Raw genomic sequence first — 1012928 nt, 5'->3', positions numbered from 1 at the left:
CGTTGGGACTGCTGAGGCATCCAGCCACGTGCACTGAGCCGCTACCGTGGTCCAGGACTCTGGAGCCTACCCACTACTGTTGCTGGACTGCTGTAAGCTAATCCAAGAATTCCCCTCTTCAATACAGTTCTTTCTATCAGTTCTGTTCCTCTAGAGAACACAGACTAATACAGACTTCTAGGCAGCCAGAGTAGTCTGTAGTTACCCACTTGGGGTGGCCAGGTTCTCATGTCTCTGAACAAAGATTTTCATAGAGATGCATGAATAGTAACCAAAGGACAGAGAGTTTATTAAAGGCAATGTGAGATTTTTTTTAATTTAGATAATACTTTATTAGTTTCTGTAATCAAACCCATGTAGATAAGACCTTATCTATTTAATACAGAGTGTTACCCCTGTACAAATGGGAAAAAATTAAGTTTAACATTTCTAGACCAGTGTGGCTGTTAATTTCTATACAATGCCAACTCAACATGGTAAACAGAGAGTTTTTTTTCCAAAGCTGACAGCTCAGCTAACATTTCCAAAAATTCAAAATATATATATATGGACCAATAATAGCAGTATTTATGCATCAATAGCAGTAACAGCTTTTCCAGGTTCTGCAGTTGTCTGAACAAAATTGTAGAGTCATCCAGCATGCTTATTAAAACAAATGTAAAAAACAAAATCCCAAAAAACAGCCAAGTTCTGTTACTGTTAAGTACCTGGCACCAGTTGTTTAGTTTTTTTGTTTGTTTGTTGTTTTATTTTTTTAATTTTTTTTAATTTAATTTTATTTTATTTTTTATCTTTTCACAATTTTTATAAACATTTTCCATGATTATAAAAAATATCCCATGGTAATACCCTCCCCCCACTGCACTTTCCCCTTTGAAATTTTTTAAGCTTCCCAATCATGATCTGGAAAGAAAACCTTCTAGAGTAACATCACTTACACACAAAAATGCAATGTACATTTTGAGAGTGGAAGTACAGAGCTGGAGCTGAAGAGAGGGGCAACACCCCACGGGGAGCTCTACCCAGAGGACTGGCACTTCCCATGCCAGAGCTGCAGGCTTCAGGGTCATCTGCGTAGTAGACACTCTTTCTGTACCTGCCCATTTACTTGATCCCTTATCTTGACCACGCTCAGACTTCTTCAGCAGTCATTTTCAAATTAGTGAGCACTCTAAGCAGAGGAAACATGGCTGATATTGAAGTACTGATGCAGAGTGTGGGCTTTAAATGTAAGTTGTTTTTAAATTTCTTAAGATATTTGTTCAGTTTTATTTTTTAATTTTTTTTTATTTATTTGAGAGAGAGGGAGAGGCAGATAGAGAGAATAGTGTACCAGGGCCTCCCGCCACTGTGATGTGCTTGCCACCTTGTACATCTTGGTCCTGGGGAAATGAACCTGGCTCTTTTGGCTTTTTAGGCAAGCACCTTAACTTCTAAGCTATCTCTCTAGACCTCTTTCTAATATTTACATATTTACATTCATGTGTGTGTGTGCACGTGCATACGCCTGGATTTCTTGCTTCTGCAAATGCCAGACCTTTTGCACCGCTTTTTGCATCAGACTTATATGGGTAGCTTAAGAAACAAACCAGGGTCATCAGACTTTACAAGGAAGCATCTTAAAAGGTTGAGCCATCTTCTTAGCAACCTTAGATATGATTTCTGATGTCAAGCAAAAATATAGAAGTCACTTAAGATAGGTAGCAAAATTCACTTATATGTGGAATCTGAAAATCACTTAATTAGCAGAAAGTGGGACTAGGTGGTAAAATAGGGGTGTATGAAGGAGACTTGATTAAATTATTCATATTGCCAGTTAGACAGTAATAAGATCACAAAATCTATTGTACATGGAAATTGCCAAAGGGTAAAGTTTAAGTATTTTAACCACACAAAATAAGCACACGAAGCAATGGATAAGTTTCATAGCTTGATTAGCCATTTTATATCTACATATATCATAACCTCATGATGCTCTGTATTAATATATAATATTCACATGTCAATTAGGAAAATTTTTAAGTAGATAAATAGATACAGAAGAAGAAACAAGCCAAACAAAATGCAATTTCTGCTTCTATAGTACAAAAAAATGGTTCAAGAGACTAAAAGGTAAACTAACACAAAATTTCCCTAAATGTAGAAATGATAATGTATGAGCCAGGTGTGGTGGCACACGCCTTTAATCCCAGCACTTGGGAGGCAGAGGTAGGAGGATCACTGTGAGTTCAAGGCCACCCTGAGACTACATGGTGAATTCCAGGTCAGCCTGAGCTACAGTGAGACCCTACCTCAAAAAGTAAAAAAAAAGAGAAATGATAATATATGAAGAAGGAAATGAATATCTAAGACAGGAAAAATGTTACAAACTCCTCTACTCTTGGCATATCCGAATTGAGATATTTAAGTCAACAGTAAATATTTCTGTTCAGGTTGGAAATTTAAATTCCTGACAGAGGATGGGAAAATGTCAGACAGGACCCAGACATCTGCAAGCAACACAAACATCCAAAAATAATAGAGCAATATCGACAAAATCTCAAACAAGTTGAAGGCAAGAAGATAATTTAATTAAAGGCGAGGTTGCCAAGCCCAAGACCAGTCACCCCATTGCTCCTGGCAGACAGTCTGAAGGCCGCAGCATCGTTCTCATCTGGGCAGGATGTGAAGTGGGAGGAGGAGCGTTACCATCCACTTTGCGGCAATCACCGCAATACTTAATGTGGTGCTGGTCTTGGGTCTGTGTCTGGCTACATAGACCTTTAAGGAGCTTAGCTGAGCTTCTAAGAGAAAATCCTTCCTATGACCTCTCCTTTAATCCCTGCTTTGGTAGCTACGGTGTGCGCACAGGTGGCTTGGTGCTCTTTGGATGTCAGGGGGGATGACAGAGCAAAAAGACAAAGTTTAATGACAACCCTTAACATTGTGATCAATGCTAGCACATTGTGTCTAGGTTTCTTAGCAAATAGCTTATAAAACTCTATTGGATGTTCATTTACCCACCAGTGAAGTTGTTGTAAGGACCATTCCCATGGGGCTGGGGAGTGGGCTCAGTGGGTAAGAACCCTTGCTGCACGTGCAGGACCTGAGAAAGCCAGAGTTCAACCCCCCAATTCCCACATAAAAAGAGAGCTTAAGCTCTCACCCCAGGTGAAAATGAACACCGGGAAGATCCAGGGAATCTCTACGTGATAGGAAACCAGTCACCTGACAAGCATGTGAGTCACCTGGTCACATCTCGCTGGGACCTGCAGACCTTACAGAGGACTTGAGACATTGGATATGAGTGTTGAGCTCCCTTCACGCGTGAGCTCCACCCTTATGGGGAAGCAGTAGACATTGAGGACTCTTAACTTCTCAAAGGAGAAAATATGAGCAGCTTAAACCCATATGCAAATATCAACATTCTTTTTGCCTTACAAGGTCATGGAAAGTTGTTGAAGACTGGGAAGAAAGAATTAAGAGCCTCAGGGATGGGAAGTGTGCCCTGAGGGATGGGGTCCCCATATGGAGTCTCTTGAGAACCACTGTCCCACAGTGGCTGCAGGTGTGCTGAAGGACCACAAGAAGATGAAGGTATTGGAAAAGCACCAATATGCCATGTGTTTATACAGTAACATTCACAATTACTAATGAAAAAGACAGTAAGGACAGAATACAAGGACCACCATTAACACAGAATTTGTTGTGGTATTATTTTATCCACAAAATAATTAAAAATCCCAATCTGACATTGAAGAAAAAGAGCAAGCATACTTATGTTTTATCCTTATATTGAAGATATCACTTCAGACAGCGATTCCACTTTTTAGAAATATTTTAATAGGTTTTTCATTGGAATTACACCTACTTGCCAAGAAATGATAGCATTAGCATTAGGGAGAAATTTATGTCAAATACATGTACCTTTCTAGGGCATCCTGTTAAATAAATAAAAATAAATAAAACTATTTGTAAACTTTGACCTATTATGCAAACTTTTCATTTTATCTGTGATTTTCAGTCATTAGGATAGATGATTATTATAAGCCCATCGAGCTTGATGTGATGGCATGCACATTTAATCCCAGCACTGACAAGGCAGATGTGGATGGTTAGTTATGCATTCAAAGCCAGCCTGAGATTACATAGTGAGTTCCAGGTCAGCCTGGGCTACAGTGAGACCCTACCTTGAAAAACCAAAAATAAATAAGTGAAAGTATGATCAAAACTGAATGAAGCTTTAACCTTAAATAGCCTAAATGCTATGATTACTTTTAAAAGAACCTATTAAATATCACTTTTGGAAAATATCTATAATGTTCTTCTAAGGAAAGTACTCAATATTCTTTAAAAATTATTGAAAAACCGTATGAGCCCTATCAATAAGACACATGCTGCTATCCAGGACATTTTTTTATCATGATAAGGAAAATTTAGAATTGGTTCCAAAACATTTCCACAAGAGCTTTTAAGAACAAACCTAGAGATACAAAGGAGAAAAGTGGCTGGTTTCATCAACTGAAAAGATGACATCATATTGAAGACTCCCTTCAACTTATATAAAATGATGCTATGTGGTACTTACTATGTTATGACACTAGAAGGGTTTAATTCTGAGACTGATACATCTCAGAAGTTGTTCCCACTTTTCCTTATTAAAAAAAAAATTGTGAATAAGTACATCTGAGAACCAAAGAATGACAACTATGTATGTAGCAACCTTAGCCTGGATTGGGCCTGCTAATTTGAAATTTTTACATAGCAACCCAGTAGTATGCTCCTATATAGGTAGAAAAAGAGGGGCTTACAGGTATAGAAACCACAACAGTGGCTATAAGTGTAAAACCCCCACTGCCTTCTGTGACATACAAACAGATTCTCCAGTGCAGACTGTGTTTGAGGGTCTGTGTTTTTTTTTTTTTTTCACAGAGAGAACGATATCCAAGAACAACCAAAATCAACCAACGATTCTAGAAAAGATACATGAACCCCTATCAAAAGATGAGCCAAGCTGCCCACATTACACAGGACCCAGGAGACAGCCCAGAGCACTTGGTGAGATGAGCAACAGTGCTGCTTGTAAGAGTTTGAAAACCTGCGCTGGTGTGACAGGGAGATAAACAAAATATGCTGATTCAGAGTTCTAGAAGCTGCTAAGAGTTCAATATTAGAATACACTTAAAACACAGCCACCAAGGCTCAGGAAATTGTGTGGAAGGGAAAGCGGAAGAGGCGGAGGGTGTACGGAAATATACAGAAGCATTGACTCCCCCTATGTTGACTGACTGCTACTCCCACAAATCATATTTCATAACAACATGGTGGTGCCCACAATCCCACAAATATGGGCCCTCCTTCAAATGGGGCAAGGAAAAATGGGGCATGATGGTACCAACATATGATGTGTTCTTACAAAGTTTCATCTGAAATAAAACAAATAAAAGAAAATTAAAAATAAATAAGTAAGAAATTGAAAACCCCAATGTGATTGGAGTTCAACCTACAAGTAAGAGTTCTACTAGCCTGTGTCAGCAGGTAGAAATAAAGCATTGCTCTTTGTACGTCGTGGAGTCCTGGCTCTCTTTCAAGAATCCTGCATCAACATCCATGTGCACTTCAGAGAAGTTGAGTCATTCTCATCATCAACTACAATGATAAGAGAGTAGTCCCAGTAATGAACTCAAACTTCCTCTAAGATTTTTAAATCTCTATATTTTTTATATTTGATATAGGCTCTTGCTCTCTACCAGCTGGCTTTGAACTCCTGGTGATCCTCCTCCCTCAGCCATCTACATCTTCTTTTTTTTTAATATTTTTTGTTCATTTTTTATTTAGTTATTTGAGAGCGACAGACATAGAGAGAAAGACAGATAGAGGGAGAGAGAGAGAATGGGTGTGCCAGGGCTTCCAGCCACTGCAAACGAACTCCAGATGCGTGCGCCCCCTTGTGCATCTGGCTAACGTGGGATCTGGGGAACCGAGCCTCGAACCGGGGTCCTTAGGCTTCACAGGCAAGCGCTTAACCGCTAAGCCATCTCTCCAGCCCCATCTACATCTTCTTAGTTGGGGTGTGTTATTCCTAGGGAAACACACCTGTTCCTGTTCACTCGTAGTTCAGACATCCCCGTTATAATAGGCTTGAAACTTCTAAGTGATGGGCTGAAGTCTATTCTCAATTAAAAAAAAAAAAAATGATTCCATGTAGCACATGCCACTGACTCGGCAGTCTGTTTTCAGTCAATCAACCTGACAATTGATCCTGAACAAGGAGATCTATAACAGTGAGGTGAGAGCTTAAGCTATGTGACTGCTCATACCATAACCCAGTCAGTCAAGTGGGAGATGCAGACAGGCTTAGGCTGGTTGGTCTGCCACTCTGACTGAAAATGGTTTGCTGATTCTAGCTCAGGGAAAGAATGAAGGGGTAGCAGAGAATACCCAACATCCTTCCCTGGCCTCTGTGCTCATGGCTACGAGGTGTGTACCTCTGCATACTCACATGCACACACTGTACATACATGCAGCACACGTCACACATCACACACCAACACTTCTCATTAACAAAACCCTTTGCCTTCCAGGTCAAGCTAACCTCCTTAGGGATTAAAACTACTGTCAATCGTGTTTGCTGCTTTCTCCTCCCTGCTTGGAAAAGTTCAGTGCAAAAGAGCTGTAAAATAATTCTCTGTTGTGTGAATGCAGTAAAACAAAGCTGAAAAACACACAAAATAAGCATGTTATGCCTAGGAGTTTAAACACTAGGAAAATCTCAGTGAAATATGTTTAGAATGATACCACTAAAACAAACCAAAGTCGTATTTACCATTTTCAATTCCACTGTCTGCAGTCCGTGACACCTGCCTTAGGAATGAAAATCATGAGTGGCTGTTTAACACTCTCTCATCCACGCAGTGCAGGCTGCGTGGGTCAGACCTCACCGGTCCAGTGCAATAGCACTTGTGCTCTTGAATATTTCACAAATGAAGATGGTTCCAATAATGTCTATGCGTAAGAAACAACCACTCTGAAGCATTAGTTGCATGTGTATATATGTGTGATGTCCCATTTCTTAAGTCCAATAGAGAAAGGAAAACTCAAGGACTATATCTAGATTAAGTTATCTATTTAAATTTTAGCTAACTTCACTTATTCTGAATTTAGTGTAAATTCTAGCAGTATTATTTATCCAGAGTAAAAGAGGGCATAGGAGTTCCAGAAAATTATATTCTTATGATCTTTCTCAGATCTCCCCTGTCTAGAAGAGCATGGCACAAATATGGTGTCAAGCTCAGAGAGATGGGTGATATGTCACAGTAATTTGAGGTTAATAACCATTAAAGAACTAATATACTTTAAATGATGCACTTTATAAATAACAGCATAGAGAAAATTCAAGGTTACCCCTGTGAAAGCTTCTCCCTCACTTTCACTCTAATCTCTCTTCTGGAAGTGTTGTGCTGCATGGCACCCACTTTCTGCACCTCTCTCTGTGTTCCAAAGGCTGGCCTGACTTGAGTGCCTCAAGGAGACCCATTGGGGGTAGGAAGCAGTAGCCACCAATATCTTCTTCCCTGCATTCATCTGCAACATGGCTTGTTGATCTTCCCAGGAGGAAAGGGAGATGGTTCATGTCACCTCTCTCGAGAATCAGGGATGGCTGATGACTTCCTTTGGCCTCTAGGATTACTGTAGCAACAGTAAATTACTAAGTGCTGAGCCTAAACCTGAAGAGGCCTGGAAGTTCCTGCACTCTCTTGGAACCCTGAACCCCACTGGAGGGAGCCTTGAGAATGAGTGCCCAAATGGAGCAAACACCATCTCCCAAACATAGAAAGGAGACTCTCTTAGGTCATCCTGTCCCAGGTAGATTGCCCAATGTGTATGACCACCTGAGCTAACTGTTAGAGGCAAGTAGGACTGCCCAGACAAGCCTACTCCAAATTACTGTCCCACTGAATCTTAACTTCAAAGAAAAGCCTACGATATTCCCAGTGATTCCAGTGGCCTAGAATAGGCAACATGTCCCCTTCACTACGTGGACATCTCTGGACTTCAGAGATAGCATGAATCTCATTTGGTCAAGCTCTTCTACCTTCTCCAGGCTGACATAAAAGATACCATATTCATGGAGAACCAGTAGAATGGCATGGATCAGACCCAAGTTGACAGTGAGGCCATGCTACAACTCAGGCCAAGTAACCCAAAGGTCTGCTGGGTTTTGTAGTGCCTGTGGAAACCCTTGGCAAGCAGCTAGAGAGGACCCTAGCACAGACCTTGAAGCATTTTGAGAGATGTTACACCATCCTCTTTGGATGCTATGGGTTTGAAAGTTTCTAGATTTCTACAAGCCCTAGTAGACATCAAACGCTTGACTATAACTCACCAAGCCACTAGGCCTCCTGAGGTAGCTTGTCACGAAGGAAATGTGGTCCGATTCAAGAGTGGCAGACCTGGTCATGTGGCCACTGCTCCTTCAACCACAAGACACACAAGACTGCTGACAGGACCTGAGGCTCCACAGCTGGTTGCTAGGAAGCTACTTCCCAGGGTTTCCCAAAACAGAGACAGCCTCAACTACAGTCAGGAGCAGACAATAAGGTCAATAGTACCTTGCCTAAAACAGCAAGAAATATATCTTCTGCAAGTTTTTATAAGCAGGCCTGGGCATGGATGTAGCTCAGTTGACAGAGAGCTTGCCTAGCATGTACAAACTCAGGGTTCAGTCTTTAGCACTGCATAAACTAGGTATGGTGGTAAATACCTATGATCCCAGAATGTTGGAGAAAGAGGCCAGAAAATCAGAGATAAGTGGATATGCCTCTCTGAAGGGCATGGCTGGGACAATGTATGCATCACATGATTGTTCCTCAGAAATCTTCATGGAGGAGAATGTTAATATTATGTGGCTAACACTTAACCCTGTCCTCTGTCACCTCTGTCTTTAACCAATGAAGCATGATAGCAGTATGTAAATTGCATGAGAGCTCATATGCATGTTCTTAGAGACCCTAAAAGCATGCTGGCCACAGATGTGGCAAGATGCCCAGCCTGAGACATGTTGTGGCTGTGTAAGTATGGTTGCACAGGCTGGTGGACTGGGGCCTTCTTTCCTGCTCCTCTTAATCCTTCAATAAGTAGACAAGATTTAATTCTACTCCTTGGTCCTCTCTCTCTGCACACACTCTGATAGAGGAATTATTATTTTTTTGTATGTATCCTGATTTCTGGATGGTGTCAGTCAGTAATAAGTAGTTGGGAAATAGAGGAAACCAGGAAGAGAGAGACACAGGTCAGGGAAAGAATTCCTCTCCTCTTTATCCCCCTTCCCTGGGTAGACTGTCCATAATAGGTCAGCCCTGTGTACAGAACTCATTCTCTGTCCAGTTCCTGTCATTGCACTTTTGCCTTGTGTCTCCAAGCCTGTTATGAGCAACAAGTAATCCTACCTATAGCCCCAGGAGACTGCAGCATCGCTTTTGTTTTCCTTTATCAACCCTTTATATATTCACTCAATAAAATCTCTGTAAGTTTAGGTGTGTCTCATAGACCTATAAAACTCACAGAGGGACAGTTTGGAAGACCTTGGGTTAGAAAATGATTCTGTAGATATAATAACAAAAGCACAAGTGATGAGAGAAAAATATATGAGTTGGGTTTTCATACATGTACTTTTATTTTTTTTTTAATTTTTTTTTGTTCATTATTTATTTATTTATTTGAGAGTGACAGACACAGGGAGAAGGACAGATAGAGGGAGAGAGAGAGAATGGGCGCACCAGGGCTTCCAGCCACTGCAAACGAACTCCAGATGCGTGCGCCCCCTTGTGCATCTGGCTAATGTGGGACCTGGGGAACCGAGCCTCGAACCGGGGTCCTTAGGCTTCACAGGCAAGCGCTTAACTGCTAAGCCATCTCTCCAGCCCTCATACATGTACTTTTAAAAGTGGAAGTATGGGCTATGCAGTGGGTTCAGCAGTTAAGGCACTTTCCTGAAGAGTCTAGCAATCTGAATTCAGTTCCTCAGTGCCCGCATAAATCCAGATGCACAAAATGGCAATGCATCTGGAGTTCATTTGTAACAGCTAGAGGCCCTGGAACACCCGTTCATTCTCCCTTTCTCTCTTCCTCTACTTGAAAATGAATAAATAAAATATTTTTTAAAGTGACATACAACTAGCAAGATGGAGAATATATTTCATATTATATATTTGCTGCTATGTATGCTCATACACATATTTTATATTACTCAACAATAATGATGAACATCCCAATTACAAGCAGGCAAAGATTTACATAGCCATTCATCCAAAGAAGATATACAGATGGCTAAACATAAAAATATGTTCAATGCTATTGACTATTGGAGCATGGTAGCATGTGCCTGTAATCCTAAAATTGGAAGGTAGAAACAGAAGGATCAGAAATTCAAGATCATCCTCATGGATTAGTTTCTTTTTTTGTTGGTATGTTCAAATAAATACCCAATAAAAACAAATTGAGGAGGAAGGCTCATTTCAGCTCATAGTTTGAGGAGACACTGGGAAGGCATGGTGGAAAAGCAGGAGGTATCTGGCCACATTGCAGTCAGGAAACAGGAAGTGCTGGTACTGGTGCTCAGCCCACTTTCTTCTTTGTACTCAGTGTGGGATCCCAGCCCTTGGAGCTGTACCACCCAGAGTGGGTCTTCTCACCTTGATTAACCTAGTCTAGATGCTCCCTCATAGACACGCCCCGGGATTCATCTCCTAAGTAATTCTAGATCCAATGAAGTTGACAATATTATTCATCATAGTCAGGTGCATGGTGATTTGGAGACTAGCCTGAGCTTTGTGAGACCTGGTCTCAAAGATTAGAGGAGGAGGAAGAGGAAGAATAATAGGAAGAAAGAAGAATGTTATATCATTTCACATTCACTAGAACAATTAAAAATAAAAACAATAACAATGGCTGATGATTATTTTGAGAAATTAGGGATCTCACCCTATGAATGTAAAGTAGTGAGCTACTGGAATGTTTAAAAAAGAATTGCCATATGACCCAGAAATTCCATACCTAATTACTTATCCATGAGGAGTGAAAACAGACACAGTTCATTAAGAAGTAGCAAATTCAAGCCGGGCATGGTGGCACATACCTTTAATCCCAGCACTAGGGAGGCAGAGGGAGGAGGATCACCATAAGTTCAAGGTAACCCTGAGGCTACATAGTGAATTCCATGTCAGCCTGGGCTAGAGTGAAACCCTACCTCGAAGAAAAAAAAAAAAAAAGTAGCAAATTCATATTGGAATGTCCAAGGCCATGCTATTCATAAACATTAAAATGTGGGAATTGGTTCAGATAACACTGTGAAAAGGGGGTGAAGACCTGAGGCGTTGTTCCCTCCTCCCCACCACATACACAGAACAACTGTTGTATTCATGACCCCACAATGAATACCCCAGTGAGGAGGACTGTCAGAGGAATCAAAGTAGGGAGAGGGCATATAAAACTATAACCTGATAGGAATATAACCAATATGAAGTATGTTCACCCAGTAAGTTCATAATTAATAAAAATGTGAGAGCAAATCTAATGGCCATCACATAGAAATGGATAAGCACAATGCAAGAAGTCCATCCAATGTACTATGGCAATGAACAAGGAAGAATTGTTGCACACTGTGTCAGGTAAGACCCTGAAAGCATTACATTGAATAGAAGACCCCCATCACAGATACTATGCTACCTATGCCTCCGTTTACACAAAACACCCCAGACATCCACACGTAGAAGGCTTGCTAGGGCCTGGAGGGAAAGGAAATGGGAAGTGATTGCTGTGGGATCTGATATTTCTTTAGGGATAATAAAAGGATTCTAAAATCAAATAGCAATGATTGTTGCATAATTTTCTAAAGAGACTACACTTTATAAGGTTGACTTTCATAGACTAAAGTATACCTCAATAAACCTGATATTTAAAAATAAAATCCTAGCACCTACTTCTGGTTTGGACCCTGACCCACAATGCTTGAAACAACAGATGCTGCAGACAAGGCCACTTTAAAATCTGGTTTTATCCACAGGAGTTAGTTTTGAGCCTCATGTTACACACTGTAAATCTCACAGGAAAAAAGGGGCAGCCAAAGTATAGAAAGTAAGTGGCTGTGAAGTGCTCAGCTTGAAATGGGACATTTACATCACCCCCTTCAAGGCTCAGGTCACACTATGAAGAGGGAGTAGGAAGTGTGGAAGAGCCAGAGGGTGGGGAAGATGGCTGTGAAGCACTATTTTTCTTACGTGACCTGTCTGTCATGCTCATGAACTCACAGCAGCTGTGGCTCCATCAATACTCTGTCAAGGGTGGCAGAGGACATCATGAGGCCACACCCCTCCCAGAGAAACTACTGGAAGTTAATGGTTGCTGGGAAAATGGGAGATATTTTTTCAGTGGCATAGCTACTGGGAAGTTTCCCATTCTCTGATACATAATCCCCCACGTAGATTTAATTTAACTTAGTGGGGCTATAGCCACACACACAAAAAGAGCAATATGGTCTTAGCTTTTGCATCAGGTGGGTAATCAAGTGCTTTGATAGGAAGCTGTCTTGATTTGGGGACCTCGTAGGTGTCTCTGATCAACAGCTCAATGTGGGTAGCAACCAATCTCTGGTACTGGGAGTTACAGGCAAGAGACAGAAAAGAAAAATTCTTGTAAGCTTAGGTTTCATCCCACCCTCTCCAGGGCCCTACTTTTCAGGGGTTCCCCCCTTATTACTTTTGAGGGTTGTATCTTTTAGGCTATCTCCAAGGATAAATATTTCTATGGCAACAGCTCATTCTGGATTTAGTTTTGTGGGTTTTTTCTCACCTCTCTTCTTCCCCTCCACCCAGAGTTGTCCATCTCTGTTGACCAGCCCTTGAGTTGCCTATCAGGTATGTTAGCAACTCGAGCAGGTCCAGGTTAGGAACCTCTGCCCCATCTTGATCAGTGAAGAAACCAGAGATCCTGGGTGGGAAGCTACCACCCCAAGGCACACGAACCAGCCGATTCTGTTGACAGAATGCTTTATCATATATTTAGCACAGAGTTAGGAACCAGGAAAAAGAAGTTTGGAATTTTCATTTCTTCTCTCTAAAGGCAAATGGAGCTCCACATGTGTAAGGTGATTCCCAGAGAAGGCCGAAGCCAGAGCCAAGAGCCAAGGAAGGCCGTGATCGTGCGCACCATGGGAGGTAGGCCCCCAACAACAATGGGCTGCTGCCTCACGTCCATCCTTCATAAGCTGTGTGGCGAGGTAGGTCTGAGGCTCTCTCAGGACCTCAGTGTGCTTCTCTGTCAAAGATAGTTGTCCTTATGTCAGTTTCCTGCTCCTACAACAAAAGGCTAAAGATGCATGATAGGCGAGCAGTGGATAGTTATGCAGCTCACAGCTTTGGAAGCTGAAAATCTAGACAGTATTGTATAGGTTCTAGAAAGAATCTTGCATAGCTACACAAATTACCTCAGGACAGATGATATCATAATGGTAATAAGGCACTGTGGTGGGGAGATGACATCACCAGATGGGAAGACAATGCCCACAGGGGAGGGACAGTCCTACAACCTCTCATGAACACCCCTCTCCTCACATACCTTTTACTGTTAAGGGTCCCACCACTTCTTGACATTGCACACTTGGTCAAGCTTCAAACACCTGATGAACCCTTACAGGATGGTTAATCTTATTTGTCAACTTGATGGGCATGATGGAAATAAGTCCCCAGCCATATCTGTGAGGGGGTTTCTAGACCCATGCTAACTGTGCCAGTACTGTGCCAGGCGATGGTCCTGGATTGACTAAAAGAGAGAGAACCAAGTAGCAGCATTAAACTCTCTCTGTTTCCTGACTGCAGATGCCATGTGGCCAGCTGATTCATGCTTCTGCCTCTGCGCGTTCTCTGCCATGATAGACTCTCTCTCCTCAAACTGTGAGCTACAACAAACCCTTTCTCCTTAAGTTGCTTCTGTCAGGCATTTATCTCAGCAATGAGAAAAGAAACGAATACAGTATGGGTGACACATTGAAGCCATGCCCAGGTCCAAACCACAGCAAGCAAGTAAAGTCACTGGCAAAAGGCTAGATTAAGGGAGGTGTGTGTGTGTGTGTGTGTGTGTGTGTGAGTGATTGTCAACTCAACATGCCATGGGCATACCTAGTCTGACACCTCACTTCCAAATCTCTCAAATGTTTATGCTAAAATAGGTCAGCAATTGCTTAGTCAGAAGAACACCAGAACCACCCAGGAACTTGTTTAAAGTAAAGATCCCTGGGGGCTAAAGACAGATCCACTGGCCTAGGACATTCAGGAGCAGAAACAGGAAGCCTGTATTTTCCAAGAAGCATATGAGCAAAGGGGATTCTAAGCCTGAGACAGCTCTGTAGCCAGAGCTTGGAACCTGCTGTAAGATGGCATCCATGATCTTGGAGCCAGCATTTCCCCTGACTCCAGGCTGTGTCCAGTGTGACCCTCTAGAGGTCACCTCTGCAGACAGTCACTTTTCAGATGCAGCTCCCAGGCCTTGGCCGAGCCTGTGCAGAATGCACTGAGTGCTTCCCTTTCTCTCCATCCCTCTGCTTCCTAATCTAATTTTCACAACAACCAGATGTGACAGACTCCCTTTCAAACCCATTTAACTGTCTCCAAAGGCACCTCTCAGTGTTCAGGTCTTCTATAATTTTCCCCTCCTGCTTCTAGCAGGACACCTTGGCTCCTGATGCTTGCCCTGTGCCCATTAACCATGAAACAACCTTGTGCTGAAATAATCCCATTATGGAGCACAGAGTTGCAGCCATCATCTGTCCCGATCAAACCCATGGCCTTGGAGGAAAGATGATCAACCCTCTTAGCACCCAAGGGTCATCCTCCTGGAATGTGATGCCACCTTCCTTCCCAGGCCCTACTTCTGAGCACTTCTGTGAGCCACTGCTTGTCCTTCATGCACTTGGAAATGGAATGGATATAAAGGTATCTGCTGTGGGCTGTTTTCTGAAGCTGAATCAAAATACTGCAGACCAATTTGTGAACAATGAAAGCTTATTTGGATGATGGTTCTTATGAACTAAAGTTCCCGGAAAGGCACTGCATCTGCTGGACCTAATTTCAAGAAGGCTGAGTAGACTGATAGAGCTCCTGTGACCACAGAGAGATGGAATGTTGCAAGATCAGAGCCAAATTACCTTGGGCTGCCTTTGGCCCCTTAATAGTCATTTATCGACCACCTCTGTGTCTGACCTAACATCTTGGTGACTGTCAGTTGATCATGTGTGCCCCTTTTTGAATGTGCTAACAAACTACCAGCTTCTATTAGCCCAAGGGCTAAAGATGTCTTCTGATAGCATTTTGTTATAACCCACTTACGTGATGGAAAGCCAGTGTATTTTAAAATGCCTTGATTTATGACTCTTCTGTTCTGTACCTATAACACCCCCATGAAATTGATATGTTGGAACATGGAGTTGGTATAACTTAAATGTGGGTTCCAGGGCCATGGTCAGTCATATTTGGCTCCAGAATAGACTTTGAGGGGAGAACTGTGTCTTTTATGTTGGCATTATGTTGGCTGCAAAATCTAAGGGAGTGGGGCTGGCACAGGCTGGGAATTGGATTGGGGGGGTGGGGGAGTTGGTCTTCCAGATGCTTTATCCCACAGTAGAAGCAGAAAGGTTAGAAAGAGAACAAGCTCTTGACCATGATCAGTCTTGTAGCCTCACACCCTTTACAAGTGGCATCAATGTGTTAATGGGGCTGGAGCCCCAATGGTTTTCAAACTTCCCATTAGTTTTCACCTCCTGCAGGTAGCATTGGGAATCATTTCTAACATACTTTGTGGGGTTCATACACAAATCATTGCAGTATCTTTTTCAAAATATAAAATGTGCATGCAACGATCTATAAACAATTTCTAGTGTCCATGGCTTCCTGGAGAACATCCCTGGACCACTGGTTCACAATGTATCTTTGGTGGGTGGCATGCACTACATCATTAATGTTATGCATAGTTTCTTGGTTTCCTTCTGGAACTTTCTGTATGCAGGAATTTTGTTTTCTTTCTAGAAGAGTTAACATATTCTTACTAGTACCATCATTTTCCACTATCCTGTTTTTACTTAACAATACCATCTTACCATCTTCCCATGTCTTTAATATCCCTGCCTATTATTATTATTATTTTTTGTGGGGGGGATTTCAAGGTAGGGTCTCACTCTAGGTCAGGCTGACCTGGAATTCACCATGTACTCTCAGGGTGGCCTTGAACTCTCGGCAATCTTCCTACCTCCACCTCCCAAGTGCTGGGGTTAAAGGTGTGCGCCATCACACCCGGTGCTACCTATTATTTTTAATGCTTTACCAAGTGCATGGTGTGGGATTTCCTTTGCCACCAACAGACATTTCAATTACATCCTTCCACCTCATGTTAAAGCATATATCACCAGCAAGCAGAGATCTTAGAAGTCTCAATAAACAATATTGATCAAAAAGCTTCAGGGAAGAACAAATAATATTTTAAATCACCAGTAAGCACAGAATGAATCATGTCATAACAAGGCTTGACGTAGGTCCTCATTGCTTGGCAGAGAGATGAACAATTCTTAGAATGATCTATTAAGGACATTGCCATCTGGCCCTCACTGTCTCCAGCTCCCACACTGGTGTGTCATGCCTACAAAACCTCCCGGGGTTATTTTTTGTTTCCTGAGCCACCATGACTCTTGCTATTTCCTAGCTGGAATGCTCAGCTCTCTTCTCCCTTCGTTCTAGGCCTATTTGCATATTAACATGTCCAGCATGGGAAGGAGCTACTGGAAAGCAAGAAGATTTGACCTCCACTCTCACTTGTTACTTATCCAATCAGCTGCCATTCTTCCACACCTTCCAAGGCCTGGAAACAGAAGAAGAAACCTGCCTCTCTCCCTCTCAGTGGATTGACAAGGTGCAGTTCAAAACATGTGAACCAGAGCAGGGCATGATGGCACATATGTGTAACCCCAGCACTTGGGAGATAGAGATAGGACAGTCAGGAATTTAAGACCATCCTCAGCTACATAGTGAGATCAAGGCCAGCCTGAGCTGCATAAGATATTGTCTCAAAAAAAAAAAAATAAGAAAAATAGTATGTGAGCAAGGAACAGCCTTCTTTCAGCTTCTGGGCTGCCATCCTATGTCTCAGACCGCAGAGTTGCAGTATCTGTAGTGCAGCATGGTTCATTTCTCTTTCTCTACTATCTTGACTTTCCTCCTTTTCTGAGGGCCATGTCTGACCTCTTCCCACCTTCTTCATCAGCCTTGCCTCAGGTAGCTGGTTCCAGGGTTCTTCTGGAAATTGGTATGGCCCAAGAGAGGTGACATGGTCCAAACAGGGCTAATGAGAATTCGTCCCTGGACCTGCTATTTGCATCTCTACCATGGCCCAGGCTGGAACTCTCCTCCAGGGAGGATGGAGTCAATGGAAATACTGTATACAAGTAAGCCAGCCTCAGGACAGGGAGAAAGAGAGAAGGGGTCAGGCAGAGCTGGAGCCATAGACCAACTCCTGAGGCAAAGCTGTTAAGGCTGTGAGGTAATCCAGAGCAATGGGGTAAAACATTATCTTCTTCTTCCTCTATTCCACCTCTTCATCCTCTACCTCCTTCACTTCCTCCTCCTCCACTTGTAGGGATTGGATATTGAGAACAGAGGAACTCTGGATATTAGAGCAGGCATCATGCATAGTGTGCCTGCCCAGAGATAGGACCAGTGGAAAACTTATAACTGAAAATAATTTTAGAGTTACATATTTTTTTATTTCAAGCATATGCAGATATGCAAAGGAAGATAATAAAAGAATGCATGGTCAAGGGTTTCAGAGAAGCAACTAGCTTTGATTAAATTGCCCTGTTAAACATTTGTTAGTGACATCTTCTGGTATGCCTGAGCATTGACTATGAAGCCCATTATAACAGTCTTCTCTCAAAGGAGCAACAAAGGGGATGAAATGCCTTGACAAGCTTAAAACAAATTAGCACAGCTTATGTGAAAACAAACAAAGTAATGAAATCCAAAAATATCACCTCCCCGCAGACTCAGACCTGACAAAAGTCTATTGATGGGTATGAAGCAGATTTGAATACAGCAAGCCCTGCTCCCAGACAGGCACCCACGGGATGGAAGAATTGTCATTCTTTTCAAATTAAGTGATGTTTATACAGCCCCAATCTAAATTGCAATGTGCTGTTATAGAACTTCACAAAGCTTTTCTAAAGTTTATCTGGAAAAAAAAAAAAAAAAGCACAAAAGCAATAGTCATGATGCCTTGAGAAAGATCCCAGGTAAAGTTGTCTTTCCCTACAACAATGGCAACAGACCTAAAATCATTTCAACATGGTTGTACTAGTCTAAAAAGGTTCAAGAACCCCCCAAAAAACAGATAATCCATAAACAGACTCAATTATATAAAATCTCATAATGTTAAATGAAGCATTTAAAATTAGCAAGTTAAAAATTATATTTTAATGGTTCCTCCAAAATTGGTATGCTTTTCAGAAAAGAAACTTAGATTCTCATCTAACAAAACTAATTGCAGAAACATTAAAATACAACATCTACTTTAGTGTAGTCAGAAAAGAGCTAGAATAAAAAAGTCCATTTTTTTAACTTTAGAGAGAGGGGTGGGGGGAGGAGAGAATTGGTGCACCAGGGCCTCAGCCACTGAAATCGAACTCCAGATACTTTTGCCACCTAGTGGGCATGTGTGATCTTACACTTGCCTTGTCTGTGTGTCTGGCTTATGTGGAATTTGGAGAGTCAAACATGGGTCCTTAGGCTTCACAGGCAAGCGCCTTAACTAAGCCATCTCTCCAGCCCAAAACTCCATATTTTAGAGCAGACAACTGAATGGTTACATTTAAAAGGAAAGTATAGGTTTTACTAATTCAAACTTCAGCCATGTATACTTCAGCAACAACAAAGAAATAACAGGTATAGCAAAAGGAGAGAAACATTAAGACACTATGTGTCATCTAAATGTAAATTCTGTAATGAGTAATAATTCCTCACTGAGCTTGTAACATAAGAAAATTCATGAATTGAGGAATTGACCCTCTGATTCATATGGTTTTAACTGCTGTGATTTGACCTTGACAGTAAGTTCTACTAGAGGAGGATTTTCAAAGGTATACTTTGGGAAAACACCTTATAGCGTGGCAATGGATGCATTTTTTTTACAAGGCCCTAGAAGCACAGGAGACAGAAACAGCATTAGGAAAATGGGAACACATGGGGCTGAAAGGCCTCGGTATTGCACAGTAAAGTGGTAACTTACAGGTGGGAGAACATAGGTGTAAAGTACATTCTGGAAAGTATTAGTATTCAGTATATAATGACTCAATAGCCAAAAACACACTCAAATAATCTATGCAGAAACTAGGCAGATGGAAATGTGGTGGTTTGCATCTGAAATGTCCCCATAGCCTCATGTGTGTGACTGAATTGAATACTTGATCCTCAGCTGGTAGAACCTTAGGAGGTGGAGCTTGCTGAGGAAAGGGCGGCCAGTTCCACTGAGTGTTGCTAGTTCATTCTTGCTGCTTCCTTCCAGCTCATGTGACAAGACGTGATGCCTGCCTGTCTGCTCTGCAATACTCTCCCTGCCGTGATGAAGCTTCCACTCAAAACTGTCAGTTGAAATAAATCCTTTTTCTCCAATCAGCTGCTTTTGGTCAGGTGTTTTTACACAGCAATGAGTCAGTAACTGTTACATTAAGGCTTTGTTGCATGACAACTCTTGCTATCATTTTCTGGAATATAACAGATACCTGAGTTGTTTGCTTCACCTAGTTGGGGAATGACACCCAAGGCTGTCCTCAGACCTCCACTTACACAAATACACAGACAAGTACTTGCACACCCCTACTCAGATATGCTCCTGCACACATTCACACACACACACACGCACGCGCACACACATATAGAACTAGACTTATTTTTATATTTTCATTTATTTGTTTGAGAGAGAGAGAGAGCAGAGCGAGCATGGGCACAACAGGGCCTCTTGCTGTTGCAAATAAGCAATAGAAACATGTGTCACTTTGTGCTTTGGGCTCTATGTGGGTACTGGGGAAATCAAACTTGGACCCATAAGCTGTGCTCTCAAGTCCTTTTAGCCACTGAGCCAACACCTGAGCTCAGATTTTCTTTTAGAATGCTTACCACTTAAGTATACATTCACATGGTTACTGAGGAGTGGTGTCACTTTCTGCTAGACACCTGACTGTGTGGCTTTGGCCTTTGGGAGATGATTTTCAAGAGGAATGTGGAAGAATTTGAAACCTTGGCCTAACAGACTCCATGCAGTGCTGTAAGCACAGCTTGATGGACTATTCTGGTCACAGTTGAAAGACCTGAATGCATTAAGAACTATGGACTGTGAGGTTTGGTTTATGAGGGTAAGAAAGAGCTTTGCTTGGAGTGGGCTAGAGGCAGTGTGTGTGAGAGGTTTGCTGTTATGCTCCATATCCTGAGAAGTTGTACAGGGTTGTTTTGTGTAGAAACAGACTTGTGTGTGCAGAGGAATATGGCACAGAAATAAATCTTTAGTCCAGAACTGTTGCCTGATCAGATGAATTGAAAAGATTACAACCTTTGAGATTGGGCCAGCTGACCTGCACTGGGGCAACAGGAAGAATGTAGACTCTTTTGAAGGAGACTGAGTGCACAAGAATTGTCCTGTTCTTCAAAGTCTGCTTTATTCCCCTCAGGATTAACAAATTGGCACCCTACCTGTTATTGTGGAGTATAAGATATGCAAGAAGGACAGGGTCACTGAGTTTGCCATACAGTCTTGTGTTTTGGAAATGGCTATGGGCAATGTGAAGCAGGTTTGCTGGGTGCCTGCATGGAAACACCGTGGAGCCATGAGGATGAACTGTGGATTGCCATGGAGACCCAGTGGAGATGCCAGGACCACAAGATGGTTGCTAAGGAAAGCTACTGCTCTGAGATGACATATTCCAGGACTGTTAGTAGCCTACCTGGAGGGGTGGAATTGGTACTCCAGAGACTTGTTGCTGGTTAGAATTGTTAGACTTGGAGACTTGTTACTGGCTAGAGCTGTTGGACTTGGAGCTAAAGACTTTGATGTTTGCTCTGTTTAAATCGTGTATTGCTTGAGTATTTCTTTGCTATGCCCAATGCCATCATTTGCAGTATGAATGTTTATTCTGTGCAATTATGGGTTTTTTGAGGATTTTTTGGTATTATGGCTCAGTTAAAAGAACTTGGATTATATGGGTATATGAACATCTTGGAATTGATAAAAACTATGGGGACTTTTAAAGTTGGATGAATGCATTGCATTTTACATCATGTATGGTTATCAGTTTATGGGGGCCAGGGGCGGAATGTAGTGGTTTGTTTTAGGTGTCCCCTATAAACTTACATGTTCTGAATGCTAGGTTCAAAGCTGATGGAGATTTGAGAATTAATACTTCCTAGAGGCAGGGTATTGTTGGGGGCAGGCTTATGGTATTATACCCAGTGTACCTTTGCCAGTGTTTGGCATACTCTCCTGTTGCTATTGTCCACCTTTTGTTGGCCAGGGGGTGATGTCCACCCTCTGCTCATGCCATCGTTTATCCCTGACATCATGGAGCTTCCCCTTGAGCCTGTAAGCCAAAATGAACCCTTATTTTCCTCCACAAGCTGCTCTTAGTTGGGTGATTTCTACCATCAATGCGAACCTACTACAACATGTGGGATCTGAGGAAATCGAGCCTAGACCCACAAGCTGTGCTAGCAAGTCCTTTTAGCCACTAATCTATCTCACGAACTCAGATTTTCTTTTAGAATGCTTACCACTTAAGTATATATTCACATGTTTTTACTTGTTTCCCAACATTACTTTTTAAATTACTGGACAGATATAATTTTTATTTTGCTCACAAGAAAACTGAAACTGAGACAGGTTGCTTCCCTAAGGCTTACTGGTAGACTGTGTATTCAGTCCATATATTCAGAAGAAAAGTCACATGGACTTTCAGGTGTAAACTATTGACACAGAAGAACCCCATGGTCACAATGTACTGGGAAAGATAATTCACAAGAACCCCATGGTCACACAATTCACTGGAGAAGACAGTTAACAAGGGCCCCACAGTCACACAGTTCACTGGGGAAGACAGTTCACAAGAACCCCATGGTCACACAGTTCACTGGGGAAAACAGTTCACAAGGGCCCCACAGTCACACAGTTCAGTGGAGAAGACAGTTCACAAGAACCCCACGGACACACTGTTCATTGGGGAAGACATTTCCCAAGAACCCCATGGACACACTGTTCACTGGGGAAGACAGTTCACAACACCCATGGACACAGTATTCACTGGGGAAGACAGTTCACAAGAACCCCACGGTCACACTGTTCACTGAGAAAGACAGTTAAAAAACTCTCTCCCACATATTCTCAATGGGCTGATGAGGAATTTTTATGAGAAACTCATTGAGATGGTGTCAGTTTGAATATAAATGGCCCCATAGCCTGAGATAGTTTTTAAATGTTTATTTTATTTTATTTTTACTTACTTATTGACAGAGAAAGAGAGAGAGAGAGAATAGGCATTCCACAGCCTCCATCCACTAAATGAGCTCTAGATGCATGTGCCACCATCTACCTTAAGTGGGTTCTGGGGAGTTGAACCTGGGTCCTTATGCATCACAGGCAAGTGTCTTAACTGCTAAGTCATCTCTCCAGCCCCGAAGGTATTTTTGATTAAGCTTTCTACTTAGTGTTCAGGAGGTGGAACTCTGCTGGAGGAGGTGTGTTGCTAGGGACAGATGTCGAGTCCAGCCCTACTAGGTATGTTCAGAGCTGGCTTGAGCTCTTGCTATTCCTTCTGCCTCTCCTCTGTGGATGAATAAGCCAGCTTCCCCTGCACTCTGCAAGCCTGAAAACAACACTTTCTTCCCATAAGCTACTACTACTTGTCGGGTGCTTGTCCCAGCAATGAGAAGGTAACCACTACAGAAAGCTGGTACCAAAAAGTGAGGTCATTACTGTAATGACTCTGACATGTGGCTTTTGCACTTTTGGAATTTGTTTGTGGGAGGAATATGGAAGGATTTGGTACTTTGGACTAGAGAAGACTTTCAATGCTATAATCAGAGCTTAATGGGCTAGTCTTGTAAGAGTTTGAAAATGCTAAATGCAGAGAGAATTGTGGACTGCAAAGGCTTGGCTTATGAACTTTCAAAAGCAAAGGAAAGAACTTTGTGAGAACTAAGATACTGGTGAAAAGGCTTATCCATTCTGACCATACCCTGAGAATTTGAGCAAAGTTAAGAAGTAATGGACTGGCTGTGCTTGGTGAACATGTGCACAGAAAAATATAGGAGATGTGGAATTTTCCATAGAAAGAAATGTAAGCAAGCTTAAAGTTACTGGCACCAGGACTGATTTTAAGTTACTGAAGCCACAACTGTTAAGGAGATTATTGCCATTAAAGGTGAGTAAACTGTTTTACATTGGGATGATGGAAGAGATACTATGAGGGCAAAACCCACCCCTAGAAACTCTTTTTACATGGAGGGGGTTTGAAGTAAGAGAAAAAGAGTATCCTTCTCTTCAAGGTCAAGCTTTATTACCCACTGGATTTATATATCTTGCTATACTGCCCACTTAACACTGGTTATGGAAGTATGAAAAATCAGGAAAAGGGACCATGGAATGCACACTGAAATGTGGCAATGTGAAGCAGGGTTGAAATCCTTGTATGAAGACCATGTAAGGCCCATTGTAGGGAGCTTTATAGATGAACCATGGGTTGCAATGGAGACGCCAGAGTTTGGATACCAGGATTGTTGGATGGCTTCCAAGGAGAGCTGAAAGCTTGGGATGTAGTTTTCCCTAGGCTCTGATCAGCCCAGCCAAAGTTCAGAATTGGAAACCTGAGACAGTGTCACTGGTTAACAGCTATTGGACTTGGAACAGCATACTGTTGATTTTTGCCTTCTGGTTATTGATCTTGGCTTGGTCCATGCTCTCCTTGTTATGCTTTCTTTGTGCAATGGGAATGTCTACCCTGTGCCATTATGTGGTGGAAGTATATAAGTTGTGTTTTGATTTTAAGGGCTTGTAGTGAAAAGACTGTCTTGAATTTTAGACTTTCAAACAGTGTGAAAAATGGTAAAGATGATATGGACTTTTGGCATTAGATGAGGGCATTTTTCACTGTGAGGTGATCTGACTCCATGGGGACCAGAGGTAGAATGTGTTCATTTGAATGTAAATGACCCCAGAGCCCCAGGCAGTTTAGATTAAGCTTCCTACTTAATCTTAAGTAAGTGGAGCCCTTCTGGAGGAGGTGTGTGACTAGGAGCAGACACTAAGTGAATAGAGAGCCAGTTTGAGCTCTGGCTGTTTATGCTTAAGTGTGCTGGCTTTTGTCTCTCTATTGTGGATGCTGTAGTGAGCCAGCTTCTTATGCCATGATGACGTTTACCCTAGAATCTATATGCCTGAAATAATTCCCTTCCTCCCATAAGCTGCTTCTGGTCAGTTGTTTGTCCTAGCAACAGAAAGATAACTACAACAGATGATTACCTGAATAGCCAGTAGATGACATGGGTCTCACAGAGACATATCTAGGAGAGTCAAATAATATGGAAGTAGCCAGATTTTCCAAAGCTTTGATCAGCATGGTCTAGTGGATCCACCCAGAAAATGTTGCCCCCTTCACCAGGGTGATGTTTGGCAATGTCTATAGACATCTTTAGTTACCATACTTGGAGAGGTTCATGTTATTAGCTTCTCCCAGGTAAGCTGCTAAACATCAATGTATAGTACAGTGAACCCTTTTTACAGTATATATATGAAACTTCAGAACAATTGTCTGAGGTTGATAAAGAACCTTGTACATCCAGTCATGATAATTTAAGCAAAGTAAGTCATCATGCTATAAAATTGTGCTCTTCCTTTGATGGTTATATGATCTTTATAACTACCCTAGCATCCCTGAGTTTTAATTCATCTGAAATTTAGAATTGTCAAATTGAATATTTCTCTTCGTAATTTTTTTTCATTTACTGACATCTTAAGAAGTAAAAGTAACCAACTCCCCATCACAATAAATAATTTTGTAAAATAATTACTAAATGGTAAAAAGATATATCAAAAGTATGTCTGTGTACCCATAATATTTAGTATCAAAAGTCAAGAATCCTAAAATATATTCATGAAATCAAATAAGATATATAAGCAGAAGAACATAATTAAGCTGAGAAAACAAATATATATGCAAAAGTAAACTTTCTCACTGTTCTTTTTTCCTGAAAAGTAAGTTTATTTCATATGTTCAAAGGTAGAATACTTTTACTCACACAAACCACCTCCAAATTAATTGTTGAACACAGCATCCTTCACAGGCTGGCCTCTGAGCCTGTGGGTTTGCACCTTGCACCAGAGTCAGCTGAGCGAGTCTGTATGCCTTGCCAGGCTGAGTTGATCTTGGCTAGGGGTGAGCTTGGTCTCAACGTCCAGGGTGCTGGACTCCAGCAGAAACTTGTGCACCAGGGTTTTTCTCTGCCTGGACTCCATTACCTATAAAATCAGACCTGTTGCTATGGAAACTGGATACTGAGAGTGAAGTGTCCTTGGAGCCAGGCTTTAAATGACATGACATCATAGGATTCTACTGGTTCTAGAATATTTTTGAAGTTCTAGAAGTGCTAAAGGAATTGTGGCCTCTTGGAGGTTCAATTGTTTGTTTTCTAATCTCCCACAAAGGCCCAAGAATAATGGTCCAAAAGTCAGGAATTTCATGGCAATTGGCATATGTATCTTTTTCATTTCTAGATCCCTGAAAAGCTCAATAGTAAAGGTTAGTAAACCATGGGCCATCGACCAAATCCAACCATATGCCTAGGTTTTGTTCTGTTTTGCCTTTATTTGTTTAGTAAGTAAAGCTTCCTGCTTTCATGCTAAAATAGCAGAGTTTATCTATTTTACAAGTAAGACCCGGTGACTAACAGAGTCTAAACCTATCTAGAAATGTGGCCAGAGCTGTGTTTAAGACTATTATGCAATGTTAACATCTCACATGCATTTTTGTTTATGGGCACTAACTCCTTCTTAAAATGTTGCAAGACACAAAAATGAGAATGCTCCCAACTTATTTCATGAAGCCCATATGATCTGCCATAACAATCAACATCGGAAATCTACAAAGAAGTTTTGTAGACAAACATTCTTTAAGCAGATCCATCCAAAACCCTCAACAAACTAACAAACCAATTTAGCAATGTATAAAAAGAATGGCATAACAAGACCAAGTGTGATTGATCCCAGGAGCACAAGATTGGTTCAGTATATGAAAATTGTCAATGTAATCCACCAGACTGCAAAACACACAACACCATACCATCACATCAATATATGCAGAGAAAACATTTCAAAAATTAGTATTCATGCTTTTAACCCAAACACAAATAAATCCCTCCTCTTGAGTGAAGGACCCATGAGAAAGCAGCAAACAGGGTAACTGATGATAGATGGTGGAAGTCTTCTCTACAATGGTCCTAACCTAAATAAGGCTGCCCATGCTCCTTGCTTCTGCCCAACACTGGTCTGTAGTGTCCAGCTGCAGCAGTCAGGCAAGAACCCATGTCAGTAATGAGAGAGAAAGGTGCCTGTCCTTGCAAATAGCAGCACGTCTAGTGCCGGGAAGAGCATCAGTGAAAGAGCAAGTTTGCACAGTAACAGAAGTCAGGATCAGCATACAACAGCAAGTCCACCTGCCATGATCAATGAAAAGATGACACTGTGGAAACGATCTCACAGCAGCAACAGAGGGATACTGAGAACAAATGTAACAGTGACAGCAAGGTTTGCACACTTAATATATGTATCATATATGCCATTATATAATGATGAATGGGTTGTTGACTGAAGAGATGATGGCTCGGTGGTTAGAAGCACTTGTTTAAAAAGCCTCGATGGCCTGAGTTCAATTCCCCAGTAACCAAGGAAAGCCAGATCCACAAAGTGGCACATGCCTCTGGAATTCATTTGCAATGGCAAGAGGACCTATTGCACCCATAGTTAGTCTGTCTCTCTCTCTTAATTAAATAAAAAAAATTAAAGGAAATATATTGGGAAAATCTTCAGATACTAGGAAAGTAAACTACAGCATTCTAAATTATTATGGTATAGAAGGGGCTGGAGAGATGGCTTAGCCATTAAGGTACTTGACTGCAAAGCCAAAGGACACAGGTTCGATTCCCCAGGACCCACTTAAGCCAGATCCACAAAGTAGAACATGTATCTGGAGTTTGTTTTCAGTAGCTGGAGGTCTTGGCATGCCAATTCTCTCTTTGTCTCTCTCTCTCTCTCTCTCTCTCTCTCTCTCTCTCTCTCTCTCTCTCTCTCCCTTTCTTTCTCTTTTTCAAATAAATAAAATATTTCAAATTATCATGCCTCAAAACAGAAATCACAAGGGAAATCAGAAAGCATTTAATTCTGGATGAAAATGACGACACAAAACATCAGTATCAGAGGATGTTATAAATCCCCAAGTGGAGAGTGCTATGTGCCTGTACTTGAAAAGAATCAGTTTCCTCAGTTTCCACCTCCAGAAAACAGACATGGAAGAGCAAATTAAACCCAAGGAGGCTAACGAGAGAGGTTCAGAACACAGCCCAAATTCAGTGGAATTGAAAAGAGAGAAACATTATAGAGAAAATTGATTAAACTCCAAGTTTAGTCTTTAGAGAAAATCAATAAACTATTAATCCCCTAGACAGTAGACAGTGCCAGCAGAGGCTAGCAGTGGATAGTGTGGCCAACTTTCCCACCCTTACTATTTTCACTTGAGTGTTCTCTTTTTTCTTCATCATTTTCCAGGTTGCCAGTTAGGGAGATTCATCAGTATGAAAAGAAAGGTATTGTGATATGGCAGGCTTTGATAATCCAGTAGTAACTGGGGATGCAAGGTCTCCAGGAAATTTGGCCAGGTATCCCAAAGCAATTCTGTATCCTCAGGGGTGTTGTTATTAAACGGGGGCTGGAGAGATGCTCAGCAGATAAAGCACTTAAATGTGCAAGTGTAAGGACCTGAGTTTGGATCCCCAGAACCTGCAGAAAGGCAGGCACTGTGGTGGGTTTGTGTAATACTGCGGGCAAGAAAGGAGGTAGAGACAGGAGGATGAATTCGCTGAAGGCTTACAGGTCAGCCAAGGCTAGCAAACAGAGCGGTAAGAGGCAGAACTGCCTTAAACTAGGTGGAAGACAAGGGCCACACCTGAAAGTTGTCCCATGATCTCTGTACAGGAACTGTAGCATGTGTGAACCCACACACATATGAATACACACATACCAAAAAAATTCAGCAAATTGTTGACAACTAAGATATGGAAGCAGAATAGTTGTCAATTAGTAGATGAACGAGTAAAGAAATGTATTCTGCCATGAAGAAAGAAGTCATCATTTAACACATGTTTGATGGATCTGGTAGTCATCATGTTGAGTGAAATAAGCTAAGTACAGAAAGAGAAGCATAGTGTGTTTTATGAAAGTTGGTCTAGAATCAGGTATGGTACCACACACCTTTAATCCCAGCACTCAGGAGGCAAAGGTAGGAAGATCACTGTGAGTTCAAAGCCAGCCTGAGATGACATAGCAAATTCCAAGTCATCCTGGTCTAGAGTAAGACCTGACCTCAAAAAAGCAAAAGATAAAATGTAGAGTAGTAGTTATAGAGAAGGCAACAGATGGAGGGTGTATAAGAAAAAGAGATGTGTTGATCAGTGCTCACCAATGTATGCATAGGAAGATCACCCTGAACCATACTTATATGTACAATTAATACATGTAAGTAATAAAAAGATAGCAATATAGCAAATTAGATCCAACCACATTTAAATGCAAAGGGTAGCATGCCTAGTGATGTTTATCCAAGGATACAAGACTAGTTTAACACTCAGACTACACTGTAACTCACTAGATTAACATACTGAAACAGAAAAATCCTCTCAATACACACAGAAAAAGTATTTGGCAAAATCTAGCAAGCAGGTACTTGCTGAGAAGCCTACTGGGACTGGTTCAATTTCCCACTACTTGGGTAGAGCCACATGCACAAATTGGTGCATGCATCTGGAGTTCATTAGCAGAGGCAAGAGGCCCTGCCATGACAATTTTCTCTGTCTCTCTCCCTCTTTCTCTCTCCTTTTGGCAAAAAATTAAATAAATAAAATCTTGAAAATCAAATCTATCAAGCATTAAAAATCTCAGCAACCAAAGAAAGTAGAGGGAGCCTTTGCAACATAATAGAAGCAAGTACAAAAACCAACAGCAAGCAGCCATGAGGCAAAGAGAGACTGAGCATAGCTCCCTGTTACTGGGAGAGAGGCAAAAATGCCTTCTCTCAATACCCATCCAGCCTTTCCTTGTATCCAATGTTAAATATGTATGAGGGCGGGTGGAGAAAGCAACGGAAAGCATCTGGATTGAAAGGAAGGAATATAAACCCCTTATTTGTAGTCAAACTGGTAACTAACTTGGAAAATTCCAATGTATCTACCAAAATGTCCTGAGAACTAATGAGTGGGTTTAGCATGGCTATAGGATACATAATCAATATATAGAAAACTAATTTTGTTACATTTTATCATCAAGAAATAATATAATAGCTTACTTCACAAACCATGATAACCATAGTCGATAACAACATATTGTTTATTACAGAACTGCTGGAAGAGTGGATTTTACACGTTCTCACCACAAAGATGACAAGCAGGTGAAGTGGTGAATACATTAATAGCTTCATTTACACTTCCTATAATGTATACATATGCCAAACATCACATATAGCACATAAATTTATATCATTACTACTTTTAAATTAAAATTTAGAAATATAATTTAAAAACAGTATCGCTGGGTTTGTAGTTCCAGGGAGATGGACACTGATTTTCCCTAAATCCATCCTACTAAGGATAAGGAAAACCCCAGATCTTATAAGTCATCTCTCAGCACCCACTGGGAACTGGGAACTGGTTCCAAGAATCTTGTGTGTACCAACATCTTCTAATGCTGAAGTCCCTTAATACGTGCAATGACATAGTGTTTGCACACCACCTATGCAGCCATCCCATATGTTAAATAATCTTATTTTTATAATCTAGAGTTCTCATGACAGCTAATAAGAGCCAGCTCCACCACTCCTGGAATAACCCCACAGGACTCCAAATCCTACCACAAAGACACTTTGCACATCCATGTTTTTGCTGCTCTATTCACAATAGCAAGAAAATGGAATCAGCCTAGATGCACACTAGCACATAAATGGAAAGGGAGAATGTGGCACATAGACACAATGGAAATGTACTCTATTGTAAAGAAAAATGAAATCGTGACATTGGTAGAAAAATGAATGGAAGTGGGAATTATTATCTTAAGTACAATACTCACAGACGGCTAGATTTTAGTGTGTGTGTGTGTGTGTGTGTGTGTGTGTGTGTGTGTGTGTGTGTGTAGAGGTCATGGAACTAGAAAGGGAGCCACCTTGTTAGTAATAGGAAAACTTTGGAAAAAACCCAAGCACACACCAACAGATGAATAACAAACATTGCACATTCACACAATGAACCGTCATTTAGAATGAAGAGCAATAACTATTGTTGCATGGAACAACACGAGGAGGTCTCAACAATAAGCATACCGAGGGAAAGAAACTGAACCAGGGGCACATACTGCATGGCACTGTTTTAAAAATTCAGTACTTTGAATGACAGAAAGCAGACAAGTGGTTGCCTAGGAACCTATGTGTATGTCGGGGGAGGAGAGGACTCCCGAGGGACACAGGATGCTTTGGGCTGATGGATTTGTTCATTATCTTCACTCCCTTTGTTCATCCGTATGGACTGGAAGAAGAGCGTCTGGAACATTGATAAATTAAGTTGATTGCCTTCATTAGCAAAAACAAAAACCCAGAAGATTAATTTCTCTTCTCTCCGAATTAGAAAAAACAGTAATAAATGGGCACATTTGCAATAAAATAGAAGATGCTATCAGTGTACAAACTTGAAAAACTTTGCACTCTAAAAAGAGCCCCTTTAATAAACATCGTGGTCCTGTCTGTGTGGGTTCTCCAGTGGGAGCCTGACGGTCCACGTGTCAGTTGAAAGATGTGGGCTGAGTGGGCAGTGAGCAGAGTGAAATTCTCTGAGTCCAGGAAAAGCCATTAGCACTTTTGCATGGAGTAAACTGGAATGCATAATGGATTGTGACTTTACATTTATTTTGATAAATGGTCCAATAACTAGGAGTTAAAATAAATAATTCATCCTCTCCTTTCCCTCTGCCCACAGCGTGGGAGATAGATCAGAAGCTGAAATCACAGTGCCATCCTCAGCAGATTCTTCACTGAGCCTCAGTCTTAAAGACACAGTGGGATGTTTCTTAATGAGTAGCAGCCCCTCCCCTCCCCCCCACTTCCATGTTCTGTGAATGCTTGGATTAAAATAGATTTGTGGTACAGCAGTGGCCCAGAGGTGGCAGTGGAAACTCTCCATCCCACTAATTAAGCGCTTCCCTCCACTTCCCTGGGAACTGCTTGGACTACATGTGCTGGAAACCCTGCTCTGATTCCATTCTCTACCTCCCTTTCCTGGAATTCAGTCTAAATACATGGAAAATGGAACAGAAACATCTCAAGTGTGCTCTCCAGTCTCATGAAGCAAGAGCAGAGAGTCTCTCCCGGCTAGCCGCAGGAGCTTTTGCCCTCCCACTAGCCTCCTCCTTGAGCATGAACCCTTGTTTATTAAACCCTTCCTGCATTAAATTGGTGATGCAGATCGTGTGTTAAAAATCCCAAGTATGGAGAAGGGACAATAAAACATATCATTGAAAAAATATTATTTAGCTAATTTACTCATTGTACAAAAATTTATTGCTCACCTGCCGGCTACTTTTCCAGCCTGGTGATACACCAGTAAAGAAAGCAGTCAGGGGCTGGGGAGGCAGCTTACTGGAGGAAGCACTGGCTATATTCTTGTCATCCTGAATTCAGGCCCCGGGGTCCAATGAAGCCACGGACCATAGCACTAGCATCTGTGACCTGGAGGTCCCGGATGAGAAGGGAAGCAGAGACAGGGAACTCTCCAGGAAGCTCATGGACCAGGTAGCTTGCTGGTTACAGCGGTGAGCAAGGTGCCTCAAACAAGGGGGAAGACAGTGACTGAAGCCCAAAGATGTTCTCTCCAGCTGCGGCATGAGTGCTCCCTTAACTTAACTTGCACACACACACACACACCAAAAACAAAAGACAAAAGGAGATAGGATGTGCTCTGCCAGAGGGTGTTTGTTTCAGTTACTTTACTCACTGCTGTGACCAAATACCTGACAAGAAGCAACTTAATAGTCAAAAAGGTTTAGTTCCAGTTATGGTTTCAGGAAACATATTCCATCATAGTGGAAGATTTGGTGGCAGAAGCAGGAGGACGGCTGACTACACTGCATCCAGTCAGGAAGCAAAGAGAGGACAGGAAGTGGGGCTGGGCTATAAAAACCTCAAAGTCCACCCCGAGTGTCCCACTTTCTCCAGCAAGTCTCCACTTCCCACAGGCCCCACAGTCTTCCCAAACAGAGCCTCATCTGCAGACATAGTGTTCAAACACATGTACCTGTGGGAGACATTTCACATTCAAACTATGGCAGGATTCCCAACTGCTATTGCTTGGAAACTTGAAACATGAAAAGAATTGACTTGAGGTCAAAGAACAACTTGGTCATTTCTAAACTCTTAAGTATCTAAAACCCCTGGGTTTTAAAACATAAAAATGTAAATATCACACACATTCCATAAGGACATAGGCCATACAAAAAGTAAGCTCTAAAATATGATACATTGTTTGGGCTAGTTGGAATTTATAATAAAATTGAGTGTTCAGTCACATTTGCCTAATACAGCATTAATGAAATCAAGTTGCAATTCACTGAAGTTACAGGTGCAGAACCCCAACTCTGATTGACACCAAGAGCTGCTGCAACCCAACAGAAAACCTTTCCTTAGCCTCAAAGCAAATTCCATGCAACATTCATGACAGCTCAGCCTCATGCTAAGTGAACCAGAAATATTTTAAATAAGAATAAGCTACTGAACCCCAAGTTTACCTAAATCCCCTAAGGAGGTGATTGTTTTCTGATAAAATACTAATTAAAAAGCAACTTTGGGGGCTGAAGAGATGGCTTGCTTGTAAAACCTGATGGTCCAAGTTTGATTTCCCCAGGACCCATGTAAAGCCAGATGCATAGAGTGGCCCATGCATCTGAAGTTTGTGGTAACAGGAGGTCATTTCACGCTCATACTCATTCTCTGTCTCTGTCTCGCCTCTCAGATATATAAATGAAAATATTTTTTTAAAAAACAACTTTTCTCCTTTGTGCTGGTATCCAGTTCACAGGAAAACATCACCCTTGCTTATTTCACCAGTTGTCCTTAGTTTCAGTTGGGCCCCTTTTGAGGTATGTTGGGGCAGCTCTCTTCTTAGGATCTGCATCTATCTGGAAAAGAGAAGCAGATTCTCCAACGGAGAGTAAGTTAGCACCCGGAAAATTGAGATAACACTTACTTTTTTGATAGACAGTTTGATAGGTGTAGGCCCTCTTATACCCCGTGATTGATGGTAGCTTGATATTGTAGAGTGGGCTTGTGTTAGGGTATGGTTCTGACTTGTTTCCCAGCTCCAGCTAAGGGTCTAGTACCACTGAGTGGATCAGTTAGCCAAATCAAGAGCAATTGATTCCTCACCATGGCTGTGTACCACTATTGCACTTGTGTGGGCATCACATCCGGTTATTTGTTGCTAATTAGGTTAAACAATGTGTTGCTTGGACAGATCTTGGTCATTTCCCCCAGTCGCCTATGTAGCGCCTTCTGGCACTAGACACGCTGACTGTCTGGGGTTTGACTCTCTCCTGGCTTCCAGCCATGTCATTCCATTTTACGCGTCAGCTGTGTATGGAGTCTTCAGCAATAGGGTCTTACCACTGGCCTTTGGTGGGTCATCAAGTACTCTGACAGAAGTCTGTCATTGTTTTGGGAAACCTTGTAGGTTTCTCTGATCAAAAGCTCAACGCAGAGAAAAATCAACTCCTACCAAATCAGAGAGCCAGAGCCTCAGATGCCCCAACACCTCACCACTGAAACAGACCAAAAATGAACCCAACATGGCTCAGGGAAATCTTGCGGAAGAGGGGCGGAAAGAATGTCAGAGTTACATGTTGGGTCATGATTTGCAGAGACATTTATCATACTAATAACTGGGGGCTAACTCCACAATGCACGACCCATTTTCATTAACAAGGAGGGTCTAATGGGAGGGGGTAGATCACAGATGAGCCTAAATAATGGTACCAAACTGCCTGTATTCACTGAAATGAAAACTAATAAATTAAATTTAAAAAACAAAAAAAAACAACTTTTCTCCTGGAAATTTTGTGAAATTTCCAGAATCCATAAAAGATCTAGAGAATAAGACATGAGTCTTTAGAAATTAAATTTTTCGTAGCCATAAGTGTTTTGATCTATTGTTCCAGGAGTCACTTCAGTGACTCATTATATCATACCTTTCACCAGCACCAACAGAAATCAAAACAGAAGAAATGACCTTATTGTCAGTCTTGTTCACTTTGAAATCCTTGTACACCTAGGCCTTAGTACTTTGACAGATAAAAATTCTGCCTTTAACTCCACACTATTCATCCTTCACTTTCTGTTGTTCCTTTTATTGGTCATACAGAATTACCTTCAGAGTTGAATGTATAAAAATGTTTCTGCACATGGACAAATTGTGTTCTATCTTAACAACTCATGTTGAATAAAGGCATACAGTTTTAAAAAATAAAAAAATAAAAATAGAGCTTTTCCTGCCTTAAATCAAGTCTTTCCAGTCCCACTTTGACCAGCGCACACTGGCTCCAAGATGTCCACAAAATCTTCCTGAGACTCCTGTCTTCATGGAGGATGAGGAGCTCACTGAAAGCCTTCAGTCACCAGCTTTTCCAGCATCTGAGGGGATGGAAGCTTTAGTTAAGGGGGCACAGAGATGTTCCAGCATGCAGCAGCCACCACTACTGAGGCTACTGCAAAGGTCTATGCTGCTGGTAACAGTGGCTTGGCCAAGCATATTAGCAATAGAACCATGAGCTACAGTATTGAAATTTTAAGCTATTTTGAAGAAAGAACAAACATCGTTTGGTGAAAAATCAGGTATTTGATATGTGGGGAAAAGAATGAGCTTGAATGCCTGCAAGGTTTTTGGTGTAGCTAATGGAAACACCAAGTCACTATTAATTGAGAGGATGAAAGGAGCAAGTTTGAGTTGATGCTTATATTTATTTCCAGGTATGTTGCATAGTAGGTGCCTGGTCTTATGTGAGAGCAGATGTCAAGCAAGTAGTTAAATATATAAGGAGGATTTAGAGGAGAAGCCCAGCTGCAAGATGTAAATGCAGATGGCTATTAGACGAGAAGGTATAAAAGACTTGCGCCATAAACAAGGGGATGCAGAGAAAGAAGAGATGTTTTCTGACAGTGAGGCCTGCCAGTCTAGCATTAAGGTGGGCAGGGCAGGCAGGAGGGGAGTGTGTTGGGAGAGCAGGACAAAGTATGCTGTCTACTCTGTCAACAACCATCACCCTAAACTCAGTCTTTGTCTTTTTCTACTGTGGCATACCTTGGAAAGTTCTGGATGAAAATTCAGTCCCTAGGATTCCTGCTGGCCCTGCACAATCCTTTTGAACCATAGTTTTGAAGGGAATGGCCTCATTGAGACCAAGTACCCTCTCCTTTAGGTCCAACTCTCTGCAACATTTTTAGCCAATGTCCCCAGGACTCAGGTGTGCCAATACCTTGCTGGTGTTGTTATTCTTGGGATGGAACATCTTGTCACCCTATTACCTTCTCTAAATAGTCTCCTTATTGCCATTTCTCTTTGTAAAATCTGTGCTCAGAATTTTATTTGAAACTGCCAAGACCTTGACTAATGAATGTGTTGTACAGGAAGAAAAGTTTTTTTAATTATTTTTTAAGAAAACAGTTCTAAGGAAAAGAACAAAAATTAACTGTTTCAAGAGCCACTCACAGATTAAGAACTAACCTGAGAAATGACGCAAACTCTCGCAGCATGGAAAAATGGCGAACTTTTTTTTTAAGTTTCTTTTTGTTTATTTTTATTTATTTGAGAGCAACAGACAGAGAGAAATAGGCAGGGAGAAAGACAGAATGAATGTGCCAGGGCTTCCAGCCACTGCAAACAAACTCCAAATGTGTGCGCCCCCTTGTGCATCTGGCTAATGTTGGTCCCAGGGAATGGAGCTTCGAACCAGGGTCATTAAGCTTCACAGGCAAGCGCTTAACCACTAAGCCATCTCTCCAGCCCAATGGCGAACTTTTATCAAGAGCAATTTCCTTAGAAACTGACAGTAAACAGACAGTCAGAATGTGTTTGAAAGAGAAAAGGAAAAAAAGAATTTGAAAAAGCAAGAATGGGTAAGTAAGGAATTTTTCTGTAAACAGGAAGAGCAGAAAACAGAGCAGTTTAGGAAGGAAAATGCAATCAACCCTGGGTTTTAAAGAAGGAAGACATCTTAGCATGTTTCTCTGCCTGTGGGCAAGATCTAGTACAATGGGAAAATAGGGATATGGGAGAGTGGAAAGTTACTGCAGCCATGTCCTTAAGTAGAAGAGAATGGAGGCTTAACTGTATGCAAGAAATGAGGCACTGGATCTAAAATACTGCTTGGATAATTTACCTGTAGTGCTCAAAAGAAGGCAGAGGGGACAGGTGCAGCTGGTGAGAACTGGTAGGCACAGAGGAGAAGCATGAAAATCATTTGTCTTTGCTATATGTACTAGGAAGTGTGTGAGTGTGGCTGAGCAGGCGCATGCCATGATGCATGTCAGGAGGTCAGAGGACAATGTTGGGTGATAGAATAGACCTTACACCCTGTGTCAAAGGGCAACGATGAGCGATGGTGTTCACCTTCCACCCTGTACAGAGAACAACATTGTGTGATGGTGTTCACCTTCCTCTCTGTATCAGAGGACAATGTTGAGTGATGGTGTTCACCTTCCTGACTGTATCAGAGGACAATGTTGAGTGATGGTGATCACCTTCCACCCTGTACCAGAGGACAACAGTGGGTGATGGTGTTCACCTTCCACCCTGTACCAGAGGACAACAGTGGGTGATGGTGTTCACCTTCCACCCTGTACCAGAGGACAACAGTGGGTGATGGTGATCACCTTCCACCCTGTACCAGAGGACAACAGTGGGTGATGGTGTTCATCTTCCACCCTGTACCAGAGGACAACAGTGGGTGATGGTGTTCACCTTCCACCCTGTACCAGAGGACAACAGTGGGTGATGGTGTTCACCTTCCACCCTGTACCAGAGGACAACAGTGGGTGATGGTGTTCACCTTCCACCCTGTAGTACCAGAGGACAACAGTGGGTGATGGTGATCACCTTCCACCCTGTAGTACCAGAGGACAACAGTGGGTGATGGTGTTCACCTTCCACCCTGTACCAGAGGACAACAGTGGGTGATGGTGTTCACCTTCCACCCTGTACCAGAGGACAACAGTGGGTGATGGTGATCACCTTCCACCCTGTACCAGAGGACAACAGTGGGTGATGGTGTTCATCTTCCACCCTGTACCAGAGGACAACAGTGGGTGATGGTGTTCACCTTCCACCCTGTACCAGAGGACAACAGTGGGTGATGGTGTTCACCTTCCACCCTGTACCAGAGGACAACAGTGGGTGATGGTGTTCACCTTCCACCCTGTACCAGAGGACAACAGTGGGTGATGGTGTTCACCTTCCACCTTGTACCAGAGGACAACAGTGAGTGATGGTGTTCACGTTCCTCTCTGTATCAGAGAACAACATTGAGTGATGGAGTTCGCCTTCCTTCCTGTACCAGAGGACAACATTGGGTAATACTCTCCACCTTCCACCCCGTATCAGAGGACAACGTTGAGTGATGGTGTTCACCTTCCACCATGTACCAGAGGACAACGTTGGGTGGTGTTGTTCACCTTCCTCCCTGTATCATAGGATAATGTTGGGTGGTGGTGTTCAACTTCCTCCCTGCATCAGAGGAGAACGTTGAGTGATGGTGTTCACCTTACTCCCTGTATCATAGGATAACATTGGGTGGTGGTGTTCACCTTCCTCCCTGCATCAGAGGAGAACGTTGAGTGATGGTGTTCACTTTCCTCCCTGTATCATAGGATAACATTGGGTGATGGTGTTCACCTTCCATCCTGTATCAGAGGACAATGTTGGATGATAGTGTTCACCTTCCACCCTTTATCAGAGAACAATGTTGAGTGATGTTCTTCACCTTCCACCCTGTTCAACAAAGGTTCTCTCGTTTTTCACTGATGCATTCTCCAGGCTATCTGGCTCATGCCCTTCTGGGGAATTCTCCTGTGTCCATCTCCTTTCTCACCATAGTCATGCTGAGACCACAGACATCTTTACTGCAGCTAACAACAGTCTTTAGTTCAGCTTTATATGGATTCTGAAGAATACAAACCTAGGTACTCATGTTTTCAAGCAACTGCATTTTAACCTGAGCCCTCACCCCCAGCTCTCCTTCTTCTTTTGTGATCATTCTATGTTGGGCATAAAGCAATAGTCTCATCTGAGTCTGAAGACTAGGGGCCACCAAAGGTTGGAGGAGAGTGGGGTTCAATGCATGGAAAGCAATGGGCTCAGGAAAGTGTCATGATGGTGGGATCACACTGAGGGTCATCAGAGCATCCATTACCCCTTCAAAGTAAGGTCAGGCAGTGAACCTGGATACAGATGCAATGTAGGAGAGTTTTGGCTTTTGTCTTTGGGTTAGAAGGTTTGCCAGGAGAGTGAGGAGAACATACAGAGAGACAATATTTGTTATTTCTCTAGAGGCTTGGCTAGTCAAGGAGGAACATGGACAAGGATATTAAGGTACCAGATGGATGACCTCCAATATTGATGGTATATTTAGTACATCAAGCCCCACACAAGGCACAAAAAAGGACACATAGGATTTTGCTATGTACTCCTTGTTCCCAATAGGCTTGAACTATCATGGGTGGAAGTAACTTTCTCAAGGCATTGGTGAAGAGTTCAGTAATTTACTTCACATGCTTCTCAAGTGTAAGGAACTTATCTGCAGACAATTCATGAAACTACAGAGAAGCAATGGGAGGAGTGTGATATCATTGTTTTAATTTTCAGATGGCACACTTCACATTAAGGACTTGCCTCATGGTGTCAGGATAAATACAAGTATCTTAACTCAGAGGCCATAAAAAAAAAAAATCACAAGCTAGGTAGCTTCAATAGTAGAAATTGATTTTCTCTCTGGTTCTGACACTGGGAAGTCCAAAGTCAAGGTTGACTTCTTGGTGAGCGCTCCCTTCCTGGTTTATAGGCAGCCATCTTCTTTCCATTTTACAGCAAAAAATAAAAGTCACTCTCCCTACTTCCAGCAAGTATTTGGTTACATAAAAGAGGCTTCAGATTTTTGAAAAGCCCCACAGGAGGATATGAATGTAGAGATTCCTCTCTTTCTCTTCTTATAAGGTCACCAATATGATGTGATTCTGACACCTACTGTGATAATATCTGGTTGTCAACTTGACTAGATTTAGAATCACCATGGAGAAAAACCTCTGTTAGTATCTGTGACAGATATCCTAGATTAGATTAGCTGAGGTGGGAGGAGTGAGCCTAACTGTGGGTGACACCATACCATGGGCTGAGGTCCTGGATTATATAAAAAAGAGGTAGTTGGCTGAACACCAGTGTCCATCACTCTCTGCTTCCTCACTATTGACTGAATGCGAGCAGCTGCCTCAATCTCCTGCAGCCACGCCTTCCCTGCCATGATGGACTGTGACCTGGAACTGTAACATGAAATAAACTATTTCCATTGCTAAGCTCTTTCTGATTGGGCATTTTGTCCCACCAAGTATAGTCATGTTGAGCGTCAGCTCTTCAACCTATGATTCTTCTGGAAGGTACACAGCTTAGTCCATAGCACCAAGATCTATTTGCTGTAAAATCCCTTACTTTTGCCATGTGGTCTATGTAGACAAACTCAGAGATTATTTCTAGGCGAAAAAACAGTGCATTCTCTGGGCATGCATTTTCATGTTGAACTCAGAGAGCACCCAGTGGTCCTTTTGCACAATGGGGGCTCTTGTACAAAACATTCATGCTTCAGCTTAAAAAGAATGGCATGACAATAGACTTTTATGCTCTACCATCTACCACTGATGTCCTGGTGAAGTAAGTGAACACAAGCTTCAAAGGGTCAGACTCTTAGAAACAGAACATGATATGATGTTTTCCTGGGGCTGAGGGGAGGATGAGGAGCTCTTTGCTGAAAGGGTCTGAAATTATAGTTATGTAAGCTGAGTAAGTTCTAGAGGGCCACTGAGTAACAAAGAGCCTGTGGTCAGCCACACAATGCTATGCACTAAAAATTCATTAAAAGGGTAAGTCACATGTTAAGTATTCTTATTCCAAAGCACAAAAACAATAGCAACTCACAAAGAGGACAAAGGAAACTTTTAGAAGCAATGGAAATACTCATTGCCCAGATCATGCTGATAACACCCTGGTCTCTGCAGATAAGCAAACTCTGTAATTGCATAAAACATCCATAGGATTTATGCATATAAATTATTCCTTAATAAAGAATGCTTTTTAAATTTTTTATTTATTTATTTGAGAGAGAGAGGCAGATAGAGAATGGGTGTGCCAGGAACTTCAGCTGGTAAAAACTCCAGGCGCATGCACCACCTTGTGCATCTACCTTACATGGGTCCTGGGGAATCAAACCTGGGTCCTTTGGCTTTTCAGGCAAGCACCTTAATCACTAAGCTATTTCTCCATCCCTAAAGCATACTTTTAAAAGCATTCTTCAGAACACAATTACTGGGTGACACCATTTATTTTCAGAGGATAATGTAGTGCTTTGATAGGGTCACCAAACAAAGTACCCTAGATTGAGTGGCTGAATCAACACAGATTTCCTTGATCATAGGTCTAGAGGCATCTAGATGGAGATCCAGGTATCAGGGGTTGAGGTCTCTGAAGACCCCTGTCTGTGACTTCAGATGGTCTTATTCTCCTGTGTCTTCACATAGTCTTCCTTCTGTGTTTGTTTCTAGCCAAATTTCCTCTTCTTACTAGTATACCAGATTGAATGAGGGTTCTGTATATTGACCTTTTTAAGTTTAATTACCTCTTTAAAGAGCTATCTGCAAATATAGTCATTTTCAAATGCTGGAAGTATGGACTCAGCATAGAGAACTCAGGGAGTCTCAATTTAGCCCGTAACAAACATCCACACTGTATGTATATGATGTCTGTATGTGAGCACTTCTGTGTCAATGAAGCAAGTATATTTGTGAAAACATGAAGAAATGTTTGGGAAAGTTTGCAGAAATGACAAGCGTTTTTTCTTGAGGAATTAGATTTTGTCATAAATGAGTCTTTGCTTTACACTTTGTATAGGTTTCATTCACTTAACAATTAATTGTTTTTTCAAAAGAATAAATAAGAGGCCGGAGAAATGTCTCAGGGGTAAAGTGCTTGGCATATAAGCATCAGGACTTGAGTTAGAGTTCTCAGCCCACGCAACAGTCGGGCATGGTGCCATGTGCTGATAATCCAAGAACTAGGGAGACGGAGGCAGGAGGGCCCATGGGGCTTACTAGCTAAATAGGCTAGCTGAATGGGTGAGCTCCCGGCTCAGTTAGAGACCTTGTTTCAAAAAAATAAGGTAGGGTCAGGCCGGGCATGGTGGCACACGCCTTTAATCCCAGCACTTGGGAGGCAGAGGTAGGAGGATCACTGTGAGTTAGAGGCCATCAGGAGACTACATAGTTAATTCCAGGCCAGCCTGAGCTAGAGTGAGACCCTACCTCGGAAAACCAAAATAATACTAATGATGATGATGATGTGGGAGCTGCAGAGATGGCTTGCCTGTGAAGCCTAAGGACTCTGGTTCAAGGCTCAATTCTCCAGGACCCATGTTAGCCAGATGCACAAGGGGGCACACACATTTGGAGTTCATTTGCAGTAGATGGAGGCCCTGGTGTGCTCATTCTCCCTCTCTGCCTCTTTTTCTCCCTGTTTCTCTCAAATAAGTAAATTAAAATAAACAAAAAATTAATAAAAATATGGTGGATTGTGATTGAGGACAGCTGATATCCACCTATGGACTCTCCATGCATGCTCACACATAGTCACATGCACACATACATGCACACATGCATGCACATGCAACAAACATAAGGGGGGGAGTGCAAAGCAGGAAACATTCGTCATTGAATTTTGTAAGTAAAGCAATACAGATGCCAAACTTACCCAGTTTAATACCAAGTCCACATGGCTGTGGCTGGCATGACAGCCAAAGTATGTGCACTTGGGACCTTGGTAGGAGTCACTCCTCTTCCCTCTCTGAGCTTTATCTATAGAGTGAAGGGTCTGGCTGAGTGGACATGCGATCCTTCTACACAGCTAACGGCTCACGTTCCATGCTGCTGAGGATGAGAAACCTCACAGGAACGAATGCATAGGACACATTTGTGCATTGCGTTGCGTTGCCATCCTTATGCACTTATCACTTATCACTGTGTAAACTAAACTTGCGTTCCCTCCCTGAGTCTTTGTTTCTCCATTAGTAAAGGACGAGACTTGAACTAAATCAACAGTTCCTAACTTAGCTCTATGGGAAGCTAACCAGGAGTGACTTCACAGGTGATTTAAAGAACAGGTAAGAATCCCCACCCCACCCTCTGCCTCACAGGTAAGGCCATGTCTGGAGGGATAAAGGAAAGAAGGGGACTTTGGGATAGAGGCACTTGGGGTATGGGCGACAGGGAAAGGAAGGTGTCACAGGTGATTCACAGTGTGACTAAGAGGAGACTGTGAAGTACTCCCACTTGCTGTCTGAGCAGCAATCTACAAACCGGCAGACACACACAGGATGAGCCTGGGCATTGTTACAGTCCGGTTCACATTGCTGGTAGAAATCACCCAACCTAGAGCAGCTTCTGGAAAAAAGAGGTTTATTTTGGCTTACAGGCTCGAGGGGAAGCTCCACGATGGCAGGGGGAAACGATGGCATGAGCAGAGGGTGGACATCACCCCCTGGCCAACGTAAGGTGGACCACAGCAACAGGAGGGTGTGCCAAACACTGGAATGGGAAACTGGCTATAAAGCCCATAAGCCCGCCCCCAACAATACACTCCCTCCAGGAGGCATTAATTATCAAATATCCATCAGTTGGGCTAGCATTCACAACACCTAAGTTTATGGGGGACACCTGAATCAAACCACCACAGGCATCTATCTGTTGTTCTCTTCAGGGACATTAACAGAGGCAGGAAGGACCTGAGGACATAGAGGAAAGATGGAAGAGTGCTCCCACTGGGGAGAAGGCTAAAGACCCAACAATAGCTTTGATCACTTTTCAGTAACTTTTAAAAAATATTATTTATTCATTTAAGAGAGAAAGAAAGTGAGAGAGAGAGGCAGGGTTGGGGAAAGAGAGAATGGGTATATCAGGGCCTCTAGCCACTGCAAATGAACTCCAGACACATGCACCACCTCGTGCATCTGGCTCACATGGGTACTGGGGAATCAAACCTGAGTCCTTAGACTTCGCAGGCAAGTGCCTTAACCACAAAGCTATCTCACCAGCTTCTAAGCAGTTTTTAAACCTGAAGTATTTCTCAGATGTTGGTAACAAAAACAAAGCTGAAGCCAGCTTAAAAAGCATGAACGTCAGAGCTATTGCTTGCTTCTTCTCATTTTCCTTTCTTTTCTTTTTCTTTTTGATAGAACTTTTGTAATTAAGCACAAATCTTGAATAATACAAACCTATAATTCAAGCAAATTGACCCCTAATAAGATGGAAACATGCCAGGTTTTAATTTGTGGAACATGTAGGAGATAGTATAATGAGTCGCAGAAGACAGATGCAAAAACTATGTCCTCTTTCATCTACAATGAGTCCAAAGTTTCATTTCTAAGTCTGCTCTCAAAGCTTTTAAAGCCTTCAATATCATTTTAAATTATTTTGCTAAGGATATGATGGCACATCAACTGATTGAATGTTGTATAAATCTTACCACTTCCCCAGGTCTATAGAGTTTTTCCAGACTCTCCAGCGGTCTCATTTGCAAAGACTTTTAGGCTTGCAAGAGGGCTTGATCCATTAATTATATGTAACTACAAATTCTCTCAAGGTAACTTTATCCATTTCCTCAAGAGTTTTGAAAATGGTTGGTAAGAGGGTCTGATTATGGGGAAGAGGGAGAGCCACTTACTCTGCTGGGTGGTGATGCTGGGATGGAAACCAAAAGAGAAAAGCATTCTAAGAAGTAGAGTATGCAAGAAAAACTGTGGAAGTATGAATGTGACCGAGTTGTCATATTGACTCTTCTTCAGGTTCACAGTGGCTCAACACACAGAGCTTCCCAATGGACTCCTTCCATTCAAATCCTCCCAGGGGTTCAAGTGTATCTCCTTAACAGGAAATAACGCTTCATCGCTGAAACAAAATAAAGAAGAAAACAGTGAGATTTATACACATGCTATGCCGGCTTAATGCATAATGCCCAAAATATAATCTCTATCAAAGAAGTATTCAGCTTAACAGAAGTTGTATCTGGAACCCCAAGATGATTCAGCAGGATGAGTCAGGATAGGTACTCAAAGCTAAGTGTGGGGCTGGGGAGATGGCTTGCAGTTAAAAGCACTTGCTGGCAAAGCCTGCTGGCCTGGTGTTCATTTTTCCAGCACAGCCAGAGGCAAAATAAATAAATAAATAAAACTGGCACAAGAATTTGGCATTTATTTGCAGTGGCAAGAGACTCTGGCAAGCCTCCGCCTACCCCAACACACACACACGTAAATAATAAAAGTATGTTTAAAAAAAAAACAGGGCTGGAAAGATGGCTTAGTGGTTAAACACTTGCCTGTGAAGCCTAAGGACCCCGGTTCAAGGCTCGACTCCCCAGGACCCACATTAGCCAGATGCACAAGGGGCACACGTGTCTCAAGTTTGTTTGCAGTGGCTGGAGGCCTTGGCACACCCATTCTCTCTCTCTCTCCCTCTTTCTCTCTCTCTCTCTGTCACTCTCAAATAAATAAATAAAAATAAACAAAAAAATTTTTAAAGGCTATGCTATTATTACAGTGAAGAGACACAAGATAAAAACAGCACTGAGAAAAGGCAATTGACTAGAGTCTTTTCCCAGGAAAGGGATGTAGCTAATTCCCACTGAAACATGTTTTTTGAAACATATACAAAATATCTACTTGAGGATCATATGAGATATTTGGGGTCCAATGTGCTTACTGTGGGGTCTGCTCAGCAAACAGCGAATAGCACCATGTCAGCTTGCCGTCTGAGTCACAGTGTATGCAGCTAACACACCATGGGTTATCTTTTCCACCCTGAAGAGGTAGAAACATGCCTCAGATCCCCAATGCCCACCGTCCCTCCAGGTTGCTTATGTCAAGATGGTAGAACCTGGCTTGCTATGGAGGTATTTTCTTTACAGAGCTTCACAGAAGTACTCAAGGCCTGTATTAGCTAATGAAGAATGCAGGAATTTATACTGGCAAGTACAACTTGGCCGGCCTAGAAATACATTTTTTAAAAAGGAAATATTTCTAGCTTAGGACAATCCAACATGTAGTACAGACTTGCAGCGGGGTGTGGTAAGAAAACACACATCTGGGGACCCAGATGAGAGGAAACACAGCAAACATTAGGAAGCAGGAAAGCCTTCTCTGAGCGAGATGGAGAGGTGGATGGAGAGAATGTAGCATCCCCGTGCAGAAATGCGGCAACCTGATCGACAGCTGCGTGCCTGGGGAGTCAGTAAGTGAGGGGATGGCAGCGGCTTCCTCCTCCCAGTCCAACAAGCTTCTCGGACTGCTGGGAAAAATATCACAAATGGGGTGCCTAAAAACAACATGTTTAACCTCACAGTTCTGGAAGTGAGAAATATGAAATAAGGGCTGGGGAGATGGTTCAGCTTTTAAAACACTTGCTTGCAAAGCCTGCTAGCCCAGGCTTGACTCCCTAGTACTCATGTAAAGTCAGATGCACAATGTGGTGCATGCATCTGGGGTTGGTTTACAGTAGCAAGAGGCCCTGGTATATTCTCTCTCTCTCCCTCTCTCTTTCTTTTGCAATTAAATAAATAAAAATTAAAAATAAATATGAAATGAGTCTTAAGGGTTAAACTTGAAAGGTCAGAAAAACTATTTCCCTCTATAGACTCTTCTGGAGGGCCTATCCCATCGGGAACAGTCCTTATCAGGCCACCACACCATCATCCACCCACTCATTTTGGATATTTACATAATACACTGTATTAAGCAAAGAAATTGTTTTAAGCCATGCCAGTTGATATATATTTATGTGTAAGTTATGAACACTGGGCAAGGCCTTCCCTGGGTTGGTATGATATACAGGTTGTGGTGGTTTGATTCAGGTGCCCCCCATAAACTTAGGTGTTCTGAATGCTAGGTTCCCAATTGATGGAGATTTGGGAAATGACACCTCCTGGAGGTAGTGTATTTTGGGGGGCAAGCTTATGAGTGTTCTAGCCAGTTTTCCCTTGCCAGTGTTAGGCACACTCTCCTGTTGCTATTGTCCACCTGATGTTGGCCAGGGGATGATGTCGACCCTCTGCTCATGCCATCATTTTCCCTTGCCATCATGGAGTTCCCCCTTGAGCCTATAAGCCAAAATAAACCTCTTTTTCCCCACAAGCTGCTCTTAGTTGGGTGATTTCTACCAGCAATGCAAACCTGACTGCAACAATAAAGTGGTACCAAGGAGTGGGGTTGCTGCTAGACACCTGACTGTGTGGCTTTGGCCTTTTGGAGCTGATTTTCAAGAGGAATGTGGAAGGATTTGAAACCTTGGCCTAAGAGATGCCTTGCAGTGCTGTAAGTACAGCTTGATGGTCAGAGTTGAAAGAGCTGGATGCAATAAGAACAATAAGAACTATGGACTGTGAGATTTGGCCTATGAGGGTGAGAAAGAGCTTAGCTTGGACTGGGCAATCTTTTAGCCTAAACTTCTGCCTGTTCACCTGAAAATTGTTTGAGAGATAACAATTATGCATATTGGGCCAGCTGACCTTTACAGGGGCAACAGGAAAAATATAGACTCTTTTGAAGGGGACTGAGTGCTCAAGAAGTTTACTGTTCTTTCAAAGTCTGCTTTACCCCGCCCCCTACCCCCATGGATTAACAAATTGGCACCCTACCTGGTATTGTGGAATATAAGAAATGCAGGAAAGAGAGGGTCATTGAGTTTGCAACATGGTCTTATGTTTTGGAAATGGCCATGGGCAACGTGAAGCAGGTTTGCTGGATGCCTGCATGGAGACCCCATGGGGCCATGAGGATGAAACATGGATTGCAGTGGAGACACAGCAGAGATGCCAGGACCATGAGATGGCTACTAAGGAGAGCTGCCAGCCCCCATGAAGTTTTCTAGGACTGTGAGTAGCCTAGCTGGAGGGGCAGAATTGGAATGCCAGAGACTTGCTACTGGTTAGAATTAGTGGACCTGGAGATTTGTCACTGGCTAGAGTTGTTGGACTTGATGCTACAGAGGTTGCTGTTTGCCCTATTTTTTTTTTTTTAATCTTGTATTGGTTGAATATTTCCTTGCTATGCCCAATGCCATCTTTTGCAGTGTGAAAGTTTCTATTGTGCCATTATGGTATTTTTGTTTTTGTTTTTGTTTTTTGAGGTAGGGTCTCACTCTCACTCTAGCCCAGGCTGACCTGGAATTCACTATGGAGTCTCAGATGGCCTTGAACTCATGGAAAACCTCCTACCTCTGCCTCCCTCCTGAGTGCTGGGATTAAAGGCATGCTCCACCATGCCTGGCTTACCCTTATGAGTTTTTTGAGATTTTTTTTTTTTTTTTTTTTTGGTATTATGGCTCAGTTAAAAGATCTTGGACTATGGGAATGTATGAACATCATTGGAATTGATAAAAAAAAAAAACTATGGGGCTTTTCAAGTTGGATGAATGCATTGCATTGTGCATCATGTATAGTTACCAGTTTATGGGGGCCAGGGGCAGAAGGTAGTGGTTTGATTCAGGTGTCGACCATAAATTTAGGTGTTCTGAATGCTAGGTTCCCAGCTGAAGGAGATTTGGGAATTATCCCCTCCTGGAGGGAATGTACTGTTGAGGGCAAGATTATGGGTATTATAGCCAGTTTCCCCTTGCCATTACTTGGCACATTCTCCTGTTGCTATTGTCCGCCTTATGTGGGCCAGGGAGTGAAGTCCACCCTCTGCTCATGCCATCGTTTTCCCTTGCCATCGTGGAGCTTCCCCATGAGCCTGTAAGCCCAAAATAAACCTCTTTTCCCCACAATCTGCTCTTGGTTAGATGATTTCTACCAGCGACGCGGACCTGGCTGCGACGCAGGTAGACCTAGAGCATTCCTTAGCAGTGAAATAAAGCAAACATCACAATGACGTGAGTTACACAGGATTTTTTGGTTTTCTGACATATTTAAAAGTTATGTTTATACTCTAGTCCAAATGTGTATCCCTGAAACAACTGGCATGCCATAAGTTACGTCACTTTATTGCTTAAAAAAAAAACACCTACTGATCATCTGAATGCTGAAGAAATGATGTCCAGAGGCTTGCTAATCCCATCATAGGTCTATCATAAACCTCCTGTCTCTGAAAAACACAGCAAAGGGAGAAGCAGTAGAATGAGGTATATGGGTGCTGGAATCCCAATTTCAGTTACCCACAGGAAACCTCCTTCTGAAATTATTAAATGAAATATAATAGTGCAAACAACAAATTCATGAATTTTAAATCGTGCACCATCCAGCTCGTATGATAAAAGCTTGACCACCATGTGACTCGTCCCTGTCTATGACTCGTCCCTGTCTGTCTATGTGTCCATGCTGTATACACTATCTGTCTCTCACAGCCCTCTGAGCTGTCAAATCAACTGACACATCCTGACAGTTCCTGTGTTTAAGGAACTATGGTTTTACTTAATCATGGCCCCTAAGAGCAAGAAGTGATAGGCACAGTTCAGATAAGCCCAGGTGAAGCTGTAAAGTGCTTCTTTGGGAGTGAAAGTACAATGAGATGCTTCGAGAGAAACATATTCACAGAACATCCCCATAACTTATTTTACAATATGCTGTTAGAGTTATTCAGCTGTATTTTCATTTATTGGGATTAATCTCTTCTTAACTGTGAATTTATTTGGGAGGAGAGGGAGAGAGGGGAAAGAGAGAGAGACAGAAAGAGAGAAAATGAACATGTGTATGGCAGGGCCACTTGCCCCTGAACATGACTCCAGATGCATATGCCAGTCGTGCTTCTGGCTTTACGTGGGTACTGGAGAACTGATTTGAAAGCAAGTACATTTAACCTCTCCCCTGCCCTTGTAAATTTAAACTTTATCATAAGCATCCATGTATAGGAAAAACAAAGTAAGTATTAGATTTGATGTTGTCTGAGATTTCAGGCACTCTCTGGGGTTCTTGAAATATATCCCTCATAGATAAGAAGGCACTACTGTACATGTGACTCACATAAAACAGCACTGATTAAAAAAAAAAAAAAAAGAACTGCTGCTCATTTGTGGAGAAACCATCAGGGCTTTCTCTCAGAACACTATAGCAAGCATAGCTCAGGAATGGTTCCAAAGCTCAGCACAGGATTCCACTCCTCACAGAAAACCAACCGATGCACCTGTGCCCCACGGCAGCCCAGACACAAAAGACTGGGCAGATTCTGATGTAATTCACATTGTGCATAAAATATTACAGCCCTGGAACTAGAAGGATTCCTCCACTGAGTTTAAGAGCTTAAGGGAAGCAAAGGGGTTATTTTAATCAAGGAAAAATGGCCTGAGATCCTCTGATACAAAATTATAAAATGTATTACTTGTCCAATGTTTAAATCTAGGTTGTTTTTTTTTTTAACATTAACTTGACTAATTTACTAATGCTTAGCAGAACCTCGACTGTTTTAAAATATTGGCTGTATCCACCCCACCCCATCATTGAAAATGTACAGTACTCCAAGTACTGGACATTCAGACTATATCTGTTATGCTTTCAGCTGGGACAAAATACCCTACCAGAAGCAACTTAGGGAAGGGAAGGATTCATGTACCACTTAAGGATTCAAGGGAAGTCTGTCTTAGCAGGAAGCTCGTGTCCCATCACCACGGAGGAGTGGAGAGAGTACAGGAAGCAGGCTGAAGGCCCGGCCCCATGGACTCACTCCGCCAGTAAAGCTGTGCCTCCCAAAATCCCACAGGCTTACCAAAAGGCACTGCCAACTAGGGATTAAATATCCAAGCACATGAGTCTTTGGGGGACATTTTGTATTCAAAGCATCACATACTGTGCAGAAGAGACATGGAGCCTATAGTGCATGAATCTTAAAGGCCAGGCGCTGTGCATACTCTTGAGTCCCCAATGTACTACAGAATTTAAGGGGACCTGTGGGGTATAGTCCAGTGATAGACACTTGCCTAATATGTGTAAGGCTCTGAACTTAATCCCCAGGACACTTTCCCTAATTTACAAGTAAGCATGAGGCCTGAAGATACTCCAAAGTGGCTGGTAAGAAGATAGAAGTAACCAGAAGTCTGTCTCACCTGATATGAAAATGTAACTCCATAGTTCAGTAAACCATACCTTGATAACTCCAACACATGGTTGTCAGTAGTTCTGAAAAATGGTCAAAGTGAAGAAAGAGATATGAAAACTGAACTAATCTGGGCTTTATGAAAGGCTAAACAGATAAGAAGAAAATGTGCTTCCAGGTAGCTGCTGAGAACTCAGAGCTTTGTGATGTTACCACATGTTTTAGACACACATTCTACAGGTATTCCAAAAACAAAAATCTTAAATGTATGTGGAAGGACTTGTCCTTGGCACCACACCACACTCTAGCCTTGAGGATCAAAGATTTTTTCATGGTGTAAGTTACTGCACTGATTCCCAAATTCCCATCTGTGACCAAGTATAGGCCATAAGGAATAAGTTCCTGGTTCATTTTAAATCAATAAACATGAGATTTTTACAAAATTATCCAAAACTCAAGTGTAATAATCAGCAGAGTGTGGAGCATAGGGTTCAAGAAGCCATGGGTTCAAGTCTCAATTCCACCAATTATTAACCACGTAACGTTAGCTAAATTAAATAAATCCTCTTGGCATCAGTTTACTCCTTTGTGAAAAGCAGGTGATGATAATGATTTATCATACTTCAGTTTTAAAGATTATTCTAATAGATAATGGTATATCATCATAGCAATTATCATCTATAATTGATCTTCATCTATAATAAATAATTGATTCATTGAATTCTGAAGCATTTAAACAGTGGCTTCACAGAGTAAATGCTACATTAAATAAATTTTTTTTATAATCATGGAAAATGTTAATAAAAATTTTAAAATTAAAAAAAAAAAGATACCCAGGCTCAAAACAAGACCAGAGCTGGGTGTGGTGGTGCACTCTCTTTAACCCCAGCACTCTGGAAGCAGAGGTAGAAGGATCACTGTGAGTTTGAGGCCAGCCTGAGATTACATAGTCAATTCCAGGTCAGGTCAGCCTGGTCTAGAGTGAGGCCCTACCTCGAAGAGAAAAAAAAATAAAAGACCAGACAGAAGAGCAATGGAGCAGAACAACCAATGTTCAACTCTGGCCACAGTCATGTATATGATGGTCTGCAAGGATACATACAGGTAACATACACCACACACACACACACACACGCACACGCATACACACACACACCACTATACATATATATACAGACAATCAAAAACTTTAGCAAAATAATTAATTGATTGAAAAAAAGAAGTGCTAGGCCCAGAATTAATTAAAGCTGGGCTACTCTTCCTTCTCTGATATAATACATTCATCTGGAAGCATTAAAGTGCTGTGATGGTCTAAACATAAAAAATAAAATAAAATTTAGTCTTATATCATATTCAATTTTCTGGTGTGTTTTTAATCCCTTGTACAATGCTGATTTTTAGAAAATCATTTGGTTGTTACTGGTCTGGTCTTTTGATATTCTTATTGAACAAAATAAAAATTTGGCATCAAATATTATGTCAGGTATGTACCCTCCATCCTCATTGTGAAAGTGTCAGTGAGATCTCCAACGCAAGCAGAGAAACGGGCACCCTTCGAAATGATGGCTTCTTGTATAATGGCAACCCCAGAGGACTGGGCTTCTGCTATCAGAATTCCAGTTTGCCCAGCACTCTTCCCCTCACTCAGAATCCTTCCACTATTCTACCTCGTGCTTCTTCCTCAACCATCCCGAGGTCATTACCAACATGTAACCTACTTGCTTACTTAGAAGGAGAATCAAACAAGATGCACACATCTTCCTAAGTCAGCAATAGTGTTACATGAAGCTTTTCAAAAGAATATCTGTTTCATTTTTTGACACTGTAATAAAAGTTTATTAACATTGGCATTTCACTTTCATACAATTTACATGCCTCAAAATACTCTTTGGAGGGCTGGAGGAAAGGCTTAGCAGTTAAGGAGTTTGCCTACAAAGTTAATGACTGTTTGATTCCCCAGGACCCACGTAAGCCCAATGCACAAGGTGGCAAATGCGTCTGGAGTTTGTTTGCAGTGGCTGGAGGCCCTGGCCTGTCCATTCTCTCTCTCCCTTTCTCTACCTCTTTCTCTCTCTCTCTCTCTCTCTCTCTCTCAAATAAATAAATAAAAATAAGGTTTTTTTTTAAAACTGCTCTTTGGATTTTTTTCAATTAATAAGTGATATAAAACTATTCTCAGCTCATAAGTCACAGAGAAAGGGGCAGGTCTGTATGGAGGCAGAAAAGGGGTTGGTCTGTGTGAGGGGCTCACTGCTATGCTCTCCATCCCCTTCTCCACCCGCTGCGCCTCTCACTTGCTCACTTCCTGGCTGTCCTTTGTGCACCAAGAATATGGGCAGAGTTTGGAGTGGAGAGATGTGCTGGGACACCTGCTATTGTGTTCTTTGAGAACTTTGAACAGTGTTTCCCCCTCCTTGAGTCAGTTGGTTTGACATCTGTGTTATAAAAGAAAAAAAAAATCTCTCTTGCTTTCCCTTTGTTTTGTCTAATAAAGCTATTTTCCTTGGTTATGCGTTTCAACTGATAAAATCATTCTTTTTAAAAAAATTGGCTCTCTAGTGCGTTAGAAACATATTTTTTGGTTTTATTATTATTTTATTAACAGCATGTTTCATATGGGTACATAGTGTTTTGGTACTCTCTTTTCCCCTGTTCCTGCCCCCATTCTGTTGATGACAGTTCATGATGATGCAGGTATTCCCTATGGGGTTGTGGTTGATGCTTTGGGACTGGGGGAAGGGGCAGGGTCTCAGTATGTATCTCAGGCTGGCCTCTAGCTGGTGGTTCTTTTGCCTCAGTACCCTTGATGATGAGATTAACAGGGTGCGCCACCATGCCTGCTGTAAATGATGGTTAGTGCAATGTACATAGGATTACAGCCACAGAAGCTGTCAAGTCACAAGAACTATGCCTTACCCATACATCAGCATGTTACTCCATGAGGTCCCAGCAGCCCATGGAGCTCAGGGTGGTTTCACACGTGGAGAAATTGGTAGAAAGATGATGTTTGGAGCTGGGTGTGGTGGTGCGCTCTTTGAATCCCAGCACTTGCAAAGCAGAGGTAAGAGGAGCGCCATCAGTTCGAAGCCACTCTGAGACTACATAGTGAATTCCAGGTCAGCCTGGGCTAGAGTGAGACCCTACCTAAAAAAAAAAAGATGTTTGGATGGGGCTGTGACTTTTGTACTTTGTAATTTTTTAAAGCTTTTAGGGATAAGTACTATTATGATTACCTATTTCAAGTTAGCCAACACCCTAGTTTCCACTATGAAACGAAGTACTGGGAACCAAAAGAGCAATGGTTTACGGTCTACCATGATGTCCAAAACATGTCTCTTATATGTTTTCCCCTCTAAAAAATGGTGTGACTAAATACACTTTTGATACTGAGAGATACCAGCTGAGAAGCATCCCCAAATATCACAACCCCCTCACGTGTTGGCAGCCCTGTGATTGTGCCCTGTGACACTGGATTTATTCTAGCCAGCCTGAGGTGGAAGCAACAGTCATTAATCTCTCACAGTGAAGCACAAATAGTTTCAAAGATTTCATTAAGTCTTGAAGGCGATACAATCCAAGCCATACACAGAACCCAACATAAGTCTTATATAAGAATTCTAGTGATTTAGCACTCAGGGTATGAAAACTCAAGATTACATTACTTGGTGATGCCTTCTAGAGATATATCTTTATAAAAGACAAAATGTACACTCTGAGATGTCCAAGAATCCCCAAGCAGGCACTGCACACAGTCCTGGTTTTATTCCACATGGTGGAATGGTGCAGATCTGCAACCTTGGGTCTGCTGTCAAAAATGTGGTTTACTTGCAACACAGACAGCTGATCCCATTGTTCTTATGTGTAGGAACATGCCACAGGTTATAGCAATGAAGGGCTCTGCTTCATTTGTCAATGTGAAGAGGGTTTTTAGGGGACAACCGGAGCTCATGTTTCCAAAGAAAAGGTGTCAGGAAGCCACCAGCTGGGAAGCTGGCAAGAATTCCCATGATGCCATCATGGAAGTTGGGGCTGCAGAAACTGTGAAGGTTCGCCAGCAGGACCAACAGCCAGTCTCACATCTCACGTCAGTATACAGAGTCCTGAATCCTGGCATTACAAAAGAAGAGGAGAACAACATTCTGAGGATATTTTTCACTTAAGAACCTGAACTGTTTAGAAAATAAAGAAATTATTTCTTTAGGCAAAACTCCATGAATCCCAGAGAAAATGGGAAAGATAACAAACAGAATGGCCCCAAGCTCCAGGCTTCCTTCCTGTGTCGGCCAGAAGACAGAAGCTCACATCCTATACACATCTTCTCTCTTCTGAGATTCTATGTTGTCACTTCTGACCAACCTTGAAGAAGTGGCTTTGCAATGTAAGCTATTCCATGACTAAGTATAATTTTTATTTATTACAGTTAGGATCTGCCCTCCTTCCACAAATGCATGGCAGTCTGGGGGTCTAGGGAAAATTACCTGTTGCAACTTTTGTAGAACAAAAGTGTCCAAAAGTCGGTTAGTTTATCTTTTTATGGTGAGCCCTCCACACCTTCATCCATACCAATATGTAAACACATACATTGTGACCCTTCTTATATTTCCTGGTTCATCACTTTTACCAGTGACACCCAGAAGTGAAGGCCTGCTGAGCTGCTGGGGTATATACAGAAACCCAAAAAACAACATTAACTAGGATGAAACATTAAGACCCTACATGAGACTATGTGACATAGTTCTGAGCTAATCACAAAGTAGATAGATGCTGTTTATCCCATAACCAATACACAGGTCCAGAAAATTAAGGATGAAAGTAGGTCCTCATGATAATAACACACAATAATTCAATGGTAGAAATTTTTGTTTCCTGTCTGGAAACTTTAGGTGTTGCTGAGTTTGAGGTTTTAGGTATCTGATGAAGAACTCTTCCATTAGGAGACACAAAATTGGTGTAATTAAACCAGAAACTGAAACAACAGTTAGCTATTTCAGGCCCTTCCTGTCATAAAACACTGAGCAGAGATGGACTGTCCATTATGGCTAGGATGACTGATTCAAATTACCACAGGGAAATTGCTGGCTGCTCAGGGCCAGGAAGGGTGAATGATGAGTGGCATCCAGGGGGGTCGTGAGGGCACTTCTTAATGTATCTGTGTTCCATAGTCAGTACCAATGTGGGTAAAAGCAACTGAACAAAAACTAGGGCCACTTGCAGATCCAGAATTTCAGGAATAAAGACACCAGGTTATAAACTAGTATTTATTTTAAAGTTTAGTGTAATTTTTTCTTTTCTTTTTTTTTTTCTTTTTTTTTAAATTTTTTATTTATTTGAGAGCGACAGACACAGAGAGAAAGACAGGTAGAGGGAGAGAGAGAGAATGGGCGCGCCAGGGCTTCCAGCCTCTGCAAACGAACTCCAGACGCGTGCGCCCCCTTGTGCATCTGGCTAACGTGGGACCTGGGGAACCGAGCCTCGAACTGGGGTCCTCAGGCTTCACAGGCAAGCACTTAACGGCTAAGCCATCTCTCCAGCCCAAGTTTAATGTAGTTTTTTCAATCAGTCTACAAAGTAATAAGTTTCCCTATGGGGCTTTGGTTGACCCTCCACCTCCTACTTCCCCTCATCTCCCTTCCCCCTCTTTCCTCAGTGTAACCTTTTATCCCCAGTATTTCCTCTTCCATTTTGTTCCATTGACTCCCCAGTTCAGGCCCTTAAGGCCGATTTTTTTTCCCAGTCACATGGGTCCCGTTCTAATTTCCTGAACTTTCTCCATATTTACTCCTATGTAGATACACATATATAATAGCTGAAGGCTAGGATCCTCATGTGAGAGAATATATGGTATTTAGTATGATTTTATCATAAGATCTGAATAAGGGACTTGTTCAGGAGAAGACAGGCAATGGTGGATAAAAAAGTAATAAATGCCAACGATAGTCTCATCATCCCATACAAAGGAGATTGTGGAGCTGTGCATATTTTATTTAATTTTTGTTTATTTTTATTTATTTATTTGAGAGTGACAGAGAGAGAAAAAGAGAGAGAGAATGGGAGCACAAGGGCCTCCAGCCACTGCAAACGAACTCCAGATGCATGTGCCACCTCGTGCATCTGACTTACATGGGTCTTGGGGAATCAAGCCACAAACCGGGGTCCTTAGGCTTCACAGGCAAGCACGTAACCACTAAGCCACCTCTCAAGCCCATGTGCCTATTTTGATATGAGCACATGACTTCCTGTTTTATTCTGTTCTCCAATATTTTTTTAAAATATATTTTAATTTATTTATTTAAGAGAGAAAGAGAGAGAATGGGCACTCCAGGACCCTCAGCCACTGCAAACTCCAGATGCATGCACCTCTTTGTGCATCTGGCTTACGTGGGTCCTGGAGAGTTGAACCAGGATCCGCTGGCTTTGCCAGCAAATGCCTTCACCACTAAGCCATCTCTCCAGCTGAAGTGCTGTAGCCTGGAATTTGATTCCTGTATCGGTCAAAGGTTCTAAGTGAGGTCCACTTGTCACCTCAGCTCCTTGACCCCAGTGTCATTTGTCTGTGACATTCTGTGTCTGCCTAATAGCCAGAGGCTGGGGCTCCTCACCAGTACTGTACACCCTTACTTTGTGCTAGGCAGATGCATGCATGTCCTGAAGAGTAAGAGGACACCAAAAAGACTCTTGCTGTGCCTTTCCTGGGTCTGTGTTCTCTTCATCTGTTCCATGCTCTCCCCTGCCCAACCTGTATCCAAAGGGCTGACTGCACTAATTTTCACCTCCCTGTACTCAGGCTTCAGGGAGAGGAACGCCTAGGATTTCTCTTCCCTCCAAGTGGCCAGACAGCATTTCCACAGTAACCCCAGGCCTCACATGACTACTCCACCTTTCCGGTGCCTCCCTGGGATCTAGTAGTACCTCTTTGTCACAACGCCTGGTCTTACAGAATCTGGGTTTGTAGGCTCCCTAACCACCTGTGTAACCAGTGCCCTACAGAAATCCCTCCACTTTGAGGAACCCAGAATGCTGTCTGCTATCTTGAGTTTAACCTCACTGGCACACTACCACTTTCTGGGTTGTTATAATATGTCAAAGTTACCATGTAAACAGTGCAATGTTCACTATCAGGTCAATACACAATAAATGGTTGTTGTCATGGATACATTGCTGAGTAGAAAAGACCAGGCCATGTAGGTTTGAAATCTGATTCTGACTAGATATTTGAGTGAGCTATTCAAAAGTTCTTTGCTTTATTTTCAAACCCTACAAAATCAGGTTAACAATAATGCCCATTCAAAGGGGTGTTCCAACCATTAACCAGAGTCACATAAAGCTTATGGATTGGCCCCAGGCCCAAACAGGCCCAATGAGTGTGACAAGCCACACTTATTATAATTACTGTTATTATTATTTCTAAAATTTCATTTGCAAAATTCTGACAGAAAAAGGAATGAAAACCAGCCTTGGAGCATGGGGTTTGTGCTGGCTGGAATCACACCATTCTTTCAAAAAAAAAGGCCCTTGCATCCCAAATGAGCCCCAGAGGTAAGATGAATTTCCCTGGGTAAACAAACAGGCTGTCTAAATAGGACTCCCTTGTCCCTTAATGAAATACAGGGACCAATGGCGAAGATATGTACGGGTGTGTGTGTGTGTGTGTGCATATGCATGTATGTGTGTGTGCATATGCATGTATGTGTGTGTGCATGTGTGTGTGCCTGTGTGTATGTATGTGTGCACAACAAAACCACCTAAACCCCACTGCTGCTCCTACTTCTGGTTACCTCCTCTCAGACACCGGTACCACAGGACAGGTTCATCCACCTCTGTGCCAGGTCTTCCCCTGTCACCTGTGGCATGTGTGCCAGAATACCATGACAAGCCAGCAGACAGAGCCATAGACAACAGATTAGAGACTAATGTTTGCAAGGCATATCTAGCTAAATCTGACACCAATCCAACATTAGTGATTACAGTGGACGCTTACTGGAATTCACAGTGGGACAGGCAGAGAGACACTAGTGATTACAGTGGACGCTTACTGGAATTCACAGTGGGACAGGCAGAGAGACACTAGTGATTACAGTGGACATTTACTGGAATTCACAGTGAGGCAGGCAGAGAGACACTAGTGATTACAGTAGACATTTACTGGAATTCACAGTGAGGCAGGCAGAGAGACACTAGTGATTACAGTGGATGCTTACTGGAATTCATGGTGGGACAGGCAGAGAGTGGCAATCCATCTGACAGAAAAAATAGAGGCAGGTGAGAAACTAGGTCACTTGTTTGGGGCCTCCATCTAGGACTGATAGATCATGTATTCCTAGCCCAGAATGTGAGTTTGCAGGTGTTCTGAGGGCGTACAAGGCACGGACAAGACACCAAGTTTCCTGCTTTAAAAAAAATAGCCAACGTTCAGGGTGCAGATTAAGCAGCGATGGTGAATCATAAGGAGTTCACAGCAAGGGAATCTGTGGATGCAAGTACAGACCACATGGCCAGGGGCGCACATTAGCTGTAAGTGTCCAAGTTCCTACGGCTCCAGCCGTGTGCAGCCCCTCTGGTGTCCACAGGAGGCTGACGTGCTACACAAGTGGCACACTGGAGCCGACTCCCAGCAGGACAGATGTGTCCTCCCCGGCCCTGGCCATGTGGCTCAGGTTCACTGGCTGCCACTGCAAGCAGCATGAGGCTCACTCTCTTCTGGATATTTTATGTTAGCTGATAGTCAGGACTGTGGGATGCCTACTGGTTAATTTATACATGAGTGTTCAGCCTTTCACCTTCTATTATTACTGCCTGCAGGTGGAGCTGGACTTTGAGAAGAGAGCTGGGCTTATGAAGACCTTGGAATCTTGTAATCTTTATTTTACAGCACTGCTTTATTGGTTATTTTTTAAATGTTATGTGTGGGTGTTCCTGGCTGGGGGTGGATGCAGCTATACATTCCAGAGCATGAAAGAACAATCCCAAGACTCGGTCCTTGCCTTCCGCACTGGTTCTGAGTCGGGGCCTCTTTCATTCACCACTGCATTCGCCAGGCTTGCTGGCCCACAGGCTTCAGAGCTCTTTGGACTCCACCTCCTTTCGCAGGATTACAGATTCCTGGGCTCTGCAGCCAGCTCTATGTAGGATCTGGGAAGAACTTGTCATCAGACTTTCAAAGCACATGGCGTTCAGAGGCCACTAGCTTCTGATGCTCTCCCAACCCTAAGCACTTGGAAGCTAACTTGCACCCTTGAGCCAATTAATACATTTTCTCAAGCTCGGCCTATTTGCTTAGTGCCATGTCTTTGTGCCAGGCAACTGGTTAAGAGTCAGGCTTTCAGATGTGGCCCTGGACTGTAACCAAGCCTTTGTTTACAAAAAAGTGCCTGAGTCTCTGTGCTGAGACCACAGTAAGTAAAGCACATGCTGCTTATGATAATTAGACCTGTTTCAATGAGAAGATGCCAATATAGTTGTCAGTAGCCAGTTTGTGTAAGGAAACTAGGTCCTCTATCACCAAAGCTAAAAACAACATAAAAATGAAGTCAAGGGCTGGAGATATGGTTTAGCAGTCAAGGCACTTGTACCCACACAAGCCAGATGCACATAGTGGCACATGCATCTGAAATTCATTTGCAATGGCTAAAGGCTCTGTTGTGCCCATTCTGTCTCTTCTCCTTTCTCTCTCTCAAATAAGAAATAAATAATTTTTTTTTTTTTAAAAAGAGAAGTCAGTAAGGATCTTGTTTCCAAATAGCTTCTGCCTGTGGCCAAGATGCCTTGAACATAAGAAACCATTTTATGACATGGCTAGCTTCTTCCTTGTCTCCTAACAGCCAATGGGGCAGTGAGAACATTTAATTCCCATGAGGATGAGAGTGGAGCCAGTCCTGGTGAATGAAGTCACCTTTGAACCTCAGGAACAGTTTGATGACACTGAGCATCCCTGACCTTGGGAGGTGTGGAAAGTAGGTGGGGAGCTGACCATGGCAATGGGTGTTGGGGCAGAGATGAACCCACTGCAAAGGACTAAGGAAGAGAGAGGGGAGAGAGACTGAAAAGTACATTGTTGAGCCTCTGTGTGCTTAATCCCTGAGGGATCTGCAGAGGAGACATGGTCCAAACAGAACCAGACTCATGGGCAGTGTTGATAACCCAGAGTGTGGCATTAGGGGACCAGGCACATGAGGCAGAAAACAGTGTAGAGGCTGCCACCACCTTCAGACAAGAGGAGCCTGTTGTAGGAGGGACACAGGGAAAGAGGGTCAAGAAAGATCAGATCAACAGAGCTCGCTGTTCACCAGCACGGCTCAGTGAAGCCCTTGTTCTCTGCCTCTTCTGCATCAGAAGCTGACAGAAAAGCATGAATAATGGATGAAAGCCCTGCGCCATCAGTGGAGATGCGGATGAGTCTTCACAGCGAGAGCATAGACCAGCAGGCGGGGCTGGGCACCAGGGAGGCAGCGGCTGGCTCCCATCATGAGCATGAGCGTTGGCAGCAGTGGTGGTGAAAGAGAGGGACATGGGCTCTCCAGAGATGGTGCCACAGACTACCATGCTGCCCAGATACACAATATAGAGAGAAGCAGTTTCTGCCACAACAAGGCAGATCTGAGTATGGAATATGACTCGGCATTTCTCCTCCAGCAGCTGCAAGCAAAATTAATAGTAATTAGTATAGATGGCTCTCTCTGGCACCCCGTAAAAGAGACCCTGTGTGTTTGCATTATCATCCTCATTGCAGTTTCCCAAACACCCCTACTTCAGAAAGGAAGACTTAACATAGCAAAGGCCCCAAGTTGGATTCTGAAGCTTTTCTCCTGGTACTAAGCTGTTCTCTCGACACTCACAACTACCCACATCACAAGCCAGCTGACTCAGACTTAAATGCAGATCTTCTGAGAGAGCTTAGGCTTGGGAGATTTATGCTGTGTACTTGAAGCCAAGCAAAACATCATTGACTGTTATCCTCAGTAACAATGGCGGTTGGTGCTTGGTACTGAGTAGTGCCAGGCTCAGGGCTCAAGGACGGACACATCTTAATTCTAACAGCAACCATCAAGTAGCTGTAGCATCAGCCCTCTCCTATTTTTGTTTTGTTAAATATTTTATCTTATTGTTGAGGCAAGGTCTCGTGTATCCCAGGCTCACACTAGCCAGAGCTGTTGGGCAAGAAAAAAGTCATGGGTAAAAGATGTAAAACTACAATTGTGTGCAGATGGAAATCAAATATAGAAAATATACATAAAATACATACATAAAACACAAGCACAAAATTCCCAAGTGCTATGATGAATACATTGAGTAATTTTGAAGATATAAGACCAATATGCAAGTCAGTTGCATTTGTATACATTTGCATGAACAATCCAAAAATAAAATTAAGAAAAATATTCTAGCTGGGCATGGTGGCTCACACCTTTAATCCTAGCCCTTGAGAAGCAGAGATAGGAGGATCACTGTGAGTTCAAGGCCACCCTGAGACTATATAGTGAATTCCAGGTCTGCCTGGGCTATTTGACCCTACCTCAAAAAGAGAAAATTCTATTCAAAAGAACATCAAGGAGTAAAACAGTGATACATTTAAGAAAAGAAGAGAAAGGCTACAGAAATGACTTAGCGGTTAAGGCGCTTGCCTGTGAAACCTAAGGACTCATGTTCAACTCTCTGGGTCCCACATAAGCCAGACACACAGTGACACAAGAGTGCAAGGTTGAACATGAGCACAAGAGGGCGCATGCATCTGGAATTTGACTGAAGTGGCTAAAGGCCCTGGTGCCAGTTCTCTTTCTCTCACTTTCACACCCTTGTATAGAAAAAGAAAAGAAGAGCTATATTTATACACTGAGAAGGACAAAACAGTATGGACAGAGATGAAGAGCTAAATAAATGTAAAGAAGTCATGTTCATGTGTTCATGGGTCAGCAGACTTAATATGTTCAAATGGCAAGAACCCCCACCTCCATCTACAGAGTCTATGTAATCTCTTTCAAAATCCCACCTGTGTTTTTCATAAGTCGATAGGGTAATTCTAAATTTTATTTGCAAGTGACAACAGATTTTTTTTACAACTTTTATGATGAAAATCTATCGTCAAAAAGTACAAAGAGAACTCGTGAAATAGGAGAAAACATCTGCAAGCCATATAATGAGATAAAGGACTCTTCTGCCAGATACATACTAAACAGCTATCACAATAACAAAAGAAAAACATTGGTAGACAACAGACCTGAATAGACATTTTCCAAAGGCTGTGTTATACACAGTAGCCACATGAAATGATGCTCAAATCCACTGTCATAATAGAAACATGAAGTGAAGCCACAGAAAGGACCTCTTCCCACCCACCAGCACCACGGCAATGAAAAACAGACAATAGCAAGCACAGGAAGGGTGTGGAGCAATTCCCTTATCAGTGGAGGTGTCAAATAGTGCTCATATTTTGGAAAACAGTTTATTATTCCTCAAAAAATAAAAACAGCATTGCTATAAGATTCAGCAGTTCCACACCATGGGGCACGCCCAAGAGAAATGCAAACATGTATCCACATAAAAATTACGTCCATAAATGTTCCTATCAGTGCTCTTCATAATACCCCCAGCATGGATATAAACGAAAGGTCCATTAACTGATGAATGGCTAAGCCATGCGTGGAACAACCGTAACATACTATGAATCCATGCTACAATAGAGATAAGCCTGAAAGACATATTGCTGAGTAAGAAAGTCAGGCACAGAAAGCTGCAGTGTATTAAATGCCCAGAACAGATAAATCTACACAGAAGAGGTAGACTGGTGTGAGCATAAGACTGAGAGTGAGGCAGGAGTGGGAGTGACGAGTGGGTGGGGGAGGGTTGAGAGTGTGGGCCGACTTAGGCTGCGGGGGGAGTGGGAGTGAGTAATGGGAGTTCTTTCATTTCAGGTGATGAAAATGTTCTCAAATTAAATTGTACCTGTAACTTTGAATATAAGTCATAAAATATTGATATGTACATTTTTAACTTTCTAAAAACTGTTTATTGACAACTTCCATCTATATAGTTAATAAACCATGAGCCTCCCCACCACTCCCACTCTCCACCTTCTCTGAATCCCTTCATTCCAACTAGTCTCTCTCCTATTATGATGTCATTTCCCTTCCTATTATGCAGAACTTGTGTATGTAATGTCAGCCATGGTGAGATCAGGAATGCCACAGCCACTTTGTATCTGGAAGGCTGTGTTGCAAAGCACTTCTTCCCTTCCTTTGGCTCTTACCTTCTTTCTACCACCTCTTCAACAGTCCCTGAGCCTTGGAGGGTGTAATAGAGACGTCTCAGTGCTAAACACTCCATTTGACATGTATATTTTACATGTGAACTTCATGGTATGTCACTTTTATGTGATGATTTTTTAAAGTTACATAAGGATAAACTTAAACATTTTTATTTTCAATTAATGCACATTAATAGTCAGAGTCGCCACTATGATAATTGATAATTAATAATCACAGTCACCACTCTTCATCACCAGAACTTATTCTTCCTAAGTGCAACATTGTGCCTGGTGACCAGTTTTCCCAGGATCCTTCTCCCCCTGCCCTTCCCAGCCTCCAAAGACCACTGTTCTACACTCTATGCTACTAGATCAGCTTTTTGAGCTCCTGCATCCGTGTGGGAACACAGGATGCTTGCTCTTCCCTGATCCTGGCTTATTTCACTTCCCACAATGTCCCCGAGATTCACCCATGTTTCAAAAATGGTGGGACTTGATCTTTTCTGGTGGGACAATAATCCATTATGCATATTCATATTTTCTTTATCCAGTCATCATAAATGGTCATCGTTTATGGTTTAAACATGAAATATCCCACATAGGAAGTATATGTTTCAACACATGACCCTCAGCTCTTTTGGGAGGTTGTGTAACCTTTAGGAGATGAAGCCACACTGAGGGTAGGCATTCATAGCCTGGCTACTTGTCTGGTCTCTACTTCCTGCCCCACCCAGATGTGATCAAGAACTCTTATGCTCCTGTCACCACAGCAGAGAGCTGCTCCTGCCCTCCTGATAGACTATGCTCTCAAACTGTGAGCCAAAATAAACCCGCCCTTAAGTTGCTCCTCACCAGGTATTTGAGCTCAGCAATGAAAAAAGGACTGGATGCACACACTTAGGTTGATTCCACATCATGGATTCTGCAAGGACTGCAGCAGTGAACACAGGGATGCAAGTGTCTCCTCAACATTCTTGGCACATACTTGACTCACTCCAGCAGAGGAGATGATGCAATGTGTAGGAAGACAGAACTGATGAAATCACCTAGGATGCAGTACGGGGTGATAACAAAATGAAAAAGAAAATGAAATACCTGGCAATAATCACAAAGGCTACACTGGGAACCACTATCACTTTGTAATATAAGTGGCAGAAGAAGGAAATAAATGGATGTCAACAAAGGAGATAATAACCCTGAATGTTCCAGAATTGAAAAACTTTTAACAAGGCTCTCACATTAGAAGAGGGTGTCCTGAGTTCTAAGCAATAGACATTGGTGTCAAGAAACTTTACAACCTAAAGAGAAATGAGAAAGTCCTAGAAGCCTTCCAGAGAGAATAGATTACCTACGAAGAAATCTGTTTGAGAGCAGATTTTTCACCAGTGAGTAAACATGTGTGGATGGAAATGAAATAATATCTTCCAAGTGCCAGTGGGAAATTACTGTCAACCACAAATTCTAATCATAACTAAGCCACAATTTATGTGCAAAGGAAGGTATTGGCTGAAGGCATAGCTCAGAAGCCAGACTATGAGGACATTCAATCCAGCTCTGTTTCCATTTTTGTGTGCTTGAGGCTTGAAATTCTGACTGGTAACAGATAATTTGCCATGTAAAGGGCTGGGAAAATTGAGAGAACTTGTCTGTGTAATGGTACTCGGTAATGAGAGCATTTAATAGTCAGTTAGTTGTTAATTGAAGGAATATGATGACAATGAACACAGAAAGCAGGTCTATAGTCATGTAACTAATACAGTTGTTTTAGAAATATTTTATATCAAACAAAATAAAAACCTCAAAGGAAAACACATGAAAAGAATAAAGGGATCAGTCCAACAAAAGAAAAAAAAATACACTATTCATCCAAAGTATATCACACATAAGACTTTGCTGACATATGTGTACACACAACCTATAACCACAGATGTCACTAAATTGATAGCAATTGAAGAAACTGTACCATCAACAATTAAAGCAGTATATCTTAATGTCAAGTTTGGAACAGAAGTAATACAACTGAACAAAGAAACATGCACATTCTCCCTCACACAAATCTCATTGAAACACTTCAGTGAATTGACAAGTAGGTCACAATCTTTTGCATAAGGCAATTAATTATAAACCAACATTCGAAAAGTGAAGCAAAACAGAACAAAACATGTGCACGTTAAAGATCACAGAAGCAAAACCAAGAAAAGGTATGTAAATAAATTAACAGTTTAACACCCTGGAAAAAATAGAGTAAATGGGTGGAGCGGATAATAGAAAAGTCTGAAGATTCAGACTGCAGGACCCACTAACATTTTATTCTAATACACCCTTCCTAGTTTCACTCACTTACAAAATAATGCAATATTCATATGCTTCTCCTATATTCAAAACCATACTGCATCCATTAGCATTGTGAACCCCGCCATATAAGCAGTGTGCCTTTGTGTGTGTCTGCAGTGCCTCCTAGAAACTGTACATTCCAGCAGGAGATAGATCATGATTTATTCACCACTGTATTTTCATTCCATGAAATAGTGTCTTGTATCAAGGAGGGTGATAAATATTTATTGAATATTGCAGTTGGATATGAAGCAAGATGAGTCAGAAGATAACCTTCAGGGATATTTTTCAAAGTCAGACAGAACTGGATTTCAGCCCTGAGCCTGGAAGACCTTGGCTAGAATAAGGGAAAACAATGTCTCTCCACCAGAATTTCTTACGGGACAAAATGAAAATGGTAGGAGCTACTTCACAAGGATCCAGTGAAACCTAGAAAGGTGACCATGTGCCAACTATTACCTCACTGGGTCTTGGTTGCCCACCCACACTACTGTGACTCTCTTCCAGTGAAGCTGAGGTTGGAACCACAAACCACTGTTTTGGCTTGGCCAAAAGGAGGCGCTGCAGCAGAGTTGAAAGACCTGAGAAGGAAGAAGGGACTTGCTCCTTCCTGTTCCCTCCCCATGGACTTCCTGTCTATTTCCGGTTCCTATAGGCTTCACGTTGCAGGAGTTCACACAGCTGATTTGTTTCTTCCTCTAAGAGCTGCTGAGTCCCATGTTGTATATCCAACACTCACACTAGCAGCCTTTTCAAGACTCCTCAGACATGTGAGTACCAGCTGGGGTTCCCATCCCCAGAAACTTCCATGCCCCCTCTAATGTCTAGATTTCAATATATATTACTGTAGCCTGTTCCTTTAGGTCCTGGGACCTTGTAAAACCTCACCATGCCCTTTTTACCCTTCCTATCACTTAGTCAACTTTATGCATAGTAAGCAATTCTTTATATTAAATGCTCTCTGTGCAAATTACATGGGACTTTTCCCTTCTGACAGGCCTGAAAAATGATGAAGAACTCAAAGACAGTGTGTCTGTTCCTAAGCTCACTTGCATGCATTACTATATGTGAACTTGAGAAAAATGCCAGGGGGCAAATTCTATAGGCTGCTCCCCTTTTTACAGATATGAAAGCTAAGCTCAATGGAGCGTAAATGTCACCAGGCACCTCTCTGAGTACAGTGGCTGAGCCTGAACTGAATATGAGCCATTTCCAGAATGCTACCTGGTATGCCCTGGTATGGTCCTTACTCTAAAATTAATTGACCATTATTTTGTTTTAAGATAACATTTTAGAGTTGATATTAAAAGATGCTTCAATGATTTATTTCATCAAAATACTGAATTAGATCAAATTCTTCACAATTCTTTTTATATATTGTCCTTAGAGTAAGATCAAAGCCAGGCATTGTGGTCCATCTCTGTGATCTCAGTACTTGAAAGACACAAACAGAAAGACCATCAACTTAGCCTGTGCTACCTAGCAAGTTCAAGGCCAGCTTGAGCTAGATAGGGAGACTCTGTCTCCAAAAAATAAAAATTAAAAAAAAATAAAGTAATACTGAAAACATGATACACTGCAATACACTGTTTAATATGCAAGTAAAGAACACAGGTTTTATTTAGTACATGTTTTTGCATGTGTAGCCTGTGTGTGTGTGTGTGTGTGTGTGCACTCTCAGTTGCACAAAAGCCAGAGGAGAGCATCGGGTGTCCTTCCTATCACTCATCCACATACTTCCTTGAGATGGAGTCTCTTTCTGAGCATGGAGCTGCAGTTTCATGGGCACCAGGGATTCTCCAGTCTCTGGCCTCCATAGGACTGGAGTTAGAGATACAAGTGGCCATGCCCAGCTGCTTATGTGGGTCCTGAGAACTGAACTCAGTTGGTCTCAGGCCCTTCAGGCCCTTATGCTTATGGGAAGCCAAGCCATTTCCCCAACACTACTTCATTCAGTTTTCTTACAGCAAAAGTCTGAGTTTGACTCTGACCCCCACAAGTTGTTAGCCACACGAAACTGTAACTTCTGAATCTAAACCTTCTTGTGTGTATACTGGGTGGTGCTTGGTGGGACTTTTATGAACATTAAATGATGTCTGTATACTTTCTGGTATATAAACCTTCTCAAACGTGTGTATTACAAGGTAAAACAAAGCATATTGTCTTCAAAATTCCATAAATTATATTTGGATAATGTGCACAGTTTTCTGGGTCCAGAGGAGAGGTTTTCTCCCAACCTGTTCTTCCTCAAGAACCGTGCTGTTCTATGGCTTTCATTTCTACTGCAGCTAGTCCTAGTTGTCCTTGAAGTCATTTTAGTGGTTGACCAAAAGGTCAACTGCAGCAGTTGGAGATGAGAGACCCAGGAGGAACAATTTCCATACCTATAAGATTTTGGCTCCTTGTAAAGAAATCAGTCCCTAGTTACAAATGTGTAAAAAATGGGTGGGCTGAAGAGATGGCTTAGCAGTTAAGCACTTGCCTGTGAAGCCTAAGGACCCCAGTTCAAGGCTCAATTCCCCAGGACCCACGTTAGCCAGATGCACAATTGGGCACATGCATCTGGAGTTCGTTTGCAGTGGCTGGAAGCCATGGTGCACTCATTCTCTCCTCCCCCCCCCCCCGCTTTCTCTCTCTGTCCTCTCAAATAAATAAACAAAAGGATTTTAAAGGGCTGGAGAGATAGTTTAGCAGTTAAACGCTTGCCTGTGAAGCCTAAGGACCTGGTTCAAGGCTTAATTTCCCAGGACCCATGTTAGCCAGATGCACAAGGGGGCGCACGCATCTGGAGTTCGTTTGCAGTGGCTGGAAGCCCTGGCATGCCCATTCTCTCTCTCCTCTCTCTCTCTCTCTCTCTCTCCCTCTTTCTCTCTCTGTCTGTTGCTTTCAAAAAAACAAATAAGGGCTGGAGAGATGGCTTAGTGGTTAAGCGCTTGCCTGTGAAGCCTAAGGACCCTGGTTCGAGGCTCGGTTCCCCAGGTCCCACGTTAGCCAGATGCACAAGGGGGCGCACGCGTCTGGAGTTCATTTGCAGAGGCTGGAAGCCCTGGCGCGCCCATTCTCTCTCTCTCCCTCTATCTGTCTTTCTCTCTGTGTCTGTCACTCTCAAATAAATAAATAAAAAAAAATTTTTTTTTAAATAATAAGAATAAACAAAAAAAATTAAAGAAAAATGTGTAAAAGTTAAACTTTATCTACTCACATGATGTTAAGTCTAAAGGTAAAATGGGCTGAGGTTTTGCTTGATGGTTAGATTTGGTTTCATTTTGTCTTTCCATTTTGCCAAACTAGTGTGGGGTTTGCCATCATGCCATGAGGAAGTTTACTTACAGCTTCATTCAGTGACATAGTGTGACATGTCATGGACCCTCTTGACTCCCTGGTAGCTTCAAAGAAGATCATCCAGGAGACTCACTTGATGTCTGAAAACCAGCTGGGGCAGGGCTGTATGTTTCTCCATGAGAAATGAGTGAGCATCCTCAAGCCAGAGTGGGATCAACCACCCTTGAGAATCAGGTTTCCACCAGGAAGCAGAAAGCCAGACTTGAGAAAGAGATTGATGCGAGTGATGTTATGGGTTCCTCACAATTATCCCTTCTTCAAAAGATGCCCCTGGGGGCTGGAGAGATGACTTAGCAGTTGAGGCACATCCCTGCAAAGCCTAAGGACCCCGGTTCCATTCTCCAGGTCCCACATAAGCCAGATGCACATGGTGGCACATGTGTCTGGAGTTCATTTGCAATGGCTGGAGGCCCTGGCACACCCATTCTCTCTCTATCTCTCTCACTTGCTTGCTCACTGGCTTTCTCTGTCTCTAATAAGTAAAATAAAAATTAAAAAATACTTTTTAAAAAGATGCCCATGGGAACTGATACTAGGTCTCATGTAACATGTTATAACATGATGGCAAAAAAGAACAGAAATATGTTTTCTTACAGTTCTGAGGCAGGAGTCAGGAATCAAGTTGTTTGCAGGGCTATGTTTTCTATTAAAGGCTCTCAGGGAGAATCTACTCCTTGATTCTACCAGCTTCTGCAGCTCCAGGTATCCCTAGGCATATTGCTAACTCCCATCTCTACCATACGGGCTACATTGCATGGACTTAACTCTTCTCTGTATGTCCATCTCTCTCTGCCACACTCTTCAGCTTGAGGGCTCAACCATGCAACCCAGGAAGATCTCATCCCAAGAATCTGAACTCAGCTGTATCTGCAAGACCCCTTTTCCAGACATGGGAGCATTCGCAGGTTCTGAGGAATGGACATGGGTGCATCTTTTTTAGAGGCAGGGCATCATTTACTACCTGTACCTCAGGACAGTTGCCAGGTCCTTTGTTTCTTTGCTTGCTTGCTGGCTTTCATATGACAAGAGCTTGCTATGTAGTCTGGCTGACCGATTTTTTAATGTAACCCAGGCTGGTCTCAAACTTGTAGCAATCCTCCCGCCTCCCTACAAGTTCTAGGATTTCATGCATGAGCCACCATGCTTAGGGCAGACAGTGTATTTAAATCTCCAGCAATTGACAGGCAGCCAGTATGTATGTGATAAATATTTGTTGATCTGAATGCATAGATAGATAGATAGATAGATAGATAGATAGATAGATAGATAGATAGATGGATGGATGGATGGATGGATGGATGGATGGATGGATGGATGGATGGATGGATGATAGATGGATGGATGGATGGATGGATGGATGGATAGATAGATAGATAGATAGATAGATAGATAGATAGATAGATAGATATCTCTGCATTGTATTCATTCCTGCTGCCATTATGTCTGGATTTTTGTTTTGTTGGTGTTTTGGAGTGGGACACAGCCCTTCCCTGGCCTGAATAAGAAGAATGTAAGTCAACAGGACATAGGGTCTACCTGAGAGAAGGGAGAGCCAGATGCAAGAGGGAGCAAGGTGACCCAATGGGGAGGTGAAAGGGCAGGGTGAACATCACAGGAAGAGTGGGGAAGGGAAGCACAGTGGCCTGGCAGGATTTCTGGCCTCTCCATCTCTCAGTTTTCCTAGCTTGGTGTGGGTTATAAATAACTTGTCCTCTTGTTCAGCAGCAACCTGAGAATATGTAACTGCTCCCTCTTGAAAAATGCACAATCTCATAAAAAGTACACTTTCCAGAACATAAACCCAAAGCTTGCTTTTCTTCTCAGAAAATGCATCAGTCTTCCCAGACCTTCACTTTTCAAATAATGAGCCAAAACAACTGTCCAATTCTCTTTTTTCTCTTCTTCAAGGAAAGGCAATGTTGGGATTTCATACCCAGAGTCCTCAGAAAGCCCGTCCCTCTGTCTTACCAATGGGAGACGTGCAATTACTTGCCCAAGGTTAAGGTCACAGCCAGTGTTGGAAGGAAACAATACCAGAAGCAGTGGTTAGAGTCAAGTGCTAGTTACTTGGAAAGCCAGTTAGCAGCACTGAGTGTTTGGAATGAACCTTTTGGGGTCACCACCTCTTGTCAAAAATTTCTCCATTTTGCCCTTTAAATTATCCCTAATGCTCTTAATACAATTTCACTTGCCAAGTAAAGTGAGGCCCTTAAACTGCAGAAGGGCCATTACTCATGTTCTGTCACCTCTCAGTGATTGCAGTAAATTCGATGTAAGAAATAGTGAGAGCCATGCCATTGTCATCGGTTGCATTAAATGTGCCATTCATCACCATTCACTGACACATCACCCTCAGACAAGTCCCCATTATATTCCCCTTTTTAAGAATACTTTCCTTTTTTCTTGATTCGACAAAAAAAAAAAAAAAAAAAGTCCAAAGTAACATGATGAATGGAAGAGGTCACTGAACAAAAGAGCAACTTTGAAATAAGCAAGTGAAACTGTAAAATTGCACCTCTGTCTGCATCTCTTTTCATTCCCAGGCCCTGAAAGCTGCCCTGAGCCCAAGAAGACATCGGCCTACAGAGCTCTTCCACAGAACAGTCTATCCAGCATTCTAATTCTGCCTGTGTGGCAAAACACTCCCAGAGAACTCACAGTGCTCCTGCAAGGTCTGTTCAGCTGACACACAGGAACGTGGAGGCGTCACATGGGACAGGATGCATAATCACAGGGTCTGTCCAGGCAAGTTGAAAGTCTGTAAGATAGGCCATGGGTAGAGAGGGTAACCGCAGCATGTTATCCGATGTTGAAGCTTCTCTCTCCAGAACAAGCTAAGCTCTCTTTTAAAGACCTTTCAACTGGTCATCAGGTCCATTGAAGATATTCCTCCACCATCTGCCAGTCAGCTGGCTGTGGACTTGACATTCAGCACATTCTCAATGATTTTCCTGAGTCACTGGTGACTGTTGCTTAGCCTGGCCAAGCTGATACATCAGGAAACACCTGAGAGTTGGGAAGAGGCTGAGTGTGAGAGGACTTGCCTAGTATGTGCAGTGTCCTATCTGCGATCCCCAGTGCTAAAATAATGCCAGAGCCTGGGCTAGAGGAATGGCTTAGCAGTTAAGGTGCTTTCCTACAAAGCTAAAGGACCCAGGTTCAATTTCCCAGGACCCATATAAGCCAGATGCACAAGGTGGCAGTGCATCTATAGTTTGCTTGCAGTGGCTGGAGGCCCTGACATGCCACCCCCCTCCCTCCCTCTCTCTCTCCCTCCCTCCCTTTCTCCCCCCCCTCTCCCTCCCTCCCTTTCTCCCCCCCTCTCTCTCTCCCTCCCTCCCTTTCTCCCCCCCTCTCTCTCCCTCCCTCCCTTTCTCCCCCCCCCTCCCTCCTTCCCTTTCTCCCCCCCCTCCCTCCTTCCCTTTCTCCCCCCCCCCTCGTAAATGAATAAGTTTTTAAAATGTCAGAACCTGGGGAGATAGTGCTATGACTAAGAGCACTTATCTCACAAACATGAGGACCCAAGTTCAATCCCCAGCACCCACATTAAAGAAAAGCTGAGTATGGCCAAATGTAGTCATTACTTTCTTGTTGGTAGGACAAAATACTGAACAGAAGCAGCTCATGGAAGGAAATGGTCTATTTTGGCTTGTGGTCTTGAGGGGAAGCTTCATCCTGGCAGAGGAAGCATGGCACCAGCAAGACAACAGGGAAAGAAGTAGTGCAAGAGAACAAGTCGTCAACACCTAGCGGGCTGGACTAATACGCCTTGAGGTCCACCCCCAACAACACACATCCTCCAGCAAGGCTCCACCTCCCAAATTACTTTGACACCTAGAGAGCTGGACAAATACACCTCGAGGTCCATCCCCAGACACACCTCCTCCAACAAGGCTCCACCTCCCAAATTACCTTAACACCTAGAGAGCTGGACTAATGCACCTCGAGGTCCATCCCCAGACACACCTCCTCCAGCAAGGCTCCACTTCCCAAATTACCCTAACACCTAGAGAGCTGGACTAATGTACCTCGAGGTCCATCCCCAGACACACCTCCTCCAGCAAGGCTCCACCTCCCAAATTACCTTAACACCTAGAGAGCTGGACTAATGTACCTCGAGGTCCATCCCCAGACTCACCTCCTCCAACAAGGCTCCACCTCCCAAATTACCTTAACACCTAGAGAGCTGGACTAATGTACCTCGAGGTCCATCCCCAGACACACCTCCTCCAGCAAGGCTGTACTTCCCAAATTACCCTAACACCTAGAGAGCTGGACTAATATACCTCGGGGCCCACCCCAAATGACATACCTCATCCAGCAAGGCTCCACCTCCAAGATTGCCACCAGCTGGGGATGAAGCGTTCAAAACACATGAGGCTATGGTGAACACTTCACATCCAAACTGCCAGTGTGCATCCCTCCCACCCCAGCATTACACAGCAGAGAAAGGAGGAAACCTGGAGCTCAAAGGCTAATATGTCTACCTGAAAAAAAAAAAAAAAAGAGAGAAAACTGTGCTCAGTGACAGACTCTGTCTGAAGGAAATAAAGCAGAAGAGCAATAGAGGAAAACACCAAACATCCCCCTCTGCCTTCAAATGCATTCACTTCTGTGTGTGTGCATCAGTACACATGTATGCACACACCATACATGGTATACACACCAAACAAAAACAAAATCTAAGAAGGTCTCATGGAAACCAAGGCTAGATACCCATCCAGGAATGGAAACACGTGGTCATTGGTGAGAACACACTCACACACAGTGATGGGGTTTCCACCCTTGGTTTAGTTCAAGCAGGTTGTAAGGGACACACCGAGTTCCCCCACCTCATTATCAGAAACAAGTGGTAGACCCCTGGCTTCAGCCTGCTGAGCTTTGTCAAAAGCTATTGCATCTGTTTACAGGAGGTGTAGTGAGCTCTAATTTTTTTTTTTTTCTTTTTGTAATCATTCTCAGGATGCAGCATCCAGACTGTGCTGTGAAATTAGGATGGGTGATTCCTATTTTACCTTGTGTAAGACAGCAGCAAGGAAATACAAGGACTTTCCTGGCACTGGTGAAGTTTTTCTCTTGATCTGTGAGCTGCTGACATGAGTATACTCGAGATTGTGAAAACTCCTGGGCCTATGTGATACAAAAATATGCACTTTTCCATATATGGATATGACTTTCAAAATCTTTCAGGAAGCAGATACTAAAAGAGATAATGCATGAGAAAGGTTTTCTGGGGAAAATGACTGCCAAGAAGATGGGGATAAGGGTGTGCATAATGTGAGTAACATTCAGGTCTGACACCTTTGAAAGGGAGAGGGAAGGAAGAGAACTTAAGTAGAAAGAGACCTCAGTTTAGCTCTGGGAAAGCCTTATTCAGGCCAGTAAGGTAGCCAGGGCAAAGGCCACCATGAAGAAGAGTGTGGCTTACACGTCCTCTGCATGCTCAGTCACACACCGGAACTGCTGAAGGACATTGGGACGCTGAGGAGAACCAATGGTCACTGTGCAGGCAGAGGAAGAACACTGCACACCAGACAGACCAGACCGGTTCTGCTCTAAATAAGGACCACTACCCATCCTGATGTGTGGAAGGAACTGCTTGAGAGAACAAAAAAAAAACCACAAAAACTCCAGCTTGTGGGCTGGAGAGATGGCTTAGCGGTTAAGTGCTTGCCTGTGAAGCTAAGGACCCCGGTTCGAGGCTCGGTTCCCCAGGTCCCACGTTAGCCAGATGCACAAGGGGGCGCACGCGTCTGGAGTTCGTTTGCAGAGGCTGGAAGCCCTGGCGCGCCCATTCTCTCTCTCTCCCTCTATCTGTCTTTCTCTCTGTGTCTGTCACTCTCAAATAAATAAATAAATAATTAAAAATTTTAAAAAAAAACTCCAGCCTGTGACAGAGCTCCTGTCCCACAACTGTGCTCTTGTTTCCTTTTCTTTCAGATGCCCTGAGTAGCCCTGTAACAAAGGACCCCCAACTTAGTGCTCGAAGGTTTGGGATTTTTTGCTTTAATTTTTTATTGTTCTATTGAAATGTTTTATACATATACATAATGTACTTTGATCATAATCCACTCCTATTATTTCGTTTCATGTGGACTGTGTGGGGAGGGCAGTGTGCTGATATAACATGTGTGAGTATGTGGACTGTGTGGGGAGGGCAGTGTGCTGATATGTGACGTGTGTGAGCGTGTGGACTCTGTGAGGGGAGGTCAGTGTGCTGATATGTGACATGTGTGAGTGTGTGGACTCTGTGAGGGGAGGTCAGTGTGCTGATATGTGACGTGTGTGAGCGTGTGGACTCTGTGAGGGGAGGTCAGTGTGCTGATATGTGACATGTGTGAGTGTGTGGACTCTGTGAGGGGAGGTCAGTGTGCTGATATGTGACGTGTGTGAGCGTGTGGACTGCGTGTGGGGAGACAGTGTGCTGATCTGTGACATGTGTTTGTGTGATGACTGTGTGGGGAGGGCAGTGTGCTAATATAACATGTGTGAGCATGTGGACTGTGTGGGAGAGCACAATGTGCAGATAAGTAACATGTGTGATTGTGTTGACTGATGGGGAGGGCTGTGTGCGGACATGTAAATTGGAATTTATATACTTCAGAGAGTACTATCTTCCTGAAAGAGTTTTCTTTTCCATCATGGGAAAGATGGCTCCCGCAATAACTCCCTATCTGGTTCACCTGTGTTCTCCCACTGACTCCTACTCTGTCTCCCGTATCTCCTCTTGGCCTTGCGTCTTGACAGGGGGAGCCAGGCAGTGAGCAGAACCTGGCCTTCTCTAGCTGCACTTCATTCAGGAGTCTGTCTGTGGGTGGTCTTGAAGCGAGGTGTAGCTCTGATTGCTCTCTGCGTGCTGAATGCCCCCACATTATCTACACCTTGGAGCAATGTACCCACCCAACCCCCCCGACACAGCTGCAACTTCAGGCCAGGCCACATTCTGGATCTTTCCCCAGGGAAACTTCTCTGTACCTTGCCTCATCATCTCAGTGACAAAGCCCCTGAGGTCCTCCTGGACTTCTTCCTCACATCTTATCCAAACTCACCTCGACCAGCAAGGCCAAATGGCAAGCCTTCTAACTTCTGCCACCACCGTCCCCACCACACCACTACGTTTCTACAGTCAGATAGATGCCAATGTGCCTTCTTGTTTCTATGCTTAGCTCAAGGGTCTTTCCTCAAAATATCAAAGAGAAATTCTGCCTTAGGCAGGGCCACCTAGAAGTAGAGTCAGGGAGGGACATGATGAGGCATGTAACTTATTGAGGGGTTTGCTCAAGGATTGAGAAGACTAGAAGAGGAAAGCAGAAAGGTCAGAGCAGAAATGCCTTGACTTCACCCCCTCAGGATGGAAGGCTAGGGTCCCGGAATGTGCCCTTCTACCAGGTTCCTGTGTTCAGCTGATTTAGGGGTACACATATTGATAAACACAGTGTTACCTTCTACAAAAGCCAGTTTGATCCTCTCCAAACCTTCTAGGGCTTTCTAAGTCTTTTGTAGAAAAAGCCAATCTTGACAAGGGCTTGCAAAGGTCTGTTACATGACCTTGGAGTTTCTCACTCTGGAACACACCAAGCACAATCCAACCTAAGAAGTTTGAACAAACCGTCTCCACAATTGGCTAGTATTCTTCTGATCAAAACAATGGGTCCCTGCCTTTCCCTCTCTGAGCCTTTGCTGAAAGCCTGATTGTAACATTTTCAGTTGCGCCCGAAATACATCTCCAGGACCCATCCATCTGCTCTGATTGGTTTATCTCTGCGACTCTCTGTCTCTATCAGACAAGCAAGAAAACACATAATTTGCTCATTACCTACTTCCCCCACTAAAATTAAAGTTCTGTGAAGACAGACATTTGTGTTTATTACACTCTCTGCTGTTTGCAGGAGCCATATCACTATTTCATACACAAGAGGTGCTCAGACGATGTGCAGAACAAAATGCTTCCTGACAAGGCGATGCATTGATGTGAGACTGCCAGCCTGGCGTTCACTCTTTGATCACTGGCAGTAAGCCATTCTGTGTACCAGGCATAAAGAACCAATTTCAGAAAAATCTTCTTTCATCCAAATGAGTAAGCCAAAGTCACCCAAGTACAAGAGGCAAACAAACATTAGGATGTTTTTAAAGTGCTATTTCAAAATCACTTAAGGCCATTTGGCTCATTCAGCAATTGTTGGCTTTTTGTGCTGGTAATGTTTATGTTTTTAAATCAATAGCCCAGCTATAGAGGCAGGTGGAAGATAGGTCAGGTCTCCCTCAACCCCACTAGGAGATGACAAGGACTCAGACATGAGCTGCTGTTTTCCCTCCAGCTGTATTAGAGGGTAGTTGACAAGTGAAAATGGAATATTTTTTCCTAAGTACAATGTGGCATTTGGTATGTGTTCAGAGCTGACATGACCACCAAAAATCATCAGAGACCACCGGGATAAATGTGCAATCATTCACAAGGAACTAAGCCCCAAACAATCCTGTACCTGCTTTCCTAACTGCAGAGGAATGTGAGCAGACCATCAGTGGATATTTGAAAAACGGAGGGAAAGTTTTCCCTGTGTGATGGTGACGATGATGGTGAGGCAGGCAGAACCAGCCAAACCTTGCATCTCATCAGGATATTTGTACCAGTGAAGGTTTGGAGCTGGGAAGGGAGATTCCAGGCCCACAAGTGGCTCTGAACACAGTGTGGCCTCAGGAAGAAACTTGGGTTGATGGACTCTCATTCACCCCAGGGAGTGGCAACTACATGTCTCCAGCCAGCCACCTGGTTCATTGTGTCCCATAGCAATTACTTGTAATCCTCCTTAGAAACAGATGAAAGTACTTACTGGCCTTAGTAGTTAGTTCTCTCAATTTGAGAGTCTCATTAAGTTATCTTGAGTGTTAATGAAAACTACACAAACATGTTACACGAGCCACACAAAAGGTAATGTATCATGTCCTTATGTATGGTACCCTGACATATCTGCCAGCAACAGGGAAATGTCCCAGTGGGACATTGCTGCTTTGACTTAATGTCAATGCTGGCAATCAAAACAAAACTGTTTTAATTCATGGCACTCATTCTATCTCCCAGTCGAAATGAAATAAACCAACCATGCACATTAAACAGTTAATATTACACATTCTTAGAGCACATATACATCGTATTTGTGGATCAACCGTACTTTTGGCCCACAGAATCCCAACATTAAAAACCTGATACTTAATTCCTCCCATAGGGGATAATCAGACTTCTTAAAACATAAACACAGTTGTTGAGTTTATTCATAATGGATGCACAGAGGTATGCATTTAAGAAATCCTATGAAACTGTTAGCCTTAATACAAAAAATTAAAGTGATTTGAATTGAGGGTAATTGGAAAATACTGGGTATCTTTGAATAGATGGGTTGGGATAAGTCTGAGGTCACATTTAATGTGAAGTTTAGAAAAGCTTAATTGTTCCAAGATATCTTTTCAAAAGCTGCATGACCATCCACACTGACTGTGTGAGGCTGGCCACTCCAGACCTTTGTACTGTGGACAATGGAAACTTCTCTATCCTTTGGGGAATTTCTCTGTCCTCTGTTGAGGTAACCAACCTCTATAGTTAACTCCATCTATAAGGACTTTCAGTACTAAAAACAAGAATTTCCAAAATGAGTGGGACCAAGTTGATCCTCCCTCAGAAGAACCCTTCCCATGCAGCTGCCTCTGGTCGCCAGTGGGGACCTCCCGTGAGTAGTTTTCTGCTCTGAAATGTGAACTGAAGTTCCTAGAAAAGAAAGCCATGCCTATGTGAAAGAATCTATGAGACTGTTAACTAATTAGGGCTTCTATGATTAAGGACAGCTGGGTCCACAGGTTTGGGTATTTTAACCCCCATAGTAGCCATTCATTGCCCACCTCTGTGGCCAGCATAATATTCATCCTTGTAACTATTAAGCAATTATTTCTGCAATGTACCAACAGACTCCTAACCCAAAGTCCAAGAATGTCATCAGATAAAATCTGAGACCTAAAGCAGAGGTTTCCTCGCTTGCTATAACCCACCTACCTGCATTTCCAACCATGTATTTAAAAATGCCTTGATTTATGATTTCTTCTGTGACTGTTGTGTTAGAACACGATATTTAGAGTCATCTGAATCTGCATCCCTGGGCCATGGTCACTCAGATCGGGCTCCAGAATAAGCTCTCTATTCCCTTTGAAGTGAGACCTGTGTCTTTGCATCAATAAAGGTCAGCTGCTAACCTGGGAGAAGTTTTCAGGCCTCACCCTTCCCCATTTAGCGCAATGTGGCCAGACCCTGCCTCTCATCTGCCCAGAAAACCCAGCAGGAGGCTCAAGTGTTGGGACAGGGGAGGGGCGAGAGCCCAGGTTGGCGCAGTTCCAGTTAATTGGGAGGGCAGGCCCGGAAGGAGTATAAAGTTGGGAGCTATAACTCTTCTCTCTTGCTTGGCCGTCCTGACTACTGTGATCTGTTTGGGGGATGCTCTACCTGTGGGTTGCTGAGATCCTAAAATGGCTTGGGCTGTGATGTAGATTTGGGCAGTAGGTGTGGCATGGGTTTCCTTTGAAATGCATGAGGTTAGCTCTCTTTCACTGGCTTCTTTCTTGCTGAGCAAGCTTCTGGAGCTCTCTCCATCCTTCTCTCTGGCCTGCCTCTTCAGGCAGTAAGCCCTCCTAGGTGCGTTTCTGCCTGAGGCAGGCTGGCTCTCTCTAGCGCTGCTTGTGGCCTCCTGTTCCCACAAGCGTACTCTTTGCATGAGGCCTTTTCTATCCTTTCCTGAAAGCCTACAAGAACAATGAGTCAATTCAGACAACAAACGTAATACTTAACTGCTTAACTGAAAATGATAGAATAAGGAGCAGGCTGCATGTCAAAGGACCGAGGTTTAATGGGGAAAAGGAATGAGAGTTTAGGATTAGGAAAACTCCTGCTGGGAGAGATAACAGAGGGTTCCCTCAAATCAGAGAAACCCAGGGGAAGAGTATGGAAAGAAGTTGAGGGCCCAGAAAGTTTGTTCAATAACCAGGACAACTGAGCCTCTGTGAAAGAGTCTTCATGTTAATGGGGAGGTGCCCCAAGGCACTAAAACACCCTGAAATCCACTCAGGTCATGAGATAGACAATGTTTACCTTTAGGGTTTTCCACTGAACAGCAAATCCAGCTGCTGGCCAGGACCAGGCACCTTCTAGGCATCTCCTCATGAGGGTTCCTAGGCGGGAGCTCACACACCTAGTTTGGCTCCCACAGCCTGATCTTACCCTGGAGCCAGCCACTTACTCACTAGACCCAAAAGATCTGAGCAAGGCAAGTCCCCAAGAAATGGACAGGCAGGATCTTGCCCTGAGCTGGAGTTTAGGATACTGGCTCCCTCTACAACCAGTGAGTTATGATAATCGGTTCTGGTTCTTAAGCCTTCCTGAGGGATCAAGCCAAATGCCTCTAGAACGAAGAGTCAAGGAGGCAGAGGCCCCTGTGGGCTGTTGGCAGTCAGGAAGCTCTTGCTAACATGACGTCTCTTTATCCATGAAACACAAGGCTTCCTGTTTCTCCTACAAAGTAACAGGTGCCAGGCTGAGCAGACATGAGCTGTGATTCTGAGAACCTGGTTAATGTTCCTGAAGGGCAGTAGCAACATATGGTAGAAAACCAGAACCTCTTGACACAGTAGAGGTCAGAGGGCCTTGCTAGCTGCAAAGCTCTGGTTCTTAGCATCTGTGGCACCAAGGAAGTGTTCCTGAAGCCCCAGTGTCCTGTGAAGACATATTTGCACACTTTCATCTCCTCACTAATGTGCTAAGCTGGCAGAGCACAACCCCTTGTCCAACACTTGACATCACACCTCAGTTTCTCTCCCCTATTCCCCAGCTTTACTACCTGCTCTGAGGTCTCTGCACACTGTGTGAGCCATGTTCGACTGTGGCAAGGTAGCGAGGGCATTCCTGAACCCTTTGTGCTTCTCATTCATGTGAACACTAACCAGTGCCTACACTGCAGATGCCCGATTTATACCATAGGCTACCCCACAAAGGCTGTGAAAATAAACAATGCAGTCTTGACAAAACTCAACTGGTCCGACATGGTTAAAATATCAGTGACTGGCATCTGCCTTCCAGCTTCATCTGAATTCATTTCCATGGGAAGACACCTACCCTCTAATGCTAAGAAATTGTACAGCACTATGTCTATGGAAACCTCTGAAACTAGCTGGCTGTGGCCAGTTAGACAGGGGGAAACCAGCCTCTTGGGATGCTCTGGTGCCCCAGTGTGCTCATGGTGTCAGTTAAGGGTAAAAAGCCTTCTCAAAGAGCCTGACCACCAGGTCTTACATAAGACACTTGAAAATGTGTTAGATCCCCCCTAACTGAGGGCTTCCAATCATCTCGAACGACAAATGAGGGCTTGCAGGCTCTTGGGCCCTTGAAAGATGGTTCAGACTTGATCTCTACTCTCCACCCTATCTACCTTGGAAGAAGTTAACAGTAGCATTCAAGTTATCAATCACACCTGAGTTCAGGTGTCAAGATTAAAAATACCTAACCATTTTCCGTAAGGTTCTGAAGTCTCTCACTGAGGACCCAAACAGAACTAATTAGACTGGACAGCTGCTCTGGAGCAGTTTCTTCACTAGCTGGGCTCTCCATGGCTTTGGTTTTCCTGGAGCTCATTCAGGTCCCTTTTTTTTTTTTTTTAAATTCCCCCTGACCTGTGGCTCAAGTCTGGTCTTGCTGTGTTTAATACCTAGTGGAAGAATCCCCTGGGACACTCCTGGAGCCTTCTGAGCTGTGTCCTCCACGTGGACCCTGGATTTGAGTCAAGACTTAGCAGTTCGTACAGACATATTGTCCGTTTCTGTTGACCATGGATTTGGAAGTAGGATAGATGTGATTTTAAAAACAGTGGGTCTGGGCTGGAGAGATGGCCTAGCGGTTAAGCGCTTGCCTGTGAAGCCTAAGGACCCCGGTTCGAGGCTCGGTTCCCCAGGTCTCACGTTAGTCAGATGCACAAGGGGGCGCACGCGTCTGGAGTTCGTTTGCAGAGGCTGGAAGCCCTGGCGCACCCATTCTCTCTCTCTCCCTCTATCTGTCTTTCTGTGTCTGTCGCTCTCAAATAAATAAATAAATAATTTAAAAAAAAAAAACAAACAGTGGGTCTAAGTCAGGTTGTAAATTGTTATGAATCCCACCTGAATTTAGGTGTTGGGAAGACAAAAGTAACTCCACCATGCTTGTTAGAAGGTTCTAAAGTTGCTCATCTAGAAATCAAACAGTGCCTTTCCTTCCAGAGATACAGATACGGACGGTGCTCTGGAGATCCAGGACTTGAGCTTTAACCTTCTACTCCCCCCAGGAAGCGTGAGTGCTGTAAGAGTTTCCTTCAGAGAGAAGCCTCCAGTAGGGCCTCTGAATAGTAGTATCCTTTCTCTCGTGTAAGCATTGTCGGAGCTCTGCAACCTGAGCTCACGGTGTGCTTTGAATTTGCATCTTTCAACTGTTTCTTGTTTCTGTTCAGATGTGTCCATTTGGGTCATAAATTTGACTGTCAACTCAGCATTGAGATTCTGTTGTCTGCCCTGCTATTAGTGCATGTGGCGTCAATGTGGAAAATAGTCCTTGTGGTGGCCAGAGCTTTGCACAACTGCATGCTGGTATGCAACCCCTGTTAAGGAAATCAGATGCAGGGCAGTGGCGCTTCAGTGCCCAGCAAAAGGAGCAGTAGGTAACTGGTTTCTTCACACCAAGTCCTGGGTATGAAACTAATCTATGTCCCGGGAACTGTTTGTTAGATGTCAAGAAGTTAGGATGGATCTGGGGCCTGCCTTCTACATAGAGCAGAGCCTGATGTCAGGTACATCTGGAAAATCAGACTGTATTTCCGTGGGATGCATCCTTCAGATGTGTGGCATAGGGTAGCATGATCCCTATGGGCACTGAGTCAAACACCAGTGACATAGCACTCAACAAAGCTGCTATGGTAGGATACACACTGCCCTCCTCATGGTGGGATAGGGTGGCTGGCCAATGGCTATAACCCACATGTCCAGAGAAAACACCCCAGGCATCCAAATCTTAGGAACTTGTATCTTTACACATAGTCAAGTGAATATGTGATTAGAGAACAAAGACCCTAGACCACTATCACGTGTGCCCAAAAAGTAAAACTCCCTAGGAAATTGCTGCTACCGTGAGTCTATCTGCTGACCTCGACTACTCATGCAGTAAGATCAAAGGCAAGGGTAGCTGGTGCGTGAAGCCCTGCTTATGGCTCTGGAAACTAGTCTCGGGGCCCGTGGGCTTACCATGAGGCTCTCATGTCTGTTCTACTTTCCATATTTCCCAATCAAGCCTGCACCTCTTGACCTAAGTCGGGAGAGACCCCTCTGACTCTCCTCCCACCTAACATTAACTGTAACTGCCCATGAACTGTGAATCTACTGGAGTAAAATGTTTAAATTTGGGGAACTTTCATGTATTTTAAGTATCAAGAAGGAAAACTTGTAAATACACTAGGACCCACCATTTAAAACAGAGTGGAGAAGATATCACTATTACAAGGGTGTGCATGTTAAATTTTGGCCCCATTTTATCCAGATCCTTCCTGGAAGCCTTTAGTCTCTTGTAACCTGGCCCTATGAACATCTAAGCACACCTTTTGGAGACATGCACTCATCTACCACAACCTCAATCAGATAAGCTCAATAAGAGCAAAGGATGTTTGGCTACTGGGACTCCTTGGTGAAGGATAATGATGTGGCTTTTAGAAGCAAAGCTAACTTCCTACAGTCTGAGGAGAGGTAGGGACTTGGGCATTGTCTACACCTAGGATGTCAGGCTAACACCACAGGCCCTTAAGGACCCAAAGTGGCCCCACCAGCATAACCGGTGGAACTAATGGCAGGAATCCCTGAGCTTCCATGGTATTCATCATGCTGCCGAGAACAAGAGTGGAGCTGGAGGTGTACACACGTCCTTACTAGTGATTCATACTCAAAAAGGACTTGGACTCTACATGAAGACAGGCTGGACTGTGGGTTTGTGAAAGAACACATGCCTGGGCTCTGGGATCCTTAAGAAATAAGGGCTGGAGGGATGGTTTAGTGGTTAAGGTGCTTGCCTTCAAAGCCAAAGGACCCCAGGTTCGATTCCTCAAGACCCATGTTAGCCAGATGCACAAGGGGGTACACATGTCTGGAGTTCATTTGCAGTGGCTGGAGGCCCTGGTGCACCCATTCTCACTCACTCTCCCTCTTCTTTGTCAAAATGAAACAACAAACAGTTGGGAGGCAGAGGTAGGAGGAATTTGAGGCCAGCTGGGGCTAAAGAGTGAGTTGCAGTCAGCCTGGCCTAGAGTGAGATCCTACCTCAGAATAAAATAAGAGGCATCAACAGGAACCACTGTTTCCTGCAGCTTTCCTGGGTGAGGCCTCCTCGGGGCCCTGCCCCCTGGTGTAGACATCTGGTACCAGTTGTAGATTGGGCTTTGATCACTTGGTTTAGCTGAGAAGCATGAGAACTCAGCTTGATTGCTCTGAAGCCGGCAGCAGCTCCAACTTGACGCAATAGGCAGGAATATTCCATTTCCTCCCAGCATATCTTCATGTTCCCTTGCCCTGCAGGAGATTTCTATAGCAGCTTTCCATGTGCCCCACTTCCTGTTTGGCCATTGGGAAACTCCACAGTGGACTAGGGAGCACAGAGGCATCAGAGTGTGCTTCGTCTCCAGCTGACTGTCTTTGTGATGGTTGCCATCAGCCAAGACATTTGATGTCTTCTAGAATGCATCTTCCAGTGCCTTTCATATCCTCCTATACTCCTATCCAAGTAGCAGCTTCTACTCAGTCTCACTAGCTGGGACTGAAACTCTCTATGAATTTACTGAGTTTCTTCAGTGCGTAGTTAGGAAACTGTTTGAGATGGGAATGAACTTCTAGAACAGGAGTCATTTATATCACACCCACCGGAGCTCAGAACATTGCAGAGGAAGTGGCAGATTAAATGAGTGCTGCTCTCGCTGCTAGCCAGAGAACCTTCCCCAAGGAGATGGCGGGAGACACAAAGGAGTCTCAAAACTCATCAAAAGCAGAAATAGGCTGTAGAGAGCTCTGAGACCTATCACACCCTCCAAATCCCAGGGAATGTTGTAATAGCATGTAAGAGCCACAGGGTGGGAAGGAGTACTTTGGGGCACTGTCCTCTCAACATAAACTGAGTGGTACATTCATGACTCCAGAGGGTTTACAAATATCTCCATGAGACCTGCACCGTTCAGAACTTGTCAACATTTTGACATGGAGGATGGGAAGGAATGAAGTATCTAGAAAGAAAGGGGTCCTCAGAGGACTGGGGTTGGGGAGAGGGGACAAAACTGGGATGGAAACATGATCATAGTAGGTTCATATACTAAAGTTCAACTTCAGAAACTTCTCAAGCAGATCTTTCATAGCTGTTGATAGGTGACATGTAAGCATCCCTGATCGAAGCAGATCCCAGAGTTGCATTTCCTGGGTCCTACCTGCTCCCATCACTCAACACAGATCTTGAGCATGGTGTCCCTCCCAAGCCACTGAGCTGGAAGCCACATGCTTCTCCTGTGTGATCCATCTTTTAACAGGAGAGCTAGGGGTCTGGTGTGCTTTCTGCAACCTCAAACCTTGAGTTCACATCTGCAAACTAACCAAAGAATTGGCAATTTCAGATTCAGAAAAATGATTTTTAAAATACCATATCTTACTCAGATCTCGCAAAGGAGTGGGAAAAGAAGAAAACTGGGAGGTAAGGGAAGGTAAATTAAGGAGAACTATACCATATGGAGCCCCAAAGCCCATGAAGGCCACAAGTAGCCCAGGAGCCCAAGATGTTGAGCATGGATCTTGGGGAGGGGGGCATGGACTTTAAAAACATGTGTTTCCAAGAAAGATCAAAAGTGAAGACAGTAATATGAGGGAAAGACCCCTATAATCACTTCTTTTAATGTTCATACCTATATAGTAATGTTACTGTCACTTTTGGTTAGAGAAGCTCTCTTCAGATGGCAGTGACCTTGGGATGACTCAGATGGCACCATGGTACTGAGAAGTGACAAAGGAGTGCTCAGCACTGCAAGCTGTCTCACACTTTCCAAGGCTCAGGGTCCATTGCAGAAGAGGTGGTGGAAAGAATGGAGGAGCTGAAAGAAGGGTGGACTGCTTACAATGCAATCAACCAGACAGAAATTGGCCTCGATATCCATGACTTCGCAATGCCTAGCATCACCTTCACAAGATCCTCATAATAGGAGGAAAAGATGATACCAAAGTAAGAGACTAATGGAGAGAGGAAGGGGATATGGAGTGTAGATTTGTGAAGGAGAGGGAGAGGAAGGAATTATGATTTATTGTCTGTAGGTATGGAAGTTGTCAATAAAAAGGAAAAGGGGAAGTCTCTTACCCATCCAAAGACCCCCCAAAAATGTTGCTGCCAGCTCCAGGGAGAGAGGAAAATGGCCCACTCTCTCCATGGATCCAAGGGGTAGAGGATGTGCACCATCCTACCTGTACATACCTACACCGGGTATCCCAGCTAATGGACCTGGGCTCAGAGGAGAAGTCCACCCACAACTGGGGAGGACGTGCACTTGAGATCTGATTGGATGAGATGGGCAAACAGGGAATCCCAACACTGGCGCAGGTGGGGCAAACTGAGATAGGCATGATGAGGGTGTGAGCTCCTAAGGCTCCTCCCTTTGGGGAGGCCACCCTGGCCATACCTAATTAATCTGCCCGCTCTGGCACCTGCATGGTCTGGTGCATCAGAGATACATGGAGCAGAGATGACTTGGTGGTTAAGCACTTGCCTGTAAAGCCTAAAGGACCCTGGTTCAAGACTCTATTCCCCAGTACCCACGTAAGCCAGATGCACAAGGTGGTGCATGTATCTGGAGTCGTTTGCAGTGGTTGGAGGCCCTGGTGTGCCCATTCTGTCTCTCTGCCTCTTTATCTCTCTGTTGCTTTCAAATAAAAATAAAACAAAAAATAAATTTATTTTAAAAAAATACATGGAGCGGTGATGAAGGTGTGGCTACCGACCACTGGTGCCACAAGGGCAGCACATGAGGAAATACACTTAAATTTTGTAAAGGTCCTGTCTCCTGATGTAGTCCCATATTTACTGGCTGTCCCTAACTCCAGCAGATTAGGCATGCTTGCCCAAGTTCTACTACATGGAAGGAGATGCTGGTATGGTCCTGAAAGTAAGAAGGCTCTGGTTAGAAATTCACTGAAACTTCCTATGCTTGTGGGGCCTGCATGCCTTTGCTATTTTCGAAGAGCCATCCCTCTAACTTTCAGAGACAGAAAAGCTTCCATGTCAGTTGCCAGTGGTGAAATTAATTAACCTCAACATGTGGGATCCCAGTGTGTAAATTCCCAAAGAGTCCCTCTCAGCAGGATTTCCTGTCTCAACCTTATATTTGTTAGGTGACAAAGGGCCTTTGACATGGACTTTTGTCCTCAGAATAGATTGGGGCTACCAATGACCCTGCAGGCATCATACTTGATGGTATAAGCCCACCCACCTGGGCTCAAACCTAGCAGCCCAGAAGGCAGAAGCTCTGAGTGACCTTATCAGAAAGCTGACATTTGATTGTCATCTAACTTCTTGCATGAGTCACTATGTATCTACAAAAAGATAAAGGGGAACTGAGGAAATGTCTGGCACGGCTCTCTTGTCCTCTGGAATCATGGGTAGGAGGAGATGAAGCTTAGCATAAGAAGCAGGTGCCATGACATGGTGGGACCAATATTCAAGTATGACCCATGCCCTCTACCTACGTTGTGGGTTGAGTGCAAGACGAGATGCAGCCCTTAGCCCCCCATAGGATGAGGATATCCTGAGGACGTCCACACCGTTGTACACAGCATGAAGTCTAGGGCACCCTTCAACCAGGGAACTCTCATTGTGTGTACCTAAAGCAGCCTTTCTGTCCCCTTAATGTGGGATGCTTTGTACGTGTAGATCACCCTGGAGGAAGCGTTACAGAGCCACACCATGACGTGAGGCCAGGCAGCACCAAGTGCCTCCAGCCTGTGAGAAGCTGTTAAAGAAAACTCTAAACTCAAGTTTATGACAAATCCCTCCAATTGGTGCCTGGGCTCCAAGAGCCTGTGTAAAGAGGTGGCTGTTTGATGAGCATAGTATATACCTTTTTCCAGACATCAGTAGACGTTATACTCCTAGGGCTCATGACTACCCCTGTTTTCAGTTTTCAGTATCAAGGATGTATTCCCTCCCATGGAGCGGGCCTCCAGTCCAATTAGAGGGCAGTTGGTTTCCACCATGACAGACGCGCCACTATTGCACCTGTTGGCTCATTTGGCCTGGCTGGCCAATTATAAGGCTTGCAGTGTCTATGTTGAGTATCTTCACTGGTGATATCTTTCTGCCATTGAACTGCATGTAGAATGGCTTCTTCCAGCTTTCTGTCAGCTGGTCTACATGGAGGAGGTTATCAGCTCAGTTCCAGCATAAATTCTCACTGGCCTTGCAGCCCAAGAATGTGGAGTCTTCAGCAATAGGACTTTAACTTCTATTCCTGGTGGGAAACCAAGGGCCTTGGCAATGGCCTATAACATTTTGGGGGCATCAGGGACCTCCATGGCCAACAACTCACTGGAAGTATCCCATCCCTAACACTGAAGATTTTCTAACAGTAATCTCTATGGCTCCTGAGTGTTCCATTGTCTGAAACCAGAGGATTCCATATGATTTATTTGCATCCTCTTAGATTTTGATTAGCCCTCCCTCAACCTTCCCTTTACTAAATCTCTTCCCCTGACCTCTTCTCTTAATATTTATACCCTTATATTAATTCTACTCTCACTTTGGGTAGAGAATCTTCTCTTTTCAGATGACAGTGACCTTGGAATGACTCAGAAGGTATCATAGTGCTGGAAAGAAGTGACTGGAAGCCAGGCGTGGTGGTGCACGCCTTTAATCCCAGCACTAGGGAGGCAGAGGTAGGAGGATTGCTGTGAGTTCGAGGCCACCAGTAGACTCCATAGTGAATTCCAGGTCAGCCTGCACTACAGTGAGACCCTATCTTGAAAAAAAAAAAAAAAAGTGACTGGAGTACTGAGTAACATCTCAGCCACACACCTTCCAAGGCTCCGGGTCAAACGCAGAAGAGGTGGAGGAAAGAACGTAAGAGCCAAAAGAAGGGTAGGACTCCTTACAACGTGCTCCTTCCAGACATAAAATGGCCTGGATATCCATGACTTCACTGTGCCTGACACTACCTACACAAGACCATAAGAAGAGGTAAAGACCATGACATCAAAATAAGAGACTGATTGAGATGGGGAGGGGATATGATGGAGAATGGAATTTCAAAGGGGAAAGTGGGGTGGGGGAGGGCATTACCATGGGATATTTTTTATAATCATGGAAAATGTTAATAAAAATTGAGGGGAAAAAAATAAAGAGGTGGCTGTTGTGCCTGACACTGCTCCCAACCCCCGCTGGCCACAGGAGAGATGCTGATGCTGTGCAGAGCGTGTGCTTAGCCTCAGCCCTGTGGCAGAAATTGCTACTCGGTCCCACAGCTTCGCACTGGTGTTCTAACCAGTTCTGCTGTTGTCCCTTAACTGGTATACCCTGGAGGCAGCAGACCCCCAAACTCTTGAGGCAATCTTTCTAGCCTACCCCAAGGGTATTTTAGAGAGAAAGATGCAGGTCAATGGAATTCCTTCCAGCAGCTGGAGTCACGGGAAGGTTGGTCCTGGCTGCACAGCCCACCTTGACCTTCACTGATAAATTGTCCTTGCAGACACTGCCTCACTTATTGATCAACATTAAAATTCACTGGGCTCCTATTTCTAGTCCCATGTTCAATGCATGGCACTTGATGTATCCTTCAGCACTGAAATGTCCGTGTAGCCTCTCCTGGTGCTTCCTGTTTCTATTGGACAATCTGAAATGCTCAAGCTCATTACAACATGACTGTCAGGCTTCTTGTCAGATTTATAGAAATCACAGCTGCTATTAGAATGGAGCTCACCTGACAACTAAACACTCAGTCCACAACCTGTGAAAACTCTGCTCTGAGAATCCTGGTGCTTCAGGTGCTACTCAGGCCTGTTATTGAAATTACCTGTAACTGAGGTGAGCAGCCACACTGCCCAGGGTCTCCTGAGCCCAGGTGTTGTGGTCAGGTTTGCATTGCTGGCAGAAATCGCCCAACCAAGAGTAGCTTGTGGGAAAAGTTCTAGTTTGGCTTACAGACTCAAAGGGAAGCTCAATGATGGCAGGAGAAAATGATGGCATGAGCAGAGGGTGAACATCACCTCCTGACCAATTTCAAGTAGACAATCTCAAAGGGAAAGTGTGCCAAACACTGGCAAGGGGAAAGTGGCTATAACACCCATAAGCCCACTCCCAACAATACACTGCCTCCAGCAGGCATTAATTCCCAACTCTCCGTCAGCTGGGAACCTAGCATTCAGAAGACCTGTGTTGCACCCCCAAAGGTAGATGTTGGAAATGAGAAGTGGACGTACTGCACTCAAATGGCCCTATGTAACTACTACAAGCAGTGTGGCTCTTGTTCAGATCATAGACGGGTTCAGTCAAATGTCCCTTTAGCTGGTGAAGGGGCTTCATATTGACATGAAGTAATGTTAGGCAACATAAACACAAGGAGTGCTTATGGTATTGGAATATTCCCATGGCCATGAGCCGGGAGCAAGGTCTATCAGTCCTCTAATGAGCCTGAAGTTCAAACTTTGCAAATAGCAGTGCCCCCCATTACCCCAATATAGAGACCTGACCCGAGTGCAGAGGTGAAAGTGAAGTCTCTTTGCTGGGGATGCCGCCCCGGGCTGCTCACTGGAGCTCTGCTTTCCGACCTGTCTCAGCTTTGCTTCATGGGCCACAGGATCGTGCTGAGTTTTTATCAAACTGCTTCCAACTTGTAAGCAGGTATCTCTTGCAGCCCAGGACCTGACCATCATCCAGGATTCCGGAGGATGGCATCCTGATACCTACTGCTGCTGCCCAGTGAGCACAACCGGCCCACCCCAGGCACTGTCCAGCCCATTCACTCTGCACTTCCAACTCCTGACGCCTCTGCAACTCTGCATCAGAAGGGAGCCCAGGCCTCTCCCCTCCTGCCAGCCACTCTCAAAGCTCCCCAGTTCTGACCATGGCATAGGAAGTCTTGTAGAATATATGTTGCGATTCTCCTTAAAGTTCTTACCTAAGGACAGTTACAGGGGGGGATTCGACAAAGGGACAAATCACAAGAATTATATGAAACATTAAGAACTAAAACACAGCATGGTACAATCCCACCCTACTGGCACACTTGAACCCAAAGACCCTTAAGGACCCTCCTGACTGAGGCTGACAGATACTTTGGATCAGGCCTCCAGCCTGTCAAGTAACATTCAATATAGCTTCTGCAAAAACAACTGTGGTGGTGTGCTGGACAGTGAGCCTGCTTAGCAAACCCCTGGTGGGTAGCATACCCTTCCTATGGAAGGACTCACCTCCCAAGCATGAAGTTCATGCAACCGTTAAATTTGTTCTGGGGGGCTGGAGAGATGGCTTAGCGGTTAAGTGCTTGCTTGTGAAGCCTAAGGACCCCGGTTCGAGGCTCGGTTCCCCAGGTCCCTCGTTAGCCAGATGCACAAGGGGGCGCACGTGTCTGGAGTTTGTTTGCAGAGGCTGGAAGCCCTGGCGTGCTCATTCTCTCTCTCTCCTTCTATCTGTCTTTCTCTCTGTCTATTGCTCTCAAATAAATAATAAATTAAATTTAAAAAAATTTGTTCTGGGGTGGAAGAGAGATGGCTTAGCAGTTAAGGTGCTTGCCTGAGAAGCCAAAGGACCCAGATTCCATTCTCTAGTACCCACATAAGCCAGATGTACGAGGGGGTGCATGTCTGGAGTTTGGGTGTGCCAGGGCCTCCAGCCACTGCAAACATTCTCCCTCTGTCTCCTTTCTCTCTGCTTTCAAATATTTTTTTTAATTTGTCCTATGACCTTTGTAACTTACCTGATCCATTCTTTTAAAGTGACTCAATTGACTTCTGCATCTCTTGGACAACAGACTCACTTGCACAAAATCTACCTGAGTTAAAGCATACCATATAGATACTGGTGTTCAAATGGTTCCCCATTTGTGAAGCCTGGAGTAACCCCATGGGCTGTCACACTGGTTGGGCTACTTAATGTGTGGGAAGAGGCATGAACGCCTTCTAAGAGAAACATGCATCCCTATAGTGGCTCTACAGGCATCTTCTGTGTGAGTTTCAAGCCAAACAAGAGGTGGGTACCAGAGTGCATCTTCGGTGTGAATTTCAAGCCAAACATAAGAGGTTGGTACCAGAGTGGCTAAAATGGGGTGGTGAGTTTCACCATCAATGCTCAGATTACCTGAATATGGGATAAGTCTGAAGGCATAGTTGCCAAGGATAGTGGACCACAACATACTGATCCTGTATGACAGGCAGCGGCAAGTCCTTCACAGTTGTGCTCCTGAAACGCATCCATGGCTATAAAACCTGACTGGCCAGGGCTATTTGACATTCAGAAGTCTCTAGTCCTAACCAAGCCACGCAGACAGCACAAATGTTAGCCTTCTGTCTACTGAAGGAACCCAGGCTCTGCCTGGCCTCCTCGCGGGCTCCAGCCTCATGTGCCATGCATGAGTAAATACGCCTGCAGTTCGCTGGGGCTTGGCCCTTCGTGTCCTCTGACAAATCCAGAGCAGGTGCGCTTCCTGCACAAGCCCAAGTCTGAGTTCAAGCCTCCAGAGCACTCTGAAGCCACTGGGAATGGCCACGTGTATCTGAAACCCCAATTCTGGAGGGAATGGAAGTAAGAAATGCTGGGGCTTACTCGGGAGACAATAAAACACTTCCTGGTGCAAGGAAAGCAGGATGGTGAGTGAAGGGGCCACCCAGGGGAGCTGCACTGGCGCACACGCGTGCACACAGCACACACAACTATGCCCAGTTTTAAAGCCACAGCAGAGATCTCCAGGACTCATTTTTATCCTCAGACCAGGTCTCTGGGGGCTGGGTGTCAGACGTCCTGGTACTTGGCACAAGCAGACCCTGCCAGCTATCAGCACATACTTGAAGGACAGACGTGTGTAGAACGGGTGACCATCGAGTCACAGGACGTGAGCCATAGCCTCGCAAACGTGAATAAGGACTTTGGCTTTTACTTGGTGTGCAGTGTGGCTGTAGTTGGCTTGGAGCAGACCTGCAGATGGGGAGGAAGCAGTTAGGGGCATTGAGTAAGCGTCAGAGGAAACGCCCACCTGGTCACAGCGGGAAGCCACCCTACGAGAGTTGGGAGACTGGGGAGATGAGCTCACCAGCACCCCAGATGGGTCCTGCAAAGCCCGGCATCCTGAATGCCCAGCCCTGTCACACAGCTGTCACGGCTGTAGAGCATGTGCGGTACCTGGTTCTCATAGGGTCGGGTGCGCTCGGCATGTGCACTGACCGCCCGGGGGTGTGTGATGCGGGGAGAGAGAAACAGACCATGCAGAAAGAGTGGGCAGCAGCAGGGGCCTGCGCAGCTATGGACTGGAGATGGGCTCCAGACCCCACTCGGCCCCTCCAACCAGTGATCCAGAGGAAGGGAATGGCACGCGGAGCTGCTCTAGGCACTCCGGGAGCCGACTAGCCTGTGCACAGCTCAAGCTCGAAAAGACGGTGGCCCTGTTCCAGCCGCTCTGGAGCCTGCCGGTCAACTCACAGCGAAAGATTACAACATTAATAGATCACCTCTGTTTGAGAAATTTTGATGGGCATAGTGGAGCACACCTTGAATCCCAGCACTGAAGAGGAGGAAGAGGTAGGAGGATTGCTAGTTTGAGGCCAGCCTGAGAATAGTGAGTTTCAGGTCAGCCTGGCCTAGAGTGAGACCCTATCTCAATCAAAAAAAAAAAAAAAAAAATTCTTTCACTAACGCATTTCTATCCCTTATGTCAATGGCCATATCCTTGCCTTGGGTTTGATAGAAGTCATCCCAGCTGACTGGGCCTAACTGAAAATTCTGTACTTAGTTCACTTGGGTGGACATCATGAACATCCTCCATTACTATTGCCAGTAGCTTGATCCCGTCATAGTCTTGACACAGAAGGGTAGAGCACAAAACGGTCCTCACGTCAAGGTCCTGCAGGGTGAAGGGCCAGGACCCGAATTCCTTATGTGGAGAATGGCTTTCCACTTTTAAAGAATCTAAAAACTTAATTGACACAGGACTACTCACAGTAGGTACTTCTTATTTCCTTGTTTGACATCTTTTATGTAAGATGTATCACTTCCATACATTCCACGAGAAAACAAAACCCACCAAGATTATGCTATGAGGTCCTAAGTCAAAAGATAAACTAGTCTCAAAAGGGGGAAAATGATAAGACAAAGTAAAAACAATTAAAATTAAGAAAGATTCTTAGAAAGATTTTTAAAGAATTTTTTTCTTCTCGGGCTGGAGAGATGGCTTAGCCGTTAAGCGCTTGCCTGTGAAGCCTAAGGACCCCGGTTCGAGGCTCGGTTCCCCAGGACCCACGTTAGCCAGATGCACAAGGGGGCGCACGCGTCTGGAGTTCGTTTGCAGTGGCTGGAAGCCCTGGCGCGCCCATTCTCTCTCTCTCCCTCTGTCTTTCTCTCTGTCGCTCTCAAATTAAAATTTAAAAAAAAAAAAAGGAATTTTTTCTTCTCTCTGGACTTGTGCTGACAGGCCTGTGGTCAGCTATAGCCACCCATCCTGTGGTTCCTTCCCCTTAACAGGACCTTTCTCTTCTTGTCTGCCTCAGCCATACTTTAATTTTCCTTTTCTAAAAGAAATGCATTTCTTGTAGAACTATCTGGGTTTTGAGCCAACCAACGTGTTTTCTTTTCTTTTTTTTTTTTTTAATTTAATTTATTAGTTTTCTTTTCAGTAAATACAGGCAGTTTGGTACCATTATTTAGGCTCATCTGTGATCTACCCCCTCCCATTAGACCCTCCTTGTTATTGAAAATGGGTCGTGCATTGTGGAGTTAGCCCCCAGTTATTAGTATGATAAATGTCTCTGAAAATCATGACCCAACATGTAACTCTGACATTCTTTCCGCCCCCTCTTCCGCAAGATTTCCCTGAGCCATGTTGGGTTCATTTTTGGTCTGCTTCAGTGCTGAGGTGTTGGGGGCCTCTGAGACTCTGGCTCTCTGATTTGGTAGGAGTTGATTTTTCTCTGCATTGATCTCCTTCCCCTTTGTGCTGGTATCCAGTTCACAGGAAAACATCACCCTTGCATATTTCGCCAGTTGTCCTTAGTTTCAGTTGGGCCCCTTCTGAGGTATGTTGGGGCAGCTCTCTTCTTAGGATCTGCATCTATCTGGAAAAGAGAAGCAGATTCTCCAACGGAGAGTAAGTTAGCACCCAGAAAATTGAGATAACACTTACTTTTTTGATAGACAGTTTGATAGGTGTAGGCCCTCTTATACCCCGTGATTGATGGTAGCTTGTAGAGTATGTATTGTAGAGTGGGCTTGTGTTTGGGTATGGTTCTGACTTGTTTCCCAGCTCCAGCTAAGGGTCTAGTACCACTGAGTGGATCAGTTAGCCAAATCAAGAGCAATTGATTCCTCACCATGGCTGTGTACCACTATTGCACTTGTGTGGGTATCACATCCGGTTAATTGTTGCTACTTAGGTTAAACAATGTGTTGCTTGGACAGATCTTGGTCGTTTCCCCCAGTCGCCTATGTAGCGCCTTCTGGCACTAGACACGCTGACTGTCTGGGGACTGACTCTCTCCTGGCTTCCAGCCATGTCATTCCATTTTGCGTGTGTCAGCTGCGTATGGAGTCTTCAGCAATAGGGTCTTACCACTGGCCTTTGGTGGGTCATCAATTACTCTGACAGAAGTCTGTCATTGTTTTGGGAAACCTTGTAGGTTTCTCTGATCAAAAGCTCATTGTGGATTGTAGGCCCAAGCTGGAAGTGGGGGTTACAGGTCAGTGTCCACTAAGAAATTGAGGAAAAAGATAACTAATATACAAGAGTTAGAGAGGAGAGAGATAGAGGGGAGAGGGGGAGAGGGAGGGAAGGAAGATGTAGGAGATTTAGGTCAGTCTTGATCCTACCCTCTCCAGTGCCAACGTGTTTTCTTTACTAAAAACCTCACAATCCAAAGTGTGAATTCTAAGAGCTTTAATTCAGGATTCAGAATTTGGACTTGTATCCTCTGAATCAGGTTGCAGCCTAAATAAATCCTACTTCCTGAACATTCTTGGTGTCTTGGCCTATCTTTCCTACAACACAGACCAGTTCATTATCTATAATGGTGAAGACAATGGCCTAGAGATCTTGTACCAGCTGAGCTAGCTTCCTGGAGGCACATCTGTTTGGGGCAATGGCTCTGAAGCCAAGTGGGCAAGTTGAACCAGTGGAAGGGCCTTCCCAGACAGGTGCTGACTGCCCTGAGAAACTAATGCCTCCAGGGGCTGCCTCCCATATCCTATGACAAAGGCTTCCACCTCCCCCCCTCCGTGCTTGCCTTCCTCTGGACCTCAGCGTGCCAGGCTGGGCACCTTGGAACAGTTCTTGATGTTACCCACCCAGGCTCTCTGGGATTGGACCTCACTATAATACTTTTTCTTCCTGACTTGTCACTTAAGACCTCTTGAGTCCCCTGGTACCACAAACATATTCAAATTGATATTGGTGGTACATTTGTATAAGCTAAAATCAAAACAAAACCCAGTAAGTCTCATATGGCCTGCAATTGTATTATTTTGAGACCTAGATCTAGATCGGGCTTGTATTTCTTCTTTCTAGTCTATTCAACTTGAAGTTTGAACTGAGCTCTCTGTACCTGTGGAGCACCAACTGATCTTGCCACAGACACCAGGGCTTGGGAAGGCAGACCCTCCTAAGAGGAGAATCTGGGAAGCCATCTGTCAGTTGTTTGGGGGCACACCGTAGTGAGAGGTGAGGGAATGCTGGGACCCGTCTACAAAGCCTAAGTCTTAGAGGAGCCCCGAGTTCCGCCCTCTGTCCCTGGCCCAAGCACCATTCTTGGAAATGACAAGTCTTGATGTGTCTGTGGCTCTGGAGCCCAGGCATCCTTGATCTCTATGTCGGGGTCACCGGCAGCCCTGCTTCTGTAAGGCCCACGGTGTCATTCAAGTGAGAAGCTCTGTGCTCGCCTGTAAGGCCAGGCTGCCCTGCACTGTTGCTCTGAGCTCTGGAGACCAAGCTGGGCTGACATAATTCCAGAAGGGATGGCTTCTGTACTCCCTTGGCTATGCTTTACTTTGACACCAGGTATCTAGCCTCAGTTTACACAAGTTTTACATTTCTGATGTGACCAAATCCTATCATTTCCCACCCAGCCAGAGTCTTGTTTTACTCATACCTGAGTGACAGACCCTCTCCAGGAGAGACGCCTCGAACATACTCCAGCTCAGGGCTGCTCTCAGCTGTGGCGGTTACCGTGCACCATTTGTTCCTGCATACCTGCATACCTGCATCTTTTTCTTTTCAGAAGTGGACATGGTTCTAAAAAATCCATCTCACATCCCAAGCCTCTCATCAAGCCATTACTTCTGAAAGACAGTACAGAGCTAAGAGGCTGTCTGACCTTGCATATGACACCAAAATGGTGCTCAGAGGTATACAGGTGCCATCCATAAGAGGATGCTAGGTTCTGGTAGATACATAGAGCCATCTCAGAGGGCAAAGAAAGGTTAATAGGCCACATTGGCTGGCATCATGGGGTCTGAGGTTGAATCTTATTTTCCCTCTAGACTGAGAATGAAAGATGTCCTATACCCAGTCTCCTGCCCTGAGGTTCAGTTATGTTTGACTGGAACATAAAGCCCTGGTTGACATCTGCATGCATGCAGAGTTTTCTGTTTTCCACTGAAAACTAGTTTTCCCTGAACTGGTTAGGCTCTGGTAAGTTTTTATCCTGGAGTTTGTGAGGATGGAGTTGGCCTTGAAGATCTAAAAATGTTGAACCCTCTGTTGTGGAGCAACTCAGATGGAAAGTTCTAGTGCAATAACAATCTGTCTTTTGTTTTTGTTTTTCTGAGGTAGGGTCTCACTCTAGCTCAGGCTGACCCAGAATTCACCCTGTAGTCTCAGGGTGGTCTCGAACTCAACTCAGAGATCCTCCTACTTCTGCCTCCCAAGTGCTGGGATTAAAGGTGCACGCCACTATGCCTGGCTGATAACAATCTTTTTTTTACATAAATGTCTACTTCAGAATTTCACCCAGCAGGTGTTCTATAGAACTGAACAACCAGTTTTTAGGTGACTGGTCAAGTAGCAGATTTCTCTGAATGGAAATACTCCCTCCTGAAGAGTGGAAAGAGACTCGGGTGACTCAGTTTTCTCATCCTTGATCTCCTGAAACTTAAAAAGGTCACGGGAGTGGTAAACACTGGCAGGGGAACAGGTTTTGACAGTGTCGTGTAGCTATTGAAACATTCTCTCCTGTGGGGGAAGGGAATCTCAGGAGACTAAACAGAGTCTGAGGCAAAGGTTGCAAGACCCTTCCCCAAGGCCCGGTAAGAGGAAGACCACCTGTGACCACACTGACAAGCCGAGCTGCTGCAGGTTGTGCAGCGAGCTCCAAACATGCTACATCCAGGAGCTGTGCCCTATACCCGGGTGAGCTGTGGTGATGCACCTGCCTTTGAGTCACCTGTGTTCCCGTGAGCACCCCCTCACGCTGCTCTGTGAGCACCCCCAGTAAACTCGTTGGTTACCAGGACTTGTTCTGGTGCATTCATACTTGTGATCTGTTTACTACAGTTAGGGTTCAGCTGACAGGCCAATCTCCCCAGGAAGAAATTTCCTGCAACAGTCAACTAGAAAGTTTAGATGAAAACAAAGTAATCATCATAAATCGGTCAAGAATGGATCTAGAACCCCAGGATCTACACCAGCTCTAGGCAAATCAGAGGCAAGATGGTGAATAATTGACATGAGGCAATTTTAAAGTCTTAGAGCGAGAGCGATGATGGGCATACCAGGGCCTCTAGCCACTGCGAACATTCCAGATGCATGCACCACCTTGTGCATCTGGCTTTACATGGGTACTGGTGAATCACACTCAGGTATTTAGGCTTGGCAGGCAAGTGCCTTAACTACTGAACCATCTCTCCAGCCCCGCTTCTAAACTTCCCCAAGGGGTTTCTCCCTCATCTTGGGTTTTTACAAGAAGCTCTCCTTCTTCACAGGGGTAGTTGTGGCACATATGTCATGTCTCACATTGTTTATATTGTCCCAGAAATGCTTGCAAGTTGGGGGACACAGAAGTATTGACTCAATGCAGTTTCAAGTACACTGGAAGAGGGGGCAGAAAGACTGTTAGAGCCACAAGTTGGGCATCATGTCCAGAGGCACTCTCTCCCCAGTAACTGACTGCCACTCCCACAACGCATAACCCACAACCCTCACAGGGATCACCTGCAACCACAATGAGGAGGACTCCCCTTTGGAAAAGGGGCAGGGATAAGGAAAAGGCTGGTACCAACATGTGTTGTTTCTGCACTACATATGTCCATAACTAATAAAAATAAAATAAAAGACAAAACTGACTGAGGTGTCTGGGTTTCCTGATGAAAGTAACACCGAGAACACTGGCTTTTGGCTTCTCCATGTCAGGGTAAACACTGAAATTGTTTACAAGGGATTTGGATCTCTGGTATTTATGGGCTCCTTGGATATGAATCAACTTGAGGATATACAAAAACCTCTGTTCCTGTGTGGAGTGCCCTAAGCATTCTATTTCTTTTGAGTTAGGGTCTTGCCAATAAATAGGCATTCACTGGTCCATGTGTATCCCTTAATGAAACTGCCTGATAAAAGCAGTGTCAAATGTTTCAGGGATGGTTACCTGACCGTCAGAATATTTCCACTATCCATCTGGGAGGTAGTCCCCATGTATTGTCGTCAATCAGTCCTTTCGTGTCGTGACCATTTAGGCTTTCAGTTTGATGGAGGGCTAGGGAACAGGGCTGCCAGGGCACTTGTGGGTTTTCTTGGCTTTGTGTAAGCTGTAAGCTTTGTCTGTTAAGCAATCAGGCCTCCCTTTTGATGCACTTGATAATGTATAACTGTTTTTCCAGTAGCCCATACACTATCTAATACGTCAAGGATCTTTAGGCCATATGGAGGGCCCCACACTGCCAAGGCCAGTGAGGCTGGGCACACCTGGGCCTTGTCCTCAGCCAGCAGCAGCTGAGACCTCTGCATTCCTAGGACAGAGCACTTGGACCACTCAGACTCCCGGCACCCTCTGGGGCCCAGTTCATTACCTCTGGGCATCACTTGTCTAGTGGCTTTTGTTGCCCTTAAGGCTGTCTCTTGTGTCAGTGTCCTGGATACAGGTACTTGAGCCTGGTGCCCTCTTGGTCTAGAATCTTTTCTTAACTGTTTTTACTTTGTCTTTATCAGCTGCTCCTGAGGTGTGCTCACGGTAGAAACAGAGCACATGGGTCTCTGCATCACTTACATGCACTCATCCATGTTCTGCACTTGGTGCTCAGACTTGTCCCTCTCTGTAGACGCCTGTAGATCCATAGCATATGGTCCATGATCATGGCTGTCTCTACTTTGGTGGGCACTGCATTCATACAAGATTTCATATGCAGCCACTTCATAGGTTCTCCCTTCTTTTGGGTGGCATGGTCAGTATGCATCCCTTGACAGCCAAGTCCTAATGAATGAGCCACTAGGACTTCCCAAGGTTTTGGGATCCGTCCTGTAAAGGTTTGAGCTTCAAGGCGGTATTTTCCAATGTAGATTACCGATTGGGAGAAGTTAACATAGTGCCCCTGTTCTGGGGACACTGTAGATATCTAAAAGGACTTCCTGTGGCTCCAGCAGCAACTCTTTCCCCTACACACTTCTAATTATCTATCTGATGCAGCAAAGTCCACATAGCATGGAAGCTTATTTCAAAGTCTAGATGATTAAAAAAAAAAAAAAAAAAACAAAAACTTGTGTCCAGTCCGGCAGTGTGAGCTGAGTGACCTAGCTCATCTGAGTAGGTAGGATCCCCAAAACATGTCTCACACCCTCCACCTTGAGAGGCTCACCCAATTGTCTTTAGCTTGGAGAAGATATTGCTCACTAGCCCTCATTCTAAGGCTATCCTAAAGATGTCCACATCCTTGTGCACAGCAGGGATGCTGTGGCACTGCTTGCCAGTGAATCTTCACCTGTGTGCCTGAAACACAGCCATGTTCTCGTCTTTCTAGTCCCTCCTTGCAGGCTGCTTTGTCTGTGCTCAAGGCCCAGGAGACTAACTGCCCAAAGCAGGCAGCCCTCCGTGAGCATGGCTCCAGATCTGATCAGGCAGGATAAGACCCCAAACTTGATCATCTCATGTGAAACACACTGATCACCTGGATACTACTTTGAGCAATTCTGCCTTTCCCCTTAAGTCGATCAGAATGCCTTAAGGTGGAGCCTTGTCACCTGAAAAGTGTATTCTCAGATTTTTTATCTGCTGCTTTGTGACCCCAAGTCCTGCTTATCAAGCAACTCCAGCTGGGGGGTCTTGATACTGCTTGTAGGATATACCTATGGATGTGACTAGTGTTTCTCAGAGCCTGTAGATACCTTTTGTTCATTTGGACCTGTGACCCTAAGTACACACTAAATGTGGGCTTCCTGGTTCCTAACTCCTACCAGTATGTTACAGATCATTTGTTAGTTCTCGGGCCTTTGAAAGTGACATGGGCCAACACAGCTCAGATGTTCTTCACACTGAGACGTTCTTCCTGAAATGGGATGGAGTTCCTTAGAAAAGGAGCATCTCCTGTTCTTGAAATATTTCTAAGTTCCATGTTTCATGGGTGTTGTGGGGCAACCCATGGTGACATGAGATCAGAAAGAGGCTCTAGGTGTTGCACAGCAGGTCCTGGAAGATAGTTTCCCAAAGGCAGGCACCGACACCCTTAGCCTTCATTAACATATTACCTGTTCAGAATCTATCAATCTATCAAACTTATTGGTCCTTTACGTATACCTTGGTCACCCAAAGAGTTAAACTTTATATCCTTAGTTCTGAAGTGTCCACATGACTCCCCTTCCATTTTTACCATGGAGTAGACCTGGTTATTAACTAAATAGACATTTGACCACAGCTTATAAAATCATATCCCAAGCACACTTGCTCTGTAGATAATACTTTGGACAATCCTTTTCTCTAATGACCAATCTCTACCTAATGTCCCCTCAAGGCTAGAGGTACAATCCCATGACTATGGGAAAGAAGGGTAGTAGGCAAGAGTTCTGTCTGAAGGAGAAGGGAAGATTATTTCTTCAGGATAGTGAATAAAGGCTTTTTCCCATGAGCTTCTGAAGCTGTTCCCAGTAAAGTAGAAACTGTTAAATGATGAGTTGATCCTCTACACTTGAGTTATTCCTCAATGACTGGACATACAACCCATAAGGGCATCATAGGCCACAGTAGGGCAATTTGTTGGGAAGGGGGCATAGACAGGACATTTGTAGTGTTATGAAGTAGTGCTACAACATAAACACACAAACAGTGTTTGTGTCTACCACTTGAGAGTTTACTGTTGCTATGACATGGAATGGGAAGGATATATAACATTCCTCTACCCACCATGTAGTTCAGTGATGGTTGGTCCCCAACACTAATACACACTGTGATAATGTCTTTGCTTAAAGTTGAAGACCAGAAATATGATCTAGGGTGTAAGATTAAGACTAAAACAACTTTTTATGGATGACCTAACTGCAGTGGGTACATAGGTCAATACTTTTTCTACTTGTACCTATTTTCTCCGATCATATATCAATATACTATAATTCTCTCACACTACCTCATTGACTTCTAACCCATCCGTTTGTATAAAGTTCATTGTGATGAGAATCTAGAATGTTCATATCACCAAAAAGATGATTTATCCTGACTTTTAACATCTTCATGACATCGTATACACCACGTATACTACAGTCTGATAAAGCCAATGCCTCCCCAGGCCTTGTACTGGGCAATGACTCCCAGACCAGACTGGTATGAGTCCTGGCTTCAGGTACCTCAGCCCTAGCTCAAATCTGATGGTCCATTGTGGGAAGCACCATGATCCAGACAGGAAGCCAACCCCCTTCTTCCAGACATAGTGGTGTCGGCCCACATGTGTCATAGGTGGCAAGGAGTAGGTATGTTCCCTAGGGAAGGTGCTGACTACAGCCGTCTGTGGACTCTTCAACCCTATGAAGGCCCAACTCACTGTGGGCTTTGTCTCTGTCTAAAGCTGACTCTAGCTTTCTTAAAGGACATGAAGCATCACGTACCTCCAAGTCTACATTCATTGCTGAGAAACATCAGCCAATGTCTCTGTATATAAATTAAGCATATGGCTTACCTGTCAATGTGGTTCCTGGGTGGTTTGAGGTACCTGACCCGTCCTCCTGCCACATCTCAGGATTAGATCCTGTACCAGGATCCACTTACTGAACATCAAAGCTAGTCATCAGCCCTATTGCCCTTATGGAACTGACTACTAAAAATGTTTGCTGAGTAAAAAGCATGCCCTTGAGTGAGAAACCGTCATCTCAAGAATTATGGCTCATCTATTCTCATCCTATACACAGGGAGAACACAGAGGTGCTCAGAACAGACTGACCATGCTAACTAGAAGCAAAGATCTGAGTAGGGACAGAAAACATGTGGACCTGATCTCTGGCCATCAAGTCAAAGACTCAGAGAAGTCAAAGAGAAGGTTGAACTGGGGGATGCTATCAGGGTTCACCTCCCTCCATGGATTCATGGGTAAGAAATGAAGCATGGGGCAAGAAGCAAGCACTGTGATCTTGGAAACTAATGACGTGGGTGCTCCCTGCCAGAGGTGGTTCCCTAGGACTTCCAGTCTAAGCTAGATGAGGACAGAGTATGTCAGTATGTGCTTTGCCTCCAACAGGGGCAAAGCCATGTCAAGCTCCTACACAAGGTAGATGCTGTCAGAAGACAGCCTTGGCGAGAAGAAGCACTGGTATCAGAGACTTCTAGGTTATCATGAGAGCTGGGTATCTTACTAATTCTTGTTACCATTGCAAGATATGAAGTGCAAGTCTAGACAAGAAACCTGCAATTGACTTCCAGTTCTGTTACCTTTGAGGTCACTCAAAACTTAAAAGCTTGGGAGGTCTCAATTTAGAGTCCCCTAAAAATCTAAGTTGTGCTTTTAAGCTCATGCCCCTGGCCAGATATGAAAGGCAGCAAAACTGCTGTGTGCTGATGCTGGGCACAGCCTCTCACAGGAGAATGTTGCAATTGCCAAGGAGGCTTTGCCTGGATTCAAGTCTAAGACAAACTTATTTTGGTGTCTTTGGACTCTATGCAATCTAGAAGTGTGCGGGAGGGAGAATAACCAAGAGGACCCCCATCAGAAGACACAAAGGGGTCAAGCCCCAAAATTGGAATATTGGTCTCCAAGTATAGAGATGTTGATTTAAACTGAGAAAGAAGTAGCTTAAGGGAACACTGCTCAGGTGTCCCATCCCAATTCCTCTGCCCACATGGAATGATGGCTATGAGGCAGAGAAAGTCCAGTTTGAGGAGTAGGTACAGCTGACCTGAACCTGACTGTCCACATTACGTTGACTCTCCACTGTGCAGCACTTTAAAATTCCATTTATCATCCGCCTCATGACAGAGTTCCTCACTGAGAGTTCTTAGGTTTCTGGTGGCCCATCTTCTGGTGCATATAGATACCAGAACAACGTTCCCATGTGAAGCTCTTGCTGGTAGAAGCGGACAGCTGCACTTCTCTGGGGAACTTGTTGTGTGACCGTCCTTCTGGCACTTCCCGGGTGGACCAAGGTAGCAACTGTTTGAGGACTTCCACAACTGTATGTGTGAGACCTAAGAGCTGTGTGGCATCAGTCTCGACACGAGCAAAGTTCCTCTAGCTGTGTGCATCTCAGTAATGTCTGTATGTTTAGTGCCTTTAAGGGGTACTACATGTACATCCTGACATTCCTGAGGGACTGAGTCGGCAACGTCCGTCTGATCACTACGTAGAGCAAATGTAGCCACTTGCTCTTATTCCATGACACTGTCCTGAGGACAGACCATTGCTCACAGGAGCAATACTGAAGCCCCTTTCTCTCTAGGGAACCCTTGTTTTGCATTCTAGGAGCACAGCCAAGTGCTTATCCTTCTTGGAGTCTTGAACAGAATGTGCTGGCTCTTCAGCATGAGTGGGGAGGGCAGCCTGAGTACCCAACTGTGTCCAGACCTGTTCAGTCATCTGAGCTCAGAGCTCTTCCTTCTGCCTAGAGTCACCAGTCTCATGAACAGGAGGCTCTTGGAAAGAGTCCTGCCCTGAGAGGTCAGCAGTTGAGATGCCCTGTGAGCACCTGCTAGAATGTGGCTGCCCTGCCTGACCCACTGCCCCCTCACATAAGCAGTGGTGCGCTAGGAAGACACCACTTGCCTGTCTCAGTGTCTGATAAAGTTGAGCGTGGGCCAGCACGTCTCAAAGCAAATAGTCTTCTCAGTGTGACATCTCCTCCTAAACTGTCTGCTAGACACAGGTAGTCATACAGTACTCTGGGGAAGTGCCACTAGCTGTCCTGCTCCATAAATATTGTGAAGTAACCCATATGCAATGTGAAATGGAGATGAGAAGGCTATGGAAGCTCAATGATGACCCAGAATCCCACCTGCTAAAGGAGGAGCATGTCAGTACCCCAAAGAAGGGTCCTGCCTATGTAGCCCCCTCCCCTTGGTTTTGTTATCCTGTTCTCCTCTGCATATTGTTACATTTTCCTACTTTAGCTCATTGACCCCTTCACTTTCTATTCTCTTGTATCTTTTTTAAAATTTTTTATTACTTGAGAGCAACAGAAACAGATAAAGAGGCAGATAGAGAGAACGGATGTGCCAGGGCCTCCAGCCACTGCAAACGAACTCCAGACGCATACACCCCCTTGTACATCTAGATAACGTGGGTCCTGGGGAATCAAGCCTTGAACCAGGGTCCTCAGGCTTCACAGGCAAGCACTTAACCACTAATCCATCTCTCCAGCCCCTCTTGTATATCTTAAGAGTTCTACAGTTTATTAGAAACTTCAGCTGTAAAACTTCTATTTGGTTCCTTCTAAAATCCCCTATTTCATTGAGATTTCCTGATTTTTGTCCTTCAAGCTTTCTTCAGGCTGGGGAGGTAGTGTGTGCTACAGTATATGTCTAGGATGTACAAGGACGTGACTTCCACTTCCTAAAGTGTTCATGGTTATCTAGAGTATTTTTTAAGTTTTTTGTGATGTTTCTATCTTTTTAATGCTCATTTCCCTTATTTCTTCTTGGCAGCTGAAATGTCTCTGGCTATGATGTAATGAGTAAGCTTGGACTATATTGGTGGGCTTGGGACACGATTGTTAATCTGTTAAACTTGATGAGCAGCACCTGATCCACAGCCTGGGCGAGTGCTGTGAATTCTTAATGTGAGGTCCTAAGAGCCCAGCCAGGCCCCGCCCCACCCACCTGAGTCTCCTCAGCTCCAGCCCGCACAGGATATGGGCTCCCTATTGCTACAGAAGAGAAATGTAGTGGGAGGCCCATGTTCTCTCCATCGGTTACTTATTATCTACTGTTCTTCATGACCACGAAACATTCTTTGGTATCCTGTCATTTTTACTTTCAATATCTCATGGTCCTCTTTAAACACTGGATTTGTTGATCTTACTGCTACTTCAAATTGCACGGCCAAAGCGAGTCAAGGAGGGAAGGGGTTCTCTTGGGTTATGGCTCAAGGAGCTACCATCCACCATGGTAAGGGCAGGAGTTTGACACAGCTGGTTACATGGCATCCACACGTAGGAAGTAAGAGATGAACGCTAGTGCTTCGCTAGTCTTTTAGGTCTTCCTGGGCCCAGCCTGTGGAAAGGTACTACCCAGAGTTAGGACAGGTCTTTCCAGCTCAATTAACCCAATCTAAATCTCTCAGAAATATTCAGTAGTTTGTCTCCTAGGTAACAGTAGATATTGTCAAGTGGATAATTGATATTAACTATCAGAAACAAAAGCAAAGCAATGCAGTATTTTTCCCCCTCACACTCTGTGATGTCAACTATGTCTTAATCACCTCTTATTGACCCATTTCTGAGGGGGAAATTCTGCCCTAGAGAGATGGCATAGGATACATGAGATCAACAGTTCCTGTCACAGATTTATAGCCCAGAGGAAGACACCCTGCCACCCATACAGAACTACACAGGGATTCCATCTGGGACCAGTGAAACCCCATGGGGGCTCGACAGGCAAGCTGTGCAGAAACAAACATGGTGTCTCCGGGTTCCTGTGGGAAGATCACCATTGTCTGGGTAATTCCATGGGTTGGTGAGGAGTCAGACCTCACTACCTGGGGAGAGTAGGAAGAGCCTGGTCCTGACCACAAGGATGGTTTCTTGTCTAGGAGATGTTATCCTCAGGAGTAGACCAGCGAACATGTGGTGAGGCCATGGCATGACCTGAAGGTAGCACTTACTGCTGGGTACTGGCTCTGAGCCTGGTGCCTGATGACCCTGTAGCTCTTTCCCAACACGTCAGAACATAGATCTCCTGCTGCAGAGCCCATCTGGTATTTGAGTTTCTCTCCTGTCATTTATCCCAATCTCCAACATTTTAGTAGTTGAGTCTGAGTCATTTCCACACCATCCATAGAGATCAGCTTGTCAGGCTGCTAACTGGCTGTTTGTTGACATGATCACATTAGCTTTCTTAGAAAACGTTTGCTTTCAAAGCACTTGGGAGGGAGAGGAAGGAGTATCACTGAGTTCGAGGCCAGCATGGGACTACAGAGTGAGTTCCAGGTCAGCCCGGGCTACAGTGACAGCCTACCTTGAAGAAAAAAAAAAAAATTGCTTTGCAAAGGACGTCTAACTGACTCAAATCTATCCACCTAGATAACATACATGTAAATTCTACAGGATGATATTTATGCTTGTGTGAGAATGTCCAACCAAGGAACTATATCTATTCAGAGACAAGGCTTATATTTGTGCTGTCCCATCCCACCCCTAGCAAAATGACATATCCTATTTGTTATATTTGTGAAAACTTAGTTAAAAACTACTTCCCCTCCACCGGACCATTCTTCTTGAGAATACTCCACTTAAAGCCATCTTGAGCTACTCATTTGCATAAAATATAACTCATTTTTCACACTATGGAATCCTTGATTCCCATAGGCATAAAAGAAATGGAAAGGTCAGTAACTTTTATCAGCCTGAAGGCCTCCACTCTTTTGGAGACCAATATTGCAGTTCAAATACATCTGCCATGATTGTAGAATTTATAGTGTTGTTGTTGTTGTTGTTGTTGTTGTTGTTGTTGTTGTTGTTGTTGTTTTTTCAAGGTAGGGTTTCACACTAGTATATGCTGACCTGGAATACTCTGTATTCTCAGGGTGGCCTCGAACTCATGGTGATCCTACCTCTGCCTCCCAGGTGCTGGAGTTAAAGGTGTGCACCACCATGCACAGAAAATTTATAGTATCTTTTTAGAATTGAGCTAGCATAAACATTTGCTGGAATAACATAAATATACTCATTCAAAGACATCAGTCTACAATTCAACTAAAAGTAAGTTATTATCCACAGTAGTTATTCTGACTGGATTTGGATGCATATTTTTAACATGTTTGTGATGGTTAAACTTATGTCAACCATTATGAGGTCATGAATATCAAGGCCACTTTGTGTCTAGATGACAGTATTGTAAGCACTCCTCCCCTTCCTTTGGCTCTTACCATCTTTCTGCAACCTCTTCCACAATGGTCTCTGAGAAAATGTTAGATGTCTCACTTTGTGCTGAACACATCACTGTCACTTCTTGGCACTATAGTGACTTTTGAATCTCCTCAGTGGTCACAACCATCTGAAAACAAGCTTCTCTCAAGCTGGAGAGAGTTCTCAGTGGTTAAGGCACTTGCCTGCAAAGCTTAACCATCCAGATTTGATTCCCTAGTACTCATGTAAAGCCAGATGCACCAAGTGGGACATGCATCTGGAGTTTGTTTGCAGTGGTTAGAGGCCCTGGAGCACCTATTCTTTTATCTCTTTCCTTGCAAACAAAAAAGTATATTTAAAAGCTTCTCCTGTTATGGAGTCCAGTGTCACACAAGTAAAACCATCTACTCACAGAATGTGAGTCAGTTTTATTGGGTGAAAAGAAAAAGCCGGTGCACCAGGTCTGCATCCCAGAGTTCAGGATCTCAGGATGCAGTCTTGAACTATTGGGAGTGCCAGCTTTTATTGGAGAAGACCACAGGATGTTCATTGTTTGGGTTGGGCTTGGGCTTGGGCTTGGTTTTGTTTTGGTGGTAGGGTCTGAGCACACAGGGTAACCTAGAACTCACTCCATTGTCTAGGTTGGCCTCAAACTCATGGCAGTCCTCTTAGCGCTGCCTCTTGCATGCTGGGATTAAGGGCATGGCCATCTGCTGGCCATAGGCTTTTGATTAGATTTTCAGGTATCTGGCAGGAATTCCCTCCCCTGGAGTGGATCTCATGTCCAATCAGAGCAGACAGTTTCCGCCATAACCGACATGTAACGATTGTGCCAGTCGATGCATCTGGCCTTCCTGGCCAGCTGAAAAGCTTTCAGAGTCCGTTGCTAGTTAAGACCATTGACTTTTCTTCCACCAAAAGACTGCATGCTGCATAGCTCTTTCCAGCATTCTGACAGCTAGTCGATAGGGAGAAGGCTTCCAGCTCAGCTTGATTTCTCAGTGACCTGCAGCCCAAGCATGTGGAATCTTCAGCAATAATGTCTTACCATCTAGTTCTGGTGGGCAACAAAATGCCTTGGTAATATCTTGTATGGGGGCCATTAGGGGCCTCCCTGGCCAAAAATTCACTGGAAGGTCTCCCACCACTGGCATTGAAAATGTTTTCTAATAACACTCTATGGCTTCTGGGCACAATATTTTTCACCTTCCCTAACCCTATTTCACCCCAAGTATTCTGCCCTTGTACTTACATATCTACTATACTCTTATCTTGTTTCCTACCCTCTCCCCCTCCCTCATCCTTATTTTCTTCCTGGCATCTACTACTTTCACTCCAACTCTTATACAAATCTAAATTTAAAAAATTAAAGAGATGAGAAGGGTCAACAGTTCAAGACACTTGCTTATAAGCCTACCAAGTAACCTGAGCTCAATCTTCCTCAGTGCCCACATAAAGCCAGACATAAAGTGGCACATACATTTATGCCAGCATGATTATGACAATGAAAAGCAGCCAGGTAGAACCTGTCTCAGGCGAGGAGAAAGGATGCCCTCTGATACACATGCCCATTCCCATACACATCATATACATGCATATACGCATATACACACACAACAGAATTTTCTTTGAAAACAATTGTTAATATTGAATGCTGCTTTATGTAAATGAATAGTATAAAGTAGAAGTATGTTTAGGGAGCAATTCAGAAATTGTAATTTTATAGTCCCATGCCAAAGTTTAATAATTTTTTTAATAAAACGAAAGCCAGCAATTCAAACAGCAACTCCTAAAGTCAAACATTCTAATGCAATCCAAAGATAAACTAATGATATATGCTGAGGAATTATTGAAGGAAAATTAATATTTCTTAAAATTATACCTCGTGTTTCCGTAAGAACAGAAGCAACAGCTTTTGGGTTTTGTTCTTAAAAGCAGGCAGTTCATAATACCCAATAGTCTCGGATCCAAGCTGGAGCGTTTCAGGCAGGATTTCTTAGCATTATGTGATATGACAGCATCACTAAGTGTAGTTCAGAAACCCCCTATGTTTAGTTACGTAACCCGATGCTGGTTCACAGCCTTGTTTAAGAAGCGGACTTAAGCACACTGAAGATGGCATAGCCTACTCAACTAATAGCTGGCAAAGGAAGGTCTTTCCAAATGGTTATGAACACCGAGTTTTACTGGAAGTGATCTATCTCTAATCAATATGAACGCTCCATGTTGTATTTACCTTCATATTGCTAAGACAAAACACCCACACAGAGTCAGCTGATAGGAGAATGGGTTTATTTTGGCTTATGGTTTTGAGAGGAAGCTTCACTGTGCCAGGGAAAAGACAGCAGAGCAGAGGCTGGACATCACTTCTGGTCACAGCAGCTGTAGGAAAGCAGCCAGAATGAGCTGAGCTATAGCCAGGGGCAGCTGGGTAGAACACCCCTAAGCCCACCCCCAGCACCACACCTCCAGCCAGGCTCACCAGCAGCTAAGAACCAGGCATTTAAAACACATGAGGTGCTGGGGGTTGTCTGATTCAAAGCACCACACTCCATTTCTCAAATTTCCTATTTCATATAGTTCTCTGGATCCCAGTGTAGAGAAAACTATACTGTCTTGGGAAGCATACATCAGAACTGATAGAGCTAGATGGTCCCTTTATACACTTATTACCGAGAACTAGGGTGCATAGGAATAATTCTAGGACCCCCAAATCCTGAGTTCATATCTACTTTTAATCAAAGTATTAGATAAAATAAGACAGAAGGGTAACTATTAAATTACCACACACATTTTTATTTTTAAAACACATTTTATTCAGATATCACAAAGATGGGAGGAAGGGAAGGCAAAGTGGGGAGGGGGAGATATGTACGTGGAACCCAAGAGCCCATGGCTGCCAAGGTGGGAGAGGGAGGTCTTCTCAGAGCAAAGACTCAAACGCATTGCTGCCACCGTTCTGAAGAGTGAGTCTCCCTACATCACATTTACTGAGGGAAGGACAGAACCAAAGTGTGGGAAATGAGAGACCACGTGGTGGGCCTCAAAGAAATGTGAGAAGGGAGTTAGGAAAGAAAGAGCAGGGAACTCCTGCCATGTGGAGGCTAGAGGACCCATATGGGAGTCGGGGTCAGGGGCTGGGCCAAGACAAGGGAAAACTCACCAGGACCTGGAGGTTCATGAGTGATCAGGCAGCCAAGAGAGCTCACCCCTCTAAGGGTTTTTACAACCTTACTATATGTAGTGGGTTTCCCCTTCAGGCTCAGGTGAGCCAGAGAGAGCTGAGGGCTCTGAGCTGGGAGGGTCTCTCTCTTAGAAAAAGTCCAGCCATGATGCCAAATCCTGGGGTCTGAGTTTGACCACAGTGCCATGATTAGATTTGAATTCTAGGAACGATCTCTCTCCCAAGAGCAGCTCAGGTTGTTTGTGGAAAACAGATCTAGGGAACTCTTTTAGGCAAGAGATAAGAAGTCAGATCATCCTTTGATCTCTAGCAAAGTGGAAATTACAAGGGCAGACTTAAAGACATTCCTGCCTGTACTTTTGGGGCCCAGACACACTAAACTACCTAACAAAGCTACAACTTCAAAGGAATTTAGTTGATCACAGGATGTTAGGAAGGGATAGAGGGAGATGTTAATTTGGCTATGGACCTGCAACATTCTAATCTCTCTGCATTGAAATCCTAATCAGTCTTGCAGGATAGCCAGTTTCTAGGAAGAGAATGAAGCTAAAAAAACACATCCATGCATAATAGCATGAGACCATTTAAGACCTCTCTCCTAAGTCAAGCTCTACCCTCCCAGCCCAAAGGGTCCTTATTCCCACCTTCCCAAAGTACCTATAAGACTGATGCATAAATTTTAGTTAATATGCCTTAGGGACCCTGCTTGATTAAGCCCAGTCAGCCCTATTGTCCCTCACACAGCTTACCACACTGCCAAAAAGCTCCAAGCTCCAAGCTGCAGTCTTGAATACAGTTCTCTATTCTTTACAACATCAGACAGTGGGTTGTTTGGGGGATTATGCTTCTATTATGGGCAGAGCTATATGGAAGGACTTTAATATGAAATATCAAAAGGAGAAAAATTTCAGAATCCTAGCCTCCTAGATAACAAATCTTAAATCACTTGAGAAATTCAATCAAGACAATACAAGTACAAATACATAGGCTTCCTTTGGGGGCCATAGGATGTTCCTTCTAACCTCATGGCACAGTAGCCCTCTTACATTGCCCTGACTAATATACCATGAGATGACTTTGGGGGCTGGCAAAGTATTTCATGGCATGAAGGAATTAAGATTTAAGTGATGGCAATGTTAGCATCATAATGCACAGCAGTGCTTTTTTAACTGAATCTAGGTTTCTGTAAGAGTAACACTGACATTAACAAAGGAAAACCTTTTCTACGAAGCAAATTTTTGATGTTTAGTCCCTAACTTCTTAACTATAACTCTTTTCTCTATTTTTCCTTGGAATAGGAACATGGATCTATTCAGAAAGCAACCTATTTTTCCCTTCTTCCTATAATGCAAATTTCTTAAGTAGAACTGGGAGAAAAACTTAGAAATGCAATTGCTTCCATTTATAGACTTTTGCAAGAGAAGTTAAGACATGAATTCAGGGAAACTTCATGAGAGGAGGAGTTCACTCTTTCCCAGAGCCTCCAAGTGTTTCTTCTCAGCCATGTCTGAAAACTCCAGGCATCAGCAGCCAGCATTCCACCTGTCACCTATCCAGTGCAAGAACTGACACTATCACTAACCCACACACTTCTGTGTTGTGCCAAGTATGTCTCTTAGATACACAACACTGAGTAATTTCTGGCCATATTGAGTGCTGGCCACTTTCCTCATTAGAAAAATATTTGGGGAGCTGGAGGGATGGCTTAGCAGTTAAGGTGTTTGCCTGCAAAGCCAAAGGACCCAGGTTTAATTTCCCAGGACCCTCATTAGCCAGATGCACAAGGGGGCACATACATCTAGAGTTCGTTTGCAATGGCTGGAGGCCCTGGCATGACCATTCTCTCTAACCCCCCCCCCTGTCAAATAGATAAATAAATAAAATGTTAAAAATTTAAAAGAAAAATATTTTGGAAATGGACACTTGTATTGATCTCAAATACATCATGGTCTGTTTCAGAATAATTTAACCCTCATGAGCTGATACAAGAATTTTAGGATTAAGATCAATAGAACCCTTCTCAGCTCTTGATTGGGCTTTGAATTCAGGAGTTAGTGTCCCAGATACAATCACACAAAACTTCCAGTGAGTCAATGGCCTCCGGTTCTTTTCTAGTTACTCTGTAGTCTCTCATTCTTCAACTTAAGGTTTAAAAAGATTTTATTATAGAGTTTAAGGAGAGAAGGTGGAGTACTTATATAGCAGAAGGACTTCCAAAACTGGGAGACTGTTAAGGACCTTAAAGTCGAAAGCTCCCAACTTGGAAGAGGGGTCCTAAGCTGGTATTTCTGATTGGAGTATTTTACAGGAATGGGAGTATGAAGTGATCATTCCAGTTCTCATGTCAGGTGTCTAGGTACCTTGAATTCTTAGTCACATGTTCCTGTCAAGTTTTTAAGGTAGAGGATTCCTTTAGGGAAGGATAAGGAAAATCTACATCCTTTGCTATGTTTCCAGGTACCTTGTAATCTTACATCTTCCTATCAGCTTTCTAGGGAATGAGGGCTCCTCTAGGGTCAAAAAAAAAATACAAACAATATTTGTCTCTTTCCCCACAGATTCAAAGACACTTCCCACTTTTAGCCAGGAGAGAGAATCTTTCCCTTTGGGGTCCCTGTTAACTCTTGTCAGCATCATTCAAGCTGAGAAGAGGCCAGTTATTTGGAAGGTCAGGGAACCATGGGGTGGTGTTGGTAAAGAATGTGTCTCAATACCCAGGGGTACCTTCAAGGTAAAGACCAAGGTGCTCTTAAAACCAAAGAGGTCATTTCTATACTAGCTTCTAGGTTGGTCTTGTTTATAACTCCCCTAACTACCTTCTGAATGCTTCCTGTACTGCCAACACTCCTTGGGCTCATCCATTAAGGTCATCTTTGGTATAATAGAAGGACTTATTTATCTGCTTTACTTGTTAAGATACCAGAAGGTTAAAATAGCCTGTTGACACATCACTGTCTCCTGGCTCTTCCAAAGTCATAGGCAAGGTCAGCACTGAGCAGCAAATATCTTGAAGAAGCCCTTTGGTATTCCCCCAAAGGGTCTGTCATGGTCTCCTGTCTTCTGAAGGAAGTATCTGAATTTGATATCAAAGAGAAGAGTTAAAGGGGTTCTACCAAATACCTTGGTAGTCAGGAAAGGGATGTCAGTAGTGACTGTGTTATAAGACTGTAGATGACTGGAGTATATCTACCAAAACCCATAAAAATGGAACATTTAAGACCTACCCATCTCATTGTGGCTTTTTCTAACCCCAAAGGTGGGAAAATAAAAGCTTAAACCATGAACTCTAGCATGGTTATTAACAAGTGCTTAGTCTAAAAAGGTAATGCCTATAATAGCTTGAAATGGGACAAACTACTGGAAATATCTGCAAACTAATACTAGAGCACTAGTTACGTTACCTAAAGTGGTACATTTCTACAAACCTGACTTTCCCGTGTGCTTACGCTTGTCAGTGTTAATGGAAAGCGAATAGCAGGTCAGACTAAGAACTTGGGAGTTAAATCTGGTACCTTCTTGCCTTATATTTTAGCATTTACTCAAGAGGAAGCACAAAATCGCAGGGAATAGCATGGTTGTATGGGGCCATAAATCATCACCGTAATGTAGGAAATAAGGAAGTGCAATCTGCACAGAAATAAATTATAATCATCAATCACCACAGGCATTATGAGTAATAGTAAAATGGAAACACAGGCCACTGAATTAGCGAGAGTTTTACGGTGTCTCAGTTCTCAACAGAACTCGGAGCCAGTCACTCAAGCCTCACTTTGTTCATTTAACAACTCAGGCATAAATAACTTAAGACTTAGTTCAAGTCCTGGTTTCTTAATTTACTAAGCATCAGTCTGTAGGATGCATGACTAGTTAAGTTTGGAGAAAAGTAGAATTTTTTCCCCCTTGGTATGAGACATACCTAGTGGTGTTCTTTATCTCTTATTATCTTATACAAATGTGAACAATTCTAAACTGGCCAAACATGAAAATAACGCAGCATGTTCCTGATGCTCAGGACATAGAAAATCCCATAGATCCATCCACTAGATGTAGTGTACCAAGACTTTTGATACAAGTTAGACATGAGCAACACAAATAAGTTCACTTATTTTCACCAGAATTTAAGTGATCACTGAATTAAAGGAAATTCCAAGTTTCCAAGAAGAAAATAACAGGGCAGTGAATTGCTCTAGAGAAGGAATCGGCAGGTAAGCAGGCAAGGTGTGCCTAGGATGTCATCTCAGCAGGTCTGAGGACGCAAGGACTAGGGTAGTGGCTCAGCCGGCCTGGCTGAAATGTCCCTGTTACCACTGCTGCCACCATCACTGATGCTCTTACTCATGTCAGAGACCTCAGGGCTCCTGTGCCTGGTTGCTTCTCTCCATAATTGTCAGAAGGGGGATTTTTGAGGGCAGGTGTCCTTCTTATTGAAACTTGACTTGCTTTATGGCTGGCAGAGACTTCCCTGGGGACATGGTACTAGAGAAAACATGTCAAGACTGTTCATTTGCAAGTTCATGTTCAACCCCAACTAGGTGATCCTTGGGGTTTCTAAAACTCCTGTTGAACACATTCTTTTTTTGGTTTTTCGAGGTAGGGTCTCACTCTAGTCCAGGCTGACCTGGAATTAACTCTATAGTCTCAGGGTGGCCTTGAACTCACGGCGATCCTCCTACCTCTGCCTCTCGAGTGCTGGGATTAAAGACGTGCGCCACCATGCCCAGCTCGAACACATTCTTGATAAGGGTTGGAGTAGGAAGACGTCAGGCGAGAAATTCAGATTCTGTGGAATGTCATGGCTGGGCATTCAGACATTACTGAGAATGGACATGGGCTTCTGAGCTGAGCCAAAATCTCCTGGCATAGGCAGCATTAGACATGAGCTCAGGAAGATGAGGAGAGGCTACAATGGACCTTACCAAGCAGAGGGGAGGAGTGTGAAGGGCCAGTCTGGTGCACAGCTTCTCTATCATTATCCTTTGTAGCAGTCAGCTGAGCCCATTCTATTTATCAGCATAAAGTGTGGAACTTGAGTGGAAAGATGCTTCCCAAGAGGTCTGGGATTATAATGAAACAGGAGTTTGACAACTCATATTTCCCTAGGATACAGGACCCAGCCTTTCTGCTACCAACCACCTGAGATGGTACAAACTCACTAAGTGCTACCTAGAAGACTGAGGCAGCCCAACCTGAGCAAAGTGGATATTTGTAGGTTTCTATAGCCGAGAGACTCACAGGATATGCGGGGAGTACAGGGAGGGGGTGGCTTGTGAGTTCAAAAGATGAACAAAGGGTTGTCTGTACAGAGGACACATACTTGACAGACCATCAGAAATGCTCTGGGGAGGGATCAATGTCACTGAGAAATACAGTGGCTGCTCCTCTGCAGGGCAGGGCTTGATAGCACATGAGGAGCTCACAGAACTAGTTCACCAGTGCCCATAGGGGCATTCCATATCCCCAGGCCACAGCTGAGGTCAGGAGGCGCATAAGCGCTGGGAGTTGGCAAGGACTGTGTAGACAGGTGACTGAGATTTGTGAAAAATAGCAGTATTTAACAGAGCACAGTATATACTAAGCAGTGTACTTGGCTGTGGCTGTAACCTTGATTACTTACCCAATTCCTGGATGCAACAGGGCTTTTGGACACAGAGCCCATTGACTAAAGAGGTGTAAGGTCCACGGTCTTTAACACCAGCATGCATTCTCCTGTCCTGACCAGCTCATTCCCAGGGGGACCTATGCCTGTTTAATGGAGATTATATCCTGAGGAAAGGGGAGGACAACCACTTGAAGGATTTGCTTAAACACGAGGTATGAATTCATATTGATTCCCCCCCCCCATATCTCTTCCCCTCTTGCTTTCTGGCTACATGGAAGCATTTGAGGGCTGGTGTGTAAGTAGGAGCTTGAATGAGGTGAGCTCCCACAGGGTGCACTATAGTTGCTATTTACCAAGACAACAATGCCCCAGTCCCTGCATCTATGACTGGCTATGGCTTCCATGATTGACATACCCCTCACATTGGAATTCTTGGTCTGATACATGAACTGTCTTTGTGGACATGACCAAGTGGAAGCTAATTAAACTCTAGCTTCCCAAAGATAACAAATCAAAACCACATGGCACACTGAGTTGTGGGGGTGCCCCTACCACATCTTCACTCTGCTCCCCTTTCCTCCCTCTTCAGAAACTGGAGATAACCTGAGGATGACTATCTACAGCCCTTTGGGAGCTCAACAAAAGTTGGGATCCCAGCAGACCCTCCTCTGCACCACCACGGGATTCTAGATCCTGATTCAAGGAATGCTGAAAACAAAATCAAAACCAGCATGCAGCATTCAACTCTTATTTCAAGGAAGCTCCATCCATGGTTTTTGGTTGGAATTCTCTACTCATGGGAATTGCTCTAGTCCATGAACTAGGAGACACAGAAGAAGCTGAGTGTGGGAAAAGACTCGGTGGCCCTGGGACTACCTAGGCAGAATCTAGAGTGTTAGAAATGGCAATGGTGGAAAGAGGCTTATGGTAGGGTAAACACCATGGCTTAAAAAGAAAGGCTGGAGAGATGGCTTTGTGGCTAAGGCACTTGCCTGTAAAGTCTAAGGACCCAGGTTCAATTTCTCAGGACCAAGATAAGCCAGATGCACAAAGTGACTCATGCATCTGGAGTTCGTCTGCAATGTCCCTCTTTCTCTCTCTCCCTCCCTCTTTCTTGATCATGGAATTAAATAGAAATGAGAAAACACTGAGACCTCCAAGATCCTAAAACTATGTCATGTATTTTCAGCAGCACAGAGCTGTCCTGGTAATGTGAGGCAGTAGTTGGGCACCAGCTGGGTCCAGGCTCCAGCTTGCAAGATGTTCACTAAGTAGGTCGGAGAGCTCTATCTGGCCTGCTGGAAACCATGGAAGCAGATGCCGTTAGCCTCTCAAGATGTGAGCTCTGCAGAACTCAGGTCCTCATCCCAAGGCTATGGGCAAGTATGCAGGGTCATTCTTGCCAAGGGCCCTGGTAAGGAAATCATTGCACTGTGACTTCAGTCCCAGCACTTCAAACGCCTTGTGTCCAGGAAGCAATGGGCAAGAAGATACCTTTAACCATCCTGGCTGCCATTATACAAAAAAGAAAGATGATTTGGTGCTCACGATGTTCACTTGAGCATCCCTAGGTCTCCCCTATCCCAGTTACAAATGGGCAGGTATAGAAACTCAAGCTGAGAAGGATGTAAGGAGTGGGAACTCAAAAATGGGGGTTTGTTCTACATGTATAGTAAACTTCTCCCATTGAAATATTCTCTAAAGAGAAAAGGAAGACTCAGGAGATGGGAACGGAAAGTCTGGGAGAGCTGATCTTCAGAGGTCACGCAATGGCTCCCAAGGTTATAGAAGCAGTAAACAATTGTTGAGGGGCAGACTTCCCCCAGCGTTGTGTAGAAATTTTTTTCTGAATTGAAACATTGTGGTGGGGCGGGGAAGAGGCTCAGATTCAGCAGGTCAACAAGTTTGGGGAAAAGGTTGGAAGACCCTGCCCTAAGGCTATATAAAGGATGAAACCTGCTGGGGAAAGACTGCCTAGCTCTGCATATTGTGCCAGGTGCAGAAGAGATGGAGTTTTCAAGAACCGTCGGCTATGTCTGGGTGGGCCTTAGCACAAACCCTCAGCCTGCTGTGAGCAGCCATCATAAACTGGTTTTGGTGCTGTCATGTTTTTATCTGTTATGTGTGCCCCATCTGAGATGAGTAGATATGTTCATGGCTCTCCAGGGAAAAGTTTTGTGACACTGCCTATTTTGCAAGTAGAGGAGGGTCGGAATTCCCAAGAAAAATTAGAAGCCCAGGGTGAATACCAAAGTAGCTCTGACACCAGCTGCAGTGACAGGGACTGGAGATGATCTCCCAGCCTCTCTTCCTGGCTTTCTCCTCAGAAAGGAAGGCCCCCGAGAACCTGGAAGAGGCTGATCCCCCATGAATGAAACTGCCAAAGCCCCTCTCTGCCCTCCACCTGATCTGCTTCAGATTGTGGCCAACATGAGTTCCTGGAATGACTTTTGATGGTTCACAAGAGCTCTGGGAGTGATGCTAGCTAGCATTGTTCCCTTGGAAGGATGCTGGTACATTTGTGAGTGGGAAGAAAACCCACATTTAGATTTCTGAAAGTCCCTGGCTCCTCAGCAGAAAGCCATCTACCCTACATATTCTATGGAAAGAGAAACAATCTGCCCCCATAAAGTGGTGTTTGCAGGGATGTGCATTTTCAGTAGACATCAGAAGTAGTGCTCCCAGTGAGTGGCTCTACAAATGTATAAAATTCTGGAGTTAGGATCTTGGAGGAAAAAAACAGAGCACTTTTCTAGGCTGAGCTTTCCTCCCTAGGTATCTTACATCTAGAGAAAAAATGTTATCTTGTGACTTTGGACTCCCCTCAAAATTTTGTCTGATTAGATGTGCAATGTGAGAATCACTAACGAAGAGATAAGAGTTTGTTCTCATGACAACCTGTAAGTGATGGGCTGGGGCTTCTTTCTATATCCTGTGATCTCTGAAAGTAACAGGCCTGCTGCAGAAGGATGCATGTCTCAATACACAGTGCTCACACGAGGAAAGGAACAGTACAATGCTTAGGACTGTGACAGCAGGTCTTAAATAGGCCTCGCTACCTCCTGTGGAGGGAGGTAATTTTCATGTTTGTGTTGGGGATCTCCAGCTCTCAGAACAATCCCGCATGCCATGCTTCCTGGACACAAAGGATAGCCCAGAGGGCACTGCAAATCAAGGAGGATTCTGGATTATAGACTTCCATAAGAAAAGGGGTGGAAGTTGGTACTGAGACATGGGAAATACACAAATGCTAGAAGAAAGTGACCTTCACATGGGCTGACTATTCCCCTCTCAAGTGGGACACTCTACTCATCCATGGCTTGCTATTCTAAATTCCCTCCTGAATGGGCCATCACACTGAAGATTGGTAAAGTTTCTCTGTGGTGCCTTATTTATGAGCTGCCTAGAATCCAATGCCAGGAAGTCTTGACTGCCATGGTAACCTAAGCCTGGAGCAACAAGTATGCTTATGTTAACACGTATTGATGTTATAGCTATGTATGAAATTTCACCCAAAAGGCTTATAGGCTGAATGCCTGATAACCAGTTGTTTGATCCAATCATGATTGGAATCATGTGAAAGCTCTGACTTACTAGTGGATGGATCCATTAATGCCCTTGAAGGATATGTCTTACCCCTGGCTGCTTTATCTCTTTCTACTTCCTGGCCATCATGAGGCAAGATTCAACTCCTGCCATAATGTTTTGCCTCACTTTGGGCCAAAAGCAATGGAACTAGCTGACCAAGGGCAGAAACCACAAGCCCAAATCTTTCCTACTTGAAGTTGTTTCTTTCTAAGTACTAGTCACAGTGTGGAACACTGACCAATGCAAAGTTGTCTTTTGGAAAGAAATCAGGCTGGGCAATTAGATTCCCAGCATTGGGTACATCTCACTGGTGCAACTCTATAGGCTGTTTCAGGATTGCAAAGTATGCTGGTTGCAACCTTATACATGTGTTAGGATGCTCTGACCAGCTTTGCTTCTTGCCATGACAAAATGGTCTTGTACCTGTCACCTGGCTACTTTCAAACCTTATTGAAATGTCTTAACATGGAGAACAAAACTTGAATTCCTGAGATTATACTATAGGTGTTAAAAGTATAGGATGCAACTCTTTGAGTCAATCTTTGGCCTCTGGAGAGAGGGAGAGCAAGCTGAAACATTCTCCCCTACATGGGCTTACTGAATCTTCTGGGCCTAGGGAGCACATGTGATAAGCAACGTCTTTGTTGCTACAGCCCTTGTGACCATGCAGCCAAAAAGAGGTTCATTGTACTGTGTTACTTTACATCTTTCCTTGCATCACTTTTCTCTCTTCTTCATCCTTACATCGTGGGTGGATCCAGAAAGGTTATTAAACCTCCCAAAATTCTATGAGCTGGTTTACCAAGTGTTCAAACACATTAGCTTGTAGGTAACATCTTACATCCAAAGCATAACATGGATCACAGGGAAAAGGCATGTCAGCCAAACTAGTGGGCTGAGGATGCAGAGTGCAAGAAAGCTCACGCGCACCAAGTATGAAAATCCAGAACTTCCAGTTCCCAGGGTGGAGCTCTCTACTCGGGGATGGATCTGCTGAGTTACGAACACTGGCTTTACCTTCCAGTGTGCCTAAACCACAGCCTAGAACTTGACAATAATATTACCACCCAAGTTGAAGGACCCAACAGTTACTGTCTCCAATGGAGGCTGGTCAGCAGATGGGTACAAGGCTCTAGGGAAAGGAAGTCCTTGCTTTGGAATAAAATGAAGTGAACTATGTGGGTCCTCCAAGAGTTGCCGCTCTGAGGCAGGCAAGCATAGGGAAAGGTCTTAGCAACTTGGGACACTACTTGGCTCAGGCAATAAACACACCTTTTTCCCCAAAAAGGTACCTGACAACCTGTTGGCAACCAGGGACTCCAACCTGTATCAAGCTGTGTGCATACCCATTTTAAGCAATAGAATCAATTATTCCCCTTAGCAACACCCCATATCTACTCAAACATGTTCCATGATATATCCAGAATTGGAAGGCAAGGTGCAGATCAGGCCTGGACTGGCTTGGTGTGCATGTGCAGAAGGACAAACTCTATCCTCTCAAAGAACTTCTACTGAGAGGCCCATATTTACCATTGTGTGCCTATGCATGACTACACATACATAAGATTAAAATTGGATGAATCATGGGAGGGCACATATACAGTCAAGTTTATATAACCCAAGCTATGTCCCCTACTAACTAGCTCCATCTTTCCCTAGAATCCCCTCCCCAAATAACATGGTACCCTTGACTGTCTTCTCTCCCACACTCAACACTGACTCTCTTGGCAGTATATCCAAACCATACACTTTTGCTTTTTCTCTTAACAAAACTTCTTGATGCTTCTGTGTCCCAGTTTTTGAACGAGGCACCAAGACCTCTAAACACCCCAAGGACTCGGTCTGACCCAATTCCCAAGGGACCTTCTCCACCACAGCTCCCAGATCATGTCTCTGAAACATCTGCAATCTAACATTACAAACCCAGAGCCAATGAGGACTGGTTGGCCTTTCTGGGTGGAATGTTATTCCTTGGAATTGCGCCTTACAAACTCACAGTGACATAACACTTTCTGCATTTTTGCTCTGTCACTTTTTATCTGCCCTTGTGCACTGCACCTGAGGGAAGGCATCCAGGTGCTGTTGGTCTGTTTGAGGTACATTTTTCTGTATAATTTTGCTTGCCGACTCTACTCACCTGTGATGGAAGATGCAGGAAAAACATGACAGAAAAGAACAGACTTAAAGATGAGCTTATGGTTTTATCTACAGTCTTCTAGAAATAGTAGCCTTCTAGGCCAGATGTGTGGGGCATGCCTTTGATGCCAGCATTTAGAGGCTGAGAGGGGATCACTGAGATTGAGCCAGCCCAGACTACAGAGTGAGATCCAGAGCATCCTGGTCTAGAGTGAGAACCTACCTCAAAAAGAGCTACAACCTAAGTGTTTGCTTATACAGCCTGATGGCCTGGGTTCACCTCGCCAGTTACCCACATAAAGCAAGATACACAAAGTGGCACATGTGTCCAGAATTGGTTTGAAGTGCCAAGAGACCCTGATGTACCCATGCTCACTCTTGTTTTCTTCCTCTCTCTCCCTCCCCATTGCTAAAAATGTAAGAGATTGATGGACTCAGCAGCAAAAGTGACACAGCTTATTTTCAAACCTGCAAGGCCCAGCATGGCCCAGAACCATGTCGGCACACTGCCTGAGCACATCATAGTTAAGACTCTAGACAACGGAAACAAAGTGCTAAAAGCAGCAAGAGAGAGTCAGCTCGTTACACACAAAGGTAAGCCCATCAGAATTTCCTGATTTTCCAATGGAAACTTTATTCCAAGCCCTCTGGCTTTTAGAGTACTCCAAACTCAAGAAGCTATAGCTTCCAGACCCAAAGTACTGTACCCAGCAGAAGTATCCCCATAAATAGGAGAAAGGAAAACTTTCCATGATAATAGCCAGACCTACAAAGAATACTTCAGGGAATTCTCCACACAGAAAAGTCAAACAACCAGCCTTGAGAGCCTGCAAGAGGGAAAAGCAATAACCAACACTAAGACATAATAATGTACAAAGCTCAAGAAAGCACCAAATCCCTCAAAACCTTTAGCATGAGAGGGATTACATTGAACCTCAGTTGTAACTTTATAAACCTCAATGATTCCAACTTCTCAGTCAAAATCCACAAGTTAACTGGATGGATCAGAAAACTGGATTCATCTATCTTCTGTCCAAGAAACAACTCAGCATTGATGATAGATATCTCCTCAGAGTGAAAGAAAAAGTAGATGTGAATATGCTAATATCTGACAAGATAGACTTTAAAAGAAAAGTAGTAAAAAACAAATAAGGCCACTTCTTATTCATCCAGGAAGGAACCCAACAGGAGGATACCACACTCCTAAGTATCTATGCACCAAACACAGGTGTACTATATTTTATAAAGCAAAAGCTACCTGATAACAAATGAGGAATAAATCGTAATGCCACCATAATAGGGGACTTCAATATCCTATTATCACCCATAGATTGTCTAAGCAGAAAATAGGTAAATGAAAAAGCCTAACACCATAGGTCAATTAGCTCTAACAGACATCTATAGAAGACTCTGCCCTAATTCCACAGAATATACATTCTTCTCAGCAGCTCATAGAAATGTCTCTAAAATAAACCATATACTAGGGCATAAAGCAGCATGCCTCCACAAATTCAGGAAAGCTGACATAACTCCCTGCAGTGTATCTTACCACCATGCACTAAAACTAGAAGTATCTCTGTAGTCATCCTGACTAGTTTGCATACGCACTTTAGCCAAAACTGTTTCGTCTTGAGCCTGGTAACTGCTTTGTTACAGATGACAGAGAAAATAGCTTCGATATCCATCACTAGACCAAAAGAATAATTGCCTACTCACTAGCAGATTTTCCACCTCTTCCACATCTGCCAGGACCCAGGAGAACTTGCAGGGGAAGTGGTAACATGAACACTGCCGTTCCTTGCAGCCTGACAACCAGCTCCAGGGGGATGGCGACAGACATGGTGACCAATCAAAACCCATCAATGCAGAAATCCAGAGGCTACCAAAAGAAAAAACCCTCAAAACTAAATCAGAGTGCCAATAGGCCTACCATAGCCCAGGGAACATTATAGAAGTAAGAGCCACAGATGGGGTAGGAATGCCCTGAAGCATGGTACCCCCACTACCCAAGAGACTGACTGAGGCCTTCATGATCCCATAAACCCACCGAGGAGGGCCCCAGGAAATGGGACCAGGGGATAAGAGTATAACATGATACATATATTTTTTAAAAAGCTAGAAATTAACAAGAGATAGAAAACATACTAGCTTATGGAGTCTAAGCTGTTAAACACACTACTAAACAATGAATGGGTCATGGAAGAAATAAAGAAAATTGTAAAATTTCTAGGATCGAATGATAACTAATATACCAGAACTTATGGAGCACAATGAAGACAGTCCTAAGGGCAAAATTTATAGCAATAACAGCCTTCATAACAAAGATAACGACCTCAAATTAATAACCGAACCATCTACCTAAAGGTATGGAAAAAAGAAGAGCAATCATACCCTGAGTTCCAGATGGAAAGAAATAATTAAGATCAGAGCACAAGGCTGGAAGTAGCTGTGCTGCATGCAGCCTCCAGGGAGAGAGAAATTATCAGTGATGTTAAGCAGCAGTGGGCCCAGCAAGTCTTAATATTGACCAGGCAGGCCAACTGGTTGCAATAGTGGCATGTCTGTCTCTGTAGTCCTAGAAAATCCAGAAGCACTCCAGATCTCTCCACTCGGGTATCTATGGGGGTGTAATGAAGGAACTGGCTTCTTGGTTTCAGGCAGAGAAATATATTTCAAACCCAGGTTCTCAAGCTAGGTTGGGGAATGAAGGTGAGGTTTATTATCTTAGTTATTGACCAGGCACTGCAAAGCCCACAGGCGGCCCTTTGACAGGCACTGGAGGTGAGAAGGTGGTGTGGAAGGAGTTCTCAGGGGGGGATGTGGCCTGTTACAGGCTTCCCGAGAGCCACGTTTTATAAGCTGGTGGAACTCAACCGGGTTTGTTAATCCTCAGAAGATGAACTTTGTAGATTTTTTTTTGATAATTCCCACGGGTGGGGAGGACAGGGAGCAGATGTGAACATACATCTACTCAGGGCACTAATGATAGGCCAAAGAAACAATCCTACCCAGACCTGCCTTAACAAACCAGTGAGTTTGTGGGTGAGGGTGACATGCATGACTCAAAGGCAGCTGCTCTGAAAGCTCACCGCAGCATGGGTGGCGATTCATGACAACTGCATCCGTGGGGCTCCCTGTGCAACTTGCAGGAAGCTCCACTAGTTGGAGAGTCTCCACTCCCCAAAGCAATTGCTACTACTTACATGATGCTCCTGGTGGAGGCCCCAGAATCATCTAAGTTTCAGGGGCTTCCTGAGCCTTCTAAGTCCTGCTGACTGTCCTGGCCTTGGCCTTCCCTCCAGGAGGAAGTATCTCAACGTGAGGAAGGATCTGTGGAAGACGACCAAGCTGTTCCCACCTTGCGGGTATCTCTGGGGGCTTCTAGAGTATAGATTGTTTCTGACACTTCACTTTGTCAGCTATAGTGACGAGTCCCAGGCTGGAGCTCCTTTTAATTTTTATTTATTTATTTATTTGAGAGCGACAGACACAGAGTGAAAGACAGATAGAGGAAGAGAGAGAGAATGGGCGCGCCAGGGCTTCCAGCCTCTGCAAACGAACTCCAGACGCGTGCGCCCCCTTGTGCATCTGGCTAACGTGGGACCTGGGGAACCGAGCCTCGAACCGGGGTCCTTAGGCTTCACAGGCAAGCGCTTAACCGCTAAGCCAGCTCTCCAGCCCTGGAGCTCCTTTTAAACAGCACCCACAGCTTACAGGAGAATTGTTGGGGCACACTCCCCAAAGCCTAATGCACACTGTGTCACAAGAAGCCCCCCCCCCTTCACACACACACACTGGATACTGTAGCTTCTGGTGCCATGTGTGTTCCTGGGTTTTGACAGCTTGAATCTGATCCTGGTGTTGGTCCTCCATATTAAGGCTCCACCTGCTCATGAAGAGACGTTGTTGTATGTGACAGGAGCTGCCACCCCTCCTGCTGGCTTCCTCTCTTCTACCTTGCTCTCTGGCAGCTGTGGTACATGTCTTTACGGCTCTTCAGGATGCAGAGGCATAATCAAAAAAGCCACTCCTCTCAGCTCCCTGTGCCAAGCCCGATGTGACCAAGCTTCAAACCCATGTACTGTTTATCTTAATACCTGAGGGATATCCTTTAAACTCGGTTTACCTCATATGCACCTCACGTGCTTTCTCCTGTGCCCATCTCTTCATGGTGCCCAGACATAAACAGCCAAGCCAGAAATACATGTTCGTAATTCCTCATCTCACCACCCACACAAGCCTAACACATGGCCAAGTCTGGATCATTACAATTGGCTCATGAGCTCGTCTACGTTATTTTATCTCTACTGCTAAAAGCCAAGTTCATACACATCTCATCGCTCCTTATTCATGGAAGGGCACCCTAACATAATTCCCACTTCAGAGGCTGATCTCCTTCTAATCTTTGATTCTACCTGTATAATATTGGACCTAGCTATATTCCATTTCACTTCATTGCCTTATACCAACCTGTCAACTAAGATGAGCATTGAGTTTTCTGCAGTTAGATTGCCTAGGCTCAAACTTTAGCTTTGCTTTAATGGATATGTCTTGAATAAGTGGTTCACATTTGTTATCTGAAAATTGATAAGCTTCACAATAACAATACTATGCATTACAATTTACACATATTAAGCCACACAGTATACCGAGGCTAGTGCCTAGAACATATTAAGTACAGAGATGTCAAGTCATCAGGCACTATCTGCTTCAGATGCAATGGTCTTCCTTAACACATTCCCATTAATTTCTTTATTGATGTATGCTGCTTTATAAGTATTAAATATTTTAGATAATGTTTCCAAAAAATTACAAACAGGAAACTCTCTAAGCTGAGCTTCTTAGAAGTTTGCTGGTTTCTAAAGTCATCTGATAGCAAAGAAAGAGGGAAGAACATACATAAAAGGCGGGACATCTAGAAGAAACAGGCAGTCAGGAACAATAGCTTGGCAGGAATCAGGATATGGAGTTAAACAACACAAACAGAAGTTGGTGCTCTATTCCCCTTCTGACACTCTCCTGGGATACATGGCAACAGACTCCTGGCTAAGAACAGGAGAACCAAGCAGGGTTGCAGGCCAATCAAGTTCAGAAAAGGATAAAGGGGAGGAGACAGCCCTGGACCCTCTATAACACTCTAAGTCTGAGCCTGCACTGAGGAACTGTAGGCCTGGGCCCCATCCATTAGGAGCTTTCGCTTAGTTTCGTTTGCTTTATCATTTCTGTCCTCTATCTTTATTGGGGTAGGGGAAAAGGAGCCCTCTGTCTCCCAGCTGCTACATTACTCGTGGCCCAGCACAGGGAAAAACCTCAGACTACTACTGTCCCAGGGTCTGCATATCTGAGCCAGAAACTGCAGAGGAAGCATCAAGTGACAGGGTTGACAGTCCAACACCTGGCAAAGCTTTCCTGAGCAGGGAGTCCCTCCAGCCAAAATCAGCTTGGTTGAACTCCTGGTCACTTTCAAACTTCTTCCCTTCCCAGGGTGCAGAAGTGTAAAGGACCTAGTTTTGAGGAGACAGTGTATTCTGAATTCAAAAGGGCTCAACAGATTTCTCAGGCAGCTCTCAGCTGAGAACCAAAGTGGGGTTACACTGCCTCTTTTAAGCCAAGAAGCTTTGTGTGCCTACCCTGAAACTGATCACCACCCCCACCAGGTGAGGTTGTCTGGCTGTTCTACGGGTTCTCATGGGTCATGGGTGACTTCTTGCCACCACACATGGACCTGATCTTTGCCAGAGATCTGTTTTTTTTTTTGTTCTAATTCTCCCTAATGCTATCCCCCCCCCCCGCCGCACAGAATGCCACTTTTGTGACCCTCATTTTGAATGGTGTCATTTAGAGGGCCCTACTTTTACCTTTCCTTTTAACTGTCATCTAAGGTACTACTCTCACGCTCAGCCCTTTCCTGGCCCTGCTATCCCCGAGAACTCAGAAGGGAAGATATTTATGTTGACAACAGCCCTCTGTCAGAAGTACATCATGCCTGGCAAAGATTGTTGGGTACTGAAAGTCCTGAAGTCAGAGGTTTTTAATCCCTGGAAATTTGGCCGCTTCTTTCCAAGGACAGACATACCCTTTACTGCCAGGAATGGGTGTGAACCTTCTTCACAGAGACCCATTTCTGAGGATTTGTGCTTTTGAATACTCCTTGAGCCCTTCCTACAGAAAACTTGGTGGCAAACTTTCCATTTTGAGGAGCATAAATACCAAAAATATTCAGGATTAAAAAGGGACAATAGGAGACCTGTCTCTTTTGCCCACCTGGAGGTGTATAGGGAGAAAAGTCCCGAGGAAAAGGAAATAGTGACACACAGTCAAGTAAAAAGCGGATAAAGCCAACAAATCAGACCTGAGCCATGGGTGGGTGCAGAAATCCCCTACTCAGGCTGATCCCGTCTCCAGACATCGTAATACGGTCTTTGAAGATTAGAGGCGCTCTCTACTAGGGCAAAGGATGAAAGATGGCGAGAGGGCAGAACACACCCAAGACTCCTCCACGCTAGCCCTTTCATCTTATTGCAGATGGAACAAACCAGTTCCAAGATTTCTTCAAAGTCACCGCTTGGCTGCCTACTCAAAAACTGGACAAAATAGATCCCCAAACCTTTAAACCAAAGAGCCTCATCTTTTCTGTCAAAGCTTGGCCTCAGTACTTCTTGGGAGATGATGAAAAATAACCACTCAAGGAAAGTCTTCCTATACCACCATTCACCAATTTATTTTGCACAAAAAAGGAAAAGGTCAGAAGTATCTTATGTGAAACTTTTTCTATCTCCAATCAACAATAACTTAAGGCTGCATTGACTTGGGCTCCTGCTTTGAGATTACCTACCCAGCCCTGGGTTTCCCTTTGTGGCTGAGAGAAGGGGCATCGCCCTAACCTGGCTGATGGGGACCAATGTCCCAACTGATGGGATATCTCAGCAAAGAAAAATTCTTGATGACCAGGATGCCTATGAGCAATTACAGCTGTGGGACTCTAATCACCAAGGCACATATCCTGTCCTCCTAGCCCCAGTTGGACAAAGGAACTCCTGTCTGAACATTTGAAGGTCAGGATTCTTTAAGTGTTGCTCCTTCAGTTCAGGCCTGGCAGCATGGGTTTCTAATAGTACTTCTCAACATGACTGTTCCAAATCTTCCCTGTCTGGGTGAAAACTAGTGGAGTTGAGGGAAGATTAATCCTTCAGGGTCATCTCATGTCCCTCCATCAGGAGGGCTTGACATTTTATGGCACCTGTGGCTATCCAACAGCTGGATGATTTCAAGAATACCCTTGATGTTGTGATGACTGTATGCAGTAAGTTTGGAATATCCAAGAGCATACAGAGTGACAATGGACCAGCCTTCTAGACCGAAATCACCCAGAGAGTGTCACAGGCTCGGGGATACAACTGAATCTCCAATTTGCCAGGCACCCTCAATCCTTGGCAAAGGTAGAAAAGGTTAATGACCTAGATAAGACACTGGAACAAACTAACACAAGAAGTTCAGAGCTCCTGGGCCAAACTGCTATCCTTGCTTGACTTTAGAATGATTGAGGAGTACTTTGGGACCACTAGGACTAACCCCCTTTGAGGCACTGTATGGTAGACCCTTTATCTCTAGAAACCTGTTACATGACCCTGAGACCACCAAGTTAGTATCCCAGCTGGCTATGTGTCAGCAAATCCTTTCACAGCTAAGTCAGAAAACTGCCGAGATGAGACAAGGCCTTCCTCGTTCTGTTCCAGGAACTTGGTTTTGAAACAAAGACCCCTTCCTTAGATCCCAGCTGCGAGGGCGCTTACCCAGCCATCTCATCAACCCCTGTGGCTGTTAAAATGGCAGACAGAGGCTCTTGTTCCGCCACACTAGGATCAAAAAGTGACATGGCTCTAAAGGGACTCCACAGGAGCCCACTGCTGAGACTGACTCCTCCTGGAAACCCGGAGAAGAACGCAGGCTTTTCTTCAAACACTCATCTCCTGCCTCAAAAGCAATCAACTGCAAATAAATAACGTATAACCTTAATGTCTTCTTACAAGAATCCTGACCTGTGGGTCCTCCTTACAGTGGTACTGGAAGCAGCCTTGTCTGTCTCTGACAGCTGCTGCCTACCACCAGGGTGAACAAGGTGTCCCTTTGTCAAAAGACCCTTGTCCCATCCTGCTGCTCTCTTACCCAACTATTTGGCTCATCATTGCTTCTCTGGGGACAGGATAGCAACTGGCTCCAGAGGGATGGAAGAACTCCGGCCAAAGGATATCCCAACTGTTGGCTGTGCCTTGGGGACCTAACTCAGCCTCTAGCCTCCCTCATGTATAACTAAACTGGGTAAAGTCTTTTTGAATATAAGTCCTCTTAATTAGTCAAAATCACATTTAGATTTGTCTCATGTGCTCACCCCCACTGGGCTCAATGGGGGACCCATACAAGTCTACTGAAGGACAGATAACTGGACCTCCCACTCTCCATGCTAAAGAAGGGCTGCCACCAAGAATCTACTTGGGTCTGAAGACAACAGAATGATTTCTGGCACCTGTCCCACCCTGCTTGTCAGGCACATGTGTGGTCCACTGGGGTGCATCTCCCCACATCATTTTTGTACAGGTTCAGTGTGATAGAAAATAACCTATTATCCAACGAGTGACAATCTGTGTTCTCTCTGCTTCTTATTCTTATCTGTGTGACTTGATCAATCAATGGCTTACAACCAGTCCTCAAAATACTATCTAGAACACCCTCCCTCAAGGGAGAAGGGTTGGAAACACCACCCAGGTAAAAGGATTACTTTTAACTAGGGAGTTTCCTTCACTGTGTCCCCAGGTTGGAGGTGGGGAGGGTACCTCTTCTATGGCTGTAACAGAAAGGATGAGCTTGGGGGATGCAATGCTTGGAACCCGAGCCTGCCAAGGTAGCTGGGGCCTGGTCCAGTTGAGCCCTGAATTAACAGGCATTCAAGATATAACAAGTATTATAAAATGACTAACATACATCACTTTAATTATTTTAGGTATCACTTCTCTAGTGGCAGCTCTGGGAGGACTGACTTATAGGATAATAGCCAACACTGCTCAAATAAACTGTTTCTTACTCCACTGCCCAGCTGGTCCTTGAATTAGGCAGTAACTTCAAAGGGCTTCAGCTTCTCTAAACCCACTGGCTGGTACGGTCCTAGACTACCCTCAGGTCCTGAACTAGTGAAAAAATAATATATATGTGTAATACTCAATGGGACTAGTTCTCTGTATATCAATACATTTTAACTAGAGACTCCGACTCAAGTAATTCTTCAGAAAGCCAAATGGTTGCAAATACCGGTCTGTCATCCCAGGCCTGTCCACCCAAAACTTCGATTAAATCAAGGCAGCATTCTATTCTTGGCTATTTCCTTTACTAGCCCCTGCTAGCCCTGCCTGCAGTCTCTCTCTCCCCCTCTCTCCCCCACCCTCTCTCTCTCCCCCACCCTCTCTCTCTCCCCCACCCTCTCTCTCTCCCCCTCTCCCTCTCTCTCCCCCTCTCCCTCTCTCTCCCCCTTTCCCTCTCTCTCCCCCTCCCTCCCTTCCCAATGGGATGGAAGCAATTACACTTCAGATGGTCCTATATATGGATCCCCCATGAATGGTCCATCTGAGTTTTTCTAGGGTCCTCTTGATTGCTGGCATCTGCAGACAACTACTCCCTCTTCTGAGACACCAGTCCTGGACTACTGTTGGGCCTTAATGGAAACCAAACGCATAATAGGCCATCAAGTTACTATGTGACCTGAGCCGCCCATCATGACCTGCTGCTCTCAAACCTACTGAGTTATAAAGTTGGGTGTGTGTATGGAAGTGCATCAAATGGAAGTGGTACACATATGATTGGGCCCATGCAGTCCTGAAGGCATAAGTAAGTTTCATGAAGTCGCCCAAATGCTAAAGGTACCTGTGTTATATCTCCTTCTGTCCCCAGGCATGCACCTATGGTATCATGGGGTATGCCCTGTGATTGAGAAGACTGGGGCCTGGTTCAAAGACATATCTCCATGCTCAACAGGCATCTCCTAGGAGTGGATGGCCTCAGCACTTCAGTCCCTTTCTGGGATGAAACTGAAGGACTGCGGTAAGGAGAATCTTCACAATGGGTAGAACTCTGAGCACTGGACATGGAGGTACATTTTTTCTTGGAAGGAAAATTGGATGGAAGTACAGTTCTATACTGATTTGTGGACTGGATGGTTGAGGACTTGAAAGGGGCATGAATGGAAAACTAGTGAGAAAGACTGAGGTATGTGGAACTATCTCTCTAAATGGGCTAGGATGTGGATATTCATATCTCATGTAAGCACGCACTGAAAGGTGGCCTCATCAGAGGAAGACTTCAATAATCAAGTACATAGTATCCTATCTGTACATAGCAGCCAACTCCTCTCCCTGGCCATCCCAGTCACTGCCCAATGAACCATGAACATAGGGGCAAGGATGGAAGGTTATGCATGAGCTCAACTTCTGCTCACCAAGGATAACCTGGCTGTGGCTACCAATGAGTGCAAGTCTTCCAGAGATCAACACTGATCCCCTGATGTAGCATCAATCCCTGAGTGATCGACCAGGCATCAACCTGGCGGCAGGTTGACTATACTGGATCATTTCCATCATGGACACGGCAGAACTTTGACCTCCCTGGAAGACACACTTGTTCTGGATGTGGCTTGACCTTTTCTGCACACTGTTCTTTCGCCAAAACTACCATCTGTGGACTTACAGAATGCCTTATCTACCACCGTGGTATTCCACACAACATTGCTTCTGACCAATGAACTCTCTTCACAGCCAAAGAAATATGGCAGTGGGCTCATGATTATGGAAGTCACTGGTCTTGCCATGTTCCCTTCCAATCTGAAACATATGGCTTGAGAAAATGACAAAACTGCCTTTCAAAGAAACCATCATGGTGGCAATAGCCTTGTAGGCTGAGGCAGGGTTTTCCATGAGGCCATATGTCATCTGAGTTACTATCCACTACATGGTACTATTTCTTATATAGCCCGGGAAGTTAAAGGACTCAAGGTCTGTAGGAAAGAAATAGGAAAATGTAGGATATTCAAGATGCCATGTAATGTAGAGAGATTTGATAGCACTAAGCCAACAGGGTCTGTTTTGGCCACCAGCTCAGGTGCATACGCTTGAGGCCACAAGAGGCTTCCTCTATGGTCTCCTTTCCTGGGCATCCTCTGCCCTGTCTCTGTAGCCCCGTCAGGAAGGTACAGGATGGCTTGGGCACTGGATATGGGCAAGCTTTTAGTCAGTCAGAGTTGGAAATTTTCTGCTTGTGTGCTGTAGTCTCATCTGTGGAGTGCACTTACTTAAGGCATTTGGCCTTGTCATTAAAGATCAGGTGGGATTCAATTGTGAAGCTTATGGTGGCAGAAAAAAGCCAAACACCTGAGTACTTAGCAATGGCAGTGATGGAGATGACAAGGTAGACGTGAGCAGTGGAGACAGAGCTCAGGAAATCCATGGGCAATCTGCTTCTCGGTCAATCAATTCAAATACTAATCTCATCCAAAAACACCCTCACAGAAACCCTGCGAAATGCTTGGCCAAATGTGGAGACACCCTATGGTTCACTCATGGTGACACACAAAATTCACCACTCATGCTATCTCTTCTGAAATATTAGTGGTGGGCTCATTTGCCCTTGTTAATGCTGAAGATATAAAATCTGTTGAAAATGGCTGTTTCAGTCAGCATAGCATTGCTGGCAGAAAATACCTAACCAAGAGTAGCTGGTGGGAAGAAATGGTTTTAGTTTACAGACTTGAGGGGAAGCTCCATGATGGCAGGGGAAGATGCTGGCATGAGCAGAGGCTGGACATCACCTCCTGGCCAACATCAGGTAGACAATGGAAGCAGGAGAGTGTGACGAACACTGGTAAGGTGGTGCTGTCTATATTACCAGTAAGCCCTCCTCCAACAATAGATCACCTCCAGGAGTCTCCAATTTCCAAATTGCCACCAGCTGGGGACCTAGCATTCAGAACACATAAGTTTATGGGGGACAACTGGCTCAAACCCCCACAATAGCCAAGTCCATACTATGGGGATGGGCACTGTGGTGTTGCCCTACTCGGCAGACTGCCCATGACGCATTCATGAAGAAATGTCTACACCCTCTCCTGTGGACTAACTACAAGGCCTGCCCAGATCCCATCCTAGAGCAGGTACAGCTTGGCTCCTGTTCAGGCCTCATTGTCTCTACATCTAGTGAATCCATTTAGGGGTATTAGTGACCTGAAAGCAAAAGCAAAAGTAATATCCTTGAGCCTTCCCTTGCAATAAGGAGCTGCCTCCCTGCATCTTTTTGTCCTTGACACAATCTGAGTCCTTCCCTAGAAATAACTGTCCAGAAAAAAACACAAAAGCAATTGTCCCCTCATAAGAATAGTTACACCCTTACACCCTTCCTGGAAGACTAAGATTCCTGACACACCACCCCGAAGCCTATCAGGCTGATCAATTCAGCCCCTTTCAGAACTAGAAAAGGCTCCAATCTGACTGTGTAGGTGGGCTTCCCAAACCTCTTGCCTCCTTAGACAAGAGCTCTGCATTCCTTCCTTCTCTTAAACTCTCGGCTTTTTTCTGGGAACCCTTCTCATGTCTCTTGGGCACAAGCTCTGTCTGCCTTCCTTCTCTTCAGTTCTACCTATAATCTAACAAAACCTATAAACTTTGCCTCTACTCTATGGATGTAAGTTCTTTTGAATTCATAAGAATCTGGAGGCCACTTGACTTAGAAGTTTTTCGTGACTGCTGAGCAGCATGAATTACCATGCAGGAACAGGTTCCCATGACTGTTTTCAGGAAAGAAGGGATAGCTCAAAATCAGAGTTTTTCTCATTAGCTGTGAATAGGTGGGGTAAGCAAATCAGTCAAGTAGATATTTCAACTTCCTGAAGATGGCTAAACAAACATGTTAACTCCCTGTGGGCGAGTGGCTGTCTGGAATAGGTCACTGGAAAATGACAAGCACGTAATTAAAACAACACAGGTGTGAAACTGCAGGCTCCAGTGTTCTTCCTGTCCTGGGTGTCCTGACTGAAGTCCTTAGTGCTAATGCCCCTAATCACCAGGTGAGCCCTATGTCCGTTTCCATAAACCACATTGGTGACATGCTCCCCACTTCCATGACATGAGTTTCTGAAAGTAGAGTACCTCGCACGGGCTGGGTGATATCCCTGGCTCAGATGAGTGACGGGGTCGCAATTTGTGTGCATGTTCTTACCCCCTGAGATTGGTCCCTTCCATTTCGCAGGGCTAATGGAGCTTTCTGCCCCTCTGTCTCCATGGACACGGGATCTAGGATGCCATACACAATTCTGCAAAGACTCATGCTCATAAATGACCTGAAAATACCCTAAACTTTGGTCCTGTGAAAGTAAGAAATGAGGGGCAGGGCAGAGTTGCGAAGGAGAGGCCAGGTATTGATGGTTTACTCAACATGGCAAATCGACTGATCCAGAGATGAAGCTTGCATTTGCTCATTGTTTCTGGCTTTTGTGTATTTCAGCTAGAGACATTTAAAGAAATCTGTCATCAGCTAAAGAGATAGACTGTGGCCCTGTGTGACAGAATGCAGACTCTGGAAAAAACAGTTCATAAAAATCACAACCAGAAGTAACAACAAAACTATGGGAAAGGGGAGTAATCTTACGTTCATATTTACAGTAGGAATTTTTAATGTATATCAACAAACTAATTAGGCACTTAATGAAAAGTGAAACTAAGAACTATATTTAACAGCATTCAAACTTTAGATTTACTAAACAAAGGCTTTAATCCAATGCTGGCTTTTACCAGGAAGACATAAGAAAGTATTCATCACCCCAAATGGAGAATGTACCAGTTAGCCAAAAACAAGTAGTGTCCAAATCAGCTTGGAAACCAAGGGGTTCATTGGAGTTAGCTACAGGATACTTACAGAAAAAACGAGTGACCCCCCAAGCAGCTGCATCAGTGAAAAGTCAAACCCAAGCATGGCCAACTCATAGCCAATTAATTGTACCAGTGAAGAGGTCTACCCCCCAGTTGGCTTACCTTTGGTATAATCTCAGGAAGTGCCTCACATCCCACTTTTTTTCCATGAGAATTTAATAAGTTCAAGATGATAAGGGTATCCTGAGACAGTAACAGCTGCTCTTTTAAAAGGGAGCAATGGTCTTCCTCAACCTAGAGAAAACGTATAGCACCAACTGTACAAAATAAGTTTGGAGCTAAACTGAACAAAGTGTAAATCACTAAAGAGATCTAAGAAAGCAATAGATAATACACATTAATCAATGTTCATAAATCGAATATCAATAGTTTTGAGGGTGTGCATGAGTATTCCAGGGGTTCTTGTGTCAAATGAATGCCTAATACATGTGCCAATTTTTGTACCCAATGTATGTGAATGGCTTTGAACTGAACTTGCAAGCAAGCACCTTTAAGTGCTGAGCCATTTCCCCAGCCCCAATAATAAACATTTTTAAAAGGACAAAGATATAATGGGGGGGGGGGAGTACAAGAACATTCTACTGTTCTATAGACTTGAGCAGGAAGAAAAAGCATCTGGGGATTTTGAATAGATTGAGATCATCAGTCTAAGAAATGGGAAAAAAGGAAGATGGAGTGTTATGGGCACCACTGAGCATGCCAATATATTGGGGGCAGAGGGGAAGAGGCAGAAAGACATTGGTGAAATTAACAGCCACACACTTCCAACTTTCAAAGACATCAGTCTACACAGGCACGAATCTCAATTTAAAGTAGGATAAACTATATCACCTTCTGAGTTGTTTGCCCTCCTCCTTCTAAGCCATCCCTCTACCCAGTGACCTGTCTCATCAGTAGTTGTCAGCACATGTCAAACCCTGCTCACTGCACTGCAGTGAGACTGCCCGATCAGCAGGGCTGGGTGTGCACTGCCATGCATCATGATGGGAAAGCTAAGCACTGCTGGCTTGTTTCCTCTGGTCTGTCCTGGACTCTGGGCCTTTTCGTTATGGCTGATTATAATCTACCATATTCATGTAATCAGCTGTAATTGTGAGCATAGGCACTCGTCTGACTTCCATGAGTCTTCCACATGAATCTATGGACCTGAGGATGGCGGGGGCCCCAGGTTTAAACCAGTTCTGGCTCCTTCTCAAATTAAGAAAACATCAGTCACTGGTTTTTCCCAGGAAACGGGGGATAGACCACCATGTGATAGGTTTGGCAGAAGTCAATCATCTGGAGGCTGAGGCAGCTATAAGCTGTTGGTAGCCAACACTGGATGCCACCAGAAGATGGGTCCATTGGGCCTACAATGGAATCCTATAAGAGAAAAATTAGCGCCCACTACAGGAATAATTTTTCTGACATGACTTCAGTCTCCTTCTTCTAGCTTCCTTCACCCCTAATTGATTTCTCCTGGAAACTTTCATCCATCCTCTTTTCTGCTTCTGGGAAAGTCAACTTAAGGTAACTGCAGCCAGAAGTTGTTCTGAGAAAGAATTCCAGAACACAATCATGTGTGTGATGGGTGTGTGTGTCAACCCAGGGCCTCGTGTGCTAGGCATGCACTCTCCCATGGAGTTACATCCCTGGCAAGAAATGGAATGTTGGAAGGTGGCCTACTTACCAGCCAGATATAGGGACAGGTGGGGTACAGGTCATAATGACGAAATGAGAGCAGTGCTTCTCAAGGTGTGGTCTCCAGTGAGTAGCAGCAACAACTCCTGGGAACCTGCTATAAATGCAAATTTAGGGACCCCATGTCGGGCCTGCTCAAAGTCTGGAACCAGTCCCAGTACTGTGTTCACATGAAACTGTCAGGTGTTGCAGGTGAAGGAAGGGTGAAGGACAAGGACGCCATGGTGAGCTTGGATGGTGGAACAGGTGGCCATGAAGGATATTTCTGGTGTCTCAGTGACAACAGGGAAGACAAGTGAAAAGACCACAAGAGCCAAGTATGGCTGGGTCGGCCACCAAGGTGAAGACTCACTGTGAATGTTGAAAGGGACCAATAGTGATTTTAGGGAAGCCTTGTACCTGTTACGTCCCTCAGTTCCAGGGGGGACCATGGCTCATACGCTGCTGCTCATGTGCAGTTTAGAATCCTGGAACCTTACTCCTGCAGGCTCCTGCATGCCTGCCTCCCAAAAAAACACCTCACAGGACAGGGCCTCATTCCCAGCTTTCTGCATGCTGCCCTGCCACTATAGTTTCCTTACTTTGACTTAAGTATCATGGGAGAATTAAAGATGATATAGACTGGGATTGGTTTCTATTTTGTCTTAAATTAAATAGGTGGTGTTGGTCCCACAATGACTCTCGGCCTGATGATGAAAGAAACAGCAAAGCAGGGATTTTTCACATCAGCAGTCTCAGATGTCTGAATTATTCATAATTGGTCCCCAATTTATGTACCACAATTACTTTCTTGGCAGTATTTCTTTCCAACCTTGCATTACTTCTATTGAACATTAATTAAGTTAGCATGATTTAGTTCAGTCCACGTTAATAGAATCACTGAACTGGTTTGTGTGACTCTACTCGTGTGTATCCAATTTAGTGTAGTCCCTTGAACTCAGCTGCCAAATATTTTGAGATTTTTTTTAAAATCATTTGTTTCTGAAATTTAAATTTAACTGAGCATTCTGATTTTATTTACTAAATCTAAAAAAAACACTTTTAAATACCATGACTATAAAAAGAGGGTTTCTGCAGCCTTCACACAGGAACATCATCTATTTAGTGCCAACAATAAAACCAGATGTCTGCAGCACCATTAAGCAAGGATCTGGGATCAGGCTATCCTCACAGGTATAGTTACGTTACAACTCCATCCCCTCCCCCAAGAACCCCAGACAGGTCTCTCTAGAAACGGCCATCCTATGCTCAATTTCAGTATTTCAGTTGGAGTCGTCAGGAGGATGCCAGGAATGCCCTGAGTTGAAAACCATGCTCCTGGCTTATGGCTTAATGTTAAATTAACTATCAGTAGCAAGAACATAAAGGTTAAGTCCTGGCATCCATCCTAGGTCTAGAAAATTAAATGGTACTTCTTTTTTATTATTAGTTATGTACTCTGTGTGTATATAGTCATGTTGGTACCATTGTTAGCCTCCTCCCTGTTCTCCCCCCCTCCACAGGGGCTTGTTGGGGATTGTGGGTCGTGCATTGTGGGGTTAGCCATCAGTTATGGGTAGGAGGCAAGGTCTCTGTGCATAATGACCCAACGTGTGGCTCTAACATTCTTCCCGCCCCCTCTTCCACAAATTTCCTTGAGCCATGTTGGGTTCATTGAGGTCTGCTTCAGTAATGAGGTCTTGGGAGCCCCTGTATCTATCTCCTTCACCCTTGTGCTGGAATTTCAATTTGGGTATCTTACATTTTCTCTAATCACCACTTCATATTTATTCCATTATACCCCTTTCACTTGTCTCTGGGACAATCAAGCTTATTCCTACTTGGTTGGGCTAGTTTGGGTTGATCTTCTTCAAGGATAGGCCCTAGTGACCTGCTTCCCTTAGATTCCACCTGTGAAAGATTTCACCACCTGCAAATAGCATCATATGCCTGGAGGACAAACCTTCAACACATGGGATGTTAAGAAGCATTCAAAATCCAGACTATAGGAAATAATTTTCTCAGGATTTGACCAGCCAGGTGGATGTGGTAAGGAAGAACAAAGTATAATGGAAACACACTGTGTAAGGCTACATTTATTTAAAGGCTTTGACCAGTAAATTTCAGACATCTGCCATCACAGTATCACACAGACTTTTCACACTAAACTCTCATATTTAACTTATTCAACCCTTCCCTGGGCAGCACAATCTTTTTTGGTGGCCTCCACGGTTACCTGTTCTAAAGAACACTATATTATTGGAACCATACAGCAGTCTTCTAAGATTGTCTCCTTATAAGCATGTATTTAGGTTTATTTCATGTCTGTGACCTGATAGCTCACTTCTCTCACTGCTGAATATTACTGTATTGTATGGGTGTACCACAGTTATTCATTTCACAACTATGGTTGCTTCCAGTTTGAACATAGTTTCTATAAATATTCACATGCTAGCTTTTGTGTGGATAAATTTTCAAAGCAAAATGCTTATGAGGACAATCACAAGTGGTCTTTTATGCATGCCTTTGTAAAACACGGCCAATCTGCCCCGCAAAGTAGCTCTACCTTTGCCATTCCTTACTAAGAGGTCCTTGCCTGCATCTGCAAGTGTTTTAAAATGCTGATCATTCTTTTAAGTATACTTTCATATATATTTCTGTGTGTATATATGTGTATGTGAGAGAGAGAGAGAGAGAGAGAGAGAGAGAGAGAGAGAGATGGGGGGACAACTCTTGGCTCCATCTTCATCTGAGGCAGGGTTTCTTATTCAAAGTGCTGTGTGTGAGCTTCCAGAAGATACTCCTATCTCCACTCCCTTCCTGTTATAGTCACAGTGGAATTGCAGATGCCTGACACAGCTTCCAGCTTTCCCAGGGGGTCTGGGAATCTGAACTCAGAGTTGTATGTATGTATTAATCATATTAATATGTCATTGTTTTAACTTACAACTCCCAAATGATAAATGCCTTGGTCAATATTTCAGATAACATGGAAAATAAGCTTTTTTTTTTTTTTTGGATTTATCAATTCTCTGCAGAAGCATGTGTTCAGGTTTGTCAATGTTTGGATGAGCTACTTGTTTCAAAATTGAATTTTAAGGGTTCCTTATATATGGTGGATATCAGTTCTTTATAGGTTAGGTTGTACCATATTTTTGCCAGATTGTGACTATCTTTTCATCTTTCCACAGAAACATTTAAGAAATGAAAGTTTATTTCAGTTTATGGTTCTAGAATGTGGAGCCTGTCATGGTGGGGAAATCGTGACAAGAACAGGAAACAGGCATCCTGTTGTCACATCAGTGAGGAGGATGATCAGGAAGCTTTCTCCTTTTTAAAGCTTTTAAGACATTTTAATCCATGTATTTTGACCAAAATATCCTTCTTTTTGTTTTTGTTCCCTCTCCCCCATCCCCTTCCTACTAAACCCTTTTTTTTCTAACTAGCCCTATTTTGATGTCATCTCTGCCTTCCTCCATCATGCATGACAGCTTGTCAGTGGGCCCAATATTATGCAGGTCTTGTATAGGTAATGACAACCACTGTGAGGTCACAAAGGCACCAGTCACTTTGTGTCTAGGACACAGTGTTCCACAGCTTCCTCCCCACCCTTTGGCACTTACATTCTTTCCCCCACTTCTTCAGCAATGGTCTTTGAGTCTTGGAGGGTGTGAGAGAAATGTCTTAATTAATGCTGAACACTCTACTATCCCTTCTCAGCAGGTTGAGTTTTGAGTCTCCCAATAGTTACTATCACCTGAAAAGAGAAGCTTTTCTAACCAGAAATAAGAGTAGACCTAATATATAGGCATAAGCATAAATATTTAAAGGGCAACTTGATGGGAATAATATATCCATTTAGCCAATAAACAGCATGCTCCTCTCCACAGAGCTCATGACCTTCCTCACCATAGGCTTTTGACTAGGTTTGCAAAACCAGACATGAATTTCCTCCCTTAGAGTGGCCTTCAAATCCAATCAGGGTGGTTGGTTACCCCTATAACATGCATGCCACTATTGCACTAGTAGACACATCTTGCCTAGCTGGCCAGTTGTGTAGCTTGCAGTTCCACTACTTGTTATTCATAACTTTTCTTCCCCAGCAGGAAGAACCATAGTTTTTAATTTAATAGTGCAAATAGCTTTTTAGTGTTATAGTTAAAACTTCATTGTAGACTCAATATCACCTTGGTTTTTCTCCTATACTAACTTCTGGAGCTTTTTAGTTTGGCACCTGACATTTAGGTCTATTTCACATTTAGGATTTTTGTCTTTATGTAGATGTTCTTTCTTGCTGATTTATGAAAGTTAAATTGTACCTACCCCATTTATTGAAAGATTATCCTTGAATTCTGTGGCTTTGTCAAACATGAGCAACTTGTCTATGGATCTGTTTCTGAATGTTCCATTTTGCCCCGTCCATTGTATGGACTGATCTCTCACAAATAGTGCCCTGTCATGATTTTATGCCAAGTAATTTCACACCAGGTCTTCAAGGTGAGCAATGTTAGAATTCCCCAACACTTGCCTTCAAGGTTTCACTGGCTATGTAACACTATCTTTTAAAATTAGGTTTCCCTTAATATACTTGTTTACTTCTAATTTATGAGCAGAGAGAGATAGAAAGCAAGATAGAAGGAATACATTCCCTTGTGGCAGGAAAATGTATGGTAACAAGTGGGTCCATGGTGACAGGAGTGTTCAAAGCCAGTTTCTCACATCTTATTGGGCCAGGAATGGGAAACTACATAGCATATGGGGCTGAGTTATAGACCTCAAAGCCTAACCCTAGACAACCTTCCTTTAGCAAGGCTCCACATTGAAGAGACTCTACAACTTCCTAAAACAGCATTAACAGCTGGTGACTGAGTGCTCAAATATGACTTGATGGGAGACATTTAACATTCAATGTATAACATCATCCAACAGCACTTAGGTAGTATAGTAATATTGCATTACGTTCAGACATTTCTAATTATAAATGAAGAACTGATGCATGCTTAGGTTTCTCTAGAAAAGAAATTCACAGCAAATGTTCAATCAAAGAAAATTAGCCTTATTGCATATATTCATCTTCATCATGGCTCATAGTAGAAAAATCCCTATAATTCAATGCTTTGGTTTCAGCACCTTTGTAGGTGCTGCTACAGTAAAGTAAGTAATCACCACTAAATCATTGAAGCCCATTAAAACTTTACAAAAAAAATGTTTTCCCTAATGCAATTAGCAACCTCTGACTAGGAAATTATCAAAGTGAAAACTTAAATTTCCCACTTGTATTATATATTTTAATCACCTTCTGATTATTCACATTTGTAGCATTGAATATTTTCACAGTTACATCATTCTAGGACATAAGGTGAACTAAAAGTTGGACCTGGTGGCACAAGCCTGTAATCTCAGTACTTGGGAGGTGGAAGCAGGAAGATCAAGAATATAAGGGTATTCAGCTGCATAAAGTTTGAAGTCAGCCTGGACTACATAAAGTCCTTTCTTAATCCCAACCCCATCAACAGAGAGAGAGAAAGAAAGAGAGAGAGAGAGAGAGAGAGAGAGAGAGAGAGAGAAACACTAGAACAGCCTACTTACTCCTCTGCAAGAGAGGATATAGCCTTAAAAAAAAAAGTCTTGAGACTTACATTTTTACTTTTCCTTATTTATACTTAACCCACAGCTTTTATATAATTATTTTAAGCCCATAGTCATTTCAGACAGATGGCTCTATAAAAAGATTTCTTTTCCTTAATTGGAAATCAGGTAAGGAATAAAGACAATTATAAATTAAATGATGTAACTTACATATAGAATTTCTGCACTATATTTTTCTCTAGAGTACTTACAATTCATATATTTCTTATTTTATAAGTGAATAATTAATCTCATATTATCACACTCACCAAAGCATATTATAAATAGGAGTGTCTAAAACAAACCCCAGCAAGTTGAGCAGCAGAAGCTCCATGTTGCCAATTCAGTTATGACTGATTGAGAAGAAGTCTTCCCAAACACATACTTTCAAAACTTCACAAATGATCAGTGCTAATTTCAACCCAATTATCTTTCTGTATTTCTGAACAAATACAAGTTCAAGATCAGTGCTTTTAGTAAAAATAAAAATAAAAAACATTTCCTACTAAAGTCCCTTAACAAATTTTGGATTTTTTTCCTCACCATTTCCAAACCCCTGCATTTTATATGCAGCAGACTCCAGAAGTGTGTGTGTGTGTGTGTGTGTGTGTGTGTGTGTGGTTTATTTTGGTTTGAGTTTTTGTACTGGCTCATGATTCTCTCCCCTGGCTACATGAACTGTGAGCCTAGTATCTATATCTGCCAGGATGCCTTACCTCTGGTTCAACTTATGCTTTTTGGATGGAAAATACTCATGCAAAGCCTGGATACAGAAAACTAAAACCAAATCTTCATCTCTGGTGGTAAATTGCCAAACGTAAACATGTTCTCCTCATAGTTCTCCTGCTTTCCTGCCTTGGGCCGTGAATGGAGCTCAGAATTGTCAGTGATTTCCTTAAAGGCATCAACTCCAGGTAGCAGCTGCTGTCTGCCTTTGCTCTCGATAGGATGAATCTGAAATTTCGAGTGGATTCTCCTAACATCTGTTCCTCTAGATGCTTGGGTGGGAGCAGAGACCAGGGAATTGCTCAGTCTTGCAAAAATCAGCAAGCTCTGGTATCAGTAAGACACTCTGGCTCAGACAGGAATGGGTAGAAGAGAGCCTGGCAAATGGCTTAGCAGGGAAAGGCACTGCTTGCAGTCTGTTGGCCTGGGTTCTGTTCCTCAGCACCCTGTAAAGCCAGATGCACAAAGTGGCACATCTGGCGTTTGTTTCCAGTGCCATGATGCTCTGATGTGTCTATTCTCATTCTCTCTATAGCTCTTCTTGCAAATAAGAAAAATAAAAATGTTTAAAAGAATGGGAAGACGAGTGACATCTGACATTCTGACCACCAGAGGCAACCCCCATCCCCCCATCCCCTCACACTTGAGTGTGCAGAGTGCTGCAAGAACACATACACACACCACACGCGCCCACGCACCACGTTCCATGCACACACAAGCCAAGCAGAAAAGTTTAAAATCCTCAAGTACAGAGCAAATGGCATCTGGGTCAGCATAAGGCCAACAAGCTAGAGGAGAAACTCTCCTTGGTCATCAGTGATGGAAGCAAGCCAAGGCCATTCTGCTATTTTAAGTACATGAGGATTTAAAACAGAATTCGGGGCTGGAGAGATGGCTCAACAGTTAAGGGCGCTTGCTTGCAAAACCTGACACAGCCTGGGTTCGATTCCCCAGTACCCACATAAAGCCAGATGCACAAAGTGGCACATGCATCTGGAGTTTACTTACAGTGGCAATAGGTCCTGTTGTGCCCATTCTCTCCCTTTCTCCCCCTCCCTCTCCCTCTCTCCTTGCAAATAATAAATATTTTAAAATATACTTAAGCCAGGTATGGTGGCGTATGCCTTTAATCCCAGCATTCAGGAGGCAGAGTTAGGAGGATCTCCATGAGTTCGAGGCCTCCCTAAGGCTACATAGTGAATTCCAGGTCAGCCTGGGCTACAGTGAGACCCTACCTTGAAAAACCTACTTAAAAGAGAACTAGGCATATAGCTAGCATTTGGGAACCTGGAGCAGGTTTAGGGAACTCTCGGACTTCTCCCCCAGAAAACGCTGAAGGCAGCACTGCCACCCCCAGGCCAAGAGTGACAAGAAAGCCTCACGTGCTGTCATTTCTTGCAGCTGGAGGTTGTTAAAAGGTTGACGAATCAAGGTCCTGAAAGACCCGCCCTTGCCACTTACTGCAAGGGGAGAATCATTGGATTCTTGCTTCCAGTGCACTTCTAAATCTTGCTTGAGGCAAAGTAAAAATCAATGCAGTTCTACAAAGGCATTCTGAAAAAAATTCAACTTCTGGGTACCAGTGTCTGTGAAAGTGGGGGTGTGTGTGGGGGGGGACATGGGCAGGAAAGGAAACAGCCGAGTGCATCAGTGATGTCACACCTTAAACAGAAATGGCACATGTGTCACGGCCAGCTTCTAAGGTGCTGACTGCCACCTGATGGCACGGACCGCCTTCAGAAAGCAGGGCAGACTCTCATACCCACCAGCCTGTTCCAAAGGAATAAATGTGGCCACTAAAAGTAGCTACCTCAATGGCCCCATGACCCCAGGTGGGAGTACTGATCTTTAGGTAATAATCACACGAGTTCGCAAAAGAGTATTTATACAGACGCTCTTCACATGATGATAGCAAAGCTATGCACCTTGAATCTAAGATTTCATTTAAGTAGCTGAACATGGTACAAAGCTCATGTGGCCACTAAACATAGCGGGGCGGGCTTCTACTTATTGATGCATGAGATCTCCATGTGTTCCATTTTAAGATACAGTCCCAAAAGTTCTCTGCAGATGTCTGAATGTGATGTCCCCGGCCTGCTTCTCCAATGCTATCTCATGTATCTCTTCCTCAGACCAACACATGTCAGCCACACTGATGTTCCAGTTCCTCTCTCCCTTCCCCAGACCCTTCTTCACAGCCCTCCTCTACTGGAAACACCCTCGATTATTCGTAACCTGGATGAACAGGACACAGCTGAGAACAGGCATAAAGACACTGGGTTTTTTTAAATATTTTTATTTATTTATTTGAATTAGAAGGAGAGAGAGAGAGAGAGAATGGGCATGTCAGGGCCTCCAGCCACTGCAAACGAACTCCAGACATGTGCACCACCTTGTGCATCTGGCTAACGTGGGTCCTGGGGAATCAAACCTGGGTCCTTTGGCCTTGCAAGAAAACACCTTAAATGCTAAGCCATCCCTCCAGCCCAAGACAATGGGTTTTAATAAAGAATATGGGACATGAGCACGGCTGCCTAGTGGGTACGTCCTAACCTGTGTGAAGCCTTGTAGTGTGTCCCTAGTACCACAAAGAGGGAAGGAAGGTATTCTTGTTTGTATACCAGGGTCTGCAGTTCTCCTTGCAATTCTATGGCTCAGTAAATTACTTTGTGACTTTGACAGCTAATTTGAAGGCCTAGAGGAAATCATCCATGTAACTTGGGACAAACTTTAGTGTCTGGTAGAAGCACATGCTTTTCTGGCAAAATATTTTTTAAAAAAATAACTGAGCATGAGGGAGAAGAATCAACCGACTCTCATGAATATTTCTTGAGATAGATTGTTTTAGAAACAAGTTTTAAGATCAAGGGGTGTGTGTGTGTGCGCGCGCACGCACGCGTGCACACATGCACACAATTTTCCATGCCCTATGCACATGCATGCAAAGAGAACTCTTCAAACTGGAAGCCATGCCAGTTTCTGGTCAGACTGTCTAATGAGCGAGCCCCAGTGACCCTCTTGTGCCCACCTCGTCACCTTGGTTCTGGGATTATAGGCATGTGCAGTCATGCCTGGCTTAAATTAAAAAAAAAAAAAAAATGGATCCTGGGGATTGAACTCAGGTCCTTATGCTTGCAAAGTAAGCACTCTTTCCCACTGAATCATCTCTCAGAGAACCCTATTCTTTTTTTAAAAAAAAAATAATAAATTATTTTATCCACAGAACAGTGTTTATAACATACGTGGGCACCTCAGTTTTCTTTGAATACGTGTTTGCATCCAGGTTAAAATATGCAATGTTATCTTTTCTTCCAACACTGAGGAGATTAAGAAAAAAGTTAGTATAGGATTATGATGACTTTCTTAACTTTAGCAATAAATTTTTCTTGATTTTTTTTTTTTAATTGGACTACGGGGAGGCATATATAAATAGGTATGATATAATACTGCAAATTATAATGAAAAGACAAAGCCCCAAGTTTTTAATCAGTTTTATCATTGGACAGGACTTTAGGCCTAGGACACTCACATGTACTTTACTATACCATGAAACCCCGACCAAAGGGTTTTCTTTTATCTCATTGTTGACACAGGGTCACATATATAGGTCAAGCTGGTCTTGAACTCAATATGTGGCCCAGGCTTCTCTCAAATTCACAATCCTCCTGCCTCAGCCTTCAAGTGCTGGGATTCCTTGTGAGAAACACCTTGTCTGGCTAGAGCTTCATCCTGATCACACTGCAATGCAGAATGTAGGCCCCCTTCCCCACTGTGAATCCTTGAACTGGGAGCAGTAGTTTGTTTTTCTCAGACTCATGCTGAGAAATAGCTGCTCCGGGGTCTTCACACAGTGGGTTTTGTATGGGGGGGGGGCTGCTGCAGAAATGCTTTCGAGGTATCCCCACCTTATTTTAGTTTTCCGCACCGTGGCGCATCGCGGGCCCATGGCTTGCATGCTCACGCGCACACCCTCAATCTTGGAGAAAGGGGGTCTGGGCAGGGCATACTTGCTCTCACCAGCTTTGACGCTGGGCAGTCACTTCTGCAGCTCAGGCTTCTCTCAGGATCTTGGGAACGTAGTTCAGACTGTTGACTTCATTTCTGCAAAGTTACTTCAGCGTGGGAAAGTGGGCCAGGTTATTGCTAGCTGACTGCTTCTCCCAGAGGCGCGTTGGGCTAGGGGTGCATGAGGTCCTATGCGCTGGTCGGCGTGAGGATCTATGGAGAGACAAGCCTGTGGTATTGAGCGGCACTGTCAGGTTAGCTGTAAGAGTCTAATCCGTGATGTAGCCCTTGGGCTCAGCAGAGGAACAGGAGGTGTCCCCAGGTGACATGAAGGAGCCCACTTCTTCTACCCACTTGAAGAGCCTCCTAAGGAGCAGCCCCACCCCAGCCCTGCACGGCAGGGAAGGCCCTGTCTTGCCTGTGCAGTTCATGAAGCTCAGTGGTGGGCACAGGAACACGAGCTCTGCAGAGTCCCTGCCCGCACCCATGGTATCCTCCATCAGATGATTTTACATTTGTTTTTGTTTTGTTTTTTGGGGTGGGGGCTCACAGTAGCCCAGGCTAACCTGGAATTTACTATGTAGTCTCAGGGTGGCCTAGCACTCACAGCAATCCTCCTGCCTCTGCCTCCCAAGTGCTGGGATTAAAGGCCTGCACCTCCCTACCCAGATCTCCTCCATCTTTAACTTCTGCACATGTACAACTCTGGATCAAGAACATTACACACGAATTTGAGATCCCATAATTATATGAGGATAATTCTTTAAAAAACCCTCTTTCCCTCCCTCTCTGCCTCTTACCAGTCACGTGTGCTCTGTGCTCAGACAACTCCCAGGATGAAAAAGAGAGCCTAAACTTCTGCCTCGAGCCCCAAACAGTTGTGAGGGGAGGTTTCATAGTGACTGACGTCTGGGTCCCTGAACACATCTGGGTCCCTTCACTCAAAGTCCAAAGCCTCCTCGCAGAGTGTTCTGCTTGCCCCTGCTTTCAGCTCCCGTTCCTCCTGGCAGGTCTGGTGCGGAGCCTGGCACTCTGCGCTCTCGGTTCCCTGCATAGCTCAGCTGCGCGTGAGGGCGTCTGCGCCATGTGTTAAGTCAATGCTCTATTTTGGCCAAGACCTTCAGCGTCTGCATAGGATCTTTGGGCCAGGTGGGTGAGGAGACAGACAAAAGACGAAGACCCTGTCAGCACTGGTCCTGAGACAATTCCTGCTGCAACTTTACAGTTCAAAAGAGAACAGTAGAGTTTTCACTCTGTTAGTAGGTTACCTGTGTTATCCCGGGAAGGGAAAAGTCTCCGATGAGCATAACTTGGCATTTCCAGCACTTGGAATATATTCTTACCTGTGTACATATATATATATGAGCATTTGCCATGCTGCCTCCATTGTGAGCTGGAGGTTTTCAGTGTAAACAGCCCTTTATTCCATTTCGTGCTGGGCTGGAAGTCAATAAATCCATCCAGCATTCTGTTTACATCGTTCTGCAATAAAAACAGAAGATTAAATATAAAAAGCCAAAGGATAAAAGTCGGTGTGCATCTGTGTATGGAAAGAGCCCAAGTGGAAGAACACTGTTAGACAATTCTGAGAGCCCTGCACTGTGTTGGAGGTAGGGAGCCGGGGTTCCGGTTGATCACTGTTTTGGTGTTTGGGATCAGGCCAAACCCACGGCTTTATGCGTGTAGCTGAGCACCCTGCACCTGCGCCTGGCCCCGGTGTTGCTGCGGCTGTCCAGTGAGTGAGTCTGAGTCCTGTTCCCTTTGCCTTCCCTACCACGGAGCTTCTCTCACAGTACTGCGGAGCGCTCTCAGTGCTGGCTGCCTGTGTGTGGCCTTAGAGGTGACTCCTCAGAAAGGAACCTTTGGTATGAAAAATGTATCAGTTACTTTCTTTTTTTTAATTAATTAATTTATTTATTTGAGAGCGACAGAAAGAGGCAGATAGAGAGAGAGAATGGGCGCGCCAGTGCTTCTAGCCACTGCAAAGGAACTCCAGATGTGTGCACCCTTGTGCATCTGGCTAGCTTGGGTCCTGGGGAATCAAGCCTTGAACCAGGGTCCTTTGGCTTCACAGGCAAGCCCTTAACCGCTAAGCCATCTCTCCAGCCCCCAAAATCTATCAGTTACTCTCTTGTTGCTAAGACAAAATACCAGACAAAAGCCAGTTTTGGTAGCGGGCCTTCTAGATCGAGGCAATCATGTCGATGGCCATGGGGGCGGTCTGCCACATCTGTTGCAGGTCCATGCTGGGCTGTTAGAGTGACATGGCTTCTCTGAGGGAAAATGTCAGCTTGCTCTGCATGCTGTCCTGCCTGGCACTGGTGACCTTGGTGGCTGCAGTATACAGGGTAGCCTTAAGATACATGAGGGCAGCGGACCAACTCCTCTGTGTGTCACAGAAGTGATAAAGCTATTGCTAAGTGCTCGACTTCTGGCTAAAACACAAACATCTGAAGTAAAAGGGATACAAACAAAAAAGGAGGAAGGTGATGCATCCTCACTTGCAGATGGCGTGATTCTCTACATAAGAGACTACTCCACCAGAAGACGAGAGCTGATAAGCACGGTACAAAATCGACATATAAATACCAGTAGTTTTCATATACTAATGTCATACCTATGGGGAAAGAAATCAAGCAAACAATCACATTCACAATAGCCTCAAAAAAAAAAAAAAAAAATCTTGGAGTAAACCTAACCAAGGAAGTGAAGACTTCCATAATAAAAACTTGACATCATTGAAGAATTTAAGGATGAGAATAGAGAGTGGAAAAATGGAAAGACCTCCCGTGCTCATGGATGGGAAGAATTAGTGTTGTGAAAACGGCCATCTGAGGTAGTTTGGATAGGTGGCCTCCACTATATTCAGTGTTAATAGTTTGTAGTTTGTATTTGCAGCCCCCTGTCTGGAGGCTGTACCTCTGGGTAGATGTTAGGGTCTGGCCCTAAGGTGGTGGTGGATTTGAAATTCCAGTCTAAAGATATGTAAAGTGCTTAGTCCCGCCTGGAGTTCCTGATGTGTACTGTGTAGTGTGGCTTTGGGTCTTGTGGCTTCTCTCACCGCTTGGACATATAAAAGCAGGGCCAGCTTCTCCTGCCATTATGGAACTGCCCCTGGATCTATAAGGTTCAATAAATCCCTTCCTTCTATTACTGTGCCTGGTTTGGAAGTTCATCTCAGCAAGCCTGAACTGTCTGTTTCACCATCCTACCAAAAGCAATCTACAAATTCAGTGCAGTTGCAATCAAAATCTCAGCACCATTCTCCATAGAAATAGGAAAAACGGCCCTAAAAACCACAAAGAAGCATAAAACACCCAGGTAGCCAAAGCAATCTTGTACCAAAAGGATACTACTATGAAACTCAAAATCCACAGAAAACTCAATATTGAATCAGACTGCCAATAGGCTCAGGGAACGTTGTTGAAGAAGGAAACAGAAAGATTGTAAGAGGGGCTGGGGAGATGGCTTAGTGGTTAAGGTACTTGCCTGTAAGGCCAAAGGATCCAGGTTTGAATCCCCAGCACCCACGTAAAGCCACATGTCTGAGGTGGCGTGTGTGTCTGGAGCTCTTTGCGGTAGCTAGAGGCCCTGGCACGTCCATTATCTCTACCTGCCTCTTTCTCTCAAATAAATAAACAAAAAAATGCTTAAAAAAAAAAAAGAAAGATTGTAAGAGCCACAGAGTGGGTAAGAATATCCTGAGGCACAGTACCCCACATAGGAGACCTTCATGGCCCCACAGTGAATGCCAGCAACCCCATGGAGGAGGACCCTCAGGGACAAGCGGGTGGGGGGTTGCTACTGTTGAGGTATCACCACAGCTGATCTCACAGTACACTGGAGGCTGGAGGCGTCACCACACCCGATCACACATTATACATGATCTCATCATAGAGCATTGCAATAAGACTTTCTGAATAGGATGTCACTCAACTAATAAGGTCAACAACTGACAAGTGGAACCACATGAAATTGAAAGCTTTTGTATTGCACAGGAATTGGACAACCAAGAGAAGAAGCATCCTACAGAATTGGAGAAAAATATTTATATATTCTATGTATTAATCCTGTCATATGTAGAGGCAAAGAACTAAAAAAAAAAAAAATTAGGAAAAATAGCCCAATCAAAAATTGGCTATAGGGCTGGGAAGATGACTGAGTGGTTAAAGTGCTTGCAAAATCTGCTGGCTTTTCTCAGGGACCCACATAAAACCAGCACTGACAAGAGGTCCTGGTATGTTCATACGCTTGCTTGTCTCTTGCTCTCAAAATAAGGAATTTTTAAAAATCAGTTTTAGGGAAGAAGGGTTTATTTCAGCTCACAGTTCCAAGTTCCAAGTTCCAGGTTCCAGGTTCCATCCAGTCCATCATGGATGAGAAGACATGGTGGCCGCAGCATAGGCAGCTGGTCACATTCATCCACAGTGAGGAAGCAGAGTGATGAGTATGGCTATTCAGCCAGCACTCTCCTTTATCTAGTCCAGGAATCCAGCCCATGGGATGATGCCACCCACAGGTAGGGTAGATCTTCCCACTTAATCTAGAAAATCCTCTACAAATGTGACCAGAGATTTGTTTCCATGGTGATTCTAAATCATATCAAGTTGACAACCAGAGATTCACCATCACAGGCAGCATTGAAGGCAGCTAAGTGTGACCATGGTTGGGTGAATTAGAGCATTAATGGCATAGCATTATTGCAAAGAATAGATGATGTGCATATGTGGAGTTATGTGAAATGTACAGTTTTCACATTCAAGTTGCATTTTTCCTATACCCATTGCTAGAGCAGATGTGAGGCAGATTAGACAATGCATGTTCCTCTTGAGAACAATAGCCTGGAATCTGAAAAGTAAGCTAGAGTAGGTCATGCAGGAGTGGGAGAAAGCACAGTGGGGTGTCCCAGGGGTATCTTAGTCCATTAAAAATACTCTCTCCCCCTCAAGCACTCTCTCTCTCTCTCTCTCCCTCCCTCCCCCTCTCTCTCTCCCTCCACCTCTCTCTCCCTCCACCTCTCTCTCCTTCCACCTCTCTCTCCCTCCACCTCTCTCTCCCTCCACCTCTCTCTCCTTCCACCTCCCCCTCTCCCATCCCCCCTCTTTTTCTCTGACAAATAAATAAATGAAATAAAACTTTAAAAAAAGACTGAAAACCAGGCAAGGTGGCACTGTCCTATAATCCCAGCATTCTGAAGAATGAGGCAGGAGAATTGTTGTGAAGTGAGGGCAGCCTGGAATATGTTGTAAGTACCAGATCAACGAGGGATACACAGTAAGACGCTGTCTCAAGAAACCATAAAGCAATTGCATCAATAGCTACCTAACTTAGTATTTCATCCAACTTAGCAATAACTCCTGATAAAAGTATGTGTAATAGTGAATTAATTTTGGATTTAATGAAAATGCCCTTAATATTTTTCCATGCAGTATGTTTACAAATTATAAATTCAACCTACAAAAAAGTCAAGGCAACATCCCGTTATGCTGAATAATACTAACATGCCAATAGCATTAATAGTTACTGTGTAAGACTTCATTATTATACTACATAATGGAAGTTTCTATTGAATATATTCATATGGAAGTATTTACACACAGAGAAACCTCTAAAAAGGAAATTGTACTTGCAACATAAGATTACCCTAGAGAACATACTGCTTAGCGAAGCCAAGTCTTAGAAGAGGAAACATGTCGTACAAGACCTCAGGACTGAGGAGGAATGAGTCTAGAGCTCCTGTGTGTGGAATGACGAGTGTAGCTAAGACACTGGACTGTACATAAGATCTGTCCAGTTTCTCAGAGTTCAAGTGCAAGAGAGGGATCCATGTGACATGATGAATGGCTAGTGAGCTTCTCGTTTTATGTCTGCCAAGCCCACCGCGTGCCTTAGCGTGTGTATGTCAGGTACACAAAACACGCCACGTGCCTTAGCGTGGGTGTGTCAGGTACACAAAACACGCCACGTGCCTTAGCGTGGGTGTGTCAGGTACCAAAACACACCACGTACCTTAGCGTGGGTGTGTCAGGTACACAAAACACGCCGCGTGCCTTGGCGTGGGTGTGTCAGGTACTAAAACACGCTGCGTGCCTTGGCGTGGGTGTGTCAGGTACACAAAACACGCCGCGTGCCTTAGCGTGGGTGTGTCAGGTACCAAAACACGCCACGTACCTTAGCGTGGGTGTGTCAGGTACACAAAACACGCCGCGTGCCTTGGCGTGGGTGTGTCAGGTACTAAAACACGCCGCGTGCCTTGGCGTGGGTGTGTCAGGTACACAAAACACGCCGCGTGCCTTGGCGTGGGTGTGTCAGGTACACAAAACACGCCGCGTGCCTTGGCGTGGGTGTGTCAGGTACCAAAACACGCCGCGTGCCTTGGCGTGGGTGTGTCAGGTACACAAAACACGCCGCGTGCCTTGGCGTGGGTGTGTCAGGTACTAAAACACGCCGCGTGCCTTGGCGTGGGTGTGTCAGGTACACAAAACACGCCGCGTGCCTTGGCGTGGGTGTGTCAGGTACACAAAACACGCCGCGTGCCTTGGCGTGGGTGTGTCAGGTACACAAAACACGCCGCGTGCCTTGGCGTGGGTGTGTCAGGTACACAAAACACGCCGCGTGCCTTGGCGTGGGTGTGTCAGGTACACAAAACACGCCGCGTGCCTTGGCGTGGGTGTGTCAGGTACACAAAACACGCTGCGTGCCTTGGCGTGGGTGTGTCAGGTCTACTTCAGCAGAACTGTGGGAAATTACCATGTGGTCATTTTCATATTCATTTTGAGGTCATGATTTCTTTGGGGGGGTATTTTTTTGGAGGGGTTTGGAGGTTTTTTTTGTTTTAGCTTTGGTTTTTCCATGATAGGGTCTTGCTTTAGCCCACGCTGACCTGAAATTCACTACGTGGTCTCAGGGTGACCACCAACTCATGGCGATCCTCCTACCTCTGCCTATTGAATGCTGGGACTAAAGCTGTGAGCCACCACACCCAGCTTTAACTTCTTTTTAATAATTTTTATTGGGAACTTTAATAAATGAACATACTGTAAATTTGTCATATTCTCATCAGGTTATCCTCTTTTGTCCCACTCTACTAGGACACCTCTTCAGTGGGTTTTTTTAAACTTATAACAAGTTTATCAATGGCTATGTGGGACCTGGGCTACTCCACAGATGTATCAGCAGAAACATCTAAACCCATTGCCACTACCTGTGCCTGTGGCCTCTTAAGAATAGGAGCTGAATGCAAAGCAGCAACTTGTGTGTGTGTGTGTGTGTGTGCACATGTCTGTGTGTATGTATGTGTGTGTGTGTGCACACATGTGTGTAGACACCAGCAGGTGACCTCAGGTATCAACCTTTTCTTGAGACAGGTTTTGTCATTAGACAGAAACTCATCAATCAGTCTATCTGGCTGGCAGTGAACTCTGGGGACCCTTCTGCCTCTGCCTCCCCAACTGTGAGATTGCAAGCACAGGCCCTCATACTGGGCCTTTTAAAAAGTTCTGAAGCTCAAACTCAGGTCTTCATGCTCACGAGTAAGGCCGTCTCCCCAGCCAGACTCTTAATCGTCTTCTCTATTACCCTGGCATTTTGCTTTTGGTTCATGTATGGCCTTTGAGTCACTGCTTGCCAGAGGCAGTGACGCTGGGAACTTCATTTACAACGACAACACTTGCTGATCACAGTGAACTATTGGTGGTCAATGGAGAGCTAATCTTTTGGGTGAGAGATGATATAGATAGGCTTGGTAATCTTTGTCTGCTTAGAAAGCAATTTGGAATGTTGTGTCCACCAGAAAAGAGAGCATCCCTGTGCCGTCTGGACCGGTGAGTTTGTGTTTCTGTGTTTGCCCTTGACATTGTAGAACTGAAATTCACCTTCATGCTCTCTCCACCAACATATAGGTCTGTAATTCAGAAATTCCCTTACCTCTGATTAAGTTGGTAATGTTCTGTGTCTGGATAGGGCTAATAAATTAGATTACACTGCTGCTCAAAGCAGATGAGCGCTTTTCTAATTGGCTTATAGAGATAATGAAGCACTTGTATGAGCAGAATGTCCTCCCAAGTATTCCAGGAAAGGAAAAGATGAAATATAATACTTTAAATGTACCCAGTGAAGAAAAATGTCCTGCAGAGCCAACTCAAACATAGTGCAAAGGCAGCCCACAGCCTGGGGGATGAGCCCTGCAAACAGTATGTCCAGGAAGAGATGTGTACTCCTTACAATTCTGTAATAAAATGTCTATCCCATTACAAATGGAAAAGGACTTAGGCATCTCTCCAAGTTTGAACAAAAGGTGTTCACACTCATGACTCATCCGGGCAGTGTAAACCAGTCATAGTAAGACAGCACTCAATACCCACCAGCTACAGTGGGCATCCAGGTTAGCAAGGAGGGGGACTGGGACTCACAGCATGGTGAGACTGCAAGGGGATATAGCCACGCTGGACGATGGGTTATCACTGTCTCAGTCTTTATCACAGTTACCTATGACTCAGCCATTCTCCTAGGTCTTACCAAAAGAAAACAAGGAGTGTTTCTGCACAACCTCACATGTGTGTTCATAGCAGCCTTGTTCATGATAACCGCAATTGAGAAACAACCTTGACGTTCATCCACTGATGTTAATGTACATGCAATAGAATGCTATTCAGGAAGGAAAAGAAGGAAGTCCTAACACAGGCTACTTCACAGATAAGCCTTAAAAGCAATCCATAGAGGGAGAAAAGAGATGGGAGATTATCCAGGACTGATGAGAGAGCCCACTGGTATGGGTGATAGAAAGGTTCCGCTGTGGTCATTTTTTTTATACCACTCTATGGATATACTGAAAATCTGTTGTGCACTTAAAGTAATGGATCTTATACTGTTATAAGCTATTTCAAAGCTAATTTTAAAATGCAAATTCAGGGGTTGAGAGATGGCTCAGCAATTACAGCACTTGTCCATAAAGCCTAAGGCCCCAGGTTTGGTTCCCCAGTACCCTCATAAATACAGATGCACAAAGAGCTGCATGCATCTGGAGTTTATTTGCAGTGGCTGGAGTCCCTGGGGTCCCCTATTTTTTGTCTGTCTCATCTCTCTCTCTTTCCCTCTCTCTATTTTTCTCTCTCTTTTTCTCTCTCTTTCTCTTTCTTTCTCTATCTTTCGCTCTCAAATAAATTATATTTTTTCAAAAGGTAATATAAAAATATTTTAAACAGGTTTACATTTAGGTAAATATTTCTTGTTGAATCTCTAATTTTAATAAATTATTGCTTTATTGGAAGTTCAGTGTAAGAAACTTGCACATCTTTATTCAACTTGGGTATGTTCTTCTTCAACCAATGCAGGTTAATTGCTCAAAGGAATTAATATTCCTATGTGCTTATGAAAAATCTAAGTCTGTTTGACTGGTTGGTTTTTTGAGACATGGCCTCATGTAGCCCAGACTAACCTTGAGGTCACTTCGCAGCTGGAGTTTGACCTTGAACTCATGATCTTCCTGCCTCTGCCTTCCAAGTGCTGGGATTACAGGGGTACATGTTACCACACACAGCTTAAGTCTGTGTTTAAATCAAACCATCCTGAGGATGGGGTGGCATTTCGACAGAATGCTTTGCAGTTTGTCTTTCATAAAACTTTGGGTATACTAAACAGGGTAAAGTTATGGATGCTCACCCTTAGAATAGCATATCAATTTTCATTCGTCATCTTGGGGGGACATGCATGCTAGCAGGTTTTTTCTAGTTTGAAAACTTCAGGGAAAAACTGTGGTGGCGCATGCCTTTAATCCCAGCACTGAGGAGGCAGAGGTTGGAGGATCACTGTGAGTTTGAGACCACCCTGAGACTCCATAGTGAATTCCAGGTCAGCCTGAGCCAGAGTGAGACCCTACCTTGAAAAAACAAAGCAAAACAAAGCAAAAAAAAAAAAAAAGAGGGTTGGAGAGACAGCTTAGCGGTTAAGGTGCTTTAGCATAACATTAAGCTTGTGTTTTTGCTTCTTGTCGTGAAGAGGGAGTTTTCACGTGTGTGTGCACGTGTGTGTGTGTGTACATGTACATGAGTGCTGATGTGCAGACCCTGTGTTGATGCATGTGAAAGGCAGAGGAGGATGTCAGTTGTATCAGCCTGTTTGCTTGAGACAGCAACTTTCATTTAACCCAGAACTGCTGGGTTTTTTTGCACTGTTTTTCAAGAGATTCTTCAGTGTCTGCCACCAAAGAGCTAGGGCTTCAGACACGGGGTGGCCATGCTCTGCTACTCACGTGGACACTGGGGAAGGGAGCCCAGGCCCGCTCAGGCTCCCATGGTTGCAGAGCAAGCATTCTTAACCAGTGAGCCATCTCAACCCCTGCTTCTTGCTTTTGAGACCCAGGGATAAACTCTAGTGTATGTAAAATCATTTTTGTCACCTGAAGTTACATGAGGATCATATGTGACTGTGTACAGCTCTGTTATGTGCATGAACTAGCTGATATGAGCCAAGGTGCCGGGGTGCGATTCCCAGTGACCCAAAGCACAGAGACACAGCTCCACTTTATATATCCTTAGCCAAATAAATGAAAATTAAAACTACTTTTAGATTCCATCTTACTCCAGTGAGAATAGCTATCATCAAGAAAACAAATTATAGGGGCTGGAGGGATGGCTTTGAGGCATTTGCCAGCCAAAGCCAAAAGGATCCTGGTTCAATTCTCCAGGACCCATGTAAGCCACATGCATAAGGGGGTGCATGCATCTGGAGTTCATTTGCAGTGTCTAGAAGCCCTGATGCACCCATCCTCGCCCTTTCTCTCTCTCTCTCCCTTTTTCTCTCTCTCTCCCTTTTTCTCTCTCCCTCCCTTTCTCTCATTCCCTTTCTCCCTTTTTCTCTCTCTCCCTTTATCTTCCTCCCAAAAGTCGCCATGGTGCTAAGAAGTGACAGCGAAGTGTTCAGCACTGAGACATCTCTACCACACTCTCCAAGGCTCAGGGTCCATTGTGGTGAGGTGGCAGAAAGAATGTAAGGGTCAAAAGAAGGGTAGGACTGCATACAATACAATCTTCTAGACACAAAATGGCCTTGGTATTCATGACCTTGAAGTGCCTGACAACACCTACACAAGACCTTCATAATGGAAAGAAAAGATGATGTTGGGAACAAAAGAGAGACTAATTGGGAGGGGGAGGGGATTCAATGGAGAATGGATTTGAGAGGGAGAGAATGGGATTGAGATAGGAATTATCGTGGCTTATTATCTATACTTACAGAAGCTGTCAGTAAAAAAAAGAAAAAGAAAAAAAAAGAAAAAGAATAAAAACGTGTTTTTTTTAAGATTTATTGCTAGGGAGATGGCTCAGCACTTAAGGTACTTGCCAGCAATACCTAACAACCCAGGTTCAATTGCCAGATGCACAAAGTGGGGCATGCATCTGGGGTCTGTTTGCAGTGGCTAGAGGCCCTGGCACTCCATTCTCTCTCTCCATTCTAAATAAAAATATTTTTTTAAAAATATTTATTGCCTCACACCTTTGATCCCAGCACTTGAGAGACAGAGTGGCCTTGAACTTATGGTGACCCTCCTACCACTAAGACAAATTCCAGGTCAGCCTAGGCTACAATGAGACCCTACCTCAAAAACTAAAAAATAAAGCAATGTGAGAAATATTTTATTGTATTTTGACATTTAAAACTAGCAGAAGAGAGCCGAGTGGTGGTGCACACGCCTTTAATCCCAGCACTAAGGAGGCAGAGGTAGGAGGATCACCGTGACTTCAAGGCCACCCTGAGAACACAGAGTGAATTCCAGGTCAGCCTGGATTAGAGTGAGACCCTACCTCAACCCCCCCACCAAAAAAAAAAAAAAAAACCTAGCATAAGAGCAGAAAGAATTCGGTTAAGGTGTTTGCCTACAAAGCCAAAGGACCCAGGCTCAATTCCCCAGGACCCATGTAAGCCAGATGCACAAGGTGGCACACATGTCTGGAGTTTGTTTGCAGTGGTTAGAGGCCCTGGAGTGCTCATCCTCTCTCTCTTTTCTCTCTCTTTGCTTGCAAATAAACTTTAAAATTTTTTTTAAAAAAGAAAGTATTTCAGTAAACTTGGAGTGGTGAGGCCTTTCTGAGAGGGCAGGAAAGCCTGCCACCTGTGTGGTGACAGAGCTGACTTTTACCTTCATTCATGCTATGTGAGCTTCCTGCCCATGACTTTGGCAGCTGGAGGACATGTCTGTCCTTATACTAATACTTACCATTTAACTGTCAGTGCTTGTTTTTTCTTCATTATTTAAAATGTTTTCATCAAATCTGTCAGTTTCTGTTTGTCTACTGGCTTTAAATAAGGAATTTCCATTCAATGTAGAAAAATGCAAGAGAACTGCAATATTCTAAGAAAGTCTACAACTCTGTACCTCTAGAAGGGCACGTCTGACTGCTTGATGGAGTTAGGTGTGGAGAAAAACATACCCTGACATATGCTTTTGTACCTTTTGGGTTTTGTGCCCTGTGAATGTCTGGTCTGTTTAAAAAGCCAAATTACTAAAATTCAATTCCTCCCATCCCAAGGGGAATTCTGTCTCCCACTCAGTGTAACATGCATCAAGTCTCCTGCTCTCATTCCCTACCACCAGCAGCCCACATTATTCATCTGTCCCATAGCTGTGTAGCCCTGTGTCACAAGTCCTTGCGGCCCTGGTGCCCAGGAAGACAGCCATCTAATGCCTTGAAGTCAGACCAGCCATGAGGTGAACCCATGGCCCAGGCCCTCAGTAACAGAGCCCATCACACCCTGCTGTGGGTCTCTGCTCTGCTTTGCCTTGTCTAAAGTAAAGGTAGCTAGGCCCATCAAACCCTGATTCTGGAGCTGAGACACTACGTCAAACTCATGTATAGTGCTTAGCACGTAACCCAATGCACATAACTAATGGTGAGAGTACAGTATCTTCTTTGATACATAACTCAGCATTACTGACATCTCAGTTGAGACCATTATTCATTGCAAGGGTGGTCCTGTACACTGTAGGATTCTCACTGCCAAGCCTGGCCCCTACTCACTGAATGTCCACAGAACCCTGCCCTCCAAAGCGGTGGCAACCCAGACTGTCTCCGTGCTTGGCCATATATCCCCAGGAGGACGTGATCAAGCCCAGCGAGTAGTGATGTGGAGTTTCAGAGAGTGTAGTGAGGTCCTTGATCCAGCCGGCCAGGTTCAAGCCCTCCTGCCCAGGCCTGGGCATAGCCAGCCCTGGCGGCCCTAAACAGGCCATTCAAGAAAATGGAGACAGGGCTGGAGAGATGGCTTAGCGGTTAAGCGCTTGAAGCCTAAGGACCCCGGTTCGAGGCTCGGTTCCCCAGGTCCTACGTTAGCCAGATGCACAAGGGGGCGCACGCGTCTGGAGTTCGTTTGCAGAGGCCCTGGCGCGCCCATTCTCTCTCTCTCCCTCTATCTGTCTTTCTCTCTGTGCCTGTCGCTGAGAAAGAAAGAGAGAGAAAGAGAGAAAAGAAAGAAAATGGAGACAGCCACGAACATCGACTGTGGGCCCGGAGCTGGGTTCAGCTCTGTACTGCCTCATAGTTTCCTATGACTTGTACTGGGACATGGAGGGAGAATGGATCCAGGTTTGTCACCGATGCCGTGTTCCTGCCATTGCCTGCTCATGCTCACAGCAGCACTGTGTCATCGGCCCCAATTTTCTGGGAAGTTAGGGAGAAAGGTACAAACGACAGGCTTCCGAGTGCACAGAGGTCAAAAGACAGCCTGAGTTTGCACGCTCGCCCCCTAGTGGCCAGGGCAAAGCACAGCCCTTACTCCCTGCAGCGGGAGAAATTCTAGCAAGGAGCTCCTTCCCCCGGACAGAGAAGGTGCTTGTGCTATGGTTTGGTTGTGCGCGCAGGTGGCTTCCCGAGCCGCTGTGACGGTCTACAGTGTCTACACCTGGAACTTCTAGACAACCAAAGGGAAGCTGCGCTGCCTATGGGAGAAGGCAGAGGAGGACTTGCTGGTAGATTTAAGAGGGCTTTTCCCTGCTGGAGCATGTTTTGCTTGGCCTTGAGTCCTAGGAAGTGACCCAGATAACAGGACTTCTTTTAAATGTCCATAAAGAAGGATTTTATAAAGGATGGGGGTGGACACTTCTAGAAGAATCTATGCCAAAACAGAACCACTATGTCTAAGAAAGGCTGAGCCTCCAGGATAGACTGCTAGGCAGACAGCTACAAGCAACACTCCTGGTGAGTGGAAAGGAACCTAGGTTTGGGAGGACTCGGGCCCACCATCCTATTTTCCCTCAAAGTGCCTGACCATCCTGCTTTTGTATACACACACACACCTGCAGAAATTTTGTAGGAGACTGTACTAGTTCTTTTCTTGTGACCAAATACCTGTCCAGAAGCAACCTAAGCAATGAAGGGTTCATTTCAGCTTACAGCTCAAGGTTAAAGTTCATCATGTTGGCAAAGGCATAGTGGCAGAAGCTCAACAACTGGTCACATTCAACCCCCAGGCATGGAGCAGACAAACGGATGCTTGTTCTCAACTCCTCCTTTTTTATCTGGCTCAGGACTCAGCCCATGGAATGTTGCCACCCTACATTAAGGCTGGCTTTCCCACCTCAAGCAGCCTAATCTAAAAACGCCTTCACACATGTGCAGAGGATAAGCTAGTCTACATAATCCCTCACAGGCCTACCCAGAGGCTCGTTTCCTACGTGATTTTAGGTGCAGTCAAGTTCCCAGAATAACCATCACAGAGGTATACTGAGCTGAAAGGTCTAACAGAAAGACCATAGGAGGACAGGATCGTTCCACTTGTGAGTCCAGTTCAGCCACTGTGCTTTAATGCTTTGAGAAAATGAGACTCAAAACCATAGTGCAGCCATTGAGAAAGCCAGTGTGACATGACAGGATGGTCAGCCAGTGGACTCAAGGACCATGACCTCTGCCTAACTGCTCTCCTCCCTGTTAGATGAGGTTGCTCCTCAGAGACAGTGACATGCTGTCCATCAGCTTGTCCCTCCACATGTCTCAACACATCCCTGGTCTCGGAAAAGCTCACCTTAGCAGACCTTGATGCAGCAAGCTTGGAGCTGTCCAGCACCACTGTGCTGAAATCAAATGGCTTGTGGCTTCATGAGTATGTACTGAAGATGTCACCAAGCCCTTACCCACGGCAAGTCACATTCTGGTGGCAAGGCTGTGCTGATTGTCCAGACCCTTCCCCTACCTTCCTCACAAGCAACCGCCACCCTGTACCATGCTGCTCCCTCTACCCTGAGTTTCCCTGCAGAGCCTCCCTCCACTGCCTGTTCTGTAATCAACCTGTGAGTATCAGCTAAGTCATGCCCATCCATCAAACCCTCAACTTTATAATCTGTAAATGGGAAGATATTTTGCTACAAAATTGTAGATATTCAGAGCTTAGAGGTGGCTCAGTACTTAAATGTGCTTTCTATGCAAACATAAGGGCCTGAGATTGCCTGAGTTCAAATGTCCAGATCCCATGTAAAATACCTGGGCTTGGTCATGAGTTCCTGTAACTGAGGTCCCACAGGGAAGCAGAGACATGAGAATTTTCAGAGCCCTGCAAGCTCTGGAATTCATAAAGGGAGACTGTGGCTCAAGAAAAAATGTGGCAGAAGAATGATGGAAAGAACACCCAACAGTCCACTGTGACCTCCACAGGCAAGTGACTCCCACACAGGCAATCAATCATATGACGTGCTTCAAAGACACATGCATTTGCATACACCACATTATACATATACACACACACAAATAAAACTTAAAAAAATTGTAGATGTGCTATACACAATGCATTAATGTATGTAATAAGAGGGGTGAAAATAGTAGCTTGGGCCATGGTATATTAGATGATGAAAATTATTCCAGTGTGAGGCTCTTCTACCCTGGACCCTGCCTCATTTCCCTAGCAGGATTTTGAAGGGAAATATTTTATTGTATACTATACCCACTATCTCTATGAATGCCGTCTTGAATGTGGGCCTTGGTCCGGCAGCAGTGTAGTGTAGGGTCACACATAAGCCAAGCAGGAGAGCCTGTCCTCCCATACGGTAGTAAGAGAACTGCAGGAAGTCCTACTGCTGCTTTCCTACTCTGCACTGAATGCAATAAAGGAAGACCCCATCTTCCCACTTCAAGAACTTGTCATTCAGCCACAAGAGTGTGTGCTCATGGAAAGCCTCTCGCCGTTAGCATGCTCAGCTTCCAGTCTGAGGCTCCACTCTTCCCAAAGGGATGACTCAGCACTGTGGGGATACTGGGCCTCACCCTTTCTGTTCAGTGAGACTCCTGTAGCGAACCATCTTTGCTCAGAGGTTTCTTGTTGGGTTAACCAGACTTGGTCAGCCCTGCTCTTGACCTGAAGGCTTTCTCTGCCAAAACCCACCTCCTCCTGCTCTGTCTTCCCACAGACATTATTCCTCAAGAAATCTCTGTCCTTCCAACTTTGTAGTCAGATTCCTGGAGGTTCCACCCACCAGGGACTTAGAGGGTGCACCGTCCCCACCCTACATGTTGGCCTCGACCTCCCTACCTGGCATGGAAGGGTGCTGTGGCTGGGTTCCAGGACTTGAGCAACTTGTTTATCAGTTAACTTGGCCTTATGAGAAATTACGCCTAGAAAACTTTCCTCATCGCCTATTGACTTCGTACAGGTAGTTTTAGGATCCCTGTAGGACTTCAGCCTCCAGATGTGGACAGTCCCTCATGGTATATCTTTTGGCCTCATTTTTAAAATCCTTGCTTGCCCACCCTCACCACACACATAAGGATTCTTGGTCTTGGCTCATTCATGGGGACCACATCTGTATGAACTGTGAACAAATACCTAACCAGAAGCAACTCAGGGAAGGAAAAGGTTTAATTCAGCTTATAGTTCTGAACACATTGGCAAGGTAAGCAGAGATAACAGGCGGTGGGGTGAGCTATCAAACCTCAAGGCTCATCTCCAGTGACCAAACTTTTTCAGTAAGGCTCTACTGATGCTACCATTTGTTCAGACATATGAGCCTATGGGAGGTATTTTACAACCAACCCACAACATTCACAAGCACAGACTCGTGAGCGAATACTGGATTCTCTGGCATGGATCTGCCCTTCTGGGCATATCGAGTTTGAAATAAGATGCTCTGAAATCTATCAGGAAAGGGACTAGGCCAAGTGGCACAGCTGGTTCTGTGCAGTGACAAGGTGGGGAAGGTGTGCTCAGGGATTTCTTTCCTACCTGAAGTAGTGTTTCTTCCAGTGACAGTAGGTTATAGGAGTACCTGAGTTCCCTCCCTCTGGAATCCCCACCAAGGCTCCTGGAAGGAAATATTCAAGCATTGCCTTCAAATAATAATAGAGAGGCAGTGGACAACAACAGAGTTTAGCAACCAGAAAGTGGGTGGAGAGCTGAACTGTGTCCCTGAGAATACCAAATACCACACAAGAAACAGAAGAAGCCCAAATCCACTGAATGTGTGCTGCAAAACCCTCATGACTCAGCAATGGAAAAATAGAAGTTTGTTCACTGAGAAAAAGAAACAGAATTGGAGTCTGGAAGGTAGTGGAAATTCTGCCTGAAATGAAGGGCTTGTAGAGAGGTTCTGGGCGCTGAGAGGTGCCAGCACCTCTCTCTTCTTAGCAACCAGCCTTGACCCTTCAGACAGGCAGGAATTGAGGAGAGGAAGCTGTGGAGCTCTGCTCAGCGTCAGAGACTCCTCCAGAGAGCCTTGCTCGATTGCACTTTGTGGACATTTACAGTTACAAGCCCTACCCTTGCTCAGAGAACCCATTACATCCCTTGTTCTCTATCCACAAGCAAGCAGACAAGCAAGGATTCCCAGAAATTACAGAAATTGCCAACATAAAGAAAACAGAAACAGGGCTGGAGAGATGGCTTAGCGGTTAAGCACTTGCCTGTGAAGCCTAAGGACCCCGGTTCGAGGCTCGGTTCCCCAGGTCCCACGTTAGCCAGATGCACAAGGGGGCGCACGTGTCTGGAGTTCGTTTGCAGTGGCTGGAAGCCCTGACGCGCCCATTCTCTCTCTCTCCCTCTATCTGTCTTTCTCTCTATGTCTGTTGCTCTCAAATAAATAAATAAATAATGAACAAAAAAATTTAAAAAAAAGAAAACAGAAACAAAGAAAATTGGAAACAACTGAAACAAAGCAGGACAAAATATCAAAATTGACAATATCCTTGGAGATTCTATATTCATGGTTAAAAGATGCTATTTTTAGGGGGAAGTGTCAGAAAGCAAAATATAATATTTGGAACACACAAATATTAAAATCTCAATACATGTAAACTCAATAAAAAATATAAATTTTTGAGAAAACCTCCAGGAAGATAACGAATTAGACATGAGACTATCCAAAGGCCATACCACAAGAAACAACACCTAAATAATACAAGTTCCAGAAATGGAAATTAAAAAGAAATCATAAATTAGGTTTTAAAATGTTTCCCCAGAAATGAGGGACATGAAATTTTAGACTGAAAAGTCCTGCCAAGCTTCCAGCGTACCAATGTATACATCACCATGAAATTATAGAACAATAGAAATGAAGGATTGTATGCTTTCAGAGTAAATGCAAATTTATGGATATGTATGTATGTATACATGTGTATGTATGTGTGTATATATATATGTATATGTATGTATGTATACGTATACATGCATATACATACACACACACATGCACGAGTCAGAATGCCTAGATTTCCCAAGTACAGTGCTAGAATAGAAAGATCTGATCTGGGTGTGATGGCGCACGCCTTTAATCCCAGCACTCAGGAGGCAGAGATAGGAGGATCACCATGAGTTCAAAGCTACCCTGAGACTACATAGTGAATTCCAAATCAGCCTGGGCTAGAGTGAGACCCTACCTTGAAAAAAAAAAAATATGGAGCAATATCTTCAATCATTTGAAGAAAAATTTCCAGTTCAGAATGATGTTCCTTTCCAAGCTTTTAATCAAATATTATGATAAAATAAAGATCTCTGTTTGACTTACAAAGTTTATCTCCACTGCATCCATTTTGCTGAAATCCTAGCAGATATATCCAGCAAAGCAAAGGAGAAACATGGTAGGAGATGAAGTGAACAAAACCAGAGTGATTCGCATCAATTCAAAGCAAGACCCAGTCTAAGCATTATGCAGTAAGCAGTTAGTCTGAACTGCAGAGGAGGGAGTCAGGGACAAATATTTTGAGGGCTTCTCAAATCTCCAAGACACTGACTGACATCATTAAGATCCAGGACTCATGTTGTCTGAAAAGTGCCTTTATTTTCTCCTCACAAGAAGTTGGTAGTTTCACTGGGTATAGAATTCTAAGTTGAAAACATGTTTTTCTTCAGAATGTTAAAAGCTTTCACTTAAATGGGATAGATATTACAATGTAAACATGGGTTGGCAGTATTATCTTTTCTTCCAAACAGAAGTTAATGACTTGCTAACCTCATGATACTCATTCTCAAAGCACAGTATGAAGCTGGGTACGGTGGCACACACCTTTAATCCCAGCACTTGGGAGGGAGAGGTAGGAGGATGACCATGAGTTCAAGGAAACCCTGAGACTACATAGTAAATTCCAGGCCAGCCTGGACTAAAGTGAAATTCTACCTTGAAAAACAAAAACAAACCAAAAAAAAAAGCACATTGTGAATAATTTAGCTATTTTTATTTTTATTTTATTTTTGTTTTTTTTTTTTTGTTTATTTTCATTTATTTATTTGAGAGTGATGGAGAGAGAAAGAGGCAGATAGAGAGGGAGAATGGGTGCACCAGGGCTTCCAGCCACTGAAAATGAATTCCAGAAGCATGCGCCCTCTTGTGCATCTGGCTAACGTGGGTCCTGGGGAACCGAGCCTCAAACCAGTGTCCTTAGGCTTCACAGGCAAGCACTTAACCACTAAGCTTTTGCAGGGCTGGAGAGATGGCTATTTTTAAGACATTCTTATCTATTAGATAAATTTTGTCTTGTTACAATCAAATTTTAATTAAGAAGAATTTTGTCTGTTTTCTATTTTTTTAATCAAATTTCATTTAAGGTTAAACCACAGAAGTTTAGAGACTATGATGATATATTTCTACCTAAAGCAAACATTTGAGATTTCTGGTTCAATAACAAAGAGAGAGAGCACAAGTTGATCAGCGTCCATTCATACATCTGAGTTCCTGAAGAAGTCACTTGTCCAAAGTTCAATGTACCTGCAGCTGCCCCTTGATCTACATTCTTATGCTAGGACAGCCTCCCTTAATCTACATTCTGTGTTCACCAGATTACATACATCAAGAAAACAACCAGTTGCCTTCCCTTATCTGCACTCTCTGCATAGCCTGTTACTTACGGTGACCCTAAACTGCTCCTAAGTCAATCAGGTATAACAACAGTCCCCATCTCAAACACAACTATTAGGTGAGCTGAGGCAAGTAGAGTATTTAGAACACTGGAAAGCTTGTAGTTATGTAAAAATGTTCATTATACAAAAAGTAGATAGGGGCTGGAGAGATGGCTTAGCTGTTAAGTGCTTGCCTGTGAAGCCTAAGGACCCCGGTTTGAGGCTGGATTCCCCAGGACCCACGTTAGCCAGATGCACAAGGTGGCACACACGTCTGGAGTTTGTTTGCAGTGGCTGGAGGCCATGGTGTGCTCATTCTCTCTCTGTCTCTCCCTACTTCTCTCTCTCTGGTTTATTTTTATTTATTTATTTGAGAGTGACAGACAAACAAAAAAAAAGTAGATACAGAGCTGGAGATATGCCTTAGCAGTTAAGGCAGTTGCCTGCAAAGCCAAAGGACCTCAGTTCAATTCCCCAGAACCCACATAAGCCAGATGCACAAGGTAGAGAACCTGGCATGCCCATTCATTACTCCCCTTCCCCACTCCCCACCACCCCCCCGTGGTGGTTTGATTCAGGTGTCCCCCATAAACTTAGGTGTTCTGAAGGTTAGGTTCCCAGCTGATGGATATTTGGGAATTAATGCCTCCTGGAGGAAGTGCATTGGTGGGGGCGGGCGTATGGGCTTTACAGCCAGTTTCCTCGTGCCAGTGTTTGGCACACCCTCCTGTTGCTGTGGTCTACCTTATGTTGGCCAGGGGGTGATGTCCACCCTCTGCTCATGCCATCGTTTTCCCCTGCCATCGTGGAGCTTCCCCTCGAGCCTTTAAGCCAAAATAAATCTCTTTTTCCCAGAAGCTGCTCTTGGTTGGGTGATTTCTACCAGCAATGCGAACCGGACTGTAACACTGCCCCCCTGCTTGCAAATAAATAAATATACTTTTTAAGTAGGTACAGCAAAAGGAGGCATGTTCCATGAAGGATTCTTCAGATGCATATTTTTCAATTCTAAGAGAAAACCACTTTTCTTCATTTATTTAATTAAAAATTTCTTCATGATTACCTGTGAAATAGCAGATTTTCTAGAGCTAACCACTAAAGACAGTGCAATGTCAGTTACATTCTAGATTCTATCAGAGTGGAAAGAATCATAGTTGTCTGGCTAGGTTAATGCCTTTCAAAATTTCCTGAGTAAAGTGAAGAGGAAGTTTAAATCACTGTACAAGGACAGGAGGAAAGATTTAAATTGAAAGGAGTTAAGAGAGGTCTAGGAAGCCCTTCTGAAGTATGAAGGATGTGACTAGGTTGCAGGAGAGGCCATGGCAAGAAGATCGAAGGTCCCTAAGTCAGAGGACATCTGGTTCTCTCAAAACAAGACACCAAGAGAAGATGACTATGGCTGGGCAGGTAACTGGGCTGAGCCCCTGTGGTGATGTGAATCTAAAATGCCCCACATGAACCATGTGTTTGAATAATTTATCCCAGGTTGTGGATACTGTTAGAGAAAGTTGTGAAAACTTTAGTAAGTACAGCCTTGCTGGAGGAAGTGTGTCATTGGGGTGGCCTTGAGGATTACAACCTGGCCCCATTTGGTGTTCTATTTCCTCTCTGCTGTGACTGTGGAATGCCAGCTTTCTGCTCCTGCCATGCCACTCATGCAATGATGGACTCTACCATCTGAAAGTGTAAGTCCAAATAAACCTTCTTTACCTAAGCTGCTACTGATCAAACATTTTATTCCAAAAACAAGGTAACTAATACATCCCCTTGGGGTCTTTGGGTCTAAAGCAACACACAAATAATTGACTTCTTCTGCCCCAAATCCACCCATGGATTCTCACTGACTGAAGAGAACAGCAGCAGTTGTGGCTGGAGTTGCCATGGATCATAAGACGGGACCTAGCATTGCCTTCTCCCAATAAGAGATTGGGTTTGATTAAGAGCAAAGAGTGACTGACAGGTGGATCCTGTGGGAAACAGATTCTTCAAGTTACCAGATTTTGATCTCTTAGACAGGGTATGTGGTAGTTTGAATGTAAATATATTCCCCCGCCTTACATAGACTGAGGTACTGTTGATTAAGCTTGCAATTTGAGTCTGCAAGACCCTGAACAAAAAGAGCAGCCCAGGCTCGGCTCAGATAAGAAACTAGCTGACTAACGTGCTGACCTTTGCTTCTATAATTCATGCTCGCTTGCTCAACAGGACATTCCAGAATACTTAACTGTGGGGAACTCCAGCCTCTTGCCATAGATAGGTTCTGCAAGCAGTCTGCTGACCAGAGATAAGTAACTAGAAATGTTCCCGTGCATGCCTTCTTGGAACAAATAATTTTAAAAGATGTGATGTGATGTAACCCCTTTGCCCCCTTCCCACTCTTTTTCCTTTATAAGCCCCTACTTTTAGAAGGTCGGAGCTCTCTCCCACTCCCACTGTATCAGATAGAGACCCTGCTTAAGCTTGACATTAAAAGAAACCTGTTGCTTTTATATTTGAGTGTCTCAGCTTCTGTGGCAGTCCTCTGGGTGACTCCTGGGTGACTGGAGATCTTGGCTCCTAGTCAGGGGTCTTGGCACAACATCTTGGGGACTCACTCAGGATCCTCAGGGACCCCAATGAACCCAAGACCCCAAAGGTTTCTTCTCCGACCAGTCAGGTGAGTAACTGAGCGCTCCTTTTCCTTTTCTTTTTTCTTTTTACCCTTTTACTTTCAGTTTGCTGGCAATCCGCATTCATGGCATTTGTAATTCTGAACAGGTCTTATGTCCCTGGTGGCCGCACCCATAAGGGCAGACCTGGAGGAGGCTTGAGACGTCTTACCCCCTCATTTGAGTGGGGACCCTGTCCCAGAGGACAGAGCCAACCTACTGGGGAGACCAGCTCCCATTCATGCCGTGTTTGGTATTGTTGAGCTGTCCCTTAAGGACACAGACTCATTTGGCCATCACGGATTTGAATTTAGCTCTGAAGTGCGCATAACTCTCTATTGGGCCCTCTGTGTTTGTGTTGTACTTGTATGTCTGTGTGTTACATTCACCCTGATCCTATGAACGCTTTTCCCTGGACGTTTATAACATGGGACAGACACCTTCTCCCCCTCTAGGACTCTGTCTGGCACACTGGAGGGACGTCAAAAGTGTCGCCCAAGAGAATGGAGCAGCTGTTAAGAAAGGCAAATGGATCACACTCCGTACTTCTGAGTGGCCCACCTTTGATGTAGGATGGCCACCGGAGGGAACTTTTCACCTGAATACCACATTACAAATGAAACAAAAAAAAACTGTTTTCACCTAGGAGTGGACACCCTGATCAAATCCCTTATATTGTGACCTGGAGAAACATGATAGTAGAACCTCTCCCCTAGGTGAAGTCTTTCCTCCCTTCCTCGCCCCCTCCTTTACAGGTGCTGGCAGTTACACCCAAAAGAGACACCAAGACTGCTACTGAAGCCTCAGCCCCAATTCTAGCAGGGGGCACTGATGAGATGGGCAGGGTGAGTGAGTGCTCTCCCAGAGGGACTGGGAGACATCGGCCCATGCTGCCTTTCCTCCATGTCTTTGATGGCTGGCAGGTTTCTCTTTCTCCTCCTTCATTTTCAGTTCACGTCATCACATGGGACCAGACACAACGAACTGGCAACTGATGTCTCTTGGCCGAGGCCACTCTTTGGTGTTGACTGAAGGCCAGCTGGCCTCTGCCTGGACCCCGACAGCCCATTGGGTGTTGGCAAAAACCCTCTATCTATTTCTCTCTGACACAAAACAACCGGTAACACATCGACCTCTTAAAAGCCTGTAGGGCAGGTCACCGGCCTCTTAAACTTGTGGACAGGCTCATGCCTGGAGCTTTGGGGAATCCCCCGGGTGCTAATCAGCCCTCAGGAACGTTGCCCTCTGATCTTGGTGTTTCTACTCTTTCTCTGTCATGGGTAACATTGCCTCCCGCCAAGATAGATAGATAGATAGATAGATAGATAGATAGATAGATAGATAGATAGATAGATAGATAGATAGATTGATTGATTGATTCACAGAATAAGAGCTCTTCTGAAAGTTAAGGGAATTAGCTCTCCCAGAGGGAGGCAGGCTCCTTTTGGGAAGAAGTCGTCCAGGTCATTTCTGGATTTCTGGGCATCCTTGTGGACCCGCATAGCTTATCTGGCTAGGAAATGAAAAGTTCAGGAAGGAAATTTCCCCTCACTCCCTTTAAGCAGCAAAACTAAAAACCAGCTTTGCAAGCGCTCCAAAGCAGCTTGGGTCAGAGTCAGGTGACAGACAGTCAATGGCCCCTCTGCCCATGCAGGTGCCATGTCTCCACTTCCTCTCCCAATGGCCCCCAGCGGGCCCACTCCTTCTTCAGCAGCCTCCCAGTGGGCTGCCTTCTTCGGAGGCCTCCTGGCCATCCTGGAGCCCCCCCCCACCCTCAGGTAGTCAGAATCCTTGGCCTCCCAGCAGTCTTCTTGGCCATTACCTCCACATGTACTAGACCGGACCCCTGGTGAGTGCTGGGAGTAAAGCAAGGCTGATCTAAGGTGATACAGGCCCCACCCAGCCACAACAGCGCACCAAAAAGCAGCAAGAAAGAAAAAAAGAAGGTCACATTTAACTGCAGCCTATAAAGAACCAAAGTTTTACATTAAAAAAAATTGTAATGTACTTAAAAGGAGGAGGAAACTGACCTGACTTCTAGGCCAGCCTGCCTCAAGATAGCAACAATATTTGCCTTAGTTGAATGTCTTATTGGTATTAATGACATAAAATTGTCTTTAGACTGCTCACTTGTTAGTGAGTAATGGGATTAATTAATTTGGTGTCGTTTTTCATAATAGCCTTATAAGAAAGGTGTTTAATAATGAGATAAGATAAATTGATGGAAGGGACTGGGGAGAAATTTTTCAATGCTGGAACATAGAATGCTCGTTAAAAATGCCTTTTGAGTGGTACTTAGATGAGAATGTTAATGTATGTGAATAAAGATGTGCATGTATAGGAAAAAATTTTCAGGCTAAACCTAAATGCCATGCCTAAAGTTAGAGATTTTTCAACTGTTTACAGACTCTTAAGGATACTCTAAAGGTTTTATATAGAGACATAGTCTTAATCTAAATTCATTTTATATTAGACACAGGTGATGCCTATGCTAGGTGGGTCACAAAGTCATAAGTACAGATGTAATTGGAGGTTTAACCAGGTTAAACATAGACAAGAGTCTGTCACCTTGTGTTTTGCAAATGGGTAAATTTGCTATGTTAAAACAACTTCAGAATAGGATAAGAAATGTCAGGATGCTTATCTCTCTGCTCTGTAATTTCATTTTGTTCTTGCTTTCCAACATATGCTTCTTAAATTCATGGAAAGCTGGACTCCGAAGAAAGAAAAAAAAACAGATGGATTCCCCCTTTATCTCAGATCCCATGCAAGTTTAAGCCATGTGCCCCTCAGACTCTGACTAGAGACAAAATGGCCAATTGTCTCTGACAAAGAAAAAGGAGTCTCCTTAGTTCTTCTCTTTTAAACACCTAGAGTCACATCTGTTAGATAAAGTTTCTCACTAGACAAAATGCTAAATAAGTAAACTGAGTCAAGGTATTTGATCAGATTACAAACTCCTTACATAAGACAAGCATCAGGCTTAACTAATGTGTATATCAGGGTAAGAGCCCCTTTGCTGAAACATTTAATTGGGTTAAATCTAATGTTTACCTGATGTCAAGGTTTTAATCAGTAGAGAAACTGAGTCTTATGATAAGGCCTCACTTATTAACAGGTCACTGATGCTAACTTGTTATGATTTAAGGGTTATAAAACTGGCTTTAAGCCTCTCTCAGTAAAGTAAATTAGGCTCCTCTTTTCATCAAGGTTTTAACTATTCTTAAGATAAAGGCTCACACAGAAGTGGTTAATTCCTAAAGGTGAAGTACTCATACCTAAAGACATTGTGACTTTGAAGATAGCTTCTGTCTTATTTATGCTAATTCTATTGAATGGTCATAACTAGGTTTAATCACTTAGGTTTAAGTGATTTAACTTCAATAATGATAATTTTCATCTTCCTGGGATATGTTGGGATAGCTTCTTAAGCTTTATCAAATTTAAGTCATGAGTAAAACATAAAATTGTTTTATGTTAATAAAAATTTCTGTGGTACATAAAATCAATAGCTATCAAGTTTAAGCCAAAATCATGGGTTGTCAAGTAATTTTTTTTTTCTTTCAAAAAGATTTATCAAGGGTTATATTAGAATTTAGATAGCTCTTTTGGTTTAAAAAAAAAGTTCAAGCTCTGTTGTTCTGTTTCCAGTGTTCTCTGGGTGAGTTGTACCCACACAGGTATCTGAACTAATCAAAGATGTTTTCAAACACAGGTGCTAAGACTTTATGCTGCCTTACTTGTCCTTTTCTGACAATTTTAGGTTAAGTGAGTTAGTCTGTAAATCAATTGGTACTTCTTTCAAGACTGGTAGCAGGTTCTGCCTATATTTATAAATATTAGATATTTAAAATATGAGATGTGTCTACTTTCTATATCTCATATATAAGGCTTATGCTGTCATAGTACAACCAAAATTTTAAAGATAGAACAAAATGATTTTAAAAGCCCTTGTGCCATTATTTAAGTCTATTTCAGTAATCAAATGTGCTCTATATGTACATACACCCAGGCTGGTGTAACTTCCTTTCTAAGTGTGTTAATTACCTATGTAGAAGCCAAAAGCCAATTGGAATCATCAGAGCAAAAGGCGCCAATATTTTGGCCTGTGCTCCCAGGTCATGAGGCCACTGGAGATGATGAGACACTTCTACACTGGCCCCCTGGTAAGTCACCTGTCTTCCTGAGCAGGGAAGATATGGAGACCCAAACAAAATTGTTGTACAATGTGAAACAGGAGAGTCACAATTGAGGAGGAATCAGTCCTCCTGACTTCCCAAAGAAGGGAAAACTACTTGACCAGCACGGCCCTGACTCATCCTAACAGACAGAAGACACCAGCAAGCTATGGGGCTACTCCTGGGTCCCTAAAGTCTCCTTGGAGAGCCATTAATGACCTCCAAAATTAATCCTTAATGAAATTTGGCTATCTGCATGGTCTTAAACACTCCAAGAGAAATGTATAACCTAAGATAAAAAGTGCCTTACCTATATAAATGGCCTATTAAGTAACACAAGAGCTTTCCAAGATGGGAAACAAACATTAAGACATCTTTTCCCCATAGTTTTAATTATAGAATAATAATAAAAAACAAATAGAGATATTCAAAGGGTTATTTTCAAATCTAAAATATGTAAATATGTAAAATATATAAATAATCTGGGAGACCGGGTGCCACGAGACGCTGGAACCCCACTGGAAGGGACCCTATGTCTTCATCCTGACCACACCTACCACTGTGAAAATGGACAGAATTGCCTCTTGGATTCATCACACCCACCCACATCCGACCAGCAGATCCACTGGCTGAACCTGAGGTCTATCTGCCACAATGGAAACACAGCACCCCACTCAAGCTTCAACTCCTGATCCTGACTGTGCTCCTAACTGTATGTATTATGGCAGCTACTCCCCACTAAGTTTATAATCTGACCTGGATAATAACCAACACTGCCACAGGGGAAATTGCTTACTCCAAGTCACATCTTGCCCCACAGGGAACCTGGTTCCCTGATTTGATCTTCGACCTCCATCAACTAGTAGGTGACTCATGGGACTCTGTGGCGAATCAGAAAATTTCTTATTTCTATGTATGCCCCGGGCACTCAGGGAAAGCAAGAATCAAAGGAGGCTGTGGGGGACCTAAAGCCTTCTACTGTGCTGGCTGACAATGTGTCTACTGGAAGGGTATATTGAAACCCACCTACTAAGGGGACCTATATGTGGCCTTAGGAAAAAATGTTGCTTTTATATCAACCATTCAGGTATAATTAGAGACTCAATGGTGGAGGTACAAGAAAATTTGGAAAAACGAAAAAAATAGGCTGATAGAGGATGGTTTGAATCATGGCTCAATCGCTCCCCCCTGGTTCACTACCTTGATATCCACCCTCCTAGGACCCCTACTCATCCTACTACTGCTGCTTACTTTAAGCCCCTGTATTTTAAATAAGCTGGTACAGTTTATGAAACAATGATTAGGCACCATCCAATTGATGGTACAAAGAAATCACTCCTACCAACCAGTGACAACCAATATAGATAAGGAAATATTTAAACATTCAAATAGGGACTCTAGATAGGCTCCCCAAGATACATAGAGAGGGGGGAAATGAGAGACCCAAAAGAAATAATGTGTAAATAATTAAACAATGGCACTGCCATTGTAGGACAAATCATTGTGAACAAAAAGAGCAGCCCAGGCTCGGCTCAGATAAGGAACTAGCTGACTAATGCACTGACTTTTGCTCTTGTAACTCATGCTTGTTTTCTCAACAGGACATTCAAGAATACTTAACTGTGGGGGCCTCTGGCCCCTTGCAATAGATAGGTTCTGCAAGCAGTCTGCTGACCAGAGATGAGCAACTAGAAATTTTCCTCTGTGTGCCTTCTTGGAACCAATCATTTTAAAAGATGCGATGTGATGTAACCCCTTCACCCCCTTCCTGCTCTTTTTCCTTTATAAACCCCTACTTTTAGAAGGTCGGGGCTCTCTCCCACTCCTGCTGCGTCAGTCTGTGTGGATTGAGTCCCTGCTTAAGCTTGACATTAAAAGAAACCTGTTGCTTTTACATTCGAGTGTCTCGGCTTCTATGGCGGTCCTCTGGGTGACTCCTGGGTGACTGGGGGTATTGGCTCCTGGTCAGGGATCTTGGCACAACAAAGAATTGTGGACTATGAAGGCTTGACTTATAAACTTTTAAAGGGAGAGAATTTTGTTGGAACTGGGATACTGACATAACGGCTAGCTGCATTCTTCTGTTCAGGGCCAGAGAGTTTGGTCATGGTTGAATTTAAACATAATGGGCTGGTGTACTTGGCAGAAGGTATAGAAAACAAAACTATGAAAAATGTATAGTTTATCACAGGAAAAATTTAAGTAAGTTTGAAATTACTGGCACAGAGACTCGTTTTTAGGTTAATGAAGCTGCAATTGCTAAGCAGGTTACTACACCATCAGGGGTGGGCCAACTTCTTTGCATTGAAACAATGGAAATGATGCCCTGAAGATGAGCCATTGAAAAGGGGTGAGTTGAAGAAAGAATTCTAAAGGAGTATGCCACTCTTCAAAGTCAAGATTTATTCCCTCTTGAATTAACAATAGTGTGATCTACATGGTAGTACTGTGGAGCATAACAAATGCTGGAAAGAGAGGGTCAGTGTTTGTTTTGGAGATGGCCCCTGGGTAAAGTGAAGCAGGGCTGGAATCCCAATGCGGAGGACCACTCAGGTCATTATATGAAGATGAACTGGTTCCAGCTGCATTTGCAGCAATGGTAAACAGGAATAAAATCCCTATGTAGAGACCAAGTAAGGCCATTTCCGGGACCTATGAAGACGAGCTGCGGTTTGCGGGATAAACCTGAAGATGTTCTTGATGTGCCAGGATCGTGACACGGCTTCTGTGGAGAGCCGCTGCCTCGGGCGGAATTTTCCTCAGGCTGCTCAGGCCAGCTGGAGGGACATAACTGGAATACAGAGACTTTCATTGCTAATTATTGATATTGGACTTGAACTACAGGTATTTGATGTTTGTCTGCTGGTTATTGGTTTTGCATTGATCCAGTATCTCCTTGTTATGCCTTTTTGCAATGAGAATGTTTACTCGGTGCCATTATGTGATGGGCATACGTAGCTTGTCTTTGAGTTTTACAAGGCTCATATTACACTTATGACACCATCTTGAATCTCAGTTGAGACTGTGGACTTTTTTTATTAATTAGTTGTGTACTCACTGAATACAGTCAAGTTGGTACCATTGTTGGCCTCCTCCCTGTCCTTCTTGTTGGGATATATGGGCCATGCATTGTGGAGTTAGCCCTCAGTTATGGATAGGAGGAAATGCCTCTACATATCATGACCCAACATGTGCCTGTGATATTCTTTCTGCCCCCTCTTCCACAAAATTTCCCTGAGCCATGTTGAGTTCGTTTTAGGTCTGCTTCAGTGATGAGCTCTTGGGAGCCTCTGTGTCTCTACATATCTGATTTGGTAGGAGTTGATTGTTCTCTGTGTTGACCTCTTTCGCCCTTGTGATGGTACAAGTTTCACCAAAAAAGCACCCTTGCTTGTTTCGCCAATTATTCTCCATTTCAGCCAGGGCCCATTTGAGGTATGATGGGGTGGTTCTCTCCTTAGGATCTGCGTCTATCTGAAAAAGAGAAGCAGATTCTCTAACAGAGAGTAAAGTGAGCACCAGATAAATGGGATAGCCCTTTTTTTTTATAGAAAGAATTTGATAGGTGTAAGCCCTCTTGTAGCCCACCATACTTTTTAACAATGTTAAACTTGGTAAAGACTATGGGGACCTTTGAAGTGGGTCTGAGTGTAATTTGCATGGTGAGATGGTCATGCATCTATAGGAACCAGGGGTGGAATGCGGTGGTTTAAATGTAAATGTTTGTCCCCGATAGCTTGAGGTATTTTTTATTAAGCTTGCAACTTAAGTGTCCAGCAGCCTGCTGGAGGGAGGATGTGTCGCTAGCTGTAGATCTTCAGTCCAGCCTAGTCTCCTGCCACAGTGCTGCCCACCTGAAATAACCAACGCAGAAACTCACTTACAGACATGCTCTAAAATTTGTGTGCAGGGTGATTCTAGATACTGTCAAGTTAGCAGTGGAGATTCACCATCACCACAGCCCTTTGAGCTCCCACTCTGAGCTGCGGCATTACTAGGGTCTGCAGGGCTGCTCCTGGGGGGATCCTTGGCATTCGGAGCGAGAGCACGCAGTGGCTACTGGATGAACCAGTGAGGAGAGGCATGGGCCTTATGGATCAGGAAGTAGTGCATGCACAAGCCAAGGATTGGCATAGGCAAAGGCAGTATACTGCAGCCCCAGTTCCCTGCCTGGCATTGTTAATTAAACCTGAACTTGTGTTCATCCCTCCCAATGAAGCCTTCCAAGGGGAGGTGACCTTTGAGCTGACACTGTCATTATGGCAATTAAAAATGCCTTGGGGGAACACAGAACCTACAGTGAGAGAAGCAGACAAGGAGCTTATCTCACTGTATGTTAACGATTATTAAATATGCTGTAATTGTGTTGTGCCCCAGGGCATCATTTACTCAAGCAGTTACACTCAGCCAAGACTTTGGAGAGAACCTGGTAGGAATTTGTGGACTGCAGCTCCTATAGGTGAAGGTTTTATTTTTCCCTTAAGCCTCCATCTTTGCACGTAAACCCAGCCCACCTCCTCTGAAGCCCTCTCTTATGTTCCCTGGTGATAAATCTGGTCATCTCCCAAAGGAGTTCAAATCCCAAGGCTCAACACAAAGTCTTCCTCTGAACACACAGAGCATCAGAAATCATGGGAAAACCACACACTTTGTTTTGACCCTATATGTAGCATAGCCCGGAAACACAGGCCTGTAAAGACCATGTGCCCTGGTGAGACTAGAAGAAAGCTCCAGTCTGACTCAATGTGGCAATCAGGAGCAGCTTTCTGGTTACTGTCTCTTAATTTTAGTAGGCTTTACTAACTAGAGCTGGGCCATGGGGCTCATAGGAGCCCACACTCAAGCCTGCCACAGTCTTCTAGTGCATGTGCCTTGCTTCATTGGAAGGTAACAAAGAGAACCTCAATCCAGAATCACTCCCAGCAGAAGATAAGCTGACGTTGGGTGTACCAGGAGACCTCTGGGGCCTTGCCCCAGCGACAAGACCATTGCCATTTTTCCTGGGGTGCCATTTTTTCTTTCTTTAAAAACATTTTTATTGATTGATTTGAGAGAGAGGGTATGGGCACACCAGGACATTTTGCTGCAACAAATGAACTCCAGATACATGCACCACTTCATGTGGGTAGTGTGGGATTGAACCTGGGCTGGTAGGCTTTGTAAGCAAGGTCCTTTAACTATGGAGCTATCTACATAGCCCTTGCTCTTTTTTAGTTTTTTTTTTGTTTTAATTTTTTAAACTTTTTATTGACAGTGTCCATAAACAATATACCATGTTCATAAGCCCCTCCCACAGCCCCTCTTTCCCCTCCCAAGTCCCCCCTCCACTGAATCCCTTCTTCTTTCCAACAAGCTCCTCTTCTATTTTGATGTCATCATTTTTTCACTCCTATTATGCAGGTCTTGTACATCATCAAGACACTGTGAGGTCATAAATCTCTAGGTCACATTATGTCTGGAAGACAGTATTATAAGCACATCTTCCCTTTCTTTGGCTCTTTTTCTCTCTTTCTCTGTCACTCTCAAATAAATAAATAAAAATGAACAAAGAAATTTAAAAAAAAAATCAGGAGCATGAGGCAGAGAGAGGAAGAATGGGTGCACCAGGGCTTCCAGCCACTGCAAACGAACTCCAGACGCGTGCACCCCCTTGTGCATCTGGCTAACATGGGACCTGGGGAAACGAGCCTCGAACCGGGGTCCTTAGGCTTCACAGGCAAGCGCTTAACCGCTAAGCCATCTCTCCAGCCCACTCCTGGTTTTTTTAAAAGGTAGGGTCTCACTTTAATGTAGGCTAGCCTAGAATTTTCTATGTAGTCTCAGGCTGGCCTCAAACTCATGGTGATTTTCCTACTTTGACCTACCAAATGCTGAGATTAAAGACATGTACCACACACCTGGTGGCTCTTCCATTCTTTCTACCAATGATTCTGCAGTGGTCCCTGAGCCTTGGAGAGAGTGATAGAGACACATTGTTTTATGGTGAATACTCCACTGTCACTTCTCAGCATGTTGGTGAGTTCTAAGCCACCCCAGTGGTCACTGCCATCTGAAAACATAAGTTTCTCTAGACAAAGGTGAAAACAGCATTAATATAGGGGCTTAAATGTAAATATTTAGAAGGTAGCTTGGTGAACATAGTATATCCATTTAGCCAGACAACAGTAGTAGTTTCCTCCCTAGGGTTTGTGACCTTCTAAGCCATAGGCTTTCTGTTAGATTTTCAGTACCAGACATTAATTCCATACCATGAAGCTGATCTCCATTCCTATCAGAGAGCAGTGGGTTTCCCCCATGACAGACATGCCACTATTGCAACAGCTGGCATATTTGGCCTAACTGGCCAGCCACAAAGCTTGTAGGATCCACTGCTAGATAATACTTTGTGACTTTTCTTCCCTGTTGACTAAGAAGCGTGAACTTTTCCTAGGGAGAGATGAGCAAACATGCATTCATCCCAGATAGTGCACCAAAGGTACAGCCCAGCTTAGTGAACCTACAAGTTCACTCAGCTTATTTAAGGAGCATAGGTAACCCCAAAACAGCTGCATCATAAAGTCCTATCCTGTAGCTGCATAAATGGCATCCTCTCTTCAGTTTACTTTATAGCTCCTATACATTCCAGCATCTCTCAAGACCATGTGCAGCTGGGGCAGAATTACATATGGCCATGGGAGTGTAGGAGAGAGCAGCTGGGTCTCCCCCTCATTCCTCCTGTTGGGGAACATCAATAGGCCAGACTCAATCTCAGGAAGAGGAGTTGACATTGGATAAACTGTGAGAATGGGGTGAGCTCTGGGGCACTGTTCCAACAGCAGAGCCATTGGTGCTTGCCAAAGGTGCCAGTTCTTAGGGGAGTGTGCCTGTAGGAGTCATGACATCAGAGGGGCCACACACAGCGCCTGGCTGCAGAACACTGCAGACTCACGCTACCCAAGGGCTCTGCTTCTCTAGTGACCTTCCCAGCAGACCCAGGAGCGTTCTGTAACAGAATGTTACCAGGCCAGATCTCGTGAGTCTTCTGTGGGTTGTTACAGCTGCCTTATTCCAAGGACCACGTTTATGCACGAGGACTTCCACGCAGGGATGTTTACCTCACACTAGACATGTCTGAGGAGACCGTTAAGGAAAGAAACAATGGCAGAGCAGCGCTGCTTCCCTGGGCCAGGGGAGGAGAACTTGTTCCATTAGGAACTTGTAATCCAGAGTTTATGTGGGCAGGACATCTGCAGGGAGCCTGGAAACTCGCTTCACAAAACTTCCAAACACAGGGAATGAACACTTGCAGCCGCTTTCCTGCAACCTCTTCCTCCAGAGTGCCTGGTTAGCTAAATCTAAGTGGAAGCCACACAGGTTCATGTCCATAAGCACAGCACAGGGTGGTTAAGTGAGGGTGAGACCTGGGGGGAAAAGCAGAAAATTTCCGCCTCAGTGTTTGGTTAAGGCCTGTGTCACAAACCCACACTAGGTTATTACAACTGGCTAGCTCATGTCATCTGGCTGCAGACAGGTAAGGCAAGGGGATCTGGTCTCAAGAGTGACTTGACCCAGAACTTAAACAGTCTTGGACCGTGAAAGGTGTCTCAATGCTGGCTTTATCACCTGCAGCAAGCCTGCACTGAGGCCCCAGGACACAGCTGGGGGCAGGCAGAGAGAACTTTCCTGCCAACCCCTGCTGAGAAAGCAGAGGGAGGGTCCCAGCTGGCCAATCTGTTCCAATGTGTTCCAAGAGGGGTCACTGGCAGCCATGGAGCAAGGCTCAGCAGTCAGCCCAGCCTTGATAGCAGAACCCCTCATCCTGTGTCAGGGGCAAGGTCCAGCAGCAAGAGCCGCACTCTACCCATCATTGACTGTGTCCATCAAGTCACCCATGCCAGAATTGGAGAAGCAACCACAGGATGGTGTTGGAGTCGCACTGGAACCCCTGTGAGATGGGCCCAGATCCCCCAGTAAATGGGCCAATGCTAATAACCTAAGAAAAGCTGACTTCATAGCCCCTTTGCTGAATGCCCAGCCCAGTGATGTCTGGACTTCTGAGGTCAGTTTAGTTTGGAGCCAGGGACTGATAACCCCCAAATGTCTGATCATGTGCCTTTCTCTTGTGCACTTCACCAGGCCATACCTCCATCTGAGAAAGCCTACAAGAAAAACACTATAATCTTTGACAGTGTACCAAGGTCCTTTCTCAAGGGGACCTGGCCTGCCCTTCATTCTAGGACTGTGGGTCTATAAGTGAGCCCAAATCTGGGTTGACTTGGAAGAAGGGAGTGATTCCTGGACAATAACCCCACCAATATTCGCATCCCATCGACTTACACATCTCAGTAACAACCAGGACAGTGGTAGCTCAGAACAGTGCCTGGCACTGTGTAACCATACATGCTCAGTGTTAGCTCTTTAACTTCCTGGACTCATGGTGAGCTGCTAATGAAGCTAATTTCTCAGCAGAGCCTTGTTTTACTCATAAGAAATAGATGCTGAGCCCTTCACAAACTCCAACTTGGCTTTACTAAGAAAAAGAAAAGAAAAGCAAGGTCTGCTTTTTGGTCCACAGCCAGTGTCTTTAGGATCCACTCCCTGCCAAGCTGGTGGGGATCAGTGAAGGAGGTGGCTTCTGTCCTCCCTCGTCTCTAGCAGGGTCAGGATCCCTGACATGGTGCCCAGTCCTGCTGGGAGGATGGCATGCAGGGAATGGGAAGTGAAGGTCACATTTAAAATAGAAACTGCTGTGTATGCAAAAAGCAGTGTTAAAGAAGGCACCCAGAATAGAATAGAACTGGAGTGGGAAGCACTCAGTCCTGACATGTAAGACCTAGGTCTGGGACTTCACAGTGTCTCTGAGCAGACCTGTATTTCATTTGGAGATGTTGTGGGCCATCCATTGATTTAATAGACATCTATTGTAAGACAACCCCAAGCCAGGCATTTGTGTCCCCAGGAACAAATGTGAATCACTCAGTATACACTGGGACCCAAAGACCCTGTTCTCGTTCAGTGTGTCTGTCCTTCAGCATCCAGCTCTGATTTAACATAAGCCATTATGTCAAAGCCTGCCTGTATCTGTGATAAAGGAAAGTTATGCAGGTCTCACAGACAGTTGAATCTGTAGCCCAGACATAACCCAAGTTACTTCACCCAAGTTCCATTGGCCAGAATGAATCCTGTAATTGTCTCCATTCAGAGAACCAGGAAGAACACCCTTCCCCTCCCAAAGGGACTAGAGCCCAGCATGGCCACCGCTTTCATGTGAGGAGATGGAGTGTGGTGATATGAATGAGGGATGGAGAATGATTTGTCAGCTGAATACATACAAACTTTTGGGCTGATGAAACCTACAGGTGTTTTGTTGTTTTGTTTTGTTTTGTTTCAGCATAATGAGCTTTGTGAGAAGTCTTGCAATGTGACAGAAAGGCTGTATGTATCACTGTACCCCATGTTCCCTTCTTGCACACTTAACCTAATACTTGCACATCTTTCATTGAAAAATAGGGAACAGGCTGGAAACATAGCTTAGTGGTAAAGGCATTTGCTTGCAAATCCAAAGGACTCAGGTTCAATTCTCCTATACCTACATATGCCAGATACACATGTTGGCACATGATTCTGGAGTTTGTTTGCAATGTCTACAGGCCATAGTGTGCCCATGTTCATTTTCTCTCTCTCTCTCTCTCTCTCTCTCTCTCTCTCTCTCTCTCTCTCTCTTTCTCTCTCTCCCTCTCTCAAATAAATAAGTAAAAATAAATCTCATATGTGCATCCTAGCTAAAGATGATTGGTCTTCTGTGTGAGAAGGAAAAAACTCAGTAGCAAAGGCCAGTAAGCTAAAAAGGAGATACAAAGGGAAGAGAAAGGAAGGGAGGAAGGTACTTAATAGGTTGGTATTGTATATATGTAAGTAGAAGAATAGATTAATGGGAGTGAAAAGGCCCAAAGTGAGGTCAGGGGAAGAGATTGAGTAAAGGAAAGGTGGAGGGAGGGTGGGCTAATCAAAGTCTAAGAGGATATAAATAAATCATATGGAATCCTCCGGTTATGGACAATGGAACACTCAGGAGCTATAGATCGTTGCTAGAAAATTTTCAGTGCCAGGGATGGGATACCTTCCAGGGAGTTGTTGGCCAGGGAGGTCCCTGATGCCCCCAAAACATTATAGGCCTTTGCCAAGGCCCTTGGTTTCCCATCAGGAATTGATGGTAAGACCCTATTGCTGAAGACTCCACATACTTGGGCTGCAAGGCCACTGAGAAATCCTGCTGGAACTGAGCTGATAACCTCCTCCATGTAGACAAGTTGACAGAAAGCTGGAAGAAGCCATTCTACATGCAGTTCAATGGGAGAAAGAGATACCACCAGTAAAGATACTCAACAGTGAACACTGCAAGCCTTATAATTGGCCAGCCAGGCCAAATGAGCCAACGAGTGTAATAGTGGCATGTCTGTCATGGTGGAAACCAACTGCCCTCCAATTGGACTGGAGGCCCGCTCCATGGGAGTGAATACAGCCCTGGTACTGAAAACTTAAAACAGGGGTAGTCATGAGCCCTAGGGGTGTAGCATCTGCTGATGTCTGGATAAGTATATATACTATGATTATCAAATTGCCCAGTAAACACTTCTCTTAATATTCATACCCTTATATTAATGCTACTCTCACTTTTGGTAGAGAATCTTCTGTTTTCAGATGGCAGTGACCTTGGGACGACTCAGAAGGTATCATGGTGCTGGAAAGAAGTGATTAGAGTACTGAGTAACATCTCGATCACACCTTCCAAGGCTCAGGGTCTAATGCAGAAGAGGTGGCGGAAAGAATGTAAGAGACAAAGGAAGAGTAGGACTCCTTACAACGTGCTCCCTCCAGACATAAAATGGCCTCAATATTCATGACCTCATAGTGCCTGACACTACCTACACAAGACCATCATAAGAGGAGAAAAAGATCATGACATCAAAATAAAAGACTTATTGAGAAGGGGAAAAAAATAATAAATATTTAGGGCAGAGAGATGGCTTAGTAGTTAAGGTTCTTGCCAGCAAAGCCTAAAGACCCAGATTTGATTCCCCCATACCCATGTAAAGCCAGATGCACAAAGTGGTGCATGCATCTGGAGTTTGTTTGTGTGGGCTAGAGGCTCTGCCGTGCCTATTCTCTCCTCTCTCCCTCTCTCCCCTTCCCTCCCTCCCTCCCTCCCTCCAAATAAATAAAATATTAAAAATAAAAATAAATACTTAAAAATAAAATTTCAAAAAAGATAGAGAACACTTCTCAGTGGAGTTTTGTAATTTGTAAGTATTCCATTTAGTAACACTGCACCTCTGATTTTTAGTTATTTTTCCAGTTAGATGCGTTGACCAGAAAGCCTCAGCAATCCTCATGTTTCCATCTCCTGAGCCTTCAGCCCCAGGATTACAGGCATGTGCAGCCTTGCAGAGCTATTTACATGGCTACAGGGCATTGAACTGGGGTCCTCATGCTTGCTAAGCAAGTGCTGTTACCCACTGAGCCATTGCCCCACCTCTTGATTTTCACTTTTATAATTTCACTTTTGTTTGTAGGCTATCAGGCTCTCTGTACTCATGCTTAGGATATTGGAGCCATTTTGAGTCGTTACTACAATACTGTTTCTCTGTGTGCAACATATAATAAATATTCAGAATAAAATATGCCAAATTTATATATATATGTGTGTATGTGTGTGTGTGTGTGTGTGTGTGTGTGTGTGATAGATGTGCAAAAAAAAAAGTCAATTAAAAATCTGGTTTAATAGTAGAATGTTTATTGGTCTCTGGTGCTGGAGGTTGAACCCAGGGCTCTGTATATGCTGGGCATCTGCCATCCTTGGGCAGAATGTTTACCAAAAAGAAATGTCTGAGTTGTAAAATCTAGGAAGTTCATAAAATATATGCAATTTGATCAATTTTGAAAACATTTTCATGTTATAATTACTTTGTGTGTTGTCTTAAATTTGACTCTCGCTAATAGCACATGCATGTGATGGCGCGTACGCTGAAGGGCACCATGCGGGACCACAGCCTTTTAGAAGTGGGGCATAAATGGCACAGAGTTGGGTCTTGGTTCTTAGATGACTGGAAACCTTTGCCTTCTAGTCACAGTGCTGAGACTATTTTTATTTGATGTAATTGCCTTTATGGTTGGATTTAATTGATCATCTTGCAATTGTCCCTCTATGTGATGGTGAAGTTCTCATTTAAATGAAACAATGGCATTTCATGGTCTTTATGAGGAGGCAGAAGTTTCAAAGCCTCCTGGTCACCTTGGTTTCAATCACCTTACAATATGCAACTGCTTTTCCACCCTGAAGGCCCAGGAATGACTGGTGGGAATAACACTGGCTAGGGTGTGCCCTCTAACTTGTGCCAGACATCACAAACACACCCCAAAGCTGGTGAAGGTGTAAGCCTCAGTAACCTTGACCTCAGAAACTCAGAAGGATACTGGCTGCTACACTGAACACAAGGACAGGGCAAGAGTTTCTGTTGCTCCTGTGACCATGGGAGGCTACAAGAGCTTGGTAGGAGATGGGAAGAAATGGAGTGAGATACTGGAATTCTGCAGGATTTCCTGACATAACAGATTTGGAGTGAGAAAGACAAGTCAAGAATCCCAAAAGGTACTTAGTTGCCTTTCACAGCACATGTAACTGTGAAAATTTATTAATTTGTGATCAAGTGTAGCTTGAGGTATCTGGTAGAAGTCAGGTGAAGATGGGGGAAAAGCTGCTGGATGTCCTTGAGCACGTGGGTGGAAGGAAAACAGGATGTGGGTAAGCTGACAGTATCCACAGCCCCTATCCCCTGTCCCCCACCACCAGCAGACCTGCCAGGCCCAAGACCCCCAGGTGCTCAGCTGCCAGGTTGCTGCCACTGGGCAGAGATGACACTGTCATCTCCACAATGTGCAGAGCACATATTTCCAGCTGTTACTCCAGATGTGCTACAAATGAAAGGGGGGATTATGGAGACCCAAATACAGGTTCTGTGGCAAGGTAAAGGGATGTGAGAACATCCCCTGAGCTTGCAGCCCTCACATAGGCAGGAGGCATTCCTAGGATCCCAGGCTGTATCTGTCAGTGGATGGCAGTGCTTTTCCCAGCAGAAAGCAGGTAATGGGGTACAATGTAGAGGGGATAGAGGACACGGCAACCTTGCCCAGGCCAGGGTGGTGGCCCCTATGGCCTCCTCCAAGACATAGCAACCTCAATGAGCAGATGAATCTGAGACTCTGCCCAACTGTAAGTTGCTCTTAGCTCTTGCTTCCTTTGAGAGGCAAAACAATGTGACAGCTGAAAGTATGTGTCAGAGTGTCTGATTGACAGCCTTCAAGTCCTGGCTTGGTCATTCCTATACATAACACTGGGGACTAGCATTAGGGCTGAGGGTTGTCAGGGGTCTGAATGAGAACAGAGATCTGCAAACTAGAGCCTCCAGGCTCAACCTGGACCAGTGTGGTTTTCTACAAGCTACTATCTAAGAATGGCTTTTACACTATTCAGTGGGTGGAGACATGAAAATTCTATAAAACCCAAACTCCAGTTCCCGTAAATGAAGTGATGGTGAGACATGGGCATGCCCCACCTTCACGTGTTGTCTATGGCCTCAATAGGAGTGTTGAGTTACTGTAGTAAAGCTGAAATATGTTCTGTCTGGCCAACCTGGCTTAGAAAGTCCCGCTCCTGAAACAAGGGGTCCTGTTAGGGGACAAACTAAAACGGCTTAGTGTAAATTACCAATAACAGAGTTCTTACAGCGTCAGGCCCCTCTGTTCTTACAAGGAGCCCCAGGGCGAAGGGGGAAGCCAATGAGCTGAACAGGTCACAGGTACTCACAGAATGGTATACACCCTTCCAGATAAGCAGAAGGAAACCTGGCATTGTGTAGCCAGAGTTGGCAAACCTCAGCCCGCTGCCATGACTGCTTCGAGCTAGAATCCCTGAGTTTCTCTAAGAGGTGGGACTGTCTGCAGTTCAAGTCACCCAGAAGTGTGGTCCTAGCACCACCAGAAACAGCACATTTGAGTACTTGTTAGAAACACATGTTCTCAACCCCACCCCAGAGCTTCCCAGAGAGGCCAGAGCCCAGCAGCCTGTCCTTAGAACCCTAAAGGGATTGGACAAAGCCCTGATACCCAGATAGCTCCTGCAACATGAGTTCTCATTTTTCTGAACTAAAATTTCTGATCCAGAAAGGAAAACACCAACCCTAGCAAGGAGAATCACAACTAACTCCTCAGATTTGGTTTCATCCCCAATTTGGAAACATGGTGCATACCTTCCCTCTTGGTCGCTGCCTCCAACTCAGCTGTGCAGAGTTAAGTCTAGAGAGAGTATCTGAGAAGGTATTTTCATGTTTTTAGATAAATTCCTTAGTGTTCTGAGGCTATAAGCCAAACCATGTGATGAGGAAAATGGGAGCAAATGTAATGTGCTATGCAGCGTACCATCTCGCTGGTTGCTCGTGGAAAGAAATCCAGGACTCAGTTGCTAACGTGCCATAGAGACTTTAATGAGAAACAAAGCTAGAAAAATGAGATAATCTTACAACATTACAGCAATGATTCCTCTCCTGTCAAGACATGTAAAGTGTATACAGGCAACTGAATGCATTTGTTACAAAAGAGAGCTCCAAGTCCTTGTATAAGGTACGTATTTTACACGAGCTGGGTGTCTACTAAGACGTGTAAACATTGGTGACACAGGTTTGTTTTCTCACTTTGGGGTTAGCTACATAGTAACACATCTGACATTCGCTGGATGATTGCTGCATTCTGTTGAGTTCCAGAATGGCATCTAAGGCCATGTGTGAAGGCGCGGTCCCCAAGGCGGAGTGGGCAGGAGGACAAATGGGAGCGCCAGGCGTCCTGCAGTCATGCCGGTGTCACTGGTGCTGCCAAGTCTGGTGCGGGCTCCCACCAGGGGTGTCTCCTCTTCACTGGGCCTGTCATTCAAACACACTCATCCAACCGGGGGAGGGAGGCAGGTCCTCACTGGGGCTTTTGGACACAGCATGCTGTCCTGCTAGCATGTGACACTGGTTCCCAGGGCACCCTGACCCTACCACTGTTCTGGTGGAACCACACTGGTCTTCATCACCCTCCCTCGGGAACATTCTAGCAGGCATAGGGCAGCTTCACTGTTAGAACCAAACACCACACCACACAGCACAGAAATACACAGCAAGGCAAATTGAAACACTGAAACCCAGAGACCAAAGATACACAGTGAATACACACACAAACACGCACGAATGCACATGCACACACACACACACACACACACATGCACACACATGAATACATGAGGGCCCACATCCCCATACACCACCCCCAGCATGAACCCCTGTGAGTGCATGCTACTTATTTTGATGAATCTGCACTTTATACTAATTCAAGCTTAATTTCTATGTCCAGGATCACAAATGACAGGAATTTTGGTGGGGTTTTTTGTTTTGTTTTTTTACTTCTTTGCATTTTTTGTTCCTTTTGGATATCATGAGGTACACAGATACACATTTGACCAAAGTTAACACTGTATATGTAAGGGAGACTGTCAGCCATTTCTTGGCCTGTTGGGAATGATCTGAAAATCCCTCCTCGTTTCTCAGTTGAGTGATATCAATGTTGTTCATAATCTTTGAAGTCTTCGGTCCCTTGCTTTCTATCTGTCTTATGCAAACATTTCCATCAACGTTTTAGACAGAACAAACACAGCCTCACGCTTCCCCACCAGAGTTAGCCTGTCTCTTGATGGAAGTCAAGCCCAGTGGTGCTCAGAGCTTCCCTTCAGTACACTGTCTGTTTGGTAATTTTTGATAAGACCAGAGGGTGGGCTGAGGTGACCTCTGACGGGCCTTCCCAACCCAAAACCAGCTGTCAAAATGCTATCTGTGGCCTGAATAAATAAAGATATAATTATCCCCTTTCAGTAGTGTGTTCTTTACTGAGGAGCTATCAAATTATAGAGAAATCTTGTTAATTGTGGGTTCTGCTTCACTGGGTTCACATTTTTCCCCTTTCACTTGATTTTTATTTTTCTACCCAACTTCTGAAGTTTGGGAAAATGAAATAATTACCCAGGCATGTTCTGGTTCCCAGCCTTGCTCCCTGAGGCCTGTTGTAAGGACTCATACATCTTGAAAGCACAGAGTCCACTGGGCTCACAGGATCAGGGGCCAGGGAAGGCCCTAGCCATGTAGAAATGCAGCCAACCACAGCTGATCCACCTGCTCTGGAAGTGACTGAAGGACCAGTGGTTGGACATCATCCACTGTTGCACAAATGGAATTTATGGACTGCCAGAGCTCCCTCCTCTGCCCATCCAGACCTTCTTCTCACAGATGGAACTGAATTATTCTCTCAGGGTAAGGAAAGGTAAGGTCTCTTAAATTCCTTGGGGAAAAAAAGGGCTTTAGCTGACTGGCAAATGCCCCATCCACAGTCACATCCCCGCATAAACATCTATCTTATTGAGAATTGCCTGAAAGGAGAACCCTCTGGATTGCTAAGGAGCTGATTCAGACCTGGTTCTTCAGTGATAGGAAGTGTACAACACAACTTGACCTGGAAAATGGGAAGCCCAAAAGAGAGAGAACTTGGTCCATATTTCAGAATCTAGCCCCATCTTGAAAGAACTGGCTTCAACCCTCCTCTGGCTCCTCCCACCAAAATACCAGTAAAGAGTCAGGGGGAGGGTACATTATTACACTGGTTTCATCCCAACTGCACCAGCCATTGTCTGGAGAGACCTTTTTCTCACCTGAACGTTCCTTTTTTGCTAGAAGAGGACAAGACATGATTTGCCAAGGCCTTGTGACCCCATTATATCCGAGGAAAGAAGAGAAGCCAGGGTTGGCTCTTAGGAAGGTGTTTAGGGTCTCCACTACCCACTGCCCGACAGGCTACACAGACAAACCAACACCTGCTTTCAGAGCCAAGGCTATGGTTTAAATTTAGAGGACTCCCCCACATCCTCCAGGTTAAGCATGCTCTCAAGATGTTGTGGTCTCCCCAGAATTTGACTGGAGTCTACAAGGAGACAAGAATTAGGACCCAAAACTAAATGGGAAGATAGGAATCCAGAAAAGTTCCCAAGTCTCCTTCCCTTTGAGTTCCCTCATATCCTCCCACCAGCCTCTAAGATGCCCCCTCCAACAGAGCCCATCACCATCTTGGCACAGTCTCTATGCCAAGGAAGGTGACAGGAAGACCAATCACACAACCCCCATGCCCTGCCCACCTGTGTTTACCCATATAGTCTCCGACAAAACCAGCCCCATGTTCTGCAAGGTCAGTTACACCAGACACTGCAGGACAGAAGCTTCACCCCCATCCTTCTGAAACCACCCCAATCCCTCCAGACCCTTCCTTCACAGATGGGGAAGCAATTGGCCAGGGGGAAGGTTTGAGTGTTGCTGTCCTCTAAGTCATTCTCAGGTCTACATTCTGAGAAAGGAGACCTGCCACAGTCACACAGTGCTGCTGGGGGCATCCAGCAGAGCCCTTTGTCCTGTGCAGGGTCCACACAGGCTTCCGGGAGGCCTGCTGGGGGCAGCCACATTCTGCCACTGGTACCTGTGTGGGCCCACCAGCTGCCCTTCATGCCAGGAAACTCACTACCGTTGATCCTTGGTGTGCCCTCTGAGGTCCGCTGGTGTGGAGAAGATGCCTGAGGACAAAAGTCTACATGGTCAGTAATAATAAGCACAAGCTTAGAACATGGCTCCTATCTTGGCATTCGTTGGCAATGTTTAACAGAGTGGCCTTCTCAACCAGGACAAGTCCAACCTCTTGGCTGGCCTGGAAGTTTCTCCCTTCCATTATACACCCATCTGAAGCCCCCTCCCCAGAAAGCCCCACAGTGTGATTTCCATAAAAGTGAAACCTCCTCCCTCCTTCTCCTCTTCCTCCTCCTGAGACATGCCTTTTCTGTGGTAGAGGTCCCGCCCCTCCCCCACACTTGAGAACAAGCACCCTGAGATCTGCAGACATCTGGCTTGGAGGTCCAGCTTTGCAACTTTTTTGAACATTTTTTAGCCACTTGCCAAACAGAAGTGCTCTGCGTACCCCCATGTTTCCCCAGCCCCCATCCAGCCAGCAGAGCCAGGGCACAGTGGGACGTGAAGCTTTCATCTGTATTGCACCAGATGCAGGTCTAGGGTTCTGGTCATGGTTCAATCCCCCTTCAGAGCAACAACAAGCTGACATGAGAGGATACCCTGAGCTGGGCCAAGGGGATACATTTTTCCCAGAAGCAAAGAGAATACTTTCCTGGAGCAAAGCAGGTACCCAGCTAGCCTCCACCTCTCATTCTCACAGACACTCTCTGCAGTAGGTGTTGCTCCTCCAACTTAGAAATGGGGACACTGAGGCTTGGAGGGGCAAAACCACCACCCACCTGTGAATGGTAGAGGTTGGTTCCAGGTGTGTTAGATGCCAGGCCTGAGCAGCGTTCACTCCACCATGCTGCTCTAGGGGGCAAGAAGCAGGCGATCTTGCCTCTTCCAGGAACCCGTACTAGTCCCAGAGGCACAGAGTCTTGTGTCATTTTCTGTGTGTGTGTTTCCCAGCTGCTCAACCCCCACCAGAAATACTCCGCACCTCCCCCCAAAAAAAAGTGGCACTGACAACCCAGTTCTCTGGTGACATTCCCATTGCAGGGCCCACCTACTCAGGGAGGAACGTCCCAGCATGTTTCATAGTCTGACGATGTCCCCATCTCCCGTTGTATACTGTCAAGCTGTGGACAGCTCCTGGACCTATTGCTCCTGGCACACCACTCCCCCAGGCACTTGCCTGGTTTACATCACACGGATTTGATTTCCGGAGATTTGCATCGAAGTACCCTGTGTCCACTTCGGCCAGTTAACTCATGTCTGGAGTATGGTGCTGCATGGCTCCTGGAGCGAGATTCCCAAGATCTGTCTTTACCGTGTGGCCACCCTCCCCTCGGTGCATGCTCCCCACCTTCCTTGCTCCTGAGGCTGGACCATGGGGGCAGGGGGTTGTTCCCAGTTTTACATGCATGAGAGAAATAAGTTCTGGGGCAGGAGGACATTGCTGAGTCCACAAGGAGGTAAAAGAAGGACTCTTAAAGGGAGTGCAAGATGCCCCATCTCTGCCTCCACACTGCAGGGCACTCAAGGGGACCTTTCAGGGCATGGGGACAGGTACCATGGCCATAGTAGGCACACTCTGTGGGAGCAGAAGAGAAAGGGCTGGGCTCCATAATTTACCAGGGCAAAGGCCTCACAGACAGGTCATACATGATAGCCCTTGATGACCAGGAGCAGTGTGAGATGATGTCAAATCACACTTCTATGACAGCAAGTGAAGGGAAGGCTGTGGTGGTCATCACCACTCATGGAATTGCCACTAGGGGCCAAGGAAGCCCAAGGGACTTTCAGGGACTCTACCATGAGTATGTCTCTGTGCCTTCTGTCTATTATAGCTGGACCATCCCCACAGGTGTTTAGGGGAAAGTGGGCTGACGCTCGCCCCGCGTGTGGAAGAGGTCCCCGGGAGAGGTCAGAAATCCAAAGCCTGCTTGGGCTTCACAGTGAGACCCAACATCCATGGACGCCTTTCTTGAAGCTGCAGTTAGGTCCCCTAACAGAGGAAAACAATATTTAATATGACTTATTTATTCACACAAAAGCAGTAACCACAGAGGTCCCCAGAGAGACAAACACCAAATGCAGAAATCATAGACAACTACACTGTTTGCTTGCCAGCGGTCCTCACTCTGAGGGGACAAGCAGACAGAAGCAGATCATGGGCATTCACAGACTAAGGGCCTAGAGTTTTCAAAAATATCAACATATCAAGAGAGACAAACACAGTGAGGGAGATGCCCTCAATTGGGGGGAGGGTTTGAACAACAAGACAAGCAGGTGTGGGGTGTGACCTTGAATGGCATCTTAGATTCACAAACAAGCTTGGCAGGACATTTTTGGGACATTTGGGGGATCTTGCATACAGGTTATATTAGATAATATTATATAATACTAAATTTCTTAGGTGTGGTAATGGTACTACCATGTAGGAGAATGCACTTGTTCATGAGAGATATACAATGTTATCTTTGGCTGAACCTCCTAAAAGCTGTAGACATCATGACATCGTATCATCCAGCTACTCTGAGAGTGTTGTTGGGAGGGGACTGAGGTTGGCTGGGGGTCTGGGGAGAGGTATAGGGAGGCTCATGGTGCTGCTCTCTCAACTTCTCTGTCACCCTGGGATGTTCCAAACAAACTTGGCAAAGACAAATGTGACCATAGACTTTCGCTTTTTTCAAGCCTCGATCTACCAAGGTGTGGTCAAGACAGAACCATGTAAAGTAAGTCTGTGCCCAGCACTTTGGGGAACCCATAATGCACCAGGCCTTAGTCCATGTAATGACCATTGCTCTCTGCCATTATCTGCGTCTCTTCATCCCAGCTCCAAATCTCCTGACAAATAAAGTATTGGCTATCTTTTTGGTGGCTCAACCTTCAGGTGTGACCAGAACATCCAAGCCAAAAGTTTTTATGGGTTAAGCTCATCTTGTGCTATTACCACCAACCCCTGCTGTGGCTGGCTCTTTGCAGCAAAAAGAACGCTACAGAGGCTCAAAGAGTGAAGTGACTTCTAAGAGCCCAGCGCAGCAAGAAAAGGAACCGGTCCCTGCCCTGCCACGTTTTCTTCACCCAGGATGCTTCCCAGGTCCAAAAAGCACTCTGGAGAAAACGCATTTTCAAGTGTGACTCCCCAGTCAAACCACTTTCAGAACTAAGCCACGATTCACAGACTCCAGTGAACATTGAGCTGGTTGAATGGACACAGTCCCACACACCTCAGGTTTCTCACTACTGCCCTTAATCGGTATCTTACTTAGGCTCATCGATTTGAAAAGAAAATGCAGAAATAAGGCTGCAAGTCTCCATGATGGAGAACGGCTTTCTCCCTCTTCTCTCTCTCTCTCCCAATGTGCACAAATGGAATTCTCTGAGTCACCCTGATCTTCTCTTCAGCTTCCAGAGGTTGGCCCTGGGAATCTGGACCTCTAAGGCTTTCAGATCTGGACAAAGCAGACAAAAACAGGCTGCCCCTGCTTATCTATGGGTTTCTTAGCACAAAATCAAGCAGGAACACCAGTCTGCGATGGCCGTGCTGGGTGCAGGTGCTCCTCTCAATCAACAGTGCACAACGGGAATGTCCTTCAGAGAGAGCAATTGAATTTGCAATGGGTAGCTTTCTGGGTTTGGAAATTTCTGCCTTATTTCAAGACAGAGTGCTGAAAGCAGAAAGAACGGAGCTGATTCCAGTTCTGGGGCAAGCCAGGAATCTCAAAACACAGACAGAGGTTCACCTCGATGTCAAAAGGTCTAACAGGCTGATAACTGAGACAGCACCTTCCACCAGGGATGGGGACCATTGAGGATCACAACCAGGATATGCCTTCTAGAAATCAGTGAGCCCAGGGCCCTGGGCTACTCAGTACCACTGCCTACTTCCTCCTGTCCTTGATGGAATAAAGATGGAGATCACTTAGTGGAGAAAAGTTCAAGTGAATCAGAGATCTCAAGTATATACAAGGCAGGTTGACTTTCAGGAACTGGATGGCAAGCCAAGCCCCAGCTTCCTGGTAGAACCTAGCTCTGCACGAGCGCCTTCTTGAAGAAGTTCAATCACATATGCAAACAACCCGGCACGAGGTCCTTGCCCTCAGTGCTGAACGGGCACAGTTAACTAGAGAAGGGGTACGACAATTGCCTGGCAGAAATAAATTGCCAAGTACACAAGGGAAAAAGAGGCTGGAGCCACAGACACGATACAATTCCAGCAACAGGGGATCTTTGGAAGGCTATAGAAACAACAACACCACCAGCAGCCAGGACACCAGCAGAAAGAGTCATAAGTGTGAAGACCTATATCTTGGCCACATGTTCTCTGACAGGCATTGCCTCCCCAGAACCTCAGTCTCCTCCTCTGAAAGTCAGGGGGCTCAGTAATACTTCCCCAGCCTGGTGATACTCTACCTCTACTGTGGGCTGTGTGATGGACTCTCCATGGACACGGACTATTCCATCTTGTCCAAAGAAAGCACTCTGGAAACCTTGACTTTCCTCATCATCACCCCCAGAACACAACAATGGCTATGCCCAGAGAACACCTTGGCCAGGCCCCATGCTAGGGGACAGATGGGCCATGGGAGAAGAAGATCTACGCACAGGGAAGCAAGCCAAGATTCCTTCCCTCTCCCTCCCACCTTCCCTCCCTCGGTGCTCTGAGGTTGAATTGAAAGAGACAACTCAGTAGTCTTTCTTCCAAGGCTGACTCGGCAGACAGCAGCACAAGAAACAGGAGGGCTATGGAACCTAGACTAAGTGCAGGTTGCCTCAGATGCTTCAGTTGGTGGCCATCACATGGAGAGGAAAAAGACTTTACCCTACAGCCCTTAATCCTGTCAAAAGGGGAGTCAACTCTGTGAGAATATAGAAAGTGTTGTCTATATTTCTCTGGGAAGAAAGGACCACCCCTATCATTGAAGCCTTCGATCTCAATGGTCACTGCATGACCACTTTGCACAGATACATTAGTGGGAAGCCAGCTCTGAGGGGAGACTGAGCCCAAGTCCCTCTGACTGACTCCTGGGCCTAAACCCTGGCCGGCCCTATGGAGACACGGAGTACGGTCTTTCACTGGAGGTCTGAGCCAGGGCATCTTGGGGGATGGGAGGAGTGTCCTCATTTCAAGCCCTTTTGATTGGGTGAGACTGTGGTCTCAGTTCTGTTGAGGACTGGCTCTGTGACAGCAAGCAGACCCCTGGTCCTCTCAGTGCCTCGGCGCCATGTACAGAGCAGATGTGATCACACATACACCCCCCATTTGAGGGCAAATCTTACAAGGGTTTTCAGGGAGACGCCTACAGATATTCCAGGCAGCCTCCTCCGAGGCATAAAGTGCTCTGCAAATTGGCATCAGGATTGTCAAACCTGTCACCTGTAAGAGCCAATGACCTCTTTGCAGAGTACAAAAACATTCAAGAAGAACAATTGCTTCTATTCTGTGGACAGACTTGAGAGCCCTGTGTAGGGCATTCCATACAACAAAATCTCAAACAAGTGAACTGAGAAAGACCATGAAGGTTGAAAACTGTCAACTTTGGCCAAGAGAGTCTAAGGTTCACAGACTCATTCTGACGGTCCCGTGTCCTAGACGAAGGGGGCATTTCAACACGGGGTGTAGTATTAAAGTGCATGCACAGCCTTTCCAGAGGAGTCCTGGGTGCTCCTGGGTTCAGCCCAATGGCACACATGCTTGGGACTGGTGGCATTTGGATGCTGTGTCCTTTAAGAAATCCTGTAGACCAGGAAGCGCTTCTTGTGCGTAGTGTAGCCAAAGCCCATTTCCATCCAAAAGCCAGGAACTTCCAGTGTACGAGGAAGGAGTGGGAGGATGAGTGAATGGGTGATTTTTAGAGATGGCAGGGATGGTGATGAAAGAAATTAGAGTCCCTCAGTGAATGTGGAAGCCAAACTGTCCTTGACCCTGCCATTGTAAGGGTCTATGATGTGCCTTATTCTCTATCCTAGACTGTCCCCTAAGGGTCAAAAAGTCTTCCCTTTGGGGTCATCCCTTATGAAGAGTGGGAAGGAATTTCTCCACTACCTAGACAAAAGCATCCCCTGAGTTTGACAAGTTCCCAGTAGGCCAAGATACAGCCTCTAAACTCTTCCTGAGACCAACGTGAACTTTCCCCTATTTACATATCAAATGCTACTAGAGACCATATTTCTGGAAATATATGTATATATCTCTCTCTATGTATATATTTTTTAACAAGGAATGCCCTGTCACTTTCTTAGGAAAAGAAATCACATCCACATACTGGTACCCATTCTCATCCAAGCATTCCAAAACTCTGGTTCTTATCCGTGCAAGTAGAAGCTGCCTGCACAAGCATCCTCGTCACGGTCACCATTCATAAGAGGGAAATAATAAAATAGATACTCTGTAATCCCAACAAGTCTCCTGTTCCCCTTGACAATTCCAACTGCACAGGAAAAGTGTTGGAACTGGAGATGATAAAATTAACAGTGTCTTGAATAAATTAATTCTTGTGGCATTTGATAACTCCTTTCTATTTCCTGTTTCCTTGTGTCAGTGATGCCTACCAGTTTCACAAAGTGCATGCTTAATATATCAATATTAATATAGTTTTAAACTGGCAAGCTAACATGATACATGTGGTCTTACCACCTACCCCCAGGAAAGAAGTTCATACAATTTAGAAACTATGGTCAAGATGTATCTGGATAAAATGTGCTTATGGGACATGCTGGATTTGGCAAATGGCAAATCAGAAACCTCACAGGGTGGGGTTTTCTGTTTGGCTTGGAAGCAGCCCAAAGCAGGCTGTTAACTGTGTGAGTGGAAAGGGAAAGGAGTACCTGGAACTTTCCATCTTGTCGTCGGACACATTGCACCCAGAAGCTCTCACATCTGCATCACACACACGCGCACACACAGCCACCCAGTCCTTGGGGAGGAAGAGAGGAGTTAGATCCGAGACATCACTACAGGTGGGCAGTCAGGGGCTCCCAGCTTGGTGAGCAACTTCAGGTTGGACATCCTCTCCGTTGTGTCTCGGTGCTCTTGGTCTCACACCTGTCCTCGGAAAGCCACCCCCAGAGAGGAGGGGCGGGGTGGGGAGAAATGTAAGGCATACTCTGCTGGGGAGGAAGGGAGGGGTCCATGCTTCATGCTCAGGTGTGAGTTTCAGAGAGGACAGGTCTCTATTTCCCTTTGGACTGCTCTACCTGGCTGGAAAGGTGGGAAAGAAATGAAATCAGGAAAGAAGGGAGGAGAGAAAGGGATGGTGATGGCCATAATAACAAAAGAGGATAAGAATAAATAAATAAGGAGGAAAGGACGAGTGGGACCAATGGAACTTACATCCACATGACAAATGACTCGTCGTTCGCCTTCCCTCCCCACACTTAGACGGACTTCCGGCGACGGGTCAGGCCGAGGTTGTCGCTCAAGCCAGGCATGCCAGGAGAGACGGAGCCGAAGGGAGATGGCAGGAGGCTGTTCTTCAGGGTGCTTGGCGAGATCTCCTCAATCTTGAACGAGATGGAGCGCAGGGAAGGCAGGGCCAGCCTGTTGTTGGCGCCGCGAGGAGCCCCGCAGGAGCAGGGGCAGTTGGCCTGGTGCTGACCTCCACGCTTGCATCCGGAGCCGCTGGGCTGAGCATCGTCGGACACCTGGACCACCATGTTGCGGGCGATGCCGGGGATGCCGGGGATGCCGGGGATGCCGGGGAGCGCGTTCCGATCCATTCCATCTCGATGTTCCTCATCGCTGTTCATGGTCAGGAAGCGAAGGACCACGAGGTTCAGGAAGGCGCCGATGACCGTCAGCCCCACCAGGATGTACATGAAGCTGAAGGCCACGTAGAAGGGCTTCCTCTGCAGCGCGCCCTTGGTTTGCAGGGCCACGTAGTCCCCAAAGCCGATGGTGGTCAGCGTGATGAAGCAGTAGTAATAGGCGTGGAAAAAGCTCCACTCCTCGCACTGGGAGAAAGCGGCGGCCCCGATGCACAGCGTGCCCATGCACGAGAAGAAGCCCACGGTGACCATGTTCTCCATGGACACCTCGGTGTTGCGCATGCCACAGCACTTCTTGATGCGCTTCAGCAGGTAGCGCACGAAGGTATTCATGCGCTCGCCCAGGCTCTGGAACATGACCAGCGTCAGAGGGATGCCCAGCACAGCGTAGAACATGCAGAAAGCCTTGCCAGCGTCGGTTCCGGGTGCCGCGTGTCCGTAGCCTGCAGGGGAAGGTGGAGAGAAGAATGGGGATGGCGGTCATGAGAGGGTCCGTGCGGCTTGGGGGTAGAGAGCGAGGGTAGTGTATTCTGATTGTGAAGGGGTTGGGGGCACGCCCACATCCTGAAGGGAGCTTTAGGATAGAGTAGCCATTTCAAAAGCCCCCTTGAGGGCTGGGATGGTAATGACTAGGGGAATTTTACAAAAGGAAAGGGGATTCAGCATAAAGATTAAATGTCTCTGATCAGAAAATCTGAAAGTCAAAGTGCTCCTGAACCCAAAAGTTTTCTTTGGTTTTGTCTTGAGATGGGCATAGTGGAGCCAGCTACCCTGGAATTCCCATTCCTTTTTCCTCCACCTCCTGACTGCTAGAGTAACAGATCTGCCCAAGTCTGTCTGACCACCAGCACGATGCCACTTGTTTCATGCACATGATTACTCATTGTATAAACTTACACTTAGGCTATATGTATGAGGTATAAATGTAGAGTAAATGAATTTCATGATTAGATTTGGGTTGTTTTCTCAAAATATAATATTACATAGGTACAAATAGTCCCAAATATAAAAAGATCCAAAACCCCAAACACTTCTGGTCCCAAATATTTTAGATAAAGAATGCACAGCCCAAATCACCTAAGAAGCAGAAAAGAAATATCCTCTGTGTTTTCATGCTGGAAAGTTTAAAGACATTTCAATGTTCTTAGAGTAACACAGTTTTTAAAAGAAAACAGCCTACTTACTGCTAATAACATTTCAACACTACAAAAACCCAAAGGAGAAAATGATGGATGCCCACAACAGGTCCGAGTGAAGGTAAATATTGAAAGAACAATGGCTGTGCTGCAGACAGAAGGTAGATTCCTTTTATACACAACTCTGTTATCTAACTCTAATGACCCTATAAAGCAGGCATAATGACTCTAACACCACTAACAAGAAAATCAAGTTAGTGGCTGAATAGCAGGCTAACCTGACTTCTTTGACATTGGGATTTGAGCCCAGAGTTTTCAGTTGCCAAGAGTGAGGCTGAGCTAAAGAGCTCTTGGCAACTCTTGGCCGGGGAGGGGATGGCAAAGACATAAATTCCATGGAAGAAGATAGCGCACCTGTTTGGTTTATTGATGGTTCCTCATACATTGGCCATACTCAAAAGTTAAATAGTTTCCCAGCAGTGGAGTGAGTACATGTGCGTCAATGTGCAGATATTGCCTTAGCAGGAAGAACCAGACAACTCTTCCAGACGTCCTGTGAATGAGCTTCTGAACCACTAAGATGACTATGCCAAGAGAAGCCCCCTGTGCTCACAGTGACGTGAGGACAACGGTGCAAGGAAACTGACATGACTTTCCAGGGACATCCATGTGGTCACCACCACTGCCAAGAATGGAATTGGTTGTGCACAATATGATGAAAACTCAGACAGTGGGCTCTCACTCAAGTTCTGGAATGAACGACACCAAGGAACAGAAACGGATCACAGTCCATGATTAGTCTGTGCAAGTGGAGAACAGGCCCGATCTTCAAGTCCTGTCCCATTAAGGAGGGCTACAGTAATGTTTTTCTGAGTAATGTTTTTCTGAGCTATATTCTCATGGCCACTTCACCATCTCTGTCACTCTGTGCATCTCAACTACCTGAGCATCTCTACTACCTGACATGCAGGATGACAATGTGTCCAGGCAGGCTTCTATGCAGATCTTCTGAGAAAAGAGAGCACCCAACCCAGGGCCAAGGACTATCAGAACCAAGTCTCCTACCCACCTGCATCTCTACTCCATCCACACATGTCTGCTGGGTCTTGCTATGTAAGGCTCAGTAATTTCATGTCCCACTAGTAGGTTTCTCTGATCCAGAACTGTACCACACCAGCCAGCATTGAGCTGTGCCACCCAAGGTACTCCCCCACCCCTTACAGATGAAGAAAAACAGCATGACCAAAAACACTGAATCTACACCAGAGAAGACAGGGAGACTGAAAAGCTAAAAGAGACATAAATGTATGTTTCAATGTTTCAATAGAAATCATCCAATGTAAAGATTAAAGAGGAATAAATGAAGATTGAAAAAAATTACATAATGCCTCAGGAACCCGAGGTTTCAAAAGGTATCCCAGAAAAAAAAAGGAGCAACTTAATTTTTAAAAAAAGTAGGAGATGGGCTAGAGAGATGGCTTAGCAGTTAAGACACTCATCTGCAAAGCCAAGGGATGCAGGTTTAATTCCCCAGTACCCACATAAGCCAGATGCACATGGTGGTGCATGCATCTGGAGTTCATTTGCAGTGACTAATGGCTCTGGTGTGCCCATTCCCCTCCCCTCTCCCTGCCTTCCCCTCTCTCAAATAAATAATAAAATATATTTTAAAGTAGGAGAAATAGTGGTTAAATATGGTGAAAGACAAAGTTAGTGATTCAAGAAGCTCAGTGAACTCTGAGCAGAATAAGTGGGGGGGGGGGAATACATGGGTAAAAGTTCAAAAAGCTAAAGAGGGGCCTGCCGAGTAGAATCCAGAGGGGAATGCAGCATCACATATTACAGAGGATGCCTTGGAGACTTCTGACTTCTAATCACAGGTGATGGGAGCCAAGAACTAGCGGAGCCACATCATTGCAGAGCCAGAGGAAAGCCATTCGCCCAGCACTCCATATCCAAGAAAATAACCCTTGAAGGCAACAGGAAGACATCTTGATATTTTGAAAACTGGGAGAACTCATCATCAACATGATTACTGGAGGAAGTCGTTCCGCCTGGGGGAAAGTACCAGATGGAAAACCAGGCCTTTGGGAAAGAATGAAGCACATGATGGTAAACAAGTGGATGAGTATACAACATGCAGATGGAAGTCCCGCTACCTCTCTGCAAGTTCACCTGTGCAGCAGACGCCAGAGCCAGGAAAATGGTGAGGAAAAACAGCGGCCACCTGGAAGTTCTCAGCGTCTCTATTTACTGGAGGAAATCATTACAGCATTTTGTGGATCAAAATATATGCCAGGTATCACCCCCATTTTTATTAGCAAAGAAGATTGGAAGCAGTTGGCTTTGACAGGGACTTGTCTGTGCCCCTGCTCTGGGATCCTGTACAAAGAAGAACTCAGTAACACTGACACCCTTGGCCTTTAATCCCAGCATTCGGGAGGCAGAGGTAGGAGGATGGCCATAGGTTCGAGGCCACCCTGAGACTCCCTAGTGAATTCCAGGTCAACCTGAGCTAGAGTGAAACTCTACTTCAAAAAATGGAAGATTAATAATAATAATAGTGACATCCCATAGGATGCCTCCTTGCCCCATTACACTGATAATGTGCCTTAACAATACAAACACATGAGAGTGACACTTGCTTGTGAATAAGCTTCCTAAATTGCTGACTGAGCATTGCTTCCTTCTTCTTGGCCAGACTATAAGCTCCAAGATGGCAGGGCTAGTTCTCACTTGGCTTTCTAGATTCGTAGCATGGGGCTAGCATGGAGGAGGCCCCAGGAACCTAGAAGTCAGCCTCATGGTGCAAATGATTTCCACCCTCCCGGGCCTGCCTGAAATCCTGAGTGAGGCCATCTCAGGACCAGGGTGACCAGCAGGATCTTCATCTGAGACACTGAGTCAGCAGCCTGCTTGTCACAGCTATCTGAATGGACTTAGAGGATCTCCATTCTGACCTACAAGCAGCCGCGCAGAGAAACAGCATCAGCCCTGGCCCGCCCCACTGTAGTAGCTAACAGAATAAAACAGAAGGAGCAAGCTCCATTCCAACCCCCCAGGGAGAAGCTGAGCAGAGGCGACCATGAAGCTCGTCACTTTGATTGGGTGTGGAGTGCCCCCAAGAGTCAGCTGTGTCTCAGAGGCAGGGCTCCCATGCAAGGTGCCACAGCCCCTAACTCAGATTTTCCCAAAGCATGAGAACCACCAGGGAGACTCCTTTCAGCCTGGCCTACTCTGAATCATATTTCATTAAGGATGCTGTGAGGATTTTCCTACTGTTAAAAAAAAAAAGACCCAACAGAGTGGATTGCAACCAGATTCATTCCTCACACTCTAGGCTCATGAAGTGTCTGTGGCTCCGTCCTGGCCCCCAGTAATCAGTACTTGAGTGTAAGTGACTGTGGTAGTTTGAATGGAATTGTTCCTCCACAGCCTAATGTGTTTATGATTAAGCCTCTTAGTCAATCCTCAGCAGGTAGAGAATGTAGGGACTGGAGCATTGTCCCAGGAGGCATACCACTGGCGTTGGAGCTGAAGGCTTATTAATCCAGCCCACTGGGTGTTCAGTGCTTTCTCACTCTTACTGTTTCCTCTGAGCTAACATGATAAGATGTGATACCCAGCCTTTCCCCTGCTGTGATGGAACTGCCCCTCGAAAATGCAAGCCAGAAAAACAGAAAAAGAAAAAAAAATGCAAGCTGAAATAAATCCTATTTTCTCATCAGATGCTTCTGGTTGAACGGTTTTGCCCCAGCGATGAGAAAATAACAGTGGCCTTGCCAGCCCTTCACAGTTGGCAAATCTGCAAGCATTGAGAGATAGACTTGGGAACCAGGTAGAGAATAGGACCTTCATATTCCTGCCTCCAAAGCTTAGCACCGTCCCCTTCCTTCCATTGACCATTATGCCAGCCACACATGGCCAAATTTCACTCATGTTCAAGTTCAGTTCAAAGAGCACCCCTTTTTTTCTGTTTGTTCTTGGGGGTTTTGTTGGTTGGTTGGCTTTTCGAAACAGAGTCTCATTTTATCTCACTCTGCCCCTGGTCTGGAATTGAATGCCTGGTGCTCCTCCTGCTTCAGTCTCCCAGTCATTGGGATTGCAAGCATCGGACACCATCCTAGCTTCCAGATCCATCTCTGAATGCTTACTGCAATTCAGTAGAGCTGAGTAGACAACATCAGCCTCCATCTCAGGCCAACAGGGTTTGAGCCCAGATTGCAACCTTAGGAGCTGGAACAACTTCCACCACCACCCATCTCCTCCTTCAGTCTACTGTGGTCACCGTGATGGCACCTGGCACTAGGTTATGGGAAGACCTCGTGCTGCCCTGTCCAGCTGTCCAGCATGGTGGCCACACGTGCACTTGGGCTTTGGCATCTGGAAATTTGCTGCTGGGAAGACATGAAATATTTATAAAGGACAGGCAGGGTTTTGTGCTGATATGAATTGAAATGGGCATAAACTCCATTAAAAAATGACTCTGGCTTTGAGAAGGGCCGTGGTGGGGAAGGGAGCTGTCCTTGGTCCTGTGTGTGTCCACTTTCACTCCTGCTGCAGCCTGACACACAGCTAGCCAGCACTCCCCTCAGCCTCCCATGAGCACTGGCCCCACTCAGGCCCCTGAATGAGCTCACCATTGTTATTTTTAAAATTATTTTATTACTTTTTATTTGAGAGCAACAGAGAGAGAGAGAGAGACAGAGAGAGAAAGAGGCAGATAGAGAGAGAGAGGTAGAGGGCCTCAAGCCACTGCAAACAAACTCCAGACATGTGCGCCCCCTTGTGCATCTGGCTAATGTGGGTCTTGAGGAATCAAGCCTCGAACTGGGGTCCTTAAGCTTCACAGGTAAGCGCTTAACCGCTGAGCCATCTCTCCAGCCCTCGCCATGGTTATTAAGACCAGGTGTCTGCATGCAGCAGAAAAGAAAATGATCTGGGTGCCCTGTGTCAGATGAAGGACAGCAGGAAGGCAGGAAGGCCTTTGGGAGGGACTAGGAAGTCCCAAGGTTGTGGCTTGGGCTTGGCTCCATCTCCCATGTATCAGCCATGGCCTTGGGCAAGCTCCCTAGATTCTTTCAGCCTTGACCTTTTCTTCTGTAAAGAGGAGCATGAAATGAAACATTCCCTTCCAGCTACATGCACTTTATAGTTGATAACACTTTCCTGAATTCTGTCTTTCATCTGGAAGGAAGAGCAGTGGCTATGACTGCCCCATGCCAAGCCACCTTCACATAAGGGAACAGAGCCCCATGTTCTACCGCGCGCGCGCGCGCACACACACACACACACACACACACACACACACCGGATTAAAGTTGCAGCCAAGAGGGGAATGGTACTTTCCATGGGCTCTAATTGGGTCACTAGACAAGGCCTCAACCCATGGGTTTTGTTCTTTTCCTCCCACCTTGAGGGGTTTGTGGTCTGGAGCCACCGCAGTCATTTTAGCCTCAAGAGGACCACCCACAATCAGAGGAAGATACCCTTGGCCTCACAGATGGAGAGGCCACCTGGCCCCGCCTGCACGCCTGTTCTAGGTCAGCCCTAGTCAAAGCTGCTCCAGTGCGCCCAAGCGAGGAGTAACAGTGTTTCTGAAAAACTCTGCAGCTTACTCAGCCACCTTAGATCTCTGCAGGGGACATGGGAGGTGACCAGGGTGGTGGCAGATGGTGGCCAGCTAGAGAGTCAGGTTCTCTCAAGGAGCAGCTGTCTCCACAGCCCAGGGGCCAAGGACTGTGAACTGGGGTAACCCAGTTTCCTGAGCTTAAAAGAGAAATGGGCAGTATAGATTTTTAATACGTGGGATCTAATTAATGTTTGATTAATCCTCACACAATGGCATAGGAAAATGGAACAGGACAAAACAGGCCATCATCACTTGTCTAAAATAGAGTTTGCACCCGCCTAGAAATGGAGCAGGGAAAAACAGCCAGGGCTCTGGGCCCACGAACGCTCCTCTCATTCCCCATGGCAATCACTTTCTCCCACTCCTAGGATGTGGCACTTGCCAGTGCGTTCTATTTCACGAGCAAGACAGGAGGTGCCCCCTGGGGAGGATCTCTGGGTGGCACACATGGTTATCCTTTCATGAGACTGTAACCCCACTGCACTTAGGGGAACACCAAGCCTCTGCCAAAATCCCTCTGAGCACACAGGCAGGATCAGGCATTTTCATCCTCCCCGACTACCCAGCATTCTGCTCTGAGTCCCTGGAGCCACCTGGCCACTTGCTTCTTCACACCTTTGGCTCTATGTTCTCCAAAGAACAAGCAGGTAGATTTTGTTTTATTTAAAGAAAAAGCTCCGCTTTACTAATTTTCAAAAGAAACTCTACTTCCCACTTAGTTTCTTTTCATTTGACATTTTAAAGGAGCAAATGAATCCAAAACTACATTTTAAATATATATTTTTCCAGGCATGGTCGTGCATGCCTTTGATCCCAGCTCTTGAGAGGTAGAGTTCAAGGCCAGTCTAAGACTACAGAGTGAATTCCAGGTCAGCTTGGGCTAGAGCCAGAACCTACCTCAAAAAACAAAAACATAATACAACAACAACAAATATTTAACTCGCAAAGTACAAATTTCTCCTGGGGAGAGGGTAGAGCTTGCCTCCATCTGTATGAGGGTCACAACCCTGCCTTGTACTAAGGTGCCACTGAGGCACACGACAGGCTACATCTGTGACTGTGAGCCAGAGTCAGACTGGTGGATAGGGTGGGACATACTGTAACACCCCCCCTTTCCAGCCCCTAAATGTCTTGGGTTTGGATTCCCAGCCTCTAGCTGTGCTTCTTGTAGGGGCCACCCGCCCTCCAGACAAGCGTGCTTTTGCAAGAGGCCCGGGCAACGCAGCTCCAAGATCGCTAGGAAAGGCTGCAATGGTCAAAGTTCTTGTCGGCTTCCCCAACCTGCGACTGAAGGTGCAAGGGCGCCCTCTGCTGGGTGCTCGCTTGGACAGCTGCAGAACAGGGATACAGGCTTAGGGGCCCCACCTTTCCAGGAATCACAGTGGAGTGAGTCTCTTTAAAATCATGCAACACAAGCTCATGACCTTGGGCACAAAGTAGTGTCTTTCTAAGCCCCCAAGTCACACCGACTTGGCCCACATCCTAAGTCCTTGCTCTCAGCTACACCCACAATGGTGCAATGGGTGAGGTATCTATCCAAGCCTAGGCCTCCTCCTACTGCCCTCCCCCCAGCTAGTGCCATTTCCCTTTCATTCTCCCCTAATTTCTCTGTCCTCCAGACCCCCCTCCACACACACACACACATAAAAATGTGGAGAAACAAGCCTAAGGCACATGGGAAAAAAATAGAAAACTTGAAAAGTCTGTGGTGGAATAAGAAAATTTTAAATCACTATGTAGACTCAGGGTGGCCTTGAACTCACAGCGATCCTCCTACCTCTGCCTCCCGAGGGCTGGGACTAAAGGCGTGTGCCAAAATACCCATTCATTTAGTAATAATTGGCATTCAGCAAACACTTAACAAATTGCAGTGCTCACGGGAAGCTTGGAAGATTGCTCTGTGCATGTTATTTCTTCCTCGGGTTCCCGCTGCACACAGGGATAGTGACAGTAAGGACCTCCTGGCACTGTAACCCCAACAACATCACTTATCCAAGGACACACAGTGACCATGGGACTACGACGCTGCCACGCTGTGAAAACACTGCCACATGAATACCCAGCAGGGACACTCGTGGACATACACAAAGTCCAGAGCTCTGCCTCTCCCAGGCCCTCTCTCATGTAACAGCAGCCTGAGATATCCCCACAATTGCAAATTATAGTGGAAAAACCCAGACTGAAGCAAACCACTGGCCTGTGTGTCTTCAAGACCATGGCTGGGGCACCCCATGCATCTGACCAACCATGGCAGGTAGACACAATGCCCTCCTCCAAGGTTTCCCTAAGCCTTAAGACACTGGTGTCTTCATGGTTTGTGTGTAATGTGTAATGATCATTTCAGGTTGTATCAATTAAAAACAAAACTCAAAAGAAAAAAAAAAGTATAGCACATTAGAAACATTTGGATAATTCTGAAATTTTTGTCCATTAGCTGCAAATGTAAAGAATCATACTAATAAGTTTTATGATGTTGGAAAGAGAGAAAAGAAAGTAATAGTCATGAGATAAGGTTGTGAATGAATCTCCTAGCCCCATGGACCTCTGTTTCCCCATCTACCCAAGATACAGGCACCCTGGAACCCATGCCACACCTTGTGAGGGGCTTCATGTGCACCACACACAACACAGTCCTGAGCTCTTGGAATCCCACCTGTAACCACCTTGTCTTCCAAGCCAGCCTCATGCTACCCACATGTCCTTTTATAAAGTTCCAGAGTTCCACCAAGGGGCACTGACCACTCATGCTCTCCCTAGCTGAGTGGTTCTCAAAGTGTGGCACATGCTAGTTATTCACTGGGAATCCCAGGGGGCTGTTTAGAGGCAGTTTATTGTCCCTACTGTACAGTTTGAATGGACACCAAAAGGTTCCCAAAGGCAAACACCTACCAATTTAAGCTCCTTGGCTGAAATCCCACAGGGAGAAAACTGCCTGAACAGTGCATTGCCCTTGATCCCATTCCAGAAAAAGCCAAGGGTGACTGTTGCTGGGGTGGACACTTGTATATCTGTCACTACTGATTCCAATCAACCACAAACATCAGACACCAACAGTGAGGGGGGGGCAGGCTGGCTTCACCAGGGGATGTGTGATGGTCATAATTACTCTGTGATCATGGTTGGAGATGGACAACTCGGTCCTGATGGGCCTCCTCCATGTCTTAGCTGTGTGACCTTGGGCAAGTCACCTAACCTTGCTGGGATTCAGACACAAAGATACAAAACAAAAATTTGGGAGGAGTGGAAATATGATGAACCAATCCTAATTAATTTATGCCCCTAGACTTCCAGCCTCTTCTCTTTATTTTTCTATGTTTTAGACTTTTCCACTTTATAATTTGCTGATTGTAGGAATAACAATTGGTCACTGAAGAGAATTGCAATAGAGAAAGGGAGAGAGGGAGGGAAAGAAAGAGGAATGAAAAGATGTCTCCTCTTCATCCTTAAAGATATGGACATTTCCTTGTTTCCTAAACCCCTTCCTAAATATATATTCTGTAGCTGAAAGTAAAGCACACAGGAGTAACTATAAGAAAATACTGATGCTACTTATTGCCAATTAACATTCTTCATTAAACATTATTTTTATTCTTTATCAATGTCAAGTACAAGATGCTATAAGTTCTTCACCTAAATAGCCTGTTTCTGTTGCTGATGACCATTAGGCTTTTAGTCAAAGGCTTGCTATTTGCAGTCCTTAATACTTGATTCACTTCATATGTGAAAACCAGCCAAGTGCCAATACTTGGGCTGAGTATTGCAAGAGATTAAAACATGAAGGAGACCCTTTAGTGTCCTCTCCTGAGGACCAGATACCCTAGAGATCTGTCCTGCTGTGGTACACCTGATGTGCACAGGTGACCACTCCCACTTCCTTGAGGAAGAAGCGCTTAGGGTGGTCAATGACTTATCCAACTCAAACCAGTTGTAAACAGTGATACTTAGGTGACCACCCTGGGCACTCTAACCCCAAAGTCACAGCTTTTTGCAGCCAGGGAAACACTGACAATAATACAGTTAAGTCCACTGTCTCAATGTCTGGAACCTAATGCTTGCAATAAACCAAGAAGCACTGACATAAATAAAATGGCTGCATTCCAATAAGAAAAGGAAAACTTACCCAGTCTGAGATAATAAAAAAGTGAAAGACTGAAGAAGAAAAACAGATCGTCAGAAACCTTCAATGATTTACTAAAGGATCCCATCCATGTCCATTTCAAAGGGGTTCTTGGAAGAGATGAGCAAAAAGAGCAGAAAGAAAATGTAAGGAAATTATGGCCCCAAACTTCCAAATTTTGATGAAATGTGAATCTTATATTTTTTTAGCAAAGGGCACAAATAATGAATTCTAAGAGATCAACACTTAGGTACATCATAGTTAAAGTACAAAATGTCCAAAAGTTTTCCCCTTGGGAATGCATGCCCAACTGGGAGCTGCAGCATCTACCACTGCCTGGGATCTAGAGAATACATCACATTGCAACAAACATGAGAAATGCAACCAGTGATGGAGAAGGACTCCTCAACAAGACCTGGGATTGACCTCTTATCCAAAACCACCGAGGCCAGAAGACAATGCTGTGACATAGCCAACATGTAGTAATGACCAGGAATTCTGTAACCAGCTAAACTGTCCTTCATGGACAAAAGAGATTAACACACTCTCAGACAATGAGCTCATATGGTTAAAATGTAAAAGAAAAGTGATAGTCAAACAAGAATTTTACACTCAGCTAAACCATCCTAAAAAAAAAGGGGGGGGGAGGCTCTGTGGTTAAGTCGCTTGCCTGTGAAGCCTGATAATGCATGTTCAAATCTCCAGGTTCCACATAGCCAGGAGCAGTGACAGAAGAGTGCAATGCTGCACATGTGCACAAGGGGGCGCATGCGTCTGGAGTTCTTTCACAGCAGTTGAGGGGCCATGGCATGCCTATTCTCTCTTTTCTCTCTCTCTCTCTCTCTCTCTCTCAAAAATAAAATAAAATAGCAAAGCAGAAATTAAGACATTCCCACTTAGAAACTAAAAATATTCATTGCTACCAAGCCTGTCCTATATATAATAAGTATTGAACAGAGTCATTCAGGTTGAAATAAAGGGACTATAATCAGTAAGTCAAACACATACAAAGAATTAAAGTGTGCCAGTAAAAGAGGTGCATGAGTAAATATGGGAATATCAATGCATTTTGTTTTGAATCCTTTTTCTACCTGTCTAAAAGACAACCATTTGATTTATTAGGCAATAATAATAAACCACTGTTGAAGGGCCTATGCACCATAATGATTTAATTCACATAGCAATATCAGAGGAAAAATGGATCAATTCAAACTAGATATTTTAAAAATAAGATGCTCATTATACTCCCTAAATCAATTATAAAGAAAATAACTCAAAAAAAAATTAAGGAAGCCACATAAGAATTGAAGTGATATAGTAGAAAATATCACTTAGCACAGAAGAAACAAGTAATGGAGAAATCAGGGAGCCAAAGCAGATATAATACATATAGAACACAAAGGGTAAATAGCAGATTTAATCCGACATTGAATAAAAATTAACTGCATAGTTCAATCGACAGGCATAAATTGACAGGATGGGCTAAAACAAGACAAAATAAAAAACCTCCATGATCCAAATATGTGCTGCCTATAAAAAAGACACTTCAGATGGGAAGACATAAGAAGTTTTAAATAAAAGGATTGAAAAAAAGGCACACCATGCAAACAGGCCAAAAAGGCAGGAGTGCCTACCCTAGGATCAGCCAACCATGGAAAAGGAAAGGTCAACACAAGACTTGTTCTGAGACCCAGCCATCCCAGTCAAGGGAATACACAAAAATAATGGGAGCAGGAATAGAAGAGCTATATGTTCACTACCACTGTCCTGTGGAAAGATGCGAAATCATAACCTCCTCCGTGCAGGGATCACACCAACATCATGCTGCCCAGCCCTGCAGTGGAATGCCATTCTGAAACAACAGAGAGGAGTGCTGATGTGAACTTCAGCACACGGAGCCTCAAAAATGCTCTGCTAAGTGAAGAAGTCAGGCTCAAATGGCCAATATATAGCAGGATTCCATTTATAAGACGTGTCCTGAATAGCCAAGCCCACAGAGACGGAATGAATCTGTGGTTGTGGGCTGTGCAGGGGGAGGCAACGGGATGATTACTAATAGGAACAGAGCATTATTTTAGAGTTGTGAAATGCCCATAACTAGATAGAGGTGGTGGTTGCTGTGAATATACTAAATTCCCCTGAATTTCACACTTTGAGCTAGTTCATTCTATGCTATGTATATTTTACCTCACTTAAAATAGAAGTCAGGGTCTGAGAAAATAATTCGAGATAGTGTCTACTATAATTCCACCCTGGCACAGACCTCAGCTGGTTCACATCTTCCACAGAACTCTACCAGATCCTAGGAATTTCCCTATCCATACAAGCTTCCACCCCTCTCCCCTTGAAAGTTGTATGTGGGAGCCTGGCATTCTCAATGGCTGATTGAAAGAAAGTGAACCAGCCACATGGCTCTGACCCTGGACAAGGTAGGGGCAGAGTAGAGCTGCCTGGGCCTGCCTCAGTGCCTGTGACTGCTCCCCTTTCCCACCATTCAACCTCCTGCCTGTGCTCCCCACTTCAAGAAGCAGACCCAAAGGAAGAAGACAGACACACAAAATGAGGAGACCACAGTGCCCCACCAGCACAGGGGCCTCAAGCACCTACCAAATAAGCTGGCAGGTCTGCCCTTCATCAGAGAGACACAAGGTCTGCTGCAAGATCAGAGTGGGTGTAAGCAACCTAGAGACCCTGGGAATAAAACCCTCTTCCTGTGATGTCACTGGGGGTCCTGCACCCCAAGTGAAGAAGGCAGTATCACCTGGAGGAAATGCAGCAACACTGTTGTCCTCTGTGAGTTGAACCTGGACATTTCCATCCATGGAATGTAGAGAAGATGCCACCAAGCCCATCCACACCTGTAATATCCTGGATTAGCCCATCACTGATATTGCCTCTAGAGATGTCTATTAAGAGAGGTAAAAATGCTGGGTCTGATATCCAGGATTGAGACCTGCTCATCTACAGGGTCCTCCATGCTAGAGAAAGAAGAGCCCAATTCTCCCTCTAGTTGGCTAGCATGATCATTTGAAGCCCTAGACCTGGATTGTGATATACTTTGAGATTCAGTCTGGGAACTTAAGTTTTCACAAGCCAGGAAATTTCAAATAGCCTCACTCATAATTCTCCTAGGGGCAGGGCTCATGATTTCCAGCTTTCAGATTAAATGAGAAGATGGCATAGGCCTCCATGTTAGAGAAGCCCCTCCATGTGCAAAGCCTGCCAGGCATGGGGATGTCCCCTACAGCTCAAAGTCTGACACAGAGTTGCTTCACTTGATTTCCAAAAAATACCGTTCCAAGCCAACTCATTCCCAGTTCCCCTGACTCCAAGCCCCAAGCTCTCCTCAGTCCCAACACATAATGAGGATGTTGCATCCTGGTTCTCCACTGAACATGCTTCACTTATACTGAAATTGTCTCCCAAATTCACTGGACACCTTAATTCAGCAACACAGAACACCAGTGTCAGTTGTTTCCTTCATAATCACTTGGAGCCTGGGAGCTGCAGCATCTTCCACTGCCCAACATCCTGAAAGTGCACCACACTGCAGAGCCCTAGCCTCAGAGACATCAACCCAGGATCTGCCCTCGTGATCACATGGAGCCTGGGAGCTGCAGCATCTTCCACTGCCCAGCATCCCGAAAGTGCACCACACTGCAGAGCCCTAGCCTGGGAGATCAGAATGTGAAGTTGAAGTACGTTTTCTACCAAACTCATATGGCTCTTGGACCATGACACGTGTGGGAGGAGGAATGTGGTGCTTCTGTGGAGGGGTCCAACCCTGCTGTGTCCCTGGCCTGCTGCTACCTCACACCAGAATGCCCTCCCCAGTGATCCTCCAGCATGGGACTGTCATGTGCTGGAAGGTGATTAAATGGTGACTTGCTGTACCTCACAAATGGGGAGGGGAGATATGGAGCTCAAAGGTTTCCCAGAAGAAAAGGGGCTGACCGACAAATGTTGCTGGCTGCTCCAGTCTACACATGATACGGTCTGAGAACTCCCCGAACCTGGATGCCCAGACCTCAGGGGTCCTCTAGAACCCTTGAATCCTGATGCTTTCAGGTTAGACAGGGCATGTTCTGGGTTCCTATTCTGACCTCATCGTGCAAACAGAGTTTAATATGCTGGAAGCTGGAAATGAAACCATCCACCTGCATGGCTGTGTATGCTGTGGAGGATGGGTGGATAGATGGTTAGATAAATACTTTAAATAGGCAAATAGATGGGTGGGAAAGGATGTGGGATGACAAATGGGTGGATGCTGGTGGGACAAAAAAAATGGCTGTAAATAGGCAGGTGGGTGGATGGACACACGGCCTGATGACAAGGCCAGAATAAGATTTTGATGTGATAGAATCTGAGTTTCCTCCCCTCCTCCACTCTCTCAGATATTGCTTGAGAGCAAGTTGACAGAGAAAAGGTATGGGGTCAGGCTGCAGACCCACATGGCCTCTTGCTGTCAGAGCACATGGTAGTCCATATCCTCATGCTCTGTCTCTGGCTTGAGCTCCCTGGGTGTCCAGGAGAGGAAAGCTCTACCACCTCTGGTAGTCACGAGGAACAAGCCAAACAAAGCACTCCTCCCTGACTCACTCCCAAAATAGCCTCGCACCACCCAGACTGTGGCTGACTGGCTCTCCCCCACTCAAACCTGACTCGGCAGAATGCCTGGGCTCTGAGCTGGGGTTGGGAAATGGGCAGGGCATGAAGGGCCTCTCACCAGGTCTAGGTGAGAGAATACCCAGGGTGTCACTTCCTCAGGTGGAAGGAAGCTGAGGGGTGCTGTCCTTGAGCTGAGGACTTCACGATTATTAATGAATGAGAAATTCACTCTGTGACAAATATACTTGTCTCATGTTGGTAAATTGAGGCCCATAGAGTACCTGATAAAGGCTGCATATATTTGAATGTCAGCAGTTTGACCAAACCCAATAGCTTGTTGTGCACCTGTAGAGCTATCCCACATCCCAGGGATCTGATGGTCATAGTGGGATAGAAAGGAGACACACTGACACCTCAGGGTAGTCATGGAGGGCATCCTGAAGAGAGGAAAGCATTCAGAAGAGGGTTTCTGCTGACTGCAATGAGAGACAAGACAAGGCCATGGGGACTTGGAAAAGTCCCCAAAGCTCTTTGAGCCTCAGTCTCCTCATCTTCAAGATGGGAACGAGGGCCCTGAGAGTGAAGAGGGCCACAAGAAAAACTGGCATCAGACAGAGGCTAGGGGCAAGTAGGGTGGCCTATGCTCCTCCTTCAGCCATAAAGCTGGGGGCATTCAGGCTTCTGGGGCCTCCCTGTGCCACCCTTCGTGTGACCACAGCAAGGGAGCCTAGAATTGTCCCCTACCAGGTGCAGGTGAATGTGCCTTGCCTGGTGCTCTAGAACTGTGTCTAACAGGGAGGACATTAAACCAGAGGTGGGAGAGTCCCGAGCTCGGGTCAGAAGCTGTACCTCCAACACTCACCTCCCAGGAGCTCCTGCACTTTCCCCTGCTCCCAAAGGCTGGCCTCAGCTGTTCTTACTGCTAAAGTCCCATCCTTTCTCTCCTGGAATGTTCACCACTCCCTCTCCGTCTTCAGACAGGAGCATCCAGGAGAAGCAGCTGGGAGTGCTAAATCTTGGCTGAAGGCACCTCCTGCAGGAAGGCATCCACCCCCAGCCCCCACCTAGTAATGGGAACAATTCTGGACTGCCAGCCATTGCAGCTTGAGCAGGCTGGGTACTGTGGCTAGTCACTTATTCTCCAAATCTAAGGGTGGTGGGAGCAAAACCAGTCCAAATTCTCTGGCCAGTCACCTGGGAAATGGTAAAACCATCAGTACCAGACAGCATTTAAAAAAAAAAAAAAATCACACTACAAAACAGTCTCAAAATAGATTCCAATACAATCCCCATGGCAACAACCTGAGCCTGAGGACAGCATCCAAAGAAGGATGGCAGAGGGACATGGGGCAGGGGCAGCTCGGACTCTGTTTGGCACTGTCTGCCATAGGATAGTCCTTCTGTCCACTACGGTATGGAGACGGGTAGGGTCTCCAGTTGAGCATCGCCTCCAGACAAAGGGCAAGAGTGGAGACGGAGCCCAGGAAGTCACTTCTACTGCAAAGAACAAAGACACTGGGGAGGTCTCCAGGCCCTGTGTCACCTTCACGGGCTCCCTACCCTGTCTAGGTCCTCCTCAGTATCAGGACCACGGTACTGTGCATAATCATTCATGGACCCACCCCATGTACTTCTGCCTGAACCCCACTCTGTGAAGACTGGGGTGGAGAAGACAGGGTGTATGATGGGCCAGCAAGTCCTCCTAGGTCCTTGGGTTTGAAAAGCTAATTGTCTGCCAGCATTCACAGGTCAGAACCTTACCTGGCAGAGACAGGTAGCAGTTTTGTTTACAGCTAGCGTGGTGATGAAATGACCTAAACTCCACTTGCTCCTTGTCTCTTCCTTTCTGTTTTGGCCCTCACCAGAAGCCAGGCTGCTACTCTGACCCTAGTCTTCTGGCTCCAGAACTGTGGGAAGCAAACTCCTGTTATTTATCAACCTGTGGGATTGTTACCAGAGCTTGCACTCAAACCTATACCAAGTCCTTCCCTGAGAAAATTGACCCCTGCCTAGAGAAAGTATGTGTCTTTCACTCCATGACAACTCCACTTCCCAGCCATTCTCCACAACTGAGTCAACTTTAGCTTCATGGGAGGGTGGGTGGAAGCCTCCTGTGACAGACCTCCTCCCAGGTGCTGAACTACATTTCCCAGACTCCTTTGCAGTCAGGTAGGATTATGGTACTGGGTGCTGGCCAATAGAATGTGCAATGGTATACTCATCTTCAGGCCTGTCCTATGAAAAACATCCCTCCTGAGACTATGGTTTCTTCATTTTCATTGGCCCCTGAATAACAAGACCAATGTCCTAGATGAGAACAGAGCCACAAGATGGAAGGAGTCTAGGAACAGAATAACAGGTTGAGCAGAGTCTCGACTCTGACTTTTATCAACAATAATAGCAAAATAAGTTTGCCTTGTGTTAAGCCACTAAGAAAGAGGGCATTTTTGTTACAGCAGTTGTCCTGTGCTGACTATTATACACCCTTTACTGTCATAATGTCATAATAACGAGTGTTCATAATGGCTTCCTCCCTGAGCACCCATTCACACTTTCCCTTCTGCTGGGAATAACTCCCCTGCTCTGGTCTCTGAGCTCTCTGAAGATACAGCTACAACCTGGGAGTTGTTTTTATTTCCCCAGCTGTGACTAGTACCATGAGGGCACTTATATTTTGCCTGATGAGCCCTCCAGGATCCTCAGAATAGAGCTACCTGGACAATGAGAAGCTTGTCCTAAGAGAGCTGTCTCAGATCTCCTGGAGGGCAAGTTAATTTCTCATCCATATGCCAATCACTCTCCCCAAGCATGCACTCTCCCTAGCCCAAAGGAAAACACAAAGCAGGTGGGTCACTTGTGGCTGATCGGGTACAAAGGCAGGATAGACATGTGGATGACAAAGGTACAGAGCCATTCCTGTGCCACTGTCTTCTCTGTAGATGAGCAGTCAGGAGTGCTCAGGACAGGGGCACAGGAAGACAGAAGGGCCTGGTGCCTTGCCTATTTCCCAAGGAGTCTGACCACTCCACTCTTGTCCTGGAGACTACAAGAGCCACTGTTTTTACATTCTTCTCACAGGAGATCAACACAACCTTTATCCACACAGGTAGTTATCATTCATCCCAGGGCTTCTAGATGTCTGCTTCCCTACAGTAAGGACCAGCCACAGCCAAAGAGAGCTGAGTATGTGTGGCATTTTCTCACAGTGGGGTCCCTTTGACAGGTGCACAGTCAAGGTGCTCACTGGAGTCCACACAGCCTGTCAGTAAACGGACCTTTTTCAGATGTTCTATTTCCTCCTTCAAAGAGGAACTGAGACAGCAGGAAAGTGTCCTCACTGTGGAGACCAGGGATCTAGGCTAATCCACTCTGCTGCAGAGGAGCATTTGTTCAACCTTCCCCTCCAGCCAGGTACTTAATCCAAAGAGGACCAAGCCCGCCATGCTCACCTCCTGTCTGGACCAGCGTCCCATACTCAGCAGCCAGGGAAACTTCCCCCATTGCACCCTGAGTGATATCACAGCTGTACAGGAGAAGTCCATGTTATCACATGCCAGCACCAGTGGCAACCCCCAGCTCACAGGTCTCTTCCTCTGTGCCACCTGGTCCCACCCCACACCCACAGGGACCCGGGAATTGTGCCCAAGCCTGTGAAGAGCTGGCAGCTTCCCTTCCGCCTGGCAACACCTCCTCATAGACCAGCCAAGGGTGGTTCAGGCTCAGCCTTGGTTGGCAGCAGTATGGGCACAGTGACTGGAAGTAACAGTGCCTGGGTCCAAGGGTATGGAGTGGTAGGTGGCACAGATGTGGGCAGGAGACTCTGCCCAGAGCACAGGGCATATACACTGAACTCTGACTTCACTGCCTATATTTTTGACTCAACAGGTGGCATCTCTTGGGGCCAGTTGGCCCTGAATACCTCAAAGGGACAACAGGGGACAGTACTGGGTCAAAAGAGGTACAGCCAGAAAAAAGAATCCATCCTATGGGGGAGGGGGAAGGATGCTGTTGTGTACTTTGAGCCATTCAGACACTCAAACCCAACTCCCCTGACCACTACAGGAAATCTCATCCACAGGCAGGGAAGGAAAGTGCAGTGCTCCCATCTCCCCAGCCCCCTGGGGGCCCACAGCCCACATGTCACCTGCAACCAGGGACTCTGTGGCACCCTGGCACCACATGCCAGCAGTCAGTTTAACAGGGCTCAGTGTGTGTTCAAGTGTTCCCACTGCTTCCTTGACTTCTCTCTGACCACACCAAGCTGTCAGGTACTCAGCCTCTCAATGCTCCATTTGGAGGTAAGGAAACGTGGACACAGGGAGACCCGAGCTTCACTCAGAGACACCCGCCTCACAAGGCCAGGCATAGATCTAAGTGCAGCTGGCCTCGTTGCTAACATGAGGGTTGAGTCTCCTCCCTCTGACTCTGTTTGTCCCCAGAAACAGAGCCTCAGAAACTGCTGTGGCCAGTCTCCCTGAGGAAGCTTCAGGAAGACCATCTACATAATGGTGAGGCTCTGGGCATCCTGAGTGGCTGTCCCCTCCCTCTGTATTTGTCCTACGTAAGATAAGAGATGTGCACTCATAGACTTGTGCTCTTGAGCCAACTGTAAGCTCTGGTTGCTCAGCTGTGCCCAGAGCTGAGGAAGGGCAGCCCAGGAGAGGAAAAGGACTTATTCTGGAGTCCCACCTTCTGGTAGCTCTAGCAGTACCTTGGGAAGCAAGCCAAGCCCCCAGTATTCTGGGATTTAGAGGGGAAACGTGAAGGTCAGCAAGTCACTGGAGCTGCATGGTGCAGGGAGAGACTGTAGTCCCATGGAAAGCAGACAGCCTCTACCCACTAGCTCTTGAAAACACCTGCTGTTCAAATCCGTGGGCTGCTATTTTTCAAGGATTTGCTTTAACTGAAAGACCCAAAGAATATTCTAGAACAGTTAAATATAGCTCTCGTGAAAGCTGTCCCATTTACATGCCTGTGTTCATTCAACATTCTCCGAGGGCCTGCTTAGTGCCAGACACTGGTGGGTGGATGCCTCAGCTACTCTGAGGTGATGAAGATGGTCCCTGCCTAGAGGTGCTGGGGTCAAGGGACAAGACACAGGAGGAGATGAGCTTGATGCGGGGTGACAGGTGCTCAGCTGGTGGGAGTCCTCAGGCTGCAGGGGTACCCAGGAGAGGCACCTAACGGTCAAGGGAAAGCTTCACAGAGAAAGGGTCTTAGAGGTGGTGGTGCCCACCATCGCTTGGAACTCAGTCTGTATGGGACATGACTGGAGAGAGGACAGGGTCAGGGCCACGTGGCAGCAAGCAGCTGAGCTTCAAAGGTCATGGTGAGCAAGGCTTATGGTTTACAGGGAGCCATGGATGGCTTCTGAGCACGGAAGTGAATTGATTTGCTCTGATAGCAGGTGGCCAGCCTTGAGCCGCCACCAAAATGCACAGAACCGGGAGACAGCCCAGTGGGGAATGCTGTCGTGCAATGTTGCGTAATGCCTAGTGCCTCTCCTCCCGGCAAGCCCTCAAAGCAAATGCTTAGATCATCCCAGAGGAAGCCAAATATCAGATGGGGGCCTTGCATGTGCCCAGAGTAGATCCAGGCTGAGCTGGAGAACAAAACTCAAAGGCAACAATACCCAAGATATTCCCAGTAGCTGGATTTCCAGGGCCTAGTGTATGGCGAGGGAGGGATGGGACTTCAGCATGGAGCAGTAGGGTAAGGAAAGGGGCTTGACAGCTCCCTTCTAATACACAGAGGGCATGATCCCAGGAGATAGCAAACACTATAGGAAGGAAAATCGGTACGGTTGAGCGCCTAGCACCTGCCCTGTGAAGGGAGATTGCTGAGCTCGAGAAAATGCTGAAGAGGACAGGAATGCCCTGTGGAAGACATAGCAGATGTCCAGAAGCCAAGTAGAGGAGAAAACAAGCGGCCAGAGAGAAGAGTCAGTGCCCCTGCCTGCTGACCCCTCTTCTCCTCTGCTGTCATTGCTCCCCTGCTGGGAACCTATTTCTGCTCCATTATCTTTCCTCATATTTTGGGGTCTCTTTGGACACCCTAAGATATCAAAGCTTCAGTTGACGACCCATGGCAGCATGTCTGAGGATTTTCTTCTCCAACCACCAGACTTCACAAGCCAGGCTTTGTCCGTGGACTCTTTCCACACTCTTTCCACAACAGGGGAGGTAGATGTGGCCATGTGACTCACTCCTAACCTATGGGATAGAGGCAGAATTGCTCAGCTGGGCTTCCAGGAAAGTGTGTCAGAAGGACAACGTCAGTGGGCAAACCCTTCTGACCATCCCTCATCCTTCCCACAGCGAACTGGGATGTCACAGAGGCATGAACCAAGGCTGGCACGCTAAAGAAGATGAGGTAGAAAAGTCAAAGGAGCCCAAGTAGCCCTGGTAGTGGACCCTAGAGATTGGCATCACCAGAGCTCACCAGACATTCCACCCAGACATCTCTTGAGAATTTCATAGCCTCAGATTGACCCCTCGTAGCCACACTTTGGCAAGGTCTTCACAAATGTTCTTCACACAAACACAATATCACTCTTTGAACCTACAGTGAAACCACAAGACCACATAATCATGCAATAGTGCAGGACATTTCCAATGCTAGCAGCTCTAGCATTTGTTTGGTTTTTGTTCTTTCTCCAGAGAGCACCAACAAAGTGTGAACCACTATCATAATACCTGTAAAGGTTAGTGTACTTGGAGCCACACAGAACTCAGATTTCTGACTGCTTTTACACCTCTATTTGTACCTTTTGTTACAAGCCAAGTCAAAACCTTCCTAGAAGAAAGAGTGTAAAAATAAGCTGAGACATTAACATTTATATAACAAGTGCTAATAAAAGAAAGCAGAGACAGGAATCATTAAGAAGGGAAAGGGAGCTTCAGATAAAAAGCACCAAGCATAGGCTGGAGAGGTGGCTCAGTGCTTGAAGTGCTTATCTGTGAAGCCTAAGGACTCATGTTCGACTCTCCAGATCCCACATAAGCCAGACGCACAGTGACAGAAGCGCACAAGGGGGTGCATACATCTGGAGTTTGATTGTAGTGGCTGGAGGCTCTGGCATGATATATTTTTCTTAAGGAATACAGATTTAAATACCTGTGGAGGTAGGTGGCTGAAGTAAAGAGTGAGGAGACCTAAAGTAAAGGTTCTGCGGATGGTGGTGGACTGGCCAGGGTGAATCTGACAGTTGTAGCAAACATTCAAACAAATAATAACCCAGCATGTGTCCAGATGGTCTAAGCCAATAATTGCTATTTTCCAATCCTTAAAAACTATAACATATAAAAGTTAAATTTAATAGGTTTCTACAGAACTTTATACACAAAAGAGGTAATGAATGTTCTTTTCAAATAGCTGTGGGACTAAACCAAATGTAATCCTTCAGTTTCAAAGAAAATTTTAAAAAACATATAAAATGTAGAAACTATGAATTTAAAATGTACTGACAGATGGTGATAGTACATGTTAGCTGTTTTAAGTGTTTGGACTGCAGTCACAAACCTAACCTAAAATATCTTGTGAGCTGTTTTGTTATCTTCCCCATCTTATAGATAGCAAAAGCCAAAACATAGAGATGTTGAACCAGGTGTCCAAGGTGACTCAGTGTATGTGCATGACAATCAGCTCCAAACTCATGCTTCTGGTCACTATCCTCACAATAATACATGTGCACATGTATTTGTGTTGTATTGGAATATGTATGTCCAAATTAACTCTTGAATTAAAAGAAACAAATTCAAAAATGTCTACAGATAATTGATAATGAGAAAACTCACTTGGTATTGATCTCATGATCATTGATCATGAGAAAATTTAATTGAAAATGATTTACAAATAGTTCATCATAACGTGCAGCCAAGGGAGCAAACACAGGAAAATTCATAGCCTTCAATATATTGATTTAAGAAGCAAAAAGAAAGAGATGAAGTCTATTGTCTCCTTGCATGTTAATCTAGAAAAAAGTAAACCTTACAGATTATAAAACAAATGCCTATAAGGATTAACAAAACTCAAGACACATAATAAAAATCAACACATATTGGTAGCTAATTCTACATATTTTCAAACAAAGTAAGAGTCAAAATAAGAATCAAATGCATAGGCCAGAGTTTGTGAGCTAAGATAGTTGAACAGACAGATAGGTGGCAAGATTCTGCAGGCACCTGCCCCAGGGTTTCTAATGAGAAAGACAAAACTACTGTGCAGCCAGTCACTTTCTAGGGGTCACTGCTATGGGCATCTGTGCATGATCTCCGAACACTTCAGTCTGCTGACATGAGGAAACAGCAGCATATGTGCGCAATAGCAAGACAGTGCATATGGAGAGAAGATGCGCTTGTATGTCTTGTAAGCATTCTCTGCTATCAGTTACTACTTCTTCCTACCCAGGGAGATATTTGTTGGAAATCAATGAACACTGGCTTCCACTTCTTTGACATTTGAGGTACCCTGGCCTGTATGTTGTCCGTAAGAGACATATGATTAATTTCCCCAATTGTCAGAGTTCCTCAGCTCTCAACTGCTGACAAAGACATCATCCTCTCCTGGACTTCCCAGCAGGAATGCCTGCCTATAACCAGACTCTGGGAGGTATTCTGAGCATCACAGCCTCCTTGGTGTAGGCCCTTTCCTGAGACTCTCAGCCCTGCCCTGCATACACAGTCATCCTATCCCACCTGGAGCCAAACACAGATGAGTGGTCTGTTCACCACAGCAACTGTACAGATGGTCTGCTTGCTCCAAATGCAAAACCCACATATCTGCCACAAAGTTTCCCTCAATACCACACAGGTAATTCCACCCACTAGAGTGGTCACACCATCCACTGAACAACTCATTCTATTCTCACCTCAACAGGTGCGCTGTGATCTCACCTGAGTAGATACACCCAATCACACTGAACACGTGTCATGGCCCCACCTGAGAAGTTCACCTCAGCCCTTATTAAAGACCAACTCCACTTACCTGGTGGATGCCCTGCCCACCTGAAAGGATCTTGACAGAAGTATATCCACTCTCCACACCTGACCACATGGCTGTGGGGATCCTCCAACATTCCATGCACTTCACACATTTACATCCTTGGAACATCTGTTCTTGAGCATCCTTCATAGAGTCAATATACAAATACCATCTAGGTCCCAGTATGTGCCAGCTAATAGGGGCTCAGATAAAACACTCAGCCATAGCCAAGTTATTTCATACAGGCATACATGCCATTATTCATGGTCATCTCCTGATCAGTGTAAGGTACCCAGCATAAGACAAGGACAGCCTTGTTATCTTGTCAACAACACTGCTGCAGGCTGAATGGAGGGCATGGCAGAGCCAGTGCCCAAACTTGGAACTGTTAAACAAGTGATGTCACAGAGTATGACTTAGAAGTGGTGGGGAGGAGAGGGGAAGGAAGGGTGCAAAGAGCCCCCTAAAGACCATGGGCAGGTGGCAGGGGGTCTTCACCACATCATATGCCTGTCAGCCCCAGAAAAAGGTCCCTTCCCTCCAGAATCAATGGCATTTCATATATTTGGAAGGGCAAGGAAAGCCAAAAGGCCATTTCATAGGTCATTTCTTTTGTTCTCTGTGGATTTCCACAGGCCTGACACCCATGATAGCCTTAGGGACCAAAGTCACACATCCATTCCATGGAAGTGAGAAACTCCAAGTGGGGCAAGACTCTGTCATCACACATGAGAAGTGACAGCCCCACATTGAGGAGCTGTGACCTAAGTCTATGCCTGCAAGCAGCTTGGGAGACAACACAAGAGAGGTCCTGAGCTGCACATTCAAAGATGCTTTGTTCTAGAGGCTATGTCATAGTGCATGGGGAATGAATGACAGGTGAATAAAGGAATGAGTGATGTCATAGTGCATGAGGAATAAATGACAGGAGAATAGATGACTGAAGGATGTCATAATGATTGGGAATGAATGACAGATGAATGAAGGAATGAGGGATGTCATAGTGAATAAGGGAATGAATGACAGAACAATAAGGAATGAGGGATGTCATAGTGGATAAGGGAATGAATTACAAGTGTATAAAGGAATGAGTAATGTCAAAGTGCATGGGGAATGAATGACATGTGAATAAAGGACAGAGTGAAGTCATAGAGCATAAGTGAATGAATGACAGGGGAGTAAAGGAATGAATGATGTCATAGAGCATGGGGATTGAATGACATCTGAATAGAGTATAAGACAAGAACAGTATAAAGAAAAGAGTGACGTCCTAGCACATGGGGAATGAATGACAGATGAATAAAGGAATGAGTGATGTCATAGTGCATAGGGAATGGATGACAGGCAAATAAAGGAATGAGTGATGTCATAGAGGATAAGGAATGAATAACAGGTGAATAGAGCTATGAGGGATGTCATAGATCATGGGGAACAAATGACATGTGAATACAACGATGAGTGATGTTATAGTGCATGGGGAATGAATGACAGGTGAATAAACAATAGAGCGATGTCATAATACATGGGTAATGGATGACAGGTGATTAAAAGAAGTGAGTGAAGACATAGTGGATAAGGGAATGAATGAAAGTAAATAAAGGAATGAGAGTTGTCATGCTACATGAGGAATGAATAACAGGTGAATAAAGGAAGGAGTAAAGTAATAGTGGAAAAGGGAATGAATAACAGGGGAATAAGAGAATTAGTGCTATCATAGTGCATTGGGAAATTAAATGCAGGTGAATAAAGAAAAGAGTAATGTCATAGTGCATGGGGAATGAATGACAGGTGGTAAAGGAATAAGTAATGTCATAGTACATGGGAAATGACTGACAGGTGAATAAAGGAATGAGTGATGTCATAGTGCATGGAGAATGAATGACAGGTGAATAAAGGAATGAGTGATGTCATAGTACATGGGGAATGAATAACAGGTGAATAAAGGAATGAGTGATGTCATGGTGCATGGGGAATGAATGACAAGTGGTAAAGGAATGAGTGATGTCATAGTGAATGGGGAATGAATGACAGGTGAAGAAATGATAGAGGGATGTCATAATATGGGTAATGGATGACAGGTGAATAAAGAAATGAATGGTGTTACAGTGCATGAGGAATGAATGACAGGAAAAAAGGAGGGACTGATGTCATAGTGCATGGAGAACCAGTGACAGGGGAATAGATGAATGAGTGACATCATAGTTCATTGGGAATGAATGATAGATGAATAGAGTTATGATGGATGTCATAGTGCATGAGGAATGGATGACAGGTGAATAAAGGAATGAGTGATGTTATACTGCATTCCAGAATGAATGACGGAAGTAGATGAATGAGTGATGTCATAGTGTACAGGGGAATTAATGACAGGTGAATAAATTAATGAGTGATATCATAGCGCATGGGGAATGACTGACAAGTGAATAAAGGAAAGAGTGAAGACATGGTGGATAAAACAATGAATGAAAGGTGAATAAAGGAATGAGTGATGCCATGGTGCATGGGGAATGAATGACAGGTGAACATGTTATGAGTGATGTCATAGTGCATGGGAAATGAATAACAGGTGGTAAAGTAATGAGTGATGTCATGGTGTATGGGGAATGAATAACAGGTGGTAAAGAAATGAGTGATGTAATGGTGTATGGGAAATAAATGACAAGTGAATAAAGGAATGAGTGATGCCATGGTGCATGGGGAATGAATGACAGGTGAACATGTTATGAGTGATGTCATAGTGCATGGGGAATGAATAACAGGTGGTAAAGTAATGAGTGATGTCATGGTGCATGGGGAATGAATGACAGGTTGTAAAGGAATGAGTGATGTCATAGTGCATGGGGAATGAATAACAGGTGAATAAAGGAAGGAGTGATGTCTTAGTTCATGGGGAATGAATGACAGGTGGTAAGGGAATGAGTGATGTGAATTGGAAATGAATGACAGGTGGTAAAGGAATGAGTGATGTCATAGTACATGAAGAATGAATGACAGGTGAATAAAGGAATGAGTGATGCCATGGTGCATGGGGAATGAATGACAAGTTGTAAAGGAATGAGTGATGTCATAGTATATGGAGAATGAATCACAGGTGGTAAAGGAATGAGTGATGTCATAGTGAATGGGGAATGAATGACAGGTGAATAAACAATAGAGGGATGTCATAACATGGGTAATGGATGACAGGTGAATAAAGGAATGAGTGATGTCACGGTGCATGGGGAATGAATGACAGGTGGTAAAGGAATGAATGACATCATAGTGCATGGGGAATGAATGACAGGTGGTAAAGGAATGAGTGATGTCACACTGCATGGGGAATGAATGACAGGTGAATAAAGGAATGAGTGATGTCACACTGCATGGGGAATGAATGACAGGTGAATAAAGGAATGAGTGATGTCATAGTATATGGAGAATGAATCACAGGTGGTAAAGGAATGAGTGATGTCATAGTGAATGGGGAATGAATGACAGGTGAATAAACAATAGAGGGATGTCATAACATGGGTAATGGATGACAGGTGAATAAAGGAATGAGTGATGTCACGGTGCATGGGGAATGAATGACAGGTGGTAAAGGAATGAGTGACATCATAGTGCATGGGGAATGAATGACAGGTGGTAAAGGAATGAGTGATGTCACACTGCATGGGGAATGAATGACAGGTGAATAAAGGAATGAGTGATGTCACACTGCATGGGGAATGAATGACAGGTGAATAAAGGAATGAGTGATGTCATAGTACATAGGAAATGACTGACAGGTAATAAAGGAATGAGTGATGTCATAGTGCATAGGGAATGAATGACAGGTGGTAAAGGAATTAGTGAAGTCTTTGTGCATCGGGAATGAATTACATGTGGGAAAAGAATGAGTGATGTCATAGTACATGGGGATGAATGACAGGTGAATAAAGGAATGAGTGATGTCACAGTGCATGGGGAATGAATGACACGTGAATAAAGGAATGAGTGATGTCATAGTATATGGGGAATGAATTCCAGGTCGTAAAGGAATGAGTGATGTCATAGTGCATGGGGACTGAATCACAGGTGGTAAAGGAATGAGGGATGTCATACTACATGGGTAATGAATGACAAGTGAATAAAAGAATGAGTGATGTCATTGTGCATGGGGAATGAATGACAGGTGAATAAAGGAATGAATGATGTCATGGTGCATCGGGAATAAATGACAGGTGGTAAAGGAATGAGTGATGTCATAGTGCATGGGGAATGAATGACCGGTGCATAAATGATAGAGGGATGTCATAATACATGGGTAATGGATGATAGGTGAATAAAGGAATGAGTGGTGTCATATTGTACATGGGGAATGAATGCCAGGTGAATAAAGGAATGAGTGATGTCATAGTGCATGGGGAACCAGTGACACGGGAATAGGAGAATGAGTGACGTCGTAGTTCATTGGAAATGAATGATAGGTGAATAGAGTTATGAGGGATATCATAGTGCATGAGGAATGAATGACAGGTGAATAAAGGAATGAGTGATGTCATAGTGCATGGGGAATGAATGACACATGAATAAAGGAATGAGTGATGTCATAGTGCATTGGGGAATGAATGATGGGAATGGATGAATGAATGATGTCATAGTGTACAGGGGAATGAATGACAGTTGAATAAAGTAATGAGTGACACCATAGTGCAAGGAGAATAATTGACAAGTTAATAAAGGAATGATTGGTGATGTGGTGGATAAGGGAATGAATGAAAGGTGAATAAAGGAATGAGTGATGTTATAGTGCATTGGGGAATGAATGACAGGTGAATAAAGGAATGAGTGGTGTCATAATGCATGGGGAATGAATGACAGGTGAATAAAGGAATGAGTGATGATATAGTGCATTGGGGAATGAATGACAGGTGAATAAAGGAATGAGTGATGTCACAGTGCATGGGGAATGAATGACAGGTGAATAAAGGAATGAGTGATGATATAGTGCATTGGGGAATGAATGAAAGGTGAATAAAGGAATGAGTGATGTCACAGTGCATGGGGAATGAATGACAGGTGAATAAAGGAATGAGTGATGATATAGTGCATTGGGGAATGAATGAAAGGTGAATAAAGGAATGAGTGATGTCACAGTGCATGGGGAATGAATGACAGGTGAATAAAGGAATGATTGATGTTACAGTGCATTGGGGAATGAATAGCAGGGGAATAGAAGAATGAGTGATGTCATAGTTCACTGGGAAGGAATGACAGGTGAATAAAGAAACGGGTGATTTCATAGTGCATGGGGAATGAATGAAAGTTGAATAAATGAATGAATGATGTAATCATGCATTGGGGATGAAAGATATGTATGCAAAGTAATGAGTGAGGTCATAGCACATAAGGAATATGTGGCAAGAAGATACAGGAATATGTGGTATCATAGAACAGAGGGAATGTATGACAGTAGCATGGTGGATATTTGATGTCATAGTGAATAAAGGAATGAATGACACATGAATAAAGTAAAGAATGTTTTATAGTGCATAAGGGAATGAATTGACAGGTGAATAAGAATGAATGAAGTCATAGTGAATAAGGGAATGAATGAAGACGAATAAAGAAATGAGTACGTCATAGTGCATGGGGAATGAATGACAGGTGCATAAAAGAATGAGTGATGTTGTAGTGTATAGGGAATGAATGACAGGTGTGTAATGGAATAAGTGATGTCATAGGGCACTTGGAATGAATGGTGGTGAATAAAGGAATGAGTAATGTCATAGGGAATGAGTGACAGAGTGATAAAGGAATTAGTGATGTCATAGCTTCTCTGCGTCTGCTTCTCTCCATGTGTGTTTCTGTGTGTGTGTGTGTTTGTGTGTGTGCTGCTCTATGTGTGTGTGCGCTTCTCTGTGTGTGGGTGCTTTCCTCTGTGTGTGTGCTTCTCTGTGTGTGTGTGCTTCTCTGTGTGTATGCTCATCTGTGTGTGTGTGTGCTTCTGTGCGTGTGTGCTTCTCTGTGCGTGTGTGCTTCTCTGTGCGTGTGTGTTTCTCTCTGTGCATGTGTGCTCCTCTGTGCATGTGTTCTCCTCTGTGTGTGTGTGCTCCTCTGTGTGTGTGTGCTTCTCTCTGTGCATGTATGTGCTTCTCTCTGTGCGTGTGTGCTTCTATGTGCATGTGTGATCCTCTGTGTGTGTATGCTTCTCTGTGTGAGTGTGTGCTTCTCTCTGTGTGTGTGCTTCTCTGTGTGTGTGCATGTGTGCTTCTGTGTGTGTGTGCTTCCCTCTGTGTGTGTGCTTCTCTGTGTGTGTGTGTGCTTCTCTGTGTGCGTGTGTGCTTCTCTGTGTGTGTGTGCTTCTCTCTGTGCGTGTGTGCTTGTCTCTGTGCATGTGTGCTTCTCTCTGTGCATGTGTGCTTCTCTCTGTGCATGTGTGTGCTTCTCTCTGTGCATGTGTGCTTCTCTGTGTGTGTGTGCTTCTCTCTGTGCATGTGTGCTTGTCTCTGTGCATGTGTGTGCTTCTCTGTGTGCGTGTGCTTCTCTGTGTGTGTGTGTGTGCTTCCCTCTGTGTGTGTGCTTCTCTGTGTGCGTGCGTGTGTGCTTCTCTGTGCGCATGTGTACTTTTCTCTGTGCGTGTGTGCTTCTCTGTGTATGTGTGCTTCTGTGTATGTGTGCTTCTCTCTCTGCATGTGTATGCTTCTCTCTGTGCGTGTGTGCTTCTCTCTGCATGTGTGCTTGTCTCTGTGCATGTATGTGCTTCTCTCTGTGCATGTGTGCTTATCTCTGTGCATGTATGTGCTTCTCTCTGCATGTGTGCTTGTCTCTGTGCATGTATGTGCTTCTCTCTGCATGTGTGCTTGTCTCTGTGCATGTATGTGCTTCTCTCTGCATGTGTGCTCCTCTGTGTGTGTGTGTGCTCCTCTGTGCGTGTGTGCTTGTCTCTGTGCATGTATGTGCTTCTCTCTGCATGTGTGCTCCTCTGTGTGTGTGTGTGTGTGTGTGTGTGTGCTTCTCTCTGTGCGTGTGTGCTTCTCTCTGTGCGTGTGTGCTTCTCTCTCTGCATGTGTGTGCTTCTCTCTCTGCATGTGTGCTCCTCTGTGTGTGCCTGTGCTCCTCCGTGCGTGTGTGTGCTTCTCTCTGTGCATGTGTGTGCTTCTCTGTGTGCGTGTGTGCTTCTCTGTGTGCATGTGTGCTTCTCTGTGCGTGTGTGCTTCTCTGTGTGTGTGTGCTTCTCTCTGTGCATGTGTGTGCTTCTCTGCGTGTGTGCTTCTCTGTGTGCATGTGTGCTTCTCTCTGTGTGTGTATGCTTCTCTCTGTGCATGTGTGTGCTTCTCTCTGTGCGTGTATGCTTCTCTGTGCGTGTGTTCTTCTCTGTGTGTGTGTGCTTCTCTCTGTGCATGTGTGTGCTTCTCTCTCTGTGTGTGTGCTTCTCTGTGTGTGTGTGCTTCTCTCTGTGCATGTGTGTGCTTCTCTGCGTGTGTGCTTCTCTGTGTGCGTGTGTGCTTCTCTCTGTGTGTGTATGCTTCTCTCTGTGCATGTGTGTGCTTCTCTGTGTGCGTGTGTGCTTCTCTGTGCGTGTGTGCTTCTCTGTGTGTGTGTGCTTGTCTCTGTGCGTTTGTGCTTCTTGGTGTGTGTGTGCTTGTGTCTGTGCATGTGTGCTTCTCTCTGTGCATGTGTGTGCTTCTCTGCGTGTGTGCTTCTCTGTGTGCGTGTGTGCTTCTCTGTATGTGTGTGCTTCTCTCTGTGCATGTGTGTGCTTCTCTGTGTGTGTGTGTGCTTCTCTCTGTGTGTGTGTGCTTCTCTCTGTGCATGTGTGCTTGTCTCTGTGCATGTATGTGCTTCTCTCTGTGCGTGTGTGCTTCTCTCTGTGCATGTGTGTGCTTCTGTGTGTGCATGTGCTTCTCTCTGTGTGCGTGTGCTTCTCTCTGTGCATGTGTGCTTGTCTCTGTGCATGTATGTGCTTCTCTCTGTGCATGTGTGCTTGTCTCTGTGCATGTATGTGCTTCTCTGTGCATGTGTGCTTCTCTGTGCGTGTGTGCTTCTCTGTGTGTGTGTGCTTCTCTCTGTGCATGTATGTGCTTCTTTGTGTGTGTGTGCTTCTCTCTGTGTGCGTGTGCTTCTCTCTGTGCGTGTATGCTTCTCTCTGTGCATGTGTGTGCTTCTCTGTGTGTGTGTGTGCTTCTCTGTGCGTGTGTGCTTCTCTGTGTTTGTGCTTCTCTCTTTGCATGTGTGCTTCTATTTGTGTTTGTGCTTCTCTGTATGTGTGTGTGCATTTCTGTGTGTGTGTGTGTGCTTCTCTGCATGTGTGTGTGTGTGTTTCTGTGTGTGTGTGTGTGTGCTTCTCTACGTGTGTGTGTGTTTCTTTGTGTGTGTGCTTCTCTGTGTGTGTGCCCCTTTATGTGTAAGCTTCTCTCTGTGCTTTTTTGCTCTGGTGGTGTGTGTGTGTATGTGTTCCTTTGTGCTCCTCTGTGTGTGTGTGTGTGTGTGTGTTCTGTACCCAGTGTCATGTACCCAGTTAAAGTCAACACTAGGTTTAATGTGCCTGTTTTTCATGCTGGACTACAACCAAATATTTGGGTTCCCCACCCCTCTCCCCTGTCCCATCAAGGCCAGACCTTATCTGTCATCCAGAAGGTTCCCAGAGCCACAGAAACGGGCAGCAGGCAGAGCATAGGAGCTGCTTGCCTAGAACACGACGCTACCCCAAAGAACATGGGAAAGGGTTGTCAGTTGTGTGACAAGTGGGTTCCCTGGTCTATTTTTGATGAGGAAAGCAGTTGCTCTCTGTGCAGCATCAGGCAGGACCCTCGGGCGTCCTCTCAGTGTGCTCTTCCCCTTGCCTGCAGACTCCAATCTTAAGCCAGTCACCTCAATTCCTGTGGCAGCCCCTCCTGCTTCATAGGGACCCAAAAAGCCTGAGGGAACATAGTGTGCTCTTCTTCCTTCCTGCAAACTCTATTCAGACAGAAAAAACCACAAGCCCACCCCCTTTCCCTGTAGCAAACCAGCCTTTAAATTGTCCCCAGCAGCATGGCAGAGGACATCTGGTGTCTCATTTTTTAATGACTCTGAAGGTGAGCAACCTGGATCACAGATGTGAGGTTGGGGAAAAAAAAAGAGGTTCATGGAGAGTGTGGCTCTGGTGCATTATGGGAAAAGGCTGACTGTGGGATGCAATTTTAAGTTGAAGGTCCCACTGTAGGGAACTGACAGGTTTGTGCCAGGGATATACATTACATCATCCCCAACACCAAACCCTCAAATCAGAACAAATTCTAATACAACTGTACCCCCTTTGCAGACCCTGTGAGCATTGCCAACTTCCTCGGCCTGAATTAACATATCTGGGGAAGAGGGCACTCCCATTGTCTCATTAAACAAGTCTGCAGGTGCAAGTAAGGGTCTCCCATCCAGACGCCAGGGGCTTCTCAAGTTCAGAACCAAACAATAAAACCCCGTTCAGGAAAGCTACAAGTGGCAGCAACAGGAAAGCCACTGGGAGGAACAGACACCAAGACTGCATAAATGATGCAACTGCCTTTGCCCCTTGGAGCTGGCAGGACTGACACGCATTCGTGATTATTAGGCTAGTCACCATGCGCAGAGCTCCCCGGAGAGCTGGGGCGAGAGTCAGTGTAATACTCTCCAAAGCCTCTCAAGAAGGCGCGGCCACAGATTTGAGGCGAAGTGGTAATTATATATGTTTTGGAAATCCATTTCACAGAGTGAGCTAATAACTGCATCTGAGAAGCCGTGTTCATTAGCAGACGCCAGCGCCAGGGGCTCCTGCACAACCGCAGACATTTGGGAGCAAAGTTGACGCACACGCAACAAAATGCTCAAGGTTAGATTTTAAAAAGAAGACGACGAAGGGCCTTGAAGACGAACGTCATTCACTGCTACCACTGCCCGCTAGGAGTAAGTGCCTTGCAGGGCACGGCTTGGTCTGCTTTTTGTTCTAGGCCTAAGAGCACCTTCATTTGCATTTATATTTTTAAAAAATTAAAGGAAGGAACCAAACAAATTAACTTCAAAGGTGCTTCGCTTCTGGTCACACTGCACTTCTAAACAGCTTCTTGGGCCAGAGAGCTCGAAGTCTAACCAGCTCGTGTCAAGAACAAGGATTTGGCTCCTGCTCCCTGAGGGGCTGGGTGGGATCAGTACTGCCCGTAGCAGCCCGCCAGGTGCTTATTGTGTAATGGCCCTTCTACAGGTGGGGAAACTGAGGTCAGGAGTTAGAAAATGATACCCCTATGGTCTTCCAGTATGGCAGGCTCCAGATTCTAAGCCAGGTTCATGGCCTCCAAGTAGAGTATCTTTCCACTAAAACACAGCTAAGTTGCGGGGGGGGGGGTGCATGAGCATGCGTGCGCCCACACATGTGTTTTCCAACCTTTGTTTTCCAAACACTAGTTGAAAACCAAATAAAGGACACAGAAACACAGCATATTGTTCACATGACACCGGTCCTGTATGATGACAGCTAAGACCCACCCTGTGCTAAGACCACAGCCTGCATCTACTTCCAATTCCTCTGACACATTCTCTTTGGAGTTTCAGGTCCCACGTCCAGAACTGGCAGTCAAATCAATAATGGAAGCACACCTCAGTGAGAACGGCATCAGCCTCAGTCATTTATTTTTTTTTAAGGAAGGCTGGAATATGTCTGCATTTGCGTTTGTTCCCCCACCCTCTGTTTAGTGCACTGCCCACCTCTGGGGACCAGCCAAACGTTTTTTGCCCTTATGTGACTTCTGAGGTCCAGCCTGATGAGCAGACTCCCCGCTCTCAGCGCTAGAGCACAAAAGGCACCTTTAGGGGACCATGAGTTAGCTCCTCTCCCTCCTTCCAGGAGGCAGTGTCGCAGGTATATTTCTTGCCCTCCAGCTCTGCAGAAAACAGACCTCCCTCCCCCGAAACGAATGACTCGCCCATCTGCAGACCACCACCATAGTTTAGAGGCAGAAAGGGCAGCAGTGAGCGGCTGGCCCTCTGGGTGGGGGAAACGCAAGGCAAGGAAAGAAGGGTTCTTCCTTGTGCGGGTGCTGCGCCAGGGTCTTGGGGCCAGCAGGGCCAAACTGTAGATGGCAGAAGGATAACTTCCTCCCCCTGAAAGTGAAAACCTGCATGAATGAATTAAACATGCAAACAAGATGACTCTCTTAAAAAGTCTTTTCAAGCAAGAAGGGAAGACAGGCCGTCCGGGGCTGGCATTTCCTGTTGCATATGGCACCCTAAAATCTTGTGTTCTTCCCTCCCCCCCCCCGCCCCACCAACTCCAGCATACAGAGATTTCCAGCAAAAACATCAAAGGAAAATTAGAGGGGGAAGTCCAGGGAAGGAATATAGGAGACAGAAGAGGAGGGTGGACAGGGGCCTCTGCTGGGGCACAGAAGCAAAAGAGACCATCTCTGAGCCAACATGCTAGCCCTCATAGGTCCAAGGACATGGTCCTAGGAGGGGGTGGGGGCAGTGTGCCATGATGGGAGCAGTGGCCCGCTAGACACAACAGTGTGACTCCTGTCAGGCCACCGAACACAGCCTCTGCAATGAAGCACCTGCATAGTTCCTACAGGTTTCTGAGCGGGCCATCTGAGGGGCCTCCCAACCCCCAGTCTCAGTGGGTGTGTGGCCCTCGTGACCCACCAAAGACTCTCCTGTCAAAAGCGACCTACCTATGAGATCTACAGGTGATCCCACCACATGCTAGCTGGACCTTTTCCTAAAGGGGCTAAACTCCAGATTCTAGGTCCATCCAGCCTTCCCTGGCCCACAGTCACAGCCCAGGGGTGGGGTGGGCCGTGCTCCTCTACCCTGCCATCCACCAAGACCCCAAGACACGTGGCCTGCTGCCACTCCCCGTCCAGCCAAAAAGCAAACTCTCCCTAGGGTCTAACACGTCCAAAATTAAGAACTCAAAGAAGTGTTGGGGGGGAGGTTAGATCTTGACTTCTAGAAGGCTGAAAGGACCCCCCCGCCCCAGGCTACCAAGAGCAGTGCCCCCCAAGCCCTAAAAGCAGTCTCCTGCCACCCAAATTGTCCGGGTCCCTCGGGTGGCAGGCCAGCTCTCTCCAGCTCCCCAGGAGGTAGTAAGTGTACAGCTTGGAACCCGCTCAAGGATGCGCAGCCCGCACCAGGGCGGTGGGTGGGTGGGTGTCTGCTAAGGGATTATTCTTAGCGTTCCACTCTTTTCGCAAAAGTGGCGCCTCCGCCCTGCCGGCTCCAGCACGCTGGCTCCTGGCTCGCACGCCTGGCCCAGACACCAGCGCGGTGGAGAGCGCCGGGTGGGGTCCCTGAAGGAAGAGGCTCAGCGGCTCAAGAAAAGAGCGAGATTCCCAGAGAAAAGTGGGCGCTGCTTAAGGGTCCCCGCCGGGGTCTGCCATAAACCAGGGGTTCCCCACCCCCAGCCCTGCGCTGCGCACTCCGCTGACTACGGGAGTCTTCCCGGGTCGTCCCGAGCCGGCCTGCCGACGGCGCGCCCTCCCCTTACCTATGGTGGTGATAACGGTGATCGCGAAGTAGAAGGAGCCGGCGAATTTCCACTGGACACCAGCACGGTGAGGCTCGGACTGCAGGATGACCAGCTCGAGCTGGCGGTAGTCTTCGGTGCTGATGTTGTACTTGCCTCTGATCCGGATCTCCTCGGCTTTGAGTTTCTCCTCCTCGCGCATCTCGTGGTCCGACTCCAGGGCGTCGAACACCGCGGCGCCCACCAGCAGGTAGGTGAAGGTGCAGGCGATGAGGGACAGGGTCCGCACATTCTGCCTCTTCATGGCCGCAAAAAAGGGACCCGCGAAGGGTCCCGCAGCCTGGCCGCCGCCGCCACGCAAGTCCCACGGCAGCATCCCACGGCCTCTGCCGCCTCCTCCAAGTTGTAAGCCCTGGTAACAGCAGCAGCAGCAGCCCGGAGGAGGCGGAGGGTTGGCGGGCTCAGGGGCGTCCCCACTGTCCGGGCGGTCACCGCCGCCGGGCGGCTGGCGGTCCGCGGGTGGCGCGGGGTCGGGGGAGAAGGCGGGCAGGCACAGGAGGCTGCTAGAGCGCCGAGGCCAGGCGTTCTGGAGCCTGGACACCCTGCGCCAGGCCCGGACGAAGCAATTTGCCCCATTGCGTAGATCCGCGCGGGGTTGCCCGGCCTCGTCGGGCGCGGGATCCGCGGTCCCCGGCACCCCGCCCCCCTCTGCCGCCGGCTCGGCTGGAGCAGGAACCGGATCCTCGGGGTCCGGAGATATGACCACCGAGGGAGAACCGGGAAGGGGTTCCGCACTCCTCTGGGGACGGCTCCCCGGGAGCGGGGCCCAGCTAATCGCCTCCAGGTTGGCGGTTGGGGACTTCCTTCTCCTTCTCCCCTTTCTCACCCCCGTAAGTGGAGGGGCAGAAAAGTTTGCTAACTGCCGGCGTCTCTGGAACGCCCCGCAAGCCGGGAGAGAGCCCGGCAGGTGCCACGGGCGAGGCAGCCCGATGCCCTAAGGTCCGAACGCCCTGCGCCCACCTGGGCGCGCGGCGGCACTCGGAGTGCCCGCCGCGCGACGGCCGGTCGGTGAAGTTTGCTCTGCTCAGCCTCCGAAGCACAGGAACCGGGCGCAGCCTCTAGACAGCGGGGTCCGCGACGGAGCTACCTCGGGGGCAGCGAGGGAACTGCGCGGCGGCGGCGGGCGGCCGGCGAGCTCCTCCGGGGGCGGCGGGCGCGGCGGCAGTGGCGGCTGCGGGAGGGGTCCCGCGGGCCGGGAAGAACTGCGAGGCGGGGGCGGGAGCGGGCGAGGGCGCATGAGCCGCCCGGGGATCCGGACCCTCCGGCGTCCAGCCGTCCGCAGAGGCAGCCGCCGCCGCTCTGGTCTGCCAGAGGCTCTGCGAGTGCGCGCCGGAGGGAGCCCGAGTCTATGTGTTGGGGTGTGCGTGTGTGTGTGTGCGTGTGTGTGTGTGTGTGTGTGTGCGCGGGCGCGCGCGCGCGTGTGTGTGTTTGCGCTTGACAGCCCCGCTCCAGCAGGAGAGCCAAGGGGGCGGGGGCCGGCTACTCCGAGGCCGGTCCTCCCTCCCTCCCTCTTCTTCTCCCTCCCTCCCTTCTGCAGCCTCCAGGGCGCGCCACCTCCCGCCTGGTCCCCAGCCAGCTGGCGAGGCGGCGGCAGCAGCTCCTGCAGCAGGGCGCACGCATAGGGAACCCAGGATAGGTGACCCTAGCCGCCAGGGAGAGGGGAGGGCAAGAACTGAGGGCCGCCAGGGTGCTGGGGTTGGGGAGTGGAGCGGCCTAGAGGTACAAGCGGTCTTGGGAAGGGATGGGAAGATAAACAAGGGTGCTTGGATCCTTCTATCTCTGTTCCCCCAAGAGCGCACACAGCCTTGGGGAAAGGAGAGTTTGAGGACCCTGGGCTGGGGTTGAAAAATGGAGAAAAGGTAAATTGGCCCGCTCAAAGGAAAGATCAGGCAGGGAGTCGGGAACACTGTCCTTCCTTAACGCCCAACCCTCTACCCAGCCACCGCATAAGCTTATCATTGGCTGGGGGCGCTGCCTCCTGGAGTCACAGGGTCCGGAGAGCATCCCCAATCCCCTGGAGCGGTGTGGCCTTCGTGACCCAGCACCTGCTGGTGCGAGCTGTTTTCCCCGAGTGCGCTGAAAATAATAAGAGTGGGCACTTTTTGTACGACGCAGTGGAGGACATCGCATCCCCCTACCCAATATCCTCCCCGTTGCTTCTTGGAGAACCCTTTGTTAGTTCCCCATGGAGGGGCGTGGGGTCATCCCCTCGCCCAGTGTTTGAAGACCGTCTTACGGTCAGGCCTGGGAAAAGATCATGACGCTCTGGTCTGGGGTGCAACTATTCTTTGCATACAGGGAAGAGACCTGGATTTCTCTCCAGATCATTTAGGACTTCTGGGCTCCGTGCCCGCCCATCTCCATCCACAGACTTTCCGCCTCCAGGCCCTCCTAGAGAAACCGCGCTTCAGACAAGTAGGAGCGGTCCCTGCAGCCCCTTGGCTCCTCTTCCTTGGCCAAGCGACCCCCTCTGGCCCCAGCCAAGGAAGAGATTCGGACCTGGAGTCTGCTGGCCCCTGGACTGAAAGCCAGGGGTAGAGGTTGGCAAGGAGATTAGAGCAGCCTGTAGAATCAGCCCGGGTTGGTAAGGGGCTAGAGGGCGCAGGAGCTCAGAGATCTCTAGACCGACCGACTCCCGGCGGGCGCCTTCGGGCTGCGCTGTCCTTCTGCAAGGACTGGGGCATCTGGGGCCCCCGCGCCTCACACAGGCTCCCAGCTAAGATCTTTGAGCTTGTGTTGCACCTCAGGGAAGGTACGTCAGCGATATGCGGTACACACAGGCAAGTTGAGTCTTGGCGAGGGTCTATAGGTAACCTCGGGCACCCGGATGAGGAGCCCCACCTGAGCAGGTGATATCCTCCAAATTCATTTTGGAAACCGAGGCCCCACGCTCTTGGCAAGCAAGCCTAGCTGCTGGGTGAGTCACCGCAAGCGACAAGGATTCCCAGCAGCTGGAAATTCATCGTGCCCTGGCTCAGCCCACGACGGAACCCCAGTCAGGCCTCCCGCTGCCCTGGCCACGGTGACACCGAGAGTCTCTGCCCGGCTTGGTGAGGTCCCAGACGCGGACCGGCCGGCCTGCCTGGGAGCCACAAGGGGGCGCTGGACTCCGACCCACAGGCCCGCCCTCTGGGAGCGGGCAGCTTGCCGGCAAGCCGAGTCCAAGCTGTCCCTGGCCAGGGCCGGACACGGGGAGGGCTGGGCAGGGTTGATCCCGAGCTCTGCTGGGAACAACGCTGACTCGGTTTGCGGAGCTCCAGTTTACATAGCGCCCTTCAGGAACACAGGAAGGGACTTGTGTTAAACCACTCGGAACCTCTTGTTTTACAGATGAGAAAATTTCCATCAGGAAAGGATCCCTGCCCAGGACCACATGGGTAACGCCCTTTTGGAATCAGCGCTTGACCGGCCTCCCCCCGGGTGGGGTGCTGCCGCGGGAACCCCAGTTGCTTTCTGATCCGTAGTTCACAGTGCCTTAAAGAGCTACAGACCAGTCCTGACCGAACACCTTCCCGGCTTTGCCTGGGGCAAGCCTCCACGCTGGGACTTGAGTGCCAAGACCAGGTCGCTGGGCCTCGGGGCAAGAATGAGGGGATGGGAGGCCAGAGAGGCCTGATCCGGCTGTCCACACCCCTCACCCCGCTTCTTGCTCTGTGTTTGAGGCAGGCAGATGGGTGTCCTTGCAGGCCTTGCTCTGCCTCTCTCCCCTGCATTGCCAGCATCAGTCCCCAAGGCGGCTGCTCACTCAGCACTGGAGGCTGATGCTACCTGAATTCCCAGAGTGGGACAGGCTGGTGACACTTGCCTCCCTGCCCGTGTGGTTCTGGGGGTGCCCAGCTCCAGCCCTACCTATAATGGGTGTTGAACCGAGCCTATGACCAATTCAAGCCTAGGAATCTTCAGGTTCGCCTGTCTACCTACGGCATCTTGTCCAGACTTAGGTATGTCCCACAGGCTCAGAGAAGAGCTGAGAGACAAGGGAGGGAAGGAGGCTCTGAGAAGTCCAAGGCAGACCCATAACTGAGGGACTCACAGACTCTGTTTGCCCTCCAGGGGTCATTCGTGCCTCCTTGCACCTCAGTTCCTTTAATAAAAACAGATGCATGTTATCAGCTAATAAAGCACATCATGGTTTTATAACTCTGCAGCCTACGTGTTTGCTCTGTTCTTTACACACAGGGAGTGTGTCTGCAGCCCTTCCCCCAGTGCTTTCCCGCAGTGAGACCAGTGGGCCAGGTGATCCTGGTCCCACAATAAGTAAGGAGGGGAAGATGAAACCCTCAAGACAGTCCTGCGCCCACACCACTCTGTGCCTCTGATAAGCGATGCTGCTGCCAGTGGAAGGCAGAGTCACAGTGCCATGGGCCAGGTGCCCCAGGCTGATGCCAGTGCGGGCAGGGGAGGCTCTGCTTGCTGGGAAAAAGGAAGAGCTGTCCAGCACTTTTTTTTTTAAATTTTCTTTATTTATTTGAGAGCGACAGACACAGAGAGAAAGACAGATAGAGGGAGAGAGAGAGAATGGGCGCGCCAGGGCTTCCAGCCTCTGCAAACGAACTACAGACGCGTGCGCCCCCTTGTGCATCTGGCTAACGTGGGACCTGGGGAACCGAGCCTCGAACCGGGGTCCTTAGGCTTCACAGGCAAGCGCTTAACCGCTACGCCATCTCTCCAGCCCCTGTCCAGCACTTTTAGGACATCTTTCCTTTTTACTTTTTATTGATAGCCTCAGTACATGTAGACAACGTGCCATGACCATAATCTCCTTCTCCCACCTTCCCATTCCCCCTTCCATTGAATCCCTTCTTGGCAAATAGTCTCCTATTTTGATGTCATCACTTTTCTCTCTTACCATGCAGGGCTTGTATAGGCAGGTAGGTCAGCCATTGTGAGGTCATGAATATCAAAGCCACTTTGCGTCTGGAAGACAGTCTTGTAAGCAGTACCAACCCTTCCTTTGATTCTTACATGCTTTCTACCACCTCTCTGCAGTGGTCCCTGAGCCCTGGAGAGTGTGATAGAGATGTTTCGCATAGTGCTGAACACTCCACTGTCACTTCTCCTCAACACTATTGGGAGTTTTAAGTCACTCAGTGGTCACCATCATCTGCAAAAGGAAGCTTCACTAATCCAAATGAAAGGATAATTAATATATGGACATAGACATAAGTAATGAGAGGACAGTTTGGTAGGAATAATATACCCATTTAGCAAGAAACAACAGTAGTTTCCCTCCTATAACTAACAACATCCCTAAACATGAGCTTTTGATGAGGTTTTCAGTACCAGGCAGGAATTCAACCAATTCCCTCCTGTGCGGCGGGCCTCCGGCCCAGTCAAAGAGCCGTTGTTTTCACTCCATAACAGGCACCAGTACTGCCTGTTACGTCACCTCGACTTTTCTCCCCAACAAGCTGCATAGGAGGCTTCCAGCTCTCAGTGCTCCTAGGACCTCTTGAATCCTCGCTTGTGCTTAACACTTTGTCACCGTCACACACAGCTACACAGCAGAGGGTGCAGAGCTAGCACCCCCTTCGCAGGTGGGGAAGGCAAGGTGCTAAGGAGCTTCACGGTCCCATCTCACAGGAGGAGCAGTGCGGACTCTCACCTCCATGAGGCCCAAGGACAAGTTTCCCCTCTCATCCTTCACTGAGCCTCCAGGCCATGCTCCTTGCATCGTTGACGGTGTGTCTTCACGCCATCTCCCTGGCGACATCAGAGTCCAGAGAAAAGCACTCTCAAGGATTCTCTTGCAGACTCTTCTCTGAAATGTGTTCTGTGGCTGCACAGACTGGGCAACAGGTTGGCTAAGAGATAAGAGCGTACAACTTCTCAGAGCCTGTAGTCTGCTGACAAGGATCATGACTCCCACACGCAGTGCTGTGAGCATTGTTCCCCAAACTCACTCACCCATGCAACTTGCCACTGGGCACAGTCTGAAGCAACTTGAGGTCATGAGAGCACGTTTTGGGAACCACTGCTCCAGACTAGAGAGCTGGGTAAAGGTAAGCAGTAGACTGGGCTCCTTGTTTGCTTCCAGACACACAAGCCTTCCACCAGTGTAGATCCTTCAGTCCCATTGCTGGTATCCCTTGTGCAGATAAGCTTCTCCTCTCTGGCCCCTGTGAGCGGCTAGAGCACCCCGCCCCTTTCTTGAGTATATGTGTGTGGTCGCATGCCCGTGTGTGTGTGTGTGTGTGTGTGTGTGTGTGTGTAGGCCAGAGGTCAACATTGGTCATCTTCTTGTACTCCTTATTTTTTGAGACAGAGTTTCTCACTGAAACTATAGCTCACTGGTTAGGCTAGACTAGCTGGCCAGTGAGTCCCAGGGATTCTCCTGTCTCTGCCTCCCCAGTGCTGTGACCACGGGTGCACCACACCGTGCCCAGCTTTCATGAGGGTGCTGGGGATCTGAACTCAGGTCCCAGCGATTGTGCAGCAAGTATGTGGCTGACTAAGCCACCCTCCCAGCCCTCCAGAGCTCCATCTGAACAGGCTGCCCTTGCAAGTCCATGTTGAAAGTCCACCAGGAGAGCAGACCCTCTCCTGGTCATTCCCATCCTCCTATCAACCCTCCTACAGCCCCTCTCTCCTGGGCTGCTGCTCCCTACCAAGAATTACCAAAATTTCCAAAAATTGGCTCTTGTGCTATGCTCTCTGGACCACCCCCCACCCCCAACCTGTGCCCCAGGTCGAGATATCAAGCCCGAGTGGGGTCTTCACCCCCATAGTAACTTGAGAGAGCCTCACAAAGACTCCCAAAGACCACCATTCTCATTCCTGGCCAATGAAGAGCAAGGGCTGCTGCGTCTACGGCCACAACAGGGATAGTAGACCGGCTGTGCTCCTCTTGAGTGGGAGCAGGCCACGGGAACCTGAAGGCATGAAGGTAGCATGGAGGTTGAGAAGGAAGAGGGGACCCTCCAGGCCCTGGTATCCAGCAGGTGCCCCAGGTGTTTCATGACTCCTGGGTAAAACCCAAAATATGCTGAGTTGAGTCTTCAGGGCTTGGCGCTGACGAAGTGAGTGCCAGAGGGCGGGAAAGTGGTTCAGCAATTCTGGGGCACAAGAGGCAAGCTGATGATGAAAGAGGGGTGTCAAGGCTTGGCTGGCTGAGGCTTCTGGGAGCATGGTCTCTGAATTACCATGTCCTCTGGCTTCCTGGGATGTATGGATATCATGGGACATAAGTCTAAACAGGCTGCGGTTTCTTTGTTAGATATCAAACCCTGGCACTTGTCACTGAGGATTTCTAAACTTCCAACTTCTCACTGTATGCTGATGTGCCCAGCTATGGCCACATTGCCACAGATGCCAGCATGGTCCATACATCATACATTGGCTGCTGCAAGAATGGCATTCCAAGCATGGCAGAATTGGAGCAAAAGTGGACGTGATCTGACCCTCGGGGTAGAAGACTTTTAAAAGGTGGGAGCTTTGTTCTAATAGATGATAAAGACCCTCTGGAGACAAGGTCGTCTGATGAGAGATGGCAGTAGTTAGAAGCCACGTCAGGCCATACACCTCTTCCCTTCAAGCCTTATGTCCCGAAGCCAGCATGCCCATGCATGCATACCCATGCCCCTGCTTCACTACAGGAAACCAGATTAGTAGAAATCGGGCTTCTTAATGTGGCCTGAACTACTGCCCATCTTTTGCCTAGTCCATAAATAGCTGCATCACATTCCCCACAGAGTCCAGGTTCCTGCCAGGATCAATCAGATGATGGCAGAGGCTCCTGCAGGCTGACAGCTCCTGAGAGGGGCTGCTGCAGCTGGTGAGCCTGTGCCCATCACGAGGGTCTCATTAACAGGCTGGAGAGGCAGGGTCAGAGCCCTGGGAGGCTGCTCAGAACCAGACTGGGGGGACATGGATAGCGTATGTCCCCAGCCATACATTGCCACCACCACCAGGGGCTGTGCCTCCTGAAGAAAATGGGATGTGTGGGTGTCCAGGCCCCACGTCTGAGTGTACCTTCGCACTTGGTATTGAAAAGAGGCTAAAGGGCATGTTCTGGCCATGTTTGTAAAATGGACCTGGGGACAGTTTGGGTGCTGGTAGTCAAGATGAGACATTGATGACCTTTCTCTCCACTATCTCCCCACCACTCAGTCCTGAAGGGGTGCAGACTCAGACTTCTGCCTTCTAAAACTAAAAATCAGGGGCTAGGAGGTGCTCAGTGGTAAAGTGCTTGCTGTACAAGCACGGCGATCTGAGTGTGGCTCCCCAGCCCCCATCCAAGAACTGGGCATGGTGGTGCAGGTCTGTAATCCCAGCACTGGGGAGACAGAAGGAGGGGATCCCCAAGGCTTCCTGGCTACACAGTCTCAGTGAATCAGCTCCAGGTTCAGTTTGAAACACCACCCTGTCTCCAGAACTAAGATGGAAGGTGGTGACTAAGACCGACACCCGAGGTTGTCTTCTGACACCTGCAAGTGTGCACACGCACACGCACCTCCACACACAGGCTCGGGCAAAGAAATAAAATAAAAACTTAAAATTATCAAAAACATCATTTGAAAATAAAAATCTCCTGCTCTTAAAAATGAAAAAGAAACAAAAATAACTGATGAAGTGCCAGGCATGGTGGCCCATGTCTTTAATCCCAGCACTTGGGAGGCAGAGGCAGGAAGATCGTCCTGAGTTCAAGACTACCAAGTGAATTCCAGGTCAGCCTGGGCTAGAGTAAGACCCTACCTCGAAAGAAAAAATTGATGGAGAAGTCACTAGGAGTCACCCTGTGAATACAGCCCAATCAGCCAGTCAGGCTTTCTCATTTGAATTTGGAGATAAGATCCACTCATAGAACCTAAACCACTAGAGAATGCCTCAGGAAGGGAGAAGGTGCGAAGCTAAGATTTGTCCCTTGGCAAGCATACTGTCTTCATGACACTAGCCTGTGGCTAAAGTGCCACCCAAGATGACCAGCTCTCCATAACTAGTCATGTTGTTCCCCAGACTGAGTTCTGAAGTCAACTCCTGCTGTAGGACAAGCATGGCTTCGGTGTTCTGCCTGGCCCCCAGTTCTGTGTATCTTGCCCGCCATGGCAAGAGAGGGGCTCTTTCTGTGCCTCTTTCTGATAGCAAGAATTGGGAAAAGGACTGGCTCATTTCAGAACTGGGAGGGTCCCTTGCCTAGTCAAGGTCAAAGCTCTCTTACATGTGGAGGGCACACTGCCCTCCTCTCTCCACTAACTGTCACAGATGGGGCTGGTGACAAGCAGGACATGCTCACAGTGGAGACCCTACTACACAGCTTGCTTCTGCGGGCAGGGACTAACTTCAGTGCAGTCACATGGAGCATTCTCCATGCCTGGGCACAGTTGACAGGTCCCTGCAGAATGTATTTAGATGTTTTCCATTCCAAAAGCCTGGTTCTCACCTCTCCCATTCTCACCTTGGTGTGGCATAAGGTACTTTTTGCAAAAGCAGCCAAAGAGGCAGCAACACGCACCGTGACGGTGGTGTCCCTGGACTCCCCCTGCTGTTATATCATCCCAGGCATCATCGACTCCTGCAGTAAAGGAAGAGGACCACACATTTCCAGGGACTCCAAAGGCCCCTGTAACTTCTGGTTCCACCAGCACCTCCTCCAGGAGGCCTTCCTGAGACTCCAGGCTGAGTCTGAGTCGTGATCCAAATGTTCTCCACTGTGAATAGACTCTTAGACTCAGCACAGTCGTCACTGTTCCCCTACTTCCCAACCACAAGGCCCATGTATCATCCACCTGTGTCCCCAGTCCCTACACAATGTCCAGCACTGACCAAGGGAAACATTTGCTCACTACATTACAAGTCCATGGTCACCTCTGCCCCCTCTGAGTTCTGTCTCTTCCCAGTGCTATTGCTGGTGACACAACATGGAGGGTGATCATACAGAGTCAGGACTTAGAGGCTTGTAGGATCACAAAGGGGTTGCAAGAACCCAGCCCGGCTTAGACTGGAGTTGTCCCAGAAGGCTCCTCAGCAGAGGAGATTTTGACCTGTAGTCCCCAAGCTATAGGGTCTCACTGAAGTTGTAGGTCCCTCCCATTAACTGGCAGCTTGCCAGTTAAGTCCCTTTCTTGTGACAAATCAGGACACCATGGCCTAGAGAAATCCAGATGTGCCCAAAGGTCATGGAGTTAATCATTGGCATAACAGACACCATATTCTTCCCAGGCCTCGGAGTCAAGGCTCAGGCCACCTTACAGTCCTCCAGAGAGTCTAAGAGATACTGCTATAAGGACTACTGGTGGAACAGTAACCATCATGTTGCTGAGACAAAAGCTTGTGGAAGGAAAGGATTTATTTTTGGCTTACAGTTTCAAGGGGACATTTCATCATGGAGGGGAAAGCATGGTGGGAGAAGACATCCTGGCATCACATCTCCACAGCAGCAAGGAGAAAGGAGAGAGTGTGAGTTTGCCAGCCCCGGCTTGTGGGGCTGGGCTATAAATGTAAAGGCCCACCCCCAGTGACACACCTTGTCCATCATGGCTCCACATCCCAAGAGCTCCACCAGCAGGGGCTCATGAGTCTTGAAACAAAAACACATGAGGCAATGGGGGACAATTCACATTCAAACCACCACCAATGGAAGCCCAGCAGCAAGGAAAGGACATGGTCATGGCAGAGTGGACAATAACTGAGTCTGCCAGCAGGGCAAAGCTAGAGAGGCCTGAGGATAAGAAAAGAGAGGACAGTGAAGCAGAGACCAGCCAGGTATTCAGCACTCTCAAAAGAGCAAGAAGCAGATGGGACCATGATGTGGGCACAAGGGGAAACTGGTGCAAGACAGGATCAAAGGTCGTGATGGGTAAAGAGGTGAGGGAGCAAAGGGAGGAGAAACAGGGCCAAATGACAGGTTCCATTTAGCACAGGGAAAAGCTAGGATTTACCCTGTGCATTCACAGATATCCGCCCGTACCTTACACGCCTCACTGGACAGCCACAGCATGTCAGCAGCACGCCCACAGTTTGCACACAGGGCAGGGGCTGAGAGCTCTCTGATATAGGAATGGGAAAAGGCCCACAACAAGCGGTGTCCAGTTAAAGGAATAATGACCCCAACTCTGAAGACTGTAAATGCACTGTGTCACCAGGCTTCTAGAGGACACAGCCTGGTGTCCCTCAGCATGTTGACCTTCTCCATGGTGCTGGGCACCACTGGGTTGAGGCAGCTACTTCTGATGCTCACCAGCTTCCAGTTGCTGGGGACAGAGCTGGTGAACATGAGTGGTCCTCACAGCACTTGGGAGGTCCTCAGGTCCTTTCTCCTTCTACAAACACTCAGTGCTTGAAATCTCTTTAATGGACCAAGTTGTACCACTGACTCCCCCTTTTTTAAAAAAAACATGTATCCTGTGATAAATTAGAATATTACACAATGCAGAAATACATAACCTATATAGAAAATAGAGGAGATAAATATAGACATAAAAACTTCAGAAAGAAAAGAACTTGATAAATAATTAAGTTAGAGTGAAAGATACATGCAGATCTCTATCATCAATGCACAAAAGTAGCTGAGCCTGGTGGCACACACCTGTCATTCCAGTACTCAAGAGGTAGAGGCAAGAAGATCAGGCGTTCAAAGTCATCCTCACATAGTGAGTTTGTGGCCAGCCTGTGTGACATGAGACCCTATCTCAAATGAATGGATGAATGAATAAATAAATAAAAGCAATTAACAATTATTATTAAAGAATCTTCCAGTATATTTAGTTTAAATAATCAGATTCTTAAAAGTTATTTTAGAGATATGTATAGGGCTTAAATAAGATTTTAGGAGATTACAGGCCATCCATGTAATTTTCTTACATTGGCAGTGCTATCCTGGCAATGTAAGGAAGTAACTTTTTCTATTAAATGGGAGAGTCAAGTTTCTAGGGGTGAAATGTCATGACGGTCACACTTGTGGAAAACCAGTGTGGCAAAATATATGCACTCCTGAATCTTGTTGGTGTGTGTGTGGCACCCATGGCATATGCCTCTGCTTTTTGGTTCATTTGAAATATTTAAAGACAAACAATAAGAAAAAAATCAAACTAATAACATCAGAATGGGAAAATACAAACAACACATGTACTTATGCAATATATAGTGAACACTTATATTTTGAAAGACCACTTATGGAAGCTGCTAAGGAATAGGACATAAGGAAACTGCCTAATTCAAAAACATAAGAAAATATGTTTTTGCTCTGTTTTGTTTTTTCAAGGTAGGGTCTCATGCTAGCCCTAGGCTGACCTGCAATTCACCATGTAATCTCACGCTGGCCTCAAACTCAGAGTGATCCTCGTAGCTCTGCCTCTCAAGTGTTGAGATTAAAGGTGAGTGCCAACACACCCAGCCAGAAAATAGATATTTTTTAAGCCTCCATGTTCTGGTCACATGGCACACACATGATAAATAATAAAAGGAAAAAATTACTTCAAAAATTTCAACATTCCAACCAACATTGGGTCAAAGAAAAATCTTGAAGAAGTTGGATATTATTTGAAAGTAAAGAAAAAAGGGGAATGTTTATATGAAAAGATAAGGAACAGGGGGCTGAGGAGATGGCTCATCAGATAAGAGTACTTGCCCTACAAGCAAAAAGGCCCAAGAGGGTCTGAGTTCACCCCCAGCACCCACATAAACGGCCAGGTGTGGCCATGCACACCTGTGAACCCCAGTTCCGTGAGGCACAGAAACAGTGGGATCCTGGATCTGGCTAGTCAGCCAGTCTGACAAAAGACAGCAGCTCCAGACTCAGCGAGAGATTCCATCTCAAGGAAAAAAGTGCTCACACTGGCATCTGTGGGCACACACATGCAAACACAAAGTTGTTTTTTTTTTTATTACTTAGACACATAGCCTCATTGGCCATCATTGGAAAAGGGAACTAGACCTAACGAGGGGACTAAATGTAACATCTTAATGCTTATTTCAACAAGTTAACAAAAGAAGTGACAAAAGAGATAAGGAGGGAATTAATTCATAAAGATAACTGAAGCTGGTGAGAGAGAAAATTGAAACAATGTGAAGGCAAAATAAATGCAGGCCTGGCTCTTTAATCAAATAGAAAAACTCCTGTGTCCAATTGTAGAAAATGGAGGAAGAGAGAGAGTAAAATTACATGAGACAGACATGCCTGTGTGGCCACAGATGCAGGGGAGACACAGCAATGATGAGAGAATATGACAAGCAAGTCTGTGCAAGCACATCGATTTCCTAGTAAAAGTAAACTACCAAGATATACCCAAGGCAACAATAATAGACTAATTACCTTACAAGGTACTAGAAGATCATGAGAGATCTATTGGTGAAAAGTCACCAAGACAAGAAGGTGTGATAGTTTGAGTGTGAATGTATGTCCCCTACAGCCTTGCGGATTTTTGATAAAGTTAAGCTTTCTACTTCAGTCTCCAGCAGCCAGCTTGGGGAGGTGTCACTGGGGGCTGATCTTGTAGTCCAACCCTACTAGGAGTGGAGAGAAGCAGTTTGAGCTCTGGCTGTTCTCATTTTGTTGGCTATCGGTGTTGTCTCTCTGCTATTAATGTGAAAGGCATGGCAGTGAGCCAGCCTCTTCCACCACAATGCAGCTTCCCCGGATCCTGTAAGCCTCCTTTCCTCCCATAAGCTGCTTCTGGTCAGGTGTTTGTCCCAGCAGCAAAAATAACTGCAACAGAGGGCTCATGGTTCAGACTTCTCTAAGGACCTACTCCACTTCCATGCCTTTTAAACTACTTTAAACTATGGGGGAAAGGGAGAGATGCCCTTCTTCATTCTATGCATCTAAAATAGCATTCATGCAAACAATAGAAACTACAGAACAATGGTGTTCATGAATAAATATTAAAAAAACAACAAAAAATCTCCCAAATGAATGAAAGTATGGTGAAAATCTAATGAGAAGTAGGGTTTTAGTGGGAGGGGAGGGAAAAAGGGGAAGATAATTATGGGGAGAAAGATCAGAATGCCTTGAATACATGGATAAAAGTCAACAAAAAATAAAATTTAAAAATGTTACATGAAGTACCACATAAGGAACCCAGCAGCATATCAAAAGAATGCACTGCTCTGCATGTATTTATCCTGGGAGTCCACTGTCCACTTGAGGTTCTAGGTCCTTGGAACATTTTAGAGGCATTTTATCACCTGTTTTTTCCCCAGTATGTCTTGGGAGACACAAGGACAGTTAGACAATGGTCACCAGTGCATTTTGAGTGTCTAAAAAGAATGGGACTGGATGAAACCAAGACATACTGTGGAGCTAAATATCTGCTAAGAAATGCCAAGGTTTCATATGGAAATTTTACTGGGTTGATTTCCAAAGGCGACTCAAAGGTAATACTGTTTCAACATCTTTTCAACATTTTATAAACCAGTTCCTTTCTGCATTTTAGTCCACCGAGGGTAAGAAAGAGTGAGGGAATTTTCCTGTGTTGAATTTCAGGCATTGTTTCCTGATTCTTTGTTGTGCCTGGTGTCTCTGAATTCTCCCAGCAACAAGGAGGTGACACAATCCATACAGGGGCTTCTGGAAGGTCGATGACGTCCCAGATGCCCAGTCCCATTGTGGGGGACAGAATACATCTGAGCCTGGTGGGGCCAGCTGCAAAGCTCAAATTTTCACGGTGCATGGGGAAGCTTCTCAGGTCCCCTGGTGACCTCCTGGTTCACACAAGAGTTCCAGTCCAGTTATCCAAAGGCGGACACGATGAACTAGGCATCTGATTAGCGATCAGGGGACCTAGCTTCCATTCCGTGTTCTGCCACCTTTGGGAGTCTGGCCAGGGTTTGACTTCTGACCTTCTAGAACGCACTTTAAGATGCTTTCTTTACTCAACGGCTCCCCTGTGCGGGGCCAGGTGCAGATCGCTGTCCGAGGTACTGAAGATGCCCGAAACTTAGGGGGAAGCCTCCACCGTCCCCTGCTGGCTAACGGTCATAGTGCTGGCGAGTGCAGGCTCTTGGGGGAGAAAAGCCACCAACATCCTTATCCTGGGGACTTTACGAGCTACACAACCTGCCAGCCAGGCAAATGTACCTATTGGTGCAATAGTGTCAGGATTCTTATGGGGAAAACCAATTGCTCTCTGGAGGATTTTAGGCCCACTCCACCAGAGGAAATTCATGCCTGGTACTAAAAATCTAGTCAAAAGCCTATGGCTGGGAAGGTCATAGGCCCTAGGAAGGAAGCTGCTACTGTCATTTGGCTAAATGGACACGTTGTACCCATCAAATATTGTCCTTAAAAGATTTATGTTTATGCCCATAGGTTTGTGCTGCTCTCTCTTTGGGTCAGAGAAGAGAAGTTCTTTGTTTGTTTGTTTGCTTGTTTTTGCAGTAGGCAGTGACTTCTGTAGAAATGTAAAATTCATTAAAGTGCTGAGACTAAGTGACTGCTGTATGTTCAGTACTAAATGAGACATCTCTCAGGGAACATTGTAAAAGAAGGATAAAGAATGTAAGAGGCAAAGGAAGGGGAGGAGAGCTTACAATACTGTCTTCCAGACACAAAGTTGTCTTGATATTCATGACCTCACAATGGTTTCTCCTACCCACATGAGACCTGCATAATAGAAGGGGGCAGAAATGATGACATCAAAATATAAGAGAGACCAGTTGGAAAGAAGGGAATTCAGTGGAGGTTGGATTCGAAGGGGGGGACAATGAGGTGGTGGGAGGGGACGATGATCATGATATATTGCCTATAGGTATGCAAGTTATCAATAAAAAGGATTTTTTTAAATTTTTTGAGATAGGGTCTCATTCTAGCCCAGGCTGACCTGGAATTCACTCTGTATTCTCAGGGTGGCCTTGAACTCATGGCAATCCTCCTACATCTGTACCCCAAGTCCTGGGATTAAAGGTGTATGCCACCATGCCAGGCTGAAAAGAATTTTTTAAAAATGCTTTACATGGGGCTGGACAGATGGCTTAGCAAGTAAGGTGTTTGCCTGCAAAGCCAAAGCACCCAGATTCGATTCCCCAGGACCCACGTTAGCCAGATACACAAGGGGCCACACGTGTCTGGAGTTCATTTGCAGTTGAGGTGGCCCTGGCGCACCCATTCTCTCTCTCCCTCTTTCACTACCAAATAAATAAATAAAATATTTTTTAAAAAAATTGCTTTACACAAGAGCTCTTGTGTGCCTGGCCAGCCATAGGCACTGTGCTGTCCGTGGTCCTGACAGTGTTCCTGCTTCTCCCATTTTTGGAGGCGCTGACTTGGGTGACTGCCAGCCGCACACTGTGATTAATCAGCAGGTTTGAAATGGCAAACTAAATTCTAAAGGTGGAAGGAAGGAAGGAAGGAAGCAATTTTATGGTTTTGCTGAGCCAGTGCCAAAGAATCTTTCTTTTCCCCAAAAGCCATGTCTGTGACAATGCTTATCAGTTGAATAGAGCATCTCAATTTTTGGGTAGAGACATAGAATTAAGTTTCCACTGTACAGGTGAAGAAATGGGACATTACCTAATTCCAAATTCACGATTTGCTTCTCACCAGTCCCACTCATTTTGCCCTTGGTATACTAAATTCCATGTTCACGATTGGTCTGTCTTTAGGTTTTGGGGTTTTTTTTTTCCCAACTCACGCATATGCCCCTCATAAAAACATTGATTCTCTTTTGGAGTTCTGTGTGTCAGGAGCCAAACTGCATGTGTCATCGTGTCCCCCACTTCATGCCTTTGGTGTGACAGCTTTGCAGTGGGTGCGTGGAGCTGTGTGGTCACGGTCGGGTAGTGTTCTGCTGTGAGAATACTCTGCAGTGTAGTCACCCATTCCCCGGTCACTGTGGCTTCCGGGCCTTGTCTTCTTATCAGTTGTTAATAATTCTGCTGGAAGCATTCCGGAGCAGGGCAGTTTGAGTCTACTTTGGAAATGTATGCAGTTGTAGGTGAGTGTCCATAATGTATAGCTAGGTCAATTGTATGGGCAGGGGTAGAGACTTTGGCTGGGTTACCCCATTCTTTCCTCCTCTTGGCAGGAGACACGCCCACTTCCCAGGTGGGCACAACGCTAGCTCTGCTCCACAGACCATGTGCATAAGTGGCATGTGTCATTTTCATGGTGCAGAATCTCAGTACAGTGCACTGTCTTGACTATGGTTTGAGAGTGCTCCCCAAAGGGTTATGTGCTGGAGTCTTGGTCCCAGTATGTCAGTGTTGAGAGGAGTTATCCTACTAGAGGTGGGTCAAGTTGCAGGAACACTGTGATCACAAGGAATTAATGATGGTCTTGCCAAGTGGGCTAGAACTCCTGAGAAAAGGCTGTTGTTAAAAGAGCATGCCTGGATCCTCCATGGTTTCTGTCTTCCCATCTTGCTATGCCCTTTCCCTCTCACATGTGCTCCAACCATGGTTCTATCTGCCACTTCATAAGGCTGCCAGAAGGCCTTCATCAGAGCCAACTTACCCAGTGAGCCATCATCCAGCCTCACGTATTTGTGCTAGTTAATCTCTGACTTGGTTAGTAAGTTCTCTTCTTGCCCTAACTAGTGTTCTCATTGGACTTGGGGCATTTTTAGTGATGTTAAGATGTTTACTTTTCCCATATCTGTAACAATGGTCATATGACCTTACGTTGTTAATATGGTAAATTCATTCCTGTGAATCCAACCTGGTATTCTCTGGATAAAGACACATGGTCATGATAGGCTGCCCTTATTCGTCACCTCACTGGGTCTGTTTGCTAATGTTGAAACAAAAAATTGATCCATGACTATCCTGGAATGTCCTTTCCCATGCTTTTCTTACATTTAGATACTAAAGTCCTGCTGGCCTTATAAGAATGTCTGTGTGCATGGCATATAAGCACCTAAAAAATGGTCGACATCCCTAGTCATCAGGGAAATGCAGATTAAAACTACGTTGAGATTGCATCTCTCTCCTGTCAGATTGGCTATCATCATGAAAACAAATGACCATAAATGCTGGTGAGGATGTGGAAAAAGAGGAACCCTTCTACACTGTTGGTGGGAATGCAATCTGGTCCAGCCACTATGGAAATCAGTGTGGATGTTCCTGGGACAGCTAAAAATAGATCTACCATATGACCCAGCACTCCTAGGCATATATCCTAAAGACTCGTCTCACTAACTTAGAGATACTTGACTCGACCATGTTTATTGCTGCTGTGTTCACAATAGCTGGGAAATGGATGTCCCTTAACTGATGAGTGGGTAATGAAGATGTGGCACATTTACACAATGGAGTTCTTCTCAGTGGTTAAAAAAAACGAAGTTACGAAAATTTCAGGAAAATGGATGGATCTGGAAAGTATTATACTTAGTGAGGTAACCCAGACCCAGAAAGCCAAATGTCACATGTTTTCTGTCATATGTGGATCCTATCTACAAATGATTGGACTTCTATGTGAGTAGGAATAAAAAGTAGGAATAAAACTCAGTAGCAGAGGCCAGTAAGCTAGAAAGGAGATATAAAGGGAACAGAAAGGTAGGGAGTATTTAATAGGATGGTATTGTATATATGTAAGTAGAAGAACAGATTAATGGGGGTGAAAAGGCCTAATTGAGGGCAGGGAAAGAGATTGTGTAAAGGAAAGGTAGAGGGAGGGCTAATCAAAATCTAAGAGGATATAAATAAGTCATATGTAAACTTACTTTTTGGACAATGGAACCCTTAGAAGCCATAGATTGTTACTCGAAAATTTTCAGTGCCAGGGATGGGATACTTTCCAGCGAGTTGTTGGCCAGGGAGGTCCCTCATGCCCCCAAAACAATATAAGCCATTGCCAAGGCTCTTGGTTTCCCACCAGGAATAGATGGTAAGACCCTGTTGCTAAAGAATCCACTCCAAATACTGGGGCTGCAATGTCACAGAGAAATCCTGCTGGAGCTGAGCTGATAACCTCCTCCATGTAGACCAGCTGACAGAGCTGGAAAAAGCCATCCCGCATGCAGTTCAATGGGAGAGAGAGAAATCACCAGTGAAGATACTCAATAGTGGACACTGCAAGCCTTACATTTAGCCAGCCAGGCCAAATGAGCCAACCAGTGCAATAGTGGCATGTCTGTTATGGGGGAAACTAACTGCCCTCTAATTTGACTAGAGGCCTGCTCCATGGGAGGGAATACATCCCTGATACTGAAAACGTACAACAGGGCTAGTCATGAGCCCTAGCGATGTAACATCTGCTGCTGTCTGGCTAAATGTATATACTATGCTCACCAAACTGCCCAGTAAGCACTTCTCTTAATGTTCATACCCATATATTAATACTACTCTCACTTTTGGTAAAGAACCTTCTCTTTTCAGATGGCAGTGACTTTGGGATGACTCCGAAGATACCTTGGTGCTGGGAAGAAGTGACAGAGGAGTGCTCAGAAGAGGTGGTGGGAGGAATGTAAAGAGCCAAAGGAAGGGTAGGGCTCCTTACAACAGGCTCCTCCAGACACAAATGGCCTGGATATCTACAACCTCACAGTGCCTGATGATACCTACACAAGACCATCATAATAGGAGGAAAAGATCATGACATCAAAATAAAAGAGACTGATGGAGAGGGGGAGGGGATATGATGGAGAATGGAGTTTCAAAGGGGAAAGTGGGGGGAGAGAGGGAGTTACCATGGGATATTGTTTACAATTATGGAAGTTGTCAATTAAAAAAATGTGTGTATTCATTTCCTCCACTCAGAAATGTGTCACGTAATAATTATAATGACTGATTCCTCCACTGTTTATTAGAACTACTGTGAAAAACCACCAGGGGATAATTTCCTTTCCTTTCTTGTATGTGGTGATGTGTGTGTGTAGTGTAGACACACGCGTGTGAACATGCACCCATGTGTGATCATGCAGAGGCCAGAGGAGAACACTGAATGTCTTCTTCTATCAGTCATCTGCCTGTTTCCTTGAGGTCTGGAGTCTCTCACTGAACCTGGAGCTGATGTATTCAGTCAGGCTGGGTGACTCGTGAGCTCTGGAGACCTCCAGGCTCCACCCCATCCAGGACTAGGGCTGCAGGCACGCATGACCGCGTCCAGCTATCTGTATGGGCATTGGAGCCTGAATTCATGTAAAGTCAGACCCTCATATTTGTGGCAAGTTCTCTCACCAGCTGGACCCCAGCCCTGTGGTTTTGTTTTTGGAAAAAAAGTCACTTGATTTGGTTTCTTTAATATCTTTAAGATTGTTCAGTTTTTCTATTTATTATCATAACTTTTATTATTACATTTTTGACAAAATGAACATTTTCATTATATTTTCAAATTTATTGCTATAAAGTCCTTCATATTTTCCACATAACAACCTCCTGTTATTATCAGATGTCCCCTTCCTTTATAAGGTGTTTGCTTATTTGTGCCTTTTCTTTTTAATTTTATTCATCTAGTCAGATGTCTTTTTATCAGCTTTTCCTGATCAGCTTTTTGTTACCTACCGTGTGTTTCTTCCCTATCTTATTAATTAATTTGTGGTCTTATCTTTATTATATCTTTCTATTTCCTCGCATCTCTTCTGCTTGCATTCTCCTTTTCTGAGGGTGGTGCTCAGATCAGTAACGTTCATCCCTTCCTTGTTTGATTAGAAGCAGTTAAACTTGTAAGTTTTCCTTCTCAAACAGGGCTGGGCAGATGGCTCAGGAGGTAAAGCAGTCGAAGTTGCAGCATGAAGACCCTGAGCTCAGATCCCCAGAGCCCTGTGAATGCTGGGCATGGTGGTATGCACCTGGATTCCAGCACAGAGGATTTGGAGACAGGAAGATCCTCAGTGTAAGCTAGCTACTAGTCTAGCCAAAACAATGAGCTCCAGGTTCAGGGAGAGACCCTGCTCAAAAAGTCAGGTGCAGAGCAACTGAAAAACACACTCAACATGGACCTCTTGCCTCACAGGCACATTCCCATATTGAACCTGCACACACATGCACCGACACACTTGCAAACATGCATGCACCCATGCACACCACACACATATACACAATGCAGAAAAAAGTAAGTCAAATTCATTTATTGAAATTTAAAACATATATATATATATATATTCCTACTTAAGGTAGGCAGGTATTCAAGACAGGGTCTTCCTATGTAGTCTAGTTTGAACTTGAACTCCTGATTATCTCTGTCTGACCTTGAACTCACCATCCTTCTGCCTCCACCTCCTGATTGCTGGGGTGACAGCCATGCATAACCATGTCTGGCCAGATAATTGATAATCTTTAAGATCTGTGTTTTCTTCAACCATTCGATAATGAAGAAGGGGATGTTAAAATAAATACACCATAGGTTAATTCTCCTTGTTCTGGAGGCTTTGCTTCATCTATTGAAGTCGATATTGTTGACTTACATGACTCTGGAGTGACTATTGCTTTATAGCTAGCTTTCACGTCCACTGGCATGATGTTATTGCCCTTATTATTAGGTATAATCTCCTTTTGTCTTGGAATTTCTTTTAATTTCTATATTCTGTGTCCATTGTAAACATCAGAGCCTAGGTCTAATGGGGTTTCCTTAGTCTTTCATCTGGAATATTTATTTTCCTTTCTCTTTTTCATGCATGTGTGAGTATGTGTGAGTGTTTGTGTGTGTGTGCGCGTGCACGCATGCATATTTGTTTGTGCAGGTGCACGTGTGTGCACGTGCGTATAGAGGCCAGAGGTCTATGCTGACTGGCCTGTTCAGTCGCTCTCCCCCTTATTTTTGACACAGGGTTTCTCACTGCACACAGAGCAAACCCTGGGGGCTCTTCTCTCTGCTTCCCGGTGCTGGGGTTACAGGAGTATGCTGCTGCACCCGGCTTGTCACACAGGAGCTGGGGTGCCAGGCTCACATCCTCACGCCTGTGCAGGAAGGACGTCACTCACTGAGCCACTTCCCCAGCCTTGTTTTCTTTCTTGTAAGGACTGCTCTACTTAATTTGTTTCTACAGCTTATTTTATAGTCACTTTCTAGTTATTACTTAGCTGCCTGTGCCTCATGTTTCCTCAGCTGTATCATAGAGATAATGACAACATCTGTAATAAAGACTTGATAAGGTTCTTAGAGCCGAGGGAAAGATCACACCCGTTCTATAAGGAAGGGCTACGATCTTCCTCATAAACATACTTCATACTCATCTAAACATAAGGATGATTGTGTATATTGTATATACTATATTGGTTATATGTGATTTCTATGTATAAGTTTTGAATAATGCCTAACATATAGTGGTATATTAATTACAACTCAGGATTACTAATGTCATTATGGTTTTATACTTTTTTGCCTTTTATTGCCTGTATGTATCTGGTATGGTGGACATATACATAAATGTTCATATGTATATGAGTGCACATATATATATGTGTAGGTATATACATGTGTCTATGTGCATGAATGTGGAAACAGAGGAAACCTCAGGCGTTATCTCAAGAACAGCATCCATCTTTATTTGTGAGAAGGTCTCTCACTGGACTGGAGCTCACCAATTAGACTACACTGGATGGCCAGTGAGCTTCACAGATCTGCCTGCCTCCTTCTCCCCAGATCTGGGATCACAGGCGTGTACTGCAAAGTCTGGAAGTTTTACATGGGTCCTGGGGATTGAGCTCAGGCCTTCATATTTTGCAGTCAAGCAGTTTACTCACTAGCTCTCTCCTCCTTAGCCCTTGTTCTGCCGTTTCTACATCGTACATGCTAGGTAGGTGCTGTAGCACTGGGCCACACTCCCAGCCCTTCTTTCTTTATTTAGTTGTTTTTCCTTTCATGCCTTATTTTGGACTGGTTGATTAGTTTTCCTCATCAAGAGTTTTTGGGATCACTCATTTAGAAATTATGGTATTTTTCATTTTCACATTGTTTCCCCAGAAACTGAAACTTTCATAAGTAAAGCAACATTTCCAAGCCTAAAGCTCATCACTATCTTGGCACTCTTCCTGAACCTCAAGTCAGATCACATTTTTTAGATACACTTTTTAACATTTGTTTTTATTTATTTATTTGTTTGAGACAAAGATAGAGGCAGGTAAGAGAGAATGAATATGGGCACACCAGGGCTTCCAGCCACTGTGAACGAACTCCAGACACATGTGCCACTTTGTGCATCTGGCTTTATGTGGGTACTGGGGAACTGAACCCAGGCCATAAGGCTTCTCAAACAAGCACCCTTAACTGCTGACCCATCTCTCCAGCCCAAGTCAGAGCATTTTAAAACTAACTTCACTGTAGTCATCAGCCTCAATGTACCTTTTTTCTATACTTGTTAATTCCACCAAGTGTTGCTCCCACTATTTCTGTTATTATAATTCAATTATCATTGCTTATACAGTAGATTTTACTTAGATTTCCTCATCTGTTTACTACCTTGCTTATCCTTCTTTCTCTGCATCTCTGACATTCCATCTGGAATCAATGTTTTTATGCCTGCAGTTCATTCTTTTGAAATCCTTCTAATGAAATTTTGATGATTGAAAATAAACCTCAATCTTTGTTTACATTACACTGTCTTCATTTCACCTGCAGAAAATTCTTGTCACTTTATTCTCAGATTCTATTCCACTGTCTTTGGGTGCCCACTGTTGTCAGGGAGAAGTCATCTATTGATGGGTTTGCTACTTATTTCCAGGCTGTTGTCTTACCTTTCCACCCCCTTTCAAGGTCATACCCTTACATCAGGTCTTGTGAAATGATGGTGTGTACATTGTGTCTTTTAAATGCTATTCTGCTTGGGATTTGTTGAGCTTCTGGAATCTGTGGATTTGGGTACTTATTGCTTCTGAGAAGTCCTCAGTCATTATTTCTTGAACCACTTGTCTCCGTTTGCTTGACCCTTTCTTCTGGGAACTCTCAGGACATACACAGAAGAGTTTCCTGTGGTATCCTTCGTGTTTTCTTGGGCCTCTCTCACATTTTCTGGTCTTCCTGGGCTACATTTTCAAAGCTGTCTCGAGTTCCATCTTCCATTCTCTGCTTTGTTCTTGAGCTGTATTATGCTGCTCTTCAGATGGTCGTTAGTAATCTCACTTCAATTCTGTTCCTCGGATATGGCAGGTAGCTATTTTTTTTGGTGTTCTAGCTCTTTACCCACTTTAATTTTCTTTTTTTCATTTCTCAGATCAATCACCAACCACACTCATAGTCCATGTCCTCGATGCCACTATCTGATTTATTTCCAGGCTTATATCCATTGATTTTGTTTTGCCTGCTCTCACAAATAATTGTTTTATAGTAGATTTAATGACTGCTTTTAAAACTGAATTATTCATTTTCCTTGTGGAAATCCTTGTCCTTTTGGGATAACTGTGGAGCCCTTCAGAAAGGATAGTATATGCATGTGACGGGATGCTATTTCAAACCACTCTGAAATTAAATAACTTGAGGTTCAGGAAGACACTTAAGGAAGACTGAATTTCTTGGGTTGAAGGCAGCAGGTAAGGATGGGGTGTCTTTATTTCTACTCCTCGGGTAAATAAGGAGATGATTGTTCTCTGCTTTCCGTTTACTGAAGGCATCACCGTTTGGCTCCCAGTCTAGTGGACACAAGCTTCCTCTTCAGTTCCCCAGAAGGTGAGCTCTATCTTCCTTCCCTCTATTTTGTGGAGTTGTGAAAACTGATGCTTTTACTTTGTCCAAAACCCTCAGAGCAAAAGTGGCCTCAGGACCCAGCAGCACTTTCTGGATTTTGTCCCTACACAGGCCCAATATTCTTACTGCCCTATGAGTTCACAAATGCAAACATGTGTAGTCTCTAGATAGATTTCATCTTTTCCAGTTGAGTTCAGCAGCAAGCATTGTCTGGACCTCTAGGCCACTTGTGTTGGAAATTCTTGTTCTACACTCATAATTTACTCTTTTACATTATTTTGTAGTCCCAAGAGCCACGTGGCCACATGTATCTGATTTTTGTTCCTGCTTACAGGGACCAGGACTGCCTCTTGAGATATGAGAATGGCTGTGGTTTTCTGGCCTGGTAGACTCAACCTCCATATGATGCTTAACTCTTTTTGAAAAACATCACAGATCAGGTCCATTCTACACTTGAATACCAATGGTGACAGAGAGTTTACTTCTTCGCTATCTAGTCCCTTTCCTCTGTGAACTTTTTGTGCCAAAAAGGTCTGCTTTCTGTTGCATGTTAGCTAAGAAATTAGTCCATGTAAAGAAACTAATGGAGCCCAGCAATGCCAGATGTTAAATGTCCCTGGAGGAGGTAGAATTTCAGGCATGGTGGGACATTTAGACATGATTATAAAGAAAAGGGATGAGGTGGGGAGGAGAGAACCAGTATGTACTGGAGCATTGCTAGGGAATCAAAATTAAACCAATAAACTGGTAATGCAAGAGTGCCTATGAGGGCACGAAAGATGGCTTAGTGGTTAAGGCATTTTGCTGCAAAGCCAGAGGGACCCAGGTTCGATTCCCCAGGACCCACATAAGCCAGATACACAAGGTGGTGCATATGTCTGGAGTTCGTTTGCAATGGCTAGAGCCCCTGGTGCATCCATTCATTCTCTCTCTCTCTAATAAATAAGAATTAAAATTATTAAAAAAGTAAAAGTGCCTTGAAATAAACATTTCTAACTTTATTTGGAATGTTAAAATATTAAGGCTCAAAGTTCAGTCATGTGTCTCAGGTCACAGAGTTAACAAGTAGTGAAGGTAGAATCTAGACCCTCAAACAAAATCTACTGGACTCTCACTCTTCCTAGTGAGTTTCAGGCTTCAGAATGCAACAGTTGCTGCTCTGAGGAAACAAGCCTGGGGAAGGCAGTCAGCCCACACAGTCACAGAGAGGAGGGGCCATGGCCAGCATTGTTTTCTCTTCATTGCCATAGGAAAAAAGAGACCCCAGGCCCAGGACGCCTCTACCAGGTCTGCACTGCAATGGGCGGGCCGTGGACTGTGTGGCCCTAGAACCAGAAGGGCTGTGAGCTGACACAAGATCAGGTCTCAGATGCTCGATCTGGGAGGTCACCCCAACAGGAGTTAAACACTGGGAAAAATGTCTAGACACATCTGTGAAGGATTTTCTAGATTTAGTAAGATGGTAAGACCTATTGTAACCATGGGTACACTCCATGGGCTGGGGTCCCAGACTGCAAAAAAGGGGGAAAGTGATCTGAGCATATATCTAGGTCTACTTCCTGGATGTGGAAGCAATGTGACCAGTGGTCTACTTCCTGGATATGGGTACAATGTGACCAGTGGTCTATTTCCTGGATGTGAAAGCAATGTGATCAGTGGTCTACTTCCGGGATATGGGTACAATGTGATCAGTGGTCTACTTCCTGGATGTGGGTACAATGTGACCAGGGGTCTACTTCCTGGATGTGGGAGCAAAGTGACCAGTGGTCTACTTCCTGGATGTGGGTGTAATGTGACCAGGGGTCTACTTCCTGGATGTGGGTGTAATGTGACCAGGGGTCTACTTCCTGGATGCGGGTGCAATGTAACCAGGGGTCTACTTCCTGGATGCGGGTGCAATGTGACCAGGGATCTACTTCCTGGATGCGGGTGCAATGTGACCAGGGATCTACTTCCTGGATATGGGTGCAATGTGCCCAGGGGTCTACTTCCTGGATGCGGGTGCAATGTGACCAGGGGTCTACTTCCTGGATGTGGGTGTAATGTGCCCAGGGGTCTACTTCCTGGATGTGGGTGCAATGTGACCAGGGGTCTACTTCATGGATGTGGGTGTAATGTGACCAGGGGTCTACTTCCTGGATGTGAGCGCAATGTGACCAGGGGTCTACTTCCTGGATGCGGGAGCAATGTGACCAGGGGTCTACTTCCTGGATGTGGGTGCAATGTGACCAGGGGTCTACTTCCTGGATGTGGGTGCAATGTGCCCAGGGGTCTACTTCCTGGATGCGGGAGCGATGTGACCAGGGGTCTACTTCCTGGATGCGGGTGCGATGTGCCCAGGGGTCTACTTCCTGGATGCGGGAGCAATGTGACCAGGGGTCTACTTCCTGGATGTGGGTGCAATGTGACCAGGGGTCTACTTCCTGGATGCGGGTGCAATGTGACCAGGGGTCTACTACCTGGATGTGGGTGCAATGTGCCCAGGGGTCTACTTCCTGGATGTGGGTGTAATGTGCCCAGGGGTCTACTTCCTGGATGTGGGTGCAATGTGACCAGGGGTCTACTTCATGGATGTGGGTGTAATGTGCCCAGGGATCTACTTCCTGGATGCGGGTGCAATGTGCCCAGGGGTCTACTTCCTGGATGCGGGTGCAATGTGACCAGGGGTCTACTTCCTGGATGTGGGAGCAATGTGACCAGGGGTCTACTTCCTGGATGTGGGTGTAATGTGACCAGGGGTCTACTTCATGGATGTGGGTGCAATGTGACCAACTGTTGCTTACTCCTGCAGCATGTCTGCCACACCAGGATGGACTGTATCCCCTCAAACTATGGGCTGAAATAAATCCTCAGTTGCTTTTATCACAGCAGCAAGAAAAGCACACACAATGCCAGGAGAGCAAGACAGGACCTTTATTGAAGAACTGAACAACATGGATACACAGGCCTAGAGCCCAGAGCCCAGCAGGCAGGGAACATCCAGACACCTGTTTGACTTGGTCACCCACACATGCTACCCTTGAGGAAGTCAGTCTCAGGAGACCTAAGAGCTGAAAGGGGACTCATACTGGTTCATCATTTCTTCCTAAGGTCAAAGGGGGGCAGCGGATCAGGGAGGACCTCCATACCTGGGGCCACGGAGCAGACCCAGACCTGCACTGCGTCTGGTGTCAGTTAGCGAAGTGGGCTGGGAACAGAAAAGACAGCAGAGGGAGCAGGGAGGATGGCGGGGCGTGGTACAAGGAGGAGGAGACACAGTGGGGCAGGCATGCGCTCCTTCATAGGCTGTGTCCCCTCTGCTGCGGGACTGAAGACCAGCGGGCTCAGCCCGAGGCCTCCAGGGCACGCACATGTACGCTGGGCAGGCAGAACCAGGACTGCGGCAGTTCCTTCCTCTTGCTGTCTTCGTGGAAGCGGATGTGGAGGAAGAAATCCCCCGTGTAGAGGAAGAGGAGGGCCCCAAGGCAGGCTGACTGACCCGATGGCTGTACCTGGTGGGGGAGAAAGAGACATGAGCCCAACCCCCGAAGCCACTGGGAGATCCAAGCGGGGGGAGGGGGGGTCACACGGTGGCCTGGCTCCTCCATAGCTTCTTTGCTATGTGCCAGGGACACGTCAGCATGCCTCTCTGGCCTGGCTTTCATCTTTGGAATGAACTTTCATTCTTTCTTCCTGCGTGGTTTGGGGGCTTGAGGAGAGAAGAGTGGGAGGGAGCTGGGGTGCAGGTGGGCGGAGCTGAGCGTGCATCCTGCTAGGTGGTTGAACAGTTCCTCTGGGGTTGGGCAGGGAGGAGCTGAGGGTGAAAGTGGGGCAGTGCTCACATGAGCAGCCGGGGGCTGATTTGCACACAGTGAGTTGGGCAGTAGCCCTAACAAGTTCACCAGGCACAATGACCTGAGGTGCACCACCTGGGTAAGGGGAAGAGGACCACAGAGGCCTAGGCCGTGTGGCTGGCACTTAAGAGACTGCTCTGCCCCTGGTACTTACCGCATCCAAATAGAAGGTGCTGGAACCCACGAAGGATATGACATCATGCAGGTTGTAATTGTGCACGCCATTCTGGTGGTCTTGGAAGGGGACCACAGTGAGGGCGAAGGGTCCCACGCTGTGGGGGCTCCGGTTGGTCAGCCGCACCTCCAACCGCACAGGGTCACCAACCTGACAGGCAGCTGCTGCCTCACAGTCACACGGCTGCCCGTCCACCAGTATGTCTGCAAGGGATACCAATGGTTACAAGAGGTCTACCTATTCCTTGCCTTCCCTGTCGGTGGCAGCCAGAATCCTGGGGACACATATTCGATGCGACTGGTCCCTGCTCTTCTGAGGTCCTGCAGAGACCAGTATTGGGGAACAGAGTATAATTTGTCCTCAAAACTCTGATTTAGCCATAACCAACACCAATGGATGTACAGGACCGGCTGGTCTGAGTTTTTAACCTGGCTGAGGTTAGCTGGGGAGTGGGGTCCCTCAGCACTATCTACAGTCCATTTCCGGTGACAGCCGGCACACAGCAGACACAGCAAGGATGAGCTGTTCTATTTACCCGCTGTTGTGCTCTGATGAGCCCGTAGCTGGGACTGGGGGACCTGGCTGTGCCTGCCTCCTTCTGTGCGGCCCGTCACTACCTCTTCTGAACTTCAGTCTCCTCTTCTGATAAATGGAGCTGAGATGTACAGATAACATAACCAACGCATGACACACAGCGTAAGAGTATGGTCTGTGTGAGTTCTAGAAATGCGTCTCTGGAGAGGCTCCGCTGCAGCACGGTCCTGCTCTCACCTTGTCACATGGTGCTTGAGGGATGTGCATCTAGGGAACAGCACAGGTGACAAATATGCCCCCAGACTCAGTTTGACACACGTAGCCCCGTGGAGAAAACACCCAGCAGTCCTTGAGCCCTCTCTCCCCCTCTGCCTCTGCTTTGCACAGGTCTCAGCCATGCTTCCTGGGCAGTGAGCCCGACCAGGTACACTCGGAACCTCTTGGATTAAATGGGAGCAACAGGAAGAGCAGGGGTTGCTGTGGTCCCGGTGGCTGCTTCCATGAACGGAGTGAGACGATGACCTGCAAACCAGTTGCAGGCTGGTTAGCTCCTTATGGCTCGCTCCTGTTCTCTTTGCAAAGGACTGTGTGGGCTGCCAGGGCTGTGGCTCATTTGTCCCTCACCCCCGCCTGCACATTAACTCTCTCCAGCCCTCATTCTGCAAGCCCAAGACAGGTGTTCCTAAGGCCAGCTTCCCCAGGGCAAATAATTCCCAGGGGACCCTTCTCCTCTACAAGCAGCAACCTGGGACCCAAGGTCAAACTAGGGTAGCAGGGGCAGTAGGGAGGGTGGCCACTAGCTGAACAGGAAGCCAGACAGGATCTTAGCCTTGTCTCTACCTTGTCATGCTGGGGACCCTGCTGTGGGCCCACTCCTCAGCCTGTCCATGGAGCCTCCTGCTCTTCTAAGCCAGGGCAGTGGTCTACCCTTTCAGTCCGGGAGTGAGGGGGAGGCTCTCGCCCATCAGTAACCAGCAGCTTTCCTGCCCCTGCCGCTGCCAAGGCAAGGGGTGCTTCAGGCAATCTGGATGCTCTGGCTTGCTTCAGGTAGACAACCACCCCAGTTTACCCAGGGCTGTTCTCCACTAGGAAGCCCTCAGGTACAGGTACACTGGGACTGCTGCTCACCCAGTGTCTATTACCCACAATGCCTGCTATCAAGAGCTACAACAGCGATCTTCACTGCACAGTTGTGGACACAAGAACACCGTGCTTGCTGGGGAGAAAGCAACACTCTCACGCTGGGGGAGGATACAGGTCTGCCTCCTGGGTCCTGCCCCGAGCAGAGTCATGATGCCTGGTGATGGACAAGGCTGTGGGGTGAGAAGATGTTCCAAGAAGACAGGCAGCTAGCGCCATCAGCACTAATGGGCCACAGTGGTGTCCATGCCCTTCTCTGACCGGGGGCAGGGCCTGCAATGCCTCATCTAGCAGAAAAGCAAGGTCCGCCTTGAGACAGCCTCCCACTGAGTCAGGCTTTGAGGTGCCTCAGTGACCCATGCGGGGGTCAAGTATGCTGTATGCTGTCAACACGCTAACCAGCTCCCCAGCCTGCTAAGATGATGCTGGGAGCACAGGATGGACAATGTCACACCAGGTCAGGCAGCTCAGAGGCCATTCTACCCAGGGCTTTCCCAGTGTCACCTCTGTTTATACCCCAAGGAGCGAGCCAGGGGGCAGAGGAGGCATCCCAGAAGGCCGAATGCCCTATACCCCCTCAGCCTGTGACTGCAAAAAAAAAAATAGGCATGCAATGGGCCCAGTGGACACTGTAACAAGACAAGACAGAGCAGGTGGCCCTGTGAGGGAGGGAGGGGATGTCTATGGGAATGCAACAGCCTGGCTAGTTGGTCCCTGGGTCAGGTAAGGACACCTGTGATGTGTCCCTGTACTGTGGTGCAGATCCCTCTCTGGCCAGCCAGTTTGTTCCTGGCCCTGGGCCACGGATCAGCACACTGCCCTTCTGCCTCCTGGACTCCAGGTCTGGCTGGGTGGGGGATGTGCTCCATGTTACCCTCTACTTCCTTGTTCCTGGCCTGAATGAAGCTGCCCTGGTGGAAGAGACCAGCTGTAAAGGGCTTTGGCTCCCCCCAGTACCTCTGGCTGTGGTGGAAGGTGGAGGAGGGGGCTTATGTCAGGAGACAGAGGGAGCAATTGGTGGTTCAGACCCCTACTATCTTCCCATGGGGTCATGATAACTCATGCCTCTCTGGGCCTCACATTCCTCCTCTGTACACAAAGTCAGATCAGAACCACTGTAAGCAGGGTTGTATGAGGATGACAGGAGAGTTTGACTCATCAGTTTGGTCCTTGTGGCCTCCTGGGGCATAGAGCCAGTGTGCTCCATCCCTCACACTGTCTGTGATGTTTCCTCAGCACACCTTCCCTACCCCAGGGCCTGTGCATCTGTAGCTCCTTCCTTATGGTCCTCTACCAAATAGTCAGCAAGAGAACTTGGTGCCCAGTTCAAACCCTGGACCCACTATTCCCATCCATGCCTGACCCCTTTCAAGTTCACACTCCCATGTTCTACCTGCATCATTAAGGAACTGGAGCTTCAACCCTGAAACTCCTTTCAGGTGGTGGACTTGTGCCAGTCCATAGGTCCCTGTTGTGATCTTACCCAGATTATAGATGGTATGTCCTTTCATTGAGGGCAGAATTGATATAGGAAAAGCACGTGTGGTAAGAGCCTGCAGAGAAAGGGCGGCTCTTTTCTGATAGCATTAGATGGGCCCACATTCCTTTTCAGTCCTCACCCCAGTGCTTCTCCCCACATCGAATACCAGCCAGAGTAAGGGTTTCATTCATCAGGCCCAGAAGTGCTTCTGCAGTTGCTGCCATACTTTTTCTTGCAGCATGAGGGGGAAGGATCACAGTCTCTGCAGGAACCCAGACTAGAAATCAAAATAGGAGGACAGACTGGCAGGGTCTACCTCTGGAGGACAGGGGCATGGCATAGTGGGCAGGGAGGCTGGGCTGCCCCAAGGTTCTGCCTGGAGCTCAATGCGTCTTATGTGGTCCCACCTGCCTGACATGGCCACACAGCCCTCATGCCCTCCTAGGACACAGACAGGCACAGCTTGACTGACTAGTGATTTTTCAGGGCTTGGAGGGGCAGCGGGGACGTGAGCTGCAGGATGCACACAGGCCGGAGCCAGGGACTGGACACTGGTGGGCTTGGAAGCAGTCCTAGAAGTGTTCAAGATAATGGGAGTCAAGAGGGACATGGGCGTGGCTATGAGCGTGGCACACTTCTGGTAGCGGTGCCTGACTGGGGCCCTGTGGCCCCATTCTTAGAATCACTCATGAGGGCTAGGTCTCCATTGTGGGGCAGGGCCCTACCTAGGAGCCTCAGGATTCCCCCTCCTTTCATGCAGGAAGGGCTGGAGCAGCCCTGGCATGCAGAGGGCAGGGCTGGGTGAGTGGAGACACAGAGGTCTAGCTGGACAGTCCTGGGCACCTTTGCTCCACTGTGCCAGGATCTCAGGGGTTTCCCCAAGGAGGAGCCCCAGAGTCAGGTAGAGAGCCAGAAGCTCACTGCGCCCTCCCTGGGGCTACTCTGCATGCTGTCCTCCAGCCGGTGAGTGAGGGTGGAAGTTCCAGCCAGTCCTGCGGCTCTGAGGGAACATGTCCTACAGGCCCTGGATGATGCCGTCAGGGCGGGGACCTGCCTGACCCCTTTCTCGGGTGAAGACAATGTGCAGCTAAGTTTGGCGCTGCTCCAGGGTGCTGAATTCTCATGGAAGCCCGGACTCCAGGCCTAAGTTGTATTTCTAGAAGCTAGGCTGAGGTGTTACATGACACACAATTCACCCAGCTACAGTGCACAACTCAGTGGCTCTTAGTGTCCATGGATCTGCACGACCACCATCAGTGTTACGGTATTCTCATCACTTCAGAAAGAAGCCCTAAGCTCTCTGTTTATCATTCCAGACCACCCAGTCCTCTCACGGAAGTGGTGGCCTGTGGCTGGCTCCTCGCATTCGGCACACTGATTCTCCTGCTCATGCTTGTGGCAACCAGTGTCAACATTCAGTCTTCTCAGGACGTGTGATGCCCTGCTGCTGGGCACCAACGGCACCCACTCAGGGAAGCCTGTGACAAGCTTTCATATGGAAAGGTTTGTGCCTCTCCTCTCCGGGGTGTGCTCGACGGGGGACTCTCTGGGCACGAACTGCACTGTGTCCCTGGGTAGCCCTGTGTTGCAGGTACTTTTGTATTGCTGGACAAACACCTGACCAGGAGCAGCTTATGGAGGGATAGGGTTTATTTTAGGATTACAGAATCCAGGAAAGTTCTATCAATGGCAGAAGCTGGCTCACTCCATCATATGTCACAACAGAGAAGGAGGGAGGGAGGGAGAGAGAGAGAGAGAGAGAGAAAGGCCACCACCAGCAAGAACATGAAGCTAGAGCTCCAAACTGCTCTGGACATACCTAGTAGGGCTGGACTAAGGCCCTTCCCCACTGACATGCCTCTTCCCCCAGCAGGGTTCCATCCACTGGAGATTAAGGTTGCAAGCTCAGTCTTAATAAAACTCCTGAGTCTACAGAGCCATGCATTCAAACCACCACACCCTGGCACTGCCTGTCGCCACCACAATGCCCAAGCTCAGCTTCTTTACTTCCTGCCATACTTGCTCTCATCCCTCTGCCCTTCTGATGGCACATCCTAGCACTGAGAGGTGGCACTAGCTTGTGAGTTTCATTTGTATTTCCCATAACACATAAATGGCCTTGCTGCCTGGCACTTGGTCCATGCCAGGCTGAGGTTGGGGATGACTGCTTGCCATCATCTTGGCAAGTTCCTTACAGGGTCCAGGCTGGTATCAGTGCTCTTGGTCTCCATCTTGATCCTGATGGAGTGGGGGTGCACTCTGATGGGAGGCTCTCTCTTTGAGCACACCCAGAGTAAGGCAAAAGCCAAGAGCAAGTCCATGGGGCCAGTAAGACTAGATGCCAAGGTTGCAAGGGCCCACAGTAGGAATCAGGCACAGCAGGTCCACAGCTATCTTTCCTGTTTGCATGAATGTGGGAACTAGGCACCTGAGCCAAGGCAGTCAGAGCCTCATGGCACCCAGAGACCATGTGCCAAATAGCTGAACCAATCCTCGGGACAGGGAGCCCACCACCAGCAGTGGCTCTAAGCCATGCACGAACTTCCAGAAGTTGACTGTTGTGTTCTGGGGAGTGCAGCACCTGTGACTAGGGTGGGTAGTGTTTAGAGTTAGTGTTTCCCACTGGTGTGTGTCCAGGGCCCAAGTGTGCTGGGCAGGGCTGTATGGCTGGATCCCTTAGGGCCTGGGGAAACATCTGAGACATCAGCGGGGTCAGAGCTGCACACAAATCTCCTTTCAGTGGTGGAAGAACAGCCCGTGGTTCCTGCCCAACTGGCCTACTCCTCATCACCTTACTCCTGCTTTAGCACGTGACGCCCATATCTGGCCCCTAGAGGGTTATGTCCCCTCCACAGCCGCAGGCCTTTGTGAGTCTGTCCCCCCTTCCTCGGCCACAGCTCCATTCTCCTGCCTCTGGTGGCCAGAGGAAGGCAGGTGCGAGGTACACACCCGGGGCAAAAGGCCTCTTTGAGATAAGAGGTATGGACTGAAGAGCAAAGCAGAAGACGTGAACATTCCAGAAGCCAGGTGCTCAAGCCCACCAAGTCTGCTAGACCTAAGAACACTGGAATTCCAGAACACACACATTTTTCTAGTCAACATGGATCCTGGGTGATCCTTGCTTTACGTCCGGATTTGATCACGAAGAGGCTTGGCTTTGGAATGGATCAAGAAGCTTCGTCATTCTGTCAATGAGGCAAAAATAGTCCACATGGAAATGGAGACACCCAGCCTGGGATGTGAGTGGGAACTCTGTGGAGAGACCCAGCTGCCGGTCTTCACACTCCGCAGTGACACCCGGCGAGCTGTCCTGTGAGGGAAGCACGTGCACAAGGACCCCAGGCCCCGTAATTCCTAACCTTCTGGTGAGGACTGGCCTAGCCTCTCATGCTAGTTGCTAGGCACTTAGCCAACCAACTGGGCAGGTTTTCAACCAACTCTTCAGCTGCCAGGAAGCTCAGAGTCAGACTTGGACTAAGACAGCACCATATGAGTCCCCAGGAGTTTAGTTCCCACAGCTGTCCCCCTACACACACATATTCCTTGCACTCATATACACAGCGCTTCCCCTGAATGCTCACTCCGCCAAAGCCTGACCAATTGTGCCAGTGTGGTTTCCCTTGGCAAAGGGTGTTTTACATTTTATTTCCTTTCATTTTTAAATATTGTATTTATTTATTTGAGAGAGAGAGAGAAAGGGGGAGAAAGAGGATGGGCATGCCAGGGCCTCTAGCTACTGCAAATGAACTCCAGACACATGTGCCACCTTGTGTATCTGGCTTTATGTGGGTCCTGGGGAATGCAAGTGTCTTAACCGCTGAGCCATCTTGCCAGCTCCATGTTTTACATTTTATGTGGTCACTTTATTGTGTGTTGAGTGAATTTGGAGAAGTGTATGGAAGCATAAGTAGGCATTAGGAGGCAAGGTGAGGATGAGGGTCTGATGGCAGGATGGATGGGTGGTGGAATGGGGGATGCCTGACGGATTGATGAAAGATGAATGGATGCACTGTCTGGGAAGGCAGTGCCAACATATGGCCACTGATACATCCCTCACTCTGTACTACCTCACTGATGGAGCCCAAGACCGATTCAGAGGTGGAAGTGTGGCACAAAAGATGGGTGATTCAGGCACCCCAGCCCCCAGACTCCTACAGAATCGTCTCGCAGCCCAAATGGAGCCAGACGGTGGCTCATTTCTGCTCAGCCCCCACCATGGCCTGCGCTCCAAGGAGCTGGCACCACACACTCCATCCACCAAATGGCATGCGTTTTTAACAGTTATTGAGGCAGCTAATTAGTTCATAAAGCAGGATGCTTCCTCATTCTGCAGGGGCTGCTGGAGACCCACATGTGTAATTACCATGAGGAGCTGCCGCCTCTCCTGGGTAAATAATTTACTTTTACAACTTTTCATTAAAGATTAAAGGGAATTAAATTAAAATTAAGGCAAATAATAGTCAGAGAGGCGGCCTGTGTGAGTACAGCCCTCTCTTGGGAGGCTCTCCAGCCTTGTCCCAGCCCATGGGGCGAGAAGTGTAGAGGTGAGCTCTGGAGGGCCAGAACTGCCCACCCACAGGCTCTGGCCAGCTACATTCTAGTGCCCATGCTGGCTGGCAGCCATGGCCACTGTGGGCCACTACCTCCAATGACGGCAGGGAGTCCCATCGTCAAGACCTCAGGTGAGCCCACAGAACTGGTGTGGTTACAGGCAGGTATTGTCACAGAAGTAGGACGCTCAGGCAGATCCAGGGCCTAGGATACTGCTCTGCCCTTCCAACACCAGAGTTCCACTCCATTCCCTCCTCTGAGAAAGGTAAGGGGTATATGACGAGAGGAAGGAGGGCAGAACTCAGGCCTGGTTGGAGTGATGTTCAAATAACAAAGAGTCCTGAGTCCCAGAGACCCTGGGTGCCTGCCTAGAGGAGCTCTGACTTAATGCAGACCATCCTCAGAGGCCCTTGGTGCATCCCTGCCCTCGGCAACCTCTGGGTGCAGCATTGTGGCCACTGTAGAGCAGTGAGAGTTGAGGTGGTTGGCTGCAGAGGAGGCATGCCCACAGGCCAGGCTGTTGGGGTCAGGGTAGCCTATTCTGGTTGGGCACCGATACCAAGTTGGTTGAGGGATCGGTGATGGGGTGCACAGAAAGCTCTGACATTTGGTGTGTGGACAGAGCTTCTCTCTGGAATCAACAGAGTTGTAGGCAGCTGAGCAAACTTAAGATTCTAGATCCTAGTGGGGTCAGAAGACTAAGCGCGGAGCTTCCTTGTGGCTGGCCGTGTGACATTTGGCCAGAACATTGTCCCTCTCACTTCAACTCTACACCTCAGCAAGCAACTAAGTCACCATTCAACAGCCCTCAGCAAGCAAGAAATTCTCTCCCCATAGTAGTCTTAGCAATGCCCGTGAGGGACCTTTCCCTGCTCCAGTGGCCTGTGATGGATCGGACCACTCGTGTTTAGACACAGAGGCAGGGGATAACCAACACCCAATCCAAATTACCCGGGGCACCAAAATGTATACAAGCCCCTTGGCTTGGGCCCTGTGACTGGGATGCGTCCACTTGGCCTGCGCCGGGCTCCTGCAAACTTTGTCCTAGTTCTGTGATGTTCTCTGGCGACAGTGCTCATTGTAGACCTGGTGCTGCCAAGTCATTTCTCACCTCCCAGCAGACAGACCAAGCCCTGCTTCCCTGGAAGCAAGTACTGAGCATGGTCCCTGGTCTGGAATATAGGGGAGAATAATTCCCTTCCCCAACCTGATCTTGAACACATCCCTTCTACGACCCACCCCTAGGCTCAAAGGACAACTAAAGAGAAAGAGAGAGGCACCCCAACATGGGTGGGACCGTCAGGAAGGCAGAACTTGGGGCCGGCAGGAATTCCAGAAAGGAGCTTCCACTAGAACCCTGTAAGAAACCAGCTGGTAAGGGAGTGCCCCGAGAGCGGGCCTGCTTGTCACAGCACTTAGGTGCCAAAAAGCCCAGTCCTCAGTGTGCAGCCAAGGCCTCCTCCGTCAGCAGAGAACTTGGAGGTCTGGAGGCCCCACGTTGTGGGGTGGGAGCAGTAAGGGCAGGCATAGCCCTGCTCCACAGAGTCAGACATCCTTGTCGCTGAGATACCTGAGCTCTGGAGACATGACTCTGTGAAGTCTCACGTGAAGCTTTGCTTTTGGGACTGGCACCTCAGATCATGGGACAGGAACTAGAAGAGAGACAAGGGAGGAAAAAGGAACCTATGTCTGCTGCATGGTGGCGATAGGCAAAGACACCATTCTGAGAACAGCACTGACAACTTCAACGACTCCTCTCTCCCTCACCAGTGTTTCTGCCCTTTCAATCTCTCCCTTTCACACTTGTCTGAAAAACAGCAGACACCTGCCTCCCAGGCAGCCCTCCACCTGCTCCCGTTAGCGGCTCTGCCCCCGCTCCTTGGTCCTCTCTACAAAGCCTCACTTGGACCTTGGGGTGGCCTCTCTCCTTGGACAGCACCACTGGCATAGGGCTTGGGGCTGTGCTTTTCTTTTCTGGAGACGGTGACCATTGAGGAGGGGCATGCAAAGTCAACTTTAGCACCAGGGCCCACATCCTCTGCCAGGTGGCATAGCTGAGGCCTTCCCAGGGATACAGACAGCCGTAAGTGGGAAGGCAGTGCCTAGTTGGCTGTGGGGTCACCCTAGGGTATAAATGGCCCGAACCTGATTCCAGCTGGTCGATATAATGAGCACAGCCCATTCCAGGAGAAAGGCCATAGTGGATGATATAGGCAGTCTACCTGGCTGCATGTTTAAAACCTCTGGCCCAATTCTGTCAGGCTTTGGACTGGAAATCCCAGCGCACTCTGTCAGGACAAGATCAGTGGCCATCACTGAACAGGAGTCTGGAAGCCAGGGCTGCCTGGGAGCCAAGCATTCAGCACCTGAGATCAGACTCAACCTTGGATCTTAGGCAAACTTGACCCTTCCAGAACCCAGACTGAGCCATGAGCACCCAGGATTATAGCAGGAAAGTGCCATGCTGGCCCTGGCTCATTTCTTGCACACTGCCCACTGGCCTCCACTACTACTTCAGAGTCATAGGGAGCCTGTTTTGTTTGCCAAGGTTACTGGTCTTGGCTTTGTGGTGTTCTTAACTAGGGGGACCCACACAGCTTCTGCCATCTACCTAGATACCTTCATCCCAACATCAGAACAAGGGTCTGGATGTTCTCTTTTCTTCCTTTACAAACTCAACACCAGACCACATATCCTCCATGTATCTGCCACGATTATCCATCTACCCATCCATGTACACACACTTACCGTCCATCCATCCACACACATTGCTTTTTTCTTTTGCCTGAGGCTGTGCCTCACTATATAACCCAGCTAGTCCTGAACCTGAGACTTTCCTATCTCAGCCTCTCAGGTGCTGAGATTGTAAGTATGCGTACCTTCATACCTGGCCACATTCCTTTTTTCTACCAACCACCTGTCCATCACTCATCTGCCCAGTGTCTACCCATCATCTGATTATCATCCATCCATCATCTACTCATCCATCATCTATCTCTCCATCCACTATCTAGCCCCTCATTATCCATCTATCATCTTCCATCTGTCCATCCGCCATTGAAACATTGTGGAGTCTTTATATCTCCTTATTTTTCTAGCTTGTTCTTTTCTTCCCTCAGGATGGGAAGCCTCCAGCATCTGCTGTACTCTGGCCTATCTTTTATCCATCTATTGGAATCCCTAACATGGCCACTGGGAGCTTCCTTACTTCCAGAAATCTCATAATTCCCAAGGGACTCAGTGGTAACTCTACTTAGTCGCCACATTAAGTCTTACATCTGACACTGTTAGCTTAGCTACCTGACCTTTGACAAGTCTTACTTAGGCATACTCACCTGGACTGAGGGTGACCAAGAAAATGAGAGGGCATCGTGTCCCCAGCATGTGGTGTTGGGCAGGATCTCCCCTTCACCCAGTGTGCATCCCTGCTGTGAGGTCACAGCAATGGGATGGCTTGTCCTTTAGCTGAAGCACAGCTCAAGTCTGTCAGCTCCCGCTTCGGGCATAGTATGTTTTAATAGAAACATTCATAGGAATAACTGGGTGTGATCTGAGTGAAATGAGAAGGGCAACCACAGCAATCCAGAGAGTTCTGTGTTCCTCTGGATCAGGGGGAAACCAGGCCTATGTGGATAGTGACCATCAGCCTAGGTCACTAAGGCTACCTGGGCATACTTCTCCTCCATGCTCTGCTCTCAGACTTGAGTGCACGGGGCAGAGGCCTGGCCTTCCTCCACCATGGGTTACTGTTTTTTAAGATAAGGCCATCAAACTAACAACCCCAGAGCTGCTGGACCCTGACTGCTTAAATCACAGCAAACCGTGCTATAAGCCAAGCCACCTATCCGCTGCCTCACCACCAAGCCCCTGCTCAGCCAAAAAATGATGAATTCAGTCTCACTTCTACTCCTCCAGCACATGCTAAGCCAACTCTACATTTCTACTTCCTCATCTGTAAGACAGGAAAGTGCAGAAATCCTCCAATGTCTGCTGGTCTGGGTTAGGATGTTTTGACCTTAAAATGGGGTGGAAGCCCATGGGACCAGGTCCTTGCTGTTTGGGCTTCAGTCTCAGCCTGGTGCTCTCTCGCTGCTCGATGGGGCAGCAGCTGCAGCTCCACCATCACGAGGGGCACACCCACAGACATGAGAGTGCTAAGGAGAAACCAGGATGTATAGCAGGTTGAGTATTCAATCCGTTTTCAGCTTATGACAGCCCAACAGGGCATGGCCCCAGCCCAAGTGGAGGAGTGCTTTGCAAAGAACAAGTAGCTGTGATGAGGAAGTGAGGTGAGCCACAGGCACTGTGTGGCCCACACCTCTGACAAAGGGACAGCTGGGACATTTGTGCTGGCTGTCAGTGGGGCAGAGTGACAAGATGGGCCTCAGCTAGCCTCGTGGGAGTTTGTCAGGACTTGGGATAGTAATGACGGGAAAAGACATGGCGATTGGTTAGCTTGTACCCACCTATGTCTGCCCAGAGAATCACAGTTAAGAGAAGGAATGTCCTGGCTGAAAGGTGAGACCCCCCCCCACACACACACACAGAGAGCTGAAATGCAAGCGATCAGAGAATCTGGGCACCAGGAGTGCTGGGCTCATCCATGTCCCTATTCATTCATTCCTCAATGGACCAGTGAAGCACCTACTGCAGGCCACGCTTCCAGGAGCGGGAAGGGTGGAGGCCTCAGACACATGGTCCTGGGCATGGAAAAGCAGAGGCTGGCCTCACACGTAAGGGAGGGCGGGGGTTGGTAAGGATGAGGCACCCATGCTGTCAGAGTGGCTAGTATGAAGAGGCAGACAGAAATGAGCCCTGTGGGGCTGGAGAGATGGCTTAGCGGTTAAGCGCTTGCCTGTGAAGCCTAGGGACCCTGGTTCGAGGCTCAGTTCCCCAGGTCCCACATTAGCCAGATGCACAAGGGGGTGTACACGTCTGGAGTTCGTTTGCAGAGGCTGGAAGCCCTGGCACGCCCATTCTCTCTCTCCCTCTGTCTTTCTCTCTGTTTCTGTTGCTCTCAAATAAATAAATAAAAAATTAAAAAAAAAAAAAAAGAAATGAGCCCTGCGTACAAGAACTGGATTCGGGGACAAATCAGTCAAGCAGGGGAAGACAAGAGCTCAAAGCCATCACTGACAAGTGAGTCGGGTTTCTGATGCCAATGTGGCTTCAGTCTTTTCTCCCTCCTAAGTCCCTACCCAGACATCTCGGGACTGAGAAGGACAGGGTATAGCTTTGGACTCCTCAAAACTGACCCTAAGCCATTGTATTCATAAGCAAGTCCCCTGGTTCTCTCGCTGTATGAGCTAGAGAGATGGGTGCCAGGCTGTTATCCTGAGCTCGCAATGGCCAGGCACCTTCCTCATCTTCATGGCCAAGGACATTGAGGCTAAGAGAAGTCAGTGACTTGCTTGGGCTACCCGGCAGGCATCTGAGGCAAGACAGGGCACTGCTGCCGCTGACTGGATACCGTGTTCTCGGCACTGCACTGGGCTTGTTATGTCCGATATGTCTGACCATCCTTGTCATGGTCGGTTCTAAACTGGGAATTGTCTTCATAATAAAAGCGGGGATGGGGAGGAGGCACCTAGGACAGGTTGGCTCAGCAGGTGCAGAGTGTGGCCTGTCCTGGATCACACATTGCACAGCCGTGCTGGGACACGAGGAGAAGACGAGGCCGCACCCACGGGAGGGCACAGGTAGCAGCAGTGTGGCGGGCATGGGCCTTTGCTCTGCTCCAGCCTGCAGGGGAAGGAGGCATGAGGGAACCTGAGGACTTTTCAGGCAGGCCTGAGATGGATGTGGCAGAATGTTTTGGGAAGCTAGTCTCCTCTGGGAAGTTCCAGCCTTGAGCAGACACCAGGCTGTGCTCCCTGGGGAAGGACACAAATTCTGGATCCAACTGCCTTTCAAAGGCTTTGAGGAGGGAGCTGCCAGCAGCTCCCAACCTCCCCCATCAGTTCTGTCAGGAGTGGAGCCAAGCACAGCACATCATAGCGACGGCCAACAATGCCAGTCCCCTAGACAAACTCCCAGGGCAGTGTCTGTCCAGACATCTCCACGGGTCTGGGTGGGTTCACATCCTAGCCATGCCAGTCCAGGCACCCAACACTACTGTAGCTCTGATCTTGTGTCTTCAACTAAACACGAAATGTGCGTGTTCATATGGTGTGTTGGGCATCGTGTGGAGTCTATGTATGTACACATGGATGTGTATGGATGGGTCTAGAAGAGTAATCCACGTGTCCTGAGAGGGCCTTGGCTGCAGAGGGGCCTCCTGGCCATTTGGCCTCCATGCCTCACTTCTTTCTTCAGGAAGCTTTTCTGGATTTGCCCAAGCAGAGGCTTGAGGCTCCAAGTTGCCCACAGCTGACTACTGGCTTCCTCGCTGGAGTCTCTTCTGCACTGGTGCAGGCTCCTGCAGGGCCAGGTGGGAATGGACCTGAATGCCAGGCTCAGCCTCCCAGAGTGGGGCAGCTCCCGACACATCCCCGCCCCCCATGCTGGAAGGAGCCAGTGCAATCCGATCTCTTCCAACTTGCAGCCCTTTCCTGCACATGAGGAGGCTTGCCAGCATGCCCTGCACCTAGCAGCCTTCTCGACCCTCCCAGAAAGCCCTAAGAGACAGTCTTGGCACAATCCTGAAACCCAAGCACCACTGAACCAGGTGAACCTCATGCCAACCGTATATAGATCTCACCAGCTGTCTGCCCGCTGGCTTCTTATTAACTGAAAATAAACAATAAAAGACAAAACAGTCCCAGAGGAAGCAGGAAGGGCATGGGGATGAGGAGCTGGGAATGCTCCTGGACCCTCCCTCCTCCCTGATCCCATGGACAGGAGGAACCTAAGAGTGGATGGTGGGCCGGGCTGTGGCAGGGCCAGCCCTGGGAGGCAGACGACATTGTTCAAAGCAGAAAGCCTGGCCCACAGCAGGAGCTTCCGGTGCTGGCTGCTGCGTGGTCCCCTCCCCTCACACCCTCTAGCAGCCGGTGCACACTTGCCTGCCTGAACTGGGCCTCAGGCTGTCATCTGCCTAGGGTCACTTAGTCCTGTCTAATTGGTAGGCACAGCAACAACCTGCTTCAAGGGAGCCAGGGGAGAGGCTCCTGTCCTGACAACCAGGAGACTTAATGAGGCCTCCAAACTCCCGGGAGAAGAGAAAATATGATAAAGATCCAGAGCCTGGCTTCTTCCCACAGACCTGAGAGGTGGCAAGGCAGCCAGGCCTCAGCGACATGCCACTGTGGAGAAGCTGGGGGGCAGGGCCTGGGCAGCCTGCAGGGAGGGCGGTCTTGCTGAAAGGTCACTGCAGCTTGAAGACAGCAGAGAGGCTTGCTGGCCCCTGGGATGGCTCTTAGGGACCCAGAGCTTTATGAGGCAGAGCAAGGGTGGCTCCCTATCAGACTTCCCTAAGCGCTAGACGCTGCTTGTGTGACTGCTCCATGTCACTGGTCCTCACAGCCATGGAGGGAACGTGAGTGTTCCCAGGAGCAGCCCCATGACTGCACCCCAAGCTCTGTAGTCCACTTCTGGCCAGCCTGGCTCCATTTCTCCTCATCATACTCCTCCAGGCTGGTCCCTTGCCAGGCCCTGCATCGAGATACTACTGCCATTGTCACAAGGCTCACTCTTCAGCTCCAGCCTCTGAGGCCTGATGCTGGACCGCCGATTTCTCCCAGGACCTTCATTTTGGACGCAGTTCTCCACAAGAACCCCCGCCAGCCACCTACTTGTCCTCCCTAAGGGGGGGGGGGATGCCGGATTTGGCCTCTATTTCTCTGCTCACCTCTACCAGCCTTACTGCTCTTCAACCTCTAAGAGGGTCTCCTCCATGCCTCCTTCTCTTGGACATCCTCGCCAGTGCGAGGACCTGTTTGCTCTGTCCATCACACAACCCCATCTCTTCTGTCCCTGGTGTTCAGGCATTGCCACGTGGTCACTGCCTCCTGCTGCACAGAGCAGAGGAGTCACCTGGGACTTTCTGTTTAAAAACCTCCTGTAGTTTTCCAGTTCTGGTGGAATAAATCCCACAGAGCTTTGAAGCCTCCATGAGACCCCCTTACCCTGCTCCTCGCTCCTTCTCTCCCCGCCACACACGAGGGCTTCACGTGCTCCTTAATTACAGTGACTTGGCTCCACCCCAGGGCCTTTGCACATGCCATCATTCCATCCACCTGCCTGGAATACTGTCCACAGATTGTCACCCGTCTGCTTCTCTGTCATTGCTCCCAGCTTAGACTCCCCCTGCTAAGCAGTCTGGCAGGGCACCTTGTGATCCCCAGTCATATGACTTCATTTCTTGTAGCCCCAAGTGAGTGGTCTTCTCTGCTCACATGAGACTTTGGGTTTGGCCCATCTCTCCAGATGAAGCTTGGAAGGGGCCTGGACACATGCTTTCTTGAGAATCAACTTGCTGACCTTGACCTGGGGTCTCCTACACACACTTGAGTTAGAAGCCATAGTCCTGATGTTCATTGTCTTGGCAGCTTCAAGACCCTGACACACTAGTCCCTTGCAAACAGTGACATGGACACCCTGCCACCCAGGGAGTGGCTGGCCGGAGGAGGGAAGAGGAGCTACCTCTGGGCTCCAGGACACCTCTGAGAGACATGTCAGGCAGCAGTGGAGCAGTCCTGAAGAGCTCTGCTTTGAAGAACCAAGCATGGCTCAGCATCAGCATGTTAGAACTGGGATGCAAATGAGGTTGTTTGCAGTCTGTTCTTTTCAATAATTCAGTCACCTCCATAGCCATCTTCTGCCCCACAAAGCACAGCTGTTCAGGAAAGGGATGGCCAAGCAGGCAGAGCATCTGGGTTCCCCACTGTAGGACCCTGGGCCTCTCCTGTGCTGGCCCCTGGCCACCGGCTCTCTAGGAGGTAGTAGCCGTCTGGGACTGTGTCTGCAGAGCCCCAATGTGGAGGGAGGTGGTTCTGGGGAGGTGAGGGTCACACCTCCCACCATCCAGACAGTGGGGTAAGGGTCTCCATTATGGGATCTACTACAGCGTACAAGGGGCAGAAATGTTTTGGGTCAGAAAGAGGCTTTACAAGCTCTCTGGTTTCCCTAAGCCAGGACAAGTAACCACTCCAACAAGTTATCAGTGAGTAATTTTCATGACACTTAGCAACATCATCTGGAGCTTTATGAATGTTTTTGGCTGGAGGCAGAGGTAGGAGGATCATTGTGAGTTCAAGGCCACTCTGAGACTCCATAGTGAATTCCAGGTCAGCCTGGCCTAAAGTGAGACTCTACCTCAAAAAAACAAAAAACAGGGCTGGAGAGATGGCTTAGCGGTTAAGCGCTTGCCTGTGAAGCCTAAGGACCCCGGTTCGAGGCTCAGTTCCCCAGGTCCCACCTTAGCCAGATGCACAAGGGGGCGCACGCATCTGGAGTTTGTTTGCAGTGGCTGGAAGCCCTGGCGCGCCCATTCTCTCTCTCCCTCTATCTGTCTTTCTCTCTGTGTCTGTCGCTCTCAAATAAATAAAATAAAAAATGAGCAAAAAAAAATTTAAAAAAAAAAAGATTTTTTCTTTTTACTCACAAGGTCTCAGAGTTCTCCGATCCCCATACGTCAAGCCCCTATAGCACAGGTGGAAGGAAAGATGGAGGAGCACTGTCACGCAGCTCTCGGTCCCATGGGAGGCTAGCCCCTGACTGAGGGAGGGCTCTACAGCTTGGCAAAGCTGACCCAGGTGGAGAACACAGGGACCACACGAGGTGGGGAGAGAAGCACATTCCAGGTTGGGGGGGGGGGTGGGGAGTCATGGTCCAAAGGCAGAAAGGGAGCATGAGGAAAGGTGTGAGGCCTCTCTGGCTGGGTCCAGCTCCTGCATGGGGATGAGGGAAATAAGGAACACAATGGGTGGGTGCTTGCACAAGACACATTTGCACCCCATAAGCTTGGGGCAAAATGCCAAGCCTCACCAGCCATCAGAGAACACAAACTGAATGGCTATGGTGCCATCCTTTGTGACCCAGGAGACTGGCACAGAGTTTTAGGGAAAACAAAAGCAATCGCTGGCAAGAGTCAAAGGAAGCATGCATTTTTCAGACACGGCTGACGAAAGACTACAAGCTGTGGGGCTTATGGAGGTAATCTCATAATAAGTAGACCCTTTGACTTGGCAGTTTTACTTCTAGAATGTCAATAATACAGACTGGCTTTGTTCACAATGCTCAGTGTCTGAAACTACTTGCAGTCCAAAAGCATGGGGCTAAATAAATCACAGGATGTCAGTGTAATGGGGCACTATGCAGCCACTGAAAACCATGGCCTGGACGTGCACTTGACACGCAGGTACAGAGTAACCAACATGGCGTGAAAGTAGGTCACAGACTCCGCCTGCATTTGACAAAGAACAAGCCTAGAGAACAATCTAGGTAGCTATACCCCCAGACCTCAGTAGTCACTGTGTCAGGACAGTGAGGGACTCTGAAAGACTTCATTTTCTCTTTGTGTTCATCTACCATTGTCTTCTCCTACAATAAACATGAATTTACTGTGTCCATGGAGGTGAACTTACTTCAAGTCTTTGGGCTATTTGTATTAAATGCACACTTGTATATGTCCCATCTAGTGTATTAGGTGGGATCATGACCCCCAGATTCATCTGTTGAAGTTCTAACCCCCAGTATTTGAGAAGGAACAGTACTGGAGTTGGACCCTCAAAGAGAATATTTATAGGGCTGTAGGGATGGCATAGTGACTAATGCACTTGCCTGTAAAGCCAAAGGACCCAGGTTTGATTCTCCAGGTCCCATGTAAGCCAGATGCACAAGATGGCGCATGCGTCTGGAGTTTATTTGCAGTGGCTGAAGGCCCTGTCATGCCCATTCTCTCTCAAACAAATAAAGCAGGGCTGGAGGGATGGCTTAGCAGTTAAGGTGTTTGCCTGCAAAGCCAAAGGACTCAGGTTCCATTCCCCAGGACCCATGCAAGCCAGATGCAGAAGTGCGTCTGGAGTTTGTTTACAGTGGCTGGAGGCCCTGGCGTACCCATTCTCTTTCTCTCCCTCTTTCTCTGTCAAATAAATAAATAAATAAAATATTAAAAAAACAAATAAAATTTTAAAAAGTTTTTGAAAGAATATTTGTTGCAGAGTGAGGCTCTAGGCAGCCCCTGATCCTTCATTGCTGTCCTGGGTCAGAAAGAGGCACACAGCAGGGAGGACACGAGGAGGAGGTGGCCATCTAAAGCCCAGGCGAAAGGCTTCAGGAAAGCCAGCCTGGTGACACTGGCATCATGGGTATCTGACCTCTAGCACTGAGAAGAATGCCGGCCCCTGAGCCAAGCAAGCCAGCCAGGCAGCATGTGAGCAAAACTGTGGTGAACACTAGACTTGAACAATGTGAGAACACGCGAAGGCTTAGAGTGCAAAGAGTGTACAAGCCAGAGGATGGGGAGGAGTGCTGTGCAACGCTGTCTTCCGGACATGATGGAGACGTCATAGCAGTCAGGAGCTCACAGTGACTGTCGTTAGTCGTCCAAGGTCTGCACAACGTTAGGAACGTCAACCTTCTATCATGAACAGTGAAGGAGGTATGAGGGCCCCCTCCCTCTCTGAGTTATTAGCAGTTACTGGTGCTGGGGGAGTGCGAGACATTGCCTATGGTGGCGAAGCCACTGGGAGGACCCACATCCTCTGATAGATGATCCCTTACTCATACTCCTGAGACAACCCTAATTAAACTCAGTGCCCCCTTCCCTCTCTCACATACACACGTATAAGCACACATGCGAGCAAGGAAAAACAGACATCATTGTAGAAGAGGGACTGGTTGGGAGGAAGAAGGGGTTCAGTGGAGGATCAATGAGAGGGGATTGGATCAAAATACACTATACAAATACACAAAACCTGCCAGCAAAAAAAGCTGATTACAGTCGGGCATGGTGGCACAAGCCTTTAAAGTTCTAGCACTCAGGAGGCATGGGTAGGAGGGGAGCTGTGAGTTCCAGGTCAGCCTGAGACAGAGTGAGACCTTAGTTCGAAACAACCCCCGCCCCCCACACACACTGGGGCAAACTAATGTTTCAAGTAGAGCATAAAACACTGTTGCATGGACATCTTGTCACTGAAAGTGTGCTTTAAAAAGGAAGAAAACTATAAGACACATCAGTCCAGCAGCTACTGGGAGTGTCTCTGGGGACAGGCAGCGCATGATGGCATGGCACAGGAGCTCAAGGGAGCTGTAGCAGAGAATGTGACAGTCACACTCCACAGCTCTCCTGCTGCGCCTCGGGGGCTCAGGGGGACCATAGAGCCACTGGTGATATGCATGGGCCAGGGCCCACATGCCGGCAACTCCAAGCTGTGCCTGCACCAAGGCTATACACTTTCCTCCAGCCCTACCACCTAAATCATGTATATTCCCCCCCCGGGGCTCGGGACATAGCATCCAGGTGCCCGTCTACTGACCCCTCCCACCCCCGTCCCAGGAGCAGGTAGGGAGAGCCTCCTCCTGGCACAAGTCCGGACAGCCGCCAGGGTTGGTTGAGCAGGAAGATGACTCAGCTTGTGATGACAGCCCTTTAGAGGAAACTTAATTATGTGGCAGCCTGGCTCGGAGGGAGGTAAGGGTGCTGGCTGCCTGCACGTGGCTAATGGCGATCGATTCGTCCTGCCAATCTCCAGGGCTATTTATAGTCCATTATAAAGTCACTTGGAATCAAAAGGGAGAGGAGTCATGTATCAAGCCAAATGGTCCGTGTGTGCATATGCCACATGCATGTGTGCCAGGTAAATGGCACACACAGTGTGAGGCACAGCATGGCACCCCTGTGGCACCGGTGCTGGCTGTCCGCTTCACACACCAGGAAATGGAAGCTCCGAGGCAGTGACCACACAGGTGTCCACCCAGCTGGAGAGCAAGACATGCCACTGACGTGCTTTTCTGGGCCTTAGGGTACAGATCAGTTTTGCCTGATGATGGGGCACTGCTCTAGGGCTCTAGAGCTTAGGGTGATGGTACAGTCCTGGCTCTCAGAAGCTTTCAGGTCTACTCGGTGGGGAGGGTTTGGGCAGGAGGAAAGCCCAGGCTGGTCATGACAGAGTAATCTGACACCCACATCCTGTCATTCTCACCTTCTCTATGGGACCTCCTCAGCCCCTCTCCAACCGATGGGGCCCCATGTCCTGCCACAGGCCCTCAGGTGTCTGTCCACAGGGCTCTTTCATGGCCATCCCTAGCTGGCATCCCTGCCCAACTCTCTGATTCCAGTCCAGGTGACTTTCTCAAGGCAGTCCCATGGATCAGGGGTTAAGGACACTGTCCAAAGCTAGCTCCCCCCAGGGTAACCACTCTTCCAGGTGGTGCATCAGAGACCTGAGTGGTCCAGAGGGGAAACAGGAGATGGTGGGCTGGGTCGTTCCTTGTGGGCAGACCTCAGAGGTCACCAGGACCTTTCTATCCCTGGAATTATGGGGTGCCAGAAGCCCCTTTTCCCTACCACAACCACCCCCCTTCTGAGATGTATTTCCATTATCCTTGATACTTTACTCTCGATAGAATCTAAGGCTCAGGAAGGGAGCAGGCTCCCATGGCCAAGTGCACACAGCACTGGGAGCTGACTTAGCTCTGCTGGCCCGGCCCCAGAGCACACTTTGTGATATCTGGGGATGGCACAGAACTTCCCAAGAGAAGACTAGTGTCTGCAAGCCAAAAGAGAAACAAATGGGTTTCCCTGGTGGGTGGTGCCACCTCACAGCAATGCTTAGTGACAACGCTGATAAAAAGTCACAATTAGGGGACCAGAGGTCCTCCGAGAATGTCCAAGGTCCATGGGGGCCTAGGAGGCACGTGAAAGATCTCTAGAGGGCAGGGCATGTGGAAGTGAGTCTGGGTCAGACTCACAGGAGGTCATGGGTCTACACACACACATAAGAGAGAGAGAGGGATTATGAGGTGGAACACAGAGCCAGCCCATATACGGAAGGATGGGTGGGAGGGCCTCAGGTCTCTGTCTGCGCTCTGGGAGTTCTGAGATGACTCCAGGGAGCTCCTGAGCTCTTCTTGGCTCAGAGCTCTAAGAACAGCAAACAAGATCAGAATTTTGGTCTCTGGGGATGAAGAACTAACAGCAATTATTTATTCGTCTTGAATTGTCCATTCCTGTAAGCATTTCTCCTTTTCATTAGCTGATAAATTTGCTTTTCCCAGAAACTCTTAGAAGAGGGCCTTTGGCCTGAGCTGTATGGGAAGTGTGCTGTGAGGGATAGAAATTAGGAGCCATTCTTCCAGAGCATGGGGAAGTCCAGGGGCCAAGGCCACTTCTTGGAAAAGGAATACAGGCTGGCTGGAGGCATGATGTCAACTCGGGGTCTCCTGAAGGTCTCTGAAGGCCAGCTCCAAGGTGTCTCCATTGTAAGTATGGCCTGGCCTTGCCATGCTATAAGCATGGAAGCTGGGCCTGACTCATGTAGGCTTGAGTCACCCTGACCCTCTTACTACCATTCTCTGCCCACTGCCTTCAGAGGCCTACCTGACCCTAGGCCAGACATCTCTTTTCTATTGCTCTCAGTCACTATAACCCCAGAACTTGGGCTATACTGAGCCCTATTCTCCATTTTCTCCACTGAGAAAATCTGCTCCCAAGCCTTCCCTGCTGGTACCCCCTGAGCTGTTACAGGTTGTGCAGCTGTGTTGCTCCTGAGTAGAAAGCCATGTTAGCTTCAAGCTTGGCACAGAACAGGCCTGCCAGACAAGCAAAGTAGCTATAGATTTTATTGGGGAAACAACTGGAAACAGTTCCACAGAGAAACTATAAGTGGCATGGGAGAGTAAAATCAAACACTCTTTGTGCTCTGGAACTTACAATCAATGGCACCAGACCACAGACTGAGGGTGCTGGCTGCACCTTGAACCTCTCAGCTGCTACAGGCCAGTCCTCGAAGAGTGGGTCCGTGGTGCCTGCCCTCTGCCTGGCCTTGGACCTGGCCCGAAACATTAGGTTCCAGTCATACCGGCCCTCCCACTGACTCCCCACCTGCCTCACCTTCCTCCACCTTCTGCTTTGACCCTCTTTCAAGATACAGTCCAACAGCAACCTTCCACTTCATGGCCAAATTCAATGCTCTCTTCCCTTCTATGGGGTGCCATGTTAGCACTTGACACAAAGTTCTCTGACTGTCATATGTCCACCTCTACTGGGCCACGGGGTCCTTGGGGGTGGATCAGGGCCTGACAGATGTTGGGTGCCTGGTGTATGTGTTGAATGAGTGATAGAGTGTTTTATTTTGCATAAGGTTACCCAAGAGAGAGCTGTTTGGATTTCTTATGTCTGGTTTCAGGTGAGCCCCAGAGGAAAGAGTTTGCTGGCTGGCCCACTGTGTTATCCCACCACCTTGAAGAGATGAGAGAAACATTTCTTGAAAGAGAAAAGGAATGAACGACTTCTTCCTTGATGGAGACTTCTCACATGTCAGTGTGTATGCTGGTGAGACAAAACCACACCAGAGCCTCCAGTGTGCTTCCAGCCACGATGGAGTAACAGGACAAACTTACCCTGACCTGGAACAAACAAAATACAGCTATTGAACAGAAAAATACACAAAACATGGTTTCTGTGACAATGGTCATTAGGCAAGAAAATACAGAGAGACAGGACAATGACTGAGGTAAGCTTCCCCAGCCCACTGCTGTGAGAGCGCTCGGGCCACAGCACAGGGAGCGGCAGGTACTGGACAGAGGGAGAGGATGATGGGAACCACAGACACATGTAGATTTTTCAGCACTACACTGAAAGCATTTAAGACTGGCAAGAAACAGCTAAGAGGCTCCCAAGGAAAAGGGCCCCAGGTTTACACAGAGAGGACTGCGGATTTCTATTCCCCAGTTCCCAAGTAAAGGCAGATGCACAAAGTGGTGAGTGAATCTGGGAAGTCCTCACTCCCATGGGTAAGACAACAGAACAGAACCTATACTCTGAAGGCAGTGGGTAGCACATCCAGAGAGCTCTTGCATCACAGGGGTTGTCCCTGGACTAAACACCACCCTGCTCTTGCCTAAGGAAAAAATATCTAAAACGCAAAACCTGATTGGGTCTAACTATTTCTAAGTGATCTCTGTCTTGGGACCTGAATGGGACTTACATGAATAACCAACAAGGCAAGGTGGATGCGCAGGATCCAGTGGAAGATTAGCAGAAAATGACAGTTACACGGGCAAGGACACAAGGCTTTTGTTTCTTAGTGAAATCATAAAATTAATTTAAAAAAAAGCATGTGGGATTTATGACACATGTATAAAGACAGCATATGATGGCAGATTTATAGCCTGCAGGGAAGGATTAGAGCTATACTGTGGTGATGTATTTGTAGTATACAAGAAACTGTATGATATCCCTTCAAGATAGGCTGTGGTAATCCACAGGGGTACATGCTTATTACCAAAGCATCAAAAAGCGGGGAGGAGGGCTGGGAAGATGGCTTAGCAGTTAAAGGCACTAGATTGCAAAGTCTGGTGTCCCAGGTTCTACTCTCCAGTTCCCATGCAAAGCCAGATGCACAAAGTGGTACATGCATCTGGAGTTCACTTATAGTGGCAAGAGAGCCTGTAGCAACCATTCTAATATTCCGTGTCTCCCCTGTCTCTCTCTCGTTGCTTATAAATAAATAAAAATATTTTGTAAAAAAATCATGAGAATTTTAACCAAAAGCTGACAAAAGATTGTTTGCAGATGGACCTAATTGTCAGCTAATAGAATCGTCTCCCTTCCTGCCCCAAACCTCTGGAACTAATAAGTAGCTGTTAAGAGTCTCCAAGACAAAAGGATGATGAATATACAAAGATCCTACACAGTTCTACGTACTAGCAAGGAGAGGTGAACTCTGGAATTAGAAACACATCCCATTACATCCTCAGAAACAAAACACTAAGGCATCCAGTGAAAATGATATGTACAAGACTGAAAGGAAGAAAACTGTAAAATTTTGATGAAAGAAACCAAGTAAGAACTAGGTAAATGTAGAGGTAGCCCAAGCTCATGGACAGAGAGACAGGATGGTAAATATCCTTCCCAACTTGGTCTGTAGAGTCAGTGTAAGCCCCCTCAAAAACACCCAGCAAGTTATTTTGTAGACATTGGCAAGATGGCTCTCTAGTGTATGGGGAGAGTAGAAGACCTAAAACAGCTAAGCTGGTTTTGAGGAGAACTGACATACCTGAATTTCGCGACTGGCTGTAAAGCCATGGCCACTGAGATAGAGTAATGGTGGTGAAGGAGCCACTCAGACCCACAGGCAGTGTAGAGCACTCAGAAATACGTGGGGTGAATACAGCTGCTGTCCTATGGCAAAGGAGCAAACTAATCAATAAAACATAGACCTGGGGACACACATACATCAAAGTAATTTACATACATACAGATCACACATCCTTCACAAAGATGAGCGCAGACCTACATCTAACATGCAAATTTGAGAACTCTGTAAGACATCACAGGGAAAAATCTAGACAGCAAGGGGTCTATTGTAAATGACACTGAGTGACAATTCAAAAGGTATGATCCAAGTGTGGGCCATGAAAGAAATTGTAAGCTGGACACTGTTCAGAACATAGGAAAATGGAAGAACAGACTGCATGTAAATACTTTCAAAAGCCTGTCTGCTCAAGGAGTATTGCTCAAAATTTGGAAAAGCCTAAAAACTCAATGATAAGAACATGAACAATACACATGGGTCAGAAACCAGAAAAGACACCACCAAAGAAGATCATAGGATACCTCATATAAGAGGAGGAGAAGGCACAGCAGGAGAGGAAAACATGCTAGGTCTGCAAGCGGTGCCCCTGGGGACTTACAGATTGAAACAATGAGCTGCCATCACACATCTGTTTCAAAGACCAGAACCAAAAATACATCACAAGTCTGGTAATAGGAAGTCACCCATCCAGACCACATTCATCACTGGTAGGACTGTGAAATGTTGCAGCCACTTTGGAAGACAGCTGGCTGCCTTTTCGCAAAATGAACATATTCCTATCATAGGGTCTTGCAGGCTCGTGTATTCCCATCACAAGCATAATCCCATCACAAGCATAATCCCTTCACAAGCGTATTCCCATCACAAGCGTAATCCCATCACAAGCGTATTCCCTTTGCAAGTGTATTCCTTTCACAGGATAATCAGGTGTGATGCTTGCTATTGTTCAAGAGCCTTACAAAACTTATATCCAGGCCTGGAGGGATGGCATAGTGATTAAGGCATTTGCCTGCAAAGCTGAAGGACCCAGGTTCAATTCTCCAGGACCCATGTAAGCCAGATGCACAAGGTGGCACATGCATCTGGAGTTCTTTGCAGTGGCTGGTATGCCCATTCTCTCTCTCAAATAAATAAATAAAGTTTAAAACACTTTAAAAATAACTATACCCACACAAAAACCTCCACAGAGATGTTTATAGTAGCTTTTACTGTTTGGATCTGGAATGAACCCCAGGGCTCATATGTGAAGCCTTGCTTCCCAGCAGGTGGTGCTATTGGGAGGTAATGGAAACTCTGGAAGGTGAGGTCAGGTGAGAAAGGTCACTTGGCATATGCCCTGAAAGGCTATTTTGGAACTGGCCCCTTCCCTTTTCTTCCTGCTTCCTGGCTGCTGTTAGGTAAGCAGCTCTCACCCTTCTGCCATGATGTTTTAGCCATGGAGTGAGTCATCAGACCATGGAATGTTACAAGCATAAGCACATATAAGCACAGTTACGCTGTTAAAACACCTGGACACACATAAAGAAAGCAATCTGCAAACAGTCCTTATGTCCTTGACAAAGGTTAGCTCACAATGGATCAATGACATACATATAAAATATAAAACAATAAAATCCCCACAAGATGATGCAAGATAAAAACCTAACAGCACTAGTATGTCCTTCTTCCTTGTATTTTTAGGCATTTATTTGTCATAGTGACAGAAAACTAACTACCACAGTTGCTTAATACACATTTGCTAAAACTCACAAGCATGTCCTTCAGTGGCTGGATGGGGGAACTGGAGTGCATACACAAGGTAGGATATTACTCAGAAGTGAGTTATTAAGCCATGGTGAAAAAAAAAAAACCTGACTATTATTATATGAAGTAACATACTTGGAAAAGGCTATGTATTGATTAATGTAAACTACAGAACATTCTAGAATAGGCAAAACCAAAAAGTTGGGGGAAGAAGGGGTTGGAGGCAGAGAAGAAAGGGGTTATGAGGCAGTGGAATTATTTGATATTATACTCTAATGGTATAATCATGTCACAAAACAGGTGTGCAAATCCAAGGGCAATATATCATGAACAGTGCACACTGTGAGCTGATAGTAAAACCAATGTGCCCATGCAGGTTCAGTGACGACAACTGGCCACTCTGGGATCTGGTGGGATGCTGACAACCACAGAGGCGCTCTCTGCAAGGGCATCCATTGCAGGACCTCTTTACGTGCAATTGTGATATGTACTTTAAAAGTCTATGAGACTGAGTGTGATGGCACACATCTTTAATCCTAGCACTTGGGAGACAGAAGTAGCAAGATTATTGTGAGTTCTAGGCTAGCCTGGAACTACACAGCGAGTTCTAAGACAGTCCAGGCTGGACTGAGACTCTACCTTGAAAAACGAAATAAACAAACTCTATGAAAAATAAATGAATCATCAAAGCACTCAGTGAATTGAATCAAAGGGGCAGGAAGAAAGAAACAGAGAAAAGAGAACAGACAAGGTAACAGAAAGCAAAGAGAAGGTGACAGATGTACTGAGCATTCCAGGATCACATCAAGTGGACTTGACAGATATACCTTAAGCACTGCACAGTCACAGCAAGTGGACTCAAAGCCTGGCATCTCAGGATAAATAAAATAGACATGCTTACACATGCATTCTACATATAAAGACACAAAGAGGCTACGATTCCATGTATAGAAGAAGGAGTGCCACACTACGGTCATGTAAGAAACTACAGTGGCTTTACTAAGATCAGGACAGTGGAAAGTTATGAGTGCCATTCCTTAATAAAAGGAACAATGCATCAAAAAGACAAAAGAACCCTAAACTGTGTGTGCAACCACGGAGCTCCAAAATTCATAAAGCAAAATCTGCCAGAGGTGCATAGGAATGCACAAACCCACAGTGGAGCTTGGATATATCAACAGTCATTCAATGACAAGAAGTAAACAGAAAACCAGCCACAGCACAAAAGACTTGAATAACATATCAAACAAATGACCTAATCAGTGTTTATAGAAGAGTCTACCCAACAGCAGGAGAATATACATTATTTTCAATTACAGATTGAATATTCATCAATAGAGACCATTTCTCACCACAGAAGAATTCAAATCACACGAAGTGTGTCCTCTGACAACAATGCAATTGGATCAGCCGTATCAGGCATCTATGTGGAAATATAACTGAAAGAAAGAAATCTCCAAATACTTACAAATTGAACAAGATATTTCCAAATAACTCCCAGGTCAGAGGAGAAATTAAATTAGAAGTTAGAAATTATTTGGGGATGAAAATAAAAGCACAGCATATCAACTTTGTGAGGCATCACAAAGACAACACCAACAGTGACATTCATAGCACTAAATCTTTATTAGAGAAATGCTTCCCACAGTTATGATTTCTGCTTCTATTTGAAGAAATGGGGATAGGAAAAATGAAATCCAAAGTGAGAGGAAAATGCGGGGAAAGGAAAAAATGAACAGTAAAGTGAAAATCAATTAAATAGAAAACAAAAAATCAGTACTAAAAAATCCATGTAGCCCTAAACCAGCTCTTAGAGAAGCTCAATGGAATTGACAAGCCCAGCTGAGCAGGAGGGCAAAGGAGGCATGGGCCATCAATACAGGGACCATCAATATGAGAACAAAGGCAGAGACGTCACTATGAGGCTCCAATAGCACTGCAAGGGAAAAAGAAGGAATATTACAGAATGCTTTATTCTATGTGATCTGACAACTCCAAATGAATAACTTCCACGAAGGATACATCATCAAAACTCATTGGAGGCCAGGTGTAGTGGCGCACACATTTAATCCCAGCACTAGGGAGGCAGAGGCAGGAGGATCACCATGAGTTCAAGGCCACCCTGAGACTCTACAGTGAATTCCAGGTCAGCCTGAGCTAGAGTGAGACCCTACCTTGAAAAACCAAAACCAAAACAAAACAAAACAAAACAAAAAAACAACTCACTGGAGAAGAAACAGGTAATGGAATAGTTTTTAATTTCTTAAAAAATATTATTCATTGATTTGAGAGAGAGAAATAATGGACACCACACTAGGACCTCTAGCCATTGCAAACAAACTCCAGATGCATGTGGTACCTTGTGCATCTGGCTAATGTGGGTACTAGGGAATTGAACCTGGGTCCTTAGGCTTCACAGGCAAGTACCTTAACCAGTAAGCCACCTCCCCAGTCCTTACACAATATTTAAAAATAAACATATGGGCTGCAGAAATGGCTCAGAGGCTAAAGGTGCTTGCTTGCAAAGCCTGACAACCCATATTCAATTCCTCAGTATCCATGTAAAGACAGATGAACAAAGTGGCACATGAGTCTGGAGAACATCGGTAGTGTCATGGGACCCTGGCATGCCTATACCTCTGTCTCTCCTTCTTTCTCTCAGATAAATGAATTAAAATATTAAGAAAAACAAACATGTATATGACATCTTGATCACAGTCATGCCAAGGCCTTGATTATTCCACTGGAAAATTCTAGTAAGCACTTAATAAAGAAAGAATACAGTTTTCATGCTCTCTTCTAGAGAATAGAGAAAGAGAACCTGCCCTCATTTACTGAGTTTAGTTTATCCTGATACTAAAATTAGACAGAATAAATCTGCAGATGTTTCTTGAAAGTACAGATAAAACATTCTAAATTTTTAAGCATTTGGGTCTTACATATATAGAAGTACACACACACACACACACACACACCCAAGGTGCTGATCTCAGGAATGCAAGGCTGGTTCTACATCTGAAAACCAACAAATATAATTTACCACATTAACAACTAAGAAAAAGAAATCCTGTAATCACCTCAATTCAGGCAGAGCAGGCCTTTGACACAGCTTGATACTCCTAACAAAAATTCAGTGTAGGGATGGAGGGATGGCTTATCAGATAACGCGTTTGCCTGCAAAGCCAAAGGACTCAGATTTGATTCCCCAGGACCCACATAAGCCAGATGTACAAAGAGGTGCATGTGTCTGGAGTTCGTTTGCAGTGGCCAGAAGCCCTGGAGCACCCATTCTCTCCCTCTCTCTCTCCCTCTCCCTCCCTCCCTCTCTCTCTCTCTCTCTCTCTCTCTCTCTCTCTCCCTCCCTCCCTCCCTCTCTCCCTCCCTCCCTCTTTCTCTGTCAGATAAATAAATAAATAAAAATAAAATATTTTAAAAAATTCAGTGTTCCAGGAATGGAAGAGAATGGCTGTGACAAGATAAAGTGAATCTCTGAAAACCTATAAATACCACACTTCATGCAGAAAGATTTTTACACTTCCCCTGAGAGCAGAAGTGAGTAAAATATCTTGCTCTTAGCATTGCTATTCAACTCAGCACTGGGAATGCTAGGTGAGGCTAGGAGAGGAATAAATAAAATCCACTGGATTAGAAGAGATATGAAATTGTCTTTATTGTCAAATGAAATGATCATCAACTTTGTAGAAATTCCAATGCAATCTATGAAAGCAACTACTAGAACTAAGTGGAAAGGTTTAGGATACAATATCAACACAGGAAAGTCAATTATATTTCCATATGTGGCAACAAATATTTGTAAATTAAACTTTAAAATATAAATATCATTTACAGGTACATTCAAAGGTAAATCTGGCAGGCTGTGAAAGGGGCATGTTACATAGAAATACACAAAACACTACTTAGAAAAACTAGACATGATGTTAGCAGAGAGATGTATCTTGACTGTGGTTAGGAAAACTCAATAATAATTACGTCTCTTCAGATTGATCTATATATTCAACATTACTCTTTTCTTTTTTTGGAGGTAGGGTCTCACTCTACCTCAGGCTGACCTTGAATTCACTATGTAGTCTCCAGGTGGCCTCGAACTCACGGTGATCTACCTCCCTCTGCCTCCCGAGTGCTAGGACTAAAGGCGTGCGCCACCACACCCGGCTTTGAACATTATTATTAATAAAATCCTAATGAGCTTTTTGTTTTCAAAGAAAAAAAACAAGGTGACCAGCTGGCTAGGACATTTCTATGGACAGCTAAAAGACCCAGAATAGTCCAGATGCCACCTGACGGAGAGTCACTACACAGTTACAATAATGAAGACCTGGTAAGTTTAACTTCTACACAGACAGGGAAGATCAGAAAAGCAGAACAGTCCAGAACTAGACCCACCCAGGGAGTTCGACTAAGGTACAAAAGCAATTCTGTGAGAACAAAGGGAATCTTCAATAAATGGTGCTATTAACAATTGAATATAGACATGCTAAAATTAACTTCAATCCACTTTATACTACATACAAAAATTCACTCCAGGACTAAGATGGCAGAGTAGTTGCCACATCAAAGAAGGCTGGGGAAAAAAAGGCAAAAGAGCACATAAATACCCTCTTCTGCTGAACAAGTGAAGGTGTTTAGGGAACTATCAACCCTAGAGACCCAGCACTTCTAGAGACCACACAAGCAGGCAGAATCAGCAACAGCAGCACGGAGGCATGGAGGTCTGCTGGGAAGAGCTACTCACCTGGCCCTGTCTGAGCTGGCAAGGGTAAATAAAACAAGAGGAAAGGGATTCTGTGCTTGCAAAATAAAAGTAAAATAAAAATCATTTTTTAAAAGAGAGAAGACAAGTTCCAGGTGAGCAACTCCAGGAGGATTTCAAACACTCACCACAGCCTCCTCTCCCCCAACCAGAAGGTCTTGGGACACCAAGTGACTGGAGTCACTCCTCAACCACACAGCATCCAGCACAGCTGATCTGCGGAGCAGACCTATTGACCTAACCAGCTGAGCCAAGCCCACAGTGCACCAGAGAGGGAACCAGCCTCATGCACAGCATAGGGGAGCCCAGAAACCACTCCAAAAGATCACCTTACATGTCACACTCGGGCAATACCTGCCCCAGGCCAGGCACATAGGTGTGCACTGTAAGCACTAATTCCACCTTCTGTATCAGGGAAGGCTGCTAAATAAGAATTCAAACCCATTCCATTCAGAAAAGACACTGGGCTGCCAGATCGACTGATGTTCTTTATTCCATTCAGACAAAACACTGAGCTGCTACATCGACTAATGTTCTTTTGATCAGCTCTCCATTCTTAAATAGTTGTGTTTTGGGGTGAACTTTTGTACCTTTTGATATTTCTTGACTTATAATGCCTTGTTTTTTGTTTGTTTGTTTTTTTGGTCACTCTTTGGGGCGGGCTCTCACTTGAGCCCAGGCTGACCTGGAACCCATTACAGATCAGTAATCTCAGCCTCCCATTTGACAGGATTAAAGGTGTGAGTCAACACGCACAGCCAGCATAGGACATTTGGCTTTGTCAGTTTACTTAATTGTTTTAATCTGAACTTGTGCATAAATATTCTTGTTTTGGTTATCTTGCCATGTATATTACTGTTGCAGTCAGGTTTGCACTGCTGGTAGAAATCACCCAAAGAAGAGTAGCTTCTGGGAAAAAGAGATTTATGTTGGCTTACAGGCTCAAGGGGAAGCTCCACAATGGCAGGGGAAACGATGGCATGAGCAGAGGGTGGACATCACCCCCTGGCCAACATAAGGTGGACAATAGCAACAGGAAAGTGTGCCAAACACTGGCTATAACACCCATAAGCCCTCCCCAACAATACACTCCCTCTAGGAGGCTTTGGTTTCCAATTGCCATCAGCTGGGGAACACCTAAGTTTATGGGGCACACCTGAATCAAACCACCACAATTACTCAGTTGGATTTTAAGAGTTATTCTGCATTTTTCTCTGCCCAGGCTACTACTGGAATCTTTCTACAACTTTTCTTACCCACAACTTACTTACTTTCCCTCTATTTCCCACCCCTTTCCATACCCTTTCCTCCTTTTCCCTTCAGAATCCTCCATAACTGCAACCTTTCATAGACTCAACAAATTCTAATACCTGTGGACACTCACAGTACCCAATTTCCCTCTCTCAGATACCTAAGCCACCTCCATCTTTCTTTCAAATACCAGCCCTCACACTGATTCACCTTATACTGTTCCCACTTCTAAGAAATCAAAACCATAACATATCCCTACCAGCCTCATTCTTTTACCCACTATCAATTGTTGAAATCAAAAGAAACATTGTGGTCAATTTGATAATAGAATATTTGTATAGCAGGCATACCCAACAGCTTGGTTCATTCCTGCTGTTACTCTTTGAGTAATATAAGAGCCTCTCTGGCACCTTAGCTCATACCCCGAAGATATAATTTCTGATTTACACATTTAAGAATGTAGCAGATAATTAGAAAACCCAAGCATAACTCAAGATGCAAAAATCTCTATATTATAAGAAACACAAAAATCAACATGATATAGTTCCACCACAAAAATATAAATCCAACAGAAATTACTTCTAATGATACTGATTTAGATAAAATATCAGACAAATAATTTTTAAAAAGATTATAAGTATTGTGGTGGTGTGATTCAGGTGCCCCCATAAACTTAGGTGTTCTGAATGCTAGATTCCCAGCTGCCAAGATTTGGGAAGTAACACCTCATGGAGGCAGTGTATTGTTGGGGGTGGGCTTATGGGTATTATAGTCAGTTTCCCTTTGCTAGTGTTTGGCACACTGTCCTGTTGCTATTGTCTACCTGATGTTGGCCAATGGGTGATGTCCACCCTCTGTTCATGCCATTGTTTTCTGCTGCAATCATGGAGCTTCCCTTCAAGCCTGTAAGCCAAAATAAACCTTTTCTCCCACAAGCTGTTCTTGGTTGGGTGATTTCTACCAGCAATGAGAACCTCCTGACTGCAACGATACATTCAAAGAAAAAAAAAAAAAAACACTCGTGAAGGAGAATACAGGAAACAAACTTAACAAAATAGGGAGGCTGATAAGACATTAGTAAGGAAATAGAAGTACTGGAGGATACCAATCAGAAATACTAGAAATGAAAAACACAGTAAGTCAAATAAATTCTGTAGAAAGTCTCAGCAATAGAATGGATCAAGGAGAGGACAGAGTATCTAAGCTAGAAGACAAGGTGGCAGATCTAGAACATTCCAACAAAGAGAAAGACAAACTAAGGTATTAGTGAGAATTTCAAGACATTCAGGACACTATGAAGAGATTAAACATAAGAACTCAAGGTAGAATCAAAGGAGAAGAATTTCAATCTCAAGGTATAATAGGTATTTTCAACAAATCATACAAGGAATTTTCCCCCAAATAGGGAAAGAGATGCCAGTACAGATATAGGAGGTATTTAGAACATCAGACCAGAATTATAATTAAGACCATATTATAATTAAGCTGCTAAAAGCCCCAAAGAAAATATGCTCAAAGCAGTAGGGGAGAAGCATCAAGTCACCTACAAAGGCAAGCCCATCAGAATAACAGCAGATTACTCAACACAAACTTTAAAAGCCAGAAGGGCTTAGAAAGATGTATTCCAAGTTCTAAAAGACAACAACTGTCAACCAAGATTACTATATACAGCAAGCTATAGATCATAACTGAAGGAGAAATGAGGACTTTCCATAACAAAAAGAGGCTAAAGGAATATATAGCCACAAAGCCAGCTCTACAGAAAATACCTGAAGGGATCCTTTAGACTGAACCGAAAGAAAAACACATTTATAAGAAAACAGGGGAAAAAACTAATTTAAAATAATAGTTATTACAAGAAGAGTAAAGAGAAAACATGAAGCACTAGAAAAGCCAGAAGAATGGCAAGAAATACACACCTTTCAATAATAGCTCTTAATATCAATGGTCTCAATGACCCATCCAAAAGATACCGACTTGCAGACTGGACTAAAAGGTAGGATCCTTCTGTCTGTTGCCTCCAAGAAACATAGCTCTTCATAAAAGACAGACACAATCTTATGGTAAAAGGATAGAAAATGATATTTCAAGCAAAGGGGCTAGGAAACAAGCAGGTGTTGCTATCCTAATATCTGACAGGATAGACTTCAAACCAACATTAGTTAGGAAAGATAAATAAGGTCACTTTATATTGATTAAAAGAACAATCCAACAAGAAAACAATTCTAAACATATATGCACCTAACCTGGGTGCTTCCAATTTCATTAAACAAGCACTACTAGACTTAAGGTCACAGATAACATCAAGTACAACTACAGTGGGTGACTTCAATACCCCACTCTCACCAAATGACAGGTCATCCCAGAAAAAAAACAGAGAAACATCTGGATAAAATGACATCATAAACAAGGTGAGGTGATGCACACCTTTAATCCCAGCATTTGGAAGGTAGAGGTTGGAGGACTGCTGTGAGTTCAAGGCCTCTGGAACTATAGAATAAGTCAGCCTGGGATAGAGTGAGACTCTCCCTCACAAAATACATGAATGATATCATAGAACTAATGAACCTAACAGATATCTATAAAACATTTGATCCAAATGCTACAAAATACACATTCTTTTCAGCAGCACATAGAACATTTTCTAAAATAGACTATATATTAGGACTCAAAGAAAATTTTAACAAATACAGAAAAATTGAAATAATTCCTTGTACTCTATCTGATCACAATGAGATAAAACTATAAATTAATAGCAAAAAAAGAACATACACAAACTCATGGAAACTAAACAGTTCACTAACAGATGATGAATGGATCATTGAAAAAAATCAAGGAAATCAAAAATTTCATAGAAACAAATGATAGTGAAAACACAATATACTAAGACCTACCATACAATGAAGGCAGTCCTAAGAGGGAAATTTGTAGCTTTAAGGGCCTATATTAAGAAATTAGAAGGGTGGGCATGGTGGCACATGCCTTTAATCCCAGCACTTGGGAGGCAGAGGTAGGAGGATTGCTGTGAGTTCAAGGCTACCCTATGACTACACAGTGAATTCCAGGTCAGCCTGGGCTACAGTGAGACCCTACCTCAAAGAAAGAAAGAAAAAGAAACTAGAGAGGTCACAAGTAACAGTTGATGCTTCACCTTAAGGCCTTGAAAAATGATGACGACAAACTAAATTTATTAGACAGAAAGAAATAAAAACAAGTTGTCAATAAAAAAAAGAGATTAAAAACCAGGAAATTAGTGAATTAGAAACAGCAACAACAATAAAAAAAAAAATACAGGAGCTAGAGAGATGGATTAGTGGTTAAGGTGCTTCCCTGCAAAGCCAAAGGACCTAAATTTAATTCCCTAGCACCCACATAAGCCAGATGCATAAGGTGGCACATGTGTCTAGAGTTAGTTTTCAGTGGCTGGAGGCCTTGGCATACCCATTCATATTCTCTCTCTCTCTCTCTTAAATAAATAAATAAATAAATAAAATATTTTGGAAAAAGCCAATACAAAGAAACAATGAAACAAAGAGTTGACTCTCTGAAAGGATAAAACAAGTTTGACAAGCCCTTAGGAAAACTGACTAAAAGAAACAGATAAGATGTGCTGGAGAGATTGTTCAGCAGTTAAGGCACTTGCCTGCAAAGCCTAAGGACATGAGTTTGGTTCCCCAGTACCCAAATAAAACCAGATGCACAAAGTGGTACATGCATTTGGAGTCAATTTACAATGGTAGAGAGCCTGGCACACACATTCTCTTTATCTATCTCTCTTCTATACCTTTCTGCTTGCAAATAAATAAATGAAAATCTTTTTTAAAAAGAAAGAGAGAAGAGACACAAATTAATAATAAAATTCGATAGAAAAGAGGCACCATCATAACAGATACCAATAAGATTCAGGAAATCATAAGAACATACCTTAAGAGCATATATTTCACTACATTTAAAAATCGGAAAGAAATGGATGATTTTCTAGATATATATGACCTACCAAAATTAAAACAATATTAAATAAGCTATTAAAGAAAGTCTATAATAAGTATTATTTCTCAAATTTAAAAAGTCCAGGCCCAGATGGATTCACTGGTGAATTCTACGAGACCTTCTTCTCAAACTTCCTTGCTTCTCAAACTTTTCCATAAAATAGAAAAGGAAGGAATCCTATCTAGCTCCTTCTACATAGCCAGCATCATCCTGATACCAAAATCAGACAAATACTGAACAAAACAAATAAAATTACAGACTAAGCTCTCTCATGAACATAGATGCAAAAAAAAAAAAAAATCTCAACAAAATCCCGCCAAATAGAATACAAAAATATATCAAAAAGATCATTCATCCTGACAAGGTAGGTTTTATCCCAAAGATTCAGGGATAGTTCAACATACACAGATCAACAAGTATAATTAGTATAACACACACACACACACACATATATATATATATATATATATATATATATATATATATATATATATATAACATATAAGGACAAAAAAAAATCACATGACCATCTCAATAGATGTAGAAAAGGCATTTGACAAAATGTGTCATCCCTTCATGGTAAAAGTCATAAAGAAACTGGGAATAGAAGGAACACATCTCCACACAATAAAGGCTCTGACAAACATGTAACCAATATGACACTAAATAGGGAAAAACTTAAAATCAGGAAGAAGACAAGATTGTCCACTATCCCCACTTTTATTTACTTTACTGCTGGAAGTCTTAGCTATAGTAATAAGACAAACAAATAAAAGGGATATAATTGGAAAGGAAGAGGTTAAATTAAAATTACTTGCAAATGATATGATTCTATACATAAGAGACCCTAAAAACACTACCAGCAAACTGTTAGAGCTGATAAAATGCTTTTAGTAACATAGCAGGATACAAAGTTAACACAGAGAAATTAGTAACCTTTCTATGTGCCAACAACAAACATGCGGAGGATGAAATCAGGGGAACACTCCTATTCACAGTTGTCTCAGACACTAACTAAATAAGTAATGAAAACTTTAAAACACTCAAGAGAGAAATTGCAGAAGACACTAGGAAATGGAAAGACATCCCATGATCTTATATTAGTAAAATCAATAGTGTGAAAATGTCAATCTGACCAAAAGCAATCTATACATCTAATGCAATCCACATCAAAATTTCAATGGCCTTTTCTTCACCAAAATATTTTTTAAAAAAAATACAGCCACCTGATATTTGATTAAAATGCCAAAAATACTCATTGGAGAAAAGACAGCCTCTTCAGCAAATGGTATTGGGAAAACTGGATATATAGCTGTAGAAGGATGAAAATAGATTCTTCCTCTCTCCATGCACAAGAATTAAGTCCAAATCGGTTAAAGACCTTAACATCAGACCTGAAACTCTGAAACTGCTAGAAGAAAAAGTAGGGGAAACCCTTCAATATATTGGTCTTGGCAAAGACTTTCTGAATACAACCCCAATTGCTCAGGCAATAAAACCACAGATTAATCACTGGGACCTCATGAAATTACAAAGATTTTGCACTGCAAATGACACAGTAAAAAAATCAAAGAGGAACCCTATAGAATGGGAAAAAATCTTCGCCAGCTATATATCGAATAGAGGATTAATATCTAGGATATACAAAAAACTCAAAAAGTTAAATAATAAGGAATCAAATGAGCCAATCAAAAAATGGGCTATGGAGCTAAATAGAGCATTCTCAAAGGAAGAAATATGAATGGCATATAAGCATTTAGATTATTTTTAAATTTTTTAGTTTATTTATTTATTTGAGAGTGACAGACACAGAGAGAAAGACAGATAGAGGGAGAGAGAGAGAGAGGATGGGCGCGCCAGGGCTTCCAGCCTCTGCAAACGAACTCCAGACGCGTGCGCCCCCTTGTGCATCTGGCTAACGTGGGACATGGGGAACCGAGCCTCGATCCAGGGTCCTTAGGCTTCACAGGCAAGCGCTTAACCGCTAAGCCATCTCTCCAGCCCCATATAAGCATTTAAAAAAATGTTCTACATCACTAGTCATCAGGGAAATGCAGATTAAAACTACATTGAGATTCCATCTCACTCCTGTCAGATTGGCTACCATCATGAAAACAAATGATCATAAATGTTGGCAGGGATGTGGAAAAAGAGGAAGCCTTCTACACTGTTGGTGGGAGTGCAATCTGGTCCAGCCATTGTGGAAATCAGTGTGGAGGTTCCTAACACAGCTAAAGATTGATCTACCATATGACCCAGGTATAGCACTCCTAGGCATATATCCTAAGGACTCATCTCATTTCTTTAGAAGTATGTGCTCTACCATGTTTATTGCTGCTCAATTTATAATAGCTGGGAAATGGAACCAGCCTAGATGTCCCTCAACTGATGAGTGGACAGTGAAGATGTAGCACATTTATACAATGGAGTTCTACTCAGCGGTAAAGAAAAATGAAGTTAGGAAATTTGCAGAAAAATGGATGGATCTGGAAAGGATTATACTAAGTGAGGTAACCCAGGCCCAGAAAGCCAAGTGCCACATGTTCTCCCTGATTTGTGGATCCTAGCTACAGATGATTGGGCTTCTGCGTGAGAAAGAAAATAGTTAGTAGCAAAGGCCAGTAAGTTAAAAAGGAGATATAGGGCTGGAGAGATGGCTTAGCGGTTAAGCGCTTGCCTGTGAAGCCTAAGGACCCCGGTTCGAGGCTCGGTTCCCCAGGTCCCACGTTAGCCAGATGCACAAGGGGGGCGCACGCGTCTGGAGTTCGTTTGCAGAGGCTGGAAGCCCTGGCGCGCCCATTCTCCCTCTCCCTCCCTCTATCTGTCTTTCTCTCTGTGTCTGTCACTCTCAAATAAACAAATAAATAAAAATTAAAAAAAAAAGGAGATATAAAGGGAAGAGAAAGGAAGGGAGGAGTGTACTTAATAGGTTGGTATTGTATATATGTAAGTAGAATGATTGAGATGGAGAGGTAATATGATGGATAACGAAATTTCAAAGGGGAAAGTGTGGGGGGAGTGTATTACCATAGGATATTTTTTACAATCATGGAAAATGTTAATAAAAATTGTGAAAAGATAAAAAAATAAAATAAAATAAAGAAAAAAACATCCTAAAATTCATTTGGCAGCAGAGAAAACTTCAAATTGCCAAAGCAATTCTTAGCAATAAAAACAGGGCTAGTGGTAGTATCATCCCTGATTTTAAGATATATTGCAAATTCATAATAATAAAAACAGCATGGTACTGGCACAAAAACAGACATGTAGACCAATGGGAAAGAATATAGGGCCCATATATAAACCCAGGCAGTTATAGCCATCTGATTTTTGACAAAAATATTCACTGGAGTAAAGACAGCTTCTTTAACAAATGGTGCTGTGTGAACTGGATATCTGTGTGTAGAAGGATATAAATAGATCCTTATCTTTCTACATGTACAAGAACCAAATCCAGATGGATTGGAAACCTTAATATCAGACCTAAAACTCTAAAACTGCTACAGGAAAGAGTCAGGGAGGCTCTTCAACATATCAGTAAAGGCAAAGACTTTCTGAATATAACCCCTGTTATTCAGGAAGTAAAACCACTAATCAACCAGTGGGACATCATGAAATTAAGAATCGTTTGTATAGCAAAGGACATTGTAAATACAGCAAAGAGGCAACCTAGAGAATGGGAAAAAAATCTTTGCTAGCTACACCTCTGATAAAGGATTAATATCCAGGATATACAAAGAACTCAAAAAACTAAAAAATAAGATATCAAACAACCCAGTCAAAAAAAAAAGGGGGCTATGGAACTAAATAGAGAGTTCTCAAAAGAAGAAATACAAATGGCCAATAAACACCTAAAATCATGGTCTACATCTTTAGCCATCAGGGAAATGCAAATTAAAACTACTGTGAGATTATATCTCATACCTGTCAGAATGGCTATCATCAAGAAAACAAATGACAATAAATGTTGGTAAGTGGGCTGGAGAAATGGCTTAGTGGTTAAGCGCTTGCCTGTGAAGCCTAAGGACCCTGGTTCAAGACTCAATTACCCAGGACCCACGTTATCCAGATGCAAAAGAGGGTGCATGTACCTGGAGTTTGTTTGCAGTGGCTGGAAGCACTGGCATGCCCATTCTCCCTCTCTCTCTCTCTCTCTCTCTCTCTCTCTCTCTCTCTCTCTCTGCCTCTTTCTCTCTTTGTCACTCTCAAATAAATAAATAAAAATAAACCAAAAAAATTTTAAAATGTTGTTAAGAATGTGGAAAAAGAAGAACCCTTCTATACTGTTGGTGGGAATGTAATCTGGTACAGCCATTATGGAAATCAGTGTGGAGGTTCCTGAGATAGTTAAAGTAGATTCACCACACATCCCAGCTACAGCACTTCTTGGCATATATTCTAAGGACTCTACTTCACTACCTTAGAGACACTGGTTTGTCCATGTTTATTGCTGCTCTATTCACAATAGTTAAAAAAGGGAACCAGCCTAGATGTCCTTCAACTGATGAATGGATGATAAAAATGTAATACAATTTTTTATTTTTTCTCAATTTTTATTAACATTTTCCATGATCGTAAAAAATATCCCATGGTATTACCCTCCCCCCAGCACTTTCCCCTTTGAAATTCCATTCTCCATCATATCCCCTCCCCATCTCAATTATTGTACTTATATATATACAAGACCAACCTATTAAGTACCCTCCTCCCTTCCTTTCTCTTCCCTTTATATTTCCTTTTTTAAAAGAAAAATGTGATACATTTATACAATGGAGTTCTATAACTCAGCAATTCCACTGCTAAGTAGTTTTTCAAATAAATGGAAGCGCATGTCCACCACAGACTTACACAAATAGTCCTAACTCTTTTATTGCGACAGCCCCAAACTGGAAGCCAGCTAGACATCTGACAAGGGAATGGAGAGGAGTATGGTATACACATACTGTGAAATGCTAGCCAGCAATAAAAACAACCTAGTCATATGTGCAAAAATATTAACAAATATAACATTATTAAGCAGCATGAGAGCCAACTACAATAGGTACAAGCATATAGTGCACACAGCCATCTATATACACTCTAGGAAGTACACAGACCTCCCACTGTTCTTTGCTAGAATGACAGGTCATGCCCATCAAGAGGTCCACCCTGTGAGCCATGCTGTTCTCTCTCTAGGTTAGAGAATCTGTTTTTCATAGACAGCAGCTAATACCAGGGAGACCCCAAGACCCATCATCACGACAATCAAAGAAAGCCAACTGCCTAGCATGAGATGAGTCATCGCTGTAGCACCCGCCAGGGCCCAGGAAACATTACGGAGGAAGTGGTGGATCAACTATGAGTGCTGTTCTCACGGCTAGCACAAGAACCTCCTCCAGGGAGGTGGGGGTAGACACCGAGGAGAGTCAAAACTCATCAAAGCAGAAAATCACAGGCTGCTGAGAGCTCACTACTAAAGGAGGCTTACAACAAACCCAAGGTGCAGGGACCACTGTGGAAGAGGGAGTGGAAAGACTGGAAGAGCCACAGGGTGGACGATGTACTCTGAGGCACTGCCCCCTCCACGGAAAGACTGACTGGTGATTCATGACCCCATAGTGAATACCAATAACCCCACTGAGGAGGAACCTCAGGGAATGGGGAGAGGGGGTGAAAGAGTACAACCTGATGATAATATGACTAATATGCAATACAGTCAAGTTCTTAATTAATAAAAATAAAACAACAATTAAAAAAAAAAAAAACCTGCCATGGCACTGGGTTGGTGTTGGCGGCAAAGAGTGAGGGGCCAGAAAAGTTACAAGGATAAAGAGGAAAGCTGAAAAGCCTGAGAGCTCCTTAACCACCTATACAGGGCCAGGGTTTCATTCTCTCTTAGAAATGTTTGCCAAAGCTTACCAAGTTATACACTGTAAATATGTCTAGTCTTCTGTGTGCATCAGCGAGACCCCAGTTTCTCAACCTGAGGGTTAGGACCTTTTATGGGGCTCATGTAAATGAATGTGAGAGTTACAAAAAGTCCAGCAATGGCAAATAATTTCTGAATTTATGGCAGATGAAGATGAAATCAACTGTGAGGTCTCTCTGGCAGCACTCGCCCATGTGCACAGCACAACTTCACCGTAGCCTTGGCTTTGGGATGCACAAAGCACACACCTCAGTGTGTATCAAATTAGTGTCTATTTGGATTGTATTGCGTTAGAATCCTTATTCTAAAAGTTGCTGATGAGTTAAATAAATTTTGGCTTGAGGTTAGGACAGAATTTTCAATAATTTCTAAAATGGCCCTAAACAAGCTACTTGGCACTACTGTTTATGCAGAGAGGCATCCTCAGCATTGACGTATAAAATCACAACATCCATCACCTCTGAAAAATGCTGAAGGAGCTCTCTAGCCTTCAGGATAAAACACATAGCCAAGCTATAATTCTTTATATAAAAATAAATAAATATACCCACCTCATTAGTATATAAAGTTGCTTTCATTTTTAATACATGATAAAATTACATGTGTACCAAAGAACTGTTTTTAAAATAAATGTGTTTATGATTTATAATTGGTAAATGTTTGATGCGTATACCTACTTTATAAACCTATACACCCTGGGATGTGTAAAAAGTTCTCAGGTAAAAATGGGTCATGAGTGGAATGTAAGGCACCTTGAATTTGACCATAGCGAAGTGTTGAAAAGGTCCAGATGCTAAATCCGCACACCATTTCCTTTCGACACCACCAGCAGCTATGGAAGTTGTGGCTTTCCATGGAAAAGCCATGAACTTCCAGGAAGGAGGGAGCATGGCTTAGTCTAGCCAAGGCCTGGGGAGATGGCTGATCACTGTCTATTTGAATTTGAGGAGGAGACCTCTGGTCCAGAGGAGACTGGGCTGCTGTAGGACTCTGGAGCAGCCTGGGCACGGAGAGGCAAGGGAAAGTCCAGCAGGGGTCACAGAGGGAGTGGCAGGGCCACTGCAGCACAGATCTAGGGGACCTGGGACCAGGACTGCCCAGCTCCTCCCTCCTTGGTGCCTGCACCGTGAAGGAGACCATCAAATCTCAGAGTCGAAAGAGCACTGCTCAGGCAGAAATGTGAACAGATCAAGTTAAGAAAACTGATACCCACTGGTATCAGGTTAATTGTGGAGAAACTGTTGACTATTTAGCTTTGACTTTAAATTTTCTTTTCAATTTGACTATGTTCTTGGTCATGCTCACAGTGGGCCAGATGCTACCTGTCAACCTGCAGACAGCCAGTTTCTGCCCAGGGACCAAGAGACACCCCGACCTCAGACTCCCTGGGAAGCCTGCCAGGCAAACGTTGGTCTCTGATTTCCCTGCTGGGCAGCTGCAGGCTGGATCCAGAGATCACAGGGATGAAGACCCTGCTTAGGCCTTTTTCCCAGGACTATTGTCAGGACCACACTGGTTAGGGTGTGTGAGAGAATCTGCCCATGGATACTGACCCTCACATCTCCATGTTGTCCTACGTGCCGCGAGCTGACAGACTGTGGAGGGGACCTCTTGCAGTAGCAGTGAGGTCCTTGCATTCCAACCGAGGCCAAAGCCAGGCAAGCCTCCTCTTCCTCTGAACTTGTATCCTGCTGGTATCCAGATGGCAAGCCCCTCCACCCAAAGGACCGAGGCGCAGAGCAACAACGAGAGTCCTGGTTATCCCACAGCAGCCCTCCAGTTCCCCCGCCCGCTACCCAGCTCTGCCCATCCTGAGGGGCTGCTGTATGTGCCAGTCCATGCTGGAGGAGGGAGGGTGGTGGGTTAATTCTAAAATTTAACTTGCTTTCCTTTTCCCACAGGGAGAAGGAGTGGGAACAGATTTCTAAAAATAGCCTGGCCTGTCAAAACTGTTAACAATCAGGCAGGGCAAAGATGCAGCTCTGGAGGGCGGGAGCAAGGGGGAGGCTTTGGAGGGCCCCATATAGGACCCTCCGTCAGCCACAGCCCTGAGGTGCATGCCCCGGGCATGGCCAGTTAGCAGCCTGCTGTGGGCATGGACACCAGTTGGGTGATGCTGTGAGAATCTGGCAGGGGGATCCCTGAATACCTTCTGACAAACCACTGCCACTGCTTAACTGGCTGGCCATCTTGTGTCACAGGCTGCCTGGGGCCTATGTTTTCTTCTTTCTCCTCCCTACTCAGTCACTCACTCAGGAATGGCGTCACTGTAGTTCCACCTTCAGGGGGCACAGATGGGCTCAGAGGGGGCAGGAATTTCTCAGGGCACTCAGCTGGCACACCAGCAAGTTATTCTGAAAACCTAGCTCTTCTGATGGTGGTGCCAAGGCCGACTGGTGCTGGCAGCGCTTGTGGGCATGCCATGGTCCCTGGTCCTCCCCTGCAGGGTCGACTACCCACTTGTCTTCCCTTAGGCAAAGAAGAGGGTGTGGGGGAGAGGGGAAGAGGCTGGGACATGGGAGGGGTGCAAAGCCACAGAGTTTGTATCCCTTTCCAGACATGACCCACAAGTCACACTGATGGCCCAGGGCTGTCTGCCTTCCTGGGGTGGGGTGCAGGAGGATGAAGCAGGCTCCCAGGGGACCCAGGGACAAGACCAGGTATCAGAGCCAAGCTGTCATACAGGCCACACCAAGCAGGTGCAAAAGGTGAATCCAAAGTGAAGCACCTTGTGCTAAGGGCCCAAACCAATACTCAGTTCTTCCCAGTGTGAGAAACATTCTGTTCGTAGGATGCAAAGCATCCTGGGAGTGACTGCAGTACAGTTGACTTTAGCCCAGGGCTTAATCTGAACATCACAGAAGTGTACAAAACACACCAGGAACAATGGTCCGTAGTTCCCCCACAAACATCGTTGGCCATTCCTTCCTTTCCCACAGGCCACCCTGGCTGAATGGAGGTGGGATCCAGATACTTTTGGCAGCACAGAGCAGGGAGTGGGACCTCAGTTCTCAGGTCCCAGGACCTTCTCTCTGGGACTGGCCTGTGGGCTGTCTTTGTGAGATATCAGATCCAGGGGAATGGCTTGGGATATGCACACCGCCCTGTCTGCATAGCTATCTACCACTTGCTATCATAGTGGTCTCACATGCCCATCTCCATATGCATGGCTGGACCTGGTCTGAGCACACGCAGGGGATACCCTTCCTAAGCCCACTATACAACAGGGATGATGCACCTTTTCAAGGGCCATCATTTAGGTCTGTCCCTTTATCCCTGTCAACTCCAAACACCTACGAGGTCAGATCACAGGCCAGTTTGGGTCAGAGACAGAGGGCCTGTGACAGGGGCAATGTGAGGTCTGAGCCTTCTCCAGCCTGGTTGCCAGTCCTCTTCTTCCAACTATCTGCATGCCCTCAGCCATCAGCTCCTGCACCTCCTAGGCTGAGATAAAGGGCCAGGGTACCCAACACTCAGAAGCATGCTAGGTGCTGGGGGAGGCAGGTAGGTGCAGAGAATGTGTAGGGCTGACAGGACCGAGTGAATCCTGTCACTAAGAGAGAGGAAACAGCAGTGTCTGGAGCCAAGTCTTCCCCTTGCTAACTAGCATATTCACTATATTAAGCAGTCACCATTTGAGATCAGTCAAGAGATTAAGGAGGGCTCACTAGTGGCCTTCTCCAGCCATTCCCAACCTGTGGGCAGGGCATTTAGAGTGGCTTGCCCTCTCAGTAATGGGGTGACCTGGGGCCTGGCCTGGCTGGGGAACATCACAACATGCTGCTGTCCAATGGGTACAGCAGGTGTTTGTCAAGCATCTGTGGAAAATGCTCGAGGCACAATCTCTGCATCAGGACGAACGCGGGCAAGGACACCAGGAAATTGAATCTTATCGCTAATTAATGGCCTTAATGCCTGTGATTAGGCCTCAAAACAGTCTATTTCGGAAAGATAAGTTCAGCTCTGTTTGAACAGGGACTCAAGTGTGCTAACGCCGATGCCTTACAGAATGGCTCTGCTGAGCTGATCGGATCTCAGAGCCTACTAGCCACCTAGATATTCAGAGAACAAAGGCCACAAGTTGCTTTGCTTTAGAGCAAGGTGTGGCAAGGTGGTGGAGAGCAAGCATGTCACCCAATTGTGCCCGGTGCCACCCAGGTTGCCATCATCAGTCACCTGTGGGTGCCACCCTACGCAGAGTGTGCACAGAAGCCTGGACAGAGTCCTGTGTCACCTCAGCTCTTGGCAGCGATGTGGCTTAGGGACATCTGGGGAGCCGGTGAGTGGGAAGGACCACACAAAGAGGCCCTGTCCTTACTCTTGGGGCAGGGGCTGCCTGTGCCTACCACCTCTGTCCTCTCCAAAGCTCCAGGCCTGGCAAGAACTCCAAGGCTCATGTGGCTCTGGACTCAAGGATCTCGTTTGTGGCCCAGGCAATGCCAGGGGCCTAATCAGGAGCTGGTTCAATAACCATCTGTAATGAGCAGCGGTATTCAGGCTGTAAGTCACCTGACACCAGCTGTGCTCCACCCCAAGACATACTGAACCCCCACCTCACCTTGGAGCCTGTCTGGTCCTGCCAGCTCCCTGGGGAGAAAGGACACCATTGTCCAGTAGCAGGCTGGACAATTGACTGCCTAGTGGGACTCCTGCCACCCAAGACTCAGAGAGTTAAGTACCCCCAGGACATTTGTGGAAGGGAGTAGGTGAGGTGTCCTGGTTGACTGCTGATCCTGTCTTTTGAGAGGTCTGCAATTTGCCCAGACACCATGCACCCAGCAATGAGGGCAAGAAGAAGGAAGATGTCATCAGGAAGTCACACTGCGTCTGCGTCAGCCCCATGCTCCTCTTGGAGGCAGACCTCCAAGCACTGCTTGCAAGGTGGACAGTGGGCCCGGTTGATCCTCTCTGCTCCAGTAGCCCAGGCTTTGGTGCTCTAAACACAGCTTTTCCCCGGAGCCACAGCAGGCTTAATTGCTAGGCAATGCAGCTGATAGGATCTGTAATCAAAGCTGCCCAGGGAGGGCTGGTGGGATGGTGGGACAAGCAGAGTCATCAGGAAGTGGGTCACTTTGATTGAGTACTTACACCCATCATCCAGCATTGGGAAGCATCCTTTTCAATTATGTGAAAACTGATCCTCGGAGGCCCGCACCCAAGCACACAGTTGCAGTGGTGGGAGACTGTCAGGGGGCAGTGGGCTCTTCTGCATCTAGGAGATGCCTGGCAGTGGAACCCAGCCGAGCACGAGCCAGTTGGAGATTGATCCTCAGAACAGAGTGGGAGGAAGTGGGATCCCAGCGCTCAGGGTCATTAGTCCACGGTGAAAGTCACTGAGCAAGCAACGTGGAGAGGCAGCCACGCTGAAACTCTCAAGCTGCTTGTCTTTAAGAACCAACACCCTCAGCAAGAGCAGAAAATGGGCGAGGAGGAGGAGGTCACTTTATTCAAGACGCTTTCTGTGTTACTCACAGACCTACTGACAATTCTTGAAAAACGTGAGCAGACCCCTGCCCTGAACGGACTGCGGGGCCCTGGGCGGGTCATTCAGTGGCGCTGAGCTCAAAGTCTAGACTGGCGGAGCAAAGGAGTGGCCTTGCAATCATCTGGTGGGTGACCGGGTCCAGCCTGGTCCCCTGACTCTGGGGGACGTGTTCAGGAGCAGCGGGGTACCGGTCACTTCCCATCAGCAGCACACGCCAGCTAGCAATCTTTCCTGAGCTCTGGGCATTTTATAGAAACACAGTCACACACACATGACTTTCTGTGACTGGCTTCTATTTATCATGCTTTAAGGGCCATCCAGATCACAGCATGGCCAGTGCGCCCTTCCTTTCCACCACTGACAATAGGCCCATCCACCAGCTGACTCCCCTTAGCTACGATGGCTGGCGCTGCTTCGGACGTGGACGAACACTGCTGTTTGTGAGTGTGCTCTGGATGCTCCTCGGCACATCTAGCAGTGGGATGGCTGAGACCTGAAGGTGACTACGCTTAACTCCCTGAGGAGCTGCCCCAGTGTCTCCAAAGCACCCCATCAGTTTTGCATTCCCACTGCAGTGCATATGGGCCTGAGCTTCTCCACGTGGTCATGCCATCGGCACCCGTCGCTTGGATTTAGCCTCCTCAGCTGCTGAGCACTGACACTTCGTTGTGGCTTTATCTGCGTTTCCCGAATGGCTGATGAATCACATTGGTCATTTATATTTTTCTTTGCAGACATGTCTATTCAGGCTTTGCCAGTTTTTAAGTTGGGTCATTTCTCTTTTCTACTGCTGACTTGTAAGAATTCTGTATATATTCTAGATAGCAGATATTTATCAGGTGACTTACAAATATTTTCTTCCACATGACTGGGTTATCTTTTCATTTTCGTGATGGTATTATTAGCCTTGATGAAGTCTATCTAACTTTGCTCTGTGTGTGTGTGTGTGTGTGTGTGTGTGTGTGTGTGCGTGTGTGTGTGTGCATGCAACTTTTGGTGTCTACCTAGGCAACCACTGTCAAGCCCAAGGTTTTGCAGACTTAGTCCATTGTTTTCTTCTAAGAGTTTTACAGTTTCAACTTTTAGATTTAGGTATCTGGACAGCCTAAGTCTTCCCCATATGGAGATCCAGCCCTTCAAGCACTGTTTGTAGAAAATGCTTTACTGTATTAAATTGCCTTGGCACCCTTGTTAAAAATCAATTGACCATAAATACAAGGATTTATTTCTGGACACAGTATTTTATTATGTTGATCTAAATGGTCTTCCTTCTGCCAAGATAACACTTGGTGACTGCAGCTCTGGGCAGCAGTTTCTGAAGTTGGGAAGTGCAAGTTGTCCAACTTTGTTCTTCTTTAAGACTACTTTGGCTATTCAAAGTCTCTAAATTTCCACATGAAAACTAAGGGTCAGCAGCTTGCTTTATGCCACAGAGCCAGCTGGGCTTCTGACAGGACCTAGCTGAGGCTGCAGGTTGATTTGGGAAGGGTCACCATCTCTGATAAAATGAAGTTGTTCAACCCAAGAGCATAAAATGGCTTTGGAGTTAGATTTTTTAAAAATTTAACAACTTTCTTTAAAACTTATTTTTGTAATATTTTATAGTCTTGGTGTATTTATTTCTGTATTTTACTCTTTTGCTATTATATCACTCCCCTTCCTCCCTTTCCATTTTTCCTCCTCCTTCTTCTTTCTCTGTCTCTATCTTTCTCTTTCCTGGGATGTAGAAATATCACATGAGGGCTGGAGAGATGGCTTAGTGGTTACAGCATTTGTCTGCAAAGCTTAAGGACACAGCTTCAATTCCCCAGTACACATGTAAATCAAAATGTACAAAGTGGCACATGCATCTTGAGTCAGTTTACAGTGGCCAGAGGTTCTCTCTCTCCCTCCCTCTCTCACTCTCTCCCTCTCTCTCTCTCTCTCTCTCTCTCTCTCTCTCTCTCTCTCTCTCTCTCCCTCCCTCCCTCCCTCCCTCTCCCTCCCTCCCTTCCTCTCTCTCCCTCCCTCCCTCCCTCTCTCTCTCTCTCTTCTTGCAAATAACTAAATAAAAATATGTGTTACCTTAGTTTCCAAAGAGAAGATTTAGAGTTACCGAAACCAGAGTGGGTGAGTGGGTTCCTGTGCTAACCATGAATAAAACCTGAGACCTGAACAAGAAGAGTGGCTCCTGCTGGTTGGCTTCACTTGATTGATGTATTTATTTTGGCGTTTGCAAAGGTATGGGTGGCGCAGGGGCCCAAGAGCAAGCCAAGGCGTGGCTTTAGGGATCTCGGCTTTGGACAAGGCAGGCCCAGCGGGGGAGATGGAAGCCCTGATGAGGGTGAGGGGCACTCAGTAGTGACCCTGCGAGTCAGCCAGTCAGCATAGGAAGCAGCCTGAGAGGATGGAAGCAGGACTTCCGCTTGGTGCTCCAGGGGCTGCAGCAAGGGACCACAAATTAGATGGCTTGAAGCAATGGGAATTTGGTCTGGCATGAATTCAGAGCAGTTCTGGAGAGCAGGAGTTGGAAATCTGTACCCCTAGGCAGCCGAGAAGGCTGAGGGGTGTTCTTTTCTTTGTCTTCTCCAGCTGTCGGGGTCACTCCACCCCTTATCTGGTAACCACACTGTAGCAGTCTCACTGAGTCTCGCTGAGCTCACCAAGCCTCCTCTTCTCTGCCTCCTTTTCTGAACCAAAAATAAGTCTGTCCTTTGAGACCAATCCCCTAAAGGGTAATGTCCCTACCTCACTTTCCTTAATGTTACCACCTTATTGTGGGTCTCAGGGTATGGTGGTTTGATTCAGGTGCCCCCCATAAACTTAGGTGTTCTAAATGCTAGGTTCCCAGATGATGGAGATTTGGGAATTAACGCCTCCTAGAGGCGGTATATTGTTGGGGGCAGGCTTATGGGTGCCACAGCCAGTGTCCCCTTGCCAGTGTTTGGCACATTCTCCTGTTGCAGTTGTCCACCTTATGCTGGCCAGTGGGTGATGTCCACCCTCTGCTTATGCCGTCGTTTTCCTTGGAGCTTCCCCCTCGGGCCTGCAAGCCAAAATAAACCCTTTTTTTCCCCCACAGGCTGCTCTTAATCAGGTGATTTCTGCCAGCGATGTGGACCTGACCACAGCAGACAAAATTCTCAGCAGAAAATAACGGGCTGCTTCACACCAGGTGTATAGCCTGCGCTGGGAATGCTACTTGCACCTTCTATATCAGGGCAGGAGGCCACGGAAAAGAATCCCAGGGAGGACAAGAATTTAAAAAAGTAACCCACTAAGACAAAAATGCTGGTGTGGTAGACATGGTGGTGCACATCTTTAATCCCAGCACTCAGGAGGCAGAGGCAGGAGGATCTCCATGAGTTCAAGGCCACCCTGAGACTATGTAGTGATTCCAGGATAGCCTGGGCTAGAGCGTGACCTTACCTTGAAAAACCAAAAGAACTCCAAAACCCGAAGAGTACGGAATGTCCCTGTCATTACAACGACAGAGAAAAGGCAGTGAGCACCAGCTGTCACTGCTGTGAGGTGACTGTGCTAACCTGTTCTCTCTCACGGGCACGCCATCTGCATTTAATTCCAACAATGGCAGGAATACCTTCTAGCATTCCACACGGCACATCCTTCTTGAGAAGGAACAATAGAATGGAGTTTGAAAGGGGAAAGTGGGGGAGGGAGGGCATTATCACGGGACATTTTTTATAATCATGGAAGTTGTTAATAAAAAAAAAAATTGAAAGAAAAAAAAAAACAGCCTTTTGCCTCTAAGTATAAGAATTGGCCTCTGATACGGAGACGGAAGCTTTACATTTCGAACACCTCCAGGGTGTGGAGGGGGGTAAACGTACTATGTGAATGTGACCTGCGTGGGGGTGTATGTGTCTGGGGTGTGTGACCATCCTCAGACAGGTGAGCTGCAGGGGAGCCTGGGCACCGAGCTGCTCTTTCTGGGGACACTCTGGCCAGGGGCCTGGTCTCTGCCCTCAGAACAGTCGCCACACGGGGATGTACAGAAGCACACTCAAAGACCGCCATCGAGCTGCATGCCGAGCCCTCAGGCGGGTTGAGCTGGGCACGTGCAGACAGCAGTGTCAACGGCACTTGGCTGCTTGCTGACTCACTGGGGAGCTTCTCAAAGAACTCAACGCCGGCTCCCCAGCGGAGATGGCGCTGCTCTCCCCGGAGCCAGGGGGCAAGCTGTGTCTCGGGACGGCTGTTAAGCCGGCCTCTTCTCTGAAGTGGCCACTTGGCTGGGCTATATGTTTGCACCACTGCTCATCGCAGCACCTTTGACAGCTGTCAGAAGTACGTGATTTCCACATGTGTCACCGGAGCCTTCTGGGGAGCTCACCACCTACAAAGCCAATGTGCTGTGCTGGCCACCACCTTTCTGCGGAAGGCCTTAGGTCTGCAGACGCGCCTGGCATCCCCTTCCAGCCACACAGGCTCGGCTCCTTGGGGCTCTCTCGCCACAGTGCCGCATCCACACCACTGACCCACAGGCCGGAGTGTGACACCCGAGACAACCCTCAGATCTCACAGCCACAGGCAAGGGACGTCTTCCCACTGCCCAGGAGTGCCTGTTCTTGAACAGCCATGTCATGGCACATCTCACCTAAGCATGCACTCAGCCCTTCTTGGGGGAGAGTCCTTGGGGTGTGCCTAGAAGCCCGATGGAGTGTGAATGAGGCATCCCTGCACTGTGCGCCAGGTGGAGTTACTGGCAAGGTTGGACTGAGGCTCCTTCCTGCTTCCTCCCAGCACCAGACCTACACTGAACCCAAGAGATCCCCTGCTTTTGGACTAGGTGCAGATCAGGTGTCCCTCCCCCCCCCATGTGTCAATCCCTGGCTGTCTCAGTGGACAATGGGGGCGGTGGGGAGGATGAGGTGTGCTGGAGCTGCCTCCTCCAGGGTGTCTGGAAGCTCAGGGCTGTGCATGCGTGTGTGCAGGCCTTCTCCCAGGGCAGGACAGGCCCGGCCAGCCGGGATGGTGGTTCTATCGCTCATCTGCTGTGCATGGGGTGAGGGCCACATGCTGAACATGCATCTGTGAGGGGTGAGAGGGGTTCTTTGTTCATTCCCTGCTGAGGGACCACCTCCTTATACCTTTGGTGTCTGCCAGCCCCCGTACCTGGTACTTTTTGCTAGAAGGCAAGGCAAAGTGAGCCTGCCGTACTTCACAGGAGTACTGAGTTAATTACTTCTCAGTGGTACATATTTTGATGGGTAAAACCTTTCAAAATGCTGAATCCATGTGAGGCATGATAGACTAAGGCCTTAGTAGGAGTGAAAAGGCTGCTAACTCCAGACTTGTGTTAAAAAGACCAACCCCAGTCCCAGAGAGGCCAGCCTCCGAAAACCGTAATTAAGCTTGGACTGAACTCTGCAGAGTGGACAGAGTAGCTCGGGATACACTTTAAAGTATCGAAAGGTCCCCTTCAGGTTGGACTGAAAGTCAAGCCTGAAAGTCCCCAACATATAAAAGGCTGATTGAAGTTAACCTACAATCATGTCACATCCATAGAATGACACCTTCAGAAGTAATGTGTGTGCAGTAAATGGCAGAATGAAGTCCTCCCTCCTCAGCATAACAGTCCAGGGCTCTGAGCTACGGGCCCAAGAAAACAGCTGAGGTGAAAGATTTCTGTATAATAGGAATCAAAGCAGGGGCCAAACACCAACACCCAGGACCTGAACCCCCACTGTTGCAGTCAGGATCACACTGCTGGCAAAAATCACCTGACCAGGAGCAGCTTTGGGTGGCGAGGAGGTTTATTTTGGCTTACAGACTGGAGGGGGAGTTCCACAATGGCAGGGAAAATGACAGCATGAGCAGAGGGTGGACATCACCTCTGTGCCAACATCAGGTGGACAACAGCAACAGGAGATTGTGCCAACCACTGGCATGGGGACACTGGCTATAACACCCATAAGCCTGCCCCCAACAATACACTCCCTCGAGGAGACGTTAATTCCCAAATCTCCATCAGCTGGGAACCTAGCATTCAGAACACCTAAGTTTATGGGGGATACTTGAATCAAACCACCATATTCTGCCCCTGGCTCCATAAACTGATAACCATACATGATATGAAGTACAATATATTCAGTCCAGCTTTTAAAGTCCCCACATTTTTTTATTAATTCTAAGGATGTTCAAACATCCCCATAATCCAAGGTCTTTTAATTGAGCCATAATACTAAAAAAAAAAAATCCCCCCAAATCAATAATGGCATACTCCAAAAGATGGCACTGGGCATAGCAAAGGACTATTCAACCAATACAAAATTTAAACAGAAAGCCAGGTGTGGTGGTGCATGCCTTTAATCCCAGCACTTGGGAGGCAGAGGTGGGAGGATTGCGTGACTTCGAGGCCACCCTGAGATTCCATAGTGAATTTCAGGTCAGCCTGGGCTAGAGTAAGACCCTACCTTGAAAAACCAAAAAAAAAAAAAAAAAAAAAAAATTAAACATGGAAAACATAAAACTCTGAAGTTCCAAGTCCAACAACTACAATCAGTGACAAATCTCCAAGTCCAATAATTTTAACCAGCAACAAGTCTCTGGAATTCCTATTCTGCTCCTCCAGCTAAGCTACTCATAGTCCTGGAAAACTTCAACTGGGGCCAGCAGCTTTCCTCAGCAGCCATCTCGTGGTCCCAGCATCTCCACTGGGTCTCCACTGCAAGCCACAGTTCATGCTCACAGCTCCATCAGGTCTCCATGCAGGCATCCAGCAAACCTGCTTCACACTGCCTATGGCCATTTCCAAAACACAAGACCATGCTGCAAATTCAGTGGCCTTCTCTTTCCTGCATTTCTTATACTCCACAATACCAGGTTGGGTGCCAATTTGTTAATCTGTGGTGGTGGTGGGGGGGGGAATAAAGCAGATTTTGAAGAGCAAGACACTCCTTGAGCATTCAGGCCCCTTCAAAAAAACTGCATTCTTTCTATTGTCCCAGTGCAGGTCAGCTGGCCCACTCTCAGTGGCTGTACTCTCTCCTGCAACTGCTGCTAAACAGGCAGCAGTTTTGGCCTAAAGATTTCTTTCTGTGCCATATACCTCTGCTCACACCAATCCATTTCTACACAAAGCAAACTTGCACAAATCCTCAGGACAAAGACATAACAGCAAACCTCTCACACAAACTGCTTCATGCTCAGTCCAGGCAAAGCTCTTTCTTACCCTCATAAGCCAAACCTCACAGTCCTTAGTTCTTACTGCATTCAGGTGTTTCAAGTCTGACCAGAATAGTCCATCAAGCTGTACTTACAGCACTGCAAGGCATCTCTTAGGCCAAAGTTTCAAACCCTCCCACATTCCTCTTGAAAATCAGTTCCAAAGGCCAAAGCCACACAGTCTGGTGTCTAGTAGCAACCCCACTTCCGGTACCACTTTACTGTTGCAGTCAGGTTCACACTGACTGGCAGAAATCGCCCGACCAAGAGGAACTTTTGGGGGAAAAAAGGGTTTATTTTGGCTTACAGACTTGAGGGGAAGCTCCATGGTGGCAGGGAAAACGACAGCATGAGCAGAGGGTGGACATCACACCCTGGCCAACATCAGGTGGACAACAGGAAAAGGAGTGTGTGCCAAACATTAGCAAGTGAACACTGGCTATAATACCCATAATCCTGCCCCCAACAATAGTCTGCCTCTAGAATGCATTAATTCCCAAATCTCCATCAGCTGGGAACCAAGCATTCAGAATACCTAAGTTTATGGGGGACACCTGAATCAAACCACCACACCCACCATCATCTGATTTCATTTCTATGCTATCAAGGAGGGATCCAAGGCTTAGAGACAGATCAATCACATGTAAGAACTCTTACTATTCTCTATGCGGTCAGAGTACCTGCCCACACCTGGACTGGTTCTTTTGACTAGTGTAGTGACTGAGGGCAGTGCCTTCACATGAATTTCCCATTGTTTCAACACAGTGAAAGCATGTGACTGTGGCCATCTAGGGACCTCACTTGGTACTCAAGAACAGGACCCCAAGGACCTGGAAAACTGTCTGCAGTAGGAACAACAGTAGTGGCAGTAGTAGTGATAAAACACAATATTAACAGATGCAGACTAAGGTCAGAGGCCAACCCCGAGGGTGGCATTGAGTCAGGTGGAAGGTTCAGGGGCATGACCTTGCCCAGGGTCTTGGCAGCTGCCCAGCCTCCAGGATCCTTTGGTAGGCCTGGGGACCTTGGGCCCCTCAACATCCTCTGGAAGCATTACTTTCCTCTCTATGTTGGCCCCAGCCAGTCCAGGACCCCTGCTCAGCAGCTGTAAGCCAATGCAGGTCTGTTTCATGAGAACCGCCTGCCCCCCCCACAGGACCCTGCTTCTTGAAGGGGTTGGGAGGGAAACTTGTAGTTCAAGGCACTTGGAGAACTTTCAACTTGGACAACAGGCAAAGTTTTGGTGGGAGTAGGACAGGTAGGCCATATGCTACAATAGCATGACTCACCCAGGACAGGGAAAAAGAGGCAAAAGGGAGAAAAAACAATAGAGATATCTTCCTTTTCTGACATAGCACACCAAGAGCCAGTACGTGTGAATTCCAAAAGAAAAGCTTTGGGACACTTGTTATAAAGTTGTGGGGCATGGGCAAGCGAAGAGGTGACACCAGGGGAAGACAGTAAGTCATTTACAGAGTCAGGAACTGGGGATCTGTATGGCTGGAGACTTCACAGGAAGCTCATTTCTTAAAGCTATCAATTTTGAAAGCAATTAGATTTAATTTTTGGAAGCTGAGAGATATAAGTAACCCCTCCAAAATTCTAAATGAAAAACAATTCTCAATTTTAAACCCAGCCAAATGATCCATTAAGTTTGAGAGAGAATGAGGGTGCATTTGTTTAGATACTCAATATCTCAGAAACATTTTTTTCTGTATCTCCTTTCCTAGGAACATATCAGAGGATATGCTCCAGCAAACTGAAGAAGCAAACCTATGAAAAGAGAAACTGTCAACAGAAGTACAGACTTGCAGAAAGAAAGGGTCAGAGTATGCTAGGACGAGAGGAAGGACATGTGGAACCATATCCTGTGGCAAGCCTAGGGACCAGCAGGCCACCCAGAGTAGACTCTGAGGGCAACAAGTCCTGAGGGGGCTCTAAGAGCAAAACACCCGCAGCTAAGTGCACAGGTATGGTGCTATAGAAAGAGGCTCTATTATGGCTCTTCTGAGAAAAAAAAGATCAGGCAATTACCAGTTCTATAACCGCAAGAGTGCACGCCTATAATCTCAGTGCTTGGGAGGCAGAGGTAAGAGGATCACCATGAGTTTGAGGCCACCCTGAGACTGCATAGTGAATTCCACATCAGCCTGAGCTAGAGAGGCAGCCTACTTGCAAAAAGCAACAACAACAGTTATCAATAATCTCCCAACTAAAAAAAGCCCAGGCCCAGATGGATTCACTGCTGAATTTTACCAAACCTTCAAGGAATAACTAACACCATTGCTTCTTAAGCTTTTCCAGGAAATAGAAGAAGAAGGAATTCTACCAAACTCCTTCTATGAGACCAGCATCACCCTGATACCAAAATCAGGCAAAGATAGAAAAAAAAGAAAATTACAGACCAATCTCCCCCATGAACATAGACGCAAAAATTCTCAACAAAATATTGGCAAACAGAATACAAGAGTATATCAAAAAGATCATTCACCCTGACCAAGTAGGCTTTATCCCAGAGATGCAGGGATGGATGGCTCAATATACACAAATCTATAAATGTAATACATTATATAAATGGGTTGAAGGACAAAAATCACATGATCATCTCATTGGACGCAGAGAAAGCATTTGACAAAATCCAACATCCCTTCATGATAAAAGTCCTACAGAGACTGGGAATAGAAGGAACATATCTCAATATAATAAAGGCTATTTATGAAAAGCCTACAGCCAACATATTACTAAATGGGGAAAAACTAGAAGCTTTTCCACTAAAATCAGGAACAAGACAAGGGTGTCCAATGTCCCCACTTTTATTTAATATAGTTTTGGAAGTCTTAGCCATAGCAATAAGGCAAGAGACACACATAAAAGGGATACAAATTGGAAAGGAAGAGATCAAGTTATCATATTTGCAGATGACATGATTCTATACATAATGGACCCTACAGACTCTACTGGCAAACTGTTAGAGCTGATCAAAACCTACAGCAATGTAGCAGGATACAAAATAAATACACAGAAATCAGTAGCCTTCATATATGCTAACAACAAACACACAGAGGATGAAATCAGAGAATCACTCCCATTCACAATTGCATCAAAAAAATAAATAAATAAAGTACCTTGGAATAAACCTAACCAAGGAAGTAAAGAATCTCTAAAATGAGAACTTTAAAATACTCAAGCAAGAAATTGCAGAAGACACTAGAAAGTGGAGAAACATCCCTTGTTCCTGGATTGGAAGAATCAATATTGTGAAAATGGCAAGCTTACCAAAAGCAATCTACACATTTAATGCAATCCCTATCAAAATTCCAAAAGCATTCTTCATGGAAATAGAAAAAACAATCCAAAAATTCATTTGGAATCATAAAAAACCTCGAATATCTAAAATAATACTGAGCAACAAAAATAAGGCTGGTGGTATCACCATACCTGATTTTAACCTATACTACAGAGCCATAGTAACAAAAACAGCGTGGTACTGGCACAAAAGCAGACATGTAGATCAGTGGAACAGAACAGAGGACCCAGATGTAAGCCCAAGTAGCTATAGCCACCTGATATTCGATAAAAATGCCAAAAATACTCATTGGAGAAAAGACAGCCTCTTCAGCAAATGGTGTTGGGAAAACTGGATATATATTTGCAGAAGGATGAAAATAGATTCTTCTTTCTCGCCATGCACAAGAATTAAGTCCAAATGGATTAAAGACCTTAACATCAGACCTGAAACTCTGAAACTGCTAGAGGAAAAAGTAGGGGCAACCCTTCAACATATTGGTCTTGGCAAAGACTTTCTGAATACAACCCCAATTGCTCAGGCAATAAAACCACAGATTAATCACTGGGACCTAATGAAATTACAAAGATTTTGCACTGCAAAGTGCACAGTGAAAAAAGCAAAGAGGCAACCTACCGAATGGGGAAAAAAATCTTCGCCAGCTATATATCTGATAGAGCATTAATATCTAGGATATACAAAGAACTCAAAAAGTTAAATAATAAGGAATCAAATAAGCCAATCAAAAAATGGGCTATGGAGCTAAATAGAGCATTCTCAAAGGAAGAAATATGAATGGCATATAAACATCTAAAAAAATGTTCTACATCACTAGTCATCAGGGAAATGCAGATTAAAACTACATTGAGATTCCATCTCACTCCTGTCAGATTGGCCACCATCATGAAAACAAATGGTCATAAATGTTGGCAGGGATGTGGAAAAAGAGGAACCCTTCTATACTGCTGGTGGGAATGCAATCTGGTCCAGCCATTGTGGAAATCAGTGTGGAGGTTCCTAAAACAGCTAGATTGATCTACCATATGACCCAGCTATAGCACTCCTAGGCATATATCCTAAGGACTCATCTCATTTCCTTGGAAGTACGTGCTCAACCATGTTTATTGCTGCTCAATTTATAATAGCTGGGAAATGGAACCAGCCTAGATGTCCCTCAACTGATGAGTGGATAATGAAGATGTGGCACATTTATACAATAGAGTTCTACTCAGCGGTAAAGAAAAATGAAGTTACGAAATTTGCAGAAAAATGGATGGACCTGGAAAGGATTATACTAAGTGAGGTAACCCAGGCCCAGAAAGCCAAACGCCACATGTTCTCTCTCATATGTGGATCCTAGCTACAGATGACTGGGCTTCTGCCTGAGAATGAAAATACTTAGTAGCAGAGGCCAGTAAGTTAAAAAGGAGACATAAAGGGAAGAGAAAGGAAGGGAGGAGGCTACTTAATAGGTTGATATTATATATATGTATGCACAATGATTGAGATGGGGAGGTAATATGATGGAGAATGGAATTTCAAAGGGGAAAGCGGGGGGGGGGGGTGAATTACCATGGCATTTTTTTTTATAATCATGGAAAATGCTAATAAAAATTAAAAAAATAAAAACAACAACAACAAAAAGAAATAAGTGTAATCACAGTACATATTGTCTACACTGTGCAAGTCACACTATCATATAAAATAAAATGAGGGATTCTGACCGCTTGCACAAAATAGTGACGGGACTGTGGAAGAAAGACAACACAAGAAAGTCAGCAGATGACCCTCACCACCACACACTTGGTCAGGTCTGAGCACTGAGTACTGGCTCCTCAGAGGCACCTTGTCCATCTGTCTCTGGGTCTCTCCACACAGCCCAACAAGTAGCATCAGAGATCACGTGGGGTTTGGACCCACTCTGATGAGGTTTCCATCTGTCTGACCTTGGCTGTATCATGTATCCTCCTATGTCTTGGCTTTCTCTAAAAGCCTGCCTTTTCTGTAGCTAGGGTGGGCCTGCTGAAAAGATCACGTGAGACATGTGAGTGCCCAGCCCATGCATTTACTTTCCCATTACCCACTTGCTAGTATATTCCTCCATTAAGGCATTGGAGTTGAGATACCTTCTGGAACCTTCTTTCAGAAGGCATGGCAGGAACAGTATGAGACTTGGCCTGGCCTGGAGGTAAAGGGCCTTGTAGAGCATGATACCACTGTCTTTGTGGGGTGTGGACCTGGGTAGAGTGAGGCCAAGGGCCACTCGTCAGTTCTGAAGGTTGCCTCTCAGCCCAGTATGCTTTAACTGGTATGGGGCCTTGATTAGTCCTGCTCAGGTCAGGAATGAGAACATCCTGGGCCTGCTCTGGGTCAGGCCAGGGCTGTGCTGAGCTGGGATATAGCATGAACTGGGCATCACACCTGAGAGAGCCCACAGGGTCTTCGAGAAGGCAAGCATATAGCACACTGGAGAACACAGGGTGGGGTACAGACGAGGCACAGCTCACGGCCAAGGGTAGCCCAGAGGCTCCTGGGCAAGTCCAGCTCAGTGGCCTCTGCAAGCCGGCCTCCTTGACTCAGTCACAAACTGCCCTCCATGAGCTCCCACATCTCAGGGGGAGGCCCAGTAAGCAGAATTACTTTCTTCTGAAGACCTCTGCTCTGCAGCCAGGGATGACTGTGACACTGGACAGGAACGCTGTGGCCACTGGGAGGGGTGGCAGGGACAGAGTCAAAGCCTGCAGCCTTTCTCCTGCCAACAGGCTTCCCAGAAGAAAGAGAGAGGGAAGCCAAACAGAGGTGCCATCCAGCAGCCTGGGAAGACCCACAGTTCTCAGGAAGGGCAGTGTAGCTTAGCTCCCAGGGCCAGAAGAAGAGGCCCATGAGACCAGGTGCCGCAGGAGAAGCTAAGGGGCCACCACTTAGCCTCAGCAGGAGCCGAGCTTTCTTCAGGGCTTAACCCTCATGACCCCTTCCAGAGAATTGTGAAACTGGGCTCAGAGGATGAGCAGCTAATGAGTGGCAGAGCTAGATGTGGAATCCACGTCTGATCTCAGAGCTGTCTCGGCTCTGCTGGCCAGCCAGGAAAAGGAAAAAGACGAGGAGGACAGAGGCTGAGAACTCCAAAGTGTCCACTTCTGGAAAGCACCCCTCATCCCACTGCCAGGAATAGAAAACTGGCATCATGAGGCCCCTCTGCCCATGAGCCACTCAGAGCCAAGCCCACCAGGCCCCTCTGCGCAGATGGTCGCCGTGTGGCCTGCAGGCTGAGCACTGATCTGTCTCCCCTCAGCACTTCTTCTAGCTACTGTGGTCCCAATTTAAATATATGACACTGCTGCTGCTCCCTAATTGTCATGAAGCCCCCAAGTCCCACCTGCAGTAAGGACAGACAGACATAAAAATATGCACACACGAATGCGTGCCAACAGCTGTTTCCTGAGCAGCCAGGGTGCGGACTGGGACAGGTGCTTGTGGACAACAGCTCACCTCTGCACCTAGTCAGCTTGGGCCAGGCCAAAGCTGATCAGACAGGCCAGGTAGTTTGCTTGGGTGGCAAGTTGAAGCTTAGAAATCTCAAACATCAGGCTGGAGAGACGGCATAGCAGTTAAGACATTTGCCTGCAAAGCTAAAGGATTCCGGTTCGACTCTCCAGGACCCTCATAATCCAGATGCACAGGAGGACGCACATGTCTGGAGCTTGTTTGCTGTGGCCAAAAGCCCTGGTGCTCCCATGCTTGTGCTTTCTCACTCGCTCTCTAATAAATAAATAAAAATGTATTTTTAAAAATCTCAAACATCTCCACTAAACCGTGCAGGGCAGGTCTGGACTCTTTTTAACAACAGGATCCGAGAGCATTGCTTTTGGCAGATACACCTCAGAAGTCTCTTTGGAAGTTGTAAAGTGGATGCATTTCTGGGGGAAAGTGGGTAGAGGGGGAGCAGGCCCAGTGCTAGCCTGTGGCTTACTTGCCTCATTCACTCCCACAGAGGGCCCCCTTAGAAGAACACCCGCGCACAGGGCTCCTTGGACCTGTGCCACTGTCTTCTGGCTCCTGTTACCCATCCAGGGACCTGTTACCAATGGCTGATTCTTAGCAGGATACCACACAGTCACTCAAGCAGCCAGCAGAGTGAGGCACAGGCCAGGTTGTTTCTCACAACTCTGCTTTCTCTTTCTTATTTTTATTTTTTAAAGTTGTTTTAAAAAATATATTTGTTTATTTGAGAGAGAGAAGCAGATATAAAGAAAGAGAACGGGCACACCAGGGCCTCCAGCCAAGGCAAATGAACTCCAGACGCATGTGTCCCCTTGTGCATCTGGCTTACATGGGTTCTGGGGAATTGAACTGGAGTCCTTAGGCTCCGCAGGCAAATGCCTTAACCACTAAGCCATTTTCCCAGTCCTCTGCTTTCTCTTTAGAAGGGTTTATGTAGCCAAGTATCTTCGTTTTCTGCACCATTGGAGAAACTTGCTGTGGTCATGGCTCCAGTCTTAAGAACCATCTTGGGCCAGAGACAAGCTTACAGATGTTTCACAAGCCAGTCCAAGACCCTCCAAGACAAACTGGAAAACCAAGCATACCTTGAATTCCTCAATGCATATTTCTGGGTCCACATTCTTACTGTTACATATTTTATATATTTATTGGAGAGACAGAGAGAAAACAGTCAGACAGAAAGGGAGAGAATGGGTACACCAGGGCCTCTAGCCACTGCAAATGAACTTCAGAGGCAAATGTCACCTTGTATATCCTGATGTTACATGGGCATTGGGGAACTCAGGTCATTAGGCTTTATAGGCAAGTGCATTAACTACTAAGCAATCTCTCCAGCCCTGCATTCTTACTTTTAAGCTATGGTTTATATCAGTATATGATAAGCAATTACATAGATTACTTACCTGTGAGAATATGATCTATTACCCACATTTCACGGATAAAGAGAGAGTCAGGGACGGGAGGTCCTGTGCCCTTGTCTCCAAAGCTTTTGCTCTGAAGAGATTCACTCATTCTCTATCTAGGTGTTGGGCCCACAACAGTGGAAAAGCCACTCCTGCCCTGGGGTGGGGTTGGAGGTTTGAAGAGGAACTGAGGATAAGGTAAGCTGAAGGCCAACTATTCAGTGGTATGCTGGGAAGTGTGGTGTTTGGTGTTTCATGTTTGCCTATTTCCATGGTGTAACTAATTCCTTCCAGGCTGAGCTACCAACATGATGGTCACTGTCTCCCAGATTTCCTGGAAATTCCAACAGCCTTCCTCATGCCACTGATCCTAAAAGAACCAGTTCACATATCAGTGCTGGAGAAAGCTCTGCTTGACTCTCAGTGGCAGCTCAACCGTAACAGTTATTCCCCAGCATTTCACTGTTCCTTTGAGAGACCTGAAGACAGACTCACTGTCCAGTGTAGAGGAGTCACCGGAGATGGCGCGGCTTCAGAAACAGCTACAGGGAAATCCCATGCATGAGCACAGAAGCAAAAATTCTAAATAAAGCACTATGATCTCAAACCTAGCAGCATACCAAAAGAACAATTCACCACGAGCACGTTCATCCAAGGATGGATGGCCCATGTCGGCAATCAATCGGCCTAAATGATTAAAGCACTATGTTCTTAAGCTAGAAAGGGGATACAAAGGGAACAGAAAAGAAGGGAGGGGGGACTTAATAGGATGGTATTGTATATATGTAAGTAGAAAAACAGATTAATGGGAGTGAAAAGGCCTAAGTGAAGTCAGGGGAAGAGACTGAGTAAAGGAAAGGTGGAGGAAAGGCTAATAAAAATCTAAGGGGATATAAATAAGTCATATGGAAACCTACTTTTTTGGACAATGGAACATTCAAGAGCCATAGATTGTTACTAGAAAATTTTCAGTGCCAGGGATGGGATACATTCCAGTGAGTTGTTGGACAGGGAGGTCCCTGATGCCCCCAAAACATTATAGGTCGTTGCCAAGGCCCTTGGTTTCCCACCAGGAAGAGATGGTAGGACCCTATTGCTGAAGACTCCACATAATTGGGTTGCAAGGTCACTGAGAAACCCTGCTGGAACTGAGCTGATAACCTCCTCCATGTAGACCAGCTGACAGAGCTGGAAAAAGAAACACTGCATGCAATTCATTGGGAGAGACAGAAATCACCAGTGAAGATACTCAATAGTGGACACTGTAAGCCTTATATTTTGCTAGTCAGGCCAAATGAGCAATGGGTGCTATAGTGGCACATCTGTTATGGGGGAAACCAACTGTTTTCTAATTGGACTGGAGGCCTGCTCCATGGGAGGGAATCCATCCCTGATACTAAAAACCTACAGCAGGGGTAGTCATGAGCTCTAGGGGTGTAACATCAGCTTCTGTCTGGCTGTTTGTACTATGCTCACCAAACTTCCCAGTAAGCACTTCTTTTAATGTTCATACCCATATATTAATGCTACTCTCACTTTTGGTAGAGGACCTTCTCTTTTCAGATGGCAGTGACCTTGGGATGAGATGACTCGGAAGGCATCATGGTGCTGAGAAGTGACAGGAGTGCTCAGCACTTAAATATTTCAATCACACCTTCCATGGCTCAGGGTCCATTGAGGAAGAGGTGGCAGAAAGAATGTAAGAGCCAAAGGAAGGGTAGGACTTCTTACAACGTGCTCCTCCAGGCGCAAATGGCCTGGATATCCATGACCTCATAGTGCCTGACACTACTTCCACAAGACCATCATAATAGGAGGAAAAGATCATGACATCAAAATAAAAGACAGACTTTTATTGAGAGGGGGGAGGGGATATGATGGAATTTCAAAGGGGAAAGAGGGAGGAGGGAGGGAGTTACCATGGGATATTGTTTACAATTATGGAAGTTGTCATAAAATATAAAAATAAAAAAGAACCATTTAATTTAAAAAGCCAGAAGACTTATGGAAAAGCAAACTTCTGAAATGTCAATAGGAGACAACTATTTTGATTATATATTTCTTTTTAATATTATTTTTATATATTTATTTGCAAGCAGAGAGAGAGAAAGAGAGAGAATGGGTGCACCAGGGCATCTAGCCACTGTAAACAAACTCCAGATGTGTGTACCTTGTGCATCTGGCTTTAAGTGGGGACTGGGGAATCAAACCTGGGTTGTTAGCCTTTGCAGGCAAGCACCTTAACCACTGAGCACTCTCTCCAGAGATTTATTTTATTTTTTATATACATACATACATATATATGACATATATGTAACATATATTGTTACTAACTTTTTTAGGTTCATGAAGGTTTTATACTTAGGGGAGAGAAGAAATTCACAGATCAAGGTAATTTTCACATATATTGGTAGAACCATCAATATATAGGTTACAGTAAAGCAGGGGAATGTACAGGTGTACTGGTTGGATTCAGGTGTCCCCCATAAACTTAAGCGTTCTGAATGCTAGGTTCTCAGCTGAAGGGATTGGGGAATTAATGCCTCCTGGAGGCAGGGTATTGTTGGGGGCGGGCTTATGGGTGTTATAACCAGTTTTCCCTTGCCAGTGTTTGGCATACTGTTCTGTTGTCCACCTGACATTGGCCAGGGGGTGATGTCCATCCTCTGCTCATGCCATCATTTTCCCTGCCATCATGGAGCTTCCCCTCGAGCCTGTAAGCCAAATAAACCTCTTTTTCCCAGAAGCTGCTCTTGGTTGGGTGATTTCTACCAGCAATGTGAACCTGACTGCAACAATGGTGTATATCTCAAATGCTACCTGATGACACTTTAACCCTTTCTTCATGTGCTCATTTAGCATGCCCTTACATGGAATGTCTATTTATGGGTTTTTTTTTGCCTAACTTATGATTGAATTACTTATTTTGAGTTATCAGAGTCTTAATATATATGATGAGGTAGGATATTAATATAGAGAAAATTATAATTTTTAAGAAGAATCACACTTAAATTTTTTATTATATTTATTTGAGAGAGAGAGAAAGAGATAGACAGACAGACAGAGTGGGTGTGCCAGGGCCTTCAGCTGCTGCAAATGAGCTCCAGACGCATGCACCATCTTATACATCTGGCTTACATGGGTCCTGGGGAATTGAACTTAGGTCCTTTGGCTTCACAGGAAATGCCTTAAGTGCTAAGCCATCCCTCCAGTCCAAAAATTATAATTTTAACTGTCGAAATGGGTATGTAGGAGGCTGGGGAAATAGCTCAGTTGACAAAGTGCTTGTGTCACAAGCATGAAGATCTGCATGACATCCCTAAAACCCACGTAAAAGGCTGAGTGTGGAGTCACGTGACCATCAACCCTGCGCTTAGAAGGTCGAGGCTGGCGGACTCTTGTGGCTCACAGACAGCCAGCACAGCCTTGGTGAGCTGCAGCTGGAGAGCCTGTTTGAAGTAGGCAGGCAGTATTCCTGTGGCCCACACCTTAGATGGCTCTCCCACCTCTACGCGTGTGCACCCACACACGAACACACGTGCACATATGCATTTTAAAAAGAAACACATAGGAAGGATACAGAGAAGGGAGCTTGCTTTCCCATGTATTGAAACTCACTCCTAAGCCACCAGGATGAGGAGGCATTGACTCCAAGGCAGACAGGTCTCTCAGCACCAGAGAGCAGATCACAGCTGGTCCTCACTCCCACTCACAGGCCACATGATGGCATTCAGCTCATCCATTTTTGCCACTCTGTCTGGACCCCCAAGAGTAATGGAGCTGAAAAGTTTCTGTTGCTAGGGGGTGTCACTGCTATTATAACACATTGGTTATGTGTCTGTGGTGATGCTGGCGAGACAAACCTAAGTACAGCCAGTCATTTCAAACTCCAGCACACACAACTGGACTGTCACTGCTGATGATAAGTGACTGTCATTGACTTATATCTTTAATGTCATCGCCAACTTGGTGGGACTTAGAGTCACCATGGAAATACACCTGGGTGTCAGTGGGGGTGTTTACCAACAAGTTTAACTGAGGAGGGAAGACCACCCTGAGGGTGGGCAGCACCATCCCATAAGCTGGGGTCCCAGACTAAAGGAAAAGGAGAAAACAAGCTGAGTACCAGCAGTCATCACTGCCTGCCTCAGGGTCTTGCTGCCGTACCTTCCAGACATGATGGACTGTATCCTGCAGACTGTGGGCCAGAGTGACTCCTTTCTCCTCAAATTACTTTTCTTGGGGATTCTGCCACAGCAATAAGAAAAGTCCCTGAAACGCTGGACTATGCAGGTTGCTACTGCAGCATTCTTTCCGCTGTACCATAGCTGACTCCCTGGCAGGAGCCACACAGCAGCCAGGGCTTAGGTGAAAACAAAGAGGAGCTGACGAGGGGAGCAAGAGCGCTGCTCCCACGGTGAGCCTGACAACCTGCGCTGGAGTGGTGGACACACACACTGAGGACACTCAAGATGCACCAGAGCAGAAATCCAGAAGCTGCTGAGAGCGCGACACTGAAGCAGACTTAAAGCACGCCCACCACAGCTCAGGGAAGTTTGTGGAAGAGGGGCCAGAAAGAAGGTAAGAGCCACAGGGTGGGAGGGACGATCCAGAGACACAGCACTCCAGCACGATGACAGACTGCTGCTCTCACAACTCATAACCCACCACCCCATGGGGAACACCAGCCACCCCACTAAGGAGGGCCCTCACTGGAATGGGGGCAGGGAGGAGGAAAATGATGGTACCAACACATTATGTGTCCATACAAAGTTTGTACTTGATAATAAAAAAATTTTCACTACAAAGCAGTGTGTTGTGCTACCACAGCTGCATGGCTCCCTACCCCATCACTGTCTCTTGCTCTTTGTTTGGTCTTGTCTCTCCTTCATAACACCCTGTGAGCAATGGGCTCCACATGTGCGTATACCACTCAGCTTAAGGGGGTAGCCTACACCACCTGGGGTTGTGTGAGCATACTCTATGACTGTGTTGGTCACTGTTCTATTGCTGCAACAAGCACCTGAGAGAGACGACTTAAAGAGGGAAGATTGATGCTGGCTCAGTTTCAGTCGCTAGGTGGCCTGTGGTGAGGTGGGGCATCCCGTGGCCCAGGAGGATGCTCTGTCATGGCACCCGGGAAACAGAGACAGGCATGGTAGAAGGGGCCAAGGACAAGCTATGTCCCCAAGGGCATGCCCCCAGTGACCTACTTCCTCCAATGAAGCCCTATCTCCAGAAGTTCCCACCACCTCTGAATAATGCCATCAAGTTATGGCCCCGTCACTGGGCTGTCCTGGATGCAGTCAGAACCCTGTGCTCCAGTCACTTTCCCCAGCCCCATCTGTGAACCACCTGCATTAGAGACCACGCCTTTAAACATGCATCCCTTCCGGGGCACACTTCATACCTAAGCCACAACAGTGGTGCTCACACCATGACGGCATTACCTGGTGCCACACACACACCTGGTGTTAGGAGATGCCCGGCCGTCAGAACTGAATGTACTACCAAGGTGACATGACCATTCCGAGAGGATAAATTGGTCCTGGCGTGACTGATTACACATCTAATAAGGACCCAAACTCCATATGCACAAATAAATTCTGAATACGTTAACATTTTCAGTGGCAAACAAAACAGTAAATGATCCAATTTTACATGACAGAGCCTGAAAACAATGTCAAGAGGAGCTCTAGATGAGGGAGGTGGGCTTGCAGCACCCACAGCAAGGTCGGCTCCCAACACAGAGCACAGGACAAGGGAAACATCTCGATTCAGTGGAAGAGCAGAGACTGTGACCAGAGCACCTGTCGAAAGGAAGCCATGCAGTCAGATGGGAGAGTCTGAGAGCCACCACACACAGCAAGGACAGTGGTCAGATGGGAGCTGCCTAACTCCACGGGGAGTCTGGGAGAGGCCATGCAAGTCATGTTGGTGACTTCACCCATCAGGTGGCAGCTGTGAAGATGGAGAATGACCAGTGTAGAGCAGGGTGCAAGGCACGTGGACAGGTAAGCGGCTGGCATGGAATCCCTGGAAGCAAGCTGTGGAGTCCCCACATGTGAAATGCATGGGTTGATAACATCAGGGCCCTACTTTACAAGCGGGCAATCTCATACACACAGATAAGTGTCTGCATTCATAGAGAAGAGTACAGGCAGAGCTGGAACTGAGTGCTTCCTCTGAACGGGAGCATCTTTTCTATAACTCTGTATCACCCCAGACATTACCGCGAGCAGGGATCTGTCTTATAATTAACAAGTACAGCGAGCGGCTTTTATGAGTCTCCTGACAGCAGCGGCCATGACTGCTGCATGGCATAAGCGTCATCACTGCTTTCGGCCCGCGAGCGTGCTCGGGCTTCCAAGGGGAGGGGAGCAGATCCCAGCACGGGGGCAGCTTGCAAAGTAGGAATCGAAGAGAAGCAGCTGCGTTCTCCCCACAGAGCTCTGTGGAGAGCAAGAATCACAGCGCCGTGCTTGGCTACTGGCTGAGCCCAAATTGCTCCTCGCTCTGAGAATTTGTTAAGTGACTGAGCAATAAAGAAGAGAAATTTGAGAGTTCTTTCTCAGCACAATAGTCTGGCTTCTGTGCTGGCAGTGAGAATGGCTTTATTAGGAGCTGTGCGTGATTATGCAGAGCCCGAGGTTCTGGTCCTCCCTCAGCCGCTCCAGCACCTAACTCATCATCTAATTCAAGTCCAACCCCACTCCCCTGTGCTGAGCCAGATCAACATGAGCATAAGCGGTGGGGGCGGGGGGGGGGGGACATCCTCTGCCTGTCCTTCAGGACCTGGACTGGAGCTGAGCAAATGACTTTAAAGGCAACTTGAACTCTGTTCCAAAGCGGCTTCCATCTGCCAGGTCCAGGACCCACAGGATAGTGCAGCAGCTCTGGGCCACGCCCTCCCATGGTGAAGAGCAAAGAGAAACCCAACAGGTGTGTGGTGTCGTATACACGATAGTGTCATGTACGCAATGGTTACCTCTGACATGTAGCTGGGGTGGGGACAGATCTGCAGCTATGTGTGCACTTTTTGCTCATAAAGAATACTACCCAAGGGCTAGAGAGATGGCTTAGCGGTTAAGTGCTTGCCTGTGAAGCCTAAGGACCCCGGTTCGAGGCTCGGTTCCCCAGGTCCCACGTTAGCCAGATGCACAAAGGGGCGCACGCATCTGGAGTTCGTTTGCAGTGGCTGGAAGCCCTGGTGCGCCCATTCTCTCTCTCTCCCTCTATCTGTCTTTCTCTCTGTGTCTGTCGCTTTCAAGTAAATAAATAAAAAATGAACAAAAAAATTAAAAAAAAAAAGAATACTACCCAAGTATATAGCTAAGGGCACACGCCAGGTGAGTGCTAGACATGGCCTTGCTCCTGGGGGAGAACAGGCTGAGAGCCTCGCCTCAGAAAGGATGGAGTGCGCTGCTTCCTGCCTCGGGAGCAGGTGTCTTTTCATAGCACCACCTCTTCTCTCAGTTCAGCCTTCTTATCCCCAGGGCGGCCGTGCTGCTCGACAGCAAACATTTAGCCCTGTTTCCCATCAAAAGCCTCTGCAGTATAAAGACTGAGATCTGGAGTCTGCTCTTACGCCTTCTGGCAGGCCGTAAGAAGCTAGTGTGTGAAGCTTTTTCCCTAGGGACCTGTGAACCCACATCTCTTCCCCCCACATAGGACACGTCACGATTATAGCAAAACTAGTTGTGGTGAGCCAATGAGCTTAATGGGGTTACTTGCTGTTGCAGTCCGGTTCGCATTGCTGGTAGAAATCACCCAACCAAGAACAGCTTCTGGGAAAAAGAGATTTATTTTGGCTTACAGGCTTGAGGGGAAGCTCCACGATGGCAGGGGAAAACGATGGCATGAGCAGAGGGTGGACATCACCCCCTGGCCAACATAAGGTGGACTACAGCAACAGGAGGGTATGCCAAACACTGGCATGGGGAAACTGGCTATAAAGCCCATAAGCCCGCCCCCAACAATACACTCCCTCCAGGAGGCATTAATTCCCAAATATCCATCAGCTGGGAACCTAGCATTCAGAACACCTAAGTTTATGGGGGACACCTGAATCAAACCACCACACTTGCAGAGTAAGTTGAGGGGTTACTTACAGGAATGTGGAGCCTCCAAAGTGACTGTACCACCAAGGAGTCTCTTCCCATGTGGATGACAGCCTGCCCATGGCCGCTTGGAGCCCCTGGTTTTTGGGATACCCTGTGGATGCTCTTCCCTCAGCCTCAGTATGGGGCCTTAATTATAGAGCGTGAGACACCAGAGCAGCTGTACCACCAAGAAGTCTCACCCTAACATGGATGACGACTTCCCATAGCTGCTAAGGTGGAATTCAATGTCCCTTGTTCGTTCACCCCTATTATATTCTATCCACCCCCCACCCCACTGCCTTCCAGGCCATGGGACTGCATGTGTCATTGCATACTGCTGGTACAGGGGGACACCTGAGAGCCCCAGGTGGCGATCTTCCTTTAATGGGAGAATGTCAATAGGCCCAACCTCAGCCTCAAGAGTTGTCCCTGCTGCTTTTGATAAGGCTGGCAAGAGTTGTTTACTGCTCTCAGTGCCGAGGAATTTGCCATACAAAGGAACCCACGGTCAATGTCATCGTCCTCAAAGACAAGAGCAAACACCCATAGGATGGGGACGTCCATACCCACTGGGGCCACGAGCACTCAGCGCCTAGGCGGAAACCCCACTCTGGTGGCCAGCACTTGATATGTGTGACAAAGCGCATCTTTGTTTGCCCAGCAGAGACGAGAAACTAGCAGGAAGTACGGGCCTTGCTTTGGAGGACCTGCCTAACTGCCCTATAGGTCGGTCGGGCTGCAACTGCATCCTCTCCCCAACATACTCCTACCTAGGGAAGTGGCCAGATCCAGACCCAGGCCCCGGTCAAAGGCCCGGGTGGGAGCTGCAAGGAACCCCTGGGTCAAACCTCACTGGTATGGATTGAAAAGCCCTCCACACTGCTCAGAATTAATAGTGGGGACAGAGGTTTGCAGGATGGGGGAAGAGTTCTTTAGTGGTTTAACCACTGGTGGGCTGCCCATTCTCTAGTAAATAACTTCTCATTTATGATCATGCAAACAACATGCATTTACCTCAATGGGAAAATAACAACAAAAAGCTGTGAAAGAAAATAAGATGAGGAGCTATCCATGAGAAGAAGGGTTTCATCAGGATGGGGAAGAGGGAGGATAAAGTGCCAAGAAAATAAAATTTAAGTTAAAAAGATTTTAAATTAAAAAGAAGTTCAGGCCGATGGAGAATTGTCGTTCCTACAGGTCTTATTAACTGTAGGAACCTGTAAGTTGCACCGTTACTTTATCCCGTTGCTGTCCCCGTGGCCAGGACCCTGGTAAGGCTGGGCCATCAGTGCCATCTTGTTTCAGCGTCTGAGGACACGGGACCAAGGTAGGAGCTGGAGCAGAGCAGGGAGGCAATTTCAGAGGCCCAGTATCTCTGCCTTTGAACCCAGCCTTGCCACATAGGAGAGCCAGTCACTTCCATCTGACTAATAAATAAATGAGGCTCTGGGCAGCCGAGGCTCCAAAAGCAAGCAGAGCAGGAAGAAGCATTCCATTCAGCAGTGCGGCCCAGCTGTGCTCTGTGCTCCTCCCCCACCCGGCTGCCCCGTGACCACATGTTACTCACCTGCTGGGCACTACGCTGTGGCCAGCACATAGAAGCTCAGCTCCTACTGGTTGGGTCTGAATCAGCTTTGGACAGAACATTCTCTATGCTGCAGGCAGCTGTTTGCCCAGAGCACTGCCTTTTGTGATCTCTGGTCCTGTCCAGCTAAGTTAGGAGACCACACCCTACCCATGACCCTGAAATAAGGCACCAATGTGGCCCAGAACCCACTGATGGTTATAAACTGAAGATAATTGTTCATATGTTCTTCCAAGTGGGTGAAAGACTGGATCCACTGAAAAAAGTGATGACTGGACTGGAAATGCTTTTCTGGAGGAAGATCCTGGGGTCTCGTGGCTGGGCACTGATACTATGAGGAATGTTCAGTGACTGACCTTCATTAAGCGAAGGTCCACAGGGTAAACTCGTGTATGGATTTTATTTCCAGTGAGCAACAGGGAGGCAGCCTGACCATGTTGTCTGGCTTCAGGTCACTACCTGTCCTCCTCACCTGAGGACCAGGCCAGTGGCACCTCTGTCACCCAGGAAAACACAAAACACTAGGTCAGTGGTAAGAACACAAATGCGTGTGAACTGGACTTAAGTTGGATTCCATCATGACATATCCACTGAGACTTAAAAATATTTTAGTCAAAATAAATGCACTGAGGAGCTGGAGAGATGGCTTAGCTGTTAAGGTGCTTGCCTACAAAGCCAAAGGACCCAAGTTTGATTCCCCAGGACCCATGTAAGCCAGATGTACAAGGTGGTGCATGCATCTGGAGTTCGTTTGCAGTGCCTGGAGGCCCTAATATACCCATTCTCTATCTTCCCCCTCTCTCTCTCTGCTTGCAAATAAATAAATAAAATTTAAAAGATAATAAGATAAATGCATTGAACACAGCTATCCTAGGAAATGTCACAGCTCAGCCCTTCAGTCCACCACACCTCTTGGGACCACAACTGACCAAGAGCCAGAGGCCACAGAAACTACGAGCCTTGAGACTGCATCACCATCTCACAAACAGCCAAGAAATACCCAGTGTTGGTTTGCCATACAGCCAGGACAAACTATCATAGACTGGGTAACTTTACAGAATGTTATTGTCTGTGGTCATTCTGGAGGCTGAGAGTTTGAGATCAAGGTGCCAGTGGCATGGCTAGCATCTTCTAAGGCCTCTCTCTGTCTTCACAGGGGCCTCTGCATATGGGTCTGTGTCCTAATTTCTTCTCGTAAGGACATCAGCCATTCTGGAGCACAGTGATCCCGTTCTACTGTCATGACCTCTTTAAAGGCCTTATATCCAATATAGCCATGTTCTGAAGCATGCAGGTGAGAACAAATGCAATGTGAGGCATGCATCTTAGCCCCTAACATGCACGCACACATAATACATATGTGCACATACTTAGGAGCTGTGCATCTCAGCCCCTAGCATGCATGTACACATAGCATTATGTGCACATACATATTCAGGATGTTTCCAGGCCCCTGGAAGGCACTGCACCGGGCCAATGCCAGGTGCTGGTCTGGGCCACCACTACCAGAGACCCACAGACTCTGGCTCCCAGGAATACTCTGGAAAGTAAGGTGCTGGCAGCCAGGAAGAGAGAGTCCCACCCATGACACCTGACCCCCTGCCATCTTCTAGGATGTCAGCCTGGAGTCAGGGTAACCAGGCTGGCCCTATGAGACACCAGCAGCATCCAGCTTTCCAACAGAGACACAGCTGCAGGTTGAGGAGCCTGAAATGTCAGGGCTGACTAATGGTGACAAAGTGGACAATCACAATCGTGTCACCAGCAGTGCTGATTGCCCATTTACCCTGCATCAGGTCCGTGCTAAAGGCCTGGTGTGAAGTCAGGGCTGTAGACACTCGAGAGATGGGACCACTTATCCTATTCCAGAAAGAAGCCAGTGGCTGAGAAAGGAAGCAGCTCCCTGCAGACACCCAGCAGGCAAACAGGAGACAGTTCTGGGCACTGAACCCAGTTCATGAGTTCATGAAAACAGAAGATGATTGCTCATGCTGCACTTGCCTTCCATTGTGCTGTGTGTGGCTGACCTTGGATAAGCATTGGAAGACGTGGAGTGGAAGGACGGGGACGCCCAGACATCAATGAGTTCTCTCAATATTTAATCCTAACAGAGGTTGTGGGGAGAGGACCACAACTTACGTGCCAACACATATGCATATGCTCACACATGCTCATACATACACGCACGAATCACCTCAATTTTATCAAGTAATTAATTGCATTTTCCCTCATTGAGGGAATAGTCTTTACACAGGAACCGTAAATTCAGTTTCATTTGCTAAGCAAAGCAAGCTTGCAGCATAGAAAACATTACTTATGTTAACATAAAGAGAAACCAAGGCACAGGCACGTCCAACTGCTGGGCGGAAGCATCTGGGCTAAGGGGGGCAGTGTCTTCGGGTCTACAAGCAGCAATGTGCCCATGACTCAATTACCTCTTTTCGCCTGTGTGAAGTGTCTGTCTACCCGACTCTGCGGGCTCCTGCTGCCCTCCCGCAAGGTGCCTGGTGAGTGCTCATCATTCTGTGCTGTCTCAGGCATTCCCACCAGGAAGCAGCTATGGGGGTGGCAGTCTCACCCTCAGCCTTCTCAGGGCAGGTGTTCTGAGCACTCAGGGACACACGGGTCTCATCAGATTGAGTCTGAAGCAGTGCGATCACGTTTGCACACACCATGCAGCTGCTGGCCAGCACAGGGCTTGCTTTTGATGCCTGGAGTCTGAGAAGGCACACATTGTGTAGAAACAAAACACCTGCACTATTTGGGCAAGAGCATCGTGAATCTCAGCTTTGCCCCTTGAACTCCACGAGCTTGTAGCTGAGCACTGGTGTGATATTCTGGGAAACACAGACAAAAGGATTCAGTGAATTGAGCAGAGGGCTTCCACTGCTGGGCCAGTCCTCCACCTACTTTCAAGATTCTGGTCAGAACAACCCCTTGAGGCAATGTTCTTGCTCCCTGACTGGCTCAGGTGTCCCTTATTGTGGGAGTTATCATTCTAAGATAAGCCCCAGGAGCGCTCACCCTTGGGTTACCATCCTGGGGGTGGGGGATAAGACACCTGTGATGATGATTCATTGGCTGCAGGAAGGTGCTGTGTAGAGCTGACCTCCCAAGACAAGCTCCTTAACAGTAGAGACGTCCCTCCAATGAGCCTCAGGTCAGAGGAAGGTGCCAGAGAGGTGAAGCACAGAAGGTACTTAATGTGCCAAGACACTGTGGAGAGGATTTAAGGAGTGGAGGCACTGGATGGCAGCAGCAAGGGGGCCAGGGCCTCCGTGGTGCAGCTACACGACCTGAATGCTGCCCACAAGAATGGGCCTTCAGATGAGAGAGAAGCCCACGTGTCCTGCGTGTTTAGCCTTTGGATACCCTGAGGTGCATGGGGAACTTTCTGGAAGCTTGAGGCTCTCACATCCTATTTGGCTCTTCCTGGCTTTAAGACAGTGTCCTTAGCGGGGCTTTCTGCCTCAGTTTCTCCTCAGAATGTTTCTGCAACCTGCTTGCTAACTCCCTCCTTCCTAGCACAGGGCCACTCTACCCAGTGCTACTTGCTTCTGTCACTCAGACTTGGAAGAACTGATGGCAAGAGTCTTGGTTGGTGGCACCTAGGTGGCTTCAGAAACAGGTGAGGCATATGGACTTCAAAGATGCATTCTCTTACCCAGAGCCAAGGCCTCATCTGAACACAGCCCTGCCATGGCTGTCTGTGTGCGCCTTTCCCAAGTCTGCCCTCCCACCAGAGCAGCCAGAGAAGCCAGGCTTTGCAGAGGAGGCAGGAGACGGGGGATCAGTGGCAGCCGACGACTGACTTTCTCATTAGGGGAGTGACAGGTGTGCCTAACTTGGATGACTCACTTTCCCTTCTTTCTGCATCACATTCAGGAAAGGGAGAGAATGAACTTGGGCATGGGGGAGGGGAAGGAGGGCCCCACTCGGAGGCGTCATCGGTAGGTGCAGGAAGCAGACAAGGACCGCTTCAGAGGTGTCGTGAGTCGACAGGGAAAGGAAGTGAGTGACGCCCCTCGATGGGGAGAGACCCTCGTTCAGACTGGCCTAAGAGCCCAGCGTTGGCCCAGCCTTCTAGCCAGGTGACTGTGCGCAGGACATGCGGCCCTAAAAGCTTCTGACATAAGGTACAATAGCCACTTCTCACAGTTGTTGGGACTTGATGAGGTGTCCAACAATCCTGATATGAGCAAGCATGAAGTAGCCACAAGTGGCCCTGGAAGTTACTGGTCACCAGTGCTAGGGGTGGTCCTGCCTTCGAGGCTCTGCCGGGCAATGACCTCAGTCAACACAGGTAAGTGTTCCTGCTAGGGAATTCCTTCCTGTATGTTGCTAGCAGCAATGGCAGACAAGACTTTGGCTGTAAGCTGCTCTCTACAGAGATGCAGTGTGGGCACCGCGGGCCTCACTGAGCCTTCAGGGTCCTGTCTCACAGCTGAGGAAGCCGGGGACCCGCACGCTGGACTAGCACACCAAGCTGTCGGCGGAAGCGTCTCACCAGGCTACAAAGTTTTTGGTTTTCCCACTGCTCTGAGGACTGGTCAGCCTCGCATGCTGATGGTTTCTGCTTTGACAGGCACGGCTGGAGCTCTGGGGCAGAAGGACTCATGTCTGAGGGGCACAGGCACTCACGCCATCACCCCCATTTCTGGACACAGAGCCACAGCTCGGGAAGTGCGACCTGCACGCTCTGCTTGAGCTTGAGCCGGCTCTGGCAGCCCCAAATCCAGCTGGCTTCCCGTCAGCCCGCAGCAGACAGGGAGGGGGCCACTTCCTAGAGGTCCCCCCAGCCGCCCCCTCCCCGTTCTCCCTGACTGGAGACTTGTTATAATGAACGTGGCCTTCCTTGAGTCATCTGGTCACCTGACCTCCTTCAGCCTTGCACTAGGGTTTAGGTTTATAAAGAGACATGCCTGAATGGGCAGAAGCCACCCTCGAATTGTCATCCACCGGCCAGTTTCTCTGGTCTCCTTACCCCTCTCGGCTAGCAGTAGAGTTGCTTTTAATTTGTTTATATATCAGTTGTGCAAATATTGTATTTGGCTAATGAATTTCCAAAGCCCTGGAGGTCCTTCCTGGCTGTGGCTTCGGGACTCCTCATTGTCCGGGTCCCTCCTCCCCGGCCTGGGCTGTCACACACAGGCTTACTCCCTCCTCCTCCGGTCTGTCTACACATCTTCTCAGCTATAGACGCACATCTATGTACCTCTCCATCTATGCATCTGAGACTCTATTTTTGTATCCACAAGGCATCCTTGCTGATAGCCCTGGGGACATCAGCGGAGGCAGAAGAAAGGCTGATCCGTGCCGCTGCTGTAAACGGACCAAGTCCCAGATGACGCAGGAAGAGACCCGCTGCCAAGGCTGCTTGCTTTAATTAAGGGGAGATTGATAAGAGCTGTCAGAGCGAAATGAAGAGATGCTAAGCTTCACTGGTTTGCTGAGACACTAGAGGGAAGGCTGAAGATTAAAAAACAGAAAAGTTTCCCTGGAAAGCTCACAGGAGTGGCTGCAAAAAGAATGAAGTAGCGCTGGTGATTCACAGTTGTTGGCAATGGCTCCAGTCACGAGTGGGGTGGCCCTGACCTTGCCAGCTAGTTGGACAAAAACTACGATAGCTATGACCAGACCACCCTGCCATCTAGCTATGTACAGCTGCCTTGGAAAGGAAGGTGCTTAGCTTCCCGTTGGTGAATGTCCTCCTGTTCTGCTCCCACACAGGGTGCTCCGTGTAGCTGCTTTGCCTAACCCTCCCCCAAGCCTCACTCCCCGGAGGCCACACAGGTGTGCACATGGAATCAGAAAGGGAGGTGCTTGCTGAGACCAAGGTCAGGTGGGCTGTGAGCAGACCTAGGCCCAGGCCTGTGCAGTACCCCTCTTCTGCAGTGCATGCAAGTCCAGGATGTAGCCAAGGCAAATAGACAGCCTGCATCTCATTGGATTCCTGAGACTTGAGGAGAAACAGGCATAGCTTCCTGATTGTTTGCAGCATTCAGCCTGATCCCCAAGAACAGAGGCCTGGGCTCCAAAAATCTTAGCTTCCATGTCATTTGAGATGAGAAGAACATGTCCTTCCAAAGAATGCTTCGAGTTGGAGATACTGTATTTTGTAAACAGAAGAACATGATCTTTAAAACACCTTCGCTGTTTGCTGGCGCTGAAGAAAGCCAGTAGCATTTGGCCAGCCCCTCCCCAGGGTGTCAGAAAATCTTGATATGAATAGCTACTTCTTTCTGCACACAGAAGTATACACATGCATGCACACACACACACACACACACACACACACACACACATCTATATGTACACATTATATAGCCAATGTAATATATGTAATTTCTTTTTTGTTGTTTTCCAAGGTAGCGTCTTGCTCTAGCCCAGGCGGACCTGGAATTAGTCTCAGGCTGGCCTCAAACTCACAGCGATCCTACCTCAGCCTCTCAAATGCTGGAATTAAAGGCGTGCACCACTGCACCCAGATATTTATTTCTTAAAACAAAAGCAGAAAGCAGTAAGGACGTGAAGCCTTGGGCAAGGAGCCAGGACTCCAGCAGTTCACACTGAGGGCGGAGTTATCACTACCCATGTTGTGAGTGAAGGGACCAGGGAGTGGGGACAGAAACGATGGCGCCTTCAAGCTCAGGACAGCCCATCTACCAAGCAGAAAGGTTTATGTGAGGCTAGTGGCTAAGTTAGAGACCTTTCTGTCATTATAGCATGTGTGTCAAAATCCTCCTGTGAGCCGCGTCTGCACGGCAAGGCAGGCTGGCAGGGGAAGCACACCGACTGCGCCAGCAGCGTTGGGAGACAGCTGCCTGTAGGGCTTTCGGCTCCGGCTACCACTTTCTTCTTCGAAGGCTTCCTGTCTTCCTACAATGTTTGTCCAAGGTGAAGTTGAGCCCACCAGCTAGACGGGGTCAAAACTCTAATGAGTTCTCTGTCCTGCCATCAAGGCTGCTCCTCCTATGGGCTCTCAGAGCCTGGGGATGCAGGAAGGGGTCTCTTCAGATGCCCCCCACTTTATGCTCCATATGGTTGCTAAGTGGCTATAAGGAGTCTGAGAAGTGGGCCTGCCCCCTGGACGGGCCCTTGTCTCCAGAGCTGCGGTGCACACAGCACCCTTGGCTGTCTCCCACTGACTTCCCACACATGCCTGGCTTCCTGTCCTTCTGGAAGGCTCCTAGACCCCTGTTGCAGTCAGATTCGCATTGCTGGTAGAAATCACCCTACCAAGAGCAGCTTGTGGAAAAAAAAAAAAAAAGTTTATTTTGGTTTACAGGCTCGAGGGGGAAGCTCCATGATGGCAGGGGAAAGTGATGGCATGAGCAGAGGGTACATATCACACCCTGGCCAACATCAGGTAAACAACAGCAACAGGAGGGTGTGCCAAACACTGGCAAGAGGAAACTGGCTATAATAACCCATAAGCCCGCCCCCAACAATACCCTGCCTCCAGGAGGCATTAATTCCTAAATCTCCATCAGCTGGGAACCTGGCATTCAGAACACCTCAGTTTGTGGGGGACACCTGAATCAAACCCCCACAGGCCCTCATTTCTATCCTTATTTCTCACTTGCTGTTGGGACTCTCCTTCAGCTCATGCCATCGGCCCACCTGTCCCTCTGTGCGCTGCCGTGGCGGTGCAGACACAGGAGCTCTTGGCTCACCCCGCTCTAGCCATGCCATGCTCCCCTGAGGGCCACTCAGCACATCCCTTCTAAGCTACACATCTTGACCATGGTACCCCAAAACCTGTGGTGTCCCCTGCTACAAAGATAGTCTAAAGGGCTCCACCTACCACAGGCCTCATCCCCAGGACCCTTCTCCCTGGGACAGGAATCCTCCCATTCCTCAGTCCTCTGCCACCCACTCTTCATTCCCGCCCAGCGTCTCAGCTGAGTACCTCCTCCTCCAGGCAACTTCCTGCCACCAAGCTGGCTACTTGCATCTGTCTGTCTGTCTGCTGTCTTGCTCAGCACTTGGTGTACATCACTGATTTTTTTGCACGTGTACTGGCTTTTCCTATTGGATAGACTAAAAGTGCTAAGGAGAGGCATTGCATCCACCACATTTACTAGAGTCCAAGACCGACTAAGCCAGGGTGTCTGCATGAGCCAAGCTGAATGCAGGGTGGCAGAACCTCTGGAAGCTTCAGCGTGGGAGGAGATCAGGGCAGGTGCTACGGGAGGCACAAGGAAGAGACCTGGCATCTCAGATCTGCAGGGCCTCCCAGGACCTGTGAGACTGCTGGCTGTGATGACAGACATATCAGCGTTACCTAGGAGGTCGGCTTGGCCTCAGGGAGGGAGTGGAGCCGCCTGTGGAAAATTCTGGGCCCCATCAAAGGTATTTGTATGGCTGCTTCTGACAGATGGTTCCTCTAAATGAGGCTTGATGTCCAGGGGTTGCCTAGGAACTTAAACATCAGTTTTCTTTCTCTTATTGCTTCCTTCTCCAGCTCCTGCTTTGGAAGTCAAGGGTTTTTACCCAGCTGGTGGATGGATTACAACAGGATGTCACTTCTACTAACATGAGGTGACAGGGGGAACTGCCACACCTGGGAGAAAAATGGACACAGTGTGGTTTGGGGGCTTTCTCCCTTTTCATAAGCACAGCCCAAGTCAGTAGGAGCATCTACCAGGAACGCCAAGTATCATGACAAGCTGAGTCAGGCCCTGGCCTTGTGTGCAAGGTGGTACCTTGGCCTAACCCGCTCTGCCTGGCTGACCATGCCTGTGATGTCATTTGGACCTAGTTTCAGACGCTCATTACTTTGTGCGTCTGGAAAGCATGGAGCGCCTGCCATGCGCGTGGTGCTGGGCACTCTGTGAGTTACGAGGTTCACTGTCCTGCTGGCATGGAGGCCACCCTCAAATGGGACATCCAGCTGGGCAGTGTGGCCTGGCAAGGGGGCTCCTTGAAGCCAGAGGGGATGATTTCCAACAAGAAAGTGCATGGAGTAGGAGGAGCCAGAAAGGCCACCATGCATCAACCCAGGCTCGGCCAGCAGGATGGGTGATGGCCTGGAATGGTGCCAAAGCAGATTCGGGGAAGGATCAGTGGAGTGAGCAGACCCAGGACAGGCCCGTGTAAAGTGATTCACAGATACCAGCTACCTCCCCCAGGGCCTGCCAATCCTGCTTCCTCTTCCCACTTTGCCCTCCATGCAGGGGCCCGGCTTCAGGACCCAGTAGAGACCTGCTTCCTCCAGGAAGCCTCCAGTTTGACAGCGAACCTCCTCCACTACAGGGAACCAGGACAGAGGCGAGGCTGTTCCAGGGAAGGAGAATGCTCAGGCAGATAGCACAGGGTGGGGCACAGAACCAATGACCTCCCTTTGAAAATGCACACTCTCAGGCAGCTTTAGGTTGTCTCTGTGCGGGGCCTCCTCTTTTTGGCAGGGCTAAACCAGTTGTTGAAAATCCTTTCTGTAGCAGGAGCCACCACGGCTTGTATTGTTCCCACCAAGTGCACAGTGAACGACAGGTTCAGTAGGTTTGGGCAGCTGAGTTTCTGGCCTCAGAAGTGAAGAAAAGGGCTCCCAGTCTCCTATCACACCTAAGAGACTCTCAGGAATGAGCAAACTCAGGCCGGGAACCAGGGGACGATCTGCAGAAATAGGCTGGAGGTTTGCCCAAGGACGACAGCAGGTAAATGTTTGTCGCATAAATAACTGACCTGCTGTTAGTAGTTATCATTCATCAGGTGTGCTAATGCCGTCCAATGTTGTAGTCATGGCAACAGGGCAGCTCTGAATACAGATCCTTTGTCATCGATGTGACACCCAGCTCTGCTCCCCGAGGCGGCCGGGATGTGTCCGGTGTGGCCAGGGTACAGGTTGCTGAAGGGCTCTCACCTGCCTGAGCCTGGGTCAGGAAGTCCTAGCTACTGCTTGTCCCTGCGTGACACAGGCCATGTCGATGTGTCCTGCCGCTGAGGTGCTGAATACGTCCTGCGTCACTTCTTGCTCCTCTAGCAGGGTTTACTTCGACCCTGTTTTTAAAGAGAGGGTACTGGGAAGCTTCTGGAAACCAAATTTGCTGGGAAAGCAGCTGACTGGCAGACATCCTCCAAGCCTGGTTGTGCGGTGCAGCAGGGGCTTCCTGCCCCAACCATGATGCCTCGCTTGGCACCTCAGCAGCCTCCAGACGAAGGAGTGCCACACAGAGCAGCTTCTGGTGATCTACAGGAATGGGCGTGGGAACTTGAGACATTTTGCAGCTGGCCTTGGGTTTGCTGTGGGCACAGGGTGGCCCCAAGTGAGCACGTGACCTCTCCAGGCCTGTGGCAAGGAGGAAATGCTCCTGACCCCTGTCTCACCAGGTTCAGTGGGAGGAGACAGAGCTGAGCTGGGCTTGGACTCTCAGTTCCTCAGTCCATGAAGTCCAAGGGCCTGATGCTGGGTGGAGCCCTTGTTGGTTTGCGCTTTGGATAGCTGAGCTGCGGCGTGGAGCACGCCGCATGGAGTGAGCCACTGCGGCTGCTCTGACCCGGGCTGGGAAGCGGTGGGGGAGCGGTGAGGGGCAGATGAAGATGAGCTCTCTGAGACGTGGGGGACAGCATGAGTTCTCTGAGACATGGGGAAGGGACAGGCAGACACACACACAGAGGGGACTATTGTGTTTGTTTTTGAGACAGGGTCTCCCCATATGGCCCAAACTGACCTCAAAGTCACAATCCTCTGCCTCAGCCTCTGGATGGCTGGGATTACAGGTTCATGCCACCACACCTGGCTTATGGAGGGGAATTTTGGTCACACTAAGGAAGGGGCTAGCATCAGTGCCTTAACACTCTATAGAGTGCAGTTTGGGAACTGGTCTTTGAGGCTGTTTATATGGCTGAAAAGTCCTTGGTTGGGGGATTTAGTCTGAGGCTTAACATACAGATGAGGTATTGCAGAGCGACTGGCTTTTCTGGTGCTTTGCCGTGGCCTCTCGCATGCTATACCCACTCCAGGGGCACCTGCTGGGTGATGCTGCAAACACGCTCTGCTCTCTACTTTCCATTCCTCACAGGAAGTCAAGGGCTAAGGTCTCCAGAGGAGTTCTTAGGAGAACGAATATTCCAGAATAACAAACACTGGGCTTCTTCAAACACACTCTGCCTCCCTCCCTGAAGCCCTTCCCCTGCCTGTCCTCTCACCAGCTCACGCAGGAGTGGCTCAGGGTCAGAACGGGCTTCCGGCTTCCCGAGCTGTCTTCCTGTCACGAGCGTCTGGCAGCCTGTACCCTCATCATGAGCAAAGGCCGGGAGTGGGCTGAAGAGAATGGGAGCTTATTGGAAATAGTATCTTTATGGACATAATTAAAGCTCTCTACATAAAATCATCTTGGATTCAGTACAGGCCCTAATTCTAATGAGCGGTATCCTAATAAGAGGACGAGATGCAGACAGAGGCTGAACAAGGCCGTGACAAGACAGAGGCAAAGTAACAGAACGCAAGCCGACAAGCGCCAAGGACCACTGGGAGCCCGCAGAAGTCCCCCAGGCCCTGTGGAGAGCACACGACCACCGACACCCTGACTGCTCGTGGCTATTCTTTGGAGTGCTGGGAGGTTTCTTCCCTGTTGTTTTAGGCTATGGGTTTCTGCTATTTTGTCATGCTGTCTCTGGGAACTACCTCAGCTTGATCCAAAGCTTCAGGGAAGAGCCTCTTCCTGCATACCTCCCTTGGCTCATGGACCCGACTTCCTGGGCTTCTGGCATTGCACCACTCTGGCCATCCCCTCCTTCCCTTATCTCAGGACCCCTGTGATGTCCCTGGGCCCACTCCAAGAACCCAGGCTCAGTTCTCTATGCTAAGGCCAGCAGACTATTTCAGTCCTTCACCACACAAGGCAGCTCATTCGCGGGCTTGGGGGTGCTGAGGGCAGGGCACTCTAGGGGCATTCTGTCTTGAACATGGGCAAGCTGCTCTGGTGCAGCAGGCTCCCCGCCACGTTTCCCTCGGGAGCCCTGCCTGACAAAACATGGACTCAGCCAGCATGGACACGTGTGGGCTAACAATGTCCAGGATTTGGGCTGGAGAGATGGCTTAGTGGTTAAGCACTTGCCTGTGAAGCCTCAGGACCCCAGTTCAAGGCTCGATTCCCAGGACTCATGTAGGCCAGATGCATAAGGGGGTGCATGTGTCTGGAGTTCATTTGCAGTGGTTGGAAGCCCTGGCGCACCCATTCTCTCTCTCTATCTCCCTCTTTCTCTCTCTGCTCTCAAATAAATAAAAATAAATTTAAAAAAAGATGTCCAGTGCGCCTACTGAACCCAGCCTGAGTCTCTTCCTGCCTCTTGTGTCTTGAGCCCCAGGGCAGAGCAGGGAGGGTGGTCCTGGAGTGTCCTTGCAGACACACGGCTCCTAGGGCATGCAGAGCCCCCAGGACCCACATTTCCCGTGGGGAAGAACAAGATGCACCTTACGTCCATGCGCAGGTGCACTCATAGGGAGCTGGCTGGCCAGCAGGGCATCCAGTTGTCTGAGCCCTCAGATGGAGCCAGGCACAGACTGCGGGATGAGCTCAGGGGAAGGAGCCACCTTTTCCCCCAGGGCAACCAGGGCAGGCCTCAGAGCACAGGGAGTCTCCAAGGGTCAGATCAAGGCTTCCCTGGCCATGGCAGGAAGGGCTCTGAGGAGTTAGGGTACAGAGCTGCATGAGTGCAGACCCTGGACGTATGTATGAGAGCTTGGTCTACTATAGAGTACACAGTGACCTGAGTAGAGCGGGTGTGCTGGGGATCCAAAAGGAACAGGAAAACTCGAGAGGCAGCCAGCCAGTCCTTGATGCTTACACTGGTCGCTGACCAAGGCCACGGGGCCAAGCTGCACTTTGAAGATTGCCTTGGCATCAGCTTGGCCAGTTTGCAGCTCCTTTCATTGTCTATGGGAATACTAATGCTGTGTGGCCTGAGGGCCTATCTCTGCCTTCTTCCTTCTGAAGAATAATAGCCCAGGGGCTAGGGTTTCCTACCCAAACAACCTGGCTTTAGAATTCCCTCTGCTGCCTCCTCTTTGTCCAGAGCAGCAGCCCTCCAGCCAGACTTCCACAGTCCATATTCAAAGTGAGCAGCAAATCTTGGTAAGGGGGCAAACAAGCCCTACTTCTAACTCCTGTCAAAGCAGGTGCGGCCTCGGTCCACACAGACATCCCCCACTGGCACCACCTCCACAGCATGCCGACAAATACACGCCATCAGCAGGCATTCCGGGGCACTTTTGTAGATTGAACCAACATCTCTTAACTTCTTGCCCCAGCTGTGAGCAGTTTCCCCCTGACCTGGGAGGCTGGACTCCCATGGAGGAGGGCCAGGCCAGGCCAGGTGGATCAAGTGCAAGGGCCTGGCTTCCCAGGGGAAGGGGGGCCTGCTGAGCCAGCTCCCTGCCCCACAGGAGGGACTCGCACAGCCAAGCCCAGGGGTGTCCAACCTTCCTGGCTGTGTGGTTTCTATCTATCAACAGTTTTCAGCTAGGCTACACCACTTAGCTTGCACTTTTGTCACAGGGAGTGTCACCCCCATCACAAGTCATGGTTCTATTTATCTTTTTCTTTTTGGTTTTTCAAGGTAGGGTCTCACTCTAGCCCGGCCTGACCTGGAATTAACTATGTAGTCTCAGGGTGGCCTTGAACTCACCTCTGCCTCCCTCCTGAGTGCTGGGATTAAAGGCATGTTCCACCATGCCTGGCTATTTACTTAGTTTTATCAGTTATGGAGGGAGGGCGGGGATGAGGGAAAGGATGGTACCAACATGTATTGTTTATATACTGAGTATGTCCCTGGGCTGCTGTGTGGAGATCCTGTGCTATGGGAGGTGCCTGCTTGGGGCTGTGCTGAGGTTCATGCCTCCACAGCACTGCAGGGCAGAGGAGAGGAGGGTTGTGCAGGGCTCTGGGGGAGCCTGAGGAGGAAGCGCCCTTCTATGATTCCTGTCGCCACCAAGTTTAGAGTGCCCTCCAGGACTCTGGCAGTCAAATGGCCAGGGCAATCGTTGAGGGAAATCCTGGACCCTGAAGTTGGGCAGGTCACATCTACTTTGCTCTGTCATCCCTCAGCGTTTTACATGACTCAGACAAGTGGGCTGCTCCTTCCCCATGGGCTCACGGTCAAGTTGGAGGCCAGAAAGTCACCTCTGGGCGGGGAAACGCCGACAAAGAAGCACTGAGGTTGGGGCATCGGGAAGGCTTGTAGAGAGATGGCACGCGAGGCACCAGAAGGAAGCCTCCAGGGAGTCAAGGGCGAGGCTGAGACACAGACAAGGCAGAAGAGAGAGGCCGCCCAGGAGAAGCTATGCTGGGCCCTAAGCTTCAGGAACAAAGCTTAGGGGTGTGTCAGGAGGGCTGGGGCTTTGGGGCCCTGCTCTGTGGACAGGACGGGAGTTCCGGTTAGTGGGGAGGTAACAAGGCTATAACGGGAGAGCACCGCGGCTGGCCTGGGCTCAGCTTCCCACAGAAGCTGAGATGGACCCGAAACTGAATTGAGTTCTTCGTTGCGCCTCCAACAGCAGCAGCAGCAGCACAGGAGGGAGGTGGCCAGGAAGACGCTCCTGTGGCTCAACTGGCTGCTGTCAGGTGCCAGGCCCTACCAAATCCACACCAGCCTGCGGAACTCTCAAACAGAGCCTGGGGTGATGAGACAGAAGCACCAGAGCCAGCTGGATGTAGCGAGCCTGTTATTTCAGTAATAAACTACATAAAGCAGGTATTTTATTTTAGAAAACTTCACACACACTCGCCCATTTTCATGGTCTGGAAGAAAACACGAGTGCTTCCCTGTACCCTCATCAGTCTCTGCCAGCAAACACTGCTCTTTGCCACACTGGAAGCTGCATGATGCTGAGAAATCAGGCATGTGCAAAGGGCACCATCAGATAGTCTTGGAGGTGAGCAAGCACCAAACTGCACCCCAATATGCGCCTTCCCATCCTCCAACCTGAACCTTTCTGCTGTAGCGCTGCCACTGTGAGCCAAGAAGGACTCCCCGGGTGGGGCTAGGAGTGCTGTCACCAGGGTGGCCTGTCCTTTCAATACCACATAAGAGCGATAGCTCTTTTCACCAGCTCTAGAAGTGATCTGCACTGATCAGCAGGGTCTGCATTCTGTCGTTCAACGATGCTTCTTACAAGATAGCTGTGCACCAGGATCTGGGGGTGCGACCATAAGCTAGGTGAGGACTTCAAATGCCAGGCCCTATGGACTCATGGACAGAATGGGGAGCAAAGTGGGTACAAGGCCCAGAAGAAGCAGGTCAAAGAACAATGAGTAACAAACAAACAAGAAACACAGGCTTGTTTTCCAAAACCAAGGATTGGGACAGGAAAGCTGAAAGCTGGTCTTGTTTTCTAAGGGGAAAATGACATAAAATGCCTGAACAGAGGGCACTGCCCACATCCCTGACACAAAAACCCCTGCACATGTCCACCAGCCCGGAGCACAGGCTGAAATGAATGGGATAATCCCTGTGCTGTCCCTGTTCCTTTAACTCAACCAGAACGAAGTTCACTTTCAAACACATTTGAGCTCCTGAAGCCAGCAGATGAACCTCTCTACCCCAATCACATTACATCTGGAAAACCCAACGTGGAAATGAGAGCTCAGTGGGGAAATGGTGCAGCTGCCTCCCTGAGGGGTAGCTGCAGACAACAGAAGTACCTTGGGCCCCTCCCCAAGGGAAAAGGTGTGTGCCCCATGCCACTGAGCAGGGACTCTGGGCTGGGAGTCCAGAGACCTCCCCCAGGCAGCATGGTGGGATGCCCTTGCTCCTTCCTTTGGACAAGACATCCCGTCTACCTTAGATAACTTGGGTGAGTGAGGAGGCTCTGGGGACCAGGAGAGGGAGACCATGGCAGGCAAGGGCTCAAAGTGGAACTAAAACCAAACATCAGCTAATGGTCCTGCTGCACCACAGGTGACCTCATGCACCCTGCTCACTTCTCTGTGAGCTTCCTAAGAACCTGTAGAGAGAACACTGTTTACTGGCCCCCTCGGTCCTGAAATCCACATTGCTCCATTGATGATTGCAGAAGCTGAGGAAACACATGCATGAGAGTGTGTGTCTGTGCACACACTCTAAAGGGGGGCTTCAGCAAATGACAACTGGCAACAGTAAGATACCCTGCACGGAGGACCTGTCATCCCATGTCTGGAATACACATAAATATGTGGTATATACGTGTGCATGTACACATACATTAAAATCTGTGTGCCTATAGCTCATGTTAGATCCCTTTCTCTCTAGACACATACAGATGTGCAGATACTGCTCTCCATATCAATATGCATGTGTGTATGGCCCTGAAATAGAAACCTATATCCTTAGATGAATTACAGTGCTCAAGAGACATTGGAGAGCCACGTGCTTTGTGCTCTAGGCTAGAAGCAGCATTTCCTCTCTTTTTTCCCTTTTGGCAGCTTCCCTTGGCTGTGTGTTTGCTTCTCTGGTGCCAGGTGATGTCACATCATAAGCCAAAGCCCTGCTGCAGGCTTACTGTCTAGACGGGCTGCGCGTGCAAGCCTAGAGACACCCTTGCTCTGCACAGAGTGTCCCGAACACGTCAGAATTTGAATGGACACCATCCTGCTGGCTTTGGCCAAGTCAAGCCACAATATGCATTGTGGGTGGCTTTGCAGCTCACTAATCCAGAGCCTTTGCTTCAGTCTGGGACTCGCAGTTGGTGTCCCCACCCTGCTCAGCCCGTCACATGATGGTGCTCGGGGACCGCTCAGCCCCCGACCTCCCTCTGCTCCATCTTCAGCCATTCCCCATACAAGGTGGTTCTAGGATCACATTTGGTCCTCAGGCCTTTGTCTTGGACACCTGGAGGAAAGATCTCCTGGTGACCTCCAAACTATGGAGCAGGTGGGATGTGTGTCACTGGAAAACCTTCACCAATGATCAGGTTGTGCTCCCTAGACCAGATGTCATGTAGAAATTTCCAACCCGGCAAAGGAACACAGAATAATAGAATAGTTGTGATTGCTAATGATGGGTGGATTCTATTTAGTGTTGTAGATCATGTAACATCCTGTGCAATAGTCAGTACTTATCATCATGATAATGTCCAGAGTGCAGACACTGGTGGGCAGGTTCCATAGCAGGGGCTAAATTGTGTGCACTATGCCCTCTGCCTGGGACTTCACACCCCTGTGAGGCAGGATCAGTATGCTCTTTTCACAGCAAGGGAGACAGACCCAGGGATGATGTAGCTCCCTCAGCGTCACCCTGCTGACACTCCCATCTCAGACATCTACCAGCCCAGCTCATCTCACTCTGCCTTGGCACCAATTCATGTTGCCTTATCCAGACAAAGGCCTGGATACCTGTGCCTTCCTTGCCCACCAGGACCAAGCTTCCCAAGGGCTGCTTCCTGATAGCCACACTAGGTCCCAGTGATGTCTGAGTCCCCTCTTGTCCTTTCTAGAGGGCGGGAAATGCAAGTTCTACAGTGCCTGTTTTACTATTTGCTACATATCGCAAATATGGTGAAGGACCAACAAGATGGTCAGATGAGTGAAGCCAAGATGAGAATTCCTGAGCGCCTCGAGCATGCCCGTCAGAGTGGGGATTGGTGATGAAGAGGGGGAGGAAGAGGAGGAGCAGGAAGGTGGCGTGCAGGCCTGGGAATTAAACCCAGAGCCTCATACACGCGAGGAAAGTGCTCTACCCCACCATAGCCAGGGTGACTGTTCATACTCATGACTTAGCAAGTGCTCAGTTCTACTAGCCCTGGCTGAGCAGGCAGCTGAGCCAATGGCGGACCCCAGGCTTCTGACTCCAGCACTCTCTCCACTTAGCCTCCAATCCAGTACCCCTCAGGGACTCTCCTGTCACTGAGATTCCAGACTGCCTCTGCCTGGGAGAAACGAGTTACCTGTGACATTTTAATTGTCACCGTTAGAGAAAAGTAAGAATAGCACTGTAACATACGTGTCAAAGTGTCTGAAAAGCTGGGTCATATAGTTTACCACTTTCACACGAGAAATCCCTTTCACTATGTGAATGGATTGGACAGCCAAATCATCCATCCATCCACAAGGGCAAGCTGCTATCTAAGCCTCAACTAGACACATGCATTCAGCGGCCCATTTATCCACCTCCTCAGCTGTGCACTGCTCCATCCAGTGACTTACCCATCAAGTACCTGCCCATCTCTTCAACAACCACTTTTCAAGGTCCTATCATGTGTCATGTGCCAAGAACCATCCCGGATGTGAGAGCACCAAAGATAAAAGAGATGGTCTCCCTCTTGCACAGAACTGAGTGTGAAAGAGAACAAACTGAGAGATGAGTTACAGCTCTCAGCTCGTGTATTTCCCTATGGAACTTTCATGAGACTGAACAAAGGAGAAAGCATCCATCTTCTCAGCCCTCAGCCAGCTGATGGTGATTCGGGTGCATCTCTGATGTGTCTCCGTGGCCTGTCCAAAGGTGGGCAGGGTAGCTTCTGCCCAGCAATGGGGTGCGATTTGAAGAGAGATATGGTCAAAGCCCCGTGGGAGTGGCTGAGGAAATCCTGCATGGTATTTGAACTTGATGTGACTCAAAAACTAAGCAAGCGTGTTTCCACAACTTCCCTGTCCCACATGAACCAGGCTGTTTTCAGCAGGAACCAAGGAGCCCAGGCCCAGGACAACTCAGAAAAACAGAAGCACTGCTCCAAAGGCCCCTGCTGCCTCCTCCCTCTTGGCTCCAGGCACCATGGAAGGGTGACGCATGCAAGGCAGTTAACTTGGGGAAACGCTGCATCCTACGAGGCAGGACTCCGGCCAGTTGCGTACCACTGCGGGTCCTGCAGGGAAAGCCCAGCAAGAGAGATGCTGCAGGCCCAGACGCAGGCAGTGAAGGCTGGAGAGTGCTGAGCAACCATGATGGAATGCTTGTGAGCAACTGAGTCAGGAAGGAAAAGGGCTTCCCGTGGACTTGTTGGTCAATATTTACACTTAAGGCTTTGGGGAGCATATGTGGTGGCTACAGAAAATGACTTAATTGTTAACAGAGCTGGTACCCAAAAGAGTTCAAGAGCCATTGCAAGCAGCAGAGTGGCCTGGAGGAAGCTGGTTAGGCTCTATCCAGGAGGGGTCAACAGAGAAAAGACGCTGCATTGGGTTAGGAGGCGGCCATGCATCTGAGAAATGGACAAGGACAGTGCCTTGCTAGGTAGCCAGGGAAACAGGGGCCATGTCCAAGGAAAGATCCCTGTCTTCCCAGGCCAAGGCACCGGTGCCATTCCTCTCCCACTAGACAGCAGGTTCATCACAGACTGCCTGTCACGCAGTGGGCTCACCACCAGCACGTGCTGTCTTCCTTTGCTCTAGTGCTAAGCTTATGAACTTGCTGGTCGTGGTCAAGTTCTACGTGTGTAAGATGAAGAGCAGAGTCAGCACGATGGCTGTGCAGACACCAATGTTGTCAATGGTAATGACCTCCAATACTGGAGACAGTTGCCTGAAGCCCAGGTGTTTATCCTGCAGCCAGTGGATGAGCCGGAGGCATGGGATCTGCCCTCGGGGCTGGCACAGTCATACTCAACTCCACGAAGTTGTGCCCATTATTTACCTGGGGCCAACCAAAAGCCCTGTAGCCAGGCATGTGAGGTTAAAAAAATCATGACAATGAAAGTTCATCACCCTTCGTGGCCCAGTGCGGCACACTGCTGGGTGCCATGGAGAGGGACAGAGAGCTGAACTTCTCCTGGGTGAACGGAGGAGACTGTTCCCATTTCAAGCCTCTGTGTAAGCTGCTGACCAGGCCACACATGGGTCTCAGCTCTGCAAATGGTTCTGAGTCTGGGCCCCCTGAAGAACCACAAGAATTGCTTCTGAGGTGACACCAAGGCCTGGTGTCTGGCCACTCCCATCTCTGTCCATAAGCAAGTACCACAGTTGATTCTGGAAAGGCCGGGGCCCGTAGTCCAGCCCCATTCCACCTTTTCCGTCCTTGACACCCACTGTACAGTCCTTGTGGGAGGTGTGTGAATATACAGGGTGCCCACCCTCCTAAGGACCTGGACAGCCAGCCGGTCTCCCATGTTCAGTAGGGTCATGAGATAACAAGTGGGGGATCAGTGACAATTTATTGTCACACAGGATCACATTCCAAATCCCTTCTCCCTTTTGAAAAGAGCTAGAAAATGCTGTTCTGTGTCCACAGCACCTGTGGCCCCTCTGTCTCATTCTCCAGAGGAGGGACTTGGGATGGGAGATGGGAAAAGCAGACAGGGCCTGCGCCTCCTGAGTCAGTGGCACAGGGCCCTCAGCAAATGCTTACCAAACAGATGAACAAAAGAATGAATAAACCGAGAGGGAGTGAAGAGACATACCAGGCTGCAAGCCCAGGCCTCCCTCAGAGAATACTGATGTTCTGAACCCCAGAAAAATGCTTTATTCTGCCTAGGTCACATATTTGCAGTTATCACACACACACACACACACACACACTTGTAATTACATGTATGTAAATCATATAATATGTGATGACTAGCTCATCTTGGTTTTAGCTCTCGGGGCAGTGGTCTTGCTACGTGTTGTCAAATAACAGGCTGTCAGGTCAGAAAGCACGTGCTTTGAGTCTGACATGGTGCAGGAGGAATCTCATCATTTCTACAGATTGCCAGGCCCTGAGAGGGTTTTATGAGGTTTCCTAGGCTCAGGAAGCTCTGTGGGTTATGCGCTGACAACACTCCAGAATTCTCTCCACTCCCCACACAAGTGTGGAACGCCAAGAACTGAAACTGTCTCCCAGCCAGAATCTGCAGGGCTGGCTGGGCTCCCAAACCTCAGCTCGCAGAAGCCACCTGAGATGCCGCAGGAGCTATAAGGGAAGGCCTGTAACCCAGGCCTATTTTGCCCTGGCCATCAGTGGCGGCAATGGGCCCCAATACACCCATCAGGGTCCTTATATGTGCCCTGGGGCAAATAAGGGGACACTGTATCACTCGGCACACACTTGGCTGGGTCCAACAGTCTGCAGCAGTGGCAGGGTCTCCGACAATCTCAAAAGAGGGGGTGCCAAGCAAGCCCTCTGGCAAGTGCAGGACTTCCCAAGATTTGCCTGGGAAGCACACTGGCCTGCAGATACCCAGAAAATCACCCTAGCCTGGTTACTCCCTCCCCAGCTTGCAGCACTGATAAGGTGGTCCTTTGTGTGACTGATGGCTCTCCTTGCCAGCTGGCAGCAGCTCCTAAGACAGGCACGCCCTTGATCATTTAACCACTCTTTGCTCATGTCTGGGAGAGGTGGGAGATGGCCCCCTCATGAGATGGCCAGGTCTACCTGGTTACCTTAGCCAAGACCATGCCAGGATCCAAAGACAAACACCTAAGATATGCCCCCAAACTCTCGGGCTGAGAACTTCACCCCAATAGGGATGGACAGCAACGGAGTACTGTCCTCCTCCATATTAGCCCAGCAGCCTGGACTTGGACTTGCAGACATCCTGCTGAGATTCCTCCTGGCTCCCATTCAACCCTGGGGTAGCATGCTGTCACTGGCCCAGCACTGAGGCCCTGTCGGGCAAGGTGACGTCCCAAGCCACTTCCCTCCTCTAAGCCTCGGGCCCCACACCTTGCAGGTGACACAGGCATCATCAGAGTGCCAGATCCAAGTGACACTCCTTTCTGAGCTAAAACAAAGCAGAGATTCCCAACTGGCGTGCCCTAAGGATGGTGCCAGTGATCATGTGCTGGGCAGGGCTTGGGACTCACTCCGCTCCTGATCTTCTAAACAAGAGTCCTTTGGAGGCCAGATCAGGATCCTTGGGTTGATGGGCATCAGTTGGATCTGGGGGGAGGGAGGCGGCAAACTAGCCCATCTCCAACTGTCTGGGGATCACTAACCAAAGCCCTACTGGGAAGGCGTCACTTTGGGCTCAGCAAATGTGACCCCTCCTCTTGGGATGTCCATTATGACCTGGACACATGAGCCCTGGACTCATCTGGAACACAGGTCTATGGAAAGCAGCCAGCTTCAGGTGGGAAAAATGAACTTTAAAAAAAAAAATCACAAGAATTACTGCATTTCTGTAGCTGGCACTGCCCCTGAGTACAGACAGCCTGTTTTCACTGATCCTCCCCCAACCCCATGTCAAAACCACTGTTGCAGTCAGGTTTGCATTGCTGGTAGAGATCACCCAACCGAGAGCAGCTTGTGGGGGAAAAAGAGGTTTATTTGGACTCATAGGCTGGAGGGGGAAGCTCCATGATGGCAGGGAAAACGATGGCATGGGCAGAGGGTGGACATCACCCCATGGCCAACACAAGGTAGACAATAGCAACAGGAGAGTGTGCCAAACACTGACAAAGGGGAAATTGGCTATAACACCCATAAGACCATCCCGAGCAATACACTCCCTCCAGGGGGCGTTAATTCCCAAATCTCCATCAGCTGGGAACCTAGCATTCAGAACACGTAAGTTTATGGGGGACACCTGAATCAAACTGACACAACCACCAACTGCCAGAAAACACTTGCTGGTGGTATGACTCTACTTTGGAAGAGGCACAGAAGTGACTGGACTCTGCACCTCTCCTCTCAAGGACTGAACTACACTGGAGGACAGCTGATCACTTGAAGCCCAGGTTGGAAGCAGGTTCAGACAGGGTTAGCTGTCCTGTGGCTGGGAAGCAGGTGGGTAGCTCTCCAGGCAGAAGGACAGTGTGTGCACATCTGGGGGAGAGAGGTCCTGGGGCTGGCCCACTACTGAGGAGCTATCTGTAACCCACCTGGAAAGGGGGTAATGGTGCCCTGAGCATTCAGTTAATCCTGGTAATTCAAGGGCATATTCTGCAACCCCATCCACCCTCCCAATTAGCCCCCTCTGAGCCTCAGCTCACTCACTACTTCTGTCTCTCTTTCCACAGGTGACATGATCCTCTACCTCCAAACCACCCAGCATTTCTCACATCCGTCAATTTTGCCTCATATTACCACACAGGCCCTGTCCTGAAGACCCACTTGGAGGAGACCTGGACTTGAAACTGAGCTTGCTGCCCAAGGTCGAGTCTACATACCCTTGGTGAACACAGAACCGTAGTATGGATCCTTGGGCACTTCTGCGAGAGCCCTTCTCACTTGTGGAAGCAGTTGTCACCCTGTCCCAGTAACCCCAAGCACAGTGGGTAGACACGGGGCTTCTGCACTGGGTGAAGGGGGCTCTGGGAAGGAATTGCGAAACCTGTGTCCCCATGCAGTCAGCCCTCGGTCACCCGTGTTTTGGATCCCAGCCAAGCTGAGGACCACTCCCATCTGAAGGTAACTTCCACCAGGCTTCCTGGCTGGAGGGATAGCACATGCAGGCTCCCAGCACAGTCATACAAAGTGAGACTGTGTCCAGTTCAGACACAGAAAATGGGGTTCTGCAACATAAAGGTGACGGAGCAAAGATAGAAGAGGAGCTCTGTATTCTTGCTACTCCACCAGACCTGACTGACCCTCCCCCACAGCTACTCCAGGAGGACCTAAGCATTGCTCCTCCCCCAGAGCTACTCCAACAGGACCTAAGCATTGCTCCTCCCCCAGAGCTACTCCAACAGGACCTAAGCATTGCTCCTCCCCCACAGCTACTGAAAGGCCCAAGAATTCAGAAGCCCAGAAATACTATCACGCTCCAAAGGGAGCTTAAGCGGGCCCCTGCATACCTCAAACTCCAGGCTTTACTCTCTGTTGGAAGCAAGTAAAGAATCCCTCTTCTCATTATATCAGAGGCCACTCCTAATATAAAACTAGGTAAAAAGGGCATGAGATAGCCCTCAAGGATGGGAAATGAGTAATGAAGTGAACCACTTATTTGGTTTCTATAAATAGCCTGCACCATAAGCCTTAATAGCCCACACTGTAAGCCTTAGTAGCCCGCACCATAAGCAGTAGCAGCCTGCCTCAGACCACCAAGGTCATAGGAGGCTGATACCACACTCTGCTACCCCCACCCAAGGACCTGGGCAAATGCTGACCTCCAAGGTCATAGGAGACTGATACCACACCCTGCTACTCCCACCCAAGGACCTGCGCAAATGCTGACCACCAAGGTCATAAGAGACTGATTGGTCCACGAGGGGCTTGAACAAATTAAACTAAGTGGCTTAGAAACTATGGAGTGGCACAAACTGACTGGCTCGCACCCCACGGGCTCCTGATATTAAAAAAATGATTGGTCTAATGCACAGGCTTTGTTAGAAACCCTATAAAAACTGTCCCGTTCCTGCATTCGGGGCTCTGAAGTCCTCTACCCCTGTGAGGTGTACGACTGTGGGCCCCAGCGCGCTTGGAATAAAATCCTCTTGCAGTTTGCATCAAGATCGCTTCTCGTGAGTGATTTGGGGTGTCGCCATATCCGGGCAGAGTGTGGGGTCCCCCTACTGGGGTTTCTACACTACTCCAACAGGACCTAAGCATTGCTCCTCCCCCAGAGCTACTCCAACAGGACCTAAGCATTGCTCCTCCCCCAAAGTCACTCCACCAGGGCCTAAGTATTGCATTGCCCCACTCCCATAGCCACACCCCCAGGACCTGTGCCCGGCCCATATCCAAGGCCTGGAACCTCTTTCCAGCTAAGAGGTTTGTCTTCTGACAACCTGGTACTGCGCTGAAGGCTAGGAAGGCTGGTTTTTTCCAGTTGCTGCCCTAGAGCTCTGTCTAACCTTGGGCCTGGGGAGAAGGATGCCGCCAGGAGCTGCCCAGGAAAGGTCAAGGGCTGAGCCTTTGAAGTCCCTCGTCAGACACAAGGTCTGGCTTCAAAGTGGCCCCGGCGCCAGGGCTTCCTCAAGGCCTACCTCTTCTGGGATGGGAAGGGGCTGGTTCCCCAGTCAGCCCCCTGCTGAGCTGCGGTGTCCACTATGTCTCTCCTGCCTCAGGAATAAGCGTCTTAGTCTTAACTTCCACTCCGCCCCGCCCCACGCTTCCCCAGCATGCCGGAACAGATGGAGCACAGGGCACAGCGAGGGCAGGAGCTGACCTGTCTGTTGCCGCCAGCCTACTTGCACATGGCGCGAGTTCAAAAATCCTTCTCTTGGGCTGGAGAGATGGCTTTGCGGTTAAGCGCTTGCCTGTGAAGCCTAAGGACCCTGGTTCGAGGTTTGGTTCCCCAGGTCCCACGTTAGCCAGAAGCACAAGGGGGCGCACGCGTCTGGAGTTCGTTTGCAGAGGCTGGAAGCCCTGGCGCGCTCATTCTCTCTCTCTCCCTCTATCTGTCTTTCTCTCTCTGTGTCTGTTGCTCTCAAATAAATAAATAAATAAATAAATAAAATTTTTTTTTAAAAATTAAAAAAAAATCCTTCTCTTACATCTCTGCCCCAACCTATATGCGAGGCACAAGATGGACCAGTGACATACAGGCTGTCACGAGTCCCTGGACCTGAAGGGTGCTGCCCAGTCAGTGAGTCAGTGCGCACTCGGCACACAGAGACCCCCCTCCAAACTCCATCACTTATCAGGCCTGAAGGAACCTGAAGGGCAGCCCTGCAGTCCCCCTCCTCCCAGAGATGCCCCAGACCCCACTGAAGGACCTTAGAGACCAACGGTCACTCCCTTTCCTCAGTAGAGAGCTCCGAAAGTATAAGGAAAAAAAATGCACTTAGCTCCTTTTGTTCACCAGAAAAGGACTCAATTGCACTTAATGCAAAGTGGCAGACTGACAAAGAGGTTTCATGTGTTCCTTCAGCTCCCGCCGAGTCCAGGGCCTCGATGGAACTTGACCTGCTCCGAGGCATGCAGGGCACCGGGGCCATGCCCAGGACTCCCTTGAGCCCATGGCAGGGGCTTGGGTACAAAAGGCAGCACTCACCCAGCCTTGGGGAGGGGACATCAGCACCTAGCAGGTGGATTTAACAGTCAGCAAGGCCCGCCCTGCCACCCACAAAACTCATGGAGGGCACTGCCCACACACCCTGACAGCAGGCGTGCTCGCAATGGGCCTCGCTTCCTGCCGGAAAAGCCACTGTACTTGGAGGACAGCTGGCACCGTGATGATGGCAAAGTGGGGAGGGTAGAGCTCGCCCTTGACCTGCGATCGGACGCCATTCCCAGCTCTCGCCTTCTATCATCTGTCTGCAGCCGCCTTTGAAGACTCATCCTAGTTCAGTGAAAGGGGCTGACCAAGGCCTTGGGCTGCGAAGGGCCATGACTCTCAAAGAGCTCTTTAAAGCAGAGGAAGGTGCCCAGAGAAGACCTCTGTGGCAGGCGGGTGAGAAAGTAAGACTGTCTCGGGGCTTCGTGAGGGAAGGAGATAAAGGACCGTCATGACCTGACGGCCACTGCCTGTGCTTCAGCTCCCATCCAGATATGACTTATCCTGTCCACGCACAGCTCCGGACACCCACAGCATCCTAGCACGGATGGAGGTGGGGAAGGCGGAGGGTGCCAACTACAAATGAACTACACATGAAGGCTTCCCAACAAGGCTCAAGTTAGTGCCTCCATTGTCCATGTGCCCAGACAACTCCAGCAGCTGGGCAAACTTGGTCGGTGGACAGACACATCTCTCTCCCTGACAAGCTTCCTACCAGGACCTTCAACACACCAGGCTAATGCAAGGAGCCACTTACCCAGCTGGCACGGAGGCTGTGCTCTGTGATGTCCTTGCATGAGGCATCCAAGAAAAACAAGAGATCCCATTCACCGGTACATTAAGTCTCAGCTGACCCGCATCCAGACATCCCATCCAATTACTCTTATCTCTATCAACAGCCTATGTTTTCTCCCCCCAAGTCCTTCACTACAAGGGTTTTGAAAGGTTGCCAAGTCCAGAGAGATAAAATCTGCAAGATGGATGTGCCAGGGGTTAATTTTTTTTTTTATCTTGTAAAGAAATAATGGGAAAACTGGAGAAAGCCTGAAATCTCTATTGCTTATTTTTAACATGCCATGTATCTTGAAACTTGCTTTCTTATTTCAGGGGCAGAATACAACTAAGGCAAAGTGAGATAGGCTCAGCCCTGTGGTTGCCACCAGGCTACTTTTAATGGAAATGATGGCTCTGTGACTTCCTGACTGGAAAGCAGTAGAGTCCCGGTTTCCATCTCTGAATCAAAAATAGCACACCTGCTTCAAGGCAGCAGGGTGCCCAGCAGCCCTGGGCCAGCACAGCTGAGTCCTGCTTCCGCCTGGGGCTCCTTCCCTGGTCTTGGAGCAGGAATCTCAGCCAGTGGGAAGGGCCTTGGACCACAGGGGCAAGTTGTTGACATACACAGGGTCTGCCCCATCAACAGCGCTCACAGGCACTCAGGTGGGTCCCTGGCTGCCTGTGACGCAGCCAGTGGCATGGACGTAGGAGCATCCGAGAATGCAGACAAGAAACACAGCGGGCCTGTGGGGAGAGCACATGGGCTCTGCCTGGTTGCTGATGAGAAACTCTGAAACCAAGAAGCCCACAAAGACCTGGGCTGCATTTCTATCTGCACTAGTTAGCACTAGCGGTGTGAATTCCCTTGATTTCACTGTGACTAGCTGCAGCAGAGACCTGTGAGCATGATGAGGACTCCCCAGGGGGTACGGAGCTCCTGAAGCCTGCTCTGCACCGACAAGACCAGACCAGACCAGACCAGCAGGGTCAGCTGTCCCCCTGGCACGAGGAGCCCAGCCCTGTTTGCTCTGCTCTGTAGGACCACGGGATCTCTAGCAAGAATGAGATGGAGGTTGTTTGGGAGCAGGAAAGGGCTGTTCTGTTGACCTGACTTTCTCTGGCCTTTACCATGAGACTATATGACTTTCAGAGTGACACTGTGGACAGGTCAAGATTCTGGGAGGAGGACGATGGGACCTTGTGAGTCTGAACCTGCTTCCTCCCAGCGGGGTGGGGCCAGGTGACGACAGTGGGGAGAGCTGCATGCACTTCTTCCCGAGAGTGGCGGCACAGGCCTGCCACGCAGCTGCCCCTCACCAAGAACATCAAGTCCTTACTCCTCGTGCAGCGGTAATGGTATGTACTTGAAAAAACAAATTTACTTCAAGACAACCTGCTTCTTCTTAAGTGACCACGCGAGCCCATTCTAAGTCATAGGAGGAATCTGACTGCCCAGGCCAAAGGTGTGGGCACCTGGAAGCTGAAGATGGGTCTGCCAGGCCTGGGAGAGTAACCTATGAAGTGTGCCAGACCCCTCTCTGGCCCTGTGGGCTCATGGAGAATCGTGGCCTTCGTTCATCCTCTCGGGGGACTCTGGAAGACCTGGGGGAGTCCAAGAAGTTGACATGCAGCGACAGAGACCATCTCAGGGACCTGGTTAGAAGTCTGGGGCAGTGGGCCTGAGACATGTACAGGACACAAACCCTGTAGGAAGCTAAGAAACTAAGACAAGGCCCTTGCGAGGCTGGGTGGCAAGCACACAGCACAGGATGGCTGGGAGAAGGGAGATAGCTGGCAAACACTGATAAACACAGCCAACCATTCGCCCAGACCCTCCACAATGCCGTCATAGTGACCACCCACAGTGATTCCCCACACCCTTCCCAGAGTGCCGAGGCCAGGGGGAGCCAGGCTGTTGCTTCCTTTGTGGGTACCAACCGAATGCCTTCTGTGCTGCAGTGTGCCTCTGATGCTGGGCAGGGCCACGCCAGGCTGGGAGTCCCTGGAAGGGCTGAGCCAAGTAGAGACGGAGCAAAGGAACCTAATCAGCGAGTGTCTGCATGAGGCAAGAGCGGGGCGGCGTGTAGCTCCTCCCGATACCCCGCAGCCCAGGGAGCTGGCTGCGCCCCCTCTTGCCTCTTTCTCCACCAGAGCTCAGGACTGAACCAGCCACTCTAGTCCCTCAGCCTGCTCCGCAGAATGTGACGACGGCCAGCTCAGGAGCTGGGCCTGTGGGTCCTCAAAGCCACAGGCATTGGGAGTGGGGGCATCTTGTACAGAGTCACGTGCCTGGCTGCTTGCTCCCATCTCTCTGTGCATACACAGATACATAAACACACCACTACAGAAGGTCACAGAAAGTTCTGCTAAGAACAAAGTGCAGCAGCCGCATGGGGCTGCCTTGGGAGGAAACAATAACTGCTCGAGCCTCGGTGTTGGAAGACAGAGTCCTCCCACGTGCTGAGCACCAGACCGGGCCAAAGTGGTCACCAAACACACACCGTCCGCACATCAGTGCGCATGGCATCAGGGCAAGGAAACCACATCTTCGTGTCCTTCCACTGCCCACCTCCCTCTGAGTGCCACGCACATTTCCAGATCTGACTACCGTTCGGGAAGAGCGTGACTGGAAGTCCCGATGGCCGCCACTGTATTCTGAGGGTGCTAAACCCACCCAGGTACAAGACTGGGTTGGCAACACGCATGTGCCATGTGGGCACTCAGCTCCCACTGAGGAGGTGCCACAGAGAGGATAAGCCCTTTCCTCGCGGTTTCCTGGAGCAGTGCCTCCACGAGCCCACGTCAAAGGGCAGCCGACCCACCCCGAGAGCGCTCGCACTTGGAGAGAGCACGGGACGCTGGAGAACTCACCCCACTGCAGAGGAGCCAGCTGCAGGTGTTCCAGGACGAGCTGGCTCAGGAGCCGCTCCACGCTCGCCTCGCCGCTGCGCTTCAGAGAGGGGTGAGCCGGGGTCAAGGAAAACTCATTTCTTCTGAGCCCCGGAATGAAAGAAGTTCTAGAAGATTCTAGGAAGCTAGACTGCCCGCCCCCATGGCAGGCTCCTAAGAAGATGGCTCTTCCCTGTGCATGTGTTGGTCTAACCCAAACCCAAAGCAACTGACCGAGAAGGTGGGAACCAGGGCGTAGAAATATGACTTCTGCCTCTACCCTCATCCTTAAACCTGTTCAACCAAGTGACGGTTCTAGAAGGAAGTGAGGTGTACGAGGATAATTTTATTGCAACAGTGGCTCTTGCTGGGGGAAATAAGGAAGGTTATTTTTCCTTAATAAAACAACAAACCACAGCTGACTCTAGATGACCCTCAATTTCTCGACACAACTGAGTTCACACTGGCTTTTGTGCTTGTCGTGCTATGTGCCTTGATGTAATTACACTGCTATTGTGGACAGGCTCACTTAAGCACGTTCATAAGCAAGGAAGCCATCAAGTCTCTCAGCACGGCTCAATGGCTGAAGAAATGAAGCCTGGAAATGCAGACACAGGCAAATATCAGGTCTGTCACCGATTAGCCAGTGTGATTCTTAACAAGTCTACAGGCCTAGATGAAAGCCACGGGTAAGATTAAAGCCACTATACCTAACTTGCAATCAAACAGGAAAACTTAGTTCTTGACATTGCCTAGTGACTGAAAAGGGAAGGAAGTCCCACCACCTTCTCCTTCTGCAAGTTCATTCCATTCATGCCCTGGGTGGCTGACGTGAGAGGGAAGCGCTGAGGACCGTCTTCAAGAAGAGCTGCACACTCATGTTCTCGTGACAAACCGGCAACCACATGTGCCAAGCCTGGGGACAGCGGTGTGGGAATGGCACCCTGGGGGCAGAGGTTTAGTGGGGCCGAGGTGAGGAGCAGCACCTCTGAACTTCACACACTTTCGGGTTCCCATGTGCTCTCTACCCCCCTACCCCCCCACACACTCCACTCCTGTCTTCCCTGCTCTTCTCCCCTGTCTCTCCCGCTTGGGCCTCACTTCCTCGAGGAAGTAGTCCCAAGCCATCTCTGTGCAGAAAGCTCTCTGTGTCCCTTGTGACCCATGCTACATGAGGCCTCACACCTCGCTCATGAGCCTCTGGGGCCCAGAAGAGAGCCCTAGCTTCTGCAGCCGCCCCATCAATACTGCCTGGCAGTGAAGGATGGTCAGTGGACTAGCAGCCCGGGGAAGCAGTGTGGGGCCACAGCACGCCCGGTGCAGAGCCCAGAACCTTCCTCTTGCAGCCCAGAGGCCCTGAGACCTGGGAAAACTGGCTGAGGATTTCTGTCAATTCAACAAGGCTCATTCAGCCAGACTTTGTCTTGTTCAATGCTCCAGCCCACTTCCTGTTTCTTTTACACCAACCTGAACATCTGCTCCATACCCCAGCTGAGAGCGTGAGAGCTTCATAGCCGCTTTTGATGCTCTGGGAGTGTTTGGAGGCAGCAGAGCTGCATGAAAACAGTGCCTAACCTCATATGGGTTCCACTCTTTGACCCCAGAGTGTGGCTCATAGCTCGTATGAATTCAATCACTGCCACCCATGAGCTTGTGACATCTGACCAAACACCTTGGCTTTTCTCCATCATCTGCAGCAGGGGTACAAGAGTGGACATATTGATAAATGCCCTGTCAGCGGCGTCCTGTTTCCCTCCTCTCCTGGAAGGAGGAACTTCTGGCCTTGTTTTAGAGAGTGAGGCACCACTTTGCAGTCTCAGCTCCTGCAAGGATCTTTTTCCCAGCACCATCCATCAAAGGTTTCTTCAACAGATAATGCTCTCCTAAGAACCCTCCAAATGCCATCTCCTCTGTCTTGTCACCACCCAAGGCATGTCTGTTGGACTTGTTGTTATTTATGTGCACTCTGCAATGCACTTTTAATTCCTGTTTGGTCCTGTGGTGATCCTTGGGGCTAAGATTCATCCATTAGTTCAACAAGGAGGAGGCAGCACATGTATAGGTCCATGAGATGACTGTTTAAGCCTGGGGAGCTCACAGGTGTGAGAGAGAGAGACAGTCCTCCAAGCAGAAAACACTGTCCTCAGGCAACCCCACTCAGGACCCCTCTCTTGTTGCAGGGAGATAATACTTTTCCTTTACTTCTCAATAATATGTTGCTTATTTGACCTTAAGAAGAAAAGAAAGGAAGAAAGGAAGGGAGGGAGGAGAGGAAGAAGAAAAGCAAAGGTAAGACTGAGTTCCAGCAACCTCAGGACTGGGCACAGGTGTTCCTGAAAGAACTAAAGCAGGTGCAAAGCCTGATAGCCTGGGATCAATTCCCCAGCTTCTATGTAAAGCCATATGCACAAAGTGGTGCATGCATTTGGAGTATTTGCAGCAGTGAGATGCCCTGGCATGCCCATTCTCTCTCCTCCCTCCCTTCCTCTTCCTCTCTCAAATATATGACATAAATAAATAAGAACTAAAACAGAGATAGGAACATTTACACCACATCCACAGCAGCTAAAAGGTAGAAACAACCCCAGTGTCCACTCTCGGATGGAAGAGGCAGGCCATTCATACAGTAGAGTATTACTCAACCTTAAAGGGAGGGAAGTGTGACATATTATGACATTCATGAACCTTGAAGACAACCAGAGAGAAGACACAAAAAGACAAAGGCTGCACTATTCCATTCAAAAAACTACGTAGGGAGTGGAATCCAGACAGAGTCGAAGGCTTGTGCTTCAGCGTGGGGAAGTGAGCAATACTGAAGACACACAGTAGTGAGAGAGTACCCCAAACCATATGCATCATGTAGTTAGGATGGTAAATGTAAACACAACCATGCCGATGGGAGAAGGAACAAGAGCTAGAGGAAACGAGGGAGCTATAGCTAGTGCAGAGATTGGGAACTCACCTAGAGAAAAGGGTGCCTGAGCTGAGTCTCTGGGAGGAACCTAGCATTGGAGAAAGGGAGTGGCCAAGCATAGCAGTGGAGGCAGGAGTCTGTGCAGCCGGAAGCTGGGAGGGCAACGGCAAAGGGGACTTCTCATGCATCTGAGGCTCAGGAACAGGCTGAGCAGCCTTCCAGCCCCCTCCTGGGAAGCAGCCTTCTTTAGCCAAGAGCACAGTTGCCCTCTGTTGCTTCACTGCATCATGCCCGGCTGTTTCGGTCCCCCGGGACCATGTTTCAGCACATGGTCACCCTGCTCAGCGTGTGGATGGAGCACTCAAGCCTCTCCCTTAGGCTTTGAAGATAAGCTACTGGCAGGCTGGATGGGACAGGGACCTTCTAAGCCTGTGTTCTCAATCTTAGCATGGGGAATAGCAATCTTCTGGGGACATCTTTTTTTTTTTTTTTTTTTTTCGAGGCAGGGTCTTGCTCTAGTTCAGGCTGACCTGGAATTCACTATGTAGTCTCAGGGTGGCCTTGAACTCTCAGCAGTCCTCCTACCTCTGCCTCCCAAGTGCTGGGATAAAAGGAGTGTGCCACCATGCCCAGCTTCTTCTGGGGATATCTTCAGGACTTCGGCCCTCTGTGGGATTGTTGGGAATGCTTGTAGGTGTTTGTAATTGGGTAGCTGGCTCAGGTTAAAGTTCCCATTTCACTAAAGGGGAAGTGAATGGATTTCTATTCCCACTTTAACACAGAGACAAGATCACCTGGTGGGCAGAAGGCTCTGAAGGAGCAATGGGCAGGAATACCCAGTCTCCAGGAATCTTGGTTTTTCTCAGAGGAGCTGAGCTGCCTGCTGTTAGGAATTGAGCAGCTGGGATGCTGGGATGTCCCCTCCACAACCCACATCTTTTTTTTTTTTAATTTTTATTTATTTATTTGAGAGCAACAGACACAGAGAGAAAGACAGAGAGAGGGAGAGAGAGAGAATGGGCGCGCCAGGGCTTCCAGCCTCTGCAAACGAACTCCAGATGCGTGCGCCCCCTTGTGCATCTGGCTAACGTGGGACCTGGGGAACCGAGCCTCGAACCGGGGTCCTTAGGCTTCACAGGCAAGCGCTTAACCACTAAGCCATCTCTCCAGCCCAACCCACATCTTTTTAATGGGCTGTCTCTTTCCAATCTGTGGATTTGAAATTTCTACTTTCAATAGTCAATGCACTCTATTAAATTATGTCTCAAGGTGTTCATTTAAAAGTGTTCATCACCCTTAGGTAACAGGGAAATACAAAATAAAACTACTTTGAGATTCCATGTCACCCCAGTCAGAATGGCTGCCATCAAAGAAGCAAATGACAACAAATACTGGTGAAGATATAGGGAAAGGGAAGCTCTTATGCACTGTTGGTAGGAGTGTAAACTGGTGCAGTCACTATGGAAATATAGTATGGAGATTTCTCAAAAGACTAAAAACAGAACTACCATATGAACCAGATCTATCACTTCTGAACATATACCCAAAGACTGTCCTATAGCAGAGATACTTGCTCATCAAGTTTTATTGCTGTTCTACTCACAACAGCAAGGAAATAGAATCTGTCCAACAGATGAATGGATAATGAAATGTAGTATATATACACAATGGATTTTTATTCAGTCATAAAGAAAAAATGAAATTATAAAACCTGTAGGAAAATGGATAGATCTGGAAATTATGAAGTAAGGTAACCGAGAATCCATAAAAGCAAACACCACATGTTCTCTCTCATATGTTGATCTTTGTTTTAAATGTTTACATATGTGTATTGATGTGAGTGTGAGTGTGGGTATATGTCATGAAACTGGCAAGGGGCCATGGGGGGGGGAGAAGAGGTTTCAAGCGGGGTGGGGAAAGTGACAAGGAGAATATGAGTTGCAGGAAGGTACAGGTGGGGAGATCCAGGGAGGTGGGGGAAGACAACTTGTGTTGGAAGATCAACAAAAACACAGCATGTGTGAAAATGCCAAAATAAACCTATTACTTTATGTGCTAATTAAAAATAAAAATTTATGACATGGAGTCATGGCACATGCATTTAATCCTAGCACTTGGGAGGCAGAGGTATGAGGATTGCTGTGAGTTTGAAGCCACCCTGAGACTACATGGTGAGGTCCAGGTCAGCATGGGCTAGAGTGAGACCCTACCTTGAAAAACCAAAAAAAAAAAGAAAGAAAGAAAGAAAGAAAAAGAAATCCAAGATGAAGAGAGATTAGCTCTTAGCTCTTAGCTGTTTGCAGAGCAGACGCCAGCTCCAATCCGGCTCTGCAATGTGTTCCGTGACCTGCCCGTGATCAGTGCACCTATGATCACGGCTGCCACGTGCTGACCCCTCCCCCCATCCTGGTCTCTGTATGCTACACCAGCCCAGCTCTGTTGGCCGTGATGGGAAACAGCAAGGCCTCTCTTGGGTGGAGCCTCTTTAGAGGATCCAACAATAACTTCTCATTTAGGCAAGATTCTAGATGGCCCTTTCATGTTCCCCTTCTGAGTCCTGTCACCAGGAAGACCCTCTCCTGGCCACATAAAGTATGCTTCCTCAGGGATCATTTAGGGAGCAGTGCTGCTGGCTCCCAAGGTCCCTGTGCACACACCTGCAAGGGTCATGGATCTTCCTGAAAGGTTGACCACTGGGAGTCACTCTCTTTGAGCCACCCTCACCAAATGCCTTGGATGAGATTGGCTATGGCAATATCCTATGCACAGACTCTCGCAGCCACCCATGTGGGAACGAGTCCTGAAGAATGTGCCTGAAGACATTCTGTCACAGAGACTTTCTTCTTGAAAATAATAATCAAAAAAGGACATAAAACCTCATCCTCATGTATAGTGGCACACCTGTGATATCTCAGCCTCGGGAGACTGAGGTGGGAAGGTCACAAAACCTCCTACACATTGAAACCCTGTAACAGACAGACAAACACCCTCCCCTTCCTTAGCTCATAACCGGATCTCTGACACACAGGCCATAAGACGTTAAGCAGTGACGTGGTAATGTGTGTGCAGGGCTGGCAGGAAGAGCCCAGTCACAGTTCTTGGTTTGGGCATGCAGCCTCCACAGAACTCACTCTCTGTGCGGGAACCACTGATGGGCATGGGGGGGGCGGGGCACTCCAGAGGTATCTAAGCCTCAGCACAGAGTCTCTGCACAAGTCTCAGTGAGCACGAGCAGGGAGTGACGTGAGTGGTGGGACTGCCTTAAAAGGTGGCAGGAGCTATAGGCAGATGCTACAGAGACAGCATTATGGATCCTACCAACCAGGTGAAAAATACCAGCAATGGTCTCATGCCTGAACCAGAAGCCAGAAAGTGATGGAGGAGTGGCCACCCTGAACTCCCCAACATCCAGGCTCCTTCCACATCATGCCATCTGCAGACAGGGGAATGACTTGTTCAAGGGCACAGGTGGGCAGAATGGCTAAAGCCCAAGATGAAAGGTATATGCATTCCCTACAGGGAACACGGGTGTGGCCACATGTTCCTGCCCTAGTTCTCAGCTAGAAATGGGGGGATAGAATGTTTTCTGTGAAATAGTTTTCCAAGCTATGTAGTAGGTGAAAAAGCAAGATGTAAACCAGCATATATACCTCTTGTGTAAAATGCTAGGGTCAAAAATAAGAATAGGCAGCACCACTCATTTCAGAAAACAATTCTAAACATTTACACAAACTTGGGCTCTGTGGGAGGAAGGAAGGGAACGAGGTAGATGCACACATCTAAACAAGTTGTGAGCCATGTGAACCTACTTCAAACAAGTGAACAGTGCAGTGCCCTCACCAGCATCAGGACAGACTGCCAAGTCAGCTATGGACGCTGCTGTGTGGAGCTCCTAAGGCACCTCACCCCAATCCAAAAGGAGACAACCCGAGGGCACAAATAATCACATATATGGGTCCAAAATGCCTATTTCTGTGCTCACTTCTGATTTCCTTCATACATCTCCCCAAGGTTGTTCTTTTATTCCAGAATGTGGCACATTACTCTCTTATTAAAAACTCACGCCAGGCTCTTGAGGTGCTTGGCGGCAGTGCCTACAGCTTACGGCAGAGCCCCACCTCAACACAATCAGCGGGATAAGGGGCTCAGGGAGGGCAGAAGAGGATCAAGGCAGTGCATGGGAAATTGCAAAGTTTCTCAATGGCTCTGGGATTTAGAAATGACTGCAGTGGTGTACTTCCACATTCACTTGTTTTTGGATGTGAGTCGTAAGGACACAGCTGAGCTTACAAAGCTGCGTTCCTACAGGCACAGCCTCCTCCCTTCCAGTCCTACAGACAGTCTCACACCTAACCTGTGCTCGTGAGTGGCTGAGCTGATCAGCCACTGTCGCAAACCAACCTGAGCAGCGCAGGTGGCAGGAACTATTAATTCTTTTTTTTTTTAATGAAGGTTTTATTATTTTTATTATTTTTATTTTTTTTAATTTTTATTAACATTTTCCATGATTATAAAATATATCCCACGGTAATTCCCTCCCTCCCCACCCCCACACTTCTTAAAACACACACCCTGGCTTCCAGGGCAAGAGGTGAATGAATAATGATGACCATGACAAAATTCCTGTCATTGTTGCTACTGCAGAGAACACATCTAAGGGGACTGTGTCTCCCCCATGTGACACAATTTTAAATGAAGACTTCAGAACATGCTGGGTGTAAGATGGGCACTGTTATTTCCAGCTTATTATGGTATTTTCATATGTGTATATAATATACTTGGATGGTTGACTGTATTTACCCCCTTGGGTCTTTTTTTTAAAAATATGGAATGCTTCACGAATTTGCATGTTATCCTTGCGCGGGGGCCATGCTAGTGTTGTCTGTATAGCTTCAATTTTAATGTATGTGCTGCTGAAGCAAGCACCTCTTGGGTTTTTTTTGTCTTGTCTTCCTATGTTTTATTTAAATAAGGTCTCACTTTGCAGGTTAGTCTCACCCTGTAGCCTAGGCTGGCCTTGAATTCAAGGAAATCCTGCTTCAGTCTTGTGAGTGCTGGGATTATGTACGTGCTTCAGTTCTTTTTTTTTTTTTTTTTTTTTTTGTTTCAAAGACTAAAGCAAACAAAGAAAATACACAAACAATAGCAAGAAAAGAAAAAAAAAAAAAACTTTGGGCCTGTGGAGGAAAAAGGAAGGCTTCAGATCAGATCTGAAAGTATAGTGCCCAGCCCTGAACCCAGGCAGGTGGCCTGGAGCCTGCCCTTCAGATTCCACTTTAGGCACTCGGCACTGCGCAGCTGGGTGGAGTTGGGTCACAGCAGGGCCCGAGCATGCCAGCAGAGGAGGGGCCTGCTCTTGGCCCCGCCTTACAGCCCAGAGCAAGGCCCGCAGAGAGCTCTCCACAGTGCTGAAGGGAATTACTGCTCTCCGTGGTGCTGAAGGGCCGCCATCCTGCCAGACAGGCAAAAGGGCTGTATTTAATTCCAGAAAAGAATTCGCACATGAGAGGGGAAGGTGCAACTTGCATGGGGAGGAGATCCCCGATTTTGTTCAGGGATGAGGCCTGCACAGAACCTGGCAAGAGTCCTCAGGCCTGTGCCCTTCCAAATCTTTAACAAACACAGCCGACTGCAAAGATAATGCAGAAAGTGAATAAAGCGTCTTTCTTCTCTTTCAGTGCTGAGGCACGTGGACCACTACAAGCCCTGGAAACCACTGAGCGGCCTTTCCGATCCTGTCTGTATTTATGTGGCTGAAGTCTTCTATGACCTAGTTTGATATTCTAGAAAGAGATGACTACTCAGTCTACTCTGCCCCTGGGGAAAGGAAGACCAGTGGGGATTTCTGAGGTTGTCTGTGGAACCTGCAGAGGTGAGGTGCGGGAGCCTCATCTCCGTGGGGAAAATAAGCATCACGTGTGGAGCACTTGGGAGTCACCTGTGGTCTGTGGAGCAGGAGCCAGAAATCCAGCATCAGGTGAGCTGATACGGAGCTTTCAAACTGGCTTCAAGGGGAGCACGGAGGAGCGGGGCTGCCCTTCGCCTGCGCTACCCCAGCCGCCACCACCACCGGGAAGACAGGCTGCAATTCATGCTCCAGCTCCGCGGCGAAGAACTACAGGTGCGGGGACGCGGGCCAGCCATACTTGAGCTCGAGTAAATTAGAAAATTGCCACAAACAGAAATTGCACTAATGGGAAGACTGCTTTACATGATCAGCAGCCCCACTCCCACCTCTGATTCTAACCTGCATCACACACTTTCCCAACACCCGTACTGTTGCTCTCATCTCAGAGAGCTCCCAGTACCTCAGCACAGCTCCTCATGCCACAGGCACACTGGGCAGGAGTTGCCCACAGTGGATAAACTGCTCAGGGAGGCTCTGTAGCAAGTCTTGCTTGGCTAGGAACATTCTAGAGCTCCAGTGGAGATAGGGAAAAATGGATGGAGAGGAAGCGTGGGTGTGCCGGTAGTGTGTTCATGAAATGCTACATCTCTGCAGGTTTCCTCTAAGCAGTGGGGCTAATGGGAAGGTCTCAGCAGAGGAAGAAGCCTGGGCACGACTCCAGAGTGGAGCTGAGCACATCAAGTGACATGAGTCCCAGCTGACTGTCGGGTGACCTCAAGCAAGTGAGATAATCCTGCGGGCTCAGTGTTCTCATCTGTGGACCATGGGCGAAAACAACCTCATAGAACTATTGCAAAAATTGAGTGAAGAAATCTACATGTGGCTCAGAGCAGTGCCTAGTGTCTAGTAAGTGCTATACAGGTGGTACATGCTATGTACCTTTTATAAGTTTATGACTGCATTAGAAAAGATATACACAGCAACACCAAGAACACACAGAACGTGTACATACGTGCTCCCCACACAGCCAGTCACATGAACACAATGCATACCAACTTATGCACACACAAACATACAGACTTGAATTCATGCTACATATAAATTGTCCTTTCCTAACTTGTAAGCCAGCTGAACCTGACATCTAGGCTCTTCATGTGTTGACTGAGTCCTTTCAAAGCAATCCGAAGGAGTGCACAATCACAATAGTTGGTCTTAGGCTTTGCAGGACAGTAATCAAATCTGCAAATCTGTTCCCATGTCTCCTCATACCTCTGCCCACCAAAGACCAAAGAGCCAGGACAACTGACTGAATCCCTGGCAAGGCACAGCACTTCTCTCTTCTGTCAATCTTCTGTGCCATGAGAGATGAAAGGCCTCAGAACCAAGTTATTACAAACAGCTCTAAGAGCCAAATTCCCTGAAGGCAGATACAAAATGCAACCCTGCATTCACTTACAATGATCAAGGAATCAGCTGTACTGATGACAGGAGCTGTTTGTATTAAAATTCATTTAGATAAAACTATTTCTCTTTTCATTTAGATAAAACTATTTCTCTAAGCACGACTATTAGAAAAATGCAGTGCACAGAGTCTTAAAAGAGTTTCATAAAGAGATTTAGTTTTTTCTGGAAATGAGAGAAGACAGAGAGCCCCATGAAGGAGCATCTTGGAGAAGACTTGAGATGCCAATTAGGGAGAACAATGGGAAGCCAGAGCTGCCCAGATGACAGCTTCACCCCACCTCAGCATGTGAGTGGGGGGCCCTTCTCTCTGTAGGAAGAAGTGGTTCTAGAAGGCAAGATGCAGCCTTAGTGCAGCTGTGTACAGGTGGGGTCTTCTAGCTATGATAACCAAATCCAAGGTAGTATGCCTAAACTCTTTGGAGCAATGAGAAAGCCCAAGTAAACCCTGATGGGCAGACATGGCTGCTGGTAAGCCTTTTGGCTTTCACAAAGTAGATGGTATCTGGAAGGCTGGCACAGACCCCTCAGCAGGGCCCACTCTGCCTACGAGGTTTTCTCTCACGTGCAAGACCCACACTCAGGAAAGGCCCTCTGCAGGGAGATCTGCAGCAAACCTAAGGTGATAAGGAGAGAGAGGGAGAGCAGATGTGCTCCAGGCTTGAGCCTTACCTGCTTGGGCTCCCGGTGAGCTCCCTGGGCTAGCTCTGGAGTAGGAACTGGGCTCAGCTCAGACAGCCACGCTGCTGCAGACTCCTCCATTCAGCCATCGCTGCTCTGAGCAAAGGGCCACAGAGTGACTGAAACGAAGCCTCACCTCCATGCTGTGCCCATGCCTGTGTGCCAGGATCACAGCTGGGCTTGGGTACACTCTTCTGGGGCAGTGCTTGCATCTGATATCGCTCACTACACTGTCCCCAGTGCTCAGCACCATTTTGGACACATGCTAGGTGTCAAGGTTTGTCTACATTGTCAACTGGACTGGATTTAAAATCACATACCCAGGAGACACACCTCTCGGCACATCTGTGAGGGCATTTACACACAGGTTTATTTAAGGAAAGAAGACCCATGTTGTCATGGATGGTATCCTCACATGGGATGGGATCCTGGACTGAAGAAAACTGAATACAGGGCATAGCAAGCTGAACACCAGTGTTTGCCTCCCTGCTTACTGGCCACATATGTGACCCAAGGAGCTGCCTCACACTTCCACTGTATGCCTTTACTGCCATGATGAACTATGTTCCCTCAAACAGTGAGCCAAAAGAAATCTTCCCTTCCTTACATTGCTCTTGTCAGGTATTTCATCACAACCATGAGAATTCCAACTAACTCACTATGTCTTCAATAAATAGCTTTGAGTAGGTGAGACTTCATCAGACTTCAGGACAGTGGTCTGAGATCAGTCAAAGGAGTTTGTCTTCAGAAAACTTCAATCTCTGTACTTTTCAGAGACTCTGATGAATGAGAGGGTAGCACCTCGGAGCTATGGGAACAGCTAAGGCAAGATGCTGCTGGGACCAATTTTAAGTTCCATTGCCCTTTTGATTGCCAGGTATTTTACCCCTAACCTGCAAAACAAGCACTCACTAACCCTCGTTAAAAGAAGAGGATTTGGTGAAATCAGGAACTATGGAGACTGGGCAAGCAGTAGGATGCCAAAGTTGTGTGGCTCTTGTTGGAGCTTTGGGAAGGTTGTGCCACGGGCAGGGCAGAGTTGCTGGGGCTCACAAGAATCCGTCAGAAGCTGAGGCTCCTCCAGGCTGAACCGTGCCTGTCCCCTTTTCCGGCCTATGTCTAGGCCCTGGTCTTCTTCCATCTTTCCTTAGCTGTTCCTGTGGCTCCCTCTGCCGCAGGTGTTGTCACTGGACACAGGTCCCTTAGGTCCCGTGGCCTCTGCATCATGAAGCAGGGCTGGCTGTATGAGCCCCAGCACTGTAGCATACAGTCCTGCCTCAAAGTGAGATATGGATGAGTGTGGGACCACACCCCACAGCATTCTCTGCCACTAACAGCATATAAGAAAGATAGCTGGATCCCAGCACTCGGGAGGCAGGGGTAGGAGGATTGTTGTGAATTTAAGGCCACTCTGAGACTATACAGTTAATTCCAGATCAGCCTATACCAGAGTAAGAGCCTACTTCAAAAAACCAAACACCAAAAGCCAAAAACTAGAAAAGAAGAAGAAGAAAGACAGTTGGCTCTCACGAGACCAGGGTTTTCCAAAATTAGTGGAAAACAAACAAACAAACAAACCGTGTAGTACTGATGGTAGAGGGCAAAAAGAAAAATAAGTCTTGAGATAGCACCAATTTGTTGAAAGAAAGGCTATGTGTTTACCCAAAAGCATCAGTGTACAGCAGACAAGCCCAGCTCCCTGGACCAGTTGCTGGGTAGAGAAACCCCTAATCCCCCAGGGAAGACATTACAGACAGACCGGTTCTTAGGGAGAAAGAGCGCTGGGTGGAATGTTCCCCATGGAGATCACCAGGCTGAGTGATGGCTGCAAACTAACAGGCTATATAGGAGAAAGAACTTACTAAATGTCTGAGTCCTCTGTGGAAACTCTAACGTGGAACAGAATAAGGATAAACATAGGGAGACAGTCGAGAAAAGATTTCATCAAAGCACAAAGGCACCAGCTACACATCAGCTCTTTCCTGAGGCCCACCCAGCATCACAGGATGCTGACTTTACCCCAGAACTCAGGAACTCCGGGGTTGAACACCCCACCCAGGCCCTGCTACTCAATGCTGCTGAGAAGCAAGCTGCTTTGAGATGCCCTTCCCCATGGAAATCACACCGTCCCCACAGTGAGGGTGTCCTTATGACTTCCCTAGGCGGCCTGAGGAATATAGCTCTGAAGACCACCAGAATCTAGCCCATATGCTTGGAGCACTTGGCCAGCTGCCATAGCTTAATACACAGTTGTTTTTTCCCCTGCCATCTCTGTCCCAGGCTTCTGTGGCAAAGCCCATTGACACTTTCCACTGAGCAGGTGGGAGGAGAGAAGAGGCAGGTTGACGGGGTGGTCAGCACCAGCCAAGAAGCCACAGACTGAGCAGAACGGCTCTCAGGTAGGCACTGTGCAAAAAGTATCTAATCTAGCACGTCTGTGCGGCCTTCGGTGCTGCCCATGGGCAATTTCAGTAACCATGGACAGCTTTCCAAATAGGCTCAAACACTTTAGAGTTTAAATATTTAGAAAATATTATTAAAATGCAAAATGAAATTATTAGCCAACTCAATCTTTGGTCTCTCCATCTGTTTGAATTCAGGGCTGCAATTACAAAGCTGCTACTCATCCTATGGCAGATGCCATCACCAGATGACAGAGAGACAGAGACCACAAGAGCGTGGCCTGGATGCTATTCCCTTCAACCAAGTCTGCCTACAGGGACAACCTCTCATGCACTTCCAATCAGTGTGTTGGTGGGACAGATGTGTGTGGCACATGGCGGGCATTCAATAAATATTTGCTGTGTGAATTACTAATCAAATAAAAACAGGAAAGTCAAACTCTTAAAGGAGTCAGGGCTTGAAGAAGGAAGAAGATGGGGACAGCAGCAGGCCTGGCCTTAATGCCACCACGCATTACTGGTCACCCTGCTCCTTTAGTCCACACCTGACTGTCTTAGGAATCACCACTGCTGCCACAGCCTCCTTATACTTTTCTAGTGAAGAGAAACACCTCCATGGGGCTGCTGTGTTCACAACGGGAGCCACCATAACCTCTATAGACGTTTCTAGCAATTCACAAGGGGCTTATGATGTCAGGACCTCCATGGAGATGATCTATTAGGTCCATGTTCACTTTAGCTTGAACAAGGGAACTTGCTTCAGTTCCTAGAACCTGTGCCAAGTGTAGACAGAAGTTACTTCCAGAACCTAGAGAGGCACTCTGGAATGATCCAGTTCATATATCATAAGGTAGAACCATCCCACATCCACAGGGTCCCTGCACGTGGACAATAACTGAAAGAGGTGCCTATCACAGTAACTCTTCCTGTGAGACTCCCCACTTCCGGCCCTTTGAGAAACCCCTGACCACCACTAAGAGCCTACTCAGATGTCAACTCCTGCAAAGCCTTCCTTGGTTGCTGCCACCCAGTTGCTGCTGCTTCTGAGCCCCCAGCACTTAGCCAGTGCTTGGTGACCACTCTCCTTTGGCATCCTACCAGACAAGATGTCTGCGTGGAGATCAGCTTTGTATCTACCCTATTCGGTGCTTGGCAGGGACTGCTGACCAACCAACAAGTGTGCCACAGTCTCCCAACATATCCACCCACTCAGCTGAGCACTAACCTTGCCCTAGGCAGGGGTCAAAGGCCAGAGTGGGTAAGATACTTTGTAAAACTCTTTGTTGGGGCCAGAGAGATGGCTTGGTGGTTAAGGCACTTGTCTGCAAAGCTTAAGGACCCAGGTTCAATTCCTCAGCACCCACTTTAGCCAACTGCACAAAGTGGCACTTGCATCTGGAGTTTGTTTGCAGTGATGGAGGCCCTGGTGTACACACATTATCCCTCCCTCTCTGTCTTCTCTCTCTCTCTTTCTCTCTTCCGACCTCCCTCTTTTTCTAATAAATAAATAAATAAACTGTTTCCACATTCCTATGTTTTCACACATTCCTTCCACACAGTGTCTACATGCCTTGACAAGCCATCCAATCTGGTTTCAGATCCCATACAACTGCATCCATGCTTCCCCATGCCAATCTGGGACTCTTCCAACCCAAGCCCAGCACTGGTAGGTGACCATTAGGTCATGTCACTAACATGAATATCAAGCCTGGCCAGGAACATGGGATCCAAAGTCAGGAACGCCTGTGCACCAGGAAGACCTTTCCCCACTCAGAACTGGCACTGCAGTAGGTGGGCCCTCTGAAGCATGAAACTCTGAGAAAATGACATCCCTTTGGTTCCCATCTCCTTGCCATGGCATTTTGGAGCTCTCTGTGGCCGAAACAGTACTGAAGCCCTCTTAGTTGCTGTGGGTGCTAAGAGGCAACAGGCAAGGGTGTACCCTGGGGTGGGCTTGAAAAGGATATGATCCCCCAGCAGATGTCCAGTTTGCTGCTGATCTCCAGGCCCCGGGCTTCCTGCCTCTCCTCTTCCAACTGCTTTGGGTTTGCAAACTGCCCCTTCTCTCCAGGGGACTCCAGGACATTTTCAAAGTTGAACTTGTCTACTTGAATAGCCATTCTAAGAGAAGAAAGAAAACAGTGGAAAATTAATCAGTGGGGAAATTTCTTCTGAGAGCTAGGAGAATCAGCACAGGCCAGCATGAGACAGTGCAATGAGTCATTTGTTGGTAATTCATAACAGACCTAGCCCAAGAAAATGACGTAACAGACTCCTGAGGTGGCCCTGACTGCAGAGCTGGTTCAACACACTGCTTGGGACGGGAGCCACGACGCTTGCCCGGGCTTCTGAGTCCTGTGCTTCCCCACACGAAGGTTCATTCTGCAATGGGGTGAGGCAGACAGGACCCAGCGTGCTGCTCACAGAGTTCTCTGGACCTTGGCTTAAGTTCTTTCCTGAATAACCTCAGAGAGTGCTGGCAGTGACTTGACCTTGGGGCACAGAAGCCCATAGGGAACTCCTCTCTACCCCAAGCTTTGCTTACCATCTCCCCACGGTATGCTGCCTCCTCTAGCCAAAAGAATGTTCAGAGCATTTCCTGCTTCACTAAAAAGGCCAGTTGGAGTTCATTGTCTGATAATCCCAAAGGATTGAGCACATTTTCAGCTTGGTTTTCAAGAACCCAAAAGCTCTCTTCCTATTGATCACAGGAGGAGACACACCCTCGCGCACTGAGGCCGCTGGGATAGGCCTGTGCGAATATCTACGGTATCTTTCCAACAGCTCTCTCCACCTCCCACTTCCAGATCCACCTCAAGTCACATTCGGTTCTGAATCCGAGGCTGCTTCTCATAAGCTGCCCCACCACGCCTGCTTCCACCATGGCTCTGCGTTCCTCGTTGATGAACGAGAATGAGTGAAAATCAATACTACTCTTGACTGCCAATTTTCATATTTAATTTTGTGGTCAAAAGTTAATTGTCACGAACTGATGTTACAGAAGGGTGGTAGGATTTGTGACAAGTCTCTGAAGAAGAGAGTTCAGCCATGTCACTGCTTCCTTTTTTCAGCAGCTGACGCCTCACCAGGGAAGTCCTAACGACAGCACTAAAACACAATCACAGAATCCCATTTAGCAGGACCCTGCACATACCACTAAGCTAGGCTTTCCCAGGGAAGCAATGGTGAATTACAGGACTAGTGTTCCAATCTATGCTCACATATGGTGTCCAGTGACTGCAGACTACCAGCCATGCTCTGCTCTACTCTGGGAGGGCCAGAGCAGAGACAAAAATGTGGACACTTTCTTCCGCCAACCATCCTGAAGGAGAGGGGATGCCTCAGAGGAGGAAAGGTGACACAGGATTGTAAGCACCCGGACAGAGAGCATGCCCTGCCCTCCTCTTCAGGCCTTGCAGAACAATTATGGTGAAAGAAAAGCTACTGTTAATTGCAGGCTGTAAGCCAAAGCTCTGGGGACGCAGCGAGACCCTCTTCTGGTCATTGCCAATGGCACAGCGATGGTGCCCCCACCCTGGCCCTGCAGAAGGTCCACACTGAACCCCCCTGGGCAAGCGTCATCACCAGCTCCATCTTCATGGCAACTCTGCAGGAACCATAGCTGCAGACTGCAGAAGGTAAGATGCCCTGCCCAGAGCACAAAGGCAGGGCTGAAGAAGGTGGGTCTGTGGCAAGAGATGACTGGATGGGTCCAAGGCACCATGCCAGGCCCTGAACACAGCACTCATACCTGTGGGACACCTGAACATGAGGGTGGCGCCATGCTCCAGCTGTGGCCCAGCAGCTGCACAGGTCACTCCCTAAATCCTCTCTTCAGTCCAGCTGGGCCCACAGGAGGGCAAGGCCAGGGAAATGGCCACCTGAGAGCGGTGGTGTGCTGTGTTGATGGAGAGCCTGCCAGCCCCAAAGATAAACCCATTGCACAGCAGTGCTGCATGCCAGCACGTGCCAGCATGTGCCAGTCCCAAAGGTAAAACCAAAGAACTGACTGCAGGGCAAAGGACCCCTTGGCTCCCACCATTCTCCCTCCTTGGAAATGAAATGTCCTGGATACGAACGCACCCCTAAGTGGAGTGCAGCCTGTGCGAAGCGCCGTGTTGCATCAGTCCTGTTGGGAAGAGCTCTTCCTGCCCTGGGAAACAAGTTCTTCCCTCCACAGACTCCATCCTGAACAGGGTTACCTGAAAAGGACTGGCAGAGCAGCCACAAGGCACGGGGCAAGCTGAGCATGACCACTGCCATCAAGCCCTAGCTGTGTGGTAGGGTTCCTCGGGGTACCCGCCCCGCCCTGCCCCGCCATTGTACTGATAGCCACGGACAAAGGAAGTAAGTCAGCGCTTCCCCCAGCTGGGTGGGGCCCTGGGAGCAGTGGATGATGAGGTAGCTATCCCCCAGTCTATAACACCCAGGGGTGCCCCGAGAGCACCACGGGACCTAGCAGAGGTCCCGTGATCCCTGTACTGAGTTAACTCTACCATGCTGGCTGGGACCCAGAGAAGGGTCCCGGTTGCCAAAAGCCTCGACTGTTAGGTGATCACACCTGCACTGCGGCAGATGGCGAGGCTCTGTGGACGTGGTATTTCCTCAGGAGCACCTCCTCTGGAGAGCCTCCTTGCTGTTAGCACTTTGGCCTCTGTTCTCACAGGCACGTCAGCCAAGATATTCAAGTGCTCACCCAAGCCTGAAGACCCCCTTCCCCTGTGCATGACCCTGTCCCCACAGCACTCAGGGCCACAGCCCACTTTGACCCGCTCCTTCTCTGCCACCTCCAGACTTGGTCAGGGGCCAGTTGTGTGCCCCTGCCACACCTCACCTGTGTGGGCTTACTCCCCACTCACCTGAGTCCTCTCATCTCCCAACATAGATCTCCAGGCTACTACCCTTTAGGCTCTACGAGGACACTCTTGTGGGATCCCTACATCCCCATGCCAGTTCCCTTCAACAGAGATTGGACCGCATATGATGTGCCTTGCTGCCCTGGGGTCGGTGCCAATGTGAGAGAGACGGATGCAAACTCCAAAGGGGATGGGTGCATGAAGGTGGGGAGAGGGCAAGAAGGCGCCTGTGCAGACACCACACGGAGGGTTGAAGGTGGGGAGAGGGCAAGAAGGCGCCTGGGCAGACACCACATGGGAGGGTTTGCTATGGCACAATTTCAATCAAACAGCCATCAGGCAAAAAAAAAAAAAAAAAAAAAATACCCCAAGCCTTGGAATTCTCAAAGGGATTCACAAATTGGAAACTGGCTAATTAGCATGTGTCTAAGAAACATCCTCATTACCATCAACAAATAGCATAAATACCAAATATATTTATAGGATGCATATATGGAATAAAATGACACAGATTTAGAAAATAAAATTTTGAATACATTTCTAGAAAGTCAAAATCCTTTCTCAGAGCGTGGTGCAAGGGAGGAGATAGACGAGAAGACACACAGACACAACCCTCGAGTTCTTTTTCTGCAGGTGAGGCACGACTTGCCGTGCTGACACCTTCACCACACGCACCAGGGCTCACAGCAGAAGCAGCGGCCCACCGGGCCGAGCACCACGCAGTCCCCGCTCTCATTCGAGCCTCGGAGACCCTACATGGTGGAAGTGCTATTCCCATCTTGCTGTTGAGAAAACTGGGGCTCCTAAGGTGTGCCTTGCTTGTGAGGAACATGGAAGATGGGCAGGGAAAAGCTTCCCAAAGGGGTGGCTGGGCACCAAGATCCCATGAGTGGCAGTTAGGAGAGGAAGAGGGAGGAACTGGAGGAGAGTGGTCCTGGTCCAGATTGGATGAAGACCCTGAGAGGCATACACAGGTATGCAGCAGGGACTTGTGAGGGGTAGGGACATGGGCGCATGCCGAGGCCATGCAGAAGTGTTGGGAAAGCCTCATCACGAATGGAGGCAGGGCCTTGAGAGGCTCTAAATGGCTCTAGATTCTTCACCTGGAGTTTGCAGGAGGCCGCTGGTTTCAGCGCTCATTGACAGTGGTAGCAGGAAAAAGTGAGGTGCTCTAGCCTTCATCCAGTCATCCAGAAAAGCCTATGGAGGCTGAGCTCAGCTAGGTACGCAGAGAAGTGGCATCCATGTACCAAGGCCTTGGCCTTCATCCCAGAGGTACCTTAGTCCTGGTGACAATTAAGATGAGCTGCTCTGGGACAATGGCAGATGCCTACTAGCCCCCTGACACATAAGACTCCAGTGGTCCTTATCTATTCAAGTTCTCCTGTGCACTTTGCAAGTCTCTCTGCACAGCACTGCCCAGATAGAGAGTCTCTGAAGAGTGACATAGAAACATGCATGCAGGCACCTAGCAAGATGCCTCCCATGAAGTAGGGGTCGAGGAAAAGTGCTGGGGCACCTTCTGTCGGGCTGGCCCTGTCCTTCCAGGGCAGTGACCACAGCGCACAGTGGTGGCCAGAGTCCTCCCTGGGGAAGGAAGACCAACAGCAAAGGGAGCAGCTGGGGACGGGTTCTAATTCCCCACAAGGATCTTAGATGGCATCTCAAGAGGGCAGACACAACCCAACAGCACAAAGGCACAGCCAACAGAACTGGGACTTTATCCCCAAACCACACAGACGAGATTCTGATTTTCTTCTGAGATGCACTAGGCAGCCAGCCAGCTAGCCTGGCAGAGATCTGAAGGGTGAGACGGGGACTCACATCAGTATCTCTGTGGAGCCCTGCGCAGGTGGCTTCCATGGCAGAAGGGATGCAGAAGAGGAGGGACGGAGAAAAGGGGCCTCATCAGAACTTCAGCGGGTGCTGAGAGGTCACAGCACCGTGCTGAGTGACGGCAGACAAACGCGAGGGCACGCCATGCGGGGCGCGTGTGGAAGTGCCAGACACATGGACTGAGATAAAGTGATGATCTGAGAACAGACACCGAAGAAGTAAAAAGAGGGCTGGGCTTACTGGTTAAGCACTTGCCTGTGAAGCCTAAGGACCCTGGTTTGAGGTTCGATTCCCCAGGACCCACGTTAGCCAGATGCACAAGGGGACACATGCATCTGGAGTTCATTTGCAGTGGCTGGAGGTCCTGGTGCACCCATTCTCTCTCCCTCTCTCTCCCTCTCTCTCCCCCCCCCCCTCTCTCTCTCTCTCTCTCTCTCTCTGCCTGTTGCTCTCAAATAAATAAAAATAAACAAAAAAAAAAGTAAAAAGAACTGTGGAGTGAAAGAGGCATCTGTTGTTTAGAAACTGCTGGAAAGTTCTGGGGTTGTACCTATATCTAAGCTGATGACGTTGTATATTTTATTTAATTTACCTTTTACTTTGTTTTTGAGTTAGGCTCCCAGACTGGCCTCAAACTTATGATCCTCCTGCCTTAGCCCTCTGAGTGCAGGATAACAGACATGCACCAACAGGTTTACTGTGCCTCAATAACGCCGCCCCAGAGCTGCGCCCAAAGAAACACGGTGTTAATGTTTCACCCCGCTTCTAACCCCTGAGAAGTAGACTTCCAGAATTAGCAAAGCCTGGGTCTGAAACCCAGGTCTGGGAAGAGGCTGGGCTTTCTTGACCCTGGTTTTGATGCATGTAAAATGGAAAGATCCATGGTGTGCCTCCACCTCTGGAGACTGCGTGTGGTCAAGGCCCTGGTGGGACCATACTGTTGTCACCTCGTCTTACACCTACTGTGGTGCCTGCCTTCTCCCAGTGGATAACACCCTAGTTTCAGGTCCTTCCGGAACCCCAAATCCCATGTGGCTTCTGTTTCTATCCCATCTTTTTGTTGGTTAGTGGTATACATCCAGGAATGCAAATATACATGGAGGGGCCTCCTCAGAGAAGCAAAAATTCACTGCGGAATCTACCTCAGGTCCTGACCACCGTCTACCCAGCACTGTGATGAGCCACTGATGCATACAGAGTACAGGAAGGGCACAGGAGAGGCTCCGCAGCCCACACTCCAAGTCTACTCTGTAGGAAATATGTGATGGCAAGAGCCCAGTGAAGCTGAGAATTATTATGTGTTCTATTTACTTAAAATTTTTTAAAAAGGATTCTCTTACAACTGTGTGAATTATTAGCAATCTTCTAAACATAGAGATTCTCTACTTTCTGACTGCTACCCCTGGCAGTCACTTAGTGGGGACCACGACTGTCATATGTCATAAGTTTTCCACAGCACAGCAACAGAGAGGCATAGCACCCAATGGTGGATATACTCAAAGCTTTCTGCCATTGCAATGAAACACCCAATCTGACAAGCTTTATTTAAAAAAAAAAAAAAGAGAGGTCACATGGCTTCAGGATTCAGACACAGCCCAGGCCTCAGGTTTGGAAGTCGGAAAGCCTGGCTCTCCTGGGCTTTAGGGAGCCACTGTCTCTCCTGAGGTGGCCAGCTTCTCCTTCCTCATGCAGGGCTCTAGAGTGACAGTGTTTCTTAGAAGCTTCTGCAATACCCTACAAGTCTGAGGACCACGAGACATGTGCCAATGTGTGGGTGTGCAAAGACGAGACTTTGCAGTCCCCTATGTGGAGAACAGGGCTAAGTGAGGCCGTGCAGGTCACCAGGGTGCTCATGCAGGAGCGTGGCCGAACAGGCGGAGCTGAGCCTGGGCAAGGCAAGTCCTCTAGGGCCTGAACTCATGACCTTCCTGCCTGGCCAGCTCTGCTCATGACCATTCAGTCTCCTTCAGGGTCTAAAACATAGTCTACTCATATGTAAAGAGAGACCCCCCCACAGACAAAGGTTCCTCCAGTCCTGGAAGTAGCAGTTGACATACCCAGAGCCCCCAGATACAGCCTGCCGCTGTGAGCACATCAGCTGCTGCATCACGGATGGCATGTCACAGACGCTGACAGCTCGCGTGTCAGAGCTCTCGTTTCTGGGCCCTCCCAGATACCTTGGGTGGGACAGATGAGAGGACAATACTTATGAAGGGCAGTGGCCCTTGAGCCTTGTACATGCACGTCCATCTCTGACTCCAGAGAAGGGACAGGCCTGTGCAGCAGGGCCAGGGACTGAAGCCCACCTGCAGGTGACATATGCTGTGCAGAGCAGTGAGCAGAGCTAAGTGCATGCGTGACTGCAGAGTGCGGTGTGGGCAGGCTGGCTGGCTCCCGATTACATGGGAAGACGAGGGAGTTAATGATGAGAGCAAAGGCTTGGAAATGAACTTCTGCTTTGTACCCATAGCAGGACACAGGAAGCCGCCCGCAGGATATAGGCTGTGCTGTTTATGCCCACCTTTTATCCAGCCAAGATGGTCAAAGGACAAAAAGGTGCCAGTGAACAGATTAATATGCAAAGACTATCTCGCTCCATCAAAAACAATGCTTCCCCATGTGGCCCTACAAGGGGCAGAGTGACTGGCCTGAAGCTAAACAGCCCGAGGCCTGCCTCGACCACCTCTGGGTGGCAGATGAGCCTTGCCAGGCGGGGCGCATAACAGGAAGGAAGGGTGATTATAGCCACCAAAAGGTGACTGCAGGAATAAAATCGTGACATTGATGTTACTGAGTATCCAGGGTTCCCCAGACACGTGCGTTAGCTCATCTGGTCTTCAGCCAGCCCCTAGCATGCGGTGCTTAGTAGAGCTAGCCCTGGACGTTCTTCTGGGTGCCAAGCAAATTCAAAGCCCTGACCCTTGACCCTATCTTCCAGGCTGTCCGACAGAAATCAGAGGAGCCTCTAGATCATTATAAACCCTCTCCTCAACCCGAAGCTGCGGGGTTGGGAACTCATCCAATGATGAGATATTGGTTTCCACTCTGACAAGTGAGAACTTGTCAGAAGCTGGGCACAGACACCCCCACTTCACAGAGAGGAAAGGAGGACAGTGGCAATGCTCAGTCCAGGTCTGACTGGTGGCTCACATGCGACTTGGGCCCTAGAAAGCACAGACAGCCCTTCCCACAGGGTCCTATAAACATTTGAGACAGCCATCCACTGAGTCCCCCAATCTTAGAGCCAAGAGGGGCCTTCCAGACCACTTAATCCAGCCCCCTCTCTGAACAGGTCAAAACCCAAAGCTTGGACCTGAATCCCAGGTCCTCTGGTGAAGAAACTTGTCTTCTCTCTGTACTGAACAAAGGAGTCAGCCCGAGATGAGCCAGACTACAAAACGGTGTCCCCACAGATCTCAGTGGACTTGAGAAAGGAAGGTGGCTGTCTTGCTTGTCAGCCCACCGTGACAAAGCTGGGCCCTGCCTGCCCTCTTATCACGGCGTCATTAAGGATTACAAGTCCTACACTGCACAGGGAGGGAGGGAGACATGACTGCCACAGTGAAAAATTAAACCCATTTCCCCACAAAAACATGACTCTGATGGATAGCTCTCTGGCAGCTGACAATGACCTGTCAGAAAAACTGTGGTGAAAATACAGAATAAAAATCACCCAGAGTTGTTTCACCAACATCCAAATTAGAAACTGCTACTCTCTGGATGATTTCCATGGTGAGGCTTCTCGACGTTTCTCGTGCGCATAGGACCTGTCACGCTCTACAGCAGTGCCGGAGAGCCGCAATGCAATTCAGACAGAAAGAGCCAGGGGTCGGGAGGCCTGGCGGAGCTAGCTGCGGTCCTGAGTCAGCAGTTCACGCTCCTCAGTGTGGCCCAAGGGAACCACCGCAAAGTCCCTCTCAAACCACCAGACGTCACCCAGCATTGCCACTGTGGGAGGAGGAAGTTACCTGTGGGTATCAGGCCCAGCCAGATGGCTACGGACAAGCAGACTGGCAGATGCCGCACTGGGTCACAGAGTAGGTTGGCCATTTCTCTCTCCTCCACCGTAAGGACAAGGTGAGGCTGGCTGGCCTGACTGCTGAGATGGGGAAGGAGAGAGTCCAGAGCTTTTGTCTACCTCTTGGCATGTGTAATGTGCCATGTTGCTGGTACTTAGGGACAGTCTGTTGCCAGGGCTTATGCTGGTGAAGAAGCGGGAAGCATTTCTTCCTGGGACCCGCCTGTATCTCCTCTCCAGCACATGAGTGCTTTCCCAGTGGGGCCTATAGGCATTCACAAGCACCTCCAATTTCCCAGCCAGCAGCCACCATTCCCTGGTGGAGACTCTGAGCCCTCACCTGTTGCCCCTGCTCTGCATTAGTGCTGGTGCTGTTGGTTTTGGCAGGACAGCTCAAGAGCAAGGTGTTTCCATCCTGTTCCCCTGCAAGCCCTTGAGAACACACCCAGAGAGCCATGCTCTGAGTCTCCCTCAGGCCCAGTGCTTACCTGTTCCATTTGCTATATTTGGTTTTTTTTAATTATTTTTATTTATTTGAGAGTGACAGACAGAGAAAAAGGTAAACAGAGAGAAAATGGGCGTGCCAGGGCCTCCAGCCACTGCAGACAAACTCCAGATGCATGCCCCCCTTTGTGCATCTAGCTTACATGCGTCCTGGGTAATCGAGCCTTGAACTGGGGTCCTTAGGCTTCACAGGCAAGCACTTAACCACTAAGCAATCTCACCAGCCCCATATGCTCTATTTGAAATGAAAAATCTCAAGAACCAAGATTGCTCCCAGTGATTAAGAAATACAGCCTGGATGTCCTTGGCTGGCTGCAGGGGAGGCCGCAGTGGAGAAGATGGCAGACGGGAAGGCGGGAGAGGAGAGCCCCAGAAAGCCGCAGCAAGCCGGCGCCACAGGAGTAATGGAGGGGAAAGCTCCCGTGGCAGCGTTGAGAAGCAGTCAGCTGCAGACGCTGCAGACGTCCCCACAAAGCCCGCAAAGGCCTGCAAGTTTGGATTTGCCATAGGTCGTCAGACGACCAAGAGAGCCTCCACCATCTCTATCAGACTCAGGTCAAGCAAGCCTGAGGAAACTGTTCCATCTCTTGCTCCAAAAAACACTTTCAGTAGCAGCAGCTTTTAATGAAGATGAAGATAGTGAACCAGAGGAAATGACCCCAGAAGCAAAGATGAGGATGAAGAATACTGGAAGGGATACACCAACCTCAGCCGGACCAAACTCCTTCAATAAGGGGATGCATGGGTTTTCTGACAACCAGAAGCTGTGGGAACGAAATATAAAGTCTCATCTTGGAAATGTCCACGACCAAGACAATTAAATGATGCTTTTGAAACTGGGTGTTGGGGTGTAAAGTTAAAAGGAACAGCTTTCTTTCATAAAAGAATAGTATAAGACTTATCTTTGTAGCCACCTTTTTTTCTTTTTCATTTTTTTTAGAAGATTGAGTGATACACTAATAAATGAGAGTTTGAAATTAGAGGTAATTTATGTTTTATATACAGATTTCAAGACATTTGCTAATTTTGTAGTTTCATGTGATTAGTTTCCACAAGTTACAGATAATAAAGAAATCAGAAATGGTACCTTTTTAAGAATTGCATATTTTTTTAGACACAGCTATTAGTACATTAAGAGGGAAGTGAAAAGATATTATCTATTTACAGCTTCAAGCAGTTACTTGCCTCACTTCATTCCCTCATTTCCTAAACTGTCTGGCTCCCAGGAACAGCCTTATAGGGATAAGGAGTATTGTATTGAGAAGAAAATGTTACTGGACTATTGACTGAAAGTAAATTTAGAGAAAATGAGATCTTTTTTTTTTTTCTTATGGGCATTTTGCTTTGTTTCACGTCATCATATACATCATTGCATTGCTATCAGTGGACAAAGATGCTTAGCTTTTTAAAAAAAGAAAAAGCAACTTAAAGCCGGGCGTGGTGGCACACGCCTTTAATCCCAGCACTCAGGAGGCAGAGGTAGGAGGATCGCCATGAGTTCGAGGCCACCCTGAGACTCCATAGTGAATTCCAGGTCAGCCTGGGCTAGAGTGAAACCCTACCTCGAGAAACCAAAAAAAAAAAAAAAAATAAAAATTTAAAAAAGAAGAAGCAATTTAAAAAAGTTTATGTGAAGTATTGAGTATTTGAAATAGCCCACTTCACTCTGATGGATTTTGTCTGCCTTCATTTGTCAGCAAGCATGCCACTGGCTACCAAAGTAACTCAGTATCTGGAATATGCTTCTCTTGGTTTTGTTCCTACTTCTGTGTAAGCATTTCCACTAAAACTTGAGGCAGATCGTAAAGAAGCTGTTTCCTTTAAAATACAAACCACCACCAAAAATGTAAATGTACATACTGCTTTAAGTATTTGGCTGGTTTCCAATTTTTTTGAAGATTTAGATACAAGAAAACAAAAGGTATAACACTGTATGAAGACAGGAAAGTGAGAAGATGTACTTTCTGTGACTGACTTCTAAGTTGTTGAATTGAACTCACTACAAAACTTCCTGTAATTCTAAGTATGTGTGTACTGACCAGTGGCCTCAAAAGCATATTTTATTTACTGAAATAGAAGAAAAGAAAATATATCTTCAAACATATTTTATGGACTCTTTCACCACATATACTCTGCAAGATTTGTGTACTGTAGGATATTTGTTTTGTATTTTTGTATTGTATATGGACTTTTTTTTTTCTGATATGTCGATTAAATGCTTCTTTAAGTGTGTAGTCACAGATGAAATTGTATGATTCCCTTAAGAACTACAAAGCTAGATTTGGAGGAGGTAGCTTCTGAGAGTTTTATTGATGGTGACCATTTCCTCGGCTCTTTTAGGCAACAATACCTGAAAAGCAGCTTGCGGATGTTCTTAACACTCTGTTCACTTAAAGTTAAGTTTAGAATAAGCCCCAAGTGAAACAATGGAAATGTACATAGCACTATCAGTTCTTACATGATTTAATTATATCAAGATAAATAAATTTAACTTTTCTGTAGACAAACTCTTCATTTTGTCCATTTACTATTTGTAACATTTCTCTCCTACATATTCCTTACTTGACCCAAATAAAATGTTAACCTAAGGCCAAGTTAAGGAGAGAGAAATAACTGAAATGAGTGTCTTTACTAAAATACCAATAAATTTTGTCAAAACTCAAAAAAAAAAAAAGAAAGAAACAAAGCCCAACCCAAACACAAAAATGTGTAGAATTGTGAATAACTAAAGTGGGTGGTTAGGTGGTACCCAGAGCCACAGTGAGGAGTGAGAATACATCTCTCCTTCAGGAAATACTTCCAGTTTCCCACGAATCCAAGCAGCACATGGCTTGGACAAAGCAGAGCTACCTGGTGCACACTGTGGGTCGGAGCAGGACACAGCTGGCTAGACCCTCAACTCCGGCAAACAATGCCTCCCCTGTCCACCCCCAGTGGTGCCCATCTCCTTGTGGCCAGTTTCTTGCCCTTTCTCTAAGCTTCTCCATGGCCTGGCTTCTGTTCTTCCTCCTGTAGGTCTTGAGAATAAATTCATACCACTCTGAAATCCAGGTGAAGTTCACAATTGATTTTACACTGGTACCAATTCTAGATTCACCTCACATGGCCCTGTGAGCCCAGATTAAATTATGCAGCCTTCCTGAACCCTAACTTCTCCATCTCTCAACAGTGATGATCACAGACAGCTATAGCGGTGCCTGCGGAAGCAGGAGAAGAGGCGTAAAGAAGGCGCCTGCACTGGCACGTTTATTACTAACAGGTGCCATCATTGTTTTGTAAATACACCTGACTGTAATAGCATCCTGTCCGTATTTCTCTACTTTTAAGTGGATAGTAAATTCTAAACACCTACATGAGAAGTTATGCTTAACAGAATTCACTTTTGATAACACATTCAAGAAAGAAAACAGATTAAGCTGTGTCATCGCCTCCCATGATTCACTCAACAAAATGTTGCATACTGATGGTGTTTTAAATGAATATGGCTGAATCTGTGGCTTCAAGTTCAGCAAAGGGAGAAAGGAAGGAGGGGGGAGGCAGAGAGTGAGAGGGGGAGGAAGGGGGACAGAAGAGAAAAGAGAGAGGAGATGAGGGGAGAGGAAGAGAGGAGGAAGTGACGGTAAGCAGCAGGAGCATGCGCAGAGCAGGCTGCCGCTCGCAGGGGCATCTGCCGTAAGAGCAGGGCTGGTGATTGTGACAACGGGGCTCTGACCACCAATGGCAGTTTTCTTGGACAACAGGAAAGCTGTGTCCTCTGAACTCCACCCTCCAGTCTCTTCTGGACCTTGTGCTGCTGACTGGCATCCCTGTGGCTGAGTGGCACCAGCAGTGTAGAGTCTTTTACTTAACAATCAGCCCCTGTCTGAGTCATCACTTCTAACACGCCAAGCAATGCTCCTTAATTCTGCCACCCACAGGAAAATGCCTTCCATCCTGCTGAGCAAATCCAGGAAGGGACAAATGGCCGGGCCTGGCCTACAGAACATGAAGGACCCTTCTCTGCCGACCTGAGCAGATGCTCTGGACCAGCTCCAGGGCCTTGGGTCAGTATCCACACACACTGGATTGCAGCTCCGGAAGGAAGGTGTACTGATTGAAGAAGGGGGTGCTGTGTCTTGGCATCACCACACATGTCCTGCTAAAGTCCCGGAGGCCTGGGCAGAACAAGGAAGTTCTAGGTTTTCTCTCCTTGCCTAGGGAGTAGGAAGAAGAGCACTAGATTCAACTTGGCTAGAAAGATGAAATGACGGGAGGCAGGTATGTTTATGAAAACTCACCACTTCTCTTCTTGGGATTCTAGCACTTTCTCTATTAGCTCATGTGAACCTTGTGGGGACCAGGCGAGAGAACGAGGAGGGGTAGCACAGTGTGCAGCAGAGAAAGGACAGCTGTTGTCATCACACAGACCTTTGGTCGTGGACCCCTGGGAGGGGATTCTCGGCGGTGGTGGGGGGGGAGGCTGCAGATGTGGCTGGAGAGCGGAAGAGGCACACAGTGTGTGCTGTCTCTACGTGTGGTCCTGCTGGTCCTGCTGATGTCATAGGAATGGGAACAGCTAGCTCCTTACTTCTTGAGCCTACTTTTCCTCATCCTTAAACTCCGCAGCACTCTGCCACAGGTTTATGACAAGAAGTGGACCCTAGGCCTGTCTGGATCCCAGAATGTGCCCGGCATGCATGGTCACAGCACATGAGGAGTCCCTCCGAGCAAACAGAGCAGATAACAGCTTCTCCCAGAGCCTGCTGAGGGGCCCAAATGCAGTGTTATTGTATGAGGTGCCTCTCATTTCTGAGTCCCACACAGCAACATTTTCTCAGAATTTTCAATTCCCCAAACGTGTTCATACCTGCTTCAACTAGTTTTCTCTATGAACTCTGGCAAGCCGCTTGAGCACAACAAAGGCATTATTTTTGCTGCATACCTCTGGGATGGTGGTGCATTATTACACGGCACATCCCTGTTTGGTACACTATTACATAACATGCCTTCAGATGAATCACCTCATTTCTCCAGTACAAGAACCCTTCCTCCTGTGCAGACAGGGAAACTGAGGTACACAGATATCTGGCACACTAGTCATCCAAAGTGAGAGCTGAAAACACAGTGCTAGGACTCGCCTATATTTTTCTGACTCCAGGTCCCGTGGTGGGGAGGCCTGCACCATACAGGGAGAACCATGCCTGCTGGAGGATGGCCCCAGAATGAGCTCTAGACTCTGAACCCCTCACCCCAAGACTTCATGGAATCCTACCCACAGCCCACTGAGAAAGAATGAACCAGAGCACAGTGCAAGAGGACCGCAGGTGACTCCCTGTCCTGCCCACACGGCCTCAGCTCTGAGTCTCTCTGAAGGACAGAGAGATGGGCAAGCCCCGTGCTTTCCAAGTACTGTCTTAGCCAAGGAACACATGATTCGCTCAAAGGCCCAGCCTCGGAGACACCCTCTAAGAGGCGCCAGAGTAGACGTACAAAGCTGTCACAGAAAGGCAGCCCTGCAGTTTGAAACGAACATCTGCACAGCTGGGGCAGACACAAGAATGGAGCTGTGTGAAGACCCAACAGGGTGTTGGTAAAATCATTCAACTAGGTCCTCAGGTGGAGAGGAGCTCCCCTGGCCGACGAGGAAGAACAGGGCTGAGGGAGCCCTTCAGTCAGGGAAGGCAGTGAGTGGAGGTCAGAGGTGAAAAGGTAGTGGAGGTCTGGCCAGGCCTCACCACTTCCAAGGGGCCTGCTTGCCCACCTGTATTCTCTGGATCCTGTAAAGCTACAAAAGCCAGCACCCCTGACAGATGACAAAAGCACTCCTGTTATATTGTGGGGAAAGACAAGCTGCAAAACAGGTGAGCTTAAGCCATTTTACATAAATGAAGTGCTTTAGTTCCAGATATCCATGAGCAGTGGAGAGTGAGGCATTACCTAAGGGTAGCAGGATTAAGCATAATTTAAAAATTGCTTTCCGCATGCTTTTCCTTATCTTGTAAAATGAACATATGTTATTTTTGCAGGGGTGGTTGTTACTGTCCTCAACAAGAAAAGCAGCAGCCTTCTAGGTAGGCTAAATGGGAGTAGCCAGGGCAGCAGGCAGCTCCAGGATGAAAGCCAGTGACCAGGCCTGAACCGTGGAGATGGGCTGGAGCAGGCAGGGCCAGTGCAGCCCAGGCAAACAGGGAGGACGGCTTGAGCAAACAGAACCCAGCACATGGCACACGGGAAGCCGGGAGCGAGCCTGGGGAGGAAGCAGGATTAAAACATGGCCTTCTGGAACAGCTCCCAGCAGACGGGCAGGGCCACAGATGAAAACGCCGGGAAGGCACGGTGTGAAGTGGAAATGTTAACATAAATGTCATGTATTATTACTGCAGCCACTGTGGCTTCTAATCGAGTTAAGCACGGGCGATGAAGCTCTCTCCAACCAGCACTTGACAAGGCCGTGGCCGTGCAGCTGCCACCGCGGCTCCGAAAAGCAGACAAGGTGAAAAACATGTTAGAAAGACACACAGAGAGAAAGGTACACTTTCTGAGCTGTTTTGCATTTTCCAGAATTTGAAAACAGAAAAGTCAACCTTGTGGGAGATGGATTCAGCTGGAAAAGTCCTCCAGGAGTCTGGCTTAATATAAAAAATGCCACAGCTGCTGACATCGGAAAAGGACAGCGTCCTGAGCGACATGAAGTTGATGACGAGGCACAATGAATCATTGTTCTGACTTCACACACACACACACACACACACACACACACAAAATCATGGGGCTGTAGAGATGGCGCAGTGGTTAAGGCGTTTGCCTGCAAAGCCAGAGGATCCTGGTTCAACTCTCTAGGATCCACGTAAGCCAGATGCACAAGGGGCACATGCATCTGGAGTTCATTTGCAGTGGCTGGAGGCCTTGAGGTGCCCATTCTCTCTCTCTCTCAAATAAATAAATAAAATATTTTTAAAAATCAGTAGCTTTCCCATCCCCCACTGACCAGCTAGCCTGAGCTGAGCTGAGCCAAGCTGCATCCCCCAGTCTCCCTGCCAGCCCAGGGCACTTACATGGAAATCAGATGAGAACCAACGAGCAAGGCATCATTTAAAGCTACTGTGCTCCTGGCAGTGTAGGCCCTCTGGGCAGTTATCCCAGGTTACCGTGAAGGCTGAAGAAGACAGCTGAACCAAGTATCCCAGACCCCTCTTGTGCCTTTGCTGCCTCTCAGAAATGACCCCATCCTCAAGGACCTCAAAGAGGGGCTGAGAGGCCAAAGTGAAACACAGTAACCCTCAGCAACTAGGGAGAGAGAGACACCACAGACAAACAGGCATGTGACTTCTCATCATTGGTAAGTGCTATGTCTGGGGGACACATCATGGAGCCTGAAAAGGGACAGAGCCCAGACTGAAGCCAAGGAAAGCACTAGAAGGGTTGTTGGCCCCTTGGCTGTACCCAGAGCCCAGGGAGGTGTGTGAGCCTATAAGCCAGCACCGCTGAGTGCCAGTATGCGGCCAGGAGGGGCCGGAGCAGACACTGGACTTGCAAAGGGGGTGGGACTCAGAAAGTGCAGTGTGGCAGGTTAAATGACGAAAGATAACTGACCAGTTCAGATACTCCTTCTGCCTGCTGCCTTTGGCCTTGTTCCTGGGGTGGGTTATACTCTGTTCCTAGCTCCACCAGGCAATATCTCCTCCAATCTCCAGGTCTGGTCTGGTATCAGGACGGCATAAGCTGCCATCTCAGGAGCTGATGTGACCTTATGGCTCTGCGTCCAGCACTCCCTGTGCAGGTCCTCTGGGCCTCCTACAGACCTGGTAGGCAGGTGCTCACACATTAAAATTGACTAGAACAACCTGATTAGGTCTAATAACTAGTGCTGCCCCAAATGTTTTCAAATCCTAAGTCCTAGAACTGGAAGGTAATAATTCAGTTCAGGGCAGCAGTGAAAATGCTCCCACCTAAGAGGTGGGACCCCTGGTGAGGGGTGAGGACAAGGGTTGCAGCAGTCTTGATTTTTACTGCAGCAGTTAACATAGACTCCGTGGGTGGGTGAGGGTGCTATAGAAAAGGGCGTGGGACCCTTGGCTATTCCAACTCCAGTTCCAGACAGCTGATCTACAGGCCCTGCCTCTTCTGCTCTTTCAAGAGAACTTAGAAACCAGACTGAATCTGAAATGTATATGCCTTTTAAGTTGACAACTCAGTTGGTTTTATATTTTTTACACATGGAGGGCCAAATATATCTATGAGCTGGACTGGGCCTGCTGGCCATCCACTCCAGAGTCTCTGCTGGGACGTCTGGGTGGCACTCGCCCTCCTTAGCCCACCTGGCATCTGTCCTCAGAGGGATGCCTCAGCCCATAGCCCAGGCGCAAGCAGCCCAGGCACAGGCAGGAAGCCCCTCTCCACCAGAGCAGCTCAGTTGTACTGCTCTTAATGCATCTCCTCTGGCATCTCTGTGCACAGTGACACAAACTGTTGGGCAGAGAAACAGGGAGGAAATCAAATGCTAAAGTTTATTTTAATTGCAAAGTTTTTGCTATGTTCTATTCCAACCAATATTATCATCTTCATCATCTTCATTTTAAATTTCATACTGCGAAAGCCTCAGAGTGCCAGATGGAAGGAAATGAAACACCATAATGAGATGGGGGAAAGATTTAAAAATTAAACAGAGAATGAATCAGACACCCAGCCTGGCGTACCTGCTCACCCTGCAGCTGGAGGACCACAGATGCCGTGGAATCACGGCATGAGGCCAAAGCCCAGCCGGGCCAGGAGCAGTCTCAGTGACCCAGACTCTCCTCCCAGAAACCCTGACCAAATCAGCTGGGCGGGGGAGGGGGTCCAGCAAATGTCTTGGCAGGTGCAGCTCTCCGAGCCCAGCCTCATGTCACCACGAGGGTTTGAATAAAGATATAATTTGCAATGGCCTCACAGCATGGGGTGTGGACTCCTGGGCTGTACTAGCTCCCCTCCAGGTTGATAGGGGCTGGATTGGGGTGAAGGGGCCTCAGGGAAGGGGGCAAGGCCTTGTCTATCACCACAAACCCACAAAAGCCAAGTGCAGAAGGACGCCCACTGAAGGCCAGGGAAAGGGTCTGGGAGGTAACCCAGACCTGAAGGCTTTCCTGACAGGGCCACCATGTTGGCATGGTGATGTGGCAGGGAAGAGGACGAGCAGGTACTATCACTGTCCTCAAAGGGTGAGCAGCCTCCTGGGTCCTTGGCCCTTTGAAGGAGGCAGCAGGTATGGAGGGAGATGGAGGGCACACCCACAACAGCCAGGATCTTGGGAGGCCTGGGCAGGTCCAGGCTGTCTACGGAGGATGGGTCACAGAAGAGGGCCTGTATCCAGTGAGTCAGGGAGTGGCACACCAGCACCCAGGAAGGCAGGCTGTGGGTCTCTACTTCAGACTGATAATGGTGCCTAAGGCGGCCAGCCTAGCAGGAGGGTGGTGGTTACTCTCATCCCACCCAGCCTGGACAGAGAAAGGAAGCCACACTTGGTGTAACATCATCATATCTTTTCATGACACATGGCACAACTGTATTCACCCACAGACAGCGTGAATGGTGCTGAGGCAAACCAGGGGTTCTCAGTGTGGTGTTCTTAACAGTCTCAGGATGGTCAAGCAGAAGATGAGTGCAGCTCTGTGACTGGCCACATGTTCTCAGGGCAAGGGCTTCCACACAGCTCTGCACAGCCTTCCAAGATGAATGGAGAATAGAGTGGAGAATATCTGGAGGAAGAGCTGTGAAGGCCAGCCTGCAGGAAGGTCACAGCGGAGGAACAGAGATCGTGGGTCTGGAATCTGGTAGATAAGAGCTTGCATCCACTCCTCTCCAAGTCATTAACTTCTGAAGCCTCAGAGGCTGTGTGCATGCATGCGTGCGTGCATGCGTGCATGCTTGTGTGTGTGTGCTTGTGTGTGTGTGTGTGAAGAACTAGAAAAAATGGCTTTACTGAGTTATAGACCTTGAAGCACGCTACAGAAGGTGACGTGCTGACAGGCTGTGACACGGGATGGTACAAACACATGCAATGTGGAAACCCTCCCGTTCCTAGCAATGGTGATAATAGCTTGGTTTGCCTCTGTGGCACTTTAAATGGATGTCCCTCAATAGATTCAGTTTTATTAAAACTCCTGAGATTTCCAGCTACCTGGGTGGAGGAGGTGTCACTTGGCAGTTCTTAGGGTCCAGCTCTAAGGTGCAACAGTGGATTTGAAATTCTATTCGAAAGACAAAGTGCCTAGTTCTACCTGGAGTTCCCGAAACGTGCTCTGTGGTGCGGCCTCTCTCTCTCTCTCTCTCTTTTTCCCTCTCTCTCCCCCTCCCCCTCCCTCTCCCTCTCTCTCTCTCTTTCTCTCTACCTTTGTCCCTCCCTCCCTTCCCTCTCTTGTCCTGTAAGAACAGGCCAATTTCTTCTGCCATTATGGAACTTCCTCTGGATCTGTAAACTTCTAGGAACTATCTCTTCCTCTATAACTCTGCCTGGCCTGGAGGTTCACCCCAGTGACCTGAAGCTGTCTGCTACAGCCTCAGGATTTCCCTCACTGAAGTCAATTAAGGGACAGACAAATAATAGTTACTTGTTAAATCAGTAGATATTGACCCAAAGGGGACATATGTACATCAGGAATTAGCTTATTTTACTTTAGCAAACAGAATTTCAGGAGCTTCTAAAGGAGGCTGCATGGTATACACAGCATGTCCCCACGTATTTCAAAAGAACAACTGTTCCCAGAGTTTATTGGTATTTAAAAGGCATAACAAAAATGATATAGTCAGGTAAAACTGGAAGAAAAGTTCCAGTGTGTCTGGGTAGGTTCCAGCTGCTGCTGCAAATATGAATTCTGGGAGAATGAGCTGCAGAGTGAAGAGAAACAGGAAGACTGGTGGAGTTTAGTCACTTTGAAAAAACTGAAAACATGGACTTCATTGCTTTTTCTTTAAGAATTTTGGTCTAAGGACAGCCAAGTCAGCACTACACAGCAACTAAGACTCAGGCAGAGAACCTGACATCTTACTGTGCCTAAATTCCAGATGACAGAGTTTGGGTTAGTCACAGCCAAGAAAAACGAGAGGGAAGGGAGGACGGGTGGGCCGAGAAGTGGGCACCCATCTGTGGGCAGACTCTGCCCAAATCTTCACTCTCCTGGTCTGGGTGTGTGTAGAGCACTGGTGAGGTCCAGCTAAGTACAAAAGAAAAACCCAAGATTCAGATGCCCAGGAGGTAGAGTTTTCAATTAGCCCAACAAAGAAAAATATCTGTTAATAGGAGCTTATTAAAACAATGGGGGAAGGGTGCTGGAGAGATGACTTAGTTGAGGCATTTGCAAACAGAAAAGTGACCTATTCTTAAAAGGTGATAAATTAATATTGAGATGATACAAGTGCTTACAATTACTAGGAAGGGTGTTTTTTGTTTTTTGTTTTTTTTGTTGTTGTTGTTGGTTTTTTGAGGTAGGGTCTCATAGCTAGTGCAGGCTGACCTGGAATTCACTCTGTATTCTTAGGGTGGCCTCGAACTCACGGCACTCCTCCTACCTCTGCCTCTCGAGTGCTGGGATTAAGGCATGCGCCACCATACCTGGCAGAAGGGATATTTTTAAGTGTAGAAAAGTGTATTTGTGAACATGAAGGAAATATTCCAGAAAAGAACGAATAGATAGAAAAACCCAGAAATATGATAAAATTACTAAAAAGATTAGATTTAAAACTAAGACATAATGTTTCAATAAAAATGCATGAGATGGGGTAGGGGAGATGGCTTAATGGTTAAGGGCACTACCCGCAAAGCCAATGGACCCAGGTTCGGTTCCCCAGGACCCACATAAGCCAGATGCATAAGGGGATGCATATGTTTGGAGTTCTTTTGCAGTAGCTGGATGCCCTGTGCACCCATTCTCTCTTTCTCACTACCTCTCTGTCTCTTTCACTTTCTCTCTCAAATGGATAATTAAAAAAATGCATGAGATGTACTTAACAAAAGAATGAAAATGACAGGAAAGAGAAGAATGGAAGATGAGTCAAGAGGAGGCAGAAGAGGGAAGAAGGGATAAGAGAGAGGGAGGAGGAAAGTGAGCTGAGCATCAGGGGCCCATGGAACATATGTTCTTACAACTGTCCTGAGTCCCAAAAAGAGAGGAAAGAAAGGAGGCTGAAAATGCATGTATTTAAATAAGCATTGACCAAAATTTTCTCAAATTTGGTAATAGACAGACTCAAAGTTTCCAGCAAAGATCGAGCAGGGTACGTGTGATGGAAACTGCTCTTCCGCACAGGCACCAGGCTTCAGAAGACAAACCAAGATAAAGAAAAAACCTTCAGCATTGGCAGGGAAACAGACAGACCAGTAGATCATCTGCACGCAAAACAAGTCAGATTCAGAAAGCTAAGCAACTCACCCATTCTCTAATATGTGGACTCTATCTAAGCACTGGGGGGGGGGAGCACAGGACAGCATGGACGTAGAAGGGGACCATGAAAGGGGAGACAGGTCTTAAGGGGGAGGTGGGGGAAAGATGGGAAATGGGAGCCACATGACTCTAAAGCAGAAGAAAAAATTATTTGGGACGAGGAAAGAAACCAGCGAGAGGAGAGGAGAGGCGAGAGCTGAAAAACACAACACCATGATACATGGGTACAAAACCCATCGATTTGTATGTTAACTTAAAAAAAAGTAACATGAAAGAAACAGAAGGGAAGGAAGAAGAAGGAAAGGAACAAAGATAGGAAGGAAATTTTGGAGTCAGCCAGAGAAAAACAACATGGGACATACAGAGGAATGCTTAACAGCTACTGATGAATTCTCACTGCAGATTATGAAAGCCTGTGTTAAATACTAACTTTAAAGTGCTTAAAAATAACTGTCAACCATAATTCTATATCCAACAAAAATATCCTTCAGGAATAAGGCAAAATTAGAATATTAGAGAAATAATTGTCACAGAAAAGTCTTCCCACACAGAAAAAAAAAAAAAGACTGAAAGAAATGTCACTATGTGAATGGAGAACACATCAGAAAGTTGGATGCTCAAGAATCTATGAGACCCCCAGAAACAGTAAACACTTGGACGGGAATAAACTCTATTTCCTTAATTTCCTTAAATGCACAGGTCTTCTTAAAACAAAAACTGAAACATGACACACTGTCTTATATGGTTTACAATGTGTGTGTGTGTATATGTATATGTATGTATATATACATACACACACACACACACACACACACACAGCAACTGTAGCTGAAAGGAAGGGTGAAGCACATAAAATTATACAGTTGTAATTTTATGTGAAACTACAGTTTTAACCTTTGAGGAAAGTAACGTTGTATCTTATAATCTATAGGCAACCACTAACAACAAAAAGAGAAGTAAAAAGTGGAAAGGTAAATTCACATACAAATATAAAAGTCGTGGAAGAATACATGCTTACATGTATAACCTTGAGTTACAGTTAGCTACCTCCTCATTTCTGGGGTGAAAAAAGCCCAAAGCAGCTGACGATGAGAGGAGGTTTTTATTTTGCCGTACAATCTTGAGAGGAAGCTGCGTGACGGCAGGGGAACACATGGCACGGCAGAGTTGGACCCCTCTTTTGCCATAGTAGGTGGAAAACGGTAGCAAGAGAGTAAACTGGCTAGCCCTCACAAGCCAGGGGCTATAAGCCTCAAAGTCCACCCCCAGCAACACACCCCCTCCAGCAAGGCTCCACCTTGCAAGCTGACATCAGTAGGGACTAAGCGTTCAATTCACATGAGTTTATGGGGACACCTGATTCAAGCCACAACACATTGTTATATATAACTAAATAATTCATAAGACCACAGGAAAGATAAAATAAAAAGTAAATAGAGACATACATAAAAATAAAAGACTTAAATCAAATATTAATATTTTAAATATTAATGTAACATTTAGGTATTCTGGGAGTTATGGCTCCTGTACGTAATCCTGTAATTCAAGAACTGAGACAGGAGGATGATGAGTTCAAGAGTTCCAAAGCCAGCCAGGGCTACAAAGCAAAAACCTAAAGAAAGACGCAGAGAGGGAGAAAGAGAAAGAGAGATAAAGAAACTATGGGGGTGGGTGATGTCCACCCTCTGCTCATGCCATCGTTTTCCCTGCCATCACAGGTTTTCCCTTGAGTCTATATGCCAAAATAAACCCCTTTTCCCCACAAGCTGCTCTTAGTTGGGTGATTTCTGCCATCAACCTGAACCTGACTGCAACAAGGCTATTCCACACTCTAGCTGGAGATTTCTGGATCTCTCTCTTTCAACAATCAATAGAATAATTAGACAAAAACAAAACCAAGAATCAATCAAGTCAGGAGCTGAACAATACTGCCGACTGCCAAGCTGGCAGGGAGAGGGCTCTGCAGCTCAGAGCCCACCTCTGCGGAGGCCAGCAGGTGGCCCAGCCACGTGCTGGACACACAGCACGTGCTAGACACACAGCACGCGGAGGATGAACGCGGCCACAGGCAGCACACGGAGCACACCCTGAACCCAGCTGGTGACATGCATAGCATGAATTTTAGACAGAAAATGAACTGGTGTTTATAAATTGCTTTCGAATGCATGGATAAAGTTAAATGGGTTTATAGATAGACTAAAAAGATGGACATATAAATAGATACGTCATAAAGCAAAATAGCAATGCTGAGTTTAACTCTGCTGTGTGCATAAATAATTTAATTGAAAATTGAAAAGAAGGGGCTGGAGAGATGGCTTAGTGGTTAAGGCGCTTGCCTGCAAAGCCAAAGGAGCTCTGTTCAATTCCCCATAACCCACGTGAGCCAGATGCACAAGGGGGTGCGTGCATCTGTAGTTTGTTTGCAGGGGCTGGAAGCCCTGGTCTGCTCATTCTCTCTCTCTCTCTCTCTCTCTCTCTCTCTCTCTCTCTCTCTCTCTCATTCTGCCTCTTTTCCTCTCTCAAATAATTATTTTAAAAAATTGAAAAGAGTGTAAGGCGTGGTGGTGCACACCTTCAGTCCCAGCCCTTGGGAGGCAGAGGTGGGAGGGTCGCAGTGAGTTTTAGGCCAACCTAGAACATCAGAGTTCCAGGTCAACCTGGGCTAGAGTGAGACCCTGCCTTGAAAAACACCGAAAAGAAATAATTTCCAGGCTGAGGAGATGGCTCACTTGCGGTATAAGCACGAGGACCTAAGTGTGCTCTCCAGAACCCACACAGAGGCTGGGCGTGGCTGTGCACACCTGCCTGGAACCCCAACACAGGTGGGGCCAAGGCAGGAAGATTTACAGGGATCACTGCTCAGTCAGCCGAGCTGATAAAAGGAGAGTTCTGGGTTCAGTGAGAGACCCTGCCTCAAAGAAATAAGGTGGAAAAGCTACAGGAGGACACGAGATATCCTCCTCTAGCCTCCACGTGTGTGCAAATGGGGCACACTCATCTGCACACACATGTATACACCCACACACAAGTATGAAATCATTTTCTTAAATAGGAGGATTGTGAGAACCCTGCAGACTACAGTGCAGGGGAATCTCAAGGAGGAAAGCAGCTGGGCAGGATCTTCCCAATGGTCCTTCTCAAGAGCCACCATCTCCTCTTTTAAAGACAAGGCACTACCTACACAAGACCAGCATAACAGGAGGAAAAGAGGATGGCATCAAAATAAGAGAGAGGCGGGGAGGGGATAAGATGGAGAGTGGGGTTGTGACGGCGAAAATGAGAGGGAGGGAATTATCACGGTTTATTATCTGTGAAGCCTTAACGTCCTTGTAATCAAAGCTTGGTTCTGGGATGCACCAAGTCAAGCAAACGGGAGCTCGAGTCAAAGCAATGGACTCTTTGAGTTCGGCCCCACAGCAGCTCCATGACCCTGGCAAGTTAGCTGACAGCTCTGCCCTCAGTCTCTCACAGCCAACAGAGGAACGAAAGACTACAGGCTGGAGGAGAAAGTTCACTGACTCATCCACAGCTACAGAGCTGAGCCAGGCACTGTTTCAGATGCTAGGTAGCCGAAGTTTAGACAAAGGCCTCTCCACAGAGAGTCCAGACAGGTGACAATCGCACATGTACCCAGTTGGGCATGTGCACCAACAACCAGGAGGCCAGTATATCTAAGACGGCCAGCAGGGAAAGGCACACCATTCTGAGGTTGCTCCAACATGTTTCTCCCTCTTTCCTCACAGGTCTGTGACCCTTCCTCTAGGAATGACCTCCCACCCCCAGGCCTCCATTTCACGGTCAAAATTCCCTTGAAGGGCTCCAGCTCCTCTTGCCAGGATACGCTGGCCACGGGGTGAGCGAGCAGGCAAGGCCATGCACAAGGCTCGCTGTGTCTGCACCTGCTGCCATGGGAGGAGCTTGTCAAGCCGGCCTGATCACTGTGGTATTGAAGAGCCACCAACAAACTCATTGAAACAGAAAACTGGTGAGAATGATCAAGGAAAGAAAAGGCAGCAGGCACAGATAAGAATATTAAATCTGACTTCCTTTCAGATGCTGAGATAGTAAAATGGGAGGTGAAAATTATGATTCAACTTTTGCCAATAAACTTTAAAACCATAGATAAAGTTGACAAATCCCCAAAGGGGAAAAAGGTAACTCACCAAGGTTGATTTGAGAAACAAATTCAAGTACAACATTACCATATAACCCAATACTTTCATTCCCAGCTCTATCCCTGTGAGAATGAAAACCCACACCAGAATTTGTCAGGACTCCTCAAAGCAGTGTCATTTACAGCAACCAGGGGACCGCACTGTCCACTAGCTGGTAGATAACAAAGACAGGATGGAAATGGAGCCTGGCTTCATAGATACGTTTCCTCTTTAATTTAAATAAGGCTTCAATTTGTCCTTCTCAAATGCAGAATAGAGCTCTGTGAGGCCTTAAAGTTCTTGAAATCAAAGTGTAGCCCATACAGAGAACACGCATGAGCAGTAAGAGGACAGACACGGCAGCACACGCCACCACACTGAGGATCCCAGAACCTGGTGCGCTAAGAGAAAGTGCTACCATGAAGGACCATGCACTGCTTAAGTCCAGTTGTCTCAAACACCGAAACAGGTAAATCTACAGAGACGCAAAGTCAATCGGTGGTTGCCTGGGGTTGGGGGCAGTGGACAGAAGAGAGACTCCTGATAGTTCTGTATGCACTATAGTGATGCATGGGATGACGTGTGGATTATATTCCAGAGCAAGAAGCATGAAAGCCCATGCAGAGAGAGTTGAAGACAAAAAAGAGACAGGAAGGGTATATGGGCAGTTGTCACCATGGATACTATGATGGCCTCCCCACCACCTCCTCCATCCCTTACCAAGTTCATGAACCTCCACTGCCACCTCTCCTTCTGATGCCATTAGACGGACAACCCCAGGGAAAGTGGAGACTAAGTATGTACTGCTTGTTTGGGTCAGAAATGCCTGTTTCTAGGCAGGGCACTGAGGCTGCAGGGTGAACTAGAGGATGTGAGCACAGGCCGTGGCCCCTCCCACTATTCAGATGCAGGCTTTCTCTGCACCAGGGGCCTCAGCAGGACTGAAGAAGGGCTCACAAAGATGACTGAAGGCCGCCACACTAGTACTGAGGAACCACTCCAACTGTAACACAGCCAAAGCCTGAGAATAGCCACCCAACAAAGAACAGATTCATCTCGGACTGTGGTTTCATAGACCCCAGTCCAGGATCAGCTGGCTCTAGCTTGTGGTGAGGCAGGGCATCATGGCTAAAGAAAGTGGCAGAGCCAGGCTGCTCACTTCACGGCGGCTAGGAAGCCGAGAGTGACAGGAGATTTAGGGGGCAAGATCACAGGGCATGCCCACTGTGACCTGCGTCCTCCAGCTGGTCCCCACCCCCGTCACCCCTTCACTGGACTCCTCAGTGTACGAGTCACTGATGGCACGAGCTCCTGCAGATCCACTCACCTCACAAAAGTCCACCAGTGGGTATCAAGCTCTCACTACAAGACAGCTCTTTACTTGCCAATTCAAAACGGACAGCAACCCAAACCCATGAAACCCTGACAGCCCCGAGGCAATTGAGAACATGCTGTCACACAGTCTAACAGGCACAGGCAGGAGGGGGCATTCTGCCACCCAAGCTGATCAGTTACCCATCAGCTCACTGGAGTAAGAATGCTGGTGAAAGTCAAACTTTCTGGTCTAATTCCTCCTTTATCAACAGTGAGAGGAGCCATCTCTCCAGGCTTAAGCTCTGGACCCCTGGCTTTCTCTGGACTCCACACATCTGCTATTACTACATCTAGCCTTGAAATAGTTGTGCCCTCCCTTCTGTTCCTTGTGGCTAAGTCCTTGACCTGTGGGACCATTGGAAGTGGACGGTTGATGGTGAGTACGTGCCAGTGTGTGTCCATTAGAATTGGGTGGTTAAAATTCCTCAAAGCATTAAATAAACCAGACACCCCAGAAAGCAAAGGCTCATCTACATGCCCAGAGCAGATGGGGGGCTACTTAGATTTGGGATGGGGTGGGAGGGACAATGGGGCCCAGGAAACTTTGGGGTATGCTGGATGGATTTGTTCACAAACCTGATTGTGTGATGATTATTAGGTGTGAACAAATACCCAAGCTATTAAAACTGCACTTTTACAATCATGTTTGTTGCCTGTTAATTGTACTTCAATAAGGCTGTTTTATAGGCAAAATGTTTAGTGACCTCTCACAATTCATTTGCTATGGCCACAGCTTCCAGTGTGACAATATTGGAAGATGGGGGGGTCTTTGTGAGGGCCTCCCCCATGGAGTCAGTATCCTGATAAGAGCAGAGCAGAACACTGGCTTCCTCTCTCCAGCATGTACTAAGAACAGGCTATGTGTGGGACGCTGCATGCAAAAGTCAGGCCATCTGTGGCCGGGAAGAGTCCTCAACCAGGACCAAACCTGCAGGCACCTCAGCTCCAGCCTTTAGCCTTCTAGACCCGAGGAACGGACACGCCCACTGCCGAGGCCACGCTGCCTCTGGGACTTTGTAATGGCGGTTGGAGCACACCGAGTCCCTTTTAGAAATCAACGCAGTACCTTCCAGTCATCCGAATGGCCATGCTGTAAGAAGCCATGACACAGCGTTGGGACCCCTGTGTGCTCCCGACAGTGCCACTGCATTCACTGTCACCTGTCAACAGTCAAAGGACAAAGAGGGATGTGCTCCCCTCACTTGACATGGAATGGCATCACGACGTGCCAGGGAAGGTATTGCCCTGGCTCGAGCAGAGACAAATGTGGATATTTATGTGCTTGGTATCCACCAACATGGCAGAATGAAAGGACTCACTGCCATTGTGTCCGCCGGCCCACCAGCAAGCCAGGCCACCAAGAGCTTGTTGGTTTAAGCCGATCATTTCATTTACATACCTCTTACAACCTGGCATGTGCATAATTTAGAAAAGTGGATTCAGAAGTACAATAAGCATGAAGATTCTACACTGAACTCCGTGTTAATGGGTAAGTAAAATTATTTTAGCATCTTATTACTAGACCATGGAAATCAAAAACGCTGGTTCTTGAAAAAGGGGTCCAGCTTCTAAATCTCTGCCATAGGAGGTATGGCCATCATTAACCCACTGTCAACATCCCCACTTCTTATAACCATAAAGGAACTGTGAGGACAAGTGAACCTGGAAAATAAGTCTGCTGGCCTGATGAGGTGGCTGTAGACATCACCGGCTGTACGCTCTTGCTCCTCAGGTGGTTCCTGAGCTTGCCCAAAACAGATCCAGGAGTCAACTTGATTTTGAGTGTCCTTGCATATTTAGCAGATGAAACAAAGAGGAACACTCAATGGCTCCTACACACCAGAGGAAAGGCTCCCAATGAAGCCAGGCTCTGAGGCCGGAGGGAATGACGGTCTGCCATGGAAAAGACGGGAGAGAAAAGCTGAGACGCACCTGGCTGTGAAATCCTAGCAAAGGGGAGGCTATGGGCCAGGAACACTGGAAATGGTCAGCACATAACTATCCACTGGACTCACCTTCATCCAGCACAGCCTGCTCTGAGCTGTAGGCTAACATCCAGTGTCCCCAGATAGGCCAACATCTTTTTGTTTTGTTTTTCGGGGGGAAAAAAGAAAAACCTCAAAAGGTCTCTTGCACCTTCTATGACTACCTGGTGAACATCACAGCCTGATAGTGTCTGGGCAGAATTCCGCAGGATCCTGGAGGCACTGAGCACCAGGAGGGAAAGATGGGCTCCCCTCCATCTTTTTTGCTCCCCTCCCCCACTGACTGGCAGTCAATGGGCATTCAGGGAACAGCTGACCCTTAGGCCAGACACACCTCTCCTGGACATAGCGCACTTTGTCTTTTCATCCGCCTTCCCCTCCACAGACTACTGCTCCCGAGTACGTGTCTCCATCCGCTTCAGGGTCTCCTTGACCAAGGGCCTATGCCAGGCTTCCCTGCAGGCCCTGTGCACAGTGAAGGCTTCACGAGAGCTGTTTGAGATCAGGAAAAGGCCCTGTCTCTAGACAAGGAACAGAGAGCCCATGCGCCTGGGATGGCCTGGTCCCATTCCTGGACTCCAATATTAGGAGGTGAGCAGAGGGAGAGGGGCGGCCTGTTCAAAGGAAGGCAAAGGGCTGGGTTCAGTAGCCAGACAACGACATTGGGCCATGGGGGGTGAGGACAGGCATGGTCGGGGCACTGAGCGTTCTGAGGCAAGACAAGGCCAAAGGTGGGAAAATACCCAGGTCTCTTTCATGAGCTGAGGGTGCAGTACGGGCATTAACCGTGGGCAGCATACACCGCCGTGGGCTCATGCTCTACCAGGCATGTGGGGAGAGGTGCATCCGGCTAGCCGGTGGGACAGCACAGAGGCCCAGGGAGCCTGCAGCATCTGCTGGAGCAAAGCACTTGTGTTGTAGCCTGGTGAGAAATGTCTGGTCTGAACTGGGGATGGGTCTCGAGTACCCAGGAGGGCTTTTTTCTACAGGGTCACCGGATGATCAGTGCAGAGACTCAAAGGACGCTGAAATCAGCAACCATGCACCAGGCCAGAATTCAGGAGCTCACTCAAGGCCTTCTGTGCCCAGATACCATGGGCTATAAGGCACAGGGGCTAGGGCAGTACCCCGAAGCACTACAGTGAGCCTGACAGGTGCAGGAGTGCTCACTCGGGGGCACTGCCCTTCAGTGATCTTGGCATTGGACCAGTCCCTGCCAACAGGCTCTGCTCCACCTTGCTGGGTGATGCACCCTCTGTCTTCTGCTATCCCGGGGAGACCACCTTTCCTGTGGGCCAGATCAGGTGGAATTAAGTGAGGAAGACTCGTCATCTTTCCAATGAGCCAGAGAGACCGAATGGGGCTCTGGGAGCTGAAAGACTGAGGCGAGGCAGGCCAAGGGGCATCGAAGGCCTTGCTGGAGGCACACCACCGAGTCTGAGAGCAGCAACGAAGCAGCTGCCCAGAGACAGCAAGCTGGTACAGCACACCTCTGACCATGAGGCGCAGGACTAGGACGGAACCCTGAGGCACTGTGGTGAGTGACCCCCCCCATCTTTACATGCTGAAGACACAGCTTCGTTGGGATATTCTAAAGGCAGAAGATTTTCCTCACAGCTGCTAAGAATAGTTAATTCTGATTAGTTCCAACAGCAATAACTGCCCGAGTCCACAGAAACTTGGGCCAGCCCAGCCTGAGAGTTGCCATGGAAACAGCAGTGTGGCAGGCGCCATGAACAAAGACACATGGCAGTATCAGCTGCACGGCCTCCTGGGACCGTGTAGTCCAGGAAGTGCTGCGCTCGGAGGGGTAAGGCTGGGCTCCAAGATGCCAAGGTGCTGTCTCCAAAAACTTACCAGTGGGCAGCATGCCACCTTCAATGGCTGGGAGTTAGTCCCTTTTTTCAAGTAAATAAAAACACAGGAGTATGTTTCAGAGAGACAAAGAACTCTGGAGTGAGTCAGAGGTGGGGTCATCAGGGGACCCGCTGCGTAGTGACCGCTGGAACTCAGAATGTCCCTGTGGGTCTTAGCTACCTCAAGGAAAAGAATGAGGTGAGGAACCTGCACTATCGGGGTGCTGTGTGACGTTTCCAGGTGCTGGGGCACTGAAGCCACGAAGAGCGCTGAGTGGGAGCTGCAGACAGAGGTGTGCTTCGGGCTGGCGAGACACTGGGGCAGAGATGTGCAGTGTGCAAGGACAATGAGCAGAGGCATCGCGGGCTGGGGACAGAAGCTCACACGCGGAGCCCAGTACGCACACACACCCGCAGTAGCAGGACCTCTGTGAGCTGCAGGCCAGCCCAGGACACAGAGTGAAACACTGTCTCAGAAAAACTGACTGACTGGGCCATGTAGGGAATGGCAGTGACGATCAAGATGGAATCAGTTAATGGCATCCTTGTGTTTGCTCTGGGTTGACAGGAAGAGCTCAGCAGCTGAGCAAACTCCAGTGAGAGAAAACTTCAAAACTGGTGAGGGAAAGGAAATGAGCTGAGTGGAGATGCAAGATGGCCAACTATGCTAGCTAGGGTTGTTTCAGAACCAGTCTCCCCTCAGGTGAGCTTCTCTACGAAGGTCGGGTTCTACTGGAGGACCCACAGTGAGTGCTTTGCTATCCTCATACATCCCGAGACACCTGGAGCAGAGGTGCGGTACCAGCTGCCCAGTGGGCAGCCTCAGAGCCCAGGGAGCACTGGGAAGTGCTTTGGTTGGCAGTGGGAGTTGAAGTGGAATGACCAAGTATCAAGTTCAAATCTTTCCCAAACAAAGCCAGCAACCCATGGACATTGAACAATGACAGCAGGATGAAGAACCATGGTGCTTTGAAAACCAAGCGCCATATGGTGACACCACACAGCAGAGGGTTGTTCTCTTATAACCTGTACGTACGTCAAGCACCAGTGCTGCCTCGGTAGCATATGCACTGGAAAAGGCTGAACGAAAAACTCACCGGTGATTCTCCCCTATGGCTATGTCTTTGCATGCCCTTCCAGTCACATGCACAGGTGCATACATTATTCATGTCAGCTGATGTTCATGGTCAGGGTATCCCAATTCCCAATGTCATTTTCATTCTGCCTGTACCATGTATTAAGCTGTGAACAGGTATGGTCTAAAGCGAGTCTGAAGCTGGGCCCTGATATAGGGACCACCCTGTGATCCAGATTCCAGGAAATGAGCTGTGTGGTTCCCCCAGCTCTATGGGAACATGTGATGCCCATGGCCGCAGGAGATGAGCAGCAACAGAGCAGAGGGCCTGACATGATGACAAGGAGTCAGGAGGATACACAGCTTCCAAGGAAGGGTCCAGAGAGCTTCTGCTGAAAGAGGACACAATCCCTTCGCACTGACGGTGGCCTGCACAGATCAGGGGTCCTGGGCTTCTTGAGGCCCAGGCTCATGGGTCTCCTGCCCTGGTGTGGTCACCTCTGCCTGTGAGGACATTTCTCTCTGGTCTCTGTCTGTGGCATCACCATTTTCACTGATGACTAAGCCTGGCACTATAAGTTCCATAAAGGCACAATTTCTTGATGGCTGTGTAGCAGTCAATTATACAAATGTACCATAATTTACTAATCATGCACCATTGTTGAGTGTTTTGGTTCTTTCCATTGTTTTCATATTACAAATAAAATAGAATTAAGAATTCTTACATTTAAGACTTGCTCTGGGGTTTCAAATATTTTCATAAGGACTGCTTCCCAGGAGGAAAGCAATCTCCAGCTCCAAGCCTTCAAGGCTCTGTGTCACCAGATGGCCTTGGGGTTGGGCAGGAACGTGTGCTTATCCACAAGCAGGACAGCATTCCATACAGTGCATTTAGAGGGAGAAGGAGAGGGAGAGGGGCTCGTGACCACGGGCCCCGACAAGAATGTGCTGCATCACCTTCCATCAAAAGAGGCACCCATTCTCTAAGTCACTGTCATTGTCATTGCTATCTGTATGCACACTAATTAATGGAAGCCCTAGGAGCCATAAGAGAGACTTTCCTGCTGGTGGTATCCATGGAAATGAAGTCACTCACCACATTAAAATAAAAGTCTGAGATGGGGAATTTCAGATAATCGAATGTAAATCCTTTATCAGATTTTAACTTGTGCAGTACTTGAAGTGAAACACAATGAAAACTTTAACAGAAATTGTCTCTTAATACATTTACAGTCTTGTATTTACAAGCTAAATATATAGGAAATCACAAATAAATCCCTTTTAAGTTTGAAAAAAAAAAAAAGAGGCACCCATACCCTGAGAAGCTCATGAACACATGAGGGCCACAGGAAGACATGTTTACCAATGTCCTCAAAGCCATCTTTGTGACACTGTATACTTAGTTACACAGAGCAGCTGGCATTTTTGAACCTACCAGCCAGTTCTGTAACCACACTGGTCACATAACCATACTTCCTCCTGGTGCTCAGCTGGTGCTAAGTGAGCCTGTGCATTGCTCCCAACGCCAGCCTCCTCCAACCACATCGCATCTCCTGATATGCTGCGGGGAGTAACCCCTGGGGAGAAGAGACCCACTTCTGCTCATGGCTGTGTCCACAGCACTGCAAAGGGTGGCCTCAGTACGTACCACTGAAGGAATGAGTGGATGGCTAAGGGTGACCAGAGGACACAAGCTTCTTACATGTACCTAGGTTTTGGTGAGGAGCAGGCAATAACATCTACATCAACTGAACACCAGTCCTCAAGCGAGCCTTAGACCCTCTGGGGTGCAGACAACATAGCATTATAGCCAATTCCTATCTTACTCCAAAGCACGAGATGCTGAATCCACTCTATATCATTTCATGAGCCTGAGCACAGTGGGTATATACACATACGGTGGCCACAAGGGTGCCAGGTGAGCTGAAAACTCGAGAGAGTTTAATCCTTGGTGCCAGAAGACCCAAGCTAGAGTTGACAGCACCACTCTGATCCTGGGCAAAAGGCTTGAGTTCTGGAAGATTCTGTGTCCCGGTTGGTAAGGTGTAAACATCACCTACCATTGAGGACTACTATGAAGATTCAAAACCAGTTCCAGGAGGAAACTGTTAAGTGTGGTGTGAGGAAGAGCAAGAGAGGGGATGGCACTCTTTGCCACCACACTCCAGGCCAATCTGGGAATAGGTGGTCTGCACACCAGCCAGTGTGCACCCAGTGCTTCTAAGACGAGGCTCTGAGACCAGCGATAGAGGAAGGAACATGTCCGACATCTGAAATCTGAACTCAAAGACTCTGGTGTCAGCAAGTCAAAGTCTGCAGGCTCAGGTGGTGACTCAGGACAGGAGGTGGCATGCTAGCAGGATAACCACTTGTATGTCACAGCCCCACATGACACCAAGTGCTTATACATTCCACCGTCTCTCCTCCAAACCTATCAGTTACTAGGAGGGCAAGGAGCTGTGTCCATGTTTAAAAAAGGAGGATACATAACTGAGAGAGAGAGAGAGAGAGATGGAGGGAGACCAGGATGACGTGCTGACAATGGTGGAGCAGGACAGATGCTCACTGACACGCTGCCTGCATGTACTCTGCCTCTTAGCTACTGCTAAAAAAATAACCACAAGCTTAGTGGCTTAAAACCAAATATATTATTTTATGGTCCTGGAACTCAGAGACAAATGAGCCGACAAGGTGGTGACTGCTCTGCAGGCTCTGAGGCAAGTACTGTTTTCTTGGCTCTGCAGCTTCTAGGAGCCGTCTGCATTCCTGGACTCAGGGACCAGCAACCCTGTCCTCTGCTTCTGTGTGCCTATCTCCACTCATCTCTCCCCACTCTCTTCCCCTTACAAGGACCCCTGTGATCACTGAGTCCTTGACCCACCCTAGGGACACTGGCTTTCACTGGCTCACATCAGAGTCCCTTCTGCCATGGAGGTGGTGTAACCATGGGCTTGGGGACTAGGGGTGCTGACCTGGGAATCTGAAAGCCACGGTGTAAGCCGAGCTCCTCTACTAGGTGACTATGAGGTCATGGAAAGGATTTGGCCTGCCCTAAACTTCCCATGGGTTCCTCATCGGGAAGAGTGGTGAGGGGCTTAGGCAGTGCAGAAAGCCCTATAACTGACTCCCCGGGTGTAGTGGGCTTTAGAGGCAGGCGTGAGAGAACCTGTTATAAGCGTTCAGTAGAGTATTTCAACATGCTGCAAGACTCGTCATTTCAGGAAACACTGAGGAATGAAATAGGCCCCAAACTGCATAACTACCTAACTTAATTTACTCAGCAACTCTGGGAGAAGCAACTTCTGATGGGATCTAGATTCTTAATTTCCCTAAGACACTAAACATTCCTCCCAAGGACTTCTGAGGCCAGTTATTAATGCAATTGAGAAGATCCATCGATGAAGACAGGACAGAAACACGGTCCAAGTATGAGCCAAACAGCAATTCATCTCATCTATGGTAAGTGCTGACGCAGTGTGCGTGGGGTGAGGGAGGCACTGGGCTGTCCCTGGTGCTCTGGCTACAACATTTCTGCCTCTGTCCAAGAGGCTGTAGCCCTCTGCGGCCTGTGCTAGATCCCTAGGCTGGAGGCTTCTGGAAATCACTGCTGAACATGATGCAAAGACAGCTCATCCAGCTCCAGCCCTGAGCCGCTGGCTCAGTGCCTTGCATCTCAGACATTTAGAAATGGCTGTCCCTTGGACACTGTGTACTCTGGAATGTACCCTCAATACCTCAAAATACTGGTCTTATTCTGCTATCAGAGGCACAATTCTCCTCACAGCAGCCCTTGAAAACGTGCCTTTGTCCAGGTAACCCCCTAGGACCACAGCAGCTCCCCTGCTCCCAGCCACCCCTCGAGAGAGACAGCCTGGGTGCCCTTCTCAGGTGGGGTCAGAAAGCATCTTGGTGTGTGGAGCTGTTGAACCACAGCTAACAAGTGGTACTAGGATTCCATGCAGCAGCAAAGGATGCACCCATGAGTTTTTAATACTGAGAAAATTTATCAAGAACAAAGAAAGGTCCCCAAGGAGAAGGAGCTTCACCCCTCATCTCTGGGAGCCCACGGCTGACACAGCTCACTAAGATCTCCCTATCAGGCTGTCCATTAGCATCCATCAGCCATGACCTCAGCTCCCTACTGCAGAGCCCTCCTCAAATGCAGGGAGCAGACACAAGTGACGCAATCACTTCTAAGCATGGAGAGGAGGCTGTGCACCATGCGTGGAGCAGGCTTGCAGAGAATGAGTAACTGTAAATAAGAACTTCCTTCACTCTCATCAGTGGTGAACAGGAGAAGGAAGCAGTACCTCAGAGCCTGTGCGGTACAGATGCTTCTGGGCTGTGGATGGGAAAAGGCCCCAAGGCCTATCGGGTTTGTTAGAACCCACCTTCTACATAGAACATTTCCTCAAAGCCACAAAGAGAACCCTGGCCAAGCCTGCCAGAACAACTCCTCCTAATCACTTCCGAGGTGAGGAGGGAAGGACAGATGGAGAAGGCCCCTGGCTTGACCAGTGCCGCATCAGCAAACAAGTGCCAGCCACCCAGGTTCCTAGGGCAGCATGGGCAAACACAGGGATGCCTCCAAGCCTGCCTGGTCCTCCATCTAACAGGAAGAGGAGTGTACTTCCCAGGCCCCGTCCTCTGCTCCCACGGGACACACTGGTTCCTGGGGCAAGGGGTGTCTGTGCAGGGAGGAGCACGGGCCTGTGCTGGTTCTTAAAGGGCACGGTTCTGTGTGAGAGTGTTCTGTGTTCTTTTTATAACTTTGTGTATAGGTGTGCCCATTCTTGTTGGTGGCAAGGAGCACAGGGTCTTGCACATGCTGGGAGTTAGTAACAGTAGTCCCTTTCTGGCCCCACACCATCTTCTGTTTTTAAATTTTACTTACTTATTTATTTGAGACAGAAAGAGAGAGAGAGAGTCGCAAGAGATTGGGTGCACCAGGGCCTCCAGGCACTGCAAATGAACTCTAGACATATGCTCCACCTTATGCATCTGGATTACATGGGTCTTGGGGAATCAAGCCTGGGTCCTTTGGCTTTGCAAGTAAGTGAGTTAACCACTAAGCCATCTCTCCAGCCCATCACCATCTTCTTGAAAGCAGCAAGAGGGCTGGGTTGCGCTGTCCACAGTTGGGTATATCTACCCCGTGTCCAGTAAACAGCCATTAAAATACCGAGCACCCTGCTCCCCTCCAGGCAGCAATGTGCACAGTCACATGTCAGAGCAGGTCCAACTCCGTGAGACGTCACACTCTACACTCGACATGCTGCCAAGCACACAACAAATGCTCCGTTAATCTTCAAACAGAATATAAGCAGCACAAGGTAACAGACCATGTGAGCGGCCTATGGACACAGGATAAGGTAAAAGCAAGCAGCCTTTGAGGAGGGAAAGAGGATAAAGCATGAAGGTGAGGCTGAAAGAAGACAGTGCTTTCCCCTGCGGTAGAAGGCATGAAGGCCCTGAGCACTTGTTGTCCCTTCCCTTAGGGTCACTGCCTTTGCTCCTGACTTGCTTTGGCCAGCTGACCACTTCTGGCAGTGACATGAGCCACTCTAGGCAGTGTGCTCCGGAGCCCACGTATCCTTCCCCTGTCCTCCTTCCTTTGCCTCCACCCGGCCTCCTGAGCGGGGACATGGTACAGAATGAAAGAAACCTCAGCACGGCTAAAGCCACCGAGACAGACACAGGTGGAGGAAGAAACAGATACTGAAAGTCACTAAGGTGTGTCTGAAACTGAACCACTTAAGTGTGATCAAATTCCATCCACTCCTTTTCCACTGTACTGGCTATGAGGCTAGCATGCCCGGTACAGGGATGAGGAGGAAGAGAGGGTCTCTGCCAAAGGTGGCTTCTGAGGAGAGGCAGATACTTAAATAGATGCCACCACTCCCACGTGTGACGTGTAGGAGGGATGGATAAAGTGGCATAGGTACTGTGGGCGTGGGAAGGGCCTGAAGGACCAGGCGCTGGGAAAGCAGGCCAGTGGGGCCACAGCAACCTAGCGAGGAACACGGGGAGACCTCCAGCCCCACAGCTCCACAAGCTGCGGCGCCGCACGTCTCGCCCTTCTGCTATGGATCAGTAACTGGAAACCATGGAGGGAAAGAGACAAAAATCCATGTGTTGGTTTTGGCCTTTTAAAATACACAAATCTAGATGCTTGTGAGTGCTCTGCTTAAATGTCACACTAACACAGCCGCAGCCTTTAGGCAAAGGCTGCTGTCCATTTCATCATGATGTGTCCCCTGGTCCTTGATAAGCCTTGAAAACTGGCAGGCCCAAGCAGGACACTCAGGCAGAAGGCACACTGCCCTTGGGCTTCCCCAGATCTCAGGGATCTACAAGGTAACCCAGAAATCCCACCAGAAGACAAGGCCAGGGGACACCAGGACTCAGAAGGCCTTGGTTGCATTGGAGAAATGGCATATGCATTTGATCGCCCATGCTTAGGAAAGACTGCCTATTCTCGGCAAAGCTCATCTGAAGGGCCTTCGGTCTCCTCTCCAGGTTGCCGACGCGGAACAACAGTACTCTAGATGCTCCGCACAGGCGACCACTGCTCATGGGTCAGCTAACTGCTCCCTGAGCCTCAGCACGGGTTACCCTTTGCTAGCCAAAAGGGGTGAGTGCTGTCTCGTCCCACTCTACAGATGCCACACACCCACAGAGGTCAGAACCTGCCTAGGTGGCGCAGTGTGTCCACGTAGTGAGGACAGGTTTCTAGCCATCCTCCAGCTTCTTAGGCGGACAGAGGATCAGATCAAGAGCACAGTGTAGGCAGGCTGCACACTTATTCCAGGAGAGGACGTCCAGGCCTACCCCACCACACCTCCTGAGCCTCTGACATAGTTGCTGCCAAACTAGACAGTCACAAAGCCACTTACTTGCCAGCCTTTGCCTGCGCTGTGCCTCAGCACCACGTGCTGTGGCCAGACACAGCCCTCCCAGAAGGCCTTGTGTGCTTCTCCCCTGACATGGGCAGCAGGTCCCAGGCTGCCCGTGATGCAGCCTCTGGCTCCTGGGAGACTAAAAAGCTCACAGCTACAGTCCTTGTAATGTCTGTATGTCCTGTGCCCAGCACAGAGCCTGGCTCCTGCTACCAACCTGATTCACAGTGGGAACGAACAAGGGAATAAGCGTGGTGGAGCCTATTGAAGAAGGCGTCCTGGTAGGCACAGACACAGGTCTGTGGTGCCAACTGTACATGGCACTGGTTCTCATGGAGCCTCAGGCTCCTCAGGCAGCAGCATGGTGATGTGAGAAGGCTCCCAGAGGAGGCGCACATGGACTGAAGACCTCCGCTCCCCCTGGCATGCTATTCGATGTGGACTTGCAGAGTCTGAGAGTGTTAGTAAGTGACTGGTGTGGAAAGCCACAGGCCATGCCGTCCCCAAGGTCACCAGGCAATGCGTCCAACTTTGGAAGCCAAATAAAGCTTCTCTCTGACGGGGCCGGTTGTGCTGTGTCTGTCTTGGGCGGGTTCCAGTGGCTCATAGGTCTTCTGAGTTCACGTAACTTCTTGGAGACTTTCGGAACTAACAAATTAAATGACTCCATTATGTTAGCCCCATTTCACTTTAGTTCTGCTGCCAACGGTTCTAAGAGGCAAGCACTTGCTCTGCAATACCATCTTGTTACCCGAGTTCCTAGCCAGCTTTCAGCAGTGAAGTATTCCTTTTATTATGTGAAAAATGAGGTGTAAGCTACAGTCCAGTGAAACGCAGCAGTTTTTCTGGGTCATAAACAGCTTGCTGACAAACCCCAGCAGGCCTTCCTCCAGAAACTCCTCCAAGGCTGGCCTCTACCCTACAAGCCCGTGCAGGACCTGCCCAGGACCAGCATGTCCAGATCAGACCAGCTCCACATCCTTCCTTCCTCCTCTTCCCTCTCTCCAACCACCTGTGAGATTTGAAGTCTTTTGCTAAGCTAAAAGGCCCGATGCTCAGCTCACTGCTCAGACTCACGTAGCAATGCTTGACAGAGAGCTGGACTGTACCACCGGGAAGACTTTCAGCCAGTATATGATGTGAAATGTCAAGTGTCTAAGTCTCAGAAGCTCAAGGACTCCCATATTTGATCTTAGGGGAGGGGGCAGGAATTCCAAAGGGAGTGTCTCTGTCTCATGACAGTTGCCACTTGATGACAGGAAACTCACACCTGTCCATCTTGGAGCTGCACCATGGGCAGAGTACCCAGCTTGGACGCCATCACTTAAGCCAAGGGGAAGTGACTACGGCATGTCTGTAGTGCGCAAGCTCAAGCTTGCAGGCAGCAGTGAGAGGCTCCTGGACTCAGCTTGATTTGAGCTCAGGGATCCTTCCAGGATGTCCAGCCATTTAGGGTCTAGTGACCCTGAGGCATTGCCACAGAAGAGGGTAGTTCTGTGCTGGCACTGGCCATAGAACTGGCCCTTCCTGGCATGAGTGCCACATGAGGCAGCGCAGGCCCAGGCTGGCTGCAGTACCTTCCCACTATCCAGAAAGCCACTACTTGATGTCCCCACGTTATGCCCCATACCGGGGTGACAGGCAGCTGAGAATACCTCCTGCGGCTGCCCCAGATCTGCCAAGTTCTCCCTCTCCACCAACTGCTGCTCGCTTCCAAGAGCACCTGCAACTCGGTGGCCCTAAGTCTGCAGAACCCAAGCCCAACCTTGTCTCCAGACTGTCCCTTCCCAATCCATGGGGAGAGGGGCTCCCTGCGTAGCCTACCACCAAGCCCCAGCAACACTGTGTGCTGCCCGAGACAAAACTTCTCACCAAGCTAAATAGGAACAAATCTGCCCTGGGTGTGACCTGGGCTGGAGGGGGGACTAGAGATGAGACAGTTGCCTGTGGCTCTGACGGCCTCAGTTCATCCCTTGCATTCCTCTACCGTGCAGAGTATATAACTCCCTCGGACATCAGAAGCACCACAGGGACCACTAACTCGAGATGCCAGGCCTGTGGCCCAGGGTCAGTCTGGGGTGGGTTCACTGCACTTCTAACAAGCTCCCACATGATGGGCTGGTGTGGGTGTGGGGTGTACACCTCATGGACGATGGGTCCAGAAGGAGGACTTGTAGAGTGCAGGGAAGTGGCCGTGCATGTCATAGGAAGTGGGGGAAACCCCAAAAGACAAAGACTAGGGCAAAAGCACCCTCAGCAGAGGCCTCCCAAAGTCCTCGGGAATGGACGACGCGAACAACGTCCCCGCACTCAGGTCATCTCACACCTGATCCCAGGCCCTCCTCGCTCTGTGGCAATTCCACTCATTCATACCAGACACCCTACCCCATCCACCTCCACTCTGCACACAGCCGCAATACAGCCACGCCCTCCCCCTCCTCTCCTAGAAGGCCCACATCAGCAGCCTCTTGTCCAGCAATCTTCTGAAAGAACCCTGGCACTTCTACCGTCATAGGCTCTGATTCCAACAGAAGCCCTGCAGATGCCCAGTGGAGAGGGCCCAGTCCTGTCAACCGTGGGCTGGGTCTTCTGCTTCACACTGCCACAAAAGAACTTCTAGACCCACAGAACTTACAAGCTTATATTGCTAGGGAATGCAGCACAGTGTTGACGGACACGCAGACTGTTTTAAGCCAGTGTGTGCGTGGGTGCGGACATCCCGACCTCACTCAGCTGCCTGCCCTTCACCAGCCTCAGAAGGAGGGGGCCCAGGGCGCTGGCAAGGGCTACCTATACCTCCTTTGGTGGCCCAGCTCTCTGACATCCCTAGAGCCATTATTCCTCAGCAGCAGGCAGGGCTGTGACAGCCACCAGCCTGGCAGGATGCTTCCAAGTCCTTCCAGGCCCTTGAGGACCCTTAGGAGGGATAGTGTCACTCCATTTCCTCCTGGGGCCACCAGGAGCAGTTGTGTGCTCCCTGGTGTCGGAGGAGCACGGTGGCCCGACTATGACCATGAGCAGTCCTCTTCTATGGTTCCAACCAGGTAGCAGAGACTTTTGTATTTCTTTCTGCCTGATGATGTGAAGGTGAGAGAACTTCTAAACGCTAAGCCACCGGGATGACAATTCGTGCTGGTGGCACCGGGGTCTGGTGCTGGGCATCTGGAATACGGGACGAGGTGAGGGAGAGCGCCGGGAAGCCAGTGTCCCCTCTAGCAGTCACAAGCACTTTCGAGAGACGATGGGGGAAATCACTGAATCTGATCAAGCACTGAGATGCTGCTACCACCTTACAGAGAGATAACAGAGAGAGAAGTCAGAGGAACATGCTGAACACCACCTCAGGCCTGTGGTTAGCAAAGCTCCCGGCTGTGGGACTGCTCTCATGGGCTCAGGTAGAATAGAGAGGAAACCACAGATTAAAAATGGATTTGAGGGGCTGGAGGGATGGCTTAATGGTTAAGGAATTTGCCTGCAAAGACAAAGGACCCAGGTTCAACTCCCTAGGACCCACATAAGCCAGATGCATATGGTGGCACATGTGTCTGGAGTTGGTTTGCAGCAGCTGGAGGCCCTGATGTGCCCATTCTGTATCTGCCTCTTTTCTCTTCTTCTTCTTCTCTCTCTATCTCAAATAAATAAATGAAGAAAAAAAAATTTAAATGGATTTGAAACATGTCAATTTCTTAAACTTTGATTCAAACCAACGCCACAAAATATGGCACTCTGAGTACTGGACATTGAAACAAGTGATAAGGTATGTGATGATAATGTGGAAATGGTAATCTTAAATAAAAATGTTCACAGATGAAACAATTTCTTGGTTTGCTTCAAAACAATGCAGGACATGGGGTAGAAAGCAGTCAGAGAAGACAAAGACTGGGCCTGGGTTGAATGCCACCTGTAGAGGCGGTGACAAGTACATGGTGGCAGGCAGGGGATGTCCAGATAAGACTCTGGCATCTTGAATGGATTCCTAAAACCTCCCCGAGGAGCATTTTAAGGAACTGAGTGGATAACAATGGCTCCCACGCCAACACCATGTGTGAATTTGGAGGAAAGATACATGAATCTACGGCAGGTGCACCTCAGTTCTTACTCAATTTTTTCAAATTTGAATCTAGAGCCAGCTAAGAGACAAATCTGTGGGCAAGTCTCCGAGGGAGATTCTAGATCATTTAATTCTAGATCAGGAAGACCCACTCTATCCATGGGCAGCGCTACCTCGTGGGGAGAAAGCTGGCAGAGCACCAGCCTCCACGGCTCTGCTCCTGACTGGATGCTGAGGGACCAGCTGTTCGTGCTCCTGCTGCTAAGGCTTCCCCACCATGATGGATGATGAGCCGGAGGAAACACCCCTATCACATTGCCTGCGGTCAGGTATTTGGTTGTAGCAACAAGAGGAGTAGCTCATACACTCTCCATTCAACACTTCAGGAGCCCAACCCCAGAAAGGAAAAAGGCTAGCCAAGGTCATGACGGAGACACTCCAGAGCTGAGAGTGCTCAGCAGTCATAGTCTAGTTCCTAGGAAGTGAAAGCGCATCCCGACTTCCAGACCCGCTGCAGTGCTGCAGCCCTGGAATGTGGGGCCTGGACGTCCCCGTGGGGAGCACTCAGCAGAATGCAAGCGCTAAGATGGCCCCCAGGCCCACTCGGGCTCTCTTGTCCTTAGTGTCTTGCCAATGGAACCCCTCTGAAGAGCCCTTGCCAAGTCATGCCTAGGTTTAAGCAAGGCAGAGCTGAGTGGAGGCCTGGAGCCGCAGCCACTGCAAAGGGCCGTTGCTCTCCAGCCATACCTGGCCTGATGTACAGGTGGACCCTGGGCAGAGGATGGAGGGTGGGGACGCTCACAGGTGGCTTGGAAGGAAGCCATGAATAACAGCAGGAAGAAGGGGCCTGCCCTCCTCCTGGACTCTCTCGGGCTCCCAGGTGTGTGTGTCTTCGTAAGAATCTCACACGTGCCCACAGTCACGGGGGCCTAAGCTCCCAACAAGGGACCCCCCCCCCCATGGTCCTCAGATGTTCCAGACCCCTGCTTGGATCTCTGCTCCCTGCAGCTGTAGCTATACCTGGACGTCTTGGCATGGCCTGCTGACTCACCCCCGGTTCTAGATATTACATCTCCTTTGGGGAAAACCACTGTGGTTTCTCATTCCCAACATGAGGCGATAACTCTGTTCTTACATTCAGACCATGGAGAAGCCAGGCAGTTGAGGCCCACGTGAAATCTACCACTGTGAGCAGAATTCTGCCCCCAAGGTCTCCACCAAGGGGAACATGCTTCCTCCAGAGGCCATGATGGGCTTGGCCCTCATGCTGCCAGAGAAACGTGCTGAGAGAGGTGGACATGAAGCCCATCCGCTGCCATTCGCTGAGCCCCTGCCATGCAGTGGGCATGTGGCCAAGGGTTAGTTTCACTGTGTAGAACCACCTGTGGGATGTGCAGTGTTGCCCATGTCTTATGAAACTAACTTTAGGGCCTCCACAAGACAGGGTGACTCACTGCCCAGGGTGGTTAAGCCACACATGACAGGACCAAAGGGGAAACACAGGGCGTGCTCCAGGCTTGGGCTGACCAGTCACGGCCGTGAGCAGCCAAGAAGCCCTGAAAACAAGGACAGGCTGGGGACACGCACACATCTCCTTCCACCTCCCACATGTGAAGGGAAGTCTTCAGGCTTGGCCTCACTGCAGAAGACACCCAAAACCACAGAGAAAAAAAACCAAGAGGAAAACCCCAGCCAGGACTTCTAAATACAGACGCAATTACGCCATTTTATTTTCCTCTCCTCATGGAAAGAAAAAAAAAGCCTTCTGTCATGGTGGTCAGCAAACCACTGTGTCGTAAACCCTCCACCTCCCAATCCCATTGCCTAGAGGCCACCACCAACTCCAGGGGCATCTGGGTTTCCATCAGCAAAATGGTCGGATGCCAGTGAGCAGAGAGGCAGTGTGGGGTGGCAGAGGAAGCACTGAGCAGGGGGCCCTGGAGCCCCAGATGGTACCAACCCTCTGAAAAGACTTGCGATAGGAATCTGAGCCGCCCGCTCCACATCAGCTGACGGCGTGAGACAAGAATGGGGCAGAACCTCCTGTTTCTGGATGCTCCATCTTGGGGGAATTTTCACATTGTCCTTTCAGACTGAACAACCACGTATGCAGAAGGACCAAGAAGCCATCGATGACTCAGAAAGACTGCAAAAGGAAATACTAAGGTACTGAGAAATGGTCCAATATTTTAGACAACATTCATGAACACAGCCAGAGACAGCAAGCTAAGATCACCTCAACAATTGATGGGTTCTCAGAAGCATTTCAATGAGCCGAGTGAGAACGGGGAGAGCTGGGGGTTGGAAGGCAGAGTTGGGTTCTAGGTTGTTCTAGGCTGAGGCAGGCAGGAATGAGCAACCTGACAGCAAGACTGTCAGGAGACAGGATAGCGGACAGCTCACAGCCTCAATTCCCACCCAGAGAGGCTTCAGGGTACCCACACTGCAGCCTGCCTGTGGGACTCTGCCTGACTTTCCCACACCAAGCTGTCCTATGGTTCCTGCAAGTCTGCTGGCAAGGTAAGGGACAGGTGGCACCCTCAGGCCCTTGCAGCCACAATCTCTCAGAGACAAGGATGAATGCAAGCTTCACACCAGATCCCCATAACACAGCACGGTGCCTCTGCAGTGAGACTGAGAGGAGCAGACCCCATATCTTGAAGTGTATAATGAGATAACCTATTACCATAAATGATAAAGACGTTTATTCACAAATGAGGGTTATTGTATAATTTAATTTTAATAGTCTGATAATTAAGCAAAAATACATCGTAATTATCATAGCTTAATTTCCTGGCATATTTGCTACTGGCGACCTAGTACTTTAAGAAAGACTATGCTGGGCTGGAGAGGTGGCTTAGCGGTTAAGCGCTTGCCTGTGAAGCCTAAGGACCCCGGTTCGAGGCTCGGTTCCCCAGGTCCCACGTTAGCCAGATGCACAAGGGGGCGCATGCGTCTGGAGTTCGTTTGCAGAGGCTGGAAGCCCTGGCGCGCCTATTCTCTCTCTCTCTCCCTCTTATCTGTCTTTCTCTGTGTCTGTCACTCTCAAATAAATAAATAAAAAAAAAAAAAGAAAGAAAGACTATGCTGGGCTGGAGAGATGGCTTAGTGGTTAAGCATTTGCCTGTGAAGCCTAAGAACCCTGGTTCAAGGCTCGGTTCCCCAGGACCCATGTTAGCCATGCATCTGGAGTTCGTTTGCAGTAGCTAGAGGCCCTGACGTGCCCATTCTCTCCCCCTGCCCTATCTGCCTCTTTCTCTGTCTGTTGCTCTCAAATAAATAAATAAAAATAAACAAAAAAAAATTTAAAAAAAGAAAGACCATGCTAATTCTTCACTGTGGGGAGCCTTCTTCTGGCAGAGGCTGGGTGAGGAGGGGTGCACGTTTGGCTCTGAGACCCAGACTGAGCAACTTTGATCATGACTAGAGGCCGGTGGCTGATGGTCAGCAGCTAAAACCTAGGTCCGGGCAATGGCCTGACCCTGGGTGCCTCTTGACTCCTCCTAACCATGCAAGAATGGGTCCAGAGCCCATCCAAGGAACTGCTGCAAGCCCACGAAGCGAAACAGGGAGACGTGGCGCGTGGGATGACGCCACGCCAGGAGAAGCAGGAAAGCTAACATCACCAGCACAATTGGGGACGGCACTAGGGAGGTCGTGACTGATGGGGTGGACCCAGCAATGCAACCACCGCACACTGAGCAGCACACGTCACGCAGGGCAAAAGTGAAGTTAACCGGGGTCCTTGGCTGAAGGACGGCTACATCAGTCACAGACTAGCAGACGCAGGGATGAGTCACCGAGTTCCAAAGGACCTTCTGAAGAAGAGATCACGAAGGTGGAAAAGTACTTCCCATACCTATCTGCTGATATGCTGTCCTTTAAATTATAAGATTAAGAAGACATACCTAAGAAGCATAGAGAGGAGAGTGGTATTTCAAGTACTCACAGTCTATGAGCAAGCATTTCCTACTTTTCCTTGCACACACACTCACACGTAACACACACACACACACACCTCCCTGAATCCTATCAGCCCTCTAGCTTGGGCTGCCCCCTCCCAACTGACAGGGTGCTGACAGAATTATGCTTGCAACACAATTCTGAAGCAGTCTTTGGCAAAGTCTTCAGGACGCGCCGTGCTCTAGATGCAGAAGTGCCTAGCAGGCATGAAGAGGCCGAGGGCGTGGCCAATTCCTGTTCACATCGGGCTGTAGGCAGAGCTGGACACTAGTGAGGCTGGTTGGTTACTTGGCTAAGGAAAACATCTCTGGTGGTTGGAATGTGAAATGCCCCCCACAGGCTCATGGGTATGAACACTGAACCCCAGTTGTGGTTGCTGTGGATCCTCACTGAAGGAAATAGGTCACACAGGTAGGGCCTTTAGATTTCATAAGCCAGCCTCACTTCCTATCCGTGTTCTGTTTCTTGACAAAAATATGACCAGCCGCCTCACTCTCCCTGCTACCACAATGGGCTCTAGCCTCTCAGACCAAGAATCCACATACATTCTTCCTCCAGTAAGTTCCTTCCTGTCAGGTATTTTGTCACAGCAACAAGAAAAATAATATAACAACTAAGCTAAGGTTTGGCTGGGCTTCTACCAGTGACATGAGAGAAGAATGAATTAAGGATGGAGCCGTGCCCTGGTTGGTTAGACACTCCACTTTTCCCCCTGCGCCAGCCCTCGCCAGCTGCGCGGGCTCTTGATTTATTCCTCCTGCCTCTCCTGTAGCATGACGCAGGCTTGCCATACAGCAACATCTCCGAGGATCAATATTCATTGAATGAATATTTTATGAATGGATGGAAGAACATGTGAGTTTGGAGCACCCGAGAACGAGAAATTAAACAGACAGCTTCATAAAGAAGAAGCCCGAAGCGCAAAAAACCAAATTGCAATTATTTGTGACTCGGGTTGTTAATATCATCCAGCCTGGATTGCCAAAAACAATTGCACTACTCCACAGGACCAGCCCAGCCGTCCGCCGTTTCTTTACCATGTCATGAGAAGAGGGGGTTTCTGTTCTCTGGGATTGTGGGCTACATCAAGTATCATAGACGACAAGACGGGACAGGACAGGTGGCGGGTGGCTAAGGACAGTTCTGGGCAGCATGGGTGCCTCTGAACAGCACCTGGCTCCTCCCTGACAGCTAGAGGGGTGGTTCTCCCGGCCTCAGTGGTCCCGGCATGTGCCCACACTGAAGTGGCCAGTCTGGTCCAGGGATGAGGACAAGGAGACTCCAGGATTGCTATTTGCCCTCTATACTGCGAAGGTCAAAAATGCCCCCAGGCCTTGGGTGTCCAGCTTCTAAGTATCACCCAAATTGCCTTTTGGGGAGCTCCAGGGCCTCGCTGTATACTCACATATGTCATTACCAATCACATTAAATATGAATGTCCTGGAAGCCATTTCACAGTGAGTGCATTAGCATAGAAATGAAGAATGTGGCATATTTACCTAATGAAATATTAATAGCAGTCAAAATGAAGGAATTGGATTTATATTTAGCTCCACAGTATATTACTTATTTTAACTTTCAAAGGACATGCTTGATACAGAAGCACATGTCACTAAAATACTCTCAAAATGACATTTGGGCCAGGTGTGGTGTCACATACCTTTAAATCCCAGCACTCAGGAGGCTGAAGCAAGAAGATCGCTGTGAGTTTGAGGCCCACCTGACACTAGTGAACTCCAGGTTAGCCTGGGCTAGAGCAAGACCCTACCTCAAAAGACAAACACACAGACAAAAATTGGGTTGTGGGTGTGTGCATGTACAGTTACAGCGTGAAGCATGGTGTGAACAGCACCAGGAGGAGAGTTTCCCTGAGGAGGGAGGAAAAGAGAAATCACGCGGCAAGGGGAGAAGAGGGCTGAGCTATTCATTCTTTGCCTTGTTTTTTCCAGCACGCTCTTATGAAAATTTCAGTGCAAAGTTGAAAGAACTGTGAAGTGGACATGTGTGCTCTGGGAAGAGATTCCTGTGAGCACTCTCTGTGCTGCTTTGCCTTCCATCCATTCATCAGCCCCTTTTAGCGTACCCCAGTAACCCCTGTGATTTATAATGCACACAAAGACGGCTGAACAGGCCCCCAGATCCAGATTTGCAAGGTCTTGTTTTGTTTTAATGTACAACTGATGAGTAGGGTAGGGCACAAGTCTCAGGTAAACATGCATTGACTTTTATGGGTATGGGCATGGGAATAACCCAAGCCCCTGTTAAGTCACTACCTTGACCATCATCTAGAATATTCCCTCTTGCCTTTTATGGACCAAGCCCTCACCCAGCCTCTCCAAGTAAAGTGACCTTCTGGCTCTTCCCATTGAAGGCTGTTTTGCTCCCCTGAGAGTTCCATATAGATGGAATCACATGGCATTATGTGTGTACACCCCTTCCAGGTATTTCATCATGCTGGTCGTAGGTATCCCTCCCTGGGTAGGGGAATACCACCAGTTGTTTCTCGTCTTCTGTAAGACACCACAGCTCTCTCTGTTTTGTTTTGCTTCCTTCTTAGGGGGCTGGTGGTGAGGGGTTAGTAACATTCCTGTATGGTTCACTTTGTGACGATGCTACAATTTGTTAAGTAACTGGAGTTGGCATAGCGTGGCAAACAGCGTGTGTTTGGTTTCATAAGGAAGTGCCAGAACAGTTCTCGTGGCTGCATTGTGTGGCGCTCCTGCTGAAGAAGCTGCAGTGGCTTCGCATCCTCGCCAACGATGCAGCGTTGATGTCCTGCTCCAGCATTCTGATGAGCACACAGCACGGTCTAGCTCCTTGCCACTTTGACTTTGCATCCCCTGCTGACTAATGCTGTTCGTGTCAGCTATTTAGAAAGACATAGTACTTCCTTACAACAGGACAGAGAGATACACAGAGAAACAGAGGGATCTGGAGCAAACATAGAAAAAGATGCTTGAACACTGGCACAGGTGTGCCAGCACGTTGTTGCTGGTTTTGTAGTACTAGTGACTGAGCGCAGGGCCACATCCACGCTTGGCAAGAACTCTACTCCCGAGCTATATCCTGAGTCTACAGTCTCTTATTTTTGTATGTTTGATTCACTTTGCTATTAAAAAAAAACAATATTATTCCATCTATAATTCATCTACAGGCAAAGCCTTTTGGGGTGGGGAGAGGTCCCAAGAGGAGGACGGCGGGAACTCAGCCTCTTCCCAGCATTTTCATACCCTCTACCCACCTCAATCACACCCCAGGGCCAGGCCTTGGTCAGCCTTCGCAGGACACTTACCGCTGGCACTCGCCGGCGTGCAGGATGAGCTCGGCGTTGCTCCTCGCACTGACGGTCAGCTCGTGCTCTGTGGAGTTGAAGACGTCTAGGAGCAGGTGGCACTGCCGGGTACTGCATGGAAAGACAGAAGAAGGCTCAGAATCCTCTCACTGCACAGAGGGACTTGGCCCTTTGGGCCTATCCAGGGGCTTCCTACTAGTTGAACGTATGCAGAAGTGGGAGCTCTCACAATGCCAAAAACCTCTGGCCACGGGTTCACAGCTTTGTGGCCCCTGCATGAACCAACGGCCTTGGCAGGCCACCCACATCTCCAAGCTGCAGCAGGTGGTGAAGACAAGAACAGCTCAGCCTGAAGCAAGATTAGCCAAACACTATACACAGCGTCACTTAATAAAAGCTATGTCCAAATGAAGACATTTTTGGTGGCCGGCATAGTGCTAGGGCCCAGGCCACAACTGTGCGCACTCCTCTGCAAACCTTTGCCCGGGGACCCCGCGCCCCTCTTCTTGAGGGCAGCAGGTGACACGTCAGCTCACTGTCACCCTGTTTGCTTCACGCAGACGTGGGAAATGAAGTGGCCCCACATGCTCCTTGCAGAAGGGGTTCTCTGTGGGGAAACCAATGAAGGGCAAGCTCCAAAGACTTTTATCCCAGATAATAGGGTGCCCGAGGGTGCAGCTTCCACCCCTCAGCTTCCCTCATGCCTGTTCTTGTTCCCCAGGAAGGAGCCGGATGCCTTGAAGCTTGGCAACCATTCTGAGACAATGGGAATGAAACTGCGGGTGCTGCTGGAAGAGGCTGGGGGCCTCCTGGAGCAGCTGTGGTTCCCCCACCATCTCCTCCCTCTAGACTTATTAGCTACACAGCTGCAATATGTTTTACTAAAAGCCCACCACACATGCTTCACTTTTGTAGTCACTACCTGTGAGGTCTCTATTACACTTGAGTGCTTGCTAGAACTAACATAGCCTTTCAAATACCAAGGGTCACGGGGAGCACATGGCAAGGAATCGATGTGTGGCAGCTGATCTAAATGGCACAGCAGACCGTGGCAGGCGGGGGAAGGCAAAAGGGCATTGGCGCCGTCTCACAGGAGCAGGGTGACGTGTGCCATGGAGCGAGGCAAAGGTGCACAGGTACATCGATGCACTCTGGGCATCTCCAGCTCCATGTGACATCAAAGCATGGCCTTCCAGAGGGCATGTGACTTCTCCAGTGTGTTGGGGGGGGGGGACAGGGCTGTTGGCTGACCGAAAAACCCAACTGCAGGAAAGGGAAGAGCCTTCCATGCTTGTTTTGTCCTCTGCCTTCACTTCCTGCCCATATTGGGGGGAGGGGGCTGCAGCCACTGCTCTGCCCAGAGGGACAGGGCTCAGGAGAGGACCACTCGGCTAGGGCAGTGGCCAAATTGCTTTGCCTTCACAGCAGGTGGAGACCTGGGCACCATGGCCACACTTGTCTTCAGCTCCTTTGAGACAAGGAAACTGAGGCACATGAGGTTATAGGAACACATTTGGGGCTCACTAGTACTCACACAAAGGCCATGGGACACCTGAAATGACAGCCTTTCTGCATGTGCATGTGTGACCTCTGATGAGAAGGAGGCTGAGGCAACTCATCACCATTTCTGGTACGGATGGTGCCAGTGTCTTCAGATGACAGCTCCCTGTTGGCTCATACTGGGGTTCAGGGATGGAGGTGGGTGCCTCAGAGATCTGGCCCTTGGAAAACACTCATTAGTTCTGACAGTTAAGGGGCCCCTTCTCTAAGCTCCCGGGAAAAGGTGCTTGTATGAATGAGGTCTGTTCACCATCATTACTTCATCATCAGAAACGGGAACTCGTGAAACATTGATCAGAAAGGGGAAACAGAAGCAATATTTTTGTTGTTGTTCTTCATGGTAGGGTTTCACTCTAGCTCAGGCTGACCTGGAATTCACTATGTAGTCTCAGGATGGCCTCGAACTCACAGCAATCCTCCTACCTCTGCCTCCCGAGTGCTGGAATTAAAGGTGTGTGCCACCATGCCCGGCTTGAAGCAATATTTTTAATATTTTATTTTTTATTTATTTGAGAGAGAGAAAGAGGCAGAGAGAGAATGGGTGCACCACGGCTACCTACCAGCCACTGCAAACAAACCCCAGACACATGCCCCACCTTGTGCATCTGGTTTACATGGGTCCTTGGGGAATCGAACCTGGGTCTTTTGGCTTTGCAGGCCAGCTCCATAACCACTAAGCAATCCCTCCAGCCCTGAAGCAAATTTTTAGAGGCTCGCATATATGCTGTTTTCCCTGGCAGAACACAGCGCTTGGGACAAAGTGCGGGGATGCACAGCATTGATGCACAATTGGATTTTGTCCTCATTTTTCTGACTCACTGTGTTTGGGGTTGTCTGGAGCTAGGTATTGCTCCCAATCCTTGACATGATGATGTATTGATGAACCTCTGTTTTCTATCTGTCCCTCACAAATTAATTCCCTTCCCAGACAGCGGCGGCATTTGTGCACACCGTAATATCATTTGCTCTGAGCATCTTTCGACATCACTCTGGATGATTTTCTTTGTGCTTGGCTGGAACACACAGTTTACTTTTAATTCCTGTTTGCTTTTTCTTTGTTTTGTTTTTCTAAACCCATCTATTTGAAGAGTAGGGAAGTCCAAGGAAGCTTCATATTACAATGGAGCCCACAGTAAGTCTTTGAGGGCAGATATACCTGCCTGGCTTGGGAAAGAGAAGAGGCGAAGCCCAGTGTATGGAAGAGCAGTTGTTCTGAGTCTGGGGTTAGGCTGGGCGAGGTGGTCTGGCTGCCTGGCAGCACCCATTGCTACATCCTTGCATCTGTGTGAGAGTGGCCTCTGCGCCCCCACACAATGTTTTCTCTGTGGAGCCGAGAATGCATCGGTTAATTCACCTAACAGACAGGTTAGGTTCTTCCTGTGTGAATGGGCACACACTTGCAGTATGGACTTGTGAAAGGAAGACAAGGTCTTTGCTTCCATGCAAATTACATGGAGGAAGAGAAGGACTAAAAAGTAAAAAATTTAGCAGGGCGTGGTGGCGTGTGCCTTTAATCCTAGCACTTGGGTGGCAGAAGTAGGAGGATCACTGTGAGTTCGAGTCTACCCTGAGACTACACAGTGTATTCCAGGACAGCCTGAGCTAGAGTGAGACCCTACCTTGAAAAACCAAAATAAATAAATTAAAAAACCAAAAAATTTTACTCTTTTATGTAAAATTTAAAATATTGGTTCAAAGGTTGTTGAACAAAGGGGGTAACATAATTGATAACATTCTACATATGAACTAAAAACAATAATGCTAGATACAACAGTGATGCAGCCCAGAGGGCTTATGGGAAAGATACAAAAAGCAAGTATGTAAGACATTGACTTAGAATATTGTGAGGTTTTATGGAATGATCAGGAAGGAGGACAAATACATTCAGAAATGCATTATGTTCAGAGAAGGGAACACAGTATTCTTAAAAAGTCACCATTTTTCTAAAGAGTTTTCCAAATCCAATTCAACTAAAAAAAAAAAAAAAAAAAGTACTAATGGAATGTTAGTTGTGATAAACTCTGACCTGCAGTTCCAGTTCTACAGCAGGGCACCCACATGTGCAAAACAGCGCTGCAGAAGGGGCTCGGCAAGCCTCGGCCCTCTACAATCCCGGGGTTACAAAGCTAAACATGAGGTGGTGGTCTAGAGCAGCGAAGGGGGATTACATGAACGGATGCAGGCACCAGGGACCAAGGAGATGCTCAGTGGACAAAGCGCTTGCCACACACGCCTAAGTACCTGGGTCTGGATCCTCAGGCCCCAAGTGAAGCTCAGAGGCCTTGGAGGGCTTTCATAAGCCCAGCACGCCAATGGCAAGATGGAAGGCGGACATGGGCGAATTTCCCAGAAGCTCATGGATCACCTACCCTGGGGAGTACAGCAGAAAGCATAAACAAGAGTGGGAGACCCTGCCTTAGCAAAGAGTGGAAGGTGAGGCATGGACCCCTGAAAGCGGTCCCCTGGCCTGACAAGGCACCGTGGCTGGCGCGCGCATGTGCGCACACATACATGCAGTTCTGGGACCCAAGCATGCCACGCCAGGAGTCACCAGCCGTGCTGGGCTGGGCTTTCCAGTGACGCAGCCGCAGTTGAGATGCCCACTGTCTGTACGTAGCCCCAGTGAAGTCACCCGTCACCACACTAGACCTGGACGGAGCCACCTCTCTGGTCTGTACCTTGGCTGGGTGAAGACATTCGTTCACATCTCCCCAGGAAAAGTCATACAAAACAACTTAGATGTAAAAAGCCAGTATTTCAATTTAAAATGTGGGTGAACAGCTTGTAGAAACAAAGATTTCTCAAATGAGTGAGTCACAAACGTACAAAGCATCAAAGAAAGACAAGCATGTCAGCTGTGCTCATTAGGAACCTGAGTATAAGTGGAAAACATTAGACCCCAATGCAGAGAAGCTACCTGTGAGAGGTGTTGGCGCTTTACTGCACTGAAGAATCTGAATTCAGATTTTAGAGAACGTTTCTACAGATCACCACAAATTCACTCAGTGGAAAATCAGGCAAAAGTTGGCAATTTAACTAGAAGAAATCCAACAGTGACGAGCAGAGGCTCAGTCCAGCCAGCACCAGCCAGGGGATGAAAATCAAACCCAAGGACACCACTCCCCACTCAACCTAGTGGAAATATTTCACAGTGTGCCAGAGCCCAGTGCTGGCCAAAACATACAATAACAACAAAAAGAAAAAACGAGAGACAGAGAGAGAGAGAGAGAGAATGTGGGAATTCTCATCCAGTGTCTGGAGGGTCAGAAATCAGAGCAACTTTTCTTATGCTACGTGAACATCAGTGGGAGATCAGTTACAAGACAGGTATGCGTACAACACTGGGAAAGCCACTGCTCAAAGTCAGCTTCGTGAACATCAAGATCAGCGGGAGAACAGAGAGCAGACAGCCCTGTGTCTGTGTCCACAACGAAAGGTTAAAGCTGGACAAGCGAGTGTGGTAGACACACTGAGATCCCCGCCACCTTCCAGTGTTTCCAATGACAGGATGATTTTAGAAGAATATTTAGAAGTCACTTAGAATGTCTTGGCCTGGGTCCTCGCAGAAGGCTGAGCGTGAGGAAAGGGCATGCAGGAAGCTGGGCTGGGAGGCAGCGCGCAGCATCGGTTGAGCGAGCTCTTGAGCTGGCCCCAGGGCAGCCGAGGGTCCATCCAGTGAGTCTTCCTGGGGCACTCAAGGGACCTTCCTTGGAACTGAGCACCTTCCTCCCAACAGGGTTAATTCCTACACGACCTCTCACATTCACGAGTAAGCTGTCTCCCTCACACTTCATGAATAAACTGAACAGAGAGGACCCAGAGTCTCCCACTCTTTTTTTTTCTTTTTGAGGCCAGCCCAACAGACTGGCCTTTTCTTTAATGCGAGGGGGGAGGGAGAGAGAGAATTGGCAGACTAGGGTCTCCAGCCACAACAACTGAACTCCAGATGCATGTGCCCCCTTGTGCGTAATGTGCAACATTGCTTGCTTATGTCACCGTGTGTCTGGTTTATGTGGGATCTGGAGAGTCAAACATGGGTTCTTAGGCTTCGCAGCCAAGTGCCTTAACTGCTAAGCCATCTCTCCAGCCCCAGAGTCACCCATTCTTAACAGCCTTGGTAAGCCATTTAGAATATTCCAGAAAGCAAGAGATGCTAAACACTGCTGAGGCAAGGTGCTCTGTGGTTATACCTGCACAAGCTGGTTGCCGTGGCAACAGCTAGTGTGAAAAGTAGGCTCTGAGATGTGGCAGGGCACAAGACTCTTATAATACAAATAGTTTTCAAAAATTAAGTACATCTCCTGGAAACATCAACAGGGATTTAAAAAAAAAAATTGCCTCAGATGTGATGGCAAAGGAGGGTGTCCCCAAAGAAATGATATTTTATTTGAGACTCGAATGACAAGAAAGCAATCCTGTGAAGGTCGTAGAGGAGAGCTTTCTAGAGAGAATGTGCAATTAATGGAAAAATCTTAAGGCACAGTGTGATCGTGGAACAGAACAAGCGGAGAGAGTGGCACAAGATTAATGACAGAGGAAAGGTCATAGGAAAATATTGATTTTATTCTAAGCATGATAGGAAGCTATTTGGAGAGTTTTAAGCAGATGAGTGACATGAATGGGTTTATGAGAGAAAGCAATGAGCTCCAATTCTGGAGAAGACGGAGCAAGCAGTCTGCCTGCTCTCCTGCTGACTGCGATTGCATTCCATCTGCAAATCACAGCTCGGTGGGACGCAGTCAAAGACTCAAAAGTTTTAAACTCAAGAAGGTGAATCAGAATAGCACAGCAGACATCCATGTTCTGAAATGGGAGTGAGGCCCAGCTACCCCCACTGCCCACTGCCTGTGACCTGAACCCAAAGCAACACGAAGCTCAGAGGCCTGCGCCAAGGCTGCAGGTGTGGACTGTGATCTTACAGCATGCACCAGGAACAGCAGGAAGAGACACAGGAGCCTCCTGTCCTGGCCTGGCCAGTGAGGAAGTTTCCATGGAGTGATAGCTGGATTAAAATCATGCTTGCCCATTCATTTTACCCAGCCTCTGGGCAGTGCAGTCTTCCTATCTGTGCCTTGAGTCAACTAGACTCACAGACGACACATGGGGGTGGGCATCAAACGTGGCTTTGTAGCAGGCAGACAGGGAAGAGGATGGGGGAACATTCTCGCTAGAACACAGCACAGGGTGTCAGTTCAGCTAACAAGAGCCGGGGGGTGGGGGAAACCTCAGTTCTGGGGATGTCACACAGCAGGGCGGGGGCAGATATTGGGGTACCACAAATGCTTTGAACCTAGAATAGTGGCATGGCCCATAGGAGGCACCCACAATGCTGAAATCCAAACTCCAAAAGCTACCATGGGGCACCGGCTCAAACAAAAAGATCAGTATTCTCAGGATCAGACAGGACCCCAGGAAAGATGTCTAGAATATCACTGAAAACAACCTGGCACAAGAAAATGTAACTTCCCCCGGGAGAAGGAATCAGCAGAGGGGAGCCTCCGGGCCGCCATCTCACAGAAAGAGACATGAGGGCTGGGAGGTGGCGCGGCAGGGAGCGTGCTTGCCATGAAAGCAGAAGGAACGGAGTTGGGATCTGCAGCACCCACATAAGATGCCAAGCAAGGCAGCATGCCCGAATCCCAGCACTGGAGAGGTGGAGGCAAGAAGATTCGCAGGCTGGCTGATTGACTGCCGTAGTAGACAGCCTCAGGTTCACTGAGATGAACTTCCAGAACAGGCACAGTTATGGAGGAAGTGATATTTATTGAAGCTTACAGATCCAGGGGAAGTTTTATAATGGCAGAAGAAGCTGGCCTGCTTTCACAGGTCCAAGCAGAGAGAGAAAAGCCACAAGCCACAAGCCACACGGTACACTTCAGGAATTCCAGGCAGAACTAGGCACTTGGTATATCTTTATTGTAATCTTAAATCCACCACCACACCTTAGGGCCATTTATTCAAACTACCACATTTCACCCCTGGACCCCAATAGATTCATAACCATCTCATACTGTAAATTGTATTTAGTCTAATTTTAAAGGTCCCCAGAGTTTTTACCAACTTAAGATAGTTCTAAAGTCCCAAAGTATTCTCTGAGACTTAAGATTAATTCTTAGCTGTGAGAGCTGTAAAATCAAACAAGTTATATAGTTTTAACATATAAAGGCACAGAGTAAACATTTTCAACTGGTATAAGGCATAGCAGACAGAGACTAGAAGAACCTAAACTCAACAACCATCAAGCAAACATAAACTTCTGAAGTTCAAGTCTGATATAACCAGTGACTAAGTTTCCAGATTTTCCAGTTCCGCCCCTCCAGCCAGGCTGAGTAGCCAGGGAACCCTTCCATCCTGAGCTGACAGCCTCTATGGCAGCCCTTGCACAGTTCTGGAATATCTAAAACGTTTTTGGGTCTCCTTGCAAACCACGGTCCATCTTTTAAAGGCTCTTTTGTATTTTGTTGATTTGGAGTCTCTCCTTTTTTTGCTTGATCAAATTGGCCAGAGGTTTGTCAATCTTGTTTATTTTTTCATAGAACCAGCTCTTTGTTTTGTCAATTGCCTTAATTGTTTCCTTGGTTTCCAATTCATTAATTTCTGCTCTGATTTTAATTATTTCTTTCCTTCTGGAGCTCTCTGGGTTGGATTTTTCTTGTTTTGCCAATGCCTATGAAGGCATTGAGTGCTATGAATTTTCCCCTGAGGACTGCCTTCATTGTGTCCCATAAATTTTGGTATGATGTGTTCTCATTGTCATTCAATTCCAGGAATTTTGCAATTTCAGTTTTTATTTCATCCACTATTCATTTATTGTTTAAGAGTGTGCTATTCAGTTTCCAGTTGCCGTTGGGGTTCTCGTTGGTTTTGTTGTTGTTGATTTCTAGGAATATAGCATTATGATCTGATATCATGCATGGAATTATGTCGATTTTCCTAAATATGTGGAGGCTATCTTTGTGACCCAGTATATGGTCTATTTTAGAGAATGTTCCATGGGCTGCTGAGAAGAATGTGTAGTCTGTGGATTTGGGATGGAAAGTTCTGTAGATGTCTGTTAGGTCTAAGTGCTCTATGGCTTTGTTGAGCTCTCTTACTTCCCTGTTGAGCTTCTGTTTGGATGATCTGTCTATTACTGATAATGGTGTGTTGAAGTCCCCAGCTATGATGGTGTTGGTGGTTATTTCTGTTTTATTGTCAAGTAGGTTTTGTTTTATGAACTGTGGTGCCCCTGTGTTTGGTGCATACAGATTTATGATTGTAATATCCTCTTGATGGATTGTTCCCTTTATAAGTAGGAAGTAGCCTTCTTTGTCTTTTTTGATTGTTTTTGGTTTGAAGTCAACTTTATCTGATATTAATATAGCTACACCTGCTTGTTTCTTATTCCCATTTGCCTGGAATATTGTTTTCCACCCTTTCACCCTGAGGAGGTTTCTGTCTTTAGTGGTAAGGTGGGTTTCTTGAAGGCAGCAGATTGAGGGGTCTAATTTTTTGATCTACCCTGTTAGCCTGTGTCTCTTGATGGGTGAATTAAGGCCATTAATGTTTAGGGTGATGACTGTGAGATTTGGTTTGATCCCTGTCATGTTGTGGTGGTAGAGGTGTGTTGGCATTTCCATGGAATTTAATTTTTTTTTTTAAGCGATGGTTTCACTCTCTAGCCCAAGGTGACCTATAACTCAATTATCTCCAGTGATGGCTTACAGGCATGCCCACCACGCCACCATGGTTGGATTTCATAGAACTATTTGAAAAGAAAGGGAGCAGTTGAGGTCTCAAGTGCAGAGGAAGGAAGCGTGCCCACATGCTGGAGACAGACAGACACACTCACGCCTGGTCACGCCTCTGCTCCACCTCGCCGCTGAACGGCACTCGCCCCCAGTGGTTTTGATGGGCATGGCACTGGAGCTCTGGCAGACTGCCTGTTCTGTATTTAAAATTGACCACTGGGGGCTGGAGAGATGCCTTAGCTGTTAAGCGCTTGCCTGTGAAGCCTAAGGACCCCGGTTCGAGGCTCGGTTCCCCAGGTCCCACGTTAGCCAGATGCACAAGGGGGCGCACGCGTCTGGAGTTCGTTTGCAGAGGCTGGAAGCCCTGGCGCGCCCATTCTCTCTCTCTCTCCCTCTATCTGTCTTTCTCTCTGTCTCTGTCGCTCTCAAATAAATTAAAAAAAAATTGACCACTGGTTAAAGAGAAGATCCATCGGGAATGCAAACTAATGAGAGGTATAAAAATGGTTCTGCAAATGTGCCTCAGGGCAACTGTCACCAGGTCTGCGAGCTGTGTCCATCTAATCACAATTCACTTGTAGCACATCCTGGTCCTTGCAGTACAGCAAGCAGCATTGAGAAGTAACATGAAAGGATGGCCTTGTCCAATCCAGGCACAGAGACAGCACAGATTCCCAGAGGACTGTCTGGAGGCAAGTGCCTGCCAGCAGCCGCATGAAGCCACATTTCAGGTTTCACTGTCTAGAAGGAAGCCCTGTGTTTTTGAGCTGAACTTGAAAAACACAAGAGTCCCAAATGCAGGCTTCAGAGACACTGACCGATCATCAACACTGGGCAAAACACGTTTCCACGCAAATGCAACCTAATCCAAACGGGACATACAAACACTTAATGTAGCCTCATAAATTGGACTCTCAAATACAATGTTAGTGAGTGCTAAATGGTTAAATAGAAATGACGTTAAATCGGTCCCTAGTAATGTTACTGTTGAGTGTGTGAGCATGGGTAGTGTATGCACACACACAGGGGCACACACCCTGTGTGTGAGCGTGCGCGGCCCAGGGGAGATCAGCTCTCATCTGTTCTATTTCCTTTAGCTGGAATCTCACTGAACCTGGAGCGACCTACCATACTTTGGTCGGACTGGCTGCCTGGCAAGCCCTGGTGATTCTCCTGTCTCCGCCCCTCTCAGCAGTGAGGTGAGAGGCCATCCAAGTGTGGGTCACTTACCAGTGGTGATACCAATAAGAAAATAAAGGCCCATCTCCCAGCAGCTGTTAACCAGCAACAGCTCCTCAGGGAGCAATGGGTGCCCAAGTCCCTCCCTCATCCATGAGCCAATTCAATTGAGTATCCATGCTTCTTCTCATGCCAAGCAACATGCTAGCTGTTGAAACAGCAACAAGTCAGGATACCATATCACTCCTTCATAGGTAACTTGTGACCATGCAGTTGTATGACCCTGCAAGTCCAAAGTGAAAGAAAACTTGTGCTTTTGTTTGTTTCTGAGGCAGGATCTCACTCTATCCCAAGCTGACCTCAGATTCAAACTATGGCCACCCTCCTACATCAGCCTCTCGAGTGTTGAGGAGCCACCATGCCCAGTTTAAAGAAAGGGGACAGCTTTGCTCAGGGCCACACAGCAAATAAGCTACAAGTCCAAAATTTGATGTTGCATGTAGGTAGGTTTGCTTTAAAATCCTATAGTCAGAGTTCCAAAGCCTTATTAAATTTAAAGCCAATCTAAAGTAAACGTAGCAATCTGAGAAAGATCTACTATGATTTTAAAGTCTCCCTTCAATTGACCTTGAGGATGCATCTGTGAACAAGAGATCACTGGGGAGTTGAGTTGCCCCCGCCAAACACACACATGCACACACATTCACATAGGTGCAAGCACGGGGGTGTCGTCCTGTTAGTACCACAAAGCTAGCACACCACATGCCCTCCTCCAAGGAGGAGAAGTGTCTAAGACCAGACCCTTCATTGTAACCAGCCTGAAAGAAATCGCTCCTCAGGAGAAAGAGAAATGCAACATCGAGGGACGACAGGGACAGCGTGGCCTCACCTGTTCCAGTGCAGTCCCCAAGGACATTACCAGGTGGCTCGGTGGCAAACATGAATCTCAGAGGGACTTGAACTTCTAAATAAAAGGTAGCTGACCCTATGGGCACCCTGAGAGAATGGTAAGAAATTACCATGATAATGAATGTTTCGCCTCATACCTATACTGATCTTCAGTGCTAGGAAAGATGGCCTCTACTCTTGGTTAGTTTGACTCTCTTCTCATTCTGATGAGGTAGGTAAAGCAGAGATGACCCCTGGACAAGGAACCAGGCAGCTGATGCTAACATGACAGACTGACTCTCCTGGAGCTACAGCCTCATGGGAAGCCAGAGCATACAGATTCAGAGTCTACCACAGACAAGTGTGGCCCAAAGCCTCAGCCTGGGACCGAAGCCCAGTGTCGACTCATGTCCTGCACCTGCCAACATGCGGCATCCACGGGAAGCCACTGGACACCTCTGAGGGGACACTCACTCCAACGGCCTCTAGCGTGGGAACAGCTGGAACACTGAGACACTCCCTGGAACACAGCCGGCTCTGAATAAAGAGCATCTCACCTTCTCTCCCCTTCTAGAAAACCATCACTTTCCAAGATGGTCAGGAAGAAAAGCCACAGAACTGCCACTGTTAATGAAAGGAGAAGGTCATGCGGGCCAGCCAGCCCACACGCACTGTATCGAGGCTGCACAGCTCCCCGGTGATCCCTCTCGTGGGGGCAGCAGGGCGCTCTTTCCACACATGCTCAACTTCTGTGTGACTAAAGGCGGCCTGACCCCCCCCCCACACACACACAGATTCCAACACACATGTGCTCCCCTAGCTGCTCACACTGCAGTGGCCTTGAAGCCAGGAGAACGAGAAGCCAGCCTGTCCCAGCGAGCTATGTGAGCCTGGGGAACCATCTAGCCTCTCAGGCCACATCGCAATGCAAATGTGTTCAATAAAAAGGGACCACAGTGCAAGCGGGCTGCGCGGAGCTGGACCAGCGCTGCGCCAGCAGAACGCCCTTCACCTGTGAGCGGGGAGGAAGCACTGAGTTCATCGTGCTCCGCGGCCCCCCACTTCAGCGCGCCGCAAACGCTGACTGCACAGAATGCATGTTAATTCTGCTGAGAAAAACAGAACTTCAACCTGGCTCAGGCTGTGCAGCTCCACTCAAGTGAATCAGAAAGGCCTTGCACCGCCCCCCCCTCCCCTGCACTTCCTCCCAGGGGCTGGCCGGATGGTGAATCCTAGCCATTCTTGGAGGATGAATGCATTTCATTCCTGAGGATGTCTTTGCAGACCTCTCTTCAGTTGCCTACGAAGTTTTACATAGAAGCATTAAATGTTTTTAATTGAGGGGCAATTTACATATCGTGAAAGACACAGATGTGAAGTGTAAAGACTCTCGAGCTCTGTCTGATACTTGTCCACACCCTGGAACCCGCGTCCCACCGAGTCACACAATGCTTCATGGAAGTGGAATGACACTGTTCCTCCCAGGTGACTGATCACCTGGTCTGCCTTGGCCTTCCCACAGGAGACCCTGGGCAAGCCGGGGTAGTTGGAGACGCAGCTCTCTTCCCAGCACACCTCAGGCCACAGTGGAGCAAGGGAGCCTTGCTTGGACAGAGTGCACGCCGGCTCCACATCACCGGGCTGCACAAGCTCAGTTTATTTCTGAATGGCCATCCCTGCAGGCTGGCACTGGAAGGGGGTTACACACCTGCCTACTGGTGGGCGTCTGAAGCTGTTTCATGCTGGAGTCCTGAGAATAAGCTGCTGTGGAAATCCTTGCAGGCATCGTTTGGTGGGAAACAAACTTTTGCTTCTCTAGAGGAAATTCCACTGGGGAGGTATGTGTCTGACATCACCAAGAATTACCTGGCCGGCTGAGCAGCAGCTCCATCTTGTGTGCCCACAGCCCCAGATGGGGAGTCCCAGTTCTTTCCAGTCCTCACCAACATTTAGTGTTGTCAGCATTTTTCTCATCTAAATCATCCTGTATGGTATGCATGTAATCTAACTGTGGATTTCATCTGTTTCCCTAATGATGAATGACAGGGAACACTGTTCAGGTGAGCGTGTGTGGTGGTGATTTGACTCAGGTGGGTCCCATAAACGTCAAGTGTTTGGAACGCTAGGTCCCCAGCTGATGGAGATTTGGGGATTAATGCCTCTTAGAGGCAGTGTATTGCTGGAGGCAGGTTTGTGAGTTGTTGCTACTGTCCACCTTACATGGGCCAGGGGGTGATGCCCACCCTCTCTCGTGCCATCGTTCCCCTGCCACTATGGAGCTTCCCCCTTGTGCCTATGTGCCAAAATAAACCTCTTTTTTTCCCCACAAGCTGCTCTTGGTCATGCGATTTCTATCAGCAACGTGAACCAGACTGAAACACTGTGCCATGTGAGAAATGGTCTTATGTGGTATCTCACTGTAGAGCTTGCTTTTTGATGAGCATAAGTTTTCAACTTGGGAGAAATTAATCGACTTTATGTTACAGTTAAGAGTCAGAAAAGAAATCTCTGTTCCAAAGTCAAGAAACTGCTCTTGTGCCTGCTTTTCCCACGTAGTTGGCTGTTGATTTTGCCACAACTGACAGCATGAGACGCATCTACTTCCAGGCTTTGCATAGAGGTCCACCATCTCCCATCCGGCTTCTTGCCGATGCCTCTCTCCTGATTACGATAGCTTTACAGCTAAATTTCACCACCACGTAGCCTGACTCACACTTTGTTCTTGTAGGTCAAGTAATGGGCCTGCTCTAGTTTGTTCTACTTCAAGATAATTTTAAAAATCACTTGCCAGGGCTGGAGAGATGGCTTGGCAGTTTAGGCACTTGCCTGCAAAACCAAAGGATCCCAGTTTGATTCTCCAGGACCCATGTAAGCCAGATGCACAAGGGGATACATGCATCTAGAGTTTGTTTGCAGTGTCTGAAGGCCCTGGTATGCCCAATGTCTCTCTCAAATAAATAAAATATATTTAAAAAAATCACTTACCAATTTCAGTTTTTCAAAAAAGTACTGCCAGCATTTTGATTAGGATTGCACTGAATCTATGGTCAATGTTGAGGAAACGGGTATCTCCAGTTGATAAGCACTGTACCCTTCTCTAATTAATTAAGTCCTGGAAGTCTCTTATAATTCATCACTTTCTCGATGATAGGTTTACAATTTTATTTCTAAGTGTTTTATTTTGATTCTATTACACTATTTTCAAATTTAACATTCATTTTCAAATTTTAGATGCTAGTATACAGAAATACTATTCTTAAATATTGAGTTGTACCTTGCAGTCTTGCTAAATTGTTAGTTCTAAAGATTTCTCTGATATGGCAGATTTTTTGGGAATATTTTTGTACATGACTGTGTGAACCATGCAAAGTCATGCATGTGAAGGACAATCATTTTACTTCTTCATTTCTTTAATTTTTCTCAGCCTGATTGCACTAGGTAGGAAAATAACAAGTGCAAGCTTACAGCAGATACACTTTTCCAGCTCCCCACCTTGGGAAAGCACTCATACCTCTTTGCTGTATGACCATGTGATTCCTGCCACGGTCTTTCTCAGGTAGAGGAGTTCTCAAACCCCACTTTGGAGGTGTCCATCTTAAGGAACCACTGGATTTTGTCCAGTGACATTTTGCACCAGCTGACATGATTTCTGCTTTATTTTGCTGGTGTGGTAAAATTCCAATGGCTGAGTTTTTCAATGGTTAATAAACCTTATATTTCTGTGTTATATCTTAATTGTTAATGCTTTATCATGCCTTTCCTATATGTCAGCAAGTTGAGTCAATAATTACTGTATTTATTTTCATGTCTTCTCTTTGAGTGTTCCTGTGATGGGATGTCTCTGCAGAGGGTAAAAAGTAAGGCAATGATGCTGGGACCTCCTTGCCTCTTGTTTGTAATTTTTTAGTGCACGTCTTTAATCCCAGCATGTGGGAGGCAGAGGTAGGAGAATCACTGTGAATTCAAGGCAGCCTGAAATGTGTGTTCCAGGTTAGCCAGGGCTACAAGTAAGAATTACCTTGAAAAAATAAAAAACAAGCCAGGCATAGTGGCGCACGCCTTTAATCCCAGCACTTGGGAGGCATAGGTAGGAGGATTGCAGAGAGTTTGAAGCACCCTGAGACTACATAGTGAATTCCAGCTCAGCCTGGACTAGAGTGAGACCCTATCTCGAAAAAAAAAAAAAAAAGAAAAGAAAAATAAACAAAACAAAAAAAGTGTTGGACATGGTGGCACAGGTCTTTAATCTCAGCATTTCGGAGATAGAGGTAGGAGGACCATTGTGAGTTCAAGGTCACCCTGAGACTACATCGTGAGTTCCAGGTCTGCCTGGGCTAGAGTGAGACCCTACCTTGCAAAACAAGAAAAAAGCATGGCAAACTTCACAGTGAAATCACCTGGGCCTACAGAATGCTTCGTGGGAGTTCCTAACTGAGGACCTGAATTCTGGAGCTCACATCTAACCACTGTGTCCTCTGTTTCTTCTTGGGTCAGCTTTGTCTCCTTTGCTCCTTCACAGCATGATCTGCTTCATCTGAGCTGTCAAATCAACTGGCAGACGGTTTTCCGGTGTCCTCTTACTATGCTTCCAATGTCTGCGAACCACAGACCTCCTTCTGCCCCTCTGTCAGTGGCGTGTGTTCCTGCATTTGTTTCCTTAACTGCCTGACGGCTGTTATTACTAACCTTTATAAAGAACCTGATGTTGGTGTCACTGACTTCATGGACTCTTTGTTGACTAGTATCTCGCTGATCTGCACTCCTGTCTGTAATTTCTTCTGCTTGTTCGGGCCATTGTTTTTTTTTTTTTTGTTTGTTTTGTTTTGTTTTCTGATTTAAACATTTGCTCTTCTAGAAATAGATAGTAGATGGCACTGGTTAACAAAAATATCTAGGTTTGGAACAGTTTTCCCAGGGGACTGGTTTTGTTTTTGTCTATGTGTTCTATCAAATACCAAAAATACTCAACTACAATGTGCAGTTATCTATTTCTCCCTTTAGAATCTCAGTTCAATGTTCAAGGTCTGTTTTTAAGTGTATTTAAATTTTTTAAACTTTATTTTTATTTATTTATTTGAGAGAGAAAAAGAGAAAGAGGCAGAGAGAAGGAGAGAGAGAATGAGCATGACAGGGCCTCCAGCCACTGCAAACGAACTCTAGATGCATGTGCATCTGGCTTACATGGGTCATGGAGAATCTAACCGGGATCCTTTGGCTTTGCAGGCAAGTGCCTTAACTGCTAAGCCATCTCTCCAGCCCTTACATGTATTTATATTTAGGATATGAAGCACTCTTGATAACTTGATCCTTGATCATGATAAGCTGTCCTCTCTATCTCTTATATTGTGATGAGCTGCCCCCCTCTCTCTTCTATTCTCACAAACTATTGTGACAAGCTGTCCTCTCTCCCTCCCTCTCTCTCTCTCAAAAGTCCATTTGTTTAGCACTCATAGTCACACTAGTTTTCTAAATGTTGGTAGGTCTTTCCTTCCAGCTTCTACACATTACACACATCCTACAGTGATTTGTTGAAAGAAACATAGAGTTAGCATCCTCCTGTTTTCCCAGAGTCTGGCAACCTCCACTGTTCCGTGCCACGTCTAGTCTGTCCACACTCAGAGCAGCTCTGGACACAGCAGGTCTGAGGCTGTTGTTCCTCCTTCACTGCTTGTTTCTTTCCCTTCTCCTTTCTTCATACCACTTGCTCTTTGGATTAAGTATTTTCTTTTATTGAAAAAAAATAATTTATTTACTATTTGAGACAGTGAGAGTGAGGATATGGGCGCACCAGAGCCTCTAGCCATTGCAAATGAACTCCAGATGCATGTGCCACTTTGTGCATCTGGCTTTATGCCGGTACAGGGGAATTGAACCTGGGCCCTTAGGCTTCGCAGGCAAGTGTCTTAACTGTTGAGCCATCTCTCCAGCCCAGATTAAGTATTTTCATATTCTGTTTTATCTCTTTGGTCTATTATTCATGCACTAAAATATATGTCTGCTCTGGGACTGAAGTGTCAAACCTTTTGGCTTCTTTAGGCCACACTGGACAGTGAAGTGTCTTGCGCCAGACTTTAAGTACAGTGTGTGTCCACAAGGGTAAGGGCACACATGCATTTATTTTGCACGGCACTGTGATACAATACAGTTCATGCTAAAGAACTTCACAATCAAGTTGCAAAAACCAAAATCTCACGACACCTGACAGATGTTTATGATCTACCACTGGGCCACACTCCTAGCCACCCTAGGCTGTATGTGGCCTGCAGGCTGTGAGTTGGACACCCTTACTCTAGAATTTACAATGTGCATCTTTAGTTCCCTCATGCTGACGCCATATACTACCATCATGCTTTGCAAACAACATCAATTTCATTTCCCCACCCATTCCTTATGTGACTTTTGTTACATATTGTACTTGCGCATGTACAATACTCTTACAATGTTATTTTATCATTTCTCTTTTAAAGAATCAATAGATTTTTAAAAAAAAAATTTAAGAAACGAGAGGATCAGATCTTTCATGTTATTTCCTTGGGCTCTGGCTCCTTCATGTGGAGTCAGGCTTCCGCATCACGTGAGTCCTGCCCAACGAGCAGCTCTTCTGGGAGAGAAGCAAGGACTTCGGTCCATTTCCTTCCCAGAAAGGCTCAGACAGGGTCTGGAGCTCACAGGGACTCACTTGAAGCACAGTGAGAGCGCTCTTGGAAAAGTCTGGAATGTGCTCTGTTAGAAACATGAGGAAGGCTCATAAAGAAAACACTGGCCTCTCCCTACCCATACGTAGAAAAGCCTGCAGGAACGACAACACAGATCTCAAGGGCAAGCGGACCCGTTCCAAAAGGTGAAATGAAAGAATGGCAAGAGGAAGTACAGTCTGGGGGGAAACATGCGGTAGAAGCCACCTGGAGCACAGTGCCTTGATGCCCCCTCGCACCGCACCATGAGGAGTGGTGTGGTTCCTGCCGGCCACACAAGGGGACTGAGGGAAGAATCGCAAGGTGGCAGGTCCGCCCTGCGCGATGCAGGAGGGCTCTGGTCTGGGTCTCACATGGGGCGAGTCTATGAGGCAGGCAGGACGGAAGGACAGTTTGTTTACAGGATGGGGGAACATAGGGCTGGAGGCAAGGGGGACAACTGAAGGACTCCTTCCACTTGAGCAAGGACATGCAGCAAAGCGCGGGATCATGGGGAGGCATGTCAGAGGTTACAGCCACAGGTTCGGTGGCCAGTTCCATTGAGGGACGATGGAAAAGGAAGATGAAGTCAGTTCTCAAACCCAAGAGCTGGAAACAGGAATACAGCGTGGGGGACTGGGGACAGGGTAGAAGGAAAATTAAAGGATAACATGAGAGAAGTGTGACCAACACACAATTTGTCTATACAGTAAAGTTTATAACCAGTTTAAAAAAAAAAAAACTAAGTAAAAAGAAACACACAGACCAAAAAAAGAATGAAGTACCCAGGCTAAGGCCTTCGGCTGACAGGCAACTCTTCCGTATCTGCTTCTACTTAACATGGCAACGTTTTCCTCACCTTAAATTGCCATTTACAGCCGCAGGGGTCCTGACGTGGGAGCCAGATATCAATAGGGATGGGGAAAAGAATTCAGTAACAACCTGAGCCATTTCCGAGAATTACCCAAACAGGCATTGGCAGCCGGAGACAGAGAACAAGAAAGGCAGACACTGCGGGTTCACACGGAGCAGACCCGCCTACCAGAAAGGCCTGGCACAGTCTGATACTGTCTGGCAGCATCCTGGCCAGACCTGCCCTGGGGCAGGAGCTTTAATGCTTTATCCAAATGCAAAAGCGGGGGAGCTCTGGCAGCGAAGACTGTTGCTCCAAGGACTGGAGAAGTGATGGATGATGAAAGGGCCACATAAGCCATTAGCTTTTGCTCTAGCCTCTCCAGTAGCAGGGAGAAATAGGCTGCATCACTTTAAGTGCTCTTTTATGTCAAAACTACAATGGGGCACAACACACCTCTACTTTATGCTCACGGTAACAGGAAGCCCAGGTGGGGATGCTACCTGTGACGTAGGAGGACACACAGGTCCACATCTGTCCCGACACATCACACAATTAAGCAAGCAATGCTATGCTAGGCCCAGCTTGGTCTGCGTGCAGCTCCCCAGGGACTGCACACACCAGGACACCCTCTGAGAGTCCAGGGTCCCCAGGGAAGTAGCACTGCATCCAGGGATCCGGAACCCTTTCACATCACTTCACCTCCCCACAGGTCCACGTGTGGGGTGAGAAACTGTCACCCTCCTGCCAGAGAGAATAGCACCGTGCCTGGAGGAGTCAGTGGCAGAGAAAGCGGCTGTGCGATAAGAGCTCCCCACCCAGACCGACCTGACCGTGTGCTTGGAAGCGCCTTGCCATGCTGAACAGACGGACCCAGAAGCAGAGCCCTCACCTCCCCAGGCCCAGAGAGTACCAAGGTGAAGCGAGGTCCCTCTGGTGTCCCCAAGATACCAGTAGCTCTCTACAGAGCCCCTGCTAACAGAAGAGGCAAGGCACCTGCACCCAGAGGCCACACACAGGGACCACCAGCACAGCATCCAGCGAGGTGACTCCACAAGAGCACCAGGAGAGGCCGTTCCTGCAGAACACATGCCTTCTTAGCAAGAACCTCAGGCTTTCGGCACCCTGCCCAAAGGTGAGGCTCTGCTGGATGAGGGACCCAAATGACCAGAACCAGGAGACTGGCAGCACCACAGCCCAGTTACCTGGTGGCCGGGAGGGTGCTGACTCGTGTGAAAAACACAGAAGGCTCCACTTCCACGTGTAGACCCAGCGAGAGGTTCCTGTAATATCCTTCCACATGTCCAGGGCCACCAGAATACTTGAAGTTCAGGATAGCCTCCAGAGTCTAAAAGGAAAACAAGTGACAGGTCAGTCCCTAGGTAAGTCAGGGTTCCTTGTGAGGAGACAGCCTACACCTAGGAAAAGTCTCACAACCATCTCTACATGTGACCAGCTCCCATGCTGCCTGAGACCCAGCCCCTGGCACCCTCTTTCTTGTGGTGTCCAGTGTCAACACAATCCCCAGCATGGGCACGCCTGTGGACAAGGCTCTGAAATGCCCCCTGTAGTTCATCAGCACACTTGGCGGACAGAGCTACACCTTAGTGAGCACAGGCGGTGCTGGGGACCAGCAGGCTTCCATGGACAAAGTGGCTGGTGAGCACCACTGTTAAAGCCAGCGTTGCCCCATACTCAGCACCCTGCCTGGGAGAAGAGGTCACCAGGGGTACAACAGAGGCCCTTCCAGGAGGGACAGGTGGAATATCACCTTGCCAAATGCAGGGCTTGGGAGAAAGAACCAGCAATGGCCACCAAAGTGGGCAGCAATGCACCACAGAGTGGACCACTGAGGCAGAGTAGCTGCGCCCTCTCCTCCCACACCCACGCTCTTCTCCAAGGACGCTTGTGAACCTCTAGCCCGGCTCTGTCTGGTTGTACTCAACCCTGCTTTCCTAGGAAGCGAAATCTTTGTGCGCTGGAGGGATGGGCATGGGCAAAGTTGAGCACTCAGGAAAGTGGCACACGGGCAGAGCCCCATGCCCAGGGAAGCTGAACCAAAATGCTGCACCAATACCTGAAAGGCACAGTGCTGCTGGTTCAGGGTAGGACACTGGCATCCTGCAACCACCGCCATGCTGTGGGCCGATGGAAGGCTGTGGCACAAGGGGCAGGAGCCCTGGGAAAGGCTGGGGCCAGACTAGGCTTAGCACATCTACTTGAGACTGAGGGGGACAAGAAGAGGGAAGATGCTGGGGGGACAGATGTGGGCAGACCCACCTGTGTGGCCTGAGCATGGAAAGAGCAGTTCGAAGGAGGAAGGGCACAGAATATGAAAAAAAAAAAAAAAAAAGCGGGCATATTCCCCTCCCTGCCCCTGCACAAGGCAACTCCGGAGTCTGTGGGACAGAGTAACCATGACAGAAAGAAATCCCAGCCTAGCCCAGCCAATTCCTGACTAAAACAATGGAACCTTCCATAGCAGTGTCCTAAAACAGATGTCTGCAACTTTGGCTCCCTAGCTAATACCATCTGATTCTGAACACCTAGGAGCTAAGAACGATTTTCTTTTTATTTAAAAAAAAAAAAGTGGTAAGTCAAGGGCTGGAGAGATGGCTTAACAGTTAAGTGCTTGCCTGTGAAGCCTAATGACCCCAGTTCAAGGCTTGATTCTCCAGGACCCATGTAAGCCATATGCACAAGGTGGTGCATGCATCTGGAGTTTGTTTGCAGTGGCTGGAGGCCCTGGTGCACCCATTCTCTGTGTGTGTGTCGCTCTCAAATAAATAAGTGAAAATAAACAAAAAAAAAAGTAGTAAGTCAAAACAATTTAAAATATGTATGCTGTAGAATCTTTATGTGGCTGCCCACGTCTAAAGCATTTACTATGCAGCCCTTTACATTAAAACAAACCTCTTAGAGGGAAGCAAGGGTAAACTTCCCTGCCCTCGGGTCAGGCAATGGCTTCCCAGCTGTAACACTGGAAGCTTAAGCAGCCGACCAAACCTAAAAGGATGGAGCCATAGAGATGAGCGTCAGGAAACAGGCCAGCAATGAACCCCCTTCCCTGCCCCCCCACCCAGCTACATGTCTCTCTTCAAACCAAAGACCACAGAAGGCTTCTACTGTGTCTGGTAAGGATTACCCTACTAGAAGCTTTTTCCAGAAATAACAGTGATGGTAGAAGTTGAGTATGGTGTGTCAACCCAATGCCCAGTCAGGGCTTCCAAGCTCCCGCTAAGGCACAGGAGTCAGCACTTGTTACCACCTGGCCAGAGTCACACGAAGCCACATTTCCCAGGGAGCAGAAGAGGTGCCCGCCATCTGCCCCAAGCCTGCATGGAATGCTTTTGTGGACCTACTTATCTTGGAGGCAGCAGCCAGAGCTACAAGATTGTTTTAAACTATAGGAAAAATAGCTGGCAAAGTCCAGGCAGGGTGGATGGAGAGCAGTAAGGCCACCACGGAACCCAGTTTGTCATTGTGGACTCGAGGCTCTGGGGCCTGTCTTGTCATGCTTGGCCTCAGCATCTCAATTGAAAAATGGGGACAGTACTTAAAAGAAATCTCAGTAGACTTTCCTGAGCATTCACAGAGAAATTCCTTCTCACCTGAAGCCTTACCCACCTGGTATTCAGAAGCAGCAATGGCTTGGAGTAGGAAGAAATGAGTCCCATTTCTTTTATTTTTTCACATGTTTTGTTGTGGTAAAATGCACCTACCAAAGTACTATTTTAATTCTTTGATGTGCTCAGGTCCATAGCACCAAAGTCCATTCACACAGTCGCCCCACCCATTATCTTCCCAAGTGAGGTTCTGTATCTGCTGCATGCCACCTCTCCCCCAACCCCACCCTGGCAACCTTCCTGCTTTCCATCTTTATGCATCTGATGCCCCTAGGGACCTTGGATAAATAGAGCCACAGAGTATCTGTGCTTCTATGACTGGACTTCACTTTTCACAATATTCTGCCGCAGCCCACGGCAGCGTCTCCTCCCTCTATGCGCCAGGTTTTCACCGTTTCAGGTCACTCTGTGCATCCACTCCTTCAGCTGGTGGACACACGGCTGCTCCCACCCTTTGGCTCTTATGAATGACAGAGCTCTGAGCAGGGTTGTAAGATGTCAAGAATGGCTTTCATTTGTTTGAGGTACCTAGCCAGAGGAAGTTGTGGATCACTGCACTATTCTGCATTTGGTTTTGGGAGGGATCACCATCTCATATCCCATGGCAACCACAGCTGCTGTCATTCCCACCAGCAGGCACAAGGTTTCCATTTTCCTCACCAATACTCTTTTACCACTTTCTAAAAATCATAAAGAAACCATAGTTTATGTTAAAATAATTCTTTGGTGCACATATAATTTTATCATTTATTAGAGACACAAACAAAAGCTGCATACCAATAAAATGGGATGTTTATTTTTACATAGACAATTAAGTCTTGGCTGAATGTTTGATATTGTAGGACACAGATCATCTTCAGTATTTTTCGGAGTAATAGATATTTTGACTTTTTTCACTTTTACTTTCTTTAAAAAGTTTATTTACTGACAGTTTTTATACACAGTCAACCTAATAGAGTTGAGGTGACACCTCACAGTGTCATGGGTTGTGTTTCCATAATGGCGATGATGGCCTCATCTCACGTGCTTTGACCTACTAGACGTGTCCACTAATGACCTTAGTATCATCTTTGAAGACCGGCTCCCTTTCCCCAGCACCGCTCACGCTCTCTATGCCTGTGTGTGTACATGTCCTCCAAACTTGCAGCACCAGAAACACCTTCACTGACCCTCATCCCTCATATAAGACATGACTCCTTCTTGATGGCCCAGACAGCACACACCTCTTCTTTACTTGCAAAGCACTCAAGGAGGCACACCTAGTTTTAATATTCAAAATTAACACTGTGGCCTCATGGAACCTCCAGATTCTTTCTTTACCTACTTCCCTTGGCACAAGGCATGACTGATTGCCACTGGAGAGTTGCTAAGTGCCAACACGTCTGAAAGCCAGAGCCCTTAGCATCATGTCCATGATTAGCAGGAGGTGAGACCTGACATTATACGCCCAGGGTGCCCTGAGTGAACGCTGGGTCCAGCTGACGCTCGAAGATGAGGTCTCATGCATTCATCTTTTGAGAGCATGTTCTGGGCTTTGTACAGGATAAATATGAGAGTGGTTCCTGAAGCCCACAAAAAAAAAAAAAAAAAAAAAAAAAAAAAAAAAGCCCAGATAATTCCAGGTATGTGAGTATGGGAATAAACTGATGTGTGGACACAAAACCAACCCGTCAGTCATTAGGTATAGACCCCTTCTCCCACCTAGCAAGTATTGACCCCTTCCTGCACCATCCAGCAAGTACTAACCCCTTCTTCCTCTACCTAGCAAGTATAGAAGCCTTCCTCCTATACCCAACAAGTATAGACCCCTTCCTCTAGTAGCAGGTCCACTGGCTAAGGAAACCCCTCAAGAAGGCCTTGAAAAGCCAGAGAGACTATGAAATCACAACAACTATCACATTGCTTCTTTTTATAAGGTAAACTGAAAATCTACCTTCAGAGGAAATCACTGGGGGATAAACAGAAAGTATGCAGGGGGAGATAGCTGTCAAATGGGAGTAACAAGGAAAAATAGCCGGTGTTTCTATTTTCTTGGAAATGAATGTTTCTTTACTCTGCAGAGAACCAAAGAAAAGAAGATATAATTATGGGGGAGGGGGATATCTAGGTTATGAAAATCAAGCACAGAAAAGGTTTTATGAAATTGAGTATTACTGCCTCCCCTCTTAACGATTAAAAGAAAAAAAAAGTAGCTGCATGGGACTGGTAAAATTAGAATATTCTAATAAGACCATAAAGTAGCTGACAGCAACAGGCACAGGAAGTTCAAGTCTTTGTTCAGTTGGAGTATCGGGGACAAAGTGCCCTCCCACTGAAGATGCTCCTGTCCCAGAATGCTATCCAGTCCTTACCTTGAGAGAAGACTATTGTTAAAGTAGTAATGAATAGAAGCTGAAAACATATCATCTGTCTTCTAGGCAGACTACAACTGACTTTTTAAGCTAAAACAAGAGGTCTTTGAAACCTATCTTCTGGACACTGCATGTAAAATGCTAACCTGAGTGACCTATGAATGATGTCTTTTATAAGGAGCATGTATTTTGCATAGGAGAGAGACTGTGCAGTCAGGACAGTAGCCTCGACTGGACACCCAGGACCTGAACACAGAGCTACCTTCCTAAACAGCCCATTCTTATGCCAGGCAGGGAAGGTAATTGGAACTCATCCATTTGCACACCCATCATTTACTCACTGACCCTGGATGGGTTTCCATTGTGCAGTTGAGAAGGGGTCACACTACTGCCCCTGAGGCACTGATATCTAGCAAAATAAGCAATCCAGACACGTCTGAGATAAGCTGTTCTGTGTCATAGATAAGTGCTAGGATGCATGAAGGTACCAAAGTGGAGGGAACTGTTTCCTGATGGGTAGAAGTTGGACAGAAAGGAACAAATTAATAATGAGGGTGGGAGCTAACAATCCTTAAATTGAAAGTGAACAAGAGAAAAGCAAACTGAAACCTACTTCTTGAAAATAGCAAATAGTTAATTGTAAAACCATTAACAAAATATTAGTAAATCACATCTGATAGTATATAAAATGGGACACACCCCCTGACCATAGAAGTCTGATCACAGCAATGCAAGGTTGGTTTGACTTTCAGGAACCAATCTGTGAATGCCATTCACTATATTAATAGACTATTAACAGAAAGCCAAGTAACCAACAACTTCAGAAATAGCAGCTGATCTCACTCAAAACCTGTTTATGATTATTAAAGTTCCCAACAACTAGTCATAAAAAAATACACTTTGAGAACTTTAATCAAAGCCACATTTGATGGGAAACAATGTTTCCATCTGAAAATCAGAAATCATACAAAACTTTACTTCAGATTCTAACAAGTTCAGTATGTCTGAAAATCAAAGACATTGTGTGGAAGAGAGTAAGGAATAAAGCTGTCTTGAGACAACATCATCTCTGAAACTGCTGGTAGCGGGTAAAATAGTTAAAATGTGGCTTGGAAAAACAGCTAAGCAATTCATCATAACACAAATCTACAATTACTCTATTGCTTACTACTCAGCAATGTAACTCCTACAAAGAAAAACATCTACCCTCAAAAAGACAGGTATGTCAACATTCATAGACATCTTATTCACAACAATTCCAAACTAGAAAAAAAAACCTTTGGCATAAAATCGGATGGTGGGTGAGCAGATAAACAATCTGTGCACCCACAAAGCAGACTACCATTGGGCAATGAAGTGGGACAGAGGCACACAGCAGGGGAGGGGACATCTGGGGTCACTCTTCTAGCAGGCGCCAGACCTCCATGCACACCAGACACTAGGAAGGTCAATCTTCAGTGGCAGGAAGGGGACCGGGCGCTGCAGAGGACTGACTACACCGAACCAGAGACACTCTGGGGTGGGTTTGATCCGACATCTGAGCCACCCAGGGTGTGCGCTTGCCAGAGTTCATGAGGCTGCAGTTTCTGAGGCTGCATTTGTAAAACACAAGCTGCACTCAGTAAAGATGATTTTGGAATCTGATCCTATTAACAGGCAAATAATCATCTGTAAACAATACAACAAAGACCCTGACTCATAACTTAGCCTTATTGACGTGGGACAAGGACAGAACCTGGAGGAGACATAGTTGGGACCCTGGAGACCTGGGTTCCACAGAAATGAGAGAGGGAGTCTGTGATTGACAGTAATTAAAACTTCACATAACCTTGGAAAAGTCATGTCGCTCCTCTAGTTCAATATTCTCACTGGGAATCTCAGTGTTCTGACAGATATTGCCTGAGATTGTGATCAGCTCTTATCCGAACTGTTATTGTTCATTCTGTATTGCTAATCTAATGTTCCACAGCTTCTAATATAACCACGGCCATCACCAGAGGAAAACAATCACCCTCATATTTATCCTCACCAATTTTAAAGTATAAGTAGGTCTCTAATTTCTGGAGACCCCGATTGAACCTGTCACCGCAGATTTCCTTCTGCGCTTGTTCCGTGACATGACATAAGATCAATAGCTGGGATGCGGTCCACTTAGCAAGCCAGACACTGGGGACCACAGGTCGGGGCTCATCCCCACCAGACCAGCACTGCAGTAGTTTGCTTAAGGTCAGGGAAACATACAGATGAAAGCCATACCGTTACTTTCCAATTAATTAGCACTTTTGGCCAAAGCCTCTTCATCAGTATTAGTTATGCATCACGATAATGCAGAAGCCAGCTAGAGGAGCAGCACCTTGCTCCCCCCACAGGAGGCCCAGTAGGGCTGTGGTGGGTGTCTGGCAAGAGTTAGGCAGGGCAGTGGCCAGTGACTGTCAGCAGGCCAGGCAGACAGCCTAGCGCTGGTACCAGAGGCAGCTGGCTGCAGGTCAGAGGTGGGGAGACAGGGGTGAGCACAAACAGCATGGGTAAGCAAGCAGCCCAATCCTGGCAGACCACAGCAGTGCATGGGGTTGCCTGTCTGCTATGAACCGATTCCCAGCCATGTTCTCTTCTGAGGAACCTGTGCAGGGTCTCCATGGGTCTTCGTGAGGTGACGCACGGGCGTTGGTCTTCATGCTTCCTCAGCCCGCATCATATTAATAGGAAATGTGTTCGCACATCTAGCCATAACGACACGAAATGGCACACACTGGGATGGCTTGCTTCCATTCTGTTCCGGTGTCTGCATGGTTCTCCACACTCCACTCGTGGAAAAATTCCTTTTACTCCTTTGGTGGCTCCCCCTGTCAGGTGTTTATGTATGCAGGTACAAGAACACATAAATACAAGCTTTTCCCCTCCCCACAGGACTCCCCACTTTCTTTGGAGGGGAATGCCGGATGTCCCCTCTATCGCTCTTCCTGCCGTTCTTACCATTCTTACTTGAGCCAGAGACTCTAACGGGCGCTGGGACTTGCAGGGTTATTTCATGTTGCAGTTGTTTTGTTTTCTTTGCAAGCTGCAGTTTGGTGGTATGAGTGTGAGACACTCCCCACATCCTGATGCGCTCGTGTTTAAGCCGGCAGAGCTGTTGGGAAGTGAGCCTTGCTGGCAGGGGTGCGCCTCTGGAGCAGAACTGTGGGCTGTGTAGTCCACTCCCATCTTGCCAGTGCTAGCAAGCTCGATCCTGCCGAGGGAAGTGACAGGGCTCAGGCGTCCCCAGGCGCTTTTGCTTGCCAGGAAGTGTCCTGAACGGGCCAGCCATCGCTCCAGGCCGGTAACTTACTTTCTCAGTATATGGATCATGTAGACAGTGTACTTCCTATATGCACCAACCACATGCACAAGTTACTTTCTACATATGTTGATGTTTCTGAAATATGTGTTTTCTAAAGGGAAACTTGTGGGTCAAACGTTGTAAAGAAAAAAAAAATGAAACAAAATGCAAATGTATTTGTAATTGAACACACTCTCAAAATGGCCTTCCTGTCCTAGAGTACAGATGTTTCATGTGCTAAGACCAGTGTTTTGGAGCACCTCATTTCTCTGAACTTGGAAGCAAGGGCTGGGTGAGTGGTGAGTGGTGGCTTGGTGGGGCAGAGCTTGCCCATCCCCCATGCAACAAAAAGCACGTGAACACCTCTGAAAGTGGATGTGCTGCCCAAGCCTTTGCTTTTTGACAGTGTGGCAAAATTTTAAAAATCCACTCAGAGGGCTGGAGAGATGGCTTAGCGGTTAAGCGCTTGCCTGTGAAGCCTAAGAACCCCGGTTCGAGGCTCGGTTCCCCAGGTCCCACGTTAGTTAGCCAGATGCACAAGGGGGCGCACGCGTCTGGAGTTCGTTTGCAGTGGCTGGAAGCCCTGGCGCGCCCATTCTCTCTCTCTCCCCCTCCATCTGTCTTTCTCTCTCTGTCTGTCGCTCTCAAATAAATAAATAAAAAATGAACAAAAAAAAATTTCAAAAAAAAAAATCCACTCAGAATAGTTTTATTTTGCATTTCTTTTATTATGGTACCTGAACATCTTTTCATAATTTAGGTCATTGTGGTGGTTTGATTCAGGTGTCCCCCATAAACTTAGGTGTTCTGGATGCTTGATTCCCCAGCTGATAGCAATTGGAAATTAAAGCCTCGTGGAGACAGTGTATTGTTGGGGTGGGATTATGGGTGTTATAGCCAGTTTCCCCATGCCAGTGTTTAGCATACTCTCCTCTTCCTGTTGCCCACTTTATATGGGTCAGGCAGTGATGTCCACCCTCGGCTCATGCCATCGTTTTCCCCTGCCATCATGGAGCTTTCCCTCGAGCCTATAAACCAAAATAAACCCCCTTTTTTCCGGAAACTGCTCTTGGTCGGGTGATTTTTACTAGCAATGCGAACCTGACTGCAACAGTCATGATCATGCATTTTGTGAGTTGCATATTCCTACCTTTTCAGCATTTTTTGGTGACTTGCCTACTCTTTCTCAGAGAATGCTAGGAAGCTTTTCTATGAAGAATACCATCTAATAAAATTGTGTCAGCAGCTAGCAACAGTTTCACTACTTCAGATCTGATAGCTATGCTTTTTTAAATGTCTTTTTTTGGGGGTGTCCTTATTGCACTGACTGGTTCAATCAGTCAATGAATGGGAATAACAGTGACAAACATAAGCCCACACTGGCCCAACCACTGGTACTCTCCAAGGGTGGACACAATCAAGTGACCAAATCAGTCCTACCATGATGATGGTGGCACAACTGGACCAACCTGGATGTCCACCACCCACACATGTCACTTTCTATGAGTAGCAGAAACATTAGCAGACAGGACAGCTGGGTCACCTCAGGATAAACAAGGAACTCACAGAAGATGCAAAATATACCACACTGATGGAAAATGTAACTGAATTTCAGAAAGAGGAAAAACACAACCAGGGAAATCTCAAGATGTTCATGCTCCCTCCCCTTCTGTGTCTGGGGGTCCAGAGTGTGCCCATCTCATTCTTGGTGTGGATCTCTCAGTATGTCTGCTGGGGTATAGCAGATAACTTTATTATTGCTTTTGAACCCCTCAAGTCATGCCTTTGTTCGTTTCTTCAAATGTCTGTCTTTAACCAACCCAAGATTTGCCATTGAGCAAGTTATCAATGAATACCTACGACACGGAGCAAGGCTTGTCAATGGCTCACACATTAATTTGTTGAGGCTCGTTACATGGACAGACTGAGACCTTATCAATTCACACATTCTCCCCCTTGTAAGCCTGGCTCTGAAAACTCCCTTCATCATTCACACTCTTATCCCCGTGGCAAGCCCTCCCTGGTCATTGGGTTTCTGCATATGGTTTAGACCTGAGGGGAGCCTCTGGGCCCACCAAGCTCCAGGCTGGCTGCCCTATGTCATGGCATGGTTCATACACTTCCCATGGTGCCTACCACTGATGACACTACACAGCCCAAGACTTAGATCCTCCCACAGAGAGCAAGCTGGGGCTACCACAGCCTCAAAAGACAGAAGCACCATACATATGTGGTTGGTGCAGCCAAATAATGACGACGTCACCAAGAATCTCCAGAAGGAAGGAAGCTTGCGTTACTAGGCTCCTACTTTGCTCCCAACGCTAGGGACAGTGCCACAAGAGGCATTACCTGAACATCACCATCAAAGTGCTTCCCGTGATCCAAGGCTTAGAGACCTGAAGAATCTTGCCAAGTCTAACCGTCTTGCTCTTCCAACAGGACCGTATCCAGGAGAAAGCAAAGACAGCCAGGAAGAACAGGACTATGGACAAGGGCTGGTGTTGCCCCAGAGACCACATCTGGCTTTGTGGTTTGAAGACTCTCAACAAGGTGACTTGGTACTGAATGTATGGCTGTGTCTCTGTGGACCCAGCTGGAGGGTGCACTGGGGAGGGACACCGATCTGTTTGGCAAGACCTAAGCATGATGACATGCGGTTAGGCTGCAGATGGCTAGGAATGGGCAGCGCCGCCCTTCGACTAGGACGCGGTCACAGCCATGGCAGTTAAGATGTGTCTACTAGAGACCACGTAGTTATGAGAAGCATGTTGTACCATTCGACATGACCGCTTCAATACCACTGACCATTCATACTAGACGGATGTGAGCAGTGCAATGCTGTCTTACAGTAAGGAACCCCACACCTTTAGAAGGTGAATGACTGGAACTCACAGTAAAAAGCCAAACGAGGGCTAGAGAGATGGCTTAGCAGTTAAGGCACTTGCCTGCAAAGCCAAAGGACCCAAGTTCAATTCTCTAGGGCCCATCTAAGCCAGAGGCACAAAGTGGCACATGCACCTTGAGTTTGTCTGCAATGGCTAGAAGCCCTGGCATCCTCTCTCTCTCTCTCTCTGATAAATAAATAAATAAATAAATAAATAAATAAATAAATAAATAAATAATTTTTAAGAAGCCAAGCAAATAGCTGTTGGGGCTAGGGCCTGCCAGCAAGATCCCATTCAGCAATGTAGACAGTCGGGGGGGGGGGGCATGGGACAGATGACAGATGCCACGACCCCCTGATGTGCTCTGTCCCCCACCCTAGAAATTCCCCAGTCCTATGAGGAACACATATCAACAGGAACTGATGCTCCCTGGGGCCAGGTGCTTGGCTCAGGTTCCCATAGCAGAAATGGGCAGAGGTAAAAACATGGGTGCCTGAACTCAAACATCACACTAACCAGACTACAAACTGGAAGCTACTGACGATGGAGGGGTCAGCATGCCGTCCCTGGAAGTTAGGAAGAGACTCGTGATGTCGTTGCAAATGCTTCCACGGCCAAGGCGGGTAAGACAGCAGGATGGCCCTGCAGGAGGACCCTGGCGTCTGGTTACACTTGGACACAAGACCTACGTGTGAACAATAGACTTCCCTCTTCTTTTCTTGTTCTAATTTTTTAAATTTATATTTGAGTGAGAAAGAGGCGGGGTGGGGAGAAAGAGGCAGATAGAGAGAATGGGTATGCCAGGGCCTTCAGCCACTGCAAACAAACTGCAGAAGCATGTGCCACATTGAGCATCTGGCTTATGTGGGTCCTGGGGAATTGAATCTGGGTCATTTAGCTTTGCAGACTAGTGCCTTAACTGCTAAGCCATCCCTCCAGCCCCCTTATTTTCTTGATATCAGCTTCACCATCTCTGAAGTATAAATTTGAACCCAGAGCCCAGTGGTCCTTTCTGCATCATGGTGCTGAAAGAACATCACATGTGCTGGGCCAGACAGCGACCACATTAAGCTGGGTCATGTGCTGGGGAACCAGAATAATTACCCCTCCACCCTGTTTTCATGAAACCTAACATTCTACAAAGAAGAGTCAACAATGAGCTAATAACCATGACAGGTGGTGACAAATATGATGAAATGGAAAACAGTTTACAGGGGCCAGAAAATAGTGACTGAGCTCGTCCACCAGGCAAGGTGAACTTTCTGCACAAGCAAATCTGGGGGGACAGGAGAAAAGACCAGGACACCAGCCCCAGCTGGTACCTGGAGAAACATCACAAACACAAGAAATGGCACAGACAGTGTTCCTGAAGGCATGTGGGGGGTGTAGGGGACTCAGCTGAGAGGCAGCAGAACTGGCCGCACAGGCACACAGGACTGCGTTGCTGCTCCCAGGGCGATGGAAAGCCTGTGAGGCATCTGTGAGGGCATGGTCCCTTGCCTTCTTTTTTTTTTTTTTTTTTTAATTTTTTTTGTTCATTTTTTTATTTATTTATTTGAGAGCGACAGACATAGAGAGAAAGACAGATAGAGGGAGAGAGAGAGAATGGGCGCGCCAGGGCCTCCAGCCACTGCAAACGAACTCCAGACGCGTGCGCCCCCTTGTGCATCTGGCTAACGTGGGACCTGGGGAACCGAGCCTCGAACCGGGGTCCTTAGGCTTCACAGGCAAGCGCTTAACCGCTAAGCCATCTCTCCAGCCCTCCCTTGCCTTCTTAAAGAGCACTCTGGCACATAGGGCAGAGGGTATAGGACAGGGCTAGTCAGAGGGTGACAAGCTGGAGCTGAGGAAAAGGTAGTTTTTTTTTATAGGGCTAACAGTGAAATTACCCAACCCAGTTGGCCCCTGTGAACATGTGAACATTAGAGCTATCACAATTGACCAAGAGACTGGGACACTGAGTGAGAAGGATCAGCCAGAGGCACATGTCTTCTAGATTGTTCACTGGAGAAATCAGACATGAAGGTGAAAGGGGTGGGGCAAACTGGACGAGGCATACAGGAAACATCAAACTTGAAACTCAAGGGCATGTGGCAGTGTGACAATGAATCCCAAGGGCAGGAAGAAGTCAGGGTGGGAGAAATGGAGCCTGGGCTGGGATGGCTTCACGGCCACAGGGGGAACACACGTGTGGGAAGATAGCGGGTCCTACACCTGGTTCCTGGGATTCTTAATCCTTTGCCACATTGCAGCATTTCATACTAACAAAATGCATCTCTGACAGTGGAGGGTTAATAGCCTGGGCTCTCCAGCACAGACTACCATGTCTGGCTCAGACAGGCCGGCATTTCTGGCCACGCCTCTGGGCCAGTCATCTGACGGGGCACAGAGCAGCTCAGGATCTGGTTATCAGGAAGGCAAAACCAGCCAGTGTCAGAAAACACCTGGGATGGGGCCGGGCACATGGAGAGTGCTGTAGTGCTACCTCACATTGTGACTAAGTGTGTGACAGTGACTGAAACTAAGAATCATAAGTAAAACTACATCTGTCCCCTACATAAACACCATCACCAGCCCGCTGGCCCAGATACGGTTAGGACTCCAGAACAGCTGTCCTTAAGTCTTCCAGATCAAACACATGCGTGTACCAATCTGTACACACATACACACACACACACACACACACACACACACACACACACACACACGTACCCCTAGGCATGGTATGAAAGTTAGCCTGCTCCACAGCCCTATGCCGGAAGCCAATGTCCACTCACTCAGGGAAGGCTGCTAAGATCTCCCTTCATCCAAACACTGACATGGCCCAACACCTTCTCCACGGCACCCCAAAGAGAAGAGGCATAAAGCAGCCCTGTGGAATGACAAGGCGCCCAGCAGAGTGGGTGCTCACACTGCACACAGCCCTCAGAATATCACTGTGGGGCAAGGCAAAGGGCCTCTCAAGCTTTTCCTCCAGCATCAAAAATTAAATGATTTTAGCCACAGTTAAAAATAAATAGGGCTGTGGAAATAATCAAGTTAGCAACCTTGCCTTTCAACTGGAAAAGCAGAAAAATGGTCGCTCTGGACCCAGGGCCTGGGCTGCCATCCATATCCAGCCTTGTCACATCAGAGCCCCAAGGACGGGCGGGGAAGGGCCCAAGAGCCACTCCAGCTTCCAGTCAGTAGAACACGTGAACATCAAGAGGACAGAATCCACCCTAGACCAAGCAATGCTGTGAGGAGACGCCGTGAGATTTGGGGGCAATTGGGCTAAGTAGATGCAATGGATATTAGATAAATTTATCATACCAGTGTCAAGGTTCGTGGAAATGATCGTGGTAATTTAGGAAAATGTCACTGCTCTCTGGAAGCAAGAGAACACGTAGTTAAGCGGGACGCCCACAGGCTCTGCAACTTACTTCCAAATAGGCCTCCAGGAGAGGTGGGGGGGGGGAGGGAGCAGGCATGGATTTTCATTTCTATTTTCCTTTCAGCTTCATGTTGGGAGGATTTCAAAATGTCACTGGGGAAGTCATTAGTAAACCAACTCTGTCAGGACCTTGACTCTAAAAATAACCATGAGCATGTGAAGCGTGCATGCGAGCTCCCTTGCCGAGCTCGTACACGCGCCAAGGATGGTCTCAAGCGCTTTGTCTACGCATTGCTGCTCTTAACTGGCCCTCACATGCACAAGCCTTTGAAAAGCTTGGGTCGAGTCCAGCCCTCAATCCCTGCTCTTACTTCCAAGCCCCTTGGTGCCACAACCCCATGAGATCAGCAATGCCCGGAGGAGGGCTCCTGGGGTTACAGAGCAGCGGGGGTGGCAAAGCCTTCTGGCCTGTGGGGTTCGCATCCCCCAGCAGCGACCAGTCTTGATTTAGTTTCTTCCTGATCTTTCACTTACTCAATGACTGCTCTACCTGGTAGCCTTAGCTTCTTCCTCACTCAACAAACTCCCTTGTTTGAGCAGAAGACAGAAATGCCGTGTGCTATGCCAGCCAGGGGGCCTGCGCAGGCCTGGGTAAACAGCTGCTCCCCGGATCCTTCACCCGTCACCTAACCACTCTATAGAACTGTTTCCACAGGACAGGGCAGAGCTAGAGCTCGTTCGTGGGCAGCAGTTGTCCCGTGGTGAGCAGAGAGACTGGGTTGAGAAAGCCCTGTGCCCAGCCCTCAAGCTGTAGTCAGAATGGCCGGATTTTAAACTCATGTCTATGAGCTGATTCCCTTCGGGCAAACTTCAGGGACAGCTTCTGTATCCACCAAGGAAAGCAGGAAAGGAAATGAAAGTACCAGGTGACAAACTAAATCCGCACGGTTTTCCCCTGTGATTTGAGACTCAATCCCACAGAAAGGGCTCACGAGCCTCACTGGTGAAGAATGAGTCTTGGTGAACATCACTCTGCTCTGCATTCCTCCCTCTGCCAGTGAAGGATGTTTCCAAAGAAGCCCTCTCAGCTCAGTTTCGCCACACTCGTGTGATGACGCTGGGACCTCAGAGAATCAGCCGCGGGACACTCAGAGCACAGGACCGGTGGAGAAGCTCTGCCCTAGAGTGGAGCTCATCTGAGCACAGCTGTTGCGCATGCTCCCGGGTGGAGCCTGAGAATCTGCATTCCTAAGATCCCAGGGTGCAAAGCTGCTGGTACTAAATGTGGGGACATTTAGGGAACCACTGCCCTGGTCGGAATGAGAACAGCTTCCTGGATTGGTGGGATGGGAGCGTGAGTGGACCGTGCAGCTCCCAGCCCTCCTTCCCTGCTCCAGCAGCCTCGGGGCCTGCACTGTAGTTCCGGGCCCTGTGTGGATACAGTCAGGCCTGCCATGTGGTGAGGGCAGGCCTTCCGCCTGTACCAGGCCAGCCCTCAACGCAGTGCAGCAGAAGCGCACTGGGCACACCCACCTCTCAGTCCTCCTTCACTGACACCACACAAGAGTACCAGGTGACCAGGTACCCATACTGCCCAAACCAATGGCCTGCCAGGGACAGGCTGCCTCCAAATGCCAAGCTCCTTGGAGAATGTCTACCTCTACCTGCACACGCTGGGCCAGATGCACACAAACCACCACAGGGGCACCAGGGCACAGCAGGATAATTTGGCACAAACTCCCAATCCATTGCCCTTGACCAATCAAGAAACTGTGACTTGGAGTCTCACACTGCCCAGCTAACCTAACTGCAACGTGCATATGCCCCACTCCAAGGCTGTGCAAGAGGCAGCCGTGGCACAGTGCCAAAGCCTAAGTGCCAGGCCCTCCCTTGGGAGCTCTGTGGGGCATGATGCTACCCAGTGGAGGAGGCCAGTCAATGCTTTCTGAATAAGTCATGAACCAAGGAAACACCCTTACCACTGGCATTCAGGGCTCCGAGGACTACAGCATCTAGCTTCTGGGGGGAGTCTCCGTTATAAATGGGAACCTTATAGTCCTACAGATGCTGGTTTTTGTTCTTTTTCCTAATGCACAGCTGTGGAGGAGACAATTATCTCTCACGTGCCAAATATGCATTTCTAATTACACTCACCTAAGGCACACTCACTCTAAATACTAAGAGTAGCTGAATAATGTGAGTTACAAAGGCAGCTGAAACACTAAGCTGGAGGTAAGCCAGGATTCGCGGTGTGGCAGTAGTCACCTTAGAATAAGTATTGGAACAAAGTGAGGTACACTGGGGCACAGGATGAAGGACAAGTCACCTCTGGGGCAGCTGACCTCCTGTCTCCTTGGAGTTCCTGCCTGTGGCCACCCTATCCCTCCCACAGCGGGAAAGAAAAAGGAAGAGGAGACAGCACTGTGACGGGACACCTGATGGAAGCGCCCTCAGGGAGGAGGCTGCTTGGGCAGCGGCCTGGGGCTGTAGTCCCTCACAGGAGCACGGGCTGCTTACACAGAGCAGGGCAACAGTGGCGGTTAGCTGGAACTCCCCTGGCTCTTCAATCCAGTCCAGGACCCCAGGCCATGAGATGGCACCCCCACATTCAAGACGGATCTTCCGTCCTCAGTTCTCTCTAGAAACGCTACTACACACATGCTCCACAAACTGTTTTTTTTTTATTTTATGTTTATTTATTTATTTGACAGAGAAAAAGAGGCAGAGAGAGGCAGACAGACAGAGAGAGAGAGAGAGAGAATGGGCATGCCAAGGCCTCCAGCTGCTGCAAATGAACTCCAGATGCATGCACCACCTTGTACATCTGGCTAACGTGGATCCTGGGGAATGGAACCTGGGTCCTTTGGCTTTGCAGACAAACACTTTAACCACTAAGCAATCTCCCCAGCCCTGGTTTGTCAGCTTTTTATTTGTGTACATGTATCTGTGGGTGCATCTTGTGGAGCTTGTGGGTGTACAGACGTGGAGAGGCCAAAAGACAATTTTAGGTATTCCTCAGGACCAGTGTCCACCTTTTTTCTTCTTTTGAGACAGGGACTCTCAGTGGCCTAGAGCTCACCAACTAGGCTAGACTAGCTCGCCAGTGAGCTACAAGGATCCCCATTTCTGGGGCTTCGGGCATGCACCATGAGATCTGTCATTTTCACATGTCTTCTGAGGCTCTAAGGTAGGTCTTCATACTTGCAAGGCAAGCATGTTACTGACTGAACACTCCCCAGCCTCTCACGGTTTTCCTGACTGACTGAATGACCTCCCCAGCTTCTCAGGGTTTTACTTGACACTTCATCCTAAGATGTGACTGTCTGAGCTCAGATCTGAGCTCCCCAAAAGACAAACGTGGGCATATTGTTCTCTTTTCTGGGCCTCCATTTTGCCATCCGTGATATGGGGAAAAGGTTTGTCAGGCGTGCTCTGTGAAAGGGAAGTACATGCAAAGATCTTGGAAGGGTTCCTATGCCTTTCAATGAAAAGGACCAGGGTGCTTCTGTGTTAGCTGTCTGCGTGTCCTGGAGTGAGACCTGGGCCTCCTACAGCAGGCTCCAACCCGTCCTGCATGGAGTTCCACTCGGCTTTCCCTGCTCAGCTTCTCAGACAGACATAACATATTTACCCAGCTAAACAGAGCTCCCCAGGTCCCGGGGCACAAAGACTTGCAGCTCCTGCTGCGCCCCACCTCCAACGTTCACACACGTGAACATATGCTGTGCAGCCTGCAGGTGCCTTTAAAAACATGTGCAAAGGTGCTCCATACATCCACCTCCAGCGTGCTAGGAAGGTCTCACAGCTCAGCGTGCTAACAATAGCCCCAGGCGGAAGAAGAGGGGACATGCGAAGGGCAAGCCAGTCCTCTTCAAAGAGGCCCAACTGGCCATGAGTTGGGCAGGCAGTCTGACGGGGGCAAGGGGAGAGTTGGGGCACAAGGAGTCTAGAGAAGAGGCTGAGAAAGCAAAGAAGAAAACCAGAACTGCCTTTAGAGAGGGGAAGATGAAACCCGCCATGCATGAAAGGCCGAGCACATCTTAACCCTCTGGCTCTCGGCACCCCTGCCTCACTGTAGACAAGCCTGTGGAAGCAAACAGTGGGACTGGAGAGCACTGGTCTCCCAGGGAGCCAGGCATACACGCTTTTGAGCAGACCCAGCGTGAGCAGGGCAGCAGGGCTCCTCCAGAGCCTGGATTGAGACCATACACAGAGCAGGAGCCGATGAGGCATCTTCACAAGAACCCCTGAGAGTAGGGCTTCCTGCAAGCCTTATGGCCATGTAGTCTTCCTATTTGCTATGGTTTGACTCATGTGTCTAAATTCCCATGGTTTAATGTTTGGTCCCCAATTTGGTGCCATTGGGAGATGACAGATACTATAAGAATCAGAGCCTGGTAGGAGATCTTCTGGTCATTGGGGACGTACCCTCAAAAGGGACTTTGGGAGCCATCAGTGCCTCTCCTTTACTTCTCTGAAACAGGAAAAAATCAGTTTCAATCAGACTCCTATCACTGATGCAAAACAACACACCCAACTGATAACGGGCTGAAATTTCCAAAGCTGGAAGTCAAAGTAAACCTTGTCTTCTTCTAAGTTGCTCATATAAGGCATTTTGCTACAGCAACAGAAATCTGACTGGCACGCCATATGAACTCATCCTCGACTGTTCATGTCCCTTAGTAAGCCCACCTCTTGACCTGGCCAACCACCTGAGCCCACAAAGATGCCATGAGAACAGAGCTCATCTCACACAAAGCTCCCAACAGACAGCCTCAGAAAGGAAATGGCAACAGTGACTCGTCTGGTGGTGGTGGTGGTGCCAAAAGCAGTCCTAATGAGCCTCTCAGCAGAGCCCGTCTCAGTGCAGGACCTGGGAGGGCAGCCAGGAGAGGGAGAATTCTACCCTTGAGCCACACACCAGGTAGTATCATGTGGCTCTGTGAGCAGTGGCCAAGAGAACCACTTAGCACACAAGCGAGTCAGGTCGGAAAAGAGTAGCTTCTGCAGCCGGGGCGGAGGCCACAGGTGTGACTCCTAGCCCCCAAGCTTGCTCCTTGCAGTGGAGGAAGCACAGACTGAAGGACTCACCCGAGGTCATCAAGCTGGTGCGAGTCTGGTCCTCCCCTTTGAGCCTCTTATGAGTAGGACGTCAGTAGAAGCCATTGTTTGGGTCCTGAGCATCTGGCTCTCAAAGAAGTGAGTACTTCTCTCACCTGTCTCTAGCTTCAAAACTCAGGTGTGTCTGAACACAAGACAAGGCACTGTCCACTTTGCGCCTTGCAAGGATGGGCCTGCCTAAAGGACACACTCAGGTCACTGCACAGTTAACCCAGGTGGCCAACCACCATTCCTGTGCAGCACCCCATGTAGTTAGCATGCCTTCAGTCACTACATGAACCACGTTACTGTTAACGCCAAGTCTCACAGTCGCTCGCTTCCTCCCAGGGACTAGAAACACACTCCATCTGCTCATGCAATACCACTGGGGGAGGGGGGATAAGATGGAGGGGGAGAATAGAAGTAGTTGGTCATGTGCATGAGGTTTTGCCAGGACCTCACAGAGCACAGATGTCAGTGGCCACATTGCCCTCCTTGCAGAGGAGAAAGGACGGGGGGGGGGGGGGGGTTCCTTTCTCAGCCCAGCATCCACTGCTGTCTTCTAGACATCATCATCCACACTGACGAGAGGCGAGCGGATTACTATTTGGGAACTTCAACTCAGGTTAAATGTAAGCACCCAATGCAGGGTCTCTTTGGTCACTGTGAAAGGCATTAAAGACAAAGATGAAGGGCTGGAGAGATGGCTTAGCGGTTAAGATACTTGTCTGAGAAGCCTAAAGATCCAAGTTCAATTCCCCAGGTCCCACATAAGCCAGATGCACAAGGTGGTGCATGCATCTGGAGTTCATTTGCAGCAGCTAGAGGCCCTGGCGTGCCCATTCTCCCTCCCTCCCTCTCTCTCATAAGTAAATTTAAAAAAGAAAGAAAGAAAAAAAGAAAGCTGAGTGCCCATCAGGGCTCTCTTCATTGGACAAGTCATGGGGGCCATGGCTTGTCATGCTGGCAAGTAATGGGCTTATAACTGTGTGTACACACACACACACACACACACACACAGACACACGACAGACACTGGGAGCTTTTAAAAGCCAGAGCTGCAAAGTCCCATTTCCATGATCACGATGGGAAGTCACTCAGCTTGGAATGGAAGCGCACACCTCCTATGAAGTCCTGGGGCCTTTGCTTGGTTACTTTTCCTGCGGGACAGCCTGAACACCTATCCCTACTGTGGACCTGGAAGTCTCAAAGGCTACAACGGTCTGTCACAGCAGCAGACATCTTAATAGTCCCCTATCTCTTCTCTCTGTCACAGAGCAGGAGGCTCAGGACACTGAACAACACGCCCCCAACTGAGCCCTTCTGCCCAGAGCTAGGGAAGGCAGGCTCCCAGCACTGCACCCAGTCAGGGAAATATGATTAATTTTTCTTGTATTTTGCCTTCAAGAACATAAGACAAATAGAAGAAATAAAGCAAATTCTTGGGAAAGGAGACATTTGGTTCTCCAGAGATTTGTACTTAATGGCCTGTAAGGGACATTTATAATTACTTAAAGATGCTTAATTAGGATGGCTGTTTCCTCACATAAGATAGAGATACTACTTGTAGTGCTGGATACTTCTGGGTAATGCAGTCAATGAGGAACTAATGAGAAGAGCACACAGTTGGGCTCATTATTAGTGATTCTGTTTCTTAATCTCCACATCAGATCAATCCCAATGTGTCTACCTATTTCTTTCCCCCACATCAAAGGCTTATGGAGTCAAGAAAGGAGGAGGAAGAGAGGCGACGAGAGCCATCTCCCACATGGGGCACACTTCCAGGGTCAGTGGTTACAGTGTGAGTGAAGAAGTGACCAGCCAGTGCCAGAAAAATGACCAACAGAAGGAGAGAGGACGGCTGGTGAGATGGAAGAGCCTGGCAAGGAGGTTTCTAATTCTTGCCTCCAATTTCATGGCATACAATGGTAAGTAAAAGAGATACCAAGCTGTCTCATCACACAGTACGCTCTGGAAAACACGTGTGTGCATGTGCACACACACACACACACACACATGTAGCACTCAGCATTGAAAGAAAAGAAAACCCTCTCTGCAAAGTGAGGATGCCATGTCATGTCTACAATAATTCAAGCAACAACGAAAATGGTTCTGACAAACAGAACAAAACAAAGAGCCAAGGTCCTGATACTGTGAGGAGGTGATGTGGGGAGAGAAGACCTCCTTTCCTACGGTTGACAGCGGTGGATGTGGAAGGAGTGACAGCAATGAAAAAGTCACCATTTGGTGATCGCTCCAGGAGTCACAGCCGAGAGGAGGACACATTCCCAGATGCTGACGTTACCAAAGAATTGGAAGATGAGAAGCAGGACAATTACAGAGCCTTAGCTACATTAATCACAAAAGAAACCTGCCAATGTCTTGGTGGACCAGAAAACAGACATGACTTGACCAGGTATGTGATGACAGTGACCATCACTGGGAATGAGACACACCAAGGTAGCTGAGAAAGACACACAACACGCTCACCACTTCCGCCCAAACACAAATGCTCCTTCAAACCAGGAGCAAACTACCAAGAACCTCAGAGGGACATTCTCAGATGCGACTGGCCAGAGCCCTTCAAAAGACTCGACATCATGCAATGAAGGAAGACTACAGATGTCCCAGAACAAAGAGGACAGAAGAGACCTGACCCATAAATGTGCGGTGTCCTCCGCTGTGACCAGTCCTACAGAACACACTTTAATCATAATGCAGTGGCTATATGAGCCACTGACATTTGAAAACGCTAGCAGGTAGGCATGGATTTCTGTAGGTTTGGGGAATTTGAATTTTTTTTTTCAAAATATAAGACTAAAGAAAATTGATAGCAAGCAAGGAACAATGGGAGAACAGCTAACATAACATATCAAGACAGGCTCTCACTGCACCCCTGCACAGATTAGAAAGTGGAAAAGCACACTCAGAGAAACATGGACAAAGACATGTTACATACATGACAATGATAGAGAGCAGGGATGGCTATATTTATATGAGACAAGGAGATGAATAAATCCAAAACGAAGCAAGATTAAGTAGTTCGCTGCAGTGCTGGAAAAGATGGCTTAGCGGTTAAGACGTTTGCCTGCAAAGCCAAAGGACCCAAGTGTGATTCCCCAGGACACACATAAACCAGATGCACAAGGAGACGCATGCATCTGGAGTTTCAAGTGGCTAGAGGCCCTGGTATGCCCATTCTCATTCTCTCTCTCTCTTTCTCCTCTCCCCTCTTTCTCTCTCTCTCGCAAATAAATAAATATATTTTTTTAAAAAAGAAATTCACTGCATAATGATAACAAGGCCAATTACAAAGGAAGACATAAGCATTATAAACATCTATGCACCAAGCATCAGAGCATCTCAAATAATGTGAATAGTGGCAAAGATGAAGGGCTAAACAGCAATTCAGTGACGGTGGAAGACATCAATGTCCTCCTTTCAATAAAACCAATAGGAATGGAGACAGAATATCAATAGGGAATCAGTGCCCAACACCACAGGCCAAGTGGGACTAACAAGCCTGTATATTCCACTGCGCCCCAGAGCAGCAGACTGCTCTTTTCTTCTGTTCACACGCAACATTCCGCAGAAGGGAGCACGGGCAGAGTAAAGACATTGTGGTAAATAAGGAAACTGAAATCATACCAAGCACATTTTCCAACCCAGCAGAATAAAACCAGAAATGTAATATGTGTGTAAAAATTAAGTGACACATTCCTGAATGACCAATGAACCAAAGAAGAAATCAAACAGGGTGTTAGAAAATAGCTTGAGACAAACAACAACAAAGATACAACATACCCAAATGATGGGGTGCAGAGAACACCCTCAACGGGTTAGCAGTTACACCTTGGGGACTCGGAGAACTAATGACAAACTAAAAATGTTAACAGAAGGAAGGAAATAATAAAGGATGGGGCAAAATAAATGAACAGAAAACAACTAATAACTGGATTTTTAGAATGGCAAAATAAAACTGACAAATGTTTAGACAAAATAAAGATGATGGTAACATAGAATCTGAAAGAGGAGGTATTATATAATTAGTAACAGAAATAAAAAGAATTAAGAGTGTCATTCATAATTGTTATCACAGATTAGATAATCTAGAATAGAAAAAGTCCCAAGTAATAGATAAGCTGCCTAGACTCGATTATGAAGACGTGGAAGCTCTGAACACAGCCACCAGCTAGATGAGAAAGCCATGCCACAGCACACTCCTCTTTAGCTTATCAGCCAATGGATAAATCATCTGTGAACATAAAATTTCTGAGCTAAACAATCACAGCGTGTCCAGTGAATTAAGCCAAATAGCTGAAGAATTAATGTCATTAATTCTGAACTTCTTTAGAAAAAAAAAAACTGAAGAAAATGAAATACTTCCTGGCAAATTTTATGAGGTCAGTATTACATCAAAGCCAGACAAACACACTATAGAAAGGAAAATGGCAGGCTAAAGTTTATCTGTGATGAACAGTTTTTTAAATCCTCTATAAAATACTAGGACTCATGAGTACATTCACAGAATTATAAATCTAACCAAGTGAGATTTATCCCTGAAAGGCAAGTATGGCTCAATGTAGGAAATCAATCCATGAGGCATCAATAAAATAAAGAGAAATTACATTATAAAGTTTGGGGTAGTCATCTCAGTTATATGAAAAGCCGTTGGTTTTATCCCCAGTGAGGCAAAACAGTCATAATTATGCTGATTGGTGTAGACAACATGATAAAACTCAGTACCCTTTTATAACAAAAACATAACAAAGCAAGAAAATAAGAAATTGCCTCAACATAATAAATTTCATATGTGCATATCTAACATCATACTCCATGGCAAAAAATATTTTAAAAAAAGACGCCCTGAAGTTTTGCTTCTAAAATTAAGAGCAAGGGAAAGATGTCTACTCTTCCCACTTCTATTCAACATAGCACTGGATAGTCCTAGCCAGAGTAATTAGGCAAGAGAAAGAACCAGCAGGCTTCTATAGGAGAAGTAAAATTATCTCTGTTTGCAAAACATAGTTTAGCTACAGATATACCCAGTAGACTATGATGAGGGTTTACACTGATCATTAACTTGGCAGGACCCAGAATCACACAGGAAATAAGCCTCCAGCATGTCTGTGAGGGAATCTCTTGATTAGGTTAACTGAGGTAGGAAGAAGACCCACCTTAACTGTGGGCTGAGATGCAGGGCTGTCTAAAGGAGAGAGTGGCTGCGCAGCCTTCTTCACTCTCTGCTTCCTCGCTGCACACTGCATGTGACCAGCTGCCTCATGTTCCTGCCACCACACCTTCCCTGCTGTGATGAACTGTATGTAGCCTGGAAAATAAACCCTTCTCTCCATAAGTTGCTCCTGTTCGGGTATTTATCACAGCAAGTAGAAAACAATCAGTATAATTAGTAGTCTTTTGTAAAATGAAAGGAAATCCTGTTGTTCTATTACAACATGGATCATCATGCAGCGCAGTATGCTAAGTGAAATAAGGCGATCACACGGAAGGACAAATACTGCATGGGTCTAGTTATGTGATTGATATCAGACAGAATGTAAAAGGATAGCTTCCAGGAGCTGCAGAAGGAGGAGGAGAAGGAGGGAGTGAGGAGCAGCTGACGACCAGGGGTCTGTTCTAGTTGTGCCTGGGGAGTGTGACCTGGAGATTCCCTGACAGTACTCTGCAGCAGGCATTCTACTGCCAGCATGTGATAACACTGATTACACACTTAAAACCTCATTGAGAGAGTGCCTCTCGGGGCTGGGAGATGTCTCAGTAGTTAAAGCACTTGCTTGTAAAGACTGATGGCCTGGGCTCGATCCCCCAGAACCCACATGAAGCCAGATGCCCAAAGTGGCTCATGTATCTGGAGTCCATTCACAGTGGGAAGAGGCCCTGGCACAGTCATCCTCAGTCTCTGCCTCTGTCTCTCCCTCTTTCTCTGCTCTCAAATAAATAAATAAAAACATATTTTTTTAAAAGAGGGAACTTCTCATGTCAAATATTCTCACTATAATGAAGAAATAAGGTGGCAGCAAACACAGACATGCAGCAATTAAACTGGGGCCTGGAAAGTTAAAGGTGGAACGGACGAGCAAACCACTTCCCCAGGCTCACTTGCTAGGACAGCTGTGTCACACCTTCCAAAGGGGAGGGTGACGTCACCTGGGTGGCTCCCTGAGCATCCTGCAAGCAGGAACTTCCGGCAACAGCGATGGCTCATAGGGACGCCTTCGCCTGATGTCTGGGACACTGTTCCCTTCAAGTTCAGAAGATTCCTGGTCAGCATTTAAATGAGTTCAGACAGAAATCAGTCAGCGACAATGGAAGTTAATTTCCTCTCCTGCAATCACGTCTCAGAATCTTTAATATATCAGGTATTGCTGGGGGAGCAGTGTGGGCATGGTGGTGTCACTGTGACAGTGAGTGCCAAGGACCTTCCCTGTAAATGTCCACGGGCTTGCCATCAACTTACCAGGCTATAGATGAGCCTTTAACCCACTGAAGAGACCCCCTTGAGCACCTCCCCGAGTCTCCTTCTCTGTGTCAGATACAGCCCTGGCACCCCAAGTGCCACGCACAAGTGGGGTACTCCCCAACCATTCACTTTTCCACTGGGCCTCTCCTGTTGGCAGATACCTCGAGCAAGCTTTAAGACACACGGTATGCTCGCACGCTCTCTCTCCCTCTTTCTCAAATAAATAAATACAATATTAAAAAAGGAAAGAAAAATAGGGCTGGAGAGATGGCTTAGTGGTTAAGAGATTTCCTGCGAAGCCTAAGGACCCCGGTTCGATTCTCCAGGACCCCCATAAGCCAGATGCACAAGGCAGTGCAGGCATCTGGAGTTCATTTGCATGGTTGGAGGCCCTAAGATGTCCACATTCTCTCTCTGTCCCTCCCTCTCCCTCTTTTTCTCTCAAATAAATAAATAAATGAATAAATAAAGAAAATATGCCTTTTAAAAAGACACACAGGTGGCCAGGAGAGCAGACCCACAGAGAAAGCTGTGAGGAAGAGGTGGAGAGAGGAAGGAGACTGAAGGCAAGAGAGACACATTAGGGACAGGAAGCAAAACAAGCGCTTTGTTTGGTGGCCACATGCGCCTCCGATGCAGAGGTGGGCGGCGAGGGAGACAAGCAAAGAAAAGGAGCCCCTCGCTACAGATCTGGCCAGGAGTCAGAAGATTTACACGACCGAAAAAATCAAAGCTGTCCACAGATAATTCTTGATTTCCTAAAGACATCACAAACAAGGATGCTACCAATGACAAATGAGGCTTGCTTAGGGCCAGAGTGCTTGTGGAGCTGAGGTTAACCATGTTGGCATTGCTCTCTCATCCATAAATCCAAATGACATGCCTCATAAACAGCCTTACAATTTCATTTGCAAAGGGAAATTCTCTAAGAGAAGCAAACTAGCTCATATATTGTTACTTAATTTTTATACTTTTTTCACAATTTTTATGAACATTTTCCATGATTATAAAAAATATACCATGGTAATACCCTCCCCCCCACTTCCCCTTTGAAATTCCACTCTCCATCATATTACCTCCCCATGTCAATCATTGTACTTACATATATAAAATACCAACCTATTAAGTACCCTCCTCCCTTCCTTTCTCTTCCCTTTATGTCTCCTTTTTAACTTTTTAAAAAATATTTTATTTATTTATTTAATTGAGGAGGGAGAGGCACAGAGAAGGAGAGAATGGGCATGCCAGGGCCTCCAGCCACTGCAAACAAACTCCAGACACATGTACCACCTTGTGCACCTGGCTTATGTGGGTCCTTATGTGGGAATCGAACCTGGGTCCTTAGGCTTCACAGGCAAAGCCATCTCCCTAGCCCCTACTTTGCTTCGTCTTTAGACATTGTTGTAAATTACATCCTTTGAGCAAAGTAACTTCTTCAGAAAACACTGAATGGAGGCTGGGGAGATTGCTCGATGGTTAAATATATTTGCACCCAAAAGCCTGATGCCCTGAGTTCAATTCCAAGCCATACAAGTCTCTGGTGCTTGCCTGCAGGGGCAAGAGGACCTGGCATTTCCCCCAACCCCAAGCCAAACACATATGCAAATCAATAACTTTGAAAAACAACACTGAATCATACATGAAGCCACTGTAGACACTTGAATTCAATTCTCAACACCCAAGCTCTGGTAAGTACAACCGTCCCTCCCCACTCTGCCCCCTCTCTCCCTGCCACTTAAATCTAACACACGGGGCTGGAGAGATGGCTTAGCGGTTAAGCGCTCACCTGTGAAGCCTAAGGACCCCGGTTCGAGGCTCGGTTCCCCAGGTCCCACGTTAGCCAGATGCACAAGGGGGCGCACGCGTCTGGAGTTCGTTTGCAGAGGCTGGAAGCCCTGGCGCGCCCATTCTCTCTCTCTCTCCCTCTATCTAGCTTTCTCTCTGTCTCTGTCGCTCTCAAATAAATAAATAAAATATTTAAAAAAAAAATCTAACACACGTTCGAGCCCCTCATCTCTCCTCAGGAAACTCAATGACTTCCTTCACCTAGTCTCTCCCTGAAAGCCAAGGACTCAGCTGACCTGAATGGAGGTTACTGGGGGTAGGACTGGAAGAAAGGCTGGGAGGGGGGGCTCCTCAGGCAGCTGCTGGCAGGGAAATACAAACTCTCTCCATCACCCCCAAGAGTTCCTTCCAGCCCATTTACCAACAACCCATGACCTGAGGTCACAGCGGCAGCAGAATGCTTTCTGCTATACAGATGATGAGCACTGCCCAGACTCAGGTTCACACGAGGAGTCATGTGGACATGTCCCACCCAGCAGGATCCATGGTCCTAAGTGTCTCCGGGGCTGGCTCCTTGTTGGTGCCGTAGCACTGTGATGCTGCGGGATGCAGGGCTGCCATCCCGCTGAGGCTGCTCTGTGGAACACGAGCGTACAAATCCCGTGCAAGTGTACGTCTGCGTCTCAGTGGAGGAAGGACCTGGCATGGGTTTTCTCCACTGTCCACTGAACTTTTAAAAAATGACAGCTTTCTGAGGTGGCCACAACATTTTAAGCGAGCAGCAACAAGCACATCACTGTCACTGCAGCATGAAAAAGTGCTCAGTCACAGTTTGCCTTGTGTTGCCCTGAGAGCCTGTGGCACTGAGCACGTACCCTTCCCATGCATACTGATCACCTAACTCACCTTTCATCATGAACAGTTTTGTTGATGTTTTCATGCTTTTAATTGGGCCATCTACTTGGCACAGAGTGATAGTATCTCTTTACATAGTCTAGAGACACATGCAGCTGTGTTGTCAACCGTACGTGTTCCATCTCATCCTTGTCCTTCCTTCCTGTCCTGATTAGTGTAGTCACCCTCCCGGTGCCTGGGCAAAGCACCCAACCCAAAGCAGCTGATGCGAGGTTTTACAGCCTCAAGGGAGGTGTCACCATGGCAGGGGAAGCATGGTGTGAGCAGAAGCTCCACATCACCTCTGCCACAGCAGGTGGACAAGAACAGCAACAGAGTTCTGGCAAGGGGAGCTGACTAACACCCCTAAGCCCACCCCCAACAACAGACCTCCTCCAGCAAGGCTCCACCTCCCAAGCTCGGGTGTTGGCAATCAGAACACACGTGTTCTGGGGGACGTCTGATTCAAATCGCCACACTCACTATGTTTACGTTTCCCTTAAGTCCTCTGGGATAATTATAATCACAGTTTGCACACGATGAACCCCATCAACCTCGTCATTTCTGTGTCTGTTTCAAAGGCCCTGATTTTCTCATGTTCGTGTCCCAACACTCGAACACTGTGTGAGCTCCACGTTGTCAATACAAAACACACGGCTCTCACCTCAAAGAGAGGAGGAGGCAGTTTGTCTTGGAGCTAAATATGAGTCCCCATGACCCAGGAAACACAGATTTAGGTTATCCCAAATTCCATGTTCCAACATATTAATAATTTTATGAATAATTTTATGGTTTTACAATTACAGAGCAAAAGTCATAAACCAAGGCACTTTTCAAACACTCTGGTGGAAACACCAGGCAGATGGGTTATACCAAAGCAGGGAAGCTGCTGCTACGGGCTGCAGATGCTACCAATGGCGTTCTTACCTTTGGGTTGGTGGAAGCTGGTGGTCTGTTAGTACATTCTTTTTTTTTTTTTTTTTTGGTTTTTCGAGTTAGGGTCTCACTCTGGCTCAGGCTGACCTGGAATTCACTATGTAGTCTCAGGGTGGCCTCGAACTCTCGGCGATCCTCCTACCTCTGCCTCCCGAGTGCTGGGATTATGTTAGTACATTCTTAAAGGGTTTCACCTGTTCACCTGATAGTCACCAGGATGTTAGATCAGATACAGAGGTGGGCAATAAATGGCTCTTAAGGGGGCTAAAGACAGCCAAAGATAATTTGTCTGTGGACCTACAGCATTCCAATATCTCCCTATTGAAATTCGAATCAGTTGCCTTAGTCTTACAGGGTATTCGAAGCGGGCACGCACGCCCACGCCAGTGTCCTCTGCACAGCAGTGGCCTGACTGAGTCTATAGAACCATACATTCAAACTACCACAGCTACTTACAGAACTTCAGTTAGATTTGCTCTAAATTACAGTTTGTAAGTAGGTCAAGGGAAAGAAAAGTAACTAGTGAGTAATTACATGAAGGATAAAATTGTCCATCCAACTGCCAAAAGTTTACTTCACGCCTACGATGTGCTGGGCCTCTCTAAAATCAACCTGTGAAGAACATTCTCATTCTCTTCCCTCTCTCTCCTTCCTTCCTTCCCTCCCTTCCTTCCTTCCCCCCCCCCCCCCCTTTCTCTCTCTCTCTCTCTCTCTCTCTGTGTATTCTGGAAAAGAAATAGAAATCAAAGCTACATGGCATCAATGAAAGTGAATACAGTCCACCTTTTGTATCCACAGATCCCATCACCTTAGATTCAACCAACCAAGGATCAAAACTATTAGGAAAATAGCTCTACCTTTACCTTATACACAACTTTTCCTTGTCAGTCTTCCCTAAACAATGAGGTATAACGAGTAGTTACCTCACTCACTTTAAATAATCTAGGTGTTCAGGGCATAACACGGCACTCTGTCATGTGAGGTGTTCAGGGCATATGTAACATGGCACTCTGTCATATAGGGGCTAAGACATCTGTGCATTTGGTATGCCAGGCAATGTTGAGACCAATACCCTATGGAAATGAAGGGATGACTACACTGAAGCTAAGGGACAGTGACATGGGGGTGGCTGGTGCCTAGGACTTGGCAGGCTTTCCTGTGGAACATCTGTATAAGCTACCACAGAAAGAAAATCACCACACACACTAAGTAGGCTTTATCACAGAGATACAGGGATGGTTCAACATACACAAATTCATAAATGTAATACATTATATAAGTGGACTGAAGGACAAAAAGTCACATGATCATCTCATTAGATGCAGAAAGAGCATTTGACAAAATCCAACATCCCTTCATGAAACAAGTCCCACAAAAACTGGGAATAGAAGGAATATATCTCTTCATAATAAAGTCTATTTATGACAAATCTACAGCCAACATATTATTAAATGGAGAAAAACTTGAAGCTTTTCCACTAAAATCAGGAATAAGACAAGGGTGTCCACTGTCCCCACTTTTATTTAACATTGTAGTGGAAATCTTTGTCATAGCAATAAGGTAAGACACACACATAAAGGAATACAAATTGGAAAGGAAGAGATCAAGTTATCATTATTTCATATCATATCATAAAGGACCTTAAAGACTCTACCAGCAAATTGTTAGAGCTGACAAACACTTTTAACAATGTAGCAGGATACAAAATAAACACACAGAAGTCAGTAGCCTATATGCAAACAACAAACAGGAGATGAAATCAGAGAATCATTCCCATTCACAACTGCATCAATAAATAAATAAAGTTACCTTGGAATAAACCTAACCAAGGAATTAAAGGATCTCTACAATGGAAATACTCAAGTGAGAAATTACAAAAAACAATAGGAAATGGAAAGACATCCCTTGTTCTTGGATTGGAAGTATCAATATTGTGAAAATTTCAATCTTATCAAAAGCAATATACACATGTAATGTAATCCCATCAAAATTCCAATAGCATTCTTCATGGAAATAGAAAAAAACAGAGCTGAAGAGATGGCTTGGCAGTTAAGCGCTTGCCTGTCAAGCCTAAGGACCTGGGTCCAAGGTTAAATTCCCCAGGACCCACGTTAGCCAGACGCACAAGGGGCACAAGCATCTGGACTTCCTTTGCATTGGCTAGAGCCCCTGGCGTGCCCATACTCTATCTATCTATCTGCCTCTTTCTCTCTCTGTATGTCACTCTCAAATAAATAAATAAATAAAATAGAAAAAAAATCCTAAAATTTATTTGGAAGCACAAAAAACCTTAAATATCTAAAACAATTTTGAGCAACAAAAATTAGGCTGGTGGTATCACCATCCCTGATTTTAACCTATATTACAGAGTCACAGTAACAAAAACAGCATGGTACTGTGACAAGAACAGACATGCAGATCAATGGAATAGAATAGAATACCTAGATGTAAGTCCAGGTAGCTACAGCCACCTGATCTTCAATAGAAATGCTAAAAATCCTCATTGAAGAAAAGACAGCCTCAAAAATTGGATATGTGTCTGTAGAAGGATGAAAATAGACCCTTACCTCTCTCCGTGCACAAGAATTAGGTCCAAATGGATCAAAGACCTTAATATCAAACCCAAAACTCTCAAACTGCTAGAGGAAAAAGTAGGAAACACCTCTCAACATATTGGTCTTGGCAAAGACTTTCTGTATATAACCCCAGATGCTCAGGAAATAAAACCATTGATCAATCACTGGGACCTCATGAAATTACAAAGCTTTTGTACAGCAAAGGACATTGTGAATAGAGAAAACAGGCAACCTACAGAATGGGACAAATCTTTGCCAGCTATACCTTTGACAAAGGATTAATATTCAGGATATACAAAGAACTCAAAAATCTAAATAATATAAAATCAAGCAACCCAACTGAAAAATAGACTATAGAACTAAGTAGAGAATTTTCAAAAGAAGAAATACAGATGGCATATAAACATCTAATAAAATGTTTTATATCCTTAGCCATTAGGAAGTGCAAATTAAAACTACTTTGAGATTCCATCTCACTCCTGTCTAAATGGCTACCATCATGAAAACAAATGATCATAAATGCTGGTGAGGATTCAGAAAAAGAGGAACCCTTCTACACTGTTGGTGAGAATACAATCTGGCATAGCCATTGTAGAAATCAGTGTGGAGGTTCGTGAGACAGCTAAAAGTAGATCTACCATATGACCCAGCTATAGCACTCCTCCTAAGGACTCATCTCATTACCTTAGAGATACTTGCTCAACCATGTTTATTGCTGCTCAATTCACAATAGCTAGGAAATGGAACCCGCCTAGATGTCCCTCAACTAATGAGTGGATAATGAAGATGTGGCACATTTATACAATGGAGTTCTATTCAGAAGTAAGGAAAAATGAAATCATGAAATTTTCAGGAAAATGGATGGATATGGAAAGGATTATACTTAGTGAGGTAACCCAGGACCAGAGAGCCAAATGTCACATGTTCTCTCTCATATGTGGATCCTAGCTACAGATGACTGGACTGACAAACTCAGTTTCAGAGGCCAGTAAACCAGAAAGGGGATATAAAGGTAATAGAAAGGGAGGGTGGGGGAGTTAATAATATGGTATTATATATATTTAAGTAGAAGAACAAATTAATGGGGACGGAAAGGCCTAAGTGAGGTCAGGGGAAGAGACTGAGTAAAGGAAAGGTGGGGGAGGGCTAATCCAAATCTAAGAGGGTATGAATAAGACCTACTTTTTGGGTCAATGGGACACTCAGAAGCCACAGATTGTTACTAAAAAATTTTCAGTGCCAGGGATGGGATACCTTCCAGTGAGTTGTTGGCCAGGGAGGTCCCTGATAGTCCCAAAACATTACAGGCCATTGCTGAGGCTCCTGGTTTCCCACCAGGAGTAGATGGTAAGACTCTATTACTAAAGACTCCATATGCTTGGGCTGAAAGGTCACTGAGAAATCCTGCTGGAGCTGAGCTGAAAACTTCTTCCATGTAGAGCAAGTGACAGAAGGCTGGAAAAAGCCATGCTGCATGCAGATCAATGGGAGAGAGAGAATCTCCAGAGAAGATACTCAACAGTGGACGCTGCAAGCCTAAAATATGGCCAGCCAGGCCAAGTGAGCCAATGATTACAATAATGGCATGTCTGTTATAGGGAAAACCAATCGCCCTGGAGGCCCACTCCCTGGGAGGGAATGCATCCCTGAAACTGAAAACCTAGAATGGTGGTAGTCATGAGCCCTAGAGGTGTAATGTCTGCTCGCGTCTGGCTAAATGTAGACACTATGCTCATCAAACTGCTTAGTAATCACCTCTCTTAATGTTCATACCTATACATTAATGCTATTCTCATTTCTGGTTAGAGAAGCTTCTCTTCAGAAGGTACCATGGTGTTGAGAAGTGATGAAGGAGTACTCAACACTGAAACTTCTCTATTGCACCTTCCGAGGCTCAGGGCCCATTGCGGAAGAGGTGGTGGAAAGAAAGGGTAGGACTCCTTGCAACGTTCTCCTCCAGACACAAAATGGCCTGGATATCCATGACCTCACAGTGCCTGACACTACCTACATAAGACCAGTACAATAGGAGTAAAAGATGATGACATCAAAATAAAAGAGACTGACTGAGAGGGGGGAAATGTATGATGGAGGATGGAGTTGCAAAGGGTAAAGTGGGGGGAGGGAAGGGGTTACCCTGATTTATTGTCTATAATTATGGATGTTGTCAATAAAAAAGAAAAAAATGTATATATACACACACCTCTGTAGATGAAGATTTACACATGCTGGCACATGAAGAGTTCATACACACATGCATGCACATATAACATGTGACGCCTGGTGGCAGGGCCTTTCACTGGCTCCAAGTGCATGTTCGGGGCACATATCTGGGGCAAACCTTGAAGGGACAGAAAGCATACTCTCTCTGTGACCAGGCTGGGCACATGGCCTCCAAGCAGGGAGGAGTCAGTCGAAGAAAGGCCAGCAGCTCCTGTTCCCTCATAATTGGGCCTTCTCTTTGCAAATGGTCAAACTGGGTTCTTGGCAACTGTCTGCTCACCTTGATGTCCTTGGGGCGTAAGAAAAGGTCTTCCTACTTTCAGTGATGCGAGGACAGGAGTTATCTGGAGAAGATCTAAAGGGAAGGGCAGACAGGAACCACAGTGCTGCCTCTTCACTCCCTCTTCATGCGGCACAGCAGCGCAAAGAGGAAGACGCCGGGCCCAGGTCACAGGCAGGTGAGTGGACAGTGCAGCGCACTCGAGGAAGGGTGCACCAGAGGCCAGGGCTCCATTCTCCTTCGAGCACGGGCCCTTCTAACTGAGACTAATCAGAACCCATTCAGAGGGAGAACAAGCTGATGAGCAAAAGCTGATACAAAGCAAGGAAAGAATGACAGAGGCCTGGATGCCAAATGCTCAGAAGGACCGCACAGGAAACCTGTGATGTACATTTAGCTCACAAGAAGAGCTTGGCTGTGCATCTCCAATGTACAAGAAGCCATATTTTAAATATATGTGCGGAAGAGTTTTCTCACTAGGCAAATAAAACAGGTCTACGCACTGTCTAATTGGGCTGCCTTACTGCATCTGAACTCTGCGCTCACTTGTGCGCGCGTGTGCGTGACCTTGGTAGAAATGGTCAGTCCTCTGCATGCCTGAGCTTCTGTCCAACAGGAAAGGAGATGATTTGTTCATCACGTCCCCAGGGTTGCATGTGGTGCTCAGGAACAGAAGACAGCTCCCTGAAGAGGCCCTAAAGGAAGCCTGGGGAAATGCCACTGTTGCCATTTCAGAGGTCAGTGGGGCTCAGCGGGTGCAGACAGGGCAGAAGGGAGTCTGCTTTCTACCACTGTGCTCAGCTTTGAAGTCACCAATGCTATATGACACCCGAAGCAGAGCATCCAAACACCTTCTGGGGCTGCCACCATCACTACATGTGGGCAGAAGACTGGAGCAGGCAGCTCAAGCGAGAGCTTCGCATCTGGAGAACTTCTGCTCCAGGCCCTTGTCCATTGATGAGATAAACAGTCTTCACTTTCAAAGACATTCCCATCACCAAAAAGAACAATTCAAACCCAGCTGCCCTCCTAACGACTTCAGGCCACTGGATGAAGCAAGAATGGGCGATCACCTACATTATCAAATTCTTACATCAGAATAGCTTAATTAGTCCATTTCTATTTTGCAGGCAGTAATCAAAGCCTAATTAGTTTACCACAAACAGCACTACTCCGGACACTGGTTCTGTCTTCATTCATAGCAACGCTTCATTTGCCACAACAATATAGCTTTGCCTAATAAATTAAATCAGTGAGTCTTAACTACCTGAATAATGCATGAACCCTTTGGTGTCAACACAAGTTTGATTATTTAATCTGTGTTAGTATATTAATTCACCCTAGAATTTCCCTTGCATCCACAACACTTTGGGAATAAAGAACATTAGAAGGAAAATGAAATCTTAAAATGAGGCTGAGAAAATTACTTTCTGGACTACATAAGCCAACTGGCTGGCTACAGTCCCTGGCTATGGGCACCTGAGAGGAGAGAAGAACCCTGACATCCTCCTTCCTGAAGCCACGGTGCCCACACAGCCATTGGAGAGTTGAATTGTAGAATCCACTGTCAGCAAGGAAACGATCCTGCCCAGTTCCACCACCTGCTCGACACCAGTCAGGGTGGGAACACTACAGAAGCTGCGTTCCAAGTGAGGGAGGGTGGGCTCCACCCTCAGGGTGGACACGGTGCCCCGACCACGAGCGCTGAGCAACACAAGGCCTCAGTCTAGACCTTTATAAAGCAAGAGGAGTGTGACCTCCCCCACCCCAAATTGTCAGGTCAGTCTTGAGGAATGCAGGCAGGCAAGCAGCAGGAGGGAAGTGCTCCTGGAAGAAGTCCGGGATGCCCTCATCATTGCTTTAGTCCAGGGGGCCCATCACCATCAGTATTAGTGGCAGTGTTACTAGTTATTACTAGTGATGTTATTGTTGTTAGGCAAAGAGAATCCACTTGCATGCTACCTGGAAAAAGGTCAAATCGATGGATTTGGAAAACGTGCACAGCTCTGCTTTCTGCCACAGTTTGGGTGTAGTTTGCTCCCAGATTCCCTTGCTGCAAGTTTGGCGCCCATGAGCGTGGTGAGGCGAGGAAGCCCTTGGGAGAAAACTGGGCACAGAGGCTCGGCGGAATGATGGACTGTCAGTGCTGATCTCACAAAGTGAGTTCATGAAGGAGTGATTTGCATTCTCTCAAGAGCAGCTGTTACCAAGCACAGTCACCTTCTGCATGTGGTCACCTCCTTTTCTGCTCGTCCACTTTGTTGTGTAACAATTGGGGACCCTCGCCAGGATGCCAGTGTACCTTCTAGACACCAAAATCATAAACCAAACAAACTCTTTAAGTGACTCAACCTTGGGTATTTTGCCAAAGCAACAAAAAGACACCAAGATACCTTCTAAGACAATGATATGTTGTCACCTAAATGACCCAGAAGCCACCAAAAATGGTTCCTACTAATTGGCATTTAAGTTGCAGTTGCTCTCATTGTTGCTAATACAATAAGACTTGGAAGAGTGTCTTCATGAATGTTCTTTTCCTGCTGTTTTGAATGGTTTCAAGGTGGAAATCACTGTAGCCCAGACAGTATAAAGCCTTCTCAAGCAACCAGACCAACCTACACGGTCAGTGGAAATCAAGTGCATCAGTCAGTCTCCATGGACTTTTGCCAGCATGAGTTGAATATGGACACACACACGTGTGTGCACATACAATGCACACACATACATGCAACATATACTTGCACACATGATGGTGGCTCAAAGCTCTGTGGATTTTTCTATGAGTAACCAAGATTTAATTAGCAATTGCCATGAGGAAAGAGGCTCAGAGAACCCAAACAACTCTTGCTCCATTGTGAGATGAGACGTTTGCTGGGGTCCAAGTGCCCCTACTGACTGACCCTATGCAGCTCTGCCCTGGGGCTCCCATGGCTACATAGCCCCCAGACTCTCAAGGCACCAGATCTACTCTGTCCTCTAAGCCCCAAAGGGGGCTTTATTTTGGGTCAAGCAGGAGGCAGAAAGGAAGAAGAACTTGCCCTTGAGAATATACACAACCTATAAAATGAACATGACATTTAAGAGTTACCTTAGGTGGGAAGGCACACGGGTGGCCAATGAGCCCACAGAAAGCGGCCCATGTCGTTAGAGTCAGGGAAACACTATCCAGTGCATGGTGAGATGACCAGCAGCGTGAAAGCACACCACGCAGAGATGCGGGGCACCTGCAGCTCCTCCGTGTCATACGCCAGGTGGCATGTAATGTGGCGTGATCACTTGCAAAGGAGCGCTATGATTGTTCTTATCAAGTTTAACACGGACTTGACATATGACACAGCATTTCAGTATTAGATGTGAGTTAGTATTTTCATAGTGATATGCTTCCCAAGAAAATTAAAACCATGTGCCCATAAAATTACATATATAATAATGTTCATAACAGCTTTATTTCATAACCAAAAATTGACAAGAAAACTTAACACCTTGTCAAAGATGAATAGGTCTGGTATGGTATGCCCATACATTGGACTATCAGTTCAGCAGTAGATATAGTTACTGACTCAACACCACTGAGCTTCGTGCACATGCGCTGAGCACAGAGAACTCACGGCATGCCTCCTGGTCCTCAGCACTCTAACGCAGGCACAGGAGAAAACCATGGGAAGGGACAACGTCTGTGGTCTAAGCGCAGTGACTGATGGAGAGGGGTAGGAGAGCCCTCCCCTCCACGAGGGAGAACTGGCCCCACCAAGCAAGGGGTAAGTGTCTCCATAGCCAACATATAGAACTGCGACTTGTATACTTAAATGTGGTTTGCCTTGAAGGCAAGTCACTGAAAATCACTGTTGTCACCATGCACGTCCTGCTGCGGAAAGGCTGGAGTGGGCACAGAAGACAAGACAAGGAGTGGCGAGGGCAGAAGCCGCAGAAGCTGCCTGGTGGGTCTGGGGAGGGTTCGCTACAAGCTTCTGTGCCTTTCTCTATGTTTGAAATTTTCTGGAATAAACCGTTTTCATTTTAATCACCTATTACATCCCAGAGATACACGTTGATAGGTGCTATCTCATTAAATCCTCGTAGCTATCCCATGGGGCAAGTTCCTCAGCCAGCAGGAGAAGGGAAAGAGCTGACACCCGTCACTTTGCACAGGAGTCCTGCTGCCCCTTCTGTCCCTGCTGCTCTGCACAGACACAGGCCTCTGAACGGGGACAGGTAGAAACTTGGGTGACAGAGTTCGCAGGCATCCTAGGACAACAGGGGCAGAGGGGAATAGAGAGCTCAAGCGGGGTCCGAGAGTGGGTGGCAGGCAGTGGACTCCCCAGAAAGATCACCCACCCCTCTCTGTCACACCTGGAGAGTGCACACAGGGCCTGCTCTCAACCTCAGGAGCCAGCACCCTCAAAACCAGCAGCCGGCCTCAGCTGCAGCTGCCTTTTGCATGGAATGTGGGGAACCCTCTCTACAGACAGGTGCCCCTGGAAAGAAGACACCCAGAAAAGCCACTACTATGAATATGAAGCAGGCATCCAGTTTCCTCCACCTCAGCAGCACCTGCTGGCGTAGGGGCTGACACCCCCCAACCCAACCCAACCCAGCGCAGTGGAGGACATCGTTAAATGGAACATAAGTGCTTCCTTCATGACTGACATTCAACAGGCATTTGGGGGCCTCTGCTGTCCCTCGGGCTTTGCGCGGGGTCTTGAGACTTACAGGATAGACACTCCCTTCCCCCAGGACCCTTCCTCAGGACAGGAGGACAAACTTGGGATGTCAAAGTAATCAGTTGGAAGTGTGGGATGGGCTCCCATTTGGTATGGGGTAAGGACCCCGGAGAAGAGAGAGCTGCTCAGGGTCCCCACAGCTTGCAGGCATGCAAGACGGCTTGGGTAGAACAAGGAAGGATTGCAAGGCCCTCACGGGTCATCAGACATTGGCATGGGCTGGATTCCAATAAGGTCCCACCTGAGGTACTTCAAGGAACCAGCCTGCCTAAGTTTGCAATGGCTCCAGTGGAGAAGGGCCTGATGTGGATCACAGTGGAGGATGTATTAACCCTAGTTCTTGGCCACATGTCCACCTAGTTTCCTTCCTGTGATGATGAGAGGCAGGGTGTCAGGGAGACATCCCACTGAAGGGGACTGTTGCTCTAGGAAATGACTTCATCCTTTGGCTTCTAGGTCTGTCATCTGTGGAGTGACATCATGATACCTGTTTCATTGGCCTTGCAGGATAAATGCTATATCACGTATACTAAATTATGCATACAGAAATTATAATTTTGGTGTCATTTTAATAACTGACTGGTGAGGGCCAAGTAAGCCAGCAGCTGCTCTGCTCGGCCACCGTGATGTGAAGACAGAGGTCCATCCTACAGGAAGAAGGCCACATTGAGGGTGACATGCAGGATCTGTCCTTGCAATATGGCTCCTTCCATTTTGCTCCACCTACGGCCTCCAGCAAGCACGCCCTCCTGCCCCTCTGTCAGGAGACGCCAAGATGCTGTGCTCTGCGCACGCCATGTAAGCACCCTGTTAGTGTCCCTCCCGTCCCGCTCAGCTCACCTTCACGAGCTCCACAGGCACGCAAGGCAGGAAGGAATGCATGACCACCCTCGCTGGCCATGCTGCCTCTTCTTGCTTGTTTGTATTTCTCCTACAGAATCTATCTATATAGCCTAGATGGGTCTCAAGGTCATGACCCATGCTCTGTAGAGCTGGGATCGCAGGCATGCGCCACCATACCCAGCTCCTTGTAAATGTTATACCTACTTTCCCCTTGGAGGAAAGAGACTGCCAGGCCTTGGAAGCCTGTCACATCTCAGCCCAGTGTCGTAAGCTTTGTAAGGGTCACGTGGGTAGCCCTGGGGCTGCCCGATGCAGGGCATTCTGAGATACTCATCATAGCCGCCCGCGCAGTTATTGCCTATGAGCAGTAGGCACAGCAATGGCAGCAGCCGCCCTCGATAGAGCCGCTTCTAACAGAGTAGCCCGTGACAGCTGGCAGGAGCGCTGGCTCTCCCTTGAGCTCTGTGCGAGTGACCCTCAGACACCGGGTGCTGAGCTGGCCCAGAAAGGAAGCTGTGCAGGGCAGGGGGCTCTGGACCCCCAGAGCACCAGCCAGGATTGCTATGAGGGTCTACACTGAAAAGCAAGTGGTCTGGCTGGAAGCCTGGGAGGAAGGCAGCCTGCCATGCCTCTTGTTGACATCAGTGCAAGGAGGAAGCTCCCAAGAGGCTGTCCTCAGACCCGGCACCTTCCCCTGCTGCTCTGCTCCCCTCAGGGAGGCCAAGTGACGTAACTTCTCTAGCCATTCCACCACATGGAGCTTAAGTTTACAAAATAGAAATACTCTCATAGTTCTCCCTTATGAAGCCATTATTTATCCAAGACTGAGTATCAAACACAACACCGACAAAGAAAAAGGAGACAGAGGTCTCCAGAGCGAGGCACATCCCTCTCATTCCCGGCTACATGTGGCAGGCCAGGGGACCAACCACTCTGGGCCCCTTGGTACCCAATCTCAGCTCATAGAAAAAAAACACCCAGTTCTTGGAGAGGTCATGAGATATCGTAATATGACCCTGGAGAGCAGATTCAGTGCCCAAGGCCAGACTCAGCACTGTGGTCCAACCGCCTCCATTCTCAATCTCAGCCAATTGGTTAACTAGTTTAGACACACACAGTCAGCCTGTAGTTGTTGTTGCTATGTGTGTACAGCATGTAATTACACACTACAGTTCGAAGCTTACATGTCGCCGTGATTAAAAAGAACCTTGATCCCTAACATGGCACAGCAGTTGGAGGTTTTCGGATTTTCACATCTCTGGAGTGTGCCCTGTTGAGGATTGCAGCAGCGTGGTCTCTTTTAGTGTCTCCTTCCGTTCCTGGCCATGAGATGGTCAGCTCTGCTCCAGCAAGTCCTCTTATGACAACGCAGAGCCTCATTACAGGTCTGAAAGCTGCAGAGGCAAGTCATCAAAGACCGGAACCTCCAGTGCTGCCAGCCAAGGCAAGCCCTCTCCCTGTAAGCCCAGTGCCTTGGGTATTTGTTCTAGTGATACGAAGTTCACATATTTACATACATGCAGATATATAAAATATGTGTACATAGAAAAATTTGGCCACAAAAAGAAATGGTTCAATATGTACTTGTTTGGTTGTATGCTGCACACGTGTGTCACCACTGCCGGAAACAGCATAAGGTCACGAATCTCAGCTCCTCTGAGCCATGCTGGATGCTCAATAATTACTGAATGAATGAAGGAACAACTGAAATATCTGATTTGAAGAAAAATGTAACTCAATGGAAGAGAAGAGAAAACAGATAATTTAGTTGCTCTTTCTTCTCCTAACTCACAGGGGAACATCCCAAAACAGGCATGACAGGACGCCCTGTTTCAAAGGACTAACCCCAGAGTCTTAGATGAAGCCCAGGGACAAGGCTGGCCAGAGAAGGGGCTTCCAGACTTCTCCACACGCATGCCTTGGAAGGGCTCAAGTGCGTGTGACAAGATGCAGACAGGGTAAGGAGGGCTACAAAGCGATGGCGACACTTCCTGAACTAGGGGTGGCCAAGTTGGCCAGCCCTGGTGGGCAGGACAGAGGAGTTGAGGTGAAGGAAGCAGTCCAGGCAGGAGGTGACACCACAGCTGCAGATGCACAAGAGTCAGCCTGAGCGAGGACGGAGAACTGGGGCAGTGGTGGGCAAGCCGCACCTGGGATGATGGGGGGCTTGTACTCACCCTGACTTCCGTAAGCACATGGTACCAGAACAACAGGTACTCCCCCTGCCCTGGGCTATGGTGATTAGATGGGCAGTCTGTAAAAGCCTGGGACACCAGCAGAAACAAAACGGTCCACGTGGGCTGTCTTCAAAGCCCCTAGTATTATCCACTCAACCAAAGACTGCTCTCAAAGGAAGGAGAGCCTCATCCTGCAGTCAGCTCAGAGACCAGAGGACGCGGTCTAAAGGAATTTCCTCATTGCTGTCTTTGCTTGCACATCTCCCTACATTTTCACTTTCCAGAATACAGAGTCGAGTGGGGTTTTAAAACAAAATTTTTTTAAATGAAAATCTATTTTTTGACCAAAAGCAAAATGAAAACTGCAAAAGAGCCACACACTCAGTGACTGGGCTCCTGACCCCTGAGGAGGGGGTGCTGCCTCTGCTGAGGGACATGCCCAGGCTGGGCCTATCCATGGATACAGGGAGTTACACATGGTAGAGGGCATCTGGAAATGGATATGAGGACAGAAATGAGCCAGGAAGTATGCATGGCAGGGCTTTTGCATAAACTGAACTGGAATGAGGGTAGCTTGCACAGACCCCACACTGCCAGGACACAGAGTGGCCTAACACTCACGAAGGGGAAAGCCGGCCATCTTCTTCTGGGTGGGGGAAAGGGATGAAATGTTGACTTGATTGTCCTCCCGGGGCCAACCTGTCCTCCCTCCCCCGAGCCAGAGGAGGAACTTGGAGCCTCAAAGGCATTTCTCTGCTTCCCACCCCCCAGCACAGCTGTGAGCCACCTCTGATTACTTGGGCCCAGCACTCAGCACACAGCATGCCCTCAAACAAGCCTGGGAACTCAATCAAACTGGAGAGTCCTTAAGAAAAAGGTGTTGTGGGTAGGAGTTTGAAAAAAAAAAAAAGGCTTAAGAGCATTCTAGCCGCTTCTGCTCTATCTGAAACATGAGTTCTTATCCGACCCATAAGAAAGCCAGGTTTCTGTTATCAGAGACAACAGCCACCCGAACACCATGTGTTTTGATGGTCTGAGCCCAGCAGCAATTTTTGCTAAGGACTTAAAGGAAGAAAGAATCCAAAGCTTCGCATTAAATAGCAGTGTATCTTCTAAGAAGGAGGAATGCTCTGGAAGCATCATGAATCACAGAGCACCCTCCACGCAGAGGCAGCCTCATCAGTACTTGCCAGGGCCAACAGGCTGAAGGCAGCCCCAGACCCAACACCCTGGCAGAGCAGGCATTCTCATCTCCCAAGCAACAAAGGCAGGTGCAAGAAGGCCATGTCAGCACATCCTGATATCTCCATGCATTTTAACGACCTAATTAACATTAAGGTAGTGACAGGTTCATGAAAGAAAGGGGACTAGGAAGTTGGGGACTATCAAGCACTAAATTTGAATAACCCTGTCCTTGACAAACTGTTATTAATTTTGCATTTTTCAGCCTGATATCTGGATTAATTTTTCCGCTAGGAGGGAATAAAAAAGAAGCGTTTACAAAAGACTATTAGGCATATTCTTTCTTTCCCCTCTTGCTAAACAAAAGAAATCAAAATGTCCCAATTTAGTCAAGACCACAGAGTTTCAGTTAGGTTCACATAGGGTCTGGGGGTTTAAAGAGGGCTTCCTGGAAGGGATGGATGGTAGAAAGAAAAGAAGTGAAGCCATCTAGATGTGCATTCACACTCCAAAGAGAAGAAGGTCTCCAAGAGAAGAAGGTCTCCGTTTCCCAACTCTTACTTCCCCTGCCATAAGCGTAAGGCCATCTGGCAGTCAATTTATCTTCCCAGTAAGAAAATAGAAACCATTACAAACCCATGCTAATCATGGCTGAGCCCGAGTCCCAGAGGCATGTGGACCAGGAGGGAGACAGGTTCCAACCCTGCTCACCTACATAAAGCACAGAGCAGCTCAGAGTGTAAGGATGAACCCAGGAGAGCTGGTGAGGGTTATAAGAATGAAGAAAGCACAGTAGCAGGGAGAAGGAAGGGAGGGAGAGGAGACAGGCAGTCACCAGAGGGACCCATGAGCATGGCCCGCCCTCCAGACCCATGGGATCTTCTCTGTGGAAGCACCAACCTAAAGGATCTGGGGGCCACCTCTCCCTTAGCCCTGCTTCTGTTACCCAGCTCCATGAGGCTCCCTCAGGCTCTCACGCACTCACGCGCGGATCCACCACTGGCCTAGTCCCAGGTCTCTCCTTCCCTTCTCCATGTACCCCCTCCAACAGCTGGCTGCTGCCTGGGTCCTTCCTCAGCCACCCCAGCAGCCCCACCATGCTTCTTTTGCTTCTCAGAAATGCCTCCCCCCAAATCGTACCCCTCTTCTGGACACCCACAGCAACCTCTCTCGCTGCTACTCCTTATTGCTCTTCCACACAGTCTGTCATCCCTGCAGACGCTTCCCAAGAGCAGGGCTCCAACTGCCTCCCTGCAGCCCCCCAACCTGTGCCTCTTTCCCACTCCCCCAACTCACAGCACCACTGCACTGCACAGCATCAAGAGTCCTGGTCCACTGTACCCCGCCCCCCCAACACACACACACAGATGCACCTGAGCTCTGGCTCCCCAGCTCCTCAAAAGCACCAGGCTCCATGCCATGGTTAGGCTCTGCTCCACTGCCATTGTGGCTTGGAAGGTTTCAGTCACTCAGCTTAGGTCAACCAGCCCCAGCCCTTCAGTGCCGCACCCGCTTCTCCTCCTGGAGGCACTGCATTCAGAGAGCAGCGTTTACATCCCTTCGGTACCTCCTACCACTACGTACAAGTCTGTGAAGGCAGGGTTCTGTTTGTCTTGGTCACCATTCTATGCTCAGTGCCCCAAAACCTGTCTGACACATTGTAATTACCCAAGAAGTATTCGGTGGCTGATGGGTCACACAGGAAACGTAGGAACACATCTCTCCAGGGCAGTCACCCTCAGACCTGATAATGAAAGAAGTACTCAGGGCCACTTCTGCTAAAGACCATGGCCTGTTCTGTGCCCGTGGGTGACAAAACGTGATAGCCACCGGGCACCTCTGCCTTCACTTGTGTCTCTCCTTTACCTGGGCTCACCTGCTCACCTCGCACATCTCCATCCAATCTCCCAGAAGTCTGTCGAACCATCTCACCCTGCTTCAAGGGTAAAGGTACAGAGACAAGTCATTATCCTAGACTGCATTAACTTTGGAGGCCAGGGATAGCAAAATCTGGCAGGACACCCCACTCACTGGATGAGGGCGACTGTTCACAAAGGCAAGGCTGCACTCTGGATCAGGAACAACTGTCTTCTGTGTCTCTCTCACACTTGCTCCCTCAAGCAGTAAGGGCTGCTCAGGACCAGCAGGCCCAAGCTGAGACTATTTAACCATACATACCTCTTGTCCTCAGCCTAAAGCTCAAGTAGGCACCCTAAAGATGAGCCTGCAGGGCTGGAAAGGTTGCTTAGTGGTTAAGGCACTTGCCTACAAAGCCAAAGGACCCAGGTTCAATTCCCCAGGACCCACTCAAACCAGATGCACAAGGTGGTGCATGCATCTAGTATTCGTTTGCAGCAGCTTGAGTTGGCATACCCATTTTTTTCTCTCTCTCTCTCCCTCCCCCCTGTCTTTCTGCCTTTCTCTCTCTCTGAAATAAATAAATAAGACAAAAAAAAAAAAAAGATGAACCTGCGCTCACCTTGATCTTGATCTGCCCCTCTTCCCCATGGGGCACATTAAATAAATCTTCCTGCTTTACACCACTGGCCTAGTTCACTGCGGCAACCAGAGCTCTGGCTTTCCCCCTAAAGCCTCCATGGACAATAAGCTCCAACCACAGAGAAAGAGAAGATCAGGCTCGTAAACAGGTAGGTCAGCCAAGGAGAGCAGGAGAGCTCCACTTCCTGACATTGGTCAACTTCTTGTTGCTCAATGAGAACCTGAACAAAGTCAGCGTAAAAGAGGAGGGTGATGTCACCTTGGAGGCTTCAGGGTGTAGTCCGCCACGACAGCAGGAGTTGGTCACATTCAACCCGACAGGGAGGAGGCAGAGCAGAGTAAGAATGCTCATCTAGCTTTCTCCTTTTCATACAGCCCAGGAGATGCTGCTGCCCTCAGGGTGGGCCTCCCACCTCAACTAACCTAACCTAGAGAAGGCCTCACAGACATGACCAGATCTTTGTTTCCATGGCAATTCTAAATCCCGTCGAGTTGACAGCCAGAGAACAGCTGAAGCGCCAGAGGACTGGTGACGTGAACCTAGGACCTGAGAGTCAGTGCCATGAACCACAGCAGGGAAGAAATGGCCAAGATCTGGGAGGAGGAAGGGAAATGCGGAGGGCGTGCGTGTCAATGTCCTTGTTTTCCTAAACAAGATTAATCAGTAATCTGAAAATTAACTGGTAGCTACCATACGCCTTTCCATTTCACCTAAATTAAGCAAACATATCTGTATAATATTTCTCACCTTCAACAACCCTCACAACAAATAATTGCTTCTACTTCAAGTAAACATAGCAGCAGTTCTTCAAGCCCTTAAGTTTCACCGTCATCTCTTTTTCTTCAGTGATATAAAAGTAAAATCGAATTTGGCATGTTTGTTTGGAACAGTGAGTGTGGTATGATGGTATCTGGGAGAATTGATCTGATTCCCAGCCCTTATCTCCCCAGCCCTTTCTTTAACTTTTTGATACACACATACACAGCTATTTTTTTAAAATATATTTTGAGAACAGGGAGTGTACACCAAGGCCTCTTGCCATGGATCTGGCTGTGTGCGCCCTGGGGAATTGAATCTGGGCTATCGGGCTTTGCAAGTAAGGGCCTTTATCCCCTGAGCCATCCCCCAGCCCCAACAGATACACATACAACGATGCACTTATGAGATACGATGTGATGTTTTTGTTTTCTTTTTAATATTTATTATGCATTTGAGATGGGGGGTGGGGGAGAGGGAGAGAGAATAGGTGTTCCAGGTCCTCCTGCCACTCACTGTAAATGAGCTCCAGACACATGCAGCACTTTCTGAGTCTGACTTTCATGTGGGTCCTGGGGAATCAAACCAAGGCCTTTGGGCTTTGAAAGCAACCTCCTTTAACCACCGAGCCACCTCTCTAGCCCCAGTGCAATGTTTTGATGGATGTAAACACCTAGCAGTGATCAAAGTGGGGTTAGCCCCCCCCAGTACCTTGAACTTGGAGCCTTTTGTGTGGTACTTCACACCCTCTCTCCTGGCTACTCTGAGAGACAGTGTGTTATGAATAAGGCTCACACTACTGAACCCTGGCTCTGTCTCTCCTAACTGCAACCCCACAGGTGCTGGCTTCTCCCCTGCCCTGAACCCCACTGTTCTACCCTCCACTCTGAGGTCAATTTCTTCAGTCCACACATCTGAGTGAGATCACGCAGTGTTTGCCCTTCTGTGCCCGGTTTACTTCACTGAACACGACGTGACCCAGGCCTAGCCATGCCGTCACCCGTGCCAGTCACCTGCTCTCCGACGGCTGTGTACTACTCCACTGTGCACATATGCCACGCAAGATTTATCTGTGGGTTCCCAGAGTGACACCATTGCCTTTGCGACCAGGCTGCAGTAAGCCCGAGTGACAGGTGTATCCTCAACTTGCTGGTTTCATTGCCTTTGGGATGTACCCAGTAGTAGGATTTCTGGATCATATGGTGGTTCTGGTTTCAGTTTTTTCTAATAGTGTCACCAACTACCTTCCCACCATGGGGTCGAGACCCCTTTGTTGGCATCCATGGCATCTACCCATCACCCACACTGTCTTGTCTCTAAGTGTCACTGTGACTGGGATGCACTGGCATCTTCCTGTGGTTCCGATTTACCTCTCTGAAGCCTGGTGAGGTCCAACATGTAAAAACAGAGGAACGAAAATGGCAGTCCCTCTTATTACCAGTGAGCAAGGCTTTACCATGCTATGATGGCCCAGCTTCCCCAACCTTCCTCACCCTGCTGATGTCCAGCCAAGCCCACGATTCTTCTTCCTTTCCCATGAACACTCTGACTTACCCTGCAGTCCACCTCAGGCACCACCAGCTCCCCAGTGCCTTTCCTGGCACAGCCCCGGGATTGGTTTTACGTCCTCCTTCCATGCCAACCACCCCCACCCAGGTCAGAAGTCAGTGCTCCTCTGGAGCCCGTGAGAGCCAGTGCTCTTCATAACTGAGACTCTTCAGAGGCCAGAAAGGCCATGAGGCTCCCACGCTATACACCAAGAGCATCCTTTGATCAAACCCATGATGTCTCGGCAGTAGGTGTCCACAGTCCTGCTAAGTGGACTAGAGGCATGCCCTGGCACACCTCCCACAAATCTCACCACCATACCAAGGGGCTTGATACCATCCTCATAGACACAGGGCTTCCCTACAATTACAAAATAACTCTTGCTTTCCTTGTCACATAGAGGACTGGTACCCAAGAGGTGTCCCGTGAGTGACGGACAGGAGGCCAGGACAGCCGTGAGCTCGAGCTTGGAAACCGAAGCAAGCCTGCACACGGTGAGGGTACAGCGGTCCATCCAGACACATGGGTTGTCAGAGTGTGAGGCCCGCCACATGGCTGTGGGGATGCAGGTCCTGCCCCACAGTAAGGAAACACCAGTACATCTGTCAAGGCGCTACCGCCCTCCCCTTGGGCCCTGTTCCCACAGGGTACCTAGCAGGCTGCCTGCTGTGGTGACACCTGCTCAGAGCTAAGGCTGAGGACTCAGCTCAACATGGGGCCCGTGCTGACCAGGAACCTGCTTGCAGGCAAGCTTCATCTTTTCACCTGACATTAAACAGCTGCTGCTGCTTAAAAAACATAGCCTGGTGATCTTATCACCACTGGCTGCGTCACCAGGTGACTCATTTCCAGTTTCCCTGGGAGACCAGGGGATTGGAGCTAATCCAAGTAAGTCCGTGTTTACCACACCCAGACGAGGTGGAGCCTGTGCCAGGCCCTGTGCAGACCTCAGGGCTGACCTGAGAACTGCCACCCCTTCCATTCACCGGTTCCCCTTCAAAGCAAAACACGCCACATCATTCCAGAATACAGAGACAAACAGCAGGGCATCTCGCGGATTGCTGCTCCGATCCCAGGTGAACCTGGTGGCCACTTCATGCCTATAAGAAGGGGGCCAGTCAACAGGTGATGGGACCCACAGGCCCCTGTGCTGAGAGCACTGAGTCTGAGAGCCGGACTCCTGTGATGCTGCTCAAGAGCAGTGAGGGCCTGGCTGCTAAGAGAAGGAAAGGTCAGGGCCAGAAAGTCCAAAGACCAGCCCAGGGGGCTGACAGTGCCGTGGCACAGCAGCGGAAGGGAAAGAACCCTGCCTAAACCTGGGCGAGTCATGAGAAGTTCCAATGCTCCCTTCTCCAGCAAAACCGTGCTGTGCAAGGTGAGGTGGCTTCTCCCGAGCCCCAGGACTAGGCAGTCGGCTTCCTCCAGCCACACCCACCCGCTCTGGCACAGGCTTTCCTTGTCCTGCCCCTCACCCCATGCCTCCCTGGAGTACCTGCCTCCTTGTCTACTTGCTAAGGCCCTGATGACCTCTATGGGTTTTGCTGCCCCAGACCTGACCGGGGTCTGGCATGGATAAACACTGGATGGAGAAATCAGGCAGAAGGATGAGGCAGCTGCCAGGGAGGGGCAGGTGAAGGCTTACAGAGCCTAAGTACTCCCCACATTCCCTGGAGGGCCTGCTTGGAGAAAGACCAGGTAGAGGGTGCTCCTGTGGGGGGCCATGCTGCTGAATCTACCCTTTGGTCCCCAAATCTTGCCAAGAAAAGGTGTTTATTGAAGTACCTGGGAGGCTGTCTTTGTGAAATGAGGGAAAGCCTCATTACTAAATACCAGAGAGAGTTAATATTGGGAGAAATAATTAACTGCATGGTCTAGATAAGAGCAGAGATGAAAGGCAGAGAAAGTGGGTAGGCACAGGGCTTCTGAAGTTGCCTTCAAAGGCTTCCGATGTGCTGGCCTGGCCCCTGGGATCAAGTCACAAAAATAAAGGAGTCTCTGAAGCTAGGACTGGCCCACCTAGCAGTCTCTTCTCAACTGCCAGTGACTCTCACAGCCCTGGAACAGGGGACAACCCCAGCCTGGCTTGAAGGCCTTTCATGACTGACACATCCCACCTCTGCCGACACCCCATAAGCCAGCCCTAGCCCAGGACCCTCTCCAGCATTCCAGACAGCTTCACCACAGCACTCACGCAGGCTGCCACTGACAGAACATGCCCTCTGCCACGGGCAGGACACACATCACCAGGTCTTCAGAATCTGGGGCACTGGGCGTTTTCTTGCTTAGATTCTGCAGAAGAGAAAACTTGGGGGTCAGAGATCTGGTGACCGGCCTAAGAACACGTGGCAATGTCTCCAAAGAAATAAAACCACTGGCCATCTGTCCCTGGAGAAGCCCTTCTCCTGCCTCCTGCCCCTTCTCACCCGTGACCAGATGTTAACACTGCCTGGCCTGACTGAGGAGGGATGGAACTGGGGTGGAGGGGGGAACCTCTCATAGTGTGGTCATCTCTGGGGACCAGCGGGGAGGGATTAGGCTAACTCTGGCCTTGCCATGGCTGCGTACTTGTGAGATGGACGTGCAGCTTCCCATTAAGAGGGTTTGGAGTCATAAGGATCCAGAGTCGTGGATCCACTCTTTAGCTGTTCTGAGAATGTGAGCTCTCTAAGCTTTATCACCCAACTTATCCTGTGGAGACCGCAGTGACTTTGTGCTTAGGACATGTGCACGAAGCACACAGGTGCGCAGCAGCCCTTTGCCTGCGTCGTGAAAGAAGGCTCGCTCCTGCTCCCGCGGGGGGGCTCTGTAGGGACCACACCTTCAGCTCTCCCAAGCCTGGCCTATCCGAGGGCCTCAGGAAACTGCAATGGGGGGGGGGAGGGGAGGCTGGCTTTGTTCTAGTGTCCGGTGTTTCACATATTTGCTGTGGGGTGAGTCCTATGCAGGAAGCACTGCTCAGTCCCCTAGAAGCTGAAAATTCACCCACAATCTTGCTGTGTCTCAGGGAAGGTGAGTGACACCCAGCAAATAGTGGCCTGAGAATCAGCTTTTCCAATCCAACAGCCGGCAACAAGGCCATAGACCGAAATCCTCAGGTGCTCCTGTGCAGCGTTGGAAGTGCAAGAGGGTCGTACTGGAGCCTCTTTTGGCAGGATAGAAGCCAAGTCCCCGAGACAAGGCTCCTGCCTGTGGAGCACCCATGTGTCTAACCTCCCCAGTCTTCAGCCTTGGGGCTCTAGCTTTCCTTCCAGAGCCCCTCAGGATGACACAGTCACACAGACTATGAAGTCTGAGTAAGTCCCTCTGGAGCATCCTGGGTGACTCTGCGCCCAGCCTCTCCGGCCTCTGTACGGCCTCCAATCCTCACAAAGGCTCAGGAGCTCAGACTGTCCACCTCTGGACCAGCTGCCTCCTGAGCACTGGCTCAGTGCTCTACACCTGTACCTCTGAGCTTAGAATGCTGAATTCCTAGGCTGGGACAGACCAGTGCCAGGTGTGGCTCTCTGAGGAGTGACCCTTTCCCTGGAGCATGGGGCAGACACCTTCCACTCTGAAGATGAAGTAAGACACTCTCGGGCTTCCACTATCATTCCAGACAACTGGTACCTATGACATCCCAAGTATGCGCAGACCAGACTGGCTCCAGAGGCCACACATATCACTCCATACACAAACCCAGTATCGCCTACCACTCAGAACACACAGAACCAAAGGGTGGGTTAGAAGGGGAAATGTCTTGCCTGGAATACCGACTAGCCAGGTATTTCTTACAGCCCCCATCTCCACTCAGCATTCCCCGTAGCCAAAATGCCTGGAACCTATCAGTGGTCCAACAGTTGTGTAGAAAAAGGAGTGGAGGAAAGGGGAGCAAAGAGAGGGAAGGCGAATGGAATAGAGGCGAGGAGAAGGGGCGTCCTTAAGAACAAGGGCACAGGCAGTAGGCTTAGATATCTCCCTGGACACAGCCAGTCTCCGAGCCCGCAGCCTGTGGAGGGGCTGGGCAGTACCCTGCATCTCCTGCCTCAGCTTCCGCCTTCACAAAACAGGGTTCTTGAGTCTACCTAACAGATTCCATTGTCAAGATGTATCACAGAAAACATAGACACCTGAACTGAGGCCAGGAGGCTTTCAAAGAGGCATATCTAGAAACCCTTTACCAGAATGGCGCAAGTCTGACTGAAATAGACTGCAGAAGTCCAAACCAGTGGTCATGTCTCAACACAGGTCCTCCTTTGGAAATGCCAAGCCCATGTGTGCCTGTCACACATCAGACTACACAGGCAGTGAGAGTTCTGAGCATGGCTGGCGGGAGCTGAAGCAGATCTTCAGCAGCTATGGCTTCCACCCCGCCAAGCTAACACAGGGATTAACCGGTCCCATGACTGTGACAATCTCAAAATGAGCTCCTGTCAGACACTAGGCTGATGGCGAATTGGACAGAATCCTTGGACTGGGGCAGAGATCAGCCAGTGCTCACACTAAACTGCTCTCCCACAGCTCCATGTGACGCTGGCTGAAACCTGGTGAGGGGCTGGAAGGCTGAAGCGAGTATGTAACTAGGAGCTGCATTTGCTCCAAGCAATGGTTCCTGAACCCCTGAATCGAGTGAGAAGTGAGACAGAGACAGGAAGTAGCAGAAGCCTCAGGCCCCTGGACAAACCCCAGAAGCTGCCCAACCCCAGGCTTCTGTTATGCCAGTGCTGTGCACACTGGGAAGGAACGATGGCGAGCAGGAACGGCCCATTCGTGGGGCATACGCAAGCTTTTATTATTGAACATCCAAGGTACAGGCACTTAAAATATATCAACACACCAAACGACGACAGATCACAACAACTTAGCTCAGAGCAAGGGGGAAAGATGGCTAACAGACAGAATACAATACAAATATACTGTGGAATGATGGAATGAAAAGTGCTCTGACAGAGGAAATGCTAGAGAAAATTGAGGAAGGGGAGCGAGGGGAGAAGTGTGTGTGTGTGTTTGTGTGTATATATGTATGTATTTATGCATGTATATATATATATACATATGCCTTGCTTTCTGACGAGGTTATAGTTCAGCAAATACCTAAAGAAGCAGAGGGTGTGGCCTTGTGTCTGGGGAAGGGGCATTTCAGAAGAGGGAATCACTCGGCACAGACAGGAAGGTGGAAGCATGCCCAAAGAGTTCCTCCAACCTGTCCACCTCAGGCAGCAAGACCGAGAGCCTGAGGGACACAAGCAGCAGTGGTAAGAGCAGGGAGCAGAGCGTAGGGCTGGGGGTAAGCCATGCATGCCTTCTCGGGCCACTGTAAGGACTGTGGGCTTTATTCTGAGTGGCTAGGGCACTGCTGAGAAGTGATAGCGACATGTCTCACTTTGGTTTGAATACGATTGCTCTGCGAGTTTTTAAAAGCAATAAAGGAGAAAAACTGGAAACCAGGGAGGAAATTGTGGTAAGAGTCTAAATAAAAGCTGGTGACCCCATCAAGGAAGTTAATGACCAGAATTAAAGGGAGAGAAAACAATGTACTAGAGGGTTAGGCATGAAGTCTAAAGACAGGAGTGAAGCCTGACTCCAAGGTATCTGGAGTTGCTACCAACAGAGATTTCTGGAAAATACTGTGCAGAGCATGTCTGGAGTGGAACACTGGTCCGGCTTTAAAGGCACTGAGTAAAAGATAGCCGGAAATACAGGAGAGGGACTGCACACAGCAGTGTGCGGTCCCTAGCCCCTGAAGTTCAAGAAATGCAGAAGTCCTCACATCTGACACTTAAACCACGAGGGTGCCAGGAGGCCACTGAGTGAATACCGAGCAGAGGAGCACCAGGCGGGTCCCATGCCCAGAAGCCAAGGAGGAGGCCTGGTGGCTCACTCACACACTCTCACCAACCCCGCCCCGGGGCATAACTGCTGTTGATGGAAGCCTGAACCAACAAGGGCCTCCAGAATTCTCTTAGGAGAGGTGCCTGTGGCGCGCCAGGAGTCACGTGGGAGTCTGAAGAAGGATGCACAGCTGGGTCTCTGGTGCGCACCGAGCGTCAGGGTCCTCAGAGTCAGGGCTGCACCAGCCGCAGTGTGCTGTGCACTGCAACACAGTCTTCAGCCTTGAGTCCGCTTGGGGCTTCAGCAAGCAGCCCCCAAGCCCACAGTGCCCCACTGTAAAGTGTACTCAGCTAGACTTGGAGCCGCAGCATCAACGCTAAGCTCCACAGGGTGAAGAACATTATCTTCTTAGGGCACCACAGGTCCACTGCACCATAGGCTCCTGTGGACATCTGCCCCGGGCACTCAGTGCAATCACACTATCCACAATCGACAAACACCTTGGCGGCACATAGCTCTGTTCTGCCACATCAGGAGGCTGAGAGCATCCACCCATCAGCTAAAGCCATAGATGACATGAAGACACCATCGGAACCATGGATGTGCAGCTCTGCCGTGTCCCCATCCTCTGATAAGGACACTTGCAGACAAGTAGTGCCCTTCACAGCCATCCATGAGGTTAATAGCATCCAACAGAGGCCCCAAGGCTGGGCTGAGCTGCCCCCTCTATGACAGTAAAGATTCCCTTCCATCCAGGTTCTAGTTAGTCCAACAGGGTAAAGACTCTACCAGGGTTCTTGGTGCCCAGCCAAAGCATTGCCACTGCACAAAGAGAACAAAAATCCAACCAGATTCTTGAGCTGAAACATCCCCTCCAGTGTCCTCGGAATGCAGATGCATGCCTGGGTCCTCAGTGAGAAGTAGCAGCCAGGTGGGCACTTAGCTGATCCATTCACACATCCAGTGGAGCACCATCCAGAGGGCAAGGGCATCTACCCAATTCCTCAGTGCATCCGGGCATGCAGCTGCCCATGGGTTAAGGACACCAGGCTGTACCACAGTCCCCAGGGAAGGACGCGTGGCCAGATCCTCAGCGGTTTTAGCCTAAGACCATCCAGCTGGGTTGTCAGTGCATATCTACACTGCAGCCATCTCACCAATAAAGATATCCACCAAGGTTCTCGCTGGGTACATTTCCAGTGGAAGGACACCGGGCCATGTCGAAAGTGTGGGGCTCTGTACCATGAACTACCATTGAAAGTGGAGAGAGATCAGCCGAGACTAAGAAGGCAGCTGTGCTGAGCCTGCAGGGTTGCCGGTCCTGCCGCCCCAATGCAGCTGCCCGCGGGGGTCGTCAGCATGTGGCACGGTCCTCAGGATGAAGCCACCTGCCCTGCTCCCAGCTGTGTGGCAGTCTGCATAGGAAAATGCCTGCCTGCCCACAGCCTCCGTACACATCCAGCAGTTTGCAGGGTTAGAAAGCCCCTCCACGTCCTTAGAGGAAGATATGTAACCACAGGGTACGGACCATCCATTCAGTTACTGGCTAGGGATGCACTGTGCCACAGTGGGCAGGGTAAGGGCACCTGCCCAGCTCCAGCTCCAACCAGATGGCAGTCTGCACGGTAAAAACACCTGCCCGTGAGTGCAGCCTGCAGGGTCAGAAGCCACTCACGTCTTAGTGTGCAGCCTCTGTAGCATTGTAGCTCCCAGCAGGGTGAAGTCACTGCTGTATCGCCATCCCCAGGACAAGGACATCAGCTCTGATCATTAGTACTCATCCACCGCACAGTCTATCCTCATGAATGCAATCCGACCACGCCCAAGATCAAGACAGGATCCAGACCCTTGATGCGCAGCCATGGGCAGGTCCCCACGGCTGGCCCGAGGTAAGGTAGGAACACAATAAAGATGGAGATCCGCCCAGATCTTAGCGTGCAGGTGTGGCCATGCAGCTGCCTGCAGGCTTGGGACACTCCATTCCCAAGTATCAGAAACCCCAAGATAAGATCCGCCTGGGTCCTTAGTGTGCAGCTCCTGCAATGCAGCTGCTCTGCGCAAGGTGGTTCTGCAGCGGCACCACCCCTAGTAGGGCGGGGAGGGGAGACCACGAAATCCTCAGCACACAACCTCTGCAATGCGGTGATTCACAGGGTGAGGACGCTGGGCTACACCATCGATCCCTACGATAAGAATTGCCCAGGTCTTTAGAATGACTATCTGCAAAGCAAGGGCTCTCCACTGTTACTAGTGCAGGATCCGCTGTGCCACCATCTCCAGGATAAGATCTGCCCAAATTCTTAGTGCGCAACAACCGCCACAATATGGCCACCCACTGATAAGATCCGCCCAGGTCCTGGGTCCGCAGCGGCCATGACGCAGCTGCCTCAAGGTAAGGATTCCACTGAGCTATCCGTGCAGGCAGCGCTGGGCCACCATCGCCAGCGTAAAGACGGGAGCCCAATTCCAGAGGGCACAAGCAGCAGTAAGGACACTGTACCAGGACGTCAGTGTGCTGCCACACCCGCATCAGCTAGGTTAGAAAGCCCTCCCAGAACCTTAGTGCCCAGCTCCAGCCATTCAGGTATCCAAAGGGTAAGGACGTGTCGCTGCAATATCCGTGCGCGGCTCCACCCTGACACCATCCCCAGGGTAAGGACATTCCTCTGTTTTCCTCCATTTGTAACCAAACCAACACACAATTTCTCACGATAAGGACAACGACGTGCTCGGTGGTCGTGTCCCCAAGGTAGTAAGGACAGCCACCCAAATCCGCGCTGCAATCCAGGTCCTCGGTGTGCGGGTACTGCGGCGACGCAGTCTGCAGGGCTGGAAAGCCTCCTCGAGCCTAGGCGACCACAATGTGCATATCCGCAGTGTTCCCATGGTTAGGATCTGCTTAGCTCCAGATTGGGACACACTGTGCAAGGTGAAGACGTCCACCCGGGTCCTGACGTATGGATGCAGCAGTGATGCGGTGTGCCAGATAAAGATGCCACGCCATTCCTAGAGCCAGGCTCGGATGCGGGGACGTGCCGCAGACGCTTTCCTCGGGGGGTCCTCCTCTGAGAGAGCTGCACCCGTGAGTCGATCCGGAAGGTAACGATGCCCAGCTATACAACCATCTTGGGGTAAGGTCGTCCGCCCAGCTCGTCCCGCTGAGCAGCAGCCGTGTGATCATCCAAGTCGCTCTTGACGGCTAATAAGCCTAACGTTGCCGTGCCACCATCCGCAGAATAAGGACATCGCCTAAATCATCATCCGTGTGTGGTCGCAGAAGAGCGCAATTCCAGAGTCCTGCGGACCGCAGGGTAAGTCGGTCCGCTCAGCTCCCAGCCGTGCCGCAGTCTGCAGGGTACCACACCCGAGGAGCGCAGAGGCTGCGTGACGCACACTGCGGGGTGACAGAGCCCGCCCACACCCTAGTGCGCAGCCGCGGCAATGCGGCAGACTGCAGGGCCGGGCGCGAGCTGCGGCGCCACCTACTGGGTGAGAATGTCAGCCCAGGACCTCGTTGAGGGAGCACGCTGGGGGACAGTCCACGGCGTACATGATCCGCTGGGCGTCACCCACCGGGCACCATCTGAATGGCAAAGATGTCCAGCGAGGTCACCTTTGCGCGGCCGCACAGGCAGACCACAGCCTAGGGATGCTCAGCTGCGGCTGGGTCCACGGGGGAAAGAAGTCCACGCAGATACTCGGTGCAGGGTCAGCAGGGCGGGGACCCCGGGGTTCTCCAAGGTTGCCACACTCGGTCCCGCCCAAAGCTGTCCATTTTTGGGTGCTGCAAGGCCTGTCCTGGGCCCCAAGTCTGCCGCAGGATCAGGAGTGGCAGGAGTGGCTGCCGCACTGCGGAAGTGGGGGGGCTCAGGAGCTGAGAGCTCTTGGGCAGCAGTGGTGGCAATCGGCTTGAGCTTGGATAGCACCGGGCGCCGGGGAGGGCAGTACCCAAAGAAGCCGCAGGAGGGACCCCGCGCTCGCTCAGACGGTGCAGCACGGTCCAGACCGCCTGTTTTCTGTCCCCGGAGGGGCTGGCAACAGGGTTTCCCAGGGCTCTCTGAAGGGCCGTTTGTGACGCACTAATAATTTCTAACCGAAAGACGAAAATCGAAGGGTGCACCTTTTCAATGTTTCTGCACGGGAAGGGTTTTAAAACCATTTAAATATTCTCTTTCCAAAACTGTTCTGGCAACGGAGCTTTATCTGATGGGCAGCTTTAGCACAAATTTTTTTTTTTTTAATTGACTGCATCGGAGATCGTTTCCAGGACCTTCGGCATGGTAGGCTACCTCCCCTGTCCCAAAGTGATTATATTTGAAGTGCTTCTCATAGACAAATATTTGAAAGTTTTGGATGATAAGAATTGGGGCTGAAGAGATGGCTTAATGGTTAAGGCGCTTGCCTGCAAAGCCTACGGACCAGATGCACATGGTGGCTCATGTGTCTGGAATTCTTTTGCAGTGGCTAGAAGTCCTGCTGTGTCCATTCTTCTCTCTCTAATAAATAAATTAAAATAAACTAAAAAAGAATTGAGGGTGGGTTTTTACTGTTTTGTTTGTTTGCTTTTTGGTAAATTGAACATGAAGACAGACTTGGGAACAACGTTGGTTTTCTGACATTCTGGTTCTTCCATATGCAAACTGTCTGATCCCAGTTGAATCGCAGATTGGTTCCTGCAGAGAATTCCGGTTGGTTTTTTTTTTTTTTTTTTTTTTTTTTTTGTTCCAAGGGGTTTATATGCTAAGTACTATGTTTGCATTGCCCAGTCGACAGACTCCAAATCCCCACAGATTGTATTTTTAACTGGTGATGGGTGTAACTTACACTCCGTTGTGAAAGACATGAATGTGGTGTTGGAGTCCTTTCTGCTGATGACTAATATTATTCAAAGTTATTGTTCTCTCCAAGCTTATAATACTCTTTGTTAACTTTAATTTTTAAAACTCTGCCTAATGTGTTTTCCAGACTACTCATGTGGAAATAAAAGAAAGAGATACAACAGACTCATGTAAATTTAATTGAAAATCCTAGTGTGTGCAACTGAAAAGTTGAAAACCCTACATACATGCTTATTCAGCATCTGCATGGCACACTGCAGTGCTTAACTAATGCTTGTTCAATGAGCAAGATACAAGAATAAATAAACAAACAAACAAATGGGGGGGGCGGGGAAGGGACACACACACATTCTCCTGGTTCAGTCTGGTTCTATCCTGCCTGCTTGATTGCTCCTAGGACTTTCGCTGGGATTGGGGTGGGGGAGGGGAGAGAAGAGACCTTGCAGAACAAAAGCAGAGATGATCCTCTGGGATGGCAGCCTACAAGGCCAGCAGGAATGGGAGACAGGCACAGAGGGCACTTGGAGAGCTATATCTTGCTTCTGATGCTGTCTTGCCGTGTGACTCTGGAAGGTTCTTGGACCCTGCCCACCTCCACAGTGTGATGATGGCCAGCCCATGTCCCTGGGATCCCCAGTTCAATGTAGATGTTACAATGAATGTTTCTTAAGAGGCACGACAGGATGGTCTCTGGCTGAAAAGGAGGACACAGTGCCCAGGGCCAGGATGGAAGCAAAGGGACACTGGTGATCAGAGGCACTGGAGCAGGAACCTGCCCCCACTCCCTCGCTACAGACAGGAGGGCCTGGCCAGGCACTAAGAGCACAGTGTGAGCAGAGCGGTCTCTTTATGCCTGCCTGCCTATGGAGGCCCTCCTCAGTCACGTCCACTCCTTCTAACCACCGAGAAAGGGTCTGGAAGCTTCGCTTTCTTAGCAGTGTTTTGAAGGTAGCATCATTGGGCCAGTTGTCACCTTCTGCCTCATCTGTAAGCCAGGAATAACAACAGGAGCCCCTCGGGGAACCCTGAGGAGGCCCAGGAGTCTCCAGAGTATCAACAGACTTACAGACTGCCAAAATGGCAGGGTAGTACTACTGGTACAGGGTGGGCAGAAGTCATGGAAAGTGGCAAATGTCCGGCCACTGCCAGTCCTTCAAAGGTACAGTCTAAATTTACCCTCTACAAGGAATACCCCTATCCCCTTGGGCTGTACCACAAGGATCCTCAAATATCCTGGGCCTCCAGCTTCCACACAAGGAACACCTCAAATGCCTTGTACTCTACTCCACAAAGAGTACTCCAAATACCCTTGCCCACTAGCTCCCCCAAAAGGAACCTCCAAATAACACCCTGGACCCAAGAGCTCCCCCACAAGGATTTCCCCAAATAACACCCTGGACCCAAGAGCTCCCCCATAAGGAACCCCCCCAAATAACATCCTACAACCAAGAGCACCCTACCACAAAGAGCACCCCAAATAACACCCTGGACCCAAGAGCTCCCACACAAGGAACCCTCCCAAATAACACCCTGGACCGAAGAGCTCCCCACCACAAGGAAATCCTCCCAAATAACACCCTGGACCCAAGAGCTCCCCACCACAACGAACCCCCAAATAACACCCTGGATCCAACAGCTCCCCACAAGGACCCCCCAAATAACACCCTGGACCCAAGAGCTCCCCACCACAAGGAACCCCCCCAAATAACACCCTGGACCAAGAGCTCCCCACCACAAGGAAATCCTCCCAAATAACACCCTGGACCCAAGAGCTCCCCACCACAAGGAACCCCCAAATAACACCCTAGACCCTAAAGCACCCCCATAAGGAACCTCCCAAGTAACACCCTGTACCAAAGAGCTCCCCCACAAGGATTCCCCCAAATAGGACCCTGGACCCAAGAGCTCCCCACCACAAGGATTCCCCCCAAATAACACCCTGGACCCAAGAGCTCCCACAACAAGGAACCCCCCCCAAATAACAGCCTGGAACCAAGAGCCCCTCCACCAAAGAATCCCCCAAATAACAACCTGGACCCAAGAGCTCCCCTACAAGGAACCCCCAAATAACAGCCTGGAACCAAGAGGCCCCCCCCACAAGGAATCCCCGAAATTAACACCCTGGACCCAAGAGCTCCCCACCACAAGGATTCCCCCAAATAACACCCTGGACCCAAGAGCTCCCTACCACAAGGAACCCCTAAAATAACACCCTGGATCCAAGAGCTCCCCCATAAGGAACCCCCCAAATAACACCCTGAACCCAAGAGCTCCCCACCACAAAGAACTTCCCCCAAATAACACCCTGGACCCAAGAGCTTCCCCACAAGGAACCCCCCAAATAATACCCTGGACCCAACAGCTCCCCCATAAGAAATCCCCCCCAAATAACACCCTGGACCCAAGAGCTCCCCACCACAAGGAATCCCCCAAATAATACCCTGGACCCAAGAGCTCCCCACCACAATGAACCCCTAAATAACACCCTGGACCCAAGAGCTCCCCACCACAAGGACCCCCCAAATAACACCCTGGACCCAAGAGCTCCCCACCACAAGGGCCCACCCAAATAACACCCTGGACCCAAGAGCTCCCCACCACAAGGAACCCCCAAATATCACCCTGGACCTAAGAGCTCCCCACCACAAAGAACCCCCCAAATATCACTCTGGACCCAAGAGCTCCCCTCCACAAGGAATGCCCCAAATAACACCCCAAATACCCTGATCTGTATAGCCTCCCCCCAAAGAATTCGCCCAACATTCTGGCCCTATAGCTGCGCACGAGACGCTGTCCAAGACAAACACATGAAAGGTTCCGGCCAACCAAGCCCGACATGAGGGCCAAGCCACTCCCAACATCCAGCACAGCACTGTGACTGCAGAGCTCCTTCCTCTAGGTGCTGCTGCAATCTCAGAGCCTGTGGAAAGGTGACGTGCCATTGTTCTTGTCACAACAGCCTGTGGGGAGACCTGTCACTGTTCTTGTCGTGACAGCTGGGGAGACATCTGTCACTGTTTTTCAGAACAGTTCCAATAGCAAGAGCAAGAGCAGCTAGCTGCCCAGGTCACCCAGGTGCTAAGTGACAGACTCTGGGGTCCTGGCTTATACCTGTGCTCTCCTCGGTTCACCCTTCCAACTTCCTCAGCTACATAAGCGTGGGCCTATGAATATGCAAATGAGCCATCCAAACAAGTACTTTATTCACCGGCAACTCTAAATAAAGGCCCTGGACCTTTCTTTACTTTGGGTGTAGATCCATCCCCTCAGCATTTGCTGAACACTAGCCCGTGTGCTGTGCACTGTACTGCACACCAAGCTGGAGGCGCAGGGTTGGAGGGGGGAGCGCTGTAAATGAAGGTCGCAGGGTAACGTCAGTGCCGCCAGTGTGTGCGGGCTGTGTGTTAACCTCGAGCCCTGAGCCCAAGGCAGACCACCATGTATGCTGCCTGCGTGGACGTAGGAAGGCTTCCCCTCTGGCTGGGTCTTGAAGGGTGACACATTTTCTAGGCAGGTCAAGGAGGGAGGGTGCTGCAGGAAGAGGAGAGGCGTGGAGAAGCACACAGCCCATCGGGAGGAACATAGCTGTCAGACATGAGCCCCTTGTGGACTGCTATAGACACGTGGCTTTGCGAAAATAACATCTAAGTAGTGGGACAGTAGTGTGGGTGACAGAAGAAAAAACCAGCTACGGACCCAATGCGGTGGGACCCAGCCCTTGGGAGGCTAAAGCAGAAGGATTTCAAATTTAAAGCCAGCCTGGACATGACGGCGTCACAAAACAGAGAGGGATGAGGAGACACATGTAGTCCCTAATGTTTTCAGCCACAGCGACAGAAGCACAGCAGCTTTTTGACAAGTGGTCGGCAGCACCGACTTCTGGATGCTGTGTTTTGGTGCTCTGAAGGCCGTATGTGCCCTGGAAGTGTCAACACCATCCCTGAAAAGGAAGAAAATGATGTGGGCTCTTCTTACGTATCCCTGTTGAGATGAGACGACTCCTCAAGGAGCTTGAGAGACCTGAAGCCTCACTCCCTGCTCCATGCGAGGAACAGCAAAATGGCCACTGCGAGCTCCCCAAGCTATCTCTGCCCAGACCTGCCCTGCCAGCGAGCAGGTCTGCACCACACTCAGGCTATGGGCGACAAGCACTGAACTCAGGCCCACACTGTCCCAAAGAGCCCCATTTAGTTGCGACTGTCTTCACAGGAAGAGGCAGTGTAAGCATGGCTGGTGAGAAAGTGGCTTACAAGACAGCCCCCCCCATCCCTCCCCCCTCCAACCAAGACCTCATCGCGTTAGGTCCCCGTTTGTTCACTCTGACTCAGTGGCATCTAGGGATACTTAGTGGCAGCTCCCACGGGCTCATTACCAGATCTCCAGGGAAAGGTGACTGCTCAAACAGTGCCTGACTTGTAATCAACATATGGCAAATTGACAAATAAGCTGGAAATTTATTCTAAGTAGGTATTCTTTGGAGATTTCAACTTCTGCTATGGAATATAGGGACCCCGCGCCCCTGCTATCAATCAGGACACCCACAGCTGATCAGATCACCACTGCTGCATGTGACTTCCATGCCTGGCAGAGAGAACGACAGGTACACACACACACCTGCCGTGCCCAGTCTCCTCGGGCCTCCTTCCCCCAGCTAGCCAAAGGATAAGCTCATCTGTGTTCCTCTTGCCTGCCCAGGAGCCATCTCCTCTCCCCCAGACTTCACTTCCACAGTACTTCGGCTAGACACCTTTTACTGATCCCTCCCCACGCCATCCTGCGCTAGCTCAGGCCCCCAGTCACATGCTGGTGGCACAGCTCACCCAAGTTGACAGTGGCCCCAGGAAGCATTCATTCTGCATGAGATTCGAGTCCAACCTGAGAGTCACTTTTCCATAACAAGCTGGCTCAGAAGCACATGACTGGCTCTTCCACCATGTTAGTCTTTGTGGCAAGAGGGGCTGCTTTGCCCCTGTCCTTGGAACACAAGCACAAAAGAGAGAACCCTATTCAAGAGGAAGATGTTGACTCAAATGCAGATTCCAGGATATGACTGTTTAAAAATCTGGTCCTCAGATCAAAAGGAAGCAGAGAAGACAAAGTACTGGCCAGTGACTCAACTACAGAACAGAGTCAGGGTTTGTGCTCCCTCCTCAGGCCCCAAACAAGGCCACCATGCCATCTTAGCCAAAGCCTGGGTCTCTGGAAATGAAGCAGACATCCAGTTTGGGCTCACACAGTGGCCCATAGAGAAGCTGCTGATACGGAGCTGCCCAGGAAGCTGGTCTCAGGACCAGGTTAGACTTTCTGAGATCTTACGGTCACCCGGACAGTGGACATGTTCCCTGCTGCAGGACTCTTGGAGAACGGACATGTGTACACAGTGGCTGTCTCTGCAGGAAGCAGGTCAGGCTGAGCCTGCCCATGACATGTCGCAGATAAGCTAATGCCAAGTTTCTCAAGGCTGGTGGGTGGGCTTCTCGATGCAGCCTTAGGTGGAAGGGCTAAAAAGAAGGTCCAGGCTTTGAGACTCAGTATCCTCCCACTAACAAAGGGGACAATGCCCACTGCATGACACTGTTGGAAGACTTTGCTCAGAGAGCCAACACAGAGGGCTTAATGGGTCCACATTCCATGCAGATGCTCGAACAACAAATCCATCTTCTTTCCTTCCTGATATCACCTGTACATCGCTGGCAACTTCCAAGTACCTGGCACACGGTAGATTCCTCAGAAGGATTTACTGAAGTTTGAATGTGTTCTGCACACTGCCCCCAACATTTCGGCTGTGAGAAACCCAAACACTGCAAAGTGCTGCAGAGGAAATGGCCTATGGCTTGCATTCCCAGTGATCCGGAGCAGTCCTGTCCTCCCAGGCAAGAGCTCCCCAGCTCCTACTTCCTCAACTCAGCCGCCAAGTCCCGGGGACCTTGAACCCCTTTGCTGAAGTCTTAGATCCTCCTGACACGGCCAATCTCTCCCTTGTCTATAAACCAGGTCTTCAGTTCAGCCTCAGGCAGGCACAGCATTGTGTGCCCGGAGCAGAGCAGCTCACAGAGTAGGGCCAACCTGCCCGCAGCTGATCACAGCGACACCCAGCAAGTTACAGAAGTCAGAATGAGGACCAGGACATGTCGTTATGACACCGCCCAGCGGTTCTGTGGGAACTCCGGAAGGCCCTGAGTTGGCAGCAGTGTCAGGGTAGGAAAGGGACCCAGTTCAGGGACTGCTCTCTAGGGAGGGTGACACCTGGAAACGGGCAGCAGGAGTGCAAAGGAGGAGCCTGGAACAGGTCCCAAGCACTAGCCAAGCATGTGGCAACACTCACAGGTGAGAATAATGAGAGTTGTTTCCTTCTGGCGTGGCCACTGTGGATGAAGAAGAGGGAGGACTGACCAGCCCAGAAGACACAAGCTAGGCTGGGAACACAAGGGCACTCAGTTCTAAGAGTAATCGGGAGGCATGAACTGGCAAGACTGGCAATGCGTAGCTCACTCTGCTGGGTGCTCACAGCCACCAACCCTCTAAATCTGCAGGGAGGAGATGATTAACCTTCACAAGGTCTTCGTCTTGCCTGCAGGCTGGACCAGGAGGGGCAAGAGAGCAGCACTTCGGTGTGCAAAGCATGAGGAGACAGCTGTATGCATACATACATGTGTGCACGTACTTAGGTACACACATGTATCACATGGAAAACTTTCTCTGGGTAAGATCAGAACTAAAAAACACTGATTCATAAATCCATAAAGAAGAGATCAGGAAGGAGAAGGTCAAGGATTTAACTTGCCCCAGTGCTCTATTTCCAAAGCAGGAAACTGAGTTGCAGGGAAGGTAACTAGCTAACGCCACAGTCATCAGTCAGAAGCCCGGCTGCTCACATCCAGCCCGATCCCCAGTGGTTCCTGGGCTGGACCTTTGGTGCTCGTGAGAGGTCTCACAGTGGCTGAGCAGTGCTCACTCCATACACACATCCACACATTTTGCCTTTTCAGTTCTCCCTTTGCTGCCTTACCATCTCAGTGCTCCTATAGTGCTCAGCACAGTGGACATCACAGAGAAGCCACTGAAGAGAACGCATGCTCGGCCTTCCAGCATTTTCTGTGACATCACACTTATACAGCACCCTTTGCTTCAAATCCACATTCCTTGCCTTGCCCTAGTCTCTTGGGTGTGTATCCCTGAAGTTTGAACTGTGCTTGGCACAAAACAAGAATCCAACAGATATGCATCAAGCAGCCTGGCCCATTGTGCTCCAGAGCCTATCACTCATGGTGCGGCTCCACAGGCAGTGGCCTGACCTTTGCCTCCTGCATTAAGGGTTCTGTAATGGCTCACTTGGCAAAAACATCCTATGGCTAAGAAATCTCAAACAGCTATCTGGAGGGTAGCTATGTATTTTAATTTAAGAAGCCTTTTTACTTACTGGTAACATCCCCATCTACATGAAGTTTCAAAAACGCCAACAAGGAGGTGACTTGTCACCATCCTAGTTCTCTGCTTTTCCAATTCCAAAGCAAATGTGATTACTGAAGGCCTCAGGGTATGTGTTCAAATCTTATAAAACTTATATAATGGAGGAGTTGTCGCACAGGGAAAGGGAGGTAAGGTCAGCAGAAGTTTCTCCCCGTGCAGGGGCTCAGCCCAGAGAGACCAGGCTGCACTCCTTCCACTGAAGGAGCTGGGGAGCATCAGGCAGGAGCCAGGTGGGGACAAGCCAGGTGACTCTGGGACATTTATGAGATTGAAGGATGCACAAACAGGGATGGGTACGGTCTGCCTTAGACAAGCTGGTATGTGTGGTCACTTTGGTAATAACCAGAAGATCATTACATGCAAGGCCGCCACTTGCCCAGTCTAGGCCAGAAAGGTGAGCATGAGACCTTCAGTATTGAAAATGTGAGGGGAAAAAGAGACACCTGCAGATACACACACATACATGCATGCACATGTGTTCATATGTATGTGTACACATATGCATCAGATATAAATGATCCTAGAAAAACAGTTGCTACTCTACAGCAGACTTGATAATCTAAAGAGAACTCAGGTCCCACAGGGTTAGAGACTAGGTTAAGGAAAGGCAAATGATATTTAATCTAGACTATGGTCTGTGTGCATAGAAGGTGATGGGTATGGTATGAGCTGAGTGTCCTGGGTTAGCACCCACATAAACTTCTAGAAAAACTGTGGCATGCTGAGCCAGTGGCTAGCCCTGTCAAAACATCAATCTACTCATTTGTCAGCACATAATCTGCCCCACCTGACAGCATAAAAGCCAACAGATGACAGACACGCAGCCACAGCCCCACCTGGCACACCTAGCTTTAGTTAAACATTGGGAGGATCATGAGAAGTCCCAGACACACAGTAGTGCAGCCCTGTAAAAATTAATGACCCCCGGGCAGGGGAGATGGGTCAGTGACAAAGCGCTGGATACGCAAGCAAGGATGCCTGAGTTCAGATCCCCGGGAGCCAGAGGCTACGGTAGGCCTCGTAATCCTAGCACATCTGTGGCAAGAAGCGAGGTGGAGACTCATGTACCAGCTAATCTGGCAAATGGAGCATGAGAACAAGGAGAGATCCTGCCTCAAACGGAATGTCCACGCACATGAACCTTCACGTGGGCACACACACACACACACCATTCAAATCCTTCATGCTTAACGCCACATATGTTCCTGCAAATCCTCCACCCTGCACTGTACTTCGAGGAGAGGGCTCAGGGACAGTGTCCACAGGTTCTCCACCCCGGGCTTCCAGCACCAGTAGAGGACATCACAGTCTAGCCAGAACAGTGGCTCCTGGCCTGGCTGGCTGAACTTCGTCATCTACACAGCAGCCTCTTCCCAGCAGCTCTCTGCCCTTCTTGGTCTGGCGGCTAACAGGCCCCCAGCTGTTGCCAACCCCAGGCAACCACCTCCCCAGCCCGCTGACTGCCTCGGCCACTGCTAGGCCTTTGGAAAGAATCCACTTCTTCAGTTCTCTCACGCCCCTCTGAGGCTGAGGCCTGTGCCTGGTGCAGACCCTGAAGGCTACAGCCAGATGAAAGCCCCTTTGTTTTGAGTTGCACCTAGTTTGGACCCTGGGCCCAGTATGTGAAGTCCTCCCACCTGTGAGCACAGTGAACCTGGCTGCATTTCTCAGGCACCTTTGTGGAGCCACCAGAACTTGAAGCAGGGAAGTCCAGAAGCATAAAATCATGACCCCCCCCCCACACACACAGAGACCCTGGCACACAGCTGGTGTTCAGTACCAATGGACTGATTACTCCAGAAGATAAAGCACAGCAAAGGGACCCACGTGAGAGACTCAGGAGAAAGCCAGGGGTGGTGGCCCAAAGACAGAACCAGTGCCACCCCGTTGTGGCAGGAATGGAACTCACGTCCGATGGACATTTGTCTACAACACCCCTGCTGCCCACAATCGAGCATGATACCTAGATGGGCGGCCTTCATTGCTCAGGTGGGCTGGCCCTGGAGCCTGCCCTTCAAATCTAGAAACCAGTCAGGTCTACCCCATCTATGCCTGACCCTGGTGGAACAATACACTTAAAATCAACTCTAAAGGCCTGCTGTACTGTTTCTAGCCCCTCTGCCTCTCCTGTCTGAAGGATACCTAAGAGTCTGACTGAGCAGGGGGAGAGCACAGGACTGGTTCTTGCCCTGGGTAGTTTTCTGCTTGCCTCTGTTTTATACTTTGGGGTAACTTCTCACTTTAATTATGCATATGATTTTCCTCTGGTTTCTGAGTCTGCCGTGTGTATTTTCCTTACACTCTACATCTACCCTGTGGGTGTTTCCTCTGAACTCTGGACCTGCTACCTGTGTGATTTCTCTCAATGCAGAGCAACCATGGGATGTAGCTCTCTTCACTACTCATTCTTGTCTGAATTCCTTGGTCTCTCAGAGCTTTGATATTTTCTCTCCACTGTCCTTCCTCAAGCCACCATGTGCCCTCTTAATTTTCTTCCACGGGAGAGATTGGGGAGGACGCTGTGTGTGTGCCTCCTGAACCTCCCTACATAAACACCTAGGTTCTATCTCCACGCGCTTGCGGCTCCCCTCCAGTCTTTCCTAACTACCTCAGTTTCTCTGAAATGCACCTCACAGACTATGCCGTGCCTTGCACACGAGCGCTTGTTTCTTCTAAGACTCTCTGCAGAGGTCCCGTCTCCCATATGCTAGGGCCCTGCTCCAGCCTCTTTCCCTAAAAACCTCCATTTCTCTTAAACAAGCATTATGAATTATGTTGTGCTTTCCAGATGACATGCTTAATGACTCTGCTCCAGCCTTCTTCCTAGATCCCAATTTCCCTTAAATAAACCCCACAATTTGTGATTCCTCCCTAAATAAACTCAATAATTCACAAGTCATCCTTCTTGAGTCTGCTTTTATCAAGTCTTTGTTAAAAATAGGACAGGATCCAAAATTGGGGTTCATAAAACTTAGGGCACCCTTCCTGAACCCCCAAATCCTACATCATTGGGATCATCAGCATCCTGGTGTGAGGATGAGGATAACATGGAGCCCTCCTTCAAAATAAGGCAAACAGAAAAGGAAAGAAATGAAACAGGATTTGTGGCTCCCTGGCTAAGAACAAGGCAAGAAACTCTATCCTGAAAAAATGATCAATGTGACAGATTAATAGACAGAAAACAGTGGGCAGATAAAACTCCTTCAAATATTTATGACATTGAAGTGATTGTGAGAAGAAGCAAGTTTTTCCTCACACAACAGCACACTCCATCAAAGGGACACTTTAATAAGGAGACTCCTGCATGAGGCTCAGCACAGGCGTCACAGCAGGACACAACAGTGTGTTTGATAAAATATTCACAGCTCTCTCTAGAAAAGAACATTTTTGGGAAGCGCTGCTCCTTTATCAACCTGGCCATTTTCATAACCAGAGAAATCATAAGAAAGCTGGCCTTCAACTGGAAGCTCTGGCTGGCTTCACCTTCAGGCAGAAGGATGGTAGCAGAGAATTCCAGGCCATAATAGCTACCATATATTAAGCCCTGTGTTATGTCTAGCAATGGGCTAGACACTGTGATGTGGACTGATAATCGTCCCCACAGCTCTCTGAACTCCCAGTGTCTGCAGAAGGAACTGTGGGCTGAGGCTGTTGTGATGCCATCGTCACCCTGGCCTCACAATATCCTGTTAGATGGAACACCCTGCTCCCAGGTAAAGCCAGCCTGCTTGGAGGCCCCATCATTACCAGGTGGCCTTGAACGTCATGAGCTGCAGCTCAAACTCACTGACTGGGAGCTCTCAGTTCTACCAGGGCACACTGTATCCTGGACACTGCCTTATTTCTTAAGTTTTTATTTTCTTGACATGCCAAAAAAAAAAAAAAATTCCAGTTTTCCTTCACTTGTTTCTTACCATTCATTCACTCCCTGTATTCTTGTTAGTCATTCATTCATTCATGAAATATTTGCTGAGCACCAGTGTGTCAGAGTTGATTGGGGTGGGGGGTGGTTTCCTGTGCAGGGTACCGTGTGGCACTGAGGCGAGTAAGGAAAGGAAAGGAGGCATGGCACCGCAAGCAGGCCTCAGGACCTTCACTCCAGGATGGATGAGACGGCCATCCTGGCTGGTGAGCACCGGAGGGTGACAGTGTATCAGAAAAAGGACGAGTCATGGGAGGCACAGAAGGGGGCTTTTGAGAACAAAGAAGGCTGTGGCAGGCACGCTGGGCGTGAACCGGCAGCAAAGACCGTATGAAGCATGGCTGGGGAAGGCAGGGAGCCCAGCCCCGGGGGTGGGGGGGCTGCGTACTTCCACTTGGCAGCACGTAAAATGCACTAGTGCCGACTCACTGCATGGAGTTCGGAATGCCATGCTTGCCACCACTTGCTGCGGCCAGGAGGAACTGCTTGCAAATAAGTTAATTAATACTGGGGGAATATACAGTAGCCCTTTCCTTGGCTCCCCATTCACAAGTGATCTGCAGCAGGTGCCCTGGGGGACACACATGGCCACGAGTTTGATACTGCGGAGTGTGAACAAGTACACTTGACCAGAGTAACGGGTCCAGCCCCCAAGGGCCCGCTCGGCTAGTGACGCAAGTGCTGTGACCACCTTCCCGACTACAGGCCCCCAGGAGGCTTTGAGTCTTTGGGGAACAGTCTCAGGCCCCTCTCCACCCTGTGGGTCTCCTGCGGCCACGCGGCCGCTGACCCTGACATGGGACAGCTCTTCCTGAGTCTCTTCAGAGACAAGCTCTCCCCGTTTGTATGGCCCTCAGCCCCTTAGACACACCCCACCAGGTAAATTCCTTCACACGGACTGGTTATCCTGCCCAAATCCCCCGTGGAGGGCATTCTGCTTTGGAGCAGGACCAGAGGTGCCATTCTTTCTAATCCTATCAGCTGGTCTAGCACTCTAGAGTGGTTTTGATGTACACCTGACAATGTAAAGTAATGGAATGCCACCCCTGGGTCTTGCATCTAGCAAGCCAGATATAACTGAATGTCCCCATGTGGCCAAGAGCAGATAATGCAGATGAGAAAGATTTTTAAAATAGAAACCTCATCCAAAAGATGGTCCTCTGAAAAACAGTGACTGACCTTGCTTGCAAAAGATGCATGGTGTTTCAGGGCCATGGAGCTGGAAGTGGAAATCTGTTATCATAATGTCATTCACTTGTTCTCATCCACAAAAATTTGAGTTAAGCTTGATCAGAAAGATGACGGTTATGTCTCCATCCCCAGCACTTCATGGTGAGATCTTTAATCCCAGCACAAGATGGAACTGTAATGGGACCATCCATCAGCAATGCAATCATTTCATAATTGCTTTTAGGCTTGGGGTCATTACATCCAAGACTTACAGACGGAGGAGGAGGGGAGGTGAAATGTGGTGATCAGAACAGCAAGTATGTGGCTGGGGAGACAGCGAGGGGAGGGTGGGATGACAGCCCGTGCCCACAGAGCCCTGGCAAAACAAGACGACAGGGAAGAGGAAGGAAGCAGAAGACACAAAGGTGAAGGAGGACGCTGCTTCCTTCTGGACTCTGTGCACAATAACAGACTCAAGGAAAGGGGTGTGGTCCTGAGTCTTCTCATCCCTTCAGGTCAAATCACACAAGGATTTCCAACCAGCCAGGTGCCAAGCTGAGCTGTGTGATGGAGGGAAGGGAAGACCAGAGGGAGAGGTTCAGCTGGAAGGAAGCCCTCACACTAGTAGGAAAGACAGACTCCATGCAGTGCACTAACCACAGCGAGAGCAGCAACTGGGGCCTAGAAAAGGGAGTGGCTGGTGAGCGGTCGTGGGGACGGCAGCCTGGAAAGGAGGATGTGCACACTTTCAGCTTGGGGCACACAAGCCATGAGCTCACCACTCACTCTGGGCAGTGGGCCCCCGCTTTCTTCCACAGAGCAGAGGATCACAGGAGACAGTGCTCCCATGCCTCGAAAAGGGCAGGTGTTTCTGCTTGGGAGAAGGACAGACAGCAGTGAAGACAGTGGTGAGAAAGACTCTGAAGGAACGCCCAGGGCATGGAAGGGGGCAGGCTGTTTTATACGAGGTGGAATCCAAAACACAGAGGGGACACAGGGCTTATGGGGCCTTTCACTGTGCAGCGGCCAGGAACAACCTGCGAGGCTTAAAGCACGGGGAGGCTGTAGAAAGAGCGCACTGGAAGCTGTGGGGAAGGCTGATACAACCCGGGTGACACACAGAGGCAGGAAACATGCACCCAGAGGTAAGCTCATCACTCCTCAAGGCGCACTGCTCCACAGATGACACTGTCCCTCCTTGCAGGGATCTCAAAAAGGCCTAGTGAAACAGTCAACTGAGCTCTCTTCTCTGCTGTCTTGAGAGGAGACGAGCATCACACAGCCTGAAGGAGAAGGATGTGAGTCACTTGCTTGGCACTAGTGTTTGAGGACACGGAGGCCAGGCCCTAACAGAGCTCGTAGGAAGATGTACCTCCTAAGCATTAGAACGGCCTCACAATGCCGTGTTTCCTGTGACAACCCACTGTGCTCAGGCTTGGGCCTCGCGTGCACCCTCAGAACCAGCAGAGGGCACAGGCAGGATGGGGGAAAGAGCAGGGATTTCTAGCTAACTTCACGAGGCTCCCTCGGGGTTAGGTTCCAGGTCTGGCTGTCCCCAACCACTAGATGCAGTCAGAGCAAGTGATGGTAGAACGTTCTACAGGACAGCCAAGAGGCAGAGCCACAGGCCTGAGAGCCTCTCGAAGGCACCCCTCATTTGCCTCCCTAGTCCATACTGTTCCAGAAACAATTAAGTTTCCACCCTGAGTTCAGAGGGAACTAATATCCAACCCACGGCAAAGCAATTTTTCTTTAGGGCTGAGCAATTTAAGGAAGAGATGAGAGGGAAGCAAATGAATCTCTGACAAGCTGCAGAACAGAATTTGGTAGTTGCCAAAAGTAAGTTCGAGACTTTTCTCTATGAATGAGTCTTAAAAAGAATTCAAAGTAAGCATCCCATTTGGGTTAAAAGTACAATATCAAATACAAATAGTCTGGGAAGTAAAACAGATTCTTCTTGTGCTGAAGACTTAGAGACTACCAGCACATCTGTATAGCATCCTTGTGACAGAATTATGCTCGCTACTTGCGACCACAGGGAAGCTCAAGTTCTATCTGTATAGTAACGCAACTAGCAGGTGGTAAATCCAGGCCCAGCCAAAACACAGCCCCAGCGCAGGTGAGGCTGAATTTCCACCGGGGTCCTGAAGATCAATTCTAGAAATGTACTTGTTTCCCTCAGAATGCAGCCGGACTGCCACTATAGGTAATAAACATGGCCAGGTGGCTGTATGCCCATCCGTGCATCTCGTATGGCCCACACAGGGATCCAGATGTCCAGGTCAGCTGCCACAGGATCTCTATCCCCTGAGACCTCTTAGCACCTAACAGACTTGCTCAGAAGTCTCTGCCCTGCCACAAGGTCCCTTCTTTGCAAGCTGTCCCTGGTTGCTGAAAAGGCCAGTCACTGATGCACTTAGGTGACAGGAACAGAAGACAACACACACAGAAGTTGGACCAAGAAAGGACCTCCTTGGCAGTCTGGAGTTGGCATTGAGAGGACGGAGGTCTCTTGGTTGGTTCCACCTGCAGTGAGCGGAGCTGTTGGGACCCATGGTTTGAGGAGTCAGAGGACCTAGTGACAAGAAGACAGACGGATGGATGAGCAGCTACAGTGCAGACAGGCACTAAAGGTCTGCAGCCTGCGTCAGGACACTCCTGCTGCCATCCCTCCAGCAGCCTGGCTCTGACTGACTGACAGACAGACAGACACACACATACCACACATACACCCAAGCCAAGCTTTTCCCCAGCTCACTTCTTCCTGTGCCTAAGACAGCTTGCAAGCAATTTTAGTAGCCATAGTCAAGAGTCTTAATGTAGGGAAGCCCCTTCCAAACTCAATTTAATGTCATACCTGACACTCTGGAACTGTAAGATTCTCCAGAAGACTGAAGTGGGAACTATAATGCAGCCAGGTGAGGCAAAGGGCAGGAGGCCAGGGCATACAGTGGGGGACAGGGCAATAAGACTCCCCAAGGATCCAGTGCAGTGTCACCCCACAGGCCCGGGCATACAGTGGAGGATGGAACAAGAAGAAGACTCCCCAAGGATCCAGTGCAGTGTCACCCCGCAGCCAGCAAGCACACGGGTGAGAAGGTTGTCACATGGAATGGATTTAGGAAACGAGATAGTTTTAGCCACCAACCTAGGTCAATGGTGTTCAGAATGACATCCCAATGGACCACAACAAACACAATGCATGACAGCAAGCCAGGAGCCCCCCCAGTGGGGGTCTGACTCCTCTTCCAACCCATGCTGCACGGGAGAACCCCAGCACCCCCAGCCTTGCACCAGCCCTCTGGCTGCCATGCTCTGCCCTCTGGCCTCTCAGGACCCAGAGCCTCCTCCACAGCACGGCTGGGGTGAAGTCGCTCCCTTAGGCTAGCACAGACATTTGATGTCACGAGCGTGGCTCCATGGGAACTGCATGGGTAGAAACCTGAGGTAAGCAAGGGGCAGGCTAGGATTCCAGGGCCTGAGGGACTGAGAAACAAGAAGTGGTTTCTAGGGAGATTTTTGACTTGATCCCTCCACCTCTACACATGGGGGCTTCCAAACTTCACCTTGTCTCTACTAAACCTGAGTTCATGGGTGTCAGAAAGGAAGCACTTCCCACAGGCACCCTCGGAACTGTCTGGCAGCTTCTGTGAGAACTTGCTTCTGCACCCCTCTCCCAGCCCCTCCTTGCCCTCACACCTCACACCCATGAGACTGCACTCCTGGGGCTCAGGTCTTATTCAGAGTTTCACACACCAATGGTCAGCAGGTGTTCAGGAGGCAGGTGGGTCAGTCTGACCCCAAGCAGAGCTTAAGCGTGTCTCCCGGCCAGCCCATAGTGAGTGTGTGGACATTCCCACTGGGCTGGGCTCTGGGACAAGGGCTCAAGAAGGAGGAGCGGGGGTCCCAGCTGGGAGTCAGATCATCCTGAAAGTGCATCCACAAAGTGTCAATTAGGGTGACTCTGGACTTTGAGTGAAGATCCCTGCAATTCTAAGCATGCTGCAATTTCATTCTCCTATTTACCAGAAAAACAAGCACAGCCAGACCCAAGCTGAAATGATGAATAATGTGAGCGCTCTGCCAGTGCCTTTCTTCCGCAGTGGGGAAAAGATCATTAGCTTCTGTGGTTTGCAAGCTTCTGAGGTCACTAATACAATAGCGGGTTTCCTCCACACAGGGGCTACAAGTAGATTTTGCTTTTGAATTTACATTTGCACACAGCTCCACTGCAGTAGTTCCATCTATCTATCCATCCATCCACCCCCACCCATGTATCCATCCATCCACCCACCAATACCCACCCATCCATCCACTCGTCACTCTGCCCACTCATCCATCCACCCATCCAACCGCCTATGCATGTATCTCTCCACTCATCCACTCACCTACTGTCCGTATAGCCATTCTTTCATCCACCCAGCTAACCATCCATCTAGCCAATCAAAATGTATGATGCATATGCTATCAATAAGGACTGTAAAAGAGTATAAGAATACAGAGACAAATAAAGGAACAAAATCAAATTCCTATGCAAGACGTTGAGCTCTGTGACGGGGTCCACACAGCACCACATGCTGGAACACAAGGCAGGCAGACCTTTCCCAAAGTCCTCAGGGAAGCCTTCACTGAGCAGTTGCTTGTGAACCATACACAGAACCACACACAGCAGGACTTTGAGGCAGGACCTGGTGATGGTGCTGGCACTGTTGGACCTTAAAGTGTAACCAGTGGTTCGGGGAGACGGGCAGTGAGGGAAGACAGGAGACACCAACTAGGGGAGCGGTGTGGAGCCTGGATTCTACCCCAGTGTTGCAGGGGGAATATTCAGGTCTTCAGAAGAAGAAAATGAGCAGGAAGACGAGACAGTGTAAGTGTGCGGCGGCCCAGGACAATGGCAATGGCCCAGGACAAGGGCGATGCAGGGCCGAGCCAGGGCAGAAGCTACCACAGCTGCATAGGGCATGGTAGAGCAGTTCCAAGAGACACGAAAGGAGGTTTCTTGCCCAGGTCATGGGCACAGGCATGAGATCATCATCACAGGAAGGACTGTGTGTTCATCCCACTGTGGGTTTAAGTTCCCCAATGGAGAATCTCGGGCTGGAGAGATGGCTTAGAGGTTAAGTACTTGCCCGTGAAGCCTAAGGACCCCAGTTTGAGGCTCGGTTCCCCAGGACCCACGTTAGCCAGATGCACAAGGAGGCACATGTGTCTGGAGTTCATTTGCAGTAGCTGGAGGCTCTGGCGTGCCCATTCTCTCTCTCCCTCCCTCTTTCTTTCTCCTTCTCTCTCTCTCTCTCACTCTCAAATAACTGAATAAAAATTAAAATAGAGAATCTCTGTCCTCTGTGGAGCTCTGTCTCTGCCAAAAGGGGTAGACGTTGGGTCCTTCCAGAAGGTACCTTCCTGTCCATGTGACCGATGGTCCGGTGGCTCCCATGGCTCTGGTCACTCCTCTAACTGTGACTGAGGGGTGATGGATATTAGCATGGCTGTACAAATCCCCACCTGCTAGAGTCTCTTTGCTGTGCTGTGCTAAAGAAGCAGCTGCCCCCTTGGGAGTCCTCTGCATGGCAAGCCCAGCCTCAAGTCAACAGCAGTCTCCAGCCCACAGTGGCTCGAAGTAGAAGCTTTTATTGTTAGGGATACAAGGAACTGCTGACAACCAAAGAGAGCGTGAAGCCAACTGTCCCCAAGTAGGCCTCAGATGAGAGCTCAGCCCAAACCAGCACCTTGACTACAGTCCCGTGAGGGCCCCAACCTCAGGACCCCACTTGGCCCTGGTGGGGCTCTTCCCCATAAAGACTGGGTGACGGCAGGCTGCTGCTCTGAGCACACGGTGTATGCCAAGCTGCTACAAAGCCATGGATGCTTGATGCAGTTAGCAGGGATGAGCAGAAGTCTTAGGTCACAGAGCCTCGAGCCATGCTGAGACCCACTCCTTCTCAGCTCTGTAGCTTGGAAGACACAAGAGCTCTCTGGGCTTTCCCTCTCCTTGTCTAGGAGAAATAATGCCTGTGTCCAGAAGCTTCCATGAAAACTAAATTCTTTATAGTCTGCATGTCTGGATCTAACCCTAATGGAAGCTAAATGCCTCTTCTACTCCTTGGCAGCCTGGTAATGCACAGGGGAGCTAGATGGACCAGAGACCCTGGCTCCCTAGAAAACCAGTGTAACACAGACAACTAGCCCTTACTTCTGCCAAAGGCTAGCAAGCCCCTGTCCAGCACCTGAGCTAGGCTAGGGCAGGGACCGATGCGTGAGGTTGAAGTCAGGGGCACTGAACTCTGCAGCCAAACTGAGCACAGTGCTATTTACAGTGGGCACACGATGGATGTTTGTCGAGTGCAGGCATGGAGATGTTTTCCCGAGCCCTTCAAGTCTTCGCTTTTACATTATGTACTGAGCATGACTCATCCACCCAATTGTCAGTCTGACATCTCCTTGGGGACAGGACCGCACAGCACAGCCTCGGTGGCAATGCCTCCATAGCTGAAAGTCCTATGTGCCCCCTCAAACTGGCCCTTTGCGCAGCCTCGCCCATCTTGATGTACAGGCTGCTGCTGGTCACTGTGCTTGCACCACACCATGTGGGCTACTTGTCCTTTGGAAATGTACCACAAAGCCACACAGCACAGCCCATCACCCACCTCTAGCCTGAGCTCACAGCTGCCCCGGCCAGCCTCCCACGGCCGCGCCTGCCCTCTTCCACTCACTCCTCAAGCTCCAGCCAAAACAGCTATTTTCTTAAGTGAAACTGCAAATTTCAGTCCTGCTTAAAACCTTCCCTGGCATCCACCGCCTCTCCATCAAATGAGGATTCCTGACCCCTGAGAAACCTGAATAAGCTGGTCCTTCACCCCCAGGGTGAGCAGTGCCCAGTTCCCCATTCTCTCCCTGCACACAGCCACAGCCCCTCAGCGCCAGGAATGTCCAGGGTCTTTGATGCACTATCCCACATGCCAGCAAGGATTTGGGGGTAACTGGGTCTCTTGACCTCACTGCCTCAACTTCAGCATCCATCCCTGTAGAGTCCCTCCCCATGTCATCCTGTTCCTCATCATGGACAATGCAGGCATACCACTCAACAAAAAGGTACACCTGCATTTCTGACTGAACTGTGTCTGTCCTTCCAGTGAGATGATAATCTGCCCAAGAAGCAGAGTGGTGGGCATGCGCCTGTGCCAGCTGTGAAGCAGGGTTGGCGTGGAGCTCATGCCACATGTCACATGCCTGGAGCTCCCCCAGGAGTGTGGAGGGGCTCCCTGGGGAAGATGAGGCTGGAGCTTGACAGCAGTCATCCCCAGACCTCACTTCCTCTTGCAGGCAGGCCCTGGAGCACATTCATCTCCACTCAGGTCTGACTAACACAGCTGACGGTGGCCTCAGGTTGGAGGCAACAGAAAGATGGCCATGCCCATGTCGCTTAAGAAACGTCTCAGAATTTCATACTTGTATCATATGAGAGATTGCTATGGCATGTGACCGAGGACCACAGACTACCTAGTTTAAATGTATTACCCACTGTGTTGGAGGTCAAGGTGCTCAGATGGGGGCAGCCACAGGTGTCCCTCCTTCTGAATTTTTCAAGGGAGAATCTGTCCCCTGCCCTCCCCAGCTGCTAGAGGCCTCGGCACTCTGCGGCTGGGCCCCGTTTTGGCATCCATCTCCACCCTCCACCTGGCCTCCACTGCTGTTTCTACTGCCGCCTCTGACCTCCCTCTTATGATAATCCCGGTGATTGTTTTGAACCTGCCTAGATGGTCCAAAAGCAGGAGATAAACTCCTTCACAGGGCCACATCACCCAAGTCCCATTTGTAGGTAGGCCCATATTCAGTATCCAAGTGTATTAAGCACTTCATTGTCTCAAGGAAAAAACAGCTGCCAAAATTCAGTCGTACGGGAGGAAGGGCTTACTTAGCTCACAACTCTGGATCACAGTCCATTACAAAGGGGGAAGGAAAGTGGCAGGAGCTCAAGGCAGCTGGTCATTTCAGCACAGTGAGGAAGCAGGGAGAGATGGATGCTGGTGGTCAGCCAGTCCTCTCCTTTTAGACACTCCGGGACCCCATCTGGGGGAATGGTGGAGCCCCCAGCTAAGATGTCTCTTCCTACATCACTTAGCCTGATCAAGACAACGCTTCACAAGTGTGCCCCAGCAGCTCTCTGAGCTTCATCAACTCGCACAGGTGATTCCAGGTCTTGTCAAGGAGACCGTCAACAGACCATCACATGACAGGCGTTCATCTTTGAGGACGTGTTCTCCCACATGCCATATGCCTCTTTCATGCATGTGGCCAAAGCATATAGTTTTAAGACCAATCTTGAAATCGCAATAGAGAGATTGACAGCTGAGCGTGGTGGCACACGCCTTTCATCCCACACTTGGGAGGAGCAGAGATAGGAGGATCACCATGAGTTCAAGGCCACGCTGAGACTTCGGAGTAAATTCCAGGTCAGCCTGGGCTAGAGTGAGGCCCTACCTCAGGAAAAAAGAAAAGAAAATAAAAAGAACTTTCTAATTTGAATTCCAGCACTATGGAGTTGTCAATGGAAAAGGAACGTCTGTGGGGACAGTGCATTCTCCAGCACATACAGCGCCGAGCGGCCGCTTCCTGGCACCTCGCTGCCCAGACACCAGCGGCAGGGACACAGAAAGGAGGCTGGTCACCCCAGAGTACACCTGCAGGACCCCAACTCACATGTCCCATGACCCTCACTGCGTGACACCAAACAGGTCATCCGTGGCCCTAAGCCTCACACAAGGCCTGCCCAGACTGCACTGGGTATCAATCCAGGCTCATGACAGAGCAGAGCAGAATCAGGTGGTCACCAAGGTCTCTTGTCCCTTCAGCAGACACAGTCATGCCTCCCTGACATATGCACTGGACCTCCCCCGGGGTGATTATCGCTAAAAGGTAAGGGACGGGGGGAGGGGGGGACACATGAGAGAGACTCCTCTCACTGTGCCTGTGCCGAGAACTAACTTACATGCATACGTGGGGGGGGGGGGTACAACAAATGCTGAGTGTGGGACCTGCTCAGAGTGATGCTCGGCAGTTGTTTCCCAAAACAAGCAAGTTGAGAAGAAACAAAGATCAAAAGAGAGCTCTGTTGGGCATGTACCAGGTCTGCTTGCATGACCTATGGGAGGGAGGTGAAGGCCCTAAGGAAACATTTACGGTTGACCAATTCAGTGAACGAACAGATGAACCAAACCATGCAGCTATGTTCTCCCAGTGTGAAGAAAGCCAACAAGTAGAAGCGAGTTTGTCTTCAAGGAGTCAGACGCTGGGAGGGAAGCCTCCTGACAGTCACAGAAGTCCTTCCAGTCAGACTCTCAGGTTCTCCAGGCCAATGGTTACATGTCACTCATGATCCCAGTCCAACGTACAGCTTTCATGTGGCGTGTATATGTGCCCAGTAAATGGTCAGTGAGCAATTTTCTGGCTTCCTCATTTGAATCATTTTAAGAGTGGGGGGGGGGGGTTGAGGAGTTACAAACTTCATTGAAGGAGACATATACGTTCATGCACGCGCATGCACAAACACACAACAGAAGTTATTCAGTTTTTCAACAATCATTCTTGGTCATAAAGGCATTCTCATCACAAGAGATTACCTACCATATTCAAAAAATTGTGTTACCACAAACCAGTAAGGGCCTAAGTCTATAATAATAAACAACACCTAACCTGCTTGTTGCTCTGCCAGTTTCTTGCCAAAAATGAGGCCCTAAGAACCTATGAACTAAGATAATTGTACCTGAAGTCATAAATCCCAAGACCCAAATTCACCTTTATTATTAAAGTGGAAGTAATATAACTTTCACACGGTGAATTATAACCCAACAACTAGAGATAGCATCTACTTGATGCACCAAAGTGATTCACAGAGAAAGGCAAAGTGGGCACTCCAGCCAAGAACAAAGATGGGACAGTCAGTGACATACTCAGAAGTCAGGGCTCACCTGCCATTTAATTTGTTTTTATCAGCACCACAGGCTTGCTTTCCTCCGGCCCTTCATCATTACTTAATTCAGGTCACCATGGTTCCTTTCAATTAAGACTGGGACTGATTCTGAGGCTGCCTAAGCAGGGCTACTTTTACTGTGGAGAAAACACACAAACACACACACACACAGTTTTCATGGAATTAAACTGCATAGCCTGGATTAGCAAGCAAAGGTGGGGATGGGAGGAAACATGGGACTGGCTTGCAGGACACTAAGCTAGGCTGGTTGTATGGGCTAAAGAAAATGACAGTGGGTACAAAGACTACAGTGTTAATTGTTCTGTTTTGTCCTGAAAGTCTGAGTAAGGCAAGTTTGCTTCTCTGAGAGTACGAAGGAAGTAATTTTAATTGAATCCCGACTGTGTTCCTGCCCAGCAGCTCCACACAACAGTCCTGACAGGCAGGGATTAACATTCTACACTTTACACAAGAGAAACTTGGGGCTCAAGAAGCATGAGACTTGCCCAAGGGGTCAGTATGACTTAGTAGGTAAATGGCAGGTGGCCTCTGGAGCCCGGCCTGCGCAGCCAAAGCGTTGTGTCCACCCGCCCGGCCGCCTCCGCTAAGCCCTTCCAACAATGAGTCTGTGAGCGCTGTGTAAAGGTCAACACTCAGGGGTGCAGGGCTGGTCCCCCGGAAGGAAGCAACTTCACACTTCTTTAAACTCCCATTAAGAAGGCTCCTCTTCTGAAGATTTGTGTTGCTCTGCCAAGTAGGTTGATTTTCATGGAGATTTTTAGTCAGTCACGGGCAAAGCCCAGCTCAGCGTTAAGTCACCTCAACAGCAGCACTAACTTCCAGAAATAACCATTTCTTTTAACTATTCCATGTCAGCGTGAGCCATGCAGCCCTAGTTACAGGACATGATGGTAAATTCTGATTATCAACTCTGACTGGATAAAGAAACTCCTAAGCCATCAGCGAGGCACATGTCTGGATCTACATGGATCTTTCCACCAGAGAATTAACTAAGGCTGGGGGGAGACCCACCTTGAATGTTGTTAGCAACATCTCATGTGTGGGGGATGTCCCTGACTGAACAAAAGGGAGAAAAGGAGAGCCAGCTGGGCACAGGTACCCCCTCTCCTGGATTGCTCAGATATAAGCAGCAGCCCATACTCACTGCCACAGAGCTGTTGCTTGCCCCCATCCCTTCCTCACTGCAGAGGACTGTGTCCCCTCAACACATGAGCTGAATAAATCCCTCCCTCCTTCAGTTGCTACTTGTCAGGAATTTGGTCACAGTGATAAGAAAAGAAACTGATACCTATAGTGAGGCTGGGGGTCCATGGAGGGTTCAAGATATCAGAATCCAAGGGAGGAAGAGGAAGGTGCCCAAAGCGGAGGAGGAGGGCCTGAGTGGTGTTTGGGGGCTTGTGTAGATACAAGGCGCTCATGAGAGGGTGGTCTACAGCCCTGAGTGAAGAGAGAAGGATCAGGCAGTCATGGAACATCAGAACCAGGGTGATCAAGGGACACCATCTCTGAGGTGAGCCAGGATGAGGGACGGGGTCTGAGTTATGAATAAGCACCTACGGGAAGCTGGCTCTGCGCATGGAGGCCGAACAGTAACTAAAGACGCGAGACCCATGAGAACAGCCTCCCTGAAGACAGAAAGGTAGATAAAGCCCGGTGCTGGGCCTGAGCAGAAAGGATCCCTGGTCAGTTAAGAAGGCGATGGGCGTAACTGTGAGTGCACACACACTTGCTGGGCTGCAGCCTGGAGCAGGACAAGGACACCACCTGTGTGGGATGCCTTCTGCCAGGACATAAGGGCACACTCAGAACACAGCCCCGTAACAGAAAGAGGTGCCTGCAGCCCCCACTCTCACTGAGACTGAGAAGACCCAGCCATCAAACTACATGACAAGTAACAGTGAGGAGGGGCACCTGCTGGGGAAAATGCAACCATGAGCCCCTAAGTTCATCCTTGAAGGAAAGTCTGATGAGAAACAAAGCTCTCCCATGGCAGGACCTTCCTGTAAAGACTTATGCTCTTGCTGTGTAAGCCTGATTGCTTCTAGCTCGAGATCTTCAAGTTCACCTCCCCAGAACCCATGGAAAAAGCTGGGCATGGTCATGCACATCTAAGTCCGCAGGATAGAAGGGAAAGAGTGGAAAATCCCTGGGCACACTAATGGACAGAAGCTCCTGGCTGAGGGAGAAACCACACTAAGGGAAGAAATGCATGAATAATAGAACAAACACAGGACAATCTCCTCTGGCCTCTGCACACACATGCATAGGGCATACATACATCTGCACATACACATGCATATAACATACATCACATACACACACCACAGACATGCACACACACATACAAAAAACAAAAACAAAAACTGGAGAGCAGCTTGCCAGTAGAAAAGTCTAGCATATGGGCTGGAGGGATGGCTTAGCAGCTAAGATGTTCGCCTGCAAAGCCAACAGACCCGGGGTTCATTCCCCAGAACCCACGTTAGCCACATGCACAAGGGGATGCAGACATCTGGAGTTCGTTTGCAGTGGCTGAAGGCCCTGGCACACCCATTCTCTCTCTTTCTCCCACTTTCTCTTTTTCTGTCAAATAAATAAATAAAATAAAATAGAAAAAAAAAAGTCTAGCATAGCAGGAACCACCTTATTCATGAGGCCATGGTAACATCATCACAATCAGATAGACAGAAGGTATGCCTCATTGGATTATTACAATGAGAACAGCACATACCTGCGATATTCCTGTCCCAAATAAACAGCCTGAATCTGATAATGAGGAAACACTGAGCCCTATTTGGGTAGCACCCTCCAAAGTAACTGAATGACCACCTTTCCTTTGGGTGGGAGGTTTCAAGGGTCTCACTCTGGCCCAGGCTAACCTGGAACTCACTCTGTAGCTCCAGGCTGGCCTCAAGCTCACAGCAATCCTCCTATCTCTGCTTCCTGAGTGCTGGGATTAAAGGCGTGTGTACCACACCCAGCTCCTGAATGGACTCAGTGTGGCTAAAGAGACATGACCAGGAAGAAACGGGATTCCAAGCAGACCTTGTGCCACAGAGGGCACTCTGAGACAGTTGGCTGGTAGCCTGGGCGGAGGACTGGGACACCTTCCTTGTTTGGATGGCTGCACCGGTGGCAGAGGAAACCTGATGTGGAGAGGGTGCTGGGGCGTCAGCCGACTGATGGGACAGGCGAGCATGTCACGTGATGCTGGGATCGTCTCTAAGTGTATGGTTATTTTAAAACTTTTAAAAGTTGGCTAAACATAATAGATAGTCATTGTAAAAAAAAAAATTCAGAAAATAGGGCAGAAAATTAAAATTAGCTAATATTCCATCAGTGTGCTAACTGCCATGAATTCTATGTGCGGCTTTCCAGTCCCTTTTCTATAAATAGATTTTTAATAAGCTAAAATTATACCATAAAAGTATTTTATGGTGCCCCTTTTCAACTTTCTCAACGACTGCATATTAGTCTGCTGTAAATGTGCTCAATAATTCAATTAGGCAATTATTTCACTCTTAGATTGATTCCAATTGTCCTTTGTTACACCCGCCAATGCATTGCCCTCTGCGTGCCACGCTGCTCTGCGCACAGCGCGCTGCTTTCCTGGGGCACGCTGCACTGTGGAATCGAGGGTCGCGGGCGTGGAAAAGGCTCCTGCCACACAGGCCCGCTGCAGCTCCCTGCGGAAGCCTTATGCTAACGGCAGAGCCCACTAGGTCTGCTCAGAACTGCTTAGAACTCAATCACCCCATCTGTCCCTACTCACCAGCTCATGGGGCCACCTGCTGTAGCCACCCCAGAGAGGAAAGTGACCTCTCTGAGACCCTAGCAGCCCTGGAGAAAGCCAGCTTTAAAGGCCAGAGGCTGAACTCACTCGGGAAACCCTTTCTCCAGGACGGACGTTTAGGTCTCCTGAGAATGGGATGTTAACTCCTCTCCTGGAGAGCAAATCCCCAAACCTTTCCTGCCCAGGGAGCCTTCTGGAACCTGACACAGGCACCCCTGTAGTCTCCTCCATCCACAAAGGCCCACCCCTGCCAAACTCAGTGGCGTCTGATGAGGGCTCAGCAGGAAGCCCACTGGGCACTTCATTATCTGCTAAGGCAGCCTCCTCCGGTCCTGCCCCTCGCAGCGCAGCGAACACCTCCCAGCCCTCCTGTCAGGAGCTCACGTTGACCTCACCAGGCCCAACAGTCTGAGTCCTCCCCACCCCTGCCAAGCACGCTGCCACTGTCACCACCCAGTCCATGACAGACAGCCTCTGTGGCCACCTACCTGCCACTACATGGGGCGGAGGTTACACGGGGGAATGGCTATGGGGACTTTCTCGCCTCTGCACTACCCAGGGTCCTACACTGTGCTGTGCCTAGAGCAGCATGCTGTCCCAAAGCACCACACTCACAGGCCAAAGCCCCAGCGCCTCCAAACCGTGTCCTCTTCAGACTCTTGAATTCTCAAAGATTAAAACAGCCACTGAGGACGCTGAGGGTGCCTGCTTTGACTTTAATGCCCAGTACCCACAAAAGTGCCAGGCATGGTGGCACACACCATAACCCGAGCACTGGGGAGACAGAGACAGGAGGACCCCTAAAATTTGCTGGCCAGGTAGCCTGGTAGAATCCGGGAACTCCAGACCAATGAGAGACCCTATCTCAAAAGAGGTGGAGGGTGTTTCTGGGGAACAACACTGAAGGTGTCCACTAGCCTGCACACGCATGTGCACATGTTGCATGCATACCTGCACATATATAAACACACATGTGCATAAACACACTGAACTCATGTAAGGCTACATTCCAATCATGAAACCCAAGGATCTTTTTATTTGCCAGAGATGTTTTTGTTATATTACTTTATTATCAAACTGAAGTCTCAGGAGCTTACATCATCTTCCCTGTCTGTGCTGTGAGTCACTATAAATGAAATTAGGGCCTCACTGTTACACCGCAGCATCACTGCATCATGCTTCTGTGGAGTGACAAGATAGAGCCAGCAGCAGCCTAAGGCCCTGGGGTGCCCTGCTCTCCACCCCAATAGTTATTGCCAAGTGACAGCCAGTGCCTCAGGCTCCAGGTGCCAAGAGGAATGGGGAAGTGGAGACTTGGTCCCAGTACTAGTCTACTGAGCAAGACAGACAGACCACAGGGCAGCCACAGAATACTGATAGCCACGGAAAACAACCACGGAGCCATGGTGGTGCAGACAGGAGGTCAGAATAAACCTGCATGAGCAGGTGGAAGAAACTGGATGGAGAGGACCTGGCAGCATATACAAGGCTTAGAGCAGCAAGGGAGTTCATGAAGAAGACCAGTTATCAAAAACCTGCCAACTTCAGGAAGACAAGAACCAGACAGCCTTACTGGTAAAGTTAACCAACATTTAAAGAATATTTAAGTCTAACCCTTCTCAAACTCTCAAAAAAAGAAAAAGAAAAAGTAAGGTGGGGAGGGGATACTTTCTAAGCCATTCTGTGGGATCTGCATTTCCCTATTATCAAAGCCAGCCAAATGTGCCACAAGGAAAGAAAGCTACATACCAATATTCCAGTGGAATACATTTGTGAAACATCTCCATAAAATAGTAGGAAGTCAAATCAAATAACATAGTAGAAGGATTGGACACCATACAAAGATGGGTCAACATGAAAAAATGTGACTTACCCTATTAATCAAATAAATAGAAAATAGCATTACCATCTTAACTAATGCAGGAAAGAGCACTTGAAAATTCAACAACTTTTCATAATTTAAAAAAATCATCAAAATAGGAAGATAAGAGAATCTCCTTTTTTTCTCTTTTCTTTTTTTATCCTTAACATGCTAAAGGTTATTGTACTCAATAAAGACTAAAACTTTCTCTTGATATCAGGAATACAACAGCATGCCTGCCTTTCTTATTACCATTCAGCATTATACTTGAAGTTCTAGCCAAAGCAATTAGACAAGAAAAAGGAAAACTGTCTAAATTGGAAAGGAAGAGATAAAACGATCTGCATTTGCCAATGCAGATACAAATCATAATATAAAAAATCTGAAATAGTGCCAGGGATGGGATACCTTCTAGTGAGTTGTTGGCCAGGGAGGTCCTGGTTGCCCCAAAATATTACAGGCCATTGCCAAGGTTCTTGGTTGCCCACCAGAACTAGATGGTAAGACCCTATAGCTGAAAACTCCACAGGCTTGGGCTACAGATCACTAAGAAATCAAGCTGGGGCTAAACTGTAAACCTACCTGTTGACCAACTGATAGAAAGCTGAAAAAAGGCTACACTGCATGCAGCCCTATGGGCAGGAGAGGTCATCAATTGTGGTAAACTGCAGTGGACACTACAAGCCTTAAGATTGGCCAGCTAGGCAAAATGTGCCAACTGGTGCAACAGTGGCATGTCTGTTGTGGGAGAAACCAACCATTCTCTACTTGGAATGGAGGCCCACTCCACAGGAAGAAGTACATGCCTAGTACTGAAAACCTAGTCTCAAGCCCATGGTGGGGGAGGTCATGAGTTCTAGAGGAGTAACACCTGCTGTTGTCTGGCTAAATTCATGTATTATGCCCACCAAACTGCCCTATCAGGACTTTTTAAAAAAGATTTATTTTTATTTATTTATTAGAGATAGATGGAGAGAGAGATTGAGAATGGGCATTCCAGGGCCTCTAGCCACTGCAAATGAACTCCAGACACATGTGCCACCATGTGCATCTGGCTTACATGGGACCTGGAAACCTGGGTCCTTTGGCTTCGCAGGCATGTGCCTTAACCGCTAAGCCATCTCTCTCCAGCCCCTGTCAGGACTTTTTAAAATGTTTATGTCGGGCTGGAGAGATGGCTTAGCGGTTAAGCGCTTGCCTGTGAAGCCTAAGGACCCCGGTTCGAGGCTCGGTTCCCCAGGTCCCACGTTAGCCAGATGCACAAGGGGGCGCACACGTCTGGAGTTCGTTTGTAGAGGCTGGAAGCCCTGGCGCGCCCATTCTCTCTCTCTCCCTCTGTCTTTCTCTCTGTGTCTGTCGCTCTCAAATAAATAAATAAATAAATAAATAAATAAATAAATAAATAAATAAAACTTAAAAAAAAATGTTTATGTCCATATATTGATACTCTCCCTTTTGGTTAGAAAAGCTTCTCTTTTCAGATGGTGGTAACCACTGGGATAACTCAAAAGGCACCATAGTGCTGAGAAGAAGTAACAGTGGACTGTTCAGCACTGAGACATCTCTATCTCACCTTCCAAGACTCAGGATCCATTGCAGAAGAGGTGGTAGAAGGAATGTAAGAGCCAAAGGAAGGACAGGACTGCTCACAGGGCAATCCTCCAGACACAAAATGGCCTCAGTCTCCATGACCTCGGTGTGCCTAGTACACCAACACAAGACCTTAATAACAAGAGGAAAATATCATGACATCAAAATAAAAGAAAGACTAATTGAGAGGGGGAGGAGATATGACGAAGGGTGGATTTGAGAGAGCAAAAATGGAGGTGGGAAAGAATCATCATGATTAATTGTCTCTAATTATGGAAGCTGTAATTTTTTTTAATCTGAAAGAAAGCGGGGCATGGTAACACATGCCTTTAATACCAGCATTCAGAAGGCAGAAGTAAGAAAATCACTGTGTATTCAAGGCCACCTAGAGACTGCATAGTAAATTCCAGGTCAACCTGGGCTAGGACAAGACCCTCCCACAAAACAAACAAACAAAAACTATCAAATAATACAGAAGAAAGCTACTAGAGCTTACTAACAAATTCAGCAAGCCCACTGGACACAAAAACAGCCCTTAAAATCAATTGTATTTCTCTGTCAGCAAGAAATTATCTGGAAAGAAAATTAAGAAGGCAATTCCATTTAAAATAGCATATGAAAGATTAAAATACCTGGACTTAGCCAAAGTTAATAAAAAGTCTGCTTAAAATTATTTCTAAAACCATGGTAAAAAAATTAAATATTTACATAAATAAAAAAGATACAAGGCCTGGAGAGTGGTTAAGGAACTTGCCTGCAAAGCCTAAGAACCCATGTTCGACACTCGGGGCATGTAAGCCAGGCGCACAGTGATGCAAACATGCATGATCACCATGCAAAAAAGGGGGTGCACATGTCTGGAGTTTGATTAAAGTGGCTGGGGTCCCTGGTGCTCCAATTCTCTCTTTCTCTCTCTAAAATAAAAATAAAAATAAAAAAAAGCCAGGTATGGTGACACACGTCTTTAATCCCAGCACTTAGGAGGCAGAGGTAGGAGGATTGCCATGAATTCGAGACCACCTTGAGACAACATAGTGAATTCCAGGTCAGCCTAGAACGGAATGGAAAAGAATGGAGGAGAGGGGAGCAGAGGGGAGGGGAAGGGAAGGGTGAGGAGGGGAGGGGCTTAGGGTGACTAAATCCAGAAAGTAAAAAGCAGAAATATCCTTGAGTCTGCCCTTGCATCCTCCACTTTGCTAGAGATCAGAGAAGGATCTCCACTCTCCTTATCTCTTCAGTAGATCTGCTTTTCCACAAACAACCTGAGCCTCCTCCCTGGGAAAGTCCTCTTTTCTAGAATTAAAGTTGTGGTTGGTTGAGCTCAGACCGAAAACTAGGCAAGATGGCTTCTTCCCGAGGCAGCACTGGAGTCCACACCAACCAGCCCTCTCTGAGGCACCTGTGCCCGAGGGTAGGACCCACCATAACAAAATTACAGAGACAGGCCTCTTTGTTGACTTTTCACCTCGAGAACGTACAGGTCCCTGAATAAATAAACTTTCTTGGTCTGGGGGAACTTTTCTGCTTGTCTCTGCCTTCCAGTTTGGGGTCACTTTTCACTTTGATCATGTGCATGATTTTCCTCTGGTTTCTGAATGTATCATGTGTGTATTTTCCATGTACTCCAGATCCACCACATGGGTCCTCTCACCAACTCTAAGCTTGCTACCTGTGTAATTTCTTTCAACTCTGGTAACCATGAGTATAACTCTCTTCATTACTCATTTCTCCCCCAAACCTCTTGGTCTCTGCTTTGATATCTGCCCTCTCACTTTCCCTTGAGCCTCACCCTTTGTCCTCTGAACTTCTTTAAAATCACATGGCAAATGCCATGTCTCCTAAGTCTCCCTACACAAGCTCCTAGATTGGCACTTCCCACATTCCTATGACTGTTCTAGCTAGATCCCAATCTCCCTTAAAAAAGCCCCTCAATCTGTGATTTATCCCTTAAATAAACGCCACAATTTGTGATTTTCCCCTCAATAAGCTTAATAATTCGTAAGTTCTCCTTCTTCAGTCTGTTTTTATTCTTTTTCTGTTATTTTTTTTTTAATTTTTTACTCATTTGAAAGAGGCAGAGAGAGAGAGAATGGGCAGATTACAGCCTCCAGCAACTGCAAATGAACTCCAGACACATGTGCCACCTTGTGCATCTGGAGTACTTGGATCCTGGGGAACTGAACCTGGGACTTTTGGCTTTGTAGGCAAGCGCCTTGACAACTAAGCCAGCTCTCCAACCCTATTGAATTTTTACTAAAGGTAGGACAGAACCCAAAACTTGACATTCATAAATTCTTGGAGACCCTTCCTGAACTCCAAAATCCTGCATCAGTATATCAGCAAGGAACCCTAAAACTCCCAGCACATCTCCAATGTTGGGGTGATAGATATGGCCCCCATGCCCAAATTAAATTTATTATAATTAAAATGGCTACTACCCAAAGCAAGAATAAAATTTAAACTATTTCCTATCAAGGGCTGGAGAGATGGCTTAGAAGTTAAGCCACTTGCCTGTTAAGCCTAAGAACCCAGGTTTGACTCCCCAGAACCCACATAAGCTAGACACACATGTATGCTTCTGTTCATTTGCAGTGGCTAGTGGCCCTGATGCAACCATTCTCTCTCCTCCCCCACCATAAATAAATAAATATTTTTTTAAAAAACCTATCAAAATTTCAACTGAAACCGGGCATGATGGCACACGCCTTTAATCCCAGCACTCAGGAAGCAGAGGTAGGAAAGATTGCCATGAGTTCAAGCCTGCCCTAAGACTACATAGTGAATTCCAGGTCAGCCTGAGCTACCGTGAGACCCTACCTCAAAAAAAAATTTTTTTTCTTTCAACTCTGGGGCTGGAGGGATGGCTTAGTGGTTAAGGCGTTTGCCTGCAGAGCTGAAGGACCCAGGTTGAATTCCCCAGGACCCACGTTAGTCAGATATACAAGGGGCACACATGTCTGGAGTTCGTTTGCAGTGGCTGTAGGCCCTGGCATGCCCATTCTCTCACTCTCTCCCTCTCTTTCTCTGTCAAATAAAGAAATATAAAAAAATTTTAAAGCCTTGAATTTCAATAGTTGATATGTCAGATTTAAAAAAACTTTCAACTGCTTTTTTTTTCAAATATAGAAAAGCAAATGCTCCTGTGGAATTTCACAAATAGCATAAACAATATTGAAAACAAAATAAAGTTAGAAGTCTCACAATTCCTAAACAGATCAGATCTGCTGTAAGAATGCACACACAGGGGACTGGAAAGATGGCTCAGTGGTTAAGAGCATTCCCTGTGGGAGCGTGAGGGTCTGAAAGTCCTGAGAGACACTGAAGCTCCCTTTCCAGCACGCCAGTAAGTAGCTGGTCTCAAATTCCTGTTTAGGTAACCGTTTTAAGAGGAGGAATGGAAATATATCTTAGTGAGATACTTCCAAGGAAACAATGCTGTGTTCTTGAATCTTCTGGAAGGTACAGCAGAGGTCTGTGACCCACAGTGCAGCAGCCACTGGCCTGCTCAGTGACAAGGAAAGGTGTATTAGATGACACTGTCTTTGTGGGCTCCAATGCTGACTTGTTTCTAGGGCATCTAGCTTTTGGTGTGTTCTCAAGAGTGGCTCAAGTCAGTCCCTGGACTTGATATTATCTAAGGTTCTTTTTCTTCATCCGTGGACTGAGAATGGTGTCTACCAGGAGCACAGTGCCAAGAGAACATCACAAGAAAGTGCTCTGTAAACCAGTCTGCACAACAGTAGGTGTCCTCACTTTTTATATCATTCCTGCATGGGCAGCCCCTGCTCACAGGCCCATCACTGCCCTTGCCAAATATCTGCCAAGGTTTCCCTGGAAGCCAGGGTCCTCCTCCTTCCACTCTGATCCACCACTCAAGGTACAGAAAGATGAAGTCTGCAACCACAGACACCACAAGTGAACCGTGTGCAGGTGTGGGAAACATCTGACTGTGGTCCACCCGGAGGTCCTGTGTTGTAGGGTTCAAAGGAACCCACTCTTGGTGGCAAGTGGGGGAGGGTACACAATCCTTCAGCGTATCAGTCCTCTTAATCCACTCTCCAAATTCATCAGTTATCTCTTGGTTTACTTCTATGTGTTCATTCATGGAACCCCATGGTGCCCAGCACCAGCAAAGGCCTATTTGAGAAGATGGCACATGTTACAGTCAGGTTCACATTGCTGGCAGAAATCACCCGACCAAGAGCCGCTTGTGGGGAAAAAAAATGGTTTATTTTGGCTTACAGGCTCAAGGGGAAGCTCCATGATGGCAGGGGGAAACAATGGCATGAACAGAGGGTGGACATCACCCCCTGGGCAACATCACAAGGACAACAGCAACAGGACAGCGTGCCAAACACTGGCACGAGGAAACTGGCTATATCACCCATAAGCCCACCCCCAATAATACACTGCCTCCAGGAGGCGTTAATTCCCAAATCTCCATCAGCTGGGAACCTAGCATTCAGAACACCTAGGTTTATGGGGGGCCCTGAATCAAACCCCCATAGCACATGAATGCCTGAACCCCCTGCCTGCAGGGGACTTACGATGCAATGCAGCAGGGCCAGGAAAACAGGGAAAGGTCAGTGACGAGGGCCACACCCTGTGGAGGTCCTACCATAGCGGCACTATGAAGGGGACAGGGGAATAGAGCTGAGCACACAAGGAAGGAGACCAGAAGAGGCCATCTTGGAGTGGCCCATGCAAAGTAAAATGTGCCTCCTTCCTTGGTCTTTCCCATGTGGGGAAGCTGCATACAGCCACACCTTCCAACTTTTAGAAGTTGTGTTTTACATTTAAATGGTCAGACCATTCATTCCAGAGATGTGTGATTAAATGGGAGAATCTTTTTTCCCAGGGGTGTGAATGTGAAATACAGGCCTGGGCTCACCCTATGTGCCCAGCTCTGCATGGCAGTTAACAAGAGCGTGGAGATGTCTCCTGTCTGTGTCAAGCAGTGAGTGAAACATAATCCAGTTCAAAAGCCCATCATCCTCTACAGCAACTTCGAAAGAAAACCTCTGTGTGTAGACTCCCCAAACACCCCGTGCTCCTCAGTGTTCCTGCCTCCAGCTCCTTCGACCTACCCACAAGGCCATCCGACCAGACGGACGTCACAGCCAGCAGCTCGTCCCAGACCCCTCTGGAGACTTCTCAGCAGATGGCAGCTACTTGATGCTGTGTTGTCAGCCTTCCGCAGACACATCCAGGCTGTTCCTAGCCACGACCATGGTGAGACCCCCCCCCCCCACAAACTGCTCCCAGTAGGCCTGCTGGTCTCTGTGCTTTCCAGCCAGGACGCATCTGTTTTCTCTAACTCCACCAGCCATCCTCAGTCCCGTAGGGTCAGGAGAAGGGCCATTCGTCTACATTGCATTCCTTTTCTTTCTTTCTTTCCTTTTATTTATTTATTTATGTAGATTTTTCAAGGTAGAGTCTCACTGTCTTACTCTAGCTCAGGCTGACCTGGAATTCTGGAATTCACTATGTAGTCTCAGGGTGGCCTTGAACTCACGGCGATTGGAAGCTCTGCTGAGCCCCTTTCCCAATGAAAAGTTGAGTGTGGCAGGGACAAATTGCACTTCTAGCCCTGCAAGAGCCAACTTCTGGGGTTCAGGGAATTCGCAGGGGACAGAGATGTGTACTTACTGGGCCATGCCACTCTTCTCTTTGTTGCGAACACACAGGCCCATGAATCATTCCTGAAAACTCAGGCCAGAGCCTTGCTCGGGGGACGCAGCTCAGAGCCTGTACCGCACAGCAGGCCTCGGTGAAGGACCGAGAGTAGAAGTGGCAGCGGTTTGCACATCACTGCAGGACTGGACCCGAGAACTCCCATGCAGCAGAGCAGCGGCCACGTATCTTAAGAGACTGAGTCTTTCTTGCCCATTGTCCATGTTCAATCCTAAAGGCATTTCTACACGTAGCAGTAGCTACAAAGCCACCTTTGCTGTTACCGTTTTCAGGGAAAAAACTGGGGATGTCTACTAATATTAATTACTACTGCCCATTCATTTATACAGTGCACTCAATTACTTCAGTCGAGTGTACTCATTTTTTATTTCTGTCTCAGAGTACATATATGCCTCCCCATGCTACAGAACACCCCAGGGGAAACAAAACATCCTATGGATAGACGCTTCCAAAGCAAAAGGGTTAATGGTAACCATGGCAACTGCCTCCCAGAATAGCATCCTCTGCAGTAGCATTCATGCTGGGGCCGTCGACAGAATGGTTATAAATATACCTATTAGCAGCCTGAGCTGAATCTTTAAACAGCACTGTGGGGAGGAAAGAGGCCTAAAAATAGCTCCGCACACTTCCATCTGAAGACGTGTCCTCAGGAACAGTGCATCTTGTACACATACTTGCACACGCATGGCAAGATTTTTTAGTTTTCTTTTTTCTTCTAACACCAAGCATTGAACTCCAATACACAACAATGTGGCATTTTATGACTTGCCTGTTGCACTGTAATATTCCAGAAAACAGCCTCCTAATCAGTGCGGACCCATGTAAGGGTCCAGATTTTATAAGTCAACTTACGGCCATAGCAAGCCTGTGGTGGCCCCAGTGATATGCTATAAAGTGGCCTTAGACCACATACCATGCTCCCAGAGAATTCTGTTTCTATAATGGTCCCATGTAGGGCACGCTATGCAGGAGGGAAGAACATCTCTCAGGAAGGAGGTTGACCAGGTCTCATGCTTGCACCATGTTTCTAGATACTTACTTCTTCCCTGCAATTGCCTCTACTGTTCCAGAGGCCTTAACCAAAGTGCCCCTAAGGATGGGTGACAGGGACTAAGACAGGTGAAGGCTTACACTTCACCCTAGCCATGTTCGTCACCTCTTCCACAGCTGACTGCTTCACTGATGAAGGGGGATGGCACAGTGGCCACCTCAGAGTATGACTACAAGAAACACAACAGAGAGAGAAGGTGCCACGAAGAGACAGCTTGTGACATGAGACCTCCCACTCACACAGATCAGAGCTCTGAAGGCAGGGGACCCAAAGCACAGATCCACAAAGCATGGTGTCCAGAACAGGGCAGCACAGCCACAAGCAGAGCCCGTCCACAAGCAGCCTGGGCACATCACAGGGACAGGGCAACCACAAGCAGAGCCCATCCACGAGCGGCCTGGGCACAGCACAGGGACAGGGCAACCATAAGCAGAGCCCGTCCACGAGCAGCCTGGGCACATCACAGGGACAGGGCAACCACAAGCAGAGCCCGTCCACAAGCAGCCTGGGCACATCACAGGGACAGGGCAGCCACAAGCAGAGCCCATCCACGAGCGGCCTGGGCACACCACAGGGACAGGGCAGCCACAAGCAGAGCCCATCCATGAGCAGTCTGGGCACATCACAGGGACAGGGAAGCCACAAGCAGAGCCTGTCCACAGCACAGGGACAGGGCAAGGAGGAAAGGAAGCTGCAGCGCAGGTGACTTCAAACAGCATTCACAGGAGCATCACTGAAAGTACTCAGAGTATCTGGGGGCCAGGCAGTTGGCGAGGCCTGAGTTCAACCCCATCCAGAGCCCATGTAAATGCTGGACATATACACATTTGTAACCCCAGCTCTGAAGCTCACTGGCCAGCTGGTCTAGCTTAACTGTCCAATGATAGGCTGCCTCCAAAAGGAGACCAAAGGTTGTCCTCTGGTCTCTATACAAGTGCACCGCCATGAACACACATATGTCCATGCACACAAAAACAAAAGAATAGACAGTGTTTTTATAAAAAATAAATAATAAATAAATAAAGCATTTCTCATCACCAAGGAGAAAGGACGCAGACATTGGCCAACTCAAGAAAAGCCAGGCAGAAAGAACCGTCATGGCCAACACTAGCAGCCTGCTGGGCTTCCTTTAGAGGGGAGGCCTGCTCAGCCCTATGGTCTCCTTTGCTGATCCCTGTGACAGTGAGAATGCAGAGCCTGGGCCCCAGTCCTTGGCTGAGCAGGAGTGTCAGCTACATAACCTCCCTTCCTGTCAAATGTCTGACTGACTGCATTGTGAATTTATCAATACACTTAAGACACACAGCACACAACGTACACACGTCCAGTGTTCACATCCAGCTCAGTGGCTTTTGGGAAAAGTAGATGGTGCTGAGCTCACTGGTCTCTCTCTTTGGGGCTGCTGTATTTACATAGGCTTTCTCTGCCCCAAGTCTTTAAGGGAGGCTCCCATGCAGTTTTCTAAAACTGCAAGCATGCTACTCTTTTACACTTGTGTGTCTATCCTACCAAATGCTGGCTTTGTGTTTCACACATACCACCAAAGGTCTCAGCACCATTAACAAAAAAGTTTTCTATCTACCTGCCACATGTAGTCCAACATTCTTTTACAAATTATTATCGGAAGGTTTGCATAGAAGCTAGTTCGGTGTGCTATCTGGCAGACACGGTTCTGAGACACTATAGATTGCAAGATGAATATGTACTTTAAAAGTTAAAAAAGGTACACCCCTAAAGTTGATAAAATATGGCATGCCTAATTATCCTAGACCTATATATTTGATGTGGGCCTTTTATTGTTGTCCACTTATCTGTCTCTGTGTATTTTTCAGAATATTTTATGCCGGGCATGGTGCCGCACACCTTTAATCCCAGCACTCGAGAGGCAGAGGTAGGAGGATCGCCATGAGTTCGAGGCCACCCTGAGACTACATAGTGAATTCCAGGTCAGCCGGGGCCAGAGTGAGACCCTACCTCAAAAAAAAAAAAAAAAAAAAGAATATTTCAGCTACTACTGCATGATAAGCCTTAATATCTGAGAGGGAAAAAAAAAAATCACTGAGTCACTCCAACCTTCAGTGTGTCTTGGCTGTTCCTGGCTCTTGTTTCTACATGAATCCTAAAGATAACTTTACAGGTTGGTTTTTAAATTCCTACTGGAATTTTGCCTCCAGGAAGATGTGACTCACAGATTCTCCTGAGGTAGGCTGTCATCTTCACAGTGGCAAGTGTTCTGTTCATGAACATGGGACACTTTTGTCATTCCATCATCAGGCCTATCACGTTCCATGGGCTCATCGTGTTGCTTCTCAGAAGGGTTCTGCATTCAGCTTTAGTTTTCAAGTTACCTCCAGTGACTTGAATGTGAAAGGTCCCCCAGAGGCTCCTATGTTTGAACACACAGTCCCCAGCCAGTGGCACTGTTTCAGAAGGTGGAGCCTTGCGGAACTAAATGGAACACAGAGACAGGCACTGAGATCTTACAGCCCAGTCCCCCACTTCCTATTAGCCCTCTGCTTCCTCTCTGGCAATGTAACAATCTGGCTTCTGGCTGCTACCATCATGCCTTCCCTACTTTGGAACTTCCCTCTGAACCAGTAAGCTGAAAAGAAGCCTTTCCCTTCCTGTAGTTGTTATCTGCTCACAGCAAGGACAGTGGTGCTGCACTCCCCCAGAGTCCTGAAGGCTCAAGGGTAGAAGCAATTGAAATGTGTTTTCTAACTGGTTTGACTGATGTAGAATAATGCAATTGATTTACCTTGAATAAAGAAAATGAATGTTCCCATTCTCACAGTTTGCTCCTAGCTTCTCTTAAATTTTCCATACAGAGAATCCTCTCATCTACAAATAAGGTCAGTTCTGTTTGTTCTATCCTAATGCATATGCATTACATGTCTTTATTTTTTTCTCATTGTATTAGCTGAAACTAGGATAGATTCACATAGACGCTAACATGGTACGTATCCCTGTATTGTACAGGACATAAGAGGTAAGATGTCCTGTTTAGGATTTAGAAGGTATGCAAAGTTTATCATCAAATAGAGCATTTCTTAAGGACTTAAAAAAGAGCTTAATTTATTTGCAGTGAGAAAGAGCCAGAGCCTCTTATCACAGCAAATTAACTCCAGATGCATGCACCACCTTGTGCATCTGGCTTTACATGGATGCTGGGGACTTGAACCTGAGCCAGCAGGCTTTGAAAGCAAGTGACTTTAACTCCTGAGCCATGACCCCAAGCTTTTCCTTATTTTTTGATTATTTTATTTATTTATTTATTAGAGAGAGAGAAAGAGGATAGAGAGAATGGGTGCACCAGGGCTTCCAGCCACTGCAAACGAACACCAGATGCATGTGCCCCTTGTGCATCTGGCTTATGTGGGTCCTGGGGAATCGAACCTGGGTCCTTTGGCTTTGCTGGCAAAACTTAACTACTTAGCCATCTCTGCAGACCCTTTCCTTTTTTTTTTTCTTGTGGTTTTTCAGGGTAGGGTCTCACTCTAGTCTAGGCTGACCTGGAACTCAGTATATAGTCAGGGTGGCCTTGAACTCACAACGATCCACCTACCTCTGCCTCCCTAGCGCTGGGATCAAAGGTGGCACACGCCCGGGCCCCTTTCCTATTTTTAATAGATGGCTTTTTCTAAACTAACAATGTTCCCATGCAGTGTCGTTTTACAAAGAGGTATTGTGTTGTCACGGGAGATGGTGAATCTCACTAGGAAACTCTGCGACTATTCATTCATTACCTTGTTCCATCAGCCTGCAAGAATGAAAAAAGTGGCTGTCTCACTCAGAACCAACCATCTCTGCAGTTCAAGATGAACACCATGACTTTTATGGCATGTAATTCACTTAATTCTCTGCAAATCTTGACTTAATATTTCATTTTTGTGCATGATGGTAAAATCCTAGATAACAAAGAAACTTTTAAGAGACCCGAGAGACTCCATCCCAAAACTCCTGAAGGTGATTAACTCCTATAGCAAAGTAGCAGGATACAAAATCAATGCACAAAAATCGGAAGCATTTCTGTATGCAAATGACAAAGACACAGAAAAAGAAATAAAGGACATAGTCCCATTTTCAATAGCAACAAAAAAAGTAAAATACCTTGGAATAACGTTAACCAAGGAAGTAAAAGATCTATACAACGAAAATATAAAAACTCTCAAAAAAGAAATTGAGGAGGACTTGAAACGATGGAAAGACCTCCCATGCTCCTGGATAGGCAGAATTAACATTGTGAAGATGACAATCCTACCAAAGGCAATATATAGATTTAACGCAATTCCAATTAAAATCCCTACAGTGTTCTTCACAGACATAGAAAAAATGATCTCAAATTTCATATGGAAAGGCAGAAGGTCTCGCATATCCAAACATATCCTCAGCAAAAGAAATACCTCTGGTGGCATCACCATACCCGATATAAAGTTATACCACAAAGCCATAGTAATAAAAACAGCATGGTACTGGCATAAAAACAGGAATATAGACCAATGGAATAGACTTGAGGACCCGGATTTTGGGCCAAGCAACTATAGCTACTTGATATTCGACAAAGGCCCAAACAATATAGACTGGAAAAAAGATAGCATCTTCAACAAATGGTGCTGGACAAACTGGATAACCACATGCAGGAAACTAAAACTTGATCCACACATTTCACCATGCACAACACTCAAATCCAAATGGATCAAAGACCTCAACATAAGACCAGAAACTCGAAAACTACTGGAAGAAAATTTAGGAAGTACCTTCCATGATATAGGAATGGAAAAAGACTTCCTGAATAAAACCCCAGTGGCTCAAGTTCTTAAACAGTCACTGAACCATTGGGATCATATGAAGCTGAAGAGTTTCTTTACAGACAAGCATATAATAAACAAAGCCAATAGAATACCCACAGAATGGGAGAAAATTAATTTGTTTATTTGAGAGAGAGAATGGGAGTGCCAAGACCTCCAGCCACTGCAAATAAACTCCAGATGCATGTGCCCCTTTGTGCATCTGGCTTACGAGGGTCCTGGGGATTCAAACCAAGGTCCTTTGGATTTGCAGGCAAATGCCTTAAACACTAAACCATCTCTCCAGCCCACAAAGAAACTGTTGACTCAGAACCCAGCAACCTTCGTATTTTCCTTTCTTTCTATTTCATGCGATATTTACCTCAGTTTTAAACATGTGAGGCAGTTTTGTATTCGTAAACTCTTATTTTGTGTCTGTGTCTACACCCTTCTGTGGCAAGAATATCCACTTGGGGCCTGCTGGGCCATTTTGGCTAGAATTTCATGCCAACGCCTGTCCCGTAGTTTTGTCCTTACTGTCCCTCATCTCAAGCCTTCACCTCATCTTCATACTTGCCACCTTAATGAAAACGTCTGTTAGATACCTAGTAGAAGATGATTCAATCTAATTAACAAGATGCTGGACGTTTAATACCCTAGTTAATTTTTTTTTTAAAGACAGTCTTTCAGGAATAAAGAGCTTAGAAGTCATATATTAAAAGAGCTGATAAGGCTATATGAGCCCTTCACTGGCCACTCAATCCCCCTTTTTGCTAAGGAGACACATTGCACAGTACTGTGCTCGTGGAAGCAGCCATGTGGCCGTGGAGGTTAGGGCAGTAGCCACAGCAGTCTGTAGTTGGCCACCCTCACCATGGAAGGACCCAAGAAGGGTTTGGCAAAGAACTGATTCCTACAGAGCATGCTCAAGGGATGGGTGTCACTCTGTGAGTGTAGGGGAAGAACAGGGTGGGACATGCACAAGAGTACACACACCATATAAATAAATAAATAAAACATTTCCTTGACAATGAACTCCACTTTCAAGGATAAGCTATAGTGTCCCACAAATAACTTGGCATGGTAGAGTGAATGTAAAATGGCCCCTATGGGCTTATGGGGATGAAAATGCTGTTTGAAAAGGTTATGGGAACCTTTAGGATGCGGGGCCTTACAGGAAGGAGTGGGTCACTGATGTCAGGCCTGATGCTTTATAGCCAGCGTCACTTCCTGTTCATTCTTGGCTTCCTGACTATGCCGACACTGACAAACCAGTGCCCACTCCTGCCACCGTCCCTTCTCTGCTATGAAACTCCCCCTCAAAACTGTGAGCTGAAAGTCAACCCTTTCTTTCCTTAAGTTGCTTCTGGCCAGGTGTTTGTTCACCACGACAAGAAAGCAACTAACACTCCTGGGTTTTAAATTCTCCTTTTAAAGTGTTACTTTCACCCTAGTAACATGGCCCTTGCCCGCCTCTGTCCCGTTGCAAGGTCTCTTGTGCTTGATGAGTGATAACTTATGGCTCTTGTAGCTTCCCCTATGTCAGGCTCTACCACTACTGGCCCTGTCATTTCTAGACTCTAACCTTGGGCAAGGGACCTACTACCCACGAGAACCCATTTCCTTGAGGAGAAAACTAGGGCTAAGAATAACTACTCTGGCCAGGTATGGTGGCACATGCTTTTAAAACCAGCACTCCAGAGGCTGAGGTAGGAAGATCATGTGAGTGTGATGCCAGCCTGAGACTAACTCCAGGTCAGCCTCGGTTAGCGCAAGACCCTACCTTGAAACAACAGCAGCAAAAAACACCTACTCTGAAGTATAATTTGATAACAAAATGTGATCAAGTGTGTGGAAGAAAGAATTACGCAGAAATGTGATTAAGTGGGTGGAAGGACCAATTATACAGACATTCGACCAAGTATGCAGAAGGACGGACTGATTACACAGAGATGTGATCAAGTATGCAGAAGGATGGACTGATTACACAGAGATGTGATCAAGTATGTGGAAGGACGGACTGATTACAAAGGCACTCAGTAAGTTCCCTTCCATTTTGCTCTCAGTTGTCAACTTCTTTCCCTTTTGTGGGGAGGTAATATTTGTTTTGTTTTTGAGGCTGCCCTCAAACTCACGACGTCGCTGAGGTTGGCCTTCAACTCCTGCCTCTACCTAGCCAGCAGGCATGTGCCACCCCCTGGCTCCTGCTGTCTTTTCCACAGCACTGTTTTCCCATCTTCGGTTCGTGGATCGCATGTATGGAACAGCTAAACATCCCCCTTGGGTTTCTGCCTAGTCCCACGCCTCTTGTCATCTGCACCCTCCTGTGGCGCTCTCCTCGGCATGCACTTAGGCAGGAAGCCCAGCCGAGCACGGTGCCTCTGCAGGCCGGAGCAGCTCTGCATGCCCGGATGGCTCTATCGTGTTGATAAGGCCTGCACCTCTGGTTTAATATGGATTCAAATGAGCGACTTTATTCGGTGAGAGTGACACACATGCTCCCCGCGGCTCGTGGGTGTCTAGATGTCTCGGGTGATGCCTCTCCAGACCAGAGACAGCAAGGCATAATCAGGAGACACCGAGTCGCAGTGGCCAACACTGCAGATAAGTCGTCTGTGTCAGATAAGGAGCTCTGTTTCAATTTCTTTGTCATGAAATAGGCATACCATTTATTTATAAATTGATAACTCTGGGGCAAGACGATGAGAAAGCAAAGATTAGATCAGAGCTTACTAACATTGCTAGGATGACTTTTATCTTAACTCTGAGTATCAATCCGACCTAAAGGACTATAATTACGATGACAGACACACAGTTCAATCGCCAGTGTCTCCCGGTTCTCAATGTGCTCTCCTGTGTGATTAGACGTGACTCCCAGCATAAGCCAGAGAGAATTAGCTTCCAGAGGAGGACGCGGAGGCTGGGGCAGCAGGGCATCCCAAAGTGACACAGTGCAATCACACAAGTGTGTGGGGTAGCTCCCAGGTCACAGGGCCAGAGGGCGCACATCCGTGCCAGTCACCATTTGTGCACTGGAGCTGCAGGAGACAACGAATACAAGGCCTCCCGCCCTGCCCTGTGGAGGGTCAGCAGAGAGGGCAGGCAGTTGTCATTCCCTGTTCTAGAAGAGGACTGTGAGCCCACGGGGTGTCCTGGGAACTTAGTAGCGACAAGACAAGACTTCACCCTGATGGTGCACCCTCAGTCATCACAAAAATGGACAATACCCACAGAAGGACTATGTGAGCCCAAGGAGAGGAGGGTGCAGGGAATAGCGGAAAGCCGTAGTGGATTGCTACAAGGAGTCAAGCATAGGTGCCTGAGTCATCCCAACAGCTGTGAGGCCCCCACTGTCAGTGCACATCCAGATTTCCCTCATGCCCGACACCCCCAGATAAACTGCCCTCTACTCCGGGCTCAATTTAAATCATGCTGAACTCTTCTCCTATGTGAAGCTTTCTGTTGCCAAAGATGAGAAAATCCTCAGGGCTGGTCCTTCATGGACTGACCTCCCATCTGAAAACAGGCCTGAGCAGTGCCTAGGTACGCCCTCATTCCTATAGCTTCAATGCACCTGTACCACACAGCGTCCACAGGTCACAGGCTGGTCAGCAGGTAGGATGGCAGAGACCCACTGTCCCAACAAGCTGCATTGAAGGCTCATGCTCCCTCTGCTCAGACACCATAAGGCACCTCCAAAAGGTTTTCCCCTTAGGAGTTGCCTTCCACTTACCTGTTGAAGTTCAGAGAAAACTCTAGGCGACTCATGAGGCATCACATCCAATGATGCAGTATGCACCTTGTGATGGAAGCTATAAAAACATTCTTGGGGCTGGTACACACAGTTTTCAGCACAAGATGAACAAGGTAATGGACAGCCTGGATGAAGTTGTCCTTTTTCTTGCACTTGGTCTTCCTGTTTATTATCTGCAGTCTTCATACTTCACTGGTGTGGTAGTTTGATTCAGGTGTCCCCCATAAACTTAGGTGTTCTGAATGCCACTCTCCCAGCTGATGGAGATTTGGGAATTAACACTTCCTGGAGGCAGTGTATTGTTGGGGATGGGCTTAATGTGTGCTATAGCCAGTGTCCCCTTGCCAGTGTTTGGCACACTCTACTGTTGCTATTGTCCACCGTATGTGGGCCAGGGGGTGATGTCCACCCTCTGCTCATGCCATTGTTTTCCCCTGCCGTTGTGAAGCTTCCTCCAGAGCCTGTAAACCAAAATAAACTTCTTTTTCCCACAAGCTGCTCTTACTTGGGTGATTCCTACCAGCAATGAGAACTTGACTGCGATAACTGGGATTGCAGATTGTTAACATACAGAAACTCCGTGCAGCCGTGTTCCACTGATCACACTCCCTGAACAGCTAACCCATTTGTGGATGGTTTTCCTGGAAAGCACAATACAGCAGAAGAGGGTCAGGGGAGCCTTCAGCCCACGGCACGCCGAGCTAAGGCCCCCCGTCTGGGGAGCTCAGATACCAGTTACGAAAGCGCGCAGCAGGTGGCAGGACAAGGGAGTGTTACGATGCTGCTCCCGGGCGCACCCGCGGGGACCCTCTCTTTGTTTATTGCTCTAGTCTCCCTACAGACAGCAACTGAGGGTGCTACCAGAAGGATTATGTAGCCCTTGATGACAAAGTCAACCCTACACGGACCTGGAAGTTCAAAAGCAACTGCAGGCTCCTTGGGCTATCACGGGGGACAGAGTGACCTGGGATTAGAGGTGGGCTGGGCCACCACACAGTCTGTCACAGGGGACAGACAAGACCCTGAGATTAGAGACGGGGCTACATCCGCCACACAGGGCTATTGCATGGCTTAAAATCTGCAAGTCACCTTCCTGATATCTAGCATGTATTAATTCCCTGACCATTTCTTCCTGGATTTTGCTCAGAGTCTTGATCCAGTTAATGAAGGGCAAACAGCAGCCCTGAGGAACCTGCATAGGAGATGGTTCCATTAGTGCTCTGCATATAGATGACACTCAGACGCATGTGTACATAATTATAGACTTATGCTCTTGTGCATATCTGTAAGTGATACTCGCATGGATGTGTGGATGCATAAATGACACAGGTATAAGGAAGGATAAATTACATTTGCACAGGTATATGTGTCGAACGCTAAAGTCCAGCAAATGCCAGTCTGGATAGGCAGAGACAACAGGAGAGTGACTCAGCTAGAGCTGGACACCTGTCCACCAGGTTTCAGGACACAGCAAGAGAGCTAGCTGGCAGCCCCTCTCTGACATGGCCATGGTGAGAGCAAACAGGCACGGAGGGATGGGCAGGCCCTGGGTCGTCTCCCTCTGCTTATATTACCTCATACAGTCAGTGACCTCGTGCACCTGCAGAGTTACCTACAATACACAGACGAGGAACCAGAAGCACAAGAGGTCACCATGGTGGACAGTAGCTGGATCAAAGAAATTCACCCACAGACAATCAAGAACACCAGGTAGGGATCTGGGGCCACAGAAGAGATGAGACCATGATTCATAAAGGAAGGGTATACGGTCTGGTGGATGCCAGTCAGGCTCTGGACAACACCTACAATCAAGGAGAAGCTGGGAGCGTGGCAGTGGGAGGAGCAGGCCTCCAAAGGATCCAGTGCAAGGGATGGGGGGTGGGTGCTCAGAAAGAACGTGGGGCCCCGGTAGGCTCTGTCTTTTGGGGCTACCTTTAGCAATTTAAGAAAGAACAAAATAATTTTGTTTTGATTCTGCAGACACCGCAAATCTGTGGGGAAATCTGAAATCCAGCAGAGCTGATGCCTGGGGACACAGGGAGACCACACCTGCCAGGTAGGATTCGCCAGGGGCACATCAAGCTCACACACGTGGGCTAAAGAAACAATCACACAAAACAGATGTGGGGATGGTCAGGCTGACAGCAGATGAACAACGCACAGCAAGTGACTCCTGACTCTGCAGAGGCACAGCCGCGGCCACACACAGTAGCCCCCGGCAGAGCTGTGACCTCAGCACTGAGGCCGATTTATTCCCCCTGGGTAGGTCTGGGTCCCATCCCCGCGGAGAGTGACCGCGGATAAGCCCTTCTATCGCACACCCTTCTTTCCGCTCTGCAGTACTTCACTGGGAACGCCACAAAGGATCCCAAACAATGAGTCTACTGCCTCATGGTGCTGCAGGTACAGAGTGAGGTCAAGGTGTGATGGGTGGTCTCTTTCTCCTTATGCCAGGTTCCAGGGCTCTTATTCCAAGCACTGAAGAAAGGGGCTGGAGCAATGGTTCAGCGGCTAAGGCGCTTGCTTGAGAAGCCTAAGGACCCAGCTTTGACTCCCCAGCACCCACATAAAACCTTCAGCACCTATGCAGAAGGTGGCACATGCATCTGGAGTTCATTTACGCTGGCTACAGGCCCTGGTGCACCTCCTCTCTCTCTCTCTGTCTTTCTCTCTCTGCCTCTTTCTCTCTGTCTCAAATAAATAAATAAAATATTTTTTAAAAGAACTGAAGAAAGGCTCAAGTAGTAGTAAAGCAGCAGGAAACTTTTACTAAGATGAGAGCAACAGCGAAGGCTTGAATACACTGCCAAAGGGGCAGTGACCACTGGTGTGGCTAGAACTCAAGGGCCCCAGGAAGTGGTCTGTGGCTCTTCTTTGTTGGACTTTTAGGGGAGAATGGGCCAGTTGCTAGGAGCATTGGTTGAGTGGTCCTCTGGTTTGACTGACAAGTTTGGGTTACACAATATTCTCCCTACTGTGCCTGTTTCTTCCCTGATGCATCTGATTTTAATCATATATACACCCAGCCGTACATAGGCACCAGATGGTAAGTAGGGTTTCTCCCTACGAGAGGACACAATTTGCCTTGCTGCATATGCATCCAAAACGAGCCCAGGCTGGATGGTCCCTGGCTGTTCTGACCCCAGATCTAAGAGCACATCTGAATAGGAACTGATCATGAATTAGGGGAGGAGAGCCCTAGTTCACTGTTAGGAGTGCTGTGTACATGCAGCTCGGTACAGATGGTGGTCCCAAGTTGCCAACAGGTTACTCAAGGACGCTGTAAGGACAGGAGAGTTTGCTGCCAAACGAAGCAGTGCCCGAGCAGCAGCGTTGTTCCCTACGCATGCTGGCCTCAAAGCTATTGCAAGGCTGGCTCTTCAGAGGCCCCTATGCTTAGCTGACAGATGACCACTTCATGGGCAGGTGATGTTCTCCCTGTATGTGTGCTGGCCCCCAAGTCCCCTTTTATGAGGACGCTAGGCATACTGGATTATCTAGGTGCCTAATTTAGAGTGGGTCACCTCAAGAAAAGACTATCTCCAAATAAGACCACACTCAGGGAAACCGGGGGCTAGAAGTTCAACATCTGAGCTTGAGGGGACACAAACCAAAACCCCGTTGGTTCCCACAGCCCAGAGGTACTTGCTGTCAGCCAACCGCTCTTCTCACCCTGCATTCTGTCCGGGGGCGCGATGTTCTGATGAGAGCACGCTCCTGCCCATCAGTGATGCTTGCACCTCTGCCACATGCCCAGTTCTCGCCTCAGGGGACAGGTAGGAAGCCGGATGCTTCCTGCACCTCAAGCTGGGTGTCCAGAGAGCTCCTGCTCTGCAGGGCTGCATGGCTCCCACAGCGTCTGTCTCCCAGGGAGCTGGTGGCATGTTATGGACTAGCTGCAGGTGGAGGCAGGCACAGGCCTATGTAATTGAAGCTCCTCAGGCAGCTGAGGTGAGAAGAATAACATTCGAGGCTTGTGTGGGCTACAGAGCGAGTTCAAGACCAACCTAAGCAACTTAAAGGGAGCTGGGGATGTAGGTCAGTTAATCAACTGCTGGCCAACCACGTTCCACTCCCTCATCATACACGCCAGGTGTGGGAATGCATGTCTGCAATCAAGGCGCTCAGATGGTGGAGGCAGGAGGCTCAGAAACTCAGGGTCATCCTCAGCTATGTAGAAAGTTCAAGTCCAGCCTGGGCTACATGATATATGTTCCCAAAATAATAATGATAATAATAAGATAAAAGGAGGGCTGTAGCTGTAGCTCAGTGGTCAATGGTAAACTGACTGGCTAAGGTGCTTGTCTGTGAAACTGAAGGACCCAGGTTCAATTCTCCAGGACCTATGTAAGCCAGCTGCTTACATGGCACATGTGTCTGGAGTTCGTTTGTACTGGCTAGCAGTCCTGACATGCCCATTTGCTGCTTCTCTCTCTCTCATAAATAAATAAAATTATTTTTTAAAATATCAGGCATCAAAACAATCAGAGCCCTGGTTGCTCTGTATCTAGTGGTGTGGCTGTGGGCCAGCTCGTCCCTATTCCTCACCCAGCAGTGTGACTTTACATCATCAACTTAAGTCAGCTACAGCTGGGTAAATGCATTCCCACAAATGGGTGCTAGAAAACATGAATTTTAGGGTCACCCTATTAATTTGTGCAGAGAAGCCAGCTGGGGTCCTGCTGGAGAAGGCACTGCGTATGCACATGCATGTGTGTGTGCACGTGCACGTGGCTGGCACTGCCATCACAACAGTACAAGACTCCCAGGCCACAGACGTGGCGTGCCTGTCCATCCCCTCCAGTGCACGTCCACTTCTCCCAGTGATGCTGTTAAGTCTTACACCTGTGTGGGTAAGTTTCGTCCAAATCATGGCTTTTGATTATCAGAACAGAAATGTCTCCTGGCTGCTTATTGTCAGTGTACAGAGACTGACTTGGTCTAGGTCTGGCACTGTGCACGCTTACAGAACTTACTGGATCCGTTGTTCTAGTGAACTACTTGAGGTTTTTCACACTCAAGATCATATCATCTGAAAGTTTTTCACACTCAAAATCATATCATCCAAAAGCAGGGATAGTCTTGTTTCTTTCTTTCCAACTTGGTACTGTGTAGTTCACTTCCTCGCCCATTGGCCTTCGCTGGAACTTTCTGTACAACGCTGCACAGAATGGACGTCCTTGCCTTCCCTTCTCCATCAAAAGGGAAGCTCTGTCTTTTTTGCTGGCAGCATGAGGTCAGTGCCCTTTGCCCACTGAGGACGTCCACTGGGATTCCTTGGAGGTGTTAGTTTCTACTCCCTGTGTTTTCAGACAAGGATTCTCACACTTTGCCTGCCAAGTCCACTCTGCCACAGGGAGCCTGCCACCACCTTTTTCTTGGACTTCAGAACTCCTTCCAAGCTCAGGCCCCTCCTCACTTCCCCATTCTCACTTCTCACCAGTTTTGTTTCACTCTTTGCTCTCTGCAAACAAATCAATTTTGAAATTTCCTAAAACTTCCGAGATTTTTCTAAAAATTTCCTAAGATCATTCCTGGCTATTATTCTTCCCTTCTCGACTCTCTTCTGTCCTTCTGCTTGGAATGCAGTTCCCATGACAACTACTTTACACCCCTTTTTTTGGTGTGTGTGGTGCATGATGTATGCACATGTGTGAGGATGCATGAACCTCATCTGCACACATGCAGAGGTCAGAGAAGGATGTGAGTTCCACCTTACATACCAAAGACAGTCCTGCATTGAATCTGGAACTCATTGTCCGTTGCTTTGGGGTTACTACTATTTTGTGTATATGTGAGTATGCATGAGTGTGTGTGCCCACATTCATGTGTGAGTGCAGGCATGCATGTACCATGGCATGTGTGGAGGTCAGAGGACAATTTTCAGGTTGGTCCTCGCCTGTCCACCTCACTTGAGGTGGGGCTTTCACTCTGGAGTCTCTTTTTGCTGTTCTTTGCTGGGCTCACCTTGAGCTTCTGGAAAATTCTCCTGTCTCTCTGCCCATCTCATCATCAACATCAGTGTGCTCATGTGGGATGTGGGGATCAAACTCAGGTACCCCAGCTTGAGAAGTGAGCACTTTATCCATTGACCTAGCCCTTCAGCCCCTGCCCAGCTGTTGTTGAGTGCTGAGGATTAAACCCACACAGTAAACACTCTTACCACTGAGCCATCTCTCCCAGCTCAACCTGCAATTCTCTTAAAACTTTAAATGCAGGATGGAGGGATGGCTAAGTGGTCAAGGCATTTGCCTGCAAAGCCAAAGGACCCAGGTTCGATTCCCCAGGACTCATGCAAACCATATGAAGAAGGGGCACATGCATCTGGAGTTCGTTTGCAGTGGCTGGAGGCTCTGGCGTGCTCATTCTCTCTCTATCTGTCTCTCTCCTTTCTCTCTCTCTCTCTCTCTCACTCTCTCTCTCTGCTTGAAATTAAATAAATAAAACTTTTAAAAACTTAAACGATTTCACCTTGGAAATCCCCCCCTTGTGTGCTACAAACCTCTGGGCATGTGGGCACCATTCCTGTAGCCACACTCCACCCTGCCTTCACTGCTGTAGGTCTGTCCTCATGCCCACCGTGCTGAAGCCACGAGCTAAGGCACTGTCTCTGCTTTACTGACATGAGCTCCTGGCACTGAGCACAGAGCACTCTACCGTGGCAAGGGTGTGTGAATGAATGAATCATCGGGTCCATTCTTCATTGGCAAAGTGATTTTTCTAAAGTGCAAATTTGATTATAATATTCAATTACTAAACGCCCGCGGGAGCAATAGATACCCTTTAGGATGAAGACCAGCTTTCTCAACAAACACTGAAGGCTCTCTACAGCCCGCTCCATCCCCATCCCGACCCACACACTCTACGCCAGCACCATACGTGATCCCAGGACTTAACAAAACGTTCCTCAGCTCCCACAGTGCTCGTGTCACACCCTCTGTCCATCTCTACCGTCTGTCCAGAAGCCACCCGGTGGTCTTCACGGGAGTCTGTTTACATTCCCTTTGACTCGTTACCTGGACGTCTCAGATGCACCCAAATCTCTAAGTCTGCACTCATGACGTCACTACAACACTACTGCTAACAAGACCCCTTCCCCTCCCCACGTGTCCAAGCCCAGTAAGGACACCACGATGTAACCAAACACCACAGCCAGGATCCACCATGTGCCCCCCACTGCTGTCCCAGGCGCCTCTGGAAACCCTCCTAGTTCTCTGGCACCACGCGAGCCCTGTAGGCAGCCCCACTGCTTTTCGCTAGTCTACCACAGCAGCCCCTCCGTGGCCCTCTCCTCCAGAGGCAGCCCACAGTGCAGCTGGTGTTGGAGCCTGCAGCTGGCTCCTTGCCACAAGTCCTGCAGAGCCCCCTCCCCTCCCCACACTGCTCTACCTATAGACCCCTGACCCCGCCCTTTGCTTCCAACTTGGGAGACAACCCTGAAGAAGGGGGATATGGCTTTGAGTGGCTGGAGACTGGCTCCGGGCAAGGGTATCATTCCAGGCTTCCCTGAGGAGGTGACAAGCCAGCTGAGAGCAGGCCGTTTAGCTCACAGGTAGCAAGGCTGGAAGAGAGGCCCCCTCAGAGCAAGGAGGCTGCGGACAGGCAGGGCCGTGGATCAACAAGGAAGCTGCTGGAAGGTGACTAGCAAAGACTAGCAGTCCCATCACTGGACATGACAAGCAAAGGCCACGGCCCTTGCCGGCGCGCTGTGAGGAGAGCCTGTGTGCCCGGTAAAGTTGGAGAAGATCCACCTGCGGCAGACCCCGTGTGCACTGCTTCCAGACCCATGCGTCTAAGAACCACTTTAATAAATTAAAAGGAGAGTCTCATTTGCGCTAATACATAACCCTTTGGCCAAAACAGATAAATTTCTTTGGGTCTATTGACATGTAACGGCCCTGGCTGTCAATCAATGCCCAAGAGAGCAGGAGAGCGAAATCAATTGAGTGTATAATTTGGTCCTTGCATCAGCTGCCGAATTGATCTGGCAATGCCTAATGGGAAAGGGGTTATGTTCTAACAACAAATAAAGGGCCTCTCTGGCTGGAGACAGTTTGGTAGAAAGTGCTTGCCTAGCAAGGGCTCAATACCCTGTACTGCAAAGAAGGTAGGGAGGGGGCAAGGGAGAAGAGGGGATAGGAGGGAAAACACTCTTGTTTTCAGAGACACTCGAGGACCTCTGAAATAGCTCACCTAAGCAGTGCCTTTAAATTGCTGGCATGCCGCCTTTGGACAGCTCCAGGAGCACACAGAGTAAGGCTCTGGGGTCGGGGCGGGGGGAGGGTGACGGTTTGGATCAGGAAGCCTGGCCTCAATTCTGGTTGCGCCAGCTGCGTGGTCCAGGGTGACAGGAAAATTCAAGGCCGACAGGACAAGGAGAGGGTCTGAAATAGAGAAGGCCTGAACACATGCTATGCACACCTGTGTCAACTATTGTCCTCTGACCCCAAGGATATACAGAGACATCAGCAGCACCGCTCGAGAGCAAAGACACCCAGGCACAGGGTGAGCTCTGATGAAAGCCCGGGCCCAGGCTTGGGTGCGGCTGGCTCTCGAGAGGGGCACAAAGAGCTGCCTGAAGCTCTGCTATTATCACTGCAAGCAAAATGTTATCAAACTATTTTTAATTACAGATTTGTTTTCTATCATACCAGTAAAGGACACATGATTCCTGGTGGAAATCTGGCGATAGCCTGCATCTGCATAGGAGCTAGTCCAGCTCTGCAATGAGCGAGGAGAGCTGAAAGACCATCTCCCTCCCTCCCCATCGTGGTGGGGACAGCAGGAAGAAAAGGACAGTGTTTAAGTCAGAACTGCTGTGATGTGGGGACTGTCATGGGATCTCTAGAAGAGAATGACTGAGAAAACATGTGAAAAATAAGGTGTGAAAGCAGAGATAATGACAAAAAAAAATCTACTGTAGGAAGGAAAGAACTTGAGACAGGCAGGTCCACACTAAACAAGCATCAGAGCAAGGTTCTGCAGCAAAGCTTCTTTCCATCTGTGCCTTTCTTCCTTTTCTCTAGGGCCAGGAGGACAGTGAAGAGCACCCCAGAGTAGACGGTGAGGTGAACCACCACCCACCACCGCTTGGGAAGATTGCAGAGCTGCACTGAGGTGGGCTTAGGATTGATACCTTTCAAGTGGAAACCCAGCCTTCCGCCTAGCAACTCTCCAGAGCCAATTCTTTTCCACTAAGAAGAAAGGGGCCCGTTGGTTAAACTTACATCTTCTCACCAAGACCACAACAAGAAGCAGTAAGGGTAAACGGGCGGGCGGGTGGCCTGCCTAGAAACCCACAACACAGAAATGACTCTGGGTATGGCTGGTGAGTGTTTACTAGAATTTTCTTCCCTGTACACTTAAGAAAGGCAGGTTACTCTCAGAACAGGATCGTAATCTTTATTCTGTTTTATGAGTTGCCCTTTGTTTCTTCAGTCAGAGATGTCTTTCCATGTTGATAAATGTCCTTCCAGACCTTTATCATTAATGGCCATGTATCAAGTGGGTCTATCATCATTTGTTTAATTCATTCCCCATTGCAGGACATTTAAGCTGTTTCTAATAATGCTGGCATTATAAATAATGTTATGAGAAGGATCATCATGCACATCTTTGTGTGCTAGCCGATTTTATTTTTGAGGTAAATTAAGCGGCATTTTGGTGTCAAAGCTCCCCCCCCCCACCCAGTGGGTGGAATAATATAAACCAATGTAATGGACAGGATCTAGAATCACCTGTAAGGGGATTTTCTAGATTAGGTTAGCCTCTGGGCATGCCTTTGAGGCATTATCTTGATTGGGTTAATTAAGGTGGGAAGAACCACCTTAACTGTAGGTGTCATCATTCCACATTCTGCAGGCTGGGGTCCTGGACTTTATAAAAAGCAGAGCGCTGGCTGAACACGGCATTCTTCTCTATCTGCTTCCTCCCTACGGAAGTGAAGCTAGGATGCGGGCTCCGGTCTGTCATGCTTTTGTCCCTTACCCTGGTGGACTCTGCCCACTGGAACTGTAAGTGAAATCAACCCTTCCTTCCTTGTGACTGTGAGTGGGTTTTCTGTTCCAGCACCGAGATGTCTGGTTCAGCCAATAATGACTCCAAACGTATGCGCAGCCAGTCCCCAGAAGCTACTAATGTGTGACCTCATGCACATATATGTACGCGCACGCACACACACACACACACACACACACACAATCACACAGCCTTTGGAGGTGGAATCAAGTTCTCGGCTAAGGAGAGGGCAGCTATGGTGTCCAGGGGTGCTTATGAGGGAGAGGGAGGCAAGACAGTCGGGAGTGGAGGGAGCTGTGCTGTGCGGACACAGGTGCTGCAGACACAGGGCCACAAGCCAAGCGCAGGAAGCGCCTGAGGACACTGGAGGGGACAAGGACGGCTCAGCCTGGAAGGCAGGGCCGTGACGCTTCCAGCCCCCAGACTCATATCATAATAAATCTGTGTTGTTTCAGGCTGCTATGATGACAGTATTTGTGACAGCTGCAGTGGAAAGCAGGCACCTTTTCATGAATTTTCATGTTTATCTTTTAAATGCGATGTTACTTGAAAGACAAACTGGACTACGTTGCTGAGTACAAGTCTCCGAGTCCTGGTCCAGCAGCCATCAGTGTTTCCACTCCAGAGCCAAGCCGGTGCTTGGCAGGTGGAACGTGGGACCCCAGGAGGATGGGAATGGGGGTATTTTCTTTTCAATGTGGATGTGGATGTGGGGCGTGTACATGTATGTGTGCTTATATGTCCCTGAGACATGGGCATGAGGTCAGACTGGGAGCTCAAGCCCTACCCACCCACTCTCCCCAGGGTGCCCCTCCTGCCCGACACCCTGCCCTGCTCTGCCTTTTCTTCTTTGTTTCATAATGCCTAAAATATCACCTAGGAAAGCTTAAAACTTAAATGCCTCACTCTACTTATCACTCCTGCTAGAAGGCAGGCTCCAGGAGGCAGGACAATCTGGATCCTCACACGCAGAAGACCCTCAACAGCCCACACCCTCTGTACTTGCAGCTCCCAAACCCTCAGAAACGTGAGTGTTTCCCCTGGAAAACTATGGCTTCCTCACAAATAGGGCATCTTCGGCCAGGAAGAGGACTCAGGTTAAAGCAGCAGTTCATAGCAAACCCTGGGACCTCTTGAGAACCCTCCCCAAGCTACTGCCTGCAGTAAGGAAGGAAGCCAGGGCTCTCAGTCTGCAAATCAAAAGAGAGCCAAGCCAGCATGGAAAGGGAAAGAATAAAGCAAAGCGAGTGATTGATCCTCTTTCTGAACAAGCCTTCTAGAAGGTGCCACAGACCATGATGCGGCAAGACATTCCGTGAGGAAGGGCAGCCCTGTGTGGTGAAACGGATGAACTGCACTGGGTGAAGCCACCTGCCTGCCGCATGGCACTGGCTCCTCCTCTCTGTCTTGAGGCCAGGACGCTGATAACATGGCCCAGGATCCATGTTCCGGAAGTCCCTGTGTGTGTGTAGCAGTTGCAAAGGCAAACAGACACACAGAAAAGAGTACCCTGAGTTCTTGAAACAAAAGCAACGCCCTCTCAAAGTCATCTGAGGCCCCTGGGTGGGTCTCCCTGTGTCCTGTAATATCCAGTGCTCAGCTCTGACCCTCCGGCATGACCAGAGGAGCAAGTCCAGGCTCACAGCAGCCGACGACTTGTCTCCCAGCCAAAGACTAGCCAGCCCTAGAGGGCAGGGAGCCGTGCGCTTCGCCCAAGCACTAGCCCGACCCTCGGTCCTGAGCTCACTGCTCTCGCGCACACTCCCTCCCTCTGCCCACACAGCCCAGAGGTAAGTCCTACCCCAGCCTTGCGGACATGGAGGCTGCAGCTCTGGCTTGTCTCAGGTGATACAGCAGCCAGTGGCCAAGCAGCACAGATATGCGCCCTGCTCCTGCAGCCTGAATGTGACTGCATTCAACTGTATCATGTGGCACAAGGGACCTAGCAACCTAAACTAGGCAGATGGCACCTCACAGGGGCAGGGAGGGGACAGAGAGGCAGGCAGATACAAGCAGTGTTAGAAAGGCCACCAGGATGTTCAGAGCAATCCCAGTGCAGGTGCTGACCCTGAAAGCCTGTCCTGACACACTGTGGCCTCCTGAGGCCACGTCCAGCAGTGAGGAGTCGAAAGGTGAAGGGGCTCTCTGCACCACCCTGCCTCGCCTCAGCTAGACCGAGCCCCCAGCCCCTGCCCTAACCGGACCACCTGGATGACAGCGGCTCTGCAACATGACACCATCCAGCCTGGAGCCTGTGGCCTGTCACTCAGTGCACACACTGCATTGAGCAAACAGAGTGGGTGAAATCTCCAGTTTCCTGTTTGAAGAAAAGCTGAATGAAGGCTGCCAAAACAGCCGCGGCCGCCTCCCACCTGCCTTCTGAGCCCATCCCGCCTGTGTCTGCCTGTATTGGATTGACCCCATGCCCTGGCCACAGTAACTCTGCAGGGTTCCCCCAAAGCCCGCAGCTCTACCTCAGTGCTTTCTGGGTGCTAGAAAGCCTTCCACAAACTCACCCAGCCCGTACTGGATTTCCACCGCTGTGCTGCCTGAGAGGGTCTGCGTTCTTAAAGGCAGTCTCTCTCGTCTGGCTGTACGCCCAGGGCTGAGCCCAGCCCTTAATAGGGTGGGCACTCGGTAAATATTTCCCAAAGAATGGAGAAGATCCAAATGCTATGCGGGAGCCTCCCACCACTGCACAACACATTGGGGTCCTGGGAATGAATGGGGTGACCAGCTTATTAATGGGGAAAGGGATAAGTTTTGTGTACAGTTGACCACAGTATTGAAAGTTTCGTTTCACTTATGGCGTTCCCATGCTCACACATCACTGCAGCACCCTCGCCATGCCACTGCTCTTCCAGCCTCTCTCGACACACTGTGCCCCTCTTTGCCCCAAGCAGTCCCAGTTCAGGCACAATGTTTGAAAAATAGTTTTACAAAACAAGGCTCATCTCCTCCAGCCCTGTAGAGCTGAGCCCTTCCTCTGCCAGGCAGTAGCCATGGGGACATGAGGGGCATGCCAACAGCCTGCCGGTGATGACTGCCTCACCCCAGGCAGACCATGGAGCCTCCGGGCAACACACTGGTGGGGCCGATCTCACAGCGGCTGAGTTCTGGCTTGGTTCCCGAGCTCCTTCAAGAGACGGACTCCCCTCGTCCCATGCCCAGAACCACCCTGGGGACAGGGAGCAGAGGCCGCCAGTCAACAAACAGCTCGTGTGTCGGGTCCTCTGGGTGTTGCTGCCAGTCACCACCAGGCAGACTCAAATCCTCCTCTGGCACCAGCACAGCATTGACCGGAACAACAAATAAGCCACAAAGCGTTGTCACTGTGGGAACAACAGGAGGAAACAGCTAGGTGGCAGGCATCGGACCACAGGGACTGGAAAACAACCTCAGGGGACCCATCCTGAGCCCTGAAACTAGACAGATTTGACTACTCATACAAAACACATGAAGCATTTCCGTTAGTTATTAGGGCTTGTTTCAATAAATCACCTGTCAAAAGGAAATGGGGAGAACACTCAGATTATAATTACCACCTCGGACCTCACGGATGGATCAGATCAATACGAAAGCCTATGACTGGGGCCCAGGAGAGAGTGGCAACAGGGGAACTGACTCAGAAATACAGGAAAGAAAGAATGAAGATTAAGAGCTAACAGAAAGAAATTGTGAGAAACTAAAAATACTTAAGGCAAACAAGAACTGAAAACACAAGAAGGAGTACAACCTCTGTATATTTGTCATCAAAGCCCATGACAGCGAGCCAGACAGTGGCCACCTGGCACAGACATCTACATGTGAAATGTGATGTACACCTGCCACGAGCCAGGGGCAAGGGCTGGGGAGACAGAGGCGCACGTGCCCAAGCCTCATCTCTAACTCACTTCTCCTGAACTTCCGCAGCTGAACCTCATCTGAGTGGCTGTGCTTAGTGCTCATTCATTCACTGTGTCCAGATGACGCCTGCGCTCAGAACTGGCTTCTGTCCACGCGCTCGGTAGAAGTGTCTGCTAACCTCAGAAGGTTGTCAACGTCTCCACTGCCAAACTCAGCTGATGTTCTGCACAACTTTTCCCATCGGATCACTTCTGCCAAGGACACCTCTCAGCCCTCCCTCGGACACAGGGCAGGGCTGCAGCAGTGGCCCTGAGTCGCTGCCTCAGTTCAGGCTGCCTTGTCCGTCACCAGGGCTAGCTGTCCCGTCAGTCTCACACACTCGCTTAGACAACCAGCCACTGCCCTCGGGGACCCACCTGGTTCCCCCACAGCTACAGACTGAGTGTGTGTTAGGAGCCCCAGTCAGTCAACTAGTTAGCATAGATAAAATGAGGCACTCGCCTAGCAAGGATGACATCACCACGGCAACCAGAGGCCATGGCCACAGCCAGCTGTGCACTGATATGCAAATGAGCTATTGCTAAGGTGGGTTATCAGAACTATGGCTAAGGACTGGAACAGAAGAGTATAAAAACCCACAGAAAGCTCAAGAAGCTGTCACTCAGCCCGGAGAGACAGACTCCGCATCACTCTCGGTGTTGACACCCGCCACAGGACCAGAGCAGCCCTTGGGAGCCCAGCTGGAGCTGGCCCACGCCCCACCCTCAAGCCCTGCTGCTACAGGCGAGCTGCCTTGGGACAGGTGAAGAGAGAACTTGACCTAACTTGTGGAGGAGTTAATAAAGTGTGACAAATGAATTCACATATCCGCCTACTTGATTACATGCTCAGGACAGTGTGTCTAAGATAAACTTGGCACACATCTGACACGCCCTCCATCCAGGACGACCAGATGAAACCCAAACCCTGCCACGTTCTCTCTGTCCCTGGGGTATGTCAAATGACACTCTTTGAAGTCTCCTTCTACATCTCCAAACCGCTCCAACATGAGGGTCAAGGTTACATCTTCTCTCAGCTCCATCACCAGCAGCCCGCAGCTGACACCTCCTCTCAAGCCAGCTGGGAACAAGCTACCAGAATGGTGAGGCTTTAGCTCACCCTGTGGCCTGGCCCTGCTGATGGGGACAAGGCCATGCCTCAGGTTTGATGCGCGGGAGCTGTACCAAGAGCTTCAGTGGACAGTGACTCTTTAGGAAATGGGTACTTCCATTACTCTCCTTGGCAGATAAGGAAACTGGAGACCACAAAGCAGAGGGGCTTAACGTGAGATCCGCAATACCTGCTGGAGCCTGTGCTCTGGCCACTCTGCCTACCTCTCCAGCAGCACCACTCACCACTCATGCCCCTGAGGCAGTTTAAGGGTGAAAGGAAGGAATGTCCTTGAGCTAGCTCCCCTTTGCTGGAGGGCAGAGAAGGATCTGGTTTCTCCCAAACTAGTTCCCTAGACCTTTTTTTCCACAAACAACCTGAGACCCTCCCTAGGAAGGAGCCCTCTTTCCTAGAACTAAGTTTCCTGAAGGACTAAACCTGAATTTAGCAGGTCATGGCTAATTAGCACAGCCCCCGTTCAGAACCTAGAAATGACTCCAGTTTGGTGCACTTGAGCCCCCTTCTTTCATTTCATGGCAGGAGCTCTTCATATTCTCCCTTCTTTCCTTCTTTTAAGCTAATAAAGTCTCTCAAAACTTTACCCTTTAGCTTGTAGATTTCAATTCTTTGAATTCCTAAGACAAGAGTCCAGGTGAGAGGCAGCCAGGTAGCTTTGTTAGGTGGTTTAGGGTGACTGGTCTCCAAAAGTAAAAAGCAGAAATGTCCTTATACCTGCCCTTACAACCTCCACTTTACTGGAGGTCAGGGAACAACCTGGCTTCTACTTTTCTCTTGCAGCCTGAACTAGCTCTCTAGATCTGTTTTTTTCTATAAACAACCTGAGTCCCCTCTCAGGGGTGAATGGGCAGCACTGGGGAGAGGCGGCTAGACAGGAAGGCCCACGGGAGATGGACCTTGATTCCTCTCCAGCAAGTGAAGGGAAAACACTGCACTGCTCAACACCACACATTCACCCTGCCGTCCATCTGCAGCAGCTGCCACAGACTTGGAATTACTGTGGGGCGTGGAGTTTGAGCCCGGCCCTGTCCGGACACTGCACCCAGGTGTGCTGACTTCTAGATTCAGCCCTGGGCCCAGAATTAAAGGCCTGACTGTTCAAGATGCTTTGGGGAAGCTCGTTTTTTTTCCCCTGCTCCTGGGCTGCTCATCTCTCAGTACTCGGGGTTTGCGTCGCTGGTAAGGGTCTGTCCTTCCCACCCCGAAAGCTGCCAGCGTGGGAAAGGCTGCGTTGTCACCTTATTTTTAAAAGCCTCTCTTTCGTTTCCAGACTTTTTTTCTAGACCCATGGACGCTTACACGGGTCCTTAGACCACGTGGGATATACCCACACCTCACCCTTTGGTTTCTGGATTTTATGACACAAATAACAATTTTTAAAAAGTGAGTTTTCCTCAGGTCTCACAGGGATGTGAGTGCCATGCTCACTCCTTTAACACTGGTTCACCCACCTGTCTCCCCAGAGGACTGTGCACCCCTTGAAGACAGCTGGTGTCAGAAGTCTGTAGTCACTGATTTAACAAGCATTTACTTTTTATGAGAGAGAGAGAGAGCGCGCGCAAGAAAGAAAGAGAATTGGCATGCCAGGGCACCTAGCCACTGCAGCTGAACTCCAGATGCATGCATCACCTTGTATGTCTGGCTTATGTGGCTTCTGAAGAGTCCCAAACCTGAGTCCTTAGGCTTCAGTCACCTTAACCACTAAGCCATCTCTCCAGCCCATAACAAGCATTTATTAAACACCCACCATGTCTCCAGGCACTGGCCAAGGCTTGGGGAGTATAGCAGCAGGCAGAACCAGTTCCCCACACAGAACGAGCATCCCAGTGAAGGACATGGTCAGCCACTCGAGGCGTGGCAGGTTAAAGGACTGAAGAGACTGTTCCCACCCAGGAGACAGAGGGAGCTAGACAGAGCGGGTGACCGCTGGGCCTTGAGCCTAGTCAAGTGGGCATGTGCCCTGGCAGCCTCCTCTCCTCACCTCCATCTGCTTGTGCTTGTCCCTGCCTGAAAGAGATAGACACACATAAGCAAGTAGTGCCACACACAGAAAAGGACACCAATCCTGGGAACAGCAAGGAGTCACCAAAGAACAGTGTCATCCAGCAGGTCCTTCTTTGTCTTGGAAGGTCTCTGGCCCAAGCTGGCAGGCGCCCACCCCTGCATGCATGTGCGCTCCCGCTGTGCAAGGTCAGGTAAGACCAGCACTCTAAGAGGCTGTCAGCAGAATAGCAAACAACATGAATCTGGAAATGTGCTAAGACAACAGAACAAGGGAAAGGAACAGACCTGAAAACAAAAATGGCTCAATTGTGCATTTTCTGAGCACTTTACCGGAAGTGATACGATCATGTTCTATCACCCACCTTGTACAAGCAGTCATTTCCAATGCCTATTAATGATACACTAGACTAGGCACATCATTTAACCTTTACCCCTCTCTACCACCACGGCACAAGTTCTCAGAAGGAAAGCCACCTTCCAAGGGCTGTAAAGCACATGGTTCTCACTGGGCACTAGGCCCAGGGGTATGTGACAGGGGCAGGAAGAGCCTTTACTTTTTGAGATCTCAAAATGCAATTGGGAAAACAGGCATTAGATGCTGAGGCCCAGCAGAACAAGGTAACATTAAAGGAGCCGGAAGCCCTGGAGAAAAGCAGGAGGACTCAGACAGCCGTGGAGTAGCCTCTCTGAGGTGGTCCCTGAAGGACAGTGTGAAGGACACGGCTGTTCTGGAACCACTGACTCCTCCACCACTTTCCTGGAGGCATCACTGTGCCTCAGCCCCTGTCTCAGGTGCTCAGTGTAGAAGAGGCCACCCCTAGCCTCAGGCACCCCCAGCCGCCCATCACTGCACTCCCTGAACATGTGACTGTGTAACAGAGAGGTAGCCCCAAGCTTCTGTGGTCAAAAGAGAAACATGGGCTATTTACTCATCACCTTACATGTAGCAGAGTCTGGGCCTGGTCTTATCAGCATGCTCTGTTTCTCCATACTGGTGAGATGTGCCAGCAGAAGGCAGGAAAGAACTGGAAATAAATATGCCCTTCTGAGAAGACCTTGAGCAGCTTGGGTTTAGGTCATAAAAATATGACTCAGATGTGAGGGCACCTGCTCTGCCTTCAATACCCCAGATGTAAGGGGCAAGCGCTACCTCCACACCCCAGAAGCATTGGCAAGGATCTGAGGCTAGGTTGGGTGGTAGGATCCAGCAGCACCCCCTTCCTGCTCTGTGTTTCCTGTTGAGTAGGACAGAGTAAAGGACCAGGATCCAGCCGGAGGACCCATCTCTACAGCCGGAGGAGACCTATAAGTATTTTGTATAAGGCAGAATGAGACATAGGACTCTAGCAGAAGCCTGGTGCCAAGGGTATTTTCTCCAAAGCCAAGCCTTCATGCTGCTGCCCAAGATGACCAGCTTGGGCCCCACCTTCCTTCACACACAGCCTCGGGTAGGGGAAACGAGAAATCAATAGGTACCACCTGGCATTTGTGGGTTTCTGGCAAGCAAATAAAATGTCCTCTTCAGTCTTATTATTCTGCACCCAAGCGTAGAGATAAACACAACGTGCCACTAAGTAGGAACAGCACTCGCTTGTGGTCAGCAGCAATGAAGAGAAATGGTCTCAAGGGGATGCAGTCGTGGACACTGCAGTGGTGAGGACCACTCAGCCTCCATCCACCGAGCGCTGAACTTCCACCATCCATATCATGGGAGATCAATTAGGGAATAGCTCGCGATCAATTTCGTAGAAAAGTATGACTTAAGAATGTTACTTATAAGTCTCTGAAGGTCTTTGTGATGGTCTCTGCTTATAGCTGTGTCCTGTTACATGAGAGTTATTAATAGCAAGGAGATAAATGGTGCGCTATAAAAGAAACCGCTGAAGCCAGAAACCACAAAGAAACTCAGTCCTCGGCCTCGAACGGTCGTGTGTGCCGTCCTGACATGGCCTGGCCTCAGCAGAAAAGCTGAGCAGGACAGGGACCCCACGGCAGCCTGGGAGGACCAGAACGGACATTGCTAAGACCCCCTCAGTGCCATGTTCCTGTGTCATGAGTAATCTGAGACTTAAGGTACACTGGAGGTGAGGTTTGGTGAGCAATCTGGCCATGCTGAGCCAGAGCCCTCTGCAGGACTTACTTGAGCTCTGGGAGGGTTCTGTCCCCAGGAATCCCCAGGTAGTGGAAAGGACGCACATGATGATGGCTGTGGTCATACTTGAGAAAGGCTCTGAGGCAGGCATCCAACTGTGGAATCTGGTCTCTGTGATCACTACCACTCAAGCTCGGGTGATGGACACACAACGGGAGATGTGTCCTGCGGTAAAGCAACAGCAGGTCCAGGTCTCGACATGTGCTTTAGGCAGTTGCACTTTGCCAAATGCTCCGCATGGATACAGGAAGTCTCCCTGCGCAGCAAGCTAGCTGTCCCTTTACTGCAAATAATTCTCTTAATAAGCCTATGAGCCAAGCAATATTGTTCTCAGGTTTACAGACAGGAAGACTCAGGTTCAAGAGGATTGACATTAAGACTAGCAAGTAGCTGTGCCCAGTTTTCTGCTGGCCAAAAAAGAAAAAAAAGTATCTCTGTGCTGCTGCTCTCTGTCTGGGGGAAGAAGCAAGGCCGGCAAGCAGCCACAAGTCTGCATAACTGAAGCTAGAAGCCGGCATGGTGGGACACGCCTTTAATCCCATCACTCGGGAGGCAGAGGTAGGAGGATTGCCGTGAGTTCAAGGCCACCCTGAGACTCCATAGTGAATTCCAGGTCAGCCTGGGCTAGAGTGAGACCCTACCTCGAAAAACCAAAAAAAAAAAACTGAAGCTAGAGATGGGGCCTAAGGTGGGGACAGTGGCCATACAGACAGACACAGTGACAGCTGACCTTTGATAAGCAAGGCAACATGAATGGCTGTGACTATATTTCCATTTACTAATGCATAACTGACTTCCTGGCATGAGTTTTAATGTTTTCTTATTCTTACTTTCTTTACTGTAAAGAAAAAAGAGAGAGAATCGGCACACCAGGGCCTCTAGCCACTGCAAATGAACTCCAGACACTGGCACCACCATGTGCATCTGGCTTACATGGGATCTGGGGATTCAAACCTGGGTCCTTAGTATTCACAGACAAGCACCTTAGCCATCTCTCCAGGCCTGGTGTGATTTTTGATGAGTCATTTGTAATTGCAAAAAGAGAAAAAAGAGGGCATGGTGCAGCCGGGAGTCACAGCACAGACCCCTGAACTTAGGAACACCCTCTGCTCAGCCACCCAAAGGCCTCAGGAAAACACTGAGGTGCTGTGTCAGGGCTCACTCTCCTCCCAAAGGGGACGAGCTTGTACCCAGTCTAAGATACGTCTATAGGCACAGACTGATCTTACAGAACATATATGCCCTGAAGATTTCTTTATGAGGTGAGAGAGAGACAGGGAGAGGTCTAATCATGAGACAGCCTGCACTCCAATCCCAGTCATCTGCACAGTGGCTCACAGCAGCTGTCGCGTGGACACACACACCATGGGGACCGCATGTAGCAAGTGCCTGGCCCCACTGACATGTGGTTGGAGCCTGCTATGTGGTCACCTGTTAATATAATTACCACAGACGATGTGAACATTACTTTCCATCATCCTCCACAGAATCCTGTCCCCATTCACAGTCATTCCCAATACCCCTCTTCCTTTCCCTCAAGGCCCTCAAAACCAAAGATTTCACAGAAATCTACTTTCTGTCTTATGGAAATAATAACTATTCTGGAAGCTTCCTATAAATGACACCCCACAACATGTGGCCCTTTGTGCCTGGCTTCACGTGTCTTCAAGGAGCTACTGAATAACACTTGAGTACATGAAAACGCACCCCGCTTCTCCCTCACCAGCTGGGGTGCTGGGGTTGTGTGTGCTGTCACTGTCATAGATGATGGCACAATTTCAACTACCAAACTGTTTCTAATACATCTAGACATTTTCTATAATGTCATGTGAAGTCAAGGACATTGTAAAATGTCCTTAGATTTATTCAAAGAGATACGTAATTGTGGTGTACCCAAGTCCTAAACAGGATCTAAACCAACCCCTCCAAGGAGGAGGAGTTATATGAAAGGGTAATTAGGGACATGGGATACGATCAAAACATATTATATACACATATGAATGTATCAAAAATTAAAAATTTTAAAGCTGATTTACTAGAAAAGAAAAATGTGATGGTAGTTGTTTCTGGAGTTGCCTGGTTTCAATCGTCAAATCTCAAAACCTCTCAATATAATGCATTTTCCACAGACAAGCACTTAACGCATTTCTAAAGGAAACAGCCCATGCAGCTCACAGAACAAGCAGCCAACCAAAAGGTGCCAAAGAAAACTTATCCCCTCGCTCCCAAAATAATTGGTTTTTGAGTTATGAACTTCCATTATGCTGAGAGTCGGTGAGAGATTTATGTTTGCTTTGAGGGAAAGGGAACAAGCAGAAATTGGCATGGGGTGGGCACAGGAGCCTCTCAGCTCCTACTGCATGGGTAATTAGTTTATTATTCAATTAAGCAGCAGCACTGTGGCTGGGCTTAGACACGGGCCAGGTTCTGCAGGTGCTGGTTCCAGAACATTCCTGCTATACATCACTTGTCCAAAGAGAAGCTGATGTTAGAGAGATTAGAAGCCCGAAGGCTCTCATTTCCAAGGCCATTTTACTTGCTGACAAGACCAATTCTAACCCAGAAAAGTAACAGTCTCTAGCCCAGGCAGGCATGGCTGAGGGCCAGCTGAGAAGCAGTCAGTCTCAAACCTCCTGTGAGGCCCACCCTGCACCAGCTCAGGCAAGGGCGTCAGTCATCCAGATGCGAGCTGTGGTGGGCTATGCTTAGTGACAGCATGCCACCAAAGCTCCTGTGAGTTATCTGTGAAACAAGTATTTACGAAGCAAAGGAAACTATAAAGGGAGAGCACCTGGCACTGCCCTTGGCACGTAGAAGGAGATGAATAAAATGAAACTGCTCTACGAAGCACATGCTCATTGAATGTCCGCACAGACATTGCTCCAGGGGTACCCACAGCTGAAGCACCCCTTGCTCTTAGTCTCATGTGGGAGGGCAGGGATGGGAGGAATTAGAAGTCAATGTATGCTAAGCTCTATGACAGAGAAAAACAGGATGACCCTGAATACAGCAGAAAGATGAGGAAACATAGTAGGAGTGTTTTGATCAGTTCCGTTGAGGAATAATTAGCATGAAGTCAAATGCTGCAGTTCTCGGTGTCATATGACAATCGCTAATGATTCAGTTCACGGTGCGACTTCAGACAGAAGACTCACACAGGGGCATCATCGCCCTGGTAAACTGTGTCTGGCTCCTCCTCACCCCCTGTTCAGGCCCGTGTCTGCCCACCTGAAGCCAAAATCAAGGACCCGCTCTGCTCTCGGACAGTAGCTGGATGGCACACATTTCAGAATTCCTCACAAGCACAGCCAAGCAGGAGGCATTCTTTTGTGTAAGGCTTCCGTACCAAGGAAGTGGGTTCTCAGAGTGGCTAGTGTTGCCAGGCACAGCAATCCTGCATTTACTTTTGTAGCTAGGCATATTCCACTGTAGGGCTGTGCTGAAGACCTTGCCTATCCACCTAGGTATGGGTGCTCTGTTGTTTTCAGTTTGGGGCCACTACAAATACAGCTGCTATGAACATCCACTGTGTCTTTGTGTGAACCGATGTCTCCTTTTCTTCTTCTTCCTAGCAGAAACACCTAGGGGTAGGTTGAAGGGTTCCAAGGTAAGTAATGGTTTGATTTCATAAGGAATAACTATTTCTCCACAGTACTCATCTAGGGAGTATGGGAGTTCTAGCTGCTCCATGCCCTGCCAACACTTGGAATCAGCATGTGGGTGGTGATCAAAGTTGATGGTCTGCTTGTTGATAATCAGCTCTTCTAGCGCCTTGCTGAAAGGAATCAATGCTGTCTCCTCCGATCTACCTCAGTAATGGTGAGTATGGGTGGCTCTGCTGCTGGACTCTTGCCTTGACCCTAGAAATCTCCGTGTTTACCTTTTAGCCAAGACCACAGTGCCTTTACCACTGTGGCTCTGGGGTCGGCTCTTCTAATCCTTACATACTTCCACAGAAACCTTAAAAGAAAGTAACCAACTTATTTTTAAAAAGCAATCTGAATCTAAACCTTGTATAAATTGATCCCTACTTTTTTACTGTAACATATTTACATGAGTATCTTTTCTGATCCTTTTATACTTAATCTGTTTTTGCACTTAAATATTGATCATAAACAGTATATAGTTGAGTCATGACTTTTTAAATCCAGTCTTATAGATATGACAGTCTTTACATTAAATCAAAGTTTTTAGCCACTTGCATTTAACAAAATTATAAATATGATTGAATTTAATTCTACCACTCTATCTGGCTCATCTCTTTTTCCTTCCTGTTCATTTTTCCTTCATTTTATAATTATTTTTCAGGATTTTTCCTTCATTTTATAATTATTTTTCAGGATTCTATTTTACCTGCATTGCTGCTTGACACACTGTATTGTCTAAAAGCTTCTGTTCTGTGCTTATACTACAGTTATAACATGCCACTTGAGGCCATGACTATCTTCAAGTGACACACTGTATATAAGAACTGACCACCATATATTTCCATTTCCTCCTCATACTCTATTTGTAAAGTTTTCTCACTTTATAATTAAAAATAGCTTAAAAAATATCTGTCAATTTTCTTTTAAGAAAACAGCACACACCCCCCCCAAAAAAATGAGCATGCAAGTTATTCTGCTATTCCCATATGTGGTAGTTTGGCTAGATGCCCCCCAACAGATGTAGGAGTTCTATGGCTGGAGGAGGTGTCACTGGAAGTGGGTCTAAATTTCAGTCTAAGATACCCAAACGGTCTGAGTTCTGTCTGCAGCTCCCTGGGCTTTGGCTGATGGGATTTTTGCTCTTGCTTTTGGTGGTGACTTTTCTGTCTCTGTCTCTATCCCTGACTCTATGTCTGTCTGTCTGTCTCTCTCTCCCTCTGCTTGGATCTGTGAAAGGGGCCTGCTTGGATCTGTGAAAGGGGCCAGCTTCTGCCATATGGAACTTCCCCTAGATCTGTAAGCTGCTGCCTTCCAAAATTCTGTCTGGACTGGAGGTTCATCCCAGCAACCTAAGGCTGACTGCTACAACATATCCCTGCCACAGCACACAAACCCCAGAGGTACTGTTTCCTTCAATGGACCTCCGTGAAACATGTGTCAGTGTGTATTCACCTGTATTTCAACTTCATTTTGTTATTTTTTTTTTCCAGGTAGCATCTTGCTCTAACCCAGGTTGACCTGGAATTCACTATGTAGTCTCAGGCTGGCCTCAAACTCATAGTAATCCTCCTACCTCCGCCACCAAGAGCTGGGATTAAAGGTGTGCACCCCACTCCCAGCTCTCACCTCATCTTTAAAGAGTACTTTCACTGAATGCACAGTCCTGAGTGCCTGGCTGCTTCCTTCACACAGTGAAAGACGGAATTCTACTGCCTCCCAGTCGTGTGGGTCATGATATCACAACCACCAGCACCCCTGCTCCCGTGTAACGTGTGCATTCACTCTGGCTGTTTTAGAGATTCTCTTCAACACAAGCAGTTCCCAGCAAGCTGATTGTGATGTACCCTGGTGTGATTTTCTGTGTTCGTCCTGATTGGGTTTGTGAAGTTCTCGGATCTGAGGATTGATCATTCTCATTAAATGCACGAACTGAAAACTTGGTGCTCTTACTCAATTTAAGAGCTCACACATTTATTTTTTTAGGCTGATTCTCAGTCATCTCTTTGGATATTTTTCTTTCCAGGATATTTTCTGCTTTTTACTGCCAGAACTCCAAAGTAGACATATATTGGAGCCTCTTAATCAGCTCTCTTAGCCTCCCTTCCATATTTCCTCCTGTCTCACTGAAGCCAGCCTTGTAAGGTTTCTTAGACCTACCTCCCAAATCACTCACCTGCTGCAGAGGATGGAGTCTCCTCTTTAACCCACCCACTGTCTTCATTATTTCACCTCAGCTAAATACATAGACTTTTTTCAACTTTTCAGTCCCCCTGAGGATCTTTATACCAGCCTGCTTTGGTTTCATATCTCTGGTTTCATTTCCTTCAATATCACTCTGTTTCAAGTAGGATTACTTAAAAGCCTCTTATTTGAGATGGGCCACTCCCTAACACAGCAGTCTTTGTCCTGGCATAGCTGGTATAAAGTGCTGCATCTCCATCATGTGCACCAAGCACTTTACGTGAAATGTCCATGTGTCCATGGTCAGGGCAGGGTCTCCACAGAGCAGTGTAGATCTGGCATGGCCGTTGCTGGGGTGGACACTGACTTCCTACCCCAGGGAGCTACCTTTCCTTCCATCCTCACAGACGTCCTGCCTGACCAGATGCAGAGGCCCGTAGCCCGCACTCCCTTCCTCGCGTCGGCCCTGTAAGCCACTGCAGGCTGAGAAACTTTATCCTAGAAGTCACTTTGACTTATCTTTCCATTAATCACACAGATTTTGGCCTTCTCTGTTTCAGGTCCTGGACTTCTTTCTGTCTAGGTCTCTATTGCATACCTATAACAAAAAAATTCTTTAAATTATGGGTTCAGGGTAAAAGCAGGCAAGTTGCAGAAACTTTTCCCAGCAAGATAGACCACTGATGTAACTCTCTACATATTTCAACTAAATCAAAAGAAGCACAGCTCTGCCTCAGAGCTCGGTCTCACACACCACGTGGCCCCGCCTCCCGCCACGTGGCTCCGCCTCCGCAGAGACTTTCAAATGCTCCGTTGCACACAGACACACCATTTAGTGCCCCCCTTGCCTCCTGCTCAGTTTTCCCCTTTCACCCTCCAATACAGGAGCAAGTAGAACAAATAATTCTAGCATTTGAGTGCTCAATCTAAGGAGTTTGAAGAAATGAGGATTTCATAAATGTAAGCTCTCAGCAATCAAGACCTTCTTCACTTAGCCCTGGCACTTCCTCCTTGCCACCATCATCGTGTACACTGGGCCTCGTGTAACACACTATAACCAGCTACCAGATCCCCTGGGGTGCTTCCAACACACGAGACCCAACAGTCTGTACCCACGGAAGCACTGTGTCTATGTCAATGTGACTGACTCACTGTCTCCTCTCAATATAAACTTGAACGTTCCACATGCACAGCCTCCTTCAATGTCTCACACACAGCTCTATAGTGTTAAAAAAAAAAAAAAGCCAGCATGGTGGCTCACGCCTTTAGTCCCAGCACTCAGGAGGCAGAGGTAGGAGGATCACCATGAGTTCGAGGCCACCCTGGGACTACATAGAGAATTCCAGGTCAGCCTGAGCTAAAGTGAGACCCTACCTTGAAAAACCAAAAGAAAAAATTTTAAAAAAGAAACAGACACTACTGAATTTGTCATATTTTCCCCATTCTAGCTTTTACTCTTTAATCCAAAATTTGTGCATCGCCTACTAGGTGGTACCAGGTCCAGCGCTGGAAACAATAAAAATGACAGAACCATGCCTCTTAGAGGGGCAAGTGCCCAGGGAAAGGGGGTGCTGGGGGGAAAGCCTCCATGCAGATTCAGAGCCATGAACTTGATCTTATTCCTTCTTCTCTAGCCCCTGAATCATTTACCAAAGAAGGAGTAGGAGAGAGAGAGAAAGAAAAATGGACAGACAAGTGGACTGACCAATGGGCAGGCAGAAGCAGAGGGTGTTATGCAGAGGCCACTGAGTCCAATGACATGACCAAAGGAATCAAGCTGGGAGAGAGAGAAACATTGCAAGCAAAGTCCAGAGGCCTCAGTCTGCCTTGTCTTTCAGCAAGAAGCAGCTCTGAGAACACACACGAGTTGAGAAAGTCTCCAGTAATAGCTAGCTGGAAAACAGTCAAAAGAAACTAGACTGATATATGCGCCTAGCCTCCACCCATGATAGGCCTGGTCCCTACTCCCGGCCGGGCCCAGAGAAGTGGCCAACAGCAACATGTCCTGCAGGAATGGGCTTCAGGGACAGGGGCAGGGACAGTGCCATGCTGAGAAGCAGTGAGGTGGCAGGGAAAAGACTCAGCAAGGGAGACGCACCTACACGGCCGAGGGGACACACAGGACAGTGTCCTCTCTCAAGTCCCTATGCACTAGCTTAACTAACCCAAGACACCGTGTAGCACCTCGTGCTTTCACAAGCTGCACACAGGCAGGGAGACGGGGAGAACACGACAGAGCTGATGCTGGCTGCCCACTTGGCAGAGGGTATGTTCATTTTGTGAATCATGCTTAAAAATCAGGGAAGGTAGTTGCCACTCTTTGTTTTTAGTAATAATATGCAGACGGGATTGAAACATGTGTCAGTGTGTATTCACCTGTATTTCAACTTCATTTTGTTATTTTTTTTTTGGTGGTGACTTTTTATTCCCTCTTTTTTTTTTTAATTTTTATTTATTTATTTATTTGAGAGCGACAGACACAGAGAGAAAGACAGATAGAGGGAGAGAGAGAGTGGGCACGCCAGGGCTTCCAGCCTCTGCAAACGAACTCCAGACGCGTGCGCCCCCTTGTGCATCTGGCTAACGTGGGACCTGGGGAACCGAGCCTCGAACCGGGGTCCTTAGGCTTCACAGGCAAGCGCTTAACCGCTAAGCCATCTCTCCAGCCCTATTTATTCCCTCTTATTACCCATACCTGTCCTCCCTCCCCACTCTACCTCAATCCCCACTCCTGTCTTCTCCGCCATTCCTGTCCACCCCCAACCCCATCCCCCTGCTCCTCCCCTCCCCCAATGCTACCCCCCACGCCTGTCTCCCCTCCTCTCCCACCATCCCGCACACTCCCCTTGGTCCCACTCCTTGTCTCTAATAGCTCCTATGTCTACTTTTATGTCTTTTTAAAAGTCTAGATCGCACATAGAAGAGAAAACGTCACATTTATCTTCACAAAGCAGGTTTATTTCACTTAATGTGATGACCTGCAGCTCCTGAGAACGACGCAGCTTCACCTGGCAGAATGAAGCTCTCAGCGCGCTCACCTGCCGGCAGACACCGAGGCCGGCTCCGGGACTTGCTGCCGTCATGGCGCTGCACCAAGCACGCATGTGCAAGTGTCTCCGTGGTAGACTGGCTTGGATGACTTCGCGGGAACCTAGAAGCGGTGTGGCTGGGTCATATGTTGGCTCTAATTGTAGTGGAAACCCCACATTGATTGTGAGAGGGGATCCACCACTTTATGTTCTCCTCACAAAATCCAGGGTTCTTCTTTCTTACCTTCACCAGCACCTGCTGCAATTGGTGGGGTTTTATTGTTGTTGTTGTTGTTTTGTTTTTGTTTTTAGGGTAGGCTCTCACTCCAGCTCAGGCTGACCTAGAATTCACTCTGTAGTCTCAGGCTGGCCTCACACTCACAGTGATCCTCCTACCTTGGCCTCCTGAGTGCTGGGATTAAAGGTATGCACCACCAAGCCCGGCTTGCAGCTGTTTTCTTGATGATGGCCATTCTAACTGGGGTGGAATCATAAAGCAATTTTAATTTGCATTTCCCTTATGACTAAAAAAGCTGAACATTAAAAAATTATTGGGCTGGAGAAATGGCTTAGCAGTTAAGGTGTTTGCTGCAAAGCCAAAGGGTCCTAGCTCAATTCTCCAGGATCCACACATCTGGAGTTTGTTTTAGCAGCTGGAGGCCCTGGCATGCCCATTCATTCTCTCTCTCTCCTCTCTGTCTACTTCTCTCTCAAATAAGTAAAATACAATTATTAAAAATGTATATTTATTGGCTATTTGTACTTTTTTGTTTTGTTTTGTTTTGTTTTTTGAGGTAGGGTGCCGCTCTAACCCAGGCTGACCCGGAATTCACTATGGAGTCTCAGGGCAGCCTCGAACTCACCACAATCCTCCTACCTCTTCCTCCTGAGTGCTGAGATTAAGTGTGTGCACCACCATTTGTATTTCTTTTGAGTACTATCTGGTTGGCTCATTTTCCCATTTGTTGATTAGATTATTTGTTATTTTAGTGTTTGCATCTAAATGCTATTTTCATTATGAAAGAAAAAGAAAACATATACAGAAAACTACCCCAAATGCACAGATAAATTCCATGAACTGTCCTAAAGCAAAAATGTAAACCCACTGCCTGGCTGAGAGACAGAACAACCATGTGTCTGGGTCAGAACTGCGGCACCTGCACCAAGCAGTGCCCTCGCCACAGGCACCTCTCGGGCCTCCATCCAAGCCAAGACCGCAGGTGTGAACAGACAGGATGACTAACAATGAAATGACCACTCGCTCCTGCCTGGCCGCCCCACTGCGCGGGTCCCGTCTATCATCCCTCCACACGCTCAAATTCAGCCTGGTTCCACCACACGGTGCCATGACCAATGCCAAGCATGCAGTCAGCAGGCTTGGGGAGAACTTGAGGCCACACAACAGCACCCAGTGACCACACCCTTCACTCATGCACCAAGGAGACAAGCCACCCTCCGGGGACCAGAGTCCATGGGCACATACACAGGAAGTAATCCACAGTGAGTGGTGGCTCTTTCACGGAAGGAAGCAGGGAGAGGGTGAGGCCCAGTGGAGAGCAGCAGCGGGCTCGGGGCACATGCACCCCCGCAGAGATCTGGGTGCCGTGCCATCCCCCACGTGCCAGGGACTAGGGATCGTAGAGACCCATCGTCCTCTCTCCTAACAGCCCACGCCCAAGCAGGTCACGCTCACACGGCACCTCTGAGAAGTGGACAAACCCGAGCTTGCTGCAGGCTTCCGGGCCCCGCCCTCACAGAGACAGAATCCTAGTCACACCGCCTCCACCCAGAACACTGCAGCACCAAGTGTCACACCAAAGACAAGAGCAGCCACTGCCTGGAAGGGTTACAGGGGCCACATGCGGGAGTGCCACGTGCGCCCCGCACAGAGCGTGACACATCTCAAACCTCTCAAAACGGGCAGGGAGGCTTGGGAGGGCGTGAGGTGGTAGGGACAAATGGCCATTTAGGAAGCTGCCTGAGGCGCTTTCTGGCAGAGGTGGGCAACAGATGAGGGCAAGTCAGGTCACCGTGGGGAAGGGCAGCAAGGCAGCCAGGGGAGGCACCCTGAGCTCTGTCAATAAAGTAGGGCAACTGATCTCCAAAAGCTGCTGTCATACGGCTGTGAAAAGGTCAAGGAATACAAAGGCCACTAAAGGCCAGGAAGAGTGTGACTAGAGCACAAACTTCACATTCGGCATAACCAGTTTAAAGAACCCTTTGTTTCTTACTTAATTGAATTCTGTTTTATTTGCCTGAAAGTTATTAAATGTCAAAAATCTGCTGGCTGGGGCTGGGGAGACGGCTGCATGGATAAAGTACTTGTCACACAAGCGTGTACCTGAGTTCAGATCCCCAGCACCCACAAGAAGCTGAATGCGACACTGCTAGTGTATGACCCCAGCAAGCCTGCAGTGAGAGGGGAGAAAGCAGAGACCACCGGGAGCTCGTGGGTCTGCTCCAGAAAAATCCTCTGACTCCACATGCACACGCCCACGCCGAAAGCCAGAGGAAACCCCTCAGGTGCCTGTAAATGGGTGGATTTATTTCTGGGCTCTTCATTCTGCCTACAAATCTATGTCTCCGAGCTAGTAGGCTGAGAGCACACTGCTGATTACTATCTCGGTGCCTTTCAAAGGCAGAAAGTACCATGCCTCCAGCTCTGTTCCTGCGACTAACGTCTGTATCATACATAGTTTGGGATAGTTTTATCCATTTTGTAAAGAATGCCAATGTTATTTTAATGGGGATTACACTGCAGGTCACATGGGTAATATGGGAATTTGGCAATATTAATTTTTCCAACCCATAAATGGAGGATAGTTTTCTACTTGCTTGTATCTTCTGTTTCTTTCATTAATGTTGTACAGTGGCCAGTATCAGGGTGTTTCACTTCCTTGGTTTACTGTTTAGTATTTTCTGTAGGCTTTATACAAGAGATCCTTCTCAAACATTTGCTTATATTAAAATGTATTGACAATTGCATATTGGTTTTTTATCTCTATCTATCTATCTATCTATAGGTTTCTTTGAGGTAGGGTCTCACACCCAGCTATATGCTACAATATTACTCTGATTAATTATTTCCAACAGTTTTCTTGGCATAGTCTTTAGGGTTCTGGCTATATAAAGTCATACCATCTACAAACACAAAAATTTTAACTTTGATCTTTCCTACTTAAATATGCTTCCTTTTCTTGCTTGCCTGCTCTGGGCAGGGCTCCAGCACTAAGTGGACGGGATACTGGAGGCAGTCACTTCTGTGCTGGTCTAGATCTTGGAAAAGAAGTCCTCAGTTCTCCTGTGGTAGTGTGCGAGCTGTGGCTCTGTCGTGCGCGCTCTTCATCGTGCTCAGTGCCACGCTTTGAATACCTAATGTGTTAGAGGCTTTTATCAAGAAGAGATGAGGAGTAAGTAAGGGACAAAAGGCAGTCTTTTCAATAATGGACCTGGGCAAACTGGGTATCTACATAAGGATGAAAGTAGATCCTTCTGTTTCACTAAAATCAGCTCAAAACAAATTAAAGGCTTAAATCAAAGACTCAAAAGTCTGGCATTTCTAAAAGAAAACATAAGCCCATGGCATAGGTCTGGCAGTGATTTCTCAGACTTGACCCCCAAAGAACAGCAGAATAACAAAATCAGACATAGTGAGCTGAGGGTGGTTCAGTGATTGAAGCTGCTTGCTTGCAAACCTGCTGGCTTGGGTTCAACTAGCAAACATTCATGTAAAGCTAGATGTAAAAGGTGGCACAGGTGATATTTTGTTATTCACTTGTACAGCAAGAGACCCTGGTGTACCAATACACACACACACACACACACACACACACACACACACACACACGTGCGTGCACACAGATTAATATTTTAAAAAACAGACAAATGAGATTACAACATACTAAAGAGCTGTTGCTGCTGCTGCAAGAAATAAGTGAGGAGATCAGATTCAGGGCAAGATAATGGGTTTGCAAATCACAAGTGACTAATGGCCAAAACATATACAGTGAAAACTCAAGCTACTCAATAATGAGGAACAACACTGTTAAAAATGTGCACAGGAGCCCAGCACTCGGCAGGCAGAGATAGGAAGACTGCCATGAATTTGGGGCCACTCTGAGACTACATAGTGAATTCCAGGTCAGGCCAGGCTAAAGTGAGACACTTCCTTAAAAAACAAAAAATAATAAAAAAGAAATAAATTAAAGGGGCAAAGGAGTTGCATATCCCATGGGAAGATATACAAATGGCAGCAGGCACGTGAATAAATACTCAAAGTGACACACCACCAAGGGACATTAAAAACCACTGTGAACTGCCAGGCGTGGCGGTGTATGCCCTTAATCTCAGCACTCAGGAGGCCGAGGTAGGAAGACTGCATCGAGTTCAAAGCCAGCCAGGGCTACATAGTAAGTTACAGATCAGCCTGGTTTCCAGTGAGGCTCTATCACCTCATAGCTGTAACATTGGCTACAAGGATGTTACAAGGATGGAGAAAACAAAGGAGCTCTTATACAGTGCTACTGTATTAAAAATTAGTACAGCTACTTTGGAAAATGGTATGGAAGTGCCTCAAAAAATCCAGAAATCCCACTACTTGGTATATAGTCAAAAGAGCCGACACGAGTATATCAAAGGTATTTCTATACTTCTATGTTCACTGCAGCAGCTGAGGTACAGAGTGACTGCGGTCTCCATGACTAACTCAGAGGAATGCATAGTTAAATGCAGAATAGACACACAATAGGATATCATTCATCCGTAAGAAAGAAGGAAATCCTGCCGTTTGTGACATTTGGGGGAGCCTAGAGGATATGATGTGACAAATGTGATTCCATTTATATGTGGAATCTGAAAGGGCTGAAGTCCCACAGAGAAGAAGAGCAGTTATCAGACGCTGTGAGAGCAGACAGAGGGAAAGGCGTGATGGAGGTCAGTGGGTACAAACTTACAGACAGATGGGAAGAATGAGTTATGGCATTCTGCTGTGTGGCATAGTGACTACAGTTAATAAAAATATATTGTGTCTGAAGCTGGGTGTGGTGTCACATGCCTTTAATCCCAGCACTGGGGAGGCAGAGGTAGGAGGATCACCATGAGTTCGAGGCCAACCTGAGACTACATAGTGAATTCCAGGTCAGACTGAGCCAAGGTGAGACCCTACTTCTAAAAACCAAATACATACATACATACATACATACATATACATGAATGATCTGACAAGATAGCTTCACAATGTAAAATACTCTTGCTGGAAAAAACTGGTACAGAAACAAGAAATGAATAAGAAAACTACCCTGATGTGATTGTTACACACTGTATATACATGGATCAATATCACATCATACCTCAGAAGCATGGATAGTTATGACCTTCTAATTAAAAATAAAACTTTAGGGCTGGAGAGGTAATTCAGCAAGTAAGGCACTTGCCTGCAAAACCTACCAACCTGAGTTTGATTCCCCAGTATCAATGTAAAACCAGATACACAAAGTGGTGCATGCATCTGGACTTCATTTGCAGTGGCTAGAGGCCGTGGTGTTGTGCCCATATTCATTCTCTCCCTCTCCCTCTCCCTCTTCCTCTCTCTCTCTCCCTCTCTTTCTTTCTGTCCCTCCCTTCTTCTCTGCTTGCAAATAAATAAATAAGGTATATTTTAAAAATAAAATAAAACCTGGGCTGGAGAGATAGATGGCTTAGCAGTTAAGGCACTTGCTGTGAAGCCTAAGGACCCAGGTTCAATTCTCCAGGTCCCACGAAAGCCAGATGCACCAAGTGGCTCATACATCTGGAGTTCATCGGCAGTGGCTAGAGGCCCTGGGGCACCCTCTCTCTCTCTCTCTCTCTCTCTCTCTCTCTCAATCAATCAATCAATAAAAATAAACTGTTAAAAAAATAAATGAATAAAATAGAACCTGAAGCCAGGCACGGCGGCACAAGCCTTTAATCCCAGCACTAGGGAGTCAGAGGCAGGAAGTTTGCAAATCCAAGAGTAAGCTGGACTACACAACGAGCTCCAGGCAAGCCTTGGCTACAAAGTAAGACACTCAAAATAAATAAAACAAAGTAAGTAAAACTTTAAAAAGGCATAAAATGGCTTCAATACTTACATTCAACATTACTGCTTATCGGTAATATAATGTTTCTAATATAAGCAATTATCCTTTACTTGACATATACTTCATTAAAAATGCATTTTTATTTCCCTGTGTTTTTTTAATTAAAGCAGGCAAAAGAATCTTAAGTCATCAGATCTTGTCAACAAGAGTGAGAATTTATCTTCAGGTGCAGGAACTACCAAGACTTCATAGTAATTATTTTAATTAATGCCAACGTTTTAAAATTAAACAAATCAAGATAGCTATTATTGAAAATTAATGAAAACAGAAATGTACACCAAAGATAAATGTTGCATTGTTCTCACTCTAGCAGAAGTAACTCTGTTTATCAACAATATTCATTGGTATTTATTTCTGCATAATGTGCTACAGGATTCCGTGCACATGGCTCCCTCAGCATTCCTGAGAGCGGGAAAAGCTAAATGTCAGGGTCCTGGATCTTTGGCCAATCAAAACTAAATAGGTCCATTCACTTCTGACACCAATCCTCCACACAGGCCCCGTAGTGGACCATCAACTGCAAACCCTTCCATGGACAGTGAGGGCAGGTGGGCTGGGTCAAGTGTCACACTGAGGAGTCCAGAAAGCTAAAGCCAGGCGACAAGAGACGCTCAACCTAGAGTGGCTTCCTCAATGTGACGCAGGACAGCAGGCACGGTACTTCAGGACAATTAACTCAGGTAAGCAAGAGCTCTCTGAAAACTTGAGCTGACTTCAGCCATCCATGGACCCAGTTAGCCACAAAGCAAGGTGACTTACAGGAGTCTCCTGCCACGGTGCCTGGGACACATTTCATGGTAGGATGTTGCAGGAAAGGAAAGGACAGCCCTTCTCTGTTGCACACAAGAGCGGAGGCACTGCTCACCCCAGGAGTACACTGAGACTGCACACAACAGCAGAGACACAGGCTTCCATGGGTCTCAGCTTCAAACTGGGAACACAAATGCAGCCCAATCCATAACTCTCCTCAGATGGGAAGACATCTTGTGAGCAGACACTGCAGGGCTTGTAACCTACCTGAGTCGGGAGGACAATAATCTGCAAAATAGAGCTGTTTCTTCTCATACCTCTAGCAAAGTTAAGAAGCTCAAATTTGAGCTAAAAGGGAGAGAAAATGACACTCTCCAACCGAGCTCCATAAGTGCAGGAGGGTTCTGAGCTCTCAGGGTGGAGCAGATTGCATGTTGACTGACCAGTGTTCTGATTTCGGGATGGGGAGCAGAGCAAGTAGCTGGGCGTTCCAGCGGCACTCAACTCACCCCAGGTCTCTCCCAGGGGCACCCGCTGACCCAAGGCTCCAAAGCCATCTGTCCTTTAACACCGTGCTCATGACAGACCAGCTTTTTGTTCTGTTTTGGTTTGGTTCTTGGTTTTTCAAGGTAGGGTCTCACTCCAGCCCAGGCTGACCTGGAATTCACTACTAGTCTCAGGGTGGCCTTGAACTCATGGCGATCCTCCTACCTCTGCCTCCCTCCAGAGTGCTGGGATTAAAGGTGTGTGCCACCATGCCCTGCACATGACAGACCAGCTATCTGTGACGTTCAGGTGCCGACGCAGGCACAAGCCCACTGCCACAGCCCACACTAGGAGTCTGCAGAGGAACTCTTCAGGAAAGCACTCAGCAACTGCCCAGCCACCAGGCCCAGAGTAAGGCAGGAATGTCAAGGGCATGTGGGTTGAGCTGTAAGGTATGCAAACTCCCAGAGACCAAGGGGGCTGGTTACTGAAAAGTGGAAGACTAGGGAGAAAGGGAAAGGAAGAGGGCAGAAATGGCCAGAAGGGAAAAAAGTAAGGAACAGGAAGAAAAGGGAGAGAAAAACTTGGAACCAACTTCATAATGTTTTGGGAGCACATGAAGAGTAAGCTGGGACTCTGTCACCACAACTGCCCCCAATGTCAGTGCCAAGGTGCTGCAGCTACACGGACCTGGGCCACCTTGTTGAAGCTGACCCCTGGAAAAGGCCAGCGTGGAAGCAGCTCGGGTCTCACTCTCCCACAGAGCATCCTGAGGTCCCAGTAGCACAGCGACGGTCCAGATAAGCCAGGAATAAGGGCCAGACCTTTGGCTGGCGCCCGTGGGGCTCTCTGCTATTTGCACTGAACATGGTCCTGCTACTGGGATGCCCCTGCCTGCACCCTGATGAAATACACTGATGTGGGTTTTAATTTCCTCTCTTTACGAGATATGTATTGACATTCAGGCCACAATCCAACCCTTAGGGATAGTTCATCTAATGAGTTTTATGTTGCTTTTTAAAGTAGCTGTGTCTTTCAACAGCTCAGAATATAAAGCAGAAGAACACAGGACCAAAATAAATATATATACAAGGTTATGTCATGGGGATCCTGCTCAGGCTAACAAGAGAACAGAGCAGGTGGTCTTCAGGGTTCATAAGGGTCTTTCTGTAAACTCATATGTCACCTGCCATGAATGGCTTTGTCCCTGCTAAGATGTTCATGACCAATAACCAGGAAGCCAGAGGATAGGGATTCCCACAAAAGCCTACTCAGAGGGTTAAGGAGGAAGGTTGGTGGCTTGCCAGCAAGTTTCAGGGCTTCACTCAAGAAGCTCAGGACCCCATATCTCCTCAGGACACTATGAGTGTCCTCAGGGAGTCAGGGTCTCTGAGGCCACTGAGTGTCAACCTGCTCTCCAGACTCAGAATCCCTGGATGACGAGGGCCTCTTTTCTCTTTCCTTCCCTTCTTCCCTTCCCTTCTCTCCCTCTCCTCTACTCCCTTTTCTTCCCTTCCCTAGCAATCCCATGCACTGGTCAGGATCAAGAACATTTCTCCCTTAAAGTAAATAGATAACTAATCACACTCATCCTGCCAGGCATGGACACTGAGCTAAAGGGAAGGGTGTGACAGGGAAGGACACAGGCGTTGGACAGGGGCTGCCAACACTGCAGACCAATGCTGTAGCAGACGGCACAGGGCAAGGGGCTAGGTGAGGCCTTCCTGGAGGAGGTGGCAGCCCAAAGCAGTAAGCACAGGTCAAGACAGGGCGCACAGCAGGGTGACTCCCCAAGTTGACTGTGCACTCCAGTCACCTGGGAGACTTGCCAGAATGCCGCAGAGCCAGATTCATGGCAGCGCTCTGCAGCTGAGCCCTGAGTCAGTAGTATCACCGGCACACTCCAGGGCGTCCATGCTGGCGGCTGGCGTTCAGCTACGCAACACTGCCATGGAGGGCTCCGGCCTACAGGCGCTGGTTCCTCTCAGCGGAGGCATGGACTCTGGCCGTGCTGCCCCGCAGACGGCGGGTGCTGGGAGCCCCTGCTCTTTCACAGACAGAATTTCTGACAGCAGCTGCCATTGTCCATGCATGCGCTGCTAACCTCGTCTAGCTTGGGCTTTTCTGTTTTGTTTTGATTTGGTCTTTAAAAAAAAAAGTTTCTGGGGTTTTCTAAGGATATCTCTGTTAATTTTTTTAAGCCCTCAATTGGTATTTAACAGGTTTTATTTTAAACTTCTGCAAAAGAGTTCCTCCTATTCACTTATATGATGCCTACTGTGTACGTGGCCACAGAACCACGTTGACTCTCCAGAGTGGTTCCAATCTCAAGTACTGTATCTCAGCTGTCACTGACATGTTTTGTCAGATGACAGGTCTGGATATTTAATTTTAAAATACAGTCATACCTCAAGTGAGTCACTCTGGTGCTGGGGACTTCTTACACAATGACTCCCACTCACTAAATCGATATCGCCACCCCAGAGCTTGTCAAAATGGAAGAAAGCCCAGCATGGTGATGCACTCCTTTAATCCCAGCACTCAGGAGGCAGAGGTAGGAGGATCGTCCTGAGTTCGATGCCACCCTGAGACTACATAGTGAATTCCAGGTCAGCCTGGGCTAGAGAGAGATCCTACCTCGAGAAAAAATGGAGTGGGGGAGAGAATATAAAGGACAGAGGATAGGATGGGTTCAGAGGGCCTGAGGGACAGAACATGGTAGAGAGGAGAGGTCATGGATGACAGTCCTGGAACTGTAAGAAAGAGTCTGGAGTCAGATCTCCCTGAGTTTGTGTCCAAACTATTCTGTTTATGAGCTGGATTAAAGGCTACCACGCACCAGCTCTCGGCCTCAGTTCCTGCTCCAAGTGGCGGTGCTGACACACTGCAGGTTGTTGTGAAATAAAGGAGCACATCTATTATGACTGAAACAGCGAGCCTTCTACAGCAGCCAGAGGACTGAGGAGCCAACTTCGAAAGTGTGCTCTGGCCAAACTGGGGCAGTGTGAGCAACGAGAATGGCTGTGGGCGGATGGAAACACGGAAGCACAAAGTCCACGAGCCCACGACGCTGCAGAAAAGTGGGGGGGGGGGGCTAGAATCGCTCCCTTTGAAGAATCTTTGTGGCTGGAAATGCTGTCTTCTGCCTGGATAACCAAGTGGCCCCAGCAGATGAGCGACATGTTTCAATTTATATAAGGCCATCTGATTAAATCTGAAATAACGGGACAAAGAGTGTTTTAAAACTAAAATAACATTACTGAGTCAAGCAAGGACTGTCCGTGGACTTTTAAAGCATTTGTTGCTGACAGAGGGACAACACCCAGAATATTCTCTTGTGGAAGGAGAAACTACAAGGCTCAGGGCCTCAACATCCTTCCACAGGCCACTTTTGGCTCCACTGTAAGTGGGCAGACAGATGCCAGGCCTCTCTACTATACCATGAGGAGCAACTGCACCTGGAAAACGCTTCCTGGGAGTCATTAGGCCCCTGCACACAACCCCAGGGGCTGGGGAATTGGGAGAGAAGGTGGATCAAACAGTGTTGGAAGGAAAACCAGACAAACCCAGAAGGGGGTTCAACCAGCAGTATAATAGCCCATGGCTTCCAGGAGGCAATGTCAGAGAAAGAAGGAGCTAGCTTAAAACAAACCTAAGAGGGCTAGAGCGATGGCTTAGCAGTTGAGGCGCATGCCTGTAAAGCCTAAGGGCCCCAGTTTGATTCGCCAGGTCCCACATAATCCAGATGCACATGGTGGCGCATGTGTCTGGACTTTGTTTGCAATAGCTAGAGGCCCTGGTACGCCCATTCTCACTCTCTCTCCCTCCCTCTCTCTGTCTCTAATCAATAAAAATAACATATTTTTTTAAAACCTACAAAATGTGGTACCCCAGTGCAAGAGGTGGGGGGTGTTACCTGTCAGCTTAGGCTGAATGGTTAATGGAACTTGGTGGTCAATAGAAGACATTTTAATAATATTCACATATTAGAGGCAATAAAAACATTCAAATAGAAAACGAAATAGCACTAACTGAACAAAGCAAGTTAGTAAACAGTATTTATAGTGATCTCATTTTGATTTAGGGAGAAGCACACACAGGAGTTCACCTGCATGCGCACACATTCACAGAAACACTCACAGGGATTCCTATATATGTTCATGACCCAGAATACAGACACTCGGGCTTCACAGGAGTGGTCTCCAGGGAAAGGAAATTTCACTCCTTGTAATTCTGCTTATCGCAATTGTATTGCTGAGTTGTTTTTTTTTTCTGTCCCCTAATTTGTCTAAAGCCCACCATCTAGCAGTTTCACAGCGGCAGTGAGACCCTACAATGACAGTGCTCACAATGCCTAGTCTGGACGACTCCTCATTAACGCAGCACTGCTGACGGTTCTGATACATCATTTGATGAGCTTAAATTCCTGGAACCTGGGTTCCAGGGTAGGGAAAGGAACCTGTAGGTGGCCAGTGTTAGGACTCAAGGACTAAGAATAGGGGAAAAACCCAGGCTCACTTCTGACCCACCAGTAAGAGGCTAAGGAGCCACAAAGGACAGGCAGCAGTTCCTGAGGTGTCAACGTGGGGAAAGATAGAAGATGATGAGAGCCGCGAAAAGGTCAGTTGTTTCCATGCACAGAAGTTCATAGATCATCCCAGAAGAAAATAATTTCACCAGATACTGAAGATTCAAGCTAGCTGTTGGAAGGTGCCAATGAGGGAAAAGTGAGTTAATTAAAATTATGGCTAGAAAGAAGTTGTTCAAGGAACTTAGAAATTATCTAGAGAGGTATCATCTTAAAACAAAAACAAAAGAGGAAAAAGAAGTATATATAAAACACCCAAATTAGGTAGCCACATAATGTTGTAATATTAATTAGCATCTTAATTACTCCAACTCTAAGGTCAAAATTAATCTGTCTAAAAATTGTTAGTATCACTGGAAGCTAAGAGATGACCGGTGTCACCCAAAAAATGTTGATAAGTCATTGAGCAAATCCTATTTTTTTTTTCAAGGTAGGGTCTCACTCTGGTCCAGGCTGACCTGGAATTCACTATGTAATCTCAGGGTGGCCTCGAACTCATGGTGATTCTCCTACCTCTGCCTCCCGAGTGCTGGGATTAAAGGCGTGCACCACCATGCCCAGCTCAAATCATAGTTTTTAAAAAGTAGTCCACACTACACAATCATAAAGCCAGGTCCAGTAAATGTGTCCATTTATTTCTGGCTTTGGAAGAATAGAAGCCCAAAAGTCTGACATCTAGAAAGATCAGAGACATCCACCACTAAAAGTGCCATTTCTAAAGAGAGTGCTCTGTAAAGCTCATCAATGCAGGGTTAGTGTTGTTTAAGCAGGTGACACAGAGGAAATTGGAAGATTGAGAACTTGAACTGAAAGAGAAATTCTCAGAAAATGGCCCCCTCATTGGCAATTGGAAAAGATTTCCGATCAGGAATGCACTGCATGAACTATTTCAGACCCCACAGAGAGCAATGGAGAAACGAGACTAAGGCAGCTGACAGGCCTGCGCCAGACTCGCTGTGCTGCCGTCCTGCCCGGCACGCAGCGGACGGGGGCGTGAGCAAAGGACGCCTGCTTGCTTGGCCCTGCACTCGGCGTCACGGGGACCTAAGCCACCTTCCGTCCACGCTAGTCATTTCTTATTCTCAGCGCTGACACGTGTGTGCATGTGAGAAGGGTCACAGTCCCTCCGAGATGCTGCCCCTTCCCACTCCCTCTGACTTGGTCAGGCCCTCATCTTCCCCACTATCTAAATACCTAGATCCCCCACAGCCACTCCAGACCCACACTCATGTGATCCAAGGCTGGAGGCTACATCATGACCAGGTGGGCATTATCCTAAGAATGCAGGATTGGTTTGACATCCTAAAATTGAGTTAAGGCAAGTTGTCATGATAATGAACTAAAATGTAAAACTTGTATGGTCTTCTCAAAGCAGCTAAAAAAATCTAGTAACCAAAAAATAGAATAAAATAAAATAAATCCTAGCAGGCCAGGAATGGAAGGTTCAGAAAGGCAAAATAATTATCTTCTGAGTTACTTTTTAAAGTCAACCAGTCTTTTCTATGGCACAAAGTCCTTTTTATGCATCAGGTTTTATATTTGCTTACTGTCTTTAAATTTTCTTCAGGGAGTGCTATAAAGCAACAATTTCCTGTATCCTAAGATGTTTCATATCTAATCTAAGACAGACATCACATAATACTCTCCTTGTTGGAAGGAAGAAAACCCAAGCTATTGAAGTTTTGGTCAAAAGAGCTAACAAACTCGGGGCAGGAAGGATCACACAGTCTCGAGGTAGCTCCGTGGCCCCATGCATGGTCAGGATTCCGCATGTGTGGTCCTGCCTTATCTTTCCCTAGCTCAGCTGTTCCTGGCACTCATCTGTAGAAGCTCCAGATATGCCCCAGAAGCCCCATTCTCCCTGTTGGCTTAAGCTGGTCCCTCATCTGCATTCCTTCCCAATAGTCCCTACTAACAGATATCTGCTCTATTCTGCCCACCAACATCACCAGCCAGCCCTAAGCCTTTTAGTAGTAACTACCAAGTACTGACCACTAGGCAATGCCAGGCTCTCTGGTAGACATGGAGAGAGATAAGACAATGGCATTTTATGCCTTCATAAAGCTTGGGGTTTACTGGGCAACAGGCTGACAAGCAGATAACAGGGAGGACACACACATCAAACCTGTTTCTGCCCCATCCCAGGTTCTTAGGTTGACATACCAAGGGTCATCTCCATTTCACAGATGGCTCGAGGGAACCTGTCAGCCATGACAGAGCAAAAAGTAAAGGTCATTTCAGGTCTGTTTGATGTCAAATAAACAAGAGTTTTTCTTCCCTTGTCGTGCCTGTCGTGATAGTCCAGACACTCGCGGGATGGAATTATTTTGTTTTGATGTGGTCTCTAAACTGCTTTGGATTTTTGAGGGCCTAATAATGTCACCTAAATGTCCTTACCCAAAGCAAACATATTTTGTCAGTCATTCCAAACAGCAGACTAACTCAATTTTCTTGTTTGGCAAGGATACAATAAAGGTAGACATTGTCTTCTACTGTCTGATTCATCCCCACTGTCTGTCCATCAATCACTTCAGATGCAGTGGCAGGAGCCAGCCTGTGATGATGGAGCGCTCGCATGGCCTGCCTGACTCGGAGAAGGTGCTTGGTGACCCTGGAGACCCTGCCGAGGAACCACAAGGCCCTTCTCACAATGGGGCCACGTGCTCAAAGACTGGGGGTGTTCTGCTGCTGCACTGCCACTGACCGAAGGCATGCCCAGAACAGGGCAGGCTGGCAATGTGCTTCCCGTGTATGGATTTCTACATTTGCCCTCCAATTAAGTTTTTCACACCTACATTTAATTTGAATTGTCTGTTCCTGTTAGGATTTTGTCACAATTATGATGAAAATTGTGTCTCAGGAAGCCAGGTACTGTAGACCTTTCATGTAAGTGCCTCAGGTAAAGCTGCTTAGACAGAGCTGGCCTGGTACCCGCTCTGTGGGGAACACAAGAAAGGTCCAGAAGCTTTCTTGTTTTCTTCTCCTTCTCTCTCTCTCTTTTTTTTTTTTTTTTTTTTTTTTTTGAGGTAGGGTCTTGCTCTAGTGGGCTGACCTGGGATTCACTATGTAGTCTCAGGGTGGCCTTAAACTCATGGTGATCCTCCTACTTCTGCCTCACAAGAGCCGGGATTAAAGGCGTACACCACAATGCCTTGCTCTTATTTATTTAGTTAGTTATTCACTTCACAGAGAAAGGGAGGGGGGGGGAGAGAGAGAGAGAGTGAATGGGTGCACCAGGGTCGCCAGCCACTGAAAATGAACTCCAGACACATGCACCCCTTTGTGCATCAAGCTTACATAGGTCCTGAGGAATCAAACCTGGGTCCTTTGGCTTTGCAGGCAAGCTCCTTAACCACTAAGCCATCCCTCCAGCCCCCAGAAGCTTTCTTAAGGATGTTCCAGGCTAATCCTACAGACAATAAAGATCAAAAAAGTGAGTAAGGTCTCCTCACATAAGGCAACAGTCTCAACATCACAGTACCCAGGAACCAGCCAGAAATGCAAATTCCTAGCCGAGCAGACGTTCACATCAGAACCTCAGAGGCTGGCCTGGGAAGCTGGCTCAGCAAGCTTTCCACCTCTATGATGACACACAGCCCAAGCCCAAGGAGCACAGAGCCATTCCACTACCTTTCTCACTCAACGACTGCACACTCACTAAGAGCTGTGTGCACATGCACGTGTGCGTGTGTCTGCCCCTGTGTGAAGGGAGAAATACTGACATAAAGGCGTCTCGTCATCATTGTCAATTAACTCACAAATTGCTGGGGAAAACTCTAACAAAGAACTTAAACTTTGGCAGTTGATGTTGATGTCCAAACACTGCCCTGACTTCACTGGAGTGACCCCGAGCGTGAAGGGGCTGTGTGCACACATGCCCCTCCACCACATACACGCACGCGTGTGCACGCACATGTGGGGGGGCGCTACACTGCACCTCTGCGGACCACTCTTACTTCTTCCTGTGCTGCCCACACAGCACTTACCACAATTTGGCATTTACTGGTTCACTGTTTGTCTTGTCTTTTCTTTTTTTGGTTTTCTGAGGTAGGGTCTCACTCTAGCTCAGGCTGACCTGGAATTCACTATGTAGTCTCAGGGTGGCCTTGAACTCACAGCTATCCTCCTAATTCCCAAGTGCCGGGATTAGAGGCATGCACCACCTTGCCCGGCTTTTAAATATTTTATTTATTTACTAGTTATTTACTTCAGTAAGAGAGAGAGAAAGAGATTGGGTGCACCAAGGCTTCCAGCCACTGCAAATGAACTCCAGACGTATGTACCACCTTGGGCATCTGGTTTACATGGGTTCTGGGGAATTGAACCTGGGGCCTTAGGCTTTGAAGGCAAGTATCTTAACCACAAAGCCATCTCTCCAGCCTGCTGTTTGTCTTTTCTGCCAGCACGTGGCTCTGGAACAGGTTCACTGTAGCATCCCAGCATCCAGACCTAACAGTTTACTTGTTAACTACTTAGTAGGTATCTGTTAAACAAATGAATGGGATAAAACACTGCTAGGGGATCAGATGAAAACTGTGGCCACGGAAGGCACTAGTTCTGGGCAACATGGAGCCTGGAGGAACATTTCTCTGACAGACTCCTATGGGTTTGTTTTCGAATTCCACAAGCAACAGGAGCAGGCTCTCTCCACGGCTCTTACTTCTAAATTTCTTATTAAGTTTTAAAATTGTTGAGCAGATTAAAGGATTCCTTTGAAGCTTTTATGCTTAAACTTTGCAGGGAAAAATTCCCTGTCTCTATAACTATCACTGGGACAGATTAGAAATAATTTGGAACTGAATTGGATTTGCCATTTTGTAAGCTTTTCTTATCTACCAGGCTAATAGCAGACACTTCCTTCCTTACAACAGCCGGAGGAAGCAGCATTATCTGCCTCTCACAGGGTGGAAGCTGAGGTCAGATAGGCCAAAAGGCTTATGCCTGACTGCTCCATCAGTACAGCGTGAATCAACAGAGTGCTTTGTACCCCATAATAACTTTGGAAACTTAGAAACTGTACAGAGAGAGATGCCACGGTACGGTAGAAACACCTTGTGCGCAAGCTTTGGGTTCAAACATCTGGCTTTGAATTTTATTTCTACTTAGCTGCTGCCCTTTCTGGGCTATTGGGTAATGTCTCCTTGAATGACATGTGGTGGAAATGACCAAGAGGTGATTCCCCGGGCAGGGCATCGTAGCCTCTCTGCCTTCTGCTTTCTGACCTCAGCACACACAAGAGCTCGCCCTCCCTGAGCCACCAGCCACCTGGAAAGTCTATGAATTTGGAACTACATGTCTCAAGGCCACGCTGACTAGGCTGATGCAGGCAAACCACACACTGCATGCCACCAAGCGACCCACCATGTCTTCATGTCACAGGCAAGGGCCATAGGGGTCCCGACCACCTCTCAGACTGGCAGTGAGAAGGGTACAGCTGAGACAAGAGAAAGGAGCGTGTGCTGTGGTCCCCATACTTGTGTCCTCCACACCATCTGGATGTGCTCCGCACCATGGCTGGGGAGTCCCACCCCGCACGGTGGTCCTGGAGCCTTCACTGAGGTTTGCTCCTCTTCTGATCCCCCCCAGGGGCCATCCCTCTGCTCCCACACTCCCCACCTCTCTCAGCTCTTCTCCCTCTCCCCTCCTCCACTCAGCTCCCTCCGCTCCACACTTCCCGCCTCTCTCAGCTCTTCTCCCTCTCCCCTCCTCCACTCAGCTCCCTCCGCTCCACACTTCCCGCCTCTCTCACCTCTTCTCCCTCTCCCCTCCTCCACTCAGCACCCTCCGCTCCACACTTCCCGCCTCTCTCACCTCTTCTCCCTCTCCCCTCCCTCCACTCAGCACCCTCTGCTCCACACTTCCCGCCTCTCTCACCTCTTCTCCCTCTCCCCTCAGCACCCTCCGCTCCACACTTCCCGCCTCTCTCACCTCTTCTCCCTCTCCCCTCCCTCCACTCAGCACCCTCTGCTCCACACTTCCCTCCACTCTCACCTCTTCTCCCTCTCCCCTCCTCCATCAGCCCCCTCCCCTCCACACTTCCCGCCTCTCTCACCTCTTCTCCCTCTCCCCTCCTCCATCAGCCCCCTCCCCTCCACACTTCCCGCCTCTCTCACCTCTTCTCCCTCTCCCCTCCCTCCACTCAGCACCCTGCTCCCACACAGGCTTCTGCAGCCTAGGCACTGCCACCCTGCCGTGAGGCAGGAAGCATAACTAGCTGCACCCTTCTGACAAAATGGGTGTCTCTTCTTCATGCAATGTCACCCAAGATGTGTGTGCCTCCTTGTGCATCTGGCTTATGTGGGTACTGAGGAATCGAACCTGGTTCCTTTGGCTTTGCAGGCAAGCGCCTTAACCACTAAGCCATCCCTCCAGACCCGAACTTGGCTTTTTTAAAGAAATGATGCCACTTGTTGCACAGCACAGACTTTTCTTTTAACCTGAATACATCTATTCATAAATTGTGTCGATTCTTCCAGTCTAATTGTTAAAATGTAAATGTATACAATAGCTTTAAGAACAATCCACAAGGAGTTAGAGAGATGGCTCAGCAGTTAAGGCACTTGCCTGCAGAGCCTAACGACCCAAGTTGGATTCTCCAGTACCCAGATGCACAAAGTAGTGCATGCATCTGCCGTCCATTTGCAGCGGCTGGAGGTTCTGATGCGGCCATCCTCTCTTTGTTCTCTCTCTCTCTGCTTGCAAATCAATAAACAAAAATATTTTTTAAAACAATACAAAAGGCAAGTGTGGTGGCACACACCTTTAATCCCAGCACTTGGGAGGCAGAGGTAGGAGGATCACCGTGAGTTCGAGGCCACCCTGAGACTACATAGTAAATTCCAGGTCAGCCTAGGCTAGAGTGCAACCCTACCTCAAAAAAACAAAAATAAAATAAAAGAATCCACAGTTCTTTATGATAAAGGCTGATAGAATATCTTTGGATGACATATGGCTGGAATATTTCAGGTACTAGGGAGCCCCAGATCAAGCTTGCTGTGACAAAAGGGACTCACTCTGAGGTGGCACTCCCCTGGCTAATAAAGACTCTAACTGATCCTTGGTGGAAGGCATGCGAGGAACAATCTGAACAGCTCCATGGAGAAGTGTTTGCCAGGTGTGGTGGTTTGATTCAGGTGTCCCCCATAAACTTAGGTGTGCTGAATGCCAGGTTCCCAGCTGATGGCAATTTGGGAATTAGCGCCTCCTGGAGGGAGTGTATTGCTGGGGGTGGGCTTACGGGTGTTATAGCCAGCTTCCTCTTGCCAGTGTTTGGCACACTCTCCAACCTCTGTTGTCCACCTGATGTTACCCAGAAGGTGATGTCCACCCTTTGCTCATGCCAACTTTTTCCCCTGCCATTGTGGAGTTTCCCCTTGGGTCTGTAAGCCAAAGTAAACCCCTTTTTCCCCACAAGCTGCTCTTAGGTGTTTTCTGCCAGCCATGCAAACCTGACTGCAACACCATGCCTGTGAAGATCAGGCAGCTAAGGGAGCTCGGAGCCAAGAGTGGCACTGAACACTAGCTCATGTGGCAACAGAGGTGGGCTGCAGAGCCAAGTGCCAGGGTCAGAATAAGGATCCGTGGAGGGCTTAGGGGAAAAAAGACATTAAGAAAGAGCGCCAACCCCAGAAGTCACCAGGAACATGAGGCCTGGGGAGCAACAGGCAGGACTGGCTATGGTCCAGGAGAGGCAGCATGGCAGCCACCAATGCCTGTGATCCTCCAGCCAGGCGGAAGAAGTGCTTGCTGCTGCTAAAGGCTGAGGGCTGACTAGAAACGGATGCTGGATTTTGTCAGGTACTTAGACCCTTTGAGATACTGATGTAATTGTCCGTCTTTAGTTTATGACTTTACGGGATTGTATTTGTGAGTTTTCGAAACTTAAACGAATCTTGCCTAACTCAAGTAAACCCTGCTCAGTCAATACTGTACTTCCTGATGGACAGACCAGACTAAAATTTTGCTTTAGAGTTTTGCATCTATGTTCAGGGAGGATATCAGACTATACCATTCATATTTCTGCTTTGTACCTTTTTTTTCTATAACCTCTTTGGTATATTGGTATTGGAGATAATAGTAACCTAACAGTATGACTTGGGAAATTGTCCTTCATTATCAATTTTTCTGAAAGAAAACTTATGCAATTTTCATACTATTTTCCCCTCAAGAAGGTTTTTATCTCAAAAAGTTTTAGCAGAAATGCTGTCACCGTAATGGACGAAGTTCTCTTCTGGTTACCCTGCTCAGTCTTAGCATGCAGTTGTTCATAACACATCTCCATCCTCCTTTGACTATTTGCAGAGCCTCCCCCTCCCATGACCAGGTTCTTACTAGGCCTCCAGCGATGCTGCAAAGGGACCATTCTTATCCCATTTATGGACAGCGAGGCTGAGAGGCAGACAGGCCTGGTCTACATTGCTTGCTTGCTTGTTTGCTTGCTTGTTTGTTTTCGCACTGCTGGGGATAGAATCCAAGACCTTGTGCATCTAGTTAACTGCTGTGCACTGAGCTCCGTCTCCAGCCCTATAAATATTGTTTCTAATAGCCATCTGCTCAACACAATCTCTATTTTCAGCCCCAGAGTCCTCCCACAGAGTGCAGATAAACAGTCAAGAGTGTGGACACATGCAGCTCCTGCTAGCTAGTGGGATGTCCTTCAAGAAAACCTGGGAGGCCCAGAAAGGCAAGCGCCACATGTTCTCCCTCATATGTGGATCCTAGCTACAGATGATTGGGCTTCTGCGTGAAAAGGAAAATACTTAGTAGCAGAGGCCAGTAAGTTAAAAAGGAGACATAAAGGGAAGAGAAAGGAAGGGAGGAGGATACTTAATAGGTTGATATTGTATATATGTAAGTACAATGATTGAGATGGGAAGGTAATATGATGGAGAATGGAATGTCAAAGGGGAAAGTGGGGGGGGGGGAAGGGCGGGTATTACCATGGAATTTTTTTTATAATCATGGAAAATATTAATAAAAATTAAATTTAAAAAAGTGAAAAAAAATTAATTAATTAAATAAATTAATTAAATTCATATATATATATATATATATATAAAGAAAACCTGGGAAAGCACATTGTCTCCAGTCCAAGAAGGTACTTACACTGACTTACTTGCATCCATGACAACACAGGTGTTGATGATTTTACAGGTGTTGCCCAATCCCAGTGAACTCTCATTCCTGCTTCAGAGAAAAGGACTCTAGCCAGCTCCATGAACTAGACACCCAGCAACACACCTCACTGGCCCAGCCCAGCTGCTCAGAGACCCACTGTCCCATGTCACTGGCACAGCCCAGCTGCTCAGAGACCCACTGTCCCATGTCACTGGCACAGCCCAGCTGCTCAGAGACCCACTGTCCCATGTCACTGGCACAGTGCCACTACTCCTCAGAGACACCCACTGTCCCACGTCACTGGCACAGCCCCGCTGCTCCTCAGAGGGAACACCAGCCCACAGAACACAAGCCCCGACAACTGGAACAGGCTGCTGTACTCTGGGCTTGCCACCAATGCTCCCACAGGTTTCATCCCTCTCCACCTGCCTGGGATGCAGCCATCTGTGCTAGAATGCTCTTTACAGGCCCTGTGGTCAGATCCTGTCGACCTCAAAGCACAGACCCCTTGTGAAGTCAAAGCCCAGCTCCAGGCCAGGACCCAATCTGCAAAGGAATGGCTCTTTGCTTCTGCCAAGGACGGAGCTCAAGCTCAGGGCAGGAAAGCTGTTGCGGCAGAAGTACAGGGGATTATGGACACGGCGCTCACGGGGCTCTGCATGCTGGCTCCTGAACTCTGAGGTTCTGCTAAGTTTCCCTGTCTCCACTCAGCTGGGCGGAGATGAGGGGAGCTCCCTTACTACCGCGTGGGCTCTCTACCCACGTGGCAGGAGTGCTCTGTACTTTTATTTCTTTCCTTCTCTCAACCTAGTGAAGAGTCTCTGAACCTTACCCTCTGGTCTATGGGTTTTAATTATTTAAATTCACAAAACAAGAATCAGGGGTACCCTAAATTTGTTGGCACATTGGCATATTGGTGTGTTGTCAAGGAACCCCCAAATTCCCATTTCACAGGGATAGGAGGAGGCACAATGAAGAAGGTGTCACCATGCCACAGGGACCACGGCTCTGCCATGTGTGAGCAGTGCCTTTAGCTTTTGAAAGTGTGCCCTAGTGTGCAAGTTTTCCCCTGGGAGGGTGTTCCCGAATGAATCAGGAATGCCTTCTGCAGCCTGCCTCTGGCTCCCTTTGTTCTCCTCATCACTGCCACGCAAGTGCCGCCTCCTCCAGCACGCTAGCCACACCCGGTCCCTCCATTCTCGCTGCTTTCCCCCCTTCCCTGGCTCACCTAGCCCATGAGCTCTGAAGTCAAGCAGTACCTGGCACCTCCTGTGTCCCCGTCAGCGGGCACACTGCTCGCTGAAGAGTAGGTGCTAGGTCACTGTACAGTAATGACACACTGTCATTGCTGATGTGCAGGACAGCCTCCTGCCACAGGACACCAAAGAGTGGTCCTTGAATTGTATCTTGTGCCCTACTCTGGCTGGGCATCCCTGACCCATGATGGGAATACAGGCCACACGCTATGCTTGAATTCAGAAGAAGCAGGTGGCGGGTGGGTCCTAGGAGGCAGAGGCCACTTAAGTGAAGACCCAACACAGCCATGAAAGGGACTCCATCCAAACACAGGCTTGCAGCCAGAGGACACAGAGCTCTAACCAAGCCGGGCTCCCCGTACCCAGGAACCATGGACATGGGATGGACAGGCATCGTCTCTGAACTCGAGGACATGCTCCAGGAGAAAGCAGCATGTGGCGGACAGTGAGCTCCATGGACACAGAAAGTGAGAAGGGAGGGACAGAACCTGAGGGGAAGGGTACAAAGAAGGGACTCTTGATAAGTTACTCTTCCACAGGACCACTCAGGTCCTGGCCTCCTACCGCACAAGAATGCCATGCCAACAAGTGCAGGCACCCTTCTGCCCCTGACTTCCCAAGTGTGACCATGCCAGCAAGTCCCTGCACTTGTAAAGGGACAAGAGGAGTCAACCACTGAGCAAGTGACAAAGAAAGTTTGTCTACAAGGAGTTCAAGTATTTTGGCACCTGTGTGACACACACATGCTGATCAACTGGAAACTGCACAGAAAATTGCACCTACTTTCACAATGAAGCTTGCAAAGATGCAGGAAGTTACCAGAATGTTTGAAGCAAACTTGCTACTCTACCAACATTTAAGAAAGAAATTGAGATGGGAGCGAACCCAAAGGAACACCTCTCCAAAGCCCATTTTACATTACGGCTCCAGCTTTGAGAGAAGTGGAAAGCAAGGGTCTGAAGAAGGGAATTCTAGAACAGCACAGTGAGGAGCTGGCAACAGAGCCTAGGGAGATGGCTGGGCAGGTCAAAGCACTTGCTGGCAAGCGTGGCGGCTGAGCTCCATGCCCGGTCAGCTATGGTCACGCCTGCCCAGACTCGCAGAGACCTACTAAGGCTTTATGAGAACAAGGGAGATGGAGCTGAGCCAGGAGCTGCTCCCCTGCTCCTCGTCCTCATTCACACACACCCCCACCAGGGCAGGCACAGCAGGTAAACCCAGCTGACTCCCATGCCAAGACCTGGCCACCCTCCTCCACCCTGCACAGAAGCAGAGGCACCTGGTAGCACAGCTCCTTGTGCCCCATCGGGACATCCAGGCCGCCCTCCTCTGGCAGGCTACAGTTAATTCCCTCTAACATTTTGGCACAAGGACTGTAAATGGCACTCACAGACCGGCCGTGGCACACACTCACGCGGAGAGTAGGCTATGTCGGCACCACGGCCACAGCTCTGAGCCCTGCAGCACCCTACTGCACACGTTGCCCCAACGGGATGTGGGAGGCACTTGAGTTTCTGTTTATACTCTGCTTAAAGCCAGCAGGCTCTGCTCCCCATGTCTCCAGTCCCAAGCACCCCAGCTTTGTATAGACAGCCTACCCTTACTGTGTGCTTGCAAACCAGTGCCTGTAAGAGCTACTAAAGGAGTATGAAAACATTAAGAGGTGAAGATCCTCACTGAGGATAACTGTGCACTTAGTACATTTCTCAAAGGAGAGGGAAAAGGCAGGCGATTTACATACCACCACTCTCCTGCCTGCCCCACGCCAAGCCTCCATGTGACAAGCAAACAAAGGTTTGCATCACCAAAACACAAAGCACTCAAGCCGCTTCTCGGCTCCTTTCCAGAACACTCCACAAGACAGCGACCATGAGAGGCCATTTTCAACCACACGCTTCCTCTCCCTTCCGAGAAACACCCCAGAGAAAGGCCTCTGAGAAGGAGGAGAGGCGCTGGGAGCCTGGCCCTCTGCAGAGGGACTAACCTTCAGGTGGCTGGGGTCCCCGGTCTTGCTGCCCTCGGCGGGGTTGGTGGGTCTGCTCTCCACTCGGGGCCGGACGACTTGGCGGAAAGGACTGGACAGGGGAAAGCCGCTCACGCTGATGCCATCTAGAAAGAAGACCAAAGCCCACAGTAAGACACACATGGGGCTTCTTTTGTAACAAGGGGTTTGTTCTGCTTCTCAAAATCAGGGCCAGGTGAGAATGAAAATACTTAGTAGCAGAGGCCAGTAAGTTAAAAAGGAGACATAAAGGGAAGAGAAAGGAAGGAAGGAGGGTACTTAATAGGTTCATATTGTATATATGTAAGTACAATGATTGTGATGGGGAGGTAATATGATGGAGAATGGAATTTCAAAGGGGAAAGTGTGGGGGGGAGAGAGGGAATTAACATGGGATATTTTTTTATAATCATGGAAAATGCTAATAAAAATTTTAAAAATAAGTTCATTAAACTGTACTCATTTATTAAAATTTTTTTTTGTCAGAAAAGAAAGATTTATTTTTGCTTATAGACTAGAGGGGAAGCTCCATGATGGCAGGAGAAATCAATGTCATGAGTAGAGGGTGGGCATCATCTTCTTACCAACATGTGGACAATAGCAACAGGAAAATGTCTCAAACACTGGCGAGGAGAAACTGGGTATATATCCATAAACCCACCTCCAACAATGCACCATCTCCAGGAGGTGTTAGTTCCCAAGTCACTATCAATTGGAAACCTAGCATTCCAAACACCTAAGTTTATGGGGGACACCTGAATCAAACACCCACATTCTGCCCTGGTCCCCAGAAACTGATCACAATTCATGATATAAAATGCAATGTATTCAGTCCTGAGTGCTGGGATTAAAGAAATGTGCCCGTAAGACCAGCTACATGCTGGTTTTGAACTGCAGACAATACTCTTACCTCAGCTTGGAATTCAAGCCAGCCTGATTTTCTTTTGTAGAAAGTATATGTTACATAAAACTATACTTTGATGTTTGAGGATATCAAAAATCTTGAGTCAACAAAACTGAGGTTGCCAAATATACTTTTGACAATGTTTGCTTTTCTATTTTGCATTCTTCATCATGCTATCACCCCATTGGAAAGGACATCTGCCATTGAAGTAGGGGACTTTCTCTAAGCTTTTTGCTAAGGTTCCATCAAATTTTCTCTGCCATTGGAAGCATAGCCAACAAATTCTCAGATCTACTGAGGTGACATAGGTTTCCAAAACCTATTTCTGAAATGTTTTTATAATCGAACTGAAAAAAAAATGTGTAAAAATCACAATAAATTGTTATGTTTGAAATCTAGATATGTCAAGGTCTAAAGAAGTATAAAAATGGCACATTAACTTTAACTTCTCTTTAAAAAAGAATATATTTGGGCTGGAGAGGTAGCTTAGTGGTTAAGCTCTTGCCTGTGAAGCCTAAGGACCCCGGTTCAAGGCTGGATTCCCCAGGACCCATGTTAGCCAGGTGCACAAGCGGGTGTGCGTGTCTGGAGTTTGTTTGCAGTGGCTGGAGGCCCTGGCGCGCCTATTCTCACTCTTTCTGTCTGCCTCTTTCTCTCTTGGTCTGTTGCTCTCAAATATAAAAAATAAACAAAATTATTTTTAAAAATACTATATTTCATTAGATTATGGACATACACCATATTATTTTACTCAAAAAGGTGATTTCGTTTTATCTTATATCACTTCTGCATCTGTTTTTTTTTAATTTAATTTATTAGTTTTCTTTTCAGTAAATACAGGCAGTTTGGTACCGTTATTTAGGCTGATCTGTGATCTACCCCATCCCATTAGACCCTCCTTGTTAATGAAAATGGGTCGTGCATTGTGGAGTTAGCCCCCAGTTATTGGTATGATAAATGTCTCTGCAAATCATGACCCAACATGTAACTCTGACATTCTTTCCGCCCCCTCTTCCGCAAGATTTCCCTGAGCCATGTTGGGTTCATTTTTGGTCTGCTTCAGTGCTGAGGTGTTGGGGGCCTCTGAGGCTCTGGCTCTCTGATTTGGTAGGAGTTGATTTTTCTCTGCGTTGATCTCCTTCCAAGACTGACCTAAATCTTCTACATCTTCCCTCCCTCCCTCTCCCCCTCTCCCCTCTGTCTTTCTCCTCTCTAACTCTTGTATATTAGTTATCTTTTTCCTCAATTTCTTAGTGGACACTGACCTGTAACCCCCACTTCCAGCTTGGGCCTACCATCCACAATGAGCTTTTGATCAGAGAAACCTACAAGGTTTCCCAAAACAATGACAGACTTCTGTCAGAGTACTTGATGACCCACCAAAGGCCAGTGGTAAAGACCCTATTGCTGAAGACTCCATACGCAGCTGATGCGTAAAATGGAATGACATGGCTGGAAGCCAGGAGAGAGTCAGTCCCCAGACAGTCAGCGTGTCTAGCGCCAGAAGGCGCTACATAGGCGACTGGGGGAAATGACCAAGATCTGTCCAAGCAACACATTGTTTAACCTAATTAGCAACAAATAACCGGATGTGATGCCCACACAAGTGCAATAGTGGTACACAGCCATGGTGAGGAATCAACTGCTCTTGATTTGGCTAACTGATCCACTCAGTGATACTAGACCCATAGCTGGAGCTGGGAAACAAGTCAGAACATACCCAAACACAAGCCCACTCTACAATATCAAGCTACCATCAATCACAGGGTATAAGAGGGCCTAAACCTACCATACTGTCTATCAAAAAAGTAAGTGTTATCTCAATTTTCCGGATGCTAACTTACTCTCCATTGGAGAATCTGCTTCTCTTTTCCAGATAGATGCAGATCCTAGGAAGAGAGCTGTCCCAACATACCTCAAAAGGGGCCCAACTGAAACTAAGGACAACTGGAGAAATAAGCAAGGGTGATGTTTTCCTGTGAACCGGATACCAGCACAAAGGGGAAGGAGATCATTTATTAAAATTAAAAAAAAAATCAGGGCCGGGCAGGAGCACTGCAGGCCCCATGCTCCCTCGTCCATCCTGTGTGAAAACAACGTGGAGGGTCTGCCCTAAGCATCCTGTAGGGCAGGGAGGCCCCTTAGCAGGCAGCTCCAGCCATGTGCATGCATGGGGGATGGGTGGATGGAGGGTAGGTGAGTCAGTCAATAAAAACGGGTATATAGAACTAATGAGAGGGTATAAGATTGAGCATATGAGTAGATGGGTTGGAGATGGATATAAAATTCATACTTAAAATGTCTTTCATTGGAAGCTTCATATCCCTTTGCAGAAGAAGACAATTCAAATGGAGATATATCCCCAACAGCCCCATCTAAGTACCTTATGAAGAAAGTGGTTTCTGAGCTAGAGGACAAAGCAGGGCGAACACTCCAAGATACAGGTGTAGAAAAGGGCTTTCTAAATAGGACCCTCATGGCCCAGGAAATACAGCAAACAATCACCAGTAAGATCTCATGAAAGTAAACAGCTAAAGAAACTACCAACCCATTCAAGCATCTGACAGAGGATTAGTATCTAGAATATACAAAGAACTCAGAAAGCAAAACAAAAAAAACCAAAACACATCAACCATGGGCATGCGGACACACTTTTAATCCCAGCACTTGAGAGGTAGAGGTAGGAAGACTGCTGTGAGTTCAAAGTCAGCCTAGGCTAAAGTGAGACCCTTCCTCAAAAAAGAAAAGAAAAGAAAAACCTAAGAACAATTATTACCAACCGTGGTGGCACATGCCTTTAATCCCAGCACTCAGGAGGCAGAGGTAAGAGGATCTCTGTGAATTTGAGGCTAGCCTGAGAAGACATAGTATTCCAGGTAAGCCTGGGCTACAGCAAGACCCTACCTCAAAACAAAAGAAAATCAATTAACCTGACTTACAAAAAGAAAGAAAGAAAGAAAGAAAGCTAGAGAAATGGCTTAGCAGTTGTGGCACTTGCCTGCAAAGCCAAATGACTCAGGTTTGATTCCCCAGCACCCAATTAAGCCAGATGCATAAGGGGGTGCACACATCTGGAGTTCCTTTGCAGCAGCTGGAAGCCCTGGCACACCCATATTCTCTGATCCCCCCTTTCTCTTGTGTGTGCACTCTCTCTCTCTACCTGCCTATTTCTCTCTTTCTCACTCAAATAAATAAATATTTTTTTAAATGACTATGGAACTGAACAGGTACTTCTCAAAAGAAGAAAAACAATGGCCAATAAAAACTTTTAATTGGCCGGGCGTGGTGGCACACGCCTTTAATCCCAGCACTTGGGAGGTAGAGGTAGGAGGATCACCGTGAGTTCGAGGCCACCCTGAGACTACATAGTGAATTCCAGGTCAGCCTTAGCTACACTGAGACCCTACCTCAAAAAAACAAAACAAAACAAGAAAAAAAAAACTTTTTTAAGTGTTCAAAATCTTTAGCCATTAGAAAAAATACAAACTACAACTACTTTGAGATTCCATCTTACTCCAGACAGAAAAGCTATCAACAAAAAATATCAAATGAAGGCAGGCGTGGTGGTGCATGCCTTTAATCCCTGCACTCGGGAAGCAGAGATAGGAGGATAACCATGTGTTCGAGGCCACCCTGAGACTACACAGTGAATTTCAGGTCAGCTGGAGCTAGAGTGAGACCTTATCTCCAAAAAACAAATGACAACAACAAAAATCCAATGAGAATGGGCATGACTGCAAGGAAGAGGTGGGAGGAATGTCATGAGTTTGAGGCCATTCTGAAAATTCCAGGTCACCCTGGGCTAGAGTGAGACCCTGCCTTGAAAAAAAATATGTGTGTGTGTATATGTAAATATATTGTAAATATATTTATATGTATGTATATGTACATGTATATATAAATATATATTATAAAATACATAAATTTTTTTTTTTTGGTTTTTTGAGGTAGGTTCTTACTCTAGCCCAGGCTGAACATGTAGTCTCAAGGTGGTCTCAAACTCATGGCAATATATATATATATATAATTTTTAAGAAAAAACAATTTTAGGAAGACACTTTCTGAGGAAGTGCTTAATGCTGCTCTCTGAAGCCACAGGTTGTTGAAGGAAAACTCCAATGCCAGGAATACTCCCCCAGTGAGTGGCTGGTCAGGGAGACCCCCTAAGGCCACCAAAGCAATCCAGGCTATTGCCAAGGTTCTTATTTCCCACCAGAACCAGACAACAAGACAATTAAGACCCTATTGATGAAGATACATCAGTTGTAGGACACTGAGAAATCAAGCTACAACTCAGCTGGAACGGGCCAGCTGACACGGAGCTGGGAAGGGTCATGCAGGCTGGTGGTGGCAGGGAGGTCATCAACAGTCTAACCCGTACACAACCAACCAGCCAGGCAAGGTGGACTCACTGGTACAACCGTGGCATGACTCTTGTGGGGGTAATCAACTGCTACCTGATTGGATCTGAGGCCTGCTCCATGAGAGGAAATTCATATTTAGTACTGAAAGCCTAGTCAAAAGCCTATAGCCAGAAAGGTGATAGCCCTGCAGGAGAGGAGATAGGTGAGCATCTACTGTTTTTTGTTTGTTTGTTTTGTTTTTCGAGGTAGGGTCTCACTCTAACCCAGGCTGACCGGGAATTCTATGTAGTCTCAGAGTGGCCTTGAACTCACAGCAATCCTCCTACCTCTGCCTCCCGAGTGCTGAGATTAAAGGTGTGCACCACCATGCCCAGCAGCTTCTACTATTTTTTTTAATTTTTTATTTATTTATTTGAGAGCGACAGACACAGAGAGAAAGACAGATAGAGGAAGAGAGAGAGAATGGGTGCGCCAGGGCTTCCAGCCTCTGCAAACGAACTCCAGATGCATGCGCCCCCTTGTGCATCTGGCTAACGTAGGACCTGGGGAACCGAGCCTTGAACTGGGGTCCTTAGGCTTCACAGGCAAGCGCTTAACCGCTAAGCCATCTCTCCAGCCCATGCTTCTACTATTTTTTAACTAAATGGATGTGATGTACCCATCAAATTGCCCTCTAAATATTTATATTATATGTAGATCCATAGATTAGTGCTGCTTTCACTCCCGACAGAGAGGCTTCCGTTTTTTGTTCTAATGTTTTTTTATTTTACTTATTTATGAGATGCACAGAGAGAGAGAGAGACATATAAGGTACACCACAGCCTTAAGCCACTGCAACCAAACTCTAGACACAGGTGCCACCTTGTGCAACTGGCTTTATATCAGTACTAGGGAATCAAAACCAGGTCCTTAGGCTTTGCGGGCAAGCTTCCTTTTTTTTTTTTTTTTTTTTTTTTTTTGAGGTATGGTCTCACTCTAGCCCAGGCTGACCTGGAGCAAGCTTCCTTTTATAGAGGCAGTGACTACCAGAGAGACTTCATCAAAGTGCTGAAAATAAGTGGCTGGAGAGCAGTCAGTGCCTTTCAAGGCTTAGATAATATTGTGGAAGAAGGCACATAAAGACTATACAAGCCAGGGGCTGGAGGAGACATAGCTTAGCAGTTAAGATGCTTCCCTGCAAAATCTAGAGACCTAGGTTCAATTCCCCAGTACCCCTGTAAGCCAGATGCACAAGGTGGTGCATGCAACTGGAGTGCATTCACAGTGGCTAGAGGCCCTGATGTGCTCATATTCTCTCTCTCTCTCTCTCTCTCTCTCTCATTCAAACAGATTAATTAATTAAACTTTTAAAAAGAATGTACAAGCCAGAAGTTGGGGGAGGAATATGCTGGCACACTACCCTTCAGATAGGAAAGACAGTTGCAATTATAGCTTCACAGTGACTAGCATTACGTCCATAGTAGCTGCACAAGCTAAGCTCATCAACGATTCAATACGGATGAAGAAAACAGAAGAGGGACTGGTTCAAAGGAAAAAGGGGCTGAACGGAAAGGGGTAGAGGAGTGGGGGTGGAAGAAGGTAACAGGAGAGGATTATGACCGAAATACATGATATTCATGTACAAAAACTACCAATAAAAAGGTTTTTAGGAGCCGGGCATGGTGGTGTACACCTTTAATCCCAGTACTTGACAGACAGAAGTAGGAGGATCACCAAGTGTTCGAGGCCACCCTGAGACTACGAAGTAAATTCCAAGTCAGCCTGAGCTAGAGTGAGACCCTACCTTGAAAAACCAAAAAGAAAAAAGGTTTTAAAAAGAAAGTGAATTTGTGACATGAAGAACATTTACTTTTGACACAAAAGAGATATTCTAAACTCCCAATCACATACACCCAAAGCCTTAAGCCTAAAACAACACTCCCGATGTTTATAATTAGAAATGGTTCATGATTGTAAACAAGTAATGATTTGATTCATGTGTCTTTCATAAAGTCATGTGTTCTATATGCTAGGTCCCCAGCTGGTGGCAATTTGGGAATTGGGGCCTCCTGGAGGAGATGTGTTGTTGGGATTATAGCCAGCTTCCCCTTGCCGGTATTGGCACACTGTCACACTGCTGTTGTCCACCTGATGTTGGCCAGGAGGTGATGCACAGTCTCTGCTCATGGCACAGTTTCCCTTGCCATCGTGGAGTTTCCCCTCAAGTATACAAGCCAAAATAAACCCTTTCCTCCCACAAGCTGCTTTTGGCCGATGCTTTGTGCCAGCAACTAGAAGGTGACTGCAACAACAAGGAAGGAAAAAGAAAAAAAAAATTCTCTTAAAAACTATTTGCTACTGGGCATAGCAGTGCAGGCATTTAATCCCAGCATTCAGGAGGCAGAAGTAGGAGGATCATCATGAGTTCGAGGCCTCCCTGAGACTACATAGTGAGTTCCAGGTCAGCCTGAGCTAGAGTGAGACCCTACCTCAAAAAACCAAAAGACAAAAAAAAAAAAAAAAATTTGCTAAGGTATGTTCCCTTATGTAATTCAATTTTCAGGATGTCAAACAATATTTAACTGAGGTTAAAAAAAGAACAAAATAACTTCTTTTCAGTACCTTCAAATCTTCTAATGCTATCTTACCTTAAATGAGTTTAAAGAGAGTCTACATGAAAAGCTCATCACCTACTACTCGACATGCAGGAATCAAGAATTGTGCATCTGTGAGAAAAATTACAAACTGATGTTTCCTTTAGAAAGGCCAGTGGATTACTTAGGTGTGCAGTGTAACTAAAGTGTAAGGCCAAGTTCATTTCTGCCCATGTTAAACAGGCTTTGTTCAAACACTCAGTGCAGGCAGCAGAGGCCTATTTGGTTATGGGAATGAACTCTCAGAACAAACTGCAAGAGTGAACTATGATAATGAAATATGAGGACAGAGTTGGAGAGATGACTCAGTGGCTGAAGGTGCTTACTTGCATAGCCTAACGGCTGGGCTCCATTCCCCAGTGTGCATATAAAGCCAACAGCACAAAGTGGCGCATGTGTTTGGAGTCTGTTTGCATTGACAAGAGGTCCGGGCGCACCCACTCCCATTTCTTTTCTCTTTCTCTGTCTCTGTCTCTCTCTCTCTCTCTCTCTCTCTCTCTCTCTCTTTCTCTCTGCTTGCAAATAAGAATATTTTGGACGATGGACCTTACAAATAACTTTCTGAAATTACTGTTGTGAGAAGCTAAATTCCTTACTTGTAACTTTTAATCTAATAACTGGAAACCCACATGCTTAAAGCACTGTTGACTAGGCTTCCTCTGCCTTGGTGGACCTTGGGCCTGACCAGCACAGATGACCAATACTGACAAGCAGTAACTAGAGATGCTGATGGTCTTTGCCCAATTTCCACAGCAGCCTGACTGGACTCTCAGCTCACAGCAATCATACACACATAGCCTTGATGACGAGGTCAGTAACTATGGACCCACAGATCCGTGGAATAAACAGGTGGGCTTAATGGGATTGCATCTGTGATCACAGTGTGTGCATGTTCTGTGTCAGCAGAGTCCAGCAGGTCATACCCCCAAAGCCCTTCTTTAACAAATGTAAAGAATTATCCAAATTCAATGAGCTGGAAAGATGGCTTAGTGGTTAAAGCATTTGCCTGCAAAGCCAAAGGACCCAGGTTTGATTCCTCGGGACCCACGTTAGCCAGATTCACAAGGGGGCACATGCGTCTGCAGTTTGTTTTCAGTGGCTGGAGACCCTGGTGCAGCCATTCTCTCCTCCCCCCCCCTTCTCTCTCTCTCTCTCTCTCTCTCTCTCCTCTTTCCCTCCCTCCTTCTCTGTCAAAATAAATAAATAAATAATTCTAAATAAATTATTCAAATTTGAGAGTTCCTTACACTTTGTTCATACAATTGCTAAATGTTCACATATCACTGGGCTGGGGCTGTTTAATAAAAATGCCAGAGAGCATAGGTATGCGGAGGAAGCAGCAGTCATGGTAAAATCAGAGCAGCAGCGACAGCAGAAGCAGTGGGTTTACTAATGGTGTAAACTGAACTCCTCTTCAGTCTCTGTTTTCCTCAGGCTGCTGCTAGAGGCAACTAACTGGGTATGCTGGGAGTTAGCTCTGCTTCTAGAAGCACTTTGCCCACTTCCAAAGGTTAGCCTTCCCTAAATTCAGGGTTGTGGTCCCCAGACAGAGCATTTGATGACCCACAGGCTGCTCAAGCTTCAGGAGATTCTTGTCTTTGTAACAAGAGGCTGGGTGACATGGGCTGCCTCAGCTACAGGAAATGGTGGGGACACGTGCAAAGTCGTTCCAAACTCTGCTTGGGCACCAGAGAGCTAAACGGGCGGTGAGGGCACAACACAAGAACACCGGGTGGCATGACCCTCGCGTGAGCTTCCTGATTGGCTCCTGCAGCTTAGAGGAGAGGCGTCAAGAGTTCTGAAGACCCGAGCAGAGCTGCTGGCACATTCACGCAACCAGGTAAAGGGAAAACTGACATCTGTGGAGAATGGAAGATCCAGAAGCTGGGTTGGGACGCCAAAGGACAGCACACAAAACAAAGGGTTACCCCAGGTGCTGGAGGCTGGCTTTGAATCAGGACAGCCATGGTAGCTGGATCACACAATCCTGCCAAAGTACATTCTGTGTCCCACGTGTTTTCAGTTTTGGGACAACCATCTCTGCACACCTAATCACCAAAAGTCATTGTTTTGTTTCAAGCCCTGCATCTTCCACAATGCCTCAGGTAGTTTCACTAACTGACTGCCAGCAACTTCTCTATCTTAAGACTGACTGTACCCATCACTTGCTCCCCTGTTCCCAGGCAGAGGCTGAGCATGGGAGACCCCAACCAATCAGCTAAACTTAAGTACTGTAAAATACCTTTGGAGAATACACATCTGTAGGGTCTTGGATGTGGAAGGGTGTAGAAGGGTTTTACACTTTGCGAAAAAAGAAAAAGTTAAATTTAAGTGTGAAATATACCTTCTCTGGGGGTGCCTTAAAATTTCAAAGATCTCTCAAGTACTGATAATCTTCAAACTTGGAAAATTAGCTAGAGATTCATTCTACAGCTTCCTCTCAGACTGAAGAGCTATTCTCTAACCCATGTGACAGCAGAACAGGCAAGCAGTGCCTACATCACACACGGAGCAGACGGGGATACCCACACTGGAAAGATGTCTGGGAGCACCTAGGGAAAAACCCTCTTACCTGGCTGGGGGGTAAGGGGGGATCAAGCATCCTGCCCATGTTTCTGCCAACTCAGGCCATCACAAGTAGGATGAAGAACTGGCTGGCCTGACAGTTAGTAGGAAGAGAAGAAAAGAAGTTACAAGCAGGTACTGGGGTATGTGGTGGTTGTTAGGACAGAGGGTTTATAAGACCAGTTTGTGTGTGGAGATGATGGTGACTAAAATCTTGCGGAGAAAATTTTATCAGTACCATTGACAGTGTTCAAGCTTTCTGTTAAGAGCAGCTCTGTGGGCAGTTCAGAAATACAATTTGGTATGCTGAATTCATGCTCCTCTTGAACTCAGCCAGAGTGCCACAATCAAAATGACATTCAGGAAATGTCAGCTGAAAGCACATAGGTGCAGGGGAAAGAAAAAGGAGTCACAATAAAAGACCCTATACCAGCAAGGGTGACTTAATTGGATTAAGGAATACACAGGAAACTGGCAAGAGGCTCTTTATAGGTACTGCTATGTCTGGAGGAGACTGGAGTGTGAGCTGGTGAACTGACAGGGGCAGACTCCCCCTCAGTGTGGGGAGACACCATCCAATCAGCCAAACCCGAGGGGGCCGGGCAGAGAACAGGCAGAGAAGCATTATTTGCAGGCTCTCTGAGCCAGGTTGCTTTCCTGTCCTTGGACTTCAGAACCCCAGGTTCTCCGGGATCTACACCAGGGGCCCTCGGGATTCTCAGGGTGAGTCATGCCTTCAGGGTCTCCAGCTTGCAGGCAGCCTGCTGTGAGACATCTTGACCTCCATAAACACTGCGCCAGGTTCCCTCACCAATCCCTCGTGCCTCTGTACGTGTCTCTGTCTCTGGAGGATGCCAGCTGACTCCCTGAAGGGATCTGAGGTTCCTGGGTTAGCACTGGACACAGTGCGTGTCATCTAACTCATACCTCACTGCCATCAAGCAGGCATTGCCACATCAGTTCTACACACGAGGAAGCTGAGCGACTTGTCCTGTATTACGCAGTCCATTGGCAGCACAGACGAAACCAGAGCTCTGGACCACCAGATGTGCCACAGCCCAGCCTGGCTAGGGTGACACTGTGCCGCTATGACATCTCGCCCACCCTCGTGTCCCATCGCGCCTCACGGGGCCAAAGCTGTACATACAGCCTCCCACAAAACTTACAATAAGGAACCGGTCCCCAAATGGCTTACTGGCCAACCCCACTGACAGGGTCTATTCAAGGAAAATGTCCTTTTTTGGACACTTCCAAAAAATACAATAATGAAGGGCTAGATATATATTTTTCTTTTGGGGGGCAGGTGCCTAAAAGAAGCTAGAATAAAATACATGTACAAATTTTTTTTTTAAAGCAACAATCTCTCCAGGGGAGCTTGTCAGCTTCCACCACTCCAGGTAGAGTGGAATTCAAAGATGCATTCTCATCTATTCATAAAAGCCATGGATGCCAAAAAAAAAAAAAAAAAAAAAAAAAAAAAAAAAAAAAAAAAAGCCCATCTGGTCATCATAAAATAGTCTCAAGAAAAGCCAAGCAGTTAGCTAAGAAAATTAGCCAACACTCATCCTCAGTTCCCATAGAAAAGCTGCATGCTCATCCATTCAGAAGCTCTGGAATATGTTTAGGAAAATACAAAAAGCAGCTCCAACAGGAACAGTAGCCTCTCCACTTCTACAAGCGGCCTGGCCCTGGCACTGCCCACACCTCCGCTGGGTGCTCTCTGAAATGGCACCAGATGGGAGGGCTTCTCAGGTCCCCTGAACCCAAGAAGCACTTCGGAGCTCACAGCCTACTCTAGGCTTATAGCTGTGAGGATAGGAGGAACTGCTAACTTTATGGTATGGGAATTCTTCCCCAACAAAGATTGGTTTTTTGTTTTTAAAGTAAAAGGTGGTACAGGTGTCTTACAGTACGAACACATTTCAGGGAGAAAAGAAGGTGAGGGCAAAGAAAACTGTCCACATGGACAAGCAGACCACAGCTAGCTTCGCCAGCACAAGGGAAGCCACTGGGTGGTGCAAGCTCATCTGCAAGGTATTCGAGAAAATGGAAGCTCACAGAACTGTTTTCTAAGACGACAATGACAAAAACTGACAGCCCTCATCTACAACACATCCTCACCAGGAACTGCTACATTACACACTTGGGGGATGGGAAAAAGGAAGGTTAGGGGTGCCAAGACATGACCACAGGAAGTAGGAGGGACGCACCTCTGAATACAGTGCTTGGACTGCCTCGGCATGTCTACAGAGTGACGAGCACCCCCTTGACCTCAACGATGTACAAGGCAACTTCACTTCAGCAGACATTTTAAAGTTGCAGCCCTAGAGCTGAGCATGGGATCTCCTTCTGGCATTCCAAATGGCCAAGAGTCACAAAGGAACACTGCCCTGGGCCATGCACACTCAGTTCACCTCCCCACTGACTGGGAAAGGAGACCATCCATAGTACTACCCGTGGTCTCTGAGAAAACCCAGGGGAGATGTACTCCAAGGGCCATTTCTGGTAGGATCACATATGAAGCCCTTTGTTCATCATGGTCACTTCTGCTGGACAGCAATGGCAGCTGAGTCACTGGCCACATGGGAGAGTGACATTTATGCATCGCTACATAGTCCTGCTGGCAAAAGAATGGTTTTCAAAGACCTGTGTTTTTTCCTCCTCTAAAGATTATGAACAGGTAGGTGGAACTAAGTCACTGAGGACTCAGCAGAGGGCCAGGGGCACATCTGTGACTTCAGGCACAGGGCCCTGAAGTTTGTGTCCACAGAAAGTGCAGCTTCTCTTCTAACACTCCTTCAAGGGAAGCAGAATCTTCCAAGTGGAAGGGGAACAATTTGAAAACATGAGAACCAGAGAAAGTAAGCAAAAGAGCAGGTAATGGGGTAAATATGCCCCAAGTCCACTGTACACATGTATGGAAACAGAATCATGAAATTCATTATTGTTAATAGTTAATATCATACACCAGTAATAAGTTGCCAAGGCCCTTGGTTTCCCACCAGGAATAGATGGTAAGACCCTATTGCTGAAGACTCCACATACTTGGGCTGCAAGGCCACTGAGAAACCCTGCTCGAACTGAACCAATAACCTCCTCCATGTAGACCAGCTGACAGAAAGATGGAAGAAGCCATTCTGCATGTAGTTCAATGGGAGAAAGAGATACCACCAGTGAAGATACTCAACACTGGACACTGAAAGCCTTATAATTGGCCAGCCAGGCCAAATGAGCCAATGGGTGCAAGTGGCACATCTGTCATGGTGGAAACCAACTGACCTCCAATTGGACTGGAGGCCCGCTCCATGGGGGAAAACACATCCCTGATACTGAAAACTTAAAACAGGGATAGTCATGAGCCCTAGGGGTGTAGCATCTGCTGATGTCTGGATAAATGTATATACTATGCTTATCAAACTGCCCAGTAAGCACTTCTCTTAATATTTATACCCTTATATTAACACTATTCTCACTTTGGGTACAGAATCTTCTCTTTTCAGATGGCAGTGACTTTGAGATGACTCAGAAGGTATCATAATGCTGGAAAGAAGTGACTGGAGTACTAAGTAACATCTCGATCACACCTTCCAAGGCTCAGGGTCTAATGCGAAAGAGTTGGCAGAAAGAATGTAAGAGCCGAAGAAAGGGTAGGACTCCTTACAACGTGCTCCCTCCAGACATAAAATGGCCTGGATATCCATGACTTCACAGTGCCTGACACTACCTACACAAGACCATCATAAGAGGAGGAAAAGATCATGACATCAAAATAAAAGAGAGACTGATTGAGATGGGGAGGGGATATGATGGAGAATGGAATTTCAAAGGGGGAAGTGGAGGGAGAGGGTATTACCATGGGATACTTTTTATAATCATGGAAAATGTTAAATTAAAAAAAGAGATGTTTGAACATAAAAGTTTTAAATGGTTAACATGCTTGCTGCTTAAGCATAAGGGCCTCTCTGGCCACAGACTGCCAAGCTTGACTCCCCAGAGCCCACATAAAATCCTGGGCATGGCCCTGCACATCTGTACCACCAAAGACCAGGAAATTTCTGGGGCTCACTGAGAGGCAGCAGCTCATCTGAAGGAGGGAACTTCTCTCAAGGAAAGAATGTGTGCATGAGTAATAAGGGGACACCCGACATTCTTTACACACACAAACAGAATATCAGATGATATATTTTTTTAAAAGGAGTGGGACCTTTCCAAGCCCACTTGATAGACAGGAGGCTCAGCACGACCTGGATGCTTATGACTGCGCCCGGCACTGCTGTCTTACCAGACCAGGACCCTACGCTAAAAGCCTCTATCTGAACAGTGACAGTCTGTCACCGCACCCAGTACCTAGCGAATGTCACTTCTGAGCTTTGTGTGATGAGCAACGTTGTCAACACACAGGTGGCTTGGGTCATGCATCCTGTGTTATCTTTGCCAGACGTTCCCTGGAGCCATGTGACGTAGCAACCCAGAACTGCACACTTGCACAAAAAAAAGGTGCCAATGGGAGGGATGAGTGGCAGGTCATGTGTGGATGACTAAGTGGTCTTCTTTCCAGGATAATGGAAGAAATGGGTTATTTCGAGGCTTTTAGATGAAGATGTTTTTAACTGCTAATAACTTCTTTTGGAAGAGTGGCTGGAGAGATTGCTCAGTGATTAAAGGTGCTTGCCTGCAGAGCCTGCTGGCTCGGGTTCAGTTCTGCAGTACCCACAACAAAGCCAGAAACACAAGGTGGCTCATGTGTCTAGATACCCGCTGCAGTGGCAGAAAGCCAGTGTACCCATTCTCTCTCTCTCTAATAAACAAAAAAAAAAAAAAATTTAAGATGTTGGAAGTGGTGAGTTCCTTGTCACTTGAACTGGCCGACCAGTGGGTAGGTAACTTCTTGACCAAGTTCTTGGGAGACAGTGGGACAGAGGAGGAGCTGATCTAACCAGGCTCCCACTAAAGGTAGCTAAACTGCCTGCACCCTCTTCTCCTGCCTCATCCCAGTAGTAACGGTACCCCACCCTCCTCTGCCCAGCATCCACATCACCCCAGCCAGGCTGGCTCCAAGAGCACGGGAGGAGAGTGGGAGAGGGCAGAACTGAAAGGCATGAAATTCTGGGCACAGATTCCAGATTTACACAAAGATCTTTTCTGGAAGGAATACCAGTCAAAGGCAGCAATCGTGCCCCTCTAACCTTGGGCATTCAGTCAATGTCACTGAGTAGCAGCAGGGCTGACACTCTGCTCCTTATGTTTCCACTCAGATTTCATTAGATTTCTTATCTTTTATGTGTGTTTACATGCATAACTCCATTTCTGCTAAAAGAGAACGCAAATAAATGAACATCAATTCTCAAAGGAAACAGCTCAATTAGCATATGTTACTTTAGGATAAAAATCAGAAACAAAACCAGAGTCAGAGCTGTCAGTTTGGGATTAAAGCAGAATGCCTCTTTCATACGATGACACAGGGAGAAACGGTGTGTCCCAGGCCAGAAAACAACATGTACTTTTCTTCCTTGGAAGCCTGAGATTCAGAGGAAATCTAAATGCTGTGTGTGTTGGGCACGGTGGTCCTGCGGCACCGCGCAGGCATCAGAGAAGATGGGAAAGGCATTGTGTCTTCATTAAATAGCCAGGAGGCTCAGGGCTGACAGCCCAAAGGCAAAACATTGATTTTAAAAATTATCAAGACAAAAAATTCATCCAACTGTCACACAAAATCTTTCTTCCCCACAAATTAGTTTTCATACCTGAAGCCTTAAGTCCCTTAAGAGGTAATTTTCTGTCTCGGTGGCCCCTCTTTCTCTCTCTCTTCTAAAGGTTTTTTTCTCTCACAGTCAAGGAAAACTGTTTACTTATCCTCTTTCACCTATGAAAGTCCTGCTCATTCTAAAAATCCTAGCAAATCCTGCAGAAAGCCTTCCCTCACCCTTTAAACTAAGCCAACTCTTCATAATATGCCCACAATGTTGTACACGCTTCATAGCTCATATTTAGTGAAGTGATAATTCTTCAGTTATTTGTGAAATTGCTAGTCTCTCCCACTAGAATTGTGCTATCTAATATAGTAGCCACCAGAGAAATTTATTTAACGTAAACAAAAATCAATCATCAAGCCTTCAGATGTTCAGATACGCCACCCACGTCTCCAGGGCCCCTGGTGCATGGAGCCACAGCTGCCATTCTGGGCAGCATGACGTGGGTCAGCAGCATGGAGCAGCCAGGGCAGTGGTGCAGGACGCGGGTTGCAGGGAGAGAATTCTCCACAGGCAACAGCAAGCGCAGGGGGTGCGTGGGACAGACAGGTCATCAACATGTGAGCGGGAGGGAAGGGGAAACTGCAGCAACTTATGCTGTACACACTGCTTTCTAAAACCCCAAAGGGAGGATGGAAATTGTGTTATACTCTATCACCTAATTAGGACAAAATATTAATAATCAGTTATTAAGAATCAGATGACAGCCAGGCGTGGTGGCTCACACTTGAATCCCAGCACTCGGGAGGCAGAGGTGGGAGGATTGCCATGCGTTCAAGGCCACCCTGAGACCCCATAGTGAATTCCAGGTCAGCCTGGGCTAGAATGAGACCCTACCTTGAAAAACCAAAAAAAGAATCAGATGACAAAATGACAGATATTCTGAGGCGCACTCCCTAGTGAACACTGAGGAACTAACATGTAACACACAGGGCTGCACACAAAAATTAATTCAGGATAGCTCACAAGACCTACATGGAAAAACTAAAGTAACTATTCTTCAACGAGAACACAAGGTACATGTCTATGACCTTCATGTAAGCAAAGATTTTCTAGGAAAAAAAAAAATAGCACTACCTAAAAGAATGATAATAAAATGAAGAAATCTGTTTATAAAAAGACAACATTAAAAAGGGTGTAAGTCTTCACATACAGACTGGGAACAGATATCTGAGGCATTCATATCTGACAATGGAGTCACGTAAATGCATTAAGAACTCTTACACATCAACTAGAAGAAAAGAAGGAATCCAATAAAAAATGACTAACATATGTTCACAGATACCTCACAGAAGTCTATAGCCAAATATTAAATAAGCATGTGCATGGTATGCAATGCCCTTAATTATTTGGGCAGGACAAGTCAAGCCACAATGACATACTATTATTACACACAACCTGGAACAGCTACCCCTGTGAAGGCTAAAAAGACCAACGGCTACTGAGGAGCTGGAGCAAGAAGAGCTTCATGTATTGCAAGCGTCTAAGGTAGACAAGAGGGACACCATGTCCAGTAGGGCAAAGGGACACATACAGTGACCTGCATGGACCTCAGACACCAGGTCCAATGGGGCAGAAGGCCACTAAGTGTCATAAGTAAGTCCTTCTTCTCCAAAATTCATCTGTCAAGTTGAGGCCATCTCAATAAATACTCTTACATATGCCTTGAGGACACTAACAAGCTGATTCTAACACCAAGGAGATAGAGCAAAGGGCTCTACCAGAACCCCCTCATCAGGGACTTGCCCGGAGCTCAGCAGGGACTCGACCCCACAGGTTCAGCCTGAGCAAGTCCAGAACATCAGCACCTGGCCTGAGATTCAGAGAACAAGTCTCAGAAGCAGCAGAAGGAGGGAAGTCTATACCAGTGATACCAACTGTGAAGAACATCGTGACCACGTGAGCCCTTTAAACTTGGATGCCTGTCTCAGGGTGAGGTGATGGCCAGCAATCCTAAGATCCCAGGGGAATCTCACACAAGGGAAGAGAGAGAACCTGCAGTCCCTCAACGTGGGAGCCTGGCACAGCAGAGAGGTCGGGGACTTGTGCACCTCAGGAGTGTAAGTCTGTGAGGGAGCAACAGTATAGCCACAGGGCCACATGAGCCATGTTAGAGACTGTCCCTGGGAAAAGGTGTACAAGAGAGACATAATCAGGGTCTGATTTAGAAACATGATGGCTTTGACAATGTAAAGGACAGTGGAAAGGGGTCAGAATTACCAGGTGGGAAAATGATCAAAGAATGACAAAAATGGTAGAGGAGAAATGGTGACACCTGGATCAATGAGGCAATGGCTAATCCAAAGAGAAGGGGTGAAAATACTTTAAAAAAAATAATAAAATTAACCACACTTGATGAGATCCACACCGTGAGCGAACAGCAACCTACATTGATCCCCTGACACCCCCTCTGTCCTCTCTAGAGCCCCTTCACTGAGCACTCCCCCAGTCTGTTTCATGGTGAAATCACCAGTTTGGCTGGAACCAGCAAGGATGGGAATGGCCAGATCGATGGTGGCCTGCCATAGGATCGCCTGTTGACAAGTGACAAGGCCTGGATCCCCATTCTAGCCCTGTGGCTTAGGAAGTTATTTTCCAAACTGAGGTTAAATAAAAAACTGAGCCACCCTTCCCACCCACCTGCGGGGCAAATACAGGCATGGCCATAAGTGGGCTTCATGAGTTACTGAGCAAGAGCTGTGTTGAGCTGGGGGCGGGGGTCCTGAGGGTTGCCGGCAAGCAGGGGCAGGTGAGCTTTCCTGGCCACGCCACAGTTCTGTGAGGTGACTGTGCAGGAATCAGGAGGGCAGATGGCACAGCTAAGCACGAGGTGGGCAGGCTGCCCAGCGCTCGTTCCTTCTGAGCAAGAACAGGGGAATCGCTGAGCACAGAACACAAGCACTGTGCAACACGAGCAGCTGCCAGCACAGCTCAGAAACAGTTGCAGGTCAGAGCTCAGCTCAGAGGCGGAAACGCCCAGCTGGAGCTCAAAGATGCGAAGAGAAGGCAAAAGCCTGGCTCCCACCCCGTCCCTGAGTAAAGACGCTGGACAGACTGGAAACTCGCTTCCCCTGACCGCTCAGAGGAAATCACGGGGAAACTTAACCTGACTCGTTGGGGGAGGAGGCTGCAAGGGGTGCAGGCAAGCCCAGAGAAGCAACAGGCAGCTCGGTCTTCAGGGAACTGTGTAGGACGCGGTGAGCTGCCAGTGTGCAGGCCCTGGGGCTGCGGGCACAGGGCCTCCCACCAGTGCACATCGGCCAGCAAAGGGCCCATTGGCATAGAAGGAAAGGCCCCAAGAAAGGTTAGAAAGGCTGCAGAGAAGGCAGCTGTCTGGCCTTAGGGAAAAGGCAGGGCAAAGAACACCAAGGCACAAGGGTACCATGGAAACCCACCAGGGAAGGGCAGCCATGAACCCCTGCAAATCAAAAGTCCATAAGGCAGGGAACTAGATGTGGGCTGTGGCTGGTCCCCGAGGCTAGATATGGGCTCCGGGGAGCCTAGAACAATGTAGAAGAGGGCCTCTGCCAAGCCTCAGGGATCCTGTATCTAATGTCAGAGGGGAAAAGGCAGTCCCCAGATAAAACCGACAAGAAGTTGCCTAGAAGCAGAAGGCATAGTGATGGCTTGGGGTGAGGAAGCCATCCCCAAGGTGACCCTGGAAATTAAAAGACGAGATCCAAGACCTGCCCTCAAGGTATGTGCAGCACAGTGAGAAAGACTGAGAGTGCAGACAGGCCTGTTGTGAGGGATGAGCACTGGCCCAGGGGGCACCGAGGCCAGACCTAGGGACAGGTGTGACCTCTTCTCCTGACCACAGATGTGGACTGTACAAGAACAAATGCCTGAATCCATGCCCGATGACGGGAAGGTGGGGGGCACTCAATAAATATTTATTCATGGGCTGCAGAGATGGCTTAGGGGTTAAGGCGTTTGCCTGCAAAGCCAAAGGACCCAGGTCTGATCCCCCAGGACCCACGTAAGCCAGATGCACAAAGGGGAGAATGCATCTGGAGTGGCGGGAGGCCCTGGCCCACCCATTCTCTGTTTGTCTGTGTCTGTCTGTCTCTGTCTCTCTCTCTCTCTCTCTGACTCTCTTAAATAACTTTAAAAATAACTAACAATATTTATTCTTGCTGCCCTCATTCTCTCTCTAATGACGGGGAAAACCCAAGTTTCAATAAAGTCCCTGGCTTTCTTCTTAAAAGCACGTATGTTTGTGGGAAAATTCAAGCATCTAGGAATTGAAACAGAGAACGATCACAGCATTGAGACTGCAGTCACACCGTGTCTGCTTCCTGGGTGAGTCAGGATGACTCACTGTTCTTTAAAAACGAAGACTGACAATTCCAAAAATTAGACCTGATTCTTAGGGTATGGAGGTGGGGGAATACAGGAGACATATCAGGACAGATATTGAACAACTGTCCCAGTTCAAAGATTGGTACCAGGGTGAATACAGTGTGCTGGAGACTGGCGCCTCTCAAATAAAATCAGTCCCTGACCACAGTGGTAAACCAGAGCTTCTGCGTCATTAGATGTGGTGAAGCAACATGGAATGAAATAGGATTTTTACATTTTCCATCTTGGAACACAGACCCATGCTGACTCCACCTCCCACGGAAGCTAGACTCTAGCCTGTCCATCAGGAAGGTGACAGGAAGAAATACACTTGTCCAGGGGCAGCACAGCAGGGCCTTCAAGACCTCACCACCACCACTCTGCACCTGTGGAGTGACGGTGTGCGAGAAAGGGGAGGAAGACCCCCCCGGAGGACAAGCCTCCTGGGCTCCACATCTCCTCCAGCTCTGCTTTAGACTCCTCTCAGAGAAATCAACCCCCAGTGATACTTCTTGTCCGGCCATCCCCTGGCTCCATCCATCTCTGTTAAACTCAGCTCCTTAAAAGAGCGCGTCCAGCTGTTCTGTAACACCCTTTAAGTACAGGCCCAGCGGCCTCCGGCGCTGTGGGCTCCCTGTGGCCTGCCAGCCAGGTTGGCCTCTGTTCAAAAAAGGCCATTCCTTCTGCCCAGTGACCAGCTCGCCTCCAGTCAGCCCTAGCCAAGAGCCCTCATCCAGCAAGCAACAATGGTCTCCTAGCCCCGGCAGCCCTCCGCTTCTGGCCATTCAGCTCTCCTCTCTCCAGTCAGCGGTCTCTGGGCCAAGAGCTGTGTGAGGTCCCGGGAGCCAGGGCGTGAACGGAGACAGTGCGGAGCAAGGACAGCAGCACTCGCAGGTGCTGGAGCGACGGGCACAAAGAGCACCTCGCCACCAGGGGCAGGGCCCGCCAGGGCGGGGGGAGCGGCAACCAGCGTTGGGCTCCACGGCTGATGCAGGTTCCCACAGGGAAATGACAAGGGACACTCGGTGGAGCTTCAGGGTGACTGCAGTAGGGCACAGAAGAGGACTGCAGGCAAGAGGGAGGGAGATGGGGAGATCGGATCGCACAGGGCCTTGTTCCTGAGGGAGAGCTGAGCTGTGACAGGAGATATTAGCGAAGGTAAAGCGAGTGACAGGAAGAAGAGTTACGAGGGTCCTGGAAGGGTGCAAATCAAAGATGCTTGACACGCAGACCAGGCTACGGGGGAGAGGGGTGGGGGGCTCTGAAGAGAAAAGGCAGACACAAGGATGGAGATGCAAACGTGCCAGATGGAGAGGAGAGGAGAAAGGATCACGGAGCGGTCATCTACCGACAAAGGGACCTGAGGAGGACAGCACAGGGATGAGACCTAGGCGCACACTTATCCACAGCTGAGTTATGTGTTGAACAGTGGGAAGCTGTGTGACAACAGCCATTCACTGCAGTCACGAGATGCTATGAATGCAATGCCCTTTGAAAGACAACAGTAGACACTTGCAGGTGTGTCCAACCCACAGGCCCAAGACAGCTCTACTTCCAGTGTGGTCCTCAGAAGCCAAAGGGTCGTAGAATCCTGAAGCATAAAGCTTCCCATTCCCCTTCCTCTTTCCTCCCACCTAGGCTGGGAACAAGCATGGGATCACGGCTCCACTGGAGACTAGCTTTCCACCTGCCCAGGAACTGTGACAAACATGCTGGTCACTGTACCCCACAGAGACACGCCAGAACATTGTTTGTTCCCTAAGGTGAGGGGACAGTAAGACAAACACCCCCAGGGTACAGGGTCCAAGCAGTGCGTGGAGAGGCCTCGGGTGATGTTCACCTTCATGGCACCCAGCTTCTTGTCATGTAGGACAAAGTGTTTAGCAAGCTGCTGTCCACAGTCGACTCTGGTCTGTGAGACGTCGGGAACACTCCTTCCCATACTGAATTCTAATGCTGGTCTAACAGACACTGTCAGCAAGGAAAGCTGACATTTCCCTTATAAAACCAAGAGCCAAAAAGTACCAAGAAAAGGAAAATCAATAAAATTAGAAAATTAAGAAGTAAGAGAAAAGCAGGAAGGCTTCCACTTCACTACCAGACACAGCAAACCCTGAGGGCCATTCACAACCAAGCCATCAATCCCAACAAAATCAGAACAGTGATGCATCAGTCCCGCCTCCTGGAAAAACTTGTCCTTCAGAAAGCTTGCTCTTCGAGGTCAGGCTCCCTTGAAAACTGTCACACACACAAGTCACGTTCCAATCTAGTGGAGGAGAAAGTCTGCTAGGTAAAGCTATCACGACCAAGATATGTCCAACTGGTCTTTTAAAACAAACAAACAAAAAAGGTAGCCCTTTCATTCCTGTCTTTTGTCAGGTGTGTGTGTGTGTCTACACATGTGTGTGCACACATATAAAATAGACATGTTAGATTACCATTCTAAGGAGGCAGTGCTATGGTGCTTAGTGCATTCACAATGCTGGCCAGCCACTGCCACTGTCCATCTCTAGAACACCATCGTTTCTCCCCCTTACAATTCAGTTGTTGAAGAAATCGGTTCACTCGACAACAGGGTTTCCAGGAGTCTGGACCCTGCATCCCTTTGTGTGGTTTCACAGCACATGTGGCTCAGGTAGGAGTCAGAGCTACAGCACACACCAGCCTCAGGTGTGACCAGGGACAGCGCTGACTCACAGACGTGGCTATCTCTTGTTTGGCCATGTGGGGGATCAGTGCCTCCACCGTCCTCTACTAGGGACTACATGTTTGTCAGGCACAGGCAGGGCCCAGGTTAAAGCAGGCCTAAGCTATCAGACATGGCTAGGGCCCCCAGGCTATGGCAAGGTCTCAGCAGCCTGAACCCCGGACAAATCTCAGGTCCTGGGACTAGAAGGAAGGCTCCTCCCCGCATTCTTGGGGATTGTAGTAAGTGTGGACCCCCCCCACCCCCAGAAAAAATCTCAGGCCCGAGACCAGCAGGAAGTAAGGCCACTCCCTCCCCAGCCCCCTCCCCCAGCCTGGGGCACCTGGACATCCTGACAAGACTTAGGCTTGCTCATAGCCCTGTGACCCTTGGCCAGTTGCCTAGGAAACTCCTTATATGGTATCAGCCAGCAGCCTTCACACAGCCCACGCCCCGCGACCCATACCCTATACCTCTTCCCGCCACAACATAGATCTCCTGACTCTCTCCCTGCATGCTGGAATAAAAGTCCCTCTATGCCAACTAGGCATCGGCAAGCAACCTTTGAACCCACCAATCCCCTTAGGACCCTCTTTTCGCTCTCTCTCTCAACTGTTTATAAAAACTCAGTCCCCTAACAAGCTGTTCTCTGAAGCTGTCTCCAAAGTGTTTCTTCCTGTCACACTCATGTCCACTCAAGACCCTGCTCCACAGTTGCCTGGGTGCCTCTGGGGAGCCAATGCGCAATGGCCCCCTGAGGAACCAGGGACCCATACACCTTGACCTTCTACTTCAATCATCCCACTTCCTACCATCAGCTGGTGTCTGTTAGAAGAAACCCACCTCACCAGCTTTAGAACGCCCAGTAGAACTCAAAATAAATACTAACTATCACTTTCAAACTACCATGTCAGTTTCCGATTATTTTCCCAAGGTGTCTTTAGTAGCATTAGGAAGCCGTGCACTGAATGGTTATTAGCATCATGGACTGTGGTGCAGGGCAGCCTCTTCAGCACAGCTCCTGATGTCACATGTCCTCCTTGACGGCTCCTTTGCTGTGGGATTCCAGACATCCCAAGGTCCTCTTGCTGCTCACTTCCTACTGCAGACCTAGAGTTGACCACTTCTCTGAAAAGCATTGGTTTCCCAAAGTGGAAAGAGTACCCAACACCATGCTGCAGGCAGGAACAAAGTTGCTGGGCTGGTCAAGTTTTGGGCTCAAGCCACACATGAGGCTGATCAGAGATAGATGACTAAGAGACTAGCTGATTTTTTAAATACTTGCTATTTTGTTTATTTTTATTTATTTATTTATTTGAGAGCGATAGACACAGAAAGAAAGAGGCAGATAGAGAAAGAATGGGCACACAGGGCCTCCAGCCACTGCAAAAGAACTCCAGATGCATGTGCCCCTTTGTGCATCTGGCTATAGTAGGTCTTGGCAAATTGAGCTTTGAACCGGGGTACTTAGGCTTCACAGGCAAGCACTTAACCAGTAAGCCATCTCTCCAGCCCCAGACTGACTGATTTTTAAGTAGCCCAGAATTTCTTTTTTTTTTTTAATTTTTTTGAAAGTTTTCATATATATCCATAATATATTTTCAGCATAAGGTCTTTATTACTTTCTTTTGCCCCTCTGCCCCATTCCCTTTTTACTGAATGCCTCCTTTCCATCTGGTCCCTCTTCGATCTTGATGTCTTTGTTTTTCCTCCCCCCATCATCCATGATGACTACCTGTTGATGGGCCCACTAATATGTAAGTCTTGTGCAGTTAATGACAGCAGCTATGAGGTCCCCAGTGCAAGCGCCATGTGATGTCAAGAAGACAACGTTCCAAAGCGCTCCTCCCAGACTTTGGTTCTTATTGCCCCATCTTCTTCAATATTCCCTGAGCCTAGGAGGATGAGATGGAGATGTTTCATTCAGTGCTGCACACTAGCCCAGGATTTCTTAGTGAGACATTTTTTTTTAATTAATTTATTTATTTATTTATTTGAGAGAGACAGACACACAGAGAGAAAGACAGAGAGAGGGAGAGAGAGAGAATGGGCGCGCCAGGGCTTCCAGCCTCTGCAAACGAACTCCAGACACGTGCGCCCCCTTGTGCATCTGGCTAACGTGGGACCTGGGGAACCGAGCCTCGAACCGGGGTCCTTAGGCTTCACAGGCAAGCGCTTAACCGCTAAGCCATCTCTCCAGCCCTCTTAATGAGACTTTTAATTCAAACTCTAGAGTAAGAGACTTGCACCTGACCTTGTGTCAGTTACCCATCTTCTGAATGAGAATCGTCCATCAAGAACAGATCCCATCAAGAGGATTAAATTACCAAAAAGTAATCATTTACTTCATTCCACATTAATCCACCCTTTCAGAATATCAATACCAACACTATCACTACCAGGATAACCAGTGACATCAGCTTAAAACTATTTTACATACACCCTGCCCTATTTCCTGCCTTTTAAATCAGTCTGGTGCCTGCATGCTGTAAGCAGATCCCATGACATACAGCAGGTGTCTCTTGCTGACGCTCCCTAGGTCACAGGGAGGCCTATGTGTGTGCTGCTCCCTACATCCTCAGGACACTGTTCTAGCTGCTCGGACCAACCTTCCCTAGTGGAATCTTCGAGAAGGAAGCGTCACAACATAACCTTGGCACTCTGCCATGTTGACAACAATGCATCAGAACCTTAGTTCTGAGGGTTCAGACAGCTGGGCCTGAAAGCCTCAGGCTTACATTTTCATTGCATAAGCATCTACAACATTCTGCTTTATTAAATCTTCAATATACCATCACTGTCAAAGAGTCCAGCCAATGATAATCTGATTTCCTTTATTTCATAAATCACTTGCCATTTGGGTCTGAAAGACCAAAATTTGTTTTATTTTGTTTTGTTCCCCAAGTCCGATAATTTTATTAGTGTGTCTTAGTCTTTCTGGGTCAGTGTTCTCAGGTACACAGTGTGTTGTTCAACAAATCATTTGAGAGATTTTGTTTTTCCAAGAACTTTTCTTCAATTCCAGTTGGTAACAGGCTGTGAATCCTTTCTTTGGTGTCTCAGAGAGGTTGATCTGTGTGGATGGAAACATGTATGATACATGCATACATATGTAAGTTCTTTTCTGCCTTTTCTTCTAAACATATCACTAAGCTATCATTTCTCCCCCTTCATCCTTTTCTGGCTATCTTCTAGTGCACCTCTCCATCCTTTGACATACATGTCACGTGTGCCCCACCAGAGACCAGCTCCTCTGCATCGTTTGACGTCCATGTCATGTGTACCCCACCAGAGAACAGCACCTCTGCGCCCTTTGAAGTACATGTCACGTGTACCCCACCAGAGACAAGCACCTCTGTGTCCTATGACGTCTATGTCACATGTACTCCACCAGAGACCAGCACCTGTTTCCTTTGACGTCCATGTTATGTATACCCCACCAGGGACCAGCATGTCTACGTCCTTTGACATACATGTCTTGTGTACCCCACCAGAGACCAGCACCTCTGCTTCCTTTGACGTACATGTTTCGTGTACCCCACCAGAGACCAGCACCTCTGCTTCCTTTGATGTACATGTTTCCTGTACCCCACCAGAGACCAGCACCTCTGCGTCCTTTGACGTCTATGTCACATGTACCCCACCAGAGACCAGCACCTCTGCTTCCTTTGACGTACATGTCTTGCGTACCCCATCCAGAGACCAGCACCTCTGCGTCCTTTGACGTCTATGTCACATGTACCCCACCACAGACCAGCACCTCTGCTTCCTTTGACACATACATGTCACGTGTACCCCACCAGAGACCAGCACCTCTGCATCCTTTGACATACATGTCACGTGTACCCCTCCAGAGACCAGGACCTCTGCTTCCTTTGACATACATGTCTTGCGTACCCTACCAGAGACCAGCACCTCCGCTTCCTTTGATGTACATGTTTCGTGTACCCCACCAGAGACCTGCACCTCTGCTTCCTTTGACACATACATGTCACGTGTACCCCACCAGAGACCAGCACCTCTGTGTCCTTTGACATACATGTCTTGCATACCCCACCAGAGAACAGCACCTCTGCTTCCTTTGACATACATGTTCCGTGTACCCCACCAGAGACCAGCACTTCTGCTTCCTTTGATGTACGTGTTTCGTGTACCCCACCAGAGACCAGCACCTCTGCTTCCTTTGACGTACATGTTTCGTGTACCCCACCAGAGATCAGCACCTCTGCTTCCTTTGACACATACATGTCACGTGTACCCCACCAGAGACCAGCACCTCTGCGTCCTTTGACATACATGTCACGTGTACCCCACAGAGACCAGCACCTCTGCTTCCTTTGATGTACATGTCTTGCATACCCCACCAGAGACCAGCATCTCTGCTTCCTTTGACGTACATGTTTCGTGTACCCCACCAGAGATCAGCACCTCTGCTTCCTTTGACACGTCCGTGTCACATGTACCCCACCAGAGACCAGCACCTCTGCGTCATTTGGCATACATGTCACGTGTACCCCACAGAGACCAGCACCTCTGCTTCCTTTGACGTACATGTCTTGCGTACCCCAACAGAGACCAGCACCTCTGCTTCCTTTGACGTACATGTTTCTTATACCCCACCAGAGACCAACACCTCTGCTTCCTTTGATGTGCATGTCTTGCGTACCCCACCAGAGACCAGCACCTCTGCGTCCTTTGACACGTACATGTCATGTGTACCCCACCAGAGACCAGCACCTCTGATCCTTTGACGTACATGTCACATGTACCCCACCAGAGAACAGCACCTCTGATCCTTTGACGTACATGTCATGTGTACCCCACCAGAGACACAGGAGGGGGAAAGTTTCTTGAATTTTGAATTCTTTCTTGAGCTCTCTCCATCTCAGTGTTGAGATTTCTCACTTAGATTTGCATTCTTTAATAACCAAATAATCTCTTGATATCTTTCAGGAGACTCTCAAGAACTTTATAAATTTCTACCAGCTCTGTGCACATCCCCCAGCATGCTTCAGGATATGTTGGTGGGTTCTCTCTGTTTCCATTCTAACATTACATAGGACTTGCCCGTGATCCTTTCAAAAACCCTTGGCAGAGGCGACTCCTCACTGCTCTGACTTCCATCTGTGCTCCTGGGTTGTGCTCCAGTAACAAGAGCTCCTGCTCTACACACTGAGGGCCATGGTCCCAGATCTGCCTTCTCATTCTGGGGTACTTAGCTACCTAGGTTGATTCCTACAGCTTCTCCTCAATATAGGCTTTGCTCTAGAAGAATTCTGCACTCAGCAAAGATCCCTACACCCATCTCCACTACAGCTCCTGGTGTGGTTACTGCTCTGTCCAGTGAGTAGTCCTTGGCTGCATAAGGATTCCTGGGTCTGATAGAGTTAACTGCTAGCTTCCTGTTTCCTCTTGGGTGATAATGGGGCCAGGCAACTGATTACATTTTGGTGTCCATGTTAATATACTGGAGGTTGATATATCTGCATATGTTGCCCAAGGATATTTGATTTTCCCATATGAATTGTTCAGGATCTTTTACTAGGTAATTTAAAGATACCTAAAACCTAAGACAATTTATCACCATCTTCCAAGATTTCTAATCGTAAACATATTCATAATGTTAAACATAAAGAAATCAAAACTTTTAGAGTATTTTAAGTAATATAGGAAAAGGATAGACTATTTTCTAGGTGAAAGGCTAACTTCTCTTACCCTACAGGATGACAAATGATGTCCAGAAATCTGAAGACTTGGGAAATTATTTGCTTTCTGAGAACCCACTTAAAAATGAAATAAGGACTGGAAAGATGGCTTAGCCACTAAGGCACTTGATAAAAAGCCTAAGGACCCAGGTTCAGTTCCCCAGTACTCATGTAAGCCAGATGCACAAGGTGGAACATGTGTCTGGAGTTCATTTGCAGTGGCTAAAGGCCCTGGCATGCCCACATTCATACTCATTCTCCACACACCCCCTCCCTTCTATCTCCTTCCCTCTGTCAAATAAATTAATTAACTAAATATTTCTATAAAATACAAAAATACAATAGATCAAAGCAGTACTCTATAAAGACAACTTTTCCTCCTTGTCAATTTTGAAAAATATCAAACCTACAAGAAAGCTACCAGATTAGAAATGAAGAGCCACAAACCCTGCATCTAAGGCTACAAATCTTTAATCTGACACATCTGCTTTACTCCAGCCTACATTCATAGTCCCACCATCCCTTCTCCATGAACCCCATTAGTAAAGTGCAGGCACCATGCTCCTCACCCTGGAGTATGGCTGAATGCATTTCCTAAGAAGAGAGCAGCCTGCTATAATTTCTATTCTATTACTACTCTCACTGTATCTGCCATTGATACACTAACTTTATCTAACAAATGGCACACAAAGATAGATCCTGCTACAATTCTTCTTTTTATTAGATATGGACATATTTAGTATGTAAACAACACATGTTGGTACCATCCTTTCCCTTCCCCCTGCCTCTTTTCTGAAGAGGCCTTCCTCATTACAGATACAGGTCAACCCCATAGGGATTGTGGGGCATGCATTATGGGGTCAGCAGTCAGTTATGAGGGAGAGGCAATGTATCTGTGCAAAATGTCCCAACTTGTGGCTCTAACAATCTTCCCAACCCCTCTTCCGCAAAATTCCCTGAGCCATCATTTTAAGTCAACTTCAGTGATGGGCACTCAAGAGCCTCTGAAACTCTGGTTTAGCAGGTGTTCAGTGTCCTCAGTGTCCATCTCCATCACCCTTGTCATCCTGCTACAATTTCTATCAAATTATCACTCTCACTGTATCTTTCATTGATACAGTAACATGATCCAATATGTGACACACAAAGAAAGCATGCTGATACAATTTCTATTCTATTATCTCTCTGTGTGTATCTGTCAGTGGTACACTAACATTATCTAATGCGTGGCACACAAAGAAAGCACCCTGCTACAATTTCTATTCTATTTTCTCTCTGTGTGTATCTGTCAGTGGTACACTAACATTATCTAATGTGTGGCACACAAAGAAAGCACCCTGCTACAATTTCTATTCTATTATCTCTCTCACTGTATCTGTCAATGGTACACTAACACTAATGCATGGAACACAAAGAAAGCATCCTGCTACAATTTCTATTCTATTTTCACTCTCACTAACATTATCTAATACACGGTACATGTTCAGCTTCCCCAAGCACCTGATGTCTTCTGCTTCCTGCTCTGGAATATGACCAAGGATCTTTCAAAGCACTTGACTATCACATTTCCTCAATCTCCTTTTAAGTAGAATCATTTCCCCATTGCCTTTGCAGAACTTATAGACTGTAGTAACACCTACTTGATAGAACTGCTGGGATAGTTAAATAGAAATAATGCAAATAAGCCAGCTATGGTGACTCAAGTTTGTGGTCCCAGTTACTAAGGAGGCTAAGAAGAAAAGTTCACAAATTCAAGGCTAGCCTGGATGATTTATTTTAATTTATAAGGCTAGGGATATAGCTAAATAATTCAGAACTTCCCTAGTAGACACAAGACCCTAGGTTCAATACCCAGTACCACAAATAAAGGAAAGAAAGAAATGGGGGGGATGATACACATAAACTGAGAACCTCAGTCTTTATACATAAGATCTGACAATGGTCAAAAACTATCTTCCATCTATCTGTAGCCCACGCTAAAACCAGGATTCTAATTTATGTGACAGCTATATTTATTGTTGTAAATTTATGAAATAGCATCTGATACCAGTAACCATGGTTAATGTGAGCTCTTGCTTGCAAAACAATTAGAGTCCAGTACAACGTTTCTGTAAGTGTCAGAGAGGGAGTCACAGGGTTCCTCTCTCAGCTACAAGGGGCAACACATGTGCACACAGCTTTCTCCAAATAAGGGTCTCAAATGGCTGGTGGACCCCCAGACTGAACTGCTTGTAAGATCATGGGGCAAAGTTTTCTGTGCCCAGCCCGCCTGGTAACAGCCTCTCCTTACCCTAGGGCCAGTTGTGGCAGCTCCCCAGTATCGGTAACATTAAAGGCATGTAGCTTCACTAATGTGCTATAGCTAATGACCAGAAATCATGCCATCCCTGAATCTGCAAGCTGCTAGAAAGCCATTACTCTAGTTATGATTTGTTCCATTCTAATAGACAGAAAATGGCTTTTTCCAATAGCAAATCCCAAACTGTAATTCTGCTCTCAGTTTAGAAGAGTGGAGAGAATTCTGCTTTCCCACCAGAGAAAGACAGAGACACAGTCAGTCTCCTGAACATGGGAACCCAACAGCCAGCAAAACACAAAGGCTGGGGTTTCCAGTGGAAGCCTCTCGACCCTTCTGAAAGAACCACCTGACTCCAGTGTTCAGGGCAGAAGACCCAGCCTCCACCTCAAAGTCTCATATCAAAGCTCAGCTAGAAGTCATCTGCCAAGATAGGCTCGAGGGTGACAGCCAAGCAAGAATTCCAGGCACAGGTGTCTGGACAGGTTCCTAGGACTGGGTACCTTTCTCAGCCAAAACCCCTTCTTGGGAAAAAGAAGTCAGAACATGCCAGGCATGGTGGTGCATGCCTTTAATCCCAGCACTCAGGAAGCAGAGGTGTAGGAGGACTGCCGTGAGTTCAAGGACACCCTGAGACCACATAGTGAATTCCAGGTCAGCCTAAGCTAGAGTGAGACACTACCTCAGCAAACAAGCAAACAGACAAACGAAGGAAGTCAGAACGTATATGCCCCTCTGCCTACTGACAGAAGAAAGGCACTGGGCAGGACAAGGTAGCTTACAAAGAGAAGGGACAAAAGCACCCTCAGGGTAATGGGTACTCTGCCACTTAAAAATCATGAAGGCACACAGCAGCTCAGTCAGGCACCAAAGTGACGTGACTACAAGTCCTGAAAAGAGAACCTGTGTCTCCAACAAGAGCCCTGTTGCAGACTGAACACCTGTGCCTGCCCCTGGAATTCACATGTTGAAGCCCTGTCATCCAATATGACAGGGCTGGCAAGCAGGTAGCAGTGGTAAACAAAGTCACAATGCCAGGGCCCTAATGCATAGAGCCCTTGTACGAAGGGGAAGGAGCTCCAAGAGACGGCCTCGCTTTGCCTTGGGAGCTCACAGCCAGATGGCCACCTGCAAGCCAGGAAGGGGAATCTCACCAGAAACCCACAAGCTGGACCCCAACCTCAGACCTTTGGTGCCCAGGACCGCAGGAAATGAAAACATCAGCCATCCACTTCTGACACTTTGTTACAGCAGCCTGAGCTGACTCCTACACCCCTAGCGGGCCTCCGGATGAATGCACAGCCCATGTTCATAACCTGTCAGCTCCCACCGGGAATCAGCCAGTTCTCCTCTTGCAACCCGAGCTCCCATGGCCCCAGACTCTCTCTGAGGGAGTGTTTCACCACCGCAGCTAATTAGATGTCTGCGGAGACCACAGCAGTGACACTTGAAAGAAAGTGGCAACTTCTACATGGCCCTCATTTAGGACGACCTCCTGGCAAGTGAGTGCAAGAGTGAAGAAGAGCAGGAATTAAGAAATCATTTAGCTGAAATGCGCTTTTACGGCTTCCAGGCACACACAGTAACTCACTGTTAGCTAAGTGCCCAGGGAAGTCCCAGACAGCTCCAGCTAACAACAGACAAGGAAGTAGCAAAGCACACAGCAGTCTCCGAGCAGGAGGCTGAGGCACCAGGCAGGATGGGAGGAGCAGCCGGGACTGGGGAGGGTTCACTCACCATCACTGAGATCCTGGAGGAGGTTCTCCTGGCAGGAGAAGTCCAGCTTCGCCTTGACGCTGACGGTGAGAGTGGCCACCTTCCCAGGCTGCAGGGGCAACTGGGCCAGTGTTTCATCCAGCTTCCAGCTCAAGAAGTCGCCATTCAGCTTTTCTGCAACAACAATGACAGTCATGAGGAAGACGGCCCTCATGAGGCTCACCAGCCCCCCAAGGAAATGCTGGCATGTTCTCAAAGCAAAGGCTAATTTACAGTGCGGCAGATGAAGAGGCCAAGAAAAATCCAGAATCACCGAGGTGTTATAAGGCAATCTTCCCTGGGCAGAGATGAGGCACAGAGTGGGAGAATGGGCCAACACTGGAGGCTCCATGCTTGAGGCCCAGTCAGCCTCCATCCTAGGGAGTGGTTCCTTGTCATCCATAATAGGCCACATGCTTAGTTCCTACAAGCCCATCAGCATTAAGCTGGATTCCTGTTCCCACAAGGGTCTTCACCATTCCCACTACAGAGAAGCAGTTGCATGTGTACTCGGAGATGGTGCCTCCGAGGACCCAGCCCACGGTCAGAACCAGAGGGTTAGGCAAGCACAGCATCTGTGGGGCCGTACCGAGGATGGGCTCACCCTGGCTTGACCACCAACCCACCGTCTAACTATGCCATGATGTGAAGGCAAGCAGCCTTGGGTTTGGCACCTTCTTGATGCTGACTAACTCAAGTGGCATAGAGACTAATGGGACCCTCAAGTCAAAGTGTATGGATGGGAAGACGCCTACGGTTCCACAGGGTGTTTTACAGATCAAACACAGTACTCTCCATGATGCAGAGACCATGGCGGGAATGCTAGAGAAAGGGGGCAGTGGGAGGGGAAAGCAGGGCCAAGCAGAGATGAAGCCAGGCACCCTCTGGGACCAGGAAGTGGCCTTCTCCCCTGAGGTGGCTCCCCTAGCCAGCAGGCCCCGTAAGCTCTGGCACCAAGTGTCCAGCTTCCAAACTCAGCCAACGTCACTGTCTGTGCACAGACTCTGACCAGCTGAAGGTTCTCAGCACTGGAGGCCTGTCCTCCAAAACACAAGGTCCTGTCCCCTCTGCCAGGCAGGGCCACGGTGCCAGCTCCGCCCCTTCCTCACCCAGCCCTTCACTTTCAGCGGTCTTAGCTTCTTTCTCTCAAGCTATAAACAGGTGAGAAGGTTCAACTTTGCCTTTGCTTTCCAATCAGTACATCAGCTCAGTAAGAAAAGGGATAAGAGCTACCAACCACATAAACTAAGGCAAAAAATCCAAGGGGTTCTATGTGCTGGGGACCTGAAGTCTCCGAGAACACAAGAAGTGCCCACTGACTTTGTCACGCAGCCCATACATCTGCTAAGGCAGCACTGGCTACCCTTCCAATGAAGTGCCAGCACCAACTATGCCACAGGAGCCTGCAAAGCCTCCATTCCAAAGACCTCCTCAGGTCCTCTCTGAAACCAGCAGAATGCCAGCCCTGCCCCTTGGCCACATCCCTCCTGAAGCAAGCTAAGGCTCCTGGGCATGGCACAAGTTCTCTGGCCCTTGATCTCACTAGCTCCCCACCCATGCAATTGCTGGTACCCTCACATACCCCGCCTCCTCTGCTTTCCCACCCATGCTATGGCAGCACCCTCCACGCGCCCTGGCCCCTCTGCTACCTCAATCTGGGAACTCTGCTCCGTTTGTGCCGTCTAGCCCGAGGCCCCTTTCTGGTAGCGGCACTTCCTCCATGGCTCCTCTGAGCTTGCCCACGTACAACGGGAGCACCACTGTCTTTGATTGATGCCCTCTGCACCAGGTAGTCACGGAACGGGAGGCAGGACCAGGCCTTGCCACTGGCATCTGCCACGCAGAGAGGAGGCATGGTGCTGTCGAGGGATGCCAGCTGGGACAGAATGCCTACGTTCATCCCCCAGCTCTGCTGGCTGCCCTCAGGCAAGTCGCCAAACATCCATGTGCCTCCGTTTACTCATCTGTAACTGTCACGCAAGGTCAACATGTTAATACAAGTCAAGTGTTTAGACAGAGCCTGGCTGATGGTAAGTACTCAACCAGCATTAGTTACTCCCCCCACCCACCGAGCGCCAATCACCTTTTCCTGACGGTGCAGTTCTTGTCCCTGTGCCAGAGCTACGTAAGGATGAAGGACTACCTGCACCTAACACTGCGCTTGGCCCTCGGCAAGTGCACAGGAGTATTAGCTGCCACCAGTGTCCCTCCCCATTCAGTGACTAACAGGGCCTGGCACTGGGTAGGCACTAGGCAGGGTACAATGCAGAACGTATACCCGCATGCCAAGACATCATTTCAGATTTATAATTAGAACAGATGGAGAGAAGCTATGCAGGAAAAGCAGAACCAAGTGGAATGCACAATGTAACCTCCGCTGCATATAAATAGCACACAGAAGAAAGAAAACACAGTCCTATCTTGCTAATATTAGTTGTCTCTAACCCATGGGCCCCTGGGTAACGTCAAATTGTTTTGTATTTTTCTAAATTTCCTAAAATGAGCGTGTGTTACAGTTTTTACAAACAAAACCATGGTAGCGGGCCGGTCTGGGGTCTAAGAACCTTCCTCTCCCCAGCCTTGCTCTTCAATGTACCGGACGGTAGAGCCCCCCAGACCTGGCCTCAAAATCCTCCCTCACAGCTGACCACACTGAGGACTATGTACAGAGAGCAAGTTGGTGCTGAGGCCCTGAGGGCACCCTGTAACCTAACCAGGCAGTGATGAGGGCTGAGGCCCAGGAGAGTCTACCAGGCTGCAGCCACCATCAGAATCCCCAGGCTTGACTCTGCCAGCTGAATGGTACATCTCTCCTGTGGCAGCCAAGCCAATGCCAAGTGGTCAAATGCCTGAAAAGCATTTTACTGGACTAAGGAAAAGCTAGTCTAAAATAATCAGATAAGCTCTGGCGCTCTTCTTATGACCCATGCAAATGTGGTGCGTGCAGAAGGGCCACCCTCGGGGAAGGGGAGAAGGAATGGAGCCCTCAACATGACCCCTAGTGGAGTACCACTCTCTACGTACACGTAAGAGCAGCCCAACCCCTTGACATTACCGATGACATAGGACCATCCTCCACACACCACACTGCCCCAACCCGTGACATCACCACTTCCGCAATCCTGTCCCCGAGTACCCACAAGAGCTCACCACCCCTGTGGTGTAAAAGATACAAGTACAGCTCGGACCACTGATGGTATCAAGAGGCAGGCTTAAAGACCATGTCCTTTCACTACACCACGTGCGCTCTACTTAAGTCTAACTAGCATTACAACTAGAATGCTGAGAAGTTCCAAAGAAAGCCTCATGAAGCTGGCATATAGTGCCTTACAATGCAGCGCCTTAACAGGAGAAAGTGGAGACGAGATGGAATACTGAAGTATGTGAGCGCTACGTTCACAGGCTTGAACTTGACCCCCCACCCACCCACACACATAGCCACTCACAGTTCTTTGGATAGTTGTAGTCACATGTCCTAAGTCACCCAGGAAACAGTAAGTGGATCTGGTACTGCACTTTGTGAAGGAAAAGTCCCAGTACAACAAGCTGGGCCCGGAGAGTGCCGGGGTGCACGGCGCAGGCGCCCTGGAGAAGCTGTGCTGTCTCTGGCAAGCACCGCCTGACTGCTGCCTCCTCTCCTTCGGTCAGTGGGCTTCCCACACACAGCCACCAATATGCTCAGGCCAGGCACTGAGCTGAAATCGAGGTACAGAGAAATAAAGATGTGGTCCTGCCCTCAGGAGGACAAGGATCCACGTGGGAGTCTGTGGCTGCAGGAAGAACCTGAGAAGCAGATGAGTTCCCACATAGACCAGCCGAGAGCAGAGGTTCCCACCAACCTCAAACTTTCTTAAGAATTATGTCACCTTGCACAGGGAACAGGTTCAATGACTGTTGAGTTAATTAAGTGCCAACAACTAAAATAAGACTCACTGTCCAGACCCACAGGAAGGAACGAACTGCCTCAGCCATCCGTTTAGCCATCACGAATGGTAACTAGAGGGCTGGAGGCTAAATTCAAAGATTTCTGCTTGTTTGGATATCTTTTCATTTCTTAAAGGGTTTCTTCTTATAGCACAAATGGAGAAAATGAACTCTGAAAGTCCCACCCGTACCCCAAGCTCCCATGCTGGCTGTGTAATGCCCAAGGACGCAGGGCTTAGGATGCAGTAGTCAATGACAGGGGAGACAAGCCCTCCGATATGACTTCAGTTGGGCTGTGGGTGCCTGCCAAGTCAGTCCGAGAGGAAGAGGAGGGAGAAGCTGACACTGAGAGTCGTGCTGCAGGCAGCTCAGCCCTTCAGGCTCATCTGTGAACAGGGACCATTTGTGCTCATGGCTGTGCATGGACTGTGTCACTGAAGCCAAGTGGTTCTTTCTACATAGATCCTACTATCTGTTCTTCCCACGAGAAAGTTGCTCAAGTCTGAACAGAAATGAAGAGTCAGGCTCCAACATCTGTTGTGCAACTGCCCCTTCACATGTTTTCCTGCTAAACCCTCACACTGGGGAATGGCACTGTGTTTCCATGTGAAGCATGTGCTTTCATCCTCATCTCATTTTTTTAAAGATTTATTCTTTAATTATCTATTTGTTTGAGACACAGAAAAGGAGAACCATGCTAGGGCCTCCAGCCACTGCAAATGAACTCCAGATGCATGCGCCACTGTGTACAACAGGCTTATGTGGGACCTAGAGAATCAAACCTGGGTCCTTAGGCTTCATAGGCAAGCACCCTAACCACTAGGCAATCTCTCCAGCCCCTCATCTCAATTTGTTGTCAGAGGAGAGACACAGCAAGGACCCCAAGCAACCAGTTAGGGATGTAACATGCAAAAGCTCTCCAATGGCAGGCCCACATACCCTAACTTCTTCCACCCTCCCTGACTTGCTCATTTCCTTCCCACCCACAGTCCCAATGAACTAAGCACACCAATTCATGCTACACTGGTTAAAAGGCATGCCCTCTTGCCTTGAAATCAACTTATATTGCAGGGTTCTCCATCACAACCCCAGAACTCACTATATAACACCAAGCTATTTTTTAAAAAGGAACCAGCCATCCTGCCCATGTGCCAGTAAGCATCAGGCACAGTGAGTGGCTTTCAGACAGTCATTCAGGAGTCTCGACATCTTCCACGAAGGCACGCCTGCAAGCCCATTCTCTGTGGCCAGTCACACGCAGCAGAAATAACACAGGGCGTGCAGCCAGAGCTCCGCGCCATTCGGTGAGCACGTCTGATTCCCACACTGAACTGCAAGCTCCCAAGAGCAACACTCATGTATTATGCAAGTGTCGGCCCAGCAGCTGCCTGTAAGCATCACATAAGCGTCTGACTGCTAAAGAAGAGGAAGCTGAGCAAGGTGAGCGCTGCTAAACAGTGCAACCCGCCACATGCGGCAAGGGCGGCATGCCTGGTCCTGCCGGGATGCAATCTGCCACGTGCAAGCAAGGGTGGCGTGCCTGGTCCTGCTGGGATGGCCAAAAAAGCCTTCAGAGGTAGCATGTGGCCTGCACTATAGATTAGGGACAGAGCTGGAGACCACAGGAAGCTTCAGGGGTCAATAAGGTTCTAGGCACAGAGAAGTGTACTCCCAGCTGTAGAGGACTGATTCCTGCTCACTTGGGGAGGCCCAGTGCCCAGTGCTCAGTACCGGCCTGCTGATAAGCAAGGGAGGGAGGCAGGGGAAAAGTGGCTGATGGGGCTGGAGAGATGGCTTAGTGGTTAAGTGCTCGCCTATAAAGCCTAAGGACCCCGGTTTGAGGCTTGATTCCCCAGGACCCACGTTAACCAGATGCACAAGGGGCGCACGCATCTGGAGTTTGCTTGCAGTGGCTGAAAGCCCTGGTGCACCCATTCTCTCTGTCTCTCTCTCTCTCTCTCTCTCTCTCTCACTCTTTCTCTCTCTGTCACTCTCAAATAAATAAAAATGAACAAATAAAAATCAAAACACCTGAAATTTTCTATTAAAAAAAGAAAAGTGGCTGATGGCCAGAGGACAGACGGACAGGTGCCCAACAGAGGAGCCAGGAGTAGCTATCTTCTATGGGCCATGGCCCATCCTCTGCTCCTGGGGGACACTGCCCTCTACTGACCATAGTTAGAGGCCCCCAAAGACCCCAATCACTGCTGTCCTGCTCCCCAAAGCCCAGATCTGAAAGACCATGGGTCCCAGATGAGGCTAGTACAAGTGAGTAAGGAAAGAAGACAGGAGGATAGCAAGCCACAGAATGGATATTGGGCTAAAAAATAAAACAGGGCTGGAGAGGTGGCTTAGCAGTTAAGGCGTTTGCCTGTGAAGCCCAAGGACCCAGGTTCTACTCCCCAGGACTGACATAAGCCAGATGCACATGGTGGCACATGTGTCTGGAGTTCATTTTCAGTGGCTGAAGGTCTTGGTGTTCCCATTTTCTCCTTCTGTCTCTCTTCTCTCTCTGTTTGCAAATAAACAAAATATTTTAAAAACAAAAATAAATAAAACAGAGAGTAAGTCAAAAGTGTTGGTTCATGCCTATAATTCTAGCACTTGGGAGGCAGAGGCAGATGGATTGCCATCATTCGATGTCAGTCTATGTTACGAGTTACAGAGTGAAACCCCGTGTGGTGATTTGAATCAGATGTCCCCATAAACTTGTGTCTTCTGAATTTTTGGTCCCCAAAATTCAAATTATGTGAGGTGGAGCCTTGCTGCAGGAGATGTGTTGCTGGGGATGGGCTTAGGAATGTTTGAGCCCGCTTGCCTTGGCCAGCGTGCCCTCCTGCTAAGGTGAAGGCATGGAGGTAATGTCCAGCGTCTGCCCATGCCATGCTTTCCCATGCCAGCATGAAGCTTCCCTTTGAGGCTGTAAGCCAAAATAAATCCTTTTCCTCCCCTCAGCTGGTTTTGTTCAGGTATTCTATGCCAACAGCACAAAGGTAACTACAATACCGTGTCTCACAATAACACTAAAAACTGTAAATAATAGTGTAAATAAAAAAATTTCAGGATGGGGTTGGGGATGTAGCTCAGGGTTCAACCCCCCAGCACCACCAAAAGAAAAATAAAACCATAATAAATAGGTACAAGATTGAGACAGAAAGTGGACAGGGCTGGAGGGACAGGGCAGGGGTAGAGTGCATTCTTGGCATATTTAAGGCTTTGGGTATAATCCTCAGTGAGAGAGAGAGGGAAAGAGAATGAATGTATGGTAACTGTGCTCCAGGAAACTGAGGGGCTGAGAAAAATTCAAATGTTCCAGAAAATGGTAAGTAAGGAAACAAGACAACAGTGACAGAGGCAACACCAGAACCAGCATCCCGCAGAGGGCTCCTGTTTCCGGAACCCGCGCTGATGCAGGGCTGGGCGAGTGTCTGCGTGCATCTCACGAGCAGAAGAGAGGTGCAGAGCCATTTCCACCATGCAAACAGCCATCGAAGCAAAGAACTTGGCCCAAGGCATCCGGCCCCGATGGCAAGCCCAAGCTGATTGCACTCTAACTGGTTGGTAATGTTCTCTGCGATTGTTTAGGTTAGAGCTGAACTGGCCTGACCCTGGGGGTCCTCATGTTAGTCCATGTCCCTCCCCACAGTAATCCCCAGCCTGCCACAGCAGCTGCTCTCCACCATGTTTCTACCTCCTTTCACACCCAAACACCAAACAAGTGGGACTTCTATGAAAACTACAGGAAGTCCTTTTTCTCACTCCCCATGACATTCCACTCTTTGACGACACTAAGAAGAAATGATTTTTCTGCAAGATTGGTTTTTAAAAATTTGCCCTGTGGGGCCATGATGTTAAAAACAATAATTATATAAAAATAGCATAACAACTCAGAAACAGGTGCAAAAGACAGGAACTCAGCAGAGCAGGTGACGTCAGTATGGCAGTGCCGTCAGCTCATTACTGGGACTCAGTCCCCATGGGCCCCTGATTGCCTGTGGACAGGAGCAGTGTGATCACCAGGACATAGCTCATGGCCTCTCCAGGTGCCCCCCACTCTTGTGCCCTTGGCTGATGGGCAGTGCTGGGCTGGGCCTACTGTGTGGTCTCTAGTTCTAACCTGCTATAGTTCCAAGGCAGTGTGCTTATCTGGAGAAAAGTTAAACTTCTATTCCAAGAAAGGTCTGAGACAAGGAGACAGGGCTGAGATCCCTTCCTAAACATCTTAAGAGGAGAACAGTGATCAACCCAGGAAATGTACGTGAAGATAGTGGTCTTTGTCAAGCAGGGGAGGGGATCTGGCTTATTTGAAGTCAGCCTTATCAGTGGATAGTAGGACCTATTTACAAAGACCATTTAGATTCAGTGACATGGTCCTTTCACCAGCAGCACAGCCCCTGCTCATGGATGAGCCCACAGGGCTGGGCTGCCTGCTACAGCACCTCTGGGTGGCAGGCCCAGAAGACCTGTCAGGCAAACCATCAGCTGGCTTTTACACACACTGAGATAGCAAGCGGTCACTGCTTGCCAGCCTGCCAAGTACTAGGTGAGGTGCCAGCTAGCCCTGCACTGGAAACACTGGCCAGAAGAGTGGTCCCTGATGAGCACCCAGAGGACAGTACTCAGCTGGCCGCCACCAGAGACCTTGCGCAACCCCATCACATGGCCATTAAGGAGCAGGTATTCTGCACTGAGGATGGTACATTAGTTACCTTCTCATTGCTGGGACAAAACACTTGACAAAAATCAGTTTAAGGGAAGAAAGTTTTACTTCAGCGTACAGTTCCAGGTTACAGACTGACCACCATGGCAGGGAAGGCGAGGTGGCAGGAGTGTGAGGCAGCTGGTCACATGCAGTCCACAGCAAGGAAGCAGAGTGACCATCGCTGCTGCTCAGTCACTCTCACCTTTACACAGTCCTGCACCTCAGCCCACAGTTAAGATAGGTCTTCCCACCTCAATTAACCTAATCGAGATAATCCCTCACAGGTCACGCTAGATCCTGTCAAGCTGGCAATCAATATAAACCATCATAAGCATCAACTGAGGAGGGGGCATGGGCAAAAACACAGAGGGTGAACCATCACCCACAGGGTCTGCCCACGGGGCATGGGAGAGAAAGAAACACTGCCACGGATCCATGCCACCCCTCCAATCACAGAAGGCAGCAACCGTGATGCATACAAAACCTCATGTGCAGACCTGCCTGTCCTGAGCATATGGCTTACTTCGAAAGATGTCTGGATGCACGGCTTATTTCTGTATTAAGTTCTGAGGCTTAGGAGTGACACATTCAAATAACAGGCAAATCCGCTCACAGGGAACAGCTTATTCCCCTCTGATGCCAAATAACTAAAGTATTTATATCTAAGGCAGGGCAAGGAGGAAATTCAAAATGCAGACTTCTACAGCTCAGCAGCAAGGAAGCTGAATAGCTTAGGCATCAGATCTAATACCATTTTCACACCTAAAAGTGGGTCTTTCTGTTTCTATTTCTCCCCTTCATGACTGTGCAGCAGAATGGAACATCTAAAGGGGTTGTTCAAAACCCCACGTGGCAACCTGCATTCAGAAACAACACAGCAAACATAAACCAACAGCAAGGCATGTGCCCTTGGAGCTCCCCGCAGGAGCTGAACTAAGAGCCACCACCTTAACACAGGGTCTGGTTGGTGCCATGAAGGAAGCTGGTTACTTCACATTGAGAACAGTACGGACACTGTTACTGCTATAGACCTGCACCCTGTAAGGGGCCATTCATTCGCGCACGTGTCTCACAGCAGAAGTTCCAGACCCCATGAATGAGAAGAGCAAGCAGGACAGAGTACCTCACTCTAACCAAAACACCCGAGGTTTTCATCATAACAACAAGGACACATCCCATTCTGTTAAAAAATTAAACTGGACAAACTACCCCTCACACTTCAGCCAAGCCACAGCTGAAACCATGGAGGGATTGGTGAGGCGAGCAAGAGTGCCGCTTCCGTGGAAAAACTGACCATCAGCGCCACGGTGAAGGAGACAGATACTGAGGGCACTCAACGCTTACCAAAGCAGAGATCCAGAGGCTCCTAAGAGCCCAGCATGGAAGCAGACTTAAAACTCACCCACCACGGCTCAGGGAACTCTGCAGAGGAGGGGGCAGAAAGAGTTAAGAGCCACAGAGGCATTGCCTCCCCACAAAACTGGCTCCTGCACCCACAAGGCAAAACTCACAATCCCATGGGGAATACCAGCAACCCCACTGAGGAAGGCTCCCAGAAAAATAGGGACAGAGAGGAGAGAAAGAGGGTAGCAACACATGATGTGTCCATGCTAAGTATGCTCTTAACAATAAAAACGAAAAGAATGAATAAATTAAGGGCATACGTGTGCATGTATGTACGACCAAGTGTTTGTATTTGTTTTCTTATTTACATTTTGTGCTTACCGGGCTGAGAATCAAACCCAAGGCCTCATGCATGTGGGCAAGTGCTCTCTCACCGAGCCAACAGCCCGTCTTCTGTTTATGATGTGTGCATAGATTCTCGTAAGGAGCTGACACGTCTGTGTCGTGTGCATCTACTCTCACACAGGCCTCAGCATATCTGTAAAGAGCTAACACATTTTTCCTAATTTGGGCTCTATTGCCAAGAAATCTGTGATCATTTATGCAAAGGTAGTCATTTATTCCTTCTATAAACCACAAAGACTCCAGGACAAGGGGTCACAATTGGAACCTGTGGCTAAGTAAGTCTTGTCTTCAAATGCAGGGAAGGCACATACTTCCACAAGGGAACCTTTGGCCCATAAAAGCCCAAATGACAGTCTAGGCCCCTGAGAGACCCACCGTGGTCTCCTGGCTCCTATATCACTGATCTTCACCATGCACTTGAGATGCAAAAGGGTTTCATAAGGATTTACAAAGCAACAAGTTACAGATCAAGAGAGCCCAGAAGATGGGTTGTAAATCAAAGCAAGAAATTGTTCTTGGCCGGGGACACACGTCTTTAATCCCAGCACTTGAGAGGCAGAGGTAGAGGATCACTGTGAGTTCAAGGCCATCAAGAAACTACATAGTGAATTCCAGGTCAGCCTGAGCTACAGTGAGACCCCAGCTTAAAAACAAAAATTTAAAAAAAAAAAAAAAGAAATTGTTCTTTATTTGAAGGTCAGCATCTGAAGAAAAAGGGCAATTCTGAGGGTAGTGTGGATGTGTGCAGAGGATGTGGGTCTGGCTGAAGTCTTACGACAGGGACCAGGGAAAGTCCAGGCAGGACAAGGGGCTGCACACCCAGAGCCCAGCACATAGGTGCAGTTCATGGAGATGAGAGGTGTGCCAAAGGCATGCAATCAGCACAGTCCAGGAACTTCTGGAGCCCTGCCCAGATGCCCAGCCCTCAGCAAAGCCTGTGTGCTCTCCTTACGGGCACTGCACCCCAACTCTCTGACACTGAGGCCGCAGCAGTGATGTGCCAAGTGCCACCCTGAGTCTATGGCCTTTTTGTGACTCTACACATTTCGTGAGGAAAATCGAAGGGAAATGCTGCACACTCAGCCCAGGGGAAGAGGGGAACAGGGACAGAGAACCTACTACTACTGTGCTACTGTGAGACAAGGCAGCCCGCACAGAACTCAAAGGATGGACATTAAAGACACCTTGAAAGAAGCTCAAGGCAGGGGGCGTCTTTACCGTCACTGTTCTTGTTGCTGTGGCGAATACCCAGCAGCAGAGACTTAAAGAAGGGGCTCACAGTTCAGAGCTAGTCCAGCATGGTGGCAGGAGCTTGTCAGGAGCTTCCAGCTGGGAAGGCTGGTGCTCGGCTCTCCTGTTCCTTTGTCTTCAGTCAGGGACCTGACTGCCCACCTAATCTAGAAACTCGCTTATAGACATGCCCAAGACCAACCATCATGACTTCCAATAGAGAACATAAAGATGGGTGCAGATGCTGCTAACATTCCCAGCTGGATCTTGCTCCCCATTCTCCGCGACACACTGACTCTTACTCCGTGCCCAGCTAGAGCCATATTCTCCTCTCCTCACTCCAGTCAGCTCAGCCGCTTGTGCCAACAGCTTTCAGGACTGCAGAACACAGGGCCCAGGAATTGTTCCCTCAGGTTATTTTGAAGGCAGATGGTTTGTTTTCATTAATTTAATCCCACATGTAGATGTGCTACAGCTTGGGACAATTGTTTTTTAAAAAGAACGATAGCTTTCATCTTTCACTTTGTAACGGAGTTGTTTTTGAATGGCTACATTGTAGTGGACATTACAGGTCTGTGTTTCTTCCTTCCTTTATGAGTGAGGCCACCAGAGCTGACAATTAGGACCTTGAAAAGTATGACATAGAGGTGTGAGAATGCCATAATGAAACCCATTAGACTTTATACTAACTGAAAAATAAATTAAAAGAAAATGACCGTGATTCTCACCCTGATTCTCATGAATGCTCATGTGACCTGACACAGGTGACCATCTTCTGCTGCTCCTGATGGCCCTGGCTCTGGCTTAAAGTACAGAAAGAAAGGCTTCTACCCCAGGACTGAGGAGAGCCAACCTCAGGACAACACAGCCAAGGAAAGAGCAGGTGTGCACGAGGCACGATGGGAAGCCCACTATGAGGCTGGGAGGAAGGCGGCCATACAGACAGTATCATGCACCAGTGCTTCTCCTTTAGGGTGCCGTCCAGTTGCCTGCACCATTCTCTGCTTTCTGCATCATTATCTAATAACTTTTTACTTTACTTATTTTTATTTATTTATTTGCAAGCACAGAGAGAAGAGAGAAACGGAGAGAAGCCAGGGCCTCCAGCCACTGCAGACAAACTCCAGATGCATGCACCACTTTGTACATCTGCCTTCACATGGCTACTGAGGAACCCAACCTGGGTCACTAGGCTTGCAAGCAAGTGAATTGACCACTGAGCCACCTCTCCAGCCAAACCAGGAAAATGAAAAAGAGTGTTTGCCCATGGGCTGGGGCAAGGAGTGGCTGAGAAGGAACATGAGAGAACTTTATCAGGTAATAGAAAGGCTTTATACTATGTGTTAATACCTGGCATAACTCATGAAATGAAGTATGGTGACGTGTGTATTTCACTGCACATACAACTTAACGAAAAGAAAGTGAACTGAATTAACGCGACACATGCTGAAGCATTTCAAGGTGAAGTGTACTGATGCTTGCAACGACAAGTAGTATGAAGAGGAGATGGATTAATGGACGGGTGGGAGGTTTGAATAGTAGAAGATGGAGCAAACGCACAAAACGCTAATTGTAGAGCCTCGATGAGAGGGACGCAAAACCTACTGTGAAATCTCTTCAGCTCCTCCATACAACTGAAGACTTTCCTACTCATGAGAGGGAAAGGCAGATGGCTGACAGGAACAAGAACTCCCAGTGGACTTCAGAGGCATTAGGAGTGCCGAAGGCTAGGGTGGCCCAGAAGGGAGGACAGAAGCCAGGTCCAAGCACAGACACAGCTTGGAGGACTCAAAGGCGCTGAGGACTTACAGGAAGGAAGTGGGGCCTGAAAGAGCGCAGAGGCTGAGGTCGGCGCAAACACTGGCCGAGAGCAGCAGAACCCAGGGCCCAAAGGGAGCACTGAGATTTCCAAGTGTCTGCCACACTGACTGACCGCAACCCCTCACAGCAAGCGTGAAACTATCAGTGACTTCATTCTCCAAGGCTGAACCTGGCTTTCCAGCAGCATAAACACCCCAGCCCTGCCTATGAGATGGAGCACTAGGGAGAGAAGTGGATAACAAGTTAGGGTCTCCCACACAAGGGCCCCCATGACCCAGACTTGAGAAGACTTTCCAGGAGACTGCTCACCAACCTGGAAAGCAGAGAATGAATCCACTGAGGCAGATAAGACCACAGAGGAGCACATGACCTCCACTGACTGAATTCTGGTGAGGAAGAGCGAGAAGAGAAGCTAACTGTGCAGGAAATGAATGTCAGCTCAGCAAGAGCAAGAAGACCAGGGACGAAGAGAGAGTCAACGCTGGACAGACGCTCATCCACACAGGCCCGGCACTGCATGTCTAACCCTGACAGTCATCTCCGGACAGACGCTCGTCCACACAGGCCCTGCACTGCGTGTCTAACCCTGACAGTCATCTCTGGACAGACGCTCATCCACACAGGCCCGGCACTGCATGTCTAACCCTGACAGTCATCTCCGGACAGACGCTCGTCCACACAGGCCCTGCACTGCATGTCTAACCCTGACAGTCATCTCCGGACAGACGCTCGTCCACACAGGCCCTGCACTGCATGTCTAACCCTGACAGTCATCTCCGGACAGACGCTCGTCCACACAGGCCCTGCACTGCATGTCTAACCCTGACAGTCATCTCCGGACAGACGCTCGTCCACACAGGCCCTGCACTGCATGTCTAACCCTGACAGTCATCTCCGGACAGACGCTCGTCCACACAGGCCCTGCACTGCATGTCTAACCCTGACAGTCATCTCCGGACAGACGCTCGTCCACACAGGCCCTGCACTGCATGTCTAACCCTGACAGTCATCTCTGGACAGACACTCGTCCACACAGGCCCTGCACTGCATGTCTAACCCTGACAGTCATCTCTGGACAGACGCTCGTCCACACAGGCCCTGCAGTGCATGTCCAACCCTGACAGTCATCTCTGGACAGACACTCGTCCACACAGGCCCTGCACTGCGTGTCTAACCCTGACAGTCATCTCTGGACAGACGCTCGTCCACACAGGCCGTGCAGTGCATGTCCAACCCTGACAGTCAACACTGGACAGACGCTCATCCACACAGGCCCTGCACTGCATGTCTAACCCTGACAGTCATCTCTGGACAGACACTCGTCCACACAGGCCCTGCACTGCATGTCTAACCCTGACAGTCATCTCTGGACAGACGCTCGTCCACACAGGCCCTGCACTGCATGTCTAACCCTGACAGTCATCTCTGGACAGACACTCGTCCACACAGGCCCTGCACTGCATGTCTAACCCTGACAGTCATCTCTGGACAGACACTCGTCCACACAGGCCCTGCACTGCATGTCTAACCCTGACAGTCATCTCTGGACAGACGCTCGTCCACACAGGCCCTGCACTGCATGTCTAACCCTGACAGTCATCTCTGGACAGACGCTCGTCCTACAGGCCCTGCACTGCATGTCTAACCCTGACAGTCATCTCTGGACAGACGCTCGTCCACACAGGCCCTGCACTGCGTGTCTAACCCTGACAGTCATCTCTGGACAGACGCTCATCCACACAGGCCCTGCACTGCATGTCTAACCCTGACAGTCATCTCTGGACAGACACTCGTCCACACAGGCCCGGCACTGCGTGTCTAACCCTGATAGTCATCTCTGGACAGACGCTCGTCCACACAGGCCCTGCACTGCATGACTAACCCTGACAGTCATCTCTGGACAGACACTCGTCCACACAGGCCCTGCACAGCATGTCTAACCCTGACAGTCATCTATGGACAGACGCTCGTCCACACAGGCCCTGCACTGCGTGTCTAACCCTGACAGTCATCTCTGGACAGACGCACGTCCACACAGGCCCTGCACTGCATGTCTAACCCTGACAGTCATCTCTGGACAGACGCTCATCCACACAGGCCCTGCACTGCATGTCTAACCCTGACAGTCATCTCTGGACAGACGCTCGTCCACACAGGCCCTGCACTGCATGTCTAACCCTGACAGTCATCTCTGGACAGACGCTCGTCCACACAGGCCCTGCACTGCGTGTCTAACCCTGACAGTCATCTCTGGACAGACGCTCGTCCACACAGGCCCTGCACTGCGTGTCTAACCCTGACAGTCATCTATGGACAGACGCACGTCCACACAGGCCCTGCACTGCATGTCTAACCCTGACAGTCATCTCTGGACAGACGCTCATCCACACAGGCCCTGCACTGCATGTCTAACCCTGACAGTCATCTCTGGACAGACACTCGTCCACACAGGCCCGGCACTGCGTGTCTAACCCTGACAGTCATCTCTGGACAGACGCTCGTCCACACAGGCCCGGCACTGCGTGTCTAACCCTGACAGTCATCTCTGGACAGACGCTCGTCCACACAGGCCCTGCACTGCGTGTCTAACCCTGACAGTCATCTCTGGACAGACGCTCGTCCACACAGGCCCTGCACTGCGTGTCTAACCCTGACAGTCATCTATGGACAGACGCACGTCCACACAGGCCCTGCACTGCATGTCTAACCCTGACAGTCATCTCTGGACAGACGCTCATCCACACAGGCCCTGCACTGCATGTCTAACCCTGACAGTCATCTCTGGACAGACACTCGTCCACACAGGCCCGGCACTGCGTGTCTAACCCTGACAGTCATCTCTGGACAGACGCTCGTCCACACAGGCCCGGCACTGCGTGTCTAACCCTGACAGTCATCTCTGGACAGACGCTCGTCCACACAGGCCCTGCACTGCGTGTCTAACCCTGACAGTCATCTCTGGACAGACGCTCGTCCACACAGGCCCTGCACTGCGTGTCTAACCCTGACAGTCATCTCTGCACAGACGCTCGTCCACACAGGCCCTGCACTGCATGTCTAACCCTGACAGTCATCTCTGGACAGACGCTCATCCACACAGGCCCTGCACTGCATGTCTAACCGTGACAGTCATCTCTGGACAGACGCTGGTCCACACAGGCCCTGCACTGCATGTCTAACCCTGACAGTCATCTCTGGACAGACGCTCGTCCACACAGGCCCGGCACTGCATGTCCAACCCTGACAGTCATCTCTGGACAGACGCTCGTCCACACAGGCCCTGCACTGCGTGTCTAACCCTGACAGTCATCTCTGGACAGACGCTCGTCCACACAGGCCCTGCACTGCATGTCTAACCCTGACAGTCATCTCTGGACAGACGCTCGTCCACACAGGCCCGGCACTGCGTGTCTAACCCTGACAGTCATCTCTGGACAGACGCTCGTCCACACAGGCCCGGCACTGCATGTCCAACCCTGATAATCAACTTGATGGTATTTAGAATAACCATGAGAGCAAACTCTGTGCATGTCTACATGGGAATTTCTAGACTACTTTATATCACATGGGAAAACCCAGCCTAACTTTGAATTAATTTCCATGGGCTGGTGTGCCTGCACTACAGGATACAAAGGAGAAAGTAAGCTGAGCACTAGTACTCCTTCCTCTCCCTCTCTCCCTCTCCCATCCCCCACTCACACTTTCTGCTTCATATTGTGGGGACACAATATGACCAGCTGCCTCATGTCCTGCCACCATGCCTTTCCTGCCATGAAGATCTGTCACCTCAGAATGTAACCCAAAATAAGCCTTTCCTTTCTTATTTATTTATGAGAAAGAATAGGCATGTCAGGGCCTCCTGCTGCTGCGAATCCATGTGCATGGGCCATTTTGTGCATATGGCTTTTCATGGGTACTGGGGAATTGAACCCAAGCTGACAGAATTTGCAAGTAAGTGCCCTTTACCACTGGGCCTCTCTCCAGCTCCTTCCTTTCTTAAGCTACTTTTCTCAGGTACTTTGTTGCCCCACCTGGGGCACCAGGAACAACTGCAAATGGCCAGTGGTTTTCAAAGGGAAGAAGCAAGAGAGGTCTGTGCTTCAGAAAGAATGAGCAGGCTGCACGAATAGTGGTGAAATGATGATCTGGATTTACTTGAGAAAGGGAAAAGAATACTTGCCAGTTATTTTGCTGGGAAGGCAAAATAAGTTATACGAGATGTGAAAACTTGTCACCATACAAATTGTTTTCTGTCATTCTCTATTAGCTAGCTTGGTTAAGCACCTGCCAAACCCTATGACCAACTGGATTAAATTCAGAGTGCCCGGTGAGAGTCCTGCAGTGAGGGAATGCAAGGGTATGTGTCTGGTTCCCAAACTGGGGGTGGGGAAGGGTGACTTTGCTATCACTAAATTTCCTGAGGACTCCAAGTGTGTCCTCTGCTAGAGACAACACGGGCAGCCCAGCACCACGTACCCTTGGTGGAGAGAAGCTTCGAGGTGACTTCCAGCTGCTCAAGTGGCTCCAGTCCAATATTCTCCAAGGTGACGACGAGCCGCTGCGTCTCCCCGTTGTAAAGCTGGACGGACACGTTAGTAGATATTTCATCCCCAGAGGAAGGTTGCAATGAATGTGCAGATCTACAATCACAGTAATAAAAAGGACAAATTGAAGAGGGAAGAAGGAGAAAGGGCCTCAGGTGAGCAGACCCCACAGGAAGGCCCTTCAGAAGAGGACCGTGTTTCCCTGGCTTTGCATGTGGGGTTCCGAGCTCAGCAATCACCAATGAAATGCAAATGCCATCAACTCAGTGCTCCACTAGCTGCCCATTAGGAGGATGAAGATCACACGGCATACTAATTAATGCACACAACCATGGACTCTCGCGTGCGAACTGCCTCGGGAATCGCGTGGATTTGAGAGGCAAAGTTCTGGGCCGGGAAAAGAATGCACCAGGGAAGGAACGCTGAGCCACACCCTTGCACACGAGACTTCCGTGAGCAGGGGCGAAGCTGCGGAGAAGGCCGCTAGGAAAAATGAACCGGAAATAATTACTTTGAAGAGGTGCCAAGACCCTCAAAGGAGGGAGGGCTGGCGGGCAGAGTGAGCCATCTCCTCAGGACCTCACTCATTACAATATCAGCACAGCCCGAACAAGGCACCTCCACCCATTAGCAGCCAGGCCCTGCTGCTGGCCCTCAGCTTCGGGTATCTCCAGTGCTCAGGTACCAGCCTGCGGGACCTCATTTCAGCATCTGGCACTCCTGGCCTGGAAGATCCTCTGCCACATCACACCCATTTGGCGGGGTTCTGCTCGTTCCTCTAAGGGAGGCAGGTCTCTGTGTGGTTCAATCCTCTGCTTCCGGTCAGTGCTTCTGCTCACCTAGCCCTTCTAATCTGTCATAACACTCAAGTCCATGTCATAGTGGTCTCCCTTGTTTGGTGACAAACTGGACCCACTTCTTGGCATATTTTCCCTTGTTTGCTGCATTCATTACCTTTCTAATCTCTAACACAAAAGGCCTGACCAAAACAACTTGGGGTGGAAGGTTTTGTCTTGGCATACAGCTCGAGGTTACAGTCCACCGTGGCGTGGAAGGCATGGTGGCAGAAGCATGAAACAGCTGGTCACGTCAATCTGTACCGAAAAGCAGGATGATGAATGATGCCAAATGCTCAGCTCGTTCAACCCATGACCCCAGCCCAGAGGACGGTGCTGCCCACAGTCAGGGCGGGTGTCCTCCTGTCAATTAACCTGAGCTAGGAAATCCTTCATAGACTGCTACTCATTTGTTTCCAACAGTGATTCTAAATGCCATCCAGTGGACGGTTGAGGTTATCCACCAAGCTTGCTTAGCTGACCAGTTCTTGTCACCTACGGAGGCTTTTTAAAGGGTTGGTTCATTTTTACTACTAAGGAGTATCTTCACAATAAAAATATGTCCTATTTTGTTCACCAACTGGTGTCCATGTGGGTCTTCTCCACTCTTCTGACCCTCAGGCATACTGCTGTGATGAACATTCATACACATGGACACACTGTGTCATATATTTTCATTTTCCATGGGTAGATACCCAAGTGTGGGGTTGCTGGGTGTGGTAGTTTGAATAGATGGCCCCCAATATATTCAGAGCTTTATCAGTTTGTAGTTTGCATCTGCAGCCACCTGACTGAGAGCAGTACCATTGGGTGGATCTTAAGGTATGGTGGTGGGTTTGAGATTTCAATCTAAAGAGATGCAAAGTGTGCTTAGCTGGAGTTCCTGAGGTGTGCCGTGCTGTGTGGCTTCTGGCTTTTGGCTTGTGCTTCTCTCACTGCTTGGACCTGTGAAAGCAGGTCAGCTTCTTCTGCCATCATGGAACTTCCCCTGGATCTATAAGCTTCAATAAATATCCCTTCCTCCATAAAAACTGTGCCTGGTCCGGAAGTCCATCTGAGCGACCCTGAAGCTGTCTGTCTACACTGGGTCATATAGGAAATTTGCGGTGACCTTTTGAGAGACCGCCTGACTGTCTGCAATGGGCACACTGCTTTGTCCTCTCGTCAGTACTGCACGAGGGAGCCCAGCCCCTGAACCTCCTCCCAGCCTGGCCATGCCCCGTCCCCTACTCACAAGCACCCCAGTATGGGTGAGCTGTAATCCTGGTGGTGCCAGCACCCCAGGGACTAACAGTGCCCAGCTTCCTTCAATGATGCTTATTAGCTGTTTGTACATCTTTTGTGCTGAAAGAGCTATTCAGATCTTTTGCCAATTTTTAATTAGGTTGTTTGTCTTCTTATTACTGAGTTGTTAGAAGCTCTCTATACAAATACAAGCTCTTTATCAGACACATGACGTGAAAACATTTTCTTCCAGCCTATGAACTGCTTTTCGTTTTCTTAGTGGTTTTTTTCAATGTGTTGAGGTCCAATTTATTAACATTCTATTCTATAGATCCTGCTTCTTGGCCTAACCCAAGGTCATGAGCCTTTTCTCCTGTTTTCTACTAAAAAAGTTTTTTTTTAAATAGTTATCTTAATTTTTGTTTTTCAATAATACATGTTAAAACTACTAATCCTTTTTAAAATTTATTTTCTACTAAAAATTTTTAATATTTTTAGCTTTTAAAACCAGATCTGTGATCTATTTTTTTTTAATTTTTTATTTATTTATTTGAGAGCGACAGACACAGAGAGAAAGACAGATAGAGGGAGAGAGAGAGAATGGGCGCGCCAGGGCTTCCAGCCACTGCAAACGAACTCCAGACGCATGCGCCCCCTTGTGCATCTGGCTAACGTGGGACCTGGGGAACCAAGCCTCGAACCGGGGTCCTTAGGCTTCACAGGCAAGCGCTTAACCGCTAAGCCATCTCTCCAGCCCTGTGATCTATTTTTGAGACAGTTTTTTTCTGTTTCATTTTATTTCCCAATCACACAACACTTCCTCCCACCTGGGCTGGCTGCATGGCCAGCATCCCACCTACCCATGGCCACAACTGCTGCCTCTTCTTCCCCACCATGTCACTGCTGGTGGTGACTGACGGCAGAACTTGCACTGAGCCCTGGGGCCATGTGGACTGCAGGCCTCAGAGTCCCCGAGAGCTGCAAAGCACAACTGCCTGTCAGCGTCTCCCAGCAGAGAAGCTCAGGCAAGACTGCCACACGTCACAGCTAGCACTTCACGTCCACCTGGGAGTCCAGGTAAATTAAAAAAAAAAAAAAAAAAGGCTCACTGACACTGACACACAAATGAGCTTGCATAAGAATAATTCAGAAAATCCTGAGGTGCACTTTACAGAAATGGCCAGGGGAGGTCCAGGGAGCTGAGTCGGTGGACAAAGCTATGCCATGCTGCTTACAGGCCGAGTCCAGATCTCCAGCACTCAGGCAAGACGCGTGTGGCACCTGCCCATAGCCCAACACTGAGGAAGCAGAGACAGGGAATCCCTGAGGCTCCCTCACTTGGTGGCTTGGCCACTCAGTGAGCTCTAGGTTTGTCACAGGACCATCTCAAAGAAAAGGGTGGAGAGCAGCTGAGGAGGATACCCAACACTGACCTCTGGGCCCCACACTCACAGATAGACATGCGCACCTACATATACAAGCAGGCATGCATTCCATGCATGTGTGCACATCACACAAGCACACTCAGAAATGGGGCCTAAGGAGATGGCTCAACAAATGGAGCGCCTGCTGTGCGCGCATGAGAAGATCTGATCCCCAGCACAGGTGTACAAAGCTGGCTGTGGCCTCTAAACATCAGTGCTGAGGAGGGCAGAGATGGGAGAGTCACTGGTGCTTGCTGCTCGCTGCTCTGTCAGCTGGATTGAAAAACAGCCGCTTCCAGACTCGGTGAAAGACCCATCTCCAAGATGGAAAGCAGAATTGACAGAGGAAGCCACCCGAGTTTGTCCCCTGGCCTCTGAACACAAGAGCGCACAAACATACTATGGACACAAAGATGTTCATTAGCATCACAGGAGCGAGAACCACGCATATCAGTTCTAAAAGCCAGGAAATGAGAGGAGGTGCACTTCTGAGGGATCACTCATACGTGTTTGAATCAATTAAAATTGAACTGGAAACCGGGCATGGTGGTGTACGCCTTTAAATCCCAGCACTCGGGAGGTAGAGGTGGGAGGATTGCTGTGAGTTCGAGGCCACCCTGAGACTCCATAGTGAATTCCAGGTCAGCCTGGGCTAGAGTGAGACCCTACCTCGAAAAAAACAAAAGAAAAAAAAACAGTGAACTGATTACGTGAAGTGACAAGAGCATGAAGCCAAGCTGTGCTGCCTGCGGCTACACAGTGGTCAGTGCCCTACACGTGACGCGGTGTGGCCTCCACTACCCATGTATGCTCTGGTGTCTTAGCTTCTTTATTTATCTGTTTGCATTACAGGCATGAGAAACCACACTTGGCCCAAGTACTGTGTAAGGGTGGTCAAGACCGCAACTGCCCAAGAGCGGCCTGCAGCCACTGGGGCCCACTCCTCTCTGCGCTCTCCAAGAATGCTAGGAGCAAGCAGCAGACCATTTGATAAATCGTAAGAGTTATCTTAAGAGCCCCAAAACTTGAACTGTTTTTCCAATGATGACTCCAAAGGGTAATTTCCACACCATTCTGGTCAGAAAGGCTCCCACTGTGTCCCATTCATTTTCAGCAGAGCACACTACCCGCTATCTTGAGGAAGTCCCGCTGTCATATTCGGGCTAAACGCAACTCTGTGCTAGTTCTAAGAAACAGGTAACTTGGGCTGAAGAGAGGCTCAGGGGGTAAGGCACTTGCCTACAAAGCCTATCGACTGGGGTTCAGTTCCCCAGTACCCATGTAAAGCTAGGTGAACAAAGTGGCACATGCATCTGGAGTGCCTCTGCAGTGTGGCTGGAGGCCCTGGCACACCCATTCTGTCTCTCTTCTCTTCTCTTCTTTCCCCTCCCTCTCTACTTGTAAAGAAATAAAAAGAAACTTATGTCAGGCATGGTGGAACCACCTTTAATCCCAGCACTTGGGAGGCAGAGATAGGTGGACTACTATGAGTTCAAGGCCACCCTGAGACTACATAGTGAATTCCAGGTCAGCCTTGGCTAGAGCAAGACCCTATCTTGAAAAAAAAAATTAATATTGGGGAAGGAGGGCATTACCATGGAATATTATTTATAAATCATGGAAGTTGTTAATAAAAAATAATAAATTAATTTAAAGAATAAACAGGTAACTCAAAAATATTCAGAAGAGCCATTCCTTCCTATCAGGGTCCCTGGGCCCTCAGGTCCCACCTGGGCAGGGACGTGCTGATCTGCAGTCTTGGCAGGGCCGGGATGACTTCCACGGTAGAGCCACTGGTTTTCACTCCGGGGAGGTTGTCCAGCAGACAGTCACTGAAGACACCGAAGACCGTGGTGTGGTAACCTAGAACACAGGCGGCAGTCTTCACACCTCAGCCGAGGTCAAGAACAGAACACGGGCCCCCACTCTCTGCACCCCCATAAAACCTCAATGTCCACAGGAAGAGCAAAGCTGAGACCAGCACCTGTGCTCTGCTCCCCAAGTGTTGGGAGCTATGAACCAAACCTCGGCCATATTAACAGAAACTGCCATATAGCAAGTTAAGTTTCTACTTCGTCAACTACCAGAAGTAAGGGACTTGCCTTACCGTTCACGGTAATTGTCCCTGTCGTCTGAGGGACGCCGACCAGCGTCACTGGGTACAGACCAGATTCCGCAGGAAGAGAGAGTGCTGCAGGAAGGGACTCAAACTCCACTCCGCTGGTGAGGAGCCCCTGAAGCAAGCAGGGACGTTGTAAGTAAACCCATCCTGCACAGTCCACCCCAGAGAGCCTGTGGCAATCCCAGCAGGAACAGTGAGAGGAGAGGCTACCTGACTTTCATAAACCCAGAGACCTTCCAGGGCAACTCAAATACGATTAACACAGAACAACACGGACAGGGAGAGCACTTACAGGTACTGCGGGGGGATGAAAGTTCCGCCTGGGGCTAGCCCTGTTTGTTGTATTTCTCCTATTTGTTTTGTGTTGCTTTGCTAAATGAGAATACGAACCCAATGAAAAGAAGTATTTTCTATATGAACAAAAAGAAAACCATGCAATGTGGAACTATGTCACCTATTGCTGTCCCCCCACCTAGGAATTACCCATTCGTCTCACTAAGGACCAGAGTCCCCGGTGCCCCATGAAGGGCCATGACATGGCTCCCAGAGTCCCCCACATGGTGGCAGAGGGTCTGTCCACACAACAGGTAAGAAGGGCACATGGGCCTAGCTGTGAGCTCCCTCAGCCCACAGAATGCACACTGAAACCTGAAATAGCAGGTACACGTGCAAAGTGGCAAAGTTGAGGGGTAGGAGCAAAGCTATTCTTATAATCTAGCAATGAACAACTGGAAAAAGATGAAAAAATTACCATTAACAAGAAATCCAAAACTCCTGGAACAAATTCAACAAACTTTGCATTACGATTTTATGGCAGGAGACCACACATGCCCACTAGGTGGCAGAAGCATCTACAGTCTGATTTCAGTTGCTGAGGCCCTGGTATGCCAATTCTCTCCCTCTCTCTCTAATAAAAAATAAATACATTTTTTAAAAAATATATTTTATAGCAGGGCTGGAGAGATGGCTCAGCAGTTAAGGTGTTTGCCTTCAGAGCCTAAAGCCCTGAGTTTGATTCCCCAGTACCCATGTAAAGCCAGATGCACAAAGAGGTGCATGTATCTGGAGTCCATGCAAATAAATAAATAAATATGTTTTAAAGATTTTATGGCAGTTCTAGGATGCTGCAAAGATAAACAAGACTCCACAGGGGAGGGTCCTGCACATTTCAGACACAGAGTTTTGTACTACACAAGGTCAAAGTACCCCAAGCCACTTCTGGGTGCAGTACGGGACTGAGCGGGAATAAATGTGCTAGCACTGACAGCCCACTCCTCACTCCGGAAGAAAGAAAGCAGACATCAAAAGGGGCACAGCAGGAAGGAGTCCTATGGAGACGGGCTAGAACCAGACGTATCTCTATGAACTCAGAGTGCAGAAATGCTTATCACACACGTGCCTGTGGGTACATGCAGACCGTGTGGGTAGACATGAATGTACGTGCAGGTACTCCAGCCTGTCGGGAGCTCTAAGAGGGTGTCAGCTACGGCAGCGCATCCTTGGTGTCCCCACAAAGTTACATGACAGCCCTCTGCAGCCAATAGAGAAACTTTGAGGGGTGGACTCTACGACAGTAGGCACTTGGAGAGCCAGTAAGTCTCTGTCCCTGACCACGGAAGTGGATGAAATCGCCCTCCACTTAGCTCAGAAGCCAACCTGCAACATTACACAGTTACATTGTGACAATGTTTTCTCCTATAGCTTGGTGGTTTGGGGGCCCTGATCACCAAGCCACCTTATAGCAACAAAATACTGGTACTACTGAGTAGCAGACGGAATGTAGACTTCATAACCTGTGCTAATCTCACGAAAGCTTCAATACAACTATTTCAAGTTGCAATCAACTAAGCTCAGAGCATGTGAGAATCAGAGATCTGTTTGTGGTTTTAAACACTTACTGGGGACTAAGCATAGGCATGGGAATGACAAAACAGTCTTGGGCTGGAGAGATGGTGCAGAGGTTAAAGGTGCTTGCTTGCAAAGACTGACATTACCAGCTTAATTCCACAAAACCCAAATAAAGGCAGATGCACAAAGTGGCACATGTGTCTTTAGATTGTGTACAGTGGCAAGAGACCCTGGTGTGTCTCTTCTCCCCCACCCCCCCCCCACCTTTCTTTCTCACTCTCTCAAGGAAATAAGTAAAAATATTGTTAAAAAGTAAAAAGAAAAAGTCTTCACTCACAGGAATCTTTGGCAAAGCAAGTACATACCATACGCTACGCATGTCAAAGATTAAGGAAAGAATGAATGTGACGACAAGCTGGTGGTTCTAGACCAAATCACTGGTGGTGCATACCATGTTCTCGACGCGGAGCTCAAACGGCATTGGGTTGTACACCATTAGCTGAACTTCGCACACGTCTCCTTGAACCCACTGGAAATCTACAAAACACATGCAGAGGAGCCCGGGGTCAGCTGAGCTCTTGCTCTTCCCACCAGCATCAGTGATTCCTCTGGCAGGTTGTCCAGCCAGCCAGGCAGTGGACCAGATGCTCGCCCTGACAGAAGTGGGGCAGGCTGGGCTCCCACCAGCTCTGACACGCACAGGCCACTGTCACTGCAGTAGTAATGGTGGTCCATGGCACCTCACTGGTGCAGAGACTAACGGTCCAGAGGATGACCTGGCCTGACATGCTCTGGCCAGACAGCACCCTGCACACAGCTGCCCCAACGCACTTTCTTTTTTTTTTCTTTTTTCATTAAATTTTATTTTATTTATTTGAGAGAGAGAAAGAGGCACATAGAGAGAATAGGTGCAGCAGGGCCTTCACCCAATGCAAACAAACTCCAGACACATGCACAATCTTGTGCATCTGTCTTACATGGGTCCTGGGGAACAAAACATGGGTCCTTTGGCTTTGCAGGCATGTGCCTTAACCACTAAGCCATCTCTCCAGCCCGTCGACTAGATTCTTCATTACTTTTGAGGGAAGGGTCCCAGATTCATGTTACACTGGGCCTCACACAGCCATTTCTGAGAAGTATTCTCCCTTTTGTATCCTACCTCACATCTTTGTGTATTTCTCTTAACAAATGGAATGATGCTTTCCTTAACAGTTCTTTAGGGGAGAAAGCACATCAATGGCCCAGAGGATACCCAAAGCAGCAGCCACAGGCTCCCAGGAAAGGAGGGCCAGGAAAGGAGCCTCCGCGAGGCTGGAGAACAGCTTGGGGTGTGGAGACAGAGAGGCCCAAGAGCTCTGCCTGCACCACGGGGCTACGGAGCAGCGCAGCAGCGGCGGGACCCATCTTTGGCCTGGAAGGAGATGAAAGCGGAAGTTCCTACCCAGGGCTATGCGGGACTTCCAAGCACGGCCAGCAAATATCACTCTCTCCCCTGCTCACAGGGGTATTGAGTGGCTCTGGGAACACCATCTGGCCTTCCTTTCCATCCACCATGTGCACCTGGCTGGATGCTTCCTGACACTTTCCTGTGCTCCCTAGAGCAGAATAGGGGTATGCAATCTAAGGCTGAGTCTGTATTTCAAAACCAAAGAGGAAGATAAAATTTCATAGACTAATACATACACACCCTGCATGTAGATAAGGTTGTGTATACACAGGCAGTGCTCACATGTTAGGAATCCACCAACACTCAGAACCAGCTTCCATTTCTCAAGCATTACTTGCGTCTCTTCCTATACTTTCTTCTCATTTTCACAACGAGCAGCTAGCTAGAATATTCAGAGCCACATTGGGCAAAGGCTGCTCCACGCCTCACAGCCTTCCCTAGAGTCCACAGAGCCCTGTCCTGGTCACCTAGTGCTTATTATGTGCTCAAGTGAAGTGCGTACATGGCCAGGGGACGGCTGCTGACATTACTCTGCAGAAAAAATATAAGAGCCAAAGGAAGGGTAGGACTCCTTAAAATGGGCTCCCCCAGACACAAAATGGCCTGGATGTCCATGACCTCACAGTGCCTGACATAAAAATAAAAGAGAGACTGATTGAGAGAAGGAGGGGATATGATGAAGAGTAGAGTTTCAAAGGGTAAAGTGGGGGGAGGGAGGGCATTACCATGGGATATTGTTTACAATCATGGAAGTTGTTAATAAAAAATATAATTAAAAACTCTGATTAATTTGTAGGGTCCAGATTAAGGAGATATGAAATAAAATCAAATGTGATGTAAAAAAAATAGTGTTTGTTCTCAATAGTCTGGCTAAAAGAGGGGTTACACACATCAAATTCTCCCTAAATTAGTAATGCTTACCCCACTTAAAACTATGCTGACTTCACTCTTCGTTGGAGAATCTGTTCTTCTTTTTCAGAAGGTAGTGAGACTGGAGGAGATAAACCACCCCTCACACTTCAGCCAAGACACAGCTGAATCCACAGAGGAATTGGGGAGACAAGCAAGAGTGCTGCCTCCATGGTGAGCCTGATAATCAGCGCCAGGATGTAGGAGACAGATGCTGAGGATACTCAACACATACCAAAGCAGAGATCCAGAGGCTCCTAAGAGCTCATCACTGAAGTAGACTTAAAATTCACCTACCACAGTTCAGGGAATTTTGTGGAAGAGGGGGCGGGAAGATTATAAGAGCCAAAGGTTGAGACATCATTCCAAGAGGCATTCCCTCCCCCCAAAATAACTGACTTCTGCTCCCACAATGCATATCCCACAACCCCATGGGGAATACTTGCAACCCCACTGAGAAGGGCCCCCAGTGGAATAGGGTCAGAGGCAAGAGGAAAGGGGGTACCAACACATGATGTATCTGTATGAAACATTTGTTAATAATAAAAGAAGAAATAGTCTTTAAATCAGTTGGGCACCATAGGGCATGCCTGTAATACCACTTCAAAGGCTAGGGCAGGGTGATATCACAGGGGGAAAAACACCTACATTTCATACACCTCACCTACCAAACATCACAGCCTTGCCTAACCTATCTATAAGGTGCTCAGAATGCTTACATTATCTACAGTTGGACAGAGTCACCTAACACAAAGCCTGTTTTATAATTGTTTGACTATAGTAGTTTAATTCAGGGGTCCACAATAAACTTGTGTTCTAAATGCTAGGTCCTCAGCTGGTGGCAATTTGGAAATTAGATCCTCCTGGATGCAATATATTGTTGGGGGCAGGCTTATGGGTGTTATAGCCAGTTTCCCCTTGCCACTGTATAGCACACTCTCCTGCTGCTGTTGTCCACCTGATGTTGGCCAGGAGGTAACGTCCACCCTCTGCTCATGCCATCATGGAACTTCCCATCGAGTCTGAAAGCCGAAAGAAACCCTTTCCTCCCATAGGCTGCTTTTGGTTGGGTTCTTTGTACAGCAACACAAAGCTGACTGCAAGAATAAAACTGGTACCGGAAGTGAGGTTGTTGCTACTAGAAACCTATGTGGCTTTTGGCCTTTTAGAGCTGACTGTTGAGAAAAATTTTGGCCTAGGAGATGTCTTGCAGTGTTGTAAGTATAGCTTGATGGACAACTTTGGTCAGAATTGAAAGACCTGAATGCAGTAAGAACTGTGGACTGTCAGGTTCGGCTTATGAGGGTGAGAAAGCTTTGCCTGGACTGAGCTAGAAGCAGTCTGTGTGAGAGCCTTGCTGTTAATCCCGTGTGCTGAACACCTGCATGCAACGAAATAGATTGAGCAGATGGATATGGCACAGAAAAAAAATTAAATCTTTGGACCAAAACTATTGCCTATTAAGATGCAATTGTTTGAGAGATTACAACCCCTGAGATTGGGCCAGCTGACCTGTCCTGGGACAACAGGAAGAATGCAGACCTATTCTTCATAGTCTGCTTTATTCCCACCTGGGTTAGCAAGATGGTAATCTACCTGGTATTATGGAGTATAATAAATGCAGGAAATGAAGGTCATTGAATCTGTAACAGTTTTGTATTTTAGAAGTGGCCATTGGCAATGTGAAGCAGGCTTGTTGTTGGATTACCTTTGTGGAGGCCTGGTGGAGCCATGAGGATGAACTGTAGGTTACAGTAAAGACCCAATGGAGATGCCAAGACTATGGGATGGCTACCAAGGCAAGCTGCCAGCACCACATGAAATTTTCTGGAACTGTGGATAGCCTTGCTACAGGGATAGAATTGGAACTCTAGAGACTTGTCACTGGTTAGAATTATCAGACTTGAAGCTACAGAGCTACAGAGGTTTTCCTTGTTTGTTTTAAATCTTGTATAGGTTGAATATTTCTTTGCTATGCCCAATGCCAACTTTTCCAGTATGAGTACTTATTCTGTGCCATTACTGGGTTTTGGGATTTTTTTGTTTTTGTTTTGTTGTTGTTTTGATGTTTTTTGTATTATGGCTCAGTTAAAAGACCCTGGACTATGGGGATATTTGAACAGCATTGGGATTGATGAAAACTATGTAGACTTTTAAAGTTGGACTGAATGCACTGCATTTTATATCATGGATGGATATCAGTTTATGGGGGCCAGGGATAGAATGCGGTGGTTTGATTCAGGTGTCCCCCAAAAACTTATGTGTTCTGAATGCTAGGTCCTCAACTGGTAGCAATTTGGGAATTGAATCTTCCTGGAAGATATTGTTGGGGGTGGGTTCATGGGTGTTACAGCCAGTTTCCCCTTGCCACTGTTTGGCACACTTTCCTGCTTCTGTTGTCCACCTGATGTTGGCCAGGAGGTAATGCCCACCCTCTGCTCATGCCATCAGTTTTCCCTGCCATCATGGAGCTTCCCCTTGCATCGAAAAGCCAAAATAAACCCTTTCCTCCTGTAGGCTGCCTTTAGCTGGGTTCTTCACACAGCAGCTCAGACCTGACTGCAACACTGACTAATACTAGCACAGCTAGAAATGATTCGAATGTGCAAAATGGGGCTAACACAATGGAAGTTCCTCCCCACTACAAATGAAGTAGTTAGAGGTGGAACCCTGACCAACCATGGTCACAGGTGCAGCCTCTGGAGGGTGACAGGGACTGGGTAAAGTCATCAGGATGTTGCCCCTAGGACTGAACGTTGGAGGTTTATAAAGTAAACAGACAGAAATCAGAGAAGACATGGTACCTCCTGGCCTCTGCCAGTAACACCCTAAGTCTTTCTGGACTAGGATTTCTATGAAATCCCCTTTCATGAAACAGACTTTCAAACCTCATATTCATGGCCAAGTGTCAGACCAGTAGTACATGAAATGAACTTCTATTCAGTGAAGGCACACACGAGTATGTGCATACACAGAGGTATGACAGGAGCTCTGTCCTAAAGCCCTAGGAGACAGGAAGACACCAGGGCCATCAGCCTACCTATCTTCTTGTTGCGTTCTTCTCCGCGGTTGTGGGCGATGATTGGTGAATAGATGAAGGGGCTCTTGGTTGACATGTTCTGCCCCAGCAAGCTCTTCACTTTCTGTGGCTGGAGGCTGGCAGGGAGGCTCAGTAGCTTCACACGCCTATTTCAAACAGAGCATAAATGCTTGCTGTCAGGACACGTGCTCCAAAGCCCAGGGGTGAGAGAAACGCCAAACAGAGGAAAAAGAAGACACACAAAGGGAAGGGGAGGAGAGGGGAGGGGAAGGGAGAGGAAGAGAAGGAAGGAGAGGGGAAGGGACAGGCAGGGAAGGGAGGGGAGGAAAGGGGAAGATAGGGGAAGGGAGGTCCTCAAACTCACTAGGACCACAAAGCACAAGCCAACTCCACTGGCCGGAAAAGGAGGAATTCCCCCAGCTAGAGGAGCAACCCAGTAGCATCATGAACTGGGTCCCAGGACAGTTTGGAGTCAGAAAGGCTAGCTGAAACATCCCCAAGCTACTTACTGGCTACAAAAACTTTGGGCAGGATTTTGTCTTCTCTAAGACAAGAGGTTCCCTCTATGAACTACCGACATGGCCAGGCCTCCCTCGTGGAGCTGTGGTGAGGACAATGTTACGCACTCCCTGCACAAGGCTCTCTACTCTGCTCTCTGCAGCTCCCTCTCCTTGCAGGCCGGCCACAGCAAGCAGCAGCCAGAGCCCATGAATGCACTCAGAAGGTACAAGAGGAGGGAGTAGCGCCCTCCATGCTCTTCACAGAAATGGCTGTTTTTCCATCCTCGCCCCCCAGGTCCGCACTCAAATCCCTTCAAGTTTCCTAAGGGTTGATACTCCTTGGAGGCTAAGCACATACAGACCCTGTGCTAACTATCCTATGCACTACCTCAGACACCTCAACCAAGTTCTTGGCTTGGGGTGCACGGCTATGGTCTCCATAGTATCAACCAGAGGGTGAAGTGTGTTACCCCAAATCCAATCCATGGAAAGCAATGATGACCAGACACTGTCCTCAAACCATAGCACTGAAGACCAGGATGGCAGGTCAGAAATGCCGAGGCTAGAGACACAACAGACAAGGGTGTGGGTGGGTGGAGACTGGAAGGTGACTGATACTGCTATACCAGTTAGCCACCTCGCCTCCTAGAGAGCCGTCACCTCACTCCAGGGGAAGGGAACTCAGATGCCTAGCGCAATCCTGCCTCCCTGTGCAGAGGCTCCTGCAGTGCTCGGCATACAGACCCTGGCAAGGCCCTTTCCCAACCTGGGAAGGATCAGATCACCTGCAAGGGTCATCTTCCCCCCCCCACAATAACGCACACTGCAGACGGCGCTTACAGACCCATGTTTCCCCACACTTTCTCAGCCTCCCTTCCCTGCATGTACCCCTCTATTACACTCAGCTGGACTAGAATCACCTCACTTTTCCCATTTCAATTCTGCTGTCAGCTGGCCGAGGCCCAAGACCTTGCCCAGCACCCGGTGCAGGGCTTTAACCTGCTGCTCTTGGCAATATCCAAAATACACACTCAAAACTGAACTTCAAATTCAGCTTTTAAATCTGTCAGAAGCACATGCTGAGGCAAAGCGGTCCACGTGACTTCCAGAGAACCACGCCTGGTGTACACCCACCTCCCCTTACCCAGTCGCGGGGACTGTCCTGCAGCCAGCTATGAGACACAGCCTGAGCTGCACACGCCCTGACACATCCAGACACAAAGACCCTGGCTGCCTTCTGGGGATCCACCAGCCCAACAGCACACACTTCACCTAATCAGCTGGAACCTCAAATCTTTTGCCTATAAAATCAGAGAAGGAAGAGCTACCTTAAAAACGTGCATGTGGCTAGGAAGACATCTCTTCCTCTGGTTGCACAGGAGAGACCCCTTTAGCAAGGAAATCCTTCCCTGACCCTGGCCCCCATCACCCTCCTGTGGAGTTGAAATTTGGGAAGGCTAGGCAGGTGCATGCCACATGCCTGAACTGAGACAGTGGACTGAACACCCTGCTAATTCAGGTCTCAGAGGCCAGAGCCATCCACTCAAGCCTGGGACGACTCACAGAGCCTGCTACCCAATCTGAGCATGCCCACCATCTGCCTAGGACAGGAGTTCCTATGCGTTCTGAATGCAAGCAGGAAGAGAGAAGTGGCCTTCAGACCTCAGAAGGGCACTATGGAACTATGCAAGGTAACATGTCAGCACCTAGCAGGGCAGCTAGCACACAGTAGGTCAGTAAAATCTTCCCTCCTCTTCCCCTCAGGACAGTGTTTATCTATGAACAAGAGAGGAGCTGCACGTGCACAACGGCATCTATGGAAGGGAGTGGAGACACTAAGGTTTTTAGTGATGCTTTGTTTGGCTGATTTTTATTTATTTATTTGCACATCTTGGGAGGCGGAGCATACCAGGTCTTCCTAACCACTGCAAACAGGCACCAGACACTTATGACACTTTTTGTGCCAGGCTTACATGGGTGGCTTGGTAATCAACACAGGGCATCAGGCTTTGCAAGCTAGCACCTTAAACCACTGAGCCACCTCCCCAGCCTGACACTAGGTTTTGTTTGTTTTGAATTATTACTTATTTACAATCAGAGAGAAAGAAAGAATGGACACATCAGGGCCTCTTGTCCATGCAAACAAACTTTAGATGCACATGGCACTTTGTGTGTCTGGCTTTATGTAGGTAATGGGGAATGAAACCAGAGTCATCAGGCTTTACAAGCAACAGCCTTTAACCACTGAGCCAGCCCCCAACACTACGTTTTGATGCCTGCTATGACCATGCTGCTGGAGCACAGGCAAGTTAGGGCCTCTGGGCCCGAGTGCTTATGGTAGGTTCTTGGAACATGGAGTACTTGCTGTGAGAAAAGAGGTGTTAATTGAAATTGTAAGGAGTCTCTACGCAAGCTGAGCCCGGCATGTTTATAAGTATGTATCCCCTAAACCAGAGCTGCTCTCGCTCTTGGTTGGAGATTGTTTTATTTGACAGGTAGCAGAGAATAATGGGGAGATCCAAGATCCATCAGTATGACAAGTAAAGATAACCAACTACCCACCTGCCTCCCAGGAGACATGCCAACTATACCACAACGACCAGGACCCAGGAGAAAGTTGCAAAGGACGCAACACAAGTATTGTTCCCACTGCTAGCTTGACAACCAGCTCCAGGGGACCAGCAAAGGACACAGTGGTTAATCAAAACACATCACAGCAGAAACCCTGGAGGCTACAGAGTTCTTACCACTAAACCAGACTGCTAACACACCATCAAAGCTCAGGGAACATTGTAGGAGAGGGGGTGAGAAGAAAGAGTTGCAGGGCAGGTAGAAATTTCCTACAACACAGCCCAACACAGAGATAGACTGAGGTGTTCCTTAATTACCCCCACACTGAATAACAATAACCCCACTGAAGAGAACCCTCAGGGAAAGTGGGCCCAGGAGAGAGGCAATATAAGACTATAACCTTTGTAAACTAAATAAAAAAATAATAATGAATAAACCAGTAAGAATTCTTTGAAAGAAATAAAAATAATGCAACAATAAAAAGAATTCTAAGAACATGTCCAGCCAAAAAAGTGGCCCAAGAATGGTCGTGACTCAACTTTATCAAATATCCCTTTATAAAACCTGCTCCCCAGAAAAGAAATCATTCAAGACACTGAGTTAAAGAAAGCATAGTTCATCAGGCGTGGTGGCACACACCTTTAATCCCAGCACTTGGGAGGCACAGGTAGGAGGATTGCTGTGAGTTCAAGGCCACCCTGAGCTAGAGTGAGGAGACCCTACCACGACAAACGAAAGGAAGGAAGGAAGGAAGGAAGGAAGGAAGGAAGGAAGGAAGCAAGCAAGCATGAAAGAGAGAGAGAGAGAGAGAAAGAAAGCAGGCAAGCAAGCAAGCATAGTTCACTTAGCCCACATAGCCACAGTACAAAGACTATTGTGTCTGGCCTGGGAAGCCACTGTGGCAGAACAGAGTGCCAGGATGGGGTGTCTAGGACAGGACTGTCTTTGCAGCTTCCATTTGGAGACTGTTGACATTTTAAAAACCGGTGTCTCCTCAGCCTTCTATGGCTAATTGGGATCATACGAAGCCACAGTGGAATGCTAATTGGGCAGTGACCACAAAGACATTTAGAAGAAAGACATGGGACAGAGCAACCCGCCCTTACCCCACGCTATTTCCAGGGGACTCACGTGTGGACCTCCCTGGGGTCTCCCTGGGCCCTGTACTCTAACAAGATAGAGGTGCAGGGCTTTGCATGGCTAAAATCCAAGATAAAATCAGGTGGGCGGGGCCAGACCAGCCACGCACTGCTGAGCACTGCTGACCCTGGCAAGCAGACCCAGGACTAGAGAACATTTAGACCATGGTGAGGCCCTGGTGAGCGAGAGCGCAGAGGGAGCATGCACAGTGTGGGAGAGGCTGAGGCAGCACTGGCTTTGGAAGCTGCACCGCTTCGTCCAGCAGTCCAGTTTGGAGAGGGAGCTGGCCAATGCACCCTTCCTTCAGGAGGGGTGTCTGGTGGGAGAGACCTGACTCCCTCCAGAGCCTCCACTCACTCCAGACTCTTGGCCAAAGTGAAAGAACTTCCTGTCAGGTTAACTGGAGAACAGCCCTGAGCCCAGAACAAGTGCTGGCACACTGTGAATCCCTCATCACTTGGGAAGCAGAGGCAGGAGGATCACGAGTTCAAAGTCACCCAAGGCTCCACTTCATCCGTGCTGCACAGAGCTCCACAGGCGTGGGGATGGCGCAGTGCAGTCCTGGCCGGTGGATCTCTGCTGGGGGGGGGGGCGGGGCTGCAGACTCAGGGCGATGACATCACTCTTGACAATCGCTGAGCCCTGGGCAGCTGGCCCGGCCAGGCTCATCTTGGGCACTCTGAACACATTTGATTAATTGAGTTTCGGCTGAGAATTAAAAAGGGATATGTTCTGGCTCCTTTCGTAAAACCTCATCTTAATTATTTCAGAGTACTTGGGGTGAGCCTAGTCCAAGCTCCCACACTGCAGAGGACTGCTGAACACTTTCCTGTAAGTTGCTAAAGTGTTTTTATTGTCAAGAACTAAGAAAGAGCCAGGTATGGTGGTGCACACCTTTAATCCCAGCACTCAGGAGGCAGAGGTAGGAGGATCTCCATGAGTCCAAGGTTACCCTGAAACTACATAGTGAATTCCAGATCAGCCTGGGCTACAGCGAGACACTACCTCAAAAACACAAAAACAAAACAAAAAAATTTTAATGGACTAAAAAAGGTCTCAAGAGAAAAGAAAATGGCTTCTGACCATTTATTCTACAAACAAACAAAAAATACTTTTAAGGCATCTCCAGCCATCAACTAGCTTGTATCTAACAATTCTATGGGCAGCTCTGAAAACTGACTCATGGACACAAACATCTTATTCTGCAGCACAGCAAAGATCTTTAGTCATCAACCATACACATTACCAAGACCTTTTGTCTACAGGGGTGACTTGTACTTCCTATCTTAAGCATAACTGATATTAAACTGACTGAGACTATGCTGGACATGCAGACTACCGTGTTGTGGTACTGAGTGTCTCCCAGAGGCTCGTGCGCTATAGACGTGGTTCTGTAACGTGCCGAGGCAGCTAGATCACACTGGCAGTTCTTCCTTCCTCAGAGGTTTATTCCAATGGAGAACGCTTCGCTGTGCTGCATTGAAGGGACCATTGGGAAGCACAGCCTGGCTGGAAGAAGGAGGTCACTATAAACCCATTTCTCTCGAGAGTCTTAAGACTGGGCTGGAGAGATGGCTTAGTGGTTAAGACAATTGTCTGCAAAGCCAAAAGACCCAGGTTCAATTCACCAGGTCCCACGTAAGCCAGATGCACATGGCGGTGCATGCATTTGGCGTTCGTTTGTAGTGGCTGGAGGACCTGGTGTGCCTATTCTCTCTCTCTCCTCTCCCTCTCTCTCTCTCTCTCTCTCTCTCTCTCTCTCTCTCTCTCTCTCTCTCTCTCTCGTACATAAATAAAAACAAAACATTTAGAAAAAAAAGTCCCAAGATCAACTTCCCACCGTCCTCTCCCCGCTTGCTGACTACTGCAAAGTGGGAACTCTCTCCCACTACACACAACTGCCATATGTACTATTGGCAGCAGCCCAGAAACATCAGACCCAAGGGCCTATCAAGTGAAACTGTAAGCAAAAAGCAACTTCCCTCCTTTGACAAGTTTGCCTCAGGTGTTTTGTCACAGCAATGAAAGACTGACTAGCAGTTCTGGTTAATACACTCCGCAGTCCCCAACTTGATTCTACCAAAACAAAACCTTGGGATTTCCTTGATTTATATGTCCTACCTAAATTAAATCAAGATGAGATTAATCACTTAAATAGACCTATAAGAAGTATGGAGAACTAAGCAGTTATCAAAAATCTCCCAACTAAAAGAAATCCAGGCCCAGATGGATTCACTGGTGAATTTTACCAGACCTTCAGGGAAGAACTAACACCATTGCTTCTTAAGCTTTTCCATAAAATAAAAAAAGAAGGAATCCTACAAAACTCCTTCTATGAAGCCAGCACCACTCTGATATCAAAATTGGGAAAAGATAGAACACGAAAAGAAAATTATAGACCAATCTCCTTCATGAATATAGATGCAAAAATTCTCAGCAAAATATTGGCAAACAGAATACAAGAATAGATCAGAAAGATCATTCACCCCGACCAAGTCAGCTTTATACCAGAGATGCGGGGATGGTTCAACATACGCAAATCGATAAATGTAATACATTATATAAATGGACTGAAGGACAAAAATCACATGGTTATCTCATTAGATGCAGAAAAAGCATTTAACAAAATCCAACATCCCTTCATGTTGAAAGTCCTACAGAGACTGGGAATAGAAGGATCATATCTCAATATAATAAAGGCTATTTATGACAAGCCTACAGCCAACATATTACTAAATGGGGGAAAACTGGCAGCTTTTCCACTAAAATCAAGAACCAGACAAGGGTGTCCACTGTACCCAATTTTATTTAATATAGTACTGGAAGTCTTAACCATAGCAATAATGCAAGAGTCGCACATAAAAGGGATACAAATTGGAAAGGAAGAGATCAGGTTATCATTATTTGCAGATGACACGATTCTATGCATAAAGGACCCTAAAGACTCTACCAGCAAACTGTTAGAGCTGATAAACACCTTTAGCCATGTAGCAGGATACAAAATACACACACAGAAATCAGTAGCCTTCCTATATGCTAACAGCAAACACACAGAGAATGAAATCAGAGATCATTCCCATTCACAATAGCATCAAAAAAAGTACCTTGGAATAAACCTAACCAAGGAAGTGAAAGATCTCTACAATGAAAACTTTAAAACACTCAAGCAAGAAATTGCAGAAGACACTAGGAAATGGAAAAACATCCCTTATTCTTGGATCAGAATAATCAATATTGTGAATATGGCAATCTTACAAAAAGCAATCTACACATTTAATAATGCAATCCCCATCAAAATTCCAATGGCATTCTTCACGGAAATAGAAAAAACATCTAAAAATTCACTTGGAATCACAAGAAAATCTCGAATATCTAAAACAATACTGAGCAACAAAAATAAGGCAGGTGGTATCACCATACCTTATTTTAACCTATACTACAGAGCTATAGTAACAAAAACAGCATGGTCCTGGCACAAAAGCAGACATGTAGATCAATGGAACAGAATAGAGGACCCAAATGTAAGTCCAGGTAGCTATAGCCACCTGATATTCGATAAAAATGCCAAAAATACTCATTGGAGAAAACACAGCCTCTTCAGCAAATGGTGCTGGGAAAACTGGATATGTAGCTGTAGAAGGATGAAAATAGATCCTTCTCTCTCTCCATGCATAAGAATTAAGTCCAAGTGGATTAAAGCCTTAACATCAGACCTGAAACTCTGAAACTGCTAGAGAAAAAAGTATGGGAAACCCTTCAAAATATTGGCCTTGGCAAAGACTATCTGAATATAACCCCAATTGCTCAGGCAATGAAAGAACAGATTAACTGCTGGGACCTCATGAAATTACAAAGATTTTGTGTGGCAAAGGATGCTGTGAATAAAGCAAAGAGGCAACTAAAGGGAGGGCTTATTTTAGCCCACAGCTCAGAAGCTCTGTCCATAGTCCATGGCTCTCTTGATTCTGGGCCGGCAGTGGGGCAAGACATCATGGCTATGTGAGGGTATGGAAGAGACTGTTCCCCAGACAGGACACAGAAAACAAGGAAGGGACTGGGAGCCAGTTCCAACCATCAAAGGCACAACCAGGGCTGGAGATGACTCAGTGGTTGAGGTTCCTGCCAGAAAAGCCTGATAGCCTGGGTTCAATTCCCCAGTACCCACATAAAGCCAGATCACAAAGTGACACATGTATCTGAATTCTATTTGCAGTGTCATGAGGCCCTAGTGTGCTCATTCATATTCTCAGTATCACTGACCCCCACTCCTCGCAAATAAATTTTTTAAAAGTTATTTTAATCAGCTCTGGCAAACACAGCAACATAATGACCTTTTCTTTTTGTTGTTTTGGGTTTTTCGAGGTAGGGTCTCACTTTAGCTCAGGCTGACCTGGAATTCAAGATATAATCTCAGGATGGCCTTGAACCCATGGCAACCTTCCTACCTCTGCCTCCTCAGTGCTAGGATTGAAGGTGTACACCACCACGCCCAGCATAGTTAGCTTTTGTTTATCTAGAATAAAACAGGCCTGGCCATTGATAAGAACCAACCCATGTAATGGCCCCTGTGGCAGAAAGTATCCTAAGCCCAAGGAGGACACATGCAGCCCAATCCATGACACCTCCTGGTGGAGTTCCTTCATGGGGCTCTGACCAGGAAGATGCCCATTTGGACCTTTACCTCCTCACCTGTGCACCATGCTACAGAAGTCAAGGAATGGGCTCTGTGTCTCACATCACAGTGGGCCATCTGGATGGTAGCATCACTGATTAGACCAGTCCCTAGTGGCTGTCACATCCCCTCTCTCATATGCAATGCCTCTGCACCTAATGCTCAGGTTTGCCCTCCCCACAGCATGTCATTTAGGGTCCGATGCAAATCTGAGTCCACAGCCCTATGAGAGGCAGTGGGAAGCAAAAGAAAGGGTCCCTGTGATAGTTTGAATAGATGGCCCCCAATATCATCAGTATTAGTTTGTAGATTTGATCTGCAGCCACCTGTGTGAAAGAGGTATCACTGGGCAGATCTTAGGGTCCAACCCTAAGGTGTAGTGGTGGACTTGAAATTCCCATCTAAAGATATGCAAAGTGCCTGGAGTTTCTGATGTGTACTTGTTTGTGGTGTGGCTTTTGGGTTTTTTGTTTGTTTGTTTTTTGGCTTGGTCCTTTAAGAGGGGCCAGTGCCTTCTGCCATTTGGAACTTCCCCTGGATCTATAAACTTCAAGAAATCCTTTCCTCCGTAACTGTGTCTGGTCTGAAAATACATCTCAGTGACCTGAAGCTGTCTACCACAGAAATTGGTACCAAGAGTGGGGTGAGGTGAGTCTGACCATGAGGGTTTTGGTATTTTGTAACTTTTGTTTTGGGGAAATGGACATAGACTTGGTACTTGCAACTAAAGATTCCTTCTGGAACGGTAAGCTAAGTATTATGGACTATTCTGATGAGAATTTGAAAATGCTAAGTGCAGAAAGAACTGTATTTGAAGGCTAGGCTTATGAATTTTCTAAGGGTAAGGAAAGACTGCAGAGGACTTTGTTGGACTTGGGCTACTGGCATAAGGGCTGGCTGCATTCTTCTGCCCAAGCCCAGAGAGTTTGAGCAAGGTTAAATTTGTAAAGGACTGATTTAAGATTTTAAGTTGCAAAGCCTCAAGCAAGTTAAAATTACAGGCACCAAGAGTAGTCTTAGGTTACTGAACCTGCTATTGTCAAACATATTAGCAATCTTAAGGGCTACCATGGAGGCTATTGGCTAGGGATGGAAGTTTTCCCTGCCTTCTCAGCCCAGCTAGAGGGGTAGAACTGGAAAATCCAGAGACTATCAGTCACTGGTTATGATATTGGACTTGAACTGCTTAAGTTGATGTTTGCTTGATGGTTGTGTTATAAGAATTCATGAGTCAATGGGAATAATTAGGCAAAATCCACTTCAGAGAGAGGAAGAGAGTCTTTATTCATGCATAGACCTCTGCTGGCTCATGCCAAAACCTGACAGAGGCCCTGAACTCAGATTGTGCTGGGCTTATGTACCTTTTACAATCCTTTGTCTGAATTCTCCCAGAAATCTCTCCTAGAAAGGGGAGAGATTTATATCCACAAGTGTAGGGTTTTGTCAAATAAGATTAAATACAGGCAGCTGTCTTCTGAGATAAGGTAGTTATATATTGTCCAAAGGGGTCTAGCTCAGAGTCACAGATTTCTTTTCAGCTACCATCAGAGGAATCTCCCAGCTGCAATCTCAGAGGAGGGAAGTACAACATCTATCACTTCAGTGGAAGTCCTAGGTACATTTACATTTCTTATAGATACTCTGATTATAATCTGTCTAAACTATTATAAGCTAGAAACTTTAAATATATGGTATTCCTTCAATAGTTGTTGAGTTTGCACTGTTCCTGTCTCCCCCTGTTATGCCTTATAGCAGTTAAAAATGTTTACCCCATGCCTTTATATGTTGAAGATATATAATTTGTTTGATTTTACAGGACTCAAAGCTAAAATACAATATTAAATCTCAGAGGAGACTTAGGACTCCTCCTGGGTGGAGGAGATGTCACTGGGCAGACCTTGGGGGTCCATCTGTAAAGTGTGGTGGTGGATTTGAAATTCCAGTCTAAAGATACACAAAGCACGTGGAGTGTCTGCAGTGGACTTGTTTGTGATGTGGCTCTTGGGTTTCTGGGTCTGGGGCTTCTCTCTTTCTCCTCGGTCCTTTAAGAGGGGGCCAGCCTCTTTTGCCGCTTCCCTTGGATCTGTAAGCTTCAGTAAATCCCTTCTTCCATATTGTGTCTGGTATGGAAGTTCATCTCCATGCCCTGAAGCTGTCTACTGCAGTCATAAATGAAATCTACTTCCCCCCTTTTTAGAATCTGGAAAGAGGGTGTGAAGGCTAGAGGTGACATCCTCTGTGAGCCATTATGATGATAGCTGGGGACCAAAACTAAAGCCCACACTACCAAAGGGGGAAGAAATCAAGTCCCAAGGAGCCCTGTGAAGCTGGCCCTGCCTGAATGCCTCCCGGGCTGTTCAGGACTGTGTGCCCAGTCAATCTAGGTCAGTTTTTTTTTTTTTTCAATCAACTGCCAAATGTAGAATTCTAATGGATACTGCTGTTTATTCATTCCACACACAACCAGCTTGGAGCCCAAGAAAAAGAAAAAATTTTTTAAAAATTTTTTTAAAAAGCTCTCAGAGAGAAGGACCCAGAACTTCAACAGAGACATAGCATCAAGTTCTCCAGATGCCAGCAGGACAGATGTGGCAGATTTTGTTGACTGGCTAAGCAGGCACCAATTTCTGACCACCTCTGTCAACCTACATTAAACATTCCCACACAGCAACAAATGCACTTTCTTAGAGGCCATGAGACACGCGATTCAGTCAGTGAAAGTAGAAAAGGAGCTCACTGTGAATTAGTCAAGAACATTTTTGTTTCCCACTAGTCACAAGGCAGACATCAGACACTCCTGGACCTTCGACTTCTCCCTTTTTCCTGCCTTGGATGAAGATGAACCATCTGGAGCTGCTGCAGCCCTAAGGTGAGGTAAAGTCAGAACTGCAGAGAAGCAGCTTGGTTCAAGCTTCTTTGCAGGGAAAAATCAGACTCCCACCAGGCCCCTGGCCACAGCTGGGCCGTGCGCTCGTCAGAAGCAACAGCAGAACCTTCCTCACATACAGCGCAGCCATCTGGATGCCCAGGAAGGGCTTTCCGGCGGTGCCACCCTCCAGCTGAGTCTCGGAAGACGCCGAAGGGTCTTGGGCTGAAATGGGGAGCAGAGGCGTGCGAAGCAGCAAGTGAGCTTTGCAGAGCAGCAGGGCCCCACAACTTCCTGCCTGACCTAAGTGTTCTCACAGAGGTGTGGCGCAGTACGGCAGGGGAGTGAGGGTGCACAGAGCGCGTGAAGAGAGAGAAAGGCCGCAACGGGAGGGGACACGTGGACCCCACAGGCTTGCGTTTGTTGCTCCACAGCTACACGGAGCAGCTCTGGTTTTTCATGTCCTGCAAACTAGCTGCTTCCCCACCAGGGGCACTGTGCCCTCAAGCTGGGGAGCATGTCCACCTGTTCTCCTGTACCCACCGCGTCCCCACTGCATCCCAGTTTTGCACAAGCCACAGACTGGTCAGTGCCTCCCTCAGCCAAACGTCTCCCAAGTCACCAGTAATTTGTAGGCAAATGGCGGGTAGTATATAAAGCCAGACTTTGGAAAGGAATCTGTGACATCAGGCAGGACAATGACAACAGGGGGCTGGGCACACATGGTGGATGGCAGGAGAGTTTTTTCAGTGGACCACAAAGATATGGTGGCGAAGGCATATGATGCTCCAAGCTGACTGACTTATGGCAAATACCTCCATGGTAACAATTCACCTTGGCCCACACTGCCCTAACTGGAATTTAAATGGCACAGAGTGACATCATATTATGTTTTGATCAATGTTCTGTGACAAGGGCCCAGGGTTCAGGAAAGTTCTTAAACCCCAAACCCTAAGTTTGTGCCTAATTTTTATTCAAAGAATTGAATAAAATAGACTGAAAAGAATAATTATTAAATTATTATAGTTATTGAGGAAAGTACAGAGCCAAGGGAAGGCACTCACATGGTTTGAGATCCCACATGGAGGGTGTAGGAAGGCTATAGAAACAAAAGGTAGTTTAAAGAGCTCCAGTCTTGTGTGGAGCTGGAGGGGATAAAGAGCCCATGTGGAAAGTAAGGGCTACGGGGCTCTTCCCTCAGCCAAGCCCCGGCCCAGCTAAGGAAAAACTCACCAACAGCTCAATGTGTACAAGTGCTCAGGGAGATCACAGAGTGTGCCCTCCCTTGCAAAGGTATTTATAACATTATGGTAGTGGGCCATGTCTTCTGGCTCAGAAGAACCAGAGGGACAGCTGAATGGTTAGGGCTAGGAGCTGTCTCAGGAAGAGGCCAGCCAAGCTTCACCAACCACAGCGTAAAGACCTCCCGCCCAAGAGAGGCCCAGGTTGCTTATGTAAAAACAGGTCTAAGAGATAAGAATTCTAGCAAATGCAGACCATTCTGCCTACCTTTTTACTTTTAGGGGCCCAGTCACCCCAACTGCCTGCTCCCTCTCAGTACCATGTGAAAGCGGGCTGTGGAGATGAGTCAGTAGTTAAGGGTACTTGCTTGCAAAGCTTTCTGTCCTCTGCACTCATGTAAAGTGCCACACTCTTCTGTGATCCAAGAGACCCTGTGTCTCAGAGAAGGTAGAGTACAGATACCTCAAAATTGTCTTCTGACCTCTGCATACATGCAGTAAGATGTATGTACACTCATACGTGTGTGTACACATACACACACGTGTAAATACATTTTAAATACCCCCAACAAGAAAACTAAGGTTTTCCTGAGTGCTGTCATGCATGTCAGCTAACCTCAAACAGACGTCTCTGAGTGGACGACAGGGTTTAAGCCCATTTTCAAGATGAGGAAAAGGAAATGTGGAGAGGCCACTCCTTCCTGGGGCTCAGAAGAGAAACAAATTAGAAAGTCGCCTGCCCTGGGGTCCATTCTCCCTGCTTGATCCCAGGCCCTCCAGAACAAACACCCCCCCAACACTTCTTCGCTTCCTCAACAAGAGACCTGAGCACTTGGACATCCAGACAGGGCATCAGGAGATCAGAATGTTCTATGCAGTACACAATGTTCTAGTATATAAAGATTTCTAAATTTAAAGTGATCCAAGTCACAGTATGGATACAAAATTATTAAGGAAGGTTTTTCCAGTCTCTGATTTTTAAAAAAAATGAATCATTCCCTTAATCCCAAATCAAATATATTCTACTTTAAATCTTACTCATAGAAAAGCCCAGAAGGGAGCCATTCCTTTCCAGCGCAGATCAAGAAGGAGGGGGTTTCATACAGTACGGAGACTGTCCTTCCTCGTGCCTGAAAGCAACCAGACTCTCACAACAGCCACAGAGTGCCCTGTGAACTTCACCTTGCAGTTCTGTCCTGAGGAAGACCCCAAGAGCACCCTTCTCAGGACCTTCTGCGAAGGTGTGGCTTGGTGGAAAGTACTTCTCTAAAATGTTCATGGTCCTGGGTTCCACCAACACCCAGAAAAAGGAAAGCTTCTCAACCCAATGCTTGGAAGTAGTGCTGGGAGGGAAAAAGGCATTCAAGAGCAGACCTTGAAGGGCAGAAAGGCGCAGCCAAGCTCACGAGAGACTGTGTTTATTACATCATCATCTCAGTCATTACTTGGGTACACGTGCCTGCAAGAAGACCCCAGGAAGAAAAATAACACAAGTGTGGCTCCCGTAGCACTGTCACCCCGCGTGTTCTCACACAGAGTTCACTGCATGAACACAAGTGTGGCTCCCGTAGCACTCTCACCCCGCGTGCTCTCACACAGAGATCACTGCATGAACACAAGTGTGGCTCCCGTAGCACTCTCACCCCGCGTGTTCTCACACAGAGTCCACTGCATGAACACAAGTGTGGCTCCCGTAGCACTCTCACCCCGCGTGTTCTCACACAGAGATCACTGCATGAACACAAGTGTGGCTCCCGTAGCACTCTCACCCCGCGTGTTCTCACACAGAGATCACTGCATGAACACAAGTGTGGTTCCCGTAGCACTCTCACCCCGCGTGTTCTCACACAGAGATCACTGCATGAACACAAGTGTGGCTCCCGTAGCACTCTCACCCCGCGTGCTCTCACACAGAGATCACTGCATGAACACAAGTGTGATTCCCGTAGCACTCTCACCCCGCGTGTTCTCACACAGAGTCCACTGCATGAACACAATGTGGCTCCCGTAGCACTCTCACCCCGCGTGCTCTCACACAGAGATCACTGCATGAACACAAGTGTGGCTCCCGTAGCACTCTCACCCCGCGTGTTCTCACACAGAGTTCACTGCATGAACACAATGTGGCTCCCGTAGCACTCTCACCCCACGTGTTCTCACACAGAGATCACTGCATGAACACAAGTGTGGCTCCCGTAGCACTCTCACCCCGCGTGCTCTCACACAGAGATCACTGCATGAACACAAGTGTGGTTCCCGTAGCACTCTCACCCCGCGTGCTCTCACACAGAGTCCACTGCATGAACACAAGTGTGGTTCCCGTAGCACTCTCACCCCGCGTGTTCTCACACAGAGTTCACTGCATGAACACAAGTGTGGCTCCCGTAGCACTCTCACCCCGCGTGCTCTCACACAGAGTCCACTGCATGAACACAAGTGTGGTTCCCATAGCACTCTCACCCCGCGTGTTCTCACACAGAGTTCACTGCATGAACACAAGTGTGGTTCCCGTAGCACTCTCACCCCGCGTGTTCTCACACAGAATTCACTGCATGAACACAAGTGTGGCTCCCGTAGCACTCTCACCCCGCGTGTTCACACACAGAGATCACTGCATGAACACAAGTGTGGCTCCCGTAGCACTCTCACCCCGCGTGCTCTTCACACACAGAGATCACTGCATGAACACAAGTGTGGCTCCCGTAGCACTCTCACCCCGCGTGCTCTCACACAGAGTTCACTGCAAGAACACAAGTGTGGCTCCCGTAGCACTCTCACCCCGCGTGCTCTTCACACACAGAGATCACTGCATGAACACAAGTGTGGTTCCCGTAGCACTCTCACCCCGCGTGTTCTCACACAGAGATCACTGCATGAACACAAGTGTGGTTCCCGTAGCACTCTCGCCCCGCGTGCTCTCACACAGAGATCACTGCATGAACACAAGTGTGGTTCCCGTAGCACTCTCACCCCGCGTGTTCTCACACAGAGTTCACTGCATGAACACAAGTGTGGTTCCCGTAGCACTCTCACCCCACGTGTTCTCACACAGAGTTCACTGCATGAACACAAGTGTGGTTCCCGTAGCACTCTCACCCCGCGTGTTCTCACACAGAGATCACTGCATGATCACAAGTGTGGTTCCCGTAGCACTCTCACCCCACGTGCTCTCACACAGAGATCACTGCATGAACACAAGTGTGGTTCCCGTAGCACTCTCACCCCGCGTGCTCTCACACAGAGTTCACTGCATGAACACAAGTGTGGCTCCCGTAGCACTCTCACCCCGCGTGCTCTCACACAGAGATCACTGCATGAACACAAGTGTGGCTCCCGTAGCACTCTCACCCCGCGTGTTCTCACACAGAGTTCACTGCATGAGCACAAGTGTGGTTCCCGTAGCACTCTCACCCCGCGTGCTCTCACACAGAGTTCACTGCATGAACACAAGTGTGGCTCCCGTAGCACTCTCACCCCGCGTGTTCTCACACAGAGTTCACTGCATGAACACAAGTGTGGCTCCCGTAGCACTCTCACCCCGCGTGTTCTCACACAGAGTTCACTGCATGAGCACAAGTGTGGCTCCCGTAGCACTCTCACCCTGCGTGCTCTCACACAGAGATCACTGCATGAACACAAGTGTGGCTCCCGAAGCACTCTCACCCCGCGTGTTCTCACACAGAGTTCACTGCATGAACACAAGTGTGGTTCCCGTAGCACTCTCACCCCGCGTGTTCTCACACAGAGTTCACTGCATGAACACAAGTGTGGCTCCCGTAGCACTCTCACCCCGCGTGCTCTTCACACACAGAGATCACTGCATGAACACAAGTGTGGCTCCCGTAGCACTCTCACCCCGCGTGCTCTCACACAGAGTTCACTGCATGAACACAAGTGTGGCTCCCGTAGCACTCTCACCCCGCGTGCTCTTCACACACAGAGATCACTGCATGAACACAAGTGTGGTTCCCGTAGCACTCTCACCCCGCGTGTTCTCACACAGAGATCACTGCATGAACACAAGTGTGGTTCCCGTAGCACTCTCACCCCGCGTGTTCTCACACAGAGTTCACTGCATGAACACAAGTGTGGTTCCCGTAGCACTCTCACCCCGCGTGTTCTCACACAGAGTCCACTGCATGAACACAAGTGTGGTTCCCGTAGCACTCTCACCCCGCGTGCTCTTCACACACAGAGATCACTGCATGAACACAAGTGTGGCTCCCGTAGCACTCTCACCCCGCGTGCTCTCACACAGAGTTCACTGCATGAACACAAGTGTGGCTCCCGTAGCACTCTCACCCCGCGTGCTCTTCACACACAGAGATCACTGCATGAACACAAGTGTGGTTCCCGTAGCACTCTCACCCCGCGTGTTCTCACACAGAGATCACTGCATGAACACAAGTGTGGTTCCCGTAGCACTCTCGCCCCGCGTGCTCTCACACAGAGATCACTGCATGAACACAAGTGTGGTTCCCGTAGCACTCTCACCCCACGTGCTCTCACACAGAGATCACTGCATGAACACAAGTGTGGTTCCCGTAGCACTCTCACCCCGCGTGCTCTCACACAGAGTTCACTGCATGAACACAAGTGTGGCTCCCGTAGCACTCTCACCCCGCGTGCTCTCACACAGAGATCACTGCATGAACACAAGTGTGGCTCCCGTAGCACTCTCACCCCGCGTGTTCTCACACAGAGTTCACTGCATGAGCACAAGTGTGGTTCCCGTAGCACTCTCACCCCGCGTGCTCTCACACAGAGTTCACTGCATGAACACAAGTGTGGCTCCCGTAGCACTCTCACCCCGCGTGTTCTCACACAGAGTTCACTGCATGAACACAAGTGTGGCTCCCGTAGCACTCTCACCCCGCGTGTTCTCACACAGAGTTCACTGCATGAGCACAAGTGTGGCTCCCGTAGCACTCTCACCCCGCGTGCTCTCACACAGAGATCACTGCATGAACACAAGTGTGGCTCCCGTAGCACTCTCACCCCGCGTGCTCTCACACAGAGATCACTGCATGAACACAAGTGTGGCTCCCGTAGCACTCTCACCCCGCGTGTTCTCACACAGAGTTCACTGCATGAACACAAGTGTGGTTCCCGTAGCACTCTCACCCCGCGTGTTCTCACACAGAGTTCACTGCATGAACACAAGTGTGGTTCCCGTAGCACTCTCACCCCGCGTGTTCTCACACAGAGTCCACTGCATGAACACAAGTGTGGCTCCCGTAGCACTCTCACCCCGCGTGTTCTCACACAGAGTTCACTGCATGAACACAAGTGTGGTTCCCGTAGCACTCTCACCCCGCGTGTTCTCACACAGAGTTCACTGCATGAACACAATGTGGCTCCCGTAGCACTCTCACCCCGCATGTTCTCACACAGAGTTCACTGCATGAACACAAGTGTGGTTCCCGTAGCACTCTCACCCCGCGTGTTCTCACACAGAGTCCACTGCATGAACACAAGTGTGGCTCCCGTAGCACTCTCACCCCGCGTGCTCTCACACAGAGTTCACTGCATGAACACAAGCGTGGTTCCCGTAGCACTCTCACCCCGCGTGCTCTCACACAGAGATCACTGCATGAACACAAGTGTGGCTCCCGTAGCACTCTCACCCCGCGTGCTCTCACACAGAGATCACTGCATGATCACAAGTGTGGTTCCCGTAGCACTCTCACCCCGCGTGCTCTCACACAGAGTTCACTGCATGAACACAAGTGTGGTTCCCGTAGCACTCTCACCCCGCGTGCTCTCACACAGAGTTCACTGCATGAACACAATGTGGCTCCCGTAGCACTCTCACCCCGCGTGCTCTCACACAGAGATCACTGCATGAACACAAGTGTGGCTCCCGTAGCACTCTCACCCCGCGTGTTCTCACACAGAGTTCACTGCATGAACACAATGTGGCTCCCGTAGCACTCTCACCCCGCGTGTTCTCACACAGAGATCACTGCATGAACACAAGTGTGGCTCCCGTAGCACTCTCACCCCGCGTGCTCTCACACAGAGATCACTGCATGAACACAAGTGTGGTTCCCGTAGCACTCTCACCCCGCGTGCTCTCACACAGAGTCCACTGCATGAACACAAGTGTGGTTCCCGTAGCACTCTCACCCCGCGTGTTCTCACACAGAGTTCACTGCATGAACACAAGTGTGGCTCCCGTAGCACGCTCACCCCGCGTGTTCTCACACAGAGATCACTGCATGAACACAAGTGTGGCTCCCGTAGCACTCTCACCCCGCGTGTTCTCACACAGAGTCCACTGCATGAACACAAGTGTGGTTCCCGTAGCACTCTCACCCCGCGTGTTCTCACACAGAGTTCACTGCATGAACACAAGTGTGGTTCCCGTAGCACTCTCACCCCGCGTGTTCTCACACAGAGTTCACTGCATGAACACAAGTGTGGTTCCCGTAGCACGCTCACCCCGCGTGTTCTCACACAGAGTTCACTGCATGAACACAAGTGTGGCTCCCGTAGCACGCTCACCCCGCGTGTTCTCACACAGAGTTCACTGCATGAACACAAGTGTGGCTCCCGTAGCACTCTCACCCCGCGTGCTCTCACACAGAGTCCACTGCATGAACACAAGTGTGGCTCCCGTAGCACGCTCACCCCGCGTGTTCTCACACAGAGATCACTGCATGAACACAATGTGGCTCCCGTAGCTCTCTCACCCCGCGTGTTCTCACACAGAGTTCACTGCATGAACACAAGTGTGGCTCCCGTAGCACTCTCACCCCGCGTGCTCTCACACAGAGATCACTGCATGAACACAAGTGTGGTTCCCGTAGCACTCTCACCCCGCGTGTTCTCACACAGAGATCACTGCATGAACACAAGTGTGGCTCCCGTAGCACTCTCACCCCGCGTGCTCTCACACAGAGATCACTGCATGAACACAAGTGTGGCTCCCGTAGCACTCTCACCCCGCGTGTTCTCACACAGAGTTCACTGCATGAACACAAGTGTGGTTCCCGTAGCACTCTCACCCCGCGTGCTCTCACACAGAGTTCACTGCATGAACACAAGTGTGGCTCCCGTAGCACTCTCACCCCGCGTGTTCTCACACAGAGATCACTGCATGAACACAAGTGTGGCTCCCGTAGCACTCTCACCCCGCGTGTTCTCACACAGAGATCACTGCATGATCACATATGTGGCTCCCGTAGCACTCTCACCCCGCGTGTTCTCACACAGAGTTCACTGCATGAACACAAGTGTGGTTCCCGTAGCGCTCTCACCCCGCGTGTCCTCACACAGAGTTCACTGCATGAACACAAGTGTGGCTCCCGTAGCACTCTCACCCCGCGTGCTCTCACACAGAGTTCACTGCATGAACACAAGTGTGGCTCCCGTAGCACTCTCACCCCGCGTGCTCTCACACAGAGATCACTGCATGAACACAAGTGTGGTTCCCGTAGCACTCTCACCCCGCGTGTTCTCACACAGAGATCACTGCATGAACACAAGTGTGGCTCCCGTAGCACTCTCACCCCGCGTGCTCTCACACAGAGATCACTGCATGAACACAAGTGTGGTTCCCGTAGCACTCTCACCCCGCGTGTTCTCACACAGAGATCACTGCATGATCACAAGTGTGGTTCCCGTAGCACTCTCACCCCGCGTGTTCTCACACAGAGTTCACTGCATGAACACAAGTGTGGCTCCCGTAGCACTCTCACCCCGCGTGCTCTCACACAGAGATCACTGCATGAACACAAGTGTGGTTCCCGTAGCACTCTCACCCCGCGTGTTCTCACACAGAGTTCACTGCATGAACACAAGTGTGGTTCCCGTAGCACTCTCACCCCGCGTGTTCTCACACAGAGTCCACTGCATGAACACAAGTGTGGCTCCCGTAGCACTCTCACCCCGCGTGCTCTCACACAGAGTTCACTGCATGAACACAAGCGTGGTTCCCGTAGCACTCTCACCCCGCGTGCTCTCACACAGAGATCACTGCATGAACACAAGTGTGGCTCCCGTAGCACTCTCACCCCGCGTGCTCTCACACAGAGTTCACTGCATGAACACAATGTGGCTCCCGTAGCACTCTCACCCCGCGTGCTCTCACACAGAGATCACTGCATGAACACAAGTGTGGCTCCCGTAGCACTCTCACCCCGCGTGTTCTCACACAGAGTTCACTGCATGAACACAATGTGGCTCCCGTAGCACTCTCACCCCGCGTGTTCTCACACAGAGATCACTGCATGAACACAAGTGTGGCTCCCGTAGCACTCTCACCCCGCGTGCTCTCACACAGAGATCACTGCATGAACACAAGTGTGGTTCCCGTAGCACTCTCACCCCGCGTGCTCTCACACAGAGTCCACTGCATGAACACAAGTGTGGTTCCCGTAGCACTCTCACCCCGCGTGTTCTCACACAGAGTTCACTGCATGAACACAAGTGTGGCTCCCGTAGCACGCTCACCCCGCGTGTTCTCACACAGAGATCACTGCATGAACACAAGTGTGGCTCCCGTAGCACTCTCACCCCGCGTGTTCTCACACAGAGTCCACTGCATGAACACAAGTGTGGTTCCCGTAGCACTCTCACCCCGCGTGTTCTCACACAGAGTTCACTGCATGAACACAAGTGTGGTTCCCGTAGCACTCTCACCCCGCGTGTTCTCACACAGAGTTCACTGCATGAACACAAGTGTGGTTCCCGTAGCACGCTCACCCCGCGTGTTCTCACACAGAGTTCACTGCATGAACACAAGTGTGGCTCCCGTAGCACGCTCACCCCGCGTGTTCTCACACAGAGTTCACTGCATGAACACAAGTGTGGCTCCCGTAGCACTCTCACCCCGCGTGCTCTCACACAGAGTCCACTGCATGAACACAAGTGTGGCTCCCGTAGCACGCTCACCCCGCGTGTTCTCACACAGAGATCACTGCATGAACACAATGTGGCTCCCGTAGCTCTCTCACCCCGCGTGTTCTCACACAGAGTTCACTGCATGAACACAAGTGTGGCTCCCGTAGCACTCTCACCCCGCGTGCTCTCACACAGAGATCACTGCATGAACACAAGTGTGGTTCCCGTAGCACTCTCACCCCGCGTGTTCTCACACAGAGATCACTGCATGAACACAAGTGTGGCTCCCGTAGCACTCTCACCCCGCGTGCTCTCACACAGAGATCACTGCATGAACACAAGTGTGGCTCCCGTAGCACTCTCACCCCGCGTGTTCTCACACAGAGTTCACTGCATGAACACAAGTGTGGTTCCCGTAGCACTCTCACCCCGCGTGCTCTCACACAGAGTTCACTGCATGAACACAAGTGTGGCTCCCGTAGCACTCTCACCCCGCGTGTTCTCACACAGAGATCACTGCATGAACACAAGTGTGGCTCCCGTAGCACTCTCACCCCGCGTGTTCTCACACAGAGATCACTGCATGATCACATATGTGGCTCCCGTAGCACTCTCACCCCGCGTGTTCTCACACAGAGTTCACTGCATGAACACAAGTGTGGTTCCCGTAGCGCTCTCACCCCGCGTGTCCTCACACAGAGTTCACTGCATGAACACAAGTGTGGCTCCCGTAGCACTCTCACCCCGCGTGCTCTCACACAGAGTTCACTGCATGAACACAAGTGTGGCTCCCGTAGCACTCTCACCCCGCGTGCTCTCACACAGAGATCACTGCATGAACACAAGTGTGGTTCCCGTAGCACTCTCACCCCGCGTGTTCTCACACAGAGATCACTGCATGAACACAAGTGTGGCTCCCGTAGCACTCTCACCCCGCGTGCTCTCACACAGAGATCACTGCATGAACACAAGTGTGGTTCCCGTAGCACTCTCACCCCGCGTGTTCTCACACAGAGATCACTGCATGATCACAAGTGTGGTTCCCGTAGCACTCTCACCCCGCGTGTTCTCACACAGAGTTCACTGCATGAACACAAGTGTGGCTCCCGTAGCACTCTCACCCCGCGTGCTCTCACACAGAGATCACTGCATGAACACAAGTGTGGTTCCCGTAGCACTCTCACCCCGCGTGCTCTTCACACACAGAGATCACTGCATGAACACAAGTGTGGCTCCCGTAGCACTCTCACCCCGCGTGCTCTCACACAGAGATCACTGCATGAACACAAGTGTGGTTCCCGTAGCACTCTCACCCCGCGTGTTCTCACACAGAGTTCACTGCATGAACACAAGTGCAGCTCCCGTAGCACTCTCACCCCGCGTGTTCTCACACAGAGATCACTGCATGAACACAAGTGTGGCTCCCGTAGCACTCTCACCCCGCGTGTTCTCACACAGAGATCACTGCATGAACACAAGTGTGGCTCCCGTAGCACTCTCACCCCGCGTGCTCTCACACAGAGTTCACTGCATGAGCACAAGTGTGGTTCCCGTAGCACTCTCGCCCCGCGTGCTCTCACACAGAGATCACTGCATGAACACAAGTGTGGTTCCCGTAGCACTCTCACCCCACGTGCTCTCACACAGAGATCACTGCATGAACACAAGTGTGGTTCCCGTAGCACTCTCACCCCGCGTGCTCTCACACAGAGTTCACTGCATGAACACAAGTGTGGCTCCCGTAGCACTCTCACCCCGCGTGTTCTCACACAGAGTTCACTGCATGAGCACAAGTGTGGCTCCCGTAGCACTCTCACCCCGCGTGTTCTCACACAGAGTTCACTGCATGAGCACAAGTGTCGCTCCCGTAGCACTCTCACCCCGCGTGCTCTCACACAGAGATCACTGCATGAACACAAGTGTGGCTCCCGTAGCACTCTCACCCCGCGTGTTCTCACACAGAGTTCACTGCATGAACACAATGTGGCTCCCGTAGCACTCTCACCCCGCGTGTTCTCACACAGAGTTCACTGCATGAACACAAGTGTGGTTCCCGTAGCACTCTCACCCCGCGTGCTCTCACACAGAGATCACTGCATGAACACAAGTGTGGCTCCCGTAGCACTCTCACCCCGCGTGCTCTCACACAGAGTTCACTGCATGAACACAATGTGGCTCCCGTAGCACTCTCACCCCGCGTGCTCTCACACAGAGTTCACTGCATGAACACAATGTGGCTCCCGTAGCACTCTCACCCCGCGTGTTCTCACACAGAGTTCACTGCATGAACACAATGTGGCTCCCGTAGCACTCTCACCCCGCGTGTTCTCACACAGAGTTCACTGCATGAACACAATGTGGCTCCCGTAGCACTCTCACCCCGCGTGCTCTCACACAGAGATCACTGCATGAACACAAGTGTGGCTCCCGTAGCACTCTCACCCCGCGTGCTCTCACACAGAGATCACTGCATGAACACAAGTGTGGTTCCCGTAGCACTCTCACCCCGCGTGCTCTCACACAGAGTCCACTGCATGAACACAAGTGTGGTTCCCGTAGCACTCTCACCCCGCGTGTTCTCACACAGAGTTCACTGCATGAACACAAGTGTGGCTCCCGTAGCACGCTCACCCCGCGTGTTCTCACACAGAGTTCACTGCATGAACACAAGTGTGGCTCCCGTAGCACTCTCACCCCGCGTGCTCTCACACAGAGTCCACTGCATGAACACAAGTGTGGCTCCCGTAGCACGCTCACCCCGCGTGTTCTCACACAGAGATCACTGCATGAACACAAGTGTGGCTCCCGTAGCACTCTCACCCCGCGTGCTCTCACACAGAGTCCACTGCATGAACACAAGTGTGGCTCCCGTAGCACTCTCACCCCGCGTGCTCTCAAACAGAGTTCACTGCATGAACACAAGTGTGGCTCCCGTAGCACTCTCACGCCGCGTGTTCTCACACAGAGTCCACTGCATGAACACAAGTGTGGTTCCCGTAGCACTCTCACCCCGCGTGTTCTCACACAGAGATCACTGCATGAACACAAGTGTGTCTCCCGTAGCACTCTCACCCCGCGTGCTCTCACACAGAGTCCACTGCATGAACACAAGTGTGGTTCCCGTAGCACTCTCACCCCACGTGTTCTCACACAGAGATCACTGCATGAACACAAGTGTGGCTCCCGTAGCACTCTCAACCCGCGTGTTCTCACACAGAGATCACTGCATGATCACAAGTGTGGCTCCCGTAGCACTCTCACCCCGCGTGTTCTCACACAGAGATCACTGCATGAACACAAGTGTGGTTCCCGTAGCACTCTCACCCCACGTGTTCTCACACAGAGTTCACTGCATGAACACAAGTGTGGTTCCCGTAGCACGCTCACCCCGCGTGTTCTCACACAGAGTTCACTGCATGAACACAAGTGTGGCTCCCGTAGCACGCTCACCCCGCGTGCTCTCACACAGAGTTCACTGCATGAACACAAGTGTGTCTCCCGTAGCACTCTCACCCCGCGTGCTCTCACACAGAGTCCACTGCATGAACACAAGTGTGGTTCCCGTAGCACTCTCACCCCACGTGTTCTCACACAGAGATCACTGCATGAACACAAGTGTGGCTCCCGTAGCACTCTCAACCCGCGTGTTCTCACACAGAGATCACTGCATGATCACAAGTGTGGTTCCCGTAGCACTCTCACCCCGCGTGCTCTTCACACACAGTTCCACTGGGTTCTTGGTACTACTTAACACTACAGGTTTAGTTTTGGAGTCATAAATAAGCAGCTGCCATTCATAGATGTTGGCTGACACCACAGAATGCATCAAGACTGCAAGTGAAGCCCAGGCCCTTCCACAGCAAGGCTAGGGGGAACCTGCGGCATTACTACATGACTTCAGGGTTTCTTTCCAGCCTTCACACAACTCTCTGAGAGATTCAGACATCACTTAGGAAGAAATTCCTTCCTAAGCCTCCACTGGGGCCTCACTCTGCATTAAAGGCCCTGCACTCAAATCTCATAGTGTGGGGGGAAGGAAGGAAGTTGGCCCTGGTCTATGCACAATGGCAGCTGCTAAGAGTGAGATGGAAACAGAAGGGGCTGCAGCCCCACAGGCCATAGCAAGTGGCTCTATCTGCAGTGAGTAGAGGGTGAGGTAAGCACAGGCACAGAACAGAGAGAAGCTGACATTCCTGGGTCACTGGCATGGGCTAAGGACAGGGAGATGGTCTGTGAGCAAGAAAGGGCTGCCCTGACACCCTCTATTCTCGCTTGTGGTTCACCTTTGGCTCTGCCACACAATGGGCAATAGTTACAGTAGGCCAGCCTAATTTTTCTGTCTGTGAGGTACTGTCACTTCCAAGGCCTGTGGTTGGTCTTCACAAGTTCATGGACCAGGTGGCTACCAACGTAAGTAGGGATCTTCTGAAAGTCTCTCTGCATGAGCAGCCTAGCACCCCACACTTTGAAAGCCCCCCACAGCCATCTTACCTGACAATGGGCAGCTTAGTGAAGGGCACCGGGGGCAGTGTGAGACCATCTGGGAGGGTGATGAGCTCCATTGTCCCAGGACACTTGGATGTGTAGCTCTCCAAGCTCTGAGTCACGTCTTTCTTTTCTGAAAACAAAACCAAAACCAAGGCTCAGTAAACACAGTCAAAGCAGGTGGCTTTGGTTCTCCCTGATCTGGAGCAACACAGGCCAGTAGATGAGGAAAGAAGGAAGTTCTGCTCCCTAAGGTTATCAGAGTGACGGCTCTCCTGAATAGCCGGTGAATATGCAGAACAGGACGAGACCCTTGCAGGATACGCCATTCACCAGACAAAGGCCTGAGCGCTGGCAGGCAGGACAGAACAGAACATTCGCACATTCCAGAACAGACAGAGCCACAAGTCCACTTTCCAAATGCAGACAGAGGGCTGGAGAGATGGCTTAGCGGTTAAGCACTTGCCTGTGAAGCCTAAGGACCCCGGTTCAAGGCTTGATTCCCCAGGACCCACATTAGCCAGATGCACAAGGGGGCGCACATGTCTGGAGTTCGTTTGCAATGGCTGGAAGCCCTGGCGCACCCATTCTCTCTCCTTCTCTCTGCCGTTCTCAAGTAAATAAAAAATAAAAATAATCCAAATGCAGACAGAAAGCTTTCTAAGGTTAAGTCTGTTTACACACCTCTCTCATCCTTCTCGCCATCAGAGGAAAATGACACAGGTGGTGGTGACAATGTTTGCTTATTAGCCAGGAGGTGCTCTCAGATGAATGACAGACAGCATCCTCCCAGAACACAGCTGCTTGCCAAAGATTCTGCACTCGGCCTGTGGGGTTTTCTCACTCCAATACTTCAAAGTCTTAGGAAGGGGCATCCCCCTCTTGCCTTCTGATGGGCAGAAGCTCTTCATAATCTCTACCCTTTCTTTCTCTTAATCTAATAAAAAGTCTTCTCTTAATCTAATAAAAGCCTTACTAAATTTTACTCTCTGGTCTATGAATTTCAATAATTTGAATTCATAAGACAAGAATCCAGGGACACCCCAAAATTCTCATATCATAGCGCTGTGTTGATGCATATTGGTGCACTGGCAGAGAATCCCTAAACTTCCAGCTTCATGTTGGCACACTGGCTGGGAATGTGAGAGGATAAAAGCTATGGTTACCTTCTCCTTGCTGACACAAAGCAGCTGATAATGGGTATATTCTGGCTTAGAGTCAATCTCAAGGGGAAGCTCCGTGGTGGCAGGGTGAAGATGGCATAGGCAGACACTGGGCACTACCTCCTTGCTGACATCAGGTGGACAACAGCAGCAGCAGAGTGAGCAAGGGGAGCAGGCTATAACACCCTAAAGCCCGCCCCCAACAACATCTCCAGCAAGTCTCCACCTCCCAGACTGCCACCCGCTGGGCAGGAGGCATTCAGGACACCAGAGCTGATGAGAGACACCACAGCCAGGGTCCTCTTCTTGCTTTCCTTGTGACAGAAGGCGTGGTCTGTTGTCTCCCCAGTTCTCCCTTTTCTTTGAGCTTAATTCCACTTGGGAACTGAGTACATTTAAAACTTGGTAGATGGTAAATTTGAGAAATTTCTGTGATGGACATGTATTTAAACTTTCTGTTTTATTTCCATTTCTTTTTATTGCTTGTAAAGCCAATAGCAAAATGTAAATACCATGTGTAAAAAATGGGCTGAGTTTTGTAGAATATACTCAGCCATTGGTCTAATTCGTGTAGCATGCACAGAGTGGGGCTCATGTGGGCAAAACCTGTGCATCCAGTGAAGGGAACTCCATGGCGCACCCAGGCCCCGCAGGGCCATGACCCATGCCAGACAGTAAACAGCAGTGAGGTGGCAGTAGAAAGATCCCACAGCCAGACTCCACAGGCAGGGACCATGTAGTAGTGACTTGCTCAGCAAAAACAAGACCCCAGTTAAGTGGGAGGCTGAAACAGACTCATCTGCTGGGTCCTAAAGTCCTCCACCTGGATCTGAAAACCAGCCACCCAAGGAATGAAGAGATTGCTAGAGGGTTAGAGACATTTCCTAATAACTACGTCCTTCTGATATCTTCTGGTTTCATTCTGGTTTTAGAGGAAATAAGATGCTTTATCTGAAATACTTTTGGTTTCTGTATTGCATGTGGTAAATTACAGTATGGCTTTCTTAAGCCCAATAGGTTTGAATGGAAAATTCACCTTGAGTGCTATCAAGTCTGCATGCTATAGACTCTAGACATTTTTGGTCAATAGTGCTTCAAGCTGAAGTGTGCTTGCAGGCTAAATGAGGAAATGCTGACTGAGACATGCCATATGCATGGTGCCAAGAGAAAAGTCATAGATCCCACACAGCCAAACAAATATTTAGAGTAACATCAGTAAGGAGCTAAATCCATAGGCCCTACTTAGGGTCCTAGCAGTAAGGATTTAAATCTATATACCAAATTTTTGAGCCCCTTTGGTAAGAATTTTAATCCTTAAACCCTAGACTTCCAAATATGATCTTCAAACTGCCACATGAGTAGGCTCTCTTTGCTCTAAAATACTATGCCATCTCGGCACTCCTGGATGCCATGGAGCCACATGTACCCTGGCTGGGCACCTAGTTTTGAGGCCCCCTACCTCTAATTAAATAGAAGTGCCACACATGGCTACAGTACTTGCCTCACATACATAGAGAAAGGGCCTCCCCAAGGACAGCCTACTGGCTCTGGATCCAACCAGATTCTGCGACTAAATCAGAGAAGGCAGGGATAAGAGGAGGAAAACAGAGCAATAAGAAAATATACTGCAAGGTCACACTGGGATGGGGGCCCCAGCCAGACAGACCTTCCGCAGTCCTGTTCCCCGGCTGCAGGAGTGGGTACAAAGCACAAAGACAGACGTCTCTTCATACAGGAGCTGAGGCCCCATGGAGACATCTGGGTAGATACAGTAGGCTAGGCTTGTCTTTCTCACCCTGCACTGAGGAGCTGTGTCCTCCAAGGTTCCACAAAGAACTGGCCTTGCCTTTCTGCGAAGCATTGGAAGAGTTACATCTGCAGAGCTTACAAAAAATAATTATCCTCAAAGTCTCAAAAGCAATGCATTAATCTTTTCTGCCTAAAATGCCTTCTGGAAGATAAGGAAACCTGGGCCCCTAACAGAACTCTGAGTGGGCTGAGGATTCCCCCATGTCCAACTCTTTGTCTCCAACCTACTCCCTAAGAGCTGCAAGCAGTTTGAGAGATTGTTGAGCATACCAAGATTCTGTTGGGTGTGGTAGCTAGCCCCCTTAGACCCAGCACCAAGCACTTTAGAAAACTACTGGGAGTCAGAGCATTGTGCAGGGTGTGCCGGCTCACACCTCTAATCCTAACACTTGAGAGGTATAGGCAGCAGGATCAGGAATTTGAGGCCAACCTGCTTCCAAGAAAAGACAACCAAAGCTCTCTTAATTCCAAAGGCCACCAAATTAACTTTGGAGACATTTCTCAAGATTCTCACGATTATCTTAAAGCAGCAATCTCAGGACTCAATCCTGCTTGAGTTGCTTTTTAACTAAACAATCCCCATGTGTTGTAAACTTGTTAATAAAAATTGTTTCCAGGACTTGTGTTCTTCCTTAGTGACAGCTGTTAGATATTTTAAAAGATAAGACACGAATGCTTTCTGTGTTCTAGACATGGCTTACAATGTCAGCAGACAATTAGACCTAATGTTAGACTAATTGACTTTGAACCTGTGTGCCATTCTTTAACTAGATCTGTGTTGCTCAAGACTAAGGTTATATGACCTACCTAAATTAAATCAAAATGAGATTAATCACTTAAATAGACCTATAACAAACATGGAGATCCGAACAGTTATCAATAATCTCCCAACTAAAAAAAGCCCAGGCCCGGATGGATTCACTGCTGAATTTTACCAGACTTTTAAGGAAGAGCTAACACCATTGCTTCTTAAGCTTTTCCAGGAAATAGAAAAAGAAGGAATTCTACCCAACTCCTTCTATGAGGCCAGCATCACCCTGATACCAAAACCAGGCAAAGATAGAACAAAAAAAGAAAATTACAGACCAATCTCCCTCATGAACATAGATGCAAAAATTCTCAACAAAATATTGGCAAACAGAATACAAGAGTATATCAAAAAGATCATTCACCCTGACCAAGTAGGCTTTATCCCAGAGATGCAGGGATGGTTCAACATACGCAAATCTATAAATGTAATACATTACATAAACGGGTTGAAGGACAAAAATCACATGATCATCTCATTAGATGCAGAGAAAGCATTTGACAAAATCCAACATCCCTTCATGATAAAAGTCCTACAGAGACTGGGAATAGAAGGAACATATCTCAATATAATAAAGGCTATTTATAACAAGCCTACAACCAACATATTACTAAATGGGGAAAAACTGGAAGCTTTTCCACTAAAATCAGGAACAAGACAAGGGTGTCCACTGTCCCCACTTCTATTTAATATAGTTTTGGAAGTCTTAGCCATAGCAATAAGGCAAGAGACACACATAAAAGGGATACAAATTGGAAAGGAAGAAATCAAGTTATCATTATTTGCAGATGACATGATTCTATACATAAAGGACCCTAAAGACTCTACTAGCAAGCTGTTAGAGCTGATCAAAACCTACAGCAATGTAGCAGGATACAAAATAAATACACAGAAATCAGTAGCCTTCATATATGCTAACAACAAACACACAGAGGATGAAATCAGAGAATCACTCCCATTCACAATTGCATCAAAAAAAATAAAATACCTTGGAATAAACCTAACCAAGGAAGTAAAGAATCTATACAATGAGAACTTTAAAACACTCAAGCGAGAAATTGCAGAAGACACTAGAAAGTGGAGAAACATCCCTTGTTCCTGGATTGGAAGAATCAATATTGTGAAAATGGCAATCTTACCTAAAGCAATCTACACATTTAATGCAATCCCTATCAAAATTCCAAAGGCTTTCTTCATGGAAATAGAAAAAACAATCCAAAAATTCATTTGGAATCACAAAAAACCTCGAATATCTAAAATAATACTGAGCAACAAAAAAGAGGCTGGTAGTATCACCATACCTGATTTTAACCTATACTACAGAGCCATAGTAACAAAAACAGCATGGTACTGGCACAAAAACAGACATGTAGATCAGTGGAACAGAATAGAGGACCCAGATGTAAGCCCAAGTAGCTATAGCCACCTGATATTCGATAAAAATGCCAAAAATACTCATTGAAGAAGACAGCCTCTTCAGCAAATGGTGTTTTGAAAACTGGATATATATCTGCAGAAGGATGAAAATAGATTCTTCTCTCTCGCCATGCACAAGAATTAAGTCCAAATGGATTAAAGACCTCAACATCAGACCGGAAACTGTGAAACTCCTAGAGGAAAAAGTAGGGGAAACCCTTCAACATATTGGTCTTGGCAAAGACTTTCTGAATACAACCCCAATTGCTCAGGCAATAAAACCACAGATTAACCACTGGGACCTAATGAAATTACAAAGATTTTGCACCGCAAAGGACACAGTGAAAAAAGCAAAGAGGCAACCTACAGAATGGGAAAAAATCTTCGCCAGCTATATATCTGATAGAGGATTAATATCTAGGATATACAAAGAACTCAAAAAGTTAAATAATAAGGAATCAAACAAGCCAATCAAAAAATGGGCTATGGAGCTAAATAGAGAGTTCTCAAAGGAAGAAATACGAATGGCATATAAGCATCTAAAAAAATGTTCTACGTCACTAGTCATCAGGGAAATGCAGATTAAAACGACATTGAGATTCCATCTCACTCCTGTCAGATTGGCCACCCTCATGAAAACAAATGATCATAAATGTTGGCGGGGATGTGGAAAAAAAGGAACCCTTCTGCACTGCTGGTGGGAATGCAATCTGGTCCAGCCATTGTGGAAAACAGTGTGGAGGTTCCTAAAACAGCTAGAGATTGTTCTACCATATGACCCAGCTATAGCACTCCTAGGCATATATCCAAAGGACTCATCTCATTTCCTTAGAAGTACATGCTCAACCATGTTTATTGCTGCTCAATTTATAATAGCTGGGAAATGGAACCAGCCTAGATGTCCCTCAACAGATGAGTGGATAATGAAGATGTGGTACATTTATACAATGGAGTTCTACTCAGCGATAAAGAAAAATGAAGTTATGAAATTTGCAGAAAAATGGATGGACCTGGAAAGTATTATACTAAGTCAGGTAACCCAGGCCCAGAAAGCCAAGCGCCACATGTTCTCTCTCATATGTGGATCCTAGCTACAGATGACTGGGCTTCTGCGTGAGAATGAAAATACTTAGTAGCAGAGGCCAGTAAGTTGAAAAGGAGACATAAAGGGTGGAGAAAGGAAGGGAGGAGGATACTTAATAGGTTGATATTGTATATATGTAATTACAATGATTGTAATGGGGAGGTAATATGATGGAGAATGGCATTTCAAACGGGAAAGTGTGGGGGTGGGGAGGGAGGGAATTACCATGGGATATATTTTATAATCATGAAAAATGTTAATAAAAATTTAAAAAAAAAAAAAAAAAAAGATTACCTAACCTGCCTGAAATTCCCCTAGCTGTGCTTAAAAGGGGGCTGTATGCTCCTCTCATGGTCGCCATTTTCTATGAATGGTTGACCTCGCATGCTGGCTAATTCTGCAGAATAAATGTTCTTTGCTTTTATATACTAAAAAAAAAAAAAAAAAAAAAAGACTAAGGTTTTATCTTCTCTGTAGCCACACTCTTCTTCAAGATCGGTGTAAATGTGCTCCTGAGTGCTTAACAACCATGTGTAGAAGCCAAAATCAATTTGAGACACCAGAGCTACAAGAACAACTAAGGCTGGGTTTAATCCCAGCAGTTGGGAGGCAGAGGTAGAAGGAACTCCTTGAGTTTGAGGCCACCCAGAGACTGCACCTCAAAATAGCACCTCAAAAAAAAAAAAAAAAAGAATAAGTAGTATTTTGGTTACTATTCCCAGGTCAAAAAGGCCACAGGAGATGGTGGGACACTCCTAGTGTGTTCTCCAACTCTGATAAGTCATGTGTCTTCTTGGTCAGAGAGGACACTGAGACCCAGAGACGGAACTCCAAAACACTATGCAGTCTCAGAGGAGAGTCCCAACAGAGAAATGCTTCCAAGGGAAGCCACATGGTCAGCACAGCCAACTCCCCTAGCAGACGGCACAAATGCTGAGCCACAGAGCTCCTCCCAGGTTCCTAAAAGTCTCTCCTATAGAGCTGTGACTGACCTTTAAAACTAGAGAGAGAGAGTTATATTTTGGCTGCCAACTTAGTCTTAACCATTCATAAAGAAAAGTACAGCCAGAAAGTAAAGTCCTTGCTCAGAGTGACATCAGTGCCATTGTCAAGGTTTTGTAGTATTGACAATTCTGATGTCTCATCTGCTTTACAAGATCTACAAGAAATCGGATAGACTATGCCAGACACCACCATGCCATCTGGTGAACAGGTTTATAAATGGATTTCTGGATCTTCATGATAAAAGAGAATTATGCCTATCATTTCTGGGAATAGTTAACTCTGCTCATCTTTAGACCCTGTATACTTAGCTGCTGGTGGTGTTTTTCTAAGTTTTATTTTATTTGTAAGCAGAGAGAGGGAGGGAGAGATAAGAGAGACAGAAAGACTGAGCATGCCAGGCCCTCTAGCCACTGCAAACAAACTCCAGATACATGTGCCACTTTGTGCATCTGGATTTACATGGGGTACTGGGGAATCAAAGCAGTTATTAGGCTTTGCAGACAAGCACCTTACCCACAGTGCCATTTCTCCACCCCTTGGCTGCTGTTTTAACTTTCTCTCCTCTTGCTTATAATCAGCTCACATTCAGAGGGTCCTGTGGCAATCTAACTCCATCTATCTGAGTCATTCTGATCACCCTCCACGGCCTAAAAGTCTACAAATATGAAACCCTGAGGAGTAACACTTTGCTCAACTCCCACTTCCCCTAACTAACTACTTTTATTCTTTCTCTCCAACATTTTCTTCCAGCATTGTCTTCCCACACTCTGTCAATGCACTTTCAGGGTTCCTTAGATAGATCCTCTGTGGAAGTACCCCAAGTGCCACACTCAATGACCCACTCGGCTTGAAGAAGCCAGACCAGTCATCACCCCAGTTCCTTAAAGGCTGTTAGAGTTGCTTCTTCAGATGGGGGACTGAGACATTTTAATCCTCAAAAGTTAAAGCGAGCAACATCACTAAGCCTGCTCTTGCAGTCTCCACTTTGCTGGAGGTCAGAGAAGGAGCTGGCTTCTCAATACCTGAGTCCTTCCCTAGGAATCAGTTCCTCTTTCCTAGACTTAAGATTCCTGGAAGGGGGCTGGAGAGATGGCTTAGCAGTTAAGCGCTTGCCTGTGAAGCCTAAGGACCCCGGTTCAAGGTTCGGTTCCCCAGGTCCCATGTTAGCCAGATGCAAAAGGGGGCGCACGCGTCTGGAGTTCGTTTGCAGAGGCTGGAAGCCCTGGCGCGCCCATTCTCTCTCTCTTCCTCTATCTGTCTTTCTCTCTGTGTCTGTCGCTCTCAAATAAATAAATAAAATTTAAAAAAAAAAAAAAAGATTCCTGGAAGGATGGACTCTAAACTTGGCACAGTGGCTGGTCAGCTCAGCTCCCATTCAGACCCTATCAATAACCCCAATTTGGGTCTGTAAGTGGGACTGTCTCATGGACAGGAACTCTCTCTACTTATTTAAAATTATATTCTTTACTATATCTGCTGGTAGTAAGAGGTTTGTGTTTTTGTTTGGTTTTTCAAGGTAGGGTCTTGCTCTAGCTCAGGCTGACCTGGAATTCGCTATATAGTCTCAGGGTGGCCTCAAACTCATGGCAATCCTCCTACCTCTACCTCCCAAGTGCTGGGATTAAAGGCATGTACCACCATGCTCAGCCTAAGAGATTATTTTTAAATATATCTGAAAAAGAATGGGTATACCAGGGCCTCATGCTGCTGTAAACTCCTGACACATGCACACCACTTTGTGCATCTGGCTTTATGTGGGTACCAGTGAGCTGAACCTAGGCTGTGAGGCTTTGCAAGCAAGGGCCCTTAACCACTGAGCCATCTCTCTAGCCCAAGTTCTCTGTACTTTGGGACTTTACCCCATCCTGCCTTTTCATGGGCAGGAGCTCTTCATCTTCTCTCTTCTTTACTTCTTTTAATCTAATAAAAATCTCTCTATACCTTAAAAAAAGACTTAAGAGAAGTAAGGACCTAAGAGGGACAGGTATGGACAAAAGAGTTCACACCTTCTGGTGCCTCTTTTCTCTGTAAAATACTAGAGAAAAATAAGTCACTTAAAGGGAAGAGCTGAGTGCATCTGAATTTGAACACAGAACTGGGCCTACTCCATGTGACTTGCAACTTCAATAGAAGATGTTCTACCTTCAGAACCTGGCTGGCCTGAAGCAGTGAGAGTTTGTGGGCTCCCAAAGGACAAGATGAGATGACAAACTGATGGGTAGTGTCCCAGAGATGAGCTGGTTACATCACTAACACCTGGCCGCACTCTGGGAAGCATGAGATGGTGCACAAGAATGAGCTGCAGAGAGAACAAAGTGGGTACATTCACACACACCAGAAAGACCCCAAAAGAGACTTCCTCAGCCTGACACTGCACTGGGTGGGAAGCCCGTCCCTGAACAGCCTCCTGTGGGAAGTAGGAAGTAAGCAGTCATCTGCAACGTGGAAACACTTCAGCCTCCAGATGGCAGGTCGCCCTCTGTGGAAACCATGCAAGTAACCTCATGTGCCTCATGTTGGGAGCACAAGTCGGGTTAAGATGTTTCAAGAGGTTGAACCCTTTATCTCCACACCACACTGGGGAAACACTACTTAAGTGCTCAATGGCACTTTCAAGTTGTCCAAAAAGAAGTCATACAATGCATGGTCTACCTGTCAATGGACCTACATGCAGGAAGCTGGAGTGAGGACAGCCACTACAATTAATGCTCAGTTCTGCATTCCTCTAGGGAAAATTTCCTACTGGAACCCCAATATTCACTGATTCTCCTCGCCTCTAACTGCAGCAGCACACACACATACACATACCCTTACAATTAAATAAAAGAGAGCCTAGAGAGATGGCTTAGCAGTTAAGGCACTTGCCTGCAAAGCCAAAAGACCCAGGTTCAACTCCGCAGGACCCACATAAGCCAGATGCACAGGTGATGCATGCTTCTGTACTTGTTCACAGCAGTTGAAGGACCTGATGTCCTCTCGCTCTCTCTCGCTCTCTCTCTCTCTCTTTCTCTCTCTCTCTCTCTCTCTCTCTCTCTCTCTCTCTCTCCCCTGCCCTCCCTCATTCCCTCTTTCTCTCTAAAATAAACTTTGTTAAAATTAAATAATGTTTTAAAGGAGAGACCCTGCCAATTGTCAAAACATGGATACACTTGGCATTTATTATGTTAAGCAAAATAAGCCAAGATCAGAAAGGAAAACATCGTGTGCAGAATTTGTTACTTTAGTGTGTGAGTGTATGTTCACATGTACAGGAACACACATGCTACGGAGAAATTGTTAAGGAGCTGAAATGCACAAAGACGAGAAAGAATCAGTGGTTATGACGTGTGGGGGAGGAGGGGAAGGAGATGCGGGTCAAGGGCTGCAAACTACCAGATACGCAGGATGAACAAGTCAGGAGGGCCAGTGCATCCTGTGCAAAGCAAGTTAACAAAACGGTATTAGACTAGAGAATTTTGTTGCATGAGCACATTTTAGCTGTTCTGTCAAAAAAGAAAAGTAACTATATAAACTGGCAGACGTGTTAATCTGTTTCACTACAGTAATTATTTTATTACAAACAATACCTATAAAATCACATTAGGAGCCTCCAGTATATGCAGTAAAATTTATCTTAAAAAATAAAGAAATAGAAAGAATCACAACCTAACTTGGAGGTTTTAATGTCCCTTTGTTAAAATAATTAAAAGAGTTAAGGAGACAAAAAAATCAATAAGGATATGGGCAATTTGAACAAACTCACAAACATCTCCTAATTGACATTTATGGAATGCTGCAGACATCAACTGAGAACACAGCCTCCGTTCAGGCACTCATGGGAAATTTACCAAGACAGACCATATGTTCTGCCATCAATGAATCTCAATGCATTTTAAATGAGTGATACCATACAGCGAATACTCTCCAACCATAATAGTATGAAAAACAAGAATCAGTAACAACTGCAGGACCACATAAGCTCTAAATGCTGAACACCAAGCAACACAGACACACAGTACAAATAAGACAAAAAGGACATTTCTAAAAGCCTTTTGAGCCAGGCACGGTGGCACACGCCTTTAATTCCAGCACTCAGGAGGCTGAGGTAGGAGGAGCACTGTGAGTTCAAGGCCAGCCTGGAGCTACAGAATAAGTTCCAAGTTAACCTAATCTAGAGTGAGACCCTGCCTTGAAATATAAACAAAAAACCACAAATCCTTTTGGGGTTGGCAAGATAACTCTGTAAGCAAAGGGCTTGCCACGTACGTTTGAGGACCCACGTTCCGTTGTCTAGTACCCACACAAAATGCCAGATGTGGCAGTGTACTCCTACAATCCCAACACGGGGGAGGCAGAGACAAGGCATCCCAGGGGCTCACTGACTAGTCAGTCCAGCCAATTCAGTGAGACTCAGCTAGAAACCCTTCTCAAAGAATCAGGTGAAGAGTGATAAGGACACTCGACATCAGCCTCTGGCCTCCACATGTACGCATATGCACACACACCACATGCATACACACATATGTAAAAAAAAAATCCTTGAGGGCTAAGGAGGTGGTTCAGTCAGTACAGCACATGCCAGCAGCAAAAGGAACTGCGTTGAGGTTCCTAGCACTCCCATACAATTGAGCATGGTGGCATGCACCCGTAATCCCAGCACCACCAAGGCAAGGAGGAATCAGTGAGCTCCAAGTTCAATGGCACCATGTTTCAAAAAACATAAGGTGGTGAGCAGCTGAGGAAGACACATGACTTGGGTCTCTGGCCTCAACTTGCATACACATGCACACACCACACACAAGTAAACAGGCAAAAAAATCCTTAATAACTGAGCAGTAATAGAAACATACCACATCAACTTGAGAAGATGTCCCCTGAGCACAAGGATCCTATCCTTTAATTGTTCATATCAAGAAGAAAAAGATGGGTCCAAGGTCAATTAATTAACTCTCCACTGTAAAAAGTCAGACTAAAAAAGCATAAAATTGGGGCTCTGGAGATGGCTTGGCGGTTAAAGTATTTGCCTGTGAAGCCAAAGGGCCCATGTTCAATTCCCAGGACCCACGTAAGCCAGATGCACAAGGTGGTGCATGCATCTGGAGTTCATTTGCAGTGGCTGGAGGCCCTGGTTCATTTATTTCTCTCTCCCTCCTCTCTTTCTTGCTCTCTCTCTAGTAACTAAATTTTTTAAAAGCATAATTTATGCCTAAGGTAAGGAGAAAAAAATAATGAATTAGAAAATCAACATCAGAAATTGCTTTATGATAAAACTGGAAAATAACTGGGATAAGAAGTAATGGATTTGCACTCACTAAAAAGATAAGAATGTCAGGCTGGAGAGATGGCTTAGCGGTTAAGCACTTGCCTGTGAAGCCTAAGGACACCTATTCAAGGCTTGATTCCCCAGGACCCACGTTAGCCAGATGCACAAGGGGACGCACACATCTGGAGTTCATTTGCAGTGGCTTGAGGCCCTGGCGTGCCCATTCTGTGCGTCTGTCTTCCTCCCCTCCTCCTCCTCCTCCTCCTTCTTCTTCCTCTTCCTCTCTCTCTCTCTCTCTCTCTCTCTCTCTCTCTCTCTCTCTCTCTCTCTGTGCGTCTCTCTCTCCCTCCCTCACTCACTCACTCTCCCTCTTTCTCTGTCTGTCACTCCCAAATAAATAAATAAAAATAAACAAAAAAATTTTAAGATAAGAATGTCATAAACAATTACAAGCCAACATATTTGGTGGCTTTAATGCAATGCACCATTCCTGGAGGATGAAGAGGTGATGACCTGTATCTACCAAAGACATTCAATCTGTATTCTAACCTCCCACCAATGCCCTCCTACCCCAGTCATCTACCTGTATCCACCAGAGACATTCAATCTATAGCCCAACCTCCCACCAATACCCTCCTACCGCAGGTAGCCCCACGAGGGCATTCTAGCATGCCAGTAAGGACAGAGCAATCCCATACCAACTCTTTGCAGAAACGTGAAGGAAGGACATCCAACCAAACCTGTATGACACAGCCTAGACAATCCAGGACCACAATCTGACAAATAATCAAAGAAAATGAAACCACACACCAAAAGTAGCACGGAATGCCCCGGGGAACACTCCAAATTCATTGTGCCACCCTCACAGTACCACACGGCAGAGAAAAATCAAAGATGCCCCCCTCCTGCGCAGTCACCCGGGGGAGAGCACAGCTGGTGTCTCAGCCCTAGGCTTTGTATCCCAGTGCTTGACTCCCATGGAAGCTGCCTCCTTGCTGTCACTGTACCCATTTCACAGGCGAGGGCCTGACACATGCAAAGTTATTGAGGAAGTAAGTGGCTAAATGACAATGGAACTCAGATTTGAGCTCAAACTTTTCTAATTTTGTCATAAACACCACTCAGATTGTCTTAATACGTAAGCAAAACAGATACCATCCTGAGATAGCCTACCTAACTGCAGTATGAGGTCAAGCATTTTTACATCTGTGTATACGAGATGGATGGATGCATGGACGGATGACTGACAGACACACCTATATGGTCTTGCTATTTGTCCAGACTGATGTAAAACTCAGAATCCTCCTGCCTCAGCCTCCAGAGGACAGGAGTTATAGGAAGGCACCGCCACACCTAAGTATAGTTCAGCGTCTTACAAAGCAAGAAAAAGGACTCAGCTTTTCTTCTCTCTGAATATGCTTTCAGGCAGCACAACAGTCCACTGTTAAATTAAAAAGTCACTTGCCACCACTACAAAGATGATTGGTAAGACAGACCAGGAGGTCTACCTGCCACAAAACAGGGAAACCAGCCATGTCTGGAACAGAATTCTGATGAGCTTAGATAAACTCGCACTGTGCTGTATAAACAGCCTCCGTGGAGATTACTCTGTCCGCTCATCACTTAATCAACATCTTGACAGGCTGATAAGTGATGACTCAAGTTTACCAAGAGACTAAACATTTTCTGTGCTCCTTTAGTATGCATGCACATTCCACCAAGATGAGGGCAGTTACATTATGTCATCAGCTTATTATGCAATGATCCATTTAAAGAACTACCTAGAAAAATGTGGAATATCTCTTGAGGTCCTCATGTAACAGCTGAAAAGAGAAAGCACCTTAAGAATAAAGACTTGGGCTTCCGGTTAAGATGGCGGCGTAGGTACCACGCCAAAACAGCCTGTGGGGGGAAAGACCAAACAAAACTCAGCAAAATACACACTTTTACTAAAAAGTGAGGTGTATAGGAAGTTGAGGCGGCAGCGGAGAAGTGGAAGAGTTATAGAGCATCCAGAGCCTGCACAGGCGGGAACAGCGGCTCCGGGGCGGCTCAGCTACCCGCCGCAACCGCGGAGCGGCAGAAAACCGCCGGACTCTCGGCTCGAGCCGCAGGACAAGCCAGGTGCGGGATTTTCCCCTCACACCGCGCTCTCCGCAACTCGGGAAACGTGAGGGGAGAGCGGCAGCGAGCAACGGAGGGAGGAGCAGACCGCGAGGTAAAAGCACACGTGGAGAAGCGATACAACCAGAACAGCCGCGGCTCCCTCCCCTCCCCCGCCGCCTGAACCCAGCTCCAGCGAACACAGCAGCGGCCCGGGACCCGGCCACGCCAACTTGGGCTGACGGCGGGACCCAAGCAGGAGCAGAATTCGGCAGCAACTTCAGCGGCTCCAGCACCGGTACCAGTGGCCCCAGCAGCAGTGGACCCAGGAGCGGCAGCGGTAACAGATCCCGCAGCAGCGGCTTCGGGGTGAGCAGCAGCGGTGGACACGGCAACGGCAGCTTCAGCAGCGGTGGGGGCTCCGGGGGTGGCACCTACAACAGCTGCAGAGGCGGCGGCAGCAGCGGCTCAGTTTGCCCCGTAGGAAAAGCAAGTGCCCAGCTCCAGAAATCAGAACAGCAGCCCGACGACCCAGGCAGCAACTTGACTGAGACCACAATCACCCAAGGTAACTGGGATTGCACCAGGGAAGGGTCTCACCTGGTCACAAGCTGACTTGGATACCTCAACAGACCAGAAATCTAAACCTCTTTGTTGATAGAGGATCTGGTCATTATAATAACTACTCTTGCATACATACTCGGGGCTGTTTTTGATGGAATGGGTACAGTGTTTAGCTAAATTTTAGAATCTACCAGTATATTATTCCACTCAGCCTGCTTGAATACTCCTATAGCAGGGAAACTCAACCCCTAAGAACATCTTTGTAGATACTCTGAGAGTCTTAAGAGCCACACCTAATACCTTAAGGTCCTACCCTGAAAATATATTACACCAAATCAATTGATACAGCTAAGAATACACAGCTAGCTAGAAAATCCAAGCATTAACTTAATCCAAGATGCAAAAATATATACATTATAACACAAGAAACACTAAAAAGCAAGACGATATAAATCCACCTAAAAGTATTAATGCATCAGAAATGTCCTCCAGTGAGAAAGAGTTAGAGGAAATGCCTGAGAAAGAGTTCAAAAGAATAATTATAAATATGTTCAAAGAGGTCAAAGAACACATGAAAACAATCAAAGAAGAAATCAAAGAGGAAATCAAAGGAATCAAAGAAGAGGCAGGACACCAATTTAATGAAATAAAGAAGGCAATACAAGACATAAATAGAGAAATAGAAATAATAAAGAAAAACCAGTCAGAATTACTAGCAATGAAGAACACAGTTAATGAAATAAAAAACTCTGTAGAAAATCTCACCAGTAGGATGGATGAGGGAGAGGACAGAATATCTAAGCTAGAAGATCAGGTGGCAGACCTAATGCAGTCCAACAAAGAGAAAGACAAACTTATAGAAAAGTATGAGTGGGAATTTCAAGATATTCGGGACACTATGAAAAGATCCAATATAAGAATTCAGGGCATAGTAGAAGGAGAAGAATTCCACTCCAGAGGCATAGTAGGCATCTTCAACAAAATCATAGAGGAAAATTTTCCCCAAATTGGGAAAGAGGTGCCAATACAGATACAGGAAGCCTTTAGAACCCCAGCCAGACAAAACCCAGAAAGAAACTCTCCTCGCCACATTATACTCAAACTTCCAAACACACAAACCAAAGAAAAAATATTGAAAGCAGTTAGAGAGAAAAATCAAGTTACCTACAAAAGCAAGCCCATCAGGATTACAGCAGATTATTCAACACAAACTTTTAAAGCCAGAAGGGCCTGGAGTGATATATTCCAAGTTCTGAAAGATAACAACTGTCAACCAAGGTTACTTTATCCTGCAAAGTTATCCATCCAAATAGATGGAGAAATAAAGACATTCCATGACAAAAGCAGGTTAAAGGAATATCTGAAGACAAAACCAGCTCTACAGAAAATACTTGATAGAATCCTCCATGCTGAACAAAAGGAAAAGCACACATATAAGGAACCTAGAAAAAACCAGCCATACTCAAATACCAGTTAACAGAAGAGAGCACATGTACAACAAGTAACACACACACACACACACAAATGGCAAACATAAATACACACCTTTCAATAATATCTCTTAATATCAACGGTCTCAATGCCCCAACGAAAAGACATAGATTTGCAGACTGGGTTAAAAAGCAGGATCCTACAATTTGTTGTCTTCAAGAAACTCACCTTTCTACAAAGGATAGACATTATCTTAGGGTGAAAGGTTGGAAGACGGTGTTTCAAGCAAATGGGCCTAGAAAACAAGCAGGGGTTGCTATCCTAATATCAGACAGGGTGGACTTTAGTCCGAAGTTAGTCAAAAAAGATAAGGAAGGTCACTTTATATTGATTAAGGGCACACTCCAACAGGAGGACATTACAATCCTAAACATATATGCACCTAACATGGGGGCTCCCAAATTCGTCAAACAAACACTATTAGAACTAAGGTCACAGATAACACCAAACACGGTGGTGGTGGGTGACTTTAACACCCCACTCTCATCAATTGACAGGTCATCCAGGGAAAGAATAAACAGAGAGGCATCTGGACTAAATGAGGTCATAGAAGATATGGACCTAACAGATATATACAGGACATTTCATCCAAAGGCTGCAGAATATACATTCTTTTCAGCAGCACATGGAACATTCTCTAAAATAGACCATATATTAGGACACAAAGCAAATCTTAACAAATTCAGGAAAATTGAAATAATTCCTTGCATTCTATCTGACCACAATGGAATTAAACTACAAATCAGTAGCAAGAAAGGCTATAGAGCATACACAAAATCATGGAAGCTAAACAATACACTACTAAATGATGAGTGGGTCAATGAAGAAATCAAAAAGGAAATCAAAAAATTTATAGAGTCAAATGATAATGAGAACACAACATACCAAAATCTCTGGGACACAATGAAGGCAGTTCTAAGAGGTAAATTTATAGCCTTAAGTGCCTATATTAAGAAATTAGAAAGGTCGCAAGTAAACGACCTAATGCTTCGCCTTAAAGCCTTGGAAAAAGAAGAACAAGGCAAACCAAAAAGTAGTAGACGGGAAGAAATAATAAAGATTAGGGCAGAAATTAATGAAATAGAAACAAAAAGAACAATCCAAAGAATTAATGAAACAAAGAGTTGGTTCTTTGAAAGGATAAACAAGATTGATAAACCCTTAGCAAATCTGACCAAAAGAAAGAGAGAAGAGACACAAATTAATAAAATCAGAGATGAACAAGGTAACATCACAACAGATTCCAGAGAAATTCAAAAAATTATAGGGACATACTATAAAAGCATATACTCCACAAAGTATGAAAATCTGAAAGAAATGGATGATTTCCTTGATCTATATGACCTACCTAAATTAAATCAAAATGAGATTAATCACTTAAATAGACCTATAACAAACATGGAGATCCGAGCAGTTATCAATAATCTCCCAACTAAAAAAAGCCCAGGCCCGGATGGATTCACTGCTGAATTTTACCAGACTTTTAAGGAAGAGCTAACACCATTGCTTCTTAAGCTTTTCCAGGAAATAGAAAAAGAAGGAATCCTACCAAACTCCTTCTATGAGGCCAGCATCACCCTGATACCAAAACCAGGCAAAGATAGAACAAAAAAAGAAAATTACAGACCAATCTCCCTCATGAACATAGATGCAAAAATTCTCAACAAAATATTGGCAAACAGAATACAAGAGTATATCAAAAAGATCATTCACCCTGACCAAGTAGGCTTTATCCCAGAGATGCAGGGATGGTTCAACATACGCAAATCTATAAATGTAATACATTACATAAATGGGTTGAAGGACAAAAATCACATGATCATCTCATTAGATGCAGAGAAAGCATTTGACAAAATCCAACATCCCTTCATGATAAAAGTCCTACAGAGACTGGGAATAGAAGGAACATATCTCAATATAATAAAGGCTATTTATGACAAGCCTACAGCCAACATATTACTAAATGGGGAAAAACTGGAAGCTTTTCCACTAAAATCAGGAACAAGACAAGGGTGTCCACTGTCTCCACTTCTATTTAATATAGTTTTGGAAGTCTTAGCCATAGCAATAAGGCAAGAGACACACATAAAAGGGATACAAATTGGAAAGGAAGAAATCAAGTTATCACTATTTGCAGATGACATGATTCTATACATAAAGGACCCTAAAGACTCTACTAGCAAGCTGTTAGAGCTAATCAAAACCTACAGCAATGTAGCAGGATACAAAATAAATACACAGAAATCAGTAGCCTTCATATATGCTAACAACAAACACACAGAGGATGAAATCAGAGAATCACTCCCATTCACAATTGCATCAAAAAAAATAAAATACCTTGGAATAAACCTAACTAAGGAAGTAAAGAATCTATACAATGAGAACTTTAAGACACTCAAGCGAGAAATTGCAGAAGACACTAGAAAGTGGAGAAACATCCCTTGTTCCTGGCTTGGAAGAATCAATATCGTGAAAATGGCAATCTTACCTAAAGCAATCTACACATTTAATGCAATCCCTATCAAAATTCCAAAGGCTTTCTTCATGGAAATAGAAAAAACAATCCAAAAATTCATTTGGAATCATAAAAAACCTCGAATATCTAAAATAATACTGAGCAACAAAAAAGAGGCTGGTGGTATCACCATACCTGATTTTAACCTATACTACAGAGCCATAGTAACAAAAACAGCATGGTACTGGCACAAAAACAGACATGTAGATCAGTGGAACAGAATAGAGGACCCAGATGTAAGCCCAAGTAGCTATAGCCACCTGATATTCGATAAAAATGCCAAAAATACTCATTGGAGAAGAGACAGCCTCTTCAGCAAATGGTGTTTTGAAAACTGGATAAATATCTGCAGAAGGATGAAAATAGATTCTTCTCTCTCGCCATGCACAAGAATTAAGTCCAAATGGATTAAAGACCTTAACATCAGACCGGAAACTTTGAAACTGCTAGAGGAAAAAGTAGGGGAAACCCTCCAACATATTGGTCTTGGCAAAGACTTTCTAAATACAACCCCAATTGCTCAGGCAATAAAACCACAGATTAACCACTGGGACCTAATGAAATTACAAAGATTTTGCACCGCAAAGGACACAGTGAAAAAAGCAAAGAGGCAACCTACAGAATGGGAAAAAATCTTCGCCAGCTATATATCTGATAAAGGATTAATATCTAGGATATACAAAGAACTCAAAAAGTTAACTAATAAGGAATCAAACAGGCCAATCAAAAAATGGGCTAAGGAGCTAAATAGAGAGTTCTCAAAGGAAGAAATACGAATGGCATATAAGCACCTAAAAAAATGTTCTACATCACTAGTCATCAGGGAAATGCAGATTAAAACTACATTGAGATTCCATCTCACTCCTGTCAGATTGGCCACCATCATGAAAACAAATGATCATAAATGTTGGCGGGGATGTGGAAAAAAAGGAACCCTTCTGCACTGCTGGTGGGAATGCAATCTGGTCCAGCCATTGTGGAAAACAGTGTGGAGGTTCCTAAAGCAGCTAGAGATTGATCTACCATATGACCCAGCTATAGCGCTCCTAGGCATATATCCAAAGGACTCATCTCATTTCCTTAGAAGTACATGCTCAACCATGTTTATTGCTGCTCAATTTATAATAGCTGGGAAATGGAACCAGCCTAGATGTCCCTCAACAGATGAGTGGATAATGAAGATGTGGTACATTTATACAATGGAGTTCTACTCAGCGGTAAAGAAAAATGAAGTTATGAAATTTGCAGAAAAATGGATGGACCTGGAAAGTATTATACTAAGTCAGGTAACCCAGGCCCAGAAAGCCAAGCGCCACATGTTCTCCCTCATATGGGGATCCTAGCTACAGATGACTGGGCTTCTGTGTGAGAATGAAAATACTTAGTAGCAGAGGCCAGTAAGTTGAAAAGGAGACATAAAGGGTGGAGAAAGGAAGGGAGGAGGATACTTAATAGATTGATATTGTATATATGTAATTACAATGATTGTAATGGGGAGGTAATATGATTGAGAATGGAATTTCAAACGGGAAAGTGTGGGGGTGGGGAGGGAGGGAATTACCATGGGATATATTTTATAATCATGGAAAATGTTAATAAAAATTAAAAAAAAAAAAAAAAGAATAAAGACTTGGTTTAACATAATAATAACAGAATCTGGGCCCGGAGAGATGGCTTAGCACTTAAGGCACTTGCCGGCAAAGCCAAAGGACCCAGGTTTGATTCCCTGGAACACACAGAAACCAGATGCACAAGATGGTGCATGCATCTGGAGTTTGTTTGCGGTGGCTGAAGGCCCTGGCGTGCAAATTTTTTTCCTCCCTCCCACCCTCCCTCCCTTTCTCTCTCTCTCTCTCTCTCTCTCTCTCTCTGTCTCTCTCTCTCTCTCTCTCTAATGCAATTAATTAATTTTTAAAAGGAATGAAAAAATTATAATCTGCACATTCAACTATAAAGTTCTGGTTAGGTAAACAATGATTCAGTAAGAAAATTCAATTGGGCTGAGTCATTTAGTGGTGTTTATACATCTTTAATAACATGTTGCTGTTGGCATGGCTCAGTGGCAGAGCACCTGTCATGTATGCATTGTAGACTCAATCCCTAGCATGGAAAAAAATTCAAAAGTCTTTGGTAATACAGAAAACATATGTAACACTATGTGGAAAATCAGGATACTGAATCTTATTTACCAGGGAAGTTTAATTTTAAATATTTAAAGTTTTTTGTTTTTTTAATTGTTTTGTTCATTTTTATTTATTTATTTGAGAGTGACAGAGAGACAAAGAGGCAGAGAGAGAGAGAGAGAGAGAGAGAGAGAGAGAGAGAGAGAGAGAGAGAGAGAGAATGGGCACACCAGGGCTTCCAGCCACTGCAAATGAACTCCAGACGCGTGTGTCCCTTGTGCATCTGGCTAACGTGGGTCCTGGGGAATCGAGCCTCGAACCAGGGTCCTTCAGCGTCACAAGCAAGCGCTTAACCACTAAGCCATCTCTCCAGCCCTAACTTAAAGTTTCTTTAAAGGCTAGGGAATAGTCTAATAGTCTAAATGATATGCCTCTCTAAGTCATATTGGGCATACGGTCCCTATCTGTATATGTTTTTCAAGAATTCCAACATATTTTTTATAATACAAAATGTTTTAAGCCAGGCGTAGTGTAGCATGCTTTTGATCCCAGCACTCAGGTGGCAGAGATGAGAGGATCACTGTGAGTTCGAGGCCACCCTGAGACTACATAGCGAATTCCAGGTCAGCCTGGGCTAGAGTGACACCCTACCTCGAAAAACCAAAAAAAAAAAAAAAAAAAAGTTTTAAAATATACAAGATCTAACTTCCACAAAGTTTTAGAAGAATCATGGCTGAAATCTCTTGCAGAATGACATTTGCACATCTCTTACCATTCTGGAGCCATCTCCTCCCCCTGAACTGCTCCGTCCTGGAGCTGCCTTTTCACTCATAACTACTTCCTTTGCAGTGCAGAAGCTTTTCAGTTTGAAGTGACCCTGCCTGTCTATCTGTTGTTGTTCCTGCGCTTTGTCCTTGGACACATCAGTGTCACCAAGTATGAACCCATGTTTTCTTCTAGCAACTTGGCACTTAAGGTTTTATGCTAAAGTGTTGACTCTACCTTAGCTGGATTTTTGTGCTGGTGACAGAAGCCTAGTTTTCTTCTTTTTCATGCGCTTGTCTTTCCAAGCACCATTTATTAAAGAGCATATCCTTAGTAGGTTTGTTCATAAATGCTGTGTGTGTGAAGAGCACAGTATCCATACACCTCAGTAGAGTGAGGCCCCTGTGGGCATCTTTATACCCCAAATGGAAGCTCCCCATGAGGCTATGAGCAGCTTCCCAGGTGGCAGGTGCACCAGGCAGGGTGCAGAAACAGGAAGTGTACCAGCCAACCACATTCTGTGGACACACTGTATACCAGGCCCTGTGCCAAGCATGCTATGCATCTTGTCTCATTAGGTCACCAAAGGCAAAGCTGACAGCCTCTTCCAGCAATACCTAAAAGGCCGTGTCTGCCTGGTCAGTGAAGGAGGAAAGCTCAGCTGAGGACCACATCCGGGCTCTGTGTTGACCCCTCCCCACCACCACCTCTCCTCAGGATTGTGCTGGACCCACTCTCTTCCTTCCACATTCATTCACAAATACAGAGTATCAGCCCACCCTGCGTAGGGCAGATCCCACCTTCCATTACTCAGCAGGCTCTGGTCTCTTCAAGAACACCGTGTGGTCTGTTAATCCCTTTGTCTGTTATGTGGCTGGTGAGTCACAGTTAATGCAGTTTAAGAAACAATTTGGGAAAAGGCAACATTAAATTAACTTAGTTCTGTACACACATACTGGACACGTTCTGGGTAGAAGCATTGGCAGAATTATGAAAACTAGAGGGGAATAAGACAAGGTCCCTGTCCCCAGTGAGAAAATCAGATAGGAAAATCACTCTATGGACATAATGAAATGATGAGAACTAACAAAGGCAGCAAGGAGAGGAAAAGAAAGGTGTTATTAACCTCCTAATCACAAGGAACCAGGGAAGTCCAAGGGCATGGACCTCGACAACAGGAGCAGTGTGGAAGGAGATGAAAAGCATAGAGAACAAAAGCTATGTAGGCAACCTATGGTACGTGGATGGAGAGAGTAAGGGCCAGGCCCAAAAGATGGATTGAATTGAATCTTTAATGTTCTTGAGACAGGGCCAAGACCTCGCTAGACAAGTAAGGGGCAGCTGCTGCCCCTCATGAGAACATATTTAGCTTGCGCACCTACATGATGATCCTAGCTTCAGTGTGAAGAACTACATGGAGGAGCAGAGCCGGGAGACAGGACATGATGTTGGATGTCCTGCAATCGTCCAAGTAATGGTGGTGGAAAAGTCTGAATCCCACGTGAGTGAATCTCAGACAGAATGACCAGGCCAAGCAGACTGACAAAGAAACAGGACACTCTGACTCCAAAAAGTTTAAGCTTCCCAGAGTAGGAAAATAGTAACGCCCTTTCCCCATTCAAAAAAAAAAAAAAAAAAAAAAAGAGGAAAATATAAATAATTCATCTGAGATTCTGGAATCTTTGGGATCCTATCAAACACTCAGGGAACAAACCAGCTTCATCCGGAAGTTGGAGGCCAGAGGTTGGAAATGGAAGACTACGTATGTAGAATCATGAGCAAATTTCTGTATTAAAAAAAATTTATATGTATATATGAATATGAGAGCTGAGGAGACTGGACAGTGAATAAAGCACCTGTCACTCAAGCCTGAGCACCAAGTTCAGACCCCACAACCCACAGAAAAGCTTATGTCATCCCAGCACATGGATGGAAAGTGGAGACAGAAGCTTTAGACCAGCTAGCCTGGTGTTGTGGTTTGAATCAGGTGTCCCCTGTAAACTCAGGTGTTCTGGGTGCTAGGTTCCCAGCTGATGGAGATTTGGCAATTCCTCCTGGAGGCAGTATACTGTTGGGGGGCAGATTTATGTGTGTTATAGCCAGTTTCCCTTTGCCAGTGTTTGGCACACTTTCCTGTTGCACTTTTCCACCTGATGTTGGCCAGGAGGTGATGTCCACCCCTCTGGTCATGCCATCATCTTCCCCTGCCATCATGGAGCTTCCCCTTGAGTCTGTAAGCCTTTATTAACCCTTTTTTCCCACCCTGCTCTTGGTCGGGTGATTTCCTGCAATGCGAACCTGGCTGAAACAGTAATGTTGGTACCGAGGAGTGATGTCAATTGCTGCTAGACCCTGACTGTGTGGCTTTGGCCTTTTAGAGCTGATTTTCAAGAGGAATATGGGTGAATTTGAAACCTTGGTCTAAGAGACACCTTGCAGTGCTATAAGTACAGCTTAATGGATTATTCTGTTACAAGACCTGAATGCAATAATAACTGTAGACTGTGAGGTTTGGCTTATGAGGGAGAAAAGGAGCTTTGTCTGGACTGGGCTAGAAGCAGTTTTGTGTGAGAGGCTGGCAGTTATGCCCATGTCCTGAGAACTTGTGCAGGGTTGCAATGCATAGAAACGGACTTGTGTGTGCAGAGGGATATGGCACAGAAAGAAATCTGGGGGCCAAAACTGCTGCCTGTTCAGCTGCAATTATATGACAGACTACATACAACCTTTGAAATTGGGCCACCTGACCTGTATTGGAACAACAGAAAGAATGTAGACTCTTTTGAAGGGACCTGAATGCTCAAGGAGTGTCCTGTTTTTCAAAGTCTGCTTTATCGCCCCCTGAATTAACAAATTGGCACCCCACCTGGTATTGTGGTATCTAAGAAATACAGGAAAGAGAGAGTCATTGGGTTTGCAGCATGGTCTTGCATTTTGGAAATGGCCATGGGCAGTGTGAAGCAGGTTTGCTGGATGCCTGCATGGAAATCTGATGAAGCAGTGAGGTTGGACCATGGGTTGCAGTGGAGACCCAGTGGAGATGCCAGGACAACAAGATGGCTGCTAAGGAAAGCTGCCGGCCCCGCTGAAGTTTTCTAGGACTCTGAGTAGCCGAGCTGGAGGGGCAGAGCTGGAATTCCAGAGACTTGTTGCTGGTTAGAATTTTCGGACTCGGAAGTTTGTTACTAACTAGAGTTGTTGGACTTGAAGCTACAGAGTTTGGTGTTTGCCCTATTTAAATCCTGTATTGGTTGAATATTTCTTTGCTATACCCAATGCCATCTTTTGCAGTGTGAATGGTTTATTCTGTGCCATTATGGGTTTGGGGGGGGATTTTTTGGTATTATGGTTCAGTTAAAAGACCTTATATTATGAAGATTTTTGAAAATCATTAGGATTGATAAAAACTATGGGGACTTTTAAAGTTGGACTGAATTTTGCATTGCATTGAATTTTATAACGTGGATGAATTTGAATATTGAATTTGCATATTGCATTGAACTTTATATCATGGATGGTTAACAGTTTATGGGGGCTAGGGATGGAATGTGATGGTTTGATTCAGGTGTCCCCCATAAACTTAGGTGTTCTGAATGCTAAGTTCCCAGATGATGGAGATTTGGGAATTAATGCCTCCTGGAGAGTGTATTGTTGGGGGCAGGGTATTATAGCCAATTTTCCCTTGTCAGTGTTTGGCACATTCTCCTGTTGCTATTGTCTACCTTATTTTGGCTAGGGGGTGATGTCCACTCTCAGCTCATGCCATTGTTTTCTCCTGCCATCATGGAGCTTCCCCTAAGTCTATAAGCCAAAATAAATGCTTTTTTCCCAAAAGCTGCTCTTGGTCAGGTGATTTCTGCCAACAATGCAAATCTGACTGCAACATCTGGCAAGCACAGCACTGACCAAGAGGAAGAGAGAGGGGCCCTGCCTCAAAATGAAGTGGAACAAGACATGTGGCCTGGACCACATCTGCCAGGGCCCAGGAGCCATTGCCGAAGAAGCCGTGACCTGAGTACTGTTCCCACTGCTACTCTGACGCCAGGTCCATGGAGACAGACACGGGGGCCACGCAAAACTCATCAAAGCAGAAATCCAGAGGCTACAGAGCATTCAACACTAAATCAGATCTAGAGCACACCCACCAAGGCTCAGGCAACGCTGCTGAAGAAAGGGCAGAAGGACTGTAAGAGCCACAGGGTGGGTAGGATGAGCCTGAGACACGATCTTCCCACCTCCACAGAGATGGACAGAGGCCTTCAGGGCCCCACACTGAATACCAATAACCCCATTGAGAAGGGCCCTCAGTGTAATGGGGGCAGAGGAGAAGTGATGTAAGAGTATGACCTTTAAAAAAATGAAATTTGGACTGGAGAGATGGCTCAGCAGTTAAGATGTTTGCCTGAAAAAATGAAATTTAATTTAAAAAGCTGAGGTGGAAGGTGAGGACCCAGTTGAAAACGGAGCTCCGCATATGCTGGGCATGCATACACCTGCACTCATACAAGATACATGCACACAAAATATATTCTGAACAGAATAACAGCTTTAGATTTAAGTCACCACCATAAATCTTTAAAGGTTTTTTAACTTATACTTCATTGACCCTTTCTTTTTTTTTTTAATTTTTTTTTATTTAGTTATTTGAGAGTAACAGACACAGAGAGAAAGACAGATAGAGGGAGAGAGAGAGAATGGGCGCGCCAGGGCTTCCAGCCTCTGCAAACGAACTCCAGACGCGTGCGCCCCCTTGTGCATCTGGCTAACGTGGGACCTGGGGAACCGAGCCTCGAACCGGGGTCCTTAGGCTTCACAGGCAAGCGCTTAACCGCTATGCCATCTCTCCAGCCCAAATAACTTTATTTTTTGGTATTCTGAGGTAGGGTTCTGGGGAATCAAACCAGGGTCCTTAGACTTTGCAGGCAAGTGCCTTCACCTCTAAAGCATCTCTCTAGCATAGATGCTTGGTTGCTTGTTTTTTTTAACCCAAGGTGATGTGCATGAATTAAAGATGCCCCTGAGTTATGTCCCTGCAGGAATGGCCCTTGACATTTAAAGTGAAAGGCCTTTCGGGTTTTAGGACAAGGTGACCACAAGCTGCAACAAGAGACCATCCCGCAGGTACTCTGCTGCTTCTGGCACTGCTGGGATGCACGGAGGCTGCCTGAAGCCTGCCTACCTCAGCTGCACCTCTCCACTGTGGAGAGCAGGTATGGAGCAGGCCAGGGAAACAGAGAGAAATAATGCCAAAAGTGGGCAGCTGAAGCCAGGCATGGTGGCGCACGCCTTTAATCCCAACACTCGGGAGGCAGAGGTAGCAGAATTGCCATGAGTTCAAGGCCACCCTGAGACTTCATAATGAATTCCAGGACAGCCTGGGCTAGAGTGAGAACATACACCCCCCCACCACCAAAAAAAAAAAGTGGCCAGCTGGAAACATAAGAAACACACCACTTGTCATTTCCTCCCTCACCAGGCCCAAGAAGCCAGCTGAAATAAGAGACTAAGGCCTTTCTCCTCAGGACCAAGGCCCCAGCACAGCACCACACCACCTCTCCCAGCCCAGTCCCTGTCTGCTGTGACACTGATGAACAGCAAACTCCTAATGCATTTTCTCTGGACTGAGCAGCAAAGTAATGAGCTGGCGGCGAAGGGGAGGCATGGCTGAATAAATTAAAGCTGACATTCTCTATCTCATCCAATTCTTGTCTTTCAAACAAACAACAATCGCATCTCAGTTGACAGATAACCTCCTTGGTACAGGGACAAACTGAAAGTGTGGTATCCGATGCAGGCTGACATGGCCTTTGGTGGGTTCAGCTCTGTCACTGCCAGGCCAGAAGACCCCTGTTCAATGAGCGCACTTGACCTGCTACAATCAAAGCAGCAGAGATGGCGCTGGCCCCGCATCCTCCCAGCAGAATGCCAGGCTGCTTTACCAGGTCCTCGAGGCCCTTCTAAAGAGGGCTAGGGCATGTTAACCAATGCCCTGCTTCGGCTTCCTCTCTGTGGAAGAAGCCACACGGAGGCTGGAGAAATGGTTCAAGGTTAAGGTGATTGCCTGCAAAGCCTAAGGACCCAGGTTCAATTCCCCAGTGCCCATGTAAAGCCAGATGCACAAGGTGGCACATACGTCTGGAGTTCGTGTGCAGTGGCTACAGGCTCTGGCATACCTATTTGCCTCTTTCTCGCACTCTCTCAAATAAATATTTTTTTAAATAATCCACATAATAGTAGCTGCTGACTCAGCTGCACAAACCGTGCCGTCACCTCAGAGAAGGCAGTGCTGGTCTCTGGCAGGAGGAGGACTGCTTCTGCTCAGGCTACTCTCGGCTGCTGCCACCTCAAATGTCCCCATTGTTCCTAGGTTCACCTGCAACCTCAGGTGTGCTTAAAGCTTGATGCCCCAGAAACATGAGACTCCCCACTCTGACGAGACCAATGGTCACACTGTCACATCTGTCGCTTGGCTGACTTCAGTGGACACAGCAAACACCACTCTCCTCAGCGTTCCGGGTCTGCCTCGTACCGCCACCGAGACGACTCATACATGTTTGCGAGAGCCGAGGTTTCTACAGCTTCCCTGGTTGGGACTCAGATTCTCCACAAAAGTGCATGAAATATGACTGAAATGTTAAGAGAGCCCCTGGACACCCTGAGAATCCCACTGTCATGTGGGTAGAGAGGAAGGGTGCCATACTAACCTGTCGGCACTGGCAGCCAGCCAGGCTCACTCACCAGCCGTGGGTGCTTCCTTACAGCAGCCGCACTGGGGCACTGGTCTTGGGTCAGGAGCTCTCCCTGGTGCTCAGTGTGGATTTACAGTGATCTTGAACTCCTAGCATGGACTTGATACAAAATATTAGGGCTGGAGAGATGGCTTAGCGGTTAAGCGCTCGCCTGTGAAGCCTAAGGACCCCGGTTCGAGGCTCGGTTCCCCAGGTCCCACGTTAGCCAGATGCACAAGGGGGCGCACGCGTCTGGAGTTCGTTTGCAGAGGCTGGAAGCCCTGGCGCACCCATTCTCTCTCTCTCCCTCTATCTGTCTTTCTCTCTATGTCTGTTGCTCTCAAATAAATAAATAAAAAATGAGCAAAATATTAATCAAGAGCCGGGCATGGTGGTGCACGCCTTTAATCCCAGCACTCGGGAGGCAGAGGTAGGAAGATTGCCATGAGTTCAAGGCCACCCTGAGATGAGAGAGTTAATTCCAGGTCAGCCTGGACCAGAGTGAGACCGTACCTCGAAAAAACCAAAAAAATAAAAAATAAATAAATAAATAAACAAAATATTAATCAATTATACTCTGTACATCAACTTTTGAGGTTGGAGTGTTCATGACTCAATCTCTACATTCCCACAAGGACAAAATGAAGGCCAGAGAGACAGGAGAATCACAAGGAGACTGAGGACCCATGTGGTTCAGAAAACCATGCTACACTCTGACCAGACTCACAGTACTATTCCACCCCATCTGCAGGGTGTCTTCCAGTTGCTTCTATTTTCAGACTAAGAATTCAAAGTAGAAGCCTTACCCTTGAAGTCAATCACCATAAATTTCATTTATCTGACTCTGACACAGCCCTAACCCAGACATCTCCACATTTTGATTGTCTATGTCACACTTAGCAATAAAGACCTGCAACCCAGCACTGAGACTAATGCTTTTGAAAGAAAATCGGTCAGTTACAGATTGAACTCAAGTATAGTTGCCAAAAATAAAGGCACCCATCTGTTCCCACCTGAGAGTGACATGCCTGCTCATACTCTTGCTTGATATACCCCCAGCTAGTGACTGGTCCCCGCCAAGAGCTGAAAGATCGATGGGTTTTCAAGCTGGAGGACTGGGTGCCACTGTGAAGATGAGCAATATCTATCAAACAGGTCAAGTGCATGGTGACACTGTTTCCTCGATGCCTGTCCTCCTCCCAGAAATCTCCAGCAGGCAGAACACCACTGGACTCGGTGTGTCACTGGGGGTGTGAAAGGGAGTCAGGTATCTTTGTTTGGTAGTTTAGGGTGACTGAGATCCTGAAAGTAAAAAGCAGGAATGTCTTTGCACCTATCTTTGCAATCTCCACTTTGCTAGAGATCAAAGTGTGATCTGACTTCTCATATATTCCCTAAATCTGTTTTCCACAAATAATCTAATCCCCTTCTAGGAAGGAGGTCCCCTTTCCTAGAATTTAAATCTAATCCTGATATTATAGTTGGTCAAGTTCAGCCCCTAGAACTTGGTGTCATGGCTAGCCTCTTCCTGAGCCAGACTCTAGCCCAGACCAATCAGCTGTCTCTCTGGCTCACCTCAGCCAAAAGGTAAAGCCCAATACAGTAAGGTTATAAATACATTTATGAGGGGAGGGCAAGTGCTCCTGGCAGCCTGTTTATCACTTCTGAACCTCCAAGTTCTGGTGAGTTTCCCCCGGCCCTGCTCCCGCGTGGGCTCTTGATCTCTGGCCTCCACGTGGCAGGAGCTCCTCATACGTTGTCTTACTTCCTCGCCCTCTTTTTATGTTTTTTCCAGGCCCACCATGTGGGCTCACAGACCACGCAGGTGTACCCATTTTCATTCTCTTCATTTTGTACTTCCCTAAATAAATATAACGATTTACTAATCATCCTTCTCAGTCTTATTTTAACCCAATTCTGTGGTTAAAAGTAGACAAAAAGTCTGTGGTTTGGGTTTCAAAGACCTTTTTCAGACACCTCATTGACCCTGCATCATATAGCTCTTGAGTCTAGCCCTAAGGTGTGTGCTCAGTCAGCCTGTGCTTGCCTGGCAACCAGTTGTCGGTGCAGTGAGCCAGCTTCTCCTGCCAGGATGGAGCTTCCCTGGAGTCTGTAAGCCAGAAATAAACCCTTGCCTCCATCAGCTGCTCCTATTGGGTGTCTGTACAGCAACAAGGCAAATTCAACAGAAAAACAGGTACCAAGACATACAGTTGTTGCTGCAGTCAATCTGACCATGTTGGTTTGTCTTTGGAACCTGTTTGCAGGAGGAATATGGAAGGATTTGGTAGTTTGGACTGGAGAAGCCTTCCAGTATGGTAAGCAGAGATTCTGGTGAGAGTTTGAAAATTCTAAAAGCAGAGAGAATTATGGACTGTGAAAGTGTAACAGGGTGTTCAGGGTTCAGGAAGTCCTTAAACCCTAGGTTCATGTCTAACTTTAATCAAAGAATTGAATAAAATAAAGCTGAGAAGAATAACTATTAAATTATCATACTTATTGAGGGAAGTACAGAGCCGAGGAAAGGCACCCACGTGGCTAGAGATCCCACATGGAGGGCCTGAGAAACCACAGAGAAAAAGAAAAGAAAGTTCAAAGGGCTCCTGCTACATGGGGAGCAAGAGGAGTTAAAGAGCTCATGTAAACAGTGAGGGGACTTCCGGTTAAGATGGCGGCGTAGGTACCACACCAAAGCAGCCTAGGGGGTAAAAAGACCAAAAAAACTCAGCAAAACACACACTTTTACTAAAAACGAGGTGTACAGGAAATTGAAATGGCAGTGGAGAAGTAGAAGAGATCCAGAGCATCCAGAGCCCGCCCGGCAGCTCCGCCGAACACGGCGCAGGCGGCGCACCAGAGAGCCACCAGGATCGGCTCGAGACACAGGAAAAGCCAGGTGCGGGGAGCTTCCACTCACACCAGAGCTCTCTGCAACTCAAGAAATGTGAAGGGAGAGTGACAGTGAACAACGAAGGAATAGATCACAAGGCAGAAGAACACGTGGAACAGCGAGAGAACTAGAGCAGCATCGGCTCCCTCCCCTCCCCCATCGGCTCCCTCCCCTCCCCCACCGCCTGTGCCGAGATCCAACAAACAGAGCAGTGGTCACGGACCGGCCACGCCAACTTGAGCCAAAAGCAGGATCCAGGCAGGAGCAGAGTCCGGCAGCAACATCAGCAGCTCCAGCACCAGCACCAGCAGCCCCAGCAGCAGCAGATCCAGTAGCGGCAGCAGCGGCAGATCTAGTGGTGGCAGCTACAGCAGCAGCAACGGTGGATCCAGCAGCAGCAGCTTCAGCAGCAGCGGCAACAAACCCAGCAGCAGAAGCTTTAGCGGCAGCGGCGACAGATCCAGCAGCAGCAGCACTCCCGCTTCCAACAGCTGGGGTACCGATCTACAGAGCCACAGTTTCCAGGCTTGGTTTGCCCCACAGGAAAAGCCAGTGCCCAGCTCCAGAAATCAGAACAGCAGCCTGACAACCTAGCCAGCAACTTGACTAAGACCAAAATCATCCAAGGTAACTGGGATTGCACCAGGGAAGGGTCTCATTCGGTCACAAGCTGACTTGGATCCCTCAACAGACCAGAAATCTTAACCTCTTTGTTGACAGAGGATCTGGTTGTTATAATAATTACTCGTGCATAAATACTCGGTGCAGTTTTTGATTGAATGTGTACAGTGTTTAGTTAAATTTTAGAATCTACCTGTATTTTATTCCACTCAGCCTACTTGAATACTCCCATAGCAGGGAAACTCAACCCCTAGGAACACCTTTGTAGATACTCTGAGAGTCTTAAGAGCTACACCTAACACCTTAAGCTCCTACCCTGAAGATATATAACATCAAATCAATTGATACAGCTAAGAATACCCAGCTAGCTAGAAAATCCAAGCATTAACTTAATCCAAGATTCAAAAAAATATACATTATAACACAAGAAACACTAAAAAGTAAGACAATATAAATCCACCTAAAATTATTAATGCATCAGAAATGACCTCCAGTGACGAGTTAGAGGAAATGCCTGAGAAAGATTTCAAAAGAATGATTGTAAATATGTTCAAAGAGGTCAAAGAACAAATCAAAGAAATCAAAGATGAAACCAAAGAGGAAATCAAAGAAGATGCAGGACACCAATTTCATGAAATAAAGAAGGCAATACAAGACATAAATAAGGAAATAGAAATAATAAAGAAAAACCAGTCAGAATTACTAGCAATGAAGAAAACAGTTAATGAAATAAAAAACTCTGTAGAAAATCTCACCAGTAGAATGGATGAAGGAGAGGACAGAATATCTAAGCTAGAAGACCAGGTGGCAGATCTAATACAGTCCAACAAAGAGAAAGACAAACTTATACAAAAGTATGAGTGGGTATTTCAGGATATTCAGGACACTATGGAAAGATCAAATATAAGAATTCAGGACATAGTAGAAGGAGAAGAATTCCACTCCAAAGGCATAGTAGGCGTCTTCAACAAAATCATAGAAGAAAACTTCCCCCAAATTGGGAAAGAGGTGCCAATGCAGATACAGGAAGTCTTTAGAACCCCAGCCAGACAAAACCTGGAAAGAACCTCTCCTCGCCATATTATAATCAAACTACCAAACACACAAACCAAAGAAAAAATATTGAAAGCAGCTAGAGGGAAAAATCAAGTTACCTACAAAGGCAAGCCCATCAGGATTACAGCATTTTATTCAACACAAAAGCCAGAAGGGCTTGGAGTGATATATTCCAAGTTCTGAAAGATAACAACTGTCAACCAAGGTTACTTTACCCTGCAAAGCTATCCATTCAAATAGATGGAGAAATAAGAACATTCCATGACAAAAGCAGGTTAAAGGAGTATTTGAAGACAAAACCAGCTCTACAGAAAATACTTGATAGAATCCTCCATGCTGAAGAAAATGAAAAGCACACATATAAGGAACCTGGAAAAGACAAGCAATACTCAAATACTAGTTAACACAAGAGAGCAAAGGTAAAACTGGAGCCACAAAAAAAAAAAATGGCAAACATAAATACACACCTTTCAATAATATCTCTTAATATCAACGGCCTCAATGCCCCAACCAAAAGACATAAGTTTTCAGACTGGGTTAAAAGTACAGACTGGGTTAAAAGTAGGAACCTACGCCGGGCGTGGTGGCGCATGCCTTTAATCCCAGCACTCGGGAGGCAGAGGTAGGAGGATCGCAGTGAGTTCAAGGCCACCCTGAGACTACAGAGTTAATTCCAGGTCAGCCTGGACCCGAGTGAGACCCTACCTCCAAAAAAAAAAAAAAAAGTAGGAACCTACAATTTATTGTCTCTAAGAAACTCACCTTTCTACAAAGGATAGACATTATCTTAGGGTGAAAGGGTGGAAAATGGTGTTTCAAGCAAATGGGCCTCGAAACAAGCAGGGTTTGCTATCCTAATATCTGACAAGGTAGACTTCAGTCCAACATGAATCAAGAAAGATAAGGAAGGTCACTTTATATTGATTAAGGGCACACTCCAGCAGAAGGACATTATATTGTATATATGTAAGTACAATGATTGTGATGGGGAGGTAATATGATGGAGAATGGAATTTCAAAGGAGAAGGGGGGGAAATTAACATGGGATAATTTTTTATAATCATGGAAAATGCTAATAAATTTTTTTTTTAAGCTGATAACTGGAAAAAAAAACACATTAATACAGTACAGCTTATGGTTTTAAGATCCCAGTATATACCATTAGACTCCACTCACTAACTCAATTGGGATCCAAGATTGACTCCTCATGGTACAAAGAGAGGGGGGAATGAAAGATCCAGAAACTAAATGAACGCCATGAAGGGATTCAGTAAGGTGCTGCCCTGGCTGGGCCTAACCCTCATGTTTTCCATTTAGGCAGAAAGCAACCACGCTGACATATGGTTAGGGAAGGTGCACACCCAAAGACTGGAGTCACCCCTAGCCTAGACAAGCCCAGGACATTCCTGAGGCCTGTCCTCTCTGCTCTTTCTGCCCCAGCCAATCACAATGAAGACTACCTCATCTGGCTGGGGTTCCCCTAGTTCCCACCTCTGCCTTGCCCCCAACCTTGCCCGCCGAAATCCCAAGCCAATCAGGAAAATACTGTTTAAATCAACTAATCAGGTACCCCTCCCCTTCTATGTTCAAATCCGTGTAAAAACCCTACCAGCCCAATAGTCGCAGCCCTTACATGGAACCACTGCGTTGGTGAAGTCAAGGGACCAAGCTTGAGCCCGAATATTAAAAAATGCTCCTTGCCCTTGAAAAAAAAAAAAAGGGCTATGGAGCTAAATAGAGCATTCTCAAAGGAAGAAATACGAATGGCATATAAGCATCTGTTGCAGTCTGGGTTGCATTGCTGTTAGAAATCACCTAACCAAGAGCAGCTTCTGGGAAAAAGAGGTTTATTTGGCTTACAGGCTCGAGGGGAAGCTTCACGATGGCAGGGGAAAACGATGGCATGAGCAGAGGGTGGACATCACCCCCTGGCCAACATAAGATGGACCACAGCAACAGGAGGGTGTGCCAAACACTGGCATGGGGAAACTGGCTATAAAGCCCATAAGCCCGCCCCCAACAATACACTCTCTCCAGGAGGCATTAATTCCCAAATCTCCATCAGCTGGGGAGCTAGCATTCAGAACACCTAAGTTTATGGGGGACACCTGAATCAAACCACCACAGCATCTAAAAAAAATGTTCTAAGTCACTAGTCATCAGGGAAATGCATATTAAAAGTTCACTGAGATTCCATCTCACTCCTGTCAGATTGGCCACCATCATGAAAACAAATGATCATAAATGTGGGCGAGGATGTGGAAAAAGAGGAACCCTGCTACATGTCTATAAATGGTGGGAATGCAATCTGGTCCAGCCATTGTGGGAATCAGTGTGGAGGTTCCTAAAACAGCTAAAGATTGATCTACCATATAACCCAGCTATAGCACTCCTAGGCATATATCCAAAGGACTCATCTCATTTCCTTAGAAGTACGTGCTCAACCATGTTTATTGCTGCTCAATTTATAAGAGCTGGGATATGGAACCAGCCTAGATGTCCCTCAACTGATGAGTGGATAATGAAGATGTGGCACATTTATACAATGGAGTTCTACTCAGCGGTAAAGAAAAATGAAGTTATGAAATTTGCAGAAAAATGGATGGACCTGGAAAGTATTATACTAAGTGAGGTAACCCAGGCCCAGAAAGCCAAGCGCCACATGTTCTCTCTCAAATGTGGATACTAGCTGCAGATGATTGGGCTTCTGCGTGAGAAGGAAAATACTTAGTAGCAGAGGCCAGTAAGTTAAAAAGGAGACATAAAGGGTGGAGAAAGGAAGGAAGGAGGATACTTAATAGGTTGATATTGTATATATGTAAGTACAATGATTGTAATGAGAGGTAATATGATGGAGAATGTAATTTCAAAGGGGAAAGTGTGGGGGTGGGAAGGTAAGAAATTACCATGGGATATTTTTTATAATCATGGAAAATGTTAATAAAAATTTTTTTTAAAAGGAGATATAAAGGGAACAGAAAGGAAGGGAGGAGGGTACTTAATAGGTTGGTATTGTATATATGTAAGTAGAATGATTGAGATGGGGAAGTAATATGATGGAGAATGGAATTTCAAAGGGGAAAGTGCTGGGGGAGGAGAGAGGGTATTACCATGGGATGTTTTTTATAATCATGGAAAATGTTAATAAAAATTGTGAAAAGGGAAAAAAAAAACCTAAATAAAGAAATAATGTGGTGAGGCAAAAAAAGAAAAAAAAAGTGAGGGCTAAGAGGGCTCTCCCCATGGCTCAGCCCAGTTGTGCCTACCTAAGGAGGAACTCACCAGCATCTGCAAGTCCAGGAGAAGTCAGCCAGCTCACTGAGGCTGCCCTCTCCTTGCAAACATATTTATAACCTTATAGTGGTGGGTCCTACATTCTGGCTCAGGTGACCCAGAGGGGCAGCTGGTTGGTTAGGGCTAGGGGCCATCTCAGGAAGAGGCTAGCCCAGACACCAAGTTCCAGGGGCTAAACTTGACCAACCACAATATTTAAATCCTAGGAAAGACCTCCCTCCCAGGAGGGGTCCAGGTCATTTGTGGAGAAACAGGTCCAGGGAAGAGATAAGAATTCTAGCAAGTGCAGATGTCCTGCCTTCTTACTTTTGGGGGTCACTTTTAACTGTGTAAAAAAGCCACCTGACTCCCTCTCAAGAGCGTGTCTGATGAATTTCAAAGAAGAAAGAGAGAACTTTGTTCAAACTCTTACTGGAAGAAAGGTGGGCTGCATTCCAAACATACATTGAGAATTTAAGCAAAGTTGGATTTAAAAGTAATGGAATGGTATGCTTGGAGGAAGTACAGAACAGAACAATATAAAAGATGTATAGCTTATCACAGGAAAAACCCAACCAAGTTTGAAATTACAGGCAGAGACTGGCTTTATACTTAAACTGCAGTTAAGGAGATTACCACCATTAAAGATTGGCAGACTGTTTTACTGTGGGACAATGGAAGAGATGTCCTGAAGGTGAAACACACCCAAGGAAAGCTCAAGATAGTCAGAATGCACATTCTTTTACAGGGAGGGGCTTCAAAGAAGAATTCTAAAGGAGTATCCTGCTCTCCAAGGTCAAGCTTTATTACCCCTCCATTTACAAGCTTGGCTATGCTGCCCGCCTTGTCCTGGTTTTGGAAGCATGAAAAATGCTGGGAAGTGGGTCACGTGATATCAAGTCAGCATGACAGTGTGTCCTGGGGGAGCTGGGGAACCGCAAGCATACTACAGCGGCCAGACGAGGATATCAAGGTCCAAATACAGGCAGCATGTCACAGGTGTCCCAGAGGCAGCATGGGCCCCAGCTCTGTTCACAAGCCTGCACCAAGCCGCAAGTAGAATTAAAGTCAGCCAGGCACAATAAACAGCACTCTGGTAGCAGAGAAGCCCTCATCCAGCCACGGGGCCCACGCACCGTAAGCTTCCAGCTGAAGAGCTTAGAGACAGCTGGGGTGGGCACAAGGCAGCAGCATCCATCCTAGCCCAGCGGGGGCTCTGAGCAGCTAGCACACCAAACTTGACACCCCGAGGGTGATAATGCTACAGATACAAAGGGGACACGTTCCGGGACAGCACAGCAAGATGATTAAGAATTTAAGATGGCCAGATATGGTGACACATACCTTTAATCCCAGCACGTGGGAGGCAGAGGTAGAAGGGTCGCCATGAGTTTGAAGCCACCCTATGACTATATAGTGAATTCCAGGTCAGCCTGAGCTGGTAAGACCCCTACCTTGAAAAAAACAACAACAACAAAAGATTTTAAGATGGGTGCTGGGGAGATGGCTTAGCAGTTAAGGTGCTTACCTGCAAAGCCTAAAACCAGGTTCAATTCCCCAGTAACCACTTAAGGCAGATGCAAGAAGTGGCACATGCATCTGGAGGCCCTGGCACAACCATTCTTTGATCAATCTGCCCCCCTCTCTAGTAAACAAATAAATAAAAATTCTTTTTAAAAAGGAATTTAAGATGGTCAAAGTAGAGTAAAACTAAGAATGGAAAGAGCCACAGCCAGGGAAAGGATCAGAGTGGAGCATTCTAAACCATGCTCACAGGAATGAAAGACTGTTCAAGAGACTCTTGTATAATTTCAGGGCCACATTTGCAGGCACAGGCCACAAGACCTAAGGAGATGACAGCTCAACCCGTACCACCACAAAGGCTGCACCTGCATGCCTGGCCAGAAGCCTCAGCAAAGATGCCACATGCCAGTCACCACAAAACATAACAGTCAAGGTCCAAAGAAAATTCCAGAAGCTCTCAAGTCAATACTACTAACTTGGGGGATGGGGGAACAGCTTTTCTGGTAGCTAGGGTCTTGACGTGTGAGGAACAGCCTTATAACATGTCTCAGAAGTCCACTCACATGGGCATAATAGAGGCATGGGGTAGCAAGGACCCCATGATCATGTTGTCTCAGAAGTCCACTCACATGGACAGGATAGAGGCAGGAGGGGCAAGTATCCTCAGGTCAGGTTGTTTTTGATTCAGGTAGCCAGTAGAGGGTCACATGTGAAAGGTGCCTCCTCAAGCAAGCAAAGCCCTACTATGGTCTTTCCTCCTGGCTGCTCCTCTATCCACACTGAATTTCAGAGCAGCCATGTCTACACATGCTCATTATTGGCTCATGAGTGGCCGCCTGCATTCTTTAGGGGAAAGGTCATCCAATCAATCAAAATGTCCTTCCTAAAGATAACAAACTGCCCCACAAGAGCACACCATGTCTTGCTGGACTACATGAGGAGATGAAGGCCCAGGAAGTACTTAATTACTAACGTAAGGTGACAGCGCTCAGAGGAGCAGTGAGTGGAAAGACCCACACAGCCCTTGTGACCTTTGCTCTTTCCTCCGGAGACTCTAATTAGCCAGATACATCACACACCGGCCTTTCAGGAGACAGCTGTTGGCACAGCAATATCAAATATTCTAAGCTTTTTATTGTGAAACGAGGTGCCTTTAAGTCACTAAGCAACATGGCCTTAAATGTCCATCAGTACACCATCTGCACTTTAGGGGCAAACAAATTCTGTCACTTAAAAACACCCAGCCAGGAAACTATCCATCATGGCATGCACCACCTCCCAAGCTGAGTAGGAACCTCACTTGATGCTCTGCAGTAAAAAGTACACTTCCCCAGTTGGAGAGATGGCTTAGCAGTTAAGATGGTAACAGTGAGACCCCCGGCCAGAACTAGACACACATTTCAATGCCTCAATCGCACTTCATGTTTTGTATGTGAGCGGTAGAGACCTGTCGATTATTTGCACAGCATGCAGATCACCCTTTTTGCAAAATCACATGTAGAATTTGTCAACAAACACAGCACAGGTTTAGAATCAAACACATCTCAAAAGTAGGAAGAATAAGAAAAGAAGAGAAACCGGGGCCAGAGCTCAGGACCCCGGAGGCCCAGAAGGGCTCTCCACACACTCAGGCAAGAAGCCCAACCAGGGTGCGAGCAAAACACACGCCTCCAGGATCAGGCTGAGGCCTCCTATCGGCAGGCAGTGACAAGCACTGACAGAAGACGCTGAGCAGAAGAGCCAGGGTGCTCTTCCCCGTGGTCACGCCACGGGCACGCGACGAAGGAGCTGGGAGGCTGCACTAGAGCTGTCTTGTGTCAGGGAGACAAAGCCCGCCTGCACACATGCACAGTGAAGAGGGCCAAGCCCATCAGCCTGATGCAGAAGAGCGGAGAAGTCGCTCCACTTAATGGTCATATGACCAAGCTCAGACATTTAACAAGCACTACATGCACGCGATGCCCTATGTGAACAGCAGGGCACTGAAGGGGCGGATATAGCCCATGCTCAGGAAAAAATACAACAGCCAACAAAACCAAATGCTTCTGAGGGGAAGGGTACCACCCAACTACACAACAGAATCGCTCGTTGAACTATGTCTGAAGATGCATGAGGAAGAGAACAAAGGTAGGGACCTCCGATGCTGGGGACCTGCAAAAGGGCACGTGACCCTGTGTAAGGCGGAGACACACGATACCACGAGAGGACAAGGTCCAGACTAAGGCCATGGGTCAGGGATTGCACTCAAAATTCTAGTCTTAGCATAGGATCTCAACTGTCTCTTTAGAGTTGCTGGATCATCAGTCCAATCAGGAAAGGGGCGAGGGGGAGGTCAGTGGCAGCCTAAGGGTCTGGAAAGATCAAAACCAGAAAACGAGGCAGAAAGAGGCCTTGCCTATGCCATCCCCATCTGGAGAGCCAAGGCATTGTGGGAGCTGGCCCTATCTAACCCTCTCATGTCAAGAAGCTCCGAAGAGTGAGTGAACTTGGTGCCAACACCTTCCATCTTGCTGCCCACACCAGACGGCTGCAGGAGATAAAGGAAAACACACCTCAGACTCAACATACAGACAACAGAACCAGCCCTGCGTAGAGGCCCCCGCAGCGTACAGAAGCACTGTTGGAGACAGGCTCGCGCCCAGGCTGCCCTGCAGCGTGTGGAGACACCGCCGGAGACTGGCCTGAAGAGAGAGGCCACCATGAAGTGTGCAGGGACATCCCTACAGCAGTGAGTCACTTGGTCACCATGAGTCCCTAAATAGAGAATGGCTGCTGCTCTGCACGAGAAGGACATGGAGCCGCTGCAAGCAATGAGCACTTTAAGAACAACAGGGACGTTCACATGCGGTGGTCACATCTTTAATCCCGACACACAGGAGGTGAGGTAGGGAGATCACCACAGTGAGTGAGTTCCAGGTCAGCCTGGGATAGAGTAAGACGCTGCATCAAAAAAAAGGAACACAAATAATGACAAAAACAAAGCTACAAGAACTGAGGAAGAAGAAAGTGTGTTTAACATAGATGGCCATGGGACGGGTCACCATGGAAGTCTGTGAAGAACGCGGTGCTTGGACAGGTGGCCCAGGAGGTGGCTTTACTGGTGAAGAGAATGGCATGGGCAGACTCCATGGACTGAATCTCAGGCCTCAAGCACACTAGGCAAGTGACCCAGCAGAGCTGCATCCTCAGCCCACCAGGAAGGGAATTCTGTCCTCGTTCTGACAGGGTGGCAGATACATCTGGATGCAGGCTGACAAAGACCAGGGCACTAAGTCACACTGGCAGGCCTTGAGCTCTGGCCTTCAAGCCAGGACTCTCGGCTCTCTTTCTGCTACGTTCCCAGGCTGATGACGGCAATCTTCTCCCACAGACTTCTGCACTGTGTTTTGCAGGAGCCTGTCTCAGAGTGTGGGTTCTGCTCTCCAATGTTTTATGGGAACTGACGCTCCTCCCTCACCACAGCCCAGGGAGGTGCACACCCTGGTTATGCTGGGCTGGAAAAGACTGCTTCATATCCAGGAAAGGAGATGCTCGAGAAAGAACTGGGGAGAGGGCAGACAGTGATCACAGGCAAGGAGTACACCATCACACAGTCAGCCATGCGGTATGAGGAACAGGACGGCAAAGTTGATGCATCTAAGGCCCCAACTGGCCACCGCAGTGACAATGCAATGCAGGCGCACTGCCCACGCCATGTTTCAGCACAGAGTGACAGACTCCCCATGGGTTACGTACTGTCCTATTCAAGCAGTCCTCTGATGGGCAGCTGTCTCACTGCACCCCTCCTGACCCTCCTGAGCCAGGGCATGAAGACCAAGCCTCTCACTACTTAGCACAGACGCCCCACGGACAGCTGAACCTCTGTCCCCCTGTTACTTATGAGAACCCCTGTCCCCTCGTTACCCATGGGCAACCTTCATCCAATTATTGTCAGTCAAGAAGTGATAAGGCCCAGCCCTTCTGGACCCTGAAAAAGGTCTGCAGGGCTCAAGCTCTCCACGGTGAGCTGAGGCTCTGGTATGGCTGTATCAAGTCCACACTTCTCCATGTGACATCGCCCTGCTTTCTCTTCCCTTAGCTGAGCCCACGAGTCATTCCTAATAAACCTGTTGCATGTCAGCACCATGGCAGAGGGCACTTTCCCGAGAACCCAGATGGGTCTCACCAGTGGTGGGTGCTAAGCACAGGTGAAAAAGCAGGTCTGACAAAGAGGCCACTGAGGTCCTCTTCTGACGTTCCAGCCTCCGAGGATCCAAAGGTTACCACATTAAGTGGCCAATGAGCCACAAGGTATACAAACCTGAGCCTTAGCTGAAATGCACAGATGATAACTGACTCCCAAAAGGCAGGTGACACCCAGTCAGGGTGGGCTGTCGTGCTCAGGGAGGAAGCCAGGAGTAGCATGGGCAGATGCCGTGGCCCTCAGAGCAACCCAGCGTCTCACCTGTGGTTCTGAAAGCTGAGCACAGGTACGGCACACCTAGAAGGGCACAAACAGCCTCCCGGCCTTGGCCTGCTCCACCCCCCATCTAGATGATGGTCCAGGAGGGGCCAGTGGTAGAAACCCACTGAGCTGGCTCCTAAGGAACGGGCTCTTCTGTATGTAAATGCCGCATGTTGGCATTATGTTTTATGCAGCGCTCGCGGACAACAGGAAGCATGTCTGAATCTAATACATTTCCCACAGGCACTGCTTTGAGAGGTTGTGAAACTTCTGCCAGGGGAGAGCTAACTAGAGAAAATATGTTCTGGGAGGGAGGGACAGGCCCTGAGGCTGATGGCTCTGCCTCACTTCCTGTCCCATCTTTTATTTCCTAACCAGTGAGATATGAGCAGGTGAGGCAGGCTGACCACACACCTACTCCACATGATGGGCTGTACGCCCTCACACTATGAGCCAGAATAAATCCTTCCTCTCTTAAGTTGCTTCTTATCAGGTATTTGGTCACAGAGACAAAAACACAAAACACTAATATAGAGTCCAAGCAGAAGAGCAAGGAGGTGACCAAGACACTGGGAAGAGGATGACAAGAGCGGTGAGCAGAGGAGAGGTACAGGGGAGCAAGGGACAGCCAGCAGCCAGGGAACAGCAGGACACTGAGGCTGGCCACAGAGCTACACAGCTGCCACCAGTAAGGAGCTGGGAAGTAAGACCACCAGTCCCAACTCAAACCCATACCCAGGGTTCCCGTGAGGAGGGCCAGAGTGCCCACAGCCAGATCCTTTTGGAACAAAGATGCCAGTGTGAGGCCACTCACCCTGATCCGACAGGAAGTCCAGCATGGTCTGCAGAAGGAAGGACAGGTGCCGCACAGAGAGCGCGGGGTTCCCCATCCTGCGGGAGGCGTAGACCAGCTCGTGCAGCAGGCGCATCTGGACGGCAGCCCAGCCTCGGTGTGGACCTGTTCGGGAAGTCACAGATCGTCACAAAGGGCGCTCACCATCATCATGTGTGTATGCATTGTGGCAGCTCAAAGACAACGGCCTCCATATTCAAATCCATGCACTGTGATCCTGAAGAACAGTGGCGTGTTTTTCCTATTTTACAATGTCTTGGGGGCCAGAGAGGGGTCTTAGCACATAACTAGCTTGCTGTACAAGCGTACTTGAGGTTGGATCCCCAGAACCCGGGGCTAGAGAGTGTGAGCATCTGTCTTCACAAGGCACCAACAGCAAGAGGAGAGGCATGGACAAGAGAGCTGCCCAGGAGCTTACAGGTCAGCTAGTCTGGTGAACTCAGCAAGAACGAGAAACCCTGCCTCACACAAGGAAGGCAAGGATTGACAGGCGAGGATGGCCTCTGACCACCATACTGTTGGGAGCTATGAACCAAACTTTGGTCACGTTAACAGTGACTGCCATATAGCAAGTTAAGTTTTTAGTTCCTCACCTAATATTCAACCACCACAAACAATGGGATCGTATACCTGGCTAAACACTCCCCCATCCTGCCGGTAGCTGATGAAGAAACAAAGACATTGCAGTTTAACCAGTAACTCGGTGATCTTTGCCCTAACTATGTCCCCTTACCCCTACAACTCCTTGCCCTGATCACGTCCCCTTCCCCCTACAACCCTATATAAACCTACATGTAAGAATAAGCTCTCAAGGCCGTGACAAACACCTAGCATGGTCTCCTTCCTGTGTCTGTTTTTCTTCTTTCACCCAGGTTAGCTTCTCCTCGAGTCCTTGTTCAACTACCCGCTGGCAGGGGCACCACACAGGCGCCATGGCATGAATACGCCCCCCACACACACACCCACACACCCACACACCCACTCCCATACCCACCCATACACATCCACACACACCCATACACATCCGTACACACACACACAGACACATCCACATACAATGCCACCGCCTGGGGATGAAGCTCGGCAGTACGGTGCTCACCTCTTATGTGCAAGGCTCCTGGGCTTCATCCACAACATCATAGAAGAAAAAGTCTTGCATTGCACACTCACATGCTCCCTCCTCATTTTCAAAAATATCCCACTAAAATAATGCTAATAAGCCTACAGAAAAAGGTTGTTTTTAATGGCACACATTCGAGTTACAGACAGACATTTTCCATGAAAATGCCGATAACAAATGAGCCTTCATTGTCAAGAATCCAAGAGGTTAAAGACACAGTATTTTTCTAAAGCATAAGAAGATGTAGAAAAGTGGGTAGCTAAACTAGTTCTATCAAGAGATTTTTATGTTATCAAAATCAGCAAGGGAGCCAGGTGTGGTGGCGCACACCTTTAATCCCAGCACTCAGGAGGCAGAGGTAGGAGGATGGTTGTGAATTTGAGGCCACCTGAGACTACACAGTGAATTCCAGGTCAGCCTGGGCGACAGTGAGACCCTGCCTTGTAAAAAAACAAGAAAGACTAGGGGACAAAGTCCTTTCCCCCATGGAGTGTCTACTCTGTGGGGAGAGCAGGTGAGATGTCCTTGGAAGGTATGGTTGCTGGCAAGTGCTATGGGGTAAATATGCTATGTTAGCAGAGGCCAGTAGACACAAAGGTAGAGGCAAGCCCACAGCACCTCAGTTCTGTAAGCCAGAACACCCATAGAAAGTGCTTCAGCCATTTATCCTAAGTTCTCAATAAATGCAAGCTGAGAAATGCTAATATTATGACTTGAATATAATGTGGTTAACACAGCGTCAACCTCTGATTCTAACAGGGAGATGATTAATGATAGAACCTGCTCCATTATTTCTGTAGGAATAAATCTTCCATTTATCAGGTCTTTATTGATGTAGCTACTGAGTAAAATTACCTAGCTGCCTCACTCACGTTATGAGCGCCCACATCTGCAGACTGTGCCACTTATTACCATATTGCCAGAGAGGCCTGGTGTGGAATTAGACGCTCGGTCAATGACACCTACTGAGCATGTGGAGCCATCAGGTGCCTTCTCCACCGCCTGGCGACCATGGACCAGCAGTTTGCCTGCAACACTCCATGAACAGCATTCCTCCCCCAGTGACTCCTAAGGACTTCTACCACCCTGCCCTACACAGCCACCCACCCCCTTTTCCATGCATGCAGAGCAGCACACACAAATTCCAGCCACCCACAGCCACAGGGAAGCTCCGTGAGCTCATGAACTTCTTTCCTCCATCACCCCCTCGCTGCCTTGACGGCCGGCGATGTGTCTTATTCATCCAAGAATCCTTAATGCCCAGGAGGGGGTCCAGTGCATGGCGGGTACTTAACTAGCACGTGGGTCAAGGCGAAAGCTGGAGACGAGAAAGTTCCCTTGATGTTTAAGTGTGCATGGGAGGAGGAAATGCCATAGCTTCTGGGGTTTGCTATGAAGCACTTCCACAAAGAGTGAAGAAAGGGGAAACAAAGGGACTGGAACCTCTGGGGCACAGCCTGGGCGGTAGGTTCACAGCCACTATTGTCTCCTTCTGCAGTTCACTGCATTCACTGGCATCCTGAGCGCTGGCCCAGCAAATATAACTATGTAGTACATCTCGGAGTACAGCTCATCTTCTAGAAAATTCCTGGAATGCCAAGTAGTGGCATTTTCATGCAATGACGATAAGAGAAAGGGGAGTGAGCCACATCCCTATAGCATTTCCATGTGGCATAAGGACCCACCACAGAACATGGATGACTAAGAAGCTGTGTCACTGAAAGTAGAAGGGGGTCTAGTGTGGAAGAAGTGTGGTATGGAGGGAAAGGTACAAGAGAAGGTAATGGGGCTGGAGAGATGGATTAGCGGTTAAGGTACTCGCCCGCAAAGCCAAAGGACCCAGGTTTGATTCCCCAGGACCCACGAAAGCACCTTGTACAAACATCAGGAGTTCATTTGCAGCAGCTGGAATCCCTGATGCGCCCATTCTCTGTCTCTCCCTGCCTCCTTTCTGCCTTTTTCTCACTCAAATAAATAGATTTAATTTAAAAAAGAGAATTGAGAGGGGTGGGGAGGGAGGGAATTACCATGGGATTTTTTTTTATAATCATGGAAAATTCTAATAAAAATTTTAAAAATTAAAAAAAATTAAATATTAAAAAAGAGAGAGAGAGAGAATTGAACCTTGGTCCTTTGGCTTTGCAGGCAAGTACCTTAATGGCCAAGCCATCTCTCCAGCCCTAATTCAGTAGTTTGTTTGTTTGTTTTTATTTATATCTGCAGCCACCTTGCTGAAGGAGGTGTCACTCACTGTGAGCTGATCCTAGGTTCTAGCCCTAAGGGGTTGGATTTGAAATTCCAGTCTAAAAGATATGCAAAGTTTTGAGTTTTGCCTGGGGTTCCTGAAGTGTGCTTGCTTGCTTTTTCGGTGGTGGCTTATCTCTTGGTATGGGCCTGTGAAAGGGGGCCCAGCTTATTCTGTCATTATAAAACTTCCCCTGAATCTGTTGGCTTCAATAAATTCCATTCCTTCCATAACTGTACTTGGTTTAGAAGTTCATCCCAGCAAACTAAAGCTGTCTACTACAAAAATTCATCAAAACTCCTTGTCTAGAGCTGGAGAGATGACTTAGTGGTTAAGGTGCTTGCCGGCAAAGCCTAAGAACACATGTTTGAATCTCCAGATCCCACATTAGACAGACGCACAAAGGTGAGGCAAGTGCAAGGTTACACATGCCCACTAGGTGGCACAAGTGTCTGGAATTCAATATCAGTGACTGAGGCCTTGGCATGCCAATTTTCTCTCTCTCTCTAAAAATAAAAAAGTAATAATAATAAATAAATTATGTATTTTCAAAACTCCTGTCGAATGAATAAACAGCACCCTTATAAAGAGAGGGAAGAAAAGTTATGACTAAACTATCCACACCTTCAAAAAGACCCAATTTTTGCTACCAATATACTATCATACCAGAAAGGTATTCTCACACAGAAATGGGAGAATATTACCTGGCTGGTGTCTTCCAAACAGCTGGGGGTCTGCTCCTACCACCAGCAGGCCCGAGGAAAGCAGGGTGAACACTGATTCCACAGTAAACAATGCGCAAGTTGTGACATCCCTGGGGCTTTAAGCTCTGCTCCTGGCAGATGCCAAACTTTTTTTCTTAAGACAGATTTGCAATGTATGATTTTAGTGACAGTTGTCAATGCTCTTGTAATCTAAGTTCACTAGTTTGGGATCTACTATATACATCATGAGCTGCCATTTAGCAAATTAATTTGCCATATCCAGCCTCCTTCAGAAAAGTTTCTGGTGGAAATTGTAATCTGTCATTCAGGAAAAGCAAAATGGAGAGCTATAAACACACAGCAGCATAAGTAAGACTCGCGTGGCACGCTGTGGCCCTGCAGGCCAGCAGATACACAGAGCTCACGTAGGAGCTCCTGCCGCGACCCTCCAAACCAGCTGATGAAAGTGTCCAAGAAACAGACAGAATCTATTTCAGAACCTGAAAATACCAACAACCCACATTTGTTCACAGGTACAGGGTTTTAGTAGATTTCCATTTAATTCTCTGAGAAGTGTGTAAAGTAGTCCAAGGCAATAATGGACATAGGGTTTAAAGTGAATTTTATTTTTAGTTAGAAATACAGCCAGCTGACATTTACTATTTTTACTTTATTTGATCTCACTCCCTCACCATCTTTCTCTGACTTCTTTCATGAAATGATGGCAAATGTCCCCTCTTAAAACTGAAGACCAAGTAAAAACAAAATCTTATGCTTATTTTTCAAAAGAAATGTGCTTTGCTCCCCAGACTTACAAATTAACAGCAAGGAGCAAAGTCTACCCAATAAAATGGCTACAAGCACTGTGATAGCTACCTGATTGGGGTGGGGGGGTTAGCCCCACATTGCAAATGTTCCATGGTCACCTCCACGGCCACAAGGACATGGGGAAAGTGGAGCTAGGTGCTAGGGAAGAAAGGTGTTTCCCCAAATGGTATTCAAGTCTTACAAACCAGAAGCGGTGCTATGAAGAGACAGAACGATTATCATAAATTCCATAAAGGCATCACAGGGTACTCTCTGAAAAACTAGTGTTCAGCCAAGACCGGGGGATGACTGGGAGTTAGGCAAGTGAGGAGGACAGCATATTCATCCCTGGGGGAAGGAAGGGCCATCAAGGACCTTGGGGTGATACATTTTTAAACAACATTGGCAACTATCCTCAGTACAGAAAGAAAAACCAAAGACAATTCCTAGCTTCACCCAAATCCAGGAGACTTCCTTTACCTGAAGCCCTCCTGGAACTACATACAAAAGATGCCCAAAAACAGAACTAAAAACCCACTTCAGGCTTTTCTGGAGTTGCTCAGAAGCACATCAAATGGGATTCTACTCACAGCACAATGTCTCATCTCCGCTCCAATCTACACCCCTGACCCCTGATCTCTCTCCAGAACACAGCACACTGTCTCTCCTCTCCATCTCTCCTCCCAATTTCCACCCCTGACCCCTGAACTCTCTCCAGAACACAGCACACTGTCTCTTCTCTCCATCTCTCCTCTCAATCTCCAACCCTGACCCCTGAACACTCTCCAGAACACAGCACACTGTCTCTCCTCTCCATCTCTCCTCTCAATCTCCACCCCTGACCCCTGAACTCTCTCCAGAACACAGCACACTGTCTCTCCTCTCCATCTCTCCTCCCAATCTCCACCCCGTCCCCTGATCTCTCTCCAGAACACAGCACACTGTCTCTTCTCTCCATCTCTGCTCCCAATCTCCACCCCTGACCCCTGATCTCTCTCCAGAACACAGCACACTGTCTCTTCTCTCCATCTCTGTTCCCAATCTCCACCCCTGACCCCTGAACTCTCTCCAGAACACAGCACACTGTCTCTCCTCTCCATCTCTCCTCTCAATCTCCACCCCTGACCCCTGATCTCTCTCCAGAACACAGCACACTGTCTCTCCTCTCCATCTCTCCTCCCAATCTCCACCCCTGACCCCTGAACTCTCTCCAGAACACAGCACACTGTCTCTCCTCTCCATCTCTCCTCTCAATCTGCACCCCTGACCCCTGATCTCTCTCCAGAACACAGCACACTGTCTCTCCTCTCCATCTCTCCTCCCAATCTCCACCCCTGACCCCTGAACTCTCTCCAGAACACAGCACACTGTCTCTTCTCTCCATCTCTGCTACCAATCTCCAACCCTGACCCCTGATCTCTCTCCAGAACACAGCACACTGTCTCTTCTCTCCATCTCTGCTCCCAATCTCCACCCCTGACCCCTGATCTCTCTCCAGAACACAGCACACTGTCTCTTCTCTCCATCTCTCCTCCCAATCTCCACCCCTGACCCCTGATCTCTCTCCAGAACACAGCACACTGTCTCTTCTCTCCATCTCTGCTCCCAATCTCCACCCCTGAGCCCTGATCTCTCTCCAGAACACAGCACACTGTCTCTTCTCTCCATCTCTTCTCCCAATCTCCACCCCTGACCCCTGATTTCTCTCCAGAACACAGCACACTGTCTCTTCTCTCCATCTCTGCTCCCAATCTCCAACCCTGACCCCTGAACTCTCTCCAGAACACAGCACACTGTCTCTCCTCTCCATCTCTCCTCCCAATCTCCACCCCTGACCCCTGAACTCTCTCCAGAACACAGCACACTGTCTCTTCTCTCCATCTCTCCTCTCAATCTCCACCCCTGACCCCTGAACTCTCTCCAGAACAAAACACACTGTCTCTCCTCTCCATCTCTGCTCCCAATCTCCACCCCTGACACCTGAACTCTCTCCAGAACACAGCACACTGTCTCTCCTCTCATCTCTCCTCCCAATCTCCAACCCTGACCCCTGAACTCTCTCCAGAACACAGCACACTGTCTCTTCTCTCCATCTCTCCTCTCAATCTCCACCCCTGACCCCTGAACTCTCTCCAGAACACAGCACACTGTCTCTCCTCTCATCTCTCCTCCCAATCTCCACCCCTGACCCCTGAACTCTCTCCAGAACACAGCACACTGTCTCTCCTCTCCATCTCTCCTTCCAATCTCCACCCCTGACGCCTGAACTCTCTCCAGAACACAGCACACTGTCTCTCCTCTCCATCTCTACTCCCAATCTCCACCCCTGACCCCTGAACTCTCTCAAGAACACAGCACACTGTCTCTCCTCTCCATCTCTCCTCTCAATCTCCACCCCTGACCCCGAACTCTCTCCAGAACACAGCACACTGTCTCTCCTCTCCATCTCTCCTCCCAATCTCCAACCCTGACCCCTGAACTCTCTCCAGAACACAGCACACTGTCTCTCCTCTCCATCTCTCCTCCCAATCTCCACTTCTGACCCCTGAACTCTCTCCAGAACACAGCACACTGTCTCTCCTCTCCATCTCTCCTCTCAATCTCCACCCCTGACCCCTGATCTCTCTGCAGAACACAGCACACTGTCTCTTCTCTCCATCTCTCCTCTCAATCTCCACCCCTGACCCCTGATCTCTCTCCAGAACACAGCACACTGTCTCTCCTCTCCATCTCTCCTCCCAATCTCCACCCCTGACCCCTGAACTCTCTCCAGAACACAGCACACTGTCTCTCCTCTCCATCTCTCCTCCCAATCTCCACCCCTGACCCCTGAACTCTCTCCAGAACACAGCACACTGTCTCTCCTCTCCATCTCTCCTCCCAATCTCCACCCCTGACCCCTGATCTCTCTCCAGAACACAGCACACTGTCTCTTCTCTCCATCTCTGCTCCCAATCTCCAACCCTGACCCCTGATCTCTCTCCAGAACACAGCACACTGTCTCTTCTCTCCATCTCTGCTCCCAATCTCCACCCCTGACCCCTGATCTCTCTCCAGAACACAGCACACTGTCTCTTCTCTCCATCTCTCTTCCCAATCTCCACCCCTGACCCCTGATCTCTCTCCAGAACACAGCACACTGTCTCTCCTCTCCATCTCTCCTCTCAATCTCCACCCCTGACCCCTGATCTCTCTCCAGAACACAGCACACTGTCTCTTCTCTCCATCTCTCCTCCCAATCTCCACCCCTGACCCCTGAACTCTCTCCAGAACACAGCATACTGTCTCTCCTCTTTATCTCTCCTCTCAATCTCCACCTCTGACCCCTCAACTCTCTCCAGAACACAACACACTCTCTCTTCTCTCCATCTCTCCTCCCAATCTCCAACCTTGACCCCTGAACTCTCCCCAGGACATAGCAACAATCAGCCTGGACACTCAATTTTCCTTATCAGACTTGTGAATCTTTTCTCTCCTCTGTATTTAATGTGAATCCTTCAAGGTTCCAGAGCTTGTCCAGACTTCTACCTTGACTACAATCTAGCCACACCAGCAATGGGGTTCTGCTCAGGTGGGTGCTATCCATGCAGGCCCTCAATGACCCGTTTTACCTTCTCTTAACCTGCTTCACCATGGAGCTCAGGGAAAGTTCATGGAGCAGGTGGCTGGCTCAAAAGACCTCGCCTGAGAGCAGCATGCTGTCCCATCCTAAGCCCCAGGGATCAATTCAACTCCAGGGTCCCCAAGGCACAGGCATGGGGCATTGAGCCATCATTAGTCAGTTGATAACAGTGTCCAAAGCCTCTATTCCCTAGTGGAATCCAAGGTCCCTTTCACTGAACGCTGGGAAGCATATTCATGTCAAAGTGTCACCAAGTGGCCACAGCAAGCCTTGGTGTGGATCACACAAATGATCCATGGGAACACGTGCATGAGGCCTGGCGAGGTCAGGAGAGGAACAGACTTACTCAGCCCTGAGCAGCACGACCCACAGGTCCTGTGCACGCCTCTGCCCAGCACTGCAGTGGCTCTCAGCACTGCTCAAAGTACCAGGAAATAGCACTTCATGGTGAGCTATCAGCTTTTGTGAACAATCACTTTTTGTAGTGTCCAAGGGCAATTGTTTAAATAAATAAATGTATCCAGGCCTGCAATACCATACAGCTAAGGTAAGTGAGGCAGTTTGGTTATGGTGGAAGGACAGACTTCTGAAAGATCAGCAGAACAGAGGAGACTCCAGAAGTGCACCCATCTAAGAGCAGCCAGCTGCGCTTTGACAAAGGAGCTCCAGTGACCCAGCAGGGCCACGGTGGTCCTCCCAACAGACTGGCTGGACATAGGATGGCCCCCAGACAGGCAACAAACCCAGATGCAGACCCTAGACTTCATAAAAAGAAAATCAAAATGGATCACAGACCCCAATGTAAAATGCAAACCTCTCTGGAAGGTTCCATAAACTTATACTACCTCTTTGAGCTCTATAAAACAAGAATATATACGTGACCTTTGACATAGAAATGACTTTCTCTTTACCCCACCAAAGTTACCAGTTATGAGAGAAGGAGCTGACAAAATAGGTGTCATTAAAAATAAAAATGTAGGGCTGGAGAGATGGCTTAGTGGTTAAGCGCTTGCCTGTGAAGCCTAAGGACCCTGGTTCGAGGCTCAATTCCCCAGTACCCATATAAGCCAGATGCACAAAGTGGCACATGCATCTGGAGTTTGTTTGCTTGCACTGGCTGGAGGGCCTGGTACACCGTTCTTTCTCTCCCTCTCTCTCTGCCTTTTTCTCTCTCTCTCTCTATGCCATTCTCAAATAAATAAATAAAAATGGAGCCAGGCATGGTGCCACATGCCTTTAATCCCAGCACTCGGGAAGCAAAAGTAGGAGGATCACCATGAGTTCAAGACCACCATGAGACCACATAGTGAATTCCAGGTCAGCCTAGGCTAGAGTAAGACCCTACCTTGTAAACCCCCCCAAAAAAATAAAATAAATAAATAAATAGACAAACAAACAAACCAGAGCTGATAGAGGATTTATTCAAATAATACAACAAACACTTATGAAAACGTGCCTAGCATATGCCCTTAGGAAACTGTAAATCGAAACAAGACCCCCAACCCCGTTCATCCCACTGTACATCTGGATCCATAACAAGGACAGCGCCAAAGTCATGGATGGAGCAATGGAACTCTCCCTGCAGCCAGTGACAGAGAGGATGGGCCAGCCCCTTTGGATGACCCTTTGACAACTGCTCACAAAACTGCATATGCTTTTACCATATGATTCAGCAACTGTGCTCCTTGGCATTTACTAAGATGAGGTGTACATGTGTGTCAACACAAAACCTCAACTGAATATTTTTTTTATTTTTTTTAATTTTTATTAACATTTTCCATGATTATAAAATATATCCCATGGTAATTCCCTACCTCCCCACCCCCACATCTTCCCATTTGAAATTCCATTCTCCATCATATTACCTCCCCATTACAATCATTGTAATTACATATATACAATATCAACCTATTAAGTATCCTCCCCTCTTCCTTTCTCTACCCTTTATGTCTCCTTTTTAACTTACTGGCCTCTGCTACTAAGTATTTTCATTCTCACGCAGAAGCCCAGTCATCTGTAGCTAGGATCCACATATGAGAGAGAACATGTGGCGCTTGGCTTTCTGGGTCTGGGTTACCTCACTTAGTATAATACTTTCCAGGTCCATCCATTTTTATGCAAATTTCATAACTTCATTTTTCTTTACTGAATATTAATGTCGGCTTTATCCATCATTATAAACTTTGCAAGGTAAGTGCAAGCTAACTGGTACACTCAGCCAGTGGGACATTATTCAACACTACCGAGAAATGAAGCCAAACCATGAAAAGACAAGGAAAGGGAAATTTGAACATGCACCGCTAAGTGAAAGAAACCAGTCTGAACGGCTATTTGGTGGACAATTGCAACTAGATGGAGAAAAGGCAAAACTGTGAAGACTGCACAGGGAATCTGGAGCCCTGGGGGGACAGCAGCCTGTGGAATGAACAGTCAGGGTGCAACAGATCTGTAGAGCCACATACAACTCAGTATCGGTGGAGTCAAGTCACTTCATCCATCTAAATGCAGGGAGCATACAATGACAGCAATGAGCCCTGGTATCAGACATGGGCTTGGGGTAAGGATGTGCCACACTTGCCCACAGGCTGTGGCAAACACCCCTCCCTGGTGGGGAGGGCTCTGGCAGCGGGAGAGGTTGTGACTCCACGTGAAGAAGGGGCTTGCCAGAATTCTGCATTGTCTGCTGCGGCCCTAAAACTGCTCTTTAAAAAGGCTATTTCTTAAGAAATGAAATAAAATCATATAGGGGAAAGTAGTAATGTAAAGAAAATAATACAATTAATTCTTAAGTACACAATAAGAAAAGAATAAACACCTTTCTGAGCTCCTGCTGATGTAAATAACTAGGTAATCTTACTCTCCTGCTGTAAAATTACACACAAAAGACAGCAAAGGACTCTGGACTTCAGGAGCCACTCCAGAGCCACAAGCTGGTGTCACCACCCAACATCTAGGTGTGCCTATCTGGTCAACCTGGAAACAGTACTGCCTGTTGCCTGCGGCCTGCTGGTGTCATAGGAGCACGGGAGGCTGGCCAGAGGACACCCTGTCTCTACCTCCGTCCAGCTCACCACAGCATGCACCTGGAGAGCCAGCTGTGGAAGGCTGACAGGTGTATGAGGGGCCTTGCGTTTCACGTGCTCTGCCCTCATCTTGCTGCCACTTTCCCAAAGGCAGAAAGGTGTTTGGGGGCTGCTGAGGTGACTATAGTGGGCCAAGAAATCAGAACCGATCCCCAGAATATTGGGTGCTCTCATTAGATACGAATGACATAAACTCAGGCCAATGAGGACACAAGAAACACATTCTCCTTAAAAATCATGTCAACCATTTCCTGCCCATAGCAGACAGCTTCAGGTTCGCTAAGATGAACTTCCAGCCCAGGCACAGTTAATGGAGGAAGAGATATTTGTTGAAGCCAGGGGAAGTTCCAGAATGACAAAAGCTAGCCTGCATTCATGGGTCCAAGCAGAGAGAGAAAAAGCCACACCACACAGCACACTTCAGGAACTCCAGGTGGGACTAGGCACTTTGCATATCTTTAGATTGAAATTTCAAACCCACCACCACACCTTAAGATCCACCCAGTGACACCTCCCCCAGCCAGGTGGCTGCAGATCCAAACTACAAACTAATAAAAACACTGAATATATTAGGGGCCATGTATTCAAACTATGACACTGCCTCACCCTGACTATAGGTTAGTTCCTGGGTTAGTTTCCTACCAAATATACCAGCCACAGACAAAGGCCATTCTTAACTAAAACCCAAATTCCTCATCCTACTCAGTCTGACCTTGGCTCCCAAAAGTTCACTGACTCCTAAATCATTCATCACCCACCCCCGACCTTCAAATGACCTCTGCCTCTACGACCCACCCCCATGGCTAGCCGGAACCCTATACTTCCTTTCTTCATGAACCACGGAGTACGTACAGAAACACTAAGGAGCGCACCCCTGTGCACAGACCTCACACCACACCCCTGGCCCACCTCTGAGGCGTGGTCTGGCACTAGAACAAAGGAGGAAGCACAGGAAGGGCAGTCACCTGATCCCAGCATGGGAGGGGCTAAGTGGGGGGCATAGAGGGCCAGTGGGGATGGCAGAGGCACAGTGACTCCTGCCATGACCACCTTACTTGAGGTTTTGTTTCTGAACTGTAAATGCCTGGTGTCTGCACGTTCCACATGGGGCTCTATTAGCAAAGGAAGCTAAGGGTGGTCCTATAATGAGAGCTGGAGAAAGGCTGTGCTCACGCTGGAATCACCTGAGGAGGCATGGAAGCCACAGAGACCAGACAGCTTCTGCAAGGCAGCCCATGGGCATCAGGCTCTGAAAGCAGCCAGCACAGAAACCAGGATCTCCATCCAGGGTCAATCTCCCTGCACCAACCTGCTCACAAGTGCACATGCCAGGATCTCCATGCAGGATCAAACTCCATGCACTCACGTGTTCACAAGCACACATACCAGGATCTCCACCCAGGATCACTCCCCATGCACTCACATGTTCACAAACACACACACACCAGGATCTCCACCCAGGATCACTCCCCATGTACTCACACCAGGATCTCCACCCAGGATCACTCCCCATGCACTCATGTGTTCACAAGCACACACACCAGGATCTCCATCCAGGATCACTCTCAACGTACTCAACTGCTGTTACCCAGCAGGGGCTCAGCAAACCTTCAACTCCATCCACCCCTCATTCCGTCCCCTCCTTGGGTGAACACTATGATGGTTAACACTACTTGTCAACTTGAAAGGATTTAGAATCACCTAGGAGTCAAGCCTGAGTATGTCTGTAAGGGAGTTTCTGGGTTGGGTTGAGGTGGGAAACCCACCTAAATGTGTGCAGCACCATTCCATGGGCTAGGTTCCTTGAAATGGATAAAAAGGAGAAAGCAAGCCAAATGATAGTGCTCATTTCTCTTCTCTACCTCCTGACTATGGACTCAATGTGTCTCACACTCCTTCCAACATACCTTCCTGGCCATAATGGACCGTACCCCCCTAGAAGTGTACGTCAGAATAAACATCTGCTCCCTTTACATGCTCCTAGCAGGTGTATAGCCACAGCAACAAGGAAGGTGACAAACACAGAATATGGGGCCAGGAGAGGGGTCGCTACTGGGATAGACCTGGCTGTGGAACTGATGTGCAGGTATCAGACACAGAGCTTCAATACTTGATGTTTGCACTACTGGATTTTGGTCTTGTTTTAGTCTGATCTGTCATTTCTATGTCTCCATTCCTCCTTGATGGAATGAGGATGCTTACTCAGTGCCATTGTACATTGGAACTATGTAACTTGTTTTATTTTATAGGGGCTCACAGTTACAAGAATATGAGTTATGAGACTTGGACTTGGGACTTTTAAACAGTTAGAATTGTTCAAGACTCTGAAGAGACTTTTTAGGTTAAACTGAAGGCATTGTGCATAATAAGATGGCCAGCCCCAACTGATTAAAGGGGAGAAAGCAAGCTGAGCACCCATATCCATCTCATGCAAACATCTGCCACACACTGCAGCTACAATGCCTTCCTGCCATGGTGTACCCTCAAATTATGAGCCAGGAAGAGCCCTCCTTCCTTAAGTTGCTTTTGCATGTGTTTATCACAGCAACAAGGAAAGTAACTGACACGAACACAGAATGGAAGGATTATAGGAAGGAGAGCAGGTGACAGGCGAGGTGAAAATGTATGGTGGAATACTGGCTTACGTGAGATGGTGAGATTGTCTAGAAATGAATCTGGCTGAGAGTATCCAGACACAGCTGAGGACCTGCCAGGGGCTCAGAGAACCCAGGTGTCCAGTCCAACTCCCAGCATGGTGTCCAGCACAGAGCAGGAACTAAGAAATCTCTCCAGAGCCTAAGACCTGCCGGAGAGAATCCCAAATTCTATGCTTGTCCTTTTCCAAACAATATGGATAACTAAGTTAAAAAGCAACAAAACCAGGCGTGGTTGCACACACCTTTAATCCCAGCACTTGGGAGGCAGAGGTAGGAGGATTGCCATGAGTTCGAGGCCACCCTGAGACTCCATAGTGAACTCCAGGTCAGCCTGGGCTAGAGTGAGACCCTACCTCGAAAAACCAAAAAAAAAAAAAAAAAAAAAAAAAAAAGGAAAAGCAACAAATGGAATTTTATTTAAAGTTATATCACCTAGCTTAGCATGGTTACACATGTCTTTGCTTCCAGGTCTCAGGAGGCTAGAGTAGAAAGATTTAAAACTATAGCACAGCCTGAAATAAAAAGTAAGTTTATGGACTGGAGAGATGGCTTAGTGGTTAAGCACTTGCCTGTGAAGCCTAAGGGCCCTGGTTCGAGGCTTGATTGCCCAGGACCCACGTTAGCCAGATGCACAAGGGGGTGCACGCATCTGGAGTTCATTTACAGTGGCTGGAGGCCCTGGTGCGACCATTCTCTATGCCTATCTGCCTCTTTCTCTGTCTGTCACTCTCAAATAAATATTTTTGTTTTAAATAAGTTCAAGGCCAGCCTAAGCTACCTAGCTAAACCCTGTCTCAAAAGAGTCAAGAAAAAATATAAAAGACTATCTAAAATGAGTCACAAGCCACTGATGATACTGAACACAGACAAATGTCAAGGCCCTTGTTTTATTTAAAAAAATAAACTTGGTGCTGGCACAGGATGGAGGAGGCCTGGCAAGGTCATGAAAAACACATGCTCTTCTGTGAGTCCAACATAAAAGGGCAACGTAGGCACATCATGTGAATGGAAAAGCAGACCCACAGTCCTCCTACTGACATCATAGCTTCTTACGACCAAGGTTCAAGGCTGCACTGTCCCCATGGAACCTTGATGGGGCCTGGAGGAAAGTCCAGCAACCTACCTCAACAGGGCGGCTTGAGGAAGGGCTGCAGGTCAGCCCCACCTGACCACCAATGACCCCCGACCCAGGCAAGTCTTTCATCTCAACATGCCGTGTCCCCAGCCTCCTCCTTGCTCTTCACCCTCCCTGGGAGGCCCTTATGCTGCCCCTTCTCTCATTCAACTCAGTGCCTCTTCTCAGGTAGTTCTTAAAACATTTTAGAAAAAGGTTGGCCGCACACCCTGGTGCAGAAGGAAGTGTGCAGAAATGATCACCTTCTGAGAAGCTCTTTGTTTCTTAGCAGCAAGGAGAAGACCTTAACTGAAATGATGATGAGAGGGACCACACCCTGACCAGGAATTGCAAGTGATGGATACCTCTTACCCCAACTGTTCCCCCACTGAAACCTAAAGCTCATACCAGCTCATACCCCATAGATGGACGAGGTGAGTGGGACCCTCTTCCTAATGTGGCTTCATTGAATAAAGCTCCTGTCTACTGAAAGAGAAAGGGAGACAGAGACCCACTGTGTGTGTGTCACCAGGTGTTTACCAAGACCCATTGTGTGTGTGTGTCACCAGGTGTTTACAGAGACCCACTGTGTGTGTGTCACCAGGTGTTTACAGAGACCCACTGTGTGTGTGTGTCACCAGGTGTTTACAGAGACCCACTGTGTGTGTCACCAGGTGTTTACAGAGACCCACTGTGTGCGTGTCACCAGGTGTTTACAGAGACCCACTGTGTGCGTGTCACCAGGTGTTTACAGAGACCCACTGTGTGTGTGTGTCACCAGGTGTTTACAGAGACCCACTGTGTGTGTGTGTCACCAGGTGTTTACAGAGACCCACTGTGTGCCTGTCACCAGGTGTTTACAGAGACCCACTGTGCGTGTGTGTCACCAGGTGTTTACAGAGACCCATTGTGTGTGTGTCACCAGGTGTTTACAGAGACCCACTGTGTGTGTCACCAGGTGTTTACAGAGACCCACTGTGTGCCTGTCACCAGGTGCTTGGAACATTGCAATAAGCACACCGAACCCATCCTACCACAAAATCTTTTCTACGTTCTTACATCTTTGAGATACGCACTCACTCTAGCTCAGGCTGGCCTGGAACTCACTGTGTAGCCCAGGATTGCCTCAAGTTTGTGGCAATCCTCCCGCCCTGGTCTCCTGAAGGTTGGGGTTACAGACGTGACCCACCAAGCTCTCTCCAACCACCTTCTCTTGCATGTTCCCGGTAGCTTTCACACCACCCCCACAGGGCAGCCGACACTGTGGCCCACAAAGCCTGGACTGCTTATCACATAACCCTGTCCAGAACAGTGTGCTGACCTCAGCTCTGAGCTAAGCAGACTTCCTCCCGAGACTCAGGCGTACCAGAGATGGCACAGTCAAGTGTGAGGCCTCTCGGGAAGAAGGCCAGGTGCTGAAGACTCCAGAGGGTAACCTCTGAGGACCTCGAAGAGATAACCCAGCAGGTGAAAGGAAGGGGGTCCATCTGAGCCCTGGAGGGATAATCTTCCAGGAGATGCCTTTATTGAGAAGCCATCTCTCCCTCTACATATGGACTAGAGGAAGTCCTCTGTCCCCACCTGAAGCAGTAGCGAGTAGAAGCTTTTTTTGTCCCCTAGTGATCAGGCTCTCTACACTGGGCACTGCAGCTGTGTTGTGTGCACTTGTAATTAGAACTACAGCTACACTTTAATGTGCATTTCCCCACACTAATGCCGTGGAAGAAGTGCCAGCTACCAGGTGAACACATGTGTACACATGTGCCTGAGCACATTTATTTTAGAAAAGATCACTGATTTCTGCAAACTTAGTAATTTTCATAAGGTAAGTCAGAATCACCAGGAACTTCAAGTGTTTTGTTGGTGACACACCATGGCATCACCGATGGCATGGGTGATTTCTGCCACCCCACTGACAGAGGCAGCAGAATGAGGACTGTGAGGCAGAGCTACAGCACTTGCTGTCATCCTGTGCTTTTCCTGAGTGCCCTGTGCAGGACAGGGCGTCCGGTCCTCTGTGAAGTGCCCGGTACATTCTGCCACACCGTGCGGGTGCTCAAACACAGGAACTAAGGAAAGAAAGTGACACTGGCTTTCCAGCACCAGGGCGACCAGTACCTTTGTTGAAGTCCGTGGGGTCCAGCGACAGACTGTAGCCAGGCAGCGTCTCCAGGAGGAGCTTGTAACAGGCCCTCCAGCCGGGCTCTGCGATGCTCGGGGCCACACACTGCATGGCTGCCACCCGCTTAAAGAACGCCGACTTGCGGTGGAAGCCGATCAGCTCGTACAGCTCCGAGAGGACGCTGTAGCGCTGGATCTTCTCCTCCTCGGAAAGCTGCGGCACAGGAAGGGGGCAAAAGAGTCATGAAGAAACTTCCATGTGACAAAGGATAAAACGTTAAGACAGCTTTTTATAAAACGTGGCACTGGGGCTGCGGAGATATGGCTCAAAAGGCGCTTGCTCGCGAAGCCGGACGGCCTGGGTTGGACTCCCAGTGCTCACGTAAAGCCAGATACACAAAGGGGCACGTGTGTCTGAAATTTGTTTGCAGTGGCTGGAGGCCCTGCAGTGCTCATTCTCATACTCTCTCTTCTTCCCTTCCTTCCCTCTGTCCCTTCCTCTCTCTGCTAAATCAATAGTTAATTTTGGGGAAAATGTGACCTTAGGCAATTCCCAGCACCCGAGAGGCAGAGGTAGGAGGTTCACCGGGAGTAGAGGCCAGCCTGAGACTACATAGTGAATTCCAGGTCAGCCTGGGCTAAAGTGAGACCATGCCTCAAAAACCAAAAAATAAAAAATAAAGGAGTGAGCAGGGCATGGTGGCACACACCTTTAATCCCAGCACTTGGGAGGCATAGGTAAGAGGATGGCCATGAGTTCAAGGCCACCCTGAGACTACACAGTGAATTCCAGGTCAGCCTGAGCTATAGTGAGACCCTACCTCAAAAACAAAAATCAAAATCAAAGGAGGGAGAGTCAGTCAAGATGGCTACAAGGCCTCCAGCCACTCTTGCCAGACACAAAATTCCTCGGAACATAACACATACAGCCATGTGACTAGACATGAATGCCAATGCCATCTACTTGTGACTCCATGGCTTCCCGCACACTTCTTTCATCCCAGACCTGGCTGGATCCACCCAAGGCAGCTGCTAAGTGCCTTCCGGGTATACAAGCACCGCGGAGCTCAGGCAGGCCTGACAACCTATGCATGGATACGCCGTGAAGGAGCACCGGAGACAAGGGCCGAAGGTGGCCAGGGTGCTGCTCGCTCCCAGCCCTCACCTCACTGCTCCCCTTGGGGAGGAAGGCAAGCAAAACTCACACTGCTGCCTCAGGAAGCGTTCCCTGTGGCCCCGGCCGGAGGATTAGTCTGTTTCTAGATAACACTGTAAGAACAGAGCCTGTGGGAGAGCCATACAACTTGTGTTCTTTTAGCCCCTCTTCCCAATGCCCCCGGCCAAAGCCCTTGCCTGGGCACTCATTGCCTCTCTCCCAGAAGATGCACCACGGGATCTTCCCACAGAATGCATGCCCTGTTCTCCTTAACCCAGCCACATACAGCGCCAGGCTGACCCTCCTACTGCGTGCGCAGCTCACCAGCAGTGGGCAGTCCTGCACACACTGAAGGGCTGTGTCCCCTTGAACCCATGTCGTGAAATCCCATCCCCCAAGGCAGGGCTTCTGGGAGACAATCAGCTCAAGAGGTCTTATGAATAGACTAGTGCCCTTCTAAAAGAGGCCCAGAGAGATCACTATTTCTACCATGTGAGACAAGGTCAAAAGAACCAGAGAGCAGGCCAAATCTGCCAGTGTCCTGGCCTTGAGAAACAAACTCCTGCTGTCCATTCGTCCCCCTATCTATGACTCCCCACCTCCAGTACACAGCAGTAACAGCCAGCCAGAAATAAGGTATCACATCTGAACTGAGTGCTCAGGAGCTCTATAGTACCACAAAACACAGTCCAGGCATCTCGTCGGGCCTCCAGGTCAGTCCTAACCTGCCCTGCAAACCAAGGCCCACTACCTACCCGTGGCCAAACAGACCACCACCACTGCCCGCTCCCTCAGTGAGCATCCAAGCGAGTGGAGCGGCCCTGGCCCTGGGCAAGTGGGGGACAGTGCGAAGCACAGCAGACAAAGACCTCTCCCCTCCTTTGGGGCCTCCATCCTTAGGACAGGTCGGCACCCGGCTTAGGAGCCATACAGGGAAAGGCCAGTAAACACGAGAATGAAGTAAGTGCTGCATGTGTGAGGAAGACCTTAGAAAGGGCTGCCGGGCTCTAGAAAGGACGAGGAAGGACTGGGCTGGAGCAGAGGGCCCGGGCGATGGCTGCCGGTGCTCCCTGCCCTCCTCCCAGTTTCTCAGAAGCTTGTTGTGATGCCTCTAGACAAGTGAGCTGCCAGCTTTAGGTGAGCTGCTGTCTATCCTCCTCCTGCCCTCCTCCTGATGCTCATAGTGCACATTAAGCTCCCATCCCAGGACTGCCAGACCTTTCCGGAGGACAGCATGAGTTGGCACTCATACCACTGGGTGTCCCACTGGGCTCACCAGCGTACAGTGGTTGGTATCAATCTTTCTGATTTTTGCCATTCTCCTGGCTTTTGTTTGCATTTCCCTGACAGCTAGGGTGCAGAACATCCTTCCACATGATTACTGGCCACTGGGTATCTCTCTCTGTGAAGCACTTGTGAAGGTTTTTAAATTGGATCGTTCATCTTATTATCGAGCTGTGCTGGCTTCTAGGCTGGAGATATAAGTCCTTAGTCATATATGTTTTACAATTTTTTTTCCTCCCAGCCCGTTGGGAATATCTTTTCCTGAGAGGCTTGATAAGCAGAAGTGTTTCATGTTGACAGCACTCAGGTTATCAGCACTTTCTCCCGGGCTCGGTGCTTTCTGAGCTCTTGTCTCAGAAACCTTCACCAAAGTCACAGAAAGATTCTTCTGAAAGCTTCTCAATTGGGTCTGCGATTCGTGGACCCTCACACCGGCCTAGGACACAGCCTCTACCTCAGGACTACTGGGCAGCTGTAGCAGGATGCTGAGAAGGACTGTAAAGAAAAGGTGGCAGTTCGGGCACAGTGGCACGCCTTTAATCCCAGCACTCAGGAGGCCAGGGTAGGAGGATCGCCATGAGTTCGAGGCCAGCCTGAGACTACATAGTGAGTAAGAACCTACCTCAAAAAACAAATAGAAGAAGTGGTGGCAGCACGTGGTGGTGCCATCACATACCAGGAAACTCAACCTGGACCCCTGCACACTGAAGATGACGGCGGGTGCTGGTGACAGTGACCTCAGCTGGTGTCCTTAATATGATCACATTCCAAATACAGGTGACAGCAGAGACAGGGTCCCTAGCCTTGGCCTCCACCCACCAGAGGTCCCAAGAACTCTCTCACAGAACCTATTTAAAGGAAAAAAATGTTGTAATACGCTGGTCATCTACTCTCACTCCTCCTCTTGCCAGCTGCATGTCACTGGGCCAGCAAATGACAAACACTCCATCACAGATGGAAGTGAAATTACTTGGACCCCTAGAAAATATCTCTTGTAGAGGAAGCCTGGGCACAACTGCTACCCAGCACCAGGCAGCCTCCTGACTAGGAAGCTCCTCGTTAGCACAAGCCCGTAAGGGTCTTGGGGAATAGGACGTGATCCCAGGCAAAGTGCTGGCTCAAGAGTCCTGGGAAGTCTGAAGATGAACTCCAGTCCCCAAACTCATTTGCGACCTCCTGTTCTAGTGGGCAGCGCTAATGAGTGCCATCTTTGTCCTGATTTCTCAGCCAGCTGTCCAGTCACGACCTCTGAGCCCAGGGCCCAGATGTTTATACCAAGTCCTAATAGAAGTGGTTCAAACATGACTCAAGATGAGAGACCTTGCTCAAAGGAGACGCTCAGGGGAGCTCCACTATTACTTCACCGATCCACTTCTAGCTGGAAAGTAAGTTGGGACCCACCACGTCCTATCATAAGAAAGAGCGCAGGACAGGGAGGCCCTGGCAGGACAGCGCAACCAACACCCTGACGGCGTCAGAGGACGCAACCGCAGCCCATCATGCCACCATCCCTGGCCCTTGTTTCTCTGCAAAAGGGAGGATGGTCAAACCTGATTCTTGTTGCTAGAAAGATGAACTGACATTACACGAACTTTAGAGAAGACCTAAAACTCCCAGTGTTCGAAAGTGGGAACTGGGGCTGTTGGCGATCTCTAAAGTCACAGGTTCTACCAAAACAGCCAGCCACAGGTGCCACAGTAACTCCTCAACCCTCGCAGCCTTCAAACCTCAGGAGCTCGGGAGCTATGGAGAATGGTGGCAGGGGCTCCGAGCGACGGCACCCCCGTGCGGCCTACAGACGACGATGGTTCTCACCACAGCTCTCCAGCTCCCAGGCAGACCAAAAGCATATATTCAAAAAGACACAAAACGTCCATTAGCCATGCACATGCCTACGTGCATACAAAACCAGCTACCTGGAGGCGAAGGCAGGAGAATCATTTGAGCCAGGAGTTGGAGACTAGCCTAGTAACAGAGAGAAACTCACATCTCAAAATCAGATTAATTTAACCTAAAAGATGGGATAAAATAAAATGGCTTAGCAGTTAAGCACTTGCCTGTGAAGCCTAAGGACCCACATTCAAGGCTCGAGTCCCCAGGACCCACGTTAGCCAGATGCACAAGGGGACCCATGCGTCTGGAGTTCATTTCAGTGGCTGGAGGCCCTGGTGTGGCCATTCTCTCTCCTCCTCTCTATCTGCCTCTTTCTCTGTCTGTTGCTCTCAAATAAATAAATAAAAAATGAACAAAAAAAAAAAGAACTTTAATCTGCATATGTCCAAAACATGCTTGGGAAGAATGCAATAGTCCCTCTTGTCTGCCAGAACCAGGGAGCAAAGCAATTACCACGTGGGTTCTACATGCCTATAACCCCAACGTTCTCAAGGTCGTCCTGACTACAGAAAGTGTAAGGCCTGCCTGGGGTACCTAATGAGTTCTAAGCCAGCCTGGGCTGGGCTACATAGTAAACCTTTGTCACACACACACACACACACACACACACACACACACACACACGAGACTTACCCTCTCCCTCCTGTCCTCACTTACTGCTCCCCTTTCTCCCTCCAAATACTCCTCCTGTTTTCACACCGTGTGTGCATGTGTGTGCATGCATGTACCTAAATGCAAGTTCCAAATATGAGCAAGCATGTGATAGCTTGTCACGCTTTCTTTATTGCCTTCTTTTGCTCCTTCCCCTTCCTTTTTGAGCCTTTTCTGACTCCTCATGGTACCCTTCTACTTTTATGTCATATATAATTCTACGTGAGAGGAAATGCAATGTCTGAGTGTGGCTTGTTTTGTTAGAATGAACCCCGACTCTATCCATGTTGTAGCAAACAACATAAGTTTATTCTTTGTATGACTCAATGGGCCTCTACCGTGTAGATGTACCATATTCTCCTTATCCGGTCACCTGTTGGTGGGCATGCAAGCTCATTCTACATCATGGCAACTGTGAACAGTGCAACAATAAACATGGGTGGGCAGGTATCTCTGTGGTATGTTGCCTTAGTATTTCAGGCATACACCCAGGAATGGTAGATCTGGGGCATAACATAGTTCTATTTTCAGGGTTTTATTAAAGCTAAATGGACTTGTTTTCCTTTGGTTTTTAATGTTTTTATTTATTTGCAAGCAAAGAGAAAAGAGAGGGGGAATGGGTATACTGGGCACTGCAAACAAACTCCAGATGCATGTGCTACTTTGTGCATCTGGCTTAACGTGGGTACTGGGGAACTGCATCCAGGGTTTCAGGCAAGCAAGCAAGAACCTTTAACCACTAAGCCATCTTTCCAGCACCTATTTTCAGTTTTTTGTGGAACCTCCACACTGACTTCCATAGTGGCTATACCAGCTTATACTTCAACTAACAGAGAATAGATTTCTTCATTTCTCACACACCTTCACCAGCATTTGTTATCATGTGTTTTGTTAATGATAGCCATTTCGACTGGGATAATATGGAATCTCAATGTCGTTTTAACTGCATTTCTCTGGTGGCTAAGAATAATGAATATTTTTTCAAATATTTATTGGTCATTTGCATATGCTCCTTTGGAATTATCTATTCAATCCTTTTGCCCATTGATTAACAAAATGATTTGGCTTTTGATTTGAGGAATTCTTTATAGAGTCTAGGACTTTTTAGTAGCATGCATTCATTACACATGGTAAGTTTCATTATGATATTTTATGCATGTATGTACTACAGTTTGGTTATATTCATTCTCACTGCCCTCTCTTGTCTACTTCCCACTTCCACAAATCCCCTGCCTCTTCCCAACTAGTCCCCTTCCTACTTTTTTTTTTCTTAGTCTTGTGTATGACCCAATGAGTTTTAATTAGAATTGCTTCCAAGAGCATGGGTGTGGAGTTATTTACACAATCATGGGCAATTTACCAGTGGCTACATCCCTAAAGAAAATATCGATGGATTAGCGGCTAAGGTGTTTGTCTGCAAAGCCTAAGGACCCATGGGTGTTCAACTCTTCAGATCCCACATAAACCAACACACAAAGGTGAGGCAAGCACTATATCGTACATGCCCACTAAGTGACATAGTATCTAGAGTTCAAATGCAGTGGCTGAGGCCCTGGCCACCAATTCTCTCTCTCTCCTCTCCCTCTGTTTGTCTCTTTCTCTCTCTCAAATAAAAATAAATAAATAAAAGTTCTTTAAAATATATCTCGGATGCCGGGCGTGGTGGCGCACGCCATTAATCCCAGCACTTGGGAGGCAGAGGTAGGAGGATCGCTGTGAGTTCAAGGCCACCCTGAGACTCCATAGTGAATTCCAGGTCAGCCTGGGCTAGAGTGAGACCCTACCTCGAAAAACCAAAAAAAAAAAAAAAAAAAAAATATCTCGGGCTGGAGAGATGGCTTAGCGGTTAAGCGCTTGCCTGTGAAGCCTAAGGACCCCGGTTCGAGGCTCGGTTACCCAGGTCCCACGTTAGCCAGATGCACAAGGGGGCACACGTGTCTGGAGTTCGTTTGCAGAGGCTGGAAGCCCTGGCACGCCCATTCTCTCTCTCTCCCTCTATCTGTCTTTCCCTCTGTGTCTGTCGCTCTCAAGTAAATAAATAAATAAATAAAATTTTTAAAAAAATCTCACCCTCCCCTAGCTATATTTAAAATAATAAGCTCCTGTCAAATATAGTTATATCTATGCATTATATATAATAAACACATAGCCAACATTATAATGGGTAAAGAAACTGAAATCCCACTCTCTAGTCAATCAAGAGACAGGGAGTCCACTCTCTCCACTCCTATTCAGTACAGTGCTTGAAGTCTTAAATATGACAAGAGAAAGAAATAAAGGGCTACAAATAGAAAATGAAAGGGTCAAATTATCCCTAATTGCAAACAACATGACTCTATAGTTAGAAAACACTAAAGAGAACTGGAGCGATGGCTTAGCAGTTCAAGTGTTTGCCATACAAGCATAAGGACCTGAGTGAGACCCGTACTACTCATATTAAGCCAGCTTGGTGGTATGCATCTGTAATCCCAACCCTAGGAAGGCAGAAGACAGAAGAACCAATGGGGTACTGATTTCATAAGTATGTGGAATCTTTTTTGAATCTGGGTGTTATGTAAGACTAAATGTACTTAATAAACAATGAACAAACCCACTTTGTTTTTTAAATATTTTATTTATTTATTATTTATTGAGAGAGAGAGAGAATGGGTGCAGCAGGGCCTCTAGCCATTGCAAACAAACTCAGATGCATACACCACCTTGAGCATCTGTCTTATATGGGTTCTGGAGAAGTGAACCTGGGTCTTTAGGCTTCACAGGCAGTGCCTTAACTGCTAAGCCATTTCTCCAGCCCCAAACCCACTTTAAAAAAGAATCCCCTTAGCCAGGAGTGGTGGCACACGCTTTTAATCCCAGCACTTTAGAGGCAGTGGTAAGATCACTGTAACTTCAAGGCTAACTTGAGACTACATAGTAAAATCCAGATCAGTCTGAGCTTGAATGAGACCCTACCTCAAATAAAATAAAATAAAACTTCAAACTTCTGAAGAACAAAATTAATGAAGTAATTACAAAATGGAAAGCCCTCTACCAAACATGGATAGAAAAATTAATAATGTGGAAGTGGCTGCATTACATTGCAAATCTATGGATTCAACATAATCACCATCAAAATTCCAATGAAATTCTTCACAGACCTGGAAAAGGCAATCCTAAAATTCACATGGAAGTAACAAAAACTTCTAAATAGCCAAAGCACTGCTAGGCAAAAAGAGAAATGATAGATCTCAAACCATACTACAGAGCCATAGTAACAAAAACAGCATGGTGCTGGCACAGAACACCTTTTACACAAATGGAATAGAACAGAGGACCAGAAATAAGCCTACATAGCTACAGTCACCCAATTTTTGACAAAGTTGTCAAAAACATACATTGAAGATAGCTTCTTCAACAAACAGTGCTAGAAAATATACTGAAGATTGAAACTCAATCCATATCTCTCACTCTGCACAAAAATCAATCCAAGAGAGATCAGACCTGAAACTATGTTAGAGAAAACACTTCAAGATACAGACATATGCAAGGAGCTTCTGACAAGAACCCCAATGGCTGTCTGGAGATATTTAAATGGGACCTTGAGGGCAAGGTGGCCCATGTGGTGGAACAACAGACAGGAAGCATGCAAAAGAGTCAGCCAGGTAGTGGAGAAGGGGGGTGGGGAAAGTGGCCTCAGCCTTGCTGGTGGAAATGCAATGCTGCTGCTAAGGCATTTGCCTGCAAAGCCAAAGGATTCCAGTTCAATTCTCCAGGACCCATGTAAGCCATATGCACAAGGGGGCTTGCCCTGGGGAGCGAGTGCAGAGGGAGAAAAAAGAGGTCACCCTGAGAATACAGAGTGAATTCCAGGTCAGCCTGGGCTAGAGGAGAGACCCTACTTCAAAAAAACAAAAAAAAAATTAATTAATTAAACTCTATTTTGCATAATAAATATGACATAATAGAAATAGCCCTCGCAGGAGGGCTTGAGTCGCTGAAGGCAGACAGGTTGCGAAGCCCTCGGTACAATGCCTTGCCCACGGATCAATGGTCACTGCTGTAACTGCAGCTCAGAGGAGCTGTACCGACGAGGCGTCCATCAGAAATGACCGCTCCGTGTGGGCACACCCAGCCAACAAGCTGCGTGCTCGGAACAGTGGTCAGAGAGACAAACAAAACACTGCTCCCTGGCAGAGCCTGCATGCACTCCCCAGCTTCCCACTGAAAATGCATGACTTTCATGTTCAGCCCAGTGTTCACCTCCTAAGGTAAACAGCTGAGAATTTCCAAAAGCAATGAGTGTCTGCGATATGCTGCTTATGCATTTATTTGCATTGAGCCTCATTCTAATGAGAATCTAAAATCAATGTTTTAAACACACACAATTTAATAGCAGTAACAACAAAAAGATAAAACTGGGACGAAGTGAAAATGAGGACTACAGCTAAATGGAACCAGAGGGAGATTCAACCACAAAAATGCTTGCCATGAGGTAGGTGTGACTATTAAGCATATATGTGGGTTCAGCATTAAGGGTCCCAACAACTAAAACAGGCAGGGAAAATTGATGAGGGACAAGACCGTGCAGATCTGCAAGGTGACCACAGCTGCCTGCATGTCCCAGGTGAGGAAGTCCGAAGCATCCTTTTCACCCCTGTGCTACACACAACAGCCCACCCCCCACAAAGCAGAGGGGTTCCTGGCTTTCCCTTGACACCAGCCCTCCCCCTCTTCCACTGCTCTGTGCACGGCTTGCAGTGGAGACAGAACTTGCAGCTAAAGGCTGGCTCGACAAGCCACAGCTCTATAGGCAGAAGTCACCTAATTCATCATCTCTCTGCAGCTCGGTCTGACCTCTTCCTCTTGATGCCGTTCCCTACAAAATGTTTCTCTCCTAAAGAGAGAGGATGCCATATCCCACGTATTCAGCCAGGAATCTCAGTTCCCTGTTTTTTCTTCTTCAATGAGAAACCTGACTTTCCTCTCTCCTCATTCAACAGTTTCTTGGTGAGAATCATGAATTCCCCACAAGCTGCCCTTAGAAGACACAAACCCTGCTGGCGAGGGCTCCACTGCATGTCTCCCTTCTGCCTGTCTCCACAAGCATTTCAGTCACCACTTGGTCTGACTGTCAGTGCACACTGACAGAAGTGCCAAGGGTACACTTGTGATGTGTATGTCTACCAGGGTTTCCTTAGCAACAGCTTCATTAAGGAAACTGGCCAAAGAAATATAAAGAGGCTATTCTTATATCCTACAGAGTAGCTTGCATAAAATCTGACTGGCTTTGAACTGAAATTAACTAGGAACAAAAAGGTCATAAGTCTCAGACAATAGTGTCATAAAGTGCAATGTTCTTAAATGACCCGCAATCATTCCTGAACATTAAGTCTGCAGGAAGCCAGACTGTGAGCCGACATTCAACATGGTCAGATGTTGCTCTAGTTTTCCAAAACACTTCCTTACTAGCACCTTTCCTGACTCTCATCTGCCGTTGTCTATTAAGAAAAGGGAAGGGAAAGAGATGAGAAAAGAGGGAAAGAAAGAAGTTAGGAAGGGGAATTTTGGACATTTGGTTGGGTTTAGGAGAAACCACTAGATGTGATACACAGAGCTCAGATTTCCAAGTTCAGTGCGTTAGGTGTAAATAGCAATGGTGTACTTTGTGAGATAAGCCTGGCTCTCGGTCTGCCCCATCTCTGACACTAGGTGCACCAAACTGCCCAGCAAGCTGCCCTGACCCTCCCAGCCAGCATCCATGTAGCACTGGATAAATGCAGCAGGCTGGAGTCTCTGCACCACGGATAGATGTCTGCAGCAGGCTGGAGTCTGTGCACCATGGATAGATACTGCAGCAGGCTGGAGTCTGTGCACCACGGATAGATGTCTGCAGCAGGCTGGAGTCTCTGCACCACGGATAGATGTCTGCAGCAGGCTGGAGTCTGTGCACCACGGATAGATGCCTGCAGCAGGCTGGAGTCTGTGCACCACAGATAGATGTCTGCAGCAGGCTGGAGTCTGTGCACCACGGACAGATGTCTGCAGCAGGCCGGAGTCTGTGCACCACGGATAGATGTCTGCAGCAGGCCGGAGTCTGTGCACCACGGATAGATGTCTGCAGCAGGCTGGAGTCTGTGCACCACGGATAGATGTCTGCAGCAGACTGGAGTCTGTGCACCACGGATAGATGTCTGCAGCAGGCTGGAGTCTGTGCACCACGGATAGATGTCTACAGCAGGCTGGAGTCTGTGCACCATGGATAGATGTCTGCAGCAGGCTGGAGTCTCTGCACCATGGATAGATGTCTGCAGCAGGCCGGAGTCTGTGCACCATGGATAGATGTCTGCAGCAGGCTGGAGTCTGTGTGCCACAGATAGATGTCTGCAGCAGGCCGGAGTCTGTGCACCACGGATAGATGTCTGCAGCAGGCTGGAGTCTGTGTGCCACGGATAGATGTCTGCAGCAGGCCGGAGTCTGTGCACCACGGATAGATGTCTGCAGCAGGCCGGAGTCTGTGCACCACGGATAGATGTCTGCAGCAGACTGGAGTCTGTGCACCACGGATAGATGTCTGCAGCAGGCCGGAGTCTGTGCACCACGGATAGATGTCTGCAGCAGGCCGGAGTCTGTGCACCACGGATAGATGTCTGCAGCAGGCCGGAGTCTGTGCACCACGGATAGATGTCTGCAGCAGGCCAGAGTCTGTGCACCACGGATAGATGTCTGCAGCAGGCTGGAGTCTGTGTGCCATGGATAGATGTCTGCAGCAGGCTGGAGTCTGTGTGCCATGGATAGATGTCTGCAGCAGGCTGGAGTCTGTGTGCCATGGATAGAGGCCTGCAGCAGGCTGGAGTCTGTGTGCCACGGATAGATACTGCAGCAGGCAGTTCCGTGCAGCACTGGATGAACGCCTGCAGCAGGTGGCTGCTCTGGTGACAGCAATGCAACAGCAAGAACAGAAGCTATGCTTCATAATTCTCTGCATGGTAACAGCACTGTTCTCCTGGGATGGATACCACTAGGAAGTTTGCTGGCTCTGCCACTGTAGAATTGACCCAATTGGAAATTTTTTGCCTTTGTGTTTGTTCCTTAGTACCTGGTTCTCCCTCCACACGTCAGCTCACCCAGGCTGAGCCATGTCTGCCTGGTGGACCATCAGGGACAGGCAGGCAGGGACAATACACACAGAGGTGAGAGCACAGAAGCGTGCTAGCCAAGGACCTCACCTCAAAGGCACAGTCTGACTCTGAGCAGGCAACAGACAACACCTGCCTTCAGCCAAACTTTCTCCTCTGCATAGGGATGGCTGCACTTGTGACTCAGAATTATAAGAACTGAGAGGAGTAGGTGAACTCACACTTCCAGGGTCTGAGAAAGGCTCTCAGGGAGGCAGATGTGGTTCCCAAACACCCCACATGTGCCCAGCAAGGTGTGCGGCATCACGCCTGTGTTCCTGTGCCAGTCATGACCTACAGAAAGTGAGCTGGTTGCTCCCACTTCACAGATCTGAGACAGGCAGAGACATTATGTAACAGGTCACACAATAGGGGAAAGGTGATTGAAACCTGAATTGGGGAGGGGAGTCCAAGTTCATCTGGTTTCATCTGAACCTCCCACTGGCCTGTGAGCCGTTCATAGCTAGCCCAGATTTGTATGGGGCTGGCCAAGAATGAGAAGGGAAGCTTGCTGCAATTTGGGAATGTCACATAATTAACACAATCCGGGAAAGGCAGGTCCCCTGCCTTTGCAAACAGAGGGTCTCTGCAAACAGAGCTCTGTAAAGAGACTCTCTCCAGTACCACTAAAGCGAAATGAATTATTTACCACTTCTGATGTTCGTATGGGGTATCCTAAAGGCAGAAGAAACCTGCAATAATCATATCTCAGTTTCTTCCAAAATCTCCACGTCTGCCAAACTCATTCCCCAGGAAAAGATACAACCCACCAGCTCCACAATGGGACCCACTCGTCCAAGGACTGCGAGCTTTCTCTATTTCAGAAAAACTATAAGCCCTTCTTTTTATTGTGATTATAAAATCTCACCAGAACCCATTCTTCTGCTGCCTGCTCATCTGGCAGACAAACATGGAGATGAGTCAACTACAGCAAAGTGCCTTCCGTGCTGGGGAGAATGCGAAAGGCCAGCAACCACCCCGGCCTGGGCTTCAGGGCCAGCCCCTTCAGCAGAGCGCTACTGCCCCCTAGCGTTTGCCCGAGGCCGAGCAATGCAATGGCAGAACCCTCCAAGAAGGCAACAAATGCCCACACAGTTTTAGTGAAAACAGTTGATTTTGTAAAATGTGTCTGTTTATATGCCCACCTGGAAAAACAGCTTTGTACCATGCCCAATTTATGAACAGCCCTCAACAAAAGCAATGGTAATGACTGAGCACCAGCCCCCTCTCGCCCTAGGGCTGAAGAGGGGAAACAGCTGCCATGGCTGTGGGCCACACACAGGCCCACAGTGCCCTGAGCCGCCAGCCATTCCTCAGCCCTTCCAGTTCTGCTTCCAGTCTCTGCTCTGTCTCCAAGCCAAGCCCGAAGCTCCCAACCTGACAACAGCACCTACCCATGGTCAACTCCCTCCACAGGACAGTCTAGTCATTCCAGACCTGACACAGTGAGCCCGAGGCTCCAAGACCCTGGCTGAGCCTCCCCGGGGTAGCCTGTCACCCCATACTTCAGAAGCACGACCTGGGCCAGGACCTCCCCAGCTACCCTGGAAGCAGTCCCACCATTGCTGCCATTCTAGATCGCTCCCGAATGCCTACCCAGGTAGGGGCATGCACGCCCAGTCACCTTGACCTCTGCTCCGTGGGTCTGTGAGGCACCCATTTCTTCAGGTCAGAGAGCCAGCCCTAGGAGGCTAAGTGTCATGCCCCCCAGGACCCAAATTCTGCACAGGTGTGCACCTCAGTAGGTCTGTGTACGCCCAGTACAGGTCATGATGCCCCTTAGTCTCAGGACAAGGACTAAAACCACAGCCTGGCCCAGTGTTCAACCCTGGGTAGGCCACCTAAGAGCAAAGTCAAACATTAAATCCCACAACGGACCTCTGTTTGCCCAGCCTCCCTGGGGACTGACTCCTTGCCTTGGGTAGTTTCCCAGGTAACCAAAGCTTCCACACTAAAGTGCCAGGCTTTTGATTTTCCTGTCCAGCGAAAGGACACCTCTCCTCCCTTCGAATGACACAGGATCTGGCTGGATCTGAGTGCTGCTCTGCTGAGGCCAGGAATCGTCCCCTGTACTAAAAGGACAGCAAAACTGGGGAGGGGGGTCTTTTTCTTGCTTGACTGGCTTTATTTAGTGTTTGTCTTTCCCTGTAGGGTTGAGCTAATTTGCCACCTCATACACCTTCAGCAGCCTTACCCCACTGTCTGCCGAGGAAAACAACAGTGTGGGTCGGCACTCTCCAGCCAGGGATCAGACACAGAGAAGCTCACGGTCACACCCAAGTGAGTGAAGCCAAGGTGGACATCCTACCAGACCCCACGATGGCCAAGCATAACCACTGATGGTTTGTGGATATCGACAGAAAGCACCGAAATTTTGAAAGTACAGTGCCATAAAATACGGAAGTAAGACAAACAAACAAGTACTTTCATTCAGCTCTCGGGCTAAGACTCCGTGATCGGTATCAAGCAGACGGTGATACCTTCCAGGAGACCAGGCCTCGCCTCTCCCTGGCCCCCCAGGCACGCACTCACCTGCCGAAGGTTGATGTACACTGCGTTCTGAAGAAACTCTGAGGCTTCCATGCCACGCTTCTGAATGGCCAGGACCCGTACGGCCTTGACACACGCTTCCAGCTCAATCACTCCAGCGTTCTTATACTGCAGGATACAAAGGAGTTTTGCATCAGAGGAGAGAAAAAACATTTCCACAGTTGTGCGGCCACATCAGGGCCTCCAAAAGTCCACAGCAGCAGCACTTCCCAAGCACTATGGAAGAGAAACCACTCTGAGGAGATCTATCCATAGGATTGGAGACAGGGTGGAAGGATGAAGTAGGCCTATAACCACTCATAAGTGTGCTTGCTGCTTACTAAAAGCATGCACTAACCAGCCCTTGATACGCTGCAGATCTTCAAAGTGCAGGTGAGGTATCCTTTACCCAAAATACTTGAAACCAGAAGAGGAATTCAGATTTCAAGTTTGGGATTTTCAGGATGTTCCCCTGGTACTAGAAACATCCACGGGCTCTCACGCTGGCAGCACTAATGCAGTGACTACAAATTCATTCATTTTGTTCCGCTGCAGACAGCCTGGCCGCCTCTGTGTCCAGTGCCTCTGAGCTGCACTCGCAGAGCTGCCTGCTCCCATTTCTCAGACATATACGGCTCCTGAGATGAGGCACAAATAACGGCAATGAACAGATGGGCTCTGTGGGACTTCATTTAACTACCGAGTACACAGGGTGAGCACCAATGCATTCAGCCAATCACAGGCCTGGCATGGAGCGGCTGCTTATGAACACACGGCATGCCTGCTAGCCACGCATCAGAAAGCAGTGGCAAAACTGGTCACCTTTCTGACTGAGACGTGCATAGGGCAGCACAAGAAACCTCTTTATAATTACTGTGCCTGAAAAAGCAAATCTGTGCTTCCCTCGTTCCGCATCTGTGACAAAGAAGCTGTCACGTGGTATGCGCGACTTTCCAAAGATGACCAGAAAGACACATGGACGTGGAAAGCTGTAACAGACACGCAACTTTCCAAAGATGACCAGAAAGACACACGGACGTGGAAAGCTATAACAGACACGCAACTTTCCAAAGATGACCAGAAAGACACACGGACGTGGAAAGCTGTAACAGACACGCAGCTTTCCAAAGATGACCAGAAAGAACACAGACGTGGAAAGGCTACACACTGCTACCACCTAATAGTGCAAAAATCTGACATACAGACCTACTCTCCTCAAGGAAGTAGCTACTTCTCCCCCAAACTCTTCAGTCTCTACATGGGTGAGAACAGACGTCAACTCAAGGGGTTTTCCATATTTTGGCTAAAAACGTACACTTTAGATAATATTACAAAATAATTACATAGGGTTGTAAAAATTTATTCAAAATATATACATATATTCAAAATATATATTGGAGAATCTATGGCATTTTGGAAAGGAATGGACAGTCACTGAAGACTACTGTAGTCTTCTGCAAGTTTTAGCCTTCACTGTGAGCTTTGTGAAGAAAGGCCTGTGCCTTTTCTCACCCCTTGGCCTTGACTATGATCTCTGGAAAGTAGGGACTGTCCTCCATTTTCAACCCCCAGAGACTCCCTGCCAGGGTCCCAGCACAGAACATGCACAAATACTCTGGAACCAATGAGAACGATCACATGGATTCTACAGCAAAAACACTCAAATAAATGTTATCCCCATTTACAGGTAAAGGGAAGGGGAGCCAAAAACGGAAACTTTCTGGTCCACAAAGTTAAGTAGTTGGTGAGGCAAGATTTGAACTAAGCAGCCTGACCCCATGCCTAAAATGAAAATATTGTTCCACTGGAGACACGCAGAAGGCGACACCAGGTCAGCCCTCTCGCTCGGCTCACACCTGCCTTCGCCATCCTGAGCGCAGCACCACACGTGACCAAGGGAACAACAGCAATCAGCGTTTGTGCCCAAGAGCTGCTTAGCGCTCCTGCTCAAGGTGTTGGGGAAGCCTGGGAAGCAGCAGTGGGTCCAGAATTTTCAACCTACTGGAGAAGCCATGGTAGTCATGAGTGACAACAGATGGGCAGCCATGGCTCTATCAAGACATGGGGACCAAGTGAGCACAGTTCTCTGCCCTCCCAGATCACTGCCGTATGGTTCATGCACTCAGGATGATGGCCAAGTTACGTGCTCGCTCGTATGACTCTGATCAAGACAGGCAACCTCGCTAAGCCTGTGCCCCTCTGCCTATGGAAGGGTAAGGTTACATGCTGGGGCTCCCTCCAAGTCTAAACTCAACTACCCAACATCTCAGCAGAAACCCAGCTCTCCATCTCATTTCTCCTAATACAAGACGATGTCCTAGGGCAAAGGTCAGGACCCAGGAGGACGCTGTGCAAAGGGCAGGCAAGAGACAGTTCACCATGGGCCTCTACATGAACACCACACAGGGTGCTTGTCACATGTGGACTGCTGGGCATGTAAGGTCCATGTGTGTAGTGTACAGGTGCTCAGCACTTCCTGTGTACACATGTGCTCTCTGCATAACGGTGGCCCAACCTCCACAGCACTCTTAGTTGGGGGTCTGAATGGCGGGGGAATGGCCGGGGTGCCTCGGGAGGAGGAGATGAGAGAGAAGAAAGAGCTCAGTGAGGAACAGAAGCCGGACACAGCCAGACAGAGGCGACACTCATTATCTCTTTCAGCCTGTGTTACATACATATGAGGAGCTGGCTTGTCCCCAGATGCCTTGTGGAATACTGAACTAAGGAAGAGGAGGCAATAACCAGTGCTTTATTGAGCAATACTAATGAGCCTGTCACTGTGCAGGGTGTTTATATAACCAAAATCATTAACCCTGATTAAGCATTCTATGCAGCGACAAGAGAAAACTAGTCTCAGAGGCCACAGACCTGCCTAGGGTCAGATGGCCAGAGATGGCACAGAGGAGATCTGTCCACACCCAGTGGTCTGACAGATGCTCTGCTCTGCATTCTGGGGACAGGGCCATTCCCAACACAGGGACACCTGACTCCCCTGCTGTGCCATGGTAGCCAAGTCTTTCCTACAGAGAAGTTCAGATGCTAAGACGTGCTTAGTGAAGTAGCACCCACCTGCTGCACCCACAGGTGCACAGGCAGAACCACTGAACTTCAGAAAGCGCAAATACCAGTCATAGCACCTCTCTTCATCTGCCACACTATTATCATCATCTTAGTATTCTTTTTTGTTGTTGTTGTTTCCCCCCCACACTCGCCACCCGAGGTAGGGTCTCACTGTAGCCCAAGCTGACCTGGAATTCACTATGTAGTCTCAGGGTAGCCTTCACTTCATGGGGATGCTCCTACCTCTGCCTCCTGAGCACTGGGATTAAAGGCATGTGGTATTCTTTAAAGCCAGATTTCAAAAGCAAGAAAGGGCTCTGGAAAGAAAGGGGGGGGAGGGAGAGAGGAAACAAGGAAAGGAGGAAGTGAGGCAAGGTGAGGAGGTGGGAGTGAGACCTCATCTAAGTCTGCTATGACGGTCTCACACAAAACAGCAGAAGAAGGCTGCATGTGCTTATCACAAGACCTCAGCACAGGACTCCCCAAGCAGAAGGTCCGACACCTGCAATCTGTGGTATATGTGGAGGGGATCTGTGAGACAAACAGGCCTCTAAATACTTGTGTTTATTATGCCTACATATTAATGTCACTCTTACTTTTGGTTAGAGAAGGGTCCCTTTTCAGATGGCAGTGACCACTAGGGTGACCCAAGACTCAACCAAGCGCTGAGAGGTGACAGTGGAGTGTTGAGCACTAAGTGAGACATCTCCATCACACCCTCCAAGGCTCAGGGACCACTGCAGAAGAGGTGACAGAAAGAATGAAGAGCCAAAGGAAGGAAGGAATGCTTTGCAATATGTCTTCCAGAAACAAAGTGGCTGTGGTACTCGTGACCCCACAGTGATTCATGATAGCTACATAAGACCTGAAAAATAGAAGGAAAAATAATGATGACATCAAAATGGAAGAGCGACTAGTAGGAAAGAAGAGATTGGGTAGAGGGCGAACATAAAGGGTGGTGGGAAAAGACTAAGATCATGATAAATTGCCTATATATATGGAGGTTGCCAACAAAAAGAAGAAAAAAGAAAATGGAGAATAAGAAATGGTATAGTATCTGACAGAGTGCAATTAAGATTTGTCCAATTGGACTGAAGAGATGGCTTAGTGGTTAAGGCACTTGCCTACAAATGTAAAGGACCCAGGTTTGATTCCCCAGGACCCACGTAAGCCAGATGCACAAGGTGGCTCATGCATATGGAGTTTATTTACAGTAGTTAGAGGACCTAGCATGCTCGTTCTCTTTCTCTCTCTCTCTCTCTATTTCTCTCTCTCTCTCTCCCTCTCTCCATCTACTTGTTTCACTCACTCTTTCTTTCTCCATCTCTCTCAAATAAATAAATAAAAATAAAATATTTTTAAAATATTTGCCCAATAAAGAAACTCTACCCTGTACCCAAAACTATACCCTAAAAAATAAATAAGTGCTAGATAGATGGCTTAGCAGTTAAGGCTCTTGCCTGCAGAGCCAAAGGACCCAGGTTTGCTTCCCTAGGACCCACATAAGCCAGATGCACAAGGTGACACGTGTCTGGTTTGTTTGCATTGACTTAGGAGGCCCTGGAATGCCCATTCATTCATTCATTCATTCATTCCTTCTCTCTCTCTCTTTCCATATATATATAAAATCTGCCTCTGCCTCCCTCCCCATCAAATAAATAAATAAAATAAAATGGCTAGAAAAGGAAAAAAAGTTTTAAAATAACCTAAAATAAATCACACCATGGTGGAAGAACAAGAGAAGGTAACAGGAGGGAATGATGAGCAAAATATATATGTGTATGGAAACTGCCAACAAAAAAAAAGATAAAAACCAGGCAAGAGAAGATAAAACCCCACAGAAGAACAGCAACTGTGCCGTGAGAAGGGAAGTTCACAGCATAGTCAGTCATCACTGAATGGATACCACTGTCCATGAGATGAGTCATATGCATTGACAAAGATCAGAACATAGACAGAAAAAGGTTAATAATGATGCTTTCTGAGTGGGCTATGATACCCTCCTTTTTTTCCCTCCTTTTTCTAAATTTATATTAACTATATGCTGGTTTTGAAAGCAAAATATTAATATTTTAGGCATATAGTACTGTGCATTAGCGAACAGTACTTACAAAAACAAGTGATTAGTGGGGGCTGGAGAGATGGTTTAGCAGGTAAGGCGCTTGCCTGCAAAGCCTAAGGACCCATGTTCGAATCCCCAGCACCCACATAGCAAGATACAGAAAGTAGCACATGCTTCTGGAGTTCTTTTGCAGTGGCTAGAGGCCTGGTGTGCCCCTTCTGTCTGTTTTCTCCATATCTTTCATTCTATCTGCTTGAAAATAAACAAAAGATTTAAAAAAAAAAAATAAACAGGTGATTAAGAGACCCTGCGTAATAAAAATTAAAAAAATAAAAAGAAAAAATAAAAAGAGAGAGACCCTGCAGCATCACCCAAGGTACAAGGGAACTTCTGGCATGACAGCGCACTAAGCACAGAGGGCACGGAGCAGCGCAGCACCTTGCTGTAGTAGGAAATGGCCTCTTTGTATTTGTCGATTATGTCTTCAGGGCTGAGACAATTCTTAGCTCGTCCAATCTCAGCACTGGTGTCAGGATTGATGCCATTGGTGGTGAGAGCACCTGCGGACCAAGAGAAAGAAAAAGGTCTTTTGCTTTTCTTGTCTTGCTTCTTTGTTAGTTTCAAAAGGAGTATGAATAAGATAAAACCCAAATATGTCCCAATGAAGTTTAGATAATAAAAGTGTTTAGCATCTTCTTAGATTATCCACTCCCCATAACACACAGCATTGTATGAAATTTTAATTAACTCAGAATAGGTTTTTCTCCCTGTGAAAATTTGTATGAAAGAAAACGAAATGCAGTAATGGAAGTTCATGTGTGCAATGACCCCACTTCACTGTCCTGAGGCAATGGCGCAGTAGGCATGAACACCCTCCTGACTTGAAACTCGGCAAGCTCGAGGGACCTCGCTGTGGCCTCAGAGGACAGAACGGGCAAGGAGCACTTTCGGAACTCTTACAGCACTAAAGAAAATAACCAGGGAACGCTGGTCTTCCTCTTTCAGCTCTCACGTTCGATTTCTGACTGGCCCCCGCCACCAAACTCACATAGGGGAAGTGTCTTAGAAACTTCCACCTTCAGAATAGAAATACACAGAAAGGTCTGGCAGCGGGGACAGAAAGGATGAAATATTCCTTGATCTCACAGAATACTCAAAGACTGTGAGCCTCAGTGGCAGGGAAGGCCACGCTTTTCTCCCAGATGCTGTTCGTCTTACAGACAGGAGCGTCTCACCAAAGCTCGTTTCCCCGGTGTCTGCTGGGGTTCAGGATTCATCTTTGTAAGTGTACTTGGCCATGGTGTGTGTCTCACACTGCCCTCAGCACCAGGCAAATGTGTGCCATTAACCCTTCCTTTCTCATGAGGATCCCGTGTCCACCTGCCTGCTCTCACTCTGGAAGCTCCTTGCATGCTTGGTGGAACATGACAGAAGAATGAGTAGACGGGTAAGTGGACAGATGGACTGAATGACAGAGACAAGTGGGCGGGGAGACTGCAAAATGGTGAACAGAGAAAAGTGTCAAGTCCTCTTCCAGTCACAGGAGAATGAACTCAAGCAAAGAGCTGGGAAGAGACAGGCAGCTTAGGACTCTGCCTCCTATAGTTTGTGAAATGAGAGGAAAGAGCCATAAATAATCATAAGAGTGTAGTCTTGGAAGAAAATATCTAGACTATGTACTTCATAAAAAATATATTTGGGCTGGAGAGATGGCTTGGTGATTAAGGCGTTTGCCTGCAAAGCCAAAGGATCCTGGTTTGATTCTCCAGGACCCACGTAAGCCAGATGCACAAGAGTGCATATGGATCTGGAGTTCATCTGCAGTGGCTGCAGGCCCTGGAACACCCATTCATTCTCTCTCTCTCTCTCTCAAATAAATAATTAAAATATTTAAAATAAATATAGACACATATATTTGAAGCCAGGAGTGGTGGCACATACCTTGAATCCCAGCACTCAGGAGGCAGAGGTAGGAGGATTGCTATGAGTTCGAGGCCACCCTGAGACTACATAGTGAGTTCTAGGTCAGCCTGGGCTAGATCAAAACCCTGCCTTAAAAAAACCTATATATATGTCATTACTCTTCAAATCAGCCAGTATACATAATACATCATGAGGATGGTCACCATGCCTGGGGCAAGAACAGCCTGCTGTCACCCATGGAGGAGGCTGGCACCTGTGCTGAGGACCTTACCACATGCCTACCCACAACCCATGGCAGCTCCAAGAGAGAGGCACCGGCTAGGCCGCGCCTGCCGGTGAAGAAGGCCCAGAGGGCGCAGGGCTCCCCCCAGGTCTCAAGATGGAACTGTTGTGACTAAGGACTCAGTGAGGCCTAGCCTGGCCATGACCACTACACTCTGCCCGGTGCTCTGCACGCTTCACGCTGTGGTACAGTTCAGGCACAAGTGACAACTAATGCAAGGCCTTAAAGCATCTTACTGGCTCATGTCCTGAGTCTCACTCTTGCCCACAGAGAAAGGAAAGATGCACAGTGTGGGAGGGACAAGACGGAGCGGGTTGTCACTGTTCACATGGACCCATAATGGAAGACAGGAAAAGTCCACAGCCACGCCCCCTTGGCAGTGAAAGTCCCCGGGCTTCAAGTGAACAGCTCAACACAGTGCACAGCTGGAAGAAACAGTCCACGCAAAACAGCCAAGAGCCACACGCTCTGTGGCAAGGAAAGTAGAGCTCAGACTGCAGAGCTGGCTCAGCAGTTAGACTGCTTGCCTGCAAAGCCTAACGACTCAGGTTCAATTCCCCAGTACCCATGTTTGCAGAGGACAGAGGCTCTGGTGTGTCCATTTTCATTCTCTCTGTTTTAAAATAAATAAAAATATTTTATTTAAAAATAAAAGAAAGCAGAGGCTGGAGAGATGGCTTAGCAGTTAAGTGCTTGCCTGTGAAGCCTAAGGACCCCGGTTTGAGGCTCGATTCCCCAAAACCCATGTAAGCCAGATGCAGAAGGTGGCAAACACAGTTAGATTGCGTTTGCAGTGGCTGGAGGCCCTGGCGCACCTATTCTCTCTCTCTCTATCTGCCTTTTTCTCTCTGACTCTCTCAAATAAATAAAGATTTGCATATTTATTTTAAAAAATAAAGTAAAATAAAGCTGAGCATCACTCTCTAGAGAGCTAACTAGATCACACAGACTAATTTTCACTCAATAAAAGACTAACAAGCTCTAAAAATTCGAGCATACAGCAAACCTGATCTTTCCTGACATCTACAGTGTTCACAGCCCACACATAACACTGATGTCACCCAGTAAAACCTAGTCATCCAGACCCATGCTTCTGGACTACAGGCAGGAAAATCAATGTCACAGGCCACTGCAACCTGAGCTAGAGAAAAGACAGCGCAAGGTTCAAAGCACCACCATCACACGTCAGACAGTCCTCTGACCAGCTGAACAACGGCTACACATTCGTACTAGGAGCAGCACTGCATGTAAAATTTAAGACTGGACAGTCGGGCAGAAGGACACAATGAAGTGGGAAGGAGGAGCAGAGACAGACAAGCCCACAGAGAACGCAGCAGTTCACGAGCCACACTAGACCAGGTGATTTCTGCCCAACAGCCGATAACGCCCAGACAAGCCTTCCAAATGGGTGCTGCTTGCCTGGAGGGCTGGCAGGAAGAAGGGACACCCACAGCCTGGAGGCTAAGCTAAGCAAGCATATGACCAAGCCCTGTGGCATCGAAAGGACACCAGAAGCAATGCAAAAAACGACTTCTGAATTGTGACACCTGGATGCCACAGGGAAAAGGGCATGACCAGAGTCATAGCTCACACCAAACATGAGCACGGATTTCACACGGCTCAGGGTCTAAGTAAAAACAGAAAACATGAAAGTTCAAAGCCCAAGGAAAAATTCCTTCCAAACCAGGATACAGGAGAAAGGCTCTCACACTCAAATGCAAATATAAAACAAAAGAAAAAGACTTACATATTCAGCCATGTAACAATGTATCAGCTACACCACACCCAAGGTATGACATAAAAAGAAAACACCTGCAGCATACACTACACAGCAAACATCGCAATGTCCTGATATCTATGGAGTCAGCAAAACCTGGAGCGCAGGACCAGCATGGGGCCTGTGGGAATTGCAGAAGTCAGCAGGCTGGAGCAGGAGAGTGACAACCACCCGTGGCTGGGCATGCTGTCCAAACCCCAATCCCAATGCACTTCAGAGAAAAGAAAGAGAAAACCCTGAAACAGAGATGAGTGCATCACTCATAAAAAGGAAACAAACACACAGAGGATGAAATCAGAGAATCACTCCCATTCACAATTGCATCAAAAAAAATAAAATACCTTGGAATAAACCTAACCAAGGAAGTAAAGAATCTATACAATGAGAACTTTAAAACACTCAAGCGAGAAATTGCAGAAGACACTAGAAAGTGGAGAAACATCCCTTGTTCCTGGATTAGAAGAATCAATATCGTGAAAATGGCAATCTTACCTAAAGCAATCTACACATTTAATGCAATCCCTATCAAAATTCCAAAGGCTTTCTTCATGGAAATAGAAAAAACAATCCAAAAATTCATTTGGAATCACAAAAAACCTCGAATATCTAAAATAATACTGAGCAACAAAAAAGAGGCTGGTGGTATCACCATACCTGATTCTACCCTATACTACAGAGCCATAGTAACAAAAACAGCATGGTACTGGCACAAAAACAGACATGTAGATCAGTGGAACAGAATAGAGGACCCAGATGTAAGCCCAAGTAGCTATAGCCACCTGATATTCGATAAAAATGCCAAAAATACTCATTGGAGAAGAGACAGCCTCTTCAGCAAATGGTGTTTTGAAAACTGGATAAATATCTGCAGAAGGATGAAAATAGATTCTTCTCTCTCGCCATGCACAAGAATTAAGTCCAAATGGATTAAAGACCTTAACATCAGACCGGAAACTTTGAAACTGCTAGAGGAAAAAGTAGGGGCAACCCTTCAACATATTGGTCTTGGCAAAGACTTTCTGAATACAACCCCAATTGCTCAGGCAATAAAACCACAGATTAACCACTGGGACCTAATGAAATTACAAAGATTTTGTACCACAAAGGACACAGTGAAAAAAGCAAAGAGGCAACCTACACAATGGGAAAAAATCTTCGCCAGCTATATATCTGATAGAGGATTAATATCTAGGATATACAAAGAACTCAAAAAGTTAAATAATAAGGAATCAAATAAGCCAATCAAAAAATGGGCTATGGAGCTAAATAGAGAGTTCTCAAAGGAAGAAATACGAATGGCATATAAGCATCTTAAAAAATGTTCTACGTCACTAGTCATCAGGGAAATGCAGATTAAAACTACATTGAGATTCCATCTCACTCCTGTCAGATTGGCCACCATCATGAAAACAAATGATCATAAATGTTGGCGGGGATGTGGAAAAAAAGGAACCCTTCTGCACTGCTGGTGGGAATGCAATCTGGTCCAGCCATTGTGGAAAACAGTGTGGAGGTTCCTAAAGCAGCTAGAGATTGATCTACCATATGACCCAGCTATAGCGCTCCTAGGCATATATCCAAAGGACTCATCTCATTTCCTTAGAAGTACATGCTCAACCATGTTTATTGCTGCTCAATTTATAATAGCTGGGAAATGGAACCAGCCTAGATGTCCCTCAACAGATGAGTGGATAATGAAGATGTGGTACATTTATACAATGGAGTTCTACTCAGCGATAAAGAAAAATGAAGTTATGAAATTTGCAGAAAAATAGATGGACCTGGAAAGTATTATACTAAGTCAGGTAACCCAGGCCCAGAAAGCCAAGTGCCACATGTTCTCTCTCATATGGGGATCCTAGCTACAGATGACTGGGCTTCTGCGTGAGAATGAAAATACTTAGTAGCAGAGGCCAGTAAGTTGAAAAGGAGACATAAAGGGTGGAGAAAGGAAGGGAGGAGGATACTTAATAGGTTGATATTGTATATATGTAATTACAATGATTGTAATGGGGAGGTAATATGATGGAGAATGGAATTTCAAACGGGAAAGTGTGGGGGTGGGGAGGAAGGGAATTACCATGGGATATATTTTATAATCATGGAAAATGTTAATAAAAATTTAAAAAAAAAAAAAAAGGAAACTGCATGACTAGAGAGTCAACGAAGCAGTTAAGGCACTTGCCTGCAAAGCCAAAGGACCCACGTTCAGTTCCCCAGGACCCACATTAGCCAGATGCACAAGATTTGTTTGCAATGGCTGAATGCCCTGGCGTGTCCATTCTCTCTCTCTCCCTTCTTCCCTCCCTCCCTCTCTCTCTCTCTCTCTTTCAAATATATATACACACACACACACACACACATATATATATATATATATATGTATATATATATGTATATATATATATATTTTTTTTTTTTAAGGGGGGGAAAAAGAAAACTGCAGGGCTGGGTAGCTAAGCAACAGAGCACTTGGCTAGCATGTGTGCCCGGGCTCCAGCCCCAGCACCTACCATGTGCACAAGTGAATAAGAACATCTATCTGTTTAATTCACACCACCCAATTATACACACCAAAAAAATGGAACAAATGGCATCCATTGCCCATAAGGGCAGGTGGAAGTGAAGCAGAAGGAAAAGAGGAAATTGCATGTTTCTGGAGATCCCTTTTGACTTTTGGAGTCATGTTCACATCTTAAAGTCTTAAAAAAAAAAAATCAACAAAGGTGGAGCCACTTGCCACAAACACACAAGGAGAGCCCACTGTTGGGCAGCATCAGAAGGGGGGCCCGGCAGCATGGGGCTGGGTGTCTGCACAGGACACGGGCAGGAGGACCCACCAGACTTTGTAGTCTACCCCCGTGCAGATATCTGCTTCTACAGGGCACTGGCCACCAATTCCCAAACTAGTGTCCATCGCAGGCCTGAGAAGACACACTGACGATGGCAGGAAGCCTCTCACTGCCGGAGAAGGAAGATGAACAAGTGAACGGAGGACGACTTCGCTGGGGCTGCTTTCTGAGCTGAGACAAGGAAAGTGCAAAACGATCCTAAAATACCTTGAGCCACAAAGTGATGTTCAAAACACAACTGAAAATATGTCAAGTGGGCATAGGAGCCAGCCTGAGGCACCTCCACTGGCCACAAGCAGCCCATGGACCCTGGCCAGGTAGCCAGCAGAGGACTGGAGGCAGTGGGAGGAAGAGGAGGGCAGAAAGAAAACTCCTCGTGAAATCAGAATGGTCAAAGGCAGACTGTGAAATCACTTGGGCGACCAAAGTAGTGACTTGGTTAAGTCTTTTTTCTTGATTCTTCCAGTCTACACATGGCTACTCAGTAAGACCCTTTCTCAAATGAACAAGACAGAATTCACTGAATGTCAAGACTAGTTATGGAATATGTAATGGGGAACAAGGTATTTACACCCTCTCAAAGCAGTTCCCCACAAACATACTAATTACAGTGAGAAGAGCAACTTCAGCATGGGAGTGCTCGCAGAATCTACCTGGCCAGCGTCACACGCACCTGGTCTGACACAGGATACATCACTCACTCAGCCCTCCCCATCCACCAACATGATGACCACAACCGGCAAACCAACCCAGAAATACCGACAAGTGTTCTTCAGACACATCCATTATCATGAAATACAAAGAAACTATGCCAGCTTACATGGCACAAGCAACATGGGCACAAAACACCACGAGTGATCCCAGACTGCTTCCTGGGCATAACTGCCACCTGGGGACAGTCAGTGACACGTTAAGTGCGGGAAGCAGAGCATAATGCTCTGGTATGCGTGGACGTGCTGCTCCTGTAATGCATGGACGTCAAGCCCTCTGCTGCCAAACCCGCGCAGCACTGTCGACGCGCTGACCTTGTCACTGGAGAGCACCTTTGAGGCGCAGGGAGCACAGCCAGCCTGCAGCTCACGCTGGAAACAAGACAAGACAAAGGACAGCCACCGCTGCGTCACCAGGAAAAGTACACCAGAGTCTTTGTATCGTCATGGGTTCTTGAAAGTTTCTTGAGCTGTGAGCACTAATTCTCCTGTCTCTGCCTCCATCTCAACGTCAGTGTGCTGGAATCACAGAAGCCCATCTTGGCTCCTAGCTTTCCACCCAGAGCCTCAGGACTGAACTCAGACACTCCAACTTGAGCGGCGAGCACCGTGTCCACTAAGCCATCCCTCAAGCCACTGAGTCTATCTTCATGCAAGTATCACATTGCCTTGACGAATAAGTTCAGAGTAAGCCTTGATAGGAGGCGATCTAAGTCCTCCAAGTTTGTTGTGTTTTTGTGAGTACTTTCAGGAACGTTACTTGATGCATCTTTCAGGATGTTTCTAGAAGAGTAAGTGCATTTTTAAAGACAAAGGAAACTACACTAAGTGAAATTAAACCAGGGCTAAAAGAGCACACACTATACCAATCTACCATAAATGAAGATGGCTGGGAGAACATGATAAACATCTGAGCCCAATAAACTGCACAATCTAGAGACAGGCAAATTCCTAGAAGTTGCCAAAATGAACTCAAGAAAAAAAAAGAAAACTGAATAAACCCAAACAAAAATATTGAAACACAGTCTGGAGAGATGGCTTAGTGGTTAAGCACTTGCCTATGAAGCCTAAGGACCCTGGTTTGGGGCTCGATTCCCCAGAACCCAGATGCAAGCCAGATGCACAAGATGGCACATGCATCTGGAGTTCATCTACAGTGGCTAGAGGCCGTGGCACACCCAATCTCTATCTGCCTCTTTCTTTCTTTCTTTCTCTCTCTCCCTCTCAAATAGATAAATAAATAAACAAACAAAATTTTTAAATATTGACACAATGATGAAAAATTTTTTCTGAAGGAAAACTAGTATAAAAACAGCTTCAATGTTGAATTCAACCAATTTAAGGGCAACTTAACACCCATTCTCCACAAACTCTACCCAAAAACAGCTGAGGAAGAAACACTGGGGAAAAAAGAAAAACAATGTAACCAGTTCATTCTATGAAACCAATATTGTCCTGTCTCCAAACCAGAAAAAGGCACCAAGACACAGGAAAACTACAAGACTGGTCAATGATTACTGTGAGTATATATACAAGAATCTTCAACCCCAGACAAGCAAACTGAATGCATCAAGATGTAAAAAGGTTATATGCCATGACCAAGCAAGGTTTACTTCGGGAATGTTAAAGTTGGCTTCATGCACAAAAAACCTCGAACATCTAAAATAATTTTGAGTAACAAAAAATAAGCCTGGTGGTGTCACCATACCTAATTTTAACCTATTACAGAGCCATAGTAACAAAAACAACATGATACCGGCACAAAAGCAGACATGGAGATCAATGGAATAGGACAGAGGACCCAGATGTAAGAAGTCTGGGTAGCTACAGCAACCTGATCTCTGACAAAAATTCCAAAATTAGTCATTGGAGAAAAGACAGCCTCTTCAACAAATGGTGCTGAGTAAACTGCATATGTACCAATAGCTGAGTAAACTGGATATCTATCTGTAGAAGGATAACAATAAAATCTTACCTCGCTCCATGCACAAGAATTAAGTCCAAATGGATCAAAGACCTTAACATCAGACCCAAAACTCTGAAACTGCTGGAGGAAAAAAGTAGGGTAAACCCTTCAACTTTCTGAATATAACCCCAATTGCTCAGGAAAAAAAAAAAAAAAAAAAACACTGATCAACCACTGGACCTCATGAAGTTACAAAGCTTTTGTATAGCAAAGGACACTGTTAATAGAGCAAAAAGGCAACCTCCAGAATGGAAGAAAATCTTTGTCAGCTATACATCTGACAGAGGATTGATATCCAGGATATACAAAGAACTCAAAAAACTAAATAAGAAATAAAAAAAATTTAAAAATGGACTATGAAACTAAAGAGTTCTCAAAAGAAGAAATACAGGGGCTGGAGAGATGGCTTAGCGGTTAAGCGCTTGTCTGTGAAGCCTAAGGACCCTAGTTCAAGACTCAATTCCCCAGGACCCACGTTAGCCAGATGCACAAGGGGGTGCACGCATCTGGATTTCGTTTGCAGTGGCTGGAAGCTCTGGCACACCCGTTCTCTCTATCTATCTGCCTCTTTCTCTTTCTGTTGCTCTCAAATAAACAATAAAAATATTTAAAAAAAAAAAAGAAGAAATACAGATGGCATATAAACATCTAAAAAAAATGTTCAAGCCGGGCATGGTGGCGCACGCCTTTAATCCCAGCACTCGGGAGGCAGAGGTAGGAAGATCGCTGTGACTTCAAAGCCACCCTGAGACTACAGAGTGAATTCCAGGTCAGCCTGGACCACAGTGAGATCCTACCTTGAAAAAACAAAAAAACAAAACAAAAAAAAAATGTTCAACATTCTTAGCCATCATGGAAATGTAAATTAAGACTACTTTGAGATTCCATCTCACTCCTGTCAGAATGGCTACCATCAAGAAAATAAATGACAGGGCTGGAGAGATGGCTTAGCGGTTAAGTGCTTGCCTGTGAAGCCTAAGGACCCCGGTTCAAGGCTCGCTTCCCCAGGTCCCACGTTAGCCAGATGCACAAGGGGGCGCACGCGTCTGGAGTTCGTTTGCAGAGGCTGGAAGCCCTGGCGCGCCCATTCTCTCTCTCTCCCTCTACCTGTCTTTCTCTCTGTGTCTGTCGCTCTCAAATAAATAAATAAATAAATAATTAAAAAAAAATAACTATAGAATTAAAAAAAAAAAAAGAAAAGAAATGACAATAAATGCTGGCAAGGATGCGAAAAAAGAAGAACCCTTCTACACTGTTGGTGGGAATGCAATCTAGTCCAGCCATTGTGGAAATCAGTGTGGAGGTTCTTGAGGTAGAGTTGCACTCTGGTCCAGGCTGACCTGGAATTCACTATGTAGTCTCAGGGTGGCCTCAAACTCACGGTGATCCTCCTATCTCTGCCTTCCGAGTGCTGGGATCAAAGGCATGCACCACCATGCCCAGCTTAATTTTTTTATTTTAAATATAAAAATAAGATATTTTTAAAAGGAAGTTAAAAGCCAGGCATGGTGGCGTACGCCTTTAATCCTAGCACTTGGGAGGCAGAGGTAGGAGGACTGCTATGAGTTTGAGGCCACCCTGAAACTACATAGTGAGTCCCAGGTCAGCCTGGGCTACAGTGAGACCCTACCTTGAAAAACCAAAAAAAAAAATAAAAAGAAAGTTAACTATATGTGCCTGAAATAAACTGGCAGAAAATGATATTAGTAATTTCACTCACAATAGTACCAAAAAGATTTAAATAGAGAAGAATAAATTTAAGAAAATCACACTCTGAAATCTGCAAGCACTCAAGTGTGAGGACACAGCTCATTTAGCCCAGTACTTATGAAAACTCCAAACAGAGCAGAAAAAATTAAAGATAGGGCTGGGGTTCAGCTCAGTGGACAGCAATTTCCTAATATGCTTGAGACCCAGATTCAATCTCAGCACTGTTAACAAAAAAAAAAAGATCACAGACATTAAATAAGTGGAAAGACATCTCTTGTTCATGGACTGGAAGATACAAAAAGTCACAGCAGTTAAATAAGCAAAAAAAATGTTCCATGTTCATGGATTGGAAGACATAAAATGCACAGGCTGGTCCCCAAACTGGTCCTCAGATCTAACATAATCACTACCAAAGTCCCCGCGAAAGACTCTGCAGAAGTCGATTATCTCACCCTAAAATTCATGTGGAAATTCAAGGGACCCAGAATAATCACGAACATCCTGAATGAAACAAAAAATGAGGAATTTTTAAGTGTTTCTATTTTGCCTATTACCTTCTGAAGTCTCTAGAACGAACGTGATTTTCACATTAAAGAAAGAAAGTCATTCAGGAGTTTCATGAAGATTGAGTTTGCAGCTTCAGCCCCCAGCAGGCTGTCCTGCCACAGGGGCTGTGCCACTGGGGATGGACCTGCCTTCAGGCCCAAAGGTGTGCAGAGAGGCGTGAGCTCTGGAGAGGTCCCTGCTTGCTGGTTTGTGTTGTTTGGTGGCTGGTGGTGGTTTCCTCTCTGCTTGTATTTATGAATGAGAGCCAGCTTATGTCACTATTGATGGAACATCCCCTGCATCTGTAAGCTTGAAATAAATCCCTTTCTCCCATAAGAAAAAGTAAGTCGTGTTTCAAAACATGCAAACCTACCCCTTGAAAAAAATGAATTACAGAGAAGTAAGTAAACACCTAATAAACAAACATACCGAGAAGAGTGTAGTCAAGGCATTTATAAGTTAAAAACATAAAAGCACAAGCATTCAGGCCCCTTGGGAAGTTATATAACATACAGACTCTCCCTCCCTCCCTCTCTCTCTCTCTCTCTCTCTCTCTCTCTCTGCTTGCAGATAAATAAGTAAAAATATTTGGGAGGGCTGGAGAAATGGCTTAGCAGCTAAGGCACTTGCCTGTGTAGCCTAAGGACCCAGGTTTGATCCCCCAGGATCCACTTAAGCCAGTCGCACAAGGAGGTACATGCATCTCGAGTTCGTCTCCAGTGGCTGAAGGCCCTGTTGTGCCCTGTCTCTCTCTTTTTTTTTTTTCTCTCTCTCTCACATAAATAAATAAATAACCAAAATTAATTTTTTAAGATTTTTTTGTTTATATTTTTATTTATTTATTTGAGAGTGACAGAGAGAAAGAGGCAGAGAGAGAAAGAGAGAGAGAATGGGCATGCCAGAACCACCAGCCATTGCAAAAGAACTGCAGATGCGTGCGGCTCCTTGTGCATCTGGCTAACGTGGGTCCTGGGGAAACAAGCCTCGAACAGGGGTCCTTAGGCTTCACAAGCAAGCACTTAACTGCCAAGCCATCTCTCCAGCCCCCAAAATTAATTTTTTTAGAGCCAGGTGTGGTGGTGCACACCTCTAATCCCAGCACTTGGGAAGCAGAAGTAGGAGGATCGCCTTGAGTTTGAGTCCACCCTAAGACTACATAATGAATTCCAGGTCAGCCTGGACTACAGTGAAATCCTACCTCAAAAAAAAAAAAAAGAATAAACAAATAAAAGGGTTTTTTTTTTATATTTTTAACCAAGCATAGTGGCGTACTAATCCCAGCACTTGGGAGGCAGAGGTAGAAGGATCACTATGAATTCGAGGCCAGCCAGAGATTACACAGTGAATTCCAGGTCAGCCTGGGCTAGAGTGAGACCCTACCTTGGAAAAAATATATATATATTTTTGAATCCTGCTTCAGTACCCGAAGAGAGAAAGGATAGACTACACTTGCTAGCCAACTCCAAAAACATGGAGAAAAAAGGTCTAGAAACCCTCCACCTGACACTGGCTACAGTAAAGGCAGAATCTTTTCTGTACACATACAAGAATGAACTCCGTCACATCACACTAGAGCCACGGATGATTTTTTTTAACAAAATTCTAAAGTTAGAACATTGAAAAGCTACAAAATGCTCTAAAAAACAGAGAAGTGCGCACACATATTTAAGTATCATTGCCATGTCCTCTAAAAATACAGATGCTGCTAGACAGTAAGACACCCTTCACACCTGACGGGAATCAAAAGTCTGAGGTAGGTGCAGAGCAATTGGAGGTCAAGGGCACTGTGGTGGACTGCTCGGTGGCAGCCGCTCTGGAATATAACCTGGTAGTTTCTCAAGAAGTTAGACACTGGTAGGGCGTGGTGGCACACGCCTTTAATCCCAGCACTCAGGAGGCAGAGGTAGGAGGACCGCCTTGAGTTCAAGGCCATCCTGAGAGTACATAGTGAATTCCAGGTTAGCCTGGGCTAGACTGAGACCCTATCATAAAAAAAAGGAGAAAGGAAGAAGGAAAGAGTTAAGACACTGACTAGCCTATAACTAGCAATTTCACTTTCCAGACAGAGATAGAACAATATATGCAAAACCATGCCCACTAGTTCATAACAGCCAGAGTGGAACCTGGGCTGGGGAGATAGCTCTGTGGTTCAAGTACTTACTTGCAAAGCCTGCTGCTCTGGATTCAATTCCCCAGTACCCACATAAAGCTGGATGCAAAGTGGCATGTGCATCTGAAGTTAGCCTACAGCAGCAAGAGACCCCGGCACAAACACAAGCACATGCACACGCGCACACACATACACACTGACATGCAAGTATTTTTTTAAAGTAGAATCCATGCGGATGTCTGTCAACAAATAGAATGGAAGAGCAAATGCAGCATGCTAACTGCACAGCATTCCACAATAAAAAGAAATGAAGTCCTGACACATCTACAACCTTAAAAACATTACAGATGTTTTTAAGAACATCTAAAACACCTAAGTGCAAATTGCTAATTTTTGTTACTGGTGGAAGAAATTTTTCTCAACACAAAGGTGTGGAAGGCAAATATGAATCAACTGAAATTCTGCAGACACTTTTGCCTGAATCAAGCACTTACTGAATGTACACAGCATTCAGAAGCAAAGAAAAAGAATCTTTCCACCTAAGTTCCAACCAAGAAGTCAGAAAGAAGCCTGTCGGCTTTAACATCGGTGATGGAGCAAGCGCCCGAAGTAGCTGCAGGGAGGTAGGCGGGAACTGGGACCATTCTTTTCAACTACCACAGCAAAGCTCAAACATGTGATGTAGTGCTTTCCTGTGATGGTTCTGCAAGTGGGTTTTCCACAGGGCTGGACAACAGTGCTACCACTAAGAGTTATCAGCTCCCTCGGAGGCTGGGGCGGGCCAGATCCCACAGCTCCTAGGAGATAGGAGCAAAGCCCTCCAACCCCATGCACTAGCCCATCTGTTGTCAGGGTCTAAACAGCAGAGGAGGTGGCAGATTAAAGGAAGCCAGGCTCCACGCAAGGGTTAGTACGGTCCAAGAGGCCCAAAGGCTCAGGCTGGGGGCTGGGGCCCCGAAGCAGGAGCTTGATTTGGGACAAGCAGAGCCACAGCGGCCCCCCTCACTTGACAAGCAGAATGCAGCCCATGCTGGGAAGACGCCCTCCTAGGACAGTGCTGACAACCTGCCTGCGTGCCTCTGCCACACCCTCTGTGAGGTGTGTGAGCGAGATGCCCAGCGCACATGCCCTTGCATTTGCTCCTGGCACCCAGCCTCAGCTGCACTTCCTCAAAGCCTTCTTTTAAAAAAAAAAAAATTATTTATTTATTTATTTGAGAGGGACAGACACAGAGAGAAAGGCAGATAGAGGGAGAGAGACAGAATGGGCACGCGAGGGCTTCCAGCCTCTGCAAACGAACTCCAGACGCGTGCGCCCCTTGTGCATCTGGCTAACGTGGGACCTGGGGAACCGAGCCTCGAACCGGGATCCTTAGGCTTCACAGGCAAGCGCTTAACCGCTAAGCCATCTCTCCAGCCCCCTCAAAGCCTTCTTATCAAAGTTCTCACAAGTGTGGAAAACAGTCTTTCTTTATCTCAATAAAAACCTGACTTCCAGAAATAGCTCTAAGGTGTCCCCCTCTAATGCTCCCAGAAGTAATGTGATCACTGTACTAAAATTACTTCATTACTTCAGACATAGCTACCCTGAGTAGACTCAATAACATGGACCAGTACAGCCAATGTAGACTGAATTGTTCTTGGGAGGGGGAAGGGGTTGTTTGTGAGAAAGGTCTTGCTAATGGAGCCGAGGCTGCTCTCGAGCTCATGATCCTCCCGCCTCAGCCTCCTGAGTACTAGAATTACAGGTGACCACCATCCTGGCTTCTTAAGCTGGTAGTCACCATTCAGTCACCAGAAGTCACTGGAAGTTACCCGAAGCCCTTCAGCAGCTCAGCGCTCCAGAAAGCAAAGGAACTACTGCAAGCTCTGGGTCCTTTATCTGTGCCTTCCACAAACCTACCGAGGAACTTAGCCACCAGGGTAGAGAAGGGAGGAATGAAAATTGAACAGTCAAAGAACAGTGTGCAAACCCAAGGCAGCTCCACGTTAGAATCAGGACTCACAAGGAGGAGCCGAGAGCAGACACCTTGGGCCTGGAGCCTGAGAAGTGCCATTGTATACTCCAAAGGAAGGGGTCTGTCATTACAAGTACTTACTTGGTTACTGTTTTGGATTAAGTCAGTAAGTAAGTGAGCTCATGAAATAACTGCACACTGTAATAAAATGGGTTTGTGTTATACTGATTACAGAAAGTTAAGAGGGAAAGAAAGCCCCAATGACTGGAAAACCATGTCCAGTGAATCACACAACGTGTGCCATTGGTGAACAAAGTGCAAAGGAAGACCCACTCAGAGAGTACCAGGGCCCTGTGTACTTTGTTAACCTGCGTCACACATTGTACAACCCATTTCAGCACAATGTTCCTGTCACCCAACACTGAAAAGAAAAAAAAATTCTTTCCCAGGCTGGAGAGATGGCTCAGCAGTTAAGGCACTTGCCTGCAAAGCCAACAACCTGGGTTTGATTCCCCAATACCCACATTAACACCAGATATACAAGGTGGTGCATGCGTCTGGAGTTTGATTGCAGTGGCTAAAGGCCCTGGTGCACCTGTTCTTTCTCTTTCTATCTGCCTCTTCCTCTTCCTCTCAAATAAATAAATTCTTTCCCCATTAAAAACAAATATGCAGGGCTGGAGAGATGGTTTAGCGGTTAAGCACTTGCCTGTGAAGCCTAAGGACCCTGGTTCGAGGCTCGGTTCCCCAGGTCCCACGTTAGCCAGATGCACAAGGGGGTGCACGCGTCTGGAGTTCGTTTGTAGAGGCTGGAAGCCCTGGCGCGCCCATTCTCTCTCTCTCCCTCTCTCTGTCTTTCTCTCTGTGTCTGTCACTCATAAATAAAATAAAAAAATAAAAAATAAAAAAATATGCAGCTGGGCATGGTGGCTCACACCTGTAGCCCCAGCACTCAAAGACTGAGGCAGGGCTGGAAAGATGGCTTAGTAGTTAAGCGCTTGCCTGTGAAGCCTTAAGACCCCGGTTCAAGGCTCGATTCCCCACACATTAGCCAGATGCACAAGGGGGCGCATGCATCTGGAGTTCATTTGTAGTGGCTGGAGGCCCTGGCGTGCCCATTCTCTCCCTCTCTCTTTCTCTCTTTCTGCCTCTTTCTCTCTCTGTATCCCTCAAATAAATAAATAATTTTTAAAAAAAAGACTGAGGCAGGAGAATCTCCATAAATTTGAGGGTACATGTACATACTAGTGCATATGTCTGGAGTTCGTTTGCAGTGCTGGAGGCCCTGGAATGCCCATTCTCTCTCTCTTCCCATCTGTCTTTTTAAGCAGTAGGTAGATGATATGCACATATCACATCATATCATATAATATGCACATATGAAAAATATTGTAGGTAACTCAAATTTCTGCTGGAAGAAGGAGCAAGGCAGCAGAATCAGAGCAGAATCATTCTGTGACAGAATTCAAAATTAACAGCACAAGCATGCTTGGTGCATTCAAAAACAGAAAGGCACAGTTCTCAAATCATTCACTTAACCATGCTGGGGGATCTCCCCTCTTCATCAGACAACACAAAGCAATAGGGTGCCCCATCAAGCAAGGACTAAACAGCAATCAGGTTTTTAACAGTTCTGATTTAACTTTACTTAAATCAGAATGTTTCAAGGATCACAATCCAGAACTTGCCACCATTCATTCACACCACCATGAAACAAGCACTGAAAAAATAACAACAACCAAAGGAAACTAAGCATGTAGATCATGTACCTGGGTCAATGAGAACTTCCTGTGCCCCTGGAAGAGAGAACAGATTGAGGTCTTTCATTTAGAAAACAAATACTACTTTAGAGATAACTGCTAAAACACATTTCACAATTCACGCAGTCTTGAGAAACCAGAAACGCTTCAATCTCATCAGAAAAGCAATTCGGGAAAATACTTAGTAGCAGAGGCCAGTAAGTTAAAAAGGAGACATAAAGGGTAGAGAAAGGAAGGGAGGAGGATACTTAATAGGTTGATATTGTATATATGTAATTACTATGATTGTAATGGGGAGGTAATATGATGGAGAATGGAATTTCAAATGGGAAAGTGTGGGGGTGGGGAGGGAGGGAATTACCATGGGATATATTTTATAATCATGGAAAATGTTAATAAAAATTTTTTTAAAAATTAAAAATAAAAACAACCAAAAAAAAAGCAATTCAGAGTAACAGTGTGATAGTACCATGATTTTTTTTTGCTTCAGAGATAAAAGAAAATTACTATTAATCATATCCTAAACAAATAGTAAACTGCCTCCTTACTTCTCCCTCCCACTGCCTAAGCTCACACTCCTAGCTATCAGTAAACAGGTGCAAGAATTCCTTATTTTCACAAATAGGCCAACTCACAAAGGAATATTATTTTTGGAGCAAAGGTGCCAGAGGGTAATACAGAAATACCACTACTCTCCCCAAATTAGTATCTCCCCCCCCCCCTCTCACACACACACACACACACACACACACACATAATTACTGGACATTTCATCAATCTGAAAGTATCTAATGTTTAGAAGGATGCTTTATCATGAACTTAAAATATAAAACAACTAGCTTTACTATTGTCAAGCAACTATGAAAGGATTCATCAACTGCTACACTAGCCAATATCCATGAGGACCAAGCAGTCCCCTCTGCAGAATATAATTTTCCATTACAACAAAACAGCCCATGAGCTCCAGAGGGCAGGATTCATGTTATCATTAGCTAATATCATTTTTAAATAGTTAACAAAGATTGTTCCTAGTAACATGTTCTTATGAAAATATTATTTACTACCCAAATAGAGAATAAACTCATGATTACAGGACTTTAAGAGCTATTTTGAATACAAGCAATCTCCACTCATGCATACGTATGTATGTACATTTATATATATTGTTGTGGTAGTTTTTTGTTTATTTGCTTTTTATTTGTATTTTGGTTATCTGTTTGTTTTCAGACAGGGTCTTACTATGCAGTCTAGACTGGCCTTGAACTCCTGATCCTCCTGCCTCCCAAGTGCGTGTATTACAGGGGCTTTTGTCACCATGCTGGGTTGATGCGGTGCTAGGGAATCAAACGCAGGGCTTCGTGCAAGCTAAGCAAGAGTTCTAGCAGCGGAGCCACGCCGTAGCCCTTCTATTTTTACATACCACCTAAAACTACCCCTGCAACCCACCACCAAACTGAAAAGCACTTGTGCTTTGGGCTGAGGGCCGGTAGAGTTGAGTCCTTCCTTTCCCATGGGTGCTGGTCTCCCTCAGGATGGGGGAGGTCCCACAGGAAGCCCCTGTGGCCCAGCGCTGCCAGGACTGAAAAACCACACTAAAAGGAGCCCACAGGTTATACCTGTGAATCATGGCAAAAGTAGCTTTACACGGCAGCTCTCCACCTTCTACTCGTTTCCTTGCTCACCTGGAGAAAACAGGAGTGTACACTGGGCCAATGCACACTAACTAACAAACACTGAATGAGCCCCAGGTATACTGAACAGCCAGTACCTGGGGCGGGGATGTGGCTCAGTGGCAGAGCATTCCCTCAGCCCTGAAAGAGGAGGGCGGAGGGGAGGGGAGGAAGAAGAGAAAGGGAAAGAGGAGGGGAGGAGAAAGAAGGGAAAGGAAAGGAGAAAAGGCGAGGGGAAGGGGGGGAGAAGAGGAAGGGCAGGGCAGGGCAGGGAAGAAAAGGGAAAGTTGGAAAGCATGGTGGTACATGCCCGAAAACCAGCACTCAGAAGGCTGATCTAGGAGGATCCTGAGGTCCATGCCAGCCTAAGTACACAGTGGGACTCTTTCTCAAAAGGAAGTCAACAGAACCCTGGAGCTGCAGGTCTGATAGCATCCAATGGCGGACTCTCACTGGCTGTGTGTGTGTGAGAGAGAGAGAGAGAGAGAGAGAGAGAGAGAGAGAGAGAGACTGGCCATGCATGTGAGAGAGAGAGAAAGTGAGACTGGGCCCAGGACCTCATGCAAGACCAGTGCAGTGCCACTAAGCTGTGGTCTCAACTCTTTTTCCTTATTTATACAGGGTCTCACTAAATTGTCCAGACAGGCCTTAAGATTTGAACTCACCATCCTCCTGCCTCCGGTTCCCAGATGACTGGGCTTTACACGCCTGAACCAGGAGATCTGGCCCTTCGCTTGTGTCTTAATTGGGTCTTTCTTCATAAAACCACTACTTCCTATTTAATCCCTTAGCAATTGTCAAATATTACAAAATGATGGCTCCAATAGCAGGCACAGCAGTGCATGCCTGGAATCTCAGTACTGGGGTGGGGGGACTAGAAAGGCCAGCCTAGGTTACATGGTAAGAACCTCTATTTAAAAAAAAATTTTTTTTAATCAAGACTGCATGTAAAAATAATAGCTGATGCTCAATTTATAACAGCTGGGAAATGGAACCATCCTAGATGTCCCTCAACTGATGAGTGGATAATGAAGATGTGGCACATTTATACAATGGAGTTCTACTCAGCGGTAAAGAAAAATGAAGTTGTGAAATTTGCAGAAAAATGGATGGACCTGGAAAGTATTATACTAAGTGAGGTAACCCAGGCCCAGAAAGCCAAGCGCCACATGTTCTCTCTCATATGTGGATCCTAGCTACAGATGACTGGGCTTCTGCATGAGAATGAAAATACTTAGCAGCAGAGGCCAGTAAGTTAAAAAGGAGACATAAAGGGAGGAGAAAGGAAGGGAGGAGGGAACTTAATAGGTTGCTATTGTATATATGTAAGTACAATGATTGTGATGGGGAGGTAATATGATGGAGAATGGAATTTCAAAGGAGAAAGTGGGGGGGAGGGAGGGAATTAACATGGGATTTTTTTTATAATCATGGAAAATGCTAATAAAAATTTTAAAAAAATAATAATAATAGCTGAAGTGTCTGCCTCCGTTGGGATGACCAGAAACAGCAGACGCATACCAACTCAGTTCCCACCAACTGAGCCAATGTGCTACCAGGGACAGATGGCTCAAGGCACACGGCCAAGAGCAGTGCCTGCCCTCAGACCTTATCTGAACCAGAAAAGCCAGGTTCTTTCCATTATCCCAAATGGCAACCCTATAACAAGCATGCAACTGGAGACTAAACCGTGTGGATCACGACTTTCTTGGCTGCTAGAAGATACTGCAGAATCAGTGTGCATCTCTCTACCAGTTTCTAATATTGGGAGAGAAGTCCAACTTCACCACAGTTCTCACAGCATGCCTGAAATTTCCATGCTGAGATGACAATGCAAAAGGAATATAAATGGAATATTTTCTAGGTGTCCACATATAATGGGCACTGTGTTATTCTGAAGCATTAAATGAAAAAGTCAAATTAAAGGAACCTTGGTTAAGTCCTCTTTTACAAATAGGAAGATCAGACCTCTTAAAGAGAAAGGTGCAACAGTGCCCCCTATGGCACTTCCAGGAAGAGCCTTCCTTCCCAAGATGCTGAAAAAGACGGTTAGGGTAACTCTCCCCGTAAGATGCTCAGGACCAGACCAGAACTGCTCTGAGTTCTGCTGTGTTCTAAAGTGTGGGCACAAGCAAGAGACAGGCTTCAGAAACCTGGCTGGCAGCACAAAGGCCTGTGGCGTCTGCTCAGCCTGTCCACGATCCAGATAGGGTGGTTAAGATGCAGCCAGTCACAGAGCTTGCCCCCAGTCTCTGTGAGGCCGCATCCTATACCCGGCTGTACTGTGGAGCCACACCTGTCTCCAGGAGACAGTTTCCAGGCCGTCCCACCTCCCAAAGAACTGGCAACTGTGGCCTTACAAAAACGTTTATGCACATATAAAAACAGCACGGGGCTGGAGAGATGGCTTAGCGGTTAAGCGCTTGCCTGTGAAGCCTAAGGACCCCGGTTCGAGGCTCAGTTCCCCAGGTCCCACATTAGCCAGATGCACAAGGGGGCGCACGCGTCTGGAGTTCGTTTGCAGAGGCTGGAAGCCCTGGCGCGCCTATTCTCTCTCTCTCCCTCTATCTGTCTTTCTCCCTGTGTCTGTCGCTCTCAAATAAATAAAAAAATGAACAAAAAAAAAAATATTTAAAAACAGCACGATCTCCCTCTGTGAGGGACAAGTGGCAGCTGTCAAATCACCACTTAACTCTTTAACCTATTCAAGAAATATAGGAGAAAAAATTAAACACTTCTTCAGTCACAAAAGTTAAGCTTATTCCTGAAAATAGCTCAATACCAGCTGTTTCAACTTTATTTTAATTTTTAAAAAAAAGTTTATCCTGAGGACATGAAGGTGCTTGTTTACAAAGGCAGATGACCTGAGTTTGATTCCCCCAGTATACACATAAAGCCAGATGCACAAAGGGGTAAATGTGTCTGGAGTTCATTTGTAGTGGCAAGAGGTCCTAGTGCACCCATTCTCATTCATTCTCCCTCTGTCCCTGTCTCTCTCTCATAAGTAAAAAAAAAAAAAAAACTGTTTTCAGTTTAGGGAACTATGAAGAGAACAGTAGGTATGGCAGTATCAAAGTAGCCACATAACTGTGGCCAACTTGTAAATGGCATGTTCTTAGTTATTATGTGACAATATAAATTCAGAGTTTATAAAATGTAGTCTTTTTGCTTTGTTTTGTTTTTCAAGGTAGGGTCTTGCTGTAGCTCAGGCTGACCTAGAATTCACTATGTAGTCTCGGACTGGCCTGGAACTCACGATGATCCTCATACCTCTACCTCCCAAGTGCTGGGATTAAAGGCGTGCGCCACCACACCCAACTTAAAAAAAAATGTATATTCTAGCCAGGTGTGGTGGCGCACGCCTTTGATCCCTTCACTTAGGAGGCAGAGGTAGGAGGATCACTGTGATTTTGAGGCCAGCCTGGGACTAAAGAGTGAGGTCCAGGTCAGCCTGGGCTAGAATGAGACCTTACCTTGGAAAACATAAACAAAATGTGTATTCTGAACATATAAGCTTTCAGTTTTCAGCTTGAGATAAGTTCGCTATTCTGTATCTTAGGAAAATGGTTCAAATGTATGACAGAGACAGCCTACCCTGGTCACACTAAATTATACCCATAACTATCATGTGCATGTAAAAACCCAATGTGGACAGGCATGGTGGTGCACACGCCTTTAATCCCAGCACTTGGGAGGCAGAGATAGGAGGCTCGCTGTGAGTTCAAAGCTACCCTGAGACTACAGAATGAATTCCAAGTCAGACTGAGCTAGAGTGAGACCCCACCTCTAAAAAGAAAGAAAAAAAATGTACAACCGGAATAAACCTCCAGCTCCATTACTAAAGCCTATGATACTTCTGAGTGTTTCTTGGGGGATCTTAGGTGCTTGTGCATGTCTGTGGGCCCTCAGTCCTGTCACTACACAAGGTGAGTGATGGCATCCTAACTTCACAGGTGGACATAGGTGGAGGCCTAAGGAACAAGGCTAATGGTGTTTGAATGGGAAAATGTGCCCATAGCCTCAATAGCCTCAAGTGTTTGTGATCAAGCCTCCTTCTTGGTCCCCAGCTGGTGGAGCACTGCTGGAAGAGGTGCATCACTGGGGGGTGGGCTTCGGAGTATATTGTTTAGCCCACTTCCCAGTACTGGTTCACTCTTGCTGCTCCCCACCACCATGTGCTGTGACAAAGTGGGACACCCTGACTGTCTGTTCTGCCATGCTTTTCCCACCATGATGAAACTTCCCCTCAAAACTGTAAGCTGAGAGCCAGGTGTGGTGGCTCACGCCTTTAATCCCAGCACTTGGGAAGTAGGAGGATTACTGTGAGTTCAACGCCACCCTAAGAAGACACAGTGAATCCCACGTCGGCCTGGGCTGGAGTGAAACCCTGCCTCAAAAAATAAATAATAAATTACAGTAAGAACTATAAGTTCTCTTCCAATGAGCTCAGGTTGGGTATTGTCCTAACAATGAGACAGTGACTACTATAGCTGACATGTCTCAGTCCCACAAAATTTACATGTTCAGCATCAGGAAAGAAGAAACTATAGATTTTTTATTTTCTCTGAAGATTCACTTACAATCTTTTCTTCATACTAAGATTATATAAAATCAATTTAGTCTTTATAAATTTTGCAGAGTAGAAAAAAATGGCAAGTCATTAACAATAGCTGAGTTTTTCACTGGAAACATTGTAATGAGTATTTTCATGCTTGTAAGTTTGAAAGTTAAAAAATATTTTTATGGGCTGGAGAGATGGGTTAGCGGTTAAGCGCTTGCCTGTGAAGCCTAAGGACCCTGGTTCAAGGCTCGTTTCCCACATTAACCAGATGCACAAGGAGGTACACGCGTCTGGAGTTTGGTTGCAGTGGCTGGGGACCCTGTAGCACCCATTCTCTCTCTGTCTGTCTATCTGCCTCTTTATCTGCTACTGTTTAATAAATAAATAAAAATAAACAAAAAAAAGATTAAAAAATATTTTTATATTATTTGCTGAGAAAAAGACATTTGTGAAATGGTACAAATTCAATCTGTAACTGTATCACATTTTCACCACACCTCTTCTTGTAAGGTCACCTTAGGCTTGGTCCACTGAAATCTGTCATTTATGAAGCCACTGCATTTCAGGTAAGCAATCAAGAGTGCCTTGTAGTCAAGCAAACTCTGTTCACACTCTAACCCTGTTGCTTAACAGCTAGACGGCATGGACATATCACCTGGCCTCAGTCCCTCACAAGGAGTCGCCTAGGCTCGGCCCCTCACAAGGGGCCGAGGGAGTCACCTAACCTCAGTCTCTTCAAAGAGTGCTGGTTCCTACCTCAAACACCCTCCATTAAGGGAAGCACAGTAAAGTGTGGGCCTACGGGCTGCTCTTTGGACAATTTCTTCACATCACCACACTACCTCACTGTCCCACCCTGAGGCTGGTGATGGAACCCAGGGCGTCACACGTGTAAAGAAACGCTCTACCACTAAGCTCTAATCCCAAGTCTTCTTTTTTGCCAAAGGCAAGCTCTCATGTAGTCCAGATTGACCTCAAATGCACTATGTAGCCAAGGCTGACCTTGAACTCTTGGTCCTCCTACCTCTCTCTCCCAGTGCTGGGATTACAGTACTATGCCACCACACCCAGCTCCCTGCTCTTAATTTTTTAATAGATTAAGTTTTGCCCACTAATTATAGATTTACAGGTTCATGTATGAATTTTCAGAATAAAACGTCAGTGGCCACAACCTCTGAGTAGCATGAAGTAAAGCCTCCAAAATCAACCAAAACAGGAGGAAGTGAGAGGACAGGCAGGGAAGGACGACAGCATCTTATTAACTATGATAACTCAGTTGTAAAAGGAACCACCCCCACCAGAGGAAGTATACTTGAAAACTAGGCACTCTGGAATCCTTCAGTAGTATTATTCCACATTCAGATTACTATTTCAGAAACTATATAAAGTCAACAATGATAGCTAGGCATGATGGCATATGCCTTTAATCTCTCAGCACTTGGGAGGCAGAGGTAGGAAAGATTGCCATGAGACTACATAGTGAATTCCAGGTCGGCCTGGGCTAGAGTAAGAACCTACCTCAAAAAAATAAAATAGAGGGCTGGAGAGATGGCTTAGCGGTTAAGCACTTGCCTGTGAAGCCTAAGGACCCCGGTTCGAGGCTCGCTTCCCCAGGCCCCACGTTAGCCAGATGCACAAGGGGGTGCACGCGTCTGGAGTTCGTTTGCAGAGGCTGGAAGCCCTGGCACACCCATTCTCTCTCTCTCCCTCTATCTGTCTTTCTGTGTCTGTCGCTCTCCAATAAATAAATAAAAAATTTTAAATAAAATAAAATAGAGGCCGGGCATAGTGGCACACACCTTTAATCCCAGCACTCAGGCGGCAGAGGTAGGAAAATCACCATGAGTTCAAGGCCATTCTAGACTACATAGTGGATTCCAGGTCAGCCTGGGCTACAGTAAGACACTACCTCAAAAAAACAAAAGGGAAAAAAAGATGATGATAGCAGCTGCACACACCATCCCATCTGGGGCTAGAATTTTCTGGATCCTAATGTACATCTCCATCTCATTCAACTTCACAACAGCCCTATGAGGCAGGAGCTATTATCATCTTCCCCATTTCATCACTAAGGAAACTAAGGCACAAAGAATTTTAAAAACTTTGTTTTTGTACTTTTTTGTTATTGATGTAGGTTTTTGGAAACAGGGTCTCACTCTATAACTAGGCTGATCTGAAATTCACGAGAGCCTAGAACTCATGGTGATCATCCAGGCTCAGCTTCCCAAATGATGGGACTGAGGGCATGAGCCCCCACATCCCACTAGATCAAACAACTTGCTTCAGGTCACGCGGCACTGACTGGATCAGAACTTCTCTCCTGCATCAAGATGGTGCCTGCAGTGTTCACCCCAGGGCTGTACGGAGGGTGCTAGATGCTCAGCTTCTCTGGGCTTCCTCACGGGAGGAAGGCTCGACAGACCCGACACACTAACTCATCCTGAGATGAATCCTAGGTGAGGCGACATATCTGTCCCGCAGATATAGCCTGAGGCAGATCTGCAGGCCACTGTGCTTCTGCAGAAGTCAGTCCCCTCAACCTCCTCAGCTGTCACCTGAAGGCCGCTGGACACTGTAACATACGGACTATGTGCAACAGTAAAAGCTTCCTGAGTGTCGGCTAAGCCCCGCTCATGACAGCATTCCTCGCCTGCAGGCTAGACGAGCACCTCACTGGCTGAGCTGCACCAGTGCCTCGCATCAGGCTCTATAAACCGTCTCTGCCCACACTTGTCAACAAGGAAAAGTAAGCAGTCACCCTAAATATTTCTAGTGCCATCAACCTTGCACACAGAAACAGTGCAAAGACCAGACAAAGATGGTCAAGACATCCTACCACAGGACTTTTAACAGGGGTTCTAGAAATCAGCCAGCCACTGCAAGCCACTGCTTTACCTACCCTTCTTGTTGCTGGGGCAAAATACCTGACAGCAACCAGTTTCAGTAAGGAGGGCTGGTTCTGGTCACGGCCCATCACGGTAAAGGGGAAAGGCCGGAGGCAGGAGCGTGAAGCAGCTGCCCACGCTGCCCCGCGGTCGGGAAGCAGAGTGATGGAGCCGGCGCTCAGCCTCTCCTCGGCGTGGGCTCCACGACCCCAGCCACCCACACTGGAGGTCGTTCCACGTCAAGTAACCCAATCAAGACATTCGCTCACAGCCTAGTTTCCTAGGTGAGTCTGGGTCCTGCCAAGCTGCCGTCCATGTAAACCATCAGAGTGACCAATGGTGTGAAGTGAGCTAGATCAGCAGTGTTCAAGAAAACCAGAAGCTGGGCATGGCGGAGCAGGCCTTTAATCAGGGCCACCCTGAGGCTGTGGAGTGAATTCCAGGTCAGCCTGGGCTAGGGCAAGACCCTACCGTGAGAAAAAAAAAAAAAAAAAGAAGAGAAAGAAGAAAGAAGAAAGAAAAAGCTAGGAGGAAGAAGAAGAAGAGGAGGAGGAGGAGGAAGAAGAAGAAAGAAAATGAGCCGAAAATGCCTGGTGTAAGATTTCTGACTCAGTGGAATTTTCGCTTGCTGTGAGCACTGGCCAGGCCTGAGCAGGGCAGGTGCTGCTCAGCGGAGGGAGGAAGGAGGGAGGAGGGAGGAGGGAGGAGGGAGGAGCGGGGCTCACCTGGTCGGTGTCTGTTGGCTGCTTCAGCAGGAAGTGAGCTGCCCTGGAGCCGGCGAGCCCCAGTCTTACCCCCTGTTCCACCCGGATAGTGGTAGATGACTGAAGCCGAGCACAGCCCTTCCAAGGCAGCTGGATATCCCAAAAAAGAAACAAAAAGTAATTAATAAAGGTAGTGTCCATCACCAGCTCAGCCACAGAGGCTAAGAATGACTACAACAGGGCTGGAGAGATGGCTCAGTGGTTAAGCGCTTGCCTGTGAAGCCTAAGGACCCCGGTTCGAGGCTCAATTCCCCAGGACCCATGTTAGCCAGATGCACAAGGGGGCACACACATCTGGAGTTCGTTTGCAGAGGCTGGAAGCCCTGGCGCGCCCATTCTCTCTCTCACTCTATCTGCCTCTCTCTCTCTGTCTTTGTCACTCTCAAATAAATAAATAAAAATGAACAAAAAAAAAAAAGAATGACTACAACAGTTGGATTATTTGAAAAGACCAATTTTCCCCATAACAAAGCTCAAGCCTAAAGGTCATTAGTTCTTGAGCACACAGGGACTTGCCAAGTATATTCACAGGCCTGCGTCAGGGCGGACCACACGGAAGGCGTGAGGTTTTGCTGAGTGCATTGGTGAAGCTTCCACTCACTCATTTGTTCAGTCATTCATTCCTGGAACCCACACTGTCATTCACACAAAGTGGCAGTGACTGTGTCCGGCTTAGAGCTGCAGAGCAGAATGTGCCCTGGCTTAGAGACTTCTAGCAGCAGGGCTGGGGTGCAGCTCGGTGGTGGAGCTCCTGGCTGGCAGGTGTAAGGCCCTGAGCTCCATCCCAGCACCACACTAACAAAAAGAAAGAAAAGAAGGAAAGGAAGGAGGGAGGGATATAAAAATAATATTCTAAGGGATGGAGAGATGGCTTAGCAGTTAAGGTGTTTGCCTGCAAAGCCAAAGGATCCCAGTTCGATTCTCCAGGACCCACGTAAGCCAGATGCACAAGGGGGCACATGCATCTGGAATTCGTTTTCAGTGACTGGATGCCCTGGAGTGCCCATTCTCTCTCTCTCTCCCTCTCTCTCTCTCTCTCTCTCAATCTTTCAAATAAATAAAATATATTTTTAAAAAATAATATTCTAAGCCGGGCATGGCGGCGCACGCCTTTAATCCCAGCACTCGGGAGGCAGAGGTAGGAGGATTGCCATGAGTTGGAGGCCACCCTGAGACTCCATAATGAATTCCAGGTCAGCCTGGGCTAGAGTGAGACCCTACCTCAAAAAACCAAAGATAATAATAACAATAATAATAATATTCTAAGGTAGGATCAAAGCATCTTTCGGCTCACACCCTGCACACACACCTGGACCTCTTTCTGAAGGCAGCCATGTACATACACTGCACACCCAGTTCCATCCCAGGGGGCCATGTCCTCGTACCCTAAGCTATGTTTTGCCCTTATACATTGTACCCCTGAGCCCATCGCTGCCATTTGTATTCATTAATGCAATGGTTCATATTCATCTAGATGTGGTGGTTCATGCTGGTATTTCCTGAAATCTTTTGGTCTCAAAACTCCTTAACACTCTTAGAAATTACAAAAAAAAAAAAAAAAAAAAAAAAACACAAGAAGCTTCATATATATCTCACATTAGAAAACAAAACAGAAGCCGAGCACGGTGGCGCATGCCTTTAATCCCAGCACTCAAGAGGCAGAGGTAGGAGGATGGCCAAGAGTTCAGGCCATTCTGAGACTACACAGTCAATTCCAGGTTAGCCTGGGCTCTAGCAAAACCTTACCCTGAAAAAAAAAAAAAAGAAAGAAAAGAAAAGAAGGAAGAAAAAGCAAACAAAACAGAAACCAGGCATGGTGGCACACACCTGCTATCACAGCTCTCAGGAGGTAGAGGCAAGAGGGTCAGTTCAAGGCCATGTCAGCTACATTGAGAGCTGAACACTCTGTCTCAAAACTGAAGAAAAAGATGTGGAGAGACTGCTTAGTGATTAAGGTGCTTGCCTGTAAAGCCTAAGGACCCTGGTCTGATTCCCCAGTACTCACATAAGCCACACAGGGTGGTACATGCATCTGGAGTTCGTTTGCAGTGCTGGAGGCCATAAAGTGCCCATTCTTTCTATATGCCTCTTCCTTTCTCTCAAATAAACAAATAAATTATTTGGAAAAAAAATAAAGAAAAAGATTGAGTGTGGTGGTACACACCTTTAGTCTCAGCACTTGGAAGAGAGAGGTAGAAAGATTGCTATAAGTTTGAGGCCACCCTGAGACTATATAGTGAATTCCAGGTCAGCCTGAGCTAAAACAAGACCCTACCTCAAAAAAAAAAGGGGGGGGGCTGGGGAAATGGCTTCGTGGTTAAGGCGTTTGCCTGCAAAATCTAAGGACCTTGGTTCAATTCCCCAGGACCCATATAAGCCAGATGTGTGTGCATCTGGAGTTCATTTGCAGTGGCTGGAGGCCCTGGCGCGCCCATTCTCTCCCTCTCCCTCTCTCTCTCCCTCTTTCTCTCTCTCTCTCTGTCACTTATAAATAAATAAAATTTAAAAAAAAAAGAAGAGCATCTATGTGCCGCCCTTCATCTTTAGGGGCCCAGCAGGCCTGCTTCACTTTCTGGGGAGTTGTGTGGGCTGGCACCATTCCTGCTGGGTCACTGGCTGCTGGCCAGGCTCACGGGGAGACCAGCACCTTCCTCCAGCACTAGCTAGTCCTCAAGAAGAAGAGAGTGAAGCCACGCTCCGCTGCCCTGCTCCTCCTCCACACCTCTTCCCAGCTCTGCTGGCCTCTCTTCCCCACTTGCATTTCTATGCTCTCTTTAAGAAGCTACATTATACAATTACTTTACTCCATTTTAAGCATACTAAAGAGACTCTTTGTTAAACTTCTATAAAACCGACTTCGTTACTTGATTTTGACCTGGTTTACACTGAATGGCTGACAACATGCCCTACTCCTAAGGTGTAAGTATTAATGTAAAGAAAGTCCTATTTAGGGGCTGGAGAAATGGCTCAGTGATTAAGACACTTGCCTACAAAGCCTAATGAACGGGGTTCAATTCCTCAGTACCCACATGAATCCAGCTGCACAACATGGTGCATGCATCTGGAGTTTGTCTGCTGAGATGGCTAGAGGCCCTGGAGCACCCACTCTTGAGCGTGCTCTCTCTCTCTCTCTCTCTCTCTCTCTCTCTCTGCAAATAAATTAATAAAAGATTTTTAAGTCATATTTTTTTTAAAAGAACAAAGTCCTGGCCAGGCATGGTGGTGCACACCTTTAATCCTAGCACTCGGGAGGCAGATGTAAGAGGAGTGCCATGAGTTCAAAGCCATCCTGAGACTACATAGTGAATTCCAGATAAGCATGGGCTAGAGTGAGACACTACCTCAAAAAAAAAAAAAAGCTGTGCATACATCATCACATTTGATGACAGATGTCCATCACCCAGAAAGATGCCCAACACTGCTAACAGCCATTCCCATTCTCTTCCTTTGCCCACTAGCAATACTGACCCACCATCTGCTCCTATAAGTCTACTTTTCCTGGACATTTCTTATCAGTGGAATTCTGTGTTGTGATGGTATCAGTATTTCATTCATTCTTATGGCTCAATAAAACTCCATCCTGGGCTGGAGGAATGGCTTAGCAGTTAAGGCAAAGCCAAAGGTCCCAGGTTCAATTCCCCAGGACCCACATAAGCCAGATGCACAATGGAGTGCATGTGTCTGGAGTTTGTTTACATTGGCTGGAGCCCTGGCGCGCCAATTCTTTCTCTGTCTCCCTCCCTCCCTCTCTTTGTCTCTGTCAAATAAATAAATAAATAAAACATTAAAAAGAAAACTCCATCCTTTGTCCATTCCAGCATGTGCATCTATTCAAGGGCTGCTGTGCAGGCAGTGCCAGGGGTTGACCACAAGAGGCAATGTGTGCACAGAGACAGCTGAATGAAGCACAGGCCAAGGTGTGCCAAGAATGGAGGCAGGAGGAAGCACGCGCCTCCTTCAGAGGGTGCATGCAGGGTAGAGGTGCTGAGGGGGCAGCAGATCAGACAGGGAAGTGACCAACTCCACAGCAACTGGCACAGCTTGCCCACTTTCCCTCCCTCTCTTTTCCCTGCTTTCTTGTACCCAAATTAGAGCTGAAGGAACCACATACCAGACCACCTGGTCAGACACTCTTACCCCCGAGCCACAGAAAGTCATTCACGGAGCGGAGAAGTTCCACAGACATGTGGTAGTGCACCAGAGCGTCCTGCAGCATGCCAGCCTGGAGGCACAAGTCCCCTACGTGCTTCCGCATGCGTCCTTGGCACCGCTTCTTGTAATGTCTGAAAGGGAAAATGCCAGAAAGGTGTATCACTGCCCGGCTCCCACCCCCAGCACACGGCCTGTGCACCACTTTCTGGGCACTGACAAACATTGAGCCTTAGGCAGCGAGAGGCTCTAAGGTAGAAGGCCAGCAACCACAGGCGCAGTTATGGGAGTCGCAGGGTCCTGGCCTTAGAAAGGTACTGCCACCACTGCGCATTATGTTCGCATATTAAAGGTCTCAAAAAGTTTTAAAGGTACTACAAAGTGGTATTTTTTGATTTTTGAGCCAGGGCCTCACTCTAGCCCAGGCTAACCTGGAATTCACTATGTAGTCTCGGGGTAGCCTTGAAGTCAGCGACTCTTCTACCTCTGCCTCCTGAATGCTGGGATTAAAGGCGTGCACCACCACGCCCAGCTGCCAGCTGCGTTTTAAAAAGTAACGGGTATATAGGACCTCAGCTGTATATTTTACACAGATAGCACTGGAGTTGGGTTTTTCATTTTAGATTTTCCAGCATTAGCAGAAGAGTTTATGTCAGCTTCTTAAAAAAAAAAAAAAATCAGGGCTGGACAAATGGCTTAGCCATTAAAAGCTTGCCTATGAAGCCTAAGGACCCCAATTTGAGGCTCCATTCCCCAGGACCCACATTAGCCAGATGCATAAGGGGGCACACGCATCTGGAGTTTGTTTGCAGTGGCAGGAGGTCCTGGCGCACCCATTCTCCCTCTCTCTCTGCCTCTTTCTCTGTCTGTCTGTCGTTCTCAAATAAATAAATAAATAAATTTTTTTTAAAAATCAATCATCTCCCACTTCCTTAGCTTTACCCTATAATAACTGTATAAAGAGAGAGGCGGGACACAGCATTAGCCAGCCACTTAGCTTTCGCCATAGGGACTTCTGTCCTCACGATTTCAGAGCAGCTTCAACAGAGCTTTCAGGGCAGGGGCCGGGCGCTTGCTAGGGCTCCTGAAAGGCTGGCAGGGACATGCCGTTAATGCAAAGCAGCCAACTCTGCGTCAGCTCAGAGTCCAAAAACTGCATCACCAAAACCCCTTACCCCTGGGGAACATACCTAACCTGCGGAATAGTGCCTGTCTTCAAAGAAAGGACTTTCTTTCTTTTTCCCAAAGGAAAGCAGCAGTGGAAGGATTCCCTCACCAGGAAAGCAATGCTCACAGTGGGAATCCAGGAGGCCCCAAGGCTACCTCAGGGAAGGCCGCTGGCAGGTACCGAAGCCAAACCCATCAGACCCAACTCTCCCAAGCTCCGCAGTGCTCAGCTACCTGAAAATTTACTTTTTCTGCTCCAAGTACCTGTCATGAGGCAGAGATGAGGAGACCATACACCAGCCTTCCCTAGCTTTCATCCTGGCCACTGGGCACTGCCAGGATGCCCTGCCAACAAGAAACACTGTATCAGGCTGCTCCTCCACCCCAACAAGGCAAGGCCACAGGCAACCCAACAGCCTTCGCCATACACCACCACCACTCATGCAGCCAGCGTGACTTCCCGAAACGCAGGCCATGTGTCACTCTCCAAAGGACCCCCAGACCCAGAGCAGAACAGGGTTGTGAGGGGCTAGGCTGCTGTCATGTGGATCTCAGGACCTAGTGAGTGAAAGGAAGGCCCTGCAGCCATAACAGGACCCTGCTCTACTTCCCAGGGAACAGCCCCAGCTTCCGATATTGTGACATCCATTCCCTTTTGCGTGCCCAGCCTCGATCTGGAAGGAAATATTTTGGCAAGTCCCACTATCTCAACAAGGCTACAGCAATAAAGAATCACATGCTCACACCTGGGCCAGAGCTGTACCGAAGATGGAGGCTCAGTGGCAGTGTGTGGTATATGCAGGATTCAGGACAGGACCCTTGCCCTACACTCAGGTAAACCAGAGGTGGGGACATCAGAGACCAGGGCAGCCTAAGGTCCACCCTCCAGGCTGACCATGGGTGGTCACAGGTCTAGATCAGTGGTACAGATGAGGGACGGGCCACCAGCAGCAGATACGAGCTGGCCCAGGGCAGAACAGGCTTTCTTGGCTGCAGGAGGAAGGAAGGGTTAGGCAGGGAGCCTGGGCGGGGAGACGGAGGCTCACTGGTGAGGACACAGACAAGAGTGGTCAATGGCACGCACACACTGTGTGCCTGAGATCCGAACGAACTGGAATTTTGGAGAATAGCCCTCAGACCTCACAAAGGAGGCGACAGACTACTGTGGACTCGGAACAGCCTCTTCCCTGTGGCAGGGAGTGGCCAAGGCAAAGGAAAAGGGAGCAGGCTCAAGGTGAAGCAAAGGAAACAGCGGGCAGCGCCCATCAGCAGCTCTGCGCCCAGAACACCTGTGCCGCCTGCCGCCATGCACAGCTATAGCCAAGACCACATGCCTGGCTCGCTTGCTTCCGAGCTGGAGGCAAGCGGGCACTGCATTCCTGCTGTCCCCACTGAAAGGGTCCCAAGGAAAGGGCCTCTCTGCAGCCACCCAATTCAACTGGCATGTCACATCCTCAAAACAAAAAGGAATTAGTAAAAGCTCATTTGTCAGCAAATACCAAGACCAAACAAGGTCCTTCAGAGCAAGTATTTTGACAAATATCAAACACGTGCTAAGATAGCTAAAATTAAAAACATTTAAACATCAAGACAACTCAGAAAACAGGGAACTAAGCAGCGGTGCTTGTTTTTCAAGCAATGAAGGCAGCACAGGGGGAAACTAGCTACTTTAAATCAAGATGTTCACAGCCTACCTTTTCAGACCCAACAACACACTCACAGGGCGGTATGATAGAAAAAAAAAAAAAGAAAGAAAAGAAAGAGGAACAAGCAAAATTAGAAACATATAAGAATGAAAATAATTTTGAAGCTACGACACTACAGGAATTGGCAAAGGTTCTTATGGGTGGAGCCCATGGGAGCGTGGAGCTCAGGTCCACGCTCACCCAGTGCTCCTGGGAAGGCTGGCGCTATGGGTGGAATTATCGGACTGTCAGTGCGCTGAACCAAAATGGGGCCTAAGTCCAGACATTTGCCCTCGAGCCACACAGGCCATGTTCTCCCATGGTGGACATGAGTTCATGCTATCACGAGGTGCAGGCAGGCGCAAGGCTCCATCCCAGTGCCAAGTCACTGCGGGAAACAGATCACCAGCGATCACAGAATGGCGAGGCACAAAGAAGCTTACAGAAATCCTCGGTGTGTCACGTGACAAAGGACAAAGGCACTAGGTGTGGGGTCAGGGCAGGGATCCCCACCCGGCCAGCTCCTCTGCAGAGTGGGCTGACTGGCTCCCCACTGCCTTCCCAGGAGGCTGCAAGAAGCCTCAAGCCACAGCTTTCTTGGAAGGGAGGCCCCACAACCCCCCCTCGTCCCTCCTCCCTGGCAGCAGCAAGCTGTGGATCACCGCCACCAACAGGAACTTAGTGAGAGGCAACACGGTGAGAAGGAAAGGCCAGGTTTTTGAGTCAAGCCTGGCTCTACGCCTCAGGAGCTGTTTGGGTCTCCTGGCCTGGCTAACTCGGTTTTGCCTGGCCAAAGAAAGCCCTTGAGATCCAGGGCTGCTTTGAGGATGAAAGAGAGCAGGCCTGAGACAGGCCCGCCCCTTCTCTGAAGCCTCTCTTCAGGTGAGACATAAAGACTCCTTTGTGACCTGTGAAGTGCTGCACACAGCAGTGTGATGGGGCTGCTCTGTGCAGTCAACCCCCAGGGCTGAACTTGGCCTATGCTTTCAGCTCTGTGAGGTTCTCTTCTCTGACTTAATCAGCAAGCAGGAAGTTGCTGCATGATTGCAAATAATTCCAGAAGCATGCCACCTTGTGGCACCTACTCTGTGGCGGGAACATTATGCCTCTTGGGGCTCACTAGGGATTATCATCCATATACTCTAGATGAAACCTGGGCCTGAGGCCATCACGCCAGTGAGTGACACAGCTACACTGTGCTCTTCCCAGTGAAAGGAGAGCCTTCTGGCCAAGACTGCAGCCCTGAGCTTGCATCTTACCTCTTCTGCCAACGCCGCAGTGGTAAGACACAGGCAAAGTACAAGAAATGGACAGAAGAGGAAATCTGTAATTCTGATCCCAGAAAAGTGTGGCTTCGTGGCAGAAAATGTGCACCCACTGAAGCCCAGGATCTGAACAGAGTGCAGACACGCTGGGTGACTGACTTCAGGAGCTCCTGGGCAATGCTTGACTTCCTGTGGCTCACTGGTAAGGAAGAGACCTGACAAACAGCAGGGTGCCCCGGCCTGGAGCTCAGACACATGCGCCCCATCCCAGTTCACCTAGGGCCACACTCTTGCCTCTCCAGGTTCAGTATCTCATGTGCGTATCAGTGAAAAGCTTCAATAAAAGCTTTCAAACTGTGCTTTAGGGTGGTGCTCTCCAGTAAAAACAGAGCACCAGCCCCGGAGCATATTGAAATTTCTTGTTGAGACACACACACACACACACACACACATACATGCACACACACATTTCTTTATTTATAGTATTTTTCAGAGTGGTCTTAAACTCCCAGTCCTGCTGCCTCAGCCTTGTAAGTGCTGGGATTACGGGTGTGAGCCACTTTTTGTGTTGTTCATTTGTTTGCTTTTTTGAGGTAGGGTCTCACTCTAGTCCATTCTGACCTGGAATTTACTATGTGGTCTCAGAGTGACCTCAAACTCACAGCAACCCTCCTACCTCTGTCTCCAGAGTGCTGGGATGAAAGGCGTGCGCCACCACGCCCAGCAAGTCACTGGTTTTAAACAAGCAGTGAGCACACCTGTGCGGTCCTTGCTGCACTATAAGCTACCTTCTAGTAAAGAAGCTCCAAGCCCAGGGCCTCTGGGTAAACAATCCCTAAGTAAACTTACCTACTATCCGTGTCCAGTCCCACGAAGTCCTTTTTCTCAAAAGGGACACAGAGAAGAGGGATCTTGTCCCCAGACTTGTCCGTGGCTCTGTCCAGACGCTTGGACTCCAGCACGATGAAGAGTGACTCGATGAAGTCCTCAATGCGCTTCTCCACCGAGTCGCAGTCATCGTAGCTGGGGTAGAAGGCCACATCGGGGCGTGGCTGCTCAGCCACATCCCCCTGCAGCCCAAAGACAAAGAGCCGGGAGTCATAGAGCGTGGAGCCGTAGATCTCCTTCTGCACGTGGAACTTCTCGAAGGTCTGCGGCCAGTCCTTGGCTGAGAAGCAGTCGGTGACGGTGATGAGGCCCACAACCTTGCGATGCGTCTGGAAGTCTCCCCACTCATTGTTCTCGGGTGGGTAGTGGTGGCGGTAGCGGATGAAGAGTGCTCGCTGGGAGTCACGCACGCTGAGCTGGCTCACCGAGCAGATCCTCTTGTAGATCCTGAAGAAATTCTCCTCAGACACGATGCCCACGGGCTGCACCACCACCAGGAGGGTCTGGTGGTCCTCCGCACACTGCATGTAGTCAGGGACACTCATCCTCAGTGCCTGTCTAAAGAGAAAAGACCATGCTTTAAGAGACCTGTGTTGGCCCGGCACGGTGGCGCACGCCTTTAATCCCAGCACTCAGGAGACAGAGGTAGGAGGATCGCCATGAGTTGGAGGCTACCCTGAGACCACGGAGTAAATTCCAGGTCAGCAAGGGCTAGAGTGAAACCCTACCCCCAAAAAAGGGGGGGAGCTGTAGGGATGGCTTAGTGGTTAAGGTGTTTGTCTACAAAGCCAAAGGACCCAGGTTCAATTCCCCAGGACCCACATTAACCAGCTGTACAAGGGGGCGCACACATCTAGTGTTGATTTGCAATGGCTAGAGGCCCTGGTGCACCCATTCTCTCTTTCTCCCTCCCTTCCTCCCTCCCTCCCTTTTTCTCTGTCAAATAAATAAATAAAATATTAAAAAGAAAGAGAGAGAGACCTTATTTTGACCCTGGTCAACTGCTGGGATGCAAGACTGATCCTACTGTCCTATAAGCAACAGTGAGAAGACCATGCAGAGCTCATGCCAAGTGTGGTAGTTCAGCGTAGAATGTCCCCCCACGGCCTCAAGTGTTTGAGACTAAGCTTCCTCTGTACCCCAGCTGGTGGAGCCTTTAGAAGAAGGTGGGGCCTTGTCTGAGGAGGTGTGTTGCTCTGGGCCGACTCCAGGGTTGCTTAGCCTTGCTCACTGTGTTTCCATGGCGAGCTCACTTGACTGCCACAGCTCTCTTCTGATGTGTGAAGAGATGAGCTCCGTTATGCTCTTTTCCATGATGAAGTTTCTCCTCAAAACTGTAAGCCTTCCCACTGCCAAAGCACATGGTAAGACGCTGTTGCTGAAGACAGCACAGGCCGAGATCACAGGAACGGGGAGGCCGTGCATGACGGAAGCCGGCTCCCCGCCTGCTCTCACAGTGCTGGGAGGTGCTATGCAAGCTGCTGGGGGATAACGGAGTGGTCCCCAACAGCACGAACAAGCACTGGATCCCGCAAGCTACGGAAGCAACCAGGCAGACAAGCTGCATCCACCAGTGCAGCAGCGGCACATAGGTCATGGGGGTAATCAGCTGCTCTCTATTTGGATATGGGGTCCACTTGGTGGGAGGGAATTCATACCTGGTATTTGAGAACCATGTCAGAAGCCTATGGCTTGGAAGGTCATAGACCCTAGAGGGAAGCTTACATTGTTCTTTTGCTAAGAGGAGAGGTTATGCCTTCTAGATGTTAAAGTCTTCTAGATGTCTATTTTTATCCCCATTGAACCATGCTGCTCCCACTCTTGGTTAGAGAATCTACTTTTTATTTAAGGTGAAATACTGGAGAGGTCCAAGACCCATCAGAACTCCAAGGGAAAAAAAAAAGCCCACTGCCTAGGAAGAGATGAGTCGTCTCTAACACGTCTGCTAGGAAACATGACAGAGGAAGTGGTGGGGTTAAATATGAGTGCTGCTCTCACTGCACGCCTGGGAGTCTCCTACAGGGACATGGTGGTAGATACAGAGAAGACGCAAAACTCAGCTAAGCAGGCTGAAGAGATGGCTTAGCAGTTAATGTGCTTGCCTGCAAAGCCTAAGGACCCAGGTTCAATTACCCAGCACACACGTAAGCCAGATACACAAGGTGGAGCATGCAACTAGAATTTGTTTACAGTGGCTAGAGGCCCTGGCGTGCCCATATTCATTCATTCTCTCTCCCTCCCCCCCTCTAATAAATAAAAAATAAAAATAAAAGATTTTAGGGGGGAGGGAGGGAATTACCATGGGATATTTTTTTATAATCATAGAAAATGTTAATAAAAAATAAATGAATAAATAAAAGATGTTAAAACTCATCAAAGCAGAAAATCAGGTGCTGCCAAGAGCTCAACACTAAAGGAGACTTCTAATAGGCCTTCCAAGGCTCACGGAACTGAAAGAACGAAAGAGCCACAGGTTGGGAAGGTATACTCCGAGGCATTGCACGCACGCACGCGCGCGCGCGCGCACACACACACACACACACACACACACACACACACATGCATTCATAGCCCCACAGTGATTACCAAGAACCCCAATGAGGAGGGCACCATTCCCTCAGTGGAATGGGGGCAGAGGACAGGGGATATGAGAATAACCAGTCAGGAAAATGACCAAATTCCAATATGTTCATGTATTTAGCTATAAGCCTTTCCTACCACAAGTTGCTTCTAGTTGTCCCAGCATTGAGAACATGAATGACTGCTGTGCCAAGCCCAACCCACCGGACCCCTGGCTGACACGCTGTGAGAACAGGTGATTCACACAGTGCCACTAGGGGCTGCTTTTCTCCACTGTGAGACCAGCAGTTGAAACGAACCATGGACTAAATCTTATCAATGGCACACTCAGTATTCAGTGAGCATTTCCAGTGAGCCAGGCTCTGTCCAGATCTAAAAACAAGATCCGGACATGTTCATAGACAGACAGAGTTAATATCCTGTCAGTTCCTCCCGAGTGTGATAGATAAATATAATGGGCTTCTGATTAGAATTCCCATCAGGTATCTGTTGGAGCATAACAAGCTAATTCATGGGCTAAAGTAGCCAAAAAAAAAAAAAAAAAAAAACTGGTGTGGTACCTATTCCAAAAAAGAGCAAACCAGGCAGAATCACTAGTGAGGGTGGGGGTCTCTGTGTAGAATGATGAAAATACCTGTAATCCCAGAATTTTGGAGGCTGGATCAGGAGAATATGGGTTTTAAGCCAGCCTGGGCTACAATGAGACCCCATCTCAAAATTAAAAAAATAAAAAAAGGCTGGGGAGATGGCACAGTTAAAGACACTTGCTTGCAAAGCCTTGCTGGCCTGGGTTCAATTTCCCCAGTACCCATGTAAAGCCAGATGCAAAAAGTGGGAAATGCATTTGGAGTTAGTTTACAGTGGCAAAGGGTCCCAGTGTGCACATATTCTCTCTCCCCCTGCCACCAAATAAGTAAATAAAAACATTAAAAAAAAAAAAACAAGAATATGGAAATGCCCTGAAGCTGATGTTGTGACGGCTGTGCAGCCTGCTTTGTGGATACCACTGGGAAGCTGGTGAGCTGAAGATATGTGAGTTATATTTCAGTATAGATATTAAAAATGAAAAAACGGCTGGAGAGATTGGCTTAGTGGTTAAGGCGCTTGCCTACAAAGCCTAAGGTTCAATTATTCAGCTCCCATGTAAGCCAGATGCTCATGGTGGCACATGCATCTGGAGTTCATTTGCAGTGGCTAGAGACCCTGGCACGCCCATTACCTCTCTCTCTTTCCCTCCTTCTGTCTCTAACAAATAAATAAAAATTTTTTAAAAACTGATAAAAGGCCAGGCATGGTGGCACACTCCTTTAATCCCAGCACTTGGGAGGCAGAGGTAGGAAGATCACTATGAATTCAAGGCCACCCTGAGACTACATAGTGAATTCCATATCAGCCTGGACTAGAATGAAACCCTACCTCAAAAAACCAAAAATAAAAAAGAAAGAAAGGAAGTAAAAGACTGGGCTGGGGAGGTGGCTCAGCACATACGAGCATGTACCACTCAAGCCTGAGAGAGCTGGGGACCACCTATTTAGTTCCTCAGCACCCATGTAAAAAGCCGGGCATGCCATGCAGATCTATAACCCCAGTCCTGGCGGGAGCAGAACCTGAGAACCTCTGGGGCTTGCAGACTGCAAACAGCATCTCCAGGCTGAGGGAGAGGTCCCGTTTCAAGGAGATACAGGAACGAACGTTCTCCTCCGACTTCTGCACTCCTGCAACTGCACAACACACGCAAAAAATAAACAGGGCTGGGGATGGTTCAGCAGCTGAAGGCATCCGCTTGCAAAGCTTGCCAGCCCACGGTTCAATTCCCCAGCACCCACATAAACCCAGATGCAAAAAAAAAAAAAAAGATTGGTGCAAGTCTACAGTATTCATTTGCAGTGGCAAAAGACCATGGTAGACCCATACACACACACACACAAGTATATATATTTTTAATAATTAATAAGTAAACAAAAGACTAGGTAAAAGCTACAGTGCACATGGTGTGTGCAAAAGAGACAGAGAACAATAGAGGGCAGCCGCACTTGGAACCAGGCCCACAGGCAAGGGCGCCTGAGACTCAGTGAGTGGCTGCTGCAGGGAGGTGAGGAAGGACAGATTCTCCAGTAGCTGGTGTCAGGACGATGGACCATCATCAGTAAGAATACATGACTCAGAATATGGGCAAAATCCTCCCACAGTCATCTCAAACAGGAAACGGGAAGAGCCAGCCCAGGCACAGAGATGCCCGCCTCAACACAAACAGGAAGGCAGCAGTGTACCACCTCACCCTCACCCCCCCCCACACACACACACACTGACTGAAAAACATTACTGTGGCAAAATAAACAATTTACCATTTCCAGAAGGTTCCCGTCTTATACGGAAACCCTGTCTCACTAAGTCTGGATTCCCCACACACTTCCCAAGACCACCATTCTACATTCCATCTCTGTAACTCTGACACCTCCAAGTACCTTGAACACTTGGGCTGCTCCCAGGTTTCACCTATAGTGAACTCTGTTGCTATGAACGCATATGGTGACACGTGTAAAAAAAAATAGAGAGAGAGCAGGGCGTGGTGGTACACACCTTTAATCCCAGCACTCAGGAGGCAGAGGTAGGAGGATCACCAAGAGTTTGAGGCCACCCTGAGACTCCATAGTGAATTCCAGGTCAGCCTGGACTAGAGTGAAACCATACCTCGAAAAATCAAAAACAAATGGAAGTGATCTCTTTTGTTTGTTTGGTTGGTTGGTTTTTCGAGGGAGGGTCTCACTCTAGCCAAGGCTGACCTGAAACTCATTATGTATTCTCAAGGTGGCCTTGAACTCACAGCAATCCACCTACCTCTGCCTCCCAAGTGCTGGGATTAAAGGCGTGCGCCACCATGCCCAGCTAAATAAAATATTTTTAAAATCATGGTGAGTGCAGACAGTGATCATGACCTTCAATTATTCTACATGGATAAAAAGTATACAGGAATAAAACTAAAGTGAAAAAAAAAAAACTAAAGTGAGACCACCCTCTTGTTGACCCTCTAGCTTTGGAGTTTTACCGATACAACCAGGTCCTCCTGGGCCTAGTAGCCCCTTGGGTCCCTTCCAGTCTAACTGGGCATGATATAGACAGAGCTGTGGCCACACCCTGGATAGACCTCAACAGAAGCTGTCTCTGGAGGTGCTTGGGGCAGAAGAGAGTTCTGTAAACTCATGCCCCAGATTCAATCTATGTCTCTAACCCAGGAAAAAACATGCCTGACACGAAGTGGGGAAAGGAAGTGTACGTGGCTGGCTAGGACTTATCATATTTCAAGTGCACATTGACCTAAGGAAGGAGCTGCTAGAACTGAGGAGATACCTCAGTCAGTGAACCGCTCGCCTGAGTTCCATGCCCAGAACACACACACATACAGATACACACACTCATAAAGGCATACATACATATACATACACACAGACACAGACACAGACACACACACACATAATCAAGACATAGTGGCTAGTGCTTGTAATCCCAGCACTGAGAAGAGGGAAACAGGAGGATCCCGGGATCTCACTAGCCAGACAATACAGCCTACTTGGAGCACTCCAGGCCAGTGACAGACCATCTCAAAAAATAAAAGAAAAAAATAGCCAGGTGTGGTGGCGCACACCTTTAATCCCAGCACTCAGGAGACAAAGGTAGGAGGATCACTGTGAGTTCAAGGCCACCCTGAGAATGCAGAGTAAATTCCAGGTCAGCCAGAGCTACAGTGAGACCCTACCTCGAGAAAAAAAAAAAAAAGAAAGAAAAGAAAGAAAAAGAAAAAATAAATAAATAAAAAGAAGCAGGGTTGAAGGGATGGCTTGGCAATTAAGGCATTTGCCTGCAAAGCCAAAGAACCCAGGTTTGACTCCCCAGGGCCCATGTCAGCCAGATGCACAGGTGGCGCATGCATCTGGAGTTCATTTGCAGTGGCTAGAAGCCCTGGTACACCCATTCTCTCTCTCCCTCTCTTTCTCACGCGCACTCAGCCTCTTTCCCTCTCTCAAATAAATAAATAAAAATAAAATATTTTTAAGACTTTTTTTTTTAAAATACATTTCTTGCTGGGTGTGGTGGCACATGCCTTTAATCCCAGCACTCAGGAAGCAAAGGTAGAAGGATTGCCATGAGTTCAAGGCCACCCTGACACTACAGGGTGATTTCCAGGTCAGTCTGAGCTAGAGTGAGACCCTACCTCGAAAAAGCAAAAAAAAAAAAAAAATTCTTGAACCAGGCGTGGTGGCCTTTAATCCTAGTACTCCAGAGGCAGAGGTAGGAGGATCACCATGAGTTGGAGGCAACCCTTAGACTACATAGTGAATTCCAAGTCAGCCTGGACTAGAGTGAGACCCTACCTTGAAAAACAAACACAAACACACACACACAAAAAAAAGGAAAGAACAGAAGGGTCTAATGTGTGGAAGAACCACACCAAATGTGGTCTCTCCATGCCATGGGCTTTTACTCAGCCACGAAAGGGCCAAAGTGCTGACGTGTGGTACAGATGAGTGGGCCTTCAGAGCAGAGTGGAGAAACCCAACCTAAAAAGACACATCTTAGGATCCCACTACTGAAATGCCAGAGTGTAAATCAGGGGCTGGGATGCCGCTCAGCAGAGCGCTGGCCCAGCACGCACAAGAGACAAAGGTTACATCCCCAACACCACCTACACCACACAGGAGAATCCAAAGCCAGTCTTGCCTACATAGTGAATTCAAAGCCGACCTGGGCTACATGAGACCTTGAGAAAGGAAACGAGGCAGGGAGGGAGAAGAGAGAGAAAAGGAAGGAAGGAAGGGGCTGGGCATGGGTGGCGCACACTTTTAATCCTAACACTTCGGAGTTCACTGTGAGGACCACTGTGAGTTAGAGGCCAGCCTGAGATAACAGAGTAAGTTCTAGGTCAGCATGGGCTACATTGAGACCCTACCTCAGGGGAAAAAAAGAATGGGAAGAAGGAAGGGAGGGACAGAAGAAAGAAGGGAGGAAGGAAAGAAAGACAGAAAGGGAAGGAAGAAAAAAAATGTGCTAAGGGCTCTGGGGGATGAATGACTGCCAGTAGGTTCAGAGCTTCTTTACCGGCAATAAAAAAAAGTTCTGGAAGCCCGGCGTGGTGGCGCATGCCTTTAATCCCAGCACTCGGGAGGCAGAGGTAGGAGGATTGCCATGAGTTCGAGGCCACCCTGAGATGACAGAGTTAATTCCAGGTCAGCCTGGACCAGAGTGAGACCCTACCTCGGAAAAAAAAAAAAAGTTCTGGAATGCTGAGGGCTGCACAGGTATGAATATACTGACAAGTCCCTGGACTGTACTCAGTGCCAGGGAGAAGGGGGTTGAACCCAAGATACACAAACTAAGCAAGCGCTCTCCTATTGAACCACATCCCCATCTCTTTACTTTTTGTGTTGAGTCTAAATTGTTTAATCTGGCCTTGAACTCACTCTGTAGCCCAGGCTAGCCTGAACTTTCAACCCTCCAGCCTCTGCCTAGTAGCTGGGGATGACAGGCCTGCGCCACTAAGGCTGGCTGGACTGGATATTTTAGAGGAGGAGGGGCTTTTCTGCTTGGTGAACCATGTTTCAATAAAGCTGTCATTTTTGTTTGCTTGTTTTGAGACAGGTCTTTTGCAGCCCAGACTGGTCCTGAACTACTCCTCTCCGTGCCTGGGTTTGCAGTGATAACAGCGCATGCTACCATGCAGGACTCTGAAAACTCTTCTTCCCTCTACACCATATTAAACCCTTGCCAGGATATCATGCCCCTGCAGACACACAGCTGGACGAGGAAGTAGCTGTGCCTGACTCCCTTAGAAGCCACCACGGACTCTCCTTGTTTTAAAGGGGGCGTGTCAGCCTCTTAGCTTCTGCTCCTTACGAATCCAGCCCAGCGCAGCCCGCATCTTAATCCCCTTCCCAAACTAGCCCGGGAGGCCCGCGCGCACGCATGCACACCGTGTGCTAACACCACAAGTGGAAGTCACCGGAGTGGGACAAACCGGAAGGGGGGGAAGACACAGGCCGGCGCAGCGACACCCCCTCCTGCGAGCTGTCACCGGGACGAGCTGGAGTTTGCAGCGCCAAGGCGTCCGGGAACTCCCCGATGGACAGGAGGCGCCCGGGCTCCCGGAGAGGAGCACTCCTGTCCCCGGGCCGGCCGCAGGGGCAGCCGCGGGGACCGGGCTGGGGCCGAGGAGGCCACGCCGGGCTCCGGAGGCCGCGGGTGCGCGCCGGCCCCGGGACAGGTGTGCGCGGTCGGCACAGGTGCGCCGCCGGCAGGTGTGGACCGGGGCGCCAGGCCCGGGCGACCGCGGAGCGAGGGGCGGGCCGAGGGACCCGCGCGGGGAAGGGGACTTACACAGCGCGAGGCCCGGCCCGGGGCAGGAGCCGAAGCCTGGCGGGCGGCGGGGCCGAGCACCCCGGGTCGCGGCTCGGCGATCGGGTTCGCAGCTCCGACCCTCCCGCGGCCGCCGGCGCCGTCCTGCGCGTGCGCGGCGCCGTCCGGGCCCCACGTCCGCCCCGGGCTTTGCAGGAGGCTCGGAGGGAGGAGAGACTGAGACGGGAGGGGAGGAGCCTTGCGTGGTGGCGGAGAGAAGAGAGGGCAGGACCGGACTGGAGGGAGGAGGAGGAGCAAGCATGGGAAGAGAAGATTCATCCGGGCAAGCCTGACTCCAGACTCAAATTGCATCTTTTAGGGTGGAGTCCTGAGATAGAGGCCCTGGCCACACCCTGTCACCACTGCCCCCCTCCCCCCGGGCGCTAAACCAAATTGTAGAGCCCTAGGGACTTGGCGCCGCCCTACTGGTGCCTCTTTCCCCTTTGACATATTGGGAAATTGAGGGCCAGACCAGCATCCCAGCCCCAGCTTGCTCGCTCCCATAAAACAGCAATCCCAATTTGGAGGGCTCCCAGCAATCAATCTATCCGTATGAAGGGTTACAGAGCTCCACAGCCTTCAGCTTACCAAGTAAGGCTGAAACTCACTGAAGGATGTAATAAAAATGGGAGGATTTAGGCTGGAGAGATGGCTTAGTGGTTAAGGTATTTGCCTGCAAAGCCAAAGGACCCGGGTCCATTCTCCAGTACCCACGTAAAGCCAGATGCACAGGTGGCACATGCATCTGGAGTTTGTTTGCAGCAGCTACATGCCCTGACGCGCCCATATTCCCTCCCGCCCAATCCCCCCCTTGCAAATAAATAAATGTAATATTTTTCTTTTAAAGATGGGAGGATTAGTGCTGGTCAGATTACATACCCCACACAAGGGATTCCTAACTCCAGCGAGGACAGAGAACAGAGGGGCACAGAGTCTCTCCTTTGTATATGCTTGGCATTGTTTCCGTTTTTTTGCCATATGTATGCATTTCCTTTTTTCTTTCTTTTTTAAATATTTTATTTATTTATTTGAGAGAAAGAGACACAGAGAGAAAGAGAACGGGTGCTTCAGGGCCTATAGCCACTGCAAATGAACTCCAGACGCATGTGCCACCTTGTGCATCTGGCTTATGTGGATCTTGGGGAATCAAACCTGGGTCCGTTGGCTTTGCTGGCAAGTGCCTTAACTGCTAAACCATGGTTCCAGACCTGCATTTTCTTTTTCAATTAAAAAAATGCAGCCAGGCGTGGTGGTGCACGCCTTTAATCCAAGCACTCAGGAGGCAGAGGTAGGAAGATCGCCGTGAGTTCGAGGCCACCCTAAGACTCCATAGTGAACTCCAGGTCAGCCTGAACTAGAGTGAGACCCTACCTCGTAAAAACAAAAAAACAAAAAGCAATAAAAATTGCAATGGAGGAGCAAAGTGGTTCTTTGAGCAACCACAAGGGAAAACGGTCAAAGCCAACACTTGCTTTAATCTAGCAAGCATTTAGTGGCTCTGCTGTGTAGCCACGCTCTTTTAAGACTTATTTTACTATTTGTATTACTTAATAAAATAATAATACACTATTTCATCCAGGGCCAGTGGAAAACCAATTGAACTTTTGTTGTTTTCTTTTTTAAATTATTTGTTTGTTTGAGAGAGAGAGAGAGAGAGAGAGAGAAAGAAGCAGAGAGAGGGGCTGGAGAGATTGCTTAGTGGTTTAGCGCTTGCCTGTGAAGCCTAAGGACCCCGGTTCGAGGCTCGAGTCTGCAGGACCCACGTTAACCAGATGCACAAGGGGGCGCACGCGTCTGGAGTTCTTTGCAGTGGCTGGAAGCCCTGGCATGCCCATTCTCTCTCTCTCTCTCTATCTCTCTATCTCTCTATCTCTCTCTCTCTCTCTCTCTCTTTCTCCTCCTCCTATCACTCTCAAATAGATAAATAAAAATAAACCAAAAAATTAAAAAAAAAAAAAGGCAGAGAGAGAGAGAGAGAAAGAAGCAGATAAAGAATGGATTGCCAGGGCCTCTAGCCACTGCAAACAAACTTCAGGTCCATACACCACCTTGTACATCTGGTTTATGTGGATCCTGGGGAATTGAACCAGGAGCCTTAGGCTTTACAGGCAAACACCTTAACTGCTGAGCCTTCTCTCCAGCCCTATTAAGTTGTTTTCTAAAGAGTAAGCAAGAAGCGGGGCAAATGGTGCACACCTTTAATCCTAGCACTCGGGAGGCAGAGGTAAGAGGATCACCATGAGTTTGAGGCCACCCTGAGGCTACATAGTGAATTCCAGGTCAGCCTGAGCTAGAGTAAGACCCTACCTCAAAAAAACAAGAAAAAAATAAATAACAAAGAGTAAGCAGGGTTATGAACAAAACATCTCAGGGCAGAGCAGACAGAAGTGAGTTCCAGCAAGCCAGGCAGCATTTTCAGCACAAGCACTGGAGCTAAACATGTCTACCAGACAGCACAGAGCTGCGGGTTTGAGGGCTTCGTGGTGAGAGAGTGGACAGTTAGTAGCATTCAAGCAAGAGACATCTTAAAAGGCTCCCACTGATGCAGGTGTGTGTGCCGGGAGCAAGGCTCCTGCTAGCTCACGTGCTTCACAGGTCCACAGAGCATAGCTGCTGAGTGCCGAGGTCCAGAATGGATGTGCCCGTTGGCTAGGGTCACACAAATGGCCCATGCTAGCTAGTTCAAGGATTCTAATCCAGAGCATGTAGAATTCTTTCTTGGTTCGTTTCTCATTCTCTATTAATGGATAAGCTACTTGGAAAGCCAGCAAAGGACTCGTTGCTTATTTTTGTAGAGCATTTCCTTGTTTACAATGCTCCCACTGTATTAGTTCACTGCCCCAGGGAACTGTGCTGGAGGGCGAGAAAGTTCTAAGTTTCAGCACCTTTACCAATCAGAAAAGAGCCTACCAAGCCGGGGTGCCTGGGGCTGTATTCGTTTGCTGCTTTTAATAATTACCAAGGTCTCCTTTGGGTATTGAGAATATACAGACTTTCTTTCTTTCCTTTTTAATTATTTTTTTTATTTATTTGAGAGAGGGAAAAAGGCAGAGAGATAGAGAGAGAGAGAGAGAATGGGCACGCCAGGGCTTCCAGCCACTGCAAACGAACTCCAGCCACTGCAAACGAACTCCAGATGCATGTGCCATCTTGTACATCTGGCTTACGTGGATCCTGGGGGAATCAAACCGAGGTCCTTTGGCTTTGCAGGTAAGCACCTTAACCACTAAGCCATCTCTCCAGCGGCCCACCTTTTTTAAAAATAGGGTCTCACTCTAGCCCACGCTGACCTGGAATTCACTATGTAGTCTCAGGGTGGCCTCGAACTTTCAGCAATCCTCCTACCTCTGGTTCCCAAGTGCTGGAATTAAAGGCCTGCGCTGCCACACCCAGCCTTTCTGTGGGAGTTTATGGACGTACAAAGTTGGAAGGGCCCTCTAAGACCATCATTTCCAGTCTCACACACTAGAGCCCTTCTGCAGATCTCCTCACAGAGGTGGAAGACTCTGATGTTGGTCTGTTTATTTTAGCTGAGGCTCTTACAACATTTTATGGTAGGCTTAAACAGCAAGCATTTACTAACTAGTTCTGGAGGCTAAAGAGTGAGACAGAGTCAGAGTGCTGGGCAGTCCTTGCTATGGTTGGAGTCCCCCTGAGTTGCACAAACATCTGGTCAATTATGTTTATTCCCCACTGTGAGGAACAGAGAGAGGAGAAACTTCATCTAACCTTTGTGGTTAGATGTGGACCTGTAAGTGGTGATAAGGACTAAACGTCCTTGGTGTGGAGACTCCATGATTAAACCTGGTGACTTTAGGAGGAGAGCAGCCAGGCAGACAAACACACGTGAGCACTCTCTCCAGGTTTGGTGCTTTGTGCTGCTCTGGATGCCCTTGACCTTATGCCGCCTGCACCATGAGCCAAAATAAACCTCTCTTCCATGATTCATTCAGAACTTAGTCCTGGGTTAACAGCAGCAGAAAATGCACTCACAGGGCCTCTTCTGGGTTGCGCACTGCTACTTTCTGTGTCTCCATGGCGCACGGAGAGCTGACTAGCTCTAGAACCAACTCCTCCAGGGCAGTCCCACTGATGCTGGCCGAGCCCTCCTCGTCTAGTCACCTCCCAAAGACCCCACCTCCTATAAGCATCACACTGGAAATTAGATTTCAGCTTCGGGATTTGGGGAGATCACAAGCATTCAGTTCAGGATGAGTGCTATCAGAAAATACCCAATAGGCCAGGAGTGTATCTCAGTGGTAAAAATCCTATGCCTTGTGTGGAATGCACAAGGCCCTGGGTTCCTTATCCAGCAAAGCAGAAAAGGAGGAGGGAAGGAAGGTCAGTTCAATAAAAAGGGCCAGGATCAACTTTCTGAAATAATCATGGAGCCTGGAGGAATAGACCAGTGTCCAGAGAGGCTTGCTGGAGTGGAGAGTGTGCAGAAAATATCTACTTTCTTAGTAAAGAGACTGAGAGGCCCCAACATTGACAAAGACAAAATGGCAGGCACACCAGTTGAGCAGTTTTTATAACCCCATCAAAGGTCCCTTTCCCCTTTTATTCATTGGCTAAGTACTCAGGTACAGTCTTTCATTCATGCTGTCTACATTTCTTTTTTAATATTATTAATTTGTTTATTTATTCATTTGCAAGCAGAGAGGGAGAGAATGGGCAAACCAGGCCTCCAGCCACTGCAAACAAATTCCAGATGCATGCATCACTTTGTGCATCTGGCTCTACATGGACACTGGGGAATTGAACTGGGGTCATTAGGCTTTGCAGGCAAGCACCTTAACCACCAAGCCATCTCTCCAGCTCAATGGCTATACTTCTTTCTTTTTCTCTCTCTTTTTTTTTTAATTTTTATTAGCATTTTCCATGATTATAAAAAAATATCCCATGGTAATTCCCTCCCCCCCCCACACACACACTTTCCCCTTTGAAATTCCATTCTCCATCATATTACCTCCCTCTCTTTCTTTCTTTCTTTGTTTTTCAAGATAGGGTCTCACTTTAGCTCACGAGGACCTGGAATTTACTCTGTAGTCTCAGGGGCGGCCTTGAACTCATGGTGATCCTCCTACCTTTGGCTTCTGAGTGTACATTTCTTTTTCTTTTGGTTTTTCGAGGTAGGGTTTCACTCTAGTCCAGGCTGACCTGGGATGCACTATGTAGTCTCAAGGTGGCCTTGAATTCACAGCCATCCTCCTACCTCTGCCTCCCGAGTGCTGGGATTAAAGGCGTGCGCCACCACGCCCGGCCCTGAGTGTACATTTCTTAACAAACACCTTCTGGTGAATTTAGACTTACCCTAACATAGCACATGGTCTTTAGCCTGCTAGACTGTTAATGATTCTCTTACTTTTTCCCAACTTTTAGCTTGGGTGGTAGGTGTGGACACTTCTGTAACTGGACCTAAGCCCACGCAAACTACTTTTGTCTTGAAAATGGAGCATCATATTTTTATTTCTGCAACAGTCATCATAGCCATAAATTAAAAGTTCATGCGGGAGCCGGGCGTGGTGTGCATGCCTTTAATCCACGAACGGACTCAACCTACTTCCTGAATGAATGAATGAAGGCAGCGAGGGAGCTCTCAGACCAGGGCCATACGCCAGGTTTCCCACGGGCCAATCAGCGCCTTCCGCCTCCGCCCCGCGCCGCAGCCACGCCCCCGACAGGGTTCCCGATGGCAGCCTGGAAATCCCGGAGCAGCGGCGCACCAGGCCCCACCCCCCCAGGGCACTGCGCATGCTCCGCGGCCCCGCAGCTCGAAAGCATCCCTTTCCCGCGGCGCGTAAGGGGCAGGTTTGAAAGCGATTGGTCGGGAGGGCGGAAGCCAAGCTCCGCCCCACACACAGCTCCAATCACAGAAGCGGACGCCCGCCCTTTCCCAAGCCCGGCCCCGCCCCGCGCCGCTGCGTCACAACCCATCCTCAACCGGGCGAAAGGAGGAGCGCACGGAAGTGACGCGCGAGCGGAAGGCGGGAGGCCCAGTGCCCGTTGCCCTGGAAACCGAGCTCGGCCTGCGTCACGGCCAGGGGGCGGGGCTTGCTGACGCTGACGCTGGCGGGCCGAGCGCGCGGCGCGCGGGAACAGGCCGGGGGTGGGAGGCCCCGACGGAGGGGCGAGGCGCGGCGCCACAGCCCGCGGGGAGCCTCGGCCTCCGCCCCCGGCCCGCGCGCGCAGGCCCGACTTCTCGTCCTCACCTTCCCTTTAAAACGCCATCACTCGGCGGAATGCGTCACTGAGACGCCAGAGTCCGCGGTCACGAGGCTCTGAATAAATAAATGAATTACAGCCTTCAAAAAATTCATACCTTCACTGGAGGTCCAAAAAAATCTTTTACCCCCTCACTCCCTCAAAAAAAATTCTATTTCCCCCTCACTCCCTCAAAAAAAAAATTTAACCCCTCACTCCCTCAAAAAGACATTTAAGAGCGGTTCTTTATTCTCAAAGACATTGTTAGTCTCCGGAACAATTTTGGGGGCATTTTTATCTGGAAGAAAAAGGGGGAGTTATCCGTGCTGTTTCGTAAACAAGTCCTCGCAGCATTTATCAAATATCATGTAAAGTTACATGATCTTTCGACGTGAAACTGTGACCTCTTTATAATTATATAGGTTTAGAAGAGGAAGTCGTAGGCACAGCCGAAATAGCTCAGTTGGGAGAGCGTTAGACTGAAGATCTAAAGGTCCCTGGTTCGATCCCGGGTTTCGGCAATGGTTTTATGTCCCTCAGACACGACGAATTTTCCGTAAAAGATCCCTATATTGGTATGTGCGGGGAAAATATGCTTGCTGTTTCTCAAAAAAGGATGGTTTCTTTTAAAGTATTAAATAGTGTACTCACTGTCTACTGATTCTTGGAGTGGATTTTCCTAAAAGCACGCTTTCCCAGTACTTAAGGAAGTTCTCTCTCCTTCCAATCTGTCTTTGACAACTTCCATTCATTTACACAATGTTTGGGGCTTTCAGATTGTGTACATTCAAGCAAATTAAATTGGAATGAACTGTAAATAAAACATACCATTTATTCGTATTTGATTGTTTTTAAATTTTTCATGATTTCCTCTTCCGTGCGTGTGTGTGTATTCTGTGGTAACAACAAATTTTGTAATTAAAAGGAAAACATTCACCCACAAATATGTCAAACGATAGAATTTTTTTTTTAATTTTCAATATTATAATGCTAAAGTATTCTCATCAATACATTGGGGCTACTTGTAGTACCAGAACGCTGTTGAAACAAGTAATCCAACCTAAGAAACTGTATTTTCCGCTTATTCATGTTTAAAACAGAAAAGGAATTAGAAAATACATTCTGAGCCATCCAAGTAGCTGCAATTCCACATATGACCACCAGATGTCAAAAGACGCCAATACCTATTCTAGAGACAGACAAAACTGAGCTGAATTAGGATCTAATTGTCTCAAATCGCTGCTGACACCCAGGGGTTTGACATCTTGTTAGATGGAGCCTGGATCAGTGAGTTCTGGGTAAATTCACAGTAGACATGCTGTGGAAAAAAACTCACAAGAGAGAATGAGCTGAGATGGCTGTCCCTTAATGCCTGAGGTGGGTGCTTTAAGAATTCAAGTTATGTTACAGTATGCTTTGTCATACATCTTTTTCTTGTTTTGGTTTGGTTTGGTTTTTGAGGTAGGGTCTCACTCTAGCCCAGGCTGGAATTCACACTGTAGTCTCTGGGTGGCCTTGAACTCACAGCGATCCTCCTACGTCTGCTCCAGAGTGCTGGGAGCATAAACTTGCCACCACCCCTGGCTCTCAGCTTATAGTTTTGAGGGGAAAACCAGGCTGGGCATGGGTGGAAGAGTCTGGAAGCTGGCAGAAGAGGTTGGGCATTCAGCCAGTAAAGGAAGGCTCCACAGAAGCATGTCATGTCTAGCCTGATGCACATGTAGCCAGCAAGGGGCCTGACCCAAAGGGGCTTTCCTGTTTCAAGAAAGTGAAAACAGGGTGCCTGGAGCTGTTGGGTTTAAGATATGAGGGGCAGGCAGTGCCTCACCAACCCATAAGCTACTAGTAACACAAGACCTACCTGGTCCATCAGTACAGCACATGCTGACCTAAAAGCAGGAGTGAGAGGAGGGGAATGGAATAGAAGAGGAGAAAGTGTCTGGAAAGCTCACCCTAGATTTGTCTAGTCCATTACAGAGAGGCCAGGAAGGCCACACAGTCTGTCACAAATGCTCGGCTCTGCCATGTAGCCAGAATGCAGACAACAGATAAAGTGAGACAGCTGTGCCCCAATATAAATATATGAAAACAAAATTTTAAAAAGCATCACAGATGAGCCTAAATAATGGTACCAAACTGCCTGTATTTACTGAAAAGAAAACTAATAAATTAAATTTAAAAAAAAAAAAAAAGCAAAGCCTGTTGTCAGCCTGCAAGCCACACTCCACAGGTTCTGGAAACACAAAGGCAGCCCCTCAAACAATGGGTGCAAAATATATGATGGGTTTTGTTTTTGTTTTGTTTTGGGGGGTTTTCGAGGCTGACCTGGAATTCACTATGTAGTCTCATGGTGGCCTCAAACTCACAGCGATCCTTCTACCTCTGCCTCCCGAGTGCTGGGATTATAGGCATGCACCACCACACCCAGCTCAAAATACATTGCGTACATGATTTAAAATGTCAAAAATGGAGCTGGAGAGATAGCCCGGTGGTTAAAGCACTTGCCTGCAAAGCCTAAGGACACAGGTTTGATTCCCCTAGTACTCACCTAAAACCAGATGCACAAGGTGGTACATGCAGCTGGAGTTTGTTTGCAGGGACTAAAGGCCATGGCACACCCATTCTCTCTCTCTGTCTCTCTCTCTCATTAAATATTAAAAACGTGGGCTAGAGAGATGGCTTAGTGCAAAGCCTAAGGACTGATGTTCAGCTCCCCAGGTCCCACATAAGGAAACACACAAGCACAAAAGGTCGCATATGCACACAAAATGGCGCATGTGGCAGGAGTTCCATGTCGCTGGAGGCCCTGGCATGCAAATTCTCTTTCTCTCTCACTTTCTGTGATAAAAAATAATAATAATCATTTGGAGCAGGACACACCTTTAGTCCCAGCACTCACAAGGCAGTGGTAGGAGGATTGCTGTGAGTTTGAGGCCACCCTGAGAATACAGAGTGAATTCCAGGTCAGCCTGGACTACAGTAAGACCCTACCTCAAAAAAAAAAAAAGAAAAGAAAAAAAGGGCTGGAGAGATGGGTTAGTGGTTAAGCACTTGCCTATGAAGCCTAAGGACACCGGTTCGAGGCTCAATTCCCCAGGACCCACGTTAGCCAGATGCACAAGGGGGCGCACGCATCTGGAGTTTGTTTGCAGTGGCTGGAGGCCCTGGCATGCCCATTCTCTCTCTCTATCTGCCTCTTTATGTCTGTCGCTCTCAAATAAATAAATAAAAATAAACAAAAAAATTAAAAAAACAAATAGTAATAATAATATGGTAATCTCTTTAAATGTTGCCGGGAATCCATAACAATGGAAATTCTCCTTTCCCCCACTTCCCCTCCTCCTTTTCCTCCTCTTCCTCCTTCTTCCCTCCCTCCCTCCTTCCTTCCTTTCTTCCTTCCTTTTTTCTTTCAACATGGTTTCACTATGTAGCCCAGGCCCCAGGATTCCAGTTCTCTCGCCTCAGCCTTGGAAGTGCTGGGATCGTAGGCATGGCCCACCACACCCTGGGGCAAGGGGCAGTTAGTGCATTCAGAGCTGCTGGGATGTGAACAGGTCAGCTACATGGAAGACAGGTTAGCACTTACTAACAAAACTAAACACGCTCTTCCCCTATGTTCTAGCAAGTATGCTTCTTGGTAATTCCCCAGAAGACCTAGAATCTTGGGTCCACACAAAAATCTGCACACAGATGTCAATAACAGCTTCATCCATAATTTGAAAAAATTGGAAGTGACATGGATGTCCCCTGGTAGGAGGGCAGAGGTAACATCTGTGGTATATTCCAACAATGGGATGTTATTCAGGGCTGAAAAGATGAGCTATGTAGCCATGAAATGGGGTAGCGGCATCTTCAATGGGTGTTGCTAAGTAAAAGCAGCCAGCACAAAATGTCTGCATAATCATGCCGAAAGTGTGCAGACAGTCAAAGGACCAGTGATCACTGCTTCAGGGGAAGAGTGAGCAAGCAGAGCACAGGGGACCTTTAGGACAGTGAAGCCACCCTGTATGACCGAGTCCTGGGAAAAACAGACTGTGTTTGCTTATCCAGTCAGCACACATTCCAAGTCCTTGCTCCATGCTAGGCTCTGCCCAGCCCAACAGAGAGATGGTGCATGTGGTCACCACCACAGGGAAACCCAGCAGTTAAAACCAAGGACACAGGTACAAATCCCTCCTCCCTCCAACACCTTGATACCTAGTACCTCAGTACAGAAATATATTTTGAGACAGGACCTTTAAAGGTAACTTAGAGGTAACTAAGTTAAAATGAGGACTTTAGAGCCAGGCTTGGAGGTGCATGCCTGTAATCCCAGCACTCAGCAGGCCGAGGTAGGTAGGTTGCCATGAGTTCGAGGCTACAGAGTGAATTCCATGTCAGCCTGGACTAGAGTGAGACCCTACCTCAAAAAACAAAAAAAAAATAGAAACCTTAGAATAGGCCTTAGAGAAATATGTCTGGAGTCATGTGACTGGGTCACAGGAACACACACAGGAAGAAGACACCATCTACAAACCAAAATGAGAGGCCTCTGGCGGCACTACCTCTTCTGACACCTTGATCTTGGACTTCCAGCCTCCAGCATGAAGAGACAATACATTTCTGTTATTCAAACCAAAAGCCTTTTGGCATTGGCCCTGGTCATGCATAGACCATGTGTGTGTGTGTGTATTATTAACAACTTCCATGATTATAAAAAATACCCCATAGTAATACCCTCCCTCCCCCAAACTTTCCCCTTTGAAATTCCATTCTCCATCATAACCCCTCCCCATCTCAATCAGTCTCTCTTTTACTTTTGATGTCATGATCTTTTCCTCCTCTTTTTTTTTTTTTAAATATTTTTTTTTTAAAGTCTTTTGATACAGGGTCTGATTATATGGCCTTAGGCTGGCTTTGAACTCTTTTATTTATTTATTTATTTATTTATTTGAGAGCGACAGACACAGAGAGAAAGACAGATAGAGGGGGAGAGAGAGAATGGGCACGCCAGGGCTTCCAGCCTCTGCAAACAAACTCCAGACGTGTGCGCCCCCTTGTGCATCTGGCTAACATGGGACCTGGGGAACCGAGCCTCGAACCGGGGTCCTTAGGCTTCACAGGCAAGCGCTTAACTGCTAAGCCATCTCTCCAGCCCTCTTTTCCTCCTCTTATGATGGTCTTAACGCAGGTAGTGTCAGGCACTGTGAGGCCATGGATATCCAGGCCATTTTGTGTCTAGAGGGAGCATGTTGTATGGAGTCCTGCTCTTCCTTTGGCTCTTACATTCTTTCTACCACCTCTTCTGCATTAGACCCTGAACCTTGGAAGGTGTGATAGAGATATTGCAGTAATGAGCACTGTGGTCATTTCTTTCCATCTTCTGAGTCATCTGAAGGTCACTGTCATCTGAAAACAGAAGATTCTCTACCAAAAGTGAGAGTAGCATTAATATAAGGGTGTGAATATTAACAGCAGTGCTTACTGGGCAGTTTCATAAGCATAGTGTATACATTTAGCCAGACAACAGCTGACGTTACACCCCTAGGAAGACCATGCATATATATATATTTTTTTTCCACTGATATGCCTTTATTTTCCAAAGTTTTATTTCTTTTTTTTTAATTTTTATTAACATTTTCCATGATTATAAAATATATCCCATGGTACTTCCCTCCCTCCCCACCCCCACACTTTCCCATTTGAAATTCCATTCTCCATCATATTACCTCCCCATTACAATCATTGTAATTACATATATACAATATCAACCTATTAAGTATCCTCCTCCCTTCCTTTCTCCACCCTTTATGTCTCCTTTTTACCTTACTGGCCTCTGCTACTAAGTATTTTCATTCTCACACAGAAGCCCAGTCATCTGTAGCTAGGATCCACATATGAGAGAGAACATGTGGCGCTTGGCTTTCTGGGCCTGGGTTACCTGACTTAGTATAATACTTTCCAGGTCCATCCATTTTCCTGCAAATTTCATAACTTCATTTTTCTTTACTGCTGAGTAGAACTCCATTGTATAAATGTGCCACATCTTCATTATCCACTCATCTGTTGAGGGACATCTAGGCTGGTTCCATTTCCCCGCTATTATAAATTGAGCAGCAATAAACATGGTTGAGCATCAGACCATGTATATTTTGAAGACTATCAACAACCTCAGTGCGCCTGACCCCTGATAAGAGGTATTATCAGGGCACTCAAGCATGTGACACCCTCATCCCTATGACCTGTGAGTCTAACCTCACAGGTGAAAGGGACTACACAGGATTCTGGGGTGGGAGATTGTGCTGGATTATCCATCTAGGCTCAACCTAATCAAGAGGGTATCTGTAAGTAGGAAACAGGAGGATAGAGTCAGGGCAGATGTGTGCCAGCGGGGGACATAGCTCAGTGGTACAAAAATGAAGCCAAATCGTCTAGATGTGTGAGTGCCATGGGTTCTCCTCTGAGCTTCCAGAAGAAACTCAGACTGCTCACACTGAGTTTAGTACTTGTGACACCCAGAGTTTTAAGACAATGTATTTTGTGTTGGCAAAGTATGTGGTAATTTGTTTTAGCAACTGGTACAATCAGAGTAGGGTTTCTCAGTAAGCGGAAAGGCAGGATTGAAGCACAAGCTGGCCAACCCTAAAGTCCATGTCCTCTTTCTCCAGTATCCATGCCAGGAATGTGTTTGCAAACCAGAGATAGTACAGGTCTCTTAAAGTGACCAGCAGCCACATCGACCAAACACAGACCTGCCCAGAGTTTGTGGCCCCTTAGAAGGTGGTTCCCAGGGAAAGCTTTCTGCCCCAGGAGCAGCCCTTTGCTAGGCTGCTGCAAGCCAGGGCAGGCACTGCCCCATCTGGATTGCTGGGGTTTACACCGCAGGGCTGTAGCCCCAGGGACCAATGCTCAGCCCCTCTGCCACAAGGTCCATGAAGGCCCCAGGCCAGCAACACAGGGAGCTTTTGTTCCCATAGCTTGGACGTCAGACTCTGAGCCCTCACCTCAGTGCTTCAGCTTCTAATCCAAGCAGGTGATGTCAGCCCTGCATGCAGAGTGTACTTGGAACCAGTTTCCTTGTCAAGGCCATGTTTGAGCCAGAGAATTGTGAAAAGTGGGCCAAAACTTAACTATAAGAAAAAGTACAATCATATCCAGAAACCACTTTGGGCTTTAAAGCTAACTAAGCTTGGCTTCCTGCAGGCACCCCCCTCATCTCTGTGACAGAAATTGGAGGAATGACCTTGTCAATCCATTCAGAAGACCTGGCCTGGAGCCCAGGATGACCACGGAGCCCTCATCCTAATGGCACACACTGTCAGGAAATATCTGTCTTCTATTGCTACTCTCACAAATGATGGCAAACTTTGAGGCCTAAAACAACACAGAGTGACTCCCTTACAGTTCCATGAGGTGGAGTGTATGAGTGCCAGGACAGAGCCCACTCCCTGGCATGTATCCACATGGGCAGAAGTCAGCTTCATGAGGTTTTATGAGTCTCCTTTCTCCATGAACAGAGTTGTGTGACACCCAGTGGGGACCACCAGGCCTGCCCCGCCATGATAGACTGTAACCTGGAACTGTAAACTGAAATAAACCTTTCTTCCCTTAAACTGATCTTTGCCAGGTCTTTTGTCCCAACAAAGAGAAGGCAACAAATACACCATGTAACCACTAGAACTGCCACTTCCTCTCTGGAGGAGAACACATTTCCCTGCCCCTTCAAGAAGCCACCCACATTCCAGGGTTCAGAGCTCCTCTACTCTCAAGGCCAGTGGCAGCCTGTGTTCCTCTCTATGAATCTCTTTAACCATTCATACAGTTCTCTCCCACTGACTCTGCCTCCCTCATCCATTGCTAAAGACCTTATGATTATATTGGACCCATACAGATGGTCTGAATCAATCTACCTGGTGGCTCACACCTGCAATCCCAGCACAGGGGAGGCTGAGGCAGAAAGATCTCCAGTTCAAGGCCAGGCTTAGCATCGCTGAGTTTAGGGCCTGGCCAAGCTTCAGAGCAGGACCCTATCTCAAAAAGACTTCTGGTTAAGATGGCGGCACAGGAGCTACCCCAGAGCAATCTAGGGGAGAAAAAGCAAAATACACACTTCCACTAAAAAGTGAAGCTGTTTAAGATATTATCAACCACAGTACAGAAGTAGGAGAGATCCAGAGCATCTAGAGATCACAGAAATAGGCAGAAGCGGCTTCAGCTGCAGCAGTGTCAGATCCCCAGGTCCACAGCAGAAAGGATCAGCCTGAGCCACAGGAAAAGCCAGGTGAGGGGATTTTCCACTCCCATCAGCTGCCTCACAAACTCAGGGAGTGGCTCATGAGGAAGAGGATCATGAGGTCCAGTGGGAGAACTTTAGCCACCATCCACAGCCTTATCATCCCTCACTGTCAGCGCAAGCACCAGAGACGGGGAAGGGAGCTCACCTACATAGTACTTGGCACAGGCAATCAGAGCAGTGACCCACCGACCCAGCCAGCCTACCTGAGCCCACAGCACAGCAAAGGGGGACCCAAGTGGGTGCACAGTATAATTGACACCAAAGCCATCCCAAAAGGAAATTGGGATTACAACAGGTCAGTACCCACCAAAAATGCCTGCTAAATAGGCTTGAATCTGAAGTGCTAATTGCACCTTCCATGTCAGGGTAAATGATATGTTAAGCCTGATGGATGGTTAGATTTGCCATTCTTTTTTGTTGTTGTTGTTTGCTTGTTTTTTTGTTTGTTTTGTTTTTCAAGGTAGGGTCTCACTCTGGTCCAGGCTGATCTGGAATTAACTATGTAGTCTCAGGGTGGCCTTGAACTCATGGCGATCCTCCTATCTCTGCCTCCCGAGTGCTGGGATTAAAGGCATGCACCACCATGCCCAGCTAAGATTTGCCATTCTTAAATAAACTATATTTTGGGCATTGTCATTTGTTGCTTCCTGATTTATAGTGCCTTTCTCTTCTCTTCTGCCATTCATTGGGGCAGGGTCTCACTCAGTCACAAGCTGACATGGAACCCTCTACAAACCAGAAATCTCAACCACCCAGTTGACAGGATTAAGGTTGTGGTGGCAACACACATCCTTAGGGACTTTGATGTTGTTAGATGATCTGTATGTTTTAATACCCACTCTTGCATAAATAGTCTGTGCTAAGTTTCATTGAATGTGTATATTGTTTAGTTAAATTTTAGAATTTGGCTGTATTTTGTTCCACTCTGCCTACTAGAATACCCTCATAGCAGGCAAATCCAACACCTAGGGTCACTTTTGAGGTAACTCTGAAAGTTTTAAGAGCCACATCTAGTACCTTAAACTCCTACTCTGAAGATATACAATGTCAGATTGATACATCTAATAATACTGCAGATAACTAGAAATCTCAAGCAAGCATTAAATTAATCCAAGATGCAAAACTTTCTACATTACAATGCAAGTAACACAAAAAAACAAGACAATACAAATACACCAAAAATTATAAATACATCAGAAATAACCTCCAGTGAGACTTATTTAGGGGAAATGCCTGAGAAAGATTTCAAAAGAATTCTTATAAATACGTTTAAAGGAATCAAAGAAGACACAGGAAGCTGATTTAACGAAATAAGGAGGTCAATACAAGACATAACTAAGGAAATAAAAACCAATCACAAGTACTAGCAATGAAAAATACAGTAAGTCAAATAAAAAATTCTGAAGAAAATCTCACCAGTAGAATGGATGAAGGAAAGAACAGAATATCTAAACTAGAAGATCAGATGGAAGATCTAATACAGTCCAACAAAAAGAAAGAAAAATAGGAAGGTATGAAAGAGAATTTCAAGATACTCGGAACACTATGAAAAGATCAAAGAGAAAAATTCTGGGTAGGGCTGGAGAGATGGCTTAATGGTTAAGGCACTTGACTGCAAAGCTAAAGGACCCAGGTTCAATTCCTCAGAACCCAGGTAAGCCAAATGCACAGGGGGGCATGTGAATCTGGAGTTCATTTGCAGTGGCTGAAGGCCCTGGCCATCTTCATTCTCTCTCTGTCTCTGTCTCCCTCTTCCTCTCAAATAAATAAATAAATGAATAAAAATAAAGCTATAAAAAAGCGAAAAAATAAATAAATTCAGGGTATAATAGAAGGAGTAGATTTTCACTCCAAAGCTATAGTAGGAGTTATCAACAAAATTATAGAAGAAAACTTCACCCAAATTAGGAAAGAAATGCCAGTGCAGATACAAGAAGCCTTTAGAACACCAAGTAGACAAAAGCTGGAAAGAACCTCTTCTCACCATATTATAATTAGACTACCAAACACACAAGTCAAAAAATATATATATTGAAAGTAGTTAGAGAGAAATATCAAGTCACATACAAAGGCAAGCCCATCAGGATCACAGCAGGTTACTCAGCACAAACTTTAAAAGCCAGAAAGACTTGGAATGCTGTATTCCAAGTTCTGAAAGATAACAACTGTCAACCAAGATTACTTTATCCTGCAAAGCTATCTATTCAAATAGACAAATAAGGACATTCCACAACAAAAGTAGGCTAACGGAACATTTGAAGACAAAACCAGCTCTACAGAAAATAATTTAAAGGATCCTCCATGCTGAAGAGAAAGAAAAGCACACATATAAGGGACCTTGAAAAAACAAACCATACTCAAATACTAAATACAAGAGAGCAAAGGTAAAACCAGAAGAACTACCAAAAACATGGCAAAAATAAATACACACCTTTCAATAATATCAATTAATATCAACAGCCTCAATGCCCCAACCAAAAGACACAGGTTAGCAGACTGAGTTAAAAATCAGGATCCTTCAATTTGTTGCCTTCAAGACACTCACCTTTCTTTTTTTTTTTTTTTTTTTTTTTTTTTACTTTTTTATTTTATTTATTTGAGAGCGACAGACAGAGAGGGAAAGAGGCAGATAGAGAATGGGCGCCCCAGGGCCTCCAGCCACTGCAAACGAACTCCAGATATGCGTGTGCCACCTTGTGCATCTGGCTTACATGGATCCTGGGGAACAGAGCCTCAAACTAGGGTCCTTAGGCTTCATAGGCAAGCGCTTAACCACTAAGGCATCTCTCCAGCCCCATTCCCCAATCTTAGGTTATTTAAAAACCGAAACACTCCTTATTGTGGGTGGAAAGAAAGGAAGTTCCAGGTATTCAGAAAGTCAACAAGTCTGGGAAGTGGTAAGACCTGCCCCTAAGGCTATATAAAGCAGAAACAACGGCTTGTGGAGGAGACCCTCCAGTTGAGCTGCCTGCCAGTGCTGCAGAGGGCTCCTGAGTTGGAGCTTACATGAGCTGTCACCTAGGCTGGGGTGGGCTTTTTAGTGGTGCAGCTGCCTTTGAGTCATCCATTACTCCTATCTATAAGCAACCCTTCTCAGCAAGTAATCCCAGTAAACTCATTGGCTCACCAAAACTGGTTTGGGTGTAATTGTCCTTTGGTCCGTCGTCTGTGCCCCGTCTGTGGTTGACTGGAACACTGTGCCAAGTGGGCCACACAATGTGCGATGTAAGGTAACCAGGGTAAACCGGGCTCAATGTGTGCTACATGATGTAAACAAGCCGCGTTGCGCAATGAGCACCACATAAAGATGTAAACGCAAAAGCATGGCTGCACTATGGACAAGACGGGATGGCGACAGAAAGTGCCATTGGTCACACTTGTCACGAGTGTCCCTTATCATGCACAGACAGCCAAACGGGATAAAAACAGGTCCTTGACACCTTGAGGGGGACAAGGTAACCCGCTGATGCCCACTGTCTGACGCCACGGAGCTTTCAACTTTGACATCCTGCAGGTTCCTCTGTCGCCGACCATCACGAGATGTATCGCCAGTGCCCTGGCTGCTCATCCCATCACAACTGCGTAATTCAGGAACCTGACTCTGGAACGTTGGTGAGACTGTTTTGAGAGTTCCCCTAATCCAACTCTGAACTCTTGGACCAGGCAGAGGAGATCCCATCAACGAAGCTGTTCCAGCCGAGGAAGAGGTGGAGCAGTATCCATTGCCAAGGCTTAGCTGAGGAAGAAACTGCAGTGGAGGGAGCTTCACTTGTGGTTATCAACTTAGAATGTCCTTAGCATAGCTATCAGGTGTGAAGTGCTAAATAAATTGATAAAAGAACACGGACTCCCGCTCTGCAGTTCCAAATCCTACTTGTGACAGGGTGAAGTTGTGTGTTCACTCACCTCAGGGAAAGATTTCCTGAGACAGTGACTAGTCAGAGAAGTTGATAGGCCCAGTACAAAACAGAACCCATATACACAGTGCTGACCTTACGAACACATGGACAGGAGACAGTAAGCAGACCTGTGAGACTCAGGGCTACAGACTAACTACCTGAACCCAGAACACATGCTTCCTGGGCAGCAAGGCTGTGGGGACCCCTGTGCTTTCCTCCAAAGGCCAAGGAGCCTTCAAAAGATTGTACTTATCTCTGGGAAGGCCTGGCAGGGCTGGGGCGGGGTGGGGGGTAGGCCACAGTTGAGGTAAGACACTCACCTTTCTACAAAGCATGGACATTATCTTAGGGTAAAAGGTTGGAAAATGGTGTTTCAAGCAAATGGGCCCAGAAAACAAGCAGGGATTGCTATTCTAATATCTGACAGAGTAGACTTCAGAGCAACATTAGTTAGGAAAGATAAGGAAGGTCACTTTATATTGATTAAAGGAACACTCCAACAGGAGGACATTACAATCCTAAACATATATGCACCTAAAATGGGGGTGCCCAATTTCACCAAATGCTATTAAAACTAAGATCACAATTAATCACAGTTGTAATGGGTGACTTCAACACCCCACTCTCATCAATTGACAGGTCATCCTGGCAAAAAATAAACAGAGAGGCATCTGGATTAAATGATGGCATAGAACAAATAGACCTAACAGCTATCTACAGGACATTTCATCCAAATGTGGCAGAATACACATTCTTTTCAGCAGCACATGGAACATTCTCTAAAATAGACCATATATTAGGAAAAAAGCAAATCTTAACAAATTCAGGAAAATTAAAATAATTCCTTGTACTCTATCTGATCACAATGGGATTAGAGTACAAATCGATAGCAAGAAAAGCTATAGAGCATATACAAAATCATGGAAACTAGACAATGCACTACTAAATGATGAATGGGTCAATAGAGAAATCAAGAAGGAAATCAGAAAATTCATAGAATCAAATGATAATGAGAACACAACATGCCAAAACCTTTGGGAAACAATGAAGGCAGTCCTAAAAATGAAATTTATAGCTTTAAGTGTCTATATTAAGAAATTAGAAGCTGCGGGGCTCCTTCCCAGTCAGGTAATACCGAGGGCAGGACCAGGCCTGCTGGTTCTCCTCTAGGGGTTGAGGAGGAAGATGAACATCGGACGACTCAGAAACCTCTCCTGGCCACTGGAGAAAAACCACACTGAGTCGGGAGTCTTTTCGATGTAGGAACTCACAGAAACAACACACTTTATTATTCTGAGCAGTTGCCTACATCATGTTGGGGATGAAGGCGGGGATTTTAGGATGGGGGAAGAGGTAAGGGCCAAAAGTAAACTTTAACTATTGAAATGGTAATTACAATTACCATGCTTAAGTGGCAGACCAGAAGCCATTAGGCGTCTTGCTGAGTCCTAGCTGGCCAGAGACAGGTCGTTAAACTTTAGCTAGGCTCAGGAAGTTCCACTAGGCCTCACGCCTGGGCCTTTCAGAGCCCAACAAGAAGCCAAGCGTGGTGGTGCACACCTTTAATCCCAGCACTTGGGAGGCAGAGGTAGGAAAATCGCTGTGAGTTTGAGGCCACCCTGAGACTACATAATGAATTCCAGGTTAGCCTAAGCTACAGTGAGACCCTACCACAAAAAAAAAAGAAAAGAAAAGAAAAGAAAAGAAAAGAAAAGAAAAGAAAGAAAGAAAGAAAGAAAGAAAGAAAGAAAGAAAGAAAGAAAGAAAGAAAGAAAGAAAGAAAAGAAGAGAAATTAGAAAGGTTACACGTAAACAACTTAATGCTTCACCTTAAAGGCTTGGAAAAAGAAGAACAAGGCAAACCAAAATTCAGTAGATGGGAAGAAATAATAAAGATTAGGGAAGAAATTAATGAAATAGAAACAAAAAAAATTCAAAGAATCAATGAAACAAAGAGTTGCTTCTTTGAAATGATAAACATGATTGAAACCCCTTAGCAAATCTGACCAAAAGAGAGAAGAGACACAAATTAATAAAATTAGAGCCGGGCGTGGTGGCGCACGCCTTTAATCCCAGCACTAGGGAGGCAGAGGTAGGAGGATCGCTATGAGTTCAAGGCCACCCTGAGACTCCATAGTGAATTCCAGGTCAGCCCGGACCCTACCTCGAAAAACCAAAAAAACCAAAAACAACAACAAATAAAATTAGATATGAAACAGGCACCATCACAACAGATACCAGAGAAATTCAAAAAATCATAGGGGCATACTAAAGAACATATTTATGTGAAAGAAATAGATGCTTCTCTTGATTTATATAATCTACCAAAATTAAATCAAGATGAGAGTAACAAAAATAGACCTATAACAAGTATGGAGATCCAGGCAGTTATCAAAAATCTCCCAACTAAAAAAAGGACAGGCCCAGATGGATTCACTGGTGAATTTTACCAGACATTCATGGAATAACTACCACCACTGCTTCTCAAACTTTTCCATAAGGGCTGGAGAGATGGCTTAGCAGTTAAGCACTTGAAAACCAAAATAAATAAATAAGAAAAGAAGAATAAAATAAAGGCTAATTATGATAAACCTACAGCCAACATAATACTAAATGGAGAAAAACTTGAAGCTTTTCTAAAATCAGGAACAAGACAAGGGTGTCCACTGTCCCCACTTTTACTTAATATAGTACTGGAAGTCTTAGCCATAGCTTTAATGCAAGAGACACACATAAAAGGGATACAAATTGAAAAATAAGAAATCTTGTGGATCCTAGCTACAGATGATTGGGCTTCTGTGTGAGAAGGAAAATACTTAGTAGCAGAGGCCAGTAAGTTAAAAAGGAGATATAAAGGGAAGAGAAAGGAAGGAAGGAGGGTACTTAATAGGTTGGTATTGTATATATGTAAGTACAATGATTGAGATGGGGAGGTAATATGATGGAGAATGGAATTTCAAAGGGGAAAGTGTGGTGGGGGAGGGAGGGTATTACCATGGGATATTTTTTATAACCATGGAAAATGTTAATAAAAATTGTGAAAAGAAAAAAAAATTAAATTAAAATTGAAAAATAAGAAAATATTATTTGGAGATGATATGATTCTATACACAAAGGACCCTAAAGACTCTACCAGCAAACTGTTAGAACTGATAAACACTTTCAGTGATGCAGTAGAATGCAAAATAAACACACAGATATCAGTATGCTAACAACAAACACACAGAAGATGAAATTAGAGAATCAATCCTATTCATAACTGCATCAAAAAAAGTACCTTAGAATAAACCTAACCAAGGAAGTGAAAGATCTCTACAATGAAAACTTTAATAAAACACTCAAGTGAGAAATTGCAGAACACACTAGAAGATGGAAAAACATCCCTTGTTCTTAGATCAGAAGAATCAATGTTGTGAAAATGGCATTCTTCACTGAAATAGAAAAAAACACTTCAAAAATTCATTTGGAAACACAAAAAAACATTGAATATCTAAAACAATTTTGAGCAACAAAAATAAGGCTGGTGGTATCACCACACTTGATTTTAACCTATATTACAGAGTCATAGTAACAAAAATAGCATGGTACTGGCACAAAAACAGACATATAGATGAATGGAACCAATTATAGGACCCAGATATAAGTCCAGGTAGCTACAGCCACCTGATCCTTGACAAAAATACCAAAAATACTCACTGGAGAAAAGACAGCTTCTTCAGCAAGTGGTGCTGGGAAAACTGGATATGTATCTGTAGAAGGATAAAAATAGATCCTTATCTCTTTCCATACACAAGAATGAAGACCAAGTGGATCAAAGACCTTAATATCAGACTTGACATTCTGAAACTGCTAGAGGAAAAAGTAGGGGAAATCTTTCAACATACTGGTCTTGGCAAAGACTTTCTGAATATAACCCCAATTGCTCAAGCAATAAAACCACAGATTAACCGCTGGAACCTCATGAAATTACAAAGCATTTGTACAGCAAAGGGTACTGTTAATAGAGCAAAGAGGCAACCTACAGGATAGGAGAAAATCTTTGCCAGCTATACATCTGACAGAGAATGTATATCCAAAATATACAAAGAACTCAAAAAAACAAAACAATAAATCAAACAACCTAATTAAAAATGGGCTATGGAATTAAATAGAGAGTTCTCAAAAGAAGAAATACAGATGGCATATAAACATCTAAAGAAGGGCTGGAGGGCTGGAGAGATGGCTTAGCGGTTAAGCGCTTGCCTGTGAAGCCTAAGGACCCCGGTTCGAGGCTCGGTTCCCCAGGTCCCACATTAGCCAGATGCACAAGGGGGTGCACGTGTCTGGAGTTCATTTGCAGTGGCTGGAAGCCCTGGTGCGCCCATTCTCTCCCTCTCCCTCTATCTGTCTTTCTCTCTGTGTCTGTTGCTCTCAAATAAATAAATAAAAAATGAACAAAATAATATTTAAAAATAAAAAAAAAAGAAGGGCTGGAGAGATGGTTCAGCCATTAATGCATTTGCCTGCAAAGCCAAAGGGCCCACGTTCAATTCCCAGGACCCACATAAATCAGATGCACATGTGGCACACGTGGCTGGAGTTTGTTTGCTGTGGCTAGAGGTTCTGGCATGCCTGTTCTCTCTTTCTCAAATAAATAATTTAAAAAATAAATAATAAACATGTAAAAAATGTTCTATATTTCTAGCCATCAGGGAAATACAGATTAAAACTACATTGAGTTTCCATCTCACTCCTGACAGAATGGCGACTATCATGAAAACAAATGAGCATAAATGATGGCGAGGATGTGGAAAAAGAGGAATCCTTCTACACTATTGGTGGGAATGAAATCTGGTCCAGCCATTGTGGAAATTAGTGTGGAGGTTCCTGAGACAGCTAAAAATAGATCTACCATATGACCCAGCTATACCACTTCCTAGGCATATATCCTAAGGACTCGTCTCACTAACTTAGAGATACTTGCTCAGCCATGTTTATTGCTGCCCTATTCACAATAGCTAGGAAATAGAACCAGCCTAGGTGTCCTTCAACAGGTGAGTGGAAAATAAAGCTGTGGCACATTTATACAGCAGTAAAGAAAAAAATGAAATGTTAATAAAAATTGAGAAAAAAAAAAGAAAATGAAAAAAAGAAAAAATGAAATCATGAAATTTGCAGAAAAATGGATGGATCTGGATAGGATTATACTTAGTGAGGTAACCCAGGCTCAGAAAGCCAAATGTCACATGTTCTCTCTCATATGTGGATCCTAGGTACAAATGACTGGACTTCTATGTGAGTAGAAATAAAATTTAGTAGCAGAGGCCAGTAAGCTAGAAAGGAGATATAAAGAGAACAGAAAGATAGGGGGAACTTAATAGGATGGTAATGTATATATGCAAGTAGAAGAACAGATTATTGGGGGTGAAAAGGCCTAAGTGAGTCAGAGGAAGTGATTGAGTAAAGGAAAGGTGGAGGGAGGACTAATCAAAATCTAAGAGGATATAAGGCTGGGCTTGGTGGCGCACACCTTTAATCCTAGCACTCGGGAGGCAGAGATAGGAGGATCACTGTGAGTTCAAGGCCACCCTGAGACTACAGAGTTAATTCCAGGTCAGCCTGGACCAGAGTGAGACCCTACCTCGAAAAACCAAAAAAAAAAAAAAAAAAAATCTAAGAGGATATAAATAAGTCATATAGAAATCTACTTTTTTGGACAATGGAACACTCAGAAGCCATAGATTGTTACTAGAAAATTTTCAATGCCAGGGATGGGATACCTTCCAGTGAGTTGTTGGCCAGGGAGGTCACTGATACCCCCAAAACATTACAAGCCATTGCCAAGACTCTTGGTTTCCCACCAGGAATAGATGGTAAGACCCTATTGCTGAAAACTCCACATACTAAGGCTGCAAGGCCACTGAGAAATCCTGCTGGAGCTAAGCTGAAAACCTCCATGTAAACCAACTGACAGAAAGCTGAAAAAGACATGCAGCATGCAGTTCAATGGGAGAGAGAGAAACCACCAGTGAAGATACTCTAGCCAGGCCAAATGAGCCAACAGGTACAATAGTGGCGCATCTGTTATGGGGGAAACCAACTGCCCTCTAATTGGACTGGAGGTCTGCTCCATGGGAAGGAATACATGGCTGATACTGAAAACCTACAACAGGGATATTCATGAGCCCTAGAGGTATAACATCTCTGCTGTCTGGCTAAATGTATATACTATGCTCACCAAACTGCCCAGTAAGCACTTCTCTTAATGTTCATACCCAAATATTAATGCTACTCTCACTTTTGGTTAGAGAAGCTTCTCTTTTCCCATCGCAGTGACCTTGGGATGACCATGGTGCTGAGAAGTGACAGAGGAGTGCTCAGCACTGGCATATCTCAATCACACCTTCCAAGGCTCAGGGCCCATTGTGGAAGAGGTGCCAGAAAGAATGTAAGAGCCAAAGGAAGGGTAGGACTCCTTACAATGTGCTCCCCCCAGACACAAAATGGCCTGGCATCCATGACTTCACAGTGCCTGACATTACCTATGCAAGACCATCATAATAGGAGGAAAAAGATCATGACATTAAAATAAAAGGGAGGATGACTGAAAGAGGGAGGAGATATGATGGACAGTGGAGTTTCAAAGGGGAAAGTGGGGGGATGGAGGGAATTACCAAGGGACTTCGTTTACAACTATGGAAGTTGTCAATTAAAAAAAAAAGGAACAAAAAAGAAAAGTCAGACGCAAGTAGGAATCTTTAGGACAAAGAAAATTGGGGTTTATTGGAGGCAAGCCATAGAGAGACACTTTGCATCTCAGCGCTGGGGACTCTGGATATGTCAGCTGCCAGTGTAGGATTTGGCAAGGGGGTTTATTTCCGAAGGGTGGAGTCATGTTGGCAGGGAATGAGAGGGAGAAGTATTAGCAAGTGTGAAGGAACTTCTTTGAACTCCTTTTTTCCAAGACAGACAGCCAGGTTCATGGCTCCCCTGGGGGTTATCTAGATAGCAGGGGGCAGTCTCCAGACAGACTTCTTGGCAGTCAGCAGTGGTAGGGTGAATTTCTGAAGTTTGTTAACTCCTTCTCTTGTCACCACAAACACAAAATTAAAAACCATTGCTTGTTATGTATTTTCCTGCTCAATTTGCAAATTTGTTCCATGCGATTCTGTTTGAAACATGTTATTTGAAATAGATTGTTGTTGGCCTGGTGGTATATCCCTGTAATCTGAGTTATTCAAGAGGTGAACACAGAAGGATCACTAATTTAAGGGCTACCTCTACAAAAACAGCTTTGCCATGAGCCAGAGGCCTGCCTGCGCTACACAGTGAGTTGCAGGACAGTTTGTCTACATTAAGATCCTGCCTCAAAAATAAAAATAAGGGCTGGAGGGATGGCTTAGCAGTTACGGCACTTGCTTGTAAAACCAAAAGACCCAGGTTTGATTCCCCAAGACCCATGTTAGCCAGATGCACAAGGGGTGCAAGCGTCTGAGTTCGTTTCCAGTGGCTGGAAGCCCTGGTGCACCCATTCTCTCTCTCTCTTTCTCCTCCTTTCTCTGATAAATAAATAAATATTAAAAGAATAAAATAAATAAAAATAAGCCAGGCATGGTGGTACACGCCTTTAATCCCAGCATTTGGGAAGCAGAGGTAAGTGGGTCTCTGTGAGTTTGAGGCCACCCTGAGACTATACAGTGAGTTCCAGGTCAGCCTGGACTAGAGTGAGACTCTACTTCGAAAAACCAATAAATAAATAAATAAATAAATAAAGTAATAAAAATAAAGGGTTGGAGAGATGGCTTAGCAGTTAAGGCATTTGCGTGCAAAGCCAAAGGATCCCGGTTCGATTCTCCAGGACCCACATAAGCCAGATGCCCAAGGGGGTGCATGCATCTGGAGTTCGTTTGCAGTGGCTGGAGGACCTGGTATGCCCATTCTCTCCCTCTCTCTTTCTTTCCCTCAAATAAATAAATAAATAAAATCTATTTAAAAAAATAAAAATAAAATAAAGTCCAGTGTGGTGGTGCACACCTTTACTCCCAGCATTTGGGATTAAAGTAGGATTGGGTGGGAGAATCGCTGTGAGTTCAAGGCAACCCTCAGACTCCAGGTCAGTCTGGGCTAGAATGAGACCCTACCTCAAACCCTCCAACTAAATAAAGATAAAAACCCAATAATAATAATAACAAATCAATAAAATAAAATAAAAGTAAATTCAAAATATTTTCCACTTTCACGGTCACCTATGTGAAGATACAGAAGGCATTTACAGGACTCTTCCTGGGGAGGAATTTGGCCATGGTGCAGCCCAATCTGACGGAGACAACAAATTCCCCACTCGACCACCTTGGACCACTAGTCTCCTTCCTCTTGATCTCTCTCCCCTCTCTCCATTTGCCACCCCCCATACTGCACAAAGAGCTGGCCGTATCTCAAAAACCTTCCTGTTCCCACAGTGGGCTCAACTTTGCCCCACATTAGCCTTGTGTTAACACCATTATCCATAATGTCAGCCTGCTATGATTTTATTTGCATGGTTCTTCAATTACATCCTATGAGCAGGGCAATCCTTTCCATCTGAGAGGGAGTTAGGGTGATGGCCCCTGAAAGTAGGAAGCAGGAATCTCTCCGGGCCTATCACTGCAGTCTCCACTTTGCTAGAGATCAAAGGATGATCTGACTCCTCCTCTCCTGCCTAAAGGAGATCTGTCTTTCCACAAACAACCTGGGCCCCTCCTGGGAGGGAGGTCTCTCCTAGGATTTAAATCTAATCCTGACATTGCGGTTGGTCAAGTTCAGCCCCCAGAATTAAGCATAATGGCTAACCAGTTCCTGAGACAGACCCCGGCCCAATCAGCTGTCTCTCTGGATCACCTGAGCCAGAAGGTAGGGCCAACCCCCACAAGGTTATAAATGCTTCTGGTGGGGAGGACCAGCTCTCTGGGCTGCCTGACCACTAGTGAACCTCCACTTTCTGGTGAGTTTCCTTTTGTCTCAGCCCTCTAGTCTGAGATGAGGAGAAAAACCCTCTGACCCCTACTTTCCACATGGGCTCTTTACCCCCTCCTGCCCTCCACATGGCAGGAGTTCTTTTTAATTTCTTTTCTGTTCTCTGTAGGGTTTTTCCAGGCCCACCATGTCAGATCTCAAGCCACGTGGGTATATTCATTTTCCTTCCCTTGGTTCTTTACTTCCCTCAATAAATATAATAATATGGGCTGGAGAGATGGCTTAACTTTCACTGGCCTGCAACGCCTAAGGACCAAGGTTCAATTCCCCAGTGCACATGTGGCAAATGCATCTCAAGTTCATTTGCAGTGACTAGAGGCCTTGATGCACCCATTCTGCCTCTTTCTTTCTCAAGTAAATAAAAATATTTAAATATAATTTGGGCTGGAGAGATGGCTTAGCAGTTAAGGTGCTTGCCTGCAAAGCCAAAGGACTGAGGTTCAGTTCCTCAGCACCCACATAAGCCAGATGCACATGTGTCTGGAGTTTGTTTGCAGTGGCTACAGCCCCTGACACACACATTCTCTCTCTCTCTCTCTCTCTGTCTGTCTCCTTTCTCTCTCTCTCTGCTGGCAAATAAATAAATAAAGTATGGTAATAATTATCCTTCTCCATCTTATTTTATTCAGTGTTTTGGTTAAAAGTAGACATGAGGGCTGGAGAGATAGCTTACCTAGGAAGCCTAAGGACCCACATTTGATCTCTCTCCAGATCCCACATAAGCCAGATGCACAGAGGCAAGCATAAGGTCACTAGGTGGCTCAAGCATCTGGAGTTAGATTTCAGTGGCCGAGGCCTGGGCATGCCCATTTTCTCTCTCTGGTCTTTTTTTTTTTTTTTTTCTTCTTTTTCGAGGTAGGGTCTCACTCTGGTCCAGGCTATTTTCTCTCTCTAAAAAGAAAAAAAGAAGTAGATGTGAACCTAGGCTTTGGGGTACAAGGACTTTCCTGAACCTCTAACACCCTGTTTCAAATCCAATCCTGACAAATTATTTGGGATTGCACACCACCTATGGCCGGTTTTTTACTGAGCTAAGTTTTTTTTTTGTTTTTTTTTTTTTTAAATTTGAGAGAGAGATAGAGACTTATAGAGAGAGAAAAGAGAATGGGCATGCCAGGGCCTCCAGCCATTGCAGACAAACTTGAGATGCATGTGCCACTTATGCATCTGGCTTTCGTGGGTCCTGGGAAATCGAGTCTGGGTCCTTTGGCTTTGCAGGCAAATGCCTTAACTGCTAAGTCATCTATCCAGCCTTAACTTCTAAGACGTTTCTACAGCCCATTTCTCAAGTTTTTAGAGTGAAAATCTGGGCTCTGGAAGACCCAAGAATCCCAGTTTACCTAATTTGTTTCTAATATACCAATGAAAGAGACAGCTAATAGTGAAGGGCAGAGAAACGACATAGTTGTGCATAGCTCTTGCTCTTCGTTTTAACCTAACCTCTATGTCTGCACGCTGAAGATAAGACTCATGTGTGTGTGTTGGGGTACCGGACTCTTACTTGTTCCTGTTCCCAATACGACCACTTGACATCTGTGGCGATGGGCAGCATGGCTATATTCCAGTGAAATAAAGGGAGCACTGCTAGGGAATCTTCCCTTCCTCAGTAAAGAGACATGGAGCCTGGTGAGAAAAGAGCCTTTGCTGCCCTTGCCCCTTGTTCCTGTCAAATACAGTCACGGAGTCTGGAATGCCAGCAGCATTTTGGAGTCATGAGGCATATGCATAAGGCTCAAAACCAACATGCCAGGAGTGCAATGCAGAGGCAGGCAGATCCAGAGTCCTGGCTGTACCCATTCCATATTTGGCTCCCACAGCTCCAGACATGTCCGTGGACACTGTACATAGGCATGACGGAACCAGCACATGCGAGGCATGTGAGGGTGGTGGAGAAGACACTGGCACCCACAAATAGGGCTGGTCCACTTCCTCAAGGCCTCTTTTGTGGCCTCCTCTGATGAATGCTCATATGTGAGGAAATGCACTATTTCTCCCCCATTTTGACAGTCTCATGTACACATGCCTCCCAGACCTCCTGGGTTCAAGGTCTTCCCAGTTCTTCTGAGTTCCCAGACCTTCAGTCACTCTGCTATCCTTATCCCTGATGCACACACATGCCTTGGTGTGGTGGTTTGATTCAGCTGTCCCCCATAAACTTAGGTATTCTGAATGCTAGTCTCTCCAGCTGATGGCAATTGGAAATTAAAGCCTCCTGGAGGCAGAGTATTGTTGGAGGCGGGATTTTGGTTGTTATAGCAAGTTTCCCCTCGCCAGTGTTTAGCATACTCTCCTGTTGCGATTGTCCACCTTATGTTGGCCAGGGGTTGATGTCCACCCTCTGCTTATGCCATCATTTCCCCCTGCCATCATGGAGCTTCCCCTCCAGCCTGTATGCCAAAATAAACCTCTTTTTCCCAGATGCTGCTCTTGGTTGGGTGATTTCTATCAGCAATGTGAACCCAACTCCAACACTTGGTTTCCTCTGGAGCAAGCTCTCCTTTCGGCTTGTGCAAATGGATTTATCCAGTAACCTATCAGCCAAGTTTGCACTTTTCTTCTATCCAGAGTCGCACTGAAGCCATAATTGTAGTTAAGGGGTGTGGAGGGGATAGGGTGGGAGGAACACAAGCCACTCACTTATGTCACTGACTACTCATAGACCTGCTTCTCTGTGGCCATGGAGTGTGGTGTCCTGCTCTGTAGTCACCCCACCAGTCAGTATGAAATGTGGTGTTAGGGGTTCAGGAAAGTCCATGAACTCCAACCTTAGGTTCATGTCTACTCTAACCAAAGGATTGATAAAGTAAGACTGAGAAGGATAATCATTAAATTGCCACATTTATGGAGGGAAGTACGGAAGCAAGGGAAGGAAAAGGAATACACACACATGGTCTGAGAGCCCACATGGTGGGCCTGGAAGAGAGAGAGAAAGAGAGAGAGAGAGAGAGGGAGAGAGAGAGGGAGGGAGGGAGGGAGGGAGAGGGAGAGAGAGGGAGAGAGAAGGAGAGAGAGGGAGAGAGAGGGAGAGAGAGTTTGAGAGGAAAGAAAAGGAAGTGCTAGGGGTCCAGGGGGGGTACAGAGCCCATGTGGAAGTGGGGGTTGGGGAAGACTCACCAGAACCTATGAGTGATGGGCAGCCGCCAAGAGAGGATGCCCTCCCCTTGTAAACATGTTATAACCTTATGGTGGTGGGCCCTACCTTCCCGCTCAGGTGAGCCATAGAGACAGCTGACTGGTGTGGGCTAGGGGCTGTCTCAGGAAGATATCAGACATGATGCCAAGTTCTGGGGGCTGAACTTGACCAACCACAATGTTAGGATTAAGTCTTGGGAAGAAGACCTCCCTCCCAAGTGGTTTGTGGAAGAACAGATCTAGGGAAGAGATAAGAAGTCAGATCAGACTTGCTCTCTAGTAAAGAGGAGACTGCAAGGATGCTTTCAGGGGCCCCATTACCCTCACTGCCTACCAGAGCTACCTGACTCCCTCCTCAGCTTGCTGTCCCCCAGCCTCTACCTCTGCGCATAGAGTGGGTGAGAGGTGGGCAGCCAGCAGGGCCTCTGGGATGGAACCTGAAAAGGCACCATAGCTGTTTTGTTCATTATCTGTGGTCATCTGTAAAATGGGCACACTCCCTTCCTGTGAGGACCAGGATGGTGACACATCATAGTCTCCACTCTGTTGGCAGCAGTCTTGGTCAGATCATCCTTTGATCTCTAGCAAGTGCAGATTGCAGAAAGCATACATTTCTGCCTTAATTTCAGGGGTCTATTCACCCCAACTGCCTAACAAAACTACCTAATTCTTTCTCAAGTACTCACCCAGCTTGCAGTGCATACAGTGAGGGTCTGTCACAGTGTCCCATGGCTCTATGGGAAATAGTGTTCATAGAAGAAGATGTCAGCTTTGCTCCGAACCCCTTGGAGCCTTGAGTCTCTGAAGTTGTGACCTGCCAGAACTCTGAAGGTTACTCTGGCTGTGGACTATTGAGTGCCACAGTATAATCTGGGACATGGGTCAGGCTGTATACCCCATGGGGCATAATCTCTCTCCATGTTAAAAAAAAAAAAAAGCCAGTGAATGATGCCCCAGTCACTAGCTCAGCTAAGCCAACTGAGCGTCTCTTGTGGTTTTATCCAATAAAAGCTGACACTTCCAGCAGTTTGGGGCTGTATCCTGAGATCCCAAACTCTGGGATGCAGATGCAGACCTAGTACACCAGCCTTCTTCTTTTTCTTTCTTTTTACCCAATAAAACTTTGTCTCACATTCCATGAGTCTATGGTCTTACTCATGCAACACTGGACTCACAGTTAAGAGACAATATTAAATCTCAGCTGACAGTTGGGACTTTAGAACTATCTTAAGTCAGTAAAGACCATGGGAACCTTTGGAATTGGACCAAATACAATGTACAAAGTGAGGTGGTTATGAGTCTATTGGGGGCTGGGGCAGAATGTGGTAGTTTGAATGAATGTCCCCTAATCAATTCAGAAGTTTTATTTAATCTTGTAACTTGGTGTCACTGTGGTCAGATCCTAGGGTCCAGCTCTAAGGAGGTAGTACCAGAATTCCATCCTAAGGTAAGCAAAGTGCCTGAGTGCTGTCTGGGTTCCCTGCAGCTTGGCTGCCAGGTTTGTTTTTTTCCCTCTTACTTTTGGTGGTAGGTTCTCTCTCTCTCTGTCACCATTGAACAACTTCCCCTGTAACTGTAAGCTTCAAATAAATGCCATTCCTCCATAAACTGTGTCTGGTTTGGAGGTTCCTCCCAGTGACCTGAAGCTGTCTGCTACAACCACTAAGCCATCTGTCCAACCCAAACTTGATCTTTTTGTGGATAAACATAGTTGCTCTGTTAACAATAATGGCTGTTAGGCTCTGAGGACGATGTTCCACATCATCCCTTACAAAAGCGGTGTTTCCCTGGGGCCTGACCCAATGACGGGAGTCAGTGAGAGGCTGGCCTTAACGGGACTGCATTTCCTAGCCATCAGGTCTGTCACCCAGGTAAAGTCTCATCTGCTCAAGCAGGTGGAGGCAGTCAGCTCACCACTGACAAGAGACTCAGTGGGACTGGGCTTAAAGGGTCTCAGTTACTGAATGCTCCTGACTCTCCCCATCCTAGTTCTTAGAACCCTACTCTTTCTAGTCAGTAGCCAGATACCTGTGAATTCAGCTCATACTGCAGGTATGCATCAGGCAATACTGAATGTGAGACTGGTCTGCAGCCCATCAGCCTGGAGGCTACGCAAGGAAAGCACATCTCTAGGTTGTCTGTGAAACCAGTTAGTTCTCTGGCATGCTTGGTCTGACAACTTAGAGCCTGGGCTCTGTTTTTGTGAAGTCTCTCAGATGCAATCAAAAGCCAACTCACCCCACAGCCTTGTGGCCTTCAGCAGACATTCCATCCAATGAATGTGATGACCTGATCTCTTTTGCAGGGCATGTTGTCACCGAGGCCATTTCTACGCTCCGGTGCCCGCTTCAGACAACCAACCAGGTTCCCGCCTGCGTGGGTCTGTCTCCCAGGATGGCTTCAAGGACCAGGAATACTTACATTTCAATGCTCAGTTGCCAAAGTAGGACCTCTCTGGGTAGATTTAAGGCAAGCATTGCTGTCAAGAGTGTTGCAGGAGCTGGAGGGCCAGGAGGGAGGGGGAGGAGGTGCTGTGGTCTGGAGTTTAGGAAGCTAAATACTACTGGCCTGAAGTCCAGGAGCCTAGAGTCTGCTTATATTGCTACTGAGCAGAAACCCAGAGGCCAGCTGCTTCCACCCCAAGCCCTCCCCTAGCTGATGGTACTTCTGAAAGGCCCAAGAATTCAGACGCTCAGAAATACTATCACGCTCCAAAGGGAGCTTAAGCGGGCCCCTGCATATCTCAAACTCCAGGCTTTACTCTCTGTTAGAAGCAAGTAAAGAATCCCTCTTCTCATTATATCAGAGCCCACTCCTAATATAAAACTAGGTAAAAAGGGCATGAGATAGCCCTCAAGGATGGGAAATGAGTAATAAAGTAAACCACTTATTTAGTTTCTGTAAATAGTCTGCACCATAAACCTTAATAGCCCACACTGTAAGCCTTAGTAGCCTTAATAGCCCACACTGTAAGCCTTAGTAGCTCGCACCATAAGCTGTAGCAGCCTGCCTCAGACCACCAAGGCCATAGGAGGCTGATACCATACTCTGTTACCCCCACCTAAGGAATTGCACAAGTGCTGACCTCCAAGGTCACAGGAGACTGGTACCACACTCTGCTACTCCTACCTAAGGACCTGCGCAAATGCTGACCACCAAGGTCATAAGAGAGTGATTGGTCCATGAGGGGCTTGAGCAAAGTAAACTAATTGGCTTAGAAACTGTGGGGTGGCACAAACTGACTGGCTAACACCCTGCAGGGGCTCCTGATATTAAATAATGATTGGTCTAATACACAGGCTTTGTTAGAAACCCTATAAAAACTGTCCCGTTCCTGCATTCGGGGCTCTGCAGTCCTCTACCCCCGTGCGGTGTACGACTGTGGGCCCCAGCGCGCTTGGAATAAAATCCTCTTGCAGTTTGCATCAAGACCGCTTCTCGTGAGTGATTTGGTGTGTCGCCTTATCCGGGCAGAGGGTGGGGGACCCCCTGCGGGGGTTTTTTCCTACACTTCCTGTACCCCTGCAGTCATTACCCAGTGCCGGCACCTTCAGACAGATAATCAGACTTCCTCCTCCTTCCCTGCTATAACCTCTCACACCTGCTGCCCTGGGCAGAACCTAACAGAAGCCAGCTGGCTCCTAGATATGGTCAAGTGCCACCAGTGTGGATGAGGATGGCATAGAGGCATCAGGAAGTAATGGGCACAACCTTCCCTGGGAGTTGTGAAGAGAAAGTGAGCTAAGAGATGACAGAGCTGACTCCAGTTCACCATGCTCTTCCCAGTGCAGGGACATCTACAAGCACCAGTCAGTTCTCCTGCCGGTGGCATGAAGCTGTGTCTTTCTGTGAAGTGCTGGGCACTTGCTCTCTTGTTCTGGCCTGACGAGTTCCTTCTTTGCTCCTTTCCCTACTTACCAAATAATTACGTAATTGCCACTCCTAGACACAGCCTGAGCTTCTCATCCTTCTCTGGGAATCCTGTTGCTTCTCATAATCCTTCAGACTCCTTTTTAAAAACTTTTTTAATTTTTAATTTTCATCCACCCTGCCTTCAAGCATGCTCACTAAACACAGGCTGGAGACATGGTTAAGTGAGTAAAACGTTTGGCTAGAAAGCATAAAAATAGAGTTCAGAAAGAAGAACTTCTGTAAACTGTCCAGGTGTGTTGCTAGTGAGCGGCCGGGAAGGTGGAGACAGGAGATCCCTGGAGCTCGATTGCCAGCTACTCTAGCCTAATTGGTGAGCTCCAGGCCAAAGAGGGATCCTGTCTCAAAAAGTTGGTGGGCATGGTGGTTTGCACCTGCAAGCCAATAATTTGGAAGGCTGGTGTAGGAGCATCACCATGAGTTCAAAGTCAGCCTGGCTACAGAATGAGTTCCAGGCCCATCTGGGCTACAGTGAGACCCTACCTCTACATAAATGAATAAATAAAGATGCAGATGGCATTCTTGAGGACCACCACCTGAGGATATCCTCTGGCCTTCACACATATGCACATACACACTTAAAAATAATGAAAATTCATCTGGGGGCTGGGGACATAGCTTTGTCAGTAAAGTGCTTGCCTTTACCTTGCAGGCATGAGGGCACAGTGGTGGCATGCACCTGTGAGCCCTGTGGTAGGGAGGAGGAACTTGCTGGCCAACCAAACCACAGTAACTGGTGAGCTCCAAGCTAAAGAGACTATCTCAACAGCAAGTTGTTGGGAGCCATTTTGGCTGGACTTGTATCCATAGCCCTGGGCTTCTGGCCGCAGGACATTAGCAAAACCATAGCAGCCTTCCTGCAAGTAAGATTGTGTATCTTCAGTGTCGGGAAGCCATCTGGCAGCAAGACATTAGCATAACCATAACAGCCTACCTGTAAGCAAGATTAGGTATCTTCAGCCATTTGGCTGGTCCTTTGTACTGAGAAATGATTGAAATGCAAAAACTCTGTAACAGAAAGGTTTTTTGATAAGGAACTTGTAAAGCTCATAAAATCTTTGTCCATAGAAAAACTGTTTGTAAAAAATATAAAAAGGAATGCTGTGAAATAAACTATGTCTTCAGTCCTGGCTTGAGGCCTTGCTTCAGCCCTGGACTGGGGTCCATACTTTCACTCTTTCTTCTGTCTTTCCTTAATCCTCACTCCCCATCAGGCTCGAACCTTTTCAGCTGGCAGGCTCCGGCAGCAGGTGAATGGTGTTCCTGAGGAACAACACCAAAGGCTATCCTCTGGCCACCACACCCCCACACATATGCGCAAATAATTCATCTGTGCTGACCATACAGCCCTCTCCACCCCCATCATTTCCTAAATGTGTAACTATGTAGTCCCAGGATGGCCTTGAACTCATGGTGAGTCTCCTACCTCTACCTCCCAAGTGCTGGGATTAAAGGTGTGTGCCACCATACCCAGCTAAAATGTGTAACTATTTACATAGTACGCTCACTGCTTTTGGCATCATAGGTACTGGAGATGATTTAAGTACTGTGTAAGGGAGGAAGTGATGTGCATAGATGACACGCACATACAAGGAACTTGAGCAAGTTTGTTAGAATTCTGGTGAAGGAGGATAGGAGAAAGCGAGCTTTTTATTTTTGTTTTTTTGAGGTAGAGTTTCATGCTAGCTCAAAGCTGACCTGAAATTCACTATGTAGTCTCAGGGTGGCCTAGAACTCACAGCAATCCTCCTACCTCTGCCTCCCAAGTGGTGGGATTAAAGGCATGCGCCACCACGACCGGCTGAAAGGTAGCTTTAAAAAAAAAATAGTTTACGGGCTGGAGAGATGGCTTAGCAGTTAAGCGCTTGCCTGGGAAGCCTAAGGACCCCGGTTCAAGGCTCGACTCCCCAGGGCCCACGTTAGCCAGATGCACAAGGGGGCGCATGCGTCTGGAGTTCGTTTGCAGTGGCTGGAGGCCCTGGCGCGCCCATCCTCTCTTTCTCTCTCATCTGCCTCTTTCTCTGTCTGTCACTCTCAAATAAATAAATAAAAAATAACAAAAAAAATAGTTTATTTATTTCTTCATTTGACAGAGAAAGAGGGAGAGAGAGAATGGGCGTGCCAGGGCCTCTAGCCACTGCAAAACAAACTCCAGTCGCGTGCACCCCCTTATGGGCCTGGCTAACATGGGTCCTGGGGAATTGAACCTGGGTCCTTTGGCTTTGTAGGAAAATGCCTTAACTGCTAAGCCATCTCTCCAGCCTTGAAAGCTAGATTTTTTTTTTTTTAATTTTCATTAACATTTTCCATGATTACAAAATATATCCCATGGTAATTCCCTCCCTCCCCACCCCCACACTTTCCCATTTGAAATTCCATTCTCCATCATATTACCTCCCCATTACAATCATTGTAATTACATATATACAATATCAACCTATTAAGTATCCTCCTCCCTTCCTTTCTCTTCCCTTTATGTCTCCTTTTCAACTTACTGGCCTCTGCTACTAGGTATTTTCACTCTCACACAGAAGCCCAATCATCTGTGAAAGCTAGCTTTTTAAAGGCACTTTTCAGTTACAGATTGCGGCCCAAAGAGAACCATGTGATGCCACCCTACATGCCATCTCACCCTGAAAAGAACAGCAGAAATGGAACTCTTGTCTGATCGAGCCTGATTTACAGCGCCCCTGCTGCCCAGGCTAGCACCCTATCTAGGCCAAGGATGGGTTGGCCCAGGGATCCGCCCTCTAAATTTCCCAGCCAATCGGGTCTTCCCTTGCCTATAAAGGCTCCTGTCCTGTTCCTGTCAAGATTCCACTCTACTCTGCTGGCTGTCTACCTCTCTTCATTCTGGCCGCAAGGATAGACGTGAGTACTAGCCTGGCTGGGTTGGAGGTGGGAGACATAAAACCGTTTCTTGGTTTAGACAGCTCTTCTGCTTGTATCTGCTTTATAATTTGAGGTAACGTCTCTGTTAACTTTTCTTCTTCTTTATTTTATTTATTTGAGAGTGTTAGACGGGGGGGGGGGGGATGACACGCACATGCATGGGTGTACAAGGGCCTCTAGCTGCTGCAAATGAACTCCAGACACATGTGCCACCTTGTGCATCTGGATGGGGGTCCTGGGGAATCAAGCCTCGAACCAGGGTCCTTAGGCTTTGTAGGCAAGCACTTAACCACTAACTTCTCTCTTTGATTATATGCATGATTTTCCTCTGGTTTCTGAATCTACCATGTGCTTATTTTTCTTAGGCTCGTGATCTACCAAGTGCGTGCTTTCACCAACCCTTGGCTTGCTACCTGTGCTGTTTCTTTAAACTTTGGGTAACCATGAGTATGAACCTCTTCATTACTCATTTCTCCTCTGAATCTTTTTCTTTTCTTTTCTTTCTTTCTTTCTTCTTCTTCTTCTTTTTTTTTTTTTTTTGGTGTTTCGAGGTAGGGTCTTCCTCTGACCCAATTAACTATGTAGTCTCAGGGTGGCCTTGAACTCACAGCAATCCCCCTACCTCTGCTTCCCAAGTGCTGGGATTAAAGGTACGGGCCACCACGCCCAGCAAATCTTGTTTGTTTTTTTGTTATTCAAGGTAGAGTCTCACTCTAGCCCAGGCTGACCTGGAATTTGCTATGTAGTCTCAGGGTGGCCTAGAACTCACAGTAATCCTACCTCTGACTCCCAAGTGCTGGGATTAAAGGCATGCACCACCATGCCTTCCTCTGAATCTCTTGGTTTCTGCTTTGATATCTGCCCTCTCAATTTTTTCCTTGAGCCTCCCCATCTGTCCTCTTAGCTTCTCTAAAAACACATGGCAGATGCTGTCCAGTTTCGCCTATGTCTTCCTGCACAAGCTCCTAGATTCCTACTTCCCTGTGCTTATGACTGTTCTAGCTTTCCTCCTGGATCCCAATTTCCATTAAATAAACTCCACAATCTGTAAGTTCCCTTCAATAAACTTAATAATTCAGTTTATCCTTGAGTCCATCTTTATTAAAGGTAGGACACAACCCAAACTTGAGGTTCATAAATTCTGGGAGACCTCTCCTGAACCCCCAAATTCTGCATCATTGGGACTAATTCTCCAGGGATACTGAGGACCAACTGTGCGTGGTACTCACTTATGTGGGACACCACCCAGGTTCCAATGGTAAAGAAGGCACTGAAACTTAACCTGCTCCAACCCAAACCCTTGCCAATCTGCTCTTCCCTCGGGGACCTGCCAGTACACGAGCCACCAGCACTTCACTCACACTCCACATCACACTAACCAGTCCTTAGACATTTCTTCAAATTGGATTTCAAATGTCACCACTACCCATGAGTCCTGCAAGTGCTAGGCCACACCAATTTTAATTTCCCAAGGGCCTGCACAACTCATTTGAACAGAATTCTGTAGTCTAGTGACCTACCTGATCTGTCATTCTTAGTTAGGTCCACATAACCACGTGGACCTCCTGACCATCACTTGCCTGGAAGGTTTTAATGGTCTTCTACCTGGCTTCAGCTTCCTACTCCTCAAGACATACCCCACCGTTTCTTCAACAAGTCTACTTTTCTATTTTTTTTTTGTTTTTCGAGGTAGGGTCTCACTCTAGCCCAGGCTGACCTGGAATTCACTATGGAGTCTCAGGGTGGCCTTGAACTCACGGTGATCCTCCTACCTCTGCCTCCTGAGTGCTGGGATTAAAGGAATGCGCCACCACGCCCCGCTCTTTTGTTTGTTTGACTTTTCGAGGTAGGGTCTCAGTCTAGACCAGGCTGATCTAGAACTCACTGCATAGATCCAGGCTGGCCTTGAACTCATGGTGATCCTACTACCTCTGCTTCCTGAGTGCTGGAATTAAAGGCCTGCAGCACCATGACCAGCTCCCCTCTTTTTTTTTTTGGTAAATATTTTATTTGTAAGGAGGAAGAAAGGGAGAGAATGAATATATGAATGGGCATGTCAGGGCCTCTTGTCACTGCAAACTCCAGGTGCATGCACCACTTCGTGCATGTACCCCCACCCCCAGGTAGGGTTTCATGTAGCCCAGGCTGACCTGGAATTAATTATGTAGTCTCAAGGTGGCCTCGAACTCACAGTGATCCTAGTATCTCTGCCTCCCCAATGCTGGGGTTAAAGATGTGTGCCACCAACCTCGGTTCGTGCATCTGTTTCATGTGGATACTGAGGAATCTAACTCAGGTCATCGCTGAACCAGTCCCGCCTTCCAGTCTTTTGATAGGTTCGTAGGTGTTGGGGTGTAAGTGGCCTGGGAGCCCCTCTAGCTCACTCTGACCTCGTAACATCCCCATAGGCCTCAGAGTAAAGCCTTCCTCAGACATGTGAAGGTTGAGTCCTCTTTTTCTGTAAAGTTTTAAATTTTATTTATGAGAGAGAATGGGCGCGCCAGAGCCTGCAGCCACTTAAACGAACTCCAGATGCGTGTGCCACCTTGTACAGCTGGCTTACGTGGATCTTAGGGAATCGAACCTGGGTCCTTCGGTTTGCAGGGAAACTCCTTAACCGTTAAGCCATCTCTCCAGCCCTCTTTCCTTTCTACCCCCTTGGTCAGGACAGTACCCCGGTTCTGTGTTTCCAGCAGCCCTTCTTTCTCCTTCAACACCTGACTGCCAGAGGGGCGGTGTATACTGGCTTGGCGTTTCCTGTCTTCCCCTCTACACCGTGCCCCAGGAAACTTATTTCTTTAACTTTTTGTACAGACAGGTGTGTCCACGGCAACCCGCTCTCGGGGAGACGCCGGCTGCGCTCCAAGGAAACGAAGTCCGGCTGGAAGCGGACCCTCAGTGCGCCGCCGCCGGCGTTCCCGACCGGATCCTCCTCGGCGCTGCACCCACCCGGCGCGGCGGCATCTGCGCAGGCGCAAGTGCGCGGGGCATCACCGAAGCGACGGGCCGCCCTACCGAGCGGAGCGGAGCGGAGCGCGCGGGAGCGGGAAGATGGCGGACGTGGCCGTGGGCAAGGACAAGTGCGGGGAGCAACGGCTTGTGTCGCTGCCCCTGTCCCGCATCCGAGTAATCATGAAGAGCTCCCCCGAGGTGTCCAGCATCAACCAGGAGGCGCTGGTGCTCACGGCCAAGGCCACGGTGAGGCGGCCCGCAGGCAGGGAGGGGCGGGCGAGGGCGCTCCTAACCGCTCTGCCGTCCCGCAGGGGCCGCGCGCCTCGCAGCCGTCTCTGCTCTCCCGACGTCCCTCGCGCCGCGCCCCGCCCCCCTACGCCCCGCCCACCCACGCGGCTCCCGGCGTGCCCTGCTCCCCGGCCCAGCGTGCGCCTGCGCCTGCGCGTGCTGGCGTGGGTCTCCCTCGTCCGCGGCTGCGTGGTGCAGCTGGCTCGAGGTTTGGCACTCAGGTTTTGCGTGTAGATGCGGGTTTCCCAAAGCTTCCGCTCGGGCGGGCCGCAGACTCTGGGCTGGCTTGAAGCGTCCTCGACTATTCAGCTCCTAACACCTGGATCGGTCGCTTTGTCTTCAAAACAAAGACGTTCCACATTATTTTTATTTGGGGGAGGGGGTCAGTATCTCTCTATCTGTAACCCACACTGTCCTCGACCTCTCAGCTCCATGGTGCGATTGGAAGCGTTTTTCCACCATGCTCAGCTGTAATATACTGGGAGTGTGGACCGGAACCTGCCTGTTGGGTGCTAGATTCTATGTCCCAGCACTTCATGTTAGCGTAGTGCCCCTACAATTTGTTGGACTAGACCTAACGGAAGTGGAAATCTGTAGCTCTGCAAAATAGTCATTTCCCTGTTCTTGCTGGCTCGATCACCACATCTCAAAAAGCCTAGGAGTGTAATACAGTAGCATACTATTTGCATATAATCTGCACACACCTTCCTATCAACTTAAATTTCCTGAGACTTCATTTGTTTGTTTGTATTTCCTTTTGAGTTACTTATAGCATGAGGTACATAAGAGCTGTGTAAAGACTTCTTTCAGACCTTTCTAGCCAAATGTGGGGCTAAACTATGACCTTGAGAATAGCTCAGGTTAGATGGTTGATTCAGGACAGTGTGAGAACTGGGTCGGTTCTCAGGACAGGTGTTTAGGCAAAATGGGATAGGTCAGTCTTCAGTTTCAGACTGATTATGCCATAGTGGTAGGTGACCACACTTCAAGGAATTCAAGTAAATTAGAAGTGTGTTCCTAGCCAGGAGTGACCCACACTCTTAATTCCAGCACTCAGGAGGCAGAGGTAGGAGGATTGCCTAAGTTCAAGGCCACTCTGAGACTACAGAGTGAATTTCAGGTCAGCCTGAGCTACCTCAAAAAAAAAAAAAAAAAAAAAAAAGTTCCTGAGCCAGGAGTGGAGGCTCATACATGTAATCTCAGCACTTAGGAGGCTGAGGCAGGAGGATCTTCAGAAGTTTGGGGCCACCCTGGGCTACAGAGAAAAACGCTGTCTTAAAAAATTTAAATCCTGGCCATATTTTGTTTTCAGACAGGAGTTTATGTAGCACAAATTGGCTTTGAAATGCATATGTAGTAAAGGCTGACCTTGATTTACCTATCCTACTTCCAAGGGACTGGGATTATAGGTGTGTCACCATGTTTGGTTTAAACACTTGTAATTCATTGCTTTTGATCACTTGTAAATATTTTTCATAAGTTACATCACTCAAATAGAAAATGGATTGCTCAAACCTGGCATAAGCCACACTTTCTGGTCTTGTGTTTCTCCTTTCTCCTGTAAAGTGATTTTCTATAATTTAGCTTGAGGAATCAAGATCACCTGAAGTCTTAATGTAATGTTAAGCTTACATTTTTAAAATTTATTTGAGAGAGAGAATGGGTGTGTCAGGTCTTCCAGCTGCTGCAGACAAATTCTAGACACAGGCGCTACCTTGTGCATCTGGCTTATTTGGGTTTTGGGAAATAAAACCTGGGTTCTTATGCTTCACAGGCAAGTGCCTTAACCACTAAGCCATCTCTCCAGCCCCTTAAGCTTACTGTTAATTTAACTTGAAAGTTAGATTCATAGAAGTTTTCAAAGCTCACTTTGATTTGAATTTTTCTTTTACTTTTAGGAGCTCTTTGTTCAGTATCTAGCCACCTGTTCCTACAGACATGGTGATGGGAAGGCAAAGAAAGCACTGACCTACAGTGACTTGGCCAGTATGGCAGAGGAGTCAGAAACTTTTCAGTTTCTTTCAGGTACTTAACCATCCTGGTTAAAAAAAAAAAAAATTTAAATGGCTGGGCATGGTAGTGCATACCTTTAATCCCAGCACTCCTAAAGCAGAGGTAGGAGGATCTTCATGAGTTCAAGGTCACCCTGACACTACATAGTGAGTTCCAGGTCAGGCTGAGCTACAGTGAGACCCTATCTTGAAAAACCAAAAAATAAAAAATTAAAAATTAAAAAAATTAAAATGCCTGTTATTTAGAGTTTTGCCCCCCTTTTTCTGTTGCACTGAATTGATACATTGCTACCTCCCCCAGATACCAGTTTACCTTGACTATTTAGCATAGGGCATATTTATAGCCTTTTGTGTTTTGTGATCCACCAAGAATAGCAATAGGAGTCAGCAACATGCACAAGAAATTTGGCTGGCTGGGCTAGCCGCCCTCCTTGTCACAGAAGGGAGACTGAGGATGTCTATGTGGTCCTCCAAACACAAAGGTAGTCCATGCTGTTTTGCTTCAGGGACACAGATAGAAGGAGCTTAAATCTATCCCAGCAGCCAGCAAAGCCTATTGTGGGTAGGCTCACACAGTTCATAAAACATGTCTCATTGTCAGTCTGTAGTATTAGTGAAGAACCAATGCTAGTTTCCATCATATTTCCCCACGTGTAGCCTGGATTTTCTCTTCTTGGAATCTAGTCTAGAGGTGAAAAGAGGAACAATTTGAAATCTGCATCATCGTTACCTATAACTAGCTGTTAATGTAAGCTTTATGTTTTTAAGATATACTGCCAAAGAAGATTTTAGCTAGTAAGTACCTGAAAATGCTTAAAGAGAAGAGGGAAGAAGAGGAGGAGAATGACAATGATGGAATTGACCAAGATGAAGCCCTGTCCTACACCAAAAAAGAAGTGCTTTAACAGTCAGCCTGTGAGATACTCTGGGACCAACTCATGGCTTGAAGTGAGTGTACACTGGTTGCGTCTTGCATTCTCTGACTTCCTGCACCAGCACTGCACAGCCAAAGGAAACGGCCTGGACGGCAGGTCTGACACTGCTGCACTGAGGCCCCGCAGAGCCCTGCGTAGATGGACTGTGGCTGTGCAGCGCCAAAGATGGCCAAGGGAGCCCCTCAGCGCCAGCTGTGTACATGGGTGTGTGTACAATAATGCTTACAAACTTCTGGCTAAAAATGTAGCTTATAGATGGTGTTAACTCTGAATTTTTGTATCAAAAAAAACTGGACTGTTCAAAACATTTTCATTATAAAGAAATACTTTTCTATCAAAGGTATGCATAGCCGGGTATTGGGGCACACACCTTTAATCCAGGCCCTCTGAAGGCAGAGGTGGATCACTGTGAGTTCAAGCTCAGCCTGAGACTACATAATGAATTCCAGGCCAGCCTGGTCTGTAGTGAGATCCTACCTCAAAAAAACCCCCCAAAAAACAAAAAAGGTATGCATATATTTTTACAGTTACGGTGCTGTGTGGAAGTAGTTTTTAGGGCCTTGAGTGTTCTAATATCCTGTCTACTACTTGAGAATTTTGTGAACTTCCAAAGTAAGCATCACAGGCTGTGGAGGTGGCTCAGTGTCAAGTGTGTGTCCAGCACACATGGCACCCTGAGATTGAGCCTCACAAACAGTCACACCAAAACTACTTCCAAGTCCTGAAGAAAACACCAGTTCAAATGAAATTTGAGAAATACTACTTTTGCTTAAGATTTTTTTTAAATGTGTTTCTGTTCTTTAAGTCTCCAGTAATTGTTTATACTGTCTGTAAAAGAAAACCATAAAGCCATATGTTTTCCTAAATAAGGTGAATGTTTGCTTTCTGTTTTTTCAGTATCTTTGTTTTGAAGCTGTGATTTATGTCCAGTGAAACCACCTTCCTTCTCTTTCTGTCTTTTTTTAGATAGAGTCTTGTTTTCTAATAAAGCCCAGGCTTCAAATGTACAATCCTCCTGTTTTATTTAGCCTCTCAAGTACCTGGGAGTATAGGAATATGTCACCCTGTTAGGGATAAATGCAGTTTCAGAACATATGTACACAGTTTCATCACCCAGAATACCCATGCCTTCCTGTCCTTGGTAGCCATTAATGTCTTCTATCCCTTTGTTTTATAAAAATGATTTTAAGGGCTAGAGAGATAGCTCAGCAGATAAGACACTTGCGTGCAAAACCTAACATCCTGAGTTCAGTTTCCCAGTACCCATGTAAAGCCAGATGCACAAAGTGATGCATTCATCTGGAGTTCACTTACAGTAGCATGAGGTCCTGGCACATCCATTCTTTCTTCTCTCTACCGCCTCTCCCCACTTGCAAATAAATAATGTAAAATAAATTATTTTAAAATAAAACACTACCCATTTTTTGGTGTAGTTTTGTAAAATGCAATCGTGACCATCACTGTTAAGACACAATTTCTGTCACCCTCTGGAAAATTCTCTTGTAGTTCTCTCCACCCCTGTGGTTCTTTCGCCACCATTCAACTGTTGTGTCCCAGTGGCAGGCATCAGCCAGCCTTTTCTATGATGGGTTAGGTCTGACTGGCCTGGTGGACTGATTTGTCAGACTGCTCATCTGGCTTTTGCAGTGACCATGCCATAAGGAATGAGTGGCTGTGTTTTAATAAAACATTTCTGGACACTGAAACTTGTTTTAGTTTTATATAATTTTCACACAATGAAATATCCTTTTGATTTTCTTCAACCATTAACTTTACATAAATACTGGCCTAGAGGTGCAGCTTAGTGGTAGAATGCTTGCCTAGCAGCTGTGAGGCTATGGGTTTGATTCCCTAGTAGCACTAACAGAAAACCAGTTTAGAAGATTATGATCAGAAGTCCTACAAACACTTGGGTACAGGTCATTGCCAAGGCTCTTGGTTGCCCACCAGAACTAGATGGTAAAATCCTGTTGCTGAAGACACCACATGCTTGGGCTGCAGGTCACTGAGAAATCAAGCTGGAGCTGAGCTGGAAACCTCCTCCCTGTTGACTGTTAGAATGCTGGAAAGAGCTTTGCTACATGTAGCCTTTTGGGAGAGAGAAGCCATCAACAGTGTTAAACAGCAGTGGACCCTACAAGCCTTAAAGCTGGCCACAGCCAGGCTAAATGTGCCAGCTGGTACAATAGTGAGATGTCTGTTACGGGGAAACCAACTGCTCTCTGAATGGCCTGGAGGCCCCCTCTGTAGGAGGGAATACATTCCTGGAATTGAAAACAATGAAAAGCCAATGGCTGGGGACTTCGTCGTAAGCCCTAAGGGAGTAATGACTCTTGTTGTCTGGCTAAATGGCATATATTATGCCCACCAGCCTGCCCTCTAAATACTTGGGTTTATGCACGTGTGTGTGTGTGTGTGTGTGTGTGTGTGTGTGTGCGCGCGTGTGTGTGTGTGTGTGTGTGTGTGTATGCCCCCCCCCCCCCCCAGGTAGGGTCTCACTCTAGCTGACCTGGAATTCCCTATGTAGTCTCAGGGTGGCCTTGAATTCATGATGATCTTTCTACCTCTGCCTCCTGAGGGCTGGGATTAAAGGCATACACCACCACCCCACCTGGCTGCCCTTATATTAAAAAAAATATATTTTATTTATTTATTTGAGAGAATAGACAGTGAAACAGATAGACACATGTGCCACATTGTGCATCTGGCTTACATGGGTCCTGGAGAATCAAGCCTGGGTCCTTAGCCTTTGCAGGCAAGCGCCTTAACTGCTAAGCCATCTCTCCAGCCCTATGTCCATATATTAATGCTGCTCTCACTGCTGAATAGAAAAGCTTCTCTTTTCATATGGTGGTGACCACTGGGGTAAATTAGAACTCACTGCATTGCTGAGAAGTGACAGAGGAGTGCTTAGCACTGAGACATCTCTATCACATTTCCCTGGGCTCAGGGTCCGTGCAGAAAGAATGTAAGAGCCAAAGGAAGGGTACAATGAAATCTTTCAGGCACAAAATGGCCTGGATACCCATGGACCTCAGTGCCTAACACTACCTACACAAGATCTTCATAACAGGAGGGAACAATGATGAAGTCAAAATAGAAGGGAGACTAATGGGAAAGAAGGGATTCAATGGAGAGTGGGTTTGAGAGGTGGAAAATGAGGGTGGTGGGAATGAATTATTATGGTTTATTGTCTATATTTATGGAAGCTGTCAATAAAAGTTTAAAAAAAAAAAAAGAATTGGGAGGTAGGAGAACATGTTCCATGAATGTGGAGGAGGCAGTGGGAATGAGTGGGAAAGGAGGAGCAACCAAAATAAGGTGTGTATGAAATGTGATGCAGAAACTTGTTACTTGTATCCTGATTAAAAACAAGAAGGGGCTGGAGAGATGGCTCAGTGATTAAAGGTACTTGCTTGCAAAGCCTGACAGCCTGGGTTCAATCCCCCAGTACCCAAAAAAAGCCAGATACGCAAAGTGGTGCATGCATCTGGAGTTCATTTGCAGTGGCAGGAGGCCCTGGCATGCTCATTCACTCACTCTCTAAAATGAACAGATACATATGAAAAGAAAATAAAAAACACAGTAGTTGATATTCACATAGCCACTGGGGGCTGAGCCTTTTCTGTGTGATGTACTTTCATTGAATCCTCATGACTTACACGTTCTGGGGCTATCAACACAAATGTGTGTTGGGGTTTTGGAAACTAAGTAGTGTAGGGTTTAAAATACATTAAGAGATAATATATCCTATTTTTTTTTTCTTTTTTTGTTTTCAGAGGTAGGGTTTCACTTTAGTCCAGGCTAACCTGAAACTCACTATGTAGTTTCAGGCTGGCCTTGAACTCATGGTGATCCTCTTACCTCTGCCTCCAAAGTGCTGGAATTAAAGGTGTGCGCCACCACGCCCGGCTTATAATTTTCTTTAAAAATGAAAAGACTGTGGATCAACAGACTAGAATGTTTAGCCATTACCTACTACTGTTGTGATTACAGGTAAATAGCACAGTACATCTCTAGGGATTTTCAGCTCTCTAAGCATCACCTGCTCTTTTCAGTAGAGACAGCGATGGTTAAATCAGCCCAGAGAGAGGCCACCAGGAACGTCGGAGCACTGTGCGTGCAAGCCTTGCTAGGCCAGAAAGGCTGAAGCACTGGGCACTTCCCCTCCTCCATGCTCTCAGGGTGGAGACATCCCACTCTCTGGTGTGCCACACCTGTTCTCACTCCTGTGCAGGTCAGGCCTGTGGCTATTACCCTTGCCCCTGCTCCATGTCCTCTGGGGAGACCTGGCTGCAGAGCAGGGCCCCGGTCCCTCCCGGACTCACTCCACCTGGGCAATGAGACACTCAGCCCACACCATTTAGAAGCACCCAAGGGATAAAACAAGTAGCCGGACACTTTTGGAAGAGGCAGTTGTAAATATGAGGAGTTTTATTTTATTTTTTTGCTGACATACTATGAGGCAAAACAAAATCGACACCATACAAAATAACTTTATAAAATATCATTCACATCATCTTCATCAGACTTACAGCATTCTGTGCATGTTAGGGGCTATGTAAGGAGGTGAAAAACCACTATGCCAAACTTTCAGTATTAGTTTATATACACACAGTAAGAAACAAAAACAAGTAACTGTTAGGTTTTCCATGAATTTATTGCAAAAATAGTGCAAACTATTTAACCTAGTAGCTGTGAAAACAAACTTGAAAGGACCCAGCTAAGCTTAAACATGACAAGAACTGCTCAGTGTCTCAGCGGTTAGCTTTCTTCACCAGTGGTCTTGTCCATGAGGACCACCCCGCCGGGTCAGCGCGGGGGAGTGCCGAGAAAGAAAGTCGAGGCTACACCTCTGGGGCAGACTGACCAGGGGCCTCCCGCAGCCGTACCTGTGGGGTCATGCTACTTACTCATGGCAAGCCGCGAGGTCTGTGTCGACAAGCTAAGGTGCCACGACTTTGAGCTTGGGGCTTAGAAGCAAGGTACCCACCCCCGGGTGGCATGGGGAAGGGGGGAGGGAAGCAGCACGGACAGAGAGGATCCGAACGGCACTGTCTACTGAGAAGCACAGTATCTTTTCCTCAGGTGTGCTTGGGGAAAGCATTAAAGTAGGGCGACCTTTGAACCAGATATTGCAGTTAAATTAAAAACTAAAAAAAAGGATACTAACTTTAAGTTTTCTTTCAACAGTCTATTGGGGTCCAAAAAGCATATATCTAAACAAAATAAACAAAATGCTACATGTAAAAGCTAAAGAAATAAAATGCAGCATACGCAGGTTCTTTTCTTGAGGTACCTATATAAATTTAATCACCTGCCCCAAGTACTCCTGTGAGGCAAAAACAAAACACTTCCTGGCAAGCCAATTGCAGGGCATTTATTATTACGGACAAAGTGCAACATCGCCGAGCTTAAAATGCAGCATACCCAAGGATGATTCTCTTACAAAATATAGCTTACTATCAACCTGATGGAAGTTAAAACATTAAAAACAGTTAACTACAATCATGTCTTTTTTTCTATTTTTTTCCTTATTTGAGATCCTGCAGCAGAAACGAAAAGAAAGAAAGAAGGAAAAAAAGAAAAAGGAAAAAATAAAAAAAAGAAAAGCCTCGAGTTAACTTTCAAAGTTTTGCCACTAAGGAATGTTGTTTCTCTTGTAAAATCCAGAGATCCCCTTAAAATAGTAAAACTATATACTACAGGAAAGATCCCTAACTTTTATTTTTTTATTGGTATAAAATCAAATTCTTAAGACTCCAAAATATTGTGTTACCTCCAAAGAATTAAGGTAAAAAAGATTGCCACAGTAGAGTAGGAAAAGTCTAGAACTGTAAACTGCCAAATAGAAAAGCATGGAAAGTCATCGGTCTCCTATCTTACTTTCTTACTCATTGGAAAACTTTCCTAATTTCCAGAACCCCGGGGCTGTGGCGGAGCACAAGCCTCCTGCCAGCCGTGAGCTCGCCCATGGTCCTCAGCACCTCTGCCACGTACATCCGGAGCTAGAACCAACACTGGGCCATTGCTGCTTATGAAAGAAGCTCTTAGAAAACACGCCAGAGGAAGAGGGGCATGAATCGCTGAAAAAGCAATGGTAAAAGTAGTTGTGATTCTTTTTTGGCCGCCCCCTCATTGGCACAGAAAATAAAGTGATAGCTATAAACGCATAGGAAAGTTTGGGATTTATTATCTGTAAAATGTTAAATTTGATCCTGGACACATTTCTTTTTTTCCTTTTCCCAAGACAGCAGTTGGAACCCTAATGCACTGTAGTAGTTGGCTGGGTACTGTCATGGTCAGTTGGGCTTCCCACTTGCAAGAGAACATACTTAATTCTATTCTGGTGGTTAAAAATGTGTTAGGGTTCAACATAAAAGGCACAAAATAAATAAAAGTATTATTAAATAAACGGAAATGACAATTTCAAGTTTCAGGTGGAGTCACATCTCACTGTTTGGTTACTTTTTCCAATTTAACTGACAGACTTAGTAAATAGCACCCAACTGTTTAACTGAGGTAGGTCCACATTGTAAAAAAGCTGGGTCCCCTCTATTTTGTTTCTAAATCAAAGATGCTTTCACAGAAACAAAACTGTTTAATCATATGCAGAGGCAGTGCCAGCTGGCACTGCCTGCAGGAGCTCAGCGCACGCGCAGGTTTGCAAGAGAGACCTGTGCCCAAGCAGCATCAACTCAGCTCGGATGAAGGAGACAAGATCAGACAGTAAAGGTGCCCCTGACAAGGCTCTAGACTTTCCAAATAGGTCTTTCTGCCACAGAAATGCACACGGTCTGTTTCATCATGCAAGGGCAACAGACAAGCCAGGCCAGGAGAGCAGGCCGGGGAGAGGGGCAGCCCCGGAGGCTCCCTTTAGCTCCAGAGGAAAGACCTGTTAAATTATGGCCGAGCATCTTGTGGAAACTCACCCTGCCAGTATTTTTGCATACTCTGACCTCACAAATTTAATCTGATTAAGGCTTAATCTAAAAGTGGCACCACCACCTAGCATCATGCAAGTACTGGGAGCCCTCAGGACACACAGGCCAGTACTACACCCAAGACAGTGACACAAAGCCTCAGAACTGGGTTTAGCAGGTACTGCAATTTCACAATTGGACAGTCCATGTAGCAAATGAAACTGCACACAGGAGGCCAGGGTGTATAATATTAATTTATACAGGAACTGTCATTTACAAAGCAGCACTGTGTGGTCTGTATCCAAGACACGGTCACACAGGTCCACCATACACAGAGAACTTCCTGAACGAGGCCCTTGTAGCTGCTAATTTCTTAGCAAAGAGTACACTTCAAATGGTCAAATATGTTTTGATCAAAATGTCTTCTAAAATGCTTTAAGTGTGGGAAAAATTAAGAAGGGGCAAGATCCACCATGGGACTTTTGAATTCATTTTTGCTTCTTTTTCAATTATTTTATAAAAATAAAATAAAGCTAGAAAAATTGGAAAAAGTAAGGGTTAAAACCCCTTAATACATTTTAGGCATGTAATGTAAAGTGGACCCAAGCTAAGGAGACTGGGTTCAGTACGACATTCTCTCTTGTAGACAGCCAGGGTTAGCCACTTTCCTGCACAGAAACTTCTTAAAACTTTAAAAAAATAAAAACGCGCTTGCCTCTACAGTTATAAAACTGTAACAACTACATTAAAATTCACTAGCACACTCAGGACTCAAATTTCGGTTGAATGCTAAGTTGAATCCTTTAGGAGTTGAATCTCAAGGGTCTATTTGGCTTTGAAGAGGAACCAAAATTGTTAACATGTTACCCCTCTGCAGCCTGTGCTGCTCAGGGAAAGGCCTTTTCTGTATAGTTAGAAAACAGACCAGGTTACTTCCCCACATACAACCATAAAATCACCCCTTGACTGGGAAGGGTATTTCTCACCAGTCAAGAAACTGCTCTACATTCTGGTTTGAATAGGTCAGAGGTACAAATTACTGAAGCTAGAGTCCTATGTGCCAGCCTTAAGTGACACTACATCTAAGTAGACGGTCTCCCCCGTCACAGAACAGAGCGACCACAATAAAAAACATTCGAAATGAGGCCAGGACTGAATAGCACTTCACCCCTGAGGACTTCACACACATTTACAGAGACAATTCCAATTCCCTAGGAGACCGTCTACTCCCGCTGCAACACACACCTGCCACATGCCCGGAAGCAGTGGCCCAGCACTGTGGCTGGTGGTCAAGGCCAAGGCCCGACGAGATGATGGCACCACACCTGTCTGCTGAGACGCCAGAAGAGGTGCCCATGCATGTCAGGATGCAGGGAAGCCAGAACGCGACTGACTGAAGATGTCCTCACAGCTGCAGCCTACGGGGCGGCGACATGCCTTGTATTCAGGAGCTGAGGATGGAAAGAGCTTCCAAGGCAGGGCTCAGCCACTGACTAGTGGAGCGGTTCAGACTCACTTCCACTAAAAGTACAGCCCCGGTACGATTCCCAAAGGACACTGAAGACCAGACTTTAAAGGCACAAGGTCTGGGGCTGGTTCTCCAGCCAGGCTCAGCCGGTGCCCAGAGGAAGGCCTGGGCCGTGTGCTGCGTGGGACGGAGTGCCTGCCCTAGCCTGCCCTTGGCATGGCACTCACACAACACATCTCATTCTGCCGAGCCACCTGCTTTGTGCCAGCGGCTGGTGTGGATGTTTTTGGGGTCACCTCATTGGTGTCAAGGACCTTGAGGACCCAGAAAGAACCGAATGAAAAGGGTCTTGACATCTACACCCTGGTGACCCTTGGGAAGAGCCAATACCCAGTGTTTTAGCTTCCATGGAAATACCCCAGTCCGAGGCGCTTCTAAACAAGAGCTCATTCAGCTTTTTCTACCCCCAAGAAAGGGGGTCTAATCCTTCAGCCAGACTGTCAGGAAGCCTTCAACCACCATTCTACCCCTAAGAAAGAAAAGGTTTCAATCAGGCCACCAGGGAGCTCTTCAACCAACAAGGCCAGCGCTAGCTCCATGCTGGCAGTGGCCAGGGCTCTTGTGTTGGGGTAGCTCTAGCAGATGTCACGGAGACTGCCTCTGAGCTGGCAACCCTACCAGGACAGTGGCTCACATCACCACATTGCACTGGGCTACAGACACCACCAGCATCTCTCCAACACCCTGCACCTCCCTGGATTCTCACTGCAAACCCACCAAGCCCAAGGACCCATGCAGGCACAGGTGCCGGTCAGGGGGCCACAGACACCCCCGGCCTCCTCTGCTTCTGCACATGGAGAAAAGTGATGGCAGAACTGGAGACATTCTTAAACTGCAAAGGACACTAGCTCTTTCAGAGTCAACACATTCTGTGCAGTGTGAACAGCATCAGAACCCAAGGTGAGGCATCAAGGGCTATTCCTCCACCAGGGAAGAAGCATTAGAGTCCTTAGGGCTACCCCACGAACCCAGATGCCTGCCATCATGACATTGTCTGTCTGAACCTCAAGATTTCTGGTGGGGTCTTGGAGCTACTGCTGACTTCCAAAATTAGCAGACAAAACCTTCAGGAAGAGAGATGGCTAGGGTAGGTCAGTGGAGCCACAACAAGAGGAGGTCGCCTTTCTGACTGCCAAGTGGCTAATTGCTGGAGTGCTGGCCAGAGGCGCCAGCTCTCCCACCAGGACAGACCTGCAAGTCACCTTCAGGTGGTCTCCAGTGCTGCTGCATTGGCAGGAACTACTGCTGTAGCTATGGACTGTTTCCCCTTACAAACAAAGGGCCCTGGCTTGGAGCAATGTTTTGCTTTCAATCCTTAGTTCATTTTTATGTGTCCAAAAGTCGAACATTATGCCTGTGTTATATTTTGAAACCAGGCAGCTGTTCTAAAGTGTGTGACCTGCACAAGAGCAGATGCTGAGCACCTCCATGTCTAAACAGGGAGAAGTTAAGAAGAGAAAGTTGCTCCCAACTCATTCCTGAGCAAGCAGAGCAGGGCTTTCTTACTGAACAGGTGGAGGGAGCAGGCAGGATACAGGCTGTTTCCAGGCTTGGCCACACTTGGCCCTGCCCAGCGTCACTCGCCCAGCCTGGAGGACACAGTCCTCATGTAGAGAAGCCCACAGGCCCTTCTTGCCAGCCTGTCAGTGCTACAACCCCACGGCTAAGCAGCGTGGAGAACTCCTGGGCCTGTTGGCCACCTGGATCACAGTATGGCACACACCTTTTCCAGCCAGAACAGAACAGAGAGATGCCCACAATTCAGTTTATCCAGGCAACATTTTGGCTATTTTCAGTGTGGATAGCTATGCTCGAGGGCAAACATAACTCTTCTGAGAAGTCAGAGGTAGCTTGATCTGCATTTGTTTAAGTAGAAGACGCCCCAGAACCACCTTCAGTGGGGATCTGGCTAAGCCAGTACATTCAACTTAAGACAGTGAGATGGCAGGATACATCCAAAGAAGCACTGTGAGGGCACCACGATGGCACAGACACGACATGAGACACACACACATGTACTCGCACATGCACATACACACAACGGTTTGGGCGTAAAAGCTCCTTTCTGGGTCTGACACTTGGTATCCTGACCAGACAGAATTATAAGATGCGTGGGGCCACACTGGGCTTCAGGTCTTCTGGCATCCCTAGGTGTGCTACAAATGACACAATGTGACCCTTCAGCTTTGAGCTAAAGGCTGGCCAGAGAGATGCAACAAGGGCCCACAGGCAGCAGACATGCGCCCTACAGGCACTTGACGTCCACGCTGACAAAGGCCGGGAAGAACTACACTGATCCACTTTTGGGAGCCTACAGAGGGTCAGGGAGCCGAACAGACCAGAAGAGCCTCAAGGACTGCAAAGTAATCCTCAAGAGAGCACGCTGTCCTTTTCACAGACGGCAAACTTCCTGCTGGGAGAGAAACATGAAGAGGCTAGCCCACCTTTCACGATGGCCAAGACAGGCTCAAGCTCAAAATAGAGTGCAGTCCGCGCGATTCGCGCACTGAGCACTGACCCGTGTGGCGGCACACGGTGCAAGGCAGGACCTATGTTCACACTGTTTACAATCCTTTCAAGCCAGTACAGCAGGTGCAGGCTGGAGAGAATACAAAGAAGCTGTCAAGAGATCAGTGCATTGATTCTGAGCTGAGAGTTTTTCCTTACAAAGGAGTCAGCGTGCATGAAGCAGGCCACCCATGACAGTCCCACGCGCACCGTTCACAGCGGCGAGTCCGCTGGCCCGGCGGCTGGAGAGAGCTAGCCTGGCTGCTGTATCACGAAACACAAGTAGTGTCCGGGCTCTGCAAGGGCAGCATAGGAATGCTAAGGAAGTGTCTTTCTACTTATGTTACATTCCTTTCCTCATGAACGTAAGAGATGAGTCAAAGAGAGGTCACAGCAAGGTTTCTTATGGCTTTTCTGGGCCACCAAGATTGTCCACTGTCAGAATTAGGTCAACGTCTAAAGGAACTGCCTTAGGCGTAGTAAAATGCCCGTGAAAAATCCTTGTAACAATCCAACAGGTCAAGGTCATGCCGAAGGACGGCAGCCAGTTCCTGAAGGCTCCTGTAACCAGCAAGTGCGGCCACGACAGGGGCTTCCAAGAGAGATCATCCCAGCTCCTAAAGGCCTCCTGGACACTCTGGGGTCCCTGCTGCATGGCGCGTGCTGGCCTACCCTTAACACATTGTATCAAATATATAATTTGATTGAAAAACTGCCTTGTAAAAATAAAATTTAAATCACCCTACAGATCAATGCAGAAGCATTGCTGCATATCTAAGAAAAACAATTCATCCAGAAAAAATTACAGTTGTGGCTTTCAAAAATAAAGCATATCCTCAAACTTGAAGGTAAACATCAGGTAATTTATAAAAGTTGGGGAATAATCTCTACCATATCCATCAGGTACCACACGCACTGGGGTATCCACATCAGCCGAATAAAACCAGAGCAGGCAAAATAAATAGCAATATTTGCATTTAGAAACAATAAAATAACATATAACAACAATAAAACCGCTCAACCCTGCTGCCGGGGCTGCCTTTCTAACGAGTGCTCAATAATGGTAAACATCAGGCATAGATAGCAGTGTCAGGCCGGGCACACAGCCGGCAGGCGGGCAAGTGGGCGGCTGTGGGGAGTGGCTGATTCTGAAGAAGGCAAAGCAGACCCTAAAGTGGTATCAGAAATGTGGGTGCAAAGCCTTCTCGAGACAGACAGAGCCAAAGCCCAGCCAACCTGCATGAAAGTACAGGGATGTTCAGCCTTACAAAATGGACCTGGCCTCAGAGACTGGAGCTTGTGACATGCGGGTGACGGGACAGTTGTCTCTGCAAGTATTTCCAAGGGCTCATCTACAAAACTGGGGCTCAAGACGGGAGTCCTGCATCACTTTGTCGGCGGGGGGGGGGGGGGGGGGGGGGAGGGGGAGAGAACGTGCTGCGTGTCACAGACAGTGGGAAACGGATGGGTTCATGACTGGTTTTAAAAAGTGAGTATCTTACAATGTACCAGGGAGTCTCCAAGTGAGAATCTACTTGCCAGGTGTCTCTTAAAGAGACAGGCACGCCCTAGTTGTCCTTTCCAACGGATCCAGATCACTACAGCATAATCTTCACATTCAGTTTGCTTCAAGCAAGGCACACCTTACTTAACAGTGGGTTGGGGACAAAGCCAGCAACTGGGGAGTCCCCAAATTGACTAGGTACCACCTCGGGAGACCCAGAAGACAAGGGAGCCACCATAGGAGCTGGTGGCACCCATCATCGGTCGTGGGCACAGGTGCGGAATGAGAGCAGGACGGGGCCTGGGCTTCTCCTGCGCTCCGAGGTCTTCACAATGTCTCAGAATTTATGCTAGTGGAGGGAGCTGGTAGAAATTTGGGAAAGCAATTATTTACCTGAGAAATTGAAACTACAGCCATTGAAAGTCTGCATCGTCGGACGTGTACGATGATGCACAGCAAACTCAACCAGGGACAAATTGGTGGGTTAATGTTTTTCTTATTGAAAGTTTCATGAAATAATCACAGGGCTAAAAAAAAGTACATTTCTTTAAGTACTGTGGCCCATCAAAAAGAAAACTTGTCCTTCAAATGATAAACACAAAACAACACCCCCCACCACCCCACCCAAAACTCACAGGTCTGATTTTCTGCCAGCCCACATACATTCCGAGGTATGAACTGTGCCAGCACTTCCGCCTGCTGTGAAGCTCCTGCCTCGCCTCTAGAGCCACAGGTGACAGCCAGAAATACAGATGCCCAGGCAGCCCCGAGGCCCGGATCCAGGAGGTTGACAGCAGGCCTGGGAATCTGCATCCTGACAAATCCACATCTCTACACACTGAAATCCCATCACAGGGCTCTTGACACACACTTGAGACACATGGTTCCGAAAATGGCTGAAAACATCGTTTCAGATTCTACAAGTTGACTAGTCAGAAGCTTGGCTGCGCCTGGCGAGCTAAGCTGAGAGGGTACTCCCATCCTTCTGGTAACAGTTTGGGGAAGTGCCACTCGTCAGTGAGACAACAGGCAGCCACAGAGCTTCTTAGACGGAAGGTCTGTCACTTTAGAGAGACACAGCAAGAAGAGACTAATGTCATTAGTAAGACACCCACATGCACACACAGACGCACACCCCACTCTGAGGATACACCTTCCTGGGTTGCTTGCCACCCATCCCTCCTGCCAGCTTCGACTCACAGGCAGAGATGGTGCCTCCTCCTCTACTATGAGGCACCATGCAGTGGGACCCTCGCTCTACCGCAGGGCCAGAGGTAAATGTCACGCAGGTCTGGGGAGGGAGGGGGACATAGCACAAAGCAGCATAGGAGAGGCTCGTCTCCTTCCTGGAACTCTATGTGGAACACGGACCTAACCCTTGCTCAGATTGGGTTCAAGGACAAAAGCCCACGGGCGCACGCTGTGATGGCTGCTACTACTGTCTACAAAGCCGCCCACGGTGCTCCTCTCAGTGCAAAGGCCTGGAGGCTGAGAAACCCACATGGGGGCCCAGATGCGAATCCGCCAGAGGGAGCCTCACTGCGGCCATCTCCTCGGGCATGCTTCACCCCGCCTGCCAGCCTTGCTGCCATTGGCAGCTTCCTCTCTGTTTCAGTGCATAGATCCTATGAAACCCTCCTATGGAAACCGCACACCGAGAGATGCGCACACTGACGCGAGCTTGTTTCCCAGCAGTGGAAGAATAAATAAATCCCATTTGTGCTTCGTCTGCTGAGGACACACGGGGATGAGGCGGGGGAGGACGGAGAGTGAGTGGCGAGCATTCCGTCCTTCCCGGAGGTACAGGGAACACAGTCCACACTGGGGGCAGGTCGCTGTCACATGAAGTCAGTTGCATATTCCTGTATTTAAGCACTATAAGCCACAAGAGGTGGCCTGTCTCCAGGCTCCAAACCGCTCCTGATATGTGAAACAGGTCACAAGAAGCACCCCATAGTGAACAAAAAGAAAAGAGCATCTATCTACCTATCACATTAATACTGCAAACCAGATATATATATTTTCTCTTACATTAAAGACGTAACAGTGAAAAAGGATTGTACTGTATTTAATCACCACAGACCCGTATTCTTTAGAAACTTTGGAAAATAAACGTCACAGTCCTATAGGACAAATCTTATGATTAGACTGTCAGTATATTGTCTTTTTTTTCTCTTTTTAAATAAATTTTTATTAAAATGGCACTTGTCTGCCAATCACTCTGGACCTGTTGCTGCTGTAAACACACGTGGCCATGCACTGCCCCTCTCCTTAGCTCAGGCCTCGAGGGCACGCAGTGGCAGGGCGAGAGACACCAGAGGACACCTAGCGTGGCCACCCGTCCTGGGGCCGCAGAGCTTGCACAGCCACGCCAGGGGTGTGTGGTGCCAACTGGGAACGCAGCAATCGTGACAACATCAGAAGGGCCAAGGCTTTAAAACCCCAATCGTGTTTTGTGTTGCTGTCCCTCTCGGAACACTCACAGCTAGTTTGAGCCCATCAATTTCATAGAGAATCATGTGTTAAAAACAAGTAAATTGAATGACCAAATAAATTAAAAATGTTTTAAAGCCCTGAGTTCATAGACTGGTTTTAGGGGGTTTTTAGGAAACACGGGACTCTATTTTAATAAGCAGCTTATAGATTTTGGCAAACCATATTTCCTACGACAATGGGGCCTCATACAGGTCTGCAGTTCAAAATCAAGTTTGAAATCTGGGACGGAAGGCATTCTGGAAAATGGAGAATCTAATAAACCAAAGACGTCTCATGTCCGATGCTGGCTGTCACAGAGGGGCTGGGCATCTGTTGGTCTGAGTGTAGCTGGTCTCGTGTGAATCCAACTTGGTACACAATCGCTAAACACTAGAACATGTCAGGCAAAGTACATGGTGCGCAGTGTGTCCTGGTGAACCTGGACTGCCTTGGCTAGTGCTTGGTGGTCTCTCCCGTTGCTCTGCCCAGAGGTATGGCTTCCTTCAGCACTGCGGGGACATGGGGGAGGGGAGTCAGCTTTTTTGGACAACTGAATCACGTCCAAGCATCAGACATCTTCACAGGGGAGCAATGTGCCCGTGGCCACAGAGCTGACAAGTGGCACGGACACCATATGCAGGGCGCCTGTGCCAGTCAGCACCAGCTTCCCCCCAAACCCCACGACAAACGAGTCCAGCATGACACTCACCTGTCGTGTTCTTTATCAACCAGGTGGTACCTAGCCCGGAAGGCCACCAGGTGAGCATAGTATGCTGGCGCAGGGATAGACACAGAGCGCGTGCAGCGCACATAGGTGTGACACAGCTGGTAGGTTAGAATCTGGAGCTCGTCGGATGAGAAACGATTGTCATCCCACAGGACGTGGTAGTGGGAAGGCCGGCTGGTCCCCTGAAACAGTCCAGAGGGTTGGTCACTTACCACAGACGCCACTAAGAATAATGGCCAAAGGTGTTTATGTCATATTACATAAAACACAATGGAAGCAGGGCACTGTGGCACATGCCTGTTATCCCAGTGCTCAGGAGGACCTTGAGTTTGAGGCTAGCCTTGCAGTACAGCAAGACTTGTCTCTAAAAGGCCCCATATCTACAACACATAGTGCACAAGAGAGAAAGAAAGCCACATATATACATATTTCCTTCTTCTTTTTATTTTGTTGTTTTGGTTTTAGTCTTAGGGTAAACTTGAACTCATGGTAATCCTCCTATCTCTGCCTCCCAAGTGCTGGAATTAAAGGTGTGCACCACCGCACCCACCTCTTCTTCTTCTTCTTCTTTTTTTTTTTTAATATTTTTACTTATTTATTTGAGAGAAGGGAAAGAGGCAGGGAGCGAGAATGGGTGCACCAGGGTCTCCAGCCACTGCAAACGAACTCCAGATGCATGCACCCCCTTGTGCATCTGGCTAATGTGGGTCCTGGGGAATCAAACCTGGGTTATTTGGCCTTGCAGGCAAACACATTAACCGCTAAGCCATCCCTCCAGCCCCACCTCTTCTTTTCTTTCTTTCTTTCTTTCTTTTTTTTTTTGGCTTTTTGAGGTAGGGTCTCACTCTAGCCCAGGCTGACCTGGAATTCACTATGGAGTCTCAGGGTGGCCTCGAACTCACAGCAATCCTCTCACCTCTGTCTTCCAAGTGCTGGGATTAAAGGCGTGAGCCACCACGCCCGGCCTACCTCTTCTTTTTAAAAACTGTGCATGCATACACATATGTGTGTGCCTGTGGAGGCTAGAAGACAACCGTGGGTATTGTTTCTCTGTCCACCTTGAGACAGGGTTTCTTCTTGGCACAAAGCTTGCCAAGTGGGCTAGCCTGGCTGGCCAGAGAGTTTCAGAAATCATTCTGCCCAGCACTGAGATTTCAAGCATATTCCCCAAGATTGGCTTTTTTTTTTTTTTTTTAAACATAGCTCCTAGGGATCAAATTAAGGTCCTTATGCTTGTAAGATAAGCACTTTACTGACTGGGATATCTTCCATATTGACTGAACGATCTCCCAGCTCCAGTCCCCCTTTTTTTGGACAGGGGAAGAGACTCTGGGACCATAGGAATGGCGTCCACCTAACCTTCCCGCTCCCACAGCATTCTCTGTCCTTCAACGACCCTTCAGCCACTTTCAGCTCTCAGCTACCTAAATGGCTGAAGGGCAGCGGGATCCCTGGTCACAGTTCTCTATCTAATGGTACGTGGAAACAAGATTCAGTTTGTAAATATTCCAACAGAACTTGAAAAGTAGAAAGTTCACTGCAAATTCTCAAATTCAGGTTTTACCCTTTGTGGGAGAGGGAGGGATGTAAGGCCTTACTTCTAGTTTGAAAAGCCCAGAGCCCTCTAGGGCAGGGAGAACCTGAAGCGAAGGCTCTTCCCACACCATGGCACAGTGCAGAGCCTCAGAGGCACCTATGAGCATGGTCCTCAAGATAGTTTAGGTGAGACTCGGGGTAACAACCAAACACATGGTGACCTTCTCTTGGTAGGCAGCATCCAGCTGGAGATGGCCCAAACCTCGGTAGCTTCCTCACCATCTAGCTCACCAAGCTGTTGCTATGTGACGCCTGTGTCCTTCCCAAGCATCCTGGCCTCAGCCCTGACTGCTCCTTCCGCCTGGACCTCAACTCACCCAATGTGACCTCCTTGCCAAAGTCCCAGTGTCTGCCCTCACCCTCCCACCCGGGGCTCCTTCCTTCCCAGCCTCACTGGTACCCCTATGCCACATTCCAGGGCTGACCAGGGGACAGAAACTGTTTTAACGTGTCTCAGATGGCCAAAGAGGACCCTCCCTCCTTACCTGGATGCCGGCGTGACTGCACAGGTAGAAGTCAAACTCAGTCGGGTGGGTGATTTTCGTGTCCACGGTCGTGCCTGCTGGAATGTTCCCACTCTTTCCAACCTGCAACAACACAGGAACCTCGTCAGATGGGGCTGCCTAGGTGGGCACAGCCAACAAGTGAGGTCCGCAGCTGCAGTCATCCAATGGGCAGCATTTTAAGGTTGGCTGGTTAACATGCTTATTTGCTCAAACAAAATCTACCAAGTACAAACAACCAAAGCTGTTTCTCCGGCTAGGGTGTGTCCTTAGTTTATAAAGACACATGAGCTAACTGTGAGCTGTTCACTGAAAGACCTGTGAGGGGTGCTCTATCATTCATTCTCAGAATTATTTGTTGGTTCGTTCATTCACTCATTCCTTATTAGTTTGAGAGAGATGCAGAGAAAGGAAGATAGAAGGAAAGTATGGGTATGCCAGGGCCTTCTGTTACTACAAACAAACTTCAGATACATGCATCACTTTGTGTATCTGGTTTTATGAGAGTTTGGGAAAATCGAACCCAAACTGCTAAGCTTTGCAAGCAAATGCCTTTAACTGCTGAGCCATCTGTCTAGTCCTTATCTTCAGAATTCTTTTTTTAAAAATCTTTTTTAATTTTAATTTTATTTTGCTTATTTGAGACATAGAAAGAGGGAGGGGCAGGGAGGAAGGGAGAGAGAGAAAAAGAGAAAGAATGGGCATACCAGGGCCTCCAGCCACTGTAAACAAACTCCAGATGCATGAGCCACCTTGTGCATCTGGCTTATGTGAGTCCTGGGGAATCGAACCTGGGTCCTCTGGCTTCTCAGGCAAACACCTTAACTGCTAAGCCATCTCTCCAGCCCCAGAATTCTTTTTTTTTTTTTTTTTTTATTTAGAGAATACTTTATTAGTTTCTGTAATCAAACCCACGTAGATAAGACCTTATATATTTAAAAATATGGAACACTTCACGAATTTGTGTGTCATCCTTGCGCAGGGGCCATGCTAATCTTCTCTGTATCGTTCCAATTTTAGTATACGTGCTGCCGAAGCGAGCACCCAGAATTCTTTATTACACTGTTGATGTTATTTTGAACTGGGGTCAAGATGGGAACTGTCGGGCTGGAGAGAAAAATTTCCAAATTTACTGGCATAAGTTGTAAATACTCCATATGACTTAGTATCTGTTTTCCTCTCTGCTCCCAAAGGTGGTACAAGCACCCTCTTTGTGGTGGTTTAAATGTAAACTGAGGTGCTCTTGGGATCCCGGCTGTGGAACCTTTAGGAGGCGGAGCCTTGCTGGAGGAAGTGTCACTGGAGTGGGCCTTGAGGTATGACCAGCCAGGCCCTCATCCTGTCTCCCCCAATCTACTTTCTCGGAAGATGTGTACCTGATGGCTGCTCTGTCGGGTCCTCCCTATCATAGTTGGCTTCCTCTAAAACTGTCGCCAATATAAACCCTTTCCTCCATGCACTGCTGCTCCTGGTCAGGTGTTCCGTCCCAGCAACAAGAAAGCAGCCTATACATTCTTGTTCCTTACAGAGTCTTTCTAGGTCTATTTTTATGAGAACAGGGTGGGCTAATCTTACTGCTTCCTCAGGATTTTCCATTCTGGGGAGGGAAGAAGATGTAGGTGTTGGGGAGTAAGCAAGCTGCCCTCACGCCCTCTTGCCTGCCGCCCTGGCAGCGGAGACGGTGGTGGGACATGGGTGGAGGCTGAGGAGGCACAGACCCAGGCTGCAGCACGGCGCCCTCCTCCCCTGCCTTCCCGTCTTTGGACTCTTTTCTTGTCACTGTTTTGTACTAAATGCAACCGTGTCTGCACATGGCATTGTAGAAGTTTGTATGGAATTCTCTTGGTTCTGCTTGGTCCTAAGACCCTGCTGCTTCTATTCTTCCACGTGAAGTTCATGAGCCTCTTAGTGAGGTGAAAATGCCAAATGTCTTCAAACTCCATGTCTTCTGTTGATTTGGAACTGAACTCAAGCTTTGAGCTGGGTGTTGTGGCGCACGTCTTTAATCCCAGAACTTGGGGAGGCAGATGTGAGAGGATCATTGTGAGTTCCAGGCCACCCTGAGACTACATAGTGAATTACAGGCCAGCCTGGACTGGAGTGAGTCCCTACCTCAATACCCCCATAATAATAAGATAATAATAATAAATAAAACATGCTTAGACAGACTGAGGTTTGGGAATCACCTGAGCAGTCCTCTGCTCTGGCAGGAGCCACCTCTGACACCCCTCCATGGACGTTGTGTTGCAGACAGGCCTCAGCTAGGAGAGCGGCCTCATTCTCTAGCTACTCTCATTGTCCGCACTCGTTCTCACCTGTTTCTGACAGGGCCTGCCAATTTCTCCACAGCATCCTATAAGCATTGACTTCATTTTTTTTTCCCTTTTTATAGTTTTAGGTGCATTTATGACCACGGCTGCTCTATTCTGTATTGAATCATTTGTTTCTTTTTTTTCTTTTTCTTTCTTTTTTTTTTTTTTTTTCAAGGTAGGGTCTCACTGTAGCCCAGGCTGATCTGGAATTCACTATGGAGTCTCAGGGTGGCCTTGAACTCACGGCGATCCTCCTACCCATTTGTTTCATTTTGACAACATCCCTGTACAGAACAACACATGGGGATGGAGTGGCCTTGGGGATCCCACCCCACTGGCACCTGACCCTGCAGTGCCCAGTTCCACATTTGGTTGGCAGTCTAAGATCTTCCAGGTAGCATGTGTCTGTCTTGGGTAGCTATCCCACATGCAGTTACAGGACAGAGGATCCTGTTAGCACAGGACCATGCCTGGCCTGAGGACCCCTGTCTTTCTTCCACTGTGGAGAATTCTGAGCTGTTCTGCAGTCACTAAGGAAGCTCCCAGAACCAGGACACTGCCTGGCCCTTCCAGACCCCACTCCATGGGGCTCAGGCTGGCTCCATCTATCACACTCTTTGTGATTGTATAGTCCACTGCTACTGTTATTAAATTTTGGGGGAGACAGTCTCATATAGCTTAGCCTGACCTTGAACTTCTGATTCTCCTGCCTCTACCTCCCAAGCGCTAGGATTAGAGGTGTGTGTCACCACACCAGGTTTCTGTGGTTCTGGTTCCCTGCATGCTAGGGAAACACTCCACTGACAGAACTCCATTCCCAGCCCCACTGCCACAGCTTCTAACCAGTTCTTTCCAAGAATCACCTATAATCATTTATCAGGTCCTGACAGCTCGTGCCTGGAGCTCCTCTGATCTATGGCATGTAAATTACACAAGTGAGAAGGGCCCTTCCTGGATACCAAGGCTGGATCCCCACGAAACTCTCAAAGAACAGTCCCTCTAGAGCTTGACAGCAACCCCGTAGCTAGCGGGCAGGACTGTGAAACCAGCTCACGCCGCAGGTGTCGGCACTGCGGGCCGAGCTCCGGGCCACCGCCGTAACTCACCCGCTCGTTCTTGTCAGTGCAGAAGAGCCGTGTGTGGTGCCGCTTCTGCACCACGATGAATGTGATCCCGGGCTGGTAGTCCTTCTCCAGCTTGATGCAGGCCTCACGGATGGCCAGCAGCTCATGGTGGAGGACCTGGGGAGGGGCAGTTGTCAGGGGTCTTGTTCTAGAAGCCTCTTGTCACCTGAGAATAGGCGCCCTAGCCAGGTATACCACTTATGTAATGGGAGAGACTTCCACGTTTGCTTAGTGCACTGTTGGGCTGTGACTCTGCCCCCCGGCATGCATGCTTAATCCACATTGCAGAGCTGAGCAGGTTTCATGGTCGAACAGTTAAAATTAGGAAGTGCACGAAAACGTTTGGCATGGGACACCATGGCCGTTACTGGCCTGGCCCCTGACCCCAGAACTCTAGTGCTTTTCTCTGTCCAAGCCCCAAATCATGAAATGTACAGCCTCCAGCCTCAAACTGCCTTCCGCACCATGACCAGAGTAACAGTGGGTAGACAGCAAACCGTATCACCACTTGCATTAGTACCAGGGTATCCTGGCCATATGACAAGGACAGAGAGAGGCTGGGAAGGTAGAAGCGAGGCCCACCTGCTGGAACTGGCCTTCAGAGACACCGTCGCGGTAAAAGATGATGCGGGTGGGCTTGAAACGGGTGGACTTGTAGAACTGGATGAGCAGCTCGCGCACCATGGCGGCCAGGTCCTGGATAATCTCTTGCCGGTGTTGCTGCACACGCACGGTGGCACAGTATCGGTTGGGGTGTGCGTCCATGCTGCCCACGACCTGTGGGGATACACAGTGAGCACTGGGCAAGGGCTCCATGGGTTCCCTCTCCCAGGCACAGGCTGCAGAATGACCAACAGAAGTGTCTCCTCTGAGTGTCCCTCATGGCAGAGAGGGGACAACCTGACTTTCTGCTTGTGAAGAATAAAAGTCCCCTCAAGGTACACAGAACAGCGGACCCTTATGCTGCTTGTGGTGTGATGTGGTTGGCGTGTCTGTCCAAAGACAGAAATTGGGTAGCACCCCTAGTGTTGAGGCTCTGCTATCCCAAGGAGCTATGTAAAGGGTGAAGCCCCTGCAAAGCAAGCCAGCTGTGTGAGAGGCAGCTAAGGAGCAAAACAGAGACAGAGAGAAGGAATAGCGAAAGAGAGAGCTTATGAGAGCAGACTGCAAGTCCTCAAAGGCTCCAGGGTTCTAGAGTCTGGAGATGAATGACCAAACAAGCCTAGGGCCTGCCCACCTCTGGGCTCAGGGAGGCCAACTCCTTATACCTTGAAAGTGCCACCAAGAAGCATGCAGCTCCATGCCACAGGAAAGCCTTACAGAGAGGCAGTTCCAAGTCCTCCCAGATTCCTTGTCCTCTTTCCTGCCTGGGGCTACAATTTTCCTCTCAAGCCAAATGAAAATAAACAGATCCTGAAACAGTATGTGTGGGTATAAATAACATGAACTAACACCTGTTGGTATGGATTGAGAACTGTGGGCATTGAGGATAATAAACACAGAGATTTCTGTTCCTAAGAATTTGACACAGTTTCCACCTCGAAAGCCTACAGACAGGGCCCTACCCACACCCAGAAAAACAAAAGCTGATCGCGACCAGGTAGAACCCAAGATGACAAGAGACCTGAGCTAGACCCTGAGCGGCCGCCTGTGTAATGTAACGACGGCAGCTAGCCCAGCACCTCCCCTTGCAGCCCACTTCCTCCTCTGCAAATAGTGCTCAGCGGAAGCCTAGGGACACCCAGGCAACTTGCTGAGCTGCTCTGATCAAAGCAGGGAAGGGCTGACAAGTGCCTAGCAGAGGGAGGAGTGCTATTTAGACCACGGTGCTGGAGCTGCTATTCCTGGGCCTGGCAGCAGGAATGGCCTTACTTTTTTGGAAGGATCCTGGCTCTGGAATAACACCCACGTGCCACCCACACTCCATACGTGAGTGCTATGTGCAGCACAGTGCACACCCTACGTAAGGTGGCCAAGAAGCTGAGTTATTGCTCTGGGGTCACCGTGAGTGGTCCTGCCTTGACTCCCTCCAGACAAGATCAAATAATGCTGTCAGTGTTTGCTTACCACCTCCTACATACCAGGCAAAATCATCTTATGGACAGGCTGGGTGTTTATTTTACGCATGAGAAAACTCAGAAAGGTTAAACTAATCACTGTAAACAGCAGAGTGGCTTGAGGCTGTCCAAGGTTCTCTCCTGGGTCTGCAACAGGTGCTGCTGTCTCAGTACGGCTGCTGAGGTCCCCTCTAACCAAGGTGGCACCCATCAACAGGGTCTCATTTCCCACCCAATGAGGAAGGAAGCACTTCTCTGAGTCTTTGCCGAGGAAGCTATAGGACTATGGTTTCATACAAATGATGGAAAAGAGACTAACATTTCCTTCTACCCATTCAGACACCCCACCAACAGAATCCTGTGCCCTCTGACAAAAGTGACAGAAGGCCCTCTCCAGAACAGTGAGAGTGGACAGCAAGCACTGAGGCTGAGGCCCGCCATCTGGGGAGAGAAGGCCAGACAGGGGGCAGAAGGATCAGCTGGACTGAGGGAACTCCAGTGGTGCCAATCCCACCAGACATCCCACAGGCAGCAGGGTGGGTGGTAGCCCACACCCTTCTGTGACACGTATGACAACTATGGCTTCAGAGAGTCTTCTGAGTCCCTTCCACGTGCCCCTCCAATAAGACTGCGTGGTGGTCCACACCCTTCCGTGACAACCATGGCTGCAGAGTCTTCTGGGTTTGCTCTGTGGCCCCTCCACCAGTCAGGCACCCTCTGCCTCCCAGGAAGGGCCTCTCCCCCACATACAGCAAGGGTCCACACATGTGGGGGTTCAGGGGGAAGCAGAGACACTCACAGCAGCGATTGAAGGCTTCTTCCCATCCCCAGCTGGCGGGTGGGTGACATCGGCTCCCAGGAAGATGACAGGCTGCTGGAACACGGGAGGCCTGCGGGGAAGTGCGCATGAGGCCCAAGCTGGGACCTGGCCCACACCTCCCTGAGGCTGGCTATGCTGCCCCCTCTGGGTGGTAACCTTAAGCCTAACCTAATGGGCACATGCTTTCAGCAGAATCTTTAAAGACACACACAGAAAATCAGGAGGAACACCACCAAGTCTGAGATGTTCCCGAGAGCTGTACAGGGAGGGTGGAGCAGGAGCGCAGCTTCCAGACAAGCCTGCCTGGGCACCGGGTGAGGGCTCACCGCTCCACACCTCCCACTTGCATGCAGCTGAAAACTCTTTCCCGCAAAGTGCTGAGGCTTGCTACTCAGTTTCTGACTTGTAGCTCAATGCTGCTGCACAATCCTCCCTGGCCTCCTGACTCACTCTGCTGGGGGACGGGCAGCCTGAGCGTGTAAAGGTGGGGGGTGGTTCCTCGGGCCCACTCATCGAGTCTTAGGCTTGCCTTGTGCAACCCTGTGTCCTTCCTTCTTCCCTCCCTCCCTCCTTCTTTCTCCCTCTTTCCGAGGCAGTGTCTCACTGAAGCTCAGGCTGATCTGGAATTTACTATGTAGTCTCAGGCTGGCCTTCAACTCACAGGGATCCTCCTATATCTGCTTTCCAAATGCTGGGATTAATGGCGTGCACCACCACACCTGGCTCCAAATTTTTAACTCTTGATCCTACTGCCTCTACTTCTCAAGTGCTGGGCCTATAGAGGTTCGCCACCATAACCAGTTCCTGCACTTCTCACTAACTGCCCAGCCCCAGGCCTACCTTTGCTACTAAAAGAAAAAAGTGACTCATGTAAGGGGGGGGGACTGGGACTGTCATAGAGAACTGATGGACACCCATACTTGTGGGCAGGGAGAGGCAGCCCGAAGGGTCTCTCCTTCTCAATGTGTAGGGGACTGGTTACCAGACAATATAGTATGTGAGACCCTGAGTCATAAGCAACCTTGTCCCCCAAGTCAGGCTGAGTGGGGACTCACAGGGTGACCCCAGCAGGAATTCTTCTAGACAGCAGCCTGATGGAGGCCTACTTGGCATCCAATCAGGGGGGCTTTCCAAGTGTCTCTTTGTGCACATACATGCCCATTCCCCCGAGAGGCCAGCAATTGTCGTTCTTTGGTTTCATTTTTCAAGGCAGGGTCTCACTCTAGCCCAGGCTGACCTGGAATTCACTATGGAGTCTCAGGGTGGCCTTGAACTCCTGGCAATCCTCCTACCTATGTCTCCTGAGTGCTGGGATTAAAGGCATGTGCCACCACACCCGACTCAAATATTTATTTCTTTTTCTCTTGAGGTAGGGTTTCACTCTAGCTCAGACCTGGAATTCACTATGTAATCTCAGGGTGGCTTCAAACTCATGGCGATCCTCCTACCTCAGTCTCCCGAGAGCTGGGACTAAAGGTGTACGCCACCACGCCCGGTTTCAAATATTTTTATTTATTTGAGAGAGTATATATGGGCACACCAGGGCCTCTTGCCCACTGCAAATGAAATTCAGATGTGTACGCCACTGTGTGTATCTGGCTTTACGTGGATACAGAGGAATCAAATGCAAGCCAACAGACTTGGGCCACCATGCCCAGCACAAACACAGTTCTCTTCCAGTCTCCACTGTGGCTCTTCCCTGTGCCCCTGGGCAAGCACGCGCATCCCAGTGCTGCTCTCTTCTAGGCCACAGGCTCTTCCGGGCACACCAGTCTGCTAACCATGCTCTCTCCACCAGCACGTGGCCCTCACCTCACTCTCCTCTGCTGAGCCCATGGCGGGAGCTGCCCAGAACCACAATGCAGGCCCTGACCACTGTGCAACACTGGCTCGCCCAGCCTGCCGGCAGCTGTCCTCTTACTCAGCGTGACTCACCTACCACAAGAAAAGTGGTGCCTCAGTTCCCTCTCCCCACCTCCTAGCAGCGCTCTGAGCAGCAGAGCCTGCCTTTGCCTCCCAGGCTCCTCCTCCACTCCCTCCATTCTGCCATGGCAGCAAGACTCCACAGCACCAGTCCCAGTGACAGTCCCTCTGCACAGCTCATTGGCACTCTGTGACATGGGACACACGTTCCTAGGTGTTTAAGAGCCCAACCCTTCTACTCACTGCCAGTGTCCTCAAGACCCTGGACTTCCCCAGGGCTCAGGCTCCCACATAGTCACCTGCCCTCCAGGTTTTAATGGCACTGCTGACACCGGACTTTCTCACAGCAGCCCATCTCATCTATGCGAGCACCCTGCAGAGATCGGAGGTCAGTGGCCCAGCCTGAGCTGCTCCGAGCCGCACAGCCCATCGCCTGTGTCGCTAAAGGAACCGTCCCAGCTCTGCGGGCCAGCACGCTCCTCTCCTTTTGGGCTCTCCTCACAGCCCAGTTCCAGCAGCCTCTGTCTTCAAAGCACTTTGGATCTGGGCACTTCCCCCACCCCCACGCCACACAGCCACAGCCACAGCTGCCACCTGGCACACACCCAGGCCAGGTGAGCCCTTGTCTTGATTTCTGTGTCTGGTGCTCTGCCCCCCAGACATCTGCTAGAGAACTCCAGCACCCGAGGCTGGCCCCCACCATGCCTGCACAGGCCGCCCGGTGCTCCTTGGAGGCACCCAGATGTCCATTTCCCTGGGACTTGTGCTCTGCTCCCAGAGACCCTCCTATCTGTGTATGAAGCGCCAGCCCTGCCTCCCGCAGCCTCCAGGCAACATTGAGAACATTGACACCCGAGCCTCCATCAGCCATCCTATCTGGGACCCTCCACTAAGTGCCTATGAGTTAGACCCCTGAGCTCACACAAGGTCCAAGTCCTCACACACAGCAAGCACACGATGAGAGCGGAAGCTGCTGCCTGACGGAACGTCATGAGCGCCCAACCCCCCCTTGCCGCCCCCTCATCTGCTGCCCTGGACCACTCCACTGCAGGGCCAGGACCCACGCCCCGCTGCCTGACAGAGAACAGGCCCCTGTGTACTGCCGCCTCCTCTGTCTGGTAGAACCTCCCAGGTACCAGGGTAGCTCTGTGGGTCCCTACCCGTGGCCTGCTAGGTCATGCTGGGCGAGCTGGTGTGGCAGAGTGGGAAGGGCCTGCAGTGTGGTTCTAGGCAGCTCCCGGCATTGGCTCAGCAGGAAATTGTGGTGAGGGGCCACGTGCTGGTGGCCAATGTGGTTGGCAGGTCTTACAGACTCTGGTGATGGCTTAGAGATGGCGGTGCCCTGGTGTGTCCTTTGAGGGCTCGTGTGCTGAGAGTGCCTAATTCCCACTGTGGTGGCATCGAGACTAGGGCCAAGTGGAAGGTGGTAAGATCACTGAGGTGCCACCCTGGGAAGGGATTAACCCATGCTCTGCAGGACTGTGTCACTTATATGACTGTGGGGAGTTATTGAGTGCACCCAGCATTTCCTCTTGTGTGCTCCCCACCCTGTGTGCTCCCCGCCGTGTGCGCTCCCCGCTGTAGGTGCTCCCTGCAAGAAGTCAAGGGAGCCCTCAGAACTATCGGCCAAATCAACCTTTTTGCTTCTGTAAGTACCTACACTCAGGCGTTTCCTTCCAACGCAAGAACCAGATGTGGGCAGCCCCAGCGCAGGTTCCCGCCTGCACACAGGCGTGCCCATCGGTGTTCTCTTTCCAAATCAGAAGTCAACAAAGCCGTGCCCACAGTCTTCCGCAGCACCTGTCACTTGTTTGCAAGACAACTGCCACGTGGTCCTTATGGATAAACTGTCCCCAGCCACAACTGTCATCACAATGCCCTCGCTTTTGCCAGCATCAGATGCCAACGGAGAGTTGGCAGATGCTCACTTTGGCCTTGCCCTCCAGCACCTGGGGTGGCATGTCCAGCTTCATGTGCCCAGCCCAGCAGGGCACGTGGCAGCCAGCTTGTGCTTGGTGTCACTTTCTGGCCTGAGGACCATCAACAGTGTCTTTTACGTGCAGCTTCCAGTCCAAGCACTCCAAGCCCCACAGTAAGCACTGTCTGCTCTCAGCGCTGAGTGGCACGTGGGAGAAACGCTTGGGTCTCCATCATGGAGATGCTCCCAGGACCCAACAGGTGAAGCCCATTTCCTGTCCACTTCAAGGGGGTCCCAGGTACCACCTCACACGCTCCTAAGTAGAGATTCCCTGGCTCTAGCATGGGAAGGAGGAGTTGCATGAGTCTATCACCTGTCTTCAGCTGCCAGGGAACCTGGCCACTTGCAGGCGTCTTGGTCCCTACCAAGCCAGAATACCCACACCAGACTTCTCGGACCCACTGTGCCTACGACCGGACTCTCTGCACAGCTGAGGGACTCCACCCACCCACCCACAGTGCTCATCCCACAGCAGACCCAAGGGACAGGGCAGGGCTCAGGGTAACCTCACCTGCCCTGGGGCAGCAGGATGTTGTTGACGCCTCCCAGTTTGACATTGATCTTCAAGCAGAGGTTGGACAGGGTCTGTGGTGTGGTTCTCTGCACGTTCTTCATCTGTACGCACTGTGTGGCCATCCCCAGCACCGTGTCTCCCACACGCTTGACTTCAGCTGTGGGTCACGGAAGACACTCGTCACAGCTCCCTGTATCCGCCCTTCCTCAGCTGGCCCCTTACAGCAGCTGTCACCTACCCCCAAGTAGATTGCACTGGTGTAGCGTTTAACCACAGCAGCTGCCCTGGGCTTCTGTGGTCACCCAATGGAAGAGGGATGCTGGCACATGGAGGGGTCAGGCTCATGACAGTGCTGCCGGACACCTGTGCCCATCTTACCCTTATCAGGAGGGCAAACTGGGAGGACATCGCACTCCTCCCACTTGTGAATAAGTGATTTAACTGGGGCCATGGGTGGGGTGAGCAGAACCTGAGGGCTAGGAATGAGGGGTAGGAATGACACTTCATGTTACAGTAAATGCCTGGGCAGTTAAAAATAAAACCACCACCTTCTCCAAACCCTTGGCAGACACAGACCTAACATCAAAGAGCTCTGGGGACCCGCACTGCACCATCTTAGAATGCCTTCATGAAGCAGATGGTCACTGCCACCGGGGCAGCCCTGTGGAGACTGTGACTCCTGGGACATTAACAGTGTCTGAACACCAGTGGCTTTCTTGACCCTTCTTTGACTTTGGAGGAGAGCAGCCTGTTTTCCACATGTCTGCAACCTGCTCCTGGCTAGACAGGACTACTGCTGGTCACTTGCGGAGGTAACGATGGTCCTGTGCACCGACACTTCTCACGCGAGTCTCCCCGATGGTGTAGACAGCTCACACCTCCCTGTACCCAAACCCTGCCCCCACCCAAGTCATGAATGGAGATCTGTGGGCTACCAAGGGGCTCAGTACATGGAGCCCGGATGAAGATGCAGAGTTCCCAGAGGCTTCAAGGGCTCCTTGGGCAACACTGACACATGGGGTTCAGGCTCTCCCCCACCTGCTGACTTGTGTCAGTGTGAGAACCACCCTCAGTCCAAGCTGTCCTCCTGGGACTGTGGCCCCAGACAGAAGAATGAGGATGGCCACAGTGCTGACTCACAGCAATGAGAGGCGCCTCTTCCCTCTTGGACTCATGAACGCACCAAAAAATGACTTGGCGTCGCTAATAGGTACAGGCTCAGGTAGCAACACGCCCCACAAAGACCACACAGCCCCTCAGAGCCACCTACCATACACAGGGGTCTTGCCAGGCAGGATGACCACCACCAGCTGGAGGCCGGCATATGTGTTCTTCAGGTGCCGGAACATGGGCTCCACGCTGTCCGCCCCCTGTGCGTATTTGCAGAAGCACGGCTGGCCCTGGATGGGCATCCCGGCGTCTCTTGAGATCTTCCGCAGTTGCTCCGTGAAGGACCTGAGGGGAAAGGCACTTTGCTAAGATGCACAGTGAGCAACAAGGAATTCAGAGCAACCAGGGACACTGCAATGGGCACAGGCTTAGCAAAGCCAAAAGCACATTTGTAGAGATCAGAGTGAAATTTCTTTGGGGCTGGGGACGTGGCTTAATTGGTAGAACTCTTGTTAAGTATGCATGAGACCCTGGGTGCGATCCCTGGTACTGCATAAATCGGGTGCTGTCACACATTCCTATAATCCCACCACTGGAAAGGCGGAGGCAAGAGAGTTAGAGGTTCAAGGTCACTCTTGGCTACATAGTGAGTTAGAGACTAGTCTGGGATAATAAAAGCCTGCTTGCCTTTTGTAGCCTAGGCTATTCTCAAAGTGTGATCTTACTACCTCAGCCTCTTAAGGACTGGGATTTCACGGGTACCCACCCACATCCACCCAGAATTAAGTTTAAGTTCCAGACAAAAGCTACATCCAGCCAGGCGTGGTGGCACACACCTTTAATCCCGGTACTCAGGAGACAGATGTAGGAGAATCGCTGTGAATTCGAGGCCACCCTGAGACTACATAGTGAATTCCAGGCTAGCCTGAGCGAGAGTAAGACCCTACCTCCAAAAACCAAAACTCAAAAGCCAAAAAAAAAAAACCCAAAAAAACAAAAAAACCTCCATCAACCCACAAAGGTACACATGCTAATCATTCAGTCCTCATGATGGCTGCCAAGGTAAATAATGGCGACATAAATTCCATGCCTGCTGCCTCCCTCATACAGAAACATCAGAGTAATTTTTTTTTTTTTTTCGAGGTAGGGTCTCACTCTGGCTCAGGCTGACCTGGAATTCACTATGTAGTCTCAGGGTGGCCTCGAACTCTCGGAGATCCTCCTACCTCTGCCTCCCGAGTGCTGGGATTAAAGGCGTGCGCCACCACGCCCGGCAGAGTAATTTTTTTTAACTTAGCTTTTCAAGGTAAGGTTTCACTCTTCTCCTGTTGCTATGGTCCATCTTATGTTGGCCGGGGTTGGTATCCACCCTCTGCTCATGCCATCATTTTCCCCTGCCATCATGGAGCTTTCTGCTCGAGCCTATAAGCCAAAATAAACCTATTTTTCCCACAAGCTGCTCTTGGTTGGGTGATTTCTACCAGCAATGGGAGCCTGACTACCGAGGAATGGGATTGCTGTTAGACACCTGACTATGTGGTTTTGGCCTTTTGGAGCTGATTTTCAAGAGGAATGTGGAAGGAGTTGAAATCTTGGCCTAAGAGATGCCTTGCAGTGCTGTAAGTACAGCTTGATGGACTAATCTGGTCAGAGTTGAAAGACCTGAACGCAGTAAGAACTATGGACTGTGAGACTTGGCTTATGAGGGTGAGAAAGAGCTTTGCTTGGACTGGGCTAGCAGTTTGTGTGAGAGGCTTGCTATTTTGCCTGTGTCCTGAGAAGTTGTGCAGGGTTGCTTTGCGTAGAAATGAACTGGTGTGAGCAGGGGGATATGGCAAAGAAAGGAAAATCTTTGGGTAAACTACTGCCTGTTCAGCTGCAATTGAGAGATTACTACCTTTCAGATTGGGCCAGTTGACCTACACTGGGCAACAGGAAGAATGTAGACTCTTGAAGGGGCCTGAGTGTCCTGTTCTTCAAAGTTTGCTTTATTCCCTCCTGGATTAACAAATTGGCACCCTACCTGGTATTATGGAGTATAAGAAATGCAGGAAAGACAGGATTACTGAGTTTGCAACAGTCTTGTGTTTTGGAAAACGGCCAAGGACAGTGTGAAGCAGGTTTGCTAGATGCCTGCATCGAGACCCGATGGAACTGAGAGGATGAACCATGGATTGCAGTGGAGATACCAGGACCATGAGATGGCTGCTAAGGAAAGCTGCCGGCCCCAGTGAAGTTTTCCAGGACTGTGAGTAGCCTAGCTGAAGGGGTGGAATTGGAATGCCAGAGACTTCTTGCTGGTCAGAATTATCAAACTTTGGAGATTTGTCACTGGCTAGAGTTGTTGGACTTGAAGCTAAAGACTTTGATGTTTGCCCTGGTTGTTTTAAATCTTGTATTGGTTGAATATTTCTTTGCTATGCCCAATGCCATCTTTTGCAGTGTGAATGTTTATTCTGTGCCATTATGGGTTTTGGGGGGATTTTTTGGTATTATGGCTCAGTTAAAAGATCTTGGACTATGGGGATGTATGAACATTGTTGGAATTGATAAAAGCTATGGGGACTTTTAAAGTTGGATGAATGCATTGTATTTTACACTTGATCTTAGGCAAAAGGCCTAGAAGCGATGCATGCACTGTATTTTAAATCACAGATGGTAATCAGTTTATGGGGCCAGGGGCAGAATGTGGTGGTTTGAGTCAGGTGTCCCCCATAACTTAGGTGTTCTGAATGCTAGGTCCCCAGCTGATGGAGATTTGGGAATTAACACCTGTTGGGTACTGCCAGGCACAGGCTAGAGCCTTCAGGAGAGGGGCCTGAGCTTCCAGGAATGGCTATGGACTCCCAGGCTACAGGAGGCCACTCCCTCTCTAAGCCCAGCACACCTGAATTTAGGTTCTGTCCATAGCCCTGTGACCTTTGGCCAGTTGCCTAGGAAACTCCTTCAGCCTTCACACAGCCCATCCTCCTGAGACCCTATATCATCTGACCCCCGTGCCATTGCCTACCTGCTAGAATGAATATCCCTATATGCTAATTAGGTATCAGAAATGAACTTGCTACATCCAATCCCATTAGGACACTTCCCCAACCCTCAGATGCTTATAAACCCATTTCACTGACAATAAAGCAAGTATTGTTCACTGGGAGTGTTTCTCTCCTCACAGACACACAACCTTGGTCTCCATGGTTGCCCGGGATGCCTGAAGCAAGAACCTGGAAACCCATAAACACCTCTTGGAGGGAGTGTATTGTTGGGGGTGGTCTTGTGGGTGTTATAGCCAGTTTCCTCGTAATACTGTTTGGCAAACTGTCCTGTTGTTATGGTCCACCTAATGTTGGCCAAGGGGGTGATGTCCACCTTCTGCTCATGACATCATGGAAGTTCCCCCTTGAGCCTGTAAGCCAAAATAAACCTCTTTTTCCCCCACAAGCTGCTCTTGGTTGGGTGATTTCTACAAGCAATGGGAACCTGACTGCAACAACTTCTCTTTTTAATTACTTTTTTGTTTTGTTTTGTTTTTGTTTTTTGAGGTAGGGTCTCTCTCTAGCCCAGGCTGACCTGAAATTCATAATGAAGTCTCAGGGTAGCCTCATGGTGATTCTCCTACCTCTGCCTCCTGAGTGCTGGGATTAAAGGTGTGCGCCACCACACCCGGCCTTAATTATTTCTTTTGATCAGAGTCTGGAGAGGCTTGCCAGTCAGGGATCAAGAGATCTTCCTACCTAAGCTTCTCAAGTGGCCATAACTTCAGGGGAACTTCTATTCCATGTGGCTTGTTTTTCCACGCTGGGCACTGGACTCTGCTAATGCATACTACCCAAGGCCTCGACCAGAGCCATAACCTCCCCTCTGCCCCTGCCTTTCCCTATACCATTAAGCACATCACTCAGCCATTGTTTGTTCCAGATATAACCCAGCTTCCTCTCATCTTGGGTCACAGGGGTCACCCCAGCAAGCATTCTTTGTTATGGAAAGGCTACCAGTCCCCAACACTGGACCTCCCATTGCACCCCGCTGGCCACCCTGACAGAATCAGTGTGTTCCATGGCCACATTTACTCCATGTGTGTGCGCTTGCAGACGGACTTCCCCGCTTACTTGAGATGGACTTCTGTGCACTGGCGCTGAGGGGCAAAGCATGCAATAGCCCACACCTTGATCTCGATGCCCGTGTGGAACTGCTTGTTCCTCATGTCCCACACTCCCTGCACAGGGGTGGCGATCGCTTTATTCTGCAAACAGAAAGAAGCTAGAGTGAGGGGGATGGGAAACAATGGTCTTCCAAGCTTGGATCTTGTTGCTTTCACCACTGGATCCCTGACCAACAATAGCTCGTGAACCTGGAAACAAGGCCTTGAGTGTGGTCTCTCTCCTAACGTACACTGTGATTCAGGTGAGCCCCATAAACTTAGGTGTCCTGGATGCAATTCCCAGCGGATGGCAACTGGAAAGTGAAGTCTCCTGGAGGTGGAGTATTGTTGGGGGCGGGCTTATGGGTGTTGTTGCCAGTGTCCCCTTGCCAGTGTTTGGCACACTCTCCTGTTGCTATGGTCTACCTTATGTTGGCCAGGGGGTGATGTCCACCTTCTGCTCATGCCATCGTTTTCCCCTGCCATCGTGGAGCTTCCCCCTAGAGCCTGTAAGCCAAAATAAACCTCTTTTTCTCACAAGCTGCTCTTGGTTGGGTGATATGTACCAGCAATGCGAACTTGATTGCAATACACTGCAAGCAAGCTGCGCACATATCCAGATAGTGAGTGCTGGATAGAAGGCGGCAAGTTGAATATGAGTGAAGGAATGGCTGGATAGAGGATGGAGGGATGGGGTGAGTATACTGGATAGATGGATAAGCCTGGACAAGGGTAGGGTGTGTCTAGAAGCCTTCTGGCCTTACAAGTAGCCTGGAGGAACAGAAGTCTGCTATGCTACAGGGAGGAGTCCAGCCACATGCCACTGTCCCCAGTGATACCTCCTCTATGAAGGAAGGAGAGGCCCTCCTCCTCTCCTGTGGCCAGGCCAGTCCACCCGTCCTGTGGGCTGTGGCTGCACAGACGAGGAAGCCAGTCCGCTGGAAAGGGGCACAGCAGGCCACGCTTTCCCACTGGAGAGGATGCCCAAGAAACCCTCGACTCGGCCTCCAGGAAGGACCCCATGTGGGAACACAGCTGCCACCGCCCCCCCCCCCCCACGTCCATGGAGAGACAGTCCCACGTGGAGGAGGAAGAGCTCTCACCAGCCATGTGGCCCTTAGGACCAGCAGGCCTGAAATGGGGGATGGGTTGCTCCTAAGGTACGCCAGTGTCACCCACTAAGTACAGTGGTACCACCTGCCTCGAGCTGCAACAGCAATGTCTCCAGACACAGCCAGATGTCTCCTGTATCTGGCTAAGCCCTGGTTAGGCACTGGCTTTGAAGGAAGGTATTCCCTTCTTACACTAACAGTAGGAGATGGGTAAGGCAGGTGGTGAGAAGGGCTTCTTCTCGTTGACCTGTTTCAGACCTGAAAACCTACTCCCTTAGGATTTGAGAGATGGCTCAGTGACTAAGGCACTTGCCTGCAAAGCCTAAGGACCATGATTTGATTCCCCAGTCCCTGCATAAAGCCAGATGTACAAGGTGGTATATGCATCTAGAGTTTGGTTAGTTGCAGTAAATACAGGTCCGAGCATGCATGTTCTTTCTCTCTCTCTTCCTCTACCTCCATCTCTCAATAAATAAAAAAAAATTTTTATAGTAGCCCTAACAAAAAAAAAAAAAAAAAAGAAGAAGAAGAAGAAGAAGAAGAAGAAGAAGAAGCCAGGGGCTAGAGACATTGCTCAGTGGTTAAGGCACATGCCTGAGAAGCCTAAGGACTCAGGTTCAATTCTCAAGGTGCCACATAAGCCAGATGCACATGGTGTTGCATGCATCTGGAGTTTGTTTGCAGTGGCTAGAGGCCCTGGTGTACCCATTCTCACTTTCTCTCTCTCTCCTCCTCTGTCTATCTGTAATAAATAAATAAAAATAAATCTTAAGAAAAAAAAAGTAGCCAAGTATGGTGGTGGTGCACGCCTTTAATCCCAGCACTTGGGAGGCAGCGGTAGGATTGTAGTAAGTACATAGTGAATTCCAGGTCAGCGAGAGTGAGACCCAACCTTGAAAAACCAAAATCAATCAATCAATAAATAAAAATAAAGAAAGCTGGGCTGGAGAGGTGCTTGCCTGCAAAGTCCAAGGACCTTGGTTCGATTCCCCAGTACCACTCTTAATCTCCACAGTACTGAATTATTTGCAGGTTGGGTAATGCTGCTATTTTGTCTTATAGGTTGTTCATCTTTACTAAGAACAACTATGAGACAGATGAGATGAGGAAGCAGTGGAAAGTTCAGGATTTGAACCCTTCACTTTAGCTCTTGGGGCCGCAGGAACCAGAGCTCTCCCTCGCAGAGCTCTGGAACTACCCAGATGCCATTCCTTCAGTGTGTGCCCTGAAAGGTGCACGAGGCGGCATGGAGACCTTGTCCCCTTCAGGATGGGGAGCAGCCGTCAGGCCGCAGACTGGGCAGTGACACAGACACTCAACAATGAAATACCATGCAACAGTCTCAGCAGAAGTGGTCCGAGACCTCAGTGCACTCTAAGAGGAAGTGGTGTGGTGACGGAAAAGCGGGGTGCAGAGCATCTTCACGTGCAGCATTTGAACAATAAAGTATGAAGAAATATCTAATGGGTGACTTCACAAAGGAGAAACATGACAGGCATTCCCTGGAAGACAACTGAGAAATGGGAAAAAGAAACTTTTTCTGTAATTCTTGCATCTTATCTCTTTGAACACCAGGGCATTTAACAAACAAAAGGTGGAACCCCAGGGTGCTGTGCTCAGACACCCACAGGGCAACAGAGTTTTCTCGCAGCCCCAAGGCTACTGCCTTGGCTCACATACTGATGAAAGCTAAGTCACACTGGCAAAAAGAACAAACAAACAACAAGCCGAAGCAAAAACCTGGCCTGGATACAGTGGCGAAGGCCTGTAATTCCAGCACTGGGAAGACTGGGGGAACAAGATCTCATCTTTGAGACCAGCCTATAAGACCAGGTCTCAAAAAATAAAAAACAATTAAAAAAATATGGCTCTAGAAAGACTACTCATGCAGAACAACGCTTCCTAGGTTCTGATGGGGCAATGTGGACTTCTGGAGCCATTGGAGGTGATTATAAACCTTGCTGAGGGACCCAGGGGAGAGGGAGGTTTGTGAAGACTCAGGCCTCCCAGAGCAGCCCACAAGGAGCCACTGCCCAGTGATGTCTATGCTGTAGGGAGGGCTTGGAGCCTGAAGGTTCACACACATTCTTTTTCCTTTTTAGTTTCTTGAGGTAGGGTCTCACTCTAGCCCAGGCTGACCTGGAATTAGTCTCAGGGTGGCCTTGAACTCACGGGCGATCCTCCTACCTCTGCCTCCAAGTGCTGGGATTAAAGGCGTGCGCCACCACGCCTGGCTGAGGTTCACACACATTCTCACACACGCTGCACCCCATGCCTTCATGTACGTACCCTGCCCCCGTACAGGATGGAAGGCGGCTGGAGGACCCGCCCGGTTACGTCTGTCATCTCATCTTTGACCATGATTCCAAATTCACGGACGTATGGGTCTGTATTGAAACTTGCACTTCGCATCTTGTAGAGAGAAAAAGAAGCTAAGAGTCAGTGGGGCCTGTTCCTCCCACGAGGAGGGAGGGTGTGTGTCCTTGCTAATCTGGAAGAATCCCAAGAACAATGCCTCACCAACTTGCTGATCTCCTCTTGCCGATCGGGCGCCGACCTGGCAGTCGCTCTGATCATGGTCGAGGTCTGATTGTCTGTTAATTTTTTTATACATCTCTGTCCAGCCACTATGTTACAGACCTATGAAGAAAAGGAAGATGCAATGAGTCAACACTGTGTGGTTGGTGAGGGAGGGGGGCACAGACGGGCACAGATGAGACGCATCTCAGAGACTGTGCACCAGCCCTACGATCCTGACTAGTGAGGCTGCGCTATGGCCTTTTGTGTGAGACAGACACGCATCCTTCAGCCTTAGGGCCAGTCTGCCAAGCACAAGGTACACACAGGTAGTGGCTAATCCCATTCAAGAGGTTTGGGCTAATGCCTATAATGCTAGCACTCAGAGACTGGGGCATGAAGATCATAAATGTGAGGCCATCCTAGGCTACAAGCATGAGACCCTGTCTCAAAAAAACCACGTGTGTGAAGGGAAGGAGGGACCCTGCAGTTAAGGGCACTCACTGCTTAAGCACGAGGCCCTGAGCTGCCCTCGGACTGACCTCCCAGATCTGCATTAAAAAATCTAAGCTGAGCAGGGCCATGCCCATCTATAATCCCAGTCCACAGTGGGTGGGGCAGAGATGGGAGAATTGCTGAGACTGGCTAAGTAAAAACAGCAGCTCTCAAGGCTGGGAAAATGGCTTAGCAGTCAAGGTGTTTGCCTGGGAAGTCTAAGGACCTTAGTTTGATTTCCCAGAACCCATGTAAACCAGATGCACAAGGGGACACATGCATCTGGAATTCATTTGCAGTAGCTGGAGGCCCTGGCGTGCCCATTCTCTCTTTCTCTCTCTCTCTTCCTTTCTCTTTCAAATAAATACATAAAATATTAAAAAAAAATAACACAGCAGCTCTGGGTGATGGAGAGATGGCTCAGCAGTTAAAGGCACTTGCTTGCAAAGCTTAATATCCCAAGTTCGATTCCCTGGTACTCATATAAAGCCAGATGCACAAAGTGGCACACGCACCTAGAGTTCATCTGCAGTCATTCTCTCATTCTCTCTCTCTCCCTCTACTCATAACAAAGAAAGAACTCAGAAGTTCTCCTCTGGCCTCTACACACATGCATACAGCATGCCACCACCACACCACACATACTCCACATACACACACGCAAAAACAAACACCCAAGCCGGGCATGGTGGCGCACACCTTTAATCCCAGCACCCGGGAGGCAGAGGTAGGAGGATCGCCGTGAGTTCAAGGCCACCCTGAGACTACAGAGTTAATTCCAGGTCAGCCTGGACCAGAGTGAGACCCTACCTTGAGAAAAAAACAAAACAAACAAACAAAAAAACACCGACACTGGAAAATCCAAGGTCTTAACAGTGCCTCCGAACAGGAAAAAGGAAAGCAGGCATTTCCTCTTTCAGTATCTGTTCTTTTCCAGAAGAAGGAATAAAAAAAAAGTCAGCATGTGGGCTAGCAAGGCATCTCTCATGGGCAGACGACTGGAACTCATCCTGCCTTCACCCCCACCCCTCCAGAGCTGCTAGCCCCATTCCATGACAGGGGAAACTGAGGCCCAGCAAAGTCTGAATTAGCCCAAGGTCCTACAGGGGCGGAGACAAAGCTGGGACCTGGGCATGTGTCAGGGTTGTAGGTGCCCGGGGTGTGGTGTCCCACAGTGACTTGCCTCCAAGGGAAGGTAGGTGTGTTTCTGCTCCTGTCCGACTTGTAAACATGGGAGGTGGGGGTAGCGCAGAACCAGCTTGTGCCTGTCCTTGAAGTACTGGGCCACTGTGCATTCCACCGTCTGCCCGCTCTCCTGCTGCAGAGGGAACCTGGTGGGGGGTAGGGGAGGCAGCTCAGGGAAACCCTCTCAGGATTGCAGGGAGGACCCCCCCCACCTCCCCGACCCCCAGGGCTGGCATCTGGGTCGCCTTTGCTAGGGTGGCACCAGGAAGCTCATGCTTACAGTACTTCCTGGAAGTGAAAAAGAAGGCCTGTCCATCACATAATCTGGACTATTCCAGAATCTCTCAACTCGTGGGTTGTTACCCTCTGGAAAATATCAAATATCTAAATGCCCCAGACATGTAGCAATCAGTTTCTATTAAGAAGTTCGAGACAAATGAAGACAGGTCCAAAAAGGCCCATGCACATCCTGGCAGACCATGGCACCAGGAGACCAGAGGGAAACAGGACCTTCTAAGACAGCATGAGGATGGGAATGAGCAGGCTGGGCACAGATCCAGAACCTCCCTGTAGGGCTGGGGCAAAACAGGGGAGGCTAGCTGTGTCACACACACTGGGGGTGCCAGCCCCCAGCCAGGTTAGCCTTCCTACGTAGACTCCTCTGCTGCCCAGATTGCCGGTCCAAAGTGACAGAACCCACGTATAGACCTGGCCCTTCACACCTTGCTGCTTGATGCGGCCCCAAGCCTTGGTACCCTCAGGCCTCAGCAACAGGCCAGGTGTTTTCCATGAATGACTATGAAATAAACAAGTCTGCACTGGGCACAGCAGGCCCAAGACCAGGGCACAGGGCCCACACTTATCATTTTCTCCACAAGACATACATAGTAGCTGTGTCTAGGGTCTTATCCGTGGGCAAATGATAGCACACTGGCAGTGAAAGTCATGAGACTCTGGGGAAGACAGCCTAGCAGGCCAAGCGGAGGGGTCAGAGCAGCGGCCTCAGAGCCGAGCTCCTCCCTCCCGGTACCACCCCGCTCAAGTACTGGTGAGACTCAGCAGAAGCCCTACTGCCACTGGGAACCTCAGACAGAGGCCAGGACACCTCCTCCCTCCCCTATAGGAACGGTTTTGGTATGGAAATTTACCTTTAGGGGGAGGTTGGGGAGCTACCTACTCACAGAAGGTAGACTTCTAACATTTAAGAACAAATTGATCGTTTCAAGGCAGTCACAGCACCTGTCTGGAAATCTAGCAACATGGGTTGGAAAGGATGGCCATCTTACGTTTGGCTACTGGCAGACCGCCGGGTCACGTTGCAGACGCGGTACTTCCTCTTCATCTGCCCACAGTGCGTTATCTCCACCTTGAGACCTGGTGACGCAGACAGCGGCATGAGCGCCACCCTCGCCCATACCTACAGCCCAAGCTCTGCTCCATCAGTTTTCATGCGTGGGAGCTGTGGCCACAGACCAGGTATGGGGTTCTGGAGCCGGGAGTGTGATGCACAGACCACCACAGTACACTGGCTGGACCCACCTTGCCCACAGAGATGCCTTCTGCCCACAAAACTCAGCATGGTGTACGTTAAGCTCAGTGTCACCACTGGCACTCTCTGAGGGTGATTCTGGTTCTCCTATGGCTAGAGCAAGGCTGCTGCACCGCCTGCTCCCACCCACATAGCTGGATTTATTACAGAGGTCCCTCTGTGGCCTGGCTCCAACCATCCCAGAATCACTGCATCTGACTCCTCACTCCCCCCAACACTCCCACTTCCCTCCAGGCTCCAGAAACAGGAAGCAAGGAATGAAAGGAAGAGGAGACTGGACCGTGAAAGGGCCTCCCAGCCCCTTAGCTTGATGTGCCAGGATGGCTCCTTACCTTTAATTTCTTTGGTAAACTTTACCCTTTGGGAATCTGTCAGAGGTTTTTGTTGTTCTTCAATACTTTTAAAATCCAAAACTTCACAAACAAACTCAATCACGGGCTGTGCCTTGTAAAACGCTGTCGCCGACACTATGGGCAGGAAAAACAAAAGACAAAGACAAGAGCTTGGCACTCCGGGACAGGTTAGGAATAGTTCCTGCAGGGCAGAATGCTCAGGGACACAGGGAGGACGATGCCTGGCCTCAGTTTCCCTCTATGGTGTTCACAAGTTTGGGCCTTTGGGATGGGAAAGCCAAGGTACAAGATGTCTGAGGTCCCAAATTCCAAGCTGGGGACTAACCCAAGGGGATTTGCTGTATCTTCCAGACAGCGGCAGCTTTACCAACCGAGCCACCTCCCAGGTCTCTGCCCAAGCCAGTCACATGCGGAAAGCACAGCCTTGGATTCTGTGGGCTCTTTTGACCATGTTCTAGAATGGGCATCTCAGAAATTTCCATTCCAATCAGCAATTACCTGAGCAAATCACACCAGTCAAGCCTACCAGAGGTTCAGTAATGCTAGAGAAGAGGCACTTTTGCCCTGACCTACTCTCTCGTCTCCTTATCACAAAGAGGGGACCAGCACAACACAAGCCCAGGGTTCCCGCAGCAGAGGCAGAAGCGCTGCTGTAGATTAGATGTGAAGTGTCCCACGAAAGGCACATGTGGTGAAGGTTTGGTCCCCAGTTGGTAGATGCTATCACTGAGAGGCAACAGGTTGTGGCCCTATCAACGGAGTCATCTACTAATGGATTCATAACTTTAATGGCTTCACTGGGAGCTGGTAGGAATTACGAAGTCCTGCCTGGTTGGAACAAGTAGGTTGCTGGGTGTATATGCCCTTAAAGGGGATGTCCCTTAAAGGGGATGCCCTGTCCCTGGCGCCTCCTACCTCCATGGGTCCTGGCCATGGTTGAGTTGGGCAGTTTCACTGACCCACCCCGCCTGACCTGCCGTGAAGCTCAGCCCCATCATGGGCCTGAGAACGGCACTGCCAGTGGCCAGGACTAGACAGCCCAAAGCTATGACCCAGTCCTTTTAAAGCTGCTTCTCTTAGGTGTTTGTCATGGTGGTAAGTGTTCATGGGAGAATCAGGATGAAGTAAGGCATATGCGGTCCCAACCTCACAGCTGTGTAGGGGCCAGCAGAAGCGGCTGCTCAGCTCAGCCCAGCACCGGAGGTCTTTGGTGGCAGGTCCTCCAAAGGGCACTGACACCTGTCTAAGAGCCACAGCCCTGACCTCAGACAGCACACAGGGGCCACACCACATGCCAGGGTCGATAGCTGCCTGGGGTGCTCCGTGGACCCTCCCCTGGCTTCTTCCCCACCCTGCAGGAAAGCCCAAGGGCTTTGCTTACCATCAATATTCAGCATCATCTTCCACAGAGAAGGGCGGACGGACTGATGGAAGCCAAACCACACTTCTCGGCCCCCTCCCAGGGGGTTGGAGCAGCCCTCAGAGGCAGTAAAGAAGGAGCGGCCCACGGGGGTGTACCTGCAACCACACGAGCCCTCTCCTCATCAGAGGTGCAGCTGGCCCTCTGCATACCCCTTCCCCGCTCAGCCAGCAGGCAGCCCCCACTCGGTGCCCATGCTGGGCTCCTCACTCTTGCTTCTCTTCTTACAGTGCACACGGCTATGCACAACCCTGGGAGTCCTTTTAGCCTGGGTCTGTGTTGAGGCAGGAGCAGCTCAGCAGTAGCATCTGCCCACTTCTGTGCAGTCTCAGGGTGGCCTTGAACTCACTGTGATCCTCCTACCTCAGCCTCCCGAGTGCTGCAAGGGTTAATGGCGTGTACTACCACGCCCAGCTTATCATCCGCCCATTTCTTTCTTTTTTTTTTTGTTTGTTTGTTTGGTTTTTCAAGATTGGGTCTTGCTCTCGCCCAGGCTGGCCTGAAATAAACTATGTAGTCTCAGGGTGGCCTTGAACTCCTAACAATCCTCCTACCTTTGTCTCCCAAGTGCTGGGATTAAAGGAATGTGCCCCCACGACCAGCTCATCTGCCCATTTCTAACACCCAAAAGGCAGAAGCCCAGTGACAGGCATGCAGTTGTGCCACCTGGTGCCCACTACTGGTTTAGCTTAGCTCCTTCCACTGACAGTTTCCTGGGCACCAGACACCAAGAAGGCAGCAAAAAGCTCACTGCTCTTGGAGCTTTGCTCACGTGTGGGAACAGGAGTCAGCATGGAAGATCCACACACCTCTGCAGGCCAGTCACACACACAGAGGACCCAAGTGGGACCCACTGACTACAGTGGGCACATTCTCCAGCATAAGCACATCTGTAGACCACAGGGCACCACCTGATGTGCTTGTACTTGGGATGTGTCACCGCTCGGGACTCTGAAGGGAGGACAGTGTGTTCGTCAGCAACGTCTCATACGGACACTGCACTGTTTGGCAGTCATTTTCTACCTGTGCTAAGGTGTGCTAGCCCTGCCTTACTTTGATGGGTTTTCTAAGGCAAAAATGGTAGTCTCCCCATGATTATAAAATTAATGTAAATAATTATTAAATCATCTCAGCTAAAAAGCACAGGCAACACTTTGTCAACCACCGTTTGAGGCTGGTTTGGTACCCATAGGCCTTGTATCCCGCAATGGTTCTGAGCAGTGATAGACAGGCCAGGGCTCCACCAGGAGGGACCCCTGCTATCACCCCCCCACAGTCAAGGTGTGGCTCCTACAGGCGAAGGAGCCCTCAGAGTGGAGGGCTCCATCCCAGGCCTTCTGTGTGTGGCTTGGTTCCTGCTGAGGTTTCTCTTTCTCATTTCCCAGGGTCATCCCCAAGGCCTGACTGTCCCTCCGTCTGAGTGTACACACATGTGACCAGGTCTGGATGTGGTATCCTAGTTTTGGTACTAATCGCTGGGCTCAGGGGAAGTCAGCAAACCCTGTGCTGGGGACTAATTTGATCAACTTTCCCCATGCTAGGCATTGCTGACTGTCTTCCCCAGGAAACGACCACACAGCCGGCTGCATGGACTCCATCCTTCCTGGGACAGGTCTCACACTTTCTGGTCATACCTAGTCACATGCAGATGCTCCTGACACTTTGCTCCCCATCTCTCACCTCATGGATGGCAAGTGCCTCATGACTACGTCCAGGGCCTGGATCGTCTCGAAAGGGACACTGGGCAGCCGCCCCGAAAGTGCATCATGTAACGCCTGCAAGCTCACGCACGACACCCACTTGATGGACACCTTGAAGATGCGGTCCTTGCCTTCCCCTGGCAATGTGACCTCCAGCTCCACCTGTGAAGCCAAACACGAAGGTTACTTCTTGTGAGAAGCAGCAGAAGAAACAGAAGCTGTTTTTTTAAAGTAAGGTCTCACTCTAGCCCAGGCTGACCTGGAATTCACTATGTAGTCTCAGGGTGGCCTCGAACTCATGGCGCTCCTCCTACTTCTGACTCCTGAGTGCGGGGATTAAAGGCGTGCGCCACCACACCTGGCTTAAGAAGCTGAAGTTTTTTTTTTTTTAATATTTTTTGTTCATTTTTTATTTATTTATGAGAGTGACAGATAGAGAGAGAAAGACAGATAGAGGGAGAGAGAGAGAATGGGCGCGCCAGGGCTTCCAGCCACTGCAAACGAACTCCAGACGCGTGCGCCCCCTTGTGCATCTGGCTAACGTGGGACCTGGGGAACCGAGCCTCAAACCGGGGTCCTTAGGCTTCACAGGCAAGCGCTTAACCGCTAAGCCATCTCTCTAGCCCAAGAAGCTGAAGTTTTAACTTTATTTACTTTTATCGAGAACACATTTACAAAGAGGTGGGTGGCTGATGGCCAAAAACACCTGCTTCCTCCCATTCACCCAAGACTGGGAGCCCAGCCACAGTTACATCAACGCTTTACTTATGGGACATCTTGATTGTACCCAAAAACCACTCAGAAAAGCCGGTCATGGTGGCACACACCTTTAATCCCAGCGCTCAGGAGGCAGAGGTAAGAGGTAGGAGGATCGCCATGAGTTCAAGGCCATCCTGAGATGACAGAGTAAATTCCAGGTCAGCCTGGACCACAGTGAGACCCTACCTCAAAAAAAAAAAAAAAAACAAACCACTCAGGTGGTGACCAAGGCAGCTTTGCTATCTGCACGTGTCCCCATGCTTCCAGAACTGCTAACACATTAGGGATTGTGCACACTTTATCCCTCTGTACCCAGAAATCCCAGCAGGGCCGAACCTTGACCATCAGCCATGCAGCCAGTCCCTGCACAGGCCCCACTGCCTCCACACCACACCGTGTGTCTGGAACGTTCTCCAAACACAGGGCCAGCATGGCCACGTCACTGTTCTCTGAGTGCCTGGGGCATGTCTACTCGCTCGCCCGCCTACCTGCCTGCTCATCCTTGCGGCTGAGGCCTGGGCCTGGGCAGTCTTGGTTGCCTCCCACGTCTTCCTTAACCCTTACAGAGCCATAACCAGACCCCGCGGACGCTGCAGCGAGTACCTGGCAGACACGCCCTTTCCGCCCAGCCAAGGACTGGCTGAGCAGCCGTCCCACCTAGCTGCACCACGAGACCCATGCCCAATGCCCAACGCTCCAAAAGGGGGAAAGGCCAAGTTCCACTCATGGTTGAGTGGCACCCATGAATCAGTCTTTCTTTTGCATTTTTTTTCAAATTATTATTAACAACTTCCATGATTATAAAAATTACCCCATGGTAATACCCTCCCTCCCCCACTTTCCCCTTTGAAACTCCATTCTCGAGAACAAGCGTCTTGAAAAGGAGCACTCTTTATGGTGACACGCTTTGACTAACACCAGGAAAAGGAAGCAGGCACAAGGCAGCAGAGCTCCTCTAACTTCCATCTGAGCATCAGAACCACGCCCATGGTGCAGGGACACACAGTGTGGACAGAGTGCTGAGGCTGGGACTACTTGGTGTGGACAGTGGGAAAATTTCATAAAATTTTAAGTCAGTAACAGCTGTCAGGCGTGGTGGCACATGCCTTTAATCCCAACACTTGGGAGGCAGAGCTAGGAGGATCACTGTGAGTTCAAGGTCAGCCTGGGCTAAAGCAAAACCCTATCTCAAGGGAAAAAGGCGGGGGGGGGGGGGGGAACTGGAGAGATGGCTTAGCAGTTAAAGCACTTGCCTGCAAAGCTGAAGGACCCAGGTTTGATTCCCCAGGACCCATATAAGCCAGATGCACAGGGTGGCCCATGCATCCAGAGTTCGTCTGCAGTGGTTGGAGGCCCTGGTATGCCCACTCTCTCTCTCTCTCAAATAAATAAAATAATATAAATATTTTTAAAAATTTAATTAAAAAAAGTAACAACTACTGGGGCTGGGAAGATAGTTCACTGGTTAAAGGCTGGCCCTAGTTCAACTCCCCAGCCACACAGTCAGATGCAAAACAAGCTCCTGATGTTCATTTGCAGGAGAAGGAGGCCCAAACCCTTTCCCCACCTGGTATCAGCCTGCACTTCACTCGTGTGGACAGCTAAGATCCAGAGACAGGAAGGGAGTTGTCCAGACCCTATGGGGGTGAGGGGTGCACTCACCTTTGCACTTAATTCCAGAAAAAAGTTGGAGCTGTGATTGATATAAGCAGGGCCCACAGCCTGCTGGCTATAACTGAAGAAAAAGGTAGTGGGGAAAGAGAAACAGAAATGGTGCCCAGGGCCCAGGCGGTAGTGGGTGTAAGTGGGAATCAGCATGCAGGCCTCACTGTCATATACTTGCCAGGACAGTGGGCCCGCCCAGCCTTCACACCTCTACCAAACACTAGGCCACAATGGCTCAAGGACACACCAAGAATTGGTGACAACTGGATACTGGTTAATACCCTCCTTAAAATGTCTATATAGGGCTGGAGAGATGGCTTAGCGGTTAAGCGCTTGCCTGTGAAGCCTAAGGACCCCGGTTCGAGGCTCGGTTCCCCAGGTCCCACGTTAGCCAGATGCACAAGGGGGCGCACGCGTCTGGAGTTTGTTTGCAGAGGCTGGAAGCCCTGGCACGCCCATTCTCTCTCTCTCCCTCTACCTGTCTTTCTCTCTGTGTCTGTCACTCTCAGATATATAAATAAAAAAATGAACAAAAAAATATTAAAAAAAAAAGTCTATATACTGGAAAATTGGAGGAGACACAAGGACTATGTCTTCTTATACCAAAATACTCTATCCAGCCTCCTCATAGTTCGGGAAGAGCTGTGTGTCTGGCCCCAGGCTCGGCAACACTATGCCAATCATGGGGTCTGGACAGGTGTGCAGTAAACAGCTGTGGCTGCGTGCCATCTCAAGAGAAGCCTCGTTTATGCCCAAGCTGGTGTCACATCCCTTTGGGGGGGTCTAATAACACAGCAGCCAGGCTCCACAGGGACGTGTAGCTCTGTGGTCAGTGCAGCCTGACCTTGGTGCTGGCTCCCCCAGGCCCTTCTGCAGGGACACAGGGAGACAAGCGCAGGGCACCCGGGCTGAGGAAGACGGTAGGCTGGCCGAGCTCACCTCCGCAGGCACCTGACCACAAGGCCCGCACCCGCTCTTCTTGGAGGTACTTGTGGTGAACTTGGGGATCGAGTGAGCCCAGTCTGGGTGCTGCTACACCACCAAGAAAGAGTGGAAACACGGTACTTTGACACAGATAAATAGTATCTGCTCCAGGAAACAGTGAGCAGCTGCTGTGTCTCCGAGGCTTTCCCTGCCCAGGCCTCAGCTGAGCTCCCCCAGCCCCCACCACCATGCAAGGAGCAATGGCACCAGCAGGCATCTGGCATCGCCAGGACCACCCAGCTCCAGGGAGGACGTCATAGCCATTGCACTAGTGAAACCAGGCCAAAGCAACAGCTGTAGGGCTCTGCGCCACGGTCCGTTTCCTGAGGGGACCATACAAGCTCAGTCCTGTTTCGCTGTGGTCAGGGAGTGGCAGCGACTACACAGCAAGCTTGGGAAACAGGTCACAGCCTCTCCAAAAGCTGGGGTCAAAACTAGTCCTCTGGGGCTGGAGAGGGGACAGGCACTTGCCTGCAAAACCAAAGGACCCAGGTATAATTCCCCAGGACCCACGTAAGCCAGACACACAAGGTGCACATACATCTGGATTCGTTTGCAGTGTCTGGAGGCCCTGGCATGTCCATTCTATCTGCCTCTCTCTCTCTCTCTCTAATAAATAAATAAATATAAACTAGTTCTCTGATCCATGTGCTGGGAACTTGGAGACACCCTGGCAGCTGACAGGCAGAGGCAGGGATAGAGATTCAGTCAGGTTTGATAAGCAGCATGTCCCAGACACCTGTACAAATGCCTTAGGGACCCCCTGGGATGCCCCAGGAGAACCCCTCTCCCTGAACCTCCAAGGACAGCCTTCAGCCTCCTGACCTCCAGGGCAGGTCAGCAGCCACTTGCCACTTGTGGCTGTTACCTCCATCTAGGAAAGGGACATTCACCCTCTCCCTAGCCAGCAAGGCTGCAGAAGGGAAGGTACACACCTATGGGCACCCCAACCCAGGCCACCAGTGGGTCACCAGCGGAATAACGGTTCTCTATGCTCTCTGGACCTTTCGTTGATCATCTGAAGGGTGAGGGTGACTGGGTAAAGTTGGGAGGCACTGAGCACCCATCAGGTATCAACCATGGGATGAAGGTCCCCTGTAGACACTAGGCACTGGACAAGGCTGGGACAGGGGAGCAGTAACTGTGCCTTCTGTCTTGAGCTGCGGGTCTGGCGTACTTCAGACCTCACTGTTCATGCTGTACTACAGGGAGCGGCCGATGGTTATCACCAAGAGCAGGTGAAAAGAGGAGCACAAAGACTCCACCTCCCCGGTGAAAGGGACCTTCCTTTGGCATGTCTCCACAGCTGCTCCATTCTGCTTGGGGGGGGGGTGGCCTGTCCCAGGTCCCACCACCAAGAAAGGTGAGCCCACATCTACCCATCTGAGCTGTTAATAGCACAAGTGCATGCATCTAGTCTGCGTCTCATTATAAATACATATGAACAAACCTGTGAGTAACTCCTTATGGCTTTTCTTTCTTATATAGCTTTAAACAAACAAACAAACAAACAAACAAACAAAAAACCCCACAAAACTGTGCAAAACCTTTAGATCAATAAAGTCCAAACCCCTAGAATGTTCCGCGGCAAGAGATGCTGCTCAGCTGACTCACGCCCAGCCCTGGGACAACCTCTGACTCAGAAGGCAGCACTGGTCACCCTGGGGTGGGAGGGACATCCCATGCACCACTAGTGACCTGGAGTCACGAGATCTGAACATGACATAGGAGTTATATGTGGTCACTGGCCTTTAGCCTGTCTTAACAGGTTTCCTTTTTGTCACAGTAGGTGACAGGGAGCCAATCTGGGGACTGAGAATAATTGGCCTTGCTAGAGGACCTCAGGAGTCACTTTCTGATTATCACAATGGACCATTTCCAGGCCTGTAGGACACATGCTGGTGGACTGGAGGCCTCTGAACATCGCTCCTCCACAGGGTCCTGGAGGCAGAGACATGAGCATACGCGCCATCGCAGACAGAGCCCGCTCTTACCTACCTCTCCCTGTGGTTAAGTTCCCAAGGCACATGAGTGTGTGGCCAGAGCTAGCCCCTCTCCCTTTCTACTTACAAGTGGTGCCAAGACATTACAACTTCTGAGCTGTTTTATTTTTTATTTTATTTTTGTTTTTTTGAGGAAGGGTTTCACTCTAGTCCAGGCTGATCTGGAAGTCACTACGCAGTGTCATGGTGGCCTCGAACTCATGGTGATCCTCCTACCTCTGCCTCCCAAGTGCTGGATTAAAGGCGTGTATCACCACACCCAGACTATCTTTTATTTTTTAGTATTTTTATTTATTTTTGTGTAAGCTGGGAAAGATAAAAGAGAGAGAAAATAGGTGTACTAGGGCCTCCAGCCACTGCAAATAAACCCTAGATGCATGTGCTTTATGTGGGTACTAGGGAATTGAACCCAGGTCGCTAAGCTTTGCAGGCAAATGCCTTAACCACAGAGCCATCTCTCCAGTAAGGACAAAGACCATAAGAAAAGACATTTTATGTAACCACTCTGGTCTGACTTCAGAGGAATCACTGGCCACTGAAGCCTGTTTGCTTCGTTTCCTGCCAGCGAGGTGTTTGCGTGCATACACACTTTTGTGGGCATGCAAACACACAAGCACACACTTCCATGGGCTTCCATCGTCGTTTGGTGGTCTTGTCATAAGTAGGCTTGGAGGTCATTGAAGGAGGAACACTACAGCCTGTTTCCCTGGTAACATTATGAAGGGAACATCACAATTGCGCCCCTGGTCCTGATTGGAGTCTACCAATCATTTTAACTGTTCACCTGGCTAAGAGACAACAGACATGCTGAGGAGGAGCGAGGGGCAGTCACACCCTTCCTGAGAGTCTCCAGAAGCCCCTCTCTTGGTTAGAAGCCGGCTGAGGCACACTGCTGAGTTTGCCCGCTTTTCTGGGTTCTAACTTTCTCTTCTTGGCCTTCTTTGAGTGCTGGCTCAAATCCTAAGCATTCCTGTCCTGACACTTGGGGTGGGGGGGGATTCCACCTTTTCCTCAATAAATCTTTGCTTTACCCATTCCATGAGCCTCATTTTCTCATGGTTCTGAGATAAGGACTCAACAGTATGAAAATCTGCAATAGTTTGTGGCTTGATGTGGGTGTGTCACAGACCATCACAGCAAACCACAGCACATGGGCAGCAAGGCCAGTGGACCCTGTGAGGAAGCACATGGCCTGTCGGTGACCCCTCTTCCAGGTGAAGTGTTTGTGACACATTTGAACTTCACTGTACAGATGCGGGCCCAACACTCAGAGGCCTTACCTTGTCCCTCCCAATCGGAAGAGGCATAGCAGTATACAGATTCTTCCTTCCATCAAACACTGGCTTCCGGTCCCCGAAGATCTGAGTTTTAAAGTGCTGGACCATGTGCTCCACTATTTCCCTGAAAAAGATGGAATTCAGACAAAATGTCAATAAAGTCAAGGAAATGACACACAGGGTAGGCACTTTCCTGACTCCAGCTTTGAAGCCACTCACGAGATCTGAGTTTCCTTCTACAACATGGCTTCTGACCCCCCTTCTGTGACGCATCAACAGAGAACCTCACATGTTCACTTAGTCATGCAAACACTAGAGAACTGCCTAGCAGGCCACACAGGACAGATGGTGGACAGTCCCAGAACTCTCAGGACTCCCCGCGGTGCTGAGGAGGGGCAGACGGGAGTCCCATCCCAAAGTTGTCTGTAGGTCCCCATAGTGTGCAGTCCATATTCTCTGCCACGTGACATAGGATGCAAGGCTCAGCTGTGGGTCATGTGTGACTGACTCAGTCTCTATTCCTCACAGGATCCCTAGAAAAACATTCCAGAATGTAGGTCTTGAAGTTGATGCAAAGTCCAATCCAGCCTGCCTCAACCGCGACTCACCTCCAGAGCCGGGACACAACATGGGTGTCTGTCTGCTCCTACTGGCTATGATGCTCTTGGCTCACTGGACATTACTGGGCAGGGCCATCCTGCTGCCTCTTGTGAGGGGACCTGAGGCTGCTTGGGGCCAATCCCCACCCACCACAAACATCTGCCAGAATGGTTTTGCTCCAAGGCTTGGGAACAATGCCGCCACAGCCCCTCTGAACCTCCCCCAAGAGGGCTTACTTTTCCTGGTTCGGGCTTATGGCGGCTTCCAGCCTCCACACCTAACCACCCAGAGACCAAGCAAGGGCAAGACACTCAGGAGGACCGACAGCGGGGCTCCAGGGTGTGTAAGGGAGCAGCACAGATGCTGAGGGCCTGGAAGGCGGGAGGTGGGACAGTGTAGGACTTGCCCTCACTCAGGAAGCAAGAATCCTACCACAACTTCCACTCCCCTCCCAGAAGAGGTAACAGCATGTTACACGCAGGGATACTGAGGCACAGAGCAAGGGCAGTGGCAAGAAGGAAGCTAAGCTCCCTCCTGTGTCCTCATCTGCCCACACGGCCCTGGGCTCTGCCCTGATGACTACATCATGTATCCATCCTGGGAAGACCCTGTCAGCTGCCGCTCTTCGGGCCAGTTCTAGAAGTTGTCACTCTCTCTCTCTTTCCAGGTCTCAGTCTAGCCCAGGCTGACCTCAAACTCACAATAATCATGGTTCGATTCTCTAGGACCCACGTAAGCTAGATGCATAAGGTGACACATGCATCTGGAGTTCGTTTGCAGTGGCTGAAGGCCCTGGTGCACCCATTCTCTCTCTCAAATAAAGAAATAAAATATCTAAAAAATATGTTTAAGCCATACTTGGGTTAATAATGTCTTATCTATCACCCGGGTCACGTGGTATTGCATTCTGGTTGTGAGATGAGACTAAGCATCTCTCAGGATGGAGAACTTGTCTCCATAGCCGCCTCACAGCAGCCTTGCCTTGCTCGGCTTGAGCTCTTCCACGCAGATTATCTTATCACAACATCCTGAGCAAGCCACTGCTGTCGCCTGCTTTTCTGGAGTGGGTGGCCACCCTGTCTCTCCTTGAGATACGGAGATGCAGAACATGTATTCCCATTGTCTTCTTTTTTTTTTTTTAATTTTTTTGTTCATTATTTATTTATTTATGAGAGTGACAGATACAGAGAGAAAGACAGACAGGGAGAGAGAGAGAATGGGCATGCCAGGGCTTCCAGCCTCTGCAAACGAACTCCAGACGCGTGCACCCCCTTGTGCATCTGGCTAACGTGGGACCTGGGGAACTGAGCCTCGAACCGGGGTCCTTAGGCTTCACAGGCAAGCGCTTAACCGCTAAGCCATCTCTCCAGCCCCCCATTGTCTTCTAAGTCTCTACATCAGTTCACATCCCATGGAAGCTGGAAAAGGGAAGACAGGGCCTCTAAGCACGTTTCTCCTGGCAGCCCCTGTGCCCCAGCCAGGGCCACACACTAGACCAGTGCTGGGCTTGGCTGACCACCTCCCTGCCATGGCCTCCTGGGATCATCCTAAGACAAGAGCTGGCCTGAGAGGACTCAGCACGACTGAGCTAAAGGGACGGATGACATTACTGGTGACTGAGGCACATGGGGCTCACCAGGGCGTCCAGGGGTGACAATGATGCCACAGCTTGGGGGTCCTTGCGCAGGCCTCAGTGTTGGGCTCCCCTGGCACAGCACGAGGTTTGGGAGCCACCACCTTTGGATTTTACAGAGCCTGAGGTACGCAGAAGGAAGGGTCAGGGACAGCTCAGGGTATGGGCATTAAGACAGACTGCTACCCAGGGCACAGGGCACCACTCAGCACTGAGCCCCTCTGCCAGGCTGTGGGCCAGCACGACAGTCCTGGTGGGCTTCTCTCAACAAAGGCTGGAGGACTCCAAGGGTGTAGGACCCCCAGGTAAGCATGGCTGCTTGGCTGTAAGGGACAGCCGAGAGTCCAAGCCCAGCACCCGTGTTTTGGTAGCACGCCACTTCCACCGTCTATGCTGTTATGATCATCTAAACTCCACCGCAGTCAACAGTAATGTCAAGAACACGAAGGGTTTGGGCATTTAACAAGGTAACAACTCTCAATGCCTCAAAGCCTGGTGGGCTGGCCCTGGCCACAGCCCGCAGCTCAAGGCCACCTCAGCTGCTCAGCGACAGAATGACTGCCCAATCATGGCGACTTCAGCACCTTACAGACCTGCCGACAGGAACAAGGCAGTACAGTCTATAAACCTACCACATGGGCATTACATCTGCCTGCCAGTACCAGCCTTTAGAAAACCCAAAGCCCAGGTGACAAGTCTGCCATCCCCACTGCGGTTCCGAGAAGACTCTACCTAACAGCACCCCACAGGGCTCCTCTCAGGAAGGCAGCAAGCTAACCAGAACCCCCACTGATGGAGAGTCACAGAGACTGGAACAAAACAAAAGACCTAAGATGGCCCTCAGTGTCCATGGTTTCATGGAGAAACATACTTTGTGGTAGTGGGCATTAGGAGTCGGTCCTATGACTCTCAATGTATTGTGGGCACACTGTCCAGGATGACAGATAAAGGAGCAGAGTCCAGGGTCGCAGCTGTGACAGGAGAAGGTACCAGAGCAAGCGGCCCTCTCTCCATGGGGCAGCGACCCCTCTCCCAGGATGCAAGTCTGCAACAGAGGCTGCCACTCTCCCACGGTGGACTTGGCTTTGGACTTACCCTCCTGCCTTAAAATGTCTGCGGAAGAGAAAACGGGAGACAGCTGTTTGGGGCATTAGAGCAGGCAGCGGGGGATTATGGTTGTTGAGGGAAGGGAAACATATGAGCTAAGCCTCAGTCAGTCCAACATCCTGGGTCTGGGCTCACAGTTGTCCAAACCACACTCCAGGGTTAGAAACTCTTTGGGCATCATGGTCTTATTGAGCCCAAGAGATCAGCAGCAAGGTCCAAATCTGAAGACAAAGGACTTCTAGGTAGGGAACCAGAGAAGATAGCAAGTCGATTCCTCAGCACAGTGCACGTAACATCCACAAATGAGCGAACATGGTGTGGGTGTGCTGACGCCAGCAAAGAGAGGTATAATCTGTGGTAAGTCTTCTGAACAAAACAGACCCCAAGATGACTCCATGCTGTGACAGTACACAAAAACCATGGCAAGTGTGTCTTAGCATAAATATAGATGGGATCATCAAGAAAAGAAAGTATGCACGTGTGGACAGGGCACGTCTCTCAGAATTATGAGCTGGGAGATAGGGCTGAAATGTACAGTGTCTAAGAAAGTCACCCAACTCTTACAAGAGCAGACTACAAGTCATATCCAAGGCAGCAAGAAAAATTATTTCAACTGAAAAAAAGGGAGCAAAAACTAAACTAAACTAAATAAATAAATAAGCTGGGTGTGGTGGTGCACACCTTTAATCCCAGCCCTCAGGAGGCAGAGGCAGGAGGATTGCTGTGAGTTCAGGGCCACCCTAAGACTACATAGTGAATTCCAGGTCAGTCTGGGCTACAGTAAAACCCTAACTCAAAAAAAAAAAAAAAAAAAAAAAGTAAATAAATAAAAGAAAAAAAAAGGAAGCAAGAGTTTGATTTTGCAAATTTCATACAGCTGTGAAGTGAGCATCACTCCACCCCCTTGACTGGACTAGTGATTGTAAAAAGGAGAAAGTGGGAGGTGGCGAGGGGGGTAGGTTGGGGATCCTAAAGGAACTTCCCATATACAGCACACACATACACACACACAAAAAAGAAACCCAAGAAGAAAAAATACCAACAAAACTATAGGGAGGCACATTACAGTCAAATAGAAAATAAAATTTAAAAGACTAAGAAGAAAAAAGACAAATTCCATCCATGGGAACTATGATAGGACCTCTGCCTGGCTTTTCATGAGGAGCTGGATCAGAGGGGGTGGTGGGCTCAAGGGTGGCTCACTGGCAGAGCCCACACCTTGCATGTAAAATGCCTGTGTTGGAGCTGCATGCAGCATTTGTAGGTGGGAAAGAGAAGAAAAAATTGTTTAGGGGGGTGCAGGGGTTTCAAGGTACAGTCTCACTTTGGCTCAGGCTGACCTGGAATTCACTATGTAGTCTCAGGGTGGCCTCGAACTCACAGCAATCCTCCTGCCTCTGCCTCCCGAGTGCTGGGACTAAAGGCCAGTGCCACCATGCCCAGCTGAAAAAAAAGTTTTTTTTTAAAAAGCTAAGCATAGGCTGGGGAGATGGTTCAGCAGTTGAAGGCACTTGTTTACAAAGCCTGCAAGTCCAGGTCCAATTCCCCAGTACCCACATAAAGTCACTGAAGAAGTAGTGAGTGAACCAGGTGTGGTGGCACTCACCTTTAATCCCAGCACTTGGGATGCAGAGGCAGGAGGACTGCCATGAGTTCAAGGCCACCCTGGGAATACATAGTGAATTCCAGGTCAGCCTGGGCTAGAGTGAAACCCTACCTCAAAAACAAACAAAACAACAGGCTGGAGAGATGGCTCAGCAGTTAAGCGCTTGCCTGTGAAGCCCAAGGACCCCGGTTTAAGGCTTGATTCCCCAGATACACAAGGGGGCATAAGCATCTGGAGTTTGTTTGCAGTGGCTGGAGGCCCTGATGTGCCCATTCTCTCTCTTTCTGCCTCTTTCTCTGTTGCTTTCAAAAAAAAAAGTAGCTCATGAATCTGGAGCTCATTTGCAGTGGCAGAGGCCCTGACATGCTCATAACTCACTCAAATAAATAAATAAAAATTTTGATACTTAATATTTTTATTTATTTGCATGCAGAGAGAGAGAGAGAAGAGACAGAGAGAATGGGCACACTAGGGCCTCCAGCCACTGTAAACAGACTCCAGATACATGTGCCACTTTGTGCATCTGGCTCTCTGTGGGTACTGGGGAATCAAACTCAGGTCCTTAGGCTCTGAAGAAAAGCACCTTAACCAGGGGGACTGGAGAGATGGCTTAGCGGTTAAGGCATTTGCTTGCAAAGTCAAAGGATCTTGGTTTGACTCTCCAGGACCCACATCAGCCAGATGCACAAGGGGGCACATGCACCTAGAGTTTGCTTGCAGTGGCTGGAGGCCCTAGCATGCCCATTCTGTCCCTCACACATGCGCTCTCTCTCTCTCTCTCTCTCTGCCTCTTTCTCTCTCTCAATAATAAAATGTATTTGGGGAAAAAACAAAAGTTAAGTATGAGCTGGGCATAGTGGCTCACACCTTTAATCCCAGAATTCAGGAGGCAGAGGTAGGAGGATCATTGTGAATTCGAGGCCACCCTGAGACTACAGAGTGAATTCCAGGTTAGCCTGGGTTAGAGTGAGACACAACCTCAAACAAAAAGTTAAGCAAGCTTTTAAGGTGCTGGGGAGAGAAGCTGCCAATCAGGACTTTCCACGTGGATCTGCAGCGGGACTTGGTGGCTCAGCAGATATGCTTGCATGGGCCTGGGGCTGGGGCACAGCACCACAGAATCTCCTCGCAAAACCTATCATGAGCACGGGCTGGCACAGTAAGGCAGCCTAGGGCACCTTCCCAGGTTAAAGGGAAACAATGCTGGTAAACAGGAAGAGATAAAGACCACCTAAGAGTCAGTATGGGCAAAATCTAACCACTTTATTTTCTAATTGTTAAAAAATCACCACCCCACGCCATGGGATTCATAGTGCATATAGAGGTAAAATGCACAGTACTAGTGTAAGGACAGGAGGTGGGTTACACTGTTACACACTCTTGTGTTCTGTGTAAAGCTTGTGCAAGCCAAATCAATTGTGATGAGTTAAAGGGCTCCAGCATCTGTAGAGCTAGCACTGAAAAAGCAAGAGGAGGGTGGAGATGGCTCCGCCATTGAAGGCTCGCTTGCAACACTTAATGGCCCAGGTGCAAATCCTCAACAACGGTGGATTATGCTGCATCTATATGAATCCAGTCTTCCAATACAACGAAGCTGTCTGCATCAGCAAGCCCTTTCTTGCTGCTGGGCCAAACTTCTAAGAAGCCAGCTCACATTTTCACATCAGCAGGCAGGAAGTGAAAGAGGAGAGAGACAGAGAGAGAGAACAAGTGAGCAGCAAGGGAGGCCAGGCTCAAAAACCTTCAGGGTGACCCCAATGACATACTTCCTCCAGCAAGGCTCCACCTCCCAAAGGTTCAACTGTCATCCTAAATAGGGTCACCAACAGGAAGGGACCCACATGAGTGAGTGTGTGCAGGCGCGAGTGTGTGGGGGCTGGGGGTGGGGGGCATTTCCCATTTACAAACCACCACACTGTGGGTTCAATTCCCAGCAAAACAAAATCCAATTATGTCTGCCAGAAACGTGCTAGAAATACTTTAGTCCCAGCACTTGGGAGACAGTGGTAGGAGGATCACTGTCAGTCTTTGAAGTCACCCTGAGATTGTATAGTGAATTCCAGATCTGCCTGAGCTAGAGTGAGACCCTACCTCCAAGAAAAAGAAAAAAATTAACTGAATATCCTTTGAAAAAAAAATTTTTTTGGCAACAAGGCTTTACTATGTACACCTGGCTGGTGTAGAACTCACTATGTGGCTCTCAAGTGCAGGGGTTACAGTATTGAGCCATCAGGCCCAGTGATGATCACTATTAAGTAGGAAATTAGGACAGGAACTAGTGAATAGAAAGAAGGAAGACATTTCCTCATAATAAAAAGGCTAGTCTTGGGCTGGAAAGATGGCTTAGCGGTTAAGCGCTTGCCTGTGAAGCCTAAGGACCCCGGTTCGAGGCTCGGCTCCCCAGGTCCCACGTTAGCCAGATGCACAAGGGGGCGCACGCGTCTGGAGTTCGTTTGCAGAGACTGGAAGCCCTGGCGCGCCCATTCTCTCTCTCTCCCTCTCTCTGTCTTTCTCTCTGTGTCTGTTGCTCTCAAATAAATAAATAAAATATTAAAAAAAAAAAAAAAGGCTAGTCTATCATTAAGATACAGCAATCACAGCTATACCTATTAAGGAGAGCCTCAAAATTAATGAAGCACAAACAGAAAATTCTAAAGAGTGACAAACCAACATTGTACTTGGACAAATTTACAGTAAAGATTACAAAGATTTAGACTAACACTATGAGCCTACTCCATCTGCACCCCAGTGACCTGGGAATGCATCCTTCTCCCGCACATGGAATACTTATCCAGACAGAGACCCAAGGTACATTCCAGTAAGTCTCATCAAACCATGCCCTTGGAGACAGTGCCCTTTCCGTGAAGTATTCAATCAGAAACCAATGACAACAGGGTGTTTAAAAAAATCCCAAACAGAAATGGAATGGCACAATTTTATGAACCCCTGGCTTAAAAAATTCACAAGGAGGGCTAGGGGGAGAGCTTAAGGGTTAAGGCACTTGCCTGCAACGCCAAAGGACCCAGGTTCGATTCCCCTAGGACTCATGTAAGCCAGATGCACAGATGGTGCATGCACCTGGAGTTCATTTGCAGTGGCTGGAGGCCCTGGCCATTCTCTTTCTCTTTCTCTCTCTCATAAATAAATAAAAGTTAAAATTAAAAAAAAAAGAATTCACAAGGAAAATGAAAAACTAACAGAATGCGTATACAACAAAATTATAGCTCCCAGGCCAGACCAAGTTCAGAGGAAACAAAGGTGAAAGGGTACAGTAATTTTTTTCTTTTTATTTACTTGTTTATTTATTTAGGTTTTTTGAGGTAAGGTCTCACTCTAGCCCAGGCTGACCTGAAATTCACTATGTAGTCTCAGGGTGGCCTTGAACTCATGGCAATCCTCCTACCTCTGCCTCCCGAGTGCTGGGATTAAAGGTATGTGCCACCATGCCCAGCTAATGTACTTATAATACATTATTTGAAAAATCAAACGTTATAGTGTGTTGAAATTTGTTGTGATCACATTGTTACTTTCATTATTCTAATTAGAATTTTAATAATAAAAGGTAAAGTTGGGTGCTGAGAAAATGGCTTAGTTTGTGAACATGCTTATCACTTTTTTTTTTTTTTTTTTGGTTTTTCAAGGTAGGGTTTCACTCTAGCCCAGGCTGACCTGGAATTCACTATGGAGTCTCAGGGTGGCCTCGAACTCATGGCGATCCTCCTATCTCTGCCTTAAGGGCGTGTACCACCACACCCGGTGGTGCAGTAAATTTTAAGTGAGCAGCAGAAGAAAATAGTAAAGATAAGAACAGAGAAAGAGAGAGAAAATGAACAAAGTAAATGTTGGTTCTGGGCACAAATGACCGACCTGCAACCCTTAGAGCTGATGGGGGTGGGGCAGGGCAAGGGGATGGGAATGCGAGGGCCAGAGGCGGGTTCAGGAGCCTTCATCACAAGTCCTCCACACATTCTAAGAACATGAAAAAATGCACTAAACTGGGAACACAGAATCCTTGGAATACACATACTACCAAAACTGAGTAATCTGCTATCTGACAAAGACACCACATTCAAGAAATTTTCCTGCAGAAAAAACTCTAGGACAAGCAATCTCAACAAATTCAATCAATATTTAATTGGTTTTAAATATTCTATGTCAGCCTAGGCTACAGTGAGACCCTACCTCAAAAAACCAAGGGGTGGTGTGTGGGGAGAGAGAGAAAAAGAGAGAGAGAGAGAGAGAAAGGGGGAGAGAGAGAGAGAGGATGAGAATGGGTGCACCAGAGCCTCCCAGCTGCTGCAAATGAACTCCAGATGCATGTGCCACATTGTACATCTGGCTTATGTGGTCCTGGGGAATTGAAACTGGGTCCTTTAGCTTTACAGGCAAGCGCCTTTACTGCTAAGCCATCTCTCCAGTCCCCAATCAACATTTAAATCCTCCAGTATGTAGAGGAGGGAATGCCTTGGAGCTTAGTGAACTGTACTATACAATCCCAATGCCAAGGCATAACCAGAGGAAAATAACATCTGCATAAATTCAACCCTGCCCTATAAAGAGCTACCTTATCATCACTCCTAGAAATGATGGGTAGGGGTTGGAAGCCTTTTAGCCCAGGGTTCAATTCCCCAGCCATGCACATAAAGCCAGATGCAAAAAGTGACATCTAGTGTCCATTTGCAGGGGCAAGAGACTCCGGCACGCACATGCACACACACATGCAAGTAAATAAGTAAATGAAAATTTAAGAGGGGGCTTGGAAGATGGCTCAGCAGTTAAAGGCACCTGATGGCCTGGGGTTCAATTCTCAAGCCAATTATATATGCTGAATGCAAAAAATGTTGCAAGTGTCTGGTGTTTGTTTGCAATGGCAAGAAGCCCTGGGACATCCATGCACACACATCTACACACACATATGTGCAAACAAATTTTCATCAGCTGGGTGTGGTGGCTCACACCTTTAATTCTAGCACTTGGGAAGATGACGGAGGAGCATTACTATGAGTTTGAGGCCTGCCTGGCACCATAGAGTGAGTTACAGGTCAGTCTGGTGTGGAGTAAAACCCTCCCTGCCTTGAAAAAAAAAAAAAATCCAGGTGTGGTGGCACAGGCCTTTAATCCCAGCAATTGGGAGATAGAAGTAGGAAGACCAGAGGTGGGAGGAATGCTGGGAGTTTGAGGGTAACCTGGAACTAAAGAGAGACCCTACTTCAAAAACAACAAGAACAAAAAAGATGTGTCAGTCACTGGGCATGGTGGCGCACGCCTTTAATCCCAGCACTCGGAGGCAGCGATGCCAGCATTGGAGAGCAGAGACAGGAGAACCCGAGCTAAGTGAGGAAGGAGGGTTGCTGTGAGTTTGACATCAACCTGGGCTAAAGTGAGTCCCTGCCTCAAAAAAACACAAAATAATAATAATAGTAATAGTAAAAGTGCGTGAGCCAATGATTTAGCATAAGTGAGTTTTGCAGCCATCACAATCTAAGTCTAATGCAGGTACATCAGTTCCAAAGAAGCCCCACATTCCTCAAAAACAACAAAATTTGGATTGGCGAGATGGCTCAGTGATTAAGGAGCTTGCCCGGAAAGTCTAACAACCTGAGTTTGATTCCCCAGTACCCACATAAAGCCAGATGCATGCATCTGGAGCTCGTTTGCAGTAGACAGGGGCCCTGGTGTACCCATTCTCCTTCTCTTTCTGCTTTTAAATAAATTTAAAAAATATTTTTTAAGGGTTGGGGAAATGGCTTAGTGCTTAAGATGTTTGCCTGTGAAGCCCAGTTCAATTCCCCAGGACCTATGTAAACCAGATACACAAGGGGGCACATGTGTTTGGAGTTCATTTGCAGTGGCTGGAGGCCACTCTCTATCTGCTTCTTCCTCTTTCTCTCTCCCTCAAATAAATAAATAAATATAAAAAAATATTTTTAAAAATTGGGGGACTGGAGAAATGGCTTAGCAAATGTTCAACTCTCTAGATCCTATGTAAGCCAGACACACGATGAGGCAAGTGCAAGGTTGCACATTCCCACTAGGTGGCACAAGCATCTGGAGTTCGACTGCAGTGGCTGAGGCCACGGTACATCAGTTCTCTGTCTCTAAAAATAAAATAAAATCCTACTGGGCTTTCTGGCAGAAATCATATATATATATATATATATATATATATATTTTTTTTTTTTTTTTTTTTTTTTTTTTTTTGAGGTAGTGTCTTGCTCTAGCCCAGGCTGACCTAGAATTAGTGTCAGGCTGGCCTTGAACTCAGTGATCCTCCTACCTCAGCCTCCCGAGTGCTGGGATTCAAGGTGTATGCCACCACACCAAGCCACCAAAACAATTTTTTTTTTCAAGGTAGGGTCTCATTTTGGCCCGGGCTGACCTGGAATTAACTGTGTAGTCTCAGGATGGCCTTGAATTCATGGCAATCCACCTACCTCTGCCTCCTGAGTGCTGGGATTAAAGGCATGAGCCACCAGGCCCAGCTTCAAAATATTTTGTGTGTGTGTGTGTGTGGTTTTTCTAGGTAGGGTCTCACTCTAGCCCAGGCTGACCTGGAATTCGCTATGTAGTCTCAGGGTGGCCTTGAACTCATGGCGATCCTCCTACCTCTGCCTCCCAAGTGCTGGGATTAAAGGTGTGCGCCACCACGCCCCGCTTATTCAAAATAATTTTATCATGCATGTGTATTGTGTGGACTTGTGAAGGCCAGAGACAGAGTCTCTTGTTGGCCTGGAGCTCACCTGTTAGGCTTGACAAGTTGGCCTGTGGGCCCCAGGGGCTCTGCGGCCTCAGCTCTCCAGTGCTGGCAACCACAGGCACGGCTGGGTGGAGGATTGCCCTGCATCACCACGCCCGTATTTTACAGGAGTCTGGGGATCAGTCCCGGGTGGGTACTCATGCTTAACAGGCAAGCACTCATCTACTGAGCTACTTCCCTAGACCCCAAGTCCAAACAACTGTGAGGAACGAATGGGGGGGGGGGGATTGGCTATGTCTGAGTCAAGCTTGTGCCAGAGGACCAGGGTGACAGAGCACTTTCCCAGCATGCTGTGGTGGTTAGCATTGGTGTGGACTTGCTGGCATCAGGAATCCCCAAGACAAGTCAGTGGGCATGCATGTGAGGCCTGAGGCAGGAAGATCCACCCGGGCTGCGGGTGGCACCATCCCACGGTCTGGGGTCCTGAACAAAGGACGAGCCAGCCGAGCACCAGCATTCCTCTCTCTGCTTCCTGATGGCAACGTGACCAGCTGTCTTCCCTTCCTGCTGCCACCTTCCCCACCAGGATGGACTGGACCCTAACTGTGACCCAAAATAAACACTTCCGCCCCTATGTGCTTCTGGTCACAGCAATGACAAAAGTAGCGCACACGCCTAAGGGCCTGGGTTCCACTTCCAGCACCACATGAGCTACTGGTCTGAGGAGAGAACCGTAGTAGGTCCACAGACAGGTGCACGCGCAGACGATTCTCCTTTTCAAAGGCACTAAATCGGCAGGAAACAAAGAACCCTTTAAGGCTCTTACCTCATCCTGGACACAAAACTCAATTCAGAAAGGACCACAGACCTGGGCATACCAGCCAAGACTAGGGTTCTCCCAGAAACCAGAACATCGGGGTGACCCCGAAGAGCACAGACTTTCTGGAGAAAACGGTCTAGTAGGCACTTCTAAAGGCTTAAAATTGGACTTCAACGAAACTAAAATGTGTTCATCTTTAAAATAAACTTGTTTTTGAAAGAAGATACTATTTCCGGGCATGGTGGCGCATGCCTTTAATCCCAGCACTTAGGAGGCAGAGGCAGGAGGATCGCCGAGAGTTCAAGGCCACCCTGAGACTACATAGCTAATTCCAGGCCAGCCCGGACCAGAGTGAGACCCTACCTCAAAAAAAAAAAAAAAAAAAAAGAAAAGAAAAGAAAAGAAAAGAAGATACTATCATGCAAAAAGAAATGGCCAACTTCTGGCTGAGGAAATATTCCTCGCCTGTTGCATTGACAGCCCTCCTATGGGCCAAACACATGCTCAACAGAGACTAAACACGCCAGCACACGTGAACGGTTCACATGTGAATGTAGCACGCGGCTCAGGCACAGAGAAGGGTGCTCAAGTCACCAGCTGTCAGGGGCTGAGAATCAAAGCCACCACAAGAGGCATCACACGGCCACACAGTAGCAACAATCAAGAAGGCTGGTCAGACTGACTGCTGACAATGTGGAGGACCCGAACCTTCAGATGCTGCTCATGAAAACAAAATGATGTGGCCACTTTCCAAGCAGCAACACCCTGCACCCACCTCGGGCCTGGGGCTCCTGCTCCCGGGCGCTCCCCTGACGGAAAGGCAAGCATGCACCCACGAAGCAGACATGAACAAAACCACCCTTTTCCCTATGCATGGTAGAAAGAAATTAATGTAGAAAGGGTGCTTTATGAATTTGCCCTTATAACATTAAAAAGTCATGTTGCCTGGAGGAAAAAAGAATACTCCTAGCAACTTCATTCCTAACAACCAAAGCCTAACCACCCAAGTGTCTGTCTAACAGGAAGATGAAAAAAAAAAAAAATCAGGAATATTCCATGAGCTATTCCTCAACAATAAAGCAACAGAATCCACTGTATGTGCACGCACATGCTTGTGAATGCCAGAGGAAGACACTGAGCACCCTCTTCTATCACATTTCCACCTTATTTCTGTGAAACAAAGTCTTGGGTTGAACCTGGAACTCATTGTTTTTTGGCTGAACTGGCTGACCAGTGAGCCCTTCCCTCCATGATCTTCCTGGGGTTTCAGGAGTGCCTGACCATGGTCAGCTTTAAAAAAAAGTGGGGGCCTGGAGAGAAGGTCCTTGCCTGCCAAGCCTAAGGACCTAGGTTCAACTCCCCAAAACCCCCATAAGCCAGACGCACATGGTGGTGCATGTGAAAGAAATAATGGGTGTGCCAGGGCCTCTAGTCACTGCAAATGAACTCCAGATGCATGTGTCACTTTGTGCATCTCGCTTTATGTGAGTATGGGGGAATTGAACCTGGATCCTTAGGCTCTGCAGGCAAGCACCTTAACTGCTGAGCTATCTCTCCAGCTTCCATGGTCAGCTTTTATTTTTTTAAATTTTTTATTTGAGAGTGACAGACAGAGAAAAAGGGAGAGAGACAGAGAGAATGGGTACACCAGGGTCTCCAACCACTGCAAATGAACTCCAGACACATGCGCCCCCTTGTGCATCTGGCTAATGTGGGACCTGGGGAATCAAGCCTCAAACCGGGGTCCTTAGGCTTCAAGGGCAAGCGCTTAACCACTAAGCCATCTCTCCAGCTCCGTGGTCAGCTTTTTACATGAGCACTGGGATCAATCTCAGGTCCTCATGTTTGCACGGCAAGTGCTCTTACCCACTTGGCCATCTCCTCAGCACCAAAACCCTGTATTTTTTTAAAAATTATTTATTATTTTTTTATGAAAGACTTCCAGACTTGTCAACAATATCCCACGCAAAACCCTGTGTCTTTTTAAAGTATATTTTTATTTATTTGTTTTTGTTTTTTGAGGCATGGTCTCATTCTGGCCCAGGCTGACCTGGAATTGACTATGTAGTCTCAGGGTGGCCATGAACTCACTGCAATCCTCCTACCTCTGCCTCCCGAGTGCCGGGATTAAAGGCGTGTGTTACCATGTCCGGCTTTTATTTATTTTTTGAGATAGAGAGAAAGAGAGAGAAACAGACAGAGGATGGACACACCAGGCCTCCAGCTGTTGCAAACAAACTACAGATGCATGTGCCACTCTGAGTATCTGGCTCACATGGGTACTGGGAAATCGAACCTAGGTCCTTTGGCTTTGCAGACAAGTAAGTACCTTAACCATTAAGCCATCTCCCCAGCCCAGAACCCTGTATTTTTTATGTACAGGAGACTAACTGGAAGAGGGTGATGGATGCACACGTGTATGGTAACTCAGAGCTGGGCTTCAGTGTGAGTACTCCACTGGAGTCAGGTCTAATTGAATGACAAAATACTTTCAAAAGACAAATGCAAATGAGCCTCCATGGAAGAGTCAGGAGGACGCAGAGGGAGGTAGCGAGTCACAGCATGGGTCCACATGCAAATCACCCATCAGCCAGTCAAAGTTAACAAATGGACCAGAATACCTGTTCACTCTCCTTGGGCATTTCTCTGGCTTGATGTCCAGTTCGTAGTGATAGATGTCAATCTTGGGGATGTCCATTTCAAAAAAATTGGCCTGAAGTTTGATTGTTCTTCCAGAGGTCCCAAAGTCCGGCCGAGGAGGGGGCTTGAAGGCATATCCTTGGATGGGCGGTGGAGGCGGGGCAGGGGGCGCAAGCACTGGAAAACAGCAGGGAGCACTCGTTATGGGGTGCTGACTTTTTCTGGGGGTTCCAGTGCCCTCCCATTCCCCTTGGACCCAAACCCCACACCCCTTGGGCGCTTCCAAGCTTGCTTTCCCATGGGTCCTCCTCCACTTCATTCACACCAAATATCGGACACAACCCTCCTTTCTACCCCACCTCATCCGGGGACTTCTGCTGGCCCACCCCTTCTTTTCTGAAGTGCCCAGTTTCTGAGATGGTTTTCTCCAAACATCTTCTTTTTGTTTTGTTTATGGGTTTTCAAGGTAGGGTCTCACTGTAGCCCAGGCTGACCTGGAATTCACTATGTAGTCTAAGGGGGGCCTTGAACTCACAGCGATCCTTCTACCTCTGCCTCTCAAGTGCTGGGCCCGCTTCCACTGCTTGCCCGAGGCCTCCGTTAGCTCCTTCCACTGGCCTACATGCCACCAGGGTGACAGGACGGGGCTCTCCCAGGAGGCTGAACCACGGAGCTCACTCCACCTGTTCTTGAGGCCAGCCCCTCCCACGAATCCTCTGCACAGATCCAGCTCCAGACCCCATTTAATCATGTCCAGAAACACAGGAGCCTTGGAGTGCACTTGGGGGGGGGGCCACAATTTCTGGGAACCTCCCCCATCCATATAAACATAGCTCCTCATTCAAACACCTCTGTGGCTCCCCAGTACCCAAACAGCAAAGAGGCACTGGCCCAGCCTCAAGACCTGGTCTCAGCCTTACATGGTCCCTATGGAGACCCTAAGTGATGAGAGCCAGCCTTCCAACCCCAGAACTGTGCATCACAGCCCTGCGCGACCATCGTCGGGCAGCGTCCCCCGCCAGGCCCAGCTTAGGAGCCATCACCCAGGAGGACTGCACCCCCTTCTCTCCACTGCACCTCTCTTTAATCCCTGCAGCAGTCTGCCACACTGTGCTGTCACCTCGTCCGATGCCTAAGCCTCCCAGGGTCTGCGTGGGCACCACAGTGGCCCAGACACACCTGTGTCTCCAACCCTCCACTGCTCCGTGAGAAGCTCCGACAGGTACAGCAAGGAGGCGAGTCACTCAGAAAGTGCCCGTGGCAACGACCACAATCCTGATAGAAAATGCTCTCAGCATCCAGAAAGCCCCAGCTTTTCCTGGCTGCAAGGCTCACACATGCTACCCTGGCTGCTGTTTTGTGGCTTTGGTATCACAGGGGCACTGCTGTCTATGGCCCTGGAAGAAACCTACAAGGACCCAAGCTGCATTTCCAGAGGCAGCATCTCAAAACAAGCCCAGTCACTGGCTGATAGTGTGCCTTGGGTGCATTAAAACCAGCTCATCGTGTGCTAAAATAATACCTGGGGCAATATTGGCCAATGGTATGCTTGGGTAACTGCTTGGTTAACATTGATCAACGGTGCACTCAGGTAACCCCTGGGTTAACATCGGCCAACAGTGTGCTGGGGTAACCCCTAGGTCACCACAGGCTCCAAGCAAGTCTAGCGTCTTTGCCTGTGGGAAACTGATGCAATGGGGCAGTGTGTATTACCAGCAACAGAGACAAAGCTCAGAGGACTAGGCTCATCTGTGATACCAGAGCCAAAATTGTCACCCTCTTCAGTGGTGTTCAGACCCTAGGTGGCTCAGCCAACAAAGAAATACTTTGTTCTTCCTGCCATCCCTGCCCTTCTGGGCCTGGGAGAGGACAGTGCCTGGGACAGTTGGGCAGGGCGGCAACGCACAGGTCTGCGTGTTCTGGCTTCTGAGGCAGTCCTCCTTCGTAGCCCTGGCTGACCCGAAAGTCACTATGCAGACCAGGCTGGTCCCAGACTCGCTGTTACCCTTCCGTCTCCTGAGTGTGTGCTGACGGGCTCACACCCCTGCACATGGCAGTGGAAAACAGCATGCCATCTCAAACTCCAGATCCCTATGTTAGGAAAAGATAAACTACAAATTTAGGGTGGGAAAAAAACCCTAAATATTTGCTTGACAGCAGACTACATTTACTTTTCAATCAAATGTCTTTGTTTCAAGAAATAGAGCCTCTCAGAATCAAAATCCAAGCAGCCGGACATGCCACCATGCCTTTAATCCCAACACTGGAGAGGCAAAAGTAGGAGGATTGCCAGGAGTTCGAGGCCAGCCTGGGATTATAAACTGAGTTCCAGACCAGCCTGGGCTAGTGACACCCTACCACAAAAACTAAAATAATGTTATTGTATATATGTAAGTAGAAGAACAGATTACTGGGGTGAAAAGGCCCAAGTGAGGTCAGGGGAAGAGATTGAGTAAAGGAAAGGTGGGGGGAGGGCTAATTAAAATCTAAGAGGATATAAATAAGTCCTATGCAAACCTACGATTTTGGGCAATGGTACACTCAGGAGCATTAGATTGTTAGACAATTGTCAGTGCCAGGGATGGGATACCTTCAAGTGAGTTGTTGGCCAGGGAGGTCCCTGATGCCCCTAAAACATTATAGGCCATTGCCAAAGCCCTTGGTTTCCCATCAGGAATCGAAGGTACAACCCTATGGCTGAAGACTCCATATACTTAGGCTGCAAGGCCATTGAGAAATCCTGTTGGAACTGAGCTGATAATCTCCTCCGTGTAGACCAGCTGACAGAAAGCTGGGAAAAGCCACACTGCATGCAGTTTAATGCGTGAGAGTGAAATCACCAGTGAAGATACTCAACAATGGACACTGCAAGCCCTATATTTGGCCAGTCAGGCCAAATGAGCCAACGGGTGCAGTAGTAGCACATTTGTTATGGGGGAAACCAACCACTGTATAATTTGACTGGAGGGGTCTCTATGGGAGGGAATACATCCCTAATACTGAAAACTTACAACAGGGGAAGTCATGAGCCCTAGGGGTGTAACGTCTGCTGCTGTTTGGCTAAAAGTATATACTATGCTCACCAAACTGCCCAGTAAGCACTTCTCTTAATGTTCATATCCATATATTAATGCTATTCTCACTTTTGGTTAGAGAACCTTCTCTTTTCCGAGGGCAGTGACCTTGGGATGACTCAGAAGGCATCATGGTGCTGGAGAGAAGTGACAGGGTGCTCAGCACTTAAGTATCTCTATCACACCTTCTAAGGCTCAGGGTCCATTGTGGAAGAGGTGGTGGAATGAATGTAAGAGCCAAAGGAAGGGTAGGGCTCCTTGCAACGTTCTCCTCCAGACACAAAATGGCCTGGATATCCATGACCTCACAGTGCCTGACACTACCTACACAAGACCTTCATAATAGGAGGAAAAGAATAACTAGGGCTGGAGAAATGGTTCAGTGGTTAAAGGCCCTTGCTTACAAAGCCTGACAGCCTGGGTCTGATTTCCCTGAACCCACATAGAGCCAAATGCACTAAGTGGTCTTGAGTTTACAACAGCAGGAAGTCCGTATTCTGTCTGCCTCTTTATCGCTCTCAAATAAGTAAATATTTATAAAGAAAAAAAAACCCCTCAAATAAAATAGAATAAAAAGAATGTGTACTTCAATCGTTACTACCATGCTCTGGAAACCAGTATTCCAGCAAAAATAGTGCACGTGCGCTGTTCTCACTGTACGTCTGACCTGGAAAACCCAGTGCTCGTGGCTCTAGCCTTCTGTTTTGTTCTCTACGAAAAAATGTATGTGCTCGGAGGAGCTCTGCTGAGGTCTGCCATCTGGAAGCCTTCAGCTCTCTCCTCTGCACGAACGTGACTTCGGAGATGACTCACTCAGACTCTGAACAACGCACCCCTCCACCAGCCATCGCTCTGTGCCCTGACGTGCTGAGCAGGGGACCAGCACACAGACGCAAGCCGAGTCTCAAGCAGCTCCCGGGCTGTTTCTGCATGTAAGCCACACAGCAGGCCACAGTCTTTACTTCCATTAGCTCAGTGGCCACACGCCATCCTTTGCACCACACATTGTGTCCAGGACACACACTGCCCAAACAGGCTCAGCAAACCTGTCCCTTTCCTTCAAGTCAAAGGTAGACTAAGCAAAGAACACAGGCCACAGACAGGCTCTCTGCTCTCCAGTGACTCCACTATCTCACAAGAGGACGCTTAGAATGCACAAGCAGGTATGCAACACATCAGATTGGCGTACAGAACACCAGGCATGCATTCTCCAGGCATTGTGGCACATGCCTTTATTCCCAGCACTCAGGAGACAGAGGTAAGAGAGCTACTGTGAGTTCAAGGCCAGCCTGGGCTAGAATGAGCCCCTACTTCAAAAACAAAACAAACCCCTAAACCAAACCCAGGTATGAGTTCTCCATACAGAAGACAATAGCCACAGTTTTGTCAGGCAGGCCCCAACTAATGAAGGCTCATGGGCTCATTGGCACTGGACAGTGGGGTGGGTCTCCTCTGAAAGTGAAATGCCTGCTCTGTCACCAAGGAAGCAAGCACTCACCAGCAGTGAAAGCCCAGGCTCCTCCCATCTGTCACAACAGTGATGACTCATCCCTCAACCTGGTCAGAGCCCAGATTCAGCTGGGGTCACTTCTCAGACCAACCCCTTTCGCTTAAGGAGCCTCCCCCAGAGTCCCATGTCCTCTGTATTTGCTATGGGAATCAGGGCAAGCCAATTACTAGCTAGGGCCACTAAACAGAATGCACAAGGGCAAAGGAGAAATGTAAAATATTCATTAACACAGTATGTGATAAAAGCCACTTTATGAGACGGCATGTGGGACACACAATCATATGTTAGGGGCACACACAGTTGCCAGTCCAGATCTCTCCCTAAGCACTGTCACCTCTGTGGGGCCTCTTGGCCTGGGAGAGACCAGAGGCCTATTTTTATCACTCTCGAGGAGTCCCAAGTGTGTGCTGCCAAAGCAAGCAGGGTCAGAACCAAACCCCGGAGAGGAGGCAGCTCGGTGTTAGCGCAGCGTCACAGGCGAGGGCACAGAGAGAGACAGCCACTCTCAGAGGGTGCAGGCGTCTGGCCCCGACAGGTAAATAATGTGCCAAGATGGAAAAGGCCAAAACAAGGGATGCCTGGGCATGCATGTCCATCACGTCGGACAGCTGGTCCTGGGAAGAACAAATGAGGGCCCAGGGAACAGTGGGTGGATGGACACACACACACACACACACACACACACACACACACACACACACACAAACACACACACAGCTTCTTTAAGAAATCCACCCAGCTCTTACTACCTGCTGCACAGAGATCTGGTTCCTGAGTCCAGCAAGGTGCCCAAGACTCGATCTCACCTCCTAGCTACTGCAAGTCCATGACCACAGTGCAACCTCCCTGCCTTCTGCATCCTCCAGACACTGTCCCCAGACACCTGTGTCCTTCCTTCCCTGACCACAGGCAGCACTTAGACACACATCCTCTCTGCCAATGCATGTCCTTGGCTTGTTTTGGATGTATGTCCAGTTCTGTCTTGCCACAGGAAACATGGAAGCCAAATCCTGCCTTTCACCCAAGAGTCTCTGGATCTGTATGGCTGGAAGGGACCTCCATGGCTCCAGCGAGGGGGACACTGCCCCTCTGTGTGTGGATGACGTATCACTCGGCAGAGGGCTCCTCACCAGAGTGGATTCCCTCGCAGGGAGGCTCCCCAGTCCAGAGCCAAGCATGGTGCCAGGGACAACACAGACAGCGTGTTTGCTGACTCGCCCGTCGCTTAGCACATTTGTTTTATGACTCCATTTTTAGAGTCACATCTCAAACAGTGAAAGGGAAACACAGTGAATGAGTAATCGACTTCCTGTATGAGCAACTGGGTCCAAGCGACCAAAAGTTTTGGTGTTTGAGGAAGATGCCAAGAGCGGCACCTATGAGTAAGCCTTCCACAGGATGGATGGCTTTCCAAGTCCTTTGGGGGTTGCACTGCCACAGGCTGCTCTCAGCAGTCCCCACGGTGGTGGCCCTGTGGTACTCTCATGCCCTGCCTCCCCCTCTAAGAGACAAGGACACAGGGCCCTGCTTGGATCCTGAGTGGCCATACCCTGGGCAGGACAGGAGGTGCCCTGAGGGACAGTCCTGTGAAGACCTCGATGAGGAACACCAGAAGTGTGTTATACTCTGGCGCCCAGTAAAACCAGGGACACAACTTAAATGTCAGTATTGGGTAACAAGACATAGCATGAGGCCCTGGGGAGCTGTCAGGTCTCGGAAGGTTCTCAGGGGCAACCTTCAGGACCCCTACGTGAGGTGTGATCCCTTTCTGGGATGCTGCAGGTCCCCTGCACAGGCCTGGTCCCACGATTCAGCCACAGTGTTAGCCCTCAGCTCACAGCTGGCCAGCAAAGTGACCAGAAACCAGGGGTACAAAGGAAGAAGTCAGGTAGGCCTACAGTCGTTCCCTGTGGCATGGGGCAGTGAGGCAGGTTGGGGGGGGGGTATGCAGCAGGTGGGTCTTGGAAAGGCAGGCTGGACCTGACTTGGAGAGCTTCCTAGCTTTAAGCACAAACCTATTTTCAGGCTCCTGGGGAAAGATGACCTAACCCTAAAGAAAAGCCGCGGCTCAGTACTCATGGTTCAAGTTGAAGGCACACAGCCCCCCTCGTGCACTAGGACTTAGGGTGCCCGGCACATGTTCTGAAAACATCTACTGTACCAACCGGCCCTGCCCAACTCCTGCGGGTTCTCACTCCCGGCAGGAAGTCCTCGGCTCCCTCCTTCCAGGGCAGTCAGGAAGGGGGAGGAGGACACTGTCCTTACCCTACAGGCCTCTGCCACTGGAAGGTGACCTGCACCTGGCCACAAACCTCTCCCGGGGAGGGTCACACTGCCTTCCAGAAAACTTACACACCTTGTGGTTACAAACTGACAGCAGAAGGCTGCTGGGCCAGGGCTGTCCTGCGTCCTGCTCCCCTGGCCTGTCTCACCAGGAAAGAAGGCCCCAGCTCCTTACTCATGGCAGAGATGTGACAAGACCACTCCTGCTGGAACTAGTTTCTTTTTTTTTTTTTTTTTTTAATTTGAGAGCGACAGACACAGAGAGAAAGGCAGATAAAGGGAGAGAGAGAGAGAATGGGCGTGCCAGGGCTTCCAGCCTCTGCAAACGAACTCCAGACGCATGTGCCCCCTTGTGCATCTGGCTAACGTGGGACCTGGGGAACCGAGCCTCGAACCAGGGTCCTTAGGCTTCACAGGCAAGCACTTAACCGCTAAGCCATCTCTCTAGTCCCGGAACCAGTTTCTTTAACCCTGATGATCAAATATTATTACAGAAGATAAAACTACAGAAGAAGCTGGACATGGTGGTGCACGCCTTTAATCCCAGCACTTGGGAGGAAGAGGAAGAGGAAGGAGGATCATCGTGAGGTCGAGGCCACCCTGAGACTACATAGCAAATTCCAGGTCATCCTGGGCTAGACTGAGAGCCTACCCTCAAAAAAAACAAAAAAGGAGGAAAAAAAAATACAGAGGAAGCTGGGCGTGGTAGCACATGCCTTCAATCCCAGCCTGGAACTACAGAAAACTACAACAAAAATACAACAAGCCAGGTGCGGTGGTGCACGCATTTAATACCAGCATTTGGGAGGCAGAGGTAGGAGGATCGTCATGAGTTTGAGGCCACCCTAAGACTACATAGTGAATTCCAGGTCAGCCTGGGCTAGAATGAGACCCTAACTCAAAAAACCAAAAGCAAAATAAATAAATAAATAAAGAGGAATCCCTGTGAAACGTATCTTTTTCTAGACAGACAGATGCACTCACCACACTGGCTTGCCCTGAGGCAGTTTTCCACCCTCTTCCCCCTTCTTCCTTTAACATTATTGGGGCTCTTTCGCCACCTGTTTTCGCCACCAGCGAGCCATCCTCACTGACACACCAGCGCTTTTCTAACTCACTCAACACCACAAAGGCTGTGCCGACGCCCAGGGCAGCATCTCCATCTCCACCTTGGGAGGAGGAACTGGAATCGGCGTGGGATGCTGAGAACCCTCTGGTGCAGCATGAGCTGCCGGCCTGCCTGGCTCACTGAGCCATGCGGCGCACACCTGGCCTTCTACCCGCATGGCTGGCATGCCCAGCATGCCCATTCAGACACATCCATGTCCCTCTGGTGAGGCTGCAGGAGTCTTGGCCTCCAAGGTAAGCTGTGCCACCAACCATTCAACTGTGGGTCTAGCCCTGATCCAGGTGCCATGCCAGGCTCCACACACACGGCTGGTGCTTCCCAGCATGCAGAGCGCACCACAGGTACACGGCAAAGCCCACAGGGAGCCGCAGCCTGCTACTTGTGCTGGACCCTCCGCCCACCACTCCCTCGCCCTGCTCCGCACTAAGGTTCTGAAAGCCCTTTTCTTCGGATGTCCTCGTTCCTTTGAGAAACCAACAGACTCCGGCTCATCTCTCCCTCGAGACAAACGCTATGCACAAAACCTGGCACCAAGAGACATCACCAGGAAGGCCGCTTGACCCTGTGTCCCAGTACCAGTCCCGACCAGATACTAGGTGGCAAGGAGCCCAGCGGACGCTGAACACCAGAGAGGACACATGGAGTGGAGGGTCCTCATGTGCCCACAGGCAGAAGTTTCTACCCCAGGATCCACACAATGAACTTGGGGTCTATAAAGCTGAACGAGGGACAAGGTATGATCATTAGTGCTGTGGTCCAGGATGGCCCCATCAGAAGTATCCTATCACATCTGCCATTACCGCTACTACAGAGCACTTCAGATCTGCCACTGGACCTTCAGGTTAAAGGCGATTAAAAACCAAAACAAAAAACTCTTGCTACTTTGTTATACATTTATTAGTTTATCCATTTATTTGCAAGCAGAGTGATAGACAGACTGGGCACACCAGGGCCTCCAGCTGCTGCAAATGAATTTCAGATGCATGTGCCAGTGTGCATCTGGCTTTGCATAGGTACTGGGGAATCAAACCGAGGTCATTAGACTTTGCAAGCAAGTACCTAACCACTGAGCAATCTTTCCAGCCCTTGTCACACATTTAATTTGGGATTGTGTAGCCTAATCCCACCCTCAGAGCTGGGAATTGAACTCATGGCCTCATGCACACTAGGTAAGTGTCCTAAATACCACTGAGATACACCTAGTCCCTGATTTGATATTTTGATGACTGTATTTCAGCATCTGCTTTTGTCTGTCGACCTGTATAATTTGGTTTGTCCTTGAAAACCATTGATCAGGAAAGAACCCTTCATGGGTGTTGCCAGACTGACCAGGGGAGGGTGACTGGAATGTGAGAACAGCCTGTCATGGGGTCTGCACAGCAGAAGTTGTGCCTGGGCTCCTAGAATGTTGCCCAACCTGCCATCACCCAAACTGCCCTTGATCTGGTTGTTGGGGGAGGGGTGGGCTGCCGTCCTCCACAGTGGGCACTCAGTCATGGTGGCACCTGCCCTCCCGATGCAGGAGCAGCTCTGAGGACACCCTGCAGGCCCAGTGGGGACTCAGCCATCTCCATGGCTGCAACAATGTGCGTCACTTCATTTATTGCTGCCATGACAACCAGGCTCGCCTGCGTCTGCTCAGCACGCAAGCTGCTGACGTGGACATGCCGACCTGGCATGAGAAGTGGGAGGCCTGAGAGCGGCGCAAGCGCCGTGTCGTGAAGGACCAGCACGCAGCCTGGGAGCCCGCTCCAGATTGGGGAGCAGCACTTCTGTCAGAGGCCCTTGAGGAATAGGACCAGAGTGGAAACTACTCTTCGGGGCATGAAAGCAGACGAGGGAGTGATTCAAAGATTTCATTCAGTCTTGTTATTTTCTATTGACTTTCATTCCTACATATGAAATGAGAGTTTACAATGCCAGTGCTCAGAGCCAGGGACACTGACACACACCTGTCATCCCACCGTGCAGGAGGCTGAGGAATAAGGATCCATAAGTTATAGGCCAGCCAACTACACAGCAAGACCTTGTCTCAAAGAAAACAGAAAAGGAAAGAAAGAAAGAAGGAAAGAGGAAAATATTTTTTTAAAAGCAGTGTTTAACATGTTAGGTCAATTAGATGACCATTCCTACAGCCTCCCCCTCCCCACCTTAGGCCTACTGTGTAACAAGCGCCAGCACAAATGTCTTGTTGCTACTCTATACCAGCACCAGGCTAAGGACAGTGCCCTTGACCACAGGTGACATGTGACAAACCATGAAACTTGGAGACGTAAGTCACCTTGGAAACAGGAAGAGAACAAGCCCATTGCTGTACAGCCTGCTCCGAGTCATGGGCTAGGCTCAGCTCGACGTGGATGCTGGAGACAAAGAGCCAAAGGACTGGGTCTGGGGGGCTCGGCCTGGGGGGAAGTGGGGAGAAAAGGGAACCACAGGGGGCAGCACCCAGACTTCCCAGAAGGGCGGTGACTGGCTGTGGGCTTCCTGTCACTCACCCACCTGCAGACCGCCTTGCCATGCATCTTGGTGTGAGTTATATGACCTTTACAACACAGGCCCCACGTGACTGCTCAACTGCTCATCCTGTATGACTTAAATGGTCCTTGGGAAAAGCCAAGCTGCAGAGTTGCTCAAGAGGCCAATCACACTTGGGAATAGTGCTCTAACTATAATCCCAGCACTCGAGAGGCTGAGGGTGGAAGAGGACGTCCATCCTGGGCTATACCCAGAGTTCCGATCTGGTTGCTAAATGAGACCTTTGTGCCCAACAAGGAAGGGGCTGGAGAGATGGCTCAGCAGCTAAGACATTTGCCTATAATGCTCGATGGCCTGAGTTAAATCCCCAGTACCCACATAAAGCCAGATGCACAGTGGCACATGCATCTGGAGGCCCTGGCACACCCATTCTCTTTATCTCCATCTTTTCTATCTCCTTGCTTGCAAATGACAAACAAAGAGCCAGGTGTGGTGGCACACGCCTTTGATCCCAGCACTCAGGAGGCAGAGGTAGGAGGATTACTGTGAGTTTGAGGCCAGCCTGAGACTCCACAGTGAATTCCAGGTCAGCCTGAGCTAGAGTGAAATCCTACCTTGAAAACAAAAAGAAGGGAAAAAAAAAAAGGAAGGAAGGAAAGAGAAGGGTCGAGGCTGCAGCAATGAGCCATCTTGCTGCTACAGGACAGCCTGGGTTCTCCAGGAAGCAGGCCTCACCTGGCACTTATGGAAGGAGATGGGCATAACTCAGGATCTGCAGCCCAAGTGACACAGCAACAGCAGCATTCTTTCCAGGTTTCGAGACAAGAGCAGGCTGCACAATGTCTTCATCACACTGAGCACTGGCCAGAGATCATGAAGGCACAAGAAGCGCTAGACATGGTTCAGGGCTCACAAGCAAGCTTGTGTCACACCCTGGGCCGCAGCCAGGTACATCATGCCTCTCTGTCCATCCTGCCGGGGCTTGTCTCCCGAGGCTTCAGGGCAAGTGACTTACTTGTTGAGTCCCTTGACCAGGCAACAGCTAGGCAAGACTGCCACTCAGGCTCCAAGTCAAATCCCTATGGCTCAAAGGAGGGCACAGGCATAGGATGACAGGCGCCTCAAACACACACTCCCCAGAGACCCAGGACAAGCGGCCGGCAGTTTACCCTCTGTCCACACAGGCCATTTTCCCAGCCACCCGGGTCCTGAAGAAGGGGAGGCCCTGGGCTGTGTACAGGAATGGAGTCAGCTGTTCCGCTGGCCGCAGAGACTACAGCCACATGCTGTCCACAGAACCATAGTCGGTGCTAGACTGCAACCGCCAGTCAACTGGACAACGACCACAAAGCAGGCCCCACCCGTGTTCCGGGGGACTGGATTTCAGCGTGGCTGATGCCAACACGTGGGCACGCTCAGGCTCACGCATGGCTCAAGTCATGGCCAACCACAGCGTGGACGGGCACCATACCTGTGGTTAGACACTCCCATCCAGTTCTGATTCCCACACCCTGGCACTCTCAACTCAGAGTCGCTCCTGTGGAAGTGTGCAAGGAAGCACCCAAGGAAAATGAAATGGAGGAAACCCTACTGAGAGGTGAGACGAGAGGAAGGCACGTAAACACCCAGTGGGCAGAGTTACCAGCCCAGCCTCTGGAAATAGAAGGTGTGTTCAATGGCTGACACCAGCAGCAATGTTATTGGTTCACTTTGGAATAGGGTGTCTGTCCTCAAAAAAAAAGCTGGCTGGGACCACCAGGGACTTTAAATGAGTTAGTAAATGTACCTGGGTGCCCATTACCAGGGACTGTTGACCATCCTGTTCTCCTGATACAGCCTGATGCAGCCACAGAACTGCACAGTTCCTCACTGAGGGGTCACCCTCCCCCCAGAGTGGGCAGAAAGGAGGGTATGCACAAAGTCCTGACAGGACTAGAAGGTGACTCTGTACGGAGGGCCAGAGTGGTTCTCAGAAACGTGTCAGCTTTGCAAATTCCTAGAAGTCTTTTGCTTCTGTCTCCCTGGGTAAAGACCCACGGGGAATCTTGCACTGTCATAGCTGGTTTGGAGGAACACCGAAGTGAGATCCTAGGAGGCAACCTGCAGAGGAAGCGGGCATCACTATGGGTGTGAAGGCGCTGGGCAAGGGTGGCAGGGGCTCGCTGTATGCCAAGGGCTTCCCTGAGCCGACACAGGGGAGTGCCACTACGACTGCTCATGCAGTTCTTTTGGTTTAATGAGTAATCAGCTAAAAATATTTGACCTTATTTCAGCAAGAGGTATAGTGTGCTATGTGAGTGTACGACGCACAAGGCAGCTTAGAGTTAGTGACAAAACGAACTTCCAGCCACCCTCGCACAAGACCAACACTGCTCACACTACGAACTGAAACAGCTGTATCAACAATGGGGTTTTTAATGGGCTTTTGTGGTTCAACCTGAAACTCTAACCATGACTTTCTGTTCGAGAAATAGTCCCCAAAGTCTCCCTATAATCTGTAAAAGGAACTTATTTGCTGGGTAAATTTTGAATCAAAATTTCCAAAAGTTCAGGCTGGAGAGATGGCTTGGTGATTAAGATGCTTACCTGTGGAGCCTAAAGACCCAGGTTCAATTCCCCAGTACTCAGGCAGGCCACATGCACAAGATGGTATGTGCGTCCGGATTTCATTTACAGTGGCTGGAGGCCCTGGTATGCCTGTTCTCTCTCTGCCTGTTTCTTCCCCTCTCCCTCAAATAAATAAATAAAATGTTTAAAAAGAAATGTCCCAAAGTTCTGGGCATGTTCTTGGACCCAACATCAGTCTTTTCTCCACAGTCTGAGAAATGCTCACTAAATACCACAGAGAACTGAAGAAAGCTGGAATACGTCATTTTCTGCAGCCCCACGCCACTCTCCCTGTTGTCCCCACTTCTGTCAAGGCGGCACACTGCTTCCAGAGCACCCAGCCATAGCTGCTCCGAGATCTGCTTTGCCCCAGTTCAGGGCAGCTATATGGAACACCCTACGCAGTGTCTCCCAAATACACCTGTAGTCCACACCGAGCTGACCTTGCATATTGTACCCTCATCTGACTAGCATCTGCCTCCCCTAGAGTGCAAGCTCTCAAACCCCAGGAGCTGTCTGCTTTTGGACAACTGCTAACTAGATGAGCAGGTGAATGTAGGAGTGTCTGCCATAGTGAGCAAAATCACATCTAATAATTTATGAAGCAAGGCTACGTGTTTATAGGGAAATTCCCAAGACCCCTTAGGAGACATTACTTCATCTCTGCAAACAGCACCTTCTCAGACGAAGCAGGTGGCACCTACCCATGTTCAGCCTGTTCAGGTTTCAGCCTGGCCCTGCCACCCTCCCCATTCCTTCACACCTGTGCGGCATCAGGGCACAGGAAGGAGCCAGAGCTCCAGGAAATGGGCCCAAGCAAGGGACTCATCCTATGTCCCCTCACCCAGACTCACCCACTCCTCCCCAGCATCCATGTGGCATCTCTGGAGTGTCATGAAAGAATACATTTCTCCACAATCCCTAGTCTTCCCCACCCAAACACACAAGGATCAGCACCTGCATCAGAGCTAGGAAGGCCCCCAAACTCCAAGTTAGAGGCTGAGAATACATTGTCCACCAACCCAGGAAAGTTTCATCCCCCCTTTTAAGGTCCAGTTATGTAGACAGTCGCCTCCTCTAGGGCTGGTTCAGACACAAAGCCAGTGATGAATCCACAGACAAGCAGGCGGATAAGAGCCTCACCCTACAGCGGGAGCTGAGCTGTCCAGAGACCAGTTAACAGCAAAGCCCCGTGGCTCCCCTAGCGCATGGGCTTTGGACCCTGCCGAGTGATCAGGAGTGTTTGGATCCAGCCACGCGCTGATCTGTCCTCCGCAGGTTACCCAGGTAGCTTTGCGAGCACAGACAGCTGCTGGCACTGAGGGAGCACCAAGTGTGTGCTCCAAGCACATGGCACACGTCATCGCCAGGGAACCTGCCCTCAAAGGGACACGCAGGGCAGGTGAAAACCAGTGTACACAACCCCCTGAGTGGACTGGGTGAGAAGGTGGTCAGCAGAACTTGGGGTGGACCAAGATGGGTCTGATCCATCAATGGATCAAAGAGGAAGAACTGAGTGGGAAATACTAGGTACAGAGGGGAGAAAACATGTATGTTCCTGCTTACATGTTACAAAACAAACAGGCGCAAAACCATAAATTACCAGTATTTTAAAACACAAAGATACTGGGCTGGAGAGATGGCTCAGTGTTTGTTAAGTACTTGTTTGCAAAGCCTGATGGCCCAAGTTCAATTCCCCAGAACCCACTTAAAGCCAGATGCACAAAGTGGTGCATGCATCTGGAGCTCATTTGCAGTGGCAGAAGGCCCAAGTACACCCATAATCACTTCACTCGCTTTGTCTCTCTCTTTCTGTAATAAACAAAAATATTCTAAAAATAAAACAAAGATATCCATGAAGTATTTTGAATTTTAATTTTTTTTTTTTTATAATTTGGAGGGGGGGAGTGGAACATTTTCCCTAAGCCAAAAGCTAGTTAGACTTGGTCATGCATGTCTGGAACCCCATCTAGAGGTAGAAACAGGAGAATCAGGAGTTCAAGGTCAACCTGAGCTACATGAAACAATGCCTCAGACCTGAAACTCTGAAACTGCTAGAAGAAAAAGTAGGGGAAACCCTTCAACATATTGGTCTTGGCAAAGACTTTCTGAATACAACCCCAATTGCTCAGGCAATAAAACCACAGATTAACCACTGGGACCTCATGAAATTACAAAGATTTTGCACTGCAAAGGACACAGTGAAAAAAGCAAAGAAGCAACCTACAGAATGGGAAAAAATCTTTGCCAGCTATTTATCTGATAGAGGATTAGTATCTAGGATATACAAAGAACTCAAAAAGTTAAATAATAAGGAATCAAACAAGCCAATCAAATAATGGGCTTTGGAGCTAAATAGAGCATTCTCAAAGGAAGAAATACGAATGGCATATAAGCATCTAAAAAAAATGTTCTACGTCACTAGTCATCAGGGAAACGCAGATTAAAACTACATTGAGATTCCATCTCACTCCTGTCAGATTGGCCACCATCATGAAAACAAATGATCATAAATGTTGGCAGGGATGTGGAAAAAAAGGAACCCTTCTACACGTCTATAAATGGTGGGAATGCAATCTGGTCCAGCCATTGTGGAAATCAGTGTGGAGGTTCCTAAAAGAGCTAAAGATTGATCTACCATATGACCCAGCTATAGCACTCCTAGGCATATATCCTAAGGACTCATCTCGCTTCCTTAGAAGTACGTGCTCAACCATGTTTATTGCTGCTCAATTTATAATAGCTGGGAAATGAAACCAGCCTAAATGTCCCTCAACTGATGAGTGGATAATGAAGATGTGGCACATTTATACAATGGAGTTCTACTCAGTGGTAAAGAAAAATGAAGTTACGAAATTTTCAGAAAAATGGATGGATCTGGAAAGGATTATACTAAGTGAGGTAACCCAGACCCAGAAAGCCAAGCGCCACATGTTCTCCCTCATATGTGGATCCTAGCTATAGATGATTGGGCTTCTGCATGAGAAGGATAATACTTAGTAGCAGATGCCAGTAAGTTAAAAAGGAGATATAAAGGGAAGAGAAAGGAAGGGAGGAGGGTACTTAGTAGGTTGGTATTGTATATATGTAAGTACAATGATTGAAATGGGGAGGTAATATGATAGCGAATGGAATGTCAAAGGGGGAAGTGGGGGGGGAGGGAGCGTATTACCATGGGATTTTTTTTTATAATCATGGAAAATGTTAATAAAAATTAAATTTAAAAAAAGAGGAAAAGGAGAAGTCACAGAGTGCCAACAGCCCACATTTTGGGGGGAGGGGCTGGGATGTGGTAGCTCAGGCTGGCCCAGAATTTTAGCAATCCTCCTGCCTTAGCTCCCCAAAGATTACAGGTTAGCCATCCCACACAGCTCATAACTTTTTTTTCTTTTCTTTCTTTCTTTTCTTTTTTTTTTTTTTTTTTGGTTTTTCGAGGTAGGGTCTTGCTGTAGCTCAGGCTGACTTGGAATTCACTATGTAGTTTCAGGCTGGCTCAAACTCATGGTGATCCTCCTATCTCTGCCTCCCAAGTGCTGGAATTAAAGGTGTGTGTCACCATGCCTGGCCCATAACATTTTTAAAAAATATTTTATCTTTATTTATTTATTTATCTGACAGAGAAAGAGGGAGGGAGGAAGAAAGAGAGAGAGAATGGGCACAACAGGGCCTCCAGCCACTGCAAACGAACTCCAGATATGCATGCTCCCTTGTGCATTTGGCTAACGTGGGTCCTGGGGAAATCAAACCTGTCCTTTGGCTTTACATGCAAATGCCTTAACTGCTAAGGCATCCCTCCAGCCCAGTCCACAACATTTTTAACATTTTTGGTGTTGGATATTGAAGTCAGGGCCCCACACATATGGGGAAGGCTCTCTACTACCAAGCTACATCCTCAGCCCTACACAAGAACTTGTAAACTCTAATCTCAACATAAAAACCTAAAAATATAAATAAACCCAAACACACAGTTTATATCAATTAATGGAGTGATAAACACTCCCCCAATAGCAAAGGGACAAATAATGCCTACAAGAAATGTCACTAGCCAAATAAAACAAAAAGTTTAACCTTTTTGAAATATTTTGCCTTTAATCCTAGCACTCGGGAGTCCAAGGTAGGAGGATCACTGTGAGTTCTAGGCCAGTCTGAGTCTCATAGTGAATTCCAGGTCAGCCTTGGCTAGGTCAACCCTACCTTGAGAAAAGAGACGGATGGAAGGGAGGGAGGGAGGGAGGGAGGGAGGGAGGGAGGGAGGGAGGGAGGGAGGGAAAAAAGAAAGACCAAACTGCAGACTGTTTTTGACCTTCACTATGACTAGCCTCTGAGGAACAGGGCCACTCCCAGGAACACCGGACATTGTGAACTGTCACACATCTTTAAAAACTGTCAGGCTAATCTAGAAACTCGACCAGCAGGCAATGCCCTACCTAGGAAAGACTCGTTCTCACCCATAGCAGCTGACACAGAGAAGGAAACTGGACCACTGCCACCATGCTGCAAGGGCCATACAACAGGCTGGGTGTGGTGGCGTACAGCTGAGATCTCAGTGCTTGCAAGGTCAGAAATTAAATGTCATCTCTGGCTACACAGCGAGTTTTAGGCCAGCCTGGGCTACATGAGACCCTGTCTCAAAACACTGTATAAGAAATAAGAAGGGGCCTCAGGAAAGGTTCAGTGGCTAAACAGTGCTGCAGTGTGCGCCTGATGACCAAGTCAGAGCCCCAGAGTGGGACAAGCATGCAGCCCTAACATGCCTATAACACAGGGAGCCCAGGAGGCCAGGCAGGAAGGTCCTGAAGCTCAAGGTCAGTTAGTTTGGCATTCATAGCAAAGCGGAAAAGAAAAGAGGAAGGCGAGGACTGACACCCCAAAGCCGTCCTCTGACCTCCACGTGTGTGCCATGGGCACACGCACGAACACACGTGGAGAAATCTTACAAAGGCAAGAGTGAACTAACTGGGGGCATAATGAATGCTTGATGCACTGCTACATTTTTTTTCGGACATTTGCCAAAGTTAAAAGGAAATGGAAAGCCAAGAGTCACTGCCAACTTCACAGAAACGCGAAGACTTAAAACTAAACCCAATCCAAGATCTGAGTCAGGTCTGTCCCCACTTGCAGCTCACACAATGTGGGGTGCACCGCTGAGGTCCCTTACTGGTCATATGACTGCTGCTGAGAGGCAGGTAAGTGGAGAAAGTCCAACATCATCACCTGCCCGGTGCAGACCCTTGTGTCACACTGAAGCTACATGGCCCCATGCTGAGAAGACCCCCATCAGCTTCTGGGGGCCAGGCCAAGGGCCACAGAGGGCCAGGGCAGCATGGTAGTGAGCCCCAGTCTTCTGCGATGGCAGACCATTCTACCATGAACCAGGATGAAGAGTACAATTTTAGTTCGCATCATGGTTACAACACACTGCAACAAAAACACCTCAACAGCACGGGTTCTGTCCACCGCAGGTCTGCCTGATGCACAGGACCTGGGCAGGGCCCTGCTGTCCACTGGGCACACAGGGAAGCCCCTTCTCCTCCCAATATGGCTAGGATGAATCATTCCTGCGGTGGTGAGAAAACCACCTCATTTTCGTACCCCTCTCAGCACACACTAGGAGGGAGGCAAGCTCAGGTTTAGGGAAGACAGTACAGGGCACACAGGGTGCACACAGGCCCCTAGCCTGCGGGGTGAGGGCAACCTGCGGCTGACTAAGTACATATCTCACCCACTGAGCAAAGGGCATCCTGTAAACTGCCAGGGCCCATCTGCGCATATGCAGGGAAACGCATTTCTCACTGGAGTGGCAGCTCCGCAGGCTGGGCTGCGGCTGCGCTCATCCTTCATCTGCCACAGCGCCTCCTCCACGAGCCCAGCCTGAGCATCCCCATGGAGACGGACCTCGAGCTGGTACCTAACACCTCAGCACTCCAGCTCACTCACTCTGGCTAAGCCTACTCTGGCATACAGCTTGGGAGGCCTGAGGAATTCTGGAAGAAAATGAACCAGGAAGAAAAAAAAATCGCATTAAGAGCGAACAGATGTGGGTTGGGGCTGTAGCTCAGTGGTAGAATATTTAAGTAGCACGCCCAAGGCCCCGGGAGTCCATCCTCAGCACAGAAGGGGAAAAAAAGAAATCACAATTTCAGTTCTGTTCCACGGAACCACTAGCACGTTTTGGCTCTGTGCCTGTCTTGAAAAAAATAAACGTCTCTTTTTCCCAGTGATACAGTGGAACTTCTGAACACCATCCAGAAACCTACTAAACACACAGTCCCTCTGTCTACACCTGCCACCTGGAGAGACTGACAAGTGTCCCTACCAACAAGGACCTCGGGCCAACAGCAGCCCTAGCCAGTGTCCAGGCCACAGGGTACCCACTGTCCTTTCAGGTGTCCATTCACCAATCAGCTCATCTCTGTACATGATTTAACACAGACAGATGGGGGCGTGGGAGGGGCTGAACGCAGACCCAGGACCTAACAGCTGCTAAACTTCTGACAGTAACATCTACCAAACCCACTTGACCCTAATGGCTCATACCACAAAAGCAATATGGCCTGTTCTGGAGAGATCAGGGGCTTTGGCCAGTGTCTTGGGACCACTATGCCAAAAAGATGAAAAAATCAGTAGGACTCAACAGGACTTGGGGTTTGGGCTCAAGTGCCTAAGGGGTGGCCTCCCAAAGCCATTTCTTCTCACCTGCCATCAGGACAACCTCAGAAGATGTCTGGACACTACCAAGGTCTTTGCCCTGAACAAGCATGTCTCTTCCTGTTTAGCACAGGGTCTCCATGGCTTTACCAGGCGGGCCCTCAGCCCCTTACCGTTCCTTGCCTGCCTAGACATTAAGCCTCTAATGAGTACCTTTCTTTCCCCAAGCAGATGAGCCCTGGTAGAAGGATGGCTGTCCACGCTGCTCCAGTGGCACTGTCAAGAACAGCTATATCGGATGCCCCAAGTGCAGCCCTTTGGCACTGAGGGATGCAAACTTCTCCTGCCTCTGGTAAAGAGCTATGCCTGCATTGTGGGGAGCAAGCTTCTGTGGTGGCCTCACAGTAGGTATCACCTCTCCTCAAAACCACGGGAACCTGGAGCCGCTCCACACCTCACCATGACCCAAGTCTCCCTGTGCGCATCCCACGGCAGCTCTGCCCTGCCCAGCCTGGGAGGCGCAGCCTGCACTTCTCCCCACCTGTCCCTCTTGCAGCAGAGTCAGCTCCACCTTCTACGGAGAAGCCTACAGGTGGGGAAGTGTCTGCTGATTAGATGCTGAGCTAAGTCAGCCTGGGACAGCGCCCCTGCTCCCACAGGCCAGCGTGCATTCAGTAAGAGCCTGCTGAGAGTGAGCCTCCCTCCGCATCCACAACCACACGGCAGGCAGCCCACCAAGCCCGGGTCTGAGAGGTCCTTACTATACAGCTGTCGCCCACTGGCTGTGCTGCACCCAATTCCTTTACCAGCCTGAAGAGGCCTACCCGGTGACCTCTCCATGCCGCCACGTTATGGATGAGCTGGGTTGGAAAGACTGAGAAACTACGAGATGGGACTGGTGAGATGTCTTAGTGGGTAACAGCACTTGCTGCATAAGCATGAGGGCCCAGTGCCATGCCTAGCACCCATGTAAAAGGCTGGGTGCAGCCACTCACACTGGTGATCCCAGTGCTGAGAGGGGAGGAGACAGGAGCATGTTGCTGGTCACTTTAACCAAAAATAGCAAGCTTCAGTGGAAGAACGGTAGAGGGGGCCTGACCTCTTCCTCTGGCCTCAACACATGTGAACATGGGGTGGGCACAAAAGCATCTGCACACACACATGCACGTGAACACACAAGCACATACACACACCAAATTAGGAAGAGGAGAAAGAGAAAAGAAATGACCAGCAGGGCGTGGTGACGCACTCCTTTAATCCCAGAACTTGGGAGGCAGAGGTAGGAGGATTGTGAGTTCAAGGCCACCTGAGACTACGTAGTGAATTCCACGTCAGCCTGGACTAGTGTGAGACCCTACCTTGGAGAAAGAAAAAAAAAAAGAAAGAAAGAAAGAAAAGAAAATGGCTGGAGCTAGGTAGGATGGCACACTGCTGTAACCCTGTCTATTCAGGAGGGTGAGGCAAGTTTGAAGCCAGGCTGGGCAACTTAGTAAGGCTCTGTTTTGGGGGCGGGGGAGAAGATGATGACATTTAGAAAGGGCCAGGGATGAAGCTCAGTGTAGAGTATTTGCTAGCATGGTCTATGATTACCCAGAATATTCCACATGCCAAAATCAATAAAAGAGTGAAAATACTAAAACCACCCTCAGCTGTTGTACGAAGTGAAGTTTCCCTGTGAGCTTTTGCAGTACCTGTGGCTCTGTGCAATGCAACTGAATGCAAATTTAGTTTTGATCCCTAGCACTTGGAATGAATATAGCTCCTTGAGGGGATTCTTAAAAGCAAATTTAACAAATGGCAGAAATCAGAAAATGTCTCCAATTTGTCCCACCAGATATGTGAAATGTCACTTCTAAATACTGGCATCCCATAGAGGGACAATTTTTTCTTAGTCAGAATAATTAATTAGCAGCAAATTGCTGAAATCAAGCAGATAAAATCCCTAGGACTGTTTGGTTTCCTTAATCAATTTCTTCCCAAAGAGAGACAAGCTCACAATTTAGAATAAATTAAAACCATGTTTCATGTTCTTCAGAATATTTTTAAAGGTCATAATAATTGCACATTTTGGATTATGGACTGTGCCGGATGCAGTGCCCTGACTGCTATCTTTTAAATGACACAATAATGGAATTTTCCCATGGAGACAGGCACCGGCTATGACGTAAGCCTTTTATAAATCTACTGCTCTGTGAAGTGGCAGGTGCGCCTACCACTGCTTCGGTGACGCCGGGCAGCCTGGCCCGGGCTAAGAGACGGTGACAGATTAGGAGGCTGGCTCTCCTGCCCTGGTGGCCATTTTTACTCTAATACAGAATCCCAAGTGCCACCAAGAAGCCAAACGACCACAAACTCACACGTCACAGTGAACTGTGTGGTGCCCGCGTCTCCCACTCAGTAAAGAGCAGACTTTGAAAGCATGCATGACCTAGAATTCTTCATGAGGGAAATTTCATTTTGCAGTACTCGGTGACACAACATACTCACGGTGTTGTAAAAGCACTATAATGCTAAAAACTTCAGAGCACACCCATCACCCCCCAAGCCTCCATGTGCCCATTAGGTAGACCTCCCAATTCCCTCCTACTCCTAGCCTTGGCAACACGCGCTCGGCCGGCACCCGTCACCACAGCTCTGGCCACTACAGGCGCTTTCTCTAAGGGAATCACATGGGTGTCTCCCTCTGCACCTGAACTCTTCACTTGGCAGGAGGGCACATCCATGTCATCAGACTTGGGGGAAGCACCTGTTGGACATCCTACCATGTGACCTCCTCAGTCAACAGCAGAGGCATGGGAGCTTGTCCACTCTCCAGAGACCCCACTGATGGGACCTAGGCATCCAGGCGCTGGAGAGGATGAGCTTTGGTGGCTAACATGGTCTGGTAACTGCCCAGGCACCCAAGTGGGTTACATACACCAAGCCATTGGGGAGGCTCAGGCACAGTAGTGAATGTGATTTGTAAAGCCAGTTTTAATGTATACCAGAAAAATGACACTTTTGTGTGTGTGTGTAGAGTATTGTGTGGTGTGGTGTGATGTGTGCAGATGTGCGTGCCACATGCACATCCATTCAGAGGACAAAGGAGAATGTCAGTGTCTTCTTACCACCCATCTTCGAATCTTGTTCCTTGAGTCAGGGCCTTTCCCTCAACCTGGAAACATTATCACCAGTGAGCTCCAGGGACCTTCTGTCTTTGTCCCCCACAGACTGGGGGTTACAGATAGGCATGGTCACGCTCAGCTTTTTACGTGGGTTCTAGGGAGTCAAAATTGGTGGTCTCCTGTCCAAGAGGCCCTTTCACTTAAGTAGCAAGTACTCTTAACCACTGAGCCATCTCCCCAGCCCTAGGACACATTCTTAAACTCATCGGAATGACTGCCCAAGGCTACCAGTGATGTGGCCTCTGCTCAGAGCAACTGTCCTCCAGCTGGAGGGCACCTTTGAGAACTTGGAAATTATGTTGGCAAAGATACTGGAGCAAGCCAGGCATGGTGGTGCACGCCTTTAATCTCAGCATTTAGGAGGCAGAGGTAGGAGGATTGCTGTGAGTTCAAGGCCAGCCTGAGACTTAGGGAATTCCAGCTCAGCCTGGGCTAGAGCGAGACCCTACCTTAAAAAACAAAACAAATAATACTGGAGTAAACCGAACGATTCATTATGTGCACGAATGCTGGCGTAAAGAACCGAACCACACATATGCACAGTACTGGCTCAAACAAACCCAAAATAAAAGGGCACTTTCACTTTCAAGGCAGGTGGGGAAGTCTGAGCCCCACTGTGAATCTGCTGGCCCCGAGGGATGGCCACGCGCCACAGGTCAAGGGGCTGTAGTTCTGCTTTCAGAAGGAGTCCGTGCCCGACAGAATGCATACACGGGCATGTAGGGGACCTGCCCCAACCTCTCCAGGTGAGGTAGTGCCCCTGCTGAAGCTGGCACTGTGCGGTGTACTTCCCATCCTTTGTGGGAGTGCCAAGGTTAAAACAGGTCTTGCATGTAGCGTAACAATCTCCAGCCTCAACCTCCTCAGTGCTGAGATTACAAGCATGGACCACTACTTGAAAGTAGGTCTCGTAAATTAGTATTTTATTTTTATTTGTTTATTTGAGAGAGAAAGAGAGAGGGAGAAAGAATGGGTGTGCCAGGGTCTCTAGCCACTGCAAAATGTACTCCAGACATCTGGTTTACATGGGTACTGGAAAACTGAACCTGGGTCCTTAGGCTTCACAGGCAAGCACCTTAACCGCTAAGTCATCTCTCTAGCCCATTTGAAAGTAGTTTTTAATGCTTAAGAAAAGTAACAGTACCCAAGCATGGTGGCACACGCCTTTAATCCCAGTACTTGAGAAGCAGACATAGGAGGAGCACCATGAGTTCAAGGCTACCCTGGGACTACATAGTAAATTCCAGGTCAGCCTGAGGTAAAGTGAGACCTTACCTCGAAAAACCAAATACATAATTATTTTAATCCTTAAAAAAATAAAAAAGTGACAGAGGCCAGGGGTGGTGGCGCATGCCTTTAATCCTAGCACTTGGGAGACAAAAGTAGAAGACTCTCTGTGATTTTGAAGCCAGTCTGAGACTACATAGTGGACTCCAGGTCAGTGTGGGCTAGTGTGAGACCCTACCTTGAAAAACAACAACACCAAAATTGATAGCAATGAGAGCATCCCAGATGGGATGGAGCAGGTTCAACCAGCCAGGAAGCCAGGGGTAACAGACCTGAGAAAAACAGAGGGATTTTAGCCCATAAGAGGGGGCCCAGGAAGGTTTCCAATGGGCAGACGTTCCTAGAACACACAACCTCTGCCCTCCCCCGCCAGGTGCCACAGAGCAAACAAGGATCAACTGTGACACATGCACCTCACACGCTTCCCACAACACAGGTGAACAGCCGGCTGGGCCATGCCCTGAGTAAGTTAGCTATATACATTTAGACTTCCGGCAGGGCTCAAAGGCATAGACAATTAATTTTATAAATTACAAAAATAAGAATTGGGCGTGGTGGTGCACGCTTTTAACCCCAGCACTCAGGAGGCAGAGGTAGGTAGATCACAGTGAGTTCGAGGCCACCCTGAGACTACATAATTACAGGTCAGCCTGGACCAGAGACCCTGCCTCAAAAAAAACATTACAAAAATAGGGTATAAATGTTCTCTGACAACGTGGAAGTCAGCTGCAGCGTTTGTCCCTGCTGTGACCACTGCACGCGCACAGGAGCGGGGCTGGCCACAAGAAGCTACATGTGTAAGATCCCATGGGCCCCCTGAAGCAGGCCCTGGATGCCTGGCTGGGGAATGGGTTTGTGCCTGGGGTGATGAGAACACTCTGGAACTAGGTGAGGTGGTGGTCCTCTGGGCAGCTCTGCCCTGCGCTGGGCACTCACAGCCTCCAATCGGTGATGAATCGGAGCTGAACACCTGCTGCCACTATTTCCGGTACCTTGGTGACCGTGTGCTTGGTGCCAACCTGAGCCCTCAGACCGTCTGTAACTACAGAGAGAGAGAGAGAGAAGGAGGGAGGGAGGGAGAGATAGAGAGAGAGCTGGGGCTGAGGCTGGCAGCCTGTCTGCAAAAAACAAGCCACTGTTTTTCCACCTATCCGTCACACAGGTGGACAGACACTCAGAAGCAGGACTTTGCACTCGGGCTTTTGTCTTTTCAAGGAGTGTGGTCATTGGGTGTTTCCACAGCCTCGGGGGCCCTCCTCCTCATCACTGCAGAGCAGTCAGCAGGGCTGCAGCTTTGTGACGTCACCGCTGGGCCTCCTTCTCCAGGAAAGCCGCAGTGGCATCAGGACATGGGCTGAATCCACCCTCAGAGATGCTGGGCGCACAGCTAGCAGCTTCTCTACTTGGGACATCTCTGCCCCTGCTGCTGGCACTTCTCAGGACCATTAAGTTCCCCACAGGACGGGCAGGTGGCCTTGCTGGCGGTGGACCCTGATGGACATTTCCCATTCCTCAAACTCATGAGGCAGTGGGGGGCAGAGGGAAGGTCATAGGTCAAGGCCTATAGCCTCCCCAGCCAAGACATCAATGTGCCCTGGGCTCTGAAAATCAGAAAAAGTCATCGGCCACTGTTGAGTGCATGGCTTCCAAATGTTCCCAAAGAGCAGTGGAGGTTCAAACGGGATGCTCTGATCTTGCGGGAGGTCGAGGGACTCCGGAAACTGTGTTCCAAATGACACACAGATGTAAAACCCACACTCAGCCACAGAACTTGGCAGAGTGGCAGCAGGTCCACCCTCTGCTCAGCAGCTGGCTGGTAAGGCCTGCCACCAAAGCTGGGGAGGTGCGCCCCTTGCCTGCAGACTGGGGAGCTTGAGGCAGGAGGATCACCAGGTCCAGGACAGTGGAGCTATGTAATGAGGCTGTGTTTCAGACATACACACAAAGGCAGGTGTACTGGTGCATGTCTGTGATCTCAGCAGGGGGATCAAGAATTCAAGGTCATCCACAGCCACACAGCAAGTTCAGGCCAGCCTGGCGTATGAGGGCCTGTCCCCAAACACACACACACATACCCCATGGGGAGGGGAAGGAAGTATCAACAAAAAAAGGGAGAGAAGGGGAAGGCAGGGGATGGGACAAGACAGAAATCACTACAGATTGAGCATCCCTTCTACAAAAGCTTTGGAGAAGGATATGGTGGTGCACACCTTTAATCCCAGCACTCTGGAGGCAGAGGTACGAGGATTGCTGTGAGTTCAAGACCACACAGAGACTACAGTGCACTCCAGGTCAGCCTGGGCTAAAGTGAAACCCTACCTCAAAAAAAAAAAAAAAAAGCTTTGGACAACTATTTCTGATTTCCAAACATGTGTGAGGATGAGACAAAGTCTAAACAAGACACTAATTAACATTTTATAATACTTTACACACATAGCCTAAAGGTAATTTTACAGTTTTTTTTTTTTTTTTCTTCACCTGCATTTTGATTGCAGTCTACTACAAAGTATGAGATTTTCTGCTGGCGTACCAGGTTAAAGTTGAAAGTTTCAGATCTTAGGGCATTTTGGATTTTAATGTCTAGATTAGGGTTCCTCAACATGTACTTGTGGAGCCTGGGTGTAGTAGTAACCAAAACGGTACAGTCATCTGAAAAGGGCACAACAGTTCTCTCCTAGACACTGTCTGCGGAAAGCCAGACACCCCACAGCCAGAGGCTGCTCTCTATTAAGACAGGCCTTGAGACACTATTCTCATTAATATGTCTATATTAGTGTGACTTAGTCTGTAATTGCCACTTCAGTACAACTTTTTATAAGTGTTTTTTTTTTTGTCAAATTCCATTTATTTTTGGCTTTTGGGGCAATGTGGCCTTTGTTAATATGGGAAAAAAAAGCAAGTTCAACACAGAAATCTGAAGTGTAGCATAGGACAAAACCAAGGGTAGGAAGTCAACGGCAATAGCAAAAAGATGTCGTAAAGTTGGAGGGTGTAGTTATCTTTCCTCTTGGAGTGACGCAAACATCTAAGTGACAGCCAGCACACACCTCTCTACATATCAGGGCTATTACTTTCAGAAGTGGCCAGGGTTTTTGAGGTTCAGGCCACGGCTTCACCCCTCCACTCAATGAGTGTTCAAAGGATGGAGTCTGCTAGGGAAGGCTAGAGGGGGCAGACTCCTCCAAAGCATGGAGGGATCAGGATGGCTGGGATGGAGAAGAATACAAATTGAGATAATAATGTCAACAGCTCTCCTGAAGCAGGGAGATGGAGTAAGAAAGACTTGGAAAGTGTGGCTTTCAAAACCTTGGTTGTTGGGATAAAGAGATTGCTTAGTGGTTAAGGTGCTTGCCTGCAAAGCCAAAGGACCCAGGTTCAATTCCCAGGACCTATGTAAGCCAGATGCACAAGAGGGTACAAGCACCTAGAGTTCATTTGCGATGGCTGGAGGCCCTGGCGCACCCATTCTCTTTCTCTTTTTTCCTCTCTCTCCCCCTTTCTCAAATAAATAAGTGTAATTTAAAAAACAATTTAAAGAAGCTATAGAAATTCCTTAAAAGAGGATGGAAAGATGGCTTAGTGGTTAAGGTGCTTGCCTGTGAAAACTAAGGACTCATGTTCAAGATTCTCCAGGTCCTATGTAAGCCACATACACAGTGACACAAGTGTGCAATGTCTCACACGTGCACAAGGGGACACATGCGCCTGGAGTTTGATTGTAGTAGCTTGAGGCCCTAGCACACCAATTATCTCTCTCTTTCCTCTTTCTCCTGTATATAAAAAAAAAGACCGAGCTGGAGGGAGGGCTTAGCAGTTAAGGTGTTTGCCTGCAAAGTCAAAGGACCCAGGTTCGATTCCCCTGGACCCACGTTAGCCAGTTGCAGAAGGGGGCACATGCGTCTGGAGTTCATTTGCAATGACTGAGGCCCTCTCTCTTTCTCTGTCAAATAAATAAATAAATAAATAAATAAATAAATAAATAAATAAATAATATTTTTTAAAAAGACCAGTCTGTTGGGCTTGCCTTAAAAAATTTATACACCCCAACACACAGAGAAAGTTTTTTTTTGGGGGGGGTCTAAGTAACTCAACAGTCCTGCACTCATAAAGAATCACAACTGCAGTCTGACACTGTCACTTTGGGAGTGTACACAGTCTCTCCTCTATCACCATGGCTACAAAGGTCCCTGCAGCATCAGGGACACAGTGAAACTCCGGCTAGGAGAACAATGGCAGACATATCCTACCTATTCTATGGAGGTCAGAAATGGTAACACGGGGCTCATTTTCTGTCCCAGACAACCAGGTCCCTCACCCACTGCCTTGAGCTCCTCTGAGCTACGGAGACCAGAAGCCATGAGCTAAGAGTGTGTGGTGCCACGGCGGGCTGTGGGAAGGGAAGAGAGGCACACTGCACGGTGCCCCGGGTAGAGGACCACTACCTGGCACAAAGGCCACACAGAAAGCTTGTTAGTTACCAGTAACCACCATGGCCTGTCGTCTGGCCGTGGACTGCAGGCCCGGGGGCTTTAAGCTAAGTGGAAGAGGAATGCCTCTGCCCTAGGAGTGAGTCTGACCCACTTGCTTTTGGCTAATACCAACAGCCTGAGATGGAGAGGCCCAGCACACGTCTGCTGCCAACACCCAGCCCTACAACTAGAAACCCAGCGTGTATCCTTGCACACTGTTTCCAAAGTCTGATAAATCAGAACCAAGCCGGGCGTGGTGGCGCACACCTTTAATCCCAGCACTTGGGAGGCAGAGGTAGGAGGATCACCATGAGTTCAAGGCCACCCTGAGACTGCCCAGTGAATTCCAGGTCAGCCTGAGCTAGAGCAAGACCCTACCTCAAAAAAAAAAAAAAAAAAAAAAAAAAAAGAAAGAAAGAAAAAGAGAGAGAGAAAAAAAAGAAGGCATACAGTAGAATGTTGGCCTCCTCCTGCTCCTGCCCATGGGAGAGGTGTGGGAAGGGCATAGGTCAAGAAACACCCTGAAGCTATCCACATTAGTGGAGAGCCACAAGACCAGGAAACACCCACTTTGGACCAAGAGTTCTGGCTCAATCCCTAAAAACACCTTTGTTGTTATGGGGAGGGGGAGAATGAGGACCCCGAGGACTTCATCCTGTTGCCCAATTTGTGCCAGCATTCTTTGCTAAGCATGTGGCAATGACCTTCGCGTCTGCCAGAAGCAAGAGCGGCAACAAAATGTGGGCATGGGGTACCGCCGGCCCCTCCTCCCCACCCCAAGCTGTGGAGACACCGCAGAGGACCCCTCCCTGCAGCCCGAGGCACTCGCAGGTCCGCAGAACTTAGACCCACAAAAGCAACAGCCAAACGGGTTAGATTTCATGATTGAAAACAGCACCCTTACAAAGCCCATTCCACCAATTGTCCCGTAATTCAAACCCTGGAGACTCCAAGCCCGCTAAGTTCCCGGCAACTTCCCCTTTGACTCCTGGGGGACCGTGCTCCCTTTCTGAGCTCCCTTAGCCACGGTGCCTGTGCGCACCCCACCAGCTAAAAACCCCGGGGTGCCCAGCGGCTCAGGTCGGACCCCGGAGACAATGCCTTCCTTCTGCGTGCTCTGTCTGCACCTGAGGGGCGTAAACAGGTCCATGAAACTTTACCCTGCTCGGGACATTTTAAAAATCAAGCGCGCCCTCCTGCACCTGTCCATCTCGTGCGCGCTCCGGCCTCGGAGAGAAACCACGTCCTCTCCCGGGCTGCGCCGCCCTCATCCCGGGCCTGGCTTGAATTAAGGCAGGCTATTGAGTTACAGCTCTTCCCGCGCCTGCTCCATGTCTTCTGTGGCTTTGTTTAGAAAACAACTTTGACAAAGTCCAAGCAAACCACTGGAACAAGATGCCCACAGCCACTCAGAAAAACAAAGGTATTCCCATGCAAAGAAGGCATTTTATGAGAAACATACGTCCTTTGTCCTTATCAACTTGCAATCTTAAGCCAGTCTCAGCACATGATGGAAAATGCTGGAAGACTGGTGGATATTCTGCTGCATGGGCCTACAGTGGGTTCTCCTGGGACAAGGTAGGGCTCACACTGACGGCCCCTCATGACTACAAGCCATGGTCCAAGCCAGCTACTACCTCACTGACACCCAGGCCACACTCTTCCCCCATCTACGCCACAGTTGAAAACAGGAACATGTTTGCTTGTAATGGCAACACGGCCACAGTGTGACCACTGTGACAAGTAACTATACTAACATGCAATCGGCGCAGCCAAATTGGCAGGCCATGGATGATACACCACAGTAAAATACATGTGTCAACTCTTCTGAAACCTGTGAGACATGTAACATAATCTTATATGAACACATGCTTATCACTATAATAATGAACTGTTACCATCCCAGTTTACAGAGGGGAGCATGACCCAGACAGCTGATGTCCTGAGCAAAGCTTGGAGGCGGCATTCCAGGCTCACTGCAAGACCAGGGGAGCCTTAGGGAGGAGTCTGTGCCTCCCCACCTCACTTCACCTGGGAGTACTTTCCCTACTCAGAGGGCACAACCCAAGTCACCTTATAAGGTGCTTCTGTGACTGACCCCTTAGGCCAGAGTCAGGGACCCAAGGGCTCTTGGTCTACATGGAACCTGTCCCTGTAGCTACAGACCCAACTAACTCACTGATGTTCTGCTCTCTTCAACTGCACCAGGTGCCAACGGGGCAACAGTGTGACCGTCCCCATGGCCAGCACTACGTGAGGTGCTCTGAAGGCTAAAGAGATGGACCAGGAGTGCCAGAAACAGACAGAACAGGCACTGACAGGAAGGCTGGTTGTGTAAACTTCTTCCAACAGCTCTGAGGAAAGGGCCACCATGGCACCCATGTCACCACATGCCGATGATGCCTTAGAGGCCGCACACAGCTGCACCCACTGCATGTACCACCCCCATCTGACCTCAGTGTGATGGAGCCTTCTTTTTCTTTTTCTTTTTTGTTTTCGAGGTAGGGTCTTGCTCTAGCCCAGGCTGACCTGGAATTCAAAGTATTATTTATTTATGAGAGAGTGAATGGGCATGCCAGGGCCTCCAGCCACCACAAATGAATACCAAATGCATGGGCTACCTTGTGCATCTGGCTTTACATGGGTACTGAGGAATCAAACTTGGGTCCTTAGCCTTTGCAGGCAAGCAACTTAACCACTTAGCCATCTCTCCAGCCCCGTACTTCTTTATTGAGCCAACTCTCTGAAATGTGGCTGCTTGCCTTTTTTTAAAAATCACAAAGAACAAAAAAACACTGAATGGAAGGCCACACAGGCTATGGTCACAGAGGCTCCAAAACTGGGTAACAAGTTACCAGGGAGCTGGGGCAGCACAGTGCCACCTTTTAAGATAACACAGCTGGCTGCTCACCCCAGGGCTGTCAGGTCTTATCAGTGCCACACAGCATTCGCCTGTTCTGCCCGCACGTGCCATGGGGCAAACGATCAGCCCCGACCTCAGAAGTGTTGCCAAGTCACCATCCACAGTTCAGATACAGCAGTTCAGAGACAAGTGTTGCCTTCCGTGGGCGACAGCAAGGAGACTGCCCGACAGGTTGACAAGCAGGGCTCAGAGCCTCTTTGAGCTGTTCAGATTTTAGCCACAACCCAGGGACAGCCTCACTCTCCACTACAGACAGCTTATGGCCTTCCCCACACCCACCGCAGCACTGCGACTCTGCCAGGCTGGAAGAGCTGGGCAAGGACTCCACATGCAAGAGAGCAGCACCCCCCTCGCAGATGAGCAGAAGAAGGCACAGCTGCCGCAGAGAAGAGACTACACAAGACGGGTGCTGAGGGGTGCAGACATCTTTAGAACTGGGTGTGAGTCCCAAAGGGCTGGAGAAGAAAGGACAGGGCCAGGACAGGAGGAGCTGGGCGCACAGCAGCTTCTGAGAAGACGTGGTGATCCACTCACAGCGAGTGGATACTGGGCTGGAAAAATGGCTCAGTGGTTAAGGCCTTTGCCTGCAAAGCCAAAGGATCCCAGTTCAATTCTCCAGGACCCATGTAAGCCAGATGCATAAGGGAATGCATGAATCTGGAACTTGTTTGCAGTGGCTGGAGGCCCTGGCATGTCCATTCTCACTCTCTCTCTCCTTTCTCTCCTCAAATAAGATATATTTTAAAAGAAAAAGAAAGAGTGGATATTGCCAGGTGTGGTGGCGCATGCCTTTAGCCCCACTACTGTGGAGGCAGAGGTAGGAGGATCACTGAGTTCAAGGCCACCCTGAGATTACATAGTGAATTCCAGGTCCACCTGGACTAGAGTGAAACCCTACCTCAAAAATAAAAAGAGTGGGGCTGGAGAGATGGTTTAGTGGTTTAGCGCTTGCCTGTGAAGCCTAAGGACCCCGGTTCGAGGCTCGGTTCCCCAGGTCCCACGTTAGCCAGATGCACAAGGGGGCGCACGCGTCTGGAGTTTGTTTGCAGAGGCTGGAAGTCCTGGCGCGCCCATTCTCTCTCTCTTCCTCTATCTGTCTTTCTCTCTGTGTCTGTCGCTCTCAAATAAATAAATAAATAAAATTAAAATAAAATAAAATAAAAAGAGTGGATATGAGTTTGAACAGGTAAATACACTGCAGGCAAAAGAGCCAGACCCTTGCCAGCTGATGGAGGCTAGAAACAGAACGGGGGAGCCAGAGCAAACCTGGGGGTGTGACCTCGAGTCCCCAACTCCTACTGCTAACGCGGGACCAGGAGCGTGCACTGATGCTCATGTCGGTACACCCAGCCCTGGCTGCATGCACTGAGAAGACCGGAGTCACACCCCAGCACCCAGCTCATGGCTTAACCCTACTGTCCCCACTGTCCACTGGAGTTGGACACAAGCACAAAATTAAAAAAAAAAAAAAAAACAACAGAACAACACAATGTGTGTGTGGTATAACTCAGAGGTGGAACCTGTTAGCCATTAGTGAGTGAGACCTGGTTCCATCTCCTACACCAAAGAAGGGGAAAGGAGAAAAGAAAGAAAAGGGAAGAATGGAAGAGCGGGAAGACTGGGGAGGAAGGAAAGCAGAGGGAGGGAGAGATACCCAACTTCAAATCACAGGAAGGAATGAGCAGGGCTGAAGCCAGGTGGTCCATCATATGAAGGGGTCTCATATTTTCTCCTCTCCTTCTCTCTACACTTGAATAAATAAATAACCCTTTAAAACTTTTTTTGCCGCTGGGTGTGGTGGCACACGCCTTTAATCCCAGCACTTGGGAGGGAGGATTGCAGAGAGTTCGAGGCCTCCCTGAGACTACATAGTGAATTCCAGGTCAGCCTGGGCTAGAGTGAAATCCTACCTCAAAATAAATAAATAAAATAATAATAAAAAACTTGGGCTAGAGAGATGGCTTAGCAGTTAAGTCATTTGCCTGCAAAGCCAAAGGACCCAGGTTCAATTCCCAAGGACCCATATAAGACAGATGCACAAGGTGGTGCATTTGTCTGGAGTTTGTTTGCAGTGGCTAGAGGCCTTGGTGTGCCCATTCTCTCTCTCTTTCTCTACCTCTTTCCCTCTCTCAAATAAATAATAAAATATTTTTTTAAAAAACTTTTCAAGTGGAAGAGATGGGCTTAGCAGGTAAAGAAACAGCTTGCGGGCTGGAGAGATGGTTTAGTGGTTAAGGCACTTGCCTATAAAGCCTAAGGATCTAGGTTCAACTCCCCAGAACCCACATAAGCCAGGTGCACATGGTGGCACACGTGTCTGGAGTTTGTTTGCAGTGGCCAGGGGCCCTGGCACACCCATTCTCTGCCCCCCCCCAACCCTTGTCTCTCTCTGTAATAAATAAATTTAAAAATAAAGAAAGAAAAAGCAACCATGAGGACCTGTGTTTAGATCCCAGAGTCCATGAAAAGTCTGATACGGCTACTCACGTCTACAGTGAGATGGGAGGGGCGACAGGAGGCGTCCTGGAAACTCCCAGGCCAGACCTGGTGTGTATAGCAGTGAACAAGAGACTCTGCTGCAGACAAGGTTGGAAAGCAAGGACCACCACCCAAGACTGTCCTCTGAAATCCCCATGCAGGCCATGACCCATGTGCGTTAACACACATGCCCTCACTCACACACATTTTTTTTTCCAGATCTTACAATGGAAATCAAGTCTATGATCAGCAGCTACCCAGCCAAGCTAGAACCAGGGTGGCCTCCCAGCTACACTCTGCCTGCACCCTCACATCTCCAACCCACAGGCACACCATGTGGGTCTGTCCATCCCACACTGGCTCTCTATCATGGACAGAGCCAGCCATGCCCAAAGCAGCCTCTGCTCAGCCTCTCTTGCAGCCCCTCGATAGACAGCAGACGACACCATGCACCCTTCCTGCCTACAAAGGGCACTTGCAGCATTCTATGGACCCTCAGTTCCCATCTGTGCCCCCAAATGAGTGAGTTCGGAGGGCAGGAGCCACGCCTGTACTCACTGCTTTTCCTGCACAGCACTAATGGAACTGGCCGATTCCCAGAGCAGGCCACGCTGAGGAGGGTCCCAAGTCTGAATCAGGGCTCTATGGAGGTCTGCCTGCCTAGTTATGCATACTGTCAGCCATTCTCCTAGTGACCCAGGTTGCAAACTCACTCTAGCCTAGAAATGAATGCACCTTTTATCTCTCAGGTTAGTCTGGGGGAAAACATATGCAAATCTAGTATCCCCAAAGTGTGGAAGCTAGGAAGACACGCCACACATGGCTTAGTGTGTAAGAAATTCGGGTGTGGCAGAACATGCTTACAATCCCTGCACTTGGAAGATGGAGGAGCAGGACCAGGAGTTAGGCAGACTTGGGTATAACAAGTTTGAGGCCAGCCTGGATGACATGAGGCTCTGTCTTAATACCCCCTCCCCCCAAAAAAGAACCCTGCTCTTGGCTGCCTGACTACTGTGGGACCTCCAGGTTCTGGTACGTTTCCCCTCATCTTGGCTGGGCTGAGATGACGGGGCACCCCCCAGTCCCTCCTCCTACACAGGCTCTTCACCCCTCCTGCCCTCCACACGGCGGGAGCTCTCTGTACTTTGTTTCTGTTCTCTCTAACTCTCCTTTCATGTTTCCTCCAGGCCCACCACGTGGGCTCTCAGACCACGCGGGTGTGTTCCTTTTCCTTCCCTTGCTTCTGCACTTCCCTCAATCAATATAAAAATTTAATAATTATCCTTCTCAGTTTGATTTGCCCAATTCTTTGGTTAAATGCAAATCCAGGATTTGGGGTTCAGGGACTTTCCTGAACCACTAACACCCCATTTCAAAGCAGTAATACCTCATGGCCTGACTCACATGAATGTTCTCTCCCTGCTTAACTGAGGCCTGTGATGAGGAGCCGCAAGGTCTGCAGTCTCTCACCCAATGCAGGGCTGGGACAGAGGGGACCCGCTGCCCTCCAGGACCCAGAAGCTAGCATGGCAAGGTGGAAGGGACTGCTAGTGGGAGGATTTTACAAAAAGTATGAGCAAGCTTTAGTATACAGAATTAACTTTCTATGTTTTAATCATCTACTTATTTATTTAGGGGAGAGAGCGAGAAAGAAAGTGGGCATGCCAGAGCATCGTGCTGCAAATGAACCCCAGGTGCATGTGCCACTTTGTACATCTGGTTTGATGTAGGCACTGGAGAACTGAATTTGGTCATCAGGCTTTGCAAACAAGCACCTTTAATGGCTGAGCCGCTTCTCCAGCCCTTTAGTCAATTATTTAACCACACTTAAGTATGTTTAAAAGATGACATGGCAGACCATGAGAAGTAGAGGAAAAGTGACGAAATGATCCCTGGCAGCCAGGAGCTTATAACAGGGATGGTGGCTGGGAAGGAGGACAGAAAGAGACCACCATGGGGCAAGGCACACTGGATGCCCAAAACATGCAAAGTAGTGGTGGCACGTGCCTGTAGTCCCAACACCCAGGAGGATCACCAGGAGTTGGAGGCCAGTGAATTCTCTCTCAGCCAGTCTAGGCTACAGAGTGAGATTCTCCCTCAAAATTCAAATCAAAAAAGAAAAAAAAAACAAAGTGAATGCAATAGTTTTTCTCCTGCTGGACTTCTTGTCAGCCTCCCATCTCATCCACACACCCACAATGCTTTCTTGCCTCCCACAGGGCAGATCCTGAGTGCAAACGTGCAGACATTACATGCAGGACAGAGGGATCCGGTGCCCTGACCCCAAGGGATGTAGACCCAGACATGCACAGAAAACGCAGCCAGGATGCCAGGCCCAGCAAAACACAGCCACAGGCCCCTGCACCCCAACTGATCTGTCGAAAAGCCACAGCCGGTAGCCTCAAGTCTCCAGCTGCCTGGTGACAGCGGCAGCTGCAGGGGGCAGGGAGCAGGGGGACCATGCAGCAGCTTCGGGTGCGTGTTCATAAAGGGACTGGACCGGAACTGGCACTAAGGGGCAGGGAGCGTGTCGGCTCCAGAGAAGTGGATCAGCCCTACACAGGTGGCTGTGGGCAAGGCGGGGCCTACACGCCGCTCAGCCAGCATCCCTCCTCTGGGCAGCTCAGCACCTCCTGGGCTTCTCTCCTCCAAGTCCCAGCCCTCAGCCCGCAATGCAGCCCTCGTCTCACTGACGTTGCGCGCTGGCTCACAGCCTAGGCCCACCTCCCCTCCCCCACCCCCCGTCCTCGTGCTGCCCTGCTCACGGGCCATTCCAGCGCTCACAGGAGACACACCTGTAGCTCGCTTACTTGAGCTTGGAGCACGACATGTTGGGCGCTTGGTTTTTGACAGCCTTACCCTGTAGCCCAAGCTGGCCTCCACTTACAGCAATCCTACCTCAGCCTCTGCAGTGCTGGATAATGGGCATGTCACCATCCCCAGGCTCATCATGTCTGGACTGAGTCCCCAGACACCTTACCTCTTCTCTAGCTGCACTGGGGGAGCTGGCACCTCACTCACAGCACCCCTTTCCCCACCCACCAATGATGTTTCCTTTGCAAAGCTTTTCCCAAGTGTTCCAACCCACTCTCTACAACTTCCTGGTGGCGCGCATTCTACTGGTCCTGGGATGGCCAGCTGTGTCCAAAGCCCTCAAATGCTCCAGGCCCTCAAGGTGAATGCACTGCCCTCTCCAGAGGGGCATAGTGGTGCACACCTTTGATCCCAGGCTTAGGTAAGGGAATCCCCATGAGTTCAAGGTCAGCCTGGACTACAGCGTAAGCTCTAGGTCAGCACAGGCAAGAGTGAGGCCTTGCTTTAAAAAAAAAAAAATGTACCAAGAGCTGAGTATGGTGGTGCATGCCTTTAATCCCAGGAGGCAAGGTAGGAGGATTGCCGAGAGGTCCGAGGCCACCCTGATACGACAGAGTGAATTCCAGGTCAGCCTGGGCCAGAGTGAGACCCTACCTCAAAAAAAAAAAAAAAAGCACCAATGTCTCAGGCGGTCCTTACCCCCAGTGAGTGCTAACCACTTGTCCCCTGCTGGCTCCAATGCTCAGAGCTCAAGGGAAGCTGCATGCTCCTGTCTCTAGTGCTAAAGAATTCCCAAGGACCTCACACTCATTCGCACAGGGGTACAGGGTTTAGGTGTGCAACAAGCTGCACCTTCCACCCCCACCCCACCCCCGACCTCCCCAGTCACCAATAGGCTGCTCTGGAGCCACCAGGCAGAAACCCCCAAAGCCCTCCGACGACTACCCTGCCTGCCCGGGCAGTGTTCAAGCCTGGACAGAGGCCTGGTTCTCACTCAGCTGGGATCAGCACGGACCCCGAGCACTCAGTGAGCATCACTGGCAGGATGTGGCTGCCCAAGTCTTCCTTGCCTTCTCAGTGTGCAAAGCAAAGACCCCGAAGTCAATGAGGAAATGGGAGACGGCAGGTGCAGCAGGCAGCTTGGCATTGCTGCGGAAACACCCGACCAAAAGCAGCTCGTGGGAGGAAAGGGGTCATTTTGGCTCACAGACTCAAGGGAAGCTCCACAATGGCAGAGAAAACGGCATGAGCAGAGGACATCACCTTCTGGGCAACATCAGGTGGACAGCAACAGTAGGAAAGTGTGCCAAACACTGGCAAGGGGAAGCTGGCTATAACACCCCTAAGCCCGCCACCAACAATACACCCCTCTCCAGAAGGGTCCAACTCCCAAATTGCCACCAGCTGGGGACCTAGCATTCAGAACAGGTAAGTTTAAGAGGGACACCTGAATCAAACCACCACATCAGGCATCTGCATGTCCTTCTGTTGTCCTGTGGAAATACAGAGACAAGACAGCAGGAGATGCAGAAATGGCCAGTTAGCACTCGATCCAAGCCACACATGCCGTGAGCAACTGCACCTTCCCCACACCTGCCGCAGGGGACAGAGCACCGCCTCCACAAGGCTTCACCGCGTAGGAGGTGGAGGGAGGATCCCAGAGCTTGGTAAGGAAGCAGGTACCCATTTCTGCTACCAGGGATCAAGGGAGACTAGCCTGCCCTTGAGTGTCACACGGACGGGAGGCAGGCAGCCATCTCAAGCTCTGGAGATTCCTTAATACCCCACTGTGTTCCAGGTGCCTCCTCAGCCTCCTCCTTGGCCTTCCTTCCACTGTGTGCCCAAATCACTCTGCTAATCCCTTGATTCCTACCAAAGAATAAAAAAAAATAAGGCCTGAGACCTGCCATCTTGGAGCCCAGCAGGGGCTTGGCCTCCTCGTTTCCTGCTCCCCTGTTGCCATGTGGGGGCTCATGCTCAGGAGGGAATGGCGGAGGCCCAACAAGGGAGTCCCCGGTTCTGGAACTGGGTTCAGAGATGCTGCTACAAAGCACCTGCTAACGGGCACTCCACAGAGCAGCACAGAGGGGGGGTTGTGTCCCCCATGAGCTCTGCTACAAGCCCCCACCCAGGGGGTCCTCAGCTATCCATGACATGTGGACTTGATACAGCCCCAGCAGGGTATCATTTATGAGTCAAATCTGATAGACATACTGGTAATCATGACCTCTGCACCTCAGGGCTCTGACCTTCCATGTACAACTTCCAGACCCTTATTTCTAGCAGCTTCTGTCTGTATACCAACCTGAGACATGACAGGAACTCTACAGAGATGCCCAGAGAGAATGGGTCCTGCTGCAGCAGGATGCTCAGGAGACGGGTGGCCGCAGTCCAGCTGTCTTGAAGCCTTGCTGGTATTCAGCGTGGGCCCGTGTGTTCTGCAAACGCAGAGCAGACTCACAGCAGGAACCCTCCAGTCCCCTTACCCGGCTGCCGGGAAGTAGTCTACACACTGCTCACAGCCACCTAGGGACAGGCCAAGAGCAGACCTCTGGCTTTTTCAGAAAAGACAGAGACAGATCAAACAAATACGGAGATCTGCACAGCCAGGCACGGTGCTGAGCCTTTGACCCAGCACCTGGGAGGGTACAGTGGGAGAACTGCTGTGAGTTCAAGGACAGCCTGAACTACACAGTGAATAACAGGTCAGCCTGGGCTAGTGAAACCCCGCCTCAAAAATAAAAATTAATAAATAAGAGAAAAAGCTGCAGCAAAACTCAACTCTTTCTGGGCCATCGCAGAGTCCTCTGACACCCGACCACCTCCTGGGATGTGTGTAGCAGATCTCTCAGGGCAGGCCTCCCAGGTTTCTGGCATGGGCTGCTCCCTCAGCGCCAGCCTGGGACACCTGGTATTCCCTAAGGTGGCTCTCAGTTGGGTTCTCCGCTCTTTCCGCACATCCACCCCCACAGCAAGGAGCTTCGTGCCCTGTGGAACAGCAGTCACCTGGTCATGCACAGACAGACCTCAGATAACCAGGGCGGAGGCTGGGAAAGGCCAGCAGCTGGTACTGGCTGATGGTTCAAGGCTGCAGGGTTGACAGAGCACCAGCCATGGGCCCCAATCCTCCACCCCAGCCTTTCTAGACTCATTTATGGGGCTCATTAAAGCCTCATTTTAGGCCCTTCAACACCCTAAACTCAACAGCCCAACCCTTGCCCCAAAGCTTGTGGGTCCTTCAACACCCTTACTTTGGTTGATGGTGTTACCAGGTAACGGGAGCTGCATACGGTGTCCTCTGCACGCTCCTCCTAGCACAGCCATGATGTCACTATCCATTAAAGAGCAGTTGTCAGGATGAAGCTGCTGCCAAGCCCCACGTCACCTGAGGTCTGCCCTCCTGGCAAGAGTGTGATGGGTTACACACGAACTTGATAAAGCGCCCAGATCAGATGCCCAGAGACTCACCCACCCACCCAGAGGGCCAGGAGCTCAGCTGCATTCACCCCACAACCCATCACCACCTCCTTCCCCTGGGCATAAAAGTGAGGGGGGGCAGGGACACAGGCACTGCAGTCACCTTCACATCGGCTTACAGCCTCCACAGGAAGCTGCATGGAGGCAGGGAAAGCACCAGCAGAGGCTGAACATCACTACTTGCGACAGCAGGTGGAATTTAGCACAAGAGAGTGAGCTAAGCTCTGCCAAGGGGGAGCTGGGCACAATACCCTAGGGTCCATCCCCAGAACACACTCCACTTCCCAAAGTGCCACCAGCTGGGGACCAAACCTTCAGAACACAGGAGTTTGTGGGGGACATCTGCTTCAGACCACCACACAGTGGGGCACCACCACTGGGTCACAGCCCCAAGCCAAGGAAACGCTTGCTGCTGCCCCTATACTCGGCTCCAAACACTGTGCTCATGAGCCCGGCTCCCGCGGGGCCCCGTCACTGCACCCAGCATCCTCCCCAGCCCCACCCGGGGCCCTGCACACCCACCTACAATGCCTCCACATGTGGCTTCAGAACTGCTCAAGGACTTTTCTAGAACAAATCTGACCACATGATACTGTATGTACTTGAAAGAAGTCTCTGTTGGCCTATACATGGACACTGGTATCCATGTGTGCTCTTCCCCAGGGCCCATGAGCCATTCCTCCCCGACTCTCACTCCCACAGGGACATGTCTGGCCTTCTAGGCTTCTATATCTCGGGTCCTAAATACCGTGTGTGTGTGTGTGTGTGTGTGTGTGTGTGTGTGTGCATGTGTATTTACTTGCAAGTAGAGAGAGAGAGAGAGAGAATAGGCTCACCAGGGCCTCCAACCATTGCAAATGAATTCCAGATGTCCCTTTGTGCATCTGGCTTTACATGGATACTAGGGAATCAAACCCAGATCCTTAGGTTTTGTGGGCAAGTGTCTTAACCACTGAGCCATCTCTCCGGTCCCTAACTACTGTTTTTAAACCACTGCACCATCCAGCTACCTCCTCGCTCCCTGTCTGCCTCTGCAGTGGCCCCTCCTTCAACAAAAGCAGCCTCGACCCAAGCTGACCTGATATACAGCTCTCCTGGGTGTCATCCAAGAGCTTCCAAAGGCATGTCTGTGGGCAGAGCTCCCTGGGGGCTGGGGGCAGAGGGACAAGGAGCCAGAGCCTGCGCTGGTATGCGCACACAGGAAGACAGAACCCGGCTAGCTCCTTTCGCGTCCCCCTAACATTCCACTCCCTGTTGAAACAGCAGATCTACAAACAGCCTGAATGAACCTCACCATCTCTATTCCAACATACCGAGCAGGAAACCCTATGGGTGACATTACGCCACGGCCGGGAGCCAAGCTCTGCCTGCTGGGTTCAAACTCAGGCTCTACCTTAACAGCCTCTTCTGGCTTCAGTATCTGCTCATCCTGTTCTACTGCTCACAGGAGTTGGGGACAGACACCCGGTTCCCTTCTGCGCATGCCACATAGGAGGGGAGAAAAGAAGGCCCAGGTGAAGGGGTCTGCAGACCCGGACCCCACTCCCCAGGTGGGATACAAACACCTCAGCCAACACAACGGAGAAGGGCGAGACTGGGGCAGATGACAAGAATCACCTGTCTACTGTCCTTGCCGCGACTCTGTGGGAAAGACTCAACCTGGGACTCTCAGACCCTGGCGGCAGAGGCCCGCTTCCCTCCCCACACCCAGTGGCCCCTGCTCGGAACCGTGCCGTCACCGTTGATACGGGCTCTCAGAAATGCCATCGGCGGGCCTTGGGACATCATGAGGACCTGAGAGGAGCCACAGTGGAGGGAAGTGAGTGGCAGTGTGACTTCTGAGCCCCAGGGCATGCCTGCTTCTAGCAGAGACAAACTCATGGCTCGGTTAGAAAGGGTGCCCTACGGAGCAAGAAGTGACTCCAGGTTCTCGAGCTTCGGTGGGAAAAGTGGAGAAATCAGCTGTCACCCAGTGGTATGTCAGGCAGCTGGAGTTTGATTTAAGGACAGGGAGGGAAGGGTCAGTGGAACTATGGCAGTAGCTGGGGCGGGGCCGAGGGCCGTGCCCACTGCGCTTGCTGCCAGCAGGACAGGCACAGGGTGGCCGGGAGCAGATAAAGGGCGAGGCCCAGAGGGAAGAACAGACTCCCTATCTCCCGCCCGGCCCCACGCCAAAGAGGACCGGACGAGATAAGGGCAGCACCCCGCTTTCTACACACTATGCAGAGGAGCGTGTACACATGGGATTCTGCTGCACCTGGACATTAAACACACAACCCTACCTGGCCAGAGACATCCCTTAGGATGAGTGTCAATCAGAACACAAGCAGGTGGGTCCCCAAGTCAGCCATACAGAACAGGGGACCAAGGAGGGCTTTGAACTGGGGCACTTTTTATTTGTATTTTTGGTTTTTCAAGGTAGGGTCTCACTCTAGCTCAGGCTGACGTGGAATTCAGTTTCAGGATGGTCTCGAACTCCCGGCAATCCTCCCACCTCTGGGATCAAAGGCATGAGCGCCCCTCCCGCCCCCTTCCCCCCGCCTGGCACACAGGCTCTTTTTAGAACTGATGAACAAAAGGAAGCCTCAAGGGAGACACCTCCTCCTGGGAAGAGACTTTTAAAAAATATTTTATTAATTTTGGGCTGGAGAGATGGCTTAGCGGTTAAGCGCTTGCCTGTGAAGCCTAAGGACCCCGGTTCGAGGCTCGGTTCCCCAGGTCCCACGTTAGCCAGATGCACAAGGGGGCGCAAACGTCTGGAGTTCGTTTGCAGAGGCTGGAAGCCCTGGCACACCCATTCTCTCTCTCTCCCTCTATCTGTCTTTCTCTCTGTGTCTGTTGCTCTCAAATAAATAAATAAAAATTAAAAAAAATTAAAAAAAAATTTTATTAATTTTATATTTATGTATTTGAGAGAGTGTGCCAGGGCCTCTTGCCACTGCAATGAACTTGAGATGCATGCGTTAGTGAGATCTGGATTACTGAGGAATTGAACCTAGGCTGACAGGCAGTGTCAGCAAGCATGTATAACTGCTGAACCACCTCTCTAGCCAGAGGAAGAGACTTTTAAGAATTGAAATGTTGAGCTGGGCGTGGTGGCGCACACCTTTAATCCCAGCACTCGGGAGGCAGAGGTAGGAGGATCACCGTGAGTTCAAGGCCACCCTGAGACTACATAGTGAATTCCAGGTCAGCCTGGGCTAGAGTGAGACCCTACCTCAAAAAACCAAAAAAAAAAAAAAAAGAATTGAAATGTTGTTCTGGAGAGATGGCTTAGCAGTTAAACGCTTGCCTATGAAGCCTAAGGACCTTGGTTCAAGGCTCCATTCCCCAGGACCCACATTAGCCAGATGCACAAGGGGGCGCATGTGTCTGTAGTTTGTTTGCAGTGGCTGGCAGCCCTGGCGTGCCCATTCTCTCCCTCCTTCTCTCTCTCTCTCTATCTGCCTCTTTCTCTCTCTGTTGCTCTCAAATAAATAAATAAAAATGATAAACATTTAAAAAATCTTTAAAAAAAAAAGAATTGAAATGTTGGTAACAAATTTAAGCAGGGACTACAGGATAGGGGTCTGGTCTTCAAGGCTTCAGCAAGACTCAGAGAAAGCCTACATGGAGCCTTGTGTCTGTAATCCCAATACTCAGGAGGCTGAGGCAGGGAAAGCTCTGCAAATGTGAGGCCAGCCTGGAGTCCATAGTGAGTTCCAAACCAGGCTGGGCTACAGAGTGACACCCTACCTCAAAAATCCAAAAACAGGGCCGGGCATAGTGGTGCATGCCTTGAATCCCAGCACTTGGGAGGCAGAGGTAGGAGGATCATTGTCTGTTCGAGGCCACCCTGATACTACATAGTGAATTCCAGGTCAGCCTGGACTAGAGAGAGACCCTACCTCAAAAAACCAAACCAACCAAACAAACAATAAGATCCAAAAACAAAAACAACTGCAAAGACAAAAAAAAAAAAACCAAAATTATGGTCATTGTTTACTAAAATTCAGAATCTAAAACCAATTGTAATCCCAGATAAGACAGCTGATGGCCTTGGTGTTTGCTGACAGCACTGGGCTGAGCCTGAACCAGCCCAGAGTGATGGCACTCCTTGGTCATCCTTGCAAGGAAGATCAAAAGCTCAGCCTGGTATATAGTAAGTTCGAGGTCAGCCTGGGCTATATAATGAGTCCCTGTACTTTGTATGAACAGTGTGCCAGGTATGGAATCTGCTTTAGGCCAAACAGCCACACAGGAAGGGGCACCCTGGAAGCCAAGGCAGGAACCCACATAGCCGTGGGGCTTGCAGATGGAACAGCAGGAAAGGATTTCGCAACCCAAACTTTAGAAATGCAGCGGGCACACTCCTTCAATCCCATCTCTAGGGAGGCAGAGGAAGGAGGATGGCTGAGTTTGAGGCTTGCCTGGAACTACAGAGTAAATTTGAGGTCAGACTGGGCTAGTCTCCACCTGAGAGGGAAAAAAAAGAAACTTTAAAAGTAAGTGTTACATTTTTTACAAGAGCAATTCACAAAATAAAGAATTTTAAAAAATAGCAACATTGTATTGTGCCAGGACAGCTAAGCCCTAAACCCATAAGAATCAAACTATAAGTTATGAAACAATGTTGCTTCTTACAACTATTCAGTCTTAAACTCAGAGTGGTGGCACTTGCCTTTAATCCCAGCACTTGGGAGGCAGAAGTAGGAGAATCACTACATAGTGAATTCCAGGTCAGCCTGGGCTAGAGTGGGACCATACCTTGAAAAAACAAAAATAAAAAATAAACGTAAAAAAGAAGGGGCAGGGTTTGGAGACACAGCTTAGCAGTTAAGGCACTTGCCTGCAAAGCCAAAGGATCCCGGTTCGACTCTTCAGGACCCTCGTAAGCCAGGTGCACAAAGGGGCGCATGCATCTGGAGTTCATTACAGTGGCTGGTGGCCCTAGCATTACCCATTCTCTCTCTCTCTTTTGCAAATAAAATATAGTTTTTTAAAAAAGAACTGTACAGCTTTACAGCTTTTTTTCATACTCTAACTTACATTCTTCCACATGCTATTGAGGGAGACTTGACACAAGCCATTTCACCAAGTTCTGGCCCTTGGCAGCTCTATCCTGGGCAGATGGCTGGGCTGCCATCACAAATGAAGGAACCAGTCACAAACTCAGGGACATTGGGGTGGGGTAGAAGTGCGGCACTGGGGAAATGAAGCAGCCCTAGAAGCCACAGTGATGTGAGGACTCTCAAAGTCCCGGCCCTGGGTCTACAACTCTCAACCATGCTTGCCCTGCACTGGTCACTTCGTAGCAAAGTGATGTAACAGACAGGAATTTGAGCAAGCAAACCCACAGAGGCGTCCCCTTGCAGAAGACTGGGAGAGGGAAGACACCCACACCTGACTGGCTCCTCTAGGAAGTCTTAGGTCAGGACAGAACTTACACCCCAAGCCTGTAACTCACCCCAGTGGTTTAGAAGAAATAAGCGGTGACAGTTCTAGATACTAATTCAGTCCAGATACTAATTCACATGCTACAGTATTTGTTTGTAACAAGCATAAGGACCTATTGTGAATTCTTTTTTTAATTTGCTTAGTAAGTTACTTAGTATTAAGATGAGAAGTAGCAAACTGTAACTTCTACAATTCAAACCAAATGTCTTTCCATTCTTCTGTATTTGGAAACGTGATATAAAAATTTCGCTGAGAGGCTGAAGAGATGGCTTGGCAGTTAAAGGCACTTGGCTGGGAAGTCTGACCGACTGGGTTCTATTCTCCAGTACCCACATAAAGCCAGATGCACAAAGTGGTGCATGCATCTGGAGTTCATCTGCAGTGGCAGAGAAGGCCGTGGTATGCCCATCCTCTCTCCAAATAAATAAATACTTTTTGAAAATCTCATTGGATAAATTCCAGCTTAAAAGAAAATTCAAAGCCTGATTCAGGAATAAGTGGCTACATCAGCGTCATAGTCTCGTAAGCAGAGGCACTCCCACAGTGAGCCTCAGGTTCGGCCATTAGCCAAGAATATCCTGCGGGCATTCATTTTTTTCAGCCAAAGCTTTCTGGAGTGGAGGGTCGCGATACAAAGCCCCCCACCTCAGGCCGCGATACAAAGGCTGGTGCCACAAGCAGCCATCTTCAAAGCAAACTGACCAGAAATAGAACAGTTGATCCACAGGCTGCAGCGACAGCCCACCATGCCCGTGCAGCACACACAGGGGCTCTCGTTTCAGTGCCGGTGCGTGGGCTCGGGCAGGTTCTTCCAATGGTAAGTCAAGGTCAAAGGGACCCAAAGCCACTTCACTAAGGAGTGCAGAAAGTCACTCAGGATCGCTAGCTGGTTCTATGAGTAAACAGAGACCTGAAGCTCTCTGAGCCTCTGCGGCCATTCTTCAAAATGAAGACACACTGCCAACTTGGGCGGGCAGAATAGGTCAACACTAAAACGGGGAAGCTGGGCCTTCCTCCCCAAGGAAGTCACTTGAGACTGACAATCTGCCACCCCTGGCTGCCTGGCTGCAAGATTCCCACACTCCACGGCAGGGGCTGCCCTGCCCACCTCGCAGGGGCACCGGGGCTGCCCAACGTCTCCAGGGGCCAACATCTGCCCCCGAGGCCGCGACACCCCCCAGGTGCGCCGTCAGAGCGGGTTTCAAACCGCCAAAAGCCCTGTGCAGGGCTGGAAAGTTAGTCGGCCTTCGAGACCCTCGGTGACACCAGGGAAACTCCCCGCAAGGGCAGGCACGGCCGCGGGGCGCTGCGGGCGGCGCGCGCCTGAGCGGAGTGGGCACGGGCGCCCGGCCGGGGCGCCGGGAGGGGCCTGGCGGACAAAGCGGCGCGGGCAGGGCCGGGCCGGGCGGCCGGGGACTCGAGCCACGTGCCCGGCGGAGACGGAGCCGCCCGCACCCGCCCGGCCGCCCTCCGCTCGGCGCCGGAGAGCGGGCTCGGGCGTCAAGTTTTTTGGAAGTTTTCCAAAGAAAGAGGCTCCCCGGTGGGCCGGGGACGGCGCCCCGACGCCGGCCTCAGCGCGGGGACCGCGGGGGGCCCCGCACCGCACCAGGGCGCGCGGCGGGGCAAAGAGGCGCCGGCGGCGGGCTCGGGGGCTCCGGGCCGCCCGCTCGCCCCGTGCGCGGCCCCGGCGGGGAGCGGCGCGGCTCCTGCCGGTCGTCGGGAGCAGACCGGCCGATCGCGCTCCTCCGCGGTCCGGGGCTCTCCGCACGCCGGGCTCCGCGCTGGAGGCGCCTCGGGCCTAACGCGCGGCCCCCGCAGGCCCGGCCCAGCCCGGCCCCGGCGGACCCCAGCGGACCCGCAAGGCCCCGAGGAGGCCGAGCGACGGCCGGCGCCGCGATCCCCGCGCCCCGCCGCCCCCGATCGCGAGCCCCGAACCCGGCCCGGCCGTCAACAGCCGCGGCCCGCGGGACGAGCGCGAGCGGCCGCGCCGCGCGGACTCACCGGGGCCGGCTCCCGAGTACATGGTGGCGCCGCCGAGCTCCGGGGCCGAGGGCCGGCCGCGCGCCACGGGCCCCGACGCCGCGAGCCGCTCGATCCGCCCCGGCGCGGCCGCCTCGCCGAACTGCTTTACCCGACGCGGCCCGGGCGGCGGGCGGAGGCGGCGGCGGGCGGGAGCCGGGGGGAGGGGAGGAGGAGGGAGGGGCGGGGACCGGAGGAGGGGCGGGCCCGGGGGGGGAGGAGGCGGAGGGAGGGAGGGAGGAGGGGCCGCGCGGCGGGGGAACCTCGCGCGGGGGCGGGGGTCTGTCGCCCTGGGTGGGGGCGCGGGGCGCAGGCCGGAGGGGGGCCCCGGGGAGGCGCGGGCGGGGACCCTTCCCGGCTGCCGGGCCACGCCACGCCTTTCTCCGGAGCGCCGCCAGCCCAGCACTGCGACCTGAGCCCGAGTCCTCCCACGCCGGCTGGCAGAGCCCGCGTCCCGCCCCTGCACCCCGGCCTGGCTCTTTAAGTTATTAAGGAAACGCGGATGTCGGGAAGCTTTCTCCCCACCCCTCCCCGGAGCTTGAACTTGAACGCGTCCCCGGCCCGCGCGCACGACCACACTGCCACCTCCCGGCGTGGCTCGGGAACCCAGCTAATCCCGGCAAAGCGCTTTTGAGAATACTGCAAGTTTTAAGACCATATTCGCGGTTGTCAGGGATCAGGTCAAAACCGGAGCTCCCCGTCCCTGCGGTCAGAGACATTCCCCCCCCCCCCCAGCTCTGCTCGGGGGGCTTCAGACACTTGGCACACGTCTGTCCCTTCCACGCTTGGTGTTGGCTGGTGCCGAAGATAAACAAACAGGTCCTGCTTGCAAGGAGCCCGCCAGCCAAGAAGTCCTGGGCTAGAGTGAAACACTACCTTAAAAAAAAAATCCAAAAAAAGTCACTATGAAATGTGTTTCTGGGTATCAGGAAGCAGTTGGGTGCACGCAGATGGGACACGCTGCCGGCGCAGTGAGAGGAGGCGCCGTGTGTCTGAGGAATAGAATCCCACTGAGAGCAAATGCGCTACAGCTGAGTGCAGTCCCAGGAAACCCATCTGTGCAGTCCCCAAACCCCTGTTACCCCCGCATTCAGGAGCCTGGGGCCAGGTGGAAGAGCTGTCTGGGAAGGAGAGGGCAAGAGAGGGAGGGAGGGAGGCCGGTCTATACAGGGGCAAAGATAAGAGTAATTCAGGGACGCATCATTCAGTGCTGACCAAGCACAGAAGAGCAGGGTGATGGCTGCTGCGAGCACAGGCTGGGCTGATGGAATAGGGCCCTTGGGAGATTCGGGGGTGCCAGCCTGCTCTTCCCAGGAATGCCACTGCTCGTTCTGCACCCATCCCTGTAAGCTGCACCCATACCCTGAGGCCCTTGTCTGCACCTCAGCATTTTTTTTTTTCTGATGTCCAGTCTCACTGTAGCCCAGGCTGACCTGGAATTCATTATGTAGTCTCAGGGTGGCCTCGAACTCATGGTAATCCTGCTACCTCTGCCTCCCGAGTGCAGGGATTAAAGGCATGCGCCACCACACCTGGCTTTGCACCTCAGCTTTTTCACAACAAAACATTTAAAACAATCACTGGTCAGTTTACGAACACAACGCTTCACAAATGTTCCAACTCCCGCATAACCACTGCCTTGCCTCTGTTCCGTCTCCCTGGATCACCCAACAAACTGAGCTCTACCTCTGATCACTGGGGGAGGCCTCGTGCCCTGCCTTGCTTACACAGCCCTAGAGCCTGGGAATCTCCAGCAAGCCTGGAAACTGTTACCAGGCACAAGGGTTCTGACTGCATTGTGTCCCTTTTCTTTTGAGATCCGACACTGCCCTCTGCTGGTGACGGGTCACCATCTCTGGCAGGCTGTCAGCCTCCAGAGCCCTAGTGCCCAAGCAGTCAAGACTCTCCATGGCAGGAGGGTGGAAGGTGCCCTTTTCCTGGGCATGGCTATCCTTTCTTGCGTGCCATCCCTGTCCTGCAGTTCCAGACAAAGAACTTTATGGCCACAGACCAAGCTAAACAGGCCATCTCTTCCTCTAGCCGGCTCCTCCCACCTCCCACAGCCACTTTCCAACCCACGAGGTGGCTCCCAGCCCTCCCACCAACTGGAGGAACTGGAGCTCCCACCCACCTTACCCCAGGGCTCCATTCACCGTGGGACTGAGCCTCCTCTGCTCAGGCCTAAAACCCTTTCTCACCCTCACTTCTCTGCTTCCCAGGCCTGGCTCAGCTCTGCACTGTTACAGAAGCCATGTGGTCTTGTAGGGCCAGGCTGGGACCATGACACAGGCCAGTCCACAACTTGTCACCCTGACCAATAACAGCCCAGCAGAGAGAGCAAGGAAAGGCACAACAGCATGCTCCTGAGAAGGGCCTAAGAGGCCTCAGCTTCAGGGGCTTTTAGTTCCTTCAGGGATAAAACGGGAAGCAGGGCTTGGAGGCACGTGTCTGTAACCTCAGCACTCAGCTGGCTGAGGCAGGAGGATGGCTGAAAGTTTGAGGCCAGCTTGGGTTATATAGCAAAACCCTATCTCAAAATAAAAAGGCTAAAAATGTGGGCACTGGGACCAGTTTTTTCTGAAGTATGCCTGCACACAATGACAGGCTTTAAGAAATAAAGTAAGACCAGAAGAACTGGGTTAAAGAGCACCGAAAGTCATTGATTGACTGTGGCCTTTTCAGCGCTGTTAGCAAGGCACGAAGTATCTGTTTATGAGAAGAAGGAGGGAAGGGGTGATGTCTAGAATGTTTTCTGATGTTGTAATGGAACGCCACAGCCTGTATAGTTTAGAGCAGAGGTTGAGCCAGGCGTGGTGGCACATGCCTTTAATCCCAGCACTTGGGAGGCAGAGGTAGGAGCATCGCTGTGAGTTCCAGGCCATCTGAGACTACATAGTGAGTCCTAGGTCAGCCTGGGCTAGAGTGAGACCCTACCTCAAAAAAGCAAAAAAGAGCAGGGGGAGATGGCTTAGTGGTTAAGGCATTTGCCTGCAAAGCCAGAAGACCCAGGTTCAGTTCCCCAGGACCCACGTAAGCCAGATGCACAAGGAGTTCGTTTGCAGTGGCTGGAGGCCCTGGTGGGCCCATTCTTTCTATCTGCCTCTCTCTGCCTCTCTCTCAAATAAATAAATACACAAAATGTCTTTTTAGGAAGAGAGCAGAGGTCGGTCAGCAGGATGGCAGTGAGCTTGGCTCACTAAAGAGGTGCCTAGCCCCTGAGCTACGGCAGACAGGGAGCAGCCTGTGTCCTTGGGTCGCCCTAAAGTGCTAGGGAACAAGTTAGAGCTCTTCGTAATCTCCCCTCCAGCTTCTGCATGCTAAGATTCTCAAAGTAAAAGCATTTCTTATAAGCCAGGAGTGGTGGCTCATGCCTCTAACTCAGCACTCCGGAGACTAAATCCAGGCTAGCCTGGGTTACATAATGAAACTCTCACCACAAACAGAGCTGGGCCTGGGGGCATACCCAGGAGGCTGACGGCCAGCCTGAGACTACAGCTTGAGTTCTAGGTCAGCCTGGGCAAGAGTGAGGCACTATCTCAAACTAAAAAAAAAAAAAAACATACAAAACAAAATCAAACAAAAAAGTATTGCTTGTTGTTCTGAAGAACTCAAGAACTTGATCATGATTTTACACATATTTCTTGCAGTAGGAACAAAAGTCACAGAAAGCAAAGTATACATGCTGTTTCCCAGCATGACGGACCCTGAAACACATCTCCTTGTCACCGTGTACATCCAGCAAAGGTCATGGGGTTCGTGATCCTGAGGTGCACGTGGTCAGGGCTCCATCTGCAAGTGCTGCAGCTGAACCCACTTGGGCACCAAAGGGTGCGGAGAATGTGGAGCAGAGAAGGGCAAGGACACCGCCACAGACTACTGAAGTCACTAGACACATCTGGGGCTGAACAGGTGCCTCAGCAGTTAAAGGCACTTGTTTGCAAATCCTGATGTCCTGTGTTTGATTCCCCAGTACTCATGTAAAGCTAGATGCAAAGTGGCTCATGTATCTGGAGTTCATTTGCAGTGGCAAGAGACCCTAACATACTCACTCCTCTATCATGACTTTAGCTCTCTGCCGCTTCCTTTACAGACTAAGGAGTCATGAGGAGAGACTTCCATAGGCCTTCTGGTCATGAAGATGGAGATTGACTAATTCTCCTACCTCAGCTTCTCACGTGATGCAATGACACTGCATGCCACCTGGCTTAGTCCCTTGCTTCCTCCCTCCTTCCCTGTCTCCCTCCCTCTTTTTATTTCCTCTCATTTCCCCTCCTCTTCCTCTCTCTCGATATTTTTATTTATTTATTTGGCAGAAAGAGGGAGAGAGAGAATGGGCATGCCAGGGCCTCCAGCCACTGCAAATCAACTCCAGATGCATGTGCCACCTTGTGCATCTGGCTAACGTGGGTCCTGGGGAGTCAAATGCTAAGCCATCCCTCCAGCCCTTCCTTCCTTCCCTCCCTCCCTCCCTCCCTCCCTCTTTCTTTCTTCTTTACTCTCTATGTCCTGGTACACTGCCTCAAATCCCCAAGTGGCTTATCTGTCGCCGTGGAGCACTGGGCCTGGCTGCCCCAGTTCTGTTGCTTCTCAGTCACATGTTCTACCATGTTTTATCATGGCAGCCAAGATGGACTAAGACACTCTCATGATGACAAGGGAAGAGCTTTGCTCTGTGCTTTCTGGCCAAACAGACGGACAGGCTCCATGGCGGTGGGTCACCCCCCTTCTGTCAACAGATACCTCCAGTCACAATCAGCAAGTGCTGGCTTGGCACTCGCCCTGTGGCCCAAGCACCTGAACCAGGCATTGCCTGAGAACAGGCTCATTCAGTCTTCAGATACAGATGGGACTGAACAGAGGGACCACGCAGCAAGCTCGGTTCCCAGCCACTTGGTCTACAATGTGGCCCTTCATGAGAGGAACAGAGGGACTGTTGGCCTCTGGGCTCCTTCTAAGAGCTGAATCATTTGGCATCACTAATCTTCAAAGTTATGTTCATAAACTCCTTATGAGCTGAAATGTTTTACACCCCCTTGACACAAAAAAATTGACACCTAAAATATTACACAAGTTTAAATGCTTACAAAAATATAGCTTCGGGCATTTGTAAATAATGATATTTAAAACTAAAATTGTTTTATCACGTTAAAGAATGCAGCCAGATGGAAGATAATAGCACATTGATTTCCTGTCAGACAGAATCCCTAAGCAGCTTGGGGTCCGCCTCTTCTTCAGCAGGTCTGTCCCCTTGTGGAGCCACGCTTCCATCTTCATTCTCCATAGAGCCGTGCCCATAGGCCAAGTGTCTGAGGGTAAGAGTCTCACTGATCTCTGTACATCCTTTTCACCCATACCAATGTGTTATGGCTGGGCAATTTAGCACACACCTACACCCCCCAAATCTACAAGGCTGAGGAAGGAGGATTACTGCAAGTTCAAGACCAGCCTGGCCTGCATAACAAGAGACCCTGTCAAAAATAATAATAATAATGACAATAATAATAATAAAACAGACCTGGAAATGCCTCAGTAGTTAAAGGTGCTTGATTACAAAGCCTGCTGACCTAAGCTGTATTCCCCAGGACCCATGGAAAGCCAGATGCACCAAGTGATACATATGTGTGGAGTTCGTTTGCAGCAGCTAGAGGCTCTGATGTGCTTATTTCTCTCCTCTCTCTCTCTTTCATCTCTCTAATAAAATGTTTTTAAAACACACAAAAAAGCGCTATAGGATGGATAAGGATAGAGCTCAGCCCAGCACTTGTCCATCATGTGCCTTTAAGGCCATACACGTATGTATTGGTATTTGTATATATGAATCTCAAACTCTGTTGTGATTGCTTACGAGGCTCCAAGTGCTGGAAAAATAATTTAGCATTATATTGCTTATCAATATTCAACTGATCAAAGCACAGATGTCTTCCAAAATTTGCAAACTAATGACCAATCATTGCATGAGTTTGTCTTGAATGTCAATTTGGTTGGACCGAGTGACACCTAGGACTCTGCAAGGCGCACTCGGGTGTCTCCTTGAGAGCATTCCCACACCATGAGGTTCGGACCTCATTAGTGGTGGTATTGGTTACAGTGTCAATGGGAGGGCTGGAGAGAAGGTTTTAGCAGTTAAGCGCTTGCCTAAGCCTAAGGACACAGGTTCGATTCCCTAGTACCAATGTAAGCCAGATGCACATGGTAGCACATGTGTCTGGAGTTCGTTTGCAGTGGCTGGAGGCTCTAGTGTGCCCATTCTCTCTCTCTCATAAACAAATAAATAAAATATGTAAAAAAAATAAATGGGAGGTGGCAGCTGGAGGAAGGTGGGCCTGCGTGCTGGAAGGTGTCCTTGGGGTGTGTCCTTGGAGCCGCGTCTTGCCCTGGCAGCTTCCATTTGGCCACAAGAAGAACATCCACTACACAATTCTAGTAGCATGATGCTCCGACCCAGCACATGAGGCCAAGCAGTCCTGGAACTGACCCTTGGAAACTAGAAGCCAAGATGAAAACCTTCTCGCTCAGATTGTGCTTACCACGTGTTTGGTCACCAGTATATGGACACTGACTGCCATAGTTACAAAGGATGTAATTTGTTAGAATCACATCTTCCTTCTTATTCTTTTTGCTGTGCTGGGGTGTCCTCACAGGGTGCTATACTAATGAGGTGCCCGGCCCAGGAGACTCACTGTCAGACAACAGGCCTTCCCTGAGTCACCAGGTGCAGGGAAGGACTGGTGAGTCACAGGAAGGTGAGAATGGGAGGAAATCATGTCACAACAACATAACTCACTTCTCTGAACCCTTTCCCAGCTGCAGGCAGGAACCCTAGGTGACCTACTCCCCATAGCTGCGGGTAACAAGCTGTGGCTGGTGGCTCCTTCCTGGGTGGTAAAACGTCTCTGGAAACATCCCTCCAACGCCAGCATGAGTGAAATTAGAGGAGTTTATTTCCCGGAGTTGGGATCACTCCCCAAAGTAACTTCAGTGTTACCTTTTATATATATATATATATAATTTTATTTATTTATTTGAGAGTGACAGACACAGAGAGAAAGACAGATAGAGGGAGAGAGAGAGAGGATGGGCGCGCCAGGGCTTCCAGCCTCTGCAAACGAACTCCAGATGCGTGCGCCCCCTTGTGCATCTGGCTAACGTGGGACCTGGGGAACTGAGCCTCGAACCGGGGTCCTTAGGCTTCACAGGCAAGCGCTTAACCGCTAAACCATCTCTCCAGCCCCGGTGTTACCTTTTTAGATTTTACTTTCATTTTCTAGTGTTCAATGCCGAGGGGAGGAGCGAGCAAGCAGGCGGGCAGCTGGTTTGCAGAAGCAGGACGTGATGGTTAGCTTGGGCAGTCTGTTCGCTTCAAAACATACCTGTGAATCAACTTACATATGGATCATGTAGTCAGTTCACCCAACCATGAGCTCTGTTTTACACTATTTTAGTCTAAACTGTCCTTCCCTGTTATCATTCCTCTGGGTGCCTGTTGCAGTCAGGTTCACATTGCTGATAGAAATCACCCAACCAAGAGCAGCTTTTGGGGGAAATAAAAAGGATTTATTTTGGCTTACAGACTCAAGGGGAAGCTCCATGATGGCATGGAAAATGATGGCATAAGCAAAGGGTGGACACCACCCCCTGGCCAACATAAGGTGGACAATAGCAACAAGAGAGAGTGCCAAACACTGGCAAGGGTACACTGGCTATAACACCCATAAGCCCGCCTCCAGGAGGTGTTAATTCCCAAATCTCCATCAGCTGAGAGCCTAGCATTCAGAACACCTAAGTTCATGGGGGACACCTGAATCAAGCCACCACAGTCTCCCTAGACAGTTCTCTCTTAGGGATTCCTTCAGCTGGTGACAGAGATAAGTTCAGCTCCTCAGCAGGTAAGTCTTATGGTGACTCAGGGCACCAGTCCAGCTTTTAGGTTCTTTTCCACGACACCACAACTTCCAGGATGGGGAAACTGAAGAGCTGGAAGCCATCTGGCTTGGTGACCCTAATCCAGTGGGTATCTGCAGGAAAGATGTGACAGGTTGGACTGCTCTGGGGAAGTGACTGCCCCTTACTCTCTCACTGTGGCTTCGGACCAAGGCATGTCTCCAAGGTTGCCTTCAGAGGCCTACGGGCAGCTGCGCAGCCTGGCCTCAGTTAGGGTCTCACACGGGGCATGAACAGAAGGCATCTTCCCTCCTCCTAGCAGCTGCATGGCCTGAGCGCACACGACGCCCTGAGCCCTGTCCAGGGGGACAGAGCCTGTGGCCAGCACAGCTGCCATCAGCCCACTGGGCCTCAGATACAGTCGAACTGTAGTTCTACAGCACAGTGTTTCGCAGGGCTTTCCAAAAAAAAAAAAAAAAAAGGACAAATTGACTTTCCTGATTAATGTAGTTTCACTTTTGTGGTGCTGAGGATAAATAAATCCAGGACCTAGGCAAGCACTCTACCATTGAGGTACACCCTGGCCCAGAAACTGACAAAGTGTTAAATTTATATATAATTGCAAATGACAGCCAGGAGCAGTGGCTTGAGCCAGCACTTGAAAGGCTGAAGTGAGACTGCCTCACAATAAAACAATGACAATACACCCCTATGGCCCCCTCAACTGCAAGTGACTTAAAAAGCCAGAAATACCTTGATAGTCAGGTGAGCTGCATTGTGTAATGCAGACTGACTATATTCTTTTTTAAAAAATTAATTATTTATATATTTGACAGAGAGCGAGAGAATGGGCATGTCAGGGCCTCCGGCCGCTGCAAATGAACTTCAGACATGTGCACCTCCCTGTACAGCTAGATAACATGGGTCCTGGGGAATAGAACCTGGGTCCTTTGGCTTTGCAGGCAAATGCCTTAGCCACTAAGCCATCCCTCCAGCCCAGACTGGCTATTCTTGATTTCAAAGTTTCAGTGATGGAGGCTGCCTGAGAAGGATCTAAGACTAAAGCAGCCGGTCAGCAGCAGCAGAGAAAACCTAGAGACCCAGCACACCTGTGTGGCCAACTGTGTTTCTAGGAAACCATGAGACTATGCAATAGGGGAAGATCTTTTCTGGAAATGTGTTGGGAAAACTGGATGTTCACATGGAGAACCTCAAGATCATCCTCAAGGAAAAGTTGATTCTGTGAACTTTTCAGAGCCTGAGACTATAGAGTGAATTCCAGGTCAGCCTGGGCTACAGCGAAACCCTACCTTGAAAAAAAAAAAAACCCGGCAAAAGACTTGAGTAAGGCATTTCATAAAAGCAAATGGACAAATTGGCCCAGAAGCACATGCTGAGGTGCCAGGGAAGTGGACGTGAAAGCTATAGAGACAGACCTCTTGACAGTTGCTAGAATGGCTGGTGACAAACCTATTATTGCACATAGCTGAAATGCCAGTACTCAGCAGGTGGAGACAGGAAGGTCGTCTCAAGGACAAAGCTAGTATGGGCTGCAGAATAATACCTACCTCAAACACCACACATGTGCACACGCGCGCGTGCACACACACACACACACACACACACACACTCACACAAATAAACTGGATACTCTCCAGTGTGGAGAGGCATGTATAGCAGGTGAGATGACGCACAGCTGCCTCAGGAAGAGCCCCGGTCTCCAATGGTAGCAGTCCAATACCAGGCTTCACCAGCAGAAGTGAAAGTGTGTACCCCCAAGACACACGATGTTCACAGCCTCTTTGCTGGTTAAGTCCTGTCAGGGCTGGGGCATGAAGTGTGCCCCAAAAGCCTCATGTGGTGAAGGCTTGGATCCCATAATTGGAACATATGGCCTCTGACCTAATCAGTGGATAGATTCTTTGATGGAGTGAAAATGTGGAAAAGTCAAAGGTGGAAGAAACTCTGGGAGGCGGGGCCCAATTAGAGGATGGAGCTGTGGGGGACATGCCTTTGAAGGGTGTCATTTATTTATTTATTGTGGCTTTTTGAGGTAGAGTCTCACTCTGGTCCAGGCTAACCTGGAATTCACTATGGAGTTTCAGGGTGGCCTCGAACTCACAGAGATCCTCCTCCTATCTCTGCCTCCTAAGTGCTGGGATTAAAGGTGTGTGCCGCCACACCCGGCTGGAGGGTATGTTTCGTTCCATGTCCCCTCCACCCTTTCTTTGAGTGACTTTGTCTCCCCAAGCCCTTCTGTGGTACTGCACCACACCACAACCCACAGGAATGGAGCCAGCTGGCCCTGGGCTGAAAGCTGCAGAGCCTTGCACCAAAATCACCCCTTCAAGTATTTGTTGCAACGACCAAGATCTAGCATAGTGCCAAGCTGGAAACAATGCAGATAAGTGGACTGTCCTCAATCCCGTCCTAGTCTGTGCACACGTGAGTACTAGCCAGCAATTTACACATGAGAAACAGGTGTGTGCAGCTCAGCTGGCAGCACACTTGCCTGTCACACAAAAGTCCTGGGTTGCATCCCCAGAACAGCATAAAACCAGGTGTGACGATGCACGCCTGTACTCCCACTCTGGAGGTGGAGGAAGGAGGATGAGGAAGCTCGAGTTCAAGGCCAGCCTGGGTTAAACAGTGAGATGCTGTCTCAAAAAAGGAGCCAGGCGTGGTGGCACACGCCTCTAATCTCAGCACTCACTCTGTGGGTTCTAGGCTACCCTGAGACTACATAGTAAATTCCAGGTATGCCTGGGCTAAAATGAAATCCTACCTCAAAACAAAACAAAACAAAAAAAATCAAATGATGACGAGATGGCTCAGCAGTTAAGACACTTGCCTGCAAAGTCTAAGGACCCAGGTTCAATTCCCCAGTACCCATATAACACCAGATATACAAGTTGACATGTGTCTGGAGTTTGTTTGCAGTGGCTGGAGGCCCTGGCGTGCCCATTTTCTCTCTTCACTGGGCACACACTCCCCCCAGGTTCCAGCTCTTCACCATGTACACACTGACCTCCTGTTTTCAGCCCTTCAGTGTGCGCATGCTGACCTGGGGTTCCAGCCTTCAGTGAGCACACACTCCAGTTTTTCAAAAGACCCCTCCTTGGCTGATGTTATCTAAATATTTTTAAAATTAAGTTAAACTAAATTTATTTGAGAGAGAGAGAGAGAAATAGGCAGATAGAAAGAGAAAATGGGCATGCCAGGGCCACTGCAAATGAACTCCAGACACATGTGCCCCCTTGTACATCTGGCTTACTTGGGTCTTGGGTAATCGAACTGGGGTCCTTGGGCTTCACAGGAGAAACACCTTAACCGCTAAGCCATTTCCCCAGCCTCATCTATTAATTCTTTATCCGAGACTTTATTTTTATTTTTTTTGAGACAGAGAGTGAAAAAGGAGAGAATTGGCACACCAGGGCCTCTGGCCCCTGAAATCCAACTCCAGACATGTGCACCACCTTATGTGCATGCATCCCTTGTGTGTCTGGCTTACACGGGCTCTGGGGAGTCAAACCTGGGATCTTAGGCCTCACTAGTGCCTTAACCACTGAGCAATCTCTTCAGCCCTATGTTTATTTTTTAATTTAAGTTTTCTCTTCATTTACTTGTTTTGGTTATTTGATGTAGGGTCTCACTGTAGCCCAGGCTGACCTGAAATTCATTCTGTGGTCTCAGGGTGTCCTGGAACTCATGGTGATCCTCTTACCTCAGCCTCCCAAGTGTTGTGATTAAAGGTGTGACCCACTACATCTCCCTCTTTTTTTATTATTATTTTTCTTTTTTGGTTTTTCGAGGTAGGGTCTCACTCTGGTCCAGGCTGACCTGGAATTAACTATATAGTCTCAGGGTGGCCTTGAACTCATGGTGATCCTCCTAATTCTGCCTCCTGAGTGCTGGGATTAAAAGCATGTGCCACCATGCCTGGCTGTTTTTTAAAAAAAATTATTTATTTATTTATTAGAGTAATAGAGAGAGAGAGAGAGAGAGAGAGAGAGAGAGAGAGAGAACGTGAGAGCGAGCAAGAGTGAGAATGGGCACTCCAGGGCTTCCAGCCATTGCAAAAGAACTCCAGACACATGGACGCCCTTGTGCACGTGGCAAATGTGGTTCCTGGGGAATTGAACCTGAGTCCTTTGGCTTTGCACGCAAGTGCCTTAACTGCTAATCCATCCCTCTAGCCTTTTTTTTTTTTTTTTTTTTTTTTGAGACAGCTTCTCTTTGTGATGCAAGCTGGCCTAGAACTCACTAAAAGGTTCAGACAGGCCTCAGACTCACAGTGACCCTCTCAAATTCTGGGATTACATGTGTGACCCACATGCCTAGATTCAGAGAGAGTAAGTTTATCCAACATACTCAAAAAGGTTTGCAGAGAGGATATAAAAATATGTATCACCGGATGTGGCTCATGCCTTTAATCCTAGCACTTGGGATGCCGAGCTAAGAGGATCACTGTGAGTTCAAACCCAGACTGAGACTACATAGTGAATTCCAGGTCAGCCTGGGCTACAGTGAGACTCTACTTTGAAAAAACAAATATAGAGTGGCTCCAGCCCAACTCTGTGACCAGCAACCTTTCCTAGATGTTGTTTTGGCACAACCAGCTAGAGCATTGGTGGCCCAGTCCCGGGGAGTTGAACCCAGAACCCTCAGCAGTCCACTCAGGGAAGAGCTGGCCAGCATCCCCAGGGTACAGCCAACTTGCCCTTGGTCCCAGCGCATGCTCTGTGCTGCGAGACCCTCACCTCACTGAGCCAGGGCCAGTCCTATGAGATGCATTTCCTTTGCCACTCCAAGCTTGGAGATGCCACTCAATGTCTCCAGCTGCCTCAGGTTCATTGTATCGGCACTGACTTCACACCATGGAAGGAGGGTGGAGAGAAAGGTGTCCCTTTCAGCCTCCAAACTGACGCCTTCAAGCCCAGACAAAGGCTTGAGCACCTGCACTCAGCTGCCTCCTCAGAGGGTTCAAGGTCCCTGCAGCCCTGGTCTGCTCTTCCTTTGAGGACTGCCAGCCTGCCGCTTCAGATCGGTCCTGGGGCTTATGCCCCACTGGGAAGTGGGCAAGCGAAGAAAGGATCTCTGAGACGTTCTTGTCACTCTCATGGAACCCAAATAAACTGCAAACTGACTGGAAGATGGAGCAGTCTCTGACCAAGAGAGACAGGTATCAGGCAATCCGCGACAGGCAGGTCTTCTTGGTGGTGGTGGTGGGGGGTGTCCACCAGCAGGAGCAGGACACAGGCCTTGCTGCTGGTGGGGAGACACTGAAGCCCCCAAGGATGTGGCTGCTCCAGGACTCTCAGGGTCTCTATTTCCAACAGAGGACAGCACTGTCGTGGTTGTGGTCCAGCTGAGGTTTCCAGCTGCCTCTCCCGTGCCCTGCCACTGCAGTCCGGCACCTGTAACTGGTGGGCTCTTCCTTCCTTGTTAGGATCTTCCTCCATGACAGGGACCACGCTTGGCCGTCTGTCTGCCCTTAATGGACTCCTGGAAGAGGGTGAGAAAATTGCCACCACTGCCTTTGGAAGGCTTCGGCCCAATGCGCTGTTTGTCCCTAGAGCTCTCCGTGGCCAGAGCGCACTGCAGGGCTCCACCCGCCGCTCAGCCCTCTCGCTGGGACCTCTTAGGCCAGCAAGCTCCTGCCCCCAAGAGGTGAGCCGGCATGACCTGTGTTGGCCCCCTGGGGTGAGAGTGGAGAACTCCTCAGTGGGTACCGAATGGGCAGGGTTCAGGGAAGGGAGCCCTTGAGCCGCCACCTCCTCCACAGACTGTTCTTCAGCGCTCTTCTTCACTTTAGGCTTCTTGGGGTGCAGTCCAAAAGGAGGCGGCTCTTCCAATTCCCCAAAGCCCTCGGAACAGGTTGGCTGCGCCCTCTGGTGACCGCATGTGGTATAGCACAGACAGTCGTGCAGCTGGGGATGAGCCTCCTCTGACTTGCGAGCTGACACTGCAGGGCCGGCCCCCTCCCTGCCGCTGTCTGAGGACCAAGGGCCCTGGATCCCGGAGGTTACCCGAGCCGCCCCCTTCATGCCTCGGGACCCCACCCTTGGAGCCTCCCTTCCACAGTCGCAGCAGAGGCCGCATCAGCTCCGCTTTTCCAGGTACCCGGATGCTGGCCAAGTTCCCTGGTGAGGCTGGCCTCCGGCAGGGTCTAACCTGGAGGCAACTAAGGGCGGCTGCTCCAAGGCTCTGGAGGTTTCCAGCTCCAGGAAGCCCATCTCTGTCTTGATTTTCTGCGTGTCCTTCAATTAACCTTTATTAATGACTGAGCATTAATATAAGGGTATGAACATTAAGAGAAGTGCTTACTGGGCAGTTTGATAAGCATAGGATATACATTTAGCCAGACAACAGCAGACGTTACACCCCTAGGGCACATGACTACCCCTGTTTTAAGTTTTCATTATCAGGGATGTATTCCCTCCCATGGAGCAGGCCTCCAGTCCAATTAGAGGGCAGTTGGTTTCCACCATGCTGAACAGGCTGTCTTTTCTCCAGTGAGTGTTTTTGGCATTTTTATCCAATATCAGGTGGCTATAGCTACCTGGACTTACATCTGGGTCCTCTATTCTGTTCCATTGATCTACATGTCTGTTCTTGTGCCAGTACCATGCTGTTTTTGTTACTATGGCTCTGTAGTATAGGTTAAAATCAGGTATGGTGATAACCCCAGCCTTATTTTTGTTGCTCAGTATTGTTTTAGATACTTGAACTTTTTGTGATTCCAAATGAATTTTTGGATTTTTTTCTATTTCCATGAAGAATGCCATTGGAATTTTGATGGGGATTGCATTAAATATGTAGATTGCTTTGGTAAGATTGCCATTTTCACAATATTTATTCTTCTGATCCAGGAACAATGGATGTTTTTCCATTTCCTAGTGTCTTCTGCAATTTCTTGCTTGAGAATTTATAGTTTTCATTGTAGAGATCCTTCACTTCCTTGGTTAGGTTTATTCCAAGGTACTTTATTTATTTATTTATTTTTGGTGCAATTGTGAATGGGATTGATTCTCTGATTTCATCCTCTGTGTGTTTGTTAGCATATAGGAAGGGTACTGATTTATGTGTATTTATTTTGTATCCTGCTACATGGCTGTAGGTTTTTATCAGCTCTAACAGTTTGCTGGTAGAGTCTTAAGGGTCCTTTATGTATAGAATCATGTCATCTGCAAATAATGATAACTTGATCTCTTCCTTTCCAATTTGTATCCCTTTTATGTGTGTCTCTTGCCTTATTGCTATAGCTAAGACTTCCAATACTATATTAAATAAAAATGGGGACAGTGGACACCCTTGTCTTGTTCCTGATTTTAATGGAAAAGCTGCCAATTTTTCCCCATTTAGAAATATGTTGGCTGTAGGCTTGTCATAAATAGCCTTTATTATATTGAGATATATTCCTTCTATTCCCAGTCTCTGTAGGACTTTTATCATGAAGAGATGTAGGATTTTGTCAAACACTTTTTCTGCATCTAATGAGATGATCATGTGATTTTTGTCCTTCAGTCCATTTATATAATGTATTATATTTATCGATTTGCATATGTTGAATCATCCCTGCATCTATGGGATAAAGCCCACTTGGTCAGGGTGAATGATCTTTCTGATATATTCTTGTATTCTGTTTGCTGGTATTTTATTGAGAATTTTTGCATCTATGTTCCTGAGGGAGATTGGTCTGTAATTTTCTTTTTCTGTTCTATCTTTGCCTGGTTTTGGTATCAGGGTGATGCTGGCTTCATAGAAGGAGTTTGGTAGGATTCCTTCCTTTTTCTATTTTATGGAAAAGCTTAAGAAGCAACGGTGTTAGTTCTTCCCTGAAGGTCTGGTAAAATTCACCAGTGAATTCATCTGGGCCTGGATTTATTTTAGTTGGGAGATTTTAGATAACTGCTTGGATCTCCATACTTGTTACAGGTCTATTTAAGTGATTAATCTCATCTTGATTTAATTTAAGTTGGTCATATAAATCAAGGAAATCATCCATTTCTTTCAGATTTTCATACTTTGTGGAGCATATGTTTTTATAGTAGTACCTATGATTTTTTGAATTTCTCTGGTATCTGTTGTGATGTTGCCTTTTTCATCTCTAATTTTATTAATTTGTGTCTCTTCTCTCTTTCTTTTGGTTAGATTTGCTAAGGGTTTATCAATCTTGTTTATCCTTTAAAAAAAAAAACCAACTCTTTGGTTCATTGATTCTTTGGATTTTTTTTAAATTTTTTATTTATTTATTTGAGAGTGACAGACACAGAGAGAAAGACAGATAGAGGGAGAGAGAGAGAGAATGGGCGCGCCAGGGCTTCCAGCCTCTACAAACGAACTCCAGACGCGTGCGCCCCCTTGTGCATCTGGCTAACGTGGGACCTGGGGAACCGAGCCTCGAACCGGGGTCCTTAGGCTTCACAGGCAAGCGCTTTAACCGCTAAGCCATCTCTCCAGCCCTGGATTTTTTTTTTTTGATTTCTATTTCACTAATTTCTGCCCAAATCTTTATTATTTCTTCCCATCTACTGATAACAAAAATTGAGAAAAATAAATAAATAAATAAATAAAATGCCAAAAAAAAAAAAAGAAAGAAAGAAAGAAAGAAAGAAAAGAAAGAACTAAGAACCAAGAAACATCAACAGTGACAAAAGTCACTCCTAACATACAACCCACTGGGGAATGGCAAAGATGACCAAAGGCACATCAGACCCAACAAATCAGCACCATTTTCCTTATGAGAGGATCAAATTTGCTCCAGTTTACAGCGAGGCCTACGTTTCAGTTTCCCGGAGAGGCAGGCAAGACTTCTGGGAAAAACCACAAACGAAGGGCATGCCCAAGGTGGTGGGCTCTGGGGGCTGAGGCAGTTTCTAGAGACAAGTTCAAACATACCCAGCCATGTCCCTTTCACAACCCTTGGCTCTTTCTCCCCCATCCAATCAGAGACTGCTGCTTGCCTAGCCAATCATTTAAAAAGATTACCTAACCCACCTGTTACTTTTCTAGTTGTACTTAAAAGGGGCCTCTGTGCTCCTCTTGGGGTCACCATTTTGTATGAATGGTTGACGCCCTCATGCTAGCTGATTCTGCAGAATAAATGCTCTTTGTTTTTACATACTATTGAGTCTGAGGTCTTTCCTAGCTCTGGGAGTTTTTATTCCAGTCACTGGCCTGATAAGCAAGGTGCAAGCCTGGTTTTATCCATGACATGTACCAGCCCAGTGTAAAAGCCCAGTTACCATTTGGGGTGACTTTCTAGCTCACCTGTGTTGAAGGTGAAGCAGATTCCTTTTGGTGCACTCCAGACTGAGCCTGGCTGGTTAGGTCAGTGTGGGGCCTTGATTCAGGCATCCCTCATTGTGGTAGTTTGATTCAGGTGTCCCCCATAAACTCAGGTCTTCTGAGTACTCAGTTCCCAAATGATGGAGATTTGGGAATTAACCCCTCCTAGAGGTGGAGTATCCTTGGGTGTTATAGCCAGTGTCCTCTTGCCAGTGTTTGGCACACTTTCCTGTTGCTATTTGTCCACTGATGTTGGCGGGAGGGTGATGTTCACCCTCTGTTCATGACATCATTTCCCCCTGCTTTCCCTTAAGTCTAGAAGCCAAAATAAACCCTTTTCTTTTTTTTCACACAAGGTGCTCTCGTGATTTCTGCCAGCAATGTGAACCTGACTGCAAGAGTCCGTCTGCTCTTCAGATCACCTGTGCTGGGTGCTATGTGGGGAAGGGGTGGCTCTGATTCCCTGGTGTCCTGGTGTTGGTATGTAAGGGAGGGGAGGCTGTGGAAAGCTGTCTGAAGTTGCTGTGGAGCTGCTCAGCTGGTCACTATTGTTTCCTCCTTCAGGATGTTTTGGTTTGGAGGCCAATGTGAGCAGGAGTGTCCTTTCCCTGTAGATTTGCCTTTTCTGGTTTAGTAAGGCCTGGAGAGTAGGAACTCATTCTGATCTGCCTGTGGCCCCTCCTGCTTCTGCTGGGGTCTCCCCTGGCTTAGTGATTCCTTACACCCCTTCTGCCTGTGGTCCCTCCTGCTCCTCTGCTGGGGTCTCCCCTGGCTTACTGATTCCTTACACCCCTTCGGCCTATGGCCCCTCCTGCTCCTCTGCTGGGGTCTCCCCTGGCTTAGTGATTCCTTACACCCCTTCTGCCTGTGGCCCCTCCTGCTCCTCTGCTGGGGTCTCCCCTGGCTTAATGATTCCTTACACCCCTTCTGCCTGTGGCCCCTCCTGCTCCTCTGCTGGGGTCTCCCCTGGCTTAATGATTCCTTACACCCCTTCACTTTTTGGTAGAAGACTGCCGTTGTGTGTTATCTTGTCTCGTCCCTCTCCCACCCTATAGGTTTCTTTTGTAATGCTCCTATTCCACCATCTTAAAGTCTGGAATTTTGTTTTCTTGATCTTCATTTGCTTTCATGTCTGTTCTAGTTGTGATTGTTCTTTTCCCTCCTGTAGACTCCTGCATATGATTGCTTTTCTCTGTGAACTATTCCATCTAGTGTTCTCTGAGGGGCTGGCTCAGTGTTCATGTATTCACACAGGCAGCTTTTATTATAAAAAAAACTTTTTTCTTTCAACTTCTATTTGAAGAATAATTTTATGGGTATAGTAATTGGGGTTGGTAGCTGTGATCTTTCAATTTTTTTTTCAAGGTAGGGTCTCACTCTGGCCCAAGCTGACTTGAAATTTACTATGTAGTCTCAGGGTAGCCTTGATTTAAAGGTGGCCCATGCCTTTAATCCAAGCACTCAGGAGGTAGAGGTAGGAAGATTGTTTGAGTTCAAGGCCACCCTGAGACTACAGTGAAATCCAGCTCAGCTTGAGCTGAGTGAGACCCTACCTTGAAAAACCAAAACAAGACAAAACAAAAAACAAAAACAAAAAGAAACCAACAACAAAAAACCCCACCAAATACGCCACCTTGTGCATGGGTCCTGGGGAAGCAAACCTCAGTTCATTGGTTTTGCAGATAAGGGCCTTAACTACTAAGCCATCTCTCTAGCACTTGATTAATTTTTTAGTACCAGGCACATATTTCCTCATGTGGAGCAGACCACCAGGCCAATTAGTGAGCGGTTGGTTTCCCCCATAACAAACATGCCACTATTGTACCCAATGGCTCATTTGGCCTGGCTGGCCAAAGTTGTCTTACAGTGTCCATTGCTGTTTATCACTGTTGATGACTTCTCTTTCCCATAGGGCTGCATGTAGCATAACATTTTCTTTTTCTTTTTTTTGGTTTTTGAAGGTAGGGTTTTGCTCTAGCCCAGGCTACCTGGAATTCATTATGTAGTTGTCCCAGGGTGGCCTTGAATTTGATCCTCCTACCTCTGCCTTCTGAGTGCTTGGCATAAAGGCACACCTCACCATACCTGGCTTTCTCCATTGTTCTGTCAGCTGATCTACAGGAAGGAGGTTTTCAGCTCAGCTCCAGCTTGATTTCTCAATCACCTTGTAGCCCCAGCATGTGGAATCCTCAGCAATAGGGTCTTACCATCTATCAAATGTCTGGTCTTTTTAAATATCCCTTGTTTGCCTCATGTTCTGTTGATAATTTTTTTCTCAATTTTATTTTTTATCTTTTCACAATTTTTATTAACATCTTCCATGATTATAAAAAATATTCCATGTTTTTTTTCTCCATTTTTATTAACATCTTCCATGATTATAAAAAATATCTCATGGTAATACCCACCTTCCCCCACTTTCCCCTTTGAAATTCCATTCTCCATTATATCCCCTCCCCATCTCAGGCTCTTCTATTTTGATGTCATGATCTTTTCCTCCTCTTATGATGGTCTTGCGTAGGTAGTGTCAGGCACTGTGAGGTCATGGATATCCAGGCCATTTTATGTCTGAAGGGAGCACGTTGTAAGGAATCCTACCCTTCCTTTGGCTCTTACATTCTTTCCATCACCTCTTCTGCTTTAGACCCTGAGCCTTGGAAGATGTGATCGAGATGTTACTCAGTGTGGGGAGCCGCGCTGGCTTCGTCAGGCTTTGCTGCGTCAGCTTGTTTACTGCTTTTGTATCCTAATCGTTTGCACATGAGCATATGACGTTATCCTAACATGGCTGCTCACCTATCCCGATTGGGTGATGCAAAGTCGTCTGATAAGACTTAAGCCAATCAGACAATGCTTCACATCTACATGACCACAAGTATATAAGCTTGGCGCTCTGTAGGGTCGGGGTCCTTCTCTCTATCAGCTAGGAGCTCCCAATAAAGTGTGCTTGAGAAGAATCCTGTTGTTGTCGTTCTTCCTGCTGGCGGGAGGGGCGCAACAAGTGGTGCCGAACCCCGGGACTTGTCAACAAACGGCCAATTGAGAGGACCCCTGAGGATACTTCCGAGGGAGGATTCAGAACTCAACACACGGAGCGGCGGTACCGGTAAGTTCCCCTGGATGTGCTATATGCTAAGTTTTGGCTTGTAACTGAGGTCAACGCATATTAGCACATCATCAAGATAGCATGTCAGAGTCTGAAGAAAATAAAAGGGGAAAACAAAAAAAGGTTAAAATAAAAAGAGAACCTAGGTTTCAGACAGAACAGAATAAAAGTGCACAGAATAAAAGTGAAACGCAAAAGGGAGGGCCAAATTCAGGTCCGAAGCTATATCCAGATTTGACGGAACTTGCAAGTTTATATATAGAAAGTTCTAGTGAATCTGAGGGAGAAAAATTAACTCCAGAGGAAGAACAGGATTTTGAGGAAGTAGAGGCCGAGTGTGGTCAGGAATGTTCTAGACCCAGAAAAGATGGTGTCTTTGCTCCTCCGCCAGCTTAGTGTACAAGCTCCATTCTTTTTTCTAACAGCGAATGTTAGCACTAACATCTCTTCGATAGATTGTAGGAATATCACGTGTTGGCTTGCAGAGTGCTGGAATGCCAGTGTCAATCTGGCTTTAATAGTAAAATTACCTACTTTTGTCCCCATTCCAGTAAAGGCGGATCCAACTACCTTTCCTTTAGTAGGACTTATTCGTCATAAAAGAGATTTTGGTATTACTGCAGCAATCATTTCAGCCATAGTCATTTCAGCTGCAGCAGCAACTATTGCTGCTCTTGCCATGACATCTCAGGCTCAAACTGTGGAAGTTGTTATAATACAACTTGGCTGTGTTTCCCAGTATCAACATTTGTGTATTACTCCTTTGCAATTTAATTTTACTGCTTCTTTTAATCAGAGTTGCAGGCTAGCTGAATTTTTGACAGGAAACTGGACGCTTGAAGGAGAGCAGTTATCTCGGAAGTTACTATTCCAGATTGTACAGCTGAATGGAATTCATCTGGAGCCAATCTCCTTGGGAGATTTTACTTCTTGGCTATCTTTTGCATTTTCCTTAAGGAATGGGTGGGGGTGGCTATGTTCGGAGCAGCCCTTCTGTGTGGTATGGTGTTCTGTCTCTGCCTTATCTGTCAAATCAGACGACAACGTCAGCAGGATAACGTAAAGATTGTTCAGGTACTTATGGCTTTGGATCAAGGAGCATCTCCACAAGTGTGGCTGGCGAGCCTGCGAGATGGTTAGTTCCACCCTGCCTACTGTAAGGCCTTTGCACACCAAGTGACCTTGTTGTCATTGCACCTTGGAAGGCTTACATCCCATGGTTAGTTCCACCCTGCCTATTGTAAGGCCTTTGCACACCAAGTGACCTTGTTGTCATTGCACCTTGGAAGGCTTACATCCCTGCATGAGCAGCCTTTGCACCCTGAAGGGATTTTTCCCCTTGCACTCGGGAAGGTGCTTAAGCAGGCTTTTGGTCTTGGGCTCTACCCTCGATCGGACTGGCCATCATGAGGGCTGGTCCTGGATCGGGTATCCTGAGGTTCAAAACAATTTTTATAAGGGGGAACTGTGGGGAAGCCGTGCTGGCTTTGTCAGGCTTTGCTGCGTCAGCTTGTTTACTGCTTTTGCATCCTAATCGTTTGCACATGAGCATATGACGTTATCCTAACATGGCTGCTCACCTATCCCGATTGGGTGATGCAAAGTCGTCTGATAAGACTTAAGCCAATCAGACAACGCTTCACATCTACATGACCACAAGTATATAAGCTTGGCGCTCCGTAGGGTTGGGGTCCTTCTCTCTATCAGCTAGGAGCTCCCATAAAGTGTGCTTGAGAAGAATCCTGTTGTTGTCGTTCTTCCTGCTGGCGGGAGGGGCACAACAACTCAGTACTCCAGTCACTTCTTTCCAGCACCATGATACTTTCTGAGTTGTCCCAAGGTCACTGCCATCTGAAAAGAGAAGATTCTCTACCAAAAGTGAGAGTAGCATTAATATAAGGGTATGAATATTAAGAGAAGTGCTTACTGGGTAGTTTGATAAACATAGTATATACATTTATCCAGACATCAGCAGATGTTACACTCCTAGGGCTCATAACTACCCCGGTTTTAAGTTTTCAGTATAAGGGATGTATTCCCCTGCTTGGAGCAGGCCTCCATTCCAATTAGAGGGCAGTTGGTTTCCACCATGACAGATGTGCCACTATTGCACTCGTTGGCTCATTTGGCCTGGCTGGCCAATTATAAGGCTTGCAGCATCCACTGTTGAGTATCTTCACTGGTGGTATCTCTCTTTCTCCCATTGAACTGCATGTAGAATGGCTTCTTCCAGCTGTCTGTCAGCGTTGATACTTTTTTGAGCTTGTCATCGATACTGGCCTCCTAATCTGTTTCATTGTTCTTGTTCTCAAGCCCTGATAGTCTGTCCTCCACACGATGTATTTTGTTGGTCAGGCATTCTTTGGAACCTTTCGTTCAGCATCTCCAACTCTTTATTGAATTCCATTTTCTTTTCTTTTTTTTTTTTTGGTTTTTCGAGGTAGGGTCTCACTCTAGCCCAGGCTGACCTGGAATTCACTATTGAGTCTCAGGGTGACCTCGAACTCATGGCGATCCTCCTACCTCTGCCTCCCAAGTGCTGGTATTAAAGGCATGCGCCACCACGCCCAGCTTTGAATTCCATTTTCAATTGGCTTTCTTTTCTTTTCTGTTTTTTTGAGGTAGGATTTTGCTCTAGCCCAGGCTGGCCTGGAATTCACTATGTAGTCCCAGGCTGGCCTCAAACACATGGCGATCCTTCTACCTCTGCCTCCTGAGTGTTGACATTAAAGGTGTGTGCCACCATGCCTGGCTGATTTGTTTCCCCCAGGCCCTTTTGGTTTTTCAAGGTAGGGTTTCACTCCAGCCCAGACTTACCTGGAATTTACTATGTAATCTCAGAGTGACCTGGAACTCATGACAATCTTCCTACCTCTGCCTCCCTAGTGCTGGGATTAAAGGCGAGAGCCACCATGCTTTTTTTTTTTTTTTCTTCTTCTTTTGAGTAGGATCACACTGTAGCCCAGGTTATCCTGGAATTTACTATGTAGTCTCAGGGTGGCCTTGAACTCATGCTGATCCTCTTACCTCTATCTAGCCCGAGTGCTTGGTCTAAAGGTGTGCACCACTGCGCCTGACTTGACTTTCTTATTGTTTCTTGGAATTCATTCCTGCATTTAATCATACTGTCATTGAGATTATTCCATTGTTTACTGAGTTATTTTTTGTTCTTGTTGACTTTTATCCATTTCACTCAGCCATCTATTCAGTGCTTTTTTTTTTTTCCAAGGTAGGGTCTCACACTAGCTCAGGCTGACCTGGAATTCACTATGTAGTCTCAGGGTGACCTCAAACTCATGGGGGTCCTCCTACCTCTGCCTCCTGAGTGCTGGGATTAAAAGCATGTGCCACCATGTTCAGCTCTATTGAGTACTTTAAAAAAATATTTTTTTGCAAGAAGAGCACACGAGAGAGAATAGGCACCAGGGTCACTTGCCACTGCAAACCAAACTCTAGATCATGTGCCACCTTGTGCATCTGGCTTTACGTGGGTACAGAAGAACCAAACTTGGACTGTCAGGTTTAGCAAGCAAGCATCTTTAACCATTAAGCCATTGCTCCAGTGCATTTGAATTCTTTTTGATCCCCTTCAATTTAATTCAGCTGCTTGCTCATGGCCTCATTAGGTTTGCTAAATACGCTTATAATAATCGCCTTTTGAGACCTTGTTCAGAGGTTCTTGCAGGGGAGCTCAGCTACTCATGCACCCTTGACCAAGGACCTGTCCTCTATTCAGAGAAGGTTGTCCTCTTTGACTGAGCACGCAGCTTCAGGAGGGATGCACATGGAGTGGTGAGGGACGAAGAGGACATCTGTCCAGCCAGCCAGATCAGCTGAATAAACTTGGTCATCAGTGGGGTGACATGTCACAGCCAGATCGTCCTCACATTCTGTAATTTCATTTTGGAATTCTTTGGAGTTTCCTCTAGGCAGTTTTCATTGAAGATTTCCATTATGAAACTAGGCATTCGCTGAATTTGTTTTTCAAGGTACGGTCTCACTCTGGCCCAGGCTGACCTGGAGCTCACTATGTAGTCTGGGGGTGGCCTTGAACTCTCAGCAATGCTCCTACCTCCGCTTCCCAAGTGCTAGGATTAAAGGTGTGTGCCATGACTCCTGGCTGGAGAATAGGCATTTTTTCTTTTCCAGGTAGGGTCTTACTCTAGCCTAGGCTGACCTGCAATTCACTATGTAGTCTCAGGGTGGCCTCGAACTCATAGCAATCCACCTACCCCTGCCTCCCAAGTGCTGGGATTAAAGGTGTGTGCCACTATGCCTGGCTGAGTAGGCATTTTGGGTTGGCACATCTGGCTTTGATTTCTTGTGTTGTTTTGCATGGGGGTTTACTCATTTGAAGATAGTGCTTTTGAGAGTGCAGCAACCGTAGCTTGTGTGGAGTCATGTTGAGTGGCCAGTCATCTCTGATCCAGGTTGGTGTGAGATGGCTGTCTCTCTGCAGGTTTGGGCTGGGCTCACTGGAAGCTGAGCAGGCTCCTCGTGCGTGCATACTTTCCAGGAGGGTCTGGACTGAGGTTTGGGCAGCCTAGCCTACTATGTAGTCAAGGCTAACCTTGATCTCCTGCCTCTACTTCCCACATGCTGCGATTTTAGGCATGTACCACCATACCTTACTTATTTTTCCCCTTAAACAGTTGCACTATGGGCTTGGTGTTGTGGTTTTAATCCCAGCACTTGGGAGGCTGAGGTAGGTGGATCACCTTGAGTTCAAAGCCAGCCTGGGCTATGTAGAACTGAGTTGCAGGTCAGCCCTAGCTAGTGTAAGATGCAGCCTCGGAGAAGAAAAAGAAGTCTGACATAAGCAGAGAAGGGCTCCAGAACTGATCTAAGCACCAGGCACTGTGTAGGCCAGGCTGCCTAGGACACACAGGGCTACACGAGACTGTTCCAAAAATAAAAACACAAAGGAAAAGAGCCAGGCGTGATAACTCATGCCTGGAGGTTGAGACAGGTGTCCTGCTGAGAGTCTCAGACCAGTGTGGGCTACACAGTAAGGGCATGCCTCAAAAACACCTGGAGAGAGCGGGCGAGAGCAGAGAATGGCTGTGCCAGGGCATTTAGCCACTGCAAACAAGCTCCACATGTGTGCGCCTCCTTGTGCATCTGGCTTATGGGCGTCCTGGGGAATTGAATCTGAGCCCTTTGGCATCTCTTCAGCCCTCACCATACCCGGCCTTAAGCTATACTAGAGTTGTAGTAAACAAAAACAGCATGGTACTGGCACAAAACCAGGCATGTAAATCAACTGAACAGGAAAGAGGACCCAGATGTAAAACCCAGGCAGCTACAGCCATCTGAGTTTTGACAAAATATTAAAAAAAAAATTCACTGGAGAAAAAGACAGCCTCTTTAACAAATGGTGCTGGGAAAACTAGATTATCTATATGTAGAAGGATGAAAATAGATCCTTATTTCTCTGCATACACAAGAATCAAACCCCAAATGGATCACAGACCTTAATATTAGACATGAAACTCTGAAACTTCTAGAGAAAAAAAGCATGGGAAACACTTCAATATGTTGGCATAGGCAGAGACTTTCTGAATATAACCCCTAGTGTCTCAGGAAGTGAAACCAAAGTCAACCATTGGGATCTCGTGAAATTACAAAGTTTTTGCACAGCAAAGGACACTACAAAGAGGCTACCTATAGAATGGGAGAAAATCTTTGCCAGCTGATCATCTGATAGAGGATTTAGTATGTAGGATACCCCCCCCCAAAAAACCCCTACATAATAAGAAATCAAACAACCCAATCAAAAAATGGTCCATGGAACAGAATAGGCCAATAAACATTCAAAAACATGTTCTATGTGCTTAACCATTAGGGAAATGCATATTAAAAGTACTTTGCAATTCCATCTTGCTCCTGTCAGAATGGCTATAATCAAGAAAATAAGCCAGGCATGATGGCACACACCTTTAACCCCAGCATTTGGGAGGCTGAGGTAGGACTTCTGTGAGTTTGAGGCCAGCCTGAGACTCATTCCAGGAAGCACATCGGTCTGGAGTTCATTTGCAGCAGCTAGAGGCCCTGATGCACCCATTCTATCTGCCTCTTTCTCCCAGACGCAAAATGGCCTGGATACTAATGACCTCCCCAGTGGCTGACACTACTTACATTGTCTATACTTATGAAAACTGTCATTGAGAAGTTGAAAAAAAGAAAGCCACACATCCAGATGAAGAAAACTTTGCACTTCAGAGTATGTATTACCCTTGTATTCCTCAAACCTCTATATGGGGTGTGTGTTCCTGGGCATTCTCCTCATAGACCCAGTTCTGTTTGCTCCTGGATTTATTGTACAAAGATTCTAGCAAGATCAGGAATGGTCTGAGAGGCCAATGTTACTAGGTGACCCATGGAGGAACAGACTAGGTCTAGATGAGTTATCACAAAGCCCAGGACCCAAAGGGACTCTTCCTAAGCTGGGCATCTCGAGCTCTGCATTTTGTGAATGAACACAAAACGAAAGCCAGGTATGGTGGCTCATGCCTG

The 1012928-nt window shown here is 47.6% G+C and overlaps 4 protein-coding genes, 3 non-coding genes and 1 pseudogene across 10 annotated transcripts; 3 read left to right on the top strand and 5 right to left on the bottom strand.

Annotated features, from left to right (window-relative positions):
• Positions 1–196145: 196145 nt before the first annotated feature.
• Kcnk9 (potassium two pore domain channel subfamily K member 9) lies at positions 196146–239696 on the bottom strand. Of its 2 annotated transcripts, XM_045142537.1 has the most exons (3): positions 239335–239696; positions 201969–202845; positions 196146–196637 (listed from the first exon to the last, which is right to left on the bottom strand). In XM_045142537.1, exons 1-2 carry the CDS (start codon positions 239687–239689, stop codon positions 202013–202015), a joined length of 1188 nt encoding a protein of 395 aa, XP_044998472.1. In that variant the 5' UTR covers positions 239690–239696; the 3' UTR covers positions 196146–196637; positions 201969–202012. The 2 variants fall into 2 exon arrangements, with proteins under 2 accessions (XP_044998472.1, XP_004656394.2); XM_004656337.2 differs by lacking the exon at positions 196146–196637 and having other exon boundaries at positions 196657–202845.
• Positions 239697–266752: 27056 nt separating this feature from the next.
• Trappc9 (trafficking protein particle complex subunit 9) lies at positions 266753–829041 on the bottom strand. 2 transcript variants are annotated; one of them, XM_045143193.1, is made up of 23 exons: positions 828955–829041; positions 819967–820563; positions 814989–815134; positions 810813–810941; positions 800981–801007; positions 783816–783937; positions 778259–778384; positions 763586–763802; positions 746077–746220; positions 702645–702771; positions 676317–676462; positions 671372–671457; positions 669058–669184; positions 668681–668813; positions 663399–663562; positions 645479–645631; positions 612480–612604; positions 456060–456202; positions 435971–436081; positions 385680–385833; positions 370389–370479; positions 267851–268074; positions 266753–267354 (listed from the first exon to the last, which is right to left on the bottom strand). In XM_045143193.1, the coding sequence occupies exons 2-23, from the start codon at positions 820548–820550 to the stop codon at positions 267187–267189; spliced, it is 3447 nt and encodes a 1148-aa protein (XP_044999128.1). In that variant the 5' UTR covers positions 820551–820563; positions 828955–829041; the 3' UTR covers positions 266753–267186. The 2 variants fall into 2 exon arrangements, with proteins under 2 accessions (XP_044999128.1, XP_044999129.1); XM_045143194.1 differs by lacking the exon at positions 800981–801007.
• On the bottom strand, positions 378140–378246 carry LOC123459018. The gene has a single exon (XR_006635949.1). It is a non-coding gene; the product is annotated as a U6 spliceosomal RNA (small nuclear RNA).
• Positions 395265–395747, top strand: LOC123458621 (annotated as a pseudogene).
• A 6583-nt stretch (positions 829042–835624) lies between the features above and the next one.
• Trnaf-gaa lies at positions 835625–835697 on the top strand. Its single transcript has one exon. It is a non-coding gene; the product is annotated as a tRNA-Phe (tRNA).
• Positions 835698–869292: 33595 nt separating this feature from the next.
• Chrac1 (chromatin accessibility complex subunit 1) lies at positions 869293–878655 on the top strand. 2 transcript variants are annotated; one of them, XM_045142727.1, is made up of 4 exons: positions 869293–869493; positions 871434–871560; positions 872316–872495; positions 878404–878655. In XM_045142727.1, exons 1-3 carry the CDS (start codon positions 869347–869349, stop codon positions 872450–872452), a joined length of 411 nt encoding a protein of 136 aa, XP_044998662.1. In that variant the 5' UTR covers positions 869293–869346; the 3' UTR covers positions 872453–872495; positions 878404–878655. The 2 variants fall into 2 exon arrangements, with proteins under 2 accessions (XP_044998662.1, XP_004672098.1); XM_004672041.2 differs by lacking the exon at positions 878404–878655 and having other exon boundaries at positions 869294–869493; positions 872316–873489.
• Positions 876884–986171, bottom strand: Ago2 (argonaute RISC catalytic component 2). The gene is made up of 19 exons (XM_045142726.1): positions 986117–986171; positions 938323–938518; positions 923242–923362; positions 916531–916712; positions 914812–914948; positions 913410–913544; positions 912815–912902; positions 911527–911674; positions 909852–909971; positions 909621–909743; positions 906188–906321; positions 902245–902429; positions 900972–901131; positions 896539–896629; positions 894265–894459; positions 893665–893799; positions 890229–890330; positions 888130–888329; positions 876884–887929 (listed from the first exon to the last, which is right to left on the bottom strand). Exons 1-19 carry the CDS (start codon positions 986136–986138, stop codon positions 887821–887823), a joined length of 2583 nt encoding a protein of 860 aa, XP_044998661.1. The 5' UTR covers positions 986139–986171; the 3' UTR covers positions 876884–887820.
• On the bottom strand, positions 891184–891290 carry LOC123458928. The gene has a single exon (XR_006635863.1). It is a non-coding gene; the product is annotated as a U6 spliceosomal RNA (small nuclear RNA).
• Positions 986172–1012928: the final 26757 nt, after the last annotated feature.

Source organism: Jaculus jaculus, chromosome 2 (assembly GCF_020740685.1).
Source record: "Jaculus jaculus isolate mJacJac1 chromosome 2, mJacJac1.mat.Y.cur, whole genome shotgun sequence".
In the NCBI taxonomy this organism is placed as follows: domain Eukaryota; kingdom Metazoa; phylum Chordata; class Mammalia; order Rodentia; family Dipodidae; genus Jaculus; species Jaculus jaculus.
This window is presented reverse-complemented; position numbering and strand designations above follow the sequence as displayed.

What these genes read in the sequence shown, in the direction of transcription:
- Kcnk9 (XM_045142537.1), bottom strand. Translation starts at nt 239,689, where the DNA reads ATGCTGCCGTGGGACTTGCGTGGCGGCGGCGGCCAGGCTGCGGGACCC. An exon ending in CACCGTTATCACCACCATAG is followed by an intron (nt 202,846 to 239,334) that starts GTAAGGGGAGGG and finishes CTTCCCCTGCAG; the next exon opens with GCTACGGACACGCGGCACCC.
- Trappc9 (XM_045143193.1), bottom strand. Translation starts at nt 820,550, where the DNA reads ATGAGTGTCCCTGACTACATGCAGTGTGCGGAGGACCACCAGACCCTC. An exon ending in GGAAGTTCTCATTGACCCAG is followed by an intron (nt 783,938 to 800,980) that starts GTACATGATCTA and finishes CTTGGTCCGCAG; the next exon opens with GTGCTCTCACCACCAATGGC. An exon ending in AGGGACAATTACCGTGAACG is followed by an intron (nt 668,814 to 669,057) that starts GTAAGGCAAGTC and finishes CCTGTGTTCTAG; the next exon opens with GTTACCACACCACGGTCTTC.
- Ago2 (XM_045142726.1), bottom strand. Translation starts at nt 986,138, where the DNA reads ATGTACTCGGGAGCCGGCCCCG. An exon ending in CGGTCTGCCAGTAGCCAAAC is followed by an intron (nt 911,675 to 912,814) that starts GTAAGATGGCCA and finishes ACCCCCCACCAG; the next exon opens with GTTCCCTCTGCAGCAGGAGA. An exon ending in AGAAGCCTTCAATCGCTGCT is followed by an intron (nt 894,460 to 896,538) that starts GTGAGTGTCTCT and finishes GTATCCCCACAG; the next exon opens with GTCGTGGGCAGCATGGACGC.
- Chrac1 (XM_045142727.1), top strand. Translation starts at nt 869,347, where the DNA reads ATGGCGGACGTGGCCGTGGGCAAGGACAAGTGCGGGGAGCAACGGCTT. An exon ending in TGCTCACGGCCAAGGCCACG is followed by an intron (nt 869,494 to 871,433) that starts GTGAGGCGGCCC and finishes TTTTACTTTTAG; the next exon opens with GAGCTCTTTGTTCAGTATCT. An exon ending in AACTTTTCAGTTTCTTTCAG is followed by an intron (nt 871,561 to 872,315) that starts GTACTTAACCAT and finishes TATGTTTTTAAG; the next exon opens with ATATACTGCCAAAGAAGATT.